We start from the raw sequence: 1,153,433 nt of genomic DNA on the forward strand, positions 1-1,153,433 counted from the left end.
GGTGTAGGGACTGATCAGAGCCTGAAGGTACGGAGGTGTCGTTCCCCTCACAGCTCCGTAGGCAAGCACCATGGTCTTGTAGCAGATGCGAGCTTCAACTGGAAGCCAGTGGAGTGTGCGGAGGAGCGGGGTGACGTGAGAGAACTTGGGAAGGTTGAACACCAGACGGGCTGCGGCATTCTGGATGAGTTGTAGGGGTTTAATGGCACAGGCAGGGAGCCCAGCCAACAGCGAGTTGCAGTAATCCAGACGGGAGATGACAAGTGCCTGGATTACGACCTGTGCCGCTTCCTGTGTAAGGCAGGGTCGTACTCTCCGAATGTTGTAGAGCCTGAACCTACAGGATCGGGTCACCGCCTTGATGTTAGCGGAGAACGACAGGGTGTTGTCCAGGGTCACGCCAAGGCTCTTCGCACTCTGGGAGGAGGACACAACGGAGTTGTCAACCGTGATGGCGAGATCATGGAACGGGCAGTTCTTCCCCGGGAGGAAGAGCAGCTCCGTCTTGCCGAGGTTCAGCTTGAGGTGGTGATCCGTCATCCATACTGATATGTCTGCCAGACATGCAGAGATGCGATTCGCCACCTGGTTATCAGAAGGGGGAAAGGAGAAGATTAGTTGTGTGTCGTCAGCGTAGCAATGATAGGAGAGGCCATGTGAGGATATAACAGAGCCAAGTGACTTGGTGTATAGCGAGAATAGGAGAGGGCCTAGAACTGAGCCCTGGGGGACACCAGTGGTGAGAGCACGTGGTGCGGAGACAGCTTCTCGCCACGCCACTTGGTAGGAGCGACCGGTCAGGTAGGACGCAATCCAAGAGTGAGCCGCGCCGGAGATGCCCAGCTCGGAGAGGGTGGAGAGGAGGATCTGATGGTTCACAGTATCAAAGGCAGCAGACAAGTCTAGAAGGACAAGAGCAGAGGAGAGAGAGTTAGCTTTAGCAGTGCGGAGAGCCTCTGTGACACAGAGAAGAGCAGTCTCAGTTGAATGACCAGTCTTGAAACCTGACTGGTTTGGATCAAGAAGGTCATTCTGAGAGAGATAGCAAGAGAGTTGGCTAAAGACGGCACGCTCAATAGTTTTGGAGAGAAAAGAAAGAAGGGATACTGGTCTGTAGTTGTTGACATCGGAGGGATCGAGTGTTGTTTTTTTGAGAAGGGGTGCAGCTCTCGCTCTCTTGAAGACGGAAGGGACATAGCCAGCGGTCAAGGATGAGTTGATCAGCGAGGTGAGGTAAGGGAGAAGGTCACCGGAGATGGTCTGGAGAAGAGAGGAGGGGATAGGGTCAAGCGGGCAGGTTGTTGGGCGGCCTGCCGTCACAAGTCGCAAGATTTTATCTGGAGAGAGAGGGGAGAAAGAAGTCAAAGCATAGGGTAGGGCAGTGTGAGCAGGACCAGCAGTGTCATTTGACTTAACAAACGAGGATCGGATGTCGTCAACCTTCTTTTCAAAATGGTTGACGAAGTCATCCACAGAGGGAGGAGGGGGGGATTCAGCAGGGAGGAGAATGTGGCAAAGAGCTTCCTAGGGTTAGAGGCAGATGGTAGCAATTAAAAGGGAACAGTTTGGAAATGATGGGAACATTATTAGACTAAAGGTGAGGGCACAATAGTTCCCCTAACACAAGACTGAATGCAAATATTACAATGTTGATTTTATGTGCATTTTACATTTACTGTACTTTTCGCCTCATTTGTTGATAACAAAATCTGAAAATACTCTGGACATATTCAGTAACATAATAAGAATATTCTTGGGGTAGGTACAACAATGACAAGGGTTTGAGGGAGAGGTCTAACTGGTGTTTCCAAGTGGCCAGACACCTCTCCAAATTGTGCACGGTTCCTAAGTAATTGCAATGCACTTTTATGACTCAAAGAAGAGTCTTCAACTATAATGTGCTTTTTTTTTAGTTCTCCTAGCTGTGCCGTTGAGGAACTAGAGCAAGCATACTCGTAGTTGTTTAGTTTGGAACACAACCCTGTATCCCCGCCTTTACACAATTACTGTTGTTGTTTACGCAATCCAAAAACTATCCATTATCTGGGTCAGGTGGGCATAATTTGAAAGCTTGTTCTATTGTCAACATGACTTGCTAAATTATAAAATACGATCTTACAGCGTTAGGCTTTCACAATGCAATTCAGAGAATCAGATTGTCATTTTGGTGCGCATAGAATGGAGTCATGACTCATGAGTGCATTCAGATGCGTGGTCTGCGGCAAATTTTCTTCACAATACAACAAACATAGGCTCTTTCTGTTCAGGCCAACCCAGCGTATAACGCCATGTCATAATGTAACTGTACATCAAACATAGTGATTATAAACGTTGACACTGTATATTACATACGTTTTATGATATGGAAATGTAAAGTGCACATTTGGACTCACGGGTGTTTGGCTTGCATGTATGACATCAAAGCGGTATTTATTATAATCCTCAACGTCTCATCTTTAAAAATACATTGAGTCCTAGTAATGTACAGCATTTCCCTCACTCAGACATGTTTTTTTGTTTTTTGCAAAAGTTGTCCAGTTAGTGGGAGGGATGGGGGCAACTTCTTGTCGCACGCTGTGCTCATATTCAGAACTCCTGTCAGTCAAAATCCATACAAAGCTGTGAAGCAGAGACCCTGAGCTCTGACGTCATGTATAGCACATTACTGTACAGCAACTGCGTTCCAATTTAGGTGCTTATCAGTGTCCAAATCTGCCATTTTCAACCTGTGTATGGGTACAAGTGTAAAGGGTTAATAACTTTTTTGCCATGTAGCAGTGTTAGCTAACTACTGGCATTACACACTACTTTTCTAGCAAAAATAAAATATGGGCAAGAATTTCCTTTCTTTTTCGGCATCAGACCAGCCTAATTCTCACTTGAAACATAGTTTTTGTGTTTAATACGCTAAATTACACATTCTGTTAACATCTGACTCCAGAGTGATCTGTACTTTCAATTTGTAGTCTATGACATTTCAGATGTAGATACGATAATTTATAACAAAGTAGTTTGGATGTAGTGAACTACTTTTTCAAAGTAACTTTAGTTAAGTAAACTATATTTTTCTTAAGGGTAGCTTGAGTGTAGGTTAACTTCTTCCAGTGTGAAGTAATTGGTAGCTTGGTAAACTATATTTTAGAGTAGCTTCCCCAGCACTGTACTTTGGTAACCAACTTACCAAAGTAAATACTCTATCACATTCTGAGTTTTTTTGTTGTTGTGGAAAACCTGTTTATATTTTGCACGAATATCTGTGTGAATATCTTATTTTTTTGTGAAAGCTTGCTGCTCAGTCCATTGGCTCTACCCAGCGTCATAGGCCAGCATCGAGTGACCAGCCCACACCCACTCTCCCCAGGCCCACACACACTCACCACACTGCAGAGCTTGTAACACACAGGTGTCAAATCAGAGCTAATTTGCTGCTGCATGGAGGCCATTAACCTAGCGCTGTTGTTTTCTGTCGGCTCTAATGGAGGTTAATGAAGCGCTGCTGCTGGATTGTGTGTTTTCTATCATCAGCACTGTAACAGATAAATAGATACAGAAATAATGACTGTGGCTTGGGCCGCTAATGCAGGAGATTTTATCTGTGTGATACTGTAAACCTATAAGGGTCCTGAGGGATCCAAAAACTACTACAAGGTATTGATAACCTTATCTAGTAATGGCAGCATCAAGTTAGAAGGAAACACTTTGATTTAGGAAACAACAAGCATTATAAATGCTGAACATGGGCAGCATCCTTCTTTCATTTCGGTTTTCACATGCTAACTGAGAAATGTACTGTACAGCTGTGTTTAATCAAAAAAATGTTGGATTCTCAGATAAAGAATCACCACTTTTATAGAGTGTCGTTTGTTCACTTAGAAGATGGGGCAATCCATTTAAACATCAAGTTTTGACGCAAACCCAAAGTAGAATTTGCTGGGCAGCAACATTTATCTCCATCTGACTACTTATCTCTCCTAAAACATCAATCAGTATGATATTTTAATAATATTTTGTTATCCATCCTGTTTCTCCCATTCATTCATTCATTCATTCAATGTCTCCATGTCCTGTAATTATATACAGTGTAGTATTTTCTTAGGAATAGTCATGTTATTGTCCAGCTGAACTATTGGCATTCTTGTTCACACAGCGTCAGGTCAGTGATTGAAAGGGTTAATTTGTTTGCACATAGTCTAAATTGTAAATCGTGTAAAATACTTGTTAGAGCCTTAATTACTAGTTATTTGCCTTCAGTACCTGTTATTTATGACAGTGTTTACTTGCACAGACCAGACCTTCCTTTCAGAAAGGACTAGCCTGCAACCACAGGTGTTCTTGCATGACTGTATCTCCCCACCAGCCTACAGCCAGCCCTGCCACATCATCTGACAGCAGGACATAATGAGGTTTATAATTAGCCCTGGGGTTGGGGGATCATGTCTGCCTGCCTCTGGGCCATCAGGTTAATAGATATCTGGATGGGATGATGGGGGGCTGGGGGGGAGAGGCAGAGCTGGGGGAACCAAGCAGTCTTAGGATGTCTGTCTGACCCTTCATACACTTCCAACAGCAGCATCCAGGTGAACACCATGTAATCCCCTACCTCTAGTAATTTCAACACACCTCCAATTAGTATGGCGATCGCCTGGAATGTAATTTGCATTTTTGAAAATTAGATACAAGCTTTCCTAAAAAGTACAGATGGAATCCTCAGATGACCGCTTTAGTGAGTGGTGTAAAGAGTGACTTTGGGCCAAAACTTGAGATAACTGCAAATAACTCAAACCTTGGCATAAATCATGCATTGATGTCAGTGAAGGATTTGGGTGAAAATTGAAATTATGTGTGCAGATCTGAAATTAGCATTTGTCCCTTTGATGTCTATTTGATCTGTGTGATTGTGTGAGTAGCGGCTCTGGGCTGGGGACCATGAGTAATGACAGGATACCTGGGTCTCTCACAGCCAGTCTTTACCTTAGCTGTACTGGTTGCTCTCAGAATAGATTCTGTCCATGGAAACACCATTTATCTTTTCCTGATATTATAAGGGAGGGAGAACTCCTCTTTAATATTGTGGCTCCACTGTGCGCTAGGATGGCATCTTTGTTATTTCTCTAATGTTAGAATGGTAGAATCCTGAATGGCCTTGATGGATCAACAACCTTTATCCTGGGCACTTACCCATGCGTTTCATCCCTGAGTGTATGTCTGAGCTTTTTTGACATGCTACACTACGCAAGCTAGCGTTGTATAGGACTGATTCCACCTGTTGAAAGACGATGCATACTCAGGGTATGAGTGAATATCTGTGGAATCCTATTCCTTGTTGGGAGTCTTTAGTTGACTCTGCATAGGGTCATTACAGTTATTCTATTGGGCTAGATTAGCATGTGGGAGTGTGTATAATGTGTTAGGGTTTGTGCGTCTGAATAATGAAGTTCAAAGTGACAGTGTTTATGTGGTGGCGTCGTGGCACAACTCCATAAAACAGATTAATAGAAGGACAAAACAGCAGACAGGAAGAGGGAGGTCACACACACACACACACACACACACACACACACACACACACACACACACACAGAGAGAGAGAGATGGAATGCAAGGTTGATACACTGCAGGGACTAAACAATGGCCTTTTAACAGTGCATTCCCTTGCACAGTTGCACCCAAACCGGTGCTCATAATGGCCGCTCACCAATTTGGCAGCCATGTGATATCACCCTCTGTGCAGAGATCAACTGACACATTTTACTTCCCACAGACTGCTCATAAAAACAATCATTTTCCGAGATGGAATTTCATTGATTTATTTAAATAACACTATTTTCCATTTTACTGTTTTACCCATTAGATCTGACTCCTTTATTTATAGTCCATAAACCTATGACAATTATTATATTATTAAGCTGACATTTTGTCTCAATAGACTCCTACTGAGGGCTTATCAGGTCAATGTTTACTCAGTGACAGCATCAATAATGAGCTATCTGACCCCAGCCTTTTAAAATCAGACTATGAAAGTAGAAAGATTATGAAAGAAACAGAGTTTGGTTATATGGGCGAGCCTTTCCTCCCACCCTATAAAAGCACTACACACGCTCTAAGGCGCCGTCTCTGACATTGAGCTAGCAGTGTTAGCGTATTACTGGCAGAGGAGATCATTCGCGTACCTCAGCTCTGGGTTATTTTCACTCTGCATGTGAAATCCCACAGGTCCCTGATTGTTCTCTCTTTGTTTTCGGCTCCTTTTATTATTTTGAATGTAATGAGTGCTGTCTGTCTTCCATCGGGATGCTTCCTCTTCTTAATACTAGATAGATGCTATATCGCTCTCACGCCTCCAGTTCTATAAATATGTGGGTGTTGGGCAATGAACAGTGGTGTCGTTATTCTACTATTTGAATAAAAAGGCCAATGAGTCAGATACAGTTGAAGTCTGATGTTTACATACACCTTAGCCAAATACATTTAAACTCAGTTTTTCACAATTCCTGACATTTAATCCTAGTAAATATTCCCTGACTCAGGTCAGTTAGGATTACCACTTTATTTTAAGACTGTGAAATGTCAAAATAATAGTAGAGATAATTATTTCTTTCAGCTTTTATTTCTTTCATCATATTCCCAGTGGGTCAGAAGTTTACATACACTCAATTAGTATTTGGTAGCATTGTCTTTAAATTGTTTAACTTGGGTCAAACGTTTCGGGTAGCCTTCCACAAGCTTTTGGCCCATTCCTCCTGACAGAGCTGGTGTAACTGAGTCAGGTTTGTAGGCCTCCTTGCTCGCATCCGCTTTTTCAGTTCTGCCCACACATTTGCTATAGGATTGAGGTCAGGGCTTTGTGATGGCCACTCCAATACCTTGACTTTGTTGTCCTTAAGCTATTTTGCCAGAACTTTGGAAGTATGCTTGGGGTCATTGTCCATTTGGAAGACCCATTTGCGACCAAGCTTTAAGTTCCTGACTGATGTCTTGAGATGCTGCTTCAATATATCCACATCATTTTCCTTCCTCATGATGCCATCTATTTTGTGAAGTGCACCAGTCCCTCCTGCAGCAAAGCACCCCCACAGCATGATGCTGCCACCCCCATGCTTCACGGTTGGGATGGTGTTCTTCGGCTTGCAAGCATCCCCCTTTTTCCTCCAAACATTACGATGGTCATTATGGCCTAACAGTTTTATTTTTGTTTCATCAGACCAGAGGACATTTTTCAAAAAGTACGTTTGTCCCCATGTGTAGTTGCAAACCGTAGTCTGGCTTTTTTATGGCGGTTTTGGAGCAGTGGTTTCTTCCTTGCTGAGCAGCCTTTCAGGTTATGTCGATATAGGACTCGTTTTACTGTGGATATAGATACTTTCCTACCTGTTTCCTCCAGCATCTTCACAAGGTCCTTTGCTGTTGTTCTGGAATAGATTTGCACTTTTCGCACCAAAGTACGTTCATCTCTAGGAGACAGAACGAGTCTCCTTCCTGAGCGGTATGATGGCTGCGTGGTCTCATGGTGTTTATATTTGCGTACTATTGTTTGTACAGATGAACGTGGTACCTTCAGGCATTTGGAAATTGTTCTCAAGGATGAACCAGACTTGTGGAGGTCTGCAATTTGGCTGATTTCTTTTGATTTTCCCATGATGTCAAGCAAAGAGGCACTGAGTTTGAAGGTAGGCCTTGAAATACATCCACAGGTACACCTCCAATTGACTCAAATGATGTCAATTAGCCTATCAGAATCTTCTAAAGCCATGACATAATTTTCTGGAATTTTCCAAGCTGTTTAAAGGCACAGTCAACTTAGTGTATGTAAACCTCTGACCCACTCGAATGGTGATACAGTGAATTATAAGTGAAATAATCTGTCTGTAAACAATTGTTGGAAAAATTACTTGTGTCACGCACAAAGTAGATGTCCTAACCGACTTGCCAAAACTATAGTTTGTTAACAAGAAATTTGTGGAGTGGTTGAAAAACGAGTTTTAATGACTCCAACCTAAGTATATGTAAACTTCCAACTTCAACTGTATGTTGGAACACTACACAGTACCATATACGATATTATAAACTGGGTGGTTCGAGCTCTGAATGCTGATTGGCTGACAGATATGACAAGACATTTCATTTTACTGCTCTAATTTAGTTGGTAACCAGTTTATAATAGCAATAAGGCACCTCTAGGGTTTGTGGAATATGGCCAATATACCACGGCTAAGGGCTGAATCCAGGCACTCCGCGTTGCGTGGTAAATAAGAACAGCCCTTAGCCGTGGTATATTGGCCATGTACCACACCCCTTTGGGCCTTATTGCTTAACTAAACCCACATCAAAACAAAACAAATCAACGCATACACTACCGGTCAAAAGTTTTAGAACACCTACTCATTCAAGGGGTTTTCTTAATTTTTTACTATTTTCTACATTGTAGAATAATAGCGAAGACATCAAAACTATGAAATAACACATATGGAATCATGTAGTAACCAAAAAAGTGTTAAACAAATCTCAATATATTTTTTTATTTCAGATTCTTCAAATAGCCACCCTTTGCCTTGATGACAGCTTTGCACACTCTTGGCATTCTCTCAACCAGCTTCACCTGGAATGCTTTTCCAACTTGAAGGAGTTCCCACATATGCTGAGCACTGCTTTTCCTTCACTCTGCGGTCCGACTCATCCCAAAATATCTCAGTTTGGTTGAGGTCGTGGGATTGTGGAGGCCAGGTCATCTGATGCAGCACTCCATCAACCTCCTTCTTGGTCAAATAGCCCTTACACAGCCTGGAGGCTTTGCACAGTTGGAGAAACAGCACATAGAGACTCTAAAGGGCAAAGCTGCTCTCGCTAACATGCTTCTCTCGTACTCGTAGTTTGGAGAAAACAGACTGTTGATTTCAAGCCTAGTTTAACTTGTTTTATCTGAACCCAATGAAATGCATTGATTGCTATCTAGATGTTGCTGGTGGGTATCCTAGTAGATCTGGAATTTCCCATCTGGAGGAAAACAAATTGGAGGAAAACAAACTGTAGAAAAGAAAGGAAAAGATTATAGCCACCATATGCAGTTCAGTCAAACTGTAGGCCCTGCGATAAGGCTGCAAGATTGAGACTGACAAAAAAAGCGAGGTGGTGTGTGTGTGTGTGAGCGAGAGGGAGAGGGAGAGAGAGAGGAGTGAGGGAGAGATAAGAGGGTAAAAAACATAAAACCACCTCTCAGTTCCTCCATCCGTGACGGTTTCAGATGTGCTTACACGGGGGGCCAGTATGAAAAAAATAAAAAAATAATGTATGCACTCACTAACTGTAAGTCGCTCTGGATAAGAGCGTCTGCTAAATGACTAAAATGTAAAATGTAAAGGGACGTTTTGGGAGAGGGTCATCAGCAGGTTGCCCACAAAAATCCTGGCTTTAGGAATCCCAGACAATGAACTTGTGGCAGGCCAAGAGGGTGTTTGTGGACGGCAGTGTTTTGGTAGATTTAAGTGGGTGTTATCACTGCGACTCCCTGGGTTGGACAGATTGGAGTAGCTGGGTTATCACACTGCATCCATTTGAAATGGCATCTCCCTCCAGAGGTGCAGAAGTCTGTCTGTACGAATCGCCTCCCAGATGCTCAGTGTGCCCTCCCTGTCTGGCTTTCCCCTAGACGGCCCTGTATGATATTTGGAGCTGTACAATGTATACTTGGGTCTGGAATGATTGTATCCCTTAATAAAGATGAGCAAAAAAGACTATAAAATAAATAATACAAATACTGAGCCATATTATATGCTCAGAAAATGTTTGAATTATATTATTTTATACTTATACAATTGAAAGAGATTTGTGTTTAACAAGTAATACAAAAATACAAAAATGGATCCCCTGTTTTCAATACTCCAGCACTCTCCCCTTGCTAGGATAACAACACTGAGCCCTTTTCAAAAAGTTTTATGACATTGGAGAATACATTGGGAGGGATTTTAGACCATTCCTCCATACAGAATCTTTTCAGATCCTTGATATCCTTCTTCTGCACTTTTGGACTGCCCTATTCTATAAACCACAGGTTATCAATGGGGTTCAAGTCCGGAGACTGAGATGGCCGTTGCAAAATGTTGATTTTGTGGTCAATTAATGTGTGCTTAGTGTTATAGACTTGATAGAAGATTCATTTGGCCTTCAGAGGCAACCAGGTTTTTGGCTAAAATGTAAAAGGGCACGGTTTCCCGATAGCGATGGAACTTAGGCTTACAAGTGTTTTAATGATGCAATGGCCGAAGATGTAAGATGCGTTTCCCAGAACATCAGGCAGAGAGAACGGTCGCTAAGTGCGTCTTGGAGCATGTGTCTATACTGATAGGATCTAAATAAAGGGAGCGCTGCTCTCGGATCAGCTTTCACCATTCAAATATTTCCGTAACATTATAATTATTTCACAATAGTGACAACGGAGGCTGAAACTTGGCCGCAAGTGAATCTTCCAGCAAGACAATAACCCCAAGCACACATGAAAATCCACAAAGAAATGGTTAATTGACCCCAAAAGAAACATTTTGCAATGGCCATCTCAGTCTCCGGACTTGAACCCCATTGATAACCTGTGGTTTATAGAATAGGGCAGTCCATAAGTGCAGAAGAAGGATATCTGTATGGAGGAATGGTCTAAGATACCTCCCAATATGTCCTCCAATCTCATAAAACATTTTAGGAAAAGGCTCAGTGTTGTTATCCTTGCAAGGGGAGGGTGCTGGAGTATTGAAAACAGGGGACCCAATATTTTTGTATTACTTGTTAATTAAACAAAATTTCTTTATCTGAGCAATTGTATTAGAATTAAAGTATATATAAAAAAATACAATATAGCTCAGTATTTGTATTATTTATTTTATACAGTATTTTTTGCTCATCTTTATCAAGGGATCCAATAATTCCAGACCCCACTGTATGCTGTCAAGGTGTAACTGTGAAAATTAGATTCCTTTTTGTTTTTGGTAATCGCACATTACCTAATTTCAACATGTTTGCTCCCAAGACAGGTGTGGTTATGTGTTCCAGATCATAATTTCCACCTGTTGTAACATGTATGCTGGGAGTCGGGAAGCAAGTACAGGGAGTGTATTTAATAATAAATGAAACATGGAACAAAACCAGAAACACGAGTAGCGTACAGACATGAAACACAGGAACAGAATCAATAACGACTAGGGAAGGAACAGAGGAGGTAATCAGGAAGGTGATGGAGTCCAGGTGTCTCATGAGGCGCAGGTGCGCGTAACAATGGTGACAGGTGTGCGTAATAATGAGCAGATTGGCGACCTCGAACGCCGGAGAGGGAGTATACATGACACCTGTCAGCTCACATCTTTTAACACGAAGCTTAGTAAGTCCGTCAAATACTACCCAAGTGTTTGTTTTGTGACAGTAGCATTATGACTACTCCACCAGGGATGTTGATGCCTTGGATCATCCCCTCTATGCTATGACCTGTGGCTCCACCACCTTCACTAGGAACAGAAATAAAACATTGAATTAGGCCACAAAATGGCACTCTGGCGTGTAGAAGTTGAGCACAGAGAGTGTAGAGCCATTTTGAATGCATGAATGCATTTTGTCCCTATGTGAACGTGATCCCAGTTTAAATGTTATTGTGATCAATGAGCAGCAGAGAAGAATGAAAGGCATGTGGATGGTACTACGAGGCTCTATCGTCCCATTCCAGAGGGGGAGATAGGAGAGGGAAAAGAGGGAGAGGCAGAAGAGATGGAGCGAAGTGGCTGTTTCCTACCCAGCTGATGAAAGTGTCTAAGGTAATGAACATGACGTGCTGTATTGCACAGCGAGTAAGAAAAAATAGAAAAACAGAAAGGCGCCTGTTCCATCTCCGCTCATTGTCTCAGCTCCCGTTCTCCTGGCAACGTTTTAAACGGCTCGATTCTGGGGCTCACATCTCAACATGCTCCTGCTCCGCTCTGTGTGGACATCAGAACAAGTCAAACCACACGAGAAAAAAAAAGAACGTACAGTGAGGGAAAAAAGTATTTGATCCCCTGCTGATTTTGTACGTTTGCCCACTGACAAAGAAATGATCAGTCTATAATTTTAATGGTAGGTTTATTTGAACAGTGAGAGACAGAATAACAACAACAAAATCCAGAAAAACGCATGTCAAAAATGTTATAAATTGATTTGCATTTTAATGAGGGAAATAAGTATTTGACCCCCTCTCAATCAGAAAGATTTCTGGCTCCCAGGTATCTTTTATACAGGTAACAAGCTGAGATTAGGAGCACACTCTTAAAGGGAGTGCTCCTAATCTCAGCTTGTTACCTGTATAAAAGACACCTGTCCACAGAAGCAATCAATCAATCAGATTCCAAACTCTCCACCATGGCCAAGACCAAAGAGCTCTCCAAGGATGTCAGGGACAAGATTGTAGACCTACACAAGGCTGGAATGGGCTACAAGACCATCGCCAAGCAGCTTGGTGAGAAGGTGACAACAGTTGGTGCGATTATTCGCAAATGGAAGAAACACAAAATAACTGTCAATCTCCCTCTGCCTGGGGCTCCATGCAAGATCTCACCTCGTGGAGCTGCAATGATCATGAGAACGGTGAAGAATCAGCCCAGAACTACATGGGAGGATCTTGTCAATGATCTCAAGGCAGCTGGCACCATAGTCACCAAGAAAACAATTGGTAACACACTACGCCGTGAAGGACTGAAATCCTGCAGCGCCCGCAAGGTCCCCCTGCTCAAGAAAGCACATATACAGGCCCGTCTGAAGTTAGCCATTGAACATCTCAATGATTCAGAGGAGAACTGGGTGAAAGTGTTGTGGTCAGATGAGACCACAATCGAGCTCTTTGGCATCAACTCAACTCGCCGTGTTTGGAGGAGGAGGAATGCTGTCTATGACCCCAAGAACACCATCCCCACTGTCAAACATGGAGGTGGAAACATTATGCTTTGAGGGTGTTTTTCTGCTAAGGGGACAGGACAACTTCACCGCTTCAAAGGGATGATGGACGGGGCCATGTACCATCAAATCTTGGGTGAAAACCTCCTTCCCTCAGCCAGGGCATTGAAAATGGGTCGTGGATGGGTATTCCAGCATGACAATGACCCAAAACACATGGCCAAGACAACAAAGGACTGGCTCAAGAAGAAGCATATTAAGGTCCTGGAGTGGCCTAGCCAGTCTCCAGACCTTAATCCCATAGAAAATCTGTGGAGGGAGCTGAAGGTTCGAGTTGCCAAACGTCAGCCTCGAAACCTTAATGACTTGGAGAAGATCTGCAAAGAGGAGTGGGACAAAATCCCTCCTAAGATGTGTGCAAACCTGGTGGCCAACTACAAGAAACATCTGACCTCTCTGATTGAGGGGTCAAATACTTATTTCCCTCATTAAAATGCAAATCAATTTCTAACATTTTTGACATGCGTTGTTCTGGATTTTTTTGTTGTTATTCTGTCTCTCACTGTTCAAATAAACCTACCATTAAAATTATAGACTGATCATGTCTTTGTCAGTGGGCAAATGTACAAAATCAGCAGGGGATCAAATACTTTTTTCCCTCACTGTAGATGGAAGTGATTTGCTGCTCCATCCATCTGCAGAGGCTTTTAAGCCTAGACTTGCGTCTCATCAGGAGCTCTATAATAACAACTGATGGCTAAACCCAGGTCAGCCACTTAGACAATCAGCATACTGATGATTCTGGGCCTGGGCCAGTTCTACTTCCCTGTCTGATTGAGTGAGAAACTGAGGGGCACTGTGATTGAGCTGAACCACCCATTCAACTAAGAAGAACAACACTGATATTAGGCCTTAAGGAGGCAGTACTGTCCTGAGAATTAGGGCTGATCTTTGTTTCCGGTACCCAGTCCAAGTGACTATCACAGCACTCAGGTGCCTATCCTCTCCACCACACCGGCCCTGTGTCTTCTGATTGGGAGAAATAGGGTAGAATGGCAGGATGCCTGTTTCACTAAAGCTTTGCGAAGACCGAATCTGGAACTCTGGAATCAGCTGTAAGACATAATCCCTGGTGTTCTCTCTGCTCTGCCTGATAACCACACTGAATGGTGTGGAGTGAAGGAACAGAGTGGAACAACAGCTAACGCAGCAACCATTTCTTCTACATTGCATCTCCTCCTCTCCTCGCCTGACGAGAGATGCATTTGTCACTCCAGCGAGTGCCTGGCTATGCACAATGTAAACTTTATTTTCTTCTCTCTCAGACAGAGGGGGAACAAAGGAGAGAGAGAGAGTAGTGAAATAGTAAGACACTGAGGGAGGGAGAGAAATTGGTGCAAAATTGTCATTATTGCTTCACTTAGCAGAAGAGGTGTATGATAAATCAAGGTGGTAGCGTGGGGACTGCCAGCATCATACACAGACAGGATGAGGGACACTAAACATTAATGACTGATGAGCTCTTGGTATCTGTCAACAAGCCACTGCTCACAGCGCTCAACATAACACTACATGAAACTGAGTGAGATCAAGTAGGTGGTGCTGTGCTAGTGTGCCAGTGGGTGAAGGATGCTACTTTAGATAGTGACGTTGGTATAAGCCAGGTGTTTATATGTACATTAAATATGATGCTAGGTAACCAAACAATGACTTTAGTGTCATACAGAATGGCATGTCTCTGAATACCTCCCAGACAGTGGTATAGTAGCAACCCTTGTGTGACATACTTCTCTTTGAAGGATGCCTTTCAAAGTCTTCTTTTGTTCACCAACAAAACATCAAACAACATTTTGTGACAGAGTTAGTGAGGGCAGTTTGTTCACTTCCAAGTTGAAGGTGGTCTCCTATAGAACCTAGTAGAGTGTCTATCTGTCTATCTATCTGTCTGTCTGTCTGTTTGTTGTGCATGGGTGTGTTTTAATGATTTCCTCTGTCTCGATTGAGCAAACAGACTATCCAATCAATTCCATTGTTTGCTCTTTTCCTACAAAGGATGCATCCAACAGAATATCATGAACATTTATTGTGCACCCATTCAATGAACAATTGGTTCGCCAAGCCTTAGACTAGAACCCCAGGTCTGACAGTTCTGTAATTAAACGCAGCAAGTAAATTGATAGTTTGGGTATTCAAGTAATTAAAGAAAAACAGTTTACACATTCAGTGGAGTGTATTTAATAATTGTGTGACTGAAATAAAACTACCATACACAGGGTCAATTTTAACCGTCTTTTTCACAGAATGGGAAGTGAACAAAGACGAGTGTCTGTCTGTCTGTCGGTCTGTCGGTCTGTCGGTCTGTCGGTCTGTCGGTCTGTCTGTGTAGGTGTGCGTGCACGAGTGTGTGTGTGGGAGGGATGGTAGAACTGACCACTCAATTGGTTGCCACTTAAAGTCATGCATGTTAACTATCTTCCAATTAGATGGCTGCCACACGCTTCAAGAGCCTGTAATTATGAAGGCAGTAAAACAGATAAACAGTGAGTGGCATCACAGAACATCAGCATTATTATGCAATATGAATGTGTAGAGGGGAGAAATGATTCCAATGAAGCTGAGTAGCAACAGCAGCACAGACTCCAGCCTCCCGCCCCACAAGATAATAAAGGCTGTAACATGAAGCCCGCGGCCCTCAGAGCCTCACCCCCTGCCAGCTATTGCCTCATCACTCAGCTCATCCAATCAGGACCTGCACTTTGACACAACATCCCAGTCACTGTAAAGTAGGTAAGCCACGGGCAAATCTCCTCTCACAGACACATCATAGAGAAACACACTAGAATATTGAGAGGAAATTAGTTCTAAGACGAAAACCCACAGATGTGGAGACCCCTACAGCAACTGTTGTTCAGCTAATACAGGCCCTCCCACACTGGACCCTGGTTCTGGTTCTAACAGTGAATCCCAGTCACTTAGCGCCACGGATTCTACATTCTACAAGGTAGGCAACCGCAGCAGGGAAAAAAATGCCAAACCTGCAACATACGCAGGGAAAAAAACGGATTAATGTATCCGCATGTTTAATTTAACAAACCAGTGTACATGGTAATTATTAATTCATTAGCGTGTCTGCTACTATAGTAGTTCTCAGGAGGGTTGAGAGGCTAACCCCGGCTTGGAGGAGAAATGGAAAAGCATCACTGTTTTCTTCACCTCTGCTGCACTTTTCTCAGGCACCTCAATGCAAAGCACTTCATTATACGGCTTCAGACAGGCTACAAATGGAGTGTTAGATGCTCTAACTCAGAACATTAATATACTATTGTAGCTTTTTCAACATAAGCTTGGGAGTGGGCCTACTGCAGCTGCCAAAGAGCACTTACTGTATGTCTCACTGGGCACACCACGTCATTTCAATGTGGAAATTTGGGTAACATTTGATTGAAACGTTGATAAATGAGATTTCAACCTTCATTCACCCACTCAAAAAGACAGCCAACATTATTTTTCAATATTGGAGTGAGGTTGAGAACACATTGAGATCTGATTTGACCAAAACACACCATGAATTCAACAGGGATTATCATCAATCCATGAAGTGTGTTGATTAGATGTTTAGAAGTAGTTACCATTTTGTGATAAAGAAGGATAAGAGCCTGAGCCAGTGGCGGCCGCTGATTGGCTGAATACTCGGGGCACAAGGTGGTTGGAGTTGTCAACAAAACAGCATAACAGAAATATGATGCACACTTCATGGACAACTACATCCAACAAGAGTTGAAGGACAGAGTGTTACACTAGCTAGAACCTTCTCATTGCAGATCTGGTATGAAAAAGGATGACGTGGCAGGCCAATTTTATTGTTTCCCCCCATGCTGTTCATCAGGTTCTACTTTAGGTGACAGGGCGACATGTTGTGTGGACAAAAACATATAACATATATTTTGATTTGTTTAACCCTTTTTTGGTTACTACATGATTCCAAATGTGTTATTTCCTAGTTTTGATGTCTTCACTATTATTCTACAATGTAAAAAAATGTAAAAATAAAGATAAACCCTTGAATGAGTAGGTGTGTCCAAACTTTTGACTGGTACTGTACTTATATTCAAAATATATTAAAAAAATTACCAATCACAGGTGATATGCCACCCCTAACATCCTAATGGGCTCAGCTAAGAATAGAAAAATTAACTGTATCAACCAGGACCTTTTTGATGTTGCACACTCTTGAAAAGAACGCTGATATGTACAGGTATAATACAATTCTACTCGTGGTGCAAAATGTATCTTCCAGACTTAAGGTGTATACTATGGTTGTCTATTTTCATTCTGTGTACAATTAGGAGCAGTAACTTGGAAAGCATTGTGTAAACCTTTTTTTTCATGTAAAAACTGTTATGCCATTTTTTTGGGTTTAAAATGAATTTCTGGCAGAGGCTTCTGGAAACACAAATGAGATATACAATAAACCCAGAAAAGGCATTGTCGGAACAGGCTTTGATGCTTTTAACTTATTAAGAACTCTCATCCCCTTACTCATTGGCCCTCCCACTGCCCCTCTTGCCGTCAGGTGCATATTTCAGGCAGGTTGACATTGCCTATAGTATTTCTGCCTCTGTAGCCTTTGACTCACCAAGACTCCCAAATCAAAATATAATTGTATTGGTCGCATACACATATTTTGCAGATGTTATCACAGGTACAGCAAAATGCTTATGTGTCTAGCTCCAACAGTGCAGTAATACCTAACAATAAAATACACACAAATCTAAAAATAAATTAATAAATGAAGAAATATCAGAACGAGCAATGTCAGAGTCCAGAATATGACTATGTGGGACCTGCTTTAAATGACGTTCAGCTGATAAAGACTTCATAAAGCCTTCCCAATGCCTCCATAAGCATTACATAAATGTGTTCCAAAGCATCTATAACTGTATGTCATGCTTTATAAAGGGTTCATAAATGTGGAATAACTGTATGACATAATCATAATAACCCACTATGTCGAATATGATATAAGCATGTGCTTTATAAAGGGTGACATGTTGTGCTGAAGGATGGCATGTGCTCTAAAGTGATGTCATGTTAGTCACATTACACCTAATCTCGTTCCCAGACACTTCTGCCCAAATGTGTGGAAGGTCTGGTGGACCAACGCATCAAACTTGGCCTTCATTAGTTAGGGCTAGGTTTAAAATCACATTTTAAGAAGATAAATTGTGGAAATGGGCAAGGTTTAGCAATAATTATTACTTTTTGACTGTGTTAAGTAGTGACGATTACAAATACTTTACTCAGTAAGGTCACTGCTATAGAATTCTATAGTCACTCCCACTAAGGCCAACTTTGAATGGTTGATATCCCAGGTTTATACTGTATGTGCTGTGTGTACAATAGCCTTGGGACGACATTACACCAAGAAACAGCTACCTTGATGAATGCCCCCAACCTAAAGAAATTGAAAGTGTCTTTCTTCTGGAACCAAGTTACATATTCCTCAGTACACAAACACAACAAAAACTAGCCATACCGCGCGGTGCTGGGCCCAGTCAGGTCTTTGACACATTCACCCACTCCCCCGCTGAAAGATCAGCCACAAAATGTTGGCACCATTGTAACAGGTTGTAATCAAGCCCTGGTCTCCAGCATGGGAACAGAAGAGGAATACCTGGTGTGGTAGTCTCAGGTTGGGCTACGCCAAATCATCTTGGTTCTGACACAAACACACACACACACACACACAAACACAAGCTTTGCAGGTCTATCAATCCATTTAAATACCTCACACCCTACAGTAACCTGTGGATCATGAGAGAACCTTCATAAATCAGCAGAACGTTAATAACCTATTTATTGAAACTTTTATGCAGTATCCTGTAATACTTTGTTTGAAGTGAGACACCTTCCATCATTCATCACACATCCATAAAGACATGATGCTGTACTTCATTTAAAGTTGGACACATTTGGTCATTTATAACACATACATAAATACCTTATATCATATGACACAGTACTTACTGTAAGGTCAGACACCTTTGGTCATTCATAACACATACATAAAGGCTTAATGATGTAAACACAAATGTATTAACACTTAGGGAATTATCACTAACAGTTAGAACAGATAAACATTAAAGACATGTTTAAACCATACATTTCCTTTTATTTGTACATTATTAAAACAGTACAAATGCATGAAGTTTCAGAAAGTCCAGCAACATTACACAGGGCTGTGAATAGCGTAGCTTGTCCCTGAGCTGGCGGACAAATGGTTCTTGCCTCTTCCTGCTGGAAGTACTGCATGTTGGTTCCAACCTTAAAAGTAACAAAGAAAGTTAGCAGGTGTGATAGGAAATGCCTTTGTCACACCATCTGGATAAGGGCATTTCTCTGCTGTGCCAGAAACTCTAATTGGGAAGATGAGAAACTCCATTAAATTCATATGATTATATTCCTCTTTCATTTACAAATCTCATGACGTAACTATGAGACATGGCTGTATCTAGGGGGATTTGTATACATTTACATTTTTACATTTTAGTCATTTAGCAGACGCTCTTATCCAGAGCGACTTACAGGAGCAATTAGGGTTAAGTGCCTTGCTCAAGGGCACATCGACAGATTTTTCACCTAGTTGGCTCGGGGATTAGAACCAGCGACCTTTCGGTTACTGGCACAACGCTCTTAACCACTAAGCTACCTGCCGCCCCGAGCCAGTATATAGCTGAGCCTGCTAGCTAGCTACATTTCGCTGTGAAGTCACTGAAATTATTTGAAATATTGCTGAATGAATTTGCAACTACACTAGATTTTTCCTAGACCTAAAAAAAAATCCCCTGGTGTGGTTTAAGCATTGTTGTGAACACAGAAAAATGGGGAAATCCTAAATCTGGAAAATCAAAACCAAGAAAACAGAATTTGGGGAAAAAAAACAGAAGTAGGCAAATAATTAAAAAACAGATTTGAAAAAGGCCCTAACAATGTTTTTTTGCGGTGCATGACTGCACTTTAAAGTGTGTGTAATCCTGCAGCATAGGATTTTGGGGGACGTTGATGTCAGGTCCAATACTGACTATGCACCCAAGAGGGAAAGAGGTTGGGTCATCCAAGAAATGTTTTTGTGAAATAGAATATATAAAATTTAGCAGATGCTTTTATCCAAAGCGACTTAGTCATGTGTGAATTCGTTTTTACGTACGGGTGGCCCAAATATCCTGGCGTTCCAACGCTCTACCAAGATTCATGACTGGGTTATAAATGCTTTGTAAAGCCTAAATTCATTATGATTTATAAGGCGTTTATTAAGCGGTGCTTATGCCACCCTTTATAAAGCAGAGGTTTATGTCATTTTTGACATGGTGAGTTATGTCACACAGCTGAAATGTGAAATGTTTTTCAAAACGTTTACAAATTAAAATGAATATGGAAATGAAAAGCTGAAATGCCTTCAGTCAATAAATATTCAACCCCTTTGTTATGGCAAGCCTAAATATGTCCAGGCGTAACAATTTGCTTAAGAAGTTACATAATAAGTTGCATGGACTCACTCTGTGTGCAATAAACATGATTTTTATCTCATCTCTGTACCCTACACACAATAATCTATAAGGTCCCTCGGTCGAGCAGTGATTTTCAAACACAGATTCAACCACAAAGACCAGAGAGGTTTTCCAATGCCTCGCAAAGAAGGGCACTTATTGGTAGATGGCTAAAAATAAAAAAAGCAGACGTTGAATATCCATTTCAGCATGGTGAAGTTATTAATTACTCTTTGGATGGTGTATCAATACACCCAGTCACTACAAAGATACATGTGTCCTTCCTAACTTAGTTGCCGGAGAGTAAGACAGTTGCAGGGTTTAATGGCTGTGACAGGAGAAAACTGAGGATGGATCAACATTGTAGTTACTCCACAATACTAACCTAATTGACAGAGTGAAAAGAAGGAAGCCTGTACAAAATAAAAATATTCAAAAACATGCATCCTGTTTGCAACAAGGCACCAAAGTAATACTTTCAAACATTTGGCAAAGCAATTAACTTTTTGTCCTGAATATGTTTGGGGCAAATCCAATACAACACATTACGGAGCACCACTCTCCATATTTTCAAACAAAGAGAAAGAGCACACTTTTCCAGGGTACCAGTGGCCATCGAAGGGGAGCATTTGCCCACTGAAGTCGGTTACGACGCCGAACTGCAGTAAGGTCAAGACCCTGGTGAGGACGATGAGCACACAGATGAGCTTCCCTGAGAGGGTTTCTGACAATTTGTGCAGAAATTCTTCAGTTGTGCAAACCCACAGTTTCATCAGCTAGTGGCTGGTCTCAGTCAATCCTGCAGGTGAAGAAGCCTGATGTGGAGGTCATGGGCTGACGTTGTTACACGTGGTCTGCGGTTGTGAGGCCAGTTGGACACACTGCCAAATTCTCTAAAATGATTTTGGAGGCGGCTTATGGTAGAGAAATGAACATAGAATTCTCTGGCAACAGCTCTAGTGAACATTCTTGCAGTCAGCATGTCAATTGCACGCTCCCTCAAAACTTTAGACATCTGTGGCATTGTGTTGTGTGACAAACTGCACATTTTAGAATGGCCTTTTATTGTCCCCAGCACAAGGTGCACCTGTTTAATGATCATATTGTTTAATAAGCTTCTTAACCTAAAATGACATACCCAAATCTAACTGCCTGTAGCTCAGGACCTGAAGCAAGGATATGCATATTCTTGATACCATTTGAAAGGAAACACTTTGAAGTTCGTGGAAATGTGAAATTCATGTAAGTGAATATAACACATTAGATCTGGTAAAAGATAATACAAACAAAATAACATGCATATCTTTTTTTAGAGAAAGGCCACAATATAATATTGCAGTTTAGGTGCAATTTAGTGTTTGTCCACGAGATGGAAGCAGTGTGTGTGCAAAGTTTCAGATTGATCCAGTGAAGCATTGCAATACTGGAGTATTTTGTTACAAGTCTGCCCAAATGTGCCAAATTGGTCAATTGAAACATTTTCAAGTACATAACTATAGAGAACATACAAAAATGATATGGTAATACAAAATGTAAGTTTACACACAGCTTATACACTAACTTTCACACATCTAGATGGCCGGGCGGGGTGGGTGTGGAGCCAGAGACAGCTGGGGTTCAAACTGTAGAACCCAGTTCCTACATTTGAATATAACAATGGATTTTATCAAACAAAACTATGCTACATTTTATCTCTGGGACCCTCAGGATGACAAATCAGAGCAAGATTACTGAATGTAAGTACATTATTTACCTTCAAATCAAATCAAATTTTATTTTCCACATGCGCCGAATACAACAGGTGTAGACATTACCGTGAAATGGTTACTTACAGCCCTTAACCAACAATGCATTTATTCCTTAATAAAAAAGTTAAATAAAACAACAACAACAAAAAAGTGTTGAGAAAAAAAGAGCAGAAGTAAATTTAAAAATAACAGTAGGGAGGCTATATACAGGGGTGTACCGGTGCAGAGTCAATGTGCGGGGGCACCGGCTAGTTGAGGTAGTTGAGGTAATATGTACATGGGTGGGTAGAGTTAAAGTGACTATGCATAAATAATTAACAGAGTAGCAGCAGCCTAAAAAGATGGGGTGGGGGTGCAAATTGTCCGGGTAGCCATGATTAGCTGTTCAGGAGTCTTATGGCTTGGGGGTAGAAGCTGTTGAGGAGCCTTTTGGACCTAGACTTGGCGCTCCGGTACCGCTTGCCGTGCGGTAGCAGAGAGAACAGTCTATGACTAGGGTGGCTGGAGTCTTTGACAATTTTGAGGGCCTTCCTCTGACACCGCCTGGTATAGAGGTCCTGGATGGCAGGAAGCTTGGCCCCAGTTATGTACTGGGCCGTACGCACTACCCTCTGCAGTTGCCATACCAGGCGGTGATGCAACCAGTCAGGATGCTCTCGATGGTGCAGCTGTATAACTTTTTGAGGATCTGAGGACCCATGCCAAATCTTTTCAGTCTCCTGAGGGGGAATAGGCTTTGTCAGGCCCTCTTCACGACTGTCTTGGTGTGTTTGGACCATGATAGTTCGTTGGTGATGTGGACACCAAGGAACTTGAAGCTCTCAACCTGTTCCACTATAGCCCCGTCGATGAGAATGGAGGCGTGCTCAGTGCTTTTTTTTCCTGTAGTCCACAATCATCTCCTTTGTCTTGGTCACGTTGAGGGAGAGGTTGTTATCCTGGCACCACATGGCCAGGTCTCTGACCTCCTCCCTATAAGCTGTCTCATCGTTGTCGGTGATCAGGCCTACCACTGTTGTGTCGTCGGCAAACTTAATGATGGTGTTGGAGTCGTGCCTGGCCATGCAGTCATGGGTGAACAGGGAGTATTTACATTACATTTTAGTCATTTAGCAGACGCTCTTATCCAGAGCGACTTACAGTTAGCGCATACATTATTTTTATCGAACCCACAACCCTGGCGTTGCAAACGCCATGCTCTACCAACTGAGCTACATCCCCTGCCGGCCATTCCCTCCCCTACCCTGGACGACGCTGGGCCAATTGTGCGCCGCCCCATGGGTCTCCCGGTCGCGGCCGGCTACGACAGAGCCTGGATTCGAACCAGGATCTCTAGTGGCACAGCTAGCACTGCGATGCAGTGCCTTAGACCACTGCGCCACTCGGGAGTCTAGGAGGAGGGGACTGAGTACAGGAGGGGACTGAGCACACACCCCTGAGGGACCCCCGTGTTGAGGATCAGCATGGCAGATGTGTTGTTACCTACCCTTACCACCTGGGGGCGGCCCGTCAGGAAGTCCAGGATCCAGTTGCAGAGGGAGGTGTTTAGTCCCAGGATCCTTATCTTAGTGATGAGCTTTGAGGGCACTATGGTGTTGAACGCTGAGTTGTAGTCAATGAATAGCATTCTCACGTAGGTGTTCCTCTTGTCCAGGTGGGAAAGGGCAGTGTGGAGTGCAATAGAGATTGCATCATCTGTGGATCTGTTGGGGCGGTATGCAAATTGGAGTGGGTCTAGGGTTTCTGGGATAATGCTGTTGATGTGAGCCATGACCAGCCTTTCAAAGCACTTCATGGCTACAGATGTCAGTGCTACGGGTCGGTAGTCATTTAGGCAGGTTATCTTAGTGTCCCTGGGCACGGGGACTATGGTGGTCTGCTTGAAACATGTTGGTATTACAGACTCAGTCAGGGACATGTTGAAAATGTCGGTGAAGACACTTGCCAGTTGGTCAGCACATGCTCGGAGTCCTGGTAATCCGTCTGGCCCTGCGGACTTGTGAATGCTGACCTGCTTAAAAGTCTTACTCACATCGCCTACGGAGAGCGTGATCACATAGTCAGAGGTGAATGTATCAAACCAGTTTCCGTGATAAGTGTTTTGTTGATGTGCACTCTCCTCAAAAAATATATATTTTTCACTTTTCACTGTAATAGCTACTGTAAATTGGACAGTGCAGTTAGATTAACAATAATTTAAGCTTTCTGCCCATATAAGCCATGTCTATGTCCTGGAAAGTTGTCTGCACGTTAGCTCAACTGTCCCGTATACGGGAAACCGATCCCATAGAGGTTAATATGCCACAACTGTCAGGTGGATGGATTATCTTGGCAAAGGAGAAATGCTCACTAACAAGGATGTAAACAAATTTGTGCACAAAATTGGAGAGAAATAAGCTTTTTTTGAGTATGGAAAATGTCTGATATTTTATTTCAGCTCATGAAACATGGGATCTATACTTTACATGTTGTGTTTCTGTTTCTGTTCAGTGTATATACTGTATTCTTTTCAAGGATAATTTTATTCCTTTAGAAAGTATTAATAGGCCTTGACTTGTTCCACATTTTGTAGTGTTACAGACTGAATTCTGAATTCAAAATGGATTAAATTGATTATTTTTCTCACCCATCTACCCACAATATCCCATAATGACAAAGTGAAAACATGTTTTTTTTAAATTTTCCAAATGAAATACAGAAATAGCCCATTTAGGTATTCACACCCCTGCATACTTTGTAGAAGCACCTTTGGCAGTGATTACAGCTGTAAATAGTTCTAGGTAAGTGTCTAAGAGCTTTCCACACCTGGATTGTGCAACATTTGCCCATTAATATTTTCTAAATTCTTCAAGCTCTGTCAAATTGGTTGTTGATCATTGCTAGACAACTACGTTCAGGTCTTGCCATAGATTTTCAGGTAGATTCAAGTCAAAACTGTAAGTTGGACATTCAGGAACATTCACTGTCTTTTGGGTAAGACTTGTGTTTTAGGTTATCATGCTGAAATGTGAATTCATCTCCCAGTGTCTGGTGGAAAGCAGACTGAACCAGGTTTTCCTGTCACAGTTCCCTCAGCCAGAACCCAAAAGCAGACCAGGACAAGGAGAGTTGAACGAAGGTGAGGGTTTATTAGATACGACAAAAGGTGCAGTATAATCCAGGGACAGAGCGGGCGGCGTGGTTGAGTAGTTGGGGGTGCAGTCTGGGTCCAGTGATGGCTCGGCAGCCGCCGACCATCAGGCAGAGGTGGGGTGAAGGTTCCGGACGTGTGACTGCAGGTGGAACAAAAACGGAGGTAAGAACACAAAAAACTCAACAAAGTACAAAATAACAAAACTCACGCTAGAACGCTCAACTGATACACAGAACACCTACTGTTCATGGCTAACGATCCGGCAGGAACTGGATGTTGGGCCAGAGCCTAAGAAAGGTGCTGATTAGGCCCAGGTGTGCAGATTGCTAATAGGAAGCAGGTGCGGAAACCAGAGCGCTCCCGGAGCGTTCCCCGAACCCTCGGGAAACTGGAGATTACGACCAGACCCCGACTCAGACAGCCGGGATCGTTACAGTACCCCCCCTCCGACGAACGCCACCGGGCGGACTCCCCGGAGCGCCAGGATGGAGGCGGTAAAAGTCCCTGATGAGATCCGCATCTAGGACCTGTCGTCGCGGAATCCAACTCCTCTCTTCAGGACCATACCCCTCCCAGTCCACGAGATACTGGAAACCCCGGCCCCGCCGTCTGGAATCCATAATGCGACGCACCGTGTAGGCAGGACCACCTCCGATCATCCGAGGAGGAGGAGGAGGAGGCGGAGGAGGCAACAGAGGACTGAGGAAGACAGGCTTGAGGCAGGAGACATGAAAGGTGGGATGGACTCTGAGCGTCCTCGGTAGTTTGAGTCGCACTGCCACTGGATTGATCACCTTCTCCACCACAAACGGACCAATAAACTTCGGTAACAACTTCCTAGACTCAGTCCGTAACGGAAGATCCCGTGTAGCCAACCAAACCCTATCTCCGATGGTATAGGTGGGAGCGGGGATCCGGCGACGATTCGCCTGGAGCTGATACCGGTCCGAACCTCTAAGGAGTGCCTTTCTGGCCCGATGCCAGGTCGGGTGGCAACGCCGAATATGGGCCTGAACAGAAGGCACTGAGAGCTCCTTCTCCTGAGAAGGGAACAGGGGAGGTTGGTAGCCATACAGGCACTGGAAGGGAGACATCCCAGTGGCAGATGTAGGGAGAGTATTGTGGGCATACTCAACCCAAGGCAACTGAGAGGCCCAGGAGGTGGGGTTGGAAGAGACCAGACAGCGTAGCGTGGATTCCATCTTCTGGTTGGCTCTCTCCGCCTGACCATTGGATTGGGGGTGAAAACCAGATGTGAGACTGACTGTAGCTCCAATGGCCAAACAGAAGGACTTCCAGACAGCAGAGGTAAACTGAGGGCCACGGTCGGAAACGATATCACTGGGCAAACCGTGGACCCTGAAAACCTCCCTAACCAGGATCTCGGACGTCTCCGAGGCAGAGGGAAGCTTGGCAATAGGCACAAAGTGGGCGAACTTGCTGAATCTGTCCACGATAGTCAGAACGACCGTGTTCCCCTCAGAAGCGGGCAACCCCGTGACGAAGTCCAGGGCCAGATGCGACCATGGACGCCGGGGAATAGGAAGGGGATGAAGTAGTCCAGAGCTGGGCCGATTGGTACTCTTATTCTGCGCACACACTGGACAGGCAGCAACAAAACCCCGAGTATCCTCGGCCATGGCAGGCCACCAAAAACGTCTGCGAAGAAACGCCATAGTCCGAGCCACGCGGGGTGACAAGCCATCTTGCTGGCGTGGGACCATTTGAGGACAGCAGGACGAACCGACTCAGGCACAAACAACCGACCGGGTGGACCGTTACCGGGACCGGGCTGAGTCCGAAGGGCCGCCAGCACCTCCTCCTCAATCTTCCACATCACTGCTCCCACGACGCAGTTCCGGGGAGAATAGTCTCGGTCTTGGACCCACTCTCCTCCGTCTTGGAGAACATCCGGGACAAGGCGTCCCGCCTTGCCGTTCTTAGATCCAGGTCGGAACGCCAGGGCAAACTTGAATCGTCCGAAAACAACGCCCACCTGGCCTGACGGGAGTTGAGACGTTTAGCCGATTGCACGTAAGCAAGATTCTTGTGGTCAGTCCAGACAATAAACGGTTGCTCCGCCCTCCAACCAGTGGCGCCACTCCTCCAAGGCAAGTTTCACCGCGAGAAGCTCCCGGTTACCCACATCGTAATTCCTCTCTGCAGGCGAAAGGCGACGAGAGTAGTAGGCGCAGGGATGGAGTTTACTGTCCGTGGAGCATCGCTGCGACAGGATGGCGCCAACTCCCACATCCGACGCGTCCACTTCAACGACGAACTGACGGGCCGTGTCCGGTTGAGAGAGAATCGGTGCGTTGGTGAATCGCCTCTTCAAATCCAGAAACGCACGATCCGCCTCCGGATTCCACTTGAAGGTCCTGATACTGGAAGTCAAGGCAGTTAATGGAGCGGCCACACGGCTGTAATCCCGGATGAATCTGCGGTAGAAATTCGCAAACCCCAAAAATCTCTGGAGTTGCAATCTCGTACCGGGCTGGACCCATTCCAGAACCGCTCTAACCTTCTCCTGATCCATCCTAATCTCACCCCTGGAGATGATGTACCCGAGAAAGGATGTAGTGTGGGCGTGAAACTCGCACTTCTCGGCCTTCACGAACAGACGATTCTCCAACAATCGCTGCAGAACCTGCCGGACATGCTGGACGTGGTCGGAAGGTTCCTTCGAGAAGATCAGAATGTCATCCAGGTAAACAAACACGAAGAGACCGATCATATCTCTCAGGACGTCGTTCACCATACTCTGGAATACCGCTGGAGCATTGGTCAGTCCAAACGGCATCACCTGATACCGAGTGACCCATCGGTGTATTGAAACCCGTCAACCACTCGTCCCCCTCTCTGATCCGGACCAGGTGATACGCATTGCGTAGGTCTAGCTTGGTGAACACCGTAGCACCCTGTAAGGAGTCGAAGGCAGAACTCATCAAGGGCAGGGGATACTTGTTCTTGACCGTGATGTCATTCAACCCCCGATAATCAATACACGGTCGAAGAGAGCCATCCTTCTTTCCCACAAAGAAGAATCCTGCCCCCAGGGGGTGATGACGAGGGACGAACGAGACCAGCAGCTAGGGACTCCTTGATGTAGGTCTCCAACGCCTCACGTTCAGGTCGGGAGATACTGTATAACCTTCCCTTGGGGTAGACAGCTCCAGGAACCAGGTTGATGGCACAATCATATGGTCGGTGGGGAGGAAGTGACAGAGCCTTCTGCTTACTGAAAACTTCCCCCAAATCGTGATATGTCTCGGGAACCAGGGACAAATCTGGGGGTTTAGCCTCAATCACCTGACTGGGAACCGCATGGGGGCAGGCAGTCTTGAGACAGTTAGCATGACAATCAAGGCTCCAACTCGTTACCTTGCCCGTCGCCCAATCGAACGTGGGATTGTGTTCCTTCAGCCAGGGGTATCCAAGGACCAGAGGAACATGGGAAGACGGCAGAATGAAAAATGAAATCATCTCCGAATGATTCCCGACAACCGCATCTTAACCGGTTCAGTCCTCATCGTGATCCGTGCCAGACTACTGCCGTTCAGAGTGGTCGCTTCAATGGCTTCCGGCAATTGCTCCTTGGAAAGCCCCAGCTGTTCCACCAACTCGGCATCAAGAAAGCTTCCATCGGCACCTGAATCGATAAAAGCGTTAAGCGCTAAGCTCTGATTCCTGTTCACAAGGGTAGCCGGGAAGCGGGGTCTGACAGAGGTACTGAGAGGTTGAAACTGGCTCGCTAAAAGTCCTCCCAACTTTAGCGAGCCGGGCAGTTTGACGACCGCCGGGAACAAGTGGAGATGTAATGTCCCGAGCGACCACAGTAGAGGCAGCAGTTGGTCTTACGTCTATGTTGACGCTCCTCCGTGGTTAACCCGTGCCGCCCCACTTGCATGGGTTCAGAATCGGGAGAGAGGTCCTCTCTACTAATCCTTAGTGGTGGAGAATGATCGACGTGTTCTGGTCCACCACCCGATCCGACTGGGAACTGAGAAGCTGATCGATTGGACGGACCCCATTGCTTCTCCCTCCTTCGCTCTCGGACTCGATTATCCACCCGAATAGACAAGGCTACCAAGCTGTCCAGGTCACTAGGCTCCGGATAGGAGATCAACTCATCCTTGAGCTGCTCCGACAGGCCCTGGTAAAAGGCCGCTTGCAAAGACTCCTCGTTCCACCCACTCTCCACAGCCAACGTCTTGAACTCGATCACGAAGTCGGCCACGCTGCGCAGTTCCTTGGTGAAGAGAAAACAGACGCCTAGCTGCGTCCCTCCCTCGGACGGAATGGTCGAAGAGCTTCCTCATCTCGGCCGTGAACCCCTGGTATGAAGCCATGCAGGGATCCTGTCGTTCCCAAACGGCTGAAGCCCACTCCAGCGCTCGACCACGCAGCAACTCAATCAAAAAGCTATCCTAGCCTTGTCAGTGGCATAAGAGTAGGGCTGTAGATCGAACACTAATCCACACTGCATAAGGAAGGAACGGCATCTTCCCAGCTCCCCTCATATTTATCCGGCGTCGGGACCTTGGGCTCACGGAGGGACACAACTTCAGAAGCGGCAGGCGAGATGGGTGAAACCGGTAGTGAGTCCTCCACCGGACACTGGCGTTGGTTCTGGACCTCCGTCAGGCCGGTAGAAAGGTTCCGAACTGACAACGCGATCTCCTGTAGTACCATGCTATGATGGCCCAACATCTTCTCCTGCTGGGTAATGGCATGGCGAACAGAGTCCAGGTCCACTGGGTTCATAATTGGCCGGATCGTTCTGTCACAGTTCCCTCAGCCAGAACCCAAAAGCAGACCAGGACAAGGAGAGTTGAACGAAGGTGAGGGTTTATTAGATACGACAAAAGGTGCAGTATAATCCAGGGACAGAGCGGGCGGCGTGGTTGAGTAGTTGGGGGTGCAGTCTGGGTCCAGTGATGGCTCGGCAGCCGCCGACCATCAGGCAGAGGTGGGGTGAAGGTTCCGGACGTGTGACTGCAGGTGGAACAAAACGGAGGTAAGAACACAAAAAACTCAACAAAGTACAAAATAACAAAACTCACGCTAGAACGCTCAACTGATACACAGAACACCTACTGTTCATGGCTAACGATCCGGCAGGAACTGGATGTTGGGCCAGAGCCTAAGAAAGGTGCTGATTAGGCCCAGGTGTGCAGATTGCTAATAGGAAGCAGGTGCGGAAACCAGAGCGCTCCCCGGAGCGTTCCCGAACCCTCGGGAAACTGGAGATTACGACCAGACCCCGACTCAGACAGCCGGGATCGTTACATTTCCTCTAGGATTTTGCATGAGCTTACTGTAGCTTCTGTTTAATTTTTATCCAGAAAAAATCCACAGTCCTTAATGATTACAAGCATACCCATAACATGATGCAGCCACCACTATGCTTGAAAATGTGGAGAGTGGTACTCAGTAATGTGTTGTATTTTCCCTAAACACGACACTTTGTATTTAGGACTGTCACGACTTCCACCGAGGCTGCCTCCCCTCCTTGTTCAGGCAGGTTTCGGCGTTCATTGTCACCGGCTTACTAGCTGCTGCCGATCCATTTATCATCACTCCACTTGTCTTGTCTAATTAATCACACACACCTGGTCCTTATCCCCAATTAGTCATTGTATAAGTGCTCCTTCTGCTTCCTTGTCTGTGTGGGTGATTGTTTGTAGTGAGCTGTGTCTAGCTCGGTTGAGCTACCCTTACCTTGTTGTTGCCAGGGTAGATATATCCCCTGTGCTTGAGTTTTGTTGTCGCATGCTTGCGCAACTGTTTATCGACGGAATAAACTATTTGGATGCGTATTACTCTCCTGCGCCTGACTCCTATCACACGCATCACAGAATCACCCACCCGCTATGGAGTCAGTGGGAGAAGAGGGCATGCCTGGAGTCGTGGCACGGGTCCAGGAGCACTCCACAATGCTGGGGGAAGTGATGGATCGGGTTCTTCATGTCATCCAACGCCTGTAGAGGAGCAGACCCGATCTGTCTAGACCAGCTGGCCAACCGGATCCAGCCACCTACACCCCAGCACCAGGAGGGATCCAGATATCTCGACCACGGGCGTTTGAGGGGACAGCGTTGCTGTGCCAGGGATTCCTCCTCCAATTGGAGGGTCGAGAGGCGGGTGAGCGACTGTTCCACCTGAGGCAGGGGACGAGGACCGCGCAGGACTTCTCGTTGGAGTTCCGGACACTGGCAGCGGGGTCCGGGTGGAACGAGCGGGCCCTGATCAACCATTTCCGATGCCATCTGCGGGAGGACATCCGACGGGAGCTAGCCTGCCGGGACACCATGTTGTCCTTCGATAAACTGGTGGACATGGCCATTCGGTTGGACAACCTGCTGGCAGCCAGAGGACATCCTGGTAGGGGTCTGCCCGTTTCCACCCTGGAAGACTCGGACCTCGAGCTGATGGAGCTGGGTGGAGCCGCCGGCCGAGAGAGCGGAGGAGGACAGCGACAGTGCCACTCTGGTGGCTCGAAGGGACAATCCACCATACGTCGTAGTCAACGCTCTTTAGGGCTGGAGGCAGCAGGCAGGGCACTCAAGCATCACCCCAGGTATCGAACACCCACACTTGTTCAGAGCCCTCTGTTGCGCACTGTACCCTACCTATCCATTTTCCCGATCACATGGTAGTTCCCCAGTGTAAGGCGCTCGTCGATTCAGGCGTAGCTGGGAACTTTATGGATAGGGCATTCGCACGCCGTCAAGGCATTTCATTGGTTCCCCTCTCCATTCCACGTCCCCTCAGAGCACTCGATAGTCGACCATTAGGGTCCGGATTTGTTACGGAAGTCACTATACCAGTCACCATGATCACCCAGGAGAATCATTTTGAGCAGGTGATTTTTTCGATTATTGAATCTCCTGTTTTCCCTGTGGTATTAGGTATCCCTTGGTTAGCACTCCACAACCCCACCTTCTCATGGCTGCAGACGGCTCTCACCGGGTGGTTGCATAAGTGTCAGGGTAGATGTCTAGATGTTTCCGTTGGTGCAACCACGGTGGAGTCCAGATAGTACCTCCACCGTGCGCATTCCCCCTGAATACCGTGATCTGGCGCAAGCGTTCTCTAAAACGCAGGCGACTAAGTTACCACCTCACCGGGCGGGGGATTGCGCGATAAACCTCAGGGTAGACGCTGTACCTCCCAGGGGTCATATATAATTCCTGTCACGGGCGGAAATGGTGGCTATGGAGACATATGTCACGAGTCCCTGCGTCAGGGGTATATACGTCCCTCCACCACCCTCCTCCTCGAGTTTCTTCTTTGTGAAGAAGAAGGACGGAGGTCTGCGCCCGTGCATTGATTATCAACCACTGAACAGGGAGACAATCAGATTTAGTTATCCTCTCCCCCTCATTCTTTCAGTGGTTGAATCGATGCATGGGGCGCGCTTCTTCACCAAATTGGATCTCAGGAGTGCGTACAACCTGGTGCGTATCTGAGAGGGAGATGAGTGGAAGACAGCATTCAGCACAACCACGGGGCATTATGAATACCTGGTGATGCCCTATGGTTTGATGAATGCTCCCTCAGTTTTCCAGTCCTTTGTGAACGAGGTGTTTCGGGACATGCTTGGTCGCGGTGTAGTGATCTACATCGATGACATCCTGGTGTATTCTGCTACTCGCACTGAGCATGTGTCCCTGGTTCGCAAGGTGCTGGCACGACTGTTGGAGAATTACCTTCATGCAAAGGCAGAGAAGTGTATGTTTTTCCAGCAGTCCATCTCCTTCCTTGGATAACGCATTTCCACCTCAGGGGTGGAGATGGAGGTAGATCGCATTTCAGCCGTGCGTAATTGGTAGACTCCAACCACAGTTAAGGAGGTGCAGTGATTCCTTGACTTTGCCAACTACTATCGAAGGTTTATCCGGGGCTTTGGCAAGGTCGCAGCTCCCATCACATCCCTGTTGAAGGGTTGGCCATCCCGGGTCTGCTGAGGTGGATCTGGCCTTCAGGAGACTGCGGGGTCTGTTCACCTCAGCTCCGGTACTAGCCCACCCCGATCCATCACTACCGTTTGTAGTGGAGGTGGATGCGTCCGAGGTAGGGATGGGCGCTGTCTTATCCCAACGCTCGGGCACGCCTACCAAGCTTCGCCCCTGTGCCTTCTTCGTGAAGAAGCTCAGCCCGGCGGAGCAGAACTACGACGTTGGTGATCGGTAGCTGTTGACTGTTGTATGAGCTTTGACCGTGTGGAGGCATTGGCTCGAAGTGACGAAACACCCTTTCCTCGTCTGGACGGACCACCGTAACCTGGAGTACATCTGGGCAGCGAGGAGGCTGAATCCTCACCAGGTCAGGTGGGCCCTATTCTTCACCCGGTTTGATTTTACATTGTCATACATTCCGGGTACAAAGAACGTGAAGGCAGACGCACTGTCCCGGCTGTATGACACAGAGGAGAGGCCCAGAGAAAACACGCCCATACTCCCGGCCTCCCGCATTGTGGCACCGGTAGTATGGGTGATGGACGCGGATATAGAGCAGGCATTCCGCACAGATCCATCTCCACCGCAGTGTCCAGCTGGGCTGCAGTACGTGCCTGCTCTTATCTGTGATTGTCTGATCTTCTGGGTACACACGTCACCCTCCTCTGGTCACCCAGGTATCGGTCGTACAGTGTGCTGCCTGAGCGGAAAGTACTGGTGGCCTACCTTGGCTAAGGATTTGAGGGTGTACGTCTCCTCCTGCTCGGTGTGCGCCCAGAGTAAGGCACCTAGGCACCTCCCAGCGGGTAAGCTACAACCGTTACCAGTTCCACAACGACCATGGTCTCATCTTAGCATTGATTTTCTGACTGATCTTCCCCTCTCCCAAGGTAACACCACCATCCTGGTCGTTGTGGACCGCTTCTCAATGTCCTGCCGCCTCCTTCCTCTTTCCGGTCTCACCACGGCCCTACAGACTGCGGAGGCCCTGTTTGCTCATGTCTTCCGGCACTACGAGGTACCAGAGGATATGGTGTCTTACTGAGGTCCCCAGTTCACGTCCAAGGTCTGGAAAGCGTTCATGGAACGTCTGGGGGTCTCGGTCAGCCTGACATCTGGGTTCCACCCCGAGAGTAATGGGCAGGTGGAACGGGTAAATCATGACGTGGGTAGGTTCCTGCGGTCCTACTGCCAGGACCGGCCGGGGGAGTGGTCGGTGTTCTTGCCATGGGCAGAATATGCCCAGAACTCTCTCCGCCACTCCTCCACTAACCTAACGCCTTTCCAGTGTGTTCTATGTTACCAGACCGAGGCTCCTGTGGTGGATGACTGGTTTGGGCGCGCGGAGAAGACGTGGGCGCGCTGCCCACGTTCACATCCAACGCGCCGTGCGTCCCGGTGAATGATTTCCTCGATCCCTCCATGTTACTGGATTTCCACCGTCGCCATCCGGCTCGCCCTGCTCCGCGTCCTCCTGGCCATCACCGAGGCCAGGGTTGGCGCGCTGCTGGATCCACGCGTCAAGGGGGGGGTGCCGATCCATTTATCATCACTTGTCTTGTCTAATTAATCACACACACCTGGTCCTTATCCCCAATTAGTAATTGTAGTCATTGTATAAGTGTTCCCTCTGCTTCCTTGTCTGTGTGGGTGAATGTTTGTAGTGAGCTGTGTGTAGCTCGGTTGAGCTACCCTTTGTTGTTGCCAGGGTAGATATTTCCCCTGTGCCTGAGTTTTGTTGTCGCATGCTTGCGCAACTGTTTATCGACAGAATAAACTCTTTGGATGCGTATTACTCTCCTGCCCCTGACTCCTTCTATCACACGCATCACAAGGACACAAAAGTTAATTGCTTTGCCACATTTTTCACTATTACTTTAGTGCCTTGTTGAAAACAGGATGCATGTTTTGGAATATTTTTATTCTGTACAGGCTTCCTTCTTTTCACTTTGTCAATTAGGTTAGTATTGTGGAGTAACTACAATGTTGTCGATCCATCCTCAGTTTTCTCCTATCACAGCCACTAAACTTTGTAACTGTTTTAATGTAATGATTTTACCAATGAAAGATATAGTGATCTGAGGTAAAGTGGGCGACATTCTAAACATATTGTCCACCAGAGCTGAGTTAACTTCTAACATTATAGAAACCACTCTCTGCTTATCGTTACTTCTCAAATTCACCAGACACATTCAAACACATGGCAGCATTAAACCACACAAAGTGAGACCATTAACAACAACAGACGGTTGTCAGCCAGCTGCTGTCAGAATCACAATGATCCCATTATGTGATTTTTTCATAATGATCAACTCTGCCACATTTCCTGTACAGTGAATGTATAGCTTGACACATGTCTTTGTCTCCTCTTTTTTCTCCATCTGTCACAGGCCTGATAATAAGAGCCAGTGTTTCCTATCTATGCTCTCCTCCTCCTGCTCCCTCTCTCCCTTAATCATTCCCCTGTCTACTAGGTCACCTCTCAGACACCCGTCATGATAGTAATGATGCTGGGGTCTGTGAGGTGTTTCTCCTCCTGCCCCGCTGCCCTGCTCCCAGCCCGGGAGGGGACAGAGGTACCATGATGTCATTAGGAATGAGTCGTCCTCTCTCTGTCTCTCTCCTGTTCCTCCTTTGTGAAATGGGTGTCCCCGGATAAAAACGTGGTAAACCATGGCACTGCAGAACTGAGATGAAGATAATAAGTGCTAATTACTTGGATGCAGGGCTTAATAATGGACAATTACCATTGTTCATCAGAGATCTATCTCAATGCTTCTCGTCATTCGCTGGAGAACCTGTCAGGCATACATAACTATAATAGGGTTACAATGTCAATAACAATTGCAATGTACTTAGCTAGGAGCAATTACGTGCAATTGCTTAAAGGCTTCCTTCCATACCGTGACATTTGATGTGTCTTTTAATCAGAGAGCCAATGCAGTGCCTTATAAGAAACTACCAGTCCTATAATGTATTGGTAATCATTTTTCACTTTTTTGTCAATGCTGCGCACACCCAATGTAAACGTACACTGCTTGTGGACTACTCAGAAAACCTGGTCTTAGAGCTGAGTAGGTCTTTTGGTGGTGAAAATTAATGGCAGAAACAACATAAGCCCTCATCTATTAGGATCCAATCACGCGTCCACCCGGCCTGGTATCGAGCGAGGAACACGAGACACAGGAGAGCTGGCGGAAGCTGCGGATGAGGGCTATGTTGACTTTCATCCCTCTCTGTTTCCAGCATTGAATGGAAACCCTCTTCATGGTATATCCAGACAAGATGAATGGCTCTACTGTTCCTCTTGGTAAATCCAAGAATTGTAATTCAAGGTGTATTAGATGAGTCAAGAGCTGGTGAGAAACTCTCTCAGACATTCTTCTCATTGCTTATTGCTCATTTTAAACGAGAAGTGCCACAGGGAAAGAGTTATATCCAGTATTCATCTCCTCCTGAATGTTCCTCCCAGAGTTTCACCTTGGCAACAATGGCATCATATGCATCCTGTCAATGGCTGAGGTGAATGTGGTGTGGGAGTCAGGCGCAGGACACCGAAGCATAGTCCAACAAAGTTTACTAGTGCAACACAAGGCACAATACAAATGAACGGCCTCAACATAAACCAGAGGCGAGCGATTACGCAAACTCTGCGTAAACTACAAAAACAACAAACAGAGAAAACACGCAGCACTAACGGACAGGCGAATAACAACACACAAACTAACCAACACAAAACAGGCAACTTATAGGACACATAATCAGACACAAACGGACACAGGTGCAATAGACAGACAAAAGCAATCAAACACTGAAACATCTAACGGTGGCAGCTAGTACTCCGGGGACGGCGAACGCCGAAGCCTGCCCGAGCAAGGAGGAGGAGCAGCCTCGGCAGAATCCGTGACAGTACCCCCCCCCCTTGACGCGCGGCTCCAGCCGTGCGCCGACCCCGGCCTCGGGGACGACCAGGAGGACGCGGAGCCAGGCGCGTGGGATGACCACGGTGGAACTCAGTCAGGAGAGACTGATCTAGGATATCCCTCCTAGGCACCCAGCACTGTTCCTCCGGACCGTACCCCTCCTACTCCACGAGATACTGGAGACCCCCCATCCGACGTCTCGAGTCCAAGATGGTCCTGACCGTGTACGCCGGAGCTCCCTCGATGTCCAGAGGGGGCGGAGGGGTCTCTCCTATCTCACCTTCTTGGAGTGGACCAGCTACCACCGGCCTGAGAAGAGACACATGGAACGAGGGGTTAATATTCTTATAATCAATAGGCAGTTGTAACCTGTAACACACCTCGTTCAATCTCCTCAAGACTTTAAAGGGCCCCACAAACCGCCGACCCAGCTTCCGGCAGGGCAGGCGGAGGGGCAGGTTTCGAGTCGAGAGCCAGACTCGATCTCCCGGTGCGTACACCGGACCCTCACTGCGGTGGCGATCGGCGCTCGCCTTCTGTCGACGGATGGCCCGCTGCAGATGGACATGAACAGCGTTCCACGTCTCCTCCGAGCGCCGAATCCATTCGGCCCACCGCAGGGGGCCTCGATCTGGCTCTCGTGCCATGGTGCCAGGACCGGCTGATACCCCAACACACACTGGAAAGGGGTTAGATTAGTGGAGGAGTGGTGGAGAGAGTTCTGTGCCATCTCTGCCCAGGGGAGATACCTAGACCACTCCTCCGGCCGGCCCTGGCAATAGGACCTCAGAAACCTACCCACATCCTGGTTGACTCGTTCTACCTGCCCATTGCTCTCAGGGTGGTAATCCGAGGTAAGGCTCACCGAGAACCCCAAGCGTTCCATGAACGCCCCCCAGACTCTGGAGGTGAACTGGGGACCTCGGTCAGACACTATATCCTCGGGCACCCCAAAGTGCCGGAAAACGTGGGTAAATAGGGCCTCAGCGGTCTGTAGGGCAGTAGGGAGACCCGGCATTGGGAGGAGACGACAGGCCTTAGAAAACCGATCCACAACGACCAAAATAGTGGTATTCCCCTGGGAGGGGGGAAGGTCAGTCACAAAATCCACCGAGAGGTGGGACCATGGTCGTTGTGGAACGGGCAGGGGATGTAACTTTCCCCTGGGCAAATGTCTAGGCGCCATACACTGGGCGCACACCGAGCAGGAGGAGACATAAACCCTCACATCCCTAGCTAACGTTGGCCACCAGTATTTCACGCTAAGGCAGTGCACTGTCCGGCCAATACCTGGATGTCCAGAGGAGGGTGATGTATGAGCCCAATAAATAAGGCGGTCACGAACCTCGAGCGGAACGTACGTCCGCCCCACCGACACTCTGGGGGAGTAGGGTCGGGTACGCAGTGCCCGCTCGATCTCGCATCGACCTCCCACACCACCGGAGCCACCAGACAAGACTCCGGCAGTATGGGAGTACGCTCAATGGACCTCTCCTCTGTGTCATACCGCCGGGACAGGGCGTCTGCCTTACCGTTCTGGGACCCTGGGATGTATGTGATCTTAAAAACAAACCGGGTCAGGAACATGTTCCACCTAGCCTGACGAGGGTTCAATCTCCTAGCTGCCCGGATGTACTCCAGGTTACGGTGGTCAGTCAGAATGAGGAAAGGGTGTTGAGCCCCCTCAAGCCAATGCCTCCACACCTTTAGGGCCTGGACTACAGCTAACAGCTCCCTGTCCCCTACGTCATAATTGCGCTCCGCCGGGCTGAGCTTCTTAGAATAGAACGCACAGGGGCGGAGTTTAGGTGGCGTGCCGGACCGTTGCGACAGGACTGCCCCAATACCCGCCTCGGACGCGTCTACCTCAACTTGGAATGGTAAAGCGGGGTCAGGATGCGCCAGCACCGGAGCCGAAGTGAACAGGTTCTTAAGTTTACCAAACGCCCTGTCCGCCTCAGCTGACCACTGCAAACGCACCGGACCCCCCTTTAGCAGGGACGTAATGGGAGCTGCCACCTGTCCAAAGCCCCGGATAAACCTCCGATGATCTGAACAGCGCCGGAAGAAGATGGCTGCCGTTTTACAGCCCTCTAACCAATTGTACTATTATGTGTGTTTTTCCGCGTTATTTGTAATTTATTTTGTACATAATGTTTCTGCCATCGTCTCTTATAACCAAAGAGAGCTTCTGGATATCAGGACAGCGATTACTCACCTCGCGTTGGACGAACACTTTTTCTTCAACGAGGCGTTCGCGAAGGATATTCTACAGACTCCCGACAAGGCCCAGATCCCCGTCATTCGCGTGAGGAAGAGACGGAGATATCGTGGGCGCAGATCCGGGTGCCTTGTAAGGATACGACGGCTAACGAGTAAACTGCCTCTCCCATCAATCCTATTAGCCAACGTTCAAGCTTTGGAGAATAAAATGGACGATTTAAGATTACGGTTATCCTACCAACGGGACATTAAAAACTGTAATATCTTATGTTTCACGGAGTCGTGGCTGAACGACGACAATGATATCATTCAGCTAGCAGGCTATACGCTACATCGGCAGGACAGAACGGCAGACTCGGGTAAGACGAGGTGGCGGTCTCTGTATATTTGTAAACAACAGCTGGTGCACAAAATCAAATACTAAGGAAGTCTCAAGGTTTTGCTCGCCTGAGGTAGAGTATCTTATGATAAGCTGTAGACCACACTATTTACCAAGAGAGTTTTCATCTATATTTTTCATAGCTGTCTATTTACCACCACAAACCAATGCTGGCATTAAGATTGCACTGAATGAGTTGTACAAGGCCATTAATCAACAGGAAAACGCTCATCCAGATGCAGCGCTCCTAGTAGCAGGGGACTTTAATGCAGGGAAACTTAAATCCGTTCTACCTAATTTCTACCAGCATGTTAAATGTGCAACCAGAGGGGAAAAACTCTAGACCACCTTTACTCCACACACAGAGACGCATACAAAGCTCTCCCTCGCCCTCCATTTGGCAAATCTGACCATAACTCTATCCTCCTGATTCCTGCTTATAAGCAAAAACTGAAGCAGGAAGCACCATTGATTCGGCTAATAAAAAAGTGGTCAGATGACGCAGATGCTAAGCTACAGGACTGTTTTGCTAGCACAGACTGGAACATGTTCCGGGATTCTTCAGACAGCATTGAGGAGTACACCACATCAGTCACTGGCTTCATCAATAAGTGCATCGATGATGTCGTCCCCACAGTGACCGTACGTACATACCCCAACCAGAAGCCATGGATTACAGGAAACATCCGCACTGAGCTAAAGGGTAGAGCTGCCGCTTTCAAGGAACGGGACTCTAACCCGGACGCTTATAAGAAATCCCTTTATGACCTCCGACGAACCATCAAACAGGCAAAGAGTCAATACAGGTCTAAGATTGAATCATACTACACTGGCTCTGACGCTCGTCGGATGTGGCAGGGCTTGAAAACTATTACAGACTACAAAGGGAAGCACAGCCGCGAGCTGCCCAGTGACACAAGCCTACCAGACGAAGCTAAACCACTTCTATGCTCGCTTCGAGGCAAGCAACACTGAAGCATGCATGAGAGCACCAGCTGTTCCGGACGACTATGTGATCACGCTCTCCGTAGCCGATGTGAGTAAGACTTTTAAGCAGGTCAACATTCACAAGGCCGCAGGGCCAGACGGATTACCAGGACGTGTACTCCGAGCATGTGCTGACCAACTGGCAAGTGTCTTCACTGACATTTTCAACATGTCCCTGACTGAGTCTGTAATACCAACATGTTTCAAGCAGACCACCATAGTCCCCGTGCCCAAGAACTCTAAGATAACCTGCCTAAATGACTACCGACCCGTGGCACTGACGTCTGTAGCCATGAAGTGCTTTGAAAGACTGGTCATGGCTCACATCAACAGCATAATCCCAGAAACCCTAGACCCACTCCAATTTGCATACCGCCCCAACAGATCCACAGATGATGCAATCTCTATCGCACTCCACACTGCCCTTTCCCACCTGGACAAGAGGAACACCTACGTGAGAATGCTATTCATTGACTACAGCTCAGCATTCAACACCATAGTGCCCTCAAAGCTCATCACTAAGCTAAGGATCCTGGGACTAAACACCTCCCTCTGCAACTGGATCCTGGACTTCCTGACGGGCCGCCCCCAGGTGGTAAGGGTAGGTAACAACACATCTGCCACACTGATCCTCAACACGGGGGCCCCTCAGGGGTGCGTGCTCAGTCCCCTCCTGTACTCTCTTTTCACCCATGACTGCATGGCCAGGCACGACTCCAACACCATCATTAAGTTTGCCGACGACACAACAGTGGTAGGCCTGATCACCGACAACGATGAGACAGCCTATAGGGAGGAGGTCAGAGATCTGGCCGTGTGGTGCCAGGACAACAACCTCTCCCTCAACGTGACCAAGACAAAGGAGATGATTGTGGACTACAGGAAAAAAAAAGAGGACTGAGCACGCCCCATTCTCATCGACGGGGCTGTAGTGGAACAGGTTGAGAGCTTCAAGTTCCTTGGTGTCCACATCACCAACGAACTATCATGGTCCAAACACACCAAGACAGTCGTGAAGAGGGCACGACAAAGCCTATTCCCCCTCAGGAGACTAAAAAGATTTGGCATGGGTCCTCAGATCCTCAAAAAATTCTACAGCTGCACCATCGAGAGCATCCTGACTGGTTGCATCACCGCCTGGTATGGCAACTGCTTGGCCTCTGACCGCAAGGCACTACAGAGGGTAGTGCGTACGGCCCAGTACATCACAGGGGCAAAGCTCCCTGCCATCCAGGACCTCTATACCAGGCGGTGTCAGAGGAAGGCCCTCAAAATTGTCAAAGACTCCAGTCACCCTAGTCATAGACTGTTCTCTCTGCTACCGCGACGGCAAGCGGTACCGGAGTGCCAAGTCTAGGTCCAAAAGACTTCTCAACAGCTTCTACCCCCAAGCCATAAGACTCCTGAACAGCTAATCATGGCTACCCGGACTATTTGCACTGCCCCCCACCCCATACTTTTACGCTGCTGCTACTCTGTTAAGTATTTATGCATAGTCACTTTAACTCTACCCACATGTACATATTACCTCAACTACCTCAACTAGCCGGTGCCCCCGCACATTGACTATGCAACGGTACCCCCCTGTATATATAGCCTCCCTACTGTCACTTTATTCTATTGTATATATAGCCTCCCTACTGTCACTTTATTTTTACTTCTGCTCTTTTTTTCTCAACACTTTTTTGTTGTTGTTTTATTCTTACTTTTTTGTTTAAAATAAATGCACTGTTGGTTAAGGGCTGTAAGTAAGCATTTCACTGTAATGTCTGCACCTGTTGTATTCGGCGCATGTGACCAATAAAATTTGATTTGATTTGATTTGATTTAGTAATTAGCAAAACCCAAAAACTGCTGCACCTCTTTTACAGTGGTTGGAGTTTGCCAATTACGCACGGCCGACACACGGTCAACCTCTATCTTCACACCAGACGCGGACAACCGATAACCCAAAAAGGAGACGGACTCCTGGAAGAACAAGCATTTCTCTGCCTTGACATACAAGTCATGCTCCAACAGCCTCCTCAACACTCGGCGCACCAGGGCTACATGCTCGGCTCGTGTAGAAGAGTACACTAGGATGTCGTCGATGTATACTACCACACCCTGCCCATGCATGTCCCGGAAAATCTCGTCAACAAAGGATTGGAAGACTGAAGGAGCATTCATTAACCCGTATGGCATGACGAGATACTCGTAATGACCCGAGGTGGTGCTAAATGCTGTTTTCCATTCATCCCCCTCCCTAATGCGCACCAGATTGTACGCGCTCCTGAGATCCAACTTTGTGAAGAACCGCGCTCCGCATAATGACTCCGTCATAGTCGCAATCAGAGGAAGAGGGTAACTGTACTTAACCGTGATCTGATTGAGACTACGGTAATCAATACACGGGCGCAAACCCCCGTCCTTCTTCTTCACAAAGAAGAAACTCGAGGAAACCGGGGAAGTGGAGGACCGTATGTATCCCTGTGCCAAGGACTCGGCTATGTAAGTCTCCATAGCCGCTGTCTCCTCTTGAAACAGGGGATACACACGACTCCGCGGAAGTGCCGCTTCCGTTTGGAGATCTATCGCACAATCCCCCTGTCTATGAGGTGGTAGCCGTGTTGCCCTAGTTTTGCTGAACACAAGTGCTAAATCCTTATATTCAGGGGGAATGCGCATTGCGGGCACTTGTTTCGGACTCTCCACCGAGGTCGCCCCTAAGGAAACACCTAGACATCTCCCTACACACTGGGCAGACACTCCATAAGAGCCCTCTGTTGCCACGCAATGGTAGGATCATGGGCGCTTAACCAGGGAAGCCCCAGCACCACGGGATACGCAGGAGAGTCGATCAGATAAAACTGAATGATCTCCTCATGACCCCCTGCGTCGTCATCTTAAGTGGTGCTGTGACTTCTCTGATCAACCCCCGACCCCAGCGGCCGGCTGTCTAGGGCATGAACAGGAAAGGGGGTTTCTACCGCCGAAGGGGAATTCCTAACCTATAACAAAATTCACGATCAACAAAATTCCCAGCTGCGCCTGAATCTACTAGCGCCTTATGCTGGGAATGAGGTGCCACCTGTGGAAATCTCACAGGTATACACAGGTGACCAACAGAGAGCTCTGGGTAAGTGGGGCGCCTACTCACCTGAAATGACTCCCCAGTGCGTGACCTGTTGTCCCCTCTCCCAGTAGACCCTCCCCAGCACCTAGCCGCAGTGTGTCCTCCACGGCCACAGTTGGTGCAGGGGACGGCCCCCCCTCGGGTTCTCTCTCCTCCTCTCCCTAGCGCCAGCACCCCGAGCTCCATGGGAATCGGCTCGGAGGTGCTGGAGGGTGGAATGGACGACCCCCCACACGGGACGTCCGCGGGTAGCCAGCAGGGTGTCGAGACGGATGGAAATGTCCACCAACTGGTCGAAGGATAGGTTGGTGTCCCTGCAGGCCAGCTCACGACGAACGTCCTCTCGTAGACTACACCGGTAATGGTCGATGAGGGCCCTCTCATTCCACCCCGCATCCGCTGCTAGAGTCCGGAACTCCAGGGCGAACTCCTGTGCACTCCTCTTCCCCTGTCGGAGGTGGAACAGACGCTCCCCCGCCACCTTCCCCTCAGGTGGATGATCGAACACAGCCCTGAAGCGGCGGGAGAACTCCGCGTAGGTGATGGTGGCGGCGTCTATTCCCCTCCATTCGGCGTTGGCCCACTCCAACGCCTTGCCGGATAGACAGGAGATTAGGGCGGAGACGCTCTCGTATCCCGAGGGCGCCGGGTGTATGGTGGCCAGGTAGAGTTCCACCTGCAGGAGGAACCCCTGACACCCGGCTGCAGAACCATCATATGCCCTCGGGAGCGAGAGCCGAATGCCACTGGGTTCCGGTGCTGGGAGAGGAGGACTGGCCGATGGTGATGGTAAGGTGTGCGAAGGCGTGGGCACCTCTCCCATAACCAACCGGCGCAGAGTGTTGGACACCTCGTTCATGGCGGCCCCAAGTTGCCGGATCATGGTGTCTTGGTCGCTGATCCGATCCTCCAGCGACTTGGGTGCCGCCGCTGCTCCTGCTGACTCCATATGGTGTGTTGTTCTGTCAATGGCTGAGGTGAATGTGGTGTGGGAGTCAGGCGCAGGACACCGAAGCTTAGTCCAACAAAGTTTACTAGTGCAACACAAGGCACAATACAAATGAACGGCCTCAACATAAACCAGAGGCGAGCGATTACGCAAACTCTGCATAAACTACAAAAACAACAAACAGAGAAAACACGCAGCACTAACGGACAGGCGAATAACAACACACAAACTAACCAACACAAAACAGGCAACTTATAGGTCACATAATCAGACACAAACGGACACAGGTGCAATAGACAGACAAAAGCAATCAAACACTGAAACATCTAACGGTGGCAGCTAGTACTCCGGGGACGGCGAACGCCAAAGCCTGCCCGAGCAAGGAGGAGGAGCAGCCTCGGCAGAATCCGTGACACATCCCTACTTCAAAATGATAGAGAATGAGTTTTTTCAATAGATTAGAGAAAGCAAATGGTGAAAGTAAATGATAGTGAAAAGGAGAATAATGAGAGAAATCGATCGAGAGAGAGATACAGTAGAGATAGAGGAAGAGAGACCATTTTGAAAGTGAAAGGATTAAGACAGAAAAGACTTGACATAATTCCTTACATTTACATTTTAATAATTTAGCAGACACTTTTATCCAGAGTGACTTACAGTTAGTGCATACCTCTTAGGTGCTCTTCCCTACCCATTAGAGTTCTATACCTGGCATAAGCCCTCATCTGACCGCTACAAAGAAAACAGTAGCACTGGATATGGACCTCATCTATCACAGACTCTTTCCATCAGCCAACCTCCCCTCTCTCTCTCTCCCTCTCGCCCTCCCTGTCTCTACTTTGGCCACCAGGCCCCCCTGGGGCACATGCAGGTTCACAGCTTGCATACACACATGGAGATAAGCTAACTCTGGGTGCAAATCAGAGCCTTTTCAACTACTGATTGAAACATCAAGTTCCTCGCACACACAATTGATTCAGAACAGGTATTAAACAAAAGGCTGGTTTAAAGCCCAAAGATGTTCAATCAGGTTCAAGGACATCCAGAGCCTTGTCCCGAAGCCACTCCTGCGTTGTCTTGGCTGTGTGCTTAGGGTCGTTGTCCTGTTGGAAGGTGAACCTTCGCCCCAGTCTGAGGTCTTGAGTGCTCTGGAGCAGGTTTTCATCAAGGATCTCTCTGTACTTTGCTCCGATATTCTTTGCCTTGATCCTGACTATTCTCCCAGTCCCTGCCGCTGAAAAACATCCCCAAAACATGATGCTGCCACCACCATGCTGCAATGTAGGGATGGTTCCAGGTTTCCTCCAGAAGTTAAACTTGGCGTTCAGGACAAAGAGTTCAGTCGTGGTTTCATCAGACCAGAGAATCTTGTTTCTCATGGTATGAATCCTTTAGGTGCTTTTTGGCAAACTCCAAGCAGGCTGTCATATGATTTACTGAGAAGTGGCTTCCGTCTGGCCTCTCTACCATTAAGGCCTGATTGGTGGAGTGCTGCAGAGACGGTTGTCCTTCTTGAAGGTTCACCCATCTCCACAGAGGAACTCTGGAGCTCTGCCAGAGTTACCATTGGTTTCTTGGTCATCTCCTTGACCAAGGCCCTTCTCCCCCGATTGCTCAGTTTAGCCAGGCGGCCAGCTCTAGGAAGAGTCTTGGTGGTTCCAATCTTCTTCCATTTAAGAATGATGGAGGCCACTGTGTTCTTGGGGACCTTCAATGCTGCAGACATTTTTTGGTACCCTTCCCCAGATATGTGCTTTGACAAAATCCTGTCTCGGAGCTTTACGGACAATTCCTTCAACCTTATGGCTTGGTTTTTGCTCTGACATGCACTGTCAACTGTGGGACCATATATAGACAGGTGTGTGACTTTCCAAATCATGTCCAATCAATTGAATTTACCACAGGTGGACTCCAATCAAGTTGTAGAATCATCTCAAGGATGATCAATGGAAACAGGATATATCTGAGCTCAATTTCTAGTCTCATAGCAAAGGGTGTGAATACTTATGTAAATGTCATATTTCAGGTTTTTACTAACATTTCTAAAAACCTGTTTTCGCTTTGTCATTATGGGGTATTGTGTGTAGATTGATGAGGAAAAATGTGGAAAAAGTCAAGGGGTCTGAATGCTTTCCGATTGCACTGTATGGCACCCCTTAAGGTTCTATATAGAACCAAAATTTGTTCCAGACAGAGCAATATATGGAACTCAAGGGTCCAAAATGGAAATAATTTTGTTTCAGTAAAGAATCACCACTGGGGTTCTGATCAAAGAACCATACAAAAGGTTCTATATACAGTGCATTCGGAAAGTATTCAGAACCCTTCCCTTTTTCCACATATTATTTTCTTACAGCCTTATTCGAAAATTGATTAAATATATAATGCCAGTCAAATGTTTGGACACACCTACTCATTCAAGGGTTTTTCTTTATTTTTACTATTTTCTACATTGTAGAATAATAGTGAAGGCTTCAAAACTATTAAATAACACCTATTTGAGTAGCCACCCTTTGCCTTGATGACAGCTTGCACACTCTTGGCATTCTCACAACCAGCTTCATGAGGTAGTCACCTGGAATGCATTTCAATTAACAGGTGTGCCTTGTTAAAAGTTAATTTGTGGAATTTCTTTCCTTCTTAAAGCGTTTGAGCCAATCAGTTGTGTTGTGACAAGGTATGGGTGGTATACAGAAGATAGCCCTATTTGGTAAAAGAGGAAGTCCATATTATGTCAAGAACAGCTCAAATAAGCAAAGAGAAACGACAGTCCATCATTACTTTAAGACATGAAGATCAGTCAATCTGGAAAATGTCAAGAACTTTGAAAGTTTCTTCAAGTGCAGTTGCAAAAACCATCAAGCGCTATGATATATGTATATATATTTTCTCATCAATCTACACACAATACCCCATAATGACAAAGCGAAAACAGTTTTTTAAAAACATTTTTGCAAATTTATAAAAAAACAAAAACAGAAAAACCTTATTTACATACGTTTTCAGACCCTTTGCTATGAGACTTGACATTGAGCTCAGGTGCATCCTGTTTGCATTGATCATTCTTGAGATTTTTCTACAACTTGATTGGAGTCCACCTGTGGTAAATTCAATTGATTGGATATGATTTGGAAAGGCACACACCTGTCTATATAAGGTCCCACAGTTGACACTGCAAAAACCAAGCCATAAGGTTGAAGGAATTGTCCGTAGAGCTCCGAGACAGGATTGTGTCGCGTCACAGATCTGGGGAAGGGTACCAAAACATTTCTGCAGCATTGAAGGTCCCCAGGAACACAGTGGCCTCCATCATTCTTAAATGGAAGAAGATTGGAACCACCAAGACTCTTCCTAGAGCTTGCCGCCTGACCAAACTGAGCAATCGGGGGAGAAGGGCTTTGGTCAGGGAGGTGACCAAGAACCCAATGGTCACTCTGACAGAGCTCCAGAGTTCCTCTGTGGCAATGGGAGAACTTTCCAGAAGGACAACTATTTCTGCAGCACTCCACCAATCAAGCCTTTATGGTAGAGTGGCAAGACGGAAGCCACTTCTCAGTAAAAGGCACATAACAGCCCGCTTGGACTTTTCCAAAAGGCACCTAAAGGACTCTCAGACCATGAGAAACAAGATTCTCTGGTCTGATGAAACCAAGATTGAACTCTTTGACCTGAATGGCAAGAGTCACATCTGGAGGAAACCTCGCACCATCCTTACGGTGAAGCATGGTGGTGGCAGCATCATGCTGTGGCAGGGACTGGGAGAATAGTCAGGATCGAGGCAAAGAATATCGGAGCAAAGTACAGAGAGATCCTTGATGAAAACCTGCTCCCGAGAGCTCAGGACCTCAGAATGGGGCGAGTTTTCACCTTCCAACAGGACAACGACCCTAATTACACAGCCACGACAACGCAGGAGTGGCTTTGGGACAAGTCTCTGAATGTCCTTGAGTGGCCCAGCCAGATCCCGGACCTGAACCCGATCGTACATCTCTGGAGAGACCTGCAAATAGCTGTGCAGTGACGCTCCCCATCCAACCTGACAGAGCTTTAGAGGATCTGCAGAGAAGAATGGGGGAAACTCCCCAAATACACACGTGACCAGATTGTCGTGTCATACCCAAGAAGACCAGAGGCCACAACCAAAAAAGGTTCCGTATAGAACCTCAAATTGTTCTATTGAGTAAGTCAGTTTTCACACGCAATAACTGTACTTTAGACGCTGACCACAACCAGGTGGTCGGCAGGGCGGCAGGTTGCTTAGTGGTTAAGAGTGTTGTGCCAGTAACCGAAAGGTCGCTGGTTCTAATCCCCGAGCCGACTAGGTGAAAAATCTGTCGATGTGCCCTTGAGCAAGGCACTTAACCCTAATTGCTCATGTAAGTCACTCTGGATAAGAGCGTCTGCTAAATTACTAAAATGTAAACCACAACCAAAAAAGGTTCTGGAAATAACCTATAATTGTTCTATTACTTGCTTCATATATGGCACCCTTAAGGGTCCTATATACACTGAACAAAAATATAAATGCAATTTCAAAGATTTTATTGAGTTTCTGTCACGGTTTACTAAGCCAGAACCCAGAAGCAGACCAGGACAAGGTGAGTTGAAACGAAGGTGAGTATTTATTTAACTGATTCCAAAAACGATGTAGAATAATCCAGGGGACAGAGCGGACGGCGGAGATGAGTTGGTGGAGGTGCAGTGGTAGATCCAAGAATGGCTCGGCAGCCGCCGACAACCAGGCAGGGGTTGGGTGAAGGTTCCGGGAGATTGACTGCAGATAGAAACAAAACGGAGGTAAGTACACGGCCAGCCAACAAGGTGCAAAACAACAAAACTAACGCTAGAAACTCCTAAGGCTGATACACTGACAAACATACTGTTCATGGCTAACGATCCGGCAGGAAATGGATGTTAGGCCAGAGCCTAAGAAGGGTGATGATCAGGACCAGGTGTGCAGATTGCTGATGGGATGCAGGTGCGGAAATCAAGAGAGCTCCCGGAGCGTTCCCGAACCCTCGGGAAACTGGAGATCACGAACAGAAAAACTAGTCACCAGACAGGACCCGACTCAGACTGCCGGGATCGTTACAGTACCCCCCTCCGACCGAACGCCACCGGGCGGACTCCCGGAGCGCCAGGATGGAGGCGGTAGAAGTCACTGATGAGGTCAGCATCTAGGACCTGTCGCCGCGGAATCCAACTCCTCTCTTCAGGACCATACCCCTCCCAGTCCACGAGATACTGGAAACCCCGGCCCCGCCGTCTGGAATCCATGATGCGACGCACCGTGTAGGCAGGACCACCTCCGATCATCCGAGGAGGAGGAGGAGGAGGCGGAGGAGGCAACAGAGGACTGAGGAAAACAGGCTTGAGGCAGGAGACATGAAAGGTGGGATGGACTCTGAGCGTCCTCGGGAGTTTGAGTCGAACTGCCACCGGATTGATCACCTTCTCCACCACAAACGGACCAATGAACTTCGGTAACAACTTCCTAGACTCAGTCCGTAACGGAAGATCCCGTGTGGCCAACCAGACCCTATCTCCGATGGAATAGGTGGGAGCGGGGATCCGGCGACGATTCGCCTGGAGCTGATACCGGTCCGAAACTCTAAGGAGTGCCTTTCTGGCCCGATGCCAGGTCCGGTGGCAACGACGAATATGGGCCTGAACAGAAGGCACTGAGAGCTCCTTCTCCTGAGAAGGGAACAGGGGAGGTTGGTAGCCATACAGGCACTGGAAGGGAGACATCCCAGTGGCAGATGTAGGGAGAGTATTGTGGGCATACTCAACCCAAGGCAACTGAGAGACCCAGGAGGTGGGGTTGGAAGAGACCAGGCAGCGTAGCGTGGATTCCATCTTCTGGTTGGCTCTCTCCGCCTGACCATTGGATTGGGGGTGAAAACCAGATGTGAGACTGACTGTAGCTCCAATGGCCAAACAGAAGGACTTCCAGACAGCAGAGGTAAACTGAGGGCCACGGTCGGAAACGATATCACTGGGCAAACCGTGGACCCTGAAAACCTCCCTAACCAGGATCTCGGACGTCTCCGAGGCAGAGGGAAGCTTGGCAATTGGCACAAAGTGGGCGAACTTGCTGAATCTGTCCACGATAGTCAGAACGACCGTGTTCCCCTCAGAAGCGGGCAACCCAGTGACGAAGTCCAGGGGCCAGATGCGACCATGGTCGCCGGGGAATAGGAAGGGGGTGAAGTAGTCCAGAGCTGGGCCGATTGGTACTCTTATTCTGCGCACACACTGGACAGGCAGCAACAAAACCCCGAGTATCCTCGGCCATGGCAGGCCACCAAAAACGTCTGCGAAGAAACGCCATTGTCCGAGCCACGCCAGGGTGACAAGCCATCTTGCTGGCGTGGGACCATTTGAGGACAGCAGGACGAACCGACTCAGGCACAAACAACCGACCGGGTGGACCGTTACCGGGACCGGGCTGAGTCCGAAGGGCCGCCAGCACCTCCTCCTCAATCTTCCACATGACTGCTCCCACGACGCAGTTCCGGGGGAGAATTGTCTCGGTCTTGGACCCACTCTCCTCCGTCTTGGAGAACATCCGGGACAAGGCGTCCGCCTTGCCGTTCTTAGATCCAGGTCGGAACGTCAGGGAAAACTTGAATCGTCCGAAAAACAACGCCCACCTGGCCTGGACGGGAGTTGAGACGTTTAGCCGATTGCACGTAAGCAAGATTCTTGTGGTCAGTCCAGACAATAAACGGTTGCTCCGCCCCCTCCAACCAGTGGCGCCACTCCTCCAAGGCAAGTTTCACCGCGAGAAGCTCCCGGTTACCCACATCGTAATTCCTCTCCGCAGGCGAAAGGCGACGAGAGTAGTAGGCGCAGGGATGGAGTTTACTGTCCGTGGAGCATCGCTGCGACAGGATGGCGCCAACTCCCACATCAGACGCGTCCACTTCAACGACGAACTGACGGGCCGTGTCCGGTTGAGAGAGAATCGGTGCGTTGGTGAATCGCCTCTTCAAATCCAGAAACGCTCGATCCGCCTCCGGATTCCACTTGAAGGTCCTGATACTGGAAGTCAAGGCAGTTAACGGAGCGGCCACACGGCTGTAATCCCGGATGAATCTGCGGTAGAAATTCGCAAACCCCAAAAATCTCTGGAGCTGCAATCTCGTACCGGGCTGGGCCCATTCCAGAACCGCTCTAACCTTCTCCTGGTCCATCCTAATCTCTCCCCTGGAGATGATGTACCCGAGAAAGGATGTCGTGTGGGCGTGAAACTCGCACTTCTCGGCCTTCACGAACAGGCGATTCTCCAACAATCGCTGCAGAACCTGCCGGACATGCTGGACGTGGTCGGAAGGTTCCTTCGAGAAGATCAGAATGTCATCCAGGTAAACAAACACAAAGAGACCGATCATATCTCTCAGGACGTCGTTCACCATACTCTGGAATACCGCTGGAGCATTGGTCAGTCCAAACGGCATCACCTGATACTCGAAGTGACCCATCGGTGTATTGAAACCCGTCAACCACTCGTCCCCCTCTCTGATCCGGACCATGTGATACGCATTGCGTAGGTCTAGCTTGGTGAACACCGTAGCACCCTGTAAGGAGTCGAAGGCAGAACTCATCAAGGGCAGGGGATACTTGTTCTTGACCGTGATGTCATTCAACCCCCGATAATCAATACACGGTCGAAGAGAGCCATCCTTCTTACCCACAAAGAAGAATCCTGCCCCCAGGGGTGATGACGAGGGACGAACGAGACCAGCAGCTAGGGACTCCTTGATGTAGGTCTCCAAAGCCTCACGTTCAGGTCGGGAGATACTGTATAACCTTCCCTTGGGGTAGACAGCTCCAGGGAACAGGTTGATGGCACAATCATATGGTCGGTGGGGAGGGAGTGACAGAGCCTTCTGCTTACTGAACACTTCCCCCAAATCGTGATATGTCTCGGGAACCAGGGACAAATCTGGGGGTTTAGCCTCAATCACCTGACTGGGAACCGAATGGGGGCAGGCAGTCTTGAGACAGTTAGCATGACAATCAAGGCTCCAACTCGTTACCTTGCCCGTCACCCAATCGAACGTGGGATTGTGTTCCTTCAGCCAGGGGTATCCAAGGACCAGAGGAACATGGGAAGACGGCAGAATGAAGAATGAAATCATCTCAGAATGATTCCCCGACAACCGCATCTTAACCGGTTCAGTCCTCATCGTGATACGTGCCAGACTACTGCCGTTCAGAGTGGTAGCTTCAATGGCTTCCGGCAATTGCTCCTTGGAAAGCCCCAGCTGTTCCACCAACTCGGCATCTAGAAAGCTTCCATCGGCACCTGAATCGATAAAAGCGTTAATCGCTAAGCTCTGATTCCTGTTCATAAGGGTAGCCGGAAACGGGGTCTGACAGAGGTATTGAGAGGTCGAAACTGGCTCGCTAAAAGTCCTCCCAACTTTAGCGAGCCGCGCAGTTTGACGACCCGACTGGAACCTGAGAAGCTGATCGGTTGGACGGAACCCATTGCTTCTCCCTCCTTCGCTCTCGGACTCGATTATCCACCCGAATAGACAAGGCTACCAAGCTGTCCAGGTCACTAGGCTCCGGATAGGAGATCAACTCATCCTTGAGCTGCTCCGACAGACCCTGGTAAAAGGCCGCTTGCAGAGCCTCCTCATTCCACCCACTCTCCACAGCCAACGTCTTGAACTCGATCACGAAGTCGGCCACGCTGCGAGTTCCTTGGCGAAGCGAAAACAGGCGCCTAGCTGCGTCCCCTCCTCGGACGGAATGGTCGAAGAGCTTCCTCATCTCGGCCGTGAACCCCTGGTATGAAGCCATGCAGGGATCCTGTCGTTCCCAAACGGCTGAAGCCCACTCCAGCGCTCGACCACGCAGCAACTCAATCACAAAGGCTATCCTAGCCTTGTCTGTGGCATAAGAGTAGGGCTGTAGATCGAACACTAATCCACACTGCATAAGGAAGGAACGGCATCTTCCCAGCTCCCCCTCATATTTATCCGGCGCCGGAACCTTGGGCTCACGGAAGGACACAGCTTCAGAAGCGGCAGGCGAGATGGGTGAAACCGGTAGTGGATCCTCCACCGGACACTTGCGTTGGTTCTGGACCTCCGTCAGACCGGTAGAAAGGTTCCGAACTGACAACGCGATCTCCTGTAGTACCGTGCTATGATGGCCCAACATCTTCTCCTGCTGGGTAATGGCATGGCGAACAGAGTCCAGGTCCGCTGGGTTCATTACTGGCCGGATCGTTCTGTCACGGTTTACTAAGCCAGAACCCAGAAGCAGACCAGGACAAGGTGAGTTGAAACGAAGGTGAGTATTTATTTAACTGATTCCAAAAACGATGTAGAATAATCCAGGGGACAGAGCGGACGGCGGAGATGAGTTGGTGGAGGTGCAGTGGTAGATCCAAGAATGGCTCGGCAGCCGCCGACAACCAGGCAGGGGTTGGGTGAAGGTTCCGGGAGATTGACTGCAGATAGAAACAAAACGGAGGTAAGTACACGGCCAGCCAACAAGGTGCAAAACAACAAAACTAACGCTAGAAACTCCTAAGGCTGATACACTGACAAACATACTGTTCATGGCTAACGATCCGGCAGGAAATGGATGTTAGGCCAGAGCCTAAGAAGGGTGATGATCAGGACCAGGTGTGCAGATTGCTGATGGGATGCAGGTGCGGAAATCAAGAGAGCTCCCCGGAGCGTTCCCGAACCCTCGGGAAACTGGAGATCACGAACAGAAAAACTAGTCACCAGACAGGACCCGACTCAGACTGCCGGGATCGTTACAGTTACAGTTCATATAAAGAAATCAGTCAATTGAAATAAATTCATTAGGCCCTAATCTATGGATTTCACATGACTGGGAATATAGATATGCATCTGTTGGTCACAGATACCTTTAAAGAAAAAGTAGGGGCATGGATCAGAAAACCGGTCAGTATCTGGTGTGACCATCATTTGCGTCATGCAGTGCGACACATCTCCTTCGCATAGAGTTGATCAGGCTGTTGATTGTGGCCTGTGGAATGTTGTCCCACTCCTCTTCAATGGTTGTGCGAAGTTGCTGGATATTTGCGGGAACTGGAACACGCTGTCTTACACATTAATCCAGAGCATCCCAAACATGCTCAAAGGGTGACATGTCTGGTGAGTATGCAGGCCATGGAAGAACTGGGACATTGTCAGCTTCCAGGAATTGTGTAGAGATCCTTGCGACACGGGACAGTGCATTATCATGCTGAAACATAAGGTGATGGCGGCAGATGAATGACACGACAATGGGCCTCAGGATCTCATCACGGTATCTCTGTCCATTCAAATTGCCATCAATAAAATGCAATTGTGTTCATTGTCTGTAGCTTATGCCTGCCCATACCATAACCCCACCGCCACCATGGGGCACTCTGTTCACAATGTTGACATCAGCAAACCGCTCGCCCACACGACGCCATACACACTGTCTACCATCTGCCCGGTATAGTTGAAACCGAGATTCATCAGTGAAGAGCACACTTCTCCAGCATGCAAGTGTCTATCGAAGGTGAGCATTTGCCCACTGAAGTCGGTTATGACGCCGAACTGCAGTCAGGTAAAGACCCTGTTGAGGATGCCGAGCATGCAAATTAGCTTCCCTGAAACGGTTTCTGACAGTTTGTGCAGAAATTCTTCAGTTGTGCAAACCCACGGTTTCATCAGCTGTCCGGGTGGCTGGTCTCAGACGATCCTGCAGGTGAAGAAGCCAGTTGTGGAGGTCCTTGGCTGTCGTGGTTACACATGGTCTGTGGTTGTGAGGCCGGTTGGACGTACTGCCAAATTCTCTAAAACGAAGTTGGAGGCAACAGCGGAATGTTGGAAGTGATGATGTCACAATGGGACCTTTTAGAATATTCAGGAAATGCCATGAAAGTGGATGGAGGACAAAAGGAAGGACAAAAAGCTTAATAGTTTAAAAAGTATAAAAGTCAGAAAAGTATGTTGAAGATTTAAAGTGGGGGCTTTTGCTTCACAAGCCTCATTAGTTAGCTATCTGCGTCTCCGAAAACCTGTGTGTAAACGGAAGACAGACGCCACAAACATGTTATCACTGAAAAATACTGTCGGTTGCAAATGTGTTAAAACAGTGTACAGTAAGTGTGTATTTTGCATTTGTTAAATTATTTTGATATGAAAGTAGAGGGATTTATGTTTCTAGAACCGTACCGCAATTGAGAATCGATTCACGTTTAGATGGAGTATTTGGCTGATTTAGCTAGCTAGTTAGCTTTGGCTGACCCAGAATCTGACAAACAAATTTTAATCTCCTTTTCGTAGCAGGTTAGGAGAATTTATGCACCAGGAAACTGTACAGCTTACGGACTTTGTTTGATGTCACTCTTCATTGGAGACTACCTGTGCTGAAGGACATCTGCAAGATGGTGCTGGCAGGCTTAAATAATAAATGGATGTCAAATAAATTGCACTAAGTTGTTTTCCTTTGTGTTTGCTGTCACAGTTTACCATAAGGTGTAAAAAAGTATCTAACAAAATGTGTAACTAGTACTGAAGTAGTTTTCTGACCGGATACTTTTTTACTCTTACTGGAGTAGTTTCTTAAGAGGGCTACTTTTACTTAAGTAAATTACAGTCTAAGTAACAGTACTTTTACTTAAGTACAGATTTTCAGTACTCTACCCACCTCTGCAAATTAAACGTAGCCTAACTATAAAACGTGGGCGAACAGCCACACTGGAGGAGAGTTTATCATTCAACAGTAGGCCTACATCTGCCAATCAACTGATGGCCCAAATCCGCTCATCAACTCAGTCAGGGAAACACAAACAGTAGCCTATTATTGGTTTTCACACCTTTCATTATGTGACTGAATAGGCTAATGAGTAGCCTACAAAATGTAGCCTATTGGAATATAAACAAATAACAAGAGGACTATTGCAACCATCGATGGCAATATATTATCGCTAGTTGATTTCTCGTTAAACCATCAATATGTGCCCAATTCACCCGCACAGCTGATCTCAACTCATTACCGCTCGGTCGTCACTAGTTACCATAGCCACAAAGTCATAAACCTTGCCTATTTCTAGAATTTCTCTTCTTAAAATGTGATTTTAAACCTAACCCTAACCCTACTGCTAACCTTATGCCTAACCATAACCCTAACCTTAAATGAAGACCATTTTTACGATATAGCACATTTGACTTTGTGGCTATGGTAACTAGTGGAAACCTCATTGCTCCCTAAAAGATGATGTCAGTGTTACCTTAGTACGAGATCTGTATATAATGACGAAATGCTCACGTCTCCACCCTAACAATAGGAGTTGTTGTCCAAAGGCAGGCGACAAGTTTAGGTCTGCATATTTTTTGGGGGTATTTTGTATTTTATTAGGATCCTCATTAGCTGTTGCGAAAGCAGTAGCTACTCTTCATGGGGTAGAATAAGCCCATAGAAGCGCGAGAGTGAGCCCTCTCGCTTCGCCTCTTCCTCTCTGCCTTAGTCCTGCTTGCAACCAAAGTCTTTCAAGATATGTTTGCCCTTTGGTTGGTATTGTCATCGGAACAACTTAGTCCTTTAACAGACTACGGGCGATGTATCTATTTGACAAGCATTCCGTACAATAGTAGTAAAGTATTTCCTTGTTTACCACAGTAAATCTACTGTGGCAATTGAACAGACATTTTGTTGTATGAATGAAAACTAATGTTGTTGTAGTTCATTGTTATTAATTAATTTGTTTCCTATTTATGTTATCCAAAAGTGACTGGTAAGGTCATTTCTTATCAAGATCGGGGGTAAAATATTCCTGGACTATCCATATTTTGAATATGTAAATAAATCAAGTCAATCGGGAGATTTAGTTATTTGTGCCAATAGAGCATGGGCTTGGGTTTCAAGAGAATAATGTTGATTTTCCTTAAACGAGGCCCTAGAACATGCAGACTGTCTTCCTCTCAGAAAACCAAGTTGTCAGAGACTCTGATCTCCTTTCGAGGCTTATTGCCAAAATAATTTGACCGACAACCTCAGTCCCATAGTATTGAAAGATGTTCTTTCCAAAAATGTCTATCACCACTTTATGTCCCTCAGTGTAGCCATGTCAATTTTGCTAGATTCAGATGATGACAGGAGGAGGCATTACCTTGATTATGCAAAACAGCTGCTGATGCACTTTGTTGAGATGAGCATGAGTGTCTATGGTGATACATTTACAGTGTACAATGTACATGGTCTCACTCACTTGGCAGATGATGTTGCATTTCACAACTGCTCACTCAATTACCTTAATTGCTTTGAGTTTGAGAACCATTTGCAGTGGCTTAAACGTGCCATCAAAAGCGCACATAATCCATTGGTACAAGTGACAAGGCGACTGTCTGAATCAGGGGTGGCAGGTAGCTTAGTGGTTAAGAGTGTTGTGCCAGTAACCGAAAGATTGCTGGTTCTAATCCCCGAGCCGACTAGGTGAAAAATCTGTCGATGTGCCCTTGAGCAAGGCACTTAACCCTAATTGCTCCTGTAAGTCGTTCTGGATAAGCGCATCTGCTAAATGACAAATATATATATATATATATATATATATAATCAAGCCAAGTAAAACATACTGCCAAGAACATCCATCCATCTGTGATGTCATTCACCATACTCAAACAGACAACTTAATTCTTCCATGTGCCTCCAAAGACTTCAAAATTGCAAGTATCTCAAATATCCGTAAAATATAATTTGTTTATTCCGAGGACCTCATTAGCAAGGCTGTGTCTGCCCTATCATAGGAAATACATGGTGATCCCTCTGTTGCACAGTTGTGCCAAGTAAGATCAAATCTATTGGGATAGTTTGGTTTGCAATTATGGCTTAAATTATCTAATAATGTCAATTTCCCCAGGTTCTAATCACAGAGGATGTACACCAGAGCAGTGTGGATGGAAAAGGAAGTAGGTGTTATTCCAGAGCACTGGATCAAAGACCAAACTGTGGTGATCCCCAAATAAATATGACAAAGCAATAAAGGATTGGTCCACACACTCTCTGAAATGGATGTCATTTCAGCTTCTGAGGATACATTATACTTGAAAATGCAATAAGTAAAAACTGCTGGTTGTTAAAAATGACTTTTAAATTGTCTGAACACTCACCCCACCATTCAGAATAAAAACAGCAATGTGAACATGTCGAAATCACTGAAGCCAGTGAAGTGGAGATCTCCAAGAGAAACCGAAATTACTACATTCAAATAATTTATAGCTGTTATGTTTAAACACACATTGACAGTTTGTGTACATTCGATTTATTTGACATGGCTTTTATTCTGTGTTACAGGAGGGGGTCACAGTTCCGGAGCGACCCACTAAGTGTCATCCTCCGACAACCTTAGGCACTTCCTCACTCACAGTCTGGACTAATCATTATCCTATTGGTGACACCTGTGTCTACCTGTTCACCTGTGTATTTATGCCCTCACCTCCCTGTGTTCCCTTGCTCAGTTTTCCCTGCAAATGTCTCTGTGTCCAGCAGTACTACTCAGTGTCTGATCGGAGACCTATGTACAGGTCCTTGAGAAGTGTTCTCCCTGTTTCGTTATTTGTTTCAGTCTTAGGTAGTATTTCGTATTTTGGCTGTTAGACAGTTTTTGGAGACTTATTTGCTCCGCCTTTCCTTTATCATGATAAGTCCGTTATTTTGTATTCTGGCTTCGGGACCACCAGTAAAGATCCTTTTTTCACCATCTCTGCCTACTGCCTACTGTATATCCTGCACTGCACCTGGGTCACACCTCACACCAACCCTTACAATTCTGTATGTTGTGTGTTTAGAATCCCACCTCCAGCCACTACTGCATCCAAGTTATGTAAGTATGTTAGCCTGCGAGGCTGATTATAGGTCGAATGGCGCTGGGATGTATAGCAGACATTTTAAGGGGGCTGACCAATTATGCTTTAAAAAAAGTAATATGCTCAGATTGTAACTTTTTTTTACATAACGTTTCCACCATCATTTTCTATGACTGAAAAGAGCTTCTGGACATCAGAACAGTGATCACTAACCTGGATTTGGATGAAGATATCTACTTCAATGACTAGTTCGTGAAGGAGATACTGCTCACCCGGGACTCGACCCTAATCCCTGACACTCGGAAGGGGAAAAGACAGCGATATAGTGGCCGACATGGGGGCACCCTAAAGGAACTATACCGCCTCTATCCTCTGTTCTATTGGCGAATGTACAATCACTGGAGAATAAACTAGACCAGAACCGTTTGAGACTATCCTATCAATGGGACCTGAAGAACTGTAATATCCTATGCTTCACGGAGTCGAGGCTGAAGTAAGACATGGTTAATATAAATCTAGCCTCTTTCTCTGCATCGGCAGGACAGAACGGCAGTGTCTCGTAAACTCAAGGACGGGGGTGTGTGTCTTTGTTAACAACAGCTGGTGCGCAGTCTGTAATATTAAGGAAGTCTCGAGGTTCTGCTCGCCTGAGTTAGAATACCTAATGATAAGATGTAGACCATACTTTCTATCATCTATATTTTTCGTAGCTGTCTACCCAACAAGCTATATGGGGCCGTAAGCCAAAAATAAATGTTCATCCGGAGGCAGCGCTCCTAGTGGTCAGGGACTTTAATACAGGAAAACTGAAATCCGTTTGACCTAATTTCTACCAGCATGTCAGCTGTGCAACTAGAGGGAAAAAACTCTAGAACAACTTTACTCCACACGCAGAAACGCATACAAAGCTCTCCCTCGCCTTCCATTTGGCAAAGCTGGCCATATCTATATCCTCTTGTTTCCTGCTTACAAGCAAATACTCAAACAGGAAGTACCAGTGACGCGCTCAATTCGGAAGTGGTACATTGAAGCGGATGCTAAGCTACAGGCCTGTTTTGCTAGCGCAGACTGGAATATGTTCCAGGATTCATTCGATGGCATTGAGGAGTTTACCACATCAGTCACTGGCTTTATTAATAAGTGTATCGACGACTTCGTCCCCACAGTGACTGTACATACATATTCCAACCAGAAGCCATGAATTACAGGTAAAATCCTCACTGAGCTAAAGGCTAGAGCTGCTTCTTTCAAGGAGCAGGACACTAACCCGGATGCTTATAAGAAATCCCGCTGCGCCCTCCGATGAACCATCAAACAGGCAAAGCGTCAAAACAGGACTAAGATCGAATCTTACTACACCGGCTCTGAGCTCATCAGATGTGACAGAGCTTGCAAACTTTCACGGATTACAAAATGGAAACCCAGCGTCGAGCTTCCCAATGACACGAGCCTACCAGAAGAGCTAAATGCCTTCTATAATCGCTTCGAGGCAAGCAACACTGAACCATGCATGAGAGCACTAGCTCTTCCGGATGACTGTGTGATCACACTCTTCGTAGCTGATGTGAGTAAGACCTTTAAACAGGTTAACATTCACAAGGCTGGACTACCAGGACGCATACCTCCGAGCATGCGCTGACCAGCTGGCAAGTGTCTCCCTGACCCAGTCTGTAATACCTACATGTTTCAAGCAGACCACCATGGTCACTGTGCCCAAGAACGCCAAGGTAACCTGACTAAATGACTATCGCCCTGTAGCACTCACATCTGTAGCCATGAAGTGCTTTGAAAGGCTGGTCATGGCTCCCATCAACACCATTATCCCAGAAACCCTAGACCCACTCCAATTTGTATACCGCCCCAATAGATCCACAGATGATGAACACCTACGTGAGAATGCTATTCATTGACTACAGCTCAGCTGAGCTCAGCTGTTCAATACCATAGTGCTCTCAAAGCTCATCACTAAGCTAAGGACCCTGGGACTAAACACCTCCCTCTGCAACTGGATCCTGGACTTCCTGACGGGCCGCCCCCAGGTGGTAAGGTTAGGTAACAACACATATGTCACGCTGATCCTCAACACAGGGGCCACTCAGGGGTGCGTGCTCAGTCCCCTCCTGTACTCCCTGTTCACCCATGACTGCATGGCCAGGCACGACTCCAACACCATCATTAAGTTTGCCGATGACACAACAGTGGTAGGCCTGATCACCGACAACGATGAGACAGCCTATAAGGAGGAGGTCAGAGACCTGGCCATGTGGTGCCAAAATAACAACCTCTCCCTCAACGTGATCAAGACAAAGGAGATGATTGTGGACTACAGGAAAAGAAGGACCGAGCACGCCCCCATTCTCATCGACGATGCTGTAGTGGTGCAGGTAGAGAGCTTCAAGTTCCTTGGTGTCCACATCACCAACAAACTATCATGGTCCAAATACACCAAGACAGTCATGAAGAGGGCACGACAAAGCCTATTCCCCCTCAGGAGACTGAAAAGATTTGGCATGGGTCCTCAGATCCTCAAAAAGTTCTACAGATGCACCATCGAGAGCATCCTGACTGGTATGTTACAGTAACTGCTCGGCCTCCGACTGCAAGGCACTACAGAAGTTAGTGCGTACGGCCCAGTACATCGACTAACCGGTGCCCCCACACATTGACTCTGTACCGGTACCCTCTGTATATAGCCTCGCTACTGTTATTTTTTACTTATCTATTGTTTACTTAACACGTATTTTTCTTAAAACTGCATTGTTGGTTAAGGGCTTGTAAGTAAGCATTTCACTGTAAGGTCTACACCTGTTGTATTCGGCACATGTGACAAATATAATTTGATTTGATTTGATCTAGAATGGACCCACAGCTAGTATCAAGGCTCAGGATAAGACCCAGATGCAGACAGTTTGAAATAGCAAAACGTTTATTTACAAAAACAGGGGGCAGGCAAACGACAGGTCAAGGGCAGGCAGAGGTCAGTAATCCAGAGCAGAGTCCGAAAGGTACAGAAACGGCAGGCGTGCTCAGGGTCGGGGCTGGCAGAGTTCGGTAATCCAGAACAGTGTCACAAGGTACAGAACGGCAGGCAGGCTCAGGGTCAGGGCAGGCAGAATGGTCAAAACTGGGAAAAACTGGAAAATAGGGACTAGAGCAAAAATGGAGTACAGGGAAACCGCGGGTAAGCTTGACAAGACGAACTGGCAACAGACAAACAGAAAACACTGGTATAAATGAACAGGTGATAATGGGGACAAATGGGAGACACCTGGTTGGGGGTATAGACAAGCACAAGACAGGTGAAAACGATCAGGGTGTGACAGCTAGAGGCTGCAGTGTGTTCTCATCAGAGGGCTAGAGAAGAGCACTCACTCGGAAGCACCTGTCAGCTGCCTGTCAGCCTACCGCATTAAAAAGCTTTTTAAACTGCCTAATCTTGCTCTCTTGTGTGCATCTTTGTGTATGTACTTTAGTCGTGTGTGTGTGTTCGTCTGTGTACTGCATGCTTTTGTGTCAGTGTGGGTGTTTTTATGAATAACAAACTCTTGCATTCAAATTCTGTACAAATAATTCTATATGCTCAAGCTTTCATTTCTAGGATGTTCATGTTCCTTCATCATTAGAGTTACATAAAGTTCCTGACAGAACATACATCATAGTGCTTAACCAGTCTCAGAGAACGAAGCCTTAACAGATAGACACTGCAAGTGTCAGGCTAGAGAGCGAGGTGGGAGAAAGAGAGAGGGAGAAAGAAAGACAGACAGAGAGAGAGGTGGAGGGAGATAATAGAAGTAAACAAAGAAACAGAGGGAATGGAGAGAACATAGATGCTGTGGGAGAGGAGGTGGTGATGTTTCACTTAGTTGCAAAACTAATGTGTTCCTATGCTAGAATAGCAAAATTCCGCAACAGAATGTTAAAGATGTTACAACAAACATATTTTTAGGGGCAGGCATTGCTTTGGAAAACATTCTGATTTCTACTATTCCCTCCTCTTGTGGTTCCTGCGTGATTGGCCTATCGAATTGTGCAGTTATTTCTATTCCTTCTCAGATCTTCCAGACAGGAACGGAGAAAACTTCTTATGAGCACACTGACTCTTCACTGAGTCATCATTAGAGCAAAACCTAATTAATAACCAAATTAATAAGCATGCCTGTTTGGATATATATGGATCTCTTTCAGGTAGCCTGGCGGTTAAGAGCGTTAGGCCAGTAACTGAAAGGTTGCTGGTTCGAATCCCCCAGCTGACTAGGTGAAACATCTGTGCCCTTGAGCATCTGTGCTGGCACCCTAATTGCTTCTGTAAGTTACTCTGGATAAGAGCATCTGCTAAATGACTGAAATGTCATAAAAAAAAAGGCTGGCTCTCTCAATCTGACTGGCCTTCAGGCCTGTCAATCAGCTGTCTTTTCCAACCAATCAGGATGCTTGGATGCACTGCAGGGCTCTGCCCTCGACAAATCAAGTTAGCGCATGTTTCCAGATTAGGCAGTTTAAAAAGCTTTTTAATGCGGTAGGCTGACAGGCAGCTGACAGGTGCTTCCGAGTGAGTGCTCATCTCTAGCCCTCTGATGAGAACACACTGCTGCCTCTAGCTGTCACACCCTGATCGTTTTCACCTGTCTTGTGCTCATCTCCACCCCCCACCAGATGTCTCCCATTTGTCCCCATTATCCCCTGTTAATTTATACCAGTGTTTTCTGTTTGTCTGTTGCCAGTTCGTCTTGTCAAGCTTACCCGCGGTTTCCCCGTACTCCATTTTTGCTCTAGTCCCAGTTTTCCCTGTCTGGAAGATCTGAGAAGGAATGGAAATAACTGCATAATTAGATAGGCCAATCACGCAGGAACCACAAGTGGAGGGAATAGTAGAAATCAGAATGTTTTCCAATGCAATGCCTGCCTCTAAAAATATGTTTGTTGTAACAGTCCCTAAGAACAGATGGAGCACTGCTTTCTCAAGCAGTTATGGCTCAAATGTCTGATGGACCTTTCTGACTCTGCTCTGGATTACTGACCTCTGCCTGCCCTTGACCTGTCGTTTGCCTGCCCCCTGTTTTTGTAAATAAACGTTTTGCTATTTAGAACTGTCTGCATCTGGGTCTTATCATGAGCCTTGATACTAGCTGTGGGTCCATTCTAGATCAAATCAAATCAAATTATATTTGTTACATGCGCCGAATACAACAGTGAAATGCTTACTTACAAGCCCTTAACCAACAATGCAGTTTTAAGAAAAACAAGTGTTAAGTAAATGATAAGTAAAAAATAAAAGCAGTAAAATAACAGTAAAAATAACAGTAGTGAGGCTATATACAGGGGGTACCGGTACAGAGTCAATGTGCAGGGGCACTGGTTAGTCGAGGTAATATGTACATATAGGTATAGTTAAAGTGACTATGCATAGATAATAAACAGAGTAGCAGCAGCTTAAAAGAGGGGGTGGGGGGGACAATGCAAATAGTCCGGGTAGCCATTTGATTAGCTGTTCAGGAGTCTTATGGCTTGGGGGTAGAAGATGTTAATAAGCCTTTTGGACTTAGACTTGGCTCTCCGGTACCGCTTGCCGTGCGATAGCAGAAAGAACAGTCTATGACTAGGGTGGCTGGAGTCTTTGACACATTTTAGGTCCTTCCTCTGACACCGCCTGGTATAGAGGTCCTGGATGGCAGGAAGCTTGGCCCCAGTGATGTATTGGGCCATACGCACTACCCTCTGTAGCGCCTTACGGTCGGCTGCCGAGCAGTTTCCATACCAGGCGGTGATGCAACCAGTCAGGATGCTCTCGATGGTGCAGCTGTAGAACGTTTTGAGGATCTGGGGACCCATGCCAACTCTTTTCAGTCTCCTGAGGGGGAAAAGGTGTTGTTGTGCCCTCTTCGCGACTGTCTTGGTGTGTTTGGACCATGATAGTTTGTTGGTGATGTGGTCACCAAGGAACTTGAAACTCTCGACACGCTCCACTACAGCCCCGTCGATGTTAATGGGGGCCTGTTCAGCCCTCCTTTTCCTGTAGTCCACGATCATCATTTCCTTTGTCTTGTTCATATTGAGGAAGAGGTTGTTGTCCTGACACCACACTGCCAGGATTCTAATAAGTTTGCAGTGTTGTTTGCTGGCTTCCAGCTAATGCTAGCATTGTTTATTGTGTGTTCCCCGTGCATGCTACCTCTTTCTAGTATTGTTATCATTGTTACAAGTGTGTTTATTGAGTGCAACTAGCCTATTCACCATTCCTGTATTAGCAGTATTTGCATTCCACTGCTGCAATCAATATGTAAAGCCTTAGATGTTATTATTCTGGTAGCTGGCACCATTGTACAGTTTCTAGGAGTTGCTATAATGCAATTTTTCTGTGTGTCAGCACGTGCGCAGTATATTCATCTCTGGTGGAGCTCTACCTGGCAACCATCCACCCGGCTCCCTCGGGATAAGAAAGCGTGTCCGCCCTCATCTCCTGTCTGTCGGGCAGAGCGCTGGAATGGGCCTACGCGGAGTGGGGTGGAATAGACGCTGAGTCCGTACGTTACGAGGATTTCACCTGCCGTTTCCGGGCAGTATTCGATCATCCGCCAGAGAGGAGAGCAGCGGGGGAGCGTCTGTTTCACCTCAGACAGGGGAGAAGGAGTGCACAGGACTTCGCCCTGGATTTCAAGACACTGGCAGCCAGCGCGGGTTGGAATGAGAGGGCCCTGATTGACCACTACCGATGCAGTCTACGGGAGGACGTTCGTAGGGAGCTGGCCTACAGGGACACGAATCTAAACCTGGACCAGCTGGTAGATTTATCGATCCGGCTGGATAACCTGTTGGCCACCCGCGGACATCCGGATCAGGGTCCGTCCAGTCCATCCCCCAGCACTTCTGACTCTACTCCTATGGAGCTTGGAGGTGCTGATGTGGAGAGACCCGGCAAGGGGGTGGTCTCCTGCACCAACTGTGGCCGCAGAGGACACACTGCGGGCCGGTGCAGGAGAGGACCCTCATGGAATCGAGGCAGCAGGCAGGGCCCTGGTGGACCATCCCAGGTGAGTGGGCACCCACCTCACCCAGAGCTCCCTGTTGCTCACATGACGGTCAATGTAAATTTCCCTGGGTTTTCCCCACATTACCAGCATGAGGCGCTCGTAGAATCCGGCGCAGCTGGGAATTTTATAGGCTGGTTGCGCATAAATTAGGGATTCCTATATTGCCTGTAGATGTGCCCTTCCCCATACGTGCCCTAGATAGTCGCCCTTTAGGGTCGGGTATGGTTAGGGAGGTCACTGTTCCACTCAGGATGGAGACACAGGGGGGTCATGAGGAGAGAATTAGTCTCTTCCTTATCGATTCTCCTGCATTTCCCGTGGTGCTGGGGCTTCCCTGGCTAGCCAACCATGACCCCAGGATTTCGTGGCAACAGAGGGCAATTAAGGGATAGTCAACTCAGTGCTCTGGAAGGTGTGTAGGTGTTTCTTTAGGGGCAACTACGGTGGAGAGTCCAAACCATGTCTCCACAATGCAAATTCCCTCAGAATATGCCGATTTGGCTCTCGCCTTCTGTAAAAAGAAGGCGACTCAATTACCACCCCATCGATGAGGGGATTGTGCGATAGATCTCCGGGAGGGCGCTGCACTTCCCAGCAGTCACGTGTATCCTCTGTCACAGGAGGAGACGGTGGCTATGGAGACATATGTCACCGAATCTCTGGGACAGGGATACATTCGGCCCTCCACTTCCCTGCGTCCTCAAGTTTATTTTTTGTGAAGAAGAAGGATGGAGGTTTACGCCCGTGCATTGACTATGGAGGTCTAAATCAGATAACCGTAAAATACAGCTATCCTCTACCTCTCATAGCTAGTATGACGGAGTCATTGCACGGGGCGCGCTTCTTCACAAAATTGGACCTCAGGAGCGCGTACAATCTGGTTCGTATCCGGGAAGGGGACAAGTGGAAGACTGCATTTAGTACCACCTCTGGTCACTATGAGTACCTCGTCATGCCGTACGGGTTGATGAATGATCCCTCAGTCTTTCAATTCTTTGTCGATTAGATTTTCAGGGATCTGCACGGACATGGTGTAGTGGTGTATATAGATGATATTCTCATCTACTCCGCTACACGTGACGAGCATGTGTCACTGGTGCGCAAGGTGCTTGGTAGACTGTTGGAGCATGACCTGTACATTAAGGCTGAGAAATGTCTGTTCTTCAAACAGTCCGTCTCTTTCTTAGGATACCGCCTGTCAGAGTCAGGGGTCGAGATGGAGTGTGACCGCATTTCAGCCGTGCGAAATTGGCCGACTCCTACCACGGTAAAGGACATTTAGCGATTTTTGGGGTTTGCCAACTACTACCGGAGATTTAACCAGGGCTTTGGTCAGGTAGCAGCTCCCATAACCTCTTTGCTAAAGGGTGGACCGGTGCGCCTGCAGTGTTCAGCTGAGGCGGACAAGGCTTTTGGTCAGCTGAAGGCGTTGTTCACCTCGGCTCCCGTGCTGGCTCATCCGGATCCTTCCTTGCAATTCACAGTCGAGGTGGACGTGTCTGAGGCTAGGATAGGATCTGTACTGTCTCAGCGCTCGGGTACGCCTCCCAAATTCCGCCCCTGTGCTTTCTTTTCGAAGAAGCTCAGCCCGGCGGAGCAAAACTATGATGTGGGGGACCGGGAGCTGTTAGCTGTTGTGAAAGCTCTTAAGGTGTGGAGATATTGGCTTGAGGGGGCAAAACACACTTTTCTCATTTTGACTGACCACTGCAATCTGGAGTACATACAGGCAGCGAGGAGACTGAACCCTCGTCAGGCAAGGTGGGCCATGTTTTTCACACATTTTGTGTTCACCCTATCGTACAGACCAGGTTCCCAGAATGCTAAGGCAGACGCTCTGTTCCGGCTGTATGACTCAGAGGAGCGGACCAGGGAGCCCACTCCCATACTTCCGTCTTCTTGTCTGGTGGCACCGGTGGTATGGGAGGTTGACGTGGACATCGAGCGGGCATTACACACGGAGCCCACTCCCCCCAGTGTCCAGTGGATCGTGTGTACATTCCGTCTGAGGTTCGCGATCGTTTGATCTATTGGGCTCACACATCACCCTCCTCTGGCCATCCTGGCATCGGTCGGACAGTGCGCTGTCTTAGTGGGAAGTACTGGTGGCCTACCTTAGCTCAGGACGTGAGGGTCTATGTTTCTTCCTGTTCGGTGTGCCTGCCCAGAGGGAAATTACAACCTCTCCCCGTTCCGCAAAGGCCGTGGTCACACCTATCGGTGGACTTTGTTACGGATCTTCCTCCGTCAAAAGGTAACACCACGATCCTGGTCGTTGTGGATCAGTTTTCTAAGTCCTGTCGTCTCATTCCTTTGCCCGAATCTCCCTACTGCCCTACAGACCGCGGAGGCCCTGTTTACACACGTCTTCCGGCACTACGGGATACCTGAGGACATAGCGTCTGATCGGGGTCCCCAGTTTACATCAAGGGTCTGGAAGGCGTTCATGGACCATCTGGGGGTCTCGGTCAGCCTGACCTCAGGGTTTCATCCCGAGAGTAATGGGCAGGTGGAGAGAGTAAACCAGGATGTGGGTAGGTTTCTGAGGTTATATTGCCATGACCGGCAGGGGGATTGTTCAGTTTACATCTCCTGGGCAGAGATGGCACAAAATTCCCTACGCCACTCCTCCACTGACCTGTCTCCCTTTCAGTGTGTACTAGGTTACCAGCCGGTCCTGGCACCATGGCATCAGAGCCAGATATAGGCACCTGCGGTGGATGAATGGTTTCGGCGCTCGGAGGAGACATGGAACGCTACCCATGTACGCCAGCAAAGGGCTATTAGGAGACAGAAGGCGAGTACCGACCGCCACCACAGTGAGGCTCCGGTGTATGCACTGGGGGACCGGGTCTGGCTCTCAACCTGAAACCTGCCCCTTCGCCTGCACTGCCGGAAGCTGGGTCGGCGGTTTGTGGGGCCCTTTAAAGTCTTGAGGAGGTTGATCGAGATTTGTTATAGGTTACAACTCCCCCCTGATCACCGTATTAACCCCTCGTTCCATGTATCTCTCCTCAGGCCGGTGGTAGCTGGTCCGCTCCAGGAGTCTGAGGTGCGGGAGGTTCCTCTGCCCCCATTGGACATCGAGGGGGCACCGGCGTACTCAGTCCATTCCATTCTGGATTCGAGGCGTCGGGTGGGAGGCCTGCAGTATCTCGTGGAGTGGGAGGGGTACGGTCCGGAGGAACGGAGCTGGGTTCCCAGGAGGGACATCCTTGACCCCTCCTTGTTAAGGGATTTCCATCGTCGTCATCCGACTCACCCTGCTCCGTGTCCTCCTGGCCGTCCCCAGGGCCGGTGTCGACACACGGCTGGAGCCGCGTGTCGGTGGGGCGGGTACTGTCACGAATACAGCCGAGGCTGCCCCTCCTCCTTGCTCGGACAGGCTTCGGCGTTCGTCACTGGAGTACTAGCTGCCACCGATCGATATTTCTGTGTTACACGAGTCTTGTCTTTATTAATCACACCTGTTACCTATTATGCTTATTTGTGTCCCTATAATTACCTCTGTTTCCCTCCTGAGTTTGTGCGTGATTGTCCGTTGTTTTACATCGTTTGGTGAGCTTTTGTTCTGCTCTTCCCTGCGTGGAGGGTTATTATGGTTTACTTTTGTTTAGTAAATCCATTCATTTTCTCAGTTCTGTGTCCTGCGCCTGATTCCGTTTCACCACTTCACCCAGACGTTGACAACAGGTTTTTAGGAATTTTTGCAAGTGTATTAAAAATAAAAAACAGACCTTATTTACATACGTTTTCAGACCCTTTGCTATGAGACTCGAAATTTAGCTCAGGTGCATCCTGTTTTCATTGATCATCCAGACATGTTTCTACAACTTGATTGGAGTCCACCTGTGGTAAATTCAATTGATTGGATATGATTTGGAAAGGCACACACCTATCTATATAAGGTCCCACAGTTAACAGCGCATGTAACAGCAAAAACCAAGCCATGAGGTGGAAGGAACACAGTGGACTCCATCATTCTGAAATGGAAGAAGTTTGGAACCACCAAGACTCTTCATAGAGCTGGCCTCCCGGCCAAACTGAGCAATCGGGGGAGAAGGTTCTTGGTCAGGGAGGTGACCAAGAACCTGATGGTCACTCTGACAGAGCTCTATAGTTCCTCTGTGGAGATGGGAGAACCTTCCGGAAGGTCAACCATCTCTGCACCATTCCACCAATCAGGACTTTATGGTAGAGTGACCAGACGGAAGCCACTCCTCAGTAAAAGGCACATGACAGCCCACTTGGAGTTTACCAAAAGGCACCTAAAGACTCTGACCATGAAACAAGATTATCTGGTCTGATGAAACCAAGATTGTACTCTTTGGCCTGAATGCCAAGCGTCATGTCTGGAGGAAACCTGGCACCATCCCTACAGTGAAGCATGGTGGTGGCAGCATCATGCTGTGGGGATGTTTTTCAGTGGCAGGGACTGAAGACTAGTCAGGATCGAGGAAAAGATGAACGGAGCAAAGTACAGAGAGATCCTTGATGAAAACCTGCTCCAGAGTGCTCAAGACCTCAGACTAGGGCGAAGGTTCACCTTCCAACAAGACAACGGCCCTAAGCACATAGCCAAGACAACGAAGGAGTGGCTTCGGGACAAGTCTCTGGATGTCTTTGAGTGGCCCAGCCAGAGCCCGGACTTGAACCTGATCGAACATCTATGGTGTTGTGACGTGACTTTCATTAATCTGATGACTGTTATTTATCAATTCAACTATGTTGAATTGTCACTAGATTAAATTAATCATGTAACAATTAACTCATTAGGAATTTGGGGTTGTTTAACGAGTTCGCATCTCCCGAATTAAACTCTTGGAAGATATATATATATATCGATAACAGTCACTTATTAAATCATTACCTCATATCAGTCTCATTCTGAACGTCGCATAATCCTTGAACCTGCAAGAACCCTAACCTTACTTATGAGTCAGCAATACACAAATTGGCTTAATTATTGATTTACTAGCTAACTAAATAATAACACAGAATACGTAAACACACAGACACGGTATAGGTTATTGATTACTAACATAATACAATGAAAACAGGTCCCTAGTGGACAAACAACAGCATGACTGCTTGGTTAGGGGAAGGAAGGTTCAATAGAAAGAGAGTGAAAGGGAGAGACAAACAGATTCAACTTATCGTTGTTACATTTGGAAACCACCGCTCATTCACATAAGAAATACAATGCATATTTACGCGTAGCTGTCCTTTATCGTCGTCTCTTTGTTGAACCACTTTCTCAAAAAGGGTTTGAGTGTCCTATCCCACTTCTGTGAAACTCGGCTTGTCTTTGAGTGGAGTATTCATTAGAATAGATACTTCAGATGTATCAACGGTTGTCTGAGATGGGATTGTCCTTCCCAACTCGAGTCTTTAGTAAAAGTTCTAGACTTCTTTACATGCTAGCTGCAGACTGGTAATGCTACGGTCTAGTGAGTTTCTTCTTCTTGTGTAGAGTTTCAGCGTTTCAGAGTTTTTCACCATTTCAAATGTGTGGACTAACGTCTCATGTTTCCTGGTCTTAGAGTGTCAACCATTTGTAACATTCAGCTCCCGCTGCACGTCGGCTGGTCTGTGGAGGTTCAATCATTTGTAACATGAGCTTGCGCTTTACGTTGGCTGGTCTTTCTGGTCTAAGCATTTTAAGCCGTGCTTCCTGGTCTCTGATTCAAAGTTCTAACCATTCTAAACATGCAGTCGCCACTCTCACGTTTTCTGGTCTAAATGTAAATTTTGTTACTAAGGCTTTTATCCTCGGGTAAAAAGGGGGCGTTCCATCATGCCGACCCAATGTCTGTGCTCACTTGGGCGTGGTTACTGACTGAGCAAAAGTTTATACGACAAACAGTTATCTAATTTAGAACACTAAAATCACATTGCTATCTTCACAAAAGTACTCTCATACTTAATCATATATTTTATACAACATTTAGATGTAAACTTGACAGGTAGAATGCGTACCCTTTCAGAGTTACAGTTATTTCGTTATACCATCCTTAATGACATCACAAAATAACAAACAATATAACATGGTTATTCTTTAGATCCCCACTGACCATTCCAAACATTCAGAGGTCAGGAATAATGTTCCAATGTAAACGTTTTGGTGGCAAAGAGTCTCTGGAACAAAGAGATTTCAGTCTTCCCACACTAGAGGCCAAAATGAGTCCTTTTCTGCAAACTATTTATGACCGGGTGTTAAGAGTCATAAAACTGGCCCAACTCCCCAATCTACTCTCCTGTGGGAGAGAGGGGGAGGTCTGGCTATCTGTCAGCCATTTGCCAAGCTGATCTGGCACCTTTTGATCCTCACCAAGGAGAGAGTCATGACAGTCCCCCTCTGGTGGGTTAAACCTGGGAAGGATTCTGCAAGTTGCAACCCACCATAAAAATGACCATGGGATATCCTGGTTGTGGATCATCGTTGCGGTCCCTCTCTGGTGGTTTACCCTGGTAGGGTTTCTGCAAGCTGCAGACCACCACAAGAATGGCCAGGGGATGTCCTGGTTGGGGATCGCAGTTGCGGTCCCGTCGTCCAGTTGTCCAGGCTGGTAAATCTAGGCAGTAACTTAGGCAGATGTTAACAACACACAACACTCACGAAATACATTATTAAATTTCTTCCCCAAATGAGCGGCGTTGGGGCACTAACTGGTGGTCGTATGGGGAACTTGTTTGTGGCACTATCACTTCCTAAGTCAAAGAAACTGAATGTCAAAGTAACGAAAACACAAACAAAAGAGTCATAAAACCGGCCCAATTCCCCCCCCTCCTCTCCTGTGGCTATTTGTCAGCCATTTGCCAAGCTGATCTGGCATCTTTGATCCTCACCAAGGAGAGAGTCATGACAATGGAGAGACCTTAAAATAGCTGTGCAGCAACGCTCCACATCCAACCTGCCAGAGCTTGAGAGGATCTGCAGAGAAGAATGGGAGAAACTCCCCAAAAGAGGTGTGACAAGCTTGTAGCGTCATACCCAAGAAGACTCGAGGCTGTAATCACTGCCAAAGGTGCTTCAACATTTCTAAAAACCTGTTTTTGCTTTGTCATTATGGGATATTGTGTGTAGATTGATGAGAGAAAAAATTAACAATTTCATCAATTTTAGAATAAGGCTGTAACCTAACAAAATGTGGAAAAAGTAAAGGGGTCGGAACACTTTCCGAAGGCACTGTATACTACCTCTTGGTGATGTCTTTCGGAAACACAATGTCAACATTCACTGCTATGCAGACGACACACAGCTGTACATTTCGATGAAACATAGTGAAGCCCCAAAACTGGAAGCCGGTGTTTCAGACATAAGGAAATGGATGGCGGCAATTGTTTTACTTTTAAACTCAGACAAAACAGAGATGCTAGTTCTAGGTTACAAGAAACAAAGATCTTCTGTCAGATCTAAAAAATGAATCTCAATGGTTGTACAGTCATCTCAAATAAAACTGTGGTTACTCGGTGGTTACTCTGGACCCTGATCTCTCTTTTGATGAACATATAATATTTTTTTCCAAGAGCAGCTTTTTTTTCCATCTTCATAACATTGCAAAAATCTTAAACTTATTTTCAAAAATATATGCAGAAAATCTAATACATGCTTTTGTCACTTCAAAATTAGGCTACTACAATGCTCTACTCTCAGGCTACTCATATAAGGCACTAAATACATTTCAGCTAGTGCTAAATACAGCTGCTAGAATCTTGACTAGAACCCAAAAATGCAATCATATTACTTCAGTATTAGCCTCTGGCTTCCTGTTAAGGCTAGGAATGATTTCAAGGTTTTACTGCTAACCTACAAAGTATTACATGGATTTGCTCCTACCTATCTCTCCAATTCGGTCCTGCCATACCTACACGTGTGCTACGATCACAAAACGCAAGCCTCCTTATTGTTCCTAGAATTTTGAAGCAAACAGCTGTAGGCAGGGCTTTCTCCTATAAAGCTAAATGTTTATGGAATGGTCTGCCGATCGATGTGAGAGACCCATACTCGGTATCAACCTTTAAGTCGTTACTGAAGACTCATTTCTTCAATAGGTCCTATGATTGAGTCCAAGGTTGCGAAGATGAACGTCAAGGAACGGGAGTGATGAACCACCCTTGCTGTCTCTGCCTGGCCGGCTCCCCTCTCTCCACTGCGATTCTCTGTCTCGGACCCTATTACGTGGGGCTGAGTTGCTGGCTTGGTCGCGCTCTCCCATGCCTTTCCTAGGAGGGGTGCATCAGGCCGTGCCAGGATTTCTTCGATATACTCTACTTGAGTGGGTTGAGCCACTGACGTGATCTTCCTGTCCTGTTTTGCGCCACCTCGGGCTTGTGCGGTGGGGGAGATCTTCGTCTCAGGGTAGTAAGTTTGTGGTCTGCTGATATCCCTTTGGTGGTGTGGGCTGTGCTTTGGAAAAGTGGGTGGGGTTATATCCTGCCTGGTTGGCCCTGTCCGAGGGTAACTTTGGAAGGGCCACAGTGTCCCCCGATCATTGGTAGTGCATGTGTTAGTGATCAAGTGATCAGTATGGGCCTCAACATCATGTTCTGACCAGACAACACTGTAGTGAGCAGTAACTAAACAATTAACATACGTTTATATTGGTTGAGGGAATTCACAGCCTACTGCTCAGACGAGCTACAGATAGCCGTTTTTTCATGGTCCTAGGTCTCGCTGGATTTAGCGACCAACAGTTTTTTTTCACCTAGTTTGTCACTCCGTTTTTTCTCTTACAGTACTTTGTCTATTTTAACAGCCATCCGTGTTTCTTGATGTCTTTTCTCATCCCGCACTCATCATCTTTCTACGCCAACACCTATTACTCTCTTTCAGGGCCATGCACAGACCTTTGGAGGGGCAGGTTCTCAAAGTGAAAAAGGGCACCCCCCACCAAACACATTTTTTTTGACTTACATTCATAGCTAATTATCCAATGCTCCTCTAGAAATATTTCAACATGTCTTTTTTAGCATGGGCCTTTATTTTATGCAAAATCACACTTATAACCTTCTGCTCAAAGAGAAGGCAAAGAGGGGTGGGCTATCAGCTGATCATAGCTAACGTAGATTATGTAAATCAGCTTATTAGCTAGCTAGCTAGTTAACTATGCTGGCTAGTTAGCTATGCTGTTGAAACAATCAAACTGGTATTGACCTGTGATTGGAGTTTGTTCTGCTGTGACATCTGCCTCGTAGGCCTACTAACAAACAGTCAAATTGAAGCCTTCACTGTTCCTGACCATGAGCAGACACATGCAACTCAAAAGGGAGCCACACTAGCGGTAGCTTCTGCCTGCAGGACGAGTGCAGTGCGCATTCGTGTGGGGGCAGAGAGGAGCGGGTGAATTCTCAGAGATTCAAAAATGAGAAATTAGCTAGTTTGATAGCCAATTGATTTAAATGACAACAGAGAAAATTGACTAAAAGTGAACTAAAAATGTAATAATTTAAAAAGGCCACCAATCCGAAAGGGCAATTTTCTTATAGGATGGCAAGGACCTTGATCTGTGAACATGCCTGCTCTCTTTTTCCACTGCTCTCACATTCTATTTATCTCCTGTTAACCTTTCCTGTTTCATTAATATTTTTATGACAACCTTTTCTCTCTCTCTTTATATATATTTCTCGCTCTATCTCTTCTTGGCATGTCCTCAACGCAAAAATCGAACATTACAGAAGCTGCCTCCATAACATCATCATCATCTTCAGAGATCACTGAGTCTGTGTCCTCCAGCAAGCAGGGAACATTTTCCCTCTCTTCTTGATGTTTCAAATCTTCCTCCAGCCGTGATTTTATCAATAACTACATTGTGGAAACAAATTAACTATTTCTCTCACATTCCCTTCCCACTGGAGGACGGTATGAGGAGGCAGGGACAGAGACGGGGGAAATATGATTGAGTAAATTGATGCTTTTAGGAAAGAAAGTGGTATAGAAAACGGGATTGTAGTGGTAGCAGCAATGTGATCAAAGTGGCCGTGCAGTAGAGTAATTTCCTTTCAGACTGTAAGAGATTTAAATGTGCATATCTTTCCCAGTAAACCTCAGAGTGGGCGGCCTGATCAAAATAACAATATTACATGTTCCAACACAGCCATTGTCATCCATTTGGAGTGCTCCTAAAGCCTTGACTCAAAGTGTGGATGATGACACCCGGTAGAGGCAGGTTTTCAAACAGGACACGTCTTTCCTTTCCAAAACAAACTCCCTCTCCCTCTCTCTCTGAATAGGATGTTGTGTCTGTGAAACCAATATTATGATTTCTGTCATAATATGATGCTCTTGGCTGGACTCCCAGGCAATACCAAAACCTTTTAGAAAATAAATGGCTAGGAGGCCCAAGCACCTGGTGTAGAAGTAACAAGTAATGCAGTGCGTCATATATGCGACATACAAGTAATATCACCTATGCAACATATAAATACATGTCAGCTAAAGCAATAAATCAGAAATCGTTGTCCTCCCATCACCCCTTTCAACAATCCCACACCATGATGTGATGTGTTGTGCACACAAATGAGGACACCCCATTAATATTTCACAATTATTTGATTCCCTATCAATAATGGATAGTATTGTCACAATTCCCTCATTGTGCATATTATGAAACCTTCTTACTAAAAGATCAACTGACATTGTGTTTGAGGTACATAAACCATCTGATTGTATCATAATGGGTTCTAGCCAGTGTGAAAGAACTAGAAAGTGTCTGCTTCTTTGGCTCAAAGCATATGAAAGGTATTCTTGGTTTTTAGTAGACCTGTTTTTTTACACAGTCTGTTTGTTATTGGAGATAGTTCCTCCATGCGTAAAAGCCTTCTCATTTTTATTCAAGACCAATTATCCTCACCCTGGTTCCACCACACTGTTGATTTCCATCAATAAATGTTTTGGGAAACAATTTAGATGCCAGCCAGAATCCTTTATATAAATGTAAGGTGATTAATCAAAAGAGACAATTTGTTTTTTTCTTCTTTTTTTTCTCACATAAAAAAGAGGTGTGGGGGGGGGTTAGTAATCTTCAAGCTTTCACAACAGTGTTTAAAAATGGACCTCGCTCTACTCCACCACGCCAGTGTGAGCCTCAGAGCTGAATCAGTGCATTACTGGAGAGCAGGGGCATCCGGACAAATTTTTCCCTTTCCACTGAGCGGAATGCCGGTCCATCACAAGGCCCATTACTCAATCTATGTGAGTGTCACTAAGGTCTGGAAAGAGAGGCAGCTGCTATTATTACAGACTACTAAACCCACCATCTTTCAATTCCAGGGTAGCAGAGCATCTAATCACAACGTCAGTACGGTCTGAAAGGGGGTTCAGGCCATGTGTTGTCCAGGTGTCAGAGCAGTTCTCTACAGCGTTAAGGCTCTCGTCTCTGGCTTCAGCGTCGTAAGGCTGTGATTCATAGATACCTCCAGGGTTCCTTAAGGATAAGTGGGGTGCACATTTTATGAAATAAGTGCCTCTTAAACTGTTCATCTTATTGGAGGGATAAGTTCAAGGTCTTAGCAGATGCCATTTTAAGTATGGATTTATAAATTAACGGAGTGGAATTTTTCTTTACAGTAGATGTCTTAAGTGAGTCATCTGTTGAATGAAGGTTATTAGTAAAATGTGTAAGGCCTAGCTTATGAATGCCTGTCTATCTACTCATAATGAGTGGCTTTCTTCTCATATTGCCAAAGTCCTTCTATGCACCAATCTATAACATCACCTTGCAATGCTTGAATCTGCCAGTTGGGTAATGAACTTGTTGTGTAAGGTTGAACCACATAGCCTTGATGTCTCCATCACAAAGCAGCAGAATCATAGCCTCTTATGCGGTTGCCCATTTATTTCAGATCCATAGTCTTTGAGTATAATCTCTTATAGTGTAATGAACAGATGATGGCATCTTTGTCAACCTTCAAAGAAAGCGGAATCAGAATGTGTATTTAAGTTAAAAGGTTATAGATACTCAGATCTCTGCTGGTTTCTATTTGATTATGACATAATGAGTAATGCACCATTGATGTTGGCTCTACTGATAGTGTGTTGCGTCCTACCTAAGATGGCAAAGGGAGGATATATTACTGGAAACTTTATAAGTTTACCAGTAAACTACAACAACTTTGGTAATGTTCTAGATTTTATTTTATCAGATGACATCTAGTTGCCTTTTAGGGTACTTCAGTTTATCACAGGTTGGTACTGACTATCTGCCAACTTCTGTCTTTAGCGTCCGGACAGTTTGGGCTACACACTAATATGAAAAAGGTGAAACTCTCACGAACACAAACATGTTGGTTATTTTGCTCTAGGATGTCTGAAGGTAGCCGTGTACCAGTTAAACAAATGAATGTAAGCATATATGGAAGTAATTTAGTGCCAAAAAAAAAAGGAGTTAAATATGGTTAAAATAAAAATAATTTCCTGATCTTTCAGATATAGGACAGACACTTTAAAACAAACTTCCTTTTGATAGAAAAAAATAATATATATATGTTTTTCCATGTATGAATCTGTTATTCAATGCATTCCTATGGGCTAATAGCAGTAAGGCTTAGACTCTTAAGGATTAATGATGTTCGGTTTTGCTAAAATTCACTTCCTGGTTTTCAATCATCTTTGAATGTGCGTTTAAAAAATACAGGAGTCCGATAATAAAAACCGCATGATCATTTTATTAAATGGTATTGGTTGAGATGATAAAATATGCCAAACAAAATTCATATGTTTAATTTCATTTAAAATTGGTTGTCAAAATTAGCTCAACTGCCCGGTTGAGCTGCCTGTTAAAGGGTTAATTCAGCTATTTTCTCTTGAACCATGTAGTCTATCCACTAGAAACTCATGGACAATATAGAAACATTGTAGGTTGGTGGAAATCCCCATCGACTGAGGATGAGGGGTCACCATTATGTAGATGTTTAGTTTAATTTATTTGCACCAAAGAAAACAAGTAATAAACAACAATACAGATCCCCCACCCAAAACGGTGTGTAGGTGTGGTAGGAAGCCCAAGAGCTTATATGAAAACCACAGAAAAATAACATACAATACATAAAAACAAAAATAAAAAAGTTTTTTTAAAACAGATTATAAAAGTATAAATGAAATGATTAGTAATCACGTAAAAATTTTATTTGTTTTGTTTAAATATGTGTGTGCATGTGAGTGTGTGAGAGTTAGATGGAGAACCAACCAGTAAGAATTCCAGCTCTCACAGACCTGTTAGTTTTTCTTTAAGAAGCCCTCCTGTTCTCCACTCATTACCTGTATTAACTGCACCTGTTTGAAATCGTTACCTGTATAAAAGACACCTGTCCACACACTCAATCAAACAGACTCCAACCTCTCCACAATGGCCAAGACCAGAGAGCTGTGTAAGGACATATGGGATAAAATTGTAGACCTGCACAAGGCTGGGATGGGCTACAGGACAATAGGCAAGCAGCTTGGTGAGAAGGCAACAACTGTTGGCGCAATTATTAGAAAATGGAAGAAGATCAAGATGACGGTCAATCACCCTCGGTCTGGGGCTCCATGCAAGATGTCACCTCGTGGGGCATCAATGATCATGAGGAAGGTGAGGGATCAGCCCAGAACTACACGGCAGGACCTGGTCAATGACCTGAAGAGAGCTGGGACCACAGTCTCAAAGAAAACCATTAGTAACACACTACGCCGTCATGGATTAAAATCCTGCAGCACACGCAAGGTCCCCCTGCTCAAGCCAGCGCATGTCCAGACCCGTCTGAAGTTTGCCAATGACCATCTGGATGATCCAGAGGAGGAATGGGAGAAGGTCATGTGGTCTGATGAGACAAAAATAGATCTTTTTGGTCTAAACTCCACTCGCCGTGTTTGGAGGAAGAAGAAGGATGAGTACAACCCCAAGAACACCATCCCAACCGTGAAGCATGGAGGTGGAAACATCATTCTTTGGGGATGCTTTTCTGCAAAGGGGACAGGACGACTGCACCGTATTGAGGGGAGGATGGATGGGCCATGTATCGCGAGACCTTCCCTCAGTAAGAGCATTGAAGATGGGTCGTGGCTGGGTCTTCCAGCATGACAACGACCCGAAACACACAGCCGGGGCAACTAAGGAGTGGCTCCGTAAGAAGCATCTCAAGGTCCTGGAGTGGCCTAGCCAGTCTCCAGACCGGAACCCAATAGAAAATCTTTGGAGGGAGCTGAAAGTCTGTATTGCCCAGCGACAGCCGCGAAACCTGAAGGATCTGGAGAAGGTCTATATGGAGGAGTGGGCCAAAATCCCTGCTGCAGTGTGTGCAAACCTGGTCAAGACCTACAGGAAACGTATGATCTCTGTAATTGCAAACAAAGGTTTCTGTACCAAATATTAAGTTCTTCTTTTCTGATGTATCAAATACTTATGTCATGCAATAAAATGCAAATTAATTACTTAAAAATCATACAATGTGATTTTCTGGATTTTTGATTCCGTCTCTCACAGTTGAAGTGTACCTATGATACAAATTACAAACCTCTACATGCTTTGTAAGTAGGAAAACCTGCAAAATCGGCAGTGTATCAAATACTTGTTCTCCCCACTGCATATACACTGCTCTAAAAAATAAAGGGAACACTTAAACAACACAATGTAACTCCAAGTCAATCACACTTCTGTGAAATATAACTGTCCACTTAGGAAGCAACACTGATTGACAATACATTACACATGCTGTTGTGCAAATGGAATAGACAACAGGTGGAAAGTATAGGCAATTAGCAAGACACCCCCAATAAAGAAGTGGTTCTGCAGGTGGTGACCACAGACCACTTCTCAGTTCCTATGCTTCCTGGCTGATGTTTTGGTCACTTTTGAATGCTGGCGGTGCTTTCACTCTAGTGGTAGCATGAGACGGAGTCTACAACCCACACAAGTGGCTCAGGTAGTGCAGCTCGTCCAGGATGGCACATCAATGCGAGCTGTGGCAAGAAGGTTTGCTGTGTCTGTCAGCGTAGTGTCCAGAGCATGGAGGCGCTACCAGGAGACAGGCCAGTACATCAGGAGATGTGGAGGAGGCCGTAGGAGGGCAACAACCCAGCAGCAGGACCGCAACCTCCGCCTTTGTGCATGGAGGAGCAGGAGGAGCACTGCCAGAGCCCTGCAAAATGACCTCCAGCAGGCCACAAATGTGCATGTGTCTGCTCAAACGGTCAGAAACAGACTCCATGAGGGCCCGACGTCCACAGGTGGGGGTTGTGCTTACAGCCCAACACCGTGCAGGACGTTTGGCATTTGCCAGAGAACACCAAGATTGGCAAATTCGCCACTGGCGCCCTGTGCTCTTCACAGATGAAAGCATGTTCACACTGAGCACATGTGACAGACGTGACAGAGTCTGGAGACGCCGTGGAGAACGTTCTGCTGCCTGCAACATCCTCCAGCATGACCGGTTTGGCGGTGGTTCAGTCATGGTGTGGGGTGGCATTTCTTTGGGGGGCCGCACAGCCCTCCCTGTGCTCGCCAGAGGTAGCCTGACTGCCATTAGGTACCGAGATGAGATCCTCAGACCCCTTGTGAGACCATACGCTGGTGCGGTTGGCCCTGGGTTCCTCCTAATGCAAGACAATGCTAGACCTCATGTGGCTGGAGTGTGTCAGCAGTTCCTGCAAGAGGAAGGCATTGATGCTATGGACTGGCCCGTCCGTTCCCCAGACCTGAATCCAATTGAGCACATCTGGAACATCATGTCTCGCTCCATCCACCAACGCCACATTGCACCACAGACTGTCCAGGAGTTGGCGGATGCTTTAGTCCAGGTCTGGGAGAAGATCCCTCAGGAGACCATCCGCCACTAATCAGGAGCATGCCCAGGCGTTGTAGGGAGGTCATACAGGCACGTGGAGGCCACACACACTACTGAGCCTCATTTTGACTTGTTTTAAGGACATTACATCAAAGTTGGATCAGCCTGTAGTGTGGTTTTCCACTTTAATTTTGAGGGTGACTCCAAATCCAGAACTCCATGGGTTGATACATTTGATTTCCATTGATACTTTTTTTGTGTGATTTTGTTGTTAGCACATTCAACTATGTAAAGAAAAACGTATTTAATAAGATTATTTCATTCATTCAGATCTAGGATGTGTTGTTTAAGTGTTCCCTTAATTTTTTTGAGCAGTGTATATACAGTGCCTTACAAAACTATTCATCCCCCTTGGCGTTTTTCCTATGTTGTTGCATTACAACCTGTAATTTAAATGGATTTCTATTTGGATTTCATGTAATGGACATGCAGTACACAAAATAGTCCAAATTGGTGAAGTGAAATGAAATAAATTACTTATTTCCAAAAATTCGAAAAAATAAATAACGGAAAAGTGGTCCGTGCATATGTATTCACCCCCTTTGCCATGAAGCCACTACATAAGATCTGGTGCAACCAATTACCTTCAGAAGTCACATAATTAGTTAAATAAAGTCCACCTGTGTGCAATCTGTGTCACATGATCTGTCACATGATCTCAGTATATATACACCTGTTCTGAAAGGCCCCAGAGTCTGCAACACCACTAAGCAAGGGGTACCACCAAGCAAGTGCCACCATGAAGACCAAGGAGCTCTCCAAACAGGTCAGTGACAAAGCTGTGGAGAAGTACAGATCAGGGTTGGGTTATAATTGTTTTTATCAGAAACTTTGAACATCCCACGGAGCACCATTAAATCCATTATTTAAAAATGGAAAGAATATGGCACCACAACAAACCTGCCAAGAGAGGGCCGCCCACCAAAACTCACGGACCAGGCAAGGAGGGTATCAATAAGAGAGGCAACAAAGATACCTAAGATAACCCTGAAGGAGTTGCAAAGCTCCACAGCGGAGATTGGAGGATCTGTCCATAGGACCACTTTAAGCCGTACACTCCACAGAGCTGGGCTTTACAGAAGAGTGGCCATTGCTTAAAAGAAAAATATGCAAACACGTTTGGTGTTCGCCAAAAGGCATGTGGGAGACTCCCCAAACATATGGAAGAAGGTATTCTGGTCAGATTACACTCAAATTGAGCTTTTTGGCCATCAAGAAAAACACTATGTCTGGCGCAAACCCAACACCTCTCACCCTCCCGAGAACACCATCCCCACAGTGAAGCATGGTGGTGGCAGCATCATGCTGTGGGGATGTTTTTAATTGGAAAGGACTGGGAAACTGGTCAGAATTGAAGGCCTGTAAAAAATCCATTTTAATTCCAGGTTGTAAGGCAACAAAATAGGAAAAATGCCAAGGGGGGTAAATACTTTCGCAAGCCACTGTAGAATACAGTATTGATTTAAATGTTTTAACATTCTCTTATACACCAATTCTTCTAGGATTTTTGAAAAACATGGTAGTACAGATATTGGGCGATATTTTGTGAAAGATATTGGATCCCCAAACTTTGGCAATTTTCAAATCTTTAGGAACAATACCAGTTTGCATAGATTTGGTGAAGATATACAGTACCAGTCAAACGTTTGGATACACTTACTCATTCCAGGGTTTTTCTTTATTTTTTAAAACTATTTTCTAAATTGTAGAATAATAGTGAAGACATCAAAACTATGAAATAACACATATGGAAACATGTAGTAACCAAAAAAGTGTTTAACAAATCAAAATATATTTGAGATTCTTCAAAGTAGCCACCCTTTGCCTTGATGACAGCTTTGCACACTCTTGGCATTCTCTCAACCAGCTTCATGAGGTAGTCACCTGGTATGCATTTCAATTAACAGGTGTGCCTTCTTAAAAGTTAATTTGTGGAAATACTTTCCTTCTTAATGCGTTAGAGCCAATCAGTTGTGTTGTGAATAGGTAGGGTTGGTATACAGAAGATAGCCCTATTTGGTAAAAGATGAAGTCCATATTATGGTAAGACCAGCTCAAATAAGCAAAGAGAAACGACAGTCCATCATTACTTTAAGAAATGAAGGTCAGTCAATCTGGAAAATTTCAAGAACTTTGAAGGTTTCTTCAAGTGCAGTCGCAAAAACCATCAAGCGCTGTGATGAAACTGGCTCTCATGAGGACCTCCACAGGAAAGGAAGACCTAGAGTTACCTCTGCTACAGAGGATTAGTTAATTAGAGTTACCAGCCTCAGAAATTGCAGCCCAAATAAATGCTTCACAGAGTTCAAGTAACAGACACATCTCAACATCAACTTTTCAGAGGAGACCGCGTGAATCAGGCCATCATTATAGAATTGCTGCAAAGAAACCACTACTAAAGGACACCAACAAGAAGAAGATACTTGCTTGGGCCAAGAAACCCGAGCAATGGATATTAGACCGGTGGAAATCTGCCGTTTGGTCTGATGAGTCCAGATTGGAGATTTTTGGTTCCAACCGCCGCATCTTTTTGAGACGCAGAGTAGGTGAACGGATGATCTCTGCATTTCTGGTTCCCACCGTGAAGCATGGAGGAGGAGGTGTGATGGTGTGGGGGTGCTTTGCTGGTGATACTAGGCACACTTATCCAGCATGGCTGCCACATTGTTCTGCAGCGTAACGCCATCCCATTGGGTTTGCATTTAGTGGGACTATCATTTGTTTTTAAACAGGACAATGACCCAACACAGAGAAAGAGAGTTATTTGCTGTGGCGCCAAATTACATTATGGTCATTTGGCAGACGCTCTTATCCAGAGCTATTTACAGTAGTGGTTAGGGTTGAGTGCCTTGCTCGGGGGCACATCGACAGATTTTTCGCCTGGTCGGCTCGGGGATTAGAACCGCCGACCTTTCTGTTGATGGCACAATGCTCTTAACCACTAAGCTACCTACCGCCCGAATTAGTTAATAATTTGAAAACTACTGAGAATAGGGGTGGAATTTGGAATATTGAATTGAATATGGATATGAATTGAGTGTATGCGGGTCAATTATATAGCCAGTGTTTGTTTATTAATTAGAGCGTAAGCAGAAAGGACAGTGCAAATAGTCCGGGTAGCCATGATTAGCTGTTCAGGAGTCTTATGGCTTGGGGGTAGAAGCTGTTGAGAAGTCTTTTGGACCTAGACTTGGCACTCCGGTACCACTTGCCGTGCGGTAGCAGAGAGAACAGTCTATGACTAGGGTGGCTGGAGTCTATGACAATTTTGAGGGCCTTCCTCTGACACTACCTGGTATAGAGGTCCTGGATGGCAGGAAGCTTGGCCCCAGTGATGTACTGGGCCGTACGCACTACCCTCTGTAGTGCCTTGCGGTCGGAGGCCAAGCAGTTGCCATACCAGGCGGTGATGCAACCAGTCAGGATGCTCTCGATGGTGGAGCTGTATAATTTTTTGAGGATCTGAGGACCCATGCCAAATCTTTTCAGTCTCCTGAGGGGGAATAGGCTTTGTCGTGCCCTCTTCACGACTGTCTTGGTGTGTTTGGACCATGATTGTTCGTTGGTGATGTTGACACCAAGGAACTTGAAGCTCTCAACCTGTTCCACTACAGCCCCATCGATGAGAATGGGGGCGTGATCAGTCCTCCTTTTTTTCCTGTAGTCCACAATCATCTCCTTTGTCTTGGTCACGTTGAGGGAGAGGTTGTTATCCTGGCACCACACGGCCAGGTCTCTGACCTCCCTATAGGCTGTCTCATCGTTGTCGGTGATCAGGCCTACCACTGTTGTGTCGTCTGCAAACTTAATGATGGTGTTGGAGTCGTGCCTGGCCATGCAGTCATGGGTGAACAGGGAGTACAGGAGGGGACTGAGCACGCACCCCTGAGGGGCCCCCGTGTTGAGGATCAGTGTGGCAGATGTGTTGTTACCTACCCTTACCACCTGGGGGCGGCCCGTCAGGAAGTCCAGGATCCAGTTGCAGAGGGAGGTGTTTAGTCCCAGGATCCTTAGCTTAGTGATGAGCTTTGAGGGCACTATGGTGTTGAATTGGTGGCTTAAGCCTGATGAATTTGCTGTGTTAAATGAGGCCTCACCTCCTGGTTACACTAGTGACCATATTCCCCGTGCATCCCGCAAAGGCGGAGGTGTTGCTAACATTTACGATAGCAAATTTCAATTTACAAAAAAAAAATGGCGTTTTCATCTTTTGAGCTTCTAGTCATGAAATCTATGCAGCCTACTCAATCACTTTTTATAGCTACTGTTTACAGGCCTCCTGGGCCATATACAGCGTTCCTCTCTGAGTTTCCTGAATTCCTATCAGACCTTGTAGTCATAGCAGATCATATTCTAATTTTTGGTGATTTTAATATTCACATGGAGAAGTCCACAGACCCACTCCAAAAGTCTTTCGGAGCCATCATCGACTCAGTGGGTTTTGTCCAACATGTCTCTGGACCTACTCACTGCCACAGTCATACTCTGGACCTAGTTTTGTCCCATGGAATAAATGTTGTAGATCTTAATGTTTTTCCACAAAATCCTGGACTATCGGACCACCATTTTATTACGTTTGCAATCGCAACAAATAATCTGCTCAGACCCCAACCAAGGAGCATCAAAAGTCGTGCTATAAATTCTCAGACAACACAAAAATTCCTTGATGCCCTTCCAGACTCCTTCTGCCTACCCAAGGACGTCAGAGGACAAAAATCAGTTAACCACTTAACTGAGGAACTCAATTTAACCTTGCGCAATACCCTAGATGCAGTTGCACCCCTAAAAACGAAAAACATTTGTCATAAGAAACTAGCTCCCTGGTATACAGAAAATACCCGAGCTTTGAAGCAAGCTTCCAGGAAATTGGAACGGAAATGGCGCCACACCAAACTGGAAGTCTTCCGACTAGCTTGGAAAGACAGTACCGTGCAGTACCGAAGAGCCCTCACTGCTGCTCGATCATCCTACTTTTCCAACTTAATCGAGGAAAATAAGAATAATCCAAAATTTATTTTTGATACTGTTGCAAAGCTAACTAAAAAGCAGCATTCCCCAAGAGAGGATGGCTTTCACTTCAGCAGTAATAAATTCATGAACTTCTTTGAGGAAAAGATCATGACCATTAGAAAGCAAATTACGGACTCCTCTTTGAATCTGCGTATTCCTCCAGGGCTTAGCTGTCCTGGATCTGCACAGCTCTGCGAGGGCCTGGGATCGGGAGAGACACTTAAGTGTTTTAGTACTATATCTCTTGACACAATGATGAAAATAATCATGGCCTCTAAACCTTCAAGCTGCATACTGGATCCTATTCCTACTAAATTGCTGAAGGAGCTGCTTCCTGTGCTTGGCCCTCCTATGTTGAACATAATAAACAGCTCTCTATCCACCGGGTGTGTACCAAACTCACTAAAAGTGGCAGTGATAAAGCCTCTCTTGAAAAAGCCAAACCTTGACCCGGAAAATATAAAAAACTATCGGCCTATATCGAATCTTCCATTCCTCTCAAACATTTTAGAAAAAGCTGTTGCGCAGCAACTCACTGCCTTTCTGAAGACAAACAATGTGTACGAAATGCTTCAGTCTGGTTTTAGACCCCATCATAGCACTGAGACTGCACTTGTGAAGGTGGTAAATGACCTTTTAATGGCGTCAGACCGAGGCTCTGCATCTGTCCTCGTGCTACTAGACCTTAGTGCTGCCTTTGACACCATCGATCACCACATTCTTTTGGAGAGACTGGAAACCCAAATTGGTCTACACGGACAAGTTCTGGCCTGGTTTAGATCTTACCTGTCGGAAAGATATCAGTTTGTCTCTGTGAATGGTCTGTCCGCCGACAAATCAACTGTACATTTCGGTGTTCCTCAAGGTTCCGTTTTAGGACCACTATTGTTTTCACTATATATTTTACCTCTTGGGGATGTTATTCGAAAACATAATGTTAACTTTCACTGCTATGCGGATGACACACAGCTGTACATTTCAATGAAACATGGTGAAGCCCCAAAATTGCCCTCGCTAGAAGCCTGTGTTTCAGACATAAGGAAGTGGATGGCTGAAAACTTTTTACTTTTAAACTCGGACAAAACAGAGATGCTTGTTCTAGGTCCCAAGAAACAAAGAGATCTTCTGTTAAATCTGACAATTCATCTTGATGGTTGTAAAGTCGTCTCAAATAAAACTGTGAAGGACCTCGGCGTTACTCTTGACCCTGATCTCTCTTTTGACGAACATATCAAGACTGTTTCAAGGACAGCTTTTTTCCATCTACGTAACATTGCAAAAATCAGAAATTTTCTGTCCAAAAATGATGCAGAAAAATTAATCCATGCATTTGTTACTTCTAGGTTAGACTACTGCAATGCTCTATTTTCCGGCTACCCGGATAAAGCACTAAATAAACTTCAGTTAGTGCTAAATACGGCTGCTAGAATCCTGACTAGAACCAAGAAATTTGATCATATTACTCCAGTGCTAGCTTCCCTACACTGGCTTCCTGTTAAGGCAAGGGCTGATTTCAAGGTTTTACTGTTAACCTATAAAGCGTTACATGGGCTTGCTCCTACCTATCTTTCCGAGTTGGTCCTGCCGTACATACCAATACATACGCTACGGTCACAAGACGCAGGCCTCCTAATTGTCCCTAGAATTTCTAAGCAAACAGCGGGAGGCAGGGCTTTCTCCTATAGATCTCCATTTTTATGGAACAGTCTGCCTACCCATGTGAGAGACGCAGACTCGGTCTCAACCTTTAAGTCTTTACTGAAGACTTATCTCTTCAGTAGGTCATATGATTGAGTGTAGTCTGGCCCAGGAGTGTGAAGGTGAACGGAAAGGCTCTGGAGCAACGAACAGCCCTTGCTGTCTCTGCCGGGCCGGTTCCCCTCTCCACTGGGGTTCTCTGCCTCTAACCCTGTTGCAGGGGCTGAGTCACTGGCTTGCTGGTGCTCTTTCATGCCGTCCCTGGGAGGGGTGTGTCACTTGAGTGGGTTGAGTTACTGACGTGATCTTCCTGTCTGGGTTGGCGCCCCCCCTTGGTTTGTGCTGTGGTGGAGACCTCTGTGGGCTATACTCGGCCTTGTCTCAGGATTGTAAGTTGGTGGTTGAGGATATCCCTCTAGTGGTGCGGGGCTGTGCTTTGGCAGAGTGGGTGGGGTTATATCCTTCCTGTTTGGCCCTGTCCGGGGTTTCTTCGGATGGGGCCACAGTGTCTCCCGGACCGCTCCTGTCTCAGCCTCCAGTATTTATGCTGCAGTAGTTTATGTGTCGGGGGGCTGGGGTTAGTTGGTTATACCTGGAGTACTTCTCCTGTCTTATCCAGTGTCCTGTGTGAATTTAAGTATGCTCTCTCTAATTCTCTCGTTCTCTCTTTCTCTCTGAGAACCTGAGCCCTAGGACCATACGTCAGGACTACCGGGCATGATGACACCTTGCTGTCCCCAGTCCGCCTGGCCTTGCTGCTATTCCAGTTTCAACTGTTCTGCCTGCGGTTACGAAACCCCTACCTGTCCCAGACCTGCTGTTTTCAACTCTTAATGATCGGCTATGAAAAGCCAACTGAGAGACCTGAGCACCTAGGACCATACGTCGGGACTACCGGCCGTGGTGACTCCTTGCTGTCCCCAGTCCGCCTGGCCTTGCTGCTATTCCAGTTTCAACTGTTCTGCCTGCGGTTATGGAACCCCTACCTGTCCCAGACCTGCTGTTTTCAACTCTTAATGATCGGCTATGAAAAGCCAACTGAGATTTATTCCTGATTTATTATTTGACCATGCTTGTCACTTATGAACATTTTTGAACATCTTGGCATGGTTCTGTTATAATCTTCACCCGGCACAGCCAGAAGAGGACTGGCCACCCCTCATAGCCTGGTTCCTCTCTAGGTTTCTTCCTAGGTTTTCGCCTTTCTAGGGAGTTTTTCCTAGCCACCGTGCTTCTACACCTGCATTACTAGCTGTTTGGGGTTTTAGGCTGGGTTTCTGTACAGCACTTCGAGATATTAGCTGATGTAAGAAGGGCTATATAAAATAAAATTGATTGAAATAAAATTGATTGATTGAATGCTGAGCTGTAGTCAATGAAACACATTCTCACGTAGGTGTTCCTCTTGTCCAGGTGGGAAATGGCGTGTGTGCAATAGAGATTGCATCATCTGTGGATCTGTTGGGGCGGTATGCAAATTGGAGTTGATCTATGGTTTCTGGGATAATGCTGTTGATGTGAGCCATGACCAGCCTTTCAAAACACTTCATGGCTACAGACGTCAGTGCTACGGGTCGGTAGTCATTTAGGCAGGTTATCTTAGTGTCCTTGGGCACGGGGACTATGGTGGTCTGCTTGAAACATGTTGGTATTACAGACTCAGTCAGGGACATGTTGAAAATGTCAGTGAAGACACTTGCCAGTTGGTCAGCACATGCTCGGAGTACACGTCCTGGTAATCCGTCTGGCCCTGCGGCCTTGTGAATTTTGACCTGCTTCAAAGTCTTACTCACATCGGCTACGGAGAGCGTGATCACATAGTCATCCGGAACAGCTGGTGCTCTCATGCATGCTTCAGTGTTGCTTGCCTCGAAGCGAGCATAGAAGTGGTTTAGCTCGTCTGGTAGGCTTGTGTCACTGGGAAGCTCGCGGCTGTTCTTCCCTTTGTAGTCTGTAATAGTTTTCAAGCCCTGCCACATCCGACGAACGTCAGAGCCGGTGTAGTACGTTTCAATCTTAGTCCTGTATTGACTCTTTGCCTGTTTGATGGTTCGTCGGAGGGCATAGCTGGATTTCTTATAAGCGTCCGGGTTAGAGTCCCGCTCCTTGAAAGCGGCAGCTCTACCCTTTAGCTCAGTACGGATGTTTCCTGTAATCCATGGCTTCTGGTTGGGGTATGTACGTACGGTCACTGTGGGGACGACATCATCGATGCACTTATTGATGAAGCCAGTGACTAATGTGGTGTGCTCCTCAATGCTATCTGAAGAATCCCGGAACATGTTCCAGTCTGTGCTAGCAAAACAGTCCTGTAGCTTAGCATCTGCGTCATCTGACCACTTTTTTATTAACCGAGTCACTGGTGCTTCCTGCTTTAGTTTTTGCTTATAAGCAGGAATCAGGAGGATAGAGTTATGGTCAGATTTGCCAATTGGAGGGCGAGGGAGAGCTTTGTATGCGTCTCTGTGTGTGGAGTAAAGGTGGTCTAGAGTTTTGTTTCCTCTGGTTGCACATTTAACATGCTGGTAGAAATTAGGTAGAACGGATTTAAGTTTCCCTGCATTAAAGTCCCCGGCCACTAGGAGCGCTGCCTCTGGATGAGCGTTTTCCTGTTGACTTATGGCCTCATACAGCTCATTCAGTGCAATCTTAATGCCAGCATTGGTTTGTGGTGGTAAATAGACAGCTATGAAAAATATAGATGAAAACTCTCTTGGTAAATAGTGTGGTCTACAGCTTATAATAAGATACTCTACCTCAGGCGAGCAAAACCTCGAGACTTCCTTAGTATTTTATTTTGTGCACCAGCTGTTGTTTACAAATATACACAGACCGCCACCCCTTGTCTTACCGGAGTCAGCCGTTCTATCCTGCCAATGTAGCGTATAGCCCGCTAGCTGTATGTTATCCATGTCGTCGTTCAGCCACGACTCGGTGAAACATAAGATATTACAGTTTTTAATGTCCCGTTGGTAGGATAACAGTAATCTTAGGTCATCCAATTTATTTTCCAATGATTGAAGATTGGCTAATAGGATTGATGGGAGCGGCAGTTTACTCGCTCGCCGTCGGATCCTTACAATGCACCCCGACCTACGTCCACGATATCTCTGTCTCTTCCTCATGCGAATGACGGGGATTTGGGCCTTGTCGGGTGTCTGTAGGATATCCTTCGCGGCCGCCTCGTTGAAGAAAAATTATTCGTCCAATACGAGGTGAGTAATCGCTGTCCTGATATCCAGAAGCTATTTTTGGTTATAAGAGACGATGGCAGAAACATTATGTACAAAATAAATTACAAATAACGCGGAAAAACACACATAATAGTACAATTGGTTAGAGGGCTGTAAAACGGCAGCCATCTTCTCCGGCGCCATTCAAACACAGGTTTCCACGCCTAAAAGAGGAGAAAAATCACATTTAGATATAGACTGTTATGGAAGACTGAGGGACATGTTAACAGAACTAGAAAATTATGGGGTAGATGAACAAATGGGCATATGGAGGGCAAAAAGATGTGGAGAATACGAGTGATGGGGAAGGTGAAGAACTTAGACAGTATGCTGACTCTGATCAAGAACAGAGTGAGACAGAGGGACGACTATCAGAGCAAGGAGCCACAGGAGGCAAACCTATAGTCACAGAATTAGGTAAGGCACTATACGCTCATCTGGAAAAATCAAATTTAAGAAACAGAAGGACAATCAAAAAGCCAGAAAAATATGGAGCTCAATATCCCATTTTGGTAAAGGGGACACAGGTTCACTATGTGCCCTGGGGAACTTAAGACCTGGAAGGTCTGGTGACTAGACTGCCTAACCTGCATGAAGGAGCAGGGAAATGGATTAGAACATTTGAAGAACAAACGATGGGGAAGCTACTGGCGGGAGACTTGAAGGCATTGCTGGCCAGGGTGGTGGGAGTGGCCAAAATGGAGAACTTGATGCAGGCGGATGGCCTCATACTGGTGGTGCGGAGAATGATACTGGATGGAGTGGCCTTTGACAATTATAGGCCAGGACTGTGGCACACTCTGAGAATAGAGTATCCAGCCAAAATAGACCCTAAAGCACTAAGAGGGGAGCCATTGGGGGATAAAGAAAACCCGGCAGGTTATCTGGAGGACCAGCTCAAGAGGTGGCAACAAGAAACAGAAAGGGATCCAGAGGGGGATCCACTGATGACAACACTGTTTAGGACATCATTGATGGAAGGAATGCCAATGCCTGTCAGAAGCAGACTAGAAGATGTGGTGGGACAAACGTCAAAGTCACACAAAGAGTTCTGCGACCATGTTATCCACGCAGTGGAGAAATACAGGAAGGATGAACAGAAACTGACAGATCAAGGGAGAGACATTCAAAGAAAACTGACACAGATGCAGCTGTCAAGAAAGGACAAAAAGAGAACACAAGCTCCAGTGATTACTCCGGCATCGCCGGAGGAGGGTGCCATGGCACCTGTCATCCAGGGAGGTCAACAACCACTGCCTCAGCAGCAAGGCCAAAGAGCTCCTGCCTTACCAGTAGTGAATGTATATACACAACAATCCCCTGGACAGTGGCTAAACAAAGGAAATGGAAACAGACCAAAGAATCCAGGGTACCGATCACAACAGCAGACATGCCAAGAGGGTGGACCGAGAGGACCGGCAGGTTTCTGCTGGGGTTGCAATCAATTAGGACATATGAGAAGGGATTGTCCTACCAACCCATGGCTGCCTAGGCAACCACAACAGGAAAATTGGCAAAGAAATGGCACCAGCTAAGATGAATGGCAGCAGTCTTAGAACTCATGGGGAGGACCAAATCAGGGTAGCTAGAGAAGCATTTATTTTGGACTATGGGACAGGACTAACCTTTTGTAGGTTCTGGATTGATTACACAACAATTAATATTTTTACTAAAATCAAGGCAGCAAATTGAAATGATTAGAATACTGGAAAGTGGTTATGGGTTTGTTATGTTATAGGTGTATATTCCACTTAATGAAACATTAAAATGTCTGATGTGTCTTGATTGGGAGTCTTTCTTCACGGATTGATGGAAACCCCCTACAGTATGAATGATGAGGGAGATGTAGGAGACCACGTCTCAAACAACATTTTAATAGATACTTGGGATCAAATATCACTGATTCCTTACACTGAGGAATTGACTGTATTTGTGAGAGGGAAAAGTATTACATTCAGTGGGGTTAATGAATCCTTCCGAGGGTCAAAGATAATGAATTCTGAAAGGTGAAATGTAAATTGACAGTATGTATGGGTGATAGCGCGAATAAGGGTTGCAAATGGTCATATGGTGTATCATGCTGCATTTAAACAATCGCTAGAGGGGTTGAATTTGAGTGTTATGGATTGTAGTAAAGTATTATGGGTGTCGAATGACGAAGACGCTAATGGGCGAAACATCACATTAGTAAACAATTTTATAGGAGGGGGGCCACAGGGCATGTGGGAAAGTGCAACCAACGAGGCAAGAGATAGCATATTTGAGTTTCCGACGTCACAAAGCATGTTGGGGGTGATTGAGTGGTAGCAGTGCGGCTAAGGAAAAGCCTAGGGGTTTAAATCTTATGGGATTTTATTTTGTTTTATGTGCGCTGGATTGTGGAATTCACCGGAGAAGGGAGCAGTCACAAGTGATGTTCTTGAGGGTTGTCTGAAAGGAGGGATCAGGAGATGTGGCAAGAGAGTGAGAATTTCGAATTTAGATTGTGTGGACGGATTAAGAGGTATCAAAATGGAAACTAACTAAATGTGTACTTTTTCTTCCAGGAAAAAGGGGGGATTTATTTTGAAAAGAGCTGTACTAAAGACATACTGTACACTTGGGATACAACATCTATGAAATGTTTTGACGGTTGTTAATGAGTAGTATACTATTTGGTGGAACAATTAATTGAATGATTTCAATGACCTCTGCAATCTGTCCTGGCTTTATATTGTGGCCTGATCATCCACACTGTAAATCTTGGAGGCATGCTGAATTAGGGGTTGATTATAATAAGGAATTGTGAAGAAGTACAGTGGGGAAAAAAAGTATTTAGTCAGCCACCAATTGTGCAAGTTCTCCCACTTAAAAAGATGAGAGGCCTGTAATTTTCATCATAGGTACACGTCAACTATGACAGACAAAATGAGGAAAAAAAATCCAGAAAATCACATTGTAGGATTTTTAATGAATTTATTTGCAAATTATGGTGGAAAATAAGTATTTGGTCAATAACAAAAGTTTCTCAATACTTTGTTATATACCCTTTGTTGGCAATGACACAGGTCAAACGTTTTCTGTAAGTCTTCACAAAGTTTTCACACATTTTGGACCATTCCTCCATGCAGATCTCCTCTAGAGCAGTGATGTTTTGGGGCTGTCGCTGGGCAACACGGACTTTCAACTCCCTCCAAAGATTTTCTATGGGGTTGAGATCTGGAGACTGGCTAGGCCACTCCAGGACCTTGAAATGCTTCTTACGAAGCCACTCCTTCGTTGCCCGGGTGGTGTGTTTGGGATCATTGTCATGCTGAAAGACCCAGCCACGTTTCATCTTCAATGCCCTTGCTGATGGAAGGAGGTTTTCACTCAAAATCTCACGATACATGGCCCCATTCATTCTTTCCTTTACACAGATCAGTCGTCCTGGTCCCTTTGCAGAAAAACAGCCCCAAAGCATGATGTTTCCACCCCCATGCTTCACAGTAGGTATGGTGTTCTTTGGATGCAACTCAGAATTCTTTGTCCTCCAAACACGACGAGTTGAGTTTTTACCAAAAAGTTCTATTTTGGTTTCATCTGACCATATGACATTCTCCCAATCCTCTTCTGGATCATCCAAATGCAATCTAGCAAACTTCAGACGGGCCTGGACATGTACTGGCTTAAGCAGGGGGACACGTCTGGCACTGCAGGATTTGAGTCCCTGGCGGCGTAGTGTGTTACTGATGGTAGGCTTTGTTACTTTGGTCCATGTGGTTCTGGGATTTTTGCTCACCGTTCTTGTGATCATTTTGACCCCACAGGGTGAGATCTTGCGTGGAGCCCCAGATCGAGGGAGATTATCAGTGGTCTTGTATGTCTTCCATTTCCTAATAATTGCTCCCACAGTTGATTTCTTCAAACCAAGCTGCTTACCTATTGCAGATTCAGTCTACAATTTTGTTTCTGGTGTCCTTTGACAGCTCTTTGGTCTTGGCCATAGTGGAGTTTGGAGTGTGACTGTTTGAGGTTGTGGACAGGTGTCTTTTATACTGATAACAAGTTCAAACAGGTGCCATTAATACAGGTAACGAGTGGAGGACAGTGGAGCCTCTTAAAGAAGAAGTTACAGGTCTGTGAGAGCCAGAAATCTTGCTTGTTTGTAGGTGACCAAATACTTATTTTCCACCATAATTTGCAAATAAATTCATAAAAAATCCCACAATGTGATATTCTGGATTTTTTTCTTCTCAATTTGTCTGTCATAGTTGACGTGTACCTATGATGAAAATTACAGGCCTCTTTCATCTTTTTAAGTGGAAGAACTTGCACAATTGGTGGCTGACTAAATACTTTTTTTCCCCACTGTATGTGAGTTAAAGATATTGATATTATTCTTTAACATGTCCTAGGTAGTATGGCTAAAACAACGCTATGTTAGTTTTAATGTGTTTGGATACTAACACTTATATTGGAATTGGTTTAGGTATAAATATTCATATTGTTCATTATGAGCATAACTTTGAATGCAAGGATGGTGATTGATAGCATAAACATAACAAAACATTTTAAGGTAATGGGATTAGTAATCCCATGAGAAGGGATATGTGGTGAATTATTATTAATGAACTGTAGAGTTTAATGGACTATGAGGTAGAACTGGGTTAATCAAGAGCAAAAATTTAGAATTGTTTGTTACTGGGCCAGGAATTGTATTGGGTCATTTAATTTCACTGTGTGGGGGAGTAGAGAGGAAATCTGCCCTAGGGTCAAATTGCTTGCTCTTACTTAAATCCATGGCTGTCTTATCTGATGAGAGACTGAAACTAGCTTGTGGCCTTTTGTCTTCAAACACAGTGAAGGGAGCGGCACCAGGGTTGAATAGAGTTTGGGCTAGACCTTTGTCTCCTTGGTATCTTCCTGATTGATTACGAAGCCACTCCTTCGTTGCCCGGGCGGTGTGTTTGGGATCATTGTCATGCTGAAAGACCCAGCCACGTTTCATCTTCAATGCCCTTGCTGATGGAAGGAGGTTTTCACTCAAAATCTCACGATACATGGCCCCATTCATTCTTTCCTTTACACGGATCAGTCGTCCTGGTCCCTTTGCAGAAAAACAGCCCCAAAGCATGATGTTTCCACCCCCATGCTTCACAGTAGGTATGGTGTTCTTTGGATGCAACTCAGCATTCTTTGTCCTCCAAACACGACGAGTTTAGTTTTTACCAAAAAGTTCTATTTTGGTTTCATCTGACCATATGACATTCTCCCAATCCTCTTCTGGATCATCCAAATGCACTCTAGCAAACTTCAGACGGGCCTGGACATGTACTGGCTTAAGCAGGGGGACACGTCTGGCACTGCAGGATTTGGGTCCCTGGCGGCGTAGTGTGTTACTGATGGTAGGCTTTGTTACTTTGGTCCCAGCTCTCTGCAGGTCATTCACTAGGTCCCCCCGTGTGGTTCTGGGATTTTTGCTCACCGTTCTTGTGATCATTTTGACCCCACGGGGTGAGATCTTACATGGAGCCCCAGATCGAGGGAGATTATCAGTGGTCTTGTATGTCTTCCATTTCCTAATAATTGCTCCCACAGTTGATTTCTTCAAACCAAGCTGCTTACCTATTGCAGATTCAGTCTTCCCAGCCTGGTGCAGGTCTACAATTTTGTTTCTGGTGTCCTTTGACAGCTCGTTGGTCTTGGCCATAGTGGAGTTTGGAGTGTGACTGTTTGAGGTTGTGGAAAGGTGTCTTTTATACTGATAACAAGTTCAAACAGGTGCCATTAATACAGGTGACGAGTGGAGGACAGAGGAGCCTCTTAAAGAAGAAGTTACAGGTCTGTGAGAGCCAGAAATCGTGCTTGTTTGTAGGTGACCAAATATTTATTTTCCACCATAATTTGCAAATAAATTCATAAAAAATCCTACAATGTGATTTTCTTGATTTTCTTTCCTCAATTTGTCTGTCATAGTTGACGTGTACCTATGATGAAAATTACAGGCCTCTCTCATCTTTTTAAGTGGGAGAACTTGCACAATTGGTGGCTGACTAAATAGTTTTTTTCCCCACTGTATAATGTGACGTAAGGAAGGGAGAATGGGGTGCCACTCTGCAGACTGGTATCGGCTTTGTTGAAATTTTAATAAAGTCATTTCTTGATGCAACAAAAACTCTGTAAGACCTTATTAGTAATAAAGTATAGTGATTATGTTCCACAACAGTAACAGACAGTTACATGACCTACAGCATGGTCAAGCAAGTTAATGTTGCCGACATTTTCGGACAACTAAACAACTACTGATTTAGAACCAGTCACAAAGTAAACTTTAGCTGCCTCCACTATTCCAGCACCATTTCAACTTCAACATTTCAACATCATCAAATCACCTCCTCTTAGTCTAATACAGTGACAACTAAAAGATACCAAAAACAATTTAGTCCAACGTAAGCTAAATATGATGCGGCTGTCCATGGTTCTGATTTCTCTCTGTGTGTGTGTGTGTGTGTGTATGTGTGTACATTCGTACAAGTAGAAAAACATTTTGACTCATCTTACTTGTAGAGAAACTCCAATGCCATCCTCCTCTCTTTCATGTTGACGAAACGGTCTATCACTCATACAATACACGCTTTTGTTTTTTGTTGTCCTAGGCTACCTGGCTAAAATGCTTGCTCGCCTAACTTCCATTCATGGGCAACATTAGCTAGTTAACATTGGCCTTTTACATCTAGCTACATATTGAACTTCCATCCTCTCAGGCCAGGGGCACAACAATGTATGAATTAATGGTTGGATCAGAATTGCCTATAATCATTGGCCAGTACGGAGAATAAAGTAAAACCACACGTCCAAATCTCTATCTCCATCCATGGCTAATTTAGGAAAGGGACAATTTTAGCTAGCTGGCTAGACAACAACACAACTAGATGCAGCAATTCAAGTCTTTCTGTCAATGATGTATGCTCTCAACGGGATTTGATAGGAGTGATGCCAAATCCAAGCTGGCTTCCCTTTACACTTTCTTTTGGTGCACTAGCACCATTCACAGTTGAGCTCGCACATTTTAGCTGAACGCTGATTGCCAATTTTTTTAAATACTTGTTTTTGTCAAGGGAGGCCAGATGCTTGCTGGCTTCCCTTGCCTTCGATGCTACGGGCGGCAACAATGTCATACTTGTTTGCACCAGACAGCATCAGATAAATGGCCTACACGTAGAGAGACAGAGGGGCGCTGTTTTGCTCGCTCGGATGCTTTCACCTGTGAGATACATTCACCCCTTGCAAATTGAAGGACATTTTGAAACACAGAGAGACGAAGGAAACATTTTTGTATTGTTTTTATTATATTGTTCAGTTTTTGGGGAAGACTGGCTTCACTTGGCAACTATGAATAAATGCCACTGGTAGAAATGATGTTGAATAATAATAAACTACATTCATCAATCTGACTCCATTATCATGTGAATGCTATAGGCCAATAATCCAGTGGGTATAACCAATGTTGCGAGCCTTGCGTCATCACTCGGAATAACATAAGATGCACGTGTCTAGGTTTACCGTTATGCAATTATTAAGAGGCTGAGGAACAAGGCGCTAATATCTTGCAATCGATGTCTTAGCATTAAATGAATGTGTTAACCTTAGCTCAGAGATGCACAGTTAGAGACCAAGCATATATGCTATTTGTTTTTCACTGTACCTCCAAAGTTATCAATGTAATCCACAAGTTCCTTAGTATATATCGCTAAGGGCCTCAATTTACTTAGTGGGCAGTAATATTTGATATGTGTATTGTGACAGAAACATGTACATGTAACATGTTTACCTGCTTTGTCTAATATTAATAGATAACAATGATATGCTTCACAAATAGTAAGACATTTCGGTTCTACTAATGCTGTGTTTTTGTAAAGGGATGGTTTCTACTCCAGCTCCCTGCAGCTAGTCTAGGCGTGTGGTCAAGGACATGGGATTTACTCGAGATAGGGTTATCTGGAGCTGACAATTGATTTATAATGGTTTGGTGACAAAAACCTACAGCATGCATTCCATAGAATGAGTTGGTGTTTGTGTAATGTAAGGTACCAGGGAGAGATGGCTCGGGTATGGATAATGATGAGAGGAACCTTGTCTTAGGGGCCAAACTCTGGTTTCTGTACAATATGAACAGTCTTCACAGCAAATGCTATCTGGCTGGGGGATACTCCTTTCTCTGTCAGGAGAAGGTGATGTGTACGCGGCGAGTGAAGTCAGACGCAGGACACAGAGAATCAGGTTGACTACTTTACTGAGCGTTACGCACAAAACAAACGTCTCCAACACTGGAGGGAAAAACACCATATGCGTAATCCGAAGTAGTAGCTAGGCCGAACATCAACAAGACAATGAACAATAACACACAAAGCCCAAACGTAAAACAAGGGAACTTATATGCTACACAATCAACACTAATATGCAACAGGTGTACTAACTAGACAACACAAGACAAACACCGAAAACATCGATCGGCAGTAGCTAGTACTCCGGGGACGACGAACACCGAAGCCTGCCCGAGCAAGGAGGAGGAGCAGCCTCGGCAGAATCCGTGACATTCTCATACATCAAGTCTCACCTTTTGACCCATTTCACACATCTGCTGTTTGTTATGTAGAATAGGAGGGGGTATCGTGCTATAAAATATATTTGTATTCTTTGTATGTCAGAGCTCTTGGCCCAACACTCAAGAGTGTTGGGTCGACCAACCTCATTATTGCAGAGCACTCACTATATTCATGTGTGTGTGTGTGTGTGTTGTGACCTGCTCCGTTATTAATACGTTTTGAATAAAGTTATATCCTGATTGGTGATTGACCTTGTCTCTCCTCATTATTTATTAGAATTTCTACGACAGTATGCTTTGGACTGGGTCTGAGTTTGTTTGTTAATGTTGTGTTGTTCCATTAGATTCCCTGATGCATAACAAATATTGTGCTTACTGGTGAATATGCAAGCAATTAATATTTTTGAGCTATGGCAATCAACTGATATTAATGATTTGATCAAAACAGATAAGAAAGAGCTTAAATTTTATTTGACTAGGGATAAAATTCTTCATTACTGGCAATATACAGTGAGGGAAAAAAGTATTTGATCCCCTGCTGATTTTGTATGTTTGCCCACTGACAAAGAAATGATCAGTCTATAATTTTAATGGTAGGTTTATTTGAACAGTGAGAGACAGAATAACAACAAAAAAATCCAGAAAAACGCATGTCAAAAATGTTATAAATTGATTTGCATTTTAATGAGGGAAATAAGTATTTGTTCCCCTCTCAATCAGAAAGATTTCTGGCTCCCAGGTGTCTTTTATACAGGTAACGAGCTGAGATTAGGAGCACACTCTTAAAGGGAGTGCTCCTAATCTCAGTTTGTTATCTGTATAAAAGACACCTGTCCACAGAAGCAATCAATCAATCAGATTCCAAACTCTCCACCATGGCCAAGACCAAAGAGCTCTCCAAGGATGTCAGGGACAAGATTGTAGACGTACACAAGGCTGGGATGGGCTACAAGACCATCGCCAAGCAGACAACAGTTGGTGCGATTATTCGCAAATGGAAGAAACACAAAAGAACTGTCAATCTCCCTCGGCCTGGGGCTCCATGCAAGATCTCACCTCGTGGAGTTGCAATGATCATGAGAATGGTGAGGAATCAGCCCAGAACTACACAGGAGGATCTTGTCAATGGTCTCAAGGCAGCTGGGACCATAGTCACCAAGAAAACAATTGGTAACACACTACGCCGTGAAGGACTGAAATCCTGCAGCGCCCGCAAGGTCCCCCTGCTCAAGAAAGCACATATACATGCCCGTCTGAAGTTTGCCAATGAACATCTGCATGATTCAGAGGAGAACTGGGTGAAAGTGTTGTGGTCAGGTGAGACCAAAATGGAGCTCTTTGGCATCAACTCAACTCGCCAACAGCATGACAATGACCCAAAACACACGGCCAAGGCAACAAAGGAGTGGCTCAAGAAGAAGCACATTAAGGTCCTGGAGTGGCCTAGCAGGTCTCCAGACCTTAATCCCATAGAAAATCTGTGGAGGGAGCTGAAGGTTCGAGTTGCCAAACGTCAGCCTCGAAACCTTAATGACTTGGAGAAGATCTGCAAAGGGGAGTGGGACAAAATCCCTCCTGAGATGTGTGCAAACCTGGTGGCCAACTACAAGAAACATCTGACCTCTGTGATTGCCAACAAGGGTGTTGCCACCAAGTACTAAGTCATGTTTTGCAGAGGGGTCAAATACTTATTTCCCTCATTTAAAATGCAAATCAATTTATAACATTTTTGACGTGTTTTTCTGGATTTTGTTGTTGTTATTCTGTCTCTCACTGTTCAAATAAACCTACCATTAAAATTATAGACTGATAATTTCTTTGTCAGTGGGCAAACGTACAAAATCAGCAGGGGATCAAATACTTTTTTCCCTCAATGTCTCTCTGTCTCGCTCTCTGTCTGTCTCTCTCTCTCAAGCCACGGTTTCTTTGTCACTCTCTGACCATGCTTAGAATAATGCCTTGTCATGCTAGTTAATGCTTTGTAATTTAATCTTTATGCCTTGTATGTGAATCCATTCATTTTAGAAAGTAATGAAATACACTTGTATTTAGAATTCCACTCTCAGACATTTCTTCATTGCCTATTACTGTAACTCAACTATAGTCTCTTGTATATTGCTAATTATCTTTATGGAGTCAGATAAACAATAGGCTAATTGCTTAGTCTTATTACGAGTCACATGTGATGTGTATATATAATATACTCATATACACATATCAAATATTACTGCCTACTACATAATTTATACTTTATGTTAATATATTTTGAAAAACAGTTATTCAAGTATAAATTACCAAAGTTACCATACCAACTTTGATAAATTAATGGGAGCTTTGCAACCCTAGTCCTACCATTCCAGACCAGTTGGGAACTAAGTTTAGTTATTGATTGTAAATTATTGTCAATAATATCAATACTACTTTACTTTCCTATTTTATTTGCAATCTCAACTTTGACTCAACTGCAAGCTTTATAAAGACAGAATAAACAGCAGTGGCTGAACAGAGTAGTGATTATATCTGAACACACCTCACCTCTCCATTCAGACTAACCATGATTTTGCCAATTAAAACGGTAGGAGTGATAATGTGTAACATAATTAAGTCTGGGTTAACAGAAAAATCTAATGAAAGCAGTTTGACATTAACCACGGACACTGAAATGTATAATTTTCCCCATTATGTCCAATACAATAGCTAATCAATTAAATGCTGAGAAATTACTTTAAAACACTAATTACAGAATGTCCGACCTCAGCACAGCCCAAGTTGTCGAACACATACGTGCAATGGGGGCAGCTGTCACTCGCAATTGTGACTGTGAGTCCATTGTGTCTCCATTGTCTTGGGAATGGGCCACACATCACTGTGGTCCTCTGTAGCTCAGCTGGTAGAGCACGGCGCTTGTAACGCCAAGGTAGTGGGTTCGATCCCCGGGACCACCCATACACAAAAAAATAAAATGTATGCACGCATGACTGTAAGTTGCTTTGGATAAAAGCGTCTGCTAAATGGCTTATTATTATTATTATTACATCACAGTTGGGTGATGGGACAACTAATTGAAAATGTTTGATCTTTGACCACTGTTAAGTTCTGTGTGGGAGGGAGGGAGGCAGGCAGGGTTCTCCTAATAGTGTTTTATTGTTATTGTGATGAGCCTGATGGTCCAGTTGTGTGGTGTTCCAGGGCCTCTGAGGATCAGTTAGATCTAGGAATAGGTGTTGTGTGGCATTGTGGTGGGATGTCAAATCATATGCTTTGGAAACAACAGGTGTAAACTAACAGTGAATTCCTTACTTACTGGCTCCTCCCAACAATGCAGAGAAAAAAAAGAAATAATAGAAAAATAATAACAAGGAATAAATACACAATGAGGAACAATAACTTGGCTTTATACACAGTACCGAGTCGATGTGTAGGGGTACGAGGTAATTGAGGTAGATACAGTGCGTTCTGAAAGTGTCCAGACCCTTTCCCTTCTTCCACATTTTGTTACGTTACAGCCTTATTCTGTATGAAAAAAGTATGAAAAAGTATGAAAATGTATGCACTCTAACTGTAAGTCGCTCTGGATAAGAGCGTCTGCTAAAATGACAAAAACATTTTTTTTTTAAATGTATTCTGAAATGTATTGAATAAAAACAAATCCTCAGCAATCTACACACAATACCCCAAAATGTCAAAGTCTAAACAGGTTTTTAGCAAATTTATTAAATATAAAAAACAGAAATACCTTATTTACTTAAGTATTCAGACCCTTTGCTATGAGACACGAAATTGAGCTCAGGTGCATCCTGTTTCCATTGATCATCCTTGAGATGTTTCTACAACTTGATTGGAGTCCAACTGTGGTAAATTCAAATGATTGGACATGATTTGGAAAGGCACACACCCGTCTATATAAGGTCCCACAGTTGACAGTACATGTCAGAGCAAAAACCAAGCCATGAGGTGGAAGGAATTGTCCGTAGAGCAAAACTGAGCAATCGGGGGAGAAGGGCCTTGGTCAGGGAGGTGACCAAGAACCCAATGGTCACTCTGACAGAGCTCTAGAGTTCCTCTGTGGAGATGGGAGAACCTTCCAGAAGGACAAACATCTCTGCAGCGCTCGACCAATCAGGCCTTTATGGCCAGACGAAAGCCACTCCTCAGTAAAAGGGACATGACAGCCTGCTTGGAGTTTGCCAAAAGGCACCTAAAGACTCTTAGACCATGAGAAACAAGATTCTCTGGTCTGATGAAACCAAGATTGAACTCTTTGGCCTGAATGCCAAGCATCACGTCTGGAGGAAACCTGGCACCATCCCTACAGTGAAGCATGGTGGTGGCAGCATCATGTTGCGGGGATGTTTTTCAGTGGCAGGGACTTGGAGACTAGTCAGGATCGAGGGAAAGATGAACGGAGCAATGTACAGAGAGATCCTTGATGTAAACCTGCTCCAGAGCACTCAGGACCTCAGACTGGGGCGAAGGTTCACCTTCCAACAGGACAAGGACCCTATGCACACAGCCAAGACAACACAGGAGGGGCTTCTGGACAATTCTCTGAATGTATTTTCTGAGCTTTATGTCTCCTAGACACTTCAAAACCTTATCCCTTATGATTTATTTTAACTCTCTGCCATTTATGAATGTGTTATTCAATTTTTATTGGCTATTGAGGCAAAGCCCCCCCCCCCCTCCCTGCCCCATGTTTTAGATGTTACAATTGTAATATATAATTGTATATTTTTGCTAAGGTGTTGTCTGGTGTTGTCTTGTCCGTTGCATTGCTCAGAACGGTTGACCCAACTCAATAGGTGGCCAGTCACAAACCTGAGTCTTATGTTCTGGTTGAGGTGTTCCCCTCAAACAGTAACTGGCATAGTCTGGTAGTTGTGCCATTTTAGCTAACCCTAGTCGGTAGGTGTTACTACAGTATACTAAAGTCATGTATGCAAAAACATTACAGTAAATACTAGTGTACTACAGTCATGTCCGCAAGTACACTTCAGTGAATACTACAGTCATGTCCACAAAAACACTACAGTGAATACTATAGTATATTACAGTCATATCTTTAAAAACACTACAGTGAATACTATAGTATACTCCAGTCATATCCGCAAAAACACTACATTGAATACTATAGTATAGTACAGTCATGTACTCAAAAACAATACAGTTTTACTACAGTCATGTCTGCAAAAAACACTACATTAAATACTACAGTAACTTTTGCAAAAAAATTACAGTGAATACTATAGTATACTACAGTCATGTCCGCAAAAACACTACAGTGAATATTTTAATTAATAAATATAGTAATACTGTAATATTTAGACCATAGTATTTTTTCATGTGGGAATTTGGGGCTGATTGCTGATGGCTGTCTCTCCCATTAAAATCTCCCAGATTAACGCACTGGCAGACAACTGCTACGCTGTCAGGGAATCAGAGCCCATATGTTTATCACCACTTTCCTCCACACTTCCCTCCCTCTCTCTTCCTCCCTCCTTACTTCCTCTCCTTATGTCTCCATTTTCCATTGCTCTAATAATGTCTTCCACTTCTACTTTGTTTTCACTCACACATCCTCTCTTCCTGTGTCTTCTATTCTCTTCCTCCCTGTTTCAGTAGTCTGTACAGCCAGTGATTGATAGTTTCTACCTGAAGCCAAACTTTCCCATAACTATTCACACTCTGATTGGACCCATAGATGTAAGTGAATTCTGTGAATTTATTGCAGTAATTACCAAATGCAATGAGCAGTCTTTGTTTGATTCCCTTGTGAATTGCACAAGATTGCTCTGGATAAGAGCGTCTGCTATATGACGTAAACGTAAACGTGATGATTACTCTCGATGTGGGCCAAGTGATTGGGAGTTAAATGGCTTTGCAGTCTTAGCAATGGAGAGACGCCAGAGGTTTGAACAGACAGGGCCCTGGATCTGCTCCCAGACATCCTGCTTGCATGGACACTCCATTATGTGGCCTTGAGAATTACAACCAATGTCTCGTTTTCTTTTTAGAAAATCAAACATTCATACACATACAGTATACACTCATAAAGACAAGCAGACACATCAACACTTGCACAAACAGACAGACAGACACACACACACATTTCCCTGGTCCTCCCCAGCAGATGTTGCTGAGAGGGAGGATCACATTTAGATACCTGAGAGGGACAGACACAGAGACACAGGGCATTCAGGGACAGCACTGTGAGGCAAATGTTTATTCAAAAGCTTTGATTCCTAGATTTCAAAGTAGTTAGGCAGCCTGCTGAGCTTTTTCAAATCTCCTTTGTTCTAAATAGAGAAGTACACAGTGAGAGTTTTAACTATTTTCTGAAAGAGACCTGCAGGTTGGAGAGTAACTGATTAACTCTAACAGCGCTAATTTTAACATGTTAAAAAGGATAAGTAAGGAGACATGCAGCGTTAGCTTCCCTGTTTTTTTCACTGGGCTTCTTCCAGAAGTCACTGACCAACGTATGAAGAAGAGAGGTGTGCGCCCGCAGCAGTAAAACTCTGAATGGATGGCTGTCAAGAATGCTGAGTGTGGATGTGGTGCGAGAAATCAAGCGCAGGAACAAGGGCGTTCGTCAACAGACTTTAGTGATCCAAAAATATAACTCCAAACAGGTAACTGGCCAACCCAACCGGGAGGCATGAACAATTACGCACACACACAACAGTGCGTAAAATAGTAGAAACGCGCACGCAGTGCGGACTCTCAAAAAACAAACAACATGAGAGGAAAACCCACCAACAGCTAACAGCTGACATAACAATCACACATAACACCTGACCCAACACACGATAACTAAATAGGAAACAAAATCAAACACTAACAAGGGACAGGTGTACAAACAGACAAAACCAAACAAACATGAAACATCGAACGGTGGTAGCTAGTACTCCGGGGACGACGACCGCCGAAGCCTGCCCGAACAAGGAGGAGGAGCAGCCTCGGCCGAAACCATGACAGTACCCCCCCCCTTGACGCGCGACTCCAGCCGTGCGCCGGCCTCGGGGACGACCAGGAAGACGCGGAGCAGGGCGCGTAGAATGACCCCGATGGAACTCGGTCAGAAGAGACAGGTCTAATATGTCCCTCCTCGGCACCCAGCACCGCTCCTCCGGGCCGTACCCCTCCCACTCCACGAGATATTGGAGACCCCCCATCCGGCGTCTCGAATCAAGGATGGACCTAACGGTGTACGCCGGAGCCCCCTCGATGTCCAACGGGGGCGGAGGAGTCTCTTCTATCTCATAGTCCTGGAGTGGACCAGCTACCACCGGCCTGAGGAGAGACACATGGAACGAGGGGTTAATATTCTTGTAATCAATGGGCAGTTCTAACCTGTAACACACCTCGTTCAACCTCCTCAGGACTTTGAACGGCCCCGCAAACCGCCGACCCAGCTTCCGGCAGGGCAGGCGGAGGGGCAGGGTTTCTGGTCGAGAGCCAGACTCGATCTCCAGGTGCGTACACAGGCCCCTCACTGCGGTGGAGATCGGCGCTCGTCTTATGTCGACGGATGGCCCGCTGCAGATGAACGTGGGCAGCGTTCCACGTCTCCTCCGAGCGCCGCACCCACTCATCCACCGCAGGGGCCTCGATCTGGCTCTCATGCCAAGGTGCCAGAACCGGCTGGTACCCTAACACACACTGGAAAGGGGGTTAGTTTGGTGGAGGAGTGGCGGAGAGAGTTTTGTGCCATTTCGGCCCAGGGAACATATCTCGCCCACTCCTCCGGCCGGCCCTGGCAATATGACCTCAGAAACCTACCCACATCCTGGTTGACACGTTCAACCTGCCCATTACTCTCCGGGTGGTAACCCGAGGTAAGGCTCACCGAAACCCCCAACCGTTCCATAAAGGCTCTCCACACTCTGGAGGTGAACTGGGGGCCTCGATCAGACACTATATCCTCGGGTACCCGTAATGCCGGAAGACATGGGTAAACAGAGCCTCAGCGGTCCGTAGGGCAGTAGGGAGACCCGGCATGGGAAGGAGACGACAGGCCTTCGAGAACCGATCCACAACGACCAGGATGGTAGTATTCCCCTGTGAGGGGGAAGGTCTGTAACAAAGTCCACCGAGAGGTGGGACCAGGGTCGTTGCGGAACGGGCAGGGGTTGTAGCTTACCCCTGGGCAAATGTCTGGGCGCCTTACACTGGGCACACACCGAACAGGAGGAGACATAAACCCTCACATCCCTGGCTAACGTTGGCCACCAGTACTTAGTGCTAAGGCAGTGAACTGTCCGGCCGATACCTGGATGTCCAGAGGAGGGGCGTATGAGCCCAATAAATGAGGCGATCGCGTACCTCGAGCGGAACGTACGTCCGACCCACTGGACACTGTGGAGGACTTGGGTCGGTGCGTAACGCCCGCTCAATCTCTGCATCAACCTCCCATACCACCGGTGCCACCAGACAAGACTTTGGTAGTATGGGAGTGGGCTCAACGGACCTCTCCTCCGTGTCATACCGCCGAGAAAGGGCATCTGCCTTCCCGTTCTGGGACCCAGGGATGTAAGTGATTTTAAATACAAACCGGGCTAGAAACATAGTCCAGCGAGCCTGGCGAGGATTCAGTCTCCTAGCTGCCCGGATGTATTCCAGGTTACGGTGGTCGGTCAAAATTAGGAAAGGGTGTTGAGCCCCCTCAAGCCAATGCCTCCACACCTTTAGGGCTTGTACCACGGCTAACAGCTCCCTGTCCCCTACGTCATAATTCCGCTCCGCCGGACTGAGCTTCTTAGAATAAAAAGCACAGGGGCGGAGTTTAGGTGGCGTGCCAGACCGTTGTGAGAGAACGGCCCCGATACCGGCTTCAGACGCGTCTACCTCTACCTGGAATGGTAAAAACGGGATCCGGATGCGCCAGCACCGGCGCTCGAGGTAAACAGGTCCTTCAGTCTCCCAAAAGCCCTGTCCGCCTCAGCTGACCACCGCAAGCGCACCAGACCCCCCTTCAACAGGGACGTTATGGGAGCTGCCACCTGTCCAAAACCCCGGATAAACCTCCGGTAGTAATTCGCAAAACCCAAGAACTGTTGCACCTCTTTCACAGTGGTTGGGGTTTGCCAACTGCACAGCTGACACCCGGTCAACCTCCCATCTTCACCCCTAACGCAGACAACTGATAACCCAAAAAGGAGACCGACTCCTGAAAGAACAGACATTTCTCTGCCTTGACATATAGGTCATGCTCCAACAGCCTCCTCAATACTCGGCGCACCAGGGCTACATGCTCAGCTCGGGTAGAACTGTACACCAGAATATCGTCTATGTACCACGACTACTCCCTGCCCCTGCATGTCCCGGAAAATCTCATCTACAAAGGATTGGAAGACTGAGGAGCATTCATTAACCCATATGGCATGACGAGATACTCGTAATGACCGGAGGTCGTGCTAAATGCTGTCTTCCATTCATCACCCTCTCTAATGCGCACCAAGTTATATGCGCTCCTGAGATCCAATTTTGTGAAGAACTGAGCACCGTGTAATGACTCCGTCATAGTCGCAATCAGAGGAAGTGGATAACTGTACTTCACCGTAATCTGATTGAGACCGCGGTAATCAATACACAGCGCAAACCTCCATCTTTTTTCTTCACAAAAAAGAAGCTTGAGGAAGCGGGTGAAGTGGAGGCCACGTATGTATCCCTGTCTCAGGACTCGGCGATGTAAGTTTCCATCGCCTTCCTCTCCTCTTGAGACAAAGGGATACACATGGCTCCGCAGGAGTGCTGCTCTAACTGGAGATCTATCGCACAATCCCCCCTGTCTAGAGGCGGCAGCTGCGCAGCCCTTGTCTTACTAAACACCAGTGTCAAATCCTCATACTCGGGGAATATGCAGTGCGGGCATTTGATTTGGACTCTCCACCGAGGTCGCCCCTATGGAAACACCCAGACATAGCCCCTCACACTGAACAGACCACCCTTTAAGAGCTTTCTCTCGCCACGAAATAGTAGGATCATGGGTAATCAACCAGGGAAGTCCCAGCACCACCGGATACGCAGGAGAGTCAATCAGATAGAGCTGAATCGTCTCCTCATGACCCCCCTGCGTCTTCATCCTAAGGGCGCTGTGACCTCCCTAATTAACCCAGATCCTAGCGGCGGCTATCTAGGGCATGTACAGGGAAAGGCTTATCAACGGGAAGGAGAGGAATCCCTAACTCTACACAGAACTGGCGATCTACAAAATTCCCAGCTGCGCCTGAATCTACTAGCGCCTTATGCTGGGAACAAGGTGCAACCTGTGGAAAAAAAACAGGCAAGGTTATGTGAACGACAGAAAGCTCTGGGTAAGTAGGGCGCCTACTCACCTGGGAGGACTCCCCAATGCGTGGCCTGCCTTCACCTCCACCGGTGGACCTTCCCCAACACCTAGCCGCGGTGTGCCCTCCACGGCCACAGTTGGTGCAGGGAACGGCCCCCCTCGGGTTCCTACTCCTCCGTTCTCTAGCGCCAGCACCTCCGAGCTCCATAGGGCTCGGCTCGGAGAGTGCCGGAGGGTGGAATGGGCAACCCCACCCGGGGCGTCACGGGTGGCGAGCAGGGTGTCCAGCCGAATGGCCATGTCGACCAGTTGGCCAAGCGACAACGTGGTATCCCTGCCGCGCAATCTCTCTGGACGTCCTCCCGGAGGCTGCAGCGGAAGTGGTCTATGAGGGCCCGCTCATTCCACCCTGCATCTGCCGCTAGAGTCCCGGAACTCCAAAAGCAAAATCCTGTCGCTCCTCATCCCCTGTCGGAGGTAGAACAGAGCGCTCCCCGCCGCCTTCCCTTCTGGTGGATGGTCAAACACGGCACGAGCGCGGCGGGGAGAACTCCGCACAGGTAATAGTAGCGGCGTCTATTCTCCTCCATTCGGCGTTGGCCCACTCCAACGCCTTGCCGGTGAGACAGGAGATGAGGGCGGAGACGCTCTCGTGTCCCGAGAGGGCGCCGGGTGTACGGTGGCGAGGTAGAGCTCCACTTGCAGCAGGAACCCTTGACACCCGGCAGCGGAGCCGTCGTACGCCCTCGGGAGGCGAGCCGAATCCCGCTGGGTTCGGAAGGGGAACAGGAGGACTGACCGATGGGGATGGTCCGGTAGGTGGGGGCGTGGGTACCCCGCTGCTTTCCCATCGGTGGAGAGTGTTCATCACCCGATCCAGGGCGTGACCGATCTGGTTGATCCTGTCCTCCTGCCCACGAAGACGGTCCTCCATGATGTCCGTTGGCGCGGTTGCTCCTGCTGATCCCATGGTGTGATGTGTGATTCTGTCAAGAATGCTGAGTGTGGATGTGGTGCGAGAAATCAAGCGCAGGAACAAGGGCGTTCGTCAACAGACTTCAGTGATCCAAAAATATAACTCCAAACAGGTAACTGGCCAACCCAACCGGGAGGCATGAACAATTACGCACACACACAACAGTGCGTAAAATAGTAAAGCAGCACGCAGTGCGGACTCTCAAAAAACAAACAACATGAGAGAAAACCCCACCAACAGCTAACAGCTGACATAACAATCACACATAACACCTGACCCAACACACGATAACTAAATAGGAAACAAAATCAAACACTAACAAGGGACAGGTGTACAAACAGACAAAACCAAACAAACATGAAACATCGAACGGTGGTAGCTAGTACTCCGGGGACGACGACCGCCGAAGCCTGCCCGAACAAGGAGGAGGAGCAGCCTCGGCCGAAACCGTGACAATGGCTCAGAAATAAGATATAATAATTATTTAAGAAACTTGAATTATTATACTCAGGCATGCTAAGTTACCTTCTTACAGGTGGAGTTTTCTTATATGTAAAACTGCAAATGTGATTTTTACATGTGATTGTTTTTTATATTTGAAAATGCAATTCCATATGTGACAGTAAGATTTTCACATGGTGAGTTTTCTTATATGTGAAACTGAAAATTAGATTTTCACGTGATTGCATTTCACTTGTGAACTTGCAATTCCACATGTGAACGCAAATTTCACATGTGCAACTGTAATTCTCATGTGAGGTGAAAACATTTTTTTCTTTTCACATGTGAAAAGGTGGTCTTAAAACATGTGAACTCAAAATGCATAACTTGTGAAAATATGGTTTCACATGTGAAATGAATGCTCAATATGTGAAAACAGCTGTGTGCTACCGTCAATGCATTGATTTTCAAATGCTCCACTCATATTGTTCTCATGTTGTTCATTCACTCTGTTGATATATTATCCTGTTGTTTAATCCCCTCCTCATCTCACCTTCCTGTTGCATCCTCCCCTCTCTCTGCCTCCCTTTCTCTCTACATTGCTTGTTGTTATTTAGAATCCTTTCTCTCCATTTTTTCCATTGCGTGTTCTCATTTTTCTCACTGTACCCCTGGTTTGCCACCCCCTCTCCTCCATTCTACCCTCACCTCTCTGTAAGTGTAATCTCTTCCACATTTTCTTCTCCATTCTAGTTGTGTCCTTGCCTCTTTGTCTGATTTTGTTTTCCATGTGCATTTCCATTTCTCTTCTCATTGAGATATATCAACTGGAAAACACAATGATGAACTCACAGATAGGTAGCAGTAGAAGCAGATTGCTGTGATTAGCACAGACCAAAGCACTCTATCTGAATGTTTTTATGTGACAAAGTAAACATATTCCTATATGAAAAATGAATTTTTACAATGCACTCTGCTAGCAAGATGCCACTGCAATAAATGTAGGGATATTCCTATAGTGAGTTTCTATGAGCAGTATCTCCCAGCTTGTTTGGTTAGGACTGAACTCGCTGATCCCTGCTCTGGAAGTGGCTGGATTTTCAAACAGAGGGGAGCGGGGAAGGGGAGGGAAGTGGGGAATGGTTCATGTGGGGGGGTTCTGGGTGGGGAACGACCAATGTGGGGTTTACTTGTGGGTCCTACTTTTTGTTTCACATCCATGGACTTACTAACACTAAAGATAACAATTACATTATTAACAATACCTTCTTTTTTTTTTTAACAATGGCAATGCTAGCTATTCCCTCTTGGAATTTGAAAGGCCTAAACTGTCCTATCAAACGTTCCAGCTGTCTTGATATCCTAGCAAGAAACCATATTGATATAGCAATGCTCCAAGAAACACACCTGCTCCAAAAGGATGCACATAGAATAGTGAACCATTTGTACAACCTGGCTTCTTTTTCATCAGCCCCAAATAAAAGTAAAGGTGTAATCATAATGATACATAAGAAACTCAAAATCACCATCTTGGGTCAAGGCGAAGACCAAGAAGGCAGAATCACTTTCTTTAAATGTATCCATAATGGAAAGAAAATTGTCTTTATTAATGTGTACGCTCCAAATTCACATGATCCTACGTTTTTTGATTCTCCGAACAGCGTATTGTTAGAATTAACTGAATTCCATCTGGTTATTGGGACAGACATTAATGCTATTTTGGACATGCAGGACAATCTAATTAGACCAACTATAATTCACACGCAACCAAGGCTCTTCAGCAAACAGTATACTCTCTAATTACAACCTCATTGATACCTGGTGAGCACATAATCCTAAAGCAAAAAGAGTACACTTTCTACTCAAACCTGCATAAATCATTCTCATAAATCGATTTCATACTATTATCTACACCTCTATTTTATTTTATTAAGAAAATAGAAATTCGACATATGATATTGTATGACCACCATGCCCACTATTGCCAACTTCAAATTTCATAATCTCCTAAAAGAGCCACAAGATGGCGTTTCAATGTTTCATTACTACAAAATCCTACATTCCGTGACCAATTTTAAATTGAGCTAAATGAATTCATAATGATGAATAGAAATTCAGTCGATGACCCCTGGATTTTATGGGATGCCACCAAAATAATGCAACTGCATTTGCATCTGGTTGAATAAACCAAAATTAAAGAAAATATCAGATTTGTAAATGTTGTTAACTGTGTTAGAGCGTTCTCAACAAACAGTCTTTCAGACAAGGTAGCTATTACTCTTTTTATTGATAAGACAGAGAGCAGAATTTGCCATCCATCGAGTAAGACTCAACCATTACTTCCATGGTAATCGTCCAACAAGCTACACAGTAATGATCAATTAGCTGATATAGCAAGTATTGAAACATATGGGAATTGGCTCCAATTTCATTAATATGATTAAAATACTATATGCCAATCCCTTAGCCATAGTTATAACAGGCAATATCTGCTCTGGTCCATCCAGAATCACAATAAGCAGCAGATAATGCGATTCAATTTTGCCTTTGCTATTCGTATTATCTATTGAACCCCTTGTCCAGGCAATTCGTCAATCGAGTGAAATAACACCAATTTCCCTAAAATCTACTGATCACTTCATCTCATTATACGCAGACTATATTTTACTATATCAAGACAATGTACACCACCAGTCAAAAGTTTTAGAACACCTACTCATTCAAGGGTTTTTCTTTATTTTTACTATTTTCTACATTGTAGAATACTAGTGAAAACATCAAAACTATGAAATAACACATATGGAATGATGTAGTAACCCAAAAAGTGTTAAACAAATCAAAAGATTTGAGATTCTTCAAATAGCCACCCTTTGCCTTGATGACAGCTTTGCACACTCTTGGCATTCTCTCAACCAGCTTCAAATTTGGGCAACCACCCCACTCTCTCCCATTTAACCAGTGGATACAGTTCTAACATTATTGACAGCGAGAATGAATGGTGCTAGTCAAGGAACAATTGAGGCCTGGACAAATATACTTGACTCTGAATCTCAGCTAAAGCCCCACACATGCAAGCCAATTATGTATATTTATTTAGACTTTTGTTACTTTCTTGCTTTCAGGCCCATGGGGGAAGGGGTGGTATGAGGGGAGGGGGGTTTCTGGTCATTGTGGGGGGAGGGCAGGAGACTTGGGGGATGGATGGGTGGGAGGGGGACTGATGGGCAGCCTTGGTTGCTAGGTGGGATTGAAAGGGGTGGGAGGCATGCTTAGCTGGAGGAGGCATGCAGTGGACATACAGTATGTCTCTTTCATTCACAATACGGACCTCTCTGCCTCCCACTTGTTTGTGCTGAAAACATTTAATTGAGGGCAAGGTGGGAAGTGTTCTGTGAATGTTTATTGCACAATAGATTGAACATAATAATTAAGAGTGTTTTGCGCTGTGTTTAAGTGGGTGTCTGAATGTACAGCTCATAAATTAGAATACAAAAGGAGTAGAGTAGTAGCAAAAGAAGTCGGCTGATGGAAGTGAATATAAATATGTGAACACAGCATGAGAAGGTACTGCATAGAGGGGTTGCAGTTTCATCACAAATCACCTAGCAACCACACCAAGCGCCATGTTGGAAGACCAGAGTCCGTCTGGTGGAAATCCTAAAATCGTCCACATGGCTGGCTGCATTTTGCTTCCACTGGAAACGTCAGGAAGATTGCCCATTATTTCGTTTTTTTCTAAGGACCCAGAAAACAGAGGCAGTGGGAGAACCTATTCTAGTAAGCAAATCTATTTAGCAATAATTATACAAAATTGCAAGGCAAAGCAGAGATGACACACAAAATACTGTTTATTTCACCCATAGAACAATATAGCCTATTATTTACCAAATCACATGTTATTTGTCACATATGCGGAATACAACTGGTGTAGACTTTACCATGAAATGCTTGCTTACGAGCCCTTCCCAACCATGCAGAGTATAAAAATAAAATAGTAACACAATAAATAAAATAAAATACACAAGAATGGAGTTAAATACTGGGAGTACCAGTACCAGATCAATGTGTAGCGGTACGAGATATTTGAGGTAGATATGTACATGAAGGCAGGGTAAAGTAACAAGGCATCAGGATAGATAAATGACGAGTGTAAAAGTGTGTGAGTGTGTGTGTGAGTGTGCGTGTGTGTGTGGGCATGCAGTTGAAGTCGGAAGTTTACATACACTGAGGTTGATTACACTTAGGTTGATTTCATTAAAACTCGTTTTTCAACCACTCCACAAATTTCTTGTTAACAAACTATAGTTTTGGAAAGACGGTTAGGACATCTACTTTGTGCATGACACAAGTAATTTTTCCAACAATTGTTTACAGACAGATTATTTCACTTATAATTAACTGTATCACAATTCCAGTGGGTCAGAAGTTTACATACACTAAGTTGACTCTGCCATTAAACAGCTTGGAAAATTCCAGAAAAGGATGTCATGGCTTTAGAAGGTTCTGATAGGTTAATTTACATCATTTGAGTCAATTGGAGGTGTACCTGTGGATGTATTTCAAGGCCTACCTTCAAACTCAGTGCCTGTTTGCTTGACATCATGGGAAAATCAAAAGAAAAAAATAATTGTAGACCTCCACAAGTCTGGTTCATCCTTGGGAGCAATTTCCAAACACCTGAAGGTACCATGTTCATCTGTACAAACAATAGTACGCAAGTATAAACACCATGGGACCATGCAGCCGCCATACCGCTCAGGAAGGAGACGCGTTCTGTCTCCTAGAGATGAACGTACTTTGGTGCGAAAAGTGCAAATCAATCCCAGAACACCACCAAAGGACCTTGTGAAGATGCTGGAGGAAACAGGTACAAAAGTATCTATATCCACAGTAAAACAAGTCCTATATCGACATAACCTGAAAGGCCACTCAGCAAGGAAGAAGCCACTGCTCCAAAACCGCCATAAAAAAGCCAGACTACGGTTTGCAACTGCACATGGGGACAAAGATCGTACTTTTTGGAGAAATGTCCTCTGGTCTGATGAAACAAAAATAGAACTGTTTGGCCATAATGACTATCGTTCTGTTTGGAGGAAAAGGGGGGATGCTTGCAAGCCGAAGAACACCATCCCAACCGTGAAGCACGGGGGTGGCAGCATCATGCTGTGGGGGTGCTTTGCTGCGCAGGGACTGGTGCACTTCACAAAATAGATGGCATCATGAGGAAGGAAAATTATGTGGATATATTGAAGCAACATCTCAAGACATCAGTCAGGAAGTTAAAGCTTAGTCGCAAATGGGTCTTCCAAATGCACAATGACCCCAAGCATACTTCCAAAGTTGTGGCAAAATGGCTCAAGGACAACAAAGTCAAGGTATTGGAGTGGCCATCACAAAGCCCTGACCTCAATCCGATAGAACATTTGTGGGCAGAACTGAAAAAGCATATGCGAGGGAGGCCTACAATCCTGACTCAGTTACACCAGCTCTGTCAAGAGGAATGGGCCAAAATTCACCCAACTTATTGCGGGAAGCTTGTGGAAGGCTACCCGAAACGCAATGCTACCAAATACTAATTGAGTGTATGTAAACTTCTGACCCACTGGGAATGTGATGAAATAAATAAAAGCTGAAATAAATCATTCTCTCTAATATTATTCTGACATTTCACATTCTTAAAATAAAGTGGTGATCCTAACTGACCTAAGACAGTGAATTTTTACTGGGATTAAATGTCAGGAATTGTAGTGATAGACCGTTTCGTCAACATGAAAGAGAGGAGGATGGCATTAGCATTTCTCAACAAGGAGGGTCAGTCCCAAAAAAATTATACTTGCATAAACGCGCACGCACACACACACACACAGAAATCAGAACCATGGACAGCCACATCATATTTAGCTTACGTTGATTGGACTAATTCGTTTTTGGTATCTTTTAGTTGTCACTGTATTAGACTAAGAGGAGGTGATTTGATGATGTTGAAATGTTGAAGTTGAAATGGTGCTGGAATAGTGGAGGCAGCTCCTGTTTACTTTGTGACTTGCGGTATCTCTCTGTGGTTCTAAATCAATAGGTGTTTAGTGGTCCGAAAATGTCGGAAATATTAACTTGCTTGACCATGCTGTAGGTCATGTAACTGACTGTTACTGTACATGCAATATGCTTTGTGGACTTCACTGGACAGAGGTTGCTATCCGGTTTTGTGATTAATTTATTGTGCCACTGTGTCTTTTTATTGTCTCGGCCTTTAGGCTTATATATCACGGTCGCAAGGCATATGAATTAACAGGTTACAGAGCAAACAACGCAATTATCACAACACATAGGTTTAAGATATGGCTTTTTTTGGGGGGGGGGCTTCCCTAGTGATTTTACCGATGCACCACTACTGTGTGCTTCTTTTCACATCAAAGTGAGAGCTACATGTACACATTTGTTCATATCCTTTGCTAGTTAGTGAGTGATTGCTTCCTACAAGAACACAACACGTGTGCCTTTCTAGCCATCTTTGCTGGTTAGAGCTTTTTCTTTGTCTTAAAGGGGCAGTGTTGTAAGTTGTAAGTAGCCAATAGGCAGAGGGTAGCATAATGTGTATTATTCTCTGTAATTATGCTATGGGAATAATAATGCATTTTATTTTGTAAAGTGGTTTCTTGCATCAAACAACACAACAACATTTTCATTCACCTCCTTGCCTGAAGGACAAGTGGTAAACAGGTTAATGTCAAGCCCTGCATGTCTTTTTCAAAAGTCTCATGGAATGTAGCCCTACATTGAACACCACACATTGGCTGCTACTGTAGGCTGAATGATAGAACAGCTATTTCCATGTTAAAATGTTATGGGATGCATTTAATCCATTGTTTTTGATGGTAGGCCACTCTGGTAGGCCTACGCTATGATCAAATAGCCACAGTAGCCTACTTGACCACTGTTAAAACTGTAACTTAAAGCGGGTACAGCCTCAATGTTTACAGTAAACGCGCACCGGAAGTTGCACAGAATATTCAGAAAGTTCAAGTTTGCGCTCAGCAGACCTGAAATTTGCTCAGTGCCAGAAAACAATTGAGGGAACATTGCACACCACACTCTGCAGCGCTTTGCGGTCAAGGGCAGTGCATTTTCCATACCAAGCGGTGATGCAGCCAGTTAAGATGCTCTCGATGGTGCAGCTATAGAACCGTTTGAGGATCTGAGGGCCCATGCCAAATCTTTTCAGCCTCCTGAGGGGGAAGAGGTGCTGCTGTGCCCTCTTCACGACTGCGGGTATGTGTGGACCATGTTAAGTCCTTAGTGATGTGGACGCCAAGGAACTTGAAGCTCTCGACCCACTCCACAACAGTCCGGTCGATGTGGATGGGGGCATGCTTTCCCCTCTTTCTCCTATAGTCCACGATCAGCTCTTTGGTCTTACTGACGTTGAGGGAGAGGTTGTTGTCCTGGCACCACAATGCTAAGTCTCTGACCTCTTCCCTGTAGGCTGACTCATCTGCATTGGGGATCAGGCCTACCACCGTCGTGTCATCAGCAAACTGGATGATGGTGTTGGAGTCGTGCGTGGCCACGCAGTCGTGGGTGAACAGGGAGTACAGGAGGGGACTAAGCACACACCCCTGAGGGGCCCCTGTGTTGAGGGTCAGCATGGCTGAGGTGTTGTTGCCTACCCTCACCACCTGGAGCCGGCCCGTCAGCAAGTCCAGGATCCAGTTGCAGAGGGAGGGGTTCAGTCCCAGGGTCCCTAGTTTGGTGATGAGCTTGGCGTGGACTATGGTGTTGAACGCTGAGCTGTAGTCTATGAACAGCATACTCACATAGTTATTTCCACTTTTGTCCAGGTGGGACAGGGCAGTGTGAAGTGCAATTGAGATTGTGTCATCTGTGGATCTGTTGGGGCGGTATGCGAGTGGGTCTAGGGTGTCTGGGATGATGGTGTTGATGTGTGTCATGACCAGGCTTTCAAAGCACTTCATAATTACAGATGTGAGTGCTACAGGGCGGTAGTTAATTAGGCAGGTTACCTTGGAGCTCTTGGGGAACAGGGACAATGGGGGTCAATTTGAAACATGTTGGGATTACAGACTAGGACAAGGATACAGTGAGGGAAAAAAGTATTTGATCCCTTGCTGATTTTGTACGTTTGCCCACTGACAAAGACATGATCCGTCTATAATTTTAATGGTAGTTTTATTTGAACAGTTAAAGACAGAATAACAACAAAAAAATCCAGAAAAACGAATGTCAAAAATGTTATAAATTGATTTGCATTTCAATGAGCTAAATAAGTATTTGACCCCTCTGCAAAACATGACTTAGTAGTTGGTGGCAAAACCCTTGTTGGCAATCACAGAGGTCAGACGTTTCTTGTAGTTGGCCATCAGGTTTGCACACATCTCAGGAGGGATTTTGTTCCACTCCTCTTTGCAGATCTTCTCCAAGTCATTTCGAGGCTGATGTTTGGCAACTCGAACCTTCAGCTCCCTCCACAGATTTTCTATGGGATTAAGGTCTGGAGACTGGCTAGGCCACTCCAGGACCTTAATGTGCTTCTTCTTGAGCCACTCCTTTGTTGCCTTGGCCGTGTGTTTTGGGTCATTATCATGCTGGAATACCCATCCACGACCCATTTTCAATGCCCTGGCTGAGGGAAGGAGGTTCTCACCCAAGATTTGATGGTACATGGCCCCATCCATCGTCCCTTTGATGCGGTGAAGTTGTCCTGTCCCCTTAGCAGAAAAACACCCCCAAAGCATAATGTTTCCACCTCCATGTTTGACGGTGGGGATGGTGTTCTTGGGGTCATAGGCAGCATTCCTCCTCCTCCAAACACGGCAAGTTGAGTTGATGCCAAAGCGCTCCATTTTGGTCTCATCTGACCACAACACTTTCACCCAATTCTCCTCTGAATCATTCAGATGTTCATTGGCAAACTTCAGACGGCCCTGTGTATTTGCTTTCTTGAGCAGGGGGACATTGCGGGCGCAGCAGGATTTCAGTCCTTCACGGCGTAGTGTGTTACCAAATATTTTCTTGATGAATATGATTGATTGATTGCTTCTGTGGACAGGTGTCTTTTATACAGGTAACAAACTGAGATTAGGAGCACTCCCTTTAAGAGTGTGCTCCTAATCTCAGCTCGTTACCTGTATAAAAGACACCTGGGAGCCAGAAATATTTCTGATTGAGAGGGGGTGAAATACTTTTTTCCCTCATTATAATGCAAATCAATTTATAACATTTTTGACATGCGTTTTTCTGGATTTTGTTGTTGTTATTCTGTCTCTCACCGTTCAAATAAACCTACCATTGAAATTATAGACTGATCATTTCTTTGTCAGTGGGCAAACGTACAAAATCAGCAGGGGATCAAATACTTTTTTCCCTCACTGTAAAAGATCACAGAAATGTTACATACACACATAAAGCTTCTTTCTTTACATCCCTGTTAGTGAGCATTTCTACTTTGCCAAGATAATCCATCCACCTGACAGGTGTGGCATATCAAGAAGCTGATTAAACAGCATGATCATTACACAGGTGCACCTTGTGCTGGGGACAGTAAAAGGCCACTCTAAAATGTGCAGTTTTGTCACAACACAATGCCACAGACGTCTCAAGTTTTGAAGGCATTTTTGCAATTGGCATGCTGACTGCAGGAATGTCCACCAGAGCTGTTGCCAGAGAATTTAAATGTTCATTAATCTACCATAAGCTGCTCCAAAGTTGTTTTAGAGAATTTGGCAGTACATCCAACCGGCCTCACAACCGCAGACCAGGTGTAACCACGCCAGCCCAGGACCTACACATCCGGCTTGTTCACCTGTGTGATCGTCTGAGACCAGCCAGCTAGACAGCTGATGAGTATTTATTTCTGTAATAAAGTCCTTTTGTGCTGAAAAACTCATTCTGATTGGCTGGGCCTTGCTCCTCAGTGGGTGGGCCTGTCTCATAAGTGGCTCCACCCATCACTGCGCCCCTGCCCAGAAGTGAAATACATAGATTACGGCCTACTGAATTTATTTCAATTGACAGATTTCCTCATATGAACTGTAACTCAGTAAAATCGTTGAAATTGTTGCATTTATATTTTTGTTCAGTATATATTCATACATGCACACACGATACAGGTCATATAGAGGGTTGCCAGGTGAGAAATGTCTCAATGCTCATTGTCTCGACACTGTTTCTAAAAGGAACCGAAACCATTTGTCCTGCTCGTCTCTTACAGCTTAGTTCAGTCTACTGCTAAATATGGAATAACAGCATTTTGTCTGTAAGTCCAAAACCATGTGTCAGTCACGTAGACAAAGGGGAAGTGTTCTAGCAGAGGGAGCAAGTCTCATTAGTACATCATATGACTTTAGTTAAATGCATAGATACAATGGATAAACATTATAACAGACTTTAATTAAATGCATAGATACACTAGATAAACATTATTACAGCAATTTTTGCCACCATACAGCGTGTGTTTTAAGTTTTGGGGAAGCTATTTTCTTCACCTTAAAAATGCATGTTTATAATAAAGCATTGCATGCATTTATCATCGAATTTGCAGACTAACGTAAGCCTGCTATTCCTAATGTGATGAGTAGTCAATTTAGTTGGATATTCATATAACTCAATCTAATCACTGTGCATGGCTGAGTGCGTAGTGGCATAGGCCTCTAGGCTATCTTTGCTTTCCTTTGCACAGGAAAAATGTGACCTTTGATAAACATATTTAATGTAATTCTACTACACTTTATATGACTGGAGACATTTAGCAGAATATTTTTTAATACAACAAATCACGGGGTAGCCTAGGCCTATTCTGCTGACACTGACAAACAGATCAATAAAAACGACCTTGTCTTGAATGCAACCATCTAATCTAGGCCTACGAAAATGGGAGACACAAATTGTAAGATATGACGTCCATCTAGCCTGGAGGAGGACATTATTGTCCAAAAAACTCCAGTGGCACTCACCCAATAATAATTTGTTGAGAACTTTATTCATAAGAGGAGGGAAAATGTATGGACATTACAACATAGGACAAAGGCCTCAACGGGATAGAACAACCTGCTGTGTTGACTATTGGTTGTTCCAGCCCAACAATATATTTAATCTGTATATTACACTAAAACACCTGAATGAATTCAACACAACCAAACAATCAAGAGCCCTGATGGTATAGGTTACCTAAATGAGTGATATTCTAACATCAGTTGTGCTTTTCATTTGTATATGTACTGTAGGTTCACCAGCTGACCTCTATCAAGACACCCATGTCGAATGGATTCCCACTGATTATGAGCAATGGTGCAGCAGCATCAGTTTCTACTTCTACTACTTTGTCCTTTTCCAGATATGAAAGGAGATATCCCTCAGTTAGACAACATGGTTGTCATATGCTATGCCTTGGTCAATCTGAATGATTCTGTTGTGCCATTTGAGTAGAGAGCACCTTCACCTTGTCGTCATGACAAAAGTGACCCCTTAATACGAATGAAGGGTGTAGCAATAACTGCTGATTAAACAGAAACACAGTTTCACAGTAATGTATTTATGTACACATTAATGAATATATATAATGTAATTTGGAACATGTAAAAGACAATTGTTTATGATATTGTAAACATACTGTCACAAGGCAGCCGGGACAGACGGAATACCAATGTGTGTTCTCAAAGCATGTGCACTGTCACGTTCGTTTATAAACGGGACGGACCAAGGCGCAGCGTGATATGCATACATGTTTATTTATACTGAATAAACACCACGACAAAACAACAAATGAAACGAAACGTGAAGTCCAAGGCAGCACAACACAACATACCTTAACCGGAACAAGATCCCACAACCCACTAGTGCCAATAGGCTGCCTAAGTATGGTCTCCAATCAGAGACAACGAGCTACAGCTGCCTCTGATTGGGAACCACACCGGCCAACATAGAAATACACATAATAGAACACCAACATAGAAATACCCAACATAGAAACTACACACCCTGACTCAACATATACGAGTCCCCTGAGTCAGGGCGTGGCATGCACACCCTCTGGCAAGTGTCTTCACAGACATTCTCAATCTACAGTATTTCAGCCCAGTCATACGCCTTCTCGCGTGAGTACGGGGAGTTGGCTCTGCTCTAACCATAGGCTCCGCCAACCACCCTCTTAGCCCCCCCCAAAAAATGTATTGGGGCTGTCTCTCTGGCTTCTTCCTCGACCGGCTTCCTCTGTGCTGCCGTTGATCCTCTCCTGCCTGGGCATCTACCTTTGCCCATGGCCCTTTCCCCGAAAATATCTCCTCCCATGACCACCATTTGCCCACCTGTGACATGGCAATTCGCTCTTCCTGGGCACGCTGCTTGGTCCTCGTTCATGAACGGGTCAGACCAAGGCGCAGCGTGATATACGTACATGTTTATTTAAATGAATAAACAACCGACAAAACAATAAACTAACGAACGAAACGTGAAGTCCAAGGCAGCACAACATACCTTAACCGGAACAAGATCCCACAACCCACTAGTGCCAATAGGCTGCCTAAGTATGGTCCCCAATCAGAGACAACGAGCTACAGCTGCCTCTGATTGGGAACCACACCGGCCAACATAGAAATACACATAATAGAACACCAACATAGAAATACCCAACATAGAACATACACAACATAGGAACTACACACCCTGACTCAACATATACGAGTCCCCTGAGTCAGGGCGTGACAGTACCCCCCCAAAGGTGCAGACTCCGACCGCGCAACATAAACATAACAGGGTAGGGGCCTCGGAGGCGGATCCGGCTCAGGGCGTGACGACCTCTCACTCTTCGCCTCCCTGTTGCGTTCCTGGTCTGGTCTAGACCTCGGCGCGTTGCTTCCCCTCTCCTTCCTCCCACTATACTCCAAGCCCTGTCTGGACCCTGGTGTGGGAGACCCCGAACCTGGAGAGGGGCTGAAGTCTGGGTCTGGACTGGAGCCGCTGACCGGAGCTGGACCGGGCACCGGTGGAGCGGACTAATCAGGCTCCGGACTGGAGCCGCTGACCGGAGCTGGACTGGGCACCGGTGGAGCGGACTGCTCTGGCTCCGGAGTGGAGCCGCTGACTGGATCTGGACTGGATCCCGGTGGAGCGGACTGCTCTGGCTCCGGAGTGGAGCCGCTGACCGGAGCTGGACTGGATCCCGGTGGAGTGGACTGCTCTGGCTCGGAGTGGAGCAGCTGACCGGAGCTGGATCAGGCACCGGTGAGCCGGACTGCTCTGGCTCGGAGTGGAGCCGCTGACCGGAGCTGGACTGGACCCCGGTGAAGCGGATTGCTCTGGCTCCGGAGTGGAGCAGCTGACCGGAGCTGAACTGGGCACCGGTGGAGCGGACTGCTCTGGCTCCGGAGTGGAGCAGCTGACCGGTGCCAGACCAGGCACCGGTGGAACAGGCACGGGCCGTGCCGGACTGGACACACGCACCACTGGCTTGGTGCGGGGAGCAGGAACAGGCCCGGCCGGGCTGGCGACGCGCACCACTGGCTTGGTGCGGGGAGCAGGAACAGGCCCGGCCGGGCTGGCGACGCGCACCACTGGCTTGGTGCGAGGGGCAGGAACAGGCCGGACCGGGCTGGCGACGCGCACCACTGGCTTGGTGCGAGGGGCAGGAACAGGCCGGACCGGGCTGGCGGCGCGCGCACCACTGGCTTGGTGCGAGGGGCAGGAACAGGCCGGACCGGGCTGGCGACGCGCACCACTGGCTTGGTGCGAGGGAAAGGAACAGGCCGGACCGGGCTGGCGACGCGCACCACTGGCTTGGTGCGAGGGGCAGGAACAGGCCGGGCCGGGCTGGCGACGCGCACCACTGGCTTGGTGCGAGGAACAGGAACAGGCCGGGCCGGGCTGGCGACGCGCACCACTGCCTTAGTGCGAGGGGCAGGAACAGGCCGGGCCGGGCTGGCGATGTGCACCACTGTCTTGGTGCGAGGGGCAGGAACAGGCCGGGCCAGGATGGTGACGCGCACCACTATCTTGGTGCGAGGAGCAGGAACAGGCCGGGCCGGACTGGCGACGCGCACCACTGGCTTGGTGCGAGGAGCAGGAACAGGCCGGGCCGGACTGTGGAGGCGGACTGGAGGTCTGGAGCGGAGAGCTGGCACAACCCGTCCTGGCTGAATGCCTACTTCCGCACAGTATGTGTGAGGCATCAGCACAGGACGCACTGGGCTGTGCACGCGCACTGGCGATACAGTTCATAGAACTGGCGCAGGATATGCAGGACCGAGAAGGCGTACTGGAGACCAGGAGCGCTGAGCCGGCACACCCCGTCCTGGCTGGATGCCCATCTTCGCACGGCACTTGCGTGGTGCAAGCACAGGACATACAGGACTGTGCCGGCGCACTGGCGACACAGTAAGTAGCTCCGCATAACATGGAGCTTGCCCAGTCATACGCCTTCTCGCGTGAGTACGGGGAGTTGGCTCTGCTCTAACCCTAGGCTCCGCCAACCACCCTCTTAGCCCCCCCAAATTTTTTTATTGGGGCTGTCTCTCTGGCTTCTTCCTCGACCGGCTTCCTCTGTGCTGCCGTTGATCCTCTCCTGCCTGGGCATCTACCTTTGCCCATGGCCCTTTCCCCGAAAATATCTCCTCCCATGACCACCATTTGCCCACCTGTGACATGGCAATTCGCTCTTCCTGGGCACGCTGCTTGGTCCTCGTTCATGAACGGGTCAGACCAAGGCGCAGCGTGATATACGTACATGTTTATTTAAATGAATAAACAACCGACAAAACAATAAACAAACGAACGAAACGTGAAGTCCAAGGCAGCACAACATACCTTAACCGGAACAAGATCCCACAACCCACTAGTGCCAATAGGCTGCCTAAGTATGGTCCCAAATCAGAGACAACGAGCTACAGCTGCCTCTGATTGGGAACCACACCGGCCAACATAGAAATACACATAATAGAACACCAACATAGAAATACCCAACATAGAACATACACAACATAGAAACTACACACCCTGACTCAACATATACAAGTCCCCTGAGTCAGGGCGTGGCATGCACACCCTCTGGCAAGTGTCTTCACAGACATTCTCAATCTACAGTATTTCAGCTCATGAAACATGGGATCAACACTTTACATCTTGCGTTTATATTTTTGTTCAGTATATTTGCACTTACAGATAGAGTTTGCACATGCGTGTATTTGAATTTGTGAATATTTCCGTGTTTGGTGAAGGGGTGTCTGTATGTGTGTGTAAATGATGTGTATCTATTAATGTCAGCAGGTGAGTTTACGTGCAGCACATCAGGGTGCATGTGATTTATGTGTTTACTCCAGCTGACCTTTCTGGGCTGCTGGCATTTGGCCTTTCACCCTCCATTATCCTCCCGCTGTACACGACCTTGCACACACACACACACACACACACACACACACACACACACACACACTGTATACAATCTCCCAGACACACACAGAAGTTGTACACAACCTTTCAGACACACACAAACACATAGCATAGAGAGACATGTCCACACATCCCTGCTCTATTCACCATGATACAGAATGGGCTAAATAGCAAGTTCACAGACTGCTTCACCTCTAACAGAGCCATCTTGACCAGCAGCATGACCTCCTCTATTACCCCTTGGGATTTCTCTCCTTCTCTCCTCCTCTCCTCCGGCAGCCGAGAGGAAAACAAACACACAAGCCCTCTGATGTTATCACTGAAGGGTCAACTTCGTCCAGGGTTGTGTGTAGTGTTCTTATTGTCATGCTCACATGGAGGCTGAAGGTCACCTAGTCCATTTATCCAGAATAAATCCTTAACATCAAAACATATTATCCAGCTGCCCTGCAAAGCAACCTGGTGTCAGGGCAATTTGTAGGATTTGGTAGGTAAATCTGTTCCCTCCATTTAGTATGATATATTACATTATGTTAGGTTACATTATAAACGGAATAGGGGTCGTACATATTATACGAATTAGAGGACGTATAGTATCATACGTGTTACCCGGTCATACAATACCATATGAATTGGATGATGTAACTTATGAAACATATTTGAGGACGTATAGTATTATACACCTTTCTCAGAGACCAGGTTGCTTATTGTGCCATAACAACAAAGGAGCATGACGGGGAGAATTTAACCTTGCGTAATACCCTAGATGCAGTCGCACCCCTAAAAACAAAAAACATTTGTCACAAGAAATTAGCTCCCTGGTATAAAGAAAATACCTGAGCCCTGAAGCAAGGTTCCAGAAAAAAAAAATATTGAAGAGCCCTCACTGCTGCTCAATCATCCTACTTTTATTTTTTCCAACCTCATTGAGGAGAGTAAGAAGATCATAAATGTATTTTTTATACATTAGCAAAGCTAACTAAAAAGCAGCATTCCCCAAGATAGGATGGCTTTCACTTCAGCAGTGCTGAATTCATTAACTTCTTTGACGAAAAGATCATGATCATTAGAAAGCAAATTACGGACTCCTCCTTGAATCTCTGCATTTCTCCAAAGCTCAGTTGTCCTGAGTCTACACAGAACTGCCAGGACCTAGGATAAATGAAGGCACTCAAGTTTTTAAAATCCTGTACAGTGCATTCGGAAAGTATTCAGACCCCTTGAAGTTTTCCACATTTTGTTACATTACAGCCTTATTCTAAAATTGATTAAATTGTTTATTTTCCTCATCAATCTACACACAATACACCATAATGACAAAGCAAAAACAGGTTTTTAGTCTTCTTGGGTAGGACGCTACTAGCTTGGCACATCTGTATTTGGGGGAGTTTTTCCCATTCCTCTCTGCAGATCCTCTCAAGCTCTGTCTGGTTGGATGGGGAGGATCGCTGCACATCTATTTTCAGGTCTCTCCAGAGATGTTCGATCAGGCTCATGTCCGGGCTCTGGCTGGGCCACTCAAGGACATTCAGAGACTTGTCCCGAAGCCACTCGTCCGTTGTCTTGGCTGTGTGCTTAAGGTCGGTGTCCTATTGGAAGGTGAACCTTCACCCCAGTCTGAGGTCCTGAGCACTCTGGAGCAGGTTTTCATCAAGGATCTCTCTGTACTTTGCTCCGTTCATCTTTGCATCGATCCTAACTAGTCTCCCAGTCCCTGCTGCTGAAAAACATCCCCACAGCATGATGCTGCCACCACCATGCTTCACCATAGGGATGGTGCCAGGTTTTCTCCAGACGTGACGCTTAGCATTCAGGCCAAAGAGTTCAATCTTGATTTCATCAGACCAGAGAATCTTGTTTCTCATGGTCTGAGAGTCCTTTAGGTGCCTTTTGGCAAACTCCAAGCGGGCTGGCCACTCTACCATAAAGTCCTGATTGGTGGAGTACTGCAGAGATGGTTGTCCTTCTGGAAGGTTCTCCCATCTCCACAGAGGAACTCTATAGCTCTGTCAGAGTGACCATAGGGTTCTTGGTCACCTCCCTGACCAAGGCCCTTCTCCCCCGATTGCTCAGTTTGGACGGGCGGCCAGCTCTAGGAAGAGTCTTGGGGGTTCCAAACTTCTTCCATTTAAGAACGATGGAGGCCACTGTGTTCTTGGGGACCTTCAATACTGCAGACAGTTTTTGGTACCCTTCCCCAGATCTGTGCCCCGACACAATCCTGTCTCAGAGGTCTACGGACAATTCCGTCGACCTCTTGGCTTGGTTTTTGCTCTGAAATGCACTGTCAACTGTGGGACCTTATATAGAAACGTGTGTACCTTTCCAAATCATGTCCAATCAATTGAAGTTACCACAGTTGGACTCCAATCAAGTTGTAGAAACATCTCAAGGATGATCAATGGAAACAGGATGCACCTGAGCTCAATTTCGAGCCTCATTATAAAGGGTCTGAATACTTATGTAAATAAGGTATTTCTGTTTTTTCTTTTTTGTACATTTGCAAACATTTCAAAAAAACAATTTTTGCTTTGTCATTATGGGGTATTGTGTGTAGATTGCTGAGGAATTGGTTTTATTTAATCCATTTTAGAGTAAGGCTGTAACGTAACAAAATGTGGAAAAAGTCAAGGGGTCTGAATACTTTCCGAAGGCACCGTATCTCTTGACACATTCATAAAAATAGTCATGGCCTCTAAACCTTCAAGCTGCATACTGGACCCTTTTCCAACTAAACTACTGAAAGAGCTGCTTCCTGTGCTTGGCCCTCCTATGCTGAACATAATAAATGGCTCCCCATCCTCCGGATGTGTACCAAACCCACTAAAAGTGGCAGTATTGAAGCCTCTCTTGAAAAAGCCTAACCTTGACCCGGAAAATGTCAAAAACTATCGGCCTATATCATATCTCCCATCTCTCTAAAAATGTTTGGAAAAAGCTTTGCGCAGCAACTCACTGCCTTCCTTAAGACAAATAATGTATACTAAACACTTCAGTATGGTTTTAGACCCCATCATAGCACTGAGACTGCACTCATTAAGGTGGTAAATTACCCTTTAATGGCGTCAGACCAAGGCTCTGCATCTGTCCTTGTGCTCCTAGACCTTAGTGCTGCTTTTGACACCATCGATCACCACATTCTTTTGGAGAGATTGGAAACCAAAATTGGTCTACATGGACAAGTTCTTGCCTGGTTTAGATCTTATCTGTCGGAAAGATATCAGTTTGTCTCTGTGGATGGTTTGTCCTGTGACAAATCAATTGTACGTTTCGGTGTTCCTCAAGGTTCCGTTTTAGGACCACTATTGTTTTCACTATATATTTGACCTCTTGACGATGTCATTCAGAAACACAATGTCAACTGTTCCACTGCCATGCGGACAACACACAGCTCTACATTTCGATGAAACATGGTGAAGCACCAAAATTGCCTACCCTGGAAGCCTGTGTTTCAGACATAAGGAAGTGGATGGCAGAAATTTGTTTTACTTTTAAACTAGGACAAACAAACAAAGATGCTAGTGCTAGGTCCCAAGAAACAAAGAGATCTGCTGTTGGATCTGACAATTCATCTTGATGGTTGTACAGTCGTCTCAAATAAAACTGTGAAGGACATCGGTGTTACTCTGGACCCTGATCTCTCTTTTGACGAACATACCAAGAATATTTCAAGGACAGCTTTGTTCCATCTTTGTAACATTGCGAAAATCAGAAATATTTTGTCCAAAAATGATGCAGAAAAGTGAATCCATGCTTTTGTCACTTCTAGATTAAAACTACTGCAATGCTGTACTCTCCGGCTACCCGGATAAAGCACTAAATAAACTTCAGTCAGTGCTAAACACGGCTCCTAGAATCTTGACTACAACCAAAAAATCTGATCATATTACTCCAGTGCTGATATTAAGGTTTTACTGCTAACCTACAAAGCATTACATGGGCTTGCTCCTACCTATCTCTCCGATTTGGTCCTGCCATACACACCTACACGTACGCTACGATCACAAGACGCAGGCCTCTTTATTGTCTCTAGAATTTCTAAGCAAACAGCTGGATGCAGGGCTTTCTCCTATAGAGCTAAATTTTTCTGGAATGGTCTGCCTATCCATGTAAGAGACGTAGACTCTGTCTCGACCTTTAAGTCTTTACTGAAGACTCATCTCTTCAGTAGGTCCTATGATTGGGTGTAGTCTGGCCCAGGGGTGCGAAGGTGAATGGCAAGGCACTGGAGCGACGAACTGCCCTTGCTGTCTCTTCCTTGCCGGCTCCCCTCTCTCCACTGGGATTATCTGCCTCTGACCCTATTACGGGGGCTGTCACTGGTTTACTAGTGCTCTTCCATACCGTTCCTAGGAGGGGTGCGTCACTTGAGTGGGTTGAGTCACTGAAGTGACCTTCCTGTCCGGTTTTGCGCCCCCTCAGGCTCGTGCGGTGGAGGAGATCTTTGTAGGCTATACTCAGCCTTGTCTCAGGGTAGTAAATTGGTGGTCTGTTGATATCCCTCAAGTGGTGTGGGGACTGTGCTTTGACAAAGTGGGTGGGGTTATATGCTGCATGGTTGGACCTGTCCGGGGGTATTGTCGGATGGGGCCACAGTGTCCCCTGACCCCCCCGTCTCAGCCTCCAGTATCTATGCTGCAATAGTCTATGTGCCGGGGGGCTAGCGTCAGTCTGTAATATCTGGTGTAATTCTCCTGTATTATCTGGTGTCCTGTATGAATTTAAGTATGCTCCCTCTAATTTTCTTTCTCTCCCTCTCTCCCTCCCCTCCCTCCCCTCCTGGAGGACCTGAGCCCTAGGACCATGCATCAGGACTACCTGGCCTGAATTCTCCTGGCTGTCCCCAGTCCACCTGGTCCTGCTGCTGCTCCAGTTTCAACTGTTCTGCCTGCGGCTATGGAATCCTGACCTGTTCATCGGACGTGCTACCTTGTCCTGGACCTGCTGTTTTCGACTCTCTCTCTCTCTCTCTCTCTCTCTTCTCTCTCTCTCTCTCTCTCTCTCTCTCTCGCTCACCCTACCGCACCTGCTATCTCGACCTCTGAATGCTCGGCCATGCGAAGCCAACTGACATTTACTCCTGAGGTACTGACCTGTTGCACCCTCTACAATCACTGTGATTATTATTTGACACTGCTGGTCATCTATGAACATTTGAACATCTTGAAGAACAATCTGGCCTTAATGGCCATGTACTCTTATAATCTCCACCCGGCACAGCCAGAAGAGGACTGGCCACCCCTCCGAGCCTGGTTCCTCTCTAGGTTTCTTCCTAGGTTCCTGCCTTTCTATGGAGTTGTTCCTAGACACGTGCTTCTACATCTGCATTGCTTACAGTTTGGGGTTTTAGGCTGGGTTTCTGTATAGCACTTTGTGACATCTACAGATGTAAAAAGGGCTTCATAAATACATTTGATTGATTGAGAATTTACGTTGGTGGTTAGGGTAACTAATGACACAGAGATGGATAATTTACGTAAAAGGTTAGGAGAACTAAAACGACAAAGGTTAGGAGAATTGACATAGCGTGTTAGGTGAATTGGGTTAAGGTTAGAATATGGGTTAGGGGAAGGGTTAGATAAAATGCTACAGTTGTCCCCGACACAACTCGAACACAGAACGTTTGGATTGCTAGACGGTCGCGGTACAACCTCCCCCATCCTCCCTGACCAACCTTCCTACTTTAGTTAGACCATTAGTACATATCATAAGTATTGGAGGTGCTCAGAAATACGTATAGTATGTTTCGTATGGCTCTGAGGTCAGGCTGTGCAAAGGTGTAAGAGGTCTATCAGTGGGGATTCTAGACTGTTCTTGCGGACAGCAATGCTGAGAAGTTTGCAGAAGTAACAGTTTTACACTTACAGCAGTAAAGTCAGTAACAGCTTCCTAACAGCACCATGTACAGCACCGCTTTGTGTATTTTTGTGTGTTTAGCCCTGCAGGCAATACCACCATAGTTCAGCACCTTGGAGAACTCCCACTAATATGAAAATAAAATGGAAATGATTTTGCTTTGGCAAACCGACATTATTGTCTCATTAGCTAGGTTGCCATCCAATTGGCAACAGATTTTCATATGAATATTTTAAAATCGTCATCATTTTTGTTCTTCACATTTTCCCACCAGAAATGTGTTTCCATCAAATTGACTTGTTGTGGATAAAAGGCTGTACATGATGAAGTAGTGCACATAAAAATAACTTTTGCAGTTAAATTCAGATGTACTGAATAAAAAATAAAAGTTAAATGGGTTTCTCTACGGATGGTTTTGTAAAAAATAAATGTGCATTATATAGCGAATGTGCCCACTCTGGTCTTGGCACGTGCGCTCTAGACAACAGCTTGCAGATACAGTGCGGGTAAGCTTACCTACATGCTGAAATTATTATAGATAATTTTTATTTGTCAAACGGCAGCCAAGCATTGATCATTATGTCACCAGAATAAGACCCTCAATATGTATTTGAAAGGAAAATCAAACTCATCACCGTGCACTTTCACCACCCTATGAAGTTCATCATAACTTATTTCAGATGTCTCTGCTCTGATGGTGTGTGTGCGTGCGCGTGCATGTGTGTGTGTTGGCTCTGACAGCAGTCCATTCACATTACCCATGCAGTTATTAACTTATCGCCACCGTTGGAGAGCATGGTGATTTGTACCCAGTGGCATGCATGGCTAGTCTTTACACATCGGCTTTCTTGATTCAAGATCGCTTCATGCTAATCAGCTGTCCTATTAGTGGTTTATGATGAAGTATAATTGGAGGAAGGAAGAGGCAAATCCAGTGAGTGTCCCATGGTGGGGATCTTTTAAAAGACCCAACTGGAGTTGCTTGGCCAGCACTCAGAAGGCCCTCCATGGATACCTTTCAGAACCCATGTTAAAAACCCACCTGTTTTGTTTTGGTTGTCAGTGGCTCCCCACTGGGCACAGATGTCAATTCAACGTCTATTCCACGTTGGTTCAACATAATTTCATTGAAATTACGTGGGAACAAGGTTGATTCAACCAGTGTGTGCCCAGTGGATCATTTGTTAGTTCCCTTTTTCTGTTGAGCGACGTGCTTTGGTTTCTTATTGGGGAACGTATTCCCCTGTAGCTCAGTTGGTAGAGCATGGCGCTTGCAACGCCAGGGTTGTGGGTTTGTTTCCCACGGGGGGCCAGTATGAAAATGTATGCACTCACTTAACTGTAAGTCGCTCTGGATAAGAGCGTCTGCTAAATGACTAAAATGTAATGTAATGTAACACTGTACAGATCCAGTAACTTCTGGAGGGGCAATTATCCTATCCTACTCTTGCTGGGAGGCTCGGAGTGTGTGTTAGCATATGTGCATAATGTGTGTGCACAATTATCCTATAAACATCCATTAAAGGCGTGTGTGATCTGCTCATGACTCCAGATGAGATGGAGGTCCTCTCAGGACAATGAGAGCTGAAGGTTCACAGGGGAAATCATTTCACTTTCTGAAGGAGAGCTTTGTGTGTTGCTCTTCTCTGCATCTGATTGCTCACTGGCTTAATTGATCTCATTATTGAACTGGGCCGGATGTTTTCTATTTAGCCAGTCCACTAAATCGTTTGAGATAAGGATAGTCTCTTATCCTTATCTAGTTTTTCTCAAGATATTTAGCCGGGAACTATTCAAAATTCTCTTGATTAGGTTAGTTGTGCAATTAAGAGGAGATGTGTGGTGGAAGCATGCTGTGTTGCGAGTTTGTTTCACTTGAAGTGGCAACTGTACACCACAAACAAAATAATTCATTAAAAGGAAAAGCATTTTTAGGCATTTGAAATAATGAAGCTCAGTAAGCTGATGGTTGCAATGAGAAAAAACAGCATACAGTAGAAACGGGCTCCACATGACCTCATGTTCAAATGACATCACTGGCTTTGCTGGGTGACCAGCAGTGAGAGGCTGGGTGGGTCTGCACCTGTTACATTTTCTCCTTCACGAGAGGGTGAGGGCAGAGAGAGAGAGAGAGGGTGAGGGCAGAGATTGAGCCCAGTCTGCAACAGGCACCTGTGTTGGCAGCCGCTGATATGGGGGCAGTAGCAGTAGTACGTGGCAGATAAGAAACTTTCCTTCAGGAGCTGGAGAGACCTTTTCGTTTGCTGTGTAAATCTCTGCTCTCTAAAAGTGTAGGTTAAACCTTAGCCATCACTTACGCTCATTTACCTTTTACAAATCATGGAGTGAAACTGTCTTCACCACATTTATTTTATCGCTTCAACTGTTAGATCCTATTGCTGTGTTTTTAAACCCAGCTGAAATTCAGGTGTGTGAAGTTTTGCGAATCAAAATACATCTAAATGGAATCTAACTAATGGCTTAGGGAATGAGTTGTGTGGATGTTGCTTTTTAACCACATCCATGCCCAATGAATTAGAAGCAACACACACACACACAGTTCAAATATCTGTTGACCCTTAAAGCAACTTCATGGAAATCTGTTAATAAGCTTTTTGTTCTTGGCTGCCTATATTAGCATTATGTCATAATTGTTAAGTTAGTGGGTGGCAACACATTGGTCAAAGTAATGATGTTATTCAGTTGGTAAAATTGAATTACCTTCACAGTATCTAAGACAAGCTTACTGGATGTTGCTGGTTATATCATGAGTCATCCATCATTCTTATCCCAGTAAAGACACACACAACACTGACGCATGCAAGGCTGTCCCTTTAACCCTATAGATGAACCCTATACCACTGTACTGTAGGTCTGTAACTCCCACATACTGGTGCCTCCAAATCAGCAGCATTACAATATTATATATCCTGCCAATCCATCAGCCTTACTTCTGCTGCCACTCATCTTGCTTCAGGGATGTTACCTACCTAGGACTATAGAACTGCAGAGGTTCATCACTACGGCCCACTCACTCACTATATCCCCTAATGGAAGTGCTTATGTCCTCCGTCATACTGCCCACACACTAACCTGACCCGTGGGATCTCCAACCTATACTGCAGCAGAAACTGTCAGGTTACAGGCAACACATTTTACTCAGTGAGTGAAGGATCTCTGTAGACATGTTGTTGATGTGATTGATGCAAACCTATATTAGATATAGTCATTGTCTTTATGTAAAAATGTAAGGAAAATATCGTAAATATTGTAAGTAATTCAAAACGCTAATTGAAACATTGAGCTAATCGGGCTTCTTTTTGTAAATATTGCCGGTGGCCATGTTCTATGTTTGGCATGTCTTATGGTAAAAATGAAATAGATATTCTGATTTGATTTATAGTCTACTTTTCATGCATAAGTATGGAATGCACTCCCTCCCTGCAGTGCTGTCTAACCCCTGTCGTCATCCAATGACTGTAATATCAATCAATAACAATTAATTGTCTTGGCATTATTTCACAGGCACCTATTTATAGAGCACTCTGGAGAAGTCATTTATTTCAGTGCAAGGCCTCATTCATCATAATTTACCTGTTAACTAGTCATATCATTCATAACTTCGCAGAAAAAAAACAATGTTTCACTCACATCATCCTGAATAATCCTGAAAGTTACCAAACTGAGAGAACAAAAACACAAGTTTACTGTTACCAGAGCAACAGAGGTCCTTGAGTTTTCATTCCTCAGCATCACTTTATGATTGTGTTATTCTCTCACCACTATTAGATTTATCAGCCTTCAGTAATTGCTTTATTTTATATTTTGAAATTGATCATTCCTCAGGGAAATCATAGCAAATAGTTTATCACTGTATTATGAAGGAGGTTACATATCCCTGTACACCAATCACTGAGGAATGGTTTGTTTTAATGGCATGTAAATGCAGCTATCACTGTCACCCTAACTATCCCAGTCTATATTCTCTGTGGCATCTAATGTCAGCTCCACTGTAGCTATCAGAAGCAGGGCCTGATTAATGCAGGGCCTTACAGGGGCTGAAGCCCCGGGGTCCAAGCCCGTAGGGGGCCCTTGAGGCAGGGAAAAATTGAAATGTATATGTAGTATTTGATTTTTTAAAATACAACTGCCAACATCAGGCCTGGGGCCAGGGCCCATAAGGGGCCAAAGAGGCAGATATGTTTTTATTTTTCAATTAAATATTAAGGGGGGGGGGGGTCTATAAAATATCTAAGCCCCCTATGATTTCTTAATCCTGATCATAAGCATGCCTAATGATGTTAACATCTCTACAATGCCATAGCGATAAAGAGCCTCCTTTCACCGTCAATGCCAGTGAAAGCCATTGTTTTATTAATTAGGAATCATTAGATAGCTGATAATGGCAAAGAGTTTTCCATCCCAGCAACTAATGAATTGACTTTATGCTACTAAGGGGCTGCTGAGCTGCATGTAGCAGAATGCAATTCTAGAACTTAATGGGGCATTATGCTACATATTTTTTTATCTTCCTTTTCTCACTCAATAGAGGGATGAGGACTGAGGAGCCCTTTGAGCAGCCAGTCAACCCCCTCAGGTCTAGCCCCAGCTCAACACCCGCGCCGGCCCATCCCCGGTCCACTCAGCTTTACCTTGCTCTGCTGAGGGGGAACAGCCAGAGAGAGAGTGTGTCTGTTGGCATTATGGCTCATTAGCTCACAAGGGTGTGTGCTCAGCCCCCTCCTGTTCTCTATGTTCACCCATGACTGCGTGGCTGTGCATGACTCCAACTCAATCATCATGTTTGCTGACAACAAAGACGAGACAGCCTACAGGGAGGAGGTTAGAGCCCTGGTGGAGTGGTGCCAGGAAAATAACCTCTCCCTCAGTCAACAAAGTGAGGGCCTCTCGAGTGGCATGGCAGTCTAAGGCACTGCATCGCAGTGCTTGAGGCGTCACTACAGACCAGGGTTCGATCCCAGGCTGTGTCACAACCGGCCGTGACTGGGAGTCCCATAGGGCGGCGCACAATTGGCCCAGCGTCGTCCGGGTTAGGGGAGGGTTTGGCCGGGGGGGCTTTACTTGGCTCATCGCGCACTAGCGATTCCTTGTCGCGGGCCGGCGCCTGCAGGCTGACTTCGGTCATCAGTTGTATGGTGTTTCCTCTGACACATTGGTGCAGCTGGCTTCCAGGTTAAGCGTGTGGGTGTTAAGGAGCACGGTTTGGCGGGTCATGTTTCGGAGGACATATGACTTGACCTTCGCCTTTTCCGAGCCCGTTGTGGAGTTGCAGCGATGAGACAAGATCGTAATTGAAAAAGGGATACAAAAATTAAAAGTCAACAAAGTGAAGGAGCTTATCGTGGACTACAGAAGAGGGAGCACGCCCCATCCTCATCGACGGGGCAGCAGTGGATAGGGTCAAAAGCTTCAAGTTCCTCTGTGTGCACATCACTGAGGACCTGAAACGGTCTCGCCACATCGACCCTAAGACCCTCACAAACTTCTACAGATGCACCATTGAGAGCATTCTTTCGGGCTGCATCACCGCCTGGTACGGCAACTGCTCCACCCTCAACCGCATGGTTTTCCAGAGGGTGATGCGGACAGCCCAATGCATCACCGGGGCTATGCGGCCTGCCCTCCAGGATATCTACACCACCCGGTGTCAAAGGAAGGCCAAAAAGATCATCAAGGACCCGAGCCACACATTGTTCACTCAGGTACCGTCCGACAGACAGATACAGTACAGGAGACAGTACAGGTGCATCAAAGCCATTGTTAGGAGCTAGCAACATAAGCATTTCACTTCACCGCTATAACACCTGCTAAACTGTGTATGCTACCAAAAAAACTTTGATTTGAAGTACTCAGCCCTCATTGGACCTCCATCATTAAAGTCACCATTTTGGGCAAGTTTGTTGTGACCTGTATCCTCCATCACAAACCAGAGTGTCCTTCCTTTCTTGTCCTTTCATGTGATGGTTATGGTGCTTTGAGGGAAACACAGTCACTATCTGTGCTCCTCTGATTGTGTCCCAATCATCACTTTTATTATGGCAATTCCATTTCTTTTGCTGCTTGTGTTGGAATTAACAGCTACACTGGCTACACAGCGAGAATGTTCTCCCCAGCCCTGTTAAACAATACTCAAGACCAGATTACTGAGATGCTCCTGAGATGCTCCTCTCACTGGGGAACACACAGTGTGTTCCAATCAGCCCTCAACCCCAGCCCTGATCTCTCTCTCTCTCTCTCTCGCTCTCTCTCTCTCTCTCTCTCTCCTACCACAGGTAGCTAGGTACACACAGCTGCTCAACCAGCTTTATGCTGCACAACTTTATTTCTTCAGATATATTATTAATCAGTGAATAAAAGGGTAAACATAAGGCTATGATCACAATCTGATTCAAAATGGGCTTCTTAGGCACAAACAAAATCAATAATGTTATTTTCAAAGTAAGACAGTAGTCTACCCCCCCTCCCCCTCCCCCAGCAAAAAAAGTAGAGGCAGCCTTGGATATTTTCAAAGTTACTTTACATTAAATTGCCACTGGGTGGAAATATGTTGAAATTACACAACTCTATGCTCTTGTGAATTGCCTATCAGGAACCAGGTTTAGTGTTCGCTATTGTTTCTCTGATTAATCAATCTCCCGTTAATGATCACATAATAGGAAAGAGTAACCCCCATGCCAGGATAAATCACGCCAATCAATTCTAGCTAGCTGTGTATAATATCACAACATAACATGCTGAGTTACTGAAGCAGCTGCTTATTGATGTACATCCTGGCTCAAACAAAATTGCTTTTTGCTGTCAAGGGTTGATTGTAGAGCGATGGAAAACCAATGTCAGTGAAAAAGTGATTCAGAGAATTGAGTGTGTGGTTAAGTTTGTTGAGAGTGTTGTGTTGTTTTAGATGAGCAGGAGTGATAAGGTCAGGGTGAGTTTGTCTTTCTAGGCATGCTGTGAAAAGCACTGCCATTCCCAATGTGCTAATCACAGCTCTAACTTTACTGGGTTATATCCATCCATTGTACCTGCCATTCACAGAGCAGAGACAGCTAGGACACAAACTCTCTTTATCTTGTGCGGGTTCTCTCTCTGTCTTACGCTACCCCTCTTTCTCTCATGCATTCTGTATATATGTTTATCATTATTTCTCTCTCTCTGTCTCTCTGTCTCTCTCTCTGTGTCTGTCTCTCTCTCCCTCAGACAAATTATTCTTATGGAAGTTTGTTAGTGCTCAGAGGTGGCTTAGAATATGTTAAATGTGAACAAATCAAATGTTATTTGTCACATACTTCATAAACAACAGGTGTAGACTAACAGTGAAATTCTTACTTACAGGCCCTTCCCAACAATGCAGAGAGAAAGGAAATAGATACAAAATAGATTTTGAATGAGCAACGATAACTTGCCGATATACACAGGGTACCAGTGCCGAGTCGATGTGCAGGGGTACGAGTTAATTCAGGTAGATATACTAGGAATAAAGTGACAGGTAATAAAGAGTAGCAGCAGCGTATGTGATGAGACAAAAGAGTTAGTGCAAAAGGGGTCAATGCAGATAGTCCTGGTAGCAATTTGGTTAACTATTTAACTAACTATGTAGCAGTCTTATGGCTTGGGGGTAGAAGCTGTTCAGTGTCCTGTTGGTTCCAGACTTGGTGCATCGGTACCACTTGCTATGTGGTAGCAGAGAGAAAAGTCTATGACTTGGGTGGCTGGAGTCTTTACAATTTGTAGGGCCTTCGTCTGACACCGCCTGGTATAGAGGTCCTGGATGGCAGGGAGCTCGGCCCCAGTGATGTACTGGGCAGTACGTACTACCCTCTGTAGCACCTTGCGGTCGGATGGCAAGCGGTGATGCAGCCAGTCAAGATGCTCTCAATTGTGCAGCTGTAGAACGTTTTGAGGATCTGAGTGCCCATTTAAAATCTTTTCAGCCTCCTGAAGGGGAAGAGGCATTGTCGTGCCCGCTTCACAACTGTGTTGGTGTGTGTAGACCATGATAGATCCTTAGTGATGTGGACACCAAGGAACTTGAAGCTTTCGACCTGCTCCACTACAGACCTGTCGATGTGAATGGGGGCGTGTTTGGTTCTCCGTTTCCTGCAATCCACTTTCAGCTCCTTTGTCTTGCTGACATTGAGGGAGAGGTTGCTGTCCTGGCACCACACTGCAAGGTCTCTGACCTCCTCCCTATAGGCTGTCTCATCGTCGTCGGTGATCAGGCCTACCACCGCTGTGTCGTTTGCAAACGTAATTATGGGGTTGGAGTCGTGCTTGGCCACGCAGTCGTGGGTGAACAGGGAGTACAGGAGGGGACTAAGCATGCACCCCTGAGGGGCCGCCGTGTTGGGGGTCAGCGTGCGGATGTGTTGTTGCCTACCCTCACCACCTGGGGGTGGCCTGTCAGAAAGTCCAGGATCCAGTTGCAGAGGGAGGTGTTCAGTCTTCGTGTCCTTAGCTTAGTGATGAGCTTGGATGGCACTATGGTGTTGAACGTAGTAATTGAACAGCATTCTCACATAGGTGTAGTCAATGAACAGCATTCTCACGTTGGTGTTCCTCTTGTCCAGGTGAAAAAAAGGGCAGTGTGGAGTGTAATAGAGATTGTGTCATCTGTGGATCTGTTGGAGCGGTATGCGAATTGGAGTGGGTCCAGGGTGTCTGGGATGATGGTGATGATGTGAGCCATGACCAGCCATTCAAAGCATTTCATGGCTACAAATGTGAGTGCTACAGGGCGATATTCATTTAGACAGGTTACCTTGGCGTTCTTGGGCATATGGACTATGGTGGTCTGCTTGAAACATGTAGGTATTACAGACTGGGTCAGGAAGAGGTTGAAAATGTCAGTGAAGACACTTACTAACTGGTCAGCTAATGCTCTGAGTATGCATCCTGGTAATCCGTCTGGCCCTGCAGCCTTGTGAATGTTAACCTGTTTAATGGTCTTTCTAACATCGGCTAAGGAGAGCGTGATCACACAGTCGTCCAAAACAGCTGGTGCTCTCATGTATGGTTCAGTGTTGCTTGCCCCAAAATGCTTGCGTCATTGGGCAGCCCACAGCTGGGTTTCCTTTTGTAATCCGTGATAGTTTGCAAGCCCTGCCACATCCGACGAGCATCAGAGCCAGTGTAGTAGGTCTCAACCTTAGTCCTGTTTGATGTTTTGCCTGTTTGATGGTTCATCTGAGGGCGTAGTGGGATTTCTTATAAGCGTCCTGATTAGTGTATCACTCATTGAAAGCGGCAGATCTAGCCTTTAGCTCAGTGCGGATTTTGCCCGTAATCCATGGCTTTTGGGAAGACGGTGTCAATGTATTTATTAATGAAGCCGGTTACTCAATTCCTCAATGCTATCGGATGGATTTCGGACCATATTCCAGTGTGCGCTAATTAAACAGTACTGTAGCTTAGCATCCGATTCATCGGACCACTTTCCTTTGAGCGCGTCACTGGTACTTTCTGTTTGAGTTTTTTCTTGTAATCAGGAATCAGGAGTATAGAGTTATGGTTAGATTTGCCAAATGGAGGGCGAGGGAGAGCTTTGTAAGCGTTTTTGTGTGTGGAGTAAAAGGTGATCTAGAGTTTTTTTCACCTGTAGTTGCACACGTGACATGCTGGTAGAAATGAGGTAAAACAGATGTAGGTTTTCCTGCATTAAAATCACCGGCCACTAGATGTGCCGCCTCTGGATGAGCATTTTGTTGTTTGCTTATTGCCCTATACAGATCGTTGAGTGCGGTCTTAGTGCCAGCATCGGTTTGTGGTGGTAAATAGACAGCTACGAAAATAGAGATGGAAACTCTCTTGGTAAATAGCATGGTCTGCAACTTATCATGAGATATTCTAACGCAGGCGAGCATAACCTTGAGACTTCCTTAATATTAGAGATTGCGCACCAGCTGTTGTTAACAAAGAGACTCACACCTCCTCCCTTCAGCCACGACTGAAACATAGGATATTACAGTTCTTCGGCTCGGGTAAAACTGTACACTAGAATATCGTCTATGTACACGACCACTCCCTGCCCCTGCATGTCCCGGAAGATCTCATCCACAAAGGATTGGAAGACTGATGGAGCATTCATTAACCCGTATGGCATGACGAGATACTCGTAATGACCCGAGGTAGTACTAAATGCTGTCTTCCATTCATCGACCTCTCTAATGCGCACCAAGTTGTATGCGCTCCTGAGGTCCAATTTTGTGAAGAACCGTGCCCCGTGTAATGACTCCGTCATAGTCGCAATCAGAGGGAGTGGATAACTATATTTCACAGTAATCTGATTGAGACCGCGGTAATCGATACACGGGCGCAAACCTCCATCTTTTTTCTTCACAAAAAAGAAGCTCGAGGACGCAGGGGAAGTGGAGGGCCGTATGTATCCCTGTCTCAGAGACTCGGCAATGCATGTCTCCATTGCCCTCTTCTCCTCTTGTGACAAAGGATACACATGGCTCCGTGGGAGCGCAGCTCCTGCCTGGTGGTCTATCGCACAATCCCCCTGTCTATGAGGTGGCAATCGCGCCGCCCTCGCCTTGCTAAACACGAGTGCTAAATCCTCATACTCGGGGGGAACATGCATTGTGGGCATTTGGTTTGGACTCTCCACCGAGGTCGACCCTACGGAAACACCCAGACATAGCCCCACACACTGGGCAGACCACCCCTTAAGAGCCTTCTCTCGCCACGAAATGGTAGGATCGTAAGTAATCCAGAAGAGGATTGGGAGAATGTCATATGGTCAGATGAAACCAAAATATAACTTTTTGGTAAAAACTCAACTCGTCGTGTTTGGAGGACAAAGAATACTGAGTTGCATCCAAAGAACACCATACCTACTGTGAAGCATGGGGGTGGAAACATCATGCTTTGGGGCTGTTTTTCTGCAAAGGGACCAGGACGACTGATCCGTGTAAAGGAAAGAATGACTGGGGTCATGTATCGTGAGATTTTGAGTGAAAACCTCCTTCCATCAGCAAGGGCATTGAAGATGAAACGTGGCTGGGTCTTTCAGCATGACAATGATCCCAAACACACCGCCCGGGCAACGAAGGATTGGCTTCGTAAGAAGCATTTCAAGGTCCTGGAGTGCCCTAGCCAGTCTCCAGATCTCAACCCCATAGAAAATCTTTGGAGGGAGTTGAAAGTCCGTGTTGCCTAGCGACAGCCCCAAAACATCACCGCTCTAGAGGAGATCTGCATGGAGGAATGGGCCAAAATAACAGCAACAGTGTGTGAAAACCTTGTGAAGACTTACAGAAAACGTTTGACCTGTGTCATTGCCAACAAAGGGTATATTACAAAGTATTGAGAAACTTTTGTTATTGACCAAATACTTATTTTCCACCATAATTTGCAAATAAATTCATTAAAAATCCTACAATGTGATTTTCTGGATTTTTTTTCTCATTTTGTCTGTCATAGTTGACCTGTACCTATGATGAAAATTACAGGCCTCTCTCATCTTTTTAAGTGGGAGAACTTGCACAATTGGTGGCTGACTAAATACTTTTTCCCCCCACTGTAAGTGTGATGCACTGCTTTATAGGGGTGCTGCAATTGCAGGTTTAGTAATGTGGGTTTATTTTGTTGTCTATAATTATTACTACTGTTAGAAAAAACAAAGATATATGCCTCACAACATGTTTTTATTCTTAATTCTTAAAAGTCTAAGCTGTTAGCTATTTGAATTTTAGGACCCGTTTTTTTTTTTGGGGGGTGTATAAAATATTGAATTTGGCCTTGACTACTAAAGCCCATAAAAACGCATTGAATATCACATTCATAAAAGGCAAAAAAGACGGTCAAAAAATGTATCATAAAGAATAAGGTTTTGAAGTTTCAGTCCCATATCTAGGAGATATAAAACGTCCATTAATTTGTATGGGTTACGTTTAGACGAGTCCCGTGATACTTGTAGAGAACACAATCGTGTTTGTGAGAGTCTCCCCATTCTACAGTGGGGTCATATTAGTTTGTAACCCAAACGGTTTGGATGCTACAGACGTTTTGATGGGGATTTTGTATTATGTTACTTAGATTGACGCACCGGTGTTAATAGACTCTAGGGGTTTTAATATTATGGATTTTATGTTATTATTAATTCTATAGGTGCTATCCCTGTCCCCTACTTTCTCTCCTATTAGGTGACATTAATCCTACATATAGCGCAACCTTTATTTTTCTAGCCAATGAGAAGGCAGCCGGTCTCCTTGTGGATATAACATTCCATTCTCCCTCAGGAGTCCTAACCGATGTCCCGTTCAGCATGTACCTTTGACTCTGATGTTGCTGTATTATGAAGATAATATGTGCCACAGTCTTATTATATTATCTGTAACAACAATAACATGGAAGCCATCTTCATTGCTTTCAATTTCTTGATCATACAGTATGGGGTAATTGAAATAACTCCCTTGTCCAATTGATGCAGCTGTTTTATAGTCCATAACCTATCTTAGGGTGTGCTGCTGACTGCCAACAGAGAGCTGTGTTCTATCTGCAATCAGCCCTCCTCTCTCTCTCCCTCCTTCTCTCCCCTTCAGCTGGCTCTCCATAGGGGGCTAGGACCATAGAAATAGATTGAATAGAATGGGCTTGGAAGAGCAAGGCACTTAACCCTAATTGCTTCTGTAAGTCGCTCTGGATAAGAGCGTCTGCTAAATGACTAAAATGTAAAAATGTATTCAGGACATAAAGATAATTTCTTTGCCACATTTTTTGCAGTTTTACTTTAGTGCCTTATTGAAACCAGGATGCATGTTTTGGAATATTTTTATTCAGTACAGGCTTCCTTCTTTTAGGTTAGTATTGTGGAGTAACTACAATGTTGCTGATCCATCCTCAGTTTTCTCCTATCACAGCCATTAAACTGTTTTAATGTCACCATTAGCCTCATGGTGAAATCCCTGAGCAGTTTCATTCCTCTCTGGCAACTGAGTTAGGAAGGACGCCTGTATCTTTGTAGTGATTGGGTGCATTGATACACCATCCAAAGTGTAATCAATAACTTCACCATGCTCAAAAGGATATTCAAAGTCTGCTTTTTTCATTTTTACCCATAGGTGCCCTTCTTTGTGAGGCAAATCATGTTAAACACTATTATTGCACACAGAGTGAGTCCATGCAATTTATTGTGTAAGTTGAATGCATTTTGAATGCCAAGAGTGTGCAAAGCTGACATCAAGGCAAAGGGTGGCTATTTGAAGAATCTCAAATATAAAATATATTTTGATTTGTTTAACACTTTTTTGGTTACTTCATAATTCCATATGTGTTATTTCATAGTTTTGATGTCTTCACTATTATTCTACAACATAGAAAATAGTACAAATAAAGAAAACCCCTTGAATGAGTAGGTGTTCTAAAACTTTTGACCGGTATTGTATGTCATGTCTTCCTTTGAGAAGGACAGAGTGTAAAAGCAGTTTTTTCTCCACAGACGTTGGTCCCAGCAGGTCCCCTCTCTTTCAGTACTTCCTGTCAGGGGCTAACTGTAGGATGTAATGACGTGACACAGGGAGCTGTAATGGCTGCTGCTGCTGCCGTGTGAATGCATGGGACAATAGAAACTCCCCTGTTGGAGAACAGAACACCGGAGTACATAGTGGGCTGTGTCTCTATGCCACAGTACAGCGACAAACTGGATAAGGATGACATTTTTTCCACAATTAGTTTAATAGAAAAAGTGTAGGTGTCCTTTTTTTCTTCTACAGAGAGGGTATTTTAAAACATTTGGGGAATATTTTGACACAAGACTGCACACACAGTGATGAGTGGGAAACAATTTAACCCAGTCTGTTATTCTATAGCTGCTAATCCCAATGCATTCTCTGGTAAGTAATACTATTAGCACTCATGACAGGTAATTCATCAGGAATTTCATTTCCACGGTTTTTCCTATTTTTTTTTTGGGCCCACAAGTTTCTGCCTGCTCTATGCTGATATAAAAGCATGCTGGTTATGATGCAGCGCAAGACCCATACCCAGCTGTCTACAATGATGTTTATGTGGTAATATCAGTCCCACTTCTTTTATATTTTTTTATTTGTCATCCTGAATATCATTACTGATGTCAAGTTGGGTTGTGATACTCTTAATAAGATTTCTTTGATACTACATTATGTTAACAGAGATGACAGGCAATGCTTTGCCTGTGCCCCAGTCCCAGTCAGGCCAAGCTCTAGTGTCCTATACTATCCACAAGTGTATCCTGTCCTCTAGCTAGCCTCAGTGTGTCCCTCCCTACTCCCACACCCGCAGACACACGGTTGTTGAAAATGAATTTGTATCATTCATTTTAATTACAGATCACTCTTGAAACTATAATTTGAAAGACAAGCATACTAAAATACGTACTAAGAGATGCAGCTAAACAGATGTAACTCCCACTTAGCCATTGCTCCAGAATACCAACCTGATTTAAAATGTTTATTGCTTAAATGATTTCTCTTTTGACGCTCCAGATGGATTTTGGCAATCAAGCGGCATGAGCAATTTAAGCTGTCTGCAAATTCAATCTATGCACACATACTGTACGTTTATGTGTGAATGAGTGTTGTACAAATAAATGTGGATATGTTTGTTGATGTCTGCATGTTTGCTTATTTATGAGTACATCAAAGAATATCAAAATGGACATGTGTATGTGCACATGTATGTAAGTTGTTTTCTCCAGTGATGTGTATATTCCTACTAGTACATATCACCTGAAGCAGAGATAAAAGGATACATCCAAGTATCTTCGATATGACATGAGGGAGAAAAAGATTAGCAGTAAATAATATTTTTATGGGCAGCCATAATAATTCAGGGATATGTTTGCAGACATTTGAATAAACACCATCAATTCAGGCAGTCGCTGCAGGTTTGGACCAGTAATAGAAAATTAAATGGATTGCTGGGATGTTTTAATGTGCGGTGTGTCTGATGTGGGGTGATAGGCATCTGCTAGGGCTGTGGGTGGTTAAGGAGAAATGGGAAGTGAAGGGAAGGGGAGGCGCGGCATAGAGAGAGGGAGGAAGGGAGGGAAAGGTATATACAGATGTAGGATCTTAATTTGAGCCTGTTTGCTACAGCAGGAAATAATCCTGCAGCAACAGGAAATGTGAATTATTATGTGGATGATAATGAATGGACATTGTTGTAGGGGTTAGTACATTTTTCGTTAGGGCATATCAAGTTAGAATTTTCAAAGTGGAAAATAGCCTTTTTAAAACTCAAACGCACTACAGGTTTGCATTTCCTGCACAAATTCTCAGCAACAAAATAGTGATCAAATTAACATCCTACATCTGTAGAGTACAGCAGCAGAGCACAAATCAATTAGTTTTATCTCCTCTGAAGCTTTTCTCCCCTATCTGCCCCTCTGTGCCCATACTTTACACCTCACCCCATGGTTGACAGATCCACCAATTTTAGGGTGGTGGAAGGGTCAGAGGATTATACCTCCCTCTACAAGGAATGGCCCTGTATCTGGCAGGGGCAACATAGAGCCTTTGTTCTCTGCCAATAAGTGATAAGAGAAAATTACTATGTGCTATATGCACTAGGTGTGTAGTTTGATGCTTTCCTGTGTGCGTGGCTTTCTTTCTGAGGGTACTCTCACATTTGTACTGATGTAGGATTTTAATTTGATCACCCTGCTGCAGGATAACTTTCCCGCAATGCAGGAAATGTAAAACTTGTAGTGTATTCAAGTTTTTCTATAAACTAAGGTACCAGTGAGGATTTCCTACACTTGACAACTTGTTACAGCTGTTGAAAAGTCATTGATAATAATCGCCAAATTTGTTCATGTCATTACATGTAGCTATAAGGGGGATCATAGCTACAGTGGGGAGAACAAGTATTTGATACACTGCCGATTTTGCAGGTTTTCCTACTTACAAAGCATGTAGAGGTCTGTAATTTTTATCATAGGTACACTTCAACTGTGAGAGACGGAATCTAAAACAAAAATCCAGAAAATCACATTGTATGATTTTTAAGTTATTAATTTGCATTTTATTGCATGACATACAGTGGGGGGAAAAAGTATTTAGTCAGCCACCAATTGTGCAAGTTCTCCCACGTAAAAAGATGAGAGAGGCCTGTAATTTTCATCATAGGTACACGTCAACTATGACAGACAAAATCAGAAAAAAAAATCATGAAAATCACATTGTAGGATTTTTTATGAATTTATTTGCAAATTATGGTGGAAAATAAGTATTTGGTCAATAACAAAAGTTTCTCAAAACATTGTTATATACCCTTTGTTGGCAATGACACAGGTCAAACGTTTTCTGTAAGTCTTCACAAGGTTTTCACACACTGTTGCTGGTATTCTGGCCCATTCCTCCATGCAGATCTCCTCTAGAGCAGTGATGTTTTGGGGCTGTCGCTGGGCAACACGGACTTTCAACTCCCTCCAAAGATTTTCTATGGGGTTGAGATCTGGAGACTGGCTAGGCCACTCCAGGACCTTGAAATGCTTCTTACGAAGCCACTCCTTCGTTGCCCGGGCGGTGTGTTTGGGATCATTGTCATGCTGAAAGACCCAGCCACGTTTTATCTTCAATGACCTTGCTGATGGAAGGAGGTTTTCACTCAAAATCTCACGATACATGGCCCCATTCATTCTTTCCTTTACACGGATCAGTCGTCCTGGTCCCTTTGCAGAAAAACAGCCCCAAAGCATGATGTTTCCACCCCCATGCTTCACAGTAGGTATGGTGTTCTTTGGATGCAACTCAGCATTCTTTGTCCTCCAAACACGACGAGTTGAGTTTTTACCAAAAAGTTCTATTTTGGTTTCATCTGACCATATGACATTCTCCCAATCCTCTTCTGGATCATCCAAATGCACTCTAGCAAACTTCAGATGGGCCTGGACATGTACTGGCTTAAGCAGGGGGGACACGTCTGGCACTGCAGGATTTGAGTCCCTGGCGGCGTAGTGTGTTACTGATGGTAGGCTTTGTTACTTTGGTCCCAGCTCTCTGCAGGTCATTCACTAGGTCCCCCCGTGTGGTTCTGGGATTTTTACTCACCGTTCTTGTGATCATTTTGACCCCACGGGGTGAGATCTTGCGTGGAGCCCCAGATCGAGGGAGATTATCAGTGGTCTTGTATGTCTTCCATTTCCTAATAATTGCTCCCACAGTTGATTTCTTCAAACCAAGCTGCTTACCTATTGCAGATTCAGTCTTCCCAGCCTGGTGCAGGTCTACAATTTTGTTTCTGGTGTCCTTTGACAGCTCTTTGGTCTTGGCCATAGTGGAGTTTGGAGTGTGACTGTTTGAGGTTGTGGACAGGTGTCTTTTATACTGATAACAAGTTCAAACAGGTGCCATTAATACAGGTAACGAGTGGAGGACAGAGGAGCCTCTTAAAGAAGAAGTTACAGGTCTGTGAGAGCCAGAAATCTTGCTTGTTTTTAGGTGACCAAATACTTATTTTCCACCATAATTTGCAAATAAATTCATGAAAAATCCTACAATGTGATTTTCTGGATTTTTTTTCCTAAATTTGTCTGTCATAGTTGACGTGTACCTTTGATGAAAATTACAGGCCTCTCTCATCTTTTTAAGTGGGAGAACTTGCACAATTGGTGGCTGACTAAATACTTTTTTTCCCCACTGTAAGTATTTGATCACCTACCAACCAGTAAGAATTCCGGCTCTCACAGACCTGTTAGTTTTTCTTTAAGAAGCCCTCCTGTTCTCCACTCATTACCTGTATTAACTGCACCTGTTTGAACTCATTACCTGTATAAAAGACACCTGTCCACACACTCAATCAAACAGACTCCAACCTCTCCACAATGGCCAAGACCAGAGAGCTGTGTAAGGACATCAGGGATAAAATTGTAGACCTGCACAAGGCTGGGATGGGCTACAGTACAATAGGCAAGCAGCTTGGTGAGAAGGCAACAACTGTTGGCGCAATTATTAGAAAATTATTAGAACACACTACGCCGTCATGGATTAAAATCCTGCAGCGCACGCAAGGTCCCCCTGCTCAAGCCTGCGCATGTCCAGGCCTGTCTGAAGTTTGCCAATGACCATCTGGATGATCCAGAGGAGGAATGGGAGAAGGTCATGTGGTCTGATGAGACAGAAATAGAGCTTTTTGTTCTAAACTCCACTCGCCGTGTTTGGAGGAAGAAGAAGGATGAGTACAACCCCAAGAACACCATCCCAACCGTGAAGCATGGAGGTGGAAAAATATAATAATCAGCTGTGGGGCTTACAAGACCCGCATTTCATATAATTTTCAAGACATCAATGTAGCAGTAGAACAAATATCACAATAACGGAATATAACTTCAAATAAAATAAATGAATGTAGGCTACAGCAGAACACACATATGAGAATATATAGCCCTCCTGCCTATGTGATAATATGAAGCACATATTCAGACTACAAACTTATTCTGTGCTGTGAAGGTAAAGGAAACCTCCCACAATGACTCTCCCCATGTCAAGTCCACCTGACCTCTACGGGATCGGTGTCCCGTATACGGGACGGTTGAGCTAAAGTGCGCTAATATGATTAGCATGACTGTGGTAAGTAACAGCAAACTTTCCAAGTCATAGACATGTCTTATTTGGGCAGAAAGTTTAAATTCTTGTTAATCTAACTGCACTGTCCAATTTACAGTAGCTTTTACAGTGAAAAAATACCATGCTATTGTTTGAGGACATAAAACTTATCACGGGAACTGGTTTGATACATTCACCTCTGAAGGTAAATAATGTACTTACATTCAGTAATCGTGCTCTGATTTGTCATCCGAAGGGTCCCAGAGATAAAATGTAGCATAGTTTTGTTTGATAAAATCCATTTTTATATTCAAATGTAGGAACTGGGTTCTACAGTTTGAACCCCTGCTGTCTCTGGCTCCACACCCACCCTGCAATCTAGATGTGTGAAAGTTAGTGTATAAACTAATGATCCCATCATGTACGACATTCCTGGGAGTGTGTAAATTTACATTTTGTATTACCATATCATTGTTGTATGTTCTCTATACTTATGTACTTGAAAATGTATAAATTGACCAATTCGGCACATTTGGGGAGACTTGCAATGCTTCACTGGATCAATCTGAAACTTTGCACACACACTGCTGCTATCTAGTGGCCAAAATCTAAATTGCACATAAACTGCAATATTATATTGTAGCCTTTTCTCTTGCATTTCAAAGAAGATAAAAAAAATAAGAAAATAGAAAACACATGTTTTACCAGATTTAATGTGTTATATTCTCCTACATTAATTTCACATTTCCACAAACTTCAAAGTGTTTCCTTTCAAATGTTATCAAGAATATGCATATCCTTGCTTCAGGTCCTGAGCTACAGGCAGTAAGATTTGGGTATGTCATTTTAGGCGAAAACTGAAAAAAAGGGTCCAATCCTTAAGAGGTTAATGCCGATCGCTTTTATTAGAACGTCTACAGTGCGAACATTGAAATAATTACTAAATTATGCCGCGAGAGTTACCGGATCTGGGCAAATAGGTGCCGGAACAAGCAAAGTCAAATCTGAGAGGTGCCGGATATGGGCCAAAGCAGTATGTAAACATTATTAAAGTGATTAGTGTTCCATTATTAAAGTGACCAGTGATTCCATGTCTATGTATATAGGGCAGCAGCCTCTAAGGTGCAGGGTTGAGTAACCCGGTGGTAGCCGGCTAGTGATGGCTATTTAACAGTCTGATGGCCTTGAGATAGAAGCTGTTTTTCAGTCTCTCGGTCCCAGCTTTGATGCACCTATACTGACCTCACCTTCTGGATGGTAGCGGGGTGAACAGGCCGTGGCTCGGGTGGTTGATGTCCTTGATGATCTTTTTGGCCTTCCTGTGACATCGGGTGCTGTAGGTGTCCTGGAGGGCAGGCAGTGTGCCCCCAATGATGTGTTGGGCAGACCGCACCACCCTCTGGAGTGCGGTTATTATGAGGACGACAACATCTGTTGGCTTCAACTTAGAACCTTTAAAAAAGGAATCTGGTTTTTGGTCACTTTCTCATTATAAAAACAGTGATGGTGAGATTCAAATGGTGACATTAACGCTACCGCTATTCATGGCTTTATTATGTGTCCCTGCGCCGGCCATATATAGGCTACAGAAAAATCACCATGCATGCATCCAATCTATTTAGTCAGGCAATGCCCACATTATTCTCAACTATTTTAGAATATAATAATAATTGTAATATCAATGCATTGGCAAGGCTTAAAAAATTCATTATTCTTAAAGTGGTAATGTCCAACTTAAAAAAAAAAGTTTTGTTCTATATTAGGCCCTATATGTACAATTACAGTGGGCTCCAAAATTACTGGCACCCCTGACTGGCAATGCACAAACAATACTTAAAAATATATAAACAATATAATTATAGAGATAAACTCAAAATACCAACATGTGAGAAATACTGTACTTCATTAATGTTTCAATGGAACCAACCAAAATCATACAATTATTTAATACAAAATAAATGTCACCAAAATCAAGGTTTCATAATTATTGGCACCCCTCATTTAGTACTTAGTGCAACCACCTCTGGCAAGGATAACAGCATGGAGTCTTATCCTGTAATGTTTGACAAGGTTAAGGAACACATTTGGAGGGATTTTGGACCATTCCTCAGATCCTTGCAGATCCTTTCAAGATCCTTCACATTCTTGGGATTGCACTTATCAACTGCCCTCTTCAACTCCGCCAACAGATTTTCGATTGGATTGAGGTCCGGCGACTGAGATGGCCATGGCAGAACATTGATGCTGTTGTCACAGAACCATTTCTGTGTGGATCTTGAGGTATGTTTTGGGTCATTGTCTTGTTGGAAAGTCCACCTAAGGCCAAGTCCCAGCCTTCTGGCAGAGGCAACCAGATTGTCAGCCAAAATTGCCTGGAATTCATTTTGCCATCAATCTTAACCAGTGCCCCTGGACCTCTGGAAATAAAACAGCCCCAAAACATCACTGACCCACCACCATATTTCACCGTGGGTATGAGGTGCCTCTCCTTGTTTGCATCTCTGTTTCGACGCCAAACATGCCAGTCCTTGAAAATTACAATGAAGTGCTTAAAAAAGTCCCTGAAAGTCCTTGAATTTGACTTGCCAATGTCTATATGAACCCTGCTTAAAGGATGTATAGTCCTAAGCCTATGATGTTGAATAGGTGGCGTTATGGGCCAATTTGCATATTCACTTTTATTCCTCTAAGTACACATGTGGAACTGCATGATAATTATTTATATTTTTGTTTTAAAGCATTTTGAAATGTTTATCCCAATCTCACACATTGGCCCCATTATTTATATAAAGACCCATTTGAGGATTAAAAATACTTCTGAAGTTTGTAATTTCCACTTTGAAATGTGACTTGATTTTCCCTTACAAAAATGTATCAAGCCATACAAACATTTCCATTCATTATATAATCCACATAATAATTCACATTTCCAGTTGCTGCAGGATTATTTTCCTGCTGTAGCAAACTGTCTCAAATTAAGATCCTACATCTGTATGTGTGTGTGCATGCTGCTCTCTGCAGTGATACTTGTAAAAAACAGAGTGAAATAGATGGTCTTAATAAATAATTGATTAAAACCATTGATCTGACACTCTTCGCTGAATGGCAATTCAGCCAATAAATTAGATTTTTTCCCCCAGTGGAGTCCTTCAGCATCATTTAGGTGAGCATCTCTGCCAAACAGCTTTAAACACAGACCTGTGAATGGTATCTAAGGTCGTAGGAAACTTTGTTAAGTGTGTGTGTGTGCTCGTGCGTGTGTGTGTCTATGTTCATGTGTGCCCTCTATTGCTGTGCGCTTCTTATGTGTCTTAATGTTATCTAAGTATATGTGTGTGCATCCCAGTGTGAAGCAGTGAGTTACTAGCCATGGGTATCTCCGGATATGTCCCATTGCCTTATGCTCTGTATGTGAGGCAGAAGCTGCTATCAGAGCTGTTAAATCTATACTAATAGTGATAGAGGAAGTCTGTGACCGTGATGGAGTCAATGGGAACAAACCTTGCAGTAGCTAAAACACTCTGTCTTGTAAGAATATAATAAGAAGTTTCTAAGGTGAGAATTGGCCAGAAACTCTAAAACTTTGGGAAGGAAAGATAGCTTGGAAATTGGACGGTATTTAACCAAATCTCCGCCTTTGTGTAGGTTGAGGACTTGGGCCATTTTCCAGATCTTAGGGATAACCCTAGAAACAATTGTCAAGTTAAAAATATACAGTACCAGTCAAAAGTTTGGACACACCTACTCATTCAAGGGTTTATCTTTATTTTTACTATTTTCTACATTGTAGAATAATAGTGAAGACATCGAAACTATGAAATAACACATATGGAATCATGTAGTAACCAAGAAAGTGTTAAACAAATCAAAATATATTTTATATTTGAGATTCTTCAAAGTAGCCACCCTTTGCCTTGATGACAGCTTTGCACACTCTTGGCATTCTCTCAACCAGCTTCATGAGGAATGCTTTTCCAACAGTCTTGAAAGAGTTCCCACATGTGCTGAGCACTTGTTAGCTGCTTTTCCTTCACTCTGCGGTCTAACTAATACCAAACCATCTCAATTGGGTTGAGGTCGGGTGATTGTGGAGGCCAGGTCATCTGATGCAGCACTCCACCACTCTCCTTCTTGGTGAAATAGCCCTTACACAGCCTGTAGGTGTGTTTTGGGTCATTGTCCTGTTGAAAAACAAATGATAGTCCCACTAAGTGCAAACCAGATGGGATGGCTTATCGCTGCAGAATGCTGTGGTAGCCATGCTGGTTAAATAAATCACTGACAGTGTCACCAGCAAAGCACCCCCACACCATCACACCTCCTCCTCCATGCTTCACGGTGGGACACATGCAGAGATCATCCGTTCACCTACTCTGGGTCTCACAAAGACACGGCGGTTGGAATAAAAAATCTCACATTTGGACTCATCAGACCAAAGGACAGATTTCCACCCATCTAATGTCCATTGCCCGTGTTTCTTGGCCCAAGCAAGTCTCTTCTTATTATTGGTGTCCTTTAGGAGTGGTTTCTTTGCAGCAATTCGACCATGAAGGCCTGATTCATGCAGTCTCCTCTGAACAGTTGATGTTGAGATGTGTCTGTTACTTGAACTCTGTGAAGCATTTATTTGGGCTGCAATCTGAGGTGCAGTTAACTCTAATGTACTTATCCTCTGCAGCAGAGGTAACTCTGGTTCTTCCTTTCCTGTGGCAGTCCTCATGAGAGCCAGTTTCATCATAGAGCTTGATGGTTTTTGCGATACACTTGAAGAAACTTTCAAAGTTCTTGACATTTTCCACATTGACGACTGACCTTCATGTCTTAAAGTAATGATGGACTGTCGTTTCTCTTTGCTTATTTGAGCTGTTCTTGTCATAATATGGACTTTTACCACCCCTACCTTGTCACAACACAACTGATTGGCTCAAACGCATTAAGAAGGAAAGAAATTCCACAAATTAACTTTTAACAAGGCACACCTGTTAATTGAAATGCATTCCAGGTGACTACCTCATGAAGCTGGTTTAGAGAATGCCAAGAGTGTGCAAAGCTGTCATCAAGGCAAAGGGTGGCTACTTTGAAGAATCTCAAATATAAAATATATTTTGATTTGTTTAACACTTTCTTGGTTACTACATGATTCCATATGTGTTATTTCATAGTTTTGATGTCTTCACTATTATTCTACAATGTAGAAAATAGTAAAAATAAAGAAAAACCCCGGAATGAGTAGGTGTGTCCAAACTTTTGACTGGTACTGTAGGTCTGCAATAAGTGGGGCAGAAAGCTGCAGAAAAAAGGATCAAGTCAGCCCCAGTGAATTTATTTTTACATCGATCTTCAATAAGGCACTTATTACATCATAGACATCAAATGGTTGAAATTAAAATGAGGAATGTGTAACTACAGTATCACACCAAATTAGTCAGCAGCCACTGAAATAATAAAGAAAACTGTTTTTTAAGACAAAGAAATTATGGCATAGTTCCGACAATTAAACATAGTGATACAGGAGAGGCTGCCCCACGGGGTGCTGTTGTAATGGTTGACAACTGTCACACCATATTGAGAATGACATGGTTGCACTCTTCTCTTTCTTGTGTTCACACAATTACGCTGTTAATTGTGGAGGCTACACTGCTGAGAGAGAAATAAGATACAATAATGGAGATTGAAAAAGCTAGTATGGTTGAAGCACCAGTCTGAGGAATCTATTAACACTCCTGTCTCCTGCCAAGTATAAACTTTTTATTATACTACTCACACTGTAAGGTTTAATGTGCTGGCCCTACACTATCCACACTTTGACACGCTGCATCAATGACAGTGTTCAACTGTGCATACAGAGGCAACTGAAACACTTAACATGTAGAGCAGGGTTATTCAACTCTTACCCTACGAGGTGCAGAGCCTGCTGGTTTTCTGTCCTACCAAATAATTAATTGCACCCACCTGGTGTCCCAGTCGAAATCAACCAATATAAATGTAAGCAGTCCATATGGTGTGATTTATGCTGTTGTTACCCAGAGGGTCACTTTCTCAGGGGTGTTATTGTTGGGGAAAGGGTTCATTTATCCTTCCACACTTGACAGAAGTAGATGTATAACTGTGTGAGATGGAACAGCGAAACCCCTCTGAGAATTAATGTTGGAGATCAACACGATAGAATAGACACTCAAAGATAAATTGGTTATGTTAAAGAAGCAGCACGGACATGGTTGAAAAGTTGAAAGCACTCTAGAATGGGTGTTGTTGATTAGGAAGCAGGTGCTAAATCAATATGTTGGTTCTTTCACTCTAACACTGTATGTACGTAGGGGGATGACATTCACCTGTGTTGATTGATTTGTGTAGAAAAAGGCTGGATGTTATTCTACACTTGCATGTTTATTTTCCAGCAAAGGTCTACCCAAGACCCCACCAAAATATGCCCTGAATCACCAGAAGACCTGTCCCACTGCTACCAAGAAGCAAAAGGCTAAAACGCAGCACAAGGAATTCTAAATGAAACTCCATTTAGAATTTTGGTTTAAAGTTTGCTGGACGTTATTCTACACTTGCATGTGTAAATTTTTTAGGCCTACCCAAGCCCCTCTAAAATCTGGTCCGAAGCGCCAGAACCTGTGCCAGTGCCACTAAGAAGCAAAAAGCTAAAACTCCCTGCAAGCCACCAAGTATTGGTGGTGAGGGGAAATGGCAAACTAATTGTACCAAGAATGGGGCGGCGCACAATTGGCCCAGCGTCGTCCAGGGCAGGGGAGGGAATGGCCGGCAGAGATATAGCTCAGTTGGTAGAGCATGGCGTTTGCAACGCCAGGGTTGTGGGTTCGATTCCCACGGGGGGCCAGTATGAAAAAATAAATAAAAATAAATAAAAAAAAGAATGTATGCACTCACTAACTGTAAGTCGCTCTGGATAAGAGCGTCTGCTAAATGACTAAAATGTAATGTTGTCCAATATTTTACTGCAGAGAATTTGGAGCCTTCATGCTCCAGGAATGGGTCATGTGGGAGAGAAAGGTCACCTTCTGCCTCTTCAGATGGCTCACCAAAGCATTGCAAAGGCTCAGACCCTTTTCCTATGCCGGAAGCAAGTATGACTTTTTAATGATATTGAAATTAGGCTGTTATATTTGTTATATACTTGGTGAGATCCATGACCTTTTTTAACTTCAACCTGAAGATTTACTAAAGATCGAAGAGCAGCTAATGGAGAATAGTTTCCGAAAATACATTGTGAGAAATTAAATGTTATATTGGTATGAGTTGAATGACATTATACACTGAGTGTACAAAACATTAGGAACACCATCCTTAAATTGAGTTGAACCCCTTTTTGCCCTCAGAACAGCCTCCATTCGTTGGAGCATGGACTCTACAAGGAGTCGAACGCGTCCATGTTGACTCCAATGCTTCCCATAGTGTGTCAAGTTGGCTGGATGTCCTTTGTGTGGAAGACAATTCTTGATACACACAGGAGACAGTTGAGCATGAAAAAACCCAGCAGCGTTGCAGTTCTTGACACACTCAAACCGGTGTGCCTGGCACCTACTACCATACCCCATTCAAAGGCACTTAAATCTTTTGTCTTGCCCTTTCACCTTCTCAATTGTCTCGAGGCTTAAAAATCTTCTTTAACCTGTCTCCTCCCATTCATCTACACTGATTGAAGTGGATTTAACAAGTGACATCAATAATGGATCATAGCTTTCACCTGGATTCACCTGGTCAGTCTGTCATGGAAAGAGCAGGTATTCCTAATGTTTTGTACACTCAGTGTATGTTAAAAGTGTTTAAAAAGTACAAAGTGTCAAAAGATGCTTAAAATGATTAAAATACAAAAAGAGATGGTGATTATGTTGAATTGTGTTTGGTAAATTAAGATAGACATGGTTTTAAAAAAGGTAGTGGTATTTCATTCCGTACAGAAATTTGTAGGCGGCTTACTCTGTCCTGCCTAGAGACCACTTTCTTTGGACAAGCTATGCCCAGCAAACATGTTATGTAACCACGACCAACCCTGACGTAATGGATTGGTGATGATAGGTAATGTCATGTCATTACCTTCCCACAACGTTGTGGCAACGTAATCTGAAGGTAATATCATAACCAACGCATTTGATCATCTTCCTTACCTCCTCAACACGTCGCAGCAACGTGATTTCATAATGTTACATAGCTGCCCCGGATCTCAATTATATCCACGGAGAACGTCACAGTATGAATGATATGGGTTTTACAAGGCTGCATGGGCATTTCTATTGCTGTGTTTATGAAATAATTTGGGATTGCAATTGCTGTATGGCTCAAACTCTATTTGAGATGTGAAGCATGCATCACACCTTTATTTGGAATGCATAGATATACGGTTTTGGTCAATTCAATGTTTAGATTTGGTTTTAAATAACAAGTTCTCCCTCTGTTTTTAAAATCATAAAGAATAAATTCCATATTTTCAGCTGGAGCGTCAATATTTAGTGCTGCCACTAGAGGAAGACGTTAATAGTGTTGCTACTGCTTGCACAAGCTGCTCTTCTTCACATTGAGAAGAAGCAACAAGAAAGCACGCTAATGCTCCCATCTCATTCATTTTTCCTGTTTTACAGGTTTGTAATATGTATAAGCATATATTCATCTCAGACATTTTCACATAACATGTTCAACATAACTGTGATGAGTTTTGGTGTCATTTAGACATGTTGTTCAAGTGTTATGAACAAGTAAATGTGTAAAATATTTTTCAATTCAAAATTAATGAAGCCAGGCTAGCTGGATAGTTTTGTATGTAAGTCTTTGAGACAAATGGCGGCCACAATGTTTTAACTCGTAATGGTTTAGTTTGTACAAACGAAGGCTCACAATTACTATGTATTTTAACCCATTATATTTTATGAGATTGGTTGGTTACAGAAAGTATTCATACCCCATTACTTATTTCACATTGTGTTGTGTTACACCCTGAATTCAAAATGAACATATTTCACCCATCTACACACATGTTTTAGAAATGTTTGCAAACTTATTGAAAATGAAATACAGAAATTTCTCATTTACATAAGTATTCACACCCCTGATTCAATACATTTTAGGATCAGCTTTGACAGCGATTACAGCTGTGAGTCTTTCCGAGTAAGTCTCTAAGAGCTTTGCACACCTGTAATTTCTGTCAAATTGGTTGTTGATCATTGTTAGACAATCATTTTCAAGTCTTGCCATAGTTTTTCAAGCAGATTTAAAACTCTAACTTGACCACTCAGGAACATTCACTGTCTTCTTGGAAAGCAACTCCAGTGTAGAGTTGGCCTTGTGTTTTAGGTTATTGCCTTGCTGAAAGGTGAATTCATCTCCCAGTGTCTGATGGAAAGTGAACTGAACCAGGTTTTCCCTTAGGATTTTGCCTGTGCTTAGCTCTATTCCATTTCTTTTTAATCCTGAATAACTCCCCAGTTCTTAACAGCATACCCATACCTACATGCACATATTACCTCAATTACCTCGACTAACCTGTACCCCCGCACATTGACTCGGACCTGTACTTTTACTTTAATTAATACTTTACTTATTATTTAGTAAATATTTTATGAACTCATATTTTTCTTACAACTGTTGTATTTGGCGCATTTGACAAATACAATTTGATTTGATTTGATACCATGATGCTGCCACCACTATGCTTGAAAATATGGAGAGTGGTACTCAGTAATGTGTTGTATTGGATTTGCCCCAAACATAACACTTAGTATTCAGGACAAAAAGTGAATTGCTTTGCCACATTTTTTTGCAGTATTACTTTAGTGCCTTGTTGCAAACAGGATGCATGTTTTGGAATATTTTTTATTCTGTACAAGCTTCCTTCTTTTCACTCTGTCAATTAGGGAGTAACTACAATGTAACTACAATGTTGTTGATCCATCCTCATTTTTCTCCAGTAATTGTTTTAAAGTCACCATTGGCCTCATGTTGATATCCCTGAGCAGTTTCCTTCCTCTCCGGCAACTGAGTTAGGAAGGACACCTGTATCTTTGTAGTGACTGGGTGTATTGATACACCATCCAAAGGGTACGGATATTGAATGTCTGCTTTTTTTATTTTTACCCATCTACCAATAGGTGCCCTTCTTTGCGAGGCATTGGAAAACCTTAGTCTTTGTGGTTGAATCTGTGTTTTAAATTCACTGCTCGACTGAGGGACCTTAGAAAATTGTATGTGTGGGGTACAGAGATGATGTAGTCATTCCAAAAGCATTTTAAGCCAATCAGAAAGGAGTATTCAACAATGCCATGGTATAAACACTATTATTGCACACAGAGTAAGTCCATGCAACTATTATGTGACTTGTTAAGCACATTTTTACTCCTGAACTTATTTAGACTTGCCATAACAAAGGGGTTGAATACTTATTGTCTTAAGACATTTAAGCTTTATATTTGTAATTAATTTGTCAGAAATCCGAAAAAAACATTATTATACTTTGACATTATGGGGTATTGTGTACAGGCCAGTGACAAAAAAATCAAAATTGTATCCATTTTAACTTCCTGCTGTAACACAACAAAATGAAGGCACTGTGACTGTCGAATGCTAACTGCTAACTAACTTAGCACTAGGTCCTAGCTAGCCTGTTATTTCACCCAAGCAATTTTTTGCTTCTGTTATTAGCTAGCTGTCAGTGGATTTTTGTTACACTGAATATACACATGCCTCTTCTATACTTAATTTTACTGTTAGCCAGTATAAAGGGAGAATTCTGTAACGTTAGCTACTGTTGCAGCATATGTAATACAAGGGTTTTATTTTAGTGGTTTTGTTACGTTACACCACTATATTTTAGTGTAATGTCATCACTAATTACATGAATAGCTGAGAGCTATATCATATTAAGTACACTATACAGTGGGGAAAAAAAGTATTTAGTCAGCCACCAATTGTGCAAGTTCTCCCACTTAAAAAGATGAGAGAGGCCTGTAATTTTCATCATAGGTACATGTCAACTATGACAGACAAAATGAGAGAAAAAAAATCCAGAAAATCACATTGTAGGATTTGTAATGAATTTATTTGCAAATTATGGTGGAAAATAAGTATTTGGTCAATAACAAAAGTTTCTCAATACTTTGTTATATACACTTTGTTGGCAATGACACAGGTCAAACATTTTCTGTAAGTCTTCACAAGGATTTCACACACTGTTGCTGGTATTTTGGCCCATTCCTCCATGCAGATCTCCTCTAGAGCAGTGATGTGTTGGGGCTGTCGCTGGAAAACACGGACTTTCAACTCCCTCCAAAGATTTTCTATGGGGTTGAGATCTGGAGACTGGCTAGGCCACTCCAGGACCTTGAAATGCTTCTTACGAAGCCACTCCTTCGTTGCCCGGGCGGTGTGTTTGGGATCATTGTCATGCTGAAAGACCCAGCCACGTTTCATCTTCAATGCCCTTGCTGATGGAAGGAGGTTTTCACTCAAAATCTCACGATACATGGCCCAATTCATTCTTTCATTTACACGGATCAGTCGTCCTGGTCCCTTTGCAGAAAAACAGCCCCAAAGCATGATGTTTCCACCCCCATGCTTCACAGTAGGTATGGTGTTCTTTGGATGCAACTCAGCATTCTTTGTCCTCCAAACACGACGAGTTGAGTTTTTACCAAAAAGTTATATTTTGGTTTCATCTGACCATATGACATTCTCCCAATCCTCTTCTGGATCATCCAAATGCACTCTAGCAAACTTCAGACGGGCCTGCACATGTACTGGCTTAAGCAGGGGGACACGTCTGGCACTGCAGGATTTGAGTCCCTGGCGGCGTAGTGTGTTACTGATGGTAGGCTTTGTTAGTTTGGTCCCAGCTCTCTGCAGGTCATTCACTAGGTCCACCCGTGTGGTTCTGGGATTTTTGCTCACCGTTCTTGTGATCATTTTGACCCCACGGGGTGAGATCTTGTGTGGAGCCCCAGATCGAGGGAGATTATCACTGGTCTTGTATGTCTTCCATTTCCTAATATTTGCTCCCACAGTTGATTTCTTCAAACCAAGCTGCTTACCTATTGCAGATTCAGTCTTCCCAGCCTGGTGCAAGTCTACAATTTTGTTTCTGGTGTCCTTTGACAGCTCTTTGGTCTTGGCCATAGTGGAGTTTGGAGTGTGACTGTTTGAGGTTGTGGACAGGTGTCTTTTATACTGATAACAAGTTCAAACAGGTGCCATTAATACAGGTAACGAGTGGAGGACAGAGGAGCCTCTTAAAAAAGAAGTTACAGGTCTGTGAGAGCCAGAAATCTTGCTTGTTTGTAGGTGACCAAATACTTATTTTCCACCATAATTTACAAATAAATTCATTAAAAATCCTACAATGTGATTTTCTGGATTTTTTTTCCTCAATTTGTCTGTCATAGTTGACGTGTACCTATGATAAAAATTACAGGCCTCTCATCTTTTTAAGTGGGAGAACTTGCACAATTGGTGGCTGACTAAATACTTTTTTTCCCCACTGTATATACAAAAGTATGTGGACACCCCTTCAAAAATAGTGGATTCAGCTATTTCGCCACACCCATTGCTGACAGGTGTATCAAATCGAGCACACAGCCATGCACTCTCCATAGACAAACATTGTCAGTATAAGAGCTCAGTGACATTCAACATGGCACCATCATAGGATGCCACCTTTTAAACAAGTCAGTTCGTAAAATTTCTGCCCTGCTAGAGCTGTCCCGGTCAAGTGCTGTTATTGTGAAGTCGAAAAGTCTAGGAGCAAAAACGTCTCAGCCGCGAAGTGGTAGGCCACACAAGCTCACAGAACGGGACCGCCGAGTGCTGAAGCGCAACAGTAACTAACGAGTTCCAAACTGCTTCTGGAAGCACAAGAACTGTTCATCGGGAGCTTCATGAAATAGGTTTCCATGGCCGAGCAGCCGCACACAAGCCTAAGATCACCATGCACAATGCCAAGCATCGGCTGGAGTGGTGTAAAGCTTGCCGCCATTGGACTCTGGAGCAGTGGAAACGCATTCTCTGGAGTGATGGATCAGGCTTCACCATCTGGCAGTCTGACGGACGAATCTGGGTTTGGCGGATGCCAAGAGAACACTAATACATAGTGCAAACTGTAAAGTTTGGTGGAGGAGGAATAATGGTCTGGGGCTGTTTTTCATGGTTCGGGCTAGGCCCCTTAGGTCCAGTGAAGGGAAATCTTAACACTACAGCATATAATGACATTCTAGACGATTCTGTGCTTCCAACTTTGTGGCAACAGTTTGGGGGAAGGCCCTTTCCTATTTAAGCATGACAATGCCCCGTGCACAAAGCAAGGTCCATACATAAATGGTTTGTCGAGATCGGTGTGGAAGAACTTGACTGGCTTGCATAGACTGCGAGCCAGGCCTAATCGCCCAACATCAGTGCCCGACCTCACTAATGCTCTTGTGACTGAATGGAAGCAAGTCCCCGCAGTAATGTTCCAACATCAAGTGGAAAGCCTTCCCAGAAGAGTGGAGGCTATTATAGCTGCAAAGGGAGGACCAACTCCATATTAATGCCCATGATTTTGGATTGAGATGTTCAATGAGCAGGTGACCACATACTTTTGGTCATGTAATGTAGTTCCTCAACGTAGCCTGTTTGAAAAACCTTTCCAGCTCTCTCCCTTTCGATAACCACTCAGCATGAAAGGGGAAAAAATGTCATGCTCTGATCCTGTGGAAACATCACAAAATAGGCCTACCTGATTACTTCTTATCCCTTGCACAAATAGTCTACAGCTGTGTCTCTGTCCAGAGCTCACTGGCGTGGGGAAACTCTAAGGGCCCAGAATATTTTATACAATGTTGCAAGTTTGCTAACACAATCATAACTGGCAGATCTGTAGAAATGGTACGATAACTTGGCACTCCAAATGGAAAAGGTTGCCAACCGCTGGTGTAGCCTATTAGCGGCAACCTAAGGAGCATAATGGCAGAATCTGCGAAGACCAGCAGTCGAGGGCAGCAGGAGGAGGAGGGTCGAGAACAGGTTTTTTCTTCTGGTTAGGCTATATTGATCTCTGGCTCCCTCTTTAGTAATTTGTGTGTCTTCATTTTTAATCGCAGTGCTTAAAGGATCAGACAAGCTCAGTAGCCTACGTATAATTTAGTTGATTTTATTCAAACATAGGGTGTGTCTATGTATGGAAAAATACATGTTTTAACATTTCAACCAATTCCTGGATGCTGAAAATGTCCCAGTTCTTCCATGGCCTGCATACTCACCAGACATGTCACCCATTGAGCATGTTTGAGATGCTCTGGATCGACGTGTACGACAGCGTGTTCCAGTTCCCACCAATATCCATCAACATCGCACAGCCATTGAAGAGGAGTGGGACAACATTCCACAGGCCACAATCAACAGCCTGATCAACTATATGTGAAGGAGATGTGTTGTGCTGCATGAGGCGAATGGTGGTCACACCAGTTACTGACTGGTTTTCTGACCCACGCCCCTACCTTTCTTTTTAAGGTATCTGTGATCAACAGATGCATATCTGTCCCAGTCATGTGAAATCCATAGATTAGGGCCTAATGAATTTATTTCAATTGACTGATTTCCTTATCTGAACTGTAACTCGGTAAAATCTTTGAAATTGTTGCATGTTGCGTTTATATTTTTGTTCAGTGTACATATATATTTATATTCCGGATTCCGACATTGCTCGTTCTAATATTTCTATATTTCTATATTTCTTAATTAATTTTTTGGGATTTGCCTGTATTGTTTTATATTTTTAGGTATTACTGCACTGTTGGAGCTAGGAACATTTAGCTACACCCGCGATAACATCTGCAAATTATGTGTACGCAACCAATAACATTTGGGCAACATGCTAGCCTGGTCTCATAGACTAGACGTAACATAGTAAACAAAAATCCAGGACACTCAAATTAGTATAATATGTTACGTTTGATATGGTTACATAAGACAGAAGGTTACTTAAGGCAAAAACTAACCGAGGGTGGTTGGTCGGGGTAGATGGGTAGGCGTATAACACGAACGTCTAGCAACCCAAACATTTTAGATTATTAGCAACTTTGCAACTACTTACTACTTTTGAGCTACTTTGCAACTACTTAGCATGTTAGCTAACCCTTCCCCTAACCCTAAACCTATCTTTAACCCTTTAACCTAATGACTAACCTTAACCCTAACCAAAACCCGTAACCCTAGCCCCTAGCCTAACTAATGTTTGCCAACTAGCTAACGTTAGCGTTAGCCACCTAGCCACCTAGCTAACGTTAGCCACAACAAATTGGAATTCGTATCATACAGTATCATATGTATTGCAAATTTGTAACATATTGTATGAATTGTAATTCATAACATATCATACGAATTGTAATTTGTAACATATCATACGAAATGGATGATGGTCATCCACAAATAAATACATACCATATCAAATGTAATATATCATACTAATTTGAGTGTCCCGGATTTAATCCTTTAGAGTCTATTGATGCATCCTTGTGCCAATCTAAGTAACATAATACAGAAGATCTGTCAGTTTAACCTAGAGATGTGTTTTTTTGCAAGGGCCTGCTCAGCGCTGTTTGTAAGACCATGAGACATCCCGAAAATCGTTCTTCTCACAAAAACGACTGTAGCATCCAAACAAATAGGCCCACTCTGTGAAAAGATGAGACTGTTCACCGTTTCGTTCTACGACCCCCACAAGTGTCATGGGACTCGTCTAAAGGTAACCCATACAAATAAATGTTAAGTATGGACATAGTTTTGTGCCAACAAAAATAAGGGGTTAAATATGTGTCCAAAAAAACTAAAATATTTCCTGAGCTTTCTCATATCTGCTAGATATAGGACAGACACTTCAAAACCTTATTCCTTATTATTTATTTTTGGACTGTCTTTTATGCCATTTATGAATGTGTTATTCAATGCGTTTCTATAGGCTATAGTAGTAAAGGCCAAATTCAATATTTTATCAAATACATTTTTTATAAATAAAATATATACCTAAAGGTTTCATAAAATTCAAAATCCCACCCCAACGGCTTAGACTTTTAAGTTTACTATGATACATCTACTCCCGAATCCAGGTTGAACATGCACTATCAGAAGTGTGATCTCACTTTCATGTTAATAAAGTAGGACCCAAACCCAACAATATGGCCCTGTAATGGTACCAACTGTTATTGATGTTGGTCAACAACTGTGCCATTGAGGTGAAGTAGAAGAGGCATAACTTTATTATGTACGTTTGTTTGAGCATTAGCCCTGCACCCAATGAGTTATTGGGAGTGAAAATGTTTGATATTAGGACTTTCATCTCACTGCTTTCTCTCTGATCATCTAGAGCAGTAGTTCCCAAACTGTGGGGCACGAGGGGCTTCCTTTTTTTTAAGGAACTCTGTCCGGCTTTCAACTTACTTTTGAAATGAATGCACAAGGTGACATTTTGAAATTGGGTAGTGCATCATCAGTATTCCTCTTGTTATGTCAGTCATTGCATACCTTAGAGAGCTATTTATAACTTGTCAGAAATGTCCAGATCAACTAGCTCATGTCAGGTAAAAAACATTTGCCCATAGATTTTGTAGTAATGTTCGAGTCACTCAAATATCACATGAATACACATTAGACATGGCAAAATGTATAGAATTGCAAGAAAATGTGCTTTAAAACTGCAAAATTTTCTCTGCACCCCATAACAAAATGTGTAGAATTACAGGAAATAAACTTTAAACCTGCAAGATTTTCTCTCCGCCAACAAGAGGTGTGTGAACAGTTTGTGTCATGAACAGTGCTTGTGCCCATAGAAATAGAAGTGGCACGCGCGCAGGGGGGGCGCGGGATGTTCCCCAATGCTGGAAGGGGGCCTGAGTGAAAAAGTTTGGGAACTCCTGATCTAGAGCTCATACATGATGTAACATCTTAATTTTCTCCAGTCTCCTGCTCTGCCCGGGTAGCGTAGTGGCTGATATGGAATGTAAACACACAGCCACAGCCCAAATTCCATCTTTAGGCTGCCACGTTCACTGACTGCTCTTAAGTTACTGTCACAGGGAAAAGGATGAAGAACTCTCACGGTACATTTTTTATGAAAATGACTTTAGATGCAGCAAACATTAATTTGCAGGTCCTCATGCGGCAGCAAGTTCAGCAAATTAACTTTGACATTATTTATCCTCATCTTTTCTCTCACTGACTGAAGTTGAGCTCCCACTGAGAGCTTATTTAGACAGTTGTAAATGGGAAGAAAAAAAACATATTCGATTGGAATGGTAGATTGTGTGACTTTTTCTATTGTCTTTGAGTTTGTGTGCATGCATGTGCGTGTTTGTGATATCATGGGCTTACATGTAAAAATGGATGCCTTATATGCGTAAGGACTGAGACATGTGTGTTAAATAGATGTTTAATTGACAGAGGATAGTGTAGTTTATTATTGCCAACAACAATGGTTTATAGTTATCAGTTATTTATGTTAGACTACAACTACAGTTTATAGGAGCCAGGGCATGTTCTGTAGCTCTGTGTCTATGAAGCCATCTGTTCGACCTCCCCAGTCCTGAATCAATGGCTGTAAATATTGTTGCTAAAGAGCTCCATAATGGCAGCATCAGCATTTTATAACACAGAGACAGTTTAAGGAAAGAATGGTACACCAAAGTAACACAAGCATTTTGCTGCACCCATTATAACATCTGCTAAACTGTGTACGTCACCAATAACCTTTCATTTGATTTGAAGTGTGCTTTTATAAAGCACCCTGAGTCACAGAAATTGGTTGACCATTATTTGTTCAGTGAAGAGTTTGTGAGATCATGTTGGTTTTATGCAATGTCTTATGCAATTCAAATTATAGGTACAGGGACACCATTTGTTTGTCCAAAAAACATTCCTTACCCCAGGATATTTCAACTGAAAAAGGAGCACTCTGTTGCTGCGTAAATCTGGACAAACAAACAATAGGCTTACGTTACGGCATGAATTACCTTCATCCTCTTAAGAGGCATAAGAAGACAAAAAAGGATCCATCAAACACATTTGGTGTGTCATCATAGTGGTCTCTGACTTGTGGTCAGACCCGTTCAGGTGAAACAAGCTTAAATGTACGCCTTTCTTCAATGCTGAATTGAATGTCATTGAGAAAACAAAAAGGGGTCATAATGTATTTTTTTGCAAACATCCTTTCGGAATTAAAAAGTAATCCAAGAAGTAATCATCTACTTTTTCAAAAGTATCTGTAATCTGATTACAATATTTTTTGCTGGTAAGTTAGTTTTTTTGAAATCAGTTACTCCCCAAGCCTGTCTAACTCGCAACAGTAAGTTGAGACCCCGGCCGCAGACATACAAAAGGGGGGCCGCCAGTTGCCCATCCCTGGTGTACTGGGTTGTGTGTTCAATTCCCAGAGGGGACCAGTGTGAAAAAAAGATTTAAAATGTATGCACTCACTACTGTAAATCGCTCTGGATAAGAGTGTCTGCTAAATGCCAAGAATGTTAATGATACTATTCCACATTTTGTTGTATTACAGCCTTTACTCAAAATTGATTAAATAGATGTTCTTCCTCTCACCCATCTACACACAATACCCCATAATGACAAAGATGAAGCATGTTTAGAATTTATTGAAAATTAAATACAGAAATATCTAATTTACATAAGTATTCACACCCCAGAGTCAATGTAGAAGCACTTTTGGCGGCAATTACAGCTTTGAGTCATCTTGGGTATGTCTGTATCAGGTTTGCACATCTGGATGTGGGGATTTTCTCCCATTCTTCCTTGCAAATTGCGCTGTTAAGTTAGATGGGGAGTGGCGGTGAACAGAAATCTTCCAGTCTTTCCAGAGACTTTCAATGGGATTCAAGTCTGGGCTTTGGCTGGGCCAGTCAAGGACTTTCACATTTTTGTTCTGACACGGTAGGGATTGTGTTAGATGGGTGATGAGCTGTGCCTGGTTTTCTCCAGACATAGTGCTTTGCATTCAGGCCAAAGAGTTCAATTTTTGTCTCATCAGACCACAGAATATTTTGCCTTATGATCTCAGAGTCTTTCACAGGCCTTTTTGCAAACTCCAGGTGTGCTGTGCTTTCTCAGGAGTGGCTTCCGTCTGGCCACTTTCCCATAAAGCCCAGATTGGTGAAGGGCTGTCGAGACTGTTGTCCTTCTGGCAGTTTCTCCCATCTCAGCCGAGGAACGCTGTAGTTCTGTCAGAGTGGTCATTGGGTTTTTGGTCACTTCTCTGACCAAGGTCCTTCTTGCCCGGTTGCTCAGTTTGGCAGATGACCAGCTGGGTAGTTCCATTTTTTTTTCAATTTGCCAATGACGGAGACCACTGGGCTCTTGGAAACTTTCAACACTCTAGAAATGGTTTTATACCCTTCCCCAGATATATGCCTCATAACATCTCAGAGATGTACGGACAGTTCCTTGGACTTCATGGTATAGTTTCTGCTCTGACATACACTGTCAACTGTGAGACCTTATATAGACACGTGTGATTCTTTCTAAATAATATCCAAACAATTTAATTAGCCACAGGTGGACTTCAATTAAATTGTAGTGACATCACAAGGATGATCAAAGGAAATTGGACGCACATGAGCTCAATTTGGACTGTCATAACAAAGGGTGTGAATACTTACGTAAATGAGATATCTGTATTTCATTTTGAATAAATTTATAAAAACATGTTTTCACTTTGTCATTATGGGGTATTGTGTGAAGATTGGTGAGAAAAACAAATATTGCATCCATTTTGAATTCAGGCTGTAACACAACAAAATGTAGTCGAGGGGTATGAATACTTTCTGAATGCATTGTATTTCAACTCTGTATGGCAAGCGTGAATATCTGACTAAAAACGTTTGAGGCTGCTTTGTGCCACAGCTCATTCTAGCTACTTTAACAATCTAATCAAATCAAATCAAATCAAATCAAATGTTATTGGTCACATGCGCCGAATACAACAGGTGCAGACATTACAGTGAAATGCTTACTTACAGCCCTTAACCAACAGTGCATTTATTTTTAACAAAAATCACATCATCACATCATTGTTTTTGCGAGACAGCGTGGTATTGAGAATCCTCACAACCAAGTTAAGAATCTTGTAGTGTGTGACACCCTGTCTGTACCACATCGTTTAGTGTGTGCACCAGTGGAGGCTGCTGAGGGGAGGACAGCTCATAATAATGGCTGGATTGGAGCGAATGGAATGGCATCAAACACATGGAAACCATTTGTTTGATGTATTTGATACAATTCCAGCTATTCTGCTATAGCCATTACCACAAGCCCGTCCTCCCCAATTAAGGTGCCACCAACCTCCTTTGGTGTGCACCACTATGTTGACAAGACAAAAAAAAACGACTGAAAATACGGTTGTTTAAAGTGAGAGGCTCAGCGATGTTAGTATTTTTAAAGTTGTGTAGTGTACGCCCGGCATAGTATTAACTTCCTGTTGTCCCTGCTGGTGCCACATTACCCCTTTTATGAGTCTGACAGCATCCTCAGTCGCCTAGCAGGGATACTTTACAAACACCCCAAATTTTAGATGGGAAAAAAATGGTAGACAATTGTAGATGTGTGTTGTCCAGGGTTGTCCAGAGTTGTGGTAAGTAATAAAGAGAATGCAAGGTATGATAAAGCAACAGATGTCAGACCATCAATTTGCTCCAACCGGCCCTCCCAAGGACCAAACTAAACTCCCTTTGGCCACAGAGCTCCGCTGGTACCAGGGCAGGGTCAAGATTGGAGTAGGATGACTTCATTCCCACCTAGTGGTGAGATAGGAGAATAACACAAGGAGGCAGACCAACCCCATCCACCTTTACACACCATTGAGTCATTCAAATGAAATTTTGCATCCGGTCCAATTCATATGAATGCTATGGTTTCTTAAGATATTCCTCTGAAATGAATTGAAACAGTGTTCCCAGACAGCTGATTAAGGCATGAATATGTGGTGCTGGGGCCTTGAGAGGTGGTCTGTCTGTTGCATCCAGTGGTGCACTACAGTATAATTCAACAAAATCAGGCTCTTCAGTCCGTGTGTCCCCTGTGTGTGCTTGTTTTTGTTCCAGATGATTAAACTAATGAATGCAAATAATTTAGAACATGCATAGATGGTTTGATTCACCTCAGTTTAGTTCGGGTTCAGTACAGAGGGAATCAGAGTTCTCAGGGGTGGACAGATTTCACAAGGCTGAATCAATATCCCCTAATAATTCACAAAGCTATCAATAACTGTCAATTATTCACATGTATTTATAGAACTGTTTTCACAATGGTCTTAGAGAGAAAACCCTGAAAAATCTAATTGAATCATGTCAATTTGAATGGATTACAATGTCTGGTTAATTGATGGTTGATGCTATAATTATGCTACCAATTCAATGTTAAGAAAATAAATTAAAGCTCCTGAATTTCCACAATAACTCAAAATCCATTGTGAATTTCACAGTGTACTATTGACTCCTGCTTCTCTGAGGTACAGTTGATACTGTAAAATGATTACTCCATCTCCTGGTCCACTCCAGGGTGCACTTGCTCTCTGCCCCAGGGCTTGTTTAAAGTTAATCTAGCCTCTGGTCCTATGGGTCCTGAGGGGGTTACCAGGCAGCCGAGTCTCTAACCTCTCTTCCTAACTTTCCTTTCTCCTACATCCCAGCAGCTTGATGAGTCAAACCCAAGAGGATCATAATACATCTCCCATCCTTCTACTGAGGTGGAGAGCCGTGGTGTATGCCCTATGCTTCCAAGGGGGCCAAGAGGAATACGGCAATTAAGTCTTCTTGTATTCTATCTGCTTTTCAGCACTATATTTAAAGCCAATTTCAGCAAAGTCCTCAACCAGACATGAGCTGCAGTGTTTGGTATGTAGAGACAGTCACATTAGTAATAAATCAAGGACACAACAAGGACAATCTTGTCATCAAAACAGACAAAATGTACCTGATTTGCAGTCATTACTTTAGTTAATTGTGCTATTAGAATATTACAGTCTCTTATTCAACATTAGAAATCAATGAATAAGTGACTGATGCATGTAGTAGCCTAATGAAGGCCAAACTTGTAAAGCCTGTCAAGTTGATTGAGTAAAGCCCCGAATGCCTTTTCAGTATGCAGAGGATCAACTTTTGATTTGTTGACTCTCAAGCATGAAATTCAGACTGAAGTCGTAACATTTAACAAAACATTTTCGATTTTCAACGTCTAAAATATCTAAGGCATTTTAAGAATATGTCACCAGAAATGATTCACCTCTGCTCTCTGTTCACCCATGACTGCATGGCCAGGCACGACTCCAACACCATCATTAAGTTTGCCGACGACACAACAGTGGTAGGCCTGATCACCGACAACGATGAGACAGCCTATAGGGAGGAGGTCAGAGACCTGGCCGTGTGGTGCCAGGACAACAACCTCTCCCTCAACGTGACCAAGACAAAGGAGATGATTGTGGACTACAGGAAAAAAAAGAGGACTGAGCACGCCCCCATTCTCATCGACGGGGCTGTAGTGGAACAGTTTGAGAGCTTCAAGTTCCTTGGTGTCCACATCACCAACAAACTATCATGGTCCAAACACACCAAGACAGTCGTGAAGAGGGCACGACAAAGCCTATTCCCCCTCAGGAGACTGAAAAGATTTGGCATGGGTCCTCAGATCCTCAAAAAAATTATACAGCTGCACCATCGAGAGCATCCTGACTGGTTGCATCACCGCCTGGTATGGCAACTGCTTGGCCTCCGACCGCAAGGCACTACAGAGGGTAGTGCGTACGGCCCAGTACATCACTGGGGCCAAGCTTCCTGCCATCCAGGACCTCTATACCAGGCGGTGTCAGAGGAAGGCCCTCAAAATTGTCAAAGACTCCAGCCACCCTAGTCATAGACTGTTCTCTCTGCTACCGCACGGCAAGCGGTACCGGAGTGCCAAGTCTAGGTCCAAAAGACTTCTCAACAGCTTCTACCCCCAAGCCATAAGACTCCTGAACATCTAATCATGGCTACCCGGACTATTTGCACTGCCCCCCACCCCATCCTTTTTACGCTGCTGCTACTCTGTTAATTATTTATGCATAGTCACTTTCACTCTACCCACATGTACATATTACTTCAACTACCTCAACTAGCCGGTGCCCCCGCACATTGACTCTGCACCGGTACCCCCCTGTATATATAGCCTCCCTACTGTTATTTTATTTTACTTCTGCTCTTTTTTTTCTCAACACTTTTTTTGTTGTTGTTTTATTTTTACTTTTTTTGTAAAAAATAAATGCACTGTTGGTTAAGGGCTGTAAGTAAGCATTTCACTGTAATGTCTGCACCTGTTGTATTCGGCGCATGTGACCAATAACATTCGATTTGATTTGATTTGATTGTAAATGTTGTTCTCCCTGACATTTCAATTCTGATCCACCATTATGTCATATTTCATTCATTATTACAATAATTCCTATTTCACCCCATTTATTGAAACAGAGCCGTCAGTGTTGATGTGCCGTTTCCCCTCCTATTCTGTTGATAAATAGATAATGTGCAAAAATTGTGCAACATTGTCTTGGAAAAGCAATTCCTCCGACCGTCACAACTATTCCTAGCCTCATCTTTCACATCCGGAGAGAAGAGTAAAGAAATGTGACTGCTTCCTGAGCAGAAGGAATACAGGGACCCTATCTAGTTGTGTGGCATGACCTTTTTCCTTCCCCACTCACAATGGATATATGCACAAATCCGTCATTGTCATAATATGCATCCTTGTGAACGCATGTCTGTGTGGGGCTCTGAATTTTTTAACACTTATTTTTTTCATTATCTCTTGGTTCAAAGTTCATCTCATCTCTCTCTTCAGGAACATCCCCCAGCGTCAGAAGTCTGAAGGGTACTTTGCATGAAGATTAACTTCATGACAGCTTTGCCCACTAAGAAGGAGAGATGGCTAGCCATATAAGACACCTGACCTTTGGTCCTAAAATGGAAACGTTTTGTATTCACAACGTAACCTTCACTGAGGGGTGTGGACTTCCTCCTCTCTTCATGACACCTTCCCTGACATTCACTCAAACCAAACCCATGGCCATCATGCAGTACCAATACTTAAAGAGGTGCACCAAATCTCAATATAGATTTGCAGGTATTAACAAATCAACCATACAGCTCATATTTCATGTTATATAAAATTCTTAGGCACAATATGCTGGAAGTGTGATGCATCAGTATGATTTAGGCAAGCCACTGGATCATCCTGAATAACAAACAAAAGGTTAAGTCTTTAAATATAATATAATATGCCATTTAGCAGACGCTTTTATCCAAAGCGACTTACAGTCATGCATGCATACATTATTTTTTTTATTTTTTTTTGTGTATGGGTGGTCCCGGGGATCGAACCCACTACCTTGGCGTTACAAGCGCCGTGCTCTACCAGCTGAGCTACAGAGGACCAAGTCATCTCTCTCTCTCTCTCCAATCTACAGTGAGGGAAAAAAGTATTTGATCCCCTACTGATTTTGTACGTTTGCCCACTGACAAAGACATGATCGGTCTATAATTTTAATGGTAGGTTTATTTTAACAGTGAGAGACAGAATAACAACAAAAAATCCAGAAAAAAGCATGTCAAAAATTTTATACATTGATTTGCATTTTAATGAGGGAAATAAGTATTTGACACCTCTGCAAAACATGACTTAGTTATTGGTGGCAAAACCCTTGTTGGCAATCACAGAGGTCAGACATTTCTTGTAGTTGGCTATCAGGTTTGCACACATCTCAGGAGGGATTTTGTTCCACTCCTCTTTGCAGATCTTCTCCAAGTCATTAAGGTTTCGAGGCTGACGTTTGGCAACTCGAACCTTCAGCTCCCTCCACAGATTTTCTACGGGATTAAGGTCTGGAGACTGGCTAGGCCACTCCAGGACCTTAATGTGTTTCTTCTTGAGCCACTCCTTTGTTGCCTTGGCCGTGTGTTTTGGGTCATTGTCATGCTGGAATACCCATCCACGACCCATTTTCAATGCCCTGGCTGAGGGAAGGAGGTTCTCACCCAAGATTTGACGGTACATGGCCCCGTCCATCGTCCCTTTGATGCGGTGAAGTTGTCCTGTCCCCTTAGCAGAAAAACACCCCCAAAGCATAATGTTTCCACCTCCATGTTTGACGGTGGAGATGGTGTTCTTGGGGTCATAGGCAGCATTCTTCTCCTCCAAAAACGGCGAGTTGAGTTGATGCCAAAGAGCTCGATTTGGTCTCATCTGACCACAACACTTTCACCCAGTTCTCCTCTGAATCATTCAGATGTTCATTGGCAAACTTCAGACGGCCCTGCATATGTGCTTTCTTGAGCAGGGGGACCTTGCGGGCGCTGCATGATTTCAGTCCTTCACGGCGTAGTGTGTTACCAATTGTTTTCTTGGTGACTATGGTCCCAGCTGCTTTGAGATCATTGACAAGATCCTCCCGTGTAGTTCTGGGCTGATTCCTCACCGTTCTCATGATCATTGCAAGTCCACGAGGTGAGATCTTGCATGGAGCCCCAGGCCGAGGGAGATTGACAGTTATTTTGTGTTTCTTCCATTTGCGAATAATCGCACCAACTGTTGTCACCTTCTCACCAAGCTGTTGGCGATGGTCTTGTAGCCCATTCCAGCCTTGTGTAGGTCTACAATCTTGTCCCTGACATCCTTGGAGAGCTCTTTGGTCTTGGCCATAGTGGAGAGTTTGGAATCTGATTGATTGATTGCTTCTGTGGACAGGTGTCTTTTATACAGGTAACAAACTGAGATTAGGAGCACTCCCTTTAAGAGTGTGCTCCTAATCTCAGCTCGTTACCTGTATAAAAGACACCTGGGAGCCAGAAATCTTTCTGATTGAGAGGGGGTCAAATACTTATTTCCCTCATTAAAATGCAAATCAATTTATAACATTTTTTACGTGCGTTTTTCTGGATTATTTTGTTGTTATTCTGTCTCTCACTGTTCAAATAAACCTACCATTAAAATTATAGACTGATCATTTGTTTGTCAGTGGGCAAACGTACAAAATCAACAGGGGATCAAATACTTTTTTCCCTCACTGTATAGGACCCTTCAAATCACATTCTTATTTTCTAGCCTAACCATAAAGAACACATTCTGTGTTCATAACAAGTCATATTTTTCTGAAGTAAAATGTGTTCGATTTACCCAAGTGAGGTCACAGCAACCATCAGTCTCTCAGGGGCTCCCGGTGAATAGCATTTAGAGGCTTTATTTTCCACCCAAACGCAACCCTCCCTGCCACTGTCAAATCTCTCGTCCTCAGCAAAAAACATGCCCTGAGGCTCGGGGCACGCAGACTTGAGGGAATAAAATGCCGCTTCTGAAGTGCTGTCAAACTCCCACACATTTCCAAATGAAGAATAGTGTCACGAGTTACAAAGCCAGAACCCAGAAGCAGACCAGGACAAGGTAAGTTGAAACGAAGGTGAGTGTTTATTTACAAATTCAAGAGTGATGCTGAATAATCCAGGGAACAGAGCGGGCGGCGTTGATTAGTTGTTGGGGGTGCAGTGGTTGATCCCATCATGGCTCGGCAGCCGCCGACCACCAGGCAGAGGTTGGATGAAGGTTCCGGACGAGTGATGTTCATGGCTAACGATCCGGCAGGGAATGGATGTTAGGCCAGAGCCTAAGAAGGGTGATGATCAGGACCAGGTGTGCAGATTGCTGATGGGATGCAGGTGCGGAAATCAAGAGAGCTCCCCGGAGCGTTCCAGAACCCTCGGGAAACTGGAGATCACGAACAGAAAAACTAGTCCACAGACAGGACCCGACTCAGACTGCCGGGATCGTTACAGTACCCCCTCCGACGAACGCCACCGGGCGGACTCCCGGAGCGCCAGGATGGAGGCGGTAGAAGTCACGGATGAGGTCAGCATCTAGGATCTGTCGCCGCGGAATCCAACTCCTCTCTTCAGGACCATACCCCTCCCAGTCCACGAGATACTGGAAACCCCGGCCCCGCCGTCTGGAATCCATAATGCGTCGCACCGTGTAGGCAGGACCACCTCCGATCATCCGAGGAGGAGGAGGAGGAGGCGGAGGAGGCAACAGAGGACTGAGGAAAACAGGCTTGAGGCAGGAGACATGAAAGGTGGGATGGACTCTGAGCGTCCTCGGGAGTTTGAGTCGAACTGCCACCGGATTGATCACCTTCTCCACCACAAACGGACCAATGAACTTCGGTAACAACTTCCTAGACTCAGTCCGTAAAGGAAGATCCCGTGTGGCCAACCAGACCCTATCTCCGATGGTATAGGTGGGAGCGGGGATCCGGCGACGATTCGCCTGGAGCTGATACCGGTCCGAAACTCTAAGGAGTGCCTTTCTGGCCCGATGCCAGGTCCGGTGGCAACGACGAATATGGGCCTGAACAGAAGGCACTGAGAGCTCCTTCTCCTGAGAAGGGAACAAGGGAGGTTGGTAGCCATACAGGCACTGGAAGGGAGACATCCCAGTGGCAGATGTAGGGAGAGTATTGTGGGCATACTCAACCCAAGGCAACTGAGAGACCCAGGAGGTGGGGTTGGAAGAGGCCAGGCAGCGTAGCGTGGATTCCATCTTCTGGTTGGCTCTCTCCGCCTGACCATTAGATTGGGGGTGAAAACCAGATGTGAGACTGACTGTAGCTCCAATGGCCAAACAGAAGGACTTCCAGACAGCAGAGGTAAACTGAGGGCCACGGTCGGAAACGATATCACTGGGCAAACCGTGGACCCTGAAAACCTCCCCTAACCAGGATCTCGGACGTCTCCGAGGCAGAGGGAAGCTTGGCAATTGGCACAAAGTGGGCGAACTTGCTGAATCTGTCCACGATAGTCAGAACGACCGTGTTCCCCTCAGAAGCGGGCAACCCAGTGACAAAGTCCAGGGCCAGATGCGACCATGGTCGCCGGGGAATAGGAAGGGGGTGAAGTAGTCCAGAGCTGGGCCGATTGGTACTCTTATTCTGCGCACACACTGGACAGGCAGCAACATAACCCCGAGTATCCTCGGCCATGGCAGGCCACCAAAAACGTCTGCGAAGAAACGCCATCGTCCGAGCCACGCCAGGGTGACAAGCCATCTTGCTGGCGTGGGACCATTTGAGGACCGCAGGACGAACCGACTCAGGCACAAACAACCGACCGGGTGGACCGTTACGGGACCGGGCTGCGTCCGAAGGGCCGCCATCACCTCCTCCTCAATCTTCCACCTAACAGCTCCCACGACGCAGTTCCGGGGGGAGGATTGTCTCGGTCTTGGACCCACTCTCCTCCGTCTTGGAGAACATCCGAGACAAGGCGTCCGCCTTGCCGTTCTTAGATCCAGGTCGGAACGTCAGGGAAAAATTGAATCGTCCGAAAAACAACGACCACCTGGCCTGACGGGAGTTGAGACGTCTAGCCGATTGCACGTAAGCAAGATTCTTGTGGTCAGTCCAGACAATAAACGGTTGCTCCGCCCCCTCCAACCAGTGGCGCCACTCCTCCAAGGCAAGTTTCACCGCGAGCAGCTCCCGGTTACCCACATCGTAATTCCTCTCCGCAGGCGAAAGGCGACGAGAGTAGTAGGCGCAGGGATGGAGTTTACTGTCCGTGGAGCATCGCTGCGACAGGATGGCGCCAACTCCCACATCAGACGCGTCCACTTCAACGACGAACTGACGGGCCGTGTCCGGTTGAGAGAGAATCGGTGCGTTGGTGAATCGCCTCTTCAAATCCAGAAACGCTCGATCCGCCTCCGGATTCCACTTGAAGGTCCTGATACTGGAAGTCAAGGCAGTTAACGGCGCGGCCACACGGCTGTAATCCCGGATGAATCTGCGGTAGAAATTCGCAAACCCCAAAAATCTCTGGAGCTGCAATCTCGTACCGGGCTGGGCCCATTCCAGAACCGCTCTAACCTTCTCCTGGTCCATCCTAATCTCTCCCCTGGAGATGATGTACCCGAGAAAGGATGTCGTGTGGGCGTGAAACTCGCACTTCTCGGCCTTCACGAACAGGCGATTCTCCAACAATCGCTGCAGAACCTGCCGGACATGCTGGACGTGGTCGGAAGGTTCCTTCGAGAAGATCAGAATGTCATCCAGGTAAACAAACACAAAGAGACCGATCATATCTCTCAGGACGCCGTTCACCATACTCTGGAATACCGCTGGAGCATTGGTCAGTCCAAACGGCATCACCTGATACTCAAGTGACCCATCGGTGTATTGAAACCCGTCAACCACTCGTCTCCCTCTCTGATCCGGACCATGTGATACGCATTGCGTAGGTCTAGCTTGGTGAACACCGTAGCACCCTGTAAGGAGTCGAAGGCAGAACTCATCAAGGGCAGGGGATACTTGTTCTTGACCGTGATGTCATTCAACCCCCGATAATCAATACACGGTCGAAGAGAGCCATCCTTCTTACCCACAAAGAAGAATCCTGCCCCCAGGGGTGATGACGAGGGACGAACGAGACCAGCAGCTAGGGACTCCTTGATGTAGGTCTCCAAAGCCTCACGTTCAGGGCGGGAGATACTGTATAACCTTCCCTTTGGGGTAGACAGCTCCAGGGAACAGGTTGATGGCACAATCATATGGTCGGGTGGGGAGGGAGTGACAGAGCCTTCTGCTTACTGAACACTTCCCCAAATCGTGATATGTCTCGGGAACCAGGGACAAATCTGGGGGTTTAGCCTCAATCACCTGACTGGGAACCGAATGGGGACAGGCAGTCTTGAGACAGTTAGCATGACAATCAAGGCTCCAACTCGTTACCTTGCCCGTCACCCAATCGAACGTGGGATTGTGTTCCTTCAGCCAGGGGTATCCAAGGACCAGAGGAACATGGGAAGACGGCAGAATGAAGAATGAAATCATCTCCGAATGATTCCCCGACAACAGCATCTTAACCGGTTCAGTCCTCATCGTGATACGTGCCAGACTACTGCCGTTCAGAGTGGTCGCTTCAATGGCTTCCGGCAATTGCTCCTTGGAAAGCCCCAGCTGTTCCACCAACTTGGCATCAAGAAAGCTTCCATCGGCACCTGAATCGATAAAAGCGTTAAGCGCTAAGCTCTGATTCCTGTTCACAAGGGTAGCCGGGAAACGGGGTCTGACAGAGGTACTGAGAGGTTGAAACTGGCTCGCTAAAAGTCCTCCCAACTTTAGCGAGCCGGGCAGTTTGACGACCGCCGGGAACAAGTGGAGATGTAATGTCCCGAGCTACCACAGTAGAGGCAGCAGTTGGTCTTACGTCTATGTTGACGCTCCTCCTTGGTTAACCCGTGCCGCCCCACTTGCATGGGTTCAGAATCGGGAGAGAGGACCTCTCCACTAATCCTTTGTGGTGGAGAATGATCGACGTGTTCTGGTCCACCACCCGACCCGACTGGAACCTGAGAAGCTGATCGGTTGGACGGAACCCATTGCTTCTCCCCTCCTTCGCTCTCGGACTCGATTATCCACCCGAATAGACAAGGCTACCAAGCTGTCCAGGTCACTAGGCTCCGGATAGGAGATCAACTCATCCTTGAGCTGCTCCGACAGACCCTGGTAAAAGGCCGCTTGCAGAGACTCCTCATTCCACCCACTCTCCACAGCCAACGTCTTGAACTCGATCACGAAGTCGGCCACGCTGCGAGTTCCTTGGCGGGCTGAAAACAGGCGCCTAGCTGCGTCCCTCCCTCGGACGGAATGGTCGAAGAGCTTCCTCATCTCGGCCGTGAACCCCTGGTATGAAGCCATGCAGGGATCCTGTCGTTCCCAAACGGCTGAAGCCCACTCCAGCGCTCGACCACGCAGCAACTCAATCACAAAGGCTATCCTAGCCTTGTCTGTGGCATAAGAGTAGGGCTGTAGATCGAACACTAATCCACACTGCATAAGGAAGGAACGGCATCTTCCCAGCTCCCCCTCATATTTATCCGGCGCCGGAACCTTGGGCTCACGGAAGGACACAGCTCCAGAAGCGGCAGGCGAGATGGGTGAAACCGGTAGTGGATCCTCCACCGGACTCTTGCGTTGGTTCTGGACCTCCGTCAGACCGGTAGAAAGGTTCCGAACTGACAACGCGATCTCCTGTAGTACCGTGCTATGATGGCCCAACATCTTCTCCTGATGGGTAATGGCATGGCGAACAGAGTCCAGGTCCGCTGGGTTCATTACTGGCCGGATCGTTCTGTCACGAGTTACAAAGCCAGAACCCAGAAGCAGACCAGGACAAGGTAAGTTGAAACGAAGGTGAGTGTTTATTTACAAATTCAAGAGTGATGCTGAATAATCCAGGGAACAGAGCGGGCGGCGTTGATTAGTTGTTGGGGGTGCAGTGGTTGATCCCATCATGGCTCGGCAGCCGCCGACCACCAGGCAGAGGTTGGATGAAGGTTCCGGACGAGTGATGTTCATGGCTAACGATCCGGCAGGGAATGGATGTTAGGCCAGAGCCTAAGAAGGGTGATGATCAGGACCAGGTGTGCAGATTGCTGATGGGATGCAGGTGCGGAAATCAAGAGAGCTCCCCGGAGCGTTCCAGAACCCTCGGGAAACTGGAGATCACAAACAGAAAAACTAGTCCACAGACAGGACCCGACTCAGACTGCCGGGATCGTTACAAATAGTGAGATGAGAATAAGAAAAAGGTGTACGGTTCTGCCAATGCTTCTTCAATAATGTCGTCTCATGAAACGGTGCATGTGTCAACACGTTTTATTAGGCTATGTGATATAGGTTATGTTCTCTCGCTCTTTCATTTTAAATGACACATCTTGCATTAAGGCATACATCTTCTCATCTGATATGCAGACATATAACCCTATTATTTACAGATCGATTTTTTTTTTTGCCTACATCCAAGCTTTATAAGCTGACTAATTATATATAATAGAATATTCAAACACATATGAATGTGAATCAGTACATGTAATTTGTCTATATATAATACAATTCGGACCCTATAATGTTTCTGATTGATACAGATGCCGACGGGTATAAAAAATCCCCCTATAAATCTATTGGTTGTGGTCTCCGCGCCTCTATCCAATGCTTAGAGGCTGCAGTTCTATTTGGGAAGTTGGCAGCTCGCAGCAAGCTCTTTTACTCTCGCACTGGCAGTTTGACTCTGGAATTATGAGCAGAGCTGGTCAAACCTGTACCTTGTTTTGAATTTTATTCCCAGAGAATTGAGACCATGGAGATTGATATCGGCATCCTCATTGCGTTCCTTGTCTCACAGGTAAGCCGGAGTGTTTTATGTGGCATTGCATAGCGCTCTCCCGCAGCTGTTCATCAATGATTTATATTCTGATCTTTATCAATGATTTATATTCTGATCTTTAACATGCCACTTAATGAACGGCAAAGGGGTAATGGTTATTTGCATTGCATAGGCTATAGCTTACGATATTTAATGATTGTCTGTATAGATTGAATGAAATCTCTATTTAAAAAGAAACTAAATGAAGCCAATATAGTCTAATAATTTCAGAACGGTACACATACAGTAACTTTATAACTTAATACCACGAAAGATATGATTAGGAGGCAGTCGATGAATAATACTGACAATGTGTTACATGTCGCATTTGTGGCACCTGGTCGTCTTGGGGAGAGTGTCGAGTTTGGCATTAGTCTGCAGTGGTCAGTCAGTCGGTTTACGGATGCCGTTCACATAGGCGTCCAATGGGCGGAACCGGGTAAAGTGTGGAGCTATGTGCAAATCACGGCTTAACTCTTGTCTACAGCCACATCTATATTCCGCTCAGATACCAAGTTGAGCGTTTCTTTGGCTCTGTGTTCATGTGGGTGAACGAACGGTGTGAGGGGAGGATTCTCAAGGCAATCAGCTCTTACTGAGCTCTCAGAGCATCACTGAAACAGTCAGCGTCTAACTTGAATAACAAGGGTGGTGTTGGACGATAGGAATGCAATTTAGAAGCATTTTCTTTGAGATATGTTTCCTCCCCGTTTCCCTTTGACACAGCCTCTCATGTAGGCTATACCTGCTTTGATAGCTCGCTGCAGATCTTATCTGGCATTAATTTGGAGTGACTGATAACTTGGAGCAGCTGCCTCCCTCAATCACACTTTGCTCTATTTAAAGTGCTGAAGGGCAATATGGCTGAAAGTGACACATTAAAGTAGTAGGCTACCAATTTTCAAAACCTTGGTAGTTGGTAGGCCTACTGTTGCTCATCATTGGAAAAGGCTACATCTTGTCATCGCAAATTCCTAGATTTGATAACATAGAAACATGGTGACATTTTACAAAGGTGTGCACTCAACAGTTGCTGTTAATGGCATTGTGTTGGAAAAAACTGTTGAAAGCCAAAATGTGTTGGTTCTACTTTTAGCAATTTTTTTTATTGAATTCCATTGTCCTCCAAGTGTTGCTGAATCTCCTCTCTCCTTCAATGGTATTGTTTTAGACCTGGATTCCTAGTAAGCTAGACTTGTGGGAGAACAACTGCATTGAAGGTGTCCTCCATTCCATGAACTCCCAGTTGCTGCGCATTCTCATTTCTCTCTCCATCAAAGGGCGAGGTTCAAGCAGAGACAGGTGCCGAATTAATGGCTGGCTTTTCCTCAGAATTTGAACCATCACGATTGGGAGCTTTACTTTTCATATTTATTGCTGTTGATAGATTACATGGTTATTATTGTGTGATGAGGCCAGATGTTTGTTACACACCTTTTGCTATGAGTATGACATCATCTGCATTCTCAGGTTAATAACATAGTCTCAATACTGCTGCTAAACTCACAGAGTTTTTCTTTCCACTGATACTGCAATTGTCTGGCTAAGCTGGCAGACGCAAACATAAATTGTTAGATTGAAAATAGAGTTAATAGGCCGCTGGCTGCGACATGTAAATGAAGGAGAAATACAAGTTAATTCCTTCTGTGTCTGGAGAGACTGTGTCCCATACTTTTACCGCTAGAGTTGTCTGGCTCTATTGGCCCGCTTCTTCAAGGGAATCAGATCGCCCTCCGACTCTCCTCTAACGCTACAGCAACGCTTACCAAAGCCAGGACAACACAACATCCAAGTTCTTATTTTTCTTATAGCTCAGGCAGGGCGCCAAGTTTGCCTCCAGAATAAGCTGATGCTGTATTCCCCCTCACCATAAATCCCTGTATTAGAAATGAAACGCTAAGCAGTCGAGAGCCTCAGCGATGATTCCGAATAAGTACAGCACAGCCCAGCCGGGAGGTGCAGGAGCCCATATTTCTCTATCTCTCTGGCTCTCTTTCTCCCTTCTATTTCTCTATCTATTTCTGTGAAGCGATCATATTCTATTTTATGCACTTGTCTAAGTATTTCCCCAAAAGGCTCAGCACAGTGCAGGTGGGTTTGAATGAAAATGGAAAGATAAAGGTAAAGAAAGTGATGTGCCTCTCTTCCGTAGACGCAATACAAGAAGTCATAGTTAAAATTCTCTGTTAGCACCTGGGAGTCAGTAAGCACAGCAGATACATTTGTTGCTCTGGACGTTTATGGAACTGTTAAAGTCCCCTCTAAGCCGCCCTGAAGTGTGAGCGTGATGGGGGTGTTGGCATGGTCCTTTAAGGTCATATTGTCCAGGGGAATGTTAAAGTGACCATTCAGGGGGGAATGGGAGAGTAAGCGTTACCTTGGTGCCTGATTACAGACAGACAGGAGGTGTGCCCACCTCAGTGACCCTCCTCTCCTCTGTCTGCAGCTCACTCCACTGATCCAGCAAAAAGAAAGGGACACAGCCATGGCCGCATGTCAACTCCATTTATTACTGCAGCAACAGGTGCAGGGACGGGGACTACACACACTCCGCTGCCCTTGGCCAGTTCATTCACACACACACACACACACACACACACACTCACACACACACACACACACACTGCCAAAATTCACGATGCGAACGCACACATCTAGAAAACAAAGGTACAAAGGTAGAAAATACCTCTGTTTTTGTGATCTTATCAAGCTTAGCTAAGCCAAAAAGTAAAAACACACCTGTCCCTCACCCACAAACAATCCCCAGCCATGCCCTCACTTAACCCTTTAGCCTACTTTTGCATTGACGTTTTGGATACAGATTAGGCTAGACCACATTCCTCCTAACATTCTGTGTTTGGTGTTTTGAGAAGGTTTGTATTTATTTTAAAGATCCAGAACTAGTGTTAATTATGTCTGGTGAAGGAGCACAATAAGGCCAACTTAGGGCCAGTAATGATGACAGTAATGATGGAAGCCAGTCATTAGTGCTGATGGCTATCTGAAACACACTCTCTCTCGCTCTCGCTCTCTCTTATTTCTCTATCTCTCTATCTTTCTCCACTTTGTGAGGGGTGCAGCGCTCCACCCAATGTCAGCTCTGAGCCTTTCTGGACGGACCTGATGCTCCCCCTAATTGCGTATCTCTCACCCACACGCTGCTTCTCAATGCTCAGCCCCGGACCATAAACACACAGGTCAGGTGGCTTGACCCCAGTATCCTCCTACATGTTATGATGAGCTGCTTGTCCAGTACTATGGAGTAACTTTGGACATATTAGCTGGTGGAGGGTTGTTGGAAGAGTTGAAAGTCTTGCTCTCCAGTGGCATAATGAAGGGAAGATATCAAAGCAGATAGCCAACCCTGCGATGTTAGAGTGCTCTTAAGAGTTTATTTGGGTGTAGCTGTTATTGACGGCAGCCATACTGGAGTAAAAACTTCCTGTAAATGATGCTGCTGACGAAAACACATGCACACACACACAAACACACACACACACACACAAACACATTTCTGTAAGACTAAGCAAAGCTGGGAGCGAGCATATCTCCAGTGCTCTCTCCCTTGATGACTGTGGTTCAGCGGTTCACTTTAATGGACTGTAAGGTCAACCCAAGTCTTAACTCTGTTCAGGGAGGGTTTGACCTTGTGGGGAAAGTTAACCATCCATATTTTCTCTGCCTGGAGCAAAGCAATTTAGCTCTCATGGGGATGGAGAGGGAGAAAAGCAATAGGTAGGACTGGAGGGGGACTTTTTCCCAAGCAAGAAACTGATATTTAGAGTAAATATGTGTCCAGGTTTGATATCAGCCCGCTGTAGCCTAATTATACAAAATACCAATGGATATAAATTCATTAAATGTGCCAACTGAAAAGGCTACTATCTTAGGAAAATGAAATAATGGCTTATTTGTGTGCCTGTGGTAGTGTAGAGAGAGAATGAGAAACTTGTGGACTAATAGACAGTGTTTGGCTGTCTTTATGTTATGAGCACACACACAATATAACAGAGTGACGTGCAGGAGGAGAGGAGATGGCAGTGCGATGGCCGTCGTCCTGTTTCCGCAACGTCTCCATCTCTTCGTCTGTTTGCTCAGATCGTCCCTCTGTCAGGCAGGTAATTGCTGGGGAAGAACTGCAAAGCCCGGGAATCCCAAATCTTCCGTACAAACAGAAACAGCCAGGCAGCCAGAAAGAAAGAAAGAGGGAACCAATGATTGTCTGAGGCTGACCGCACTGCTAGCAGGCAGTCTTGTCTGTCTCTGTGCCAGACTGTATCTCTCTCTTCTCTCTCTCTGCTCTGCTCCATCATTCTCTCACATTTCAAACACAAATTCATGAGTTCTCACGACTCACACTCTCTCTCGCTCTGTGTTTTTCCTGCCTCCCATTCAAGTTCACCAACAACACAGACAAAACACATCCCCGTCTGAGATGCAAGTGGGAGGCAGAGAGAGATCTGCATCTCCCTGATTTATGATGAGTGCGGTTTGTGTGTGTCACTGTGTGTGTGTGGCCATGATGGCTGTCCACTACACACACACACACACACACACACACACAGACACACACACACACACACACACACACCAGCTGATTGCTGAACTTTCACGTGGGCTAACTTTTTACATACTCACCTCTTCATTTCTCAATTCCTCTATCTCTCTGCCCCTGTGCCTGTGATTTTATCGACTCTATCCTGTGTGTCTCTGATGGGATGAACTCTATGTGGCATTACAGCAGTCTCGTTACAAGCCAAAGGGAACGCTTGTTCTGAAAGTAGCCCATTATGCCCTTTCCCTGCCACCCTTCCAGCTCGGCGAGAGGGTGGTAACAAGTGGAGACATGAGAGGCCAGGGCTCTCTTCAGAGAGCGTTGGACTTGTTTCACCCCTGTCTCAAGCTCTTCCCCCCTCGCTCTGCTCTCTGGTCCGCCTGTTGCCTTTCATTCCCTGTGATCCACATCAGATGGTCGGAACACAATGTCACATCTGTGGGAGAGGGAATCAATCACAGCCTGCTTCCACCCTGACACCCGCCATACCTCCCCTGGCCTCCTAGATGGCGACATGGGCCAGATATCCTACAGCAGATTGGGGACTAAACGTGTGAACTTGGCCGTCAGAAGTGAGTTGCCGTCAGAGGACTAGGAAGTAGCGCACACAAAGCACTATGTTGATGACTGAGGAGGCCTCTTGCAGACAATTGGAAAAAGTTTTCCCCTTTTATTGCTTTTGATGTGAGCGTGTGGTGGAATAAGGAATCCAGTGGCCGTGTCCGAAATCTGGCTTGCCTACTACCATAGCACCCCTACATGCCGGGGCTGAGGGTACAGCAGCACCCCCTGAAAAAATGAATAAATAAAATCACTGGGCCTTTAATAGTGCTGTATTAGCGGACCGATAAACAGTGCATTCGGAAAGTATTCAGACCCCTTCCATTTTTCCACATTTTGTTACGTTACAGCCTTATTCTAAAATTGATTTAATGAATTTGTTTCCTCATCAATCTACACACAATACCCCATAATGACAAGGCAAAAACTGGTTTTTAGAAAAAACGGAAATATCACATTTACATAAGTATTCAGACCCTTTACTCAGTACTTGGTTGAAGCACCTTTGGCAGTGATTACAGCCTTGGGTCTTCTTGGGTATGACGCTACAAGCTTGGCACACCTGTATTTGGGGAAATCGTCACCAGACTTCATCTTCATCAACCATATCCCTGACCACCTTCCTCTGTTCAAGCCCCATGAACATTCCCTCTCCATCTTTGGAGGATGCATGGACTCAGACTTGGCCTCTATTGGTTGACCTAGCCAACTATAGCTAGGCTACACATTATGTATTGCTTGTTTGTTTTTTGCTTTGATGTGATTTGAGATTATGAAAAGCGTAATCAATTATTATTATACCAAAGATGGTTTATTTAGTTTAGTTGAGCAAAAAGCTCTGACGAAGGTCTGACACTCAAGCTTCAATAAAAGTAATACATGCAAAAGAAGTGTTCAGGTTTATTTTTTCTTTCAACTTATCTAATTGTTACCATGCACCTGCAATAAGATGCTCAGATGTGCGAGTGCATTTTTGAATGTTGAAAAGTTGAAAGTAAAACACACCAACAGTAGATGTACCGGTATCAAATGTTTATTACAAACAAGAAACACTTTTTAATGAGAACAGAAATCCACTTTGGGTTTAAAAAAGGACTTCACCAAAAACTGTAGAAAATAACTGAATAGCTATAAATAAAATACATAAAACTACTTCTTAATCATGGCTTCTAAAATGGCCATAAGGCGTGCCTCCCTGGCAGTCACATCCTCCTCCCGCCACCACATCTGGACCCTTCTGGGAGGGAGAGGAGGAGATGATGACCGGTGGGGTGATGGAGTGGCACCATCCCAGCCTTGTTCAGGTCTACAATTTTATCCCTGATGTCCTTTCACAGCTCTCTGGTCTTGGCCATTGTGGAGAGGTTGGAGTCTGTTTGATTGAGTGTGTGGACAGGTGTATTTTATACAGGTAATGAGTTCAAACCGGTGCAGTTAATACAGGTAATGAGTGGAGAACAGGTGGGCTTCTTAAAGAAAAACTAACAGGTCTGTGAGAGCCGGAATTCTTACTGGTTGGTAGGTGATCAAATACTTATGTCATGCAATAAAATGCAAATGAATTACTTAAAAATCATACAATGTGATTCTCTGGATTTTTGTTTTAGATTCCGTCTCTCACAGTTGAAGTGTACCTATGATAAAAATTACAGACCTCTACATGCTTTGTAAGTAGGAAAACCTGCAAAATCGGCAGTGTATCAAATACTTGTTCTCCCCACTGTATACACTGGAGTTGCTTACCAAGAAGACATAGAAAGTTCCCGAGTGGCCTAGTTACAGTTTTGACTTAAATCGGCTTGAAAATCTATGGCAAGACTTGGAAATGGCTGTTTAGCAATGATCAACAACAATGTTTTAAAGAATAATGTGCAAATATTGTACAATCCGGGTGTGCAAAGCTCTTGGAGACTTAGCGAGAAAGACTCACAGCTGTAATCACTGCCAAAGGTGATTCTAACATGTATTGACTCTGGGGTGTGAATACTTATGTAAATGAGATATTTCTGTATTTAATTTTCAATAATTTTGCTAAACTTTCTAAAAACATGTTTTAACTTTGTCATTATGGGGTATTGTGTGGAAATGGGTGAGAAAAACAACAATTGAATCCATGTTGAATTCAGGCTCTAACACAACAAAATGTGGAATAAGTCAAGGGGTATGAATACTTTCTGAAGGCACTGTATATCTTCACACTTACATTAATGTGCCGGTGAAGCATAGGAACAAGGTAAAGTGTTGTTGCTGTCAGAGAAAAGGGAAACTTTATTAGGCAAGTTCAGCAATACATGTAAAGATAACATACAGTAGCATACCATGTATTGTTGCTAATGGTTCTCCCAGTTCTGTTTCACCCATGCACGTAACAGCTGCCCCTCCAGCTCACACTCCTTCACATAGATCCTGAAAATACATAAGATGAAGTGCAACATTAACCAAAACATGATCAAAGTTATCGTTGTGTGTACTTTCTTCAGAAGTCTAGACTGCCACATACTTTATCAAATTGGAGTGGCAAGGTGAAACAGTAACAAGTGCAGCTTACCATTACTTTCACCATAACAGGTTATGTGCAATGAACCTAGCTAGACCCATTCAAGCTGTAACCATTCAGGTAGAGACTAATATTGCATAGCATGAACATTACAATCAGATCAACACAAATAAACTGACGTGACAAATCAGGAGGAATAGAAGAAAAGAGAAGTGTTGGGTTGAGCACCGCTGTGGAAAATAGGAATGTAGCTAGGCTAACGCAGTCCTAACATTCGCTATAGCTAGTCGCAGTTCATAGTGAAGTGGCAAGAGCGCTAACTATGGCCACATGACAACACCTTTTTTTGCTGCATTTCTACTGCCTGAATTAAATGCCTGGTATTGTCATCAGACCCTGTAACAGTTTGAACACAAGCCCTGGTATTTACAATAAGTAGCTAGCTAGCTAACTAGGCTAATGTTAAATATAAAGTTGTCTCTCAACAGTAAGCAAGTAACCCTGTAGCTAACGTTACTGTTCAAACAGTTATAACTTCTAGTCCTACTAAAGCACATAGCTAGCTAAAGGCATGGCAGGCAGCAGGATGCAGATCTGTTTTCAAAGATGTAACGTTACAGTGAAATAGTCAAAGGAGATGATTGTGGACTACAGGGAAAAAAATAGGACTGAGCACACCCCCATTCTCATCGACGGGGCTGTAGTGGAACAGGTTGAGAGCTTCAAGTTCCTTGGTGTCCACATCACCAACAAACTATCATGGTCCAAACACACCAAGACAGTCGTGAAGAGGGCACGACAAAGCCTATTCCCCCTCAGGAGACTGAAAAGATTTGGCATGAGTCTTCAGATCCTCAAAAAGATATACAGCTGCACCATCAGGAGAGCATCCTGACTGGTTGCATCACCGCCTGGTATGGCAACTGCTCGGCCTCCGACCGCAAGGCACTACAGAGGGTAGTGTGTACGGCCCAGTACATTACTGGGGCCAAGCTTCCTGCCATCCAGGACCTCTATACCAGGCGGTGTCAGAGGAAGGCCCTAAAAATTATCAAAGACTCCAGCCACCCTAGTCATAGACTGTTCTCTCTGCTACCGCACGGCAAGTGGTACCGGAGCGCCATGTCTAAGTCCAAAAGGCTTCTTAACAGCTTCTACCCCCAAGCCATAAGACTTCTGAACAGTTATTCATGGCTACCCGGACTATTTGCATTGCCCCCTCACCCCACCCCAACCCCCTCTTTTACGCTGCTGCTACTCTGTTTATTATTTATGCATAGTCACTTTAACTCTACCCACATGTACATATTACCTCAATTACCTCGACTAACCGGTGCCCCCGCACATTGACTCTGTCCCGGTACCCCCTGTATATAACCTCCCTACTGTTATCTTATTTTACTGCTGCTCTTTAATTATTTGCTATTTTAAAAAAAATCTTAAACTGCATTGTTTGTTAAGGGCTTGTAAGTAAACATTTCACTGTAATGTCTACACCTGTTGTATTCGGCGCATCTGGAAAATAACATTTGATTTGATTTGATTATCATTTTAAGCAGAACAAAAGCTACTTACATTTGAGATTGTTTACTTGAAGAGATCTAGCTATCAACGCTCGGCATCCCCCCTCTTCCAATACATTGTGGCTGTGAAATTCCAGAAAAGTGTGCAGCGAATTATACTAGATGAAAAGCCGAAATGAGTATAACATCTTGGCATTTAAAGCATACTCGATTTACGAAAATTCACATACTATTAAACTTTATTTTTTTGCATACTCAAACGGCCTACTATTTAGCAAGTATGGGTATTCGGAGACGGCCAGAGCTTTAGTCTGCCTTTGACAGGGGACTGGGAGTTCAATTGAATTCCTTTAGAAGCAATTATTGTCCTCCTTTAAGGGTTTGGTTGTGTATCGTGACTGATTGGAGGCATTTGATCGTATAATGCTATCTGAAATTATGGCAAAATAGACAGGATGTTATTGCCAATGCCCTTTTCCATACCATAGTCATCATCCACCATATACAGTTGAAGTCGGAAGTATACATACACCTTATCCATGTCAAGGTAGATGTAGGTGGGTGTGGTGGTGGAATCAGGCGCAGGACGCAGAACGTTAGTCCAACAGACTTTAGTTGATGCACACGAAAAACAATCACAAACAAACGCCCTGAGGCGAAACTCCGCACGAAGGCGAAAATAACGGGCGCACTAACAGGTGCGACAAAAACACTCCAAACAATGGAGAATATAGCTCAACCGAGCAAACAGTAGAAATACAGCCTACCGGCACGACATTAAAACAATCACACACAACACTAGACAAACACAACGAGAACTTATAGGACACTAATTACACTAAACGATAACAGGTGTAACAACAATCAGACAAAAGCAAACGAACATATAAACATGCAACGGTGGCAGCTAGTATTCCGGAGACGACGAACGCCGAAGCCTGCCCGAGCAAGGAAGAGAGGCAGCCTCGGCCGAAACCGTGACAGTACCCCCCTTGACGCGCGGCTCCAGACGTGCGCCGACTCCGGCCTCGGGGACGACCAGGAGGACGCGGAGCAGGGTGCGTCGGGTGCCCACGATGGAATTCCGTCAGGAGAGACGGGTCCAAAATGTCTCTCCTCGGCACCCAGCACCGTTCCTCCGGGCCGTACCCCTCCCACTCCACTAGATATTGGAGACCCCCCATCCGACGTCTCGAATCCAAGATGGACCGCACGGAGTACGCCGGTGCCCCTCGATGTCCAATGGGGGCGGAGGAGTCTCCCTGATCTCACTTTCTTGGAGTGGGCCAGCTACCACCGGCCTGAGAAGAGACACATGGAACGAGGGGTTAAAACTTTTATACTCAACAGGTAGTTGTAATTTGTAACACACCTCGTTCAACCTTCTCAGGACTTTAAATGGCCCTACAAACCGCCGACCCAGTTTCCGACAGGGCAGGCGGAGGGGCAGGTTTCTGGTAGAGAGCCAGACTCGATCACCAGTTGCGTACACCGGTCCCTCACTGCGGTGGAGATCGGCGCTCGCCTTATGACGACGGAGGGCCCGCTGCAGGTGGACGTGTGCAGCGTTCCATGTCTCCTCCGAGCGCCGCGCCCACTCATCCACCGCAGGAGCCTCGATCTGGCTCTGCTGCCAAGGTGCCAGAACTGGCTGGTAACCTAACACACATTGGAAAGGGGTTAGGTTAGTGGAGGAATGGCGTAGGGAATTCTGGGCCATTTCGGCCCAGGGAACGATCTTGCCCACTCCTCCGGCCGGTCCTGGCAGTATGTTCTAAGAAACCTACCCACATCCTGGTTCACGCGTTCCACCTGCCCATTACTCTCCGGGTGGTAACCCGAGGTGAGGTTCACCGAGACCCCCAACCGCTCCATAAACGCTCTCCAGACTCTGGAGGTAAATTGGGGACCTCGATCAGACACAATATCCTCGGGTACCCCATAGTGCCGGAACACATGGGTGAATAGTGCTTCGGCGGTTTGCAGGGCAGTAGGAAGGCCCGGCATGGGGAGCAAACGACAGGCCTTAGAAAACCGGTCCACAACGACCAGTATAGTGGTATTCCCCTGTGAAGGAGGAAGGTCAGTGAGGAAATCCACCGAGAGGTGAGACCATGGTCGTTGTGGAACGGGCAGGGGTAGTAACTTACCCCTAGGCAGATGTCTAGGCGCCTTACACTGGGCGCACACCGAGCAGGAGGAAACATAAACCCTCACATCCCTCGCCAACGTGGGCCACCAGTACTTGGCACTAAGACAGTGCACTGTCCGGCCGATACCAGGGTGTCCAGAGGAGGGTGACGTGTGAGCCCAATAGATCAATCGATCCCGAACCTCGAGCGGAACGTACTTCCGACCCTCCGGGCATTGAGGTGGACTAGGGTCGGTGCGTAAGCCCGCTCGAGTTCAGCATCGACCTCCCACACTACCGGTGCCACCAGACACGACTCCGGCAGTATGGGAGTGGGCTCCACGGACCTCTCCTCCGTGTCATACCGCCGAGACAGTGCGTCTGCCTTACCGTTCTGTGACCCAGGGATGTACGTGATCTTAAATGTGAACCGGGTCAAAAACATATTCCACCTCGCCTGGCGAGGGTTCAGCCTCCTCGCTGCCCGGATGTACTCCAGGTTACGGTGGTCCGTCAAAATGAGGAAAGGGTGTTGAGCCCCCTCAAGCCAGTGCCTCCACACCTTTAGGGCCTGTACCACGGCTAACAGCTCCCTGTCCCCCACGTCATAGTTTCGCCTCCGCCGGACTGAGCTTCTTGGAATAAAAAGCACAGGGGCGGAGTTTAGGTGGCGCGCCGGACCGTTGCGACAGCACGGCTCCTATACCGGCCTCTGACACGTCCACCTCTACCTGAAATGGCAAAGAGGGATCCGGATGCGCCAGCACCGGAGCCGAGGTAAACAGGTCCTTCAGCCTCCCAAACGCCCTGTCCGCCTCGGCTGACCACTGCAGACGCACCGGACCCCCCTTCAAAAGAGACGTTATGGGAGCTGCCACCTGTCCAAAACCCCCGGATAAACCTCCGGTAATAATTCGCAAACCCCAAAAACTGCTGCACCTCCTTCACAGTGGTTGGCGTTTGCCAATTACGCACGGCTGACACCCGGTCTACCTCCATCTTCACCCCTGACGCAGACAACTGATAACCCAAAAGGAGACCGACTCCTGGAAGAACAGACACTTCTCTGCCTTGACATACAGGTCGTGCTCCAACAGTCTCCGCAACACTCGGCGCACCAGGGCCACATGGTCGACTCGGGTAGGCGAGTACACGAGAATGTCATCGATGTACACGACCACCCCCTGCCCCTGCATGTCCCTGAAGATCTCATCCACGAAGGATTGGAAAACTGAAGGAGCGTTCATCAACCCGTATGGCATGACAAGATACTCGTAATGGCCCGAGGTGGTACTAAAGGCTGTCTTCCATTCATCGCCCCCCCTAATGCGCACCAAGTTGTACGCGCTCCTGAGATCTAATTTAGTGAAGAAACGCGCCCTGTGCAATGACTCCGTCATGGTCGCAATCAGCGGGAGTGGATAACTGTACTTCACCGTGATCTGATTGAGACCACGGTAATCAATGCACGGGCGTAATCCTCCATCCTTTTTCTTCACAAAAAAGAAACTCGAGGACGCAGGGGAAGTGGAGGGCCGTATGTATCCTTGTCTCAGAGATTTGTCTATGTACGTTTCCATAGCTCTCTTCTCCTCCTGAGACAGAGGATACACATGGCTCCGTGGGAGCGCAGCTCCTGCCTGGAGGTCTATCGCATAATCTCCCTGCCTATGGGGAGGCAACTGCGTCGCCCTCGACTTACTGAACACAATAGCCAAATCCCCATACTCAGGGGGAACGTGCAATGCGGGCACCTGGTTTGGACTCTCCACCGAGGTAGCCCCCTACGGAAACGCCTAAACATCGACCCACACACTGGGCAGACCACTCCATCAGAGCCCTCTCCTGCCACGAAATAGATGGGTTATGGGTACTCAACCAGGGCATGCCCAGCACCACCGGATACGCAGGCGAGTCGATCAGAAATAGCTGGATCATCTCCTGATGACCCCCCTGCGCACACATCCTAAGTGGCGCAGTGACCTCCCTGATCAAGCCCGCCCCCAACGGACGGCTATCTAGGGCATGAACGGGGAAGGGAACGTCAACTGGGAGAAGGGGAATCCCTAAGGCTAAGCAAAACTTCTTATCAACAAAATTCCCAGCCGCGCCTGAATCTACCAGTGCCTTATGCTGGGAATGAGGTGCTACCTGTGGAAAACGCACAGGTATACAGAAATGTGCAACAGAGATCTCTGGGTGAGTGGGGCGCCTACTCACCTGGAAGGACTCCCCAGTGCGGGACCTGTCGTCCTCTCCCCTAGGAGGCCATCCCCAGCACCTAGCCGCGGTGTGTCCTCCCCGACCACAGTTGGTGCAGGAGATGGACCCCCTCGTAAGCCGACCCCTCCTCTCTCTAGCGCCAGCGCCCCCGAGCTCCATGGGGCACGGCTCGGAAGCGCTGGAGGGTGAAATGGACGGACCCCCCTAGGGACGTCCGCGGGTAGCTAGCAGGGTATCCAGCCTGATGGACATGTCGACCAACTGGTCGAACGAGAGGCTGGTGTCCCTACAGGCCAGCTCCCTACGGACGTCCTCGCATAGACTACATCGGTAGTGATCGATGAGAGCCCGCTCATTCCACCCTGCATCCGCCGCTAGAGTACGGAATTCCAAGGCGAACTCCTGGGCACTCCTCTTCCCCTGCCGGAGGCAGACCAGACAGCTCCCCGCTGCTTTCCCCTCCGGGGATGGTCAAACACCGCCCTGAAGCGGCGGGAGAACTCGTCGTAGGTGATGGTGTTCGCGTCGATTCTCCTCCACTCTGCGTTGGCCCATTCCAACGCCTTCCCGGAAAGGCAGGAGATCAGGGCGGACACGCTCTCGTGTCCCGAGGGCGCCGGGTGCACGGTGGCCAGGTAAAGCTCCACCTGGAGAAGGAATCCCTGACACCCGGCCGCGGTCCCATCGTAGGCCCTCGGGAGCGAGAGCCGAACTCCTCTGGGTTCCGGACCGGGAATGGGCTGACCTGCCGATGGTGCGGGCAGGGAGGATGGCGGTGGAGGAGTCCCTCGGGTCTCCCAGCCTCGGATGGTGGTGATCACCTCCTGCAGTGCGGACCCCATCCGCAGGATCTGGTCATTTTGTTTGCAGATCCTGTCCTCCAACGTCGCCTGTGCTGCTGCGGCTCCTGCTGACTCCATCGAGTATGGTGTGTGATTCTGTCAAGGTAGATGTAGGTGGGTGTGGTGGTGGAATCAGGCGCAGGACGCAGAACGTTAGTCCAACAGACTTTAGTTGATGCACACGAAAAACAATCACAAACAAACGCCCTGAGGCGAAACTCCGCACGAAGGCGAAAATAACGGGCGCACTAACAGGTGCGACAAAAACACTCCAAACAATGGAGAATATAGCTCAACCGAGCAAACAGTAGAAATACAGCCTACCGGCATGACATTAAAACAATCACACACAACACTAGACAAACACAACGAGAACTTATAGGACACTAATTACACTAAACGATAACAGGTGTAACAACAATCAGACAAAAGCAAACGAACATAGAAACATGCAACGGTGGCAGCTAGTATTCCGGAGACGACGAACGCCGAAGCCTGCCCGAGCAAGGAAGAGAGGCAGCCTCGGCCGAAACCGTGACAATCCAAATACATTTAAACTCAGTTTTTCACAATTCCTGACATTTAATGCTAGTAAAAACTCCCTATCTTAGGTCAGTTAGGTTCACCACTTTATTTTAAGAATGTGAAATGTCAGAATAATAGTAGAGAGAATGATTTATTTCAGCTTTTATTTATTTCATCACATTCCCAGTGGGTCAGAAGTTTACATACACTCAATTAGTATTTGGTAGCATTGCCTTTAAATTGTTTAACTTGGGTCAAACATTTCGGGTAGCCTTCCACAAGCTTCCCACAATTAGTTGGGTGAATTTTGGCCCATTCCTCCTGACAGAGCTGGTGTAACTGAGTCAGGTTTGCTCGCACACGCTTTTTCAGTTCTGCCCACAAATTTTCTATAGGATTGAGGTCAGGGCTTTGTGATGGCCACGCCAATACCTTGACTTTGTTGTCCTTAAGGCATTTTGCCACAACTTTGGAAGTATGCTTGGGGTCATTGTCAATTTGGAAGACCCATTTGCGACCAAGCTTTAACTTCCTGACTCATGTCTTGAGATGTTGCTTCAATATATCCACATAGTTTTCCTTCCTCATGATGCCATCTATTTTGTGAAGTGCACCAGTCCCTCCTGCAGCAAAGCACCCCCACAGCATGATGCTGCCACCTCCGTGCTTCATGTTTGGGATGGTGTTCTTCGGCTTGCAAGCAACCCCCTTTTTCCTCCAAACATAACGATGGTCATTATGGTCAAACAGTTTCATCAGACCTTTTTTATCGCGGTTTTGGAGCAGTGGCTTCTTCCTTGCTGAGCGGCCTTTCAGGTTATGTCGATATAGGACTTGTTTTACTGTGGATATAGATACTTTTGTACCTGTTTCCTCCAGCATTTTCACAAGGTCCTTTGCTGTTGTTCTGGGATTGATTGGCACTTTTCGCACCAAAGTACGTTCATCTCTAGGAGACAGAACGCGTCTCCTTCCTGAGCGGTATGACGGCTGCGTGGTCCCATGGTGTTTATACTTGCATACTATTGTTTGTACAGATGAACGTAGTACCTTCAGGCATTTGGAAATCGCTCCCAAGGATGAACCAGACTTGTGGAGGTCTACACATTTTTTTCGGAGGTCTTGACGGTTTTCTTTTGATTTTCCCAGGATGTCAAGCAAAGAGGCAGTGAGTTTGATGGTAGGCCTTGAAATACATCCACAGGTACACCTCCAATTGACTCAAATTATGTCAATTAGCCTATCAGAAGCTTCTAAAGCCATGACATCATTTTCTGGAATTTTCCAAGCTGTTTAAAGGCACAGTCAACTTAGTGTATGTAAACTTCTGACCCACTGGAATTGTGATACAGTGAATTATAAGTGAAATAATCTGTCAGTAAACAATTGTTGGAAAAATTACTTGTGTCATGCACAAAGTAGATGTCCTAAACGACTTGCCAAAACTATAGTTTGTTAACAAGAAATTTGTGGAGTGGTTGAAAAATGAGTTTTAATGACTCCAACCTAAGTGTATGTAAACTTCTGTCTTCAACTGTACTGTACTTATGTTTTATGTGTATCATCACATCCATCATATAGCATCCTACTGTAATTACATACCATCAGACATGAGTGACAAATTCCCTGAAGATTGTAACCGTCACTTTGATAGGAACATTATGTGATAGTAACAGAGTAGGTGATTAGAAATTTGGAGCTGCCTGTCTTTTGGACACAAGAAACAAAAAAAATAACATTTCAGTTGTCTATGTGTACAGCACACTTCTAAGAAAATATGTATCTATTTAAAAGAACCCTCTGTTGAATGCTCTACTAAAGAACCTATTCTTATGTCACTGATTTAGAAAATAAGCTGTGATGGTTGGTTTAAAGAAATCCCAAAGCGTGTTAGTCATTAAGCGGGTTTGTGATAGCTATTTTTGGGGGTACTGGAAGCGATTGCTCTGCAGGGACGGAGATGGATGGGCGAGTGTTGAGATAAGATTCAAACCTGTCTGATTACAGCTCTGTCATATGTTAAGTAAGGCACTGTGTCTTCTGACCCCAACACTTCCATCAACACCCAGTCTGTCACTGGAGCCAGCATGGGACCCACTGAGACTCCCTGTGGAGCTACCAGCATGCCCCAGTAGATATACAGGAAGTACAAAAGTCAGAGTTCCTTCTCTGAGGTAGAGCATTAGTTTGGCCTAGTCACCGACAATACACAGACTGTCTTCAATCGTTACTAGCTGTCAAATCCTTGCTTACTCCGTCCATTGTTCTGCAGTTCCTTTCAAATTGCATTGGAGGAGAGGTTCCAGGGTCCATCCATTCTCCTCCAATGAGTTTTGAGAGGGGTTGAGGAAACAAGGACAACTAGTAATATTTCTAGCCACAGCCTTTAAGAAACCAAATATTTCTCAAAATGACACAAGTCCTTGGGAAACTATCTATGAAAGAACCGGCGTAGGTGGAAGAAATAAGCAGAAGTTTGGCGGTTTGGTTAATTTCCTGTTGTTGAGTTGACAGCAAGGCTGTGTGTGTATCCTGGGTGAAGCCAGGCAGTAATTATCCTGCTGTCCTAGATGTGCCTCTCTAAGGTGAGGGGGTCTTTAATTAAACTGCAGTACCCCAGGCTCTGCTCTGAGGCTCTGCTCTGACTGTTGCTCTGAAGCTGCTAGGTGAGGTGAGGCAGGTTGGCCCGACGAGACTGCTGGAGCATCTGCCTATGCTCTGCTCTGGATGCTGTGTGCTCAGGGTGTGCGGGAGGCATGGAGGAGGGAGGAAAAGGTATTTCAGTAACATTTTAATGATACAGGCTGACTCTTCACTTAACACTCCTTCCCTCCCAATGCACAGTAGATTACACACAGAAATTCACAGACGCGGACACACACACACACACACACACACACACACACAGTACCTGTACACATACAGGGCACACACACACATTCAATCACACAAATGCACGCTCATTATACATTTACCTTCAACCACATGCCATTATCTGGTTTTCACCACTCCTATCTGTGGGGAGTTTCAGTGAGCAGTCTAGATTTGTCTCTGGAGCCACCAGACTGGATTTGATTTTCATTAGGATTTCATGTCTTGGCTGTCATATCCTCTCCCCACCCTGCACACTTGGTGGACACAATTTTCCGCTGCGGTGGACCCACACGGTGGACTGGTTGTTTTTTTACGCTGCGCTTGATCAACACCGGGTGGCTGGTTATCAGTGTGTTCTTTCGCACTGAGGGGCTGTCCGACCTCTCTCAAAAAACCACCCTCTGCATCTACACACACGTGTAACACAACACACACACACATGCATACCTTCACACATGCAAACCCTCACACACAAATAACCACATACACATTCCCAATGGCAACACGTGGGTGTGTGTTGACAGTCCGTTGATGTTTGCAGCAATACTGAATGTTTATCCTATTATGAGAGAGCTGAATGGATGTGAGATAATGTGGTGCAATCAGAAGAGTAGAAAGGTGTTGATCTGGTGGAAATATTCTGTTCATCATTCACTCAATGATTTCCTAATGTAAATGTCACACAGACTGCCCAGAGTATTAAACACAAGCAAACAGAGAGCCAAGTGCCAATCAATATGAATGTTAATCTTCATAACTTAGCATGGTCAGACTCACACAACCCATGGCTGGCCAGCATTATGACTCACTAAGCTCTGAGCCGACAGTAGGAAGGACTAGGACTCCAGTTCCTTAAATAAAAACTTCTGTATGTCTACCACCGCTGGAAATATACCGTCTGTCAGCACCATAGTCATTACTGAATGATTCATGTTCCCATCCATTTACAGTATTCTAATCGACCGAGTCTTCAGTTAACTTATGATGCAGTATTGATGATACCAATAGAGTACTTGGGAATCATATCTTGAGCATCTGAGTAGCTTCAAGAGTCTGACTTTTATTAGGAGTCGATGCTCTATTGGCTCCAGAGCTGGTTATCTAGTGGGTCACAGCCCTGATCTGTGTTATCTCCCCAGTAAGAGAAGCCATGGTCATTAAAGGCCTAGTTTAGTGTGCAACAGACATGATTAAATTAGCATGCACTGTCTGATGATTCATTGCATGGTGAATCCTCCTGTCCCAGCTCATTTACTCAGCCTGAGCTCCTAAACTAGACATAACATAGTAAACGTAAATCCGGGACACTCAAATAAGTATGATATGTTACGGTTGGTATGGTTACGTAAGACAGGTTACTTAAGGCAAAAACTAAAGTAAGATGGGGTGGAGGGGTGGGCGTATAACGCGAATGTCTAGCAACCAAAAGGTTGCACGTTCCAATCTCATCACGGACAATTTTAGCACTGTAGCTAATTAGAAACTTGGCACCTACTTACTACATGTTAGCTAACCCTTCCCATAACCCTAACCTTAACCTTTTAAACTAACTCCTAACCCTAATCTTAACCCCTAACGCTAACCCAGCTAACTTTAGTAATATTAGTGTTAGCCACCTAGCTAACGTTAGCCACGACAAATTGGAATTCGTAACATATCATACGTTTAGCAAATTCGTAAAATATTGGAGGAATTGCAATTCATAACATATTATATGAATTGCAATTCGTAACATATCACACAAATTGTAATTCGTAACATATCATACGACATGAATGATGGCCACCAAAAATCAATACATACCATATGAAACGTGACATATCATATTAATTGGAGTATCCCGGATTTAGCTTTGCTATGTTACATCTAACCCTGAGTCCAGGTTGATTTACTATGTTCACATTCTCCTACACAAATGTGACCGAGCAGCTTGATTCGGTCATATGTAGCAAAATTTGAAATTGTGTTTTTTACATTGGATAAAAGTAGAGACTCTACAATTGAAGAACAATGGGAAAGTAATTCTACTTTGAAAGTTGATAAACTTGTAACCCCACTTTTGAGAAAATTCAGCATCGTTCACACCCTCTTAAGCCTTAGCCCCACCCATCTCTTTAAGGATTAACATGCATGACATCAGCAGCCTGGTGGTCCAAAATAGCATAACTGAATAGCATAAAAATGAATTTAGTAAATGTCAATCAAGCAAACCAGGCAACTAAAAGCAACAATGTTTTGGTTCTTTTCTAGCTTGTTAGCTAGCTAGCTAATGTTAAATTAGCTGGCTAGCCAGTTCAAATAATGACCACATCATATAGCTGACAACATCTTAACTTTAGCTAATTTGTATTCATTATTACTGGAAAATAAACTCACAACAAGATCTTTATTTACAAGTTAATGGCAAGCTAATTACAGAAAATGTAGCTAGCTAGACTCTCTTAGACGTGTACATGGATGAACGCTTCTCCCTCTCTGTCACAGATGCCATGGTTGCCCTTAGTTTGAAGATGTAATTCAGAGACATGTGTTTTATACAACAGCCTTCTGTGTGACTCCATCCGCATATTTGCAATCAAAGGACAGAATTTTCTCCATCTCCTTAGCTATGATACTCTGCTTCCACCAGGCATTCCATTGATTTCAAAACTTCACCTTATAGCCAGTGGGATAACCACTTTACAATGTTTTTTTTTTTGGGGGGGGGGTTGGAGTAAAGGGGGGGGTAGAAGGATTACTTTATCCTATCCCAGGTATTCCTTAAAGAGGTGGGGTTTCAAATGTCTCCGGAAGGTGGTGAGTGACTCCGCTGTCCTGGCGTTGTGAGGGAGCTTGTTCCACCATTGGGGTGCCAGAGCAGCGAACAGTTTTGACTGGGCTGAGCGGGAACTATGCTTCCGCAGAGGTAGGGGAGCCAGCAGGCCAGAGGTGGATGAACGCAGTGCCCTCGTTTGGGTGTAGGGACTGATCAGAGCCTGAAGGTACGGAGGTGCCGTTCCCCTCACAGCTCCGTAGGCAAGCACCATGGTCTTGTAGCAGATGCGAGCTGAAATCTGGAAGCTAGTGGAGTGTGCGGAGGAGCGGGGTGACGTGAGAGAACTTGGGAAGGTTGAACACCAGACGGGCTGCGGCATTCTGGATGAGTTGTAGGGGTTTAATGGCACAGGCAGGGAGCCCAGCCAACAGCGAGTTGCAGTAATCCAGACGGGAGATGACAAGTGCCTGGATTAGGACCTGTGCCGCTTCCTGTGTAAGGCAGGGTCGTACTCTCCGAATGTTGTAGAGCATGAACCTACAGGATCGGGTCACCGCCTTGATGTTAGCGGAGAACGACAGGGTGTTGTCCAGGGTCACGCCAAGGCTCTTCACACTCTGGGAGGAGGACACAACGGAGTTGTCAACCGTGATGGCGTGATCATGGAACGGGCAGTCCTTCCCCGGGAGGAAGAGCAGATCCGTCTTGCCGAGGTTCAGCTTGAGGTGGTGATCCGTCATCCATACTGATATGTCTGCCAGACATGCAGAGATGCGATTCGCCACCTGGTTATCAGAAGGGGGAAAGGAGAAGATTAGTTGTGTGTCGTCAGCGTAGCAATGATAGGAGAGGCCATGTGAGGATATGACACTTTTGCAGTTATTCAAATAACGCGAAAAAACACACATAATAGCACAATTGGTTAGAGGACCGTAAAACGGCAGCCATCTCCTCCGGCGCCATCTCCTCCGGCACCCACAGTATGCACTTCCTTCCTTTGTCTTTCTACATGGCCTACTTCTCTACAACCTACCGAATTACAACACAAGCATGACAATTTCTCCATACACACACACACACACACTCTACGACCTCACTGCCACCGTTGCTGGGCTTTCACCCCCCCTTACGGGTCTAGCAGGGAACCAACCCCACTCGGGATTTACCCTCTAGGACTTACCCTCCTCAGGGACCACCCTGCTCGGGGCTTATCTTCCGGGACTTACCCTATACCATGAATCTACGACCGGTCGCAACACAATGGGACTACTGAATAAGCTCAGGCTTTCTAGGTCTGTATCCTATAATTTGTATTCAGCCTACGACTCTCATCTCCCCAAGATATCAGAATGAGTGGTAACAGGTGTAGGAACTGTGCCTAACTTGCTTTTGGTGCCGGCTCCTGTTTCACTGATTCGGACTCTCCAGTTCGACTGTAAATCGTGGTGAATCCTGCCGACAACGCAAACTGTTAGGTTCTGAACAAATAGATAAAAAACTCACGGACGACTACAAAAAACTCAAACCAAGTTTATTCAACCACTGGGTCATACAGCTGCAAAGACAACATACAAGTCACACAAGCACATCTTTATACCTTCCAACTAGGCGGATTCATCTCCTTGCATGTCTAAGATAGACACTCCTTCTCTGTTGTTAGGCAGAAACACAGTAGGTTCCTCTTACTGGTATTGTCATGGCCCTGCCTAAGTCTAGGACCCTCATGGGCGTGGAAATGTGTTTGTGTGTGTTTGTGAGATAGGACTATAATCAGATGGTCTTCGGGGTGGGCCCCTGTGGCCCCCGTCCCAGCAGTGTCTTCTCTCTTCATCTGTTGACCTTATCTCGAGTTGAGTTCCACATCCCTCATGGTCCTGGTTCCTTAGCAACTGATCTACCTTATCAAGAACTGAAACTAGACAATTGCCCTTTGACTCCCTCCTTAGGAACATTCATATTCAACAATAACATATGTGACCGACTGGCTCGATTCAGTCTTATGTAGCAAAATTTGAAATGGTCTTTTTTACATTGGATAAAAGTAGAGACTCAGAGCTAGAAAATTGAATATCATATACTACAGTTGAGGAACAATGGGAAAGTAATTCTGCTTTGAAAGTTGATAAACTTGTAACCTGACTTTTGAGAAAATGGCCCTTGAATGTTTTGGTACCTACTGGAGAGCTCTTCTTTGTCTACACCCATTCAACATCGTTCATACCCTTTAAAGCTTTAGCCCCACCCATCTCCTTAAGGATTCACATGTGAGGCTATGTACTAAACAACCAAAGATTTCAATACTAAAGGCTTACAACGGGTGTGTTCGTAAATTTAATCTGGAGTGCCAGAGTGTGCTCTGGGCGTTCGTAAACTCAGCACGTTGTCAGATTGGCCGTTCGTAAATTCAGAGCGTTTCGCTCTCGGTGCGCACACTGGACGCTCTGGCCGAAAAGTAGTGTTGATCCGAGTGTTCTGACCAAACAACAGCAGTCAAGCACCCAAGCTAACTGGCTAATGTTGGCTAGCTTGCTAGCTACTTCCAGACACAAATGAGAGAACAGCTCACTCTGACCATTTTACTTGCCCTAGCAGAGCTGGTTAGGCTGTTTTTATGTTATCCAGAGCGTTGGTGTCTGCAACTGAACTGCTGGCAACAATTTAATTATACTTTTTTTGCTAACGTTTACTGACACCGGCCATATTCAATGGGTGTTGAATTCGTCAGTTATTCTCTGAAATCGGAGTAGATAGCCAGAGCGAATTTACCAGCTACATCTATCGACAGTTGTCGCAGTGCCATCATAAACATTCTATTGAAATAGTTACTTGCATAGTGGAGTCTTTTGTTTAGACATGTAGATAGCTAGCTAAACAATGAACCATAATCCCAACTCATGACGTTACTACCCTGCATGAATCTGCAGGTAGCTAACCAACCAGGTTCAATGTTAGCTAGCTAACATTAGGCTATAACTTGCAATGCAAATGATCTGAGATACAAATAATATTACTACACAGATCTTACATGTAACGTTAGCTAGCTAGCCAGCCAGCTAACGTTAGCTAGCTAGCTAACAGTACACTTTAACTTGAAATGAAAACGACTTTCTGACCAAATTAGAAACGTGTAATATCTGAAAATGTAGTTAGCTAGACTCTCTTACCCGTATACATGGATGGACGCTTCTCCCTCTCTGTCACGGATGCCATGGTTGCCCTTAGTTTGAAAATGTAATCCGGAACCTTATGTGTTCTCTTTTCGACTCCGTCTGCATTTTTGCATTCAAACACCAGAATTTACTCCATCTCCTTAGCTATCATACTCAAATTCTACTGATTTCAAAACTCGGTCCTCCAGAAAGTGGAGAGCCACACTTATGCTGTTCTACTACGTGATATCTTTCAAAAAAGTCCCGTTAGAAAGGATTACCTACACATACTGACCAGCTCATATTATAGACATAAATGCGCTACATGGCAGACCAATCCGAACTCATCTCTCGGCATGTCCAGCCCACTCATTATCTCAGCCAATCATGGCTAGCAGGAAGGTTGCTGTCTTTTTCTGTGGCTAAACCAACTAGGCTCGTAATGTAACAATTTTATTCATATTTACAGATGGCTTACAAGTTTGTTATTAAGGCACATGAAAGTTCACATGTTCCAGAAGGCATTTCTGCCCAAAAACGCATTTTGATAAAAAAAAAAAAGTTTACATTCAAATGGCTCTCCTGCGAAGTAGTGACGTGCGACATACGCCTACTTTCCTGAATCTAGTCACATATTTGAACAGAATATGAAGTTTCTGCACTTCCCCTTTTCTCACTCAGTAACTTTCCATATCACTCAGTAACTTTCCACACACCTAGTTCCTCTTTACCCTTCCTTGACCCCTTAGATGTACATTCCTTATACATGTAAAGTAATCAATAAGTTCTAGTATTGTAACATGAATAAGTATTTTTCAAGCTAGAATACAACACTAGATATATGCTACTCTACATTCGGCACATGCTCTTATTTTAAGCGTTCAGTCATCTCTTGACTTTGCCGAGTAGACAGTATCACTTTCCCAACAAGCTGAAAGATCCCTCAAGGTTAAAAGACACAGTTTATATCACAGTCACCTTCCTGTCCTTATTAAAATCCCCTCTTTCATCAGACGAGCATCTTGCTTTACATAGATCTAATCACATCTCCTCACGTCTCCCTCCCACCCTCCGCTGTTTCTGACCTCTCTAGGCTGTGCTGGTTGGCTTGGCTCTGCTTGGCTGCCTCATGGAAAATTCCCCTCCTGTTGTGTGCTGTTGTCTCTTCACACCCCAGGGAACGTTATTGAAGGGAACGTAATGAGTATGTAGTGTCTGACCAACAGCTGTATCCCTCCTCAGCATACCGTCAGACTGCCAGCTCACTCAGAGGGCACTTAGGGGTCAGGAGCTCAGCCTCAAACAGCCACAGCCATAGAACCGCTCTCTGATGATCACAAACTAAAGCTCAAACTTACATCTCCAACAATACAATCAACTGTTTAAAGACAAGGATGCTGTTTGAGTCTTCTCGGACTACATTGGCAGGGGGGGTGCCCCTGCCCCATTCTAGAAGTGATTCATATTTATTTTGCTAGTATTTGCAGAGATTGATGAGCAGAGCACACTGGCCTCTTTCTCTCCCTGCCTTTAGGACTGTCATGGGTAAAGATAATGAGGATAACTCATCCCCCTCTCTCTCTTTCCTCTCGTCCTCCTAGTTTATAAACATCATAAGCAGCCAGCATTTAACTAGATGATGTTACCTGTATGTCAAATGATCATTGGCCTGAAGCCTGAAACCGGAACCAGTGAGCTATATTATTAAATGTACAACTTACACACCACACTTCCAAACATAGGAGAGAATACCCTTTTTGAAAGAATATTATTTATTTTCCAGGTCTCCACTCCAGCATTTTACCTTCCATTCCAACCTAACACCTACAACAATTGTAATTCAAGTAAGAGCATTGTTTCTCTTGTGAAGACAATTGTAATACATGTATTTCAAGTAAAATATATATTTTTATACAGGTATTACCCAGAATGCAACATCAGGATGGGCCTTGCCACACAGCCAGGTGTAAATGGGAAACCTCCAGCAGGAGTAGACAAGCCTCTTGCTCATTATTATGAAGGTTTCAATTTCCCCTGAATGTGTAGTCTGTTTTACCATCGTTATCCCATCCCAATGACTTTCCCATTGAAGGAACCAAATTAAACTGTTATCGTATTTTTTTTGCATCGGAAGCAACTTTGGATATGTTTCAGATTTCAGTACATTGGGCAAAACACATTCAGTTTTAACCAGGGGTTGGAACCAACATTATTTTCCAATCTTTTCGTTCTGAACAGAACCAATTTTAAAAATTCTGTTCAACTGTTCCGAACAGCAAAATAAAGTTCTGAACTGGTTCAAACCCCCAAAAAGTACCGGTTTATATCGTTCCTTTCGGTTCCTTTTTAAACCTCTGAAATCACTATATATTTATTTTTTTGCTCGACATTAAATTACTTCGCCAATCAGTGGGAATAGAGCAGCTTGCTATGGAGCAGTTAAGCTATTAAATCTTTATAGGAAAGTTGTTAAAAGCAAATAGTATTTTGCCGTAACAGCATGGTTTAATCATAATGAAAAACAAACACACACACTGCGCTGTGCAGCCAGTCACTATGGACAGCAAGTGTAGGGTGTGAGATGCGACAGAAATTTTGCGGGTGGGGAGAGAGCGAGAGAGGGTTGAGGAGGAGGCTTGGCTTGAAGCACTGGGCATCTTATGACATGCATTATCTGAATTAGGCCCACATAATTATACCTACGGAGGAGTGGCTTCTATGGAGGAACTTTGAATATCTTTCAACTTCCAAGAGTTGGCTTAGCATTGGACCAGAGCTAACATTAGCTAGCTTGCTAGCTAGCTAACAAGCTTGTGTGTGCAGAGCAGCACTATAATTAAAATCACGTCTTACCTTTTTGCAGTTAATAAATCCAATGTAAAACGTGATAACTATAGTATCCTTAACTAGCATTGAAAAAGTTAATCCATTCTCTCGCCCTAATTTCTGAATCACACTTGTAACGTTGTCAGTAGGCTACAGTAACCTATGCTTCGGAGGGGGAGGGGCAGGTAAATATTTCCAGCTGGCAGGCAGACACTGGAATAAGTTTCTGAGTGACAGAGTGAGGGCTTTGCATAGGCACTTTGTTGTGATTTTTGTGGGACTGAAAAAAAATGCCTAGAACGTTAAAATAATGTTATTAACCGGTTCCCATGCGTTTAAAATAATGGTTCTGTTCAAGAACAGTATAGATCGCTTTCGTTCCCAGTTCTGATTCTGTTCCTCAAATAATTTTTTTTTTTTCCGGTTTTCTGTTCTGTTCCCTGAACCGGTTCCAACCCCTGGTTTTAACAGGCATTCCTACTAAGTGGTTATCATTGCCATCACACTAGCAGCAGCATCAGCAACATGCATTCGTCATGTGGTTGTTGTTGTACTCCCACTGACCTACCTCCAATACATCTCTAAACAATCTGTTCCATTCTTTACTGTGATAAAGTGAAAATAGAAAATGAATTGAAGTAGGTTAGAGGAATGGATGCAATTTTTCCCTTTGACATTGTGGTAAACAATGATGACACAAACAAGTATTCAATATCTTTAATGAGGAAAAAAAGGGATAGCAAATACAACTTATTTTCCATTATTTAATGTTCTATATGTTGTGGTACAGCCATAGTAAATCAGCAAGAAAATTAAAACTGACAAACATTAAACAACCCAGTGTGTGCGTGTCTGTGTGCGTGCGTGATTTTGCTGCTGGAGTGGAGAGTGTGTGGTGTGTGAATGGTTCCAGGCAATCACTTTTATCCTGCGGGATGGAGAGATTGGCCTCTGTAGTTGTGATTGGAGGGAATTAAGGGCTGCCTTTGGTAGCTAGCAACAGGGAAACAGCTTTAGCCATGCACTTTTAAATGTGTGTGTGTGTGTGTGTGTGTGTGCGTGATCAGTGATTGATTTATTTCTGTGTAAAGCCTTCAGTCATGTATGAAAGAATGGAGGAGCTTTACTCAGTCAGAGCCCAAGGTTGTGAAATATCATGTTGAGCCTTAATTGAGTTAACTCTTTGTGGTGCTGCATCTATCCCCTGTAGATAACTGGGAATTCTGTGTCACATTTAACCCATTTATGCAAATACCCTTGAATGCCAATATAACATCAACCATACTAGTAAGTGCTAAGTAGTAATGCTAATTTTAGTTGTAGTGGAAACAGCAGTATTGCCTGTGTTACTGTCCCCTTTTAATAATAATGTAAACTACAGTGCATTCGGAAAGTATTCAGACACCTTGACTTTTTCCATATTTTGTTACGTTATAGCCTTATTCTAAAATGGATGAATTAAAAAATATATATTTCTCATCAATCTACACACTACCCCATAATGACAAAACAAAAACAGGTTTTTAGACATTTTAGCAAATGTGTATAACTCCCCCCCCCACCCCCCACCCCACCGAAATATGACATTTACATAAGTATTCAGACCCCATTAATCAGTACTTTGTTGAAGCACCTTTGGCAGCATTTACACCCTCAGGTCTTCTTGGGTATGACGCTACAAACTTGGCACACCTGTATTTGGGGAGTTTCTCCAATTCTTCTCTGCAGATCCTCTCAAGCTCTGTCAGGTTGTATGGGGAGCGTCGCTGCACAGCTATTTTCAGGTCTCTCCAGAGATGTTCGATCGGGTTCAAGTCCGAGCTCTGGCTGGGCCACTCAAGGACATTGAGACTTGTCCCGAAGCCACTCCTGCGTTGTCTTGGCTGTGTGCTTAGGGTCGTTGTATTGTTGGAAGGTGAACCTTTGCCCCATTCTGAGGTCCTGAGCGCTCTGGAGCTGGTTTTCATCATGGATCTCTCTGTACTTTGCTCCGTTCATCTTTCCTTCGATCCTGACTAGTCTCCGAGTCCCTGCCGCTGAAAAACATCCCTGCAGCATGATGCTGTCACCACCATGCTTCACCATAGAGATGGTGCCAGGTTTCCTGCAGACGTGATGCTTGGCATTCAGGCCAAATAGTTCAATCTTGGTTTCATCAGACCAGAGAATCTTGTTTCCCATTGTCTGAGAGTCCTTTAGGTGCCTTTTGGCAAACTCCAAGTGGCCTGTCATGTACCTTTTACTGATGAGTGGCTTCCATCTGGCAACTCTACCATAAAGGCCTGATTGGTGGAGTGATGCAGAGATGGTTGTCCTTCTGGAAGGTTCTCCCATCTCCACAGAGGAACTCTGGAGCTCTGTCAGAGTGACCATCAGGTTCTTGATCACCTCCCTGACCATGGCCCTTCTCCCCCGATTGCTCAGTTTGGCTGGGCGGCCACTCTCTAGGAAGAGTCTTGGTGGTTCCAAACTTCTCCCATTTAAGAATGATGGAGGCCACTGTGTTCTTTGGGATCTTCAATGCTGCAGAAATTCTTTGGTACCCTTCCCCAGATCTGTGCCTCAACTAAATCCTGTCTCGGAGCTCTACGGACAATTCCTTCCACTTCATGGCTTGGTTTCTGCTCTGACATGCACTGTCAACTGTTAGACTTCATATAGACAGTTGCGTGCCTTTCCAAATCATGTCCAATCAATGAAATGTATCACAGGTGGACTCCAATTAAATTGTAAAAACATCTCAAGGATGATCAATGGAAATAGGAAACACCTGAGCTCAATTTCTAGTCTCATAGCAAAGAGTCTGAATACTTATGTAAAAAGGGCATTTCAGTTTTTTATTTTGAATACATTTGCTAAACTTTCTAAAAACCTGTTTTCGCTTTGTCATTATGGGGTATTCTGTGTGGAGTGATGAGGGAAAAAAATAATGTAATCAATTTTAGAATAAGGCTGTAACGTAACAAAATGTGGAAAAAGTAAAGGGGTCTGAATACTTTCCGAATGCACTGTATATCCCACCATTCCTAGAGAGCAACATGTGTATGGCTGAAACATACAGCACTACAACAGCTAATCTATATCCAAGTCATATCCAAAGATGTTTTCTCTTCAGTGGGTAAATAATGCAATTTCTGGGTAATGATTGAGATATGGAGAACAGTTATTTTGGGGTCGCAAGAAAAACAAACAAAAAATCTCGCTTGGTTAATAGAACCGGGGTTAAATCAGTAACCTCCACTAGCCGCTAAATGAGGTTGTAATAAGCATAGCGGTTTCTGTTTTCTTCCTACAAATGTGGCTCAGTAAGTTTTGAATGGTTTAAGCTACAAAATATTATGACCCCATCACTGAAAGATAAGACTCTTTGGAACATGTATATATCTTCTGTTTCCATCTACAATGCCCACAAGCCTCGTTAGAACAGAGTGGACAAGACCAGGCACTAAATCAGACTGGGGCAAAAAATAACATCATACAAAATTATTGCCTGATGATCTTCTGAACTTCACAATACCTTTTTGATGGATTTCAGTCATTTCAAACCATACTTCCTTCAGATTGAAATACTGACAAAAGTACTGTCAGACTGATTTGTAATAGACTGTCATAGCATGGTGGTGTGGCGAAATGTATCTGATATCAAAATGGGGCCGAGGGCCAGAAAAGTTTGAGAACCCCTGCCTTAACCAATTAAAATGTCAACTTCATTGGGGCAGGGACGTCCCAAGGATCCCGGATAGCACAGACCCTGTTGATATTCCTCCTCGTTATTGTTTTCCTGCTTTGGATAGCAGCCTCCCTTTGCTCTGCCATGGGGAATAACAAATTGGGCTTGTTTTACAGCAAGGGAGTGTGATTGCACAAATGCCTTGGATTTGTAGCGGGGCTGGTGGCTGGGCTGGGGTGGCTGGAGAGAATGGGCTTTCCACTTGAATGTAACTAAGCACAATGTAACAGGAGTTCAGACACAGACATGCCTTGCGGTTAGGGCTGCAGGTCTGCCTGGGTTATCAACCAGGTGAACAGGGGGAGGGGGTGGTGGTGGTGGTGGTGGTGGTGGTGGTGGCACGGCAGGTAGAGTACCCTCAGGTGTGTTTGTCTGGGTTCAGGTAGTGACGTGAAGGTCCACACTGCCCAGAGGAGGCTGGTCCTGTTGCTTCATATCGCAGACTGCCATTAACACAGTTATGTGCAGGATTGTCTCCTGAGAGCTCAGCCATCATAGGGAAGCTATGGGGAAGCTAACATTCAGCAGCCAGCACAGAGCTGGAATTAAAGGGCAACAGTAAAGTGTCAGAACTGTATTCCTATGACTGAGCAGGCAGCACACAAAAAAATGCTGGGTCAAAAATAACCCAGCGCTGGGTAAATAGTGGACAGAACACATGTTGGGTTATTTTGACCCAGCCAGTTGGGCCACTTAGTTGGGATGTTTTCTTTGAAGACTGGAGGCGTGGCTTAGTAGTGGCTTTCATTCTTTAAATATACTGAACAAAAATATAAACGCAACATGTAAAGTGTTGGTCCCATGTTTCATGAGCTGAAATAAAAGATTCCAGACATTTTCCATACACACAAAAAGCTTATTTATCTCAAATGTTATGCACAAATTTGTTTACATCCATGTTAGAGAGCATTTCTCCTTTGCCAAGATAATCCATCCACCTGACAGATGTGGCATATCAAGAAGCTGATTAAACAGCATGATCATTACACAGGTGCACCTTGTGCTGGGGACAATAAAAGGCCACTCTAAAATGTGCAGTTTTGTCATACAACACAATGCCAGGAAGCGTACAATTGGCATTCTGACTGCAGGAATGTCCACCAGAGCTGTTGCCAGAGAATTTTATGTTAATATATCTACCATAAGGTGCCTCCAATGTAGGTTTAGAGAATTTGGCAGTACGTCCAACAGGCCTCACAACCACAGACCATGTGTAATCACGCCAGCCCAGGTTCATCCGGCTTCTTCACCTGCGGGATGGTCTGAAACCAGCCACCCGGACAGCTGATGAAACTGTGGGTTTGCACAAACTGTCAGAAACTGTCTCAGGGAAGCTCATCTGTGTACTCGTCGTCCTCACCAGGGTCTTGACCTGACTGAAGTTTGGGGTCGTAACCGACTTCAGTGGGGAAATGCTCACCTTCGATGGCCACTGGCACGCTGGAGAAGTGTGCTCTTCATGGATGAATCCCAGTTTCAACTTTACCGGGTAGATGGCATATGTTGTCATCTGGGCGAGTGGTTTGCTGATGTCAACGTTGTGAACAAAGTGCCCCATGGTGGCGGTGGGGTTATGGTATGGGTAGGCATAAGCTACGGACAATGAACACAATTGTATTTTATCGATAGCAATTTGAATGCACAGAGATACCATGATGAAATCCTGAGGCCCATTGTTGTGCCATTAATCTGCGGCCATCACCTTATGTTTCAGCATGATAATGCATGGCCCCATGTCACAAGGATCTGTACACAATTCCTGGAAGCTGAAAATGTCCCAGTTCTTCCATGGCCTGCATACTCACCAGACATGTCACCCATTGAGCACGTTTGGGATGCTCTGGATTGACCTGTACGACAGCGTGTTCCAGTTCCCACCGATATCCAGCAACTTCGCACAGCCATTAAAGAGGAGTAGGACAACATTCCTCAAGCCAAAATCAACAGCCTGATCAACTCTATGTGAAGGAGATGTGTCACGCTGCATGAGGCAAATGGTGGTCACACCAGATACTGACTGGTTTTCAAAGGTATTTGCAGGAGTGAAAGTAAGGCGGTACGGTCTGGTACGGCGTCCCGGCAAAATAAATAGTGGGGGTACGCCATACCGGTAAAACATGAGCCTATCACATTAATGAAAACAAACTGTCGGCTATTACACTATTATTTATCATTACCGTATGTCAGAGGCATTAAAAATGAGTGAATGGACTTGAAAACTGGTGGTATAGCCTACGCTCTAAAATGCGATGTGGTTCGACGAGAACACTGACATTTTGCAGAGATGATTGGCTGACACCGAGACGCGCGCGGACAGCAGTGGAGACATTAACTCTGGCCTAATGACAATCGCCAAATGTCATTACACTTTTGGGTGTTTTGTGTAACAGATGTCTCTTTCCATTCACCACTGTTTGGAAGCTGGAAATATGTTGGGAGTGGATGAACGTGCACGGGTATCCTAGTAAAGGAGCCCTTTGAAGTGATTGTTTGACAATCAGATTAAAACTGAATGACTGGTTGCTTTTATGCCACAATATAAAAGGTCATACATTTTAAAAGTCAAATGACAAATCTTTATGACTAGGCCCACAGAGATGCTATTGAATTAATAGGGACTAAATATAATTATATGATTAGGCCCCACGGCCGGCCCGCCCATTAGGCAGCCGCCTAGAGCGGCAGTTTGACAAGGGCAGGATTATTCTGTCCGAAAATAATAATTACTTTTCTCACCCAGTGGCATGAGGACTATTTAGGTGAGCGCTGATAATAATAATAATAATAATACATGGGACTTATGTTGCGCTTTTCAAGGACCCAAAGTCGCTTTACAATTATAGAAATGAAAAAGAAAAACAACAAAACAGGAGTCAAAACAAAACATCAGACTAAACAAAACATGAGTAAAGAGAGGGGTGGGCTCAAAGAAGGCAAAGCGTGTGATGTATCAGTGTATGTGGAGGGTAGAGTTTGGGGGCGTGGCTTTCAGATAGTTATTCTTGGCCACCCGTGAGAGTAAATTGTATTCCTGTTGATCATGCTAAATTTGTACAAGTTTAATTTCTCCTTCAATATTTTTGCATTATTATTATTTGCAAAATTCATAACATTTACATTTTAGTCATTTAGCAGACGCTCTTATCCAGAGCGACTTACAGTTAGTGAATACATATATTTTTTTATACTGGCCCCCCGTGGGAATCGAACCCACAACCCTGGCGTTGCAAACGCCATGCTCTATCAACTGAGCTACATCCCTGCCGGCCATTCCCTCCCCTACCCTGGACGACGCTGGGCCAATTGTGCGCCACCCATGAGTCTCCCGGTCGCGGCCGGCGGCGACAGAGCCTGGATTCGAACCAGGATCTCTAGTGGCACAGTTAGCACTGCGATGCAGTGCCTTAGACCACTGCGCCACTCAGGAGTACTATTAATTAACATTATTAATAACATTATTAATTCAATATTATCGGGACATGCATAGGCACTTAATGAACTCATACTCTTGGGTAAGCCTCACAAAAGCTACAAAAGTGTCAGTGCTCAACATACAAATAACAATACAACAGAACAGATTCATCAGAATTACATTTACTCTCACGGGTGGCCAAAAATAACTATCTGAAAGCCACACCTCTACTAAGCCACACCTCCAGTCTTATGATCTGACCCGGTGGGCCATAGCTGGGCCATAGCTCAATAACCCAGCATCAATAATCCAACAACCCAACTGAGTGACCCAACTGGCTGGGTCAAAATAACCCAACGTATTCTGTCCAATATTTACCACTCCAGGCCTGATCAGGGCTCTCTGGGGCTCAGGAGGGACATTTAGATGACTGAGACAGATACACAGCTACATAGTGCCTAAGAGTTCTGATTAGGCTCCTGGAGAGAAGGGTAGTGAGGGTGAGGGAGAGGGAGAGGGATTCTCCTGTGGCTATCAGTCGTCTGTCCCTGTGGAACGGGTGAGTGAGGAAAAAAAACATATATTCAAGGAGAGAGGAACAGAGGGATAGAGGGAGGGAAAGACAGTCCAAGCGGAATTTTTTATGAGACATCTTGTGAGTGTTTTGGCTCTGTTTTGGTTTTCCCCTTATTGTTTCACATGACTCCCCATCACCTTTCTCTCTACACCTCAGCCCCTGACTCCAGCCTGTGTTCCCCAGTACAAACACCTATTTCTGGGCTTGGCCATGCACTGAGAAAGAGAGAGAGAGAGAAGGTCAGGGTCATGGAGGATGAGAGGCAGAGAGATGGAGGCACTCAATGTTTGTAACTGAATATCATATGTCGCTGTTTTATGAAATCCTATTCAATATTTTATCAATGTGAATTTAGCCCCAAAGTGTCATTGAGGCACCATAAAACCACACAGTTTAATCTGAATGATAAACTTGGCAATAAGAAAACAGTGGTGTAATTCACTCAAATGTATCAGAGCATGCTTTAGATTAGATATTTCTTAATTGTCTGATTTTCACAGATAAATAACTGTGAAAATAAGACAATAAAGAAATATCTAATCTACATTTGAGTCAATTATACCACTGTTTTCTCATTGCCAAGTAAATTTACATTACGTACAAGAAAATGCACTGCGATATGGTGAGAGACATGGCATAGGCCAGTCATAACATCAAACATACTAATTCATGAAAAAACAAAACAAGAATGAAAGCTTAAGGACTCTTACACCTCCATTCCACATTACATAGCTTTCCCTCCTATACTCAATGTTACACATCCCCTTAATGTCCAAGGTCCCTGAGCGTTGCGCATAATGCTATTGCACAACCCTATAGTTTCGATGTCCAAGATTATTTTACACAGTTCCCTACTTCCCGTTCCCGAATGAGTGAATGTATCCCCATGTCCCTAATGTCCTCTTTATTCGTGTGGCACAAAGTAGTTTTTATACCTGACCAGTTTGAACAGGGGTAGTCTGTAGCACTTCCTGGACGGCAGGAGCACAGCTTGTAGTGTATTGGGGTTGTGCTGCAGAACCCATATTGGGCTCTGATTTGTCATGTTTAAAGTAATATATATATATATACAGTACCAGTCAAAAGTTTGGACGCACCTACTCATTCAAGGGTATTTTTTTATTTGTACTATTTTTTACATTGTAGAAAACTATGAAATAACACATATGGAATCATGTAGTAACCAAAAAAGTGTTAAACAAATCCAAATATATTTTATATTTGAGATTATTCAAATAGCCACCCTTTGCCTTGATGACAGCTTTGTACACTCTTGGCATTCTCTCAACCAGCTTCACCTGGAATGCTTTTCCAACAGTCTTGAAGGAGTTCCCACATATGCTGAGCACTTGTTGGCTGCTTTTCCTTCACTCTACGTTCCGACTCATCCCAAACCATCTCGATTTGGTTGAGGTCGGGGAATTGTGGAGGCCAGGTCATCTGATGCAGCACTCCATCACTCTCCTTCTTGGTCAAATAGCCCTTACACAGCCTGGAGGTGTGTTGGGTCATTGTCCTGTTGAAAAACAAGTGATAGTCCCACTAAGCCCAAACCAGATGGGATGGCGTATCGCTGCAGAATGCTGTGGTAGCCATGCTGGTTAAGTGTGCCTTGAATTCTAAATAAATCACAAACAGTGTCACCAGCAAAGCACCCCCACACCATAACACATCCTCCTCCATGCATTATGGAGGGAAATATACATGCGGAGATCATCCGTTCACCCACACCGCATCTCACAAAGACACGGCGGTTGGAACCAAAAATCTCAAATTTGGACTCCAGACCAAAGGACGAATATCCACCGTTCTAATGTCTGTTGCTCGTGTTTCTTGGCCCAAGCAAGTCTCTTCTCCTTGTTGGTGTACTTTAGCAGTGGTTTCTTTTCATCAATTCGACCATGAAGGCCTGATTCACAAAGTCTCCTCAGAACAGTTGATGTTGAGATGTGTCTGTTACTTGAACTCTGTGAAGCATTTATTTGGGCTGCAATTTCTGAGGCAGGTAACTCTAATGAACTTATCCTCTGCAGCAGAGGTAACTCTGGGTCTTCCATTCCTGTGGCGGTCCTCATGAGAGCCAGTTTCATCATAGCGCTTGATGGTTTTTGCGACTGCACTTGAAGAAACTTTCAAAGTTCTTGAAATGTTCCGTATTGACTGACCTTCATGTCTTAAAGTAATGATGGACTGTCATTTATCTTTGCTTATTTGAGCTGTTCTTGCCATAATATGGACTTGGTCTTTTACGAAATATCTTCTGTATACCTTGTCACAACAAAACTGATTATTTTTATTTCAAAGTTTTGATGTCTTCACTATTATTCTACAATGTAGAAAATAGTAAAAATAAAGAAAAACCCTTGAATGAGTAGGTGTTCTAAAACTTTTGCCCGGTAGTGTATATTTTAATTTTTGTTGTTTCTCTGTAATACTACTAGCCACTTGGCAATTTTATGAAGTTGGCTTTAAGTTCCCAATCTCCCAACCTAATAACTAGCTACCAAGAAGCCATTTCAGGCTATGAATCAAGTTAGAGTAGCTAGCTTGCCTAACTATCTTAGCTGGAATGTCTGCTGTTAAGGTTGGTAGACTTTAGAAAAGCAAGCAATTACTAAATATACTGAATAATACTCACATTCCTTTAAAGAATTTACCCAGATTTTAGCAGTGATTTAGAGAAGCATATTCAGTCAGTGGCTGAAAAAGTACCCATTTGTCATACTAGAGTAAAAGTATTGATACCTTAATAGAAAGTTACTCAAGTAAACGTGAAAGTCACCCAGTAAAATAGTACTTGAGTTAAAGTCTAAAAGTATTTGGTTTTAAATATACTTAAGTATCAAAAGTACATTTAATTGCTAAAATATACTTAAGTATCAGAAGTAGAAGTAAAAGTATAAATCATTTCATATTCCTTATATTAAGCAAAGCAGACGGCACTATTTTATTGTTTTTAAAATGTACGGATAGCTAGGGGCACACTCCAACACTCAGACATTATTTACAAAAGATGCATTTGTGTTTAGTGAGTCCATCAGACCATAGGCAGTAGGGATGACCACGTGTTATCTTGATAAGTGCGTGAATTTTAAAATGTTCCTGTCCTTCTAAGCATTCAAAATGTAACGAGTAATTTGAGTTGTCAGGGAAAATGTATGGAGTAAAAAGTACAATATTTTCTTTAGGAATGTAGTGAAGTTAAAGTGAAAGTTGTCAAGAATATAAATAGTAAAGTAAAGTACAGATGCCACAAAAAACTACTTAAGTAGTACTTTAAAGTACTTTTACTTAAGTACTTTACACCACTGTATTTAGTTAATAATAAAATTAAAAATTAAATCACCTTTCAGGAGGATACAGACAGCTCAAAAGGTATGCTTAGGTATGCAGAAAAATATACATATTTTGACCTAGGATTAAGCATAATGATTATGGCTCTAGATTGCAGGAAAAAGCTGTTTAAAGTGTTTGAAAAATGCGAAATTCTCCAACTTATGGAAAGGGGACCTAGCCCCAATCCAGACCACCCCCAGCCATCCTTATGTACTTTGTGACCCCTCTGATTTTTGGGGTGCATGACGCCCTACAGAGCATCATTTTGAGATGAGCACGTTCATATAAATGATGAAACAGATTCCTGTAGAAAATGACTTTCTGTCAAAATTAGAAATGTGTAATATCTGAAAATGTAGCTAGCTAGACTATCTTACACGTATACATCATCGATTAATGCTTCTCCCTGTCACGGATGCCATGGTTGCCCTTAGTTTGAAGATGTAATCCGGAGATAGGTGATTTCTCCATCTCCTTAGCTATCATACTCTAATTCCACTGATTTCAAAACTCGGTCCTCCAGAAAGTGGAGAGCAACATTTATGCAGTTCTAATGTGCAATATATATATATTTTTAATCCGCCTTAGACAGGATTGCCTACACATACTGACCAGCTCAAATAGACAGAAGCGTGCTATGTGGCAGACCAATCTGAACTCATCTCTCGGCATGTCCAGCCCTCTCATTATCTCAGCCAATCATGGCTAGCAGGACGGTTGCTGTCTTTTTCTGTGGCTAAACCAACTAGTCTCGTAATTTATCAATTTTATTTGTATTTACAGATGGCATACATGTTTGTTTTTAAGGCACATGAAAGTTCACATGTTCCAGAAGGCATTTCTGCCAAAAAACGCATTTAGATTTTTAAAAAAAGTTTACGTTTAAATGGCTCTCCTGTGAAGTAGTGACCCGCGACATACGCCTAGTTTCCTGAAACGAGTCACATTTATTCAACTGTGAAGAAGAACTTTGGAGTTAAAAACCTCAAAATGAGTGAACTCACGTGACTCACATCAGTAAGTGAAGTGAATGAATATCACGTAACTGAGGAAAATATTTTCGTGGTTAAGGACAATATTGAAGTGTGACAATTGGGAGCCATTTGAGAAACAACAAAATTGCGTGAATTTACAAACATTGGACAGTTTGATGAAAGTATTGAGCAGAGGAGCTCATATACAGAACAGTTTGAATATTTTGTTCTTGCAAATTACATTGATCAGGGCAAAGTTTTGCCAAAAAATGTTTCTGTAATGGCGTCAGACATTTCATTTACTACGAAGCCTGCTACAGCCAGACAGGTCAGGTAATAAGACCAATGGGGATATTCTGGAAATACTGAAAGGACACTTTTCACCAAAACCACTAGTTATTGCTGAAAGGTTCCACAGAAGAAATCAGGAAGAGGGAGAGTCAGTGACAATGTTTGCCGCTGCGTTAAAGAAACTATCAGAGCACTGAGTTTAATGATGTTCTAAATTACACCATTAGACACATACTAGGATGTGGGCTACGAAGTGAAGCTACACAAAATAGACTATTGACTGAAAGTAATCTGACAATGGCAAAGGCCATTGAAGTCAGTGTGTCCATGGAACTAGCTGCTAAAGAGGCTCAGCAGTTGAGTTCATCAGGAAAAGTGCACAGAGTTGCAGCTGAAAATCAGAGACAGGGAAGTCGAGGCACATGCTTCTACTGTGGCAAAGCGGGACATCAGGCTTCTACATGCTGGTGTAAGGACATGGATTGCAGAGCCTGTTGTAAAAACGGCCACATCGAACGAGCCTGCAGAAACAATAAGAGCTCAGAAAAAACATCAGACTGAAAACAAGAAAGAGACATTCCAACGAAAGAAAAAGAGACATGTTCACGCTGTTGAGCAAGACAAGTTGAACTGAATATTTAACTTGAGGGGCAGCCAGTGCATATGGAGATTGACACAGGGGCAGCTGTATCTCTTGTGTCAGACACAGTCTACAAAAAGACACAAACACCTTCCACTTCAGACCATACACTTCATGTTATAGACTTACACAGGTGAATATGTCGCCGTGAGAGGCATCACTGAGGTCATAGTTCAGTTAAACTGACAAACTGAAAAGCTGCCACTCTTTGTCGTGAAAAGGAGACTTTCCATCACTACTCGTACGGTCGTGGTTGGAAAAAAATACACTGGACTGGCAATCAGTGCGTACAATGACACATGGAGACATAGGCCTACCCGCCATCTTCAAGAAACATGAATAAGTCTTTAATGGAGAGCTGGGTAGCATGAAATACATTATAGTGAAGCTTAGCATAAAGCCAGACAGCAAACCAAAGTTTCTGGAAGCACAGCCCATACCTTATGCTATTAAAAACTGTTTTAAGTGAGACATAGGCGTTGGTCTGGAGCCTAAAAAGAAAGGAAATTCACATCAGCACCATCTATGTTGGTCTATTGTACTTCAAACAATGTGTATGCAGGTTACTTAGGATTCAAACCTTCTGAAACAGCCTAATTCATACATACAATAATGTGATTTGTACCGCATACAAGTTAAAGTATTGGATTCTTCACACACCACACTAATCCCATTCCACTACCGTTTCAAGCTGTTTTCTAATAACACTGAGTATACCAAACATTAGGAACACCTTCCTAATATTGAGTTCCATCAAGGATCTCTCTGTACATTGCTCCGTTCATCTTTCCCTCGATCCTGACTAGTCTCCCAGTCCCTGCTGCTGAAAAACATCCCCACAGCATGATGCTGCCACCACCATGCTTCACCGTAGGGATGGTGCCAGGTTTCCTCCTAACATAACGCTTGGCATTCAGGCCAAAGAGTTCAATCTTGGTTTCATCAGACCAGAGAATCTTGTTTCTCATTGTCTGAGAGTCCTTTCCGTGCTTTTTGGCAAACTCCAAGCGGGCTGTCGTATATTTTACTGAGGAGTGGCTTCTGTCTGGCCACTCTACCATAAAAGCCTGATTGGTGGCGTGCTGCAGAGATGGTTGTCCTTCTGGAATGTTCTCCTATCTCCACAGAGGAACTCTGGAGCTCTGTCGGAGTGACCATGGGGCTCTTGGTCACCTCCCTGACCAAGGCCCTTCTTCCCCGATTGCTCAGTTTGGCCGGGCGGCCAGCTCTAGGAAGAGTCATGGTGGTTCCAAACCTCTTCCATTTAAGAATGATGGAGGCCACTGTGTTCTTGGGGACCTTCAATGCTGCAGAATTTTTTTGGTACTCTTCCCCAGATCTGTGCCTCGACACAATCCTGTCTCGGAGCTCTACAGACAATTCCTTCGACCTCATGGCTTGGTTTTTGCTCTGACATGCACTGTCAACTGTGCGACCTTATATAGACAGGTGTGTGCCTTTCCAAATCATGCCCAATCAACTGGATTTACAACAGGTGGACTCCAATCAAGTTGTAGAAACATCTCAATGATGATCAATGGAAACAGGATGCAACTGAGCTCAATTTTCAGTCTCATATCAAAGAGTTTTCTGTATTTTATTTTTAATAAATGTGCAAACATTTGTAAAACCTGTTTTCGCTTTGTTATTATCGGTTATTGTGTGTAGATTGAAAAGGAAAAAATAATTTAATCTATTTTAGAATAAGGCTGTAACATAACAAAATGTGGAAAAAGGGAAGGGTTCTAAATACTTTCCGAATGCACTGTAAATATTTTGTCTTGCCCATTCACCCTCTGAATGGCACACACACATAATCCATGTCTCAATTGTCTCAAGGCTTAACAATCCTTTAACCTGTCTCCTCCCTTCATGTACACTGATTGAAGTGGATTTAACAAGTGACATCAATAAGGGATCATCACTTTCACCTGTATTCACCTGGTGAATATCTGCTCTTTCCTATGTCATGGAAAGAGCAGATATTCTTAATGTTTTGTATACTCAGTGTATAGGCCTATAGCCTATACTGTAGGTAGGCTATTTATATTTTAATGCAGTCATCTCTGTTTTCATTTGAAGCATATTTTTATCCTTCACTTGTATGTAACAATTGCAAAGACATTGGCAACTTTGTATTTGTAGTCAACTTCGTTGTGAAGTTATCTGCGGTCATGGAGCAACGGATGAACACAGTGATTTTATGTTTAGCGGAGATCTTCTGTGTATAAAGTGATGCGGGAGGGCAAAAAAGCATATAACGGCGCACTTAGCTGTTCTACGAGCGTTTTCAAATGCAACGTTAATAATGATGGTTTTCATGATGCTCCTACGGAGGTTCTAACGATGAATTTAGCCTTAAGATGCTTTTAGGAAACCGGGCCCAGAACTGTTACTGGGTGACACCCTGACCCAGTAGTCATCACCTAGGGGCTCACAGTCACCTTCTCAGGACTACTGTTAATAATGGGGACAATTTAAGTAGGTGGGGATGAGATGTGGTGTATTGGGGTTGTGCTGCAGAACATCATGCAGGTTTTATGTGTTGAGATGAGCACGTTCATATAAATGGTTGAACTGATTCCTCTCCCTCGTCTCGTCATTACTGAATTGTTATAAAGAAATGGTTATGAAACCCACGAGACATAACTGACAGCATCATAGAAAGACTGATAATAATGGTAGAGGATGATGAAGAGGTTAGAGCACAACACAAAACCAGCTGCTACTCAGATTAAAAGTGACATTAAAACAAAATGACTACATCACATCAGCGATGGAGACAGACTACAGGGTGATCAAACAAAATGATGGCAAACAACCCAACTCAAGTCCAATTCAGAGAAATATAATACACCCTCAGAAGAGTGAATCCCTCAGGATCCTGTCTGCATCTGGCTCTCCCTCTACTTATCCTCCCTGTCTCCATCTCTCCCTCTGTTCCTTTACTCCTTCTGTATCACCTCTCAATCCATAACCTGCTGTTCTATCTTCTAGTGAGGCTGTCCACTGTGCTGCAGCAAGTGCAGCTGACCATGGTGCTGAAGATAGCACACCTGTCCCCTGTGCCGAGGACTGAGCACTTGAACACTGTGGTAGGTGGTACCATGGGGCTGAGGGAGGCCCTTCAGCCAGACCTATGCCCATGCCTCTTATGGTGACACAGTGCCCTAGTGATGGGCTGCAGTCCCAGCCCCACCCTTAGACCCAGTCCCAACCCCAGTCCCAGTCCCAGCCCCAACCTTAGTCACAGCCCCAACCCCAGTCCCAACCCCAGCCTTACACCCAGTCCCAGCCCCACCCTTAGATCCAGCCCCAACCCCAGTCCCAGTCCCAGCCCCAACCTTAGTCACAGCCCCAACCCCAGTCCCAACCCCAGCCTTACACCCAGTCCCAGCCCCACCCTTAGACCCAGTCTCAGCCCTACCCTTAGACCCAGTCCCAGCCCCACCCTTACACCCAGTCCCAGCCCCACCCTTAGATCCAGCCCCAACCCCAGTCCCAGTCCCAGCCCCAACCTTAGTCACAGCCCCAACCCCAGTCCCAACCCCAGCCTTACACCCAGTCCCAGCCCCACCCTTAGACCCAGTCTCAGCCCTACCCTTAGACCCAGTCCCAGCCCTACCCTTAGACCCAGTCCAAGCCCCACATTTAGACCCAGCCCCAGTCCCAGCCCACTCCACACTGCCCTTTCCTACCTGGACAAAAGGAACACCTATGTGAGAATGCTGTTTATTGACTACAGCTCAGCATTCAACACCGTAGTGCCCTCCAAGCTCATCACTAAGCTAAAGAGCCTGGAACTGAACACCTCCCTCTGCAACTAGATCCTTGACTTCCTGACGGGCCACCCCCAGGTGGTGAGGGTAGGCAACAACACATTCACCACGTTGACCCTCAACACGGGGGCCCCTCAGGGGTGCGTGCGCAGTCCCCTCCTGTACTCCCTGTTCACCCACGACTGCGTGGCTGCACACTCCAACACCGTCATTAAGTTTGCCAACGATACGACGGTGGTAGGCCTGATCACAGACGACGATGAGACAGTCTATAGGGAGAAGATCAGAGACCTGGCAGTGTGGTGCCAGGATGACAACCTCTCCATCAATGTCAGCAAGACAAAGGAGCTTATCGTGGTCTACAGGAAACGGAGGGCCAAATACTCCCCCATTCACATCGACGGAGCTGCAGTAGAGCGGGTCGAGAGCTTCAAGTTCCTCAGTGTCCACATCACTAAGGACCTATCATGGTCGAAACACACCAACACCGTCGTGAAGAGGGCAAGACAAGGCCTCTTCCCCCTCAGGAGGCTGAAAATATTTGGCATGGGCCCTCAGATCCTCAAAAGGTTCTACAGCTCCACCATTGAGAGCATCTTGACTGACTGCATCACCACTTGGCAACTGCACGGCATCCGACCGCAAGGCGCTACAGAGGGTAGTGCGTACAGTCCAGTACATCATAGGGGCCGAGCTCCCTGCCATCCAGGACCTCTATACCAGGCGGTGTCAGAGAAAGTCCCTACAAATTGTCAAAGACTCCAGCTACCCAAGTCATAGACTGTTCTCTCTGTTACCACACGGCAAGCGGTAACGGAGTGCCAAATCTGGGATCAAAAGGCTCCTGAACAGCTTCTACCCCCAAGCCATTAGACTGATGAACAGTTAATCAAATGGCTACCCAGACTATTTACATTGACGTTCTTTATTATTTAAAATGTTGTATCTATTCTTTTGCTCTGACTCTCTTGCACTGGCTCTATGAACACTCACTAGACTCTACCCACACACTCACACATACTACACTGACACTCTAGCACACACACAACATACGCTCACACACATGCATATTGACACCACACACACTCACACATATTCACACTCTTCACATACGCTGCTGCTGCTCTGTTTATTATACTGTATATCCTGATTGCCTAGTCACTTCTACCCCTACCTACATGTACATACTGTATTACCTCAATTACCTCAACTACCTCGTTGTCAAGGGGTGCTGAAGGTGGGTGTGGTGCATGAATCAAGCGCAGGACGCAGAAGCTCAGTCCAAAAGACTTTAGTGCAATATTCACGTAGAAAATAAGCACAATAAGCCCGAAGGCGAAATAACGGCGCACACAGGCGTCAAACAAACGGCGCACTAACATGTGCGAAAAACCTCTCCAAAACACTGGAGGGAAGTACGTAGCTCCAACACAAAACAGAAGAGCAATCACACACAAAGACAAACACACACAACGAGAACTAAATAGGACACTAACGAGGACTAACAAGACACAGGTGTACAACATCAAGACAAAACCAAACGAACATGAAACATAGATCGGTGGCAGCTAGTACTCCGGGGATGACGACCACCGAAGCCTGCCCGAACCAGGAGGAGGAGCAGCCTCGGCCGAAACCGTGACAGTACCCCCCCCCCCCCCAGCGCCGACCCCGGCGACGACCAGGAGGACGCGGAGCAGGGCGCGCGGGATGGTCCCGGTGGAACTCCGACAGGAGAGATGGGTCTAGGATGTCCCTCCGAACGGCACCCAGCACCGCTCCTCCGGGCCGTACCCCTCCCACTCCACGAGATACTGGAGACCCCCATCCGGCGTCTTGAGTCCAAGATGGACCGAACGGTGTGCGCCGGAGCCCCCTCGATGTGCAGTGGGGGCGGAGGAGTCTCCCCTATCTCATTGTCCTGGAGTGGACCAGCTACCACCGGCCTGAGAAGAGACACATGGAACGAGGGGTTAATATTCTTATACTCAACAGGTAGATGTAACCTATAACACACCTCGTTCAATCTTCTCAGGACTTTAAAGGGCCCCCAAAAACCGCCGACCCAGCTTCCGGCAGGGCAGGCGGAGGGGTAGGTTTCTGGTAGAGAGCCAGACTCGATCTCCGGGTGCGTACACCGGCCCCTCACTGCGGTGGAGATCGGCGCTCGCCTTGTGACGAAGGACGGCCCGCTGCAGGTGGACGTGGGCAGCGTTCCACGTCTCTTCCGAGCGCCTCATCCAATCATCCACCGCAGGGGGCCTCGATCTGGCTCTGCTGCCAAGGTGCCAGAACCGGCTGGTAACCTAACACACATTGGAAGGGGGGTTAGGTTGGTAGAGGAGTGGCGGAGAGAGTTCTGGGCCATCTCGGCCCAGGGAATGTACCGTGCCCACTCCTCCGGCCGGCCCTGGCAATACGACCTCAGAAACCTACCCACATCCTGGTTGACACGTTCTACCTGCCCGTTACTCTCCGGGTGGTACCCTGAGGTAAGGCTAACCGAGACCCCCAACCGCTCCATGAACGCTCTCCAAACACGGGAGGTAAACTGGGGGCCTCGATCAGACACTATATCCTCGGGTACCCCGTAATGCCGGAAGACGTGGGTAAATAGGGCCTCAGCGGTCTGTAGGGCAGTAGGAAGACCCGACATAGGGAGAAGACGACAGGCCTTAGAGAACCGGTCCACAACGACCTGGATGGTGGTATTCCCCTGAGAGAGGGGAAGGTCTGTCACAAATTCCACCGAGAGGTGGGACCATGGTCGTTGTGGAACGGGCAGGGGTTGTAACTTACCCCTGGGCAGATGTCGGGGCGCCTTACACTGGGCGCACACCGAGCAGGAGGAGACATAAACCCTCACATCCCTAGCCAAAGTGGGCCACCAGTATTTAGTGCTAAGGCAATGCACTGTCCGGCCAATACCCGGATGTCCAGAGGAGGGTGACGTGTGAGCCCAGTAAATGAGTCGATCCCGAATCTCGAGCGGAACGTACTTCCGACCCTCAGGACACTGTGGAGGGCTGGGGTCGGTGCACGCAGCCGCTCGATTTCGGCATCGACCTCCCACACCACCGGTGCCACAAGGCAAGACTCCGGTAGTATGGGAGTAGGCTCAACGGACCTCTCCTCCGTGTCATACCGCCGGGACAGCGCATCTGCCTTACCATTCTGGGACCCAGGGATGTACGTGATTTTAAATACGAACCTGGTGAGAAACATACTCCATCGAGCCTGGCGAGGGTTCAGTCTCCTCGCTGCCCGGATGTACTCCAGGTTCCGATGGTCAGTCAAAATGAGGAAAGGGTGTTGAGCCCCCTCAAGCCAATGCCTCCACACCTTAAGGGCTTGAACTACAGCTAACAGCTCCCTGTCCCCAACGTCATAGTTACGCTCCGCCGGGCTGAGCTTTTTTGAGTAAAAAGCACAGGGGTGGAGTTTAGGTGGCGTGCCGGACCGTTGAGAGAGAACGGCCCCTATACCAGCCTCAGACGCGTCTACCTCAACCTGAAAGGGTAATGTGGGATCCGGATGCGCCAGCACCGGAGCCGACGTAAACAGGTCCTTCAGTCTCCTAAAGGCCCTGTCCGCATCAGCTGACCACTGCAGGCACACCGGACCCCCTTTCAGAAGGGACGTGATGGGAGCTGCCACCTGTCCAAAACCCCGGATAAACCTCCGGTAGTAATTCGCAAAGCCCAAGAACTGCTGCACCTCTTTTACAGTGGTTGGAGTTTGCCAATTACGCACAGCGGACACACGATCCACCTCCATTCTCACCCCTGACGCGGACAACCGATAACCCAAAAAGGAGACCGACTCCTGGAAAAACAGACATTTCTCTGCCTTGACATATAGGTCGTGCTCCAACAGCCTCCTCAATACACGATGCACCAGGGTTATATGCTCGGCTCGGGTAGACGAGTACACCAGAATGTCATCAATGTACACGACCACCCCTTGTCCCTGCATATCCCGGAAAATGTCATCTACGAAGGATTGGAAGACTGATGGAGCATTCATCAACCCATAGGGCATGACGCGATATTCGAAATGACCTGACGTGGTACTAAACGCTGTCTTCCATTCGTCGCCCTCCCTAATGCGCACCAAGTTATACGCGCTCCTGAGATCCAATTTTGTGAAAAACCGCGCTCCATGCAATGACTCTGTCATGGTCGCAAACAGAGGGAGTGGATAACTGTATTTCACAGTAACCTGATTGAGACCACGGTAATCAATGCACGGGCGCTACCCTCCATCTTTCTTCTTCACAAAAAATAAGCTCGAGGAGGCGGGAGAAGTGGAGGGCCGAATGTATCCCTGTCTCAAAGATTCGGCTATGTAAGTCTCCATAGCTTTTCTCTCCTCTTGAGACAAAGGATACACGTGGCTCCGTGGGAGCTCTGCTCCTGCCTGGAGATCAATCGCACAATCCCCCTGTCTATGAGGAGGCAACTGCGTCGCCCTAGTTTTACTAAACATGAGAGCTAAATCCCCATATTCAGGCGGAATGTGCAGTGCGGGCACTTGGTTTGGACTTTCCACCGAAGTCGCCCCCACGGAAACACCCAGACATCGCCCCTCGCACTGAGCAGACCACCCATCGAGAGCCCTCTGTTGCCACGAAATAGCAGGGTTATGGGTGCTTAACCAGGGAATTCCCAGCACCACTGGGTACGCAGGAGAGTCGATCAGATACAGCTGTATAGTCTCTTCATGACCCCCCTGCGCACACATCCTAAGTGGTGCTGTGATCTACCTAATCAACCACGACCCCAACGGGCGGCTATCTAAGGCATGAACGGGAAAAGGTTTGTCAACAGGTAGGAGAGGGATCCCTAAATCTAAACAAAACTTCCGATCAACAAAATTCCCAGCTGCGCCTGAATCTACTAGCGCCTTATGCTGGGAATGAGGTGCAACCTGTGGAAAACACACAGGTATACAAAAGTGCGCAACAGAAAGCTCTGGGTAAGTGGGACGTCTACTCACCTGGGAGGCCCCCCAGTGCGTGGCCTGTTGTCTTCTCCCCGGAGAACCCTCCCCAGCACCTGGCCGCAGTGTGCCCTCCACGACCGCACTTGGTGCAGGAGACAGGCCCCCTCTGGCTCCTCCTCCTCCTTTCTCTAGCCCGGCACCCCGAGCTCCATAGGGCTCGGCTCGGAGGTGCCGGAGGGCGGAATGGACGGACCCCCCTCGGGACGTCCACGGGTGGCCAGCAGGGTGTCCAGACGGATGGACATATCGACCAACTGGTCGAAGGTGAGATGGGTATCCCTGCAGGCCAACTCACGTTGAACGTCCTCCCGTAGGCTACATCGAAAATGGTCGATGAGGGCCCGTTCATTCCACCCTGCGTCCGCCGCTAGAGTCCGGAACTCTAGAGCAAACGCCTGTGCGCTCCTCCTCCCCCTGTCTCAGGTGGACTAGACGCTCCCCCGCCGCTTTGCCCTCAGGTGGATGGTCGAACACGGCCTTGAAGCGGCGGGAGAACTCGGCGTAGGAGATGGTGTTGGCGTCCATTTTCCTCCACTCGGCGTTAGCCCACTCCAACGCCTTGCCCGTGAGACAGGAGATGAGGGCGGAAACGCTCTCGTGTCCCGAGGGCACCGGGTGTACAGTGGCCAGGTAGAGCTCCACCTGCAGGAGGAACCCCTGACACCCGGCAGCTGTTCCGTCATACGCCCTCGGGAGCCAGAGCCGAATCCCCCTGGGTTCCGGACCTGGGACTGGTGGACCGGCCGATGGGGATGGCAGGGTAGGTGGAGGTGTGGGTACCCCGCTGGCCTCCCATCGGTGCAGGGTGTTGATGACGTCCTGTAGAGCGGTCCCCAGTTGTCGTATCTGGTCATCTTGGCCGCGAACATGCTCCTCGAGCAACTCAGGTGTAACTACAGATCCTGCTGATTCCATTTTGGTGTGTGATTCTGTCAAGGGGTGCTGAAGGTGGGTGTGGTGCATGAATCAAGCGCAGGACGCAGAAGCTCAGTCCAAAAGACTTTAGTGCAATATTCACGTAGCAAATAAGCACAATAAGCCCGAAGGCGAAATAACGGCGCACACAGGCGTCAAACAAACGGCGCACTAACATGTGCGAAAAACCTCTCCAAAACACTGGAGGGAAGTACGTAGCTCCAACACAAAACAGAAGAGCAATCACACACAAAGACAAACACACACAACGAGAACTAAATAGGACACTAACGAGGACTAACAAGACACAGGTGTACAACATCAAGACAAAACCAAACGAACATGAAACATAGATCGGTGGCAGCTAGTACTCCGGGGATGACGACCACCGAAGCCTGCCCGAACCAGGAGGAGGAGCAGCCTCGGCCGAAACCGTGACACTCGTACCCCTGCACATTGACTCAGTACTGGTACTCCTTGTATATAGCCTCGTTATTGTTATTTTATTGTTACTATTTCCTTTTTTTATTTAGCAAATATTTGTCTTACTTTTTAACTCTGCATTGTTGGGAAAGGGCTCGTAATTAAGCATTTCACGGTAAAGTCTACACCTGTTGTATTCTGCATGTGACCAAGTCAGCCACAGCCTGACTTTGATATCCAGGGATTGAGTTTAATTATTCCCTTTGCTTTGTTATCTTAGTCCTGACAGAGCAGAGCTCTCTGCCTCACAGTCACACCACTGGACTATGAAGGAGCTGCATGTGGATGTGAGTGATGGAATTAACTATTGCTGAAGGGGAAGGAAGGAGCACAATAAGTGCATCTAATGGAATGGGCCATTGTTGGTGCAGGTAAGGGCTATGTGTAGGGTTGTGAGGGGGGTTGGCAGGGGAGCCGGTCATTGCTTTGAGGGCTGAGGGGGAGATTGGTATTCAGGGCTTTGATTAGCTGAGGGAAGGAAGGCCAGTGCTCTGCTTTGATGGATAACAGCCATGCATGACGCCAGGGCACAGTGAGAGTGATGATTTAGAATGCCTAGAGAGGATGGATGGAAACTCAGGTGCTGTTCTGGTAGAGACATGACGAACAGGCTCCCTTAAACAAAGCATTCATTGCAATGCACCAAATCATCATTTTATTTATCTCTGAATAAAGACAGAGTGCATAACAACATCAGAATCCTTCTCCTTGTTTTGCTGCAGGGCTTACTCAGTTGCCTAATATCCTCATCCTGGGGGCAGGAATACGAGCACATGAGCAAGCACTCAATTTATACACATAGAGTAGATGAGGAGTCAGAAGTCCAGTCATGTGTCCTTTCGGATGAAGCCTTGATGGAGATAGCTTAGCTGTCAAAACGTTGGTGAAAGAAATGACTACATCAGAGCCACTAGAGTGCAGCTTTTCCTTTTCTTTTCTAAGTGGCCCACACCACTAACCTTTAGCAGCCCCACAGTGACCTACCTGGCCACAAAGAGCCCTGAGAACCCTGGGAGGAGGGAGAGAGACAGAGGCTGTCTGAGTCTCAGTGTATTTTTCTCTTTTTGACCCTCTCGTGCTGCTGTGCTACTGGCGTCTGCAGTCGGGCGGTGGGGTCGGGTCCATCCATCAGCGGCCAGGGGAAGAAGATAAATCTGGCTCCTAATTGGCAGAAGGGAGCAGCCTGGAGTCAGGCTGGAGTCAGGAGATGGCCCAATCCCAGGTGGACATTAGTAAGCCAACACTCAGTCCCTGGCTGGAAATAAAACCAGGCCTAATGTAGATGACACCTCAGCCGGCCTATGGTCAGTCAGTTCTGTTTTATCTCTGTGTGCGTGGTCCCTGGTCAGGAGTCAGGTCTGTTTTATCGCTGTGTGCGTGGTCCCTGGTCAGGAGTCAGGTCTGTTTTATCTCTGTGTGCGTGGTCCCTGGTCAGGAGTCAGGTCTGTTTTATCTCTTTGTGCATCGTCCCTGGTCAGGAGTCAGGTCTGTTTTATCTCTATGTGCGTGGTCCCTAGTCAGGAGTCAGGTCTGTTTTATCTCTTTGTGCGTGGTCCCTGGTCAGGAGTCAGGTCTGTTTTATCACTGTGTGCGTGGTCCCTGGTCAGGAGTCAGGTCTGTTTTATCGCTGTGTGCGTGGTCCCTGGTCAGGAGTCAGGTCTGTTTTATCTCTGTGTGCGTGGTCCCTGGTCAGGAGTCAGGACTGTTTTATCTCTTTGTGCATCGTCCCTGGTCAGGAGTCAGGTCTGTTTTATCACTGTGTGCGTGGTCCCTGGTCAGGAGTCAGGTCTGTTTTATCACTGTGTGCGTGGTCCCTGGTCAGGAGTCATGTCTGTTTTATCTCTTTGTGCATCGTCCCTAGTCAGGAGTCAGGTCTGTTTTATCTCTTTGTGCATCGTCCCTGGTCAGGAGTCAGGTCTGTTTTATCTCTGTGTGCGTGGTCCCTGGTCAGGAGTCAGGTCTGTTTTATCACTGTGTGCGTGGTCCCTAGTCAGGAGTCCGGTCTGTTTTATCTCTGTGTGCGTCGTCCCTAGTCAGGAGTCCGGTCTGTTTTATCTCTTTGTGCATCGTCCCTGGTCAGGAGTCAGGTCTGTTTTATCTCTGTGTGCGTGGTCCCTGGTCAGGAGTCAGGACTGTTTTATCTCTTTGTGCATCGTCCCTGGTCAGGAGTCAGGTCTGTTTTATCACTGTGTGCGTGGTCCCTGGTCAGGAGTCAGGTCTGTTTTATCACTGTGTGCGTGGTCCCTGGTCAGGAGTCATGTCTGTTTTATCTCTTTGTGCATCGTCCCTAGTCAGGAGTCAGGTCTGTTTTATCTCTTTGTGCATCGTCCCTGGTCAGGAGTCAGGTCTGTTTTATCTCTGTGTGCGTGGTCCCTGGTCAGGAGTCAGGTCTGTTTTATCACTGTGTGCGTGGTCCCTAGTCAGGATTCCGGTCTGTTTTATCTCTGTGTGCGTCGTCCCTAGTCAGGAGTCCGGTCTGTTTTATCTCTTTGTGCATCGTCCCTGGTCAGGAGTCAGGTCTGTTTTATCTCTGTGTGCGTGGTCCCTGGTCAGGAGTCAGGTCTGTTTTATCACTGTGTGCGTGGTCCCTGGTCAGGAGTCATGTCTGTTTTATCTCTTTGTGCATCGTCCCTAGTCAGGAGTCAGGTCTGTTTTATCTCTTTGTGCATCGTCCCTGGTCAGGAGTCAGGTCTGTTTTATCTCTGTGTGCGTGGTCCCTGGTCAGGAGTCAGGTCTGTTTTATCACTGTGTGCGTGGTCCCTGGTCAGGAGTCATGTCTGTTTTATCTCTTTGTGCATCGTCCCTAGTCAGGAGTCAGGTCTGTTTTATCTCTTTGTGCATCGTCCCTGGTCAGGAGTCAGGTCTGTTTTATCTCTGTGTGCGTGGTCCCTGGTCAGGAGTCAGGTCTGTTTTATCTCTGTGTGCGTGGTCCCTGGTCAGGAGTCAGGTCTGTTTTTATCTCTGTGTGCGTCGTCCCTAGTCTGAGCTCATGGCACTGAAACAGTCCCGGTGTGTGCTATCATACTCTTCTCTACTATGTTAGCAGGGAGAACTACTGCAGCCCAGGATGGGCCAGGATAGAGAAAAGTCTGTGATTGTGTTTGACGGATGAATTCAGCAACTCTGTGTGTGTGATGAAATATTTAGATCAACAGTGTAATGTTTTCCCATCCTGTAGTCTCTAGTCATGATTTATCCAGCAGTTGAGGAGTTGTGCTTTGTGCACTGAGAGTTTAAAGAAAAAATTCATGTTGAACACACATGCACGCCAAACACACACACGCACACACGCACACACACACCTACTGTATGCACACATTCACACACATTTATTCAGGCCCCTCACTGTGTGAATGCCAGATGTCCCTCATCTCCCCCCATATTCTCCATGTTTAGAATGCAGTGCCCAGGCAGACGTACAGAGCTGATCCCACTGTGTTCCTTTCAAGTGTTTAAATCCTGCAGCTCGCATCGCATTCCCAACCTCAGGGTACACTTCTACTCAATTTGTTGGCTGGAAGAATGTCCTAATTCAATTTAGACTGTTTAAGAAAGCAGAGGCAGGCTCTGGGGCAAGTTTAGAAAGCACAGGAGAGGGTGGACCAGTCAGCTTTGGTCAGCTATACGCACTAGCTTTTAACCATTAGAGAGTAGTTACATATGGTATGCTAATCATGTGGAATAATTATCTGGAATAACCAAGGTTAGAGGCTCATTCACCTGAGCTCATTCAGTTCACCCATCAGTTACTAGAAGGTCAGACTGTTTGTATCTCAGAAGGTCAACATGCTCTTGAGTGACACTGTTTGTGGATAACAGTTGCTTCAGTAGCATGTCTTTTTATATCATAAAAAAACTAGGGTTTGGCAGCATGCTTTTCTTATGCAAATGTATTAAAACTTGCATTGACGAACCCTCACAAAACAAGCACAGGTCTTGTATTCCATTGTTGCTATTATAGTGGGTTCTCATAAAGTGCTGTCTTATTAATGGAAGGCTAGTCTTTCTATGGTAGTGACAGGGCTGAATCAATAATCACTACCTCTGGACACCTAATGATAGTCCTCTACCACTGTACTCTCCTGTACCTGTCCTACTCATATTGAGCCATAACAGGAATGACGGTTGGCTTGGACAGGCCTGATGGATAGATCAATGACTGGTATTGGAGTGTAAGGAAGAAACTGCCTGGCCAACCATCACTCGTCTGCTGGTCTCATTGGGGAGTAAGTGACCACTCCTTTGTGTTACATACTATATGTGTACATAGTCATCTCCCTGTAGGGTCTGACCCTTTAGCAGGGGTCCAGAAAAGCACCTCCAAGGTCCATTGCCATCCTCAGGCAGGCTACCACAACAGAGAGCATGTACAGGGCCATGGATTCTTTGCATGGTGATTTTTATATAACCTGGTCCACCTGGACCCCAGCAGGAGTCTACACTGACATTTCCTGCCTGCTAAATTGCCAGCCTGCTCCTCCTCCATTGTGCCTGTGTATGTATAGCAGACAGCCGTTGGCAGGCTGATGGCACTGCTGTTTGAGACCGTCTCAGAATGAGAGAAAGGGGTCTTTCGTCACCCTGACTGACTGGGGAGGCCGTCTTCTGTGGTTCTGTTTGCTGGTCTTTATCAGTCCAGTGCAGTGAGTGAGGAATGTCTTGTCTGTTGGAGCCCATCCAGCCTGACATGGCATGCAGGGTGTGGTGTGGACATCAACAGGAACTGTTTGCTCAGGGCCCCCAGGGCTCTGGGTGTCTGACTCCAACATCGCCCCATAGACCCTTCACTGTCTTTACTCCCCTTAGCACTCCAGTGTAGTCAGTCTAGCAACAATTTAGAAAGTTGTCAGGTGTGACTTTATGATTACAGTGCGATGGTATGCTATGCAGAGGTTGAGTGAGAGCAGGATCCAGTAATCAAATTAAAGGTTAAAATAGTCACACGGAGGGTGCAGGGTTTGGCTCCCTGGTTCTCATAAGTCTTCTGCACTAGTTCAATTACCGCTGTAAATCTGATTTTAGCTTCTGATTAGCTTTCTACATCAGCAGACAGATCATCACACAGCCCTTCATGTACATCTTTGAAATGTGAAGATATAGGGCACTGGGAAGGTGGTGATAGAAAAAAATATAATTTGTGTGTGTGTGATGGATTTTTATTTTCCATTCCACATGTACATCGGCAGTCAGATTGGTAGATGAGGTTGAGCCTTAACCGTAGGTTTGAAATTGGGCCGGTTGGTCTCTTGGACTCATATCCCCATTCAAATGCATTAAAGCTGAAAAGTGGGTCGTAGATCACGGCCTGACGTGTGGAGCTGTGACAGCCCTGGGGTTTGGGCAGTCTGGGAGAGGAGACGACTGCTAGGTGACACGAGGACCTCAGCCACATCCATTAATACAGCCTATATCAGCTAGCAGATGTGTACGTCAACCACATGATTAATGTCCAATAATGGTAACGCTTTGCTAATGGTTTGTTTGATCGGAAAACAAGTGCCGTCATAACCATTCATTATATTGGAACCATGTATGATGGATGACAATCAATCATTATAAGCTTGTCAAATGGTAATGGTGAGACCTAGAATTAACCGTCACATGTAATGTGCTCCCGTTTGCCTGTGATCTTATACTGTAATGCATCTAAGATGTCCTTAGGATGTGCTGTGCGTACGGTAGCTAGTCATCCATCAAACCTATAGCTCCATATTGGACATTAATATGGAATGTTGCTGCTGTTTGCTCAGCACCAGCTGATAGGGGATCAGTGGGCAGCATCAGCCTTGGAAATTGAGTCAGGAATGGTTCTATAGGGCAGCAGGTTTTGGGGTTGAGACTAATGTTAGGATGCTTAGAATAGGGGAAACTATGCTGTTGGGAATTTTAATTCAACCATTCCTCTTGGCTATAGTCGCTACTGTATGTCTCCTCTGCTGTGGGCTACACTCATTCCCCCCCTCTCTGCTGAGCTACACCTTTATTATTCCTCCGGATAAATCACTGTTTATAAGGGCTGTTAAACTGGGTTATGTGTTTGTGTTCGCCTCTAAGCAAGTACTTGAAAATGTGTGGCAACATGTCAAGTATGGACCACCACAATAGTGCAGTGTGTAGTGAGCACTTTAAAATAAGACGAAAGGAGAATAAAATGCATGTAAAAAGGATCCAAGTGGGCCAGTGGTGCAGACTGGAGGGAAAGCATCAAACGGAAGGGAAATTAAAGAATGTGTGCCATCCATTTATCAGCCCACTGGACAATACAGCACAGAGATAGTATTGTGCAGTGAAAATATGCCTGCCTTGAGAGAGAAAATAACCTAAGTGTCCCTAGTCTATCTTTGGTGAAGATTCTTCCTGTCTTGAGTATGTTTCTTTATCTTTTTCTGAGGTCCAGGAAGTCATGCATGTTACGAGATCTCTGAATGCCTGTCAGACCTTGCATGCCAGGAGGCCTGTGAATGGCCAGCCTTGTTTCCAAAGATGCCTCAGGGTAGAAGGCCTTCAATAGTCTGAGGGACTCATGTGGAAGACATTCTGAATATTACTTTCCTTTTTCTAATAAAGAGAGGTTACACAATGGTTGCTTTATACACTAGCAAGGAAGGATAATACTAGAAATGACAAGGAGATTACATTTACATTTACGTCATTTAGCAGACGCTCTTATCCAGAGCGACTTACAAATTGGTTCATTCACCTTATAGCCAGTGGGATAACCATTTTCCAAATTATTATTATTATTTTTGTTCATTTATTTTTTTTTTTTTTCATTTTTTGGGGGGGGTTAGAAGGATTACTTTATCCTATCCCAGGTGTTCCTTAAAGAGGTGGGGTTTCAAATGTCTCCGGAAGGTGGTGAGTGACTCCGCTGTCCTGGCGTCGTGAGGGAGCTTGTTCCACCATTGGGAACAAGGGAGCTGAGGGAGCTTGTTCCACCATCAGAGCAGCGAACAGTTTTGACTGGGCTGAGCGGGAACTGTGCTTCAGCAGAGGTAGGGGAGCCAGCAGGCCAGAGGCGGATGAACGCAATGCCCTCGTTTGGGTGTAGGGACTGATCAAAGCCTGAAGGTACGGAGGTGCCGTTCCCCTCACAGCTCCGTAGGCAAGCACCATGGTCTTGTAGCAGATGCGAGCTTCAAATGGAAGCCAGTGTAGTGTGCGGAGGAGCGGGGTGACGTGAGAGAACTTGGGAAGGTTGAACACCAGACGGGCTGCGGCATTCTGGATGAGTTGTAGGGGTTTAATGGCACAGGCAGGGAGCCCAGCCAACAGCGAGTTGCAGTAATCCAGACGGGAGATGACAAGTGCCTGGATTAGGACCTGTGCCGCTTCCTGTGTAAGGCAGGGTCGTACTGTCCGAATGTTGTAGAGCATGAACCTACAGGATCGGGTCACCGCCTTGATGTTAGCGGAGAACGACAGGGTGTTGTCCAGGGTCACGCCAAGGCTCTTCACACTCTGGGAGGAGGACACAACGGAGTTGTCAACCGTGATGGCGAGATCATGGAACGGGCAGTCCTTCCCGGGAGGAAGAGCAGCTCCGTCTTGCCAAGGTTCAGCTTGAGGTGGTGATCCGTCATCCATACTGATATGTCTGCCAGACATGCAGAGATGCGATTCGCCACCTGGTTATCAGAAGGGGGAAAGGAGAAGATTAGTTGTGTGTCGTCTGCGTAGCAATGATAGGAGAGGCCATGTGAGGATATGACAGAGCCAAGTGACTTGGTGTATAGCGAGAATAGGAGAGGGCCTAGAACTGAGCCCTAGGGACACCAGTGGTGAGAGCACGTGGTGCGGAGACAGCTTCTCGCCACGCCACTTGGTAGGAGCGACCGGTCAGGTAGGACGCAATCCAAGAGTGAGCCGCGCCGGAGATGCCCAGCTCGGAGAGGGTGGAGAGGAGGATCTGATGGTTCACAGTATCAAAGGCAGCAGACAGGTCTAGAAGGACAAGAGCAGAGGAGAGAGAGTTAGCTTTAGCAGTGCGGAGAGCCTCCGTGACACAGAGAAGAGCAGTCTCAGTTGTATGACCAGTCTTGAAACCTGACTGGTTTGGATCAAGAAGGTCATTCTGAGAGAGATAGCAAGAGAGTTGGCTAAAGACGGCACGCTCAATAGTTTTAGAGAGAAAAGAAAGAAGGGATACTGGTCTGTAGTTGTTGACATCAGAGGGATCGAGTGTTGGTTTTTTGAGAAGGGGTGCAACTCTCGCTCTCTTGAAGACGGAAGGGACATAGCCTTCGGTCAAGGATGAGTTGATCAGCGAGGTGAGGTAAGGGAGAAGGTCACCGGAGATGGTCTGGAGAAGAGAGGAGGGGATAGGGTCAAGCGGGCAGGTTGTTGGGCGGCCGGCCGTCACAAGTCGCAAGATTTTATCTGGAGAGAGAGGGGAGAAAGAAGTCAAAGCATAGGGTAGGGCAGTGTGAGCAGGACCAGCAGTGTCATTTGACTTAACAAACGAGGATCGGATGTCGTCAACCTTCTTTTCAAAGTGGTTGACGAAGTCATCCACAGAGAGGAGGAGGGGGGAGGCTTCAGCAAGGAGGAGAAGGTGGCAAAGAGCTTCCTAGGGTTAGAGGCAGATGCTTGGAATTTAGAGTGGTAGAAAGTGGCCTTAGCAGCAGAAACAGATGAAGAAAATGCAGAGAGGAGGGAGTGAAAAGATGCCAGGTCCGCAGGGAGACTAGTTTTCCTCCATTTCCGCTCGGCTGCCCGGAGCCCTGTTCTGTGAGCTCGCAATGAGTCATCAAGCCACGGAGCTGGAGGGGAGGACCGAGCCGGCTGGGAGGATAGGGGACATAGAGAGTCAATGGATGCAGAAAGGGAGGAGAGGAGGGTTGAGGAGGCAGAATCAGGAGATTGGAGGGAGAAGGATTGAGCAGAGGGAAGAGATGATAGGATGGAAGAGGAGAGAGTAGCGGGAGAGAGAGAGCGAAGGTTGCGACGGCGCATTACCATCTGAGTAGGGGCAGAGTGAGTAGTGTTGGAGGAGAGCGAGAGAGAAAAGGATACAAAGTAGTGGTCGGAGACATGGAGGGGAGTTGCAGTGAGATTAGTAGAAGAACAGCATCTAGTAAAGATGAGGTCAAGCATATTGCCTGCCTTGTGAGTAGGGGGGGATGGTGAGAGGGTGAGGTCAAAAGAGGAGAGGAGTGGAAAGAAGGAGGCAGAGAGAAATTAGTCAAAGGTAGACGTAGGGAGGTTGAAGTCCCCCAGAACTGTGAGGGGTGAGCCATCCTCAGGAAAGGAACTTATCAAGGCGTCAAGCTCATTGATGAACTCTCCAAGGGAACCTGGAGGGCGATAGATGACAAGGATATTAAGCTTAAATGGGCTAGTGACTGTGACAGCATGGAATTCAAATGAGGAGATAGACAGATGGGTCAGGGGAAAAATAGAGAATGTCCATTTGGGAGAGATGAGGATTCCTGTGCCACCACCCCGCTGACCAGATGCTCTCGGGGTATGCGAGAACACATGGTCATACGAGGAGAGAGCAGTAGGAGTAGCAGTGTTTTCAGTGGTAATCCATGTTTCCGTCAGCGCCAAGAAGTCGAGGGACTGGAGGGTAGCATAGGCTGAGATGAACTCTGCCTTGTTGGCAGCAGAACGGCAGTTCCAGAGGCTGCCTGAGACCTGGAACTCCACGTGGGTGGTGCATGCAGGGACCACCAGGTTGGAGAGGCAGCAGCCACGCGGTGTGAGGCGTTTGTATAGCCTGTGCGGAGAGGAGAGAACAGAGATAGGCAGAGGCATAGTTGACAGGCTGCAGAAAATGGCTACAATAATGCAAAGGAGATCGGAATGAAATGAACTAAACATCTGGGAAAGGAGAGAGCGGGGCCTCCCTCACCACAACACCCAACTTCCACCTCAGAAACTATAATTGTTGTAAACTACAGCGGTTCAATGTTTTCTAGGAATAGACTAACTTAGTTTATTCAGCTAGCTAACTAGGTACAGTATTCTTCCGTGAAATTCATCCAGGGCACCTAGTCATAAGACGCCATAGCCAGCTAGCATGCCGGACTCCAACAACACGGTTTAGCACCAATACTCGGCCACAACAAACCACCAGTGTGTCAACACGCCAAGCAGATCGTTCGTGTCCGTGTCTAACGTTGTGTGTTAGTCCCGACAGCTTGAGCGAGTTCGTCGTCAACTTATTCAGCCAGTTAGTTAGCTAGAATAGTTAGCAAACTAGCTAGCCATTGCTTTCAGACAAAGAAGAAACCCCTCCTTTCATGACACGAACACTCAGAGAGAGCAAAACAAGGAGATATCTGGGAGCTCCTTCAATGGACAGACAATAGAGCTGCACTTTTTGTCTGGAATCCACAGACTTTTGCCTGGAATCTACAGACTTTTGCTTGGAATCCACAGACTTTTGCCTGGAATCCACAGACTTTTTGCCTGGAATCCACAGACTATTTCCTGAAATCCACAGTATTTTTGCCTGGATTCCACAGGCTTTTTCAAGGTATCTTCAGACTTTTGCCTGGAATCCTTGACATTGAGAAATGTGTTAGACATTGTTCCTGGGCCAAAAGCATCTTAAGGCTAAGTTAATCGTTAGAGCCATAGGATCCTATGGTTCTAACAGTGAACTTAGCCTTAAGATGCCTTTGGGAATTCAGGCCCTGGGCATTTCCACGGTAACAGAATGACGCTGTAAAAGTATGTCAAACAAAAACCATTGATTGCAAAGTTAAACCATACAACTCTATGCACAATAAATACTTTTAAAAATGTACACAGAATATTTGACTAAAACACATTTATTCGAAGAACAGTACAGATGTAAAGTTTGGTAACAGAATGACAGTAAAATCTCCCTCAGTTTATATGACCACTTTTTCCTAAAACTCTGTTAAAGGGGAATAATGCCAATTTCGAAAATGTGTCTATGTTCCTAAACCCCTCTGACTCGTTGTTGGACTGTCTGTCAAAGTGTGCACCTTTCTCACTCGGGGGAGTGATGTAGAGCGAGGGATATGTAGCTCAGTTGGTAGAGCATGGCGCTTGCAACGCCAGGGTTGTGGTTCGATTCCCACGGGGGGGCAGTATAAAAAATGTATGCACTCACTAACTGTAAGTCGGATAAGAGCGTCTGCTAAATGACTAAAATGTAAATATGTCACAGGGTTATACACCGCCCCACTCACTACAGCGCTAGATAGAATTTAGTGGAATAACCCAAATCTACGAAAAATATAAACATTCTATCACAGCGAAAATACTAAATTGGGGAAGTTCAATCGATTGTGAGATATGGCATGCACATTTTATGTGATACATTTGGGTGATGGGTTCACAATTTTACATTTTCTGAGATCTCTGCCAAGCAAGGAGGAAAAGGCAGCCAGCTCATGCAACAACACACACAGGAGGGGGCTCCTCATAAACACAACACACTGGCAGTTTTCAAAATAGGCTATATCAGACTTTAGCACATCACCCAACAAAACACGGCTTTTACTGTATTATCAGAAGCATCATAGTAGCTTATTTAATTTCTCTCTTTCAATACTCTGGAAACCAAGCAGAAAGGGCTGTGCTCTAAAGATGGCCTTGTAGCCACACAAATATATTAGAAGATTATTGTGGATCTGATCAGAAACACTGTGCTCACAACCTTTATCTCCTATGATGTTGCTGGTGTATTTTGTTAGAATTTTGGAATATATTGCGCACTAGGCTATAAGGTTTTTACCAGGCGTGAGTCCATCCAAGCTTGAGTCCAGTGCGCAAAACAACACACATAACGAGCTCAAGAAATGTATACTGAAGTAAAGTTTCACCCACATTTTAGATAAGGAAATATCCGCCTACCTTTCTGCCATGTCAAGCATCCATCTAAATCAAATAATTCCATGTGTCCGCCTTTTGTCTTGATAAACTTTCACATAGCCTATTCCATGATATGGGGTAATCCAATGAGCAACATTGCAGCTATTGATTGCAGTGATCATTATTCATCACATATGCTATATATAATCAATACATGCCTTTCAAGGATTAGGGTATTTGATGCAAACATAGGCTTCAGAAAGTATTCACACCCCTTGACTTTTTCCAAATTTTGTTGTGTTACAGCCTGAATTTAAAATAGATTAAATTGAGATTTTGTGTCACTGGCCTACACACAATACCCCATAATGTAAAAGTGGAATTATGTTTTTATAAATTAATAAAAAATGAAAAGCTGAAATGTCTTGAGTCAATAAGTATTCAACCCCTTTGTTATGGCAAGCCTAAGTAAGTTCAGGAGTAAAAATGTGCTTAACAAGTCACCTAATAAGTTGCATGGACTCACTCTATGTGCAATAGGAGTGTTTAACATGATTTTTAAATGACTACCTCATCTCTGTACCCCACACATAAAATTATCTTTAAGGTCCCTCAGTCGAGCAGTGAATTTCAAACACAGATTCAACCACAAAGACCGGGAGGTTTTCCAATGCCTCACAAAGAAGGGCACCATGGTAGATGGGTAAAAATAACAAAAGCAGGCATTGAATATCCCTTTGAGCATGGTGAAATTATTAATTACACTTTGGATGATGTATCAATACACCCAGTCACTACAAAGATACAGGCGTCCTTCCTAACTCAGTTGTCGGAGATAAAGGAAAACGCTCAGGGATTTCACAATGAGGCCAATGGTGACTTTAAAACGGTTACAGAGTTTAATGGTTGTGAAAGGAGAAAACTGAGGATGGATCAACAACATTGTAGTTAGTCCACAATACTAGCCTAAATGACAGAGTGAAAAGAAGGAAGCATGTACAGAATAAAAATATTCCAAAACATGCATCCTGTTTGCAATAAGGCACCAAAGTAAAACTGCAAAAAAAAATGTGGCAAAGAAATTAACTTTATGTCCTGAATACAAAGCATTATGTTTAGGGACAAATCCAACACAACACATTACTGAGTACCACTCTTCATATTTTCAAACATGGTGGTGGCTGCATCATGTTATGGGTGTGCTTGTCATCGGCAAGGACTAGGGACCTGGTTCAGTCTGCTTTCCAACAGACACTGGGAGACAAATTCACCTTTCAGCAGGACAATAACCTAAAGCACAAGGCCAAATATACACTGGAGTTGCTTACTAAGGCAACATTTAATGTTCCTGAGTGGCCTAGTTACATTTTTGACTTAAATCAGCTTGAAAATCTATGGCAAAACTTGAAAAGAGCTGTCTAGCAATGATCAACAAACAACTGGACAGAACTTGAAGAATTCTTTAAAGAATTATGTGCAAATATTGTATAATCCAGCTGTGCAATGCTCTTAGAGATTTACCCAGAATGACTCACAGCTGTAATCGCTGCCAAAGGTGATTCGAACATGTATTGACTCAGGGGTGTGAATACTTATGTAAATTAGATACATTCTTCCAATTTATATTACCATATTTAGGCCATAGGGATGCAAAGCGCTGTAGACCCACAAGGAAGCAGCCCCAGTCTGTATGCCACTTTAATATATTGTCCATTGTTCATTAATTGGTGCGGTGTCATCATAGTCTAAATGTCCTGGTCCATAGGCAATATAATAATAACAAAGTTCAATGTTCAGCAATAATAATAATAATAATGTTCCTTTTACCCAATTGAGGGGGTGTTGTCATCATTTTCTTATGCTGAGGGCAGCATCATAGCAATAGGCAAGGCTGCGTGATTGTGCATGGATAGCATACCAGTCAGTCAAATTGGGGTTATCATAGATCTGTCGGCTAGTCCTCGTGTGTTGGGCTTGATGTGCTTCTCGAAGAAGTCTTGAGCCTCCTTGGCAGTGTAAAACGTGTGTGCTGTTTACTGGAAGGTCAAGAGGAGTTTTGCAGGGTGGATGAAGCCGCATCTCAGGTTTAGCTTGTGTAGCTGGGATCTCGCCTTGTTGTAGGTCGCCCTCTGTTTCAACAGTTCGGCACTCAGATCTGGGTAGATGCTGATCCTCTTTTCTGCATAGGTCAGAGCCCCCTATTCTGCTGCAAGGCGAACAATTCGCCTTTTGACTTCAAATCTGTGGATTTGTACAATCATACATTGAGATCCGTTGTGGCGATGACCTGTGTTTTGCACAATATTTATCAACGGCATGGGACCCAGCTTCTCCTGCCCAAACAGTTCATAGAAAAGGTAGCTCATTAAGGAAGTTGGGTTGTCCACTTTGACACCAGTTTCAAATCCTGTGATCCGCACATTGAATTTCCGGGAATCATTTTTGAGTGATTTTGTTAAATTTTTTAGGAGATTGATTTCCCCTTAGCTTAGTTTGGGCTGTTTCCAGGTCATGGAGTCGCCCTTCTGTCACATTGGCCGCTGTCTCCAAACTTTCCACTTGAGTTGGTATCCACTTTAGAAGTGAGTAGTGCAAGAGATTCATTTTCCGGTTTTAATTGCAAGACGAGGGTAGAGGTAATTTCCTCACAAACAATCTCACAGATAGTAGCGGCCAACTCTTTCTGTTGTCAGGTGTTGAGAGCCGCCATGTTCCCACTGGTGAATTGTGAATGGACAGATTATGCTAGCTGCTGGAGAAAAATAGACCGGCTAATTGTTCCTTGTAATACAGTGAATGTCCCACGCCTTAATATAGTGTTTTATGTTGAAAATTATTTGAAAATAAGTCTGTTCATTCATAGTTATTTTGCAAAACAAATCCAAGAGAAAGCCATGCATTTCAATGCATGCCAACTGAACTTCTGCACGTGGGCAACTTTTACACATTTTTTGTTGTCTGAGTGAGGGAAATGCTGTAAATAAAAAAACTCCATGTATTTTGAAAGATAAAATGTTGAGAATTATAATAAATACTGCTTTGATATCAAGCTAAACACCCGTGAGTCCAAATGTCATATACAGTGTCAACGTTTATGATCACTTTGTTTGGTAGTTTGTTCTGAACAGAATAAGCCCATGTTTGTCTATTGTGAAGAAAATCCTCCACGGAACATGCACCTTAATGCACTCATGACTCCTTTCTTTGCGTACCAAAATTATGATCTGTTTCTCTGCCTTGTGAAAGCCTAACACTGCAAGATCGCATTTTATAAGTTGGCTAGTCATGTTGGCAGTAGAACAAGCTTTCAAATTATGCCCACCTGGCCCAGATTGAGATTTATAATGGCCTGTTTTTGAATTGCGTAAACGACAACAGTAATTGTGTGATGGCGGGATGCAATTTTGTGTTCCAAACAAAACAACTACAAGTGTGCTTGCTCTAGTTCCTCAATGGCACAGCTAGAAGAGCTCAAAAAAGCACCTTATACTGTAGTTGAATACTTTTTTTTGTCATAAAAATTCATTGAAATTACTTAAGAACTGTGCACACTCAAACCCTTGACATTTTTTTGTCTTATGTTGCACCTACCCCACATTTTCCAGGAATGTTCTTATCATGTTACTGAATGTATCTAGAGTATTTTCAAATTTCGGAATCAACAAATGCAGTGAAAAGTACAGTACATTTAAAATGCACATACAATCACCAGTATAATGTTTGGATTCAGTCTTGTGTTTTTTTATTTTATTTTTTATTTCACCTTTATTTAACCAGGTAAGCCAGTTGAGAACAGGTTCTCATTTACAACTGCGACCTGGCCAAGATAAAGCAAAGTAGTGCAATAAAAACAACACAGAGTTACATATGGGGTAAAAAACATAAAGTCAGAAATACAACAGAAAATATATATACAGTGTGTGCAAATGTAGCAAGTTATGGAGGTAAGGCAATAAATAGGCTATAGTGCAGAATAATTACAATAGTATTAACACTGGAATGCTAGATGTGCAAGAGATTATGTGCAAATAGAGATACTGGGGTGCAAAAGAGCAAAATAAATAACAATATAGGGATGAGGTAGTTGGGTGGGCTAATTTCAGATGGGCTGTGTACAGGTGCAGTGATCGGTAAGGTGCTCTGACAACTGATGCTTAAAGTTATTGAGGGAGATAAGAGTCTCCAGCTTCAGAGATTTTTGCAATTCGTTCCAGTCATTGGCAGCAGAGAACTGGAAGGAATGGCGGCCAAAGGAGGTGTTGGCTTTGGGAATGACCAGTGAGATATACCTGCTGGAGCGCAGACTACGGGTGGGTGCTGCTATGGTGACCAATGAGCTAAGATAAGGCGGGGATTTGCCTAGCAGTGATTTATAGATGGCCTGGAGCCAGTGGGTTTGACGACGAACATGTAGTGAGGACCAGCCAACAAGAGCGTACAGGTCACAGTGGTGGGTAGTGTATGGGGCTTTGGAGACAAAACGGATGGCACTGTGATAGACTACATCCAATTTGCTGAGTAGAGTGTTGGAGGCTATTTTGTAAATTACATCGCCGAAGTCAAGGATCGGTAGGATAGTCAGTTTTACGAGGGCATGTTTGGCAGCATGAGTGAAGGAGGCTTTATTGCGAAATAGGAAGCCGATTCTAGATTTAACTTTGGATTGGAGATTCTTTATGTGAGTCTGGAAGTTGAGTTTACAGTCTAACCAGACACCTAGGTATTTGTAGTTGTCCACATACTCTAGGTCAGACCCGTCGAGAGTGGTGATTCTAGTCGGGTGGGCGGGTGCCAGCAGCGTTCGATTGAAAAGCATGCATTTAGTTTTACTAGTGTTTAAGAGCAGTTGGAGGCTACTGAAGGATTGTTGTATGGCATTGAAGCTCGTTTGGAGGTTTGTTAACACAGTGTCCATTGAAGGGCCAGATGTATACAAAATGGTGTCGTCTGCGTAGAGGTGGATCTGAGAGTCACCAGCAGCAAGAGCGACATCATTGATATACACGGAGAAAAGTGTCGGCCCAAGAATTGAACCCTGTGGCACCCCCATAGAGACTGCCATAGGTCCAGACAACAGGCCCTCCGATTTGACACACTGAACTCTATCTGAGAAGTAGTTGGTGAACCAGGCGAGGCAGTCATTTGAGAAACCAAGGCTATTTAGTCTGCCAATAAGAATGCGGTGGTTGACAGAGTCGAAAGCCTTGGCCAGGTCGATGAAGACGGCTGCACAGTACTGTCTATTATCAATCGCGGTTATAATATCGTTTAGGACCTTGAGCGTGGCTGAAGTGCACCCGTGACCAGCTCGGAAACCGGATTGCATAGCGGAGAAGGTACGGTGGTATTCGAAATGGTCGATGATCTGTTTGTTAACTTGGCTTTCGAATACTGCAGGGCAGGATGGATATAGGTCTGTAGCAGTTTGGATCTAGAGTGTCACCCCCTTTGAAGAGGGGGATGACCGCGGCAGCTTTCCAATCTCTGGGGATCTCAGACGTTATGAAAGAGAGGTTGAACAGACTAGTAATAGGGGTAGCGACAATTTCGGCGGCTAGTTTTAGAAAGAAAGGGTCCAGATTGTCTAGCCCAGCTGATTTGTAGGGGTCCAGATTTTGCAGCGCTTTCAAAACATCGGCTGTCTGAATTTGTGTGAAGGAGAAGCGGGGGGGCATGGGCAAGTTGCAGCAGAGGGTGCAGAGTTGGTGGCCGGGTTAGTGGTAGCCAGATGGAAAGCATGGCCAGCTGTAGCAAAATGCTCGTTGAAATTCTCGATTATTGTAGATTTATCGGTGGTGATAGTGTTTCCTAGCCTCAGTGCAGTGGGCAGCTGGGAGGAAGTGCTCTTATTCTCCATGGACTTTACAGTGTCCCAAAACTTTTTGGAGTTAGTGCTACAGGATGCAAATTTCTGTTTGAAAAAGTTAGCCTTTGCTTTCCTGACTGCTTGTGTATATTGGTTCCTAACTTCCCTGAAAAGTTGCATATCGCGGGGGCTATTTGATGCTAATGCTGTACGCCACAGGATGTTTTTGTGCTGGTCAAGGGCAGTCAAGTCTGAGGAGAACCAGGGGCTATATCGGTTCTTAGTTCTGTATTTTTTGAATGGGGCATGTTTATTTAAGATTGAGAGGAAATTACTTTTAAGGAACAACCAGGCATCCTCTACTGACGGAATGAGATCTATATCCATCCAGGATACCTGGGCCAGGTCAATTAGGAAGGCCTCCTCGCTAAAGTGTTTTAGGGAGCGTTTGACAGTGATGAGGGTGGTCGTTTGACCGCGGACCCGATTACGGACGCAGGCAATAAGGCAGTGATCGCTGAGATCCTGGTTGAAGACAGCTGAGGTGTATTTAGAGGGTATGTTAGTCAGGATGATATCTATGAGGGTACCCATGTTTACGGATTTAGGGTTGTACCTGGTAGGTTCGTTGATAATTTGCGTGAGGTTGAGGGCATCTAGCTTGGATTGTAGGATGGCTGGGGTATTAAGCATATCCCAATTTAGGTCACCAAGCAGTACAAACTCTGAGGATAAATGGGGGCAATCAATTCACATATGGTGTCCAGGGCACAGCTGGGGGGCTGAGGGGGGTCTGTAGCAAGCGGCAACAGTGAGAGACTTATTTCTGGAAAGGTGGATTTTTAGAAGTAGAAGCTCAAACTGTTTGGGCACAGACCTGGATAGTATGATAGAGCTCTGCAGGCTATCTCTACAGTAGATTGCAACTCCACCCCCTTTGGCAGTTCTATCTAGACGGAAAATGTTATAGTTGGGGATGGAAATTTCAGAATTTTTGGTGGCCTTCCTGAGCCAGGATTCAGACACTGCTAGAACATCAGGGTTGGCAGAGTGTGCTAACGCAGTGAATAACTCAAACTTAGGAAGTAGACTTCTGATATTTATGTGCAAGAAACCAAGACTTTTGCGATTACAGAAGTCATCAAATGATAGCGCCTGGGGAGTAGGAGTGATACTGAGGGCTGCAGGGCCTGGGTTAGCCTCTACATCACCAGAGGAACAGAGGAGGACTAGAATAAGGATACGACTAAAGGCTTTAAGAACTGGTCTTCTAGTGCGTTGGGTACATAGAATAAAGGGGGCAGATTTCCGGGTGTTATAGAAAAGATTCAGGGCATTATGTACAGACAAGGATATGGAAGGATATGAGTAAAGTGGAGGTAAACCTAAGCGTTGGGTAACAATGATAGAGATAGCATCGCTGGAGGCATCAATTGAGTCGGTCTCCGCGTGTATTGGGGGAGGGGCAAAGGAGCTATCTAAGGCAGGTTTAGCTAGGCTGGGGGGTCTACAGTGATATAGTACAATTATAAATAACCGAAACAACAATAAACTAACCATGTTTGGGCTGAGGCTAAACATAAACAGGATGTAGTACCGTAAAAAGGAACAGTCCAGCAGATATCAGCTGTATAGCTGAGTTATCATAAGGTCCGGTGGTGAAGTACTAGTGACTAAGAGGCCACGCCTAGCGTGTGCTAGCGGGCCAGGGCTAGCAGATGGATGGAATCTTCGTGGTTAACGTCGTAACCACATCAGACGATTTCGTCGGCAGACCAGTCGTGTAGGATCGGCGGGGCTCCGTGTCAACACTAGGTGGTCCCGTCCGGTTGACAGAGAGGTAGATAGCCGGGAGATGGGCCTAGCTCAGGATGATTAGCCAGACCACAGCGTCAATTTTGTTGTAGCTAGCTGGTAGCGACAAATCCGGAGTTAAAGGTCCAGTGATTCAATGATTCCGGCGGAAAAACTGATATGTTCTGGGTCGATAACGCGCTGTGCAGACTGGCCGAATATCCGGTGATCAATGTCCAGTGATTAAAATTAATCCCGCAGAAAAAAATCCAATGTTCTGGGTGAAACACCGCTAGCTGTGGCTAATAGCAAGTAGCTAGTTAGCTGGCTAGCTAGTTTCAACTGGAGATTCTAGATTCTAGATAAAGGTAAGTCAATAATAGAATCCGTTCCACATTGAGTGAGGCGGGTTGCAGGAAAGTATATCTTGTAGAAGGATGAAAAGTCTGATAGGGAAATATGTACGAAAAATAGGGTATTTACAGGCTATTTACAGACATTTACAGACATACGATAAAAACACAACTGCACTACTCCGCCATCTTGGATCATCAGTGTCAGGTGAACTGTTGTGTTCTCAAGTTTGGTCTAATAATTTTCCCATAATCTCCAAACTCAAATCAAATCAAATCAAATTTTATTGGTCACATGCGCCGAATACAACAGGTGCAGACATTACAGTGAAATGCTTACTTACAGCCCTTAACCAACAGTGCATTTATTTTAAACAAAAAAGTAAGAATAAAACAACAACAAAAAAGTGTTGAGAAAAAAAGAGCAGAAGTAAAAATAAAGTGACAGTAGGGAGGCTATATATACAATAGAATAAAGTGACAGTAGGGAGGCTATATATACAGGGGGGTACCGTTGCATAGTCAATGTGCGGGGGCACCGGCTAGTTGAGGTAGTTGAGGTAATATGTACATGTGGGTAGAGTTAAAGTGACTATGCATAAATACTTAACAGAGTAGCAGCAGCGTAAAAAGTATGGGGTGGGGGGCAGTGCAAATAGTCCGGGTAGCCATGATTAGCTGTTCAGGAGTCTTATGGCTTGGGGGTAGAAGCTGTTGAGAAGTCTTTTGGACCTAGACTTGGCACTCCGGTACCGCTTGCCGTGCGGTAGCAGAGAGAACAGTCTATGACTAGGGTGACTGGAGTCTTTGACAATTTTGAGGGCCTTCCTCTGACACCGCCTGGTATAGAGGTCCTGGAGAGGTCCTAGCCGGGAGATGGGCCTAGCTCAGGATGATTAGCCAGACCACAGCGTCCGTTTTGTTGTAGCTAGCTGGCAGGTTTAGCTAGGCTGGGGGGTCGTAAAAAGGACCCCCCAGCCTAACTGTTCCCTTTCCATTGCTACCATGCTTATGCATTTTCATATTTCTTCTGAAAGAAACATTTCAATTTAGCCCTATCCATATAGGCCAATTCCCACGAGTGTAAATGGTTAATTTGAAAAAAATATAGACTCTTGGCTTTCATTTGAACCACATTTGATGTGCTCATATGAACTTTTTACACGTAAATGCCCTGCTACAATAAAGAAAGAGTGGAGGGGTGAATATTTCCAAGAAATTCCACATTCAACTAAACTGCAGACTTACAATGTGGTTATTGCAATGTTACAAATGTACCACCAAATGACAGTCACTCTCTTGCAGTACTGGAGGACACCTCATTCATTTGTTCCTCTGTCTCTTTATCAAACTCCTCTTTGTATAATTGCAGATGAGTAGTACCTACCAATCTGATACATTGTATCCTTGGCCTTGACCATAAACTACCGGTACCTTTCCACTCTCCTTTTTAACAAAAACATGCACCTGACTCATGGCATTGTGGGGAAAAGTGCAGTCATTGCTGTTCCCCACTTCCATCCATTACTCTATTTGTGCTACTGCCAATTTATTCAACCCCAAAATGCATTGAGAGATTTGCCTCTCAGAGGGTTTCGAAACAACATAATGGCGGTTGTTCTGTTTGTCATTGTTCTGCTCCTGAAACCAGTGGAAATGTTCCCTTTTTACGCTTTCCTCCTTTCAGCTGATGGTAGTGTTGGATGGAGGAGGGATGGAGTACTGAGAGTCAGTCCATCCCAGGGTTGTGTTTCCTGTCTGTTCCATCACCAACCCATGGTCAGCTGACAATGGCCTCTTTACTGTTCTCAGACAGAACATTGGTTTTCTCACATTCATTAGGCGTGCTTTGGCCACATATCTGTGTAATTTTGTACAAACAAATTGAGGCGAACAGGGGTGTGAACGTGTTGGTTTTTTTCACACACAAAGAGCCTGGCTACCTGGGCAGTGGCCGAGATGCCTATGGGCCCAGGGGCTGATAGGCTGTGGAGTTGTGTGGCCGAGGGGCAGCAGAGCTCTGGCTGTCTGTGGGGGAACTCAGATGGCTGGATCAGACAGACTATCACATGCCCCCTCCCTTCGCTGTAGCCTATCTCTCCATCCCTCTCTCCCTCTCCGTGCCCAGTGTGCAAGATGGCAGAGCTACCAGTTCTTTCCTGGCAGAGGGGCAGCTTTGCTCATCAAACAGCCTGGCTTCTTCCAGGACCCCGTCCATGTGTGTCAGTATGTACATGATGGCTGCTACACAAACGCTCCAAGTCGCTGTGCTTCTCCAGAGAAAACCAAATGTTCTCTTCAGGTCTGAGTGGGAGAAAGTCCCCCTACTATTTATGGCCCTATGTGTTCCAAGAAAGTCCCCAAAATGTGAAAGTTCATTCTCATCGTGATGGTTTCATTCTTTCCCAGAGGCTCCTTCTCTAGATGTAAGACATGTACAAAAGTTACAATTGACTGTCACGGATGCCGCCGAGGCTGCTCCTCCTCCTTGCTCGGGCAGGCTTCGGCGTTCGTCGTCCCCGGAGCACTAGCTACTACCGTTTTATGTTTTCGATGTTTGTTTTGTCATGTCTAGTTAGTGCACCTGTTTCGTATTCTGTATTGATTGTGTCACCGATAAGTTCCCCTATGTTATGTTTGTATCTTGTGTGTTATTGTTCCACCTGTCGTGTTTTGATAGGTTCGGTGCCTTGGCTCTACGTAGTTGTTTTACGCACTCCGCGTATTTTGACTCTTCTTGTTGTTTTACGCACTGCGCGTATTTGTTCGCCTCCAGTGTTTTTGAGGCCGTTTATTTTGTGTCTATTTCAAGTGTTAGTAAATTCGTCTTGACTTATCCTCGTTGTCCTGCGCTTGACTCTACCACCGCATCCACATCAGCACACCCTGACATTGACATAATTAGTATCTTCCTACTATGTGGTCCTCTGTAGCTCAGCTGGTAGAGCACGGCGCTTGTAACGCCAAGGTAGTGGGTTCGATCCCCGGGACCACCCATACACAAAAATGTATGCACGCACGACTGTAAGTCGCTTTGGATAAAAGCGTCTGCTAAATGGCATATTATATTATTATTTATTATTATTCCTATTAACACCAAATGGTATGTGGCTGTGGTTGTTTCAATGAATCCCAAAGACTGCAGAAAGTAAATTGGGCCTATGTGGTTATTATGAGCTCATTACTATTTTACCATATAATGTCTTTATAAATATTAGGTAAACGGCGGACTGTAAAGTAAACCATAGCCAATTTCTGCTGATTGGATCCAGTAGAAACAGCAGCGATTACGACAGTGAGATGTGTAATGAGTACCCACAGTATGGTAGCCTTTCTGGGAAAATATGTACTTACTTAACCCCAAAGTAGAACACATATGAAAGGCTTATATCTGTTATATGTTCAATTCACCAAAGCTTTAACCAATACACTAATGTCACCCTAGGTAGTTCTTATTCTGAAATTAATTATACAATTTATAAGTAAGATATTTGAACAAATCTCTATGTTCCCTCTAATTCAGCCCCTTCCATCCCTCTCTCCCTGTCTCCTCCCTCCCTGTCTCCCTCCCTCCCCCATTCTCCTCATCTTGCCAGCATAGCCCGGAGGAGCTCTTCAGCACGCCTGCCACCAATTAACTTAAAAGCAGTTTAAAGCCGTAATCTAGATGTATTTGTGCATGTAGCCGTCATATTCGGTATTTTCTTGTGTTTTTATTTCCTGACAAGATTAGGGCCCGGGGTGCTGTGTGCTGCTGTACTGTGGTCCAGTCTTGGTATTATTTAGATGATCTTATAATGGCCATGTGTAATGAAGCACTGATTCAGTCTGACACTCTCAGCCATGCTGCTGCTTTTCTCCAATATATTTTTTGTCTTTTGCTAAGCCACTCTAAGTAGACAGTTAGGATGTAATTTAATGGGCCCCTCCATTATAGAATGAGAGATCTTTTGAGTGTTTAATTATTGCCCTTTGATCACTTGTTTCAGCAGAGAAAGAAATGGTGGAAATGTGACCTTTTTCAGATGTGCTCTTCACAGGGTCATGGTGAGAACTGGATACTTTATCCTGCAGAGTCTGTACTACAGCGAACCACAATGTTTCCTTCGCCCCTCAGGCAAGGCCAACAGATCATAGATACTGCTTAATTCATAATGTTCATAAGCATGCAGACAAGGTTAACAGATCTTTGATATCACTTCATTTGTTAAGTGGATTGCCCACTTCCTCTTCAGAAACAGCCAAGACAAGGTGAACAAATCACTTGAATTGCATCATTTATAAAGGGACTGTTTGAAATTTTTGGATTCTGCACAGTGTTGCGTCCTGTGTCAGGCGCTACGCTGGGAGAAAAATGAATGGGTGAAAAGATCCATCACCTTGACATCATTGCTGGTCTCTGCCAGCCCTGCTGCATTACCCAACCTGCATCTCCCTGTGTCTCCCTGCGTCTCACTGCCTTAGCCCTGCAGCAGAGCCCAGAGCCTGGCAGGGTGGGTGTTGCTCTGTCAGTCAGCATGAAGGGCAGAACTAGCAATACGTGGGCGAGCAGGGCATCAATCATAGCGGCAGGACACAGTGCCAGTGTAAACCTTTGATAAAGAATGTCGTTTGAGCCGAAACCCCGTCAAGGACTTATTAAAGACCTGACACGTTGTGATTAATGAGAGGTGCTGCTTCTGCCAAGTTGGGCCCCTACTGGAGGTGCTACTGCAGGGGGCGAAGGGGTGCACAGTACAGCAGAAACTATAGTCCTACACATATGTAAATTAAGACACACATTCACATTCCTATGTTTTTGTATTTTATGTTGTGTATGCTGTATTTATTCTCAGTAATAGGTCAAAGTGGTACCTTACATAACATACATAGCCTTGCATTTTGAATAGCCACAAAGAGGAAAACGTGGTTATTTTCAGCCTTTGACATTGCTGTTATTTAAATTTTAGTCATTTAGCACTGTTATCCAGAGCGACTTACATGAGCAATTAGGGTCAAGTGCCTTGCTCAAGGGCACATTGACTGATTTTTCATCTAGTAGGATCGGTGATTCAAACCAGCGACTTTTCGGTAACTGGCCAAACTCTCTTAATTATTAAGCATGACAGAGGGACACATCTCAGCCTGGACAATATAGGTGAGAAAGGGCGAGCATGGCGTCTATATTCCCCAAGAACCCCTGGTGTACTCTCCATGGCCTCATCATGGATACATACAAAGAAACAACCATGTACTGTAACACTGAGCACTCACATACACAATGGCATGAAGACATGCACATGAACACAGCCATGCATTACCGCACTTACTCAGTAGTGACCACACAAATGCACTCACTCACATAGGAGGGAAAAACAGACAGACAGACAGACAGACAGGCACAACTTTCCTTTTCTTGACAAGAGTGTATTTGTCTAGCAGTCCCCAATTTGTTAGTAGATTCAGTGCAGTGTGATATTAGAGTCCATTTCTTTCCCCCCCAGTAAGTGAAAACTAAAAGAAGGGATGAGAGTAAGAAGGGCCAGTTGATGGATCAGCGGATCTGACACTCTCCAGAGTAGACAGAGGACAAGAAGGGACATATAACTTTTCTCAGTACTCATTCACTATCATTCACTGACATCCTACTAGGCGCTTTACCTATGGCCTGTGTTGTGGACCTTCATTCCGGTGTGTAGAACATAATGGAGCGCTAAGTATTCATCCTCCTGCTCCTCCATCATTCTAATGCTAGAACATTGACTATTCTGAACTGCTGTGTTTTGATGGTGGAAACCTGGAGCAGTCAAGCTTCAGACTTTCACCTCGAGCACACTGCACTGATGTATTCTGACTACTCACAACCTGAGCTCACTCCCCTGAGGCTGGGTGATGTATTTTTAAACATGCTCTCTGCCATTTGTATTTCCTGTTTTGCTGGAAGTGACTGTGTGCTGCATCTCATGGCTTATTGATGAACCCTCAGCTCAGTATAGATCTCCCCAAACACCCCTCTCCTGAGAGGGATCTCAAGACCTCTGGGTATTACTGCATCCATATTCCCCCTGAAGCTGGGTGCAGTGATGGTTGTGGTCGTGATGGTGGTTGTAGCGATAGTCTTGATGGTGGTGGTCATGATAATGATGGTGGTCATGATGGTGATGGTGGTTGTGATGGTGGCGGTCATGATGGCTTAGGGGGAGGTCGAAGGCGAGGCCATGTTGTTTTATGTTCCAGTCATTTTCCAGCCAGATAAGAGGTGTGGCTGGAGCACTGGCCTGATAGATCCAATCAATAACTCACATTTTCCATTTCATTTCTCTGTTCATCACAGACATCTGACATCAAGGGATCTATCTAAAGCAGAGGTTTTTGACGGGTGCTGCTTGGTGCTGGTGGTTATGGTGATGGTGGGTCAGGCTGTGCTCAGTGATTGACAGCTCCTGTTATGGGAGTGCTTCCTGAAGCCGCCACGGAGCACTGGATGCTCAGACTCAGTGAGCCAGTCATGGCCAGGCAGCCAGAAAATGTATACGCCACACTGCACTGATCCAGCTCTCCAATCTGGGGTTTTAGTTTTCCTAGTTTGTCCTCGGTTCCACGGCTCTGGTTTTGCTGTTATTGAGTGCAATGATTTCAGGGGGATTGGGGACAGAAACTCAAGGGCTTTTCTGAGTTTCACGTGTATTGTCTGTGTTCCTTTTTTACTGTGGGAGGATGCCTATAGGAAGACCATGTGAAGATGACAGGTGTACATATCGAAAATGCTGTGTTTTCTTGGTATGATGTTAGGATTACTGTAGAATTTGTTTCCATACGCATTATCTGATCAACTGCCTGTCTGAATGGGAATGTATATCTATATATAGGAGCAAGAGAGGGAGAAAGGGAGAAGGGGAGAGATGGGATGGCCTAGATTGGGAGCAGAGAAAGCCTGTATCGAAACCTGTCTCTGACTGTGTAGTTGCAGTTAAGTGCTGTCTTCTCCATAGCATGTCTCTGTCTCCCAGTATATGAGTGACTGAGTGACTTAGTGAGGGTCACTCACTTCTATAAGATGATTTTGTTTGCCAAGTCTGAGCAAACGTGTCTATTACACACTTAGAAAAAAGGGTTCCAAAGGGGTTCTTCGGCTGTCCCCATAGAAGGACCCTTTTTGGTTCCAGGTAGAACTCTTTTTGGTTCCAGGTAGAACTCTTTTGGGTTCTATGTAGAATCCTCTGTGGAAAGGGTTCTACATGGAACCCAAAAGGTTTCTACCTGGGACCGAAAGGGTTTTACCTGGAACCAAAAAAGGGTTCTTCAAAAGGTTATTCTTCGGGGACAGCCGAAGAACCCTTTAAGGTTCTAGATAGATATATTTTTTGAAGAGTGTATACTGTGTCTAGGTGCTCTATTTTTATGCCTTCCTATTTTTGTCTGTCTTCAGAGTAAACTTGGAGACCGACATAAAAAAAATTGAATGCCAGTCAAGCACACTGTGGCCCTGCAGTCTCTTTGTATTCATCTAGCATATTATAGGGTAATCATTTATAATTGTATAATCATGTCATATTAGATATTGTCTTAGATATTGCCTTGCATTTTCTAAAGTTCTTTAGCTAATCATAATATGAATTACTAGATTAATTGTTTAATTTGCTGGGAGGCACCTACATTGCCTTGGGAGAATATGGAGTTAATATGTGAAGTCATGGATGTAAATGGAGACATCATGTTATTAGAATAAATGAGTTTGTTTGTGAGATGGGGGCAAAACACAGAGGCAGCCATGCATTCAACTCATTGATAGTGGCTGTCGATAATGAAAGGCAAAGCTATTTATTCCAATCTGTCCATACAGGATTGGTCAGCCTCCCTGATGGATGAGAGAGAGAGAGAGAGAGAGAGAGAGAGAGAGAGAGAGAGAGAGAGAGAGAGAGAGAGAGAGAGAGAGAGAGAGAGAGAGAGAGAGAGAGAGAGAGAGAGAGAGAGAGAGAGAGAGAGAGAGAGAGAGAGAGAGAGAGAGAGAGAGAGAGAGAGAGAGAGAGAGAGAGAGAGAGAGAGAGAGAGAGAGAGAGAGAGAGAGAGAGAGAGAGAGAGAGAGAGAGAGAGAGAGAGAGAGGAGAGAGAGAGAGAGAGAGAGAGAGAGAGAGAGAGAGAGAGAGAGAGAGAGAGAGAGAGAGAGAGAGAGAGAGAGAGAGAGAGAGAGAGAGAGAGAGAGAGAGAGAGAGAGAGAGAGAGAGAGAGAGAGAGAGAACATTCCTTGATAACTACCCACAGCAACACCCCTAGGGCAACACACATCTCACTGTGGATAAAGCTTTGAGGAAGACAGCTGAGGGTAAGTGTGTCCCTCCTCAGTCCTCTGAGCTGTAGACAGGTGTTAGCTCATTGAACAGACAACTGCTACTGGGAGGTAGACACACAGTACTCCCATCTCCTGACTCCACTGTCCTGTCTCATTTAACAATAGAGCTAACACTGACAGCCACAGAGGTCCACAGCACCCTGGGCTGTCCATGCCTCAGAGGGAACAGCACATAATGCCCACAAGTCAGCAAAATTGTATTGGATCCTGTTATTACAGTACTTCCCAAGTTAGCATGCAAGAGTGCACTTCAAGTATCCATTGGATTGGTCAAATACAGTGGGGGAAAAAAGTATTTAGTCAGCCACCAATTGTGCAAGTTCTCCCACTTAAAAAGATGAGAGAGGCCTGTAATTTTCATCATAGGTACACGTCAACTATGACAGACAAATTGAGGAAAAAAATTCCAGAAAATCACATTGTAGGAATTTTTATGAATTTATTTGCAAATTATGGTGGAAAATAAGTATTTGGTCACCTACAAACAAGCAAGATTTTTGGCTCTCACAGACCTGTAACTTCTTCTTTAAGAGGCTCCTCTGTCCTCCACTCGTTACCTGTATTAATGGCACCTGTTTGAACTTGTTATCAGTATAAAAGACACCTGTCCACAACCTCAAACAGTCACACACCAAACTCCACTATGGCCAAGACCAAAGAGCTGTCAAAGGACACCAGAAACAAAATTGTAGACCTGCACCAGGCTGGGAAGACTGAATCTGCAATAGGTAAGCAGCTTGGTTTGAAGAAATCAACTGTGGGAGCAATTATTAGGAAATGGAAGACATACAAGACCACTGATAATCTCCCTCGAACTGGGGCTCCACGCAAGATCTCACCCCGTGGGGTCAAAATGATCACAAGAACGGTGAGCAAAAATCCCAGAACCACACGGGGGGACCTAGTGAATGACCTGCAGAGAGCTGGGACCAAAGTAACAAAGCCGACCATCAGTAACACACTACGCCGCCAGGGACTCAAATCCTGCAGTGCCAGACGTGTCCCCCTGCTTAAGCCAGTACATGTCCAGGCCCGTCTGAAGTTTGCTAGAGTGCATTTGGATGATCCAGAAGAGGATTGGGAGAATGTCATATGGTCAGATGAAACCAAAATAGAACTTTTTGGTAAAAACTCAACTCGTCGTGTTTGGAGGACAAAGAATGCTGAGTTGCATCCAAAGAACACCATACCTACTGTGACGCATGGGGGTGGAAACATCATGCTTTGGGGCTGTTTTTCTGCAAAGGGACCAGGATGACTGATCCGTGTAAAGGAAAGAATGAATGGGGCCATGTATCGTGAGATTTAGTGTGAAAACCTCCTTCCATCAGCAAGGGCATTGAAGATTAAACGTGGCTGGGTCTTTCAGCATGACAATGATCCCAAACACACCGCCCGGGCAACGAAGGAGTGGCTTCGTAAGAAGCATTTCAAGGTCCAGGAGTAGCCTAGCCAGTCTCCAGATCTCAACCCCATAGAAAATCTTTGGAGGGAGTTGAAAGTCCGTGTTGCCCAGCGACAGCCCCAAAAACATCACTGCTCTAGAGGAGATCTGCATGGAGGAATGGGCCAAAATACCAGCAACAGTGTGTGAAAACCTTGTGAAGACTTACAGAAAACGTTTGACCTGTGTCATTGCCAACAAAGGGTATATAACAAAGTATTGAGAAACTTTTGTTATTGACCAAATACTTATTTTCCACCATAATTTGCAAATAAATTCATAAAAAATCCTACAATGTGATTTTCTGGATTTTTTTTCTAATTTTGTCTGTCATAGTTGACGTGTACCTATGATGAAAATTACAGGCCTCTCTCATCTTTTTAAGTGGGAGAACTTGCACGATTGGTGGCTGACTAAATACTTTTTTTCCCCCACTGTACATGTTGATAAATGGCATCATAGTGTGCATTCAACCAATAGCAAGCAAGGCGCCGATGCTAGATGGTGCATCCTCATGGAGAATCATCGAATAGCAGTTTCCCTGGTAATACTCTGTGGTATGAATGTCTGAGCCACATAAACCACACGTTATACACTGTATGCATGACTCAACTCAACCAGTGATATGACTTGTCATGTGGCTGGTTGACTCCCATGTGGTTTTAATCCTCAGTAAGCCTCTGGTGGTGAGCTCATTCATTCCCACTAGTCTGTTTGAGGGCTTTGTAGGAGTGAAGAAGAAGCACCGAGCTCACTAATATGACAACCTATCGGAGTTAAATGTCTGTGCCTAAATGTCACAGGAAATGATCAATGATTTCAATAAACTTTTTTATCCTTTTGGCTTCTCCAGGAAATCCATTTAACTTTGCACTGATCTCCCGGGCTGACAGTGTAAAGGATGGGAGTGATGATGCATTGAGTGTTGAATCAATGCGTCACTCCAAGCCTCTGCTGAGATGTGGCAGCTATGCTGAGTGATGTGTACAGCACCTGAAGGGATTCCATAAGGAGCAGGTTTTCTCTTACACAAAGACACTGATGACTCATCTACTATTACTCTGCACCCAGAACCAAATCTGTCTCTAAAGCGACTTAGTCATGCGTGCATACATTTTAACGTATGGGTGGTCCCGGGAATCGAACCCACTATCCTAGCGTTGCAAGCACCATACTCTACCAACTGAGGTTACCATGGAGGAAAGGTGAGGGCAGGAGCATGACATCAGAAACATGAATTTAAACCTCATCTTCATCATTTTCAGCTACGTGCTCATCCTTCATGATGAATACAGTATTTCTAACATGGAGGATCCTTTTCATGCCGTGTGTCTCTTTCCTGGGTAGGAATGTCATTACCCATCCAGGAACGATGATGACTTCCTCTCCCAGTTGTGCCTAATGTGCCAGGGTACTTTCACATGCTGTTTTAGCTTCAAACGAATCCACCCGCTTTAGGTTAGACAGCTTTGAAGCTGCTGCAGCTTCCCACTGGGCACAGAAATCAGTTCAACGTCTAGTTTTGCTTTACATTTGGTTGAGTTGTCAACTAATGTGAAATCAACAGAAAATGTCACCCTGTCATTGGATTTAGGTTAACATTTGTGTGAAAAAAAGACAATTCCCTTATGTTGAAGACTTTTTGCAAATCCAATCAGTTTTCCACGTTGATTCAATGTCATCATATATATTTTTTGGGTTGAAATGATGTGGAAACAATGTTGATTCAACCAGTTTTTGTCCAGTGGGTTATGTTTTCCACCACTCATTTCTAATGATGAGCCTAACCGACTTCTTCATCACAAAACATTATTAATGTGAAGTTTGCTCATCAATGGAACACCATTAAATCTCCCCATTTCTGTGAGGCAATGTATTAAACGCTTAATGTTCCCTCGTAAATTACTTGACAAAGACTGTGACACGAATATCCCAGTCAGCTCTCTGGGAAATGACATTTTCAAGTTGAGATGAATCAGTCAGCCTTAATAGGGAAAAGCTCATTAACGTAACAATAATTCCTTTATTAGGGATATTGGAAACAAATAGCTTTTTCTCTGGGTTTGACTTGGAGCCAATACCCTGCTCTTCAAGGGATGGGAATCAGCGTACATTCTGGCAAAATACTAAGGAGAGGCTAATAATGAATTTAACATCTCGCCACGTGTCTCTGTCTATGTTCTCTATGTATCGCCCCTCTCTCCTCTCACTCTTTCTCTGGCTCTGTCTCTCTCTCGCACTCATCCCTATCTCCCCCTATCAGAAGTTGATTGGTGCCTTCTGTCTGTCTATGTTGTGACTGCTGTGTCCTAGCTCTTCTCTGTAATTAGCCAGGAGAATAAAGGCTAGGTTAATGGATCGTCAAACTGGGAGGATTAACGCTGCCTGTCACTACTTTTGAGTTCCTTTAACAGATAGCAGAAGTTATTTTTGCGAATCTGTCTACCTAGGACTTTTCCGTCCCTGCAAGTTTGTGTGTGTTAACATTTGTGTCTATTGGTGTGAATGTATGTTTGTGTGTGTTTGTATGTGCGTATCTGCAAGGATGTGTGTGTGTGTGCATGTGCATGTGGGGGTCATCGTTGTCTCGGTAAGACATCCATATTAGTGTAGGCCTAAATAGTTATTGCGTTAGCACCTTTTGGATTGAGGCCCATTCATAATTTATAATCCATTTATCCAAATCTAAAAGCACATTTACACAGCTGGGTTTGCTCTGAACAAATCCAGGTGAAGGACCTTGAGTCAAGGGCACAGCAGACAGAAGCTTAGGGGAGGGGGCGGTGGGCAGTTAGAGGAGACAGCCAGTCCCAGCCTCAGTTCCAGCCCCTCTGCTGGCCTCACAGTAATGATCTGGACCTGGCCCAGCTACTAAAACACTGTATGACGCCTCTCTGAACCATGTTTACAATGCACACCAGCTTTACTCACCAGCTTTTCCACTCCTACTAGGTTAAGGGTCCCTCAAAAACCATACACCATGATTGATTGTTGTGGTTATAGAGGGACGTTTGAACTGGGTAGGTGAACTATACTGTACAAAAATATAAATGCAACATGTAAAGTGCTAGTCCCATGTTTGATGAGCTGAAATTAAAAATCTCAGAAATGGAGCATTTCTCCTTTGCCAAAATAATCCATCCACCTGGCAGGAATTTGGCAGTACATCCAACCGGCCTCACAACCGCGGACCACGTGTAGCCACGCCAGCCCAGGACCTCCAGATCCGGCTTATTCACCTGCGGGATCGTCTGAGGGGAGGGGAGGGGGTGCTGAGGAGTATTTCAGTGCGCTCCTGCCCAGTCATGTGAAATACATAGATTAGGGCCTAATGAATTTATTTCAATTGACTGATTTCCTTGTATGAAATGTAACTCAGTAAAATCTTTGAAATTGTTGCATGTTGCATTTATAATTTTGTTTAGCGTAGATGGTTCATAGCTGTCTTTGATATTGTGATCAATCTCCCTGTGTATAAACAAAGTGAGTAATGAACTACAGAAGTTGAACCGATCTGTGATGTACAGATGTAGGATCTTAATTTGATCACACCTGCACAGCAGGAAATGCAAACTTGTAGTGTCTAAAGTGTGTAATTTCCCCTAACGAAAAATGTATCAACCACTACAAAATGTGCCATTAATTATAATCTACATAATAATTCTAATTTCCTGTTATTAAAGGATTATTTACCTGCTGTAGTAAACTGGCTCAAATTAATATCCTACATCTGTACCCTGCTTTTACAGTGATGTGTGGGGATTGATTGGATGTTGTTATTGAATGATGTGGTAGGCCTTTGCTCTGGCAATGGCTCCTGTTGCTCCCTCCCGTCAGGTCTGGTCTGGTCAGTGTGTGTTCAGCAGGGATGGTCTGCCCAGGCTGGCTGCCCACTGCTGCGGAAATGAATGGACAGATTGGGTCCTGCGGCTCAGATGGACAGGTCAGTCCAGTCTGGTGCCACGGGCGGTTGGTGCCGTTGCCATGGTGAGATGCTGTGGGCAGAGCTAGACGCGGGCCGTGGTGGTCAAATCAAATTGTATTTGTCACACGCGCTGAATACAACAGGTGTAGACTTTACCGTGAAATGCTTACTTACAAGCCCTTTCCCAACAATGCAGAGTTGAAAGGTAAGAAAAATTTGCCAAATAAAAAAAGGCAATAGTAACACCATAAGATTACAATAACGAGGCTATATACAAGGAGTACCGGTACCGAGTCTATGTGCAAGGGTACGAGGTAGTTGAGGTTATTGAGGTAATATGTGCATCAGGATAGATCATAAACAGAGTGTGAAAGTGTGTGTGTGTGTGGCGTCAATATGCATGCATGTGTGTGTGGGTGTTTTTTGTGTGTGAGTGTATTTAGTGTGTGCGTGTGTGTATACAGTGAGGGAAAAAAGTATTTGATCCCCTGCTGATTTTGTACGTTTGCCCACTGACAAATAAATTATCAGTCTATAATTGTAATGGTAGGTTTATTTGAACAGTGAGAGACAGAATAACAACAAAGAAATCCAGAAAAACGCATGTCAACAATTTTATAAATTTATTTACATTTTAATGAGGGAAATAAGTATCTGACCCCTCACAATCAGAACGATTTCTGGCTCCCAGGTGTCTTTTATACAGGTAACGAGCTGAGATTAGGAACACACACTTAAAGGGAGTGATCCTAATCTCAGCTTGTTACCTGTATAAAAGACACCTGTCCACAGAAGCAATCAATCAATCAGATTCCAAACTCTCCACAATGGCCAAGACCAAAGAGCTCTCCAAGGATGTCAGGGACAAGATTGTAGACCTACACAAGGCTGGAATGGGCTACAAGACCATCGCCAAGCAGCTTGGTGAGAAGGTGACAACAGTTGGTGCGATTATTTGCAAATGGAAGAAACACAAAATAACTGTCAATCTCCCTCGGCCTGGGGCTCCATGCAAGATCTCACCTCGTGGAGATGCAATGATCATGAGAACGGTGAGGAATCAGTCCAGAACTACACGGGAGGATCTTGTCAATGATCTCAAGGCAGCTGGGACCATAGTCATCAAGAAAACAATTGGAAACACATTACGCCGTGAAGGACTGAAATCCTGCAGCGCCCGCAAGGTCCCCCTGCTCAATAAAGCACATATACAGGGCCGTCTGAAGTTTGCCAATGAACATCTGAATGATTCAGAGGAGAACTGGGTGAAAGTGTTGTGGTCAGATGAGACGAAAATCGAACTCTTTAGCATCAACTCAACTCGCCGTGTTTGGAGGAGGAGGAATGCTGCCTATGACCACAAGAACACCATCCCCACCGTCAAACATGGAGGTGGAAACATTATGCTTTGGGGGTGTTTTTCTGCTAAGGGGACAGGACAACTTCACCGCATCAAAGGGACGATGGACGGGGCCATGTACTGTCAAATCTTGGGTGAGAACCTCCTTCCCTCAGCCAGAGCATTGAAAATGGGTCGTGGATGGGTATTCCAGCATGACAGTGACCCAAAACACACGGCAAAGGCAACAAAGGAGTGGCTCAAGAAGAAGCACATTAAGGTCCTGGAGTGGCCTAGCCAGTCTCCAGACCTTAATCCCATAGAAAATCTGTGGAGGGAGCTGAAGGTTCGAGTTGCCAAACGTCAGCCTCGAAACCTTAATGACTTGGAGAAGATCTGCAAAGAGGATTGGAACAAAATCCCTCCTGAGATGTGTGCAAACCTGGTGGCCAACTACAAGAAACGTCTGACCTCTGTGATTGCCAACAAGCGTTTTGCCACCAAGTACTGTCATGTTTTGCAGAGGGGTCAAATACTTCTTTCCCTCATTAAAATGCAAATCAATTTACAACATTTTTGACATGCGTTTTTCTGGATTTTTTTGTTGTTATTTTGTCTCTCACTGTTCAAATAAACCTACCATTAAAATTATAGACTGATCATGTCTTTGTCAGTGGGCAAACGTACAAAATCAGCAGGGGATCAAATACTTTTTTCCCTCACTGTATGTTACACTTAGCTACACACCTCTGCTGCTTATACTCTGTCATACATGTCATTCATACCATGACTATTCATTTAAAAAACTAAAACATTAATTAACACTGAGGTGACTTGCTTGAGTGTAGTTTGACTTGCATGTGTTTCTCTCCATAGTGTTTATGTTACAGTAATTAACATTAGTAATACGTCTCATACAGCATCTTGACCACAAGGTACTTGGTAAATCCATTTTAATTCACTTTTTGACAGCACCCCTTTTGATTTTAATGAAACCGTCCATACAGTTGAAGTCGGAAGTTTACATACACATCCAAATACATTTAAACTCAGTTTTTCACAATTACTGACATTTAATCCTAGTAAAAATTCCCTGTGTTAGGTCAGTTAGGATCACCACTTTATTTTAAGAATGTGAAATGTCAGAATAATAGTGGAGAGAATGACTTACATAGTTTACATACACTAAATTAGTATTTGGTAGCATTGCCTTTAAATTGTTTAACTTGGGTCAAACGTTTCAGGTAGCCTTCCACAAGCTTCCCACAACAAGTTGGGTGAATTTTGGCCCATTCCTCCTGACAGAGCTGGTGTAACTCAGTCAGGTTTGTAGGCCTCCTTGCTCGCACACGCTTTTTCAGTTCTGCCCACAAATTTTCTATAGGATTGAGGTCAGGGCTTTGTGATGGCCACTTCAATACCTTGACTTGGTTGTCCTTAAGCCATTTTGCCACAACTTTGTAAGTATGCTTGGGGTCATTGTCCATTTGGAAGACCCATTTGCGACCAAGCTTTAACTTCCTGACAAATGTCTTGAAATGTTGCTTCAATATATCCACATAATTTTCCTTCCTCATAATGCCATCTATTTTGTGAAGTGCACCAGTCCCTTCTGCAGCAAAGCACCCCCACAGCATGATGCAGCCACCCCCGTGCTTCACGGTTGGGATGGTGTTATTCGGCTTGCAAATTCCCAATTTTTCCTCCAAACATAAAGATGGTCATTATGGCCAAACAGTTCTATTTTTGTTTCATCAGACCAGAGGACATTTCTCCAAAAAGTACGATCTTTGTCCCCATGTGCAGTTACAAAACGTAGTCTGGAGCAGTTTTGGAGCAGTGGCTTCTTCCTTGCGTAGCGGCCTTTCAGGTTATGTCGATATAGGACTCATTTTACTGTGAATATAGATGCTTTTGTACCTGTTTCCTCCAGCATCTTCACAAGGTCCTTTGCTGTTGTTCTGGGATTGATTTGCACTTTTCGCACCAAAGTACGTTCATCTCTAAGAGACAGAACACATCTCCTTCCTGAGCGGTATGACGGCTGCGTGGTTCCATGGTGTTTATACTTGCATACTATTGTTTGTACAGATGAACGTGGTACCTTCAGGCGTTTGGAAATTGCTCCCAATGATGAACCAGACTTGTGGAGGTCTACACATATTTTTCTGAGGTCTTGGCTGATTTCTTTTGATTTACCCATGATGTCAAGCAAAGAGGCACTGAGTTTGAAGGTAGGCCTTGAAATACATCCACAGGTACACCTCCAATTGACTCAAATTATGTAAATTAGCCTATCAGAAGCTTCTAAAGCCATGACATCATTTTCTGGAATTTTCCAAGCTGTTTAAAGGCATAGTCAACTTAGTGTATGTAAACTTCTGACCCACTGGAATTGTGATACAGTGAATTATTAGTGAAATAATCTGTCTGTAAACAATTGTTGGAAAAATTACTTGTGTCATGCACAAAGTAGATGACCTAACCGACTTGCCAAAACTATAGTTTGTTAACAAGAAATTTGTGGAGTGGTTGAAAAATGAGTTTTAATGACTCCAACCTAAGTGTATGTAAACTTCCGACTTCAACTGTATATGTAGCATTATAAATAAGGTTCATGAAATCAATAACTTCCTAACATCAGGTAACATTCAAATACTGGCCATCTATGAAATTCAGATAATTCCTTTGATAATACAGCAGTAGCAATACAAATATATAACATCTACAGAACATACAGGAATGCCTATGGGGAGGTGTTGCTATATATATGTTCAGAGACATATTCCTGTAAAGCTTAGAGAGGATTTCATGTCAAATGTTGTTGAAGTGTTGTGGTTGCAAGTTCACCTACCTCATCTAAAGCCTCTTCTTTTGGGGTGCTGCTATAGGCCATAGGTACTACTAACAGTCAGTATTTTGATAATATGTGTGCAATGTTTGATAGTGTGTGTGATGTTAACAGAGAGATCTATTTCCTGGGTGAGCTGAACATTGACAGGTTAGCAACTAGCTGTCCTCTCAAGACAAAGCTTCTAACTGTGACTAATGCCTGTAATATGACCTAGGTTATCACTCAACCAACTAGAGTGCATACCAATAGTGTTGGATCTGTGACATCCACTTGTGTTGATCATATATTCACTAATGCTGCAGAGCTTTGCTCCAAATCAATATCAGTTCCCATTGGCTGTAGTCAACATAACATTGTGGCTATAACAAGGAAAGCCAAAGTGCCAAAGGTTTGGCCTAAAGTAATATATAGGAGATCATGCAAAACAAATTATCAGGACTCTTTTGTTGAAGATGTACAAAATGTATGTTGTTCTGATGTGTATGAGGAAGTGAATCCAGATGCAGCACTGGAAGTATTTGTACAATTATTCATGCCAATTGTTGACAAGCATGCACCTGTTAAGAAATGACCTGTGAGAACTGAATTGATGATGAATTGAACAAAGTTATGGTTCAAATAAATTATGCAAAAGAGGTGGCAAACAACTCAGGCTGCTCAGCTGATTGGTTGACATACTGTAAACTGAGATTTATTTTGAATAAACTTAACAAAAATAAGAATATATTATATTACCAAACCAAGATAAATTACATAATACACAATGGAAAAAGACTTTGGAGTACCTTAAACAATATTATGGGCAGAAAATCCATTTAATTTATATTGTTTATTGAAGTTGATGGGTATTTTATATCAAAACTTTTCGATATTGCCAATCACTTCAATGATTATTTCACTAGTAAAGTGAAAAATCTCAGAAGTGAACACTGAACAGTGAACCATCATATTTTTGTATAAAATATCTAATAATAAAAGAGAAGGATTGCTGTTTTGAATTTGGTCACAAACAGAAAAGTATTTAGAGCCTTTTTACCTTTTTTTTAACACCTATTCCCAACTTAACTCCCCAATGCGCTGTAGGACGTTGGTACCCAGCCAGGCGCTAATGTATCTCTCTCTCCTCACTGAATGAATGACAAATGGATGAATGGGTGATAATTGTGCACTTTACTTCAATGAATTTAAATTAGGCCTAACTGAATGATAACGAGGGTGAATAGGTTGATTTAATTTAGAAAGATATGTGTTATGCCTATTTATCAGCTTTGGCGCTCATGTTTATAGCAAATAATTTGACTGCGTGCCTTGAGGTTGATATCATTTTCTTTTACGTTTTCTTTTGTAAAAATAAGCTTTTAGGGGACTTTTTTTTATTTACTATAACTCAATTACTAATCCAATGTATTGTAAGGGAAACAAAAACATGCTACATGGTTCAGTAGGCCTTTAGAATATTGCTAAACATATCCTTGACTCTATCCGAGTTGATGATCGAAAATGATGCCAGCCCACTGAATGAATGAAAAATGGATGAATGGGCTATAGGCCTTATTGTGCACGTTACTTCACAATGAAATTTAAATTAGGCCTAACTAAATGATAAGGAGGGTGAATAGGTTGATTTAATTTAGAACAACAATAGTGTAATTATGAGTTTGTGTTATGCCTATTTATCATAGTTGGTGCTCATGTTAATAAATTGACCTCATGCCTTGCGGGTTGATAACGTTCTCCTTTAAGTTTTACTTAAATGGTGCCGGTTCAATGGCGCCGGAGGAGAGGGCTGCCGTTTTACGAGCTCCTAACCAATTGTGCTATTATGTGTGTTTTTTCGCATGATTTGTAACTTATTTTGTACATAATGTTTCTGCCACCGTCTCTTATGACCGAAAAGAGCTTCTGGATATCAGGACAGCGATTACTCACCTCATACTGGACGAAGATTATTTCTTTAACGACGCAAAGGATTTTCTTCAGACACCTGACAAGGCCCAAATCCCCGTCATTCGCATGAGAAAGAGACTGAGATATCGGGGACGTAGGTCGGGGTCCCTTGTAAAGATCCGACGGTTAGTGGGTAATCTGCATCGACCATCAGTCCTATTAGCCAACGTACAATCATTGGATAACAAAATAGACAAACTACGATCAAGGATATCCTAACAACGGGACATTATAAACTGTAATATCTAATGTTTCACCGAGTCATGGCTGAACGACATAGATAACATACAGCTGGCGGGATATACGCTGCATCGGCAAGATAGAACAGTTGCCTCCGGTAAGACAAGGGGTGGTGGTCTGTGTATATTTGTAAACAACAGCTGGTGCACAAAATCTAATATTAAGGAAGTCTCGAGGTTTTGCTCGCCTGAGGTAGAGTATCTAATGATAAGCTGTGGACCACACTATTTACCAAGAGAGTTTTCATCTATATTTTTCGTAGCTGTCTATTTACCACCACAAACCGATGCTGGCACTAAGACCGCACTCAATGAGCTGTATAAGGACATAAGCAAACAGGAAAACGCACATCCAGAGGCAGCACTCCTAGTGGCCGGGGACTTTAATGCAGGGAAACTTTAATCCGTTTTACCTAATTTCTACCAGCATGTTAAATGTGCAACCAGAGGAAAAAAAACTCTAGACCACCTTTACTCCACACACAGAGACGCATACAAAGCTCTCTCTCTCGCCCTCCATTTGGCAAATCTGACCATAACTCTATCCTCCTGATTCCTGCTTACAAGCAAAAACTAAAGCAGGAAGCACCAGTGACTCGTCAATGAAGAAGTGGTCAGATGACGCAGATGCTAAGCTACAGGACTGTTTTGCTAGCACAGACTGGAATATGTTCCGGGATTCTTCCGATGGCATTGAGGAGTACACCACATCAGTCACTGGCTTCATCAATAAGTGCATCGATGACATCGTCCCCTCCTGTACTCCCTGTTCACCCATGACTGCATGGCCAGGCACGACTCCAACACCATCATTACATTTGCAGACGACACAACAGTGGTAGGCCTGATCTCCAACAACGATGAGACAGCCTATAGGGAGGAGGTCAGAGACCTGGCTGTGGGGTGCCAGGATAACAACCTCTCCCTCCACGTGATCAAGACAAAGGAGATGATTGTGGACTACAGGAAAAAGAGGACCGAGCACCCCCCATTCTCATCGATGGGGCTGTACTGGAGCAGTTTGAGAGCTTCAAGTTCCTTGGTGTCCACAAACAACAACAAACTATTATGGTCCAAACACACCAAGACGGTCATGAAGAGGGCATGACAAAGCCTATTCTCCCTCAGGAGACTGAAAAGATTTGGCATGGGTCCTCAGATCCTCAAAAAGTTATACAGCTGCACCATCGAGAGCATCCTGACTGGTTGCATCACTGCCTGTTATGGCAACTGTTCGGCCTCCGACCGCAAGGTACTACAGAGGGTAGTGCGTACGGCCCAGTATTTCACTGGGGCCAAGCTTCCTGCCATCCAGGACCTCTATACCAGGCGGTGTCAGAGGAAGGCCCTAAAAATTGTCAAAGACTCCAGCCACCCTAGTCATAGAGTGTTGTCTCTGCTACCTCATGGCAAACGGTACCGGAGTGCCAAGTCTAGGTCCAAAAGACTTCTTAACGTCTTCTACCCCCTAGCCATAAGACTCCTGAACAGCTAATCAAATGGCTTCCCAGACTATTTGTATTGTCCACCCCCCCGTCCCCTCCCCTTTGTTTTTACACTGCTGCTACTCGCTGTTTATTTACATCAGTAGATGTCACAAAGTGCTATACAGAAACCCAGCCTAAAACCCCAAACAGCAAGCAATGCAGATGTAGAAGCACAGTGGCTAGGAAAAACTCCCTACTCCATTCAGTCACATGCAATTAAAATGTTTTGATTTCCATATAGTATCAGAAAGAGCATATTCTGCAGTTTCTATGACACTTACCTTTGTCAAATAACTTCAAATTCAAGAGTTGCAGTTCTATTTCCAAATGTCACTTTTTCCAAGAATATCTGCACTGACCATACATTAAGCACATGACCTCTTGCGTGGCAACATTGCTCTGGCTACTAAGCAGACTAGTAGCATAATGAACATAAAATTCGCTATTCTGTTTTCTTTTAAATACATTGCCTTATTTCAACAATGTTTCATTAGACCTGCCAAAACGAAATTATAATGGACTTCTTTGAGATGAAATTGCACTAGTGGTTTTTTGTTTAGATATGTAGCTAGCTAGCTAAACAATGGACCATGATCCAAACCCATACAGTACTACTAGCAATGAAAACGGATTGTCATAGCTAGTCACCATGCATGAAATGCTGTAGTATGAATCTGCAGGTAAAGCTAACCAACTAGGATAAATTTTAGCTAGCTAACATTGGGCTATAACTAGCAATGCAAATACTTTCTGAGATACTAATAATATTACTACACAGATCATACACGTAATGTTAGTTAGCGAGCCAGCAAGCTAATGTTTGCTAGCTAGTGAACAGTACGCTTTAACATTACGTGTATGATCTGTGTAGTAATATTATTAGTATCTCAGAAAGTATTTGCATTGCTAGTTATAGCCCAATGTTAGCTAGCTAAAATTTATCCTAGTTGGTTAGCTTTACCTGCAGATTCATACTACAGCATTTCATTACTTTTTGACAAAATTAGAAACTTTGGTTGTTTAGTACACTACCGTACTCACTCGGTTTAGCACATTGCCTCACATGTGACTCCTTTAAGAGATGGGTGGGGCTACGGCTTAAGAGGGTGTGAACGATGCTGAATGGGTGTAGACAAAGAAGAGCTCTCCAGTAGGTGTACCAAAACATTCAAGGGCCATTTTCTGAAAAGTGGGTTTACCCTTTTTGGTTCCATGTAGATCTCTCTGTGGAAAGGGTTCTACATGGAACCCAAAATAGTTCTACCAGGAACCAAAAAGGGTTCTTCAAAGGGTTCTCCTATGGAGTGCATAGAGACACCTGAGATGGGACTGCTGCAGCAAGTAACATAACACTTAAAACACTGAAAGACAAACTTGTGCAAATTGTGCATAGCCAATAGTCACTTGGGCCTTATGTAAGCAGATTAACACACTGTTGCTGGGTTGCTGTCTGTATTTTGGAGCAGACTGAAGTTTTGTGATATCTGTCTCCTGCAATCCTCCACACCTCTCTGTCTAAATGCTCACCAGTAGTTTTAATGAGTTCTCCCTCACAGATTTCCCAGAGTCTTGAGTATGTGTGTGTTTTCGCTTGCAGCAGGTGAGATTGGTGGGCTGTGGTGGCTGCCAATCAGTAAACAAAGCATTCAGTGTTGGAGAGCGATTCAATTAAGGTTAATTGAATAGTTCAAACCGTCTCTCTGAGGAGGGACACACTTTCCCTCAGCTGTCCTCCTCAAAGCTTTATCCACAGTGAGATGTGGGTAGTTCTCTCTCTCTCTCTCTCTCTCTCTCTCTCTCTCTCTCTCTCTCTCTCTCTCTCTCTCTCTCTCTCTCTCTCTCTCTCTCTCTCTCTCTCTCTCTCTCTCTCTCTCTCTCTCCCTCTCTCTCTCTCTCTCTCTCTCTCTCTCTCTCTCTCTCTCTCTCTCTCTCTCTCTCTCTCTCTCTCTCTCTCTCTCTCTCTCTCTCTCTCTCTCTCTCTCTCTCTCTCTCTCTCTCGGGCCAGGCAGACAAGGCGTCACTGGATTCAGTCAGAGCTGCAGACTGTATCAAACAAAGCAGTGCATATGGAGGAAGATTCACTTTGTCTTCCACCAGCTGTGACTCCATTAAGGCCTTGGCTGCCTGGTACTGTGGCCCATCTGCTCTGGCTCTGTGTCTCATGGTGCTGGCCTGGACCAGAACGTTACGCTGTGGATGCAACGCACCATATTAGTGCCTGGCTGGCACAGCTAATGCCCAGCTAATGCACACAGTGCAACACACATTCGATCTACAGTGCTGGGAAGGTGTTGGACATAGACTACTTCTCTCCCCAGAGCTCTTAGCCTACCTAACAATCATGATTGGAGGATGATGATAGGAGGTGTGGTACACCTCTCTTGCGTTGATAAAGTAACATTATTCTGATATTAGTTGGAGGAAACAAGGCCTGAGTGCTTGGTTGTGTAGTCATATGATGTGCTCTGGTAACTGTGGACTAATGAGTAATGGAGACATGATCTCTGATAATTCAGCAGTTAAACTATCATCTCCAGGAATAATGGTAAAATAGAACATTCTCCCCAAGATTTCCGCCAAGATATGAAGAAAATATATGAAGTACTACACCTAGGCCAGCATTTTATAGAAGATCTGAAAATATTATTTTTTGGCACTTTGAATATAATAGACTAGTAGTATCTAGGCTGGGCACCTAACAACCTACATTAGCACCCCATGCTGGAGGTGAGATGTCTTTATTGAAAGCACCGAGTGCTACGCCAACTTCAGCTCTCTGAAAATCAATCTGTAAACTGTGATTTGGGATCTCATATCTACATTATGCAGTTAGAGAAAGTGGAGAGAAATTGGTCAGCCTTTGTGTTGATTTGACTGTTACTCTCTCTGCCGCTCTTGGATTATGCAGTATGTTTGTCCACATTGTTTTACCCTGTGTGATGTTTACTCAAGCATAGGCTGGTCTGAGAGGACAGGGAGAAACTGGCATCCTGCACTTTTCACTCTTTCACTTCTCCGTTCAACTCTTCTTTTGTCTGTCAGCATTATATAATGGATCCTGTTGTGTGTGATTTGTGATGGTTTTCATCATTTCCTGACTGGGAAAAGCAGTTCAAGGCTTAATTGAGTCTGTCTTGTTCAATATTATTTCCCCCAACGCATGTGCGGATAACACATTCACAAAGATACGCACGCACACACACACAGTGAAGGAGAGAACACATTAGCATCCTCTTTCATCTCTCATTGTCACAGTGGTGAGGTTTATTCTGATGTGTCTTCAGAGCAGCACAGGGCAAGGCTGTTTCTCACCACAGAAAGAGAGCAGCAACCACATTAAATGAGAGACAGAACAGAAGTGCTTTGAAGGCTGCCTGATCCCAAGGCTCAGTCCAACAAGAGACTGTTTACAGACTTAACACAGAACAGACTATTTTAGGTACAGTAAAACTGGTTGTGTAGTGCCTTTCCCTGTTTGATCTTTCAAAATATCCTGCTGCTAAGAGGGATATTGTTGAGAGTGAGTTAGAATTTCTGGTTTGTGATTAAATTATGCAACCGCTCAAGAGAGAATTGCATCATTTCAAAGAACAGAGTTGTACAGTAAGCCCCTCATCTACAGAATGAGTCAACCACTGTCTTATAAACATTAAACATTATAGCAAGCAGAATAAATATGCTCCTCATTTCTGGGAAGCATGTTTTATTCAAGATGGATTGATGTTCGACCCCATCAAACAAACACAGAATTGACATGCCGTCCTCTCGCCGACATGGAGATGTGATTTTGTTTGGAGTGACGCTGCCAGTTTCTGCCAGTTATCTGCAGGGGTTTGTTCCATGTTCAATATATTACTGGCAGTGTGAAGGCTATTCAATACCTTCTCTATGTCTGTGCTTGAGTCTTGTCCTCTTACTAATATGAAACAGAGGCCTTGTCTGACAATATTCTATTATCTGACTCAGTGTCTGTTGTTCTCTGTTGCACTCAGCAACTTTGCATCAGAGTTGTCCTACAATATAGTTTGTTTTGTTGCATCTTAAATTCAATATGCCCAGATTCACAGATTCCTTTGATTTCCTTGTTGATAATGATGTGGACCAGAGAGTCAGTCTCTGAGTGGTGTGGGCTGTGAGCTGTGGGCTTGGCTAGGTGAGGAGAGATGTGTTTTTTTTGTGTATTTCCACAGTAAAAAGTTTATCTCTGAGTGTGGAGTTGCTGAGAACTCCAGAGCTGTGATTAAAGCGGGCTTATCCCAGGCATGGTGGTGTGGTGTCCCTGAGCTGACAGGACTGGCCTTGTTTTAATGGGACGGTGTATTTATCACCTGGTTGAGTGCTCTCACACACTGCCTTAAGGACCATAACTCTGCCTAATGGAAAACAAAGGCCCAGCCAACAGAGCCTGGACACTGCATCTCTCTGCTGTCACTAATGTACCATCACACACACGACTAGGTGCTTATGTGCGTGCTCACATAAACACACACACACACACACACACACACACACACACACACACACACACACACACACACACACACACACACACACACACACACACACACACACACACACACACACACTAACCTTGTGGGGACACACAATTGAGTCCCATTCAAAATCCTATTTTCCCTGAAAGTCTCTGTTCAAGGTAATGGTGTGAGTGCTGATTTGCAAATAATATTTAATAGGTTATGTCACGCCCTGACCTTGAAAACCCTGTTATTCTCTAGGTAGTTTGGTCAGGGTGTGAATGTTGACATTCTAGTTATTGTATTTCTATGTTGGCCGGGTGTGGTTCCCAATCAGAGGCAGCTGTAGATCGTTGTCTCTGATTGGGGATCATACTTAGGCAGCCATTTTGCCTATCTTTAGTTCTGGGATCTGGTTTATGTTTAGGCTTGTTTGATGTGTAGCCGTTAGGACTTACTTTCGTTATTTTGTCAAGTGTTTATTAGTTAATTAAACATGTACGCATACCATGCTGCACCTTGGTCTGATCCTTCTATCAATGAACGTGACAGGTTAATTCAAGTGCAGTTCTTTAATTGCATCCTCACGACAAAGGTAAAAATTGTGAAAAGTGTGAGACGTAGGGTGGAAGGAAAGCAAGGTTAGGTTGGGTTGATCTTTATTATATTTCTGGTCTCATTCATTGGAAATAACTTTTTCTGCAGACGCACACAAACTTGTAAATATGTATTTAAGACATACCTGCAAGCCTTCACACATCTATTTATTATTATCCTCATGTCACGTCTACTAAATGACTGAAATGTATGTCATAACGTTGTTAGAGGTATGAAAACACTTGTATGCAGTAAATTCCTGATAATGTCATTTAATTGTCATCTCTGCAAACACAGCTTGAGGAACAGGTGACATTAAATGAGAGAGAGAGCCAATAGTCTCCAGCCCAAGCAGGAGCTGTCTAGATATGATAGGATGTAAATACTGTCTACTCTGCTTTTTAGGGCTGTTCTGTATAATGTTTTCTCTGTTTTTAGCCCAGAGCAGGAGAGTATAACACAATGCAACATGTCAGCTACCTGTCTATGTTTAGTCAGGCTTCGCACGCATAGCCTGGCCTCTCTGAAATGCCTCTAAGGCTGTGTGCTGTATGCTCTGACCTCTCTTTGCTCCTGCAATTATAAAACATGTTTTCTCTCTCACTCTATACTTTAGCTGTTCTATAAAACTGTCCTGTATACATTATGTGAGGAAGTATCACAAATCTCTCCTTGTACATTATATATATATATATATACACACTGCTCAAAAAAATAAAGGGAACACTTAAACAACACATCCTAGATCTGAATAAATGAAATCATCTTATTAAATACTTTTTTCTTTACATAGTTGAATGTGCTGACAACAAAATCACACAAAAATTATCAATGGAAATCAAATTGATCAACCCATGGAGGTCTGGATTTGGAGTCACCCTCAAAATTAAAGTGGAAAACCACACTACAGACTGATCCAACTTTGATGTAATGTCCTTAAAACAAGTCAAAATTAGGCTCAGTAGTGTGTGTGGCCTCCACGTGCCTGTATGACCTCCCTACAACGCCTGGGCATGCTCCTGATGAGGTGGCGGATGGTCTCCTGAGGGATCTCCTCCCAGACCTGGACTAAAGCATCCACCAACTCCTGGACAGTCTGTGGTGCAACGTGGCGTTGGTGGATGGAGCGAGACATGATGTCCCAGATGTGCTCAATTGGATTCAGGTCTGGGGAACGGGCGGGCCAGTCCATAGAATCAATGCCTTCCTCTTGCAGGAACTGCTGACACACTCCAGCCACATGAGGTCTAGCATTGTCTTGCATTAGATGGAACCCAGGGCCAACCGCACCAGCATATGGTCTCACAAGGGGTCTGAGGATCTCATCTCGGTACCTAATGGCAGTCAGGCTACCTCTGGCGAGCACATGGAGGGCTGTGCGGCCCCCCCAAAGAAATGCCACCCCACACCATGACTGACCCACCGCCAAACCGGTCATGCTGGAGGATGTTGCAGGCAGCAGAACGTTCTCCATGGCGTCTCCAGACTCTGTCACGTCTGTCACATGTGCTCAGTGTGAACCTGGTTTCATCTGTGAAGAGCACAGGGCGCCAGTGGCGAATTTGCCAATCTTGGTGTTCTCTGGCAAATGCCAAACGTCCTGCACAGTGTTGGGCTGTAAGCACAACCCCCACCTGTGGAGGTCGGGCCCTCATACCACCCTCATGGAGTCTGTTTCTGACCGTTTGAGCATACACATGCACATTTGTGGCCTGCTGGAGGTCATTTTGCAGGGCTCTGGCAGTGCTCCTCCTGCTCCTCCTTGCACAAAGGCGGAGGTAGCGGTCCTGCTGCTGGGTTGTTGCCCTCCTACGGCCTCCTCCACGTCTCCTGATATACTGGCCTGTCTCCTGGTAGCGCCTCCATGCTCTGGACACTACGCTGACAGACACAGCAAACCTTCTTGCCACAGCTCGCGTTGATGTGCCATCCTGGATGAGCTGCACTACCCGAGCCACTTGTGTGGGTTGTAGACTCCGTCTCATGCTACCACTAGAGTGAAAGCACCGCCAGCATTCAAACGTGACCAAAACATCAGCCAGGAAGCATAGGAACTGAGAAGTGGTCTGTGGTCACCACCTGCAGAACCACTTCTTTATTGGGGGTGTCTTGCTAATTGCCTATAATTTCCACCTGTTGTCTATTCCACTTGTACAACAGCATGTGAAATGTATTGTCAATCAGTGTTGCTTCCTAAGTGGACAGTTTGATTTCACAGAAGTGTGATTGACTTGGAGTTACATTGTGTTGTTTAAGTGTTCCCTTAATTTTTTTGAGCAGTGTATATTTATAAAAACAATTTTGTGTGTGTGTATATATATATATACAGTGGGGAAAAAATGTATTTAGTCAGCCACCAATTGTGCAAGTTCTCCCACTTAAAAAGATGAGAGAGGCCTGTAATTTTCATCATAGGTACACGTCAACTATGACAGACAAATTGAGAAAAAAATCCAGAAAATCACTTTGTAGGATTTTTAATGAATTTATTTGCAAATTATGGTGGAAAATAAGTATTTGGTCACCTACAAACAAGCAAGATTTCTGGCTCTCACAGACCTGTAACTTATTCTTTAAGAGGCTCCTCTGTCCTCCACTCGTTACCTGTATTAATGGCACCTGTTTGAACTTGTTATCAGTATAAAATACACCTGTCCACAACATCAAACAGTCCCACTCCAAACTCCACTATGGCCAAGACAAAAGAGCTGTCAAAGGACACCAGAAACAAAATTGTAGACCTGCACCAGGCTGGGAAGACTGAATCTGCAATAGGTAAGCAGCTTGGTTTGAAGAAATCAACTGTGGGAGCAATTATTAGGAAATGGAAGACATACAAGACCACTGATAATCTCCCTCGATTTGGGGCTCCACGCAAAATCTCACCCTGTGGGGTCAAAATGATCACAAGAACGGTGAGCAAAAATCCCAGAACCACACGGGGGGACCTAGTGAATGACCTGCAGAGAGCTGGGACCAAAGTAACAAAGCCTACCATCAGTAACACACTACGCCGCCAGGGACTCAAATCCTGCAGTGCCAGATGTGTCCCCCTGCTTAAGCCAGTACATGTCCAGGCCCGTCTGAAGTTTGCTAGAGTGCATTTGGATGATCCAGAAGAGGATTGGGAGAATGTCATATGGTCAGATGAAACCAAAATAGAACTTTTTGGTAAAAACTCAACTCGTCGTGTTTGGAGGACAAAGAATGCTGAGTTGCATCCAAAGAACACCATACCTACTGTGAAGCATAGGGGTGGAAACATCATGCTTTGGGGCTGTTTTTCTGCAAAGGGACCAGGACGACTGATCCGTGTAAAGGAAAGAATGAATGGGGCCATGTATCGTGAGATTTTGAGTGAAAACCTCCTTCCATCAGCAAGGGCATTGAAGATGAAACGTGGCTGGGTCTTTCAGCATGACAATGATCCCAAACACACCGCCCGGGCAACGAAGGAGTGGCTTCGTAAGAAGCATTTCAAGGTCCTGGAGTGGCCTAGCCAGTCTCCAGATCTCAACCCCATAGAACATCTTTGGAGGGAGTTGAAAGTCCGTGTTGCCCAGAGACAGCCCCAAAACATCACTGCTTTAGAGGAGATCTGCATGGAGGAATGGGCCAAAATACCAGCAACAGTGTGTGAAAACCTTGTGAAGACTTACAGAAAACGTTTGACCTGTGTCATTGCCAACAAAGGGTATATAACAAAGTATTGAGAAACTTTTGTTATTGACCAAATACTTATTTTCTACCATAATTTGCAAATAAATTCATTAAAAATCCTACAATGTGATTTTCTGGATTTTCTTTTCTCATTTTGTCTGTCATAGTTGACATGTACCTATGATGAGAATTACAGGCCTCTCTCATCTTTTTAAGTGGGAGAACTTGCACAATTGGTGGCTGACTAAATACTTTTTCCCCCCACTGTATATGTGTATATGTACACACAGTACCAGTAAAAAGTTTGGACACCTACTTATTCAAGGGTTTTTCTTTATGTTTACTATTTTCTACATTGTATAATAATATTGAGGACATCAACTATGAAATAACACATATGGAATCATGTAGTAACCAAAAAAGTGATAAACAAAAATATTTTTGAGATTCTTCAAAGTAGCCACCCTTTGCCTTGATGACAGCTTTGCTTTCTTAAAAGTTAATTTTTGGAATTTCTTTCCTTAATGTGTTTGAGCCAATCAGTTGTGTTGTGACAAGGTAGGGGTAGTATACATAAGATAGCCCTATTTGGTAAAAGACCAAGTCCATATTATGGCAAGAACAGCTCAAATAATCAAAAGAGAAACGACAGTCCATCATTACTTTAAGACATGAAGGTCAGTCAATCCGGAAAATATCAAGAACTTTGAACGTTTCTTCAACTGCAGTCGCAAAAACCATCACGCGCTATGATGAAACTGGCTCTCGTGAGGACCACCACAGAAAAGGAAGACCCGGAGTTACCTCTGCTGCAGAGAATAAGTTCATTAGAGTTAACTGCACCTCAGATTGCAGCCCAAATAAATGCTTAACAGAGTTCAAGTCACAGACACAACTCAACATCAACTGTTCAGAGGAGATTGCGTGAATCAGGCCTTTATGGTCGAATTGCTGCAAAGAAACCACTACTAAAGGACACCAATAATAAGAAGAGACTTGCTTGGGCCAAGAAACACGAGCAATGGACATTAGACCGGTGGAAATCTGTCTTTTGGTCTGATGAGTCCAAATTTGAGATTTTTGGTTCCAACTGCCATGTCTTTGTGAGACGCAGAGTAGGTGAATGGATGATCTCCGCATGTGTAGTTCCCACTGTGAAGCATGGAGGAGGTGTGGGAGTGCTTTGCTGGTGACACTGTCTGTGATTTATTTAGAATTCAAGGCACACTTAACCAGCATGTCTACCACAGCATTCTGCAGCGATACACCATCCCATCTGGTTTGCGCTTAGTGGGACTATCATTTGTTTTTCAACAGGACAATGACCCAAAACACACCTCCAGGCTGTGTAAGGGCTATTTGACCAAGAAGGAGAGTGATGGAGTGCTGCATCAGATGACCTGGCCTCCACAATCACCTGACCTCAACCCAATTGAGATGGCTTGGGATGAGTCGGACCGCAGAGTGAAGGAAAAGCAGCCAACAAGTGCTCAGCATATGTGAGAACTCCTTCAAGACTGTTGGAAAAGCATTCCTCATTAAGCTGGTTGAGAGAATGCCAAGAGTGTGCAAAGCTGTCAACAAGGCAAAGGGTGGCTACTTTGAAGAATCAAAAATATATTTGTATTTGTTTAATACTTCTTTGGTTACTACATGATTCCATATGTGTTATTTCATAGTTTTGTTGTCTTCACTATTATTCTACAATGTAGAAAATAGTAAAAATGAAGACAAACCCTGTAATGAGTAGGTGTGTCCAAACTTTTGACTGGTACTGTCTGTGTATATCTCTCTCTCTCTCTTATATATATATATATATATATATATATATATATATATATATATATATATATATATATATATATATATATATATATATATATAGCACTGTATGGCAACAAGGCCATAGATCATTGCCTGCACATATAGCCTATCGGTACTGAACATGTACTGTTCATGTGGCATGTACGATGTTGACGGTGCTTGTTGTTGTTTGTAGATAAAGAATTGCTACTCTACCCATCCCCAGGCCTTTTGATCAAGGCTCACTCATGGGGATGTTGGGCCAGGGTCGTTGTATGGACAATGACAAGATAACAAGCAAGAGTGTGTCATGCTTCATGTTTTATTCTCGGTGTTCCTCTCCATCTCACTAGGAGTGCAACTGGTTACATGCTGCATATATCAATAGGATTTACAGTTGTAGCTTTTTCAAGGGATCAGCATTAAGGTTGAGAACTCAATGAACACACTGTAAATGGTAATGGCATACTTAAGGATGTCAAAATGTGTTTAAATAAGACTTATATACACTAGACAGTATGTCCCCATTGCTAATTCACTGTCATGCCAGTATCAGTTGTCTTCCATCTTGTTAAGTGATAATGTCCGAGAAGCCGGTGTTTGGAGGATATATTGACACGGGTGTTGTTAGGCTCGAGACGCAGTTGAGCCAATATGTCCTCCAAACACCGGCTTCGAGGGCATTATCACTTATATACAACGGGTTACCAACATATTCAAATAATGATTGACATATTTTCATTGAACACGTTATTTGATTAATTTATTCATAGTATTTCATCCTTCCACGATATAAAGTCCCGACACAAATCTAGGGTTGCTACCCAAGCTGGCTAGTCTTTCGTTCTATCGGTTCGGTTGCCAGAGACGCAACCCGTTCGTTCTAAATGTTCCATTTTCATGATGGCTGGCAACGTTCTTATCCCTTGCTTGCTCACTAGCCAACTTTGGCTAACACAGTCACGTCAAACAGTGCAGCCAGAATAACCACAAAGTAGCTGCATTTGCATTTGTTTAAGTTGTTTTCTAGAGATCTTTTGAGGATACATCTATAACAATGAACCAATAATGTGCAATTTCACCTGGTATAGAACATTTGCTCTCTTTCCAGGTCACTGTTCAGAAGAGATAGCCAACTGCACAGCTAACCCAATCATTTCAAACTGAAGCTGGATTGACAGCAAACTAGCTTGATTTAGTGTTTTTCTTTGTATATATCCATACAAATAATGCTGATTTATGATTTCGACTGGCTGAGAAAAGCTGCCAGCCTGTCTGCCTTGTCCCGACTCCCAACACGTTCATTACCATAGGACAGCTGGAGATCGGATTTCAATATTGAAACAATGTTGCAAATGTCGGACAGACAGATAGCAAGGTTATTACAAATTACAAAGACACCAGCTGGAATGTGTTTTTAACCAATCAGCATCCAGGATTAGACCCACCCATTGTATAACAGTGGATAAGGTACTGTATTGCAGTGATGTGAAGAATTCTCTTACAGCACTGTTCTCTGAGTTAAGCATGCAGCAGCATCACTAATGGTGCTTAATGTGTTAAACAGACAGAGTTGGAGTGAATTAAATAAATCATGAAACACAATGTGATGGAGCATTGAGACGTACACTATTTCAATGCTATTGCCTCGGCTGTCTTACTCTACTTCAGATAGATGGGTCCCTGGCTGGCTGCTAGGGGGGTGAGGGTGGAGGGAGGGAGTGTGTGTTTGGAGGGTTTTGACTGACTGAATAAATCTATTGTATCTCTTTAATTGCAGCGGTAATAGGCTCGGCATTCGTTAGAGGGATTGTGTGTCTCCGGGTGTTATGTTATTATTATCTGACATTGTGAGTGGTGGTGGGGGCTGAGTGAGGGGCCGTCACAGTCGATACCACGATGAAGACTTTTGCAGCCAGCATGAACATATAGGTATTTCTTTATTGATGATGAGACGTCGGCAGCTGTAATGTGCAGAGAGAGGGAGAGGGAGAGAGAGAGAGAGAGATAGCTTTGGGCTGTCTGTTGGGTGGAAGCTGGGGCCCAGGCCCCTCAGTCAGTCAGAGAGAGGATTTCCAGGAAGGAAGCGTGATGGTTTTCTAACCGCTGTAGTCAAAGAACGAGGTATGTGTGGAGTTTGTCAAGGTTGGACAGAATATGACAGCCCATCTACACAGCCCAGCAGATCGATACGTTTTACATACGACTCCACATCCCGGGAGCACATTCACCCACCACCCCTGCGCGGATCACAGGATTATCTGGAATGCGGAGGAGGGGGAGAGAAAGTAGAGGAAATTAATTCCAGTGGTCAGTAGTGGAGTAGGATGTAATGGTTTTGGTGCAAAACGCTATCAACTGGCCATTAGCGGAGTTCCTCAGCTTACTGGATACTGTGTAGAAAGCCTTAGTTCTGCATTGGATTACACTCTAAAACATGTGGCACCCACTCTTCTATGATGTGTATGCGCAGTTGCTTTTGTGTCAGTTTTGTATGCTGTAGCTGTCCACCCACAAGCAGAGGAACCATATTTTAACCCGCTGACCTCGAGTCCTCTAGGGGAGCTAGCAGGGTCAGACAGCCAGGCTGTGAGCTGTGACCCTGGCCCTTTCCTCTCTTATACACCCTTTGTTTCAGAAGACCCTCAAAACACCTCACGTACAGAACACACAAAGTCCTCTGTGAACTCAGGGGTACTAAGAGAGAACAACGTGGTGTTTCTGCTCTGGTTTTAGGTCCTGGAGGGCAGGAGGACAACTTTCTTCTCTGCTCTTGTACTGGCTTTTTGTACTGGCCTTTTACTTCCTGCCATTGATCACTGCTGCTTCATTCACTCAATGAAGAACAAAGGTAGAGACTGTCTAGTCTTTCTCTAATTGGCCCTCCCTGTGTTTCCTGTCTGTTCTGTTGACCGAGCAGCAGCTATAGGGTAGTGGAGTGGTAGAGTGAATGTCAATCCATCGGTGGTGACGATGTGATGGGGTAAAATCAGTGTGTCCCCTGCTCCTCCAATCAAGCCACTCGCATTGATATGGGAGCTCTTTAATTATTGTCCTCCTTCAACAATGTGAGTTTGTTAATGATGTTCCTCATGCTGGAGGCGGAAGGAAGGACAATCACCAGAGGTTACCCTGACTGAGAGACCAGACCCTGCTTCACCCTCAGCTAAGACTGATGGGGAATTGGTCTAACTCTAACACCATTGGCTGAAAAGGGTGAGGACTTCAGAATGACACACTGCTGATTATAGACAAGAGTGGCTTTGAGAGATAAATATCCCCTTCTTTATCTATCTCTCTCCCTCTCTCTCTCTCTGCTGTGTCTGCAGGCTCTGACAGGCAGCACTTTGCCCTTCCTGGCTCACTGGCACTCCTCACCACCTCTCATTAATCTCCCCGCGGGCACTTTCCTCACCAGCGTGCCACCCTGCACGATGAAACACCACACGACATGCCACCGCTAACCTGGCACAGCTAACCCGATCCCCTGTGAGCAAAACACACATCAGCTCATAAGATAATGATTCAGAAGATTTTAAAAATAAAACATTTATTTAACCAGGTAGGCCAGGTAGGCCAGTTGAGAACAAGTTCTCATTTACAACTGCGACCTGGCCAAGAAAAAGCAAAGCAGTGCGATAAAAACAACAACACAGAGTTACACATGGGATAAACAAAAACATACAGTCAATAACACAATAGAAAATCTATATACAGTGTGTGCAAATGTAGTAAGTTATGGAGGTAAGGCAATAAATCGGACAGTGCAAAATAATTACAATTTAGTATTAACACTGGAGTGATAGATGTGCAGAAGATGATGTGCAAATAGAGATACTGGGGTGCAAATGAGCAAAATATATAACAATATGGGGATGAGGTAGTTGGGTGGGCTAATTACAGATGGGGCTGTGTACAGGTGCAGTGATCGGTAAGCTGCTCTGACAACTGATGCTTAAAGTTAGTGAGGGAGATAAGAGTCTCCAACTTCAGAGATTTTTGCAGTTCGTTCCAGTCATTAGCAGCAGAGAACTGGAAGGAGTGGTGGCCAAAGGAGGTGTTGGCTTTGGGGATGACCAGTGAGATATACCTGCTGGAGCGCATACTACGGGTGGGTGTTGCTATAGTGACCAATGAGCTAAGATAAGGCGGGGATTTGCCTAGCAGTGATTTATAGATGACCTGGAGCTAGTGGGTTTGGCAACGAATATGTAGTGAGGGCCAGCCAACGAGAGCGTACAGGTCACAATGGTGGGTAGTATATGGGGCTTTGGTGACAAAACGGATGGCACTGTGATAGACTACATCCAATTTGCTGAGTAGAGTGTTGGAGGCTATTTTGTAAATGACATCGCCAAAGTCAAGGATCGGTAGGATAGTCCGTTTTATGAGGGCATGTTTGGCAGCATGAGTGGAGGAGGCTTTGTTGTGAAATAGGAAGCCAATTCTAGATTTAACTTTGGATTGGAGATGCTTAATGTGAGTCTGGAAGGAGAGTTTACAGTCTAACCAGACACCTAGGTATTTGTAGTTGTCCACAAATTCTAAGTCAGACCCGCAGAGAGTAGTGATTCTAGTCAGGCGGCCGGGTGCAAGCAGCGTTTGATTGAAGAGCATGCATTTAGTTTTACTAGCGTTTAAGAGCAGTTGGAGGCTACGGAAGGAGTGTTGTATGGCATTGAAGCTCGTTTGGAGGTTTGTTAACACAGTGTCCAATGAAGGGCCAGATGTATACAAAATGGTGTCGTCTGCGTAGAGGTGGATCTGAGAGTCACCAGCAGCAAGAGCGACATCATTGATATACAGGGAGAATAGAGTCAGCCCGAGAAATGAACCCTGTGGCACCCCCATAGAGACTGCCAGAGGTCCAGACAACAGGCCCTCCGATTTGACACATTGAACTCTATCTGAAATGTAGTTGGTGAACCAGGCGAGGCAGTCATTTGAGAAACCAAGGCTATTTAGTCTGCCAATAAGAATGCGGTGATTGACAGAGTCGAAAGCCTTGGCCAGGTCGATGAAGACGGCTGCACAGTATTGTCTTTTATCGATTGCGGTTATAATATCGTTTAGGACCTTGAGCGGGGCTGAGGTGCACCCATGACCAGCTCGGAAACCAGATTGCATAGCAGAGAAGGTACGGTGGGAATCGAAATGGTCGGTGATCTGTTTGTTAACTTGGCTTTCAAATACTTTCGAAAGGCAGGGCAGGATGGATATAGGTCTGTAACAGTTTGGATCTAGAGTGTCACCACCTTTGAAGAGGGGGATGACCATGGCAGCTTTCCAATCTCTGGGGATCTCAGATGATACGAAAGAGAGGTTGAACAGGCTAGTAATAGGGGTTGCAAAAATTTTGGCGGCTAATTCTAGAAAGAAAGGGTCCATATTGTCTAGCCCAGTTGATTTGTAGGGGACCAGATTATGCAGCTCTTTCAGAACATCAGCTATCTGAATTTGGGTTAAGGAGAAGGGGGGTGGGGGGGCATGGGCAAGTTGCAGCGGACGGTGCAGAGCTGGTGGCCGGGGTAGGGGTAGCCAGGTTGAAAGCCAGCCGTAGCAAAATGCTTATTGAAATTCTCAATTATCGTAGAATTATCGCTAATGCAGTACGCCACAGGATGTTTTTGTGCTGGTCAAGGGCAGTCAAGTCTGGGGTGAACCAGGGGCTATATCTGTTCTTAGTTCTGCATTTTTTGAATGGGGCATGCTTATTTAAGATGGAGAGGAAAGCACTTTTAAAGAACAACCAGGCATCCTCTACTGACGGAATGAGGTTAATATCCATCCAGGATACCTGGGCCAGGTCAATTAGAAAGGCCTGCTCGCTGAAGTGTTTTAGCGAGCGTTTGACAGTGATGAGGGGTGGTCGTTTGACCGCAGACCCATTACGGACGCAGGCAATGAGGCAGTGATCGCTGAGATCTGGTTGAAGACAGCGGAGGTCTATTTAGAGGGTCAATTCTTGAGCCACTCCTTTGTTGCCTTGGCCGTGTGTTTTGGGTCATTGTCATGCTGGAATACCCATCCACTACCCATTTTCAATGCCCTGGTTGAGGGAAGGAGGTTCTCACCCAAGATTTGACGGTACATGGCCCCGTCTATCGTCCCTTTGATGCGGTGAAGTTGTCCTGTCCCCTTAGCAGAAAAACACCCCCAAAGCATAATGTTTCCACCTCCATGTTTGACGGTGGGGATGGTGTTCTTGTGGTCATAGGCAGCATTCCTCCTCCTCCAAACACGGCGAGTTGAGTTGATGCCAAAGAGCTCCATTTTGGTCTCATCTGACCACAACACTTTCACCCAGTTCTCCTCTGAATCATTCAGATGTTCATTGGCAAACTTCAGACGGGCATGTATTTGTGCTTTCTTGAGCAGGGGGACCTTGTGGGCGCTGCAGGATTTCAGTCCTTTACGGTGTAGTGTGTTACCAATTGTTTTCTTGGTGACTATGGTCCCAGCTGCCTTGAGATCATTGACAAGATCCTCCCGTGTAGTTCTGGGCTGATTCCTCACCGTTCTCATGATCATTGCAACTCCACGAGGTGAGATCTTGCATGGAGCCCCAGGCCGAGGGAGATTGACAGTTATTTTGTGTGTCTTCCATTTGCGAATAATCACACCAACTGTTGTCACCTTCTAGCCAAGCTGCTTGGCGATGGTCTTGTAGCCCATTCCAGCCTTGTGTAGGTCTACAATCTTGTCCCTGACATCCTTGGAGAGCTCTTTGGTCTTGGCCATGGTGGAGAGTTTGGAATCTGATTGATTGATTGCTTCTGTGGACAGGTGTCTTTTATACAGGTAACAAGCTGAGATTAGGATCACTCCCTTTAAGAGTGTGTTCCTAATCTCAGCTCGTTACCTGTATAAAAGACACCTGGGAGCCAGAAATCTTTCTGATTGAGAGGGTGTCAAATACTTATTTCCCTCATTAAAATGCAAATCAATTTATAACATTTCTGACATGCGTTTTTCTGGATTTTTTGTTGTTATTCTGTCTCTCACTGTTCAAATAAACCTACCATTAAAATTATAGACTGATCATTTCTTTGTCAGTGGGCAAACGTACAAAATCAGCAGGGGATCAAATACTTTTTTCCCTCACTGTATCTATGAAGGTGCCCATGTTTACGGATTTAGGTTTGTACCTGGTAGGTTCCTTGATAATTTGTGTGAGATTGAGGGCATCTGGTTTAGATTGTAGGACGGCCGAGGTGTTAAGCATATTCCAGTTTAGGTCACCAAGCAGTACGTACGAACTCTGAGGATAGATAGGGGGATATCAATTCACATATGGTGTCCAGGGCACAGCTGGGGGCTGATGGGTGTCTGTAGCAAGCGGCAACAGTGATATACTTATTTCTGGAAAGGTGGATTTTTAGAAGTAGAAGCTCAAACTGTTTGGGCACAGACCTGGATAGTATGATAGAGCTCTGCAGGCTCTCTCTACAGTAGATTGCATCTCCGCCCCCTTAGGCAGTTCTATCTAGACGGAACATTTTGTAATTGGGGATGGACATTTCAGAGTTTTTGGTGGCCTTCCTAAGCCATGATTCAGACACTGCTAGAACATCAGGGTTGGCGGAGTGTGCTAACGCAGTGAAAAACTCAAACTTAGGGATGAGTCTTCTGATGTTAACATGCAAGAAACCAAGGCTTTTACAGTTACAGAAGTCAACAAATGAAAGCGCCTGGGGAGTAGGAGTGATACTGGGGGCTACAGGGCCTGGGTTAACCTCTACATCACCAGAGGAACAGAGGAGGAGTAGAATAAGGATACGGCTAAAGGCTTTAAGAACTGGTCTTCTAGTGCGTTGGGTACAGAGAATAAAAGGGGCAGATTTCCGGGCATTGTAGAATAGATTCAAGGCATTATGTACAGACAAGGATATGGAAGGATATGAGTACAGTGTAGGTAAACCTAAGCGTTGGGTAACGATGAAAGAGATAGCATCTCTGGAGGCACTGATTGAGCCGGTCTCCGCGTGTATGGGGGTGGGACAAAGGAGCTATCTGAGGCAGGTTGAGCGGGACTGGGGGCTCTACAGTGAAATTGTATAATAAGAACTAACCGAAACAGCAATAGGCAAGGCTTATTGACATGGGAGAGAGGCATAAAGCAATCACAGGTGTTTTTCGAGAGATCTAAGACAACAACTGGTAATGGCGACGAAAGTTTGGGCTGAGGCTAAACAGATACACAGGACAGATAAACAGGATGGGGTACTGTGTAAAGGTACGGTCCAGCAGGCATCAGCTGTGTAGCTGAGTGATCATAAGGTCCAGTGAACAGTGGCTGCTACGGCACAGGCGAGCAGGAGGCACGGCTGTTGATTGTGTGTGCTAGCCGGCCGGGGCTAGCAGATGGATCTTCCTGGTCGTCTCAACGGGAAGCCTGTTGAAACCACATCAGACGATTATGTCGGCAGACCAGTCGTGATGGATTGGCGGGGCTCCGTGTCGACACTAGGAGGTCCCGTCTGGTTGACAGAGAGGTAGATAGCCGGGAGATGGGCCTGGCTTGAGGCTAGCTCAAGGCTAACTGATGCTTGCTTCGGGACAGTGGTGATTAGCCAACAACAACATCCATTCGGTTGCAGCTAGCTAGTTGCGATTATCCGGTGTTAAGGTCCAGTGATTCAGGCAGAAAATCCGATATGTTCTGGGTCGATAGCGCGCTGTGCAGACTGGCCGATAATTGTCCAGGCTAGAGCTGGCTGGTAGGTAGTGCAGGCCACGGACAATGGTGAAAACCGCTAACTGTGCCTAATAGCAAGTAGCTAGTTCGCTGGCTAGCTGGCTAGTTTCAGCCGGAGGTTCTAGATAAAAAGGTATAAGAAATAATAGAATCCATTCCACATTGGGTGAGGCGGGTTGCAGGAAAGTATATTTCGTTGAAGGATGAAAAGTGAGATTGAGAAATATATACGAAAAATACAAAAAACTGGCTATTTACATGAGCACACTACAGAATACACGACTGCTACGCCATCTTGGATTCCAAGATGGAGGAAGTCAGTGCAGTGTGTCTCGCTGTGGGCTCTGTCAGGGCTGGAGTGGAGAGAGGTTTTTATCCACTGTATTGTAATGTGAGATGTACATGAAGCCAGCCAGGGGGATAACACCCTGTGGAGGTATTATAGTGTCAACACAGTGTTAAGTGTGTTGTTGAGCTCAGTTATCAGACTGACTGTAGTGTAGATTGACTGCCTGGACCAGACTGGGGTCACTGGCTTCAGTAATAGTCTGAGTGAGAATAATGAACAATTGCTCAAACAGTGATTCTCTCACTGTGTAGCGAGCAGAGAGATGCTGAGATCAACACTAAATCTAACTGAATGAGGAAGGAGAGTTCAATGTGATTACATGTCTTTACTGCCTGTAACAGTGGAGCACTGCTTACACTGATGGAGTCTGGCATGTAGTTGGCTGAAGCAGTGGCCCTGCTTAGTGTTGTGTGTTCTCAGAGAAGTGTGATGATGATATGGTTCTCCCAGCTCCACTGCTACTCCCAGACCAGTGCTCTCCTCTAAATGTGAACTGTAGACATCTGGACATCTGGGCCAAATCACATCTCTCCAAGAGGTTCATGTGTGTCTCTCTCTCTCTCTTTACAATCCTACTCTTCTACTACTCTAACTGAACAGGAGAAGCCCGGATGAGCAGCCTTTTCTCAGCCTTCTCTCATGGCAGCAGCTGCTGTACGATGTTGACATATCCTCCAGAAACAAGATGTCGTATCGGATGAATGGTGGCAATTATTGCTGATGAACAAAGGAGTCCGCTCATACTGAACGTTGATCATAAGGTTTATTCAGATCACAAGCTTCAGCATAAGTGACAGGTGACATGACACCCGGAGAGCGACGCCTCAGAATGGCCGCTCTGCCCTCTCCTTCGTTTTTCCCCCTACTTATAAACAATGCAAAAAGATGGGCTCCCTCTTCTGGCCAATCACCAGTCTCCCCTGTCTACAACACACTTCCTGTCTGTTGTATGTGACGTTACACTAAAACATTCCCTCTTGATACTAAAATCAACAGTTCCACTTAAAAACATTTAACAACGTCATAATCTCAATACACGACAAAGACAAATAGAATGTGAGGAAAGTGAGTGCACGATCCTTCCTCAAAACAGGGCTTTTGTCAAACATCATAAAGATGCACTGACTCGCTCTACATCCTGCTCCTTTGACATAGAAACACTGGAGTCTCTATACATTAAATATACAGTATGTACAGGAATCTCTGCTCTTTGTCTGGAAGGGCTGGTGTTTCCAGAGGGGTTTGTATAGCAATAACATAACAGTTTTCTTACTGTTGGTGCTTTATTTGTGAGAACAAATATAGGTGCAGAGGCCTACTTTTATCGATCATCTAAATCTCGTTGCCTGGCTCATTTAGTTTGGTATTTTCTTGATTAAAACGTTGGAATTAGAAACATTTCTCCTTTTCATAGAAAGCTTACACTATTGCCCCCCTTTTCTTTCATTGATACAGTATGTCTGGTTCAGTTCACATAAAGAACCTGTCATGGCTTTTTGGCCGTGTCACCCTTTTTGGCTGTGTCACCCTCCCTGTGACTCCCTGAGGAATCAACGATGTTGGACCACAACCAAACTCAACAAGATGACTCATCTTCTTTTGAAATACCTGTGCTGTTTCAATGAAAGGGAAACAGTTTGAATGTGTGCACATTGGTATCTTCATTGCTTTTAGTAGGCTAGTTTTCTATTCCATCCCCAAAATAAACAGTTGAACACATTAAGATCTGGTTCTTCAATGCAGGCAATGATTAGGGACTCAACAGGGCGAAGGATGTTCAGTTCTAGGTGACTCACTAGATTGTTCTGTTCTCTGACGGGGAGAGCTGTGTAGACCATAGAAGAGACTGCCACTGATTTTGAAAAATCATTGTTGCTATTGCTACCATTCTGTCTGGGCTAGAAGCTGTCTGGTCTGGATGTCTGTCATGCTGTCTGTGTACTGTGTACTGTGTTCAGAGGCCAGTGTTTTGTTTCACCCAGAGTTTGAAACATGAGCCTACGTCACAACTGTGTGTCCCAGGGGGCTATTCACAGTCTAATGAGTTGTAAACATGGTGCCTGTAATGCTCCATGACCCCTAGGAAGGTCACAGTCACAGGGGAGGTAGGGGATAGTGGTTGTCGTTTAGATGGGGTTGCCATAGGCGATGGCTCTATTATAGTAGGCTATATAAATCAGTGTAGCACCTGACATCATACATACAGGTCTCCTGACATTAGCCATTAGACTGACTCAGGGTCTGTTGTTACAACACACTTTATTCCAGCCAAGGAATTCGCTAGCTTTGATTAAGACTGGCTGCTGCAGCTGTGTCCTTTTGCTGTTGATGGCCATGCCACCTCGCCAAGCTGTGGTGTTGCTTCTCTCTCTCTCCAGTGTGCTGTTCCGAGACATCTCTATTAAATCCTATTTGTGCATGCACAGCTTTATTATTCTGATTTAATATAACAATGCTTTCCAATATCCATTCTGCTTCCTTCACTTTTTATTTATGCCACTTCGTCAGCCAGCCTCCCCCTGCCTGGCTCGACCCGTGGCCCGGCAGGAAGCACAATGGATATTAAATCAGATTTATCGTCAGGCTATAGAATGGTGTCTGACCCAAAGCTCTGCTTGCCTGCCTGCCGGGGAACAGGGAACCGCCTCCTCCCCTCCGCTCCTCACCCAACGGCCTAGGGTGAAAATACAGCTCCTGCACAATTGATGGCTCCTCAATTTGCTCCCTGGAATTGGTTACATTCCATTTCGGAATGACACTGGGGCGAAATGGAATTAGGGACAGGTGGTCTAAACGTGCTCCATTGGAATAACTGCGGCGAGCCAGGCTGAATGCTTATAGGAGAACAGGAGTGCTTTAGATCAACCATCCCTACATCTCACCCTGTCAGTTTTATCTGAATTTTGAAAGAGTGTTTAACCCAATGAGTCCCACCACGCGCCGACGCGATGGGGACTTCTAACCCCTTATATACATTGTGTGTTTGATCTGCAGACTTCTGGGTTGTACCATTGGATTAGTTTATTTCTTCTGCATCCGTTGGTACCATTAGTCTGTGTGATTAACGGGGGCTGAGCTAGAGTGGTGTTTGTGAGACAAGGGAGGATCCCGAAGGGGCCCGGGGCAAGGTCTTTTATACAAAAACGTCTGAATGGTTTGAACTACAAACTATCTGTGAAAAGCTGAGAGTCTCATAAACACGCACATGTAATGTTTTGCTCTATGACGCTCACAAGCTACACAAGAGCCGTTAGAAGGTAAGGGGTTCTTCTAGATATAGGATCATAGGACATCCAAACACTTAATGTCTACAACACTGTAATTTTTGGTATTTGGTATTTTATTAGGATTCCCATTAGCTGTTGTGAAAGCAGCAGCTACTCTTCCTGGGGTCCACACAAAACATGAAAGATCACATAATACAGAACATTAGTAGACAAGAACAGCTCAAAGATAGAACTACATCAATTTTAAAAAGGCACACACAGCCTACATATCAATACATACACACAAACTATCTAGGTCAAATAGGGAGGCGTTGTGCCGTGAGGTATTGCTTTATCTGTTTTTTTAAACCAGGTTTGCTGTTCATTTGAGCAATATGAGATGGAGGGGGGTTCCATGCAATAATGGCTCTATATATAATACTGTATGCTTTCTTCAATTTGTTCTGGATTTTGGGGACTGTGAAAAGACCCCTGGTGTCATGTCTGGTGGGGTAAGTGTGTGTGTCAGAGATGTGTGTAAGTTGACTACGCAAACAATTTGGAATTTTCAACACATTGTTTCTTATAAATAGAAGAAGTGATGCAATCAGTCTCTCCTCAACTCTTAACCAAGAGAGACTGGCATGCATAGTATTTATATTAGCCCTCTGATTACAATGAAGAGCAAGACGTGCCGCTCTGTTCTGGGCCAGCTGCAGCTTAACTACAGTAGGTCTTTCCTTGCAGCACCCGACCACACAACTGGACAATAATCAAGATAAGACTAAACTAGAGCCTGCAAGACTTACTTTTTCGAGTGTGAAGTCAAAAAAGCAGAGCATCTCTTTATTACGGACAGACCTCTCCCCATCTTTACAACCTTTGAATCTATATGTTTTGACCATTACAGTTTACAATTTAAGGTAACACCAAGTAATTTAGTCTCCTCAATTTGTTCAACAGCCACACCATTCATTCCTAGATTCAGCTGAGGTCTAGAACTTAGGGAATGATTTGCACCAAATACAATGCTCTTAGTTTTAGAGATGTTCGGGACCAGTTTATTACTGGCCACCCATTCCAAAACAGACTGCAACTCTTTGTTAAAGGTTTCAGTGACTTCATTAGCTGTAGTTGCTGATGCGTATATGTTTGAATCATCAGCATACATGGACATACATGCTTTGTTTAATGCCAGTGGCAGGTCATTGGTAAAAATAGAAAAGAGTAGAGCGCCTAGCGAGCTGCCCTGCAGTACACCACACTTTATATGTTTGACATTAGAGAAGCTTCCCTTGAAGAAAACCCTCTGAGTTCTATTATATAGATAGCTCTGAATCCACAATATGACAGAGGTTGAAAAGCCATAACACATACATTTTCTCAACAACAGGTTATGGTCAATAATGTAAAATGCTGCACTGAAATCTAACAGTACAGCTCCCCCAATCTTCTTATTATCCATTTATTTCAAACAATATCAGTCATTTGTGTCAGCGCAGTACATGTTGAGAGCCCTTCTCTATAAACATGCTGAAAGTCTGTTAATTTGTTTACGGAGAAATAGCATTGTATTTGGTATAACACAATTATTTCCAAAAGTTTGCTAAGAGCTGGCAGCAAGCTGATTGGTTTGCTGTTAGAACCAGTAAAGGCTGCTTTAACACTCTTGGGTAGCGGAATGACTTTGGCTTCCCTCCAGGCCTGAGGACAAAGACTTTCCTCTAGGCTCAGATTAAAGATATGACAGATAGGAGTGGCTATAGAGTCAGCTACCATCCTCAGTAGTTTTCCATTTAAGTTGTCAATGCCATGAGGTTAGTCATTATTGATCGCTAACAATAATTTTTCTACATCTCCCACACTTGACAAAATTCAAACTTGCAATGCTTTTCTTTCATTCGTTTTTTTTTAATGCATGAGTATGATGCCTCACTGTTCGTTGTTGGCATTTCCTGCCTAAATTTGCCCACTTTGCCAATTAAGTAATCATTAAAATAATTGGCAACATCAAATGGTTTTGTGATGAATAAGTAATCTGATTCGATGAATGATGGAGTTGAATTTGTCTTTCTGCCCATAATTCCATTTAAAGTACTCCAAAGTGTTTTCTCCATCATTCTTTATATAATTAATCTTGGCTTCATGTTGAGTTTAGTCACATAATCTCTCAATTTGCAGTAAATCAGCCAGTCTGATGTGCAGACAGATTTATTAGTCACTCCTTTTGCCCCATTATTTTCAAAGTTTTTCAATTCCTCATCAATCCATGGATCCTTAACAGTTCTGACAGTCAGTTTCTTAACAGGTGCATGTTATCAATAATTGGAAGAAGCAATTTCATAAATGTATCAAGTGCAACAAAGTTCTACAGTATTAATAAAAATATGATCAATACATGTGGATGATCTTGTTCCTGTAGTGTTTGTAAACACCCTGGTACAGTAGGTTGATTAATAACCTGAACCAGACTGGCACTGGTTATAGTGAGAAGCTTCCTCTTGAGCAGACAGCTTGATGAAAATCAGTCAGTATTCAGGTCCCCAAGAAAGTAGACCTCACATAGTTAAGCTCACATAGTTGCTTCATAAACCCCTAACTCCACACAGTTGTCACTGACTAGTTGGATATTCATTTCCCAGTGAGCAAACAATTGCTGTACTTACAGCATTCATATAAATATACTTAATTTTATTTATTGACATTTGTCAATAAAACTCATGAATGCAACTGTTTATGTCAAATGTTTTGTCTTCTACTTGTAGCCCTGGTTGTCCTGAAATGACCATGGTGAAACAGTTCATTGTGAGGCTAAATATAAGAGCTGGACATGCAGATAAATGAAATATCGATTTTTGCTGGGGTCTCGGGAATGATAGGGTTAAGAGAATGATGTTGGTGGAGGGATGTAAGGGGACAAAGATGGAGACAGAATGATAGATTGAATTGCGCCTACATATGATTCAGCCAGTCAATGTTCACATGCTATATTGAGAAGACAACCTTGAGGCCATGTATTCAGTGAATTTAGTAAAACAATGAATATTCAAAGCTTTACACCACGTATTCTCTGCGTACAAAAGCAGGTTGAAAAGTTGATAGACATAGACAAGAGATGGATCAGGAAGAAAGAAAGGGAACATTCAGAAAGTGATCTTGAGGTGCGGTATGTTCTGTGCTGCTGCCTGGTGTGACGAGGTGTGAATGAAGGAGTCAGGCGAAGGAGGTAAAATACCGAAGTCCAGAGTTGATTCCGTTTACATAAATAAAACGCACCCAGCGTCAAAACAAAACTATCACAAGGGAAATATTCCACCTTGGCAATAACAAATGGAAGAGTAGCTCAACCACTCACTCTCACAATGAAACAATCACTCACAAAGACAAGGGCAACAGAGGGAACACTTATACACATACTAATTAGGGGAATGAGCACCAGGGGTGTGTGATTGACAAGACAAGACATGACAAGTGGAGTGATGAGAATGGGATTGGCAGTAGCTAGTAAGCCGTTGACGACGAATGCCGAAACCTGCCCGAACAAGGAGGGGAGGCAGCCTCGGCGGAAGTCGTGACACCTGGTTTGGTTGTCTAATGACGGTCTAATCACCATATTGGCATTGTTGATCATCAGAGCTTCCTCTGGCCCTGTGCTCCACATCGTTAAACGGCTGGTTGGGGAAGCACTTGGACGATATTATGCACTTACCCAGCACCAACGCAACACAGGCCTATCTGGATGTGCTTAGCAGACACTGCGGTTACATTTCCTTTGACAGTGCCGTGTTCATTAACTAACAAGATAAGAAGGTGCTTAGTGGTAATTGGTACAAAAATGGTAATTAAGTCTTGCGAGATGGCACATGAATGGGAAAAAAAAATAGCTGTATATTTTATATTTAGAGCTAAATATTGATTTAAAATGTACATTTTTTGTTAGAAGTATGTGTGTTAACTAATGAAGGAGCATTAGGAGTTCTGAGGGAAAAGGCACAGTCAGTTGTGCTCAAGATTAGGTTCTTCATTACTTTTCTCATTTCATTCTTATCAATTAGAAAAATAGACACATTTACGTTGGCATTTACAGTGCCTTGCAAAATTATTCATCCCCCTTGGCGATTTTCCTATTTTGTTGCATTCAACCTGTAATTTAAATGGATTTTCATTTGGATTTAATGTAATTGACATACAAAATAGTCCAAATTGGTGAAGTGAAATGAAAAAAATTACTTGTTTCAAAAAATTCTAAAAAATAAATAACGGAAAAGTGGTGCATGCATATGTATTCACCCCTTTGCTATGAAGCCCCTAAATAAGATATGGTGCAACCAATTACCTTCAGAAGTCACATAATTAGTTAAATAAAGTCCACCTGTGTGCAATCTAAGTGTCACATGATCTCAGTATATATACACCTGTTCTGAAAGGCCCCAGTCTGCAACACCACTAAGCAAGGGGCACCACCAAGCAAGCGGCACCATGAAGACCAAGGAGCTCTCCAAACAGGTCAGGGACAAAGTTGTGGAGAAGTACAGATTAGGTTTGGGTTATAAAAAAATATCTGAAACTTTGAACATCCCACGGAGCACCATTAAATCCATTATTAAAAAATTGAAAGAATATGGCACCACAACAAACCTGCCAAGAGAGGGCCGCCCACCTAAACTCACGGACCAGGCAAGGAGGGTATTAATCAGATAGGCAACAAAGAGACCAAAGATAACCCTGAAGGAGCTGCAAAGCTCCACAGCGGAGATTGGAGTATCTGTCCATAGGACCACTTTAAGCCGTACACTCCACAGAGCTGGGCTTTACGGAACAGTGGCCAGAAAAAAGGCATTGCTTATAGAAAAAAATAAGCAAACACATTTTGTGTTCGCCAAAAAGCATGTGGGAGACTCCCCAAACATATGGAAGAAGGTACTCTGGTCAGATGAGACTAAAATTGAGCTTTTTGGCCATCAAGGAAAACGCTATGTCTGGCGCAAACCCAACACCTCTCATCACCCCGAGTACACCATCCCCACAGTGAAGCATGGTGGTGGAAGCATCATGCTGTGGGGATGTTTTTCATCAGCAGGGACTGGGAAATTGGTCAGAATTGAAGGAATGATGGATGGTGCTAAATACAGGGAAATTCTTGAGGGTAACCTGTTTCAGTCTTCCAGAGATTTGAGACTGGGACGGAGGTTCACCTTAAAGCAGGACAATGACCCTAAGCATACTGCTAAAGCAACACGCGAGTGGTTTAAGGGGAAACATTTATATTTCTTAGAATGGCCTAGTTAAAGCCCAGACCTCAATCCAATTGAGAATCTGTGGTATGACTTAAAGATTGAAGGAGCTGGAGTTTTGCCTTGAAGAAGATGTGCCAAGCTTATAGAGACATACCCCAAGATACTTGCAGATGTAATTGCTGCAAAAATTGGCTCTACAAAGTATTGACCTGTTATGAATAGTTATGCACGCTCAAGTTTTCAGTTTTTTTGTCTTATTTCTTGTTTTGTTTCACCCCAAAAAATATTTTGCATCTTCAAAGTGGTAGGCATGTTGTGTAAATCAAATGATACAACCCCCCAAAAAATCTTTAATTTTAATTCCAGGTTTTAAGGCAACAAAATTGGAAAAATGCCATGGGGGGTGAATACTTTCGCAAGCCACTGTCATGACAGTCACTGCACACCAATACATCTCCAGCTACTATAACAAGGATGTGGTTGGAGCTGTTGTTACGTTATGCCCACAAACATCCCCCCACCACATTTTCTTCTTTCTTTCTTTGTCTATTTTTCTCTCTCTCGTTTTCATTGTAGCTGGTGTTGTCATGATGGCAGTCAGTACTCAGCGGGTGATTATGGATGTGTGTGCTGTGATTTAGCAAGCAGCCTGCAGGAGCTCAGTTATGGTCAGAGCTCTGGAGGGGGTCCACAGAGAGGGGAGAGAGGCATCCCTGTACTGTCCTGTCATCCAGTTTGTCTGTCTGGGTCATCATCCTCCAGCCTGCAGACTCAGCATGGCTCACCTTGTTAGTATTCAGCTCGCACAGAGCTTCCTCTACTCTGCTCTGCACGGCCGGGCTGTCCAGGGCTGGGCTGGCTAGGGCTGGCTGGGTGAAATATAGAGCAGTGGTTCCCATCCTCACTGTAACATTGCAGCGGCATGATTCTGTCCTCTGCCAAAAACCCTCTCAATCAGAGGTGTAGTCTGCATCGCCGTTCTATTTCCTGTTATGTAAGAGGGGATTTGTAGATATTTGTACCCTCTTCTTCATCGCTCACTGCTTTCAGTTGTTAGTGATAACCGACTCCTATGATGGAAACCTTGTAATCCCCAGGTCTTTAGTTGATCTTTAACCTCTGTAGGTGACAGGTCGATATGTGTAATATGGACAATCTTATAGAGATTCATGGTCTCTCTCTGTGGATATTGTATCTCTGATTGGTATTGATCTAAAGAGAAGCCAAAACCCTTCTTTCCATGTACTGTGGGGAGGTCGACTGGCTGGTGGCCTGGTGCAGTCACAATAACCTGGAACTCAACACAGACAAAACCGTGGAGATGGTGGTTGACTTCAGAAAACGTCCCCCACCATCTCTCCCCCTTGAGATGGATGGCTCATCGGTTAGCATGGCTGAATCATTCAAATTCCTGGGGACCCTCATCTCCCACAACCTCAGGTGGGAAGACAACATCACAGCGGTCACCAAGAAGGCACACCAGCGGATGTACTACTTGCGGCAGCTGAAAAATCCCCCAATCAATCCTGATCCATTTTTACGCATCAATCGTTGAGTCCATCCTCACCTCCTCCATCACCGTCTGGTTTGGGTCTGCGTTTGCCCGCTCCAAGGGCAGGCTGCAACGCACTGTCTGGTCTGCAGAGAGTGTCATCATCTGCCACCTGCCCTCCATCGAGGTCCTGCACGACTCCAGGGCAATGAAGCCACCGACCCTCCCACCCTGGTCACCCCCTCTTCCAAAAATGAACCTCTGGTAGGCGGTTCAGGTCAATACTGACAAAAACCACATGCCACCTAAAGAGTTTCTGTCCCTCACCAACCGGCCATCTGGCCCATAGAGACTAAAGGACTATGCACTCTATGCTGCACACCGCATCAAGCCATCGAAGAACTGCACACAAAATAATTGCACTGTACTGCATTTGCTCTCTGTCCATTTCCCCGCATTTAGATATATTCATACTGATACTGTAAAATTGCACATCCTGTGCATATATACCTGTGCAAATATACCTGTGCATACAGTGCCTTCGGAAAGTATTCAGACCCCTTGACTTTTTCCACATTTTGTTACATTACAGCATTATTCCCCAAAAGTATTTTTTATTTTTATTTAGCAATCTACTCACAATACCCCATAATGACAAAGCAAAAATAGGTTTTTAGAAATGTTTGCAAATTTATTTAAAAAATAAAAACAGATACCTTATTTACATAAGTATTCAGACCCTTTGCTATGAGACTTGAAATTGAGCTCAGGTGCATCCTGTTTCCCATTGATCATCCTTTAGATGTTTCTACAACTTGATTGGAGTCCACCTGTGCTAAATTCAATAGATTGGACATGATTTGGAAAGGCACACACCTGTCTATATAAGGTCCCACAGTTGACAGTGCATGTCAGAGCAAAAACCAAGCCATGAGGTCGAAGGAATTGTGCGTAGAGCTCCGAGACAGGATTGTGTCGAGGCACAGATCTGGGGAAGGGTACCAAAACATTTCTGCAGCATTGAAGGTCCAGAAGAACACAATGGCCTCCATCATTCTTAAATGGAAGATGTTTGGAACCACCAAGACTCTTCCTAGAGCTGGCCTCCTGGCCAAACTGAGCAATCAGGGGAGAAGGGCCTTGGTCAGGGAGGTGACCAAGAACCCGATGGCCATTCTGACAGAGCTCTAGAGTTCCTCTGTGGAGATGCGAGAACCTTCCAGACAGGCCTCTATCGTAGATTGGCCAGATGGAAGCCACTCCTCAGTAAAAAACATCACGTCTGGAGGAAACCTGGCAGCATCAAGCTGTGGGGATGTTTTTCAGCGGCAGGGACTGGGAGACTAGTCAGGATCGAGGCAAAGATGAACGGAGCACAGTACAGAGAGATATTTGATGGAAACCTGCTCCAGAGCGCTCAGCTCATCCCTACTGCCTTTGATCTGGCGGACTCACTAAACACACATGCTTCGTTTGTAAATTATGTCGGAGTGTCGGAGTGTGTCCCTGGCTATCCGTAAATGTAGAAAACAAGAAAATGATGCCGTCTGGCTTGCTTAATGTAAGGAATTTGACATTTATACTTTTACTTTTGATACTTAAGTATATTTTTAACCAAATACTTTTAGACTTTTACTCAAGTAGTATTTTACTGGGTGACTTTCACTTTTACTTGAGTCATTTTCTATTAAGGTATCTTTTACTTTTACTCAAGTATGACAATTGGGTATTTTTTCCACCACTGCATATATACCTGTGCATATACAGGAATTGGTCACTTACATTATCTCTTTTTAAAATGGCTACCTATATATCATTTGTTATGTTATCAGTTTTGAGAGCTCAGACTAACTATCAGGGGCCAAGTACAGTTTCCTCAAACCATTTCTTTCTCTTTATATAGCATTATTGCCAATGCTTTTGTCATAAATTGTAGAAAATGTTAGGTAGTAGGTTCATTCTCTGCAGCTTAGTAATGCATGGGAGAGTAGCCCTGTGGGTTTCTCTGTGGATGGCACATGGCAGAATATTATAGGTATTAAAGAAAGGAACTTTCAGGGGAGTTTAACAAGGTCATGCCAGTTTTATATCATGATTGATTCTCTGCTCTGAGCTTTTTTATCAATCCATTAAAGTGGACCCTGCAGTGTGGCAGGGCTCCAGACACCAACATTAACATCCCATCTCTGGGCTGGAGATGTGGGGAAGGTCACTGAGGGGGAGAGAGGGGTGCAGGAACATCCGCTACTGCGCGCCTGCTACTATAGCCCTGGAACTGATCAACAGGATGTATAGGGAAATATATCAAATCATATTTATTAATACATTATTAATGCTATTTATTAATATTTGTTAAACTCATGAGTTACCATTAAATCAAACATTTATATAATCTTCATTAAAACTGTGCACACTAAGGCTTAAAAAAAAATACAGACTTTGATCCAAGCTGTAAATATAGTAGTATATTGCTATAAAACTACAGTGCCTTCAGAAAGTAGTCATACCCCTTGACTAATTCTACACTTCATTGTGTTACAGCCTGAATGCAATGGATATTTTTTTCACCCATCTACACACAATACCCCATAATGACAAAGTGAAAACATGTTTGTAGAATTTGTTTCTAATTTATTGAAAATGAAATACAGACATTTTTTTTCATTAACATAAGTATTCACACATTTGGCAGTGATTACAGCTGTAAGTCTTTCTGGGTAAATCTCTAAGAGCTTTAACACCTGGATTGTGCAACATTTTCACATTATTATTTTCAAAATTCTTCAAGCTCTATCAAATTGGTTGTTGATCATTGCTAGACAACCATTTTCAGATCTTGCCATAGATTTTCAAGTAGATTTAAATCAAACACTGTCTTCTTAAGCAACTCCAGTGTAGATTTGGCCTTGTGCTTTAGGTTATCGTCCTGCTGAAAGGTGAATTCATCTCCCAGTGTCTGGTGGAAAGCAGACTGAACCAGGTTTTCCTCTAGGATTTTGCCTGTGCTTAGCTCTATTCCATTTATTTTTTATCCTGAAAAACTCCCCAGTCCTTAACGATTACAAGCATACCCATAACATGATACAGCCACCACTATGCTTGAAAATATGAAGAGTGGGACTCAGTAATGTGTGTGTATTAAATTTGCCACCAACATAACACTTTCTATTCAGGACAAAAAGTGAATTGCTTTGCCACATTTTTTGCAGTATTACTTTAGTGCCTTGTTGCAAACAGGATGCATGTTTTGGAATATTTGTATTCTTTACAGGCTTCCCTTTTTTCACTTTGTCAATTAGGTTAGTATTGTGGAGTAACTACAATGTTGTTGATCCACCCTCAGTTTTCTCCTATCACAGCCATTAAACTCTGTAAGTGTTTTAAAGTCACCATTGGCCTCATGGTGAAATCCCTGCGAGGTTTCCTTCCTCTCCGACAACTGAGTTAGGAAGGACACCTGTATCTTTGTAGTGACTGGGTGTATTGATAAACCATCCAAAGTGTAATTAATAACTTCACCATGCTCAAAGGGATATTCAATGTCTGCTTTGTATTTTTACCATCTACCAATAGGTGCCCTTCTTTGCGAGAAATTGGAAAACCTCCCTGGTCTTTGTGGTTGAATCTTTGTTTGGAATTCACTGCTCGACTGAGGGACCCTAAAGTAGAGGCCTTCACGGGTCCAAAAAGTTGGTCCTGTTCTGAAATGGACCTTGCGCTTTCCCATCCAGACCGGATATGCATAAATGAATGCAAAAAATATAGAGACCCGTTCCGAACGGACCCGAGGACAACTAGACCCGTTTTGTATAGAACTGCTCGGATCCAGACCCGTTCTGAGTGAGGGAAGCAGCAGAAAAGTCCAATTTTAAGTGACTTTATTAACCGGAGCTGATAAAGCACGAGGGAGAGGAGGTAGAAAGTGTTGACGCTCTAGCAGGGGCCGTGCTGTGTGTATAGGCTGTTGTGAGTGTGAGCGAGTGACACTGGGTGCTAGGAGGAGGGAGAGAGGGAGAGACCGCAACCAACCAAGCCGACTTGTGCTTCAGTAGACTAATAGCTGCCGTAGCTAGGTTATTTATCATCCAATATGATTACATAGTAGCTGTTTTGACTGCATCAAACCGGGAGAAACTAGTTACAATATCTCTCTCTCTCGCTCTCGCTCTCTCTCTCTCTCTCTCTCTCTCTCTCTCTCTCTCTCTCTCTCTCTCTCTCTCTCTCTCTCTCTCTCTCTCTCTCTCTCTCTCTCTCTCTCTCTCTCTCTCTCTCTCTCTCTCTCTCTCTCTCTCTTTCAGCAGTCATGTTTAGATCTGTACAGGTACTTCCCAGATCTGCGACATTATTTAGCAAAATTTGAAATTGTCTTTTTTACATTGGATAAAAGTAGAGACTCAAAGCTAGAAAATGGTATATCATACACTGCAGTTGAGGAACAATAGGAAAGTAATTCTGCTTTGAAAGTTGATAAACTTGTAACCCCACTTTTGAGAAAATGGCCGTTGAATGTTTTGGTGCACCTACTGGAGAGCTCTTCTTTGTCTACACCCATTCAGCATCGTTCACACCCTCTTAAGCCTTAGTCCCACCCATCTCTTTAAGGATTCACATGTGAGGCCATGTGGTAAACACACGCTATATCAAATAAAATCTAAGTTTATTTGTCACATGCACAGGATACAGAAGGTGTAAACGGTACAGTTATAGTACTTGCATAGCAATATCAAAAACAGAAAGTGTCCAGATATATTTTATAAACATTTTATTGTTATTAGATGACACTTACCTGATAGACATTGAATGTCTAAATTGATGGGTCATGTGAAGGAAATGCTATAACCACCCCTCACCCACATCTATCTAAGTGGATGGGTCACTATTGTCTAGACATGTACACACATGTTCATGAAATACAATCGATGGCCGTAATCACCCCCAGACATACCTGCTAATTTGATGGGTCATGTAATAATCTGGCCACAGTGGTCTTTTGTTTAGACATGTAGCTAGCATGTAGCTAGCTAGCTAAACAATGAACTGGCATAACCCCAACTCATACTACTACCAATACAAACATTGTCATAGCTGTAGTATGAATCTGCAGGTAGCTAAAGCTAACAAACTAGGTTCAATGTTAGCTAGCTAACATTAAGCTATAACTAGTTAATGTTTGCTAGCTAACTAACAGTATGCAACAAAAATGACTTTCTGACAAAATTATAAACTTATATCTGGAAATTGTAGCTAGACTCTTACCCGTATACATGGATTAACGCTTCACGGCAGACTGGAACATTTAACTCCGTTTTGTATGTAGCTACATCTTGTTTGGCCAGTTTTGTGTCAAGTCACTCCGGTTCACACTGACCATGGTGTGTGCAGAAAGTAGCCCATCACTTTTTCCTACTGATCTGTTGATAGCGCCTGCTAAATTCAGGGCATCAATGTTGTTGAGAAAAGTATCAAAACTTTTGTAGTTCTCGATGGCTAACGTTATATCTTTCAAAAACGGCGCGGTAGAAATGACTGTCAACACATACTGAACAGCTCACGTTATAGACAGAAGCGTGCTACATGGCAGACCAATCCAAACTCATCTCCCGGCATGTCCAGCCCATACATTATCTCAGCCAATTATGGCTAGTGGGAAGGTTCCTGTTTTTTCCATGGCTAAACAAACTAGGCTCGTAATTTAACAATTTTATTCGTATTTATGGATGGAATACAAGTTTGATATTATGGCACATGAAAGTTCACGTTCCAGAAGGCATTTCTGCCAAAAAACGCATTTTGATAAAAAAATGTATACGTTCAAATGCTGCTTCTGTGAAGTAGTGACGTGCGACATATGCCTAGTTTCCTGAAACAAGTCACATTTTTACTCCTGAACTTTTTTAGTCTTGTCATAAAAAAGGGTTGAATACTTTTTGGCTCAAGACATTTATCTTTTCACTTTTTATAAATTGTAAAAAATGTGTCAAAACATAATTCCACTTTGACATTATGGGGTATTGTTTGTAGGTCAGTGAACAAAAAATCTAAATTTAATCTTTTTTAAATTCAGGCTGTACCACAACAAAATGTGGAAAAAGTAAAGTGGTGTTAATACTTTCTGAAGGCACGTATGTTTGTCTGGAAGTATTTCTGATACTAAAGCAGGACAGTGATTCCATGCTGCGGACATACAGTGAGGGAAAAAAGTATTTGATCCCCTGCTGATTTTGTACGTTTGCCCACTGACAAAGACATGGTCATTCGATAATTTTAATGGTAGGTTTATTTGAACAGTGAGAGACAGACTAACAACACCCCCAAAACATAATGTTTCCACCTCCATGTTTGATGGTGGGAATGGTGTTATTGGTGTCATAGGCAGCATTGCTCCTCCTCCAAATACGGTGAGTTGAGTTGATGCCAAAGAGCTTGATTTTGGTCTCATCTGACCACAACACTTTCACCCAGTTCTCCTCTGAATCATTCAGATGTTAATTGGCAAACTTCAGACAGCCCTGTATATGTGCTTTATTGAGCAGGGGGACCTTGCGGGCGCTGCAGGATTTCAGTCCTTCACGGCGTAGTGTGTTACCAATTGTTTTCTTGGTGACTATGGTCCCAGCTGCCTTGAGATCATTGACAAGATCCTCCCGTGCAGTTCTGGGCTGATTCCTCACCGTTCTCATGATCATTGCAACTCCACGAGGTGAGATCGTGCATGGAGCCCCAGGCCGAGGGAGATTGACAATTATTTTGTGTGTCTTCCATTTGCGAATAATCGCACCAACTGTTGTCACCTTCTCACCAAGCTGCTTGGCGATGGTCTTGTAGCCCATTCCAGCCTTGTGTAGGTCTACAATCTTGTCCCTGACATCCTTGGAGAGCTCTTTGGTCTTGGCCATGGTGGAGAGTTTGGAATCTGATTGATTGATTGCTTCTGTGGACAGGTGTCTTTTATACAGGTAACAAACTGAGATTAGGAGCACTCCCTTTAAGAGTGTGCTCCTAATCTCAGCTCGTTACCTGTATAAAAGACACCTGGGAGCCAGAAATCTTTCTGATTGAGAGGGGGTCAAATACTTATTTCCCTCATTAAAATGCAAATCAATTTATAACATTTTTGACATGCGTTTTTCTGGATTTTTTTGTTGTTATTCTGTCTCTCACTGTTCAAATAAACCTACCATTAAAATTATAGACTGATCATTTCTTTGTCAGTGGGCAAACGTACAAAATCAGCAGGGGATCAAATACTTTTTCCCCTCACTGTATCTAGCTGAAAAGTAGCCACCCTTTGCCTTGATGACAGCTTTGCACACTCTTGGCATTCTCTCAACCAGCTTCATGAGGTAGTCACCTGGGATGCATTTCAATTAACAGGTGTACCTTGTTAAAAGTTAATTTGTGGAATTTCTTTCCTTCTTAATGTGTTTGAGCCAATCAGTTTTGTGACAAGGTAGGATTGGTATACAGAAGATAGCCCTATTTGGTAAAAGACCAAGTCCATATTATGGCAAGAACAGCTCAAATAAGCGAAGAGAAATGACAGTCCATTTTTACTTTAAGACACGAAGGTCAGTCAATCTGGAACATTTTGTTTAACACGTTTTGGGTTACTACATGATTCCATATGTGTTATTTCATAATTTTGATGTCTTCACTATTATTCTACAATGTAGAGAATAGTAAAATTATAGAAAAACCCTTGTGTAGGTGTGTCCAAATTTTTGACTGGTACTGTATATATTATTATTAATATAGAAAATATTTCTGGCGACCCCACTGCAATTCGGACCTCCGCTGGCATAAACAATACTAAACAAAGCACAATATCTCAGATGTCCCCAGCAAAATGAGGCTAAATGTACAGTAGGCTAAATGCAGCTCTCTTCCTATATCTTTTTTTCCTTAAGTGCTCTAATTTACTCTCTCTTTAGGTTAACTGACAAGCAGTAAAAACTGAGTTTTCTCTCAGTTTCCAACATCAGTGTTTCTTAATTGGTCTTGAGTGCTTGAGAAATCTTAAGATAGCATCAACTAATTCTAGTTTTAACCGTTGCAGCAGGATATTGCTGGATGGCAGTGTGTGTTCAATAAAGCATCCAATTAATTGGATGGCACCAATGCCTGAGAGAGTGGAATAACAAGTAATTATGGTTGATGATGGACTAATGATCCAAAATATAGCCACCAGGAAACAGCCATTAGACCCTCCAGTAATGAGTCAACAACTATGGTCAACATCCCAGACTCACTTACAGTGGGGGAAAAAAAGTATTTAGTCAGCCACCAAATGTGCAAGGTCTCCCACTTAAAAAGATGAGAGAGGCCTGTAATTTTCCTCATAGGTACACGTCAACTATGACAGACAAAATGAGAAAAAAAAATCCAAAAAATCATATTGTAGGATTTTTTATGAATTTATTTGCAAATTATGGTGGAAAATAAGTGTTTGGTCAATAACAAAAGTTTCTCAATACTTTGTTATATACCCTTTGTAGGCAATGACACAGGTCAAACGTTTTCTGTAAGTCTTCACAAGGTTTTCACACACTGTTGCTGGTATTTTGGCCCATTCCTCCATGCAGATCTCCTCTAGAGCAGTGATGTTTTGGGGATGTCGCTGGGCAACACAGACTTTCAACTCCCTCCAAAGATTTTCTATGGGTTGTGATCTGGAGACTGGCTAGGCCACTCCAGGACCTTGAAATGCTTCTTACGAAGCCACTCCTTTGTTGCCCGGGCGGTGTGTTTGGGATCATTGTCATGCTGAAAGACCCAGCCACGTTTCATCTTCAATGCCCTTGCTGATGGAAGGAGGTTTTCACTCAAAATCTCACGATACATGGCCCCATTCATTATTTCCTTTAGACGGATCAGTCGTCCTGGTCCCTTTGCAGAAAAACAGCCCCAAAGCATGATGTTTCCACCCCCATGCTTCACAGTAGGTATGGTGTTCTTTGGATGCAACTCAGCATTCTTTGTCCTCCAAACACGACGAGTTGAGTTTTTACCAAAAAAGTTATATTTTGGTTTCATCTGACCATATGACATTCTCCCAATCCTCTTCTGGATCATCCAAATGCACTCTAGCAAACTTCAGACGGGCCTGGACATGTACTGGCTTAAGCAGGGGAACACGTCTGGCACTGCAGGATTTGAGTCCCTGGCGGCGTAGTGTGTTACTGATGGTAGGCTTTGTTACTTTGGTCCCAGCTCTCTGCAGGTCATTCACTAGGTCCCCCCCGTGTGGTTCTGGGATTTTTGCTCACCGTTCTTGTGATCATTTTGTCCCCACGGGGTGAGATCTTGCATGGAGCCCCAGATCGAGGGAGATTATCAGTGGTCTTGTATGTCTTCCATTTCCTAATAATTGCTCCCACAGTTGATTTCTTCAAACCAACCTATTCCAGATTCAGTCTTCCCAGCCTGGTGCAGGTCTACAATTTTGTTTCTGGTGTCCTTTGACAGCTCTTTGGTCTTGGCCATAGTGGAGTTTGGAGTGTGACTGTTTGAGGTTGTGGACAGGTGTCTTTTATACTGATAACAGGTTCAAACAGGTGCCATTAATACAGGTAACGAGTGGAGGACAGAGGAGCCTCTTAAAGAAAAAGTTACAGGTCTGTGAGAGCCAGAAATCTTGCTTGTTTGTAGGTGACCAAATACTTATTTTCCACCATAATTTGCAAATAAATTCATTACAAATCCTACAATGTGATTTTGTGGATTTTTTTTTCTCAATTTGTCTATCATAGTTGACGTGTACCTATGATGAAAATTACAGGCCTCTCTCATCTTTTTAAGTGGGAGAACTTGCACAATTGGTGGCTGACTAAATACTTTTTTTCCCCACTGTAAATATTACATGGCTCAACAGCCTAAATCAAACCTAATGTCTCTTAGAGTGTCCGAAATGGCACACTATTCCCAATATAATTCACTACTTTTGACCAGAGCCCCATGGGCCCTGGTCAAAAGTAGTGTACTAAATAGTCAATAGGAAGCCTAAATAGGAAATAGGAAGCAGACAGAATTTTTTTCTTCTTTTTTTTTCTGAGGAGCAGCAATCTCCTCCTGCTTGTGTCTTGATTAAATGTTATATCCAGAGCAGCAACAGCTGAGCGTTTTGAGGGAGAGTCTTACATTAAATCTGCCTCAGACAGTGTGAGAAATGAACAAGACATAAGTGGCAATGATCTGTCTACGAAACTTCTCAATCCGTGTTTTAGATGAGAATAATATCATATGCTCTTCATTTTCCGACGAAATCTTATCCTCTCTGACAGGCAGTCCTGTGCCATAACACAGTGTCTGTGGCTTAGAACCAAGGATACAAACTGACCTCCTCTTCTCTCCATTAACTATCTGTGTTCTTATGTGTGTAGGTGCCTGTGTGTTTATGTGAAGGAGTGAGTAAACATAATTGAACGTCACTTAGGGCAGAATTGATGGTTCCAGTGTCACGACTACCTGTCACTGCTTTGTGAGCAGCCTCAGTTTGTGTGTGTGCCTGCGTGTCTGTCTCCTCTAGTCGTTGCAGAGTGCAGTATTGAGCGACAGGGCCGTGATGGAGCATTGTACTTTAAGTCTATGATGATGTACAACTGCACTCCCAGGCAGATACAGATGACCTCCAGCCCACAGTCACTTCATTACAGGGACATATACAGCAGCCGTGTGGAGGACACATTCACATACTCTCAGGCTGGCCAGGCACTACATACACTAAGTGTACAAAACATTCTGAACACCTGCTCTTTCCATTACATAAACTGACCAGCAGTGGCGGTCGGTGCTGTTTAAGATTGGGGAGGGTGTTTTTTTTTTAATGAGCATGGCCTTTTTTCTATTACAGCATATTGTATGACTGTCATTTATATTCCATTCACCCAGCTCAATGTAACATTGATAGGTTTAGGCTATTACATGATACTCACATTTTCCCACGAGCCACTGCAGCCCCTAGTAATGAGTTCCATTTTTTTATGGCCCCCACTCCCATCAAATGGCCCATCCCTAGTGTAGATGGAGAGTAGGAGACAAGATTTTTAAGCCTTGAGACAATTGAGACATGGATTGTGTATGTGTGCCATTCAGAGGGTGAATGGGCAAGACAAAATATTTAAGTGCCTTTGAGGCCAGCCATTTAGAGGACAGCTTTTGAATGAAGACAGCTTGGTAACAGCTTGTGAGAGAACTCTCCTCTTCATCCACTACTGATAGATCCACTGCCACAGTATGGACTGCAGGAGAGCATCCAATGAGTGAGCGTCTTACTCTTTACCCTCCACATCAGACGTAGAATCGTTAAAACACAGGAGTCAGGACCTCATAGGTTATGCTCTACTGAGCATGAATAATATCTCAAATATGGAGCATCCACATTTGTTCATGGTTAATGATTGTGGTCAATGTCTAACTCTTGCAAGAGATTATCATTTAATGAAGATGTAAAACAATCGAAATGTAATGAGTGGGTCATCATTATCATCCAACACATGTCTGCTGTATGTCCCTGTATGGCTCTAACACATGTCTGCTGTATGTCCCTGTATGGCTGTAGGAGAAATAGTCACACAAATCATAGCGCTGCACTTTCCTATTGATTGATACAGGAGCCACTTGACAATGGCACAAAAACAAAACAGCAGGAGATATTTCTCAGTATATTTATACGTACACTATTACGGTGATAGACCAAGACGGCTGTTTCTTCTAGAGAATAATCTATCCATTTGGCAGTGTGCACACAGCAGCAAAACAGCGTGGAATATGATTCCTACTTTACAATGTACTTTTGACAGGATCAAATGGGATTGGATGTACTGCAGGTTTTAGAAACCTACTTTCCTGCCTCGTGAAATCAGGTTACTAGCTTGCACTGAAGTTCCATCAAGGAATAACATTTCACGACCGTACCTTAGATATTTTTCTATTGGATTTCTAAATGCATTTTTCTGTTTGGGTGGACTTGTAAGGCTTGATGTCTTTTGAACTTCTTTCCACTTATACGGATACCTTCCAGAGCAAATATTGAAATGTACAGTGCCTATGGAAAGTCTACACACCCCTTGGATTTCTTCACATTTGATTGTGTTACAAAGTGGGATTAAAATTGATTTAATTGTAATTTTTTGTCAACAGTCTACACAAAATACTCTGTAATGTCAAAGTAAAATATGTTTTATTTATTATTAAGATTAATGAAAAATAAAACAGTAATATACCTTGATTAGATACATTTTCACCACCCTGAGTCGATACATGTTATAAACACCTTTGGCAGTGATAACAGCTGTGAGTCTTCTTGGGCAAGTCTCATAAGAGCTTTGCATACCTGTATTGTGCAATATTTGCCCATTGTTATTTTCTTCAAGCTGTCAAGGTGTTGGGGATCATGGCTAGACAGCAATTTTCATGTCTTGCCATAGATGTTCAAGCGGATTTAAGTCAAAACTGGAACTTGTTTACTCAGGAACATTCATTGTCTTATTGGTAAGCAACTCCAGTGTAGATTTGGCCTTGTGTTTTAGGTTATTGTCCTGCTGAAAGGTGAATTCCTCTCCCAGTGTCTGGTGTAAAGCAGACTGAAGCAGGTTTTCCTCTAGGATTTTGCCTGTGGTTAGCTCCATCCAATTTCTTTTCATCCTGAAAAACTCCCCAGTCTTTGCTGATGTCAAGCATACCCATACCATGATGCAGCCATATTTCACACAGAGTGAGTCCATATAACATATTTTGTTATTTGTTAAGCCAAATTTTACTTTTGAACTAGGCTTTCCTAAACAAAGGGGGTGAATACTTAAGCAACGACTATATTTTAGTTATTACATTTGTATTAATTTGTAAAAATTTGTCGATTTTTCTTTTCACTTTGACATTATGGAGTATTTTGTTTAGATCAATGACCAAACATTACAATTAAATATATTTCAATCCCACATTGTAATGCAACAAAATGTGAAAAAAGTTCAAGGGAGTGTAGACTTTCTATAGACACAATATATGGAAGGTGGGTTAGTTCCCATTTGGCTATTTAGAAGCTTTTTTATTGGATTGCCCATATCACATCCTATAACATGTTTTGGCAAAGACTGTTTCCTGTGGAAGTTGCTGTTTGTTAATACAGATGATAAATACAATGTCTTAAAGTTCTAATACAATCTTTTTGTAATGAATATGCATAACCAATTTAAGCTTATTCAGTGCTTGACTTGGTATTTTGGTATTTATTAGGATCCATATTCGCCGCTGCAAAAGCATCAGCTACTCTTCCTGGGGTCCACATGAAACATGACATAATACGTAGTACACAACACTATTAGTCAAGGACTGAAATACATACATTTAAAACATCACACATAGCCTACATACAGTGGGGAAAAAAAGTATTTAGTCAGCCACCAATTGTGCAAGTTCTCCCACTTAAAAAGATGAGAGAGGCCTGTAATTTTCATCATACGTACACGTCAACTATGACAGACAAATTGAGGAAATAAAATCCAGAAAATTACATTGTAGGATTTTTTATGAATTTATTTGCAAATTATGGTGGAAAATAAGTGTTTGGTCACCTACAAACAAGCAAGATTTCTGGCTCTCACAGACCTGTAACTTCTTCTTTAAGAGGCTCCTCTGTCCTTCACTCGTTACCTGTATTAATGGCACCTGTTTGAACTTGTTATCAGTATAAAAGACACCTGTCCACAACCTCAAACAGTCACACTCCAAACTCCACTATGGCCAAGACCAAAGAGCTGTCAAAGGACACCAGAAACAAAATTGTAGACCTGCACCAGGCTGGGAAGACTGAATCTGCAATAGGTAAGTAGCTTGGTTTGAAGAAATCAACTGTGGGAGCAATTATTAGGAAATGGAAGACATACAAGACCACTGATAATCTCCTTCGATCTGGGGCTCCACGCAAGATCTCACCCCGTGGGGTCAAAATGATCACAAGAACAGTGAGCAAAAATCCCAGAACCACACGGGGGGACCTAGTGAATGACCTGCAGAGAGCTGGGACCAAAGTAACAAAGCCTACCATCAGTAACACACTACGCCGCCTGGGACTCAAATCCTGCAGTGCCAGACGTGTCCCCCTGCTTAAGCCAGTACATGTCCAGGTCCGTCTGAAGTTTGCTAGAGTGCATTTGGATGATCCAGAAGAGGATTGGGAGAATGTCATTTGGTCAGATGAAACCAAAATATAACTTTTTGGTAAAAACTCAACTCGTCGTGTTTGGAGGACAAAGAATGCTGAGTTGCATCCAAAGAACACCATACCTACTGTGAAGCATGGGGGTGGAAACATCATGCTTTGGGGCTGTTTTTCTGCAAAGGGACCAGGACGATTGATCCGTGTTACGGAAAGAATGAATGGGGCCATGTATCGTGAGATTTTGAGTGAAAACCTCCTTCCATCAGCAAGGGCATTGAAGATGAAACGTGGCTGGGTCTTTCAGCATGGCAATGATCCCAAACACACCGCCCGGGCAACAAAGGAGTGGCTTCGTAAGAAGCATTTCAAGGTCCTGGAGTGGCCTAGCCAGTCTCCAGATCACAACCCATAGAAAATCTTTGGAGGGAGTTGAAAGTCTGTGTTGCCCAGCGACATCCCCAAAACATCACTGCTCTAGAGGAGATCTGCATGGAGGAATGGGCCAAAATACCAGCAACAGTGTGTGAAAACCTTGTGAAGACTTACAGAAAACGTTTGACCTGTGTCATTGCCAACAAAGGGTATATAACAAAGTATTGAGAAACTTTTGTTATTGACCAAATACTTATTTTCCACCATAATTTGCAAATAAATTCATTAAAAATCCTACAATGTGATTTTCTGGATTTTTTTTTCTCATTTTGTCTGTCATAGTTGACGTGTACCTATGATGAAAATTACAGGCCTCTCTCATCTTTTTAAGTGGGAGAACTTGCACAATTGGTGGCTGACTAAATACTTTTTTCCCCCACTGTATCAGTACATACACACAATAGGTCTAGTACATAGTACAGTGCAAATTACAATATACGATATATAAAATGGCTGTTAAACAGGTTTTATTGCTAGCTTGAGTTACCTGGGGTGGCAGAGAGTTACATGTAGTCATGGCTCTATTTAATACTGTGCGTTTTCCAGCCTCTGTTCTGGACCTGAGGACTGTGAAGAGACCTCTGGTTGCATGTCTTGTGTTGTACCAATGAGTGTCCGAACTGTGTGCCAACTGCTTGAACAGACGGTTCGGCACCTTCAACACATCAATGCCTCGCACAAAGACCAATAGTGATGCAGTCAATCTCTCCTCAACTTTGAACCATTAAAGGGTGCTCTGCTATTCTTGGGTAGCGGAATGACCTTTGCCTCCCTCCATGTCTGAGGGCACACACCGTCTTCTTTGCTTAAATTGAAGATGTGGTAAACAGGAATCACAATGTATTCCGCTACCAACCTCAGCAATTTACCATCCAGGTTGTCGGTACCAGGTGGTTTGTCCTTATTTATAGATAGCAACACTTTTTTCACCTCTTCCACACCCACTTTGTGGAACTCAAAACTACAGTGCTTGTCTTTCATTATTTGATCCATTATGCATGAATATGAAGGCTCAACATTTGTTGTTTGCATGTCATACCTAAATTTGCTAATCTTGTCAACAAAAAAAGTTATTAAAGTGGTTGGCAATATCAAAGGGTTTTGTTATGAACAAGCCATCTGCCTCAATGAAGGATGGAGCAGAGTTTGCTTTTTACTAGAACTAAAACAGGTGCCTGTATTGATTTTGTGTGCCGGTACTGCTTACATTTAGGTGCAGGAGCTTCACAATACTTTTGAGCTAATATTCTATAAGAGGAACGAGCTGAAGATCATTTATGATGCCGGTACTCAGCTCCGCTGAGCTCCTGTCCAAGTCAAGTACTGGGCTTATTACATTTAACTGGTTTTTCTGTTGAGCAGGAATTCTCTTCTTGGGGTACAGAAGAAAACAACTTTGTAGAGTTCTGTTTTGTAGAGTAATATGTAATATTCATTACCTCTGGGGGGTTTCAAACAAACTTTTCTGTGATAACCTTCGAGTTGCTTTCTGTGTTTATTGGTGTGAACAAAGGATTATTCCCAATTTATTTTTGGGAAGACAAAATGTATTATTTTCCTTTGTGGATTGTAGAAAAGACAAACCCAAAGAACCTTGCAATCTGTTCCCAATGATACTTACCTCCATGGTTTAGAAACGTAACTTAATATAATCAACAGTTACAATCTGTGAGAGGAATATGAATAAGTGTCTCACAATTACTGCTGCACAGTTGGGGGGGAGGAGAGAGCGAGAGAGAGAGAGCGAGAGAGAGCGAGAGAGAGCGTGAGAGAGAGAGCGAGAGAGAGCGAGAGAGAGAGAGAGAGAGAGAGAGAGAGAGAGAGAGAGAGAGAGAGAGAGAGAGAGAGAGAGAGAGAGAGAGAGAGAGAGAGAGAGAGAGAGAGAGAGAGAGAGAGAGAGAGAGAGAGAGAGAGAGAGAGAGAGAGAGAGAGAGAGAGAGAGAGAGAGAGAGAGAGAGAGAGAGAGAGAGAGAGAGAGAGAGAGAGAGAGAGAGAGAATATCATTTACATACTGCATAATATCTCTTGTAGTGTCAGTTTATTTCCTGTACCGATGAATTAATCAATACAGTGTTGTTGATCCTCAGGATAGTCCCCTGGTACACTTCAGTAAGCACCTTGTTTTAGAACCCAGAGGAAGAAGGATACACAGAGCCGTTGATGGAAATATAGTCTACCAAAGTCTAAACCTTTTAAAATAATCCTCAGTTTCACCAGCAAACCAGGCAGAGAGAAATGCTTATAGGATAGAGGTGAACAGGAAAGAAAAAGATAGAGGGCGAGAGAAGAGGGGCGTGACAGCCAGAGAGACTATTAGCACCATCGCCCTTTCCACTGATGAATGGGAGTCAGACAGAGGCGAGATCAGATGATGAGACAAACCTCTAAACCTGGAATGAGGAAACAGAAACAGAGGCCAACCCTTTATTCCTAATCACAGTAATCCTATGACCACCCCAACCAATAACACCTCCAGCAGCACAATAGGAGCAGACAGGGTCTCCTGCCTCCTGGACTATAGAGGCTGGCAACCTTATATCCCCTATCACACACCTCAGCACATCTCCCCTGATGGTCACTGATAGGCTTGTGTCTGGGAACAGCCTCCTTATTGTAGCTATTCAACCCTGGATTGTATTTGTGCATCACGAGACAGAACCATGATACTATCTCCGGTCTAGTGTGATCTGATTGACAGTAATTGGCAAGGGACACTCCCACTCTCTGGCACTTTTGTTTGCTGGGTTTACAAATCAACTTTTTGGTCATGGTACTTTCATCCATCATGGTCAGTGACAGTCCCATCACCTAAACTTTGTTTATTGACCTAAAAAGTTTTTACATTCACTAACTCAATAACCTCAAGAGTAAAAATAAAGGGAGTGTAAGGTAGATGCTAGATTCTGTTGAAAGTTATTTTTCTAATCCTTGTTCAGCTTCTGCTCGGTGAACGGAAAAGGTGCTTAGAGACTATGCATCGACAGACTGACACCTGTGTAGAGATTGGTGGCACTGACTTGATAATGTCTTCTAGACCAGGGATCATCAACTAGATTCAGCCGCAGGCCGATTTTTTCTTGAGCGGGTGGTCAGGGGGCCGGAACATAATTACAAATAATTTGTAGATTGCAAATTGACAGCAATAAACCCCAGCAGCTTGTTATGATGAGTTTCTAGGTTATCAAGTGATTACGAATGTAAGGATGTACTTAGACACTTTTTATGGGGAGTTCATATAATATATTTAATATGGTACCATGGTTAGTTATAACAGAATAAAGACATAGCCCTGCCTCTGCCATCTTCCAACTCCAGAACTAAGATCCACTCTCTCTATATATACACTCTGTTACAAGTCTCTTCACTAACATCTGGTAAACCTCCATGGGCACTCCCTTTCTTTGATGTTATTACTCTTTACCCCCAAGTCATATATCCTGTCCATCAATCATTTCTAAGATCAACATCAGTAATCTCCTTTAACATAAAGAATGCAGACTCTGTGGCACCAAGCCACTTATCTACCAACTCTCCCCTGGGTCACACAACACTATGAAATTACATCATTACACAGCTATAATAAATTGACTAAAGCATAATCATTTCAAACCTTACTTAAATTTGTATATGATCACATATACAGTCGTGGTCAAAAGTTTTGAGAATGACACAAGTATTGGTCTTCACAGAGTTCGCTGCTTCAGTGTTATGAGATATTTCTGTCAGATGTTACTATGGTATACTGAAGTATAATTACTAGCATTCCATAAGTGTCAAAGGCTTTTATTGACAATTACATTAAGTTTATGCAAAGAGTCAATATTTGCAGTGTTGACCCTTCTTTTTCAAGACCTCTGCAATCCGCCCTGGCATGCTGTCAATTAACTTCTGGGCCACATCCTGACTGATTGCAGCCCATTCTTGTATAATCAATGCTTGGAGTTTGTCAGAATTTGTGGGGTTTTGTTTGTCCACCCGCCTCTTGAGGATCAACCACAAGTTCTCAATGGGATTAATAATAAAATTAATGGGATTAATAATAAAAAATAAAAATAAATGGTAAAGTGGTTGTCACACTGGCTATCATAAGGTGAATGCACAAATTTGTAAGTCGCTCTGGATAAGAGCGTCTGCTAAATGACGTAAATGTATACGTAAATTAAGGTCTGGGGAGTTTCCTGGCCATGGACCCAAAATGTCGATGTTTTGTTCCCGAGCCTCTTAGTTATCACTTTTGCCTTATGGCAAGGTGCTCCATCATGCTGGAAAAGGCATTGGTCGTTAGCAAACTGTTCTTGGATGGTTGGGAGAAGTTGCTCTCTGAGAATGTGTTGGTACCATTCTTTATTCATGGCTGTGTTCTTAGGCAAAATTGTGAGTGAGCCCACTCCCTTGGCTGAGAAGCAACTCCACACATGAATGGTCTCAGGATGCTTTACTGTTGGCATGACACAGGACTGATGGTAGCACTCACTTTGCCTTCTCCGGACAAGGTGTTTTCCGGATGCCCCAAACAATCAGAAAGGGGATTCATCAGAGAAAATAACTTTACCCCAGTCCTCAGCAGTCCAATCCCTGTACCTTTTGCAGAATATAAGTCTGTCCCTGATGTTTTTCCTGGAGAGAAGTGGCTTCTTTGCTGCCCTTCTTGACACCAGGCCATCCTCCAAAAGTATTCGCTTCACTGTGCGTGCAGATGCACTCACACCTGCCTGCTGCCATTCCTGAGCAAGCTCTGCACTGGTGGTGCCCCGAGCACGCAACTGAATCAACTTTAGGAGACGGTCCTTGCGCTTGCTGGACTTTCTTGGGCGCCCTGACTCCTTCTTCACAACAATTGAACCTCTTTCCTTGAAGTTCTTGATGATCAGATAAATGGTTGATTTAGGTGCAATCTTACTAGCAGCAATATCCTTGCCAGTGAAGCCCTTTTTGTGCAAAGCAATGATGACGACACGTGTTTCCTTGCAGGTAACCATGTCTGTTATTCTAACTCAATCAGCATGACAGAGTGATCTCCAGTCTTGTCCTCGTCAACACTCTCACCTGTGTTAACGAGAAATCACTGACATGATAGCAGCTGGTCCTTTTGTGGCAGGGCTGAAACGCAGTGGAAATGTTTTTTTGGGATTAAGTTATTTTAATGACAAAGAGGGACTTTGCAATTAATTGCAATTCATCTGATCACTCTTCATGACATTCTGGAGTATATGCAAATTGCCATCATCAAAACTGAGGCAGCAGACTTTGTGAAAATTAGTATTTGTGTCATTCTCAAAACTTTTGACCACGACTGTATATCTATATTATGCATGGGAGTACTTTGTAAGATATTTCCAAAATGTAAGTCACTTGGAGCTGATTTGCTGATGTAAAAAAAAAAAAATACATATATAAAAAAAGAAAAAAAAATATATATATATACTGTGTGTATATATATATATATATATATATATATACACTACCAGTCAAAAGTTTGGACACACCTACTCATTCAAGGATTTTTCTTTATTTTTACTATTTTTTACGTTGTAGAATAATAGTGAAAACATCAAAACTATGAAATAACACATATGGAATCATGTAGTAACCAAAAAAGTGTTAAACAAATCAAAATACACTGCTCAAATAAATAAAGGGAACACAAAAATAACACATCCTAGATCTGATTGAATGAAATAATCTTATTAAATACTTTTTTCTTTACATAGTTGAATGTGCTGACAACAAAATCACACAAAAATGATCAATGGAAATCAAATGTATCAACCCATGGAGGTCTGGATTTGGAGTCACCCTCAAAATTAAAGTAGAAAACCACACTACAGGCTGATCCAACTTTGATGTAATGTCCTTAAAACAACCTGTATGACCTCCCTACAACACCTGGGCATGCTCCTGATGAGGTGGCAGATGGTCTCCTGAGGAATCTCCTCCCAGACCTGGACTAAAGCATCCGCCAACTCTTGGACAGTCTGTGGTGCAACGTGGCGTTGGTGGATGGAGCGAGACATGATGTCCCAGATGTGCTCAATTGGATTCAGATCTGGGGAACGGGCGGGCCAGTCCATAGCATCAATGCCTTCCTCTTGCAGGAACTGCTGACACACTCCAGCCACATGAGGTCTAGCATTGTCTTGCATTAGGAGGAACCCAGAGCCAACCGCACCAGCATATGGTCTCACAAGGGGTCTGAGGATCTCATCTCGGTACCTAATGGCAGTCAGGCTACCTCTGGCGAGCACATGGAGGGCTGTGTGGCCCCCCAAAGAAATGCCACCCCACACCATGACTGACCCACCGCCAAACCGGTCATGCTGGAGGATGTTGCAGCCAGCAGAACGTTCTCAACGGCGTCTCCAGACTCTGTCACATCTGTCACATGTGCTCAGTGTGAACCTGCTTTCATCTGTGAAGAGCACAGGGCGCCAGTGGCGAATTCGCCAATCTTGGTGTTCTCTGGCAAATGCCAAACATCCTGCACGGTGTTGGGCTGTAAGCGCAACCCCCACCTGTGGACGTCGGGCCCTCATACCACCCTCATGGAGTCTGTTTCTGACCGTTTGAGCAGACATATGCACATTTGTGGCCTACTGGAGGTCATTTTACAGGGCTCTGGCAGTGCTCCTCCTGCTCCTCCTGCTGGGTTGTTGCCCTCCTACGGCCTCCTCCACGTCTCCTGATGTACTGGCCTGTCTCCTGGTAGCGCCTCCATGTTCTGGACACTACGCTGACAGACACAGCAAACCTTCTTGCCACAGCTCGCATTGATGTGCCATCCTGGATGAGCTGCACTACCTGAGCCACTTGTGTGGGTTGTAGACTCCGTCTCATGCTACCACTAGAGTGAAAGCACCGCCAGCATTCAAAAGTGACCAAAACATCAGCCAGGAAGCATAGGAACTGAGAAGTGGTCTGTGGTCACTACCTGCAAAACCAGTCCTTTTTTGGGGGTGTCTTGCTAATTGCCTATAATTTCCACCTGTTGTCTATTCCATTTGCACAACAGCATGTGAAATGTATTGTCAATCAGTGTTGCTTCCTAAGTGAACAGTTTGATTTCACAGAAGTGTGATTGACTTGGAGTTACATTGTGTTGTTTAAGTGTTCCCTTTATTTTTTTGAGCAGTCTATATTTTATATTTGAGATTCTTCAAATAGCTACCCTTTGCCTTGATGACAACTTTGCACACTCTTGGCATTCTCTCAACCAGCTTCACCTGGAATGCTTTTCCAACAGTCTTGAAGGAGTTCCCACATATGCTGAGCACTTGTTGGCTGCTTTTCCTTCACTCTGCGGTCCAACTAATTCCAAACCATCTCAATTTGGTTGAGGTCGGGGGATTGTGGAGGCCAGGTCATCTGATGCAGCACTCCATCACTCTCCTTCTTGGTCAAATAGCCCTTACACAGCCTTGGGTCATTGTCCTGTTGAAAAACAAATGATAGTCCCACTAAGCCCAAACCAGATGGGATAGCGTATCACTGCAGAATGCTGTGATAGCCATGCTGGTTAAGTGTGCCTTAAATTCTAAATAAATCACAGACAGTGTCACCAGCAAAGCACCCCCACACCATAACACCTGCTTTACGGTGGGAAATACACATGCGGAGATCATCCGTTCACCCACACCGCGTCTCACAAAGCCACGGCGGTTGGAACCCAAAATTTCCAATTTGGACTACAGACCAAAAGACAAGTTTCCACCGGTCTAATGTCCATTGCTCGTGTTTCTTGGCCCAAGCAAGTCTCTTCTTATTATTGGTGTCCTTTAGTAGTGGTTTCTTTGCAGCAATTCGACCATGAAGGCCTGATTTACACAGTCTCCTCTGAACAGTTGATGTTGAGATGTTACTTGAACTCTGTGAAGCATTTATTTGGGCTGCAATTTCTGAGGCTGGTAACTCTAATGAACTTATCCTCTGCAGCAGAGGTAACTCTGGGTCTTCCAATCCTGTGGTGTGTCACACCCTGGCTCTGGGACTCTATTTGTTGAGCCAGGGTGTGTTCATTCTATGTGGTTATTTTCTATGTTGGGGGTTCTAGTTCTTCATTTTCTATGTTTGCCTGAGTGACTCCCAATCAGAGGCAACGAGTGTCAGCTGTTGGCTGGTTGTCTCTGATTGGGAGCCATATTTAAACTGTCTGTTTTTCACTTTGTGTTTGTGGGTTTTTGTTCCGTGTTCGGTCATTGTCACCGTGGACGTTACGAGTCGTTTGTTGTTTTGTTCGTGCTTTAATTTAATAAAGTAAACATGTTCATTCATCACGCTGCGCATTGGTCTCTCCCTGACGATCGTGACATGGTGGTCCTCATGAGAGCCAGTTTCATCATAGCGCGTGATGGTTTTTGCGACTGCACTTGAAGAAACTTTCAAAGCTCACCTGGTTTTTCCATGACATAGACTGACCAGGTGAATCCAGGTGAAAGCTATGATCCCTTTGATGTCACCTGTTAAATCTGGGGCGGCAGGTAGCTTAGTGGTTAAGAGCGTTGTGCCAGTAACCGAAAGGTCACTGGTTCTAATCCCCGAGCCAACTAGGTGAAAAATCTGTCGATGTGCCCTTGAGCAAGGCACTTAACCCTAATTGCTCCTGTAAGTCACTCTGGATAAGAGTGTCTGCTAAATGACCCCCCCAATTTTTTTTAAATAAATAAATAATCCACTTCAATCAGTGTAGATGAAGGGAAGGAGACAGATTAAAGAAGGATTTTTAAGCCTTGAGACATGGATTGTGTATGTGTGCCATTCAGAGGGTGAATGGGCATGGCAAAAGATTGAAGTGCCTTTGAACGGGGTATGGTAGTACGTGCCAGGTGCACCATTTTGAATGTGTCAAGAACTGCAATGCTGCTGGGTTTTTCATGCTCAACAGTTTCCCGTGTGTAACAAGAATGGTTTACCACCCAAAGAACATTCAGCCAACTTGACACAACTGTGGGAAACATTGTGTCACAATGCCGTGCTAGAACTCCGGTCTCAGATGTGGAGAGCTGGGGGTAATACCCCTTAGCCACAGAGGAGGTGTAGTAGGACCCAAATGAAACACCCAAGGCAATACTCCAGGCCAGTAGATTTAATGCAAAAACAAAGGTTCTTCGCCATTCACAAATAGTCCAACAAAAGTTCTTCTCAGAAAGAGGTATGTTAACAAAACAGGAGGCAAAACAAAATAACTCCACGAGGGGAGAAAAACAAACTAAAGATAACTTAGAAAACCTTACTTGGAAAGACACGGTGGAACAAAGCAGGAGACACATAGCCAGGACTCAATAACCAAGTGAGAAACAAGGGGAAAACACACAGCTAAAATACACAAGGGGAAACAAGGCACAGGTGACCTGGATCAAGCTAATTAGGACACACGAGGAAGAACTAAGGCAGAGGGGGAACACAGATGACCTCTAGAGGCCCGGAGACAAACAGGGAGGCAGGAAGCTGACAGGACCCCCTCCTCTAGGAACGACTCCTGACGTTCCTTCCAGAACACCCGGCCCCAGGGTGCGAAAATCTCGGATCAAACCTGGGTCCAGGATGTCCCTGGCTGGAACCCAGGAGCGCTCCTCTGGCCCGTAGCCCTCCCAGTCCACCAGATACTGCAGAGAGTTCTGGACCCTCCGGGAGTCCAGTATCCGGCGGACTGTGTAGGCTGGCTGGCCGTCAATGATCCTGGGAGGTGGCGGGGGTCTGCGTGGGGGGCAAAAGGAGAAGACAAGACAGGTTTAAGGAGTGAAACATGGAAAGTGGGGTTAACTCTAAGGGAGCGAGGCAGAACCAAACGATACGAAACAGGGTTAACCTTTCTAGCAATGCGGAAAGGGCCGATGTATCTCTGGGAAAGCTTCTTGGATTCGACCCGGAGGGGCAGGTTCTTAGTGGCCAACCAAACTCTCTGACCAGCTCGGAAACTAGGGGGCCGTCCGGCGGTGTCGATTAGCCTGACTTTGGTATCTCTGGGAGGTCCGAAGGAGGATACACCTGGCCTTCTTCCAGGTCCGCCTACAGCGTTGGACAAAGCGCTGGGCCGAGGGAACACCAACTTGCGCCTCTTCCTCTGGAAATAATGGAGGGTTGTAACCGAACTGGCATTCGAAGGGGGGACAATCCGGTGGCTGAAGACTGGAGGGTGTTGTGGGCATATTCAGCCCAAATGATATAGGTGGCCCAAGACGTGGGATTACTGGCCGCCATACACCGCAGGGTGGTCTCCAGATCCTGATTAATCCGTTCCGTTTGGCCATTAGACTCTGGATGGAACCCTGACGATAGGCTGGCTGTGGCCCCAATAAGCCTGCAGAAGGCCCCCCAAAACCGGGACGAAATTGGGGACCTCGGTCAGAGACCACGTCCAGGGGAATGCCAAATATCCGGAAGACATGGTTCATGAGGAGCTCAGCAGTCTCCTTAGCCGAGGGCAGCTTGGGCAGGGGAATAAACCGGGCAGCCTTAGAGAACCGGTCAACGATCACTAGGATGACGGTGTTGCCCTGGGATGGAGGAAGTCCCGTAACAAAGTCCAGAGAAAGGTGTGACCATGGCCTTCGAGGAATAGGTAAGGGATGGAGCAGTCCCTGGGGTCGCTGGCGCGTCGACTTTCCCTGGTTGCACACCGGGCAGGCCTCAACATAGACCTGCACGTCCTTCTTGATGGACGGCCACCAAAACCGCCGTCGGAGGAATTCCAGTGTGCGAGCACTGCCTGGATGGCATGTCAAGGGGCGACTCATGACCCCACTGCAAGACGCGGCCCGAACAGAGAGAGGAACGTACAGGCGACCGGCAGGACCACCGCCTGGATCGGGCTCATGGACAAGGGCTTCTCGTACCCCTCTTTCTAGTTCCCACTGAAGAGGTGCGACGATCCTAGACCTCGGAATAATCGATGCCAAGGGCTTCTCTTGTACCTCGGGAGAATAGGCTCGAGACAGGGCATCCGGCTTGACGTTCTTGGTGCCAGGTCGGTAAGACAGGAGGAACTGGAATCGATTAAAGAAAAGGGACCATCGTGCTTGCCGAGGGTTCATCCGCTTAGCCTGTTGGAGATATTCCAGGTTCTTGTGGTCTGTGAGAACCTGGAACGGGTGCTGAGCCCCTCAAGCCAATGGCGCCACTCTTCCAAGGCCAGTTTTACTGCAAGCAACTCTAGATCCCCCACGTGGTAGTTGCGCTCGGCCTCAGACAGGCGGCGAGACATGAAGGCACAAGGGTGTAATCTCCCATCCTCACCCCTCTGTGACAGGACGGCTCCCACCCCCACCTCTGAGGCGTCCACCTCCACCACGAAAGGTCTTTCTGGGTCAGGAGTCACCAGAATCGGAGCAGACGTGAAGCGGCGCTTGAGATCCTCGAAGGCCCCTGCTGCTTCCGGACCCCAGTGAACCTTGGTCCCTCCTCCCTTGGTAAGCGTCGTCAAGGGGGCTACCACTGAGCTGAAATTCTTGATGAACTTCCGATAGAAGTTAGAAAAGCCAATGAACCGTTGAACCTCCTTGACCGTGGCAGGTGTGGGCCAGCTGCGGACCGCTTCGACCTTCTTGGGATCCATCTATAGGTGCCCGGGAGTGACAATAAACCCGAGAAACTGAGTCTGAGAAACATGAAATTCACACTTCTCAGGTTTAACATAGAGGTGATTGTCAAGGAGCCTCTGGAGAACCCGGCTAACATGCCCCTCATGCTCCTTCAGTGACCTCGAGAAGATGAGGATATCGTCCAGGTACACGAAGACGAACAGATTAAGCATATCCCGGAGAACATCATTAATCCGGGCTTGGAATACTGCGGGGGCATTGGTGAGCCCGAACGGCATCACCCGATATTCATAGTGCCCCGTGGGCGTGTTGAACGCCGTCTTCCATTCGTCACCTTGCCGGATCCGCACGAGATGGTAAGCATTGCGGAGATCCAGTTTAGAAAAAATGGAAGCCCCTTGAAGCAGCTCAAAAGCAGTGGCCATGAGAGGAAGAGGATATCGATTCCGAACCGTGATCTTGTTGAGTCCCCGGTAATCAATACAAGGCCTAAGACCCCCGTCCTTCTTTTCAACAAAAGAAGCCCGCCCCAGCCGGGGAAGTAGAGGCATGGATGAGGCCGGCTGCCAAGGACTCCTTAATGTAGGTGTCCATAGCTGCGTGCTCGGGGAGGACAAGGAAAAGATCCGACCTCTAGGAGGGCAGCACCCAGGGAGTAGATCAATGGCACAGTCATACGTGCGATGAGGCGGTAAGGAAGTAGCCCGGGCCTTGCTGAACACAGCCTTGAACCGATGGTAAACACTGGGGACTAGGGAGACGTCAACAGACTCTTGAAACTGGGTACTAGGGGCTGAGGGACTCTGAAGCATGCAGGTGAGTTGGCAAGTGGGACCCCAGCTTAGAATGGTGCCAGTAGGCCAGTCGATCTGGGGATTATGTCTGCATAGCCAAGGGTGACCCAGGATAATAGGATACTCGGGAGAGTCAATGAGATAGAAGGTTTCCTCCTGCTGGTGTTGAGAGATGGTAAGTCGCAGGGGACTGAGTCGCCTCTGTAACCTTTCCTGGTTCCAGAGGTCTGCCATCTAAGGCTGTAACTGCCTGGGGATGAGGAAGTAGTTGGGTAGGGATCTTAAGTTCCTTAGCCAAGGTTACATCCAGGAAATCACCTGCGGCACCGGAATCGATCATAGCCTGGACCCGATGCTGGTGGCCCTCCCAGGACAGAGTGGCTGGAATAGCCAGGACAGCGTTAGTAGGAGGAGCTCTAATTCTCCCCATCACAGCCCTCCTGTAGCTGGGCGGGGACTGGCGTTTCCCGAAAGCTCGGGGCAAGTGGATCGGAAGTGGCCGGCAACCCCGCAGTAGAGGCACCGACGCTCCCTAATGCGACGTTCCCTTTCATTGGGAGAAAGCCTGGAACGGCCTAACTGCATGCTCTCCGGGGAATCCTGGAGCAGTTCAGGAGCCGGGGAAGCTCTGAATGACGGAGTCCAAACAGGAGAAACAGAGCTGCTCCGAGGAACTTGGGACTGAGACACCTGGCGGCGAGCCGTTCTCCGCTCTCTTAGACGATTGTCCAGGCGGATGGCCAAGGCTATGAGGGACTCGAGATCTCCAGCTGGTTCTCGGGTGGCTAACTCATCTTGAAGGGGCTCAGATAACCCTCCCTGAAAGCAGACCCTCAGCGCTTCATCATTCCATCCGCTCCTTGCTGCTATGGTCCGAAAATCAATGGCGAAATCTGCCGTGGCTTCGGGAGCCCTGACGGAGAGACAGTAGGCGCTTGGAAGCCTCCCGCCCACTGACAGGATGATCGAACACCCGCTTGAACTCTTCTACAAATGCAGCGTGGGAATCACAACAGGCCTCCTGGGACTGCCACACCGCAGAGGCCCAGGCGAGCGCCTTGTCTGAAAGAAGGGTAATGATGTAGGCAATCTTGGAACGGTCTGTGGGAAAACTTGAGGATTGGAGCTCGAAGGTGAGGGAGCATTGGGTGAGGAAACCCTGGCAAGAGCTTGGATCCCCAGAAAAGGGCTTGGGAGGTGGTAGTCGGGGCTCCGCCAACCGAGAAGGCCTGTCGTCACTGGGAGGTGACCTGGGGGGAAGGGAGAGGACCAAGGAGGCGTTCAAAGAGCTGGTGAAGGGAACTCATCATTTCGGCCAGGAGTTGAGAATGTCTAGCCATCAGCTCCTCTTGTCGGCTGAGAACGGCTTCATGGCGCTGGAAAGAAGCCTCATGTCGAGTGATCACCGCCAACAGGTCCTGGGAACTGAGTGTTTCTGGGTCCATGATTGACTTGGTTATTCTGTCACAATGCCGTGCTAGAACTCCGGTCTCAGATGTGGAGAGCTGGGGGTAATACCCCTTAGCCACAGAGGAGGTGTAGTAGGACCCAAATGAAACACCCAAGGCAATACTCCAGGCCAGTAGATTTAATGCAAAAACAAAGGTTCTTCGCCATTCACAAATAGTCCAACAAAAGTTCTTCTCAGAAAGAGGTATGTTAACAAAACAGGAGGCAAAACAAAATAACTCCACGAGGGGAGAAAAACAAACTAAAGATAACTTAGAAAACCTTACTTGGAAAGACACGGTGGAACAAAGCAGGAGACACATAGCCAGGACTCAATAACCAAGTGAGAAACAAGGGGAAAACACACAGCTAAAATACACAAGGGGAAACAAGGCACAGGTGACCTGGATCAAGCTAATTAGGACACACGAGGAAGAACTAAGGCAGAGGGGAACACAGATGACCTCTAGAGGCCCGGAGACAAACAGGAGGCAGGAAGCTGACACATTGGAGTCAACATGGGCCAGCATCCCTGTGGAACGCTTTCGACAACTTGTAGAGTCCATGTCCCAACGAATTGAGGCTGTTCTGTGGGCAAAACGGGGTGCAACTCAATATTAGGAAGGTGTTCCTAATGTTTTTTACACTCAATGTATTTATTTATTTATGCTCTGAAAACTTGGGGGGCCTAATAAAATCACCCGCTGGCCAAATTCAGCCAGTGGGGGAACCCTGTTCTAGACTGTACTGCTCTGTTAATGTTAGAGATAGAGTTAGAGTTGTCTGACAGTACCATGCTGTTCAGAATCTCAGTGTGACTCAATACGCCAAATCACTCACCTCTACTCTTTAGGCAGCAGTGGACAATGCAACACTGTACTGTGTGTTTTCTGGTAAAACTGCTTTTCACTTTGACTATAAATAGAAAAGGCTTGGTAAACACACTTTTTAATCTCACATATCCTTTCATGACCCTCAATTTGAGTCAGCACAAAACCCATCCCATACAACCTCTACATAGGTCAAAGTGAACTGGCATTGTTCAGTACATGGCATACAAAGACCTCATCTCTACCTATACCTTTAATTTCACAGTCAAGCATCTCAGCACAGAAAGGCTGCAAAGATGGGCCCTCCCTCGTGATTCAACTGAGTTCTATGGAATGGTGAATGAGGAGCACCCAACCTCCCTGTCTCTCATGGAGGAGTCAACAGGTCATGGACACCATGCGGTGCATTTTCTATGCTCAGAAGATGACATCTGTAGCTCAGCTGGTAGAGCATGGCGCTTGTAACGCCAAGGTAGTGGGTTCGATCCCCGGGACCACCCATACACACAAAAAAATATGTATGCACGCATGACTGTAAGTCGCTTTGGATAAAAGCGTCTGCTAAATGGCATATTATTATTATTATATTATTATAGAATAACCTCTCTGGATAGCGTTCTACAAGGTGTTCTGAATGTTTCATACACTGGACATAGAAATGCGCCTTTGATAAAGGCTAGTGCTAGAGTATTGTAGGCTACATGTGGTAGTTGCTCTCTCTACTCTCGCCTCCCCTCCTGGATATGTGTTTATTGCTTGCAGTCCTCATTCACAGGCCCAGCAGGGATGGTGCTGTGTCCAGGCTCCATATGGTTCAAAGACACAGGTGCTCCTGCTGGCTGGCCAGCTGCAGGTTTTTTGCCCCACTCTGATTGATTCTCCTCAGTCTGGGGTGTAGTATAGTGGCCAGGCATGGGTCCAGGCATGGGTCAGCCAAGCTTAGTCTGGGGTGTGTACTGACATTTACCACAGTCAAAAGGACCAGGCCTGAGGGGCAGCAGTGTGAGGAGATGGAGGAGGCGTATTCATCTTCTTTGCCTGTGGATGGCTGGGTGGATGGCTGGCTGGCTGGCTGGCTGAGTGAGTGGATGCATGGATGGCTGGCTTGCTTGCTGGCTAGATGGATGGCTGGATGGCTGCCCTTACAAGAAAGAACATGTCAAATTTGCAGTTTCACATGTGTAATCGATATTTTTTGTACATTTTGAAATAGCTGTTTTCACATGTTGAGCTTAAATTTCACACGTGAAATCATATTTTCACATGTATTAAATTTAGAGTTCACATGTTAACACCAACTTTTCACATGTGAGGAGAATAACATGTTTTTGGTTTCACATGTAGACTGTAACGCGAATGTCCTGCAAAAACATTCCCTTGTCCCGCATTTGGGCTTTTAGATGTGGTCACCCTAATTCCACTGGTGGAAACACTGCTACTGCAACATGTTAACATCATCTTTTCCCATGTGAGGAGAATTAACATGAATTCAAACCCACATGTGAATCTGCAAGTCCACATGTGGAAGTGTGATTTTCATAGTTGGAATTTTCTTATATGTGAAACTGCATATCTGATTTTCAGTATTTAACGTGTAATTTGTTTACAAATGTCCTTACATCTTAGTCATTTAGTAGACACTCTTATTGAGAGCAATTAATTACCTTGCTCAAGGGAACATCAACAGATTTCTCACCTAGTCAGCTCGGGGATTCAAACCAGCGACCTTTCGGTTACTGGCTCTACGCTCTTAACCGCTAGGCTACCTGCCACCCCACACGTGATTTTCACATGTGATTAGTTCATGTTTTTTTGTAAGGGTGGCCAAACACATAGGGAGATATCTGGGCCGGTCAGTCCAGCAGGGAGGGAGCATACTGATGGCAGGGAGAGAAGAAGAGTGGAGAGCTGGTCACAGATCAAACAGAGATGTCAAGATGTATGAGGAAGAAAGCCAAACACATGCTGGACACAGAAATAAGTTCTCCTTTGGATTTACAGAGACCACACATGCACACAGGCATGCACATATAGGCACCCACACACCTGCCAGCAGGCCCGCACATACACACTCACTATGCTCTCTCACACATGGCATACAAACTCACATAGCCAGTCAAGAGTCACACCAGAGACCAGGGGCCATCTCCTATCAGCTTTCCTGAGGATTCATATTGCCTTATTGATTTCCTCCAAAGCTGACATTTACAGCTGGCTCTGCCAAGTGACTCTGCTCTGCTTCCGGCGCTCATCAATGCAGCCACTCCCTTAATCACACTGCTGCCCTGTCACACCTCCTGGACCACTACCATAATGGGACTGCCATTCTGCAGCCCATCCACTCATACAAGCCAACCCTACCAGGCGAAATCAAATCAAATCAAATTGTATTTGTCACATGCTTCGTAAACAACAGGTGTAGACTAACAGTGAAATGCTTACTTACGGGCGCTTCCCAACAATGCAGAGAGAAAGAAAATAGAGAAATAATAGAAAAATAAAACATGTAATAATAAATACACAATGAGTAACAATAACTTGGCCATATACACGAGGTACCAGTACCGAGTCGATGTGCAGGGTACAGGATGTTGGTGGCACCTTAATTGGGGAGGACAGGCTCATGGTAATGGCTGGAGCGGAATTAGTGGAATGGTATCATACATCAAACACATGAAATGTTTCCATGTGTTTGAATCCATTCCATTAGCTCTGTTCCAGTCATTACTATGAGATGTCCTCCCCTCAGCAGCCTCCTGTGGTGCAGGGTTACGAGGTAATTGAGGTACAGTAGATAAATATACATATAACTAGGAATAAAGTGACTAGGCAACAGGATAGATAATGAACAGTAGCAGCAGCGTACAGTGGCTTTCGAAAGTATTCACCCCCCTTGGCATTTTTCAACCTGGAATTAAAATTGATTTTTGGGGGGTTTGTATCATTTGATTTACACAACATGCCTACCACTTTGAAGATGCAAAATATTTCTTCCTGAAATAAGACAAAAATACAGAAAACTTGACCGTGCATAACTATTCACCCCCCTTCCAAAGTCAGTACTTTGTAGAACCAACGTTTGCAGCAATTACAGCTGCAAGTCTCATGGGGTATGTCTCTATAAGCTTGGCACATCTAGCCACTGGGATTTTTGCCCATTCTTCAAGGCAAAACTGCTCCAGCTCCTTCAAGTTGGATAGGTTCCACTGGTGTACAGCAATCTTTAAGTCATAACACAGATTCTCAATTGGATTGAGGTCTGGGCTTTGACTAGGCAATTCCAAGACATTTAAATGTTTCCCCTTAAACCACTTGAGTGTTGCTTTAGCAGTATGCTTAGGGTCATTGTCCTGCTGGAAGGTGAACCTCCATTCCAGTCTGAAATCTCTGGAAGACTGAAACAGGTTTCCCTCAAGAATTTCCCTGTATTTAGCGCCATCCATCATTCCTTCAATTCTGACCAGTTTCCCAGTCCCCACAAGCTGCCACCACCATGCTTCACTATGGGGATGGTGTTCTCGGGGTAATGAGAGGTGTTGAGTTTGCGCCAGACATAGCGTTTTCCTTGATGGCCAAAAAGCTCAATTTTAGTCTCATCTGCCCAGAGTACCTTCTTCCATATGTTTGGGGAATCTCCCACATGCATTTTGGTGAACACCATATGTATTTGCTTATTTTTTTCTTTAAGCAATGTATTTTTTCCGGTCACTCTTCCGTAAAGCCCAGCTCTGTGGAGTGTGCGGCTTAAAGTGGTCCTATGGACAGATACTCCAATCTCCGCTGTGGAGCTTTGCAGCTCCTTCAGGGTTATCTTTGGTCTCTTTGTTGCCTCTCTGATTAATGCCCTACTTGCCTGGTCCGTGAGTTTTGATGGGCGGCCCTCTCTTGGCAGGTTTGTTGTGGTGCCATATTCTTAATTTTTTTTATAATGGATTTAATGGTGCTCCATGGGATGTTCAAAGTTTCTGATTTTTTTTTTATAACCCAACCCTGATCTGTACTTCTCCACAACTTTGTCCCTGACCTGTTTGGAGAGCTCCTTGGTCTTCATGGTGCCGCTTGCTTGGTGGCGCCCCTTGCTTAGTGGTGTTTCAGACTCTGGGGCCTTCAGAACAGGTGTATATATACTGAGATCATGTGACAGATCATGTGACACTTAGATTGCACACAGGTGGACTTTATTTCACTAATTATGTGACTTCTGAAGGTAATTGGTTGCACCATATCTTATTTAGGGGCTTCATAGCAAAGGGGGTGAATACATATGCACGCACCACTTTTCCGTAATGTATTTTTTAGAATTTTTTGAAACAAGTCATTTTTTTCATTTCACTTCACCAATTTGGACTATTTTGTGTATATCCATTACATGAAATCCAAATAAAATCAATTTAAAATACAGCTTGTAATGCAACAAAATAGGACAAATGCCAAGGGGGATGAATACCTTTGCAAGGCACTGTATGTGATGACTAAAAAAATTGTCAATGCAGATAGTCATTACCAGCAGTGGGACTGTCACTCTGCTGACCACTCATATAACGGGACAGACCATTCTAGCTGTCATTAGTGGGGTTACTGTCACACTGGATAGTTAGATCTATCACATCAAATGACATGGTCACACTTTGCAGACCACACATAATGACATGACCTAATAGACATGGCCACACTGGCCGCTAGTGAGTTAATTTATAAAAAAAAGTTGGACAAAAAGACATCTCCTGTTTAACAAGACTACTGTAGACCATACGACCAGGACATTCAATAATCATAATACTGTAGCTATTTGTTCTGTTGGTCCTCGTTCCCGCTTCATGTCTGAAGTAGCATTCCCATCGTCATGTGATCAATGTTAAAGGGTTGGAAAAGCAGGGGGTATAGATGTTTTATTCCAGGAAAGCATTCCTTGGTGCACTTAAAGGAATAAAACACAAATAAACACTCCGCAAAGAAGTGTTTTTCAATAGGTTGCCGTGTTTACTTTTCCGCTGCAAAAAAATCCATAGGAAGCAAAGGACCTCTCCCTGCTTTTCTGCCAGTGTGGTCCCTATATTTGATTGTATAGTATAAGGCACTGTATCAAGCTAACAGAGAGAGCAGTCTCCTCTCTATTCTACAGCTCTGTTTCCCTAGTGTTCTCTGGGACCAGGGACGGATGCTGTGGAGAGTAGTGTGTGCTCTCATAAAGATTTACTATATCACTTACAATGAGCTGAACTAGTTTGGACCAGAGTGTGGACATTGTCTTTCAGTGCCAGCTGCACACTCAGATACTGATACTTACAGTAGGGTGATGTAATGAATTTATACCCCCCAGCAGAAACTATGCCCAGGAGTTAACACTGCTGTTGAACACTTTGTTAATATACTGCAGACATTATATTAGGGCCATGTTGTAGCCATAGATTTAGGGAAATACAGTAGATGCATGTGCCTTGCAAAAGTATTCATCCCCCTTGGCATTTTTCCTATTTTGTTGCATAAAAACCTGTAATTGAAATTGATTTTTATTTGGATTTCATGTAATGGACATACACAAAATAGTCAAAATTGGTGAAGTGAAATGAAAAAAAGTACTTGTTTCAGAACAATTCTAAAAAATACATTACGGAAAAGTGGTGCGTGCATATGTATTCACCCCCTTTGCTATGAAGCCCCTAAATAATAATAATAATATGCCATTTAGCAGACGCTTTTATCCAAAGCGACTTACAGTCACGCGTGCATACATATATTTTTTTTGTGTACGGGTGGTCCCGGAGATCGAACCCACTACCCTGGCGTTACGAGCACCGTGCTCTACCAGCTGAGCTACAGAGGACCACTGTAAATAAGATCTGGTGCAACCAATTACCTTCTGAAGTCACATAATTAGTGAAATAAAGTCCACCTGTGTGCAATCTAAGTGTCACATGATCTGTCACATGATCTCAGTATATATACCTGTTCTTGTTCTGAATCAATCAATTTTATTTTATATAGCCCTTCTTACATCAGCTAATATCTCGAAGTGCTGTACAGAAACCCAGCCTAAAACCCCAAACAGCTAGTAATGCAGGTGTAGAAGCACGGTGGCTAGGAAAAACTCCCTAGAAAGGCAAAACCTAGGAAGAAACCTAGAGAGGAACCAGGCTTGTTCTGAAGGCCCCAGAGTCTGCAACACCACCAAGCAAGCGGCACCATGAAGACCAAGGAGCTCTCCAAACAGATCAGGGTGAATAGTTATGCACGCTCAAGTTTTTTGTTTTTTATTCTTATTTCTTGTTTGTTTCACAAAAAAAATATTTTGCATCTTCAAAGTGGTAGGCATGTTGTGTAAATCAAATGATACAAACCCCCAAAAAATCTATTTTAATTCCAGGTTGTAAGGCAACAAAATAGGAAAAATGCCAAGGGGGGGTGAATACTTTCGCAAGCCACTGTTCTCTTAGAAATAATGGTGCTATCTACAACCTGAAAGGGTTCTTCGGCTGTCCCCATAGGAGAACCCTTTGAAGAACCCTTTTTGGTTCCAGGTAGAAACCTTTTGGTTCCAGATAAAACCCTTTTGGGTTTCATGTAGAACCCTTTCCACAGGGTTCTACCTGGAACCAAAAAGGGTTATCGTATGGGGACAGCCGAATAACTATTTTCTCTAAGAGTGTACAAGACCCAAACGTTGGGCTGCTTGATTATTCCAAGGATCAGACTGAACCATGGAAACTGCCTTGAGTGAGCTAGTTTCCGCTCTCTACGGTGTCCATTTAGGATTTCAGCTGTGTTTTCATTTTTTAGCATTAGTGATGAGTGAATATACATGAAATATGTGCTTGGCCCCTAATAAAAATGTCAACTCAGAGAATTGTGGCTGTAAGTGTCATTCTCAGTGTCTCTGCTAATCCTGTCTCAGTGTGAGCGGGCCTCTTATTGATAGAGAGCATCACATGTCACATTAGGCTTATTACCAGCAGGAGTTTCAGGACAGACATGGATGAGGATTGAAGCTCTCCATCTCACCCCACTGCTCTCCCTCCAACATAACAAACACATCTCTCATGACTTGTTGTTTAAGCCCATTAAATGACTATTTCCACTGAGGCTTCTTAACTCACACAACCAAGGATATGATATTATTACATTATAATACTACATGCTCTCTCTCCATTTCTGTTTTTCTCTGTATTGTTCTACCCCCCTTCTGTCCTTCTGTCTCTCTCCTTCTCTCACTCTGTCGTATATGTAAAAAAAAACTTTCAGTTATGTAGCTTGGAAATAATATTTTGTATGTTGAAACCATGTTTGTTCACCAAAACTCCTTTGTTGAGCAGATGTGACTAGAGCAGTAATCCTCCCATGTTGTGTTTGGCTGTGTAGTCTTGCTGAGCCAATCACACCAAAACAATGCTGTCTTCACACAGACATTAAAAAACATGATATGGAGGATAAAATGTGAACAAATCAATTAGTATCTCCACCGCTCCCACCAGGAGACATCTGTAGGCCCAGGGGATGTGTGTGTGGTGACAGATTCAGTGTATGTGTGTGTGTATATTTGCGTGCTCATGCGTGTGTATGTTTATCCTCTGTGCTGGGCTGATGCAGACAGCAGGTGGTTTCCTCAGACAGAATGTGAAGCTCCCCACAAGCAGCATGACACCTCCCAGATGAAGTAAGGCCTGCAGAATACCCATGTGTCCTGCTTTCTTCCATCTCACTTCAAACACACACACACACACACACACACACACACAAACACACACACACATATGGCTGCACATACACTCTTTCTCACACTTCTATTTCACACCTGCCTGCCCACTCCTGTGTTCATAGCCACTGTGCACCTGCAAATAAAACAAATATTTTACATTCATTTTATCCCGCTCCCTAAGCCCACAGTACTTCCAAATCCACCCATGCCCACTTGCCCAGACACACTCCGGTGCACTGTACACTCAACTAACACATACATTCACACACACACTCGCGTGCACGCACACACACACACTAGCGGCCCATACACACACGTTCCAACATATTCCTCTCAGCATGGTCACTGTCATAAAAGACTCCACATTTTCTCTTTATCTTTCAGATTTTCATGTTAATTTAACACAGAGAGTGCAGGGGGCCGGGTAGAAAAGTTATCCACCGTAGTAGGCAGATGCGTAGTGACTATTATGACCATTCTGTCTGTCTTTCACTGGAACATCCTTCAAAATGGCGCTGTCATCCTATTGTGCCTGGCAAATGCTCAGGCGAGCACATGACGATATGGCCACTGTCGTCTTATCCCCTAATGTTGTTGCCGTCCTGCTGTTGGAGATGCTCTTACTGTATGTTGTCTTATTTCCTTTTAATTTGCTCTGATATTGTTGATCCCCTGCCGAGGTGGAGCAACAGTGACAGTCTAGTCACTGCATGTCGCCAGGCCCTCGTCAAGCCGGCTGGCCCATAAATGTGACTAACAAGAATTATATATATTCTGACAGAGGCCCCCAAATAGAATTGAATTAACATTTTGAGACCGGCAGGAAATAGTGAATATTAGCAGATACATTACATATAATGGGCTCTATACCTGAGGCCCTGCCAAACCCATATTATCCTCAGCAGACTGTACACCTCATCTCCATATTACTGTATAGCTAAATGGTTAGCCATAGTTAAAATGATCCCACAGTCCAGGTATCTAGCCAGTCCAAAATGACCATCAAATGTTTATGATTGACCCCCACCTCTACTAAGGACTACTAAACTCATGGTTACCAACCATCAATACCAGAAGTACAATCAGACATCAGCCTAAGCCTTCTGCAAGAAGTCCTCTGCTTTATATTCCCCTGCTGTGCCATTACTGCACATCCCCATAGCCACCCTGTGGTATGAGAACTCATGTACATGTACAGCATAATGATGACCTCTGGAATCCTAAACTCATTTATTAGCATATATCCTCCCTCTTACATGATAATCAGGCTCATTTATTTACATAAATCTCCTTTACGTCATCAAAAAACAGCATCATATCCCATAATTATCACATCCACTTCCATATCCCTGATCTGATGATGAGTGATCAGTCTATTTCTCCACCTGGCTGGCTACCTGAGCAGTTGTCATTATCTCTCTCTGTGATCTCTCTTATTCTCTCCTCCAGTCAGTCAGCCATTACAGTGACGGAAAGAAGCATTCTGACATTTTTGAGTGATGTCTTAATTACATTGAACTTTTGGTTCAACAACAACAGAGAGGAACCAGTGACTGGAGTAGTGGATATATATGTCCCTGAAGAGGCTGTATTTATTCTAGAGACATTCTCCCCTCTTGTAATAAATTACATTTAAAAAAGGATGGTTTCTTTTGTGTTACACAATAGGTTATGTAATAATTGAAATGCCAATAACATTTCCATGTGAGTCACAATATGATGTTGTGTTATCAGGGGTGTTATGATACAGTGCCTTGCAAAAGTATTCATCCCCCTTGGCGTTTTTCCTATTTTGTTGCATTACAACTAGTAATTAAATGAAATTTTATTTGGAATTCATGTAATGGACATACACAAAATAGCTCTCCAAACAGGTCAGGGACAAAGTTGTGGAGAAGTACAGATCAGGGTTGGGTTATAAAACAATATCCGAAACTTTGAACATCCCACGGAGCACCATTAAATCCAATATTAAATGATGGAAAGAATATGGCACCACAACAAACCTGCCAAGAGAGGGCCACCCACCAAAACTCACGGACCAGGCAAGGAGGGCATTAATCAGAGAGGCAACAAAGAGACCAAAGATAACCTTGAAGGAGCTGCAAAGCTCCACAGCGGAGATTGGAGTATCTGTCCATAGGACCACTTTAAGCCGTACACTCCACAGAGCTGGGCTTTATGGAAGACTGGTCAGAAAAAAGCCATTGCTTAAAGAAAAAAATAAGCAAACACATTTTGTGTTCGCCAAAAGGCATGTGGGAGACTCCCCAAACATATGGAAGAAGGTACTCTCGTCAGATGAGACTAAAATTGAGCTTTTTGGCCATCAAGGAAAATGTCTGGCGCAAACCCAACACCTCTCATCACCCCGAGAACACCATCCCCACAGTGAAGCAAAAATCCCAGTGGCTAGATGTGCCAGGCTTATAGAGACATACCCCAAGATACTTGCAGCTGTAATTGCTGCAAAATGTGGCTCTACAAAGGATTGACTTTGGGGGGGTGAATAGTTATGCACGCTCAAGTTTTCAGTTTTTTTGTCTTATTTGTTGTTTGTTTCACAAAAAAATGTATTTTGCATCTTCAAAGTGGTAGGCATGTTGTGTAAATCAGATCATACAAACCCCCCAAAAAATCCATTTTAATTCCAGGTTGTAAGGCAACAAAATAGGAAAAATGCCAAGGGGGGTGAATACTTTCGCAAGCCACTGTATGTGCACTATTAATAGTGTTCAGACTGCAATGAGAGCATTATTGTACAGTTTTGTATAGGAGCTACCATCAGAAACTGCAAATAATTCTGCACTGTGACGGTTGTCATGGCTGTAGTATGAAACAATGTGAATGGAATAAGTTGAAGGACACCATGTCATTCCATGGGTGCGTGTGGTGATAATTTCACATGACCCATGTATGACCTCTTGTCTGAACAGTGATGAGATAAAGTGACACTATTAAAGGATGTACACTTTATATACAAAAGTATCTGGACACCCTTTCGAATTAGTGGATTTGGCTATTTCAGCCACACACGTTGCTGACAGGTGTATAAAATTGAGCACACAGCCATTCAATCTCCGTAGACACACATTGGCAGTAGAATGGCCTTACTGAAAAGCTCAGTGACTTTCAACATGGCACCGTCATAGGATGCCACCTTTCCAACAAGTCAGTTCGTCAAATCGTCTGTCCTCGGTTGCAACACTCACTACCGAGTTCCAAACTGCCTCTGGAAGCAACGTCAGCACAAGAAGTGTTTTATCGGGATCTTTATGAAATGGGTTTCCATGGCTGAGCTGCCGCACACAAGCCTAAGATCACCATGCGTAATGCCAAGCGTCGGCCGGAGTGGACGAATCTGGCTATGGCGGATGCCAGGAGAACGCTACCTGCCCCAATTCATAGTGCCAACTGTAAAGTTTGGTGGAGGAGGCATAATGGTCTGGGGCTGTTTTTCATGATTTGGGCTAGCTCTTAGTTCCAGTGAAGGGAAATCTTAATGCTACAGCATACAATGACATCCTAGATGATTCTTACATTTACATTTAAGTCATTTAGCAGACGCTCTTATCCAGAGCTACTTACAAATTGGTGCATTCACCCTATAGCCAGTGGGGGGGGTAGAAGGATTACTTCATCCTATCCCAGGTATTCCTTAAAGAGGTGGGGTTTCAAATGTCTCCGGAAGGTGGTGAGTGACTCCGCTGTCCTGGCGTCGTGAGGGAGCTTGTTCCACCATTGGGGTGCCAGAGCAGCGAACAGTTTTGACTGGGCTGGGCGGGAACTATGCTTCCGCAGAGGAAGGGGAGCCAGCAGGCCAGAGGTGGATGAACGCAATGCCCTCGTTTGGGTGTAGGGACTGATCAGAGCCTGAAGGTACGGAGGTGCCGTTCCCCTCACTGCTCCATAGGCAAGCACCATGGTCTTGTAACGGATGCGAGCTTCAACTGGAAGCCAATCAGTGCCTGATTCTGTGCTTCCAACTTTGTGGCAACAGTTTGGGGAAGGCCCTTTCCTGTTTCGACATTACAATGCCCCCCTGCACAAAGCGAGGTCCATACAGAAATTTTGTCGAGATCGGTGTGGAAGAACTTGACTGGCCTGCACAGAGCCCTGACCTCGACCTGGAACGCTTACTGCGAGGCTGGCCTGATCGCCCAACATCAGTGCCTGACCTCACTAATGCTCTTGTGGCTGAATGGAAGCCTCGTAGCAATGTTTCAACATCTAGTGGAAAGCCTTCCCAGAAAAGTAGAGGCTGTTATAGCAGCAAAGGGGGGACCAACTCCATATTAATACCCATGATTTTGGAATGATATGTTAGACGAGCAGGTGTCCACATACTTTTGGTCATGTGGTGTATGTGTCTTAAATACACAGTCTGTGAGAACGCTTGCTCCCTCGCTCCACTAGACAGGTGATTGATGGATGGATGGATGGATGGATGAATGGATGGATAGAGTGAAAGTGGGGTGAAAGAGTGATAATGGCAGGTGAGGGGACTGGAAGAGACAGGTGGATGGACACGTAGGTGGGCCAGGACTGGCAGGCTGCTGCCAAGCCTCTAGAACCTCCCTCCACTGCTCTCCGCCACCACCCAGTCTACCAGATATACCAATAAAATCCTGTATTTTCTGTGCTCCCTCTCAGCATTACCCACTCTGCTCTCTGCCTAAACACACAGCCATTTACTGGCTTTTAAAAACCTACTATCCAAATGTTCTGTGAGGATCTGAAGAGCTCTCTGCAGGAAATAACAATTATTCTTAATGCATTTCCAAAAAACACGAAGCCCTTATTTTATGTTATTCCACCCAAAAAACTCTCTCTGACCCTTTCTATGTTTGTGTGGAGGTTCTTTATAATTCGATTTTCTGGGTAATAGCTTTTTTTCTGTGCAGATAAAGACAAAAGTGAATGACGCCGTCTTCTGCTAATGATGTTAATTGTCATTAAAGTTGAACTTGAGCTTTGTCCTTCTCTTCTCTGTTGTCTGTCAGGTTGTCCATATTGGAGCCCAGGAGGGGGGGGAGAAGGGATGCGTGCCTGGCTTCCAGTTGAAGGAGTACCAGGTGGAGTACAATGGAGGTTTCCAGAAGAACCATCCTCTCACACAAGGTGAGTGAGAGACCTGATACCATCCTGACATATGGAGGATTAGAGCAAGTCAAGCAGGTGCACAACACTTCAGATACAAATGTCTTTCATTACTGATATCCATCTTTCCTTTACTGTCTCACTCATGGACACACATACACACATGCATGCACGCACGGACATACGCGCACACACATTTTCATGCAGACTGTAGCTCTACAGTTGCTCATTGTCTAGCTCCTAGCGTCAGGCGGTTTCCCCTGGGGTTGTAGAAGAGGTGATTCTGTGTGGGCTGGCTGTTATGTTCCCAACATTCAGTATAATTCATGTACATTCTTATTAAAAACAGGAAATAAAAGCAATGGCTTCCAAACACAACAACAAAATGTTTCTGTGCTTATGAATTATTCTCCTTGATTGTGTGATGTTTACAAAAGCTTGCTAAGCGATCCTCACCCGTAGGCTGCCGTGAGTTGTGGTGGCTTTAACTGAGAAACACTCTGCTGTTGAGGGAAAAAAACACATCACCCGGACAGTCAACCCGATTTACATTTTAAGTGTTGCGCAGGAATTTGCTCAATATCTCTGAACTAACATTGTGATCGAGAGGTCTCAATCAGTGGTCCTCTGTAGCTCAATTGGTAGAGCATGGCGCTTGTAATGCCAGGGTAGTGGGTTTGATCCCCGGGACCACCCATACGTAAAAATGTATGCACACATGACTGTAAGTCGCTTTGGATAAAAGCGACTGCTAAATATTATATATATTATATTATATTATATTATCATCCTCAGTACCAATAGAGCTGTTTTACAGAATGGTAGAATGAAGGGAATTCTTTACAGAAGTCTATTTGATCTCAGTGGATTTACAAACAAACCCATAAAGATGGAATTGAGAGGAGTCAGTGAGTTCATGACCAAGGTCATCACCATGGAGACAGCAGTTATATTGAGTCTGTGGGGAGGAGGCCTGGTCATCTTGACAGTGTTTCTGTATGGCCTCCACAGAGCCCTGTACTGGGAGATCCCTCCCTTTCTTCTTCCAACAGCCCCTCTCATAACTGTCACAATTCACTGGTCCTCCGCTCCTCTGGGATCGGCAGTAATGTCTGCCTGCTGGTCTCCATCTCCAGTGGGATTTCCAGTCATGTCTGTTCGCTAGCTTCCTGCTGCTCAGTGAGATGAGTTATGGCTGCTTGCTTGTCTTCTAGTTCTCTGAGAGTGACAGGGATGTCAACAGGTTACACAGCAGCCTGAGTGTGAAGTGTTGTGTTTCTTCTCAGCAGCAATAAAAGATTGCAATGTTGAGAATTTGTAATTAAAGTGGAACTGACAGCGTTTTAACAACTTTGCAGATATGAAACAAACAGACAATCGTAATATCAGTCAAAAGTATCACATTCCCAGTTTGTGCTACAGGTTTTAAAAATAGGTTATATTTGACTCAAAATTCCATGATGTAGAGTAAGTCATTGTTGGCAGAATAGATGGATGCAGTTCAATGCATGCTTAATATAGATAATTCACCAATACGTTTCTTGGCAATCCAACACATATTGTTATCAGGTTGTAAATCACGGCTGGCCTAGTACATTGTTTGCTGCCTCCAGCCATTCGAGATACACTGTTTCAGTTTCAATGACTCAATATTTTGAAAACAGACAAATGTAGCTAAGGCTGGGAAGGTCAATAAAATTAAACTAGTGTCGTGACGTGACTTATTTTAATGTATGACTGTTATTTATCGAATCAACTAACTATGTTTAATTGTCACTCGATTTAAATTAATCATGTAACAATTAACTCATTAGGAATTTGGGGTACCACTGAAGAAGTTGATTAATGAGTTACCATCTCCCGAATTAAACTCTTAGATATATATGTTATATATCGCTAACAGTCACTTATTAAATAATTACCTCTTATCAGTCTCATTCTGAACGTAGCATAATCCTTGAACCTGCAAGAACCCTAACCTTATTGATGAATCAGCAATACACAAATTGGCTCAATTATTTATTTACTAACTAACTCAATAACAATTCCAGAATACATAAAACACTAACATTATACAGTAAATACAGTCTAGTGGACTAACAAAACAGGACAGTTTGGTTATAACACGATGGTGGATTCAGAGAGGGGGGGGGGGGGAAGGAAGAGACAAAGGAATTCACCTATCGGACATTTCTTAGCTATACTCACGGAAATACAAATGCTTAGCACCCGCTCATTCAGATTAGAAATGCAACATGTATTGACGTGTAGCTGTCCTCGATAGTTGAGTTGATGATGTCGGACTCTGGTTTGCCCACCAGAGATCCCAATGTCCTTGGTAGAGTTTCTGGTCATAGTGGTGGTTAGAATAGATACTTCAGATGTACCAATGGTTGTCTGAGACGGATTGTCCTTCCCGACTCGTGTCTTTAGTGAAAGTTCTCTAGACGACTATACATGCCAGCTGCAGACTGAGATGATAAAGTCTACTGTGTTGTTTTTTTCTTCACCTTGTGTAAAGGTTGAGAGTTTCAGAGTTTCTCCATTTCAAACGTATGGACTACCGTCTCATGTTTTCTGGTCTTTCTGGTCTAACCATTTTGTAACGTTTAGCTCACGCTTCACGTCTGCTGGTCTGCTTAATCATTTAAAGCCGTGGGGCTTCCTGGTCTTCTTGGTCTAACCATTTTAAGCCGTGTAGCTTCAGCTTCACACTTCCTGGTCTGGTAGAAATTCAGCCATTTGCAACATCCGGCTTACACCGTAATCTGCTTGGTCTGAGGTGAATTTCGTCAGGAGGGGTTATATACTTAAGTAGAAAAGGGGGCATTTCATCATGTTTGTGCTCATCTGGGTGTGGCCACTGACTGAGAACAAATCAATATGGAAAACAATCATCTCATCTAGAATGCTAAAATCACATTTTTATCTTCACAAAAGGATAATTATACTTAATCATTCGTTTTATACAACAATTAGATGCAAACCTCATAACTGGGAAGTGTACACCCCCAGAGATACAGTTATGTTGTTCCACCGTCTTTAATGACATCACAACATAGTAACGCATTTTACATTATTGTTCTTTATGTCCCCACCGACCATTTCCCACATTCTTTGAAGTAGGAATATTGTTTCACTATCCACCTTTGGATGTTGGAGTCTTGGTGGGAAGACTTCCTTTGTTCCACAGCTAAATTCTCTCTCCCAATACTGCATGGTACGGAAAAGAACGTTTCTGCAAGGAATTTACGACCGGTCATAAAACTGGTTCCCAGGAGAGTGGGTGTTCAAACCTTTGCCTAGCTGGCATCTTTGATCCTCAGCCCATGAGGGCAAGTCATGACACTAGCAAGGGCACTGATCACAAGTCTGTCATAACGTGGCTAATAGGCTAGCATATCTATTTATGTAGATATTTATTTAGCAAGCTAAAAACACAGAGCCTAATGTTAGCTAGCTAGCTGCTGAGAAGATGTCATGTCATTGGACGAATGGGTGAGTGTCCAACTTTTTCCCGCATATCATTTCTTGGTGGCTACAGCTAGAGATGCAGGTGTCATCTGGTTAGCTAGTAAGAAATGTGAATCACTTTGCTAGCTAGCTATGCTGAACTTCAACAACTTATCCACAGTTAGCATATCTCTTAGTTGTCAATCAAATGTATTTGGCATCAATCAAATGGGCGGGCAGGCAGACAAGTTCACATTCAGTTGTCAAAACGTGGGTTTGGACAAGCATGCATTGGCAGGCAAGCTGCAGAAGGGCGAATAGGCTACTATTCCCCATCGTTTATTAGTGCAATTTTGGGTTTAAAAAAACAACACACATTGAATATCCCTTCGAGCATGGTGAAGTTAGTAATTACACTTTGGATGGTGTATCAATAAACGCAGTCACTACAAAGATACAGGCGTCCTTCCTAACTCAGTTGCCGGAGATGAAGGAAATTGCTCAGGGATTTCACCATGAGGCCAATGGTGACTTTAAAACAGTTACATAGTTTAATGGCTGTCATAGGAGAAAACTGAGTATAGATCAACAACATTGTAGTTACTCCACAATACTAACCTGTGAAAAATAGGAAGCCTGTACAGAATAAAAAATATTCCAGAACATGCATTCTGTTCAGTCCATGCAACTTATTATGTGACTTGTTAAGCAAATGTTTACTCCTGAACTTATTTAGGCTCGCCATAACAAAGGGGTTGAATAATTAAGACTCAATACATTTAAGCTTTTCATTTGTAATTAATTCGTAAACATGTCTTAAAACATAATTCCACTTTGACATTATGGGGTATTGTGTCTAGCCCAGTGACACAAAATCTCAATTTAATGCATTTTAAATTCAGGCTGTAACACAACAAAATGTGGAAAAGGTCAAGGGGTGTGAATACTTTTTGAAGGCACTGGAGTTGCTTACCAAGACGACATTGAATTTTCCTGAGCAGCCTAGTTACAGTTTGACCTAAATCAGTGTGAAAAACTATGGCAAGACTTGAAAATGGCTGTCTAGTAATGATCAATGTCGTAGAAATATTTGACAAAAAAATTGTCAACTCAAAAATATCTCTCAAGAGACTGGAGCTTGTGAATTCAGAAATTATACTTTATTATTGCGTAACAAAGCCGAGCCACTCCATGGAACGGCTGTCTCTCTTTGGCTTAGAGATCTCTTATATACAAACACAAATGCACAGTCATGTATACATAGCTTACAAAGCTACTCCCCTTAAGATCACTGATTTAACATCTTTAACTGCCACGCCACTATTATCTTTGAAAGTCCAATAACACATGTTGTTTACTCCAAAAGGCCATGGGCGCTTTTGCCTCTTTCCCTTATCTCATTATATTGGTGGCATGGCTCAGACACTTTAAAAAATAAAATACATACATTCATCAAAGCATGTTTACACATTGTATTGACTATATTCCTTATTTAGACATGCATTTGGACTTATAAAATGTAAATCATGTTTACTATATTTTATCTTTGACATTTCCCAACATTTTCCTTAATGATACATAGAATATTACCATATAATCCCCCCTTTGGGACATTCCAACAATGTCCCAAATAATACAAAGATTAATTTTAAAATGAATGTAAGCATGCACATTTACTTATTCTTATCCTTGCCATATGTGGTTACTTTTCATATGCATATATTTAAACCAATATATATTCCTCATTGTTTGACCCATCCTGATGAGTACCCAGAGCCCAGTCAGGTATTGGATACAAGTTTGGAAGGTTTTCCTCTAAATTAACCTCCAAGTTTTTCTATTAGGCTTTGTAACCATGGTAGGCCCATCCACCCCCAGGAACAACTTCATACAAACATTCAGGACTCCCAAATTCCCAAAATTTTCCATATTCATTTACCTACTGTCCTGGAGCTCCCTGAACTGGGTGTATTTATTCATAAACATTGCTCCCCACTTTTGTTTAGTTCACCTACTCAGGATGACCTAACTTTTTTACCTGATTGACCCTGCCTATATTTGGCATCACCACAACACAGGATAATGCCTCACCTACCCGAGCAGACCTCTAACAATGAATTCCTCATTAGAGCGGTAACCGTAGGTCCCAAATTTAGCTAGCCACCTGCCCGTTCAGCTCTCTGGAGCGCTAATTTTAGCTCTCCAAAGCGGTATCCACAGGATTTCTATTTATTTAGCCCCCTAGGTGATACACTTCCTCGACACACCTGGACTTTTACTACGCTTTCCTAAGCGACCTGTAAATTCTTCCCTTCTTCTCTGATTCACTTCCTCGACACAGAAAAGAAGCAGTATTGCACAGGATTTCGCCTACCTAAGCAGCCTATAAACGATACACTTCCTCGACACGTTTATAGCGGTATTCGTAGGACTTAACATGTTATTGTCTGATCGCTCAACCAGATGGACAACCGCCCGTGCCGAAATGACCCAGACAGAGCGATCAGCAGGATGAATCAAATGAATCAAATCAATTGAACAGACGGTTCAGACGAACAACAGAGTGACATCGACATGTATTCTTAAATTCAAAAGCTCCCAGTCTCTAATTTTCTGGTTCTTAAATTTGGAGAGACCTACTTGGTATTTCTGCAGCTGATGCCGTGCCCCGGATCGAACCACACAAACGTTTATACTATATAAGTAAGAACTTGGCTTACCTTTTAAAAGCGTCCACTTTTGTTTGTATGGTCCGTCCAAGCCGTTTCATAACTGCAGATGTACACTGTCTCTGGACCCTTTTTTTCAACTCCTGGCTAGCTCGCCAAATATGTCGTAGAAATATTTTACTAAAAAATAGTCAACTCAAAAATATATCTCAAGAGAATCCAGAAATTAGACTTTATTATTGCGTAACAAAGCTGAGCCACTCCATGGAACGGCTGTCTCTCTTTGGCTTAGAGGTCTCTTATATACACACACAAATGCACAGTCATGTATACATAGCTTACAAAGCTACTCCCCTTAAGATCACTGATTAACATCTTTAACTTCCACGCCACTATTATCTTTGAAAGTCCAATAACACATGTTGTTTACTCCAAAAGGCCATGGGCGCTTTTGCCTCTTTCCCTTATGTCATTATATTGGTGGCATGGCTCAGACACTTTTAAAAATAAAATACATACATTCATCAAAGCATGTTTACACATTGTATTGACTATATTCCTTATTTAGACATGCATCTGGACTTATAAAATGTAAATCATGTTTACTATATTTTATCTTTGACATTTCCCATCATTTTCCTTAATGATACATAAAATATTACCATATCAACAACCAACTTGACAGAGCTTGAAGAATTATTCCAAAAATAATGTGCAAATATTGTCCTATTGTAAAGTGTAGCCTAATGGCCAAAAAGGGCAAACTTGCAATGTATTCGAGGCTTAAGTCCTCTAAAGTTTTACATTTCTAACTCAATATCACAGACCTAATTTGACTTTACAAAAAATGCATCAACCCCTACAAATATGTCAATTTATTATAATCCACATAATAGTACAAACAAAATGAGTTGTAGCGAGAGGAGAGAGGCTGCGTATGCTAAAGATGATCAGAAAGAATGTGTCTTTAACCCTGCATTATAGTATAACTTATTTTGAATGACAGCCATGAATGATTGAGTCACTGTCACGACTTCCTCCGAAGTTGCCTCCTCTCCTTGTTCGGGCAGGCTTCGGCATTTGTCGTCACCGGCCTTCAAGCCACTGCCGCTCCTCATCTCATCATTCCATTTGTTTTGTCTTGTTTATTACAGACACCTGGTTCATATCCCCTCATCAGTACTGGTATAAGTGTTCCCTCTGCCCCCTTGTCTTTGTGTGTGATTGTTTATTGTAGAGGGTAGAGAAGCTCGGTGGAGCTCCGTGTATTTTGTAGTGCCGGGATATTTCCCTGTGTGCCCTGTTATTTCCAGTGCGCCTGTTTTGCGCACTGGAGTGTTTTGACGCATTTCTGCGTAACTTTGTGTTTTGGAATAAATCCTGTTATTCTGTGATTTACCCTCCTGCGCCTGCCTCCTTCGAAATCACCCATCACAGTCACTCAGCTTTATGCTGCCAAATATAGCTTTATGCTGCAAAATAGCTTTCTAAATGGCCATGCCTTAACAAATAAATAGTAACTTTGCCGTTGGTTTCTGAGTTTGTTCACTTTATCCCTGACATCAGCTCTTTCACTCAGCCAGGCAAGCAAAAGCAGTATTATCGCTTTTCACACTTTACGTTAGTGTGACAAAGCATAAATACCGGTAATCAATTAGTAACAAATTAATCTGGCCTATGTGTGAAAAATCCCCCTCAAATACCGTAAGTGAATGCCTCTGTGTGTCTACAGAGAACACTGGTTAAGGCCTATAATTTTTTATTGAAAACATTCAGCAAATCAACCTTATAATAGGTAAGGATTTATATATCCAATAGAAAGAACAATCTAAAGTATTTGTTCATCAACATACTGGAGAGCTCTTCTTTGTCTACATCCATTCAGCATCATTCACAGCCTCTTAAGCTTTAGCCCCACCCATCTCTTTAAGGAGACACATGTGAGGCTATGTACTAAACAACCAAAGATTTCAAGGCTAAAGGCTGGCTTATACTACGGGCGTGTTCGTAAATGTAATCTGGAGTGGCAGACTGTGCTCTGGGCATTCGTAAACTCAGAGCGTTGTCAGATTGTCCGTTCGTAAATTCAGAGCGTTTCGCTCTTAGAGAGTTCAAAGCGCACACTGGACGCTCTGGCCAAAGAGTAGGGTTGATCCGAGCGTTCTGACCTAACAACAGCAGTCAAGCATCCAAGCTAACTGGCTAACGTTGGCTAGCTTCTTCCAGACATAAATGAGAGAACAGCTCACTCTGAACGTTTTACTCGCCCTAGCAGAGATGGTTAGGCTGTTTTTATGTTATCCAGAGCGTTGGTGACTGCAACTGTGCTGCTGGCAACAATTTAATTACGCTTTTTTTGCCAACGTTTACTGACACTGGCCATATTTAACAGGTGTTGAGCGTTCGTAAATTCGTCAGTTATTCTGCGCTCTGGCACACTTAGACAAGAGTGCTCTGAAATCAGGGTAGAATTTACCAGGTATGTTTACATTTACATTTACGTCATTTAGCAGACGCTCTTATCCAGAGTGACTTACAGTTAGTGCATACATTATTTAATTTTTTCATACTGGCCCCCCGTGGGAATCGAACCCACAACCCTGGCGTTGCAAACACCATGCTCTACCAACTGAGCTACCTCCCTGCCGGCCATTCCCTCCCCTACCCTGGACGACGCTGGGCCAATTGTGCGCCGCCCCATTGGTCTCCCGGTTGCGGCCGGCTACGACAGAGCCTGGATTCAAACCAGGATCTCTAGTGGCACAGCTAGCACTGCGATGCAGTGCCTTAGACCACTGCGCCACTCGGGAGATGTGTCTAGCTAGCTATGTCTATCGACAGTTGTTGCATTGACATCATAAATATTCAATTGAAATAGTTACTTGCATAGTGGAATCTTTTGTTTAGACATGTAGCTAGCTAGCTAAACAATTAACAATAATCCCAACTCATAACATTACTACCCTGCATGAATTTGCAGGTAGCTAACCAACCAGGTTCAATGTTAACTAGCTAACATTAGGCTATAACTAGCAATGCAAATGGCTCTGAGATACAAATAATATTACTACACAAATTATACACGTAACTTTAGCTAGCTAGCCAGCCAGCTAACGTTAGCTAGCTAGCTAACAGTACACTTTAACTTGAAATGAAAACTAATTTATGACTAAATTAGAAACGTGTAATATCTGAAAATGTATCTAGCTAGACTCTCTTACCCATATACATGGATGGATGCTTCTCCCTCTCTGTCACGGATGCTATGGTTGCCCTTAGTTTGACGATGTAATCCGGAGACAGGCGTTTTATACAACAGCCTTCTGTGTGTTCTCTTTCCGACCTTATCTGCATATTTGCAATCAAACGCCAACATTTTCTCCATCTCCTTAGCTATCATACTCTAATTCCACTGATTTCAAAACTCGGTACTCCAGAAAGTGGAGAGCAACACTTATGCAGTTCTACTATGTGATATATTTTTTAAAAGCCAGGATAGGAAGGATTACCTACACATACTGACCAGCTCGTATTATAGACAGAAGTGGTCTACATGGCAGACCAATCCGAACTCATCTCTCGGCATGTCCATCCCACTCATTATCTCAGCCAATCATGGCTAGTGGGAAGGTTGCTGTCTTTTTCTATGGCTAAATCAACTATGCTCGTAATCTAACCATTTTATTCGTATTTACAGATGGCATACCAGTTTGATATTAAGGCACATGAAAGTTCACATGTTCCAGAAGGCATTTCTGGCCAAAAACGCATTATAATAAATAAATAAAAGTTTACGTTCAAATGGCGCTCCTGTGAAGTAGTGACGCGCGACATAAGATTTTTCAAATAGCTTACTGTGAGGAACTATAGTTTTCATATATTATCATTTGCAATGGATGTTAAAAAACACTTTCCTACATTTCCGTACAGCAGGCCAGGTAGTTCTATGCGTTCTCAGGTGCGTGCGCTCCCTCAACATTATCATGACAGAGAAACCAGACACATTCTCATTGCTAACATGGAGCACTCCAAACAAAAGACAATGAACAAATTGACAAATCTCGTAAATTACGGTTATGAAATAAACCAAAACTTGTTTCTCACAAGTGTATCAGGTTGTGAACTCTGCAAACAACGTTTCCACTCCGAGAATGAGGTAAATGACTGTAATTAATACATGCATTAACATCTATTTAATAAACACCCCTCCCCTTCTTCTTGTCTAATACCCTTTACAGACAGACTTTACGGTTGCCATGAGCAACACTCGCCTTAATTTAGCTAACATTTCCACAGCCTAATTGTTGCCTAATCAATAGCCAAACAGAGATTCAGTGAAAATAAAAATCGGACATTGATTGATTTATCAAGACGAGTCTCCACGCTTGTCTCAAAGCAGCGCGAAACGAGGCTGAAAAAGTTGAACACACGTGGGTAGGCTACTGCTTCAAATGTATTATAACAATTGGATGACTTGGGGGTTTCAGTAAACAACCATTTGATGCAATCAATTGCATTAGCCTACTTTATTCCAATGTTTTTGTGATCAAATATGCCCTCTGGTGGTTAAAATTAGTATTAAAGGCAAGCACTGCGACACACCGAAGATTATCACAGCATACTGCACTCTATACTGCCTTATTACGCAACTTTTAAATGAGGAACATCTGTATGTGTGCAAAGCTCTTTGAGACTTACCCAGAAAGACTCACAGCTGTAATCGCTGCCAACGATGATTCTAACATGTATTGACTCAGGGGTGTGAATACTTATGTAAATTAGATATTTCTGTATTTCATTTTCAATACATTTCACAACAAATTCTAAAAACATGTTTTCACTTTGTCATTATGGGGTATTGTGTGTAGATGGGTGACAAAAATAAATATTTAATCCATTTTGAATTCAGGCTGTAACACAACAAAATGTAGAATAAGCCAAGGGGTATGAATACTTTCTGAAGGCACTGTACAAGCTGAAAAAGTTTTAGTGGGTTTATCTACTGTTCCCTCATTAGATTTGAGCTCATCTCACTCTTGCTAACATTAATTGTTGATCTTGTTGTTTTTGATGTGCATAACCAGGGGCGCAACTTTGGTTTTAGAAGTGGGGGGGCATCACTTAATTTTATTTATTTTATTTATCCAGTCGGATAAACACTCCAAACAGCCTACCCGACTGTTCGGAGGCGTCCGCATGGTCCTAAAGCACCCGTACCTCGTTTTGTATCACATTCCAATTATAAAACTGGGGGGGACAAAAATGCAATTTCAGAATGTGGGGGGACATGTCTGTGTGGAGAGAGAGCCTACCTTTTCATGGTTGTTTGAACAATAGGACTGTAAAGTTCCCAAATGTATGAGGACTCCCCTGGTATTTACATATTTGCAGAAATTCATTCAGGTGTATTATGTGGATTTTGGTGAATGCTTTCTGATGATCTAAAGTTGTGCTATTGCTACTGCCTGCAAACACACAGTCCAGTTCAAAGTGAATGATGGCATGCCCATGTGGCAAATGGCTTATTTGCATATAGGCCTACTGTAGCTCTGATTGGCTATGGCGCACCAGTCTGTGTAGAGTCCGGTCCTGGACAAGACTGACACGCTTTTATTAGGTTTTATTTACTGCAGTTTCTATTAATTGTCCAAATGAACAGCCGCTTTCCCACTCTATATTGCTATAGAATTTTCACAAATGTCTTACTCTAAAATAAAAAAGGTGTCATATTCTTCCTAGGGGTGTATGTATATGAACAGATTATAATAGGACTTGATGTTGCTTAAACGCTGTCAGTTCCACTTAAAGATTGAATTAGTCTCTTTAGTGATAAATCAAGTGATAAATTAGTGTGGCGTGTGTATGTACATGCAGTCACAGCCTGACATTTAATTCATGACTGAAAGGTCATGGTTTATAGTGGCATTTGACTATAGAACACACTTCTGAACTGGCACTGCAGAGAGAGTGCTGCTTTTTCAGAACAGCAATACATATTTTATATTCTCTACTGTAAAATGACAACTCTTTGCCCTAGTTTTGTCTTTCAATATTTGTATTTCATTCTGCTTGAGTGGGAGAAGCATTGAGGCATTTTGTCATCTTGAGGTCCAGCGATCCGCGCACAGTGAGACAGAGCTTAGTTCTGTTTTAGTGCACCACTCTGGGAGAACAGTAAACTTCCATTACCTTGAATATGCTCCTGTCAGCAGAAACACAACACACCATGGGGGGTTAGCTCACAAACATTTCCTCACACACACAAGCAGATAGTCTACTTCACAACACACCTTCCCCCGAGACACACATACTTGTGCACGCATGTTCAATGAAAAAAAGCTTTGACACACAGCTTTCTCTTGTCTAAAATATATTCTAGCCCAGTTGGAGGAGATGCACTGTTGCTGAAATAGTTTATTAAGAAGATAAAGAGTTTGTATGCTGGGCTATAGCATAAACATGCAGACTGCAGGGAATCAAGGATAGAGGGATGCAGTTAGATTCATTAGACACTGCAGCACAAAGCAGACTGAGCCCCTGTGAGCTGCAGGTAGGCTGTGTAGTGAGGCTGTGCAGTGAGCCAGTCAGCCAGCCAGCGAGACACTGACTCAGCCTGGGTGCTGGCTTTGCAGGTGACACATGCAGATTTATTTAAATCGGCCCAGCTTCACTCCTGTCCCTCGCCCGTATTCAGGCAGGGTAGTCTTGTAATTACCAGGATAGGGGCGGTCTGGAGGGGGTAGCTACCTTTTTGGAAGGCCTAGGTCAAGGACATCCATCTTTCTAATGGGTGCTGTTAGAAACCAGGCAGCAACCAACAGACACACAGCCACATTCATGCTCAAGTACCATTACTTCCAGATGGACAGGACCTAATCACATGAATAATTGATGGCAGAAATGAAAATGAAAATCCATAAGCAAATGTACAGAGAGCAGGTGGCGTGAATACAGATTAAGTTATCCCCGCCCCTGTCCCATCCCGCCCCTGTCCCGCCCCTGTGCCCAGGTGACTGATGAAGTGATGATAAGCATACACACACGAGCAGACGTCCTCGGAATAGCTCAATCTAAGATACTATAAAACACATTGTTCCAGACTCATTTTGCTTCTGGTATAGTAGGCAGCTTTCAGCTTTCTGTCAGACTCTAAACTAGTTGGACGCAGAAAGGTTCAGTGTCTTGAACCTAAATGAACTGACTTAAATGTTATGTGAGGCCAGCATATTCTTTGAATTCTTCAGCGTATTCTTTGAAGGCATAGTTAACCTTTTCTCACGGTAAGCTTGGTCTGAAAGGCAAAACTCAAAATGAAAATAATTTGCTTTTAAATGGAAAAAGTTATAGAGTCCCTTTAATAGAATAGACTTTGAGGAGTTCAATCAGGTATGTTAGTTTTAGTGCTGGAGTTTTAGAGTTGGACAGATTGGAAATGTATGTCTCCTCTGTTTGGTAATGAATACAAAATTAAATGTAGCTCAATTTATGAAAACCCAATGAAATTGATCCTGTAATCTCTCTGAGCACACTCTCACCAACTCAACATGAGCTACAGTATCAGTAAGGCATTATACCTCGCTGAAATAAAATGTGACAGTACAAAAACTAACTTTATTCTGATACAGAACACCACTACCAACGGGATTTAGAATATCACTTTCAAACACATCCCCAGAAAATCACAAACCAAAGGCAGCCGCTCACATTTCTACCAATTTCGACTTCTCAGCACTGAAATACTTCAGGCAGCACTGCAATAAAAATCACTTTAACTGTGCCAGAACTAAAGTTGGAGTTCAAGTTGAAAGTGTAACTTTCTCACCAGTTGATGTCTCACAGAGAAAAACAATGAAGAAGAGATGTATCACTTACAATGGCATCTCATAAAGTTGTGCTCATTGCTTCATATACAGTACATAATTGCAATGCAGTTATTGAGGTTGTTGAACCTTCCCTTCCAGCATTATACTAGGTAGAGCCACACCTCCATTAGCTTTATGAGGGACTGTTCCTATGCATAATGGACAGTGGAGGATAGAGGATAGAGCCCTCTCCTTACTGGCTCTGAGCCCATGGCTTATTAACTGTATTGAGCTCATAAGACCTCCTCTCTGGCAGGATCCCTGTCTCTTGCCTGTGTTCACTCTGACTTGATCATCGGGCCAATTTAAAAGTACTTTGATTCTGGTATAGCCTACTGGTTTTAGATACATTTGATACATGTAACATGCTCTCTCATCTGTTTTATTTTTACTTCTTGAGGTTCTGCTTCAAGATTTGAGTTTACATGATAAAGTACTCTGTCCTTGTGCTCCAGGCACACACTCACACACACACACACACACACACACACACACACACACACACACACACACACACACACACACACACACACACACAAATGGAAGCTTTCAAGATTTGTTCAGTTGATAAGCGCACCCAACCTTGAGACCTATTCACCCCCAACAAAATCCTCTATCATGTTGAATATTAAAGAGAACATTTACGATTTATATTCTGTCTATTTTTCCCTGCACATAACTTCAGCTGCATTCCCATACAGTGCATGTATACTTTGTTGGTGGCGCTGGAAGTAGTCATTTTTCAATACTATGTTTGCATTGCCTCATGCTGCATTTGTCAACTTGACGGTTAATTTGAAGGACCTTCAAAATAGGAGTTGTTTGCCACAAAGCCAACTGTTTTTTTTTAAGGTTTGCTTTGTAAATAGTCTATAAGTGTCACGCCCTGGCTCTGGGGACTATGTTATGTTGAGCCAGGGTGTGTAAGTCTATGTTTAATTTTCTATGTTGGTCTGAGGGACTCCCAATCAGAGGCAACGAGTGTCAGCTGGGTGTCTCTGATTGGGAGCCATATTTAACTGTTTGTCTTGCACTTTGTGTTTTGTGGTTTCTTGTTCCTTTCGGTTTGTGTATCGAAGGACTTCACGTTTCGTTCTTTGTTTTGATCGTGTGATCTAGTCAATAAATATAAATATGTTCACCCGCAACGCTGCGCCTTGGTCCTCTCTGTTCGACGAACGTGACAGAAGAAACCACCTTAACCAGACCAAGCAGCGTGTTCAGGAGCCATCGCTGGCAGATCTCCGTGGCAACCTCGACTGGATCAAGCAGCGTGACGAGGGAGAGAGGATGGACGTGGGAGGAGATGATTGCGAGTCTGGCAAGAGGGAGGAGAGACCCCCAGGAAATTTTTAGGGGGGCTCACGACGTCGGGCCAGCAGGTGTACGGGTTAGAGCGGTGCAAAGCGTTGGCAGAGAAGGCCGCCAGGTTAGGGGGCCACTGGGCACAGAGGAGAGGGAAAGTGTGGAGGCACGGCGAGAGGTACTGGGGTGTGTTACCAGTCCGGTCCGGCCCGTTCCTGATCCCTGCGTGGGGCCAGTGGTGTGTGTCCCCAGTACGGTCCGGCCTGTTCCTGCCATTCCCACCAAGTCAGTGGTGCGCGTCGTCAGCCCAGCCCGGCCTGTTCCTGCCATTCCCACCAAGTCAGTGGTGCGCGTCGTCAGCCCGGCCCGGCCTGTTCCTGCCATTCCCACCAAGTCAGTGGTGCGCGTCGTCAGCCCAGCCCGGCCTGTTCCTGCCATTCCCACCAAGTCAGTGGTGTGCGTCGACAGCCCAGCCCGGCCTGTCCCTGCTCCACGCACAAAGCCTACGGTGTGCGTCGACAGCCCAGCCCGGCCCGTTCCTGCTCTCCGCACCAAGTCTGTGGTGCGCGTCGCCAGCCCAGTCCGGCCCATCCAAGCTTCCCGCACCAAGCCAGTGGTGTGCGTCGTCAGTCCGGCACGGCCCGTTCCTGCTCTCCGCACCAAGTCTGTGGTGCGCGTCGCCAGCCCAGTCCGGCCCATCCAAGCTTCCCGCACCAAGCCAGTGGTGTGCGTCGTCAGCCCTGTCCGGCCCGTTCCTGCTCTCCGCACCAAGTCTGTGGTGCGCGTCGCCAGCCCGGTCCGGCCCGTCCAAGCTCCCCGCACCGGGTCAGTGGTGCGCGTCGTCAGCCCGGTCCGGCTCATTCCTGCTCCCCGCACCAAGTCAGGGGTGCGCTTCGTCAGCCCGGTCCGCCCGTTCCTCCTCCACGCATCAAGCCAGGGGTGTGCGTCGTCAGTCCAGCACAACCCGTGCCTGGGGTCATGTCCGAGCCGGATCCGCCGCCGAGGCGGAGTGCCCACCCGGTCCCTCCCCCTGTTGTGGTTGTTTGGCGCGCCGGAGTCCGCGCCTTTGGGGGTACTGTCACGCCCTGGCTCTGGGGACTATGTTATGTTGAGCCAGGGTGTGTAAGTCTATGTTTAATTTTCTATGTTGGTCTGAGGGACTCCCAATCAGAGGCAACAAGTGTCAGCTGGGTGTCTCTGATTGGGAGCCATATTTAACTGTTTGTCTTGCACTTTGTGTTTTGTGGTTTCTTGTTCCTTTCGGTTTGTGTATCGAAGGACTTCACGTTTCGTTCTTTGTTTTGATCGTGTGATCTAGTCAATAAATATAAATATGTTCACCCGCAACGCTGCGCCTTGGTCCTCTCTGTTCGACGAGCGTGACAATAAGTCTATCGATCAACCTTTTACTAGACCGCTAGTGTCATAGTAAAGTCCATAGCTGTTAGTGTAACCTGCATACAGTGAGGGAAAAAAGTATTTGATCCCCTGCTGATTTTGTACGTTTGCCCACTGACAAAGAAATGATCAGTCTATAATTTTAATGGTAGGTTTATTTGAATAGTGAGAGACAGAATAACAACAACAAAAATCCAGAAAAACTCATGTCAAAAATGTTATAAATTGATTTGCATTTTAATGGGGGAAATAAGTATTTGACACCCTCTCAATCAGAAAGATTTCTGGCTCCCAGGTGTCTTTTATACAGGTAACGAGCTGAGATTAGGAGCACACTCTTAAATGGAGTGCTCCTAATCTCGGCTTGTTACCTGTATAAAAGACACCTGTCCACAGAAGCAATCAATCAATCGGATTCCAAACTCTCCACCATGGCCAAGACCAAAGAGCTCTCCAAGGATGTCAGGGACAAGATTGTAGACCTACACAAGGCTGGAATGGGCTACAAGACCATCGCCAAGCAGTTTGGTGAGAAGGTGACAACAGTTTGTGCGATTATTCGCAAATGGAAGAAACACAAAATAACTGTCAATCTCCCTCGGCCTGGGGCTCCATGCAAGATCTCACCTCGTGGAGTTGCAATGATAATGAGAACGGTGAGGAATCCGCCCAGAACTACACAGGAGGATCTTGTCAATGATCTCAAGGCAGCTGGGACCATAGTCACCAAGAAAACAATTGGTAACACACTACGCCGTGAAGGACTGAAATCCTGCAGCAACCGCAAGGTCCCCCTGCTCAAGAAAGCACATATACAGGCCCGTCTGAAGTTTGCCAATGAACATCTGAATGATTCAGAGGAGAACTGGGTGAAAGTGTTGTGGTCAGATGAGACCAAAATTGAGCTCTTTGGCATCAACTCAACTCGCCGTGTTTGGAGGAGGAGGAATGCTGCCTATGACCCCAAGAACACCATCCCCACTGTCAAACATTGAGGTGGAAACATTATGCTTTGGGTGTGTTTTTCTGCTAAGGGAACAGGACAACTTCACCGCATCAAAGGGAAGATGGACGGGGCCATGTACCGTCAAATCTTGGGTGAGAACCTCCTTCCCTCAGCCAGGGCATTGAAAATGGGTCGTGGATGGGTATTCCAGCATGACAATGACCCAAAACACACAGCCAAAGCAACAAAGGAGTGGCTCAAGAAGAAGCACAGTAAGGTCCTGGAGTGGCCTAGCCAGTCTCCAGACCTTAATCCCATAGAAAATCTGTGGAGGGAGCTGAAGGTTCGAGTTGCCCAAACGTCAGCCTCGAAACCTTAATGACTTGGAGAAGATCTGCAAAGAGGAGTGGAACAAAATCCCTCCTGAGATGGGTGCAAACCTGGTGGCCAACTACAAGAAACGTCTGACCTCTGTGATTGCCAACAAATGTTTTGCCACCAAGTACTAAGTCATGTTTTGCAGAGGGGTCAAATACTTATTTCCCTCATTAAAATGCAAATCAATTTATAACATTTTTGACATGCATTTTTCTGGATTTTTATGTTGTTATTCTGTCTCTTACTGTTCAAATAAACCTACCATTAAAATTATAGACTGATCATGTCTTTGTCACTGGGCAAACATACAAAATCAGCAGGGGATCAAATACTTTTTTCCCTCACTGTATATATACAAAGGTATGTGGACACCTCTTCAAATTAGTGGATTCGGCTTTTTCAGCCACACCCGTTGCTGACAGGTGTATAAAATCGATTACACAGCCATGCAATCTCCATAGACAAACATTGGCAGTAGAATGGCCTGACTGAAGAGCTCAGTGACTTTCAACATGGCACCGTCATAGGATGCCACCTTTCCAACAAGTCTGCAGGGGATCAAATACTTTTTTCCCTCACTGTATCTGAACTCTCCTACTGTTGCTCTGCTTTCTAACTCCAGGTGATATCTGAAGGACATGGTTGACTTGAGGACTGGGGTTCCCAGTGTTTTCTGCATGGCAGCATTCATATTCAGATCATGCCACTCTCATGGCTGTAGTAATTTTGCTACATTAATCACTTGCCTCTTTTCCAGCAGGACCCACTGCCTCTTTTCCGGTGTATTTTTAATTGACTATAAATCAGGTGTGCTTTTGACAAACGACAGTAATTACAAAGGCCATTATGGTGAGAGCGAGTGTTTCCCTCAGAAAAAAAGGTTTCGGAGGGGAGTGATCCTGTTGTGTTTGAATGGGTACAACCAGGCTAGGATCCTCCATGGCACTTGACCCTCTCCCTACTAAGGCACACTGACCTACTGAGGCACAGTGACCCGGGGCGGGACTGTTATGTGGGGCAGGAAGTGAGGGACTCTGCTGAGGGAGAGAGAAGGTTGGGAGGAAGAGAAGAGAGAGGGAGCAGGAAGAGATGTATACATTACTGTACTATGGTGGAGAGGGAGCAGGGAAGTGTTGTTATTGAGTGTGGGGGATTTTTCCATCTCTCCGCCGTGCTGCCACACCTGCAGCTAGCTGAGAGCGGGCACCATTGGCTGGTGAGAGACACAGCCTGAGTGCCTGGCCAAAGAGAGCATCCGGAGCACAGGGCCAACCATGCCAGGATCCCATCTGCAAGCACCACACAGTTTGACTGCCATTTGATCCGCTTCCCTCAGAAAAATCTGCAGTGATCGCCTCACTAACCTACTTACGAGACATCTGCTAGAACGAACAAACTTCATTCACAACAACACTCCGGGAATAAATAACCAAACATGTTTAATTCAAGACAGCCTGTTCACCAAGGAGGGTGTTCATCAATTAGTAACATGAGCTTTCAATTGCAGCTTTGAAGAAGAATTTAAAGAGTTGCGTTTTCTGAGCATCTACAAACTGTCACAATTAATAACCTCCTGTGTCCAGCGTTCTCCTGCTGTTCTGTGCCTGAAATTAATTCAGAAATCAGTTGGCGCTATAGAACGTTCTCTAACCAAATGTTCTACTACAGTATAAACATGGTACTCGTTTGGTATTCTTGATGCATTTGGTTTGGATCAAATCCATGCAGTGCTTGTGATACTCAGTATATTATAAATATAGATATAATGTAGAAACATGAAAAGGGTTTTGATGTCTAAATACAGTGTCCCACAAAATATACATTTTCAAAGCCTTACCTTAAGTAGTCTGTTGGGGTCCAAATTATGCATTCACTTGGTGCAATTTCGCACACACGCATGCACATGCGCACACACACACACACAGACTCACACCCTTGATGAACCCATGGAACCACATACAGTGGGGAAATAAAGTATTTAGTCAGCCACCAATTGTGCAAGTTCTCCCACTTAAAAAGATGAGAGAGGCCTGTAATTTTCATCATATGTACACGTCAACTATGACAGACAAAATTAGGAAAAAAAATCCAGAAAATCACATTGTAGGATTTTTTATGAATTTATTTGCAAATTATGGTGGAAAATAAGTGTTTGGTCACCTACAAACAAGCAAGATTTCTGGCTCTCACAGACCTGTAACTTCTTCTTTAAGAGGCTCCTCTGTCCTCCACTCGTTACCTGTATTAATGGCACCTGTTTGAACTTGTTATCAGTATAAAAGACACCTGTCCACAACCTCAAACAGTCACACTCCAAACTCCACTATGGCCAAGACCAAAGAGCTGTCAAAGGACACCAGAAACAAAATTGTAGACCTGCACCAGGCTGGGAAGACTGAATCTGCAATAGGTAAGCAGCTTGGTTTGAAGAAATCAACTGTGGTAGCAATTATTAGGAAATGGAAGACATACAAGACCACTGATAATCTCCCTCGATCTGGGGCTCCATGCAAGATCTCACCCCGTGGGGTCAAAATGATCACAAGAACGGTGAGCAAAAATCCCAGAACCACACGGGGGGGGGACCTAGTGAATGACCTGCAGAGAGCTGGGACCAAAGTAACAAAGCCTACCATCAGTAACACACTACGCCGCCAGGGACTCAAATCCTGCAGTGCCAGACGTGTCCCCCTGCTTAAGCCAGTACATGTCCAGGCCCGTCTGAAGTTTAGTAGAGTGCATTTGGATGATCCAGAAGAGGATTGGGAGAATGTCATATGGTCAGATGAAACCAAAATAGAACTTTTTGGTAAAAACTCAACTCGTCGTGTTTGGAGGACAAAGAATGCTGAGTTGCATCCAAAGAACACTATACCTACTGTGAAGCATGGGGGTGGAAACATCATGCTTTGTGGCTGTTTTTCTGCAAAGGGACCAGGACGACTGATCCGTCTAAAGGAAAGAATGAATGGGGCCATGTATCGTGAGATTTTGAGTGAAAACCTCCTTCCATCAGCAAGGGCATTGAAGATGAAACGTGGCTGGGTCTTTCAGCATGACAATGATCCCAAACACACCGCCCGGGCAACAAAGGAGTGGCTTCGTAAGAAGCATTTCAAGGTCCTGGAGTGGCCTAGCCAGTCTCCAGATCACAACCCATAGAAAATCTTTGGAGGGAGTTGAAAGTCTGTGTTGCCCAGCGACATCCCCAAAACTTCACTGCTCTAGAGGAGATCTGCATGGAGGAATGGGCCAAAATACCAGCAACAGTGTGTGAAAACCTTGTGAAGACTTACAGAAAACGTTTGACCTGTGTCATTGCCAACAAAGGGTATATAACAAAGTATTGATAAACTTTTGTTATTGACCAAATACTTATTTTCCACCATAATTTGCAAATAAATTCATTAAAAATCCTACAATGTGATTTTTTATATGAATAAAGACATATGAATAAAGACATGTCCATCTGTGCATCCACTTCTAGCAAGATTTTAACCTACTTAACCCCAACATTTCTCAAAGTTTTCACAATCATTTTAAGTCCTAGTTATTTTGTTCCTTTGACAAAGTCATTTCTGAAGATGATTATTTATTTATGTGATTAGTGATTCATTTTAAGGTAAAAAAATTAAATTAAAACTGGTACGTGAACTGATCTCTCGTTTTAATATGGTGAAACTAATCCTTAATAAAAAAAAAATCTGAAGGAACTTGAAACATCTTATTAGATCATAGTTGAATAGCAGGTGAGCTGGTTGTACTCTTTTTGGCAATTTTCTGGTGTTTTGTGGTGGGAAACGGAGCAGGTCGAGCATAAAACGTCAACCCTGTTACATAGATAGACCGGCTAGAATTGTTATCAGAATTAAAAACAATGTGTGATGCGTGCATTCAATTGCCGCTCCCTGTTACACACAACTAGCTTCCATTCCCACTGTCATGTGGGGATTTATGGCTGATTTAAGATAAAATCGTTAACCCTGTTAAGGTCAACCCTGTTACTTTATTTTGGCACTTACCGTAATATGTTTTTAATTTAGCCTCTTGAGATGGAAAATCGTGTTTTTTTATCAAGTTTAACATGTGCTCTTTATGACAGAATGTAAAAATTAGTTGAAATAAAACCTTTTTTCCTTTTCACCAACTTACCAGGAGCGTCATTTCAACTAAACCTATGTTTTGGTAAGTTATTTTTATAAAGTTGAAGCTCATTTACTGCATTTCTACACAATTTAAAAGTAGACTCAGCGATATGACGTAGATTCAGAAAGTAAACAGCATAGTGAGTCAATTTCATCAACAACTAAGAAAGTTGAAGCACTGTCACGAACGTTGACTGATGACTCGTGGAACCAAGGCGCAGCGTGATAAGCGTACATTTTATTTAGTACACAACACACGAACAAAACAACAAAACAAACAATACGTGAAGTCCTGAGGTTACAACAACACAAACCTTTACGGAACAAGATCCCACAAACTAACTGGTGCCAACAGGCTGCCTAAGTATGGTCCCCAATCAGAGACAACAAGCTACAGCTGTCTCTGATTGGGAACCACCCTGGTCAACATAGATCAACACGATCTAGAACAAAAACATAGAAAACTAAACAATAAAAATCCACACCCTGGCTCAACATTTAAGAGTCCCCAGAGCCAGGGCGTGACAGTACCCCCCCCAAAGGCGCGGACTGCGACCACGCCACACAAACACAAGAGGGTAGGGGCCGGGTGGGCATTCCGCCTCGGAGGCGGATCCGGCTCCGGGCGTGACCACCACCTTTTCTCCACCTCCCCGTTGCGCCCCTGGTCTGGTCCCGCTGACTGGAGCTGGACCCGACGACGGTGGACCAAACCTTACCGGCTCCGGACTGGAGCCGCTGGCCGGAGCTGGACTGGACACCGGTGGAGCGGATTGCTCTGACTCCGGAGTGGAGCAGCTGACCGGTGCCGGACCAGGCACCGGTGGAACTGGCACGGGCCGTGCCGGACTGGACACACGCACCACTGGCTTGGTGCGGGGAGCAGGAACGGGCCGGACCGGGCTGACGACGCGCACCACTGGCTTGGTGCGGGGAGCAGGACCAGGCCGGACCGGGCTGGCGACGCGCACCACTGGCTTGGTGCGGGGAGCAGGAACAGGCCGGGCTGGACTGGGAACACGCACCACTGGCTTGGTGCGGGGAGCCGGAACGGGCCGGGCCGGACTGTGGAGGCGGACTGGAGGTCTGGAGCGGAGAGCTGACACAACCCGTCCTGGCTGAATGCCTATTTCCACACAATATGTGTGAGGCATCAGCACAGGACGTACAGGGCTGTGCACTGCGTGGTGCTTAAAAAACTCAAACTATTGTGAAAGTAGGGTGAAATATTTACTGATGCTGGTTTGTGTGTTTGTTTACTTCTGTAGTTCTGTTTGAGCGATATGTGTGGGTTAGTATATAGTTAAGTCTGAGTGAGCAGTTCATTCCTGTGGTGAGAGAGCAGGAAATGGTGTCGGATTCTTTCTCAGAAAGCTGCACAGTAGGTGGTTTCGTCTTACAGGTGTTGGCTTTCTGTCAAAATGTTACAGTTTAGACCTGAATTTAATCTATTTTTTAATACTTTGTGATAGCTTTCGTAAGAACTCGGGTGCACATATGCATATTGTCTCTAACCTTGCACTCAGCATAACTTATTCAGCTCTCACTGAATTCGTTTGAAAAGAGAGGTGAAGAGAAAACATTTCCGAATCCCTCTCCTGAGACACAGAGGATTGTTTCAGCTTCTCTGAGTCTTTTTTCCATGTCTGAGTATCTTTAAATTGCCTGTTTCTGTCTTTCCTGTGGCATTGTTATCTGTAGGTCTGCTCCTCTTCATCAGTGCTTCTTCATTCGACAGTGACATGGTGCAGTTTGTCCTGGCATTGTCAACAGCTGTCCAGAGCTCCACAGTCTTGGGGAGTTAGACAGCTTCCCACTGGGCAAAAACTGGTTGAATCAATGTTGTTTCCATGTCATTTCAAAAAAAAAAAATGTAGGTGATGACGTTGAATCAACGTGGAAAACAGATTGGATTTGCAAAAAGTCATTGACGTAAGGTAACGTTGTCTTTTTTTTCGCCAAATTTTTCACCTAAATCCAATGGCAGGGTTGTTTGTTGATTTCATGTTGAATTCACGCTAGTTGATAACTCAACCAAATGTAAATCAAAACTAAACGTTGAACTGACGTCTGTGCCCAGTGGGTTGCCTCCTAGTGAAGAGAGGGGAGAGGAGTGGTAATGGTGTGGGAGAGGGATGACTCAGCCAGAGTGGGAGCTTGTCTGTTAGCCTGGCCCTAGCGGTGGGCGCATCCATCACGATCACCTCCTCTTATGAGACTGTTCCCATCAGCCATGCAGGCCCCGCCATGTAAAATGACTTGCTCTCTCTGCATCATAGGTACAGGCAATTTCCTCCCCTGTTGGAAAGGGGCATGTAATGACTGATGGGAACAGTCTCATAAGAGGAGGTGACTGTGATGGATGCGCTCACAAGATACTGGCTCTGTGTTAGAAAATCATCACCCACCGCTCTCATCTTCCTTTCGGATAAGTGAGAAAATACACTACCGGTCAAAAGTTTTAGAACACCTACTCATTCAAGGGTTTTTCTTAATTTTTACTATTTTCTACATTGTAGAATAATAGTGAAGACATCAAAACTATGAAATAACACATATATAATCATGTAATAACCAAAAAAGTGTTAAACAAATCAAAATATATTTTAGATTTGAGATTCTTCAAATAGCCACCCTTTGCCTTGATGACAGCTTTGCACGCTCTTGACATTCTCTCAACCAGCTTCACCTGGAATGCTTTTCCAACATTCTTGAAGGAGTTCCCACATATGCTGAGCACTTGTTGACTGTTTTTCCTTCACTCTTCGGTCCGACTCATCCCAAACCATCTCAATTTGGTTGAGGTCGGGGGATTGTGGAGGCCAGGTCATCTGATGCAACACTCCATCACGCTCCTTCTTGGTAAAATAGCCCTTACACAGCCTGGAGGTGTGTTGGGTGATTATCCTGTTGAAAAACGAATGATAGTCCCACTAAGCCCAAATCAGATGGGATGGCGTATCGCTGCAGAATGCTGTGGTAGCCATGCTGGTTAAGTGTGCCTTGAATTCTAAATAAATCACAGACAGTTTCACCAGAAAAGCACCCCCACACCATAAGACCTCCTACTCCATGCTTTACGGTGGGAAATACACATGCAGAGATCATCCGTTCACCCACACCGCATCTCACAAAGACACTGCGGTTGGAACCAAAATACTCCAATTTGGAGAGTCTAATGTCCATTGCTTGTGTTTCTTGGCCCAAGCAAGTCTCTTCTTCTTATTGGTGTCCTTTAGCAGTGGTTTCTTTGCAGCAATTTGACCATGAAGGCCTGATTCACACAGTCTCCTCTGAACAGTTGATGTTGAGATTTGTCTGTTACTTGAACTCTGTGAAGCATTTATTTGGGCTGCAATTTCTGAGGCTGGTAACTCTAATGAACTTATCAAATCAAATCAAATCAAATTTTATTGGCCACATGCGCCGAATACAACAGGTGCAGACATTACAGTGAAATGCTTACTTACAGCCCTTAACAAACAGTGCATTTATTTTTAATAAAAATTGTTTAGAAAAAAAGAGCAAAAGTAAAATAAAATAACAGTAGGGAGGCTATACAGTGGGGAGAACAAGTATTTGATACACTGCCGATTTTGCAGGTTTTCCTACTTACAAAGCCTGTAGAGGTCTGTACTTTTTATCATAGGTACACTTCAACTGTGAGAGACTGAATCTAAAACAAAAATCCAGAAAATCACATTGTATGACTTTTAAGTAATTAATTTGCATTTTATTGCATGACATAGGTATTTGATACATCAGAAAAGCAGAACTTAATATTTGGTACAGAAACCTTTGTTTGCAATTACAGAGATCATATGTTTCCTGTAGGTCTTGACCAGGTTTGCACACACTGCAGCAGGGATTTTGGCCCACTTCTCCATACAGCCTTCTCCAGATCCTTCAGGTTTCGGGGCTGTTGCTGGGCAATACGGACTTTCAGCTCCCTCCAAAGATGTTCTATTGGGTTCAGGTCTGGAGACTGGCTAGGCCACTCCAGGACCTTGAGATGCTTCTTAAGGAGCCACTCTTTAGTTGACCTGGCTGTGTGTTTCGGGTCGTTGTCATGCTGGAAGACCCAGCCACGACCCATCTTCAATGCTCTTACTGAGGGAAGGAGGTTGTTGGCCAAGATCTCGCGATACATGGCCCCATCCATCCTCCCCTCAATACGGTGCAGTCGTCCTGTCCTCTTTGCAGAAAAGCATCCCCAGAGAATGATGTTTCCACCTCCATGCTTCACGGTTGGGATGGTGTTCTTGGGGTTGTACTCATCCTTCTTCTTCCTCCAAACACGGCGAGTGGAGTTTAGACCAAAAAGCTTTATTTTTGTCTCATCAGACCACATGACCTTCTCCCATTCCTCCTCTGGATCATCCAGATGGTCATTGGCAAACTTCAGACGGGCCTGGACATGCGCTGGCTTGAGCAGGGGGACCTTGCGTGCGCTGCAGGATTTTAATCCATGACGGCATAGTGTGTTACTAATGGTTTTCTTTGAGACTGTGGTCCCAGCTCTCTTCAGGTCATTGACCAGGTCCTGCCGTGTAGTTCTGGGCTGATCCCTCACCTTCCTCATGATCATTGATGCCCCACGAGGTGAGATCTTGCATGGAGCCCCAGACCGAGGGTGATTGACCGTCATCTTGAAATTCTTCCATTTTCTAATAATTGGGCCAACAGTTGTTGCCTTCTCACCAAGCTGCTTGCCTATTTTCCTGTAGCCCATCCCAGCTTTGTGTAGGTCTACAATTTTATCCCTGATGTCCTTACACAGCTCTCTGGTCTTGGCCATTGTGGAGAGGTTGGAGTCTGTTTGATTGAGTGTGTGGACAGGTGTCTTTTATACAAGTAACGAGTTCAAACAGGTGCAGTTAATACAGGTAATGAGTGGAGAACAGGAGGGCTTCTTAAAGAAAAACGAACAGGTCTGTGAGAGGCGGAATTCTTACTGGTTGGTAGGTGATCAAATACTTATGTCATGCAATAAAATGCAAATGAATTACTTAAAAATCATACAATGTGATTTTCTGGATTTTTGTTTTAGATTTCGTCTCTCACAGTTGAAGTGTACGTATGATAAAAAATTACAGGAAAACCTGCTAAATCGTCAGTGTATCAAATACTTGTTCTCCCCACTGTATATACAGGGGGGTACCGGTGCAGAGTCAATGTGCGGGGGCACCGGCTAGTTGAGGTAGTTGATGTAATATGTACATGTGGGTAGATTTAAAGTGACTATGCATACATAATTAACAGAGTAGCAGCAGTGTAAAAATATGGGGTGGGGGGGCAGTGCCAATAGTCCGGGTAGCCTTGATTAGCTGTTCAGGAGTCTTAAGGCTTGGGGGTAGAAGCTGTTGAGAAGTCTTTTGGACCTAGACTTGGCACTCCGGTACTGCTTGCCTTGCGGTAGCAGAGAGAACAGTCTATGACTAGGGTGGCTGGAGTCTTTGACAATTTTGAGGCCTTCCTCTGACACCGCCTGGTATAGAGGTCCTGGATGGCAGGAAGCTTGGCTCCAGTGATGTACTGGGCCGTACGCACTACCCTCTGTATTGCCTTGCGGTCAGAGGCCAAGCAGTTGCCACACCAGGCGGTGATGCAACCAGTCAGGATGCTGTCGATGGTGCAGCTGTATAATTTTTTGAGGATCTGAGGACCCATGCCAAATCTTTTCAGTCTCCTGAGGGCGAATAGGCTATGTCATGCCCTCTTCACGACTGTCTTGGTGTGTTTGGACCATGATAGTTCGTTGGTGATGTGGACACCAAGGAACTTGAAGCTCTCAACCTGTTCCACTACAGCCCCGTCGATGAGATTGGGGGCGTGCTCAGTCCTCTTTTTTTTCCTGTAGTCCACAATCATCTCCTTTGTCTTGGTAACGTTGAGGGAGAGGTTGTTATCCTGGCACCACACGGCCAGGTCTCTGACCTCCTCCCTATAGGCTGTCTCATCGTTGTCGGTGATCAGGCCTACCACTGTTGTGTCGTCGGCAAACTTAATGATGGTGTTGGAGTCGGTGCCTGGCCATGCAGTCATGGGTGAACAGGGAGTACAGGAGGGGGACTGAGCACGCACCCCTGAGGGGCCCCCGTGTTGAGGATCAGTGTGGCAGATGTGTTGATACCTACCCTTACCACCTGGGGGCGGCCCGTCAGGAAGTCCAGGATCCAGTTGCAGAGGGAGGTGTTTAGTCCCAGGATCCTTAGCTTAGTGATGAGCTTTGAGGGCACTATGGTGTTGAATGCTGAGCTGTAGTCAATGAAACGCATTCTCACGTAGGTGTTCCTCTTGTCCAGGTGGGAAAGGGCAGTGTGGAGTGCAATAGAGATTGCATCATCTGTGGATCTGTTGGGGTGGTATGCACAATTGAGTGGGTCTAGGGTTTCTGGGATAATGGTGTTGATGTGAGCCATGACCAGCCTTTCAAAGCACTTCATGGCTACAGACGTCAGTGCTACTGGTCGGTAGTCATTTAGGCAGGTTATCTTAGAGTCCTTGGGCATGGGGACTATGGTGGTCTTCTTGAAACATGTTGGTATTACAGACTCAGTCAGGAACATGTTGAAAATGTCAGTGAAGACACTTGCCAGTTGGTCAGCACATGCTCGGAGTACACGTCCTGGTAATCCGTGTAGCCCTGCGGCCTTGTGAATGTTGACCTGCTTAAAAGTCTTACTCACATCGGCTACGGAGAGCGTGATCACATAGGCGTCCGGAACAGCTGGTGCTCTCATGCATGCTTCAGTGTTGCTTGCCTCGAAGCGAGAATAGGAGTGGTTTAGCTCATCTGGAAGTCTTGTGTCACAAGGCAGCTCGCGGCTGTGCTTTCCTTTGTAGTCTGTAATAGTTTTCAAGCCCTGCCACATCCGACGAGCGTCAGAGCCAGTGTAGTATGATTCAAACTTAGTCCTGTATTGACTCTTTGCCTGTTTGATGGTTCGTCGGAGGGCATAGAGGGATTTCTTATAAGCGTCCGGGTTAGAGTCCCGCTCCTTGAAAGTGGCAGCTCTACCCTTTAGCTCAGTGCGGATGTTTCCTGTAATCCATGGCTTCTGGTTGGGGTATGTACGTACAGTCACTGTGGGGATGACATCATCGATGCACTTATTGATGAAGCCAGTGACTGATGTGGTGGACTCAATGCTATCTGAAGAATCCCGGAACATGTTCCAGTCTGTGCTAGCAAAACAGTCCTGTAGCTTAGCATCTGCGTCATCTGACCACTTTTTTATTAACCGAGTCACTGGTGCTTCCTGCTTTAGTTTTTGCTTATAAACAGGAATCAGGAGGATAGCGTTATGGTCAGATTTGCCAAATGGAGGGCGAGGGAGAGTTTTGAATGCGTCTCTGTGTGTGGAGTAAAGGTGGTATAGAGTTTTTTTTTTTTCTCCTCTGGTTGCACATTTAACATGCTGGTAGAAATTAAGTAGAACGGATTTAAGTTTCCCTGCATTAAAGTCCCCGGCCACTAGGAGCGCTGCCTCTGGATGAGCGTTTTCCTGTTGACTTATGGCCTTATACAGCTCATTCAGTGCAATCTTAATGCCAGCATTGGTTTGTGGTGGTAAATAGACAGCTATGAAAAATATAGATGAAAACTCTCTTGGTAAATAGTGTGGTCTACATCTTATCATAAGATACTCTACCTCAGAGCGAGCAAAACCTAGAGACTTCCTTAGTATTTGATTTTGTGCACCAGCTGTTGTTTACAAATATACACAGACCGCCACCCCTTGTCTTACCAGAGTCAGCCGTTCTATCCTGCCGATGTAGCGTATAGCCCGCTAGCTATATGTTGTCCATGTCGTCGTTCAGCCACGACTCGGTGAAACATAAGATATTACAGTTTTTAATGTCCCGTTGGTAGGATAACCGTAATCTTAGGTCATCCAATTTATTCTCAAATGATTGAAGATTGGCTAATAGGATTGATGGGAGCGGCAGTTTACTCGCTCGCCGACGGATCCTTACAAGGCACCACGACCTACGTCCACGATATCTCCGTCTCTTCCTCATGCAAATGACTGGGATTTGGGCCTTGTCGGGTGTCACTTGTCGGGTGCCACTCCTGAGTGGCGCAGTGGTCTAAGGCACTGCATCGCAGTGTTAACTGTGCCACTAGAGATCCTGGTTCGAATCCAGGCTCTGTCGCAGCCGGCCGCGACCGGGAGACTCATGGGCGGCGCACAATTGGCCCAGCGTCGTCCAGGGTAGGGGAGGGAATGGCCGGCAGGGATGTAGCTCAGTTGATAGAGCATGGCGTTTGCAATGCCAGGGTTGTGGGTTCGTTTCCCACGGGGGCCAGTATAAAAAAAATATGTCTTCACTAACTGTAAGTCGCTCTGGATAAGAGCGTCTGCTAAATGACTAAAATGTAAATGTAATGTGTCTGTAGGATATCCTTCGCGGCCGCCTCGTTGAAGAAAAAATCTTCGTCCAATACGAGGTGAGTAATCGCTGTCCTGATATCCAGAAGCTCTTTTTGGTTATAAGAGACGATGGCAGAAACAGCTGCCTTGCAATAATATGGAATTGGTCTTGGTATACCTCCCCTACCTTGTCACAACACAACTGATTGGCTCAAACTCATTAAGAAGGATAGAAATTCCACAAATTAACTTTTAAGAAGGCACACCTGTTAATTGAAATGCATTCCAGGTGACTACCTCATGAAGCTGGTTAAAAGAATGCCAAGAGTGTGCAAAGCTGTCATCATATGTGTTATTTCATAGTTTTGAAGTCTTCACTATTATTCTACAATGTAGAAAATAGGACAAATAAAGGAAAACTCTTGAATGAGTAGGTGTTCTAAAACTTTTGACCGGTAGTGTACATTTCAAATTGAGTTTCATAGTGGTTTTGTCTGTCTGTGTAGGGTTTCATGCTGTTCTGAGTTTTGCACCTTCGCGTTCCAGTGAGAACATTGTCTGTGGGTTTGTTTTCAGGCGTTTACATCGACCTCATTCATTAGGCACAAATGGGTGCAAATATGTTCTAATGTTGATAACACCTCAGTTGCTCTTATGAGTTTCCTGCTGATCCAGTGATGGAAATTATTATCACAAACAATTAAGTTTACATGAGTTCCTCTAGTCTCAGGTGTTCTTCTGGAAGGTGTCTCTAACAACGCTTCCAAAAGCCATGTGACGTGAGGGTTTAGAGAGTGGTTAGTGTTAACAAGGATTTAGGGACCTCCAATGCAAATTGGCTGGATAGCTAACTCTAGTGCTGTACTAGTTATTCAAGGTATCCACCTCCCGACAAATAAACAAATTATTTATTATATTGGTTGCTAAGCAGGGACTGAGTGTTTTTATGGACGAAGGTCTTTCTCCCCTGGAATGGTTTTCGTGCGTCTGTCAGGACAGCTGATTCGCTGCATGTGTCCCAGCTGAAAAGCCTACCGATCTCCTAAGCCTGCACCGCAGCCTTCTCCACCCCTCATAGTGTTAATAGGGATAGTTTTTTTCTCAACAAACATGACAGTTTATAATGTTCAGATGAATTTTATAGAGACAAACTATATTAATACTCTATGCACACGCTTGATATGGCTTTAAATACATTAACCAACTGAATCAATGTGACAACATGATTTCTAATAACACAATGCATGAATCAATTCAGTCTGACAGGCTCAGCTAATTTCCTGTAACACACACAATGAAGTCAAATTAAGTGCATTTTCCAGACTCTACATGCATTTTGTCAAAATAATGAAGGAAAAGGGGAAAAAAATCTAATAATTAGGCCATGCAGTGGAATATTCCATTGTGATTATGTGAGGGTTTTTACTGCTTGTGGGAGAAGAGAGGCTTCTGGGGCGTTTTGGGGAGGGAGCCAGCACAGTTTGTCTGTGACTTCCGCCGCTCTACGCCGATAACAAACAAGAGTGCTCGTCTCCATAGGGGAGATAAACAAAGCAATTATGGGAGGGGTTGGGGGGTGTTGCCTGGAGAACCTTATTAAAATTTAACAAGCCCAAGATTCTTTTTAGCTGTTGGTCTTTGATGGCAGAACATTATGTTTCCCAACTCTCAAGTTAAATCAGAGAGGGAGAGAGTGAGGGATTGTGAGGATGGAGGGGAGGAGAGGAAAACAACACGTGGACAACAGTGGTGTAAGGAGCCATGTACAGGTAGTCCCCACTGTGTCATCTTGCTCAGAGTCTCTTGTTCCGCCTGCTGCATCTCATTGTGCCAGTATGTGTTATGTGATGTGAATTTTCCCAAAGCTTACTTTGTCACACATCTTTTATTCCACTAAATGTAAGAATGGCTCTTGGTGTGATATATACATTTTTCAATGATTTTCCATCTTAAAAAGTAGGCACAAGTAATGGCTTTGATTTCTGGTCAAACATATGGAAAAGGGGTCTTAGAAAACATCTACCAGAAAAAGTATTCAAAGGTATTAGAAATACATCAAAACACAATACGTTTGGAGTAAAGACCCCTGCCAACCAAAGGAGGTTGGTGGAACCTTAATTGGGGAGGACAGTACGTGGTAATGGCTGGAGCAATATCAGTGGAATGGTATCAAATACATCAAACACATGGTTTCCATATGTTTGATGCCATTCCATTTGCTCCGTTCCAGACATTATTATGAGCTGTCCCCCCCTCAGCAGCCTCAACTGCCAACTAATATCAACACATATTTAGTTTGGGAGAAATGATTTGCCTCATGTAAGTTTAAGAAGCATTGCCTTGTGCCTTGAAATTCCGTTACTAAAAAACCCACATATGTTTAAGATATTTTCACATTTCTCTCCCTCATGAGGAGGGGGGACAATGAAAGTTCACAAAGGTAGCAAGTAAAGATAGACCTACCAATGAGTTATCGTGTTTTTACTGATATATATATACAGTGAAGGAAATAAGTATTTGATCCCCTGCTGATTTTGTACGTTTGCCCACTGACAAAGAAATGATCAGTCTATAATTTTAATGGTAGGTATATTTGAACAGTGAGAGACAGAATAACCCCCCCCCCAAAAAAGAAAAATGCATGTCAAAAATGTTATAAATTGATTTGCATTTTAATTAGGGAAATAAGTATTTGACCCCTCTGCAAAACATGACTTAGTACTTGGTGGCAAAACCCTTGTTGGCAATCACAGAGGTCAGACGTTTCTTGTAGTTGGCCACCAGGTTTGCACACATCTCAGGAGGGATTTTGTCCCACTCCTCTTTGCAGATCTTCTCCAAGTCATTAAGGATTTGAGGCTGACGTTTGGCAACTCGAACATTCAGCTCTCTCCACATATTTTCTATGGGATTAAGGTCTGGAGACTGGCTAGGCCACTCCAGGACCTTAATGTGCTTCTTCTTGAGCCTCTCCTTTGTTGCCTTGGCCGTGTGTTTTGGGTCATTGTCATGCTGGAATACCCATCCACGACCCATTTTCAATGCCCTGGCTGAGGGAAGGAGGTTCTCACCCAAGATTTGACGGTACATGGCCCCGTCCATCGTCCCTTTGATGCGGTGAAGTTGTCCTGTTCCCTTAGCAGAAAAACTCCCCCAAAGCATAATGTTTACACCTCCATGTTTGACGGTGGGGATGGTGTTCTTGGGGTCATAGGCAGCATTCCTCCTCCTCCAAACACGGCGAGTTGAGTTGATGCCAAAGAGCTCAATTTTGGTCTCACCCAGTTCTCTTCTGAATCATTCAGATGTTCATTGGCAAACTTCAGACGGCCCTGTATATGTGCTTTCTTGAGCAGGGGGACCTTGCGGGCGCTGCAGGATTTCAGTTCTTCACAGCGTAGTGTGTTACCAATTGTTTTCTTGGTGACTATGGTCCCAGCTGCCTTGAGATCATTGACAAGATCCTCCCGTGTAGTTCTGGGCTGATTCCTCACCATTCTCATGATCATTTGTCACGCCCTGGCTCTGGGGACTCTTGTATGTTGAGCCAGGGTGTTAGTTTCTTTGTGTAGTGTCTATGTTTCGTTTCCTATGTTCTGTTCTAGGTTATGTGTTTCTATGTTGGCCGGGGTGGTTCTCAATCAGAGGCAACGAGAATCAGCTGTTGCTTGTTGTCTCTGATTGGGAACCATACTTAGGCAGCCTTTTGTGCACTTGTGATTCGTGGGATCTTGTTCCGTGTAGGTTTGTGTTATTGACCGAGGACTTCACGTATCGTTTGTTGTTTTGTTATTTGTATTGTGTTGGAAAGTACCTATTAAAAATATGTACACATTTCACGCTGCGCCTTGGTCCACTCATTATGACGATCGTGACAGAAGATCCCACCTAAACAGGACCAAGGGTAAGGAGCTGGAGAGGTTGGCGATGGCCCAGGTGGGCCAATGGTGGTCCTGGGAGGATATGTTCGCGGGCAAAGGGCCATGGGCTAAAGTTAAAGCCCTGGCGAGAGAGGAGGTACGGCGCCAACAGTGTCGTCGTCGGACAGGCGAGAGGCAACCCCAAGAATCATGGACGACGGGGCTGCTGGAGGCAGATACAGGGCAAGTTTGTGGACTAGGAGAGAAGGCCACCAGGTTACGGGGGCCATTGGTCATTGGAGGGAAGGAGAGTGTAGAGGCACGGCGAGAGGTACTGAGGTGTGTTACCAGTCCGGTCCGGCCCATTCCTGATCCCCGCACAAGGCCAGTGGTGTGTGTTCCCAGTACGGTCCGGCCTGTTCCTGTCCCTCGCACCAAGCCTGTGATGCACTTCGCCAGCCCGGCCCGGCCTATTCCTGCTCCCCGCACCAAGCCTATGGTGCGCGTCGCCAGCCCGGCCCGGCCTGTTCCTGCTCCCCGCACCAAGCCTGTGGTGCGCGTCGCCAGCCCGGTCCGGCCTGTTCCTGCCCCTCGCACCAAGCCAATGGTGCGCGTCGCCAGCCCGGCCCGGCCTGTTCCTGCCCCTCGCACCAAGCCAATGGTGCGCGTCGCCAGCCCGGCCCGGCCTGTTCCTGCTCCCCGCACCAAGCCTATGGTGCGTGTCGCCAGCCCGGCCCGGCCTGTTCCTGCTCCCCGCACCAAGCCTATGGTGCGCGTCGCCAGCCCGGCCCGGCCTGTTCCTGCTCCCCGCACCAAGCCTGTGGTGCGCGTCGCCAGCCCGGCCCGGCCCGTTCCTGCTCCCCGCACCAAGCCAATGGTGTGCATCGCCAGCCAGGCCCGGCCTGTTCCTGCTCCCGCACCAAGCCAGTGGTGCGCGTCTCAGCCGGTCCGGCCCATTCCTGCTCCCCGCACCAAGCCAATGGTGCGCGTCGTCAGCCCGGCCCGGCCTGTTCCTGCTCCCCGCACCAAGCCTGTGGTGCGCATCGCCTGCCCGGTCCGGCCTGTTCCTGCTCCCCGCACCAAGCCTGTGGTGCCCGTCGCCAGCCCGGTCCGGCCCGTCCCTGCTTCCCTCACCAAGCCTGTGGTGCGCGTCGTCAGTCCGGCACAGCCCGTGCCTGTTTCACCGGTGCCTGGTCAGGTACCGGTCAGCTGCTCCACACCGGAGCCTAAGCAATCCGCTCCACCGATGTCCAGTCCAGCTCCAGCCAGCGGGGCCAGACCAGAGCAGGGGCGCTACGGGGTGGTTGTTAGAGGGTGGTGGTCACGCCCGGAGCCGGATCCGCCTCCGAGGTGGAATGCCCACCCGGCCCCTTCCCTGTTGGGTTTATGTTGGCACGGTTGCAGTCCGCACCTTTGGGGGGGGTACTGTCACACCCTGGCTCTGGGGACTCTTCTATGTTGAGCCAGGGTGTTAGTTTCTTTGTGTAGTGTCTATGTTTCGTTTGCTATGTTCTGTTCTAGGTTATGTGTTTCTATGTTGGCCGGGGTGGTTCTCAATCAGAGGCAACGAGAATCAGCTGTTGCTTGTTGTCTCTGATTGGGCACCATACTTAGGCAGTCTTTTGTGCACTTGTGATTCGTGGGATCTTGTTCCGTGTAGGTTTGTGTTATTGACCGAGGACTTCACGTATCGTTTGTTGTTTTGTTATTTGTATTGTGTTGGAAAGTACCTATTAAAAAGATGTACGCATTTCACGCTGCGCCTTGGTCCACTCATTATGACGATCGTGACATCATTGCAACTCCACAAGGTGAGATCTTGCATGGAGCCCCAGGCCGAGGGAGATTGACAGTCCTTTTGTGTTTCTTCCATTTGCGAATAATCGCACCAACTGTTGTCACCTTCTCACCAAGCTGCTTGGCGATGGTCTTGTAGCCCATTCCAGCCTTGTGTAGGTCTACAATCTTGTCCCTGACATCCTTGGAGAGCTCTTTGGTCTTGGCCATGGTGGAGAGTCTGGAATCTGATTGATTGATTGCTTCTGTTGACAGGTGTCTTTTATACAGGTAACAAGCTGTGATTAGGAGCACTCCCTTTAAAAGTGTGTTCATAAAAGTCACCTGGGAGCCAGAAATCTTTCTGATTGAGAGGGGGTCAAATACTTATTTCACTCATTAAAATGCAAATCAATTTATAACATTTTTGACATGCGTTTTTCTGGATTTATTTGTTGTTATTCTGTCTCTCACTGTTCAAATAAACCTACCATTAAAATTATAGACTGATCATTTCTTTGTCAGTGGGCAAACGTACAAAATCAGCAGGGGATCAAATACTTTTTTCCCTCACTGTATATATATATATATATATTGCCTTGACAGTTTTGCACACTCTTGGCATTGTGTTATTTCATAGTTTTGATGTCTTTACTATTATTCTACAATCTAAAAAATATTTTTTTTAATATAGAAAAATCCTTGAATGAGTAGGTGTGTCCAAACTTTTGACTAGCACTGTATGTTATCTGTTTTTTTATGCAACCACGTTTTCCAAAAACTCTGTTAAATACCTACTCCGAATTAAGATTCAAAGATGTCTGCAGAAAGAATGGAGTGCCACCTATGACATGACACTGTATATTATTATATATTTTTTAAATGATAAATTATTAACTGATTAAAACTTGTAATTCACTTCACTGTAGTTCAATAATCAAAAATCTATTGTGGTTGCATAAAAAAACAGAGGGAGAGTTACCAAACTTTGCATCTGCACCGTTTTTCCAGTAAATGTGTTTTTGCTAAATGTTCCGTATAAATTGTTCAGAGTAGTAATTGTGCATAGAGTTGTATGGTTTGTTAAACTTTTAAATAAATGGTTTTTGTTTGGCATACATTTTAAAGTGAAAGATCGGAGTCTCAGCATAATTCCGTTACCATGGAATTGCCCATAGTCCTCTTACATCATGTTCTGATGTGTCTGATCATCAATGATTTGACCTGAAGTGGTTAAAGAGGGTGAAAATAGTTGTGTCACTGGTCCTATGCTTGCTTTATATAGGTGAGAATTGGACTTTAGAATAACTGTACTGAGATCCATGAGCAGGGCTTGGGTATATCGCTCATTACTGTGTGCTTGTATGTGTGTGCTTTTGTGCTGTATTTTCTCATTGCTGGGCCCTGACACTGTGGCCTGGTGAGTAGAGGATGGCCTGTAACACAGCGAGAGAGATAACGAGGTACTGATCACCATGAGCCTCATCATTTCCCCATCATTACACACACACCACTCTCCTCTCTTGCCCTAGATGCACATTTGGGTAGCAAGGCCGACCCAAGCCTGATGTAATGAAACTTTGAACTCCTTGTTCCTGGGCCTTTCTTGGGCATTTACAATGGTCCTGTAGTTGTAATCAGGTCAACCATAATGCACCACTCTATGGTGTTTTCTGTGCTCACCATCACTCATTTAGGTAGTAGATACTGGATGTCATCCATTATAGCATGATGCGTGCATATTTATTTTAGCTCAATAAAAAAAAAATATTTTGCTAGTTATACTGTTGTTTGTTTACAAAAACATGACATTTGTGGGATTATGAGCATACGGTATAACTGACCTAATTTTGTAATTCATCACACAGGTATGAAAATATGCATGTTTACAAATATAGTTTTAGATTCTGAGTAAATGTATTTGAGGAATCGGTATTTAATAATTATTTTATCTGTAGGTGCACGTTGAGAAAGCCACTGAGTAATTAGTGTAATTAGTCTCCTGTCACCTGAACTAATATAGGGATTGAAGTTCAATAAGGCTCTGCTAGAATACAAAGGAGCAATGACTCATTCCAGGCTCATATGAGTTTGTTGTTAATGGTGTGAATGTGAGGTAGAGGGAGATAGTGTCGGTGTGGAAGGCAGGAGAAAGGAATTAGGGAAAATAGCATGGTGTTATTTTTGTCTAGAAAATCTCAAAACGTCAGCCTTAGTTTCAAAGACTGTTGGATATATTGTTGTAGCCTCAGCCTGCATAGTGCTCTAGTGTGTTTTACCACTAAGCAACCTCAATGCTGTCAAGTATGTTCTTCCCTTACAAAAAAAACAATTTGCATTTTTATATTTGCAGTTTTATGGAAGCAACAACACCTTAATTGTGACGGTAGTACAATGAGCTTTTCCAAATTGTGAGTGATAGGTACAGTATTTAACTTATTGTTGCTGTGTAGAAAGACACTTTTCAGTTTGATTGGGCTTCTTTATCATTGACTGAATGAGAGAGGCTGCCATTTTGAGACCCAATCAATTACTCCTTCTGTAACAGAATTAAATAAAAGCTTGCTGCAGTCATAAGACAAAGCAATTAACCTCTACTCCTAGGCAGCGTTATAACTTGAGTGTGGCTTATTTGAATACCACAACATTACATTTACATTTGAGTCATTTAGCAGACACTCTTATCCAGAGCGACTTACAGTTAGTGAGTGCATACATTATTATTTAATTTTTCAAACTGGCCCCCCGTGGGAATCTACCAACTGAGGTACATCCCTGCCGGCCATTCCCTCCCCTACCCTGGACGACGCTGGGCCAATTGTGCACCGCCCCATGGGTCTCCCAGTCGCGGCTGGATTCGAACCAGGATCTCTAGTGCCTTAGACCACTGCGCCACTCGGGAGAATAACAACATCATGTTGATCTCAGATAAAAAATTAAATCTTGCCTGGAATCTGTGCATGTGACGTGCCATACAGCCCACTTCTCTGGCAGCCCACGTGCCAGGCCTGTGTGTGTATGAGGATGAAGAAGTGTTTGTGTGTGTGTGTGTGTGTGTGTAAGGGCCGTCTGATGCAGGCTGGTTCTCTACACGCTTAAGCATTTGTCTTTGATAATCCACGAGAGACTTTTGGTCCCACTTTATTCAGTGTCTCTAAAACCATGTATTTACATGGTAATTACATAGACATATTACATAATGCAAACTGTGAAACCTCACTGTGGTTTGCATAGTAACAAATTGACATCTCTTGTTGGAATGACATCATAAGGGACTTATACAATCATTCAGAAAGAATAATCATCTTCACTGCGTTTCGGTTCAGTTAGTTGGAATGCAGTGCGTATCCCAAGGTGACAAACACATTTAATAGAGCAGTTAGAATGTCCTCTCATCTACAGTTAAAGGTCAGCCATGCATGCTGTCTGAGGCTGTCAATGATTAAAAAGTTAAGTGTACTTTTAGTCTGTCTGTGTAGCAGTCGGTCGGACAATGAAGTAGATATGTACTGTGTGATGAATCCCACCTGCTCCCCTCTCTGCGCCCCACTGCTGTAACCTCTCCCTGAGGACACACCGAGAGACACCATTAGCCAACAAAGAGTGAGATGATAAATACAAAGTTGTCTGAAAACAGCTCATACTTAGCACACTTCACTAGCCTCCCTGTGAAATACTAAAGTTATGAAGTTGTAAGTGTGTGTGTGAATGTGGGTGTGCATACGCACCAACGTTACCATCTGAAAATGAGGCAAAGGACTGCTTCTACCAGTCACTAGATGAGGCCCTTCACCGCATCCCCAGAAATGACAAGATCTTTCTGCTGAGTGACTTCAACGCTAGGGTGGAACAGAATAACAGGATATGGAGCGGAGTGCTGGGTAGGCATGGTGTTGCCCAGGTAAATGAGAACGGCATGAGACTGCTAACTCTATGTGCCGAGCATGATCTCATTGTCTCTAACACCTTGTTCCAGCAGAAGAACAAATATAAAACATAATGGATGCACCCACGCTCCATGACTACGTCATAGTGAGACATTCTGACACTAATGTTGTCCTGCTGACACGTGTCATTAGGGGTGCAGAATGTTGGACAGATCACTGTACATTACTGGCTAAACTCCAGGTGAGAGTACGTCCCCCCCAACGGAAGTCCAGTAAGAGGCGTCTGCACTGTACCCGGCTTGAGAAAGCTGCAGTAAGGGATGAGTTCCGTCGCTCTCTCGCTGAAAGGCTAAAGGAGGCTGAGCCTTTTCTGCAGAGGACCCCATGGACCAGATGTGGGCATCTATCAGCTCAGTGCTCTATCAGGCAGCAGCCCACTCCATTGGCTACAGAGGTTTGAAACATCAGGACTCTTTCGATGAGAACTCGGACACCATCACAACCTTACTGGACAATATGCACAAAGCTACTCTCAACAGCCCCACATCTGCTACCCTCCACCAGCAATGGCATGCCGCCCTATGGGACTCCCGGTGACGGCCAGTTGTGACACAGCCTGGGATCGAACCCAGGTATGTAGTGACGCCTCAAGCACTGCGATGCAGTGCCTTAGACCGCTGCGCCACTCGGGAGGCCACTGTGTGTGCTATTTTTCAATAAGAAGACATATCTATGTCCGTTTCTATATGATTGCGCTAGGTGCAATGGAGAGATGTACTGTAAAAGGCACAGCAGAGAGACTTGAACATGATTATAGTGATTTTTTGCAAGTCAGATGTGTTACTCAACATGTTGCACTTGAATAACTTGAGTTTCTTTTTTTCTTAAGTCTGCCTGTTCTGTTCCCTGGCTTAGAATGTGTGTAAAGTCCCAAGAGCTACACTAAGATCAGTGGTCTGTTTTAACTAATCTTCATCGACCATATTTCATATTTGGCAGAGAGTGAGAGTGTGAGAAATAGAAAGATAAAAAAAGAGAGAGAGAGACATGCTGCTTCTACTTTTTTGTAGAACTTGTCTGAAAGCCCCAGTTAGATTCTAGCTCTCGAAATGTCATCTTAAAAGTGAGACGCTGGTGTGGATGCCTCCTGGGACGTTCTGCTCACAGGAGAATCTCAGCCTTGTTCCTTCTCAAAGGCTGTGGTGTGTTGTACACAATGCTCCTTGAAAATAAGAAAGTCTGGCATTATATGGAATTATGTTTGAATAGTTTCAAAAGTAGCACAGCGCAATGCCAGATTACTTAGTGTCATGTTTTTGCGAGGCCTTTTGAGGTGGAGCACACTCTAATAGGACAGAGCTATCAGCTCCGATGCAGACACTGTCACCTTTCAGATTAGTCTTCAGATTCCCATCTCTCTCCATCATAACGTCTTGACATTTAGTTAGGAGGCAGAAACACTGAGCAGAAAAACCTTAATACTTGACAGAAAAAAATGAATTTCTTTCCTGAAAATGAAAAGGAATCCAAAGTAAATATGAGTGGATCATGTTGTTAGATGTAAGCCCATTTCCCTCGATCAAAGCCAAGCAGAAGCGTCCTGTTTTGTTTTCAAAGACTTGTTGTGGTTTTTCCGTACCCTTTTAAGATGCAGACAACATAACTGTAATGCTTTCAAGAGACAGCGGTGAATGATCAGGATGCTTGTTAGATGAAAGGAGGCAGTAATGTCAAGCTTCATATATAACTACATCTCCATTCGTTAAAGCATAGGAAACTGTTTTTGGGTAAAAGTATTGACATATGCTTCAAAAATAAATTGACATTACTTGCTACTAATTTGTTTGTAAATTATTTATTGACATTTCAAATGGAATTAAACATCTACAATAACTAGGAGCTGCATGACCAGCTCTGTTGTTTAATTAGAATAATTTTGCAGGCTGAAATTCCCAAAAGCACAAATTGTAAGTCAGTGGATATACAGTAATACCATATTACTTAGCTACAGTGTGCTAAATGACCAAGCCCATTCATGAGAGGACAGCTAGGCATTTTATATTACCATGATTGGTTTTATGGCCTAAAAGGAACTCATGTCAAATTGGGTGACTGTAAAAAAAAGAATGCCCACACCATCCTCAGTGAGGGTTTTAGCCAGCTAATCCGTGTTGTGCAGTGCTTTAAACTCAGAGCCACTTCTCAGAGGACGAGGGGGCCTTCTGCCATTGTTGCCTGAAATGAAAGCACAGGCCACCATGCTCCTGCTGAAATCCCCCCCAAAACTGACAACATTAGAATACCATCAAACACTCGCTGCCTGCCTTTGAAATTTCTGACACTGTTCCCTGCACAATTTGCTGGCTATAAAGAGCTGTGCGTGTTATTGAAGTAAATGTGGATGAAATTAACACATCTGTCATGCTTTGGGTTAGCAATGATAGTTGAATATAGAAATAGTGGTTTGTTTCCCTTGAAAGTGAATTGTTGACTCTCTCAACCTCTACAACACATTTCTCCAGCATGGTGAAGCCTTGCCTCTCTTCCTCTCCTCTGTCTTGTCAGTCCATAGCCAGAGTGAGTGTGTGATTGTGGCCAGAGGGGGATTTAAAGTGGCTGTGGTGGAGAGAACGATAAAAAGCCCCACTACAGAGTTGAAAAGGTTAAGTGCATTGAATGACTACTTTGATAGATTTGATTTCTATTGGTTTTGTAGGAACACAGCACTAACTGTGTGGGTTTTCCAATTTCAGATGGTCCTGAGGTGTTGAGAGTATAGTCTGAGAGCAGGAGAGGCCCAGTTCAGCTTGCACCCCATAGCTTCACACAACAAAGAGACAGGCTTCATCTATGTTTGAGAAAAACATCCTTCTATCTCCTGTCCTCAGCCAAGGGGCAATGGTGTAATTATGGCAGCATTCACAGATCCTCCAACCTTAAGTACGTACGGACGGACGGACGGACAGACAGACGGACAGACAAAAGAGGGGTAGAAAGAGGGATTGCAATAAATGTACGATGAGCAATTTGTATAGATACACAGCCATTGTGTTCTGCTGTGCCCCCCGTTCCTCATAATAACAATAATTATAATGACAGGGATGATGGCAGGGCAGTGTGGGCTTGTTAGTGTCACAGTGGTCAGTGGGAGTACCAGAACAGAACAACACTTCACATGAGACACACCACCATGTAACTCTAACTGTCCATCAGTCCCTTCTGTCATTGTACTGTCAGTGTCACAGTGTGCCAACTGGCCCTGCTCACAGTCTCCCTCACCAGACCTGCCCATAGTCTCCCCTGCTAACACGTCCAACTGTGGGACTGCTAGCCACCTGCCTGGGTTAGAAGGAGGTTTCTTACAAGCTACCTGGAGAGCCAGACCTGGTCACCCATCAGGGATTATTTATGAGTGTTTAGTTCAGAGTGCAACGTAATGGATCATTTCCCTCCACACAGCTTCTTCCTTGTAAAACGCTGCCTCCCTCCATATAAAACTGCATTTTATGGCCCGTTGCACATAGTGTCTGGTGTTTGCATGGATAGCTGTGTATGTTGTGTGTGCGTAGTCTGCATACGTGGCTCTTTCTCTCTCTCTCTCTCTCTCTCTCTCTCTCGCTCTCTCTCTCTCTCTCTCTCTCTCTCTCTCTCTTTCTCTCTCTTTCTCTCTGTGTGTGCATGTGTGAATGCATATTTGGCTTTTAATCATATTTACAGATGGCAATTGTGTGTTGATGATCCTACCAACCCCTTCACCCCTCACTTTACAAATTATATGCTGCATTAAAACAGAGAGGTTGGGAACTCTCTTTATTATTGGTCAAATAACTTACCGGTATTTACTGCCTGTTGATGTCACCAGGCAAGCCGAAACTCTACCCATGCAAAACCTGCAGATTAGAAGGTCCTGTGTAGATTGTATTTTCAACCAGCACACTTTTACAGTCTTAGTTTCATCAGCTGTTGTACAATATGATATAAAACACCGGAAAAACAGAATTTTGACTGCACTGGGCCTTTAAAGAGGGTTTTTCAACATGAAATGTACAACACTACAATTAGCTCAGAATCAGGCCCAGGGTTACTGGAAGTGCCAGCAGATGTACATGTACATTTAATGTGTATAGTCCAAGCTGTTGAGAGCAGGAATATAGGTTATTCCATGGGTACTCATGAACTAAGAGTGTTTTTCCATTCTTGTCACTTGAGAGTCTGTTCCATCAGAGGGCCCAATTGTAAACTCTGTATGAAGACTGTGTCTGGCTCTCCATTATAAACTGAATGCATAAATGAGATGTTCAGTGTCCTTCAGTTGAAGAATTCCCAGGGCTAGAGAGTATATTCTTCGAATGGCGCCGGAGAAGATGGCTGCCGTTTTACAGCCCTCTAACCAATTGTATTATTATGTGTGTTTTTATACGTTATTTGTAATTTATTCTGTACATAATGTTTCTGCCATCGTCTCTTATAACCAAAAATAGCTTCTGGATATCAGGACAGCGATTACTCACCTCATATTGGCCGAAGTAATTTTTCTTCAACAAGTCGGACGCGAAGGATATCCTACAGACACCCGACAAGGCCCAAATTCCCGTCATTCGCATGAGAAAGAGACGGAGATATCGTGGACGTAGGTCGGGGTGCCTTGTAAGGATCCGACGGCGAGCGAGTAAACTGCCGCTCCCATCAATCCTATTAGCCAATGTTCAATGATTTGAGAATAAATTGGATGACCTAAGATTACGGTTATCCTACCAACGGGACATTAAAAACTGTAATATCTTATGTTTCACCGAGTCGTGGCTGAACGACGACATGGACAACATATAGCTAGCGGGCTATACGCTACATCGGCAGGATAGAACGGCTGACTCTGGTAAGACAAGGGGTGGCGGTCTGTGTATATTTGTAAACAACAGCTGGTGCACAAAATCAAATACTAAGGAAGTCTCTAGGTTTTGCTCGCCTGAGGTAGAGTATCTTATGATAAGATGTAGACCACACTATTTACCAAGAGAGTTTTCATCTATATTTTTCATAGCTGTCTATTTACCACCACAAACCAATGCTGGCATTAAGATTGCACTGAATGAGCTGTATAAGGCCATAAGTCAACAGGAAAACGCTCATCCAGAGGCAGCGCTCCTAGTGGCCGGGGACTTTAATGCAGGGAAACTTAAATCCGTTCTACTTAATTTCTACCAGCATGTTAAATGTGCAACCAAAGGAGAAAAAAAAAAAACACACGGGGGGGACCTAGTGAATGACCTGCAGAGAGCTGGGACCAAAGTAACAAAGCCTACCATCAGTAACACACTACGCCCCCAGGGACTCAAATCCTGCAGTGCCAGACGTGTCCCCCTGCTTAAGCCAGTACATGTCCTGGCCCGTCTGAAGTTTGCTAGAGTGCATTTGGATGATCCAGAAGAGGATTGGGAGAATGTCATATGGTCAGATGAAACCAAAATATAACTTTTTGGTAAAAACTCAACTCGTCGTGTTTGGAGGACAAAGAATGCTGAGTTGCATCCAAAGAACACCATACCTACTGTGAAGCATGGGGGTGGAAACATCATGCTTTGGGGCTGTTTTTCTGCAAAGGGACCAGGGACGACTGATCCGTGTAAAGGAAAGAATGAATGGGCCATGTATCGTGAGATTTTGAGTGAAAACCTCCTTCCATCAGCAAGGGCATTGAAGATGAAATGTGGCTGGGTCTTTCAGGATGACAATGATCCCAAACACACCGCCCGGGCAACGAAGGAGTGGCTTCGTAAGAAGCATTTCAAGGTCCTGGAGTGGCCTAGCCAGTCTCCAGATCTCAACCCCATAGAAAATCTTTGGAGGGAGTTGAAAGTCTGTGTTGCCCAGCGACAGCCCCAAAACATCACTGCTCTAGAGGAGATCTGCATGGAGGAATGGGCCAAAATACCAGCAACAGTGTGTGAAAACCTTGTGAAGACTTAGAGAAAACGTTTGACCTGTGTCATTGCCAACAAATGGTATATAACAAAGTATTGAGAAACTTTTGTTATTGAACAAATACTTATTTTCCACCATAATTTGCAAATAAATTCATTAAAAATCCTACAATGTGATTTTCTGGATTTTTTTTCCTCATTTTGTCTGTCATAGTTGACGTGTACCTATGATGAAAATTACAGGCCTCTCTCATCTTTTTAAGTGGGAGAACTTGCACAATTGGTGGCTGACTAAATACTTTTTTGCCCCACTGTATATATTGTAGTGGTCCTGTGTGGCTCAGTTAGTAAAAGAGCATGGCACAAGCAACACCAGCGTTGTGGGTTTGATTCCCGCTCGGGTCACATACAAAAATGTATGGACTCACTGTTGTCACTTTGAAAATAAAGTGCCTGCTATGTAAACAATATATATTACAGTACTGTATTGGCCAATGCTATTTTAGTAAAGTAGTGTGAACACCCCCCCCATCTAAAAGACCCCAGCAACTTCATGCATTTGTTACATACAGTACTTATCTGATCTTGTCAATATCAGATTTTGTTAAACTTACTGTGAAGTATAATCATAACAGTCATCATCATAATAGACCATTACAATATGTATCATACTTTATATGTTCATACTTTATAACATACACATTTTCATTATGTAGTTCTCAAAATATGTACTAGCCAAACAAGTGTAAAATATATAGGTTTACCAAATGGTTAAGTAATGATCAATTACAGTGCCTAGTTAATGTTCACCGAGTGGACAAAACATTATGAACACCTGCTCTTTCCATGGCATAGACTGACCAGGTGAATCCAGACTATGATCCCTTATTGATGTCAGTTGTTAAATCGACTTCAATCAGTGTAAATGAAGGGGAGGAGACAGGTTAAAGAATGATTTTTAAGCCCTGAGACAATTGAGACATCATAATAGTACATTACAGTATGTATCATACTTTATATGTTTATACTTTAGAAACATAATTTTTCATTATGTAGTTTTCAAAATCTGTAGTAGACAAACCAGTATAAAATATAAAGGTTTACCAATCGATTAAGTGATTATCAATTAGGTTTTTTTCAATCACTTTGGTGTAATTTTCACATGTATGTTGTACATTTTTCAACTCTAAGCACAAACATCTAAACAGATCATCAAAATGGCTAATTTTTCACAACTCTAAGCACATTTTCAATTGACTGACTACAACAAACAAATTCACAGTCACTTATTGACTGCACCAAATCACTCTTTCGATTTGGATGCATATTCAATCAAAGTACTGTATCTGCTTTTCAAAATCCAATATTCACTTTTGATAGGATTTTCTTGACATTTGTTAACAATACTATTAACCATCACTTAATCAAACTGCTCAAAACTGATAACTGCTGAACCAAAATGATATAGTGCAGAGTTAAAATACACTGAGTGTACAAAACATTATGAACACCTGCTCTTTCCATGACTGACCAGGTGAATCCAAGTGAAGGCTATGATCCTTTATTGATGTCACTTGTTAAATCCACTACAATCAACTCAAATCAAATCAAATTGTATTTGTCACATGCGCCGAATAGAACAGGTGTAGACCTTACCGTGAAATGCTTACTTACAATCCCTTAACCAACATTGCAGTTCTAAAAATAGAGTTAAGAAAATATTTACTAAATAAACTAAAGTAAAATTTTTTATAAAAAGTAACACAATAAAACATATACAGGGGGTACCGGTACCGAGTCAATGTGCGTGGGTACAGGTTAGTCGAGGTAATTTGTACGTGTACAGTATATTCAGAAACTTTTCAGACCCCTTCACTTTTTCCACATTTTGTTACGTTACAGCCTTATTATAAAATTGATTAAATAAAACAGAAATTGTTGCAAATTTTTTAGATTTTTAAAACAGAAATATCTTATTTACATAAGTATTCAGAACCTTTGCTATGAGACTCGAAATTGAGCTCAGGTGCATCTTGTTTCCAATGATCATCCTTGAGATGTTTCTACAATGTGATTCGAGTCCACCTGTGGTAAATGTAATTGATTGGACATGATTTGGAAAGGCACACACCTGTCTATATAAGGTCCCACAGTTGACAGTGCATGTCAGAGCCAAAACCAAGCCATGAGGTCGAAGGAATTGTCCATAGAGCTCCGAGACAGGATTGTGTCAAGGCACAGATCTGGGGAAGGGTACCAAAAAATGTCTGCAGCATTGAAGGTCCCCAAGAACACAGTGACCTCCATCATTCTTAAATGGAAGAAGTTTGGAACCACCAAGACTCTTCCTAGAACTGTCCATCCGGCCAAACTGAGCAATCTGGGGAAAAGGTCCTTGGTCAAGGAGGTGACCAAGAACCTGATGGTCACTCTGACAGAGCTCCAGAGTTCCTCTGTGGAGATGGGAGAACCTTCCAGAAGGACAACCATCTCTGCAGTACTCCACCAATCAGGCCTTTATGGTAGAGTGGCCAGACGGAAGCCACTCCTCAGTAAAAGGCACATGACAGCCCGCTTGGAGTTTGCCAAAAGGCACCTAAAGGACTCTCAGACCATGACAAACAAGATTCTCTGGTCTGATGAAATCAAGATTGAACTCTTTGGCCTACATGCCAAGCATCACGTCTGGAGGAAACCTGGCACCAGACGTGCAACTGCTCGGCCTCTGACCGCAAGGCACTACAGAGGGTAGTGCGTACGGCCCAGTACATCACTGGGGCCAAGCTTCCTGCCATACAGGACCTCTATACCAGGCGGTGTCAGAGGAAGGCCCTAAAAATTGTCAAAGACTCCAGCCACCCTAGTCATAGACTGTTCTCTCTGCTACCGCACTGCAAGCGGTACCGGAGCGCCAAGTCTAGGTCCAAAAGGCTTCTCAACAGCTTCTACCCCCAAGCCATAAGACTCCTGAACAGCTAATCATGGCCACCCTAACTATTTGCACTGCCCCCCACCCCACCCCATCCCCCTATTTTACGCTGCTGCTACTCTGTTTACTATTCATGCAGTCACTTTAACTCTACCCACATGTACATATGACCTCAATTACCCCTGTATATAGCCTCCCTACTGTTATTTTATTTTACTGCTGCTCTTTAGCTATTTGCCTTTATTTTCTATTTTTCTTTAATTAACACTTTTTTTAATGTTACATTCTTCTTTTAAAAAACGGTATTGTTGGTTAAGGGCTTGTAAGTAAGCATTTCACTGTAATGTCTACACCTGCTGTATTCGGCGCATGTGGCAAATACATTTTGATTTGATTTGCGGTAGGTGTAAAATTTATATTTCTAGATAATAAACAGCGAATAGCAGTAGTGTAAAAGCAATGTAAATAGTCCGGGTGGCCTTTTTATTAATTGTTCAGCAGTCTTATGGCTTGGGGGTAGAAGCTGTTAAGGAGCCTTTTGGACCTAGACTTGGCGCTCTGGTACCGCTTGCCATGTTGTGGTAGAGAGAACAGTCTATGACTTGAGTGACTGGAGTCTTTGACAAGTTTTTGGGCCTTCCTCTGACACCGCCTAGTATATAGGTCCTGGATGGCAGGAAGCTTGGCCCCAGTGATGTACTGTGCCGCATGCACTACCCTCTGTAGCGCCTTACGGTTGGATGCCGAGCGGTTGCCATACCAGGTGGTGATGCAACCAGTCAGGATGCTCTCGATGGTGCAGCTGTAAAAAAAATGGAGGATCTGGGGACCCATGCCAAATCTTTTCAGTCTCCTGAGGGGGAAAAGGTGTTGTCGTACCCTCTTCACGACTGACTTGGTGTGTTTGGACCATGATAGTTTGTTGGTGATGTGGACACCAAGGAACTTGATACTCTCGACCCGCTCCACTACAGCCCCGTCAATGTGAATGGGGGCGTGTTCGGCCCTCCTTTTCCTGCAGTCCACGATCATCTTCTTTGTCTTGCTCACGTTGAGGGAGAGGTTGTTGTCCTAGCACCACACTGCCAGGTCTCTGACCTCCTCCCTATAGGCTGTGTCATCGTTGTCGGTGATCAAGCCTACCACTGTTGTGTCGTCAGCAAACGTAATGATGGTGTTGGAGTCGTGCTTGGCCACGCAGTCGTGGGTGATTAGGGAGTACAGGAGGGGATTAAGCACGAACCCCTGAGGGGCCCCTGTGTTGAGGATCATTGTGGCAGATGTGTTGTTGCCTACCCTTACCACCTGGGGGCGGCCCATCAGGAAGTACAGGATCCAGTTTCAGAGGGAAGTGTTTAGTCCCAGGGTCCTTAGCTTAGTGATGAGCTTTTTGGGCACTATGGTGTTGAACGCTGTAGTCAATGAACAGCATTCTCATATAGGTGTTCCTTTTGTCCAGGTGGGATAGGGCAGTGTGGAGTGCGATTGAGATTGTGTCATCTGTGGATCTGTTGCGAATTGGAGTGGGTCTAGGGTTTCCGGGATGATGGTGTTGATGTGAGCCATGACCAGCCTTTCAAATCACTTCATGGGTACCGATGTGAGTATAACGGGCGGTAGTCGTTTAGGCCGGTTACCTTCGCTTTCTTGGACACAGGGACTATGATGGTCTGCTTGAAAAATGTATAACAGACTTGAAGGAGAAGTTGAAAATGTCAGTGAAGACACTTGTCAGTTGGTCCGTGCATTCTCTGAGTACACGTCCTGGGAATACGTCTGGCCCCGCGGCCTTGTGAATGTTGACCTGTTTAAAGGTCTTGCTCACATCGGCTATGGAGAGTGTGATCACACAGTCATCCGGAACAGCTGGTGCTCTCATGCATGCTTCAGTGTTGCTTGCCTCGAAAAACGTGCATTAAAGTAATTTAGCTCGTCTGGTAGGCTCGCACCACTGGGCAGCTCGCGGCTGGGTTTCCCTTTGTACTCAGTGTAGATGAAGGGGAGGAGACAGTTTAAAGAAGGATTTTTAAGCTTAGATACAATTGAGACATGGATTGTTTATGTGTGCCAGTCAGAGGGTGAATGGGCAAGACCAAATATTTTAGTGCCTTTGAACAGGGTATGGTAGTATAATAATAATAATAATAATAATATGCCATTTAGCAGACGCTTTTATCCAAAGCGACTTACAGTCATGCGTGCATACATTTTTGTGTATGGGTGGTCCCGGGGATCGAACCCACTACCTTGGCGTTACAAGCGCCGTGCTCTACCAGCTACCAGGTGCACCAGTTTATGTCAAGAACTGCAACGCTGCTGGGGTTTTCATACTCAACAGTTTCCCGTGTGTATCAAGAATGGTCCACCATCCAAAAGACACCCAGCCAACTTGACACAACTGTGGGAAGCATTGGAATCAACATGGGCCAGCATTCCTGTGGAACGCTTTCGACACCTTGTAGAGTCCATGCCCGGACAAATTGAGGCTGTTCTGAGGGCAAAAGGGTGGGGGGGTGCAATGCAATATTAGGAAGGTGTTCTTACTGTTTTGTACACTCAGTGTATTTATTTTGCTGCTGAACACTGTCAATTTCTATATTCTTACCTAATAAATGTATGTTGGAAGGTAAAACCAAATCCTATATGGATGTGGCTGTAAATACCAAATCATTATTCTCCATCAGCCAGTGTGTTTCAATAGGACAAAGTGGAAAGAGTCACTACAGTGGGGAGAACAAGTATTTGATACACTGCCGATTTTGCAGGTTTTCCTACTTACAAAGCATGTAGAGGTCTGTAATTTTTATCATAGGTACACTTCAACTGTGAGAGACGGAATCTAAAACAAAAATCCAGAAAGTCACATGATTTTTAAGTAATTAATTTGCATTTTATTGCATGAGGTAAGTATTTGATCACCTACCAACCAGTAAGAATTCCGGCTCTCACAGACCTGTTAGTTTTTCTTTAAGAAGCCCTCCTGTTCTCCACTCATTGCCTGTATTAACTGCACCTGTTTGAACTCGTTACCTGTATAAAAGACACCTGGTCACACACTCAATCAAACAGACTCCAACCTCTCCACAATGGCCAAGACCAGAGAGCTGTGTAAGGACATCAGGGATAAAATTGTAGACCTGCACAAGGCTGGGATGGGCTACAGGACAATAGGCAAGCAGCTTGGGGATTAGGCAACAACTGTTGGCACAATAATTAGAAAATGGAAGAAGTTCAAGATGACGGTCAATCACCCTCGGTCTGGGGCTCCATGCAAGATCTCACCTCGTGGGGCATCAATGATCATGAGGAAGGTGAGGGATCAGCCCAGAACTACGCGGCAGGACCTGGTCAATGACCTGAAGAGAGCTGGGACCACAGTCTCAAAGAAAACCATTAGTAACACACTACTCCGTCATGGATTAAAATCCTGCAGCGCACGCAAGGTCCCCCTGCTCAAGCCAGCGCATGTCCAGGCCCATCTGAAGTTTGCCAATGACCATCTGGATGATCCAGCGGAGAAATGGGAGAAGGTCATGTGGTCTGATGAGACAAAAATAGAGCTTTTTGGTCTAAACTCCACTCGCCGTGTTTGGGGGAAGAAGAAGGATGAGTACAACCCCAAGAACACCATCCCAACCGTGAAGCATGGAGGTGGAAACATCATTCTTTGGGGATGCTTTTCTGCAAAGGGGACAGGACGACTGTACCGTATTGAGGGGAGGATGGATGGGGCCATGTATCGCGAGATCTTGGCCAACAACCTCCTTCCCTCAGTAAGAGCATTGAAGATGGGTCGTGGCTGGGTCTTCAAGCATGACAACAACCGGAAACACACAGCCAGGGCAACTAAGGAGTGGCTCCGTAAGAAGCATATCAAGGTCCTGGAGTGGCCTAGCCAGTCTCCAGACCTGAACCCAATAGAAAATCTTTGGAGGGAGCTGAAAGTCCATATTGCCCAGCGACAGCCCCGAAACCTGAAGCATCTGGAGAAGGTCTGTATGGAGGAGTGGGCCAAAATCCCTGCTGCAGTGTGTGCAAACCTGGTCAAGACCTACTGGAAACGTATGATCTCTGTAATTGCAAACAAAGGTTTCTGTACCAAATATTAAGTTCTGCTTTTATGATGTATCAAATACTTATGTCATGCAATAAAATGCAAATTAATTACTTAAAAATCATACAATGTGATTTTCTGGATTTCTGGATTCCGTCTCTCACAGTTGAAGTGTACCTATGATAAAAATTACAGACCTCTACATGCTTTGTAAGTAGGAAAACCTGCAAAATCGGCAGTGTATCAAATACTTGTTCTCCCCACTGTTTGTGCTACCATTTGGAATTATAGTGTAGGGTACAATGCACTACGGAAATACCTGGTTTGTATATTACAAAAGCTGATGAATTTCCAACAAAGAGACAGGCGATACTGTATCAGTTGACAAGTAATGTAGAAAAGGTGATCTTGTACAATGTTGCGTGGAGCAGAAATGGCATACAACACCGTGCTACGTTTCTACAGTAGCCAACTGCTTCACAATAGCCTATTTCTGATTATTTGTCCTATGTACTGTATATACTGTATAAGGATAATGAAACTGTAAGACTGACATATTTCTCAACATGCTCACAACCAGCCATTGGATACAAATAATAATACAAAATTGTGCATGTCAAGTTTTATTCAAATACTGTATGGAAAATGATATTTACCAGCTACTATTCTTTCTAACCAGCACTTCAAAAAGAACAGTTTTGAAATGTGTATCTTGTATTTTATGCTACTGGATTAAATGGTAGTTACAATGACTAAATTGTGAGCCTATCATTATCTGATGTATTGGTGATTAAATACATGTTATCATGGTATTTCATGGAAAAACTTAGATTTTGCATGAATGACTCAGGGGTGGAAGATGTGTGAAACCACAATGAATGCACAATCAAATGTTCTGAACATAAGATAGAGGGCATTACAAGTGTTATCAGTTTAGAGTTTTTACTTAGAGTTTTGAAAATATACCACTTACATCTGAAAAATGTGCCAAGTCATTGAAAAAATCTGTAAGAGCAGTCAGATTAAGTAATAGTAAAATGCAGCCGTTTTTATCACAATATCAAATAATTTCTGGGTAACAGTTAAGTACCTTACTGTGATTGTACTCAGTTAAAATGGTCAAAAAGAAAAAAATAACTTCTTAGCAAAGAGCAATTTCTCAAGCAATAATTCTGCTAGGACAGTCTGGGAGTGGTCTGAGTGGGGAGGGGAAAACCGATAACTAGCTGTTATTGGCAGAGAGGTTTTGAACACTCTTTCTTATTGGTCTATTAACTAATTTACCGCCTGGTGATGTCAGCATGCTGGCCAAAACTCCATCCCACCAAAACAGGTAGACATGTTCAGGTGGTCTTTTCAAACATATCTTATACTAAAAAGGCATTATCATAATTTTCACAATTTCACAGTATTATTCCAACCTCATAGTCTGTACAGTACAAGTCAAAAGTTTGGACACACCTACTCATTCAAGGGTTTATCTTAATTTTTTACTATTTTCTACATTGTAGAATAATAGTGAAGACATCAAAACTATGAAATGACACATATGTAATATTGTAGTAACCAAAAAAGTGTTAAACAAATCAAAATATATTTTATATTTGAGATTCTTCAAAGTAGCCACCCTTTGCTTTGATGACACTCTTGGCATTCTCTCAACCAGCTTCACCTGGAATGCTTTTCCAACAGTCTTGAAGGAGTTCCCACATGCTGAGCACTTGTTGGCAGCTTTTCCTTCACTCTGCGGTCCAACTCATCCCAAACCATCTCAATTGGGTTGCGGTTGGGTGATTGTGGAGGCCAGGTCATCTGATGCAGCACTCCATCACTCTCCTTCTTGGTCAAATAGACCTTACACAGCCTGGAGGTGTGTTGGGTCATTGTCCTGTTGAAAAACAAATTATAGTCCCATTAAACCCAAACCAGATGGGATGGCGTATTGCTGCAGAATGCTGTGGTAGCCATGCTGGTTAAGTGTGCTTTGAATTCTAAATAAATCACAGACAGTGTCACCAGCAAAGCACCCCCACACCATCACCCCTCCTCCTCTATGCTTCACGGTGGAAACCACATATGCAGAGATCATCCGTTCACCTACTCTGCGTCTCACAAAGACACGGAAGTTGGAACCAAAAATTTGGACTCATCAGACCAAAGGACAGATTTCCACCGGTCTAATGTCCATTGCTTGTGTTTCTTGGCCCAAGCAAGTCTCTTCTTCTTATTGGTGTCCTTTAGTAGTGGTTTCTTTGCAGCAATTCGAACATGAAGGCCTGATTCATGCAGTCTCCTATGAGCAGTTGATGTTGAGATGTGTCTGTTACTTGAACTCTGTGAAGCATTTATTTGGGCTGCAATTTCTGAGGCTGGTAACTCTAATGAACTTATCCTCTGCAGCAGAGGTAACTCTGGGTCTTCCTTTCCTGTGGCTGTCCTCATGAGAGCCAGTTTCATTATAGCGCTTGATGGTTTTTGCGACTGCACTTGAAGAAACTTTAAAATGTCTTGAAATGTTCCTTATTGACTGACCTTCATGTCATAAAGTAATGATGGACTGTAGCTTCTCTTTGCTTTTTGTAGCTGTTCTTGCCATATTATGGACTTGGTCTTTTACCAAATAGGGCTATCTTCTGTATACCACCCCTACCTTGTCATAACACAACTGATTGGCTCAAATGCATCAAGAAGGAAAGAAATTCCACAAGTTACCTTTTAACAAGGCACACCTGTTCATTCAAATGCATTCCAGGTGACTACCTCATGAAACTGGTTGAGAGAATGGCAAGTGTGTGCAAAGCGGTCATCAAGGCAAAGGGTGGCTATTTGAAGAAACTCACATATAAAATATATTTTGATTTGTTTAACACTTTTTTGGTTACTACATGATTCCATATGTGTTATTTCATAGTTTTGATGTCTTCACTATTATTCTACAATGTAGTGACTGGTACTGGTACTGTATATAAAACACAGGGAAATCATGTTTTTGACTGCGCTGGGCCTTTAACAAGTGAGAACACAATCATATCAAAAGTAATGTGAGCATTACATTGTGACAAGCATTTACTTTATTGCAATGTGAAACATGTATTTCTAGATGAAAGACTGAATGAAAGACTGAATGATGACTGTATGATTTTGTGTGTTTTACTTCGTCAATAGAAAATGTGTTTAGAGTTTTGTAACAGCTTCCTTTTTGATGATCTGTTTTAAGTTTTGTACTAAGCGTTGTGAAAATGTACCACATATTTATGAAAATTGCACCAAAGCAATAAAAAATAAAACTGTAAATGAAAGCAGACATTCACACTCATTACAGTATCACATACCTACAGTGGTGGAAAAAAGTATTTAGTCAGCCACCAATTGTGCAAGTTCTCCCACTTAAAAAGATGAGAGAGGCCTGTAATTTTCATCATAGGTACACGTCAACTATGACAGACAAATTGAGAAAAAAAAATCCAGAAAATCACATTGTAGGATTTTTTATGAATTTATTTGCAAATTATGGTGGAAAATAAGTATTTGGTCACCTACAAACAAGCAAGATTTCTGGCTCTCACAGACCTGTAACTTCTTCTTTAAGAGGCTCCTCTGTCCTCCACTCGTTACCTGTATTAATGGCACCTGTTTGAACTTGTTATCAGTATAAAAGACACCTGTCCACAACCTCAAACAGTCACACTCCAAACTCCACTATGGCCAAGACCAAAGAGCTGCCAAAGGACACCAGAAACAAAATTGTAGACCTGCACCAGGCTGGGAAGACTGAATCTGCAATAGGTAAGCAGCTTGGTTTGAAGAAATCAACTGTGGGAGCAATTATTAGGAAATGGAAGACATACAAGACCACTGATAATCTCCCTCGATCTGGGGCTCCACGCAAGATCTCACCCCGTGGGGTCAAAATGATCACAAGAACGGTGAGCAAAAATCCCAGAACCACACGGGGGGACCTAGTGAATGACCTGCAGAGAGCTGGGACCAAAGTAACAAAGCCTACCATCAGTAACACACTACGCCGCCAGGGACTCAAATCCTGCAGTGCCAGACGTGTCCCCCTGCTTAAGCCAGTACATGTCCAGGCCCGTCTGAAGTTTGCTAGAGTGCATTTGGATGATCCAGAAGAGGATTGGGAGAATGTCACATGGTCAGATGAAACCAAAATAGAATTTTTGGTAAAAACTCAACTCGTCGTGTTTGGAGGACAAAGAATGCTGAGTTGCATCCAAAGAACACCATACCTACTGTGAAGCATGGGGGTGGAAACATCATGCTTTGGGCTGTTTTTCTGCAAAGGGACCAGGACGACTGATCCGTGTAAAGGAAATAATGAATGGGGCCATGTATCCTGAGATTTTGAGTGAAAACCTCCTTCCATCAGCAAGGGCATTGAAGATGAAACGTGGCTGGGTCTTTCAGCATGACAATGATCCCAAACACACCGCCCGGGCAAAGAAGGAGTGGCTTCGTAAGAAGCATTTCAAGGTCCTGGAGTGGCCTCACCAGTCTCCAGATCTCAACCCCATAGAAAATCTTTGGAGGGAGTTTAAAGTCTGTGTTGCCCAGCGACAGCCCCAAAACATCACTGCTCTAGAGGAGATCTGCATGGAGGAATGGGCCAAAATACCAGCAACAGTGTGTGAAAACCTTGTGAAGACTTACAGAAAACGTTTGACCTGTGTCATTGCCAACAAAGGGTATATAACAAAGGATTGAGAAACTTTTGTTATTGACCAAATACTTATTTTCCACCATCATTTGCAAATAAATTCATTAAAAATCCTACAATGTGATTTTCTGGATATTTTTTCCTCATTTTGTCTGTCATAGTTGACGTGTACCTATGATGAAAATTACAGGCCTCTCTCCTCTTTTTAAGTGGGAGAACTTGCACAATTGGTGGCTGACTAAATATATTTTTTCCCCACTGTATGTATAAGGAACAGTAGGTACAACATTAGCAGGTGTGTATGTGTGCATATGTATCTGTTCATGTGTGTATTTGTAATTGACAGAGAGGGAGCCTAAGGTTAGATAATTTGAATTGCTACCATGGCAGGTGAGTCATTCCTGTGACGTTATTCACGCATAGGGATCACTGAACCCTGGAAGAGACTACTGCTGATCAGAGACAGCACATGTAGATTGGAGAGAGTCCCTGTGATGCACAGGAACTCAATAAATATATGTGAAGGGACAACCATCTAGTAAAGCTGTCTAAACAGTGTTAGTAACAGCAGTGGTCTTTTATTCCCCTTTCTCTCTCTCTCTCTCCCCCCCAGTGTTCTTTGATGACTGTGCAGGGAACGAGGGCGTGGCGTTTGAGGTGTCCCACCCAGACTTCCAGGTTGATGAGGAGATGAACCTGGTGGCCAGACGGGACGTGATGGACAGCGGCACCGTCATGTTCATCCATGGTGTCAACGAGCATGCTGAGGACATGGCACAGGTGGACATAGTAGGAGCTCCACCCCGGTCTCCCCAAACACTCAGGGTGAGTCACTAGCTGTCAAATGGATATCTCTTACCATGAGAGATAATGGATGCTGCTAGTTGTCACTGTTCAGCATTTGGTACCAACAACATGTTGTTGAGGGTCAGTGTGGACATCTAGGAGACTGCACAGCACATTTTTTTAATGACACCCTTATGTCTTTTCATTGTATTCATCTACAATATGCACTTATTTAGAGTGACTTCCTCCCACTGGGATGAGTAGACTTAATTTGGGTTTGGAAAGCCAATGGTTGATGAAAATGACTGTGAATTTACTTGCATCTTACTTTTGCCATGCAAGTACTGTTTATAGAAAGGCCCACTGTGCCTATTGCTTATTACATATTTTACATCTTTGTTCCTCCTCTTTATGGTGTCTTTGTTCAAAATAACAAATACAGGTACTTGATATTTGTCCAATAATCTACAAAACCAAATGAATCAACTTCACAGTATTCATATAGGCCCACTCCATTCATTACCCCCTCCTCTTACCTTATAACCAGTTCCAGTCCCCACCCCTCCATGCCACACTAGTGCTGCCAACTTGATTAAACCATTTTCCAGGGCCATCTTAGATATTCTGTTACCTCCCCTCCAATCATTGTTCTTTCCTGCTCCCTGCCCAAGTGTCCCGCTGGTGTCGTTCCTCCGGCTCGTCACCTAATGAGCAGCTTTCTCTCTCCGTCTCTGTGCGTCTCTTTGTTTATGCTTCTCCCATCATTTATTTAGTTAGCCAGTCCACGGGTATATATTTGGCAGGCCTGGGAGGACAAAAGTGAATTAGTAATCTCCATTCTGTGTGTGAGTGGGTAGAGGTTTCCTCATGAGTAATGCCACCATATTGTCCTTGTGGGCGAATGTGAAGGTGCTCTGTTTTCTAAATTGTTTTTAGTCTACCGATGCAAGTTATAAGAAGTTCCGCTAAATAAAATATTTTAGTCCTCATTTCCTTGGCATAGGATAACGAGACATTATGCATATTGACAAGAATAAGTGCAATATAATGAAACAAACATTATTTATTTTTTTGTTCGGTGGCAATGGCCCAATTTTATCTTTTGTCTTTTGAACTTTTCTTCAGAATTAATTCTGTAGGAGATGACTTGCAACAGTGTCAGACCAGCTCCCATCCCAGATCATCCATTGTCCCCTCCCTTTGTTCTGGCTCTTTTATATCTTTCTGCTACTCTACCCAGTGGGTGATATTAGTCTTAATTGCATAGAACACATGAACCTCATGACTTAGGCAAAGAGGGAAAGTAAGAATAGAGAGACAGAGGGGAATATTGGACATAATAGGGTTATGGTTGAGGAAGAGGAAGAGAAAGAGAAAAGGCTTGAACACAAAAGGGGCAGAAAGACAGGCGGAGAAAAGGGGGAAAAACAGGCAGATGAGACAATTCTAGGGAGAGAGAACATTTTTGTAATGTTACATGTAATGTTCCCTTGATGTTTTAGTGTCCAGTTTTCCGTTTCTTGGGGGAATATTCTATGAATGTTAACAAAAACCTCCTGAGAACCTATTTAGCATGTTTTGACATTAGAGTTAGGAGAACATTCCCTTCATTTCATTTACATTTTTACATTTACGTCATTTAGCAGACGCTCTTATCCAGAGCGACTTACAAATTGGTGCATTCACCTTATAGCCAGTGGGATAACCACTTTACAATGTTTTTTTTGTTTTTTTTGGGGGGGTAGAAGGATTACTTTATCCTATCCCAGGTATTCCTTAAAGAGGTGGGGTTTCAAATGTCTCCGGAAGGTGGTGAGTGACTCCACTGTCCTGACGTTGTGAGGGAGCTTGTTCCACCATTGGGGTGCCAGAGCAGCGAACAGTTTTGACTGGGCTGAGCGGGAACTGTGCTTCCGCAGAGGTAGGGGAGCCAGCAGGCCAGAGGTGGATGAACGCAATGCCCTCGTTTGGGTGTAGGGACTGATCAGAGCCTGAAGGTACGGAGGTGCCGTTCCCCTCACAGCTCCGTAGGCAAGCACCATGGTCTTGTAGCAGATGCGAGCTTCAACTGGAAGCCAGTGGAGTGTGCGGACGAGCGGGGGGACGTGAGAGAACTTGGGAAGGTTGAACACCAGACGGGCTGCGGCATTCTGGATGAGTTGTAGGGGTTTAATGGCACAGGCAGGGAGCCCAGCCAACAGCGAGTTGCAGTAATCCAGACGGGAGATGACAAGTGCCTGGATTATGATCTGTGCCGCTTCCTGTGTAAGGCAGGGTCGTACTCTCCGAATGTTGTAGAGCATGAACCTACAGGATCGGGTCACCGTCTTGATGTTAGCGGAGAACGACAGGGTGTTGTCCAGGGTCACGCCAAGGCTCTTCGCACTCTGGGAGGAGGACACAACGGAGTTGTCAACCGTGATGGCGAGATCATGGAACGGGCAGTCCTTCCCCGGGAGGAAGAGCAGCTCCGTCTTGCCAGGGTTCAGCTTGAGGTGGTGATCCGTCATCCATACTGATATGTCTGCCAGACATGCAGAGATGCGATTCACCACCTGGTTATCAGAAGGGGGAAAGGAGAAGATTAGTTGTGTGTTGTCTGCGTATCAATGATAGGAGAGGCCATGTGAGGATATGACAGAGCCAAGTGACTTGGTGTATAGCGAGAATAGGAGAGGGCCTAGAACTGAGCCCTGGGGGACACCAGTGGTGAGAGCACGTGGTGTGGAGACAGCTTCTCGCCACGCCACTTGGTAGGAGCGACCGGTCAGGTAGGACGCAATCCAAGAGTGAGCCGCGCCGGAGATGCCCAGCTCGGAGAGGGTGGAGAGGAAGATCTGATGGTTCACAGTATCAAAGGCAGCAGACAGGTCTAGAAGGACAAGAGCAGAGGAGAGAGAGTTAGCTTTAGCAGTGCGGAGAGCCTCCGTGACACAGAGAAGAGCAGTCTCAGTTGAATGACCAGTCTTGAAACCTGACTGGTTTGGATCAAGAAGGTCATTCTGAGAGAGATAGCAAGAGAGTTGGCTAAAGACGGCACGCTCAATAGTTTTGGAGAGAAAAGAAAGAAGGGATACTGGTCTGTAGTTGTTGACATCAGAGGGATCGAGTGTTGGTTTTTTGAGAAGGGGTGCAACTCTCACTCTCTTGAAGACGGAAGGGACATAGCCAGCAGAGGAGGATTCAGCAGGGAGGAGAAGGTGGCAAAGAGCTTCCTAGGGTTAGAGGCAGATGCTTGGAATTTAGAGTGGTAGAAAGTGGCCATAGCAGCAGAAACAGATGAAGAAAATGTAGAGAGGAGGGAGTGAAAAGATGCCAGGTCCGCAGGGAGTCTAGTTTTCCTCCATTTCCGCTTGGCTGCCCGGAGCCCTGTTCTGTGAGCTCGCAATGAGTCATCAAGCTACGGAGCTGGAGGGGAGGACCGAGCCGGCCGGGAGGATAGGGGACATAGAGAGTCAAAGGATGCAGAAAGGGAGGAGAGGAGGGTTGAGGAGGCAGAATCAGGAGATTGGAGGGAGAAGGATTGAGCAGAGGGAAGAGATGATAGGATGGAAAAGGAGAGAGTAGCGGGAGAGAGAGAGCGAAGGTTGCGACGGCGCATTACCATCTGAGTAGGGGCAGAGTGAGTAGTGTTGGAGGAGAGCGAGAGAGAAAAGGATACAAAGTAGTGGTCGGAGACATGGAGGGGAGTTGCAGTGAGATTAGTAGAAGAACAGCATCTAGTAAAGATGAGGTCAAGCGTATTGCCTGCCTTGTGAGTAGGGGGGGGACGGTGAGAGGGTGAGGTCAAAAGAGGAGAGGAGTGGAAAGAAGGAGGCAGAGAGAAATGAGTCAAAGGTAGACGTAGGGAGGTTGAAGTCCCCCAGAACTGTGAGGGGTGTGTATGCGAGAACACATGGTCAGATGAGGAGAGAGCAGTAGGGGTAGCAGTGTTTTCAGTGGTAATCCATGTTTCCGTCAGCGCCAAGAAGTCGAGGGATTGGAGGGTAGCATAGGCTGAGATGAACTCTGCCTTGTTGGCAGCAGAACGGCAGTTCCAGAGGCTGCCTGAGACCTGGAACTCCACGTGGGTGGTGCATGCAGGGACCACCAGGTTAGAGAGGCAGCAGCCACGCGGTGTGAGGCATTTGTATAGCCTGTGCGGAGAGGAGAGAACAGGGATAGACAGAGGCATAGTTGACAGGCTGCAGAGAATGGCTACAATAATGCAAAGGAGATCGGAATGAAATGAACTAAACATCTGGGAAAGGAGAGAGCGGGGCCTCCCTCACCACAACACCCAAATATAACTCTCCCAACTTCCACCTCAGAAACTATAATTGTTGTAAACTACAGCGGTTCAATGTTTTCTAGGAATAGACTAACTTAGTTTATTTAGCTAGCTAACTTGGTACAGTATTCTTCCGTGAAAATCGTCCAGGGCACATAGTCATAAGACGCAACAGCCAGCTAGCATGCCGGACTCCAACAACACGGTTTAGCACCAATACTCGGCCACAACAAACCACCAGTGTGTCAACACGCCAAGCAGATCATTCGTGTCCGTGTCTAACATTGTGGGTTAGTCCCGACAGCTTGAGCGAGTCCGTCGTCAATTTATTCAGCCCGTTAGTTAGCTAGAATAGTTAGCATACTAGCTAGCCATTGCTTTCAGACAAAGAAGAAACCCCTCCTTTCACGGCACGAACACACAGAGAGTGTAACGATCCCGGCAGTCTGAGTCGGGTCCTGGCTGGTGACTAGTTTTTCCTGTTCGTGATCTCCAGTTTCCCGAGGGTTCGGGAACGCTCCGGGGAGCTCTCTTGTTTTCCGCACCTGCATCCCATCAGCAATCTGCACACCTGGTCCTGATTATCACCCTTCTTAGGCTCTGGCCAAACATCCAGTTCCTGCCGGATCGTTAGCCATGAACAGTAGGTTTATCTGAGTATCAGTCCTAGAGCTTCTAGCGTTAGTTTTGTTGTTTTGTACCTTGTTGGTTTATTGTTGACTTACCTCCGTTTTTGTTCCATCTCCAGTCACTCGTCCGGAACCCTCACCCTACCTCTGCCTGATGGTCGGCGGCTGCCGAGCCATCATTGGACCAACAACTGCACCCTCAACAACTCATCCACGCCGCCCGCTCTGTTCCCTGGATTATCCTGCACCTTTTTTGAATCTGTAATAAACCCTCACCTTCGTTCAACTCTCCTTGTCCTGGTCTGCTTCTGGGTTCTGTCTGAGGGAACCGTGACAGAACGATCCGGCCAGTAATGAACCCAGCGGACCTGGACTCTGTTCGCCATGCCATTACCCATCAGGAGAAGATGTTGGGCCATCATAGCACGGTACTACAGGAGATCGCGTTGTCAGTTCGGAACCTTTCTACCGGTCTGACGGAGGTCCAGAACCAACGCAAGTTTCCGGTGGAGGATCCACTACCGGTTTCACCCATCTCGCCTGCCGCTTCTGGAGCTGTGTCCTTCCGTGAGCCCGAGGTTCCGACGCCGGATAGATATGAGGGGGAGCTGGGAAGATGCCGTTCCTTCCTTATGCAGTGTGGATTAGTGTTCGATCTACAGCCCTACTCTTATGCCACAGACAAGGCTAGGATAGCCTTTGTGATTGCGTTGCTGCGTGGTCGAGCGCTGGAGTGGGCTTCAGCCGTTTGGGAACGACAAGACCCCTGCATGGATTCATACCAGGGGTTCACGGCCGAGATGAGGAAGCTCTTCGACCATTCCGTCCGAGGGAGGGACGCAGCTAGGCGCCTGTTTTCGCTTCACCAAGGAACTCGCAGCGTGGCCGACTTCGTGATCGAGTTCAAGACGTTGGCGGTGGAGAGTGGGTGGAACGAGGAGTCTCTGCAAGCGGCCTTTTACCAGGGTCTGTCGGAGCAGCTCAAGGATGAGTTGATCTCCTATCCGGAGCCTAGTGACCTGGACAGCTTGGTAGCCTTGTCTATTCGGGTGGATAATCGAGTCCGAGAGCGAAGGAGGGAGAAGCAATGGGGTCCGTCCAATCGATCAGCTTCTCAGTTCCCAGTCGGGTCGGGTGGTGGACCAGAACACGTCGATCATTCTCCACCACAATGGATTAGTGGAGAGGTCCTCTCTCCCGATTCTGAACCCATGCAAGTGGGGCGGCACGGGTTAACCAAGGAGGAGCGTCAACATAGACGTAAGACCAACTGCTGCCTCTACTGTGGTAGCTCGGGACATTACATCTCCACTTGTTCCCGGCGGTCGTCAAACTGCCCGGCTCGCTAAAGTTGGGAGGACTTTTAGCGAGCCAGTTTCAACCTCTCAGTACCTCTGTCAGACCCCGTTTCCCGGCTACCCTTGTGAACAGGAATCAGAGCTTAGCGCTTAACGCTTTTATCGATTCAGGTGCCGATGGAAGCTTTCTTGATGCCGAGTTGGTGGAACAGCTGGGGCTTTCCAAGGAGCAATTGCCGGAAGCCATTGAAGCGACCACTCTGAACGGCAGTAGTCTGGCACGTATCACGATGAGGACTGAACCGGTTAAGATGCGGTTGTCGGGGAATCATTCTGAGATGATTTCATTCTTCATTCTGCCGTCTTCCCATGTTCCTCTGGTCCTTGGATACCCCTGGCTGAAGGAACACAATCCCACGTTCGATTGGGTGACGGGCAAGGTAACGAGTTGGAGCCTTGATTGTCATGCTAACTGTCTCAGGACTGCCTGCCCCCATTCGGTTCCCAGTCAGGTGATTGAGGCTAAACCCCCAGATTTGTCCCTGGTTCCCGAGACATATCACGATTTGGGGAAAGTTTTCAGTAAGCAGAAGGCTCTGTCACTCCCTCCCCACCGACCATATGATTGTGCCATCAACCTGGTTCCTGGAGCTGTCTACCCCAAAGGGAAGGTTATACAGTATCTCCCGACCTGAACGTGAGGCGTTGGAGACCTACATCAAGGAGTCCCTAGCTGCTGGTCTCGTTCGTCCCTCGTCATCACCCCTGGGGGCAGGATTCTTCTTTGTGGGTAAGAAGGATGGCTCTCTTCGACCGTGTATTGATTATCGGGGGTTGAATGACATCACGGTCAAGAACAAGTATCCCCTGCCCTTGATGAGTTCTGCCTTCGACTCTTACAGGGTGCTACGGTGTTCACCAAGCTAGACCTACGCAATGCGTATCACCTGGTCCGGATCAGAGAGGGGGACGAGTGGTTGACGGGTTTCAATACACCGATGGGTCACTTCGAGTATCAGGTGATGCCGTTTGGACTGACCAATGCTCCAGCGGTATTCCAGAGTATGGTGAACGACGTCCCTGAGAGATATGATCGGTCTCTTTGTGTTTGTTTACCTGGATGACATTCTGATCTTCTCGAAGGAACCTTCCGACCACGTCCAGCATGTCCGGCAGGTTCTGCAGCGATTGTTGGAGAATCGCCTGTTCGTGAAGGCCGAGAAGTGCGAGTTTCACGCCCACACGACATCCTTTCTCGGGTACATCATCTCCAGGGGAGAGATTAGGATGGACCAGGAGAAGGTTAGAGCGGTTCTGGAATGGGCCCAGCCCGGTACGAGATTGCAGCTCCAGAGATTTTTGGGGTTTGCGAATTTCTACCGCAGATTCATCCGGGATTACAGCCGTGTGGCCGCTCCATTAACTGCCTTGACTTCCAGTATCAGGACCTTCAAGTGGAATCCGGAGGCGGATCGAGCGTTTCTGGATTTGAAGAGGCGATTCACCAACGCACCGATTCTCTCTCAACCGGACACGGCCCGTCAGTTCGTCGTTGAAGTGGACGCGTCTGATGTGGGAGTTGGCGCCATCCTGTCGCAGCGATGCTCCACGGACAGTAAACTCCATCCCTGCGCCTACTACTCTCGTCGCCTTTCGCCTGCGGAGAGGAATTACGATGTGGGTAACCGGGAGCTTCTCGCGGTGAAACTTGCCTTGGAGGAGTGGCGCCACTGGTTGGAGGGGGCGGAGCAACCGTTTATTGTCTGGACTGACCACAAGAATCTTGCTTACGTGCAATCGGCTAAACGTCTCAACTCCCGTCAGGCCAGGTGGGCGTTGTTTTTCGGACGATTCAAGTTTGCCCTGACGTTCCGACCTGGATCTAAGAACGGCAAGGCGGACGCCTTGTCCCGGATGTTCTCCAAGACGGAGGAGAGTGGGTCCAAGACCGAGACAATCCTCCCCCGGAACTGCGTCGTGGGAGCAGTTATGTGGAAGATTGAGGAGGAGGTGCTGGCGGCCCTTCGGACTCAGCCCGGTCCCGGTAACGGTCCACCCGGTCGGTTGTTTGTGCCTGAGTCGGGTTCGTCCTGCTGTCCTCAAATGGTCCCACGCCAGTAAGATGGCTTGTCACCCTGGCGTGGCTCGGACAATGGCGTTTCTTCGCAGACGCTTTTTGGTGGCCTGCCATGGCCGAGGATACTCGGGGTTTTGTTGCTGCCTGTCCAGTGTGTGCGCAGAATAAGAGTACCAATCGGCCCAGCTCTGGACTACTTCACCCCCTTCCTATTCCCCGGCGACCATGGTCGCATCTGGCCCTGGACTTCGTCACTGGGTTGCCCGCTTCTGAGGGGAACACGGTCGTTCTGACTATCGTGGACAGATTCAGCAAGTTCGCCCACTTTGTGCCAATTGCCAAGCTTCCCTCTGCCTCGGAGACGTCCGAGATCCTGGTTAGGAGGTTTTCAGGGTCCACGGTTTGCCCAGTGATATCGTTTCCGACCGTGGCCCTCAGTTTACCTCTGCTGTCTGGAAGTCCTTCTGTTTGGCCATTGGAGCTACAGTCAGTCTCACATCTGGTTTTCACCCCCAATCCAATGGTCAGGCGGAGAGAGCCAACCAGAAGATGAAATCCACGCTACGCTGTCTGGTCTCTTCCAACCCCACCTCCTGGGTCTCTCAGTTGCCTTGGGTTGAGTATGCCCACAATACTCTCCCTACATCTGCCACTGGGATGTCTCCCTTCCAGTGCCTGTATGGCTACCAACCTCCCTTGTTCCCTTCTCAGGAGAAGGAGCTCTCAGTGCCTTCTGTTCAGGCCCATATTCGTCGTTGCCACCGGACCTGGCATCGGGCCAGAAAGGCACTCCTTAGAGTTTCGGACCGGTATCAGCTCCAGGCGAATCGTCGCCGGATCCCCGCTCCCACCTACACCATCGGAGATAGGGTCTGGTTGGCTACACGGGATCTTCCTTTACGGACTGAGTCTAGGAAGTTGTTACCGAAGTTCATTGGTCCGTTTGTGGTGGAGAAGGTGATCAATCCAGTGGCAGTTCGACTCAAACTACCGAGGACGCTCAGAGTCCATCCCACCTTTCATGTCTCCTGCCTCAAGCCTGTCTTCCTCAGTCCTCTGTTGCCTCCTCCGCCTCCTCCTCCTCCTCCTCGGATGATCGGAGGTGGTCCTGCCTACACGGTGCGTCGCATCATGGATTCCAGACGGCGGGGCCGGGGTTTCCAGTATCTCGTGGACTGGGAGGGGTATGGTCCTGAAGAGAGGAGTTGGATTCCGCGGCGACAGGTCCTAGATGCTGACCTCATCAGTGATTTCTACCGCCTCCATCCTGGCGCTCCGGGAGGTCCGCCCGGTGGCGTTCGTCGGAGGGGGGGTACTGTAACGATCCCGGCAGTCTGAGTCGGGTCCTGGCTGGTGACTAGTTTTTCCTGTTCGTGATCTCCAGTTTCCCGAGGGTTCGGGAACGCTCCGGGGAGCTCTCTTGTTTTCCGCACCTGCATCCCATCAGCAATCTGCACACCTGGTCCTGATTATCACCCTTCTTAGGCTCTGGCCAAACATCCAGTTCCTGCCGGATCGTTAGCCATGAACAGTAGGTTTATCTGAGTATCAGTCCTAGAGCTTCTAGCGTTAGTTTTGTTGTTTTGTACCTTGTTGGTTTATTGTTGACTTACCTCCGTTTTTGTTCCATCTCCAGTCACTCGTCCGGAACCCTCACCCTACCTCTGCCTGATGGTCGGCGGCTGCCGAGCCATCATTGGACCAACAACTGCACCCTCAACAACTCATCCACGCCGCCCGCTCTGTTCCCTGGATTATCCTGCACCTTTTTTGAATCTGTAATAAACCCTCACCTTCGTTCAACTCTCCTTGTCCTGGTCTGCTTCTGGGTTCTGTCTGAGGGAACCGTGACAGAGAGAGCCAAGCTAACGTTAACTAGTCACCCATGTCCCGAATTCCTTGAACGACTCTGGCTAACGACTCTGGCTACCAATATGTAAAAACAAAACACAAATGTAGGTTATGACTTACCGCTAGCAGCTACTGTTAGCTAGCCAAGTGCAAAGCTAGCCACTGAATTGACTCAGCCAGTTTCCGTCTGTTCGCTAGGTCGTTCCAGCTATTTTGTACTAGTAGCTATCCAGGTAGCAACACGCTAGCTAAATTTCAAGCACAGTAGCCACTTACTACCTAACGTTAACGGTTCAGACAATGAGGTTAGAAAACAGCTGAATGGTAGGCATTATTGTATGTAATTATTGTAGGCAGCCAGCTGGCGTAATTTCAGGCACTCTCAGGTGTGAAACAACTATACCGTTGCTAATAGTTGCCAGTAGCTACCCGCCAGCTAGTCCAGGTAGTGGGTTAGCTAGCTAGCTTCGTGCTTCACCGGGCTCAGCCGAATACAATACTAACCTACAATAATTACATACAACAACCCACGATAACTACCTACAATACAAACAGAATTTACCCAGAACGTGGTTAACATGTTCTCAGAATATTCAATATTAATGTTCTATACATGTTTCATGGGATGTTGCAAGAACATTCATGTGTCTAGTTTTCTGAGGGTTAGGAGAATATTCAATCAATGTCCCACCAAACATACACAGAAAATTGTTGCTGTGTGTGTGTCCTTAACCTTGCCAACAGTGAAAGTGCTGTGAATGGATCAGTAGTTCACCAATCAGGGCCTTGATTGGCTTGACCATCAGGCGACGTCCTGACAACTGATACACATGAATGTTCTTGCAATGTTCCCATGAGACGTGTATAGAACATTCATATCATACAGTATGTACTGAGAACATGGAAACCATGTTCTATGTATGTTTGGTGGGATGTTGATGGAATATTCAGAGAACATGGTAACCACATAAAGTGGGGAAAAAAAAGTATTTAGTCAGCCACCAATTGTGCAAGTTCTCCCACTTAAAAAGATGAGAGAGGCCTGCAATTTTCATCATAGGTACACGTCAACTATGACAGACAAAATGAGAAAAGAAATCCAGAAAATCACATTGTAGGATTTTTTATGAATTTATTTGCAAATGATGGTGGAAAATAAGTATTTGGTCACCTACAAACAAGCAAGATTTCTGGCTCTCACAGACCTGTAACTTCTTCTTTAAGAGGCTCCTCTGTCCTCCACTCGTTACCTGTATTAATGGCACCTGTTTGAACTTGTTATCAGTATAAAAGACACCTGTCCACAACCTCAAACAGTCACACTCCAAACTCCACTATGGCCAAGACCAAAGAGCTGTCAAAGGACACCAGAAACAAAATTGTAGACCTGCACCAGGCTGGGAAGACTGAATCTGCAATAGGTAAGCAGCTTGGTTTGAAGAAATCAACTGTGGGAGCAATTATTAGGAAATGGAAGACATACAAGACCACTGATAATCTCCCTCGATCTGGGGCTCCACGCAAGATCTCACCCTGTGGGGTCAAAATGATCACAAGAACGGTGAGCAAAAATCCCAGAACCACACGGGGGGACCTAGTGAATAACCTGCAGAGAGCTGGGACCAAAGTAACAAAGCTTACCATCAGTAACACACTACGCCGCCAGGGACTCAAATCCTGCAGTGCAAGACGTGTCCCCCTGCTTAAGCCAGTACATGTCCAGGACCGTCTGAAGTTTGCTAGAGTGCATTTGGATGATCCAGAAGAGGATTGGGAGAATGTCATATGGTCAGATGAAACCAAAATAGAACTTTTTGGTAAAAACTCAACTCGTCGTGTTTGGAGGACAAAGAATGCTGAGTTGCATCCAAAGAACACCATACCTACTGTGAAACATGGGGGTGGAAACATCATGCTTTGGGGCTGTTTTTCTGCAAAGGGACCAGGACGACTGATCCGTATAAAGTAAGAATGAATGGGGCAATGTATCGTGAGATTTTGAGTGAAAACCTCCTTCCATCAGCAAGGGCATTGAAGATGAAACGTGGCTGGGTCTTTCAGCATGACAATGATCCCAAACACACCGCCCGGGCAACGAAGGAGTGGCTTCGTAAGAAGCATTTCAAGGTCCTGGAGTGGCCTAGCCAGTCTCCAGATCTCAACCCCATAGAACATCTTTGGAGGGAGTTGAAAGTCCGTGTTGCCCAGCGACAGCCCCAAAACATCACTGCTCTAGAGGAGATCTGCATGAGGAATGGGCCAAAATACCAGCAACAGTGTGTGAAAACCTTGTGAAGACTTACAGAAAACGTTTGACCTGTGTCATTGCCAACAAAGTGTATATAACAAAGTATTGAGAAACTTTTGTTATTGACCAAATACTTATTTTCCACCATCATTTGCAAATAAATTCATTAAAAATCCTACAATGTGATTTTCTGGATTTTTTTTTCTCATTTTGTCTGTCATAGTTGACGTGTACCTATGATGAAAATTACAGGCCTCTCTCATCTTTTTAAGTGGGAGAACTTGCACAATTGGTGGCTGACTAAATACTTTTTTCCCCCACTGTATTCTGGGTAAGTTCTATTTGACATTAAGGGAATGGTCTCTTGGAAACAGTCCTTGAACATCACTGGAATATTCCTATGAAAATGTTAGGTAATGACCTAATGAGTCTCTTAAGAGAATGTTCTCTAAAGTTGTGGGAACATTTGTTGTTAGCTGGGTGGGTGTCCTTTAATGCCATGTGGTTAAGAGCTCTCATTATTTCACAATCAATTAATCGACAAGGGGCTCTCTGCTTTGAGGAGCAGATATCCACAGAACAAAGTAACAGAACCATCACCCCCCCATCATACATTGCATTTCTCTATGATGTAGACTTCAAGATTCAATCATTATTATTCCCCAATAGATCCACCAAACAGGGCTGGCTGTCCCCGCCAAAAGCCCCAAAGTCTGGAAAGTAGTTTAGTAGTGGTTGTGTTTGGAGTTTATGTTGGGCGAACCAACGCCACTACACCAATCGGACCAGGCCAACATCACAGCAATTGCTTTGCTATTAGGAACATAGCTATTTTAGAATGAGAGGAAACAGAATGAAATTGAAAAATAGAGTTGGGTTCAACATTTTAATGTGCCATCTTCTAAACACAATCAATCTCAACCACAGCAAATAACAGTACAAAACTGTTATTTTCCCTTAAAACACTGTTCCCATGTCGCTGTTGCCAAGCTTTCATTACTCCAACCCCTCAAATTCTCCACTAATGCCCTGTGGAAATGTCCCTGGGTGTGTATATTGATATATCAATGGTATAGTTTCAGATTTATTGGCATTTGATAATTGATAAGTGCTGTCTGAGTGAAGAATATGTTTTTAATTCTTCAGTGGGGGGACCAGACATTAATGTGGGCTACAGTGGGAGGGAGGCTGCTGATAAATGAATGCTGTTACGAGGAAACTCTGAATTCAGAGAATAATTTATTCTCTTTTGCTGGGGATCAATATGGGAATTAATGGAATAATGCATTTCAATAAGATATGGAATTTGGTTTCTTGTTCTGTTGTTTTCTTTCTGTTATGTTTCCCTCTGGGAAATAAATAGCACTTTTCAAATGTAACAATTGATAAGCGCAAAATAGAACAAATAATTAAAAAAGCTTATTTAGTTGGCTTAGTTGTTTTTATTCCATGCCATTTCACTCTGAATTAAATTTTATATTGCATCCAGAGAAAACAACAAAAAGAAAACATTGTCCATTAGCCTTTAATGGATAACATTAAAAATGTGATAATGCTGCCACAACTTAGCAGTTGACAGTACATACTATACCTGCTCTTACTGCAGTGTAAAGCATGCACTCTCACTTGCTCTTTCTGTTAAAGTACTGTGCTGTGCTGTATCTCTGTCAGCAGTGCAGTACACATGACCACTCAGTTTTCTCTGCTCTACTCAGCCTCTTTGTTGTTCTCCTGGTTTTCCACATCACTACAAGGTTGTGGGCATGGACCCTCTGTCATATACTTGGGGTAACTCTGAGTTTTCTATTAATGCAGAGTCATGTCTAGGCCTGGGTCACTGTGTTAGGATGGCACAGTCTGTCCTGCTAGTCCTTACATTAACCTCAGCAATGTCTGTCAATAAATAGTTATTTAGCAATCTTCCAAAGTGCTTAGTTGACCTGATATTGACCTCCACAGTTCATAGGTGGTGGTGGTGATCACTTTCATGTATGTAATAACAACCAGGATTGTTGTTGTTTGTTGTGTCTGGAGACTAGCACTGGCATGTTGCGTCTGGAGACTAGCTTGTGTTATGTTACTGTGTCCATGTGTGAGCACCACCTCTCCAACAGACATTCAGGAATGACTAATGACACTTCTCTATATAGTATTCAGGGGAAGAATGGCAGAATGGACAAGGACATGACATTGTTGCCGCAATAACTCTGTTCTCAGTCAGTGAGTGACAAAGGCTCTGTCTGTCGCAATGCCTATATGATCTAGGTCAATCAGGAGCCACCACCATCAACAACTTCTCTCATTCCTCTTTGTCATACACTGTTCATTAACCCATTACGGGCATGGTGTCCATGTATGCCCTGAATAGCTGCTCCAGAGCGCTCAGGACCTCAGACTGGGGCGAAGGTCCCTAAGCACACAGCCAAGACAACGCAGGAGTGGCTTCGGGACAAGTCTCTGAATGTCCTTGAGTGGCCCAGCCAGAGCCAGGACTTGAACCTGATCGTACATCTCTGGAGAGACCAGAAAATAGCTGTGCAGTGACGCTCCCCATCCAACCTGACAGCGCTTGAGAGGATCCGCAGAGAAGAATGGGAGAAACTCCCTAAATACAGGTGTGCCAAGCTTGTAGCGTCATACACAAGAGGAGTCGAGGCTGTAATCGCTGCCAAAGGTGCTTCAACAAAGTCCTGAGTCAGTACTGGTGGTCTGAATACTTATGTAAATATTATATTTCAGTTGTTTATTTTTAATACATTTGCTTTGTCATTATGGCATATTGTGTAGATTGATGAGGAACTAAAACAATTTAATCAATTTTAGAATAAGGCTGTAACGTAACAAAATGTGGAAAAAAATCAAGGGGTCTGGATACTTTCCGAATGCACTGTAAGCAGTGGCGGCTCCTGAAAAAATTCTCAGGAGGGGCAATTTTTCTGATGATTTAGGTGACCTACACACATTTAAAAAAAGATATGTCCAGCAACAACATGAAGACAGGGGCAGCATATAAGTCAATACCAGAAGCATTTATTGACTGATCTGGGGAGATGGATTCCAGTTTCTGTGACAGATTATAAATAATCTCTGATGCCTTTGTTATATTAGCTTTTGGTTGAATGTACTGTCGTAGTAAATATATAATGTTATAGCTTGGTCTGACTAAAATCTTGTGCATGACCCATTTTGTGTTGGGCGTTTGTTTTCAATCAATGCTGTTCCTATCCTATAACAATGGACAAAAGAGTCCTATCTTGTCAGCCTTGTCAGCAGGTGGCCAAGGACAACTGGTCCTCTGTAGCTCAGCTGGTAGAGCACGGCGCTTGTAACGCCAAGGTAGTGGGTTCGATCCCCGGGACCACCCATACACAAAAAAAAAAATGTATGCACGCATGACTGTAAGTCGCTTTGGATAAAAGCGTCTGCTAAATGGCATATTATTATTATTACAACACCCACGCCATAGGTCTCTCAGTTCTTCCAACTCACGAGTTCTTGCTCTGAGGACACACACACACACACACACACACACATCATCACTGATAACACACACACGCACACACATCATCACTGTTAAACACACACACACACACACACACAAAAATCCCCTCTCTTTAGGCTGAACATTTGAAGACAGAGAACCCGACTCAGAGCCAATGCAACAGTGGAGTGGACCTCGCCCAACTCATCAGGACCAATCAGAAGATCAGAACTACTAGATTCAACCTACATCATTTATTGTATAAAATGTCTGCACACAATGTTTTCGGGGCTCTCTTCTCCCTAAGAGTTTGACTGAACGAGTCCGTGCACGCGATTCCAGATATCTTTACCTCTGAATAAACTGCCTTTATTATACCATTATCCACCCTGTCCAAAGTCTCTACTTGGTCTCAGTTCTCCAGTAAACTTGTGATTATCAACAGTACACAACGGTAACAAACAATTGGGGGATCTCACGGGGCAGATAGTAAGGTCGCAGTGACACAGAAAGCAGTTCAATGTCGGGGTACAGAGTCGCTCTCTTACCAGGATCGCGGTCCGCTCTGACCAGGGTGAAGGTGGCCGGCTCCACTTCTCTGTCCGGGACTCTGTCATCCAGCCAAGTCTCCCAGCTGTATTGGGATTCAGCTGCCAGCAGCGTTTTCATTATTTAGTCCGTTCATAGCGGGTATGTACACGATCAACAAGATCAGTCCAAAACCAACCACTGGAAATCCATGGTTGGCAGAATGTTTGTAAACTAAGTCTACAAATTAAAAACATAAAATAACGCCACACTGCAGGTCGCAACAGAGACGCTGCTAGCCGCCATTTTCTTAGCTACGTTCATGGTTACGTCACGTATGACGAAAGCGCGTAAGTGCAAGCCCACAGACACCCATAGAGATTGTATTGAAAGCTTTGAAATTTGAAAAAAATAGATTTTACATGACAGGCTATGAGAGACTTCTGGGCGATTTTCAACTTGACTGAAATCGCCCCAAAAACGGGCGGGGCCATTTGAAGCACGACTTTAGCCTGATTTGACATTTAGTGGCTGGCAGATCAGACGTGAACACTGATAACTACTGTTGCCGTGATATAATTGATTAGAAAAAAAATCCCTTCCTTTTCCCGTTTGGCAGTGCGTCGCCCATATCGCCCTATTGAACAAGCCGTCCCTGACTGTAAGTACACACACACATCGATCCTTATCTTTTCACTGCCCTACATTTTGTTCCTCACTAAGATTCCCTAACGAGAGAGAGAGAGAGAGAGAGAGAGAGAGATTTAAATAATATTTATTGGGTCTGGGAGCCCACCACACAATAAATACTCATACAAAACCGTATTTACACATCAATTAAAAACACAACTCCAATTCCTCCTCCACAGTAACTGAACACAACAGCCTCTGAATAACCCATATACTCATAAACAGATCAATATTGTTGACAAGTTTATAATAGGCAAACTCAACCCTTAGTCTCGCTGCCAACATTCCCTCCAGCATTCCCACCACATGCACAGACCCCTGTCCCCGAATACTGTTCTTTCGGGTCTTCCATATCGCTAATTTTGCTGCCCCTAACACAAAATTAAGCAACACAACTACACCTTTTTGGCTAAACCTGTACTTTGGCCCAAATATATACAGTGGAGAAGAGAAAACCTCTCCCAACGTTGAGAACCAATTAGTGATCAGGTCAATCATCCCGACCAACCTGGGACACTGTAAAAACAGATGTGCCAGAGTTTCAGACTCAGCACAGAATGGACACTCCTCCCCAACAGTAGGATCCAGGTGTACCAGATGCATGTTGGTGGCTATGGCTCCATGTATTATCCTCCATTGGAGGTCAGCTGTCCTCTTATCAATAGGCAGTTTGTATAATGATCGCCAACAGCCTTTTGTGGAGGCACCTGGACCAAGCACACCCGCCCACCTCGTCGATTTTACCCCTTCCAGGGAAGAGGCACGGGACACCTTTACACATATTCCGTACATGGCCTTCTCTCCCACCTCCTTGAACTCCCCCAGCTCCGGGGTATCAAAGGAAAGCAGCATCCCCACGTCCTCCTCGAATGCCCCCGCCGCAGCACTAACAATCAGTGCAGGTAACACATAATCCAGACCCTCCTTCCACCGATCAGAATTGGAAGTGTCAGTCACATACTGCAGATGAAGTACTGGCAAGGAGTCACAGACCTCAGCGACGACCTTCCTCAGTGGGCGAGACGATCGGATCCCCGCTCTTTCTCCCAGCTCCTCCAACGACCTATTCCTGTTCCGCATCAGATGACCCAGCTTAGTACACCCCACGCCTAACAGGCATGAACGTAGGCTAGCTGAACCCAGAACACGGGACTGGATGGCAGTGTTATGAAAAAGAGGCTCTTCAAAAAGCCACATCCCTGGTGGCATGCAGGCCTTACGGGACTTGACCAGAACTCTCCAAGCCTGCATAACAGACTCATAAAATGGAGTCAGGCCAGGCAACTCACCCCCCTCCAGCTTTAAGAGGAAAAGGTGCTTGTGTAAGCCCAAACAGCCCACTCTCCTCATCAATGTGTAGGCTGTGTCAACCCAGCTAGAACCGTCACTGTACAACAGTCTCTGTGCTGCTTGAAGCCGGAAAGCCATGATCCTGGAAGAAATGTCCACCAGGCCTTGCCCACCCTTGTGCAGTGGCAAGTACAGGGCTGAAGCTTTAATCCAATGTTGTCCAGACCAGAAAAAATTGACAAGGGTCCTCTGAAGCTCTTGTATCAGACCCTTTGGTGACTGCAAAATCATTAGTCTGTGCCACAGGGTAGAGGCAGCAAGATTATTAGCTACCAGTACCCTTCCCCTATAAGACAGCTGGGGCAGCACCCATTTCCATCTTGACAGTCTGGCACACACTTTCTCCACTACACCCTCCCAGTTATTTTTCTGAAAGACATCGGAGCCGAGAAAAACCCCCAAAGTCTTCATCCCATCTCTGCCCCACTGAAGCCCCCCTGGTAACTGTGGAGCGGACCCCATCTGAAGCTGGCCTGCCCACAGCGCTTCACTCTTTCCCCAATTGACTCTAGCTGAGGAGGCCCCCTCATTCACCTTTAAAGCATTTGAGAGAACCTTAACATCCTCACCCCCTGTAATAAAAACTGTCACGTCATCTGCATATGCAGACAGTGCTATCGTGGGACCCTTCATAACCCCTGGCACAGAAAAACCAGTAAGCCTCGCTCTTAAAAAACAAAGCATTGGTTCAATCGCCAGACTATATAACTGCCCTGAAATTGGGCATCCCTGCCTGATGCCCCTTTGGACAGGGATGGGGCAACTCAAACCACCCCCCACCTTCACCATACACGAGGCCCCAGCATTCAGTAAATTCATCCAAGACAAAAAAACATCCCCAAACCCAAAGGCTTTCATTGTTTTAAACAAGTACTGGTGGTCCACACGATCAAAAGCCTTCTCCTGATTCAAAGAAAGTAAACCCACATTTACATCAGACAGTTTACAAATGTCTAAAACATCTCTTATTAGAAACAAGTTGTCAACAATAGAGCTGTCAGGTACACAGTAGGACTGGTCCTTGTGGACTAACAATCCCAGATACTCTTTCAACCTGTTTGAGAGACATTTAGAAACAATTTTATATTCTGCACACAGCAAAGCAACAGGTCTCCAATTTTTTAGGAGAGCCAAATCCCCCTTTTTTGGCAACAGTGAAAGTACCGCACGTTGACAAGATACAGGAAGAGAGCCCTCATGAAAAGATTCACACACCACTTCATAAAAATCCTCCCCAATAGACCCCCAAAAGTGCTTATAAAACTCAGATGGTAAACCATCAATGCCAGGGGCTCGGCCTGTTGAGAGCTGCATAACTGCTGTAGACAGCTCTTGCAGTGTAATGTCAGAGTCCAATGCGACTCTTTGCTCAGGTCCCAATTGAGGAAGACCGTGTAACAACTGTTCAGTACACAGAGAGTCACAATCCTCCGCCTTATAGAGGGCAGAATAGAAATCCACGGCATGTTGACGCATTTCACTGTCATCCGTGGTCACCTTCCCATCAGGGAGACGAAGGCAGACCATCTGTTTACGTTGCAATGTCGACTGTCCTAGGTTTAAGAAAAAGCACTAGGAGCATCCATATCCTTGAGGGAAGCGAAACGAGACCTAATCAAGGCACCCTTCACTCTTTCATGAAGAAACGACCTCAGTTCATGTTTCTTGTCCTGTAAATTCATGACTAGTCCGGGGTCAATCTGAGTGAGCAACTTCAAATCAATAGATTTGATGTCCTGTTCAAGGGCCCTGATAGTCTCTTTAACTTCAATTCGAGACAGAGCAGTATACTGTTGACAAAATAATCGTATTTGGGCCTTCCCAACCTCCCACCATTGTCTCAAGGACTCAAAATTCCCTTTTGTAACCCTCCATTTTTCCCAAATCAACAAAAAACTTTCACAAAACATGACATCATGTAACAATTTAACATGAAAATACCGATAAGATGATGACCTTCATGGACAGGACAAGTGAATATCAACAGGGACAATATGGTGATCAGAGAAACCCACAGGAGTAATGTCACACCTTCCAACCCTACTACAGTATTGCTCAGATACATACAACCTGTCTAAACCTTGCTGCACTGACATGACCTTCATTAACTTTCAGTAATGTGTACTGCCTAACTTTTGCATTCCTTACTCTCCACACATCAGAAAGCTCAAACTCAGTTAACAGACCATTTACATTTACGTCATTTAGCAGACCAGACAGGCAAGTGGCTGACCGCAGGTGAGGTTCTTCAGCGGTGCGATCAACAGTAAAATCCACTGTACAGTTCCAGTCCCCCCCTTAAAACCATACACCCCTCTTGGTCACACTGTCTTAAGGTTTCCTTTATTTTATCAAAACCAACAATATGCTCTGTACCCTCATTAGGAGCATAAACATAAAAAAAAAAAAAAAACATAACATCCACCTTGACCAATAAAACCCGACACTTGACAATCTCTGTTGTAGATACCACAGTCACCCCTAAGCCTGAAGAAAACAAGATTGCCACCCCAGCACTGAAATTAGTACCATGACTGAGTATATGCTGCCCCTCCCACCACATACCCCAGTCAACCTCATTTTCCTCATCACTATGTGTCTCCTGTAGGAAAACTACATTAAGCCTTTTCTGTTTTATTACTTCTAATACCCAAGCCCTCTTATTCCTGTCCCTTCCCCCATTAATATTGAGAGAGCCTACCCTTAGTACTTCCATATAGAAAATAAAAAGGAAAAGCAGAAGATACCACAGAGAAACCAGACAAAGAGAATAGAACACCCTATGAGGCATAATCATCATCATTATTTAAATTTTCTCTTAACCTGACCACGTTTCCCACCACCTTTTGCTGCTGCAACAGCAGTAACACATTTCCTGAAGCGAAACAACTTCTTCTCACTCAACTGGTCTAACCCCACCGTCTTCTGTAACATCACAGCTGACCTCACAAACTTATCAACATCAAAATAATCTGCCAATTTGACAGATTTCCCAAAAGTCTGATCAAGAAACCAATTTACCTCATCTAGATCGTAAATTGAGTCCTCACCAGCTGATATCGTATCAAGAGCGATATCCATATCCTTCTCCTGATCCTCCTCAACTGAGGCCACAGACCACTGATTCCCCTCTACCACATCCCTTTCAACACTCCCCACTTGCACCCCATCACTCGTACCAGGCATCTCCTCCACTACCTGGGAGACTAGCCCCACCTGAACCCCATTACTCGTAGTGGGCATCTCCTCCATTACCTGGGAGACTAGCCCCACCTGAACCCCATTACTCGTAGTGGGCATCTCCTCCACTACCTGGGAACCTAGCTCCACATGAACCCACCCCCCCCTGTACCCCAGCACTCATAGTGGGCATCTCCTCCACTACCTGGGAGATTAGCTCCACATGAACCCCCTCCTGTACCCCAGCACTTGTACTGGGCATCTCCTCCACTACCTGGGAGATTAGCTCCACATGAACCCCCTCCTGTACCCCAGCACTTGTACTGGGCACCTCCTCACCAGTCTGAGGAAATGGCCCTTCAGACCCATCCTTACCTTCTACAACAATATGTTTCTGCTGCATAACATTTCCCTCTGGTACAAGTTGCAACTCTGTGCCCTCAACACGGACAACTTGTTCCTCAGCAACAGGTGCTTGTGGCTGCTCTACCGCTGTCAGCCCACCTCTCCCTATATCAGTGGGCCCAGGCATTACGAGGACCACCTGCGCCCCTCCCTCTGCCTTCTCCCTTTTCGGGCAAGCATGTCGCTTATGACCAACATCCCCACACTCAAAACACCGTTGACTACCCGTACTAGCATAAGCCATATACAGTCTATTGTCATACTTGACTTTAAACACTAACTCCAAAGTCTGCTCCGGTGAGTCCAAAAACATAAACACCTGTCGCCGAAACGACATAACCTGTTTCAACGCCGGGTGTTTGCAACCCAATGGGTCAACCTTAATTGAACTTGCAAACTTCCCAAAGCACAATAACTCGCGCTCCAATAGCTCATTTAGAATAAACGGCGGTACATTTGAAATCGTTACCCTTGTTGATGGAGAAAAAAGCGGCGTAACTTGAATAAACATTCCTTTAAGAAGTACGCCATGCTCAACCATACGATCAACAAGGCGCTCTTCTTTAAGAAATACCACCAACACTTTATTCATCCGTGACGCATAAGCAACATTCTCATATCCTACCTTCTCTCCTACGGCGACCAGAACCTCCTCCACCGTGACAGTAGCTTCAGTAACACACCTAAAGCCGTGCCGAAGTGACAGGGACGGCGTCCCCATTCGGGCCGCCATCCCCACCAAAATCAGCGTAATTTCGACACGAAAAACAATATACTTAATTCTACCACAACAAGAAAATATAAATAATAACCTTAATCATGCTTAGAATAAAAAAAGGATTTCACCAAAAAAAGGAAAACCCAGGATATCTAACTCTACACAACACTCGCACTTAGCACTCACTCAATTCCCAGCATGCAGAGAGAGAGAGAGAGAGAGAGAGAGAGAGAGAGAGAGAGAGAGAGAGAGAGAGAGAGAGAGAGAGAGAGAGAGAGAGAGAGAGAGAGAGAGAGAGAGAGAGAGAGAGAGAGAGAGAGAGAGAGAGAGAGAGAGAGAGAGAGAGAGAGAGAGAGAGAGAGAGAGAGAGAGAGAGGTAATTTATGAACAGGAAACATTAAAGATTCATGACTAACTTCTCGGGAAGTGTCACAGAGCTGTGCCCAGCGCTAGGCCTATTCATCACCTGCATAGTGAGGAAGGAGAGGGAGGGACACGTTATGTTTAGTCTCCCAGCATTCAGTGCGAGCTTCACGCTTCTCTGTCATTGATAGTGTAGCTAGGTACAGATGTAGGATCTTAATTTGAGCCAGTTTGCTACAGCAGGAAAATAATCCTGCAGCAACAGGAAATGTGAATTATTATGTGGATTAGAATTCATGGATATTTTTGTAGGGTTGATACATTTTACGTTAGGGCAAATCAAGTCTGGCATTTTTAAGTGGAAATTACAAACTTTAGAAGCCTTTTTAAACCTTGAATACACTACACGTTTGCATTTCCTGCAATTCTCGGCAACAAAAGATTACTCAAATTAAGATCCTACATGTGTATGTGTATCAAACGGAGTGTGTTCATCAATATCCCCAAGGTCATGGCCCGCATGCAGAACATTGATGGGTTTAAAATCCCTATCCCTCCACTGCTCTCTCCATCTCTCAGCCCAGAAAAGAGATAGTGACAGTGTGTTCCATCTTCAGTGTAATATCTGTCATCAGTCTTGGCTGTTTTCCAATGAGCTGCTAAAAATAAAGGTATCTTACTGTATCATAGCAATCAAGCAGCCAAGAGCAGTGCATCATGGGATTGATGCGGTCATACAAAAGCAACTTACTTGAGGTTTTACAGGGCCACCCAAAGGCCAGGAGCTATCTTTGAAATCAAATCACAGAGGACCACCCACCTCTGAACTTGCTCTTTAAACACATAATAGTCAATTTACTCTGGAGCAATTATGTGACGCTCTGGTTAACTGCTTCAGAGATGTTCTCTTGACATTTGAGAGTCACTCTGTGCCTGGAAAACACTGTCCATTACAGGAACACTATGTACTTTATGTACGTTGTTTTGGTCGGGTTGTGTTTTTGAGGGGTTTCATGTTTCATCCAACCTCTGAAGGTTGTCTGGAACAGGAAAGGAAAGTGACTTGGAATGAGTTGCCTGTACAGTCGTGGTCAAAAGTTTTGAGAAAGACAAGTATTGGTCTTCACAAAGTTCGCTGCTTCAGTGTTATGAGATATTTTTGTCAGATGTTACTATGGTATACTGGTCCTCTGGTCCTCTGTAGCTCAATTGGTAGAGCATGGCGCTTCTAACGCCAGGGTAGTGGGTTCGATCCCCGGGACCACCCATACGTAAAAATGTATGCATACATGACTGACTGTAAGTCGCTTTGGATAAAAGCGTCTGCTAAATGGCATATTATATTAAGTATAATTACAAGCATTCCATAAGTGTCAAAGGCTTTTATTGACAATTACGTTAAGTTTATGCAAAGAGTCAATATTTGCAGTGTTGACCCTTCTTTTTCAAGACCTCTGCAATCCGCTCTGGCATGCTGTCTATTAACTTCTGGGCCACATCCTTACTGATGGCAGCCTATTCTTGCATAATCAATGCTTGGAGTTTGTCAGAATTTGTGGGGTTTTGTTTGTCCACCCGCCTCTTGAAGATCGACCACACGTTCTCAATGAGATTAAGGTCTGGGGAGTTTCCTGGCCATGGACCCAAAATGTAGATGTTTTGTTCCCCGAGCCACTTAGTTATCACTTTTGCCTTATGGCAAGGTGCTCCATCATTCTGGAAAAGGCATTGGTCGTCACCAAACTGTTCTTGGATGGTTGGGAGAAGTTGCTCTCGGAGGATGTGTTGGTACCATTCTTTATTCATGGCTGTGTTCTTAGGTAAAAATGTGAGTGAGTCCACTCCCTTGGCTGAGAAGCAACCCCACACATGAATGGTCTCAGGATGCTTTACTGTTGGCATGACACAGGACTGAAAATGACTTTACCCCAGTCCTCAGCAGTCCAATCCCTGTACCTTTTGCAGAATATCAGTCTGTCCCTGATGTTTTTCTGGAGAGAAGTGGCTTCTTTGCTGCCCTTCTTGACACCAGGCCATCCTCCAAAAGTATTTGCCTCACTGTGCGTGCAGATGCACTCACACCTGCCTGCTGCCATTCCTGAGCAAGCTCTGCACTGGTGGTGCCCGATCCCGCAGCTGAATCAACTTTAGGAGACGGTCCTGGCGCTTGCTGGACCTTTTTGGGTGCCCTGATGCCTTCTTCAGAACAGTTGAACCTCTCTCCTTGAAGTTATTGATGATCCGATAAATGGTTGATTAGGTGCAATCTTACTAGCAGCAATATCCTTGCCTGTGAAGCCCTTTTTGTGCAAAGCAATGATGACGGCACGTGTTTCCTTGCAGGTAACCATGGTTAACAGAGGAAGAACAATGATTTCAAGCACCACCCTCCTTTTTAAAGCTTCCAGTCTGTTCTTCTAACTCAATCAGCATGACAGAGTGATCTCCAGCCTTGTCCTCTTCAACACTCTCACCAGTGTTAACGAGAGAATCACTGACATGATGGCAGCTGGTCCTTTTGTGGCAGGGCTGAAATGCAGTGGAAATGTTTTTGGGGGATTAAGTTCATTTTCATGGCAAAGAGGGACTTTGCAATTAATTGCAATTCATCTGATCACTCTTCATGACATTCTGGAGTATATGCATTCTGGAGGCAGCAGACTTTGTGAAAATTAGTATTTGTGTCATTCTCAAAACTTTTGACCACGACTGTATAAACAATATGACAAGCAGTATTGGCAACTCCAACATTAAATAATAGTAATAGCTGTACAGTAGAACATATGGCTGCAAACTTATCAAAGTTACTAAGTAATTTGTGGTAATTACCCATTATTACACAACATGTAAAAAGAAACCCAATAAACCCCCCTGCAACTTAAATTTTGATGCACGGACAACATTCAGGTATTCTTGTTACTTTCCACAATAAAAATTGTCCTCAGAAAATGTGTGTCTTCTTCGGACAACGATAACACTCTGACCTGAGTGGGTGGGTGCAGTGTTCAGATGTGCATTTCCAAGCACTCTGATTGGTTGTGTATGACAGGGCAATGAATGGTGAGGGATAACTAAGGTAGGCTGAACAGCCAAATTAACGGGACTCAAGGGAAACTGAAGAGACTGTCAGGGAAAGTTAGGTAGAGAGGAGGGGAGCAGGATGGCCTTTTTTACAGCCGCCCCAATATATTTAATGGAAATATTAGCATCCACTAAAATACCTTTAATCTAAAGGGCACAGTCCCTGCAGGCCACAGGCATGCAGAACACGTGGATGTCCCTAAGGGAAGTCGAGGAGTCCATCTCTGGGCTGGTGTAGCACCTTGGAAGGGCTATCTGCTGCAGGTCTGGAAGTTATCTCTCAGACTCTTTCCAGGAGAGGAGTAGATTGTCGGGCAACTGGGTGTTGTCCCAGTCCCAATTATTTTCCCATAGACGCTGAACCAGCATTTTGGCCCTGGCGGTATAGGGGGCGATATACCCCAGGAGGTCATATTGGCTAGCCAGGACCTTGTAAATGGTGTGCAAGGTAACTGTTGGACTTCTACGACTGGCGGGACTTCTACGACAGAGTTCAGACTGACAGTGCCAGTGTAGCCCAAGGGACGATTCTTGATCATCCGCTTGGCCCTGTGCGATCCAGAGTTTGGCGCTGCTCGACCTGGCTTCAGAAGGGAGATTACTGATCACCGACGGGACGATACTTGCCCATTGTCACAGGTCGAAGCCTCCCTCGGCTAGTAGCTTACGAAGCTTGTCCACAAGGGACTTGGCATCTTCCTTGTCAGTCAGGCTTTGCAAACAGTTGTCTATGTAGAAGGACTTCTCTATCGACTCTCTTATGTCTTTTCCAGGCTGGCTGTGGTCCAGGATGTTTCTGGAGAGCAGGGACTTGACATGGTGCTGAAGGGGAGGATACGCCACTCATAGACGCTGGGCGGGTTTTCCCGGTTTAGGTATCTCCAGAGGAACCTCATCAGCGGCTGGTCTTCAGGGAGTAATGTGACTTGGTGGAACATCCCACCAATGTCGCTGCTGATGGCAACAGAGTGCTCTCTGAATCTGAGGAGCACTGCAAACAGAGATGGGCCCAGAGTGGGTCCTAGGAGCAGGAGCTTGTTAACCTGACTTCGTCAGCCTCTTTTCTGTGACGTGAGCAGTGGAAGCACAGCAGGGGCATGTTCTTGATGCGAAGGAGGGGAGTCACATAACGTTGGACTCCATCCACTTCAACTCTCACTGTTCTGGCCTCCAGCAGGTCTATTAGCTCCTGATCCTGGTGAGATCTGGTGCTGATCTTCTCACTGCGCCATGGTAGTACATCCATCTGCCACAACTTCTCAACCTGACTGAACAGGTCAGCAGACGGGGAAAGCGTAGAGGTGACATAGCATTGCTGCTCGGAGAGGCTGTATTTCAGTCCCTGCACAGGGCCCTGCAGAGTCCAGCCCAGGAGGGTCTTGATGGCAGCTTGGCTTCCTGGTGGGCCAAGCCGGACTGGTTCCACAGGTGTGATCAGGTGGGAGTAGTCCGAGCCAATAAGCAGAACTGGCTGGACCTCGAATATGTGCTGTAGAGGCAGTCCCTTCAGGTGACGATACTTCTGTTGCAGGGCACTGACTGGATGGGTCTGCTCGGACAGGCCTAGCTGTTGCGCGGTGAAGGCAGGGGAGACAGTGAAGGAGATGACCGTCCTGTGAAGGACCTGAAGCTCTTGTCTTATTGTTCAAAGGGTCAAGTCTTCGGGCTGACATTTGAGTCCCAGCTACTGAGCAGCTGTGTGGAGGAGGATGGTGCATTCAGACCCGTCATTCAGAATCGCGTAGGTCTCCATACACCAGTTTCCGTGTCTCAGCAGGACCTTGCTAACTTTCATCAGTTCTTTCCCACTTTCTGGGGGACAGTCTATGAACAGGACCTCATTGATGGTGTTCAGCAGACAGGAGGTCGTAGATGCAGCATTAATCACAGTATTCTCATCTTTCTCTGGAACTGTAACTCTCTCATTGACCTCTTGGAGCACCAGCAGGTGTCACTGATTGCAAGTCTTGCAGCGGAGCTCCTCCTTGGGAGGCATCTTCTCCATGCCAAAGAGAATGGTTGTTGTCCTGCCAGAGGCCTTAGACTCCTTACGGCAATCTCTACTTTTAGCTGACGTCTCTATTCGTGAACTGCTGGCTAACCTGGAGTTGTCTTCCTGCACTTGGATCTCCTACTCCAGCCGATCAGCAAAGTCTAGCAGAGTGGGGATTTAGATCTTGCGTGGATGGATGAACCTCCAAGGGCAGGGCCTCAGGTCATGTGGAAGTTTCCCCAGCAGCCTGGAGATATGGGATCCACTGCTGGTTGAGGGCAGACATGGTGGGGGGTACCTCGAGTTGCTGTAAGAGTCAGCGATGAGCAGGCCCTCTTCCAGCTTAAGGTGGTCACTGAGGATATGGAACTTAAACCGCTCCGTGGCATCCGCTGAGAGGATGTTATCCAGGGCGATCTTCAGCCGTGAGAACACTCTGGGGTTCGGATGAACGAAGTCCGGGATCGTTGGAGTGGGCCCTCTGTAGGTTCGCTCCTGACCTGGGGGACGTGGTAGACGCCGTGTCCTGAGTCTAGTGGGATACCTGTCAGCAGAATAGCTGCGCCACCTCGGGGGATAGTAGTGCTCCCTGGGCTCTCGTGTGGGGACCGATGGCTCTGTCTGGGGTTCCCTGAAACGACATCGGCCTGGGGAGTTGCTCGGCTGTCTTGATGGGTAGTAGCCCTCCTGGTGGTATTGTGTCTCTGTTGCGGGCTCAGGTCGGGAGACTCTAGAGCGGCGTTCGACAGGGGAGTTGCTGGACTCCCTACAGTCATAGTAGCCCTCCTGGCGCTCCCTCAGGGGTGTTGATTCAGATCCAGATTCAGATCAACTTTATTATTCCACCAGTGGGAAATTCATTTGGTCATGTGCTTAAATGATGGTACATAAAACATGAAAACACAAAAACAATACAAAAGAATTAATTGAAAGTGCTATAGCTACACATTTAAAGTGAAAGTGCAATATGCTGTATAATGGAGGGACCAACAGACTATCTATTATACAGCCTAATGGCTGTTGGAATAAAAGAGTCCCCATATATATCTGTTTTTCTTTTCTTTTGAAGTCTTTTCCCCCTTGTCCGGCTGCTGCTGTGACTGAGTTTTGAGTGAAGGGGATGAGTACAGTCATGTAAAATGCTTTCAAGTTTTAGGAGGATGAGTTTTGTGTACAGGTTGGTGGCTGATTCTTGATGTATACCAATTATCCTTCCTGCTGTCTTGATAAAGCGCTGAAGCTTGACTTGGTCTTGCGCTTGCATGTTTCCAAACACGAATATCAGATCAAAGGACAGCACACTCTGCAGGACATATTTATAGAACATTTATAAGATATGGCGGTTAACATTAAAATGGTTCAGTTTGCGTTAAAAAAAATATATTCTCTGTTGCAATTTCTTTATCTTTGCAAAGGCACAGTCATTGAATTTCAGTTTATTGTCTATTTTGATTCCCAGGTATTTGTGTATGGTCACTCGATCGACTGATTCCCCATTGATCTTCATAGGGGGTAGTGGAGTTTTGTTCTTTCTGAAATCAATTTTCATCTCTTTTGTTTTCTTAACATTTATTTCAAGAAAGTTACCTGCGCACCACTGGACAAATTGTGACGTTTCTCTGTCAAAACCTTGAAGAGAGGCTTGGTCTGGGTGGAGGAAACCCACAACAGCGGTGTCATCTGCATATTTAAAGAATTGTGGACAGAGTCAGAGGCTTGACAATCGTTTGTGTACAGTGTGTATAGTATCGGTGAAAGTATGCAACCTTGAGGGGCTCCCGTATTCACCGTTCTAGATGTAGAAATGGCGGAGTTAAACTTCACTTGTTTCACAAGGAAACTATTAATCCACTTGATCAGTAGAGAGTTGACACCCAAATTCACAAGCTTATCCACCAGTAGGTGGGGTTGGATGGCGTTAAATGTGCTACTGAAGTCAGTTACTACAATTTTCACTAGACTATTTGCTTTTTCTAAATGTTCATAGATATTGTTCAGCATGACCACTAACCCATCATCAACACCCCTGGAGGCGCGGTAGGCAAATTGGTTTGGATCTAATTGGGATAAATATAACATTTACGTCGAAACATTTCAAGGTTACAGGGCGTACATTGTTATTTTCTTTTGGCCTGTTGTTTTTAGGTACTGGGACAATCAGCGACGTCTTCGATTAATCTGGAATTATCCCACTGTCCAGTGACCACTGGACAGCTTCTGGAATGGTAATACAGTGGCTTGTGAAGGTATTCACCCCCCCTTGGCATTTTTCCAATTTTGTTTGCCTTACAACCTGGAATTAAAATTGATATTTTGGGGGGTTTGTATCATTTGATTTACACAACATGCCTTCCACTTTGAAGATGCAAAATATTTTTTTTTGTGAAACAAACAAGAAATAAGACAAAAAAAAAACAGAAAACTTGAGCGTGCACTAAATATGTGACTTCTGAAGGTAATTGGTTGCACCAGATCTTATTTAGGGGCTTAATAGCAAAGGGGATGAATACATATGCATGCACCACTTTTCCGTTATTTATTTTGTATAATTTTTTGAAACAAGTAATTTTTTTCATTTCACTTCACCAATTTTGACTATTTTGTATATGTTTATTACATGAAATCCAAATAAAAATCAATTTAAATTACAGGTTGTAATGCAACTAAATAGGAAAACCGACAAGGGGGAAGAATACTTTTTCAAGATACTGTACGAGCTGGTCTGCGCATGCCTGAACTGCCATGCTGCTGATGCCGTCTGGACCATATGATTTTCGTGGGTTGACACGTTGAAAGTATTGTTTGACATCATTCACAGAGATCTGTATATCAACAGCTGGTATGCTGTCTATACGGTCCAAGGCCACTTTCTGCTGCGATGTAAAATCACACATGTCAAACCTACAATAGAAACTGTTCAAATAATTTGCAAAAGCAAGGTCATTTCCGACAGTCATACAATGTCTCTTTGGTTTGTAGCCTGTGATGGTTTGTAGCCCTTGCCAGGCTTTCCTACTGTCCTTTGTCTTTGTATGCTGCCTTGCACTCCTTGATTTTGCTTTTGAGTCACCTCTGAGTATTTTTCCTTTCCTCTTTACTGCCATCTGATAAAAAAAAAGTTTAGTTTTTTTCTGATTGAGAAGCTCTTTTAATTTGTGAGTTACCCACGGTTTATTATAGGGGAAGATGTTGACTTACTTTTTGGGAATAACGAGATCCTCACAGAAACGGATGTACTCAGAGACGGTGTCTGCTGCCTCTTCCAGATCATTGGCGCTGTACGTCAGGGCCGCCCAGTCAGTGGACTCAAAACAGTTCTGGAGGGCTTCAGTAGCTTCATAGGTGGCCCTGGAGTGGCCCTTGAGTTACGTTGTGCAGGGGAATATGCAGGATGCCTCAGGGTGTAGCAGCGAACCCAACGTATCGGTGGAGGCGTGGAATGCTCTGACCAGGAGGCGGGGTAGTCTTCCCTAATCGTACAAGGGTCTCGCTGTCCTATTGGATGTGGGACTTGATCTCTAGAAACTTCCTGGGTTATGGTACACTACATGACCGAAAGTATGTGGAAATGTGCTCGTCGAACATCTCATTCCAAAATCATGGGCATTAATATGGAGCTGATTCCCCCGTTGCTGCTATAACAGCCTCCACTCTTCTGGGAAGGCTTTCCACTAAATGCTGGAACATTACTGCGGGGACTTGCTTCCATTCAGCCACAAGAGCATTAGTGAGGTCGGGCACTGATGTTGGGGGATTAGGCCTGGCTCACAGTCGGCGTTCCAATTAATCACAAAGGTGTTCGATGGGGTTGAGTTCAGTGCTCTGTGCAGGCCAGTCAAGTTCTTCCACACTGATCTCGACAAACCATTTCTGTATGGACCTCGCTTTGTGCATGGGGGCATTGTCATGCTGAAACAGGATCTTCCCCAAAGCTGTTGCCACAAAGTTGGAAGCACAGCATCGTCTAGAATGTAATTGTATGCAGTGAAGATTTCCCTTCACTTGAACTAAGGGGCCTGATCCATGAAAAATAGCCCCAGACCATTATTCCTCCTCCACCAAACTTGACAGTTGGCACTATGCATTGGGGCAGGTAGCGTTATCCTGGCATCCGCCAAACCCAGATTCGTCCTTCGGACTGCCAGATGGTGAAGCATGATTCATCACTCCAGATATCATGTTCCCACTGCTCCAGAGTCCAATAGCGGCGAGCTTTGCACCACTCCAGCCGACGCTTGGTATTGCGCATGGTGATCTTAGGCTTGTGTGTGGCTGCTTGGCCATGGAAACCCATTTCATTAAGCTCCCGACGAACAGTTCTTGTGCTGACGTTGCTTCCAGAGGCAGTTTGGAACTCGGTAGTGAGTGTTGCAACCAAGGAGAGACAATTTTTACGCACAACGCGCTTCAGCACTCGCCGGTCCCGTTCTGTGATCTTGTGTGGCCTACCTCTTCGCGGCTGAGCCATTGTTGCTCCTAGATGTTTCCACTTCATAATAACAGCACTTACAGTTGACCGGGGCAGACATTTTACGAACAGACTTGTTGGAAAGGTGGCATCCTATGACGGTGCCATGTTGAAAGTCACTGAGATCTTCAGTCAGGCCATTCTACTGCCAATGTTTGTCTATGGAAATTGCATGGCTGTGTGCTCGATTTTATACACCTGTCAGCAACGGGTGTGGCTGAAAAAGCCGAATCCACTAATTTGAAGAGGTGTCCACATACCTTTGTATATATACAGTGAGGGAAAAAAGTATTTGATCCCCTGCTGATTTTGTATGTTTGCCCAGTGACAAAGACATGATCAGTCTATCATTTTAATGGTAGGTTTATTTGAACAGTGAGAGACAGAATAACAACAAAAAAATCCAGAAAAATGCATGTCAAAAATGTCATAAATTGATTTGCATTTTAATGAGGGAAATAATTATTTGACCCCTCTGCAAAACATGACTTAGTACTTGGTGGCAAAACCCTTGTTGGCAATCAGAGGTCAGATGTTTCTTGTAGTTGGCCACCAGGTTTGCACACATCTCACTCCTCTTTGCAGATCTTCTCCAAGTCATTAAGGTTTCGAGGCTGACGTTTGGCAACTCGAACCTTCAGCTCCCTCCACATATTTTCTATGGGATTAAGGTCTGGAGACTGGCTAGGCCACTCCAGGACCTTAATGTGCTTCTTCTTGAGCCACTTCTTTGTTGCCTTGGCCGTGTGTTTTTGGGTCATTGTCATGCTGGAATACCCATCCACGACCCATTTTCAAAGCCTTGGCTGATGGAAGGAGGTTCTCACCCAAGATTTGACGGTACATGGCCCCGTCCATTGTCCCTTTGATGCGGTGAAGTTGTCCTGTCCCCTTAGCAGAAAAACACCCCCAAAGCATAATGTTTCCACCTCCATGTTTGACGGTGGGGATGGTGTTCTTGGGGTCATAGGCAGCATTCCTCCTCCTCCAAACACGGCGAGTTGAGTTGATGCCAAAGAGCTCGATTTTGGTCTCATCTGACCACAACACTTTCACCCAGTTCTCCTCTGAATCATTCAGATGTTCATTGGCAAACTTCAGACGGGCCTTTATACAATGGGAAGAACAAGATTTTGATACACTGCCGATTTTGCAGGTTTTCCTACTTACAAAGCATGTAGAGGTCTGTAATTTGCAAATGAATTACTTAAAAATCATACAATGTGATTTTCTAGATTTTTGTTTTAGATTCTGTCTCTCACTGTTGAAGTGTACCTATGATAAAAAATTACAGACCTCTACATACTTTGTAAGTAGGAAAACCTGAAAAATCGGCAGTGTATCTAATACTTGTTCTCCCCAATGTATGTGCTTTCTTGAGCAGGGGGACCTTGCGGGCGCTGCAAGATTTCAGTCCTTCACGGCGTAGTGTGTTACCAATTGTTTTCTTGGTGACTATGGTCCCAGCTGCCTTGAGATCATTGACAAGATCCTCCCGTGTAGTTCTGGGCTGGTTCCTCACCGTTCTCATGATCATTGCAACTCCACGAGGTGAGATCTTGCATGGAGCCCCAGGTCGAGGGAAATTGACAGTTCTTTTGCGTTTCTTCCATTTGCAAATAATCGCACCAACTGTTGTCACCTTCTCACCAAGATGCTTGGCGATGGTCTTGTAGCCCATTCCAGCCTTGTGTAGGTCTACAATCTTGTCCCTGAGATCCTTGGAGAGCTCTTTGGTCTTGGCCATGGTGGAGAGTTTGGAATCTGAATGATTGATTGCTTCTGTGGACAGGTGTCTTTTATACAGGTAACAAACTGAGATTAGGATAACTCCCTTTAAGAGTGTGCTCCTAATCTCAGCTCGTTACCTGTATAAAAGACACCTGGGAGCCAGAAATCTTTCTGATTGAGATTGTGTCAAATACTTATTTCCCTCATTAAAATGCAAATCAATTTATCACATTTTTGACATGCGTTTAACTGGATTTTTGACCCGATTTTTGACCCAATTTTTTTTTCTGAATTATAGACTGATCATTTCTTTGTCAGTGGGCAAATGTACAAAATCAGCAGGGGATCAAATACTTTTTTCCCTCACTGTAGTGTATGTAGTATATATTTTATATTTTCTCACTGCAACCGCCAACCACAGGAAGACTCAGGAGCCCGGTCTCAATGAGTGTGACCAGCCTGCTGCTGCTTGCTGCCGCTCTAGTAATCATCAAATGGGGGGAGGAGAGGAGATAGGGGGCCCATGTGGGTAACTGGGGGACCCTGCCTTGATTGGGTAACTGATTAATACAAATAATAAAATAAACTGCATAATAAATAAATGTGACTGGTCAGTTGTGTGAGTCGGGGCTGGGCCCAAGCCCATGGGGACCCAAGAGGCAAAAAAAGAACAATACAAATTACATATATATTTTTATTATTATATATTTTTCTCCAACCACAGGAACCCGCTCTCAATGTTCAAAATACACCAGAGAGCATGATTTAGCCACAGGATCAATAGTTTCTAAAAAATAATTGTCGATTAAGTTTTATCACAAAATTAAGGAAACACAAACATAAAGTGTATTAAAATTGTGTTGCGCCACCACGAGCTGCCAGAACAGCATCAATGCGCCTTGGCATAGATTTTACAAGTGGACCTAAACCATGCCAGGTAAATGCACCCCACACCATAACAAATAGGTATCCCTTGTTTACTCAATTGTTTCCTTTATTTTGGCCGCAGTTTGGGCAGCATGAGTGCCAAATATAGGCTACAGCTTTTTGCATTGTGGCCATCCATACAAGGGTTTTAGAACCTCTTACCCTGGCAATTTGACTGTTAAACTCATGTGTACACAAGCAATGGATGCCAGTCCTGACTTGAATGACTCTGCCATCTACTCCTGAGTGGCGCAGTGGTCTAAGGCACTGCATCGCAGTGCTAACTGTGCCACTAGAGATCCTGGTTCGAATCCAGGCTCTGTCGCAGCAGGCCGCGACCGGGAGACTCATGGGCGGCGCACAATTGGCCCAGGGTAGGGGAGGGAATGGCCGGCAGGGATGTAGCTCAGTTGATAGAGCATGGCGTTTGCAATGCCAGGGTTGTGGGTTTGTTTCCCACGGGGGGCCAGTATATATAAAAAAATATGTATTCACTAACTGTAAGTCGCTCTGGATAAGAGCGTCTGGTAAATGTAAATCTATGGATTATATTTCTATGGTTGGTTACAGCTGTCAGTTTGCCTTTTGCAGATTTCAAAATACAATCGCAGGAAAAACGTAGAGTTTGGAAAGCAAATGCATACTGCTGAAAAGAGAAGACTAATCTGTCTGTAGAACCAGTATTAATTTTTTCTTAACAACTCCCAATTTGTAGTTAACAGGGCCGCTGTTTTTCAATGTAGCTCATCTTGAGATAGGCTATTGCCACGACGAGCGCGTCGGCCATCACCGTCAGTAGCCTATAGCCCTATTTGCACGGGATTAGTTTTACTGGGGGATAATTATGTGCACGAGCACAAATAACCACATCCGTAATTCAAGTCCCGTCCGAATCTGCCATTTCGGTCATTTTTACTAAGCAGGAGAGTAATAATTCCAGTCAAAGAAAACTGCTGTTTTTCAACTCCAAGGTCCTCTGATAATACTAGTCCTGTGCAAATTGACATCCCTGTGTTTTGAGAGAAATATCTGAGCTTGACAAGTGTTTCTTGTGGTTTTAGCAAGAAAACAATATCTGATTAGATAAATTAATGCTTAAAATGAAGTGCTGCACAAAACCCATATATGAAGGGCCTACATGTACAGTGCATTCGGAAAGTATTCAGACCCCTTTACTTTTTCCACATTTTGTTACGTTACAGCCTTATTCTAAAATTGATTAAAATATTCATTTTTTCCTCAACAATCTACACACAATAGCCCATAATGACAAAGCGAAAACAGGTTTTTAAAAATGTTGGCAAGAAAACCATTTGCTATGAGACTCGAAATTGAGCTCAGGTGCATCCTATTTCCATTGATTTTCCTTGAGATGTTTCTACAACTTGATTGGAGTCCACCTGTGGTAAATTAAATTGATTGGACATGATTTGGAAAGGACCACATGCACCTGTCTCTATAATGTTCCACAGTTGACAGTGCATGTCAGAGCAAAAACCAAGCCATGAGGACGAAGGAATTGTCCGTAGAGCTCCGAGACAGGATTGTTTCGGTTCACCATTCAACAGGACAACAGAAGAATGTGAGAAACTCCCCAAATACAGGTGTTTCAAGCTTGTAGCGTCATACCCAAGAAGACTTGAGGCTGTAATTGCTGCCAGCCGTGCTGCCCTGTTCTGAGCCAATTGCAATTTTCCTAAGTCCCTCTTTGTGGCACCTGACCACACGACTGGACAGTAGTCAAGGTGCGATAAAACAAGGGCCTGTAGAACCTACCTTCTTGATAGTGCTGTTAAGAATGCAGAGCAGTGCTTTATTATAGGCAGACTTCTCCCCATCCAAGCTACTGTTGTATCAATATGTTTTGACCATGACAGTTTACAATCCAGGGTTACTCCAAGCAATTTAGTCTCCTGAACTTGCTCAATTTCCACATTATTCATTACAAGATTTAGTTGAGGTTTAGGGTTTAGTACATGATTTGTCCCAAATACAATACTTTTAGTTTTTGAAATATTTAGTACTAACTTATTCCTTGCCACCCATTCTGAAACTACAGTGCCTTACAAAGGTTTTCATCCCACTTGGCGTGTTTCCTATTTTGTTGCATTACAACCTGTAATTTAAATGGATTTTTATTTGGATTTCATGCAATGTACATACACACAATAGGCCAAATTGGTGAAGTGAAATGAAAAAAATAACTTGTTTAAAAAAATTCTAAAAAATAAAACACGGAAAAGTGGTGCGTGCATATGAATTCAACCACTTTGCTATGAAGCCCCTAAATCACATCTGGTGCAACCAATTACCTTCAGAAGTCACATAATTAGTTAAATAAAGTCCACCTGTGTGCAATCTAAGTGTCACATGATCTGTCACATGATCTCAGTATATATACACCTGTTCTGAAAGGTCCCAGAGTCTGCAACACCACTAGGCAAGGAGCACCATGTAGACCAAGGAGATCTCCAAACAGGTCAGGGACAAAGTTGTGGAGAAGTACAGATCAGGGTTGGGTTATAAAAAAATATCTGAAACTTTGAACATCCCACGGAGCACCATCAAATCCATTAATAAAACATGGAAAGAATATGGCACCACAACAAACCTGCCAAGAGAGGGCCGCCAACCAAAACTCACGGACCAGGCAAGGAGGGCATTAATCAGAGAGGCAACAAAGAGACCAAAGATAACCCTGAAGGAGCTGCAAAGCTCCACAGCGGAGATTGGAGTATCTGTCCATAGGACCACTTTTAGCCGTACACTCCACAGAGCTGGGCTTTATGGAAGAGTGGCCAGAGAAAAGCCATCTCTTTAAGAAAAAAATAAGCAAACATGTTTGGTGTTCGCCAAAAGGCATTTGGGAGACTCCCCAAACATATGGAAGAAGGTACTCTGGTCAGATGAGACTAAAATTGAGCTTTTTGGCCATCAAGGAAAACGCTATGTCTAGCTATGTCTAGCGCAAACCCAACACCTCTCATCACCCCGAGAACACCATCCCCACAGTGAAGCATGGTGGTGGCAGCATCATGCTGTGGGGATGTTTTTCATCGGCAGGGACTGGGAAACTGGTCAGAATTGAAGGAATGATGGATGGCGCTAAATACATGGAAATTATTGAGGGAAACCTGTTTCAGTCTTCCAGAGATATGAGACTGGGATGGAGGTTCACCTTCCAGCAGGACAATGACCCTAAGCATACTGCTAAAGCAACACTTGAGTGGTTTAAGGGGAAACATTTAAATGTCTTGGAATGGCCTAGTCAAAGCCCAGACCTCAATCCAATTGAGAATATGGGGTATGACTTAAAGATTGCTGTACACCAGCGGAACCCATCCAACTTGAAGGAGCTGGAGCAGTTTTGCCTTGAAGAATGGGCAAAACTTCCAGTGGCTAGATGTGCAAGCTTATAGAGACATACCTCAAGAGACTTGCAGCTGTAATTGCTGCAAAAGGTGGCTCTACAAAGTATTGACTTTGGGGGGTGAATAGTTATGCACGCTCAGGTTTTCTGTTTGTTTGTCTTTTTTCTTGTTTGTTTTACAATAAAACATATTTTGCATCTTCAAAGTGGTAGGCATGTTGGGTAAATCAAATGATACAAACCCCCCCAAAATCCATTTCAATTCCAGGTTGTAAGGCAACAAAATAGGAAAAATGCCAAGGGGGTGAATATTTTCGCAAGCCACTATAACAGCAGCTCTTTGTTAAGTGTTGCTGACATTTCAGTCGCTTTGGTAGCTAACGTGTATATTGTTGAGTCCTCCACTTGTATAGAATCTTTACTCAAAGCCAGTGGCATGTCATTAGTAAAGATTGATTGATTGATTCTACCTGGATTTTGTTGGATACGCTTCCATTTGTCACATTGTATAATGATATTTCTCTACCCAACATAAGGTACGTCATGAAAAACGACGGGTACGAAGCCCAAAACAAACACGTATATACACTACCAGTCAAAAGTTTTAGAACACCTTCTCATTAAATTTTTTTTTATTTTTTTTTATTTTTATATATTCTACATTGTAGAATAATAGTAAATGAAATTGTATTGGCCACATGCACCAAATACAACAGGTGCAGATATTACAGTGAAATGCTTACTTACAGCCCTTAACCAACAGTGCATTTATTTTTTTATCAAAAAGTAAAATAAAACAACAACAAAAAAGTGTTGAGAGAAAAAAAGAGCAGAAGTAAATAAAAATGACAGTAGGGAGGCTATATATACAGGGGGGTACCGGTTTAGAGTCAATGTGAGGGGGCACCGGCTAGTTGAGGTAGTTGAAGTAATATGTACATGTGGGTAGAGTTAAAGTGACTATGCATAAATAATTAACAGAGTAGCAGCAGCGTAAAAAGATGTGGTGGGGGGGCAGTGGAAATAGTCCAGGTAGCCATGATTAGCTGTTCAGGAGTATTATGGCTTGGGGGTAGAAGCTGTTGAGAAGTCTTTTGTACCTAGACTTGGCACTCCGGTACCGCTTGCCGTGCGGTAGCAGAGAGAACAGTCTATGACTAGGGTGGCTTGAGTCTTTGACAATTTTGAGTGCCTTTCTCTGACACCGCCTGGTATAGAGGTCCTGGATGGCAGGAAGCTTGGCCCCAGTGATGTACTGGGCCGTACGCACTACCCTCTGTAGTGCCTTGCGGTCGGAGGCCGAGCAGTTGCCATACTAGGCGGTGATGCAACCAGTTAGGATGCTCTCGATGGTGCAGCTGTAGAATTTTTTGAGGATCTGAGGACCCATGCCAAATCTTTTCAGTCTCCTGAGGGGGAATAGGCTTTGTCGTGCCCTCTTCACGACTGTCTTGGTGTGTTTAGACCATGATAGTTCGTTGGTGATGTGGACACCAAGGAACTTGAAGCTCTCAACCTGTTCCACTACAGCCCCGTCAATGAGAATGGGGGCGTGCTCAGTCCTCTTTTTTTTCCTGTAGTCCACAATCATCTCCTTTGTCTTGGTCACGTTGAGGGAGAGGTTGTTATCCTGGCACCACACGGCCAGGTCTCTGACCTCCTCCCTATAGGCTGTTTCATCGTTGTCGATGATCAGGCCTACCACTGTTGTGTCGTCGGCAAACTTAATGATGGTGTTGGAGTCGTGCCTGGCCATGCAGTCATGGGTGAACAGGGAGTACAGGAGGGGACTGAGCACGCACCCCTGAGGGGCCCCCGTGTTGAGGGTCAGTGTGGCAGATGTGTTGTTACCTACCCTTACCACCTGGGGGCGGCCCATCAGGAAGTCCAGGATCCAGTTGCAGAGGGAGGTGTTTAGTCCCAGGATCCTTAGCTTAGTAATGAGCTTTGAGGGCACTATGGTGTTGAATGCTGAGCTGTAGTCAATGAATAGCATTCTTACGTAGGTGTTCCTCTTGTCCAGGTGGGAAAGGGCAGTGTGGAGTGCAATAGAGATTGCATCATCTGTGGATCTATTGGGGAGGTATGCAAATTGGAGTGGGTCTAGGGTTTCTGGGATAATGGTGTTGATGTGAGCCATGACCAGCCTTTCAAAGCACTTCATGGCTACAGACATCAGTGCTACGGGTCGGTAGTCATTTAGACAGGTTATCTTAGTGTCCTTGGGCACGGGGACTATGGTTGTCTGCTTGAAACATGTTGGTATTACAGACTCAGTCAGGGACATGTTGAAAATGTCAGTGAATACACTTGCCAGTTGGTCAGCACATGCTCTGAGTACACATCCTGGTAATCCGTCTGGCCCTGTGGCCTTGTGAATGTTGACCTGCTTAAAAGTCTTACTCACATTGGCTATGGAGCGCGTGATCACATAGTCATCCGGAACAGCTGGTGCTCTCATGCATGCTTCAGTGTTGCTTGCCTCGAAGCGAGCATAGAAGTGGTTTAGCTCGTCTGGAAGTCTTGTGTCACTGGGCAGCTTGCGGCTGTGCTTCCCTTTGTAGTCTGTAATAGTTTTCAAGCCCTGCCACATCCGACAAGTGTCAGAGCCGATGTAGTACGATTCAATCTTAGTCCTGTATTGACTCTTTGCCTGTTTGATGGTTCGTCGGAGGGCATAGCAGGATTTCTTATAAGCGTCCGGGTTAGAGTCCCGCTCCTTGAAAGCGGCAGCTCTATCCTTTAGCTCAGTGCGGATGTTGCCTGTAATCCATGGCTTCTGGTTGGGGTACGTACGGTCACTGTGGGGACGACATCATCGATGCACTTATTGATGAAGCCAGTGACTGATGTGGTGTACTCCTCAATGTTATCTGAAGAATCCCGGAACATGTTCCAGTCTGTGCTAGCAAAACAGTCCTGTAGCTTAGCATCTGCGTCATCTGACCACTTTTTTATTAACCGAGTCACTGGTGCTTCCTGCTTTAGTTTTTGCTTATAAGCAGGAATCAGGAGGATAGAGTTATGGTCAGATTTGCCAAATAGAGGGCGAGGGAGAGCTTTGTATGCGTCTCTGTGTGTGGAGTAAAGGTGGTCTAGAGTTTTTTTTTTCCTCTGGTAGATACTCTACCTCAGGCGAGCAAAACCTTGAGACTTCCTTAGCAGTTGATTTTGTGCACCAGCTGTTGTTTACAAATATACACAGACCGCCACCCCTTGTCTTACAGGAGTCAGCCGTTCTATCCTGCCGATGTAGCGTATAGCCCGCTAGCTGTATGTTGGCCATGTCGTCGTTCAGCCACGACTCGGTGAAACATAAGAGATTACAGTTTTTAATGTCCCGTTGGTAGGATAACCGTAATCTTAGGTCATCCAATTTATTCTCAAATGATTGAACATTGGCTAATAAGATTGATGGAAGAGGCAGTTTACTCGCTCGCCGTCGGATCCTTACAAGGCACCCCGACCTACGTCCACGATATCTCTGTCTCTTTCTCATGTGAATGACGGGGATTTGGGCCTTGTCGGGTGTCTGTAGGATATCCTTCGCGTCCGACTTGTTGAGTAATCGCTGTCCTGATATCCAGAAGCTCTTTTTGGTTATAAGAGATGATGGCAGAAACATTATGTACAGAATAAATTACAAATAACGCGGAAAAACACACATAATAGTACAGTTGGTTAGAGGGCTGTAAAACGGTAGCCATCTTCTCCGGCGCCATTATATTAGAGTGAAGACATCAAAACTATGAAATAACACATATGGAATCATGTAGTAACCAAAAAAGTGTTAAACAAATGAAAATATATTTTATATTTGAGATTCTTCAAATAGCCACCCTTTGCCTTGATGACAGTTTTGCACACTCTTGGCATTCTCTCAACCAGCTTCACATGGAATGCTTTTCCAACAGTCTTGAAGGAGTTCCCACATATGCTGAGCGCTTGTTGGCTGGTTTTCCTTCACTCTGCGGTCCGACTCATCCCAAACTAACTCAATTTGGTTGAGGTCGGGGGATTGTGGAGGCCAGGTCATCTGATGCAGCACTCCACCACGCTCCTTCTTGGTAAAATAGCCCTTACACAGCCTAGAGGTGTGTTGGGTCATTGTCCTGTTGAAAAACAAATGATAGTCCCACTAAGCCCAAACCAGATGGGATGGCGAATCGCTGCAGAATGATGTGGTAGCCATGCTGGTTAAGTGTGCCTTGAATTCTAAATAAATTACAGACAGTGTCACCAGCAAAGCACCCCCACACCATCACACCTCCTCCTCCGTGCTTTATGGTGGGAAATACATATGCAGAGATCATCCGTTCACCTACTCTGCGTCTCACAAAGACACGGCAGTTGGAACCAAAAATCTAAGATTTGGACTCATCAGATTAAAGGACATATTTCCACCGGTCTAATGTCCCTTGCTCATGTTTCTTTGCCCAAGCAGGTCTCTTCTTATTATTGATGTCCTTTAATAGTGTTTTCTTTGCAGCAATTCGAACCATGAAGGCCTGATTCTCACAGTCTCCTCTGAACAGTTGATGTTGAGATGTGTCTGTTACTTGAACTCTGTGAAGCATTTATTTGGGCTGCAATCTGAGGTGCAGTTAATTGCTGATTTCTAAGGATGGTAACTCTAATGAATTTATCCTCTGCAGCAGAGGTAACTCTGGGTCTTCCTTTCCTGTGGCGGTCCTCATGAAAGCCAGTTTCATCATAGCGCTTGATGGTTTTTGCGACTGCACTTGAAGAAACTTTCAAAGTTCTTGAAATGTTCAGGATCTACTGACCTTCATGTCTTAAAGTAATGATGGACTGTCGTTTCTCTTTGCTTATTTGAGCTGTTCTTGCCATAATATGGACTTGGTCTTTTACCAAATAGGGCTATCTTCTATATACCAACCCTACCTTGTCACAAAACAACTGATTGGCTCAAACGCATCAAGAAGGAAATAAATTTATGTTAATTTAAATGCATTCCAGATGACTAACTCATGAAGCTGGTTGAGACAATGCCAAGAGTGTGCAAAGGTCTTTGGTTACTACATGACTCCATATGTGTTATTTCATAGTTTTGATGTCTTCAGTATTATTCTAGAATGTAGAAAATATTAAAAATAAAGAAAAACCCTTGAATAAGTAGGTGTGTCCAAACTTTTGACTGGTAGTGTGTGTGTGTATATATATATATATACACTGCTCAAAAAAATAAAGGGAACACTTAAACAACACATCCTAGATCTGAATGTATGAAATAATCTTATTAAATACTTTTTTCTTTACATAGTTGAATGTGCTGACAACAAAATCACACAAAAATTATCAATGGAAATCAAATTTATCAACCCATGGAGGTCTGGATTTGGAGTCACCCTCAAAATTAAAAAGTGGAAAACCACACTACAGGCTGATCCAACTTTGATGTAATGTCCTTAAAACAAGTCAAAATGAAGCTCAGTAGTGTGTGTGGCCTCCACGTGCCTGTGTGACCTCCCTACAATGCCTGGGCATGCTCCTGATGAGGTGGCGGATGGTCTCCTGAGGGATCTCCTCCCAGACCTGGACTAAAGCATCCGCCAACTCCTGGAAAGTCTGTGGTGCAACGTGACGTTGGTGGATGGAGCGAGACATGATGTCCCAGATGTACTCAATTGGATTCAGGTCCGGGGAACGGGCGGGCCAGTCCATAGCATCAATGCCTTCCTCTTGCAGGAACTGCTGACACACTCCAGCCACATGAGGTCTAGCATTGTCTTGCATTAGGAGGAACCCAGGGCCAACCGCACCAGCATATGGTCTCACAAGGGGTCTGAGGATCTCATCTCGGTACCTAATGGCAGTCAGGCTACCTCTGGCGAGCACATGGAGGGCTGTGCGGCCCCCAAAGAAATGCCACCCCACACCATGACTGACCCACCGCCAAACCGGTCATGCTGGAGGATGTTGCAGGCAGCAGAACGTTCTCCACGGCGTCTCCAGACTCTGTCACGTCTATCACATGTGCTCACTGTGAACCTGCTTTCATCTGTGAAGAGCACAGGGCGCCAGTGGCGAATTTGCCAATCTTGGTGTTCTCTGGCAAATGCCAAACGTCCTGCACGGTGTTGGGCTGTAAGCACAACCCCCACCTGTGGACGTCGGGCCCTCATACCACCCTCATGGAGTCTGTTTCTGACCTTTTGAGCTGACACATGCACATTTGTGGCCTGCTGGAGGTCATTTTGCAGGGCTCTGGCAGTGCTCCTCCTACTCCTCCTTGCACAAAGGCGGAGGTAGCGGTCCTGCTGCTGGGTTGTTGCCCTCCTACGGCCTCCTCCACGTCTCCTGATGTACTGGCCTGTCTCCTGGTAGCGCCTACATGCTCTGGACACTACGCTGACAGACACAGCAAACCTTCTTGCCACAGCTCGCATTGATGTGCCATCCTGGATGAGCTGCACTACCTGAGCCACTTGTGTGGGTTGTAGACTCCGTCTCATTCTACCACTAGAGTGAAAGCACCGCCAGCATTCAAAAGTGACCAAAACATCAGCCAGGAAGCATAGGAACTGAGAAGTGGTCTGTGGTCACCAACTGCAAAACCAGTCCTTTATTGGGGGTGTCTTGCTAATTGCCTATAATTTCCACCTGCTGTCTATTCCATTTGCACAACAGCATATTACATTTATTGTCAATCAGTGTTGCTTCCTAAGTGGACAGTTTGATTTCACAGAAGTGTGATTGACTTGGAGTTACATTGTGTTGTTTAAGTGTTCCCTTTATTTTTTTGAGCAGTGTATATATATACAGTATAAATGAATTTGTCCCAATACTTTTGTTCAAAACTATGTACAAATAGCGCTGTAATTGCTAGCTCCATGCTCTACCAACTGAGCCACACAGGACCACATACATAAATGTAATACATATAAACAATATAATATGTTGTTTTAATGTCACCCCTCCATCTGTGTGTTTTAAGGAGATCCTTGGCCTTGGACAGATCCAGCCCTACAGATCAAAGAGAGCCCTGTTCGCCCCCCGCATGCATGTCAGTGAAAACATGGAGCCGCCATTCCCGAAAGTCATTGGCACGGTAAGCCTCACCCGTCCATCCCACCTCGGACACCTACCGATACACTAATACACGGACTGTGGACTGTTTACCACCATATTTAGTGTTATTCACAGTCAAGCAATGTGGATATCCATATTCCAGTGAAAACATGCCTCTACACTGTGAATAACATGAATAATCAGCATTTAAACAGCATAAACAATTATCCCTAACAAATAACACTGTGTGTGTTTTAATTTGATATTTTAGTTCTATATTTCTTTCTCAAAACTACCCAATCCTTTTTGGATGCCATTTAAAACAAATAGATGACTAGATGAATAGAACGAAAAACTTGTGTGTGCATACTTGATTTTTTTTTAAATAAAAAAGCTAGATCCTTGATGTCCTTCTCTGGGTATGTTGATAAAAAAAACTAAATTTAGTCAGTACCACTCAAGTGCTTTGCTTGATTTTTTGGAATACATTGGTGGCTAGGTCATTTGATCAGAGTTGTTTGAAATTAATGTGTGTAAAAGTAATTAAGCTTAGATGAGATAGAGGGAGGGCCCATTTTACTGCTGTTCCATTTAGGAGCTCAGACTTACAGGTTCAAGCCTACAGACCATCTGTAAAAACAGGAATAGACGTAATAGTTTATGTGGAACAGGTATTGGACTTTTACAGAGGTTATACCTTCCACAATTTAGTCCTCACAGCCTCATTTGCACAAGGAACACTAAGACATGAACCAATGTATTTTCAGGACATTGAGTGTGTGTGTTTTTTTGTCAGACTAAATAATCAACCACTTCTCAGAACACCCAGAGAGAGTCTGAAAATGAAACCTTAAAAGAGAGACATCACAAAGCTGAGCCCTGCACATGATGGATAATTGCACACTGGAGAGCTCTTCTGAAGCCATGGTCTCTCTATTTCCCCTCTGTCCTGTGGTATCTGGGGAGCTTTGGGGGCCCTGAGGGGTCCGTGGAGAATTCATAGTGTAGCCTCCCTCCCCCCTATGGCTCTCAGTGGTGGGTAAGCACCAATGTAAAGAGTCATGCCCCCAATGTGAGAGACACAGAGAGAGTGAGGGAGATCTACAGTCAGCAGATTAGTTTGGCTTACAGGTGTTACGGACAAACTGTGCAATTTGTTGAAAAGAAAACATACTGCTTGGAATTGTTTTCTTTAGGCACTTACACAACCACTGATTACATACTGTAGATACAGACACCATATCCTTCCTTTTCTGTCCGTACAAGATTCATTTCAGTGTTACGAGGATCATGTAATATACTGTATGTCATGCATCAATGATGTGCCTCCACTGATGGCAGAACGAGACGAGGGTTGACATGCTCCGTAATGGTTTGGAGTAGTTATCGCTCCATAGAGAGAGATTGTTAGAATCCTATAAAGAAGCTCAGTAAGACTGTTCTGGGAATTATCCCCCAACCAACCCTTTCTCTCTCTCTCTCTCGATCGATCGATCGATCGATCGATCTCGATCTCTTTCTCTGCGCTCTCCTTTCCCTATAGTTATACTATTTTATCTGACGTCACCTATACATCGGAGAGCAGGCAACATTTATTTTCAAAATGGATACAGCTTTCCTCCTTATGCTCTTCACCACCATCATGGCAGCCATTGATTTATCATGTGTTGCCCCTATGAGGGAAAGCCTGGTAAAGGGAATGGCTTTGATATGGTGTCTATCCTATGTTCTCCCCCTGGCGTTCCAGGACTACTGCAGCTATTTCATATCAGGAGAACCTGAATAGCATATTTTCATAGTATTGTTCCCGTGATGTGCAAGGAACAATACTTTTGAACGGTAGTGTTTACAGCAACAACTCCCCCATAAGCATTTCTGTCTCTTCTATAGATGTTATATCCTTGTATTGCTACTGCTGTATCTTCAAATGAATTATCTAAGTGAGTCTCAGAAATGGCTAATATATTAATGTTATCTGATGTTAGCAAGTTATTGATTTCATGAACCTTATTTCTAAGGTTGACCCTTTCCAGGGTAGCTTATCAGAGATAGACATAATTTGGAAAAGGGCAAACAAAGCAAGAGAAAACAATATACATTCAGCAGTCCATTAATCAACTGGTGTGTGTGCTGCGGGGTTGAAGCTACGAACCCATAGGCTTGGCTCTCTCATCCCTTCCAGGCTTCTGGGAGGGAGGGTGGATAATGAGCCTGTCATAGCGGATGTAAGCAATGTCTCCACGCGCTCTGGCAGCTTTCATGGCTGGGATAAGTTCTTTCCTCTTCTGGCGCACAGCTTCAGGAAAGTCCTCATTGCGGAAGATATACGTTCCCCTCAAGTTCTTGGCTCTTTCCAGAACAGCTACCTTGTCCTTGAACCTCAGGAACTTGACCACTATCGGCCTGGGCCTGTCACCTGGGCCGGTAGTGGGTTTTCCAGTCCTGTGGGCGAGCTCCACCTCAAACTTCCTGTGGTCCATCTTCAATTTCTGAGATATCAGTTCCCTCACTTTATCCTCAGACTCCGTCCAGGTCTCATGTGGAGATACTGCATTTCTGTCCACAACCATGTTATTCCGCTTTGATTGTCCCTTGTCCCTTTATCCATCATTGTTATCATGGATTCACACAGAACTGATGTCCTCTCTCAATGACATACAGATTGCTGTCATCTTGCCGTTCTCCTGTTTCAACTAATCGAGCTGACCCTGGGAGAACTGCAAGTTGTTCTTGAGGTCCTTGACCTCTCTGGTCAGGTCGTCCATTTTTTGTTAGTTGAATCCACCAGTATTTGGACAAAACACTTGAAGTTATTTCCTTGTTGCTGTAACAACTGCTTGTAGAACAATTTTTGTTTGTTTAAAAGATCCTTCACCTATGATAGAGACACCGCAGTGTCACATCTGCTCCTGCAATGCCCTCTACTGCTCATCCAGTGTCTCCTTGACCTGCCACCACTCCCCCAGTACTCTCTCTCTCTCTCTCTCTCTCTCTCTCTCTCTCTCTCTCCTCTCTCTCTCTCTCTCTCTCTCTCTCTCTCTCTCTCTCTCTCTCTCTCTCTCTGTGTGATTGTGTGGGCGGAGACAGAGATGAACCCAGCAGACTCTGCTATTCTCCACCAAACCCTCGTCGGCCAAGGCGCCCTGCTCGAGCAACATGACCAAGCCCTGAAGACCCTTCTGGAACACATCAAGGAGTTTTCACAGAGCCTGTCTGACCTACAGGGCCGACCCTTCGCCCAAAGCTCACAACCAGTTCCAAGTCCAAGTTCTCCTCCGCTCTGGGAGCCGTTTGTTCCGACTCCGACTCACGCTATCCGCATCGACAACCATCTCCGGGAGCGTCGGAGGGAGAGGGTAGGTAGGGTTGCATGTCCCATAACATCTGCTTCAGTGCCTTGTCCTCCTTCTCCGACTGCATCCCTTCCCCAGGCTCATCCAGATCCTGAACCCATGCAGCTCGGCCGGGCCCGCCTCTCTCCAGAGGAGAGGCAGCGACGAATCAGGGCGCTAGGAGCTGCCTATACTGTGGCCAGGTTGGCCACTTTGTCTCCACTTGTTCCCTGCATCCAGCAACAGAGGGGGGCTCGGCAGTAGTGGGGGACATACTGTTGAGATAAATCGCCTGCCCATCTTCCCCCAGACCCCTGCTTGAAGGCAACCTTGTGTGGCAGAGCCAGGCTTTTCCTCTGTCTGCTCTAATCGATTTGGGCGCCGACGAGAGCTTCCTGGACCGAGGTGTCATTACCCAGTTGGGCCTGGACACTGTCCCATTCGATTCACCCCTCGATTCCAACGCTCTCAATGGACAGCTCCTCACCCGTGTCTGTGAGAGAACCGTCCCGGTCATCCTGCATATCTCTGGAAATCAGTTTCCACATAATCGACTGTCTATACTCTCCCCTGGTTCTTGGCCATCCATGGTTAAAGCTACACAACCCACAGATTGACTGGACCGCCGGAAAGGTAACTACTTGGAGTTCATTTTGTCACTAATTGTTTACATTCTGCCCTTCCCCCTGCCTTGTCTGTGCCCCAGTTCATTCCAGAACCTCCAGACCTGTCATCAGTTCCTCCCGAGTATCATGATCTAGCTCCTGTGTTCAGCAAGCACCACGCCCTGTCGCTGCCGCCTTATCGGCCGTACGACTGCACCATTGACCTCCAGCCTGGAGCTCCTCTCCCCAGTAGCCGGTTGTTTAACCTCTCTCGTCCCGAGCAAGAGGCTATGGAGAGGTACATCCAGGATTCTCTGGCTGCAGGACTTATCAAGCCATCTTCCTTCCCGGTGGGTGCAGGGTTTTTCTTTGTGAAGAAGAAGGATGGGTCACTGAGGCCGTGCATAGACTTCCGTGGGCTGAATAATATCACTGTTAAGAACAAGTACCCCTTGCCACTCATCAGCTCTGCATTTGCCCCCTCCATGGTGCCACAATGTTTACCAAACTCGACCTCCGGATGCCTACCACCTTGTCCGCATAAGAGAGGGGGACAAGTGGAAGACTGCGTTCAACACACCACTTGGTCACTTTGAGTATTTGGTCATGACTTTTGGCCTTGGTCATGCCTTTTGGCCTTACTTACTGCTGTTTTCCAGAACCTAGTCAATGACATGCTGAGGGATGTGATTGGACGCTTAGTTTTTGTCTATTTAGATGACATCCAGATTTTTTCCAAGGACCCTGAGTCTCACCAGCAACACGTTCGCCAAGTTATTCAACGGCTGTTGGAGAATAAGCTTTTTGTTAAACCTGAAAAATGTGAGTTCCATGCTACCACAGTGTCTTTCCTGGGTTATATTATTGCACAGGGACAGTTACGTATGGACCCCCCCAAGGTCATGGCAGTAACAGAGTGGCCTGCACCCTCCAACCTGAAGCAGCTACAGCGTTTCCTGGGGTTTGCAAATTTTTACAGACGTTTCATCCGCCACTACAGCCGTCTCCCAGCACCTCTCACCACTCTCACCTCCACCTCCACTCCGTTCCACTGGACTCCTGCGACACAGGCAGCATTCCTGGAACTCAATCGTCGCTTCACCTCCACTCCGGTCCTTACTCAGCCCGACCCAGAACTCCAGTTCATCGTGGAGGTGGATGCCTCTGACACCGGGATAGGTGCTGTTCTGTCTCAACGTTCCCCCTCTGATCAGAAGGTCCACCCATGTGCATTATTTTCCTGTTAGCTCTCACCTGCAGAGAGGAATTTTGACATAGGAAACCGGGAACTCCTGGCAGTTAAGCTGGCTCTGGAGGAATGGTGTCACTGGCTGGAGGGCTCTGTAACTCCCTTCATCATGTGGACTGACCATAAAACCTGTCCTACATCTAGACCGCCAAACGTCTGAACTCCCGGTAAGCCAGGTCGGCCTTGTTCTTCGTAGATTCAATTTCACATTCACTTATCGCCCCGGTTAGAAGAATACCAAGACTGATTCCCTCTCTCGCCAGTTCACCACCGTACCTGGAGGAAGGCACGGGCTGCCCTTCTTCATGCCTCCGACAGGACCCAGTCCCAAGCCAACCGTCGCCGGGCCTCAGCTCCAGTCTACACCCCGGGTCAAAAGGTATGGCTCTCATCGAAGGACCTGCCATTGAAGGTGGCATCAAAGAAACTTTGCCCCCAATTCATTGGTCCCTTTGAAATTGACCGTGACATTAACCCCTCTGCGGTGTGCCTGAAACTCAGGAGTAGTACACAGCGTTGTACGAGATCTTCAGTTTCTTGGCAATTTCTCGCATGGAATAGCCTTCATTTTTCAGAACAAGAATAGACTGACGAGTTTCAGAAGAAAGTTATTTGTATCTGGCAATTTTGATCCTGTAATCGAACCCACAATTGCTGATGCACCAGACACTCAACAAGTCTCAAGAAGGCCAGTTTTATTGTTTCTTTAATCAGCACAACAGTTTCAGCTGTGCTAACATAATTGCAAAAGGGTTTTCTAATGATCAATTAGTCTTTTAAAATGATGAACTTGGATTAGCAAACACAACGTGCCATTGGAACACAGGACTGATGGTTGCTGATAATGGGCCTCTGTATGCCTATGTAGATATTCCATTAAAAACCAGCTGTTTCCAGCTACAATAGCCATTTACAACATTAACAATGTCTACACTGTATTTCTGATCAATTTGATGTTATTTTAATGGACAAAAAAATTGCTTTTCTTTAGAAAACAAGGACATTTCTAAGTGACTCCAAACTTTTGAACGGTAGTGCATATTCAGAGCCATATCCCTGTAATGCTGAGAATATCTCATGTCAAGTGTTATTGAATTGTTGTGGTTGCCAGTTCACTTGGCACATCTAAAGCCTTTTCTTTTGGGGTGTTGCTATAGGCCACCAAGTGCTAACAGTCAGTATCTAAATAATATGTGTGAAATGCTTGATAGTGTATCAAATCAAATAAAATAAAATCAAATGTTATTTGCCACATGCGCCGAATACAACAGGTGTAGACATTACAGTGAAATGCTTACTTACAAGCCCTTAACCAACGATGCAGTTGTTTAAGAAAAAAAAAAAAGTGTAATTAAAAAGCATAATTAAAGAGCAGCAGTAAAATAAAATAATAGGAGGGAGGCTATAAACAGGGGGTACCGGTACAGAGTCAATGTGCGGGGGCACCGGTTAGTCGAGGTAATTGAGGTAATATGTACATGTGGGTAGAGTTAAAGTAACTATGCATAAATAATAAACAGAGTAGCAGCAGCGTAAAAGAGGGGGATGGGGTAGGGGGGCAATGTAAATAGTCCGGGTAGCCATGATTAGCTGTTCAGGAGTCTTATGGCTTGGGGGTAGAAGCTGTTAAGAAGCCTTTTGTAACTAGACTTGACGCTCCGGTACCGCTTGCCATGCGGTAGCAGTGAGAACAGTCTATGACTAGGGTGGCTGGAGTCTTTGACAATTTTTAGGGCCTTCCTCTGACACCGCCTGGTATAGAGGTCCTGGATGGCAGGAAGCTTGGCCCCAGTGATGTACTGGGCCGTACGCACTACCCTCTGTAGTGCCTTGCAGTCGGAGGCCAAGCAGTTGCCGTACCAGGCGGTGATGCAACCAGTCAGAATGCTATCGATGGTGCAGCTGTATAACTTTATGAGGATCTGAGGACCCATGCCAAATATTTTCAGTCTCCTGAGGGGGAATAGGCTTTGTCGTGCCCTCTTCATGACTGTCTTGGTGTGTTTGGACCATGATAGTTTGTTGGTGATGTGGACACCAAGGAACTTGAAGCTCTCAACCTGTTCCACTACAGCCCTGTTGATGAGAATGGGGGCGTGCTCAGTCCTCTTTTTTTTCCTGTAGTCCACAATCATCTCCTTTGTCTTGATCACGTTGAGTGAGAGGTTGTTATCCTGGCACCACACGGCCAGGTCTCTGACATCCTCCCTATAGGCTGTCTCATCTTTGTCGGTGATCAGGCCTACCACTGTTGTGTCATCGGCAAACTTAATGATGGTGTTGGAGTTGTGCCTGGCCATGCAGTCACGGGTGAACAATGAGTACAGGAGGGGACTGAGCACGCACCCCTGAGGGGCCCCCGTGTTGAGGATCAGCGTGGCAGACGTGTTGTTACCTACCCTTACCACCTGGGGGCGGCCCGTCAGGAAGTCCAGGATCCAGTTGCAGAGGGAGGTGTTTAGTCCCAGGGTCCTTAGCTTAGTGATGAGCTTTGAGGGCACTATGGTGTTGAACTGAGCTGTAGTCAATGAATAGCATTCTCACGTAGGTGTTCCTCTTGTCCAGGTGGGAAAGGGCAGTGTGGAGTGCAATAGAGATTGCATCATCTGTTGATCTGTTGGGGCAGTATGCAAATTGGGGTGGGTCTAGGGTTTCTGGGATAAGGGTGTTGATGTGAGCCATGACCAGCCTAGACAGAGAGGTCTACTTTCTTGGGGACCTGAATATTGACTGGTTTTCATCAAGCTGTCCACTCAAGAGGAAGCTTCTCACTGTAACCAGCACCTGTAATCTGGTTCAGGTTATTAATCAACCTACCAGGGTGTTTACAAACACTACAGGATCAAGATCATCCACATGTATCCACTGTAACCAGTGCCTGTAATCTGGTTCAGGTTATTAATCAACCTACCAGGGTGTTTACAAACACTACAGGATCAAGATCATCCACATGGGCCTCCCGAGTGGTGCAATGGTCTAAGGCACTGCATCGCAGTGCTAGCTGTGCCACTAGAGATCCTGGTTCGAATCCAGGCTCTGTCATAGCCGGCCGCAACCGGGAGACCCATGGGGCGGCGCACAATTGGCCAAGCGTCGTCCAGTATAGGGGAGGGAATGGCTGGCAGGGATGTAGCTCATTTGGTAGAGCATGGCGTTTGCAACGCCAGGGTTGTGGGTTCGTTTCCCACGGGAGGCCAGTATGAAAAATAAAAAAAGAATGTATGCACTCACTAACTGTAAGTCGCTCTGGATAAGAGCGTCTGCTAAATGACTAAAATGTAAATATGTATCGATCACATTTTTACTAATAATGTAGATGTCACGTCTCCTCCCGTTGCTCCCCTCCGGCGCTCTCATTCGCCGGTCTACTGAGCCACCGGTCTGAGTGCACCACCTTGGCAACACAGGAATGGTAACCCAACGCACCCTAATCATCTCCAGCGTACCTGCACCTCATCATCTCACTACCACTAATATATAGCCCCTAGACTGTTCAGTCATTATTCTTTGTAATTGTTAGCGTCGTGTCGTTTTCTCGCTCTTTGTTATTCTCTTTCTCATTGTTAAGTAAGCCTTTACCTTGTTGATTCCTGCGTCTGCGTCCTGCCTCTTCGTATCCTTAGTACTCATCACAGAATTACACACATCTCTAGAAAATGGATGCATCAGGTAATCCTCCTGGAGTTTCCCAGCGCCTCGACCAACACCAGCAGCAGCTTGCCCAGTTGAACGCCGCCATGCAGGAAGTGCTCCAAACTCTGCATAATCTGCCCAGCGCTCCGGTTCCACCTCAGGGAGCGGCGAGTGCACCCAGTCCACCTGTTCCCGTGCTATCACCAACTTCTGAGGGACCCCTCGCCCTACCAGAGCGCAATGACGGTAAAACTACTAAATGTAGCGGCTTCCTGCTACAGGTTTCACTTTATCTGGCGTGTCAGCCTGAGGCATATCCATCTGACCAAGCCAGGATAGCGCTGGTGATTTCGCTACTTAAAGGAAAGGCGCTGGATTGGGCCACGGCAGTCTGGGAAGGAGGTGAGGCCGCAGCGCTCCCCTACTCCACCTTCCTCGCTCGGTTCAGGGCGGTGTTTGATCATCCCACAGAGGGAAAGGACGGGGATGAGCGTCTCCTCCAGCTACAACAGGGAGAGGGGCCCGCGTTCGAGTACGTTCGGAACTTTCGCAAGGTGGTGGCGTCTTCCCGGCTGGAATGAGCGTGCTCTGAGCACGGCCTTCAGGAGAGGCTTACGGGAGGACATCAAGATGGAACGACGAGATGGACCTTGATACCCTCATCACCACATCCATCCATCTTGAGGACATGTTGAGAGACAGACGGCGTTCCCAACACCTCCCGGAGCCTCGACGCTCACCCTATCTGAGCTATGGAAGACGCCCTGCCACTGACTGTTAGAACTGTTAAGGCTCCATGGATTGCTGAGGAATTGAAAAACTGTATGGTTGAAAGAGATAGGGCAAAAGGAGTGGCTAATAAGTCTGGCTGCACATTGAGAAATTATGTGACTAAACTCAACAAAAATAAGAAGAAATTGTATTATAAAGCCAAGATCAATGATATATAGAATAATTGGGAAAAACTTTGGAGTACTTTAAATGAAATTATGGGCAGAAAGAAAAATTCAACTCCATCTTTCAACGAATTAAATGGCTTATTCATCACAAAACAATTTGATGTTGCCAATTATTTTAATGATTACTTCATTGGCAAAGTGGGCAGACTTAGGCAGGAAATGCCAACAACGAAAGACCCCTCCTGTACTCCTTGTTCACTCATGACTGCATGGCCAGGCACGACTCCAACATCATCATTAAGTTTGCCGATGACACAACAGTGGTAGGCCTGATCACCGACAATGACGAGACAGCCTATAGGGAGGAGGTCAGAGACCTGGCCGTGTGGTGCCAGGACAACAACCTCTCCCTCAACGTGATCAGGAGATGATTGTGGACTACAGGAAAAAGAAGAGGACCAAGCACACCCCCATTCTCATCGACAGGGCTGTAGTGGAGCAGGTTGAGAGCTTCAAGTTCCTTGGTGTCCACATCGCCAACAAACAAACATGGTCCAAGCACACCAAGACAGTTGTGAAGAGGGCACGACAAAACCTATTCCCCATAAGGAGACTGAAAAGGTTTGGCATGGGTCCTCAAAAGGTTCTACAGCTGCACCATCGAGAGCGCCCTGACTGGTTGCATCACTGCCTGGTATGGCAACTGCTCTAGTCATAGACTGTTCTTTCTGCTACCACACGGCAAGCGGTACAGGAGCGCCAAGTCTAGGTCCAAGAGGCTTCTAAACAGATTCTACCCCCAAGCCATAAGACTCCTGAACATCTAATCAAATGGCTTTCTAGACTATTTGCGCTGCTGCTACTCTCTGTTTATTATCCATGCATAGTCACTTGAATAACTCTACCTACATGCACATATTACCTCAATTACCTCAACTAACCGGTGCCCCTGCACATTGACTCGGTACTGGTACCCCCTGTATATAGCCTCGCTATTGTTATTTTTACTGCTGCTCTTTAATTATTTGTTACGTTTATTTCATATTATTTTATATTTTTAGTTGTGAATTTTTTAACTTTTTTAAAATGTATTTAATTATTTGTATTTAAATTATATATATATATATATATATATATATATATATATATACACTACCATTCAATTTTTTGTCCATTAAAATAACATCAAATTGATCAGAAATACTGTGTAGACATTGTTAATGTTGTAAATGGCTATTGTAGCTGGAAACGGCAGATTTTTTAGGGAATATCTACATAGGCTTACAGAAGCCCATTATCAGCAACCTTCAGTCCTGTGTTCCAATGGCACGTTGTGTTTGCTAATCCATGTTTATCATTTTAAAAGGCTAATTGATCATTAGAAAACCCTTTTGCAATTATGTTAGCACAGCTGAAAACTGTTGTGCTGATAAAGAAGCAATAAAACTGGCCATCTTGAAACTAGTTGAGTATCTGGAGCATCAGCAATTGTAGGTTTGATTACAGGATCAAAATGGCCAGAAACAAATAACTTTTTTTCTGAAATTCGTCAGTCTATTCTTGTTCTGAGAAATGAAGGCTATTCCATGCGAGAAATTGCCAAGAAACTGAAGATCTCGTACAATGCTGTGTACTACTCTCTTCACAGAACAGCACAAACTGGCTCTAACCAGAATAGAAAGAGGAGTGGAAGGCCCTGGTGCACAACTGAGCAAGAGGACAAATACGTTAAAGTGTCTAGTTTGATAAACAGACGCCTCACAGGTGCTCAACTGGCAGCTTCATTAAATAGTACCCGCAAAACACCAGTCTCAGCGTCAACAGTGAAGAGGCGACTCCGGGATGCTGACCTTCTAGGCCGAGTTGCAAAGAAAAAGCCATATCTCAGACTGGCCAATAAAAATAAAAGAGTAAGATGGGCAAAAGAACACAGACACTGGACTTCTTCTTTGCAGCTCTGCCTAGGTCAGCATCCCGGAGTTGCCTCTTCACTTTTGACGTTGAGACTGGTGTTTTTTTATATATATATATATATTTTTGCTATTCTTGCTTAAAACTGCATTGTTGGTTAAGGGCTTGTAAGTAAGCATTTCACTGTATTCGGCGCATGTGACAAATAACACTTTGATTTGATTTGATTAGTCCGGGATTGTTTGTAGACCCTGCCACATACGTCTTGTGTCTGAGCCGGTGAATTGCGACTCCACTTTGTCTCTATACTGATGTTTTGCCTGTTTAATTGCCTTGCGGAGTGAATAGCTACACTGTTTGTATACTGCCATATTCCCAGTCACCTTGCTATGGTTAAATGTGGTGGTTCGCACTTTCAGTTTTGCACGAATGCTGCCATTTATCCATGGTTTCTGGTTAGGGTAGGTTTTAATAGTTACAGTGGGCACAACATCTCCTATACACTTCCTGATAAACTCAGTCACCGTTTCAGTGTATTCGTCAAAATGATTTTTGCAAGCTACCCGGAACATATCTCAGTCCGCGTGATCAAAACAATCTTGAAGCGTGGATTCCGATTGGTCAGACCAGCGTTGAATAGTCCTTTGCACGGGTACGTCCTGTTTGAGTTTCTGCCTATAGGAAGGGAGGAGCAAAATAGAGTCGTGGTCAGATTTGCCGAAAGAAGGGTGGGGGAGGGTCTTATAAGCATCCCGGAAGTTCGAATAGCAATGGTCGAGAATTTTAGCAGCCCGAGTACAACAGTCATAATGTTGATAGAACTTCGGCAGCCTAGTTCTCAAATTTGCTTTGTTAAAATCCCCAGCTACGATAAGTAGTTCTTTGAGGGCCGTCTTGAGGGGGGATATACACGGGCGTGACTATAACCGAAGAACATTTTCTTGGGAGATAATACTGTCGGCATTTGATTGTGAGGCATTCTAGGTCAGGTGAACAAAAGGACTTGAGTTCCTGTATGTTACTACAATTAATCATGAAATACATACCTCTGCCCTTCTGCTTCCCGGAGAGATATTTATTTCTGTCTGCGCAATGAACTTCGACAGAATATCCAGAGAGAGCCATGTTTCCATGAATCAAAGTATGTTACAGGCCCTGATGTCTCTCTGGAAAGAATTCCTTGCCCTGAGCTCGTTGACTTTGTTATCCAAAGACTGAACATTAGCGAGTAATATACTTGGAAGCGGTCGGTGGTGTGCGCGCCTCCTAAGTCGAGCCAGCAGGCCGCTCCGAGTGCCTCTCCTCCGCCGGCGATGTTTTGGGTAAGCTGCTGGAATCAGTTCAATTGCCCTGGGGAGAGCAAACAAAGGATCTGCTTCAGGAAAATCATATTCCTGGTCATAGTGCTGGTAGTTCTGGTAAGTTACCGCCGCTCTGATATCCAATAGTTTTCCCCAGCTGTACGTAATGATACAAAACACTTTCTGAGCTAATAATGTAAAAAATAATACATAAAAAAAACAAATTACCGCAAAGATTCCTAAGAGCTAGTCACGAGGCCGCCATCTTCGTCGGCGCCAGGTACAAATAACACACAATGTATGCAAGTCCTGCAGGCTCTAGTTTTGTTTTATCTTGATTATTGTCCAGTCGTGTGGTCGAGTGCTGCAAGGAAAGACCTAGTTATGCTGCAGCTGGTCTGGAACAGAGCGGCACGTCTTCCTCTTCATTGTAATCAGAGGGCTGATATAAATACTATGCATGCCAGTCTCTCTTGGTTAAGAGTTTAGGAGAGACTGACTGCATCACTTCTTCTTTTTAAAAGGAACATGAATGTGTTGAAAATCCCAAATTGTTTGCATAGTCAACTTACACATAGCTCTGACACACACACATACACACACACTTACCCCACCAGACATGCCACCAGGGGTCTTTTCACAGTCCCAAATCCAGAACAAATTCAAGAAAGCATACAGTATTATATAGAGACATTATAACTCCATTCCATCTCATATTGCTCAAGTGAACAGCAAACCTGGTTTCAAAAAGTAGATAAAGCAACACCTCACGGCACAACGCCTCTCCCCTATTTGACCTAGATAGTTTGTGTGTATGTATTGATATGTAGGCTACGTGTGCCTTTTGTAAAAATGAAATAATTCATGTACTTCTGTCCTTGAGCTGTTGTCTATTAATGTTCTGTATTATGTCATATTTAATGTTTTGTGTGGACCCCAGAAAGAGTAGCTGCTGCTTTTGCAACAGCTAATGGGGATCCTAATAAAATACAAAAATACCAAATATTAATACCAGTATCCTGCTCTAACACAGCAAAATAATAGAGGAACACCTCGTTGATTCTGAATACGGCACCTCCGACGCTCTCTTCCTTTCTCACATCTTTCACTTTCTCTCCAGGAGAGTAATTAGCTACCATTTATTAGAACTCTTCCAGAGCAAAGCAGGAAGTGGTCGTACAAGCGTTTTGCTCAGTGCACCGGCTTGGTGCCAGGGGCCTTGTTCATTTAGTCTAATTGATTGTGTTAATTGTGTTAGGATGACTGTGAGGGGAGGAATCCCACCCTTCCTTCCCTTCTGTTTTTCTACATGTTAATCATCACTATTATGGTGAAAAGAGCCAATGTTAGGCTAAACTGTCTCACACAGCCTCTTACAATCAATTTAGATTAGATGAGCTTGAAGGAGGGGAAAAGCAATAAAGAACAGATTTCCCTGGCTTGTAAGACATTGGCCTTGTGGTGGCTTATGGCAGATGCAATATACAGTGGGGGAAAAAAGTATTTAGTCAGCCACCAATTGTGCAAGTTCTCCCACTTAAAAAGATGAGAGAGGCCTGTAATTTTCATCATAGGTACACGTCAACTATGACAGACAAAATGAGAAAAATCCAGAAAATCACATTGTAGGATTTTTAATGAATTTATTTGCAAATTATGGTGGAAAATAAGTATTTGGTCAATAACAAAAGTTTCTCAATACTTTGTTATAAACCCTTTGTTGGCAATGACACAGGTCAAACGTTTTCTGTAAGTCTTCACAAGGTTTTCACACACTGTTGCTGGTATTTTGGCCCATTCCTCCATGCAGATCTCCTCTAGAGCAGTGATGTTTTGGGGCTGTCGCTGGGCAACACAGACTTTCAACTCCCTCCAAAGATTTTCTATGGGGTTGAGATCTGGAGACTGGCTAGGCCACTCCAGGACCTTGAAATGCTTCTTACGAAGCCACTCCTTCGTTGCCCGGGCGGTGTGTTTGGGATCATTGTCATGATGAAAGACCCAGCCACGTTTCATCTTCAATGCCCTTGCTGATGGAAGGAGGTTTTCACTCAAAATCTCCGATACATGGCCCCATTCATTCTTTCCTTTACACGGATCAGTCGTCTGGTCCCTTTGCAGAAAAACAGCCCCAAAACATGATGTTTCCACCACCATGCTTCACATTAGGTATGGTGTTCTTTGGATGCAACTCAGCATTCTTTGTCCTCCAAACACGACGAGTTTAGTTTTTACCAAAAAGTTCTATTTTGGTTTCATCTGACCATATGACATTCTCCCAATCCTCTTCTGGATCATCCAAATGCACTCTAGCAAACTTCAGACGGGCCTAGGCATGTACTGGCTTAAGCAGGGGGACACGTCTTGCACTGCAGGATTTGAGTCCCTGGCGGCGTAGTGTGTTACTGATGGTAGGCTTTGTTACTTTGGTCCCAGCTCTCTGCAGGTCATTCACTAGGTCCCCCCATGTGGTTCTGGGATTTTTGCTCACCGTTCTTGTGATCATTTTGACCCCACGGGGTGAGATCTTTGCGTGGAGCCCCAGATCGAGGGGAGATTATCAGTGGTCTTGTATGTCTTCCATTTCCTAATAATTGCTCCCACAGTTGATTTCTTCAAACCAAGCTGCTTACCTATTGCAGATTCAGTCTTCCCAGCCTGGTGCAGGTCTACAATTTTGTTTCTGGTGTCCTTTGACAGCTCTTTGGTCTTGGCCATAGTGGAGTTTGGAGTGTGACTGTTTGAGGTTGTGGACAGGTGTCTTTTATACTGATAACAAGTTCAAACAGGTGCCATTAATACAGGTAACGAGTGGAGGACAGAGGAGCCTCTTAAAGAAGAAGTTACAGGTCTGTGAGAGCCAGAAATCTTGCTTGTTTGTAGGTGACCAAATACTTATTTTCCACCATAATTTGCAAATAAATTCATTAAAAATCCTACAATGTGATTTTCTGGAGAAAAAAAAGCTCAATTTGTCTGTCATAGTTGATGTGTACCTATGATGAAAATTACAGGCCTCTCTCATCTTTTTAAGTGGGAGAACTTGCACAATTGGTGGCTGACTAAATACTTTTCTTCCCCACTGTATATGAGTACTCACCTTGCACTTTGCAGCATAACAAAGGTGTTATCGGTCTGACCACTCTTACTGCTATCAACTTCATATTATTCCTATTTAGAGCTATTTTATGATGTTCATCTTTTGTTTCCTAGATAACTCTATAAATGGTCACATTGAAACGTTGAGTTCACAGTAATGCATTCAGAGAAACATCTCAATCAGGACTGTATGTGGATTTGTGATATTGAGAAAACAGAATGAGTGAAATAGCGAAAGACAGAAGGAACTGGAAGAAAAGGAAGAAAGCTGGCCAGGATGGTGAGGAATGATAGAAATGTACAAATTAAAGGCTCCAGTTTTGTTTCATATGCATGGAACTCTTCTCTTGTGAATACTCTGATGGTTACTGTGCAGGGAGAGCAGTAGGACTTTCACTACCAGAGGCTACAATATATGCTGTTGGAGGTCAGTGCAGAACACAGCTTAATTCAGACTGAGTGGATCAGCCTGTCTCTTCATGGAAATAATTTAACTTCACTTTAGTTACTGAAGCTTACGGTACCGTTAACCTTCTTTGAGCAAAATAGTTAATACAATCTTTAGTCACATTTTCATCTTAGCCTGAAAGTTCCTCACCTTGGCTGATTTCCTTTAACGAGGACTTAACAGCCAATCAGAGGCACTAATTGTCCCATTGTTTCCCCATTGATGTGAGCGGATGGACGTTGTGCAACGAGGACGAGCCAGGCTCATCACCACCTCAAAGGCCAGGTGGGACCAGGAGGCCCAGGGACCAGGGGCCCCTCCAGATACTTCCTGCTAATTACCAGCAGAGTGAGCAGACATTCAGGCTGATCCAAGCCTCTGATTGCTATTATCATCTGCTGCTTTGACTTTGTTAGAACATCTGAAGCACCGCAGAAGATCTCTCCTCTCTTCTCCACCTGCCTGCCAGTGATGACCCTATAAAGCAAACAGAGAGACACTCCTTCTGAATATGTTCCAGAGCTGTGAAGAGCTCCTTGGGGACATCTTGATGCAATCTGTTTGCTCACTGTAGAGACTGCATCTCCACTCTTCCCAGACATGGAAAGACACTCTGAGACTGGGAGTGTGTGAGTGCTCTCTACGTCTCGGTCTGTGTTTCCTAATTTGCCTTGTTTGCCCCAAGTTGTTGCTAACTTTCAGGATACTGAAACTTCACCCTGCCCAAAATTCTAAGTGGCAGAATTTCAACTAAAGTCAGTGAAGTGTCTTACAGTGCTGGTGGACTGAGCCATTAAGCATTAGCATACTTTAGATCTCACAGGCAGGTGTACAGTCAAGCCTTCATATGGGTTTGAACTGGCGTGATGCACGACATTGCACTTGAAAATAATTAGCATTCATCCAACCAGCGCTTATCAGGAGACTACTGCAAAGTGCTCTGGTGGTGTAGAGCTCCCTCCTCCTCCTCTTCTCTTGTTGTGTTGTGATGGAGAGAGATGTAGAGAGGATCCACACCCCCTGTCATCAGCTGGCTACAGCAAGAGCCCTCCACTCTTTCATGTTGGCTGCCATGGGAATGAGAGGTGATAGAAATATGTGAGCTTCTCCAACTAGAGCTCCCACACAGGGATTGTCAAGACTATGGAGAGGGCCATGTGTGTGTGTGGGGGTGCGGGTGTGTGTGTGTGTGCACGCCTTCCCCACTGCCTATATAGCTACTTCATTAAGATGCTGCATTAGCAAACTCTGACTACATATTGGGTCCTTCTTCATGTGACCCAGTTTACCACTCACTCTGCAGGTGTTCTCTGCCTACCTAATAACTGTTTTAAAACATTTATATCTATTGCAGTTGCTAGCTGTGTGTGCTCAGTGTAGCTACTGTGAATGAGAAAAAAGGGTAAACTTGGTATTCAACAAGAGAAGCACTCCCTTAGCAACATCTTACAGGACTCTTCTAAGGCCATTACAGAGCCTATCTAGAGAACGGTAGCGTCCCACACGAGGGAACAGGAGGCGGAGTAGGAAGAGGAGGAGGAGGAGGAGGAGGAGGAAGATAGGGGTACTACATAATGTATGAAGGCCGAATGAGGAGTACGTTGTAGTGTGCTGTAATTTCCTCTCCCACAGACTCCAGTGGCTTGGGACTGTTGAGAGTCTGACGTTTTGCTACTTCAAACGAGATGCGCAGAGGGAGAGAACGAGAACAGAGAGAGTAGTGGGGGCCAGTGGAACCTGCAATGTACCCAGCCTCAGAGGAGAGAGAGAGAGAGAGAGAGAGAGAGAGAGAGAGAGAGAGAGAGAGAGAGAGAGAGAGAGAGAGAGAAGAGAGAGAGAGAGAGAGAGAGAGAGAGAGAGAGAGAGAGAGAGAGAGAGAGAGAGAGAGAGAGAGAGAGAGAGAGAGAGAGAGAGAGAGAGAGAGAGAGAGAGAGAGAGAGAGAGAGAGAGAGAGAGAGAGAGAGAGAGAGAGAGAGAGAGAGAGAGAGAGAAACACTTGAAGCACTCTCTCATTAGACGTCACCTTCTAGCTCCCTGAGTGGTGAAGGCACAGGGGAGGGGCCATTTACCCCCACTGTGGAGCATCACTCCTTCTGCGTCCGTAGTGGTGGTGGAGATGGCACACACTTCTCCAAAAAGACTTATAGACACTTAGGCCTAAAGTTCATGACAAAAATGGCCAACATCAATGATTCACAGCCCAATTAGATATACGGCTTAGGTTAGCCGCTGGACTGGGCCGCAGCGTGGTGGAGTGCTGAAAGAAGGTGTTGGTACGGATCAGAGACTGTTTGATGAAATGGACATGCCCCTGAAAGAGGCAGCTTGCTTAAATGTCCTAAATAATGGTAACCTTCGGCTTTGAGAACCAACACACATTTAAGACTTCCTTTATCCATCACCCCCCCAGACTAACTCCAGGAGGCAGTCTGATTGAAAACTGATCTATTGTTTGTATTTCTGAAACCTGTAGAAGTCAGCAGAACCATTTCTCCCCTGTCTTCTCCACTGGGAAGTGCTGAAACAAGCTGCAGATTTGTTGCAGGGATTAAACTGGCCATGTTGGATTTCCTCTTAGAGCTGTAAGGCTCTGGACTTCAATGGCTCTAAAGAGCAAACCCCACCAGCGGATTAGCACAATGTCTATACGGGAACAACAGATTACCTTGAAATGCTGCCATTCTTCCTTGTATACAAATAGACACAAGACTACACTTGTGCCTATACATACATGTGCTGTATGTGTTTTCTTTGTGTGCCATGTGACTTGAGTAGCAACTAAATTAGACTCTCATCATGGACTACATGCACTCCCAAAATGATAACTCTGTCCTCAAAACACATTAATGCAGGTCCTTTTTGAGAGTGCACACAGACCATTGTGAGAGTCTAATGTAGCTGGTACTGAATGGTTGTGCAGTACTCAGATTGGCTATTCTGCAGCTGTGTGTGAATACTTCCATTTAATTATCTGTGAGTAGAACCAAGGATGATAGTGTTCAACAGTCCTCAAATGCATACATGCTGTCTTGCTCATGTGATTATAAAATATCTACATACTGTATGTTATATTGTACAGCGTCTATGGGCTAAAGGACATCAAGGATATTTTATTATCTGTGATTGAAATTAACTAACTACCCATTGTTTTCCTTATTGTTTGAAGGACACAGTATACATGCATTTTAGAATAATATACAAGTGCTGTAACTGCCAAAATAAAGGAGACCCCTTGAAGTATCAAAAAATATATATAAAAAAATGATTTGCTAAAAATGTTAATTTGGCCTTACTGCTATTAGCCCATACAAATGCATTGAATAACAGATTCACTACATGGAACAACAGATAGTCACAAAAAAAAATCTAAATGCAGTTTGTTTTGAAGTGTATGTCCTATATCTGAGAGATATAAGATTATTCAAATTTGTTTTTGTTTTTACATGTATTTGACCCCTTATTTTTGGAACTACTGTAAACTGCCTCCATATATACTTCCATTAATTTTTTTAACTGGTACCAGGGGACCTTCAGACGAGTCTTGTGAGGCCTGTGGGTACATGTTCATTAGGGTCTCACCTTTCCACAGAGGGGTCATGTTAGTGTGTAGCCCAAACTCTTCAGACACTACAGACGATATTGTAAGAAGACCAATTTTCAGGATGTGTTATGGTCTGACAAACACCACTCTTGCTCTGTCACCTTTTACCGCAGATGCGGAAATTCGACCTCAGCGGATGCGGTGGATTGAGATGCATCCACTGCAAAAAACTGATATCTCTAGCTTAAACGGACGGATTTTCAAGGGAATGTTTTTATTATGCTAATTCGATTTATGCGGGGTCGTGGAAATTCACTCTAGGGGGTTTTAATAGGGCATTGGGCCACCACGCGCCTGAACAGCTGCAATGCACCTTGGCATAGATTCTACAAGTGTCTGGAACTCTGTTGGAGGGATGCGACACCATTCTTCCACAAGTAATTCCATAATTTGGTGTTTTGTTGATGGTGGTGGGAAACGCTGTCTCAGGCGCCTCTTCGGGATCTCCTATAAGTGGCATATGGCTGACATCATTTTCATGCTCATCAAACCATTCGGTGACCACTCGTGCCCTGTGGATGGGGGCATTGTCATCCTATGGGGGCATAGCTATGGTAGCCAAAATAATGGACTGCCCAGCATTTCTATACATAACCCTAAGCATGATGATATGTTAATTGCATAATTAACTCAAGACCCACACCTTTGTGGAAGCACCTGCTTTCAATATACTTTGTATCCCTCATTTACTCAAGTGTTTCCATTATTTTGTCAGTTACATGTATATCTTCATATAGTATAGACATTGTGGCCTGGTCCCTGATCTGTTTGTGCCGTCTTGCCAACTCCTTTGGTGTTTGGCATCACAACAATGATAGGAGTTGGTTATACAGCACACACAGATCTGGGACCAGTCTGTAAGCACTGGTTTTACATGTCAAACCAGTCTGTGTTTGACATGTGCAGCCTTGTATGATCATGTGAGTGTGCAGTGCAGTGTGAATCTAACATGCTCTGATCTCTTTTGCCTCTAACCTGCCTTCTCCTGCTGGGACCTGTGGATGTTGATGCCTTTGCTAGCTTATTGTGAGTACACATCTGATTAGACATCTGGCCAAACCATATTCTCATCTCAATATATCTGCTCATACACGCACTTCACTCAAATCAATCATGTTTTGATGTCAATGGGACGTTTGCTTGGAAGATTTTGCCTTATTTGAATACATATGTAATGAATACACAATCCATATTTTTTGTTGGCGAAATACAGTCAGTTATCATTTAGCATTGACAGTTTGCTAATTACTACTTGTTGTACTTTATTGTGTGTGACTCCAGGTGATGTCGTCAGGCATGGAGGATGACCACATCTTCCATATGACTGGGTTGGGTGCAGATCAGGACCCCAAGGGGGTGTTCACCATCAACAGGCTGACCGGAGAGGTGTCCGTTAGCCAAGAGCTGGACAGAGAGGCCATCAATTCCTACACGGTGAGTACCCTGCCCTACCACACACAGCAGAAAGAAGAAAGAAACACCACCATTTTGATTCCATCAGCTGATGCTTATCCGTTTATGTACAACAAAAATGGACGAAACATAAAATGAGATATTCACAGTAGAGGTGTTTAGGTTTCAGCTGCAGACTTTGATGCCATATCTAGACTGCATATTTCTGGCAGAATCTGTCTGAGAGAAAATTGTATCAAATTCTCTCATGGGTGACTTGACTCTATCAGTCAGAAGTTAGAGCTTTGTGACAAAAGAGTCATAAAGAGACTGTGAGAATCTAGTTTAGCCTAGTGCCTCTGGGGTTAGCATTGCCTTGGGAAAGAGTGAGGAGCGGAGGGAGCCAGCAGGCCCAGGTGGGTTCAAATCAGACACAGCCAAGCACATCACTTGACATTTACATCTCCCTCCTCAGCTCTCCCCAGCTACACACTCAGACATGCACGCACACACAAAAGCGTGCCCACACAGACACACACACAAGCATGCATGCACGCACACATAAACACACACACAGATTTCCAATCTCAGTCCCCACTGGCAATCATGCACGCATCAAAGGCTGCCATTTCACTTCAGTTACATTTCGATTAAGGAGTGTGACTGCATCCACCTGCGTAAGTTTGTGTAAGGGGCTGTTTGCCTGTTTAGTTGTCTGTGTTTGATGTTTATCATGTATCAGTGGTTTAAAGAATTGTGTGTGGGTGTTGACTTTTACATTGAAAGGTGCTGTTCATGGTTGTTACTAGTTGCTTACATACATGACCAGTATGAAAATGTATGCACTCACTAACTGTAAGTCGCTCTGGATAAGAGCGTCTGCTAAATGACTAAAATGTAAAATGTATGACCTGTTGCCGTTATAGGCTTGGTGCTGGGATGGCTGTTGTACTGTTAGTCACATTAGATCCAGAAAAAACATAGCTACAAGGATGGCATGCAATTACGCTGTCTCTCCCCCTTGGTCTGCTATACTAATTTCCTGTCCATATGTATTCAGAATTTGGAAATGAGTCATGGTGGACTGACTCCCAGGACTTTTCTCGAACATACACACACACAGGCAGGAACATACACACACACACACAGACACACACAAACACACCCACACAAACTGGCTTCAGCAATGAAGCACTCTTCACCTAATTCCGTGGTACCTGGGCAAAATAACTGCATTTCCAGCTAATCCCGGCAACAGCATCACATCAGGAATAATTACATGGCTGCTAATTCAGCCCACAGGCTGACACACACACACACACACACACACACACACACACACACACACACACACACACACACACACACACACACACAGGCCAGAGGTCTCTGTGTGAGGTTAGACTCACTGGACTATGTCCTCTTGCCAATCATTCGTCTATACAGGCTGTAACCACAGGCTGTTTACCAGAGTCCACAACAGCATTCTGTCCCCCCCCCCTCTCTCTCTCTCTGTCTCTCGCTCTCTCTATCTCTCTCTCTCTCTCTCTCTGTCTCTCTCTCCCCCTCTCTTTCTCTTTCTCTCTGTCAATCTCTCTTTCTCTCTGTCAATCTCTCTCTTTATCTCTGTCTCTCTCTCTGTCTCTCTCTCTCTGTGTCTCTCTCTGTGTGTCTCTCTCTTTCTCTTTCTCTCTCTATCTCTCTCTCTCTCTCTTTCGCTCTCTCGTTCTCTCTCTCTCTCTCAATTCAATTCAATTTAAGGGGCTTTATTGGCATGGGAAACATATGTTTACATTGCCAAAGCAAGTAAAATAGATGATTAAAAGAAAGTGAATTAAACAATTAAAACAATTTACCGTAAACATTACACTCACAAAAGTTCAAAAATAATAAAGACATTTCAAGTGTCATATGTCTATATACGGTGTCGTAATGATCTGCAAATAGTTAAAGTACAAAAAGGAAAATAAATAAACATAAATATAAGTTGTATTTACAATGGTGTTTGTTCTTCACTGGTTGCCCTTATCTTGTGGCAACAGGTCATAAATCTTGCTGCTGTGATTGCAAACTGTGGTATTTCCCCCAATAGATATGGGAGTTTATCCAAATTGGATTTGTTTTCAAATTCTTTGTGGGTCTGTGTAATCTGAGGGAAATATGTGTCTCTAATATGGTCATACATTTGGCAGGAAGTTAGGAAGTGCAGCTCAGTTTCTACCTCATTGTTTGGGCAGTGTGCACATGTCTGTCTTCTTTAGAGAGCCAGGTCTGCCTACAGCGGCCTTTCTCAATAGCAAGGCTATGCTCACTGAGTCTGTATGTAGTCAAAGATTTTCTTAATTGTGGGTGAGTCACAGTAGTCAGGTATTCTGCCACTGTGTACTCTCTGTTTAGGGCCAAATAGCATTCTAGTTTGCTCTGTTGTTTTGTAAATTCTTTCCAATGTGTCAAGTAGTTATCTTTTTGTTTTCTCATGATTTGGTGGGTTCTAATTGTGTTGCGGTCCTGGGGCTCTGTGGGGTCTGTTTGTGTGTGTCTCTCTCTCTCTCTCTCTCTCTCTCTCTCTCTCTCTCTCTCTCTGCATGCTGGGAGTGTTTGGTGCATGCTGGGAATTGTTTGAGTGAGTGCTAAGTGCGAGTGTTGTGTAGAGTTAGATATCCTGGGTTTTCCTTTTCTTGGTGATATCCTTTTTTTTTTCTTCTATGCATGATTAAGGTTATTGTTTCTATTTTCTTGTTGTGGTAGAATTAAGTATATTGTTTTTCGTGTCGAAATTACGCTGATTTTGGTGGGGATGGCGGCCCGAATGGGGACGCCGTCCCTGTCACTTTGGCACGGCTTTAGGTGTGTTACTGAAGCTACTGTCACGGTGGAGGAGGTTCTGGTTGCCGTAGGAGAGAAGGTAGGATATGAGAATGTTGCTTATGCGTCACGGATGAATAAAGCGGTGGTGGTATTTCTTAAAGAAGAGCGCCTTGTTGATCGTATGGTTGAGCATGGCGTACTTCTTAAAGGAATGTTTATTCAAGTTACGCCACTTTTTTCTCCGTCAACAAGGGTAACGATTTCAAATGTACCGCCGTTTATTCCAAATGAGCTATTGGAGCGTGAGTTATTGCGCTTTGGGAAGTTTGGAAGTTCAATTAAGGTTGTCCCATTGGGTTGCAAACACCCGGCGTTGAAACAGGTTATGTCGTTTCGGCGACAGGTGTTTATGTTTTTGGACTCACCGGAACAGACTTTGGAGTTATCGTTTAAAGTCAAGTATGACAATAGACTGTATATGGCTTATGCTAGTACGGGTAGTCAACTGTGTTTTGAGTGTGGGGATGTTGGTCATAAGCGACATGCTTGCCCGAAAAGGGAGAAGGCAGAGGGAGGGGCGCAGGTGGTCCTCGTAAAGCCTGGGCCCACTGATGTAGGGAGAGGTGGGCTGACAGCGGTAGAGCAGCCACAAGCATCTGTTGCTGAGGAACAAGTTGTCCGTGTTGAGGGCACAGAGTTGCAACTTGTACCAGAGGGAAATGTTTGCAGCAGAAACATATTGTTGTAGAAGGTAAGGATGGATCTGAAGGGCCATTTCCTCAGACTGGTGAGGAGGTGCCCAGTACGAGTGCTGTGGTACAGGAGGGGGTTCATGTGGAGCTAATCTCCCAAGTAGTGGAGGAGATGCCCACTACAAGTAATGGGTTACAGGAGAGGGTTCATGTGGAGCTAATATCCCAGGTAGTGGAGGAGATGCCCACTATGAGTGCTGGGGTACAGGGGGGGGGTTCATGTGGAGCTAGGTTCCCAGGTAGTGGAGGAGATGCCCACTACGAGTAATGGGGTTCAGGTGGGGCTAGTCTCCCAGGTAGTGGAGGAGATGCCCACTACGAGTAATGGGGTTCAGGTGGGGCTAGTCTCCCAGGTAGTGGAGGAGATGCCTGGTACGAGTGATGGGGTGCAAGTGGGGAGTGTTGAAAGGGATGTGGTAGAGGGGAGTCAGTGGTCTGTGGCCTCAGTTGAGGAGGATCAGGAGAAGGATATGGATATCGCTCTTGATATGATATCAGCTGGTGAGGACTCAATTTACGATCTAGAGGAGGTAAATGGGTTTCTTGATCAGACTTTTGGGAAATCTGTCAAATTGGCAGATTATTTTGATGTTGATAAGTTTGTGAGGTCAGCTGTGATGTTACAGAAGACGGTGGGGTTAGACCAGTTGAGTGAGAAGAAGCGGTTTCGCTTGAGGAAATGTGTTACTGCTGTTGCAGCAGCAAAAGGTGGTGGGAAACGTGGTCAGGTTAAGATAAAATTTAAATAATGATGATGATTATGCCTCACAGGGTGTTCTATTCTCTTTGTCTGGTTTCTCTGTGGTATCTTCTGCTTTTCCTTTTCATTTGACTGGGGTATGTGGTGGGAGGGGCAGCATATACTCAGTCATGGTACTAATTTCAGTGCTGGGGTGGCAATCTTGTTTTCTTCAGGCTTAGGGGTGACTGTGGTATCTACAACAGAGATTGTTAAGGGTCGGGTTTTATTGGTCAAGGTGGATGTTATGGTTTTTATTTTTTTATTTTTTATGTTTATGCTCCTAATGAGGGTACAGAGCGTATTGTTGGTTTTGATAAAATAAAGGAAACCTTAAGACAGTGTGACCAAGAGGGGTGTATGGTTTTAGGGGGGGACTGGAACTGTAAAGTGGATTTTACAATTGATCGCACCGCTGAAGAACCTCACCTGCGGTCAGCAATTTGTCTGTCTGGTCTATTAACTGAGTTTGAGCTTTCTGATGTGTGGAGAGTAAGGAATGCAAAAGTTAGGCAGTACACTTGGCTAAAAGTTAATGAAGGTCATGTCAGTGCAGCAAGGTTAGACAGGTTGTATGTATCTGAACAATACTGTAGTAGGGTTGGAAGGTGTGACATTACTCCTGTGGGTTTCTCTGATCACCATATTGTCACTGTTGATATTCACTTGTCCTGTCCACGAAGGTCATCATCTTATTGGTATTTTAATGTTAATGTTATTGTTACATGATGTCATGTTTTGTGAAAGGTTTTTGTTGTTTTGGGAAAAATGGAGGGTTACAAAAGGGAATTTTGAGTCTTTGAGACAATGGTGGGAGGTTGGGAAGGCCCAAATACGATTATTTTGTCAACAGTATACTGCTCTGTCTCGAATTGAAGTTAAAGAGACTATCAGGGCCCTTGAACAGGACATCAAATCTATTGAATTGAAGTTGCTCACTCAGAATGACCCCGGACTAGTCATGAACTTACAGGACAAGAAACATGAACTGAGGTCGTTTCTGCATGAAAGAGTGAAGGGTGCCTTGATTAGGTCTCGTTTCGCTTCCCTCAAGGATATGGATGCTCCTAGTGCTTTTTTAAAAACCTAGGACAGTCGACATTGCAACGTAAACAGATGGTCTGCCTTCGTCTCCCTGATGGGAAGGTGACCACGGATGACAGTGAAATACGTCAACATGCCGTGGATTTCTATTTTGCCCTCTATAAGGCGGAGGATTGTGACTCTCTGTGTACTGAACAGTTGTTACACGGTCTTCCTCAATTGGGACCCGAGCAAAGAGTCGCATTGGACTCTGACATTACACTGCAAGAGCTGTCCACAGCAGTTATGCAGCTCTCAACAGGCCGAGCCCCTGGCATTGATGGTTTACCATCTGAGTTTTATAAGCACTTTTGGGGGTCTATTGGGGAGGATTTTTATGAAGTGGTGTGTGAATCTTTTCATGAGGGCTCTCTTCCTGTATCTTGTCAACGTGCGGTACTTTCACTGTTGCCAAAAAAGGGGGATTTGGCTCTCATAAAAAATTGGAGACCTGTTGCTTTGCTGTGTGCAGAATATAAAATTGTTTCTAAATGTCTCTCAAACAGGTTGAAAGAGTATCTGGGATTGTTGGTCCACAAGGACCAGTCCTACTGCGTACCTGATCGCTCTATTGTTGACAACTTGTTTCTAATAAGAGATGTTTTAGACATTTGTAAACTGTCTGATGTAAATGTGGGTTTACTTTCTTTGGATCAGGAGAAGGCTTTTGATCGTGTGGACCACCAGTACTTGTTTAAAATAATGAAAGCCTTTGGGGTCGGGGATGTTTTTTTGTCGTGGATGAATTTACTGTATGCTGGGGCCTCGTGTATGGTGAAGGTGGGGGGTGGTTTGAGTTGCCCCATCCCTGTCCAAAGGGGCATCATGCAGGGATGCCCAATTTCAGGGCAGTTATATAGTCTGGCGATTGAACCAATGCTTTGTTTTTTAAGAGCGAGGCTTACTGGTTTCTCTGTGCCAGGGGTTATGAAGGGTCCCACGATAGCACTGTCTGCGTATGCAGATGACGTGACAGTTTTTATTACAGGGGGTGAGGATGTTAAGGTTCTTTCAAACGCTTTAAAGGTGTATGAGGGGGCCTCCTCAGCTAGAGTCAATTGGGGAAAGAGTGAAGCGCTGTGGGCAGGCCAGCTTCAGATGGGGTCCGCTCCACGGTTACCAGGGGGGCTTCAGTGGGGCAGAGATGGGATGAAGACTTTGGGGGTTTTTCTAGGCTCCGAAGTCTTTCAGAAAAAGAACTGGGAGGGTGTAGTGGAGAAAGTGTGTGCCAGACTGTCAAGATGGAAATGGGTGCTGCCCCAGCTGTCTTATAGGGGAAGGGTACTGGTAGCTAATAATCTTGCTGCCTCTACCCTGTGGCACAGACTAATGATTTTGCAGCCACCAAAGGGTCTGATACAAGAGCTTCAGAGGACCCTTGTCAATTTCTTCTGGTCTGGACAACATTGGATTAAAGCTTCAGCCCTGTACCTGCCACTGCGCGAGGGTGTGCAAGGCCTGGTGGACATTTCTTCCAGGATCATGGCTTTCCGGCTTCAAGCAGCCCAGAGACTGTTGTACAGTGATGGTTCTAGCTGGGTTGACACAGCCTACACATTGATGAGGAGAGCGGGCTGTTTGGGCTTAGACAAGCACCTTTTCCTCTTAAAGCTGGAGGGGGGTGAGTTGCCTGGCCTGACTCCATTTTATGAGTCTGTTATGCATGCTTGGAGAGTTCTGGTCAAGTCCCGTAAGGCCTGCACGCCACCAGGGATGTGGCTTTTTGAAGATCCTCTTTTTCACAACACTGCCATCCAGTCCCGTGTTCTGGGTTCAGCTAGCCTACGTTCATGCCTGTTAGGCGTGGGGTGTACTAAGCTGGGTCATCTGATGCGGAACCGGAATAGGTCGTTGGAGGAGCTGGGAGAAAGAGCGGGGATCCGATCGTCTCGCCTACTGAGGAAGGTCGTCGCTGAGGTCTGTGACTCCTAGCCAGTACTTCATCTGCAGTATGTGACTGACACTTCCAATTTTGATCGGTGGAAGAAGGGTCTGGATTATGTGTTCCCTGAACTGATTGTTAGTGCTGCGGCGGGGGCATTCGAGGAGGACGTGGGGATGCTGCTTTCCTTCGATACCCCGGAGCTGGGGGAGTTCAAGGAGGTGGGAAAGAAGGCCATGTACAGAATATGTGTAAAGGTGTCCCATGCCTCTTCCCTGGAAGGGGTGAAATCGACGAGGTGGGCGGGTGTGCTTGGTCCAGGTGCCTCCCCAAAAGGCTGTTGGCGATCATTATACAAACTGCCTATTGATAAGAGGACAGCTGACCTCCAATGGAGGATAATACATGGAGCCATAGCCACCAACATGCATCTGGTACACCTGGATCCTACTGTTGGGGAGGAGTGTCCATTCTGTGCTGAGCCTGAAACTCTTGCACATCTGTTTTTACAGTGTCCCAGGATGATTGACCTGATCACTAATTGGTTCTCAACGTTGGGAGAGGTTTTCTCTTCTCCACTGTATATTTTTGGGCCAAAGTACAGGTTTAGCCAAAAAGGTGTAGTTGTGTTGCTTAATTTTGTGTTAGGGGCAGCAAAATTAGCGATATGGAAGACCCGAAAGAACAGTATTCGGGGACAGGGGTCTGTGGATGTGGTGGGAATGCTGGAGGGAATGTTGGCAGCGAGAATAAGGGTTGAGTTTGCCTATTATAAACTTGTCAACAATATTTATATTTTTATGAGTATATGGGGTATTCAGAGGCTGTTGTGTTTAGTAACTGTGGAGGAGGAATTGGAGTTGTGTTTTTAATTGATGTGTAACTACGGTTTTGTATGAGTATTTATTGTGTGGTGGGCTCCCAGACCCAATAAATATTATTTAAAACTCAAAACTCTCTCTCTCTCTCTCTCTCTCTCTCTCTCTCTCTCTCTCTCTCTCTCTCTCTCTCTCTCTCTCTCTCTCTCTCTCTCTCTCTCTCTCTCTCTCTCTCTCTCTCTCTCTCTCTCTCTCTCTCTCTCTCTCTCTCTCTCTCTCTCTCTCTCTCTCTCTCTCTCTCTCTCTCTCTCTCTCTCTCTTTCCATTCAATTCAATTTCAATTCAATTTTCAATTCAATTTAAGGTCTTTATTGGCATGGGAAATGTATTTCAACATTGCCAAAGCAAGTGAAGTAGATAGTAAACACAAGTGACATAAACAATAAAAATGTAGAGTAAACATTACGCTCAGAAGTTCCAAAAGAATAAAGACATTTCAAATGTCATAACATGTATATACAGTTTAGCCAAATACATTTAAACTTAGTTTTTCACAATTCCTGACATTTAATCCTAGTAAAAATTCCCTGTCTTAGGTCAGTTAGGATCACCACTTTATTTTAAGAATGTGAAATGTCAGAATAAGAGTATAGAGAATTATTTATTTCAGCTTTCATTTCTTTCATCTCATTGCCAGTGGGTCAGAAGTTTACATACACTCAATTAGTATTTGGTAGCATTGCCTTTTAAATTGTTTAACTTGGGTCAAACGTTTCAGGTAGCCTTCCACAAGCTTCCCACAGTAAATTGGGTGAATTTTGGCAAATTCCTCCTGACAGAGCTGGTGTAACTGAGTCAGGTTTGTAGACCTCCTTGCTCGCACACGCTTTTTCAGTTCTGCCCACAGATTTGCTATAGGATTGAGGTCAGGGCTTTGTGATGGCCACTTCAATACCTTGACTTTGTTGTCCTTAAGCCATTTTGCCACAACTTTGGAAGTATGCTTGGGGTCATTTTCCATTTGGAAGACCCATTTGCGACCAAGCTTTAACTTCCTGACTGATGTCTTGAGATGTTGCTTCAATATATCCACATACATTTCCTTCCACATGATGCCATCTATTTTGTGAAGTGCACCAGTCCCTCCTGCAGCAAAGCACCCCCACAGCATGATGCTGCCACCCCCGTGCTTCACGTTTGGGAGGTTGGTCTTCGGCTTGCAAGCCTTCCCCTTTTTCCTCCAAACATAACAATGGTCATTATGGCCAAACAGTTCTATTTTTGTTTCATCAGACCAGAGGACATTTCTCCAAAAAGTATGATCTTTGTCCCCATGTGCAGTTGCAAACCGTAGTCTGGCTTTTTATGGTGGTTTTGGAGCAGTGGCTTCTTCCTTGCTGAGCGGCCTTTCAGGTTATGTCGATATAGGACTCGTTTTACTGTGGATATAGATACTTTTGTACCTGTTTCCTCCAGCATCTTCACAAGGTCCTTTGCTGTTGTTCTGGGATTGATTTGCACCAAACTACGTTCATCTCTGGAATACAGAGCGCGTCTCCTTCCTTAGCGGTATGACGGCTGCGTGGTCCCATGGTGTTTATACTTGCGTACTAATGTTTGTACAGATGAACGTGGTACCTTCAGGCGTTTGGAAATTGCTCCCAAGGATGAACCAGACTTGTGGAGGTCTACCATTTTTTTTCTGAGGTCTTTGCTGATTTGTTTTGATTTTCCCATGATGTCAAGCAAAGAGGCACTGAGTTTGAAGGTAGGCCTTGAATTACATCCATAGGTACACCTCCAGTTGACTCAAATTATGTCAATTAGCCTATCAGAAGCTTCTAAAGCCATGACATCATTTTTACTTGTGTCATGCACAAAGTAGATGTCCTAACCGACTTGCCAAAACTATAGTTTGCTAAAAATAAATTTGTGGAGTGGTTGTGGAGGAAGCCAGCACCGCTCCTCTGGGCCGTACCCCTCCCAGTCGATGAGGTACTGAAGACGCCCTGCCCGACGCCTCGAATCCAGGACTTCACGAACAGAGTATGCCGGACCTCTCTCGATGTCCACAGGAGGAGGCGGGGCGTCACTAGGTCCAGCCTCAGTGAGGGGACCATGACCACTGGCCTGAGGAGAGACACATGAAAAGTCAGGTTAATGCGGTAATCAGCAGGGAGTTGCAAACGGTATGTTACCTCATTAACCCTCCCCAGGACTTTAAACAGCCCCATAAACCACAGGCTCAGCTTCCGGCAGGGCAAGCGGAGGGGCAGGTTCCGGGTGGAGAGCCAGACCTGGTCACCTGGAGAGAAAACAGGTGCCTCACTGCGGTGGCGGTCGGCCTGTTCCTTGTGCCAACACACCGCCCGCTGGAGACGAGTGTGCACAGCGTTCCAGATCTCCTCAGCGCGCCGAAACCACTAGTCCACCGCAGGGGCCTCGGTCTGGCTCGGATGCCAAGGTGCCAGGGCCGGCTGCCAGGGCCGGACATCCCTAGTCAAGGTGGGCCACCAGTACTTCTCAGTCAGGCAGGCGATGGTACGGCCTATCCCAGGATGACCCGACACAGGCGCTGTGTGCTCTCAGGAAAGGAGGCGGTCCCGCACACCCGTGGGCACGTAGGTGCGGTTCTCCGGGCAATGTGCAGGTGCGGGTTCCATACGCAGGGCCTGCCGTATGTTGGCGTCCATGTTCCACACCACTGGTGTGATGATACAGAATGGAGGGATGACGGGGGTCTCCTCTTCCTGCCTCTCCTCTGCCTGGGTTGGAGCAGGGGAATTCCCTGGCTTGTCACCTCCTTGCCTATTAGTGGATAGAGGGCAGGTCGGGGAGAAATGACCCCTTTCATAGGAGCAGAGGCCCAGATTCCTCCTTCTCCTACGCTCTGCCTCGGGCAAACGTGCAGAGTACACCTCCATCGGAACTGGCCATGGAGCAGGTGTAGCCATGGGCTCCGGATTCCACGAAGGTCTTCGTCCGGACAGCAGGAGATTCTCCAACCGGATCGCCAAGCTGATGAGCTGGTCGAGTGACAGGTTGTCAGCACGGCAGGCTAACTCCATCTGTACCTCCTCCTGCAGTCCGCTGCAGAACACGGTGACCAGAGCCGACTCGTTCCAGCCGGCAAGAGCACAATACACGGTACTCATGAGACCAACGGACATGGGACAATAATCGACAAGGACAATGGGGAACAGAGGGCACATACAGTGGGGAGTTGTACAGCCACCAATTGTGCAAGTTCTCCCACTTAAAAAGATGAGAGAGGCCTGTAATTTTCATCATAGGTACACATCAACTATGACAGACAAAATGAGAAAAAAAACATCCAGAAAATCACATTGTAGGATTTTTTATGAATTTATTTGCAAATTATGGTGGAAAATAAGTATTTGGTCACCTACAAACAAGCAAGATTTCTGGCTCTCACAGACCGGTAACTTCTTCTTTAAGAGGCTCCTCTGTCCTCCACTCGTTACCTGTATTAATGGCACCTGTTTGAACTTGTTATCAGTATAAAAGACACCTGTCCACAACATCAAACAGTCACACTCCAAACTCCACTATGGCCAAGACCAAAGAGCTGTCAAAGGACACCAGAAACAAAATTGTAGACCTGCACCAGGCTGGGAAGACTGAATCTGCAATAGGTAAGCAGCTTGGTTTGAAGAAATCAACTGTGGGAGCAATTATTAGGAAATGGAAAACATACAAGACCACTGATAATCTCCCTCGATCTGGGGCTCCACGCAAGATCTCACCCCGTGGGGTCAAAATGATCACAAGAACGGTGAGCAAAAATCCCAGAACCACACGGGGGGGACCTAGTGAATGACCTGCAGAGAGCTGGGACCAAAGTAACAAAGCCTACCATCAGTAACACACTACGCCGCCAGGGACTAAAATCCTGCAGTGCCAGATGTGTCCCCCTGCTTAAGCCAGTACATGTCCAGGCCCGTCTGAAGTTTGCTAGAGTGCATTTGGATGATCCAGAAGAGGATTGGGAGAATGTCATATGGTCAGATGAAACCAAAATAGAACTTTTTGGTAAAAACTTAACTCGTCGTGTTTGGAGGACAAAGAATGCTGAGTTGCATCCAAAGAACACCATACCTACTGTGAAGCATGGGGGTGGAAACATCATGCTTTGGGGCTGTTTTTCTGCAAAGGGACCAGGACGACTGATCCGTGTAAAGGAAAGAATGAATGGGGCCATGTACCGTGAGATTTTGAGTGAAAACCTCCTTCCATCAGCAAGGGCATTGAAGATGAAACGTGGCTGGGTCTTTCAGCATGACAATGATCCCATACACACCGCCCGGGCAACGAAGGAGTAGCTTCGTAAGAAGCATTTCAAGGTCCTGGAGTGGCCTAGCCAGTCTCCAGATCTCAACCCCATAGAAAATCTTTGGAGGGAGTTGAAAGTCTGTGTTGCCCAGCGACAGCCCCAAAACATCACTGCTCTAGAGGAGATCTGCATGGAGGAATGGGCCAAAATACCAGCAACAGTGTGTGAAAACCTTGTGAAGACTTACAGAAAACGTTTGACCTGTGTCATTGCCAACAAAGGGTATATAACAAAGTATTGAGAAACTTTTGTTATTGACCAAATACTTATTTTCCACCATAATTTGCAAATAAATTCATTAAAAATCCTACAATGTGATTTTCAGGATTTTTTTTTCTCATTTTGTCTGTCATAGTTGACGTGTACCTATGATGAAAATTACAGGCCTCTCTCATCTTTTTAAGTGGGAGAACTTGCACAATTGGTGGCTGACTAAATACTTTTTTTCCCCACTGTATATACACATACTAATTAGGGGGAATGGGAACCAGGTGTGCGTAATGATCCATGTCCGTGACGCCTAGAAAGCCGGTGACGTAGACCTCCGGAATTTGTGAACAGAATGAACAGCAGTACCGGGGGGATCTGTGACAGCCATCTGTAAATACGAATACAATTATTAAATTGCGAGCCTAGTTGGTTTAGCCACAGAAAAAGACAGCAACCTTCCCGCTAGCCATGATTGGCTGAGATAATGAGTGGGCTGGACATGCCGAGAGATGAGTTCGGATTGGTCTGCCATGTAGCACGCTTCTGTCTATAACATGAGCTGGTCAGTATGTGTAGGTAATCCTTTCTAACACGGCTTTTTTGAAAGATATCACGTAGTAGAACTGCATACGTTTTGCTCTCCACTTTCTGGAGGACCGAGTTTTGAAATCAGTGGAATTAGAGTATGATGGCGTTTGATTGCAGAAATGCAGATGGAGTCGAAAAGAGAACACACACAAGGCTGTTGTATAAAACACCTGTCTCCGGATTACATCTGCAAACTAAGGGCAACCATGGCATCCACAACAGAGAGGGAGAAGCATCCATCGATGTATATGGGTAAGATTTAGATATGACACGTTTCTAATTTTGTCAGAAAGTCGTTTTCATTTCAAGTTAAAGTGTACTGTTAGCTAGCTAGCTAATGTTAGCTGGCTGATTCGCTAGCTAACGTTACGTGTATGATCTGTGTAGTTACAGTGGGGAGAACAAGTATTTGATACACTGCCGATTTTGCAGGTTTTCCTACTTACAAAGCATGTAGAGGTCTGTAATTTGTATCATAGGTACACTTCAACTGTGAGAGATGGAATCTAAAACAAAAATCCAGAAAATCACATTGTATGATTTTTAAGTAATTAATTTGCATTTTATTGCATGACATAAGTATTTGATCACCTACCAACCAGTAAGAATTCCGGCTCTCACAGACCTGTTAGTTTTTCTTTAAGAAGCCCTCCTGTTCTCCACTCATTACCTGTATTAACTGCACCTGTTGAACTCGTTACCTGTATAAAAGACACCTGTCCACACATTCAATCAAACAGACTCCAACCTCTCCACAATGGCCAAGACCAGAGAGCTGTGTAAGGACATCAGGGATAAAATTGTAGACCTGCACAAGGCTGGGATGGGCTACAGGACAATAGGCAAGCAGCTTGGTGAGAAGGCAACAACTGTTGGCGCAATTATTAGAAAATAGAAGAAGTTCAAGATGACCGTCAATCACCCTCGGTCTGGGGCTCCATGCAAGATCTCACCTCGTGGGGCATCAATGATCATGAGGAAGGTGAGGGATCAGCCCAGAACTACACGGCAGGACCTGGTCAATGACCTGAAGAGAGCTGGGACCACAGTCTCAAAGAAAACCATTAGTAACATACTACGCCGTCATGGATTCAAATCCTGCAGCGCACGCAAGGTCCCCCTGCTCAAGCCAGCGCATGTCCAGGCCCGTCTGAAGTTTGCCAATGACCATCTGGATGATCCAGAGGAGGAATGGGAGAAGGTCATGTGGTCTGATGAGACAAAAATAGAGCTTTTTGGTCTAAACTCCACTCGCTGTGTTTGGACGAAGAAGAAGGATGAGTACAACCCCAAGAACACCATCCCAACCATGAAGCATGGAAGTGGAAACATCATTCTTTGAGGATGCTTTTCTGCAAAGGGGACAGGACGACTGCACCGTATTGAGGGGAAGATGGATGGGGCCATGTATCGCGAGATCTTGGCCAACAACCTCCTTCCCTCAGTAAGAGCATTGAAGATGGGTCGTGGCTGGGTCTTCCAGCATAACAACGATCCGAAACACACAGCCAGGGCAACTAAGGAGTGGCTCCGTAAGAAGCATCTCAAGGTCCTGGAGTGGCCTAGCCAGTCTCCAGACCTGAACCCAATAGAAAATCTTTGGAGGGAGCTGAAAGTCTGTATTGCCCAGCGACAGCCCCGAAACCTGAAGGATCTGGAGAAAATCTGTATGGAGGAGTGGGCCAAAATCCCTGCTCCAGTGTGTGCAAACCTGGTCAAGACCTACAGGAAACGTATGATCTCTGTAATTGCAAACAAAGGTTTCTGTACCAAATATTAAGTTCTGCTTTTCTGATGTATCAAATACTTACGTCATGCAATAAAATGCAAATTATTTTCTTAAAAATCATACAATGTGATTTTCTGGATTTTTGTTTTACATTCCGTCTCTCACAGTTGAAGTGTACCTGTGATAAAAATTACAGACCTCTACATGCTTTGTAAGTAGGAAAACCTGCAAAATCGGCAGTGTATCAAATACTTGTTCTCCCCACTGTATATTATTCGTATCTCATAGCCATTTGCATTCCTAGTTATAGCCTAATGTTAGCTAGCTAATATTGAACCTGGTTGGTTAGCTACCTGCAGATTCATGCAGGGTAGTAACGTTATGAGTTGGGATTATGGTTAATTGTTTAGCTATCTAGCTACATGTCGAAAAAATGACTCCACTATGCAAGTAACAATTTCAATAGAATGGTCATGATGTCACTGCGACAACTGTCGATAGACATAGCTGGTAAATTCGCTCTGGCTATCTACTCCGATGTCAGAGCACTCTCGTCTGAGTGTGCCAGAGCGCAGAATAACTGACCAATTTACGAACGCTCAACACCCGTTGAATATGGCCGGTGTCAATAAACGTTGGCAAAAAAGTGTTGCAGTCACCAATGCTCTGGATAACATAAAAACAGCCTAACCAGCTCTGCTAGGGCGAGTAAAATGGTCAGAGTGAGCTGTTCTCTCATTTGTGTCTGGAAGTAGCTAGCAAGCTAGCCAACGTTAGCCAGTTAGCGTGGGTGCTTGACTGCTGTTGTTAGGTCAGAACGCTCGAATCAACCCTACTCCTCGGCCAGAGTGTCCAGTGTGCTCTCTGAGTGCTCCGAGAGTGAAACGCTCTGAATTTACGAACGGATAATCTGACAACGCTCTGAGTTTACGAACGCCCAGAGCGCACTCTGAGCACACTCTGGCACTCCAGATTAGATTTAAGAACACACCCGTAGTATAAACCAGCCTTTAGTCTTGAAATCTTTGGTTTTTTAGTACATATGTGACCAACCGCCTCGATTCGGTCTAATGTAGCAATGTTTGAAATGGTGTTTTTTGCTTTGGATAAAAGTAGAAACTCAGAGCTAGAAAATGGTATATCATACACTGCAGTTGAGGAACAATGGGAAAGTAATTCTGCTTTGAAAGTTGATAAACTTGTAAACCGACTTTTGAGAAAATGGCCCTTGAATGTTTTGGTACACCTACTGGAGAGATCTTCTTTATCTACACCCATTCAACATCGCTCACAACCTCTTAAGCCCCACCCATCTCTTTAAGGATTCAAATGTGAGGCCATGTGCTAAACAGAGTGAGTAGTTTAGTAAACAACCAAACATTTCAAGACTAAAAGAGGTAAAAGTAGTAGCCAACAATACTCCAGGTAACAATACACTACAGTGCATTTGGAATGTATTCAGACCCCTTCACTTGTTCCACATTTTATTACGTTACAGCCTTATTCTAAAATTGATTAAATAAAAATGTTCCTCATCAATTTACACACAATACCACTGTAATACCCTTGCTAAAACCAAGTATAGAGTTTATTTGTTATAATTAATTGGTATTAGATTTAAAAGGTGATCGAATAGCTCCTGATTTGTAATGTCGTTAATGCATTTCTTTTGAAGCAATGTTTCAAAAATGTACAAGTGAATAGGTTGGTTTACTTTTAAGTTTAAGTTTCCCACATATCTTGTTAAAGTTTTGACCAATGAGGAAGCTTGTTAAGTTGTGGCCAATGGGAGAGTGGACTGGTTGCTGGGAAAAGAAAAGAGAGGGAAAAGGTTGAAAGAAGGGAGAGGAGAGACGTTAGTGGGGTTGGTGAAGGAAAAATGACTAAAGGAAACAATAAAGAGAGAACAAAACCATACCTACATAGTTTTTAAGGGAAATCCTGATTTTATTTCTATGAGAGAGTGTTATTATTTCGTTAAGAAAGACCTAGTGGAGACTGAAGCTGCCGTCGCATTGTGGAGACATTCGACATCCTAGAGGTTAGCCTAGCATCATGCGAGACTTGGAGAGAATTGCTTGTGACGATCAACGAGTTCGGGTTTCCACGGGATGTCTGTTGCTGCTATGGAGTACTGGCTGCATTGATAGCTGTATTCGCTGTGGATCTTGTGAGGACACCTGCACGGAACTGCTATACTTTGCTGAGGCATTATCTACAAGTAGTGAGTAACTACAAATGTGGGGTGGACTTCGGGACTTTATGTATATCGTAATTTTTTTTAGCTCCAACACGTGCCCACGGTTTAAGCAAACTTGCAAATAATTTGGACATGGGTTGTGAAAAATCATTGGGTTTTATTATTTTTATTTATTTTGATGTGATACATTGAAAATGTGATAATATAGATCTTGAACCTTATGTCTGTTGTATTGGTGGAGTCATTTACTGTTTCAGGTTCATTTAATGCATGGGAAAGCATATCCTTATAATAATAACCAAGTCTATAATCATTTTATCTGAAGTTAATACCCTATTTGTCATTCACCCTAGCAAGTTTACAATAGGGATTCTTATTGGAGATGTCCTTCTCACCTAATATCCCATGCTGTTCAGATATTCTAAGTAAGGTAATATCGTGAGAGTCAAATTCGAGCCTGGTGAGAGGGTTACATTTTTGGGGGCTCGTCCGGGATCTTGGTTATTGTTGATGGAATATTTTTGACTCCCCATTTAACAATTTTGAATTGAAATGTTGGATTTTCTTCTGACATTGCTGTATAGGCATAAACCTACAACATGGATGTTGAAGAGATTGTTACCTGGTGTAGAGAGAAACAGCTAGCTACTAATCGTGCAGTTGTCCTTAGCAGTGTTACAGATGATGTGTCTGATGAGGTTCTACTGGAAAGCTGACTTGTGTTAAGGCTTTTGGTCAAATTAGACTGCGTGGTCGTTGTTCTTATTCAGCTGGTATAAAGCAGTATGTTTTGGTAGAGATATTAAACAACCTTAACGAAATAGCTGTGCCAAGTGTTGTTGGGATACCTGGAGAGTTGGGTCCCTGGCCTGTACATGTAGTTTCACAAGTCACATCTCCTGTTGAAAGAGAGGGTGAAGATTTTCAGGCGAAGCTGTCATCCTTTCTGAGATATGAAGGGAAGACTGTGGCTGATGTTAAAGGCCTGGTAAGTCCCTCTGGTGCTGACCTCAACGCTGAACTGGTTACTGCCATAAGTTCACTGGTAGAGAAATGCAACAATGTGCCATCTGAGACTCAGAGTTACCGTAAGCTACGTATGTTCTCAGGTGTGAAGTCCACTCCTAGTGGAGAGGAAGAGTAGGACGCATGGGCTGAGCAAACCACCCATTTTCTAGAGGAACGGCAGTGCACCGACAATGTGAAAAAACAGAGAATAACAGAAAGTCTTAAAGGGCCTGCTGCTGACATTGTGAGGTTCTTCAAGACCGGAAACCCCCATGCTACAGCGATCGAATACATGAAGGCTCTAGAAACCACATTCGGTACCACCGAAAGTGCACCTGATCTCATGGTAAGGTTCAGAAACACATTCCAGAGTGATGGAGAGAAGCTTTCAGCTTACCTGTTGAGACTTGACAAATTGCTGCACACTGTATATCGAAAAGGAGGCATTGAGCTGTCAGAGATGAATCGCACACGCATTGGCCAAGTAGTGAGAGGTGCATCCCTCACATGACATGGTTGCGCTTCATATTCGCATTACCTATAAGCTGCGTGATCCACCAACCTTTACTGAGCTGCTGCAGGAAGTAAGGGAGGAGGAGGACATGAATCAAGACAGGAACACAACGAAGAGTGTTGTGAAGTCATCAGCTGTTGCTCCTGTTGCTACAGTTTGCAAAGAATGTAATACTGATATAGAAGTGCTGAGAAAAGAGCTAAAAGGTTTGAAAATTGAAATGACACGTCTCATGTCTGCTAACATCACAGCAGCTCACTCTGACACACAAAGGTCAGATGTTGCATTTAAAAGCAAAATGAAAAGGGTAAATCCATCACAAGAACAGACACAGGCCGACAGAAACCCTGGAGTGTTCTGTTATAGATGTGGAGAAGATGGCCATTACAAGAGAAACTATGAAGGTGAAGAGAACTTGAGGAAAGTCAATACACGCCTGATCAAACAAAAATGGTCTATGGGAAACTACAGAGGGACCCAGTAAAGGAGCGGCCTGATGTCCCGGTGAAGATACGTTCCACAAAGTGACACAAGTATGAAGACATGAAAGACATGCTACCTACAGGTTTAGTTGGCCCAAGTTCTGTCGTTTCTGTACAGATTGAAGGTGTCTATGCTAAGGCTTTACTAGATAGTGGTTCTCAGATTACTCTACTTTACAGATCCTTTTATGACAAGTACCTGACACATTTGCCATTGATTCCTATAGGAAACTTAGAGATATGAGGCCTTAGCTCTGAGCAGTATCCATATGATGGCTATTTGTCGCTCAAGCTTGAGTTCTCGGGATCGGTTGTGAGCGTAGCAGAGACCATTGAAGCACTTGTGTTGGTATGTCCAGATCCGGCCATGAAAGGTGACGTGTCTATTCTGGTCGGTACAAATACAGCTGAAGTGAAGAGACTTATGACTGCTTGCAGAGAAAAGGAAGGTGAAGGTTTCCTTAGCACACTACAAGTTCATCCTGCTATCAAGGAGGCATATGAGAGGATGAGAGAAAGCTCAACTGATGATGACGAGAAGAGAGGAACGGTCTGGTTCGCACAGACAAAACCGGTCACCCTGCCACCTGATAGGCAGGCGAGAGTTACTGGAATTCCAAAGTTTCCTGGGGTATCGTCTACTCAAACCCTTCTGGTAGAGAGTCCTGAAGAACCCCGGTTTCCTGAAGAACTACTAGTGAGGCCTGAAATCCAGACGGTTGCAGTTGTGTCGTCTAGAATAATCACCCTTACTGTCAGGAATGTCTCGACATTGGAGATCACCCTGAAACGAGGTATGCCTATTGCTCATCTGTTTCCTGTAGATGTTGCTCCTGGTGTTCCATTGAAAAGTAAGCAGGATTCATCTGAGAACTTGACGTCTTCTTCATTCAACTTTGGAGATTCTCCAGTGCCTGAGGGATGGAAGAAGAGGTTATGTGAAAAGATGATGGAACGGAAAGAAGTGTTCTCAGCACATGAGTTTGATGTGGGTTGTTCAAAGAGTAGTCACCACACCATCAGAGTTACTGAAGACAAACCATTTAGGGAGAGATCTCGCCGCTTGGCTCCAGCTGATGTTGAAGATGTAAGGAAGCATCTAAATACCTTGAAAAGTGATGGGATCATATCTGAGTCGAGAAGCCCCTATGCATCTCCTATTGTGGTGGAGAGGAAAAATAATGGCACCATACGCATGTGTGTTGATTACAGGACCCTCAACAAGTGCACTGTTCCCAACCAGTACACAGTCCCACGTGTGGAGGATGCTCTGACATGTTTGAGTGGGAGCAAATGGTTCAGTGTGTTAGATCTCAGAAGCGGATACTATCAAATCCCAATGGGTGACACAGATAAAGAGAAGACTGCATTTATCTATCCAGTTGGATTTTACCAATTTGAGAGGATGCCACAGGGTGTGTCCGGAGCACCTGCAACATTTCAACGTGTTATGGAACAGACAGTTGGAGACATGAATCTACTCTAAGTTCTTGTTTACCTCGACGACTTAATCGTGTTTGGAAGGACGCTGGAAGAACACGAGCAGAGGTTGCTCAAGGTGTTGGACCGCTTGAAAAGTGAAGGCCTAAAACTGTCACTTGACAAGTGTCAGTTTTGCCACACATCTGTCAACTATGTTGGACATACAGTGGGGAAAAAAGGATTTAGTCAGCCACCAATTGTGCAAGTTCTCCCACTTAAAAATATGAGAGAGGCCTGTAATTTTCATCATAGGTACACGTCAACTATGACAGACAAAATGAGATTTTTTTTCTCCAGAAAATCACATTGTAGGATTTTTTATGAATTTATTTGCAAATTATGGTGGAAAATAAGCATTTGGTCAGTAACAAAAGTTTCTCAATACTTTGTTATATACCCTTTGTTGGCAATGACACAGGTCAAACGTTTTCTGTAAGTCTTCACAAGGTTTTCACACACTGTTGCTGGTATTTTGGCCCATTCCTCCATGCAGATCTCCTCTAGAGCAGTGGTGTTTTGGGGCTATCGCTGGGCAACACGGACTTTCAACTCCCTCCAAAGATTTTCTATGGGGTTGAGATCTGGAGACTGGCTAGGCCACTCCAGGACCTTGAAATGCTTCTTACGAAGCCACTCCTTCGTTGCCCGGGCGGTGTGTTTGGGATCATTGTCATGCTGAAAGACCCAGCCACGTTTCATCTTCAATGCCCTTGCTGATGGAAGGAGGTTTTCACTCAAAATCTAACGATACATGGCCTGGTCCCTTTGCAGAAAAACAGTCCCAAAGCATGATGTTTCCACCCCCATGCTTCACAGTAGGTATGGTGTTCTTTGGATGCAACTCAGCATTCTTTGTCCTCCAAACACGACGAGTTAAGTTTTTACCAAAAAGTTATATTTTGGTTTCATCTGACCATATGACATTCTCCCAATCCTCTTCTGGATCATCAAAATGCACTCTAGCAAACATCAGACGGGCCTGGACATGTACTGGCTTAAGCAGGGGGACACATCTGTCACTGCAGGATTTGAGTCCCTGGCGGCGTAGTGTGTTACTGATGGTAGGCTTTGTTACTTTGGTCCCAGCTCTCTGCATGTCATTCACTAGGTCCCCCCGTGTGGTTCTGGGATTTTTGCTCACCGTTCTTGTGATCATTTTGACCCCACGGGGTGAGATCTTACGTGGAGCCCCAGATCGAGGGAGATTATCAGTGGTCTTGTATGTCTTCCATTTCCTAATAATTGCTCCCACAGTTGATTTCTTCAAACCAAGCTGCTTACCTATTGCATATTCAGTCTTCCCAGCCTGGTGCAGGTCTACAATTTTGTTTCTGGTGTCCTTTGACAGCTCTTTGGTCTTGGCCATAGTGGAGTTAGGAGTGTGACTGTTTGATGTTGTGGACAGGTGTCTTTTATACTGATAACAAGTTCAAACAGGTGCCATTAATACAGGTAACGAGTGGAGGACAGAGGAGCCTCTTAAAGAAGAAGTTACAGGTCTGTAAGAGCCAGAAATCTTGCTTGTTTGTAGGTGACCAAATACTTATTTTCCACCATAATTTGCAAATAAATTCATTAAAAATCCTACAATGTGATTTTCTGGAGAAAAAAAATCTCAATTTGTCTGTCATAGTTGACGTGTACCTATGATGAAAATTACAGGCCTCTCTCATCTTTTTAAGTGGGAGAACTTGCACAATTGGTGGCTGACTAAATACTTTTTTTCCCCACTGTGTCATATCCCAGAATGGAGTGGCCACAGACCCATCAAAGATTGAAGCTGTCACCACATGGCCAAGGCCTGAAACTGTGACTGCTCTGCGTTCTTTCCTAGGATTCTGTGGATATTACAGGAGATTTGTGAAAGACTACTCTAAAGTGAATTACCCCCTGAATCAGCTCTTATGTGGATATCTTCCTGCAGGCAAGAAAGGGAGAAAGTCCAAGGAAGAGGTGAAAGCCTACATCAACTCCTCAGAACCATTTGGATCAAGGTGGAATGAGAAGTGTGAATTGGCATTCGAGACATTAAAGGAAAGCCTCACAAAAGCTCCTGTGTTGGCTTTTGCTGATCCTCAGTTGCCATACGTTCTACATGTAGATGCTAGCCGCGAAGGGTTAGGTGGAGTACTGTACCAAGATCAAGGTGAGGGTCTGCGTGCTGTGGCATTTGTGAGTCGAAGCCTGACCGCTTCTGAACGTAACTACCCAGCTCACAAGTTAGAGTTTATTGCGTTCAAGTGGGCCGTGGTTGATAAACTTCATGATTACCTGTATGGGGTCAAGTTCGAGGTTAGAACAGACAACAACCCATTGACATATGTCCTCACGTCCGCAAAACTGGATGCCACTGGTCATCGTTGGCTGGCTGCGTTGTCTACCTATGACTTTAGTCTCAAGTACAGGCCCGGCAGGCAGAACATAGATGCCGATGCTTTATCTCGCCGCCCTCATCAGCAATATGCAGTGGAACAAGATTGGAGAGACATTCCTGCATCCGGTGTTAGAGCCATGTGCCAGATGTCTAATGTTGTTAGAATAACTCCTGGATCATCTCATAGTAGAGTGATTGATCAGTTGGGAGCCTCTATGCATGCTGTGCCTCAAGCATACTGTAACCTGAGCATGCTGATGTCTAACATACCCAGATTGAGCACTATGGAACTTTCTGCATCGCAACAAGAAGACTCTTGCTTAGGAGAGATGTGGGTTGCTCTTAATAAACATGATATCACCAGGGTGACCAAGACCAAACATCCACTCATCTCTTTGCTTCTGAGAGAGTGGGAGAAGCTAAAGATAGAAGATGGAGTTATGTACAGGATCACACATCCGCCAAACAAGACTCGTCGTGCTCAGTTTATTCTTCCAGAGAAGTTCAGAACTATGGTTCTCATGTCACTGCATGATGACTCAGGTCATTTAGGATTTGACAAGACATATGGACTTGTCAAAGACCGGTTCTACTGGCCACGCATGAAAATGGAAGTAGAAGAGTACTGTAAGTCCTGTGCTCGCTGTGTACAGAGGAAAACACTTCCAAAGATAGTTGCTCCGCTTGGTCATATGCAAAGTGATGGACCTATGGACCTTGTATGTATGGATTTCCTGTCCATTGAGCCTGACTCCAGTAACACAGTGAATGTTCTGGTCATTATGGATCATTACACGAGATACGCTCAAGCTTTTCCTACGAAGGATCAGAAAGCATCCACGGTCGCCAAGGTATTGTGGGTGAGGTACTTCATCCATAGTGATCAAGGTAGAGATTTTGAGAGTCGACTCATCCATGAGCTACTGAATATGCTTGGGGTGGAGAAGTCAAGGACAACACCATATCATCCTCAGGGAGATCCGCAACCCGAGAGATTCAACCGAACCTTGTTGAACATGCTTGGAACTCTTGATCCTACATGAAAGAACAAATGGAGTCAGTATGTTGGGCATCTAGTGCACTCATATAACTGTAGTCGGAATGAAGCGACTGGCTATTCGCCATATTTTTTTATGTTTGGACGTGAAGCTAGATTGCCTGTTGATATTTGTTTTGGAGTCTCGAGTGATAGCTCTTCAGAGAGAACTTACCTCAAGTATGTATCTGATATGAAGAAACAGTTACAAGCTACTTACAAACTTGCTGAGAGCACTGCTGGAAAGCAAAACCAAGAAAACAAACAGCAATATGATAAGAAGATTCGCTACACGCAACTTATGCCTGGAGACAGAGTCCTCATACGGAATCTAGGACTGAAAGGAAAACATAAGCTGGCATATCGCTGGGCCTCTACGCCATATGTGGTGGAAAGTCAGATGTCAAACTTACCTGTGTTTCGTTTGAAGCCTGAAATTGGAGCTGGACCCATTAAGATTTTTCAGCGGAATCACCTGCTACCACTGGGGCAGAAAGTGCGCATAGAACCTGTGGTTAACATAGAACCAACACCTGGTAGAATAACCCTGCAAAGAAGGAGGAAGAGAAAGGAAAATGAAAAGTTGCCTGGAAACTGTACTCGTCGGAATGATGAGAAAGTTGAAGAGTTTGAGAATCCAGAAGATGAGAAGGATTTTGACTCAGAAGATGAGGACATCGGAGTATGGTATGAAGTGTCAAATACAAACTGTATAAGCCGAGAAGTGGAAGAGATGTCGGAACCATTTAGCTTGGACTTAGACATAGTCTGGAATCAAATGACAGGGGAACCTGAAAGAGCAGACCAAGTTCTGGAAGTAAAAGAGTCCAGTCAAGAAGCTGAAGTTGCAACTGGAGTTGAAGCAGATGATAATGAGGCATCTAACTCAGTTGAAGAGATTCCAGAAGAGGAACGAGAAGTTCAGGGAGAAGTGGAAACTTCTGAGGAAATGGAAGGACCGGGGATAAGAAGATCTCAGAGAGTAAAGAAAGCTCCTGTATTGCTTACCTATGATAAACCTGGAGTTCCAAGTATAGCCCCAGTTGTCAGATATTGTTCCACACTGTACAAGTGGATCGGATAAGGAAACACAAATGTATCTCCTTTTCAATTATCTAAAAAGTTTTGTCTCAGCTATAGGTTGTAGTTAAGAGTTGACATGTTTACTTGTTATTACATTTCACTTATGTTTAGTCATGAGGACATGCCAATTTTGGTGGGGAGAGAGTGTAATACCCTTGCTAAAACCAAGTATAGAGTTTATTTGTTATAATTTAAAAGGTGATTGAATAGCTCCTGATTTGTAATGTTGTTAATGTATTTATTTTGAAGCAATGTTTCAAAAATATACAAGTGAATAGGTTGGTTTACTTTTAAGTTTAAGTTTCCCACATATCTTGTTAAGTTGTGGCCAATGGGAGAGTGGACTGGTTGCTGGGAAAAGAAAAGAGAGGGAAAAGGTTGAAAGAAGGGAGAGGAGAGATGTTAGTGGGGTTGGTGAAGGAAAAATGACTAAAGGAAACGATAAAGAGAGAACAAAACCATACCTACATACAGAGTTTTGAAGGGAAATCCTGATTGTATTTCTATAAGAGAGCGTTATTATTTTGTTAAGAAAGACCTAGTGGAGACTGAAGCTGCCGTCGCATTGTGGAGACATCCTAGAGGTTAGCCTAGCATCGTGCGAGACTTGGAGAGAATTGCTTGTGACGATCAACGAGTTCGGGTTTCCACAGGATGTCTGTTGCTGCTACGGAGTACTGGCTGCATTGATAGCTGTGTTCGCTGTGGATCTTGTGAGGACACCTGCACGGAACTGCTATACTTTGCTGAGGCATTATCTACAAGTAGTGAGTAACTACAAATGTTGGGTGGACTTCGGGACTTTATGTATATCGTAATTTTTTTTTGCTCCAACACGTGCCCAGGGTTTAAGCAAGCTTGCAAATAATTTGGACATGGGTTGTGAAAAATCATTGGGGTTTATTATTTTTATTTATTTTGATGTGATACATTGAAAATGTGATAATATAGATCTTGAACCTTATGTCTGTTGTATTGGTGGAGTCATTTACTGTTTCAGTTTCATTTAATGCATGGGAAAGCATATCCTTATAATAATAACAAAGTCTATAATCATTTTATCTGAAGTTAATACCCTATTTGTCATTCACCCTAGGAAGTTTACAATAGGGATTCTTATTGGAGATGTCCTTCTCACCTAATATCCCATGCTGTTCAGATATTCTAAGTAAGGTAATATCGTGAGAGTCAAATTCGAGCCTGGTGAGAGGGTTACACCACCTCATAATGACAAAAAACAGAAATACCTTATTTAAATAAGTATTCAGACCTTTTGTTATGAGACTCGAAATTGAGCTCAGGTGCATCATGTTCCCATTGACCATCCTTGAGATGTTTCTACAGCTTGATTGGAGTCCACCTGTGGTAAATTCAATTAATTGGACATGATTTGGAAAAGCACACACCTGTCTATATAAGGTCTCACAGTTGACAGTGCATGTCAGAGCAAAAACCAAGCCATGAGGTTGAAGAAATTGTCAGTAGAGCTCCGAGACAGGATTGTGTCGAGGCACAAACCTGGGGAAGGGTACCAAAAAATGTCTGCAGCATTGAAGGTCCCCAAGAACACAGTGGCCTCCATCATTCTTCAATGGAAGAAGTTTGGAACCACCAAGACTCTTCCTAGAGCTGGCCGCCCGGTCAAACTGAGCAATCGGGGGAGAAGGGCCTTGGTCAGGGAAGTGACCAAGAACCCCATGGCAGTTCCTCTGTGGAGATGGGACAACCTTCCAGAAGGACAACCATCTCGGCAGCACTCCACCAATCAGGCCTTTATGGTAGAGTGGCCAGACGGAAGCCACTCCTCAGTAAAAGGCACATGACAGCCAGCTTGCAGTTTGCCAAAAGGCACCTAAAGTACTCTCAGACCATGATAACAAGATTCTCTGGTCTGATGAAACCAAGATTGAACTCTTTGGTCTGAATGCCAAGTGTCACATCTGGAGGAAACCTGGCACCATCCCTACGGTGAAGCATGGTGGTATTAGCATCATGCTGTGGGGATGTTTTTCAGACGCAGGGACTGGGAGACTAGTCAGGATTGAGGGAAAGATTAACGGAGCAAAGTACAGACAACCTGCTCCAGAATGCTCAGGACCTCAGACTGGGGCTGAAGGTTCACCTTCCAACAGGACAACGACCCTAAGCACACAACCAAGACAACGCAGGAGTGTCTTCGGGACAAGTCTCTGAATGTCCTTGAGTGGCCCAGCCAGAACCCAGACTTGAACCCGATCGAACATCTCTGGAGATACCTGAAAATAGCTGTGCAGCGACGCTCCCCATCCAACCTGACAGAGTTTGAGAGGATCTGCAGAGAAGAATGGGAGAAACTCCCAAAATACAGGTGTGCCCAAAAAGACTTGATGCTGTAATCGCTGCCAAAGGTTCTTTAACAAATTACTGAGTAAAGGGTTTGAATACTTATGTAAATATGATATTTCAGTTTTTTGTAATTCGTAAATTTACAAACATTAATAAAAACCTGTTTTTGCTTTGTCATTATGATGTATTTTTTGTAGATTGATGAAACAATTTATTATATTTTAAAATAAGGCTGTAACGTAACAAAATGTGGAAAAAGTGATGGTGTCTGAACACTTTCCAAATGCAGTGTATGTCTAGTCCTTGGCCTATATCCTAATCTGACTTTGGTGCAGGTCATGTTGTTCTTCACATTATGTCTCTGGTAAACACACACTATATCAAATAAAATCTAAGTTTATTTGTCACTTGCACAGGATACAGAAGGTGTAAACGGTACCGTGAATTGGTTACATGCATAGTAGCAATATCAAAAACAGAAAGTGTCCAGATAAAAATATTTTAAGTGGATGGGTCACTATTGTTTTAGACATGTACACATGTTCATAAAATACAATAGATGGCCGTAATCACCCTCAGACACACCAGGCTTACTTGGTGGGTGATGTAATCATCTGGCAAAGTGGAGTCTTTTGTTTAGACATGTAGCTAGCTAGCTAGCTAAACAATGACCCGGCATAATCCCAACTCATATTACTAACAATATAAACATTGTCATAGCTGTAGTATGAATCTGAAGGTAGCTAAAGCTAACAACTAGGTTCAATGTTAGCTAACTAACATTAAGCTACAACTAGCAATGCAAATGGATTTCTTATTCAAATAATTTTACTACTGCACACAGATCATACATGTAACATTAACTAGTGAACCTAACAGTTCGCTTCAACTTGCAATGAAAACGACTTTCAGTGAGGGAAAAAAGTATTTGATCCCCTGCTGATTTTGCCCACTGACAAAGAAATGATAATTTTAATGGTAGGTTTATTTGAACAGTGAGAGACAGTATAACAACAAAAAAATCCAGAAAAACGCATGTCAAAAATGTTATAAATTGATTTGCATTTTAATGAGGGAAATAAGTATTTGACCCACTCTCAATCAGAAAGATTTCTGGCTCTCTTAAAGGGAGTGCTCCTAATCTCAGCTTGTTACCTGTATAAAAGACACCTGTCCACAGAAGCAATCAATCAATCAGATTCCAAACTCTCCACCATGACCAAGACCAAAGTGCTCTCCAAGGATGTCAGGGACAAGATTGTAGACCTACACAAGGCTGGAATGGGCTACAATACCATCGCCAAGCAGCTTGGTGAGAAGGTGACAACAGTTGGTGCGATTATTCGCAAATGGAAGAAACACAAAATAACTGTCAATCTCCCTCGGCCTGGGGCTCCATGCAAGATCTCACCTCGTGGAGTTGCAATGATCATGAGAACGGTGAGGAATCAGCCCAGAACTACACGGGAGGATCTTGTCAATGATCTCAAGGCAGCTGGGACCATAGTCATCAAGAAAACAATTGGTAACACACTACGCCGTGAAGGACTGAAATCCTGCAGCGCCCACAAGGTCCCCCTGCTCAAGAAAGCACATATACAGGCCCGTCTGAAGTTTGCCAATGAACATCTGAATGATTCAGAGGAGAACTGGGTGAAAGTGTTGTGGTCAGATGAGACCAAAATCGAGCTCTTTGGCATCAACTCAACTCGCCGTGTTTGGAGGAGGAGGAATGCTGCCTATGACCCCAAGAACGCCATCCCCACCGTCAAACATGGAGGTGGAAACATTATGCTTTGGGGGTGTTTTTCTGCTGAGAGGACATTTCTGACATGCGTTTTTCTGATTTTTGTTGTTGTTATTCTGTCTCTCACTGTTCAAATAAACCTACCATTAGAATTATAGACTGATCATGTCTTTATCAGTGGGCAAACATACAAAATCAGCATGGGGTCAAATACTTTTTTCCCTCACTGTATTATCTGAAAATGTAGCTAGACTCTTACCCATATACCTGGATGAACGCTACACGGCAGACTGGAACCATTTAACTCTGTTTTGTTTATAGCTACATCTTGTTTGGCCAGCGTTGTGTCAAATCACTCCGGTTTACACTGACCGTGGCGTGTACAGAAAGTAGCCCATCACTTTTTCCAACTGATCTGACAATAGCGCCTGCTAAATTAAGGGCATCAATGTTGATGAGAAAAGTAGCAAAACTGTTTTAGTTCTCGATGGCTAACATTATATATTTCAAATATGGCGCGGTAGAAAGGACTATCAACACATACTGAGCAGCTCACGTTATAGACAGAAGCATGCTACATGGCAGACCAATCCAAACTCATGTCCAGCCCATCCATTATCTCAACCAATCATGGCTAGCGGGAAGGTTCCTATCTTTTTCTGTGGCTAAACCAACTAGGCTTGTAATTTAACCATTTTATTTGTATTTACGGATATAATAATTGTTTGTTATTAAGGCACATGAAAGTTCACATGTTCCAGAAGGCATTTCTGCCAAAAAACGCATTTTGATAAAAAATTTATGTTAACGTTCAAATGCCTCTCCTGTGAAGTAGTGATGTGAGACATACACCTAGTTTCCTGAAACAAGTCACATATTGCCAAATGTAGATTAAGTGATACATTTACAATATTAACATAATTAACATAATTAAAATAATAACAATCAAGATTGTAAATGGGAAAATCAGTAACAACAAGAATCAAGAGTAGAAATAACCATACAATGGACAATAAGAATGGCATAGAGGACATGTGCAGGTTGGTTGGTCTGTCAGACACTGTCCCTCACTTTATGTCAGGCAGCAATGTAGTGCGCTGCCAACCCACAGATCTCTGTGTCTTCCCCCAACAGGACGGGTAGCCTATTCTCATGATAGGTCTTTAAAACCTTGAATAAGGGTTTCACATTTGAGTAAATTACACTCTCTAATGGTTTTATATTTTTGACATTTTGTCAGGAAATGCAGCTCTGTCTTGGGTTCTGCTGTGGTGCAGTGGTTGCACAGCCTTTCCTCTACAGGGAGCCAGGTTTTCCTATGTCTACCCTTCTCAATGGCAAGGCTATGCTCACTGAGCTGCACTTTGTCAAGGTTTTTCTAAGGTTTTTATCAGTAAACATGGTCAAAAAGTTTGCCATTGTGTACTGTCTGTTTAGGGCCAGATAGCACTGCATTTTGCTTTGTGCTTGTGCTTGTGTTTCCCAATAGGTAATGTAGTTTTGTTTTGACTGTGTTGTAATTTGGTTTATTCTGATTGATTGGATGTTCTGGTCCCGAAGCTTCAGTGTGTTAGTAGAACAGGTTTGTGAACTCAGCCCCAGGACCAGCTGGATGAGGGGACTCTTCTCTTTGCTCAGCTCTTGGCATTGCAGGGCTTGGTAATGATATTAGAGGGGGTCACTGTATTTTAGATGTTTCCAAAACTTAATAGCCATTTTTTTAGTTTTTATTATTAGTGGATATTGGCCTAATTCTGCCCTGCATGCATTGTTTGTAGTTTTCCTCTGGACATGTAGGATAATCTTACAGAACTCTGCATGCAGGGTTTAAATGGGGTGTTTGTCCCAATGGGGGAAATCTTGTTTTGCACGTGGACCCCACACCTCGCTGCCATAAAGTGCAATTGGTTCATTGACACATTCAATTAGTTTTAGCCACATTTTAATAGGTATTTCAATTTGAATTTGTTTTTCAATGGCATAGAATGCCCTGCAAGCTTTTTCTCTAAGTGCATTCACTGCCTCATTTAGGTGTCCAGTTGAGCTTTTTTTACCGAAGTAATTGTAGTGTGTGCAGTACTGTATATATTTTGTACCAATTGAGAACTTTGGTCTAATTCCCTGAGATCTGGATCTTCTCTGAAAAATCTTTATTTTTGTATTTTAGGGGTTTACTACCAGGTCCCAGGTCGGGCAGTACTGCTCTAGCAGGTCCAGGCTCTGCTGTAGGCCATGTGCTGTGGGTGACAGCAGGCACAGGTCATCTGCGAAGAGCAGGCATTTAACCTCTGAATTATGGAGACTAACACCAGGGGCTGAGGATTTTTCTAGAATAGTGGCCAATTCGTTGATTTAAAAAATTTAAGAGCGCGGGGCTCAGATTGCAACCCTGCTAAATAATTATGTTAAATAATTATGTTATTGTCTTCCCAATTTTGCCAATTTTGTCTCTGTCTCTATCTCTCTCTCTGTTTCTGTCTGTCTCTGTTTTGGTCTCTCTCTCTCTCTCTCTCTCTCTCTCTCTCTCTCTCTCTCTCTCTCTCTCTCTCTCTCTCTCTCTCTCTCTCTCTCTCTCTCTCTCTCTCTCTCTCTCTCTCTCTCTCTCTCTTAATGTCTCTCTTTCTCTCTGACTGTCTCTCTCTCTCTCTGTATCTCTGTGTCTCTCTCTCTCTCTCTCTCTCTCTCTCTCTCTGTTCTTCACTGGTTGCCTTTTTCTTGTGGCAACAGGTCACAAATCTTTCTGCTGTGATGGCACACTGTGGTATTTCACCTAATAGATATGGGAGTTTATCAAAATTTGATTTGTTTTCAAATTCTTTGTGGGTCTGTGTAATCTGAGAGAAATACAGCTCAGTTTCCACCTCATTTTTCGGGCAGTGTACGCATAGCCTGCCTTCTCTTGAGAGCCAGGTTTGCCTACGGCGGCCTCTCTCCATAGCAAGGCTATGCTCACTGAGTCTGTACATACTCTACCAGTCAAAGGTCTGGACACACCTACTCATTCAAAGGTTTTTCTTTTTTATATTGTAGAATAATAGTGAGGACATCAAAACTATGAAATAACACATATGGAATCATGTAGTAACCAAAAATCTAAATATACACTGCTCAAAAAAATAAAGGGAACACTTAAACAACACAATGTAACTCCAAGTCAATCACACTTCTGTGAAATCAAACTGTCCACTTAGGAAGCAACTAAAATTTCACATGCTGTTGTGCAAATGGAATAGACAACAGGTGGAAATGATAGGCAATTAGCAAGACACCCCCAATAAAGGACTGGTTTTGCAGGTGGTGACCACAGACCACTTCTCAGTTCCTATGCTTCCTGGCTGATGTTTTGGTCACTTTTGAATGCTGGCGGTGCTTTCACTCTAGTGGTAGCATGAGACAGAGTCTACAACCCACAAGTGGCTCAGGTAGTGCAGCTCATCCAGGATGGCACATCAATGCGAGCTGTGACAAGAAGGTTTGCTGTGTCTGTCAGCGTAGTGTCCAGAGCATGGAGGCGCTACTGGGAGACAGGCCAGTACATCAGGAGACGTGGAGGAGGCCATAGGAGGGCAACAACCCAGCAGCAGTACTGCTACCTCCGCCTTTGTGCAAGGAGGAGCAGGAGGAGCACTGCCAGAGCCCTGCAAAATGACCTCCAGCAGGCCACAAATGTGCATGTGTCTGCTCAAACGGTCAGAAACAGACTCCATGAGGGTGGTATGAGGGCCCGACGTCCACAGGTGGGGGTTGTGCTTACAGCCCAACGCCGTGCAGGATGTTTGGCATTTGCCAGAGAACACCAAGATTGGCAAATTCGCCACTGGCGCCCTGTGCTCTTCACAGATGAAAGCATGTTCACACTGAGCACATGTGACAGACGTGACAGAGTCTGGAGACGCCGTGGAGAACGTTCTGCTGCCTGCAACATCCTCCAGCATGACCGGTTTGGCGGTGGGTCAGTCATGGTGTGGGGTGGCATTTCTTTGGGGGGCCGCACAGCCCTCCATGTGCTCGCCAGAGGTAGCCTGACTGCCATTAGGTACCGAGATGAGATCCTCAGACCCCTTGTGAGACCATATGCTGGTGCGGTTGGCCCTGGGTTCCTCCTAATGCAAGACAATGCTAGACCTCATGTGGCTGGAGTGTGTCAGCAGTTCCTGCAAGAGGAAGGCATTGATGCTATGGACTGGCCCCAGACCTGAATCCAATTGAGCACATCTGGGACATCATGTCTCGCTCCATCCACCAATGCCACGTTGCACCACAGACTGTCCAGGAGTTGGCAGATGCTTTAGTCCAGGTCTGGGAGGAGATCCCTCAGGAGACCATCCGTCACCTCATCAGGAGCATGCCCAGGCGTTGTAGGGAGGGCATACTGGCACGTGGAGGCCACACACACTACTGAGCCTCATTTTGACTTGTTTTAAGGACATTACATCAAAGTTGGATCAGCCTGTAGTGTGGTTTTCCACTTTAATTTTGAGTGTGACTCCAAATCCAGACCTCCATGGGTTGATACATTTGATTTCCATTGATAATTTTTGTGTGATTTTGTTGTCAGCACATTCAACTATGTAAAGAAAAAAGTATTTAATAAGATTATTTCATTCATTCAGATCTAGGATGTGTTATTTTAGTGTTCCCTTAATTTTTTTGAGCAATGTATTTTATATTTTAGAATCTTCAAATAGCCACCCTTTGCCTTGATGATAGCTTTGCACACTCTTGGCATTCTCTCAACCAGCTTCATAAGGTAGTCACCTTGAATGCATTTCAATTAAAAGTTATTTTGTGGAATTTATTTCCTTCTTAATGCGTTTCAGCCAAACAGTTGTGTTGTGACAAGGTAGAGGGGTATACAAAAGATGGCCCTTTTTGGTAAAAGACCAAGTCCATATTATGGCAAGAGCAGCTCAAATAAGCAAAGAGAAATTACAGTCCATCATTACTTTAAGACATGAAGGTCAGTCAATACGGAACATTTCAAGAACTTTGAAAGTTTCTTCAAGTGCAGTCGCAAAAAACATCAAGCGCTATGATGAAACTTGCTCTCATGAGGACCGCCACAGGAATGGAAGACCCAGAGTTACCTCTGCTACAGAGGATAAGTTCATTAGAGTTGCCAGCCTCAGAAATTGCAGCCAAAATAAATGCTTCACATAGTTCAGGTAACAGACACATCTCAACATCAACTGTTCAGAGGAGACTGTGTGAATCAGGCCTTCATGGTCGAATTGCTTAAAAGAAACCACTACTAAAGGACACCAATAATAAGAAGAGACCTGCTTGGGCCAAGAAACACGAGCAAAGGACATTAGACCGGCGGAAATTTTTGGTTCCAACCACCGTGTCTTTGCGAGACGCGGTGTGGGTGAACGGATGATCTCCGCATGTGTAGTTCCCACCGTAAAGCATGGAGGAGGAGGTGTTATGGTGTGGGGGTGCTTTTTTGGTGACACTGTCTGTGATTTATTTAGAATTCAAGGCACACTTAACCAGCATGGCTACCACAGCATTCTGCAGCGATACGACATCCCATCTGGTTTGGGCTTAGTGGGACTATCATTTGTTTTTCAACAGGACAATGACCCAACACACCTCTAGGCTGTGTAAGGGCTATTTTACCAAGAAGGAGAGTGATGGAGTGCTGCATCAGATGACCTGGCCTCCACAATCCCCCGACCTCAACCCAATTGAGATGGTTAGGGATGAGTCGGAATGCAGAGTGAAGGAAAAGCACCCAACAAGTGCTAAGCATATGTGGGAACTCCTTCAAGACTGTTGGAAAAACATTCCAGTTGAAGCTGGTTGAGAGAATGTCAAGAGTGTGCTAAGCTGTCATCAAGCAAAGGGTGGCTATTTGAATAATCTCAAATATAAAATATATTTTCATTTGTTTAACACTTTTTTTGGTTACTACATGATTCCATATGTGTTATTTCATAGTTTTGATGTCTTCACTATTATTCTACAATGTCAAAAATTGTAAAAAATAAAGAAAAACCCTTGAATGAGTAGGTGTGTCAAAACCTTTGACTGGTACTGTAGTCAAAGCTTTCCTTAATTTTGTGTCAGTCACAGTGGTCAGGTATTCTGCAACTGTGTACTCTCTCTTTAGGGCCAAATAGCATTCCAGTTGTCTCAGTTTTTTGGTTAATTCTTTCCTATGTGTCAAGTAATTAATTTTTTTATTTCTCATTGTGTTGCTGTCCTTGGGCTATGTGGGGTCTGTTTGTGTTTGTGAACAGAACCCCATGATCAGCTTGCTGAGGGGACTCTTCTCTAGGTTAATCTCTCTGTATGTGATGGCTTAGTTATGAAAGGTTTGGGATTTGCTTCCTTTTAGGTGGTTGTAAAACTTAACGGCTCTTTTCTGGATTTTGATCATTAGCGGGTATCGTCCTAATTCTGCTCTGCAAGCATTATTTGTTGTTTTACGTCATACACAGAGGATGCTCTCTCTCTCTCTCTTTTTCTCTCTCTCTCTCTTTTTCTCTCTCATGCGATGCAATGAATCACTAATTAAGCAGGGTATTCATAGAGTTCTGTAGACAGTTCTCCTGTAAAGGCTCTATTATCACTTGGCTGGACTAAAACTGCAGTCTGTCCCCATGCCCATGTCATGCTTGGTTAATCCCCCCCAGAGTGAGTCTGGCTCTGGGTAGATGACAGATGACAATGTATTCCCTTCCTGCTGCTGGTCGAGATCTGGAGCTCCCAAATGCATTTAAGTGGTCCCAGTGGTGTGAAGTAAAATCCTTTTCGAAACAATATGTCAATGTTTTTTAGAGCCCAATTCAGACAGTCCCATTTTCACCACATCTCCTGTGCACATGGCGACAAGTTAAGGAGTGGGAGTAGACGTGGGCCGATATGGGTGGACATCTATTTGAATAAATCCATTGAATATACACCATCACAAATAAATCCATTATTAATTTATTTTAGGCAGGTCCTAAGAAACATTTGAAAATATATATTTTCAAAATAATAGAATGGCATATTTTGAGTTTATGTTACTGGTCTGCAATGTTCCCTCTCATCTTTTTCGGCACTGAGCAAATTTCAGGTCTGCTGAGCACAAACTTGAACATTGTGAAAATTCTGTGCAACTTCCAGCGTGCGTTTGCTGTGAACACTGTGGCTGTACCCGCTTTAAGTTTTAACAGTGGCCATGTAGGCTACTGTGGCTTTTTGATAATAATGTAGGCCTACCAGAGTGGCCTACCATAAAAAACTATGGAGAAAATGCCTCCCATAACATTTTAACATGGAAATAGCTGTTCTATCATTAAGCCTACAGTAGCAGCCAATGTGTGGTGTTCAATGTAGGCCTACATTCCATGAGACTTTTGAAAAAAACATGCAGGGCTTGACATTAACCTGTTTATCCACAGGAGGTGACTGAAAATGTTGTTGTGTTGTTTGATGCAAGAAACCACTATACAAAATAAAATGTATAATTATTACCATACCATTATTACAGAGAATCAGACAAATTATGCTACCCTCTGCCTATTGGCAACTTAGCATATTCAAGCCTGGCTCAAAATACAACACTGCCCCTTTTAGACAAAAATAAGCTCTTTACCTGACTCGCTTTTCAAAGATGTCTAGAAATGTACACATTTTGTGCTTTTGCAGGAAGCAATCACTCCCCTATTGCTGACTACAAATTGTCTATAACTGGGCTAATAACTCACTAACTAGCAAAGGATATGAACAAAATGTGCACACGTGGCTACATGCAGCTCTCGCTTTGATCTCATAACAAGCACATCTACTGACGACCGCTCATGCTGTAAACACATTACAGTTCAAAGTAAATGGCACAGATCCATATATGGCAATGGTCTATTTGCATATAGGCCTACTGCAGCTCTGATTGTTTATGCCGCACCGGTCTGTGTAGAGTACGGGCTGAGTCGTGCATGTCAATGCAATAGAATCCTACTCTGATGTGTCCTGCCTACAACAAAATCTCTTGCATAGTTTGTTTTGTTTTGGTATGTTGCATTAAAAGTGGCTAATATTGCATTGATTCAATCACAATTGCCACAGTAAAGGGAAACGTTGATAGTGTTAACAGGGAAAACTCTAGAACAGTGGTCACCAACCTTTTCTGAATCAAGATCACTTTCTGAGTCAAAATGCAAGCCAAGATCTAGTGCTCAGATTTTTTTTTTTTACATGACTTAAAAAACGTAAGCTTATGCAACGTTAACCAATTAAAAACAGTACTGTAGCAATTAGGTTTGTGCGTTAAGCTATAGGCCCAATACATTATCACCGCATATTGTCTTTGCTTGATTTGCCCATTGTTGTTCGGGCCATTTAAAAATAAATTTGATGTAGGCTATTTGATCACACCGGTAATAGATCCATTGCTGTATTACTTGTGAGGCACAGCTGAGTGAGCATACATTTAAATAATGTGCTATTTATTTTTATTTTACTGGGCTGATGGTGCCTGCATCTGATGGTCAGTCTCAGCGGAGGGAGAGCAGCAGACTGAGGGTGCGCCTCTTAACATCCCTCTGCTCTCCCTTTCCTCCACTGACACTGACCAAAAAGGGACACCGTCTTCCAGCCGATGGCGAAACTCGAGCCGCACTGCCTCATGCACAAATTCATGTTGTTAATCCTATGAACAGAGAAAGTTAAATATTCCTAATAATAACAACAACGCAAGCCTATAGATAGACTTTCCCACTCATTCATTACTGCTTCAGTGCTTGTTGTAGCTCTGAGTGGAAATAGGAAGAATGTGCATTGTATGGCTTATAAAAGTGTTGAATACAAAGTGTTCTTAAACATGAAGTAACATCTTAAACATGAAGTCACTCATAAAAACAGCAGCTCCTTTCTGTATTCGTTGACAGTCTCTCTCTAGTCATGGTTTTAAACTTTTTGAAATCTTACAGTATCAGTTTTGCTGTAGCTTTCTTTTATGCCTGATACGTTACCTCAGATATGGTAATCTGAGACATCTGATTGGCCAGCGTCCGATTGGCCTGCGGTAGGCCTATAATGCACTTGATTTGCTCTCCGGGCCTGCCGGGAAGGCAGATTTTTTACCTTCAGACACATGAAATGAATCATGGGTGGTCCTCTGTAGCTCAATTGGTAGAGCATGGTGCTTGTAACGCCAGGGTAGTGGGTTCGATCCCCGGGACCACCCATATGTAAAAATGTATGCACACATGACTGTAAGTCGCTTTGGATAAAAGCGTCTGCTAAATGGCATATTATTATTTATTTTATTTTATCAAAATGGCAACACAGCGCAGGGCAGCTGAATCGGGTGCACCTACCGCCAACAGCTTGAGACTAATAAAAATAATTGGAACACAAGGCTTTATCGTTGTTTTTTTTACAGAAATGTTTGGCGATAGACGTGGAATACCTTGGAGATCGACCAGTCGATCGCGATTGACCGGTTGGTGACCACTGCTCAAGAAAGTTGAGTGAAGTTAAATCTCGTGCTTCTCTCTGTGGGCTGATATTTATTCTGTGCGGCAGTCCCGGGGGAGCTGCGCGACTGCTACTGCGCCCGCGCGCAGCATAGAGGGAACATTGCTGGTCTGTGCAGCCTATATGCTAAATGGCTGTGACATGCACATTAAATAGTTATTTTGTTCATTAAACAGAGAAGACACACTTAGGCTACCCTGATCACAGTCAACACACATATAGGCTATTTAATAGTAGGCTAAGAATATAATTAAATATAACAAAATTAAATACAACCAATATTTTTTCCCACACAACTTGCGTCACGGCAACGTGTGGAACCGCTGTCATATAAAAAATTTAATATTTTGAAACAGAGCCCAAGGCAAGCCCATGCTTGATCCACGTTTCATCTGCTTTGTTAGGGAGCAGGTGTAGGGTCTTACATTGAGAGTAGACCTATCATCATCATGATAGCAATCTATATTTTCAAAAGTATGTGAGTCTCGTGTTCATATTTTACAACCTCTGCGGGATTTTGTAGTTGCCTATACGCGACCGAGCAAAATAATAGGCCTACACTTGATTCAGATTACATTATTGCATGCTAAATGTTTCTGATCAGTGATAGATGAGCAACAAAAAAGATGAGCTATAGCCATCTCCACTTATTTGCTCAGTCAGAAACCAATAAACCAAATAGCCTATACAGACAGACAGCTTCATTGTAGCCTAACCAATATCCGAACAGAGATTCAGTGAAAAGATAAATCTGACATCGATTGATTTATCAAGACCCCATGCTTTTCTCAAAGCAGGGCGAAACGGTGCTGAAATAGTTGACCACACGATGGTAAGCTATTACTTAAAATGTATTATACACTGAACATAAATATAAACGCAACATGTTAATTGTTGGTCCCTTGTTTCATGAGCTGAAATAAAAGATCCAAGAAATTCTCCATACGCACAAAAAGCTTATTTCTCTCAAATGTTGTGTGCAAATTTGTTTACATCCATGTTAGTAAGCATTTCTCCTTTGCCAAGATAATCCATCCACCTGACAGGTGTGGCATATCAAGAAGCTGATTAAACAGTGTGATCATTACACAGGTGCACCTTGTGTTGGGGAAAACAAAAGGCCACAGTTTTGTCACACAACACAATGCCACAGATGCCTCCAAGTTTTGAGGGAGCGTGCAGTTAGCATGCTGACAGCAGGATTGTCCACCAGAGCTGTTGCCAGACAATTTAATGTTCATTTATTTTCCATAAGCCGGCTGCAACGTCATTTTAGAGAATTTGGTAGTACATCCAACCGCCCTCACAACCGCAGACCATGTGTATGGTGTTATGTGGGCGAGCGGTTTGCTGATGTCAACGATGTGAACAGAGTGCCCCATGGTGGCGGTGGGGTTATGGTATGGGAGACATAAGCTACTGACAACGAACACAATTGCATTTTATTGATGGCAATTTGAATGCACAGAGATAATGTGACGAGATCCTGAGGCCCATTGTCGTGCCATTCATCCACCGCCATCACCTCATGTTTCAGCATGATAATGCACGGCCCCATGTCGCAAGGATCTTAACTCAATTCCTGGAAGCTGAAAATGTCCCAGTTCTTCCATGGCCTGCATACTCACCAGACATGTCACCCATTGAGCACGTTTGGGAGGCTCTGGATCGTTGTGTATGACAGCGTGTTCCAGTTCCCGCCAATATCCAGCAACTTCGCACAGCCATTGAAGAAGAGTGGGACAACATTCCACAGGTCACAATCAACACCCTGATCAACTCTATGCAAAGGAGATGTGTCACGCTACATGAGGAAAATGGTGGTCACACCAGATACTGACTGGTTTTCTGATCCATGCCCCTACTTTTTTTTAAAGGTATCTGTGACCAAAAGATGCATGTCTGTATTCTCAGTCTTGTGAAATCCATAGATTAGGGCCTAATGAATTTATTTCAATTGAATAATTTCCTTATATGAACTGTAACTCAGTAAAATCTTTGAAATGTTTGCATTTTGCTTTTATTTATTTGTTATAACAATTGGATGACTTTGGGCGTTTTAGTTATCAACAATTTGATGCCTTCAATTGCATTAGGTTGAGAGCTTCATGTTCCTTGGTGTCCACATCACCAACGAACTACCATGGTCCAAACACACCAAGACAGTCGTGAAGAGGGCACGACAAAGCCTATTCCCCCTCAGGAGACTGAAAAGATTTGGCATGGCTTTGATATGATTTGGTTGATTTGATTTGATTTGATTATCCTATTTTATTCCAATATTTTCGTAATTTACTGATATTTAGTCCTACAGTAATTCTTTATGGATCCTTCTAGTTGTGGTTAGGAAACAGTGTATGTGGTGGGCTATGCGAAGAGATGGGTGAAGTGACATGCATCGCAAAGTTTAGATCTGCCAGGAGGATAGTAGTAACGGGTGCTGCCTAGCAACCATCATGAGTTTAAGAGCGTAGGGAGTGCCAATGCCGCCTCAGCATTACGGTACATTTAATACCAAGCTGTAGGCAGAACTTTACGGGAATATTGACTAGGTCAGTTTGGCAGAAATAAAAGTGGTGGCTTTGTCACCGGCAATACCTTTCATATATAAAGGAAAGTCGGCAAAAAGGTGCCGGGAATGCTAAAGTTGGCGGAAAAACGTCTTAGTTTGAAAGGTGTATGACTAAGTAAAAATACTCTGAAGTAATACTTAAGTAGTTTTTTGGGGGGTATCTGTACTTTACTTTACTATTTATATTTTTGATATTGTACTTTTACTCCATTACATTCTTAAAGAATATATGTACCTTTTACATTCATTTACCCCGACACCCAAAAGTACTCACTACATTTCGAATGCTTAGCAGCAGGAAAATCAAATTCACACACATATCTCGAGAACACGTGGCCATCACTACTGCCTCTGATCTGGCGGACTCACTAAACACAAATGCTTCGTTTGTAAATGATGTGTTGGAGTGTGCCCCTGGCAATCCGTTAATAAAAAAAATCTAAAAAGACAATTGTGCTGCCTCATTTGCTTAATATAAAGATTTTAAAATGATTTATAGCATTTACTTTTACTTTTGATACTTAAGTGTATACAGTGCCTTCAGAAAGTATTCATACTCCTTAAATTATTCAAAATTATGTTGTTTTACAGCCTGAATAAAAAATTGATTAAATATGTTTTTTTTTCTCACCCATCTACACACAATAATGAAAACATGTTAGCAAATGTATTGTAAATGAAATGCATGAATACCTAATTAGTGTGTTCACACCCCTTAGTCAATAAATGTTAGAATCACCTTTGGCAGCATTACAGCTGTGAGTCTTTCTGGGTAAGTCTTTAAGAGCTTTGCATATGTAACTTTTTGGGCGACCTGACCAAATTCATATAGAAATTTGAGTTATAGATCTGTCATTCTCATTGAAAGCAAGTCAAAGAAGCGGTAGATTTTTCTACTGTAAGTGCACTATTTCTATGCTTCCTGTGCTTAAGTTTAGTTTTTGCGTCTTTTACTTTCGGTTTTGTACACCAGCTTCAAGCAGTTGAAAATACAATATTTTTGTTATGTAAAATATATTTCACAGCAGTTAAGATGGTACAATTATTCTCTACACTATACTTGCTTGTTTTGTCACATAAACTGAAATTAGGCCAATTATTAGAAATGTTGCAACCAGGAAATGGTGGAGCGATTTCTGCATAGTACTTTAATACTTTTACTTAAGTAGTATTTTACTTGGTGACTTTTACTTGAGTCATTTTCTGTTCAGGTATCTGTACTTTTACTCAAGTATGACAATTGGGAACTTTTTCCACCACTGAGTGGTCCTCTAGTCTGTCTGATCCCTAGTGCAGTACAGAGCATATGAGAAGGTCACTCACTCCTGTATAGGACTTGATAGTGATTGCATGATTACTTACATTTGTACAGTAAGAGAGGTGAGCATACATGCAGCCATTTCCATAGAAACAAGACATGTAGGAAATTAAAGGATATAGAGCGGTTAGAGAATATGAAAACAAGCAGAGGCTCCTGGGTATACGGATATAAGTGAGCTGTTATCATTGGCTGAGGAGTGTAAAGGTATGAGAGAGCTGGAGGAGAGTTTAAAGGACTGGATATCCCTCAGCTCTCCAGACAGCCTTCATCTGCAGCCAGAAACACAGCCAGACTCAGAAACAAAAGATACACACACAGTTTAAAGGGTATGTTTGGTTTTGTGTGTGTGTGTGTGTGTGTGTCTGACCAGTCAACGCTCTGTTCTTTTAAAGATAGTCAGCCCTCTATAGACTTTAATCATCTTTGGCAGCCCATTGATTTTGTTGGACAATATTTTGTGAGTGGTCGTGTGCTTCATGAGCATGTACTGTATGTTCAGCACACTGTGAAATAGCTTCCTGGCAACAAGGCTAGCAATTCCCTGTTATGTGAAAGAAAGGTAAACTCATAATAGTTGTTCTTCCTCTCTACCAAAATGTTCTGAAAAGGCTGACAAAAGGTTATTTCTGAGTCCCCCAGCATCCTTGAGACTGGCACATAAAAGCTGAGAGAATGGGGAGCAGAGAACAGAGACATGCTCCTGATGTCAGATAAGACCTTATTCTGCTTAGATCCCAGACACTGCTGTAGAATGACACAATGGCAGCACAACCTCATCCCCCGCAGCTTACTGCAGTCTACACAGCCTCAATGATACTGACAGCAGGATGGGGAGAGACACAGAGGAGGAAACACAGGACAGAACAGAGAGAGACAGAGAGAGGTGGAGAGATGGAGAAAGTAAGAGAGAGAGACAGAGTAAGAGACAGAAGGAGATGGATGGAGTAAAAGAGAGAGAGAGAAAGAGAGATGGAGTGAGAGAGCGAGACAGAGATAAAGAGAAATATAGAGAAAGAGAGAGAAATTCAGTCTTCCATCAGGAATAGTATGTTTGCTGTTGTCTCTTCGTATGAGGTCAGGTACCACACTGTTCCCGCTCTCTGTACTATTGCTGCTACAGAACAGTGCTGTATATTTTCCTGATGATATGTATGTCAGTTTGATGCATCTTGGGTCTGATGATTTCCTCCATATAGTTCAGAAGCACAGTAGCAGTGATTTCTCCTCCCCTCCAGGTAGTTGAGACTACATTTTCTCTGTGTGGTGGTGTTGCTCTCCTGCTGTCACCATAAGCTCAGCCACCAGAGGGGCAGTATCGTTTACAGTTGGCGGAGGGAATGTTTTGATCCACTGTAGGGTAGTAATGGAATCACTGTGTCAGCTGTTTGTTCACCATCAATCTGCTGCCTCCCTCCCCCTGTGTGGTTCTCAGGCCCTTGACAGTTGGCACACAGCTCTGCTCTGTTCAGTGGTACAGTCTCTCTCTCTGTGTCTCTGTCTCTCTCTCTCTGCCTGGCTCTCACATGGCCTCCATGGCCTCATCAGGGTATCTCATACCCCTCCTAATGTAATTACACACACGGTATGTACTCTACACCACATCTATGACTCTGTTAGAAGACCAAGAAAGAGGGACGAAACATGAAACTATTAAACATAGTTTGAGCAAGTTGTGTACATAGCCTACATGCTTTTGTCCCACAGGGATTCCTAGGTGTGTTAACAATTTTCAGTTAATTACTAAATATTACTTTTAAGGTGGAAAACTGGAGGAGTCCAATATGTCAATTGCAAGTGAGCCTTAAGTAACATTTGAATCTAACATCAATTATGTCTCTCATTATGTTCCGGCTATTACTAATTATGATCATTATTTCCCTTCTAATAGTTCTGATCCCAGAAGTCGTCCATGTTCCAAGTTCCAACCCGAAGTGCTAAAGCAGTCGTTCACTCCCCCCTCTCTATGTGTGTGTCTGAAGCCTGCAGCCTGGGACATACAGCACAGTATCACTCTGTCCCCATGATCACTGATAATGAGGGGAAAGCACCAGACACAGCAGTCTGCAGATTGGGATCTCAAAAAAAATTTGGCCAATATTCACCTTTTATATAATGCCCACTGGTGCTGGGGGTGTAGCTCCAGCGGCTTTATCTATGGCTGTCTCCACTTATGGTAGTGTGGAAATGAAACATTAAATATTCAGAGGAAGATTAAAATCTCCAGTACCCTAAAGAGAGCTTAAAGGCAAATGGGGCTGGGAACTGGAAGTCTCCTCTCCTCCTGGTCTTAGAGATGGTTTTATCTTCAGCCATATACCTACTGTAGGACTGTGGTTATGGTGGTCTTCTCTCAGACTTCCGAGGATGGGTTTACTGCAGATCAAACTGTTCTGTTCTGTCTACCGACTGACTGGTAATCAATACAGAACATCCAGACAACATCGGCTCATTCATACCCTGTCTTGTTTTTATGTGCACTTAAACTGTGTCATTCTGCCTTTAGTGACTTTGTCAATACATTACATCAATGTTAAAGTCAGCCAAGGTTGGGCGGGGATGACATTATTGAATAACCCCCCCCCTTCCCCTTCCTTCCCTAGCATTTCATGCTAGTTCTCACAAGGTCACTGTACAGTATATCACCATATTAATGATGTAACCTGAAAAGATTACATCAATACATGGGATTATATGATATACGTATGCAGCAGATGCTTGTGTTGTCTGACTGTGTGTGTAATAGACAAATGCAGTTATCATACTCAGAGTAAAACTTCAGAAGACTTGAGATGTTCAGAGAATCAGATGATCAAATCAAATCAAGCTTTATTTATATAGCACATTTCAGACATGAATGCAACTCAATGTGCTTCACAGAAAACCCCCATAAATAAAAACAATGAAAATTAAAACAGAAATATTTACTACACAAACATAAGAGGATAAAAAACGAAAAAATAACAATACAAACTGATAGACTAAAAAGCACCTTAAGGAAAAGCAAACCTGTTTTTAAATATATTTTAAATATGTCCACAGTTTCGGCCTCCTCAGGTTCTCTGGCAGGCTATTCCAGAGGCTGGGGCCATAGTAACTAATGACTGCCTCTCCGTGCCTCTTGGTCCTAGGCTTCGGGAATGTTAAAAGGCCAGTGCCAGAAGCCCTGAAGGACCTACTGGGTACATAACTTAAAAGCATGTCTGACATGTATTGGGGTGCACAATCATGGATTGATTTAAAAACCAATAGAAGAATCTTAGAATTAATTCTTAAACTCACAGGCAGCCAGTGCAGAGACTTTAAAACCGGTGTAATGTGTGCTTTCCATCTGGTCTTGGTCAGTACCCGTGCTGCTGCATTCTGTATGTTTTGCAGTTGACCAATGGCTTTCTTGGGTAGACCAGACAGTAGAGCATTACAGTAGTCAAGCCTGCTTGTAATAAAAGTATGGATTAGTCTCTCTGTATCAGCCTGATATAGAAATGGCCTCACCTTGGCAAATTTCCTCATGTGGTAAAAAGCTATTTGGTCACATGCCTAATGTGTGATTCGAAAATGTGTTCAGAATCTAAAATGACACCTAGGTTTTTTACCGAATGTTTTATCTTAATTGCCCGTGAATTAAAATGTGCAGCCAGATTATCTTTCTGTGCTTTGGCTCCCATAATAAGTGCCTTGGTCTTGTCTTGATTTAGCTGGAGGAAGTTGTGATCCATCCAAGCATTTAAATCACTAATACAGTCTAATAATTTATCTGTGGAGCTAAAATCCTCTGGTGACAAAGAAATGTAAAGATGTGTATCATCTGAGTAGCAATGAAAATCAATGCCACTGCCAAGGGTAACATATATAAACTGAACAGTACCCGACCCAAAATCGAACCTTTGTGGAACATCACGTGATATCTATTTTCTCTGAGTTATGTTCACCAAGGGGGAGAAAAACTCTCGACCGGTTAAATAGGTCCTAAACCAATTTAGAACTGGACCGGAGAGGCCAACCCACCTCTCTAGTCTGTCCAGAAGGAAATCTTGGTCAACAGTGTCGATTGCAGCACTTAAATCCAAGAGTACAAGGACAGAGAGCTGTTTGGCATCTGTGTTGGCTCTAAGATAATTTACCACTTTAACTAAGGCTGTCTCTGTGTTGTGATGGGCACAAAAACCAGATTGGAATTTTTTTTAAATAATACAGTTGGCACTTTAAAAAATCCTTTAGCGGTTTGAAAACCAATTTCTCAAGAATTGTGATAAAGAATGGAAGGTTGGAGATTGGCAGAAAATTGCTAAGAGTTTCACTATAGCAGTTTTTAGTGCAGTGGGGAAAGTGCCTGTGAACAGAGAGTGATTAACAATAGCTTGCACTTCTTCAGATATGCAATTAAAAACTGTTTTGAAGAAGGTGGTGGGGATAGGATCGAGAAGGCAGGTAGAAGGCTTAAATTGTGATATCACTTTCCTGAGCATGTCTGTGTCAACCAGGGAAAATCTCCATAGTGCCTTTGCGTGGTAGGCTAAGGCACATGTCATCAAACTTCTCATCAGGTCTTTCTTGACTGATACCCAGCCTAATGTTTGTTATCTTATCTCTGAAATATGTCACAAACTCATCACATTTACATGTGGAGGAAAATTCACATAGGTTTGCGGGGGAATGATTTATCAGGCCATCAATTGTCGAGAAGAGCACTCTTGAATTATTCTGATTATTAGTGATCAAGTTAGAAATATTTGACCGTCTGTCATTTCTAATTGCCTTGTTATATATGCCAAGTTGCTCTCTCAGAATATCATAATGGACCTGCAACTTTGACTTTCTCCACGTCCGCTCTGCCTTTCTGCAATTTTCTTTAATTTATTTCCAAGGGGCTCTCCGTTTGGATGTCACCTTTTTCAACCTTACTGTAGCTATGGCATCAATGGTTGCCCTTAATTTATTAGCACAGTTATTAACTAAAATATCACAAGAGGAAGGCAGAATAGGTGATGGTGTATTGTTCATACACTTACAGTTGAAGTCAGAAGTTTACATACACCTTATCAAATACATTTAAACTCAGTTTTTCACAATTCCTGACATTCAATCCTAGTAAAAATCACCTGTCTTAGGTCAGTTAGGATCACCACTTTATTTTAAGAATGTAAAATATCAGAATAATAGTAGAGATCATTATTTCTTTCAGCTTTTATTTCTTTCATCACATTCCCAGTGGGTCAGAGGTTAACATGCACTCAATTAGTATTTGGTAGCATTGCCTTTAAATTGTTTAACTTGGGTCAAACATTTCGGGTAGCCTTTCACAAGCTTCCTACAATAAGTTGGGTGAATTTTTGCCCATTCCTCCTGACAGAGCTGGTGTAACTGAGTCAGGTTTGTAGGCCTCCTTGCTCGCACACACTTTTTCAGTTCTGCCCACACATTTTCTATAGGATTGAGGTCAGGGCTTTGTGATCACCACTCCAATAGCTTGACTTTTTTTGTTCTTAAGCCATTTTGCCACAACTTTGGAAGTATGCTTGGGGTCATTGTCCATTTGAAAGACACATTTGCGACCAGGCTTTAACTTCCTGATTGATGTCTTGAGATGTTGCTTCAATATATCCACATACTTTTCCTTCCTCATGATGCCATCTATTTTGTGAAGTGCACCAGTCCCTCCTGCAGCAAAGCACCCCCACAGCATGATGCTGCCACCACCGTGCTTCATGGTTGGGATGGTGTTGTTCGGCTTGCAAGCCTTCCCCTTTTTCCTCCAAACATAACGATGGTCATTATGGCCAAACAGTTTTATTTTTGTTTCATCAGACCAGAGGACATTTCTCCAAAAAGTACAATCTTCGTCCCCATGTGCAGTTGCAAACCGTAGTCTGGCTTTTTTATGGCGGTTTTGGAGCAGTGGCTTCTTCCTTGCTGAGCGGCCTTTCAGGTTATGTTGATATAGGACTCATTTTACTGTGGATATAGATACTTTTGTACCTGTTTCCTCCAGCATCTTCACAAGGTCATTTGCTGTTGTTCTGGGATTGATTTGCACTTTTCACACCAAAGTATGTTCATCTCTAGGAGACAGAGCGCGTCTCCTTCCTGAGCGGTATGACGGCTGCGTGGTCCCATTGTGTTTATACTTGCGTACTATTGTTTGTACAGATGAACGTGGTACCTTCAGGCATTTGGAAATTGCTCCCAAAGATTAACCAGACTTGTGGAGGTCAAATTTTTTTTTTCTGAGGTCTTGGCTGATTTCTTTTTATTTTCCCATGATGTCAAGACAAGAGGCACTGAGTTTGAAGGTAGGCTTTGAAATACATCCACAGGTACACCTCCAATTGACTAAAATAATGTAAATTAGCCTATTAGAAGCTTCTAAAGCCATGACATAATTTTCTGTAATTTTCCAAGCTGTTTAAAGGCACAGTTAACTTAGTTTATGTAAACTTCTGACCCACTGGATTTGTGATACAGTGAATTATAAGTGAAATAATCTGTCTGTAAATAATTGTTGGAAAAATTACTTATGTCATGCACAAAGTAGATGTCCTAACCGACTTGCCAAAACTATAGTTTGTTAAAAATAAATTTGTGGAGTGGTTGAAAAACGAGTTTTAATGACTCTAACCTAAGTGTATGTAAACTTCCGACTTTAATTAAATCTATAGCAACTTCAGACGTAAAATAGTTTTTCTTAATAATGCGTTCAGTATTACCCTGTGCTATGGACATCAAGGTAGTAAAAATACACAGTGGTGGTCAGATAAAGCAACATCAACAATATGTCAATAGAAAGCCTCAGTAATAACCAGGTCCAGAGTATGGCCTTGGAGTGTGGCCTTTGAGTTAGTCACTTTGTCAACATGAATATTAAAATGTTCCAACACAATGGTTTTATCATAGTTCTCAAGGACAATAGACAATAGTTCTGAGAAATCAGTAAAGAAAGTGGGACAGTATTTTGGTGGTCTATACAGTGTTATAGCCAGCACTGGTGGCTGACATGTATAGCATGGCAAACAGTATAGCATGATGCTCAAAGACCCAAAGTTGCCAAATTAAATGTCCTTACAGCTGAGAGATGTATTAAAAATAGAGACTGTCCCCCCCACCCTTTTTCCCTTTTCTGATAGAGTATAACAATCTGTAGTCTGGAGGAGGCTTCAATAAGAGTGGCACTACAGTCTGAAGACAGCCAGCCATGTTTCAGTGCAATCAACTTTGCGCTCAGTAAAGTAAATAAAAAATCCTCCCTTAGTTCCTCAGATCGACTAAAGCGAAGGTTGTTAAAACCTACGTGAGGGACGATGGTGTCAATATTGGAGTAGTTGGCCAGAACCGTGGCAGGAGGGAGTTGATGTCACAGACATAGGCTCCTGGGTGACAGTGGACCTTTGTCGGTCCACAGACCGTAGGCAGCCAAGATCTCTCACCATCGAGCTCCCCCCAAAATGATGGTGGTCGTGATGGATACCGATAGGAAAGGAAAAGGGGGAGTGGGATGGGATGGGACTGCCTCGGGCAGGGGGGATGGAGGCTTCGAGCCAGGCTAGCCTGACTTTTCGCACCAGCAACATCGGATGGCGTCGGAAACCCCAGGAAGGTGGAAGGTGGAAGATGGCATGAGACCCTTCTGTCTTGAGTCAGCAACCTGCTGAACTGTGGTGGCCATGGGGGAGGGTGCCACTGGGCGGCCACCGGCTGGTGGTATACTCCCAGGGTCCGTGCTGACTCCTGGGGCTGGTAGGTCCGTCTCAAGCAGGGCAAAGCAGATTAACACTAGCGTAATTGACACAGGAACAAAGCAAACAATATAATAAATATTTGCCTGTGAATCAGAAGAACATGGAGCAACGGGCTGGGATTATTTTCTTATTAAGATCAATTAGAGTAAAAATGAATGTTAATGAGATATAAATGGAGCGGAAGAAAGAGAGCGAGAGAAAGATGGGGGGGTCAGATTCGAGGATGGAGCCACCTGTCTCTCTGACCATCCTCACCATGTCTGTGGCGACAAGCTCAAGGTTGTTTGGGTCAGGAGGAGAGGGATGCAGCTTGCTGATTGGTGGGAGGATGATGGTCAGGCAGGCAGAGTGTGGAGTGGTAAATAACACACTCATTTAGCCAGGTAGATAGTGTTGCTCACGTGTTACACACAACATACCTTGATTGCTGTGTGTGTGTGTGTGTGTGTGTGTGTGTGTGTGTGTGTGTGTGTGTGTGTGTGTGTGTGTGTGTGTGTGTGTGTGTGTGCGTGTGTGTGAGGCTATGTGTGTCCATGCATGTGCGTGCGTGTGTGTTTGAGGCTATGTGTGTCCATGCATGTGTGTGTCAGACAGAGAGGGGTGGGGTCAGATGGCTCTAAATGGTCAACCTATGGATTTCTATGGTGACTAAAGCAGATGTAGCCTGTAAATGAGACACAGGCATGAGTCTCCTTGATAAAACCCAATGCATGAATGACACCCACACAAATAGCATGATTGCATATTATATGATATTACTCGTCAATACCAGAAGCACTGACTCCAATACGATTGATATCAGTTCCACACTAATAGATAGCACTGTTATTCCTACACCCAATATATTACTCCAATATTCATTCAGTATTTGCATACACGCACACACACACAGCAGTTAAGTGGTCAAGAAATTGTCAAAACTGACAACTGATTCATGTTAATGGTCCCATCAGCACTACTCAGTAATTACTGTCTGTTCGAGAGAGAGAGAGAGAGAGAGAGAGAGAGAGAGAGAGAGAGAGAGAGAGAGAGAGAGAGAGAGAGAGAGAGAGAGAGAGAGAGAGAGAGAGAGAGAGAGAGAGAGAGAGAGAGAGAGAGAAATTGCCAGCTAAAAGCTACTGCAGAAGATCTGAATATAGAAGGACAAAATAACAGATATTTTCTAAGTCAACCTTGAAATACAAGAAAGTCATTGTTAAAACTTGTAAAAATGTTAATCTAAAACACAACTGTCTAAATGACAGTTTTGAATATTTAAGCTCTAATAAGAGTTTAAGTTCATAAATGAGCAATGTAAAAGTTGGGATATCTACATTATTAACATTTCCTAGGTGTGCATTTAAATGCAGTTTCATATTGTATTGGCTCCGGAGCTCTTTTGGTAGTGTACTGTAAGGGGAAGGCTCTGAGTTGCAGTAGACAGCAGGACTCTCAGATTTGATGTTGTTTTTTCTCCAGCTCTTGACAGCAGATTTGAGCGGTACCACTCTCTAATCCTCACCTCCTCCTATGTGTCTTTCCTCATACTGACATTTCCCTATGCACTGTCACCTACTGACGGTGCTACAGAAAACCATGTTGGCTGCTGCTGTGTGTGTGTTTTTGCACATCCTGACACAAACACACACACATTCTCACAAACAGTGTTGCAAAGGTATTCACCCCACTTGGCATTTTTCCTATTTTGTTGCCTTAGAAACTGGATTTTTGGGGGGTTTGTATAATTTGATTTACACAACATGCCTACCACTTTGAAGATGCAAAATAAAAAAAATTGTGAAACAAACAAGAAATAAGACAAAAAAACAGAACGCTTGAGTGTGCATAACTATCCCCCCAAAGTCTATACTTTGTAGAGCCACCTTTCGCAGCAATTACAGCTGCAAGTCTCTTGGGGTATGTCGCTATAAACTTGGCACATCTAGCCACTGGGATTTTTGCCCATTCTTCAAGGCAAAACTGCTCCAGCTCCTTCAAGTTGGATGGGTTCCGCTGGTGTACAGCAATTTTTAAGTCATACCACAGATTCTCAATTGGATTGAGGTCTGGGCTTTGACTAGGCCATTCAAATCAAATCAAATCACATTTTATTTGTCACATACACGTGTTTAGCAGATGTTATTGCGGGTGTAGCGAAATGCTTGTGCTTCTAGCTCCGACAGTGCAGTAATATCTAACAAGTAATATCTAACAATTTCACAACATATACCCAATACACACAAATCTAAGTAAGGAATGGAATTTAAGAATATACAGTTGAAGTCAGAAGTTTACATACACCTTAGCCAATACATTTAGTTTTTCACAATTCCTGACATTCAATCCTAGTAAAAATGTCCTGTCTTAGGTCAGTTAGATCACCATTTTATTTTAAGAATGTGAAATGTCAGAATAATAATTAATTATTTATTTAAGCTTTTATTTCTTTCATCACATTCCCAGTGGGTCAGAAGTTTACAGTACATACACTCAATTAGTATTTGGTAGCATTGCCTTTAAATTGTTTAACTTGGGTCAAACGTTTCGGGTAGCCTTCCACAAGCTTGCCACAATAAGTTGGGTGAATTTTGGCCCATTCCTCCTCACAGAGCTGGTGTAACTGAGTCAGGTTTGTAGGCCTCCTTGCTCGCACACACTTTTTCAGTTCTGCCCACAAATGTTCTATAGGATTGAGGTCAGGGCTTTGTGATGGCCACTCCAATACCTTGACTTTGTTGTCCTTAAGCCATTTCTCCAAAAAGTACAATCTTTGTCCCCATGTGTAGTTGCAAATCGTAGTCTGGCTTTTCTATGGCATTTTTGGAGCAGTGGCTTCTTCCTTGCTGAGCAGCCTTTCAGGTTATGTCGATATAGGACTCGTTTTACTGTGGATATAGATACTTTTGTACCTGTTTCCTCCAGAATCTTCACAAGGTCATTTGCTGTTGTTCTGCGATTGATTTGCACTTTTCGCACCAAAGTACATTCATCTCTAGGTGATTTTCCCATGATGTCAAGCAAAGTTGCAATGATCATGAGAACGGTGAGGAATCAGCCCAGAACTACACGGGAGGATCTTGTCAATGATCTCAAGGCAGCTGGGACCATAGTCACCAAGAAAACTATTGGTAACACACTACGCCATGAAGAACTGAAATCCTGCAGCGCCCGCAAGGTCCCCCTGCTCAAGAAAGCACATATACAGGCCCGTCTGAAGTTTGCCAATGAACATCTGAATGATTCAGAGGAGAACTGGGTGAAAGTGAAAGTGTTGTGGTCAGATGAGACCAAAATCGAGTTCTTTGGCATCAACTCAACTCGCCGTGTTTGGGGGAGGAGGAATGCTGCCTATGACCCCAAGAATACTATCCCCACCGTTAAACATGGAGGTGGAAACATTATGCTTTGGGGTGTTTTTCTGCTAAGGGGACAGGACAACATCACCGCATCAAAGGGATGATGGACGGGGCCATGTACCATCAAATCTTGGGTGAGAACCTCCTTCCCTCAGCCAGGGCATTGAAAATGGGTCGTGGATGGGTATTCCAGCATGACATTGACCCAAAACACACGGCCAAGGCATCAAAGGAGTGGCTCAAGAAGAAGCACATTAAGGTCCTGGCGTGGCCTAGCCAGTCTCCAGACCTTAATCCCATAGAAAATCTGTGGAGGGGGCTGAAGGTTTGAGTTGCCAAACGTCAGCCTCGAAACCTTAATGACTTGGAGAAGATCTGCAAAGAGGAGTGGGACAAAAAAATGAAATATTTAAATGCACTTTCTTTCCTGCACGTACAACACTACACCGCTCCAACACTTATTTTGAATATCTACTCTGCAGGATTTGAGCGTAATCGTAACACCATGTACAGTGACTGATATATAGAAACTTGTTGTTTAATGAACTTTTACAGTTGCTGCCCGTCTGTGTTTTTCACAGTGGCTAGTTCAACTCTTCAAGTGATGTGGAGGGAGGTTGAAGGAAGGTTTTTTCTGATTAATCCTTAGTCGCTGAGACCTTAGAACAGAACAGTGAGATAACGGGAGGAGACAGTGGCCAATCCTGTCAGCTAGTGTGCACATTTACATGAAGGGAGGCTGGTGGAATAAACAGTCTGTTGTCCACTTCATTTAGGCCTGGCTTTGGGGAGATGGGCTGAGACAGGTGGTGCCTGTGTCCAAATCCAACTCCTCTTTTCTGCTTGGCTGGACAGTCATTTCCTGGGCTTTGGAGAGCAGGCTATGCTGGCCCTACACACAGTAAAACAGGCCTTAAGTGCTTCTACTCTGTGTGTGTCGCTGAGATAAGTCCCACACTGCTGCTGCTGCCGCCACCACAACTCTTTCCCTCCACCACCCCACCCCCTTGCTTCTACCCGCTCGTACCACACAAAAATACCTACCTACAGCGATCACTCAGCCACAAACATGCATGACTTGGTCGCATATAGATGAGACCTGAAGTTGGAAAATTGTTGTTCTACATACATAATCACTTAGTAAAGCGAGTGGTAGTAAAGGTCAAGTTATTGGTAGTGGTAGTGGTAGATGTAGTGGTAAAAGTAGTGGTAGTTCTATGTAATGTTGAAAAATGCTATCTAATGTAATGGCAAATTCTTTTGTTGTCACTATGCATCAATGCAGTCAAGAACAGGCAAAACTGTCAGTTTGTGATGAGTGTGATGAAAGGAGTCAGGCGCAGGAGGGTAATCACCGAATACAGTGTTTAATCCTTCGTTGACACACAAATGCGCTCAAATAGCGATCAACGAAACAGGCACAGGGGAAACTCTCATCCCTGGCAAATACACTGTAACGGTAGAATCCAATAATACATAGGCACAGGGGAAACTCTACCCTGGCAACAACAAGGTAAGGGTAGCTCAACCGAACTACAAACAATCATCCACACAGACAAGGAAGCAGAGGGAACACTTATACAATGACTAATGAGGGATAAGGACCAGGTGTGTGTGATTGATAAGACAAGACAAATGGAGTGATGATAAATGGATCGGCAGTAGCTAGTAAGCCGGTGACGCCGAACGCCGAAACCTGCCCGAACAAGGAGGGAAGGCAGCCTCGGTGGAAGTCGTGACACAGTTGCTATTACAGTAGTCTTCATTTCATTATTCAAAGTGAAGCTTTGATTTCAATTACTGTCTCAGATTTATGCATGCATTGCATTTTACCCATTTTACTAGGTAAATCATTTCTCAGTCACTTTCTCCCATTTGACATACATCAGCTTCCCTCTTAACACAGTCACAGTCACTGTAATGGTCTGTCGGGGATCACCGAATACAGTGTAAATAGTGTATCACACTGGACCTCAGGGAAAATCTTTCTAGCAACAACTACTTTTCTCACCTAAAGTTGTGCTATGGACGGCATTTAGTACATTATCAAATGACTGGGAAGTAGCAGGGAAGATCTGACACTGGCTCTGCCCTTACAAAAAAACATTAACAAATCATGTGAAAAAAACACGTGATAAAACATTAAATAATAACATTTTCACAAGTCAGACACATGGTTTTCGGACGTGTGATGTTTCACATGCACTTTTCTCATGTGAATAAATCACCTGAAAAATGTCACGTCGGAAAAACAACGTGAGTCAGACACGGGATTTTCGGACATGTGTGAAGTTTCACATGTTTTTACATGTACATTTTTCACATGACTCAGACACGTGGTTTCCCAACATTTGATTTGATTTATGAGGATGATAATAATAATAATAATATGCCATTTAGCAGACGCTTTTATCCAAAGCGACATACAGTCATGTGTGCATACATTTTTACGTATGGGTGGTCCCGGGGATCGAACCCACTACCCTGGCGTTACAAGCGCCATGCTCTACCAATTGAGCTATAGAGGACCACATTAGCCGAGGACCACGGGGATCCTCGGGGATCCTCATTATCCGACACCAATGGCGACAGCTAGTCTTACTGGGGTCCGACACATAACGAAAAAGACATTACAGACAAAATACTTTACAATTTACATAAATGTAAAACCATTAACATGTAGTGTGTTAATCTATCAGTTACACAAACATGTCAGTAAATACAGTGGCTTGCGAAAGTATTCACCCCCCTTGGAATTTTTCCTATTTTGTTGCCTTACAACCTGGAATTAAAATGGATTTTTTGGGGGTTTGTATCATTTGATTTACACAACATGCCAACCACATTGAAGATGCAAAATACTTTTTATTGTGAAACAAACAAGAAATTAGATAAAAAAACTGAAAACTTGAGTGTGCATAACTATTCACCCCTCCCAAAGTCAATACTTTGTAGAGCCACCTTTTGCAGCAATTACAGCTGCAAGTCTCTTGGGGTATGTCTCTATAAGCTTGGCACATCTAGCCACTGGGATTTCTGCCCATTCTTCAAGGCAAAACTGCTCCAGCTCCTTCAAGTTGGATGGGTTCCGCTGATATTTAGCAATCTTTAAATATATACCTAAATTGGATTGAGGTCTGGGCTTTGACTAGGCCATTCCAAGACATTTAAATGTTTCCCCTTAAACCGCTCGAGTGTTGCTTTAGCAGTATGCTTAGGGTCATTGTCCTGCTGGAAGGTGAACCTCTGTCCCAGTCTCAAATCTCTGGAAGACTGAAACAGGTTTCCCTCAAGAATTTCCCTGTATTTAGCGCCATCCATCATTCCTTCAATTCTGACTAGTTTCCCAGTCCCTGCCGATGAAAAACATCCCCACAGCATGATGCTGCCACCACCATGCTTCACTGTGGGGATGGTGTTCTCGGGGTGATGAGAGGTGTTGGGTTCACGCCAGACATAGCGTTTTCCTTGATGGCCAAAAAGCTCAATTTTAGTCTCATCTGACCAGAGTACCTTCTTCCATATGTTTGGGGAGTCTCCCACATGCCTTTTGGTGAACACCAAACGTGTTTGCTTATTTTTTTCTTAAAGCAATGGCTTTTTTTCTGGCCACTCTTCCATAATGCCCAGCTCTGTGGAGTGTACGGCTTAAAGTGGTCCTATGGAGAGATACTCCAATCTCCGCTGTGGAGCTTTGCAGCTCCTTCAGGGTTATCTTTGGTCTCTTTGTTGCCTCTCTGATTAATGCCCTCCTTGCCTGGTCCATGAGTTTTGGTGGGCGGCCCTCTCTTGGCAGGTTTGTTGTGGTGCTTGTGGGATGTTCAAAGTTTCGGATATTTTTTTATAACCAAACACTGATCTGTACTTCTCCACAACTTTGTCCCTGACCTGTTTGTAGAGCTCCTTGGTCTTCATGGTGCCGCTTGCTTGGTGGTGCCCCTTGCTTAGTGGTGTTGCAGACTCTGGGGCCTTTCAGAACAGGTGTATATATACAGATATCATGTGACAGATCATGTGACACTTAGATTGCACACAGGTGGACTTCATTTGATTTAGGTGACTTCTGAAGGTAATTGGTTGCACCAGATCTTATTTAGGGTCTTCATAGCAAAGAGGGTGAATAAATATGCGCGCACCACTTTTCCGTTATTTATTTTTTGAAAGAAGTTATGTTTTTCATTTCACTTCATCAATATGGACTATTTTGTGTATGTCCATTACATGAAATCCAAATAAAAATCAATTTCAACTACAGGTTGTAATGCAACAAAATAGGAAAAATACCAAGGGGGATGAATACTTTTGCAAGGCACTACATCCAATACTCCTCTTTGTTTGTCTGAATTTGCGGGTTTTACACACCAGCCAAGCTTCTGGCAGAGTGCGATGGTTCTCTTTTGACTATGAAAAGACCCCTGGTGGCATGTCTGGTGGGGTAAGTGTGTTTGTGAGTGCTGTTTGTAAGTTGACTATGCAAACAATTTGGAATTTCAAAAACAATGTTTGTTATAAAAACAAGAAGTGACACAGTCAGTCTTTCCTCAACCCTTAGCCAAGAGAGACTGGCGTGCATAGTATTAACATTAGACCTCTGGTTACAATGAAGAGCAAGACGTGCCACTCTCTTCTGGGCCAGCTGCAGCTTAACTAGGTCTTTCTGTGCACCACTTGACCATATGACTGGACAATAATCAAGATAAGATAAAAGGAAAGCCTGCAGGACTTGTGTGGTGTCAAAAAAGCAGACCATCTCTTTACTACAGACAGACCTCTCCCCATCTTTATAACCATTGAATCTATATGATTTGACCATGACAGTTTACAATCTAAGGTAACACGAAGTAATTTAGTCTCCTCAACTTGTCCAACAGCCACACCATTCATTCCCAGATTCAGCTGAAGTCTAGAATTTAGGGAATGATTTCTACAATGCTCTTAGTTTTAGAGATGTTCAGGACCAGTTTATTACTGGCCTCCCATTCCAAAACAGACTGCAACTCTTTGTTGAGGGTTTCAGTGACTTCATTAGCTGTGGTTGCTGATGTGTATATGGTTGAATCATCAGCATACATGGACACACATGCTTTGTTTAATAATAGTGGCAGTTCATTGGTAAAAATAGAAAAGAGTAGAGGGCCTAGAGAGCTTCCCTGCAGTACACCACACCTTACATGTTTGACTTTAGAGAAGCTTCCATTAAAGAAAGCCCTCTGAGTTCTATTAGATAGATAGCTCTGAATCCACGATATGGCGAGGTTGAAAAGCCAAAACACATACGTTTTCTCAACAAGAGGTTATGGTCAATAATGTCAAAGGCTGCATTGAAATATAATAGTACAGCGCCCACAATCTTGTTATTATCAATTTCTTTCAACCAATGATCAGTCATTTGTGTCAGTGCAGTACATGTTGAGAGTGTCACGATCGCCTATGAAATACGACCAAAGCGCAGCGTTGGGAGTGAACATGATGACTTTAATGTAGAAACACGACAAAACAAAACACGATCCGTGAAGTCCTTAGTACACCGACTGAACATAGAACAAAAACCCACAACCCCAAGGTGAACAATGACAGTTTAAATATGGCTCCCAATCAGAGATAACGAGCCGACAGCTGACACTCGTTACCACTGATTGGGAGTCACTCAACCAAACACAGAAACAACCAATAACCACCCAACCAACCCAAACACAACAATACTTAACACACTCTGGCTAAAATACCAAGTCCCGGAACCAGAGCGTGACAGTACCCCCCCCTAAAGGCGCGGACTGCGACCGCGCCTCAAGAACCCAAATAGGGGAGGGCTGGGTGGGTGTTGCTCCTCGGAGGCGGCTCCGGCCCGGGCTTGACCACCACCCTACATAACTCCCCCGTAATGGCCCGGTCCGATCCAACCCAGCTGGCTGGATCCAAACTGATGACGCGCACCCCTAGCTTGGCGCGTGAGACAGGAACGGACCGGACCTGGCCGACGATACGCACCCTCGGCTTGGTGCGTGGAGCCGGAACGGACCTCCTCAGGTTGACGACTCGCCTCCCTGGCTTGGTGCGAGTAGCAGGAATAGGCTGAACCAGGTTGACGACTCGCCCCCTTAGCCTGGTGCGAGTGGCAGGAACAGTCCGGGTTGGGCCGGCGACGCACACCGTAGTCTTGGTGCGTAGAGCAGAGACAGGCCGGGCTGGGCTGGCGACGCACCCCGTAGGCTTGGTGCGTAGAGCAGGGACAGGCCGGGCTGGGCTGGCGAAACGCACCACAGACTTGGTGCGGGGCGCAGGAACAGGCCGGGCTGGGCTGGCGACGCACCCCGTAGTCTTGGTGCGTAGAGCAGGGACAGGCCGGGCTGGGCTGGCGAAACGCACCACAGACTTGGTGCGGGGAGCAGGAACAGGCCGAGTCGGGCTGGCGACGCGCACCGTAGGTTCAATGCGAGGAACAGGAACAGACAGAACCGCACTGGGGACACACACCCCTGGCCCTACACGGGGATCAGGAACGGGCCGGACCGGACTGGTGACACACCCCAGTACCTCTCGCCGTGCCTCCACACTTTCCTTCCCCTTAGTAACCAGTGGCCCCCTTAAACTGGCGGCCATATCTGCCAACCTCTTGCACTCCTCCGGGCCGCACACCTTCTGCCCCGACGTCGTGAGCCCCCCTAAAAAAAATTTCTGGGGGGTCTCTCCTCCCCGTGGACCAGGCATCTATCTTCCTCGCCAGACTCTCCATCCTCTGCTCCCAAGTCCAACCTCTCTCCTCCTCACGCGGCTTGACCCAGTCGAAGTGGATATCCGCTAGAGTTGCTTCTGGCGTTGGCTCCTGGACACGCTGCTTGGTCTCGTTGTGGTGGGTTTTTCTGTCACGATCGCCTATGAAATACGACCAAAGCGCAGCGTTGGGAGTGAACATGATGACTTTAATGTAGAAACACGACAAAACAAAACACGATCCGTGAAGTCCTTAGTACACCGACTGAACATAGAACAAAAACCCACAACCCCAAGGTGAACAATGACAGTTTAAATATGGCTCCCAATCAGAGATAACGAGCCGACAGCTGACACTCGTTACCACTGATTGGGAGTCACTCAACCAAACACAGAAACAACCAATAACCACCCAACCAACCCAAACACAACAATACTTAACACACTCTGGCTAAAATACCAAGTCCCGGAACCAGAGCGTGACAGAGAGCCCTTTTCCATAAGCATGCTGAAAGTCTGTTGTTAATTTGTCTACATAGAAACAGATTTTTTTCCAACAGTTTGCTAAGAGCTGGCACCATTCTGTGGAGAATGGTGCCGGAAGGGGATGATTGCCGTTTTATGGGCTCTTAACCAACCATTATATTTTGTTTGTTAATAATTCTATCCTCCATATTCCTGTTTACAAGCAAACACTAAACCAGGAAGCACCAGTGGCTCGGTCAATAAAAAGTGGTCAGATGAAGCAGATGCTAAGCTACAGGACTGTTTTGCTAGCACAGACTGGAATATGTTCCGGGATTCTTCCGATGGCATTAAGGAGTACACCACATCAATCACTGGAATCATCAATAAGTGCATTGATGATGTCATCACCACAGTGACTGTACGTACATACCCCAACCAGAAGCCATGGATTACAGGCAACATCCGCACTGAGCTAAAGGGTAGAGCTGCCGCTTTCAAGGAGGGGGACTCTAACACTGAAGCTTATAAGAAATCCCGCTATGCCCTCCGATGAACCATCAAACAGGCAAAGCGTCAAAACAGGACTAAGATCGAATCGTACTACACCGGCTCCGACGCTCGTCGGATGTGGCAGGGCTTGCAATCTATTACAGACTACAAAGGGAAGCACAGCCGCTAGCTGCCCAATGATACAAGCCTACCAGACGAGCTAAATTACTTCTATACTCGCTTCGAGGCAAGTAACACTGAAACAGCTGTTCCGGACGACTGTGTGATCACGCTCTCCGTAGCCGATGTGAGTAAGACCTTTAAACAGGTCAACATTCACAAGGCGGCAGGGCCAGACGGATTACCAGGACGTGTACTCCGAGCTTCACTGACATTTTCAACCTCTCCCTGTCTGTCTTTAATACCAAAATGTTTCATGCAGGGCCAGACGGATTACCATTCGGCAGGGCCAGATGGATTACCAGGACGTGTACTCCGAGCTTCACTGACATTTTCAACCTCTCCCTGTATGTCTTTAATACCAAAATGTTTCATGCAGACCACCATAGTCCCTGTGCCCAAGAACGCTAAGGTAACCTGCCTAAATGACTACCGACCCGTAGCACTCACGTCTGTAGTCATGAAGTGCTTTGAAAGGCTGGTCATGGCTCACATCAACACCATTATCCCAGAAACCCTAGACCCACTCCAATTTGCATACCGCCCCAACAGATCCAAAGATGATGCAATCTCTATTGCGCTCCACACTGCCCTTTCACACCTGGATGAAAGGTACACCTATGTGAGAATGCTATTCATTGACTACAGCTCAGCATTCAACACCATGGTGCCCTCAAAGCTCATCACTAAGGGACTAAACACCTCCCTCTGCAACTGGATCCTGGACTTCCTGACGGGCCGCCCACAGCTGGTGAGGGTAGGTAACAACACATCTGCCACGCTGATCCTCAATACGGGGGCCCCTCAGGGGTGCTTGCTCAGTCCCCTCCTGTACTCCCTGTTCACTCATGACTGCATGGCCAGGCATGACTCCAACACCATCATTAAGTTTGCAGATGACACAACAGTGGTAGGCCTGATCACCGACAACAACGAGACAGCCTATAGGGAGGAGGTCAGAGACCTGGCCATGTAGTGCTAGGATAACAACCTCTCCCTCAACGTCATCAAGACAAAGGAGATGATTGTGGACTACAGGAAAAAGAAGAGGACAGAGCGCGCCCCCATTCTCATCGACAGGGCTGTAGTAGAGCAGGTTGAGAGCTTCAAGTTCCTTGGTTTCCACATCACCAACAAACGAACATGGTCCAACCATACCAAGACAGTCGTGAAGAGGGCACGACAAAACCTATTCCCTCTAAGCAGACTAAAAAGATTTGGCATGGGTCCTCAGATCCTCAAAAGGTTCTACAGCTGCACCATCGAGAGCATCCTGACTGGTTGCATCACCGCCTGGTATGGCAACTGCTCGGCCTCCGTCCGCAAGGCACTACAGAGGGTAGTGCGTACGGCCCAGTACATCACTGGGGCCAAGCTTCCTGCCATCCAGGATCTCTATACCAGGCGGTGTCAGAGGAAGGCCCTAAAAATTGTCAAATACTCCAGCCACCTTAGTCATAGACTGTTCTCTCTGCTACCGCACGGCAACCTGTACCGGAGCACCAAGTCTAGGTCCAAGAGGCTTCTAAACAGCTTCTATCCCCAAGCCATAAGACTACTGAACATCTAATCAAATGGCTACCCAGACTATTTGCATTGCCCCCCCACACACACACACACACACACACACACTCTTTTATGCTGCTGTTACTCTCTGTTTATTATCTATGTATAGTCACTTTAATAACTCTACCTACATGTACATATTACCTCAATTACCTCGACTAACCGGTGCCCCTGCACATTCACTAGGTACCAGTACCCCCTGTATATAGCCTTGCTATTATTATTTTACTACTTCTCTTTAATTATTTCTTATTTTTATTTCTTACTTTTTTAGGTATTCTTTCTTAAAACTGCATAGTTGGTTAAGGGCTTGTAAGTAAGCATTTAACTGTAAGGTCTACACTTGTTGTATTCGGCGCGTGTGATAAATAACATTTGATTTGAAGCTGATATAACCAGTAAAGACCGCTTTACCACTCTTGGGTAGCGGAATGACTTTGGCTTCCCTCCAGGCCTGACAAAGCCTTTCCTCTAGTTTCAGATTTAAGATATGACAGATAGGAGTGGCTATAGAGTCAGCTACCATCCTCAGTAGCTTTCCATCTAATTTGTCAATGCCAGGAGGTTTGTCATTATTGATCAATAACAATATTCTTTCCACCTCTCAAAATTCTAACTTGCAATGCTTTTCTTTCATTATTTTATACATTAGTACAACGGCTCACTGTTCATTGTTGGCATTTCCTGGCTAAGTTTGCCCACTTTGCCAATCAAGTAATCATTAAAATAATGCGAAATAAAAGGGTTTTGTGATGAATAAGCCATCTGAATTGATGAAAGATGGGAGTTTAATTTGTCTTTCTGCCCATCATTTCATTTAAAGTACTCCAAAGTTTTTTTCCCGTCATTCTTTATATCATTGATCTTGGCTTCATAATACAGTTTATTTTTCTTTTTGTTGAGTTTAGTCACATAATTTCTCAATTTGCATCAAGTCAGCCAGTCATATGTGCAGCCAGACTTATTAGCCACTCCTTTTGCCCCATCTCTTTCAACCATGCAGTTTTTCAATTCCTCATCAATCCATGGTGCCTTAACAGTTCTAACAGTCAGTTTCTTAACAGGTGCATGTTTATCAATAATTGGAAGAAGCAATCTTAACAGGTGCATGTTTATCAATAATTGGAAGAAGCAATTTCATGAATTCATTTTCATAAATTCAGAAAGAAAATGCTATTTTCACGTGAAACTGCAAATTCGGCATGAGTGAGTCAGCTTGGGCAGCGCACGTAGCACTCAAAAGGAGTTGAATAATACCTTGAGAGAGGAAAGGGCAATTTCTCTACCTTGAAACACCTTGGAAAGCCTTTGTTACTCTTTGTTGAAAGAGAGAAGATTAACGAGGCCTTTGAATGACCATTATCAATGGCTGTTTGATCACAAGGTATCTGGCCACCTAGTAACCCACTTGACACTGAATCTGAACACAGTGGCACCACTATGTGAGCAGATGATTCCCTCTCCTGTCGGGAAGAAATTAAATAGACGGCTTATGAGCCATTATAGTGTACAGTCTCCTCACAGAGAGTCCTGGACAAGGCTAAGCTTATGTGGAAATCATTACGTGGCATCATGTAAACATTGATTGAACGATTTACTGGATACAAAGTGTTTGCAAAGTCGCTGATCTGTTAATAAACGTGCTATTTATTGAGCATTCTGTGGATGCAAAAGGCATCATGTACAGACAACAGGGACAACAGACAGAGGTCTCAGTCTACAGTATCTCACTCTGCATCTACTATGTGTATCCTCCCACAAGGGAATGTTCTAACTTTATTTTTCTCACTCTTGTAAACAATATATTTCTCTCTCTCTCTTCTCTCTCTCTCTCTTCTCTCTCTTTCTCTCTGTCATTCTCTGCAACTCTCTTGGCATTGTCCCTCAGAGATTCAATGAGAAAACATGGACAGAAAAACAGTTTTGGACCCTTTCAAATATTTGGTGCTTTGTAGGTAGGCAATAGATGTGGACAGGAATTGTGGATTAGAGCCCATCCCAGTGGGCCTGTGTGAAAAGCTGCCCTGAGCAGCCCTGACTCAGCACGGAGAAGAACAGAGTAGAAAGCATACATGCTGTCTAATAGCAGAGATGCACAAACACAAGACACTGTTGTTTCGATGCAAGTGCTTTAGCTCACTGGAACAGATTAGTTATTAGAAACCCATGAGATATATTATTAAAAAGATCAACTTCAAATGGGATCTTCTACTCTGATAAAACAAATACTTGCTATAGTTGACAAGCATACATTCAATTCATATCCATATTCAATTCAATATTCCAAATTACAACTCTATTCTCAGTAGTTTTTAAACGATCAACTCATTAGGCGACACAAAAAATAACTATTTCTCCCCCCACTATTCCTGTTGAATAAGTGAGTCATTCAATTCGAACCCCGCAAACTATTAAATCCCAGTCTTACACCACAAAATCAACACTGACTGTTCTATCAATCTACACAACCCATAACCATAGTTGAACTATAATCAGAAAATCTAGATTTTAGTCAGTAATGCAGAATCTATGCTTTATTGAAATGACAAGTAAATCCTCCTTTATTCCAATTATAATGGTCTTTAGTCTTAGCATCTGGCACATACCACACTTATCAGAAAATAGCTTTACCGGACAAAGATCTCACAAGCTCAAAGGGAATGACTTAGCAGTCAACGAGTCAAATCTACATTAATTGATTTGGAAACAGATCTAACTAATTTAATCAAATGGATTATGTTTCCCCCCCCCCCCTAATATACTAAAATGCCTTTACTATATCACCTCTGCTCCGAAATGATAGATAGTTATTATAATGCTTAATCTTATTTCTATCACATGATCTATGTACTGTCTCCCACCCCCCACGTACGTCTACGTGTTTGTGTGCGCAAGCCAGCACTTATCTATTATTCCACTTTTATCCAATCTCTAGTAATCAATTACCCGCAAATAACATATTATATATTCATATCAACCAAACCATTCGTATTTCTAATGATTCTTTATTGCCACAAGTTAGTTTACCATAATCTAGTCCCAGCGGAACATCAACTTTACTACCTAGACCCTGCCCCTCAGTCATAGAATCCTCCCAGAATCCTATAGACTGGTCACTATTCCCTAAACTAACATCTCACAATATTCTATGACAGGCAGTGTTTTTACAAACCCCAAGATATCATTATATCAACAGCTTATTCTCCAAACTTCAGATTAACTCATTCCCATATCCACACGACTCTCATATCACATTCACACAACGCTATTTCCCAACACACAATCAATCTTCATATAACCTACAGGAATATTTTCTTCTATAAAAGTGCCCAGATTTGGAATGTTAACCCTAGTACGCTTGACATTTCACTATGGTAAATTTTACCATAATCCTACATTACTTCTAAATTTCCCAAATATAATGACCCCCTAACAGCTTGACCGAAATACAATCTGTTGACGTCATATGATTACCCCCGTACACGTGACCTGTTCCTCCAACAAGATTTATCATACCCATCCTGATAAAGACTCCATTAGTAAATTAATAGCCACATACTATTAATTATCATCTTCCTAATGCAAGATTGGGCTTGCCCTTTCTCCACCAGCCTTAGAAGCTTCAAAATACCTAAAATATAGTCCCTTTCCTGACACTTACTCCACAAAGAAAAGGCTATTATTTGCAGGATTTATTTTTATTGTCCGATCACTCACACAGATAAGCAGCCACTCATGCTTAAATGAATCAGACAGAATGACCAGCAGGACGAACAAATGTATCAGACTTTTGAACAAAGCTAATTTATCAAGCTGACCAAATGAGCAACCTGAATGAGACAGATGAAACATACAACTTAATCACAATTGAATGACTCACAGCTGCTCAAGCAAACCATTCACCCATACGAGATGAGCAGACCTACTCTATCTAATTATTTCTCTATACTTTGAAGCCCTGGTGGCTGTTCACAACCGTCCACCTACCTGAGATGACCGGCGCGACTTCCAATTTATGGTGTCACCTACTCAGATGACCTACTTTTTTTTACCAGATTAGCTGTCTAATTAGTGCATCACCACACACAGGATGATGCACACCTACCCGAGCAGACCTCTAACAATGAACTCCACGTTAGAGCGGTAACCGTAGGCCGTTTTAGTAATGTATGTACCACCTACCCCCGAGCAGCCTCTAACAATGAACTCCACGTTAGAGCGGTAACCGTAGGCCGTTTTAGTAATGTATGTACCACCTACCCCCGAGCAGCCTCTAACAATGATAAACACGTTAGAGCGGTAACCGTAGGGGACTCTCAATCTTATGTACAACTCTTGGCTAGCCACCTGCCCGTTCAGTCCTCTGGATTGCTAACTTTAGCTCTCCACAGCGGTATCCACAGGATTTAACTTATTTACACTTATCAACAATAACATTGCATGCATGCTTATTTCTCATTCCAACAAAAACTCTGTACTTTTGATAAATGTAGTCCTTAATGCTGGAGAGACCCCTTTACGTACCCCACCCTCAGATTCAGCTTGTTCAAATCACACAGCTCTGTGCTAATAGTAAGAACGCCGCTTACATTTATTTAACAGTGGCCGCTGTATCTGTGTGACTCGTCAAAACCTCATCCGATGGCAAAGCACTCAACAATCTCTTTCCAGCCCCACGTTGGTTGCCAATTATGTTGTGGAAAATAATCACTATACCTTATTAAAAATCAAAGTTCTTCCAGTTTTTGTAGAATCAAGAATGACTTTATTACAATTTCAACAAAGCCAGGCTAGTCTGCAGATTAGCCCCCCTCTATCTCTCTCTGCTCCCCATCTATATAGTCCCATTCTCATCCCTTCTAGCTCAAAACCCCTCCCTCTTCAGTTTCCCGCTCTCTATCGCTCCGCCCACTTCCTTTGTCTATGATGGCAGCTTAATTCAACTTTTATTCAGTTCAAAATCAATAGTAATACAATCAATCAATCCCTTATCTTGCAAAAACACTCATGTTTAGTTTAAACTCTGTTCAACCCCAGTTCTCCTGAGCTTGACCTGAAGATTGATTGTTAGACATGACAGGTTCACACTTAATCATTCAAACACACCCAAACCTACTCCTCTTCCCCTCCCACCATGCTGTAATTACTCATGACTAGTCTAAACGCTGTTCAACTTTGGCTCCTCTCTCAGAACCTTTGTTTGAGGAGAGATGCATTAGGCCACAGTCTGGTTTCAGTCTCTGATAAGATAGGACAGCCATGGATTTAAGTAAGAGCGAGCAATTTGACCCTAGGTCAGATTCCCACTTCACCCACACACACACAGTGAAATTACCCAATTAAGTTATTGCCTAGCAACAGAGAATTCTAACTTATATGTTTGTTATTAACTCAGTTTTATATCATAGTCCACTAAAAAATCTCCCTCAAAACCCATGAGATATATTATTAAAAATGGGATCTTCTACTCTGAAGATTGAGAAGTATGGTGTAGTGGCAACTTATAATAATATAATAATATGCCATTTAGCAGACGCTTTTATCCAAAGCGACTTACAGTCATGCGTGCATACATTTTTTTTGTGTATGGGTGGTCCCGGGGATCGAACCCACTACCTTGGCGTTACAAGCGCCGTGCTCTACCAGCTGAGCTACAGAGGACCACAACTTCATGATATTGATGCAATTTGATGCTCTCAAGCATGTAAATACTTTTTCTGTTTAGCAGACTCACTTTTATCTTTCTATCGCCCATTTCTCTTTTTGCCTTTTTTTCATACAATACTATAATACTGGATTATGAAATTCCTTCAACAGACTGTGAACAGGTGTGAACTCAAATTGAGTCCAAGCCACTTGGGCTTTTTCTCAGTCTGTTCTCCCTGTAGGCTACATTCAACATATCTCTGGCCAGGATTTACAATTGGACATTCTCCTTCACTTTTAATTATTACACCCATAGCCAATCTTACACTCCCATGCCTTTGTTTCTGAAAGACATCCTCCCTGCTGCTGCGTTTGACAGTGTGAAAGCAGAGTAGTGCTTTATGGAAAGTAGGAAACCCTCCCTCTCTGTCTCCAGGGGTGGCTGTGTTGAGGTTAACCAATAAGTTTATCCACTGACAGGGCCCGCTCCAGGCATAAGCGACATAGGCGGTCGCTTAGGGCCCCCGGCCGCTAGGGGGCCCCCAACCCAATCAAAAATATATATATATATTATACATTTGGTTGTGCATCAGCAGTTTTTCTCTTGTTATGTCACTCAATTGCCTTGCAAAAGTATTCAAACCCTTGGCATTTTTCCTATTTTGTTGCATTACAACCTGTCATTTAAATTGATTTTTATTTGGATTTCATGTAATGGACATACACAAAATAGTCAAAATGTGTGAATGAAATTTAAAAAATAACATGTTTAAAAGAATTCAAAAAAATAAATAACGGAAAAGTGGTGCGTGCATATGCATTCACCCCCTTTGCTATGAAGCCCCTAAATAAGATCTGGTGCAACCAATTACCTTCAGAAGTCACATAATTTGTTAAATAAAGTCCAACTGTGTGCAATCTAAGTGTCACATGATCTGTCACATGATCTCAGTATATATTCACCTGTTCTGAAAGGCCCCAGAGTCTGCAACACCACTAAGCAAGGGCACCACCAAGCAAGCGGCACCATGAAGACCAATGATCTCCCCAAACAAGTCAGGGACAAAGTTGTGGAGAAGTACAGATCAGGGATGGGTTATAAAAAAATATCAGAAACTTCCCAAGGAGCAGCATTAAATCCATTATAAAAAAATGGAAAGAATATGGCACCACAACAAACCTGCCAAGAGAGGGCCGCCCACCAAAACTCACGGACAAGGCAAGGAGGGCATTAATCAGAGAGGCAACAAAGAGACCAAAGATAACCCTGAAGGAGCTGCAAAGCTCCACAGCGGAGATTGGAGTATCTGTCCATAGGTCCACTTTAAGCCGTACACTCCACAGAGCTGGGCTTTACGGAAGAGTGGCCAGAAATAAAGCCATTGCTTAAAGAAAAAAATAAGCAAACACGTTTGGTGTTCGCCAAAAGGCATGTGGGAGACTCCCCAAACATATGGAAGAAGGTACTCTGGTCAGATGAGACTAAAATTGAGCTTTTTGGCCATCAAGGAAAGCGCTATGTCTGGTGCAAACCCAACACCTCTCATCACCCCGAGAACACCATCCCCACAGTGAAGCATGGTGGTGGCAGCATCATGCTGTGGGGATGTTTTTCATCGGCAGGGACTGGGAAACTGGTCAGAATTGAAGGAATGATGGATGGCGCTAAAAACAGGGAAATTCTTGAGGGAAACCTGTTTCAGTCTTCCAGAGATTTGAGACTGGGACGGAGGTTCACCTTCCAGCAGGACATTGACCCTAAGCATACTGCTAAAGCAACACTCCAGCGGTTTAAGGGGAAACATTTAAATGTCTTGGAATGGCCTAGTAAAAGCCCAGACCTCAATTTAATTGAGAATCTGTGGTATGACTTAAAAATTGCTGTACACCAGCGGAACCCATCCAACTTGAAGGAGCTGGAGCAGTTTTGCCTTGAAGAATGGGCAAAAATCCCAGTGGCTAGATGTGCCAAGCTTATAGAGACATACCCCAAGAGACTTGTAGCTGTAATTGCTGCAAAAGGTGGCTCTACAAAGTATTGACTTTGGGGGGGGGGGTGGATAGTTATGCATGCAAGTTTTCAGTTTTTTTTTGTCTTATTTCTTGTTTGTTTCACATTAAAACATATTTTGCATCTTCAAAGTGGTAGGCATGTTGTGTGAATCAAATGATACAACCCCCCCAAAAAATCCATTTAAAGTCCAGGTTGTAAGGCAACAAAATAGGAAAAATGCCAAAGGGGGTGAATACTTTTGCAAGCGGTTGTAGATGACAATTAGCCATGTCAATTTTTAGATTGGTAGTTAGTCTAGCCAGCTATATGAACTTGTAGTAATCATGGCCAAATACATGCCCAGGGGCCCTGAACTTCAGGGGGCCCCCCTTGATTTTGTTATTCATTTTCAATGAGATATCATATTAACATGGCATAAGTCATCGCAGAATGTGTAGAATTGTAGGAATTTAGCTTTAAAGCCCCCCACAAGAGGGCAATGCCGCCCCTATTTCAACGTAATTCCTGTCCTATAGCAACATTTCTCGTTTAGGTTCCACCTCCAAAGAATGCTAATACATATTCACGAATTGAGAGTGGGAACATTGTGGTGATTTCCATGTGGAGTGGACAAATAACAACAAGAAGGGCACTGACAGCTGGAGCTGGATTTGTCATAAGTATTTAGGGAAACATTCTCCACAGATGGATAGGGGAAATCAGTATCTTTAACTTTGCCATCTATTCTTATCTCTAAAGTTTTGTCATGTTCCATAAATTGCGGCCGTGAATCCGCCATAGAAATAGAAAGAATATAAAAAAGCTCTGGTAATATGGTCTGCCTAACTATTGAACGCTTTGGACTAGAGATTCGTTTTTCTACATTGTAATGGACACAGTGCAACCTTTGGTAGGCTGCTGGCAGGCTAGTCAGCTTCACTACAGAAATGCCAAGTCAGCCCAGGGTCATGCCATGGTTCTCACAGCTAAGGAAAGTGAAATGATAGGCTACAATTACTTTGCTCGTGATGCATGCCACAAATTATATGTAACTTTGTGGAATTGTCTTTCGCAGGTGCCTTTTCATTATAGGATAGACACTTGTGATTTCTAGCTGCACTAATCAAAGCAGTGGATCGTGGTAGAAACCATTCATCTTGAGTAGACGGGGGAGCGGGGTTCGAAAATGCAATCATATCACGCGATTTTAGCATTTATAAAATTATCATATCTATTTTTTTTATACAGACTAGCTAAAAAAGAAGTGAAACTTCACAAATTATCCAATAGATTATGATAATTTGCTGGTGAAAAAGTGGAGGCGCAAGGAGGTTTTCACCCCCTATTTTAATTTGCTTCATTGCTCAGGTGGCCAAGTGTAGGCTACGGCGAAAAGCTGTTCAGCTCTGCCAAAGATTATATATGATATTGCTCAGCTCTGTCGTGACTCACAAAGAGAAAAAACTTTGCATGTGTTTCTGATTAATAAACAATGCCATGCTGGTGGTTGGTAACGTTCAAATAAAATCCAGCCATGAAAAGAAACGTAGACTGAAAGGTATTAGCACGTTATCAAAAGTTACCACTTCAGATTTCCCACTTCAAACCCAAATATATCATACTTTGACTAAAACTATGACTTAAATCGTTGTGCAACATTATGGGTAAGCTATGGACATCGTCTTTGAGCTGAACATTTATTTCTGCTCTTGTAGGCATTTAAAACTGCTCAAATGTATATCCACCCCATGGCAAAATGGGTAGAATTGCAGGACATTAGTTGTAAAACAGATCTTTTTTTATTTCTGCCCTATGGCAAAATAAGTCGAATTGCAGGAAACATTTCTCTCCACCATCAAGTGAGGGGCCACTAAAATGTTTTGATGCGAGGTGGGGGGCCCCCCAACCAAATCTCGCTTAGGGACCCCAAAAGGCTAGGGCGAGCCCAGTCCACTGAGGCAGGTTTGATGTAATGGAGGTAGAGGTAGCCTGAAATAGGCAGAGTTGCAGGAGAAGAGAGCAGTCTCTCTGGAATGTGAGGAATGCGCGGCAGGCTCTTGAATGCCTACGAGGAGCTAAATGCCGAGTGAATCTTCAACGTGGTGAAATGGAGCGGCTTCCATATGCATGACCTTGCTCTTTCAGCACTTCCATACAGTCCTTTCTGAATGTATTTAAGGTAAACGATAAAGGCCTCGCTCAGCTCTATTTCCCCGTCACAATGAGCAGAGCCCCAATGTGGTCCAGGCCCCACACAGCCACAGCACAGAGCCCTCTTTTCTAATGAACCCATTCTCTTGCTGCCCTCACAGGGATTTAGTTTGAAAGTAAATGTGTCCATACTGAGAGAGGGAAAGAGACAGAGAAAGAGAGAGAGCGAGCAAGAGCGAGAGAGGGAAAGGAAAGAGGCAGGATTTTTTTAGTTTGAGGTACTTCAAGCCTTTAATCTACTCCAAGCCTTTTCCCCAAAAGAGTCGACATAGTCAGCAGCCAATATTATGTTGCATTACTAACTGATTAGAGAGAAACTCAGTGGCATATATTCATGGATGCAAAGGGAAGCCAGTCTTCCCCCCCCAAAAAAAAATACCAAGGAAAAAAGAAAAAAACATACAAAATAATTAATATTTTGTCTCTCTCTGTTTCATAAATGTCCTTAAATTCGCAAGAGGCTGAATGTATTTCACCAGAGAAAGCATCCGAGCGAACGAAGCAACGCCCCTCTTTCTCACTATGTTTAGCATATCTATCTGATGCTGTCTGGTTCAAAGGACTATGGCATTGTTGCCGCCCGTAGCATTGAATGCAAGGGAAGCCAGCGAGCATTTGGCCTCCCTTCATATTTAAAAAAATAAAATAATAGCCAATCAGTGCTGAGCTAAACTGTGTGAGCTCAGAACATGGTGCTTGCCTATGGAGCAGCAAGAGGAACTGCCCCTCCCTACCTTCAGACTATGCTCAAACTCTACACTCCAACCCAAGCACTCCGTTCTGCCACCTCTGGTGTCTTGGCCCTCTCACCCCTACGGTAGTGCAGCTCCCACTCAGCCCAGTCCAAGCTAATCTCTGTCCTGGCACCCCAACGGTGGAACCAAGTTTTTGTTGTCCTAGGCTACCTGGCTGAAATGCTTGCTTTTTTGCCTAAATTCCTTTGATTTTCATTTACATTTTCATCATTTAGCAGACGCTCTTATCCAGAGCGACTTACAAATTGGTGCATTCACCTGATGATAGCCAGTGGGACAACCACTTTACAATTTATTTATTTTTTTGGGGTGGGGTAAGGGGGGGTAGAAGGACTACTTTATCCTATCCCAGGTATTCCTTAAAGAGGTGGGGTTTCAAGTGTCTCCGGAAGGTTGTGAGTGACTCCGCTGTCCTGGCGTCGTGAGGGAGATTGTTCCACCATTGGGGTGCCAGAGCAGCGAACAGTTTTGACTGGGCTGAGCGGGAACTGTGCTTCCGCAGAGGTAGGGGGGCCAGCAGGCCAGAAGTGGATGAACGCAATGCCCTCGTTTGGGTGTAGGGACTGATCAGAGCCTGAAGACACGGAGGTGCCGTTCCCCGCACAGCTCTGTAGGCAAGCACCATGGTCTTGTAACGGATGCGAGCTTCAACTGGAAGCCAGTGGAGTGTGCGGAGGAGGGGGGTGACGTGAGAGAACTTGGGAAGGTTGAACACCAGACGGGTTCCGGCATTCTGGATGAGTTGTAGGGGTTTAATGGCACAGGCAGGGAGCCCAGCCAACAGCGAGTTGCAGTAATCCAGACGGAAGTGCCTGGATTAGGACCTGTGCCGCTTCCTGTTTAAGGCAGGGTCGTACTCTCCGAATGTTGTAGAGCATGAACCTGCAGGATCGGGTCACCGCCTTGATGTTAGCGGAGAACGACAGGGTGTTGTCCAGGGTCACGCCAAGGCTCTTCGCACTCTGGGAGGAGGACACAACGGAGTTGTCAACCGTGATGGCGAGATCATGGAACGGGCAGTCCTTCCCCGGGAGGAAGAGCAGCTCCGTCTTGCCAGGGTTCAGCTTGAGGTGGTGATCCGTCATCCATACTGATATGTCGGCCAGACATGCAGAGATGCGATTCGCCACCTGGTTATCAGAAGGGGGGAAAGGAGAAGATTAGTTGTGTATCGTCAGCGTAGCAATGATAGGAGAGGCCATGTGAGGATATGACAGAGCCAAGTGACTTGGTGTATAGGGAGAAAAGGAGAGGGCCTAGAACTGAGCCCTGGGGGACACCAGTGGTGAGAGCACGTGGTGCGGAGACAGCTTCTCGCAACGCCACTTGGTAGGAGCGACCGGTCAGGTAGGACGCAATCCAGGAGTGAGCCGCGCCGGAGATGCCCAGCTCGGAGAGGGTGGAGAGGGGAGGATCTGATGGTTCACTGTATCAAAGGCAGCAGACAGGTCTAGAAGGACAAGAGCAGAGGAGAGAGAGTTAGCTTTAGCAGTGCGGAGAGCCTCCGTGACACAGAGAAGAGCAGTCTCATTTGAATGACCAGTCCTGAAACCTGACTGGTTTGGATCAAGAAGGTCATTCTGAGAGAGATAGCAAGAGAGTTGGCTAAAGACGGCACGCTCAATAGTTTTGGAAAGAAAAGAAAGAAGGGATACTGGTCTGTAGTTGTTGACATCAGTGGGATCGAGTGTTGGTTTTTTTGAGAAGGGGTGCAACTCTCGCTCTCTTGAAGACGGAAGGGACATGGCCAGCGGTCAAGGATGAGTTGATCAGCGAGGTGAGGTAGGGGAGAAGGTCACCGGAGATGGTCTGGAGAAGAGAGGAGGGGATGGGGTCAAGCGGGCAGGTTGTTGGGCGGCCTGCAGTCACTAGTCGCAAGATTTTATCTGGAGAGAGAGGGAGAAAGAAGTCAAAGCATAGGGTAGGGCAGTGTGAGCAGGACCAGCAGTGTCATTAGACTTAACAAACGAGGATCGGATGCCGTCAACCTTCTTTTCAAAGTGGTTGACAAAGTCATCCACAGAGAGGGAGGAGGGGGGGGATTCAGCAGTGAGGAGAATGTGGCAAAGAGCTTCCTAGGGTTAGAGGCAGATGCTTGGAATTTAGAGTGGTAGAAAGTGGCCTTAGCAGCAGAAACAGATGAAGAAAATGTAGAGAGGAGGGAGTGAAAAGATGCCAGGTCGGCAGGGAGTTTAGTTTTCTTCCATTTCCGCTCAGCTGCCCGGAGCTCTGTTCTGTGAGCTCGCAATGAGTCATCAAGCCACGGAGCTGGAGGGGAGGACCCGAGCCGGCCGGGAGGATAGGGGACACAGGGAGTCAAAGGATGCAGAAAGGGAGGAGAGGAGGGTTGAGGAGGCAGAATCAGGAGATTGGAGGGAGAAGGATTGAGCAGAGGGAAGAGATGATAGGATGGAAGAGGAGAGAGTAGTGGGAGAGAGAGAGCGAAGGTTGCGGCGGCGCGTTACCATCTGTGTAGGGGCAGAGTGAGTAGTGTTGGAGGAGAGCGAGAGAGAAAAGGATACAAAGTAGTGGTCGGAGACATGGAGGGGAGTTGCAGTGAGATTAGTAGAAGAGCAACATCTAGTAAAGATGAAGTCAAGCGTATTGCCTGCCTTGTGAGTGGGGGGATGGTGAGAGGGTGAGGTCAAAAGAGGAGAGGAGTGGAAAGAAGGAGGCAGAGAGAAATGAGTCAAATGTAGACGTAGGGAGGTTGAAATCCCCCAAAACTGTGAAGGGTGAGCCATCCTCAGGAAAGGAACTTATCAAGGCGTCAAGCTCATTGATGAACTCTCCAAGGGAACCTGGAGGGCGATAGATGACAAGGATATTAAGCTTAAATGGGCTAGTGACTGTGACAGCGTGGAATTCAAATGAGGAGATAGACAGATGGGTTAGGGGAAAAATTGAGAATGACCACTTGGGAGAGATGAGGATTCCTGTGCCACCACCCCTCTGACCAGATGCTCTCGGGGTATGCGAGAACACATGGTCAGACGAGGAGAGAGCAGTAGGAGTAGCAGTGTTTTCAGTGGTAATCCATGTTTCCGTCAGCGCCAGGAAGTCGAGGGACTGGAGGGTAGCATAGGCTGGGATGAAGTCAGCCTTGTTGGCGGCAGAACGGCAGTTCCAGAGGCTGCCTGAGACCTGGAACTCCAGGTGTGTGGTGCGTGCAGGGACCACCAGGTTAGAGAGGCAGCAGCCACGCGGTGTGAGGCGTTTGTGTAGCCTGTGCGGAGAGGAGAGAACAGGGATAGGCAGAGGCATAGTTGACAGGCTGCAGCAGACGGCTACAATAATGCAGAGGAGATCAGAATGAAATGAACTAAACATCTGGGAAAGGAGAGAGCAGGCCTCCCTCACCAAAAAAAATATATATATATATAACTCTCCCAACTTCCACCTCAGAAACTATAATTGTTTCACTGAACCACCCGAGTAAAACTCTCCCAACTTCCACTTTAGAAATTAGAATTGTTGTAAACTACAGCAGACTGTTATCAGTAGCTGTAATTAAGTACAGCAGCTACCAACCACCTAACGTTAATGCCTCGGATGAGGTTAGAAAAACTGCTGAATGGTAGCAGCTAGCTGGCTCAATCACAGGTACTCTTAAGCATGAAATAACATTGGAAACAATTAACCACAGTTGCAAAAGTTACCAGTAGCTACCCGCTAGCTAGCTAGCTAGCTTTGTTGGTCCAAGTAGTGGGTAAGCTAGCCTCGTGCTTCGCCGGGGTCTGCCGAATACAATACTTACCTACAATAATTACCTACAATAACCTTCAATAACTACCTAAGTAAGCTACCTATAATACCAAACTACAATACCTACCTACAATCTAAATACATGGTTTAAGCTTAACTCAACACCATATAAGAAGCCAAGCTTACCTTTCATAACGCAGCAATGATTAAACGTTGGGTAGCTAGCACAAAGATATTGTATTTAGCTACCACAGTACAGCCAGCTGGTAGTGTTGGCTGGCTAGCAATGGCTGCTGTGTTGACTTTGTTTGAAAAATGGCGTCGCTGCGAACGAATGTAGCTGGCTAAAAGGATATTGTTTTTAGTTGCTACCGTTGCTAATAGCTACTCGCCAGCTAATCCAGGAGGTGAGTTAGCTAGCTAGCTTCGTGCTACACCCGGCACCGCCGAATACAAAAGTAACCTACAATAACTACACAACAGCTACCCACAACAGCCCACGATGCCTACCTATACTACTTAATAATATACAGCCCACGATGCCTACCTATAATACCTAACTACAATCTAAATACATAGTTTAAGCCTTACTCGACAAAGCCCAAGCTATGTATAAAGCCAAACTGGCAGACTGCAATCAGTAGCCGTAATTAAGTACAGCAGCTACCAACCACCTAACGTTAATGATGTATAATGATATATAATATATATATATAATGATGTTAATGATATATAACCCTAGTGATAATATCTGAACTATCTGGACTCAAAGTATAACTAACATTATCAATATGATCTTCCCAAATGTTACACCATAACATGGAAAAAATCCCCCCTTCTCTCTTGGACTCATCCTTCAATGATAGGCTTGAAGACTATGACATGTCTTTTTCATCCTATTTCCAACCCTAGATTTATCTGTGTTCGGTGCTACCCCTCTTTTAATGGTAAAAGCCTCATATGGAAGCTTCAACGTTGACATGTAACAACATCCTGTCCATCCATAGGGCAAGAATATATATGCTTTATCACCACAAACCCTCCAAATATCTCTAAAATTCCCAATAGTTACATTGCCAGTCAAAAGCTAATCTTTTAACCATCAATGTCCTGCTCTTCTTACTAACTGGAACATAAAAAGTAACATATTTCTCATTACTACCCTTAAGGTCATGCTTACCCAAAGTTATCATATAATCATCACAATCTGATATTCCCATAAACATACCCCTTACATCATATGTTTTATTAGAACAAAAACAACTTTTAGCCCTCAATGGTTTCACCTCCAATACTTCAGGATTCGCTGTTACCTGATTTTACTTCCCATCTAACAAATTCCCATAAGGTAATTCATTTAACCAAGAACATCTAAACCTAGGCTTAAACAAATGTTTTGACAACGACATTATTGTATCTGTTACTGACTGTTGCTGATACCACAGTCATGACAAAGCATAAGATTGACACATACTTGATAGAGGTCGAGCGACCGTCTCTAAAATGTTTGGCTGGAATTCTCAACAGACATGGACCCTCAAGATTCCTCACTGATATTACAGAATGAGTTAACTGCTGGAACCAAAGATTTCTCCCTGCCCATTGATCTCTAATTTTCACAACAGAAGAATCAAACCTATCCATTTAGTTTCTCTCTTCCCTAACGAGCGGTACTGATCAGATACCTCTCCTTGTCTGTCATTAAAATCAAAGACCTCATCCTGTACCTCCATGATAGTATCCTTCACTATTTCAGATGAATCTATATTGACTCTACTACTATCTGCTCCTATTTTAACCTTATTCGTACTATCATTGACAGCACTCTCCATCCGTAACATAAACCCCTGAGTCCTTCTTGCTACCCCCTTTAATTTCAGAAAAGTTGTTGTCGGTGTCATACTTCCTACATTTGCTATTGCCATCGTATCATTAATCCCTTCCAAAGTTACCATTAAAGTAGTTGATTTAGTTGATGTATTAACCTCTTAACTACTTCTAGTGGGAACGTTACCGATATACTCTGTGTATTATTCATTGTTGGAGTGACTACTGTGATAAACTTATCCTGAACTCCTTTGGTGACCGTGGAGGCTACAACAGACCTCAACTCTTCCATTATAATCGTTACTTTACGAATTACATAGCCTTTTAACCAATAATTCTTAACCGGAACAAATTTTTATGCTTGCACTAGATAAGTACACATATATTCTCCCTTATCTTTCTCTGTAACATTACGCAAAATAAATGAACAATCACTCATAACCCTCTTCCACTTCATATCGTTGTACAAACTATACCTCCTTTGACTAGGGGCACCGCTTCTACATCTGGTCCTGATAACAATACTTCTTCTCCATAATTATCTCTCCATGTGGGAGGAACGTCCCCATCCTAACCCTAATAAGTATTTTCGTCTAAAATTGGTGCTGGAGCTATTGCTTCCCTTATAATCAAATGCGATATATTTATGGCTTTAATAACTATCAATGTTGAAAGAGTTAAATTGCTTCTCACTGTTGTTTTAATAGACTGAAGTGTTGATGTCATTGTTGTTACTTCTAGTTTCCCCAAAGCTTTGAACTCTTTGCTTGTACTTCCATCTATCACCACTAGTGTCACTTCTTCAACTCTCAGTCCTACCTCTAATCCCTGACTTTCAACCTTTTGACTATAAAAAATGCACCTACAATTACCTTGATCTTCCTACTCTAAAGTGTCCTTCACCATTGTTCTCTCTCTTACTACTAACTTTGAAACTTAGCTTACTGTCTTAGAGTTCCTTCAACCTAGTTCTACTAACTTATTTTAATCTAATCTTTTCTCCTAACCTTTAAAAACCTTTTCCACTGATTTATTCACAAAATGCCTTTACCACCAATTTTTAGGATATGTGATTGGGAAGTCCCCACATGCTTCTGACTTTTTTACACACAGACTTGGCAAACGACTAAACACCTTTTAGCCTAGCCTGAAATCTCTTGGTGTAAGAATGTAACCCAGAATAACAGTCACCCCTTTTAACTTTATTTTTCAGACAGATTGTCTAATAGGCAGTCTAATAGATTATCATCCTTCCTATGATATTATCTTTTTAAGCAACTATGATTCCCAAAAACCCTACTTTTTAAAATCTTCTACCAGACAGCCGTTTAGTGTACATCTTATTGTACAATTCAATTCAAACAATGCATCTCTTCCCAACAATGCAATAGGTATATGTTCTAATATTAGTATGTCTATTTTAATTTCTCTTTGATTTCTATAGCAGAGCTCAATTGGTTCCTTAAGAGTAATTAGCTGTTTTACTACCTCAAATCCCTATCCTAATTAGTTGATTTTACATAGTGAGATGTTTAACCTCTTTAGGCTCAACACAGATAAAAGCTTTTCCCACTATTCACCATCACTTCTCATAGTCCTTTTTATTTTCACTTCAATTGTTGGATATTTTCTCTTCTTCTCTAATCGGTGCTATCAGCTGACACCCCCCTTTCGGATCTTCTAGGCACCTCTAGAATCCTTAGGGTTCACCTGGAGAACAGGTGATCTTGACTGGCCCCTGTATCTTCCTTAAAAATGTTCTCTGTTGTTTCCTCCTGACTTATTGCACTCACAGGTAAAGTGACCAATCTGTCCATAATTATAACAGTCTTCTGAAAGTTGCTGGAAGTGTAGCTGAAATCTTCCTCCTCCTTCTAAGTCTTCTCGTCCTCTTCCTCTCCAATTCTGTGTCTGTCCAGAAACTGGCTGTGGATATGGAACACCTGGTACCGCCCTTGGTGGCTGGTACATTGCATTTGATATTGTTCAGTTGAAGCTGTAACAGTGATTGTTGATTTGGTTCACTCTGATTCTTCATAACCAAAGCTTCTCTTCTCCACCAGTTGTATGATTGAGTTTTCTGAGAGTTTCTTGATCCTGTTCTTTCTTGCTGTTGACATATCAGGATTCTTCAAAAGCTTATATTCTAAGTTATGTCCTCGAAATATCATCGTCCATCATCTTCTTACTTTTCTTCAGCTGCTTGGCCTCAATGTATTCTTCTCCTCCAATTCTTGGGATCCTTTCCTCAGCAGTTTTTCTTCCTTAGAAATGTTCTCTTCTTGAGTTGTTCATCCAGTTGTGTTACTTCTTCTATTTCTTCTGTGCCAGTCCTTGTAGGACAAACTCCTTTTGAATACACAGCACCTCAGCTGTCTTCATCTGAACTCGAATCTCTTGTATCCTTCTTCCTTCAACTTCCATCAGAGATCAAATCTCTAGTATCCTTCTTTCCTCTCTTGCCAACTTCCTTCTGATCACAGAGTCATATCCACCCATGATCTCTTCTCAATCACTCTGATCTTCATCTTCATCATCTTCTTCAAGTTCCATCTTCCTTAACCTCACTCTTCTCTTCCAGACATCTCATTTTCTTCCTTCTGGAGTTTTGGATTCATCTTTCTGGTCGTTTCTGCTTGTCCTCTATCTATTATTCGTTCATCTTCCTCTCCGATGCAACAATCACCCTGCTGGATGATCACCGGAAGCTGAGGATAAACATCCCTAAGCTCTACTTCCTTCTCGTAAGGTGGGTGTCTTTTTGCTGAATCCGTATGTGAGAAAGGTGTACTAACTTCTGCCATTAGTTTTCCTGTCGCCTTTTCTTCCTTTAGCATTTTCTCTATACCTTTATCTTATCGTTGGAATCTTTTATCAATTTTTGTTTGAGAATGAAGGGCAACTTTTGTTTCATTTGCCGGATAACCTAACACTACTTTAGTTAAAGGATTACCATTTTGTACTATATCAACCGGTGTAATGACTTTCATAGCCTTGATGTCTTTTTCCCCCATTATAACAACCCTTTTATATTCCTTTATTGTGAAATATTTTATTTTAGACTATATAGCCTATGGCTTCCCCCCTTTAATTATTAATATAACCTAACAACCCCAAAAATAAATAAAAATAATAATAATAATAAATCAATAAAAATATGACTATGAAATAATTCAATTAAAATTTCTATTCAAAAACCATTTCTAATTAAAATAAAAAATCAATTAAAAAATCAATTAAAAATTATGAATAATTAAAACCAATTTTTTATTTCTACATCCTATGTCACCAATTTATCAATTAGTGGTGGCTATCTTACCACAACCCATCAAATGCAAGTAGTCAACTTCAGACTACAATACCCATAAACAAAGCCTGTAACCCTACCATTACTACAATTCCCATAAACCCCCTTGCTCTATAGGCACCTAATTATCTTTATTTTACAGAATAATGTCAGTCCTTGATTCCCAACACAATTCCAATCAACCCCAGTGATGCACATAGCCTCCAAAATGCAATTTTTAATGAATCAGTATTTTGCCAAGCCTATGTGAAATTGTCATAACATCAAACATCCTGTAGGGGAAGATTTTGTGAACAGATCAGTACCAAAACCTTTTTGACTCGATCCTCTGTCGCGTCACGTGACGTTACGTCAGCACCCCCTCTCTTTCTCTCTCCATTGTTCCTCTCATATGACAAAAGAACAGAGACACAGGAAAAGATTTTAGTAGTTAATGCAATACTGAGTTACTTCAACCATATTCAATATTCCTTCGTTCACATTCGCGCTAAGACTTAACTCAGGACTAAATAGATCGCTCAAAAACATTTTTATTTTATTTTAATCCGTCATTTAATTGAATTCATTATAATCCGTTAACAGATATCTAATTTATAAATTCACTACATCTCAACAAATAGTTTCATTTTCGAACAACAGTCACTTTAACGATTTAGAAGATTCGTGTCCAAATATCTCTTGTCTGTGGCTATTTCTCCCCCTGCAGTGTAACCCCACAGAAATATGACCCTTTACCCACAATCCCGTGTTGTAGTTTAACCAATCTCCTCATGTTGTAGTTTTAGCGCCGTAAAATCAAGCGCATGCGCAAATCCATTTAACCATACGATTGCCACACAATAGACCGCCAGCGTTCTACCTCAGTTCTCTATTTTACACTTATAGTCAGACAATTACACATAACAGAGCTCACATTTGCGTAGAACTCTGAATTCCACCCACACACAAACACATTTAAGAGGCTTATCTCATCGCAATGAGACCTCTAAGGACACGTTAGCATGTAGCACGCAACACAATTAGCATTAGCCTTTAGCATTAGCCGCTATGTACAATGTGGCATGAACCACACTCCAGCATTTAGCATTAACATTAGCCTTAGCCTTTAGCTAACTGCGGCCTACCCCACGCAACTAGTACCCCGCACTGCCCTTTTCTTTTGACATATTTTCCTACCGTTTTGTGCTACCGTGGACTTAATGACAATTCACCGAGAAATTACACCCAATCAGACCCCCCGTCGGACGAAAGTCGAGCAATAATCACAAATCAGATAAATTCCATCAACCCGGGTTTTTCTTTAAAAACACACCGACTTGCACATTCTATCGTGCAAGCGGATTTGTCGGCCCATTTCTAAAATGGCTCCCCTGGGGTCTTAAGCGGTACAGTGCTCTAATGTATGCGCATATCTGCCTTAATTGTACACTGCCAATACTTAATTCCTACCGTTTTATGCTCTAAAATTCCAATTATCTGCCGTTTACCAATGGAATCACATTTTAGAATATTATTACAGACTCCTAGTCGACCACAATAGCGCCATATCAACAACGACCCAAGTACTTTTAACTGTACACCTTCAATGCCCTCTCATGAATCAGCGGAATAACTAATGCCCACATTTTGTGAGTAATCTCACCTTTAAAGCCGGCTTGGGCAGTAGTCAACTCGCGACTCAGGAAAGGAACCAAGAACGATGAAATCAGAATCCCGGACGAGCCCCCATTCTGTCATGTCGCGTCTGTTGTTGGTGGCTATTGCTGTCAACAAAGAGTCCGCTTAGGCTGCACCGTGATTAGAGGTTTTTATTAATATCACACGTTTACAGCATAAGTTACAGCCCCGCGGTGTCTGGAGAAGCACCTTCCCAAATTAATCTGAATGCTTCTGACTCTTCTTCGTTTTTCCCCCAGTATATATAATCTCCCCAAGATGTGGGTGGCTCCCTCTACTGTCCAATCCCCTGTCTACAACACACTTCCTGTCTGTTGTATGTGGCGTTACACTAAAACATTCCCTCTTGATACTAAAATCAACGTCCTCTCCGGTTTCACTTAAAACATTAACAACGTCATAATCTTCATATACGATACTATAATTGTGGTAAAATACAGCGGTTCAATGTTTTCTACGAATAGACTAACTTAGTTTATTCAGCTAGCTAACTTGGTACAGTATTCTTCCGTGAAAACCGTCCAGGGAACCGAATCCTATGACGCCACAGCCAACTAGCATGCCAGCCTCCAACAACACGGTTTAGCACCAATACTCAGCCACAACAAACCACCAGTGTGTCAACACGCCAAGCAGATCATTTGTGTCCGTTTCATGGGCAACGATGCGCCAGGCCAGCTAGTTAACATTAGCGTACTACTACTACAATATTTACCTGGAGCTAACCCTGCAGATAGCACTACTGGATGATCTGAAAAGTCATAGTCAATCGATCAATAACATAATAATGCTATTAGCAAAAAAATATATTTTCAATTCACAATCTGTAGAAACAATGAGAATAGAAAGGTTCAGAACTTTTGTAAGACATCACAGTACAGTTGAAATATATATGGCAAATAGAAATCCTATATGGATGGTGTTAAAAGATAGATGGGAGGTGTTGAATGGAATTGAAGGATGTGACTAATAACAACTAACAACAAACAATAACAAGTTAACTAATAATGTAGGCACACTGTGTCCATAATAAGTGAATGGGTTGTAGGTTGGGAGCTTTTGTGAAGGAGCACAGTTAGAAAGATATGGCATATAGAAGCAAACCGGATGGACATCATGAAAATGATCGGAGAGGTTGAGAGTAGAAGTAGTTCAGGAGAAAGAACAAACAAAATGTAATTATTGTAAAATTGACTGTGTCCATAAAATGTAGATAGTGGGTATGGGCTGGAAGTAGAGGTCTAGGCGTTGTTGTTCACTAGTTTACTCCAAGTGGGGAAAGGGTGGCAGGGTTGGAAAGTAATAAAGGGGAATATATATATATATATTTTTAAAGGATATGTATGTGTATGTATGTATGTATGTATGTATGTATGTATGTATGTATGTATGTATGTACAGTGGGGAAAAAAAGTATTTAGTCAGCCACCAATTGTGCAAGTTCTCCCACTTAAAGAGATGAGAGAGGCCTGTAATTTTCATCATAGGTACACGTCAACTATGACAGACAAAATGAGAAAAAAAATTCCAGAAAATCACATTGTAGGATTTTTAATGAATTTATTTGCAAATTATGGTGGAAAATAAGTATTTGGTCAATAACAAAAGTTTCTCAATACTTTGTTATATACCCTTTGTTGGCAATGACACAGGTCAAACGTTTTCTGTAAGTCTTCACAAGGTTTTCACACACTGTTGCTGGTATTTTGGCCCATTCCTCCATGCAGATCTCCTCTAGAGCAGTGATGTTTTGGGGCTGTCGCTGGGCAACACGGACTTTCAACTCCCTCCAAAGATTTTCTATGGGGTTGAGATCTGGAGACTGGCAAGGCCACTACAGGACCTTGAAATGCTTCTTACGAAGCCACTCCTTCGTTGCCCGGGCGGTGTGTTTGGGATCATTGTCATGCTGAAAGACCCAGCCACGTTTCATCTTCAATGCCCTTGCTGATGGAAGGAGGTTTTCACTAAAAATCTCATGATACATGGCCCCATTCATTCTTTCCTTTACACGGATCAGTCGTCCTGGTCCCTTTGCAGAAAAACAGCCCCAAAGCATGATGTTTCCACCCCCATGCTTCACAGTAGGTATGGTGTTCTTTGGATGCAACTCAGCATTCTTTGTCCTCCAAACACGACGAGTTGAGTTTTTACCAAAAAGTTATATTTTGGTTTCATCTGACCATATGACATTCTCCCAATCCTCTTCTGGATCATCCAAATGCACTCTAGCAAACTTCAGACGGGCCTGGACATGTACTGGCTTAAGCAGGGGGACACGTCTGGCACTGCAGGATTTGAGTCCCTGGCGGCGTAGTGTGTTACTGATGGTAGGCTTTGTTACTTTGGTCCCAGCTCTCTGCAGGTCATTCACTATGTCCCCCCGTGTGGTTCTGGGATTTTTGCTCACCGTTCTTGTGATCATTTTGACCCCACGGGGTGAGATCTTACGTGGAGCCCCAGATCGAGGGAGATTATCAGTGGTCTTGTATGTCTTCCATTTCCTAATAATTGCTCCCACAGTTGATTTCTTCAAACCAAGCTGCTTACCTATTGCAGATTCAGTCTTCCCAGCCTGGTGCAGGTCTACAATTTTGTTTCTGGTGTCCTTTGACAGCTCTTTGGTCTTGACCATAGTGGAGTTTGGAGTGTGACTGTTTGAGGTTGTGGACAGGTGTCTTTTATACTGATAACAAGTTCAAACAGGTGCCATTAATACAGGTAACGAGTGGAGGACAGAGGAGCCTCTTAAAGAAGAAGTTACAGGTCTGTGAGAGCCAGAAATCTTGCTTGTTTGTAGGTGACCAAATACTTATTTTCCACCATAATTTGCAAATAAATTCATAAAAAATCCTACAATGTGATTTTCTGGATTTTTTCTCTCAATTTGTCTGTCATAGTTGACGTGTACCTATGATGAAAATTACAGGCCCTCTCATCTTTTTTAAGTGGGAGAACTTGCACAATTGGTGGCTGACTAAATACTTTTTTTTCCCCACTGTATGTGGGTGTGTATGTGTGTGTGTATGTGTGTATATATATATATATATATATATATATATATATGTATATATATATATATATATATATATATATATATATATATATATATATATATATATATATATATATATATATGTATGTACAGTGGGGAGAACAAGTATTTGATACATTGCCAATTTGGCAGGTTTTCCTACTTACAAAGCATGTAGAGGTCTGTACTTTTTATCATAGGTACACTTCAACTGTGAGAGACGGAATCTAAAACAAAAATCCAGAAAATCACATTGTATGATTTTTAAGTAATTAATTTGCATTTTATTGCATGACATAAGTATTTGATACAGCAGAAAAGCAGAACTTAATATTTGGTACAGAAACCTTTGTTTGCAATTACAGAGATCATACGTTTCCTGTAGGTCTTGACCAGGTTTGCACACACTGCAGCAGGGATTTTGGCCCACTCCTCCTTATAGACCTTCTCCAGATCCTTCAGGTTTCGGGGCTGTCGCTGGGCAATACGGACTTTCAGCTCCCTCCAAAGATTTTCTATTGGGTTCAGGTCTGGAGACTGGCTAGGCCACTCCAGGACCTTGAGATGCTTCTTACGGAGCCAGTCCTTAGTTGCCCTGGCTGTGTGTTTCGGGTCGTTGTCATGCTGGAAGACCCAGCCACGACCCATCTTCAATGCTCTTACTGAGGGAAGGAGGTTGTTGGCCAAGATCTCGCGATACATGGCCCCATCCATCCTCCCCTCAATACGGTGCAGTCGTCCTGTGCCCTTTGCAGAAAAGCATCCCCAAAGAATGATGTTTCCACCTCCATGCTTCACGGTTGGGATGGTGTTCTTGGGGTTGTACTCATCCTTCTTCTTCCTCCAAACACGGCGAGTGGAGTTTAGACCAAAAAGCTCTATTTTTGTCTCATCAGACCACATGACATTCTCCCATTCCTCCTCTGGATCATCCAGATAGTCATTGGCAAACTTCAGATGGGCCTGGACATGCGCTGGCTTGATCAGGGGGACCTTGCGTGCGCTGCAGGAATTTAATCCATGATGGCGTAGTGTGTTACTAATGGTTTTCTTTGAGACTGTGGTCCCAGCTCTCTTCAGGTCATTGACCAGGTCCTGCCGTGTAGTTCTGGGCTGATCCCTCACCTTCCTCATGATCATTGATGCCCCACGAGGTGAGATCTTGCATGGAGCCCCAGACCGAGGGTGATTGACCGTCATCTTGAACTTCTTCCATTTTCTAATAATTGCGCCAACAGTTGTTGCCTTCTCACCAAGCTGCTTGCCTATTGTCCTGTAGGCCATCCCAGCCTTGTGCAGGTCTACAATTTTATCCCTGATGTCCTTACACAGCTCTCTGGTCTTGGCCATTGTGGAGAGGTTGGAGTCTGTTTGATTGAGTGTGTGGACAGGTGTCTTTTATACAGGTAACGAGTTCAAACAGGTGCAGTTAATACAGGTAATGAGTGGAGAACAGGAGGGCTTCTTAAAGAAAAACTAACAGGTCTGTGAGAGCCGGAAATATATATATATATATATATATATATATATATATATATATTTTAAACATGGGGGATTGGAAGTGATGCAGACAATTACATTGATGGAAGTTACAATGTATCTGCAATATTAAGCTGATCTACCCCCCTCCAAAAAAAAACAAAAAAAAAACACGTTAGCCTACTACTACATCTAGCTACATGTTGAACTTCCATTCGCTCAGGCCAGGGGCACAATGTATGAAGTTATGGTTGGATCAGAATTTCCGTTATAATCAATTCCCAGTATGGATAATTAAGTAAAACCACAAGTCTAAATCCCTATCTCCATCCATGGCTATGGCCGATTTTAGCTAGCTAGCTAGCCACCTGAGGTCAACGACACAACGAGATGCAACAATTCCTGTTTTTTTTAATGTCAATGACATTTGGCTTCTGATGTGATCAGTTCAGGATTTTTTATTTTTTTATTTGGGGAGGGTCGAAATGAGGAGGGGGATTATTCAAGATACTTTTTGAACATTGACGAGGTAGGGTTTCAGGTGCTTTCGAAAGATGGGCAGGGACTCTGCTGTCCTAGCTTCAGGTGGAAGTGATTCCACCGTTGGGGTGCCAGGACAGAGAATAGCTTGGACTGGGCTGAGTGGGAGCTGCACTACTGTAGGGGTGAGAGGGCCAAGACACCAGAGGTGGCAGAATGGAGTGCTCGGGTTGGAGTGTAGAGTTTGAGCATAGTCTGAAGGTAGGGAGGGGCAGTTCCTCTTGCTGCTCCATAGGCAAGCACCATGTTCTGAGCTCACACAGTTTAGCTCAGCACTGATTGGCTATTATTTTATTTTAAAAAATATGAAGGGAGGCCAAATGCTCGCTGGCTTCCCTTGATTTCAATGCATAGTCCTTTGGACCAGACAGCATCAGAAATACATTTAGCCTCTTGCGAATTTAAGGACATTTATGAAACAGAGAGAGACAAAATATGAATTATTTTGTATGTTTTTTCTTTTTTCCTTGGTATTTTTTTTGGGGGGGAAGACTGGCTTCCCTTGGCATCCATGAATACATGCCACTGAGTTTCTCTCTAATCAGTTAGTAATGCAACATAATATTGGCTGCTGACTATGTCGACTCTTTTGGGGAAAAGGCTTGGAGTAGATTAAAGGCTTGAAGTACCTCAAACTAAAAAAATCCTGCCTCTTTCCTTTCCCTCTCTCGCTCTTGCTCGCTCTCTCTCTTTCTATGTCTCTTTCCCTCTCTCAGTATGGACACATTTACTTTCAAACTAAATCCCTGTGAGGGCAGCAAGAGAATGGGTTCATTAGAAAAGAGGGATCTGTGCTGTGGCTGTGTGGGGCCTGGACCACATTGGGTCTCTGCTCATTGTGACGGGGAAATAGAGCTGAGCGGGGCCTTTATCATTTACCTTAAATACATTCAGAAAGGACTGTATGGAAGTGCTGAAAGAACCAGGTCATGCATATGGAAGCCGCTCCATTTCACCACGTTGAAGATTCACTCAGCATTTAGCTCCTCGTAGGCATTCAAGAGCCTGCCGCGCATTCCTCACATTCCAGAGAGACTGCTCTCTTCTCCTGCAACTCTGCCTATTTCAGGCTACCTCTACCTCCATTACATCAAACCTGCCTCAGTGGACTGGGCTGGCCCTAGCCTTTTGGGGGCCCTAAGCGAGATTTGGTTGGGGGGCCCCCCACCTCGCATCAAAACATTTTAGTGGCCCCTCACTTGATGGTGGAGAGAAATTTTTCCTGCAATTCAACTTATTTTGCCATAGGGCAGAAATAAAAAAAGATCAGTTTTACAACTAATGTCCTGCAATTCTACCCATTTTGCCATGGGGTGGAGATACAATTTAGCAGTTTTAAATGCCTACAAGAGCAGAAATAAATGTTCAGCTGAAAGACGATGTCCTTAGCTTACCCATGATGTTGCACAATGATTTAAGTCATAGTTTTAGTCAAAGTATGATATATTTGGGTTTGAAGTGGGAAATCTGAAGTGGTAACTTTTGATAACGTGCTAATACCTTTCAGTCTACATTTCTTTTCATGGCTGGATTTTATTTGAACGTTACCAACCACCAGCATGGCATTGTTTGTTAATCAGAAACACATGCAAAGTTCTTTCTCTTTGTGAGTCACGACAGAGCTGAGCAATATTATAGATAATCTTTGGCAGAGCTGAACAGCTTTTCGCCGTAGCCTACACTTGGCCACCTGAGCAATGAAGCAAATTAAAATAGGGGGTGAAAACCTCCTTGCGCCTCCACTTTTTCACCAGCAAATTATCATAATCTATTGGATAATTTGTGAAGTTTCACTTCTTTTTTAGCTAGTCTGTATAAAAAAAATAGATATGATCATTTTATAAATGCAAAAATCGCATGATATGATTGCATTTTCGAACCCCGCTCCCCCCGGTTTCCCCTTAAACCACTTGAGTGTTGCTTTAGCAGTATGCTTAGGGTCATTGTCCTGCTGGAAGGTGAACCTCCATCCCAGTCTCAAATCTCTGAAAGACTGAAACAGGTTTCCCTCAAGAATTTCCCTGTATTTAGCGCCATCCATCATTCCTTCAATTCTGACCAGTTTTCCAGTCCCTGCCGATGAAAAACCTCCCAACAGCATGATGCTGCCACTACCATGCTTCACTGTGGGGATGGTGTTCTCGGGGTGATGAGAGGTGTTGGGTTTGCGCCAGACATAGCGTTTTCCTTGATGACCAAAAAGCTTAATTTTAGTCTCATCTGACCAGAGTACCTTCTTCCATATGTTTGGGGAGTCTCTCACATGCTTTTTGGCGAACACCAAACGTGTTTGCTTATTTTTTTCTTAAAGCAATGGCTTTTTTCTGGCCACTCTTCTGTAACGACCAGCTCTGTGGAGTGTACGGCTTAAAGTGGTCCTATGGACAGATACTCCAATCTATGGACAGATACTCCATCTTTAAAGTGGTAGGCATGTTGTGTACATGAAATTATACAAACCCCCAAAAAATCAATTTTAATTCCAGGTTGTAAGGTAACAAAATAGGAAAAATGCCATTGGGGGTGAATACTTTCGCAAGCCACTGTATGTTCCGGCCCCCTGTGTCACACCCTGTCTCTGGGGACTCTATATGTTGAGCCAGGGTGTGTAGATTCGATGTGTTTATGTTCTGTGTGGGAGTTCTAGTTGTGGTATTTCTATGTTGGCCAGAGTGGCTCCCAATCAGAGGCAACGAGTGTCAGCTGTTGCTGGTTGTCTCTGATTGGGAGCCATATTTAAACAGTCTGTTTCCCTTAGTGTTTGTGGGATCTTGTTTCCGTTTGGTTTGTTTCCGTGTTAACCGTAGGACTGCACGTTTCGTTTATTGTTTTGTTGTTATATTATCACTAAAGATAATAAAGTTAAGTATGTTTGCAACTAACGCTGCGCATTGGTCTACTCTCTACGACGATCGTGACAGAAGATCCCACCATACCAGGACCAAGCAGCGTGTCCAGGAGCAGGCAGCCTGGACGTGGGAGCAAATATTGGACGGGCAGGGGTCCTGGATCTGGGAGGAAATCCAGGCCGGGATGGATCGCCGTCCATGGAGTGAGACGGTAGAGGCGCGACGGAGAGAGGAGCAACGGCGTCAACAGTGTCGTCGTCGGACGGACGAGAGGCAACCCCAAAAATGTTTTAGGGGGGGGCACATGGCATGGACGACGGGGCTGCTGGAGGCAGATAAGGGGCAAATTCAGAAGGCCACCAGGTTACGGGAGCCATTGGTGAGAAGAGGGAAGGAAGATGTAGAGGCACGGCGAGAGGTACTGAGGTGTATTGCCAGTCCGGTCCGGCCCATTCCTGATCCCCGTTTAAGGCCAGTGGTGTGTGTTCCCAGTACGGTCCGGCCTGTTCCTGCCCCTCGCACCAAGTGTACGGTGCGCGTCGCCAGCCCGGCCCGGCCTGTTCCTGCCCCTCGCACCAAGCCTACGGTGCGCGTCGCCAGCCCGGCCCGGCCTGTTCCTGCCACTCGCACCAAGCCTACGGTGTGCGTCGCCAGCCCGGCCCGGCCTGTTCCTGCCACTCGCACCAAGCCTACGGTGTGCGTCGCCAGCCCGGCCCGGCCTGTCCCTGCCCCTCGCACCAAGCCTACGGTGTGCGTCGCCAGCCCGGCCCGGCCTGTTCCTGCCACTCGCACCAAGCCTACGGTGCGCGTCGCCAGCCCGGCCCGGCCTGTTCCTGCCACTCGCACCAAGCCTACGGTGCGCGTCGCCAGCCCGGCCCGGCCTGTTCCCGCCCTTCGCACCAAGCCTACGGTGCGCATTGCCAGCCCGGCCCGGCCTGTTCCTGCCACTCGCACCAAGCCTACGGTGCGCGTCGCCAGCCCGGCCCGGCCTGTTCCTGCCACTCGCACCAAACCTACGGTGCACGTCGCCAGCCCGGCCTGGCCTGTTCCTGCCACTCGCACCAAGCCTACGGTGCGCGTCGCCAGCCCGGCCTGGCCTGTTCCTGCCACTCGCACCAAGCCTACGGTGCGCGTCGCCAGCCCAGCCCGGCCTGTTCCTGCCACTCGCACCAAGCCAGGGGTGCGAGTCGTCAGCCCGGTAAGGCCCGTTCCTGCTCCACGCACCAAGCCAGGGGTGCGCATCGTCAGCCCGGTCCGGCCCGTTCCTGCTCCACGCACCAAGCCAGGGGTGCGCATCGTCAGCCCGGTCCGCCCGTTGCTGCTCCACGCACCAAGCCAGGGGTGCGCATCGTCAGTCCGGTCGGCCCGTTCCTGCTCCACGCACCAAGCCAGGGGTGTGCGTCGTCAGTCCGGCACAACCCGTGCCTGGGTCACCGGTGCCTGGTCAGGTACCGGTCAGCTGCTCCACACCGGAGCTTAAGCAATCCGCTCTACGATGTCCAGTCCAGCTCCAGCCAGCGGGGCCAGACCGGACCAGGGCGCTACGGGGGATTATTAGAGGGTGGTGGTCAAGCCCGGAGCCGGGAACCGCCTCCGAGGAGGAATGCCCACCCAGCCCTCCCCTGGTTTATTTATGTGGAGGCGCGGTCGCAGTCCGCGCCTTTGGGGGGGGGGGGGTACTGTCACACCCTGGCTCTGGGGACTCTATATGTTGAGCCAGGGTGTGTAGATTCGATGTGTTTATGTTCTGTGTGGGAGTTCTAGTTGTGGTATTTCTATGTTGGCCAGAGTGGCTCCCAATCAGAGGCAACGAGTGTCAGCTGTTGCTGGTTGTCTCTGATTGGGAGCCATATTTAAACAGTCTGTTTCCCTTAGTGTTTGTGGGATCTTGTTTCTGTTTGGTTTGTTTCCGTGTTAACCGTAGGACTGCACGTTTTGTTTATTGTTTTGTTGTTATATTATCACTAAAGATAATAAAGTTAAGTATGTTTGCAACTAACGCTGCGCATTGGTCTACTCTCTACGACGATCGTGACACCCTGACCATCCACTCAAGAAAAAATTGTCCCGTGGCTGAATCTAGTTGATGATCCCTACTGTAGGTCATGTAACTGTTTGTTACATGCAATATGTTTTGTGGACTTCACCGGACAGATGTTGCTCTCCGGTTTTGCAATGCATGGTTGCTTCTGCAGCGGTCTATAGCTCCTTTCATCCTCTGTGTTAGTCAGATAATGCTTATTCAAAGTTTACTGTTTTCTGTTTTAGTGGTTATTGTAGTTCAGGGAGGGAACCCAATAAATGGCTTTCCTCTACTAAAAAGGAACAGTCATTCTCATGTCAAGGTTACTGACTATTTTTCTTCTGAGGTGTGTGCATGTGAAAAGGTTTTCATCAATGTTCTTTTTTGGACCAAGGCTGTGGTTGAACGATCCCTTTTGTTAGACATCAATGTGGAAACTATCAACGGTACATGACTAAAGCAGAGATTATGCATTGTGTTTTATTCAATCTACAGTAAATGGTTAGCCTCGTAATTACCAGACTGATTACCGCTGCGCTATTACCGTGTAGCGAACATCCATGTAAGCTTGCGAGATCAGATTGCTTGCGAGGCTAGTAAATGGTAGAGATGACTCTTGAATGTTGAGTAAGAGAGAGAGAGAGTAAGAGAGAGAGCTAGCAAACCACTCAGAGAGGGAGGTAGACAGAGAAGGCTGATCAAGCATAAAGGGGAGTAGAGAGCTCTTATGGCTCAATTTGAAATATTTGATCTCTTAGCTTTTATAGTGATAAAGATAGAAATATATCTAACCACTCAGAGAGCGGGAGAGAGAGACAGGGAAAAAGAGAGAATTATATAAGGATGGAGAAGTGAGTCGTCTGATATCTGCAGTTTGTGAAGGCATAGCCAGCTCAGCTAATAAACATGCTGTAATGGCGGGACTGTGACAGCCAGTAATGTGCGCTGGGTGTAATTGTCTCACCAGAGCGAGAGAAACCCATCTTCTCTCATTCTCCCTGCCTTTAATAAGTAATTTTCCTCCAAATTAAATCACTGCCTCCTCTTAAAAACACACACATTTTCAACTTTAGGAAATATTTATAGTGATCCATGATATAAACTGCTACCTCATCTTCATAACAAGCACAGAGCTGTGTACAGAATCCAATGCAGTGCCACTTGGCTCCCATTAGCAGCTAGCTGCCGCCCTCTCAGGCATGGCACTGGGAAATTAGGGCAACGTGCCTGCCATTGATTCAGTTTGGACTGTGAAATTCTCTCACTGCCTTTGGCTCATTTTCTCAGGGCACGACATGCTTGCAGAGAGCATTATGAGTCATTCAGCAATGCATGCAGATTTAGCAAAGAATGCTCAATGACTGTATTTTAAGTGTATGAAATTCAAAGTATACCATTAATTTTTTTCTAGAATTCTCGCTTCATTAATGTTGACTTTTGGGTGTGAGCTACAGACTCTTAAATGTTAAAGGCTCTTATACACTCTTAGAAAAAAAGGTGCTATCTAGAACTTAAAAGGGTTCTTCGGCTGTCTCCATAGCAGAACCCTGTGAAGAACCCTTTTTGGTAAAAGGGTTCTACCTGGAACCCAACGGGTTCTACCTGGAACCAAAAAGGGTTATCTTTTTGGGGACAGCCGAAGAACCCTTTTGGAACCCTTTTTTCTAAGTGTGTAGGCTCCTACATATGCCACACCACTGCTCTATTCCTCTGGGGTCACAGGCTTTCATCCACACTGAGATACTTGTTGGGCATGTGCCATGGAGACGTGTTGGAGTGCTAATTCAGTCGACTCCACAGAACGTGTGTGAGACTATGGGGAGTGTTGCATGTGTTTTATAGTCCCATAGTATGTAGTAGCAGGTATGTCTATCAGAGAAAGAAAGAGAGAGGAGTTAAAGATTTGAGAAATGAATTACGTAGCTATGCTAGGTATACAATGTTGGCACTGTGTCACGACTTCCGCCACGGCTGCCTCCCCTCCTTGTTCGGGCAGGTTTCGGCGTTCGTCGTCGCCGGCTTACTAGCTACTGACGATCCCATTCTCATCACTCCACTTGTTATGTCTTGTCTTGTCAATCACACACACCTAGTGCTGATTCCCCTAATTAGTATGGGTATAAGTGTTCCCTCTGTTCCCCTTGTCTTTGTGAGTGATTGTTTCATTGTGAGAGTGAGTGGTTGAGCTACTCTTCCATTTGTTATTGCCAAGGTGGAATATTTCCCTTGTGATAGTTTCGTTTTGATGCTGGGTGTGTTTTATTTATGTAAACGGAATCAACTCTGGACTTCTGTGTTTTACCTCCTGCGCCTGACTCCTTCATTCACACCTCGTCACACACTGACTTCAGTCGTTGTCTTCTATCTATTGTCTTTTACAGCATTTGACTTATTCAGCAGTATACAAAGCCGTGTCTTACTGCATTGCTGTAGCTGACTTGTCGCATTGTTTCACCCACAATTTACATTCTCTCGGTTAGAGGTCCTGGGCTACAGACAAGTACTTATTCCAAGTACTTACAGATAAGAATCTGTTGATCTAAGGTCAATTGTTCTAATGTTTAATACAAATGCTTGTCAAAAGAAGGCTGCCTGATAACATGTAGAAGCTATTGAAATCAATGAGGTGAATTTGATACCCATAATGAATTTATAGGAACAATGCATAATGGATGTGCAGTCACACACTTCAGAGGGCAGCACACGGTGTTGTCTTTAGCTATCTCTTAAATCACTGGTCTGGTATCTCTCAGTCATCTGGCCCTGATTCAGAAAGAAATCAACAGATAAAGCAGGGAGCCGTGCTCCAGTACAGTCTCTAATGAGAGTGCATTGCATCATGACATGGTTTTCCACCAGACAGAAGGGTCAACTCACCTCACCTTGCCAGAGACAGAGCTCTAGTCACTTGGACAAAGAAAGAAAGAAAGAAAGAAAGAAAGAAAGAAAGAAAGAAAGAAAGAAAGAAAGAAAGAAAGAAAGAAAGAAAGAAAGAAAGAAAGAAAGAAAGAAAGAAAGAAAGAAAGAAAGAAAGAAAGAAAGAAAGAAAGAAATCACTGTAGTAAAAATAACTTATGTACTGCTAAAAATGCAGTGAACATAGCTGTAAGTGCACTTCTCTGTACAGCACCAGGAGTGCTTACATAGTCAGTATGTACTGTGAGAATAAGTGCTATTGACAGGGTGTAAACATTTGGAAGAAAGGGAATGTTTGAAAACAACAGAGGTAAGAGTACAAGGCAAGCAGTGTCATTTAGCTGAGGTGTGTGTTGACTGTCGCTGAGTTAGACTGGCAAATCAAAGCTATTCGAAGGGGCGGGTGTGTGGCGTTTGAAAAGTTATTGCATACAGTTTGCACAGGCCCACGTTTGAAGTCAGGCTTATGTAAGCTGCTTTCTTTGTCTCCCATGCAGATGATGGCTCTGTTCATACATTCTCCAATGATCAGATGTGAGGTGCCTCGCTCACAGCTAATGTTATCTTAGTCACTCAGACACGGCACGCTGTGAGGTGTGTTTGTGTCAGGGAGAATATCAATAGGACACACAGGGGGGCCTGTTTATAAATCCCCGTCTCCGAAGGAAGCCTTTTGTGTTCCTAAATATCCCTAAATGAATGTGTTATCTCATTTAGCTGTTACCCTATTCATGTTTTCTTCTTTCAGTGTGTGTGTGTGTGTGTGTGTGGGTGTGTGTGTGTGTGTGTGTGTGTGTGTGTGTGTGTGTAATTATCAGGATTAGTCTATGTGTTTTGCTTGTTATCATTTTTAAGGTGTTCTTTCTCACAGGCCCCCCTGCGCTACGGTACAAAACACTGAAACATTCATGACTTTTGATAGTTCAGGCAAGCCAGATCGGATACACAGGACTAGATGGTATGTGTTTTTGAGTCTAGGTCATATAGAGACATACATACTACATGTTTTTATGTTTTTGCCTTTGTGTTTGCGTGAGAAGATGAGATTGCTCATGTGAGCACTATTAGTTGAGAGTCAGCAGTTTTTCTGATGAAGACAGAGGGGAAGGAATTGGCCCCTCATAAATCCCCTGCTACTGTACTGTAGTCCGTGCTGCTGCTTCCCCACCGACCACACAGCCAAGGAGAGAGGACAGGGGAGAGGAGTTGATGATGTATAGGGCCATTAGGCCTCTAACCCCTAACGCTCTCACTTCACTTGCATCTGTTCATTACTACCATTATGCCTTGTGCGCCTGGCCTGGGGCCCACAACTGGAGATGGAGAGATAGAGGAGATAGAGGGAGAGTGGATGACCTGTGTGATAGAGAGGGGGAGTGATGTCATGCATTACTGACAGTGAGGGGAGCAGGAGCAGCTAATGTGCTAGATAAGAGAGGAGTAGAGCACCGCCACCGGACCACTCTCTGTGATGGATACCTTGGGTCTGACTCTCAAGGGAATTATCCTGTTAGCTATTTCTATTGGACGGCAGAGAGGAAGCGGGTACATTAGTTATTCTGATGGTGTGAAACAGTGGACAGAGGTGACTGTGTGACTGTAATGTCAAGTGATGTCATACACTAATTCAATTTTTCTCATTTTGGTTTTAGAGCGGCACCTTATGTTCATTATCTGTTGAAATGACACTGATCCAGTCTGGGGTTAAATAGTTTCAAGGTACCTGTACGTGATGTCTTCCGACAATATCTTCAGACAGTGCAGAGTACAATGAGCATACTGAGTAGCTCTCCATATAAACTCTGGGGTAGGTAGGGAAGAATTAACATTAAGGCTTCTCATTTCAGCGTTGAAGTGTACGACACATGATGCTAAATTGGATCTCAGACAGGGGTGGGTACGTTAACTAAGCAGAGCTGGGTCTCACACTCTGACTCATAGTAATTAAATCAGCTAGCTTGTGTCAGATGTCGGGATTTGTTTGTTTCGCCTGTGCTCTGCTAAGCTGGAGAGGTCCCCGCGGTGAGGGGTTGATATCCTGGACCCATACTGCAGCGTAAGGAGATGTTGAATACATAAATAAGTGATATGGGCCTGTGGAAGATTCTCTCAACTTTTCTTATAGGAAGAGACAATGAAGCTCCACCTTCAGTCTAGCCACTTTTACAGAGAGAGAGGGAGGGAGAGATATGGAGAGAGGTTGGGGGGAGAGAAAGAAAGAGAGCGAGAGGGAGAGAGGGGGGAGGGAGGGGGAGATAGAGAGAGAGTCTGACTAAACTAAGAGATATCACAATGAGAAACCAGGAGCTGTATGGCAGAAGAAGGCAGGATGAGCACCACAACACTGAGGGCTTCTGTACAGTCTGTCTCCAGGAGCTCCAGAGCCTGATATAGGCTGGCAGGCAGGCAGGCCAGGCAGGGCAGCAGGCTGCCAGGCAGGACAGCAGGCTGGATGGAGGGAGGGAGTGCCTTTCATCACACAGGTACCTGACACAGTGTCAAGAGCTAGGAAGGGAGAGAAGTGGACAGGGGGAGAGTTGGGGATAGGAGGAGTGTGGTGTTGTGAGGAGGGAAGATGGGGAGAGACAAATAACTATGGTAGATGAAATGATCCATAGTTTGATGAGAGCACAATCCAGAGTCATTCTGGGAAGTGAGTGAGCGGTCCCACTGCGCAAAAACTGGTTGAATCAACGTTGTTTCCACGTCATTTCAACTCCCCAAATAAATGTTGATGACATTGAAAACTCATTGGATTTGCAAAAAGTAATCACCAAATGGCATTTTGTCATTTTTTCACCTAACTTCAATGACATGGTGAAATGTTTTGTTGATTTCACATTAAATTCACAACAGCTGACGACTCAACCAAATGTAAATCAAAACTAGATGTTGAACTGATGTTTGTGCCCAGTGGGGTGAGTGAGTTTAAGCTGCTTCCTGTGGTTTGGAGCTTACTAGGACCTCTTCATATCTGAGACCAGGCCTAATGTGTCCTCTCATTGTGTCTTCTCATCAGTAACATGGCAGAGCAGTACAGGTCCCTAACACCAGATCCATCCGCCTCATTAAGGAACAGGAACAGCCACTCATCTCTCCTGCTGGTTGAGAGTAATTGCGGACCATGGGCAATAAAACGCAATGTAATTACCCCCCCTGCACAGAGCCTAAGACTGATGTTTCAAAGTCTCCCTCTAAGTGACATTTTCGTTTCAGCGGGAGATAAATGCTTGCGACATCATTTGGGTGAAAATTACGGTCATTAACTTTTATCACTGTCCATCTATTCATTACGTTATAAGTTCTGCTGCTGTAGTGTTGGGAAAGAGAGAGAGAGAGAACAGAGGCAAATGGAATAGCACTAGATTGGCACCACTCTCCATTTTTTACATAGAGTTTACAGTGCTTTTAGTGGAATATCGTTGGAAATAATGTAGTCACTGCTTTATGTGCTACGTGCCTGTGTGCCAAGTGTGTGTATGTGTGTGTGTGTGTGTTTGAGTCCGAGGATAAATACATAAACTACTCTCATTCATACAAAATACACTCGTTTTGTTACACATTTTCAACCACTTGATTGACCTCTTCTTCTCATACATTCATCTCTCAGGAGTTTAACACACAATCAGGTACTATATGCTTTCACAAGTCTATCTACCCCAGTGTTCATCCCGCATAAACCCTGCAATGCCAGCTGGATGAGTGAACTACTCCTGTCCTTTGACCCTTGTGTGTCCTGCCTGCAGCTGGAGGTGTCTGTGACAGACCTAAGTGGGAAGCTGGTGGAGGGTCCTGTTGCCCTGCTGGTGGACGTCAACGACCAGAATGACAACAGGCCCATCTTCAAGGAGACCCGCTACGCTGGAGAGGTGCTGGAGGGCTCACCTACAGGTAGGGGGCGCTTCTATCTGCTTCTCTATGCCCATGTTGGCCAGGGTAATATTCATTAGTGCGCACTGCAGCCAACATTTTGCAATGGAAAAGGAAATCAAGCGTTTCTTATTGGAGAAGTTATGGGAGTCCCTCCCCGTTTCAGCCCGATTGGCTCCTACTGAAGACGACCCTGGGTCAAGGGAAAGCTGGTACGAAGATGGTGATTGAGTGTAATTATCTGCTACTGCCAGCAGTAACCATTCTTTGACTAGACTTCATATTGTTGCATTACTGGTGGTCTCTGTAAAAGCAGCTGAGGGGACAAAATAGGGACAGGAAAATTCTGGAGTAATTACTTATTGATTAGTTTTGCTCAGTACTTGAGAACATAATTGTTCTCAAGTGCGTCTTCAATTTTCAAAGACATCCACCAAGAATCTCTGAAAAAACCCATGAATGTGTCAGAATAGAGAAAGAAAGGCACGACACAAAAGGGTAATGAGACAGAGCAGAGATGTTATCAGGTCCTAACTCTGTAAAGAGCTGACTTGTGCTTTTATCATTAGCACACAAATAGGGATTGGCACAGTTATTCGACTATACGAATATCCGAATGGACGTTGGTATTCGAATACTTGCGAGAATATTCATTTTTGAGTGAGAAAAATAGGCCTATTTTATCAATGAAAAGGCTTTGTCTCAATTAAATAAAAGTATCTATGTGACATTGCCACACACAAGGCCATTTGAAAAGCTTAATTTAATAAAAGAACAAACTTTTGAATGTAGTTTTTATGACGTGTTCCCCATAAAAAGACATAGGCTACCTTATAGTCTACACAGCTTTCACGCTTGCAGCTTGTTGTTGTTGGCACTACAGAGGCTCCATGTGTAGTAACGTGAAGTGGGATGTCTCTAATCAATGAAAAATGGAATAAAAATTATGTAATTAAGTTAGCTAAATGAGAAGGAGTAGGCTACAATGAGCAACTGACAGGTAGGCTGTTGTTTAATCTGAATGGAACGTTGTAGACAAGGATGGGTAGCGCAGCAAAATAGCCTCTGGCTGTCTTAGCTTGCTTCTTTACATGGATTTGATGCAGTAAAGACAGGCACTGCCAGATGGGATGATAGATCATTTATGGCATTTCTAAGTTTGTCTAACTAGTGCGATTCAGTGGCTACTTTTTCTCTCTCTCCCTCAGGTGTCACACACACCGCCGGCCCCTGCCCAACTTGCTTACTGCGCAGCCTGTGCGACTCAGGAGAGACTTGTGCTGCAGCTGTTTCATAGGCTGCGCAGTAAGCAAGTGTCCAAGTTTAAACAGTTACAAAAAACATCATAACTACACGAAAATCTTTTTTTATTTTATTTATTATATTATTCGAATAGTGAAATTATTTAAAATGCCTATCCCTACACACAAACAAATATACTGTACATAACACTCCATCTCCAGAAGCAGAAGATAAGGGAGGAAAGTCAGCAGGCAAACAGATAAATGAATCCCACAGTCAGTAGAGTAACAGTGTTATTCCCCATGGTGGCAATAGTCTTCAACTGCACCGTTTGGCTGTATGGATACATACAGCTAGGCTAATGAAGGCATAATGATGTGCTAGCTAACACTGGGGTGATACAACAGTAGGCACAGGGCTCTTGGTTGCACATTGAACTAATATTAAGAACCAAAGCAGGTTTTTCTAATAGCCAAAGGTCCAAATGATGGAATTACTTTAGATTTCCCTGTAGCTCTTAGTAAAGTTATGGCTTAAAGCCTTGTAGCGAATTGGGTGGGATTCAGGAAAATGGCAGATACCCAGCAGGCAAGGTTTTTATTGGGTTATGGAGGTTCAGGCCAAAATACAGATGAATCGTCCTAAGTTAAAAGTGTGAATACATTTACAGAGACAAGTTAAGGTTTTGCAAATTCCGCTACATTAACATTTCAGAACTACACTACATGGCGAAAAGTATGTGGAATATTGAATGAGATATTCGAATATCGTCGAATATCTTATTCCAAAATCATGGGCATTAATATGGAGTTGGTCCCCCCTTTGCTGCTATAACAGCCTCCACTCTTCTGGGAAGGCTTTCCACTAGATGTTGGAACATTGCTGCAGGGACTTGCTTCCATTCAGCCACAAGAGATTTAGTGAGGTCAGGCACTGATGTTGGGCAATTAGGCCTGGCTCGCATTCGGCGTTCCAATTCATCCCAAAGGTGTTCGATCTCGACAAACCATTTCTGTATGGACCTCGCTTTGCGCACAGGGTTATTGTCATGCTGAAACAGGAAAGGGCCTTCCCCAAACTGTTGCCACAAAGTTGGAAGCACAGAATCATCTAGAATGTAATTGTGTGCTGTAGTGTTAAGATTTTTCTTCACTGGAACTAAGGGGCCTAGCCCAAACCCTGAAAAACAGCCCCAGACCATTATTCATCTTCCCAAAACTTTAAAGTTGGCACTATGGGGCGGCAGGTAGCTTAGTGGTTAAGAGCATTGTGCCAGTAACCGAAAGATCGCTGGTTCTAATCCCCGAGCCGACTAGGTGAAAAATCAGTTGATGTGCCCTTGAGTAAGGCACTTAACCCTGATTGCTCCTGTAAGTCGCTCTGGATAAGAGCGTCTGCTAAAATGTTTTTAAAAATGCATTGGGGCAGGTAGCTTTCTCCTGGCATCCGCCAAACCAAGATTTGTCCGTCGGACTGCCAGATGGTGAAGCGTGATTCATCACTCCAGAGAACGTGTTTCCAGTGCTTCAGAGTCCAATGACGGCGAGCTTTACACCACTCCAGCCGACGCTTGGCATTGCGCATGGTGATCTTAGGCTTGTGTGCGGCTGCTCGGCCATGGAAACCCATTTCATGAAGCTCCCGACGAACAGTTATTGTGCAGACATTGCTTCCAGAGGCAGTTTGGAACTCGGTAGTGAGTGTTGCAACCGAGGACAGACCTCTTCAGTTACTGCCAATGTTTGTTTATGGAGATTGCATTGCTGTGTGCTCGATTTTATACACCTGTCAGCAACGGGTGTGGCTGAAATAGCCAAGTCAACTAATTTGAAGGGGTGTCCACATTTGAAGGGGTGTCCTTCGTTTTCTTCCTTTTGGATTTGATTTTATCTAGAAAGTACAAGCAGGTCCTCCCAGTGACTCGCTTTAATAAGATTGAAGCTGATTTGTTTTATTTGCAATGATATGTTTCATAGACGCTCTGGTCTTGATTTAATTTCACTATATTTACATAACATCTCTTTGGTGCAGTTGCCATGGTAAATCAAATTGAGATGAGGGATCGGACTGATGATGTACAGAGGAGACAATTAAATCCCTGCTCTCATTTCACTGCTGCAGTGCTCAGGCTTGGTGGAAGCGGGTTATGGGGGGGTGAGATACATTTTTAGTCAATCACACACAGTGCCAGTAGAATGTAATGAGATGAATTTAGTGCACATTGCCCCTGCTCCTGAGAGGTGGCACCAGGCAAGGTGTACAGTATTAATGTAGCTAGGTGTCTATGTGGACGGGGGTGGGTGTGAGATGAGGTTAATGGGATCAGTCTCATAATTATGCCCTCTGCCAATACCATCCTAATCAGGACCCAACCCGACGGCCTCACACTCAACATGCCCCCATGTCACTCAGCAAATGACCACTGACCCCTGCATCATTAATCACAGAGGTGGACAGGTCCTAGACGAGTCCTGGACTTCTGGCCTGTCCTGTCCTGTCAGTAATATGGACCTCCCAGGAGGAGGGGTCCAATCAGAGACCTCACAACCCTGCTGCTGGCCTCAACCATGCTCCCCCAGGGTTAACCCTTACTCTCCCATACCATTACATTACTGTAACACACTGCCTGTAGAGGAGTGCATTTGTTTGTGTGATTTCGATAATAATGTGTGAGCAGCAAGCATGTGTCTGTGTGCTTTCCAAAATAGAATACTGTAATATACTTTAGAATACTACACTACACATGTTAGAATGTTGTAGAATACTATAGTAAATACTACAGTATTATCCGCCAAAAAACACTGTAGTAAATACTACAGTAATGTCCATAAAAACACTACAGTCCGCAAAACACTACTTTTTTAAACTATAGTAAATACTACAGTATTAAATTAGCATATACAGTACCCTGCCCATTGTCCTCCCCCATAACCCAATTTGTGCCACCCATAAGTGAGAAGCCTACATGCCAAGGATGGACCATATATTGTGTTGCCTACAGGTTATAGAAAGAGCAGAAGCTCTGAACTATCCGTTCAGACCCCAGTCCAACCTACCTACAGGTTATGGAAAATGAGCTCTTAGGATTTCTACAGTAAGCCTCCACTTCTCCACACAGATAATAATACAAAACACTATAGTAAATACTACAGTAATGTCTGCAAAAACACTACAGTTAATAAATAATAAACTACATTATAAACTGGGTGGTTTGAGCCCTGAATACTGATTGGCTGACAGCCATGGTATATTAGACCGTATACCACGGGTATGACAAAACATTAATATTTACTGCTCTAAGTACCAGTTTATAATAGCAATAAGGCACCTCAGGGGTTTGTGATATATGGCCAATATGCCACTGCTAAGGACTGTATCCAGGCACTCCGCGGTGCGTCGTGCAGAAGAACAGCCCTTAGCCATGGTATATTGGCCATATAACACACCCCCTCGGGCCTTATTGCTTAAGTATACCAGAGTCCGCAAAAACATTACAGTAAATAGTACAGTATACTACAGTTTTGTTACTACAGTTTTTATATTATTGTTAACTGTAATTACTACCGTATACTACAGTATACTAAATAAAAAGAAACAGCGCCGGAGAAGATGGCTGCCGTTTTACAGCCCTCTAACCAATTGTACTATTATGTGTGTTTTTCCGCGTTATTTGTAATTTATTTTGTACATAATGTTTATGCCATCGTCTCTTATAACCAAAAAGAGCTTCTGGATATCAGGACAGCGATTACTCACCTCGCATTGGACGAAGACTTTTTCTTCAACGAGTCGGACGCGAAGGATATTCTACAGACACCCGGCAAGGCCCAGATCCCCGTCATTCGCCTGAGGAAGAGACGGAGATATCGTGGACGTAGGTCGGGGTGCCTTGTAAGGATCCGACGGCGAGCGAGTAAACTGCCTCTCCCATCAATACTATTAGCCAACGTTCAATCTTTTGAGAATAAAATTGACGATTTAAGATTACGGTTATCCTACCAACGGGACATTAAAAACTGTAATATCTTATGTTTCACGGAGTCGTGGCTGAACGACAACAATGATACCATTCAGCTAGCAGGCTACACGCTACATCGGCAGGACAGAACGGCTGGCTCCGGTAAGACAAAGGGTGGCGGTCTCTGTATATTTGTAAACAACAGCTGGTGTACAAAATCAAATACTAAGGAAGTCTCGAGGTTTTGCTCGCCTGAGGTAGAGTATCTTATGATAAGCTGTAGACCACACTATTTACCAAGAGAGTTTTCAGCTATATTTTTCATAGCTGTCTATTTACCACCACAAACCAATGCTGGCATTAAGATTGCACTGAATGAGTTGTACAAGGCCATTAATCAACAGGAAAACGCTCATCCAGATGCAGCGCTCCTAGTGGCCGGGGACTTTAATGCAGGGAAACTTAAATCCGTTCTACCTAATTTCTACCAGCATGTCAAATGTGCAACCAGAGGGAAAAAAACTCTAGACCACCTTTACTCCACACACAGAGACGCATACAAAGCTCTCCCTCGCCCTCCATTTGGCAAATCTGACCATAACTCTATCCTCCTGATTCCTGCTTATAAGCAAAAACTGAAGCAGGAAGCACCAGTGATTCGGTTAATAAAAAAGTGGTCAGATGACGCAGATGCCAAGCTACAGGACTGTTTTGCTAGCACAGACTGGAACATGTTCCGGGATTCTTCAGACAGCATTGAGGAGTACACCACATCAGTCACTGGCTTCATCAATAAGTGCATCGATGATGTCGTCCCCACAGTGACCGTACGTACATACCCCAACCAGAAGCCATGGATTACAGGCAACATCCGCACTGAGCTAAAGGGTAGAGCTGCCGCTTTCAAGGAACGGGACTCTAACCCGGAAGCTTATAAGAAATCCCGCTATGACCTCCGACGAACCATCAAACAGGCAAAGAGTCAATACAGGTCTAAGATTGAATCATACTACACTGGCTCTGACGCTCGTCGGATGTGGCAGGGCTTGAAAACTATTACAGACTACAAAGGGAAGCACAGCCGCGAGCTGCCCAGTGACACAAGCCTACCAGACGAGCTAAACCACTTCTATGCTCGCTTCGAGGCAAGCAACACTGAAGCATGCATGAGAGCACCAGCTGTTCCGGACGACTATGTGATCACGCTCTCCGTAGCCGATGTGAGTAAGACTTTTAAGCAAGTCAACATTCACAAGGCCGCTGGGCCAGACGGATTACCAGGGCGTGTACTCCGAGCATGTGCTGACCAACTGGCAAGTGTCTTCACTGACATTTTCAACATGTCCCTGACCGAGTCTGTAATACCAACATGTTTCAAGCAGACCACCATAGTCCCCGTGCCCAAGAACTCTAAGATAACCTGCCTAAATGACTACCGACCCGTGGCACTGACGTCTGTAGCCATGAAGTGCTTTGAAAGACTGGTCATGGCTCACATCAACAGCATAATCCCAGAAACCCTAGACCCACTCCAATTTGCATACCGCCCCAACAGATCCACAGATGATGCAATCTCTATCGCACTCCACACTGCCCTTTCCCACCTGGACAAGAGGAACACCTACGTGAGAATGCTATTCATTGACTACAGCTCAGCATTCAACACCATAGTGCCCTCTAAGCTCATCACTAAGCTAAGGATCCTGGGACTAAACACCTCCCTCTGCAACTGGATCCTGGACTTCCTGACGGGCCGCCCCCAGGTGGTAAGGGTAGGTAACAACACATCTGCCACACTGATCCTCAACACGGGGGCCCCTCAGGGGTGCGTGCTCAGTCCCCTCCTGTACTCTCTGTTCACCCATGACTGCATGGCCAGGCACGACTCCAACACCATCATTAAGTTTGCCGACGACACAACAGTGGTAGGCCTGATCACCGACAACGATGAGACAGCCTATAGGGAGGAGGTCAGAGATCTGGCCGTGTGGTGCCAGGACAACAACCTCTCCCTCAACGTGACCAAGACAAAGGAGATGATTGTGGACTACAGGAAAAAAAAGAGGACTGAGCACGCCCCCATTCTCATCGACGGGGCTGTAGTGGAACAGGTTGAGAGCTTCAAGTTCCTTGGTGTCCACATCACCAACGAACTATCATGGTCCAAGCACACCAAGACAGTCGTGAAGAGGGCACGACAAAGCCTATTCCCCCTCAGGAGACTAAAAAGATTTGGCATGGGTCCTCAGATCCTCAAAAAATTCTACAGCTGCACCATCGAGAGCATCCTGACTGGTTGCATCACCGCCTGGTATGGCAACTGCTTGGCCTCTGACCGCAAGGCACTACAGAGGGTAGTGCGTACGGCCCAGTACATCACTGGGGCAAAGCTCCCTGCCATCCAAGACCTCTATACCAGGCGGTGTCAGAGGAAGGCCCTCAAAATTGTCAAAGACTCCAGCCACCCTAGTCATAGACTGTTCTCTCTGCTACCGCACGGCAAGCGGTACCGGAGTGCCAAGTCTAGGTCCAAAAGACTTCTCAACAGCTTCTACCCACAAGCCATAAGACTCCTGAACAGCTAATCATGGCTACCCGGACTATTTGCACTGCCCCCCCACCCCATCCTTTTTACGCTGCTGCTACTCTGTTAAGTATTTATGCATAGTCACTTTAACTCTACCCACATGTACATATTACCTCAACTACCTCAACTAGCCGGTGCCCCCGCACATTGACTCTGCACCGTTACCCCCCTGTATATATAGCCTCCCTACTGTCACTTTATTTTACTTCTGCTCTTTGTTTTTCTCAACACTTTTTTTTTGTTGTTGTTTTATTCTTACTTTTTTTGTTTAAAATAAACGCACTGTTGGTTAAGGGCTGTAAGTAAGCATTTCACTGTAATGTCTGCACTTGTTGTATTCGGCGCATGTGACCAATAAAATTTGATTTGATTTGATTTGATTTGAATACTACAGTAAAGAGAGTAAAAACACTAGAGTGAATATTGTAGTATTTAGGCCTTCTATAGTATTATTCCATGTGGGTTACCTTATTTTATTTACCTCACTCTTTACCCTACATATGCTCTGCAATATTCCACACCATGTGTGTTCAAGAATAACTTGTCATGAGCCTCTCACTCCACCGGGTTACCACCTTAAGTTTCTTCCACTCTGCTCACCACTCTCTCTACTCAGCCTAACTAGCTCCACCTGTCCCTGCTCTGCTCGGCTCTAATTACTCTGCCAGCTGCGCTGCATTACCCACTAACCTCTCCCAGTATTTATAGCCCTGTCTTTCAGCTCTCCTGTGTCAGATCGTCTGCAAAGCTCACACCCGGAACCTGTTTGCTCGCGCTTCTGGCTCACCCTGGTTTTGTGACCCCGGACCTGCCTGGTTTTTGGATACTCTTCTGCCTCAGGAGATCCAGACCTGCTTCTGCCATTACGACTCCTGACTACTCTTCAATCCCGGTAACTCTGACCAGCCTTCTGCCTTGCTACTACGTATTTTGGATTTCCCTTGAACTGTACTGCTGCCTGGTTTCATTCCGCCCCGTTGTGTCTGTGTTTCCTCCCCCCAGGACTTCTGGACCACCAACCACCGGCGTCATCGGACGCCATCGCTGCCACTGGGGGAGGCACAGACCCAGCACCTCGGACGGGATAACCCCTGGAGCCTTCACTCACTCCCTACATCCCTTTCCCCTTAAGTTTAAATAAACTTTCTGGTGTGACGCAATGTGTGGTCCTCTTGTCGTCTGTCTGAACCGTGACAGTACGATCTGACCATCATGGACTCAGCGCACACTTCCCCCGACATGGAAACCGAAGAGCCTGAGCAACCCACCGCCATGCAACGCCTGGAACACACTGAGAGAGAGCTAGGCCGCATGAGCGGCGTCATCTCCTCTCTGCTTCAGGTCGGCCACCAACAGCATCAGCAGTTCCAGCAGCACCAGCAGCAGTCCCAGCAGCAGCAACAACAACTCGCCATGATCATTCAACTCCTCACCAACCTGACCCCAGCCAGTCTGCCCACCAGCCCTGCCCCCCGAGTTACCTGCCCCGGTCATTGCAGCCGCTGCTCGGAACCCAAGATTGGAAACCCCGAGCGGTTCAACGGCGATTCAACCCAGGTCCGGCCATTCCTGACTAGCTGCCGACTTCAGTTCTCCTTGCAGCCAAGGACCTTCGCCACGGAGGGGGCTAGAGTTGGGTATGCCATCACTCACCTGACGGGCCGAGCTCGACTCTGGGGAACAGCAGAGTTCGAACGTCAAACCCCCGCATGTGCAACCTTCGACCTGTTTGCTGAGGAGATGCTGAAGGTGTTTGACCTGGATTCACCAACCGCAGAGGCGTCTCGTGAACTGTTCAGTATTCGACAAGGCAGACGTACAGTCGCAGACCATTCCATCGACTTCCGAACCCTGGCTAGACGAAGTTCTTGGAACACACCATCGTTGGTGGACGCGTTCTTCCATAGTTTGGCTGACTATATCAAGGACGAGTTGGTCTCCCATGAACTGCCTTCCACTCTTGATGAAGCCATCGCACTGACTGTCAGGATCGACAGAGGGATACAGACCCGTCGTGCCGTGAGAGGGGGCGCCAAGGTCCACCTACTACCGGCATTCGGAGAGATCCGACTGGGCTCCTGTCATCTACTGCCACTCACCCAGGTCAGCTTGATCAGTCTGAGCCTATGGAGATTGGGCGAGCCTCTCTCACTCCTGCAGAGCGCCAGCGGCAGCTTCACCTCAAACCTCTGTCTCTATTGTGGAGGTGACGGACATCGTGTGGTAACCTGCCCTTTAAAGGGCCGAAGCTCACCGGGCATAGGGGGAGTCCGGTTGAGTTCAATGACCATCCAGTCCTCCGACCGCAAACCCCTGCTGCAAGTTCACCTCCGCCTCTCTGACTCAACTCACACCCTGGCTGCTCTGGTGGATTCTGGGCGCCGAAGCCAACATAATGGACATCAAGCTGGCACGCCAACTGGGACTGGAGAACCTCCGTTTGACACCTCCTATTCCTGCCCGGGCACTGGACGGACACTTACTCGGATCGGTCACTCATGTCACGGCCCCGGTCTCGATGGGTCTGTCCGGAAACCATCAAGAAACTATCCAGTTTCACCTGCTCCCCCTCTCCAGGCCAACCCCTCATCCTGGGTTACCCATGGCTCCGCCCGGCACAACCCTCAGCTCGACTGGGTGACCGGGGTGATCAGGGAGTGGGGAGAGGACTGCCACCGAACCTGCCTGCTTGCCGCCGCACTCCCCTCGGCCAGTACCTACTAACTCCGCTCCTGACCCCTCCAAGGACCCTGTGTCGATTCCGCCAAGTCCCTGCATCGTTGCAGCTCTGACCTGGGCTGTTGAGGAACAGGTGCTGGAGGCTCTCCGTAACCAGCCAGGTCCCAGCACTTGCCCAGCTGACCGCCTTTTTGTCCCCGAAGACCTGAGGTCCCAGGTCGTTCAGTGGGGACATGACTCCCGCCTAGCTTGTCACCCTGGCTCCACCCGCACTTACAACCTGCTCGCCCAGAGGTTCTGGTGGCCCTCTCTGAGGAAGGATGTACGGGAATTCGTCCCAAGCCTGCCCCATCTGCAACCAACACAAGTCGTCCTGCCAGCCCCCAGCCGGATTGCTGCAGTCCCTGCCTGTGCCCAGGAGTCCGCTGGTCCCTGCTGCGCCTTGTCCTCCTCCTCCACGGCTCGTCGATGGTGGTCTGGTTTACACCGTCCGCCGCCTGCTTCGGTCCAGACGGAGGGGTAGGGGTCTCCAGTACCTCATTGACTGGGAGGGCTATGGACCTGAGGAAAGGACCTGGGTGCCAGCTAGTCGGATTGTGGATAGGACTCTCATCACCGCTTTCACCAACGGCATCCTGATCAACCGGCAATCCGTAGGGGCCGCCCCAGAGGGGTCTCTAACCGTCCTGCCCGCTCGGCTTCCTGTCCTGTGCCTGATCCGGTCTCGGGACCTGTCCCATCTCCCGACCACGGCCCTCCGGCTTCCTCCGAGGATGAGGACGTTCACTGGACCGTTCGGAGGAGTTCTAGCCCTCCTCCGGCTCCCCTCCTCCCGCCCGGCGTGGTGTTGCTCTTGGGACTTCTGGGGCCGTCCCTTGGGGGGGGGGTTCTGTCATGAGCCTCTCACTCCACCGGGTTACCACCTTAAGTTTCTTCCACTCTGCTCACCACTCTCTCTACTCAGCCTAACTAGCTCCACCTGTCCCTGCTCTGCTCGGCTCTAATTACTCTGCCAGCTGCGCTGCATTACCCACTAACCTCTCCCAGTATTTATAGCCCTGTCTTTCAGCTCTCCTGTGTCAGATCGTCTGCAAAGCTCACACCCGGAACCTGTTTGCTCGCGCTTCTGGCTCACCCTGGTTTTGTGACCCCGGACCTGCCTGGTTTTTGGATACTCTTCTGCCTCAGGAGATCCAGACCTGCTTCTGCCATTACGACTCCTGACTACTCTTCAATCCCGGTAACTCTGACCAGCCTTCTGCCTTGCTACTACGTATTTTGGATTTCCCTTGAACTGTACTGCTGCCTGGTTTCATTCCGCCCCGTTGTGTCTGTGTTTCCTCCCCCCCCCCCAGGACTTCTGGACCACCAACCACCGGCGTCATCGGACGCATCGCTGCCACTGGGGGGAGGCACAGACCCAGCACCTCGGACGGGATAACCCCTGGAGCCTTCACTCACTCCCTACATCCCTTTCCCCTTAAGTTTAAATAAACTTTCTGGTGTGACGCAATTGTGGTCCTCTTGTCGTCTGTCTGAACCGTGACATAACTTAACCATACCACAGCATACATAGTATAGTTGCCCCAAACAAACCCTCTAAACTATCATGGAAATTATGGAAATTGTGTTCGTGTGGAGTGTGTTTTACTGTAGGATGTGATAATACAGTATGGTGATGTGTGCTGTGGCAGTGTGGTGTGTTTGTCTCTGTTGTGGGGGGCAGCAGGCAGCAGGGGAGGCTGCAGGGGACAATGTCACACTGCTCCTGACATTTCTGTGCAAACTGATAACTGAGCAACCCCAAGCCCAGCTCTCCTGGCAAGCCTTTCTCCCCTTCTGTTTACTTACCCACACTCCTTTTCAGTTCCTATTTTACTCTTTCTCTCTCTATCTTACTCCTCTCTCGCTGCCATGCATGCCCCAAGGTTGTTTGTAAATTTCGACCTGCACTCTCCCTCTTCCTCCGTTTGCTTTTTTACTCTCTCAATTTCTCCTATACCCCAAGCACCCCATCCTTTTTGACAGCCTTGGAATAGTTGGTCTGCCTTGCTACAGTTCATTGGCATAGTCCTATGCACTTTTGTGCAAACATTTTCATCTTCAAGGTATCTGTATGGAATCAAAGGCATGCCTCTATTTGTCAATTTGTGTTGGGGGTAGGTGTTTTTCTATATAATAATATAATAATATGCCATTTAGCAGACGCTTTTATCCAAAGCGACTTACAGTCATGCGTGCATACATTTTTTTTGTGTATGGGTGGTCCCGGGGATCGAACCCACTACCTTGGCGTTACAAGCGCCGTGCTCTACCAGCTGAGCTACAGAGGACCACCCTTAGTGCTCAGGCCATGTTTGTGTTTTGTCGGCTAAGTATTTAAACAAATCCCTCTCATGTAATTGAACATGATGGGGAATAAATGAACGTATTCCAGATAGCTGGGTTTGTGCGAGTGTTACCATCAAATTTGTGTCTCGATCAGAAGTAATTAGGGCTGGGGCTCCCGCTGTGAGAGTGGATGTGAAGGATGCCTCTGCATTCCTATACGCAGTCTGACCCTGCTTTGCTCTTGGCCCAGTTTCCCAAAAGCATCTTAAGGCTAAGTTAATCGTTATTTTGCCCTTCTGAGTCACTTTATAAACGGAAGACCTCCGCAAAAAATCGAACCAAGATGTTTGTCTCTCTGTGACCTCCAATAACATCAGAACACATTTGACTAGGAATACGCAGTTGCCAATGTCTGCAATTATTAGGCTACAAACAAGCGAAGGATGATTCAATTGAAAACCGAGATGATTGTATTAAAATATAAATAAATAGGTTACATAGGCCTATATATTACAATTATATTGAAGTCAATTTCAAATTCACTCAATTGATTTCTAATTTGCTAATTGTAGGCTACTGTCTGTACCTCAATATATTTAATGATGTTTAACAACATGTTTGCAATGATGTGCCAAATTTATGATTTAATGCAATAGTATAGAGTAGGCAAAAAACATTCAAATAAGCTGCCTCAGTATTTGCAGCCATAGGGCTATACACTCTTAGTAAAAAGGGTTCCAAAAGGATTCTTTGGCTGTCCCCATAGCAGAACCCTTTTTTTCAGTTCCAGGTAGAAACCTTTTGGGATCCACGTACAGTGGCTTGCGAAAGTATTCACCCACCTTGGCATTTTTCCTATTTTGTTGCCTTAAAACCTGGAATTAAAATTGATTTTGGGGGGGGGTTGTATCATTTGATTTACACAACATGCATACCACTTTGAAGATACAACATCTTTTTTATTGTGAAACAAACAACAAATAAGACAAAAAAATAGAAAACTTGAGCGTGCATAACTATTCACCCCCCCAAAGTCAATATTTTTTGCAACAATTACAGCTGCAAGTCTCTTGGGGTATGTCTCTATAAGCTTGGCACATCTAGCCACTGGGATCTTTGCCCATTCTTCAAGGCAAAACTGCTCAAGCTCCTTCAAGTTGGATGGGTTCTGCTGGTGTACAGCAATCTTTAAGTCATACCACAGATTCTCAATTGGATTGAGGTCTGGGCTTTGACTAGGACATTCCAAGACATTTAAATGTTTCCCCTTAAACCACTCGAGTGTTGATTTAGCAGTATGCTTAGGGTCATTATCTTGCTGGAAGGTGAACCTCTGTTCCAGTCTGAAATCTCTGGAAGACTGAAACAGGTTTCTCTCAAGAATTTCCCTGTATTTAGCGCCATCCATTATTCCTTCAATTCTTACCAGTTTCCCAGTCCCTGCCCACCACCATGCTTCACTGTGGGGATGGTGTTCTCGGGGTGACGAGAGGTGTTGGGTTTGCGCAAGACATAGCGTTTTCCTTGACGGCCAAAAAGCTCAATTTTAGTCTCATCTGATCAGAGTACCTTCTTCCATATGTTTGGGGAGCCTCCCACATGGCTTTTGGCGAACATCAAACGTGTTTGCTTACTTTTTCTTTAAACAATGGCTTTTTTTTGGCCACTCTTCCATAAAGCCCAGCTCTGTGGAGTGTATGGCTTAAAGTGGTCCTATGGACATACTCCAATCTCCGCTGTGGAGCTTTGCAGCGCCTTCAGGGTTATCTTTGGTCTCTTTGTTGCCTCTCTGAATAATGTCCTCCTTGCCTGGTCCGTGAGTTTTGGTGGGCGGCCCTCTCTTGGCAGGTTTGTTGTGGTGCCATATTCTTTCCATTTTTTATAATGGATTTAATGGTGCTCCTTGGGAAGTTTCTGATATTTTTTTATAACCCATCCCTGATCTGTACTTCTCCACAACTTTGTCCCTGACTTGTTTGGGGAGATCATTGGTCTTCATGGTGCCGCTTGCTTGGTGGTGCCCTTGCTTAGTGGTGTTGCAGACTCTGGGGCCTTTCAGAACAGGTGTATATATACTGAGATCATGAGACAGATCATGGGACACTTAGATTGCACACAGGTGGACTTTATTTGACTTAGGTGACTTCTGAAGGTAATTGGTTGCACCAGATCTTATTTAGGGGCTTCATAGCAAAGGGGGTGAACATATATGCACTCACCAATTTTCCGTTATTTATTTTTTCGAATTTTTGAAACAAGTTTTTTTTTTAATTTCACTTCACAATTTTGACTATTTTGTGTATGTCCAATACATGAAATCCAAATAAAAATCCATTTAAATTCCAGGTTGTAAGGCAACAAAATAGGAAAAATGCCAAGGGGGGTGAATACTTTCACAAGCCACTCTATAACCTTCTGTGGAAAGGGTTCTACATGGACCCCTAAAGAGTTCTACCTGGAACCCGAAGGGTTTTACCTGAAACCAAAAAGTGTTATTCAAAGAGTTATCCTATGGGGACGGCCGTTGAAGCACCTTTGGCAGTGATTACATCCTCGAGTCTTCTTGGGTATGACGCTACAAGCTTGGCACACCTGTATTTGGGGAGTTTCTCCTATTCTTCTCTGTAGATCCTCTCAACTCTGTCAGGTTGGATGGGGAGCATCGCTGCACAGCTATTTTCAGGTCTCTCCAGAGATGTTCAATTGATTTCAAGTCCGGGCTCTGGCTGAGCCACTCAGCCATTCAGAGACTTGTCCCGAAGCCACTCCTGCGTTGTCTTGGCTGTGTGGTTAGGGTCGTTGTCCTGTTGGAAGGTGAACCTTCTCCCTAGTCTGAGGTCCTGAGCGCTCTGGAGCAGGTTTTCATCAAAGATCTCTCTGTACTTTGTTCCGTTCATCTTTCCCTCGATCCTGACCACAGCATGATGCTGCCACCACCATGCTTCACCGTAGGGATGGTTTGGCCAGGTAATGAGTGGTGCCTGGTTTCCTCAAGACGTGACGCTTGGCATTCAGGCCAAAGAGTTCAATCTTGGTTTCATCAGACCAGAGAATCTTGTTTCTCATGGTTTGAGAATCCTTTAAGTGCCTTTTGGCAAACTCCAAGCGGGCTGTCATGTTCCTTCTACTGAGGAGTGGTTTCCATCTGGCCACTCTACCATAAAGGCCTGATTGGTGGAGTGCTGCAGAGATGGTTGTCCTTCTGGAAGGTTTTTCCATCTCCACAGAGGAACTCTGGAGCTCTGTCAGAGTGGCCATCGGGTTCTTGGTCACCTCCCTGACCAAGGCCCTTCTCCCCCGATTGCTCAGTTTGGCCAGGCGGCCAGCTCTAGGGAGAGTCTTGGTGGTTCCAATCTTTTTCCATTTAAGAATGATGGAGGCCACTGTGTTCTTGGGGACCTTCAATGCTACAGAAATGTTTTAGTACCCTTCCCCAGATCTGTCCCTCGACACAATCCTGTCTCTGAGCACTATGACAATTTCTTTGACCTCATGGCTTGGTTTTTGCTCTGACATGCACTGTCAACTGTGGGACCTTAAATAGACAGGTGTGTAAATCATGTCCAATCAATTGAATTTACTACAGGTGTACTCCAATCAAGTTGTAGAAACATCTCAAGGATGATCAATGGAAACAGCACCTGAGCTCAATTTCGAGTCTCATAGCAAAGGGTCTGAATACTTATTTAAATAAGGTATTTCTGTAAAAAAAACAAAAAAAAAAACACATTATGGGGTATTGTGTGTAGATTGATGAGGATTTCTTTATTTAGTCAATTTTAGAATAAGGCTGTAACATAACAAAATGTGGAAAAAGTCAAGGGGTCTGAATACTTTCCGAATGTACTGTATATCAAGACTGTATATATGAATGGCGTCTCATGGAGACATAACATGTACAGGTTGACATGGGAACAGGACTCCGTCAGGAATGGGAGTCAAGTTCTAGAATCAAGTTCTGGACAGGACGGGACATAATCAACAGTTCAAAGGAACGGGCAGTACAGGAATAGTTTTTAGAAATATGTAATGTGTGGAGCATTTCATTAAATAAACAAACCATGTGTAGGCCTAATATAGTTTACTTTACAGTTATCCATATACAGTAATAGACTATCTTTGACACTGAGCAGCAGCCAGATGGAGCAGTTGCTATGGTTGCCAATCTATACAGTCATTGATGATGGCTAGTCACATGCAGAGCGGGGGACAGACAGACAAGCAGCTAACAGAAGAAGTTATTACTGCATGTAAAAATGAGCACGGGATGGGATGGGACTGATTTCTATTGGGACGGGACAGGGAAGTTCCGGGGTTGTAGAACAGTTGTGGGATCAAGACAGTACAGGAAAAAATTTGACAGGACAAGACAGGACAGGAATACATTTTCATTCGTGTGTCAACCTCTAATGTGCAGTTTGAGCTACTCCAGGAAGTGATGTTGCTGGCTGGCTCAGTGCTGCCGCCTCTCATTGGGTAACTCAAGTTGAAGTCTGCCCGGGGTACTGCAGGCTTCCATTAGCAACTAAATTCTCCTTATAACTTCTTCTGTGTGCAATATTTAAATAATTGGTTCAAGGACATACATCTGGTGAATTAGAAGCAATAATTGGTACCATGATTGTCTAATTTTTTTAAATGTATTTACATGAAGATTGACTATGAATGTTGCCATTTTTCAATTCACTATAATGGGGATCCTGTTTTCTGCTTGTGTCACGATCGTTCATTAACGAGAAGGACCAAGGCGCAGCGTGATATGCATTCATATTTATTTCCGTACTGAACACACGACAAAAGAACAAACGAAACGTGAAGTCCAAGGTAGACAAATAACATACCTTTACGGAACAAGATCCCACCCAGACTGGTGCCAAAAGGCTGCCTAAGTATGGTCCCCAATCAGAGACAACGAGCTACAGCTGCCTCTGATTGGGAACCACCCTGGCCAACATAGATCTAAACGATCTAGAAACTAAACATAGAAATAAACACAACACGAAATATACACACCCTGACTCAACAAATAACCGTCCCCTGAGTCAGGGCGTGACAGCTTGCAATGCCTGCAGTACCAGTCAGCCTTGAACTTCTGTGGCTTCAGTGAGAGGGGCCAGTCATTCTCCCCTGACACACACACACACACAAACACACTCACTTACACACAATGGTCAGGGAAAAGCTCTTGTGTACTCTTTTGCTCGATCCACTAACATTGCATCAGCGAACATCATAATAATATTGTAAAAATATAATTATTATAATAATAATAATAATAATAATAATAATAATAATTATTATTATTATTATTATTATTATTATTATATAATATATGCCATTTAGCAGTTGCTTTTATCCAAAGCAGCTTACAGTAATGCGTGCATAAATTTTACGTATGGATGGCCCTGGTAATCAAACCCACAACCCTGGTGGTGCAAGCGCCATGCTCTACCAACTGAGCCATACAGGACCATGACATGACATGCCATCCACTACAAACCATTCATTGACACTCAAATCCAATAGCACTATCCCAGTATCCAATGACCCCCCATGTGAGGACACGCTAAAGTGTCCAATGATGCTCTACTTAATGTCCCCTTGTCCGGACTTCTACTGCAGCCTATTCTACCTCCTCCCCTGTAGTTCACCATCTGACAGGATGCTGTGCAGCGATGCTCCCCATCCAACCTGACAGAGCTGTGTTTACCACGTGTCACAACTGAACACGGAGCGGCAGAGCTGAGAGACTGCTGGGGTGTTGGGTCATCAGGCTTCGAAAATAAAAGGAGAACATAATCAATACCTAGAGCCCAGATTGATCCAGGAGAGAAAATTATTGGGCTAAGGGTGACACTAATTCTGGCAGGTAATTTGTAGCATAATGGCAGCTTGTCTGTACCATTAGGATTTCCACACATAGCCATCTGGGTCTCTCACAGCACAGACCCACTACAGCTCACAGCTCGGGGAGCCTTTCACACAATGCCTCATTATCTGTCCTTCACGCCAAGCAGCCACCCAGCAAATTAATGTTGGTGGGATCTGTGGAGCCCAGTGTGTTTCGGACTGTCCACTCTTACAGCAATTATCTCTGTTATTGATTGAGTAAAGGGGTTACTCTATGTACTGATGCATGGACACTCTTATGGACACTGTATGGACAATTATTGTACTTGGTTTAAATGTTTTAGTTAGAGTGGTTATGGGATACTTACTTGAGACACATCATATGACAGTCCTACTTCCTCATTTAGAGATGGGAGACTCCTGGAACAGGTGCTGCAGGCGTCCTGATGTGTATTGTGGTGTAGCCAACTGTCTCTCACAGGTAGACAGTGAAAAGTCTCTCTCCCCTCTAGAGAAACTATAAACGCTCCCTCATTGTTTATTCATTCATTTATACACCTTTGTCCCCAAAAGACTACAATTAGATTTGTCTGGAGCCATCATAAGTGAGCTATCTTCTTTTGAATTATCATAGGGAGCAATATGCATGACTCCACTGTGGAAAAAATAGCTATCTAAAAATGCTTTATTCTCAGTGCGATTTGATCTGAATATATGCGAATACATTTCAGTGGTTTGGGGTAAATTAAACCACTCTTTTAGCGGTTGATGTGGTGGCTCTTAGTTCATCTCTGAACTAAATTGCATCATTCTGGGCCTCTCCCTCCCTCCCTCTCCCCCTCTCCGTTCGTCATGCCTGAGTGCTATGCAGATCAGAGCTCTCTCCCAGACTTCCAGGGACAATCAGACAGTACTGTGGGTTGTGAGGTGCGGCTGTGGCTGCCGCTGTGGTCTCCCCGGTGGAAGATCCACTACATGAACGCTGCTAATCTATTAAAGAGTTTCTATTCTCCTTCTGTCCCTCTACACTGTCCCACATCAACTGGGGCTTGATTATCTGTCCCCCTCTCTGAGAGACGAGGGGACGAGGGGACCCTGCTCTGACTCACACAGCCCCACAGAGCCCACAGAGAGAGACCAGACAAACCAATCTCTCCCCCGTCTTCTCTCCCCTGCCTCAATCTGCCTCTGCTCCAACAGCCTGGGCCTTTTAAGAGCCTGCACTCTTTCCAGTTCTCCAATTTAGTTTATCTGCCCTCATTGTTTCACATAAGTGTTCCCAGACAAGATAACCCCTTTAGAACTGGCCTACGTCCCCTGGTGGGGCTTTTAAAATGTGTATATTGAAGGTAGCAGAGCCAGAAATGTTCTTTAATGAGATAGCATTTATAAAGATCTTGACTTGTTTTGTTCAATTTAAATCAATGCTAGTCTATTCTCTGGGTCCTGGGCTAAGAAAGTGGGAGCTATAACTGGGAGCCCTGAGCCTGATGATAGCTGAGGTTTTACTTCAGCTTCTCAGTTTGTTTACATCTGGGAGGTTTAGTATTCATGATGCCTTGCATACCCAAGGCTGTTTAAAACTTGCTGATATCGAGCTTTTGATGGTGTCTCTCTCTCTCTACGTCAATAGATAAAATGTCAAGAACTGATTTGGAGTTCACCTGCAAAATGTCCGAAGTACCCTGCTCTTTCCACTGAGCTAAACTTTTATGGGGAAAAAGACTGATCTAAGTACACAGACTGAGAGTATCCCCAGCGTACAGTTGTTGCTGTCAGGTTTAGAAGGTCTGATGCTGTTTCAGTAATGTCTGGATGTTTGATGCTCAGTTAGGATGTTTAGTAGGTAATTAATGCAGCAGATGATGAGGGATTTTTAAATCAAAGAACAGGCTGTATTTATAGAAATGAACATTTACCCAAGGACATGTCTTATTACCACAGCATATTTTAGTAGATTGAATCTGGAGTGTATCCTTATTCAAGGGCCAGGCTGCTTCTCTTAGAAGTGTTGAGTTGAGTCTTTGGACCTTCAGTCATACTGTATGTCTGTGTGTGTCAGCCCTTTGACTGTGACCACAGAGACTGTGAAAGAGATAGGGCGGCAGGTAGCTTAGTGGGTAAGAGCGTTGTGCCAGTAACCGAAAGGTCGCTGGTTCTAATCCCCGAGCCGACTAGGTGAAAAATCTGTCGATGTGCCCTTGAGCAAGGCACTTAACCCTAATTGCTCCTGTAAGTCGCTCTGGATAAGAGCGTCTGCTAAATGACCAAAAAAAAATAAATAAAAAATAAATAAAAATAACTCTGAGAGACTGTGAAAAGCTAGAATCCCCCCCCCTCCTTATTTCCATTTTCACATTAAAAGTAGAAACTATAACCTTTCTTTGCTCAACTTAATGATTCTGTATTGAAAACATTTCCATGGGCAAAGTGATGATTAGATAGGACAAACTTAAAGCAGGAGTTTCCTCAATGTCTTGACACAGACCTTCCATCTAGCACTACCTAGCACTACCTGTTCCTGCATCTTTCAAATTACAGCGGTCGGGAGTGTTTGAACAGAGAGACCTACAGTACATGGACATAAAACATCTCAAACCTGTGTTCTTTCTCCACCCGTTGTGTCCTGCGCTGTGCTCTATCTTTGTCAGAGGCATGTTCCAGTTTGCTGAGATATGAAGAGCTTCAGGGCTCAGCTGCCACAGGGCACTAGTACAGTTTTGCTCCAGGGTATGAACTTTGATTGAGTATTGATTGGGGATTGTCAGACGAGCGGCCTGGACGTGGCCTGTACATGTAGGACACATTGAGCTCTGCTGTGTTCCCTATACTCTAATCAACTATGTTGCCTTTACACTGAAACAAAGAGCTGATTAAATTACAGAGTATTACAGGGTCACAGTGGTGGCAGAGATAGTTCAGGTAGTTCTGAGACAAGACATAGCTCCCAGAGGCAATGTGCCATGCAGATGATGTGGGTTTTATTTAAGTCAATCTAACATAGCATCAAAACATCAGGAGAGTAACTGTGAACCATATTATATTGGCATCCTTGAGAAAAAAAAAGTGTCATTAAGAACACCTATTTTGTGCTTTAGATCCCCATAGTAAATACCATGTGTACGACCTCGGGGGGGGGGACTGTGGGGGGGTCTTGGATGGTTAAGGGGCATCTCTCGGGGGATCTTAGATGGTTGGTGGCCTGGTGGTTGGGAGCGTTGGGCCGGTGGTCGAGACGTTGCTGGTTAGCGTCCCCGATTCAACTGGGTGGGGGATCTGTCGATGTGCCCTTGGGTGGGGTGCTTGACCCTGGTTGCTCCTGTGGTTCACTCTGGATGGGAGCGTCTGCTAGATGACTGGTATGTAATGTAAATGTTGCGCGACTTCACTGCAGGTAGAGTGTATGTTTCCTCAATGAGAAAGCCTCCACTTCAATGTCAAAGATAATAAAACAAAAACACCTTAGTAAATACTACAGTATACGACAGTCCGCAAAAAACACTACAGTAAATACTACAGTATACCATACTATAGTTGTGATGAGTGTGATTAGAAGGAGTCAGGCGCAGGAGGGTAAATCACTGAATACAGAGTTTATTCCGTTGTACACAGTTGCGCTGGATAGCGACCACAAAATACAGGCACAGGGGAACAATCTACCCCGGCAATACAAGGTACGGGTAGCTCCAACAAAATACAGGCACAGGGGAATAATCTACCCCGGCAATACAAGGTACGAGTAGCTCCACCGAGCTACACTCAACTCACATAAAACAATCACCCACAAGGACAAGGGGGCAGAGGGAACACTTATACACAGACTAATGAGGGGATATGAACCAAGTGTGTGTAATTAACAAGACAAGACAAATGGAATGATGATATATGGAGCGGCAGTGGCTAGTAAGCCGGTGACGACGAACGCCGAAGCCTGCCCGAAAAAGGAGAGGAGGCAGCCTCAGCGGAAGTCGTGACAGTACCCCCCCCTTGACACGCAGCTCCAGCAGCGTGGCGACCCCGGCCTCTGGGACGGCCAGGAGGACGCGGAGCAGGGCGAGCTGGATGGCGACGGTGGAAATCCCGCAGCAGGGAGGGATCGAGGATATCCCTCACCGGGACCCAGCACCGTTCCTCCGGACCGTACCCCTCCCACTCTACGAGGTACTGAAGGCCCCCCACCAGACGCCTCCAATCCAGGATGGAACGGACAGAGTACGCCGGGGCCCCCTCGATGTCCAGAGGAGGTGGAGGGACCTCCCGCACCTCAGACTCATGGAGCGGGACCAGCCACCACCGGCCTGAGGAGAGACACATGAAACGAGGGGTTAATACGGTAATCAGGGGGAAGTAATAACCTATAGTTGACCTCGTTGATTCTCCTCAGGACTTTGAACGGCCCCACAAACCGCGGGCTCAGCTTCCAGCAGGGTAGGCGGAGGGGCAGATTCCGGGTTGAGAGCCAGACCCGATCCCCCGGTACGAAGACAGGGGCCTCACTGCGGTGGCGGTCAGCGTTGGCCTTCTGACGACGCACGGTGCATTGGAGGTGAACTTGGGCAGTGTCCCACGTCTCATCCGCTCACCGAAACCAGTCATCCACCGCAGGAGCCTCGGTCTGGCTCTGGTGCCACGGTGCCAGAACCGGTTGGTAACCTAAAACACACTGGAATGGCGTTAGGTTAGTAGAGGAGTGGCGGAGAGAGTTCTGGGCATATTCTGCCCATGGCAAGAACACCGACCACCTGCCCGGCAGGTCCTGGCAGTTGGACCGCAGGAACCTATCCACATCCTGATTTACCTGTTCCACCTGCCCATTAGACTCGGAGTGGAACCCAGAGGTCAGGCTGACCGAGACCCCCAGACGTTCCATGAACGCCTTCCAGACCTTGGATGTGAACTGGGGACCTCGGTCAGACACTATATCCTCTGGTACCCCGTAGTGCCGGAAGACGTGTGTAAACAGGGCCTCCGCAGTTTGCAGAGCCGTGGGGAGACCGGGCAGAGGATGGAGGTGGCAGGCCTTGGAAAAGCAGTCCACAATGACCAGGATGATGGTGTTACCTTGGGAGAGGGGAAGATCAGTCAGGAAATCAACACTTAGGTGAAACCATGGTCATTGTGGAACTGGTAAAGGTTATAACTTACCCGCTGGGAGGTGCCTAGGTGCCTTACTCTGTGCGCACACCGAGCAGGAGGAGACATACACCCTCACGTCCTTAGCCAAGGTAGGCCACCAGTACTTTCCGGTCAGGCAGCGCACTGTACGACTGATACCTGGGTGACCAGAGGAGGGTGACGTGTGTGCCCAGTAGATCAGTCGACCACGGATAAGAGCAGGCACGTACCGCAGACCAGCTGGACACTGAGGTGGAGATGGATCTGTGCGTAATGCCTGCTCTATTTCCGCGTCCATCGCCCATACTACCGGCGCCACAATGCAGGAGGCCGGGAGTATTGGGGTGTTGTCTCTGGGCCTTTCCTCTGTGTCATACAGCCGTGACAATGCGTCTGCCTTCACGTTCTTCGTACCCGGGATGTATGACAGTGTAAAATCAAACCCGGGTGAAGAATAGGGCCCACCTGGCCTGGCGACGATTCAGCCTCCTCGCTGCACGGATATACTCCAGGTTACGGTGGTCCGTCCAGACGAGGAAAGGGTGTTTCGTCCCTTCGAGCCAATGCCTCCACACAGTCAAGGCTCGGACAACAGCCAACAGCTCCCAATCACCAACACCGTAGTTCTGCTCCGCCAGGCTGAGCTTCTTAGAGAAGAAGGCACAGGGGCGGAGCTTGGGTGGCGTGCCTGAGTGTTGAGACAGGACAGCGCCTATCCCTACCTCGGACGCATCCACCTCCACTACGAACGGTAGTGATGGATCGGGGTGGGCCAGTACCGGGGCTGAGGTGAACAGACCCCGCAGTTTGCTGAAGGCCAGGTCAGCCTCAGCAGACCAGCGGAGCCGGGACGGCCCACCCTTCAACAGGGATGTAATGGGAGTTGCGACCTTGCCAAAGCCCCGGATAAACCTCTGATAGTAGTTGGCGAAGCCAAGGAAGCGCTGCACCTCCTTAACCGTGGTTGGAGTCAGCCTATTACGCACGGCTGAAATGCGATCTCCCTCCATCTCCACACCTGAGGTGGTAATGCGGTATCCAAGGAAGGAGACGGACTGCTGGAAAAACATACACTTCTCTGCCTTAGCATAAAGGTCATTTTCCAACAGTCGGGCCAGCACTTTGCAAACCAGGGACACATGCACGGCGCGCGTAGTGGAATTCACCAGAATGTCATCGATGTAGTCCACTACACAGCGACCAAGCATGTCCCGAAACACCTCGTTCACAAAGGACTGGAAGTTACCATAGGGTAACACCAGGTATTCATAATGCCCCGTGGTTGTGCTGAATGCTGTTTTCCATTCATCCCCCTCTCGGATATGCACCAGGTTGTACGCACTCATGAGATCTAATTTGATGAAGAAGCGCGCCCCATGCATTGACTCGATCACTGACGGAATGAGGGGGAGAGGATAACTAAATCTGATCGTCTCCTTGGTCGATAATCAATGCACGGGCGCAGACCGCCGTCTTTCTTCTTCACAAAGAAGAAACTTGAGGAGGCGGGTGAAGTGGAGGGACGTATATACCCCTGGCGCAGGGTCTCGGTGATGTATGTTTCCATAGCCGCCGTTTCAGCCTGTGACAGGGGGTACACATGACTCCTGGGAGGTACAGCGTCTACCCGGAGGTTTATTGCGCAATCCTCGCCCGATGAGGTGGTAACTCGGTAGCCTGCGTTTTTGAAAACTCGTGCACCAAATCGAGGTATTCGGGGGGAATGCGCACGGTGGAGGTACTGTCTGGACTTTCCACCGTGGTTGCACCAATGAAAACACCTAGACACCTACCCTGACACTCTCGCAACCACCCCGTGAGAACCCTCTGCGGCCATGAGAAGGTGGGGTTGTGGATTGCTAACCAAGGGATACCTAATACCACAGGGAAAGCAGGGGACTCAATAATAAAAAAAGAGATCTGCTCACAATGAGTCTCCTGGGTAATCATGGTGACTGGTGCAGTAACTTCCTGAACAAACCCAGACCCTAATGGTTGACTATCAAGTGCTCTGATGGGGAGTGGAATGGATAGGGGAACCAATGAAATGCCTAGACGGCGTGAGAATGCCCTGTCCATAAAGTTCCCAGCTGCGCCTGAATCGACTAGCGCCTTACACTGGGGAATTACCATGTGATCGGGAAAGTAGATGGATAGGGTACAGTGCGCAGCAGAGGGCTCTGAACGAGTGTGGGTGTTTGATACCTGGGGTGATGCGAGAGTGCCCTGCCTGCCGCCTCCAGACCCAAAAGAGCGTTGACGAAAATGTGTGGTGTACTGTCCCTTCACAGTGACACCAGAGTGGCACTGTCGCTGTCGTCCTCCGCTCTCTCGGACGGCGACTCCACCCAGCTCCATCAGCTCGGGATCCGAGTCGGCCGGGGTGGGAACGGGCAGACCCCTTTCAGGACGTCCTCTGGCTGCCAGCAGGTAGTCCAAACGGATGGCCATGTCCACCAGTTGCGTGAAGGACAACATGGTGTCCCGGCAGGCTAGCTCCCATCGGACGTCCTCCCGCAGATGACACCGGAAATGGTTTATCAGGGCCCGCTCGTTCCACCCGGACCCCACTGCAAGAGTCCGAAACTCCAAAGCGAAGTCCTGCGCGGTCCTCGTCCCCTGACTCAGGTGGACCAGCCGTTCGCCCGCCCCTCGACCTTCGGGCAGGTGATCGAAGACAGCCCGAAAGAGGCAAGCAAACTCCCCGTAGTTCTCCAACGCGGCTCTTCCTTCGTTCCAAACCGCGTTGGCCCACTCCAGGGCTTTCCCCGAGAGGCAGGAAATGAAGACGGACACTTTCTCCCGCTCCGATGGGGCTGACCTGATGCTGGAGAAGTAGAGCTCCAGTTGGATGAGGAATCCTTGGCAGAGCGCCGCCGTCCCGTTGAACTCCCGTGTTCGGGATATCTGGATCCCTCCGGGTGCTGGGGTGTGGGTGGCTGGATCCGGTTGGCCAGCTGGTCTCGACAGATCGGGTCCTCTCCTCTCCAGGCGTTGGACGACCTGAAGAAACCCGATCCATCGCTTCCCCCAAGCTGGCCAGCATCGTGGAATGCTCCTGGACCCGTGCCACGACTCCAGGCATGCGCTCCTCTCTCGCTGACTCTATAGCGGGTGGGTGATTCTGTGATGAGTGTGATTAGAAGGAGTCAGGCGCAGGAGGGTAAATCACCGAATACAGAGTTTATTCCATATTACACAGTTGCCCTGGATAGCAACAAAAAATATCCCGGCAATACAAGGTACGGGTAGCTCCAACAAAATACAGGCACAGGGGAATAATCTACCCCGGCAATACAAGGTACGAGTAGCTCCACCAAGCTACACTCAACTCACATAAAACAATCACCCACAAGGACAAGGGGGCAGAGGGAACACTTATACACGGACTAATGAGGGGATATGAACCAGGTGTGTGTAATTGACAAGACAAGACAAATGGAATGATGATATATGGAGCGGCAGTGGCTAGTAAGCCGGTGACGACGAACGCCGAAGCCTGCCCGAACATGGAGGGGAGGCAGCCTCGGCGGAAGTCGTGACAATAGTCTGCAAAAAGAATACAGTAAATACAACAGTATACTTCAGTCCGCAAAAACAGTACAGTGAATACTATAGTATTTCTACCGTAGTATACATTATAGTATTTTTTTGTGGGAAGCCGTCTTGCATAAACTTCCGCCATACCTTACCTCATTGTTAACCTTCAGACGTAGAAGTTACCAGACCCGGACTCAGGATTGGCTAACCCTGGAAATCCCTTCAATCTCCACCGAGTTAGGTAAATATGCTTTTAGTTTTTTTGCGCCTCGTGGAATGATCTCCAAAACTCCTTAAAGTTGGTGGAGTTGGTGCCTCTACGGCAATTCAGGCAGATTTTAGAGGGCCTTTTTACTGAAGAATGTGTTTGTTTCAAATTATTGTGTTTTGCTTTTCATGTATTGTGTATATTGATACAGTATTTATAGTGTATTTGTTGTTTATTGATGTTTTCATCCAGGGCTCATCTGCAAAAGAGACCATGGTCTCAGCATGGCTGACTGTTAAAGTAAAGGTTAAATAAAAAATATATTTAGCTAAGTATGGAATAGGTAGTGTGATAGGTCATGCTGCTTACTTGTGAGTCAGGAAATGGAAGAAACAAATCAATAGGGGGGGGGTTGAGAGTGGCCCTGAGAAATGAAGTGGGAGCGAAGGTTCAAAATACATATTCAGATCCCTACCTACACTGTACAACCAAAACAATTTACAGAGACGCATGGGTAGCCTAAATGGTTTTATGGGGTTAGTCAAGTGAAAATCAGGGACGCACATTATTTAAATATGTTTCCATGTTTTTGCTTTATTCATTTCCATTTTCTTTTTGACAGCTTGAAAAATGGTTTTCACCAAAACAAAACACTAAAACACTTGTAAGTTTGACTAAAATGGAATGCTGTCAGGATCATATTAACCTGAAGTTTTTGAATAAATTGCTTTTTCTTCTTTAATTTGTCAAGCAGTGCACCAGTTTGTTATGTGCCTTGGGGAAACACCAAGAACAGCATTTCAGTTCCAGTAAAAAGCGAAAGAACCGCTTAATTACGTTTATGTTTTTTGGTCAATCTGTGTTGAGGTTGGGTTATTATTAGCAGTGCATCTTAAGTTTGTGCTTTTAGAAAACCGACCTTCATACATTGATGACACAGATTTATGATGATTTACGATGTGGCTTTCACAGCAGCTAGTACACTACATGACCAAAAGTATGTGGACGCCTGCTCGTCAAACATCTCATTCCAAAATCATGGAAGCAGCAGAGTTGGTCCCTCCTTTGCTGCTATAACAGCCTCCACTCTTCTGGGAAGGCTTTCCACTAGATGTTGGAACATTGCTGCGGGGACTTGCTTCCATTCAGCCACAAGAGCATTAGTGAGGTCGGGCACTGATGTTGGGCAATTAGGCCTGGCTTGCAGTCGGCGTACCAATTAATCCCAAAGGTATTCAATGGGGTTGAGGTCAGGGCTCTGTGCAGGCCAGTCAAGTTCTTCCACACCGATCTCGACAAACCATTTCTGTATGGACCTCACTTTGTGCACATGGGCATTGTCATACTGAAACAGCAAAGGGCCTTCCCCAAACTGTTGCCACGAAGTTGGAATCACAGAATCATCTAGAATGTCATTGTATGCTGCAGCGTTAAGATTTCCCTTCACTGGAACTAAGGGGCCTAGCACGAACCATGAAAAACAGCCCCAGACCATTGTTCCTCCTCCACCAAACTTTACAGTTGGCACTATGGTAGCGTTCTCCTGGCATCCGCCAAACCCAGTTTCGTCCATCGGATTGCCAGATGGTGAAGCGTTATTCATCACTCCACAGAACACGTTTCCACTGCTTCAGAGTCCAATGGCGGCGAGCTTTACACCACTCCGACACTTGGCATTGCGCATGGTGATCTTAGGCTTGTGTGCGGCTGCTTGGCTATGGAAACCCATTTCATTAAGCTTCTGACCAACAGTTATTGTGCTGTCATTGCTTCCAGAGGCAGTTTGGAACTCGGTAGAGGGTGTTGCAACCGAGGACAGACGATTTTGATGCGCTACGCGCTTCAGCACTCGTTGGTCCCGTTCTGTGAGCTTGTGTGGCCTACCACTTTGCGGCTGAGCCGTTGTTGCTCCTAGACGTTTCCACTTCACAATAACAGCACTTACAGTTGACCGGGGCAGCTCTAGCAAGGCAGAAATTTGACAAACTGACTTGTTGGAAAGGTGGCATCCGATGACGATGCCATGTTGAAAGTCACTGAGCTCTTCAGTAAGGCCATGCTACTGCCAATGTTTGCCTATGATTATGCATGTTTATGCTGTTGAATGCTTTGAGTGCAGCAGACCGCAGTTCCCATGTTTGCACTCATTGTGGATGTGAAATACATTTGGTTGTCCTTACAGTCAGTACACACTGAAACAATCTGTGGCATCTGATGGCTCGGGGGAATGCTGTAATTTGTTTCATAGTCCACTGTTTTTGTGGAAGCAGAGATAAGTCAGATATGGCTGGGATATTTATGAGTGACATTTTATCCTGGCAATCTGGTCAATCTTAATGAGATTCCTGTCCTTGGTGGCTTGGCTCTCTGTTTGATGGGTCTGTGGGATGAGACAGCAACCTGTCAGGCTGGACTTGTGTTCTGACAGCCAGGGCTGTCAGAGGAGGCTGGGGCGGGCTGGGTGTCAGCTAACCTCAGTGTTCTGCTCTACTGAGTGGGCTTAAGACACCATCTCTCTGAGACCCCAGTGGTTAAATAATGGGCTCAGGAGGTGGAATCGAAATCTGAAAGTCTGGAAAGTCTGACCCTCTGTGCCCAGAGAAACTGTACAGGCCTAGTCACAGATCCTCCTTCAATTCATTGAGAATTATCAGACTTTCTATACTGAATGTATCCTGTCATGTCACACACAACTGGAGATTGTTTAAGATATGGAACAATAATAATCACCACAAATAAGACATATTTTTTAGATTGAATATGTGGATTAAATGTACACTACCGTTCAAAAGTTTGGGGTCACTTAGAAAGTTCCTTGTATTCCATGAATACATACATGAAATGACTTTGAATAGGAAATATAGCAAAATGAATAGGAAATGTAGTAATTGACAAGGTTAGAAATAATGATTTAATAATAATTGTGTCCTTCAAACTTTGCTTTCGTCAAAGAATCCTCCATTTGCAGCAATTACAGCCTTGCAGACCTTTGGCATTCTAGTTGTCCATTTGTTGAGGTAATCTGAAGAGATTTCACCCCATGCTTCCTGAAGCACCTCCCACAAATTGGATTGGCTTGATGGGCACTTCTTACGTACCATACGGTCAAGCTGCTCCCACAACAGCTCAATAGGGTTGAGATCCGGTGACTGTGCTGGCCACTCCATTATAGACAGAATACCAGCTGACTGCTTCTTCCCTAAATAGTTATTGCATAGTTTGGAGCTGTGCTTTGGGTCATTGTTCTGTTGTAGGAGGAAATTGGCTCCAATCAAGCTCCGTCCACAGGGTATGGCATGGCGTTGCAAAATGGAGTGATAGCCTTCCTTCTCCAAGATCCCTTTTACCCTGTACAAATCTCCCACTTTACCACCACCAAAGCACCCCCAGACCATCACATTGCCTCCACCATGCTTGACAGATGGCATCAAGCACTCCTCCAGCATCTTTTTATTTGGTGTGCGTCTCACAAATGTTCTTCTTTGTGATCAGAACACCTCAAACTTCGATTTGTCTTTTTTCCAATCTTCCTCTGTCCAGTGTCTGTGTTATTTTGCCCATCTTAATCTTTTATTTTTATTGGCAAGTCTGAGATATGGCTTTTTCTTTGAAACTCTGCCTGACACTCGTCGGATGTGGCAGGGCTTGAAAACTATTACAGACTACAAAGGGAAGCACAGCCACGAGCTGCCCAGTGACACAAGCCTACCAGACGAGCTAAATCACTTCTATGCTCGCTTCGAGGCAAGCAACACTGAAGCATGCATGAGAGCATCAGCAGTTCTGGATGACTATGAGATCAAGCTCTCTGTAGCCGATGTGAGTAAGACCTTTAAACAGGTCAACATTCACAAGGCCGCAGGGCCAGACGGATTACCAGGATGTGTACTCCGAGCATGCAGTGACCAACTGGCAAGTGTCTTCACTGATATTTTCAACATGTCCCTGACTGTGTCTGTAATACCAACATGTTTCAAGCAGACCACCATAGTCCCTGTGCCCAAAAACACTAAGATAACCTGCCTAAATGACTACCGACCCATAGCACTCACGTCTGTAGCCATGAAGTGCTTTGAAAGGCTGGTCATGGCTCATATCAACACCATTATCCCAGAAACCCTAGACCCACTCCAATTTGCATACCGCCCCAACAGATCCACAGATGATGCAATCTCTATTGCACTCGACACTGCCCTTTCCCACCTGGACAAGAGGAACACCTACAGTGGGGAGAACAAGTATTTGATACACTGCCGATTTTGCAGGTTTTCCTACTTACAAAGCATGTAGAGGTCTGTAATTTTTATTATAGGTACACTTCAACCGTGAGAGACGGAATCTAAAACAAAAATCCAGAAAATCACATTGTATGATTTTTAAGTAATTAATTTGCATTTTATTGCATGACATAACATTTACATTTTAGTCATTTAGCAGACGCTCTTATCCAGAGCGACTTACAGGAGCAATTAGGGTTAAGTGCCTTGCTTAAGGGCACAGACAGATTTTTCACCTAGTCGGCTCGGGGATTAGAACCAGCGACCTTTCGGTTACTGGCACAACGCTCTTACCCACTAAGCTACCTGCCGCCCCATACATAAGTATTTGATACATCAGAAAAGCAGAACTTAATATTTGGTACAGAAACCTTATTGTTTGCACACACTCAGTCCCCTCCTGTACTCCCTGTTCACCCATGACTGCATGGCCAGGCACGACTCCAACACCATCATTAAGTTTGCAGACGACACAACAGTGGTAGGCCTGATCACCGACAATGATGAGACAGCCTATAGGGAGGTCAGAGACCTGGCCATGTGGTGCCAGGACAACAACCTCTCCCTCAACGTGCTCAAGACAAAGGAGATGATTGTGGACTACAGGAAAAAAAAGATGACTGAGAAAGCCCCCATTCTCATCGACGGGGCTGTAGTGGAACAGGTTGAGAGCTTCAAGTTCCTTGGTGTCCACATCACCAACAAACTATCATGGTCAGCATCCCGGAGTCGCCTCTTCACTGTTGACGTTTAGACTAGTGTCTTGCGGGTACTATTTAATGAGTGTGGTCCTCTGTAGCTCAGCTGGTAGAGCACGGCGCTTGTAACGCCAAGGTAGTGGGTTCGATCCCCGGGACCACCCATACACAAAAATGTATGCACGCATGACTGTAAGTCGCTTTGGATAAAAGCGTCTGCTAAATGGCATATTATTATTATTATTATTATTATTATTATTATAATGAAGCTGCCAGTTGAGGACCTGTGAGGCGTCTGTATCTCTAACTAGACACTAATGTATTTGTCCTCTTGCTCAGTTGTGCATCGGGGCCTCCCACTCCTCTTTCTATTCTGGTTAGAGCCAGTTTACGCTGTTCTGTGAAGGGAGTAGTACACAGCATTGTACGAGATCTTCAGTTTCTTGGCAATTTCTCGCATGGAATAGCCTTCATTTCTCAGAACAAGAATAGACTGACTCGTTTCAGAAGAAAGTTATTTGTTTCTGGCCATTTTGAGCCTATCATCAAACCCACAATTGCTGATGCTCCAGATACTCAACTAGTCTCAAGAAGGCCAGTTGTATTGCTTCTTTAATCAGCACAACAGTTTTCAGCTGTGCTAACATAATTGCAAAAGTGTTTTTAAAATGATAAACTTGGATTAGCAAACACAACGTGCCATTGGAACACAGGACTGATGGTTGCTGATAATGGGCCTCTGAATGCCTATGTAGATATTCCATTAAATCAGCAGTTTCCTGCTACAATAGCCATTTACAACATTAACAATGTCTACACTGTATTTCTGATCAATTTGAAGTTATTTTAATGGACAAAAAAACTAGCTTTTCTTTCGAAAACAAGGACATTTCTAAGTGACCCCAAACTTTTGAACGGTAGTGTATGTACGGTGCATTCGGAAAGTATTCAGACCCCTTGACTCTTTCCACATTTTGTTGTGTTACAGCCTAATTCTAAAATTGATTAAATTGTTTTTTCCCTCAAATCTACACACAATATCCCATAATGACAAAACAAAAGCAGGTTTTTGGAAATGTGTGCAAATGTATAATAAAAAGAAAACTGAAATATCACATTTACGTAAGTATTCAGACCCTTTACTCAGTACTTTGTTGAAGCACCTTTGGCAGCAATTACAGCCTTGAGTCTTCTTGGGTATAATAATAATAATATAAAATGCCATTTAGCAGACGCTTTTATCCAAAGCGACTTACAGTCATGTGTGCATACATTTTTACGTATGGGTGGTCCCGGGGATCGAACCCACTACCCTGGCGTTACAAGCGCCATGCTCTACCAATTGAGGTACAGAGGACCACATAACGCTACATGCTTGGCACACCTGTATTTGGGGAGTTTCTCCCATTCTTCTCTGCAGATCCTTTCAAGCTATGTCAGGTTGGTTGGGGAGCATCGCTGCGAAGCTATTTTCAGGTCTCTCCAGAGATGTTCGATCGGGTTCAAGTCTGGGCTCTGGCTGGGCCACTCAAGGACATTCAGAGACTTGTGCCGTAGCCACTCCTGCGTTGTCTTGGCTGGGTGCTTAGGGTTGTCCTGTTGGAAGGTGAACCGTCACCCCAGTCTGAGGTCCTGAGTGCTCTGGAGCAGGTTTACATCAAGGATCTCTCTGTACTTTGCTCCGTTCAGCTTTCCTCGATCCTGACTAGTCTCCCAGTCACTGCCGCTGAAAAACATCCCCGACAGCATGATGCTGAAACCACCATGCTTCACCGTAGGGATGGTGCCAGGTTTCCTCCAGACGTGACGCTTGGCATTCTGGCAAAAGAGTTCAATCTTGGTTTCATCAGACCAGATAATCTTTTTTTGGCTAACTCCAAGCGGGCTGTCATGTGCCTTTTACTGTGGAGTGCTTCCGTCTGGCCCCTCTACCATTAAAGCCTGATTGCTGGAGTGCTGCAGAGATGGTTGTCCTTCTGGAAGTTTCTTCCATCTCCACAGAGAAACTCTGGAGCTCTGTCAGAGGGACCATTGGGTTGTTGGTCACCTCCCTGACCAAGGCCCTTTTCCCCGATTGCTCAGTTAGGCCGGGTGGCCAGCTCAAGTAAGAGTCTTGGTGGTTCCAAACTTCTTACATTTAAGAATGATGGAGGCCATTGTGTTCTTGGGGACCTTCAATGCTGCAGAAATGTTTTGGTACCCTTCCCCAGATCTGTGCCTCGACACAATCCTGTCTCTGAACTTTACGGACAATTCTTTCGACCTCATGGCTTGGTTTTTGCTCTGACATGCACTGTCAACTGTGGGACCTTATATAGACAGGTGTGTGCCTTTCCAAATCATGTCCAATCAATTGAATTTACCACAGGTGGACTCCAATCAAGTTGTAGATTCATCTCAAGGATGATCAATGGAAACAGGATGCACCTGAGCTCAATTTCGAGTCTCATAGCAAAGGGACTGAATGCTTATGTAAATAAGGTGTTTCTATTTTAATTTGTAATAAATGTGCCAACATTTCTAAAAAACCTGTTTTAGCTTCGTCATTATGGGTTATTGTGTGTAGATTAATGAGGATTTTTATTTATTTAATCCATTTTAGAATAAGGCTGTAATGTAACAAAATGTGGAAAAATGGAAGGGGTCTGAACACTTTCCAAATGCACTGTATATACAGTATACAGACAGGCACACACTCCTTTTAACTGGGCTCGGTCAAACTTGTTAGTATCTGTGAACATCCTTCATTGTGTCTGGTCTGAATGGCTGGAAAGAGTAATTGAGCAGTGTCATGTGGAGGGGAACCAGCAGTCTCTTGTTTCTACATCATGTCTACCAGCTGTCAGCATCAAACTGACGCCATTGTTTGAATAAAAAGAAACAATAGCTGGCTGTCTTCCCCAGACTTCTGATGGTCAAATGAGGAGCAACAAGCTGTTATGTCTATTGGGGTTTGTGGTACTTTACAGCAGAGGCACAGAAAATGACTACCTACGTCTCGACCCTGTCTTGAGTCTATAGAGATGCAAAATACTGGCCCACTTGTTACATTGTCTTTGGTCTTTCCTCTGATTGCATCAGGATTCAGGAACCCATGCTTATTATGATGCAGGAGAGTGAAGAGTCCGAGGATGGAACTTAACATGTTGCCGTTTTTGGCTAGATTTGGCTTGCTTTGATCCTGTATGTTACTAGATGATCTTGCTTTGATTTAGTGGTTTATGTTTAAGTAGTGCTCTCTGTGAGATTATACTTCCACTTAAGATGTTACTGGATGTCTAATTAGGTGGTTCAGACATCATTGGGCAGAGATACTGTCACGCCCTGGCTCGGGGGACTCTCGTATGTTGAGCCAGGGTGTTAGTTTCTATGTTTTGTTGTGGGTCTAGGTTATTGTATTTCTTTGTTTGAGTGACTCCCAATCAGAGGTAACGAGTGTCAGCTGTTGGCTCGTTGTCTCTGATTGGGAGCCATATTTAACTATCTGTCTTTCACGTTGTGTTTGTGGTTTCTTGTTCATTTCGGTTTGTGTGAAACCGTAGACGTCACGTTTTTCGTTTGTGTTTTTGATCGTGTGATCATTTATAGTAATAAAATATGTTCACCTTCAACGCTGCGCATTGGTCCTCTATGTTAGACGATCGTGACAGAAGAAACCACCAAGATGGGACCAAGCAGCGTGTCCAGGAGCCATCGCCAGGGAGATCCCTCACAGATCTCCTTCGCCTCCTGGACTGGGTCAAGCCGAGGGAGGAAGACAAGGGCTTGACATTATGGCAGAAGGGCGAGAGGCTGGCGAGGGATATGGAGACCTGGTCCACGGGTAGGAGAGACGCCCCGAAAATTTTTTGGGGGGGGCTCACGACGTCGGACCAGCAGGAGGCCGCGATAGAGCGGCCCAGTGGGTTGCCGGAGAAGGCCGCCGGGTTACGGGGGCCACTGGTCGAAGAGGGGATGGAGGAAGTAGAGGCACGGCGAGAGGTACTGGCGTGTGTTGCCAGTCCGGTCCGGCCCGTTCCAGATCCCGGTGTAGAGCCAGTGGTGTGTGTCCCCAGTACGGTCCGGTCTATTCCTGCTCCCCGCATCAAGTCTGTGGTGCGTCTCGTCAGCCCGGCTCTGCCCGCTCCTGCTCCCCGCACCAGGTCTGTGGTGCGCGTCGCCAGCCCAGTCCGGCCCATTCCTGCTCCCCGCATCAAGCCTGTGGTGCGTCTCGTCAGCCCGGCTCTGCGCGTTCCTGCTCCCCGCACCAGGTCTGTGGTGCGCGTCGCCAGCCCAGTCCGGCCCATTCCTGCTCCCGCATCAAGCCTGTGGTGCGTCTCGTCAGCCCGGCTCTGCCCGTTCCTGCTCTCCGCACCAGGTCGGTGGTGCGCGTCGCCAGCCCGGTCCGGCCCATTCCTGCTCCCCGCGTCAAGTCTGTGGTGCGTCTCGTCAGCCCGGCTCTGCCCGTTCCTGCTCTCCGCACCAGGTCTGTGGTGCGCGTCGCCAGCCCGGTCCGGCCCATTCCTGCTCCCAGCACCAAGTCTGTGGGGCGTTTCGTCAGCCCTGTCCGGCCCGCTCCTGCTCCCCACACCAAGCCAGTGGTGTGCGTCGTCAGTGCAGCACGGCCCGTGCCTGTTCCCCACACCAAGCCAGTGGTGTGCGTCGTCGGTCCGGCACGGCACGTGCCTGTTCAACTGGGCCGGATCCGCCGCCAGGGCGGAGTGCCCACCCGGTCCCTCCCCCTGTTGTGTTTCGTTGGCGCGGTCGGAGTCCGCGCCTTTAGGGGGTACTGTCACGCCCTGGCTCGGGGGGACTCTCGTATGTTGAGCCAGGGTGTTAGTTTCTATGTTTTGTTGTGGGTCTAGGTTATTGTATTTCGTTGTTTGAGTGACTCCCAATCAGAGGTAACGAGTGTCAGCTGTTGACTCGTTGTCTCTGATTGGGAGCCATATTTAACTATCTGTCTTTCACGTTGTGTTTGTGGTTTCTTGTTCATTTCGGTTTGTGTGAAACCGTAGACGTCACGTTTTCGTTTGTGTTTTTGATCGTGTGATCATTTATAGTAATAAAATATGTTCACCTTCAACGCTGCGCATTGGTCCTCTATGTTAGACGATCGTGACAGATACAATATGTTATACCAAAATAACTTGAGATCTAAGCAAGCTCCAGTGCTCCTCATGTTGGACGAGGAAAGTTCTGGAGAAATGAAACCTGCCTTGACAGGCATTCAGAAGCTATCTCGTACATGTCAGTTCTTCATTTCTACAGACCCTGTTTCCATGGTACCTGTAGTTTGGGAGACCAGGGAAACCATTGTTCCTTGACAGTTTGTTGTGTTTTCTGCCATCTGAGTGCTGCAAGCGAACAGCAGCATTAGCTCTTATTAACATTCACTTAACAAGCTTCCCTTTGCACCATGGGGAAATTATTTGCTGTCACGTGTCATCCTCCGTGGAGTGTTGTTGTGCTGAGTGTCAGAGCAGCACAAAGTGGTTCCAAGAGGCAGTGGCTGGCTGTGGCAGAGAGCAGGCAGGGAGCTTCACTAGGTGGAGAGAGATGGGCTAGGTGGAGATGAATGGGCTGAATGTCGATCTGGAGGTGCATTCTCCACTCTAAAGAGCACTCCATTTAATCAGAGGTACTCCAGCACAATACCACTCCCATTTAGCAGCAAAGTAAATACAGCCCTGTGGTGTGCTCTGAATAGAAATGCTCTTCACCATCCTAAACAGAGAGAACATACATTTTACTCTGACAAATAACATAGACCCTCTCACCCGATTCAGTTAATGACATCTCCCTGCAGTAACTGTGCTCTCAGAACAATGCACACACGTACACAGTACAAAAGTACGTTGGACACTGTGCATGGATATATACATATATTTAGAACAAAAATAAACGCAAAATGCAACAACATCAACATTTTAACAGAGTTACAGTTCATATAAGGAAATCCGTCAATTGAAATAAATTCATTAGGTGTAGCGGGTGATTTGGACGGAGTCAGGCGCAGGAGGGTAAATCACAGAGTAAATGGTTTATTCGGCAAATACAGCAAATACAGCGGCACGCAGCAATGCGTAAAACTCTACAGTGCGGTATAACGGCGCACTGGAGAAAAACAAAGCACACGGGTGAATATCCCGGCTCCACCGAGCTACCGTTACCTCCACATGAAAACAATCACACACAAAGACATGGGTGGCAGAGGGAATACTTATACAGGTACTGATGAGGGGATATGAACCAGGTGTGTGTAAAAACAAGACAAAACTAATGGAATGATGAGATGAGGAGCGGCAGTGGCTAGAAGGCCGGTGACAACGAGCGCCGAAGCCTGCCCGAACAAGGAGAGGAGGCAGCTTCGGAGGAAGTCGTGACAAGCCCTAATCTATGGATTTCACATGACTGGGCAGATGCGCAGCCATGGGTGGGCCTGGGTGGGGCATAGGCCCACCCACTGGGGAGCCAGGCCCAGCCAATCAGAATGAGTTTTTCACGACAAAAGGGCTTTATTACAGACAGAAATACTCCTCAGTGTCATCAGCTGTCCGGGTGGCTGGTCTCAGACGATCCCACAGGTGAAGAAGCCGGATGTGGAGGTCCTGGGCTGGCGTGGCTACACATGGTCTGCGGGTGTGAGGCTGGTTGGACGTACTGCCAAATTCTCTAAAACGACGTTGGAGGTGGCTTATGGTAGAGAAATGAACATTCAATTATCTGGCAACAGCTCTGGTGGACATTCCTGCAGTCAGCATGCCAATTGCATGCTCCCGCAAAACTTCAGACATCTGTGGCATTGTGTTGTGTGACAAAACTGCACATTTTAGAGTGGCCTTTTATTGTCCCCAGCACAAGGTGCACCTGTGTAATGATCATGCTGTTTAAACAGCTTCTTGCCACACATTTCAGGTGGATGGATTATCTTGGCAAAGGAGAAATGCTCACTAACAGGGATGTAAACAAATTTGTGCACAAAATGAGAGAAATAAGCTTTTTGTGTATATGGAAAAAATTGGGGATATTTTATTTCAGCTCATGAAACATGGTACCAACACTTTACATGTTGCATTTATATGTTTGTTTAGTATATATACAGGGCTGGAATTATATAAATAATGGATGCCATTGTCTCATCAGATTTTCAGAATGTGTATTCTTTGATAATGGGTATAGTCCACAGTATGAAAGCACAGCTTCAAACATTTAAAGACATGCTCCGGAACTTTTGCGACTACTAAGTATTTTTAAAACTCCAGCTTTGGACTGGATGTGTCATTGTGTAGTTCATACATGCATAATATATGAGCAAAACGACTGTCTTACCTCAATTTGCCACAAAATCCCTAGTTTGAAAGTGACTGTTTTTCTGGAAGCTGTGCTTTGCCATTTTCCTTACATTTTCTCCCATGTGGGCCAGCCCCATAGTAATTCAAGTTCTAGCCAATGAGCTTCAGCCCCTCACCATTTGAGTGACAGCTAGCAAGATGCACACACAGCAGGGTGAGAGCGAGAGCAATATTGTGTTTCAAAGTATACTTTAAATCCCCTATAGTCGATTGACACACCTGCGCATCAATCTAATAAATATAATAAAACAATTCCCATAACAATCTGTCTGTTTAACCTAGAGGTATCAGGTTTTTTTGCATGGGCTGCGTCTCAATCCACCACATCTGCATGTCGGCAGCTAGAACCTCTGCTTCAGTTATTTTCTGGAAACTAAAAACAGGGTTACCATTTTTCAGAGTAACAGTTGAAAAGCAAGATGAAAAATCGACTAACTGGCCAGTACCACAATGGCCACTTTTCTTTTCAAATAAAAAACCAGCAGAGATTAAATGCTTATTAAAAGCATCACAAATATCACTTTTTTCACTTAGAATACAGGAGTCTGAGATAATTTGCTTAGGAAGAGAAACAGCAGAATTCCCCCGTTTCAGTGAATTAACGGTTTTCCAGAATTTTGCAGGATCTCCTGCAGAATCTGTCATAGCATTAAGGAAGTGATTTGATTTTGCCTTTTTGACAGCTGCAGTACATTTATTTCTCAATTGCCTAAAAAACAGCCAATCAGCTGGAGTACCTGTTTTCCTCGCCAAGGCCCAGGCCCGATTCTTTTGCAGAAAAAGACCTGACAATTCAGGAGAGAACCAAGAACTGGTTCGGTTTCTTACTCTGTGCTTCTTAAGCGGGGCATGTTTATCAGACATAGAGGTAACAATAGAAGAGAAAAAAGCAAGGGCTAAAACCGGGTCCAGAAAGCAGCAAGTGGATAAAAGCTCAGAGTGATATCAGTCAAGGATAAAAGCTTGCTGTGAGAAATGTTTATAATTTCTCTTAGAGATTATACAGGGATCAGAGTGTTTCAGCCTGGTATCTCTAATACAAGCAATAGAGCAGTGGTCACTGATATCATTTGAAAAAAAACCACTGGCTGTGTATTTATGGGGGGTATTTGTTAGAATAATGTCTAGTAGAGTAGATTTGACTGGATTCTTAAAGTTGGGACGGGTTGGTTTAGTTATCAGCTGAGTTAGATTTAGCTCAGTACAAATATATTTTTAATTTATCGGATACTGGTGAAAGCCAATCCAGGTAAAAATCTCCCAAAATCAGTAATACAGAGTTTGCATAGTTAGACAGTATATCAGATAATTTGCATAGAGTACAAGGAGGAGCTGAGGGGGGGCGATATACCCCTGCTAGAGTTAAATGAGCATTATTACCAAGTACCACATTTAAAACTAGACATTCATATTGCTTTGGGACAGAGGTTGATATGGACACAGAAACATTTAAGCAGCATTTTACATAAATCGCGATACCACCACCTCTACCAACTCTATCAGCTCTATAAATATTGTACCCAATCAACTGAACATCTGAATCAGGCACAGAATCACACAGCCACGATTCAGATACAATCAGTACGTCAACATTTGATTGTGAGACCAAAATTTCAATAAAGTCCAACTTTTGGATCAGGCTTCTAGCATTCAAATGAATTATTCCAATGCCATTGCTACGGGAATTCATATCAGATGGAGTATCCAAGGTAGCACCTGAAGCTGCACTGAATGAGCAATAAACCATTTTCGGGCTATTGACAGAGCTCAATTTTATGGGGACAAGATTACTACTAACAATACCTCTCTGCATGTAAGTAGTATTTGCAATACGGTGATTGGACAATAATCTAGGAATTGCAGAAAGGTTGTTAGCTGAAGTTTGTTCCATATTTGCAATTGAGGGACTAATTAATGAAACTGGGAGAGGAGCATTGAACATAGTCTGATAGGGGAGCGTACAATCCCAAAAGTCAACCCCCGAAAAGACACAACGTCAGGTATCAAAGGCTCTACATGAGGCAAGAGTAAGAGACATGTTGGTGGAGAGGATGCTGGATCCATACCTGTTAAGATGTAAATTGTCCCGAAGAAATAGACCTGGTCGGTCTGTAAAAGCTGCAAAGTTATCCACAAAAGGAATTCCCATCGTGCAGCAGTATCCCTTAAGCCAGGTTTGTAATTGGCGTATACGACTAAAAACCATATCCGTGTAGCGTGGGGATGGAAAAGGACCGGAAACAATAGAGAGTGCTGGGGGGTAATGAGGTCGCCAGGCTGTAGCAGATGTGTTCAAATGGCCTCCAACACAAGGACTGGTAAAATAGTGGTTCTCAACCCAGGCTACTTTGTGGGATAGATTTGCCAAGGTGAGCTATAGAGTTTCCTGCAGCTGACAGAAGAGAGACAGACTTCACTCAAAGCCATAATGGTGGATAGAGAAGGATGAACATCCCAATTTCACATGCACAAGTATACTAAAGCATGCACAGCAGATCTACACTCTTAAGAAAAAGGGTTCCAAAAGGGTTCTTCAGCTGTCCCTATAGGAGAACCATTTTTGGTTCCAGGTAGAACCCTTTTTGGTTCCAGGTAGAACCTTTTTTGGTTCCAGGTAGAACTATTTTGGGTTCCATGTAAAACCCTCTGGGGAAAGGGTTCTACATGGAACCCACTAGGGTTCTACCTGGAACCAAAAATGGTTATTTAAAGGGTTCTCCTATGGGGACAGTCGAATAACCCTTTTAGGTTTTAGATAGTAAAAACATTTCTAAGAGTGTAGAGTATAAAGGGCAGGCAGTTCCTCAGCTCTTTAGTAGAACGATGTCATTCTGCGTATAACGATTTATAAAGTACTTGTGTTTCATCTGCCATTGAGATCAAACATGGCCTTGCATCATGTTTTTTGCCTGCCCATCTGGGCTAATGAACTGATGTATCCTACGTGAGTGGAGGACAAATAACAATGAAGGAAACATTAAAAAAATCACATCGACTTGCTACTCATATGCTACAATCTTTCTCTGAAGTTTTCTTGTATAGCAGACTATTTTCTCTTCCAATGTCACAATGTACGTCAGTCAATGATATCACATACAACTTATTTTTCCAAGTAGCCAACAGTTTTTGCAATTGTATGACAATTTGAATTGTCATTCTCTTCATGTTCATGTACTGGCAGTACGTCATGAAATGAAGCTCAGTTTCTTCACAAACAGAACAATGGTAAACATTTCTGTTTATTGTGTAAACAGGAAGATAATTTGACTAAGGTTTGAGCTGGACTGTGCCTCTCTCTCATATTGATTTTCATTATCTAGAATGACAATCAAATGAAATGTTTGTTGGGGATATGCTTGTTTTTATGTTTTTTTGTCCTCATCAGTCTGTGTTTGTGCTTGCACACGTATTATATCAAAGTGTGTATAATTCCCATTTTAACAATATTCACTCCTCATAAATCACTGCTTGCTGAGGAACGAAGAAAACAAGGTTTTGCCGCTTGGTTTTGATTAATACTGAAACATCTCAAAGCAGTAACATTGAAATAAAATGTTACCCAGTAAAAATAAATCAGAAGTCTGACAAGCAATGGCACATGCATCTCATTAGAACCTTATTACCTAATCCTTTATTCTGACCTGAGGCTGCAGTCTCTGCATTTGGGCACTTACATCAGTAGAATAACCCATTTCCCCCTTTCTGATACTGCTCTCTCTGTCTCCCTACTGGACTGTCTTTATCTCAACCTGTCATTTGCCCTGCTGCACTCTTACTTCACATCGCCCCACTACATATCTGCCCTGTTTTGACATTTTCACATTTTAGTAATTTAGCAGACACTCTTATCCAGAGCGACTTACAGTAGTGAGTGCATACATTTTCATACACGTCCCCCAAGAGAATCGAACCCACAACCCTAGCATTGCAAGCGCCATGCTCTAGCCACACAGGACTATGTTGATTGTTTCCTGGTCTTTGAGCTGCCCGGACAAATAGCAGCGAATAGGTTTTCAGTTTCATTTACTGCTCTGGTGTTGCATAATTAAAGGGAGTTTCCCAGATCATTAATAGACTTGTCTCTTCAAAGAGCCCTGTTCTTTTCTCTTGATTTAGAGCAACTAATAGCAGAACTGCCTTAGTCAGTGTAGCTTCTCAGAACATAACAGCCAATCACAGTGTAGCTCGGGCCTGTTCCTGTGCAACTCAGACTGAACACACTTTAAAACAACTGCTAATCAACAGGACAGAAACTGTTGCCCCTTTTCACCCAATGCCCCTAATGGGTCCTTGATGGAACGTACAGTAGCTACATGTAAGGTCACTCTATCAGTAGTAGCAGAGTGCTTGTACAGTAGGTTACAGTAGTTTTGGCTGACTGCAGCACCTCAATAACAGCAAGATGACACAGAGATGTCAGATGTGAGAGTACAGTGAGGTGCAGATGTTCCTTTGAGTTACAGATGTTGCTGTGAGCACCCTGTCAGTTCTGTTCCAGTCAGCAGCATCCCCACATCACACATCACTGCAGCTTAGCAGGCACACAGAGCACTCATACGAGACTGACACGTCTGGCACACATACACACATACATAACCACGCCCAGTTTGTGAACCCTCTTCTGTCATGTCAATCAAACTATGAAACCAATGATGCCACATTCATTGTTCTTTGTGCTCCCCTGGGCTCCCTACTGTATGTCAGCTGAGTCCAACAGACTCAAGTCTATTGCATGCTCTTCTATAAAGATTTCTGAGAGGGGTTTGGCATTATTGCTTTGATTGATATTTAGTAGAGTATGGTTAGATTACTTTAACCACGGACAGTAAAGTCAGCTCACATTATATAGATTGAAGTATTGATCTGAGAGTCATATAGTTTTCATACATGATAGTACAGTTGTACTGGTGGAGTTTTATACATGACTGTACTGCTGGAGTTTGTCTGACGAATTCACATCGTGTTTTTATCAAGAGATTGTTTCTTTCCCTGAGGAATGGTGTTTTTGTTTTTCCCCTTCTTTTTTAAGCAATAAATAATCTCCTTTTAATTTGATTGATGTCTCTGTTTTTTGTGGATGTCTTCTTTTTTGTGGTGTATCTGTGGAGCAGCATGTTAAATGTCTTGTTTTGATCATAATCAAGTACTGTAATATGAATAATATCACAGAGCAATGGTGCTTCAGTATATCCATGTTATATCTCAGTAAGGGGCTTCTCAATGGGAGAAGGAAGGAGGTTTTTGACATGTTACTTCAAAGCAGCTTTTTGCTTCACATCTCTCTACTCTTTGTATCCAAATTAATGACTTTTGTATCCCTGTAAACCTGTGGTAACACTTTACCTGAACTGTACCGTACATCCTAACAGCGTCATACTATTGTTGGAAACATGGCGTAAAGTTAAAGAATGTCTTCAGTATTCCTCTAAAAGACTTTGAAATAGTTGACTCATCAAGGTGAGCAGTATGCAGGGAAGCTCCCCACTGGGCACACCATGTCATTTCAACATAGAAATTGTGATAATTTTTGGTTGAGACGTTGATAATTGAGATTTCAACCTTTATTCACCTTCTCAAAAAGACAGCCAGAAGTTTGTTGAATTCCCAATGTGTTATCACTATGCTTTCAACCATCTAAAAGCACAACTAGATTCCAATGGAAAAACAATGTCCGATTTGTTTGTTTAGTTGTCTTCTATATGTGTTATCACTGCACTTTCAACCATTTAAAAACACAACAAAGTTCAAATAGGAATACAATGTCAATTATTTTGTATTTATACAACAACTTAATGTTATCACTGTGCTTCATCTAATAGCTCAACCAAATTACCTGGATTGTAGTTGAGATTACATTAAAAGCAGTGGTGTAAAGTACTTAAGTAAAAATACTTTAAAGTACATTACATTTACATCATTTAGCAGACACTCTTGTCCAGAGCGACTTACAAATTGGTGCATTCACCTTATAGCCAGTGGGATAACACTTTACAATATGTTTTGGGTAAGGGGGGTAGAAGGATTACTTTATCCTATCCCAGGTATTCCTTAAAGAGGTGGGGTTTCAAGTGTCTCCGGAAGGTGGTGAGTGACTCCGCTGTCCTGGCGTCGTGAGGGAACTTGTTCCACCATTGGGGTGCCAGAGCAGTGAAAAGTTTTGACTGGGCTGAGCGAGAACTGTGCTTCCGCAGAGGTAGGGGGCCAGCAGGCCAGAGGTGGATGAATGGAATGCCCTCGTTTGGGTGTAGGGACTGATGATAGCCTGAAGGTACGGAGGTGCCGTTCCCCTCACAGCTCCGTAGGCAAGCACCATGGTCTTGTAGCAGATGCGAGCTTCAACTGGAAGCCAGTAGAGTGTGCGGAGGAGCGGGGTGATGTGAGAGAACTTGGGAAGGTTGAACACCAGATGGGCTGCGGCATTCTGGATGAGTTGTAGGGGTTTAATGGCACAGGCAGGGAGCCTAGCCAACAGCGAGTTGCAGTATTCCAGACGGGAGATGACAAGTGCCTGGATTAGGACCTGTGCCGCTTCCTGTGTAAGGCTGGGTCGTACTCTCCGAATGTTGTAGAGCATGAACCTACAGGATCGGGTCACCGCATTGATGTTAGCGGAGAACGACAGGGTGTTGTCCAGGGTCACAGCAAGGCTCTTTGCACTCTGGGAGGAGGACACAACGGAGTTGTCAACCGTGATGGCGAGATCATGGAACGGGCAGTCCTTCCCCAGGAGGAAGAGCAGCTCTGTCTTGCCGAGGTTCAGCTTGAGGTGGTGATCCGTCATCCACAATGATATGTCTGCCAGGCATGCATAGATGCGATTCGCCACCTGGTTATCAGAAGGGGGAAAGGAGAAGATTAATTGTGTGTCGTCTGCGTAGCAATGATAGGAGAGGCCATGTGAGGATATGATAGAGCCAAGTGACTTGGTGTATAGCGAGAAAAGGAGAGGGCCTAGAACTGAGCCCTGGGGGTCACCAGTGGTGAGAGCCCGTGGTGCGGAGACAGATTCTCGCCACGCCACCTGGTAGGAGCGACCGGTCAAGTAGGACGCAATCCAAGAGTGAGCCGCGCCGGAGATGCCCAGCTCGGAGAGGGTGGAGAGGAGGATCTGATGGTTCACAGTATCAAAGGCAGCAGACAGGTCTAGAAGGACAAGAGCAGAGGAGAGAGAGTTAGCTTTAGCAGTGCGGAAAGCCTCCGTGACACAGAGAAGAGCAATCTCAGTTGAATGACCAGTCTTGAAACCTGACTGGTTTGGATCAAGAAGGTCATTCTGAGAGAGATAGCAAGAGAGTTGGCTAAAGATGGCACGCTCAAGAGTTTTGGAGAGAAAAGAAAGAAGGGATACTGGTCTGTAGTTGTTGACATCGGAGGGATCGAGTGTAGGTTTTTTGAGAAGGGGTGCAACTCTCGCTCTCTTGAAGATGGAAGGGACATAGCCAGTGGTCAATGATGAGTTGATGAGCGAGGTGAGGTAAGGGAGAAGGTCACCGGAGATGGTCTGGAGAAGAGAGGAGGGGATAGGGTCAAGTGGGCAGGTTGTTGGGCGGCCGGCCATCACAAGTCGCAAGATTTCATCTGGAGAGAGTGGGGAAAAAGAAGTCAAAGCAAAGGGTAGGGCAGTGTGAGCAGGACCAGCAGTGTCATTTGACTTAACAAACGAGGATCGGATGTCGTCAACCTTCTTTTCAAAATGGTTGACGAAGTCATCCACAGAGAGGGAGGAGGGAGGGAGGGGGAGGAGGATTCAGCAGGGAGGAGGAGGAGGAGGCAAAGAGCTTTCTAGGGTTAGTTGCAGATGCTTGGAATTTAGAGTGGTAGAAAGTGGCTTTAGCAGCAGAAACAGAGGAAGAAAATGTGGAGAGGAGGGAGTGAAAAGATGCCAGGTCCGCAGGGAGTAGTTTTCCTCCATTTCCGCTCGACTGCCCGGAGCCCTGTTCTCTGAGCTCGCAATGAGTCGTCAAGCCACGGAGCAGGAGGGGAGGACCGTGCCGGCCGGGAGGATAGGGGACATAGAGAGTCAAAGGATGCAGAAAGGGAGGAGAGGAGGGTTGAGGAGGCAGAATCAGGAGATTGGAGGGAGAAGGATTGAGCAGAGGGAAGAGATGATAGGATGGAAGAGGAGAGAGTAGTGGGAGAGAGAGAGAGCGAAGGTTGCGACGGCGCATTACCATCTGAGTAGGGGCAGAGTGTGTAGTGTTGGAGGAGAGCAAGAGAGAAAAGGATACAAAGTAGTGGTCGGAGACATGGAGGGGAGTTGCAGTGAGATTAGTAGAAGAACAGCATCTAGTAAAGATGAGGTCAAGCGTATTGCCTGCCTTGTGAGTAGGGGGGGACGGTGAGAGGGTGAGGTCAAAAGAGGAGAGGAGAGGAGTGGAAAGAAGGAGGCAGAGAGAAATTAGTCAAAGGTAGACGTTGGGAGGTTAAAGTCACCCAGAACTGTGAGGGGTGAGTCATCCTCAGGAAAGGAACTTATCAAGGCGTCAAGCTCATTGATGAACTCTCCAAGGGAACCTGGAGGGCGATAAATGACAAGGATGTTAAGCTTGAATGGGCTAGTGACTGTGACAGCATGGAATTCAAATGAGGAGATAGACAGATGGGTCAGGGGAAAAAGAGAGAATGTCCACTTGGCTGACCAGATGCTCTCGGGGTATGCGAGAACACATGGTTAGACGAGGAGAGAGCAGTAGGAGTAGCAGTGTTTTCAGTGGTAATCCATGTTTCCGTCAGCGCCAAGAAGTCGAGGGACTGGAGGGTAGCATAGGCTGAGATGAACTCTGCCTTTTTGGCCGCAGAACGGCAGTTCCAGAGGCTGCCGGAGACCTGGAACTCCACGTGGGTTGTGCAGCCACGCGGTGTGAGGCGTTTGTATAGCCTGTGCGGAGAGGAGAGAACAGGGATAGACAGAGGCATAGTTGACAGTCTACAGAAAATGGCTACAATAATGCAAAGGAGATCGGAATGAAATGAACTAAACATCTGGGAAAGCGAGAGAGCGGGGCCTCCCTCACTTACGTTTCACTGAAACACCCAAATATAACTCTCCCAACTTCCACCTCAGAAACCATAATTGATGTAAACTACAGCGGTTCAATGTTTTCTAGGAATAGACTAACTTAGTTTATTCAGCTAGCTAACTTGGTACAGTATTCTTCCGTGAAAAACCGTCCAGGGCACCGAATCATATGACGCCACAGCCAACTAGCATGCCAGCCTCCAACAACACGGTTTAGCACCAATACTCGGCCACAACAAACCACCAGTGTGTCAACACGCCAAGCAGATCATACGTGTCCGTGTCTAACGTTGTGGGTTAGTCCCGACAGCTTGAGTGAGTCTGTCGTCAACTTATTCAGCCAGTTAGTTAGCTAGAATAGTTAGCATACTAGCTAGCCATTGCTTTCTGCCAACGAAAAAACCCCTCCACCCACGGCACGAACACACAGAGAGAGCCAAGCTAACGTTAACTAGTCACCCATGTCCCGAATTCCCTTGAACGACTCTGGCTACCAGTATGTAAAAAACAAAACACAAATGTAGGTTTTAACTTACCCCTAGCAGCTACTGTTAGCTAGCCAAGTGCAAAGCTAGCCACTGAATTGACTCAGCCAGTTCGCGTCTGTTCGCTAGGTCGTTCCAGCTATTGTTTAGTTAGCTATCCAGGTAGCAACAAGCTAGCTACATTTCGAGCACAGTAGCTACTTACTACCTAACGTTAACGCTTCAGACAATGAGGTTAGAAAAACAGCTGAATGGTAGGCATTATTGTAGGTAATTATTGTAGGCAGCTAGCTGGCGTAATTACAGGCACTCTCAAGCGTGAAACAACTATCCACAGTTGCTAATAGTTACCAGTAGCTACCCGCTAGCTAGTCCAGGTAGTGGGTTAGCTAGCCTCGTGCTTCACTGGGCTCAGCCGAATACAATACCTACAATAATTTCATACAATAACCCACGATAACTACCTACAATACCTAACTACAATCTAACTACATAGTTTAAGCTTTACTCGACGCCATATAAGCCAAGCTTACCTCCCGCCAGAGAGAGACACAACCTCACCCGACGACGACCTGAAAACAATGTACTACTTTAAAGAAAATGGTGCCGTCTGCTTTGCTTAGTATAAGGAATTTTAAATTATTTATAGTTTTACTTTTACTTTTGATACTTAAGTATATTTTAGCAATTACATTTACTTTTGATACTTAAGTATATTTAAAACCAAATACTTTTAGATTTTACTGGCTGACTTTCACTTTTACTTGAGTAACTTTCTATTTTCAAATATCTCTAAAGGTCGCCCCAGCATGAGTTGTTTTATGCACGTGATGTCAGAATGCACTCACTGTTCCAGAATGTGATTGTTACGCAACAGGACAGTTAACACACGCTGCCTGCTAATTATCTATAGGCTATGTTTCAACTTATACTTATTTTCTAAAAAGTTGTATTTTCTAACAACATTTTGAATTGAGGGGTGTTCACATAGAATTATTCATTCACATAGAGGTAGCCCATTTCAGTGTTGCGGACAATTTATGTTTGAGGCTTTTACTGAGCCGGACAAACAGCCCTTCCCCATTTTTTCTGCACATCAAGTATGCAGACATTTCGCAGTCTTCCAAGAAATGGCACATTTTCTGGCTGGCGCTTGCATTATTGCATTGTTGTTTTCCATACAAAAAGTACCTTTGGACATGTTTGCGTTCCTATCAAAGTAAATGCCTTATTTTCTGTACATCGTGTTGTGGTTTCTACTGTAGCATACAGTGTGTACGTACAGTGGGGGAAAAAAAAGTATCATTATACCATAAAAACATAATATCAATCCACTCTTTTTTTTATTTTTTTTGTGGTAAGCAGCTTGGTTTGAAGAAATCAACTGTGGGAGCAATTATTAGGAAATGGAAGACATACAAGACCACTGATAATCTCCCTCGATCTGGGGCTCCACGCAAGATCTCACCCCGTGGGGTCAAAATGATCACAAGAACGGTGAGCAAAAATCCCAGAACCACACGGGGGGACCTAGTGAATGACCTGCAGAGAGCTGGGACCAAAGTAACAAAGCCTACCATCAGTAACACACTACGCCGCCAGGGACTAAAATCCTGCAGTGCCAGACGTGTCCCCCTGCTTAAGCCAGTACATGGCTGACTAAATACTTTTTTTCCCCCACTGTATGTATGTATGTATGTACAGTTGAAGTCGGAAGTTTACATACACTTAGGTTGGAGTCATTAAAACTCGTTTTTCAACCACTCCACAAATATCTTGTTAACAAACTATAGTTTTGGCAAGTCTGTTAGGACATTTACTTTGTGCATGACACAAGTACTTTTTCCAACAATTTATTAGAGACAGATTATTTCACTTATAATTCACTGTATCATAATTCCAGTGGGTCAGAAGTTTACATACACTAAGCTGACTGTGCCTTTAAACAGCTTGGAAAATTCCAGAAAATGATGTCATGGCTTTAGAAGCTTCTGATAGGCTAATTGACATAATTTGAGTCAATTGGAAGTGTACCTGTGGATGTATTTCAAGGCCTACCTTCAAACTCAGTGCCTCTTTGCTTGACATCATGGGAAAATCAAACGAAATCAGCCAAGACCTCAGAAATAAATTGTAGACCTCCACAAGTCTGGTTCATCCTTGGGAGCAATTTCCAAACGCCTGAAGGTACCACGTTCATCTGTACAAACAATAGTACGCAAGTATAAACACCATGGGACCACGCAGCCATCATACCGCTCAGGAAAGAGACTCGTTCTGTCTCCTAGAGATGAATGTACTTTGGTGCGAAAAGTGCAAATCAATCCCAGAACAACAGCAAAGGACCTTGTGAAGATGCTGGAGGAAACAGGTACAAAGAGCTATATCCACAGTAAAACGAGTCCTATATCGACATAACCTGAAAGGCCGTTCAGCAAGGAAGAAGCCACTGCTCCGAAACCGGCATAAAAAAGTCAGACTACGGTTTGCAACTGTACATGGGGACAAAGATCATACTTTTTGGAAAAATGTCCTCTGGTATGATGAAACAAAAATAGAACTGTTTGGTCATAATGACCATCGTTATGTTTGGAGGAAAAAGGGCGGCCTTAAAAGCCGAACAACACCATCCCAACCGTGAAGCACGGGGGTGGCAGCATCATGCTGTGGGGGTGCTTTGCAGCAGGAGGGACTGGTGCACTTCACAAAATAGATGGCATCATGAGGAAGGAAAATTATGTGGATATATTGAAGCAACATCTCAAGACATCAGTCAGGAAGTTCAAGCTTGGTCGCAAATGGGTCTTCCAAATGGACAATGACCCAAGCATACTTCCAAAGTTGTGGCAAAATGGCTTAAGGACAACAAAGTCAAGGTATTGGAGTGGCCATCACAAAGCCCTGACCTCAATCATATAGAAAATGTGTGGGCAGAACTGAAAAAGCGTGTGTGAGCAAGGAGGCCTACAAACCAGATCCAGTTACACCAGCTCTGTCAGGGGGAATGGGCCAAAATTCACCCAACTTATTGTGGGAAGCTTGTGGAAGGCTACCCGAAACGTTTGACCCAAGTTAACAATTTTAAGGCAATGCTACCAAATACTAATTGAGTGTATGTCAACTTCTGACCCACTGGGAATGTGATGAAATAATTAATAGCTGAAATAAATCATTCGCTCTACTATTATTCTGACATTTCACATTCTTAAAATAAAGTGGTGATCCTAACTGACCTAAGACAGGGATTTTTTACTAGGATTAAATGTCAGGAATTGTGAAAAACTGAGTTTAAATGTATTTGGCTAAGGTGTATGTAAACTTCCGACTTCAACTGTATGTATGTAAATTATGTATGTATGTATGGAGCATAATTTATTTACAGTTTTATTCACATGTTTTCAAGTATTGGTGACAAATAATGCATTCCAATTATTGCATGGATTGTAATGGACACCTGTGATATGTGTAAAATACTTTTTTGCTATTTTGTTGTACTGATTATTATGAGCTAATGCTAATCTATTTGCCAGCTATGTGTGGCGCCATGTTTGTTGACATTATACAATGCATTCTGGGTGTCACATAAATGTCTGTCAAACCAAATATGTTATAATGAGGTGAAGGAATGGTTCACTCATCTTTTGGGTAAACTTCCGGAAGTGAATGAATGGAAGTGAATGATCATAGATGACACACCCCCTTCAACATGCATACAGAAAGCAGACCAAACTCATCTTGTCTCCTCTTATTATCTTTGGTTGACGCGAAAAAAACAAACATGGTGGTGCGCACAAACTACCCATTGTTGGATTACTTTTGATTTCTAGAAAGTGTTTTACTCAATTATTTTGATCAATGTTGAGCTCAACCGTGATGTGATTAATTATAAATAGTAATTGCTATTAGCTAATTCATATTGGGATTTCTGTCAGCCGAGAGTTCTCTAAATATGACCGCTTGTGTTATGTCAATTATTTCCTCAGTTAGCGCTAGGACTTATGTAGCCTACATTTTCAGATTTGGATGATTGTGTATGCTGTCGCTACTACTGTGAATGTTTGAACATTGCATCCAAAAATAAACTGGTCACATTCAGGACATAATTTTGTAAGGACTGTGTTTGTGGAAAATGTTTATGTGAAAAAAAAAAATAATGTGGCTAGCTCAAATGCTGAATGTTGCGTCAAACGAAACTGGACATTCTAAATAAGTGTTCTAATCAAACCGGTTTGATCGTACACTGCAGGGACCACTGTAGAATGATCACACCCGTTTGTTGGTACGTGTGAAAAGGTTAAGGTATCTATTGTGGCATACCGCAGGTTAGCCACTAGGGGGAGACTCATCGAGGCCTGGTGACAGATGGTGTCCACATCACGCGGCGATGGCTCCCTCTGCTGGACGTGCCAAGTCTTGATGGGCTCTCCAGCCAGGACAAATTGGGGCTGATTGTGGTTGGTGAGTAATCAAGGGGCTGATTGCTCACCAGCTGGACGAGCCCCATAAAGCTGCCAGAATGGCAGCACACGGGAGTGTGGACTGGGGAAGAGAGGTTACTCCTGTATAGTCGTGTGCAGTACCATAGATAACAGAGGGAGCTCGGTTTTGTTCCTCACAGGATACAGCAAGACCCCGGAGCTCAGAAGACGGTATCTCCTGGAGGAGACCTATTCTTTTCTCTTTGTTTATTCATTAAATAAACACCCTTGAAACCGAGCGAATACAATTTTGTCCGTGTCTGATCTGTGTAAACATCTTGACCAAACTCCCTGGTCTGCCACACTATACTTTTACTCAAGTATGACAATTGGGTACTTTTTCGACCACTGATTAAAAGTATATGGTGCAAGTGATCAATCGAGATTCTGCACAGATATTTATATTGTGAAGATCGCCACAGACCTGCGACCTTTGCATGCTATCTTGAATATGCACGCTTTTTATGATTACATAATAAGCCTTTCTATAGTTACAGTAACCGTATGAGTCCCGTGTAGCTCAGTTGGTAGAGCATGGCGCTTGCAACGCCAGGGTTGTGGGTTCGATTCCCACGGGGGACCAGTATGAAAACAATTATAATGTGTGGCTTCACTAACTGTAAGTGCCGTGAAAGGAGGGGTTCTTCTTTGTCTGAAAGCAATGGCTAGCTAGTTTGCTAACTATTCTAGCTAACTAACTGGCTGAATAAGTTGACGACGGACTCGCTCAAGCTGTCGGGACTAACCCACAACGTTAGACACGGACACGAAAGATCTGCTTGCGTGTTGATACACTGGTGGTTTGTTGTAGCCGAGTATTGGTGCTAAACCGTGTTGTTGGAGTCCGGCATGCTAGCTGGCTGTGGCGTCTTATGACTAGGTGCCCGGACGATTTTCACGGAAGAATACTGTACCTAGTTAGCTAGCTGAATAAACTAAGTAAGTCTATTCCTAGAAAACATTGAACCGCTGTAGTTTACAACAATTATAGTTTCTGAGGTGGAAGTTGGGAGAGTTATATTTGGGAGTTGTGGTGAGGGAGGCCCCGCTCTCTCCTGTCCCAGATGTTTAGTTCATTTCATTCCGATCTCCTCTGCATTATTGTAGCCATTTGCTGCAGCCTGTCAACTATGCCTCTGCCTATCCCTGTTCTCTCCTCTCCGCACAGGCTATACAAACGCCTCACACCGCGTGGCTGCTGCCTCTCTAACCTGGTGGTCCCTGCACGCACCACCCACGTGGAGTTCCAGGTCTCAGGCAGCCTCTGGAACTGCCGTTCTGCTTCCAACAAGGCAGAGTTCATCTCAGCCTATGCTACCCTCCAGTCCCTCGACTTCTTGGCGCTGACGGAAACATGGATTACCACTGAAAACACTGCTACTCCTACTGCTCTCTCCTCGTCTGACCATGTGTTCTCGCATACCCGAGAGCATCTGGTCAGCGGGGTGGTGGCACAGGAATCCTCATCTCTCCCAAGTGGACATTCTAAATTTTTCCCCTGACCCATCTGTCTATCTCCTCATTTGAATTCCTTGCTGTCACAGTCACTAGCCCATTTAAGCTTAATATCCTTGTCATCTGTCGCCCTCCAGGTTCCCTTGGAGAGTTCATCAATGAGCTTGACGCCTTGATAAGTTCCTTTCCTGAGGATGGCTCACCCCTCACAGTTCTGGGGGATTTCAACCTCCCTATGTCTACATTTGACTCATTTCTCTCTGCCTCCTTCTTTCCACTCCTCTCCTCTTTTGACCTCACCCTCTCACCGTCCCCCTACTCACAAGGCAGGCAATACGCTTGACCTCATCTTTACTAGATGCTGTTGTTCTACTAATCTCACTGCAACTCCCCTCCATGTCTCCGACCACTACTTTGTATCCTTTTCTCTCTCGCTCTCCTCCAACACTACTCACTCTGCCCCTACACAGATGGTAATGCGCCGTCGCAACCTTCGCTCTCTCTCTCCCGCTACTCTCTCCTCTTCCATCCTATCATCTCTTCCCTCTGCTCAATCCTTCTCCCTCCAATCTCCTGATTCTGCCTCCTCAACCCTCCTCTCCTCCCTTTCTGCATCCTTTGACTCTCTATGTCCCCTATCCTCCCGGCTGGCTCGGTCCTCCCCTCCAGCTCCGTGGCTGTATGACTCATTGCGAGCTCACAGAACAGAGCTCCGGGCAGCTGAGCGGAAATGGAAGAAAACTAGACTCCCTGCGGACCTGGCATCTTTTCACTCCCTCCTCTCTACATTTTCTTCATCTGTTTCTGCTGCTAAGGCCACTTTATACCACTATAAATTCCAAGCATCTGCCTCTAACCCTAGGAAGCTCTTTGCCACATTCTCCTCCCTGCTGAATCCTCCCCCCTCCTCCCTCTCTGTGGATGACTTCGTCAACCATTTTGAAAAGAAGGTTGACGACATCCGATCCTCGTTTGTTAAGTCAAATGATACTGCTGGTCCTGCTCACACTGCCCTACCCTATGCTTTGACTTCTTTCTCCCGTCTCTCTCCAGATAAAATCTTGCGACTTGTGACGGCAGTCCGCCCAACAACCTGCCCGCTTGACCCTATCCCCTCCTCTCTTCTCCAGACCATCTCCGGTGACCTTCTCCCTTACCTCACCTCGCTGATCAACTCATCCTTGACCGCTGGCTATGTCCCTTCCGTCTTCAAGAGAGCGAGAGTTGCACCCCTTCTCAAAAAACCAACACTCGATCCCTCTGATGTCAACAACTACAGACCAGTATCCCTTCGTTCTTTTCTCTCCAAAACTATTGAGCGTGCCGTCTTTAGCCAACTCTTTTGCTATCTCTCTCAGAATGACCTTCTTGATCCAAACCAGTCAGGTTTCAAGACTGGTGATTCAACTGAGACTGCTCTTCTCTGTGTCACGGAGGCTCTCCGCACTGCTAAAGCTAACTCTCTCTCCTCTGCTCTTGTCCTTCTAGACCTGTCTGCTGCCTTTGATACTGTGAACCATCAGATCCTCCTCTCCACCCTCTCTGAGCTGGGCATCTCTGGCGCGGCTCACTCTTGGATTGCGTCCAACCTGACCGGTCACTCCTACCAAGTGGCCTGGCGAGAAGCTGTCTCCGCACCACGTGCTCTCACCACTGGTGTCCCCCAGGGCTCAGTTCTAGGCCCTCTCCTTTTCTCGCTATACACCAAGTCACTTGGCTCTGTCATATCTTCACATGGCCTCTCCTATCATTGCTACGCAGACGACACACAACTAATCTTCTCCTTTCCCCCTTCTGATAACCAGGTGGCGAATCGCATCTCTGCATGTCTGGCAGACATATCAGTATGGATGACGGATCACCACCTCAAGCTGAACCTTGGCAAGACGGAGCTGCTCTTCCTCCCGGGGAAGGACTGCCTGTTCCATGATCTTGCCATCACGGTTGACAACTCCGTTGTGTCCTCCTCCCAGAGTGCGAAGAGCCTTGGCGTGACCCTGGACAACACCCTGTCGTTCTCCGCTAACATCAAGGCGGTGACCCGATCCTGTAGGTTCATGCTCTACAACATTCGGAGAGTACGACCCTGCCTTACACAGGAAGCGGCACAGGTCCTAATCCAGGCACTTGTCATCTCCCGTCTGGATTACTGCAACTCGCTGTTGGCTGGGCTCCCTGCCTGTGCCATCAAACCCCTACAACTCATCCAGAATGCCGCAACCCGTCTAACGTCACCCCGCTCCTCCGCACACTCCACTGGCTTCCAGTTGAAGCTCGCATCTGCTACAAGACCATGGTGCTTGCCTACGGAGCTGTGAGAGAAACGGCACCTCCGTACCTTCAGGCTCTGATCAGTCCCTACACCCAAACGAGGGCATTGCGTTCATCCACCTCTGGCCTGCTGGCTCCCCTACCTCTGCGGAAGCATAGTTCCTGCTCAGCCCAGTCAAAACTGTTCGCTGCTCTGGCACCCCAATGGTGGAACAAGCTCCCTCACGACGCCAGGACAGCGGAGTCACTCACCACCTTCCGGAGACATTTGAAACCCCACCCCACCTCTTTAAGGAATACCTGGGATAGGATAAAGTAATCCTTCTACCCCCCTTACCCCTACCCCCCCACAAACCCCCAAAAAAATAAAAATAACATTGTAAAGTGGTTATCCCACTGGCTATAAGGTGAATGCACCAATTTGTAAGTCGCTCTGGATAAGAGCGTCTGCTAAATGACGTAAATGTAAATGTAATGTAAGTCGCTCTGGATAAGAGTGTCTGCTAAATGACTAAAATGTAAAAATGTAACCTCTGTGGCCATAGATGTGTTACTCATTTTAAGATTGAATAAAAACTGTCACATTAGCCTTAACTTTAAGCTATTTACTGTATTACAAAGTCATATTGAATTGTGTCAGGTTGACAACGCAACCAAATATCAACATTTAAAGGAGATTTATCTAATGCTTGGAAAGTTTCATCTAAGCCACTGGCGTAATACTATTGTTTACATTTATTTGTGGTATAGTTGGAGAAGTGAATCCAACATACAAACATTTAACAGATGTTATTGCGGGTGTAGCGAAATCCTTGTAAAGTATCATTTGTTGACTTGTCGACAAATGAATAGGCTATTTACTGTATTGCAAAAGTGATATTGAATTGTGTTTGGTTGTCAACCCAGCCAAATATTAACATTTGAAGGAGATGTATATTTTGTGCCAATTGAGATGGTTTGGGATAAGTTGGACCTCAGAGTGAAGGAAAATCAGCCAACAAGTGATCAGCATATGTGGGAACTCCTTCAAGACTGTTGGAAAAGCATTCCAGGTGAAGCTGGTTGAGAGAATGCCAAGCGTGTGCAAAGCTGTCATCAAGGCAAAGGGTGGCTACTTTGAAGAAACTCAAATATAAAATATATTTTGATTTGTTTAACATTTCTTTTTTGGTTACTACATGATTCCTATGTGTTATTTCATAGTTTTGATGTCTTCACTACTATTCTACAATGTAGAAAATAGTCAAATTAAAGAAAAACCCTTGAATGAATAGGTGTGTCCAAACTTTTGACTGGTACTGTAAGTATTCAGACCTTTTGCTATTAGTCTTGAAATTGAGCTCAGGTGCATCCTGTTTCCATTGATCATCCTTGATGTTTCTACAACTTGATTGGAGTCCACCTGTGGTACATTCAATTGATTGGACATGATTTGGAAAGGCACACACCTGTCTATATAAGATCCCACAGCTGACAGGGCATGTCAGAGCAAAAACCAAGCCATTAGGTCGAAGGAATTGTCCGTAGAGCTCAGAGACAGGATTGTGTCGAGGCACAGATCTGGGGAAGGGTACCAAAAAATGTCTGCAGCATTGAAGGTCCCCAAGAACACAGTGGTCTCCATCATTATTAAATGGAAGAAGTTTGGAAGCACCAAGGCTCTTCTTAGAGATGGCCGCCCGGCCAAACTGAGCAATCGGTGGAGAAGGGCCTTGGTCAGGGAGGTGACCAAGAACCCGATGGTCACTCTGGCAGAGCTCCAGAGTTCCTCCTTGGAGATTGGAGAAACTTCCAGAAGGACAACCATCTCTGCAGCACTCCACCAATCAGGCCTTTATGGTGGATTGGCCAGACAGAAGCCACTCCTCAGTAAAATGCACGTGACATCCCGCTTGGAGTTAGGTAAAAGGCACCTTAAGACTCTCAGACCATGACAAACAATATTCTCTGGTCTGATGAAACCAAGATTGAACTCTTTGGCCTGAATGCCAAGCATCACGTCTGGAGGAAACCTGGCACCATCCCTACGGTGAAGCATGGTTGTGGCAGTATCATGCTGTGGGGATATTGTTCAGCGGCAGGGACTGGGAGACTAGTCTGGATCAAAGCAAAGATGAACACAGCAAAGTACAGAGAGATCTTTGATGAAAACCTGCTCCAGAGCACTCAGGACTTCAGACTGGGGCGAAGGTTCACCTTCCAACAGGAGAACGACCCTAAGCACACAGCCAAGACAACGCAGGAGTGGCTTCGGGACAAGTCTCTGAATGTCCTTGAGTGGCCCAGCAAGAGCACAGACTTGAACCCGATCGAACATCTCTGGAGAGACCTGAAAATAGCTGTGCAGCGACGCTCCCCATCCACCTGACAGAGCTTGAGAGGATCTGCAGAGAAGAATGGGAGAAACTCCCCAAATACAGGTGTGCCAAGCTTGTAGCGTCATACCCAAGAAGACTTGATGCTGTAATTGCTGCCATAGGTGCTTCAACAAAGTACTGAGTAAATGTAATATTTCAGGTTTGTTTTATTTATATAAATTTGCAAAAATTTCTACAAACCTGTTTTTGCTTTATCTATGGGGTATTGTGTGTAGATTGATGAAAAAAAAAACATTAATTTTAGAATAAGTCTGTAACGTAACAAAATGTGGAAAAAGTCAAGCGGTGTGAGTACTTTCCGAAGGCACTGTACTTATTGAAGATGGTTGATCGCAGTAGCGTTACGTCTGTGTTAATCTAAATGGCTGATGCAAATTGAAGACTGCTTGATGTATCGTCTCTGGTGAGGTGAGTAGCAGTCAGTCTTTGAAAACGTTGGATTGCAGTGCTATCTCTCTCGCTCTCTCGCTCTCGCTCTCTTTCTCTTTTTCTCTCTCGATCTCCCGCTCATTTCCTCTAGCTCTACAGTATGTTGTAACTCTTGCACTACCTTCCTGCCTGGAGAGTTAGGCCCTGGTCCTCTTTAGATAGGCTGTCAGATGAGGCCTTATAGCAGGAGCAGTGAGCCACTCCACCCCACCCCTCCTGCACCCCCACCACCTCATTCCCACAGGCACCTCCACCTGGGCCTCTGTCCTTTAGTGGGCCCTGAGAGGCAGCAGACCTGGTTATTATCCTCTGTGGAGTTTCTCTCAACTCAGACATTTATATCTAGCATGGCCTTTGCTCTGTAAGGAGAGACTGGGAGTGGGCACAGGAAATCAGCAGAGATATGCACAGATATACTCTGACATTGAAAGACAATCAGGAGAGGTACAGAGACAGACGGGGGAGACTGGGAAATAATGGGACCTGATTTGCCCCCTACTGGTCTGATGCGATGTCATTTGATCCTAATAATCAGTTTTGTGAATGTGTGTATGTGTGCAGGTGCCTGTGTCTGTGTGAGAATTGATGTGTCCCCTTCCGGGCATGAAGCTGGAAGCTTATAGGAAGAGGACAGACAGAGAGACAGACTGGTGTGTGATTGTGCATGATGAAAGGGAGATGAGATGTAAATCGCTGAGGGTTATTTTTTATTTATTTCACCTTTATTTAACCAGGTAAGCCAGTTGAGAACAAGTTCTCATTTACAACTGCGACCTGGCCAAGATAAAGCAAAGCAGTGCGATAAAAACAACAACACAGAGTTACATATGGGGTAAACAAAACATAAAGTCAAAAATACAACAGAAAATCTATACAGTGTGTGCGAATGCAGTAAGTTATGGAGGTAAGGCAATAAATAAATAGGCCATAGTGCAAAAATAGTTACAATTTCGTAATTAACACTGGAATGATAGATGTGCAAATAGAGATACTGGGGTGCAAATTAGCAAAATAAATAACAATATGGAGAGGAGGTAGTTTGGTGGGCTAATTTCAGAATGGCTTTGTACAGGTGCAGTGATCGGTAAGCTGCTCTGACAACTGACGTTTAAAGTTAGTGAGGGAGATAAGAGTCTCCAGCTTCAGAGATTTTTGCAGTTCGTTCCATTCATTGGCAGCAGAGAACTGGAAGGAATGGCGGCCAAAGGAGGTGTTGGCTTTGGGGATGACCAGTGAGATATACCTGCTGGAGCGCAGATTACGGGTGGGTGTTGCTATGGTGACCAGTGAGCTAAGATAAGATGGGGATTTGCCTAGCAGTGATTTATAGATGACCTGGAGCCAGTGGGTTTGGCGATGAATATGTAGTGAAGGCCAGCCAACAAGAGCATACAGGTCACAATGGTGGGTAGTATATGGGGCTTTGGTGACAAAATGGATGGCACTGTGATAGACTACATCCAATTTGCTGAGTAGAGTGTTGGAGGCTATTTTGTAAATGACATCGCCAAAGTCAAGGATCGGTAGGCTAGTCAGTTTTATGAGGGCATGTTTGGCAGCATGAGTGAAGGAGGCTTTGTTGCGAAATAGGAAGCCAATTCTAGATTTAACTTTTGATTGGAGATGCTTAATGTGAGTCTGGAAGGAGAGTTTACAGTCTAACCAGACACCTAGGTATTTGTAGTTGTCCACATACTCTAAGTCAGACCCGCCGAGAGTAGTGATTCTAATCGGGTGGGCAGGTGCAAGCAGCGTTCGGCTGAAGAGCATGCATTTAGTTTTACTAGTGTTTAAGAGCAGTTGGAGGCTACGGAAGGAGTGTTGTATGGAGTTGAAGCTCGTTTGGAGGTTTGTTAACACAGTGTCCAATGAAGGGCCAGATGTATACAAAATGGTGTCGTCCGCATAGAGGTGGATCCGAGCGTCACCAGCAGCAAGAGCGACATCATTGATATTCACAGAGAATAGAGTCGGCCCGAGAATTTAACCTTGTGGCACCCCCATAGAGACAGCCAGAGGTCCAGACAACAGGCCCTCCGATTTGACACATTGAACTCTATCTGAGAAGTAGTTGGTGAACCAAGCGAGGCAGTCATTTGAGAAACCAAGGCTATTTAGTCTGCCAATAAGAATGCGGTGGTTGACAGAGTCGAAAGCCTTGGCCAGGTCGATGAAGACGGCTGCACAGTACTGTCTTTTATCGATTGCGGTTAATATATCGTTTAGGACCTTGAGCGTGGCTGAGGTGCACCCATGACCAGCTCGGAAACCGGATTGCATAGCGGAGAAGGTACGGTGGGATTCAAAATGGTCGGGGATCTGTTTGTTAACTTGGCTTTCAAATACTTTCGAAAGGCAGGGCAGGCTGGATATAGGTCTGTAACAGTTTGGATCTAGAGTGTCACCCCCTTTGAAGAGGGGGATGATCGCGGCAGCTTTCCAATCTCTGGGGATCTCAGCCGTTACGAAAGAGAGGTTGAACAGGCTAGTAATAGGGGTTGTGACAATTTCGGCGGCTAATTTTAGAAAGAAAGGGTCCAGATTGTCTAGCCCAGCTGATTTGTAGGGGTCCAGATTTTTCAGCTCTTTCAGAACATCAGCTGTCTGAATTTGTGTAAAGGAGAATCGGGGGGGCATGGAGAGTGCAGAGCTGGTGGCCGGGGTAGTGGTAGCCAGGTGGAAAGCATGGCCAGCCGTAGCAAAATGCTTGTTGAACTTCTCGATTATTGTAGATTTATCGGTGGTGACAGTGTTTCCTAGCCTCAGTGCAGTGGGCATTTGGGAGGAGGTGCTCTTATTTTCCATGGAGTTTACAGTGTCCCAAAACTTTTTGGAGTTAGTGCTACAGGATGCAAATTTATGTTTGAAAAAGCTAGCCTTTGCTTTCCTAACTGATTGTGTATATTGGTTCCTGACTTCCCTGAAAAGTTGCATAATGCGGGGGCTGTTCGATGCTAATGCAGTACGCCATAGGATGTTTTTGTCCTGGTCAAGGGCAGTCAAGTCTAAGGAGAACCAGGGGCTATATCTGTTCTTAGTTCGGAATTTTTTGAATGGGGCATGCTTATTTAAGATTGAGAGGAAAGCACTTTTAAAGAACAACCAGGCATCCTCTACTGACGGAATGAGGTCAATATCCATCCAGGATACCCGGGCCAGGTCAATTAGAAAAGCCTGCTTGCTAAAGTGTTTTAGGGAGCGTTTGACAGTGATGAGGGGTGGTCGTTTGACCGCGGACCCATTACGGACGCAGGCAATAAGGCAGTGATCGCTGAGATCCTGGTTGAAGACAGCGGAGGTGTATTTAGAGGGTACATTTGTCAGGATGATATCTATGAGGGTGCCCATGTTTACAGATTTAGGGTTGTACCTGGTAGGTTCGTTGATAATTTGTGTGAGATTGAGGGCATCTAGTTTAGATTGTAGGTTGGCTGGGGTGTTAAGCATATCCCAGTTTAGGTCACCAAGCAGTACGAACTCTGAGGATAGATGGGGGGCAATCAGTTCACATATGGTGTCCAGGGCACAGCTCGGGGCTGAGGGGGGTCTGTAGCAAGCGGCAACAGTGAGAGACTTATTTCTGGAAAGGTGGATTTTTAGAAGTAGAAGCTCAAAATGTTTGGGCACAGACCTGGATAGTACGATAGAGCTCTGCAGGCTATCTCTACAGTAGATTGCAACCCCACCCCCTTTGGCAGTTCTATCGAGACGGAAAATGTTGTAGTTGGGGATGGACATTTCTGAAATTTTGGTGGCCTTCCTAAGCCAGGATTCAGACACTGCTAGAACATCAGGGTTGGCGGAGTGTGCTAACGCAGTGAATAACTCAAACTTTGGATGTTAACGTGCAAGAAACCAAGGCTTTTACGGTTACAGAAGTCAACAAATGATAACGCCTGGGGAGTAGGAGTGATACTGGGGGCTACAGGGCCTGGGTTAACCTCTACATCACCAGAGGAACAGAGGAGGAGTAGAATAAGGATACGGCTAAAGGCTTTAAGTACTGGTCTTCTAGTGCGTTGGGTACAGTGAAAAAAAGGGGCAGATTTCCGGGCGTTGTAGAATAGATTCAGGGCATTATGTACAGACAAGGATATGGAAGGATATGAGTACACTGGAGGTAAACCTAAGCATTGGGTAACGATGAAAGAGATAGCATCACTGGAGGCACCGATTGAGTCAGTCTCTGCGTGTATGGGGGGTTGGACAAAGGAGCTATCTAAGGCAGGTTGTGCTGGGCTGGGGGATCTACAGTGAAATAGTACAATAACAAATAACCGAAACAGCAATAAGCAAGGCATATTGACATGGGAGAGAGGCATAAAGCAATCACAGGTATTATTTGAGAGAGCTAAGACAACAGCTGGTAATGGCGACAAAGTTTTGGCTGAGGCTAAACATAAACAGGATGCGGTACCATATAAAGGAACAGTCCAGCAGGCATCAGCTGTATAGCTGAGTTATCATAAGGTCTGGTGAACAGCAATAGGAGAGTTCGGAGGTAGTTTGGGGGCTTCTACAGCACTGGCGAGCAAGAGGCCATGGCTTGTGTGTGCTAGCGGACCGGGGCTAGCAGATGGATCTTCGTGGTCGACGTCGTAACGGGAAGCATGTTGAAACCACATCAGACGATTTCGTCGGCAGACCAGTCGTGTTGGATCGGCGGGGCTCCGTGTCAACACTAGGAGGTCCCGTCCGGTTGACAGAGAGGTAGATAGCGGGGAGATGGGCCTGGCTCGAGGCTAGCTCAGGGCTGATTAGCCAACAACTACATCCATCCGGTTGTGGCTAGCTAGTTGCGATCCGGTGTTAATGTCCAGTGATTCCGGCAGAAAATGAGATGTTCTGGGTGAAAACTGCTAACGGTGGCTAATAGCAAGTAGCTAGTTAGCTGGCTAGCTAGTTTCAACTGGAGATTCTAGATAAAAGGTAAGTCAATAATAGAATCCGTTCCACATTGAGTGAGGCGGGTTGCAGGAAAGTATATTTTGTAGAAGGATGAAAAGTGTGATAGGGAAATAAGTACAAAAAATAAAAATAAAATTCAAAAAACTGGCTATTTACACAGACACGCAACAAAGAACACGACCGCACTGCTACGCCATCTTGGTTAGTCTTAGGTCCAGGCCTGTCGCCATCACCTACCTGTTCCAAATCAAAGTTACCAAACAGAGGGAATAGAACTGAGCAGAGCCTGGGATCAGAACACATTTCATTAGATTTATGTCATTTGATTTCAATCATTTATTTGTCATTACAGTCATTTAGCAGACGCTCTTATCCAGAGTGACTTACAGTTAGGGAGGCAATACATTATTTAATTATTTTTCATACTGGCCCACCGTGGGAATCAAACCCACAAACCTGGCATTGCAAACGCCATGCTCTACCAACTGAGCTACATCCCTGCCGGCCATTCCCTCCCCTACCTTGGACGACGCTGGGCCAATTGTGCGCCGCCCCATGGGTCTCCCGGTCGCGGCCGGCTTCGACAGAGCCTGGATTCGAACCGGGATCTCTATTGGCACAGCTAGCACTGCGATACAGTGCCTTTGACCACTGCGCCACTCTGGAGTCTTGTGGGTAGCTTTAGCTCTATCTCTTTGGGCTTGGGGATAGAGGTGGTCAGAAGTGGCATAGCTGTTGCTTCAGTCTAAATTTAAAGAAGCAGATGCAGTCTCTCCTCAGACTGTTTAAGACAGGTAATACGAAGAGAGACTCTCTGCCTCCCAACATTACAGTGACTCTGTAGGGATATGACTGACAGGGCAGTGTTGGATGTGATAGATAGTAGCTAGAATCTAGCACAGACCAGGAAAGACAGCACACGGGAGTGCTCAGGGAATTATCGGAGTGAGTGGGAGGCAGCAGTGTGGGGTGTAATTAAGGGTACTTATTACTGGCCGCCCGATCAACTGCTCATGAATAAAGAGCATAAAGATGTTTTAAAATATGTTTTAAAAGTCTACAGGGACCTGCCATTGAAAAACTACAATAAATGACTCTTAGATATGGCTTATATTGGTTTGATTGGGCCAAGTATTTGCCCTGACCCATGTAACATTTGTCTTACATATTGATGGTTTTCATTAGACTCATGTCTAAAATATTATAGCTTTTCAATTTTTAATCCATTGTAAAAGAAAAGTTGAAAAACATACATAGCTACACTCATAGTCAAACAAAAATAAAACAGTGCATTCAGAAAGTATTCATACCCCTTGACTTATTCCACATTTTGTTGTGTTACAGCCTGAATTCAAAATGGATTAAATTGATTTTGTTTCTCACCCATTTACACACAATACCCCATAATGACAAAGTGAAACATGTTTTTAGAAATGTTTTAAGACATTTAGAATCACCTTTGGCAGCGATTACAGCTGTGAGTCTTTCTGTGTAAGTCTCTAAAGGCTTTCCACACATGGGGCCGGTTGCAACAGTTGGTCTCAAGTGGGTCATAACTCTACCTTCAAAGTAAAATGCGCTCTACGCTGGACCTAAAAATTATACCTGTTGCACCACCTGGGCATAAGCCCTTCTCAACAATGCAGAGAGAAAAAAAGAGAAATTATAGCTAAATATAAAAATAATAACACAAATAAACACACAATGAGTAACGATAACATTGCTATATACACGGGGTACCAGTATAGAGTCGATGTGCATGGGTAAGAGGTAATTGAGGTAGATATGTACATATAGGTAGGGATAAAGTGATTAGACAACAGGATAAATATTTAACAGTAACAGCAGCGTATATGATGAGTCAAAAAAGTTAGTGTAAAAAGGGTCAATGCAGGTAGTCCGGTTTGCTATTGGTTAATTATTTAAATAATGGCTTAGGGGTCGAAGCTGTTCAGAGTTCTGTTGGTTCCAGACTTGCCGCATTGGTACCGCTTGCCATGCGGTAGTAGAGAGACCAGTCTATGACTTGGGTGGCTGGAGTCTTTGATAATTTTTAGGGCCTTCCTCTGATACCGCCTAGTATAGAGGTCCTGGATGGCAGGGAGCTCGGCCCCAGTGATGTACTGGGCCGTATGTGCTACCCTCTGTAGCGCCTTGCAGTCGGACGCCAAGCAGTTCCATATCAAGCGGTGATGCAGCCAGTCAAGATGCCTAAATTGTGCAGCTGAATAACTTTTTGAGAATCTGAGGGCTCATGCTGAATCTTTTCAGCCTCCTGAGGGGGAAGAGGCATTGTTGTGCCCTCTTCATGACTGTGTTGGTGTGTGAACGATGATCATTCTTTAGTGATGTGGACACCGAGGAACTTCAAGCTCTCGACCTGTTCCACTACAGCCCCGTCGATGTGGATGAGGGTGTGCTCGGCCCTCCGTTTCCTGTAGTCCACGATCAGCTCCTTTGTCTTGCTGATGTTGACGGAGAGGTTGTTGTCCTGGCACCACACTGCCAGGTCTCTGACCTGCTCCCTGTAGACTGTCTCATCGTCATCGGTGATCAGGCCTACCACCGTTGTGTCGTCTGCAAACTTAATGATGGTTGATGGTGTTGGAGTCATGCGAGGCCATGCAGTCGCGGGTGAACCGGGAGTACAGGAGCGGACTGAGCACGCACCCCTGAGGGGCCCCCGAGTTGAGGATCAGCATGGCGGACGTGTTGTTGCCTACCCTCACCACTTGGGGATTGCACGTCAGGAAGTCGAGGAGCCAGTTGCAGAGGGAGGGGTCCTTAGCTTAGTGATATGTTTGGAGGGCACTATGGTGTTGAACGCTGAGCTGTAGTCAATGAACAGCATTCTAATGTAGGTGTTCCTTATGTCCATGTGGGAAAAGGTATTGTGGATTGCAATAGAGATTGCATCATCTGTGGATCTGTTGGGGCGGTATGCAAATTTAGTGGGTCCAGGTTTTCTGGGATGATGGTGTTCATGTGAGCCTTTCAAAGCATTTTATGGCTACATATGTGAGTGCTAAGGGGGATAATCATTTAGACAGGTTACCTTTGGCGTTCTTGGGCACAGGGACTATGGTGGTCTGCTTGAAACATGTAGGCATTACAGATTGGGACAGGGAGAGGTTGAAAATGTCAGTGAAGACACTTGCCAGCTGGTCAGCACATGCTCTGAGTCACCACTGGTCTCATGGTGAAATCCCTGAGCAGTTTCCTTATTCTCCGTCAACTGAGTTAGGAAGAACGCCTGAATCTTTGTAGTTACTGGGTGTATTGATACACCATCCAAAGTGTAATTAATAAATTCATCATTCAATATCCAATAGGTCAAAACCAAATCAAATGTTATTGGTCGCATACACAAATTTAGCAGATGTTATTGCGGGTGTAGCGAAATGCTTGTGTTCATAGCTCCAACAGCACAGTAAAATCTAACAATTCACAACAATACACACAAATATAAAAGTAAAATAATGAAATTAGGAAACATATAAATATTAAGACGAGCTATGTCAGAGTGTGTGTATATAAATATGGGTATATATACACTACCGTTCAAAAGTTTGGGGTCACTTAGAAATGTCCTTGTTTTCGAAAGAAAATTAAAAAATGTTGTCCATTTAAAATAACATCAAATTGATCAGAAATACAATGTAGACATTGTTAATGTTGTAAATTGCTATTGTAGTTGGAATATCTACATAGGCGTACAGAGGCCCATTATCAGCAACCATCAGTCCTGTGTTCCAATGGCACGTTGTGTTTGCTAATCCAAGTTTATCATTTTAAAAGGCTAATTGATCATTAGAAAACCATTTTACAATTATGTTAGCACAGCTGAAAATTGTTGTGCTGATTAAAGAAGCAATAAAACTGGCCTTCTTGAGACTAGTTGAGTATCTGGAGCGTCAGCAATTGTGGGTTCGATTACAGGATCAAAATCAAAATGGCCAGAAACAAATAACTTTCTTCTGAATCTCGTCAGTCTATTCATGTTCTGATAAATGAAGGCTATTCCATGCGAGAAATTGCCAAGAAACTGAAGATCTCGTACAATGCTGTGTACTACTCCTTTCACAGAAAAGCGCAAACTGGCTCTTACCAGAATAGAAAGAGGAGTGGGAGGCCCCGGTGCACAACTGTTTCAAGTGTCTCCGGAAGGTGGTCAGTGACTCCGCTGTCCTGGCATCGTGGGGGAGCTTGTTCCACCATTGGGGTGCCAGAGCAGTGAATAGCTTTGACTGGGCTGAGCGGGATCTGTGCTTCTGTAGAGGTAGCGGGGCTAGCAGGCCAGAGGTGGATGAACGTAGTGCCCTCGTTTGAGTGTAGGATCAGAGCCTGAAGGTAAGGAGGTGCCGTTCCCCTCATAGCTCCGTAGGCAAGCACCATGGTTTTGTAGTAGATGCGAGCTTCAACTGGAAGCCAGTGGAGTGTGCGGAGGAGCGGGGTGACGTGAGAGAACTTGGGAAGGTTGAACACCAGACGGGCTGCAGCGTTCTGGATAAGTTGCAGGGGTTTAATGGCACAGGCAGGGAGCCCAGCCAACAGTGAGTTGCAGTAATCCAGATGGGAGATGACAAGTGCCTGGATTAGGACATGTGCCGCTTTCTGTATAAGGTAGGGTCGTACTCTGCGAATGTTGTAGAGCATGAACCTACAGGATCGGGCCACCGCTTTGATGTTAGCAGAGAACGACAGGGTGTTGTCCAGGGTCACGCCAAGGTTCTTTGCACTCTGGGAGGAGGACACAATGGAATTGTAAAACATGATGGCGAGATCTTGGAGCAGGCAGTCCTTCCCCGGGAGGAAGAGCAGCTCCGTCTTGCCGAGGTTCAGCTTGAGGTGGTGATCCGACATCCACACTGATATGTCTGCCAGACATGCAGAGATGCAATTCGCCACCTGGTTATCAGAAGGGGGAAAGGAGAAAATGAATTGTGTGTCGTCTGCGTAGCAATGATAGGATAGACCATGTGAGGATATGACAGAGCGAAGTGACTTGGTGTATAGAGAGAATATGAGAGGGCCTAGAACTGAGCCCTGGGGGACACCAGTGGTGCGAGCACATGGTGCGGAGACAGATTCTCGCCACGCCACCTGGTAGGAGCTACCTGTCAGGTTGGACACAATCCAAGAGTGAGCAGCGCCGGAGATTCCCAACTCGGAGAGGGTGGAGAGGAGGATCTGATGGTTCACAGTATCAAAGGCAGCAGATAGGTCTAGAAGGATAAGAGCAGAAGAGAGAGAGTTAGCTTTAGCAGTGCGGAGAGCCTCCGTGACACTGAGAAGAGCAGTCTCAGTTGAATGGCCGGTCTTGAAACCTGACTCGTTTGGATCAAGAAGGTCATTCTGAGAGAGATAGCAGGAGAGTTGGCTAGAGACGGCACGCTCAAGAGTTTTGGAGAGAAAAGAAAGAAGAGATACTGGTCTGTAGTTGTTGACATCGGAGGGATCGAGTGTACGTTTTTTTAGGAGGGGTGCAACTCTCGCTCTCTTGAAGACGGAAGGGACATAGCCAGTGGTCAAGGATGAGTTGATGAGCGAGGTGAGGTAAGGGAGAAGGTCTCCGGAAATGGTCTGGAGAAGAGAGGAGGGGATAGGGTCAAGCGGGCAGGTTGTTGGGTGGCCAGCCGTCACAAGTCGCAAGTTCAATTGCCTTGGGGTACGAACAAAGGATCCTATTCGGGAAAGTCATATTTCTGGTCGGTATACTGGTGAGTTACCGCCGCTCTGATATCCAAAAGTTATTTCCGTCTGTATGCAATAACACAAAAAACTTTCTGGGCTAATAATGTAAGAAAAAAAAAATATATATAAAAAAAATATATATATATACTGCAATGTTGCTTTGGAGCTAGAAGCAGAGCTACCATGTCTATTGGCGCCCTATTCACTATAAAGAAGGTGCCCTTCTTTGCCAGTCATTGGAAAACCTCTCTGGTCTTTTCGGTAGAATCTTAGTTTGAAATTCACTGCTCGACTGAGGGACCGTACAGATAATTGTATGTGTGGTGTACAGAAATGAAGAAGTCATAAAACAAAATGTTATACACTATTACTGCACACAGAGTGAGTCCATGCAACTTATTACAAGTATGTGAGTTGTTAATAAAAATTTTACTCCTGAAGTTATTATTAAGGCTGAACTTATTAAGGTTTGCCATAACAAAGGTGTTGAATACTTATTGACTCAAGAGATTTCAGGTTTTCATTTTTAAATAATTTGTAAACATTTCTAAAAACAGTATTCCACTTTGACATTATGGGGTATTGTGTGTAGGCCAGTGACAGAAATTCTCAAATTCAGGCTGTAACACAACAAAATGTGGTAAAAGTCAAGGGGTGTGAATACTTTCTGAAGACACTGAATGTCCAAAAAAGAGCTAGTAGAACATCTGATATGATTGTTGGCAGTGCATGTAAATAATCATGGTGTTTTGGGGTTTAGTGCATTTTCATAAAAAGGGGATCATTCAATAAGCACTATAAGCACTTCTGCCTATTGCATTTCACACTGACTGAATTTGACAATAGTGGCTTTTTTACTTCATGCTGCTAAAACCCAGAAGAAGCTCTGTCAGTTATTATCTTAAAGCTGGTCTTGAGTGATGGAGGGTATCCCAACGCTTTATCCAATAATACTTTGTAACGCTGTAGGAGGGCCAGCTCCTGTCATAAACAAGATAAGCGGTCACTTAGGGCCCGACTTACTATTGAGAGTTAGAATAGTAGAATACACAAGGTGCAAGTTCGAAATTTGGTTGTGCATCAGCAGTTTTTGTCAGTCACTGACAGTCACTCAATTAGCCATGCCAGTTAACATTTTTTAGATTGGTAAGTTAGTCTAGCCAGTTATCTAAACTTAGTAATCATGGTGAAAAACTGACCGGGAGGCCCTGACCTCCAGGGGGCCCTCATTGATGTTGTTAGTCCCTCTTACTGAGATATCATTAACATGGCATAAATCATAGCAAAATATGTAGAATTGCATGAAATGTGCTTTAAAATTGCAAAAAATATTATTTACCTAATGGAAAAATGTGTAGAACTGCAGGAAATGTGTTATAAAATTGGACAATTTTCTCTCCGCCCAATCAAATCTCGCTTAGGGCCCCCAAAAGACTAGGCATATCACTGCCCAGTGGTGCCTCGGGGCAGGCTGTGTGTCTGTGTTGGGGTGTGAGGTGTTACAGGTAGGCTGTCTGATGGGGTAACCTATGTGAGGTGTTGCAGCAGGTAGGCTGTCTGTTTGGGTTCTTCGGCTGTCCCTTTTTGGTCCCTCTGTGGAAAGGGTTCCACATGGAACCCAAAAGAGTTATACCTGAAACCAAACAGGTTTCGTCAAAGGGTTTTCCTACGGGGAAAGCCGAAGAACCCCTTTGGGTTCTAGATAGCACCATTATTTCTAATAGGTATATGTGTGGTGTTGTAGCAGGTAGGCTGCCAGTGTTAAATGTTGTCTAGGGGGTTTTGGAGGCCAGTATCTGTCTGTCTGTCTGTCTGTGGGTTTCCAAGCTGGGCAGCTGGATTACATCAGACACAGAGGAGTATCAGGTTTGAGGCAGTAAGTGAACCATGAGAGCAGCTGAAGACTGACTAGGGATCGTATCTGACAGGCATTGAAAACTACAGGCACTACAGAACAGAGCATGAACACCACTGCAGAGCATGATCACCACTGCAGAGCATGAACACCATCTGCAGAGCATGAACACCACTGCAGAGCATGATCACCACTGCAGAGCATGAACACCACTGCAGAGCATGATCACCACTGCAGAGCATGAACACCATCTGCAGAGCATGATCACCACTGCAGAGCATGAACACCATCTGCAGAGCATGATCACCACTGCAGAGCATGAACACCACTGCAGAGCATGATCACCACTGCAGAGCATGAACACCATCTGCAGAGCATGATCACCACTGCAGAGCATGATCACCACTGCAGAGCATGATCACCATCAATCAATCAATCAATTTTATTTTATATAGCCCTTCGTACATCAGCTAATATCTCGAAGTGCTGTACAGAAACCCAGCCTAAAACCCCAAACAGCTAGTAATGCAGGTGTAGAAGCACGGTGGCTAGGAAAAACTCCCTAGAAAGGCCAAAACCTAGGAAGAAACCTAGAGAGGAACCAGGCTATGAGGGGTGGCCAGTCCTCTTCTGGCTGTGCCGGGTGGAGATTATAACAGAACCATACCAAGATGTTCAAAAATGTTCATAAGTGACAAGCATGGTCAAATAATAATCAGGAATAAATCTCAGTTGGCTTTTCATAGCCGATCATTAAGAGTTGAAAACAGCAGGTCTGGGACAGGTAGGGGTTCCATAACCGCAGGCAGAACAGTTGAAACTGGAATAGCAGCAAGGCCAGGCGGACTGGGGACAGCAAGGAGTCACCACGGCCGGTAGTCCCGACGTATGGTCCTAGGGCTCAGGTCTCTCAGTTGGCTTTTCATAGCCGATCATTAAGAGTTGAAAACAGCAGGTCTGGGACAGGTAGGGGTTTCGTAACCGCAGGCAGAACAGTTGAAACTGGAATAGCAGCAAGGCCAGGCGGACTGGGGACAGCAAGGTGTCAGCATGCCCGGTAGTCCTGACGTATGGTCCTAGGGCTCAGGTTCTCAGAGAGAAGAGAGAACGAGAGAATTAGAGAGAGCATACTTAAATTCACACAGGACACTGGATAAGACAGGAGAAGTACTCCAGGTATAACCAACTAACCCCAGCCCCCCGACACATAAACTACTGCAGCATAAATACTGGAGGCTGAGACAGGAGCGGTCCGGAGACACTGTGGCCCCATCCGAAGAAACCCCCGGACAGGGCCAAACAGGAAGGATATAACCCCACCCACTCTGCCAAAGCACAGCCCCCGCACCACTAGAGGGATATCCTCAACCACCAACTTACAATCCTGAGACAAGGCCGAGTATAGCCCACAGAGGTCTCCACCACAGCACAAACCAAGGGGGGGCGCCAACCCAGACAGGAAGATCACGTCAGTATGAACACTGCTGCAGAGCATGAACACTGCAGCATACAGGGTAGAACCTGAGAAAACTGGACTGTTATCAAAGTGCTATAATACAAGTATGCACTTTTTGAAAGATTGTATTCTGAACTAGACATACTGTACCAGTGACAGTTATAGTCAGTGATCTACATCATGAGCATCTACATAATATGATATCTGTAAGCAGCTATTCCCAGTAGACTTAAAGTGATGGATGGAGGATACACATGGAGCTGATTATAATGAAGACACTGTGATGGACTGAACAATAACTCAGTCTATTTATCCCCATACACCAGTTCATTGGCATTTCTCTCTCAATGTGTTTATTTATTACTGTACCCTTCTAATCATTTCAAATAATATGATTCATTTGTTTGCCAATGGAAGGTATTATATTTAATGTAATGACCTAGCGTAATTCACTTCACACTGTTTATAGCTAGGTATTTACCCAAGGGAATGTCCTCCATAACGGGTTTATTTATTTTATAAATGTTCTTGAAAGCACTGAAATAGGTACAGTTGAAGTCGGAAGTTTACATACACTTAGGTTGGAGTCATTAACTTGTTTTTCAACCACTCCACAAATGTCTTGTTAACAAACTATAGTTTTGGCAAGTCGGTTAGGACATCTACTTAGTGCATGACACAAGTAATTTTTCCAACAATTGTTTACAGACAGATTATTTCATTTATAATTCACTGTATCACAATTCCAGTGGGTCAGAAGTTTACATACACTAAATTGAATGTGCCTTTAAACAGCTTAGAAAATTCCAGAAAATGATGTCATGGCTTTAGAAGCTTCTGATAGGCTAATTGACATCATTTGAGTCAATTGGAGGTGTACCTGTGGATGTATTTCAAGGCCAACCTTCAAACTCAGTGCCTCTTTGCTTGACATCATGGGAAAATCAAACGAAGACCTCAGAAAAACAATTTAGACCTCCACAAGTCTGGTTCATCCTTGGGAGCAATTTCCAAATGCCTGAAGGTACCACGCTCATCTGTACAAACAATAGCACGCAAGTATCAACACCATGGGACCACGCAGTCATCATACCGCTCAGGAAGGAGACGCATTCTGTCTCCTAGAGATGAACGTACTTTGGTGCGAAAAGCGCAATCCCAGAACAACAGCAAAGGACCTTGTGAAGATGCTGAAGGAAACAGGTACAAAAGTATCTATATCCACAGTAAAACAAGTCCTATATCGACATAACCTGAAAGGCCGCTCAGCAAGAAAGAAGCCACTGCTCCAAAACCGCCATAAAAAAAGCCAGAATACGGTTTGCAACTGCACATGGGGACAAAGATTGTACTTTTTTGGAGAAATGTCCTCTGGTCTGATGAAACAAAAATAGAACTGTTTGGCCAAAATGACCATCATTATGTTTGGAGAAAAAAGGGGGATGCTTGCAAGCCAAAGAACACCATCCCAACTGTGAAGCATGGGGTGGCAACATCATGCTGTGGGGGTGCTTTGCTGCAGGAGGGACTGGTGCACTTCACAAAATAGATGGCATCATGAGGAAGGAAAATTATGTGGATATATTGAAGCAACATCTCAAGACGTTGAAGCTTGGTCACAAATGGGTCTTCCAAATGGACAATGACCCCAAGCATACTTCCAAAGTTGTGGCAAAATGGCTTAGGGACAACAAAGTCAAGGTATTGGAGTGGCCATCACAAAGCCCTGACCTCAATCCTATAGAAAATGTGTGGGAAGAACTGAAAAGGCGTGTTCGAGCAAGGAGGCCTACAAACCTGACTCAATTACACCAGCTCTGTCAAGAGGAATGGGCCAAAATTCACCCAACTTATTGTGGGAAGCTTGTGGAAGGCTACCCGAAACTTTTGACCCAAGTTAAACAATTGAAATGCTACCAAATACTAATTGAGTGTATGCAAACTTCTGACCCACTGGGAATGTGATGAAAGAAATAAAAGCTGATATAAATCATTCTCTCTACTATTGTTCTGACATTTCACATTCTTAAAATAAAGTGGTGATCCTAACTGACTTAAGACAGGGAATATTTACTAGGATTATATGTCAGGAATTGTGAAAAACTGAGTTTAAATGTATTTGGCTAAGGTGTAACTTCCGACTTCAACTGTATCTCTCTCTTTCTACTCTCCGTCTGCCACTCACATCTCTCAGAGCAAGGCCTCATTCATAATAACATTGCAAACTGCCCCTGAATATGCCTGTGGACCAGAGGTGGAGTAAGTTTTCATAGAATAAACAATATCTTAGTGCATATTTTCTTTGATAAAAGAGAGCCTTTTGGCTGGTTGCTAGTTTGGAGGGACAGGGATCCTTTCTACTGTTGCTGTGAAATAATCCTCTTTGTCCTGCCACCAGCAGTCTCTGAGGGACATAATGAGGTGCATTAGAGAGACAAACACTGAAGCAACTACCCACTCACCTTGTATTTTTTCCTCAATTGATAAGTGTCATTTTCTGGCCCACCAGTAGGTGAAATCCTTTGACAGGTGGTGTGTGGATGTGTGCTGATTGAACTTGGCTCTGGAGTGCCAGGTTGGGTTGGGCTTGTGTGGTCCTGTGTGCAGCCGGGAGAGGGCATGGTTCACTCCGCTGAACATGTCATCACTGCCATGGATCATGTCGTCTAGGCAGATGTTATCAGGATGACATAGTGGAGTTTATTTGCTGTTTATTGCTGTGAGATTTGTGGCATGCTGCTGTGTTGCTGCTGAAGCAGAGATAGAAGAAGATTCCAGCAGACGTTTTGTTTGTGTGTTACATATACGCTTTAACCCTGTTTGTCAGACTGTTGTGAATGCCTACAGACGAGCTTAAGTGCTCATGGGGAACAAAATAGTCATACCAAACAAAGGAAGTCCTTTTTTGAATTCCACAAAACATTTTAATAGTTTACCCCACGATTGGTTAATGTTATGTTCCAAATGCTGACAATCTCAATTCCATTATTCAGTCAGATAACTCCATACCCAGCATTCAATGTTCCCTTTCACGTGTTACTAAAATCCACCCTTATGTTATTTTTCCCAATTCTGATCATTCTCTTGTCTGGGAAGAAACATGAAAAATATATGTATGCCATAGATCAATAATTGACCTTCTTTATCTGCCAACCCCTGAGTTCCGGTCTGAGTTGGCTAGGCTTTTAAAGACTATTAGACTGTGATTAGCGGTAAGCAGTTGAGGACAAACTATTTGAGTCAATACCCTCACTGTCAGCCCAGTACTCATTAAAGCCCATTGTGTTTCAGTACAGTGGTCTGGTCTGCAGTTCCTAGCCTCCTACTTCTGCTGCTGCTAGTTTCATATCATGTGAATTATTTCCACTAACAATACCCACGTGCTGTAAATGAATGAATGGGAAAAGGTTTCGTATAACAGTTGTAAACTATTTTTGGTCCCTGGAGAATGGCCTATAATTCTCCTCAGATTAACCGTCACAGTTTAACAGATTAAGTGTTAATTGTTGTGCCTAATTGGTTCATTGTTAATTATTGCAACTAATTACAGTGCAATCTTTATTTTTCTGTCAATTGTCTATCCTTGATGGTGACACTATTTTCTTGTTTTCTCATCAAGCACCTTGGAGGTTTACTTCCATAAGGAAATTACTAAGAGAGAATCCTGAGCCACAGAAATGTTTAGTTGTGTTGCTAGTTTATTTGCATGACAGTATACCTGCTGAGGGAGGATGAGAATTAACCACCATATGAACATACAATAAAAGGGCCAGTGAAAATGTCCTTGGCTATGGTAATACAGCAGCAGAAGGCAGCGGATGGCTTGTTCAATGGAATTGTGTCTCTCTACAGTGGAACATTCAGTCTCCATTTTGTCCCCACTCCCCATTGGTAGTGCGCAATGGACTTGAAGCATTAACGGCTGAATAGGAGGATGGATGTTTGATATTTGTTGTGGCTGTGTTTTCGTTTGGGCTCTGCGTAGGGGGGCATGTGCTAAGGAAAGGAAAAACCTCCGCGGTAATCTACCAAATACTCCCGGTGGAAAAGATTCAGCACAAAAACACATGGTACTACTATAAGTGTTCTTTCTGAATAGCAGCAAAATCAACAATGTGGAATGAGATAAAGTGCATCTGCTGCATGCATTGACTAAGCTCATTCAGAACCATCCTATTCAGTTAGTTCACCCAGAGGACCACATAGTAGGGGAGGGAGCTGTAAAAATGCTTTCTCTCTTTCTCTCTCCCACTCCCCATTTCACATTGAGCTTTTTGTGGTCTCTGATCCTAAGTTTTAATATGTGACAAAATCGTATGTCTTTTTAGACACTGAATCAGTATTACTTTCCCGCTATTCATTCATAAAGCATTTAGGATATGAAGCACCCTATGAACTGTGTAGCTCAGTTGGTAGAGCATGGCGTTTGCAACACCAGGGTTGTGGGTTCGATTCCCACGGGGGGCCAGTATGAAAGTGTATGCACTCACTAACTGTAAGTCGCTCTGGATAAGAGCATCTGCTAAATGACTAAAATGTAAATGTAATACTGTGTGACATCTTCATAATTACCTACTTGTCAATGCACATTAGCCACACAGCCCTTTCATGGTTGACTGTAGTGAGTCAGCTGGAGTTGCCTGGATTGTGTGGTTGTGGTGAGTGCTGCTGTGGCTGACTCCTGGGATCCAGCTAAAGTAACAGCAAAGCAGAGTTAAAAAGCCCTGCTCCCTGCACCATAGTGGGGGCCTCTTTGATTGGCTCCCATGGTAATGCAGCTGCAGTAAGTGGGTAGCACCTCAGCCTCAGATGGATGCTAGTGCACGTGGACACATACGTGTATGCATAGAAAACGGAAAGACACACATAAACACACACACCGTCAGTACCCAGCTATGGGGTAAACACAGGGAGAGAGACACCACTGTGTCTGAAATAACTCCTAGCAGGGACCCATCTGCCTAAGTATAGAGAGAGACGAAGAGATGGAGAGTAAAACATATTTCCTAGTGTTGGTTTTATACAGTAGACATTTATCCACAAATGTATTGACACATTTATCCACAAAAGGAGAGGAGAGGAGAAGAAGGTAGGAGAGAAGAGAGGAGGGAAGGCCTTGGCCTTGTGTGTGCTGATCTCATTCTCTCCAATAGATGAGGGAAGTTGATAATACAGTAATGTGGTTAATCTCCAGCCGTTTCAGACCCTCCCATTAACCATCCAATGCAGTTAACATTGATTCTGCCTTGGCACTGACGAGAACATGGGCTTCATGAGGGAGGACAATGACTCGTCACTGAGTCTAGGTAGCTGTAATTGGTTTATGATTAGGTACTGGCAATCAGCTATTGCGTTTTGTCTGGTTCCATTACACCAATTATGGATGCTTGATTTATTTGTGTGTGTGTGCATACGGGCGTGCGTGTCTGCGTGCGTGCATGTGCTGATAGTAACTGGTTGCTATCTCCCTGCATGCCCATATTGATGGTAGTAGGTACATGATGCCTCTGTCATTCCTATCAGCCTGTCTGAACAGATGGGTCAGAGGTCAATGGGGGTCAGTAGATGTTAATAATATCAGGAGCCCAGTCATTTGACCTTTGGCATGCGACCAGGGAGCTGCACCAGATGATGTAGAGATGGTTTGGGAGACGAGTCACAAGACCTCACCTACAGTTATATTAGACTGATGGCTAAGCTGGTTATTATCCCATGCTGTGGATGGTTACTGTAGCAGGTTTGTAGAGTTAGACAGAGAACCCCAGTGTCTAAAGAGAGAGCAAGTTAAAGTAGAGTGTACTCCATGATTATCCATTGTAGAAACGTGGAATGGAACTCTCTTACCTCACCCGAACCCATCCATCCTAGCATTATGTCCAAGGGTTGTATCCTACTCTTGGTAGACTATCTCTATCACAACAAGCAGAAGGTGACAGCACAGAAACTACGTTTCCAGCTTTATACATGTTCATCTCTGTTTAGAGAGTCATGAATAATGATTAGAAGTATGATGCAAATGTGTAATTTGTATTTGTATTTATTACGGATCCCCATTAGCTGCTTCCAAGGCAGTAGCTACTCTTCCTGGGATCCAAACAATATTAAGGCAATTACAAAATAAAACAGTACATTACACAACACATTACTACACGCTACTCTACTTCAACATATCTACAATACAAAATCCATTGTCAGTGTTTGAAGTGGATGTGGTGTTGGAGTCAGGCGCAGGACACAGAAGCTTAGTCCAACAGACTTTACTAGTCAGAAATAAGACAATACAAAAAGAGCGGGCCTCAAGCAACGGAGGCGAGCGATACGCAAACAGTGCGTAAAACACGAAATATAAGCGATGCGCAAACAGTGCGTCAATACACTTAAATACACCAGAGCAAAATCCAAAACCCCAACGGACAGGCGGACAACAACACACAACTACAAACAAAACCAAAGGAAACTTATAGGTGACATAATCAATAAGTGATAAGACACAGGTGCACCAAACAGACAAAACCAAACAAACATAGAGAACATCAAACGGTAGCAGCTAGTACTCCGGGGACGACGAACGCCGAAGCCTGCCCGAACAAGGAGGAGGAGCAGTCTCGGCGGAATTCGTGACATCCATATTACAGCAATATAACAATATTACTATGTACGTGTGTGTAGAGTGTGTGTGTGTTAGCGTGTGTGTGTGTGTGCCTGTGTGTGTGTCTCCCCATAGTATGTTTTGACCATGACAGTTTACAATCCAGGGTTACACCAAGCAGTTTAGTCTCCGCAACATGCTCAATTTCTTTACAATATTTAGTTGAGGTTTAGGGTTTAGTGAATGATTTGTCCTAAATGCAATGCTTTAAGTTTTTGAAATATTTAGAACTAGCTTATTTCTTGCCACCCATTCTAAAACTGACTGCAGCTCTTTGTTGCAGTGGTAGCTGACATGTATAGTGTTAAGTCATCAGCATACATAGACACACAGGCTTTACTCAGTGCCAGTGGCAGGTCATTGCCAGTGGCAGGTCATAGACAGACATATGTTGGAGAGGCTTTTCATTAAAGAACACCCTCTGTGTTCTGTTAGACCAGTAACTCTCGAACCACGATATAGCATGGGATGTAAAGCCATAACACGTAAGTTTTTCCAGCAGCAGGAAATGATCAATAATGTCAAAAGCTGCACTGTCTAACAAAACAGCTCCCACAATCTTCTTATTATCAATTTCTTTCAGCCAATGGTTTTTATTTTGATTTATTAAACCGTTATTTTACAAGGTAAGTTGACTGAGAACACATTCTCATTTACAGCAACGACCTGGGGAATAGTTATACGGGAGAGGAGGGGTGATCAATGAGCCAATTACAGTGGGGGAAAAAAGTATTTAGTCAGCCACCAATTGTGCAAGTTCTCCCACTTAAAAAGATGAGAGTGACCTGTAATTTTCATCATAGGTACACGTCAACTATGACAGACAAATTTAGAAAACAAAATCCAGAAAATCACATTGTAGGATTTTTTATGAATTTATTTGCAAATTATGGTGGAAAATAAGTATTTGGTCACCTACAAACAAGCAAGATTTCTGGCTCTCACAGACCTGTAACTTCTTCTTTAAGAGGCTCCTCTGTCCTCCACTCGTTACCTGTATTAATGGCACCTGTTTGAACTTTTTTGTTATCAGTATAAAAGACACCTGTCCACAACCTCAAACAGTCACACTCGAAACTCCACTATGGCCAAGACCAAAGAGCTGTCAAAGGACACCAGAAACAAAATTGTAGACCTGCAACAGGCTGGGAAGACTGAATCTGCAATAGGTAAGCAGCTTGGTTTGAAGAAATCAACTGTGGGAGCAATTATTAGGAAATGGAAGACATACAAGACCACTGATAATCTCCCTCGATCTGAGGCTCCACGCAAGATCTCACCCCATGGGGTCAAAATGATCACAAGAACGGTGAGCAAAAATCCCAGAAAAACACAGGGGGACCTAGTGAATGACCTGCAGAGAGCTGGGACCAAAGTAACAAAGCCTACCATCAGTAACACACTACGCCGCCAGGGACTCAAATCCTGCTGCGCCAGACGTGTCCCCCTGCTTAAGCCAGTACATGTCCAGGCCCGTCTGAAGTGTGCTAGAGTGCATTTGGATGATCCAGAAGAGGATTGGGAGAATGTCATATGGTCAGATGAAACCAAAATAGAACTTTTTGGTAAAAACTCAACTCGTCGTGTTTGGAGGACAAAGAATGCTGAGTTGCATCCAAAGAACACCATACCTACTGTGAAGCATGGGGGTGGAAACATCATGCTTTGGGGCTGTTTTTCTGCAAAGGGACCAGGACGACTGATCCGTGTAAAGGAAAGAATGAATGGGGCCATGTATTGTGAGATTTTGAGTGAAAACCTCCTTCCATCAGCAAGGGCATTGAAGATGAAACGTGGCTGGGTCTTTCAGCATGACAATGATCCCAAACACACCGCCCGGGCAACGAAGGAGTGGCTTCGTAAGAAGCATTTCAAGGTCCTGGAGTGGCCTAGCCAGTCTCCAGATCTCAACCCCATAGAAAATCTTTGGAGGGAGTTGAAAGTCCGTGTTGCCCAGCGACAGCCCCAAAACATCACTGTTCTAGAGGAGATCTGCATGGAGGAATGGGCCAAAATTGGGCCAGCAACAGTGTGTGAAAACCTTGTGAAGACTTATAGAAAATGTTTGACCTGTGTCATTGCCAACAAAGGGTATATAACAAAGTATTGAGAAACTTTTGTTATTGACCAAATACTTATTTTCCACCATAATTTGCAAATAAATTCATTAAAAATCCTACAATGTGATTTTCAGGAAAAAAAAATATCATTTTGTCTGTCATAGTTGACGTGTACCTTTGATGAAAATTACAGGCCTCTCTCATCTTTTTAAGTGGGAGAACTTGCACAATTGGTGGCTGACTAAATACTTTTTTCCCCCACTGTATTTGAATAAGTGCCATACATGTTGAGTGCCCTTCCCTATAAGCGTGCTGAAAGTCTGTTGTTAATTTGTTTACTGTGAAATAGCATTGTATCTATGAAAATGTATGCCCTCACTACTATACGTTGCTCTGGATAAGAGTGTCTGCTAAATGACTCAAATGTTAATATAGCTGGTCAAACACCATTGTTTTCTAAACTTTACCAAGGGTTGGTAACAGGCTGATTGTTCGGCTGTTTGAGCCAGTAAAGGGTGCTTTACTATTCTTGGGTAGTGGAATGACTTTGCTTCCCTCCAGGCCTGAGGACACATACTTTCCTGTAGGCCTAGATTGAAGAGAAGGAAACATCTGTAGAGGCAATATAGTCTGCTATCATCATCAGTGATGAATGAGCCATTTAATTCAATGAATGATGGAGCTGAGTTTGCCTTTTTGCCCAAAATATAATTTCAGGTGCTCCAAATCGTTTTACTGTTAATTAATTTATCTTTGTTTCATAGTACAGTTTCTTATTTTTTTTGTTTAGTTTAATCACATGATTTCTCAATTTACAATATGATCCCAATCGGCTGTGCAGCCAGACTTATTTTCCATTCCTTTTGCCTCATCCCTCTCAACCATACACACGTACACTATACACACACTATACACACACATACACATGGATTTTGTACTGTAGATATGTGGTAGTGGTAGAGTAGGGGCCTGAGGGCACACAGTGTGTTGTGAAATCTGTGAATGTATAGTAATGTTTTTAAAATTGTATGAACTGCCTTAATTTTACTGGACCCCAGGAAGAGGTGCTGCTGCCTTGGCAGCAGCTAATGGGGATCCATAATAAATACCAATTCAAATACAAACCATACAATTTTTTCAATTTCTCATCAAGCCATGGGAATATAACAGTTTTTACAGTCATTTTCTTAATGGGTGCATGCTTATTAGTGCAGCATCTGTTTGCTCCTCTTTACAAACCACAGACCAGCAAATATTCTTTACATCTTCAACATAGAAAATCACTACAAAACCTCTTGTATTATCTCTTATACACTATATTAGGCTCAGCGTTTGGAACTTTGGTTTTCCTAGATATGGCTACTATATTATGATCACTACATCTGATGGATGTGGATACTGCTTTAGAGCAGATTTCTGCAGCATTAGTAAAGATGTGATCAATACATGTGGATGATTTAATTCCTGTTCTGTTTGTAAATACCCTGGTAGGTTGCCTGTTAACGTGAACCAGGTTGCAGGTACTGGTTACAGTTTGAAGCTTTCTCTTGAGTGGACAGCTTGATGAAAGCCAGTTAATATTTAGTTCACCCATAAAATATACCTCTCTGTTGGTATCACATACATTATCAAGCATTTCACACATAAAATAAAATAAAATTGTATTGGTTGCGTACACATATTTAGCAGATGTTATCGCGGGTGTAGCGAAATGCTTACAGTTGAAGTCAGAAGTTTACATACACCTTAGCCAAATACATTTAAACTCAGTTTTTCAAAATTCCTAACATTTAATCCTAGTAAAATTCCGTCTTAGGTCAGTTAGGATCACCACTTTATTTGAAGAATGTGAAATGTCAGAATAATAGTAAAGAGAATGATTTATTTCAGCTTTTATTTCTTTCATCACATTCCCAGTGGGTCAGAAGTTTACAAACACTCAATTAGTATTTGGTAGCATTGCCTTTCAATTGTTTAACTTGGGTCAAACGTTTTGGGTAGCCTTCCAAAAGCTTCCCACAATAAGTTGGGTGAATTTTGGCCCATTCCTCCTGACAGACCTGGTGTAACTGAGTTAGGTTTGTAGGCCTCCTTGCTCGCACACACTTTTTCAGTTCTGCCCAAAAATGTTCTATAGGATTGAGGTCAGGGCTTTGTGATGGCCACTCCCATACCTTGACTTTGTTGTCCTTAAGCCACTTTGCCACAACTTTGGAAGTATGCTTGGGGTCATTGTCCATTTGGACCAAGCTTGAACTTCCTGACTGATGTCTTGAGATGTTGCTTCAATATATCCACATAATTTTCCTTCCTCATGATGCCATCTATTTTGCGAAGTGCACCAGTCCCTCCTGCAGCAAAGCACCCCCACAGCATGATGCTGCCACCCCCGTGCTTCACAGTTGGGATAGTGTTCTTCGGCATGCAAGTGTCACCATTTTTTCCTCCAAACATAACGATGGTCATTATGGCCAAACACTTATATTTTTGTTTCATCAAACCAGAGGACATTTCTCCAAGTGCATTTGTCCCCATGTGCAGTTGCAAACCGTAGTCTGGCTTTTTTATGGCGGTTTTGGAGCAGTGGCTTCTTCCTTGCTGAGCGGCCTTTCAGGTTATGTCGATATAGGACTCGTTTTACTGTGGATATAGATACTTTTGTACCTGTTTCCTCCAGCATCTTCACAAGGTCCTTTGCTGTTGTTCTGGGATTGATTTGCACTTTTCGCACCAAAGTACGTTCATCTCTAGGAGACAGAACGCGTCTCCTTCCTGAGCGGTATGAGAGCTGCTTGGTCCCATGGTGTTTATACTTGCATACTATTGTTTGTTCAGATGAACGTGGTACCTTCAGGCGTTTGGAAATTGCTCCCAAGGATGAACCAGAGGTCTACAATTTTTTTTCTGAGGTCTTGGCTGATTTATTTTCATTTTCCCATGATGTCAAGCAAAGAGGCACTGAGTTTGAAGGTAGGCCTTGAAATACATCCACAGGTACACCTCCAATTGATTCAACTGATGTCAATTAGCCTATCAGAAGCTTCTAAAGCCATGACATCATTTTCTGGAATTTTCCAAGCTGTTTAAAGGCACAGTCAATTTAGTGTATGTAAACTTCTGACCCACTGGAATTGTAATACAGTGAATTATAAGAGAGATAATCTGTCTGTAAACAATTGTTGGAAAAATTACTTGTGTCATGCACAAAGTAGATGTCCTAACCAACTTGCCAAAACTATAGTTTGTTAACAAGACATTTGTGGAGTGGTTGAAAAACAAGTTTTAATGACTCCAACCTAACTGTATGTAAACTTCTGACTTCAATTGTATGTTCCTAGCTCCAACAATGTAGTAATACAAAATATAAATATATGTGTACACTACCAGTCAAAAGTTTTAGAACACTTTGTCACGATCGTTGAACGGAGTGGACCAAGGCGCAGCGTGATGAACGAACATACTTTATTATCAATAGTGATAACAAAACAACAAACGATAACGACACGTGAAGTCCTTGGCTACAAAATACAACCAACACGGAACAAGATCCCACAACTACTGTGGGGAAACCAGCCTGTTTAAATGTGGTTCCCAATCAGAGACAACCAGCAACAGCTGACACTCGTTGCCTCTGATTGAGAACCACTCTGGCCAACATAGAAATAGAACAACTAGATAATAAACATAGAACATAAAACACATAGAATCTACACACCCTGGCTCAACATATAGAGTCCCCAGAGCCAGGGTGTGACACACTTACTCATTCAAGGGTTTTTCTTTATTTTTACTATTTTCTACATTGTGTAATAATAGTGAAGAAATCAAAACTATGAAATAACACATATGGAATCATGTAGTAACCAAACAAGTGTTAAATAAATCAAAATATGTTTTATTTCAGATTCTTCAAATAGCCACCCTTTGCCTTGACAGCTTTGCACACTCTTGGCATTCTCTCAACAAGCTTCATGAGGTAGTCACCTGGAATGCATTTCAATTAACATGTGTGCCTTCTTAAAAGTTAATTTGTGGAATTTATTTTCTTCTTAACACATTTGAGCCAATCAGTTTTGTTGTGACAATGTAGGGGGGGTATACAGAAGATAGCCCTATTTGGTAAAAGACCAAGTCCATATTATGGCAAGAACAGCTCAAATAAGCAAAGAGAAACGACAGTCCTTCATTACTTTAAGACATGAAGGTCAGTCAATACGGTGAATTTCAAGAACTTTTAAAGTTTCTTCAAGTGCAGTCGCAACAAACATCAATCGCTATGATGAAACTGGCTCTCATGTGAGCTATTTGGAGCTCTTTTCTGGAATTATTTATTATTGGTATTGCTTTACTGGGAAGCTTATCAGAGGTAGACATGACAGTGATATTTATGTTTGAGCTGTGGGCTTCCTACTAAGGCAAACTGCCTCTGTGCTAACAGTATAACTCAGGTTCATAGGCACATTATTACTGCTGACAGTAGCTGTTGGATTGACAGAGGCATTCAAGGGAGTTAGTGGAACATAAATTAGGTTACTTACATTATGACTGCCAACACCCCTGGGACAATGTACATTTGCAAAACAAATCAAATGTTATTGGTTACATACACATATTTAGCAGGAATGCCAATGTAGCGAAATACTTGTGTTCCTAGCTCCAACAGTGCAGTATCTAACAATTCACAACAATACACACAAATCTCAAAGTAAAATAATGGAATTAAGAAATATAAATATTAGGACGAGCAATGTCGGAGTGGCATTGACTAGAATACAGTAGAATACAGTATATACATATGAAATGAGTAAAACAGTATGTAAACATTATTAAAGTGACCAGTGTTCCATTATTAAAGTGACCAGTGATTCCATGTCTATGTACATAGGGTAGCTGTCTCTAAGGTGCAGGGTAGGGTACTGGGTGGTAGCTGGCTAGTGACAGTGTCTAGGGTTCAGGGCAGGGTACCGGGCCAGGATGGCCTGGAGATATGGCTTGGGTGACTTGGTTAACTCTATTTTGTTGTCTGACCTTCAGTTTGAATCACTTTTAACAGTATTGGCAGTCCTGGCTTGGTCTGGTGCACAACTTTTGACTGACTTTCTAGCCAAGCAATATGTTCAGGAAAGAGTGAGACTCATACTCAGACTGGCCCATGGAGACAGTGGTGAAAAGACTGAAAGACCCATGTATGTAGAGCTGTGTAACCTATGGCCCTCTATAGCCCAGTCCGTGGAGATGGGCGGATCAGTCAGGGAGTGTGTGGAGTGATTGTCTGTGAAATGTGTGGTGTAGCATCCTCCAGCATTACCCTGTCAGGCCCAACTGACGGATCTTCTGCAAATTAAAAAAGACACCAATTGTTTTGGTGGGATATATGTCAGCCATGGTCACAAGTTCAAGGGGTGACAGTTTGTGTCTGCTGAGAGCTCTGTGACAAGTTGGGCCTCTATTTAATTAGCCTGTAGAAGTTTTACTGCTTTACCAACCACTAATGGTTCACCTCAGCAAAGCCTCATAAAACATTGAGGTGAACAGTCGAGGATGTCGGCTAAAACTAAAAATCCTTGCCAAAGAGACTGAAACAAGGCTTGTGTTTCTGTATGGGTACTATCAGAGTGCGAATTATACCGTGACATTCAGGGGGGGTTCCATTTTTTTCACAGGACCTCCTATGTAACATTTGTTATGGGCCTAATTGTAAAGACATAATTTAACCATAAAAAATGTATTACCTTTTAATGTGGTATGAGCACAACCAGTCATGTTTTCATCTCATTGTCAAACAAATCACTTCAAAAAGTAGGCTACTGTACCTGAGCATGTTCGTCCACTCCAAAATAATTTCAGCATCCAAACAGTGTACTGTGAACCCAGTCAGTTGATGAATGGAAAGAGACATCTTTTACAAAACACCTACAGGTGTAATGACATCTGACGATTGCCATTAGGTCTACTATCTTGTAGCCTGAATTGATTGATACATCTTGCTGAAAAAGGGACCTTTTTTGTAGAAAGAAAAGTCGGGACAATTGAAAAGGGGCTGAAATACGGGACTGTCACGGGATGACAAGTGCAGCCACATGGGGATTATTTTTTTTTTAAACCATGACACAGAGGTGGGGGTGTTCGTTTCCTTTAGAATATGATTTTAATATTTACCACTGTAGCAGTAAGTCTACAAATTAAATTTTAAACAAATAGGAGAATGGTTAAATCTGCATTATTTAGAGACCCCTCCAAAGTTTGACTTTTGTTGCATTTAGGGGGACTCATCTCTCATTCAGGGGGGTTTAGCCCACCCGGCCCACTCGTAATTCACACTCTGCATTCTATGAGTGAACCACAGTGGTCCAAACTCAATTTTCAGTCTCCACAGAGATGTCTTGCTGTCCTCAGATGAGATGTGTGTTCTGAGAGAATATGAGGTGAGAGAGAGATTGGCTTCACAGCAGTTAACATATTCTCTTGCCTGTAGAGTGGAGGTGTGAGGTTCATCACTGAGGTGAGACAGGAGGATGGAGGGTTGAGGAGATGTCAAGGCTTGACTGGTATTTCAGCTCCGCTGCAGGGATGGCACCACATCTCTGTTCCATTACTAAATAACATGTGGTGTATCGTTATGACCAACGTTTGGGAGAGAATGCATTAGTACAAAGGATGTGTGTTCAGAGAGAGAGTCTCCCAGAGTATTCTGACGGATGTCTGTCACCATTCTTAACCTTTGTCTCAGTGCATGTTGTAAGATCAGGATGGAACAGGCTCATATTTTCATCATAATTGTGACAGCACAACGGCAGAGTCATGTCTAATGTGTAAAACTACTAATGAATTAATAATTCATGTCTTCTGGGAATGTTACACAATTCAAAAGTTATGGGCGGAGTTGGAAAGATGGATGTCAGAGGTATTGCAATGTAAATGGACATGCCATATGAGGGTGCAGTGAGATACCCGATGGGTTGGACAATACTCTTCTCATCAATTATCTTTAAAAAACGTATACTCAAAAACTGGAAATCATCAATCCTCCGTCGTTCACGCAATGGAAAGGTCAAATGCTTTATTATCAAAACTTTTACCAAAATTGTGCAGTTTGAGGCCATGTGGCAGAAAATAATAAGGGAGCCCTTAGGGGCTAGTGGTTCTGGGCAGGTGTGATGTAGTGATGTTTGTATGATGTAGTTGTTTGTATGTGAATGTTTTGTATTTTTTATAAAATATCAAATAAAATCATATAAAAAAAGAACTGTGAGATAGTGCTGCAACCTTCTAACACTTGACAGGTAGTGCCAAAGATAGTGCTTCTAACTGTAAACTATCTGTCTCCATAGGAACCGTGGTGATGAAGATGACAGCGGAGGATGCTGATGACCCCAGGTTGCAGAATGCGGTGCTGCGCTACAACATTGTGAGGCAGTCGCCTGACAAACCCTCGCCCAACATGTTCTACATCAACCCAGAGAGTGGCAACATTGTCACTGTCATCTCCCCCATGCTGCTGGACAGAGAGGTGGGTGTGCTGGGCTGGGCTGGGAGCCTCTCCAGACTGATCTGATGGGGCCCCACAACACTGCTTCTGTCTCACTGCCTCACTACCATTAAGTTTTAAAGGCCCAGTGCAGTCAAAACCGTGATTTTCTTGTGTTTTATATATACAGTGCATTCGGAAAGTATTCAGACCCCTTGACCTTTTCCAAATTTTGTTACGTTACAGCCTTATTCTAAAATTGATTTTTTTTAAATAATCCTCAGCAATGTACACACAATACCCCATAATGACAAAGCGAAAAAAGGTTTTTAGAAATTTTTGCAAATGTATTAAAAATAAAAAACAGATACCTTATAAGCATTCAAACCCTTTGGTATGAGACTCAAAATTGAGCTCAGGTTGCATCCTGTTTCCATTGGTCATCCTTGAGATGTTTCTACAACTTGATTGGAGTCTACCTGTGGTAAATTCAATTGATTGGACATGATTTGGAAAGTCACACACCTGCCTATATAAGGTCCCTCAGTTGACAGTGGATGTCAGAGCAAAAACCAAGCCATGGTCGAAATAATTGTCTGTAGAGCTCCGAGACAGGATTATGTCGAGGCACAGATCTGGGGAAGTGTACCAAAAAATGTCTGCAGCATTCAAGGTCCCCAAGAACACAGAGGCCTCCATCATTCTTAAATGGAAGAAGTTTGGAACCACCAAGGCTCTTCCTAGAGCTGGCCCCCCGGCCAAACTGAGCAATCTAGGGAGAAGGGCCTTGGTCAGGGAGGTGACCAAGAACCCGTTGTCACTCTGACAGAGCTCCAGAGTTCCTCTGTGGAGATGGGAGAAACTTCCAGAAGGACAACCATCTCTGCAACACTCCACCAATCAAGCCTTTATGGTAGAGTGGCCAGACGGAAGCCACTCCTCAGTAAAATGCACATGACAGCCCGCTTGGAGTTTGTCAGAAGGCAACAAAATGACTCTCAGACCATGAGAAACAAGATTCTCTGGTCTGATGAAACCAAGATTGAACTATTTGGCCTGAATGCTAAGCGTCACGTCTGGAGCAAACCTGGCACCATCCCTTCGGTGAAGCATGGTGGTGGCAGCATCATGCTGTGGGGATGTTTTTCAGTGGCAGGGACTTGGAGACTAGTCAGGACCGAGGGACAGATGAATGGAGCAAAGTACAGAGAGATCCTTAATGAAAACTGCTCCAGAGCGCTCAGGACCTCAGACTGGGGCGAAGGTTCACCTTCCAACAGGACAACGACCCTAAGCACACAGCCAAGACAATGCAGGAGTGGCTTCGGGACAAGTTTCTGAATGTTCTTGAGTGCCCAGCCAGAACCCGGACTTGAACCTGATCGAACATCTCTGGAGAGACCTGAAAATAGCTGTGCAGCGACGCTCCCCATCCACCTCGTCAGAGCTTGAGAGAATCTACAGAGAAGAATGAGAGAAACTCCCCAAATACAGGTGTGCCAAGCTTGTAGCGTCATACCCAAGAAGACTTGATGCTGTAATCGCTGCCAAAGGTGCTTCAACACAGTACTGTGTAAAGGGTCTGAATACTTATGTAAATGTCATATTGAAGGATAATTTTTTTAATACATTTGCTAAAACTGTTTTTGCTTTGTCATTCTGGGGTATTGTGTGTTGATTGATGGGGGGAAACATTTTAATCCAGAATAAGGCTGTAATGTTACAAAATGTGTAAAAAGTCAACGGGTCTGAATACTTTCCGAATGCAATGTATATCCAAACTATGAGTGAAAAATACTAAGGGCTGATCCGGGAGGACCATGAATTACGAGGAACTATTAGAGAGCTATTCATGGGTTGCACCTCTTGGTCACTTGGTCGCGTCATTGCCATTGTTATCAACATTCTACAGATGCCGCAACATATTGATGTCTGACTGACGGTTAATGCCAAGTCTTTCTGAACAGGGGCAAAAATGTTGGCGCTCTCCCCTCTATCTTAACTATCTAGCTGAAGTTATACTGCATCTGAAGTAAATCTGGAGACATCACAATGATGACAAAAGCATGTTGTAATTTGCCTCCTTTTTAAATGTCATCGTGTTCCAAGCCACAGTAATGCACTTTAGAGGAAATCTTCATCAGGACCAATTGAGACTGCATTGAGTAGAATGCTCAGCTGGGCATCAGTCCTAAAATGTACATTCAAAACAATATTGTGATGAAATGTGCAACCCATGAATAGGTGCTAGTGGATAAAGTTGTGCCACCTTAGGCAAGAACAAGTCGGATGTCTTCAGAACAGGTTTATTGCAGATTCCTTGTATTGACAGTGCTCACAGTAGAAGTGAGAGCGTATTAATGGAAGTGCTTCTATGGAGAAAGAATAGAAAGGAATAACTATGAGTAATGGCTTACATACAATACACACTGGCTAGTTTATTAGGTACACCACCCGTTTTACGAAAATGGATCGCTCCCACAGACAGTGAGTCATGTGGCCGTGGATTGCTATATAAAGCAGGCAGACAGGTATCGAGGCGTTCAGTTACTTTTCCATTGAATATTAGAATGAGCAAAGCGAATGACCTAAGCGACTTGGCGTGTGGTATGATCGTCGGTGCCAGGGGCGCCGGATCCAGTATCTCAGAAATGGCCATCCTCCTGGGCTTTCCACACATGACAGTGTCTAGGGTTTACCGAAAATGGTGTGACAAACAAAAAACATCCAGTCAGCGGCAGTCCTACGGCCAAAAAGAGCTCGTTGATGAGAGAGGTTGAAGGAGAATGGCAAGAATTGTGGAAGCTAACAGGTGGGTCACACACAGACAAATAATGGCCCATCTAGGGGTCCAATCCTAGATGGGTGTCCCTAATAAGCTGGCCGGTGAGGCTCACAGACTGTGGAGGTTGTCAAGGGGTGCTGAAGGTGGGTGTGGTGCATGAATCAAGCGCAGGATGCAGAAGCTCAGTCCAAAAGACTTTAGTGCAATATTCACGTAGAAAATAAGCACAATAAGCCCGAAGGCGAAATAACGGCGCACACAGGCGTCAAACAAACGGCGCACTAACATGTGCGAAAAGCCTCTCCAAAACACTGGAGGGAAAATAGTAGCTCCAACACAAAACAGAAGAGCAATCACACACAAAGACAAACACACACAACGAGAACTAAATAGGACACTAACGAGGACTAACAAGACACAGGTGTACAACATCAAGACAAAACCAAACGATCATGAAACATAGATCGGTGGCAGCTAGTACTCCGGGGACGACGACCGCCGAAGCCTGCCCGAACCAGGAGGAGGAGCAGCCTCGGCCGAAACCGTGACAGAGGTAAACATTAGGGTTGGGCGGTATCCAGAATATCATCATACCGTTCTTCTCTCACCCCGGGATTTACGGTATTACCGGCTTAGTCAAAAATAAAAACAAAAATAAACGAATTGCAAAGACAGGCAATCCAGCTCATAAAGTTATACATATGTAGGCAGGAGCTACCGAATGTCATTTTTTGATGAGTTTGGACACTTACAAGCGAATGTGATCGAGAGACATTGTGCAAATGAACAAAGTTTTGGCTCATGCTTGTCTGAAGGAAGGACGGTGCTGGCTCTCCAGCAGCATGTCTACAGCTGTTTCTGTGTGGAGTCTGGAGTTACTAGTGCAATGGGCCTGCCTGCTCTGCTCAGAGAGGGAGAGGGGGGAGGAGCAGACGGGCCAAGAACGTAGAGGAGAAAAAAGTCAAGGAAATCAAGATCGCAGTGGCAGCTGTACAAATAACTCATCCAAAAGGGCTTTGACTTCTCAAACACGGCAGTAAGCTAACACAATATGATGCCCCATTACCTTATTAATTCAGCCACTTACTTAGATAGCAAGTTAAACTTAGGGGTCGTGTTAAAGCAGAATTCTGCGTTTTTCACGCAGAAAATAAAAGAAAACGCATAAGAAATATCTTGCTGCGTTTTGTAAACGCAGATCTAAAATGCTTCTTATTGTAATTTTTGCTCGGCATCAGACACATTTTGTGCTTCAGTTGCACTTCTAAATTCCCGAACGGGCATTCTATCAGCAGACAGTGCTCTGACTGATGTGTAAATACTTTTCTCAGGTACTTTTCTAGGTGTAGCCAGCCTATTTTTCTCAGGTAAAATGCAAGATTAACTTTAAGCAAAACATTAGGAAATGTAGCTGGCTACATTATTTCTATGATAGGCCTAAACATTAGAAATATGCTTTTTCATTGTAAGCTCATTTACTTGTGTGGCTGCCAGCCACATAGCGTTGCACTTCTGTTTTCATCTGATGAACATTAAGCTATTTTCTGCCGAATATGTTGCACTAGTGGCTATTTCCAAATACCCCGGTATACGGTATATACAGTAAACCGCCCAAGCCTAGTAAACATGCTAGTATCTAGAATACACATAATGACATATACTGTATACACAATAATGACATATACTGTATACACAATCTCTATACTGCTTAAGACTAGATATAATGTAAGGGGCAAAACCAAATACGCAGTCTATAGAAATACACTTACAGGACAAAGGCCCAATAACTGGTAGGCATACAGTGAGGGAAAAAAGTATTTGATCCCCTGCTGATTTTGTACGTTTGCCCACTGACAAAGTAATGATCAGTCTATAATTTTAATGGTATGTTTATTTGAACAGTGAGAGACAGAATAACAACAAAAAAATCCAGAAAAACGCATGTCAAAAAAGTTATAAATTGATTTGCATTTTAATGAGGGAAATAAGTATTTGACCCCCTCTCAATCAGAAAGATTTCTGGCTCCCAGGTGTCTTTTATACAGGTAACGAGCTGAGTTTAGGAGCACACTTAAAGGGAGTGCTCCTAATCTCAGTTTGTTACCTGTATAAAAGACATCTGTCCACATAAGCAATCAATCAATCAGATTGCAAACTCCACCATGGCCAAGACCAAAGAGCTCTCCAAGGATGTCAGGGACAAGATTGTAGACCTACACAAAGCTGGAATGGGCTACAAGACCATCGCCAAGCAGCTTGGTGAGAAGGTGACAACAGTTGGTGCGATTATTCGCAAATGGAAGAAACACAAAATAACTGTCAATCTCCCTCGGCCTGGGGCTCCATGCAAGATCTCACCTCGTGGAGTTGCAATGATCATGAGAACGGTGAGGAATCAGCCCAGAACTACATGGGAGGATCTTGTCAATGATCTCAAGGCAGCTGGGACCATAACCACCAAGAAAACAATTGGTAACACACTACGCCGTGAAGGACTGAAATCCTGCAGCGCCCGCAAGGTCCCCCTGCTCAAGAAAGCACATATACATGCCCGTCTGAAGTTTGCCAATGAACATCTGAATGATTCAGAGGAGAACTGGGTGAAAGTGAAAGTGTTGTGGTCAGATGAGACCAAAATGGAGCTCTTTGGCATCAACTCAACTCGCTGTGTTTGGAGGAGGAGGAATGCTGCCTATGACCCCAAGAACACCATCCCCACCGTCAAACATGGAGGTGGAAACATTATGCTTTGGGGGTGTTTTTCTGCTAAGGGGACAGGACAACTTCACCGCATCAAAGGGACGATGGACGGGGCCATGTACCGTCAAATCTTGTGTGAGAACCTCCTTCCCTCAGCCAGGGCATTGAAAATGGGTTGTGGATGGGTATTCCAGCATGACAATGACCCAAAACACACGGCCAAAGCAACAAAGGAGTGGCTCAAGAAGAAGCACATTCAGGTCCTGGAGTGGCCTAGCCAGTCTCCAGACCTTAATCCCATAGAGAATCTGTGGACGGAGCTGAAGGTTCGAGTTGCCAAACGTCAGCCTCGAAACCTTAATGACTTGGAGAAGATCTGCAAAGAGGAGTGGGACAAAATCCCTCCTGAGATGTGTGCAAACCTGGTGGCCAACTACAAGAAACGTCTGACCTCTGTGATTGCCAACAAGGGTTTTGCCACCAAGTACTAAGTCATGTTTTGCAGAGGGGTCAAATACTTATTTCCCTCATTAAAATGCAAATCAATTTATAACATTTTTGACATGTGTTTTTCTGGATTGTTTTGTTGTTATTCTGTCTCTCACTGTTCAAATAAACCTACCATTAAAATAATAGACAGATCATTTCTTTGTCAGCGGGCAAACGTACAAAATCAGCAGGGGATCAAATACTTTTTTCCCTCACTGTATGCTAAATCTACATCAATGGAATGACATAGAAAGTAATTGAAATGTGACTGCAATGTAACCAAGATCTGCGCATGTGCACAATACCATGACGTGGAATTGTATCTGTGCCACGAGGCACAGGCTATGTTACATGCTACATAAAGGTGTTGAATGTCCATAAACACAGCTACAGTATGTGCATTAGCAGACAATACAAAAGGAATATATTTCCCTTTAAACGATACATGTGCGCTTCACCACCAGGCCTAACAATCTAACATTAATGGCTAACATTCTGGCATAGCTGGCTAGCAGTAGCATGAGACACATATAAGGAAATAATTCATAAACATGTTAAATATTAACTTGACCTCCTTAACAACATCCAACTAAAGTAATTGACATGTAGGACAGTAGGGGAGAGTGAGGTAAGTTAAGAAATGTTTTACATTCAGCATCACTCCGTCAAGGGAAATATAGTATTCTTTCTAACAAAGATATCTACGTATATTTCAGGATGTTGTGTATCCGTGGACATAATCAGAATTCATGTAAACATTACAGTTTTGAAAACATAGCTTGTCCAAAAAAAAAGTGTTCTCTTGGCACAACTTTGCCCAAGTTATACATTTCTGTACTGAATGAAATATTACTGCTACCTTTTTAAGACCATGTCCATCATGTCTATTTCCCAAACACAATTCAACACAATCACAATCTCTTTTTTGTCTTTTAATCATTTTAAGCATATTTTAACACAGGCTTAACACCTAACAAACACTTTGTACTTTCTTTAAACACTTTTTATCATAGGCCAGGGCCTGTTGTTACCTCATATCCTAGCCATAATGCATTGCATTACTCCTGGGAAGAAAACTCAACTTGCCATTGGCTCAACCATTTGCTCAACTTACCCCATGGTCATTGGCTCAACTTACCCCAAGGCAAACCTTTTTACTATAATAGCCCACACAGCTACAAGGATACACTTACATTTTAGGTTTATTGAAGCTTATAGAGACACCAACTGATGTGTAGAACAATCTTTAAATTATCTACTTTGATTTAGATACAAGCATCATGAAACTTCTAACACAATAAATTAATTTGACTTTGAGTTTTTGGGACCTAACTTTATCCATGTGGTTTCTCCTTGCACGGTCTCAATGAAATTATGACCTCTACTTAAATATTTGGTCAAATTATTAATTTTGTGTATGGTTTCCTATAAACAAGGGTGGCTCAATTTACCCTTTTAGCTTAACCCCACTCTCCCCTACTTACAATTAGATGCACACACTAACAGAAGTCATATACAGAAACTTGAGGAACAGTCCAATGAGTCCTTTCTCTTCTGAACGCGATCTCGCTCTGACGGCAGCAGCGGGGTTCAATGAGGTGCACGGGGAATGGTGAACTATGATTAGCTGGTAAAAGTGGGGTGACATGGAGTTACCACTATGACCATGACTAAAAAGTCAGAGCAAAATTATCTTGCTTGAGAAATTACTCTTTGCTAAGAAGATATTTTTGACCATTGATCATTTGACAATTTTAATCGAAAAGCAAGGTACTTAATTGTTACCCAGAAATTATTTGATATTGAGATAAAACAGCTGCATTGGACCTTTAAAGAACTGTTGTTATTGTCATTAAAGAGACTATAACAACGGAGGAAGCAGGAGAGGGGTCGTTGTGCTGGGGAGGTGAGGAGGGGGGTGAGGGAAGGCTGGGGGGGTGGGTGTCGGTGGTGCATTCTAATGAGCAAGCGGAGGCAGTGTCTCTCCATTCCTTAACCGGAGCAAGACAACGGCATGATTGCTTTTTCAGCGGGGTGACGAATGCCAGAACATCGATTCGCTGTGCTCGTGGAAGAGGAATATTAGCTGTTGTCAGACACTTAAAGCGCAGTTTAATTGAGGTGATACACACTCATCCACCAGCATTGGCTCTGTCCAACAAGTCCAACAGAAACCTCTCAGCTGGAACAGGGAAATCACTAGCAAACGGCAACGAGTGGATCTCTGAGCTATAACTCTCATACTGTAGATGAATTGATAAATGTGTTAGTGTTGTGTCTAATGCATACATTTAGCACTTGATCTGTGTGCTCATGAAGGATGCTATTGATTTCCGTTGAGAAATCATTGCATGATTACAGAGTTGTATTGAATGCAATCACCCCTTTATTGCATGTTTATAGTTAATGTCTCTAAGTGAAATGAGTCATTTCTAACCTGCGTATGTATATATGACAGACAGACGTAAGCGTATATAGGTCGTTATCAATAAAATGTCAACATAAGGTGCAGAGCGTTCAATTTTCCTGCTGGGGGGCAAGGAGCCCCCCAGCTCTGCTAAAACCACTGACAACTGCATGTCGTTTTCAAGGGATTGTTAAATAAATATTAACTATTTGGTTGTAATATCATCACCTCTCGAAAAACAGTCAGAACGACACATTCTCAATTATTCCATGCAAAACAATTGTCACGACTTCCGCCGAAGTTGGTGCCTCTCCTTGTGCGGGTGGCTATCGGCGATAGTCGTCACCGGTCTTCTAGCTGCCACCGATCTACGTTTCTTTTTCTATGTTGTTTTGTCTTGATTGTACACACCTGGTTCCCATCACGTTATGATTATTTCCCTATTTAACCCTCTGCTTCCCTCATGGTTTTGTGCGTGATTGTTTTTTTTGTTTGGTGTTATGTACTGCTGTGAGCATTTGTATTTCCCTGCGTGGAAATTAGATTTATTGCTTTTCCGAGTAAAGTTCATTATTTACTCAGTTCTGTGTCCTGCGCCTGACTCCGTCCTACTGCTGCACACTGACACCTGACAGAATCACGCACCCCCTATGTAGTCAGCAGGTGCACCCAGTCCTCCGGTACCGGTGGAGGAGCGCGTCCAGCAGCACGCGATGATGCTCCACAATCTGGGCACAGCGATGGATCGCGTGCTGCACACCATGGAGCGATGGGAGAGAGAGGGTTTTCCCACACCCCCATCAACTTCACCTCAACCCACACCGCTGTCCACCCCTCCGTCACCTGGACCCAGTGGGATTCGGCTCTCGCTCCCGAATGCCTATGATGGGATGGCTGCCGGGTGCCAGGGGTTCCTGCTCCAGGTGGAGCTCTACCTGGCGACCGTCCACCCGGCTCCCTCGGGATACGAGAGAGTGTCCGCCCTCATCTCCTGTTTGTCGGGGAAAGCGCTGGAGTGGGTCAACGCCGAATGGGGCGGGATAGACGCTACGTTGGTTCAATACGAGGATTTGTTCCATCTCCGACAAGGGAAGAGGAGCGCACAGGACTTCGCACTGGACTTCCGGACCCTGGCTGCCAGTGCGGGATGGAATGAGAGGGCCCTGATTGACCATTACCGGTGCAGTCTACGGGAGGACGTTCGTCGGGAACTGGCCTGCAGGGACACCACCCTTACACTCGACCAGCTGGTGGATTTATCCATCCGGCTGGATAACCTGTTGGCCACCCGCGGACGCTCGGATTGGGGTCCGTCCGTTCTATCTCCCAGCACTTCCGAGTCTACACCAATGGAGCTCGGAGGTGTTACTCGTAGGTTGACCGGAGGGGGGGCCGTTTCCTGCACCACCTGTGGCCGCAGAGGGCACACTGCTGGTCGGTGCTGGGGAGGTTCCCCAGGGAGTCGAGGCAGCAGGCAGGGCACTGGTGGATCATCCCAGGTGAGTAGGCACCCGACTCACCCAGAGCTCCCTGTTGCGCACATGTATGTCTGTGTAAAGTTTCCTGAGTTTTCCCCGCATTCCCAGCATAAGGCGCTAGTAGATTCAGGCGCAGCTGGGAACTTTATTGACCGTGCATTTGCACTTAGACTAGGGATCCCTATTGTTCCTGTTGATGTACATGCCTTAGATAGTCGTCCTTTAGGATCGGGCCTGATTAGGGAGGTCACAGCTCCACTAGGTATGATAACGCAGGAGGGTCATGAGGAGAGTATTAGTCTCTTCCTGATAGATTCTCCTGTGTTTCCTGTAGTTTTGGGGCTTCCCTGGTTGGCCCATCATGACCCCACTATTTTGTGGCAACAGAGAGCTCTGAAGGGATGGTCACGTCAGTGCTCAGGGAGGTGTGTAGGTGTTTCCATAGGTGCAACTTCGGTGGAAAGTCCAAACCAGGTCTCCCCCATGCACATTCCCCCCGAATATGCCGATTTGTCTCTTGCCTTAATTACCACCCCATCGACAGGGGGATTGTGCAATAAATCTCCAGGTAGACGCAGCACTTCCCAGGAGTCACTTGTATCCTCTGTCACAGGAGGAGACAGCGGCTATGGAAACATATGTCTCCGAATCTCTGGGACAGGAATACATTCGGCCTTCCACTTCACCTGCCTTCTCGAGTTTCTTTTTTGTGAAGAAGAAGGATGGAGGTTTACGCCCGTGCATTGACTATCTGGGCATAAATCAGATCACGGTGAAGTACAGTTACCCGTTGCCTCTCATAGCCAGTGTGATCGAGTCATTGCACGGGGCGCGCTTCTTCACAAAATTGGATCTCAGGAGCGTGTACAACCTAGTGCGGATCCGGGAGGGGGATGAGTGGAAGATGGCATTTAGTACCACCTCTGGGCACTATGAGGACCTCGTCATGCCGTACGGGTTGATGAATGCTCCATCAGTCTTCCAATCCTTTGTGGACGAGATCTTCAGGGACATGCACTGGCAGGGACATACACTCAACTCACATAAAACAATCACCCACAAGGACAAGGGGGCAGAGGGAACACTTATACACAGACTAATGAGGGGATATGAACCAAGTGTGTGTAATTGACAAGACAAGACAAATGGAATGATGATATATGGAGCGAAAGTGGCTAGTAAGCCGGTGACGATGAACGCCGAAGCCTGCCTGAACAAGGAGGGGAGGCAGCCTTGGGAAGTCATGACAGTGCCCCAGAGTTCTGGGCATATTCTGCCCATGGCAAGAACACCGACCACTCCCCCAGCCGGTCCTGGCAGTAGGACCGCAGGAACCTACCCACATCCTGATTTACCCGTTCCACCTGCCCATTAGACTCGGGGTGGAACCCAGAGGTCAGGCTGAGCGAGACCCCCAGACGTTCCATGAACGCCTTCCAGACCTTGGATGTGAACCGGGGACCTCGGTCAGACACTATATCCTCTGGTACCCCGTAGTGCCGGAAGACGTGTGTAAACAGAGCCTCCGCAGTTTGCAGAGCCGTGGGGAGACCGGGCAGAGGAAGGAGGTGGCAGGCCTTGGAAAAGCGGTCCACAACGACCAGGATGTTGGTGTTACCTTGGGAGAGGGGAAGATCAGTCAGGAAATCAACACATAGGTGCGATGTGGGCTTGGTCCTGGATAATCAATATGTAATTTGCCTCTGACTCATTGAAGTCGAGGTCCTAAACCAAATCAATGTTATTTTTGGTCATAAGAAACGATGACAGAAACATTATGTACCAAAACAGTTTTAAAAAATACACAAAATAACACAATTGGTAAGTAACCGTAAATTGGCTGCTATTCCCTCTAGTTCCATCTCCAGCGCCACCTCCAGCACCAACCTAGTGAAGTTGGATAACATTATCCCCTTATTAAGTGTATAATCACAATTGCTGCTGACAGACATGATAGGCTAAATTGATTGATGGACCACGTCAAATCCGCTAGCTAGCTAATAACAGATCACGTCAATATGGCTAGCTAATTAACAAGCTAACTTTCAAGGGATAAACTACATGGCTATATCCAAATATTGTTTGATTTGCTTGCCCTCTATAGTGGTGATGACAGTAGTTCGACTGACAACTTTACCAGGACAAGGACTTGCCGATGTCAAGCTCTTTCCAAAAGCCTAATCTCTGATGAAGCAAGCTGAATGACACATGTTGTTTGCTTAGCTAGCTCGCTAGCTACATGCCAAATGGATAGGCTACCTTTATGTATCTGAAAATACATGATCAATTGATGTGTACTGATCATGAAAAGCATGCAGTTACTTGCTATATAACTCTGATGATAGAGCTAAATGTGTAATAATTGGAAATGTGTGGTTCTGACTATGATGTTCAAGAGGTGACGATATTAAAACAAAATAGTTCAAAAATGTATTTTACAATCCCTTGAAAACGTCACGTAGCTGTCAATGGTTTTAGCGGAGCAGGAGGTCTCTGTGCCCCCCAACAGCCATATCAAACACTCTACACCTTATTGTGATGTTTTATTGATAACGACCTATACATACACATGTTACATTTCTTGGTACATTTCATCAGCAGGGATTACATATATAGCATTCACAGACAGGTGTAGTAACAGTGGGTGATGTGTGAGTGAGCTGAGATGCAGATGTGAACAGGATGACTGAAGGCTATCTTCTAGGTACACTCTAAAAAATCCTGGGTTGTTTGGCTGACCCATCTGCTGTGTTGCAGGCATTGGGTCACATAATAGTGTTATTAGTTTTATATTAGAATATGTAAAGTCCAAAAATATTCAAGGGAAATTGAAATGTGCAATGTACATACGTAACATGATGAACAGGAATGACATTTACTCTCATGGGGGTGGTCAAAGATAACTACATTAAAGACACACCCCTAATAGGCCACGCCTCTTTTTATTATATGGATTATTATAAAAAAGACCCAGCTGCTGGATCAACCCAACATGAAAGTGAATATAAACCCAACTGATGGTTAAATTAACCCATGTTTGGGTAATCCAAACAACCCAACATGTTGGGTTATTTACGCAACCCAACTGACTGCATCAAAATAACCCAGCGTGTGTTCTGTCCAATATTTTCCCAGCGCTGGGTTACCAAATAACCCAAATTGGGTTGTTTTTAACCTATCATTTTTAAAAAGTCTGTCTGGAGATATTTGAACCTCAACTACTTAAACATATACTCATAAATACTGTATGTATCCCACGTCACACCTCTGTCTGTCACACCAAACTACTTTTCCTGGATGAAAAACTTTGTCCCTCTACTATGTAAATGCATTGAACATAATTCAGGTTGAGCTGTAAGTGTATTTGGATAGACATTCTCTGGCGCCCGGGAGGCAAAGCAATCCAGAGAAAATTGGAAAATCAATTGTGTCACATTGAATTCAAGTTGATTTTCCCTCCACCGCTTTCTCTCTCAGGCATTCAATTCTGTCTTGATATGCATATTCAGGTCCTCCATATATATTTTTTACTCCACTTTGTCTGCTCCTCTCTCATTTCTATATGCCTCTCACTTTTTGGATCAATGGCACACTATAATATTTTACAGCTAATATCACACACTGATGGGGGCCATTTTCCTCGGGGCTGTGAACTAGCATTCATGTCGCCGATCAGACAAAAAAGACAGACGTTAGAGATCAGGGCCCGTATCCTTAAAGATTCTGAGAATCCTCTCAGAGAGCTCCTAACTTAACCTAAAAATTCCTTGCCAGGAGTTTTAGCTTAGAAGTGATTCCAGAACATTTTCAGTGAACTCTGAGCCAGGAATGGATGAAAAATCCTATCTTAGTGAGGAGGTGTGGTTGACCCCGTTGCTAGGTATGAGTCATCATTTCAAAAGCCGTGATTGGTTGATCCTACAAGTTTGATGAAAATGAACTTTTGGTGATAATGAGCAAAGGATGTACCCTCAAATCAATAAACATAATTATACACTCTAATCTTATGCAGACTATAATTGTAAATAATATTTCACATTCAAGAAAATATCTGGAAAATGAATAGTAAGCTGTAGGGGTTATAGCCTAACATTAGAATCTAAAATATGTGAAAACTTAAGCTCATTACACCCTGTTCAAATAATGATTTGTGTCTCATTTGCTCATATTAATATCCTAGCTGGCACATAGCGTCTCTCAAAAAGCTGTCTGATGCCACTCTCGGAGAGCATTCTCGCATCATGTGTGGAGCCTGGCCATTTAGCCACAATGTCCAAAATCTTCCAGGCCGCATTGAACACTATTTGCACATTGATGCTGTGGAAATTCTTCCTGTTAACAAAGACAGCCTCGTCCTCTGATGGCGCAATTATTCTCACATGTGTTCCATCAATTACACCCACAACGCCAGGGAATCCTGCAATGTCCATAAATGCCCTTTTATGTGTGTGTAAAGTGCGGGCATCCAGCGGGAATGAAACAAATTGTGTCACAATATTAGGTTGTGACAAAGCTGTCAGTGTTTGGGTGATGAATCTGCTGACGGAGGATTGGGACAGACCCAAGTCATCACTGCTGCATTGTTGCATTTTCCCTGTTGCCAAATACCTCAGGGTTGTGATTACTTTCTTCTCCGGTGTAATAGCGTTGTGGCGTCGAGTTGGTGAAGTAATTGCATCTCTAAGGAGATCCACCACAAACATGATTCCTGCACGATCCAATCTGTAGCGTCTCAATAATTCCCTGTCATCCAGTGTTTGCAGGACATCTCTCCTGCCTCCTCTGTTGGCCATTTTGTGCAGCTGCTTAGGGTAACTCCTAAGCCACTAAAAGTCCTCTTCCCTGCTCTTAGCAGATCTCGCCTTAGGAGCCCTTTTAAGCGCTAGGACTCTTGAGGAATAGCTTTTATATTAACTGGGATTTTCGTGTCACTTTTAGGGGAAATTCTAAGAAAACGTCATGCCTCTGAGAATTTTCTTAGAATTTGGCCGCTAGGAGCCACTTTTTGCACAAAAATTCTTTAGAGATACGGGCCCAGATCTTTCTCAATCTCTGCAAGTCTCATAGAGCAGTAGTCTTTCAGTAGTCAATCTGATGGACACACACAGTCTCACAAACGCTGGACAGAACTACAGAACACTCTCATTCTCAGGCATTTCTCTCATGGCAAAATCAATTGGTGGGTATCAAATGCTTTGGGTTGTTTTGTTTTTTTATATGAAGGAATTAACTTAAAGTATGTTGCAGTGGATGTAAAATGATATTATAAAACTCTAGTTGTACTACCCGTGGCCCTTCCCATGGCAGATGTGATGGGTTGAGTTGACTGACAGGCACATTAACATTTACATTTTAGTCATTTAGCAGACGCTCTTATCCAGAGCGACTTACAGTTAGTGAATACATATATATATTTTTTTTATATACTGGCCCCCCGTGGGAAACGAACCCACAACCCTGGCGTTGCAAACGCCATGCTCTATCAACTGAGCTACATCCCTGCCGGCCATTCCCTCCCCTACCCTGGACGACGCTGGGCCAATTGTGCGCCGCCCATGAGTCTCCCGGTCGCGGCCGGCTGCGACAGAGCCTGGATTCGAACCAGGATCTCTAGTGGCACAGTTAGCACTGCGATGCAGTGCCTTAGACCACTGCGCCACTCAGGAGTATAATGTGTGATTTATACTAGCTGTCTGTCGGACTGATGGCCCTGAAAAATGGTCTGTGTATGTGTTATTATGTATATGTGTGTGTACTGTATATGCATGTGTGTGCGTGCCTGTGTATGTGTCATGTTAGTGCTTTGAGCTGTTGTCTCAGTCTCCCGGCTGTGGCGCATGGTGATTAATAGACTTCCCAGTCCACTGTGCTGTCAGGGCCTGCCTCCCCTCTTGACACAGCCCACCTCCCCTCCCCTCATCAAGACTATCCTACATCCTGTCCACAGTCATCAGTACCTGGATCACAGCGGAGTAGAACTTCCACTCTCTGCTTCCCTCTGACAGACAGTATCACCTTGTACCTTCCCAGGACCCAGTACCCAGGGCTCATCACTCTACAGCCACAGAGGCACTGTCAGTCCAGGCTTTATCTGTCAGTCAGTCCAGGCTTTATCTGTCAGTCCAGGCTTTATCTGTCAGTCAGTCCAGGCTTTATCTGTCAGTCCAGGCTTTATCTGGCCTACACCCCTCATTCAGTACCAGTCAGCTTCTCAGATGAATCAGGCTCATGGTGATCAGGTATCCCACCACCACCCACCACAGGCACTGTGTAGTTTATCACCTCTCTGTGTGGTGTCCCTGCAATGGGTGTTATGTAAAAAAAAAACTGATATGCTTACTGGTTTTTACATCCTATATCTAAGAGGTCAAGCTGAGAGAGTGTAAGATCACACCCATACCACACTAATCACACCCATACATACCACATTCCCACATTCCTCTATCATTTAAAATTATTCACAGCACACATCTTACATGATGTGTGCATGTACCATACTTAGCGGAGGCTTTGGTCTATACTAAGTGTGTCTCCACTCATCTCCCCTCATTACAGCCTGTGATTCCTGCTGAAGCACAATGAAAGGTCAGCGGGAGGTTGTGTGTATAATGATGTGCTGCTACTTATCTCCTCTGGATCTCCTCTGACCCATGCTGCTCCTGCTCTGAGGATGTAAAGCACTCTGAGTGACAGACAGGCATTGTGTAGTGTGGTGTTTTGCTCTTAAACCCATTGGGGAACTTCACTTGGGTTCATAATGCCAACACGTTAAGAGAGGCTTGTGGTAAGCTTAAAATCACTAGAAAAATATGAAAATGTTGGTAATAAAACTAAAATAAAAGTATTTACAAACCAGCCCAGATTACCTTTTGCTACCTTTTTGCTAAAACAAAGAGCAGTGTTAAGCTCCTTAGGTTAAGACAAACCAGTCAGTAGTAATGAGTATAATATTAAATGTGAGTCCAAAGGAAAAGGACATAATGGCAAGTCAGATTTGCTTCAATATGCGCCAATAAAAGAGCAATGGTTGCAGATTGAATGATCAACACCCTGCTATGAATTATTTGAACAGCTCTGTTTCAGGCTGTGTCTTTAATTTAGATTCCTTTGCGGTAGCATTGCCAGGTGTTACTGACACGCACGCTCACAAGCACGCACGCATGCATAAATGCATACACATACACAGACACACACGCAGGCTAATGTGATTGAAGCAGCAGTTTTGGGGGTGTAGGTTACGGTGTAGGTCTGTGGTGCTGTTGGTCTGGCTGTAACCTAACTGATGTTGACAGACTGTTAATGGTGGTGACTCTGTGGGTTTCTAATTTTCACTGGGCAATCTGGGACCTGTCACTGGTAACGGCGGCCAATCGATAGGCCTGGCAGCCCCTCGCCCTCCACTTCCATACGGATGAAATATATGGAGCCAAAATGGACGTGTACAAATCAGTGCCCTGAGTGCTTCTGAGGGTCTGTCTGTCTGTCTGTATCACTGTCTCTCTGTGTCTTGGTCCTTCTGTACCTCTGTCCCTCTAAATGTGTGTAAACAGATGGGCTATGAGAGATGCTTGTTAAACTCCAATCTCTGTCAGACACAAAGTAACACTTAAAAGAGAGCCGCTACAATAACAAGATATGTAAGTAAGAGTGACAGGAGGACAGATAACATTATTTCCCGGGTTTGTTGTACCTGTGTGTCTGTCTCGTTATAATCAATCATGTTGATATGATGGCCAAGGTATCATGTGGTCTTCCCTTGCTTTGTTCTTGATGTTCTTTGGATGTTTACCTTCCATTTGTCAACTTGGCCCTCAACGTAAAAAAAAAAAGCTAGGGCCTCCCGAGTGGCGCAGCGGTCTAAGGCACTGCATCGCAGTGCTTGAGGCATCACTACAGACCCAGGTTCGATCTGTGTCACAACCGGCCGTGACTGGGAGTCCCAAAGGGTGGCTCACAATTGGCCCAGTGTCGTCCGGGTTAGTGGAGTGTTTGGCCGGGGAGGCTTTACTTGGCTCAACGCGCTCTAGCGACTCCTTGTGGCAGGCTGGGCGCTGGCAGGCTGACTTTGGTCGTCAGTGGAATGATGTTTCCTCCGACACATTGGTGCGGGCGGGTGTTAAGAAGCGCGGTTTGGCGTGTCATGTTTCGGAGGACGCATGACTCGACCTTCGTCTCTCCCGAGCCCGTTGGGGAGTTGCAGCGATGAGACAATATCGAAAAAGGGGGTAAAGATAAGTGAATTGTTTCAACTAATTATTATTAAGTAACAGAAACAGTAACTGGTTCCACAGCCTTTTTTGTTTTCTCAACTTTTAGGTCAAACAGTTTTTTTGTTTTGTTTTTTTTTGGGGGTAAATCAGCTTTAATATTGCAGATAGATTGTAACTTCCATCAATGTGATTGTCTGCATCACTTCCAATCCCCCATATGTTTTTTTTTCTCTCGCAAATATATATATATATATATATATATACATACATACAGTTGAAGTTGGAAGTTTACATACCCTTAGGTTGGAGTCATTAAAATGTGTTTTACAACCACACTATAGTTTTGGCAAGTCGGTTAGGACATCTACAGTGGGGAAAAAAAGTATTTAGTCAGCCACCAATTGTGCAAGTTCTCCCACTTAAAAAGATGAGAGAGGTCTGTAATTTTCATCATAGGTACACGTCAACTACGACAGACAAAATTAGAAAAAAAAATCCAGAAAATCACATTGTAGGATTTTTTATGAATTTATTTGCAAATTATGGTGGAAAATAAGTATTTGGTCAATAACAAAAGTTTCTCAATACTTTGTTATATACCCTTTGTTGGCAATGACACAGGTCAAACGTTTTCTGTAAGTCTTCACAAGGTTTTCACACACTGTTGCTGGTATTTTGGCCCATTCCTCCATGCAGATCTCCTCTAGAGCAGTGATGTTTTGGGGCTGTCGCTGGGCAACACGGACTTTCAACTCCCCTCCAAAGATTTTCTATAGGGTTGAGATCGGGAGACTGGCTAGGCTACTCCAGGACCTTGAAATGCTTCTTACGAAGCCACTCCTTCGTTGCCCGGGCGGTGTGTTTGGGATCATTGTCATGCTGAAAGACCCAGCCACGTTTCATCTTCAATGCCCTTGCTGATGGAAGGAGGTTTTCACTCAAAATCTCACGATACATGGCCCCATTCATTCTTTCCTTTACACGGATCAGTCATCCTGGTCCCTTTGCAGAAAAACAGCCCCAAAGCATGATGTTTCCACCCCCATGCTTCACAGTAGGTATGGTGTTCTTTGGATGCAACTCAGCATTCTTTGTCCTCCAAACACGACGAGTTGAGTTTTTACGAAAAAGTTCTATTTTGGTTTCATCTGACCATATGACATTCTCCCAATCCTCTTCTGGATCATCCAAATGCACTCTAGCAAACTTCAGACGGGCCTGGACATGTACTGGCTTAAGCAGGGGGACACATCTCGCACTGCAGGATTTGAGTCCCTGGCGGCGTAGTGTGTTACTGATGGTAGGCTTTGTTACTTTGGTCCCACCTCTCTGCAGGTCATTCACTAGGTCCCCCCGTGTGGTTCTGGGATTTTTGCTCACCGTTCTTGTGATCATTTTGACCCCACGGGGTGAGATCTTGCGTGGAGCCCCAGATCGAGGGAGATTATCAGTGGTCTTGTATGTCTTCCATTTCCTAATAATTGCTCCCACAGTTGATTTCTTCAAACCAAGCTGCTTACCTATTGCAGATTCAGTCTTCCCAGCCTGGTGCAGGTCTACAATTTTGTTTCTGGTGTCCTTTGACAGCTCTTTGGTCTTGGCCATAGTGGAGTTTGGAGTGTGACTGTTTGAGGTTGTGGACCGGTGTCTTTTATACTGATAACAAGTTCAAACAGGTGCCATTAATACAGGTAACGAGTGGAGGACAGAGGAGCCTCTTAAAGAAGAAGTTACAGGTCTGTGAGAGCCAGAAATCTTGCTTGTTTGTAGGTGACCAAATACTTATTTTCCACCATAATTTGCAAATAAATTCATTAAAAATCCTACAATGTGATTGTCTGGAAAAAAAATTCTCAATTTGTCTGTCATAGTTGACGTGTACCTATGATGAAAATTACAGGCCTCTCTCATCTTTTTAAGTGGGATAACTTGCACAATTGGTGGCTGACTAAATACTTTTTTTCCCCACTGTACTTTGTGCATGACACAAGTAATTTTTCCAACAATTGTTTACAGACAGATTATTTCAGTTATAATTCACTGAATCACAATTCCAGTGGGTCAGAAGTTTACATACACTATGTTGACTGTGCCTTTAAACAGCTTGAAAAATTCCAGAAAATGATGTCATGGCTTTAGAAGCTTCTGATAGGCTAATTGACATCATTTGAGTCAATTGGAGGTGTACCTGTGGATGTATTTCAAGGCCTACCTTCAAACTCAGTGCCTCTTTGCTTGACATCATGGGAAAATCAAAAGAAATCAGCCCAGACCTCAGAACAAAATGTGTAGACCTCCACAAGTCTGGTTCATCCTTGGAAGCAATTTCCAAATGCCTGAAGGTACCACGTTCATCTGTACAAACAATAGTACGCAAGTATAAACACCATGGGACCACGCAGCCTTCATACTGCTCAGGAAGGAGACACCTTCTGTCTCCTAGAGATGAACGTACTTTGGTGTGAAAAGTGCAAATCAATCCCAGAACAACAGCAAAGGACCTTGTGAAGATGCTGGAGGAAACGGGTACAAAAGTATCTATATCCACAGTAAAACAAGTCCTATATCAACATACCCTGAAAGACCGCTCAGGAAGGAAGAAGCCACTGTTCCAAAACCACCATAAAATAGCCAGAGTATGGTTTGCAACTGCACATGGGGACAAAGATCATACTTTTTGGAGAAATGTCCTCTGGTCTGATGAAACAAAATAGAACTGTTTGGCCATAATGACCATCGTTATGTTTGGAGGAAAAGGGGGTCTTGCAAGCCGAAGAATACCATTCCAACCGTGAATCACGGGGGTGGCAGCATCATGCTGTGGGGGTGCTTTGCTGCAGGAGGGACTGGTGCACTTCACAAAATAGATGGCATCATGAAGAGGGAAAAAAGTATTTGATCCCCTGTTGATTTTGTATATTTGCCCACTGACATCGACATGATCAGTCTATAATTTTAATGGTAGGTTTATTTGAACGGTGAGAGACGGAATAACAACAACAAAAATCCAGAAAAACGCATGTCAAAAATGTTATAAATTGATTAGCATTTTAATGAGGGAAATAAGTATTTTACCCCTCTGCAAGACATGACTTAGTACTTGGTGGCAAAACCCTTGTTGGTAATCACAGAGGTCAGACATTTCTTGTAGTTTCTTGAGGGATTTTGTCCCACTCCTCTTTGCAGATCTTCTTCAAGTCATTAAGGTTTCGAGGCTGATGTTTGGCAACTCGAACCTTCAGCTCCCTCCACAGATTTTCTATGGGATTAAGGTCTGGAGACTGGCTAGGCCACTCCAGGACCTTAATGTGCTTCTTCTTGAGCCACTCCTTTGTTGCCTTGGCCGTGTGTTTTGGGTCATTGTCATGCTGGAATACCCATCCACAACCCATTTTCAATGCCCTGGCTGAGGGAAGGAAGTTCTCACCCAAGATTTGACGGTACATGGCCCCGTCCATCGTCCCTTGCGGTGTAGTTGTCCTGTCCCCTTAGCAGAAAAACACCCCCAAAGCATAATGTTTCCACCTCCATGTTTGACGGTGGGGATGGTGTTCTTGGGGTAATAGGCAACATTTCTCCTCCTCCAAACACGGCGAGTTGAGTTGATGCCAAAGAGCTCGATTTTGGTCTCATCTGACCACAACACTTTCACTTTCACCCAGTTCTCCTCTGAATCATTCAGATGTTCATTGGCAAACTTCAGACGGGCATGTATATGTGCTTTCTTGAGCAGGGGGACCTTGCGGGCGCTGCAGGATTTCAGTCCTTCACGGCGTAGTGTGTTACCAATTGTTTTCTTGGTGGTTATGGTCCCAGCTGCCTTGAGATCATTGACAAGATCCTCCCATGTAGTTCTGGGCTGATTCCTCACCGTTCTCATGATCATTGCAACTCCACGAGGTGAGATCTTGCATGGAGCCCCAGGCCGAGGGAGATTGACAGTTATTTTGTGTTTCTTCCATTTGCAAATAATCGCACCAACTGTTGTCACCTTCTCACCAAGCTGCTTGGCGATGGTCTTGTAGCCCATTCCAGCTTTGTGTAGGTCTACAATCTTGTCCCTGACATCCTTGGAGAGCTCTTTGGTCTTGGCCATGGTGGAGAGTTTGGAATCTGATTGATTGATTGCTTCTGTTGACAGGTGTCTTTTATACAGGTAACAAACTGAGATTAGGAGCACTCCCTTTAAGAGTGTGCTCCTAATCTCAGCTCGTTACATGTATAAAAGACACTTGGGAGCCAGAAATCTTTCTGATTGAGAGGGGATCAAATACTTATTTCCCTCATTAAAATGCAACATTTTATTTCCCTCATAACATTTTTGACATGCGTTTTTCTTTATTTTTTTGTTGTTATTTTGTCTCTCACTGTTCAAATAAACCTACCATTTAAATTATAGACTGATAATTTCTTTGTCAGTGGGCAAACGTACAAAATCAGCAGGGGATCAAATACTTTTTTCCCTCACTGTACATACTATATATATTTTATGGACACAGTCAATTTTACAATATTTCTATTTTGTTTGTTTTTACTCCTGAACTTCCTCTATCCTCAACCTCTCTGATCATTTTCATGTGGTCTTCTGTAGCTCAATTGGTAGAGCATGGCGCTTGTAACGGCAGGGTAGTGGGTTCGATCCCCGGGACCACCCATACGTAAAAATGGATGCACACATGACTGTAAGTCGCTTTGGATAAACGCGTCTGCTAAATGGCATATTACATTATATTATGATGTCCGTCCGGTTTGCTTCTATATGCCATATCTTTCAAACTGTGCTCTTTCACAAAAGCTCTCAACCTATAATCTATATTCTTATTATGGACACAGTAGGCTTTACATTAGTTATCTTGTTGTTATTAGTTGTTGTTAGTTGTTATTAGTCCCATCCTTAAGCTCCATTCAACACCTCCCATCTGTCTCTTAACACCATCCATATTGGATTTCTATTTGCCATATCTTTTTCAACTGTACTGTGATGTTTCACAAAAGTTCTGAACCCTTCTATTCTCATTGTTTCTACAGATTGTAAATTGAAAATAAACATGTTTGCTAAAAGTATTATTATATTATTGATCGATTGACTATGACTTTTCAGGTCACCCAGTAGTGCTATGTGCAGGGTTATCTCCAGGTAAATATTGCAATCCTTCAGCCATTCCTGGACATTTGTCCAAAAACAAGCTACAAATGGACAGTACCGAAACAAATGATCTAATGATTCTGTCTCTTCGCAGCAAAATCTGCAGAGCTGGGAAGATTGTGTTCCCCATATAAATAACATTCTATTGGTTGCAAGAATTTTGTATAATAATAACAATTGAGAAATTCTAAGTTTTGAATCCGGCGTCGTTTTGCGAATCAGTTCATAAACACTATACCATGGAATTGGTACGTCAAAAATCTCTCCCCATCTATTTTGCAATCTATATGGGACGTCTGTCAATCCTGGTCCTTAAATTAAACTTGTATAATTTTTTATTTATCTCAATTTCTTTAAACAATTATGTTCTTTAATGCAGGGCCGACAGACAAGTTCCTTACTTTTTCCCCCTTCCACTTTCCTCTTCAATTTTTGTGATAATGCTGCAATTATTTGGTTGTAATTTTGGGTAGAGCAGACATCTCCATATGTTTTTGTTAGCTGCATGTGTCCTACCTATGATATCATTTACGAATAATATACCTTTATTAAACATTTTTTCAAAAAATAATGTTTTTGATCAATTACTATATTTGAGTTTACCCACAATATTTGTTGCATTATTTGTTCTGTCGTTTCTGGATGATTAAATTGAATTTGCAACCAACGTTCTATTGGTTGTTTTAGAAATAGTCATATTTGGGAGATGATTTCCTTTTCAAATAACTGAAAGTGAGAGGTTGTAATCTGAATAAAGGGAAAAAGGCCATTCTTGATCATGGGGTGAGACAATCTTACTAAAGTATAACTTTTGTATGACTGAAGCTTTTAGTCATAGGTCTAATGCTTTAATATTTAATATCTGTCCTCCGAATTCATATTCATTATATTAAATAGGCCCGTTTAATTTTGTCTGGCTTGCCGTTCCAAATAAAATGGAATAATTTTTCTCATATAATTTAGAAAACTGTTCGCTAGGCGTAGGCAAGACCATAAGCAAATAGGTAAACTGGGATAATACTAAAGAGTAAATCAGGGTTTTCCACAAATAGACAGGTATTTACCTTTCCATGGTAGCAAGATCTTATCTATTTTTGCTAACTTTCTATTAAAATGTATTGGAGTGAGATAATTTATTTAATTTAGGATATGTGTTCTGAGTATATCCACATCACCCTCAGACCATTTTATTGGTAAACTACATGGAAATGTACAAATTTAATTTCTTTGTGATCCAATATGTAAAATAGTACATTTATCATAATTTGATTGAAATTTCGAGATGAGTACTGAATTGCATGGCTTCTAAAGGCACATTTAAAAGTGTCTCATACAATAAGGGGATTTGCTGTACCTATGTTATGTCGGAAAAAATAAATTACAAATTCCTCTGTCCTAGTTAAAAACAAGTTATCATCCAATAGGCTTTGATTAAATGTCCAATATCCTCGCCCACGTGGAAATTCAGTAAGATTAATGTATATGCCAATTATATGATGGTCCGACCGCATTCTGTCCCCTAGTAACACCTTTAAACTGTTGGTTTCAACGAGAATTACATAAGAAAGAAGTCAAGACGACTAGCTTGATTGAGTCTCCGCCATGTACAGTGGGGAAAAAAGTATTTAGTCAGCCACCAATTGTGCAAGTTCTCCCATTTAAAAAGATGAGAGAGGCCTGTAATTTTCATCATAGGTACACGTCAACTATGACAGACAAATTGAGTGAAAAAAAATTCTGAAAATCACATTGTAGGATTTTTAATGAATTTATTTGCAAATTATGGTGGAAAATAAGTATTTGGTCAATAACAAAAGTTTCTCAATACTTTGTTATATACCCTTTGTTGGCAATGACACAGGTCAAACGTTTTCTGTAAGTCTTCACAAGGTTTTCACACACTGTTGCTGGTATTTTGGCCCATTCTTCCATGCAGATGCAGTGATGTTTTGGGGCTGTCGCTGGGCAACACAGACTTTCAACTCCCTCCAAAGATTTTCTATGGGGTTGAGATCTGGAGACTGGCTAGGCCACTCCAGGACCTTGAAATGCTTCTTACGAAGCCACTCCTTCGTTGCCCGGGTGGTGTGTTTGGGATCATTGTCATGCTGAAAGACCCAGCCATGTTTCATCTTCAATGCCCTTGCTGATGGAAGGAGGTTTTCACTCAAAATCTCACGATACATGGCCCCATTAATTATTTCCTTTACACGGATCAGTCGTCCTGGTCCCTTTGCAGTAAAAACAGCCCCAAAGCATGATGTTTCCACCCCCATGCTTCACAGTAGGTATGGTGTTCTTTGGATGCAACTCAGCATTCTTTGTCCTCCAAACACGACGCAGTTGAGTTTTTACCAAAAAGTTATATTTTGGTTTCATCTGACCATATGACATTCTCCCAATCCTCTTCTGGATCATCCAAATGCACTCTAGCAAACTTCAGACGGGCCTGGACATGTACTGGCTTAAGCAGGGGGACACGTCTGGCACTGCAGGATTTGAGTTCCTGGCGGCGTAGTGTGTTACTGATGATAGGCTTTGTTACTTTGGTCCCAGCTCTCTGCAGGTCATTCACTAGGTCCCCACGTGTGGTTCTGGGATTTTTGCTCACCGTTCTTGTGATCATTTTGACCCCACGGGGTGAGATCTTGCGTGGAGCCCCAGATCGAGGGAGATTATCAGTGGTCTTGTATGTCTTCCATTTCCTAATAATTGCTCCCACAGTTGATTTCTTCAAACCAAGCTGCTTACCTATTGCAGATTCAGTCTTCCCAGCCTGGTGCAGGTCTACAATTTTGTTTCTGGTGTCCTTTGACAGCTCTTTGGTCTTGGCCATAGTGGAGTTTGGAGTGTGACTGTTTGAGGTTGTGGACAGTTGTCTTTTATACTGATAACAAGTTCAAACAGGTGCCATTAATACAGGTAACGAGTGGAGGACAGAGGAGCCTCTTAAAGAAGAAGTTACAGGTCTGTAAGAGCCAGAAATCTTGCTTGTTTGTAGGTGACCAAATACTTATTTTCCACCATAATTTGCAAATAAATTCATTAAAAATCCTACAATGTGATTTTCTGGATTTTCTTTCTCTCCATTTGTCTGTCATAGTTGATGTGTACCTATGATGAAAATTACAGGCCTCTCTCATCTTTTTTAAGTGGGAGAACTTGCACAATTGGTGGCTGACTAAATACTTTTTTTCCCCACTGTATTTGAATAAGTGCCATACATGTTGAGTGCCCTTCCCTATAAGCGTGCTGAAAGTCTGTTGTTAATTTGTTTACTGTGAAATAGCATTGTATCTATGAAAATGTATGCCCTCACTACTATAAGTTGCTCTGGATAAGAGTGTCTGCTAAATGACTAAAATGTATATCTCACTAGGTCAGGATATTTAAGCCTCCATATATCTACTAGTTCTAATGTATCCATGACATTCATGATTTCCTTAAGAGCATGAGAGTGATAGTTTGTAGTGTGATTTCCTTTACGGTCCATTGAGCTATTTAAAACATTATTATAATCTCCCACCATAAGAATAGAGTCTTGTATTGCTTGCAGGGTTGATAATGTATTATATATATTGTCAAAGAAGGATGGATCATCATTATTTGGTCCGTAAAGGTTAGTGAGCCATATCTGTTTATGGTCTAATAACATATTTAAAATCATCCATCTACCTTGCGGATCTGTTTGGACAATTTGCACATTTGGATCGAAATTACTGTTAATTAATATCATCACCCCTTTTGAGTTTCTTTGCCCATGGGAGAAGTATATCCCCCCCAGTCCTTTTTCCACACAACTTCATCTAGAATTGTTGAATGAGTTTCCTGTAAACAATAGATATTATATTCCTTCTCTTTGAGCCATGTAAATATTGTTATTCTTTTGTTATTATCTGCTAAGCCATTACAATTATAACTGGCTATACTTATTTCACCACTTACCATAATGAGACACAAGTTTCAAATCTATTTATCATAATAAATGTTTGTAAATGTACCAATAAAAATGCCATAGTGATTGAGTGTCCATATAGCTGTACCATGATATTTGCATTGCTGCTAAGTAACCCTCCAATTGTTCTCCACTATTCCCCCTGCTAAAGCCAGTGATTGGCATACCACCCCCGTCCCCCCGGATCCCTAGGCCCCCAAGAGGCCAGGACCCATCCTTCGAAAACAGCACACAGTGCCACCCACAAAACAGAAGCAGGTCAACCGTCAAAAGCATTTCCAATGCTCTCACCTCAATATATATATATATATATATATATATAGCTATATAAAATATATATATATTCAAATATCTTGCATATCTTAATTTCCATCATTATCAATTAATATGCGTAATAATGTTGGCAGTTCATGCGAAGGATTGTTACCTATAACCCGGATTGCCATTGTATTACATTACAATTTTGTCAAGCAATTATTATTTTAACAAACAATTATTATGGTTCATCCTATATTCTCCTTAACATCTTTACCCCCTTGCAACAGATGTGGGATACACACACACACACGCACATACTCAAACACACTCAACCCCTTTCCTCCACAATCAACCATAAGCTCAGATGCTCAACGGTTGTTACATCCCAGAGCCCAACTCAAGAAAGGACCTGATTTACGAATGCGTATACAGTTACAGCTGTTTGAGAAAGCATGCAAGATTGAGCAACAATTGACAAAAATTAGAGATTTGATTAACATATCCTAGGTGATATGAGATCAGATCCACCCTCTTCCCCTGAGACACAAACACTCTGGTCCCCCGTTGTAACCATTTTTCCCAAGCATCTCCGTGCAGTCAGACCTTTGATTATTTTGTGCCACCAGGGCCACAATAATATGCCCCCTCTCTGATTGTCCGAGTGTGACCCCCTCCCCATGGGTTACTGCAGCCAGTGTTGCCAGTACTGCCATTACCTGTGTGGGGGTACCCCACCGGAATCCCCACCGGCTAGGTACAAGGTCGTCAAGGTTCTCATTAGCAGCTTTGAGAATATCCTTGTATATTATGCTCTCCCATCAGGGGGCTCTGGCTTTGTAAGACCAACCCTGCCAGGCAGGCTCAGAATCTTGAGGGGGCGGTGCTGCTCTAGTAGGTCTCTGACCGCATTTATCTTTCTGTTTTGTCTACATATAGGCAACTTACAGCAGGGCCATAAAACAGATGGGGACTTCCCTTTGGTGTATGGGTCGCTCAGGTGGGTGTCTAGGATATAGGGTTGGGCACCGTTCCATAATGATAGGACAATAAAAAAATTGATTAGATGTATACTTTATTTTAAAATGTATATCCCTCATCTGCACAAAATTGAAAGCTCTCTCTCACAACAACTTCTCACAGACACACGTTGGTTCTGGGATATGCAACCATTTCCTTTCTCACTCACTTAACTCCACACTTTTACAAGCACAAAAACGCACACCACACCTTCCATCACAATACATCCACACATACCCACATACTGTGCCTTCTATGTCTTCTGTTTGCTATGTTTTTATTTCCACTATGTTTATTGAGTACTTGTGTTCTAATTAATTATATTTGAAGATGCATTATTTCACCTTTCTTGTAATACCATCTTATCCCTTTATAAAATACTATAAATACTATAAATGTGTTTTATTATTACAATCCATACCATGACTAGTATTGGGTGTTCCATTATTGACTCCTCTATTAGAACTTTCAGAATAGCCATGGAGTAGTCTTTGTGTCGCGGAACATTTGGTTGTCAATATACAGTTCATTGACTACGAGAGCAACACGCTTCCCTTTTAATCTATTTTCCTTGAAGATTGGGTACAGAACTTTGTGCCGTTCTGTAATCTCCCTCGGGAACTGATCATTCATGCCTATTTTCATGCCAGCAAGTATTTTACCTAGGCTTTTAACCATTACTTTATCCTTAAAGAAAGCAAATTTGGCAACGATTGGATGCTCATATCTCTGTCCTCTTTGTCCGAAACGGTGTACCTGTTCGAGTTGGATTTTATCGACAGCATCGAGTGGGATTTGAAGCACTGTAAGAAAGAAGTCCTTCACAATCTTTTCGGTAACCTCTTCTTCTTTTTCTTGGATACCCATAAGTACTAGATTTTCTCTCATCGATCTAGTCTGTATGTCTAGTAAGGCTTCTTTCAGAAAGTGTTCTCCTTTTTAAGTTCCTTAACATCCATTTCTATATTAGTGACTGTCCCTTTTAGATTTTTTGTATCTTTCTCCATTATCACAGCTTTTTCGTCACTCATTTCAAGACTCGCCTTCAACTCCTTTACATCCTTACTGACCAACTCTAGTATGCCCAGTTTGTAATTTATCGACTTCAACAGATCGCTTTCCACACTTACCAGTCCCAATGGTGAAAAGCTTAAATCATCTGTATCCGTCGAGGAGTCACATTTTCTCTTGGAGATTGATTCTCCTCATTTATCCTCCATCATGTTTGAGTGTTGCTTGTTGTTGTAATATTTGTAGATACATTTATCTAGCCTTATGATTTGTTTTGTGTTATTGTCCAGATTGAATGTTATTACCCACAAGTTTTTGAAGTGCTAATATTTAGTCTAACTTACTGATATTGAAAATTTCTTTTTTATCTTGAGGTGAATGTAAATGTGATTGTCACCGCTGTGTGTTCAATATGCCATCTCGTCACGTGAGTGGGAGAGCTGTTACCTGAACTTAAAATTTTTTGTTGGCCCAAACTTAGCTCCAACTTCAGAAAACTTAAGCAAAAATTCAGTCAACTTAAAACGATGTGTTTCTTATCTTGTTTCATATGTTAATTGAACTAGAAAGTATTATTTGGGCATCTTCACAAAAAAAGGCTGTAGAGCTAATTACACACACAGTGCTTTTTCAATTTACATATTTGGGACACATTGACATGCATGATTACATTGTGCATGTTTATTTATACAGTCATTATTATTCAACATGTCCTCACCTGGGATTTCAACTCACAATCTTTTTGTTCCCAGCATTCTGATCTTCCTGCTACGCCACTATGTCTGTAGCAGTTAACAGTTAATCTGACTATTCTCTCGTCATTGATTTGATTTACTTATGTGGCCCTTTCCTGCAGTCAAATGACCTAGTGGCCTCATGGGTGGAATGTTATTCATATTCTTCATAATTTCATAGTTTTTTTTGCCGAAAATCTGGTGTTTCTATGTTAAACAGTTTTGTTATATTTCAGACTTCTGAGATGTATATCAAGTGTAATATTGCGATGCAAACTCAAAATTGAATACATTTCAACTCTATATGTGACCGACCGCCTCGATTTGGTCTTATGTATCAAAATTTGAAATTGTGTTTTTTACATTGGATAAAAGTAGTGACTCAGAGCTAGAACATTGTATATGATACACTACAATTGAGGAACAATGAAAAAGTAATTCTGCTTTGAAAGTTGATCAACTTGTAACCCCACTTTTGAGAAAATGTCCCTTGAATGTTTTGATACACCTACTGGAGAGCTCTTCTTTGTCTACACCCATTCAGCATCGTTCACAACCTCTAAAGCCTTAGCCCCACCCATCTCTTTAAGGATTCACATGGGAGGCCATGTACTAAACAACCAAAGATTTCAAGACTAAAGGCTGGTTTATACTAAGGGTGTGTTCGTAAAGTGTGCTCAGAGTGCACTCTGGGCGTTTGTAAACTCAGAGCGTTGTCAGATTGTCCGTTCGTAAATTCAGAGCATTTCGCTCTCGGAGCGTTCAGAGCGCACACAGGATGCTCTGGCCGAGGAGTAGGGTTAATCCGAGCGTTCTGACCTAACGACAGCAGTCATGCACCCAAGCTAACTGGCTAACGTTTGCAAGCTACTTCCAGACACAAATGAGAGAACAGCTCACTCTGACCGTTTTACTCGCCCTAGCAGAGCTGGTTAGGCAGTTTTTATGTTATCCAGAGCGTTGGTGACTGCAACTGTGCTACTGGCAACAATTTAAGTACGCTTTTTTGCCAACGTTTACTGACACCGGCCATATTCAACAGGTGTGAGTGCTTTGAAATCGAGGAGATAGCCAGAGTGAATTTACCAGCTACGTCTATCGACAGTTGTCGTAGTGACATCATTAACATTCTATTGAAATGGTTACTTGCATAGTGGAGTCTTTTGTTTAGACTTGTAGCTAGCTAGCTAAACAATTAACCATAATCCCAACTCATAATGTTACTACCCTGCATGAATCTGCAGGTAGCTAACCAACCAGGTTCAATGTTAGCTAGCTAACAGTACACTTGAACTTGAAATGAAAAGAACTTTCTGACAAAATTAGAAACGTGTAATATCTTAAAATGTAGCTAGCTAGACTATCTTACCCGTATACATGGATGGACGCTTCTCCCTCTCTGTCACGGATGCCATGGTTGCCCTTAGTTTGAAAATGTAATCTGGAGACAGTTGTTTTATACAACAGCCTTCTGTGTGGGGGGTTTTTCGACTCCGTGTGCATATTTGTAATCAAACACCAGAATTTTCTCCATCTCCTTAGCTATCATACTCTAATTCCACTGATTTCAAAACTCGGTCCTCCAGAAAGTGGAGAGCAACACTTATGCAGTTCTACTATGTGATATCTTTCAAAAAAGCTGTATTAGAAAGGATTACCTACACATACTGACCAGCTCATGTTATACACAGAAGCGGGCTACGTGGCAGACCAATCTGAACTCATCTCTCGGCATGTCCAGCCCGCTCATTACCTCAGCCAATCACGGCTAGCGGGAAGGTTGCTGTCTTTTTCTGTGGCTAAACCAACTAGGCTAGTAATTTAACAATTGTGTTCGTATTTACAGATGGCATAAACGTTTGTTATTAAGGCACATGAAAGTTCAAATGTTCCAGAAGGCATTTCTGCATTTCTGCCTTCAAATGGCTCTCCTGTGAAGTAGTGACACGCGACATACGCCTAGTTTCCTGAAACAAGTCACATATGAGACAAGTTGATGGAATTTTGGGCCAACTATACATTTTAACTTCAGGTAACACTTTGAATGAAAAGTTGAGTAAACTAAAAAAGGCTGTGGAACCAGTTACTTAATAATAATTAGTTGAAACAACTACACTTTTATTTTATTTATTTTTTATTTATTTTACAGTGCTCCTAGTTAGTACATGAAGATACATTGTATGACAGGAATCCATAGCACTCAGCTTGATCAGCAGTACATAATGAGTAATGGATGCACTACAGAAAGACCAAAGTGTTTATTAGTAGTGACCTTGCTGTTGTGATTTTATCATAGTGTTTGGGCTGAAAAGAAACCAATGCTTGTGTGACGGCTTATTTGGCTTGGTGATGAGTTTGTAGCTGTGTGTGTGTTGTGATAGATGACAACCCTGGCTTTGGCAGGTTATCCTCATCACAAGTCTACAATTCTGCCTGCCTATCGCTCTTTCCCTCTACCTCTACTGCTCCCTCTATTACCTCCTCTCTCTCTCTCTCTCTCTCTCTCTCTCGCCACCTCCGTTTCTCAACGCTTCATTTCGGACATCCAATTACTCCCGGGTCATAGCATAGTGATTTCATTCAGAGCAGCGACATTCACCCCTGCCTCAAACAGCCATTCAAATTACCGCCCCTGCCTCTCCCATGCCACAGCCTGCAAAATGTTGTTTTCAAACATTCCTCGTCTGCCACCTAATCTGATACCTCAGGCATAATTGAATGTCATTCGCCACATAAAGATTCCTTCCTCTCCTCAATTAGCAGCTGGTTCCATGTGTTACCACCATGAGACAAAGCAGACAGAAAATTATTTACTCTTTCACCAGGTAGGGTAGAGAGTTGTTATATTATGTAATCTATATGCAAATAATACAGCTGCGACATCATTTGATAAAATGTCATTATTGCAGATCTGATGTGTGCACTCCAGTTTATAAACTCCCTTTCATTCCCCTATTATGATCCAGAGATTGAGACGCCTGGCTTGTTTGAGAAATAGAATCGTGGTGCTGTAAAGGGAGCTGAGGAGAGGGAGAGAGGGAGCAACATGGGGTTCTCAGATAGAATGGAGGGATTTTCTGCTGCCTTACTCTTTCCTTTCTCCCTTTTCTCTCACTCCTTCTCTTTCTCTCCTCAGCCCTTTCATCTTCTGACATCGTAATGCACCTTTAGATTGGCTTTTTGTGACTCTCTATGCTTCTAGGTTTCCAGGCTGCCTATGATCAGAATGCCAGGTCAAAAAACTAGGAAGGACTTTTACAGAGATTTACTTTTTACAAATTCCCAAACATTCTCCTAAAGTGTATATTGGGGGGGAGGTTTATGGCCTTGCATTGTTATCATGGGCCTTTGTTGACATTTTTGAGAAGGTCAGCACAAACAGCAGATTATGTGAAAGATAAATGAACCGATCTGAGAGAAGAATCACCTCCTACTTTAAGAGGACTACAACTTTACATCAATGTCAATTAGCATCTAAGAGAAATGGGTCAGTCTGAAGCCACTGCACTTCACATTTAACAAACACAATCTCTTTGAGTTATCCTTCCTCTTTCTATCCTTTTCTCACACTGCCACCCTCCTTTTCTCTGACACACAAGCACACACTCTTTTGGACATTACTTTAGAATCTTTTGCTCTCAAAATTTTTGCTCTGATACTGGTGCTCTAGACTAGAGTCTAGAAAAGTGAAATACTATGCTGAATCTATTCAATGTATTCCATGTAAACAGATGCTTCACTCACGAGGACATGACCATGCAAAGCTTTGCCTGAACTGATCCAAGGGCTATGGTGTGATGTTTGTGTGAAAGTGAGATGGCACATAGCCAGTGTGCCAGTGGCTGTAAACAATGACACCTATCTAGATCCCCCTCTCGCTCGGAATGAAAAAGGTGGACACAGTTCACAGACAGTGATGGAATATGGCACCTCCTCCCTCTCCTCTCCTCTGGGCCCAGCTCTCCACCTCTTCTCCTCCCCTCTTCTTCCCTCCTCCATCACGCCTCTGTCCAGTGGCATTAGTGCGGAAATTAGATTCCACTAATTAATTAGATCTCAGTGCTAAAGATGAAGATTACATCCCAATGAAGGTTAGGTGTGTCAATCACTTTTTTTTCAAGCTGTGAATTCCTGTAGATAAATTGAGCCCCCTGGGTATCGTGGGTAAAACATTCAAGTTGTTAATACTTTTTTCCTGTTATTAATTGAGTCTCACAGACAGTTTGGCTCAATCAATGAGGGTCTGGGAAAACAGAGGGAACAGCCCATATTAGCATTGTCTTCACCAGAGGAGAACAGAGAACATGGATGGAACAGAGAATAGGGAAACAGAGAGATGAAAGATTAAGTCATTAAGAGACAGATGGGAGAAACTGACAACCCCACAGTGTTCTCTCCTCTCAGTGTTCTGGGAAGTCTGAACCTACTGCAGTAGAGGAGAGTGGTATCAGTATTAAGTAGTTGTTAGCCAGGGCACTAGGTAGGAGAACATTGCTAGCGTATACAGTCATGGTCAAAAGTTTTGAGAATGACACAAGTCTTGGTCTTCACAAAGTTTGCTGCTTCAGTGTTTTTAGATATTTTTATCAGATGTTACTATGGTATACTGAAGTATAATTACAAGCATTCCATAAGTGTCAAAGGCTTTTATTGACAATTACATTAAGTTTATGCAAAGAGTGAATATTTGCAGTGTTGACCCTTCTTTTTCAAGACCTCTGCAATCAGCCATTCTTGCATAATCAATGCTTGGAGTTTGTCAGAATTTGTGGGGTTTTGTTTGTCCACCCGCCTCTTGAGGATTGACCACAAGTTCTCAATGGGATTAAGGTTTGGGGATGGACCCAAAATGTCGATGTTTTGTTCCCTGAGCCACTTAGTTATCACTTTTGCCTTATGGCAAGGTGCTCCATCATGCTGGAAAAGGCATTGTTCGTCACCAAACTGTTATTGGATGGTTGGGAGAAGTTGCTCGCGGAGGATGTGTTGGTACCATTCTTTATTCATGGCTGTGTTCTTAGGCAGAATTGTGAGTGAGCCCACTCCCTTGGCTGAGAAGCAACCCCACACATGAATGGTCTCAGGATGCTTTACTGTTGGCATGACACAGGACTGATGGTAGCGCTCACCTTATCTTCTCCGGACAAGCTTTTTTCCGGATGCCCCAAACAATCGGAAAGGGGATTCAACAGAGAAAATGACTTTACCCCAGTCCTCAGCAGTCCAATCCCTGTACCTTTTGCAGAATATCAGTCTGTCCCTGATGTTTTTCCTGGAGAAAAGTGGCTTCCTCGCTGCCCTTCTTGACACCAGGCCATCCTCCAAAAGTCTTCGCCTCACTGTGCATGCAGATGCACTCACACCTGCCTGCCGCCATTCCTGAGCAAGCTCTGCACTGGTGGTGCTCCGATCCCGCAGCTGAATCAACTTTAGGAGACGGTCCTGGCGCTTGTTGGACTTTAATGGGCGCCCTGAAGCCTTCTTCACAACAATTGAACCTCTCTCCTTGAAGTTCTTGATGATCCGATAAATGGTTGATTTAGGTGCAATCTTACTAGCAGCAATATCCTTGCCTGTGAAGCCCTTTTTGTGCAAATCAATGATGACGGCACGTGTTTCCTTGCAGATAACCATGGTTAACAGAAGAAGAACAATGATTTCAAGCACCACCCTCCTTTTAAAACTTCCAGTCTGTTATTCTAACTCAATCAGCTTGACAGAGTGATCTCCAGCCTTGTCCTCGTCAACACTCTCACCTGAGAATCACTGACATGATGTCAGCTGGTCCTTTTGTGGCAGGGCTGAAATGCAGTGGAAATGTTTTTTGGGGATTCTTTTTTATTTATTTTTTTTATGGCAAAGAGGGACTTTGCAATTAATTGCAATTCATCTGATCACTCTTCATAACATTCACCACCAAGTGGTACAGTGGATCGATGGCGCTCCTTAACCACAGTATTAGAGAGATGTGTGTGTTTCTATGCATTTGATCAAACATGCGTTTATAGTTGATTATTCACATGTATACAGCTATAGGTCCAGTCAGGTTTCAGGGAAATATTGAGTCAGCAGACAAAAGTGTACAGTAGGTGTTACTACTATAATTCTCACAAGGCCAGGACATTACCTTTGAGGTGTTGTTCTCTTCCCTCAATGCTGGCCTTAGTTGATTTGTTTAATACAATGTTTATTATCACAAACAATGTTTAATAATTAGATTTTGATTATGTGTACTTTAGACACCCATAATGAAAGTGGAGATTGATTACATCTTTGATAAACATAATTAAGTGGCTGAGTATAAGAACAGCTCCTAAAATATATATTTTTTTGATATTCTGCAAAATATCATAGTGACCTTTTCAAAATTCAGAAACAATCTAGTTGCTATAGCCGGTTGACTTTATCTCAGTCCTAAAGAGCGACTGAAAGGGCAGTAGAGAGGGAGAGAGTGAGATAAAAACAGAGGGATGGATGGAGATAGAGGGAGGAATGATAACCAGGTGTGTATCCGGAGGATGCATCAGGCTGAAGGCTGCTTTAAGTGGCATTGAGTGCCTCAGCAGCGTCAAAATGGTTATGGTGAGGTATTGTCATTAGCCTGCAGCAGAGAGAGACTGCACGCCTCTCACCTCTCTTTCTATCCTTCTCTTTCCATTTCTGTCCTCACTGACCTGAGAACTGCCTTATTTATCCTGTGTACTGACAAGAGTGTGCAAAGCTGTCATCAAGCAAAGGGTGGCTATTTGAAAAATATCATATATAAAATATATTTAGATTTGTTTAACACTTTTTTGGTTACTACATGATTCCATATGTGTTATTTCATAGTTTTGATGTATTCACTATTATTCTACAATGTAAAAAATAGTTAAAAATAAAGAAAAACCCATGAGTAGATGTGTCCAAACTTTCAACTGGTAGTGTAGGTCAACCTCACTGACTGGGGTCTACCATACAGGTGTCAAAACGTATAATTAATGGATATGTTACCCATTATGACAACCTGGACCTCCTTGTCATCCAAGTGAGAAGATAAACCCAGAAGTACATCACAGAGTACATGTATGCCTAATATCTGCATAAGTACTAGGTGTTACACAGGATTTAGCTAGTTAAAATGAAGTGTATCTTGAGGGGTACTTACTTGTAATTAATGTGCACTTATAAAGTACATTACCCATCCTGACATCCTGGCCCTTATTTTAATGATTCCGTAAGCGCCATCTAAGTGGGAGGATAAACACTATTACATCACAGAGTACATGTAATATCTGAATAAGTACAATGCAATTACTAGGTGTTACACAGGATGTAGCTAGTTAAAATGAAGTGTATCTTGAGGGGTACTTGTAATTAATGTGTACTTATATAGTACGTTACCCATCCTGACAACCTGGCCCTAATTTTAAAGCTTCTGGAAGCAGGTTTTGACTGACAACTAGTGATGTTACGTTTGATACTGGAGCTCTGAGGCATGTGTTGAAATCGCTAAGCACCTAACTTCGAAGCAGTGTGCCGATGCGTGTATCACTTTATCAGAAGTACGTCATCAATGTCTTCCAAAGCTTTGTTAGATCACATGCTTTTTCAAACTGTGTTTTGCAAAATGCGAGATACCACTGATTTCGCCGTGTTTACGGTGCTTTCTTTGATTCCAAGCTGCTTTCAAACACCAACCTCTACTGGACACCGTACTTACAAATATAGTTAGGAATTTGTACACAAAGTTTCACCTGACCAGTAGCTTAGCAGGTAGAGTAGGGAACTATGGAACATTTAGGGACATGAGGTTGAATCCTGTTAAAGGCAACATTCAATTAAAAAAAAAAGTGAAACCACACTTTCTGCACTGTTGTTCAAATCATTTGTTTTATTTAGTATAGTATAAGCTTCTGTCTTAAGCATCCTAAATAATGCCATAGATTCAGTTTTTGAAAAATAGTAAACTTGAAGGCATAAAAGGGAAGCATGATATAAGATACAAACCTGGTATACCAACTGATTATAGGGTACTATAGTCAATGATTTACCGCTGTGCCACAGAGTTTTGATGAAAACAGTGAAGGAAAAAAGGTATATCTGATAATCACACGCTGCTATTTATTACTGACCAGCAGATGCCACTAATGTGCATTGTGAACAGATAATGAAGCTCAGAATAATTAACAGTTTTTCGGCACAATTTGGTGAAAGCGCCAAAGCCTTCAGAAAGCCTCGGTTTCCCATCCCTACTGACAGCCGTTCTGAAATTGAGCACCTTGCGCGACATGAGATCAAGTTGCCCCCATCCCTCCTGCTAATTGGGCAACTTTAGAATTGTTTTTGTAGTCTGAGTGAGGGAAATGCTGTAAATTAAGAGGACTCTATGCATTTTGAAAGATGAGATGTTGAGGATTATAAGAAATATCACTTTGATGTCATACGTTTATGATCACTATGTTTGATCTACAGTTGGGTTGTTCTGAACAGAATGAGCCTCTTTGCCTATTGTGAAGAACATTTTACGTGGCACACGCACCTGAATGCACTCATGACTCCTTTCTATGCGCACCAAAATTATGATCTGTTTCCCTGAATTGCATTGTGAAAGTCTAACACTGTAATATAATATTTTATAACCTAGCATGTTGGCAATAGAAGAGGCTTTCAAATGATGCCCACTTGACCCAGATTGTGATTTATAATGGACCGTTTTTGGATTGCGTAAACAACAACAACAATAATTGTGTGATGGCGGGGATGCAGGCTAGTGTTCCAAACAAAACAGCTACAAGTGTGCTTGCTCTAGTTCCTCAACGGCACAGCTAGGAGAGCTCAAAAAAGCACCTTATAGTTGAAGACTCTTCTTTGAGTCATAAAAGTGCATTGAAATTACTTAGGAACTGTGCACATTTTGGAGAGGTGTGTGGACACCAGTTAATCCTCTCACTCAAACCTTTGTAATTTTTTGGTTTTATGTTGCACCTACCCCACATTTTTCAGGAATAATGTTATCATGTTACTGAATGTATCCAGAGTATTTTCCGATTTTGTTATCAACAAATGCAGCAAAAGTACAGTAAATGTAAAATGCACATAAACTCAACAGTGTAGTGTTTGGATTCAGTCTTGTTTCAGGTGAACTGTTGTGTCCTCACATTTGGTCTAATAATTGTCCCATAATCTCCAAACTGTTCCCTTTCAATTGCTACCATGGTTATGCATATGTTTTTCATATTTTGTCTGTAAGAAACATTTCAATTTAGCCCTATCCATATAGGCCAATTCCCACGAGTGTAAAGTGTTAAATGGCTTAGGTAGTCTTCGCCCAATGTTCCTAACCCTGGCAGTCATTTTGGGTGAATACATTTAAAAAATGTTGAAAATCCTAACTCTGGCTGGATTCCAATAGGAATTGTACATCACTTTGCAAGCCAGCATATTGTGACTTGCAGGTATGTTTTGAAAATTCTTGTAAATTTCCCAGGTTTTCCAGAAATCCTGGTTGGAAGATTCCTGGAAACTGAAGGGAATAAGCAGATAATCTGAAATCTTTCAACAAGGATTTCTTGAAAATCTGGGAATTTTGGCAAAGTTACTGGAATTTTGCAACCCTATTAAACCATGAGTTTCAGGCACTGTATTAGGGTAAAACTAGACCTCAAAATAAGGCCTTATAAGATATGTAATATATTGTCATGAAGAGTTTAATTTTAATCATAACATACGCCTAGGAACTCACTTGGTGAAAATGAACAAATTCAACAACCATGTCTCTGTCACTAATAAATACAGTCATTTCACACAAAAAGGCAAGGAACACTGGTAAATTATATTGGAGGTGTGGCTTAGTGAGGCATGGCTTTTGGTTATTTTTGCACACCCGTGAGTGGAAGTGTTGTACCAGTTTTAGTGGTCGATGGCAGAGGTTAAAAATAAATCACTGGGAACATATGGCTTTGTCACTGTGGTGGTACCCTATAAAGGCAACATTGTAAGAAAGGTACTTTCTGAGGTATGAACTAGGGTACAATTATGTACCTATAACTAAAGATGCAAAGGCTGACCTTACAGGGTACCAACCCAGTGATAAGCAGTTGTACCCCTTTAAGAACAAATCTAAAACTTTATTTATGAGAGTGTAATGTGAGGAAGTTAGTTGATTGAGCATGATGGAGGATGCTCAGTGAACCATTGCTTCTCCTCATTCATATTTACATAGCATACTTCTCATACATTATGGGCACTGCAGGGATCACGGCCACATTAGACCCATATCTGTAATATTCCCACTGCGTCTACGAAGCTCTTTATAATGTTAAGCGTTCAAAGGGCAAGCATACAGCAGGCGGAGGGAGGGAGGGAGATGGCTGTGCAGAGAGAGTGTTCTCCATAAATCTGATGACTATAAACCCTCCCTACACACAGCCAATCCAGACGGTATTTGCGGTCGGATGCCAAGCAGTTGCCATACCAAGCGATGATGCAGCCAGTCAAAATGCTCTCAATGGTGCAGCTGCATAACTTTTTGAGGATCTGAGGGCCCTTGCCAAATCTTGTCAGCCTCCTGAGGGGGAAGAGGCATTGTCATGCCATTTTCACGACTGTGTTGGTGTGTGTGGACCATGATAGATCCTTAGTGGACACCAAGGAAATTTAAGCTCTCAATCCGCTCCACTACAGCCCTGTCGATGTGAATAGGGGCGTGCTCGGTCCTCTGTTTCCTGTAGTCCACGATCAGCTCCTTTGTCTTGCAATTAGCACTGTGGCCAGGGAACTCTGGTGAGCACTAGCAGGTACACTGTAAATGATGGGAGGTATAAGTACTCACAGTAGGGAGGAACCACATTACACATTTTTTTCTTTATGCCTGATAGTTGTCAACCTTCAAGTTGAAGAGACAGGATTGTACAGTACTTTGTTTCTGTAGGTGGCTACTGCTTGAAAGGTTTTTCAGTCTAAAGCTCTGGCCAGATGATTTACATGAAACTGTCTTTATTCAGTCATCTCTGTCTCTAAGGGGGGTCAAGAAACAGGCACCTTCTTTCCTGCAGCGGTCCAGCTGTAAGTGCCTGCCAGTGGAGGAATGAGTGTCTGTAGCTAGCCTCATCCCTATCACTGGGTACTAATGAGATTAGCATAGACTGGCCTTTAGAGATTGGATTTACTCCGAGCACAGCACAGCAGAGAGGAGCAGCCAAGGACTGGATGACTGAAGGCTAGCTATTAGATATGCTGTGGAGGTTAACGTGGCACAGGGCACATGTACTCCTCTGTTTCATTTCTCCTGGAGAGCGAGAGAGAGAGGTGAGAGCGGTGCTGCTGGCCCTGCTCACGGTTCCCTAGCGCTCCCGGGGCTGGTACTATAGTGTCTGTGGTGGTGTGGTGCGGCTGGCCCTGTGGAGGAGGGCTACAGCAGCCTCTCAGGGAGACTGACCTTGATGAATGGCTGTGATAAGAACTGTGGCCTCTGGGCCTCCAAGATAAGCACAGCCCACTCGCAGAGGAAAGCTGCAACTCATCCCCCCCACCCGCTCCCTGACAGAACCCGTCAAACCGCCACCCGCCCGCTGCGGCGCACCAAGCATTCTTTGAGAAATCGGATTATCTGTGTCTCATCAGCCATGTGACTCAAATGTCTGAAATTCTGAGAGAGAGAGAGAGAGAGAGAGAGAGAGAGAGAGAGAGAGAGAGAGAGAGAGAGAGAGAGAGAGAGAGAGAGAGAGAGAGAGAGAGAGAGAGAGAGAGAGAGAGAGAGAGAGAGAGAGAGAGAGAGAGAGAGAGAGAGAGAGAGAGAGAGATGAGGAAAGGATTTTAAAAATCTTATTATATCTATGTACTGAGTGTGTGAGAGGAAAGGGGGAGCTGCTCTGTGGTATCTGTGTGGGCCATTACATACTGTTTTCCCTGACATTATACGAAGCCTTTTCTCTCCTCCTCGCGAGTAGAATATTGTAGGATCGATTAACACGTCAGAGCATTTCCCCGGAAGGACCTGGGTGCAGCCTACAGGGCTTTGGACAAAGCCAGCGTAGCACTGGACTTAATGACAGTACTTCCCTAGCCATCAGCAAGACTTGCCAGACACTCATTATACAGTGCCTTGCAAAAGTATTCATTTCCCCTTGGCGTTTTTCCTATTTTGTTGCATTACAACCTGTAATTTAAATGGATGTTTATTTGGATTTCATGTAATGGACATACACAAAATAGTCCAAATTGGTGAAGTGAAATGAAAATTTTTTACTTTTAAAGAATAAATCACGGAAAAGTGATGCATGCATATGTATTCACCCCCTTTCCTATGAAGCCCCTAAATAAGATCTGGTGCAACCAATTACCTTCAGAAGTCACATAATTAGTTAAATAAAGTCCACCTGTGTAAAATCTAAGTGTCACATGATCTGTCACATGATCTCAGTATATATACACCTGTTCTGAAAGGACCCAGAGTCTGCAACACCACTAAGCAAGCAGCACCATGAAGACCAAGGAGCTCTCCAAACAGGTCAGGGACAAAGTTGTCGAGAAGTACAGATCAGGGTTGGGTTACAAAGAAATATCAGAAACGTTGAACATCCCACGGAGCACCATTAAATCCATTATTAAAAAATAGAACAAATATTGCACCACAACAAACCTGCCAAGAGAGGGCCGCCCACCAAAACTCACGGACCAGGCAAGGAAGGCATTAATCAGAGAGGCAACAAAGAGACCAAAGATAATATAATAAATAATAATATGCCATTTAGCAGACGCTTTTATCCAAAGCGACTTACAGTCATGCGTGCATACATTTTTGTGTATGGGTGGTCCCGGGGATCGAACCCACTACCTTGGATAACCCTGAAGGAGCTGCAAAGCTCCACAGCGGAGATTGGAGTATCTGTCCATAGGACCACTTTAAGCTGTACACTCCACAGAGCTGGGCTTTACGGAAGAGTGGCCAAAAAAATTGCCATTGCTTAAAGAAAAAAATAAGCAAACACGTTTGGTGTTTGCCAAAAGGCATGTGGGAGACTCCCCAAACATATGGAAGAAGGTACTCTGTTCAGATGAGACTAAAATTGACCTTTTTGGCCATCAAGGAAAACGCTATGTCTGGCACAAACCCAACACCTCTCATCACCCCGAGATCACCATCCCCACAGTGAAGCATGGTGGTGGCAGCATCATGCTGTGGGGATGTTTATCATCGGCAGGGACTGGGAAACTGGTCAGAATTGAAGGAATGATGGATGGCGAGGTTCACCTTCCAGCAGGAGAATGACCCTAAGTATACTGCTAAAGCAACACTCAAGTGGTTTAAGGGGGAACATTTCAATGTCTTGGAATGGCCTAGTCAAAGCCCAGACCTCAATTCAATTGAGAATCTGTGGTATGACTTAAAGCTTGCTGTACACCAGCAGAACCCATCTAACTTGAAGGAGCTGGAGCAGTTTTGCATTGAAGAATGGGCAAAAATCCCAGTGGCTAGATATGCCAAGCTTATAGAGACATACCCCAAGAGACTTGCAGCTGTAATTGCTGCAAAAGGTGGCTCTACAAAGTATTGACTTTGGGGGGGTGAATAGTTATGCACGCTGAAGTTTTCTGTTTTTTTTTTGTCTTATTTATTGTTAGTTTCACAATTAATCATATTTTGAATCTTCAAAGTTGTAGGCATGTTGTGTAAATCAAATTATACCTATTTTAATTCCAGGTTGTAAGGGAACAAAATAGGAAAAATGGCAAGGGGGTGAATACTTTCGCAAGCCACTGTACTGTCATCATGGTAAGACTATCTGCTGTCATAAAGTTGGCAATGCCTCCTGTAGACGTTCAGACAACGTTTGTTGAGTAGGCAGCGATTGTTTGGTTTCAGATAGACTAGGGGAGTGGGTGGCTGGATGCAGTCAGACATTACTGAGGTGCCCTGCTGAGAGGCACCAAGATCCCCCATCCTGTGACTCCCCCACTAATAGAATTGTGCTGTATCATTAATGAGCTTAGTGCACAAATTGTTTATTTAAGAAGAAGCGTGTCAAATCTGCATGTTTGATTTCCCTAATACCTCCCTGTAATTATGTATTTTGTACAATGCTATTAGAGACTGAAGGGCCAGTGGATAAACTCTGGAGTATATTTGTTTTACATGTGGGAATATCTCCAAACAGGTGACATTTAGGCTTCTTATCTACTAAAGTGATATAGAGTAAATAATGTGCGCCCTCAGTATCCATCATGTCTGATGTATTATGTCCATTACCACACTCAACAGATGGTGGGTGTCATATTTAATAGTAACATGCTAATAGAAAGAAAAAACTACTCAATTAAATGTGCCACTACTTCTGCTATTTGCTATGGACAAAGCTCAGTGAGGGAAAGTTGTAAGAGACTACTTTCTGGAGGACAATGCCATGCTGATTCACTGGCGTATCACACACCCCCGCAGCCCCCGCAAGGGGGATGGGGGGGGGCGGGGTGGATTGAGGACGCTTGTCAGTTCTATGCCTGGAAATGCCCTTGCCTGGAGCAAAGGATCCCAATTTCAAACTCTCTAAAAAAGTGTTAAATAAAATAAAAACTGGCAATAATGGATATTAGCGTATCATTGCAATAGCCCTCTGTGACTTTACAGAATATTTCTCTCAAAACTTTGATTCCTAAAAGATGTGTCCATAGATTTGTCTAAAATCCTAAATTAATCAGGAATGAGCAGGGTCAGCTATACCATAAGGACCACTTATAATAAAACAAATACTGATACTTTGGTCTATCAATCAATCAATATATATTTTATATTAAGATAAATATTTGTGGAAAAAAAGTTGAGATTGTCCCATCTTTCAAGAATCCCTGAGCTCTAAAACTGTGCTGACTCACATGTGTTTTACATGTTAAATCTTTGAGATGGGTGGGGCTACGGCTTAAGAGCGATGCTGAATGGGCGTAAACAAGCGTGAAAATCACAGCAAAATCTGTAGCTCAATTGGTAGAGCACGGCGCTTGTAACGCCAGGGTAGTTGGTTCGATCCCCGGGACCACCCATTCGTAAAAATGTATGCACACATGACTGTATGTCGCTTTGGATAAAAGCGTCTGCTAAATGGCATATTATATTATATTTATCTCTCCACCTTACTCGTAAGTGGGTTTACATGTTTATCAACTTTCAAAGCAGCATTGTTTTTCCCATTAAAGGCAGTATATGATATACCATTTTGAAGCTCTGAATCTGAACTTTTATAAACTGTAAAAAATTAAATAATAAGGTTTCTGAATTTTTTAAGAAAAGTCTAGATAAAGCTGTTGCTCAGTGGGCAGACTTGATATGTTTTCCTAACTATTAATCTATTCCTGTGCATTAGTATTCCCATCTAGTAGTTTGGCAGATTTGAGTATCACATTGTTCAGTAACAGCAGATGAGCAGAAAGACAGCTCTCAGCATCTGTGACTGTTTCATTAGTCTCTCAGAGGGGGGCGTTGTCCTCGATATTACACCCTGCCACACATTAACACACCCAGCTGGGCCTGGCCAGCTTCAATGCTACACTAATATTAGCATGCACACACTGTAGAGCAAAACACTGCTCTGAACACTCCCTCCTCTACCCACCTAACATCCCCACTTAAACTCACCATCCACACCGACAGCAGTGTGTTAACTTTACTGTAGTTATGAAAGTGGTATTTAGCAGAGGAGTGATAGCATGCGATATTTGTCTGTACTCCACTTATTAGAGCAACTTGATATTTTTCTACTCCTGCCAGGAATTTGCATGTGTTTATGTGGGGAAATTGAGTGGAGTGGTGTGAGAGGTACATTACCATGTGGTGCCTCATTAAATATTCACTCATCAAGGGGCTTTTTTATTTGGTTTCCTTTCGCAGAAGTACAGATGTAGGATCTGTTGCAGGAGAACATTATTAAAACTAGTCTATTTGAGGTTTAAAAAGGTTTCTGAAGTTTATAATTTCCACTTGGACATTTCTGACTTGATTTTCCCTTACGAAAAATGTATCAACCCCTACAAAAATGTCCATTAATTATAATCCACATAATAATTCACATTTCCTGTTGCTGCAGGATTATTTTCCTGCTGTAGCAAACTGACTCAAATTAAGATCCTACATCTGTACAAATCGTTGTTAATCATCCATGGTGACATTTTCCAGCAATTATGCCCATGCCATCTACGCTTCCCAAGAAGTTGAGACAAATCACTTGATTTGCCTCTGCCATAATGGCAAGATGTTAACACTTTCCTTGGAGAGAGAGAGAGAGAGAGAGAGAGAGAGAGAGAGAGAGAGAGAGAGAGAGAGAGAGAGAGAGAGAGAGAGAGAGAGAGAGAGAGAGAGAGAGAGAGAGAGAGAGAGAGAGAGAGAGAGAGAGAGAGAGAGAGAGAGAGAGAGAGAGAGAGAGAGAGAGAGAGAAGAGACAACCAATTTGTCGAGAATCAAAGGCTTTAACTCCAATCAGGGCCCTATTATTCTCTCATGTCCATTGCCAGAAATGACTGAATACTCCACAACACATTTTAATCTGTGTGGGTCTGTGTGATCGTGTATAAATGAGTGTGTAGGTTTTTAAGTTTTATTTGTCACAAGTACAGTGCAGTATTCAATATCAAAATAGGATAACTAATACAAAATAAAAAGAAACATGAGAAATAAGAGCGGGAGCTACAGTATATACAGGGTCAGTGCCAGGAACACATTTACAATGTGCAGAGATACTGGGGTAGGCAGGGATTAGGAGAAAGAAAGGCAGGGATTAGGAGAAAGTAGGCAGGGATTAGGAAAAATAATGTATATTCATGTTTATGTATGTTTATACAGTATGTATGCAAGCTGTATGTATGAATGCAGAGGAGATGGACTTGACAGATCACAGATGAGATGGCGTGAAGAGAGTACTGTGCCTCTCTCATCTTAAAGTGTCCCATCTTTTATAGACTGTTATGTGTCTGGACATTTAGAAGTTTCCCAGCTCCTATAGACTGCTCTGTGTCTGAACACTTACAGTAGAAGTGTCCCAGGTCCTATAGACTGCTACTCTGACAGTGTGTGAACACCTGGGAGGGTTCTATCTGTTTACATTCTCCTGGGGGAGGCATGAGAGAAGCTCCAGCCTGTTTGTTCCTCTCACAGAGAAAGCAGCTCTACTATAAATAAGATCCTGGAAAATACTTGATATGTGAGACAGACTTTAGCTCTCAGTGTGTGGTCTTGGCTTCACATTTGTCTTTGCTTTCTCTGTTGATAAAGTTTCACACACTAGAGAGAGAGCGAGAGGAAAACAAATACAGTTCTACTTCTCTCTGGATTGGTCTTGCAGATTTTGTTGTGCTTTCTCCCCGCTGCAGCAAGATACTGTGTAGCCTATAGCTCCAGGGCTCAGATACACCAGTAACGTGGCCAGAGTACTTAGCACCTCTCAATGTAATTTGCGAACCGAGTGTGCATGGCAGTGAAATTAAGGGCAATGCTCTGATTATTTAAGCAGCCTCTGGCTTATTGTCATGAACTCTGATTTAATGTCCTGTTCTACACGTTTATGGCTGGAGTAATGATCATGAGCAGCGCACAAGTTATAGTCACCATTCCTAATGTGCTAGCACCCTCTGGCCCCCTTCAACAGCTGAAGTGTAGTTATGACCCCTCCGTTTCTCTCCACTCTTTATCTTCAGTTAAAAATACATAATCTCTCACACACACATAGCCGCACGGAGGCACGGTTGCACACACACACGCAGGCACGCTTGCACACACACACACACACACACACGGAATGACACAGCAAAACACACACCTACACACTTCGGTTCAATACACTCTGCCGATCCCGATACCCATAGCATCTCTATAATGTTCTTCCAGGTCCGCTTGGTAAATTGGGGCTGTGGGATAGGACAGCCTTCCCGGGGGTTGAGACAGGGCCTTTGCCAGTGCTCAGTCATGCTATGTGAAACCAGGTGAGCAGACACTGATACCACATGAAAGCTAATACCTGCAATGCCATACCTGTCTAGCATGGCTAGCAGACTATGGAACCATGCTAAGCTCCTTTCCTTACAAATGCACGCATGCACACACGCAGACACACTCACACATGCACAAGCATGCCATACAGACACACACACACACGCACCGAAGGACACAAACACACTACCAGCAGAGGATTGAGATGGTGCAGTTCACTGCGGCGTACCATGACAATTAACTAATGAGAAGGGAAGAAGAGCCAGACAAACAAACAAACAAACCAGGAACCTTTAGTGTCGGATGCTGCAGAATAGTGCCATCCACATCAGAGGCATTGTTTTACATCAGATGGTGTCACTCCTACACGGCGCTCGTCCCTCAACCGATCTGATCTGTCTTGTACGACGTGGAAGTGATATTTAAAATGTGAATATTCCCGAGCATACGCCATTCAACAATGAAAACATAGTTCCTATTTTTTTTATATCACTTAGCTCTCATATGACTCTCCTTGAAATAGGCAGAACAACTAGCTAAAGTAATAAAAAACGGTAATTTAATAGTTTGCAATTGTGAGAAAATTTAAGCAAAGTTATTTCCTGCAAAGATTATGGGCAAAGAAGTCGGTCACCAGTGCAATGACTTGATCAGCTGCTTAGCTGTTTTAGCTAGCTACCCACGCTACTTTGTATCGTTGGGTCAGCTGAGCAAAGCAGCTGACTCGGAAGGCCACTGCAAAACTCATAATAATGTTAGCATTAGCACTACTACAGTAGCTTGCTAGCTAGCTTTTGTTGGAAGCATTCAACATTGTGTGTGCACTAAGTAGGTAGCTGGTTGGTTAGCAGCATCGTTTCAGCGACTGGCTCAGCAAGCTAATGTTGGACAAATTTATGCTAGCTTTCGTGCCCATTGTCAAACTTCAGAAATACCGCTCGGTGAAGCACAAACATCTTTAGCTAGATGTAAAATGGAGCGACTCAAATTATTGACAGATTTATTGTTTTAGCTTAGATTAATTCCGACTGTTTTCAGGCAGAAATGGGCTTCAGCAGACGATGTCACCTAGGTGATATTTTCGAATGTAAGACAGCACATTGTAGCCAAACTACTTTTGATCTTTCCCATTAGTATTTGTGAGATACGAGACAGATCAGTGCAGGCGGAATCAACATTCTATCTGATGTAAGATAATGCATCAGAGGCTGATAGAGTACGTGACGTGCCATTGATGTGTAGTGTTATTGATGTGGCAGTCCCTGTTCTGTGTGACATCTGCTCTGGGAGCTTCGTGCTCGGCAGGGTTTATGTTCTAACTTTAAGGAAGGTGAGTGAATTTGGGTAGGGGTGTGTGTCCCCCACAGAGACTTGGCAGTGTGAGATTCTCCATGGTTCCCCTCTTCTTGCTCCAGCTCCTGCTTCTGAGAACAGGTCCCGTATCTGTAGCATCACCACGCCCCCACAGGACCCAAACAAACACCACTGAGGTCCACAAAAGAGTTAGGGCACAATACATAGAAGAATAACAACTCAGGCCTCTCACGGCTAGTTTGTCAGGCACAGCTCAGACACTCCACACTTTAAAAATACAATGTTTCGTTTGTTTGCTTATATATATATATTTTTTGTGCCTGTTTTGATCAAGCCAGCCCTGTAGACTGCCATGCTTCTCCTTGGTTACCACCAGAAAGGTTGGTGCTATCCAGGATCCTTGTAACATCCCTATCCTAAACCCTAACCTTTACCATAATCCTTACAACCCTAACCTTTACCTTAACCATTTTCATTTTCAATGGGGTGAAGTCATAGTTGGGACGTCCCAAGGGTCCCGGATATCATGGACCCCACCAGAATGGTCTGGCATCAACTTAGGTTGACCATCAGAAAGCCTCACCATGCTATTGCATGCTACCCTACAAGGCTCCATCCCAGCTTCAGGAGATCCAATAAAATTATTCCATCAACTGATTAATTCATCCTAATTGGTGGGTGAAAAGAAGGGGTTGGACCCCCAGACCCTGCGGGATGCCCCCTCCACCTCCGCTCTCTGGCGAGCGACAACCCTGTTTGATCTGCACTAATCTAATTAACACTTAAACAGGAACACCTGTGCTCTTCACTAAAAGTGCTGCTGCCACCTCCCAGATGGGCCTTTGATGGCTGTGATGGTGGCAGGCGACGAGGGAGGAGAGCTGTTACTCTCTTGCTCTCTCTTTCTCTCTCTTTCTCTCTCAACAGGGGTGCAGTGTAGCCTAATGAAGGCTATTCCCCAATGTCTCTAACTGGTGGGTAATTGACAGCGATTAGGCTGTGGTCTGATGATGCACCTGATTAGATTACTGCAGGTATTTGTTTGCTCGGTTTCACCGCACCCAACCCAACCTTGACCCCAATTAGCCCCGCACTCATCAGGAAGAGCTGGGGGACACCAGCGCCTCACCATGCTTATCATTCGCCACCTAATTGGGCTGATGAGCCACGATAAATATGGTCAATTGCGCTATGTAATTCCCTGATCAATGAGAAAGAAATGTGCATGTGCCTGTATAGGTGTGTGCTTATGTCTCTTCATATGAGGAGGATTCAGAATTCATCCATTATCTCATTGACTATTTCTTAATTTTTCAAGGAAAATGCACTGCACTGTATGCGCATGTAAATATTATTCTGTTTTCATTATTTTGGATTGCTTGCTTCTTGAATAGCTAGCTTCCACAAAGTTAATTAAAAGAGGAATAGACTGATTCTTTATCCTTCAAGCTCTTATCAAATCAGAATTTCCTGGGAGTCTTTCAAGCTGGTGAATTTAAAGTGTGTGAATCCTACAAACGTATCCCTGAGAGCACTGCTCAACTTCTGACAAATCAAGGCTTTGCATCAAAAAATTTTTTGAATAACAACCACATTTATCTGGCCATATTTATAATATGAGAAACTTTTGAAGCAAAGTCTCTGAGTGTTCTGAGTTTTACCTTCGTCTGTTTAGCATCTGGAAATTGGACTATTCCACTAACTGTTGGGATAAAGGGATGAGTCCTCTTATAAGAAAGTCCTATCCAAGGAAAAAACTTGAAATCAATGCTAGTCAAAGATCACAGAGACTGAGGCAGCACACAACAAAAAGGACGGAGAGGAGATAATTTTTATTTAACACCCTTGTACTTGTGATGATTGTCCCATGTCATCCAACACTTAATCTAAAGACATCCTGTATGAAGAACCAGACACTGATGATGATTTACGGTTGATGAGAAGCACATTTATTTATTGATAATAGTGTTGGAATATTTATCATGTGGAATATATTACCTGAATGAGTTTTCTTTTTCATACCTTTGTTGAAGTTGATTGTCAATTACGTAATTGGTAGGGTTTGTGATGCATTCTGGGTAATGGGTATTACAAGATGCATGTCATTTCTTTGTTTGTTAGACAAGACAAGACAGGGAACCGGTTGACATGCTGCTAGGTTTTCAGCCGTTAGTGTAGCGTGGGTTTTGTTTGAAGAGCTCTATTTGATCAAGTTTATTCTTTTTGTAAATACTTGTACATTTCGCTGGCTATATCTTCACGTTTGCTAATAAAAGCCTCACTCTTGGCAGTTCTACATTGTTGTGTCCTCATTGTAAAATCCTACCGCTGGGTCTTTCTCACAGTACTGTATGTGCCTCTTGAATGTCAGGCTTGCTGGAAAATTGGGACTTGTTTCACCATCTTAAGAGTTCAATGGCTCTCTTGTTCTCTTGAGGGGAATCATTTGATCTCACTATAATCTTCTCCCACAGAGGATGTTTTTTTCCCCCATAGTTATCAAGCACCACATTGCCCAAATAGCATTTTAAGTTTAGAAGTGTTTCAACTGTGCAGTATTAACAATCAATTTTTTAAACATTTTAGTCATTTTAGCAGACGCTCTTATCCAGAGCGACGTACAGTTAGTGAGTGCATACATTTTTCATACTGGCCCCTCATGGGAATCGAACCCACAACCCTGGCGTTGCAAGCGCCATGCTCTACCAACTGAGCTAATAAGAGTCTGGTAGCAGCAGTTCTGATGTGTGTGCAGCATGAATGTATATACACTACAAGTCAAAAGTTTGGACACACCTACTCATTCAAGGGTTTTTCTTTATTTTTACAATTTTTTTTACATTGTAGAATAATAGTGAAGACATCAAAACTATGAAATAACACATATGGAATCATGTAGTAACCAAAAAGTGTTATTTTATATTTTAGATTCTTCAAATAGCCACCCTTTGCCTTGATGACAGCTTTGAACACTCTTGGCATTCTCTCAACCAGCTTCATGAGGTAATCACCTGGAAGGTAGTCACCTGCATTTCAATTAATAGGTGTGCCTTCTTAAAAGTTCATTTGTGGAATTTCTTTCCATCTTAATGCGTTTGAGCCAATCAGTGTTGTGACAAGGTAGGGGGGGTATACAGAAGATATCCCTATTTGGTAAAAGACCAAGTCCATATTATGGCAAGAACAGCTCAAATAAGCAAAGAGAAACGACAGTCCATCATTATTTTAAGATATGAAGGTAAGTCAATACGGAACATTTCAAGAACTTTGAAAGTTTCTTCAAGTGCAGTCGCAAAAAACATCAAGCGATATGATGAAACTGCCTCTCATGAGGACTGCCACAGGAATGGAAGACCCACAGTTACCTCTGCTGCAGAGGATAAGTTCATTAGAGTTCCCAGCCTCAGAAATTGCAGCCCAAATAGTTCAAGTCACAGACACATCTCAACATCAACTGTTCAGAGGGGACTGTGTGAATCAGGCCTTCATGGTCGAATTGCTGCAAAGAAAGCACTGCTAAAGGACACCAATAATAAGAAGAGACCTGCTTGGGCTAAGAAACTCGAGCAAAGGACATTAGACCGGTGGAAAGTTGTCCTTTGCTCTAGAGTACAAATTTGAGATTTTTGGTTCCAACCACTGTGACTTTGTGAGACGCGGTGTGGGTGAACGGATGATCTCCGCATGTGTAGTTCCCATCGTAAAGCATGGAGGAGGAGGTGATATGGTGTGGGGGTGCTTTGCTGGAGACACTGTCTGTGATTTATTTAGAATTCAAGGCACACTTAACCAGCATGGCTACCACAGCATTCTGCAGAGATACGCCATCCCATCTGGTTTGGACTTAGTGGGACTATCATTTGTTTTTCAACAGGACAATGACCCAACACACCTCCAGGCTGTGTAAGGGCTATTTTACCAAGAAGGAGAGTGATGGAGTGCTGCATCGGATGACCTATGCCTCCACAATCCCCCGACCTCAACCCAATTGAGATGGTTTGGGATGAGTCGGACGGCAGAGTGAAGGAAAAGCAGCCAGCAAGTGCTCAGCATATGTGGGAACTCCTTCAAGACTGTTGGGAAAGCATTCCAGGTGAAGCTGGTTGATAGAATGACAAGAGTGTGCAAAGCTGTCATCAAGGCAAATGGTGGCTATTTTGAAGAATCTTAAATATAAAATATATTTTGATTTGTTTAACACGTTTTTGTTTACTACATGATTCCTTATGTGTTATTTCATAGTTTTGATCTGTTGTCCAGATGTGTTACAGTCGTGTGAATAGCGATGGAAATTGCATATTCCGTGGATCTGTTGGAGCAGTGGGCAAATTGCAGTGAATGCAGTGTGAAGCACTTCATGATAACCGGGGTTAGTGCGATTGGGCGATAGTCATTTGAGCATGTCACCTTGTTTTTCTTGGCCACTGGGACGATGGTGGTCACCTTGAAGCAGGTGGGGACTACAGCCTGGCACAGGGACAGGTTGAAGATGTCAGAGAAGATGCCCACCAGCTGGTCATCACACACTCTGAGGATGCAGCCAGGAATGCCATCTGGGACGGCTGCTAACGGGGGTGTTCACTCTGTTGAGGGTTTTCATCATATCAGCCTCAGAGAATCTTACTGGATTAATCGGTATTGTCTGCCTCGAAACGGGCATAGAATGTGTTAAGTTCATCTGGGAGGGAGGCGTTAGTGGGCACCACACAGCTGGTGTCTGTGATAGTCTGTAGTCCTTGCCACATGCGTTGCGAGTCTGAGTTGTCGAACATCAATTCAAGTTTGAGTCTGTATTGTCTTTTTGCGTCCCTAATGGATTTGCAGATGTCGTACCTGCTTGCCTTGTACACGTTGCGCATTATCAGGGTTCGTTCTGCTGACATTGAATGCTGCAGTACGGGCTCTCAGCATGGTACGGATATATCCGTTCATCCAAGGTTTTTGGTCGGATTGTTATTGTGGGTACAACATCATCAACACATTTCCTAATGAAGCCTGTGACTGACAATGTATATTCCTCAATGTTCATGGATGAGTCCTGGGTGGATGAATCTATGAACATATTCCAATCAGTATTTTCAAAACAATCCTGCAGCATTGAGTCTGCATCCTCTGTCCAGCGCCTCACTATTGTCTGAGTGGGTGGCTCCATCATCTACTTGTAGGGGGAGTAGGAACAAAGAGATGTGATCTGATTGGTCGAAGTGTGGGCGGGGGATGGATTTTGTATGAGTCACGGATGTTTGTATATACAGTGTATATACAAACATCCGGGTAGTCAGACCCCTTAACTTTTTCAAAATTTTGTTACGTTACAGCCTTATTCTAAAATGTATTACATTATTTTTGTCCATCATGAATCTACACACAATACCCCATAATGACAAAGCGAAAACAGCTTTTTAGAAATGTTGGCTAATTTATTAAAAATGAAAAATAGAAATACCTTAATTACATAAGTATTCAGACCCTTTGCTATGAGATTCGAAATAGAGCTCAGGTGCATCCTGTTTCCATTGATCATCCTTGAGATGTTTTACAACTTGATTGGAGTCCACCTGTGGTAAATTCAATTGATTGGACATGATTTGGAAAGGCACACACCTGTCTATATAAGGTCCCACAGTTGACAGTGCATGTCAGAGCAAAAACCAAGCCATGAGGTCGAAGGAATTGTCCGTAGAGCTCCGAGACAGGATTGTGTCAAGGCACAGATGTCTGCAGCATTGAAGGTTCCCCAAGAACACAGTGGCCTCCATCATTCTTAAATGTAAGAAGTTTGGAACCACCAAGACACTTCCTAGAGCTGGCCGCCCAGCCAAACTGAACAATCGGGGGAGAAGGGCCTTGGTCAGGGAGGTGACCAAGAACCCAATGGTCATTCTGACAGAGCTCCAGAGTTCCTGTATGGAGACGGGAGAACCTTCCAGAAGGACAACCACCTCTGCAGCACTCCACCAATCAGGCCTTTATGGTAGAGTGGCCAGACGGAAGCCACTCCTCAGGAAAAGGCACATGACAGCCTGCTTGAAATTATAAGAAATTATTAGTTATTAGAAATTATTAGTGAAATCATTAGGAAGGTGAAATTGTGAAAATGATAATGCCCTTTTAGTGTAAGAGCTGTTTGAAAATGTCAGGAGTTGCTATGGTAGGTGTGGTGTGGAATCAGGCGCAGGAGGCAGAAGTAAAGTCCAACAAAAATACTTTAGTAGATATCACAATAAATATCCAAAACCAGCCCGGAGGCGAGAAAAGCGCGCACAGGCGTATACAAAACGGGCGCAATCAACAAGTGCGTAATCTACTCCTAAAACACAAACAAGGAGGAAAGCACAAAATAGCGCACCAAAATACATGCAGCGCAGCAACACGACATGGAACAATTACACACAACACCTAACTAACAACAAGGAAACTAAATAGGGTGCTAATTGAGACATAACACAAAACAGGTGTGACAAACAGACAAAACCAATCAAACAAGAAACATAGAGCGGTGGCAGCTAGTACTCCGGAGACGACGACCGCCGAAACCTGCCCGAACAAGGAGGAGGGGCCGCCTCGGCCGAAACCGTGACAGTACCCCCCCCTTGACGCGCGGCTCCAGCCGTGCGCCGCCCCCACCGGCCTCGGGGACGACCAGGAGGACGCGGAGCAGGGCGCGTAGGATGACCACGATGGAATTCGGTCAGCAGGGATGGATCCAGAATGTCCCTCCTCGGCACCCAGCACCGCTCCTCCGGACCGTACCCCTCCCACTCCACGAGATATTGGAGACCCCCCATCCGGCGTCTCGAATCCAGGATGGTCCGAACAGTGTACGCCGGAGCCCCCTCGATGTCCAACGGGGGCGGAGGAGTCTCCTCAATCTCAAAGTCCTGGAGTGGACCAGCTACCACCGGCCTGAGGAGAGACACATGGAACGAGGGGTTAATATTCTTGTAATCAATGGGCAGTTGTAACCTGTAACACACCTCGTTCAATCTCCTCAGGACTTTAAAAGGCCCCCACAAACCGCCCGACCCAGCTTCCGGCAGGGCAGGCGGAGGGGCAGGTTTCTGGTTGAGAGCCAGACTCGATCTCCAGGTGCGTACACTGGCCCCTCACTGCGGTGTAGGTCGGCGCTCGTCTTCTGTCGACGGATGGCTCGCTGCAGATGGACGTGTGCAGCGTTCCACGTCTCCTCCGAGCGCCGCACCCACTCATCCACAGCAGGGGCCTCGATCTGGCTCTCATGCCAAGGTGCCAGAACCGGCTGGTACCCTAACACACACTGGAAAGGGGGTTAGTCTCGTGGAGGAGTGGCGGAGAGAGTTCTGTGCCATCTCGGCCCAGGGCACATATCTCGCCCACTCCTCCGGCCGGCCCTGACAATATGACCTCAGAAACCTACCCACATCCTGGTTGACTCGTTCGACCTGCCCATTACTCTCCGGGTGGTAACCCGAGGTAAGGCTCACCGAGACCCCCAACCGTTCCATAAAGGCTCTCCAGACTCTGGAGGTAAACTGGGGGCCTCGATCAGACACTATATCCTCGGGTACCCCGTAATGCCGGAAGACGTGAGTAAATAGAGCCTCAGCGGTCTGTAGGGCAGTAGGAAGACCCGGCATGGGAAGGAGACGACAGGCCTTCGAGAACCGATCCACAACGACCAGGATGGTGGTATTCCCTTGTGAGGAGGGAAGGTCGGTAACAAAATCCACCGAGAGGTGAGACCAGGGTCGTTGTGGAACGGGCAGGGGTTGTAATTTACCCCTGGGCAAGTGTCTGGGCGCCTTACACTGGGCACACACTGAGCAGGAGGAGACAAAAACCCTCACATCCCTGGCTAACGTTGGCCACCAGTACTTCGTACTAAGGCAGTGCACTGTCCGGCCAATACCTGGATGTCCAGAGGAGGGGGACGTGTGAGCCCAATAAATCAGCCGATCCCGGACCTCGAGCGGGACGTACGTCCGACCCACCGGACACTGGGGAGGGCTAGGGTCGGTGCGTAATGCCCGCTCGATCTCCGCATCGACCTCCCACACCACCGGTGCCACCAGACAAGACTCCGGTAGTATGGGAATGGGCTCCACGCACCTCTCCTCCGTGTCATACCGCCGGGACAGGGCATCTGCCTTCCCGTTCTGGGACCCAGGGATGTAAGTGATCTTGAACACAAACCGGGCGAGAAACATAGTCCATCGAGCCTGGCGAGGATTCAGTCTCCTAGCTGCCCGAATGTATTCCAGGTTACGGTGGTCGGTCAGAATGAGGAAAGGGTGCTGAGCCCCCTCAAGCCAATGCCTCCACACCTTTAGGGCCTGTACTACGGCTAACAGCTCCCTGTCCCCTACGTCATAATTCCGCTCCGCCGGACTGAGCTTCTTAGAATAAAAAGCACAGGGGCGGAGCTTAGGTGGTGTGCCGGACCGTTGTGAAAGAACTGCCCCGATACCGGCCTCAGACGCGTCCACCTCTACTTGGAAGGGTAAAGTGGGATCCGGGTGCGCCAGCACCGAGCCGAGGTAAACAGGTCCTTCAGTCTCCCAAAGGCCCTGTCCGCCTCAGCCGACCACTGCAAGCGCACCGGACCCCCCTTAAGAAGAGACGTTATGGGAGCTGCCACCTGTCCAAAACCCCGGATAAACCTTCGGTAGTAATTCGCAAAACCCAAGAACCGCTGCACCTCTTTAACCGTAGTTGGGGTTTGCCAATTACGCACAGCGGACACTCGGTCCACCTCCATTCTCACCCCTGACGCAGACAACTGGTAACCCAAAAAGGAGACTGACTCCTGAAAGAACAGACATTTCTCGGCTTTGACATACAGGTCATGCTCCAACAGTCTCCTCAATACCCTGCGCACCAGGGCTACATGCTCGGCCCGAGTAGAACTGTACACAAGAATATCATCTATGTACACCACTACTCCCTGCGCCTGCATGTCCCGGAAAATCTCATCTACAAACGATTGGAAGACTGATGGAGCATTCATTAACCCATATGGCATGACGAGATACTCGTAATGGCCGGAGGTAGTACTAAATGCTGTCTTCCACTCATCGCCCTCCCTAATGCGCACCAAGTTATATGCGCTCCTGAGGTCCAATTTTGTGAAGAACCGTGCCCCGTGTAATGACTCCGTCATGGTCGCAATCAGCGGGAGTGGATAACTATATTTCACAGTCACCTGATTGAGACCGCGGTAATCAATACACGGACGCAAACCTCCATCCTTTTTCTTCACAAAAAAGAAGCTTGAGGACGCGGGAGAAGTGGAGGGCCGTATGTATCCCTGTCTCAGAGACTCGGCAATGTAAGTCTCCATTGCCCTTTTCTCCTCCTGTGACAAAGGATACACATGGCTCCGCGGGAGCGCAGCTCCTGTCTGGAGGTCTATCGCACAATCCCCCTGTCTATGAGGGGGCAACCTTGCCGCTCTGGTCTTACTAAACACGAGTGCCAAATCCTCATACTCAGGCGGAATGTGCAGTGCTGGCATCTGGTTCGGGCTCTCCACCGAGGTCGCCCCTACGGAAACACCCAGACATAGCCCCTCACACTGAGCAGACCACCCTTTAAGAGCCTTCTCTCGCCACGAAATCGTAGGATCATGGGTAATCAACCAGGGAAGCCCCAGTACCACCGGATACGCAGGAGAGTCGATCAGATAGAGTTGAATCGTCTCCTCATGACCCCCCTGCATCATCATCCTAAGTGGCGCCGTGACCTCCCCAATTAACCCAGATCCTAACGGACGACTATCTAAGGCATGTACAGGGAAGGGTTTATCGATTGGAAGGAGGGGAATCCCTAACTTAACACAGAATTTACGATCTACAAAATTCCCAGCTGCGCCTGAATCGACTAGCGCCTTATGCTGGGAACGAGGTGCAACCTGTGGGAAACAAACAGGTAATGTAATGTGTACGACAGAAAGCTCTGGGTAAGTAGGGCGCCTACTCACCTGGGAGGACTCCCCAATGTGTGACCTGCCATCTCCCTCACCAGGGGACCCTCCCCAGCACCTAGCCGCGGTGTGCCCTCCGCGGCCACAGTTGGTGCAGGAGACTGCCCCCCTCGGGTTCCTTCCTCTCTTCCCTCTAGCGCCAGCACCTCCAAGCTCCATCGGGCTCTGCTCGGAGGCGCTGGAGGGTGGAATGGGAGGCCCCCACCTGGGACGTCCGCGGGTCGCGAGCAGGGTGTCCAGCCGAATGGCCATGTCCACCAGCTGGTCAAATGTTAGTGTAGTATCCCTGCACGCTAACTCTCTGCGGACGTCCTCCCGAAGGCTACATCTAAAGTGGTCTATGAGGGCCCTCTCATTCCACCCTGCATCGGCCGCTAGAGTCCGGAACTCCAGCGCAAACTCTGAGCGCTCCTCATCCCCTGTCGGAGGTGGAATAGACGCTCCCCCGCCGCCTTCCCTTCTGGTGGATGGTCGAAGACAGCACGGAAGCGGCGGGAGAACTCCCATAGGTGACTGTGGCGGCGTCTATTCCCTCCATTCGGCGTTGGCCCACTCCAACGCCTTGCCGGTGAGACAGGAGATGAGGGCGGGAACGCCTCGTATCCCGAGGGCGCCGGGTGTATGGTGGCAAGGTAGAGTTCCACTTGTAATAGGAACCCCTGACACCCGGCAGCGGTGCCGTCGTACGCCCTCGGGAGCGAGAGCCGAATCCCACTGGGTTCCGGTAGTTGGACGGGCGGGCTGTCCGATGGTGATGGTGCGATAGGTGGGGGTGTGGGTACCCCGCTGGTTTCCCATCGATGGAGGGTGTTCATTACACGGTCCAAGGCGTGCCCGATCTGGTTGATTCGATCCTCTTGACCGCGAAGACGCTCCTCCATGATGTCGGTGGGTGCTCCTGCTGATTCCATAATGGTGTGTAATTCTGTCAGGAGTTGCTATGGTAGGTGTGGTGTGGAATCAGGCGCAGGAGGCAGAAGTAAAGTCCAACAAAAATACTTTAGTAGATATCACAATAAATATCCAAAACCAGCCCGGAGGCGAGAAAAGCGCGCACAGGCGTATACAAAACGGGCGCAATCAACAAGTGCGTAATCTACTCCTAAAACACAAACAAGGAGGAAAGCACAAAATAGCGCACCAAAATACATGCAGCGCAGCAACACGACATGGAACAATTACACACAACACCTAACTAACAACAAGGAAACTAAATAGGGTGCTAATTGAGACATAACACAAAACAGGTGTGACAAACAGACAAAACCAATCAAACAAGAAACATAGAGCGGTGGCAGCTAGTACTCCGGAGACGACGACCGCCGAAACCTGCCCGAACAAGGAGGAGGGGCCGCCTCGGCCGAAACCGTGACAGAAAAGAACGACTGAAATTTCAGCCTGTTCTGGTGGGATGGAGTTTTGTTCTGTCTGGTGACATCATCAGGCAGTAAATTAGTTATTAGACCAATAAGAAAGAGAGCGACAAACCTCTCTGCCAATAACAGCTAGTTTTCAGCTTTCCCCTTCCCACTCAGACCACTCCCAGACAGTCCTAGCAAAATTCTTGCTTGGGAAATTGTTCTTTGCCAGGAACCTTTTTGTTTCTTTTTGACAATTTTAACTGAAAACAATCACAGTAAGGTACTTAATTGTTACCCAGAAATGATTTGATATTGACATAAAAACAGGTGCACTGGACCGTTAAGGGTTAGCATGGCATCAAATATATGTCGTGGTGCATGCTGGGAACTGGCAGCCCACCCAAACACTCCTGCCAGCTAGTTGTGACACATTTGAGGTAAAGTGACACCAGAGGTGGGACCAAGTCACTCTTATTCGAGTCACAAACAAGTCTCAAGTCACAAGGTCCAAGTCTCAAGTCGAGTCCCAAGTAGAACGGGTCGACTCTCGAGTCAAGTCCAAGTCATGCATTCTAAAAGCAAGTTGAGTCGAGTCACAAGTTTTTCCAAGTTAAGTCTCAAGTCAATTAAAACAAATATATACAGTGGGGGGAAAAAAGTATTTAGTCAGCCACCAATTGTGCAAGTTCTCCCACTTAAAAAGATGAGAGAGGCCTGTAATTTTCATCATAGGTACACGTCAACTATGACAGACAAATTGAGAAAAAAATCCAGAAAATCACTTTGTAGGATTTTTTATGAATTTATTTGCAAATTATGGTGGAAAATAAGTATTTGGTCACCTACAAACAAGCAAGATTTCTGGCTCTCACAGACCTGTAACATCTTCTTTAAGAGGCTCCTCTGTCCTCCACTCGTTACCTGTATTAATGGCACCTGTTTGAACTTGTTATCAGTATAAAAGACACCTGTCCACAACCTCAATCAGTCACACTCCAAGCTCCACTATGGCCAAGACCAAAGAGCTGTCAAAGGACACCAGAAACAAAATTGTAGACCTGCACCAGGCTGGGAAGACTGAATCTGCAATAGGTAAGCAGCTTGGTTTGAAGAAATCAACTGTGGGAGCAATTATTAGGAAATGGAAGACATACAAGACCACTGATAATCTCCCTCGATCTGGGGCTCCACGCAAGATCTCACCCCGTGGGGTCAAAATGATCACAAGAACGGTGAGCAAAATCCCAGAACCACACGGGGGGACCTAGTGAATGACCTGCAGAGAGCTGGGACCAAAGTAACAAAGCCTACCATCAGTAACACACTATGCCGCCAGGGACTCAAATCCTGCAGTGCCAGACGTGTCCCCCTGCTTAAGCCAGTACATGTCCAGGCCCATCTGAAGTTTGCTAGAGTGCATTTGGATGATCCAGAAGAGGATTGGGAGAATGTCATATGGTCAGATGAAACCAAAATAGAACTTTTTGGTAAAAACTCAACTCGTCGTGTTTGGAGGACAAAGAATGCTGAGTTGCATCCAAAGAACACCATACCTACTGTGAAGCATGGGGGTGGAAACATCATGCTTTGGGGCTGTATTTCTGCAAAAGGACCAGGACGACTGATCCGTGTAAAGGAAAGAATGAATGGGGCCATGTATCGTGAGATTTTGAGTGAAAACCTCCTTCCATCAACAAGGGCATTGAAGATGAAACGTGGCTGGGTCTTTCAGCATGACAATGATCCCAAACACACCGCCCGGGCAACGAAGGAGTGGCTTCGTAAGAAGCATTTCAAGGTCCTGGAGTGGCCTAGCCAGTCTCCAGATCTCAAGATCACAACCCCATAGAAAATCTTTGGAGGGAGTTGAAAGTCCGTGTTGCCCAGCGACAGCCCCAAAACATCACTGCTCTAGAGGAGATCTGCATGGAGGAATGGGCCAAAATACCAGCAACAGTGTGTGAAAACCTTGTGAAGACTTACAGAAAACGTTTGACCTGTGTCATTGCCAACAAAGGGTATATAACAAAGTATTGAGAAACTTTTGTTATTGACCAAATACTTATTTTCCACCATAATTTGCAAATAAATTCATTACAAATCCCACAATGTGATTTTCTGGATTTTATTTTCTCATTTTGTCTGTCATAGTTGACGTGTACCTATGATGAAAGTTACAGGCCTCTCTTTTATCTTTTTAAGTGGGAGAACTTGCACAATTGGTGGCTGACTAAATACTTTTTTCCCCCACTGTATATGCAGCGGGGGTTGCAGGATCGGATGGAAAGCATGATCTGTCTGTAGCCTTTTTCTTCCTCACAAATATTGTAATTAATTTGCCAGAATATGTTACATCTTCGTCCCATAAGTATTGAAGGTAGTGCGATGTTACAGCTTTCTTTATAGAAAGTACCACCACTGAGGTATATAATCCATCCAAACTAGGCCTATCTGAAATATGAAAATGATTAATGAAATCACCAGCCTATTGTTCTGTCAAAAATGATTCCATAGCAGATTGCTAAACTGAATTGTATATGGATAATATCAACGTAGGTAGGCTACTCTGTTTTTGCCAGGCAAAACCGGAGAAAATAAACAAGTGCTTTCTGGTCACTAATCTGGATATGTGCACCCGCCTTTGTGCACCAGTGCTGGTGACTGGTCATTGGTCAACAGTCAAGACGCGCAACCTTTTGGTTCTGAAGCACAGATTACAAGAATTTGGAGCAATGCCATAGGCCTATGTTATTGACCAGTTCGAATAAGCAAAGGTATAAATATAAAATACAAATGGTAGGCTATATCTAGCCTATTCAAATATGTATGATATTTGTATGTATTCTTCTCATTCAGTTTCACACTCGCGACCCCCCAGTGTGCGTTTCACTAGCAAATCTGTTTTTTTTTGCAAATGAAGAATAGCCTATTCCACAGAGACTGTGCCACAAAATGAGTGACAAAACGTTACGAAACCTGGCCAGATAATTTGAAGTCATCAGTCTCAAGTCTATGTTGAGTCCCGTCTCTGAGTCTCCAAGTTGAAGTCAAGTCTCAAGTTGTTTTATTTTCTATCAAGTCGAGTCTCAAGTCATCAAATTTGTGACTCAAGTCAGACCCGAGTACAAGTCATGTGACTCGAATCCACACCTCTGGGTGACACTATTTATCTGTTTTTCAGAGAGCGAGAAAGAGAGACAGAGACAGAGAAAGAGAGAGTGTGTGCATGTGTGTGTGTCTTATAGCGAAGGAGAGGCAGCCTTTGTTTTCAAAGGACCCTCATTGCAGTCAGATAGTGCAGAGAGCCAAGTGAGCTCTCCTGGGTAAACATCCAGCTACTTTTCTTTTTTGCTGTGGATGGAATCAAGCCCACATCAAGGTTGTGAGAGTGTTGTGTGTTAGCTGCTAGGGTCCAGAGTGATGTGCCTAAACTGGATCCCCTGGTGTGATCCGCTCACTGCCTAGCAGGCTGGCTCCACTCTGAGCAGACACAGACAGGAGCCTGCAGGCTATATGCCATGATCTGATGATCTGAAGAGCTGAGCTCTGAGCTGTGATGTGTACTGTATTGTCCATTAATGCCTCTCTAACAGCCCAGGGCCATTGCCAGGAGCTTTGTTATAGATTAGATAAAACTATAGGTTGATTAATGAAAACATACTTCTGATAGGGTGCAAATAGTAACCTGAGAATGGTCTTTGTTCTCAGAACAATGCTCCCATTCTAATTAGTATCAAGTCCAGAGAGAGAAAGAGAAAGAGACTGAGTATGTGTGTGTAACAGTGAACTGTAGTTGAAATGCATGAATGTCAAGAGGTCCTGTGTTACTATGGAAGATAGCACAATTCTAGCAGAGGGAGAAACAGACAGAAATACTACTGCACCCTCTCTCCCTCTTCCTGCTGCTTAATCTACAAGAGGTAAGGACAGTGAATGTGTTTTACAGTCTTAAAGTGGTCCCAAATCAACAGAGATACAAAACTCTCTCTATCCTTAGCTGTCTACCACTTTCCTACCTCAGCAAGGCCTCAGGATAAATGTGCTTGGTTAACTACAAAACTGAAGAAGATGGCATTATTCATTGATTGAGATAATTTTTTTGTTGTTGAAGGATCTGTTGAAAGACTTGTGAAGATGTCAATGAAGATATTCGAAAGACTAGCAGAAAGGATACACCCTGTTTTACATACAACATACAAAAGGCATGAGGGGGTAGGAGACATTCAAAGAGAGACAGTAGGGTGAACAACGATGGAATCACAGTGGGGGGAATGTAAAGAAAGAGAATGGGATATGATTAAAGGAAAATAAAAAATAAAAAGGTAATATTCAATAGCTTAGAACAAAGTTGAACTTAGTTAGACTTTCTTTGGTCAGATAGTGCAAGTGAGAGAAAAACATGACATTTAAACAATAAAAAGAGAGGTGTAAAGGTGGGATAAAAAAGTGTTGCTTTGTGAGACAGAATGTCATAGGGCTTATTCTATATGACTATCGCCCCGTAGCACTCACTTCTGTCATTATGCTTTGAGTGTTATGATTTAACTGGATAGAACCCAAATGCAGACAAGTACACCAAGCCAGAGAAGGTTTAACAGGTTTATTTACAATGTTCAATAGTCCAGGTTTCCAATAATAGGGGAAGAGCAAGTCCAGGTTACAGGGAGGGTAACAGATCCAGGTCAGGGCAGGTGTGGTACCGTAATGGCCTAGTGTCCGTGGTGTGTCCAAAAGGGAGGTCCGGTAGTGGAGAGCAGGATGGTGGTGGCAGGAGTGAAGCGGAGGCAGGAGTCAGGTTCCTAATATCTGTGGCACAGGAGAAAAAGTAAATAGAACAGACCAAAAACACAAAGAGCAAAAATAAACAGGTTGAGTCGGCAGCGAGACTAACATGGTCGTCTTGACTATGATCTGACGATGAGTGGTAAGTTTGACCGGGTCTTAAAGGCTGAGGTGATTATGGTGAATGAGCTGCAGCTGGAACCCTGACTCCCGCACACCAGACTTCACTCCTGCAATCAAGGACAGACAGAGGGGAGGGAGAGAGCAGAGAGAGAGCTACCTAGCAGCAGTAGGCCTAACAGTACCCCCCCTCTACGGACGCCACCTGGCGGCCGCACGGGTTTTCGGGATGTAACCTATGAAACTCTCGACCAGAGCAGGATCCACAATGAAGCTCCTGGGCACCCAGGAACGTTCCTCAGGACCATAACCCTCCCAATCCACCAGGTACTGGAAACCACGACCCGGCGGCGAACATCCAGAAGTCGCCGGACAGTGTAGACCGGACCCCCACCCACGATTCTGGGCGGAGGAGGGGGACGAGAGGGGCGGGCACAGAGGGCTAACCGACACAGGCTTAATCTGGGAAACATGAAAGGTGGAATGAACCCGTAGGGGAGGCAGGAAGCTGTAGCTTAACCGCGCAGGGGTTAACAATAGACAGTATCTTGAACGGTCCTATAAAACGAGGCGCCATCTTCTTAGACTCCACCTTCAATGGAAGGTCCCGTGACTTCAGCCATACCTCTTGACCAGGAGAGTAACCGGGAGCCTGGGACCGGTGACGGTTGGCTTGCCTCTGCATATACGCCCGAAGCTCGGGACAGAGCTACCCTGGCCTTCCTCCAGACCTTGAAGCAGCGGCGCATGTGGGACTGCACCGAGGGTACCGCCAGTTCCCTCTCTTGAGAAGGGAACAGGGGAGGTTGATAACCCAGAGCACACAGAAAAGGAGACAAACCAGAGGAAGCGTTAGTCAAGGTGTTATGAGCATATTCCACCCAGGGGAGCATGGAGCTCCATGACCCAGGGTTAGACCCTGTGACACAGCGAAGAGCGGTCTCCATCTCCTGGTTCGCTCTCTCGGCTTGCCCGTTGGTCTGAGGGTGATATCCAGAGGACAGGCTGGATGTAATGCCCAAAGCTTTACAGAAAGCTTTCCACACCTGGGAGACAAACTGGGGACCCCTGTCAGAGACAATATCCGTGGGTAGACCATGAGAGCGGAACACATGTTCAACCAAAATATCAGCCGTCTCTCTGGCAGTGGGCAGTTTAGGTAGGGCCAAAAAATGAGCGAACTTAGAAAAACGATCAATCACCGTAAGAATGACAGTCTTTCCAGACGAGGGGGGAAGTCCAGTGACAAAATCCATAGCGATATGTGACCAGGGCCGGCTGGGTATAGGTAGAGGTCGTAGATGACCAGCGCTGGCCTGGGTGGAGTTCTTACTTCGTGCACATACCGTACAAGCAGCAATGAAGGCTCGAGTGTCCGCCTCCATCGTGGCCCACCAGAACTTCCGTCGCACAAAGTCAAGGGTCCGCGAAACTCCAGGGTGACAGGTAAGGGGAGACGAGTGAGCCCACTGAAGTACCTGGGAGCGAGCAGACTCAGGGACAAACATCCGGTTAGGAGGACCCCTCCCAGGGTCAGCTTGATGATGTTGAGCCTGTCTAACAATCCCCTCGATGTCACATGTGATGACCGCAATACTGCAGGTAGGAGGCAAAATGGGTTCAGGGTTACTACCAGTATCAACAGCCGAATGAACACGAGACAGAGCGCCAGGCTTGACGTTGCGTGACCCAGGACGGTAAGACAGAGAAAAATTGAATCTCCCAAAAAATAGTGCCCACCTGGCTTGGACGGGGGTTGAGCTGCTTCGCTGACTGGAGGTAAGCCAGATTCTTATGATCCGTCCAAACGATGAAGGGTTGTTCCGCCCCCTCCAACCAATGTCGCCACTCCTCGAGAGCCAGCTTAACGGCGAGCAGTTCACGATTGCCAACATCATAATTCCTCTCTGCCTGAGAAAGTTTCCTTGAGAGAAAAGCACAGGGATGCAGTTTGTTATCTTCAGGAGAACGTTGTGACAACACCGCACCTACCCCAGTGTCGGATGCATCCACCTCCACGACAAACTGGCGGTCGGGGTCCGGCTGCATCAGAATGGAAGCCGAGGCGAAGCGATGTTTCAGTTCTTCGAACGCTGATTCGGCCCCTTCATTCCAAGCGAACGGTCGTGAGATGGAGGTGAGAGCGGTGAGTGGCGCCGCAATGCGGCTGTAGTCCTTGATGAACCTCCTATAGGGAAGTTCGCAAACCCCAGGAATCGTTGAAGTTGTTTTGCGGGTAGAGGGGGCTGGCCAGTCCGTGACAGCAGAGATCTTAGCTGGGTCCATCCGCAACTCCCCTGAGCTATGATGTAACCCAAAAAGAGGTCTCAGACACATGAAATTCACATTTCTCCATCTTCACAAACAGTTTGTTCTCCAACAACCTTTGCAACACCTGGCGCACATGCAGTTCATGTTCCTGGGAGGACTCTGAGAAAATCAAGATATCATCCAGATAGACAAAAACAAACCGATTCAACATGTCCCGAAGGACATCATTGACTAGTGCCTGAAAAACAGCAGGGGCATTGGACAACCCAAAAGGCATAACCAGATACTCAAAATGTCCCAAGGGTGTGTTGAAGGCAGTCTTCCATTCATCACCCTTACGAATGCGCACCAGGTGATACGCATTTCGTAGATCCAGTTTCGTAAAGATGGTAGCACCATGAAGGAGGGGAAAAGCAGAATTAATCAAAGGCAGAGAATACTTGTTCTTAATGGTGATGTTGTTAAGTCCACGGTAATCAATACAGGGTCTGAGGGTCTTATCCTTCTTAGCAACAAAAAGAATCCCGCTCCTACAGGTGACGAGGAAGGACGCATAATACCTGCCGCCAAGGAGTCCCGAATGTAGTTCTCCATAGCCTCCGTCTCCGGCCGGGAGAGATTGTACAGGCGACTGCTGGGGGAGCGGGGCTCCTGGCTGGAGGTCAATGGCGCAGTCGTAAGGCCGGTGAGGAGGAAGAGAAGTAGCTCTGTGTTTGCAGAAAACGGATGCCAGGTCATGATACACGTCAGGAACAGCAGAAAGATCAATGGACTCCAGTGGAGGTTGAGGCACAGTACTGGCAGGAGTCTGAGCAGAACACAAACAATTCACATGACAAAATGTGCTCCATGAAACAATTCTACCTGTCACCCAATCAATGTGTGGATTGTGTCTTATGAGCCAGGGGATACCAAGGACCAGGGGGTCTGTGGGCAGTCGATAATATGGAATTGAATGTTCTCCTGATGATTTCCCGACACTCTAAGACAAACAGGAACAGTCTGATGGGTAATACGGGTCAACAATTGTCCATTTAGACCCTTAGCCTGCAGCGGACAGTCCATAGGAACAGTCTCCAAATCCATTTGTTGAGCCCACTCTCTATCCAAAAGCTTTCGTCGGCACCAGAGTCAATCAGCGCACTAACCGAGAAATTCTGGGACTGCCACTGGAGGGATGCCTGGAGCAGAATGCGGGGAGAAGAGGAAGAATCCGCTGCTCGGCTCACCAAAACTTCTCCCATTAATGATGAGCCGGCCCTTTTCCCGGACGAACTGGGCAGGAAGGAACGAAATGACCAGCTTCTCCACAATACAGGCAGACCCGAGCCTGAATACGACGTGCACGCTCCTCTGAGGACAACCGTGCACGACCCACCTCCATGGCTTCGGGTTCAGTGCTCCTCGTATCACCTTGGGAAGACACGGCTTTCTCCGTAGGGAAGATGCGGGGAGGAGTTTGTTGATGACAGACAGGTTGCTTGGAACTAACACTCCTCTCCCGGCGGCGCTCCCGAATCCGATTATCCAACCTGATGGTGAGTGAAATAAGATTATCCAGCGTAGGCGATTCATCATATGACACCAATTCATCCTTTAAAGTCTCAGACAAAGCATTGATGAACACTCCTTCTAATGCCTCGTCATTCCAAGCACTCACTGCTGCTAAAGTCCGAAACTCCACTGCCATCTCCGCCACACTGCGAACCCCCTGCCGAAGAGAAAACAACCGTTTCGCAGCCTCCTTGCCTCGTACGGGGTGGTCAAAAACCTTCCTCATCTCAGTGGTGAAGGCAACGTAAGCGTTGCAAATGTCCGACTGACTCTCCCAGACCGCGGATCCCCAGGCACGAGCGGAACCGCTAGTAGAGTTGATAAGGTAGGCACACGGGCTCTTTCTGAGGCGTAGGTGAGGGGCTGTTGTTCAAACACTAACGAGCATTGAGTCAAAAATCGCCACAGGTTCCCATGTTCCCGTCATAGCGCTCTGGAGCAGGAACAAAAGGCTCTCTGATCTGGCCTGAAGGGGTAGTAAGGGCAGACACTTGATTGGTGAGTGGATAAATTGAACCTGATTAAGCAGCACCTGACTGTCCTCAGCAATCGTCTTAAACAGGGTATCATGTTGGCCAAGTAAAATGCCCTGATTGGCTATGGCAGTCCAAATTTGGAGTGCACTCTGGGGTGGTATCCGAGCTACTGTCTGCTGGGTTCATGTTGGTCAGATCATACTGTTATGATTTAACTGGATAGAACCCAAATGCAGACAAGTACACCAAGCCGAGAGAAGGTTTAACAGGTTTATTTACAATGTTCAATAGTCCAGGTTTCCAATAATAGGGGAAGAGCAAGTCCAGGTTACAGGGAGGGTAACAGATCCAGGTCAGGGCAGGTGTGGTACCGTAATGGCCTAGTGTCCGTGGTGTGTCCAAAAGGGAGGTCCGGTAGTGGAGAGCAGGATGGTGGTGGCAGGAGTGAAGCGGAGGCAGGAGTCAGGTTCCTAATATCTGTGGCACAGGAGAAAAAGTAAATAGAACAGACCAAAACACAAAGAGCAAAAATAAACAGGTTGAGTCGGCAGCGAGACTAACATGGTCGTCTTGACTATGATCTGACGATGAGTGGTAAGTTTGACCGGGTCTTAAAGGCTGAGGTGATTATGGTGAATGAGCTGCAGCTGGAACCCTGACTCCCGCACACCAGACTTCACTCCTGCAATCAAGGACAGACAGAGGGGAGGGAGAGAGCAGAGAGAGAGCTACCTAGCAGCAGTAGGCCTAACATTGAGAGGCTAGTTAAGGACCATATCACCTCCACCTTACCCGACACCCTAGACCCACTACAATTCCCATATCGCCCCAACAGATCCATGGACGACGCAATTGCCATTGCTCTGCACACTGCCCTATCCCACCTGGACAAGAGAAATACCTATGTAAGAATGTTGTTCATCGACTACAGCTCAGCCTTCAACACCATAGTGCCCTCCAATCTCATCACTAAGGTCAGGGCCCTAGGTCTGAACCCCTCCCTGTGAAACTGGGTCCTGGCCTTCCTAACAGGCCGGCCCCAGTGTTGAAGGTAGGCAACAACACATCCACAATGCTGATCCTCAACACAGGGGCCCCAGCCCTCTCCTGTACTCCCTGTTCACCCCTGACTCCAACTCAATCATCAAGTTTGCTGACGACACAACAGTGTTAGGCCTGATGAGACAGCCTACAGGGAGGAGGTGAAAGACCTGGTGGAGAGGTGCCAGGATAATAACCTATCCCTCAACGTCAACAAAATGAAGGAGATGTTGTGACTTTTGGCTATGGATATTCAAGATAATTTACTGATCAATTACTGGAATAATTAATTGATCTACTTTATTTAATTAATCTACGAGGGGCCCCATTAATGGTTTTGATATAGAGAGACCCCTTGAATGAACTCTATCATTAACCATTATACCATTAATCCTGTATCAAAAATAGTCTTAATTAACTGTCAATTTACTATATTCTCATTCTGAATGGTCGTCGAGCTCGGAAACTTCAAGAACCCAATCGCTTGTAAATGAACTCAATGCCACAAATAATTAATTCAAGGTTTTATTTACTAGACTAAATAAGTTGGAAAATGAGGTAGTTAACAGACACAATATAGAGGCAGGGTATTCGGGATACAGCAGAGTTATTGAGGTGAGAATCTCCACAGGTCAATATAAATTAACTTCCGTACCCAACTCAGCAAATACAACAGTACATACATTCATCAGACTTTTGAGGACGAGATGGTCTTATCAATTGAGAGGGAAATATGAGAGGCTTCACCAACACGTGCTTTCACAACCGTGAAATTATAGTTTCATCAACCAGGAATCAGTTCACATCCGAATGTGGACAATGCAGAGACAGAACTGATCATGGGTTGGTAAATTAGACCTGCAGTCTTACAACTACTCAATAACTTCCAACTACGTTACACACACAACGCCACTTTCATAGAATAGGAACAATGTAACCGGGAAATTACTTGTGTCAATGTTTTCTGTCAGTGGGATTCTGTCAGGATGAGATGAGTGGTTGGAGGATGGTGGTCTCAGTCTCTCTCTCGCCAGTGGAGCTGAGGCCAGCGGGCCGGAAATAGCTCACAGTTGAAGGAGTGATTCTCACGTCTTCCTCTCTCAGTCCGGAAAAAAAAGTATATTAGAGTTAATTTTGTTCTTTCTTCTATCCCCCGGGATGTATTGAATGAGCAACAGTGCGCTCCGCAGGGTCCTCACAGGTGATTCTTGTGTCTGAGCAGGATAAGGCTTCCTCGATTGGTGTTTTGGATTCCAAGGAGATGGGATTGTTCGTGGCCTCGCCTTGCAGAACTTGATCTACTTTCTGTTTAGTAAGTTCTCTAATTTATATGGAGACTCACAGAAGGCGGACTCTAATGGCCAGACAGTGTGACACGGGAACACCCCGTTGGTCCTATGAACTCAACACATTTAATGTTCATATGAGATAAATCTGAGATTTCCTCATAAGTGTTCACAGAATGTTAAAATGTGTTTTGTACAAGACAAACAATCTCTAAGATTAAGTACACAGCCAGTAGATAGCAGATGAGCTATTGTCCCTGGTGGCCTTTATGGCCCAACCATATCATGGAGCCAGCATTCCAGCTCTGGTAAACCCCTCAAAGATAGGAAGGGTGACCCTAGTTCCTGTAACGATCCCGGCTGTCTGAGTCGGGTCCTGTCTGGTGACGAGTGTTCCTGTTCGTAATCTCCAGTTTCCCGAGGGTTCGGGAACGCTCCGGGGAGCGCTCTTGTGTTCCGCACCTGCATCCCATCAGCAATCTGCACACCTGGTCCTGATCATCACCCTTCTTAGGCTCTGGCCGAACATCCAGTTCCTGCCGGATCGTTAGCCATGAACAGTATGTTTGTCAGCGTATCAGCCTTGAGTTCTAGCGTTAGTTTTTGTTGTTTCGCACCTTGTTGATTTGCTGTGTACTCACCTCCGTTTTGTTCTGTCTGCAGTCTCTCACCCGGAACCTTCACCCAACCTCTGCCTGATGGTCGGCGGCTGCCGAGCCATGTCTGGACCTACCACTGCACCCTCAACAACCCATCCACGCCACCCGCTCTGTCCCTGGATTATTCAGCCTCACTCGGGAGTCAATTAATAAACACTCACCTTTTTCTCTAGTACCTTGTCCTGGTCTGCTTCTGGGTTCTGGCGTAGTAAACCGTGACAGTTCCTGTGTTAAACTGAAATTGTAAATCACGCACAGGTTTGGCAAGTGGAGTCATCTTCTTTTGAAGGGCCCAGAGTGAACAAAAAGAGCTCCAGCAATTTTGATTATGGCATCACACCTATTTAGGAAGGTAATGTAGTATCTGAGACAGTGGAACACAACCCCTCTGCCTGACTCTGCGCTCTCATCTCTACTTACTTTGTGATGGAGGAGGCATTATTCCTAAAAGATGTGGAATTATTTAAAGAGAAAATCGGATGACCACAAAATCAGATGACCACATAATGGGATACATGTCTCTAAAGTCCTGCAATTTAATTTGAGATGTTCAATTTAATTTAAGTTTAGTGCAGTCCTGAGGCTGGCTGCTTTTACTGCAATTACCCCATGTTATTCTTTCGTTCTGTGAAAAGATGATTAATGCACTTACAGAGAACATGTTACTCTCCACTTTGGTGTAATTGCTGGCACACTGAGATCTCATTTGTGAATGCTCCTTGACCCTCATATCATGGAAAATATCCCAAGTTAGTGAAGTATTCCCAGAGTTCTCTAATAGCGTAAACACGAGACACACTAGTCATTAAGACGTTGTCACGCCACAGGAGGACTCTGTGGAGTGTTGTGACACCAGTGAGATGAAGTGTCTCTGAGCCCAGCTCTCTTCCAGATGGAGCTGGGTTTTTTCTCAACTCACAGGTCTGTGGAAGACCATCTGTTTATAAGGGTTTGATATATCCTCAGTTGGCTGTCACAGACACCTCTGTCACCCAGTATCTGTGGCATAAACACCTACTGTGCTGCTGCTTCCTGTATACATACTGTGTATCTGAAACTGCACCCTATAGAGAATAGATACACAGTATGTTCTCAACTGGCTTACCTGGTTAAATAAAGGTTAAATAAATAAAATACAAAAATATAGTGCTCTACTTTTGATGGGAACACCAGTAAAACAGCTCAGTTTATGAGAGAGGAATGAAGATGTGTGTCTGCCGCAGGGTAGAGCATTGGGTGTGGGAGTAGAGGGGAGTGGAGGAGAAGAGTGGAGAGGTGGGGTGTGGGGGTCAAAGGAGCCTAGATTTACTTCACAGTGATGTGAGATGCTCCTGCTGTGCTGAGGATGTCTCCGTGGCGCGGTGTGGCGAGGCCCAGGAGAGAACACACAGGGAGATGTAATGAGATACAATGATAAGAGCGCATCATACTGAATTCATGGGAGAGCTCAGTGTTTGTACTGTATATACATAATCATGGCTAGAGGATTGGACTATTCATGTATTGCACTGTACTGCTTTCTCTAATGTTACAGTGCTGTATGAATGCCATATTGAAGTACTTTGGCTGATTGTATAATGTAATAGTAAAGCAGCTTATGCTTCAGCATAATAGAGAAACGTGTTTTGGGAACATAATTCGTAAGTCCATATACTGTATAACTATACATACCCAGCAGTGAACTTCCAGACAGACGTTATGTACTGTAGTCTACTGTTTCCAGTGTCTATGTTACACTATCACTCTGTGTTGACATGATAATTAAAATGTGCCTGAGGGGCTTCAGGCATTGATTGTCTGGTCTCCCCCTGCCTGGGGTCCGATCGATCCCAGTGTTATCAGTGATGGGAGCAGCGGAGAGGAGAGAAACGGAGCAGACCCTCCCCACTGCCTACTGCCTCCTCTCCTCTCTGGGTCTCAAAGATCCTGTCTGGTCCCCCTGTTGAGAGGCCCTGTTTTAGGCTGTTTCTACCACAATAAAGAGGCTATGTGGGAGAGATGTGAGATGTGAAGAGGAAAATAGAGAGTTTTAAAGGAGAAAGGCAGACAGTGTAGAGGACACAGATGATCTCAGCGGAGGCTGGTGTGTTTGTGTGCGTGTACGCATGTGTGTGTAAGACTGTAACTGTGTGTGTGACTGTGTGTGGTTCACAAAGAGCATCTCTCTAATGAGACCAGTAGAACAGGAGAGACAGTAGAGGGGTTGGACAAGTTTGCGGATGTAGGCAGGGTCATTACACAAATGGCCAATTAGAAGAAGTATTAGTAGTTTCATTTCCTCATCTCATTAATCTATATTCCATTACAGAATTCACTCTAACATAATAATATTGTGATGATGTCTTTGCTTTGAAACATTTCCGTGATTATATGGGTAAATATTAAGTATCTTTTAGTATAGATTATTTCATTTGCACAGAATAAATTGTATAGATTCATTTCATAGTGCCTACCCACTAGGCACAGCTGGTTGAATCAACGTTGTTTCAACGTAATTTGTCAATGTATTGTGACGTTGAATCTAGGTGGAAAATACGGGTAATCAACTGTTGTTTTGAGGGTGAAATGTCACCCACAATACTGTCATAACTGTAACCAATTTTGAACATTGACAAACCATGCGTAAAATATGTTGAATTTGTACCTTTGAAACAACATATATATACGCTATCAAAATAAAAATTAACAATAGGCTGGGCAGCACATCCTACTGAAGTGTTGATCTACAGCTATTCATTTGTGACCGACCGGCTCGATTCGATGTTATGTAGCAAAATTTAAAATTGTGTTTTTTACATTAGATAAAAGTTGAGACTCAGAACTAGAAAATGGTATATCATACACTACAGGTGAGGAACAATGGGAAAGTAATTCTGCTTTGAAAGTTGATAAACTTTAAACCCCACTTTTGAGAAAATGGCCCTTGAATGTTTTGGTACACGTACTGGATAGCTCTTCTTTCTCTACACCCATTCAGCATTGTTCACACCCTCTTAAGCAGTGGTGGAAAAAGTATAGATACCTTAATAGAAAGTTACTCAAGTAAAAGTGAAAGTCAGCCAGTAAAATACTACTTGAGTAAAAGTCTAAAAGTATTTGGTTAAAGTAGGTCCCGTGTAGCTCAGTTGGTAGAGCATGGCGCTTGCAACACCAGGGTTGTGGGTTCGATTCCCACGGGGGGCCAGTATGAAAAAATGTATGCACTCACTAACTGTAAGTCGCTCTGGATAGGAGCGTCTGCTAAATGACTCAAATGTAAATGTAAAATGTAAGTATCAAAAGTAAATGTAATTGCTAAAATATACTTAAGTATCAAAAGTATAAATCATTTAGAATTCCTTATAATAAGCAAAGCAGACAGCACCATTTTCTTGTTTTAAAATGTATGGATAGCCAGGGGCACACTCCAACACTCAGACATTATTTACAAAATATGCATTTGTGTTTAGTGAGTCCACCAGGCCAGAGGTAGTAGGAGTGACCACTTGTTCTCTTGATAAGTGTGTGAACTTGACAATTTTCAAGTACTTTTGGTTGTCAGGGAAAATGTATGGAGGAAAAAGTACAATATTTTCTTTAGGAATGTAGTGAAGTAAAAGTAAAAGTAGTCAAAAATATGAATAGTAAGTACAGATACTCCAAAAAATGACTTACGTAGTGCTTTAAAGTATTTTTACTAAAGTACTTTACACCACTGCTCTTAAACCTTATCCCCACCCATCTCTTTAAGGACTCGCATGCATTACATCAGCAGCCTGGTGGTCCAAAATAGCATAACTGGTGTATTTTAACAGCAATAAACCCATCTGTTTAAAAATGAATAGAGTATATGTCAATCTAGCAAACCAAGCTACTAAAAACAACTTTCTAAACAATGTTTCTAGCTTGTTAACTAGCTAGCAAACATTAAGTTAGTTGGCTAGCCATTTCAAATAATGATCATATAGCTGACATCGTCTTAACTTGAGCTAATTTGTATTCATTATTACAGGGAAATAAACTCACAACAAGTTCATTATTTACAAGTAATTACAGAAAATAAAAGACGAAATAAAAGCAGGACATTCTACCAGAGAATTTTAGAACTTGGACACTGTCTCGTTGGCTTAACGTTGGCCTAATTTGACTTTGGTGCAGGTAATGTTGTTCTTCACATTATCGTCTCTGGTAAACACACACTAGCTATATCAAATAAAATAAAAGTTTATTTGTCACATGGTACCTTGCATAGTGGAGTCTTTTGACATGTAGCTAGCTAGCTAGCTAAACAATTAACCATAATCCCAACTCATAACATTACTAACCTGCATGAATCTGCAGGTAGCTAACCAACTAGATTCAATGTTAGCTAGCTAGCTAACATTATGCTATAACTAGCAATGCAAATGGATCTGAGATACGAATAATATTAATACACAGATCATACATGTAACATTAGCTAGCGAGCCAGCCAGCTAACGTTAGCTAGCTAGCTTACAGTATGCTTTAACTTGCAATGAAAATTAATTTCTGACAAAATTAGAAATGTATAATATCTGAAAATGTAGCTAGCTAGACTCTCTTACCCGTATACATGGATGAACACTTCTCCAGCTCTGTCACGGATGCCATGGTTTTCCTTAGTTTGAAGATGTAATCTGGAGACAGGTGTTTTAAACAACAGCCTTCTGTGTGTTGTCTTTTTAATAATAATAATAATAATAATATGCCACTTAGCAGACGCTTTTATCCAAAGCGACTTATAGTCATGCGTGCATACATTTTTGTGTATGGGTGGTCCCAGGGATCGAACCCACTACCCTGGCGTTTCAAGCGCCGTGCTCTACCAGTTGAGCTACAGAGGACCACATTGACTCCCTCCGCATATTTGCAATCAAACGCCAGAATTTTCTCTATCTCCTTAGCTATCATACTCTGCTTCCACCGGGCATTCCACTGATTTAAAAACTCTGTCCTCCAGAAAGTAAAGAGCAACACTTTTGAAGTTATTCGTGATATCTTTTAAAAAGCCGCATTAGAAAGGATTACCTACACATACTGAGCAGCCCTTTGTTATAGACAGAAGCGTGCTACATGGCAGACCAATCCGAACTAATCTCTCGGCATGTCCAGCCCATCCATTATCTCAGGTAATTAAGGCTAGCGGGAAGTTTCCTGTCTTTTTACGTGGCTAAACTAACTCTGCTCGTAATTTAACAATTGTATTCATATTTACAGGTGGTATACAAGTTATTAAGTTATTAAGGCACATGAATGTTCACATGTTCCATAAGGCATTTCTGCCAAAAAATGCATTTTGATAAAAAAAGACATGTTTACATTCAAATGCCTCTCCTGTGAATTAGTGACGCGCGACATACGCCTAGTTTCCTGAAACGAGTGTCACTTGGTCTCCCATCCAGAGTTTTAACCAAACCCAGCTTTTATATTTGTCACTGACTACTATCTATGTGCTATCTTGAGAATCATTATTGAGAGACCTCTTAAATAATTAAATATATTGCTATTGAAGTCATTCCAAAGGGTAGGTTTAACAGAGCAAATGAAATGTAACCATACTTTATAAGTAATATCATCAATGATAGTATTTAGGCCTATATAGCATTTGCAAATTCATCACCAGCTATATTTTCAAATCAACAAAAAATAGACAATACTGTACATAGGCCTAGGGTTTCAAGTTTTGGTTATATGTTGGATTTACGTCTCCATCTCAACCAAGAATCAAAGGTAAAGAATAGCACTAAATCAAATCAAACTTTATTTAAAGTATATTTCAAGTTTGATTTCATTTAGTCCTATTCTTTAACTTTGATTCTTGGTTGAGATGGCGACGTGAATCCAACATATCAATTATTAATTTGTAGACAAACTGGAATTTGTTGACCACCAAACACAATTCAATATGACTTTTGCAATACAGTTAATGTCAATAAAACATATACACTATATATACAGTACCAGTCAAAAGTTTGGACACACCTACTCATTCCAGGGTTTTTCTTTATTTTTACTATTTTCTACATTGTAGAATAATAGTGAAGACATCAAACTATGTAATAACACATATGGAATCATGTAGTACCCAAAAAAGTGTTAAACAAATATTTTATGTTTGAATTTCTTCAAAGTAGCCACCCTTTGCCTTGATTACAGCTTTACACACTCTTGGCATTCTCTCAACCAGCTTCATGAGGTAGTCACCTAGAATGCATTTGAATTAACAGGTGTGCCTTGTTAAAAGTAAATTTGTTGTTGTTCTTAATGCGTTTGAGCCAATCAGTTGTGTTGTGACAAGGTAGGGGTAGTGTACTGAAGATAGCCCTGTTTGGTAAAAGACCTAGTCAATATTATGGCAAGAACAGCTCAAATATGCAAAGAGAAACGACAGTCCATCATTACTTTAAGACATGAAGGTCAGTCAATCCAGACTGCAGTCGCAAAAACCATCAAGCGCTATGGGAGTGTGGTGCCAGGCAAATAACCTCTCCCTCAATTTCGACAAAACAAAGGAGCTGATTGTGGACTTCAGGAAACTGCAGAGGGAGCGCGCCCCTTTTCACATCGACGGGACAGCTGTGCAGCAGGTGCAAAGCTTCAAGTTCCTCGGCGTACACATCACTGACGATCTGAAATGGTCCACCCACACAGACAGTGTGGTGAAGAAGGCGCAACAGCGCCTCTTCAACCTCAGGAGGCTGAAGAAATTTGGCTTGGCACCTAAAACCCTCACAAACTTTTACAGATGCACAATTGAGAGCATCCTGTCGGGCTGTATCACCGCCTGGTACGGCAACTGCACCGTCCGCAACCGCAGGGCTCTCCAGAGGCTGGTGCGGCCTGCCCAACGCATCACCGGGGGCAAACTACCTGCCCTCCAGGACACCTACAGCACCCGATGTCACAGGAAGGCCAAAAAGATAATCAAGGACAACAACCACCGAAGCCACTGCCTGTTCACCCTGCTATCATCCAGAAGGCGAAGTCAGTACAGGTGCATCAAAGCTGGGACCGAGAGACTGAAAAAAAGCTTATATCTCAAGGTCATCAGACTGCTAAATAGCCATCACTAGGCGGCTTCCACACGGTTACATAACCCTGCACCTTAGAGGATGCTGCCCCATATACATAGACTTGAAATCACTGGCCACTTTAATAATGGAACACTAGTCACTCTAATAATGTTTACATATTTTTGCTTTACTCATCTCATATGTATATACTGTATTTTATTCTAATGTATTTTAGTCTATGCCTGCTCATCCTAATATTTCTAATATTTCTATGTTCCTTAATTCCATTCTTTTACTTTTAGGTTGTGTGTATTGTGTATTGTTGTGAATTGTTAGATATACTGCACTGTTGGAGCTAGAAACACAAGCATTTTGCTACACCCGCAATAACATCTGCTAAACATGTGTATGTGACAAATAAAAATTTGATTTGATTTTGATTTTGAAACTGGCTCTCATGAGGGCCGCCACAGGAAAGGAAGACCCAGAGTTACATCTGCTGCAGAGGATACGTTCATTAGAGTTACCAGCCTCACAAATTGCAGCCCAAATAAATGTTTCACAGAGTTCAAGTAACAGACACATCTCAACATCAACTGTTCAGAGGAGACTGCGTGAATCAGTCCTTCATGGTCGAATTGCTGCAAAAAAAACAATACTAAAGGACACCAATAAGAAGAAGAGACTTGCTTGGGCCAAGAAACACGAGCAATGGACATTAGACCGGTGGAAATATGTCCTTTGGTCTGATGTGTCCAAATTTGAGAGTTTTGGTTCCAACCGCTGTGTCTTTGTGAGACGCAGTGTAGGTGAACGGATGATCTCTGCATGTGTGGTTCCCACCTTGAAGCATGGAGGAGGAGATGTGATGGTGTGGGGGTGCTTTGCTGGTGACACTGTCAATGATTTAGTTAGAATTCAAGGCACACTTAACTAGCATGGCTACCACAGCATTCTGCAGTGATACGCCATCCCGTCTGGTTTCCTCTTAGTGGGACTATCATTTGTTTTTCAACAGGACAATGACCCAACACACACCTCCAGGCTGTGTAAGGGCTATTTGACCAAGGAGAGTGGTGGAGTGCTGCATCAGATGTTCTGGCCTCCACAATAACCCGACCTCAACCCAATTGAGATGGTTTGGGATGAGTTGGACTGCAGAGTGAAGGAAAAGCAGCCAACAAGTGCTCAGCATATGTGGGAACTCCTTCAAGACTGTAGGAAAAGCATTCCTCATTAAGCTGGTTGAGAGAATGCCAAGAGTGTGCAAAGCTGTCATCAAGGCAATGGGTGGCTATTTGAAGAATCTAAAATCTAAAATATATTTTGATGTGTTTAAAACTTTTTTGGTTACTACATGATTCCATATGTGTTATTTCATAGTTTTGATGTCTTCACTATTATTATACAATGTAAAAAATTGTAAATGCAAAGGTCACAAGTCTGTGGAGATCTTCACAATTGCTTTAATAATCTGTGCAGATTCCCGAACAGCATTGATCACTTGCCCTAATTACTTTTAATGTAATCTCAACTACAATCCAGGTCATTTGGTTGAGCTATTAGATGAAGCACAGTGATAAAACATTAAGTTGTTGTATAAATACAAAATAATTGACATTGTATTCCCATTTCAAATTTGGTTTTGCTTTTAGATGGTTGAAAGCAGAGTGATAACACATTGGGAATTCAACAAACTTCTGGCTGTCTTTTTGAGTGGTTGAATAAAGGTTATTTCCCACATATTACCCACATTTCCACTTTGAAATGATGTGGTGTGCGCAGTGGGTAGTGACTGCTGTGGTGTGCAGAGTTGGGAGAGGGAGGGAGGGCTGCAATGTGGGTAAGAGAGAGAGAGAGGAGATGCAGGAGTGGGCTCCTGGGGGATTTAGTGAGTTTTATTAAGCATGTGGCACTGAACACCGCACTGAGTGGGATCTCACCAAGGAAAATAAATGTTAGCTTAACAACACTACTTGGTGTAATTTATGCCATTGGACCACCATTTCTAAGCAGGAAATATTAAAACAAATTAATGTTGTGATTCTGATCATTAAGAATACACTCTGCTTGGTAAAGGTTATGTTTCACTTGTGCCAGTTTGTAGCACAAGTTGAGTATGGCCAATGTAAACATTGTTTTGGACTCACTTTGATCTACCCTATAATGATGACATCATGGCCAGTGTCTACTGTTACACAACAAGTCCCTGGTGCTCACCTCTGCTACAATGATACCAGCTGCACAGGGCTTGTTTAAAGTGTGACTGCCTTATTCCATCTATACACTCTTTTAAAAAAAAGGTGCTATCTAGGACCTAAAAGGGTTCTTCGACTGTCCCCGTAGGAGATCCCTTTGAATAACTATTTTTGGTTCCAGGTAGACCCTTTTGGGGTTCATGTATAACCCTTTCTACAGAGGGTTCTACATGGAACCCAAAAGGGTTATACCTGGAAGCAAAAAGGGTTTTACCTGGAACCAAAAGGGTTCTCCTATGCTGAAGAACCCTTTTGGAACCCTTTTTTCTAGCCTGCAAGTGAATATTAACTATGGCTTTAAAAGTAACAAAATAATCTATGCTGTATGCACAGCTGCATATTCCAAATTGAGCTTGGCATTTAACCTGCACTGCAATCACACTCCACTTCTCCAACTTACTCTAATGCCTGGCCAGCTTCTGTCCTCCAGTGTCCCTCCCCACTGCCTTCCCTCGCCTTAGAATTACCCGGGAGAGCCAAGCGCCAAAGAGGATCCTTTCTCTTTTAATGTAGCACATCATAAAAGCTGGGAGAAAAATGTTAATAATGCCGCTTGCATGTCTGCCAAGCATACAAACCTTGATCTTATGTATTTTGAGGCATTGAAGGGGAAGCATTGAAACGGCCCACCCCCCCTAGGTATTTAAAAATGGATGAAGATAAAATACTGTGTGTCGTACTTCCATACATCTATTCATAATCATATGTGCTGAGAGGTGTTCTACACAGACTGTAAATACATTTGTTTGGGGATTTTTTCATCTGGTTTGCACAAGACCTGGATGCCTGATAGATGCCAATAGATGATGTGGGTGTTTGTTGGTTTCTATACTGCGATAAGCTTAGATTATAAAAGACACTTGACATCTGTTTAGTTCTATTTAAATGTCAGGGAATGGCTGTCATATATAGTAGACTACAGAGTACTGCTCTACCACCCCCAGGCAGGAGACCATACCATAGCAACTCTCTTTTGTTTGTTTTGTGTCAGCTTCCTGCCTCCTGTTTGTCTCCGGGCCTCTAGAGGTCATCTGTGTTCCCCTCTGCCTTAGTTCTTCCTCGTGTGTCCTTATTAGCTTGATCCAGGTCACCTGTGCCTTGTTTCACCTAGAGTATTTTAGCTGTGTTTTTTCCCCTTGTTCCTCACTTGGTTTTTGAGTCCTGGCTATGTGTCTCCTGCTTTGTCCCACCGTGTCTTTCCAAGTAAGCTTTTCTAAGTTATCTTTAGTTTGTTTTTCTCCCTCGTGGAGTTATTTTGTTTTGCCTCCTGTTTTGTTACTCTACCTCTGTTAATATACCTCTTCTGAGAAGAACTTTTGTTGGACTATTTTTGAAGTGCAAAGAACCTTTTTGTTACATTAAATCTACTTACCTGGAGTATTGCCTTGGGTGTTTCATTTGGGTCCAACTATACCTCCTCTGTGGCTAAGGGGTAGAACCCCCAGCTCCCCACATCTGAGACCGGAGTTCTAGCCCAGCTTGTGACAGAAAAACCAAGTCAATCATGGACCCAGAAACACTCAGTTCCCAGGACCTGTTGGCGGTGATCACTCGACATAAGGCATCTTTCCAGCGCCATGAAGCCGTTCTCAGCCGACAAGAAGAGCTGATGGCTAGTCATTCTCAACTCCTGGCCGAAATGATGAGTTCCCTCCACCAGCTCTTTGAACGCCTCCCTGGTCCTCTCCCTTCCTCCAGGTCACCCCCCAGTGACGACAGGCCTTCTCCAGTGGCGGAGCCCCGACTACCACCTCCCAAGCCCTTTTCTGGGGATCCAAGCTCTTGCCAGGGTTTCCTCACCCAATGCTCCCTCACCTTCGAGCTCCAACCCTCAAGTTTTCCCACAGACCGTTCCAAGATTGCCTACATCATTACCCTTCTTTCAGACAAGGCGCTCGCCTGGGCCTCTGCGGTGTGGCAGTCCCAGGAGGCCTGTTGTGACTCCTACGCTGCATTTGTAGAAGAGTTCAAGCGGGTGTTCGATCATCCTGTCAGTGGGCGGGAGGCTTCCAAGCGCCTACTGTCTCTCCGTCAGGGTCCCCGAAGCACGGCAGATTTTGCCATTGAATTCGGACCATAGCAGCAAGGAGCGGATGGAATGATGAAGCGCTGAGGGTCTGTTTTCAGGGAGGGTTATCTGAGCCCCTTCAAGATGAGTTAGCCACCCGAGAACCAGCTGGAGATCTCGAGTCCCTCATAGCCTTGGCCATCCGCCTGGACAATCGTCTAAGAGAGCGGAGAACGGCTCGCCACCAGGTGTCTCAGTCCCAGGTTCCTCTGAGCAGCTCTGTTTCTCCTGTTTGGACTCCGTCATTCAGAGCTTCCCGGCTCCTGAACTGCTCCAGGATTCCCCGGAGAGCATGCAGTTAGGCCGTTCCAGGCTTTCTCCCAACGAAAGGGAACGTCGCATGAGGGAGCGTCGGTGCCTCTACTGCGGGGTTGCCGGCCACTTCCGCTCCACTTGCCCCGAGCTTTCGGGAAACGCCTGTCCCCGCCCAGCTACAGGAGGGTTGTAATGGGGAAGATTAGAGCTCCTCCTACTAACGCTGTCCTAGCTATTCCAGCCACTCTGTCCTGGGAGGGCCACCAGCATCGGGTCCAGGCTATGATCGATTCCGGTGCCGCAGGTGATTTCATGGATGTAACCTTGGCTAAGGAACTCAAGATCCCTACCCAGCTACTTCCTCAACCCCAGGCAGTTACAGCCTTAGATGGCAGACCTCTGGAACCAGGAAAGGTTACTGAGGCGACTCAGTCCCTGCGACTTACTATCTCTCAACACCAGCAGGAGGAGACCTTCTATCTCATTGACTCTCCCGAGTATCCTATTATCCTGGGTCACCCTTGGCTATGCAGACATAATCCCCAGATCGACTGGCCTACTGGCACCATTCTAAACTGGGGTTCCACTTGCCAACTCACCTGCATGCTTCAGAGTCCCTCAGCCCCTAGTACCCAGTTTCAAGAGTCTGTTGACGTCTCCCGAGTCCCCAGTGTTTACCATCGGTTCAAGGCAGTGTTCAGCAAGGCCCTGGCTACTTCCTTACCGCCTCATCGCACGTATGACTGTGCCATTGATCTACTCCCTGGTTGCTGCCCTCCTAGAGGTCGGATCTTTTCCTTATCCTCCCCGAGCAAGCAGCTATGGACACCTACATTAAGGAGTCCTTGGCAGCCGGCCTCATCTGTGCCTCTACTTCCCGGCTGGGGCGGGCTTCTTTTGTTGAAAAGAAAGACGGGGGTCTTAGGCCTTGTGTTGATTACCGGGACTCAACAAGATCACGGTTCGGAATCGATACCCCCCTTCCTCTCATGGCCACTGCTTTTGAGCTGCTTCAAGGGGCTTCCATTTTTTCTAAACTGGATCTCCGCAATGCTTACCATCTCGTGCGGATCCGGCAAGGGGACGAATGGAAGACGGCGTTTCAACACGCCCACGGGGCACTATGAATATCGGGTGATGCCGTTCGGGCTCACCAATGCCCCCCGCAGTATTCCAAGCCCTGATTAATGACGCTTCTCCGGGATATGCTTAATCTGTTCGCTTCGTGTACCTGGACGATATCCTCATCTTCTCGAGGTCACTGAAGGAGCATGAGGGGCATGTTAGCAGGGTTCTCCAGAGGCTCCTTGATAATCACCTCTACGTTAAACCTGAGAAGTGTGAGTTTCATGTTTCTCAGACTCAGTTTCTCGGGTTTATTGTCACTCCCGGCCACCTAGAGATGGATCCCAAGAAGGTCAAAGTGGTCCACAGCTGGCCCACACCTGGCACGGTCAAGGAGGTTCAACGGTTCATTGGCTTTTCTAACTTCTATCGGAAGTTCATTAAGAATTTCAGCTCTGTGGTAGCCCCTTTGACGACGCTTACCAAGGGAGGAGGGACCAAGATTCACTGGGGTCCGGAAGCAGCAGGGGCCTTCGAGGATCTCAAGCGCCGCTTCACTTCTGCTCCGATTCTGGTGATCCCTGACCCAGAAAGACCTTTCGTGGTGGAGGTGGACGCCTCAGAGGTGGGGGGTGGGAGCCGTCCTGTCACAGAGGGGTGAGGATGGGAGATTACACCCTTGTGCCTTCATGTCTCGCCGCCTGTCTGAGGCCGAGCGCAACTACCACGTGGGGGATCGAGAGTTGCTTGCGGTTAAGCTGGCCTTGGAAGAGTGGCGCCATTGGCTTGAGGGGGCTCAGCATCCTTTCCAGGTTCTCACAGACCACAAGAACCTGGAATATCTCCAACAGGCTAAGCGGATGAACCCTCGGCAAGCACGATGGTCCCTTTTCTTTAATCGATTCCAGTTCCTCCTGTCTTACCGACCTGGCACCAAGAACGTCAAGCCGGATGCCCTGTCTCGAGCCTATTCTCCCGAGGTACAAGAGAAGCCCTTGGCATCGATTATTCCGAGGTCTAGGATCGTCGCACCTCTTCAGTGGGAACTTGAAAGAGGGGTACGAGAGGCCCTTGTCCATGAGCCCGATCCAGGCGGTGGTCCTGCCCGGTCGCCTGTACGTTCCTCTCTCTGTTCGGGCCCGCGTCTTGCAGTGGGGGTCATGAGTCGCCCTTGACATGCCATCCAGGTAGTGCTCGCACACTGGAATTCCTCCGACGGCGGTTTTGGTGGCCGTCCATCAAGAAGGACGTGCAGGTCTATGTTGAGGCCTGCCCTGTGTGCAACCAGGGAAAGTCGACACGCCAGCGACCCCAGGGACTGCTCCATCCCTTACCTGTTCCTCGAAGGCCATGGTCACACCTTTCTCTGGACTTTGTTACGGGACTTCCTCCATCCCAGGGCAACACCGTCATCCTAGTGGTGGTAGACCGGTTCTCTAAGGCTGCCCGGTTTATTCCCCTGCCCAAGCTGCCCTCGGCTAAGGAGACTGCTGAGCTCCTCATGAACCATGTCTTCCGGATATTTGGTATTCCCCTGGACGTGGTCTCCGACCGAGGTCCCCATCCTCGTCCCGGTTTTGGGGGGCCTTCTGCAGGCTTATTGGGGCCACAGCCAGCCTATCGTCGGGGTTCCATCCAGAGTCTAATGGCCAAACGGAACGGATTAATCAGGATCTGGAGACCATCCTGCGGTGTATGGCGGCCAGTAATCCCACGTCTTGGGCCACCTATATCATTTGGGCTGAATATGCCCACAACACCCTCCAGTCCTCAGCCACCGGATTGTCCCCCTTCGAATGCCAGTTCGGTTACACCCCTCCATTATTTCCAGAGGAAGAGGCGCAAGTTGGTGTTCCCTCGGCCCAGCGCTTTGTCCAACGCTGTAGGCGGACCTGGAAGAAGGCCAGGCGTACCCTCCTTCGGACCTCCCAGAGATACCAAAGTCAGGCTAATCGCCGCCGCCGGACGGCCCCTAGGTTCCGAGCTGGTCAGAGAGTTTGGTTGGCCACTAAGAACCTGCCCCTCCGGGTCGAATCCAAGAAGCTTTCCCAGAAATACATCGGCCCTTTCCGCATAGCAAGAAAGGTTAACCCTGTTTCGTATCGTTTGGTTCTCCCTCGCTCCCTTAGAATTAACCCCACTTTCCATGTTTCACTACTTAAACCTGTCTTGTCTTCTCCCTTTGCCCCCCACGCAGACCCCCGCCACCTCCCAGGATCATTGACGGCCAGCCAGCCTACACAGTCCGCCGGATACTGGACTCCCGGAGGGTCCAGAACTCTCTGCAGTATCTGGTGGACTGGGAGGGCTACGGGCCAGAGGAGCGCTCCTGGGTTCCAGCCAAGGACATCCTGGACCCAGGTTTGATCCGAGAGTTTCGCACCCTGAGGCCAGGGTGTTCTGGAAGGAACGTCAGGAGTCGTTCCTAGAGGAGGGGGTCCTGTCAGCTTCCTGCCTCCTGTTTGTCTCCGGGCCTCTAGAGGTCATCTGTGTTCCCCTCTGCCTTAGTTCTTCCTCGTGTGTCCTTATTAGCTTGATCCAGGTCACCTGTGCCTTGTTTCACCTAGAGTATTTTAGCTGTGTTTTTTCCCCTTGTTCCTCACTTGGTTTTTGAGTCCTGGCTATGTGTCTCCTGCTTTGTCCCACCGTGTCTTTCCAAGTAAACTTTTCTAAGTTATCTTTAGTTTGTTTTTCTCCCCTCGTGGAGTTATTTTGTTTTGCCTCCTGTTTTGTTACTCTACCTCTGTTAATATACCTCTTTCTGAGAAGAACTTTTGTTGGACTATTTTTGAAGTGCAAAGAACCTTTTTGTTACATTAAATCTACTTACCTGGAGTATTGCCTTGGGTGTTTCATTTGGGTCCAACTATACCTCCTCTGTGGCTAAGGGGTAGAACCCCCAGCTCCCCACATCTGAGACCGGAGTTCTAGCCCAGCTTGTGACAGTTTTGTGTGTATGAGTCACTTGGGCTCTGTGACAATGTGATCATTACACTCCAGTACCTGTCTGGCTCTATGCCTCCAATGGTCTGTTGAAGTCTGGGGCCTTGTTGCTGAGCTTTCTAAGAGGCTCGATAGAAATGTACAAAGTGTCAACATAATAAGACGCCAAGGGGGTGTGTTTTTATTATAATATGTTTACTCTGAAATGAATCCACACCGGCGTAACAATCATCCAGTCTAAATTGCTTTTTGTCAGTCAGTTAATAATTTGTTACCATTTGTATTCAGTGGATTAATTTGATCTCCCTCAGCAAATCCTGTGTCTAATGATGATTGTGTTGTGTGTAACCCCTGAAATGGATGTGTGATAATGACAGACTTTATGACACTGTGTGTGTCTGTGTGTGTGTTCCTCCAGACGCTCCCCACCACGCAGTATGAGCTGGAGATCGTAGCCCAGGACATGAAGGGAAGAGACGTAGGACTGACAGGAACATCCACGGCAACCATCACCATCACAGACAAGAACGACCACGCCCCAGAGTTCACCCACTCACTGGTGAGTACATGCACCCCTGCTTGTTCCCCTGACCCCTGACCCTTGTCCTCTGTCTGTCCTCTCTGCCCTGTACCCTGTCCTCTGTCTGTCCCCTGTCCTCTGTCTGTCCTCTCTGTCTTTTGTCCCCTGTCCTCTGTCTGTCATTTCTGCCATATCCCCTGTTCTCTGTCCCCTATCTTCTGTCCCTGTTATCACTTTTCTGTCCCCTGTACTCTGTCATCTGTCCCTATTCGCAGATGCAGCTGGTGACGGGCATGACTCACGTACAGGTGATGGAGTGGGTTACACACACACACACTCACTCACTTAAACAGTTATCCTCCATGACCTCTGCTTTCCAATTTAAAATGAAAGTTATAATTCTTAGAGCCTGCCCTAGGAAAGGCTCAGCTCACATCAGTCGTCGTCCTGTGTGTGTGTGTGTGTGTGTGTGTGTGTGTGTCTGTGTGTGTCTGTGTGTGTGTGACCACATGTAATAAACAACACATCACAGTAGTCAGGTGGTAGGGGCTCATAAGGGAGATAAGGGAATGTTTGTGTGTGTGCTTATGTGTTGTGCTGCTATGATCATGGTGTTGGTTTCCTTTGTCAGCACAGCCTCAATGCTCTAGTAGAAACCCTGTATGGCACACGTAACCCAATACCCAGCAGCCACACTATCTACGTCATTCAGAAAAAAATGCACTTAACAAACTTAACCTACTTGCCTGTTTGTGCAAACTCATGTGGAATCTTTAAAAAAAACTGCAACCGTTGCTGTTTATTTTATTCTTGAGGTGAAGAAAAAAGCATCAGGCCTTGGAGGAGAGGTCGTAATGTTGAGTTGTGTGGTTTTTAATGGAAATGCCCAGAGCTGTTGTCAGGCTTCGAGACACATCAACCCCAACCTCCGCCAGGCGGGCTCCCATAATGCATTGCTGTGTCAGAGCGTTGTGAGATCTTCACAGTGAAATGTTTGGCTGAGTAGGCATGCTGGGGCCGCGCTGAGTGCACTCTGTCCGTGTCCTCACTTAATGCCTCTATCTTTCTTCTGGGGATGTATTTAACAGCGTGGAGAAATGTTCCTTTTAAAAACACAGCCATTTAAGGTTCTGAACTCCTCATATACAGTGAGGGAAAAAAGTATTTGATCCCCTGCTGATTTTGTACGTTTGCCCACTGACAAAGAAATGATCAGTCTATAATTTTAATGGTAGGTTTATTTGAACAGTGAGAGACAGAATAACAACAAAAAAATCCAGAAAAACGCATGTCAAAAATGTTATAAATTGATTTGCATTTTTATGAAGGAAATAAGTATTTGACCCCCTCTCAATCAGAAAGATTTCTGGCTCCCAGGTGTCTTTTATACAGGTAACGAGCTGAGATTAGGAGCACACTCTTAAATGGAGTGCTCCTAATCTCAGTTTGTTACCTGTATAAAAGACACCTGTCCACAGAAGCAATCAATCAATCAGATTCCAAACTCTCCACCATGGCTAAGACCAAAGAGCTCTCCAAGGATGTCAGGGACAAGATTGTAGACCTACACAAGGCTGGAATGGGCTACAAGACCATCGCCAAGCAGCTTGGTGAGAAGGTGACAACAGTTGGTGCGATTTTTCGCAAATGGAAGAAACACAAAATAATTGTCAATCTCCCTCGGCCTGGGGCTCCATGCAAGATCTCACCGCCTGAAGTTGCAATGATCATGAGAACGGTGAGGAATCAGCCCAGAACTACACGGGAGGATCTTGTCAATGATCTCAAGGCAGCTGGGACCATAGTCACCAAGAAAACAATTGGTAACACACTATGCCGTGAAGGACTGAAATCCTGCAGCGCCCGCAAGGTCCCCCTGCTCATGAAAGCACATACAGTGGGGAGAACAAGTATTTGATACACTGCCGATTTTGCAGGTTTTCCTACTTACAAAGCATGTAGAGGTCTGTAATGTTTTATCATAGGTACACTTCAACTGTGAGAGACGGAATCTAAAACAAAAATCCAGAAAATCACATTGTATGATTTCTAAGTAATTAATTTGCATTTTATTGCATGACATAAGTATTTGATCACCTACCAACCAGTAAGAATTCCGGCTCTCACAGACCTGTTAGTTTTTCTTTAAGAAGCCCTCCTGTTCTCCACTCATTACCTGATTAACTGCACCTGTTTGAACTCGTCACCTGTATAAAAGACACCTGTCCACACACTCAATCAAACAGACTCCAACCTCTCCACAATGGCCAAGACCAGAGCGCTGTGTAAGGACATCAGGGTTAAAATTGTAGACCTGCACAAGGCTGGGATGGGCTACAGGAAAATAGGCAAGCAGCTTGGTGAGAAGGCAACAACTGTTGGCGCAATTATTAGAAAATGGAATAAGTTCAAGATGACGGTCAATCAGCCTCGGTCTGGGGCTCCATGCAAGATCTCACCTCGTGGGGCATCAATGATCATGAGGAAGGTGAGGGATCAGCCCAGAACTACACGGCAGGACCTTGTCAATGACCTGAAGAGAGCTGGGACCACAGTCTCAAAGAAAACCATTAGTAACACACTACGCCGTCATGGATTAAAATCCTGCAGCGCACGCAAGGTCCCCCTTCTCAAGCCAGCGCATGTCCAGGCCCGTCTGAAGTTTGCCAATGACCATCTGGATTATCCAGAGGAGGAATGGGAGAAGGTCATGTGGTCTGATGAGACAAAAATAGAGCTTTTTGGTCTAAACTCCACTCGCCGTGTTTGGAGGAAGAAGAAGGATGAGTACAACCCCAAGAACACCATCCCAACCGTGAAGCATGGAGGTGGAAAAATCATTCTTTGGGGATGCTTTTCTGCAAAGGGGACAGGACCGACTGCACCATATTGAGGGAGGATGGAAGGGGCCATGTATCGCAAGATCTTGGCCAACAACCTCCTTCCCTCAGTAAGAGCATTGAAGATGGGTCGTGGCTGGGTCTTCCAGCATGACAACGACCCGAAACACACAGCCAGGGCAACTAAGGAGTGGCTACGTCAGAAGCATCTCAAGGTCCTGGAGTGGCCTAGCCAGTCTCCAGACCTGAACCCAATAGAAAATCTTTGGAGGGAGCTGAAAGTCCGTATTGCCTAGCGACAGCCCCGAAACCTGAAGGATCTGGAGAAGGTCTGTATGGAGGAGTGGGCCAAAATCCCTGCTGCAGTGTGTGCAAACCTGGCCAAGACCTACAGGAAACGTATGATCTCTGTAATTGCAAACAAAGGTTTCTGTACCAAATATTAAGTTCTGCTTTTCTGATGTATCAAATACTTATGTCATGCAATAAAAAGAAAATTAATTACTTAAAAATCATACAATGTGATTTTCTGGATTTTTGTTTTAGATTCCGCCTCTCACAGTTGAAGTGTACCTATGATAAAAATTACAGACCTCTACATGCTTTGTAAGTAGGAAAACCTGCAAAATCAGCAGTGTATCAAATACTTGTTCTCCCCACTGTATACATGCCCGTCTGAAGTTTGCCAACGATCATTTGAATGATTCAGAGGAGAACTGGGTGAAAGTGTTGTGGTCAGATGAGACCAAAATTGAGCTCTTTGGCATCAACTCAACTCGCCGTGTTTGGAGGAGGAGGAATGCTGCCAATGACCCCAAGAACACCATCCCCACCGTCAAACATGGAGGTGGAAACATTATGCTTTGGGGGTGTTTTTCTGCTAAGGGGACAGGACAACTTCACTGCATCAAAGGGAAGATGGACGGGGCCATGTACCGTCAAATCTTGGGTGAGAACCTCCTTCCCTCAGCCAGGGCATTGAAAATGGGTTGTGGATGAGTATTCCAGCATAACAATGACCCAAAACACACGGCCAAGGCAACAAAGGAGTGGCTCAAGAAGAAGCACATTAAGGTCCTGGAGTGGCCTAGCCAGTCTCCAGACCTTAATCCCGTAGAAAATCTGTGGAGGGAGCTGAAGGTTCGAGTTGCCAAACGTCAGCCTCAAAACCTTAATGACTTGGAGAAGATCTGCAAAGAGGAGTGGGACAAAATACTCCTGAGATGTGTGCAAACCTGGTGGCCAACTACAAGAAACGTCTGACCTCTGTGATTGCCAACAAGGGTTTTGCCACCAAGTACTAAGTCATGTTTTGCAGAGGGGTCAAATACTTATTTCCCTCATTAAAATGCTAATCAATTTATAACATTTTTGACATGCATTTTTCTGGATTTTTTTGTTGTTATTCTGTCTCTCACTGTTCAAATAAACCTACCATTAAAATTATAGACTGATCATTTCTTTGTCAGTGGGCAAACGTACAAAATCAGCAGGGGATCAAGTACTTTTTTCCCTCACTGTAAGTCCTCCACTCGCTCAGCAGCCTCTAACCTAGTCATGAATAATTTCTTATGACTTCAAACTATTGTGGGTGTCCCCATGTTTATGTGAATGTGGGCACATTCATAGATATTGAATTCCATTTGTGTGAAGATATTCTGCACTCTTAAAAAATATTTTAAAATAACATATCCTTCTGGATGTTGAAGGTTTTCCAACTGAAAACTCTGTTGACAAACATAGATGTGCATCTCTTGCAGCGTGTATGTGCTGCATTCAAGCGGAGAGAAAGACGTGTTCTGGTTTACCTTTTATTATTCATCAAGCGGAGAAGACCTAGGCTTCCTACCCTGCATTACACACAGGTGCTGATACACACAGGTGCTGATAGTGTTGGCATGACTCCACATAACACTAGTCTACTTGAAGATGTGCTTAAGTCAACCAGTGGGGGATTCACAATGTACCATGTCTACCCCCCGCGCTCTTGAAATAGACTTTAGAGCCTATGATTCCCATACAGAGTAGTGAGATATAATAAAGCTCCACAAAGACAAACATGGTTTGTAAGGTATTACATATTCTTTAGTGCTATCTAAACACCACTCAGAGGGAATTCTGTTGGATTTGTATTCCATATCTTTTCCCATTTTCTCTCTTACACAGTGTGAAACTACTCTGAAATGTAGTTACCAAGTTCAGGTTGACTTTAACTCATCAAAGATTCTGAGTGAAATGGACTCACACAGGTCACCATGCAGTCTCCTGGAGCTGGAGGGCAGTGTGGGGTCATCATAGAACACACTGTTGTTTCATGTCTGGTAAAGATGGACAGACTACAGTATGTTACAGTGAGTCAGTAGTAAACCTGTCATAGTCTTCTTGGTTTTTAGACCATATAATGGCCATTGGTTGGTGCATAGGCCTACAGATATTATACACACTCATGAGTCTGTCGAGCTGCACTGTTGTTCTCCTTAGCAAGTTTCTCGGAGGGCCCTGTGTAATCTATCCGCTCAACTTTTTTAATCTAAGGCTAAGTTGCTCTTTTATACTTACGAATGTATTACATTCTGTGAAGCTTCTTTAGGGGATTGGGTTCCACAATGATTCAATTTTTCTGATCAAGTTCTAATCCCATTTTTATGAGAGTGGAAACAACAAAAGATGATTGGGAATCCCCTGGTATAAGAATAATTTAAAGACTGAATATGTATAGTAGGAGATTAATGCCACTCCTGATGAAAACCAACAGCAATACACCACTGACTTATATTCTTATATTATTTATTTATTCTGGAAGGTTATACTATGCTAATATCTTAGCATAATGCTTGATAGATACTTCTGTTGGACCTTGTTCCTATTTGGGGTTCAAAATAAAGATAGAGCACCAACCAATACCACTTTGTGCATTGACTACTAACTACTCCACACAGTGTATGTTACTGTGTATTGTCTGTCTTTGAAATGTGTTTATAGACCACTGCTGTTAACTGACCAGTGGACTCTGACTCTTCCTGTCAGTCTACATGTCTGCCTTTACCATGGTTTGACCTGTAGTCTAACTGCTGTTCCAGCACAGCTCTGACCACTGATCCACACCACTAAAACACACATTAGCAAACATTTCAAAGTAGGACAGAGGACAGTAACAGCCCCTATTACATAATTTATGCTTGTCCTGAAGTCTCCCTAATTAAAGCCTGTGGTGACACAGAGAGGATAGGCTGGTGATACTACTTTCTGGTTCAAGTGGACAGTGTACCCCTGCCACCCCCTCACCAGCAACCCCACCCCCGTCTGGCCCTGGGTGATAACTGGCATCTCATTTCTGACTAGCCCGTTCCATAGTTTCTTAGCAGCCACTGATCTGGCTTATCACTCAGGGAGACTGACAGCTAAGCCATGCCCTTGCTCCCCTGTGGTGACGGGAGAATATGCCTGCCCTCCAAATGATAATGATATTAAAGCCCCCATGCAGTCTTTTGATTTTGATGTTTTTTATAATCTAATAAATCACCTCCTTTTGCAATTGAAATGTTCAGTCTGTTCATGTGGGCTTGTTGATACAAATGTAAATATATGTGCATACACAGCCCTGATTGGCGGATAGGATCGTCTAGACCAGGGGCGTCAAACTCATTTCATGGAGGGCCTAGTGTCTGAAGGTTTTTGTTTTTTCCTTTCAATTAAGCCCTAGACAACCAGGTGTGAGGAGTTCCTTACTAATTAGTGACCTTAATTCATCAATCAAGTACAAGGGATGAGCAAAAACCCACAGCCACTCGGCCCTCCGTGGAATGAGTTTGACACCTGTGGTCTAGACTCTAGAGCCTACCCCGCTTACCCATTCAAAGTAGGAGGATACATATGCAAAAAAGGATGTCTGGTCATTGGTCAGAATAATCAGATCAGATTTTGATGTCATGCTCTGGGCCAAAAACTCCATCCCACCTGAAAAGACAGAAATTTCTGGCAAAAAGTAAATACAATTCTTACACTAAAAGAGCATTATCATCATGTTATTTTGACCTAATAGTGTGGAAATATATTTTAAAACATTTACAGGAAAATTGAGTTTTTGACTGCACTGCCCCTTTAACAGTGATGACTGAGACACTGAGGTCTGTCCTACCCGGGACCAGGCTGGGCTAGGCTGGGCTATCTGTCAGGGCTGGGCTGGGCTGGGTGTCTCAGTGAAGGCTGCCATATGCGTGTCAGGGATTACCCATCTGTTGCTGGGATGAAAGGGGCTGTATCCGTGTGGGAGGATAATGATGGGGAGGAGGCAGGAAGGGACCTGGGGTTAGGACCGTCTTTATTTCTGCTTGAATGCTTTGTGCTGTCAAAAGATATCCAAATAGATAGTATTTTTTGTTTTCCTTGGATATTGTAACCTATGAAGGTACTGTATATCAAAGTGGCAGTAGTTTAGCTTAGCCTGTCCTTTCTCTATCATATTCAGATAGAAGAAGCCATTTGGTATGAGAGACCATGTGGTGTAAAACATGATTTTAAACCTACAGTGTCTGAAGAGGGCCAATTGCAATCCATAGCTCTCCTCATGTCATTTAGATGTTGAGATGAATAGGCAACCTCTCATGTTCGCCAGACACTCAGACAGACATAAAGGGGTCCAGAGAGGGTCTGTGTAGAGTGTATGAACACTTGAGTGGATTGTTCAGAATATTGCCGTCCTTCAGGTCTGGAAAACACAAGACGTCTCTTCAGGGAGCACTGAAGGGTCCCCATTCAAATAGTTTGAAAGCCTTTCTGTTCTTTCTTGTTAAAATACCATCCTACCACCAACAATGCTTTGTTGTATGAAGTTATTATTATATCTACTTTTCATTTAATTTATAACATTTCTGTCCATTGTCTTCCTCACATGGCCTCACAAGCTTCAAGTTACCGTTAATTAATGTAAGTGATTAAGGACTTAGAAAGGTAATGGAGTCATTTCACCAAGTACAGTGAGGGAAAAAAGTATTTGATCCCCTGCTGATTTTGTACTTTTGCCCACTGACAAAGAAATGATCAGTCTATAATTTTAATGGTAGGTTTATTTGAACAGTGAGAGACAGAATAACAACAAAAAAATCCAGAAAAACGCATGTCAAAAATGTTATAAATTGATTTGCATTTTAATGAGGGAAATAATTATTTGACCCCCTCTCAATCAGAAAGATTTCTGGCCCCAGGTGTCTTTTATACAGGTAATGAGCTGAGATTAGGAGCACACTCTTAAAGGGAGTGCTCCTAATCTCAGCTTGTTACCTGTATAAAAGACACCTGTCCACAGAAGCAATCAATCAATCAGATTCCAAACTCTCCACCATGGCCAAGACCAAAGAGCTCTCCAAGGATGTCAGGGACAAGATTGTAGACCTACACAAGGCTGGAATGGGCTACAGGACCATCGCCAAGCAGCTTGGTGAGAAGGTGACAACAGTTGGTGCGATTATTCGCAAATGGAAGAAACACAAAATAACTGTCAATCTCCCTCGGCCTGGGGCTCCATGCAAGATCTCACCTCGTGGAGATGCAATGATCATGAGAACGGTGAGGAATCAGCCCAGAACTACACGGGAAGATCTTGTCAATGATCTCAAGGCAGCTGGAACCATAGTCACCAAGAAAACAATTGGTAACACACTACGCCGTGAAGGACTGAAATCCTGCAGCGACCGCAAGGTCCCCCTGCTCAAGAAAGCACATATACATGCCCGTCTGAAGTTTGCCAATGAACATCTGAATGATTCAGAGGAGAACTGGGTGAAAGTGTTGTGGTCAGATGAGACCTAAATCGAGCTCTTTGGCATCAACTCAACTCGCCGTGTTGAGGAGGAATGCTGCCTATGACCCCAAGAACACCATCCCCACCGTCAAACATGGAGGTGGAAACATTATGCTTTGGGGGTGTTTTTCTGCTAAGGGGACAGGACAACTTCACCGCATCAAAGGGACGATGGACGGGGCCATGTACCATCAAATCTTGGGTGAGAACCTCCTTCCCTCAGCCAGGGCATTGAAAATGGGTCGTGGATGAGTATTCCAGCATGACAATGACCCAAAACACACGGCCAAGGCAACAAAGGAGTGGCTCAAGAAGTAGCACATTAAGGTCCTGGAGTGGCCTAGCCAGTCTCCAGACCTTAATCCCATAGAAATCTGTGGAGGGAGCTGATGGTTCGAGTTGCCAAATGTCAGCCTCGAAACCTTAATGACTTGGAGAAGATCTGCAAAGAGGAGTGGGACAAAATCCCTCCTGAGATGTGTGCAAACCTGGTGGCCAACTACAAGAAACGTCTGACCTCTGTGATTACCAACAAGGGTTTTGCCACCAAGTACTAAATCATGTTTTGCAGAGGGGTCAAATACTTATTTCCCTCATTAAAATGCATAGACTGATAATTTCTTTGTCAGTAGGCAAACGTACAAAATCAGCAGGGGATCAAATACTTTTTTCCCTCACTGTATAACTTGATATTTGTTTACATTTACAATTTAGTCATTTAGCAGATGCTCTTATCCAGAGCAACTTACAGTTAGTGCATTCATCTTAAGATAGCTGGGTTGGACAACCACATATCGCAGGCATAGTAAGTCTGCTTACAAATGCAAGTGTTGGTAAAATGAATAGTGTTTCTGCAATAACCCAATCCTCAGCCAGATGCATTGTTGGGCTGCCATAACCTTGCATTATCCAGTTAATGACATACATTTGCTGTCAGCCTAGGCCTTTTCACTTTGTCACAAAGCATGTAACATTGAGGGCCATTTCTGTGTGTTACACAGTTGTGGTCAAATATATTGGTACCCTTGCACAATTCACTATTTCTTGTAAAATAAGTTGAAATTGAAAAAACTTTTGTTGTTCACATGTGTGTGCACAGGACCAAGAGGAAAAAATATCTAAACTGAAATTTAGATTTTTCCTTAGAAATTTAAAGAAATGGCTTGGACTAAATTATTCCAAATAATTTGTTTTAAGGCAAGTGATTCTCGTTTAAGTGTAATTTATCTCACCTGACCTGTGGTAAGTGGCTGGTGCATACTGGGTAAAACATTTATAAGCCATTTAATCAGTTTCAAAAGAGAAAACAGAACATTCTGCTCCATTGCACTCCATTGTAAAGTGCAAGGGTGCCAATATATTAGAATATACAGTATATTATACGACAACTGTAGCCTTTTGTCATCTCAAGCATTGGGTCAGGTGGTGCAAGCTCAGTTAGCTTTGTGTTCAGTTTATGTAGTAGTTGTTGTTATTGCATGCCTTGAACCCTAGCTGATCCTTTCTATCTGAAATTCAAAATATAACCGTTTCTCTGTAAGTGGAATAGTCAAATCACTACAACCTTTTAGAACTTTTGAACTTTTTTCAAACCCACTTTACATAATGTGTGCCTAGAAGGTGTTTAGGCGGAATCTTTCACTGAAACTGTATATATATTTTTAAAAATGTAAGGTTGTTGTCCCTTCCATAATGGCATCACTCTGAAGTGAAGCTCCCATTGAGCACTCCCACTGAGCACTTTTACTATACATTGTGGCAAACTGTAGTTGGAGACAAACTGACCTTTTTAGAGTGCCTTTAGATGTTTTATAAAATATATATCTAACAGCTGTTGTCACTACAGGACTTAATAGGTTGTAAGGTTATAATTGACTGTGATGTAGAACTTATTTTATGTGTGCCCGTCTTTTCCCATGAAGTTAAAAAAAGAGTTGGCAGTAGTTTGTACATCATTTTCTCTGTGGGTTCAAGGTGCCAACAAAGCTATTTACATTGCCTTCATTGTATATGTGCAAAGCAACCTGCATAGCAACACAAGTCTGTTATAGCTGTCAGCCAGGTTGTTATGTTCAAGTGTGGTTGAGAAGTATTGATGTTATTTCACTCTCTAGATATATGCAATGACTAGAGCCCATTTTACTGTTACAGTTAAATCAACTTATAAAGGCAGAGCTGGTTTTCTGTGCCACATGTTCAGCTGAAGTGTATCTATGGGAACAGCTTGAGCTGGATCTCTTCAAATTTAATAATGGTACAGGTAAGCTCATGAACTTCCTTGGCCCATGAATGTAGGATGTAGGAGGGAGGGAGAGAGAGAGAATGAGTGTATGTATTGTAATGATCCGGGCTGGGTCATAAAGGAAAAAGAGACGGACACCAGGTGTGCAGGGCAGAACACAGGTTTATTCCTAAACTGGGCTATTGTTCAGGCCACAGCCCACGCCGCTAAATTCCGAACGTACACAAATACACAATGTCAAGTTAAGTGGCAGACTCATAGGAACAGATCAGGATCCCGAATAGAAAGAGAGAGAGATGAGACAGTAACCCCTATTTATGCATTTCAAAACCCTGCGGGATTACCCATCATACCCCCCCAACCTTTCTGTCTGTCCTGGCATATTTAACCCCTGCTAGCACCCATGAGAACAATAACACACCAACGAACACAGAACACAATACCGGGTCATTACAGTATGTATGTGTGTGTGTGTGTGTGTGTGTGTGTGTGTGTGTGTGAGAGAGAGAGAGATGTGGTGTGTGTGTGTGTGAGTGAGTGTGTGTGTGGGCGAGATGTGGTGTGTGTGTATGTGAGTGAGTGTGTGTGTGTGTGTGTGTGTGTGTGTGTGTGTGAGAGAGATGTGTTGTGTGTGAGAGAGAGAGATGTGGTGTGTGTGAGTGTGTGTGTGTGTGTGTGTGTGTGAGTGAGTGTGTGCACTATTTTCATCTTCATTCTGTCTAAAGGAGGCACATCAATCAGATCAGATAAGCAGCTTTTATAAGTGAGCTGATGGGGTAAAAGAGACGACCGCTGAAAGATTTGTAAGATGTGTATTTCACTCCAGGGAATATCTTTAAGCAAGTAGGAGAATATTTTCTCAAAATACAGCTAGCATGCTAATTACCCACATACGAATAAGAAGCATGCACATTTCAAATAAATCAACCTTTCAAAAGTATCAAACCTACACTACCGTTCAAGAGTTTTGGGTCACTTAGAAGTTTCCTTGTTTTCGAAAGAAAAGCAATTTTTTTGTCCATTAAAATAACATCAAATTGATCAGAAATACAGTGTAGACATTGTTAATGTTGTAAATGGCTATTGTAGCTGGAAACGGCTGATTTTTAATGGAATATCTACATAGGTGTTCAGAGGCCCATTATCAGCAACCATCAGTCCTGTGTTCCAATGGCACGTTGTGTTTGCTAATCCAAGTTTATCATTTTAAAAGGCTAATTGATCATTAGAAAACCCTTTTGCAATTATGTTAGCACAGCTGAAAACTGTTGTGCTGATTAAAGAAGCAATATATCTGGCCTTCTTGAGACTAGTTGAGTATCTGGAGCATCAGCAATTGTGTGTTCGATTACAGGCTCAAAATGGCCAGAAACAAATAACTTTCTTCTGAAACTCGTCAGCCTATTCTTGTTCTGGGAAATGAAGGCTATTCCATGTGAGAAATTGTTAAGAAACTGAAGATCTCGTACAACGCTTTGTACTACTCCCTTCACAGAACAGCACAAACTGGCTCTAACCAGAATAGAAAGAGGAGTGGGAGGCCCCGGTGCCCAACTGAGCAAGAGGACAAATACATTAGAGTGTCTAGTTTGAGAAACAGACGCCTCACAGGTCCTCAACTGGCAGCTTCATTAAATAGTTGCAAAGAAAAAGCCATATCTCAGACTGGCCAATAAAAAGAAAAGATTAAGATGGGCAGTCTGAGATATGGCTTTTTTTTTTCGCCTCTTCACTGTTGACATTGAGACTGGTGTTTTGCGGGTACTATTTAATGAAGTTGCCAGTTGAGGACCTGTGAGGCGCCTGTTTCTCAAACTAGACACTCTAATGTATTTGTCCTTTTGCTCAGTTGTGCACCGGGGCCTCCCACTCCTCTTTCTATTCTGGTTAGAGCGACCCACTAGGTGTCATCCTCCGACAACCTTAGGCACCTCCTCACTCACAGTCTGGACTAATCATTATCTTATTGGTGTCACCTGTGTCTACCTGTTCACCCTCACTTCCCTGTGTTCCCTTGCTCTGTTTTGTCTGCTAGTTCTCGATGCCAAACAGTACTAATCAGTGTCTGATCGCGAGACGTATGTACAGGTACTTGAGAAGAGTTCTCCCTGTTTCATTGTTGTTTTCAGTCATAGTTAGTATTTCGTGTGTTTGCTGTCAGCCTGTTTTTGGAGACTAATTTGCTCCTCCTTTATTTTTTTGTGACAAGTCCGTTATTTTGTATCCTGGTTTTGGGACCACCAGTAAAGATCCTTGTTTCACCATCTCTGCCTACAGCCGACTGTCTATTCTGCACCGCACCTGGGTCACACCTCACTCCAACCCTTACACCTAAGTGGGATAATAATGAGAGAAGTTGCAGCATAGGATTTTTCTTTGTGGGCTTTTCAGTTGTTTTTGTGAAGTCAGGTCAGATGATGCCAGCAGGCAGAATGGGAGAGAGAACAGCACTCTCTGTAGAAATACGTACTGTACCTTTGAGAGTTAGCATCTTGGCTGTGATTTCAAGGCTCCTTAGGGGAATAGTGTTGTCTCCCCAGGGACTAAAGTGACATGCCACTGTGTGTTTGTTGTCAGCTCAATCTACGGGGCCACAGAAACGTGGCACAAAGCACTTTCCATTAGGATGAACAGTTGCTCTGCTGTATTCTGTATTCTCTCCCTGCGTAGCTGTATCTCTGTCAGACCAACCAAATCAAACCACATTTATATTCATAAGCCATTATGTCTGACGGTCGGGGCTCTCTGCACGTTTATCTCTCTTCTCTTTGGTCTGTCAGAGGATTGGGGGGGCTGCCACCGAGAAGGATGGGTTGAGGTGTAAAAAGATGTGTATGATGGATGTGTGATGGGACAGTTTTTATCACTGTGAGTGGCGAGAGAGAGAGATGTTCTTTCTCCTCTTCACTCCACTTAACATTAGTGCAGGCTGAGCAGCCAATCACCCTAACCTATTCTCATATTGAGAGGAAGGCCAGGGACAGACAGGCAGTGTAGACACCACTTATTGACAGCACATAGAGAGGACATCTCAACACTGAAATAAAGCCAGGGTTGCTGCCTTTCAACAGCCTCATAGTGCCTGAAATGGTGTTAATGAGGTTTGATATTCACCCCCTGCTCCAATTATACAGCCAGATTAGATCAATATGCATGCATTGTCAGCAACAAGTGGTGAGTGCACGGAGCGATATGACAGCCCATTTTTACAGTAAACAAGCAGTATGCGTTGATGATGGCCCTTCAGACAATCTCTGGTTCCTCCCCCCTTCAATTGTTCATGGTCCGTGGAACTACAGTTGTATCAGGCTACAGGAATGGATATTGTTATGGTGAATGCATCCATGATATCAGATGGGCAGCCTACAGTTCACCACTTCAAAGTGTTGTCCAACTGTTATCAGCAGGTCAACTCAATGGGATCATTCAGTCACCAGAAACAGTCCCAGTCTGAAAGCTGGTGAGAGTATGTCCCCAGGGAGGTAACTGAGTTAAAGTGTGTTTCTCCTTTGGCCTGCACTGAACTGCCCTGGTCCAGTCTGTACTTACCTGGTCATCCCTTCACTGTGTGTTTGCAGAGCTCCCTTGCTTTATAATTGGCTCTATGGCTGCCTCTTCTGTTTGTCTGTTTTCTTTAATACACACACATGAGAACACACATACATACTCTCATGCACACACACACACATAGTAAAATCACACATGTAGATACCCAGGAGAGCCTGAGTTGGTGGTTATTTCCCCATTCTCTCACACCGCTGGTTAGTTTGTACACTCAGTGGTATTGGGGTCTTATCAGTAGCAGGGAAGTGCTCAGTGGCAACAGCCCAGAGATTGAATACATTCATCTGACCACATGGCTGAAATGGGAGGCTGAGGTCTGGTCTGCCGCTATAGCAGCCTGCTAATCAGTGTGTAGTGTAAGTAGTGTGTAACTGCGGTAATCACAGGGGGAGAGCAGCCATAGAACAGGATGTCATATGGTGCTCAGCAACAGACCAAGTTCTCTTCCATTGAGGATCCCGTTTGAGGTTTAACATCAGAACAGGGTTAGGTTTGTAGAGTAGCTGTATTACATTTTACATTTACATTTTAGTCATTTAGCAGACGCTCTTATCCAGAGCGACTTACAGTTAGTGAATATATATATATATATATTTTTTCATACTGGTCCCCCGTGGGAATCGAACCCACAACCCTGGCGTTGCAAACACCATGCTCTATCAACTGAGCTACATCCCTGCCGGCCATTCCCTCCCCTACCCTGGACAATGCTAGGCCAATTATGCGCTGCCCATGAGTCTCCCGGTCGCGGCCGGCTGCGACAGAGCCTGGATATATTACCCCAGGAGACTGAATGATCTCAGCCTCTGATCTGAGTTGAAGAATACTCTCTGTCTGTCTGTGTGTGTCTCTCTCTCTCGCTCTCTTTCTCTCTCTATACAGTGAGGGAAAAAAGTATTTGATCCCCTGCTGATTTTGTAAGTTTGCCCACTGACAAAGACATGATCAGTCTGTAATTTTAATGGTAGGTTTATTTGAACAGTGAGAGACAGAATAACAACAAAAAAATCCAGAAAAACGCATGTCAAAAATGTTATAAATTGATTTGCATTTTAATTAGGGAAATAAGTATTTGACCCCTCTGCAAAACATGACTTAGTACTTGGTGGCAAAACCCTTGTTGGCAATCAGAGGTCAGACGTTTCTTGTAGTTGGCCACCAGGTTTGCACACATCTCAGGAGGGATTGTGTTCCACTCCTCTTTGCAGATCTTCTCCAAGTCATTAAGGTTTCGAGGCTGACGTTTGGCAACTCGAACCTTCAGCTCCCTCCACAGATTTTCTATGGGAGGTTCTATGAGACTGGCTAGGCCACTCCAGGACCTTAATGTGCTTCTTCTTGAGCCACTCCTTTGTTGCCTTGGCCGTGTGTTTTGGGTCATTGTCATTCTGGAATACCCATCCACGACCCATTTTCAGTGCCCTGGCTGAGGGAAGGAGGTTCTCACCCAAGATTTGACGGTACATGGCCCCGTCTATCGTTCCTTTGATGCGGTGAAGTTGTCCTGTCCCCTTAGCAGAAAAGCACCCCCAATGCATAATGTTTCCACCTCCATGTTTGACGGTGGGGATGGTGTTCTTGGGGTCATAGGCAGCATTCCTCCTCCTCCAAACACGGCGAGTTGAGTTGATGCGAAAATCTAAAACAAAAATCCAGAAAATCACATTGTATGATTTTTAAGTTATTAATTTGCATTTTATTGCATGACATAAGTATTTGATCACCTACCAACCAGTAAGAATTCCGGCTCTCACAGACCTGTTAGTTTTTCTTTAAGAAGCCCTCCTGTTCTCCACTCATTACCTGTATTAAATGCACCTGTTCGAACTCAGTTGTTGCCTTCTCATCAAGCTGCTTGCCTATTGTCCTGTAGCGAGTGGTAATCTATGACATAATACCATCCTGACAGAATACACTGTGATCTGGGATACAACACTTTCCTTTAACAGAGCGTTCTGTGTCTGAAATATTACACTGTAAGTTGTGATACAATAATGGTCCTGACAGAGAGAGAGGGAATTTCTGTTAGCTGGATGCAGTAATGCTCCTAGAGTATTCCGCTTCACAATGCACTCTGCAACAGTGTCTGCCAAGTAGAATACATTCCTGATATGAATCTGATTAAGGGCTGCTACAACAACAGGGAATGTCATAGGATAGAACTCCTTTGTGTGTGCTTGCATGCATATGTCTGTATATCTTTCTTTCCACACAAACTTGTGTGTTTGCTTGAGTCCTGCTGGCTTAACTTTAAATTCAGGTGAGGTGCGCTATGAAATATTTTAGTGCTGCTACTTCACCCCGGACAGCCTCAGTACAGCCCTCAGACTACTTAACCTGGCAGTCACAGACAGACAGAGAGTCTGCGTCCCAAATGCAGCCTATGGACCTGGTCAAAAGTAGTGCACTATAAAGGGAATATGGTGCCATTTGGGACAGCCAGTGTTAGTGTCCCCTGGCCACATGTTCTCTCTGAGTCAGATCATTCCCAAGAAAGGTGAACATCACTACCCCCCACCCCATCCCCTTGGGGCTGAATGAGGACAGCCTTCACACTGTGTTGAACAGGGATGATAGCAGGGTCTGGTCAGATGGGCCTGGTCAGGCCTAAACTAAACACTCCATCCACACCAACTAGCCTGGGAGATTGGCCTGGATGAAGTCTTTGAAAGGAGACAATCTCTGGAACTAGGGGACAGAGAACAGCTCTGTCAGAGAGAGAGTCAGAGAGAGAATCAGAGAGAGAGAGAGAGAGTCAGAGAGACAGAGTGAAGAGAAAGTCAGAGATAGAATGAATAGAGTGAGTGAATGTGACAGAGAGCAGGGAGGGTATGAGAAACAATCTCTCAAGTTAGCGAAAAAGAGTGTGAGGTGTTAGAGAGAGCAGTTTGGGTTGTACTTCAAATCAAAGTCTGAGTTAAATTGTTCCAGCATTCTTTTAATTGAGGACGGTGTAGATTAAGCTGAAACAAAAGGATCTCCCTCCCCTTACTTTTTAATCCTGCACAACCCACATGAGAAGCACAATTATTGAGTAATACTGTCAAAACAGACATTGTCTTGCAGCCGTGCGCATACTTGCGTGCATGTGTTTGGGCTTGAGTAAGTGTGTGGTGCGTGTGCATGCGTTTGTGTGTGTGTGTGTGTGTGTGTGTGTGTGTGTGTGTGAGCGATGGGATGGAGAGTGTTGGGAATGAAGGACAGAGAGAGGAGTTTGACAATAGGTTCATGTTCAACTCAATAGCATTCGAGAGATGTGAATGATGCGAGGGAGAGAACATGATGCTTTTAATAGCTTCTAAATGTAAGTCACTTCAAGTGGAGCGTGATTCAGACAGGGTAATCTACCTTGAACAAAACAACATACACTATCCCTCACTTGTCAGCGCCAGGTCCACTGTGGTGATGATGATGATGGCAAAAACTTTATTTTAAACAGAAAATTGCATAGCTCTAAGGAAGCCAGATGTCCTTGTATGTGGTGACCAGTAGTGTCCCTCTGTCCCTCGAGGTCCAGACCACTAAATAGAAACCAGCTGTCTATATGCCAGTTGACCAGTCTTGTCCCTCTGTTTCTGTCTGTCCCTCCAGTTCCAGACCACTGAATAGAAACCAGCTGTCTATATGCCAGTTGACCAGTCTTGTCCCTCTGTCTCTGTCTGTCCCTCCAGTTCCAGGCCAATGTGGACGAGGGCTCCACTGGGGTGGTGGTCAACCTGACTGTGGACGACAGAGATGACCCTGCGACGGGGGCGTGGCGAGCAATCTATTCCATCATCAACGGTGACCCCACCCAGAGCTTCGAGATCCAAACCAACCCCGACAACAACGAGGGCATGCTTTCCCTCATCAAGGTAACCACAGGGCCCAAAAGCTATCTCAATTATCTCTCTCAAATATCTCTCTCACATATCTCTCAAATATCTCTCTTAATTATCTCTCTCAAATATCTCTCATCTCTCTTAATGATGGATGAGCTAATAAAGGTGTGTTTGTGGTGTCATTATAACAGGCAGGTTGGATGGTGATATTATATACTGCACGATTTGGCCAATTCACTGGAGATATGAATAATATAATAATAAAAATATGAACATACAGGTTGCACAGTAAAGATCCTGTAGCACTCACAGTTTTTATTGCTCTCATTATTCCAATAAATGTGTGTTGTCATGCAATATAGCAATGCAGAATACAGGAATACAGGATATCTGTAACCTTGGTAACATCGTATGTTTCACTCTAGTACACTGCAGTTTGCCCCTTTACTCTCATGTGTCATTTTCACCTACATGACTCACATACTATAAGAGCAACCCGTTACACACTGAGTGTCCAAAACATTAGGAACACTTGCCCTTTCCATGACATAGACTGACCAGGTGAAAGCTATGATCCCTTACTGATGTCACTTGTTAAACCCACTTCAATCAGTGTAGATGAAGGGGAAGAAACAGGTTAACTTATGATTTTTAAGCCTTGAGACAATTGAGACATGGATTGTGTATGTGTGCCATTCAGGGTGAATGGGCAAAATAAAATATTTAAGTGCATTTGAACGGGGTATGGTAGTAGGTGATAGGCGCACCAGTTTGAGTGGGGCAAGAACTGCAACGCTGCTGGGTTTTTCACGCTCAACAGTTTAATATGTTTATCAAGGACATCCAGCCAACTTGACACAACTGTGGGAAGCATTGGAGTCAAAATGGGCCAGCATCTCTGTGGAACACTTTCGACACCTTGTAGAGTCCATGCCCTGACAAATTGAGGCTGTTCTGAGGGCAAAAGGGGGTGCAACTCAATATTAGGAAGGTATTCCGATTGTTTTGTACACTCAGTATGGAAGTGACATGTTAACTACATGATAAACACTCTCATCTCTTCTCCTCTCCTCTCCTCTCCTCTCCTCCTCCAGCCTCTAGACTATGAGAGCTTAGTGTTCCACACGCTGCTGATCAAGGTGGAGAACGAGGACCCCCTGGTGCCAGAGGTGGGCTACAGCTCCAGTTCTACAGCCACCGTACACATCACCATCCTGGACGTCAACGAGGGACCCGTCTTCTTCCCCGACCCCCTCCAGGTCACCAAGATGGAGAACATCCCCCTGGGCAGCTTCGTGGCCTTACTCAACGCCACCGACCCAGACGTCCTCCAATCACAGAGCATCAGGTGAGAGATGAGGTCATCAACCTGCGCCAGGTAGAACATTCTGCAGCATCCAGAGTTCCACACTTCCACTTCTGGCTCGGGTTGAAGTTGAAATGTAATCTCATGGACATTAGGTCCACACTGACTGCCAGCTTGTCAACAATGAGCTGTGTGCAGGTCTGTTTATGTGCAGTAAATCTCATCAGGTGTTGATTCCACAGATGCTCCTCTTGGTTATTGATTGAAACTGGTCAAGGGGGAGAGTCAGGGTTCAAAAACAATGATGTACAATGAAGTTTGTTCTTACTCTTTTCACCTCTTTACCATCTCTCAACTTCATAGTTTGTCTATGGTATTGAAAGATAGAGATTCTTCTCAGTGAGCTTCTCTATGTAAGTGTGACAAGGTGATTTAACAAAGACAACCTATCAGAAATGTAGCCTAGCATGACAGCACGCCTCATGGTTTCCAGACATCTCTCCATCTGTTTCAGCTCTTACCTTTTTCTCTCTCCATCCCTCCATTCCTCAACTGTCCCGCCCTGTCTATCACCAGACAACCTATTTATCATCTTATGCATGTCAGCCAACCGCCTCGTATAAAACTGCCTGTCTGGCCGTCAACTTTCTGTAAACAGTCCAATTATTCCTCTGTCACCAGGGTGGCCTATTACTAGAGAGGCGTGTTCAGGTCAACTCTATTCTCTATGTCTAGGAGATATATTACTTTTTGCTGTGTGTAACAGTCAACTTGTTCCCTGGAAGCCTTGGGGAGCCATTAAGTATAGGTGAACTTCTCTTGCTTTACAAGAGGGGAAAGTCGTGATTGCTTTATGGGCTTTAAGCACAGATTTATGCTACATTTGTGATGCTGCAGTTCGTGAATTGTTGGTGTTACATCATATTTTAAAGATTTGTATGTAAATATATCAGGCCATAGATACAGTGAGGAAAAAAAGTATTTAGTCAGCCACCAATTGTGCAAGTTCTCCCACTTAAAAAGATGAGAGAGGCCTGTAATTTTCATCATAGGTACACGTCAACTATGACAGACAAAATGAGAAAAAAATTCCAGAAAATCACATTGTAGGATTTTTTATGAATTTATTTGCAAATTATGGTGGAAAATAAGTATTTGGTCAATAACAAAAGTTTCTCAATACTTTGTTATATACCCTTTGTTGGCAATGACACAGGTCAAACGTTTTCTGTAAGTCTTCACAAGGTTTTCACACACTGTTGCTGGTATTTTGGCCCATTCCTCCATGCAGATCTCCTCTAGAGCAGTGATGTTTTTGGGGCTGTCGCTGGGCAACACGGACTTTCAACTCCCTCCAAAGATTTTCTATGGGGTTGAGATCTGGAGACTGGCTAGGCTACTCCTGGACCTTGAAATGCTTCTTCCGAAGCCACTCCTTCGTTGCCCGGGCGGTGTGTTTGGGATCATTGTCATGCTGAAAGACCCAGCCACATTTAATCTTCAATGCCCTTGCTGATGGAAGGAGGTTTTCACACAAAATCTCACGATACATGGCCCCATTCATTCTTTCCTTTACACGGATCAGTCATCCTGGTTCCTTTGCAGAAAAACAGCCCCAAAGCATGATGTTTCCACCCCCATGCGTCACAGTAGGTATGGTGTTCTTTGGATGCAACTCAGCATTCTTTGTCCTCCAAACACGACGAGTTGAGTTTTTACCAAAAAGTTCTATTTTGGTTTCATCTGACCATATCACATTCTCCCAATCCTCTTCTGGATCATCCAAATGCACTCTAGCAAACTTCAGACGGGTCTGGACATGTACTGGCTTAAGCAGGGGGACACGTCTGGCACTGCAGGATTTGAGTCCCTGGCGGCGTAGTGTGTTACTGATGGTCGGCTTTGTTACTTTGGTCCCAGCTCTCTGCAGGTCATTCACTAGGTCCCCCCGTGTGGTTCTGGGATTTTTGCTCACCGTTCTTGTGATAATTTTGACCCCACGGGGTGAGATCTTGCGTGGAGCCCCAGTTCGAGGGAGATTATCAGTGGTCTTGTATGTCTTCCATTTCCTAATAATTGCTCCCACAGTTGATTTCTTCAAACCAAGCTGCTTACCTATTGCAGATTCAGTCTTCCCAGCCTGGTGCAGGTCTACAATTTTGTTTCTGGTGTCCTTTGACAGCTCTTTGGTCTTGGCCATAGTGGAGTTTGGTGTGTGACTGTTTGCGGTTGTGGACAGGTGTCTTTTATACTGATAACAAGTTCAAACAGGTGCCATTAATACAGGTAACGAGTGGAGGACAGAGGAGCCTCTTAAAGAAGAAGTTACAGGTCTGTGAGAGCCAAAAATCTTGCTTGTTTGTAGGTGACCAAATACTTATTTTCCACCATAATTTGCAAATAAATTCATAAAAATTCCTACAATGTGATTTTCTGGAATTTTTTTCCTCAATTTGTCTGTCATAGTTGACGTGTACCTATGATGAAAATTACAGGCCTCTCTCATCTTTTTAAGTGGGAGAACTTGCACAATTGGTGGCTGACTAAATACTTTTTTTCCCCACTGTAGCAGGCCCTCAGTGGAAAGGGTTTTACATGGAATCCAAAAGGGTTCTACCTGGAATCAAAAAGGGTTCTACCTGGAATCAAAAAGGGTTCTTCGAAGGGTTCTCCTACGAGGACAACCAAAGAACCCTGTTAGGTTCTAGATAACACCTTTTTTTCTAAGAGTGTACTTTACTGTCTTGCTCTCTCTCTTTTATCTGTGTCTCTGTATTCATTTCTCTCTATCTCTCTTTTTGGGACTTTTGTCTTTTGATCTATTTTTGCCAGTGAAATGGACTTTGAAGTGCCACAGCTTTCACCTTAGGCCAGAGGAGAATGAGGACAGGGGAAGACGTTGTGAGGTGGAGATGGAGATGGAGAAACAGCGTATAGAGAGCAGTGACAGAGAATAAAGGGGAGAGGGTGTAACGGTGTGAGTGTGTGCGCGCGTGTGTGTGTGCGCGCGTGTGTGTCAAATAAAATAAAAAGTTATTTGTTGCATGCTTTGTAAATAACTGGTGTAGACTAACAATGAAATGCTTACTGACGGGTAATTTTCCAACAATGCAGAGTTAAAGATAAAGATTTTTTTATTTTATATAGAAATAGTGACACAAGAAATAAATACACAGTGAATAACAATAACAAGTAAAAGTAACATGGCTATATACAGGGAGTACCAGTACCGAGTCGATATGCAGGGGTACGAGGTAATTGAGGTAGCTCATTAAAAATGAAAAGCTGAAATGTATTGATTCAATAAGTATTTAACCCCTTTGTTATGGCAAGCCTAAATAAGTTCAGGAGTAAAACTGTGCTTAACAAGTCACATAATAAATTGCATGGACTCACTCTGTGTGCAATAATAGTGTTTAACATGTTTTTTTAATGACTACCTCATCTCTGTACCCCACACATACAATTATCTGTAAGGTCTTTCAGTCGAGCAGTGAATTTCAAACACAGATTCAGCCACAAAGACCAGGGAGATTCTCCAATGCTTCGCAAAGAAGGGCACCTATTGGTAGATGGCAACAACAAAAAAAGCAGACATACCCTTTGATCATTGTGAAGTTATTAATTACACTTTGGATGGTGTATCAATACACCCAGTCTCTTCAAAGATTCAGGCGTCCTTCCTAACTCATTTTCCGGAGAGGACGGAAACCACTCAGGGATTTCACCATGAGGCCAATGGTGACTTTAAAACAGTTACAGAGTTTAATGGCTGTGATAGGAAATAAATGAGGATGGATCAACAACATTGTAGTTACTAACTTCATTGACAGAGTGAAAAGATGGAAGCCTGTACAAAATAAAAATATTCCAAAACATGCATCCTCTTTGCAACAAGGCACTAAAGTAATACTGAAAAAAAAAACGGTAAAAGCAATTAACTTTTTTTACTAGCAATGATCAACAACCAATTTGACAGAATAATTTTGAAAAGAAGGATGGGCTAATGTTGCACTATCCAGGTGTAGAAAGCTCTTAGAGACTTAGCCAGATAGACTCACAGCTGTGATCACTGCCAAAGGTGCTTCTACAAAGTATTGACTCAAGGGCGTGAATATTTATGTAAATGAGTATTTCTGTATTTCATTGTCAATAAACGTGCATACATTTCTAAAAACATATTTTCACTTTGGCATTATGGGGTATTGTGTGTAGATGGGTGAGAAACATTTTTATTTAATCAATTTTGAATTCAGGCTGTAACACAACAAAATGTGGAATAAGTCAAGGGGTATGAATACTTTCTGAAGTTTTGAGAATGACACAAAAGTTTTGAGAATGACACAAATACTAATTTTCACAAAGTCTGCTGACTCAGTTTTGATGATGGCAATTTGCATATACTCCAGAATGTCATGAAGAGTGATCAGATGAATCATGGTCAAAAGTTTTGAGAATGACACAAATACTAATTTTCACAAAGTCTGCTGACTCAGTTTTGATGATGGCAATTTGCATATACTCCAGAATGTCATGAAGAGTGATCAGATGAATTGCAATGAATTGCAAAGTCCCTCTTTGCCATGAAAATGAACTTAATCCCCAAAAAACATTTCCACTGCATTTCAGCCCTGCCACAAAAGGACCAGCTGCCATCATGTCAGTGATTCTCTCGTTAACACAGGTGAGAGTGTTGACGAGGACAAGGCTGGAGATCACTCTGTCATGCTGATTGAGTTAGAATAACAGACTGGAAGCTTTCAAAGCAGGGTGGTGCTTGAAATCATTGTTCTTCCTCTGTTAGCCATGGTTACCTGCAAGGAAACACGTGATGTTATCATTGCTTTGCACAAAAAGGGCTTCACAGGCAAGGATATTGCTGCTAGTAAGATTGCACCTAAATCAACCATTTATCGGATCATCAAGAACTTCAAGGAGAGAGGTTCAATTGTTGTGAAGAAGGCGTCAGGGTGCCCAAGAAAGTCCAGCAAGTGCCAGGACCGTCTCCTAAAGTTGATTCAGCTGCGGGATCGGGGCACCACCAGTGCAGAGCTTGCTCAGGAATGGCAGCAGGCAGATGTGAGTGCATCTGCACGCACAGTGAGGCGAAGACTTTTGGAGGATGGCCTGGTTTCAAGAAGGGCAGAAAAGAAGCCACTTCTCTCCAGGAAAAACATCAGGGACAGACTGATATTCTGCAAAAGGAACAGGGATTGGACTGCTGAGGACTGGGGTAAAGTCATTTTCTCTGATGAATCCCCTTTCCGATTGATTGGGGTATCCGGAAAACACCTTGTCCGGAGAAGACAAGGTGAGCGCTACCATCAGTCCTGTGTCATGCCAACAATAAAGCATCCTGAGACCATTCATGTGTGGAGTTGCTTCTCAGCCAAGGGAGTGGGCTCACTCACAATTTTGCCTAAGAACACAGCCATGAATAAAGAATGGTACCAACACTTCTCCCAACCATCCAAGAACAGTTTGGTGATGACCAATGCCTTTTCCAGCATGATGGAGCACCTTGCCATAAGGCAAAAGTCATAACTAAGTGGCTCGGGGAACAAAACATCGACAATTTGGGTCCATGGCCAGGAAACTCCCCAGACCTTAATCCCATTGAGAACTTGTGGCCGATCCTCAAGAGGCGGGTGGACAAACAAAAACCCACAAATTCTGACAAACTCCAAGCATTGATTATGCAAGAATGGGCTGCCATCAGTTAGGATATGGCCCAGAAGTTAATTGACAGCATGCCAGGGCGGATTGCAGAGGTCTTGATAAAGAAGGGTCAACACTGCAAATATTGACTCTTTGCATAAACTTAATGTAATTGTCAATAAAAGCCTTTGACACTTATGGAATGCTTGTAATTTTACAGCCCTCTAACCAATTGTACTATTATGTGTGTTTTTCCGCGTTATTTGTAATTTATTTTGTACATAATGTTTCTGCCATCGTCTCTTATAACCAAAGAGAGCTTCTGGATATCAGGACAGCGATTACTCACCTGGTATTGGACGAAGACTTTTTCTTCAACGAGGCGTTCGCGAAGGATATTCTACAGACTCCCGACAAGGCCCAGATCCCCGTCATTCGCGTGAGGAAGAGACGGAGATATCGTGGACGCAGATCCGGGTGCCTTGTAAGGATCCGACGGCGAACGAGTAAACTGCCTCTCCCATCAATCCTATTAGCCAATGTTCAAGCTTTTGAGAATAAAATGGACGATTTAAGATTACGGTTATCCTACCAACGGGACATTAAAAACTGTAATATCTTATGTTTCACGGAGTCGTGGCTGAACGACAACAATGACAACATTCAGCTAGCAGGCTATACGCTACATCGGCAGGACAGAACGGCAGACTCCGGTAAGACGAGGGGCGGCGGTCTGTGTATATTTGTAAACAACAGCTGGTGCACAAAATCAAATACTAAGGAAGTCTCAAGGTTTTGCTCGCCTGAGGTAGAGTATCTTATGATAAGCTGTAGACCACACTATTTACCAAGAGAGTTTTCATCTATATTTTTCATAGCTGTCTATTTACCACCACAAACCAATGCTGGCATTAAGATTGCACTGAATGAGTTGTACAAGGCCATTAATCAACAGGAAAACGCTCATCCAGATGCAGCGCTCCTAGTAGCCGGGGACTTTAATGCAGGGAAACTTAAATCCGTTCTACCTCATTTCTACCAGCATGTTAAATGTGCAACCAGAGGGGAAAAAACTCTAGACCACCTTTACTCCACACACAGAGACGCATACAAAGCTCTCCCTCGCCCTCCATTTGGCAAATCTGACCATAACTCTATCCTCCTGATTCCTGCTTATAAGCAAAAACTGGAAGCAGGAAGCACCAGTGATTCGGCTAATAAAAAAGTGGTCAGATGACGCAGATGCTAAGCTACTAGGACTGTTTTGCTAGCACAGACTGGAACATGTTCCGGGGATTCTTCAGACAGCATTGAGGAGTACACCACATCAGTCACTGGCTTCATCAATAAGTGCATCGATGATGCTCGTCCCCCACAGTGACCGTACGTACATACCCCAACCAGAAGCCATGGATTACAGGAAACATCCGCACTGAGCTAAAGGGTAGAGCTGCCGCTTTCAAGGAACGGGACTCTAACCCGGACGCTTATAAGAAATCCCGCTATGACCTCCGACGAACCATCAAACAGGCAAAGAGTCAATACAGGTCTAAGATTGAATCATACTACACTGGCTCTGACGCTCGTCGGATGTGGCAGGGCTTGAAAACTATTACAGACTACAAAGGGAAGCACAGCCGCGAGCTGCCCAGTGACACAAGCCTACCAGACGAGCTAAACCACTTCTATGCTCGCCGAGGCAAGCAACACTGAAGCATGCATGAGAGCACCAGCTGTTCCGGACGACTATGTGATCACGCTCTCCGTAGCCGATGTGAGTAAGACTTTTAAGCAGGTCAACATTCACAAGGCCGCAGGGCCAGACGGATTACCAGGACGTGTACTCGAGCATGTGCTGACCAACTGGCAAGTGTCTTCACTGACATTTTCAACATGTCCCTGACTGAGTCTGTAATACCAACATGTTTCAAGCAGACCACCATAGTCCCCGTGCCCAAGAACTCTAAGATAACCTGCCTAAATGACTACCGACCCGTAGCACTGACGTCTGTAGCCATGAAGTGCTTTGAAAGACTGGTCATGGCTCACATCAACAGCATAATCCCAGAAACCCTAGACCCACTCCAATTTGCATACCGCCCCAACAGATCCACAGATGATGCAATCTCTATCGCCTCCACACTGCCCTTTCCCACCTGGACAAGAGGAACACCTACGTGAGAATGCTATTCATTGACTACAGCTCAGCATTCAACACCATAGTGCCCTCTAAGCTCATCACTAAGCTAAGGATCCTGGGACTAAACACCTCCCTCTGCAACTGGATCCTGGACTTCCTGACGGGCCGCCCCAGGTGGTAAGGGTAGGTAACAACACATCTGCCACACTGATCCTCAACACGGGGGCCCCTCAGGGTGCGTGCTCAGTCCCCCTCCTGTACTCTCTGTTCACCCATGACTGCATGGCCAGGCACGACTCCAACACCATCATTAAGTTTGCCGACGACACAACAGTGGTAGGCCTGATCACCGACAACGATGAGACAGCCTATAGGGAGGAGGTCAGAGATCTGGCCGTGTGGTGCCAGGACAACAACCTCTCCCTCAACGTGACCAAGACAAAGGAGATGATTGTGGACTACAGGAAAAAAAAGAGGACTGAGCACGCCCCCATTCTCATCGACGGGGCTGTAGTGGAACAGGTTGAGAGCTTCAAGTTCCTTGGTGTCCACATCACCAACGAACTATCATGGTCCAAACACACCAAGACAGTCGTGAAGAGGGCACGACAAAGCCTATTCCCCCTCAGGAGACTAAAAAGATTTGGCATGGGTCCTCAGATCCTCAAAAAAATTCTACAGCTGCACCATTGAGAGCATCCTGACTGGTTGCATCACCGCCTGGTATGGCAACTGCTTGGCCTCTGACCGCAAGGCACTACAGAGGGTAGTGCGTACGGCCCAGTACATCACTGGGGCAAAGCTCCCTGCCATCCAGGACCTCTATACCAGGCGGTGTCAGAGGAAGGCCCTCAAAATTGTCAAAGACTCCAGTCACCCTAGTCATAGACTGTTCTCTCTGCTACCGCACGGCAAGCGGTACCGGAGTGCCAAGTCTAGGTCCAAAAGACTTCTCAACAGCTTCTACCCCCAAGCCATAAGACTCCTGAACAGCTAATCATGGCTACCCGGACTATTTGCACTGCCCCCCCACCCCATCATTTTTACGCTGCTGCTACTCTGTTAAGTATTTATGCATAGTCACTTTAACTCTACCCACATGTACATATTACCTCAACTACCTCAACTAGTCGGTGCCCCCCGCACATTGACTATGCAACGGTACCCCCCTGTATATATAGCCTCCCTACTGTCACTTTATTTTATTGTATATATAGCCTCCCTACTGTCACTTTATTTTACTTCTGCTCTTTTTTTCTCAACACTTTTTTGTTGTTGTTTTATTCTTACTTTTTTGTTTAAAATAAATGCACTGTTGGTTAAGGGCTGTAAGTAAGCATTTCACTGTAATGTCTGCACCTGTTGTATTCGGCGCATGTGACCAATAAAATTTGATTTGATTTGATTTGATAATTATACTTCAGTATACCATAGTAACATCTGACAAAAATATCTCATAACACTGAAGCAGTGAACTTTGTGAAGACCAATACTTGTGTCATTCTCTCAACTTTTGACCACGACTGTTTATAGTCCGAATTTAAGGGGGGCCTTTTATAAATGCATTTAATGCAATTCTACATAATTTTGCAGAATCTTCCTACTACACAAAAGACTGAAATTACTACTTTGACACTGACAAACTGAGAATCTAAGATCAATAAAAGCAACCTCGTCTTGAATCCATCAATAGCCTAGGTGTGTGGAGACACACATATTGTACAATACAAGGAGGAAATTATAGTCCTAAAAAACGTTCCAGTTTCACTGACTCATCCAATGATGCGCAGCTCAATTGCCGGTGATGGCCGATGCGCTCGTGCCAAAAGCCTATCTCTCTCTTGTTTTACTTTGTACCATAGACAACTGTTCGCTAGGCCTATTTGGAAGTTGCACAAATATTATGGTAGCTTACAGACAGATTAGAGTCTTCTCTTTTCAGCAGGAGCCATTTGCTTTCCAACCTGTGTTTCCCACTTTTTTTTTTTTATATTGTGATTTGCCTGTTTTGGCTACATGCTGTTCACTGACAGATTTCCGACCCCTTGTGATTGGGCTACACACAATTCACAGCTAGGCTATTTAAAAAAAGAAGAAGCTATTGATACTCTGTTGGTAAATTAGGCCTATAGACCTATCCTGGTGTAGTATTCTCGAATTAACTCTGATCACATTTATTCAAATGTTTACATTGCAAACAGTGAACAATATTTTTCATGCCATGAGAGGTACCGGATCCTGGCAAATAGGCGCCGGAACAAAACAGTACAAAACTAAGAGGTTAAGCACTGGGTAGGAGTAGGGGTAAAGTGAGGGGTAAAGTTACTAGGCAATAGGATAGATAACAGACAGTAGCAGCAGCGTATGTGGTGAGTGTGAAAGTGTGTGTGTGTGTTGGGGTGTCAGTGTAAGCATGTGTGAGTGTATGGGTAGAGTCCAGTGTGTGTGCATAGAGTCAGTGCAAGAGAGTTAGTGCAAAAAGGGTCAATGCAGGTAGTCCGGGTAGCCATGTGATTAGCTGTTTAGGGTCCTGTTTAGGGTCCTGGATGGCAGGGAGCTCGGCCCCAGGGGTGTGTGAGTGTGTGTGTGTGTGTGCGTGCGAGAGAAAGTGTGAGAGAGAAATTGTGGTGGTACAGCTTTGCCCCAACAGATATCAGGGTCAAACGAGGTTGAAGTGCAACACAATCAATTTGGCTACCTGGTCAAAACCTAAGGAATTGCACCTCTGTGCAAAACAGAACACATCAAATATATATGTTTTAAGAATAGAAGACTTGCTAGTTCCTACTACTTACTCTCCACACTATTCTAAGAAAAAGGAATGACTGAAAGTTGACTCATTTGTCAAGTATTCAAAGAAGGCTGATGAACTACTGATATGTCTATTCAGATACTATGTGCAAAGACTAAAGATCAGCCTTTTGCAGCTGGTGACACTTTGCTTCTTGAAAGTCCAATATCTTGAAAACTTGACTGCTGACATGCAAAACATTTTGGGACTGTATCAACAGTGGACTAATGAAAAGAATACCCAAAGATTGTTTTTAAGTGGAGTTTTCCTTTAATTGTGGATCCATCCCCATCACATTAGGACAGTACCTGATTATTTTTGAAGACTGAACCTGCTGGAGGTTGTTCCATGGATCGTAACGAGCTAGAACGAGAAAGTGGCGTGCAGAAGGAACAGGCTTCCAATTGATCCCGGTGTCTCAGTCTTGTTCCTCCCTTGACAATTTGGAGGAAGTGTAATTCCGAAGAAGATGTAATTAACAGCTATGATAAAAGATGTTCGCTAGACTAGCTAACGCTGAGTAGATTCCACCTGAACCCAATAGAACTATAAAAAGCGATTTTGATGTGGCGAACAGCATTCATTAGAGTCATATTGTGTCAATTTAGATTAGTTTAGAAAAATGTAGCATAAGATTAATCAATTAATCAATGTTCATGGAAAAACACAGATAATAAAAACTATTCAAAAAAATCTACCTGCAGCTGAGCATGCTGGGAAATATGATAATGATCGGTGTGGTTTTGATGGGAATGTTTTACTCTCTCACTGGCCAATTTGCTGTGTTCAGATTTAGAAGGGTTCTATGTAGAACCCTTCTTGTCTTCCAAATAATCTTTCTTGCCTTCCAAAGAATCATCAAAGAACCCTCATCTTCCGAAAAGGGTTCTTCAGATGAAAACAGTTGTTAGTAGAACCCGTATCCTCCGCAAAGAATCCTTTTGGAACACTTTTTTCTAAGAGTTTGCCCTGAGTAAGGGGAAATTTGCTTTAAAGGGTGTCTCAGGAACATCACAAATAAATACATCATTGGAATTCTGGGATACATAGCAGGGTGAAGTGAGAAGGAATGACCTTGAATTCTTGGCAAACTTTTGCCACAGATGTTTTTAGTCTGGTGTTTTGTTGGATGTGTGTGTGCTGTTTTATGTGTAGTTGTTTTCTAGTGATTTTTAGAAAAGTCTCCTCGAATAAGGAACATTTTGTTGACTTCAGCAATGACATACAGTATGGCCCTCTTGCCTGCACTTTGCTGAATATCATCAGTATGTCGTTTTGAATCAATAATTCTTATTACAAACTGCAGAAAGATAACTGTGTTTGCACCTACTATGACACAAAAGTCCTTGGCTGAGTTCTGCCTAAAGTTTAATGTATAGGGTGAATTAAGTTGAAAGGAATTTACTTCATCACATTCACCCCAGCCAGCCAGACTGACAGGAGGTCCAAGCAGCGCTGACAGTCCCTAGTGGAATCATGCAAGAACCAACTCCTCGGCCTTACACAAACCCCTCAGACCATCTCCTATCCCCTAGCCCATATAATTTTAAAAGACATACTTGGGTTGTTTTTTCTTTCCTTGAAAGTACAGACCGAGTTCAAACAGACCAAGTTATCCATAATTCAAAACGTTCCCCTCTCTTTGGCCATATTTAACTTAAAAGTGCTGAGACTTTAAAGGAGTGGAAGAGGAATGAAGAGTCTCTCTCTCCCTCTCTCTGTCTCTATCCATCTCTCTCCCTTCAGCACTGCTAACTCTGACTCCCTGCTGAGTCTGACTCCCCCTCCATGTAGTCAACACACACACAAACAAGGTTGACCACTATCGGCATATCTATTTATTATGGCCATCGAAATGTTAGCTATTAAAATTAGATCCAACAATAATTTCAAGGGATTAGAAAACCAGGGCTTAAAAACAAAGGTGTCATTGTATGCTGATGATTCATGTTTTCTTTTAAATCCACAACTTGAATCCCTCCACAGCCTCATAGAGGATCTAGATACATTTTCTAACCTCTCTGGATTGCAACCAAATTATGATAAATGTACTATATTACGTATTGGATCACAAAGAAATTAAATTTGTACATTACCATGTAGTTTACTAATAAAATGGTCTGATGGTGATGTGGATATACTCGGAATACATATCCCAAATGAAATAAATGATCTCACTCCAATACATTTTAATAGAAAGTTAGCAAAAATAGAGAAGATCTTGCTACCATGGAAAGGTAAATACCTGTCTATTTGTGGAAAAATCACCCTGATTAACTCTTTAGTATTATCCCAGTTTACCTGTTTGCTTATGGTCTTGCCTACGCCTAGCGAACAGTTTTTTAAATTATATGAGAAAATAATATTCAATTTTATTTGGAACGGCAAGCCAGACAAAATTAAATGGGCCTATTTAATATAATGAATATGAATTCGGAGGACAGAAATTATTAAATATTAAAGCATTAGACCTATCACTAAAAGCTTCAGTCATACAAAAGTTATACTTAAATCCGAACTGGTTCTCTAGCAAATTAGTAAGATTGTCTCACCCCATGTTCAAGAATGGCCTTTTTTCATTTATTCAGATTACAACCTCTCACTTTCAGTTTTTTGAAAAGGAAATCATCTCCCAAATATCACTATTTCTAAAACAAGCCATAGAAAGTTGGTTGCAATTTCAATTTAATCCTCCAGAAACGACAGAACAAATAATGCAACAAATATTGTGGTTAAACTCAAATATACTAATTGATTATATATTTTTTAAATGTTTTAAAAATGTATAAAATTATATCATAGGTAGGACTGGTGGAGTTATGTCGCACATGCAGCTAACAAAAACATATGGAAATGTCTGCTCTACCCAAAATTACAACCAAATAATTGCAGCATTACCGCAAAAGTGGAAGGGGGAAAAAGTAAGGAACTTGTCTGTCGGCCCTGCATTAAAGAACATAATTGGTTAGAGAAAATTGTGATAAATAAAAAAGTATGCCAGTTTCAGTTAAGGACCAAAGGATTGACAGCCGTCCCATATAGATTGCAAAATAGTTGGGAAAATATTTTTGACGTACCAATTCCATGGCATAGTGTTTATGAACTGATACGCAAACTGACGCCGGATTCAAAACTTAGAATTTTTCAATTTAAATTATTATACAAAATTCTTGATACCAATAGAATGTTATTTATATGGGGGATACAATCTTTCCAGCTCTGCAGATTTTGCTGCGAAGAGACAGAATCATTAGATCATTTGTTTTGCTACTGTCAATTTGTAGCTTGTTTTTGGACACAGGTCCAGGAATGGCTGAAGGATTGCAATATTTACCTGGAGCTAACCCTGCAGATAGCGCTACTGGGTGATCTGAAAAGTCATAGTCAATCGATCAATAATATAATAATACTTTTAGCAAAAATGTTTATTTTCAATTTACAATCTGTAGAAACAATGAGAATAGAAGGGTTCAGAACTTTTGTGAAACATCACAGTACAGTTGAAAGATATATGGCAAATAGAAATCCAATATGGATGGTGTTAAGAGATCGATGGGAGGTGTTGAATGGAGCTGAAGGATGGGACTAATAACAACTAATAACAACAAGATAACTGATGTAAAGCATACTGTGTCCATAATAAGTATATACAGTGGGGAGAACAAGTATTTGATACACTGCCGATTTTGCAGGTTTTCCTACTTACAAAGCATGTAGAGGTCTGTAATTTTTATCATAGGTACACTTCAACTGTGAGAGACGGAATCTAAAACAAAAATCCAGAAAATCACATTGTATGATTTTTAAGTTATTAATTTGCATTTTATTGCATGACATAAGTATTTAATACATCAGAAAAGCAGAACTTAATATTTGGTACAGAAACCTTTGTTTGCAATTACAGAGATCATATACGTTTCCTGTAGGTCTTGACCAGGTTTGCACACACTGCAGCAGGGATTTTGGCCCACTCCTCCATACAGACCTTCTCCAGATCCTTCAGGTTTCGGGGCTGTCGCTGGGCAATACGGACTTTCAGCTCCCTCCAAAGATTTTCTATTGGGTTCAGGTCTGGAGACTGGCTAGGCCACTCCAGGACCTTGAGATGCTTCTGACGTAGCCACTCCTTAGTTGCCCTGGCTGTGTGTTTCGGGTCGTTGTCATGCTGGAAGACCCAGCCACGACCCATCTTCAATGCTCTTACTGAGGGAAGGAGGTTGTTGGCCAAGATCTCGCGATACATGGCCCCATCCATCCTCCCCTCAATACGGTGCAGTCGTCCTGTCCCCTTTGCAGAAAAGCATCCCCAAAGAATGATGTTTCCACCTCCATGCTTCACGGTTGGGATGGTGTACATGGGGTTGTACTCATCCTTCTTCTTCCTCCAAACACGGCGAGTGGAGTTTAGATCAAAAAGCTCTATTTATGTCTCATCAGACCACATGACCTTCTCCCATTCCTCCTCTGGATCATCCAGATGGTCATTGGCAAACTTCAGACGGGCCTGGACATGCGCTGGCTTGAGCAGGGGGACCTTGCGTGTGCTGCAGGATTTTAATCCATGACGGCGTAGTGTTTTACTAATGGTTTTCTTTGAGACTGTAGTCCCAGCTCTCTTCAGGTCATTGACCAGGTCCTGCCGTGTAGTTCTGGGCTGATCCCTCACCTTCCTCATGATTATTGATGCCCCACGAGGTGAGATCTTGCATGGAGCTCCAGACCGAAGGTGATTGACCGTCATCTTGAACTTCTTCCATTTTATAATAATTGCGCCAACAGTTGTTGCCTTCTCACCAAGCTGCTTGCCTATTGTCCTGTAGCCCATCCCAGCCTTGTGCAGGTCTACAATTTTATCCCTGATGTCCTTACACAGCTCTCTGGTCTTGGCCATTGTGGAGAGGTTGGAGTCTGTTTGATTGAGTGTGTGGACAGGTGTCTTTTATACAGGTAACGAGTTCAAACAGGTGCAGTTAATACAGGTAATGAGTGGAGAACAGGAGGGCTTCTTAAAGAAAAACTAACAGGTCTGTGAGAGCCGGAATTCTTACTAGTTGGTAGGTGATCAAATAATTATGTCATGCAATAAAATGCAAATTAATTACTTAAATATCATACAATGTGATTTTCTGGATTTTTGTTTTAGATTCCGTCTCTCACAGTTGAAGTGTACCTATGATAAAAATTACAGACCTCTACATGCTTTGTAAGTAGGAAAACCTGCAAAATCGGCAGTGTATCAAATACTTGTTCTCCCCACTGTAGGTTGTAGGTTGAGAGCATTTGTGGAAGAGCACAGTTAGAAAGATATGGCATATAGAAGCAAACCGGATGGACATCATGAAAATGATCGGAGAGGTTGAGGGTAGAGGAATTTCCGGTGTAAAAACAAACTAGAATTATTGTAAAATTGACTGAGTTCATAAAATGTATATAGTATGTATAAGCTGGAAGTAGAGGCGTAAGCGTTGTTGTTCACTAGTTTACTCCAATTAGCGAAGTAGTGGTGGGATTGGAAAGTAATAAAGGGAAATATGTTGTATATACATGTATGTATATGTATTTATATGTATGTATGTGTATATGTATGTGTATGTATGTATATGTATATATATATATTTGCGAGAGAAAAAAATCATATGAGGGATTGGAAGGGATGCAGACAATTACATTGATGGAAGTTACAATCTATCTGCAATATTAAAGCTGATCTACCCCCTAAAAGAAAAACTAAAAAAATGTATGAGTCTGACTCCCCCTCCATGTAGTCAACACACACACATACATACACACACATACAAACACACACAGAGAGCGAGCCCCATCACATGCAGTGCTAGTGGAACTAGTAGACAGAGCCAAATAAGCGTAATAAACACTAAAGTCCTGTGCCCCATTGTAGAGGGATGATGGTAATCTACTGTAGCACTGCTGGTACTGCATCTGTCGTGACAAATCACATGAGGGCAGACATATATAACCTTTTGAAATAGTTATCCTATTGGGACTCTGATTGCTTTCTGTGGTGCTGGGATTATGTAATGGACTGTGTAGAAGACAGCCCAGAAACCTGTATGTGTGTCAGTTTGGCTGTGGTCTTGACTTGTTGACCCAGGTGAGAGCTGTGCTACAGGAAGGCTAGCTGCAGAATGACAGACAGTCCTGTACTGTACCTGCTCCTACCAGGCCTTCTGCTGGTGTACTGACTGGATCTCCAGTGGCTCTCCAGCCATCTGGACATTCTTAATGACACTGTTGTCACTCAACAGAAGTGGCTGCCCACCTGAACTGACATTTTGGAACTATCTTTCATGGAACTATTGAAGTCCCCCACTGTTTTATCATGGCTGAAGAGTACATAGTATTTACCCATATTCTTCAGGCACTTGCACATAGTACCAGTATACTCTAGCTCAGAACAATGCATGTACTTTGGGCTTTTTGAGTGGTCTGAGAAGAACTGGGTACTGGGTACCTGGTTTTAAATGCCCTTAGAGTTGTTCTCATGCAATGACATTCTTCGGAGGGTTCATCTGTCCATGTTCTTGTGCAAATCCTTTTTGAGAATGTAAATCCTCAAATTCAAGTTCTAGTGCCATTATAGTGCAGGTGGCTTAGTGGTGCATCTTGACATTTTATCTTTGAGTGTTTCTCATATCCTTTTGTGTATTAAATGATTTTCCCTGCTCTCTCTATAGATGACAGTCTACATGTGAGTGGGGAGTTCTGGTGGTTTGAACACTGATGGATAAGTACTTGTGTAAGTGGATGGAGAGCTCAGGGAAACTCCCTAAGATGAATGAAGGATGGGGAGGAAAAAAGGATAGAGGGAGTGGTTGAGAAAGGAATAGAAATAGAGAATTGGGGTGAGGATTGGAGAATGAAGTGGAGGTAGGTAATGGGAGAGGGGGATGAGGAAAGATATATAGTGAGAGAGGAATGGGGAGACAGAGATATAGTAAAATAAAGATGAGAAGAGAGTGGTATAGTGAGAGAGGGACGCAGAGAGAATTATAGTGAAAGAAGGATGATGAGAGTGAGGTATATTGAGAGAGGGATGGAAAGAGAGATATACAAATGTGTAGAGTCACAAGCTTGATGTAGTCATTGCGTTCAATGAATATGGGACCAAATACTTAACATTTTACTACTTTAATACACAAAATACACACAGTGAATTTGTCCCAATACTTTTGCTCCCCTAAAATGGGGGGACTATGTACAAAAAGTGCTAAAATTTCTAAACAGTTCACCCGATATGGATGCAAATACCCTCAAGTTAAAGCTGACAGTGTGCACTTTAACCTCATAGTCATTTATTGATTTCAAATCAAAACATTTGGAGTATAGAGCCAAAAGACGGAAAAATGCTTCACTGTCCCAATAATTACGGAGGGAACTGTATATGTTGGATTCACTTCTCCATCTCAACAGAAAATCAAAGTTAAAGAATATAAATAAAATCTAATCTAATAAAATGTTAATTCCACTTTAAATGAAGTTTGATTTGGGGGGGTTTAGATGGAGATGGGAATCCAATGTATTGATGATTTACTTGAAGATTACACTTTAAATCAATCAAAGCTTGAAACCCTAGGCCTATATGTATTGTCAATTTTTTGTTGAACCCTGGGTTGAATTGAAACAATAGCTGTTGATGACTTTATAAATTCTATATAGGCCTAAATAGGATCATTGATGATATGACATAAAGTATGGTTACATTCCATTTGCTCTGTTAAACCTACCCTTTGGAATGACTTCGATAGCAACAGTGAATATATTTAGTTATTAAGAGGTCTCTCAACAATCATTCTCATGATAGCACATTAGCAGTAGTCAGTGACAAATATAAAAGCTAAGCAGGGCTTGGTTAACTCTTTACACTCGTGAGAATTGGCCTATATGGATAGGGCTAAATTGAAATGTATTATTTTTTTAAAGAAGATATATGAAAAGCATATGCATAGCAATGGTAACAATTGAAAGGGAGCAGTTCAGAGATTATGGGAAAATTATTAGACCAAAGGTAAGGACACAACAGTTCACCTGACACAATACTATATCCAAACATTACAATGTTGATTTTATGTTCATTTTACATTTACTGTACTTTTCGCTGCATTTTGTTCATAACGAAATCTGAAAATACTCTGGACACATTCAGTAACATTGTCAAGGTGACGTGTATGCGGTGAACGAAGTCAAGCGCAGGACACCGAGCTGCTGGCAGACGTACTTTACTAGCACAGTAATTAACATACAAAACAAAAAACCTCCTAACAGGGAGGAACAATACTCGCATACAACAGCAACTACCGACCTCACGGAAAACAATCACACACAACAAACAATGAGAGACAGGGGTTTTTAAAGGGAATACAATGCCACATAATGGGACACAGGTGTAAACAATAAAGACCAAACAAGACAAACACCGAAACATAGATCGGTAGCAGCTAGTACTCCGGGAACGACGAACGCCGAAGCCTGCCCGAGCAAGGAGGAGGAGCAGCCTCGGCTGAATCCGTGACAAACATATAAGAATATTCCTGGAAAATGTGGGGTAGGTGCAACATAAGACAAAAAATAATTACAAGTGTTTGAGTGAGAGGACTAACCAGTGTCTCCAAGTGGCCACACCCCTCACCAAAATGAGCACAGTTCCTAAGTAATTTCAATGCACTTTTATGACTCAAAGAAGAGTCTTCAACTATAAGGTGCTTTTTTTAAAATCTCCTAGCTGTGCCGTTGAGGAACTAGAGCAAGCACACTTGTAGCTGTTTAGTTTGGAACACAACCCTGCATCCCCACCATCACACAATTACTGTTGTTGTTTACGCAATCCAAAAATGGTCCATTATAAATCGCAATCTGAGTCAGGTGGGCATAATTTGAAAGCCTGTTCTATTGCCAGCATGACTAGCTAAGTTATAAAATACAGTATTATAATGTTAATTTTGGTGCGCATAGAAAGTAGTCATGAGTGCATTCAGGTGCGTGTACCACGGCAAATTTTCTTCACGATAGACATTCTGTTCAGAAAACCCCAGGGTATGACTCCATGTCATCTTGTAACTGTACATCAAACATAGTAATCAAAAACGTTGACAATGTATCAGTGGTGTAAAGTACTTAAATAAAAATACTTTTTTGGGGTTACCTGTACTTTACTATTTATATTTTGGACTACTTTTACTTTTACTTCACTACATTCCTAAAGAAAACACCCAAAAGTACTTGTTACATTTTGAATGCTTAGCAGGTCAGGAAAATGGTCCAATTCACTCACTTATCAAGAGAACATCCCTGGTCATCCCTACTTCCTGACGGGCCGCCCCCAGGTGGTAAGAGTAGGTAACAACACATCTGCCATGCTGATCCTCAACACGGGGGCCCCTCAGGGGTGCGTGCTCAGTCCCCTCCTGTACTCCCTGTTCACCCATGACTGCATGGCCAGGCACGACTCCAACACCATCATTAAGTTTGCCGACGACACAACAGTGGAAGCCTGATCACCAACAACGATGAGACAACCTATAGGGAGGAGGTCAGAGACCTGGCCGTGTGGTGCCAGGGTAACAACCTCTCCCTCAACGTGACAAAGACAAAGGAGATGATTGTGGACTACAGGAAAAAAAAAGAGGACTGAGCACGCTCCGATTCTCATCGACGGGGCTGTAGTGGAACAGGTTGAGAGCTTCAAGTTCCTTGGTGTCCACATCACCAACGAACTATCATGGTCCAAACACACCAAGACAGTCGTGAAGAGGGCACGACAAAGCCTATTCCCCCTCAGGAGACTGAAAATATTTGGCATGGGTCCTCAGATCCTCAAAAAGTTATACAGCTGCACCATCGAGAGCATCCTGACTGGTTGCATCACCGCCTGGTATGGCAACTGCTCGGCCTCCGACCACAAGGCACTACAGAGGGTAGTGCGTACGGCCCAGTACATCACTGGGGCCAAGCTTACTGCCATCCAGGACCTCTATACCAGGCGGTGTCAGAGGAAGGCCCTCAAAATTGTCAAAGACTCCAGCCACCCTAGTCATAGACTGTTCTCTCTGCTACCACACGGCAAGCGGTACCGGAGCGCCAAGTCTAGGTCCGAAAGGCTTCTCAACAGCTTCTACCCCCAAGTCATAAGACTCCTGAACAGCTAATCATGGCTACCCAGACTATTTGCACTTTTTTGTTGTTGTTGTTTATTTTTTATTTTGTTTTAAATAAAAAAATTAATGCATTGTTGGTTAAGGGCTGTACGTAAGCATTTCATGGTAATGTCTACACCTGTTGTATTCGGCGCATGTGACATGAGCCAGAGCTCTGACATCATGTATAGCATGTTACTGTACTGTCACTGTGATCCAATTTAGGTGTTTATCAGTGCCCAAATCTGCCATTTTCAACATGTATACAGGTACAAGTGTAAAGGGTTAAAACTCTGGATGGGAGACCAAATGAATAGCTGTAGATCAACTGCCCAACCTACTGTTGTTGTTTTTTTACAGTGGATATAACATTGAAGATCTGATGTTTCAAAGGTACTGTATGGGAGTGTATCAATTAATAACAGGGCATCACTTGCTATATGTCAGCAAGAAACTATAAAATAGTTACAATTATAACTACAATTTATTCATAATTCTGAAGGCAATTAAGTTCTTAAAATGACAAGGCAATGCATTCTTGGAGACTGTAGATTTCTTACGAAAATGAAGATTTATTTAGAAATAACCAGGGTAAAGCAATAAATGTACAGGATGAATGAATAATGGAGATTATGATGGAAAAATTATGTACTAATAAAGGCTATAGAATCAGAGTCACAAACAGGTAAGAGGGCCTAAGATCAAACAGTTATCCTTGATATTTCAGAATGAAACAAGGCAGCGATTATAGGAGAAATATAAATAGTAATAATAAAGTAACAGATACACGCTCACATTCAAATCAGGGAAAAGATGAGAGGTGAGATCGAGCTGAATATTCTTACGTATATCCTGTCTGGAACCAACAGTCTTCAGAGAACTCTCTATGCACGCAAAACAAAGGATTTCAGAAGTCCAGTATCTCAAAGTCCCAGCAGGAGGTAGTCCTTGAAGGGTTTTGTAGTTCATAAATGACAGCAGCCATATGGCTAGTTGTCATCCGAACACAAGGAGTGGTGTTCACACATTCAGTTTATAGTCCTGGACAGGAAAAGGTGAGGCCTTCCATTAGGAGAGCTGTGATTGGCTCAGGTGAGGGAATAGTTCCTGGGTCTGGGTCAGCCCCATTCATCGCCTGCATTGTTCTGTGACTTATGGCAGGGCATGAGTTAATCAATTGTCCACATAAATGGAGGGTACTTTGTACACTCTCATAACATCTTCCACCTCCTGTGTGAAGACTGTCTGATCGCACAGATACCAAACAGTATACTTTTCCGTCGACGAATAATGGTAATACCTAATTGTCATAAAAGCATATCACACACATAAAGAAATTATATCTTATTACACACACATCTCAAAACGTTTAACCACGTCATTTTCAGTCAGTTTACACTGTTTGCTTGAGGAAATAAGAGTTTGAGGCACTTTTGCGTGCAGTGTATTATTCTCCAATGGAGAAGTTCCTTGGCTGTGTTCTAGTCATCGTCACTCTTCGTCAGAACCCGGCACGCCGTCTTGGCACCATTTTGTTAAACTTGCTGCCCTTGAGCTAATTGGAGGAGCTTTGATGTAGATTAGAGGTGTGAGATGAGCACAATAGGGGAAGGACGACTCCTTCTGGGAGCTTGCTGTGAGTGGGCCCCTCTGGGAGCTTGCTGTGAATGGGCCCCTCTGGGAGCTTGCTGTGAGTGGGCCCCTCTGGGAGCTTGCTGTGAGTGGGCCCCTCTGGGAGCTTGCTGTGAGTGGGCCCCTCTGGGAGCTTGCTGTGAGTGGGCCCCTCTGGGAGCTTGCTGTGACTGGGCCCCTCTGGGAGCTTGCTGTGAGTGGGCCCCTCTGGGAGCTTGCTGTGAGTGGACCCCTCTGGGAGCTTGCTGTGAGTGGGCCCCTCTGGGAGCTTGCTGTGAGTGGGCCCGTCTGGGAGCTTGTTGTGAGTGGGCCCCTCTTTATTTGTTCTGTTGCCAGTGAGAGAGCTCCTTGTGTATTCTCATTGTGGTTGATGTCTGGTGTGGATGTGTTAATTCAACGCTCCTCTACATTACAAATTCAACATATTTTATACAAGGTTTGTCTATGTTGTTAATTGGTTACAATGATGACATAATCCTGACATAAACACATTTCATTGAAACAACATTGATTCAACCAGTTTGTGCCCAGTGGGTTGTTACTCTGGGATCATATCTCTTACTATCAGGTGTATCCTATCAAGTTCTGTCTAGCTTGTAAGGGGAAACCTATTATCACCCCATCCCAGTCTCTCTCTCTCTCTCTCTCTCTCTCTCTCTCTCTCTCTCTCTCTCTCTCTCTCTCTCTCTCTCTCGGAGGCAGATTACAGTCCAATCAGCTCTGTATTTTAGTTTGTCATTTTAGAATCAATGTAATAGAGTGCCAAATGTGTGGAGGGGGAAGGCTACAGACACATAACCATGATGCCATGAGATAATAAAAACAATCCCAAAAGGTGCCAAGAGGAAGAGAGAGAGAGAGACTGCGCTGCAATGCCTCACTGAAGCGCAGATAAATTGCTTTTCTCTGTGTTAATTACAGGGTTATGATTTTCAACTGATGCGAAGAGATGCTTTTTGTGCCTTATTATGATAATAAATGTCATTGCATGATAATTTATGGAAATATGCTACAGTGGCTGCTATTACCCTTGCAGTGTATTTGTATGGGTGTACTTTGGTGTATTTGTGTGTGCGTGTGTGTGTGCGTGTGTGTGCGAAAGAGTGCGATCCGGCTCTACGTATTTTACTGTTTTGTGACTCACTGACACCGCCTCTGGTTAGAAGGGAATAAAGCAGCTGGAGAGTTAACACACAGGAACTTTATTTAAACACACTGAGGAAGATGAATATGGAGATGAAAAGTGGGAGAGGTAGTGAATTTTGGCACACACACCATCCCACACGTCCAGTTGTTGATGGGAAGAGACATAGATGTTGCTCTCTGTCACAGCTTGAGGGAGACTGCAGGTGTTGTGTGACCTGCAGAGTCAAGAGGATGGGCAGATGTCCGGCCTCCTAGTAACTTCCCTAGCAACGTAACAGGGCACAGGTCACACAGGTCAGAGAGAGTTTGAGAGGCAGGTTTATGGTACCCCGTAGACTCTCAGGCTCTGGGTGTGGGGGATGGGGGATGGGGAGTGGAGTGTGCAGCTCAGGGTTGTGAGGTGCTGATAACAGTCACCGTCAGGGAATTCGTAACAGTGTGTGTAATATCCATTCACAGCCATTATTCTCCCTCGCTTGTCTGTAGCAGTGCTCTGTAGCCTACCATAAAAACCAGCCTTCTAGCCGAAACTTCAATGATAAAAAGGCTAATTTCATTGCCAATGTCTTTATATCTCTACAGTAGATAGCCCCAGGAGAAACAGTCAGTCTTTACCCCATATCACTGATGTTATCATGCTTGCTTACATGGACATGGACACAAATTGACAAAATTACACTGTTATCTGGAGTCTCTGTACCTACAGATGTCGGATCTTAATTTGACCTATATTGTCACACCAAAATAATTCTGCAGCGACAGGAATTGAATGTTTAGTCCATAATGTTGCTTGAAGGTGGTTAGGCTATTAGCTGGCCAAAAGTAGGCTACATGAAAAGTGCAATAGTGTTAATATCAGTGTGTTAGTGTGGGCTTTTGTATTTATTTACATCACTAAGCTCATATGAATTTCCAGTGGTGCAGGAATATACTCAGCAACAAAAGAGTGATCAAATTACAATCCTACATCTGTAAACACATGGGATTACCAATGATACATCACTGTGTACAGTGTGGTTCAGTCATGCTCTCTCTCTCTCTCTGGCGCTCTCTCTATCTCTGTCTCTGTAAAGTTTACTCAGCAGCTCTGTACATCTTTGCTTTAGGGACCTCGTAGTGGAGATGCCACTGAGCTGAGAGGCCTTGGCAAGAACCCACATGGCTCCAAATTGCCTCTGTCTAGATCAGGGATAGGCAAAACAATTTAACTCATCATGAAGTGGCCCGCGGGTCTGCATAACCACATCCATACCCACACAGACCAGGCCATAGCCTTTTGGGGGCTTTCAGTAAAACATTTTAGCAGCCTCCCCTTTTCAAAGTTTTACAGTTCATTTCCTGCAATTATACACATTTTGCTGTGGGGCGGAGAGAAGACTTAGCAATTTTATAACACATTTTACACATATTAGCAGTTTTACAGATAATTTCCTGCGTTCTACACATTTTGCCATAATGTAGAGAGAAATGTTTGCAGTTTTTAATATATCTGAGTTGAGTGACTTACAAAATCAATGGGGGCCCCCGGTCGGTAATACGACCATGATTACTTCATGTTTAGATAGCTGGCCGCTAGACTAACTGACCAATCTAAAAAATGCTAGCTGACATCGGTTAATTGAGTGACTGTCAGAACCTGTGACTGCAGTAGTGTTAGTGGTACTGACCGAGGTGAGTTTGACTCTAATGTGCTGTGTCAACTGTTTGTTTCTATTACCTCTGTGATATCTGTGCTGTAGTCTAGTCTACCTCCCAGTCCCAGTGTATTAGGGTTGGTCCTGGACTGGGGAGAGATGGTTGGGCGGGTTTGAGCTGTCAGTGGGGTCCCCTCCTATCAGACCTAGATGAATGGATGGGGAGTGACAGTCACAGTGTTAACGAGGCCATAATAAATAGCCGACCGAAACGATGCCTGGTACAATGTGTGGTTGCGGTGCTGACAGACGGGGGGCTCTGACTCCCTCTGAGCTGCTCTGTCTGACAGCTGATTGATGGCCAGTCACATTGTGTTTATTTTGCCCACTGAGCCCATCATATATATTTCCTTTCTACAGCCCTGCCATTGTGCTGATATGGAATAGAAATATGACCAGGTGTGACAATGACAATTTGTCCTGTGGGCCAAAGCAGAGCATTGTTGGGCAGCATGGGGGACTGTAATTTTACTATCAGGCCCTGAGTGGATGTCTAGATGATGCAAGTTCTCTGATTATACAGTAGCTGCAGTTCTCTCCGGGCCAGACTCGATCAAAGCCAACATCTCTGTCTTTTCACCTTGTTATCAACTGACAAATAAATGCATGTTTTTTCACAGTGCTGCTTAAACATCAGAGGTTATTAGAGCCATTGTCAGCAGAGTAGCAGACAGTTTGATGAAATTAAGAGATAGTGAACGAGGTAGTGAAGGATAAAGACAAATAGAGAGAAAGAGAGAGAGGGCTTGCTTTCATCATTCCTTTATTCACAGTCCTCTGCATTCTACTGTTATCTCTACTTCCTTCATTCCTGCTCAGCCAGTTCTGAATTCTGTCTACAGACTGCCGAGGCCAAAAACAGGCCCTAAACTTCAGGGAATTTCACATTAAGTAATGGCTGCCCTCAAATGTCTCTTTCACATACAATGGCTTGCTGATAGAGGGGAGTATTAGCATTGACTTCCTTCCCTCTGGTTCTTTCAGCCAGTTAGTCACTGATCACTGCTGTCTGGCAGTGGAGAGAGGGAGCATGTTTAATGGCTCTGAAATGCTGCCAAAACATCACACCTCAGAAGTATGAACTTGTCTAAGTCACAGTGCACTCAGGATAGTCAAGGTTAGGTACATTGGCATTTCACTGCCAGACAGGTTTTGGTGTGTGTGTGTGCCTTCATGCACGTGATCATTGCAGTCATTTAAAATGTTTTACTGAAGGAATATATTGGGTGAAATGCTGCTACATATTCAGCCATTTTAAATAACAACATATCAGAGAGGAAGCCTGTAGCACTCTCCCTGTCCCACTTCCATCCACCTGCTCCAGGCGCAAACAGACCCCAGCCTCCAGCGCAGCAGCCTGAGACGAAGAGGCACAGAGGGGGGCATCAATATGCAACACACCTCTGGAAATGTACTTGGTTGACACAGCGTAAAAAAGTGCAAGGGTGAAAAATATAAATGAGTTATTGCCTATTTGGGCATTTTTATTAGAGACTTAGCAGATCTGTGCTTTGCATGCTAGATGTGGACCCGTGCATGGCTCCTTGAGCGGGCCAGGGGGTTGGTGTTGCAGTGATTACTGTCCCCTCTGCCCATTCGGATTAGGAGATGCGCAGGCAGAGCAGTTGGGCCTGTCTGATGTGATGTGATGTACAGTAGGATTCAGCATTTCTCTCCAGCTGCTGGGGAAATTTACGACATCACTCTTGTCACAGGAAACACTAATGAACAAAGGGCCCCATGCTGCACTGAAACAGATGTTAGAGACACATCCATACTGTAGCTATACACTCACTAACTTACAGCATACACACATCCTGTGTTTTAATGTACCTATGTACTCTACTGTGACTGTCCTTTTCTTTACAGTCCACTTACAGTCCATTTAGCAAATGGTCTTATCCAATGCACTTACAATATGTGTACTTAAAAGAGGATGCAGAATAAACCACTTTGTACAAGCTTTCTCAGAAATAGTTGCTGTCAGTAAGAAGGGATATTGTGTTAGAAACAATAGAACCAATGAGATCTTTCATTGTCTTTCTTTCTCTCTCACACACACTCTCTCTCTCACGCATGCACCCACCCACACACACACACACACACACACACACACACACACACACACACACACACACACACACACACACACACACACACACACACACACACACACACACACACACACACACACACGCACGCACGCACCCACACACACATACACAGCCATACTGTATGCATGATCCATAGTGTTATCGTGGTTCCTAAAGGCGTCACAACCTCAGAGATAGCTACAGTATGTGAACTGTGTGGGTGAGCAGATTACTCCTAAAGAGTGCTGCTGCATTGTCTTTACGTCCTCTCTCAGTGTGGTACTGGCATTATCCTAGAATAGACTGCCTCGTCCTGTGATGTAGGAAAAGCACTCCCCTTGAGTGGGCTGTACTGTGTCCTAGAAGGTCTGTCCTATAAGGCAGGGTTTTCCAAACTCGGTCCTGGGGCCCCCCCTGGGTGCACATTTTGGTTTTTGCCCTAGCACTACACATCTGATTCAAATAATCAAAGCTTGATAATGAAAAGGTTATTTAAATCAGCTGTGTAATACTATGGCAAAAAACGAAATGTGCACCCGGGGGGGCCCCAGGACCAAGTTTGGGAAACCCTGCTATAAGGTGTCCACTGGGAGGCTACTGTATAACTGTCCGATGAAAGCTGAAATGGGCTCCGTTCTTGGTAGAGTAGGGGTCAGGCCAGGATTTGCCGTATACAGTGCATTCGGAAACTATTCAGACCCCTTCACTTTTTCCACATTTTATGACATTATTCTAAAATTGATCAAATATTTTTCCCCTCATCAATCCACACACAATACCCGATAATGACAAAGCGAAAGCAGGTTTTCTGAAATCTTTGCAAATTTATAAAAAACTGAAATATCTTATTTACGTACAGTGGGGGAAAAAAGTATTTAGTCAGCCACCAATTGTGCAAGTTCTCCCACTTAAAAAGATGAGAGAGGCCTGTAATTTTCATCATAGGTACACGTCAACTATGACAGACAAATAGAAGAAGAAAAAAATCCAGAAAATCACATTGTAGGATTTTTAATGAATTTATTTGCAAATTATGGTGGAAAATAAGTATTTGGTCACCTACAAACAAGCAAGATTTCTGGCTCTCACAGACCTGTAACTTCTTCTTTAAGAGGCTCCTCTGTCCTCCACTCGTTACCTGTATTAATGGCACCTGTTTGAACTTGTTATCAGTATAAAAGACACCTGTCCACAACCTCAAACAGTCACACTCCAAACTCCACTATGGCCAAGACCAAAGAGCTGTCAAAGGCCACCAGAAACAAAATTGTAGACCTGCACCAGGCTGGGAAGACTGAATCTGCAATAGGTAAGCAGCTTGGTTTGAAGAAATCAACTGTGGGAGCAATTATTAGGAAATGGAAGACATACAAGACCACTGATAATCTCCCTCGATCTGGGGCTCCACGCAAGATCTCACCCCGCGGGGTCAAAATGATCACAAGAACGGTGAGCAAAAATCCCAGAACCACACGGGGGGACCTAGTGAATGACCTGCAGAGAGCTGGGACCAAAGTAACAAAGCCTACCATCAGTAACACACTACGCCGCCAGGGACTCAAATCCTGCAGTGCCAGACGTGTCCCCCTGCTTAAGCCAGTACATGTCCAGGCCTGTCTGAAGTTTGCTAGAGTGCATTTGGATGATCCAGAAGAGGATTGGGAGAATGCCATATGGTCAGATGAAACCAAAATATAACTTTTTGGTAAAAACTTAACTCATCGTGTTTGGAGGACAAAGAATGCTGAGTTGCATCCAAAGAACACCATACCTACTGTGAAGCATGGGGGTGGAAACATCATGCTTTGGGGCTGTTTTTCTGCAAAAGGACCAGGACGACTGATCCGTGTAAAGGAAAGAATGAATGGGGCCATGTATCGTGAGATTTTGAGTGAAAACCTCCTTCCATCAGCAAGGGCATTGCAGATGAAACGTGGCTGGGTCTTTCAGCATGACAATGATCCCAAACACACTGCCCAGGCAAACGAAGGAGTGGCTTCGTAAGAAGCATTTCAAGGTCCTGGAGTGGCCTAGCCAGTCTCCAGATCTCAACCCCATAGAAAATCTTTGGAGGGAGTTGAAAGTCTGTGTTGCCCAGCGACAGCCCCAAAACATCACTGCTCTAATGGAGATCTGCATGGAGGAATGGGCCAAAATACCAGCAACAGTGTGTGAAAACCTTGTGAAGACTTACAGAAAACGTTTGACCTGTGTCATTGCCAACAAAGGGTATATAACAAAGTATTGAGAAACTTTTGTTATTGACCAAATACTTATTTTCCACCATAATTTGCAAATAAATTCATTAAAAATCCTACAATGTGATTTTCTAGATTTTTTTTTTCTCATTTTGTCTGTCATAGTTGACGTGTACCTATGATGAACATTAGAGGCCTCTCTCATCTTTTTAAGTGGGAGAACTTGCACAATTGGTGGCTGACTAAATACTTTTTTTCCCCACTTAAAAAATTGAGCTCAGGTGCATCCTGTTTTTCCACAACTTGATTGAAGTCCACCTGTGGTAAATTCAATTGATTGGACATGATTTGGAAAAGCACACACCTGTCTATATAAGGTCCTACAGTTGACAGTGCATGTCAGAGCAAAAAGCAAGCCATGAGGTCGAATGAATTGTCCGTAGAGCTCCGAGACAGGATTGTGTCAAGGCACAGATTTTTTTTTTTTACATTTTAGTCATTTAGCAGACGCTCTTATCCAGAGCGACATACAGTTAGCATCACGTCTGGAGGAAACCTGGCACTATCCCTACGGTGAAGCATGGTTGTGGCAGCATCATGCTGTCGGGATGTTTTTCAGCGGCAGGGACTGGGAGACTAGTCAGGATCGAGGGAAAGATGAACGGAGCAAAGTACAGAGAGATCCTTGATGAAAACCTGCTCCAGAGCGCTCAGGACCTCAGACTGGGGCGAAGGTTCACCTTCCAACAGGACAACGACCCTAACCACACAGCCAAGACAACGCAGGAGTGGCTTCGGGACAAGTCTCTGAATGTCCTTGAGTGGCCTAGCCAGAGCCCGGAATTGAACCCGATCTAACATCTCTGGAGAGACTTGAAAATAGCTGTGCAGCGACGCTCCCCATCCAACCTGACAGAGCTTGAGAGGATCTGCAGAGAAGAATGGGAGAAACTCCCCAAATACAGGTGTGCCAAGCTTGTAGCGTCATACCCAAGAAGACTCAAGGCTGTAATTGCTGCCAAAGGTGTTTCAACAAAGTACTGAGTAAAGGGTCTGAATACTTATGTAAATGTGATATTCAAAAAAAAAATTAAACCAGTTTTTGCTTTGTCATTATGGGGTAGATTGATGAGGGGGGGAAAACAATTTAATCAATTTTAGAATAAGGCTGTAACATAACAAAATGTGAAAAAAGTCAAGGGGTATGAATACTTTCCGAATGCGCTGTAGCGCAGGAGATAAATTCTGCCAATCAAGCAGAAATATGGGCAAATCACCATGCTATTAGACATTTTACGAAAGTAAAGTACATTTTTGACAGTACAGGCAATTTTTGGGTCCGAGCTTTTGTCTTTTTGTGTGTATCTGTGATTGAGCTCGTATGCATGCACGTGTGTGTGTGTGTGTTAGAGCGCGTGTGCGTGCACGTGTGTGTGTTTGTGGTAAGCGAGAGAGAGCAGAGATAAAAAGGACAATTTTACATGCGGAAGCAAGTGATTATTTGTGGGCAATTTTGTTATATTGCTGATAAATATGTAACCTGTATGGGAAAGATATTTACTTTATTTGCATAATGGTTTTTAATGACCTTAAGAGAAGGCTAATGGAGGGTCTTTGTGTATGTACTCATTGTGCTGCCTCATTTAGGGTTACCATGGAGCTGGGTTGATCCAATACCATGTCCTGGCCTCCCAGGGCTGCTCTTAATGCCACACTCATGACATGCTACTGTAGAGTGAAAGCGAGGAGAGAGCAAACATTTTGCTCTAATTACCCAGCGGCACCACTACCTTCTCCACTCGAACCAACACACCTCAGTCCTCCTCACTGCACACACACTCCCACTCACAGCCTCTGGACGGGCCATCTGGAGGGATTTACTGCACCTCTCCTGTGTGTGTGTTTGTGTGTGCGTTTCAAATCACATTTTATTTGTCACACGCTTCGTAAACAACAGGTGTAGACTAACAGGAAGATGCTTACGGGTCCTTCCTAAAACTGCAGAGAAAAATGGAAAAATCATAGAAAAGTAAAAATAACACAAAGAATAAATATACAATGATTAATGATAACCTGGCTATACAGTATATACGGGGTACCAGTACCGAGTCGATGTGCAGGGGTACGAGGTAATTGAGATGATATGTACAGTACATATAGGTAGGGTTAAAGTTACTAGGCAACAGGATAGATAATAAGATCTGAGGGCTCATGCCAAATCTTGTCAGCGTTCTGAGGGGGAAGAAGCGTTGTCGTGCCTTCTTCACGACTGTGTTGGTGTGTGTGCTTAGTAATGCAGACACAGAGGAACTTGAAGCTCTAGACCCGCTCCACTACAGCTGACGTTGAGGGAGAGGTTGTTGTCCTGGCACAGCACTGCCAGGGCACTGCCCTCCTCCGGTTAGGCTCATCGTCTTCGGTGATCAGGCTTACCACCATTGAGTCGTCCGCAAACTTGCGCGGCCACGCAGTCGTGGGTGAATAGGGAGTACAGGAGGGGACTAACCACGCACCCTAAGGGGCCCCCGTGTTGAGGGTCAGCGTTGCGAAGGTGTTGTTGCATACCCTCACCACCTGGGGGTGGCCTGTCAGGAAGTCCAGTGTGTATGCGTACGTATGCATATGCGCGTGTGTGAGAGAAACAGTTGCAGAGAGTCAAACATAGCGATGTTGCGGAGAACCGGTGGTGGAAAACCTTTTATAAGCTTTATCATTTAAGCTGCATCTGAATAGATTATATCAACAAATAACCAAGCAGACTATATACAAACCATGTTGTAATGGTTCAAGTGACTATCTGTGTACCCACAACAGCAGGATAATCATCTTGTGTGTTCCTCTTTCTAAAGCGATGAGCTTGTGTGTTGTTGTGTGGTGCCTGGTAGTGATGAATGGCTAATAACCAGGAAGTGTGTGTGTGTGTGTGTGCGTGAGTAGGTGTGTGTCCTTGTGTGTGCGTGTCTGAGAGTGTAAAAATACGAAGGTGCATGTGGAGTGTTTATTGGTAAACTTAAAGAGGTTAGGAGTGGGGGTGTGTGTGTGTGTGTATTTAGCAGATGCTTTTATCTAGAGCAACTAACAGTAGTGAGTGCATACATTTTTCATTCTTGTCCCCTGTGGGAATCGAACCCACAACCCTGGCGTTGCAAGCGCCATGCTCTACCAACAGAGCCACACGGGATTGAGCCACTAGGTCAGAGGCACGGCACCATTCCCCATCCAATCACAAGGCACCTCCCATCACCTGGCTCTCAGGATCACATTATCAGGGTCATGACTCAGCCTCAGACTCCATCTGCTTTCCACACAAATACATTATTCTCTGAGGAGTTACCTGAGTTCATCCATCATTATCTTCACACTCCAACCACTGTCAGAGCGTCCACCGACATACACAGACCGTCCACTAAACCTCAGCCTCACCTTCACACACCCCACGTTGCACTTCAAATATATTGTCTCATCATGCTGCAATTCAACAGTTTTGTGTCTTTGATAGATATTGTCCTTTCAGTATCTCAATATCTTTCCTTAGAAACAGTGATAAAATGTCTTTACTGAAAAAGCTCTTACAAGCTGATGTCCTATACAGATGTAGGAACTTAATTTGTTGCTGAGAGTTTTCCTGCACAGCAGGAAATATAAACTTGTAGTGTATACGAGGTTTAAAACGGCTTCTAAAGTTTGTAGATTCCATTTTAAAATCCACATAATAATTCACATTTCCTGTTGCTGCAGGATTATTTTCCTGCTGTAGCAAACTGGCTCAAATTAATGTCCTACATATGTAGCTACAGTATCTCCATATCTAATCATGTTGTATTTGTCTCATACCATGTTATTGCCCTGACTATATTCTGATCAGCTGTCATCTGTTCCTTGTTCAGGTTTGCAGTTCTGAGAGACCCGGCTAACTGGCTCAGTGTGAACCCGGTTCGAGGTACGGTCAACACCTCTGCCAATCTGGACAGAGAGTCGCCTTACGTTCACAACAACAAATACACTGCCATCTTCATGGCCACAGACAATGGTAAGATTCAGTAAGTCTCTTTTAATAGGGATGTCGAATCCTCATAAAAAGGTGTGATGATAATCTATTCTGCATCTGGAGAGAATGTGGTATAAGGAATATTGCATGAAATGTCATGTCTAATCCTCAAATAATACCCTTACAACTTCAAAGTCACAGATTTGAATTAGTACGTCAACACAATTTTTTTTTTTTTATTATTATAAGGATTGCTGTAGAACGGATGACAATTGTTATGGCATTATTGCTGTAAAGTTGGAGATAAGCATTATTAGATCCTCGCCTATTTCCTCAAAGTGGTGTATAGCCATGGTTTTACACAGGCTCTTGGAGTTTTGACATCCAGGTAGACCCTTAAAAAAAAACTTTGGAAAGGGTTCTACATGGAAACCAAAATGGTTCTACTTGGAACCAAAAGGGTTCTACCTGGAACTCTCTGTCACTGACTGTGGCTTTGAGAGGCACACTCAGACCCACAGCACTTGAGCCTTGAGAGAGAGAGACTCTGCATGCAGAATTCTGCAAAAATATCTTCAGTGTACAACGTAAAACACAAAATAATGCATGCAGAGCAGAATTAATACCGATACTCGCTAATTATCAAAATCCAGAAAAGACCCGTTAAATTCTACAACCACCTAAAAGGAAGTGTTTCCCAAACCTTCCATAACAAAGCCATCACCTACATAGAGATGAACCTGGAGAAGAGTCCCGTAAGCAAGCTGGTCATGGGGCTCTGTTCACAAAAACAAACAAACCCCACAGAGCCCAAGGATAGCAACACAATTAGACCCAACCAAATCATGAGAAAACAAAAAGATCGTTACTTGACACATTGGAAAGAATTTATAAAAAAACAGAGCAAACTAGAATGCTATTTGGCCCTAAACAGAGAGTGCACAGTGGCAGAATACCTGACCCCTGTCACTGACCCAAAATTAAGGAAATCTTTGACTATGTTCAGACTCAGTGAGCATATCCTTGCTATTGAGAAAGGCAGCCATAGGCAGAACTGGCTCTCAAGAGAAGACAGGCTATGTGCACACTGCCCACAAAGTGAGGTGGAAACTGAGCTGCACTTCCTAACTTCCTGCCAAATGTATGACCATATTAGAGACACATACTTCCCTCAGATTACACGGACCCACTTTAGAATTCGAAAACAAATCCAATTTGGATAAACTCCCATATCTATTGGGTGAAATACCACAGTGTGCAATCACAGCAGCAAGATTTGTGACCTGTTACAACAAGTGAAGAACAAACACCATTGTGAATACAACCTATATTTATGTTTATTTATTATCCTTTTTGTACTTTAACCATTTGCACATCATTACAACACTGTATACTGTGCCTTTCAAAAGTATTCATCCCCCTTGGTGTTTTTCCTATTTTGTTGCATTACAACCTGTAATTTAAATTGATTTTTATTTGGATTTCATGTCATGGACATACACAAAATAGTCCAAATTGGTGAAGTGAAATGAAAAAAATAACGTGTTTCAAAAAATGAAAAAAAAAAAAAATAACGGAAAATTGGTGGGTGCATATGTATTCACCCACTTTGCTATGAAGCCCCTAAATAAGATCTGGTGCAACCAATTACCCTCAGAAGTCACATAAGTCCACCTGTGTGCAATCTAAGTGTCATATGATCTCAGTATATATACACCTGTTCTGAAAGGCCCCAGAGTCTGCAACACCACTAAGCAAGGGGCACCACCAAGCAAGCGGCACCATGAAGATCAAGGAGCTCTCCAAACAGGTCAGGGACAAAGTTGTGGAGAAGTACAGATCAGGGTTGGATTATAAAGAAAATATCAGACACGTTGAACATTCCACGGAGCACCATTAAATCCATTATTACATTTTTTTAAGAATATGGCACCACAACAAACCTTTCAAGAGAGGGCCGCCCACCAAAACTCACGGACCAGGCAAGGAGGGCATTAATCAGAGAGGCAACAAATAGACCAAAGATAACCCTGAAGGAGCTGCAAAGCTCCACAGCGGAGATTGGAGTATCTGTCCATAGGACCACTTTAAACTGTACACTCAACAGAGCTGGGCTTTACAGAAGAGTGGCCAGAAAAAAGCCACTGCTTAAAGAAAAAAATAAGCAAAAAGTTCGCCAAAAGGCATGTGGGAGACTCCGCAAACATATAAAAGAAGGTACTCTGGTTATCTGGAAGATGGTGTGGTGTGGTGTAGCTAGTCGTTGCCAGCATGAATTACGAGTTTACATTTTGTGCCAGCAGTGATTGACTCATTAATATGGGGAATGTCAATAAAGGGGTTTAATTATCTGATTCCAGCTGTACTATCTGGACTAGTGCTCACAATAGCCTAGTTCAGACATCATGATTTGACAGTTATGACAACAATATATCATGATTTTTTACTCATTTTTCTGTAAAATGATTGGCCGTTATGATGTTCATGCACCGAGCAGTCTAGCTGCTGCAGTAACCTGCGAGTAAATCATAGTTTATGACGGCCATTTGAGCCATGTGTTGTATGTCTAAGAACATGCCCTCTGGGGCTGTGCTGGTGTAATGGCCCATGTCTCCACAGCTAACCCAGGCTCCGTGCACTGCATGCCATGTTGTGTGTGTGTGTGTTTTCTTGTTTGTTCACCTGTGTGTCTTTGTGTGTGTGTGTGTGTGTGTGTGTGTGTGTGTGTGTGTGTGTGTGTGTGTGTGTGTGTGTGTGTGTGTGTGTGTGTGTGTGTGTGTGCGTGCGCACGCCTGGCCTTTGGAAAGTGCTCTGTCATAGACAGTCTGAAGCTCGTCTACAATGATCTGTTAGATGATTGCATGACAACACACCTACACCGGCTACTAACAGGGTATCGATCTAACACACATCTTTATCTGGAACACTCGAAGGAATGTTCCAGGCCTCCAACTGACCAGCAGAGTGCTCTGGCTGAGAGAGAGAGGGAGAGAGAGGGAGGGAGAGGGGTTGAGGGGGATGGATAGAAGGGAAGGGAGAGAAAGTGAGAGAACGAGAGCGAGGGTAGAAAATATATACAAAGAAAAGTGAAGAGAAAGTGATTTGGTAGAGAGTGGGAAGGAGAAGAGAGATAGATAAAAACAATGTCTTGCTGTATATAATTATATGAATAAAGGTTGGGGGTCAGAGTGAGAGGGTAAAGGAAGTCATTGTGATGTGGTCCAGGGGCAGCGTATACTCTCCTCATTGATTTCCTCGCTCTGCTTCCTCCTTTATACTTCAGTAGTTCTTAACTTTTCAGCCAACAGCAAACTTTTTCACATTAGAATTATTCCACAATACTGATTACGGATCATCTCCTTGAGATACATTAAATTACCACCTATGGCTGCAAATTAATTATACTTACGCAGTAATATTGCACTAAGTCACAGATTGGGCAAATCATTGCACACATTATGTCACACATCATGAAATACATGCATAAATTAAAGGCAGTAGCCTAGTTGCAAAATATTACTCAATTGATTAAACATGAAATTGATTTTAATATTTTTGAAGCAGCCTATAGCCCCTTTGTAGCCTACAGTTGAAGTCGGAAGTTTACATACACTTAGGTTGGAGTCATTAAAACTTGTTTTTCAACCACTCCACAAATGTCTTGTTAACAAACTATTGTTTTGGTAAGTCGGTTAGGACATATACTTTGTGCATGACACAAGTAATCTTTCCAACAATTGTTTACAGACAGATTATTTCACTTATAATTCACTGTATCACAATTCCAGTGGGTCAGAAGTTTACATACTGACTGTGCCTTTAAACAGCTTGGAAAATTCCAGAAAATGATGTCATGGCTTTAGAAGCTTCTGATGGGCTAATTGACATCGTTTGAGTCAATTGGAGGTGTACCTGTGGATGTATTTCAAGGCCTACCTTCAAACTCAGTGCCTCTTTGCTTGACATCATGGGAAAATCAAAATAAATCAGCCAAGACCTCAGAAAACAAATTGTAGACCTCCACAAGTCTGGTTCATTCTTGGGAGCAATTTCCAAACGCCTGAAGGTACCACGTTCATCTGTACAAACAATAGTACGCAAGTATAAACACCATGGGATAACGCAGCCGTCATACCGCTCAGGAAGGAGACGCTTTCTGTCTCCTAGAGATTAACGTGCTTTGTGCGAAAAGTGCAAATCAATCCCAGAACAACAGCAAAGGACCTTGTGAAGATGCTGGAGGAAACAGGTACAAAATTGTCTATATCCACAGTAAAACGAGTACTATATCGACATAACCTGGAGCAAGGAAGAAGCAACTGCTCCAAAACCGCCATAAAAAAGCCAGACTACGGTTTGCAACTGCACATGGGGACAAAGATCATACTTTTTGGAGAAATGTCCTCTGGTCTGATGAACCAAAAATATAACTGTTTGGCCATAATGACCATCGTTATGTTTGGAGGAAAAAGGGGGACGCTTGCAAGCCGAAGAACACCATCCCAACCGTGAAGCACGGAGGTGGCAGCATCATGCTGTGGGGGTGCTTTGCTGCAGGAGGGTCTGGTGCACTTCACAAAATAGATGGCATCATGAGGAAGGAAAATGATGTGGATATATTGAAGCAACATCTCAAGACATCAGTCAGGAAGTTAAAGCTTGGTCGCAAATGGGTCTTCCAAATGGACAATGACCCCAAGCATACTTCCAAAGTTGTGGCAAAATGGCTTAAGAACAAAAAAGTCAAGCTATTGGAGTGGCCATCACAAAGCCCTGACCTTAATCCTATAGAGAATTTGTGGGCAGAACTGAAAAAGCGTGTGCGAGCTAGGAGGCCTACAAACCTGACTCAATTACACCAGCTCTGTCAGGAGGAATGGGCCAAAATTCACCCAACTTATTGTGGGAAGCTTGTGGAAGGCTACCTTAAACGTTTGACCCAAGTTAAACAATTTAAAGGCAATGCTACCAAATACTAATTGAGTGTATGTAAACGTCTGACCCACTGGGAATGTGAAATAAAAGCTGAAATAAATCATTCTCTCTACTATTATTCTGACATTTCACATTCTTAAAATAAAGTGGTGATCCTAACTGACCTAAGACAGGGAATTTTTACTAGGGTTAAATGTCAGGAATTGTGAAAAACTGAGTTTAAATGTATTTGGCTAAGGTTTATGTTAACTTCCGACTTCAACTGTATATATCTTTTAAGGTAAGATTTTAATAGGGAAAGCTTATCCAAGAGCAGCACTGCTTTTCTTTCGATCCTATCAGTATCAACACATGGTCTAACGACTCACTTAGCAAAAATTCTCTCTACGTGCTTGTTTGGGAAACACTTTTAAAAAGTTGGCTCATAAATAACGATGCATCTGGTATGATCATCATACACTCTTAGAAAAAAAGGTGCGATCTAGAACCTAGATCAGAGTGAAAAGAATGAAGCCTGTACAGAGTAAAAATATTCCAAAACATGCATCCTGTTTGCAACTAAAATAATACTGCAAAAAATGTGCGAAAGCAATTACATTTTTGTCCTGAATACAAAGTGTTATGTTGGGGGCAAATCCAATACAACACATCACTGAGTACCACTCTCCATATTTTGAAGCATAGTGGTGGCTGCATCATGTTATGGGTATGCTTGTAATTGTTAAGGACTGGGGAGTTTTTCAGGATAAAAAATAAACATAATGGAGCTAAGCACAGGCAAAATTCTAGAGGAAAATCTGATTCAGTTTGCTTTCCACCAGACACTGGGAGATGAATTCACCTTTCAGTAACAATAACCTAAAACACAAGGCCAAATCTACGCTGAAGTTGCTTACCAAGAAGACAGTGAATATTCCTGAGTGGCTGAGTTACGGTTTTGACTTAAATCTACTTGAAAATCTATGGCAAGACCTGAAAATGGTTGTCTATTATTTTGAAAATAATCTTGGGCAAATATTGCACAATCCAGGTGTGGAAAGCTCTTAGAGACTTACATTTTAGTCATTTAGCAGATGCTCTTATCCAGAGCGACTTACAGTTAGTGAGTGCATACATTTTTCATACTGGCCCCCCGTGGGAATCGAACCCACAACCCTGCAGTTGCAAGTGCCATGCTCTACCAACTGAGCTACAGGATAAAAATAAAAAGAATCCTCATACACTTCCTGGTTCTAAAGGTCAGGGGTCACCTCACCTGGGTGTCCTCCATTTGCCCTGCAGCCAGTCAGAGAGCAGTGAGGTGAGCACTGTGCTCAGTCTGCGTGGCCGAGCCATTGTTCTACAAGAAGGAGAAATAAATGGATCCATGTTGCACTCGTTGGTGTGTGAAGTTGCAGATTCGCCTGGATTACCTCGCCCCTGTGTTCCAGATACTCTGTAAAACATTTATCCTTGCACAGTGGAGCTATCAGAAAGATGAAGGTAAAGGAGAGATACTGTTTTAACTCTAGGAGAAGGGGTTTCCTGGGTGTTTATTTTGGACTCCCTCATCAGTAGGCTGTAAATTGAAACTCACACAGATTTTCTCCTGCTCTCTGATTCCCTACTGAGGACTCTTTCAGTCCTCCTTGAGACTTTCTCTACCCTTGTGTGTACTTTATATGCTTTTGCAACTCGTAGCCCTTTCCTGCAGTCAAATGACAAAATCGCCCTCTAGTGACCTCATGGGTGGAATATTGTTAATATTTTAAATAATTTCATCATTAATATATATATATTATTTTTTTTACGCCCAAAATCCAGTGTTTCTATGTCAAACGGTTTTGTTATATTTCAGTCTTCTGTGATGTACAGTACCAGTCAAAAGTTTGGACACACCTACTCATTCCAGGGTTTTTCTTTATTTTTACTATTTTCTACATTGTTGAATAATAGTAAAGACATCAAAACTATGACATAACACATATGGAATCATGTAGTAACCAAAAAAGTGTTAAACAAATCAAAATATATTTTATATTTGAGATTCTTCAAATAGCCACCCTTTGCCTTGATGACAGCTTCGCACACTCCTTGCATTCTCTCAACCAGCTTCACCTGGAATGCTTTTCCAACAGTCTTGAAGGAGTTCCCACATAGGCTGAGCACTTGTTGGCTGCTTTTCCTTCACTCTGCGGTCCGACTCATCCCAAACCATCTCAATTGGGTTGAGGTCGGGGGATTGTGGAGGCCAGGTCATCTAATGCAGCACTCCATCACTCTCCTTCTTGGTAAAATAGCCCGTACACAGCCTGGAGGTGTGTTGGGTCATTGTCCTGTTGAAAAACAAATGATAGTCCCACTAAGCCCAAACCAGATGGGATCGGGGTATCGCTGCAGAATGCTGTGGTAGCCATGCTGGTTAAGTGTGCCTTGAATTCTAAATAAATCACAGACTGTGTCACCAGAAAAGCACCCCCACACTATAACACCTCCTCCTCCATGCTTTATGGTGGGAAATACACATGTGGAGATCATCCGTTCACCCACACCGCGCCTCACAAAGCCACGGCGGTTGGAACCAAAAATCTCCAATTTGGACTCTAGACCAAAGGACACATTTCCACCAGTCTAATGTCCATTGCTCGTGTTTCTTGGCCCAAGCAAGTCTCATCTTCTTATTGGTGTCCTTTAGTAGTGGTTTCTTTGCAGCAATTTCACCATGAAGGCCGGATTCACACAGTCCACTCTGCACAGTTGATGTTGAGATGTGTCTGTTGCTTGAACTTGGGCTGCAATTTCTGAGGCTGGTAACTCTAATGAACTTATCCTCTGCAGCAGAGGTAACTCTGGGTCTTCCATTCCTGTGGCGGTCCTCATGAGAGCCAGTTTCATCATTGCGCTTGATGGTTTTTGCGACTGCACTTGAAACTTTCAATGTTCTCAATGTTCTTTAAAATAATTATGGACTGTTGTTTCTCTTTGCTTATTTGAGCTGTTCTTGCCATAATATGGACTTGGTCTTTTACCAAATAGGGCTATCTTCTGTATAACCCCCCTACCTTGTCACAACACAACTGATTGGCTCAAACGCATTAAGAAGGAAAGAAATTCCACAAATTAACTTTTAAGAACAACTGTTAATTGATATGAATTTCAGGTGACTACCTCATGAAGCTTGTTGAGAGAATGCCAAGAGTGTGCAAAGCTGTAATCAAGGCAAAGGGTGGCTATTTGAAGAATCTCAAATGTAAAATATATTTTGATTTGTTTAACACTTTTTTTGTTATTACATGATTCCATATGTGTTATTTCGTAGTTTTGATGTCTTCACTATTATTCTACAATGTAAAAAATAGTAAAAGAAAACCCTTGAATGAGTAGGCGTGTCCAAACTTTTGACTGGTAGTGTATATAAAGTGCAAGTTTGGGATGCAAACTCAAGTAAAAATAAACAAAAATCCTTGAATTAGTAGGTGTGTCCAAACTTTTGACTGGTAGTGTATATAAAGTGCAAGTTTGGGATGCAAACTCAAGTAAAAATAAACAAAAATCCTTGAATTAGTAGGTGTGTCCAAACTTTTGACTGGTAGTGTATATAAAGTGCAAGTTTGGGATGCAAACTCAACATTTAATGCATTTCAACTCTATTTCTGACATGGTACAGGTCTCTTATTTTTTTAAGCACATAACCATGTGTGTGAGTAAGGTGTATACTTTTGTTTTTCAGTAGATTTGTTTAAGACTACCAAGAACACTCTGTGTGACCCTGATTTAGCCCACTGCAGTAAAAGTTTAATGCGTTTGTGTTGCAAATTTCCAAGGTTTGGGTCTGAATCCTTTATGCTTATCCAAAAAGGGTCTCACTCCCAAAACCCCCTACCACTATGTGAGATAGTCAAGCTACAAGAAAAACCAACATGCACATGTTTATGTGAATGCTCTAGTCAAGGTCTTAGGTGATGTGCGGTGTCAGCGTTGTGTTGCTGTTTACTGTGCAGCCAACGGCTGTCCTACACGTTGTTGAATGGCTGTTTTCTCTGCTCTTTATTTAAATGTGAAACACCCTCCTGGTGGGCTGCACTTGTCAGTTAGAGTGATGAATACATTATCAAAGCCCCCCACCACCCGCCACCGTCCCTCATATCAGCGGCTCTTTATGTATGCATGAAGGAGCGGAGCGAGGTTTGTTTACAGTGACATACGCGACCTCCATACAGATGCTATGTAGAGGGAGAGCCCGCTCAGAATGCCGCCGCGCTGTACTGCGCGCCCACCCAGGGATATTATCCACACACATTTAAGCAGGGTGATGCCGCGGTATTCATCGGAGCAAACTGGCTTCCATTCTAGTGTAATTGAAAAGCTAAGAAGGAGCAGCAAGCATGGTGTCTGTGTGTTTTGTCTCTCAGCTCTGGTGCACAGCTCCATAGAGGTCTGATTCAACATTATTCAGCTTCAATGGCAGCTCATCGCCACAGGCCAGACTGTAGTCTCATAACCCCGGATGAGCTGAGGACCTGTCAATCAAACACCTGTACTGTCTGCAGTACTCTGTACTCTTCAACTTAAAGAACAACAACTCCATCCTTGCTTCACTTAGTGAGAAAATCAGCGCTCTTTCCCTTCATTAACGGTATGCCTCTCTCCTGTCAGTACCTCAGATAACTGCTGCTCTGCTTCTCCTGCATCATTGGGCATGGTAAGAAATGTGACCATTCCTGGTGCAAAAACAATGTCCTATCCCGGAGCTCGAGTAAATTACATTACTAAGCTGCTCCCGAATGTACTACACCAGGACATGGAAATCGATTCTATCGTAGTCCATGTGGGTTTTAATGACAGTTGAAACTGGATTTTAAAGAGCTAGACACTAATAAAAAGCCCATAATATCTGGCCCCGTCCCCTCTCTGAATCGTGGCATTGAACGCTTTAGCAGGATTCTTGCTCTTCACAACTGGCTACGTGATTATTGCAGGTCAATGGGTGTAACTTTTGTTAACAATTTCGATACCTTTTGGAAGGTCGTTTGGAAGGTCGTTTATAAGGAGGATGGGATCCACCCAAATAATTTGGGTTCCTGGATCCTTTCACAGCATTATAAGGCTGCATTGAGACAATGACTTAACAATGACCCAAGCCCAGTTTAGCTAATCCCTACCATTGTGACGCAGAGTTGTCAAAACGCTTCAGCAAATGTACATTACACCAGGGGCGTCGGTGGACACAATATAAGGAACCTAATTTATGTCCCTCTAACTGCCCTGAATGCCTCTGCTGATCCTACAGCTATTGTATGCAGTAATCATGTGCCTAAGAACCAGATTTATACTGTTAGCACTGAGCCGGTGTGCCCGAGGAGGAAGTCCACTGTGTGCAACTCACCCTGCACTAACATAAAGAACATAATCACATCTACTGTTGCTAAGCTACCCAGTAAAGCAATAAAAACAAGTAAAAATCCCAGAAGAAAAGTGCTCAAAATTGCCCACGTTAACATGTGTAGTTTAAGAAACAAGGTTCATGAAATCAATAATTTGCTATTAACAGTTGACATTCATATTCTGACTATCTCTGGAACTCACTTAGATACAGTTAAAGTTGGAAACTTACATACACCTTAGCCAAATATATTTAAACTCAGTTTTTCACAATTCCTGACATTTAATCCTAGTAAAAATTCCCTGTCTTAGGTCAGTTAGGATCACCACTTTATTTTAAGAATGTGAAATGTCAGAATAATAGTAGAGAGAATGATTTATTTCAGCTTTTATTTCACATTCCCAGTGGGTCAGAAGTTTACATACACTCAATTAGTATTTGGTAGCATTGCCTTTAAATTGTTTAACTTGGGTCAAACGTTTCAGGTAGCCTTCCACAAGCTTCCCACAATAAGTTGGGTGAATTTTGGCCCATTCCTCCTGACGGAGCTGGTGTAACTCAGTCAGGTTTGTAGGCCTCCTTGCTCGCACACACTTTTTCAGTTCTGCCCACACATTTTCTATAGGATTGAGGTCAGGGCTTTGTGATGGCCACTCCAATAGCTTGACTTTGTTGTCCTTAAGCCATTTTGCCACAACTTTGGAAGTATGCTTGGGGTCATTGTCCATTTGGAAGACCCATTTGCGACCAAGCTTTAAATTCCTGACTGATGTCTTGAGATGTTGCTTCAATATATCCACATGATTTTCCTTCCTCATGGTGCCATCTATTTTGTGAAGTGCACCAGACCCTCCTGCAGCAAAGCACCCCCACAGCATGATGCTGCCACCCCCGTGCTTCACGGTTTGGATGGTGTTCTTCGGCTTGCAAGCCAATCCCTTTTTCCTCCAAACATAACTATGTTTCCTCCAGCATCTTCACAAGGTCCTTCGCTGTTGTTCTGGGATTGATTTGCATTTTTCGCACCAAAGTACGCTCATCTCTAGGAGACAGAATGCGTCTCCTTCCTGAGCGGTATGACGGCTGCGTAGTCCCATGGTGTTTATACTTGCGTACTATTGTTTGTACAGATGAACGTGGTACCTTCAGGCATTTGAAATTGCTTCCAAGGATGAACCAGACTTGTGGATGTCTACCATTTTTTTCTGAGGTCTTGGCTGATTTGTTTTGATTTTCCCATGATGTCAAGCAAAGAGGCACTGAGTTTGAAGGTAGGCCTTGGAATACATCCACAGGTACACCTCCAATTGACGCAAATTATGTCAATTAGCCTATCAGAAACTTCTAAAGCCATGACATCATTTTCTGGAATTTTCCAAGCTGTTTAAAGGCACAGTCAACTTAGTGTATGTAAACTTCTGACCCACTGGAATTGTGATACAGTGAATTTTAAGTGAAATAATCTGTCTGTAAACAATTGTTGGAAAAATTACTTGTGTCATACACAAAGTAGATGTCCTAACCGACTTGTCAAAACTATAGTTTGTTAACAAGAAATGTGTGGAGTGGTTGAAAAATGAGTTTTAATGACTCCAACCTAAGTGTATGTAAACTTCCGACTTCAACTGTAATACCTTTGATGATACAGTGGTAGCAATACAAGGTTATAACATTTACAGAAAAGATAGAAATGCCAATGATGGAGGTGTTGCTGTTTATATTCAGAACCACATTCCTGTGAAGATTAGAGAGGATCTCATGTTAAATAGTGTTGAAGTAATATGGCTACAGGTTCATCTGCCTCACCTAAAGCCCATTCTGGTGGGAAGCTACCACCAAGTGCTAACAGTCACTATCTGGATAAAATATGTGAAATGCTTGATAATGTATGTGATATCAATAGAGAGGTATACTTTCTGGGTGATTTAATTATTGACTGGCTTTCATCAGGCTGCCCACTTAAGAGAAAGCTTCAAACTGTAACCAGTGCCTGCAACCTGGTTCAGGTTATCAGTCAACCTACCAGGGTAGTTACAAACAGTACAGGTATTAAATTATCAACATGTATTGATCATATCTTTACTAATGCTGCAGAGATTTGTTTGAAAGCAGTATCCAAATCCATTGTCTGTAGTAATCACAATATAGTAGCCATATCTAGGAAAACCAAAGTTCCAAAGTCTGGGCCTAATATTGTGTATAAGAGGTCATACAATACGTTTTGTAGTGATTCCTATGTTGTTGATGTAAAGAATATATGTTGGTCCGTGGTATGTAATGAGGAGCAAACAGTCACTGCACTTGACATATTTATGAAATGTCTTACTAGTTACTAATAAGCATGCACCCATTAAGAAAATGACTGTAAAAACGGTTAAATCCCTGTGGATTGATGAGGAATTGAAAAATGGTATGGTCGAGAGGGATGAGGCAAAAGGAATGGTAAATAAGTCTGGCTGCACAACCGATTGGCTAAACTGAATAAAAAGAAGAAGAAACTACACTATGAAACAAAGATAACATAAAGAATGATAGTAAAATGCTTTGGAGCACCTTAAATTAAATTTTGGGAAAAAAGGCAAACTCAGCTCCATCATTCATTGAATCAGATGGCTCATTTGTCACTAAACCAACTGATATTGCCAACTACTTTAATGAATTTTTCATTGGCAAGATTAGCAAACTTAGGCATGACATACCAGCAACAATTGCTGACACTACACATCCAAATTATGAAAGACAAACGTTGTGATTTTGAATTCCGTAAATGTGAGTGTGGAAGAGGAACAATTATTGTTGTCTATCAACAAGCCACCGGGGTCTGACAACTTGGATGGAACATTGCTGAGGATAATAGCGGACGATATTGCCACTCCTATTTGCCATATATTCAATTTAAGCCTACTAGAATGTGTGTGCCCCCAGGCTTGGAGGAAAGCAAAAGTCATTCCGCTACCTAAGAATAGTAAAGCCCCCTTTACTGGCTCAAATAGCCAACCAATTAGCCTGTTATTAACCCTTAGTAAACTATTGGAAAAAATTGTGTTTGACCAGATACAATGCCATTTTACAGTAAACAAATTAACAACAAACTATCAGCATGCTTATAGAGAAGGACATTCAACAAGCACAGCACTTACACAAATGACTGATGATTGGCTGAGAGAAATTGATGATAAAAATGTGGGGGCTGTTTTGTTAGACTTCAGTGCGGCTTTTGACATTATCGATCATAGTCTGCTGCTGGAAAAACGTATGTGTTACTCCACCTGCTATATTGTGGATACAGAGTTACCTGTCTAACAGAATGCAGAGGGTGTTCTTTAATGGAAGCCTCTCCAACATAATCCAGGTAGAATCAGGAATTCCCCAGGGCAGCTGTCTAGGCCCATTACTTTTTTCAATCTTTACTAATGACATGCCACTGGCTTTGAGTAAAGCCAGAGTGTCTATGTATGCGGATGACTCATCACTATACAGTATCATTGATCAATGCCCGGCTAATTTGGGATTTGGGACTGACTGTGATTTTAACAGATTGAAGCATTCTGAATGGGCTGGATCAGCTCTGACTGGCCTGCTGGCTGGCTAGCTGCACCAATAAAGGTGTTTAAAAGACATCAGCTTCCCCTCAACAACTATCAACAAAACAAGCTGTCTCATAGAGGTCCTTCCAGCAGCCAGGTCTGCAGAGCACAGGCTTCCATCCAAGAGAGAGAGAGAGAGAGAGAGGGATGGGAGGATACCTCACCCCTCTGAGTGGACTGAGTGCTGCTTTTCATCCTCTGTGTTTTAGTCAGAGATGCAGGTGAGGAGGTTAACTACGTAGCAGACGTGTTTCTGCACAGCCAATCAATTATGACCCAGAGCTTTGAAGCGGGCCGCACGAGGGAGGACGGGGTGGGTAGTGGGAGAGGAGCCAGCGTCCGGTCCGGTATAATGGCGTTGTAATGGGATATGGTCGGGGAAGCGGAGGAGATTACAGTTCGACGCTGCCTCGCCTTCTGTTTTCTCCCCTGTCTGGACTCTCTGTCTCATTAACCTTGCCGCTCTATATCTCTATATCTCTCTCTCTTGCTCCCTCTTCTCTCGCTCCCTCCCACTCTCTCTCTCCCTCTCTCTGGCCAAACAAGTTGTTTTTATCCTCGCCAGAGAGAGAGCCCTTAGAGAAGAAAAGCAGTCGTCCTTCAGACGTTCCCATGTCTGTGATTAAAGGACACTCCTGTTAAATTGGCAAGAGAGGAACGTTTGCCTTGTTTGTTGTTGTTACAAATATGTCTAGTGTCCATGGTGAAATTAGTTTGCCATGGTGAAGATGTATGCTGTATTGTTTGTCACTGGGTGTTTCACTGAACTTTTTAACCACTTCTAATTAAATTGAAGTATAAATAGCAATAGAAATACAAGCACAGTGGCTTTTCCAACACTCCAGCTGTCACTTTCTCTTATAAGTCGCTCTGTGTGAAGAAAAAAGGACTTCATCATGTATTTCCTTCCTCTGGTTTTAAGGCTATATCAGAGACAGCACAAAGCAGTGGCATGGCCGTGAGCGTTAGTGGTGAAAGCTGCCAAGGTTGTTGGCAGAGTGGGGTGACTGGACTCATCCTCCTAGTTTGTCTCTAATTAGACGGACATGGGAGGCCAATCAGCTGCTTTGTTCTTAGAGGGAGGCCTGGCCAGCAGGCCTGCAGGCTTCAGTTTAATGGTTTGTCTTTGCCATAGCAGGTTCCAACAAGTCCCCTAGTTAGAAAGACCACTGACATTAATGACAGATCAGTTTCCTGCCATGTTAAAATCACCAGAGATTCAGTGTGTTGAACATTTTATATTTGGGTGTGATGCATGATTTGAAGGAGTCAGGCACAGGAGGGTAAATCACAGTATACAGAGTTTAATCCGTCATCCAGCGTAACAAGTCCAGTGCGCAAAACAGGCGCACTGGAACAAACATGCAAACGGGGAAAATACCCCGGCAATACAAAATACTGAGCTCAACCGAGCCACTAATCCTCACAATGAACAATCACCCACAAGGACAAGGGGGGCAGAGGGAACACTTAAACACATACTAATGAGGGGAATATGAACCAGGTGTGTGTAATTGACAAGACAAGACAAATGGAATGATGAGATATGGAGCGGCAGTGGCTAGAAGGCCGGTGACGACGAACGCCGAAGCCTGCCCGAACAAGGAGGGGAGGCAGCTTCGGAGGAAGTCGTGACATTGGGTGGTTTTTTGAAATTCACATCTCCCTTAAACTGTCAGATATCCAGATGTGATTAACCTTCTAATAATAATATACAGTATAATAATAATAATAATAATAATAATAATAATAATAATAATAATAATAATAATAATATGCAATTTTTAACAGACACTTTTATCCAAAGCGACGTACAGTCATTCGTGCATACATTTTGCATATGGGTAGTCCCGGGAATCGAACCCACTATCTTGGCGTTGCGAACGTCATGCTCTACCATCTGATATAACAAATTAGGTATTGATTACTCAAATTGTATTTACAGTAAGTACTGTTGATCATGCCATTCTAACATGTTGTAATAACACCATGATGGTTGAGCTTGCTTTAAAGTCGAGTGAATGGCATTCTTTCATTCCTCACTTGCTGTTTCTAGTCTTATCAATAGCTTTTCCAGTAGCTTGATAGAAAAAATGACAACCAGAAGTCTATTTTGAAAGTAATTTGTCAAACTGACAGTGCACCTGTCCTCCTCAGTTGTCTCCCTGAAGTCATCCTTCTTAATAACACTCTCCCATTGCTAAATTGGCTGTGGCTGGACTCATTTACACCAATGATCAGCCAATCAGATGAGCATGAAGCTATAGTCTTTCACATAATCCACTAGAGAGATAGAGCGAGAGAGAGATGTGAGTGATGTTAATGAAGGGCCTTCTCTGGGTAGACTAAACAAGACCACTCTATAAACCTTTAGAAAAAAAGGTGCTATCTAGAACCTAGAAGGTTTCTTTGGCTGTCCTCATGTGACAGGGATCATCTACTAGATTCAGTCGCGGGCCGATTTTTTCTTGAGCAGATGGTCAGGGGGGCGGAACATAATTACAAAGAATTTGTAGACTGCATATTGACCGCAAGAAGCCCAAACAGATATAATATTTGACTAAAACATAATCATTTCAAACCTTGCTTACATTTGTATACAATCACATACAGAGCCTTCAGAAAGTATTCACACCCATTGGCTTTTTCCACATTTTGTTGGGTTACAGCCTGAATTTAAAATGTGATTAAATTGAGATTGTGTGTCACTGGCCTACACACAATACCCCATAATGTCAAAGTGGAAGTATGTTTTTAGAACATTTTACAAATTAATTAAAAATGAATAGCTGAAATGTATTGAGTCAATAAATATTCAATCCCTTTGTTATGGCAAGCCTAAATAAGTTCAGGAGTAAAAATGTGCTTAACAAGTCACATACTAAGTTTCATGGACTCACTCTGTGTGCAATAATACTGTTTAACATGATTTTTAAATGACTACCTCATCTCTGTACCCCACACATACAATTATCTAAGGTCCTTTAGTCAAGCAGTGAATTTCAAACACAGATTCAACCACAAAGACCTGGGAGGTTTTCCAATGCCTCGCAAAGAAGGGCAGCTATTAGTAGATGGGTTAAAAAAAAGCAGACATTGCATATCCCTTTGAGCATGTTGAAGTTATTAATTACACTTTGGATGGTGTATCAATACACCCAGTCACTACAAAGATACAGGCGTCTTCATAACTCAGTTGCCGGAGAGGAAGGAAACTGCTCAGGGATTTCACCATGAGGCCAATGGTAACTTTAAATAGTTAATGGCTGTGATAGGAAAAAACTGAGGGTGGGTCAAAAACATTGTAGTTACTCCACAATACTAACCTAAATGACAAAGGGCTCCCGAGTGGCGCAGCGGTCTAAGGCACTGCATCTCAGTGCTTGAGGCGTCACTACAGACCCCCTGGTTCGATTCCAGGCTGTATCACAACCGGCCGTGATTGGGAGTCCCATAGGGCGGCGCACAATTGGCCCAGCGTCGTCCAAGTTTGGCCGGTGTAGGCCATCATTGTAAATAAGAATTTGTTCTTAACTGACTTGCCTAGTTAAATAAAAAAGTGAAAAGAAGGAAGCCTGTACAGAAAAAAATGTTTTACAAAACATGCATCCTAAAGTCATATTCTAAAAATGTTGGCATCGAAATGTTCAGAAAACAAAGAGTTATATTTGGGGCAAATCCAATACATCACTCTGTACCACTCTTCATATATTTAAGCGTGGTGGTGGCTGCATCATGTTATGGGTATGCTTGTCATTGGCAAGGACTAGGGAGTCTTTCAGGATAAAAATAAATGAAATAGAGCTGAGCATGTCGTAGAAATATATATGACTCGAAAGTAGTCAACTCAAACATATCTCACAAGAAACTGGAGCCTGTGAATCCAAGAATTATACTTTCATTATCTAATAACGAAAGCCGAGCAGTTCCATGAAACGGCTGTCTCTCTCTGGCTTAGACATCCCTTTTATACACACACACAAATGCACAAACATGCGTACATGGCATATACAGTTACCCCCTTATGGCAAATTCCTAACTTATTTTAGTTCTACACCACCCTTCTTTTTCAACGTCCAGCTGTCACACAATGTCCACTCCAAAAGGTAATGAATGCTTTTTTTTCTATATGAAGCCTCTCATTCTATCATTCTATTGGCTGCGTGGCTTAGGCCCCTTCTTAAAAAATAACTAATGTAATGCATACTGTTGAGAGCTTTTGTGAAAGAACACATACATTCATTTGAAACACAGCATATACTACATGGCTATATTCCTTCTTTAAGCATGTATCTGGATTATAAAATATCAAACATGTTTATTATATTTTACCTTTGACCTCTCCCTACATTTGCCTTAATGATACATAAAATAATACCATAAGCACAGGCAAAATCCTAGAGAAAAACCTGGTTCAGTCTGCTTTCCAACAGACACTGGGAGACAAATTCACCTTTCAGCAGGACAGTAACCTAAAACACAAGGCCAAATATACACTGGAGTTGCTTACTGAGACGACATTGAGTGTTCCTGAGTGGCCTATTTGCAGTTTTGACTTAAATCGGTTTGAAAATCTATGGCAAGATTTGAAAATGTCTGTGTAGCAATGATCAACAACCAACTTGATAGAGCTTTAAGAATAAAAAATGAATAATGTGCAAGTGTTGCACAATCCAGGTGTGGAAAGCTCTTAGAGACTTACACAGAAATACTCTGTAATCGCTGCCAAAGGTGATTCTAACATGTATTGACTCAGAGGATTGAATACTTATGCATTAGTGTTACATTTTTCATAATTTTTCTTCCACTTTAACGTTAAAGAGTATTTTGTGTAGATCGTTGACAAAAAATTACAATTAAATCCATTTGAATCCCACCTTGTAACACAACACAATATGGAAAAAGTCAAGGGGGGTGAATTCTTTCTGAATGCATCTGTATATTGCTCTATTATGTGTGGGAATACTTTGGAACAGATTTCCCATATTGAAATCACTTGGAGCTGATTTGCTGGTGTTTCTACAGTGTTTTATATCCAACAATAAAACATTTGTAAAAAGTTGCATTTATTTCTTGCTCAGAAAACTTGGGGGCCAAATAAAATCCCTTATTAGTTCCAGATAAAACCCTTTTGTGTTCTATGTAGCTACCTAAAACCAAAAAGGGTTCTCCTATTGGGACAGTCAAAGAACCCTTTTGAAACCTTTTTTTCTAAGCGTACAGCTCATTCTCTGCCTGCTGGCTGCGTGTTATGTTCCCTAAATATATTATTTAATTGCCTCTCAACCCCTCATCAAAGTTCTCTCTCATTCTGTGTCCTCATTCTCCTTTTACCTACTGTGCATATCCACGTTCTTCTCTCCCACCTCTCTTTCTCAGGGTCTACCTCTCCATCCTCAAATATGCCCGTATTGCTCTTGACACCCTCCTCCTTCACACCTTTGTTCATTCTTTCCTCCCTCCTCAGCCACCTCTCTCCTCTCCCTCTCCTTCGCTCTCTCTTCCTCTCTTTTCTAACACTCTCTATTTCCTCTTTGCATTGCATCTGTGAATCTGTTTCCTTGGCAGGTTGGGAGAGTGTGATGTATTGTGACATTTTCTGGCGATGCTATACCTCATCCCTGTTGTGATTGTTTTTATAAAACATTTCTCCATCAGCTGCTTTTTTGTATATATATATTTTTTAATCCATTTCAGAGTAAGGCTGTAACGTAACAAAATGTGGAAAAAGTCAAGGGGTCTGAATACTTTCCGAATGCACTGTATGGGCAGTACCAAAACAAGTGATCTAATGATTCTGTCTCTTTGCAGCAAAATCTGCAGAGCTGGGATGGTTGTATCCCCCATATATACAGTGGCTTGCGAAAGTATTCAACCCCCTTGGCATTTTTCCTATTTTGTTGCCTTACAACCTGGAATTAAAATTGATTTTTGGGCGGGTTTGTATCATTTGATTTACACAACATGCCTACCACTTTGAAGATGCAAAATATTTTTTATTTTGAAACATACAAGAAATAAGACAACAAAACTGAAAACTTGAGCGTGCATAACTCTACTTTGTAGAGCCACCTTTTGCAGCAATTACAGCTGCAAGTCCCTTGGGGTATGTGTCTATAAGCTTGGCACATCTAGCCACTGGGATTTTTGCCCATTCTTCAAGCCAAAACTGCTCCAGCTCCTTCAAGTTGGATGGGTTCCGCTGGTGTACAGCAATCTTTAAGTCATACCACAGATTCTCAATTGGATTGAGGTCTGGGCTTTGACTAGGCCATTCCAAGACAATTAAATGTTTCCCCTTAAACCACTCAAGTGTTGCTTTAGCAGTATGCTTAGGGTCATTGTCCTGCTGGAAGGTGAACCTCCATCCCAGTCTCAAATCTCTTGAAGACTGAAACAGGTTTCCCACAAGAATTTCCCTCTATTTAGCGGAATCCATCATTCCTTCAATTCTGACCAGTTACCCAGTCCCTGCCGATGAAAAACATCCCCACAGCATGATGCTGCCACCACCATGCTTCACTGTGAGGATGGTGTTCTCGGGGTGATGAGAGGTGTTGGGTTTGCGCCAGACATAGCGTTTTCCTTGATGGCCAAAAAGCTCAATTTTAGTCTCATCTGACCAGAGTACCTTCTTCCATATGTTTGGGGAGTCTCCCACATGCCTTTTGGCGAACACCACACATGTATGCTAATTTTTTTCTTTAAGCAATGGCTTTTTTCTGGCCACTCTTCCATAAAGCCCAGCTCTGTAGAGTGTACGGCTTAAAGTGGTCCTATGGACAGATACTCCAATCTCCGCTGTGGAGTTTTGCAGCTCCTTCAGGGTTATCTTTGGTCTCTTTGTTGCCTCTCTGATTAATGCCCTCCTTGCCTGGTCCGTGAGTTTTGGTGGGCGGCCCTCTCTTGGCAGGTTTGTTGCGGTGCCATATTCTTTCCATATTTTAATAATGGATTTAATGGTGCTCCGGGGGATGTTCAAAGTTTCAATATTTTTTTATAACCCAACCCTGATCTGTACTTCTCCACAACTTTGTCCCTGACCTGTTTGGAGAGCTCCTTGGTCTTCATGGTGCCGCTTGCTTGGTGTTGCCCCTTGCTTAGTGGTGTTGCAGACTCTGGGGCCTTTCAGAACAGGTGTATATATACTGAGATAATGTGACAGATCATGCGACACTTAGATTGCACACAGGTGGACTTTATTTAACTAATTATATGACTTCTGAAGGTAATTGGTTGCACCAGATCTTATTTAGGTCCTTCATAGCAAAGGGGGTGAATACATATGCACGCACCACTTTTCCGCTATTTATTTTTTAGAATGTTTTGCAACAAGTTATTTTTTTCATTTCACTTCACCAAAATAGGAAAAACGCCAAGGGGGATGAATACTTTTGCAAGGCACTGTATAACATTCTATTGGTTGCAAGAATGTTGTATAATAATTTAAATGGAAAAACTCTACATTTTGAATCTGGCGTTGTTTTGTGTATCAGGTCATAAACCATGTGCCATGGAATCAGTACATCGAAAAACTCCTCCCAACTATTTTGCAACCTGTATGGTGCAGCTTGCCTCCTCCATTTTTGCGGTAATGCTGCAATCAGTTGGTTGTAATTTTGAATAGAGCAGACATTTCCATATATTTTTGTTAACTGCATGTGTGACATAACTCCACCAATCCTATTTATTTTACATTTACATTTACATTTACATCATTTAGCAGACGCTCTTATCCAGAGCGTCTTACAAATTGGTGCATTCAACTTATGATAGCCAGTGGGACAAACACTTTCTTAAAAAAAAAAAAAAAATGGGGGGGTGAGTAAAATGATTACTTTATACTATTCCAGGTATTCCTTAAAGAGGTAGGGTTTCAAGTGATGATATCATTTACAAAGATTATACAGTTTTTAAACATTTTTTCCCCAAATAACATTGTTTTTTTATCAATTAGTATATTTGAGTTTAACCATAATCTTTGTTATATTATTTGTTGTGTCTTTTCTGGTGGATTAAACTGTAATTGCAATCAGCTTTCTATTGCTTGTTTTAAAAATAGCAATATTTTGGAGATCATGATTTCATTTAATTTTCATTTTCAAATAACCAAAAGTGAGAGGTTGTAATCTGAAGGGAATCATAATCTAAAGGGAAAAAGCACATTCTTGAACACGGGGTGAGCCATTCTTACTAATCTGCTAGAGAACCAGTTTGGAATTAATAATAGTTTTTGTATGACAGAAGCCTTTAGTGAGAGGTCCAATGCTTTAATATTTAATAATTCCTATCATATTCATTATATAAATAGGCCCGTAAAATAAAATCTGGATTGCTGTTTCAAATAAAGTGTAATCTTTTTTGCTCATATAATTTAAAAAAACAAGTCGTTAGGTGTAGGCAGGGCCATACGTAAATTGGTCAACTGGAATATGACTAAAGAGTTAATCAGGGTGAGTTTTCCACAAATAGACAGGTGTTGTCCTTTCCATGGTAGCAACATCTAATTTGACTAACGTTCTATAAAAATGTATTGTAGTGAGATAATTTATTTCAAGATATGAATACCGAGTATGTCCACTACACCATCAGACCATTTTATTGGTAAACTACACAATAATGTAAAAGTTATATTTTTTGGAGACCCAACAAATAATATGGTTCACTTATAATCATTCGGTTTTAATCCAGAGAGATTAGAACAGTTATCTAGCTCTTCTATGAGGGTATCCAAATTGTGGATTTTAAAGAAATGCCACTTTTGTTTTTAAGCACTGGATTTCTACCCCCTTGATATTATTGTTGGATCTGATTTTAATAGCTGACATTTCGATGGCCATAATAAATAAATATGCTGATAAAATACAGCCTTGTTTTACTACTCTTGACAGTTTAATACTTTCTGAGAAGTAGCCATTATTTACTATTTTACACCTGGGGTTAATATACATAACTTTAACCCACTGTATAAGAGATTCTCCTAAATTAAAATAGTCCATGCAATTATATATAAATTCCAGTCGTACTTTATCAAAGGCCTTTTTAAAGTCACCTATGAATACTAGGCCTGGTTTCCCAGATTTTTCATAGTGTTCTATTGTTTCCAGCGCTTGTCTTATATTATCTCCAATGTATCGTCCATGTAAAAAACTTGTATGATTAGGATGAATAATATCCATCAGCTGCTTTAGTAGCTGAGAAAAGAATCACAATAATAATAACAATATTAAGAATTTCCAGCCAAGAGCATCCTCCCTCCCTGTTACTGGTACTGGAAAGCATTCCTACACTTAATGGGTGTTCTAATGAAGAAAGAAGCAGCAGCCAGCCAGGTAAGACTGCTATGAGTTCTGAATTCTCAGCTCTTAGTGGAATGTGAGTAGGCCCTTTTATCCACAGAAGGCATATGTGTTTGGGGAGATTATAAAGAGGATAGCCTTTTCTAAAAAAACAAAACATATTTTTCTCATAATAAATATTCCACAACAGTAACCGTCTCTTAAAATAAATAAAGAACCTTTGACTGATCACCGGAATCTTCTATTTCATTGTAGCGCATGTGATTTTGTTTTTCTGTACTGCTCTACAAAGCCTGTTCCCCAGATGAAAAGCGGAGCAGAAATAGATTTTGCCCATCACGCTGTGTGCCAGGGAGAATCTCAGCTCGCTCCATTTCAAACTGCTGCCGGTCACAACACAACCCTGTCCCTCATTTCCTTCCCAGAGAGCAGAGAGAGAGAAAAACAGGAAAGTGTGTTAGCCTCCAGACAGGGTCTGGGGAAGAAAAGGAAGAAGGGAGCGTCTCTCCTCACAGCCTGCAGCAGAGGATTAGCCTCCCAGCCTTCCAGCCCCACAAGTCAATCAGTCCCCGTCTCCCGATCCACCTCTCATCTCTGGGCTGCTACAGGAGAATAGCAGAGCTGCAAGGCCAGGGACCCACAGACAGGGCTCTGACAAAAGACCAGATAACTGAACTGACTGGGTTCACTCATTGGACCTGAGGAGGGATCTAGACATGCAGCCAGACGCATACCAGAATGGATTATTCATAATAAGCCTTCTCTCGCTCTCTCTCTCTCTCGCTCTCTCGCTCTCTCTCTCTTGCCCTCTTTCTCCTCTCTCTCTCTCCTCTCTCTCTCTCTAACCTGCCTAGTTATCGCTGATAAGACATGACTTCCCAGCACATTTGCTCATCATATCATAACCAAGTGCTATTTAAAACAATGCACCTAAATTACACATCAGCACTCAAACTTGTGTATCTCAGATCAATATATATATTTTGCATATATTGATTTTATTGCATTGATAGGAAAAACACTTACGGATAACCACTTGGACCTATATTGCAAAGTATAATCTTTAATGATAAATTATACAGGAGGGTTGAGAGGTTTTCAAGGTTGCTATGAAGTATTAGCGGTACCTTTAGGCAAGTACTGCATAGAAACTTTTGACAAAAATATTCCTGACTCACTGCTTTGATGTACAATCTCTGTATAATAGTATGTCAGAATGAAGATGGATCTGTCTGAGTCTTTGTTCAGTGAAAGTAAAAAAGATGACCATACATCAGTCAATGGAGAGTAAATACCCAATGTCAATGGTTACAAAGATTCATTTAAACTCTCAGTCCATTTATACTGCCAACAATATTGTGTGTAGCCTATATGGAGGAGAAGGGAAATATATTGTTACTCTGTTGTAACATTACTTTGTTTAATGTAATGTTGAACTGTGACCAAATTGCCTATTAATAATGAATGCAAGATACCTGTAAGCTCGAATGCAAACATACAATGGATAATGATTTAATGTCTCTCAACACACATTAGTTGAACTTAATCTCTGTGACAAAGCAGAGTGAACTAGAGGACAAAATATTTGTTTAGCTGAGACATGTTGATGATGAGGATATGATGATGATGAGGAGGAGGAAAGGAGGAAGCGAGTGAGGGATTAGGTGAGGGAATATTCATTTTGGAAGCCAACAGAAGACAAACAGCTTCATTAAACTTTAGCCAAGCACAGTGCCTGCCTGTCTCACTATAAATGGCCAGAATCTGCATGTTTCCTGCGACATCTGTCTTCGCTGGGACTCACAGGGTGAGGCATACTTAGTCTCTTTAGTGTTGATGTGTTAAATTAAATATAGCTAATTACAGGGCCTTGTCCCAAACAATCTCCATCTTCATCAAAACTCCAGCTTCTAATTGCACCCTTTAGATCAAACTCAAGAGGTAGCTACAGCAACATACCGTTTTTGATACTGAAACTTAACTCTTGGAGGTCCTAAACCCTGTTAGTTGAACCTCACCCAACATATTTTCGCTGACGAACAGTCTGAGGATGCAAACAGAAGAAGTGACAATTTGGCCTTACCCTGCTATAAACACATTAACAGTGAGAAAAATCTATTTCCCATTTGGAGCGCAAAAAATAATTAATTCCCACATTTTTTCCATCTGTTTCTTTGGTTCAGATTGAACAGCTGTTGTGTCTGATTGTGTCTCATCTGCAGTGCATCATCCAGCAGCATTTTCTCTGTCCCAGTGTGAGCTATAGTGGTCCTCTGTAGCTCAATTGGTAGAGCATGGCGCTTGTAACGCCAGGGTAGTGGGTTCGATCCCCGGGACCACCCATACGTAAGAATGTATGCACACATGACTGTAAGTCGCTTTGGATAAAAGCGTCTGCTAAATGGCATATTATTATTATTATATTACTATAGCAACTGTGTTGCTGGGTCAACTCTGGCAGTCAGAAGTATTGTTAACACAACTCTGCTCTGTTGGCTTTGATCTGTGTACCGGTACTTCAGTTCTCCACCTGTGCTGCTCTTGTTTGTGTTGTGACAGATGGTAATGAGTGTGTTTTCTGGTGTTAAAATGTATATTGTCATTGAATATGGGATTGTTGTTGAATGTGCAGACAGGGACATTTCACTTTATTTCACAGAAATATTGAGAGAAAATATATCCATTACATAACAAGGTATAAAGTGACGTAAATGTAAATGTAATAAAGTATTGAGAACTCATTCAAAGTCAGGGGAGCTGTTTGTTTTGTCTGTGAGGGTTTGGATACCGTTGATGTTTTGTAAGGGACAGTGGGGTATGTTGAGCCATTTCTTAAATTCAGCATCACTACGTCAAGGGAAATATAGTATTATTTGTAACAAAGATGTCTACATATACTGTATTTCAGGATGATGTGTATCCCTGGAAATAATCAGAAGTCATGTAAACAAAACATTTTGAAAGCATAGCTTGTCCCAAAAAAGTAGTCTCAGAAATTAGAGTCCCTAAATAGTTTGAGAAAATAACGTTGATGCATTTAAAGATGGCCACACTATACCAGTAGATGAATATTAGCACATACGCTAATATTGCCAAGAGTGTGCAGAGCTGTCATCAAGGCAAAGGGTGTCTATTTGAAGAATCTCAAATATAAAATATATTTTGATTTGTTTAACACTTTTTTGATTACTACATGATTCCATGTGTGTTATTTTATAGTTATGATGTCTTCACTATTATTCTACAATGTAGAAAATAGTAAAAATAAAGAAAACCCTTGAATGAGTAGGTGTGTCCAAACTGTTGACTGGTACTGTATGTCCTTAGAAGCTGTGTGAATATAAAGTCACTACAATGTTATATGGCTGCACCAGACCAGTTGGTGACACTATAGATGTAATTGGCACCAGTGGCACCACAGGAGACTATCTTTGTCTCATTAAATACATAAATTGTGCAGACAAACAATGTGAAATATAGTGATTATTATATCTGTATAATCACATATTGTTGCCCTATTATGTGGTCTGAGGAGAGTAAAAAGTGGATATTTTATTAGGGAAAATTAGAAACCGTAAGTCCTACCGCTTGCGCAGTCAGCATATACATTATATATGCAAAAGTATGTGGACGCCCATTCAAATGACTGGATTCAGCTATTTCAGCCACACCCGTTGCTGACAGGTGTATAAAATTGAGCACACAGCCATGCAATCTCCATAGACAAACATGGACAGTAGAATGGCCTTACTGAAGAGCTCAGTGACTTTCAACGTGGCACAATCATAGGATGCCACCTTTCCAACAAGTAAGTTCGTCAAATTTCTGGCCAGCTAGAGCTGCCCCGGTCAACTGTAAGTGCTGTTATTGTGAAGTGGAAACGTCTAGGAGCAACAACGGCTCAGCCGCAAAGTGGTAGGCCACACAAGCTCAAAGAACGGGACCGCATAGTGCTGAAGCGCGTAGCGCGTAAAAATCCTCTGACCTTGGTTGCAATACTCACTCCCAAGTTCCAAACTGCCTCTGGAAGCAACGTCAGCACAATAACTGTTTGTCTGGAGCTTCATGAAATGGGTTTCCAGGGCCGAGCAGCCGCACACAAGCCAGGAGAACGCTACCTTCCCGAATGCATAGTGCCAACTGTAAAGTTTGGTGGAGGAGGAATAATGATCTGGGGCTGTTTTTCATGGTTCGCGCTAGGCCCCTTAGTTCCAGGGGGAAATCTTAATGCTACAGCATACAATGACATTCTAGACGATTCTGTGCTTCCAACTTTGTGGCAACAGTTTGGGGAAGGCCCTTTCCTGTTTCAGCATGACAATGCCCCCATGCACAAAGCAAGATCCATACAGAAATGGTTTGTCGAGATCGGTGTGGAAGAACTGGCCTGCACAGAGCCCTGACCTCAACCCCATCGAACACCTTTGGGATGAATTGGAACGCCCGACCTCACTAATGCTCTTGTGGATGAATGGAAGCAAGTCCCCGCAGCAATGTTCCAACATCTAGTGGAAAGCCTTCCCAGAAGAGTGGAGTCTGTTATAGCAGCAAAGGGGGGACCAACTCCATATTAATGCCCATGATTTTGGAATGAAATGTTTGACGAGCAGATGTCCACATACCTTTGGTCATGTAGTGTATATTTATAAATATTCATAACCTACAGTACTAGACTAAACTTCACTAGCGTCATCGTTGTGGTATTGAGAGATAAACATGGTAATGCTTTCACTGATTGCACATAAAGATAGTTCCTACATGATAGAGTGCTTGCTTTGTTATCCAACTGAGCTTGTGTCCTTTCTGTCATCCAGTGAACCCCGTTCATTGCAGCTTGCAGCTATTTTTTTGTGTATGGTTTCCTAGAAACAAGGGGTGGCTCAACTAATCCTTTGTCTCAACTAACCCCACTCTCCCCTACGGGTTTGAGTGACTGAAAAGTTTACGTCCAGTCTGAGGTGATAAGCCCATATCTGCTGGGATTTTTATAGCAAAAACTTTCTAAGTATAATTTGTTTTTAGGTTTACAGTGATTCATAAGGTTTATCCTCTCTCTGTTTAGTCTTTCACCAGAAAATGCCACCGCTCAAAGCATTACCTAACTAATAACACGGCCATGAAAATGAAATCAGCTCTCGTTTGAACAGTTTGACATTTATGACACATGCATCTTGACATGACCGCCTCCTCTTCACTCAAACTTTTCCAGGTACAGTTGAAGTCGGAAGTTTACATACACCTTAGCCAAATACCGTATTTTCCGCACTATAAGGCGCACCGGAGTATAAGCCGCAGCAGCTAAATTGAATGATGTGTACATATATAAGCCACACTGGACTATAAGCCGCAGGTGTTTTAATGTTTAATTACCATATGTAAGGGTTCGTGCACAGAGGGGATTGTCGGGAAAGAGATGGCTGCTTGAGGAAGCTCCCATTTATTAACATTTCAACAAACAAGTTGCATATTTGCATAACGTATTCAAGTGTTACCATTTAGTGCAATAGTAGCTACAGAACATATACTGTGCTGTGTAAACTGTACTGTATCACATAGCGTCTATCTTTCTTTGTGTGAATTCGCCAAAGTTTGTTATTTTTTCCTGGTAGTCGGGAGGGACTTGCTGACACACAGTCGTCCGCGCCCTGATGGACAGTCCCTTTCGTCTCATAAATCTGAAACACCAGGATGGTCCACCTCTAAAATTTTCTATTTTCATTTCGGTGGCGACTGTTTCAGCTTTCAGTCGGATCTGCACGGTGGAAACACCTCGGCCGTCTGCTCTCTGTGTGTTCACCCAATCTTCAAGAAAGTCTTCAAGTTCGGGCCATCTGCTTTTTTTGACTTTTTGCATTGAGACAGTTCTTCCCGCTGGCGTCTCCAACGTCTCACCATTGACTCATTGATGCCAAGGCTACGTGCAGCAGCTCTATTTCCTTCTTTTACAGCCAGATTGACTGCCTTTAACTTAAAAGCTGCATCATATGCATTTCTAAGTTTGTTTTCCATAATGAGGGTTTGTGCATGAAAACTTCCTTTGCACAAACTGTCTCGCTCTCGTAATGTCTGTCTGTCTTGCTCTCGTTCTGTCTCTCGTTCTGTCTCTCGTACCACTCTCGGTTCCACTTTTACTTTTGCGCGCTACCTGTCTCACTCTTTTCCGGCCTCCAGCTTTTCCTGCTGGAGCCCGCCGCTAAAGGTGGGGGCGCGGACCGGTCATAGAGCCCATAGAGTTAATGTTGGTGGACTGTAACCTGTAAAATCCATAGATTTAGGAGGTCTTCTAGTGGCCGTTAGCTGTAAAAATCCATAGATTAGCCGCACCGTTATATAAGCCGCAGGGTTGAAAAATTGGAAAAAAGGCGCGGCTTATAGTCCGAAAATTACGGTACATTTAAACTCAGTTTTTCACAATTCCTGACATTTAATCCTAGTAAATCTTCCCTGTTTTAGGTCAGTTAGGATCACCACTTCATTTTAAGAATGTGAAATGTGAGAATAATAGTAGCGAGAATGATTTATTTAAGCTTTTCATCACGTTCCCAGTGGGTCAGAAGTTTACATACACTCAATTAGTATTTGGTAGCATTGCCTTTAAATTGTTTAACTTGGGACAAACGTTTCGGGTAGCCTTCCACAAGCTTCCCACAATAAGTTGGGTAAATTTTGGCCCATTCCTCCTGACAGAGCTCGTGTAACTGAGTCAGGTTTGTAGGCCTCTTTGCTCGCACACGCTTTTTCAATTCTGCCCACAAATGTTCTATAGGATTGAGGTCAGGGCTTTGTGATGGCCACTCCAATACCTTGACTTTGTTGTCCTTAAGCCATTTTGCCACAACTTTGGAAGCATGCTTGGGGTCATTATCCATTTGGATGACCCATTTGCGACCAAGCTTTAACTTCCTGACAGATGTTGCTTCAATATATCCACATAATTTTCCTTCCTCATGATGCCATTTATTTTGTGAAGTGCACCAGTCCCTACTGCAGCAAAGCACCCCCACAGCATGATGCTGCCACCCCCATGCTTCACGGTTGGGATTGTGTTCTTCTGCTTGCAAGCCTTCCCCTTTTTCCACCAAACATAACGATGGTCATTATGGCCAAACGGTTCAATTTTTGTTTCATCAAAACTACGATCTTTGTCCCCATGTGCAGTTGCAAACCGTAGTCTGGCTTTTCTATGGCGGTTTTGGAGCAGTGGCTTCTTCCTTGCTGAGCGGCCTTTCAGGTTATGTCGATATAGGACTTGTTTTACTGTGGATATAGATACTTTTGTACCTGTTTCCTCCAGCATCTTCAGAAGGTCCTTTGCTGTGTCTGGGATTGATTTGCACTTTTTGCACCAAAGTACATTCATCACTAGGAGACAGAATGCGTCTCCTTCCTGAGCGGTATGATGGCTGCGTGGTCCCATGGTGTTTATACTTGCATACTATTATTTGTACAGATGAACGTGGTACCTTCAGGCGTTTGGAAATTGCTCCCAATTTTTTATGAGGCCTTGGCTGATTTCTTTTGATTTTCCCATGATGTCAAGCAAAGAGGCACTGAGTTTGAAGGTAGGCCTTGAAATACATCCACAGGTACACCTCCAATTGACTCAAATGATGTCAATAAGCCTATCAGAAGCTTCTAAAGCCATGACATCCTTTTCTGGAATTTTCCAAGCTGTTTAAAGGCACAGTCAACTTAGTGTATGTAAACTTCTGACCCACTGGAATTGTGATACAGTGAATTATAAGTGAAATAATCTGTCGTAAACAATTGTTGGAAAGATTACTTGTGTCATGCACAAAGTAGATGTCCTAACCGACTTGCCAAAACTATAGTTTGTTAACAAGAAATTTGTGGAGTGGTTGAAAAACTAGTTTTAATGACTCCAACCTAAGTGTATGTAAACTTCCGACATCAACTGTATCTGGAAAACACATAGCGGTAAGATGATTCTCTAATTCTGATCTTGTCATGTGTGGGTAATTGCCAGTGACCTCCAGAGTTGTTTTGCATGCAGCCACTTTTCAAATCACCTCTAATCTCTAAGCAACAGAAAGGATGTGTCCCAAATGGTACCCTATTCCCTATACAGTGCATTACTTTTGGCCAAAAGTAGTGCACTAGGGAATAGGGTGCCATTTGGGACGTAGACAAACTCATACAGCACACCATGTCTGATGCTGCAGTGCCGTCTCTCTGCATTATTCATTTAAGAGTAATCTCATCTAAACAACAGAGACCCGCTCTCTCTGCCAAGCCAGGTCTCTCTCAACCATGATCCAAGTGATTCATGTTCCTTTGGTCTGGAAATGACACACAGTTTGTTTTGTACAGTTCTCTATCAAGTTGAATGAAGCTCAGTCAAAGGAAAGAGATAAGTTAACCACAGAGCTAGTATCTGAGGAACTTGGAACCACCTGACTGGATTCAAGTGGAAAGAAACTGATACTTGGAAATAGTTGCAGGGGGATAGACTTGGCAAATCTGAAATGAAAATGTCCCAAACCACCAGATACATTTTTAGATTTACAGTATTCAGAACAGAGAGAGCTGTGTTGTTGATATTTTACTAACAGGTGTGTATTGTGTCCTCCTCACAGGTAGCCCACCAGCCACCGGTACTGGCACTCTGGTCATCCACCTGGAGGACTACAATGACAATGCTCCCTACGTGCAACCGTCTGTGGTACGGGTGTGTGAAGACGCCAAGGACAGTGTGGTGATAGTGGGGGGACGGGACAGGGACATCCACCCCAACGCTGGGCCCTTCAAGATCGAGCTGGGGAAACAGCCAGGGCTGGAGAAGACATGGAAGGTCTCCAGGGTCAACAGTGAGTTCAGACTGTTACCTACAGAACATTACACTCCATAGGCTGCTACCTACAAAACAGTACACTCACTAGGCTGCTACAGGCACTCCCTAGGTTGCTATCTACAGAACAGTACACTCACTAGGCTGCTATCTACAGAACAGTATACTACCTAAGCTGCTACAGGCTCTCACTATACATCATCTGTATGCATGTTTGCAGTACTAGCCCATGTTTTCTGATGGGTACAGTGGGGAATTACAGGGGTACATCATACTGTCGCCTCTCCCATATCATGTGAGAAGGCTTGTCATTAGAAGCATACTAGAGGGATCTGCCATCCATCCATTAATGCATCAGCTGACATTGAGGTAATGTTTTGTGTGTGTTTCTTTGGTTATTCCTGTGTCTGTGTCTGTGATAAGGCCTTGTGTTTCTGGGGACAGACAGGCATTAGACAGTAGGCCTACAGTTCTGTACTGTATGTCTCAGTAATGTCAGTCTCTCTGGGTGGCCGACAGGGCCTCAGTCAGGGCCTCAGTGGGATAGTAGGGCTGTGAGGAGAGGAGGGGCAGACATGGAGCACAGACATATTGATTCAGGGGTTGCATCATGTCTGCCAGACCTGCATCTCAGAAAGACAGACAGACAGAAGCATTACCTGTGAGTGACAGGGAAACGGTGGAGGAAATGCTCTTCAATTAACTCTGTTGGGATAGATAGGGTGTGTGTTGCGTGCGTGTGCCTGCCAGGGTTGGGGTCAATTTGAATTGAAGGCAGTCAATTCCGGAAGTGATTTGAATAAAAAATTTACAAATGGAAAAACGTTTTAAAGAAATAGCTTCTACTTTTCAGTTTACTGAGATATCATTTAATATATATATATATATATATATATATATATATATATATATATATATATATATATATATATATATATACATACATACAGTATCTCACAAAAGTGAGTACACCCCTCACATTTTTGTAAATATTTGAGTATATCTTTTCAAAAAAAATAATCTTAAATCAGCATCTCTACATGTATGACAGCCATTCCATTCCAGTGTCTGTTGAATTCCAACACAGGCACACCTCATTCTACTGAATTAGGTACCTATTAGGTGATCACCTGAACCAAATCTTATTTAACGAGGAAAAGTATAAAAACCACTGCTGTGGTCATCACTATCCTCTTGCAATAGGACCAGTTGGATGGCAAAAACAGTGCTAATAGTACCTCAAAAGTAATATTGATCAAAAAATAACTATTGACCATGCCAAAAGAGTTGAAAAGGAACATTTTGAGTGAGGAAATGAAGGGTTCAATTCTGGCTTTACTGGCAGAGGGATACAGTGAGTGTCAGGTTGCTTCCATCCTTAAAATTTCAATGACGGCGGTTCATAAGAACAAGTTCAAGCAGCAGACATTGGGGGCAACAAAGCTACAGACCAGCAGAGGGCGAAAATGACTCTCTACTGACCGGGATGACCGCCAACTCATTCGAATGTCACTCGACAACCATAGGATGACATCAAGTGACCTACAAAAAGAATGGCAAACGGCAGCTGGGGTGAAGTGCACGGCGAGGACGGTTCGAAACAGGCTCATAGGGGCAGGGCTGAAGTCTTGCAAAGCTCGAAAAAAGCCCTTCATCAATGAGAAGCAAAGAAGAGCCAGGCTGAGGTTTGTAAAAGACCATAAGGATTGGACCGTAGAGGAATGGAGTAAAGTCATCTTCTCTGATGAGTCCAATTTTCAGCTTTGCCCAACACCTGGTCGTCTAATGGTTAGACGGAGACCTGGAGAGGCCTACAAGCCACAGTGTCTCGCACCCACTGAGAAATTTGGTGGAGGATCGGTGATGATCTGGGGGTGCTTCAGCAAGGCTGGAATCGGGCAGATTTGTCTTTGTGAAGGACGCATGAATCAAGCCATGTACAAGGTTGTCCTGGAAGAAAACGTGCTTCCTTTTGCTCTGACATTGTTCCCTAACTCTGAGGATTGGTTTTTCCAGCAGGACAATGCGCCATGCCACACAGCCAGGTCAATCAAGGTGTGGATGGAGGACCACCAGATCAAGACCCTGTCATGGCCAGCCCAATCTCCAGACCTGAACCCCATTGAAAACTTATGGAATGTGATCAAGAGGAAGATGGATGATCACAAGCCATCAAACAAAGCCGAGCTGCTTGACTTTTTGCGCCAGGAGTGGCATAAAGTCACCCAACATCAATGTGAAAGACTGGTGGAGAGCATGCCAAGACGCATGAAAGCTGTGATTGAAAATCAGGGTTATTCCACCAAATATTGGTTTCTGAACTCTTCCTAAGTTAAAACATTAATATTGTGTTGTTTAAAAATTAACATGAACTTATTTTCTTTGCATTATTCGAGGTCTGACAACACTGCATATTTTTCGTTATTTTGACCAATTGTCATTTTCTGCAAATAAATGCTCTAAATGACAATATTTGGAATTTGGGAGAAATGTTGTCAGTAGTTTATAGAATAAAACAAAAATGTTATTTTTACCCAAACACATACCTACAGTATAAATAGTAAAACCAGAGAAACTGATCATTTTGCAGTGGTCTCTTAATTTTTTCCAGAGCTGTGTGTGTATATATATATATATATATATATATATATATATATATATATATATATATATATATATAGTGTGTGTGTGTGTGTGTGTGTGTGTGTGTGTGTGTGTGTGTGTGTGTGTGTGTTTTAAATGATTACATTGGAATTTGACCCCAACCCCAGTTTGTGTGTGCTTATGTATCTCTATTAATTTGTCTGTAGCCTATATCATTTTCATGTTTGTACAGTATGGCATGTCCTCCAGCATGAAATTATCGAAACACAATTACAGTAGCTTCTCAGTTAACCTCATTGCCTGGTATATGTTTCAGACACACATGCTCAGATCATGCTGCTACAGAATATGAAGAGGGCCAACTACCAGCTGCCTCTGGTGGTGACAGACTCTGGCCTGCCTCCGCTTTCCAACAGCACTGAGATCAAGGTCCAGGTGTGCACCTGTAAGAAGAACAGAATGGACTGCAGCAGTGCTGGCTCTGTACGTTCCAACCTGATGATGCTACTGGGACTAGTCCTGCTCTCCCTACTCTGTGAGTACAAAGTAACTCTAGTCCTGCTCTCCCTACTCTGTGAGTACAAAGTAACTCTAGTCCTGCTCTCCCTACTCTGTGAGTACAAAGTAACTCTAGTCCTGCTCTCCCTACTCTGTGAGTACAAAGTAACTCTAGTCCTGCTCTCCCTACTCTGTGAGTACAAAGTAACTATAGTCCTGCTCTCCCTACTCCCTACTTTTAGTGCCTGTATAATTTGTTTTTAGAAACATCAAAAACTAATGTTTTTTCCCATTTTATTTGATTAAAAACCAAGCATAGCCTCCCCTCCTCTCAATGAAGGCTTTTTTTTTGTCTGCCCAATGCAATCACGAAGTAGTCAACTGTCGATAAAGGTTTTGGCTCCTGAGATTTCTTGGAAATAAATCTTAATCACAAAAGCTTTATTAAAATATCAAGTTTGAGAGGACTAAAACAGTGAGCTGACATTCCCTTTGTATCTATAAATTGTAGGCAGGCCCACATTATTTTAGCCATGCAGGTCCCATTTTGGACGTGCATAAAAACCCCTCCATATTGTAGGCTACGTGTCCATGCCCATCATGTAACGAGATGAGAACCTCAGTGAATATCGGTGAACCTTGTATTTAGAAGTTATCTGTAACCTGTAAAAATGGCTTGTTTTCCGTTTTATATGTTCAAACCCAAGCCCTCCCTTAGGCCTACTATAACAAAGGCTGGTTCAACAGCAATGAATGTATTTTTTATCCTGACAATTTTATGATATCATTACATTTTACATGTATTTTTATTTTATTTTTTCCATTACATTTTATTACAACCAAACGTATTACAATGATTCACCTTCCTGGCTTGCAATGCAACTTCTGGAGATGTGTGAATGCGATCTGATCTGTAAGATGGTTCCGATTATGTTCATAAAACATAGGCCTATTTGGGAGCAGTATAAAGGTGAGTGGACATACTCCGTTTCTATTTATATTGGATCTTTGTCCAGATACTGTGAAAAGTTTGGTGGTTCGTAAAACCCTCCATAGTCTGCGTTGTTTTAACATTATCTGCCCATGGGAAGCAATGATGGTGTCTGTAAGTGTATTTTGACATAGCCTATTTAAAACAAGTTGTTTCGTTTTGTTTAGAATTTGATCTGAATTATTTGCTCTCTTTTTAGTGGATTTTTCTTGCTTATTGACAACATTTGGCATGTACATGCTCAGCCTTAATGCAATTTACAGTAGGCCTAGCCCCTATATCAGTGAGAATTCTATGTACACTGCTCAAAAAAATAAAGGGAACACTTAAACAACACATCCTAGATCTGAATGAATGAAATAATCTTATTAAAAAAATTTTTCTTTACATACAGTGGGGGAAAAAAGTATTTAGTCAGCCACCAATTGTGCAAATTCTCCCACTTAAAGAGATGAGAGAGGCCTGTAATTTTCATCATAGGTACACGTCAACTATGACAGACAAAATGAGGAAAAAAAATCCAGAAAATCACATTGTAGGATTTTTTATGAATTTATTTGCAAATTATGGTGGAAAATAAGTATTTGGTCAATAACAAAAGTTTCTCAATACTTTGTTATATACCCTTTGTTGGCAATGACACAGGTCAAACGTTTTCTGTAAGTCTTCACAAGGTTTTCACACACTGTTGCTGGTATTTTGTCCCATTCCTCCATGCAGATCTCCTCTAGAGCAGTGATGTTTTGGGGCTGTCGCTGGGCAACACGGACTTTCAACTCCCTCCAAAGATTTTCTATGGGGTTGAGATCTGGAGACTGGCTAGGCCACTCCAGGACCTTGAAATGCTTCTTACGAAGCCACTCCTTCGTTGCCCGGGCGGTGTGTTTGGGATCATTGTCATGCTGAAAGACCCAGCCACGTTTCATCTTCAATGCCCTTGTTGATGGAAGGAGGTTTTCACTCAAAATCTCACGATACATGGCCCCATTCATTCTTTCCTTTACACGGATCAGTCGTCCTGGTCCCTTTGCAGAAAAACAGCCCCAAAGCATGATGTTTCCACCCCCATGATTCACAGTAGGTATGGTGTTCTTTGGATGCAACTCAGCATTCTTTGTCCTCCAAACACGACGAGTTGAGTTTTTTACCAAAAAGTTATATTTTGGTTTCATCTGACCATATGACATTCTCCCAATCCTCTTCTGGATCATCCAAATGCACTCTAGCAAACTTCAGATGGGCCTGGACATGTACTGGCTTAAGCAGGGGGACACGTCTGGCACTGCAGGATTTGAGTCCCTGGCGGCATAGTGTGTTACTGATGGTAAGCTTTGTTACTTTGGTCCCAGCTCTCTGCAGGTCATTCTCTAGGTCCCCCCGTGTGGTTCTGGGATTTTTGCTCACCGTTCTTGTGATCATTTTGACCCCACGGGGTGAGATCTTGTGTGGAGCCCCAGATCGAGGGAGATTATCAGTGGTCTTGTATGTCTTCCATTTCCTAATAATTGCTCCCACAGTTGATTTCTTCAAACCAAGCTGCTTACCTATTGCAGATTCAGTCTTCCCAGCCTGGTGCAGGTCTACAATTTTGTTTCTGGTGTCCTTTGACAGCTCTTTGGTCTTGGCCATAGTGGAGTTTGGAGTGTGACTGTTTGAGGTTGTGGACAGGTGTCTTTTATACTGATAACAAGTTCAACGGGTGCCATTAATACAGGTAACGAGTGGAGGACAGAGGAGCCTCTTAAAGAAGAAGTTACAGGTCTGTGAGAGCCAGAAATCTTGCTTGTTTGTAGGTGACCAAATACTTATTTTCCACCATAATTTGCAAATAAATTCATTAAAAATCCTACAATGTGATTTTCTGGAGAAAAAAAATTCTCAATTTGTCTGTCATAGTTGACGTGTACCTATGATGAAAATTACAGGCCTCTCTCATCTTTTTAAGTGGGAGAACTTGCACAATTGGTGGCTGACTAAATACTTTTTTCCCCCACTGAAGTTGAATGTGCTGACAACAAAATCACACAAAAATTATCAATGGAAATCAAATGTATCAACCAATGGAGGTCTGGATTTGGAGTCACCCTCAAAATTAAAGTGGAAAACCACACTACAGGCTGATCCAACTTTGATGTAATGTCCTTAAAACAAGTCAAAATGAGGCTCAGTAGTGTGTGTGGCCTCCATGTGCCTGTATGACCTCCCTACAACGCCTGGGCATGCTCCTGATGAGGTGGCGGATGGTCTCCTGAGGGATTTCCTCCCAGACCTGGACTAAAGCATCTGCCAACTCCTGGACAGTCTGTGGTGCAACGTGGCGTTGGTGGATGGAGCGAGACATGATGTCCCAGATGTGCTCAATTGGATTCAGGTCTGGGGAACGGGCGGGCCAGTCCATAGCATTAATGCCTTCCTCTTGCAGGAACTGCTGACACACTCCAGCCACATGAGGTCTAGCATTGTCTTGCATTAGGAGGAACACAGGGCCAACCGCACTAGCATATGGTCTCACAAGGGGTCTGAGGATCTCATCTCGGTACCTAATGGCAGTCAGGCTACCTCTGGCGAGCACATGGAGGGCTGTGCAGCCCCCCAAAGAAATGCCACCCCACACTATGACTGACCCACCGCCAAACCGGTCATGCTGGAGGATGTTGCAGGCAGCAGAACGTTCTCCACGGCGTCTCCAGACTCTGTCACGTCTGTCACATGTGCTCAGTGTGAACCTGCTTTCATCTGTGAAGAGCACAGGGCGCCAGTGGCGAATTTGCCAATCTTGGTGTTCTCTGGCAAATGCCAAACGTCCTGCACGGTGTTGGGCTGTAAGCACAACCCCCACCTGTGGACGTCGGGCCCTCATACGACCCTCATGGAGTCTGTTTCTGACCGTTTGAGCAGACACATGCACATTTGTGGCCTGCTGGATGTCATTTTGCAGGGCTCTGGCAGTTCTCCTCCTGCTCCTCATTGCACAAAGGCGGAGGTAGCGGTCCTGCTGCTGAGTTGTTGCCCTCCTACGGCCTCCTCCACGTCTCCTGATGTACTGGCCTGTCTCCTGGTAGCGCCTCCATGCTCTGGACACTACGCTGACAGACACAGCAAACCTTCTTGCCACAGCTCGCATTGATGTGCCATCCTGGATGAGCTGCACTACCTGAGCCACTTGTGTGGGTTGTAGACTCCGTCTCATGCTACCACTAGAGTGAAAGCACCGCCAGCATTCAAAAGTGACCAAAACATCAGCCAGGAAGCATAGGAACTGAGAAGTGGTCTGTGGTCACCACCTGCAGAACCACTTCTTTATTGGGGGTGTCTTGCTAATTGCCTATAATTTCCACCTGATGTCTATTCCATTTGCACAACTGCATGTGATATATATTGTCAATCAGTGTTGCTTCCTAAGTGGACAGTTTGATTTCACAGAAGTGTGATTGACTTGGAGTTACATTGTGTTGTTTAAGTGTTCCCTTCATTTTTTTGAGCAGTGTATATATTTCCACATTAAAGCCATGCAATTACTTAGAACAATGTGGACTGCAAACAGGTTCAAGTTAATATATTTAGCAAAGATGGGATAGGTCAACATTTTGTTATTTTGCTTCTGTAAGCTGTTTAACAAACTATAACGGACTAACAGCCAATGGTAGAATCACTCAACATTATAATCAAAGGAGAGCGAATCAAGCAGGTTTCTGATGTTAAATATCTTGGAATCATTTTAGACTCAACTTAAGTTTGATAAACATGCAAAAAAAAATCAGCAGGAGAGTGAAAGCAAGTCTCAAGTTAATAAGAAACTGTTTACCCTTTGATACTGCACTTTTGTTTTTACACACAATAATAATTTCGCAATTATCCTACTGCATGAGAACATGGACTCAGGTGAAACTCACAGAATCACTCTACAATAGAGCCTTGAAAATTCTAGACAAAACGCTGATAAGGCACCACCACTGCCATTTGCTAAGGAAACATAATTTGTTTAGTTTTTACAGTTTTTGTACATTTATTGATTTATAAATGCCTGCGTGGTCTCGCGCCACAGTTACTCTGTAACTTATTGACCATATTGCAATCCACAGGTACATGCACTAGCGGTAGCTGTACAATTCCAATGTGCAGGGCAACACTTCCTCAGTCAACCTTCTCAGTAAAAACTTGGCTCAAATTGCGGCAAACGTGATCACTTATAGACCTCCTAACCATTCTGAAAACGGATAATGACAGGTTCTGGACTAGAGGGCAACTGCTATTCTCCATCGGCCTGGGTTTTTTAGTCGTGGCTTGGCTTGGATGTTTTTGTTTGTTGTTGTTTATGTATACTAACAGTCAAAGGTTTGGACACACCTATTGTACTCATCAAGGGTCTTTCTTTATTTTTACTATTTTTTACATTGTAGAATAATAGTGAAGACATCAAAACTATGAAATAACACATATGGAATCATGTAGTAACCAAAAGTGTTAATCAAATAAAAATTTGAGATTCTTCAAATAGCTACCCTTTGCCTTGATGACAGCTTTGCACACGCTTGGCATTCTCTCAACCAGCTTCACCTGGAATGCTTTTCCTACAGTCTTGAAGGAGTTCCCACAAATGCTGAGTACTTGTTGGCTGCTTTTCCTTCACTCTGCGGTCCGACTCATCCCCAACCATCTCAATTGGATTGAGGTCGGGGGATTGTGGAGGCCAGGTCATCTGATGCAGCACTCCATCACTCTCCTTCTTGGTCAAATAGCCTTTACACAGCCTGGAGGTGTGTTTTGGGTCATTGTCCTGTTGAAAAACAAATGATAGTCCCACTAAGCGCAAACCAGATGGGATGGCATATCGCTGCAGAATGCTGTGGTAGCCATGCTGGTTAAGTGTGCCTTGAATTCTAAACTAGCAACGCACCCCCACACCATCACACCTCCTCCATGCTTCACGGTGGGAACCACACATGCAGCGATAATCCGTTCACCTACTCTGCATCTCACAAAGACACAGCGGTTGGAACCAAAAAAATAATGCTTCACAGAGTTCAAGTAACAGATAATTGTTCTTGTGAAAATAGCAGAAATATTTCGGACACACCCCCGAACCTATAGCACTACCACCCAGCGATTAGATTGACCATTACATTAGGTTTGACCATTGCATTAGGTTTGTTAAAATAGAGTCCATAATGTTCTTAAACTATTACAACATAGAAGTAAACAACAGCAGTTCTATCCAGACTCCACATTCCTCTGCCTTTACCCAGACAGGCGATAGTATCTGAGCTTGTTGAGGGTGATAAGCTGCTGCTGCTAATTTCGACATGCCCTGGGTAGAATACGTGTTCATTAAATCTCAAACATCTTTACTGCTACTTTTAGGCGTGTTCCCAGCGTCTCTTCTGTTTGTTATGGTGTTTCTGTGTCTCCCCCACCGTTAATCTGGCGTCCCCTGTTACAGCCAGGAGCTTCCCAGGGACTCCTGTTGGGAGCTCGCACTGTATATCTCATTTATACCATTAGTGATAAAATGAATAATTTACTCCTCCAATGGGAAAGGGAGGCATAATGGAGTAGATCTAACAGCCAGTCTACTGGATAAAATAAATAACTTTCAACTTTTATATAGATGCCTATCCTGTGTTCAGAGGGGGATTGGGGCTGAGCTGGTGTAACGGCTGAGTTCTGTGCAGTATTCGGCAGGAGAGGAGCCAGAGGAGGGAGGGGAGGGGGTAATCTGTAATTCAACACTCAATGGAGCCATTGAGAGTGTTGAGCCTAAAACACCCGCAGGCCTGATCATACCAAGCAGCCACTGATTCTCTCTCTATCTCACATCTCTCTCTTTCTCTCGTTCTCTCTCTTTCTCTCTCTATCCCTCATCTATCTCTCTCTCTCTCTCTCTCTCACTTTCATTGCCCCTCTATCTCTGTTTTTCTTATTCCTTATCACCCATTCACTCTGTCTCTATCTCTCAACCTCCAGCCATCCCTGGTTTACAATCACTATCTCTTTTCTTCATCTCCTCATTTTCTCTCCATATCTCACTTCCTTCCTCCATCCATCACTCTCCCGTTGGTTATGTATCTATCCATCTGTCCCCTCTCTACTTTTCTCTCTTCCTTCCTTCCTTCCTTCCTTCCTTCCTTCCTTCCTTCCTTCCTTCCTTCCTTCCTTCCTTCCTTCCCGCTCTCTTTCTCTTATGGTGGTCTACAGTGGGGAGAGCAAGTATTTGATACACTGTCGATTTTGCAGAGTTAATGTGGATTGTGAAGTGCTCCTCCTCTGATCTGGCAGGCATTATGACACACCATACTGTACTGATAGGCTCTGGCATTCATTATGACACACCATACTGTACTGATAGGCTCTGGCATTCATTATGACACACCATACTGATAGACTCTGGCATTCATTATGACCCACCATACTGTACTGATATACTCTGGCATTCATTATGACCCACCATAGTGTACTGATAGACTCTGGCATTCATTAACCAACCATGTACCAAGCATGTCCTTTCATTGGCCAACACCATAGCTGAATGGGGTGTGTTATGTGGCGCTGCAGACAGTATGGCTTCAGCAGCAGGCACTGCAGCATATTATTCAACTGAGCCATGCAGCATGGAGAGACAGGTAGTGATATATAGAGAGAGGTAATTTTGTCAAAATGTAATCTTTGTCTGTGTCTCCAGTGGGAGCTGGTGAGAGAAGAGAGCTGGGCCATAGAGGTCCCCTTTGTATCAGAGTCAGTACAGCGAAACACACAGAGATGACTTTTGTCAGGGCACATCAGCCAGACCCAGGCTCCTCCACTCAGGTACAGATGGAGAGGAGAAATGTGTGAGGAGATTAGACTGTCTCTTCCTCCTCTGACTCAGACACGACTCATAGACATGCACACACACACACACATCCAATTTCATACTGTACGGGTCTTCTGTCTAACATCCACTCTCTCCCTTCCATATGTACGTACATGTACATTCACATAGACATAGACACACATTATAAAGACACACTTTCAGAACACATTCACATGTACTTTCTGTAGGATTTACATTTACATTGCGACTCCCTGCAGGCCTTCTACAGCAGGCTATGTGTACTTTAAGAAGGAAAGCTCTTAAACACTGAGTGGGCGGTGGAGGTTGCTGTAAGTCAACCAGAGAGGACTGCACTCAACCTAAAGAGAGACGCTGCTCCATCAATCTTCCTCACTGGGCAGCAGGCTCCAAAGTGACTGTCTCTCTGCCCAGCCCCACAGAAAAAATCCATGTCCACATGTACCCTCCTGATCCTTTTCAAGGATAAAGAACTCCGGTGGTGTTACTTTTACAGACTCTTAAATAATGTATGTAAGCCTCTGGGACAGAGCCGGTGTTGAGAGAACACAAATACTCTACTGTAGCATTTACTGCTGCTAAATCCCTGGCTGAATCCTGGAGCTTACTGGCCCAGTCAGTCCCTGTTGATGTGTGAGCGTGTGATCGACGTGTAGCAGGACTTTACCACAGACCCGTAACTCATTAGGCACCAAATCCCACTTGGATTTCTGTTGCTTTACCTCTGACAACAGAGTCTAACTGGGCTTTCAGTGGATTTCATATGTCAAGGAACACATAGATGTAGCTGGTGTGTGTTTTGTATGTTATTGTGTTGTGGATCAAATTCTCTGGATGGTGCTTACTGTTTGCAGGTTAACAAAAAAAGGGCCATTGTTAGTAGCATTTTAATAAATGTAGGATAGATATTATGTTGAGGAAATGCTCTAAATATGATTGTAAACCCAATTTGCCAGTATGGCAGAGATGACCACAGTGCCCCCTATCTCTCTGTCAGTGAATGGCCTGACAGAAAGATGAGTGTATGTATTATCTCTCTCCAGCAGGTTCTGTCAGGTCTGAAATGGAAGTCTAGCATCATGTGATGTTGGGGCTGCTGGATGACCAGCAGCATGTAAATATATAGAGTAATTTTTCGCGTGAGCACTGTGGGCACCACTGGCTTTTTAAGATGAATAGGTTTTTATGTATTAAGCTTATGAGGAAAACACGTGATCAGAGGTGATGATGTGAAAGGCATGGGTGAACGAGCGGCTGCAGTATTAAACAAGTTGACATTTCCTCTCCCATTCCCATTGGGCTGTCTCAAGGCTCAGTCAACCTCCTGCAATCTCCTCTATGCAGTCTATGCAGAATCACCAGCCCAGCAGCTCAGCCTTGGCAGCCCAGCACCACAGTCCAACACTGCCTGTTTTCCATTCTAACAGAGATGCTAGACTGTATGCTATAGCAGTATAATGTTGACCGCATTGGGACACATTCACAATGATGCTCCTGTTATCAGCTATCAGTTAAAGGCTAACATGTTGATGAGGCTCTTTAGGGCATATTTTACATGTATTCCCTGTGTGGGTGTGGTGTTGTTAGTGTTTGTCTCAGAGGCCAAGATGAGCTCTGTGGGCTTTTATAAGTGGCTGGAGATCTGATAAAAGACTGGCTGCCGAATCTCAGAGACAGAAAACGCAATTCATCCACAAATAGGGGAATAAACCCAGGCAGACTCCCTGCTTCAGTCTGCCAACAACAATTCCTTCACAGTGATGTTTAAATCCACTTTCCTTCCCAGACAGCCACCTTCCCTGCTCTAATCCACTCAGTTACAGGAGAAGGTTATTTAGGAGAAGGAGAAATGGGATCCTCCTCCTCCTCCTTGGTAATATTCCTTATTCCTCTTTTAATCCCTTTGTTCTAATTTAATAGGCATGACATTACCTGGCTGATAAACTGTCACCCTCATACCCTCCAATTAAAAAGTCTAGAAACGTTGTTCTCCAATGTCATGTTTAATACTGTGTCTAGTCTAGTCATGCCTGTATTACTGGATGATGGCACTTTGAGAGGTATTTCATGTTTGGCAAAGAATCGTTTGAACAGCGCTGATTTTCTTTTCATGCTATCAAGTGTTTTATTTGAGTTGGTTCTAGTTTTTTCAGAACTACTCTCGTTGATGCCATAATGGGAAGCAGAGAGTGACAGTGAGGGTTGCTGTTATATGATTATATGTTCAAAAGGCAAACTTTGCATTCTCTTCAGAAATGTAGCAGATATTGGATATGGCTAACCATATGCTGTGAGACTTGTCTCCTGACATATTGACATTGAGAATGAGATGAAGATGGAGGAGAGCAGGGTAAATCCACAGGCAGGCAGGGAGGATGGTAATTCTGCTGGACTGGAGTTTACGAGGGCAGCCCTCCTGTGAGCTATCACGTTTGCCCCAACTCCAGCTGACTGCTGCCAGAAGCACTTTCACCCAATTAAGGTGATGGTGATTAGATCAAACAGCCCTCTGTCTCCCTCTATACCTCTCTCTCTCTGCCTCTTCCTCTGTTCCTTTCTCTCTCTCTCCCCCCTGTCTCTCTCTCTTTCTTTCTCTCTCCGTCATTCCCTCCTCGTCTCATCCAGTCCAGGTACAGCAGGTGTGCTGGTCACATTTCCTTCCCCATTCTCACTCAGATGGGTGGGAGTGAGGGAAGGGTCTCTTTTATCCGCTCCTTGCCAGACTTCATTGCTTCCATGTGAGAACTGTGTATTTTCATGTTTCAGGCCATGAGTTTTTAGCCAGAGGGGGAAGAATTTGTATGTTTCAAGGCCTGCACGCATGAATAAAGTTTCCCAGAGTCTCATTACATTTGCTAAACGTATCTCACGCAGCTCCAGAGTGTTGTTCAACTTATATTTCCTTTTCAGAATCACTTAGACTTACAAAATAGAAAAGAGGGCCAGTGGAAAACAACAACTGTGAGAATTTAAAAAATCAATAGTACCTCCCATTAGATATTCCCCCCATTGAATCAGGCATACTACGATCGCTCCGGAAAAAAATTATGTCTACGGGCCAATTCATTTCAGAATGTCTCTCAAAATTACATTTCACATTTCTCAAAACTACTCCCTAATCTTATTTGAGACAGAGGAGGAAAGACAGACAGAAAAAGAGAGACAGATATCACATCAAATAAAACAGAAAAGTCTTACATCAACCCCAAAAATCTTAAACAAAGAAAAGGAAGTTGTAGACAGCTGTAGCTGCAGTCAGAATACATATCAAGCTGACTAAATGTGCCATATGCCCAATTTATCAAGCAAAGTAATATTAGTGTGATCATGTTCATTTATATACTTGATACTTATACATTGCATGCATTTTACTTGTAGATCACGAAAGGAAAACCTACATAAAGCTAAACCATTACACTGCATTTGTTCTTGGACTGACAGCTCAAGACTCACAGATCTTCAGAAAAAGTCAGGAACTTTCATCTCTTTCTGTATAGAAACGACACACACACTTCTACACGGAGTCGTGAGCTCAGGCAAGATCAGTCCTATGGTCCTGAAGGGTCTGTCCTTACTGTCCAGACAGGGCTGAAAAACAACCACACTCATACAGTGGCTACAGTATATGTCATAATGTAGAGCCAGAGACAGAGAAAGAGAGAAACAGATATGGAGAGAGTTCTGAGTACAGCCCACAGTTACAGCATAGAGGAATGGAGACTAGTCCAGAGGAGAGGGATGGCAGAGAGAGACAGGCAGAAGGATTGATAACATCTCATATTTCATATTGCGGTGTGTATGCCTTTGTCTGTGTGTGAAGAAAGGTATATACTGATAGCACTAGCTGTAACAGCCTGTGTATTGAAAGTTATCATGCAGTAATCTGATTTATATAATTGTAAGATATTTATGATACCTTTACTACTCTACTTGTATGTAACTCTTCATAAATGACCCTGTGTAGATATAAAGGAACCAGGCTATAATACATGTTTTTTTCTGCTGGTCTTCAGAAGTGTGTGATACATCACCACTATAGAAAAGAGGTACATTTTGTCTCATTCACCTGGGACATGGCAGAGGAGGACGTGTCATTGTCAAGCCCGCAAATGTTTCCATGTCCAGTCATTGAGTTTCTATATTCTATCTAAATCTGTACCAAGGGTGTGTATTTTTTATCTTCTCTGTCCTCTCCATCCTGAATCTTTAATGTAGGATACTTATCACCTGTCTTTGTGTAATTGATTGCAACTGATCTGTGTTGAAGATACCCTTAACCATATGTTTATCTTTCTCTTCCTCTCTCTGTCCCTTCTCTCTTCTCCTTTTTCTATTCTCTCCTTTCAGGCCTGTAAATTGTGCTGAAACCTACTGTAGTCTACTTGCAACACTGAAGAAAAACACCATATCTCCCCTACGTGACCAAGCCTAAGGAAAGAGAAGACCTCTCACCATAACGACAACAACTAGCAAACAATTTTAAAAACACAATTCAGACTGGACCTCTGTGGTATTAAGCTTCTTGGGTGTCTCAACGTTATCTCACCCAGCCGTCCCCCCCTGGCTCCCCACCAGGTTTTAGTTACCCCCCTTCACCTCTACCTCACCCGTCTCTACGTCCATTACCGCCCCTAGCTCTGTTCCCCCTCACCTGAACAGTTGTCCTTGCCCCTGGTCTTCTCCCTCGCCCGTCCGTCTCCCGCCCCTTGCCTGCCTGTCTCCTCCCTCCATCGCTGCGTTGTCACTGACACCACCGCCTAAATGGACTCTTTCGCTGGGCAAGGAAACACTGCATAGTCTGAGCTACTGGATACTGGATGGGGAAAAGCATAAACCTTTTGATGTATTACTTTATTTTCTCGTCACAAACAAGTGTATTTTGTCTTGTTTCCTACTGTAATGAGAGAAAAAAGCCTGTTTTTGTCTGCAGTGGTTGTGGTCTCTTAGGGCAAGATGGTAGCCTTCTCAAGTCAGAAGTTTCTGGAGTCTTTTTTGATTTGTTTTGTTTCTATTGAATTAGTTGTCATGGAGTGGAAAACAATATTTCTTTATAGTAACGGTGTGAAACTAAAAAAAAAAAAGTACACTATATATTTTATTTTTTACCATTGTACAAATATATTAATTAACTTATGTACTTGGACTGCAGGCTCTTCAATTACCCTTACAGAAAAAAAAACGGAAACATTTTTGTGGACTTTAGGCACTATTTCTAATGCTATCGATGTGTTTCCTATTTTTAATGTAAATCTTTTTTTCTATTTTTAAATCTGTGATTAATTTACATCTGGAGCAGGGGTTGGAACCGAAATTATTTTCCAATCGTTTCGTTCTGAACAGAATCATTATTTTTTTTGTTCCGTTCCACTGTTTCGACCTGCAAAATAAAGTTCTGAACCGGTTCGAACCCCAAAAAAGTAACGATTTATATAGTTCCTTTTCTGTTCCTTTCTGATATTTTTTTTACATTTAGCTCGACATTAAATTACTTCACCAATCAGTGCGGATTGAGCAGCTTGCTATGGAGCGGGCAAGCTATAGTTGTTTACATACGCGATGGACAGACAAGTGTAGAGCGCAAGATGCGATGGAAATGTTGCGGTTGGGGAGAAAGGGTGGGGGAGGAGGCTTGGCTTGAAGTGCTGGGCATCTTGTTATGACATGCATTTTCTGAATTAGGCACACAGAATTATACCTACGGGGGATCGGCTTCAATGGAGGAACTTTGAACATCTTTGAACTTCAGAGAGTTGGCTTAACGTTGGACCAGAGCTAGCTACCAGAATTAAAAACGCATCTTACCTTTTTGTAGTTAATAAATCCAATGTGAAACATGATAAATATAGTATCCTTAATTAGCATTGAAAAAGTGAATCCTTTCTTTTCTAATTTAAAATCTCTCCCTAATTTCTGAATCACGCTTATAATGTCAGTAGGCTACGGTAGTGGGAGGGGCAGGTAGCCTACACACACACAAACACTGGCAAAGAATTTCAGCTGGCAAAGATTTTCAGCTGGCAGGGAGACGCTGGAATACGTTTCTGAGGGACAGAGTGAGGGTTTTGCATAGGCACTTTGTTGCGTTTTTTGTGAGAGGGACCTAAAAAAAAATCCTGATGCGTAATTAACCGGTTCCTATGCGTTTAAAATAACGGTTCTGTTCTGGAACAGTATAGATCACTTTTGTTCCCGGTTCTGATTCTGTTCCTTGAAAAAAAAAAATCTGGTTTTTGGTTCTGTTCTCTGAACCGGTTCCAACCCCTGATCTGGAGTTTTCATTTGCTTTGAAGTATGGCAATCTGTCTGCCCCCACACACACACACAAAGAGGTCAAGGAACGCTATTGAATTGATGGTTTGTTTTTTGCGCTCGTAAAAAAAAAGGTATGTATGGGGGAAGACCCCATTATTCACGATAAAGCAAAGAAAAATATAATATTTTGAATGAGTTATGTCTGTCTTTTGCACTAATTTAATAAAGCCGTTACTGTAATTCCCATCACTATACATTTTATTGTTTGTGTGAGCCCCATTGATTGACTTACAGGGTTAGTAAGTGTGTTTACCAACTGGTTTTGACAGCAAAATGGAGACCCAAGGCCACTGGCGTACCACTGCTGTATCACACCCCCCTGCAGAATTTCTAAGGGGTGCCCCTTGGAGGTCGCCCCTTAGAAACATGTTCAGCTTTTAAGCAAATTCTCTGCAATTCTACACATTTTTCCATGGGGCAGAGAAAACATTTTGCTTTTTTAAAACTTATTTCATGCGATTGTACTCATTTTGCCATAGGGCGGAGAGAAAGCCTTGCCATTTTAAAGCTAGTTTCCTGCAATTCTACACATTTTGCCATGTGATGGAGAGAACATTTTGCAGTTTTAAAGCTAATTTCCTGCAATTCTAATGTTCATATGTTACAGTGAGGGGAAAAAAGTATTTGATCCCCTGCTGATTTTGTACGTTTGCACACTGACAAAGACATGATCCGTCTATAATTTTAATGGTAGGTTTATTTGAACAGTGAGAGACAGAATAACAACAAAAAAATCCAGAAAAACACATGGCAAAAATGTTATAAATTGATTTGCATTTTAATGAGGGAAATAAGTATTTGACCCCCTCTGCAAAACATGACTTAGTACTTGGTGGCAAAACCCTTGTTGGCAATCACAGAGGTCAGACGTTTCTTGTAGTTGTATCGTATATGAAGATTATGTCTTTGTTAAATGTTTTTCATGAAGAAATGGAATGTTGTTTATGTTAGTATATGTTTTAGTGTAACGTCACATACCACAGACCGGAAGTGTGTTGTAGACAGGGGAGACTGGGGATTGGCCAGAAGAGGGAGCATCATTGTTATAAATAGGGGGGAAAACGAAGAAGAAAGTCAGAACGAGCAGCCATTCTGAGGCGTCACTCTCCGGGTGTCATGTCACCTGTAACTTATGCTGTAACCTCGTGATTTTAATAAAAGCCTCTAACACGATGCAGCATAAACAGACTCTTTGTTGACAGCAATAACTGGCCACCACTCATCCGATACGACATAATGGCGACCCAGATGGGACTGGTCTGCGCCTCTTCTTTGTTTCAGTCAACCGCCAAGCTAACTCGCTTTGAAGCATGGCCAAACAAGGGTGAGTTTTTCTTACCGCTTCGGAGTTTGTTAGATTGGATACGACTTGTGTACACTGGAGAGATGTACCATTCCGACCTTGCCTCGGGTGGCGTTATTGCTGTTGACTAGAGTCTGTTAAAATATATTCAATTGGTAACGGTAGGCAATGGGAAATTTAGAGCATTAAACGGTAGGATTTAAGTATTGAAAGGGTACAATTAAGGCAGATATGCGCATTCATCTTTAGGGCACTGTACCGCTTTAAGACCTCCAGGGGGGGCCATTTTAGATGTTGGGCCGGCAAATCCGTTTGAACGATAGAATGGGCAGACGGTGGGTTTTTTAAAAGGAAGACTCTGATTAATGGGATTTATCTGATTGTGATTATGATTCGACTCTCGTCCGACGGGGGGTTTGTTGGGTTTGATTTCTCGGTGTAATGGTCATTAAGTCACGGTAGCAAAAACGGTAGGATAAATATGTTTAAAGGGAATAAGGGCAGTGCAGGATATTTATTTGTATGGTAGGCCGCAGTTAGCTAAAGGCTAAGGCTAATGTTAATGCTAAATGGGAGTGTGTTTCATGCTACATGGTACATGGCGGCTAATGCTAAATGCTAATTGTGTTGTGTGCTACATGCTAACGGATATCCTTAGAGACCCCATTGCGATGGATTAAAGTCTCTTAAACTTGTCTCTGTGTGTAAGTCAGGTTATATGTTTTGTGAGCGCTGTTAAATGTTGTTTGACTATAAGGGGGAAACGGGAGGTACAGCTGGACTGTTATTCTGTCTGTTTGAGGAGGGAGTAGAAAATCTTCCTTCCACGGTGAAAAGGTATTTTTGAATGGCTGTGCGCATGTGCATGATTTTGCGACACTACACTACAGAAAGGGGGAGTTTATGACACGAGATTAGGACACGTTTTGGTTTACGGCACTAAAACTACGACATGCGGTTGTGCTAAGCCTACAAAACACTGCATTATGGGTAAAGGTCATAGGTCCCATCTGGGGGCTGCAGGGGGAGACAGAGAAATGGACACAGACAAAGAGGAGAGATTTTAACACGAGTATTCTAGTTTAAACTGCGGTTGGTTAAAGATGAAACTTGTTTTGTGACCTATTGAATTTATAAATTAAATATATGTTGACGGAGTATAATGAATTAAATTAAATGACGGATTAAAATAAAATAAAAATGTTTTTGAGCGATCTATTTAGTTCTGAGGTTAGTCTTAGAGTGAATAATGGGTGAACGAAGGAATATTGAATATGGTTGAAATAACTCAGTGATTGCATTAACTACTAAAAATGTGATTCTGTGTCTCTGTTTTTCTGTCATCTGAGAGGAGCAATACGATACGACAGGAGAGAGGAGGGGCTAACGTGTGACTGACGTGCGTCACGTGACAAGGTGTGACGAGGCAGAGGATCAGATATCAGGCTAGTTCACAAAATCATCCTAACAAAATATGTGATGTTATGACAATTTTACATAGGCTTGGCAAATGATTCATTAAAAATTGCATTTTGGAGGCTCTGTATCACTGGGGTTTGATGGGAGTTGTGTTGGGAATCAAGGACTGACATTATTCTGTAAATTTAAGATAGTTAGGTGCCTATAGAGCAAGGGGGTTTATGGGAATTGTAGTATTGAATGGTTAGAGGCTTTGTTTTTGGGGATTGCTTTGAAGTTGACTTACTTACTTGCATTTGATGGGTTGTGGTAAGATAGCCAACACTAATTGATAAATTGGTGACATAGAATATAGAAATAAAAAATTTGTTTTAAATTATTCATAATTTTTAATTGAGTTTTTAATTGGTTTTTATTTTTAATTAAATGGTTTTTGAATAAGGCATTTAATTGAATTTTTTAATATTCATATTTTGATTGATTTTTTTTTTTTTTTTTTGGAGTTGTTAGGGTTATATTAATAATTAGAGGGGGGAAGCCATAGGCTATACAGTCTAAAATAAGATAATTCATAATAAAGGAATATAAAAGGGTTGATATAGGGGACAAAATAGTAATCCTTTAACTAAAGTAGTGTTAGAAAAACTAATGGCAGAAGTTAGTACACCTTTCTCACATACGGATTCAGCAAAAAGTACAGCTTAGGGATGTTTATCCTCAGCTTCCGGTGATCATCCAGGAGGGTGATTGTTGCATCAGAGATGAAGATGAATAATAGATAGAGGACAAGCAGAAACGACGATGAAGATGAATCAAAACTCCAGAAGGCTGGAAGAAAAGAGGGAGGTTAAGGAGGATGGAACTTAAAGAAGATGAGGATGATGAAGATGAGTGATGATGAAGAGGTCATGGGTGGAGATGACTCTGTGATCAGAAGGAAGTTGGCAAGAGAGGAAAGAAGAAGGATACTAGAGATTTGATCTCTGATGGAAGTTGAAGGAAGAAGGATACACGAGATTTGATCTCTGATGAAAGCAAAGATGAAGAAAGCGATGAAGATTTGGAGATTAAGGGTGCTTTATGTTCAAGAAGATTTTATCCTACAATGACTAGCAAAGAAGAAATAGATATATAGACCGATGTTTATCATGCCTGGATAAAGCAAATAGTTTAGAAGAAGTAATACAGCTGAAGATACAGAAGAGGAGAAACTGCTGAGAAAAGGATCCCAAGAATTGGAGAAGGAGAAGGAGAAAATAAGTTTTGGTTATGAAGAATCAGAGTGAACCAAATCAACAATCACTGCTACAGCTTCAACTGAACAATATCAAATGCAATTGTACCAGCCAAGGGGGGTACCAGATGTTCCATATCCACAGCCAGTTTCTGGACAGACACAGAATTGGAGAGGAAGAGGACGAGAAGAAATAGAAGGAGGAGGAAGATTTCAGCTACACTTTCACCAACTTTCAGAAGACTGTTATAATTGTGGACAGATTGGGTACTTTACCTGTGATGAAAATGCGTCAGGAGGAAACAACAGAGGAAGATAAAGGAGCAAGTGAAGATCACCTGTTAGTGCCTAGAAGATCCGGAAGGGGGGTGTCAGCTGAGAGCATCGATTAGAGAAGGAGAGAAAATAGCTAACAATTGAAGTAAAAACAACCGACCATTAGAAGTGATGGTGAATAGTGGAAAAACTTATCTGGGTTCAGCCTAAAGAGGTTAAACATCTCACTATGTAAAATTAACTAATTAGGATAGGGATTTGAGGTAGTAAAACAGTTAATTACTCTTAAGATTCTAATATTAGAAGATACTGTTATTGCAGTATTGGAAAGAGATGCATTGTTTATTCTGGGTTACATTCTTACACTAAGGGATTTCAGGCTAGGCTAAAAGGTGTTTAGTTTGCCAAGTCTGTGTGTAATGAGTCAGAAGCAGGTGGGGAACTTTCCCAATCACATATTCTAAAAATTTGGTGGTAAAGGGATGTTGTGAATAAATCAGTGGAAAAAGTTTAAAGGTTAGGAGGAAAAGATTAGATTAAAATAAGTTAGGAGAACTAGGTTGAAGGAACTCTAAGACAGTAAGCTAAGTTTAAAGTTAGTAGTAAGAGAGAGAACAATGGTGAATGACACTTTAGAGTAGGAAGATCAAGGTAATTATAGGTGTATTTTTTATAATCAAAAGTTTGAAAGTCAGGGATTAGAGAAAGGACTGAGAGTGGGGAAAAAGTGACACTAGTGGTGATAGATGGAAGTACAAGCAAAGACAACTTTTCTTTGGGGAAAACTAGAAGTAACTAAGGACATTAACACTTCAGTCTATTAAAACAACAGTGAGAAGCAATTTAACTCTTTCAACATTGATAGTTATTAAAGCCATAAATATATCGCATTTGATTATAAGGGAACCAATAGCTCCAGTGCCAATTTTAGGGTTAGGATGGGGACGTTTCTTCCACATGGAGAGATAATTATGGAGAAGAAGTATACTTATCTAGTGCAAGCATTAGAAATTTGTTCCGGTTAAGAATTATTGGTTAAAAGGCTATGTAATTCATAAAGTAACGCTTATGATGGAAGAGTTGAGGTCTGTTGTAGCCTCCACAGTCATTGAGGGAGTTCAGGAGGAGTAGGTTACAGTAGCCACTCCAACAGTAGATAATACACAGAGGATAACGGGAACTTTCGCACTAGAAGTAATTAAGGTTAATACATCAACTACTTTAATGGTAACTTTGGAAGGGATTAATGATACGATGGCAATAGCAAACGTAGGAAGTATGACACTGACAACAACTTTTCTGAAATTAAAGGGGGTAGCAAGACGAATAGGGTTAAAATAGGAGAACAGATAGTAGTAGAGAGAATAGTGATACTATCATGGAGGACAGAATGAGGTCTTTGATTTTAATGACAGACAAGGAGAGGTATCTGATCAGTACCGCTCGTTAGGGGAGAGAGAAACTAAAGGGAGTGGTTTGATTCTTCTGTTGTGAAAGTTAGAGATAGATGGGCAGGTTCCAGCAGCTCATTCTGTAAGATCAGTGAGGAATCTTGAGGGTCCATGTCTGGTGAGAATTTCAGCAACAAACATGTTAGAGACGGTCGTTCGACCTCTATCAAGTATGTGTCAATCTTATGCGTTGTCATGACTGTTGTATCAGCAACAGTCAGTAACAGATAAAATAATGTCGTTGTCAAAACATTTGTTTAAGTCTAGGGTTAGGTGGTATTGGGTTAAGTGAATTAACATTGGGTGCATTTGTTAGATGGAAAGTAAAATCAGGTAACAGCGTAACTGAAGCATTTGAGGTGTAACCATTGAGGGCTAAAAGTTGTTTGGTTGTAATAAAACATATGAGGTAAGGGGTATGTTTATGGGAATATCAGATTGTGATGATTATAGGATGACTTTGGATAAGCATGAACATAAGGTTAGAGATGACAAATATAATGTAATTGTTATGTACCAGTTAGTAGGAACAGCAGGACTTTGATGGTTAAAGGATTAGTTTTGCCTGACAATGTGACTATGGGGAATTTTAGAGATATTTGGAGGGTTTGTGGTGATAAAGCATATATATTCTTACACTATGGATAGACAGGATGTTGTTACATGTCAACGTTGAAGCTTCCATATGAGGTTTTTACCATTATAAGAGGGATAGCACCAGACACAGCTAAATCTAGGGTTAAAAGGGTGACATGGCTACATGTCATAGTCTTCAAGCCTATCATTGAAGGATGAATCTAAGGGAGAAGGGGGGACTTTTTCCATGGTATGGTGTAACATTTGGGAAGATCCTATTGATAATATTAGGTATACTTTGAGTCCAGATAGTTCGATAATGTCACGAGTGTTATATATGCATTTAAGAATATAAGGGATGTGTTTGTGAGATCTGAGAAGATTTGGTTGCAAGATCAGGTAGGCCAGTAGGGGCGGTGATGGGTTACATTTAATGGCAACTTTGATAACACTGTGTGATGTTTGTAATTTGTTACTGATCTTTGAGAAAGCTATGATATTGAGATAGGTTGGAGAGTGAGGCCTGGAGACAACACTCAGATGCCGGTGTTGACTGTTCCTGATCTGGATAAAGATGGACAAGTGGAACTGATGGATAAATATCATTTTTGATTATTTGATCATTTTTCAAAAAAATTTTTCAATATTAGGGTGATGTTGGTATGATTTATGAATCAAAGGGGGGAATGGGTTTATGTGATTCATGCATCATTTATATATCATTTCTATATTCTTAGGTGATATTGATGTTCAATTTGAAAGTGTTTGTTTTGCAAAAGATACTGTTTGGTTTTTTCTTTTCTTCCAGATGCATTTGGGGGAACATGTGGAGATTGAAATACAATATGAAGGGACAATATGACTGGAGGAGATGAAACAAGGAGGGTGTGGCCGATTCCATCATCAACAGTCCATTGGAAGATGAGACTACGGGGAGATGAAGTGTAGTGGACTACATTCCAGTGTCTGCAATGAAATATAGACATGTGTAATACATAATTGTGTCATATTCTTAGGGACTAATTTTTGTAGAAGGATATTTGATGTTATTGAATACATGTGAGGATTTTAGATGTTTTTGTTTATTTCGGTGATGTTTAGGGACAGAGAGGCTAGGCAGGGAGAGGTTCACTGTACGGTCCAATGGGTTGACCAGCCTTACAAGTGGATGTTTTTGGATAAGATTTTGTTTGCAGGGGCTTACATGTGTATTTAATTGCATCATAGTTTCAAATGCATTTACATGGTTTATGAGGTTATCTGGAGTACCGAAGGTGGTTGCCTGGGGCAGAGGGACCGTGAGAGAATTTTACTGTCTTGATTGATGGATGGAAGGTTGCCGGACAGTTTTTCGCTCTTACACTCCATAAAGATTTGTTCATATTTCATAGTAATGTATTCACACTTCATAAAGATAGTGATGTATTCACACTTCATAAACAGTTATTTCATAGAAAGGTATTTACACTCTAGAGGAGAATGTTTTTGGTTTAATGTTAAAGATACTCAATAAGATAAATTGTTACTAGTCATAATCCTATTCTGTTTGTTTTCGAGACGTTTAGTTCGTCTCGAAGGGGGGAATATCGTATATGAAGATTATGTCTTTGTTAAATGTTTTTCATGAAGAAATGGAATGTTGTTTATGTTAGTATATGTTTTAGTGTAACGTCACATACCACAGACCGGAAGTGTGTTGTAGACAGGGGAGACTGGGGATTGGCCAGAAGAGGGAGCATCATTGTTATAAATAGGGGGGAAAACGAAGAAGAAAGTCAGAACGAGCAGCCATTCTGAGGCGTCACTCTCCGGGTGTCATGTCACCTGTAACTTATGCTGTAACCTCGTGATTTTAATAAAAGCCTCTAACACGATGCAGCATAAACGGACTCTTTGTTGACAGCAATAACTGGCCACCACTCATCCGATACGACAGTTGGCCACCAGGTTTGCACACATCTCAGGAGGGATTTTGTCCCACTCCTCTTTGCAGATCTTCTCCAAGTCATTAAGGTTTTGAGGCTGACGTTTGGCAACTCGAACCTTCAGCTCCCTTCACAGATTTTCTATGGGATTAAGGTCTGGAGACTGGCTAGGCCACTCCAGGACCTTAATGTGCTTTTTCTTGAGCCACTCCTTTGTTGCCTTGGCCGTGTGTTTTGGGTCATTGTCATGCTGGAATACCCATCCACGACCCATTTTCAATGCCCTGGCTGAGGGAAGGAGGTTCTCACCCAAGATTTGACGGAACATGGCCCCGTCCATCATCCCTTTGATGCAGTGAAGTTGTCCTGTCCCCTTAGCAGAAAAACACCCCCAAAGCATAATGTTTCCACCGCCATGTTTGACGGTGGGGATGGTGTTCTTGGGGTCATAGGCAGCATTCCTCCTCCTCCAAACACGGCGAGTTGAGTTGATGCCAAAGAGCTCGATTTTGGTCTCATCTGACCACAACACTTTCACCCAGTTCTCCTCTGAATCATTCAGATGTTCATTGGCAAACTTCAGACGGGCCTGTATATGTGCTTTCTTGAGCAGGGGAACCTTGCGGGCGCTGCAGGATTTCAGTCCTTCACGGCGTAGTGTGTTACCAATTTTTTTCTTGGTGACTATGGTCCCAGCTGCCTTGAAATGATTGACAAGATCCTCCCGTGTAGTTCTGGGCTGATTCCTCACCGTTCTCATGATTACATTTACATTTTTTACATTTTAGTCATTTAGCAGACACTCGTATCCAGAGCGACTTACAGTTAGTGAATACATATTTTTTTATATACTGGCCCCCGTGGGAAACGAACCCACAACCCTGGCATTGCAAACGCCATGCTCTATCAACTGAGCTACATCCCTGCCGGCCATTCCCTCCCCTACCCTGGACGACGCTGGGCCAATTGTGCGCCGCCCATGAGTCTCCCGGTCGCGGCCGGCTGCGACAGAGCCTGGATTCGAACCAGGATCTCTAGTGGCACAGTTAACACTGCGATGCAGTGCCTTAGACCACTGCACCACTCAGGAGACATGATCATTGCAACTCCACGAGGTGAGATCTTCCATTTGCGAATAATCGCACCAACTGTTGTCACCTTCTCACCAAGCTGCTTGGCGATGGTCTTGTAGCCCATTCCAGCCTTGTGTAGGTCTATAATCTTGTCCCTGACATCCTTGGAGAGCTCTTTGGTCTTGGCCATGGTGAAGAGTTTGGAATCTGATTGATTGATTGCTTCTGTGGACAGGTGTATTTTATACAGGTAACAAACTGAGATTAGGAGCACTTTAAGTGTGCTCCTAATCTCAGCTCGTTACCTGTATAAAAGACACCTGGGAGCCAGAAATCTTTCTGATTGAGAGGGGGTCAAATACTTATTTCCCTCATTAAAATGCAAATCAATTTATAACTTTTTGACATGCGTTTTTCTGGATTTTTTTGTTGTTATTCTATCTCTCACTGTTCAAATAAACCAACCATTAAAATTATACACTGATCATTTCTTTGTCAGTGGGCAAACGTACAAAATCAGCAGGGGATCAAATACTTTTTCCCTCACTGTATACAGTGGGGAAAATAAGTATTTAGTCAGCCACCAATTGTGCAAGTTCTCCCACTTAAAAAGATGAGAGAGGCCTGTAATTTTCATCATAGGTACACGTCAACTATGACAGACAAATTGAGGAAAAAAAATCCAGAAAATCACGTTGTAGGATTTTTTATGATTTTATTTGCAAATTATGGTGGAAAATAAGTATTTGGTCAATAACAAAAGTTTCTCAATACTTTGTTATATACCCTTTGTTGGCAATGACACAGGTCAAATGTTTTCTGTAAGTCTTCACAAGGTTTTCACACACTGTTGCTGGTATTTTGGCCCATTCCTCCATGCAGATCTCCTCTAGAGCAGTGATGTTTTGGGGCTGTCGCTGGGCAACACGGACTTTCAACTCCCTCCAAAGATTTTCTATGGGGTTGAGATCTGGAGACTGGCTAGGCCACTCCAGGACCTTGAAATGCTTCTTACGAAGCCACTCCTTCGTTGCCCAGGCGGTGTGTTTGGGATCATTGTCATGCTGAAAGACCCAGCTACATTTAATCTTCAATGCCCTTGCTGATGGAAGGTGGTTTTCACTCAAAATCTCACGATACATGGCCCCATTCATTCTTTCCTTTACACGGATCAGTCGTCCTGGTCCCTTTGCAGAAAAACAGCCCCAAAGCATGATGTTTCCACCCCCATGCTTCACAGTAGGTATGGTGTTCTTTGGATGCAACTCAGCATTCTTTGTCCTCCAAACACGACGAGTTGAGTTTTTACCAAAAAGTTATATTTTGGTTTCATCTGACCATATGACATTCTCCCAATCCTCTTCTGGATCATCCAAATGCACTCTAGCAAACTTCAGACGGGCCTGGACATGTACTGGCTTAAGCAGGGGGACACGTCTCATACTGCAGGATTTGAGTCCCTGGGGGCGTAGTGTGTTACTGATGGTAGGCTTTGTTACTTTGGTCCCAGCTCTCTGCAGGTCATTCACTAGGTCCCCCCGTGTGGTTCTGGGATTTTTGCTCACCGTTCTTGTGATCATTTTGACCCCACAGGGTGAGATCTTGCGTGGAGCCCCAGATCGAGGGAGATTATCAGTGGTCTTGTATGTCTTCCATTTCCTAATAATTGCTCCCACAGTTGATTTCTTCAAACCAAGCTGCTTAACTATTGCAGATTCAGTCTTCCCAGCCTGGTGCAGGTCTACAATTTTGTTTCTGTTGTCCTTTGACAGCTCTTTGGTCTTGGCCATTGTGGAGTTTGGGGTGTGACTGTTTGAGGTTGTGACAGGTGTCTTTTATACTGATAAAAAGTTCAAACAGGTGCCATTAATACAGGTAACGAGTGGGGGACAGAGGAGCCTCTTAAAGAAGAAGTTACAGGTCTGTGAGAGCCAGAAATCTTGCTTGTTTTTAGGTGACCAAATACTTATTTTCCACCATAATTTGCAAATAAATTCATTACAAATCCTACAATGTGATTTTCTGTAGAAAAAAATTCTCAATTTGTCTATCATAGTTGATGTGTGCCTATGATGAAAATTGCAGGCCTCTCTCATCTTTTTAAGTGGGAGAACTTGCACAATTGGTGGCTGACTAAATATTTTTTTTCCCCACTGTAGCGTGCATGTTCAAGATAGCATGCACAGGTCATCGCAGGTCTGTGGAGTAATATTCACAATTACTGTAATAATCTATGCAGAATCTTGAACGGCATTGATCAAAACTACACCATGTACTGTAGTTTTACTGTAACCTCAACTAAAATCCAGGTCACTTGGTTCTGCTATTACAGTGATATCGCATTGTATAAATAAACAAAATATCGGACATTGTATTCCCATTTGAACTTTGCTGTGCTTTTAAATGGTTTAAAGTGCAGTGATAGACATTTGGGTGACAAGTTTATCCATTGGAATTTGGTTGTGCTTTTAGATGGTTGAAAGCATAGTGATAACACATTCGAAATTGAACAAACTTTTGGCTATCTTTTTGAGTGTGTGAAAATAGGTTGTAATCTCACTGATCAATGTCTCAACTAAATATTACCAAATTATCCACGTTGAAATTACATAGTGTGCCCAGTGGGTTGTGTGAGCCACCCTGAGTGACAGACAGAGGCAGCCAGAGAAAAGCTACAGTCAGACAGGGTTTATAAAGCCTTGCTGCGAGAGATCAAAATTGATTAATAATACTGGCTGCTGCTCATTAGGTCTGTGATTGTAGAACACAGGCAGAATACAGACTCCTCATGCTTCCAAGCTGAAACAGTTTGAGTAGATTTTGTGCATATATTATGACGACATTTAGTGACGTTTTTGTTCATTTGGACTTCGGTGAGGGTTTTTTCGGCTGTTCGGGAACACAGCATTTTTTCTGGATTCAAGCTGAAGTTTGGAACCGAAGTTCTACACCCTTTTGTTTTTTTATTGGTCAACAGTAGGGATTCTTCAATAAAGTCTTTGTTGTCATTCATCGAGAGATGACTCATTTTCATGCATGTTTTCAATTGAAAAATACTGCACCAAACATCTTAGTTAGATGTAAAACTGTGCGACTAAGATCTCTTTGGCAAAAACGTAAAAATTAATGACATATTTCTTGAGTTATCTTAGATTGATTCTGACAATGTTGAGTATACTGACTACGGCATCTCAAAATGGACGCTTTTTTCTTGTTTTTCAAGCGAAGGTCTTTTAAGGGAGTTTGCGACCACACTCGTGCAGTTTGGCTAGCCAAGTTTGGTTCCAGTCACTTCACTAAAACTGAGCAGATTGGTCAAGGTGATGGAGGGCACTAGTATGGTTCACCTGAGGTGAACAGTCAGATCTCTCTGGTGCTAACTCCTAACACAGGTATGATTCTACTGTCTTTCCCACTCTCACAGGTGATTTCCATGGGTTTGTTTTCCTGCGCTATGACTTTACTACGCTTCCAGAGCTGCTTACTATAGAACAGGGATTTCCAACCCTGCTCCTGGAGAGCTACCGTCCTGTAGGTTTTCACTCCAACCCTAATCTAGCGCACCTGATTCAAATAGTTAGCTGGTTGATCAGCTGCATCAGGTTAGTTAAAACTGGGGTTGGAGTGAAAACCTACAGGAGGGTAGCTCTCCAGGAACATGGTTGGAGAACCCTGCTATAGAACATGAAAGGGAATGCTGAAGGAAGCCTTTCTCACACAGGATACAGATGCCTCTCTAAGGCTCCCACTGGAAAGAAAGACTCTTAGAGAGGAGACGAGAAGCTCTTGTTCAATTTTTGCTTTCCTTTATTTCAGAAGAGGTTTCCTCTTGAAAAGACATGACTCACTTAATTACGTTTATGTTGTATTTTATTCAAAAACCATAATTCATTCTGCTCCTATTTTCCCCATGTTTGCTTGCTTTGCCCGTCAGATAATGAAATATCTACAGTCAAATAGTGAAATATCTGCTATGTAAAATGTGACGAGAAGCAGTTGATAAGGCTGAGAGGTTTGTTGATTGTTCAGCTGTGTCATGGTATATGGAGTGAAACCTTGGCGATGTATATTTGACAGGGTTGAGTGGCTGTGTTGTCCCTGTCCAGGATGTAGAGAGGATAGCCCTGGGCCATGCTGGGCTGTGCTGGGCTGTGCTGGGCTCTGCTTCTCTGACAGTGTCTACCTCCATATAAAATACCTTCAGACAGCGTGATGGATTCCCAGACCAAATACTGTGTCCACATCTGTCTTGCTTGGATGGAGACGGGTAAATAAAAGCCACTTAATTTATGTGTGTAAAAACGTGAAGAGGAATCGTCTCTGTCTCTGTCTCTGTCTCTGTCTCTGTCTCTGTCTCTGTCTCTCTCTCTCTCTCTCTCTCTCTCTCTCTCTCTCTCTCTCTCTCTCTCTCTCGCTCTCTCGCTCTCTCGCTCTCTCTCGCTCTGTGAGGAGAAGAGACTTTATGTATTTTTAGAGTTAGTGCTCTGCTGGTGGGTAAAGCTGCTGGTGCTCTGGAGGATGCAGTGGGACAGGTAGGTGTGTGTTTGACGTGACAGGTGAGTGCCCTGGGGGAAGATGCTTTCTCAGTCAGGAAGAGAAACAGAGCTGTCAGACACCTAATTGTTCCCGCAGAGCTCCTGATTGGAAAAAAAGGGGCAAGACGGCCTCCAGCCTGACTCCTGGAAACCAGGCAGCTCAATGTTTCAACACGACACAGATCGCAAAGGTGTGTGTGTGTGTGTGTGTGTGTGTGTGTGTGTGTACTGTATGTTTGTGTGTACTGTATGTTTGTGTTGCCAGTAAGGAAGCAGGATCTTTTTCCCCATGTATTTTGTATTGATATCCTGCAGCAGACAGAGGATGGTATCCTTTGTAATATGCTCCCTGTTGGGCCTATGAAATTCATTATGATATGTCTTGCTTGGCTTCTTCTACGGGACACATTTGATAACAGATACAAAAAGCAACTGGGTCATTCCATGCCATGTCAGCAAGCCATGACACTCACCATCTCGGATTGTTCTGAAATTGTTTCTATAGTTAGAAACAGATAAGATTAGCATTCCTGAAACATTATTTTGTTGAAATGTTATTTGATCTCTGATAAATTAAGCTAATTGATTGCACCCAAATTGGCCCTTTTGATTTATAGCATTCACATAATATTCAACAAATAAAGTACCCAACATCTGATTTGGACCGAACTTCTTCCTACCATTGAGTAAAACATGAGGAATCCAATAATGGTCAAAAGCCACCCACAAACCCCCCCCACACACGCCAATCACACCCCAACAACCAGTATACAGTATCAGTTCTCTATGTTTGACAAGTATTATGGAGATGCAGCTTGGAGTATTGCTTCTTCACCATTTGTAATGTATTCCCTGTGAATCTGGTGATTCCCCACCGTTTAGAAAAAGTTGCCTTTGAAGTCGCTTGCATTATTTACTATAAATTAGTGTGAAAGCACCAGATTTTACCCACTAGATGCCGCTGTTCCTGCTACTATCCATTTGGCTGGTTTATTGAATCACAACATTTTTCTTGCACGTTTGGGTAGAAAACCAATAACTTTTGTTCATGATGAAAATAGATTGTGTGGTCAACAGTGTTGTGTTCGAGACCGATTCAAGACCAAGACCGGCCAAATCGAGTCAGAGTCAAGACCGAGACCGGGAGGGGGGCAAAGGTTTCGAGACCGAGTCAAGACCGAGACCAGAAAAATGCGAGTCCAATTCAAGACCATAATTGTAATTTGGTCAAATCACCATGATAATAAGATTTCAAAATTTCCAGTATTTCTGTGTTAATATTTCAGAACAACATTTGGATTCTTTAAAAATGCATGCAGAGGGAAAATAGAGCCACTCTACAAATTATTACTAACCCAAACACAGTGGGGAACATTGGGCCTTCTACGACTTCAGAGAAGGGCTGAGGATTTATAAAATAATGATTATAATAATAAGAATGATAATTATATTCTTATTTTTAATGATGTTCTGACTTAATCTCTTACATTTTTGTTGGAAAGGAAAGGGTTAACACTGAAGAGAAAAAATGATCCAATGAGGACTTTTCTTTGCTGGTCTCTGGGGAGATAAATCTAGCTAACTACAGTGCCTTGCAAAAGTATTCATCCCCCTTGGCGTTTGTCCTATTTTGTTGCATTACAACGTGTAATTTAAATGGATTTCATGTAATGGACATACACAAAATAGTCAAAATTCAATAAAATCAATAACGGAAAAGTGGTGCGTGCATATGAAGCCCCTAAATAAGATCTGGTGCAACCAATTATCTTCAGAAGTCACATAATTAGTTAAATAAAGTCCACCTGTGTGCAATCTAAGTGTCACATGATCTCAGTATACAGTGGGGAGAACAAGTATTTGATACACTGCCGATTTTGCAGGTTTACCTACTTACAAAGCATGTAGAGGTCTGTAATTTTTATCATAGGTACACTTCAACTGTGAGAGACGGAATCTAAAACAAAAATCCAGAAAATCACATTGTATGATTTTAAAGTAATTAATTTGCATTTTATTGCATGACATAAGTATTTGATCACCTACCAACCAGTGAGAATTCCGGCTCTCACAGACCTGTTAGTTTTTCTTTAAGAAGCCCTCCTGTTCTCCCCACATTACCTGTATCAACTGCACCTGTTTGAACTCGTTACCTGTATAAAAGGCACCTTTCCACACACTCAATCAAACAGACTCCAACCTCTCCACAATGGCCAAGACCAGAGAGCTGTGTAAGGACATCAGAGATAAAATTGTAGACCTGCACAAGGCTGGGATGGGCTACAGGACAATAGGCAAGCAGCTTGGTGAGAAGGCAACTGTTGGCGCAATTATTAGAAAATGGAAGAAGTTCAAGATGACGGTCAATCACCCTCGGTCTGGGGCTCCATGCAAGATCTCACCTCGTGGGGCATCAATGATCATGAGGAAGGTGAGGGATCAGGCCAGAACTACACGGCAGGACCTGGTCAATGACCTGAAGAGAGCTGGGACCACAGTCTCAAAGAAAACCATTAGTAACACAATACGCCGTCATGGATTAAAATCCTGCAGCGCACGCAAGGTCCCCCTGCTCAAGCCAGCGCATGTCCAGGCCCGTCTGAAGTTTGCCAATGACCATCTGGATGATCCAGAGGTGGAATGGGAGAAGGTCATGTGGTCTGATGAGACAAAAATTGAGCTTTTTGGTCTAAACTCCACTCGCCGTGTTTGGAGGAAGAAGAAGGATGAGTACAACCCGAAGAACACCATCCCAACCGTGAAGCATGGAGGTGGAAACATCATTCTTTGGGGATGCTTTTCTGCAAAGTATTGAGGGGAGGATGGATGGGGCCATGTATCGCAAGATCTTGGCCAACAACCTCCTTCCCTCAGTAAGAGCATTGAAGATGGGTCATGGCTGGGTCTTCCAGCATGACAACGACCGAAACACACAGCCAGGGCAACTAAGGAGTGGCTCCGTAAGAAGCATCTCAAGGTCCTGGAGTGGCCTAGCCAGTCTCCAGACCTGAACCCAATAGAACATCTTTGGAGGGAGCTGAAAGTCTGTATTGCCCAGCGACAGCCCCGAATCCTGAAGGATCTGGAGAAGGTCTGAAGGTCTGTATGGAGGAGTGGGCCAAAATCCCTGCTGCAGTGTGTGCAAACCTGGTCAAGACCTACAGAAAACGTATGATATCTGTAATTGCAAACAAAGGTTTCTGTACCAAATATTAAGTTCTGCTTTTCTGATGTATCAAATACTTATGCAATGCAATAAAATGCAAATTAATTACTTATAAATCATACAATGTGATTTTCTGGATTTTTGTTTTATATTCCGTCTCTCACAGTTGAAGTGTACCTATGATAAAAATTACAGACCTCTACATGCTTTGTAAGTAGGAAAACCTGCAAAATCGGCAGTGTATCAAATACTTGTATGATATCACATTGTATGATTTTTAAGTAATTCATTTGCATGACATAAGTATTTGATCACCTACCAACCAGTAAGAATTCCGGCTCTCACAGACCAGTTAGTTTTTCTTTAAGAAGCCCTCCTGTTCTCCACTCATTACCTGTATTAACTGCACCTGTTTGAACTCGTTACCTGTATAAAAGACACCTGTCCACACACACAATCAAACAGACTCCAACCTCTCCACAATGGCAAAGACCAGAGAGCTGTGTAAGGACATCAGGGATAAAATTGTAGACCTGCACAAGGCTGGGATGGGCTACAGGACAATAGGCAAGTAGCTTGGTGAGAAGGTCATGGATTATCCAGAGGAGGAATGGGAGAAGGTCATGTGGTCTGATGAGACAAAAATAGAGCTTTTTGGTCTAAACTCCACTTGCCGTGTTTGGAGGAAAAATAAGGATGAGTACAACCCCAAGAACACCATCCCAACCGTGAAGCATGGAGGTGGAAACATCATTCTTTGGGGATGCTTTTCTGCAAAGTAGGCAAACCTGCAAAATCGGCGGTGTATCAAATACTTGTTCTCCCCACTGTATGCACACTCAAGTTTTCTGTTTTTTTGTCTTCTTTCTTGTTTGTTTCACAATAAAAAATATTTTGCATCTTCAAAGTGGTAGGCATGTTGTGTAAATCAAATGATACAACCCCCCCCAAAAAATCTATTTTAATTCCAGGTTGTAAGGCAACAAAATAGGAAAAATGCCAAGGGGGGTGAATACTTTCGCAAGCCACTGTAAGTCAGCCATTGGCTAGGCCATCAGAAGCTAGATAAAGGCATCTGCCATTCAACTGTATTAGGGCAAAAACTTGGAGTGACAGTGGAATCAGCCAATTACATTTTGACTTAATGAGTGGGACTGTTTTTACAAAAACGTATGGAAACTTATGCGTTCTTGAAGGCCAACAGCTCACTGTGCAATAGCGAGCAGTATTTTTCCCACGGTCTAGCTACCTAGCTTTTGTTGTCGGCTAGTTTGCAGCGGCTGCAGCAGGTGTTATCAAAGGCGATGTTGTTGCTAATTTGTTAGCTTCTCCCTTTTCAAGAATAACTTTCAATAAGTTACGTTTCAAATGATCATCATCTGGTGAGTGGAACTCAATGGTAGGAAGAAGTTTGGTCCAAATTGGATGTTGGGTACTTTATTTGTTGAATATTATGTGAATCCTATCAATCAAAAGAGCTAATTTGGGTGCAATCAATTAGCTTAATTTCTCAGAGATCAAATTGTATTTAACCAAAGTAATGTTTCAGTAATTCTAATCTTATCTGGTTCTAACTACAGAAAGGATTTCAGAACAATATGAGATAGTGAGTGTCGAAATCCTCTTTCTTGTGATGTTTTAGGTGAATTGAGTCAACTGGCAACTACACTACATGACCAAAAGTATGTGGACAACTGCTCGTCGAACGTCTCATTCCAAAATCATGGTGATTAATATGGAGTTGGTCCACCTTTGCAGCTATAACAGCCTCCACTCTTCTGGGAAGGCTTTCCACTAGATGTTGGAACATTGCTGCAGGGATTAGCTTCCATTCAGCCACAAGCATTAATGAGGTCGGGCACTGATGTTGGGCGATTGGGCCTGGCTCACAGTCGGCATTCCAATTCATCCCAAAGGTGTTAGATGGGGTTGAGTTCAGGACTCTGTGCAGGCCAGTCATGTTCTTCCATACCAATCTCGACAAACCATTTCTGTATGGACCTCGCTTTGTGCACAGGGGCATTGTCATGCTGAAACAGGAAAGGGTCTTCCCCAAACTGTTGCCACAAAGTTGAAACACAGAATCGTCTAGAAAGTAATTGTATGCTGTATCATTAAGATTTCCCTTCACTGGAACTAAGGGGCCTAGCCCGAACCCTGAAAAAGAGCCCCAGACCATTATTCCTGCTCCAACAAACTTTACATTTGGCACTATGCATTGGGGCAGGTAGCGTTCTGCTGGCTATCGCCAAACCCAGATTCGTCCGTCGGACTGCCAGATGGTGAAGCGTGATTCATCACTCCAGAGAATGCGTTTCCACTGCTGCAGAGTCCAATGGCAGCAAGCTTTACACCACCCCAGCCGATGCTTGGAATTTCGTATGTTGATCTTAGGCTCGTGTGCGGCTGCTGGCCATGGAAAGCCATTTCATGAAGCTCCCGATGAACAGTTATTGTGCTGATGTTGCTTCCAGAGGCAGTTTGGTAGTGAGTGTTGCAACCGAGGAAGATCGTTTTTACGTGTTACACGCTTCAGCATTCGGCGGTCCCGTTCTGTGAGCTTGTGTGGCCTACCACTTTGCGGCTGAGCCGTTGTTGCTCCTAGACATTTCCACTTCACAATAACTACACTTACAGTTGACCGGGGCAGCTCAAGTGGGCAGAAATCTGACAAACTGACTTGTTGGAAAGGTGGCATCCTACAGTATGATGGTGCCACGTTGAAAGTAACTGAGCTCTTCAGTAAGGCCATTCCACTGACAATGTTTGTCTATGGAGATTGCATGGCTGTGTGCTCGAGTTTATACACCTGTCAGCAATGGGTGTGGCTGAAAAAGCCCAATCCACTTATTTGAAGGCGTGTCCACATACCTTTGTATATATAGTGTACCTATAACACTATTCCTTTTCGGGGACACCTTGGGTCTTATTATTTTACATGCCACCATTGAGATCAGAGTGTGTCACTATCTTTGAAAAAGCTTCCCAACACATAGTAGGTTGTCCTCTGACTGTCCTAACTTGGCTCCTCTGACAGACAGACTGTGAGTAATCCGTTTCCTTTTCACCACAGGCTGAACACTGACACAGTTGATGGGATGGGATTCTAAATGTTTCCAGAAAAACACACACCACCACTCCTGTGCACCGTGTTCCCCTCCTCTGTATGCATGTCCTTAAAATAACAATAATCAACACCTCCTAGCCCATCCCTCTGCACCCCACTCCTCACTCTCCCACGCACATGCACGCACAAGGCAAGCCAGTTTGGATTTGGCTTCAGACCAGTCACATCACATTAGAAGCCAAACGCCATTGACAGAAGAAAACTTGAATTATTGCATCTCGTTGTGTCGTTGTCCTCCGGTGGCTAGCTAGCTAGCTAAAATTGTCCCTTTCCTAAATTAGCCATGGATGGAGATAGGGATTTGGACTTGGTGGTTTTTTACTTAATTCTCCGCACTGGCCAATGATTATAACAGCGATTCTGATCCAACCATAAATTCATACATTGTGCCCCTGGCCTGAGGGGATGGAAGCTCAACCTGTAGCTAGATGTAGTATGCTGATGTTAACTAGCTGGCCTGGCGCATCCTTGCTCATGAAAGGAAGTTAGGCTAGCGAGCAAGCATTTTAGCCAGGTAGCCTAGGACGACAAAAACTAGAAGTGTTTACTGTATGACATGAGTCATAGACCGTTTAGGCAACATGAAAGAGGAGGATGGCATTGGCCCTTCTCTACAAGTAGGGTGAGTCAACATGTTTTTTTCTACTTGCACGCATGCATGCACGCACACCACACACACACATACACACCGGTACCATGGACAGCCACATCATATTTAGCTTACGTTGATTGGACTAAATAGTTTTTGGTATCTTTTAGTTGTCACTGTATTAGACTAAGTATAGGTGATTAGATGATGTTGAAATGTTGATGTTGAAATGGTGCTGGAATAGTGGAGGCAGCTCCTGTTTTCTTTGCGATTTTGTAATGAAACAAATGTGTTGTTGAATTTATTCTGCCACTGTGTGTTAGGCCTGTATATCACAGTGTCAAGGCATATGAACTAACAGGTTATAGAGCAAACAATGCAATTATCTCCACACATTGGTTGTACTATGGCTTTTTTTGGCTTCCCCTGTGATTTTACCCACGAACCGCTACAGGCACACACACACACACACACACACACACACACACACATACATGCACACACTGATTCAGTTTGTCTCTCCTCCTCCTGTTCCATCAGCCTCAGAGACATTCCAACATGAAGATATACACACTGTGACAAACAGTTGATGTTTTTACAGGAAGACACATTTATACATCACCTGCTCAAGGACATATTATCTGTGCTGCTGGTCGATAAGGTGATTTTTAAAGAGTCCTACTCTGAGGAATAAGATGGTGGTAAGAGCTAGCAGTTGATTAACCTGTCCAGTCACCACAATCAGTTGATCAATACTCATGGAGAGATGATTAGAACAGCCTGGTCAGGTGGAGGACCTGACTTTTACAGCTGACAATTACAACTACTGACAACATATCCTCTCAGTGGATGGTCATGAGCTGTGTTAGGAACTGGCTGTTTAAAGTGCATTTAGTTCAGACAAGCGAATTGCCTGCAGTTCTACACATTTTGCCATGGGATGGAGCGAACATTTAGCAGTTTTAAAGCTAATTTCCTGCAGTTCTATACATTTTGCCATGGGATGGTGCGAACATTTAGCAGTTTTAAAGCTAATTTCCTGCAGTTCTATACATTTTGCCATGGGATGGAAAGAACATTTAGCAGTTTTAAAGCTAATTTCCTACAATTCTACACATTTTGCCATGACTTATGACTTGTTCATATAATATCTGAGTGAGCGTGACTAACAAAGTCAATGTGGGTCCCCTTGCACATGCCTGTAGCTCAGTTGGTAGAGCATGGCGCTTGCAACGCCAGGGTTGTGGGTTCGTTTCCCACGGGGGGCCAGTATGAAAATGTATGCACTCACTAACTGTAAGTCGCTCTGGATAAGAGAGTCTGCTAAATGACTAAAATGTAAAATGTAAAATGCAATTCGGCCATGATTCCTCAAGGTTTAGATAGCTGGCTAGACTAATGTACCTAGCCATTTATACAATTTTAGTTGACATGGGCTAATTGAGTGACTGTCAGTATTCAGGTTTCCATTGACCCAGGTTTATTAGACGAAAACAATGTCGCAAAATTGCAACTTTTAAAATACGTTTTTTTTTGCAGGACCAGGATTGTCCTGACCGGCAGCATTCGCTGGTTCAAATACCCGAGCCGACAAGGTGAAAAATCTGTCTGTGCCCTTGAGCAAAGCGCTAACCCTAATTTTCTCCATTGGGCAAATATTAATAAATTCTTGCATCCTATCCGTGCTGACTTTTGCGGGCTACCTGAGATATGAAACAGATAGGTGGGAGGGCATACAGGCTGTGGCCAATTTATTAATGCGCAATTTGCCTAAGTGGATAATGGAAACACTTCAGCCTCTTAATTTTTATTCAACACTAGGTTTTTGCTAAAGTGTTTTTTTTAGGTGTGACGTCCAGCTGTTTTTATCGACACAAGACAGTTAAATGGAAACGCACCTTAGCAGGCAATTGTCGCATCTATATTCTATGCAAACTTTCGAAATGTCACTGGACAAGTTAATGGAAACGTAGCTAATGACTGGCATAACAAGAGGAAAACTGCTGATGCACTACCAAATTTAGAATTTGCACGTTATGTATTCAAATATCCATCTAATTTGCATGCCTTTTTGGGGGGGTGGGGGTTGGGGGCCCCCTAGCAGCCACAGGGCCCTAAGTGGCCGCTTGTGTTGCTTATGCCTAGAAACAGCACTGGCTCTGATTGATTACTCACTCTTGCCATTAGCCACATTTGTATGTGTAAAGTAATAAGTGCAATTTATTTGCCGCTGCTGATATCAGATAGCTCTACATCACACAAACACATTGTGAAGTCATCTAATGGTTGTATTAACAACCTCTTCCTGCTTTTGAGATTGAAAATGGGGGGGGATCCTGCAATTGATCCTCTAACTTGCTTTCTCTTTCATTCTCTCTCACAAACACATACACTCCCTTTCTTTCTCTCTCTCTCGCTCTCTCTCTTTCTGTCGCTCTCTCTCACACACACACACTCTCCTGCTCTCTTACTGTTTATTTCCCTGTTTCTGACAACAGGCATTTCCAAAATAATGTTTTCCATCTTTCCCACATGAGGACAACAGTCTTTTCTCACTCAGCTCTGTGTGAACATGATTGCATACATTATATACTTCTTAACTAAGTTATTTAAACTTAACACTTAAATAAACCAAAATGTGTGAAAATATGCACACTTACCGGCTGAAATACAGTAAAGTCATCACACTAACACATGCAATTATGCATATTAATGTCCTACAATATGAGCAGACTAAGGGTGATGTATCTATATATTTGACAATCATTCCGTACAACAGAAATATAGTTTTTCCTCATTTACCACAAAGAATCTACAGAGAATCAATTTACCCTACAAATGTTTCTCTATCAGCTGGTGGCCATCCTGTCTGGTGAATGTGCATAGAGGGTCCACAGCCAGCCCAGCGGCTCCTCTCGCAAAGCTTCGTTAAGCACAGCACACTCACAACCCTGGTTCGCCCTCTACTATCCCTCCTCATCCATTCTGTTTACATGCTCATCTTGGCAAATTGCAGGGTGGAGATTTGCATGTTTATTTCACTTTTTGAGGACGCACTGGAGTGAGCAGACAGACCAAGGCTTACTGTGAGCACTAAAAACCTCCCAGCACGTATCACATTATCTCTGGGCATTTCTCATTTCACTAGAATATTAATTTTGTTAGCATTTTCTCTGTTTGGGCAATTGAACATTGTTATTCAACTTTTTCACCCTGTATTCCCTATGGTTGTGAATACAGAGCCTATACATGTTGAGAACAACAGTAGTTCTTAAAAGTCAGGGGAATTGTTCTCATTTCATTAAAGATTTCTCAATATTTTCCTTGTGTTCCCTGTGTCTGAGCACAGCTGTTCTCAGAATTCAATACAAACTCTTACCAAATAGATTTTTATTTTCTCCAGGCTCCATCATTTTAGCACCTATTAGGACTACAGTGTATAAAGGCTGTTTGATTCAGCCGGCTGACAGAAAATTGGAATTCAGGAGTTGCAGTACTGTAGCATGCTGATAACAAAGGTTTGAATAACCATTATCCTCCATGAGTGAGACATTATACAGTATGTCATTGTCACGTGATGGGACTGAAATCTCACCTCGCCACCACAATGGCTGAGACAGAGGAACACAACAGTGAGTCATGTAGAGGAAAATACAGAATAGAGTTACAATCGGTCTGCCTGGCTACCGAGACTCTTTGCTCCAGCCAAACGCTTTTTGGGGCTGTCTGATTGGTCCCAGAAACGGATTGGTTGGGCCAGAGCCAGAACACGTGGGTAAAGCGGGGGTTTGAAACTTTGTCATTACTACTTGGTTTTGATATTGGTTAGAGACGATCCAATCGCTGATGACCTTGTTTTGTACAACGCCCCTCATTTTGACATCACCACAAACGACTTCAATGATCGTAGTCTCAGACTGAAGTATGTAGCGAGCAATAGAGCAGCGGAAGAATTCAGTTTGTTATCAGGCAAACAATCTGTATCTGAATAAGTGGAACCGTTTTCCCCTGGGGCCTGATTTATAAACCATGCGGGTACAAAACATACCCCAAAACATGCGTGCATCAGTTTTCATGCATGCAAACCTTAGACCATGCATACACAACGTTTCTAGTGGTTTTCTCTATGCCATTCGATCCAGAGCGCAGTTTATTAACGGTGGAACAGGAGGTTGTAGGCTACTTCTGTAGCTTACATCTGAATACTGTCATTTCACATTTCTCGTGTAGACAATATTTCATTTATACACAATACATATTTTCATAAACATTGCAGAATAAATGATTGACCTTTTTTGGCCATGATGGGTTCATATTCCCTAAGTAGCCATGGCCTACAACAAATTACCATGCACAGCTCTCATTTAATTGGGCCTATTAGATAGGCTATTAAGTATTTTGCTCTATGCATCAGAAAGGAAGCATGGTTTATAATGTAGAATTTAACAGGTGAACAGACAGTTGATCTTTTGCATTGAAGTGTGTATGTTACCACTGTAAGTAGACAATGTTTCAGAATTCGTGGGCAGGTTAGAGGAAAAAGTCAATGCAAAACATTAGGCCCTATTAAATTCAAACGATCTGTTTCCAGAGCCACAGCAATTTGCAATTGTTGTCTTTCATAAACCTTTTGTCTGTCAGATAACCTAGGCCTACAGGAAATGTGAAAAGTTTAACATTCTGCCATCCCCTCCAAAGACATTTGATCAAGTTCGCTATTGCTATTTCCTTTAGAAAATTGCCTCAGACTAATTCGAATACTTCCAAAGTATACAGCAAATAAGGGCATTATTGTCACCATAAAAGGTGAATGATGGGCGTTTTTTAGGCGGGGTTTTAATGCTAGTTCACGCGCGCACAGTTTCAGGAGGGGTCTGATTTATAACAGGAAACATGCGTATGTATGCTGTGTGCCAAGTTAATAAATCTCAATATTTTGTACATGTGCAGTCTTTTCAGAAATGTCGCACGCAGATATTTAGTGTGAAATTTACAAACCTGTAGACGCTCAATGCTGACTGCTCTGCTCTTGTCACAGAGCTTAATGTATTCTCCTTCCCAGGGACGTATCCCAGACACCCCAGCAGCACTGCTTATGTAACAGTATTGCTTCCGTCCCTCTCCTTGCCCCAACCTGGGCTGGAAGGTGACCCTCTGCACACATCAACAACTGCCTCCCACCTAGCATCATTACCTATCACTCCAAAAACGTCAAGGTCTCAGAGCGAGTGACGTCACCGATTGAAATGCTACTACCGTGCAACGCTAACTAGCTAACCATTTCACAACGGTTGAACTTACAGAGCTCTGATCCAGGATCAATACAGAACCACAGGACTCAAGACATGAGAGTGAAATTGTGTTGTATGAATGTGTCTCATATCAGGCACAACATTGGATTTGGCCCACTTCCACATTATGATATGTCATATTTCTATCACCAAGATTGAGATAAGGTTCCTACCGGAGCTGTTCTCAAAGCTATAAGTTGGAGCGAGAGGAAGTCATTCTGACGGAGCTAATGACATCAACCTTTTTCTCAGAAATGTCTCCAATTTGAGGAATCTCCAAGTCTCTCTTACAGTGGTTTACTGAAGCTTTTTTTTCATTTGACCAAGTCTTCTCACATGTGCAGGTTCTATTATCATGCTCTCCTTTAGGTTGTCAGTGCTGCCATGTAAATGGCTCTGTTGCATTCCCAAGTGTGTGATAACAACAGTCTCATTCCCTCTTGGCACATACCGCTGTGTGAGGAAAGATTAGAGAAATGATTGAATTAGATGTTTGACTGAAAATTAGGGAAGTGATGTTAGTTATTCATAGACTTCCACTAGTGTGATTGGCTGGTCCCTCTGGCATCACATCAAACACTACCAAGGACTTCAATTACATCTGCACTTCTTTTGTCAGGGGAGAAAACATCAGTGACGTTATTCATTTCCACAGAAAAATTCCCTCATCTCCCTCAGAACTAGCAGGAAATTAGTAAACACATTTTCAGCCATGATGTGACTCTGCTGTGCGACCACTCGCTCATTCTAATTTAATACTGACTAAGATAAACAAGGACGGGGGGAGATGTGAAGTCAGCGGCACAAACAGAGTTCTTATCCAGACAAATAAACATTGAATGTGAAAAACTTTATTTGTCCTCAATCTGTTCTTCAACCCCTGAAATGGCATACTTAGTGAGGAAAAACAACATGTTTTCCTTAGCTGTATGATGACTCAAAATCTGAGACTTAAAGGAATCATCAAGCATTATGACATCTCAAGCATTATATTCTGCTTTCCAGACTGGTGGCTACAAAGAAAGTAAAGGTCACAAATATTGACACTCCCTAGATGCAGTTATTCTATAAGAGCACATCTGCTTCTGTCTCAGCAACCCCCTTCAACACTCTCTGTGGATCTCTTAGAGATGTTTATCCCTGGAGAGAAGCAGCCCAACCAAGGACAACAAGAGGTCATTAAATACTTTCACTTTCTGCAATTGTTGCCTTCCGCTTGTCTCTCTGTGTGTTCTTTTTTTGTTAAAGTAACAGGCGGTGGAAAATGGCTGGCTCATTATTTTTAATGGGGGTTTGAGATGGGCCCATTGCAAAAGCGTGCTGTCGTTTAGCTGCCCAGGATAGGGCCCAGGGGAAATGGGCCCTATCCAGAGGCAGCAAGGCATGCTCTGTGTCCCAATGCCTGGTACAGGGAGAGCCTAATAACACATTGTCCGTTCCATTGCCAAGAGAATATTCTAATATGTTTACTTTGATCACTGGCCTGTATTTTGTATCTGAAACATAATAGGGTTAGTCTGGCCATGACCTAAGTGGCCGCAGCACACTAATTGTGATAATTTTTCCATTTACAGTTGAAGTCGGAAGTTTACATACACCTTACATACATTTAAACTCAGTTTTTCAAAATTCCTGACATTTAATTCTAGTAAAAATGCCATGTTTTAGGTCAGTTAGGATCACCCCTTAAGGACTTTGTTGTCCTTAAGCCATTTTGCCACAACTTTGGAAGTATGCTTGGGGTCGTTGTCCATTTGGAAGACCCATTTGTGACCAAGCTTTAACTTCCTGACTGATGTCTTGAGATGTTGCTTCAATATATCCACATCAGTTTCCTTCCTCATGATGCCATCTATTTTGTGAAGTGCACCAGTCCCTCCTGTGGCAAAGCACCCCCACAGCATGATGCTGCCACCCCCGTGCTTCACGGTTGGGATGGTGTTCTTCGGCTTGCAAGTTATCCCCTTTTTCCTCCAAACATAAAGATGGTCATTATGGCCAAACAGTTCTATTTTTGTTTCATCAGACCAGGGGACATTTCTCCAAAAAGTACGATCTTTGTCCCCAAACCGTAGTCTGGCTTTTTTATGGCAGTTTTGGAGCAGTGGCTTCTTCCTTGCTGAGCGGCCTTTCAGGTAATGTCGATATAGGACTTGTTTTACTGTGGCCTTGAAATACATCCACAGGTACACCTCCAATTGACTCAAATTATGTCAATTAGCCTATCAGAAGCTTTTAATGCCATGACATAATTTTCTGGCTTCCAAGCTGTTTAAAGGCACAGTCAACTTAGTGTACAGTGGGGAAAAAAAGTATTTAGTCAGCCACCAATTGTGCAAGTTATCCCACTTAAAAAGATGAGAGAGGCCTGTAATTTTCATCATAGGTACACGTCAACTATGACAGACAAATTGAGAAAAAAATTTCCAGACAATCACATTGTAGGATTTTTAATGAATTTATTTGCAAATTATGGTGGAAAATAAGTATTTGGTCACCTACAAACAAGCAAGATTTCTGGCTCTCACAGACCTGTAACTTCTTCTTTAAGAGGCTCCTCTGTCCTCCACTCGTTACCTGTATTAATGGCACCTGTTTGAACTTGTTATCAGTATAAAGACACCGGTCCACAACCTCAAACAGTCACACTCCAAACTCCACTATGGCCAAGACCAAAGAGCTGTCAAAGGACACCAGAAACAAAATTGTAGACCTGCACCAGGCTGGGAAGACTGAATCTGCAATAGGTAAGCAGCTTGGTTTGAAGAAATCAACTGTGGGAGCAATTATTAGGAAATGGAAGACATACAAGACCACTGATAATCTCCCTCGATCTGGGGCTCCACGCAAGATCTCACCCCGTGGGGTCAAAATGATCACAAGAACGGTGAGCAAAAATCCCAGAACCACACGGGGGACCTAGTGAATGACCTGCAGAGAGCTGGGACCAAAGTAACAAAGCCTACCATCAGTAACACACTACGCCGCCAGGGACTCAAATCCTGCAGTGCGAGATGTGTCCCCCTGCTTAAGCCAGTACATGTCCAGGCCCGTCTGAAGTTTGCTAGAGTGCATTTGGATGATCCAGAAGAGGATTGGGAGAATGTCATATGGTCAGATGAAACCAAAATTGAACTTTTTCGTAAAAACTCAACTCGTCGTGTTTGGAGGACAAAGAATGCTGAGTTGCATCCAAAGAACACCATACCTACTGTGAAGCATGGGGGTGGAAACATCATGCTTTGGGGCTGTTTTTCTGCAAAGGGACCAGGATGACTGATCCGTGTAAAGGAAAGAATGAATGGGGCCATGTATCGTGAGATTTTGAGTGAAAACCTCCTTCCATCAGCAAGGGCATTGAAGATGAAACGTGGCTGGGTCTTTCAGCATGACAATGATCCCAAACACACCGCCCGGGCAACGAAGGAGTGGCTTCGTAAGAAGCATTTCAAGGTCCTGGAGTAGCCTAGCCAGTCTCCCGATCTCAACCCTATAGAAAATCTTTGGAGGGGAGTTGAAAGTCCGTGTTGCCCAGCGACAGCCCCAAAACATCACTGCTCTAGAGGAGATCTGCATGGAGGAATGGGCCAAAATACCAGCAACAGTGTGTGAAAACCTTGTGAAGACTTACAGAAAACGTTTGACCTGTGTCATTGCCAACAAAGGGTATATAACAAAGTATTGAGAAACTTTTGTTATTGACCAAATACTTATTTTCCACCATAATTTGCAAATAAATTCATAAAAAATCCTACAATGTGATTTTCTGGATTTTTTTTTCTAATTTTGTCTGTCATAGTTGACGTGTACCTATGATGAAAATTACAGACCTCTCTCATCTTTTTAAGTGGGAGAACTTGCACAATTGGTGGCTGACTAAATACTTTTTTTCCCCACTGTATGTACATTTCTGACCCACTGGAATTGTGATACAGTGAATTATAAGTGAAATAATCTGTCTGTATCAATTGTTGGAAAGATTACTTGTGTCATGCACAACTTGCCAAAACTATAGTTTGTTAACAAGAAATGTGTGGAGTGGTTCAAAAACTAGTTTTAATGACTCCAACCTAAGTGTGTGTAAACTTCCGACTTCAACTGTACACAAGTCAATTAGTTAGTGAGCCCCTCTCAAGTCCCCCTACACCTTAATTATATATATCCTAAGACCACAACACCTGAACAAATATAATTTTTTCCCTGCATCTTCCGTCTAGATGAGTTTGAATTAAGTCTGCTCTCCGTGGTCGATTGTGGCTGTTCTAATCAAACCGTGCGAGCGTTCCTCCTTCTTCTGCTGTTTTCTAAGGGCTCAGACACACCAATAGCATTTGTTGGCCGAGAATACTTAGCACCTCTGGACGTAGATCATAGCGTTCATCTACCAATCGTTCAACGAGCTGTGTTTTAGGGACCACCCACTGTAGAAGTCTGACTGCCAACATTTTTCACGCAATTCTACATATAAAATCGGCGCATACTCGGTTCGCAAATTATGATCAGAGGTGCTAAGAACTCTGTTGGTGTGTCTAAGCCCTTAAGGGATCATGCAGCATCTGCTTGGCTTTCTTGCTCAGATACCCCCTGTATTCGTGACAGGAAGGTGGCAGAACAACATGAGCACTGGGCAGGGACGGCTTGTTCAATAGGGCGATATGGGCGACGCACTGCCAAACGGGAAAAGGAAGGGATTTTTTTTCTAATCAATTATAAAAAAAATAATAAAAAAAAATTATAAAAAAAATATATAAATTTATAAAAAATTATATCACGGCAACAGCAGTTATCAGTGTTCACGTCTGATCTGCCAGCCACTAAATGTCAAATCAGGCTAAAGTCGTGCTTCAAATGGCCCCGCCCGTTTTTGGGGCGATTTCAGTCAGGTTGAAAATCGCCCAGAAGTCTCTCATAGCCTGTCATGTAAAATCTATTTGTTTCACATTTCAAAGCTTTCAATACATTCTCTATGGGTGTCTGTGGGCTTGCACTTACGCGCTTTCGTCATACATAACGTAACCACGAATGAACGTAACTAAGAAAAGACCAGGTAGCAGCCTCAATCAATTCACTACTACTATCAAAATGGCTAGGCTTCAGTCCAACTCGATTGTGTCTTTGAAAGAAGTTCCTTTTTGTCGGCGAACAAATGAAGATAAATTGGCAACGAAACAATTAGGACCTCCCAGACCAAATTTAATAATTCAACAGGTTTCTACTGAAGGCGGAAAGTCCTACACCCGAGGATTTTCCAAAAATTGGTACGGAACGAAAAAGACATTGCCACTCACTCAACTGGATGACGAGGGATACAGGCTAGCTGTCCGCCGCCACAACGATGAGGTTAGTGTTGATAATCACAAGTTTACTGGATGTGGATATGGTGTAATAAAGGCAGTTTATTCAGAGGTAAATATATCTGGAATCGCGTTCACGGACCCGTTCGTCAAACTCTTAGGGAGTTATAAATTAAGCCCCATTACTTACCATATCAGATAAGAGAAATTGCTGCAGCTACATATATTTTACATCCTGGCCCTACATAGTTCACTATTTGCATCACTTACCAAAATATTACATGTGGTCATATATGCTTGGAAAGTGGAGATGCCATAGAACGTCAAAAAAGTAAACATTGCTGGAGACACATTGTCGTTTTGGAGAAGACATCGCGTTTGCTAGCGAAGAGATTTGTTGTGGCAAATGAACTTGGGCTGGGAATTGCCAGGAACCTCACGATAAGATATATGCATCAGCATTGCGAGTCTCATGATTCTATACGTATTGCGATTCGATACTGTGATTTTATTGCGCACCATATGTCTGTTGCAGAGGGATCAGAAAGCCATGAGAACGAGTTTTGATCAGTCATGGAAATAAAAGTGCTGAAAACTAATTGGCTCCCAATGTGAAAAGATTGAGAACAAGCTATGAAGGAACAATAATGGTGTTTTGGTGCAGGTACAGCCAACTAGCTAAAATATTGCGATATTGTCAATACAGTATATCGTAAAGTATCACTATGTAACTCGATTTCTTTCACCCCAATCCCTCAAATTAACGGTAAATAACTGAATTGTTTGCCCCACATTTAGCTAAGATGATTAGCTAGCCAGCTAAAATGTTTTATTTAGTTAGCAGTCGCATCTACAATAGTTTACTGTCAATAACATGTCTCCAAAAATGACGTGGTGTCTCCAATTGTGTTGACATTTTACAATTGCAATGCGCATCCATGAGTATCCACTTTCTGTAGCTCAGCTGGTAGAGCATGGTGCTTGTAACGCCAAGGTAGTGGGTTCGATCCCCGGGACCACCCATACACAAAAATGTATGCACGCATGACTGTAAGTCGCTTTGGATAAAAGCGTCTGCTAAATGGCATATTATTATTATTATTATTATTATTATCTGAAGAGAGCCCCGAAACATTGTGTGCAGACATTTTATGCAATAAATGAAGTAGGTTCAATCTAGTAGTTCTGATCTTCTGATTGGTCCTGATGAGTTGGGCGAGGTCACCTCCAGGCTACTGTCACTGTTGCATTGGCTCTGAGTCGGGTTCTCTGTCTTCAAATGTTCAGCCTAAGAGAGGGGATTTTTTTGTGTGTGTGTGTGTGTGTGTTTAACAGTGATGATGTGTGTGTGTGTGTGTGTTTAACAGTGATGATGTGTGTGTGTGTGTGTTTGTGTGTGTGTGTGTCCTCAGAGCAAGAACTCGTGAGTTGGAAGAACTGAGAGGCCTATGGCGTGGGTGTTGTCCTTGGCCACCTGCTGACAAGGCTGACAAGATAGGACCCTTTTGTCCATTGTTATTGGATAGGAACAGAACTTATAACCAGCTCCTGACCTAAATAGATCTTAGCACAACATTTTACTCAACATATCATATTCCATATTCACTATAACAAATATATTTACTACGACATTAGCAAGAACCGCCACATCCTCAGCCGGCTAATCCAGTGTGTGAAGTTTTGCGGAGTGTTTGAGTTAGCTTTGCGAGGCAAAGATGAAACTGAGGGCTCCACCAACCCTGGTAAGCCAACACTTTTGAGATCAGTCAATAAATGCTTCTGGTATTGACTTATATGCTGCCCCTGTCTTCATGTTGTTGCTGGACATATCTTTTTTTTAAATGTGTGTAGGTCACCTAAATCATCAGAAAAATTGCCCCTCCTGAGAATTTTTTCAGGAGCCGCCACTGGCACTGGGTGCATCACTTACACAGAGAAACTGTGGTTGGAAATGCTTGACTCTGAGATGCAGAGCAAGACTATCAGATATCTGAGCTAAGGCCTATATACAGTATTTCTGACTTCATGAGAGGCTGTTTTGCTTTCCATCATGGCTGTGGTATACAAAATGAAAATGTTATATTGTTGGCACTTACTGTGAATAATGTATATGGACGTGAAACTAGAGCGCTTGAGTCAGTCAGGACCATGTGAACTTGTGTTCCTCTTATGAGACACCCTATGCTCTAGGCATAGGCATACCATAATATAATCTGGTAGTAACAAGGTTTGCAATCTTTATAAACAATAGATTTGCTTTTTCATATGCACTTCACATTTAGGACATGATTTCATTGAAGGTGATTGTCTTAGTGTAGTTTTTCTGAGTGGTTTGTATTTGCAGGTGTTCAGGTGCTGCATTCTAAACAACATTTGCTTGGAAGACAGGAGAAATATGCAATTTCACACGATTGAATCTGGCCCTAACAAGTAAACATTTGAAGTAAATTGGTAAAGACTTTTTAATTCAAAGTCTAGTTTTTCTCCCTTACTACCTCCATATCTTTTTTGGAAATTATTTTCTATTATGTGACCCACCAAATTGTAACTGACAACAAAGCTGATAGAGGTTCACAGCATCATAATGTGGAAGTAATTCCCGAAGCTGAGACTATTCAGAATTAACATAAAATATTCTGACAAAATTACTTACCTGAAGAAAAATGTAAATGTTTGTGTCATTGAGTCAAGAAGTCACAGAGTAAACAAAGTACAGATGAATAGTGTTTGATCTCAGCCTGGCAAGAGCACTACATTAGTTAAGGTGTACAGTTGAAGTCGGAGGTTTACATACACTTAGGTTGGAGACATTAAAACTTGTTTTTCAACCACTCCATACATTTCTTGTTAACAAAATATAGTTTTGGCAAGTCGGTTAGGACATCTACTTTGTGCATGACACAAGTAATTTTTCCAACAATTGTTTACAGACAGATTATTTCACTTAAAATTCACTGTATCACAATTCCAGTGGGTCAGAAGTTTACATACACTAAGTTAACTGTGCCTTTAAACAGCTTGGAAAATTCCAGAAAATGATGTCATGGCTTTAGAAGCTTCTGATAGGCTAATTGACATCATTTGAGTCAATTGGAGGTGTACCTGTGGATGTATTTCAAGGCCTACCTTCAAACTCAGTGCCTCTTTGCTTGACATCATGGGAAAATCAAAAGAAATCAGCCAAGACCTCAAGAAAAAAAATTTTAGACCTCCACAAGTCTGGTTCATCATTGGGAGAAATTTCCAAACGACTGAAGGTACCACGTTCATCTGTACAAACAATAGTACGCAAGTATAAACACCATGGGACCACGCAGCCGTCATACCGCTCAGGAAGGAGACGCCTTCTGCCTCCTAGAGATGAACGCACTTTGGTGCGAAAAGTGCAAATCAATCCCAGAACAACAGCAATGGACCTTGTGAAGATGCTGGAGTAAACGGGTACAAAAGTATCTATATCCACTGTAAAACGAGTCCTATATCGACATAACCTGAAAGGCTGCTCAGCAAGGAAGAAGCCACTGCTCCAAAACCGCCATAAAAAAGCCAGACTACGGTTTGCAACTGCACATGGGGACAAAGATCATACTTTTTGGAGAAATGTCCTCTGGTCTGATGAAACATAAATAGAACTGTTTGGCCATAATGACCATCGTTATGTTTGGAGGAAAAGGGGGTTGCTTGCAAGCCGAAGAACACCATCCCAATCGTGAAGCACGGGGTAGCAGCATCATGCTGTGGGTGTGCTTTGCTGCAGGAGGGACTGGTGCACTTCACAAAATAGATGGCATCATGAGGAAGGAAAATGATGTGGATATATTGAAGCAACATCTCAAGACATCAGTCAGGAAGTTAAAGCTTGGTCGCAAAAGGGTCTTCCAAATGGACAACGACCCCAAGCATACTTCCAAAGTTGTGGCAAAATGGCTTAAGGACAACAAAGTCCTTAAGTGGTGATCCTAACGGACCTAAGACATGGAATTTTTACTAGGATTAAATGTCAGGAATTGTGAAAAACTGAGTTTAAATGTATGTAAGGTATATGTAAACTTCCGACTTCAACTGTAAATGGAAAAATTATCACAATGATTGTGCTGCGGCCACTTACAGTGGGGAGAACAAGTATTTGATACACTGCCGATTTTGCAGGTTTTCCTACTTACAAAGCATGTAGAGGTCTGTAATTTTTATCATAGGTACACTTCAACTGTGAGAGACGGAATCTAAAACAAAAATCCAGAAAATCACATTGTATGATTTTTAAGTAATTCATTTGCATTTTATTGCATGACATAAGTATTTGATCACCTACCAACCAGTAAGAATTCCGGCTCTCACAGACCTGCTAGTTTTTCTTTAAGAAGCCCTCCTGTTCTCCACTCATTTCCTGTATTAACTGCACATGTTTGAACTCGTTACCTGTATAAAAGACACTTGTCCACACACTCAATCAAACAGACTCCAACCTCTCCACAATGGCCAAGACCAGAGAGCTGTGTAAGGACATCAGAGATAAAATTGTAGACCTGCACAAGGCTGGGATGGGCTACAGGACAATAGGCAAGCAGCTTGGTGAGAAGGCAACAACTGTTGGCGCAATTAAAAGAAAATGGAAGAAGTTCAAGATGACGGTCAATCACCCTCGGTCTGGGGCTCCATGCAAGATCTCACCTCGTGGGGCATCAATGATCATGAGGAAGGTGAGGGATCAGCCCAGAACTACACGGCAGGACTTGGTCAATGACCTGAAGAGAGCTGGGACCACAGTCTCAAAGAAAACCATTAGTAACACACTACGCCGTCATGGATTAAAATCCTGCAGCGCACGCAAGGTCCCCCTGCTCAAGCCAGCGCATGTCCAGGCCCGTCTGAAGTTTGCCAATGACCATCTGGATGATCCAGAGGAGGAATGGGAGAAGGTCATGTGGTCTGATGAGACAAAAATTGAGCTTTTTGGTCTAAACTCCAATCGCCGTGTTTGGAGGAAGAAGAAGGATGAGTACAACCCCAAGACCACCATCCCAACTGTGAAGCATGGAGGTGGAAACATCATTCTTTGGGGAAGCTTTTCTGCAAAGGGGACAGGACGACTGCACCGTATTGAGGGGAGGATGGATGGGGCCATGTATCGTGAGATCTTGGCCAACAACCTCCTTCCCTCAGTAAGAGCATTGAAGATGGGTCGTGGCTGGGTCTTCCAGCATGACAACGACCCGAATCACACAGCCAGGGCAACTAAGGAGTTTCTCCGTAAGAAGCATCTCAAGGTCCTGGAGTGGCCTAGCCAGTCTCTAGACCTGAACCCAATAGAAAATCTTTGGAGGGGAGCTGAAAGTCCAGATTGCTCCAGCGACAGCCCCCAAAACCTGAAGGATCTGGAGAAGGTCTGTATTGAGGAGTGGGCCAAAATCCCTGCTGCAGTGTGTGCAAACCTGGTCAAGACCTACAGGAAACGTATGATCTCTGTAATTGCAAACAAAGGTTTCTGTACCAAATATTAAGTTCTGCTTTTCTGATGTATCAAATACTTATGTCATGCAATAAAATGCAAATTCATTACTTAAAAATCATACAATGTGATTTTCTGGATTTTTGTTTTATATTCCGTCTCTCACAGTTGAAGTGTACCCGTGATAGAAATGACAGACCTCTACATGCTTTGTAAGTAGGAAAACCTGCAAAATCGGCAGTGTATCAAATACTTGTTCTCCCCACTGTAGGTCATGGCCAGACCTAGTTAAAGCTTGGTCGCAAATGGGTCTTCCAAATGGACAATGACCCCAAGCATACTTCCAAAGTTGTGGCAAAATTGCTTAATGACAACAAAGTCAAGGTATTGGAGTGGCCATCACAAAGCTCTGACCTCAATCCTATAGAAAATGTGTGGGCAGAACTGAAAAAGCATGTGCGAGCAAGGAGGCCTACAAACCTGACTCAGTTACACCAGCTCTGTCAGGAGGAATGGGCCAGAATTCACCCAACTTATTGTGGGAAGCTTGTGGAAGGCTACCCGAAATGTTTGACCCAAGTTAAACAATGTAAAGGCAATGCTACCAAATACTAGTTGAGTGTATGTCAACTTCTGACCCACTGGGAATGTGATGAAAGAAATAAAAGCTGAAATAAATCATTCTCTCTACTATTATTCTGACATTTCACATTCCTAAAATAAAGTGGTGATCCTAACTGACCTAAGACAGGGAATTTTTACTAGGATTAAATGTCAGGAATTGTGAAAAACTGAGTTTAAATGTATTTGGCTAAGGTGTATGTAAACTTCCGACTTCAACTGTATGTATGTAACGTCCTAATTATCAGTGATCAGAGTTGTCCATGCAGACACTAGCTGAATGCTAAAGAGAAGTGTGTCTTGCGAATGTAACATGTCAGAAGACCAGATGGGCAGGGAGAGATGGGTGAACTACAGAAAGAGAGATGAAAGGAGAGATGATTACACTGTGCATGCAAATCAAAACACAGATGTTGTTTCAGCTCTATTTTTATCAATGATTGATGTGATAAAATGATAAAGGCAGAAACTACAGCTTCATTAAAAGTGCCTCTAAGGGAGTGCTATCAAATATATGGTTTCCATGTGGTTAACACTATTCCACTGACTCCATTCCAGCCATTATTATGAGCCGTCCTCCCCTCAGCAGCCTCCACTGATTTCAACAGTAGGAAAGGAATGAGAGAGACTTCTCACAGGCATATTATTGGATTCTCATAATTATATTCGTATTATTTGGCGAGACAAAATCCAATTGTTATTTGCAGGGAGCAGAAAGCCTTTGTTAATAATATGTGAATTCTCCACCACTGTGGCTTATTTCCCATTAGATGCAGAACAATGAGGAGATGAGACCTTGCTACTGGGAGGCCAGATTTAAATTAAATCAATTTAAGAGAAAGCCCATGGAGATCCTGTACACTGTTTGGTACACCCACATCTTCACAGCATGAAACTGCAGGCTAACACCTACACAATACACACACACGCGCGCACACACACACACACACACACACACACACACACACACACACACACACACACACACACTACATCAATGCTAGCCTTTACTGTGCTTGGCCTACGCAGCATAAACACACACTGCAAGCCCACAGGCATGCACATACAGAAGTAAAGGCACAACATTATGATAATGAATACATTGTTACTGTCACAAGTAGACCTTGACATGTTGGCACGATACAGACATAAGACATAGAAATGGCAAAATACAAGATAACATACAGTAGATTATTACAAAGCACAAATAGACTGTGCTACAAATGTACACTTATGCTACATAATCTAATCTGTATGTAATACTATACAACTTATTTTGTATCCTGGCAGTACACAGATAATGCTGTGCCTGGCCAGGATGTCAGGATGTGATCTCGAAGCAGGAGAACATTGTTTCACAAGGATGCCATCATCACAAACTAGCCTACATACCATTCCTCTCTAATAGAGAGAGCTCCATCCCCTCGCAATGAAGGCTCAGCTGCATTTAACTTGGTAGATGGGTTTGGACGGCTTCTATTTCTCTTATTGCACCTAGTTCCACTTGGGTGCAAATTAGTTTTGGGAAAGATTTTCTGTTTTAGCACCTTTTTGTATTGGTTATGCATCCGACTGGTATTGAGATGTGATTAATAGTACTACTCCAGTATTAATCATTGGAAAATGTTCATGCATAAACTGGGTCTTTTGATATAGACTGATGCTCAGATGTAAATGGGAACGCTATTTGTCTTCTTATTATAGACTGTTTTATTCAAAGTGTTCCCAAATGTACAGCATCAGTCCATTACCCCTTTCACCATCATCTTGATTGGAGGAGAAAAATAGAGCATTATGCCTTTTTGGTGTAGTTATTGAGAATATTGCTTTGAATAATTCACATGTACACAGGTGTGTGTGTGTGTGTGTGTGTGTGTGTGTGTGTGTGTGTGTGTGTGTGTGTGTGTGTGCATGTGCATGCCGGAGTTTGTGTGTTTCTTTGTGTGTGCATGTGTGTACAGTCGTGGTAAAAAGTTTTGAGAATGACACAAATATTAATTTTCACCAAGTCTGCTGCCTCAGTTTTTATGATGGCAATTTGCATATACTCTAGAATGTTATGAAGAGTGACCAGATGAATTGCAATTAATTGCAAAGTCCCTCTTTGCCATGAAAATGGACTTAATCCCCAAAAAAACATTTCCACTGCATTTGAGCCCTGCCACAAAAGGACCAGCTGACATCATGTCAGTGATTATTTCGTTTACACAGGTTAACGGGGACAAGGCTGGAGATCACTCTGTCATACTGATTGAGTTAGAAAAACAGACTGGAAGCTTTAAAAGGAGGGGGGTGCTTGAAATCATTGTTCTTCTTCTGTTAACCATGGTTACCTGCAAGGAAACACGTGCCATCATCATTGATTTGCTCAAAAAGGGCTTCACACACAGCAGAAATTGGAGTGTTGAAATTTCAAGGTTAAACATTTCCGAGTTGATTTTCACTCCCAGAGTGTAATTTTAACACATTCTGATTTAAATGGTGTTCAGTGTTGGAGTTATTTGACAGAGTTGATCCGGTCAGTGTTAACCCAACTCCGCAGAGATGTAATTAAGCTCCGCCCATACATTTCACTTCTTCGGTTGGAGACAAGTCGGCGCCATTTTCTCCCTCCCATGCAGTACTACAAGGTAAGTGCATTTAACTCAGACTTACTGAAACAATTATAAATTGATGCTGAGATTTTCAGTATGAACAATGAAACATCTACAGAGAATATATGCCTAACAAAACCGTGTTTGTTGCCAGGACTGAGCAGCAAATTTGTCCTGGTGATTAGCTAGCTAGAAGTGTATGGTAAGCTAGCTAACAGTTTGTTACTTAAACCGTCTCCAACTTTATCAATTATGATTTAATTAAGGAAAAACAAAGCGTTATGTTTTTTTACTGTATAAAATCTTGTTTGAGGCTGGAGCTAACGTCTTTTTCCCCCCTTCACTTTGAACATCAAAGGGGCCGCAAAAAACATGTCCCAACATGCAGACGGTGTTTCACTTGTTTAGTTGTCTGTGTGACCAGCGTACCACTGTATTTGGTGACCCATCAGATTCTATGACCTGCAGTGTTGGAAAAAGTACTCAGATCATTTATTTAAGTAAAAGTATATAAGTATTACCAGTTAATTGTACTGAAATTACTAAGTTAAAGCTAAAGTACAAAATTAGCAGAAAATCGGGCTGTGACTGATATATTAAACATTTAAGTGCATAATTAATTACTGATGAGTCAATGCATAAGCAGCATTTTAATATCAGTCACAGCGCAATTTTCTGAAAATTAGTACTTTTTCCAACAGTGCAGGTCACAGAATCTGATGGGTCACCAAAAATTGTTTAACACTGTCGACTTAGCTTTAATCTTTACCGTTCTTCCTTTAAATGTTTATTTACTTTGTCAAACTTCCTTGCATGTCTCAGTCAAAATGCTGGTCCAGGTGAAGTACAGCCAACAGCAGAAATATGTGAAGCTGGATGAGGATGAAGGACGGTTTGACTTTATGCAATTCCATGAAAACGATTAGCATGGCTTAGGGAAAAGGTTTTAAACCACACCCATGTTCTTTTAAAAGCTCATTGTGCAAGCTCCTTAATGTTGTCGATTCTGATTTCTTTACATGCCTTTATCAGACTCTTTTATACGGTAAATGGGGTTAAATTGCTAATAATTTTCAGTTCTGTAATGTGTGCTTCATAGAGTGTAAAGTATTAATATACACCAAAACAGTCAATAAAAAAAGATTTAAATTTGGACTTAAGAGGGAATGGGTTATGTGAGGGAAAATGCTTTAGGTCTATTTAAGGATTATACAGTGGTGGATGTATGTATTTAACGTGAACAGTTATTGGCTGTGAGGCAAGAAACAGTGCTGACTTCAAAGGCACATTCAGTTTGACCTTACTATCTTTTCCAGTCATCCAGAGATTTTGCCTGCCACCTGATGCAAAAGTAATATACAAGGATGCAACAGGGACAGAAGTTGATGCAGAAATATTCAGCGACCCCGTTGGACAAGGCAATGTGGTGCTGACAGTATTCTCAGATCAGGGTGAGATATCAAGGCAGGTATAATAAAGCACTTTACACCTTACATAATATAATTATTTGCATTTTTTCTATTCCTTTAGAATTCTCTGATTTCTCCTTGTCTTCTGCTTCTGAGACGTCTGACTCAAGCATCAGCTCAAGTGCATCAACTATAATCCTAGATGATGTCCCTAGCAAGAGACAAAGAATTGAGGATACACGTGATGCTGTGTCTGTGTTACACCCCTGAAAAAGGGGAGAAATAATCACGAACGTGACGCAGTTATGTTTCCTCACTGACAAATTTAGTGTAATGATTTTACAAAAATACCACATTTTACAGAACAACAGATCTACAGGAACCAGAGTTTTGTAGGGTACAAAGCTTATTCAAGTCACAACAGCATAAACTGTAATTCACTAAAACATATACAAATGTTTCAATATAACTGTCAAACACAAGGTAGCTTTAGCTCAGTAACCCATAACTACATTTACCAACCATGTCAACAAAGTATTCGAAACACATTATACAAATAACCCCAAATATTATTATTAACAACGCACATGTTCATTCACAATTAGCATAAAATGGCAGCTACTCTCAGTACGAAGCTATCGCTGCAACCAAGCAGATTACAGTCACACACGCACCTAATAACTCTCTCTTCAACTTAACTCTAACTTCCTCAAGATGTTACTAACACATACCTTAAACTCTCTTCACAGGTTAGCAAGTTATTACATTCAAATTAACTCGTTTCATATCAATAACGTACCTGAAAAAGGGAGAAATAATCACGAACGTGACGCAGTTATGTTTCCTCACTGACAAATTTAGTGTAATGAGAAAAAGACCGCGATTTCCCCAGGAAGTTGGGTGGAGACCAGAGCAATCGATCTCAGGCTCATAGATTAAGAGCATTTAGTAGATCACAGATTAACACTTTTACCCTTAAATTAGGCACCACAAAATAAAGTAGTCAATATAACATTTACACATTCCTCTTACAATATTAACCCTTTGACTCTTGACGGATTTTAAACACATTTATGCATTTTATCAATCTCTATGAACTAGTACTGGATGCATAATCTTTTTAACCTTAGATATTTTAAGATCCTTACATACCATGAACTTACTAATACTTTTTAGTGTATAACAGGCTATGAATATGTCCTTTAACCTGTCACACTCTCCCCGACAAAATAAATGTTGTCCCAACATTACCAACATTATCTTCTTAAACAGTCTATAAGCACTGGACGTAGAAAATCCTCTTCTGTAAGCTAGTCCTTGAGCAGAGGTCAAAGTTCACAGTTCAAATAGAACCAAGAAGTTATATTCACAGTCCATATCTGTTGACCAGCTGTATAAACAGTCCATAAGCAGTCTTTTCTCATACTATTGTCAACAGTCCATCAGTTTTAATGATCTATATGCATAGTCTGCTAATTGTCTTGTGAAAGTCTGTGAAATCAGTCAGTAGTCCATGGTCAAACATGTCAACTCTGTCTGTGGCCTCAAGTTTGCTGAAGTCCATACATGTAGGGTGGCTGAAGGTAATATCCCTGTAGTGATGGCAGCCATGGAACCAGTCCTGGTGCAGGGTAGACAGGGAACAACTGTGGCTGTGGCTGGATACTGTAGCAGGAAGGGATACCAAGCTGATCATAGGTGATACGTCTTGGAGGGTGTCTCTCTCTTTGTGGCAGCTGGTAAGCTGGTTCCTCAGGTTCAGCAGCAGCAGTTAATGAAGGAAAGGCACTTAGTGGACGATCATCCAGCACATTTTCAGCAGGCAAGTTCATCTCCTCAGCAGGCAGTTCTTTAACTGTTGTTTTCTCCTCCAGCTGATTTTCAACAAGAGGCTGTGCTGGTAGCGTATCAGGAACTGGCACCGCAACTGTTTGTTTCACTGGTGGGGCCTGTTTTCCGACTCTCTCGCTGGTTCAGCATACCTCTCAGGTACTGTAGGAGATGTGGGGACCTGTAGCGGCTCATGATGAAGGTCATATTCATCCCCGCTGTCTTCATCAGAATCTAGAGGCTGTGATCCAGGCTGATGTCTCTTTTTCTTACTTTTGTCATCTTTAGTCATTTCTGGTTGTTTCTCAAAAGGTAAGTGGTCACAGGACATGAGCAGGTTTCTGTGCAGGACCCGGGAGCGTCCCCTACCCTTTTCTGGTCTCAACTCATAAATCGGCAGGTCTGAACCCATTTGTCTCACTACTGTGTGAATTTGATCTTCCCAATAGTTACGGAGTTTGCCTGGTCCTCCTCTTGGTGTCAGGTTTTTAATCAGAACTCGCTCGCCAGGCTGTAGCACTGAACTCCTAACTTTAGTGTCATAGTACTTTTTTACTTCTTTCAGCAGCTTTCTGAGCATTTTCATTTGCAATGGCGTATGCTTCTTCCATTCCTCGTTTCCAGTTCTCCACGTAGTCTCGCTGGTTACTGGAACCTGCCTCTGTGCACAATCCAAAGAACATATCAACTGGAAGCCTGGGTGATCTCCCAAACAGAAGATAAAATGGTGAATAGCCAGTCACTTCGCAACGGGTGCAGTTATAGGCATAAACCAGTTTGTTTAGAGACTCCTTCCAGTTTGACTTTTGTGTCTCAGTTAGTGTCTTTAGCATTTGCAACAATGTTCTGTTCATTCGTTCCACTTGACCGTTCCCCATCGGGTGGTAGGGTGTTGTTCTGGACCCCGCCATGCCACTGAGTTTCTTTAACTGATGGAACAACTGATTTTCGAATTCTCCCCCTTGGTCATGGTGGATGCGGGAGGGGAACCCAAACTTCAGGGCAAAGTCATTGAAGATGAGATTTGCAGCAGTTTTTCCTGACTTTGATGTGGTGGCGTAGGCTTGAGTGTAACGTGTAAAATGATCAACAATCACGAGGATGTACTCATATCCCCCTTTGCATCTGTCGAGATGGAGGAAATCTATACATACCAGTTCAAATGGCTGTGTTGTCACAATGTTTGTCAGAGGAGCTCTTGTTTCATGGCCTGGCTTTTTCTGCTTGACACAGCTACAAGTTTTAGTCACATAGTGCTCAATGTCAGATTGCATATAAGGCCAGAAGAAGCGGTCACGTACTAGTGATACAGTGCGGTCAGTACCTTGGTGTCCCATGTTATTGTGCAACTCTTCCATCACTTTACCTTTGTACTGCTCTGGTAGAACTAACTGCTTGCGGGCTGTAGTGATTCTGTAAAGAATACCATCACTGTCGATTGTCAATTTGTCCCATTCTCTGAATAGGCATTTTGTCTTTGGACTGAATTCCTTTGCTCTTTAACTGGCGGTTTGGAACCAGACAGCTTGAAATCGAGCACAGGACGGATGACCGGATCAGACTCTTGTGCCTCTCTTATCCCCTCTTTTGGGATCGAGCTGATTGTTGCTGTAGTTGTCTCACCTTCAGCTGATACTGACATAGATGCAGCTGAAATTGACCAAGGCACAAAAGGCTCTTTCTGTACCTCTACTGCTTGTATAGTGGCGGCAATGGTGTCTGGTGGAAGCTCCTCAGAACATTCTCTCATCAGTGACTCTACATCCAGTGGCATCCTCGACAAAGCATCTGCATCACCGTTCTCTCTGCCTGGCCTGTACTTTATTGTAAAGTGGAAATCAGCCAATTCTGCAACCCACCTGGAAGTGGTTGCGTTCAGTTTTGCAGTAGACAGAATGTAGCTGAGCGGGTTGTTATCACTGTATACAGTGAAGGTCGGAGCATAGTACAAATAATCATGGAACTTATCAGTGATTGCCCATTTCAGAGCTAGAAATTCTAGCTTGCCAGAGTGGTAGTGATAGTTCTTCTCAGCTGCTGTTAAGGTTCGAGAGCCATAAGCAATGACCCTAAGCTTCCCATCTTGCTCTTGATAAAGAACTGCTCCCAAGCCTTGATGTGACGCATCAGTGTGTACAACAAATGGCTGAGTGAAGTCAGGGAAACCTAAGACTGGTGGGTGAAGCAGACACTCAATCAGCTGTTCAAGTGCCTGTTGATGCTGGTCAGTCCACAGGATTGGCTTGTTTGAGGGCACCACATGACTTACTTTCTTTGTTTTTGCTTTCCGTGGGTGGTCAGGTATTTCCTCTGAATCTGCTTTCAGGAGGTCATACAGACAGCTGGCCCTCCTAGAAAAGTCTTTGATGTACTGTCTGTAGTAAGTGAGTAAACCAAGCATTTTTCTGAGCTGGCCCACAGTCTGTGGTCTGATCTCTTTCAATGCTCTTACTGCTTCAAAATTGGCTGGGTCAACTTTGCTGCCGTCTGCAGACACTATTCTGCCCAAATAACGGACCTGGGGTTTAAAGAGATCACACTTACTTGGCTTGAGTTTGATGCCATACTCTCTGAGACGCTGCAAAACCTTTTGCACATCATTCACATGGCTGTCGAAAGTTTTACTGAAAACTAGCGTGTCGTCCAGATAAGGAATGCAGATGTTGTCCCGGAGCCCTTCCAAACATTCCTCCATACAACGCTGAAAAGCTGCAGGAGCGTTCATGAGGCCGAATGGCATACGTATCCACTCATAGAGTCCCCATGGGGTCACAAATGCTGTCAGTGATCTGCTTTCTTCAGAGATGAACCCTTGGTGATATGCTTTTCCCCTGATCTAAAAGGGAGAACCAGGAATTACCACCTAAACTGTCCATGATGTCCTGGACCCGAGGGGATGGGCTGGCGGTCGGGATGTGTCTTTCTGTTCAGGTCTCTGTAATCTATACACAACCGGAGGGTCCCGTCCCTTCTTCCTAACGCACACGACAGGTGAAGAATAGGAAGAGTTTGACTTCCTAACCCAACCCTGGGCTATGAGGTCATGAAGGTAACCCTTCATCTCCTGATACAGTGGCCTGGGCACTGACATGTATGTGCGCTTGACTGGTTCAGAGTCCTTTAGAGAAATAGTCATTTTCAATCGTTCAATGCAGCCAATGTCATTGTCTGATCTGGAGAAGGAGTGACACTCTTCTCTAAGCATTTTCCTAACAACCTCTCTCTGTTCTTCGGTTAGGTGACTTAAACCTACTGGTGGATCCCACTGTTCAGTAGCAGTACATGGGGTTTGAACACTGGTGTGATTCACTGTGGCTGGGGTGACAGCTTTTTCAAAGACTTGGGCAGGTAACACAGTCATAATGGTTTGTACTGTACCGATTATGGTGCGTCCTAGCAGGGCAATGTCGTGGTCAGTGGGGTTAGAGACATCAAGCATGACAACTGGAAAAACACCTTTCTTAACTCTGACTAGTGTGTCAAAGAACTCAAGTTCATCTGGCCACTGCGGGTTCAGGTCTGGCTGGAAAAGCATTGTCATGTCATCTTTGAAAGGCTGGGAAGCTACCCGGCACTCAATCTGAATGCTACTGTGTTTTGGTACAGCAACCTTCTCTTTCTTGGTTTTCACTGCGTATTCATCTGTCTGTTCTGCACTAACAGCCTGTATAAAAGCCCTCACCTTATTTCTTTTGAGGCTTGGGAAAGCTTTTTTCACTGTGCTGTACCGTTTAGTCTTTTCGGTCCTTGTCAGGATGTGCTCAATAACATTGAAACCTATGATGGGATGAGATAGGTGACAGCCTTTCATTACCAGCACTGGGATGATCAGTTCCTTCGTTTGGTCAGTTTCAGAGGCTAACCGAAAAGTTGTTTCAATCCATCCCAGGTACGGCATTTCAGTCCCATTTGCTGCCGTCAATCTTAGATCATCAGGTGAGTCCAGAATTTCTGAAACATCCCTCAGCCTTGCGTTTGGGAGAGATTCCGCTTTCCATCGTTCATCAATGACCGATACCTGAGAGCCTGTGTCCCATAGAGCTTGGAGGTGGTGGCGATTCAGGTGACACTCAACAAGGCACTGTCTACCGACTAGCGAGGTGACCTTATGGGGGGTGGCAACCTTGAGCTAGGGATGGTAAAGAGTGGGCATTTTCTTCTGTACAGGAAAGCTTTTCACAGGTAGAGTCAATTTTCAGGTGAGTGCATTTTTCCTTATGTTTAGTCCAATGTTGGTTTTGACATCCTTTGGAACAGTACAGTGTCTCTTTACATGATGAACATTGTTTCAGGTTCTCAAATGACTCTTCTCTGGCACAATTTGCACATTTCTGGGACTTTTTGGTAGCTACGGTTAACACTTGTCCCTCAGCGGTAACCCTTCCCCGTTTAAAGGGGCCTCTTTGGATGGTCTGACTCCCCGGATTTTACATCCAGCTTGAAAATGTTCCCCCACTCCCACATCGGAAGCAGTGTGTGCAGCGTGCATCTGTTCTGGCCTGCTGGCAGACAAAACACCTCCTTGGAGCTTGAGCAGAGCGGTTGGTATACAGGTTAGGTGCATATTGATACTGCGCAGGGTCAGGTGCTTGGGGCTGACTGTAGTTGCTGTAATACTGCTGCTGGGAAACAGGTGGCTGGGGGTCCCTATCTGGCCTCCTAACTGGAAGTGGGGCATGGGCATAAGGCGATGACTGAAACATAGGCTGCTGTAATGTCTCCTTAATCTGAGCAATCTCTGCACTGAGACCTTTTAGGGAAGCTACACCTGTCTTAAGTTCAGCTAACTCTGTTAACAGTTCTGCGGGTATCTTAGCTTTGGCTTCCTTCACAGGACACTTTGCAGATGGCGTATCTTCTAACTGAACTACACTTACAGTTGTAGCAGGCTGTGGGGCATTAAAACGCTTTTTGTTTCGTCTTTCTATCTCATTAGCACAAGCAATGTTAAGCTTCTCTAGCAAAACCTCATCTGATGTTTCGCTATCAAGCAGGAGAGGCTGCATGTCTATCCTGATACTGTCACTCTGGAGACCTGTAAGGACTGTGTGTAAACACATGCGCTGGACTAGAGCAGGGTCATACTTAAGCCCTGATTCTGACTCCTGGGACGCAAATAGTACTTTCTGCCTCAAATCTAAGACGCGCATCAGGAAGCTTTGAGGGGTCTCCTTGCTATGCTGTGCTTCTGAAGCTAGCTGTTTGTAAAGCTCTGTTGCACTCTTCTCTTGGAAGTGGGAACGCAGGATGCATCTAAGTGTGGGAAGAGTTAGCTGGGGTTTACCTTCCAAGTAGCTGCGTAGCTGTGAGCCTGGAGAAATAGCCCTGATTACTGCGTCTACTATTTCTACCTCAGGATAGCCTCTGTTAAGTCCATTCTCAATCTGATGGGCAAGGCTGGAAAAAGTCAGTTTATCTTTCTGGCCCGGTTCACCTATCTGACCAGAAATTTTTAACTCTTTGCGCCAGTATGAGCCGGGCTGTGCACTGGGTGAGAGCTGCATGCTCCTCTGAAGATGGGCAGGGGGTTGGGGCTGGCGCAGAGAATCACTGGCTTGGTCTGCAGTACTCTGCTCAGTTCCCACCCCTTGTTGTGGGGTTACAGTTCTCAGTCCCTCTATTCTGTGATGTGTTCTGGCTGTTTCAATATCATGGTCAGTTTGCCCTGTCTTGCTATCTATGCCACTGATCATCTCTGTCATTTTGTCTTTAAGTAACAATAATTCCGACATGCCGCCATCTTCTAACTCTGCAACTTCCTCTCTTTCAAGGAACATCATAATGTGAGTCATCAGTGATATGCGGGATTTGTCTTGAACATCTCTTCTCTGTTCGCCTGATATGTCAAGGAAATCACATACGTCTAGTAACTTGTCTTTAGTCAGGGTTTGCAATTCTCCTACTACCTCTTCCTGTAGTTCTTCCAAGGCGGTTGTCATGTTGACAGGACAGGAGGAACCTTTACTGTGCAGGAGTTGACTCTGAATTAGGTGGTCCTTACTGTCTCTGATGGTCTCTCAACGGCCTCAGTCGACACGTACTTAACCCCCAACTTCCAGCTCCCCTCGAACAGCAACACTTTCCTCACTGCAGCCTGCCTGGGTTGTTATGTAGGGATTTAGCTGGCTCGGAATTCAGCGACCAGGATGTGGAAGCCGGACATCTGAGCAGCAATCTCAGCGGAGCCTCCAAAATGTTACACCCCTGAAAAAGGGGAGAAATAATCACGAACGTGACGCAGTTATGTTTCCTCACTGACAAATTTAGTGTAATGATTTTACAAAAATACCACATTTTACAGAACAACAGATCTACAGGAACCAGAGTTTTGTAGGGTACAAAGCTTATTCAAGTCACAACAGCATAAACTGTAATTCACTAAAACATATACAAATGTTTCAATATAACTGTCAAACACAAGGTAGCTTTAGCTCAGTAACCCATAACTACATTTACCAACCATGTCAACAAAGTATTCGAAACACATTATACAAATAACCCCAAATATTATTATTAACAACGCACATGTTCATTCACAATTAGCATAAAATGGCAGCTACTCTCAGTACGAAGCTATCGCTGCAACCAAGCAGATTACAGTCACACACGCACCTAATAACTCTCTTCAACTTAACTCTAACTTCCTCAAGATGTTACTAACACATACCTTAAACTCTCTTCACAGGTTAGCAAGTTATTACATTCAAATTAACTCGTTTCATATCAATAACGTACCTGAAAAAGGGGAGAAATAATCACGAACGTGACGCAGTTATGTTTCCTCACTGACAAATTTAGTGTAATGAGAAAAAGACCGCGATTTCCCCAGGAAGTTGGGTGGAGACCAGAGCAATCGATCTCAGGCTCATAGATTAAGAGCATTTAGTAGATCACAGATTAACACTTTTACCCTTAAATTAGGCACCACAAAATAAAGTAGTCAATATAACATTTACACATTCCTCTTACAATATTAACCCTTTGACTCTTGACGGATTTTAAACACATTTATGCATTTTATCAATCTCTATGAACTAGTACTGGATGCATAATCTTTTTAACCTTAGATATTTTAAGATCCTTACATACCATGAACTTACTAATACTTTTTAGTGTATAACAGGCTATGAATATGTCCTTTAACCTGTCACATCTGCTGAACAGGTTTCTTAATGCTTTCAAATTTTTTTCACTCTGAGTCTCTAGAAAAGCTATTTATCACCATGTTTTGTATTCTAATGTTTTTGTTTTTTATTAGTTGATTGAAGCTGTGTTAAGAGGCAAGTCTGAGGGTGAAGAAGTACTACAGGAGTACAAAACAACAGAAACCCTAACAGATGCTGCAAGAAGAAAAATGGTTAACATCCTGATGGCTCACATGACTGACAATCATGGGTATGTTTGTTTCACATTGTTTTTATTCGTGCCAAATAACTGCATGGCCATTGCATAAATGTACTAATTTAATATCTCCTCTCAGGCACCGCCCCACTAAAGCTATCAGAGAAGATTATGCATGTGGGATAGTGATGTTGTTCCCTTCCCTCAAGGATCCATACTCCAAGAAGGGCTATGTAATAGCCCTTATTATTGTTAACTCTTTCATGTCATGTTGTGACACAAAACTGTGTGGACGACATTGATATTTGAATTCCGTGAGATTTCTCATGAGCCTCGTATGACAACGCATTTCTTCTCTTTTTTCATTTCAGGAACACTTCTATGATGCTGCAAGCAGCACAGGATACATTTCTTGGCGTCTGAAAACAGTCCAGAGGAAGATTCGTCGAGGATCTGCACTGCCACCAAATAGCCCAATTGACTTTTCTCCAGGGGGCCCAAATTTCCAAAGGACTGTTAATGTTGAAAGGCAGCTTGATGGTGATGCTTGCCAAGAGGCCATGTCTTTGCTCAACCATACCACAGACAATTCCCTGATTTTCCATTAGATGAGAGAGACCTTTCAGCACCGTCAGAAGCTCGTTAATGACCCAGGCAGAAGTGTTGATATCCTCTCCAGCTTCCCAAGAGTCCTGGATACAAAAGGATTGGTAAATTTGGGATGAGATGTTTAGAATGGCTTGAAATTTGAAAGTATTTCCTGAAGTAGTAGTAGTTGTTTAATATCTTCTTTCTTAAAGGTGGACCAAGACTCTCCTATTTGATGACGACACATCCTCCAGGCTTCTTCAGAAATGGGATTTGTTCTTCAAGCCAAATGTCATAAAAGAGGCTAAGCGGCTCACCTCAACACCAGAGTTGCGTCGCTTGGTGCAGTCAGCAGAAAGTCCCCCAGGAAGTGATCTTGATGAGGCAACAAGTGAGTTGTTTTACATTTTTATATTTTAATAAATTTGCTATAATTGCAGTTAAACTATAACTGCAATAATATTTCATTTGTTTATTCTGTGTATCGCTGAACGTTGATCTGATTTTTGGGATAAATGTGACTAATAGATGGATGAGGGTTTAAAACGTTCTCATAATGCCTCCCTGTTCTCATTCAAACTTAAAGTATTACATTTGAAGAGTTTTCAGTTAATTCTTGTGACTCTTTGTCCTCAGCCTACGACCAAGAAATGGCTTCCCTGTTGTTGTGTGTTACATCTCCTTCCACCACCTCCAGGGGGACTGAAGTCTCCAAAAATTAGTGCATGTGATACAGTTGAGAGCCTTGTTGTCTTTCATAAGGTAATTATATTATTAAGGTGATTATAATAATTTGTCACGTCACCTTCTTAGCCACATATGTAAATGAGGGTTGTTAAAAAGTGGATGGAATTGTAATGAAGTCTTCATTCCCATCTTGCACTAGCCAATGAAAAGATGTTTGAGTAATGTAGTTTTCTCTGTGGCTGCACATTATTCTTGTGTCTAATTTTCAGTTTTCTGATCTCAACCCTAGTCATGCTGCAGTTTGGAGGTGCTCTACTGATAATCTCAGTGCGTCCTTGCTGGGATGACACAATCAGTCTACTACCGGAGAATATTAACACCAAACACAAACACATTGGTTCACCGTTCCACGGGAGCGGACAGTACACAGCATACCATAATGTTCTGAATAATGGCCAAGTCTACCTCGCTCCTTATTCTACTGAACCGCTTAGGCGCAACAAACACAAGTCCAACATTTATCGGAAACTGTTAAACTACCTGTTCACTACCCTCCTGCTCTCCGGGGATGTGCAACTCTATCCTGGGCCCAACATCACCGAGCCAGCGATACGCACCGGAGTGGAGGGTGGTGGATGGCCTCGTCCACTGATCGTCGCCGCTGTGGAGGTGGGTGAGTGCTATGGTCCTGTGGTTTCTCTCGACTCACCCGGCTCCAGGATGGATTTTGACTCTTCAAACATACCAAAGTCGCTATATGCGATCCCTGACTCTGCTTCTGGTATGCAAGCTGTTTTAATTAGTTTCCCGCATCCAGTGCAGGCGGGAGGGATTGTTAATTGCGCTACCGAAATGCCCCTAATCAAAACGAAACAAAACGGCCTAAACCCAGCCGTCAGAAAACACAGAAAATTTAACTTTTTTCAATGTGTCAATCACTCTCGAGTCATCTGGGACCCACGAGCTAAGCCCAAGGGACTACTAGGGGGGCACTTGAACATTCGTAGTGTCATTCCAAAAAGTGATCAAATTCAACATCTACTCACAGACTCCAACCTTGACTTTCTCTGCCTCTCAGAGACATGGCTCCATAGAAACTCTCCATCTGCTGCTTTGATTGTGCCTGGCTACAATGTTTTCAGGAGAGACAGGACTGAAGGAAGAGGAGGGGGTGTGATGATTTATATTAAAGAACATATCCGATGTAAACAAATTGAGTGGTCAGGTGATAATGAACTAGAATGTATTGGCCTGAACATTACACTGTCTCCCCAAATGTCTTTTACCCTCATTGGAATGTATAGGCCACCTTCCACCAAAAGTGTGTTTTTTGATCAGTTTAATAACATGCTTAGGGAATGTGATTTTGGGAAAGAGGTCATCTTAATGGGAGATTTTAACATTAATTATGAAGACAAGTGTTGTAGGAAAACCCTCAAACGGATCACTAATACCTTTGACCTTACACAGCTAGTTAAAGGGCCAACCAGGGTGACTTGTTGCTCTAAAACACAGATTGAGTTGGTGTTCAGTAATAAACCAGAGAGAGTGACTAAATCATTCAATATGGTTACTGGGCTATCTGATCATAATCTGACACTTATAGCCAGAAAGCTGTCTAAGAGCAGGTTTAACCTCTCTACTGTTAGAAAGCCTGATCAACTAAGAATACCTAAGAGTGAATTAAGCTATTTTGAAAATGCAATTAAGGGAATTAGCTGGAATGATCTCTTGTCCTATGCAGACGTGGAAGCTGATAGTCAAATTTTTCTATCCACAATCCAGACTACATTAAATGGTTTCCTAAAGAAAATCAAATCCAAACCTGGCCAAAAGAACACTCTTCCTTGGCTAAATGGAGAAATCTGGAAATTGATGAAAGAACAAGATTATTATCTAAAAATAGCCCTAAGATCCAAATTAGAGCATGACAGACGTAGGTTTACCATGTTGAGAAATAAGGTGATGAAAGAAATCAGACAGGCCAAGGCAAACTTTTTTATTAACATAATTGGTGAAGCAAAGGGAAATTCTAAACTGATCTGGGAGAATCTAAAAAAGTTAACAGGGAAAGACCATAGTAACACTGCAAAAAGACTAGAAATCATGGTGAATAACAATCTAACACAGGATGCAGTCGAAATAGCAATAGCCTTCAATTCCTACTTTATTGACTCTGTCAGGGCACTGACACAGAACCCCTCCACTGGTTTCTTGGGCTCAGTGCTAGTAAATGATGCTCAACCTGTCTTCATCATAAGGGAGGTTTCTGAGTCAAATGTAGACAAGGTGATTAGCTCACTAAAGAACTCTAAAGCCAAAGATGTGTTTGGGATGGACTCTACCTTTCTTAAAAACTACAAAGAGTCACTCATTGGCCCCATTAACAATGAAATGCTTGAAACGATCTTGTCAAAAGATGTTTTCTCAACTAGTTGGGTTAAAGTTGATGGTGTAGAGTATAAAGCTGGACTAGTTATTTGCAGTGCAATGGAAGAAGACATGCCAGTCTTTTGTCAAATAAGTTATGTACTTTTGGTTGAAGATCAATTTCTTTTTTTGACAAAAAAGCAATTTACAGAGAATTTTGATGACCATCATCATGCATTCAGAGTATTACGAAGTGCGGAAAGATGTCTACTAAAAATGTCTGAGCTTAAATTTCATAAACCGTTTGATATTCAAAGCTCATACAATGTTTCAGATGAAAGTATGTACATTATACCTTTATTCACAATGTTTTAATTCAACTGACTGCAAGGGAGAAAAGGCACAAATAAATGTTTTTGACAATAATTGTTTATTGTGATTAATTCTTATTAATATAAGTATATAGTTAATTAATTAATTAATCATATTGAATAAATTAACAATTAATAAATAAATAAAATCAGTGTAGATAATTGACACTTTAGGGAGTGAAATTAACACTACACAAATAGTTTTAAAAAATTTACTCGGAGCAGTGTTAGTTGTCTAATCCCTTAGTGTTACTTTAACTCTGTTTTGCGAGTTAAAAAAGGAACTCTGGCAGAGTGTTAAATGTTTAACTATTTTGAAAGTGTTAATTTAACTCTGGAGAGTGTGGACCTACAGTGAGGGAAAAAAGTATTTGATCCCCTGCTGATTTTGTACATTTGCCCACTGACAAAGAAATTATCAGTCTATAATTTTAATGGTAGGTTTATTTGAACAGTGATAGACAGAATAACAACAAAAAAATCCAGAAAAACGCATGTCAACAATGTTATAAATTGATTTGCATTTTTTAATGAGGGAAATAAGTATTTGACCCCTCTGCAAAACATGACTTAGTACTTGGTGGCAAAACCCTTGATGGCAATCACAGAGGTCAGACGTTTCTTGTAGTTGGCCACCAGGTTTACACACATCTCAGGAGGGATTTTGTCCCACTCTTCATTGCAGATCTTCTCCAAGTCATTAAGGTTTCGAGGCTGACGTTTGGCAACTCGAACCTTCAGCTCCCTCCACAGATTTTCTATGGGATTAAGGTCTGGAGACTGGCTAGGCCACTACAGGACCTTAATGTGCTTCTTCTTGAGCCACTCCTTTGTTGCCTTGGCTGTGTGTTTTGGGTCATTGTCATGCTGGAATACCCATCCACGACCCATTTTCAATGCCCTGGCTGAGGGAAGGAGGTTCTCACCCAGGATTTGACGGTACATGGCCCCGTCCATCGTCCCTTTGATGCGGTGAAGTTGTCCTGTCCCCTTAGCAGAAAAACACCCCCAAAGCATAATGTTTCCACCTCCATGTTTGACGGTGGGGATGGTGTTCTTGGGGACATAGGCAGCATTCCTCCTCCTCCAAACACGGCGAGTTGAGTTGATGCCAAAGAGCTCCATTTTGGTCTCATCTGACCACAACACTTTCACCCAGTTCTCCTCTGAATCATTCAGATGTTCATTGGCAAACTTCAGACGGGCATGTATATGTGCTTTCTTGAGCAGGGTGACCTTGCGGGTGCTGCAGGATTTCAGTCCTTCACGGCGTAGTGTGTTACCAATTGTTTTCTTGGTGACTATGGTCGCAGCTGCCTTGAGATCATTGACAAGATCCTCCCATGTAGTTCTGGGCTGATTCCTCACCGTTCTCATGATCATTGCAACTCCACGATGTGAGATCTTGCATGGAGCCCCAGGCCGAGAGAGATTGACAGTTATTTTGTGTTTCTTCCATTTGCGAATAATCGCACCAATTGTTGTCACCTTCTCACCAAGCTGCTTGGCGATGGTCTTGTAGCCCATTCCAGCCTTGTGTAGGTCTACAATCTTGTCCTTGACATCCTTGGAGAGCTCTTTGGTCTTGGCCATGGTGGAGAGTTTGGATTCTGATTGATTGATTGCTTCTGTGGACAGGTGTCTTTTATACAGGTAACAAACTGAGATTAGGAGCACTCCCTTTAAGAGTGTGCTCCTAATCTCAGCTCGTTACCTGTATAAAAGACACCTGGGAGCCAGAAATCTTTCTGTTTGAGAGGGGGTCAAATACTTATTTCCCTCATTAAAATGCAAATCAATTTATAACATTTTTGACATGCGTTTTTCTGGATTTTGTTGTTGTTATTCTGTCTCTCACTGTTCAAATAAACCTACCATTCAAATTATAGACGGATCATTTCTTTGTCAGTGGGCAAACGTATAAAATCAGCAGGGGATCAAATACTTTTTTCCCTCACTGTATATAAACCCTCAGAAAGTGTTGAAATCAACTCTGTGGGAGTTAATTCAACACTGGACCTTTTGCTGTGTAGCCAAGGATATTGCTGCTAGTAAGATTGCACCTAAATCAACCATTTATCGGATCATCAAGAACTTCAAGGAGAGAGGTTCAATTGTTTAAAGAAGGCTTCAGGGCGCCCAAGAAAGTCCAGCAAGCGCCAGGACCGTCTCCTAAAGTTGATTCAGCTGCGGGATTGGGGCACCACCAGCGCAGAGCTTGCTCAGGAATGGCAGCAGGCAGGTGTGAGTGCATCTGCACACACAGTGAGGCGAAGACTTTTGGAGGATGGCCTAGTGTCAAGAAGGGCAGCGAGGAAGCCACTTCTCTACAGGAAAAACATCAGGGACAGACTGATATTCTGCAAAAGGTACAGGGATTGGACTACTGAGGACTGGAGTAAAGTCATTTTCTCTCCCCTTTCCGATTGTTTGGGGCATCCGGAAAAAAGCTTGTCCAGAGAAGACAAGGTAAGCGCTACCATCAGTCCTGTGTCATGCCAACCGTAAAGCATCCTGAGACCATTCATGTGTGGGGTTGCTTCTCAGCCAAGGGAGTGGGCTCACTCACATTTTTGCTTAAGAACACAGCCATGAATAAAGAATGGTACCAACACATCCTCAGAGAGCAACTTCTCCCAACCATCCAAGAACAGTTTGGTGACGAATAATTTCTTTTCCAGCATGATGGAGCACCTTGCCATAAGGCAAAAGTGATAACTAAGTGGCTCGGGGAACAAAACATCGACATTTTGGGTCCATGGCCAGGAAACTTCCCAGACCTTAATCCCATTGAGAACTTGTGGTCAATCCTCAAGAGGCGGGTGGACAAACAAAAACCCACAAATTCTGACAAACTCCAAGCATTGATTATGCAAGAATGGGCTGCCATCAGTCAGGATGTGGCCCAGAAGTTAATTTACAGCATGCCAGGGCAGATTGCAGAGGTCTTGTAAAAGAAGGGTCAGCACTGCAAATATTGACTCTTTACATAAACGTAATGTAATTGTCAATAAAAGCCTTTGACACTTATGGAATGCTTGTAATTATACTTCAGTATACCATAGTAACATCTGACAAAAATATCTAAAAACACTGAAGCAGCAAACTTTGTGAAGACCAATACTTGTGTCATTCTCAAAACTTTTGACCACGACTGTATACATATATGTGCACACATGTATCTGTGTGTGGAGAGATATTGAGATCTTTACGGGTGGAACAGTGTGTCACACATAACCTAAGCTATTTTTGGCATAGATAATCTTTCTCTACAACCCAAAACAATCATTGGATTACAGCATGCTTCTTGTCAGGAGTGAATGGAACCATACTGGTAGCAAATGGTGTTGGGGAATATATACACTGTAATCGTCTTAGCAACGGGAGCATCACACAGCTGCCCAGAATTAGTCTTACACAAGGAAGGGGGGTCTGGGAAGAGACTACTGTATGAAGCCCACCTATTGTCGAGTGGCACATGGCTGTTGTGAATCTTATCAGAGAAAGCGAGCACTGTAGCTCCGCAATTCAATTATTGTGGCTGAATGGAAGCAAGTCCCCGCAGCAATGTTCCAACATCTAGTGGAAAGCCTTCCCAAAAGAGTGGAGGCTGTTATAGCAGCAAAGGGGAGACCAACTCCATATTAATGCCCATGATTTTGGAATGAGATGTTTGTCGAGCAGGTGTCCAGATACTTTTGGTCATGTAGTGTAGGTGGAGGTGATACTGTACAGTAAGTAAGTGTGAAGAGAGCAAAGAATAGATAACCCAGATGGATGATAGATAGTCTAATTAGGTGTGGAGGAGAAGAGGGTCTGTGACAAAGAGGTTGTAGAGGGTAAGTCCTGGGGAGGAGAAAGGGAATTTGTGGGAGTGTGGCAGAGCGGAGGGTGATTAAGGAATAGAAATGGAAGGTTAAATAGCACATTATGTACCACTTAATAACAGCCCTTCCCACAGTCCTCCCCTGAGTGGGCGAGACTGTAGAGTTCAGTACAGGTTGTCATGATACCAGTATTGTGATACTATGATACCAGATTTTCCTTGGAAAAAAAGAAAACACGAAGCAGACTAAACTCTATGGTTCTTTAAAAACCTACTTTATGTAAAATATTGTGGTATAGCTTGCGAAATAAACAAATGTGACTCTGGGTGACAACATGAGGCTGTTTTTTCTAACATTAGGACTGTTTCCCTCAAGAAATTAAGTGTGCTTCATGTTTTGTTTCCTTTCCTTTCTTACTTCCTAGTATCGCAATAGTGGTATCGTGACAACCCTACCCCATTGTGTTGACTGTGCTGTGGCTTTTAGTGGCACATTCACTATTTAGACTAAAAGGTTACAATAGGCTTCCTAGGTGCTCATGTTGCTCCGTTAACCTCTAGTTATCTGTTCTTCTCAGGCTAAAAAGTGTTTAACAGTTTTTTGATTAGGCGTGGATTTGCTTTAAGCACCACTGTGGATGGAATGGAAGTCATCTACATTTTTTAACAGATAATTTCCCCCTATTTAGTCATCAGATGATGCAGTCAATGGTGTGAGTCAGAGGTGATTTGTGGCAATCAGGAACAAGGAACAAGCAGTGAGTTTAACGTTTTCTCTGAGCCTCAGACCCCGTGTTCATGTAATTTCTTCCTAATTGCGGCCGTGTCGTCTCTCTTAATGTTGGGTGATTGCTGTGAAAGTGGTTGATAACTACGCTGCTAAGCCTAGCTACCCAGAATATTGCACGCTCCTGCCCATGGAGAAATTGAAATGTGTGATGGTATCTAACGTCTAAAACACAAGATATTTCCCATCTGACATTAACACCGTTTTGAGCTACATTTACTTGCCAATGACACTGCATGGTGCAGAGTTGGAGGAGCGATGATGGAGGCATAGCATGTTAAAGCTGTTGTGTGTCTGTCTATCTGATGTGAAGTTACATTGTGTTTATGTTTAAGCATGTGTGTGCGCATGCATTTGCGTGTGGATGTGTGTTTTATTTTCATCAGTGTGTGTACGAGTAGCCTGGGGGTGTTGGTGGTGGTCTCAGTGGCTCAGTTGCAGGGTCCTAAGGAGGAGGGAGGCTACGCGAGAAGAGGAGGGAGGGTGTGTGAGGAGAGGATGGAGGAAGGCTGTGTGAGGATGGAGGAAGGCTGCCGCTGTCTGAGGGGCTGGGGTCAGCGAGGAACACAGATCGATGAGCAGAGAGGGGACTGGGCTGCGCCGCAGCAGCTCCCTGAGAACGCAACACATCTGAATTTCAGCAGGATGCGCAATCCATCACAGCCCTGCCAAAAACATGCAGAGAGACGGGAGGGAGTAAATCCTCCGGACCTGATTTGAATAAAAGTGTTGAGACACAGGAAATCCCTTTGGCCGGTCTCTCTCTGCCCTGTCAGATAACAAGATAAATGCCGCGACCACTGGGACACACGAATGTGAATCAATATATTAGACATTTCGCTCCAGGACTGCCATATAACGTATATACATCATGGTAGATATTGATTCAGCCCTTCCTGACAAGGCCTGGTAAATGAGATATTTCATCCTAGGAGGATCCACATTGTATAAATTCCTTAACAAGGGACACTCAGACCACTGAAGTGAAGAATAATACGAACACTCTATTGCCTGAGGGTTCACTAGGTTGATGAAAAGGCAGCATTTTTAAGTGGGTAGAAACTTCCATATCCCTTTGACTACTCAAGAGGAACCTCTATATATCCTAGGAATGGTCTCTGGGTAAAGGTATGGCTATTAGGCTTCTGTGTTGTTGCTGCTGTCCTTGAAATACCTTATAATTCTTTAAGTTCAGTGGATCACTATATTCACTTATTCTTGGAGTTAATGCATTTAGAGCGTCAATGTCTCTAAATTGGTGTTTAAATTCAACTGTGCTTATCAGCTGCAGCATACAGAGCCTAGCACAGTGAGACAGGATTAAACCGACTAAAGGCACCTGATCAAATCCTCTTCCTGAAATGCTCTGTGCACAAATAGAAGGGATGGAAACTCTTAACATTCGGCTTTAGTGCAAATCATACCCTAATGTTAACTGTAATGAGAATATTTTTGTCTTTCTTTTTGTCTTCTCTTTTTGTCCTCCGAACCATTCCGTAAGCGGTGTCAGTCGGTGGAGAGATAAATGTGTATTTGAGCTGGGGCCCAGCTATCAAGCGCAGCTGGCGAGAAAAGAGGCAACAAAGACAAACATTCATTCTCATTACCTCCATTTTAAATGATTCTACCCAATTTACTCCCAATATCTCCCAACAGCACTACTCTGCTGTAAGCTGCCCTTTAGCCATCAAGGCAGCTAAAGACCTTCTCTCCCTCCACTCTCTCTCTCCTCTCGCTCTGTGCTTAGTTTTTCTGACAGTGATCTTCACAATGGCTGTGTTCTTCTCAATATCTGTCTCTCTTAATATTCCTGGGAGACTGTTCATTTCCATCGCCAAATAATGCAGCTCCCAACGGGATCACACATCAGTCTGGAGGCCCCTGGGAACAGGACAGGCTCTGTGTACAACAACACTACCCTTTCACATCTGCTGTGTTTGTGTGTGTGCATGCTCAGTCTTTTTTTTTAACAGTAAACAAAATCCTGCTAAAACAGTTTCTGAAGTGACAATTAAAGCCAGAAAATTCTCACACCTCACTTTAGCCAAAAACAGACAAATGCACACACACACACACACACACAGTAACACACACACACACATACTGACACAGTACACACTAACTGTGATCATGAGCGTTAAATGCATAGTGTCATAATGTGGACAGGTCTCAAGACAAGTCTATTGGTCTGCCTAGGGCTGTTAGGTGACCGTATTACCGCCACACCGGTGGACACGAGTCATGAAGGCAGTCAAATTCCTTGTGACTATTTAGTCACGGTAGTTAGGCTTCTCCAAGCTCTGATGCTGCTGATGGTCATTAGTAGCTTACCAAACTTGCTAACTGCCTGGTACTCAGCACTCTATTGTCCCTCAAATCACTCTGACATCAATGCATATGTATTCGAAAATCTATTCAAACACTTCATGAGAGCCTAAGAGCTCATGTTGTGCAACATTTCAATAGGCTATGCAATTGCGTGAGAAAACAGAGTGATGGCCTTTATTAAAAAGAGGAGGATCTCATCAGCTTTCTATAGGCCAGGCCTACTATATTTATTTATCAACCTTCATAATATTAAGCACATTACACATTACAGGATTATAGCCTACCTGGCTGGCATGAAAATGAACCACGAGAAAAGCGTCCTCCATTCGCTATTTAAGTCCATAGATGACATGTATTCTTTTTCTGCTGCCCCTGTTTCGAGACAGGTGCATGACAATGGTCCATTCTAAATCAAAACAAATTTCACACATATATTATTTAGTATATGTAAAGACAAGATGAAATCAAGAATAGTATGATGGGGTGACAATATTAGCCTATCACTTGTGAATTATATATTATCACTTGTGAATGATGCCCAGCTTTCGACTTTTTCAAATTATAGTCGCACACCTCATGTAGCCTAGGCCATAGGCCTATATGTTTTAATAAGGTTTGTATCACAACTAAAGTGGCCAAATAACTTCTTAAAATTAAGCACATTAATCCGCTTTACAACAGGTGTAGAGCCTAACTGGCATACATACACAGCGCGTGAGGTTCAAGTTTGGGGAAGATCATTTTCACCATAAAATGCACCTTTATAATAAAAGCATTACATGCATAATCGCATTTGTGGTCACTTTTGAGAAAGTTTTTTCCTGCTAATGGAACATTTGCGCTTATAGCCTACTGCATGTGCACATTGCTGCCCCTATAATGTGAAGAAATAGCCTAATAGTTTATTAATATTTTAAGCTAAACATTCTCATCTGTTCTTGCAGGCTCATTGCTTAAAACAGGTTTTTTTATGCTAGTGGTTGTATTAATTTGGGATCTATCGCATCCCACAACAGTCCCAGACTATGTTTGGAATATTTATTTCTCACACAGAATAGAATAGGTCAACTTTTGTACTATGGGGGATAGTAGATTGACATAGGCTAGTGCTTTTGCTGTTCGTTAGGCCTACTTATCTTGTCGGCTGTTGAATAGTAAATGTGGCCAGTTCTTCCAAAATCTTCAATATGCGCCTCGGAATTGGAAAAGGACGCGCGCAGTTGCGTCCCCAATGTGTCTGTCTTCACTTGTAGCCTGTGAGAAAGACCCGATCACTTGACTGAGAGCCATGTGCATGAGAGGTGCTTCGGCAGGCAGCAGGGAGAAGGGAATTATAATTATTATATTCAGCCCTACTGGCTGAAGGGCATAACGGCTACTGGCCGCAAAAGGCATGGATTTTTGGGGGAGGATTATGGCCACACAAAGGGGATGCAGCCAGGAAATTCAAGGCATTATCAAGTGCTTGTCAAATTGTGAATGAGAGGCTGATGAAGTGTGTACAGCCTGCGCAAAAAATCCAAAGCAGAGCTCATGCCTTTCATGCAACTTTTTTCAAATCATCGTTAGAGTCGCATCATGCAGCCTTAGAATGTATAAAAAATCAAAACATATAGCCCAACATTTGTATCACAACTAAAGTTACATAAATAACTCTAAATTAAGCATATAGGATTACCTGTTTCTTTGTTAGTTGCTCAACACAGAATAGCCATGTGTGGGCACTCCATCAAATCAATTGGAGAAAATATCCTTTCTATTTTACTCAACTATTTTCAATTGTATTCGTCATACTATAAAATAATATAAAATAATGCTAAGGAATTTTAAGCAAATCTTGTCTGCTAAATTAACTAGTGAACCCCACAGCCATATAGCATAGCCTGATCAGGGCCTATCATAAGGACAACACAGAGTATGCTATTCTGTTCTTCTGAAATAAACTACATTTTCTTCATATCATGTTTCTTTAGACCTGTCTAAAATAAATAATGGATTTATTGTGATGGTGTAGGCTATATTACATGGATTTATTCGACTTTTTAAAATGTAGATGTTCCAAAGGTCTGCATCAGTGGCTTGTAGGCAATGCGTGGAAGGCTAAATGTGTTCATGTTAATTAACCGGCAGTTATTTGCTTGACAATCACCAGCTGACAAAATTTCATGACCTCCACAGCCCTAGGTCTGCCCAATATATCTGATGTTTCCACGTGGCTTTAAGAGGCTAAAATCCCAGATAATCCACAGATAATTAACTTCCAACAGATCCCAGCTACACCTCAGTCTGATAAAGAGAGACTCAGTCTTTCACTGCTCTCACTCCTCATCTGATCAACTGACAGACACGTGTCTGTATATAAATCACTCAGATCAATCCACTGTTGTACACACACACACACACACACACGTACCTTTGCTTCACTGGATTAAATCTTCATTAGGCCAAGATAGACGCTCAATCCTTCTGGTTACTTCATCTTCATTGAGTTCTGTTTACCACAGCAAGACAACCTGTGGTATGAGTCAGTATCCAGACGCCTGTTGACTCAGTAATCTGACAGAGTGAGAGAAAGAAAGAGTCAGACTGTCAACAGCTAACAGATTTATTGATTATTCACCACTCTCACTGCATATGCAGGGGTGGTATAGATCAGTGGAGGCTGGTGGGAGGAGCTATAGGAGGACGGGCTCATTGTAATGGCTGGAATGTAATAAACGTTCCAATCATTCCATTCCAGCCATTACAATGAGCCCATCCTCCTATAGCTCCTCCCACCAGCCTCCTCTGGTATAGATAGATTACTTTCACGGCGTAATATGCAAAATAGCATCCCTCCCTAAAACAAGACTCTCAGAGGTGCTGTGATGTAACGTTATAGGACACATAATCGTAGTCTCATAATGTATTATCTCTGTAGAGCGGACATTGTTGATAACACTATGGTGCAGAGCTCTGTGGAGGACAGAAACCTCTGGCAGGTAAATAATAACGGAAACAGAATCACCTCCCCGCTGCTGATTGTTAAATATTCAGGAGGGTTTGTTTTCCTTATCACATCAGTGTCAGAGAATAAATTCTAGATGAGGCCCTGGAGAGGAGAGGTTGATTTGGCTGGCAGAGCAACGAGGGAGAGCTGAGACAATGGAAAGACTAGAGCACCAGGGCCTTCTACTACAAAGACTGGTCTCACTGGGGCTCTGCCCTCTGTTATTGTAGAGCCAGGGCCCTCTCCCCCTTCTGGAGAGACAGACAGATACTGAGAGAGGGAGAAACTAAGGGACAGACTGAGGACAGAGAGAAATAAGAGGAAGCAAGAAAGGGAGCAAGGCTAAAGAGCAAGAAAAAGAGAAATGGGATCTAAGGGAGAAGCATAATGTCATGCAAAACATGGCATTATTACCAAAGAAGTGCTTTATTTTCAGTACTTGAATGTCAAGCCGAGATTCTTCCAAGTAGGAGGGAGGGTGAAATAAATCTCTCAAAGATCTATCATCGCTCTCCCTCTCCTTCTCCCTCTCCTTCTCCCTCTCCCACTCCTTTATTTCTTCATCCTATGTAGTTTTCCCTCCCTGTCTCCCTTTCTCTTCCTGTCTTCTCCCTGGGGATAGAGAGGGATCAGCATGACAGGGCCCTGGTTGCGTGTGATAATGATCTAGTGGTGAAGTCCTGTAGAGAGGGGACATTACACTGGGGCCAGCGGATCACACAGCTCTAATATCTCTGATGCTGGGAGGGAGGCCTCCTGAGGAATAGACTGGCCCTTGGGCCCCTGCTCTGCTCCACACACATGGCCACACAGAGAAAGAGGTCTATTAATTATTTGGACAAGTCCACCTGAGGGTTTGTGGTCCATCTAGGCTACTTTATAACTCAGCAAGGGTGCTGTTAGCTCTGATGATGTCCATTCAGACAGCCAACCCACTCTCAAGGCTCACTGCACTATTGGCATTGCCAGCCAGCTTGGCCCTCAAAGTCTTTGCCATCACAGGAACAATTATTTATTTTACTATGTCAATTTGTCTGTAAATGCTTTGGCGCCAAACTGCTGGAAGTTGTGAAAAAAATAATTGTCGGAAGAATTGCAGAGGTCATTGAAAAGAATGCAATTGTTGACTAGATGCTTTTCATTAATTAGGCTATTTTCTCTCATATGGTCTATCTACTAGAAACTAATGGAAAATATGGACACATAAAAAATGAATACTATATATGAATGAAAACATTTAAGTTATTCAAGCTAAATTGCACAGGGATTCAAACCAGCAACCTTTCAGTTACTGGCCCAATGCTCTTAACTGCTAGGCTACCTGCCTGCTTTAAGTTTGGTGTAAGCAATGCACTAACTGTAAGTCGCTCTGGATAAGAGCGTCTGCTAAATGTCTAAAATGTAAATGTAAATATGCTTTGTGATTTACATGATATAGTTATTTTTTTACATTTCTTTGGTAAAAACAGTAGGATAAATACACATGTAGATAGAGTCCATTCCATTATTTTTTTCTCAATTTCTTTTAAGAGCTTTGTCACAATCGAATACAGCTTTGTAGTGAATTTTCATGAATAAAACAAATAAAAAATGGAACAGTCTCAACAGCCAATTATTGCAGGATATGCATTAACAATTAGAGTTGGGTAGGAGTCACACAGGGCTCTGTCTGGATGTAACATACAGTAACCATGGTCTCTGTACAGAACAGCATGTCAGTGACACTAATTAGAGCGCTATATGCTTCTGTTGTCTACAGCTGCAGCTGGTCTTTGATCAGGCCTCTTGATCTGGGTGGGTAGGAGCAGAGGCCAGTGGACACTAGAGATGGAGCCTCTGCTGGTTGTATTTGTTCTACTCTTGCGGCATGCCCCTTCGCAAAGCTATGGAAGCCATTTACTGCTCCAAGGCATAGATGACTTCATAGTCTTTTTAGGCAATTTTGTTACACAATGTTATTTATACTTGTTTTCACTGTACAGTGGGAAGAACAAGTATTTGATACACTGCCGATTTTGCAGGTTTTCCTACTTACAAAGCATGTAAAATCCAGAAAATCACATTGTATGATTTTTAAGTAATTAATTTGCATTTTATGCATGACTTAAGTATTTGATCACCTACCAACCAGTAAGAATTCCGTCTCTCACAGACCTGTTAGTTTTTCTTTAAGAAGCCCTCCTGTTCTCCACTCATTACCTGTATTAACTGCACCTGTTTGAACTCGTTACCTGTATAAAAGACACCTGTCCACACACTCAATCAAACAGACTCCAACCTCTCCAATATGGCCAAGACCAGAGAGCTGTGTAAGGACATCAGGGATAAAATTGTAGACCTGCACAAGGCTGGGATGGGCTACAGGACAATAGGCAAGCAGCTTGGTGAGAAGGCAACAACTGTTGGCGCAATTATTAGAAAATGGAAGAAGTTCAAGATGACGGTCAATCACCCTCGGTCTGGGGCTCCATGCAAGATCTCACCTCGTGGGGCATCAATGATCATGAGGAAGGTGAGGGATCAGGCCAGAACTACACGGCAGGACCTGGTCAATGACCTGAAGAGAGCTGGGACCACAGTCTCAAAGAAAACCATTAGTAACACACTACGCCGTCATGGATTAAAATCCTGCAGCGCACGCAAGGTCCCCCTGCTCAAGCCAGCGCATGTCCAGACCCGTCTGAAGTTTGCCAATGACCATCTGGATGATCCAGAGGAGGAATGGGAGAAGGTCATGTGGTCTGATGAGACAAAAATAGAGCTTTTTGGTCTAAACTCCACTCGCCGTGTTTGGAGGAAGAAGAAGGATGAGTACAACCCCAAGAACACCATCCCAACCGTGAAGCATGGAGGTGGAAACATCATTCTTTGGGGATGCAAAATTGAAACCTATGATCTCTGTAATTGCAAACAAAGGTTTCTGTACCAAATATTAAGTTCTGCTTTTCTGATGTATCAAATACTTATGTCATGCAATAAAATGCAAATTAATTACTTTAAAATCATACAATGTGATTTTCTGGATTTTTGTTTTAGATTTTTATTTTATTTTTTATTTTATTTATTTCACCTTTATTTAACCAGGTAAGCTAGTTGAGAACAGGTTCTCATTTACAACTGCGACCTGGCCAAGATTCCGTCTCTCACAGTTGAAGTGTACCTATGATAAAAATTACAGACCTCTACATGCTTTGTAAGTAGGAAAACCTGCAAAATCGGCAGTGTATCAAATACTTGTTCTCCCCACTGTATATGTACATTCAGACAACTCCAATTACTTTCTGGAAATAATTAAGCATTTCCATCTAATGCTAAACAAAGTGATTTTCATAGTAACAATGTCTGACACAATTAAGGATTATGAGGTATGACACAACAGTAAAAGTTTTGTACATGTTCTCAGAAAAAGCCTTGTATTCCATTTTGCAATCAGGAATGGTTAGAATAGAGCCTGATGCTCATCATCCAATTGTGGTATGCTTGTCAGAATTAGGCAAAGGAAAGGACCTTGAGGGTTTAAAAGAGAACTCTGGGAGAGGGAAGAGGGAGAGAGGGAGAAAGCATACAAACCACACATCAAAGACAAGGTGAATTAAAAAGATGATCATGCAGGGAGGTAAACAGAAAGGATAATCCACTTCAACAGACATGTCCTCTGTTAGCTTTGGAGTGCATACTAACCTGGCGCTCATCTCTTCACATCTAGGCCTAAATGACTCTGTTGACCAGACTGGTTTCTGTGAGAGTTCAAGGTAAGGAGTCTAAGAATGTAACCAAAAGTTCCTGTGTGTGCTTGTTATCCTTTGTGTTGTCCAAATGAGTCACTGAATAGCCATGCTGAAAAGAAGAGCTGTGTTAGCTCTTCCTGTTCATCAGTGCGTACTATTGATTTACAAAAGGAGGCACGGCAACCCTGAGTGATGCTCCAAGATGGCGTAGCAGTGTGGTCGTGTATTCTGTTGTAGCCAGTATTTTTGTTTTTTGTCTTTTTTTCATATATATTTCTCTATCTCACTTTCCATCCTTTAACTAAACCCGCCTCACCCAATGTGGAACGGATTCTATTATTTCTTTATTTTAATCAAGAACCTACGGCTGAGTCTAGCCAGCTAACCAGCTAACTAGCTACTTGCTATTAGCGACCGTTAGCGGTCTTCACCACTGTCCGTGGCCTGCACTACCTACCAGCCAGCTCTAGCCTGGACAGTTATCGGCCAGTCTGCACAGCGTGCTATCGACCCAGAGCATATCGGATTTTCTGCCGGAATCACTGAATCACTGGACCTTAACACCGGATAATCGCAACTAGCTAGCTGCAACCGAATGGCTGTTGTTGGCTAATTCACCACTGTCCCGATGCACCAGTTAGTCTTGAGCTACCCTCGAGCCAGGCCCATCTCCCGGCTATCTACCTCTCTGTCAACCGGACGGGACCTCCTAGTGTCGACACAGAGCCCCGCCAATCCATAACGACTGGTCTGCCGACGTAATCGTCTGATGTGGTTTCAACAGGCTTCCCGTTGCGACGACCACAAAGATCCATCTGCTAGCCCCGGCCCACTAGCAAGCGCAATCAACAGCCGTGCCTCCTGCTCGCCTGTGCTGTAGCAGCCAACAAACTGCTCCCGGACATACCTATTGCTGTTCACTGGACCTTATGATCACTCAGCTACACAGCTGATGCCTGCTGTACTGTTCCTTTACACGGCACCCTATCCTGTTTATCTGTTTAGCCTCAGCCCAAACTTTCGTCGTCATTACCAGTTGTTGTCTTAGCCCTCTCGAATAACATCTGTGATTGTGTTATGCCTCTCTCCCATGTCAATATGCCTAGCCTATTGCTGTTTGGACTCATTCTTATTGTACTATTTCACTGTAGAGCCCCCAGTCCCGCTCAACCAGCCTCAGAGAGCTCCTTTGTCCCACCCCCCATACACGCAGAGATCGGCTCAATCGGTACCTCCAGTGATGCTACCTCTTTCATCGTTACCCAATGCTTAGGTGTACCTCCACTGTACTCATATCCTTCCATATCCTTGTCTGTACATAATGCCCTGAATCTATTCTACAACGCCCGGAAATCTGCCCCTTTTATTCTCTGTACCCAACGCACTAGAAGACCAGTTCTTAAAGCCTTTAGACGTATCCTTATTCTACTCCTCTGGTGTAGAGGTTAACCCAGGCCCTGTAGCCCCCAGTATCACTCCTACTCCCCAGGCGCTATCATTTGTTGACTTCTGTAACCGTAAAAGCCTTGGATTCTTGCATGTCAACATCAGAAGCCTCCTCCCTAAGTTTGAGTTCTTCACTGCGTTAGCACACTCAGCCAACCCTGATGTTCTAGCAGTGTCTGAATCCTGGCTTAGGAAGGCCACCAAATTACAACATTTTCCGTCTAGATAGAACTGCCAAAGGGGGCGTGTTGCAATCTACTGTAGAGATAGCCTGCAGAGCTCTATCATACTATCCAGGTCTGTGCCCAAACAGTTTGAGCTTCTACTTCTAAAAATCCACCTTTCCAGAAATAAGTCTCTCACTGTTGCCGCTTGCTACAGACCCCCCTCAGCCCCCAGTTGTGCCCTGGACACCATATGTGAATTGCTTGCCCCCCATCTATCCTCAGAGTTCATACTGCTTGGTGACGTAAACTGGGACATGCTTAACACCCCGGCCGTCCTACAATCTAAACTAGATGCCCTCAATCTGACACAAATTATCAAGGAACCTACCAGGTACAACCCTAAATCCGTAAACATGGGCACCCTCATAGATATCATCCTGACTAATTTACCCTCTAAATACACCTCAGCTGTCTTCAACCAGGATCTCAGCGATCACTGCCTCATTGCCTGCGTCCGTAATGGGTCCGCGGTCAAACGACCACCCCTCATCACTGTCAAACGCTCCCTAAAACACTTCAGCGAGCAGGCCTTTCTAATTGACCTGGCCCGGGTATCCTGGATGGATACTGACCTCATTCCGTCAGTAGAGGATGCCTGGATGTTCTTCAAAAGTGCTTTCCTCTCCATCTTAAATAAGCATGCCCCATTCAAAAAATGCAGAACTAAGAACAGATATAGCCCCTGGTTCACCCCAGACTTGACTGCCCTTGACCAGCACAAAAACATCCTGTGGCATACTGCATTAGCATCGAACAGCCCACGCAATATGCAACTTTTCAGGGAAGTCAGGAACCAATATACACAATCAGTTAGGAAAGCAAAGGCTAGCTTTTTCAAACAGAAATTTGCATCCTGTAGCACTAACTCCAAAAGGTTTTGGGACACTGTAAAGTCCATGGAGAATAAGAGCACCTCCTCCCAGCTACCCACTGCACTGTGGCTAGGAAACACTGTCACCACCGATAAATCTAAGATAATCGAGAATTTCAATATGCATTTTGCTACGGCTGGCCATGCTTTCCACCTGGCTACCCCTACCCCGGCCACCAGCTCTGCACCCTCCGCTGCAACTTGTCCATGCCCCCCGCTTCTCCTTCACCCAAATTCAGATAGCTGATGTCCTGAAAGAGCTGCAAAATCTGGACCCCAACAAATCAGCTGGGCTAGACAATCTGGACCCTTTCTTTCTAAAATAGCTGCCGAAATTGTCGCAACCCCTATTACTAGCCTGTTCAACCTCTCTTTCGTATCGTCTGAGATCCCCAGAGATTGGAAAGCTGCCGCGGTCATCCCCCTCTTCAAAGGGGGTGACACTCTAGATCCAAACTGTTACAGACCAATATCCATCCTGCACCGCCTTTTGAAAGTATTTGAAAGCCAAGTTAACAAACAGATCACCGACCATTTCGAATCTCACCGTATCTTCTCCGCTATGCAATCTGGTTTCTGAGCTGATCATGGGTGCACCTCAGCCACGCTCAAGGTCCTAAACGATATAATAACCGCAATCGATAAAAGACAGTACTGTGCAGCCGTCTTTATAGACCTGGCCAAGGCTTTTGACTCTGTCAATCACCACATTCTTATTGGTAGACTAAATAGCCTTGGTTTCTCAAATGACTGCCTCGCCTGGTTCACCAACTACTTATCAGATATTCAATGTGTCAAATCGGAGGGCCTGTTGTCTGGACCTCTGGCAGTCTCTATGGGGGTGCCACAGGGTTCAATTCTCGGGCTGACTCTATTTTCTGTGTATATCAATGACGCTCTTGTGTCTGGTGACTCTCAGATCCACCTCTACGCAGACGAAACACTTTTGTATACATCTGACCCTTCATTGGACACTGTGTTAACAAACCTCCAAACGAGCTTCAATGCCATACAACACTCCTTCCGTGGCCTCCAACTGCTCTTAAACGCTAGTAAAACTAAATGCATGCTCTTCAATCAAACGCTGCTTGCACCCGCCCGACTAGAATCACTACTCTCGGCGGGTCTGACTTAGAATATGTGGACAACTACAAATACCTAGGGGTCTGGTTAGACCGTAAACTCTCCTTCCAGACTCACATTAAGCATCTCCAATCCAAAGTTAAATCTAGAATCGGCTTCCTATTTCGCAACAAAGCCTCCTTCACTCATGCTGCTAAACATGCCCTCGTAAAACTGACTATCCTACCGATCCTTGACTTTGGCGATGTCATTTACAAAATAGCTTCCAACACTCTACTCAGCAAATTGGATGTAGTCTATCACAGTGCCATCCGTTTTGTCACCAAAGCCCCATATACTACCCACCATTGTGACCTGTACGCTCTCGTTGGCTGGCCCTCACTACATATTCGTCGCCAAACCCACTGGCTCCAGGTCATCTATAAATCTCTTCTAGGCAAATTCCCGCCTTATCTTAGCTCATTGGTCACCATAGCAACACCCACCTGTAGTATGCGTTCCAGCAGGTATATCTCACTGGTCATCCCCAAAGCCAACACCTCCTTTGGCCGCCACTCCTTCCAGTTCTCTGCTGAAAATGACTGGAACGAACTGCAAAAATATCTGAAGCTGGAGACACTTATCTCCCTCACTATATTTAAGCATCAGTTGTCAGAGCAGGTTACCGATCACTGCACCTGTACACAGCCCATCTGTAATTAGCCCACCCAACTACCTCATCCCCATATTGTTATTTACATTGTTATTTATTTTGCTAATTTGCACCCCAGTATCTCTATTTGCACATCATCTTCTGCACATCTATCACTCCAGTGTTAATACTAAATTGTAATTATTTTGCACTATGGCCTATTTATTGCCTTACCTCCATAACTTACTACATTTGCACACACTGTATATAGATTTTCTATTGCGTTACTGACTGTACGTTTTGTGTATTCCATTTGTAACTCTGTGTTGTTGTTTTTATCACACTGCTTTGCTTTATCTTGGCCAGGTCGCAGTTGTAAATTAGAACTTGTTCTCAACTGGCTTACCTGGTTAAATAAAGGTGAAATAAAAAATAAAATAAATAAATATCCTCTCTCTGCACAAATCAAAGTCACCCCAGAGAGCAAGTACATCTACCTTTTGTTTCTTCTCTCCATTGCAGGGATGTCAAACATACGGCCAGATCCGGCCCACGAGGGGGTCCAATCTGGCCCGCGGGTGGTTTGAGTTTAGAAATATTAACTCAATATATTTTAAAATTACTAAAACCATATCGAAACTGTGTAGAGATGATAATGAACCTGCTGTACATTCATACAGTTTCTTGACTGTCCAGCTCGCTAATAATCACCTAAATGAAAGACAAACAGTCAGGGAGCATAGAAAATTCCCATAACGATGGATACAGGACTATTTTTAGCAAATTGTGACTGGGAGAAAATATATCACTTTCAGTGCGGCCCTCCGGAGCTCATTGAAGACCAAATGCGGCCCGTAGGCTAAATTAGTTTGACATCCCTTCTCTATAATCTACCAATAATACTACATGCTTTGCTGGAGCCATACAGATTGGTCCTTGACGTAGTGGCTTTGGTGTTCCTCTGTATTAGCTCAGACAGCTTAGACAGGGATGTCTGCAACCAGCCACTGACTGACTGCGTGTGTGAATAGTCTGAGACTTCTGTGTCCACCATAGACCATCCTTTCCCATTCCACCATAGAAACAGAGGTAGACAGACAACGGAGCAGATGACATTGTTTGAGGGAGGACACAGCATTGGGCTGATAAGCACCAAATAACAGCTGATGAATTGTAGAAGGGAGACGACGGATCCTCTGGGCTGGGTTAACACACGTTAATTACCACAGCTATTGCCCATTCAATAATCCTTCTTGCATCAGAGCGTTATTTAACCTTGCTAAGTGTACATGGAATGAGACTGAAAATGATAATTGAGTGGTCATTACAGATTGAAATCCTGTGTTAATTGGTATTAAATGTGGTAGAATGAACCGAGTGGTAGAATGAGAGAATAAGAGATGATTGGACCCCATCATTATGGGTGGGTGTAGTAGGCCATAGGCTACGTCTCTGGAGACACATTTAGAGGGAATTGTTGAGGAGGAGGGCTGCTGATTGCCAGATTCTAATTAGAACAGGGATGATATTAAAGTAATCTGCATAGAATGACTTTCTTTTAAAGGGTGAGATTGTCTTAGTCACCTTCCCTTTTCAGTGAGTTAAAGGGATAGAGCGAGATTCTGGCAATTTAAGCAATTTTTCTACTTACCCAAAGTCAGAAACTCATGGATACCATTTTTATGTCTGCATACAATTTAAAGGAAGTTGGGGTTACACTGAACAAAAATATAGACAATTTCAAAGATTTTACTGAATACAGATATGCATCTGTTGGTCACAGATACCTTTAAAAAAAAAGTAGGGGCGTGAATCAGAAAACCAGTCAGTATCTGGTGTGACCACCATTTTCCTTATGCAGCGCGGCACATAGAGTTGATCAGGCTGTTGATTGCGGCCTGTGGAATGTTGTCCCACTCCTCTTCAATGGTGAAGTTGCTGGATATTGGCGGGAACTGGAATACGCTGTCATGCTCAATGGGTGCTCAATGGGTGATATGTCTGGTGTCACCCATTGAGGCCATGGAAGAACTGGGACATTTTCAGCTTCCAGGAATTGTGTACAGATTCTTGCGACATGGGGCCGTTCATTATCATTCTGAAACATGAGGTGATGACGGCGGATGAATGGCACAACAATGGGCCTCAAGATCTCGTCATGGTAATCAAGATCTCGTCATGGTAATTCTGTGCATTAAAATTGCCATTGATTAAATGCAACTGTGTTCGTTGTCCGTAGTTTATGCCTGCCCATACCACAACCCCACCGCCACCATGGGGCACTCCGTTCACAACTTTGATATCAGCAAACTGCTCGCCCACACGACACCATACACGCTGTCTGCCATCTGCCTGGTAGAGTTGAAACCGGGATTCATCCGTGAGAAGCACATTTCTCCAGCATGCCAGTGGCCAATGAAGGTGAGCGTTTGCCCACTGAAGTCGGTTACGATGCCGAACTGCAGTCAGGTCAACACCCTGGTGAGGACGATGAGCACGCAGATGAGCTTCCCTGAGACGGATTCTGACAGTTTGGGGAGAAATTATTTGGTTGTGCAAACCCACAGTTTCATCAGCTGTCTGGGTGGCTGGTCTCAGACGATCCCGCAAGTGAAGAAGCTGGATGTGGAGGTCCTGGGCTGGCATGGTTACACGTGGTCTGCGGTTGTGAGGGCGGTTGGACGTACTGCCAAATTCTTTAAAATGACGCTGGAGGCGGCTTATGGTAGAGAAATTAACATTAAATTCTCTGGCAACAGCTCTGGTGGACATTCCTGCAGTCAGCATGCCAATTGCACACTCCCTCAAAACTTGAGACATCTGTGGCATTGTGTTGCGTGACAAAACTTGCACATTTTAGAGTGGCCTTTTATTGTCCCCAGCTAAAGGTGCACCGGTGTAATGATCAAGATGTTTAATCAGCTTCTTGATATGCCACACCTGTCAGGTGGATGGATTATCTTGGCAAAGAAGAAATGCTCACTAACAGGGATGTAAACAAATTTGTCCACAACATTTCTGAGAAATAAGCTTTTTGGGTATATGGAACATTTCTGGGATCTTTTATTTCAGCTCATGAAACATGGGACCAACACTTTACATGTTGCATTTATATTTTTGTTCAGTGTAGTTTTGTGAGCCAATGTTAACTAGCGTTAGCACAATCTACAGGTACCGCTAGCACGCTAGCGGTACCTGTAGTCATTGTGCTAATGCTAGTTAGCATTGTCTCGCATCATGCAGTTTGACAAAAAGTGTAGTCAGCTTTGTTCTAAGGGCAGAAAGTATCTGATTGGTTTAGGGCAGAACTAATCCGATGTAGTTTCTAAATGGTCAATGGGTGGAGTTTAAAAGATGCACAACTTTTTTTTAAATGGCGACGGTTTGAACTTGTAAATAATAAATTGTAATGTTTTGAAAACATTATTATGTTACAGTAGTCAGATAAATATGACAATATCTCTAAGATACAACTGGTCTCCTGACTTGAAGCAAAGAGTAAAATGTAGCAAGCTAACAGCAACATGTATTTAGCAACCTCTTAGCTACTCATGTTGAATTAATAAATAGAGCTAGCTAGGTAGGTGTCAAATATACAAATAAGTCAGCTAACATTTGCTTTGAATTCTTCTATACAAAAAAATGGGCCATTTAGTGATCTCTGACACACACACACACAAACACACACACACCCATTCCAAATCCAGCGTGACGCAACAGGAACCAGGATTCGTTGGACCAGGCAATGTTTTTCCATTCTTCAATTGTCCAGTGTTGGTGATTGCGTGCCCACTGGAGCCGCTTCTTCTTGTTTTTAGTTGATAGGAGTGGAACCCGGTGTGGTCATCTGCTGCAATAGCCCATCGGTGAAAGGACCGACTAGTTGTGCATTCTGAGATGCCGTTCTGCACACCACTGTTGTACTGTGCCGTTATTTGTCTGTTTGTGGCCCGCTTGTTAGCTTGCACGATTCTTGCCATTCTCCTTCGACCTCTCTCATCAACGAGCTGTTTTCGCTCACAGGACTGCTCCTGACTGGATGTTTTTTGTTTGTCGCACCATTCTTGGTATACCCTAGACACTGTCATGCGTGAAAAGCCCAGGAGGCCAGTGCTCCTGGCACCGACGATTTTACCATGCTCAAAGTCGCTTAGGTCACATGTTTTGCCCATTCTAACGTAATTGAACAGTAACTGAATGTCTCGATGCCTGTCTGCTTGCTTTATATAGCAAGCCACAGCCACGTGACTCACTGTCTGTATGCACAAACCATTTTCGGGAACGGGGTGGTGTACCTAATAAACTGTATATTGTACCTCTAGAGGGGGCAGCTGAGGCAGTATGAAGCTATGAACTCATAAAACCAGACTGATAACTCAGCTGTAGAAAAGCAGAAAACACTCAGCTTTTGAGGTTGTGTAAACCCGGGATTGCAAAGATTGAAAATAGTTCACCTTGTGTAGACTACTGATTTATCTTTGTAACAGAACGGAAATTCCTGAGAAAAGAGATTGTTCTGAAAATTCATCAGAGAGTGAAGACATACTCTTGAATTATTTTACTGCAGCAGTGTAGCATATGAGAGAGAAACCTCTTTAAACCATGGCTTGCCTTTGATATTCTATCAATCGTATAGCCTCATGAGACTGTGGGGTAAGTAGACGGATGAAGCCTTCATCCAGCCCCACTGAGAGGGTTGTGTAGGCTACTGGAGAGAGGAATTGGTAGGTTAGACTGAGTGCAATCAAGTTCACTGATTGGGAGAGTGGCATGGGAAATATCGTGACTTGATCCCAGCCTCTGACTGGAATAGCTTTCAAAGGCTGTGTGGATTGGCTACATGAGGCTACCTGTGGTGCTGTCTATATCCTGCCTGGTAGGTTATCAGATCTCTTACTCCACTGCATACAGATGTATCGTTGTGTGTTTTAGATCCCTCAACAGTCCTCAGGGCTTTGGCAAAGCTGTAGCACAGACCTCTTTCAGCGCTGACAACCCTATCAGTGGTTAGTGAACACGGAATCAAAGGTGATGCAAATTCTTTTGCATGAGTGGTAGGTTGGACCCAGCCACAGCCTCCACATGTCGTTTAGATTGAGCTCTTACAGAGTTGGTGAAAATGACTGTGCTCACAGGTGTTTCTATGGTGATGTGGGAGTGGACATGAAAGGCTGTGTGAAAGGTGATGCCCAGAGAGACAGATGGAGAGGATTCTAGCTGTTCAATTAATCTATCTCTTCATTGGTATCACTATCATACTGTTGCTTTACATCCTCCTCCAATAGTTTTATCCACCCTCTCTCTCCCCTGCACTCATCCTTCCATCATCTACTAGTTTTCTTTGAATGTTCTCCTTCCCTCTTTCCGAAACCTCTCTCCCTCTCCCTGTCTCGTTCTCTCAGTCTCTCTCGCTCATTCTCTCTCTCTCTCTCTCTCTCTCTCTCTCTCTCTCTCTCTCTCTCTCTCTCTCTCTCTCTCTCTCTCTCTCTCTCTCTCTCTCTCTCCCTCACACCACCCTTTGTCTTAACTTTAAGTTGGGGGGGGCGGTCTCCTCTGTGTAACTAATTACTGATATCTTAGGGGCAGCAGCTCACCCACAATAACCTTGGGCATTGGGGAAAGGTCTAATTAAATTCACTAATTCCACCGGCCAACGTGTGTGAGGACAGTACGCAATTTGAAAGAGCAGTAAGCGGTCACGCTTTGTGGAGTGTCTTCTCTGTCTTCAGGCGCACAAGGTGAAGCCCCAGACGAGCACATTAGCCATATTTAAAAAGGCGTTTAATCCATCTTGTGGGTGGGTTGCGCTCCTATGTCTAAAGAGGACACCGTGAAAGTGCCTATAATGGAATCTTCTCTGATTCTGATATGTCAGAGGGAACAGTGTAGCTACAGCCGTGAAAACACCTTTCATGTCCTTGGGTTGCAACAATACTGAGTATCAGCCACCTATTCTTTCACTCAGGCGCAACTTTGGTTTTAGAAGTGGGGGGGACATAACCTGGCAGGGGGTCTGGGGGAGGTCTTTTTTTGCCATCTATAGCTCATTTCCTGCTTTTCTACACAATCCAATATGTTGTGCCTATTTAAAACATCAAAAAGTAATCAAGCTAGGTAAGAAATCATTATTAAATATGTTTAAGTCATTGATAAGACGGAAATAGATCAATGATAATTCAAAATTGTGTTGCACCTTTAACCAATAGCCTAACAAATTAACAACTCTTTAAAAAATACAGACTTTTGACTTAAGACATCCTCTATATTAAATGTCTGCCAGACCGCCCAGACAGCCCGAGCCGCCTGCACGCCCAACCCACACCAATCTAGTACATAACTCAACTCTCTCCTAACACAATGTCCTTCCAACCTTTCCAAGGGAAAGGTTTGGAAACAAAAGTAAAAAAAAACAACAACAACAAAAAACACCTACACCTCAAATATACAAGAGAAATAGCAAATCCTCCACATACACTGAACAAAAATATAAACGCAACATGTAAAGTGTTGGTCCCATGTTTCATTAGCTGAAATAAAATATGCTCCAGAAATGTTCCATACGCACAAAAAGCTTATTTCTCTCAAATGTTGTACACAAATGTTTACATCCCTATTAGTGAGCATTTTATCCTTTGTCAAGATAATCCATCCACCTAACAGGTGTGGCATATCAAGAACCTGATTAAACAGCATGATCATTATACAGATGTACCTTGTGCTGGGGACAATAAAAGGCCACCCCCTGCCCAGTCATGTGAGATCCATAGATTAGGGTGCTCCCGAGTGGTGCAGCGGTCTAAGGCACTACAGTGATTGAGGCGTCACTACAGATCCGGGTTCGATCCCGGGCTGTGTCGCAGCCAGCCGCGACCGGGAGACCCATGAGGCGACGCACAATTGGCCCAGCATCGAGTTATGGGAGGGTTTGGCCGGCCGGGATGTCATTGTCCCATCGCGCTCTAGCGACTCCTGTGGTGGGCCGGGCGCATGCATGCTGAAATGGTCGCCAGTTGTACGGTGTTTCCTCTGACGCATTGGTGCGGCTGGCTTCCGGGTTAAGCGAGCAGTGTGTCAAGAAGCAGTACGGCTTGGCAGGGTCGTATTTCAGAGGACGCATGGCTACCAATTGGATATCACGAAATTGGGGAGAAAAAGGTGTAAACATTTATTACACAAAGTAAAGAAATCTATAGATTAGGGTCTAATGAATTTATTTCTATTGACTTATTTCCTTTTAAGAACTGTAACTCAGCAAAATCTTTTAAATTGGTGCATGTTGCGTTTATATTTTTGTTCAGTATAATTCATCTCATAGGCATAACAGTACTGTAGAGCTCTTTTTACTTGCACACAATATAGCTGGATCGCACATCTGGATCGCACCCTAGGGGTCCACTGCCCTGCAGCGCCCCAACCCAACACACCCGACTCAGCTTTAGGATCTTACTGAAACATTCATTATTGGTTTCGGGTGTGTTAGGCCAAGGCCAGAGTGACAACCCACAGCACAGCAGAACCCTAGGGCCAGGACTGAGCAGCCCAGCAGCTAGGGATTGCCTAAATAGATATCTCCCCTGACGTGGGCATGTTTTCAATACAGACTCCTTTTGTCGTACTCTATTCCATATAAGGCATCCAGACCTTATGAAAGTTGCCCAGTATATCTTTCATCTGGTAATAAATCAAATCTAGTGATACATAACTTGAAATTTGCCATCTATTGTGACATTGTGGGAGGATAACCAACTTTCCAATTAATGGCAATGCATTTCTGAGCCGCTATAAATGCTTTGTTACACAGTTTCTTCTGATAACAGTCTCCAGTATCAACATTTCCAAGCAAACAAAAACAGGGAGTAGGGAGAATCTGTAGACATGCTGAGATTTCTTCATTCCTCACATTTTTGTTTTACATGTTTTGTGTCATCGGGAAAAGCCTCTATCAACCCTTGATACAGTTTGAGAATCAACTTTGGAGGTTTGTCAGACTGCCTTAAAATAGTTTCAATCTTTGAAGCATCTGGCTTGTCCATTGTTTGCTGCACAGGGAGAATAAAGTGTTGTATCTGCAAAAATTATCCTCAGCTCCGTCACAGACTGGTCTTCCCTGGCTGCCTGACCCTGCTGAGACCCCTGTCACCATCTGATCCTCCTAAGAAACAGGGGACCAGAGTATACTTAAACAAATATACTTCTCCCATGGGCAAAGAAACTCAAAAGGGGTGATGATATTAATTAACAGTAATTTCGATCCAAATGTGCAAATTGTTCAAACAGATCCGCAAGGTAGATGGATGATTTTAAATATGTTATTGGACCATAAACAGATATGGCTCATTAACCTTTACAGACCAAATAATGATGATCCACACTTCTTTGACATTATATATAATACATTATCAACCCTGCAAGCAATACAAGACTCTATTATTATGTTGGGAGATTATAATACTGTTTTTAAAAGCTCAATGGACCGTAAAGGAAATCACACTACAAACTATCACCCTAATGCTCTTAAGGAAATCATGAATGTCATGGATACATTATATGGAGGCTTAAATATCCTGACCTAGTGAGATATACACGGCGGAGACTCAATCAAGCTAGTCATCTTGACTTCTTTCTTATGTCATTCTCGTTGGCACCAAAAGTTTAAAAAGTGTTGATAGGGGACAGAATGTGGTCGGACCATCATATAATTGGCATATACAGTGGGGGAAAAAAGTATTTAGTCAGCCACCAATTGTGCAAGTTCTCCCACTTAAAAAGATGAGAGAGGCCTGTAATTTTCATCATAGGTACACGTCAACTATGACAGACAAATTGAGATTTTTTTTTCTCCAGAAAATCACATTGTAGGATTTTTAATGAATTTATTTGCAAATTATGGTGGAAAATAAGTATTTGGTCACCTACAAACAAGCAAGATTTCTGGCTCTCACAGACCTGTAACTTCTTCTTTAAGAGGCTCCTCTGTCCTCCACTCGTTACCTGTATTAATGGCACCTGTTTGAACTTGTTATCAGTATAAAAGACACCTGTCCACAACCTCAAACAGTCACACTCCAAACTCCACTATGGCCAAGACCAAAGAGCTGTCAAAGGACACCAGAAACAAAATTGTAGACCTGCACCAGGCTGGGAAGACTGAATCTGCAATAGGTAAGCAGCTTGGTTTGAAGAAATCAACTGTGGGAGCAATTATTAGGAAATGGAAGACATACAAGACCACTGATAATCTCCCTCGATCTGGGGCTCCACGCAAGATCTCACCCCGTGGGGTCAAAATGATCACAAGAACGGTGAGCAAAAATCCCAGAACCACACAGGGGGACCTAGTGAATGACCTGCAGAGAGCTGGGACCAAAGTAACAGAGCCTACCATCAGTAACACACTACGCCGCCAGGGACTCAAATCCTGCAGTGCCAGACGTGTCCCCTGCTTAAGCCAGTACATGTTCAGGCCCGTCTGAAGTTTGCTAGAGTGCATTTGGATGATCCAGAAGAGGATTGGGAGAATGTCATATGGTCAGATGAAACCAAAATAGAACTTTTTGGTAAAAACTCAACTCAGTCGTGTTTGGAGGACAAAGAATGCTGAGTTGCATCCAAAGAACACCATACCTACTGTGAAGCATGGGGGTGGAAACATCATGCTTTGGGGCTGTTTTTTCTGCAAAGGGACCAGGACGACTGATCCGTGTAAATGAAAGAACGAATGGGGCCATGTATCGTGAGATTTTGAGTGAAAACCTCCTTCCATCAGCAAGGGCATTGAAGATGAAACGTGGCTGGGTCTTTCAGCATGACAATGATCCCAAACACACCGCCCGGGCAACGAAAGAGTGGCTTCGTAAGAAGCATTTCAAGGTCCTGGAGTGGCCTAGCCAGTCTCCAGATCTCAACCCCATAGAAAATCTTTGGACGGAGTTGAAAGTCCGTGTTGCCCAGCGACAGCCCCAAAACATCACTGCATGGAGGAATGGGCCAAAATACCAGCAACAGTGTGTGAAAACCTTGTGAAGACTTACAGAAAACGTTTGACCTGTGTCATTGCCAACAAAGGGTATATATAGGTATTGAGAAGCTTTTGTTATTGACCAAATACTTTTTTTCCACCATAATTTGCAAATAAATTCATTCAAATAAATTCATTAAAAATCCTACAATGTGATTTTCTTGATTTTTCATTCTCATTTTGTCTGTCATAGTTGACGTGTACTTATGATGAAAATTACAGGCCTCTCTCATCTTTTTAAGTGGGAGAACTTGCACAACTTGCTGACTAAATACTTTTTTTCCTCTTACTCTTACTGAATTTCCACGTGGGCGAGGATATTGGACATTTAATCAAAGCCTGTTGGATGATAACTTGTTTTTAACTAGGACAGAGCAATTTATAACTGATATTTTCCGACATAACATAGGTACAGCAAATCCCCTTATTGTATGGGACACTTTTAAATGTGCCTTTAGAGGCCATGCAATTCAGTACTCATCTCGAAAACAAAAGCAATTTAGGTCAAAAGAGTCCATACTAACAAAGGAAATAGAAGGTCTAACAGAACAGATAGATAGCAGTAAAAACTGTAACATAGAGTGTCAGAATTAATTAGAGGAAAAACAAAAAGAAATTGAGAAACTTATTCAAGAAAGATCAAGTGTAACATATTATAAAAATAAAGCAAACTGGATGGAATATGGGGAAAAATGCACAAAATTATTTTTATTATCTTCAACATAGAAATGCTACCAAAAATAATTTACTGAAACTGGTTACAAATTAAGGAGTCACCCATGAATCACCAAATGATATTTTGATGGAGGAAGCTGTCAAGGGTTCTGATGCGACGGTGTGGTGGAATCAAGTGCAGGACACAGGAGCTCAGTCAAACTTGACTTTACTGGCAAAGCACAAAAATACACGGGTAAACTAACCCGGAGGTAAACAACACGCAACAGTGCGTAAAATACAAAACCCGACTACGCACGAACAACAGTGCGACGGTAAACTAGCGTCTGTCCCAAACAGTCGAACACCAACAGACAGGAAAACAATCACACACAACACCTGACAAACACAACGAGAACTTATAGGACACTAATGACACTAAACGATAACAGGTGTACAATACCAGACTAGAACAAACCGAACATAGAAACATACAACGGTGGCAGCTAGTATTCCGGAGACGACGAACGCCCGAAGCCTGCCCGAGCAAGGAAGAGAGGCAGCCTCGGCCGAAACCATGACAGTACCCCCCTTGACGCGCGGCTCCAGACGTGCGCCGACTCCGGCCTCGGGGACGACCAGGAGGACGCGGAGCAGGTGCGTCGGGTGACCACGATGGAATTCCGTCAGGAGAGACGGGTCCAAAATGTCTCTCCTCGGCACCCAGCACCGTTCCTCCGGGCCGTACCCCTCCCACTCCACTAGATATTGAGACCCCCCATCCGACGTCTCGAATCCAAGATGGACCGCACGCGAGTACGCCGGTGCCCCCTCGATGTCCAATGGGGGCGGAGGAGTCTCCTGATCTCATTTTCTTGGAGTGGGCCAGCTACCACCGGCCTGAGAAGAGACACATGGAACGCAGGGGTTAATACTTTTATACTCAACAGGTAGTTGTAATCTGTAACACACCTCGTTCAATCTTCTCAGGACTTTAAATGGCCCTACAAACCGCCGACCCAGTTTCCGACAGGGCAGGCGGAGGGGCAGGGTTTCTGGTAGAGAGCCAGACTCGATCACCAGGTGCGTACACCGGTCCCTCACTGCGGTGGAGATCGGCGCTCGCCTTTGACGACGGAGGGCCCGCTGCAGGTGGACGTGTGCAGCGTTCCATGTCTCCTCCGAGCGCCGCACCCACTCATCCACCGCAGGAGCCTCGATCTGGCTCTGCTGCCAAGGTGCCAGAACCGGCTGGTAACCTAACACACATTGGAAAGGGGTTAGGTTAGTGGAGGAATGGCGTAGGGAATTCTGGGCCATTTCGGCCCAGGGAACGTACCTTGCCCACTCCTCCGGCCGGTCCTGGCAGTATGTTCTAAGAAACCTACCCACATCCTGGTTCACACGCTCCACCTGCCCATTACTCTCCGGGTGGTAACCCGAGGTGAGGCTCACCGAGACCCCCAACCGCTCCATAAAAGCTCTCCAGACTCTGGAGGTAAATTGGGGACCTCGATCAGACACAATATCCTCGGGTACCCCGTAGTGCCGGAACACATGGGTGAATAGCGCTTCGGCGGTCTGCAGGGCAGTAGGAAGGCCCGGCATAGGGAGCAAACGACAGGCCTTAGAAAACCGGTCCACAACGACCAGTATAGTGGTATTCCCCTGTGAAGGAGGAAGGTCAGTGATGAAATCCACCGAGAGGTGAGACCATGGTCGTTGTGGAACGGGCAGGGGTAGTAACTTACCCCTAGGCAGATGTCTAGGCGCCTTACACTGGGCGCACACCGAGCAGGAGGAAACATAAACCCTCACATCCTCGCCAACGTGGGCCACCAGTACTTAGCACTAAGGCAGTGCACGGTCCGGCCGATACCAGGGTGTCCAGAGGAGGGTGACGTGTGAGCCCAATAGATCAATCGATCCCGAACCTCGAGCGGAACGTACCTCCGACCCTCCGGGCATTGAGGTGGACTAGGGTCGGTGCGTAACGCCCGCTCGAGTTCAGCATCGACCTCCCACACTACCGGTGCCACCAGACAAGACTCCGGCAGTATGGGAGTGGAATCCACGGACCTCTCCTCCGTGTCATACCGCCGAGACAGTGCGTCTGCCTTACCGTTCTGTGACCCAGGGATGTACGTGATTTTAAATGTGAACCGGGTCAAAAACATATTCCACCGCGCCTGGCGAGGGTTCAGTCTCCTCGCTGCCCGGATGTACTCCAGGTTACGGTGGTCCGTCAAAATGAGGAAAGGGTGTTGAGCCCCCTCAAGCCAGTGCCTCCACATCTTTAGGGCCTGTACCACGGCTAACAGCTCCCTGTCCCCTACGTCATAATTTCGCTCCGCCGGACTGAGCTTCTTGGAATAAAAAGCACAGGGGCGGAGCTTAGGTGACGTGCCGGACCGTTGCGAGAGCACGGCTCCTATACCGGCCTCTGACGCGTCCACCTCTACCTGAAATGGTAAAGAGGGATCCGGATGCGCCAGCACCGGAGCCGAGGTAAACAGGTCCTTCAGCCTCCCAAACGCCCTGTCCGCCTCGGCTGACCACTGCAGACGCACCGGACCCCCTTCAAAAGAGACGTTATGGGAGCTGCCACCTGTCCAAAACCCCCGGATAAACCTCCGGTAGTAATTCGCAAACCCCAAAAACTGCTGCACCTCCTTCACAGTGGTTGGCGTTTGCCAATTACGCACGGCTGACACCCGGTCTACCTCCATCTTCACCCCTGACGCAGACAACTGATAACCCAAAAAGGAGACCGACTCCTGGAAAAACAGACACTTCTCTGCCTTGACATACAGGTCGTGCTCCAACAGCCTCCGCAACACTCGGCGCACCAGGGCCACATGCTCGACTCGGGTAGACGAGTACACGAGAATGTCATCTATGTACACGACCACCCCCTGCCCCTGCATGTCCCTGAAGATCTCATCCACGAATGATTGGAAAACTGAAGGAGCGTTCATCAACCCGTATGGCATGACAAGATACTCGTAATGGCCCGAGGTGGTACTAAAGGCTGTCTTCCATTCATCGCCCCCCTAATGCGCACCAAGTTGTACGTGCTCCTGAGATCTAATTTAGTGAAGAAACGCGCCCCGTGCAATGACTCCGTCATGGTCGCAATCAGCGGGAGTGGATAACTGTACTTCACCGTGATCTGATTGAGACCACGGTAATCAATGCATGGGCGTAACCCACCATCCTTTTTCTTCACAAAAAGAAACTCGAGGACGCAGGGGAAGTGGAGGGCCGCATGTATCCTTGTCTCAGAGATTCGTCTATGTAAGTCTCCATAGCTCTCTTCTCCTCCTGAGACAGAGGATACACATGGCTCTGTGGGAGCGCAGCTCCTGCCTGGAGGTCTATCGCACAATCTCCCTGCCTATGGGGGAGGCAACTGCGTCGCCCTCGACTTACTGAACACAATAGCCAAATCCCCATACTCAGGGGGAACGTGCAATGCGGGCACCTGGTTTGGACTCTCCACCGAGGTAGCCCCTACGGAAACGCCTAAACATCGACCCACACACTGGGCAGACCACTCCATCAGAGCCCTCTCCTGCCACGAAATAGACGGGTTATGGGTACTCAACCAGGGCATGCCCAGCACCACCGGATACGCAGGCGAGTCGATCAGAAATAGCTGGATCATCTCCTGATGACCCCCCTGCGCACACATCCTAAGTGGCGCCGTGACCTCCCTGATCAAGCCCGCACCCAACGGACGGCTATCTAGGGCATGAACGGGGAAGGGGACGTCAACAGGGAGAAGGGGAATCCCTAAGGCTAAACAACATTTCTTATCAACAAAATTCCCAGCCGCGCCTGAATCTACCAGCGCCTTATGCTGGGAATGAGGTGCTACCTGTGGAAAACGCGCAGGTATACAGAAGTGTGCAACAGAGAGCTCTGGGTGAGTGGGGCGCCTACTCACCTGGAAGGACTCCCCAGTGCGGGGCCTGTCGTCTTCTCCCCTAGGAGGCCATCCCCAGCACCTGGCCGCGGTGTGTCCTCCCCGACCACAGTTGGTGCAGGAGGTGGACCCCCTCGTACTCCGACCCCTCCTCTCTCTAGCGCCAGCGCCCCCGAGCTCCATGGGGCACGGCTCGGAGGCGCTGGAGGGTGAAATGGATGGACCCCCCTCGGGACGTCTGCGGGTAGCTAGCAGGGTATCCAGCCTGATGGACATGTCGACTAACTGGTCGAACGAGAGGCTGGTGTCCCGACAGGCCAGCTCCCGACGGACGTCCTCACGTAGACTACAGCGGTAGTGATCGATGAGGGCCCGCTCATTCCACCCTGCATACGCCGCTAGAGTACGGAATTCCAACGCGAACTCCTGGGCACTCCTCTACCCTGCCGGAGGCAGAACAGACGCTCCCCCGCCGCTTTCCCCTCCGGGGGATGGTCAAACACCGCCCTGAAGCGGCGGGAGAACTCAGCATACGTGATGGTGGTAGCGTCTATTCTCCTCCACTCGGCGTTGGCCCATTCTAACGCCTTGCCGGACAGGCAGGAGATCAGGGCGGACACGCTCTCGAGTCCCGAGGGCGCCGGGTGCACGGTGGCCAGGTAAAGCTCCACCTGGAGAAGGAAGCCCTGACACCCGGCAGCGGTCCCATCGTAGGCCCTCGGGAGCGAGAGTCGAACTCCTCTGGGTTCCGGAGCGGGAATGGGCTGACTTGCCGATGGTGAGGGCAGGGAAGATGGCGTTGGGGGTGTCCCTCGGGTCTCCCAGCGTTGGAGGGTGGTGATCACCTCCTGCAGGGGCGGACCCCATCCGCAGGATCTGGTCATTCTGCTCCCCGGACCCTGTCTTCCAATGTCTCCTGTGCTGCTGCGGCTCCTGCTGATTCCATTCGAAATGGTGTGTGATTCTGTCAAGGGTTCTGATGCGACGGTGTGGTGGAATCAAGTGCAGGACACAGGAGCTCAGTCAAACTTGACTTTACTGGCAAAGCACAAAAATACACGGGTAAACTAACCCGGAGGTAAACAATACGCAACAGTGCGTAAAATACAAAAACCCGACTACGACGAACAACAGTGCGACGGTAAACTAGCGTCTGTCCCAAACAGTCGAACACCAACAGACAGGAAAACAATCACACACAACACCTGACAAACACAACGAGAACTTATAGGACACTAATGACACTAAACGATAACAGGTGTACAATGCCAGACCAGAACAAACGAACATAGAAACATACAACGGTGGCAGCTAGTATTCCGGAGACGACGAACGCCGAAGCCTGCCCGAGCAAGGAAGAGAGGCAGCCTCGGCCGAAACCGTGACAGAAGCAACGTACTTTAAGCATACGTTTTTGTTTCAGTCGCCTCCATCTCCTCTACTGAAGCTAATTGTATAGATTTTTTTTCTATTGATAATGTAAAATTATCACCCATACAGAAAGACTCATGTGAAGGTAAAATTACAGAGGAGGAACTTCTGGATGCAATTAAAGACTTTAAGTCCAGTAAAACTCCAGGGTTGGATGGCATACCAGTCTAGGTATACCGAACCTTTTTTTTTATATACTCAGAGGACTGTTATAAGCATGTTTTAACTACTCCTATGTAAATGGTAGATTATCAGACACTAAAGAAGAAGGTCTAATTTCATTATTACTGAAACAGGATACAAGTGGGAAATATTGGAGGCCCCTTACACTTCAGTGTTGTGATGCAGAAAATCTAGCAAAATGTATAACGCATAGAATTTAAAAGATATTGTTGGACATTATTCATTCTAATCAGACAGGTTTTTTATGTGGACGATACATTAGAGATAATATAAGGCAAGTACTGGAAACAATAGAACACTATGAAAAATCTGGGAAACCAGGCCTGCTATTCATAGCAGACTTTGAAAAGGCATTTGATAAAGTACGACTGGAGTTTATATATAAATGCCTGGAGCATTTCACTTTTGGAGAAACTCTTATAAAATTGGTTAAAATCATGTATAGTAACCCTAGGTGTAAAATAGTAAATAATGTCTAGTTTTAAACTGTCAAGAGGAGTAAAACAAGGTTGTCCATTATCGGCATATCTATTTATTATGGCCATTGAAATGTTAGTTATTAAAACCAGATCCAACAATAATATCAAGGGATTAGAAATCCAGGGCTTAAAAACAAAGGTGTCATTGTACGCTGATGATTCATGTTTTCTTTTAAATCCACAACTTGAATCTCTCCACAGCCTCATAGAGGATCTAGATACATTTTCTAACCTCTCTGGATTACAACCAAATTATGATAAATGTACTATATTATGTATTGGATCACTAGAAAATACAATTTTTACATTACCATGTAGTTTACCAATAAAATGGTCTGATGGTGATGTGGATATACTCGGAATACATATCCCAAATGAAATAAATGATCTCACTCTGATACATTTTAATAGAAAGTTAGCAAAAATAGATAAGGTCCCGTGTAGCTCAGCTGGTAGAGCATGGCGCTTGCAACGCCAGGGTTGTGGATTCGATTCCCACGGGGGACCAGTATGAAAAATGTATGCACTCACTAACTGTAAGTCGCTCTGGATAAGAGCATCTGCTAAATGACTGAAATGTAAATGTAAATAAGATCTTGCTACCATGGAAAGGTAAATACCTGTCTATTTGTAGAAAAATCACCCTGATTAACTCTTCAGTATTATCCCAGTTTACCTATTTGCTTATGGTCTTGCCTATGCCTAGCGAACAGTTTTTGAAATTATATGAGAAAAAAAAATCCATTTTAATTGGAACAGCAAGCCAGACAAATTTAAACGGGCCTGTTTATATAATGAATATGAATTCGGAGGACAGAAATTATGATATATTAAAGCATTAGACCTATCACTAAAAGCTTCAGTCATACAAAAGTTATACTAAAATCCGAACTGGTTCTCTAGCAAATTAGTAAGATTGTCTCACCCCATGTTCAAGAATGGCCTTTTTCCCTTTATTTAGATTACAACCTCTCACTTTCAGTTATTTGAAAAGGAAATCATCTCCCAAATATCACTATTTCTAAAACAAGCCACAGAAAGTTTGTTGCAATTTCAATTTAATCCTCCAGAAACGACAGATCAAATAATGCAACAAATATTGTGGTTAAACTCAAATATACTAATTAATAAAAAGCCAGTATTTCTTGAATAAAAAAAAAAAAGGTATAATCTTTGTAAATGATATCATAGGTAGGACTGGTGGAGTTATGTCACACATGCAGCTAACAAAAACATATGGAAATGTCTGCTCTACCCAAAATTACAACTAAATAATTGCAGCATTACCACAAAAATGGAAGAGGAAAGTGTAAGGGGGAAAATGTAAGGAACTTGTCTGTCTGCCCTGCATTAAAGAACATAATTGGTTAAACAAAATTGTGATAAATAAAAAAGTATACAAGGTTCATTTAAGGACCAAAGGATTGACAGCCGTCCCATATACTGTAGATTGCAAAATAGTTGGGAAGAGATTTCTGACGTACCGATTCCATGGCATATTGTTTATGAACTGAATCGCAAAACGACGCCGGATTCAAAACTTATAATTTTTCAATTTAAATTATTATACAAAATTCTTGCTACCAATAGAATGTTATTTACTGTATATGGGGGATACAATCTCCCCAGCTCTGCAGATTTTACTGCGAAGAGACAGAATCATTAGATCATTTGTTTTGGTACTGTCCATTTGTGGCTTGTTTTTGGTCACAGGTCCAGGAATGGCTGAAGGATTGAAATATTTACCTGGAGCTAACCCTGCAGATAGCACTACTGGGTGATCTGAAAAGTCATAGTCAATCGATCAATAATATAATAATACTTTTAGCAAAAATGTTTATTGTCAATTTACAATCTGTAGAAACAATGAGAATCGAAGGGTTCAGAACTTTTGTGAAACATCACAGTACAGTTGAAAAATATATGGCAAATATAAATCCAGTATGGATGGTGTTAAGAGACAGATGGGAGGTGTTGAATGGAGCTGCAGGAAGGGACTATGAACAACTAACAACAACTAATAACAGCAAGATAACTAATGTAGGGCATGCTGTGTCCATAATAAGTATACAGTGCTTTGCAAAAGTATTCATCCCCCTTGGCGTTTTTCCTATTCTATTGCATTACAACCTGTAATTTAACTGGATTTTTATTTGGATTTCATGTCATGGACATACACAAAATATTCAAAATTGGTGAAGTGAAAAAATAAATAAATAACATGTTTCAAAAAAATTCTAAAAAATCAGTTGTGCACCGGGGCACCGGGGCCTCCCACTCTTCTTTCTAGTCTGGTTAGAGACAGTTTGCACTTTTCTGTGAAGGGAGTAGTACACAGCGTTGTATGAGATCTTCCGTTTCTTGGCAATTTCTCGCATGGAATAGCCTTCCATTTTGAGCCTGTAATCGAACCCACAATTGCTGATGCTCCAGAAACTCAACTAGTCTCAAGAAGGCCAGTTTTATTGCTTCTGTAATCAGCACAACAGTTTTCAGCTGTGCTAACATAATTGCAAAAGGGTTTTCTAATGATCAATTAGCCTTTTAAAATGATAATCTTGGATTAGCAAACACAACGTGCCATTGGAACACAGGACTGATGGTTGCTGATAATGGGCCTCTGTACGCCTCTGTAGATATTCCATTAAAATCAGCCATTTCCAGCTACAATAGCCATTTACAACATTAACAATGTCTACACTGTATTTCTGATCAATTTGATGTTATTTTAATGGAAAATAAAATGGCTTTTCTTTAGAAAACAAAGACATTTCTAAGTGACCCCAGACTTTTGAATGGTGGTGTATATGTATATATTTGCGAGAAAAAAAAACCATGGGGGATTGGAAGTGATGCAGACAAATACATTGATGGAAGTTACAATCTATCTGCAATATTAAAGCTGATCCACCCCCCCAAAACAAAAGGCAGAGACAGTTTGGAACTCGGTAGTGAGTGTTGCAACCAAGGACAGATGGCCTACGTGCTTTACGACCTACGCGCTTCAGGGCCTACTACTTCGCAGCTGAGCCATTGTTGCTCCTAGACGTTTCCATTTCACAATAACGGCACTTACAGTTGACCGGGGCAGCACTAGCAGGGCAGAAATTTGACGAACTGACTTGTTGGAAAGGTGGCATCCTATGACGGTGCCACGTTTAAAGTCACTGAGCTATTCAGTTAGGCCATTCTACTGCTGTCAGAGTGGTGTGTGTAGATGAGTGGAAAGGAATCAAGCGCAGGAACCAGGATGACTTCAACCGTCTTTTATGTTACTGTTCAACACGTGAACAAAATAGTCGCCTACCCAACCGGGTGGCGCAAAACAAATTACGCACAACACAGTGCGAAAATACACATGAAAAGCGCACGCAGTGCGAACTCTCGGGACAAGCCAACAACGAGAGAAAATAGACCATACAGAGGCAGTCTGACAACAAACAATCACGCATAACACCTGACCCAAACACACGAACTAAATAAGGGAACAATTAAGACACAAATAAGGGACAGGTGTTATGAACAGACAAAACCAAAAGAACATGAAACATAGAACGGTGGCAGCTAGTACTCCGGAGACGACGACCGCCGAAGCCTGCCCGAACAAGGAAGAGGAGCAGCCTCGGCCGAAACCGTGACAGTACCCCCTTGACGCAGCGGCTCCAGCCGTGCGCCGACCCAAGCTTCGGGACGACCCGGACGACGCGGAGCAGGGCGCGCAGGATGACCCCGATGGAAATCGGTCAGTAGGGACTGGTCTAAGACGTCCCTCCTTGGCACCCAGCACCGCTCCTCCGGGCCGTACCCTCCCACTCCACGAGATATTGAAGACCCCCATCCGGCGTCTAGAATCCAGGATGGACCTCACGGTGTGACGCCGGAGCCCCCTCGATGTCCAACGGGGCGGAGGAGTCTCCTCAATCTCAAAGTCCTGGAGTGGACCAGCTACCACCGGCCTGAGGAGAGACACATGGAACGAGGGGTTAATATTTTTGTAATCAACAGGTAGTTCTAACCTATAACTCACCTCGTTCAATCTCCTCAGGACTTTAAATGGCCCCACAAACCGCCGACCCAGCTTCCGGCAGGGCAGGCGGAGGGGCAGGTTTCTGGTTGAGAGCCAGACTCGATCTCCAGGTGCGTACACTGGCCCCTCACTGCGGTGTAGGTCGGCGCTCGTCTTCTGTCGACGTATGGCACGCTGCAGATGGACGTGTGCAGCGTCCCCACGTCTCCTCCGAGCGCCGCACCCACTCATCCACAGCGGGGGCCTCGATCTGGCTCTCATGCCATGGTGCCAGAACCGGCTGGTACCCTAACACACACTGAAAAGGGGTTAGTTGGGTGGAGGAGTGGCGAAGAGAGTTCTGTGCCATCTCGGCCCAGGGCACATATCTCGCCCACTCCTCCGGCCGGCCCTGACAGTATGACCTCAGAAACCTACCCACATCCTGGTTGACACGTTCAACCTGCCCATTACTCTCGGGTGGTACCCGAGGTAAGGCTTACCGAAACCCCCAACCGTTCCATAAATGCTCTCCACACTCTAGAGGTGAACTGGGGGCCTCGGTCAGACACTATATCCTCGGGTACCCCGTAATGCCGGAAGACATGGGTGAACAGAGCCTCAGCGGTCTGTAGGGCAGTGGGTAGACCCGGCATGGGAAGGAGACGACAGGCCTTAGAGAACCGATCCACAACGACCAGGATGGTAGTATTCCCCTGTGAGGGGGGAGGTCGGTAACAAAATCCACCGAGAGGTGGGACCAGGGTCGTTGTGGAATAGGCAGGGGTTGTAACTTACCCCTGGGCAAATGTCTGGGCGCCTTACACTGGGCACACACCGAACAGGAGGAGACATAAATCCTCACATCCCTAGCTAACGTTGGCCACCAGTACTTCGTGCTAAGGCAGTGCACTGTCCGGCCGATACCCGGATGGCCAGAGGAGGGGGACGTATGAGCCCAACAAATGAGGCGATCGCGTACCTCGAGCGGAACGTGACGTCCGACCCACAGGACACTGTGGAGGACTCGGGTCGGTGCGTAACGCCCGCTCGATCTCACCATCAACCTCCCACACCACCGGAGCAACCAGACAAGACTCCGGTAGTATGGGCGTGGACTCAACTGACCTCTCCTCTGCGTCATACCGCCGAGACAGAGCATCTGCCTTCCCGTTCTGGGACCCAGGGATGTATGTGATCTTAAACACAAACCGGGCTAGGAACATAGTCCAGCGAGCCTGGCGAGGATTCAGTCTCCTAGCTGCCCGGATGTACTCCAGGTTACGATGGTCAGTTAGAATGAGGAAAGGGTGTTGAGCCCCCTCGAGCCAATGCCGCCACACCTTTAGGGCCTGTACCACGGCTAACAGCTCCCTGTCTCCTACGTCATAATTCCGCTCCGCCGGACTGAGCTTCTTTGAGTAGAACGCACAGGGACGGAGTTTAGGTGGAGTGCCAGAACGCTGGGAAAGAACGGCCCCTATCCCGGCCTCTGACGCGTCCACCTCTACTTGGAACGGTAAAGAGGGATCCGGATGCGCCAACACCGGCGCCGAGGTAAACAGGTCCTTTAGTCTCCCAAATGCCCTGTCCGCCTCAGCTGACCACCGCAAGCGCACCCGGACCCCCCTTTAACAGAGACGTTATGGGAGCTGCCACCTGTCCAAAACCCCGGATAAACCTCCGGTAATTAATTCGCAAAACCCAAGAACCGTTGCACCTCCTTCACAGTGGTTGGGGTCTGCCAATTACGCACAGCTGACACCCGGTCTACCTCCATCTTCACCCCTGACGCAGATAACTGGTAACCCAGAAAGGAGACCGACTTCTGGAAAAACAGACATTTCTCTGCCTTGACATATAGGTCATGCTCCAACAGCCTCCTCAATACTCGGGCGCACCAGGGCTACATGCTCAGCACGGGTAGGACTATACACCAGAATGTCGTCGATGTACACAACTACTCCCTGTCCCTGCATGTCCCGGAAAATCTCATCGACGAAGGATTGGAAGACTGAGGGAGCATTCATCAACCCATATGGCATGACTAGATACTCGTAGTGTCCGGAAGTCGTGCTAAACGCTGTCTTCCATTCATCGCCCTCTCAAATGCGTACCAAGTTATATGCGCTCCTAAGATCCAATTTTGTAAAGAACTGCGCACCGTGCAGTGACTCCGTCATAGTCGCAATCAGAGGAAGTGGATAGCTGTACTTCACTGTGATCTGATTGAGACCGCGGTAATCAATACACGGGCGCAGACCTCCATCCTTTTTCTTCACAAAAAGAAACTTGAGGAAGCGGGTGAAACGGAGGCCCGTATGTATCCCTGTCTAAGAGACTCAGAGATGTATGTCTCCATAGCCTTTCTCTCCTCTTGAGACAAGGGATACACATGGCTCCGCGGGAGAGCTGCTCCTGACTGGAGATCTATCGCACAATCCCCCCGTCTATGAGGCGGCAGCTGCGCCGCCTAGTCTTACTGAACGCCAGTGCTAAATCCTCATACTCGGGGGGAATCTGCAGTGCTGGCATTAGATTCGGACTCTCCACCGAGGTCGCCCCTATGGAAACACCCAGACACCGCCCCTCACATTGAGCAGACCACCCTTTAAGAGCTTTCTCTCGCCACCTAATAATAGGGTCATGAGTCATCAACCAGGGAAGACCCAGCACTACCGGATACGCAGGAGAGTCAATCAGATAGAGCTGAATTCTCTCCTCATGACCCTCCTGCGCCGTCATCCGAATGGGTGCTGTGACCTCCCTAATCAACCCAGACCCTAACGGACGGCTATCTAGGGCATGGACGGGGAAAGGCTTATCCACTGGAAGGAGGGGGAATCCCTAACTCTATACAGAACTGGCGATCTACAAAATTCCCAGCTGCGCCTGAATCTACCAGCGCCTTATGCTGGGAACGAGGTGCAACCTGTGGGAAACAAACAGGCAAGGTTAGGTGCACGACAGAAAGCTCTGGGTAAGCAGGGCGCCTACTCACCTGGGGGACCCCCCAATGCGTGACCTGCCATCTCCCTCACTGGAGGACCCGCCCCAACACCTAGCCGCGGTGTGCCCTCCACGACCACAGTTGGTGCAAGGGCCGGGTCCCCTCGGGCTCCTCCTCCTCCGTTCCCTAGCGCCAGCACCTCCGAGCTCCATAGGGCTCGGCTCGGAGGTGCTGGAGAGTGGAATGGGCGAACCCCCCCTCCGGGACGCCCACGGGTGGCGAGCAGGGTATCCAGCCGGATGGCCATGTCGACCAGCTGGTCGAACGTCAACGACGTGTCCCTGCACGCCAACTCTCGCTGGACGTCCTCCCGGAGGCTGCAGCGGAAATGGTCGATATGGGCCCGCTCATTCCACCCTGCATCAGCCGCTAGGGTCCGAAACTCTAAGGCAAAGTCCTGGGCGCTCCTCATCCCCTGTCGGAGGTAGAATAGACGTTCCCCCGCCGCCTTCCCTTCCGGTGGATGGTCGAACACAGCACGGAAGCGGCGGGAGAACTCCGCATAGTTCGTGGTAGCGGCGTCCATTCTCCTCCCACTCGGCGTTGGCCCACTCCAACGCCTTGCCGGTGAGACAGGAGATGAGGGCTGAGACGCTCTCGTGTCCCGAGGGCGCCGGGTGTACGGTGGCGAGGTAGAGCTCCACCTGCAGCAGGAATCCTTGACACCCGGCAGTGGAGCCGTCGTACGCCCTCGGGAGCGAGAGCCGAATCCCACTAGGTTCCGGAGATGAGACAGGGGGGCTGACCGATGGGGCTGGTTCGGTTCTTGGAGGTGTGGGAACCCCGCTGGTCTCCCATCGGTGCAGAGTATTCATCACCCCCTCCAGGGCATGACAGACCTGGTTGATGCGGTCCTCCTGACCACGAAGACGTTCAGCCATCTCGGCTGTCGGCGCGGTCGCTCCTGCTGATTCCATGGTGAAGATGCGTGATTCTGTCAGAGTGGTGTGTGTAGATGAGTGGAAAGGAATCAAGCGCAGGAACCAGGATGACTTCAACCGTCTTTTATGTTACTGTTCAACACTTGAACAAAATAGTCGCCTACCCAACCGGGTGGCGCAAAACAAATTACGCACAACACAGTGCGAAAATACACATGAAAAGCGCACGCAGTGCGAACTCTCGGGACAAGCCAACAACGAGAGAAAATAGACCATACAGAGGCAGTCTGACAACAAACAATCACGCATAACACCTGACCCAAACACACGAACTAAATAAGGGAACAATTAAGACACAAATAAGGGACAGGTGTTATGAACAGACAAAACCAAAAGAACATGAAACATAGAACGGTGGCAGCTAGTACTCCGGAGACGACGACCGCCGAAGCCTGCCCGAACAAGGAAGAGGAGCAGCCTCGGCCGAAACCGTGACAACTGCCAATGTTTGTCTATGGAGAATGCATGGTTGTTTGCTCGATTTTATACACCTGTCAGCAACGGGTGTGGCTGAAATAGCCTAATCCATTAATTTAAAGGGGTGTCCACATACTTTTGTATATATAGTGTATCTGATTCCATGTTCTTTTTGGCTGTTCAGACTGCAGGAAAAATAACAGATTCGAATCAGATATACAAAAAAATAGGATTTGAGTCACTTCAAACTGCCAATGTGAACAAGGCGTTACAGGCCGGCTCCTTTCACTGGCGGCTGAAGAAATGCAGCACTGACACAGAGAGCTGTGCTCTTTGACACTGCATGGTGCAATTGCAGAGATCAGCCTTTTGTGTAGCAGAGAGCAGCAATCACAGCAACCAATTAGAGCGCAGAGAGGGGAGACTCCACAGAGAGATGCATGTACCCGAACTCACCGGTAGAAGTACATCAAAGGGTGTATACAGTAGCTGGGTCCGGCCAGCCACCCTTTGCCTTGATGACAGCTTTGCACACTCTTGGCATTCTCTCAACCAGCTTTACCTGGAATGCTTTTCCAACAGTCTTGAAGGAGTTCCCACATATGCTGAGCACTTGTTGGCTGCTTTTCCTTCACTCTGCGGTCCAACTCATCCCAAACCATCTCAATTGGGTTGAGGTTGGGTGATTGTGGAGGCCAGGTCATCTGATGCAGCACTCCATCACTCTCCTTCTTGGTCAAATAGCCCTTACACAGCCTGGAGATGGTATGGTGTATCGCTGCAGAATGCTGTGGTTGCCATGCTGGTTAAGTGTGCATTTAATTCTAAATAAGTCACAGACAGTGTCACAGGCAAAGCACCCCCACACCATCACACCTCCTCCTCTATGCTTCACGGTGGGAACCACACATGCAGAGATCATCCATTCACCTACTCTGCGTCTCACAAAGACATGGCGGTTGGAACCAAAAATCTCAAATTTGGACTCATCAGACTAAAGGACAGATTTTTCTAATGTCCATTGCTCATGTTTCTTGGCCCAAGCAAGTCTCTTCTTATTTTGATATGTTTATCACATTTTAGGTACTACATGATTCCATATGTGTTATTCCATAGTTTTGATATCTTCTTCACTATTATTCTACAATGTAGAAAATAGTAAAAATAAAGAAAAACCCTTGAATAAGTAAGTGTGTCCAAGCTTTTGACTGGTACTGAATGTACATCTGAAAGCATTGGATTGGAATCTAGCAAGCTGTTTCCCCCTCTAGTCATGACACACCACTTATTGTGGACTCGCATGAGACTGGTCGACTTAATTTATTTATTGATTGTTCATTTGTTAATTAGCTTGTTCATTCATGTATCTGTAATTCTTGCTGTGCATTATCACTTGAATGTGACAGGATAACAGAGTGTTAAATGTGTGTGCCTTAAATTCCCTTTGAACCATGGCTTAGAGTGACGACCATTGAAGTCTATCAAGCCAAACATAATTGAAGAGGAGGAGCAAAACAGTTTTTAAGTTATAGCTCTCCCATGAGAAGCTGGAAGAGCAGTGACTTTAACATTTTGCGGTGAACGTTAAGTGTTTAGATCACATAGTGTTCTGTCTCAGGAAGACACGTATCTATCTATCAAATCACTTCCATCCCAGCTAGCACATTTGGTTCCTTGGAAGTTTTGGGAATGTACGTTTTTGGTTTCCCATTTGTTCTGGGAATGAAGCCATACGTTTCCTGACCGGTAAATCAGAAAGTTATTTAAATGTTCTGAGAACGGAAGTGAAAATGTTGCCTGTTTGGGAATGTTATTTTTAGGTTACAGGGAGGTACTAAGAACATTTTACTATGGTTCCCTGGAAGTTTTCCTGGGAGGTTTTATTAACGTTCTGAGACCGGAAATTATAGGTTATTTGGAGGTTTTGAATAACTTCCTAAAAACTTTTACTGAATGTTTCAATAAGACTGTTAATAACACTGCTAGCTTAGGTTATCTGTTTTGAAGACGTGGATTTTGTGCGGCAGGGCATCATTCAAGATTTGAACCTATGATCTCCTGTTCTATATCCATGGAATTAGTCCACTGCACCACCAGCATGGAGCTAGTGTGCCATTCAAAGGAAACAAGAACTCATTAAGATCAGGTGTGGCCAAATAGTGGGTGTGGCCAACACACCTGAATACACTTAACAAGATAGAGGATAGAGAGTTTTGTTGGGTTGATGGTGTGACAGCAGAGAGGGAGAAGTTGAGATGGAAGCAGAAGTTTTGTTTGAAGATGAAAGCGTGTCGAGTACAGTTAGTGAGAAAGATGAGTGGACAACAGTGAAGTCCAAGAATAAAACAAAAAGGGCTAAACTAATTGTGGAAAATAAGTCTGATGAATCTTTCCTTATTGGAGTATGTTTTGTGATGGAAAATTGCATATTGTGAAGAGACAGCCTTGAAAATGTTCATCTTTTCATAGTGTCATAAATAATCCTTGGTTCCTGCCTGTGCTTGGTAAAGATATTAGGGGGGGGCGACATGACCCCCTCCTTAGGACCATCTGTTCTATAAGTTATCATAGGAGACGGTGCCAGACACATGCCGGAACCAACCCTCTGAACGATGCCTATGTAACGTGTCTGTAAGCCGTATATAAGGGATCTAATGGGACTGCCATGGGGGAGCTCACTTCAGACTGGTACTTTATGCATCTAAGTTTGACTGTGACCTCTCCAGCATGCTGATAATAAACAATGATTCATTTAAGATTGATTTTGAGTGTCCCTGTGTAGAATTTCCACAACAATTTGGCGTCAGTGAACAGGATGATTGATTCTGCATGCAGAACTTTCCAGTAGGGGTCTGCAAGGAAAACAGGCGGAGCATTTTATGAAGCGTGAGTGAAATTCCCGTCTGACCAAAACAGCTGCCCAGGAGGAGACACATCATCCGCGAACAATTGAGGGACATGTCTTCTGAATTTCAGTAAGTCAATTTAAATTAATCTGTATAAAAATACAAAATTATGATAAAAAACCAATTAAATTAAGGCGAGTAAAGCATAAAAAGGGACCAATAGTCTTACAGAGAAGGCTATTCACTAGTCTTATGAGAAGACTAGAGCGAGGGCTTAATGGTACCATGGAAAGCCCCGCTGACAGCTGTCTGTAGGCATTTATAAGAGGAGTGTCTATGTGATCTGCAGCCACTACTAATAGCACGTGGTGTTATTATATATATGTGTGAAAGATACATATGGTGCATAGATGCACATGGAGTAATAAGGGAGATTACAGAGTTTGTTTGGCAATAGTACTAAGTGAATGTGAATGTGAAAGTTGTTTGAGTATGGAAAGGACGTGTTAAGCTGATTGAAATTTAGATATTAAGCTGATTGAAATTTGGATAGTAAGAGGTTTGAAATTTGGATATTATTGGAAGTAGCGGCAAGCTAGTCTTAGAAGAAGGCTAGAGTGAGGGCAGAGAGGCCCCACTGACAATTGCCTGTAGGCATTTATAAGAGAAGCATCTACGTGGTCGGAGAACCACTGGGAACCGTTGAAGATGTGTCTGTTTTTTTGTTTGTTTTTGTGAGTCATGTGTCCAAAAGGGGAATTACCAGTCCCCTGGGGCCCTTTGGTAAATATGCACATTTATTTTATTCACATGCCTGCCTGTAATGGTTGACAGTTACTCCAAATAGATTGAGGTTTTCCCCACCTCGGGTGATATATGAAGAAGTGTATTGCTGTTGTTCTTTTGTGTGTTTTGTCTTACTTCAATACAAATCTCACCAGATTGGGTCTGCTGGATGGTCGGGATGTCTCCCTAAGGATTAGCCCTCTGACTCCCTGACCCTGTAACTCTGCGGTGAAATCGCCAAGATGATAGGGGAGTATAAGCCAATTAGCAAAAATGGTTTCAACAGTGTGTTGTTATTCTCTTTGACATTTGTCTTAGACATTTGTATTAAGAATATTGGTAGTAGTAATAATTTGTCATACAGTGAATAATTTATAATTTGTCATACAGTGAATAGTTTGTCTGGATTTCCTGAATCAGAAATGCCCTAAACTAAACTGTTGTTCTGGTCTGTCCTTTTTCTCGAGGTTATGGCGAAGGTGACCACAGATGGTATCTAGATGCATGGAAGGGATCATTTGACCAAGAACAGTGTGAACCTCACCCCCTCTAACCGTTTGAAGTAATGGCGACAATGGCATTCACTATGGTCCTGTCCTTCACCACTTCTACCGTGAGACCTGAGTCTGAGCCAGCAACCTGCACACAGCATCCAGTCGAAGCAATCAACTGCCTTTTCTCTCATGCCTTTTCTCTCAGGAGTGCGACATGAGTCCACGTGGAGTGAGCATGGAGAGAGATCCTGTCGAAACGTCTCTCATGCTGCTGGTGTACTGGTAGGAAGATGGACAAGACATAATGGACCGTAAAGGACATAAAGTAGAGTGGCAGCTCAGGTGGGCGAAATCGGGACATCCACTTTGAACATGTGCCATTGGGAGGACGAACTGTAAAGAAGAAACGCCAGAAGGATGAGTGCTGTGAAGGAGGGGGGTGGTCAACCATGCCCATAATTGATTTAGGCTTATCTACATTTGTTTATTTGGGGTATCAGGTTGATTGTGGAGGTCTGCACACTGCGATATTTATAGTAATTTAGACAAAAATACCTTGAGATACCGATCTGTCATTAACATGCCACTCGCGACAAAAGCTCCAGCTGAAATGTAATTCCCAGAATCCATAAATGAAATTGTGTAATGAAGCGAATGTCTTAAGCCATGATTTTGCAAGTTAGATTGTACAACCCAGAATGAAGGGTTCGAAAGTGTCTGTGGTTTTATGCGTTGATTTTGTTTACGTACTACTTCTATTGTAGATTTATTATTAGATTCACTCCCGTTAATAGAAGTATAACCTTTATTATGATTTATTATAATGATGTATTTTGAAGCTCAAATCTAATGCTTACCTTAAAATGTAATGATTATTATCACACAAGTGATAAGAGGATGGAATATTTTATCTTGTGAAGAGACAGCCTTGAAAATGTTCATTTTGTCTTAGTGTCATAAATAATCCTTGGTTCCTGCCTGTGGCAACATGACCCCCTCCTTGACTTCGAGTCTCCCTGTGTAGAATTTCCACGACAGTTATTTGAATAAGGATGTTCATTTGGGAAACCCTTTTGAAGTCACGAGGATGGTGAAGAAGGCGTTAGGAAAAGTAGACGCAGTAAAAGTAAGCAGGAGTGGTATGGTGTTGATATCGTGTGTATCCAAAGAGCAAAAGGAGCATGCGTTGTGGCTCACGAAATGATCAACTCATGGACAGCTTTGATTTTCAGAGCAGGGCACTGGTAAAAGGTGTTATCACTGGCGTCCCATTGGACATTGATAATCAATATCTTAGGCAAAGAATTCCAGGAGTAGTTAATGGACATCGCTTGACGTGTATGGAGAATGGGAAAAAGGAGCATATGTAATCATGGGATACAGTGGGGAAAAAAGTATTTAGTCAGCCACCAATTGTGCAAGTTCTCCCACTTAAAAAGATGAGAGAGGCCTGTAATTTTCATCATAGGTACACGTCAACAATGACAGACAAATAGAGAATGTTTTTTCCAGAAAATCACATTGTAGGATTTTTAATGAATTTATTTGCAAATTATGGTGGAAAATAAGTATTTGGTCACCTACAAACAAGCAAGATTTCTGGCTCTCACAGACCTGTAACTTCTTCTTTAAGAGGCTCCTCTGTCCTCCACTCGTTACTGTCACGGTTTCGGCCGAGGCTGCTCCTCCTCCTTGTTCGGGCAGGCTTCGGCGGTCGTCGTCTCCGGAGTACTAGCTGCCACCGTTCTATGTTTCATGTTCGTTTGGTTTTGTCTCTTTGTAACACCTGTCCCTTGTTTGTGTTTGATTGTGTTCCCTATTTAGTTTCGTTTGTTTGGGTCAGGTGTTATGTGTGATTGTTATTGTCAGCTTGCCTCCGAGGAGTTTGTCTCTCTCGTTTGTTGTATTTTCGAGAGTTCGCACTGCGTGCGCTTTTTCTTGTTTTCCGCACTGTGTGTTGTGCGTAATTGTTCGCGCCGCCCGGTTGGGTTGGCGACTCATTCCTGTGTTGGATATTACTAAAGTCTGTTGAAGTCATCCTTGTTCCTGCGCTTGATTCCCTTCACTCATCCACACACAGCACTCTGACAGAATCACACATCGACCATGGAATCAGCAGGAGCGACCGCGCCAACAGCAGGTATGGAGGAACGTCTTCGTGGGCAGGAGGACCGGATTAACCAGGTCTGTCATGCCCTGGAGGGGGTGATGAACACTCTCCACCGATGGGAAACCAGCGGGGTACCCACGACCCCACCTACCGAACCATCCCCATCGGTCAGTCCTCCTGTCCCATCTCCGGAACCCAGTGGGATTCGGCTCTCGCTCCCGAGGGCGTACGACGGCTCCGCTGCCGGGTGTCAAGGGTTCCTGCTGCAAGTGGAGCTCTACCTCGCCACCGTACACCCGGCGCCCTCGGGACACGAGAGCGTCTCAGCCCTCATCTCCTGTCTCACCGGCAAGGCGTTGGAGTGGGCCAACGCCGAATGGAGGAGAATGGACGCCGCTACCACTACCTATGCGGAGTTCTCCCGCCGCTTCCGTGCTGTGTTTGACCATCCACCAGAGGGGAAGGCGGCGGGGGAGCGTCTGTTCTACCTTCGACAGGGGATGAGGAGCGCCCAGGACTTTGCCTTGGAATTCCGGACTCTAGCGGCCGATGCAGGGTGGAATGAGCGGGCCCTTATAGACCACTTCCGTTGCAGCCTCCGGGAGGACGTCCAGCGAGAGTTGGCGTGCAGGGACACCTCGTTGACCTTTGACCAACTTGTCGACATGGCCATTCGGCTGGATACCCTGCTCGCCACCCGTGGACGTCCCGGGTGGGGTTCGCCCATTCCACTCTCCAGCACCTCCGAGCCGAGCCCTATGGAGCTCGGGGTGCTGGCGCTAGAGAACGGAGGAGTAGGAACCCGAGGGGGGCCGTTCCCTGCACTAACTGTGGCCGTGGAGGGCACACCGCGGCTAGGTGTTGGGGAGGGTCCCCCGGTGGAGGAGAAGGCAGGTCACGCATTGGGGGTCCCCCCAGGTGAGTAGGCGCCCTACTTACCCAGAGCTTTCTGTCGTTCACCTAACCTTGCCTGTTTGTTTTCCACAGGTTGCACCTCGTTCCCAGCATAAGGCGCTGGTAGATTCAGGCGCAGCTGGGAATTTTGTAGATCGCCAGTTTTGTATAGAGTTAGGGATTCCCCTCCTTCCAGTTGATAAGCCTTTCCCTGTTCATGCCCTAGATAGCCGTCCGTTAGGGTCTGGGTTGATTAGGGAGGTCACAGCACCCCTTCAAATGATGGCGCAGGAGGGTCATGAGGAGACGATTCAGCTCTATCTGATTGACTCTCCTGCGTATCCGGTAGTGCTGGGCCTTCCCTGGTTGATGACCCATGACCCTACTATTATGTGGCGAGAGAAAGCTCTTAAAGGGTGGTCTGCCCAGTGTGAGGGGCGGTGTCTGGGTGTTTCCATAGGGGCGACCTCGGTGGAAAGTCCGAATCTAATGACAGCACTGCATATTCCCCCCGAGTATGAGGATTTGAAACTGGTGTTTAGTAAAACTAGGGCGGCGCAGCTGCCGCCTCATAGACGGGGGGATTGTGCGATAGATCTCCAGTCAGGAGCAGCTCTCCCGCGGAGCCATGTGTATCCCTTGTCTCAAGAGGAGAGGAAGGCAATGGAGACGTACATCGCTGAGTCTCTGAGACAGGGATACATACGGGCCTCCACTTCACCCGCTTCCTCAAGTTTCTTTTTTGTGAAGAAAAAGGATGGAGGTCTGCGCCCGTGTATTGATTACCGCGGTCTCAATCAGATTACGGTGAAGTACAGCTATCCACTTCCTCTGATTGCGACTATGACGGAGTCACTGCACGGTGCGCAGTTCTTTACAAAATTGGATCTCAGGAGCGCATATAACTTGGTGCGCATTAGAGAGGGCGATGAATGGAAGACAGCGTTTAGCACGACTTCCGGACACTACGAGTATCTAGTCATGCCATATGGGTTAATGAATGCTCCCTCAGTCTTCCAATCCTTCGTCGATGAGATTTTCCGGGACATGCAGGGACAGGGAGTAGTCGTGGTACATCGACGATATTCTGGTGTACAGTCCTACCCGAGCAGAGCATGTAGCCCTGGTGCGCCGAGTATTGAGGAGGCTGTTGGAGCATGACCTATATGTCAAGGCAGAGAAATGTCTGTTTTTTCAGAAGTCGGTCTCCTTTCTGGGTTATCAGTTGTCTGCGTCAGGGGTGAAGATGGAGGTAGACCGGGTGTCAGCTGTGCGTAATTGGCAGACCCCAACCACTGTGAAGGAGGTGCAACAGTTCTTGGGTTTTGCAAATTATTACCGGAGGTTTATCCGGGGTTTTGGACAGGTGGCAGCTCCCATAACGTCTCTGTTGAAGGGGGGTCCGGTGCGCTTGCGGTGGTCAGCTGAGGCGGACAGGGCTTTTGGGAAACTGAAGGACCTGTTTATCTCAGCGCCGGTGTTGGCGCATCCGGATCCCTCTTTACCTTTCCAGGTAGAGGTGGACGCGTCAGAGGCCGGTATAGGGGCCGTTCTTTCCCAACGTTCTGGCACACCACCTAAACTCCGTCCCTGTGCGTTTTATTCTAAAAAGCTCAGTCCGGCGGAGCGGAATTATGACGTAGGAGACAGGGAGCTGTTAGCCGTGGTACAGGCCCTAAAGGTGTGGCGGCATTGGCTCGAGGGCTCAACACCCTTTCCTCATTCTAACTGACCATCGTAACCTGGAATACATCCGGGCAGCTAGGAGACTGAATCCTCGCCAGGCCCGCTGGACTATGTTTCTAGCCCGGTTTGTGTTTAAAATCACTTACATCCCTGGGTCCCAGAACGGGAAGGCAGATGCTCTGTCTCGGCGGTATGACGCGGAGGAGAGGTCCGTTGAGCCCACGCCCATACTACCAAAGTCTTGTCTGGTTGCACCGGTGGTGTGGGAGGTTGATGCCGAGATCGAGCGGGCGTTACGCACCGACCCAAGTCCTCCACAGTGTCCAGTGGGTCGGACGTACGTTCCGCTCGAGGTACGCGATCGCCTCATTTGTTGGGCTCATACGTCCCCCTCCTCTGGCCATCCGGGTATCGGCCGGACAGTGCACTGCCTTAGCACGAAGTACTGGTGGCCAATGTTAGCTAGGGATGTGAGGATTTATGTCTCCTCCTGTTCGGTGTGTGCCCAGTGTAAGGCGCCCAGACATTTGCCCAGGGGTAAGCTACAACCCCTGCCTATTCCACAACGACCCTGGTCCCACCTCTAGGTGGATTTTGTTACCGACCTTCCCCCCTCACAGGGGAATACTACCATCCTGGTCGTTGTGGATCGGTTCTCGAAGGCCTGTCGTCTCCTTCCCATGCCGGGTCTACCCACTGCCCTACAGACCGCTGAGGCTCTGTTTACCCATGTCTTCCGGCATTACGGGGTACCCGAGGATATAGTGTCTGACCGAGGCCCCCAGTTCACCTCCAGAGTGTGGAGAGCGTTTATGGAACGGTTGGGGGGTTTCGTAAGCATTACCTCGGGGTTACCACCCGGAGAGTAATGGGCAGGTTGAACGTGTTAACCAGGAGGTGGGTAGGTTTCTGAGGTCTTATTGCCAGGGCCGGCCGGAGGAGTGGGCGAGATACGTTTCGTGGGCCGAAATGGCACAGAACTCTCTCCGCCACTCCTCCACCCAACTAACCCCTTTCCAGTGTGTGTTAGGGTACCAGCCGGTTCTGGCACCTTGGCACGAGAGCCAGATCGAGGCCCCTGCGGTGGATGAATGGGTACGGCGCTCGGAGGAAACATGGAACGCTGCCCACGTACATCTGCAGCGGGCCATCCGTCGGCAGAAAACGAGCGCCGATCTCCACCGCAGTGAGGGGCCTGTGTACGCACCTGGAGATCGAGTCTGGCTCTCGACCAGAAACCTGCCCCTCCGCCTGCCCTGCCGGAAGCTGGGTCGGGCGGTTTGTGGGGCCATTCAAAGTCCTGAGGAGGTTGAACGAGGTGTGTTACAGGTTAGAACTGCCTATTGACTATAGGAATATTAACCCCTCGTTCCATGTGTCTCTCCTCAGGCCGGTGGTAGCTGGTCCACTCCAGGAGTATGAGATAGAGGAGACTCCTCCGCCCCCGTTGGACATCGAGGGGGCTCCGGCGTACACTGTGAGGTCCATCCTTGATTCGAGACGCCGGATGGGGGGTCTTCAATATCTCGTGGAGTGGGAGGGGTACGGCCCGGAGGAGCGGTGCTGGGTGCCAAGGATGGACATATTGGACCAGTCCCTGCTGACCGAGTTCCATCGGGGTCATCCTGCGCGCCCTGCTCCGCGTCGTCCGGGTCGTCCCCGAGCCCCGGGTCGGCGCACGGCTGGAGCCGCGCGTCAAGGGGGGGGTACTGTCACGGTTTCGGCCGAGGCTGCTCCTCCTCCTTGTTCGGGCAGGCTTCGGCGGTCGTCGTCTCCGGAGTACTAGCTGCCACCGTTCTATGTTTCATGTTCGTTTGGTTTTGTCTCTTTGTAACACCTGTCCCTTGTTTGTGTTTGATTGTGTTCCCTATTTAGTTTCGTTTGTTTGGGTCAGGTGTTATGTGTGATTGTTATTGTCAGCTTGCCTCCGAGGAGTTTGTCTCTCTCGTTTGTTGTATTTTCGAGAGTTCGCACTGCGTGCGCTTTTTCTTGTTTTCCGCACTGTGTGTTGTGCGTAATTGTTCGCGCCGCCCGGTTGGGTTGGCGACTCATTCCTGTGTTGGATATTACTAAAGTCTGTTGAAGTCATCCTTGTTCCTGCGCTTGATTCCCTTCACTCATCCACACACAGCACTCTGACAGTTACCTGTATTAATGGCACCTGTTTGAACTTGTTATCAGTATAAAAGACACCTGTCCACAACCTCAAACAGTCACACTCCAAACTCCACTAAGGCCAAGCTGTCAAAGGACACCAGAAACAACATTGTAGACATGCACCAGGCTGGGAAGACTGAATCTGCAATAGGTAAGCAGCTTGGTTTGAAGAAATCAACTGTGGGAGCAATTATTAGGAAATGGAAGACATACAAGACAGCTGATAATCTCCCTCGATCTTGGGCTCCACGCAAGATCTCACCCCGTGGGGTCAAAATGATCACAAGAACGGTGAGCAAAAATCTCAGAACCACACGGGGGGACCTAGTGAATGACCTGCAGAGAGCTGGGACCAAAGTAACAAAGCCTACCATCAGTAACACACTACGCCGCCAGGGACTCAAATCCTGCAGTGCAAGATTTGTGTACTTAAGCCAGTACATGTCCAGGCCCGTCTGAAGTTTGCTAGAGTGCATTTGGATGATCCAGAAGAGGATTGGGAGAATGTCATATGGTCAGATTAAACCAAAATATAACTTTTTGGTAAAAACTCAACTCGTCGTGTTTGGAGGACAAAGAATGCTGAGTTGCATCCAAAGAACACCATACCTACTGTGAAGCATGGGGGTGGAAACATCATGCTTTGGGGCTGTTTTTCTGCAAAGGGACCAGGACGACTGATCCGTGTAAAGGAAAGAACGAATGGGGCCATGTATTGTGAGATTTTGAGTGAAAACCTCCTTCCATCAACAAGGGCATTGAAGATGAAACGTGGCTGGGTCTTTCAGCATGACAATGATGCCAAACACACCGCCCGGGCAACGAAGGAGTGGCTTCGTAAGAAGCATTTCAAGGTCCTGGAGTGGCCTAGCCAGTGTCCAGATCTCAACCCCATAGAAAATATTTGGAGGGAGTTGAAAGTCTGTGTTGCCCAGCGACAGCCCCAAAACATCACTGCTCTAGAGGAGATCTGCATGGAGGAATGGGCCAAAATACCAGCAACAGTGTGTGAAAACCTTGTGAAGACTTACAGAAAACGTTTGACCTGTGTCATTGCCAACAAAGGGTATATAACAATGTATTGAGAAACTTTTGTTATTGACCAAATACTTATTTTCCACCATAATTTGCAAATAAATTCATTAAAAATCCTACAATGTGATTTTCTGGATTTTTTTTCTTCTCATTTTGTCTGTCATAGTTGACGTGTACCTATGATGAAAATTACAGGCCTCTCATCATTTTAAGTGGGAGAACTTGCACAATTGGTAGCTGACTAAATACTTTTTTCCCCCACTGTATTTGTATAATTTTTTACCCTGCATTGTTTTTCCTTTTTTGGGATCTTTATTATCCACCTGTACAGTAGGTGGTGGAATGCAAATACAATTGTTGCGAACGCCATTATACCAAAGAAGAAGAAGAATAATATGTTTTGTTGACGCTGAGAACAGAATGTATATGTTTTTAAATAACATTCTTAGAACATTCTTAGAACGTTTCTTGAACGTTACTAATGTTTTCTTGTGGTTTTTATAGAAGGTTTTCTTAATGTTCTGAGAACATTACTTTAAATAAAACCATGAGGAAACCTGTTGGAAACTTTTCCTACGGTATTGAAATTCCCACAGAAGTACGTTCCTTAACATTCTCTGAACTATTTGAGAACATTCCCAATGTCAAACCAGTTGGAGAACATTCCTATAACATTACCAAAAATGTAATGAAATGTTACCATGTTTTAACTTTTAGGAAACGTTCTGTTAAAGTAATGAAATACCAAGAAAATAACGTTAATTTGTCAAGTTCCTTAAATGTGCTGAGAATGTTCCAAAACCAAGCAACTATGCTGCACCATTCCCAGAATGTTGCGGGAAGATTGTATGCAAAATAACCATAGGACAACGTCATGTGCCAGCTGGGATATGACAGAATGTGTGAGGCTCTGGGTTCCATCTCATGCTTTCAGCTTCCGCATAATGTACTGCTGCTGCTGCTGTCTCCTAGAGATAGTACACCTCATCCGGAACTCATTCAACCTGACAGTAATGAGGAGCTGAGGCAGCGATGGAGACGTATGTCTCTCAGAACGTGGACCTTGGTGCTTGTCGGAGGTCTGTCTGACGTACGTACCCGGGGAACGCTAGCTAATTAGCAGCGAGCAGAGAGCTTAATCCCCATCTAAGTCATTAGGCAGAGAAACAAACAGGGCCCTCTGCTCATAATGGCTGTAATTAAGAAAGATTTCTGACACCCAGCTAAGTGTTGCTGTAGTCTAAACTCCACTCCTCTGTTAAAACAAACCTCCCCCCTCCCTACAACCTTCCCGTACCCCTATCTCCCCCATATACCCCCTATGTCCCTCTACTCCCTAAATCCTGGCCAGGACTGACACGCTGAGTAATGAATCCCCTCAGCACTGCTCTAATGCTGTCCTGAATGTGAATTTAATGATAGCTCACGCTCTGTGAGCAATCATAATCCCTTCTTTGCTTTCATTTATTCCCCTTTCTTTCCTTGATTTGAGTCTTCCATGGCATTATTTACCAGTAATTCAAACTGCCTGGATATTATAGTGAGCTCTGGGCAGGCAGGCATGTACCTTTTAATTTATCCCTTTATCCCCTGGTAGCCATCATGCCATATTCATAGCTGACAATCAAATGCAGTGACAGACACTGTCTGGATGCGCTTCTTGCTGACATTGTTCAGGTCTTATCGTGATTGGACTGGATATTTCTGATCTATCTGTCCTGAGATCAATAATTACTGCATGTAAACATCAACTGTGCCCTGCAGTCAGTCATGTTCCTACACCAATTACTCCTGTGGAAGGAACACAATTGCAAAATCACTGACGCAGACAATCACACTGAATTACACACTTAGAAGCTAGTTACACATTCACATGATGCCAGAAAGACACGCACACAGAGTCGGTGAATTACATGTGGTTTGTGAGGCAATAGAGTTTAGCTCACAGAGTATGTGGACAACTACAAATACCTAGGTGTCTGGTTAGACTCTAAACTCTCCTTCCAGACTCACATTAAGCATCTCCAATCAAAAGTTAGATCTAGAATCTGCTTCCTATTTCGCAACAAAGCCTCCTTCACTCATGCTGCCAAACATGCCCTCGTAAAACTGACTATCCTACCGATCCTTGACTTCGGCGATGTCATTTACAAAATAGCCTCCAACACTCTACTCAGCAAATTGGATGTAGTCTATCACAGTGCCATCCGTTTTGTCACCAAAGCCCCATATACTACCCACCATTGTGACCTGTACGCTCTTGTTGGCTGGCCCTCACTACATATTTGTCGCCAAATCCACTGGCTCCAGGTCATCTATAAATTTACTGCTAGGCAAATCCCCATCTTATCTTAGCTCACTGGTCACCATAGCAACACCCACCCGTAGTCTGCGCTCCAGCAGGTATATCTCACTGGTCATCCCCAAAGCCAACACCTCCTTTGGCCGCCACTCCTTCCAGTTCTCTGCTGCCAATGACTGGAACGAACTGCAAAAATCTCTGAAGCTGGAGACTCTTATCTCCCTCACTAACTTTAAGCGTCAGTTGTCAGAGCAGCTTACCGCAGCTTAGCCCACCCAACTACCTCATCCCCATATTGTTATTTATTTTGCTAATTTGCACCCCAGTATCTCTATTTGCACATCATCTTTTGCACATCTATCATTCCAGTGTTAATACGAAATTGTAACTATTTTGCACTATGGCCTATTTATTGCCTTACCTCCATAACTTACTACATTCGCACACACTGTATGTATATTTTCTGTTGTATTTTTTTGACTTTATGTTTTGTTTACCCCATATGTAACTCTGTGTTGTTGTTTTTATCGCACTGCTTTGCTTTATTCTTGGCCAGGTCGCAGTTGTAAATGAGAACTTGTTCTCAACTGGCTTACCTGGTTAAATAAAGGTGAAATAAATAAAAATAAAAAAAAACAGAGGGGCCATTCAGAAGAATGAATGAAGGAATGATTCAGCTATGGACAACTGTTTTGCTAAGGGGTAAAACCCTTTACTGCACATGTGACCATAACATGATCAGATCCATTCAATGCCTAAGGTGAGATCAATGCTGTAAACATTGATTTCTTATTATTCAACATTCAGAGATAGAATGTTGAACTTTGACCTAGTCAGTGTTTACATGCCACTCTTGTGGAGGAATGGTTTGGGGCACTGAGCAAAGTGTGTGGTCAGATTATATTTTGTTAGGCAGTGTTAACATCTCACCTCATACATATAGCCACATTCATAAGGCTGCATGCATCTGATATGTATAGATTTCATGTGATGTGGAAAATCATGACATGCATTGGGGTTAGGTTGGGTTGGAACTTCATGTACGATCTACTGTAGGCTAGGTAAGCACATTGATTGAATCTTAAAATTAACTAAGCATATTCAATCTGGAAGATGGCAGCTCTTTCCAACTGGCCCTAATAGCTGGCACACATCCACCTTAATCCACCTCTGGAATGAATAAATTAACAAAGCATTTGCCAACATTACCTTATGCAGATTAGAGTGAGTGTTGACACCTGACCCACACTTGGGAAGCAGCTGTTGGTGATTGGAACAATCCAGGCTTGTTTAGATCCAAAATACCCTAGGTGGCCTGCCGCCACTCACTCCCACCCTCTCCCACTGCTCTGGGCTACTAGACCAGAGGCACGTAGTCAAACGTTTGCTCTTACCCTTTCACCTTTGAACTATTGATGATTTATGAGTTCACATTGGAGCTCAGTTAGGCAAATAACCTAAATTAACCCCTGATCATAGTGATGACTAATATAGCCACAAGCAGGCAGCAGTATCAGTTCATTCAGCTCAAGGTTAGTTCAAGTTGTACTCATGCATTCTGACCACCATTTCATGTATTACTGTACTTACACAATGGAACATGTTGCAGAACGCTGTGCAAACGTTCCATACAGTAGCTTTTGCTCATCAAGTCAGTGTTTATGCTCATAGCTGCACTTTTCTATTTTCCATAAACAGGATTAACAGAACTTCAAGACAACAGTTTAATCATGTCCAAAATGTGCGTACAGTATGATGGGATTCTCTTTTACTATTTGCCTTTTGAATAAAGAGAGGAAAAGAAAGGTAAACAATGAGGCATTTTTTCCTTGTTGAAATCTTTGACTTAATTACTTCCGTAGCGTGGGTTAACCCTCAGGAGACCCTGTGGATTTAGGCTCATGATTAGAGACAGAACGGTGGGCACATAGAACCTAAACAAATGAAAACACCAGCTTCAATGTGCAGTTAGGGAGAGAATAAAATGCTAATGCTTAGCATTTTAATTAAACAATCACCCTTTCTGAAATACCACAATTCATTTATATTCTACAGTATTTCCTTTTTACAAATCACTATGCTCATTTCAATATCTTGTTTACTTTCCATTGGGGAAAGAGAGAAAGATGTCAATATCATCTGTATGTAAACATAACATATTGTAATCAGGAGGGTTGTGTTAATTCACTATTTGGCTTATTTTGCCTTTTCTAAATGCACCTCGCTACTGCATTGTGAAAATGGGACTACATTAAGCACTCAGTACAGGCACCCCTTTGCACTCCGTTCCAATGCACTCCGTTCCAATGGTATTCAGAATTCAGACAGTACACACACACCCCACTGGACACACACTGGTTAAATCAACGTTGTTTCACGTTTAGTAATTTAGCAGAAACTCTTATCCAGAGTGACTTACATGAGAAATGAAGGTTAAGTGCCTTGCTCAAGGGCACATTGACAGATTTTTCACCTAGTCCACGTCATTTCAATGAAATTACGTTGAAACAACGTTGGAATATATGTTTAATTGACGTCTTTGCCCAGTGGGACAGGCCTGGAGACCAACAGTGTAACAGAGTAATATGGATTAAATCATTTGTAAAGAGAACATAATTTCATTCTCTGGTCTGTTAGCATATAATTCATAGAAGATAATGTCATGATCACAGATTTAGGAGAATGATAACTGTAACTTAAGAATTTACTTTAGGTTTTTACGCTATGCTATTTACTTAGATTCAAAAGGAATAATAACTTTTGATATCCATATTCATCAGCTCCTCAACATGCATCAGGTTTAGAAAGATTACATTACTTACCGGTGCTATGGATTAGACAGGCCGTCCACTTGACATTAGACTGGACCAGGCTGTATGAATATGGTCAGCTCATTCTCATATTTACTATATTTCATGTTAGACACTCGATATACATATCAAGAGCAGGAACATGAGGGTTTATGCATGCGCTGTCCCAATGTGCTGTGATATGGGAACATAACCTTGTAGTGTGTGTGCCTTGCCTAACTGTAATGGCAGATCCAAGCCATTAATAAGGGTGTAAAGTGGCTACTAATCCATTATGCCTGTAATTGCTTATTAACAAATGGGCCCTTAAATGTTATGTGCATTTGGCAGGCGGCTGGAGTCGTGTTGATTAGAATGTTGTGACATACAGTGAGGGAAAAAAGTATTTGATCCCCTGCTGATTTTGTACATTTGCCCACTGACAAAGAAATGATCAGTCTATAATTTAAGTGGTAGGTTTATTTGAACAGTGAGAGACAGAATAACAACTAAAAAATCCAGAAAAACGCATGTCAAAAATGTTATAAATTGATAAGCATTTTAATGAGGGAAAATAATATTTGACCCCCTCTCAATCAGAAAGATTTCTGGCTCCCAGGTGTCTTTTATACAGGTAACGAGCTGAGATTAGGAGCACACTCTTAAAGGGAGTGCTCCTAATCTCAGTTTGTAACCTGTATAAAATACACCTGTCCACAGAAGCAATCAATCAATCAGATTTCAAACTCTCCACCATGGCCAAGACCAAAGAGCTCTCCAAGGATATCAGGGACACGATTATAGACCTACACAAGGCTGGAATGGGCTACAAGACCATCGCCAAGCAGCTTGGTGAGAAGGTGACAACAGTTGGTGCGATTATTCGCAAATGGAAGAAACACAAAATAACTGTCAATCTCCCTCGGCCTGGGGCTCCATGCAAGATCTCACCTCGTGGAGTTGCAATGATCATGAGAACGGTGAGGAATCAGCCCAGAACTACACGGGAGGATCTTGTCAATAATCTCAAGGCAGCTGGGACCATAGTCACCAAGAAAAAATTTGTTAACACACTACGCCGTGAAGGACTGAAATCCTGCAGCGCCCGCAAGGTCCCCCTGCTCAAGAAAGCACATATACAGGCCCGTCTGAAGTTTGCCAATGAACATCTGAATGATTCAGAGGAGAACTGGGTGAAAGTGTTGTGGTCAGATGAGACCAAAATCGAGGTCTTTGGCATCTACTCAACTCGCCATGTTTGGAGGAGGAGGAATGCTGCCTATGACCCCCAAGAATACCATCCCCACCGTCAAACATGGAGGTGGAAACATTTCGGGGTGTTTTTCTGCTAAGGGGACAGGACAACTTCACCGCATCAAAGGGACGATGGACGGGGCCATGTACCGTCAAATCTTGGGTGAGAACCGCCTTCCCTCAGCCAGGGCATTGAAAATGGGTCGTGGATGAGTATTCCAGCATGACAATGACCCAAAACACACGGCCAAGGCAACAAAGGAGTGGCTCAAGAAGAAGCACATTAATGTCCTGGAGTGGCCTAGCCAGTCTCCAGACCTTAATCCCATAGAAAATCTGTGGAGGGAGCTGAAGGTTGGAGTTGCCAAACGTCAGCCTCGAAACCTTAATGACTTGGAGAAGATCTGCAAAGAGGAGTGGGACAAAATCCCTCCTGAGATGTGTGCAAACCTGGTGGCCAACTACAAGAAACATCTGACCTCTGTGATGGCCAACAAGGGTTTTGCCACCAAGTACTAAGTCATGTTTTTCAGAGGGGTCAAATACTTATTTCCCTCATTAAAATGCAAATGAATTTATAACATTTTTGACATGCGTTTTTCTGGATTTTTTTGTTGTTATTCTGTCTCTCTCACTGTTCAAATAAACCTACCATTAAAATTATAGACTGATCATGTCTTTGTCAGTGGGCAAATGTACAAAATCAGCAGGGGATCAAGTACTTTTTTCCCACAGAGAGATGCATGTACCCGAACTCACCGGTAGAAGTACATCAAAGGGTGTATACAGTAGCTGGGTCCGGCCAGGTCTCTCTAGCAGATAAGTAGTCTCAATCAGTTGCTGTCTAATTCCAAATCGAATCCCAGCCCAGCATCCTCTACACCAAGGCACTTGATGTACTGTACAAGTCAAAAGTTTGGACACACCTACTCATTCAAGGGTTTTTCTTTATTTTTACAATTTTTTACATTGTAGAATAATAGTGACGACATCAAAACTATGAAATAACACATATGGAATCATGAAGTAACCAACAAAGTGTTAAACAAATCAAAATATATTTTATATTTGAGTTTCTTCAAATAGCCACCCTTTGCCTTGATGACAGCTTTGCACACTCTTGGCATTCAATCAACCAGCTTCATGAGGTAGTCACCTGGAATGCATTTTAATTAATAGGTGTGCCTTGATAAAAGTGCATTTGTGGAATTGATTTCATTCTTAATGTGTTTGAGCCAATCAGTTGTGTTGTGACAAGGTAGGGGGGGTATACAGAAGATAGCCCTATTTGGTAAAAGACCAAGTCCATATTATGGCAAGAACAGCTCAAATAAGCAAAGAGAAATTACAGTCCATCATTTCTTTAAGAGATGAAGGTCAGTCAATCCGGAAAAGTTCAAGAACTTTAACTGCAGCCGCAAAAACCATCAAGTGCTATGATGAAACTGTCTCTCATGAGGTCCGCCACAGGAATGGAAGACCCAGAGTTACGTCTGCTGCAGAGGATAAGTTAATTAGAGCTACCAGCCTCAGAAATTGCAGCCCAAATAAATGCTTCACAGAGTTTAAGTCACAGACACATCTCAACATCAGCTGTTCAGTGGGCACTGTGTGAATCAGGCCTTCATGGTTGAATTGCTGCAAAGAAACTACTACTAAAGGACACCAATAATAAGAAGAGACCTGTTTGGGCCAAGAAACACGAGCAATGGACATTAGACCGGTGGAAATTTCTCCTTTGGTCTGGAGTCCAAATTTGAGATTTTTGGTTCTGTCTGTGATTTATTTAGAATCCAAGTTACACGTAACCAGCATGGCTACCACAGCATTCTGCAGCGATACGCCATCCCATCTGGTTTGGGCTTAGTGGGACTATCATTTGTTTTTCAACAGGACAATGACCCAACACACCTTCAGGCTGTGTAAGGGCTATTTTACCAAGAAAGAGAGAGATGGAGTGCTGCATCAGATGACCTGGCCTCCACAATCCCCCAACCTCAACCCAATTGAGATGGTTTGGGATGAGTCGGACGGCAGAGTGAAGGAAAAGCAGCCAACAAGTGCTCAGCATATGTGGGAACTCCTTCAAGACTGTTGGAAAAGCATTCCAGGTGAAGCTGGTTGAGAGTACCAAGAGTGTGCAAAGCTGTCATCAAGGCAAAGGGTGGCTATTTGAAGAATCTCAAATATAAAATATATTTTGATTTGTTTAACACTGTTGGTTACTACATGATTCCATATGTGTTATTTCGTTTTGATGTCTTCACTATTATTCTACAATGTAGAAAATTTTAAAAATAAAGAAAAACCCTTGAATGATTAGGTGTGTCCAAACTTTTGACTGGTACTGTATCTCCAGGTCATCAGTGTGGCCAGCAGTGCCTCATATTTCACAACACACCTGCATCTTCATGCCACCACATTCACCTTGTATGACTCAGTTTGCATTTTCTTTGGAAAATTACAAAGTAGCAAAACGAAAGCCTTGCACCCTAATATATAATCACCCTTTGAGTACTGTTGAAGAAAGCTCTGTGTGTGTGGGTGTGGTCGCACCAAGTGCCACATGAGATGGATTCTGAATAGAGAGTGAGATGTGTCTACAGGACTTCAATACTAATGTTATGCTGTGACTGACAGATCTAGTAATCCTTCGAGAGCTCCCTAGAATAAATCAGTTTTTCTATGGGATTCTCAAGTGCTTCTAAGACTATCCCGTCTCATGCAGTACCCTCCTCAAATAGAATTGATCAGCCTATAATGGTGATGGCAACATGACCATGCTCTCATTCAGACATTGCCCACACACATCTATACATTCCCTCACACTAAATTATACGTTTACACCATTGACATATTCATTCACACATCAAATCAATTAAAGCATAATGTACATGTTCTATAGCTCTTTTCTCTTGCCTGACAATTAAGGACAGAAAGTGGAAGTGCAAAGTTGTGATATCTCTGGGCAATTCCACAGTAACATAATGATGCTAAGACTCAGACTTTTCACTTTAAAATGTACATCACCAAAAACCAATGATTGCAAAGTTAAATAAACCATACAACTCAATGCACAAGGACTACTTTTAGCAATGTCCACTGAACATTTGATAAAAAAACACATTTACTTGAAGAACAGTGCTGCTGCAAAGTTTGGTAACAGAATGACGGTGTGTGCTGTTTGTGCTGTAATTCTGATACCAAACTTTGCATCAGCACTCTTCAATCATTGGTTTCTGTTTGACATTCATTTTAAAGCAAAAAATCTCAGTCTCAGCATCCTTCTGTTACTGTGGAATTGCTCCTCTGTTATCTCAGTGCTGCAGTTCTTTGACAACTTTTCCAGTTCTTGAGTTCAATGTCATTCAAGAATAGACACTACTGAAATGCAATTTGAACTGTATGTCAATCAAGTTGGATCTGAATATGAAACATTTTGTTTATCACCGTATGTACTTCAGCTTGTATATGTTTTTGAGAGAAATATATCCATTGGTTAATTTCAAGATGTTGTATTGGCAGAACAGTTAATATTTTATTTATTTACTTAGTGGAATGGTGTGGACATGTCACCGTTTCCATGGAAACTCCTGTCCATGGTTGTGGAACGGTGTGACAGCCTTGGACTTTCCATTCCTCACAAGTGTTCACTCTTCCTGTCTGTCTCACGAGAGGAATGCTTTCTCAAGGGCATCCTTTAAACACTGTCCTTTTATGCTCACTGATTCCCTCCCCTGCTTTAAAGTGAATACCATAAATCTATCCATTTATTTAAACTTTATTTCTCACTTCATTAGTTTCCGGGACACTGTGTGGCTGGCTCTGAAAAAAAGTTTGACTCCTTTGAGAGATAAAATGTAATCTCACAGTCAGCTTGCTGTGATATATTATTTCACAACAATGGAGTGGGGGCAGATAGGAGTCCCACTTGGTTTCAGTATTTTGGTGTAGCAGTACATCAGAGATGGGTCTCTATGGAGGAGTGAGTGTTGGCAGGTGGCAAACATAGCAAGGACTATGATAATATAATAATAATAATATGCCACTTAGCAGACGCTTTTATCCAAAGCGACTTTCAGTCACGCGTGCATACATTTTTGTGTATGGGTGGTCACGGGGATCGAACCCACTACCTTGGCGTTACAAGCGCTGTGCTCTACCAGCTGAGCTACAGAGGACCACGATCTCAGCCATGGCGACTAAACACATTTTGGTGTGAATTACTTTTGCAGAAAGTGACCAATTCTACATATAGAGATAAATTAAATTAAAAATATTAAAATCTCTTGTGAGCACAGCTCATTAAAGAACAGCTTGATTGAGCTTCAGTAAATAAATGATTAGTAGAGATTGTAGTGTGACAATCGGGGCCAAGAGACAATAAGATGATAATATGGTGCTGTATTGCTGTACATAATTCTATACAATGTGGGTGTCAGTCTTGTTATTTATTTTTCGCCTGCCCGGCTTTGCACATGCACACACAGATCAGCCAAATGAAAGAATCAAAAACATCATTTATTCCAATAGCTCTGCAGCCTATTTGCTGTGCTACAGCATCACACATTGTCAAACAGAAACATGGCACGGCCTGATAAATGTCTCTCGCTTCATTCGCTGCAGTCTCTCACACCATTAAACACTGGGAGTCTCTATCGGTGATGATAACACTACATACCCACCCCGGGAAAGAGGGAGAGCAAAATCTACGCGCTACATGGGCTAGATTGCAAAAATAATAGAACAAAAACTGATATCATTCCATAAATTGTCCTGACGCTTTTCAACGTGTTTTGTTTGGGCAAATTAGATCAGAGCCACTGTGAAGCCAGCAAGTCCTGGATTTAGAGGCATCTTTATACCAAGTGTGTGTGTGTGTGTGTGTGTGTGGGTACAAGTGTGTCCATGGAGCTCAGAGTTTGCTGTTCTTCTGAAATTGTGAGACCAAGCCCAGCACCTGCTCTGTGGCTGTGATGACTTTGTTGTGCATGTAGGCAGCGCTGTTGGACAGGGTATCCTGCAGGAAGTATCTGTAGTTCACCATGATGCCACAGGAGTTGACCACTCCTCGCGGGCTGGTGTCTGCATGCCAGTTCAGCCTCCACATGGTGGCGCCGTTCTGCAGGTGGAAATTGGCCACAGGGTTTAGGGCGTAGCCGCGCCTCTTCTCTCCGTAGAGGTACCAGGCACAGAGGCGCATCAGGACGGGTTCCAGGACGTGGACCAGTCGTTCAGAACGTGTCCAGTCGCCGGTGCTAATCAATTTACGCAGGGCATCCAGGGCGTTGGTATCAGGGGTTGTGTTTGTGACATCTGCCACCTTCCTCCACTCGCAGTCAGTTAGCAGCTCCATGCGGCCCTCCTTCCGGTGCTGGCTGAGCAGGCCCTGTAGCCAGGAGGAGAAGCCCGGGATGGGAGACAGGCTGGAGAACTGGGACATGTGGGGAAACTCACTCTGCAAAAGACAGAGAAAGATAGTCTGAGGTAAACATCCTTAGTCTAAAACAACTTAGTCTCCACCAGTTAATAAACAATACCAATGTGGCATTATAGAGCGAATAGAAATACATCATCTTATTAAGATAAAATATCTAGAAATAGTAAAAGAAGTACTTGTATTAAGCCTTTTTTAGATTATAATAAGCAAAATGATCTGTCAATGACATTAGATAATTTAACTTGGTAAGAAGAAAAACACGAAGTGAATTATCACTCAATTAAGATATTAAGGCTTACATTATGCAGTGTGTACCCTGCCCTCCCTTCCTCTCTCACTTGATTCTGGTCCTTATTCCCTAGCGCCTCTGCCATCATCGCATGCTGCCTATCTGCCGCCTACATTCCACACTCTCTTCTATCTTACCCTTCTTGACAAGCTCTCTTCCTTGTCCTCTCTCTTCTATTCCCTGGCCTTTCTCTCCCTCTCTGTTATGTTGGCTCTTGCTTGTCAAGGCTGATAAGATACAGAGCTGTGTGGAGTATTGATTCAAAGGAGGCAAAGTGTGTCAGACAACCCCTGGAAGCAGATGTTGGAGTGTGCCTTTCCTTCTCCCACTCTCTTTCTCAGCCTCTTTCTCATTCATTCCCCTGTACTACCATCACACGAGTCAGTGGATCAGAGGAGAACCATGTCAAGAGGTCACTTTCCATTCATTTCATCTGTTTAATTTACTGTAAAACCTTGGTCAGCAGGCTTAGAGCAGGCATGCAATCCAGAGACCTGAGAGATAAGGACAGGCAGAATGAGGGAGACAGTAAATGGCCCCAGGGTGTAATGCTGAAAGACAACGGGATCCTCCTCCCTTCTTCCTAAATCACAGCATGACCTTTTATTTTCCTCCCTGTCATCCATCCATTATTATAGTGGTCTCTCAGCGGCTGTGGAGCTTTTCTATTCCCCTTAATGTGGGGCATAACACTGCCATGGCACTGCACACAGTCATAGTTATGAGCCAGCCCAGAAGCTCAACTTACTTAGTTTTGTCCCCCCCAACTGATATGAGGGCTATTAGGGTGACCTTGGGATAAATCTCATCGGCCACAAGAAAAGGCTTTGTAAAACAAAATCAAGTTTCAGCTTCAATTTGATATCCACAGAGTTCAGATGGAATTGTGACTACAGATAAGAGGTTCAAGCCCTACAGAACAATGTACATCCCTAGAACTCCATAGATCAACTTAACCAATGTTAAGAGTACAGACAGAACAATGGAAAGGCTAGAATACTCAGGCCAAGACTAATAGATGCGGTAAAGAGGTCACTCGAACTCGACCAAAACAATGGAATTGCCATGGAAATGCACGGGGGAAAATCCAGAATCTCCTCATTGCCCACCAGCAAAATTAGCCTACATTTTAGGCTATTGTTTATATATGTATTTCACACTGTTGAGGTACAAATCTAAGTACAATATTTGTATGGATGCCAACCCCAACACGTTCATGTCATTGTCACCAATCAACTGCATTACAGTTAAAAACGACTGACTACCACCAACAATTTCTGTATGCTAGCTATGCTAACCATCTTATATGAACAGGAGTTAGCATTTAGCAGTCATTCTTATAAACCCAAATATATCCAAATCGGACTTAAGTAACCACATTGTGGGCCTGTTACAATACATAAATCATGACGGATTTGACGAATATCCACTTTGTTAGATCCAATTTGTTGAATGTGCGCCAATCTGGTCAATGGAATGGTCTGCGTTCCATTGACTCCTTTACCGCATATATGCTACTGAATGTAAATAGGGCTACTGTACAAATCAACAAGACACACAACTGCACAGACCACCTACTCTAAGCATACAAGCCTATACTCTATCAGACTATCAACAACCCTCACATCAAAACCAGCTGAAATGTAATTATTTCACTCTCGGTCTTGGTTGATGTGTGGAGATGTTTATTCAATCATGCTGCTATCCATTCTTTACCCTCAAAAACACATCTCAGATGTAGGTAGAACTGCTAGATTGTGAGAGAGTATTTGGCTTAATTGAGAAACTCACAAGACTAAGAGCAATCAAAATATTAGCTTGTCTAGGTTATATAACATGCTATGGTTATCTTATCATAATAACCACTCCTTTCACACGGAAATGACCTCCAGCTCATGTTGAACTACTGCTGTGATTGACTGCCATCTGTTTATTGGCTGTGGCAAGAAATGCTTGGTGACGTGAGTGGTTGTGGTTCTCTGGAACTTCTCTGGAAGAGTGAATGGAAGTTATCAGGCGACATTGAAGCGAGTGACTAACAGAGCGTAAAGGACTCTGACCCTGGAGCTGGCTAATAAATCAACCAATTACGATGCAGAGGAGCAGCTGATTTGCCTAGGAGACGTTCCACAGTGTTCAGATAGTAATATGCCATTTAGCAGACGCTTTTATCCAAAGCGACTTACAGTCATGCGTGCATACATTTTTGTGTATGGGTGGTCCCGGGGATCGAACCCACTACCTTGGCGTTACAAGCGCTGTGCTCTACCAGCTGGCATCTTCCTATCAGCCATTATAGACATTAGGACTGTGACGAGACTTCCGTCTCGCTTCCGCATTGTCTCCGTGCTGCTCTGCTGTTTGTTGCTACTTGGCTACCTGCCAAACTATTCACGTTTTACTTTTAATAAACGTTTAATTAATCTCTGTGTTCAACAAATTTACCAACTTTTTTAGTTTTGTCCTCACTCATCTTTTTTCGTTAAACTTTTTCACCCCGGACGTTTATCCCGAGACAGAAGAGTCACTTTCCTGTGCGTTTTAGCTGCCAACTTTACGTTATTTTCCTTTTTCCATCGCAACTTTTTTCCCTTATTCAACTTTTTTCACCTCGGACGCTTCATCTGGACATGGTTCATCAACATCTTCAACAGCCGAAGCTAAGTAGTAACATTAACATGATGTCTTCTAATTGCAGTCGCTGTACTCATAATATACAGGAGAATTCTCGCCTTACGGCGAGAATAGCTGTGCTACAAGCCCAGCTTCAGACGCAATCGTTAGGCAAGAGTAATATCAGTGTAGGAAAGGAAGAAACAGCGTCTGTGCCACCAGCAAGTACAGACAGTAACGTTAGTATAAATCCCCCGCACAGTCCCCCGCAGCCGGACAACTTTCTCATGGCTTCTGGAGGGAAATACTGTTGGAATGCTCAACCGGTGTCGCTCATTCAGCCGACAGAAACCTTCAACCGGTTTTCCCCATTATGTAGCGAGTCGGAGTCTGAGTCTGAGTCTTCTCTAGTCTCTACTCCTCCCGTTACGGGGTCTGAGACTCGAAGGCTCCCACCATTAGCTCTGACAAATTGAAAACCCTAGTCATTGGCGACTCCATTACCCGCAGTATTAGACTTAAAACGAATCACCCAGCGATCATACACTGTTTACCAGGGGCAGGGCTACCGACGTTAAGGCTAATCTAAAGATGGTGCTGGCTAAAGCTAAAACTGGCGAGTGTAGAGAGTATAGAGATATTGTTATCCACGTCGGCACCAACGATGTTAGGATGAAACAGTCAGAGGTCACCAAGTGCAACATAGCTTCAGCGTGTAAATCAGCTAGAAAGATGTGTCGGCATCGAGTAATTGTCTCTGGCCCCTCCCAGTTAGGGGAAGTGACGAGCTCTACAGCAGAGTCTCAGCACTCAATCGCTGGTTGAAAACTGTTTTCTGCCCCTCCCAAAAGATAACATTTGTGGATAATTGGCCCTCTTTCTGGGACTCACCCACAAACAGGATCAAGCCTGACCTGCTGAGGAGTGACGGACTCCATCCTAGCTGGAGGGGTGCTCTCCTCTTATCTACCAACATAGATAGGGCTCTAACTCCTCTAGCCCCACAGTGAAATAGGGTGCAGGCCAGGCAGCAGGCTGTTAGCCAACCTGCCAGCTTAGTGGAGTCTGCCAATAGCATAGTCAGTGTAGTCAGCTCAGCCATACCCATTGAGACTGTGTCTGTGCCTCGACCTAGGTTGGGCAAAACTAAACATGGTGGTGTTCACCCTAGCAATCTTATTAGGATAAAGACCTCCTCCATTCCTGCCATTATTGAAAGAGATCGTGATACCTCACATCTCAAAATAGGGTTACTTAATGTTAGATCCCTCACTTCAAAGGCAGTCATAGTCAATGAACTAATCACTGATCATAATCTTGATGTGATTGGCCTGACTGAAACATGGCTTAAGCCTGATGAATTTGCTGTGTTAAATGAGGCCTCACCTCCTGGTTACACTAGTGACCATATTCCCCGTGCATCCCGCAAAGGCGGAGGTGTTGCTAACATTTACGATAGCAAATTTCAATTTACAAAAAAAAAAATGACGTTTTCATCTTTCGAGCTTCTAGTCATGAAATCTATGCAGCCTACTCAATCACTTTTTATAGCTACTGTTTACAGGCCTCCTGGGCCATATACAGCGTTCCTCTCTGAGTTTCCTGAATTCCTATCAGACCTTGTAGTCATAGCAGATCATATTCTAATTTTTGGTGATTTTAATATTCACATGGAGAAGTCCACAGACCCACTCCAAAAGTCTTTCGGAGCCATTATCGACTCAGTGGGTTTTGTCCAACATGTCTCTGGACCTACTCACTGCCACAGTCATACTCTGGACCTAGTTTTGTCCCATGGAATAAATGTTGTAGATCTTAATGTTTTTCCACAAAATCCTGGACTATCGGACCACCATTTTATTACGTTTGCAATCGCAACAAATAATCTGCTCAGACCCCAACCAAGGAGCATCAAAAGTCGTGCTATAAATTCTCAGACAACACAAAAATTCATTGATGCCCTTCCAGACTCCTTCTGCCTACCCAAGGACGTCAGAGGACAAAAATCAGTTAACCACTTAACTGAGGAACTCAATTTAACCTTGCGCAATACCCTAGATGCAGTTGCACCCCTAAAAACGAAAAACATTTGTCATAAGAAACTAGCTCCCTGGTATACAGAAAATACCCGAGCTTTGAAGCAAGCTTCCAGGAAATTGGAACGGAAATGGCGCCACACCAAACTGGAAGTCTTCCGACTAGCTTGGAAAGACAGTACCGTGCAGTACCGAAGAGCCCTCACTGCTGCTCGATCATCCTACTTTTCCAAATTAATCGAGGAAAATAAGAACAATCCAAAATTTCTTTTTGATACTGTTGCAAAGCTAACTAAAAAGCAGCATTCCCCAAGAGAGGATGGTTTTCACTTCAGCAGTGATAAATTCATGAACTTCTTTGAGGAAAAGATCATGACCATTAGAAAGCAAATTACGGACTCCTCTTTGAATCTGCGTATTCCTCCAGGGCTTAGCTGTCCTGGATCTGCACAATCTGCGAGGGCCTGGGATCGGGAGAGACACTTAAGTGTTTTAGTACTATATCTCTTGACACAATGATGAAAATAATCATGGCCTCTAAACCTTCAAGCTGCATACTGGATCCTATTCCTACTAAACTGCTGAAGGAGCTGCTTCCTGTGCTTGGCCCTCCTATGTTGAACATAATAAACAGCTCTCTATCCACCGGATGTGTACCAAACTCACTAAAAGTGGCAGTGATAAAGCCTCTCTTGAAAAAGCCAAACCTTGACCCGGAAAATATAAAAAACTATCGGCCTATATCGAATCTTCCATTCCTCTCAAAAAATTTTAGAAAAGCTGTTGCGCAGCAACTCACTGCCTTTCTGAAGACAAACAATGTATACGAAATGCTTCAGTCTGGTTTTAGACCCCATCATAGCACTGAGACTGCACTTGTGAAGGTGGTAAATGACCTTTTAATGGCGTCAGACCGAGGCTCTGCATCTGTCCTCGTGCTACTAGACCTTAGTGCTGCCTTTGACACCATCGATCACCACATTCTTTTGGAGAGACTGGAAACCCAAATTGGTCTACACGGACAAGTTCTGGCCTGGTTTAGATCCTACCTGTCGGAAAGATATCAGTTTGTCTCTGTGAATGGTCTGTCCTCCGACAAATCAACTGTACATTTCGGTGTTCCTCAAGGTTCCGTTTAGGACCACTATTGTTTTCACTATATATTTTACCTCTTGGGGATGTTATTCGAAAACATAATGTTAACTTTCACTGCTATGCGGATGACACACAGCTGTACATTTCAATGAAGCATGGTGAAGCCCCAAAATTGCCCTCGCTAGAAGCCTGTGTTTCAGACATAAGGAAGTGGATGGCTGAAAACTTTTTACTTTTAAACTCGGACAAAACAGAGATGCTTGTTCTAGGTCCCAAGAAACAAAGAGATCTTCTGTTAAATCTGACAATTAATCTTGATGGTTGTAAAGTCGTCTCAAATAAAACTGTGAAGGACCTAGGCGTTACTCTTGACCCTGATCTCTCTTTTGACGAACATATCAAGACTGTTTCAAGGACAGCTTTTTCCATCTACGTAACATTGCAAAAATCAGAAATTTTCTGTCCAAAAATGATGCAGAAAAATTGATCCATGCATTTGTTACTTCTAGATTGGACTACTGCAATGCTTCTATTTTCCGGCTACCCGGATAAAGCACTAAATAAACTTCAGTTAGTGCTAAATACGGCTGCTAGAATCCTGACTAGAACCAAGAAATTTGATCATATTACTCCAGTGCTAGCTTCCCTACACTGGCTTCCTGTTAAGGCAAGGGCTGATTTCAAGGTTTTACTGTTAACCTATAAAGCGTTACATGGGCTTGCTCCTACCTATCTTTCCGAGTTGGTCCTGCCGTACATACCAATACGTACGCTACGGTCACAAGACGCAGGCCTCCTAATTGTCCCTAGAATTTCTAAGCAAACAGCGGGAGGCAGGGCTTTCTCCTATAGATCTCCATTTTTATGGAACAGTCTGCCTACCCATGTGAGAGACGCAGACTCGGTCTCAACCTTTAAGTCTTTACTGAAGACTTATCTCTTCAGTAGGTCATATGATTGAGTGTAGTCTGGCCCAGGAGTGTGAAGGTGAACGGAAAGGCTGGAGCAACGAACAGCCCTTGCTGTCTCTGCCAGGCCGGTTCCCCTCTCCACTGGGGTTCTCTGCCTCTAACCCTGTTGCAGGGGCTGAGTCACTGGCTTGCTGGTGCTCTTTCATGCCGTCCCTGGGAGGGGTGCGTCACTTGGAGTGGGTTGAGTTACTGACGTGATCTTCCTGTCTGGGTTGGCGCCCCCTTGGTTTGTGCTGTGGTGGAGACCTCTGTGGGCTATACTCGGCCTTGTCTCAGGATTGTAAGTTGGTGGTTGGGGATATCCCTCTAGTGGTGCGGGGGGCTGTGCTTTGGCGGAGTGGGTGGGGTTATATCCTTCCTGTTTGGCCCTGTCCGGGGTTTCTTCGGATGGGGCCACAGTGTCTCCGGACCGCTCCTGTCTCAGCCTCCAGTATTTATGCTGCAGTAGTTTATGTGTCGGGGGGCTGGGGTTAGTTGGTTATACCTGGAGTACTTCTCCTGTCTTATCCAGTGTCCTGTGTGAATTTAAGTATGCTCTCTCTAATTCTCTCGTTCTCTCTTTCTCTCTGAGAACCTGAGCCCTAGGACCATACGTCAGGACTACCGGGCATGATGACACCTTGCTGTCCCCAGTCCGCCTGGCCTTGCTGCTATTCCAGTTTCAACTGTTCTGCCTGGCGGCTACGAAACCCCTACCTGTCCCAGACCTGCTGTTTTCAACTCTAAATGATCGGCTATGAAAAGCCAACTGAGAGACCTGAGCCCTAGGACCATACGCCGGGACTACCGGCCGTGGTGACTCCTTGCTGTCCCCAGTCCGCCTGGCCTTGCTGCTATTCCAGTTTAAACTGTTCTGCCTGCGGTTATGGAACCCCTACCTGTCCCAGACCTGCTGTTTTAAACTCTAATGATCGGCTATGAAAAGCCAACTGAGATTTATTCCTGATTATTATTTGACCATGCTTGTCACTTATGAACATTTTTGAACATCTTGGCATGGTTCTGTTATAATCTCCACCCGGCACAGCCAGAAGAGGACTGGCCACCCCTCATAGCCTGGTTCCTCTCTAGGTTTCTTCCTAGGTTTTGCCTTTCTAGGGAGTTTTTCCTAGCCACCGTGCTTCTACACCTGCATTACTAGCTGTTTGGGGTTTTAGGCTGGGTTTCTGTACAGCACTTCGAGATATTAGCTGATGTAAGAAGGGCTATATAAAATAAAATTGATTGATTGATTGATTGAGCTACAGAGGACCAGTGTTTCTGTCAGCCTGCTCATTTAGACAGTGGTGATGTGATGTCATTCTCCACCCACCTGCAGCTCCCGCACCACTCTCTTAATGAGGACGTTCCCCAGCTCCACCCCCTGTAGGCCAGCCTGGGTGGAGGAAATGGAGTAGAACACTGCTGTATTGACTTTGTTCACATCCTCCTCTGAGTCTAGAGTAGCAAACTCTCTCACGATACTCTATTGGACAAGAGAAACAACATTGTTGGAGTCAGACATACAGTCAATTATCAAACTGTGGTTCATGACCTGAAAAGAGGAAAAGTAATACAAATCCACATGACAGCTAAACAAACTTATCAATTTATGCATTCTTTCATATTCCATATAAACCTCTCACCTGTATGTTATCAGAGATGTCCTCTGTAAGTGCCACATGCAGGACGACCAGTGGCTCCCCTGGCATGGCAGCATGGGTGAAGGCATAGCAGCGACGGTACGGCCCAACTCTACGCTTTATATCTGTCCAGTTCCTCACAGGGTGCACAGCCTCGTACCTGACAGGTCATAGTGATGGTTAGATATGGGTTTAGGGTGTATGCACACTGTAGAAGTGTGTGTGTGTTTACTACAGGGGCTTCTTACTGGCTGATCTTCTGCAGTATCTCACAGGGGGACTGCCAGGTGATCCTCTCCAGACGCAGCAGACCCACAGAGAACCACTCAGAGAGCAGACTCTTCAGAGTGCCATTCAGGTCCTGCAGGTGAAGGGGGGGGTAACAACTTCAGAACTCAGAAGTAAAGTTATTGTGCGCTTTGGCCAGCTACTCTATTGTTAGTCTGTCATGAGGGAGACTAATCAGAACCACACAGGATGTAGACTGTACATTTACATTTACATTTTAGTCATTTAGCAGACACTCTTATCCAGAGCGACTTACAGTTAGTGCATACATTATTATTTTTTTCATACCCCCTGTGGGAATCAAACCCACAACCCTGGCGTTGCAAACGCCATGCTCTATCAACTGAGCTACATCCCTGCCGGCCATTCCCTCCCCTACCCTGGACGACGCTGGGCCAATTGCGCGCCGCCCCATGGGTCTCCCGGTCGCGGCCGGCTACGACAGAGCCTGGATTCGAACCAGGATCTCTAGTGGCACAGCTAGCACTGCGATGCAGTGCCTTAGACCACTGCGCCACTCGGGAGTAGATGCTATAGTGTGGCTGACACTAAAACACAAATAGCTTTTTTATTTAACTCTGAACAAAAACATCTGCTTAAAGTAATAATTAAATCTGAGATTGATAAACCCTGAAAAAGCGTTGATATCATGCTGTGTGGACACATAAAACCGCAGCTGCCGCCTTGCCTCTGGGTGGAAGGAGCTCACAATTCTTAGTCATACAAAAGAAAATAAACTCGGGGGAAAATCTGTATTTCATCAACATTCGTTAGGTTTAGTGACATGGAAGTAGAGGGGAGGGGAGAGCGAGAGAAGAGGAATCAAACGAATTCAATTGTTTAACCCACCTTCTCTAGCCTGAATGGCTGTGACAATAATGTGATCCTTTGAAAAAAGCTTGAGAATCAAATCCTTGAGAGAAAATTACTTCAGTTGTGCAGCCAAAGTTTCCAGGGTGCAACAGGACAGCCCCTCAGCCCCCACTTCACTATGTGCCTTTTGCTCCAGTAGGCCTAGATGACATGACAGACTCAGGCTAAAATTGCCTCTGTGACAAACCACAACTAACGTTCAAATGTGAGAGACCACTAAACTAAATTCACAGTAAAAGTATATTATGAATCCCAGTTATTTTCCTCATCTCTCACCTCCAAGGTAATTTTGTGCACAGGTGAAGAAGAATGAAAACGTTGAGAAAATAAAATCGATAGACCAACAGCAGGAAACAAATCTACTGTGGAATTCAAAGTGACACTTCTAAAGAACCTTAGCAATTGCAGTCTTGACCAATGTTCCCTCTAAGCTGCGCGTGTGGCGCAGTAGCCCAAGACTGCCGCGCAGAAATATCAGCCCACAGAGAGAAGCACGAGATTGAACTTTACTCAACTTTCTAGAGCAGTGGTCACCAACCGGTCGATCACGATCGACTGGTCGATCTCCAAACATTTCTGTAAAAAACCCAACAATAAAGCCTTGTGTTCCTATTTATTTGTATTCGTCTAGGGCTGTTGGCGGTAGATGCACCCGATTCAGCTGCCCTGCGCATCGGGTAGGCGAACTGTTGCCATTTTTAACCATTTCATGTGCCTGAAGGTACAAATTCTGCCTTCCTGGCGGGCACAGAGAGCATATCAAGTGCACTATAGGCCTACCGCTGGCCAATCGGATGGCTCAGATGACCATGTCTGCAGTAATGTAGCAGGCATAAAAGAACGCTACAGCAAAACTGATACTGTGAGATTTCAAAACGTTTAAAACCATGACTAGAGCGAGACCGTCAACGAATACAGCAAAAAGATGCTGTTTTTATGAGTGTGTTCATGTTTAAGTTCTTACTCAACACTTTGTTTCAACACTTTTATAAGCCATGAAATGGTTTCCATGTGTTTGATGCCATTCTTTTCGCTCCATTACAGACATTATTATGAGCCGTCTTCCCCTCAGCGCCTCACTGGTATCTATATGCTTGCGTTGTTGTTATTATTAGCGGCTTGGGTATTTTTTAATATCAAGGAATATTTTATTTCTCTGTTCATAGGAGTAACAACATGAAATAATGCAGTGCGACTTGAGTTTCGCCATCAGTTGTCCCTTTTTGGTCAGTGTCTGTGGAGGAAAGCGAGAGCGGAGGGATGTTGAGAGGCAGACTCTCAGTCTGGTGCTCCCTTCCTCAGCTGAGACTGACCATCAGATGCAGGCACCATCAGCCCAGTAAAATAAAAATAAAAAGCTAATGATTTAAATGTATGCTCACTCAGCTGTACTTCACAAGTAATACAACAACGGCCAATATGAGGTGATAATGTATTGGGCCTATACCTTACTACACAAACCTCATTGCTACAGTACTGTTTTTAATTGGTTAATGTTGCATAGGCTTACGTTTTTTAAGTCATCGTGCATTTTGACTCAAAGTGATCTTGATTCAGAAAAGGTTGGTGACCACTGTTCTAGAGTTTTCCCTGTTAACACTATCAACGTTTCCCTTTACTGTGGCAATTGTGATCGATTCAACGCAATATTAGCCACTTTCAATGCAACATACCGAAACAAAACGAACTATGCAAGAGATTTTGTTGTAGGCAGAATGCACAACTCAGCCCGTACTCTACACAGACCGGTGCGGCATAAACAATCAGAGCTGCAGTAGGCCTATATGCAAATAGACCATTGCCATATATGGATCTGTGCCATTTAATTTGAACTGGACTGCGTTTACAGCATGAGCGGTCGGGGGTAGATGCGCTTGTTTTGAGATCAAATCGAGAAGTGCATGTAGCCAAGTGTGCACATTTTGTTCATATCCTTTGCTAGTTAGTGAGTTATTAGCCCATTTATAGATCACTTGTACACAGCAATAGGGGAGTGATTGCTTCCTACAAGAGCACAAAACGTATACATTTCTAGACATCTTTGAAAAGCGAGTCAGGTAAAGAGCTTTATTTCTGTCTTAAAGGGGCAGTGTTGCATTTTAAGACATGCTTGAATAAGCTTAGTAGCCAATAGGCAGAGGGTAGCATAATTTGTCTGATTCTCTGTAATAATGGTAAGGGAATAATAATGCATTTTATTTTGTAAAGTGGTTTCTTGCATCAAACAACACATTTTCAGTCACCTCCTTGTCTGAAGGACAAGTGGATAAACAGGTTAATGTCAAGCCCTGCATGTTTTTTTTCAAAAGTCTCATGGAATGTAGGCCTACATTGAACACCACACATTGGCTGCTACTGTGGGTGAATGATATAACAGCTATTTCCATGTTAAAATGTTATGGGATGCATTTTCTCCATTGTTTTTGATGGTAGGCCACTCTGGTAGGCCTACATTATGATCAAATAGCCACAGTATCCTACATTGCCACTGTTAAAACTAACTTAAAGCGGGTACAGCATCAGTGTTCACAGTAAACGCTCGCTGGAAGTTGCACAGAATTTTCACAATGTTCAAGTTTGTGCTCAGTGCCCAAAACGTTTTTGAGGGAACATTGGTCTTGACCATTTCAAACTTTTATTAGGCTAGGCCTATTTGATATTTCAGAATTTATTTAATCACTTTTCTGCTCGTCTTTCTGATGTTTTAATTACCATAACGATTATGAAAACCCCTCTTTCTTCCCACGCACACATTCTATTGTATGTGAGAGGCTCTTATTTACTCTCACTTATTCAATTTTTAAGAGGGGCCATACATGCGAACATTAGAAAAAGTTTAAGTTGAACCTGGACCTCAGTCTTAAAATGTGCATCAGCCAATTATGAACGGTCGACGTAGTTGCGCGTGATAGAACGTTACTTTGTAGCTGGTCCCATCAGATAACCTGGCACACGTTAGCCGTATGCTAACCTCACCAGCTGTATTATTTTTTTTATTTTACAAATTCCGCATCAGTCTGTCAAAGACCTTAGACTTTATATCCACCAACCAATGGCATTTCATAAAATAGATCAACTTGGCCACCACAGGGATATTTTAAACCTCCAAATTCAAGGTTTACTTTTGTTCCACTAGGTCTGTAAAGTATAGTGTCCCAATATTGCATGATGCATCCTTGACTAGGCTACTAGCTACTAAATTCAAAAAGGCATGTTTTCGCATATGACAAAATCCTAAATGTTTGTCTATCCATTTAATACACATTCATGTGCTTTCACAGCAATAAAGATGTAGAAGTATTATACAAGATGTACGTTTATATTCGTACATTGGAGAGAAAAAAGTTGAAGACACTCGTGATCATGTCAAATCGCTGTAATTTACTGCTATCACTAATTGGTGGCGTGATCCACTAGGGCAGTAAGCCCAGAGATGGCGAGATGTTTTCACATTTTGTGAAGATAAAAAAAAACAAGTTAGACAGGCCCACTAGGCTAAAAGTGGACCAGCCCGTAAAAACAGTCCGCCCCTGGGACTGATATTTAAACAGCTGGCATATCTATACAGTATTACCCCCAGGGACCTTTCCATGGAACATGTCTGAGGTGATAGCCAAACAGAACAGTCACTTCTGACCTCGAAAAGTGGGTAAAAGGGGTAGGCAACCCTGATCCTGGAGTGCCGCAGTCACTTCATGTTTTAGAATTAACCAACCTGGAAGACCAGGTGTGTTGATTTTAGGCCATCACTGAACTGATCAATTAGCGTAGTTGGTCAGGTGTGGTGCCTAGTTGGAACAAAATCCTGTAGTATCTGCCCATCTCCAGGAACAGGGTTGCTTAACCCTGGCCAATGCTGTAGGAGGGTCATTCTTCCAAACAAACAAAACATTCTCAGGTGTAATTTTTCACTAAGATTAGGATCTGTACTTAATCTATTTCATAATTATTATGTTTTTTTAAAAATCAGATATTATGCATTTTACAATCATAAAAAAAAAAAAGTCTCATTAACGTAACAGTTTTCGAAGTCCAAAAAAGTTATAAATAAATCAATATTTATAATATTTTTTAAACATTGCTCCCCTAAAGAAAAGGCCTGAGTTAAACATAACACTGAAAATACAAATATTTCAAATTAAATTATACAATTGTTATCAAATTAAAATCACACTTTTTCCCGATTTGAGCACGTTAGCCGTTTTGGTAATGAGAAGGCCAAGTGGGGTAAAGGGTATTTTGAGAATAAGAACCTCATTCTGAAGGCATAAAAGCGAATAGATTAACATAAAACGTGTGCTCATCTGAGGACTACTCCTCTAGATAATGCATCATGGGAGAATAAAACTATTTAAAAACTGATTGGAATTTTTTACAGGAACTTGAAAATGTGTTATAGCAATGAGATATGTCCACAGACACTGTGTTTGTATGTAATAAATATTAGTCTAATGTCAACTTCAACTAGTATACAATTTTTATGATTTATGGACAAACTACAGGAACATATTTTGTGTTTTATTGAAATAAGTTAGGTTTTCTAAATAATGTTTTGTATAAAATTGGCTGAGAATTTAATCTGGACACATTTCGGTAATGAGAATTTGGTGTGAAAATGTGCGAAATTCAGGCGAAAACTTTCCATTTATTTAAAATAAGACACTTTCCCGAAAACTAGAAACCTCAGAATGATTGTTGGTTTTTTTGCAGATGCATCATGGTTTTGTAACTCAATTTGCTACAGACATTTTAAAACTGGTTTCATGAGAATCACCCAGAAGGTATGCTATGATAACAGTAAATAGAATTGGTTAGATTGTCCGATGGTCATGACGTTTAAAAAATAAAACTACAGTACGTTTCTTCACTAGGGTAAAAGTCATCAGCGCTGAACTGCTCTAGCAGTCGGTTGAAATGGGACACCCATACCAATGTAAGTCAAGGGGGGCTTCCACGTCATACAACGTAGATAGGCCTTTTCAAAATGCCAACACTTTATTTAGTAGGTACATTCATAGGCCTGCACCTGATTAAAACTTTTGACACACAACTTTCCATTGAACCTATTCATTGGGTACATTATATTATGAACCTATTTCGTGTATTTTGTTTCTTGGCATTAAAGATGGCAATCTGTCATCTATTAGCTTGTTTGTAAATAAATCACGTGTATTATGTTAGCTATATTCCATATTTCCATTGGAAACACTTCCATTTTCAATCACACCTGTCTGGTTATGGTAGAACTGCCTCCCTGTTATAGTGAAAGTTACTATTTTTGCGTAGCAATTCCCCAAATGCTCAGAAGGAATGACAGTCGATTCCAAGGTGGGAAACACGTGTGCTGTTGTATAGAATTCCTGGCTACACCTGTCAAATATTTCCAAAACGCGCGACAGAATTGACATTAGCTGGCCACCATAGAAAATTGTAAACAATGGCTTTACCCGAATATGAGGACTGTCACTTGCTTTAGATGAGATTATTTCAAGCAGATCGGCACGTAGGTCCACCAGAAACTTCACTCCCGATTCCACCCTACTTATGTGATTAAGCAATTGTTTATAGCGAGGAGTCAGACTGTATCGTAACCTGTCCTCTACTTGCAGTATTGTAGCCAAGTCCCTTTGTTGAGTGTCGAGCAGCTTTCCTGCTAGCTCTGAAACTCCTTTGTGGTCAACACCAAAATCGTGTGACAACTTTGCCAGTAATTGTGACTTCTCTTCCTTTTCAAGGCTTCTGTAGAAATTCATAAATTCCACACTGTTCGATTCAGGGGGAGGCGGGGACTTCTCTCTCGTCTCGTATGTAGGTAATGGTACCACAACCCTCGTCAGTATTTCCTCCATGGATCTGACAGGGCCAGGCGAGGTACACCGACAGCGCACGCTTCGAAAGTCCAAGGCCTCGAGCAGTAAAGCCGTTCCCAAAACACTTCGATGTTGCCAGCACCTCACACCACTGCGCAATGTACAAATTATGTGCTGGGGTATCATCGCAGTCTGGAAGTTCAATATTTACAGTTGTAAATCGTAACACCGGAACTCAACACAATCTGTTCCGGTATCTTATTAAAGAGACAGTACTTTCACAACCGAGAATAAATAACGGCCGTTTTTGTAGATGTTTTCCAACCTGTTCTCCCAATGACAGTCTCCCCACCTTAAAATGCTAGGTCTTGGAATCTACTTTTTATTCCAGGTGTCGACCTTTGCTTCTTGTGTATGGGAGAGCAATTATGTAACAAAAATATAAAAATTGAATTGGAAAAGAGTGGATAGGTGTAATATGGTGAAACGAAAATTCCACCCAGACTACCCCCCCAAAAATATGTATATGACCCTAAAATAAGACTTTATTAAATACATATTTAATTCAATGGTTGCCCCCATAAAAAAGGACCATCCTCCTCAGTGAATTTCATAAAAGTAAAAATAGTGAAACATTATTTTTTTAAATAATTTTTAGATAAAACTACACTAAATATATTAACGTCACCAAATCATTGATTAAAATACACTGTTTAGCAATAAAGGTCTACAGTAGCCTCAGCAGCACTCTGTAGGGTAGCACCATGGTGTAGCCAGAGGACAGATAGCTTCTGTCCTCCTTTGGTACATTGACTTCAATACAAAACCTAGGAGGCTCATGGTTCTCACCCCCTTCCATAGACTTACACAGTAATTATGACAGCTTCCGGAGGACGTCCTTCAACCTATCAGAGCCCTTGCAGCATGAACTGACATGTTGTACACCCAATCAAAGGATCAGAGAATTAATCTTGTACTGAAAGCATAAGCTACAGCTAGCTAGCGCTGCCGTGCATAACATGTGGTGAGTAGTTGACTCTAAGAGAGACAAAGACAATAGTTGGAACAGTTTTGAACAAATGAATGTCTTCCAAAATTAAGGTGAAGCAAGAGAGAGAGAGAGAGAGAGAGAGATAGCTATATTTGGTAGTATTTTTCACTTAGCTAGCAAATGCAGCTAGCTAGTTTAGCTTACTCAAACACCCGGCTCAAACAGAGAGGGATACTATGTTAGCTAGCTGGCTATGGCTATCCAACGCTGGAACTCTAGTCTCTTCCAAGTTAAGGTAAGCTTTTGGTTTTATTAATTTATTGCCACCGGGGCCTGCCGGTGTAACTGCTGAACTGCTTTCTGACTGTACACTGTACTGCATGATTGTAGCGGGTTTACTATCGCGTTAGTTCTAGTTGACTATGACATGACAATGATGTAGGCTGTGTGTAGCGGTTAGTGGTCATGAGATGAAGGTTTGGCTTGGAAAGGTTTTTTCACCTGGTCAAAGACAGCTGATGTGTTGTGCACTGAAGTCCACAAGCTAAGGGAAAAGGTGAGAGGAGGAGAGCACGTAGATAGTTGTGAGAAAGAATTATATATAGAACGAGCAAAGTGATTATGCTGTTTTTATGTAGCTGCTATGAAAGTTAACTGTTTCCGTGTGATCATTGTGGTATTCATTCCACCAATTCTTTTGAAAAACGTTTCTTAAATGAAAGCAAACGGAACGAAACAGGGATAAATATACCTGAATTTGTCCAATATAAACTCTCAGTTGCAACAGTTGGACTAATGGTTACACACTAGATCAGCTAAATGCAGGCAAGAGTTGTGACACTCTGGCTCTAGGACTTGTGTATGTGAGCTAGAGTGTATGTTGTTTTGTTGGGACTTGGGTGTATTTCTATGTTGGTTAGTCTAGGTTGTTTGTTTCTATGTTTGGTCATTGACTCCCAATCGGAGGTAACGAGTGTCAGCTGTCGGCTCGTTATCTCTGATTGGGAGCCATATTTATACTGTTGTGTTTCACTGTTTGTTTGTGGGTTTTTGTTCCATGTTTCAGTCATTGCGACTGTGGACTTCACTTCGTCATTTGTTTGTTGTTTTTTCGTGGTTGCTTTAATAAATAAAGTCATCATGTTCACTCCACGCGCTGCGTATTGGTCCGCTCCTTCAGACGATCGTGACAGAAAAACCCACCATCAAAGGACCAAGCAGCGTGTCCAGGAGCAAAGAGACTGGACATGGGTGGAGGCGCCGGGTAAGGAGATCGAGAGGCTGGCGATGGCCCAGGTGGGCAAATCGTGGTCCTGGGAGGACATGCTCGGGGGCAAGGGACCTTGGGGGAAGATCAAGGCCCTGGCGAGAGAGGAGCATCGGCGGCAGCAGGTTTTTCGTCGGAAGGACGAGAGGCAACCCCAAGAAATTTTTTGGGGGGCACATGGCTTAGGCGGCTGGGCAGCAGGAGGCTGCCACAGGGAGAAAAAGGAGAGAAGGCTAACGGAGTACGGGAGCCATTGGCGAGTAGAGGGAGGGAAGTGTTTGTGGCACGGCGTGAAGGACTGATGTGTGTTGCCAGTCCGGTCCGGCCCGTTCCTGATCCTCGGTTGAGGCCAGTGGTGTGTGTTCCCGGTACGGACCGGCCTGTTCCTACTCCAAGCACCAGGTCCACGGTGTGCTACGCCAGACCGGAGCCGCTAGAGCCTTCCGCCAGACAGGAGCCGCTAGAGCCTTCCGCCAGACAGAATCATACACCAGCGATGGAATCAGCAGGAGCCGACGCAGCCCGTACAAGACTGGAAGCCCAGGTTCGGGTCCAGCAAGAGCAGCTCCTGCAGATGGGAACCGTCCTGCGGGAGGTGATGACCACTCTCCGAGGCTGGGGTCCGCCTCCACCGCCAGCCGCTCAGCCTGCACCGTCAGCCAGCCATGAGCAGCCAGATCCGTCAGCCAGCCATGAGCAGCCAGATCCGTCAGCCAGCCATGAGCAGCCAGAGCCGTTCAGCCAGGATCCGCCAGAGCCGTTCAGCCAGGATCCGCCAGAGCCGTCCAGCCAGGATCCGCCAGAGCCGTCCAGCCAGGATCCGCCAGAGCCGTCCAGCCAGGATCCGCCAGAGCCGTCCAGCCAGGATCCGCCAGAGCCGTCCAGCCAGGATCCGCCAGAGCCGTCCAGCCAGGATCCGTCAGAGCCGTCCAGCCAGGATCCGCCAGAGCCGTCCAGCCAGGATCCGCCAGAGCCGTTCAGCCAGGATCCGCCAGAGCCGTCCAGGCCGGATCCGCCAGAGCCGTCCCAGCCCGGATCCGCCAGCCAGCCAGGATCCGCCAGAGCCAGCCAGCCCGGATCCGCCAGAGCCGTCCCAGCCCGGATCCGCCAGCCAGCCAGGATCCGCCAGAGCCAGCCAGCCAGGATCCGCCATTCAGTCCGGAGCTGCCCCTTAGTCCGGTACTGCCCCTTAGCCCGGTGCTGCTCCTTAGCCCGGTGCTGCCCCTCAGCCCGGTGCTGCCCCTTAGTCCGGTGCTGCCCCTTAGTCCGGTGCTGCCCCTTAGTCCGGTGCTGCCCCTTAGCCCGGTGCTGCCCCTTAGTCCGGTGCTGCCCCTTAGCCCGGTGCTGCCCCTTAGCCCGGTGCTGCCCCTTAGTCCGGTGCTGCCCCTGAGTCCGGTGATGCCTCTTAGTCCAGGGCTGCCCCTTAATCCTGTGGGGTTTAGTTGGGGTGTGGTCATGTGGAGGAGGTTACACAAGCGGGTAGTGACTATGGTGGGGTGGGGACCACGACCAGTGCCTGAGCCGCCACCATAGACAGACGCCCACCCAGACCCTCCCCTAGACTGTGGGCTGGTGCGCCCGGAGTTCGCACCTTTAGGGGGGGGTACTGTGACACTCTGGCTCTAGGACTTGTGTATGTGAGCTAGAGTGTATGTTGTTTTGTTGGGACTTGGGTGTATTTCTATGTTGGTTAGTCTAGGTTGTTTGTTTCTATGTTTGGTCATTGACTCCCAATCGGAGGTAACGAGTGTCAGCTGTCGGCTCGTTATCTCTGATTGGGAGCCATATTTATACTGTTGTGTTTCACTGTTTGTTTGTGGGTTTTTGTTCCATGTTTCAGTCATTGCGACTGTGGACTTCACTTCGTCATTTGTTTGTTGTTTTTTCGTGGTTGCTTTAATAAATAAAGTCATCATGTTCACTCCACGCGCTGCGTATTGGTCCGCTCCTTCAGACGATCGTGACAAGAGTGTGCAAGGCGGTAGTGAATGTGTCACTGTCTGTTAACCTTGATTACTCAAAATTCTCTCGACCTGTGCACCTACCTTGTAAACTTTAATTCATAGGCTAGGGTGTAGCAAACTCATGATGGGTACGGGGAAAATTTGAGTATCATGTCGTAGCCTAAACCTATCGATGTTACATTGAGCTGGGTGAATGGAATATGAATGACAGTCATCCAATATGCTGTAATAGAAATAAGGCCATGCTCATAAAAAAAAGATAATCCTCCCTCATCTTAAATGGCACGACCGCCACTGGTTTGCTGATATGCTGATAGCTGCTTTATTGAGGAAAGTGTTTACTTGCTATGATACAGTATGTGGTTGTTTTGTGTAAAATGCTTGCTTACGCCAATCCAGTCGTCAGATCAGTTATAACCTACATCAAGAGAGAGAGGAAGTAAGAATGCATTTAACACTTTACAGTCTGTTCTTTAAGAGTATTATAATAGGGCATACCAGAAGGCAAATAGAGCTCCACAGTGGAGGTGTGGACTTCTAGTCCGACTTCTAGTCCGACTCAGGAGGCGTGCACACCATCCACCGCTTCAGAGTATATTACTCGCTAATGTTCAGTCTCTGCACAATAAAGTAGACAAGCTCAGGGCGAGGATCTCCTCCCAGAGAGACATCAGGGACTGTAACATACTCTGTTTTTCGGAATCATGGCTCTCTCCGGATATACTGTTCCCATCCATACAGCCAGCTGGGTTCTCAGTACATCGTGCAGACATGAATAAAGAACTCTTATGGAAGAAGAAAGGCGGAGGTGTATGTTTCATGATTAACTACTCATGGTGTGATTGTGATAACGTACAGGAACTCAAGTCCTTTTGTTCACCCGACCTAGAATACCTCCCAATCAAATGCCGACCGTATTACCTCCCAAGGGAATTCTCTTCGGTTATAGTAACAGCCGTGTATATTCCCCCTCAAGCCGATACCACGACGGCCCTCAAGGAACTACACTGGAAACCACTTATCCTGAGGCTGCATTTATTGTAGCTGGGGACTTTAACAAAGCAAATCTGAGCAAAACGCTACCGAAGTTCTATTAACACATTGCCTGTAGTACTCGCGCTTCCAAAACTACCACAACATTCTGCAGCGATATGCCATCCCATCTGGTTTGGGCTTAGTGGGACTATCATTTGTTTTTCAACAGGACAATGACCCAACACACCTCCAGGCTGTGTAAGGGCTATTTTACCAATAAGGAGAGTGATGGAGTGCTGCATTAGATGACCTGGCCTCCACATTCCCCCGATCTCAACCCAATTGAGATGGTTTGGGATGAGTCGGATGGCAGAGTGAAGGAAAAGCAGCCAACAAGTGCTCAGCATATGTGGGAACTCCTTCAAGGGTGTTGGAAAAGCATTCCAGGTGAAGCTGGTTGAGAGAATGCCAAGAGTGTGCAAAGCTGTCATCAAGGCAAAGGGTGGCTATTTGAAGAATCTCAAATATAAAATATGTTTTGATTTGTTTAACACTTTTTTGGTTACTACATGATTCCGTATGTATTATTTCATAGTTTTGATGTCTTAAGTATTATTCATGTATTGATCATATCTTTACTAATGCTGCAGAGATTTGTTCTCACCAGAGAAATCATCCGAGCAAGGGAAACAGCACCCCTCTGTCTCAGTATGTGTAGCCCATGTACTGTATCTGATGCTGTCTGGACCAAAAGAGTATGACATGTTGCGGCCGTAGCATGTGATTGATTGGTGCCAGCAAGCATTTGGCCCCCCATGATAACATTTTTAGGGAGGCCAGTTTGTATTTGGTTTCTCACCAATCAAATCACATCCTAAGCAAAACGTCATTTTCGTTTCTGGTCGTTTCTGATCTGCTTGTGTTGATGTCCTGCAGTAGCTAGCTTGCTAAACATCCCTTTCCTAAGCCATGGATGGAGATGGGGATTTGGACTTGTGGTTTTGTCTTAATTCACTGTACAGCCCTGGTCCTAGTGCACTACAACCGACATGTACATGTTCGTGAGATTCTTACCTTTCCACAGAGGGGTCATATTAGTGTGTAGCCTGTTCGGACGCTACAGATGATTTTGTGAGAAGACCGATTTTCGGGATGTCTCATGGTCTGACAATCACTGCTCTAGCTCTGTCACCTTTCACCGCAGATGCGGAAGTGCGACATCAGCGGAAGCGGTGGATTGAGACACATCCAATGCAAAAAACCCCGCAGATATCTCTAGTTTAAACTGAGAGATTTTTATGTTTTTTTATTATTATGCAAATTAGATTTCCGCGGGGACGTGGACATCGACTCTAGGGGGCTAATTGACATGTTGAATGCACCGAGCTGTCTGTTTAAACTACTAGCACACAGCTCAGACACCCATGCATACCCCACAAGACATCCCACCAGAGATCTTGTGAATAGAATATGGGAGGCGCACAGTACTACATAGAGCCATGACTACATGGAACTCTAATCCACATCAAGTAACTCATGCAAGCAGTAAGATCAAATAAAAATATAAAAATACACCTTATGGAACAGCGGGGACTGTGAAGAGACACACACAGGCACAGACACGCATACACACACACGAGAACATACGCACTATACACACACGTAGATATGTGCCTGAGGGCACACACTTAATGTGTTGTAAAATCTGTTGTGAAATGTAATGTAATGTAATGTTTTTAATTGTATATAACTGCCTTAATTTTGCTTGACCCCAGGAATAAATAAATAAAATACCCATGTGCCCTGGATATGTTGCTCGCACTAGCAAACCATCTCAGCACTTAATATCTTTTGTTCAGAGCAAATCACAGGAAATGGACGTATTGATTTGTCTATGTAATTTGTACCTCACTTCCATGCTTGTCAGTTTAGGGCTACCACCTGTTGAGGTAGCAAATCATTCTGCTAGCTAATTGGTCTGTATTTACAGTGTGCACTGTAAGAGATTGACCAAGAGAAGAGGGATGGTCAAGCCAAAGGTGGGAAGGCCAAAGCAAAGACACTCAGACAGAGGAGGCTGAGTGATAAGGGAGGCTCAGGTGGAGACGCACCTAAGAAAAGGTGAGTCCAGACAGAGTGACATGCAATATCCTATAGCAGGGTTCCACAACAGGCCCGCAAATTGTTTTATTTGGCCCCCCAAGTTTTCTGAGGGGGGGATTTTCATTGTTGGACATAAAAGACTGTAAAAACACCAGGAAATCAGCTCCAAGTGATTTTAATTTAGGAAATCTGTTCCCAAGTATTCCCCTGCATCATAGAGAGACACGTGATCGTATACAAATGTAAGCAAGGTTTGAAATGATAATGTTTTAGTCAAATATTACATCTGTTTGGGCTTATTGCGGTCAATTTGCAGTCTACAAATGATTTGTAATTATGTTTTGGCCCCCCGACAACCCACTCAAGAAAATAAACTGCCCGCGGGTGAATCTAGTTGATGATCCCTGTCCTATAGGCTAATATGTGCAATGTCAATCTCAGTAACACATCAGCCAAAGGCATCTATGAATTTGACTTCCTCACTATCTCCAAGACCCAAGTTAATAGTACACATACTGTATATTGCACTAGCTAGGCCTAATCTGAAACATGTTCACTGCAATATTCACTATTTCTTAAAATCTCTTTATGTAAAGATGGTCTTTGCATGCAGGTAGTCAGTCTCACTATCTTTTCCACCCACTGCATCCAACATTTCTTCATGGCTTCTATACTTCTGTACAGTTAACTGCAACATCACAATCAACATCTGGCTATTGTTATACACATCACAGCTCTGCAGTCTAGACACGCTTTTCATGCTGCAACATTTTTTAGACAAATTAAGACTCTAAACAAACGAGACGGACCAGCAATTGTAAATCTAGCAACGTGCTACAGTGAGTGAGTGGGTGGGCGCCTGCATTCATTACCCAGAGTAGGGTACTCCATCTTTATATGAATAAATTAATTCACCTTGATATCTGATGTATTATATGAGCAGACAAATGAATCCAGACTCATCCGTCACTGGCGAGTGTAATTAATGGGATGAAAGAAAATAAAAAACACCTGTAAGCATGACTGGCAGGAGCCATCTGTGACAGGCCATGATGACATTTCATAGTAGACTGGAGTTAAGTTACCAACTCAGGTGGAGAGAAATATGACACAGCTGGGGAGTTTTAACCTATTTTTTTCTCCCTATCCCTCCACTCTGATGTCTAACAGTACACTACCATTCAAAAGTTTGTGGTCACTTAGAAATGTCCTTGTTTTCGAAAGAAAAGCAATTTGTTGTCCATTAAAATAACATAACATTTATCAGAAATACAGTGTAGACATTGTTAATGTTGTAAATGGCTATTGTAGCTGGAAACGGCTGATTTTTTATGGAATATCTACATAGGCGTACAGAGGCCCATTGTCAGCAACCATCAGTTCTGTGTTCCAATGGCACGTTGTGTTTGCTAATCCAAGTTTATCATTTTAAAAGGCTAATTGATCATTAGAAAACCCTTTTGCAATTATGTTAGCACAGCTGAAAACTGTTGTGCTGATTAAAGAAGCAATAAATAAATAAATAATAAAACTGGCCTTCTTGAGACTAGTTGAGTATCTGGAGCATCAGCAATTGTGGGTCTCTTACAGGATCAAAATGGCCAGAAACAATTAACTTTCTTCTGAAACTCGTCAGTCTATTCTTGTTCTGAGAAATGAAGGCTATTCCGTGCGAGAAATAGCCAAGAAATGGAAGATCTCGTACAACGCTGTGTACTACTCCCTTCACAGAACAGCGCAAACGGTCTCTAACCAGAATAGAAAGAGGAGGGGGAGGCCCCGGTGCACAACTGAGCAAGAGGACAAATACATTACAGTGTCTAGTTAGAGAAACAGACGCCTCACAGGTCCTCAACTGGCAGGTTCATTAAATAGTACCCGCAAAACACCAGTCTCAACATCAACAGTGAAGAGGCGACTCCGGGATGCTGACCTATTCAGAGTTGCAAAGAAAAAGTCCAGTGTCTGTGTTCTTTTGCCCATCTTTTATTTTTATTGGCCAGTCTGAAATATGGATTTTACTTTGCAACTCTGCCTAGCTCAGCATCCCGGAGTCGCCTCTTCACTGTTGACGTTGAGACTGGTGTTCTGACGAGTTTCAGAATAAAGTTATTTGTTTCTGGCCATTTTGAGCCTGTAATCGAACCCACAATTGTTGATGGTCCAGATACTCAACTAGTCTCAAGAAGGCCAGTTTTATTGCTTCTTTAATCAGCACAACAGTTTTCAGCTGTGCTAACATAATTGCAAAAGGGTTTTCTAATGATCAATTAGCCTTTTAAAATGATAAACTTGGATTAGCAAACACAACGTGCCATTGGAACACAGGACTGATGGTTGCTGATAATGGGCCTCTGTACGCCTATGTAGATATTCCATTAAAAATCAGCCGTTTCCAGCTACAATAGCCATTTACAACATTAACAATGTCATCACTGTATTTCTGATAAATGTTATGTTATTTTAATGGACAAAAAATGTGCTTTTCTTTCGAAAATAAGGACATTTCTAAGTGACCCCAGACTTTTGAACGGTAGTGTACACTACATATTGTAACAGTTTGTTTGTGTTTGTAGTAGCCTAATAGTAATGGAAGTTGTGCTATTCAGCAGGAGCATCTACAGCAGTAGCAGCAGCAGCATTTAGCCTAAATCACCACTGCTACACTTTATGTAATTTACATTTGACATTTGTAATGCTGGATAGTTTTTCCTGAAAAATGTGACCCCCGGTTGCATATTCCCAGTCTGTGCTGCCAGCTTGTCCCTGTGTGAACCCCATGTTGGTTGATTCCAGAAGCTCCCCAAACCATCTAGAAAGGAATGGATTTCCTGATACTGTGCTTGGACTGGTGCCCAAGGTCCATTACCCTCATACTGCATCTGTTAATATAGGGAGAGGGGTTTTCACCTCCATCCTACGATTTATTTTTGTGTTTTTGATTGAAATGTTACATTATTCACAGTTGCTTGGCAGGCCTTTGTTAGTTGATGTAAGTGGCAATTTACTTAGTAAATTATTTAGTCCTTCATTATGTAGCCTAATTCTGTAGTAGGTAAAAATACCACTGAGTACCTCTTTGCAGTTTCTGTTTCTGTCCAGTGTGAGTGTAATATAGTGTAAATATGTATGATAATATGCTGAGCTCTGACATGTTTTTTGTTTGTTTTCCCTCTATATTAGGTCAAAACAGAGAGCGCGGAGAGCTTTGATGACTACAGTATGTGAGATTGGCACTTTCCTCTGAGACTGCGTCTTATTAACAATATTTTTGATGAGAGGGCCAGCTAATTGTCATGGTTCTACTCACGTAGCATTTCTGTTGCAGTTGAGTGGCTTGATCTCGCTCAGAACGTGTCACATCAGCACCTTACTGCTGCCATTGGAAATTAGTTTTAATCCATTAATGTTTCAAATTGAATCACTTTTTTTTTCCTTTTCTTCCGGAGGTGATGGAAATTAATTATTGTGATTGGTATGTCCTAGAGCCTGCAGGATCCATTTCCAGTTTTCAGGGAACGTTGGCTATCTCTCAGGAAATTAATTTATTGCTGTATTGAAGAAAAATATCTATAACTTGTCAGAAAAGCAATAAATGAGAATCCATTGTTTTTTGTGTGGATGGACGGTGGGGGTCTAGGCTGGGTTTGAAAGGTGTTGTTTGGCCCTGGGCCTGTAGCGTACAATCCACTACTGATAACAGGGGTGGCAGACAGTATCGGTTTTGCTATATGTTTTGCTGACTTAGTCACACTGACAAAGTGAATGACATATACAGTTAATCCACTGTTTTTGTCGCTTAGATTTACTCAGGCTGGTTCTCCCTTACAGACAAACCTATTGGCATCATGTGACATTTTCCTAATCCTCATTCCCTTGAAGTACTACTGTAATTTAGTGGCAGTGGTGGTTGTTATGTTTTGATCTATTCATTTGGTGCATTTCCTTACCACTTCCAAGCCACACTGCAGGGAAATTCAAGCTTGCCATCCTGTAATGATTATTATTTCTAATTGCCATAATTATACCATTATCATCAGGCCCTTCTCTATAACATTGTTTAATCACTGTAATTATGTCATTAAGTGTGGTCACTGAATCATCATTGTGTACTTTTGGATTGAGTTATTACTCTAAGGATAGCCAGGTCTTAATGGAAAGTAAAAGGGGACCTCAGTAGGATGTGGGTCTGCTTTCCTAGTGACAGATTAAGGGCTGTCATTGTTCAGAGTGTCTCTTGTGAGTGTTCGCTCGTCAGGTTTCATTTGGCTAAGAAAGAGTAGCCTGAAGATGGAGACTTTGTGCCAGAGAAGAGGGGGAACAAGAGGAAAAGACAGGAGGAAGATGAGCCCCTGGAGGGTCTCTCATGTTCCACTACAACCCCCATGTGAGTGGGTGTCCTTATTATATGTTAGCCCTCACTGGCTCATTCAATAACCCTATGACTATAAGTGTACGCAACATCTAAACATAAGTTCTGACTACCACACCATTACCTGTTGGAGGTGAGCAAATAGTGTTGTGCATTTTTGCTGTACAGAGAATTTATTTGCTGCCCTCAGGTTAAAGAAGAAATTGACAGAGGAGGATGAGGGTGGCCGGGGACGGAGAAGGAGGGGATAAAGAAAGAGAAGGTAGACATCCTCCCTGATCAGGGGAGTAGGCAGATGTTCTAGTTCTCAGCTGGTTACGTAGTTGCATCATTTTCTCCAACTTCACTCACATCAACAAGAATTTCAGCCAAGTTGGAAGTGGAAACCAGGTGTTTAGTCAATACAATATTGTATTTTATTGTATTCACAAACATTACCGTGGTAAGATGTTAGGGCTTGGAGCATATAACTCAGATGGGTACAGCTGAAATTACAAACCTTTTCTATCAAATGCTGTGAACATTTTAGGAAAGTTTACAATGGGCTTACTGATTGTCTAAATCATCTACTGTGTAAATTGTCTTGTTTCTGTGGTGCTGTCTTGATCTCCCGGAAGCCAAAGAAAGAGGAGGGGGAGCATCCAGTCACTACAAAGAAGAAGAAGTCAAAGGAAGAGATTGAGGCGGCAAAAGCATTGAAGATCAAAAAGAGAGAAGAGGAGCAGCAGTGCTGGAGATTGTGGGGTTTGTTTTTCTACAGTATATGCTGAATATGTGGGAGGTGGATGTATGCACAGTATATTAAAAAAGGGCTCATTCTGAAACACACTCTTGTCCCTCAGGTGGGAAGAGGAGAAGTATGAGGATGGAGTCAAATGGAAGTTTCTGGAGTATAAGGATCCATTCTTCACCGCGGAGTACCAGCCTCTCCCAGACGACGTCCCTTTCTACTACAATGGTCAGTACAGCCCTGGTGGTTCGAAGGCATTATACTCACCCCCTCAGATCATCGACAATTTAGAAGTAAACACACAACACATATCAAAGACAGGCCATGCACTCAAAAGATCTAAGTAGCTTTCCTACTGCATGAGAGAGTTGAGCTATGAAGCCCCCTTTAGACTCTCCACACATTCTGTCTGGGTCAGATTAAAAGTTGAATGTTGTTGACACTTTCTCTTCTATCTACGACACTGGGGAGGACCCTCCCTTTTATCATTCACCCCAGAAGGTTGTTCCTGAACTCTGTATTGATTTGCATGGATCAACAGCGGCCCACAAAGGATCAGCCTCTTTATTTAGGGCATACAGCCCGGGGATGTGTCTGGCTGGCTGGATCAAACATTTTGATTGAGAACCATCGTTTTTACATTTTCTCCCCATAGTGCAGCCCCGACAGCTCCCATATAAAATAGTAGGTTTAATCCCTGTGTGTGTAGTGAAGTCCCTCCCTGGGTCCAGGCCTCCATAGCTGACTCCATCGAAGTGGTCTGAAATGTAAATCCACAGCCGCTCACTGCGGGCCTCAGCCTCTCTCGCTCTGGGCATCGATTGGCCAGCTGAGCCTGCTCCTAGGGGACCTATGGGGATGATATGGCACATTTGGTTCTGACTAAGCTCCAAAAGCCTGACTTTGATGGCATCAGAGGTCACAGTGCCTCTTGTCCCTTCAGCTACTCATAAAGTGGCGCCGCTCCGCCCTCCAACTATGAGAAAATGACAAGGCCAAGATTTACAGAGTGTTTGCACCTTTTAGTTTCAGACAGTAATAAAAGACAAAGAAGTAAAGCTGAGTACACAACTGTTCTACAGTGCCTTTAGAAAGTATCCCTTTCCACATTTTGTTGTTACAGCCTGAATAAAAAATTTGATTAAATTGAGATTTTGTATAACTTAATGTCAAAGTGGAATTATGTTTTTAGAAATGTTTACAAATTAATTACAAATGAAAAGCTGAAATGTCTTGAGTCAATAAGTATTCAACCCTTTTGTTATGGCAAGCCTAAATAAGTTCAAGAGTAAAAATGTGCTTAACAAGTCTCATAATAAATTGCATGGATTCGCTCTGTGTGCAATAATAGAGTTTAACATAATTTTTTAATGACTACCTCATCTTTGTACCCCACGCATACAATATCTGTAAGGTTCCTCAGTCGAGCAGTGAATTTCAAACAGATTCAACTGCAAAGATGAGGGAGGTTTTCCAATGCCTCGCAAAGAAGAGCACCTACAGTGGCTTGCGAAAGTATTCACCTCCCTTGGCATTTTTCCTATTTTGTTGCCTTACAACCTGGAATTAAAATTGATTTTTGTGGGGTTTTTATCATTTGATTTACACCACATGCCTACCACTTTGAAGAATCAAAATATTTTTTATTGTGAAACAAACAAGAAATAAGACAAAAAAACTAAAAACTTGAGCGTGCATAACTATTCACCCCCCCCAAAATCAATACTTTGTAGAGCCACCTTTTGCAGCAATTACAGCTGCATGTCACGATCGTCTGAGGAAACGGACCAATACGCAGCGCGTGGAGTGAACATGATGACTTTATTTAAATAAAAGCAACCACGAAAACAACAAACAAATGACGAATGTGAAGTCCTACGGTACACTGACCAAAAGGAACAAAAACCCACAAACCCAACAAGAAAACATACAGATTAAATATGGCTCCCAATCAGAGATAACGAGCCGACAGCTGACACTCGTTACCTCCGATTGGGAGTCAATGACCAAACCTAGAAATACAACCAACAGAAAGGCAAACCTAGAAATACAACACCAAAACCCAACAAATCAAAATACACCCTGGCTCAAAATCAAAGTCCATGGAGCCAGAGTGTCACAGTACCCCCCCCTAAAGGTGCGCACTCCGGGCGCACCAGCATACAGTCTAGGGGAGGGTCTGGGTGGGCGTCTGTCCCTGGTGGCGGCTCTGGCCCAGGTCGTGGTCCCCACCCCACCTTAGTCACTATCCGTTTCCGTAACCCCCTCCACATGACCACCCCCCAACTAACCCCCACTGGATTAAGGGGCGGCACCGGACTAAGGGGCAGCACCGGACTAAGGGACAGTACCTGACTAAGGGGCTCTGGCGGATCCTGGCTGGACGGCTCTGGCGGATCCTGGCTGGACGGCTCTGGCTGATCCTGTCTGGCAGAAGGCTCTGGCTGATCCTGTCTGGCAGAAGGCTCTGGCTGATCCTGTCTGGCGGAAGGCTCTGGCCGATCCTGTCTGGCGGAAGGCTCTGGCCGATCCTGTCTGGCGGAAGGCTCTGGCTGATCCTGTCTGGCGGAAGGCTCTGGCTGATCCTGTCTGGCGGAAGGCTCTGGCTGATCCTGTCTGGCGGAAGGCTCTGGCTGATCCTGTCTGGCGGAAGGCTCTGGCTGATCCTGTCTGGCGGAAGGCTCTGGCTGATCCTGTCTGGCGGAAGGCTCTGGCTGATCCTGTCTGGCGGAGAGCTCTAGCGGCTCCGGTCTGGCGGGACGGCTCTGAAGGCTCATGGCAGACGGGCGGCTTTGCAGGCTCAGTACAGACGGGCAGTTCCTGCGGCGCTTGGCAGACGGACAGTTCAGACGGCGTTGGGCAGACGGGCAGTTCAGACGGCGTTGGGCAGACGGACAGTTCAGGCCCCGTTGGGCAGACGGCAGACTCTGGCCGTCTGAGGCGCATCGTAGGCCTGGTGCGTGGTGCCGGAACAGGAGGTACCGGGCTGAGGACACGCATCTCAGGGCTAGTGCGGAGAGAAGCAACAGGGCTTGCTGGACCCTGGGAACGCACATAACGCCTAGTGCGGAGAGCCGGAACAGGGCATGCTGGACCCTGGGGACTCACATAACGCCTAGTGCGGAGAGCCGGAACAGGGCATGCTGGACCCTGGGGACTCACATAACGCCTAGTGCGGGGAGCCGGAACAGGGCATGCTGGACCCTGGGGACTCACATAACGCCTAGTGCGGAGAGCCGGAACAGGGCATGCTGGACCCTGGGGACTCACATAACGCCTAGTGCGGGGAGCCGGAACAGGGCATGCTGGACCCTGGGGACTCACATAACGCCTAGTGCGGAGAGCAGCAACAGGACGCACAGGACTCGGGAACACACAGGAGGCTTGGTGCGTGGTGTATGCACTGGTGGTAAAGGGCTGGAGACACGCACCATAGAGCCAGTGCGTGGAGGAGACACAGGGCTCTGAAGACGCACTGGAAACCTGGTGCGTGGTGTAGGTACTGGTGGTACTGGGCTGGAGCGAGGAGGTGGTACCGGAAATACCGGACCGTGCAGGCGTACTGGCTCCCTTGAGCACTGAGCCTGCCCAACCTTCCCTGGGTTGATGCTCCCCGTCGCCCGACCAGTACGGGGAGGTGTAATAACCCGCACCGGCCTATGTGGGCGAACCGGGAACACCATGCGCAAGGCTGGTGCCATGTACGCCGGCCCGAGGAGACGCACTGGTGACCAGCTGCGTGGGACCGGCTTCATGACATCCGGCTCAACACTCAATCTGGCCCGGCCGATACGTGGAGCTGGACTGTACCGAACCGGGCTATGCCTGCGTACAGGAGACACCATGCGCTCAACTGCGTAACACGGTGTCTGCCCGTACTCTCGCTCTCCACGGTCAGTCCAGGGAGTAGGCGCAGGTCTCCTACCTGACTTCGCCACACTCCCTCTTAGCCCCCCAAGAAATTCTTGGGTAGTACCCACAGGCTTCCAGTCTTGCCTCCGTGCTGCCTCCTCATATCGCCGCCTCTCGGCTTTAGCTGCCTCCAGCTCTTCACGAGGACGGCGATATTCTCCCGGTTGTGCCCAAGGCCCCTTACCATCCAGAATCTCCTCCCATGTCCATGAATCCTTTATGGGTGGATATAAATCCTGTGTAGGTGGATCCTGTTGCCGCTTGACACGCCGCTTGGTCCTTTTATGGTGGGTTTTTCTGTCACGATCGTCTGAGGAAACGGACCAATACGCAGCGCGTGGAGTGAACATGATGACTTTATTTAAATAAAAGCAACCACGAAAACAACAAACAAATGACGAATGTGAAGTCCTACGGTACACTGACCAAAAGGAACAAAAACCCACAAACCCAACAAGAAAACATACAGATTAAATATGGCTCCCAATCAGAGATAACGAGCCGACAGCTGACACTCGTTACCTCCGATTGGGAGTCAATGACCAAACCTAGAAATACAACCAACAGAAAGGCAAACCTAGAAATACAACACCAAAACCCAACAAATCAAAATACACCCTGGCTCAAAATCAAAGTCCATGGAGCCAGAGTGTCACACTGCAAGTCTCTTGGGGTATGTCTCTATAAGCTTGGCACATCTAGCCACTGGTATTTTTGCCCATTCTTCAAGGCAAAACTGCTCCAGCTCTTTCAAGTTGGATGGGTTCCGCTGGTGTACAGCAATCTTTAAGTCATACCACAGATTCTCAATTGGATTGAGGTCTGGGCTTTGACTAGGCCATTCCAAGACATTTAAATGTTTCCCCTTAAACCACTCGAGTGTTGCTTTAGCAGTATGCTTAGGGTCATTGTCCTGCTGGAAGGTGAACCTCCGTCCCGGTCTCAAATCTCTGGAAGACTGAAACAGGTTTCCCTCAAGAATTTCCCTGTATTTAGCGCCATCCATCATTCCTTCAATTCTGACCAGTTTCCCAGTCCCTGCTGATGAAAAACATCCCCACAGCATGATGCTGCCACCACCATGCTTCACTGTGAGGATGGTGTTCTCGGGGTGATGAGAGGTGTTGGGTTTGCACCAGACATAGCGTTTTCCTTGATTTTCTTTAAGCAATGGCTTTTTTCTGGCCACTCTTCCGTAAAGCCCAGCTCTGTGGAGTGTACGGCTTAAAGTGGTCCTATGGACAGATACTCCAATCTCCGCTGTGGAGCTTTGCAGCTCCTTCAGGGTTATCTTTGGTCTCTTTGTTGCCTCTCTGATTAATGCCCTCCTTGCCTGGTCCGTGAGTTTTGGTGGGCGGCCCTCTCTTGGCAGGTTTGTTGTGGTGCCATATTCTTTCAATTTTTTGATAATGAATTTAATGGTACTCCGTGGGATGTTCAAAGTTTCTGATCTTTTTTTATAACCCAACCCTGATCTGTACTTCTCCACAACTGTGTCCCTGACCTGTTTGGTGTGCTCCTTGGTCTTCATGGTGCCGCTTACTTGGTGTTGCCCCTTGCTTAGTGGTGTTGCAGACTCTGGGGCCTTTCAGAACAGGTGTATACATACTGAGATCATGTGACAGATCATGTGACACTTAGATTGCACATAGGTGGACTTTATTATGTGTTTATTATTAACTAATTATGTGACTTCTGAAGGTAATTGGTTGCACCGGATCTTATTTAATGGCTTCATAGCAAAGCGGGTTGAATACATATGCACGCACCACCTTTCTGTTCTTTATTTTTTTGAATAGTTATTCTTTTCATTTCACTATTTTGTGTATGTCCATTACATGAAATCCAAATAAAAATCAATTTAAATTACAGGTTGTAATGCAACAAAATAGGAAAAACGCCAAGTGGGATGAATACTTTTGCAAAGCACTGTATTGATAGAAAGAAAAAAAAGCAGACATTGAATATCCCTTTAAGCATGGTGAAGTTATTAATTACACTTTGGATGGTGTACCCAGTCACTACAAAGATACAGGTGTCCTTCCTAACTCAGTTGCCGGAGAGGAAGGAAGCCGCTCAGGCATTTCACGATGAGGCCAATGGGGATTTTTTTAAACAGATAGAGTTTAATGGCTGTGATGGGAGAAAACTGAGGATGGATCAACAACATTGTAGTTACTCCACAATGCTAACCTAAATGACAGTGAAATATATATATATATATATTTCAAAACATGCACCCTGTTTGCAATAAGGCACTAAACTAAAACTGCAAAAACTTTGGCAAACGAAATGACCTTTATGTCCTGAATACAAAGCATTATGTTTGGGGCAAATCCAACACAACACATAACTGAGTACCACTCTTCATATTTTCAAGCATGGTGATGGCTGCATCCTGTTATGGGTATGCTTGTCATCGGCAAGGACTAGGGAGTTTTTTAGGATAAAAATAAATGTAATAGAGCTAAGCACAGGCAAAATCCTAGAGGAAAACATGGTTTTCCGCTTTCCAACAGACACTGAGACTAATTCACCTTTCAGCAGGACAATAATCTAAAACACAAGGCCAAATACACTGGAGTTGCCTACAAAGACGACATTGAATGTTCCTGAGTGGCCTAGCTACAGTTTTGACTTAAATCATCTTGAAAATCTATGGCAAGACTTGAAAATGGCTGTCTAGCAATTATCAAGAACCAACTTGACAAAGCTTGAAGATTTTTTAAAAGAATGTGCAAATATTGTACAATCCAGGTGTGCAACGCTCTTAGAGACTTACCCAGAAAGACTCACAGCTATAACCCCTGCCAAAGGTGATTCTAATATGTATTGATTCAGGGGTGTGAATAGTTATGTAAATTAGATATTTCTGTATTTCACTTTCAAAGTGTTTGCAAACATTTCTAAAAACATGTTTTCACTTTGTCATTATAGGGTATTGTGTGTAGATGGGTGAGAAAAAAATATATTTAATCCATTTTGAATTCAGGCTGTAACACAACAACATTTGGAATAAGTCAGGGTATGAATACTTTCTGAAGGCAATGTATATCGTTTTTCCCTTTAGGACATGCAAGGTGCTTATCGAAAATATAGCCCAGCTAAGATCAACGTTTTATTGATCTTATTGAACTGTGTGTGTGCGTGTTCTCCAGGTAAAGCTGTGATGCTGAGCCTTGCTGCAGAGGAGGTGGCCCTGTTCTTTGCTCAAATGCTTGACCATGAATACACCACCAAAGACGTGTTCCGCAACAACTTCTTCAAGGACTGGAAAAAGATGAGAAGGGAAGGAGGGAGAGATAGCCTAGAGAGACTAGCCCTTGAAACAAACTTTATTTTGTTTTCTTAGCTTGTTCTTGGAACAACATCAATTGCAAACATTCTTGGTATGGCAGATTTAAGCCAAAAACAACAAATATTTTGGATTTGAAGTCCTACAGTGAACCAAACAAGTAGGAGTAGTGGTGGAGAGAGTGAAAGTAGTCATCAGGACACTATACTCTTCAACTAGAAAGAGATGTTGAATGTCCCTGCAGAGGTAACAAGATGTAGTGTGACAGACATGGGTGTATGGAGGGGTGTCCTCTGTAGGCGTATCATGCAGAATTAATTTCGTGCTGCTTAGTGCTCAATGCTCTTGAAAATTTGATTTGTGTAAAGGCATTGATATGCTAATCCAGACAACTCACTCCCCGCATATGAACAAATCCAATTAAACTGATTTATTATAACAGGAAACCTCTCCTCGCCTGACTGCCTTCAGTCTCCGCCCACCCGCCGCCTGTCAATCATGCTTAGAGGTAGAGTCAGTGACTCCAAGTGTCCATACTGTCGCTGGAGTGTCTGCTCTGGTACCATCACACGCACTGTCTGCACTGAGTCTGTTTTAGGGAAACTATCACCAGTCTACTGGTGCCATTGGCAATGGGAATTTGGAGTGCTAATACAATGCAGTGTTGTTGCTGCTCTTAGAGTTCTGTATGTTTTTTATTCTTTAGACTGATTTGCAGTGGTATGTATTCATGGATGCCAAGGGAAGCCAGGCTTCCCACATCTTTTTACCAATATACACTATCAGTCAAAAGTTTTAGAACACCTACTCATTCAAGGGTTTTTCTTTATATTCTTTATATATTTATTTACATTGTAGAATAATAGTGAAGACATCAAAACTTTGAAATAACACATATGGAATCATGTAGTAACCAAAAAAGTGTTAAACAAATCAAAAAATATTTGAGATTTGAGATTCTTCAAATAGCCACCCTTTGCCTTGATGACAGCTTTGCACACTCTTGGCATTCTCTCAACCAGCTTCACCTGGAATACTTTTCCAACAGTCTTGAGTTTCTTCAAGTGCAGTTGCAAAAACCATCAAGTGCTATGATGAAACTGGCTCTCATGAGGACCGCTACAGGAATGGAAGACCCAGAGTTACCTCTGCTGCAGAGGATAAGTTAATTAGAGTTACCAGCCTCAGAAATTGCAGTCCAAATAAATGCTTCACAGAGTTCAGGTCACAGACACATCTCAACATCAACTGTTCAGAGGGGACTGTGTGAATCAGGCCTTCATGGTCGAATTGCTGCAAAGAAACCACTACAAAAGGACACCAATACGAAGAAGACACCTGCTTGGGCCAAGAAACACGAGAAATGAACATTAGACCGGTGGAAATATGTCCTTTGGACTGGACTTCAAATAGGAGATCTTTGGTTCCAACCACCATGTCTTTGTGAGACGCGGTGTGGGTGAACGGATGATCTCCGCATGTGTAGTTCCCACTGTAAAGCATGGAGGAGGAGGTGTTATGGTGGGGGGGGGTGTTTTGCTGGTGACACTGTCTGTGATTTATTTAGAATTCAAGGCACACTTAACCAGCATAGCTACCACAGCATTCTGCAGTGATACGCCATCTCATCTGGTTTGGGCTTAGTGGGACTATCATTTGTTTTTCAACAGGACAATGACCCAACACACCTCTAGTCTATGTAAGGGCTATTTTACCAAGAAGAAGAGTGATGGAGTGCTGCATCAGATGACCTGGCCTCCACAATCCCCGACCTCAATCCAATTGAGATGGTTTGGGATGAGTCGGACGGCAGAGTGAAGGGAAAGCAGCCAACAAGTGCTCCTTCAAGACTGTTGGAAAATAATTCCAGGTGAAGCTGGTTGAGAGAATGCCAAGAGTGTACAAAGCTGCCATCAAGGCAAAGGGTGGCTATTTGAAGAATCTCAAATATAAAATACATTTTGATTTGTTTAACACTTTTTGGTTACTACATGATTCCATATGTGTTTTTTCATAGTTTTGATGTCTTCACTATTATTCTACAATGTAGAAAATAGTAACAATGAAGAAAAACCCTGAGTAGGTGTGTCCAAACTTTTGACTGTTACTGTATATATATATATATATATATATATATATATATATATATATATATATATATATATATATATATATATATATATATATATATATATATATATAAACATTTAGTTGTTTTTCTAAAGATAAAGGCTTACGAAAAGCTATGGCTTTTTGAAAAGAGAAAAACAACTTTGAAAGGCAACTTCACAGAAGACGCGTTTTCTATACTTGTAAATGCAAACACAACAGGTGAAAAAATCTAGTAAAAAAATGCTTAACATTCACAGCGTGTGAACTTAAGAAGACAGGCGCTTTATTCACCTGTTAATGCAAAAAGGACATGCGGAAAAATCAAGTGTAAAAATGTACACCAAGCAATTAGAACGCTTGAATGTTGTACTTTTAGACGCATGAAATTGTGCCACTGCACACTTTTTGAATGCCTTTGTAGTAACTGGCACAATTTTATGCGTCTTAAAGTACCACATTCTAGCCCCTCCCACATCAATTTCCGGGAGTTTCACTTTTGTTTGACTTCTGGCATGTCGCAATGAATTGCTTACTCAGATGGAGATGAGGGAGGAGATGTTGCTAAATATGGATCAAACTGTTAAAATGTGTAAATGACAGTCACAGAATGTAAAAGCTACAGCAAGGCGTTGGTGAGAAAAATGGAGAAGAAATTAAAACAAGTGTTTCCACATAGCATTACAACTACAAAGCTTACGCTGGCTAGCTAGCTTATTTTCACTGAAATAGCATGGCTGGTTAGCTAGCTAGCAATAGTCTTCTGTCTAGCCTGTAACTAATGGTTGTTACGTTGTGGAACAGAGTAATAGGTCTTTGTACTTGCCATTTGGTTGAGACTAACATTGGTTTAGAAGATAATTGTTTACTTTGTGTATATTTGTTGTGTAATTGGTTGGCTTTGCTGAGTTAGCAAGCTGAGATTTATTTGCTTAAGTTGGCTAGCTAGTAACGTTTTAGGAGAACAGGCTTGCTCCCTGTAGAATCTAGACAATAGGGAACGTGAATAAGATCTGATGTGCAGCTGCTTCTATCTGGCTGTTGCAGTGCCAAGATGAGGTGAGAGCAAACTGCTAAAGAGATAAAAAGTGTAAGTTCTCTCAGACTATCTTGATTAGCTAGATTTCAAGGTTGAACTAATGCAATAAATATTTTATTGGCTTGCTAAATTAGCAGTTTTTCCTGAAAATGTCTATCTGATAAAGCAACACTCTTGGAAAAAAAGTTCCATCTAGAACCTAAAAGGGTTCTTCGGCTGTCCCCATAGGAGAACCCTTTGAAGAACCCTTTTGGTTCCAAGTACAACCATTTTGGGTTCCATGTAGAACCCTTTCCACAGACGGTTCTAAATGGAACCCAAAATGGTTTTACCTGGAACCAAAAAGGGTTCTACTATGGGGACAGCCGAAAAACCCTTTTTTCTAAGAGTGTATCGTTGTTATTGTTCTAATGCAATGTCCATGTTACAGCCACAACATGATGATCATGTAGTCAAGCATCTGAAGAACAGCGAGGAAGAGGAAAGCCTGCTTTGGATGAGCAAACTAGAACAATAACAACTAGCTAGATATATCAGATATACATGTTCAGGAAAAGCAGGGAGAGAGCAAGCAAGTAGTAGTAACATTATTATTCGAAACCACCACATGCGCATAACCTGTATCTGTGTTATATTTAGGCAATAAGGCACCTCGGGGGTTTGTGGTATATGGCCAATATCTAAGGGCTGTTCTTAGGCACAACAAACCCCCGAGGTGCCTTATTGTATTAGAAACTGGTTACTAGTAATATGGAATCATACCTGTGGTATATGGTCTGATATACCACAGCTTTCAGCCAATCAGCATTCAGGGCTTGAATAAACCGGTTTATAATAGTTTTATCTATTTTTATCTATTTGTACTGAATTTCTATCTGTCTCATGTTGTACCGATTATCAACATGAACAAGACTGAATTATGTTGAATTGTCAACTGGACTAAATTCTTATTAGGAAGATGGTGCTGTTCAGAATGACATGTTTATGACTGTTGATGTTCACAGGAATCTCCAAATGTTATGTTGAAGGAGCACCACGGATGAAGGAGGGGGAGGATCATGGACAGCTTCTTTCTACCACACCTTCACCAAGTCATACGTTTGCTTCATGAACAATTGTTACATCTGAAATAAATACAGAATTATTTTAGTTACTAATGTTTTTTATGCTGAATGTGAGTAATTTAGCAGGTCTATAGTATAATGTATTGTTTTGAAATGTTTATTAAATATCTGTTCAGTCACAACTCACTTTTATTATTTTATGTTGGCTTTTTTAATGTTTGAAAAAATGATGTATGTTTTGTACTGTTACTTTTTACATGCTGAAACAGTCTCATTCAATTTGGGCTAAATGCTAAGTGCTCCTAATCTCAGCTTGTTACCTGTATAAAAGACACCTGTCCACAGAAGCAATCAATCAATCAGATTCCAAACTCTCCACCATGGCCAAGACCAAAGAGCTCTCCATGGATGTCAGGGACAAGATTGTAGACCTACACAAGGCTGGAATGGGCTACAAGACCATCGCCAAGCAGCTTGGTGAGAAGGTGACAACAGTTGGTGCGATTATTCGCAAATGGAAGAAACACAAAATAACTGTCAATCTCCCTCGACCTGGGGCTCCCATGCAAGATCTCACCTCGTGGAGTTGCAATGATCATGAGAACGGTGAGGAATCAGCCCAGAACTACACGGGAGGATCTTGTCAATGATCTCAAGGCAGCTGGGAACATAGTCACCAAGAAAACAATTGGTAACACACTATGCCGTGAAGGACTGAAATCCTGCAGCGCCCGCAAGGTCCCCCTACTCAAGAAAGCACATATACAGGCCCGTCTGAAGTTTGCCAATGAACATCTGAATGATTCAGTGGAGAACTGGGTGAAAGTGTTGTGGTCAGATGAGACCAAAATCGAGCTCTTTGTTATCAACTCAACTCGCCGTGTTTGGAGGAGGAGGAATGCTGCCTATGACCCCAAGAACACCATCCCCACCGTCAAACATGGAGGTGTAAACATTATGCTTTGGGGGTGTTTTTCTGCTAAGGGGACAGGACAACTTCACCGCATCAAAGGGACGATGGACGGCACCATGTACCGTCAAATCTTGGGTGAGAACCTCCTTCCCTCAGCCAGGGCATTGAAAATGTTGTCGTGGATGGGTATTCCAGCATGACAATGACCCAAAACACATGGACAAGGCAACAAAGGAGTGGCTCAAGAAGAAGCACATTAAGGTCCTGGAGTGGCCTAGCCAGTCTCCAGACCTTAATCCCATAGAAAATCTGTGGAGGGAGCTGAAGGTTCGAGTTGCCAAACGTCAGGCTCAAAACCTTAATGACTTGGAGAAGATCTGCAAAGAGGAGTGGGACAAAATCCCTCCTGAGATGTGTGCAAACCTGGTGGCCAACTATGAGAAACGTCTGACCTCTGTGATTACCAACAAGGGTTTTGCCACCAAGTACTAAGTCATGTTTTGCAGAGGGGTCAAATACTTATTTCCCTCATTAAAATGCAAATCAATTTATAACAATTTTGACATGCATTTTTCTGGCTTTTTTTGTTGTTATTCTGTCTCTCACTGTTCAAATAAACCTACCATTAAAATTATAGACTGATCATGTCTTTGTCAGTGGGCAAACGTACAAAATCAGCAGGGGATCAAATAGTTTTTTCCATCACTGTATGTGCCGGGGGGCTAGGGTCAGTCTGCTATATCTGATGTAATTCTCCTGTCTTATCTGGTGTCTTGTGTGAATTTAAGTATGCTCCCATTAATTCTCTCTCTCTCCCACTTTTCCTCCCTGCCCAGAGGACCTGAGCCCTAGGACCATGCCTCAGGACTACCTGGTCTGATGACTCCTGGCTGTCCCCAGTCCACCTGGTCGTGCTGCTGCTCCAGTTTCAACTGTTCTGCCTGCGGCTATGGAACCCTGACGTGTTCACCGGACGTGCTACCTTGTCCCGGACCTGCTGTTTTCGACTCTCTCTCTCTACCGCACCTGCTGTCTCGACCTCTGAATGCTCAGCTATGAAAAGCCAACTGACATTTACTCCTGAAGTACTGACCTGTTGCACCCTCTACAATCCAGTTGGTCATCTATGAACGTTTGAACATCTTGAAGAACAATCTGGCCTTAATGGACATGTACTCTTATAATCTCCACCCGGCACAACCAGAAGAGCACTGGCCACCCCTCAGAGCCTGGTTCCTCTCTAGGTTTCTTCCTAGGTTCCTGTCTTTCTAAGGAGTTTTTCCTAGACACCGTGCTTCTACATCTGCATTGCTTGCTGTTTATGGTTTTAGGCTGGGTTTCTGTATAGCACTTTGTGACATCTGCTGATGTAAAAAGGGCTTTATAAATACAATTTGATTGATTGATGATTAGTGTAAAAATGTGTGAGTGTGCATGTGTGTGTGTAATGCAGGGATCAGCAACTACGTTCACCCCCGGGCCGATTTTTTTCTTTAGCGGATGGTCGGGGGCCGGAACATAATTACAAATAATTTGTAAACTGTAAATTGACCGCAAGAAGCCCAAACAGATATGTTTGACTAAAACACAATCCTTTCAAACCTTGCTTACATTTGTATACGATCACGTGTCTCTCTATTATGTGTGAGAGTACTTGCGAACAGATTTCATAATAAATTAAAATCACTTGGAGCTGATTCCCTGGTGTTTTTACAGTCTTATGTTCAAAATAGAAATAAACAATGTAATTTTTTCGGCTCAGAAAGCTTGGGGGGACAAATAAAAACATCTGCGGGCCAATCCAGTTGGGGAACCCTGGTGTAATGTGTATGAATGTGTGTTTGTGTTGTGTCGGTCTGCGTGTGTGTGTAATGTGTGTGCGTACAGTTGAAGTCAGAAGTTTACATACACCTTAGCCAAATACATTTAAACTCAGTTTTTCACAATTCCTGACATTTAATCCTAGTGAGAATTCGCTGTCTTAGGTCAGTTAGGTTCACCACTTTATTGTAAGAATGTGAAATGTCATAATAATAGTAGAGATAATTATTTATTTCAGCTCTTATTTCTTTCATCACATTCCCAGTGGGTCAGAAGTTTAAATACACTCAGTTAGTATTTGGTAGCATTGCCTTTAAATTGTTTAACTTGGGTCAAACATTTCGGGTAGACTTCCACAAGCTTCCCATAATAAGTTGGGTGAATTTTGTTCCATTCCTCCTGACAGAGCTGGTTTAACTGAGTCAGGTTTGTAGGCCTCCTTGCTCGCACACGCTTTTTCAGTTCTGCCCACAAATGTTCTATAGGATTGAGGTCAGGGGTTTGTGATGGCCACTCCAATACCTTGACTTTGTTGTTCTTAAGCCATTTTGCCACAACTTTGGAAGTATGCTTGGGGTCATTGTCCATTTGGAAGACCCATTTGTGACCAAGCTTTAACCTCCTGACTGATGTCTTGAGATGTTACTTCAATATATCCACATAATTTTCCTTCCTCATGATGCCATCTATTTTGTGAAGTGCACCAGTCCCTCCTGCAGCAAAGCACCCCCACAGCATGATGCTGGTACCCCCGTGTTCTTCGGCTTGCAAGCCTTCCCCTTATTCCTCCAAACATAACGATGGTCGTTATGGCCAAACAGTTCTATTTTTGTCATCAGACCAGAGGACATTTCTCCAAAAAGTGCGATCTTTGTCCCCATGTGCAGTTGCAAACCGTAGTCTGGCTTTTTTATGGCGCAGTGGCTTCTTCCTTGCTGAGCAGCCTTTCAGGTTATGTCGATATAGGACTTGTTTTACTGTGGATATAGATACTTTTGTACCTGTTTCCTCCAGCATCTTCACAAGGTGCTTTGCTGTTGTTCTGGGATTGATTTGCACTTTTCGAACCAAAGTACCTTTTTTTTTTGTCATTTAGCAGACGCTCTTATCCAGAGCGACTTACAGGAGCAATTAGGGTTAAGTGCCTTGCTCAAGGGCACATTGACAGATTTTTCCCCTAGTTGGCTCGGGGATTAGAACCAGCGACCTTTCGGTTACTGGCACAACGCTCTTAACCACTAAGCTACCTGCTGCCCCCACCTTCATCTCTAGGAGGCAGAACACGTCTCCTTCCTGAGCGGTATGACGGCTGCGTGGTCCCATGGTGTTTATACTTGCGTACTATTGTTTGTACAGATGAACGTGGTACCTTCAGGTGTTTGGAAATTGCTCCCAAGGATGAACCACACTTGTGGAGGTCTCCAATTTTTTTCTAAGGTCTTGACTGATTTCTTTTGATTTTCCCATGATGTCAAGCAAAGAGGCACTGAGTTTGAAGGTAGGCCTTGAAATACATCCACAGGTACACCTCAAATGATGTCAATTAGCCTATCAGAAGCTTCTAAAGCCATAACATCATTTTCTGGAATTTTCCAAGCTGTTTAAAGGCACAGTCAACTTAGTGTATGTAAACTTCTGACCCACTGCAATTGTGATACAGTGAATTATAAGTGATAAAATCTGTCTGTAAACAATTGTTGGAAAAATTACTTGTGTCATGCACAAAGTAGATGTCCTAACCGACATGCCAAAACGATAGTTTGTTAACAAGAAATTTGTGGAGTGGTTGAAAAACGAGTTTTAATGACTCCAACCTAAGTGTATGTAAACTTCCGACTTCAACTGTATGTAGTGTATGTGACTCAGTGGCGGTCAGTGCCGTTTAAGATGAGGGAGGACGATTTCCTTTTTTCATGAGTATGGTCTTATTTCTATTACAGCATATTGGATGACTGTCATTCATATTCCATTCACCCAGTTCAATGTAACAGCGATATGTTTAGGATACTACATGATACTCAAATTGTCCCTATATCCATCATGAGGTTGCTGCAACCTAGCCTATGAATGAAAGTTTACAACGTAGGTGCACACAGGTCGAGATAAAAATTTGAGGTGACAGACCGTGATACATGGACAGGCAGTGACACATTTAATTCCGCCTTGTACACTCTTGCCTGCATCTAGCTGCTATAGGGTGTAATCATTAGTCCAATCGTTTTCTATTGGACAAATTCAGGTATGTTTATACCCGTTTAAGAAAGGTTTTCAACAGAATCGGCAGAATGAATACACCCCTGAAAGTAAACACAGTTCACTTTCATAGCAGCTATGTTATATTCCTTCTCGCATCTATGCGCTCTCCTCCTCTCACCTTTTCTCTTCGCTTGTGGACTTCAATGCACAACACATCAGCTGTATGTGACCAGGCAAAAACACCTTTCCAAGCCAAACCATAACATAACCGCTACACACAGCCTAAATCGTTGTAACCATATTAGCTAAAGTAACGTCATAGTCAACATAGTTCTATTAGCTAACACGTTAGTAAATCCGCTACAATCATGCAGCAACTTTACAGTGTACAGTCAATGAGCAGTTTAGCACTTACACCGGCATGACCCCGGTGGCAATAAATTAGTAAAACCAAAAGCTTACCTTGACTTGGAAGAGTTCCAGTGTTGTGTTAGATAGTCATAGCCAGCTAGCTAACATAGCATCGAATTTGCTAGCTAAGTAAGTGAAACTGAAAGTGAAAAGAAAATGACAAAATCTCTCTCGCATCTCCTTCAGTTTTGAAGAAATTAATTTGTTCAAAACTGTTCAACTATTGTCTCTCAGTCTCTTTGAGTCAACTACTCACCACATTGTATGCACTGCAGTGCTAGCTAGCTGTAGCTTATGCTTTCAGTACTAGATTTATTCTCTGATCCTTTGATTGGGTGGACAACATGTCAGATCATGCTGCAAGAGCTCTGATATGTTGGAGGACGTCCTCTGGAAGTTGACATATTTACTGTGTAAATCTATGGGAGGGGGTGAGAACCATGAGCCTCTTAGGTTTTGTATTGAAGTCAATGTACCCAGAGGAGGACGGAAGCTAGCTGTCCTCCGGCTACACCATGGCGCTACCCTACAGAGTGCTGTTGAGGCTACTGTAGACCTTCATTGCAAAATAGTGTGTTTTAATAAATTGTTTGGTGACGTGATTATATTTAGTATAGTTTTATTTAAAAAATGATAACTTTTTAAATGTTTACAATTTTTATTTTTATGAAATTCACTGGAGGATGGTCCTCCCCTTCCTCCTCTGAGGAGCCTCCACTGATGTGAATGTGTGTGGGTTTTGTATGGGACTGTCAATGTAGTGTGTGCGAGTGTGTATATGGTTTGTATATCTAGTCTAGTCTATGAGATCAGGCTGGCTGGTGCGGTACTCTCTTTCTCTCTCCACCACAGGGAATCTTGGGGCATGGCCTTTCAGGCTATGACTTCGCTCTCTCTCTCTCTCTCTGATCATGCTTAGAATAATGCCTTGTAATGCTTGTTAATGCATTGTAACTTAAGTGTATTCCTTGCATGTGAATCCATAAATTTTTCAAAGTTATTAAATAATACTTACATTTAGAATTCCATTCTCAAAGAGCTGTGCATCTACCAGAGCCAAGATGTCCTGCGGTGTGCCACAGGGTTTGATAATTGGGACTTTATTTTTTGTGACCCCCCCCCAAAAAAAAAAAAAACGTGTGAAGGGTTCAGATCACAGACAGGAAAGAATGTGCAAAAAGTATATACTGTATGTAAAGAAACGAAAAACAAATAAAATAAGCATTATTTGTCCTGTCTGTCTCATCTCCCTCCCCCTTCTTAGTAAGTGCGACCCATCCCTATTCCCCCTCCCTCCCTCCTGCCCTCACCACCCCCTCCTTCCCCCCAAGGGATCATGTTGTGGATATATCTATGCACAAAACAAAACATCATGGATAACTTATCTTGGGTTTGTAAAATGTTTGTGGGAACAAGGCACACATGGATATAATCAGCCTGCATACATTGATATTAGATACAGATATTCAAAATACAATTAATGAATTCAAACATAATTGCATTACATTTACTCATAATAAACGTTTGACCTTTTCGACTGCTCTATTAAATGTATCTAATGTTGTTTCCTTGGCGCCGTTCACACGAGCTATAGAGAGCTCAAGTGAAAGGACGTCAAGGAAGTTTTGTAGCCATTGAGTTATGCTGAGCTTACAGAGGGGGAAAAAAGTATTTAGTCAGCCACCAATTGTGCAAGTTCTCCCACTTAAAAAGATGAGAGAGGCCTGTAATTTTCATCATAGGTACACGTCAACTATGACAGACAAATTGAGATTTTTTTTTCTCCAGAAAATCACATTGTAGGATTTTTAATGAATTTATTTACGAATTATGGTGGAAAATAAGTATTTGGTCACCTACAAACAAGCAAAATTTCTGGCTCTCACAGACCTGTAACTTCTTCTATAAGAGACTCCTCTGTTCTCTACTCGTTATCTGTATTAATGGCTCCTGTTTGAACTTGTTATCAGTATAAAATACACCTGTCCACAACCTCAAACAGTCACACTCCAAACTACACTATGGCCAAGACCAAAGAGCTGTCAAAGGACACCAGAAACAAAATGGTAGACCTGCACCAGGCTGGGAAGACTGAATCTGCAATAGGTAAGCAGCTTGGTTTGAAGAAATCAACTGTGGGAGCAATTATTAGGAAATGGAAGACATACAAGACCACTGATAATCTCCCTCGATCTGGGGCTCCACGCAAGATCTCACCCCGTGGGGTCAAAATGATCACAAGAACGGTGAGCAAAAATCCCAGAACCACACGGGGGGACCTAGTGAATGACCTGCAGAGAGCTGGGACCAAAGTAACAAAGCCTACCATCAGTAACACACTACGCCGCCAGGGACTCAAATCCTGCAGTGCCAGACGTGTCCCCCTGCTTAAGCCAGTACATGTCCAGGCCCGTCTGAAGTTTGCTAGAGTGCATTTGGATGATCCAGAAGAGGATTGGGAGAATGTCATATGGTCAGATGAAACCAAAATAGAAATGTTTGGTAAAAACTCAACTCGTCGTGTTTGGAGGACAAAGAATGCTGAGTTGCATCCAAAGAACACCATACCTACTGTGAGGCATGGGGGTGGAAACATCATGCTTTGGGGCTGTTTTACTGCAAAGGCACCAGGACGACTGATCCGTGTAAAGGAAAGAATGAATGGGGCCATGTATCGTGAGATTGAGTGAAAACCTCCTTCCATCAGCAAGGGCATTGAAGATGAAACGTGGCTGGGTCTTTCAGCATGACAATGATCCCAAACACACCGCCCGGGCAACGAAGGAGTGGCTTCGTAAGAAGCATTTCAAGGTCCTGGAGTGGCCTAGCCAGTCTCCAGATCTCAACCCCATAGAAAATCTTTGGAGGGAATTTAAAGTCCGTGTTGCCCAGCGACAGCCCCAAAACATCACTGCTCTAGAGGAGATCTGCATGGAGGAATGGGCCAAAATACCAGCAACAGTGTGTTAAAACCTTGTGAAGACTTACAGAAAACGTTTGACCTGTGTCATTGCCAACAAAGGGTATATAACAAAGTATTGAGAAACTTTTGTTATTGACCAAATACTTATTTTCCACCATAATTTGCAAATAAATTCATTAAAAATCCTACAATGTGATTTTCTGTATTGGTTGATTATTCAAATTTCGGGAGGACATTGAGATATTGTTCCAGACTCTTTTCCAATCTGTATTCTGTTGGTAGTCTTTAAGATCTACAGTAAATTCCATACAGTTACTATTCCCATTGATTTACGGAGGGTTTCTAGTAGTTTTTTCTATATAGATTGGATACAAAAACTTTGTTCTGACTACCTAACAACTCAGCAAGTGGATGGAGTGGGAGTGGTTGACTCCATGGGACTCCATAAGTGTGCATAGCGGTTCTTAACTGCAAAAAAAAAAGGATGAAAGGATAATAAACCTTCATCCTTCATTATGTCTGTCAAAGGGCTGAGCGTAGATGTGGTGCAGAAATCAAGCGCAGGACAACAGAGGCTCTTCAACAGTCTTTAGTGAGGATCAAACAAGACAAAAGACTCACGGCAAAATCCCAGCCGGAGGGCAAGCGAAAAATTACGCACACAGAAAACAGTGCGTAACCCAAACTGCGCACACAGTGCGGACACTCTCTCAAAACAAAACAGAATGAGAGAGAACAAACTGACGCCTAGCTGACACGAAACAATTACACACAACACATGACAAAACCTAAGAGAACTTATAGGGCACATAATCAACACTAACAAAGAACAGGTGTACAAACAGACCAAACCAAACGAACATCGAAACATAGAACGGTGGCAGCTAGTACTCCGGAGACGACGACCGCCGAAGCCTGCCCGAACAAGGAGGAGAAGCAGCCTCGGCCGAAACCGTGACAATGTCCAGAAGTGTATGAATTCCTTGTTTAGACCATTCTTGAAAAATAATACGTTTCCCTCCCAAAGGTATGGAGTTATTTCTAAATATTGATGTTTGGATATGCCATCGGACTTCCCAATTACCAACTTTTTAAATTTGTTGCCAGGTCTGTCTTGAGTGAGCGAATATTGCTCCAAACTGAGTACGGCAAAACTTAGGAGATGAGGCAGAAGATAGTGCATCTTTCAATGTAAATGGTGACACTATATTTTCCTCTATTTCCAACCAAGGAAGATATTTATTTTGATCAAATAATTTCTTAAGTGGGCAGAGCACTAAAGACAAAGCATATAAATTGAATTTGGATAAACCTTGACCCCCAAAACCTTTGGGTTGCTGTAGTGTATTCATCTTCATTCTGGGTCGTTTCCCTTTCTATATAAAATATGACACTGAACTTTGAATCTTTTCCTAGTACCCTAATGGCGTGGGCAAAGGAAGCATGCTAGCAAAAAATGTAGTCTAGGCAAGACATTCATTTTGACTATCGAAATTCAACCTGATAGAGTTAATGTTACAATAAACCATCTGTCGAGATCTGCTGTAATTGCAGCTGAAACTTGTTTGTAGTTCTTTGAAACAAACAATGTAGAGAGGGAAAAATGTAAATACCCAGGTATTTAAAATTGGTCACAATTGGTATATTCGATTCTATATTGAGATTGAACATTGCTTTGTTAAATGGAAGCAGAAATTATTTAGTGAGGTTGATCTTGTAGCTTGATACAGTATACTGCTGAATTGTCTGAATATACTTAATACGTTAGGGAGGGATTGTGGTACATTGTCAAAGTACAATAATATGTTATCTGCATATAATGAGATTTGGTGACCCGTGTCCTTAACTGATATTTGCCTTATATCTTGGGATTTATGTCTTTTTTTAGCTAAAGGCTCCAGTGATAGGGCAAATAAGAGGCTGGACACTGGACAGCAAACTGTGAGGAGCGTTGATTACCCGTCAAGGCCATCGCAGAGGGGTTACCATACAGTGTTTTTAACAGTCATAAACATTTTGCCAAATCCCATACGTTCCATAGTATATCAGAGGTAGGACCATTCGAGACGGTCAAAGGCCTTCTCTTCATCAATTGACAGGACTGCACAGGGTGATGGTATACAGTGACTTCGGAAAGTATTCAGATCCCTTGACTTTTTCCACATTGTGTTACGTTACAGCGTTATTCTAAAATGGATTAAATAAAACAATTTCCTCAACAATCTACACACAATACCCCATAATGACAAAGTGAAAACAGGTTTTTAGAATGTTTGCAAATTTATTAAAATAGAAATACCTTATTTACATACGTATTCAGAACCTTTGCCATGAGACTCAAAATTGGGCTCAGGTGCATCCTGTTTCCATTGATCATCCTACAACTGAGCTCCAAGACAGGATTGAGTCGTGGCACAGATCTGTGGAAGGGTACCAAAACATTTCTGCAGCATTGAAGGTCCCCAAGAACACAGTGGCCTCCATCATTCTTAAATGGAAGAAGTTTGGAACCACTAAGACTCTTCCTAGAGCTGGCTGCCCGGCCAAACTGAGCAATCGGGGGAGAAGGGCCTTGGTCAGGGAGGACAACCATTTCTGCAGCACTCCACCAATCAGGCCTTTATGGTAGAGTGGCCAGATGGAAGCCACTCCTCAGTAAAAGGCACATGGAGATTGGAGAAAGCCAAAAGGCACCTAAAGACTCTCAGACCATGAGAAACAAGATTCTCTGATCTGATGAAACCAAGATTGAACTCTTTGGCCTGAATGCCAAGCATCACGTCTGGAGGAAACCTGGCACCATCCCTACAGTGAAGCATCATGCTGTGGGGATATTTTTCAGCGGCAGGGACTGGGAGACTAGTCAGGATCGAAGGAAAGATTAACAGAGCAAAGTACAGAGAGATCCTTGATGAAAACCTGCTCCAGAGCACTCAGGACCTCAGACTGGGGCAAAGGTTTACCTTCCAACAGGACAACGACCCTAAGCACACAGCCAAGACAACGCAGGTGTGGCTTCAGGTCAAGTCTCTGAATGTCCTTGAGTGGCCCAGCCAGAGCCCAGACTTGAACCAGATTGAACATCTCTGGAGAGACCTGAAAATAGCCATGCAGCAACGCTCCCCATCCAACCTGACAGAGCTTGAGAGGATCTGCAGAGAAGAATGGGAGAAACTCCCCAAATACAGGTGTGCCAAGCTTGTAGTGTCATACCCAAAAAGACTTGAGGCTGTAATTGCTGCCAAAGGTGCTTCAGCAAAGTACTGAGTAAAGGGTCTGAATACTTATGTAAATGTGATATCAGTTTTTTTTTCTACCTGTATTTGTAAAAAAAAAATGTTATTTTCTTCAAATAAGGCTGTAACCTAACCAAATGTGGAAAAAGTCAAGGGGTCTGAATACTTTCCGAAGGCACTGTATTAGGTGTAATGTGTATTAAATGTAGGAGAAGTCTCAGATTGTCTGACGCTATTCTATGTTTGACAAAACCTGTTTGATCAGGATGAACTAGTTTGGGTAAAATGGTTTCAAGGCATTTGGCTAGAGCCTTGGCATACAGTTTCATGTCAGTGTTGATAAGGGAGAGATGCCTATGACTTGAACAGAGAGTTGGGTCTTTACCTTTTTATGTAACAGAGAAAATTGCAGTATTAACATCTCTATTGAAAAAGCCCATTTGAATAGATGTTTGTACCATTTCTAATAATATCGGACCAAGTTCAGACCAAAAGGTTAAATACAATTCCGGTGGGATGCCATCCCATTCAGGGGATTTACCTCAGTTCATGTCTTTCAATGCATCATGCAGTTCATTGAGTGTTATAGGTGCATCTAGAGAGTGTGCATCATCATCGGAGGAAAGTTGCAGTAGATTCAAGCCCTCTGTCACGATCGGCGATAGAAGTGGACCAATGCGCAGCGTTATGAGTGAACATACTTTAATTATTTGATGCACTACACGAAACAAAACGATACGTGAAGTCCTTGGTTTGCAGTCACAAACCATACACGGAACAAGATCCCACAAACACTGTGGCAAAACAGGCTACCTAAGTATGGTACCCAATCAGAGACAACAAGCAACAGCTGATTCATGTTGCCTCTGATTGAGAACCACACCGGCCAACATAGAAACAAATGAACTAGATAAACAACCTAGCACAAAAACACATAGAAACAACCCACCCTGGCTCAACATAACAGAGTCCCAGAGCCAGGGCGTGACATCCTCAAAAAAAGGGTATTGTGCTGTCTGAGGTATTTTGTACTTCAGAACTGTATAGTTTTTCATATACATTTTTAATTGTAAATTAATTGATGGTGAATCATGCAAGAGAACACAATCATCAGACTGAATGGAAACAATGTCAGCAAGACTATCTTTATTGCGTAATTTGCTAGCTAACGGGAAGCTAGGTCTATTACCGTCCAGACAGTGGTGTAAAGTACTTAAGTAAAAATACTTTAAAGTACTACTTAGTTTGTTTTTTGGGGTATCTGTACTTTACTTTACTATTTCTTTTTTGACACCTTTTACTTTTACTTCACTACATTCCTAAAAAAAATATTGTACTTTTTACTCCATACATTTTCCCTGACAACCCAAAGTACTTGTTACATTTTGAATGCTTAGCAGGACAGGGAAAATGTGACATTCAAGCACTTATCAAGAGAACACGTGGTCATCCCTATTGCCTCTGGTCTTGCGGACTCACTAAACACAAATGTATCTTTTGTAAATAATGTCTGAGTGTTTGTCACGCCCTGGCTCTGGGGACTCTTATATGTTGAGCCAGGGTGTTAGTTTATATGTGTAGTGTCTATGTTTTGTTTTCTATGTGTTCTTTTCTAGATCGTGTGTTTCTGTGTTAGCCGGGGTGGTTCCCAATCGGAGGCAGCTGTGTCTTGTTGTCTCTGATTGGGAACCATACTTAGGCAGCCTGTTGTGCACTTGTTATTTGTGGGATCTTGTTCCGTGTAGGTTTGTGTTTATGACCGAGGACTACACGTTTCGTTTTGTTGTTTTGTGAGTTTGTGTAGTACTAATTAAAAGATGTACGCATATCACGCTGCGCCTTGGTCCACTTATTACGACGATCGTGACAGTGTTGGAGTTTGCCCCTGTCTATCCATACATTTTAAAAACAAGAAAATGGTGCTGTCTGGTTTGCATAATTTAAGGAATTTGAAATTATGTATACTTTTACTTTTGAAATGTAAGTATATTTTAGCAATTACATTTGCTTTTGATACTTAAGTATATTTTAAACCAAATACTTTTAGACTTTTACTCAAGTAGTATTTTGCTCGGTGACTTTCACTTACTTGAGTAACTTTCTATTAAGGTATCTATACTTTTACTCAAATATGACAATTGGGTAGTTTTTCCACCACTGCATCCAGATAATCCGATTTGTGACTCGTTTCAGGAAACTAGGTGTATGTCGCACGTCACTACTTCACAGGAGAGGCATTTTAAAGTCAACCTTTTTTATCAAAATGCGTTTTTGGGCAGAAATACCTTCTGGAACATGTGAACTTTCATGTGCCTTAATAACAAACTTGTATGCCATCTGTAAATACGAATAAAATTGTTAAACTACGAGCTTAGTTGGTTTAGCCACAGAAAAAGACAGGAACCTTCCCGCTAGCCATGATTTGCTGAGATAATGGATGGACTGGACATGGCGAGAGATGAGTTCTGATGGTCTGCCATGTAGCAGGCTTCTGTCTATAACATGACCTGGTCAGTATGTGTATGTAATCCTTTCTAACGCTGCTTTTTTTTAAAGATACCACATAGTAGAACTGCAAAAGTGTTGCTCTCCACTTTCTGGAGGACTGAGTTTTGAACTCAGTGGAATGCCCGGTAGAATTAGAGTATGATAGCTAAGCAGATGGAGAAAATTCTGGCGTTTGATTGCAAATATGCAGAGGGAGTTGAAAAGAGAACACACAGAAGGCTGTTGTATAGAACATCTGTCTCCAGATTTCATCTTCAAACCAAGGGCAACCATGACATCTGTGACAGAGGGAGAAGCATCCATCCATGTATACGGGTAAGAGAGTCTAGCTAGCTACATTTTCAGATATTATAAGTTTCTAATTTAGTCAGAAAGTCGTTTTCATTTCAAGTTAAAGCGTACTGTTAGCTAGCTAGCTAACGTTAGCTGGCTGGCTCGCTAGCTAACGTTACGTGTATGACCTGGGTAGTAATATTATTCGTATCTCAGAGCCATTTGCATTGCTAGTTATAGCCTAATGTTAGCTAGAGAGCTAACATTGAACCTGGTTGGTTAGCTACCTGCAGATTCATGCAGGGTAGTAACGTTATGAGTTGGGATTATGGTTCATTGTTTAAACAAAAAACTCCACTATGCAAGTAACAATTTCACTGTACTGTTTATACCTTCTGTAGCCTGTGCATGTGACAAATAAGCATCGATTTTATTTGATATAATATGTGTTTACCAGAGACGGTAATCTGAAGAACAACATGACCTGCACCAAAGTCAAATTAGGATATAACGTTAGGCCAACGAGACAGTGTCCAAGTTCTAAAATTCTCCGGTAGAATGCCCTGCTTTTATTTCATCACACTCACAACCGTAAGCTATTTTCTGTAATTGGCTAGCCATTAACTTGTAAATAATGATCTTGTTGTGTGTTTATTTTCCTGTAATAATGAATATAAATGAGCTAAAGTGAAAACGTTGTCAGCTATATGATATGGTCATTATTTGAACTGGCTAGCCAGCTAACTTAACATTAGCTAGCTAGCTAACAAGCTAGAAACAAACCAAAACATTGTTTAGAAAGTTACATTTAGTTGCCTGGTTTGCTAGATTGACGTACTAAATTCATTTTTAAACGAGTGGGTTTATTGGTGTTAAAATACACCAGTTATGGTATTTTGGACATGCAGCATGTCGTTTTTGTGTTTATACTTTTTCATAACGACAAGTTTGATATCGGACGACAATAGAATGTTTATGATGTCACTGCGACAACTGTCAATAGACATAGTATTAACCAACCTTTAGTCTTGAAATCTTTGGTTGTTTAGTACTTGGCCTCACATGTGAATCCTTAAAGAGATGGGTGGGGCTAAGGCATAAGAGGGTGTGAACGATGCTGAATGGGTGTAGACAAAGAAGAGCTCTCCAGTAGGTTTACCAAAACATTCAAGGAACAAAGTTGATCAACTTTCAAAGCAGAATTACTTTCCGGTTGTTCCTCAACAGTAGTGTATGATATGTCATTTTCTAGCTCTGAGTGTCTACTTTTATCCAATGTAAAAAACACTATTGCAAATTTTGCTACATACAGTGGGGGAAAAAAGTATTTAGTCAGCCACCAATTGTGCAAGTTCTCCCACTTAACCCTCCCATTGTCCTAGGGTCAAAATGACCCGCCACTGTGTTAAACCAACTTTATTTAATTTTTATATTTTTAAAGAAAGTCTCACTGCCTCCTTCTCACAAATGATCAAAAAAATATAAAAATTAAATAAAGTTGGTTTAACACAGTGGCGGGTAATTTTGACCCTAGGACAACGGGAGGGTTAAAAAGATGAGAGCGGCCTGTAATTTACATCATAGGTACACGTCAACTATGACAGACAAATAGAGATTTTTTCCCCCAGAAAATCACATGGTAGGTTTTTTAATGAATTTATTTGCAAATTATGGTGGAAAATAAGTATTTGGTCACCTACAAACAAGCAAGATTTCTGGCTCTCACAGACCTGTAACTTCTTCTTTAAGAGGCTCCTCTGTCCTCCACTCGTTACCTGTATTAATGGCACCTGTTTGAACTTGTTATCAGTATAAAAGACACCTGTCCACAACCTCAAACAGTCACACTCCAAACTCAAACAGTCACACTCCAAACTCCACTATGGCCAAGACCAAAGAGCTGTCAAGGACACCAGAAACAAAATTGTAGACCTGCACCAGGCTGGGAAGACTGAATCTGCAATAGGTAAGCAGCTTGGTTTGAAGAAATAAACTGTGGGAGCAATTATTAGGAAATGGAAGACATACAAGACCACTGATAATCTCCCTCGATCTGGGGCTCCACGCAAGATCTCACCCCGTGGGGTCAAAATGATCACAAGAACGGTGAGCAAAAATCCCAGAACCACACGGGGGGACCTAGTGAATGACCTGCAGAGAGCTGGGACCAAAGTAACAAAGCCTACCATCAGTAACACACTACGCCGCCAGGGACTCAAATCCTGCAGTGCAAGACGTGTTCCCCTGCTTAAGCCAGTACATGTCCAGGCTCGTCTGAAGTTTGCTAGAGTGCATTTGGAGGATCCAGAAGAGGATTGGGAGAATGTCATATGGTCAGATGAAACCAAAATAGAACTTTTTGGTAAAAACTCAACTCGTCGTGTTTGGAGGACAAAGAATGCTGAGTTGCATCCAAAGAACACCATACCTACTGTGAAGCATGGGGGTGAAAACATCATGCTTTGGGGCTGTTTTTCTGCAAAGGGACCAGGACGACTGATCCGTGTAAAGGAAAGAATGAATGGGGCCATGTATCGTGAGATTTTGAGTGAAAACCTCCTTCCATCAGCAAGGGCATTGAAGATGAAACATGGCTGGGTCTTTCAGCATGACAATGATCCCAAACACACCACCCGGGCAACGAAGGAGTGGCTTCGTAAGAAGCGTTTCAAGGTCCTGGAGTGGCCTAGCCAGTCTCCAGATCTCAACCCCATAGAAAATCTTTGGAGGGAGTTGAAAGTCCGTGTTGCCCAGCGACAGCCCCAAAACATCACTGCTCTAGAGGAGATCTGCATGGAGGAATGGGCCAAAATACCAGCAACAGTGTGTGAAAACCTTGTGAAGACTTACAGGAAACGTTTGACCTGTGTCATTGCCAACAAAGGGTATATAACAAAGTATTGAGAAACTTTTGTTATTGACCAAATACTTATTTTACACCATAATTTGCAAATAAATTCATTAAGAATCCTACAATGTGATTTTCTGGATCAATTTGTCTGTCATAGTTGACGTGTACCTATGATGAAAATTACAGGCCTCTCTCATCTTTTTAAGTGGGGAACTTGCACAATTGGTGGCTGACTAAATACTTTTTTTCCCCACTGTATCATCCTTCATTATATGAGTGTCCTGGAGCATGGCAATATCTACTCCTTTCCTATTCATAATATCAAGACTACTAGTATAATTTTTTTTCTATTATGCCCTGTAAATTCCAAGAAAGTACAGATAACCATTAACATTTTTGAAAATACTTTATTGCAAATGTAATAATGAGTACATTCCCATTTTAAAGTAAATAGATGAGTAATCAAATCAGCATAGAATATGTAAAAATAAAAAAATACATTTCCCAAGAGTCCTCCCAAACCGCAACTCATAAACTCCACCCTTTCCCTACCCTCCCACCAAAAAGGGAAAAACTCATGATTAAATTGTAGTTGTATTATACTCGTAATATCTACAGCATCCCTTTCTCATATACTCCAACAGCTCTGCATCCAGTAGCAGGACAATAATAAATCGCCCATCCACAGGGCTCCCTCTATTCATTTATTTTGTCCCATAATCTAAGTATCAAATCAATTCTACTGGACTAGAAAAAAAGGATCATGAACAAAATGAAACCATTTATGGTGAAATAAAAATAAATAAACGTAAAACCAAATATTGTTTGTCCAATCGCTGTTTGATAGGGACACGGTATAAACCATTCAACAGATCATGATTTGGTCATTACTGTTCAGTTCCCTCGGGGATATTCTATTAGTGGGTCCCATCTTGGCAGGGAAAAAGAAGAAGAAAAATAAAAAACTAAGTGAATGGAACACCCGGCCACAGACAGATAGGGGTTGAATATAAATAATAATTCAGTCAAGAAAGCAGCCGTGCACTATGACATGAGAGTAAATCATATTTTGGAGTGAAATAATGTCTCACTTGGTTCTGTTTGTATCCGTATTGATTTGTCTACATGAGAACGGACAATGCTCAATCAGAAAGATGCGATTATGCCCAACCACGTAACCGAGGGTGGGAAAAAAAGGAATCCATAGTTCAAAATAAGTCTATACAGCCTCCATTTATAGATCTATTTTGCGTCCCAGGTATTATAAGACCTGGAGAGAGTTCGTTTTGTTAGAAGCAAATCAATTATGAATTGCAAAGTCTGTGGCAGATCGTACAAATCATATTCTGTCATACCTGGGATATTTGTGGGTGTTACATGCTGACCACACCGCCCACGTTACGTGCGCGAACGTTGCAAAATAAATGTACACATACATGTTATTCAATCATATTATCCAAACTGGTCACGCGCGTCAACGAGCGTCTGCGTTTGTGACGCTTGACGCGCTGCAAGTCCCGCCTCTCCCCATTGGTTTTTAGGAGCATATACCCACATGGGTGACTGAAAGATGAACTATCCAGTCCAGTTGGTGGTGGTCATGCACCTTTAAAGTTTGTTGCCAACTGCCATATAAAGTCCAAAGAAGAAGAATAACCCTGAAGGAGGAGAGATAACTATTAAACGAACTCGGTTCACCCTTTTATCTGTGGACTAATTGTCGGAGAAGAGGACCTTGTGCATTTCATGTAAAATAACAACCCAATGTTTATATCCAAGGACAAATTAGCTAGCAACAGCAAGCTAGCTAGCTAAATTGCCATAAATGTTTAATGCTTTTCGACCTACTCCCAAATTAATATAGCTGGTTCAGAGTTTGTTTTGATATTTCAACCTGCATGTCCTGATCGCGTCTGGTGTGGGTGGACAAAATCAACATGCGAGCGGTGTGGTCAGCATGTTAGACCATATTATGCGCCTGTTCATGGGCCCGTGCCCACATGATCAAAAAGCATGTGCGGCCTACAGGACCGTGGTCGGGGGAGTTGAATCAAGCGTTGGCTTGACTTGCCTCTCGTAGAAAGAAGTCCATTGCTTCCGAGGCTTCCATGAAGGTGTGGGTCTTGTTGTTGAAGGTGATCGGCAGCTTTGCGGGTGAACCACGTCGTACTAAAGTTGTTTTTGCGCAGTAGTCCTCTCAACTCATTGTAGGTAGCTTACTGTTTCCGTAGCTCTGCAGGTAGATGCTGATCGTCTGTCCTTGGTACTGCAGTCTCCCCATCTATCCTGCCACGCGAAGAATCATTCGTTTTGCTTCGATGCTATGTAGCTCTGTTATCATACACTGATTTCCATTTGTCATAGGTTCGGTGCGATGAGTAATGTTCACCAGAGGGGTGGGACCAAGCTTATTTTGACCAAAAAGCTCATAGAAAATTTTACATAGGTTGTCGGTTTACGAGCTTCAATTCCATGATCCAGTCCAATTATTCTCAAATTGAATTTTTTGCTGGGTTTTCTAACGCCCGTGTCTTTTCCTCCAACAGCTTATTCGCCGTTAGCAATTTATCATAATTCTTCTCCACCGTTTACAGCCGAGCGTAATGCAGTAGCTGAAACCTCTAGATATTTTACTTTTGAGTCACAGTTAGTTAACGTGGTTTGAAGTTTCGCCAGTGTGTCATGGATTGGACTCAGTTTGGTGTCAAGAGCGGAGGATATTTCCTCGCGGACAATGTCTCTGGTCATCTTTGCAAGTGATCTATTGGAGTGCTGCATGTTTTTATACAGCATCCGCGTGTAGTTTGAGGTTTGCACCAAACACAACTTTAAAAAAAAAAGTAAAGCAATACCGTTTTAATCGTAATTTTGAAAAATAACGATAGATCTGTCGTGGATAAAGTCTTAATTTGAGGGAATTCCGTGGTATGACCTAAACTCGTTCACTGCATGCCCCTGGAAGTCGTCTGACCTTTGTTATTCCTAATCTATATCAATGACCTTGCTGCTGTGTCTTCTACAGTACTTCTCATTCTCTTTGCTGATTATACCAATTAGATTTTATCACACAATAATTGTTATTCACTAATTAATGAAGCAAACTCAGGTATGGCCACATTTTCTAAATGGTTTCAGATAATCAAATTATCTTTAAATGTTTTTAAAAATCCAACTTAATTGTATTCACTAGTAAGAATAAGAAATATTGTTTTAAAAAAAGAGCCAGAATCTCAATTGGTGGGAATGAAATGGAACAAGTCACATCCACTAGATTCCTCGTAGTTCTAATTGATGAAACGTTATCCTGGAAAGATCATATTAAATGTGTCTGTAGCAAAGTGATGAAATCGTTTGGTATCATCAGAAAGATTAGTGGTTTGGTTCATCATACTTTGCCTCCTAACTCTATACTATAGCTTAATTGACCCATGTCTCATTTACTGTAATATTGTCTGGGCCAGTACATATGCATCCTACCCACATAAATTACTCATCATACAAAATACATTTGCAAGACTAGCCACCTCCTCTAATTACCTGGCTCCATCTGCACCTTTGTTTAAGAAACTCAATAACTTGTCTATTTACGACATTAATACCAATCAATACGACCAATTATGCACTTTCATCTACAAATACTTGTACTTCCCAGACAGTTTACCCAAACCCTTCAATGGATTCTTCCAGGTTAATTCTGAAATCCATCTATATAACACAAGACACTGCGATAACCTTCACCCTCCCCACTGCAGCACCTCACATAGTAAATTCACTATCAGATACAGAGGAACCATATTCTGGAATTCTTATCTTCACATTGTCAAAACCTCATCATCCCTCAATAACTTCAAACAAAGACTGGGAATCAGCCTGATGAATCAAACTACCCAATAATCCCCTCCATGTAGCCTAACTCTCTCACTCACACACACACACATGCACACACACACATAATCAAACATGCTTTTTCTTGTATACTGAGTGATTCATGCCTTGTTTAACTGTTCGAACAAATGTTGTTGTTTTTTTAAACTTATATTTGTGGTGTGGTTTTCATATAAGCCCTTTTGGGCTTCCAACCTCACCTGTACACCGTTTTTACCCGTTTTTTATCTGTGCTGTTTTGTTTTTCACTTATTTTCTTTGGTGCGAATAAATAAAATCTAAAAACCTTTCTTGACCTTACAGTTCCTGTAACTCAACTACAGTCTCTTGCATATTGCTAAATACTTTTTATGGAGTTAGATAATTCATTTAATAGGCTTTGTTAACATATTAATTGCATAGTCTTATTATGGGCGCACTACAGGCTGACCCCTTCAGGGGCTCCCTAGAGCAGAGCGGTATTACAGGAACACAAAGGCCGCTGCTACTGCTGCTGGAGCCCAGGCTGGCCTGCTTTATGGTTGTCACTAGCTCTCAGGTGTGAGATGTGAGGACTGAGATGGTCTGTCCTGTCTATTGACCAAGTGATTAAAGCGAAGGCTACAAGTTTTAGTTATTCTGATAAGGACAGATCTCAGATCTGTTAGTAATTGAGCTGGGTTATGAATGGAAGAATATTCTGCATTCTTTGTTTTATTAGGTAGGCCTACTCCGTAGATACCTGTTTGACTGACTGTGTCAAGGACAATTCAGTAGTTAATCTGTTTCTCATCTATTGTCCCTGTGTTTGTCTGGGCATGAGATGACCCTGGAGGAGAGGATGCTGATTAGTGACCTGAATAAATGTGACTTTGGGGAGCTCCACCCCATGCACAAGGAGAAGGTGGAGGCTGGGCCATTACTCAAGGAAGAGATAAATGACTACTCCAATATATTGGATTGAGTGTAATTGCTATGGATAAACAATATTGTGAGAGCAAAGGGGGTTAATATTAAAACTAGTTGAGATCAAGCAGGCTTTATTATATTTCATTCCAGGTAATGAAAGAGGCCAACCAGAAAATAGTGGAGGAGTATGGCTTCTGTATGCATGACCACCACCGGGAGCGAATCGGCAACTTTAAGATTGAGCCCCCGGGTCTGTTCCGAGGGCGGGGGGAGCACCCTAAACAAGGCATGTTGAAGAAGAGGATCCAGGATGTCATCATCAACTATGCAAAGTGAGACTGGCTCGGCTCAGAACATTGACTGGCTGGTAAAGGAGAGGTTACAGGAGAGGAAATGGTTAATAAAAGAGAAGGTTTGCTGGCCAGATAAACACTATGAAACAGTTAACTGATGGAACAGTCCCACAACGGGTTTTAATGTTCCAATAGTCATCGCTCAATAAGGTTCAGTAGTTGTATCTAGAGGAAGACCACATGTTAGTTTTCCAAACTACTCCACTCCTCTAAGACCTCTTGTCTGTGTGTCTTGTCATATGATGGTGCAATAATTTGGTGCATTTTTTGTTTTTTATTTTTTATTTTTTGGGGTGATTTTTCAGGGGGTGCTGCAGCACCCTCAGCACCCCTACTTCCCGTGGCTATGGGTTTTACTATATCATTTATTCCATCCTAGCCATATTTCCTAATCTGCTTGCATGTGCCTCCCCAAGGTGTTTTGGTGCTCAACGTTTTTCCACACCCTAACGTTTATTATAAACTGGGTGGTTCAAGCCTTGAATGCTGATTGGCTGACAGCCATGGTGTATCAGACCGTATACCATGGGTATAACAAAACATGTATTTGTACTGCTCTAATTACGTTGGCAACCAGTTTATAATAGCAATAAGGCACCTCTGGGGTTTGTGGTATATGGCCAATATACCACGTTGCGTCGTGCATAAGACAGCCCTTAGCCGTGGTATATTGGCCATATACCACACCCCCTCGTGCCTTAATGCTTAACTATACCACAGGTCAATATTGTCTACCATCCTAACTGTATATCCTGCTCTCTATCCACCATTCATAGTTACAATAGTGTTAGGTGGATCGTTTGTCTAGATCTGCAATAGGCTAACTAGCAAACATACCACACATAAAAACATTCAAAGCTGCATCACTTTTCAATATGAATCCACCAGAATCAATAGGAATAGCTGATAGGCAGCAGAGAGGCCAATTGCATCATTGTGCATGAAAGAACAGTGAAGACATGAGACACGCAGCTCAAAAACCTCCCCTATTGATCTTGTTTAGGGACAATACAATTATTCTACCTAGACTAGCCTACAACACCACAATGCCATGAGTAATTGTGAGTACAACATTCTACTCTAGGCTGCAGTGAAAATGTAATTTGAATAACGGCGCGAAAGCCATGTAAGTTGAACGTTTCATTCCATTAATTCCATTTGGATGAGTTGTAGCACCACTCTCGACAGTTCATCATGTATTTTTACTTCTGATACTGAGATGAGCTGTCTGTTGCAGGTCATCATTCTCCCAAGTCGTCCTATAATAATGTGGCCACATATGATCCCAGCAGGCCCAGTTATTCAGGAAAGCTTAACACACACTCTGCCTCTCCAATCCAAGCGGATATTCTTTGCGCACCTACAACCTAACGCTTCAGTATAGCCTAAATATGTGTCATTTAACTTTTAAAATGTATTACCAGTCACAATGTTTGAATCTGATTAGGCTACTTCAAAAGTCTCCTGTAGGCATGCGCCCGTTCGTCCAAAATATAATTCCAGCATCCTCAAAATGGTTTGACATTAACCAGGTTTCCATCCAACCTTTTTATGCGAGTAAAGTACATGGCGGATAAAAAATGTCAAGACATCATGGGAAAGCATGCAGTTTATTAGGCTAGATTAAATAAATTATGATAAATTATGATTAACTTCACAGGGTGGTGAAAGTGTACAGTGATGAGCTTGAGGGTCTTATTCTGGTGTTTGGCTGCCGTTTGACAAATACAAATAATCTCACACCTTTGTCCATAATAATCTCTTCATGTAGGTTATACCTGCACTGTATCTGCGAGCTGTTGGCTAGAGCGCACGTGCCAATACCAGAGTGGGCGCATTCGCTATACCTAAGCAAAAAAATTTGTGACAAAACCATCAGTAGGCCTGGAGTTGAATACATGGGAATTGAACCGCAAAAGTTATTTTTATGTGCACTACGTATTTATGCACAGACTTTTATCCGGAAAAAGTCAATTTTAATGGAAACAACTCTGATAAGAAAATGCGCATATCGTTTTTATGCAGATTCTATCATATTTGCATGAAAATCTGTCACCAATTGGATGGAAACCTAGCTATAGACACTCTAAAGACTCTGGCAAGTGTGCTAGTCCAGTGTCACTTTGATTATGCCTGCACATAATGGTTCAACAGCAGCCCCGAACATCTAAATAAGCTACAGACCAGACAAGCTTGTAAGAATTGTACTTTTTTTTTTTTTTTCTTCAGTCATTTAGCAGACGCTCTTATCCAGAGCAACTTACCGTTAGTGAGTGCATACATTATTATTTTTTCATACTGGCCCCCCGTGGGAATCGAACCCACAACCCTGGCGTTGCAAACGCCATGCTCTACCAATTGAGCTACATCCCTGCTGGCCATTCCCTCCCCTACCCTGGACCAATTGTGCGCCGCCCCATGGGTCTCCCGTTCGCAGCCAGCTACGACAGAGCCTGGATTCGAACCAGGATCTCTAGTGGCACAACTAGCACTGCGATGCAGTGCCTTAGACCACTGCGCCACTCAGGAGACTTGGAGTACTTAAACTCCCCCCTCATACTCATCTGGAGGTCAAGCACTTCAAGTGGAAAAAACAGTAGTATTAATTAAACTTAGTCTGGTCCACAGAATCATCATGGACTCAGCCCCCAGGTATGTATCCAACCATTTTTCATTTGTTGGAGATGTCCACACCACCAGCATAATACCAGAGCCAGAGACTCACTGTTTTAAATATGAGTATCTGGTAAGAACCCATTTTTATATACCGGCGCTGTTGAGTGGAACAAACTACCACATCAACTCAAAGCCATACCAACCATAACCACTTTTTAAAATAATGTCAAAAGCTGGCTGTGTGAACAGAATAACTTTTTTTTGTCTGGAAAAAAAGTATTTAGTCAGCCACCAATTGTGCAAGTTCTCCCACTTAAAAAGATGAGAGGCCTGTAATTTTCATCATAGGTACACGTCAACTATGACAGACAAAATGAGAAAAAGAAATCCAGAAAATCACATTGTAGGATTTTTAATGAATTTATTTGCAAATTATGGTGGAAAATAAGTATTTGGTCACCTACAAACAAGCAAGATTTCTGGCTCTCACAGACCTGTAACTCCCTGTCCTCCACTCGTTACCTGTATTAATGGCACCTGTTTGAACTTGTTATCAGTATAAAAGACACCTGTCCACAACCTCAAACAGTCACACTCCAAACTCCACTATGGCCAAGACCAAAGAGCTGTCAAAGGACACCAGAAACAAAATTGTAGACCTGCACCAGGCTGGGAAGACTGAATCTGCAATAGGTAAGCAGCTTGGTTTGAAGAAATCAACTGTGGGAGCAATTATTAGGAAATGGAAGACATACAAGACCACTGATAATCTCCCTCGATCTGGGGCTCCACGCAAGATCTCACCCCGTGGGGTCAAAATGATCACAAGAACGGTGAGCAAAAATCCCAGAACCACACGGGGGGACCTAGTGAATGACCTGCAGAGAGCTGGGACCAAAGTAACAAAGCTTACCATCAGTAACACACTACGCCGCCAGGGACTCAAATCCTGCAGTGCCAGACGTGTTCCCCTGCTTAAGCCAGTACATGTCCAGGCTCGTCTGAAGTTTGCTAGAGTGCATTTGGAGGATCCAGAAGAGGATTGGGAGAATGTCATATGGTCAGATGAAACCAAAATAGAACTTTTTGGTAAAAACTCAACTCGTCGTGTTTGGAGGACAAAGAATGCTGAGTTGCATCCAAAGAACACCATACCTACTGTGAAGCATGGGGGTGGAAACATCATGCTTTGGGGCTGTTTTTCTGCAAAGGGACCAGGACGACTGATCCGTGTAAAGGAAAGAATGAATGGGGCCATGTATCGTGAGATTTTGAGTGAAAACCTCCTTCCATCAGCAAGGGCATTGAAGATGAAACGTGGCTGGGTCTTTCAGCATGACAATGATCCCAAACACACCGCCCGGGCAACGAAGGAGTGGCTTCGTAAGAAGCATTTCAAGGTCCTGGAGTGGCCTAACCAGTCTCCAGATCTCAACCCCATAGAAAATCTTTGGAGGGAGTTGAAAGTCCGTGTTGCCCAGCGACAGCCCCAAAACATCACTGCTCTAGAGGAGATCTGCATGGAGGAATGGGCCAAAATACCAGCAACAGTGTGTGAAAACCTTGTGAAGACTTACAGAAAACGTTTGACCTGTGTCATTGCCAACAAAGGGTAAATAACAAAGTATTGAGAAACTTTTGTTATTGACCAAATACTTATTTTCCACCATAATTTGCAAATAAATTCATAAAAAATCCTACAATGTGATTTTCTGGAGAAAAAAAAAATCTCATTATGTCTGTCATAGTTGACGTGTACCTATTACAGGCCTCTCTCATCTTTTTAAGTGGGAGAACTTGCACAATTGGTGGCTGACTAAATACTTTTTTCCCCCACTGTAGTTGTATATGTATTTATGGTGGTGTTAAAAACGCAAACCATGATATTGAAGCACCCGAAGTCGCTATGCTTTGTTTATTGGTTGTGTGGTGCATTGGCAAAGAAACCTGTTGGTGGAAAATGTGTTGCATATATTTTATATAATTATAAATATGGCCTCAAAATGTTGAAAATCTGATTTCCCTCTACCTGATTGTTTTCTGCAGCCAGCTCTGATTGTAGTGTAGGTCTAATGACAATTTGGGGGGTGCTTAGTCCTATATTTGTCTTGTTACAAAAGTGTGTAATGGAAATGTGTTTCTTGCATATCCCAACTCCCCTGAAACATCTGTAGGGAGTTGGGTCACAGCCAGGGTCACCATTGTCCAGCACCCTCTGAGCAATTGGGCTTAAGTGCCTTGCTCAATGGCACAGAGACAGATAGTATTTTTCACCTTGTCAGCTCTGGGATTCGAACCAGCGACGTATTGGTTACAGGCCCAACACTCTAACCTCGAGGCTACCTGCCACCCCTAATGAAATGGGCAGGGAGAGTGACCTAGTCCATGATGGTCGGCGAACCCTCAACCTTCTGTTCCGTAGCCCTGCGTGGCATCGACTGTGCCACAAAAGCATGCTGATGTGGCAAAGTCGATATCCACGTTTATAAACACAGGGTGGCTACAGTTATTGTTATTTATGGTCGTAAACATTATTTTGAGTTAATTCTATGAGGGAGGAGGGGGTGTAATTTTTTTTACAGTACAAGGGGAGGGTCATGTGAAAATATTTGTAACATTGGGGGGGGGGGTGCAATTTCTTGTGACACTTTGAGTTGGACCAGCCCCTCCCCGCAGTAGCCTACATTTCAAAATGTCCCTAGCCTTGTGGCATTTTCATGGGTAAAAAAGCTGTATCAGAAACCCAAGTCTACTGTAGTTGTTAGTCTCCTATTGTCCTGAACATGACATGACCCATGACCCTCCATTCATTCAAACACACACGACACACACTGCAGGCTTCATACAGTCAGGAAAAATTTGATCTCGAAATTGCTTCAGTTATATACGTTGGTTCTGTTTTGAACATTGCATGGCCATTATGGTTAGGTTCTGCATCTGTAGGTGTTTAGTTTATTTTGTCGTAGTACGGTTGAGCGTGTTGTAGGAGTTGTATTCTATTTTACCCTGGCATATTGAATAGAGGAAATCTTGTGAGTTTATGTTTGCGGGTGTGATCTGTGCTTTTGAATAGTTGTTGAATAGGCCTAGAAGTCGCACTGTGAACTTCTGAAGCTTTGACTATTCTGAACAGTTCTTTTTATTTTTAAGGAGAGGTCCGTGGGGAGCGCGTCTTTATCTGCAAGTTTAGAAGCTATTTTCTTTTGTGTTGCTTGAGAGGAACAGGTGCAATTTGTCACCTTTGTCGTGTTAATTGGTTTGTATGATGTAATGGATCAGAGGTGTTTTGCGTGCATATGGGCGTGTATGGTGTGCCTGTGATTCATATTGCCATCTACCCGCCACTGCTTAGTGATAGAAGCATGCACTAAGACTTGTTGGGTAAACGTACGGCTGCTGGTGCTGCTGCTGCTGAGAGATCAGAGGTAGATGAACTGGTCTTTGAACATCTCCACTGTGGCAATAGTCTGCTCTGCTCCATCTCCCTGGTGAGTCTTTTTGAGATTAACAGCAAGGTTACACATAGACTTAGAATACACAGTTCACTCTCCTCCATCACTATCCTACCCATTCAACTCCTATTTTCATAGTCTTTTCCTCTACTTTACTTTTACATTTCTGAAGGATTCCTGACACTGGGTGTTAGCAAAGATGGTTTAGTATGAAGATATTTAGAAACTGCTTCTCCAATAGAAATCCCCGATCACGCTTGTAGGCGATGTCATGGAGACGTTGGCTAGCTAAGCTTATGCGCAGAAACGCGTAATCGCGTCTAACAGTTGTCTTGTGCCGAACTGTGCCTGTGCAGCCCGTCAAATCAAAGGCACTCCTGAAAATGAAAAAGTGTCAGTTTGTCACTTTCATGAGGTTGGAGTAATAACATGTTCAGCTACTTAAGACATTGGCTCAAATCTCTCTCTCTCTCTCTCTCTCTCTCTCTCTCTCTCTCTCTCTCTCTCTCTCTCTCTCTCTCTCTCTCTCTCTCTCTCTCTCTCTCTCTCTCTCTCTCTCTCTCTCTCTCTCTCTCTCGTTCCCTCATCATCCAACCGGGATGGAATATAATTAATGCCTCCATTGTGTGTTTGTGACCATTAAAATCAACATGGCCGGGATGGAATATGATTCATGCCTCCATTGTGTGTTTGTGACCATTAAAATCAACATGGCTACTTCCTGAGCTCCCAGCCTCCTGGACATCTCACATCACCTTCCACCATTCCTCCCTCCTCCTCCACCCTCTTATCTCCCAGTTCTTTATTTTGAAGGTTAAGTTATTCCACAGTTTGTCGCCATGACGATGTGGCCTTGGCAACAGTGAGGTGGGAGTGTGAGATTGTGTGGGGATAGCTAATTAAACAGCCGCTGGATAGCGCTACGCTACTATGCAAACATAATGTCACCCTTTCTGACTGCTTTTCTCCACTAGACATTTAACAGGTTAGACACGTGTGGAAGAATTGGACTACTAAACACATGACTATGAACACATTGTTTTAACCACAATCTCATGAAATACTAAAAGGTTTATGCTTGAGTGTTGGCCCTCGGTTGTAGCAAGTGCAAGGCTTCTGAATGGAATAAGAAAGCACTGCCTGGAAGCTGCACCTTCCCATGTAATGAAACATGGGTGTGGAGAGACCATGTAAAGACAATGATGTGACCATAGTGTTCCTAAGGCTCTGTGTTGTTGTGGTTCCCCGGGGTGAGAAGGACTGGGAGAAGTATGAGGTGGCCCTCAGGTTGAAGATCTGTGTGGTGGGATCACATCACCCTCCACGACACGCTGGAGGACAAGGACAGTGTGGTGGAGTTTGACTTCCTGGGTAAAGATTGTATCCGCTACTACAACAAGGTTCCCGTCACCGAGGGTAAGTAGCCAACAGCCACTAGCTGTTACAAGGGACACGTCTGAAATGGCACCCTATTCCCTTTCCTTATATGCACTACTTTTGGCCAGGCACTGTCATTTCAGACGCAGCCAAGGCCAGCAGCACCCTCAGACTGAGCTGTCTGCTCAGAGTAGGTGCCCTGGGGTGGAGGACAGTGAGAGAGCCCCAGGGAGAGAGACATGCCTGGAGGGCGTCATTTTAGATTGAATTTGTGTCGCTGCCACATTTCTCTGATTGAACCACTAGTGTTTGCTCCTGTTGGAACAGGCTAACTTCAAACTTCTGAAGTCAAGAGTTCAAATAAAAAGTTAGTAGTTTAATAATCATTTTTAGAGAAATAATTGACAGATCAATTTGACTGGGATTATGCAAAAGGTGGTTTAAATTCTAGGGTTGTTCTTCAAATATATTTTTTGCTGTAATTCTTCCAATACTTTTCAGTTGAGGAATATGCCAACACTCAAACTCAAATGACTGCTTTATATGGTCAAGATAAAATGTATCCAAATAATTGTCTATTCACACTTTAATTGATTATCCCATCAGGCCCGATATTGAATCTGTCAGTCAAAGTAATTCTGACACAAAAAACATAACGAAGGGAGATTTTTCTTTTGAAATATTTTGGCTGATTTCATTCTGTTCTGCCAAGCAGCTGTCTGTCAGTGTGAAAATGAGGCTAAACAACATTAGCTGGGGGGTGTCAGGATTCAGCTCCAGTATGATTCAGCCATGCTATCTCCAAGAGGAATAGGAAACATTGCATCTGACAGCCAAAGTTTTTTGTTTTCTGGCAGAAGGTGTAATTATTCAAATGAGTATTTAAAAGCAACACATCAGGTACAATTAATTAGTATTAGTGTCCTGAATATTTTAGCATGTTTATTCCACGGGAAGGGGATAGCTGGTAAATGTCAGATTGAATAGAATGAATTTTCATTCCAGCTCTATGGGAGAGCGTGATGAATTGCAATGCAAAGTGTTGGATAGCCAGATCACATGATTATCTATTTACCAATCTACACTTGCCAGCATCTGCATTTTGAAGTGTATGTCTGTGTCCGGTCACTTTGTGTATCATCTAAACAGCATTTTGAATGTTGAACCAGCATACTGCTGTGTTCTCCTATCAAACATAGTTGTGTCTTAGACATCTGTTCATGCATAAACAGCCTGTGATGAGTGCAGATTGTTGCCATGTTTTCAGGTCCTTCCTGATGACTCCAAAACATTGGTTGATCAATCAGCCGTCAGCTCTCTGTTGCACCAATCCAGACACTGAGTCTGGAATAAATATTTTTAAATCCTCACACATCCATCAAAGGCTCTTATTTCCCTATTTAGTTATTTACTATTGGCTCAAGGATAAATTGTCATTCAAATCGGTCTGTTTTAAAAAGCAACACATCTGTTACCATTTAATTAGTTCCTTGCATATTTTAGCTGGTTTATTTAGAGCAGGAGGAAAACAGGACTTCTTGGAAAATATAATTGATGCAGATCTTTTTTCCTCCATCTCTCTCTGTCTCCCCTGTGAGCTGGAGGAGCAGGGTAGACAGCCCTGGGCTCTCCTATCATGACCAGTGTGTAGACTAGATGTGAGCAGCTGTGTGTCTGGGCTGGAGGTCTGGAGGTCTAGGACAGACAAGGTAGGATTTAAAACCTGTCTCTCTCTCGGTCTTGACCTTATTTGGTTTATTCAGGTGTTCAAGAACCTCTTCATGGAGAATAAGGAGCCTGGAGACGACCTGTTTGATCGCCTCAACGTGAGTCACACCGGAACCAGTCTGGCTTGTTTATCTCAACATGTAAACAAACAAACAAACATCCCTCACAGCATGTTGTCCGTGTTGCTGTGCTGTAGACGGCTGTAGCCTAACAATACAGTAAAGCTCAGTGAGTGACCATAACAGCCACGGGTGTGCCTGATAGGGATAGGGAGAGAGGGAAGGCTAAGCGGCAGATCTAAGGGTGGGTGGATTATATATAAATCCTCTGTCCTTTCACCTCTCCCTCAGGCTGAAGTAAGGCTGTGTCGCCAGGCAGTGGATCAGGTTATTGCTATGATTGGTGTGAAATGACATGCTTGTGATCTACTCCTGAGAGGCGAGAGGCGGAGGAGTTGACGGACAGAGAAGAGGGTGTCTCCTCCGTGACCTAAGGCACATCAGGAAATGGAGGGGCATGTTGGAGGGGGGAATGTTAATCGCTGCTCGGAGCAGGGCTGATTAACACTTTGAAAGGACAGGTCAGAAGTTGGGAGAGGGTCTAAGCACCAGCCACAGGAGGAAATTGGTGCAAGCTCTAATAAATGCTTTCCCTCCGCCATGTTTAGCTGGGCCGGGCTTGAGACCTTATTATCCACCTGTTGCGGACAGTATGAGGGTCTGTGTGAGTGTGTGTGACTGTCAGTGTGCATGTACAGTAGCCTATATAAAGGAACAGCAGTACATGTCTGACTCGCCGTTGCTACTTGAGTGAGTGTACAATCAGAATGGTTTGTTCAAACTTTATTTATTCAGGCTGTGTGTAAGGAGCAGGGTAGGATTATCTTAGCATCCCACCACCAGCTTCTCAAACCATTGTGATTTACCTGTCCTGCTGTCCAAACCTTCTCCACAGCGTTGTTGACCCTTTATCTCCCGCAGTCAGAGCAGGTTCAGGGAGAACACAACCAGACAGTAGCTGACCACCAGGCCAGGCTGAGGTACAGAGGGGTCTGGAATTATTGGATCCCTTGATAAAGATGAGAGAAAAAGACTGTATAAAATAAATAATACAAATACTGAGATATGTTGTATGCCATTTTTTAAAAACAATTATAATATTTGATACTAATACAATTGCTCAGAGAAAAATATTTTATTTCAAGGTCAAATGCAGCCGTTTTTATCTCAATATCAAATAATTTATTGGTAACAATTAAGTACCTTACTGTGATTCTTTTAATTAAAATGGTAAAAAGGAACAAAAATTGCTTCTTAGCAAAGAGCATTTTCTCAAGCAAGAAATGGTCGGAGTGGGGAGGGGAAAACTGAAAATGAGCTGTTATTGGCAGAGAGGTTTGGAACTCTCTTTCTTATTGTTTTTTAAAACTAATTTACCACCTGGTGATGTCACCAGGCCGGCCAAAACTCCATCCCACCAAAACGGGCTGCAATTTCAGGCGGTCTATTCAAACAGCTCTTACACTAAAAGGACATTTTCATCATTTTCACAATTTCATAGTATTATTCCGCCCTCATCTTGTGGAAATATATATAAAACACAGGAAAATCACGTTTTTGACTGCACTGGGCCTTTACCAACTAATACAACAAATCTAAAAAAGAGGGGTCAAAATGATTGGATCCCTTGTTTTCATTACTCCAGCACCCTCCCCTTGCGAGGATAAGGACACTGAGCCTTTTTTTTTTTTTATAAATAAATATGAGATTGGAAAACACATTGGGAGGGATCTTAAACCATTCCTCCATACAAAAGCTTTCCAGATCCTTGATATCCTTTGTCTATGCTTATGGACTGCCCTATTCAAGTCTGGAGACTGAGATGGCAATTGCAAAATGTTGATTTTGTGGTCAATTAACCTTTTCTTTGTGGAATTGTATGTGTGCTTGGGGTTATTGTCTTGCTGGAAGATTCACTTGCGACCAAGTTTCAGCCTCCTGGCAGAGGCAACCAGGTTTTGGCTAAAATGTCCTGATACTTGGTCAAGTTCATGATGCAGTTGACCTTAAGAAGGGGCCCCAGGACCAGTGGAAGCAAAAATAGCCCCATAACATCAAAGATCCACCATCATATTTTACAGTAGGGATGAGGTATTTTCTGCATATGCATTATTCTTTCGAAGGCCAAACCAACCATTGGTGTGCATGGCCAAAGAGCTCTATTTTCATGTCATCTGACCATAGCACCGCCTGGAGTTTGCTAAAAGGGCATTGGCCCTTGGATTAGAACTGGTGCTATGGTCATATGACACGAAAATAGAGGTCTTTGGCTACCCACACCAGCATTATGATTCATTTACATGACACTAATCAAATCAAATCAAATTTTATTGGTCACATGCGCCGAATACAACAGGTGCAGACATTACAGTGAAATGCTTACTTACAGCCCTTAACCAACAGTGCATTTATTTTAAACAAAAAAGTAAGAATAAAACAACAACAAAAAAGTGTTGAGAAAAAAAGAGCAGAAGTAAAAATAAAGTGACAGTAGGGAGGCTATATATACAATAGAATAAAGTGACAGTAGGGAGGCTATATATACAGGGGGGTACCGTTGCATAGTCAATGTGCGGGGGGCACCGGCTAGTTGAGGTAGTTGAGGTAATATGTACATGTGGGTAGAGTTAAAGTGACTATGCATAAATACTTAACAGAGTAGCAGCAGCGTAAAAAGTATGGGGTGGGGGGGCAGTGCAAATAGTCCGGGTAGCCATGATTAGCTGTTCAGGAGTCTTATGGCTTGGGGGTAGAAGCTGTTGAGAAGTCTTTTGGACCTAGACTTGGCACTCCGGTACCGCTTGCCGTGCGGTAGCAGAGAGAACAGTCTATGACTAGGGTGACTGGAGTCTTTGACAATTTTGAGGGCCTTCCTCTGACACCGCCTGGTATAGAGGTCCTGGATGGCAGGGAGCTTTGCCCCTGTGATGTACTGGGCCGTACGCACTACCCTCTGTAGTGCCTTGCGGTCAGAGGCCAAGCAGTTGCCATACCAGGCGGTGATGCAACCAGTCAGGATGCTCTCGATGGTGCAGCTGTAGAATTTTTTTGAGGATCTGAGGACCCATGCCAAATCTTTTTAGTCTCCTGAGGGGGAATAGGCTTTGTCGTGCCCTCTTCACGACTGTCTTGGTGTGTTTGGACCATGATAGTTCGTTGGTGATGTGGACACCAAGGAACTTGAAGCTCTCAACCTGTTCCACTACAGCCCCGTCGATGAGAATGGGGGCGTGCTCAGTCCTCTTTTTTTTTCCTGTAGTCCACAATCATCTCCTTTGTCTTGGTCACGTTGAGGGAGAGGTTGTTGTCCTGGCACCACACGGCCAGATCTCTGACCTCCTCCCTATAGGCTGTCTCATCGTTGTCGGTGATCAGGCCTACCACTGTTGTGTCGTCGGCAAACTTAATGATGGTGTTGGAGTCGTGCCTGGCCATGCAGTCATGGGTGAACAGAGAGTACAGGAGGGGGACTGAGCACGCACCCCTGAGGGGCCCCCGTGTTGAGGATCAGTGTGGCAGATGTGTTGTTACCTACCCTTACCACCTGGGGGCGGCCCGTCAGGAAGTCCAGGATCCAGTTGCAGAGGGAGGTGTTTAGTCCCAGGATCCTTAGCTTAGTGATGAGCTTTGAGGGCACTATGGTGTTGAATGCTGAGCTGTAGTCAATGAATAGCATTCTCACGTAGGTGTTCCTCTTGTCCAGGTGGGAAAGGGCAGTGTGGAGTGCGATAGAGATTGCATCATCTGTGGATCTGTTGGGGCGGTATGCAAATTGGAGTGGGTCTAGGGTTTCTGGGATTATGCTGTTGATGTGAGCCATGACCAGTCTTTCAAAGCACTTCATGGCTACAGACGTCAGTGCCACGGGTCGGTAGTCATTTAGGCAGGTTATCTTAGAGTTCTTGGGCACGGGGACTATGGTGGTCTGCTTGAAACATGTTGGTATTACAGACTCAGTCAGGGACATGTTGAAAATGTCAGTGAAGACACTTGCCAGTTGGTCAGCACATGCTCGGAGTACACGTCCTGGTAATCCGTCTGGCCCTGCGGCCTTGTGAATGTTGACCTGCTTAAAAGTCTTACTCACATCGGCTACGGAGAGCGTGATCACATAGTCGTCCGGAACAGCTGGTGCTCTCATGCATGCTTCAGTGTTGCTTGCCTCGAAGCGAGCATAGAAGTGGTTTAGCTCGTCTGGTAGGCTTGTGTCACTGGGCAGCTCGCGGCTGTGCTTCCCTTTGTAGTCTGTAATAGTTTTCAAGCCCTGCCACATCCGACGAGCGTCAGAGCCAGTGTAGTATGATTCAATCTTAGACCTGTATTGACTCTTTGCCTGTTTGATGGTTCGTCGGAGGTCATAGCGGGATTTCTTATAAGCGTCCGGGTTAGAGTCCCGTTCCTTGAAAGCGGCAGCTCTACCCTTTAGCTCAGTGCGGATGTTTCCTGTAATCCATGGCTTCTGGTTGGGGTATGTACGTACGGTCACTGTGGGGACGACATCATCGATGCACTTATTGATGAAGCCAGTGACTGATGTGGTGTACTCCTCAATGCTGTCTGAAGAATCCCGGAACACTACAACATTCAATTGCGTTGATTCGTGCCATTCATTCATTTGGGTACAGCGCATCTGCTTATCTCTATCTGCTGATTATCTGGTATTGTCTGGAAAGACAATTATCTTCCTAAAAAGTGTGCTGCGAATTCTACTAGATGACAAGCCGAAATGAATATAACATCCTGGCATTTAAAGCATACTCGAAATTTCACATACTATAAAACTTTATATTTTCGCATACCTAAACTGCCTACTATTTAGAACGCAAGTATGGTGACATAACCAGAGGTTGATAAAGAATGCAGATATATCCTGGGTTTAATGGGCTCCCCTAGTGGGTGAGGAACGGAGGGGGGTGAGGAGCTGAGGGGGAGGAAGGTATTTCTCACCACCCAGCAGCCTCCCTGTATGAGGGGGTGTCCTGGGTGACCCAGGTCTGTCTGATGAGATTTTAGATTGTCATTATACCAGCATCACCTTTACGCTTCGTCCACAACACTGTAGTGTAGGATCTCACTGGGATTGCTTTGGTTAATTCATTGTCTATACACGCCTATGTGACGCCCATGCAAATATATTGGGGTGTGTGTCATTACAGCTGTAGACCCCTGCTCTTAACCTCCAAGCATATCTTGTTATTGGAGAGGAGAGTCCTTGCTGTGTGGTGGTGCAGTTGATGGAAATGTATTTATTGTCTTTGGCAGATTAGACCTACACTGATACTTTTAGAATTGCATTTAAGTCAGAGGAAAGTAATAAGATGGCCTTTTTTAATCTACTCCTTACTTTTAATGATGATGGCATTATTTGTTATTTTAATTTTTTGTTGACTGCAGTTAAAAAACCTCAGGACTACACTGCCATCTAGTGTTTCAGGACATACTTTTTCACACCTGTCTTTATCCAGTCCTCAAGTCGTGAGTACATGTGTTTGTCTCTCCTCCCTCCAGACGTGTTTGTTGAATACGCACCTGTCGTCCCTCCCTGCTGCCTGGCCTGACTGCTAAGGTATCCATCACCGTGCAGGAGCAGCTCCGACAGCTGTCCAACAGTATGTCCCCCAAACACCACATAAACATTTACATACCATTCGTTTCCCACACATATCCATCCACCTATTCAAACGTCTGTGAATTAAAATGCTGTGTTTAGAACTCCTGGAAGATCCCGCTGTGGAGCTGTGTCTCATGCCCTGTCTCTTAATGTCAGCAATGATTCATTCCTATAGAACACTGTTGTGAATCTCAGTCCCAGCATGTTCTGTGTTCAGTCAGTATGCTCGCAGATTTCTTCTCAGCGTGTTAGTCCCTCTGTGTTGCTGGGGCCCAGTATCCCCCTCATAGTGGGATGTTTCTGTTGATAGAGGTGTCACTTGCTGGATTGCCACTAAGATTAAATCTGTTCAGTGTGGGTAGCAACCTGTAATTAAATAATCTGTGTGCATGTGTTCGAAAGGCAAGTAGCTGCAAGTGCAGATGATCTCGGTGGGGGAGGAATAGATGGGCCAGGGGGAGGGGCTTTGGAGGTACAGGAGGGGAGCTACAGAAGAGTGCTCCCTGGTGGTCTGGTAATCAAACATTTGCTCACTCCCTCATCACATTACATGTTTGAGATACCAACCAAGGACAAGAGGGCTTCCTGCCTCCTGCTCTGTATATATGGCCGGAATTAAAACCATCCACTCGATCTTGTAATGACCAGTGAGCTCATGTATTAACTCCCCTTTCCTCACCACCACCATTCATAGTCCTTTATTTCCATGTTGCTCCACAGTGACTGACAACCTGGCAGAGAAGCTGCTCTCCTACAACAGGGCCAACTGATTGTTTGTAGTTCTGTGTAACCACCAGCGTGCGCCGCCAAAGACCTTTGATCAGTCTAAGGCCAACCAGTCCAAGGTGAGGGGATCAACAGATATTTGATACAGAGATAAATCGAGGGGTGATATGTTGTCAAGTCCTATTTTAGCTCAACATTTACTTCAGTCTGTCCTCTCTCTTCATTTACTACTTCCAAATTGACAGGAGGGAGTAGTTGGCCTTGGCCAAAAGTGAGCTGAAGCTGTCCAAGGAGGTCAAAGCTCACAGCTCAGACGGCAAGCTGCAGGCGTGAGTGGCCCTTACTGGTAGTAGACAGACAGAATATTATTGCTCATAAAGGGAAGACGATATCCTGACGGAACACACCTGTCTGTGTGTGTTTAGGGTGGGGGAGCATAAGAAGAAGGCTGTGCAGCGTTGTGAGGAGCAGCTTATGAAGATGGAGGCTCAGGCCACAGACAGAGGAGAACAAGCAGATTGCACTGGGCACCTCCAAACTCAACTTACCTGGACCTATGACTCAGCATTGCCTGGTGAGGGTGCACACACACAGGTCTGAAATATGACACGGTATGTGCATCAAAACACTGACACCTCAATGTGTTCACATGTAATTGAAACTCTTATATTATCTAGTTATTAATATTGTGCATCATTTCTAACATTGTTTTGCCTTCCTCGTAGGTGTATGAACATGGAGGTGCCCCTGGACAAAATATATAACAAATCTCAGAGGGATAAGTTTGCCTGGGCTGTTGACATGACAGAGGCAGATTTGATGTTCTAAGTCAGCCTCTACCCTCTAGTTCTACGTAAATGTAAAGACTAGGAGGCAGGTTTAATCCTCTGCTCTATCAGGTATTACTTGCCCATGTATTGAACTACAGAATTCTTGCTTTCGTCACATGTTTTTCCAAGTTTAATTGTTTTAATGCTGTTGGCACTATTTTTTTACCATTGTTATATGGTAAACCAAGATGATCTTATAGAAAGTATGGAGAATATTTTCTTTGAGTCTTTTTTATAAACATTTGAATAAAGAGTCCTAGGAAAAGTACGGCAAAGCCTCTGTTTTTGCATGTCAGACATGCCATTAGCACTGAGGCTTAATGGCAGAGGCGGAAGTCTCCCCCAAGGTCATCCATGCATGGATGTTATTATCACCCCAATTATATAGAGTAGGCCAACATCCCCATGTGGATGTAGTGAGATATCAGGTGGGACATGGTGATAGGGTCTGATTGTGCTGGCCTCTGTTGTAGCTGAGAGTTGTTCAGTCAAGATAACCTCTAGGGCAGGGGTATTCAACTCTTACCCTACAAGGTCTGGAGCCTGCTGCTTTTCTCTTCTATCGGATCATGAATTGCACACACACACCTGGTGTTCCAGGTCTAAATCAGTCCCTGATTAGAGGGGAACAATGAAAAAATGCAGTGGAAATGGCTTTGAGGTCCAGAGTTAACTTTGAGGGCTCTAGGGCAACACAATCCTGATGCACACATGAAAGGAGTCACATCTGTCAGAGCCCCATAGGATAGGTTCAGGGCATTCAGGCTGTATTTAAAATCAAACAACTTCCAAGCAAAACCAATATGTTGATTGATGTTTTTTCTAAGAATGAGACTAAGATTGGTTTGTATTAAATAACTTTAATAGAAGAAAGTCAGTTGAATATGCATTCCACTTGGTGCAGAGTGCTACTAATATCACTAGCTTCTACTGTATACTTCAATCAACCATTACTCATAGGCCTGAAAAGTTCTGAGGGAAATACTAAAATTTACAAATAACATCAAGTTACTACATAAGAACTGTTACTTTTATTACAATAGTCAATATAAAAAAGCATTTCACAACACACTAAATCAAAATAGTTCATGGTTATAGTGGAAGATTATGCTGCTCCTGAAGAAAGTCCTTGACAGCTTGTCATCTTGGCAACCTGTAATTGAAATGTTTTATAGTTGGTTAAGCATACACTTATGGAAACATTAACTTTTGATGGAATTGTTTACGTTTCCAACCGCAATCAAATCTACCTATAGAACAACAGAGCACTTTCCATCAATTCAAGTCAAAAGAAAAGTTGAGAAATTCTGAATTATTCATTTTGAAATAACGTTAGTTGTCCATCAATGACACATTTGATCAACTTCAAAATTGGTACGTGCCATCAAAAAGGTAGGCCTAAACTAGAATTTGAGTAAAGGATGTGAATGCTACCCATGTGGTACTTTCTGAATAGGAAATGTCACAGATGTTCACCATTAAGGTTATTTATACAGCTTAAATGATATAACTTTTCTTTCACCTGAAATGTTTGTATATGCAGGACTACTACCAACTTGGATACAGGGATGAGTGGCAGAAGGTGAGTACTAGGGTTGTGCATCTTTCCCTTGCAAGGCGATTCGATACGTCTCTACACTGAACAAAAATATAAAATGCAACATGTAAAGTGTTGGTCCCATGTTTCATGAGCTGAAATCAAAAGATCCCACAAAAATATTATTTCTCAAAAATGTTGGCCACAATCAACCACCTGATCAATTCTATGTGAAGGAGATGTGTCGCGCTGCAAGATGCAAGATGCAAATTGCAAGATGCAAATTGTGGTCACACCAGAAACTGACTGGTTCTCTGATCCACGCCTCTAGCTTTTTTTTTTTTTAAAGGCATCTTTGACAGATGCATTCAGAAATTATTCAGACCCCTTGACTTTTTCCACACTTTGTTACGTTACAGCTTTATTCTAAAACATTTTCCATCAATCTACACACAATACCCCATAATGACAAAGCAAAAACAGGTTTAGAAATTGTTGCACATTTAAAAAAACAGAAATATCACATTTACATAAGTATTCAGACCCTTTACTCAGTACTATGTTGAAGTGATAACAATAACCTAGCAATTACATTGGTTGTCACTCAACTAATAAAGCCACATTTTGCACAAGCCATTTTACAAGCATTTTTTTACGCTGAAGGCACACAGATGTGCAAGATAAGGGGCCTACCTCGTTGGTCAACACATGAAGCTGCTCACATTGCGCAGTTTGACTAGGCTACGGATATTGCCTGGGGTTGTTCTGCATGCAAAATTACTTGTAGATCAATGACTCTCAACACAGTTACGTGCTTAGTTCGACAGTGAAGGAGAGGACGCATTAGTTGTCACTAAAGATAAGGTAGTAATATGCAAATATTTATAGTAAACCAGCGATTCGTAACATTTTAATTGATTTTCGGACCAATAAATGCTTCATTTTGATCTATTTGGGGTCTGCAGACCGATGCACTCGTATCTTAAACATTTGAACCGGGGACCGATGAGTATCGGTGAATCGTTACAAATAACAATCTATTGACAACAAGCAGAAATAGAAAACATTTAGTAAAATGCTGTTAGATTACCTTCATGACCCTTGTCCTTCTTTGACTTGTGGCTCTTTGACCCCCTCGATCTCCTCAACGCCTGCCTGGGTCATGAGGTCAGCAATGTTCTTCTCCAGGTCATCGATGCGGGTGCTCATCTCGTCGAGTGAACATGGTTAAGGAAGACAATGGGCTGGCCGATAATGGACCTGTGGATAACGCTGATGGGTGGGATGTGCTGGCTGGAAAACCTCTCCATTATAACATTAATGATTACCACTCACAGACACTCCCCAGCCAAGATTCTGACTCCAACTGGTAAAACATATCTAATGTATTCCTATGCACTACTATACTATAACAATGTTATTTCCACTTCTTTCTGTGCTGTAATATAAAATGCTACCAGAAATCTTTGACAAATTAGCTTATGTAAAATAAACATCAAAATTGGACTAAAGACCATTATGTTTGGCAATGAACTAATGGGGGTATGACACCCCAGTTATACAATATTTATAATGATTTGAAAGATCTAGGCCCATACCAAGTTACCTAAACATTTTGAGGATATTTCTTCCGATGATCTGGTCTGACATGGTCTGGAACTTGTCCTGCATCTGTTGCAGCAGTGTCTGGACCTTTTAGAGAGCAGTAACAGGTGTATCATAACACAGGCTGATATGATCTAGTGTATTCAATTACCGAACGTGACCCATCTTGCAAGCAATTTATGAAAATCCAAAAGGCAAACTGGAGGAGAGAGATAAAGACAGAGGGGGGAGACTAAAGGAGAGAAAACAGCAGAGATTATGGTCAATTCAGAATAATTTTGTAACCTTTAATTTAGCATGATTCAAACCACATCAAAATGTATTGGCATTTTTGTTTATTTATATAAGCAAGCTATGCAGAGCGTGATCATGGATAACCATCACTAACTAAAAAGAGAAGGCGTTCCTTTTTCAGTCAGTGAAGTCTAGATCTTGGGAGATGTAGCTACAGCACTAACACAGAACAATGAGCCAGACGTTTCACTGGACGTATAAATCTGAAACATCCGGTTGGCATTTCCACACCACCAAATATGGTGATGAGGGAAGCCCAGTGGCCAGCAATGGGAAAAGATGGCGCGCGATGGATTTTGGCCGACATTCTGCACATTTTATCATTAATGAAACATTTCATCTCAATACAGTTCTGTTACCAACACTAAAATATGTTACGAACAGAGTGGATCATGTTTTGTAGACTTTACCCTTTGCCAAAGTTGTTAAAAAATTGCGATGTTTAGTAGTAGTGCAAGGGCGAATTTAATTATTGCACACGCGAACTTCACAGCGTAGGCTTTCCCTAATGACATATGCAAATACATGCTTGAACACGCCAATAGGATCTCGCTAGCTCGTGCTTGGGTCTGCCCGCCTCCTTGCTTGTTCTGCCTACAGGCTGTGGTCTATCTTGGGTTAGTTATAAAAACATTTGGGACTACAGCAGTAGAAGCCATGGTATTTGCTTACCGTTCTAGAGTTTGATACTCTACTTTCGAGTTATTTCGTACGATCCAATTTCTTAGCTAGCTAGTTACATAGGCTATTGAAATTATCCACTAATGTCAATCGAAACATATCCATTCACCAGGCCTGCTTTTTGGCTGGCTAGCTAGCTTCAATGTCATATACTCACCACATTGGTAAGGTCCTGAACTGACTTTGGATCCGTTTCTGCCATGTTTTCCCTGTGCACGACACGCGGGTTATGAATTGGTGTAAAATAAACTCTAGCTAAAATAGCTACCTTTGGCTGAAATAAATACAGGATCCCTAGCTCTACCCCGTAAATCCAGATATGTCAGTCAGCTGTTTTTGCAAAACACATATCGCGAGAACACTGAAGCAGGAACCCGAAGGAATATGGAACATTGAGTTTTTTGCTATGCAGCGCCTCAATCTAACTCTGGCCTGGCGATGATTTTAATCCTGCGGTTTTCATAGTCACGTAAACCCGACCCAAGGCAAAGTGACTAGCATTGATACATTGTGGGAGGCAACAAGTCTGCCTACGGACAGTGGTGGGAAAAGTACCCAATTGTCATACTTGAGTAAAAGTAAAAGATACATTCAATGACTCAAGTAAAAAGTGAAAGTCACCCAGTAAAATAATACTTGAGTAAAAGTCTAAAAGTATTTGGTTTTAAATGTACTTAAATTGTCAAAAGTAAATGTAATTGCAAAAATATACTTAAGTATCAAAAGTAAAAAAATCCTTTCAAATTACTTCTATTATGGCTAGCCAAGGGCACACTCCAACACAATTTACAAATGAAGCATTTGTGTTTAGTGAGTCTGTCAGATCAGAGGCAGTAGGGATGACCGGGGATGTTCTCTTGATAAGTGTGTGAATTTGACAATTTTCCTGTCCTGTTAAACATTCAAAATGTACCGAGTACTTTTGGGTGTCAGGAGAAATGTATGGAGTTGTAAGTACTTTACACCACTGACTAGGGAGACTATGGCTTTCAAGAGTGTACAAATTAAAACTATTAGGGGGAAAAAACGTAATTGTTAATAACTGCACTGTATTGTGACAATAACAAAGACACCATATTTGAGAAACGAATCGTCATCATGCGTGTCATGCAGTGACTCCAATACATTTTTTCCCCCATAGCCAATAGTAGTTGCACTGGTTGAAGAAGTCAAATTGTAAAGACTACAGTATTACTGTAAGCAGTAGATAGATCTCGTCTATGAAGAAGTTGGAGCGCGTTCTTGTGGAGTTGTCAATGAATTTGCGCGTAAATGGAAGAGGTACATTCAAATCACCAGTGGGAACATCGCAACCGCAATGTAAGTACATTTTTACTCACTTTCCAGGCTATTGTTGTTCGGGATATTCGAAGCCATATGCGTGACCGACCATGGGAACGTTGGTAGTGTATATAGACCCCTCCGCCTGTCACAGGGTTTCCCAAACTCTGTGCACGTTTTGGTTTTTGCCCTAGCGCTACACAGCTGATTCAAATAATTAACTAATCAACAAGCTATGATCATTTGAATCAGCTGTGCAGTGTTAGGGAAAAACCAAAAAGTGCACCCCTTGGGCTCCTGAGGCTATCGGTGCGCACGCTGCAATGTTTTTGTTTTGTTTCCTATGCTGAAGTATTCTTTGTTCAATTTATATTTCACCGTGTTACACGTTTATTACCCTGTCTATTTACAATTTAGCCTACTACATCGCCCGGGAATATTATCTCAAGGACAGTTAGTCCATGTACCAAAGGGATTTAAATTGAGATACTATTCTTAGATGGGGGCGGAAAATCATGGCTGGGAGAGGTTCTTTACTGCACAAGACACAATCTGGGTTCTTCACTTTATATACAACCAACAAAAAGTACAGATTTTGGGTAGAAGAACTAGCAGTATTTTTGGAATAGTTATACTTTTTCACGCATAGTTAAAATAACCTACTCTTATGTTGGGGCATGTTGTAGCCCATCCCTTTATCCTTTGTTTACATAAGTGTTTTTTTCCCTTCTGTTTTACCCAAGTCATCCAAATACAGGTAGCTTAGTATAATACAGACATTGAATGACAGCCCACCTAAACTCTTTAACCTGAAAGCATATGGTGAAGAAAACAAGGGAACATTTTCTGTTGGGTATTATTGGATAGGCTATCCAAGTTATTCACTGTAGCTTAATATACTATCTTAATAATGTTTACATATCTTGCATTACCCATCTCATATGTAAAAAAAGAAACGTCCCTTTTTCAGGACCCTGTCTTTCATAGATTATATTTGACATTACATTTTAGTCATTTAGCAGACGCTCTTATCCAGAGCGACTTACAGTTTTTTTAGTGAGTGCATACATTTTTCATACTGGCCCCAAGTGGGAATCGAACCCACAACCCTGGCATTGCAAGCGCCATGCTCTACCAACTGAGCTACAGGAGGCCCACAGATGATTTGTAAAATTCAAAATAACTTCACAGATCTTCATTGTAAAGGGTTTAAACACTGTTTCCCATGCTTGTTCAATGAACCATAAACAATTAATGAACATGCACCTGTGGAATGGTCGTTAAGACACTAACAGCTTACAGACAGTAGGCAATTAAGGTCACAGTTATGAAAACCTAGGACACTAAAGAGGCCTTTCTACTGACTCTGAAAAACACCAAAATAAAAATGCCCAGGGTCCCTGCTCATCTGCGTGAACGTGCCTTAGGCATGCTGCAAGGAGGCATGATGACTGCAGATGTGGCCAGGGCAATAAATTGCAATGTCCGTACTGTGAGATGCCTAAAACAGCACTACAGGGAGACAGGACGGACAGCTGATCGTCCTCGCAGTGGCAGACCACGTGTAACAACACCTGCACAGGATCGGTACATCCGAACATCACACCTGCGGGACAGGTACAGGATGGCAACAACAACTGCCCGAGTTACACCAGGAACATACAATCCCTCCAACAGTGCTCAGACTGTCCGCAACAGGCTGAGAGAGGCTGGACTGAGGGCTTGTAGGCCTGTTGTAAGGCAGGTCCTCACCAGACATTACCGGCAACAACGTTGCCTATGGGCACAAACCCACCTTCGCTGGACCAGACAGGACTGGCAAAAAGTGCTGTTCACTGACGAGTCGTGGTTTTGTCTCACCAGGGGTGATGGTCGGATTCGCGTTTATCGTCGAAGGAATGAGCGTTACACCGAGGCCTGTACTCTGGAGCGGGATCGATTTGGAGGTGGAGGGTCCGTCATAGTCTGGGGTGGTGTGTCACAGCATCATCGGACTGAGCTTGTTGTCATTGCAGGCAATCTCAACACAGTGCGTTACAGGGAAGACCTCCTCCTCCCTCATGTGGTACCCTTCCTGCAGGCTCATCCTGACATGACCCTCCAGCATGACAATGCCACCAGCCATACTGCTCGTTCTGTGCGTGATTTCCTGCAAGACAGGAATGTCAGTGTTCTGCCATGGCCAGCGAAGAGCCCGGATCTCAATCCCATTGAGCACGTCTGGGACCTGTTGGATTGGAGGATGAGGACTAGGGCCATTCCCCCCAGAAATGTCCGGGAACTTGCAGGTGCCTTGGTGGAAGAGTGGGGTAACCTCTCACAGCAAGAACTGGCAAATCTGGTGCAGTCCATGAGGAGAAGATGCACTGCGGTACTTAATGCAGCTGGTGGCCACACCAGATACTGACTGTTAATTTTGATTTTGACCCCCCCTTTGTTCAGGGACACATTATTCCATTTCTGTTAGTCACATGTCTGTGGAAATTGTTCAGTTTGTCTCAGTTGTTGAATCTTATGTTCATACAAATATTTACACGTTAAGTTTGCTGAAAATAAACGCAGTTGACAGTGAGAGGACGTTTCTTTTTTTTCTGAGTTTATATACTGTATTCTATTCTATACTATCTATTGCATCTTAGCCTATGCCACTCTGATAATGACATTGCTCATCCATTTATTTATATATTCTTATTCCATTCCTTTACTTAGATTGTGTGTATTAGGTTTTTGTTGTGGAACTGTTAGATATTACTTGCTAGATATTGCTGCACTGTCGGAACTAGAAGCACAAGCATTTCGCTACACTCGCAATAACATCTGCTAACCATGTGTATGTGACCAATACATTTGATTTGATGTTCAGCTGAAAAAGTAGTAAAAAAACGTTCAACTTCTAGTGACCTTTAGTTCAGTTTTAATGTGATGGATTGTTTTTCAATGGACACTCTTTGGGCTCTTTAACTGTCACATTTCACATGCTGCTCTATGCAGTCTAATGAACTATTATATACTAGAAATGACAACACGTGTATGTTCACTGACAGACTTTGAATGTCACCAAAGTATCTATTTCCTGTGAAATGTCACCCACTCTTTCTGCATTCACAGTTCCCTCTTTCTTTACTGCCTGCTGTCTCCCTACTAAAAGTTTTATTGAGAGGATTCCTGTGTTGGTAGAAATCATGTAATCCTGAATGACAATTTGAGCTGAGTTATGCAGAGCAAAAAAGATGTCAAGGTAATTAAGTATCTCTGTTTATTCTCTTATTGTCTCAATCAGTGAAGAGACAAGAGGAAGTGTTATTAAGCCAACATTGCTACAATATGAGCCTGTGGTCTGTAGTGCTTGAACATTTCCACAGCCTTGAGTTTATATATTAGCAGTCACAGCAACATATTATTGTTTTGAGAATACTTCTTGGTCAAGTTATTTTACTTGTAAAACATCATTTTGAATTGACAGTCTTCAGCTGACTACACAAATTCCTTCAAAACACACACACACACACACACACACACACACACACACACACACACACACACACACACACACACACACACACACACACACACACACACACACACACACACACACACACTGTTCTTAGAGTGTCTTGCATACCAACCTTCCAGTTTCCACACAGGAAACAATGCCCTGAAGTAACTCCTAAGGGTGTGTGTGCGATGTTGAAGTGCCTCACTGGTAATGCACGAAGGACATATTTTATTCAGCACACCCTAAAGAGCTCTTTTTATATAAGGAGCAGTGTTACATTTTGTTGTTTCAATGTTCTTCCCAAGGCTGTCTAGGGGGGAAAAGTGAGCCTCTGTTTTACTGTACCTCTAAAGAGTCATTTTAGAGATTGGGCCAAAGAGAGGGAAAACTGGGAAAGAAGAATGTTTCCCCCTATGTAAATACTGGCAGTTCTGTATGGACTATATTTAGAAGAACTCAATATTTGGCAAAGCTTCTGCATTTTATGTAACAGAGTAGGGGGGAGACTAGTAAGTTAAAGAGCATTATATCAACTTTGTGTGTGTTATCCCTTCAAGAATGTTCCTACCCTCCATGGAAAAGGCAGGTACTTTAGTGTAGTGGTATGTATAATAGTAATGTTCACATAGGCTAGAATAGAAGTAGAATAGAATAAGCCAGAGCTATGTATTTAGAGAGTTGGGCCATTGCGGTTTCTGCATTATGATGCATTTGCATGACACAACAACATTTTATGGCAGCCTTGTTAGCGCTCATTAACATTACATGGGGAATACAACGTCTAGAATGAGCATTATGATGCATTTACATGACACTTCAAAATTCAATGGCAGCAGTGGCAGCGCCCCATTAACATTGCATGGGGAATATTTAAATAAGGCTATGTAACAGAATGAATTGGAACAATATACACAATTCTAAAAGTTGGCCCAACTCTCTAAATACATGGCTCATAGACTGGTAACAGCTCATAGACAGTTCCAGAACTATTTGCATTCTCAAAGCTCTAGAACCTTTAGCAGCAGTTCTGAATTCCAGCAAAGATATGGACAGAGACCATATTTTGTAAGTGTGTGAGAGGGTCTGTCTTATGGGTTAGGGTAGAGCTGAGTTACTAAGAGGAAAACCTTGGGGTCTCTTGCAAGCTTGAAGCATTGGGATATTACTAGAGGGCTATTTTGGATATACTGAATTCAGATAGGGGTGTGAGAGAACAGGCGTGGGTGGCAAGGTGACTTATGTTTTAAGAATTGTTGTTGCGTTATGGTGATAACTGATAGTTCGTTTTGGTATTTTGCTGTAGTGGAGATGGTGCATGTGTTGGTAACTTTAGTTATGTATGTATAAGAGGGTGAGTTCTCTAACAAAGCATGAGAGAGGGAGCGGCATTTAGAGTTCGTTATTTGTTTTCTATGCTTCCAGTCATGATCAGGAGTGTCTGTTTGTCCACACCACGGTGCTGGGTTTGACTGTGAGACCAGGCTGCCATCTGAGGCCCTAGCTAGAGATGGACATTGAGGTGGACATCCAGGAGGAGGACATGGAGGGCTCGTGGACCCTGCTGTCGTGGCTGGCCTCCTGTGTGATGGTATTTGGAGGGGCCCTGCCCTACGTGCCTCAGTACCAGGAGATCCAGAGGAGCAGCAACACTGAGGGATTCTCCACCCGCGTCTGTCTGCTTCTGCTCATCGCCAACATCCTACGCATCTTCTTCTGGTGAGGCCAGGGGAGAGAGGGTTCACTGGGGACAGATTACATTGGGTATATGCACAGTATACACATCCAGTGAAACTGCCAGGTGCTATGTAAAGCAAACAGTTCAAAATAAACAGAAGAAACCTACAAATTATTGTACAGTATGCTCACATGGTGACCTAATGAAACAATTCACTTGTGAGCATACAACAGTGCAGGTTTGTTTTGTTTACTTGAAACATGGATAGAGAAGTGGATAGAGGAAATGAGAAGCATTGTCTGCGCTGACATTGTGATTTGATTAACCACTGTAATGTTGTCTACCTACAGGATAGGGAAGCAGTTTGAACTGACTCTGCTCCTCCAGAGTGTAGTGATGATCATTACCATGCTGGCTATGCTCCATCTCTGCTGCAACATCCAGCACGCAAACCGCGTCAGCACCAAACAGCACCACTTCACAGGTAACTCAACCAAACCATAAACACGTCAGGCAAATAGCCCTACTTCACTTGTAGGCTACTGTAAAAACATTATATGTATTATTATTACTACAGCTAGTGCTAAACAACACTACATTATGTCCCAACACCAGAAAACACCACCTCACAGGCAAATTGATCTATTGCTACTCATCACATTTGAAAAATGAACACATAGTTATAGTACACATAAGCCTATGTAGTGGTGTTCAGTTTCAACTCTAAGCTCTTGCCAAAAGAGGGGGCCATAGGAGAAGGAATAATCACTCTAGAATCTTGCTCTCTCTCGCCCTCTCTGTCTCAGTCTTTTTCTCTCTCACTCACTCTCATACTCTCTATCGGTCTTATGTCATTTCTAGTTTTGATTGGTTATTTTATAGGCTATATGGTACGCTATGTTTACGCCTGAGGTCCTTTGAGATGAGTGATGATCTTGTGGATGTAATTATGGGGATTGGTGTGTGTGTGAGAATAAAGGGGAAATGGTGGATGGATAAAGTCACTGGGCTGTCACATAGAAGATATTATTCTGAGCTCTGGGGGGTGAGAGAGAGTGTAGAGAGAGTGAGAGAGAGAGTGAGAGAGTGAGAGAGAGAGTGAGAGAGAGAGAGAGAGAGAGAGAGAGAGAGAGAGAGAGAGAGAGAGAGAGAGAGAGAGAGAGAGAGAGAGAGAGAGAGAGAGAGAGAGACTGGATTTATGGATAATTGTGTTTTCACAGAACTACAGGTTGATTAAATCTCTTTCATTACATTTACAGTTCCAATCTTAGGTCAGCTTTTTATTAGTCTGACTGGGAACCAAATGAAATCTTGTAATATTACGATAATTCAAAGAAGAGTGTTGTGTGTTATTAGATCACTAACTCCTCGGCCCTAATAATGTATCTGTCATGTTGATTGATTAGTGAATAGATGCTAAGTTATTCATGGTGAGGTTATTCATGCTGTAGATATCGGCGAGTTAGTATGGATTTGTGTGTGTGTGTGTTTGTGTGTGTGTGTGTGCTGTATGGATTTGTGTGTGTGTGTGTGTGCTGTGTACCCATGCACGTGTCTGAGATTGTGTTATACTGTAGATAATCATTGCTTGGGCATAGGAGATGTGTGAGAGAGACTGTGTGCCAGAATGAGTTTAATTTCCTGTTGGTCTTGTCTTGTAGTCTGCTGAGATACTGAGTTCCAGACTCATTCTTTTGTCCCCTGTTGGGAACTGGAGAGTCCTCACTCCATCTTTACTCACATCTATTCTCAGTCCTGTATCATAGGAGCTCAGCAGCCAAACCAATAGAGAACTCTGAACTGTTTTGAGTGCCCTTAATCACCCTGCCACAGACACTACAGGACAGCAGACCGTCACTCCAGTCCTCTTCGTTTCGCTGAAGGGCAGGTCAGCTGTCTGATTTCAGAGGGGATGGAGGGATGTGATGGTCCAGGCTCAAAATAGCCCTAACTCCCCCCCCAATCACTACTTTACTGTCCTTACTTCAGGGACATCCAGCTCTATGACAGCCGGCACAGCAGCACCTGTCCCCATCTAACCCTACCACATAATTACACAACACAACCACACACACATGCACACACAACAAAAACGTTCACAACCACACACACATGCACACACAACAATAAACATTCACAACCATTAACACACATGCCGACAAGTACCAGCTTTTGGATAACATTTAGCTTCCTTTAGTAGAGGTCGTCTGAGGTCAGTAGGTAGTATATGTGCATAAGATACAGTGCCTTGCAAAAGTATTAATCCTCCTTGACGTTTTTCCTATTTTGTTGCATTACAACCTGTAATTTAAATGGATTTTTATTTGGATTTCATGTAATGGACATACACAAAATAGTCCAAATTGGTGAAGTGAAATGAAAAAAATAACTTGTTTCAAAAAATTCAAAAAAATAAAGAACAAAAAAGTGGTGTGTGCATATGTATTCACCCCCTTTGCTATGAAGCCCCTAAATAAGTACTGGTGCAACCAATTACCTTCAGAAGTCACATAATTAGTTAAATAAAGTCCACCTGTGTGCAATCTAAGTGTCACATGATCTGTCACATGATCTCAGTATGTATACACAGAGCACCATTAAATCCATTATTAAAAAATTGAAAGAATATGGCACCACAACAAACCTGCCAAGAGCGGGTCGCCCACCAAAACTCACGGACCAGGCAAGGAGGGCATTAATCAGAGAGGCAACAAAGAGACCAAAGATAACCCTGAAGGAGCTGCAAAGCTCCACAGCGGAGATTGGAGTATCTGTCCATAGGACCACCTTAAGCCATATACTCCACAGAGCTGGGCTTTATGGAAGAGTGGCCAGAAAAAAGCCATTACTTAAAGAAAAAAATAAGCAAACAAAAAGGCACGTTCGCCAAAAGGCATGTGGGAGACTCCCCAAACATATGGAAGAAGGTACTCTGGTCAGATGAGACTAAAATTTAGCTTTTTGGCCATCAAGGAAAACGCTATGTCTGGCGCAAACCCAACACCTCTCATCACCCCGAGAACACCATTGTGGTGGCAGCATCATGCTGTGGGGATGTTTTTCATCGGCAGGGACTGGGAAACTGGTCAGAATTGAAGGAATGATGGATGGCGCTAAATACAGGGAAATTCGTGAGGGAAACCTGTTTCACCCTTACAGAGATTTGTGACTGGGATGGAGGTTCACCTTCCAGCAGGACAATGACCCTAAGCATACTGATAAAGCAATACTCGAGTGGTTTAAGGGGAAACATTTAAATGTCTTGGAATGGCCTAGTCAAAGCCCAGACCTCAATCCAATTGAGAATCTGTGGTATGACTTCAAGATTGCTGTACACCAGCAGAACCCATCCAACTTGAAGGAGCTGGAGCAGTTTTGCCTTGAAGAATGGGAAAAAATCCCAGTAGCTAGATGTGCCAAGCTTGTAGAGACATACCCCAAGAGACTTGCAGCTGTAATTGCTGCAAAAGGTGGCTCTACAAAGTATTGACTTTAGGGGGGTGAATAGTTATGCACGCTCAAGTTTTCAGTTTTTTTGTATTATTTCTTGTTTGTTTCACACCCAAAAATATTTTGCATCTTCAAAGTGGTAGGCATGTTGTGTAAATCAAATGATACAAACCCCCCAAAATTAGAATACAGAGATGCGCTATTATGACCTTTTACCAACTTTGTTTTTTCATGCTGCATAGATCACAGAGTATGCATAGAGGATGTTTCAGGAATGACAAACTAGGAAGTGTGAGGCTCACTGTACTGATGGAGGGGGGTGTCGATGGAATGAAATGAGCATTTCTCCTCGCCCTAAAGAAAGGTTGATGTGGTCTATTGTCATTGAAAGTCAACATCATGTCTAGAGTGGCAAAAGGACATTCACATTCTCTCCACAGTTTACTTCAGAAAGCTCAGGGGCCTCATGTACAGTGCATTCGGAAAGTATTCAGACCCCTTCACTTTTTACACATATTGTTACATTACAGCCTTATTCGAAAATAAAATTCCCCTCATCAATCTACACACAATACCCTATAATGACAAAGCAAAAACATTTGGCAAATTTATAGAAAAAACAAAAGGAAATATCACATTTCAATAGTTTGTTGAAGCACCTTTGGCAGCGATTACAGCCTCAAGTCTTCTTGGGTATGACGCTACAAGCTTGGCACACCTGTATTTGGGGAGTTTCTTCTCTGCAGATCCTCTCAAGCTCTGTCAGGTTGGTTGGGGAGTGTCGCTGCACAGCTATTTTCAGGTCTCTCCCGAGATGTTCGATTGGGTTCAAGTCCGGGCTCTGGCTGGGCCACTCAAGGACATTCAGAGACTTGTCCCGAAGCCACTCCTGCATTTTCTTGGCTGTGTGCTTAGGGTTGTTGTCCTTTTGAAAGGTGAACCTTCGCCCCAGTCTGAGGTCATGAGCTCTCTGGAGCAGGTTTTCATCAAAGATCTCTCTGTACTTTACTCCGTTCATATTTTCCTCAATCCTGACTAGTCTCCCTTTCCATGCCACTGAAAAACATCCCCACAGCATGATGCTGCCACCACCATGCTTCACCGTAGTGATGGTATTGGCCAGGTGATGAGCAGTGCCTGGTTTCCTCCAGCCGTGACACTTGGCATTCAGGCCAAAGAGTTCAATATTGGTTTCATCAGACCAGAGAATCTTGTTTCTCATGGTCTGAAAGTCCTTTAGGTGCCTTTTGGCAAACTACAAGCGGGCTGTCATGTGCCTTTTACTGAGGAGTGGCATCCATCTGGCCACTCTACCATAAAGGCCTGATTGGTGGAGTGCTGCAGAGAGGGTTGTCCTTCTGGAAGGTCCTCCCATCTCCACAGAGGAACGCTGGAGCTCTGTCATAGTGACCATGGGGTTCTTGGTCACCTCCCTGACCAAGGCCCTTCTCCCCCGATTGCTCAGTTTGGCCGGGCTACCAGCTGTAGGAAGAGTCTAGGTGGTTCCAATTTAAGAATGATGGAGGCCACTGTGTTCTTGGAGACCTTCAATGCTGCAAACATTTTTTGGTACCCTTCACCAGATCTGTGCCTCGACACAATCCTGTCTCGGATATCTATGGACAAGTCCTTCGACCTCCTGGCTTGGTTTTTGCTCTGACATGCACTGTCATCTGTGGGACCTTATATAGACCGGTGTGTGCCTTTCCAAATCATGTCCAATCAATTGAATTTACCACAGGTGGACTCCAATCAAGTTGTAGAAACATCTCAAGGATGATCAATGGAAACAGGATGCATCTGACTTCAATTTCGAGTCTCATAGCAAAGGGTCTGAATACTTACGTAAATAACGTATTTCTGTTTTTTATTTGTAATACATTTGCAAAAATGTCTAAAAACCTGTTTTCGCTTTGTCATTATGGGGTATTGTGTGTAGATTGATAAAAAAAGAATAATATTTAATCCATTTTTGAATTAGGCTGTAGCGTAACAAAATGTGGAAAAAGTGAAGGCGTCTGAATACTTTCCGAATGCACTGTATAACCTTTGCGTAAATTTAACACTAGATATATGTGTGCGCCATTTCTGAAAAGACTGCACACACACACAAATATTGGGATTATAAACTTGAAGCACGCCATACATACGCATGTTTCCCGTTATAAATCAGACCTGTCATAACTGTGCGCGCGTGAACGAGCATTATAACTCCACCCGAAAAATGCCTATCATTCACCTTTTATGGTAACAATAATGCCCTTATTTGCTGTATACTTTGGAATTATGCCAAGTTAATATCTAAAGGAAATAGCAATGCATGGCGAACTTGATCAAATGTCTTTGGAGGTGTTGGCAGAATGTTTCCTTTTGCAGTGACATTTGCTGTATCTGACCATTTCTGAAAGACCAAAACAATTGCAAATTGTTGTGGACCTGTAAACAGATTGTTTGAATGCAATAATTTTTGCATTCACTTTTTGCCAACCTATATGCTGCACTGCCCGTTAATTCTGAAACATTGTCTACTCGGAAAAATATGAAACCTACAGCAGGCCTTACAGTGGTAGCCTACACACTTCAATACAAAAATTCAACTATCTGTTCACCTGTTAAATTCTACTGTATGTTATAAACCGCACTCCATGTTGGCTGCTAGATCCAAAACTTGAAATTTAAATAGCCTATCTAATAGGCCCAATTAAATGAGAGATACACATGGTCATTTGTTTTGTATGGCTACTTCGGGAATATGAACTCAACTGTCTCAACATGGCCAGAAAAGATGAGGAATTTATTCTGCAATGGTTATGATATATGTATTATGTTTATAAATGAAATATTGTCTACATGACAAATTTGACATTTCAGTATTCAGACGTAGCCTACAAACGTCAATGGAAAAGGTGAACTCCGTTAAACTGCGCTTTGGATCACATAGATCAAAATACTTGAAATAGCTTATCTAATTACTACTGTTTAGTGGGTCAAATTAAATGAGAGATGGGACGAATGGTAGCCTATACTTATACTAACTTGTTGTAGTCCTATAGGCTATTTCGCGACACGAGTAGCCTATGAAACCATCACAGTCGGAAAAGGTGAGGGATTTATTCTGCAATGGTCATGGAAATGAAATAAATAATAGGAAATATATGCCTATTTCTATTTTAGAATGCAAAGATAAGAAGAAAAAACAATATCCCGCTCTTATCACTAATGGAAAATGTTTGCATATTGTTATTATATTTAGTAAGGCTACCTGTTTTTTTGTTATGAATAACAGTGTCATATATTCCCCATTTTCACAAGGCTACTACTTTTGCCTTCTTGCAATGCAATACTTCAACCACTAGAAACTGTGCGCATGGTCTAAAGTTTGCGGGAGGATAAGCACATTCTCAGGTCAAGTTTTTATAAATGCCAACTTTATAAATGCCAAAACTTGCACACGCATGATTTGCTGCATATTTTGTGCGTACACAACGTTTATAAATGAGGCCCCAGGTATGCTCCTCGGGTGAAGACCTTGTGGCTCAGAGTTCATGTATGGCTTAGCAGAGGTTGGATACTGTGTTGCTCTCTACTGCTGTTAAAGCCAGTGTTGGCCTTGGCTGAACTACAGTGCCAACTCTTTTGAACAATGTGTTGTATGTTAACCTCACCCAACCTAAGCTTTTTATTTGCTTAATTGTTAGTGTATAAGTTGTGTCTCTGTCCTGGTGTAGCATTAATGAAAAGCCTCCCTCCCAACCTCAAGAATAGAGAAATCAATGTGCACCAATGATGATGCCTTGTATCTGCTATAGTAGTTGAACAGCACATATCACACCTCATTACAAATACTTCTGCAACACTCAAAGGTGAGTGAATGTCATGGATACACTGTTTAATAATTGAGTCTCATGTACAGTATGTTGTTCTAATGAAACAACAGAGCCCTCTACTGGTCATAACTGGACCCACCATCCTGTATGTCTGTTCATATCTCTTTATCATACACTACCTGTGTAGAAAGTGAGGGAATGGACTGATGCTAGCCTATGTGTTGTTGACCCAGAGGTAGGCTTCCTTGTGTAGTGATGTGACAGTGTACAGAGAGTACCTATGCCAGGTGCCTTAGTAGAGTGGTCTGTGCTTGTTGTTTTGGGTGGGTTTCATTGTGCTGAGTCAGTGTAGGGTCTCCACTGCAATGTGGGATGGGACTGTCAGTCTGTCTGCCACTCAGGCAGCGTTATCTGCAGCGTGCAGCATTGCAGCGAGGCGAATCAGGTGTGACCGCTCTCAGCACAGACAGAGTTTATTACTCCCCTGCATTTACATATAGAGGTGTACACTTTAATTAAAGATAACAGACATCCAATTAACAAGTCAAATGTGGCTAGGCAGGTGTATATTAGTGAGTAGAGTACAGTTGGTGACATAAGCAACATTTACACAGTAGCCAACACTTCAGTTTTCCTTCAGAGTTAGTTTTGCTGAAGTTAACTTCATTGACATGTTTTGTGTTTGTCCATGTCTCTGACTGTGTGCTTGTTTTAGGATCATCCCAATGGGAAAGTTTGCATAAGCTCTGTCTCTGGTTAAGTGTTGGTGATATGCCTGGGCCCTCTTAAACAAGAAGAGTGCTCAGTCCTCTTCTAGGAAAGATCGAGTCAGACTACTGACAGTGACTACTCCCACAGGGTCATATGAATTATTAAAAGGACAAGAAATACAGCAGATACCCAGCAGACTGACCTGTGAGTTTGAGAGTGGAGAAAGTGGGCCTGTGTCCGATGTGTTTGTATTATATTGTATGAATTTGCGGGGGATGTTTTTAATAGACATCTTTGTGGCGCCCTTAAAAATGTTGAATTGACATTGTGCATAATATAATTCCAAATCATGGTGGCTCCTGTCCCCGCTACACATGGACAGTTGCTGCACTGTGGGCCAGTATGAATACCATTGGTTATTTGTTAATGAATTCATCTTTGACCTGAGTGCTCTGGTTCTGTCCATCTTCCCCCCTGGTCACATCAGTGTAAGATGCGAACAGGTGACCTATTCCACCAACACCATTGATCATTAGTTCCAGCATCACTCCAACAGTAGTGTCAATCCAGAGCAGACAGACAGAGGGTCTATATGTGTTGTGCTTTCTCCAAGTCTATTGATAGGCTACAAGGCTAGATATCATCTCCCTGTTATCTACAGTATATCTCAATCCCCTCTTAGCAGCCAGGTTTGTCTTTCCACCATTGTCCCATTAATTTCCCCCTGCCTTCTCTCTTGTCTCCAGTCTTTTGCCCCCCACCCCCCCTCCGTTATTCCCTCTCTCTCCATCCTGTGAGTGAGAGGCTGACAAGTTAAAGGTGTGACAGACGGGGATCATACTTTAGTAGCCTGTTTGCCTACCTTAATTGTGGGATCTTGTTCTGTGTTTAGGCTCGTATGTGTTTAGCCTGAGGACTTCACGTTACGTTGTTTCGTTTAATGTTTATTTGATTTAATAAACATGTTCGCATTCCATGCTGCACCTTGGTCTGACCCGTCTCTCAACGATCGTGACAGAAGATCCCACCAAACACAGACCAAGCAGCGTGCCCAGGAGCAGCAGACACCCTGGACACAGGTAGTGGAGCAGAGATCATGGACTTGGGGGGAGATGAGAGAGAGGATCTGGCCAAGCAGATGGAGGCCCTGAAATGGATGAGGGTGGAGAAGGAGAGAGTAGCCGATAGAAGACCCTGGGCGAATGAGGACGCGGTCACGACGAAAGCCCGAGAAACAGCCCCAAGAACATTTGGGGGGGGGGGGCACACGGGGTGGTTGGCGGAGCCTGGGTTCAGAGCAGAGCCAACTCCCCGTACTCACGCTAGGAAGCGTGTGACCGTGCAGGCTCCGTGTTATGCGGAGCTACGCACTGTGTCGCCAGTGCGCCAGCACAGTCCAGTGCGTCCTGTGCTAGCGCCACGCACGTGCCGTGCGAAAATGGGCATCCAGCCAGGACGGGGTGTGCCGGCTCAACGCTCCTGGTCTCCAGTATGCCTCCTCGGTCCAGCATATCCTGCGCCGGTTCTACGTACTGTATCGCCAATGCGCGTGCACAGCCCAGTGCGTCCGGTGCTCACGCCACACACGTACTGTGCGGAAGTGGGCATCCAGCCAGGACGGGTTGTGCCAGCTCTACGCTCCAGACCTCCAGTGTGCCTCCACAGTCCGGTACGCCCCGTACCTGCTCCCCGCACCAGACCAGTGGTGTGTGTTCCCAGTCCGGCCCGGCCCGTTCCTGCTCCTCGCAGCAGACCAGTGGTGCTTGTTCCCAGTCCGGCACGGCCCGTGCCCGTTCCACCGGTGCCTGGTTCAGCACCGGTCAGCTGCTCCACTCCGGAGTCAGAGCAGTCCGCTCCACCGGTGCCCAGTCCAGCTCCGGTCAGCGGCTCCACTCCGGAGCCAGAGTAGTCCGCTCCACCGGTGCCTAGTCCAGCTCTGGTCAGCGGTTCCACTCCGGAGCCAGAACAGTCCGCTCCACCGGGGTCCAGTCCAGCTCCGGTCAGCGGCTCCACTCCGGAGCCAGAGCATTCCGCTCCACCGGTGCCCAATCCAGCCCCAGTCAGTGGATCCATTCCGGAGCCAGAGCAGTCCGCTCCACCGGTTTCCAGTCCAGCTCCGGTCAGCGGTTCCACTCCAGAGCCAGAGCAGACCGCTCCACCAGGGTCCAGTTCAGCTCCGGTCAGCGGCTCCACTTCAGACCCAGAAGTCAGCCCCTCTCCAGGGTCGGGGCCTCCCACACCAGGGTCCAGACAGGGCTTGGTGCATCACGGGAGGATTGCCGATCCAGGCCCAGACGTCAGCCCCTCTCCAGGTTTGGGGTCTTCCACACCAGGGTCCAGACAGGGCTTGGTGCATCGTGGGAGGAAGGAGTGGGGAAGCATCGCGCCGAGGTCCAGACCAGACCAGGGGCGCAACGGGAGGCAGTAAGGGAGAGGTCGTCGCGCCCGGAGCCGGATCCGCCTCCGAGGCTGAATGCCCACCCGGATCCTCCCCTAATGAGTAAGGTTGGTGCGGCCGGAGTACGCACCTTTGTGGGGGGGTACTGTCACGCCCTGGCCTTGAGAGGCCGGTTGTTTTTAGTTGGTTTGGTCAGGGCGTGAGAATCTATGCTGGAAATTCTATGTTTGTGTTCTAGGTAGTGTATTTCTATGTTTGGCCGGGTGTGATTCCCAATCAGAGACAGCTGTCGCTCGTTTTCTCTGATTGGGGATCATACTTTAGTAGCCTGTTTGCCTACCTTAGTTGTGGGATCTTGTTCTGTGTTAGGCTCGTATGTGTTTAGCCTGAGGACTTCACGTTACGTTGTTTCTTGTTTTGTTTAATGTTTATTTGATTTAATAAACATGTTCGCATACCACGCTGCACCTTGGTCTGACCCGTCTCTCAACGATCGTGACATCCATAGAGGCATATTCCTCTACCATCTGAAACAGTGAACGAGGCAAAGCATGGCTGACAGGGTCAGTGTTGAGGCAAACTTCACGGTCTATCAATGAATATAGAATATAATGTGCTGTTCAGAGGCCAAGACTGCCAGCCCAGTGTCAAACCACAGGTTCTGATCTGTTCTTGAAGTAATGGAGTATTTCTGGTGTTTCCCTGGTCTGTTCTGATCCTAGGAGGCTGATAGTGTATGTCTACAGGCTGAACTCTCATTAAAATAACCTCATCACACACAGGGACACCTGCCGAGACCTATCCTGCAGCACCACGCTGCTCGCTGCTTTCTCCTCCTCTCCGCTCCCCTGCTCTCCCCTCCACTCCCCTCACCTTCTCTCCACTGATCTCCTATCCCTTCCACTCCTCTCTCCTCCACTCCTCCTCCCCTCCCCTCCTCTCACTCCCATTTTCCCCAGATCTGAGACTGGAAATACACACGTCTCCAACTTGAAGGCAGAGAGAGATACATACACACACAAACGCACAGTGTCAGGCTCCTTGCACCATGAACCGCTTCTCTCACCCTTTGGACCCATTAAGGACCACACCATCACCCATCAAAAGGAAATTTAAATATCTCCCCTATTTCATTAGATTGCACATAAAAGCATGCCTCTGTGAAGTGTTACTCTGTACTTTAGAACAGCTGTGATATGTCCGACAAAAGAGCTGTGACAGTGAAGTGGTGTGTGTGTGTGTGCGCACATTTGTGTGTGTGCATGTGTGTGCATGCAAGATGTCTGGTGACTGTTTTTGTGTTTGTTGTTGAGTGTACTCATAGCCTCCAGAGTTCTGGGGGTGACGCAAACATGGGCTGCAGATTTTCCGGCCCTGTTTGCGCCCAGGGCTTTCCCAGAGGCACCGAACGTCTCCAGGCTCCAGTCTCCTCCACCTCATCTCACACTGTTCTCACAGTCCCCAGCCCTGCCTTCCAAACACAGCACCTTCCACAGTTTATGTCACACCAAAAGAAATCATCTCTGGTTTAGTGTAACGCCAGTCTTCCATTAAAAAGTGTGCTGCTGCTCTAACCTTGGGGCTCAATCCCCGTTGGCGCTGATACCCCCTCATTGACTGTGTGGCTGCATGATGTGCTACCCAGTAAGGGTGTGATTAGGCAGAGTAGTCTGGTGCCTCCAGCCCCTTGACCCTGACAAGATCTTATTAATTAGCTATATTGGCAATAATGATCCAACACATACAGTCTCTCTCTCTCGCTCTCTCTCTCTCTCTCTCTCTCTCTCTCTCTCTCTCTCTCTCTCTCTCTCTCTCTCTCTCTCTCTCTCTCTCTCTCTCTCTCTCTCCCTCTCTCAACACATCAATTGGCTGAACTCTCAGAATGCTGTTTCAGATCAAATAAATAATAATATATGCCAAAGCTGACAAAGACTGAACGGGGAATGCACAGAACTTCACAAACCTTTTCAGACATGAAAGGAAGCAGCTATTGTCTATCCTGTTCAACCAGAGGACAGGTGAGCAAAACAGTGAAAAGGGGACACTAAAGGAGTGAAAATATACATATTGGTGGACTTATTTTATTTATTTATTATTATTGTATTTTACCCCCTTTTTCTCCTGAATTTCATGATATCCAATTATGATCTTGTCTCATTGGGAGAGGCAAAGGTCGAGTCATGCATCCTCCGAAACATGACCCGCCAAACCACGCTTCTTAACACCAGCCCACTGACGACCGAAGTCAGCCTGCAGGCGCCCGGCCCACCACAAGAGCGCGATGAGCCAAGTAAAGCCCCTCCGGCCAAAACCTCCCCTAACCTGGACCAATTGTGCGCCGCCCTATGGGACTTCCGGTCGCAACGGCCGGTTGTGACAAAGCCTGGGATTGAACCCGGGTCTGTAGTGACGCGTCAAGCACTGCGATGCAGTGCATTGCATTAGACCACTGCGCCACTCGGGAGGCTCCGTTTTGGTGGACTTAAAGAGAGATTCAGACAGCCAGGCTGACGAGGTTGAGGCAGCTACTTATGATTTGCTTTGCTACGAAGAGGAATGGTAAAAAGGACATGGCAATGATGCCCTCCACATTCACCAGAATACACTGACCCCACTGTCCTCAATATGCAGGGGGGTCCCCCCGTCCCCCACATTCTGAAATTGCGTTTTTGTCCCACAGTTTTATCATTTGAATGTGATACAAAACGAGGCAACGGTGTGCTTTAGGACCATGCAGACACCTCCGAGCGGTCGGGTAGGCTGTTTGTAGTGTTTATCCGACTGGGAAATATGACCCCTCCACTTCTAAAACCAAAGTTGTGCCCCTGTCAATATGTCTTGGTGATGTGATCTTCCCAAGTCGTTGTCAGAAAACGGTCCCCTTCCTCGTCATCCAGCCTGTCCTTGCTGTCTCATTGCTCCATGGTACTCTGTGGTAGCCCTGGGAGGGAGGCCCAACCACTGTGACCCCCACTGTCCCACACCGGGCTCTCTGATAGGAAGATAGATGCACTGGGCATCTTTATTTCCTCCTCATTTATTTTATTGTTCATTTTAGCCTGACGTTGAAGTAGGTTCAAAGTAGTTGGCATATATCCATAGTACTGCTGTCTCTCTCCTTGTCTAATGTAATGTATATTATACTTCATTTCTGTCCTATCCTATCATTGTTCTCTCCTTTAATCTTTCATTTTGCTTTCACTCATTCCCCAACCCTCTCCATCCCTCCCTCTCTCCCAAATCAACTAGCTATTTAGCATTGCTACTGCAGTATATATGAGACATAAATGAGTTTGTCAGTTAGTTAGTTGGTCCTAAATGAGTCCCAGTCAGGTGTGTAGCTTGGCATTGTGAAGAGTAGAGCCTGGAGATCTGGCTGGTATCATCAGCCTGCTGCTGTGGGGAATCCTGCTGAAACCCTGCTGCAGTGCGTGTGTTACTGTCACTCTGCCCTTGACCCCATGCCACTCTCTCTCTCTCCCTCTCTCTGGCTTGCATGATTGGTTCTTATGTAACCATTATCAGAGCTGCTTTGTTTTATTTATTCAGTCTCTCTGTCTATCTCTCTCACACACTATCATTATCCTGTCCTGCAGTCTTAATCCCGCTGTGTAACTTCCATTTAGCTCAGAGAACTAGAGATAAAATGTAGCCCTTTATTGGCTCTGTCCTTGTCTTGTCCTGATTCTACCAATATTAAAGGAAAATTCCACCCCAAAACTCTCTTTCGGTATTTGTTTAATTAGTCCATTGTTGATATAGTCCCACAATGTTTTGCATGTCAGCAATCAAGTTTTCTAGATATACAGTGCATTCGGAAACTATTCAGACCCCTTGACTTTTTCCACATTTTGTTACGTTACAGCCTTATTCTAAAATTGATTAAATAGTTTTTTCCCCTCATCAATCTACACACAATACCCCATAATGTCAAAGCAAAAACCGTTTTTTCTTTACATTTTTGCACACCTTTACATAAGTACTTTGCTGAAGCACCTTTGGCAGCGATTACAGCCTTGAGTCATCTTGGGTTTGACGCTACAAGCTTAGGACACCTGTATTTGGGGAGTTTCTCCCATTCTTCTCTGCAGATCCTCTCAAGCTCTGTCAGGTTGGATGGGGAGCGTCGCTGCACAGCTATTTTCGGATCTCTCCAGAGATGTTCGATCGGGTTCAAGTTCGGGCTCTGGCTGGGACACTCAAAGACATTCAGAGACTTGTCCCGAAGCCACTCCTGGGTTGTCTTGGCTGTGTGCTTAGGGTCGTTGTCCTGTTGGAAGGTGAACCTTCGACCCAGTCTGAGGTCCTGAGCGCTCTGGAGCAGGTTTTCATCAAAGATCTCTCTGTACTTTTCTCCGTTCATCTTTCCCTCTATCCTGACTAGTCTCCCAGTCCCTGCCGCTGAAAAACATCCCCACAGCATGATGCTGCCACCACCATGCTTCACCGTAGGGATGGTGCAAGGTTTCCTCCAGACATGACGCTTGGCATTCAGGCCAAAGAGTTCATTCTTGGTTTCGTCAGACCAGAGAATCTTGTTTCTCATGGTCTGAGAGTCTTTAGGTGCCTTTTGGCAAACTCCAAGCTGGCTGTCATGCGCCTTTTACTGAGGAGTGGCTTCCGTCTGGCCACTCTACCATAAAGGCCTGATTGGTGGTGTGCTGCAGAGATGGTTGTTCTTCTGGAAGATTGTCCCATCTTCACAGAGGAACTCTGGAGCCATGTCAGACTGACCATCGGGTTCTTGGTCACCTCCCTGACCAAGGTCCTTCTCCCCTGATTGCTGAGTTTGGCCGGGCGGCCAGCTCTAGGAAGAGTCTTGGTGGCTCCTAACTTCTTCTATTTAAGAATGATGGAGGCCTCTGTGTTCTTGGGGACCTTCAATGCTGCAGAAATGTTTTGGTACCCTTCCCCAGATCTGTGCCTTGACACAATCCTTACTCTGAGCTCTACGGACAATTCCTTTGACCATGGCTTGGTTTTTGCCCTGACATGCACAGTCAACTGTGTGACCTTATATAGACAGGTGTGTGCCTTTCCAAATCATGTCCAATCAATTGAATGTGCCACAGGTGGACTCCAATCAAGTTGTAGAAACATCTCAAGGATGATCAATGGAAACAGGATGCACCTGATCTCAATTTCGAGTCTCATAGCAAAGGGTCTGAATACTTATGTAAATAAGGTATTTCTGTTTTTGTTTTTATAAATTAGCAAACAAAATTATAAACCTGTTTTCACTTTGTCATTATTGTCACGACCCGGTGCGAGAAACAGTCACTAATAATTGTCAGAACCCAGAAGATGAGGCAGACACAGCTGTACTAGAGATGGTGGTTTAATTAAAGAACAAAATCTTCAGGCAAAGAAACTAAATCCACAATGTCCAAAAATAAAGCCAAGAGGCACAAAGAGGAAAACCTCCAAAAAACAAAAGAAACTCCACAAAGTGGTAAAAAACAGCAGGGAAAAACAAACCTCAAAAGACTACTCAAACAAAACACAAGAACTAAACCAGAGAACCTCTGGAAAATCCCACCAGAGAAATATCTATATAAAACAAGGCTTGGGCTGGGGCTGGGTGCTAACTTACAAACACTGAGCAAGGAACTGAGGAACACACAGGGTATAAATACTAACAAGGGAATGACCTACAGGTGCAAACAATAATTAGAGCAAGAAAAACAAAAGGTACAAAAAAGGTGCAATGGGGACATCTAGTGACCAAAACCCGAACAGTCATGGCCAAAACCTGACAGAATCCCCCTCCTAGGAACGGCTCCTGACGTTCCTACCAGCCTTCTCAGGGTGGAGGGCCCTGAACTGACGAATGAGGTCAGGGTCCAGTATGTCCTTGGCAGGAACCCAGGAGCGCTCCTCGGGACCGTAGCCTTCCCAGTCCACCAGATACTGCCAGGACCGCTGCACCCGGCGGGAATCCAGTATCCGGTGGACGGTATAAGCCGACTGGCCACCGATGACACGGGGCGGAGGGGGAGGTCTGCCTGCCGGGATAAGGGGAGAAAAAACAACAGGTTTTAATAAAGAAATGTGAAATGTTGGATTGATCTTAAGTGATCTGGGTAAGTGCAGGCGAAAAGTAACGGGATTGACTCTCCTGGCAATCTTAAAGGGACTGATGAACCTCTGGGACAGCTTGCGAGACTCCACCCGTAGTGGTAGGTTCTTAGTTGAGAGCCATACTCTCTGGCCGGGGTACAGGGTAGGACCGGGACGGCGACCTCTGTTGGCTTGTCGTTGGTACTGCTGAGAGGAACGCAGAAGATTAAGACGTGCCTTCTTCCACGTAAGCCGACAGCGTCTGATGAACCTCGAGGCTGAAGGCACTCTGACTTCTGCCTCCTGGTCCGGGAACAATAGAGGCGCATAGCCAAACTGACACTCATGCGGGGACATACCAGTGGAGGAGGAGCACAAGGTGTTGTGCGCGTACTCGGCCCAAACAATGAAGGATGACCAAGTGGACGGGTTGTTGGAAACCATGCATCTGAGGGTGGTTTCCAGCTCCTGATTCATCCTCTCAGTTTGGCCATTGGACTCGGATGGTACCCTGAAGATAAACTGGCCGTGGCCCCTATGAGTTGGCAGAAGGCCTTCCAAAACCTTGAGGCGAACTGGGGACCTCTGTCGGAAACCATATCTTGCGGAATCCCAAAGACTCGGAACACATGGTTAATCACCAACTCAGCTGTTTCCTTGGCAGAAGGTAATTTGGTCAAAGGAACAAACCTGGCCGCCTTAGAAAACCTGTCGATGATGACTAGGATCGTAGTGTTACCATGGGACGGAGGAAGGCCAGTAATAAAGTCCAACGAGATATGGGACCAGGGTCGGTGGGGAATAGATAGAGGGTGAAGGGAGTCCTTGAGGGCGGAGGTGAGAAGATTTGCCCTGGCAGCACACGGAACAGGCCTTGATGAAAGTGGCAACGTCTTCTTTTATAGTGGGCCACCAGAACTTACGCTGGATGAACTCCAAGGTGCGGCCTACGCCCGGGTGACAGGTGAGGCGAGAGGAGTGCCCCCCCACCGAAGGACTTGGGACCTTGCTGCCTTGGGAACAAACAACCGATTAGCAGGACCTCCTCCAGGGCCCGGTTCGATGGCTTGAGCTTGTTTCACGGTATCCTCCACTTGCCACGAGATCGGAGCCACGATCTTAGCGGCCGGAAGGACAGTCATGTCAGTATCTTCTCGAATGGCAGGAGAGTAGATTCGTGACAAGGCGTCCGGTTTGAGATTCTTCGACCCGGGTCTATAGGTGAGGATAAACTGAAATCGGCTGAAGAAAAGAGGCCATCGAGCTTGTCTGGCGTTCAACCGCTTCGCCTGCTGGATATACTCCAGATTCTTGTGGTCCGTAAGCACTTGAAACGGTTGAGAAGCCCCCTCGAGCCAGTGTCTCCATTCCTTCAATGCCATCTTAACCGCTAGGAGTTCACGATCCCCCACATCGTAATTCCTCTCGGCCGGGGTAAGCCGGTGAGAGAAGAAGGCGCAAGGATGAAGCTTCTTGTCTTCACCCCTCTGAGACAGGACAGCTCCAACCCCAACCTCTGATGCGTCTACCTCCACCACAAAAGGTTCATCCGCCGTTGGTAGTGTCAGGATGGGAGCAGAGAGGATGCGCTGCTTGAGTCCTTGGAAGGCCGTCTCAGCTTCTCTACCCCACAGAAACCTTGTGTTGCCACCCTTGGTTACCGCCGAGAGAGGGGCTGCCACCGAGCTGAAGTTCTTGATGAACTTGCGGTAAAAGTTGGTGAAGCCCAGGAAACGCTGAACTTCCTTAACGGACTTGGGGGTGGGCCAATCCGCTACCGCCTCTACCTTCTTGGGGTCCATCTGGACTTGTCCGGGTTCCACTATAAATCCCAGGAATTGTACTCGAGAGGAATGGAATTCACACTTCTCCCGGCTTAACGTACAAATGGCTGTCTAGGAGGCGTTTGAGCACTTGTCTGACATGCTTAGTGTGTTCTTGAAGGGAGCTCGAAAAGATGAGGATGTCATCCAAGTAAACAAACACAAAGATGTTAAGCATATCCCTAAGCACATCGTTTATGAGCGCTTGGAACACAGCCGGAGCGTTGGTCAGGCCGAAGGGCATCACCGAGTATTCGTAGTGACCAGTAGGCGTGTTGAAAGCGGTCTTCCACTCGTCCCCGGGTTTGATCCGCACAAGATGGTATGCGTTCCGCAGGTCAAGCTTAGTGAAGACAACTGCTTCCTGGAGCAGCTCAAAGGCTGTGGCCATAAGGGGTAGCGGGTAGCGGTTACGGACGGTTATGGCATTGAGTCCCCGGTAGTCGATGCAAGGTCGTAATCCACCGTCTTTCTTGGCCACAAAGAAAAACCCTGCTCCCGCCGGCGAGGTAGATGGACGCATGAGGCCTGCTGTCAGAGCGTCCTTGATGTAGGTATCCATAGCAGCTCGTTCGGGAGGAGAAAGGGAAAAGATCTGACCCCTGGGAGGGCAGGTCCCCGGCAACAGGTCGATGGTGCAATCGTAAGGTCTATGGGGTGGTAGTTTGGTGGCCCTCTGTTTGCTAAATACCAGTTTGAGGTCATGGTAACACTCGGGAACTCGGGACAAGTCGATGGATTCTAGAGACTCGGAAGGAGAACTCTGGGAACTCGGGAAGATACAAGTGGCTTGGCACGTAGGGACCCCACTGCTTGATAGTGCCCACAGACCAGTCGATGTGAGGGTTATGGCTGTGAAGCCAGGGATAACCAAGGACGAGAGGAAACTTCGGAACAGGAGATCAGATGAAAGTTCATCACTTCCTGGTGTTGGGAAACTGAAAGTCGTAAGGGGGTAGTGGCACGAGTGACAAGTCCAGATCCCAAAGGACTTCTATCCAACGTAGTAACCCTTATGGGATCACTTAGAGGTTCAGAAGGAACGCCATTCTCCTTCGCCCAGATCCCATCCATGAAGTTACCTGCGGCTCCAGAGTCTACCAAGGCTTGAAGAGAAAACTCGTGGTCGTCCCAGGAAAGGGTAACTGGAATGAGCAGGCGGGGAGTTGGATGGATGGGAGGAGGTTATGTTTCCCGTTACAGTCCTCCCAGGCCTGCACGGGAGAGTGCGTTTCCCTGGAGCCCGGGACACGTGGAGCGGAAATGGCCCGGTTTGCCGCAATATAGACAGCATCGCTCCCTCATCCGGCGGTCTCTCTCAGCCTGGGAGATGCGTCCAACCTGCATGGGTTCTGGTGGAGCCAGCGAGGATAAAGGTGGAGACTCGGAGCTGGAACCGATAGGAGCTAGGGTGAGCGGTCTATGGTTTTGTCTCTCTCTCTCAGACGCTGGTCTATGCGTGAAGCCAACTTGATAAGGGACTCGAGGTTGTCCGGTGGTTCCCGAGTGGCCAGTTCATCTTGGATGGTGTCAGAAAGACCCTTCAAAAAACACACTGTGAGCGCCTCGTCGTTCCAGCCACTTGCTGCTGCCATAGTGCGGAACTGGATGGCATAGTCCGTCACGCTGCGCCGACCTTGGCGGAGAGTCAGGAGCTGTTTGGCTGAGTCAGGGCCGTTGGTAGGACCTTGAAACACTCGCTTGAATTCTTCAGCAAAGGTAGAGTAGCTGGCACAGCAGGGACTTTGGGCATCCCACACAGCAGTAACCCAGGCTAGGGCCTTTTCCGACAGCAGGGTGATGATATATGCTATCTTGGACCGGTCGGTGGGAAACGACGATGGTTGCAGCTCAAAGGAGAGAGAACATTGGGTGAAAAACCCCTTACAAACACTCGGATCCCCTGAGAACCGTTGGGGAGGCGGCAGACGAGGTTCAGCCAGGGGATTAACTGCCAGGGGCCCTTGAATCGGATGAACTGGAGCAGAAGCGGTTGCCGGGGAAAGTCGATCCGAAATCTGCTTTATGGAAGTCAGCATCTCTGATGGAAGTTGAGAATGTCTAGCCATTAAGGCCTCTTGCTGAACCAGAGCAGCTTCGTGGCGTTGGACAGTCCCCTCATGGTGGGACAGCATGGAAAAAAGATCCTGGGTACTGGCTGCCTCTGGGTTCATAATAATGGCTCAGTGTTTCTGTCACGACCCGGTGCGAGAAACAGTCACTAATAATTGTCAGAACCCAGAAGATGAGGCAGACACAGCTGTACTAGAGATGGTGGTTTAATTAAAGAACAAAATCTTCAGGCAAAGAAACTAAATCCACAATGTCCAAAAATAAAGCCAAGAGGCACAAAGAGGAAAACCTCCAAAAAACAAAAGAAACTCCACAAAGTGGTAAAAAACAGCAGGGAAAAACAAACCTCAAAAGACTACTCAAACAAAACACAAGAACTAAACCAGAGAACCTCTGGAAAATCCCACCAGAGAAATATCTATATAAAACAAGGCTTGGGCTGGGGCTGGGTGCTAACTTACAAACACTGAGCAAGGAACTGAGGAACACACAGGGTATAAATACTAACAAGGGAATGACCTACAGGTGCAAACAATAATTAGAGCAAGAAAAACAAAAGGTACAAAAAAGGTGCAATGGGGACATCTAGTGACCAAAACCCAAACAGTCATGGCCAAAACCTGACAATTATGGGGTATTGTGTGTAGATTGCTGAGGAAATTGTTTCATTTAATCAATTTTAGAATAAGGCTGTAACGTAACAAAATGTGGAAAAAGTCAAGGGGTCTGAATACTTTCAGAAGGCACTGTATAGCATTCTGTTGTATTGTAATTTCAATTGAAAAACTCAAAGTGTTGAATCAAGTATTGTTTTTTGTATCAGTTCATATAACTTTTGCCATAGAATCTGTACATCAAAAATCTCTTCCCATTGATTTTGCAACCTGTATGGTGCAGCTGTCAACATTTTTGTCCTAAAATGAAACTGGTATATTTTTCTATTTATGCCAATTCCTTTCAGCCAATTTGTATCTTTAATATATGGCAGATAAACAAGTTCTCTACCTTCTCCCTCTTCCACTTGCCTCCTCCATTTTTGCAGTAATGCAGCAATAAAAAAGTTGGTTGTAACTTTGGATTGAGCAGACATTCCCATATATTCATGATAGTTACATATGTGACATAACTCCATTCTCTATTTATAATATCATAAAAAATTGTTTTTTATCAATCAGCATATTCGTGTTTAACCATAATATTTGTTGTAATATTTGTTCTATCTTTTCTGGAGGATAACATGTCAATTGTAACCAGCTTTGTATAGCTTGTTTAAGAAAGGGCAATATTTTTAACAAAGTTTAATTTTCAATTAATCGGAAATAAGAAATTGTAATCTGTATAAAGGCAAAAAGGCAATTTTTGAACAAAGGATGAGCCTTTCTTAATAATCTACTGGAGAACTAGATCGGGTTTAGTGTAACTTATGTATGAGTGAAGCTTTTATTGAGAGGTTTAATGCTTTAATATTTAATCATTTGAGCCCCCCAAACTCATGTGCATTATACAGTGGGGAAAAAAAGTATTTAGTCAGCCACCAATTGTGCAAGTTCTCCCACTTAAAAAGATGAGAGATGCCTGTAATTTTCATCATAGGTACACGTCAACTATGACAGACAAATTGAGGGAAAAAAATCCAGAAAATCACATCGTAGGATTTTTAATGAATTTATTTGCAAATTATGGTGGAAAATAAGTTTTTGGTCACCTACAAACAAGCAAGATTTCTGGCTCTCACAGACCTGTAACTTCTTCTTTAAGAGGCTCCTCTGTCCTCCACTCGTTACCTGTATTAATGGCACCTGTTTGAACTTGTTATCAGTATAAAAGACACCTGTCCACAACCTCAAACAGTCACACTCCAAACTCCACTATGGCCAAGACCAAAGAGCTGTCAAAGGACACCAGAAACAAAATTGTAGACCTGCACCAGGCTGGGAAGACTGAATCTGCAATAGGTAAGCAGCTTGGTTTGAAGAAATCAACTGTGGGAGCAATTATTAGGAAATGGAAGACATACAAGACCACTGATAATCTCCCTCGATCTGGGGCTCCACGCAAGATTTCACCCCTTGGGGTCAAAATGATCACAAGAACGGTGAGCAAAAATCCCAGAACCACACGGGGGGACCTAGTGAATGACCAGCAGAGAGCTGGGACCAAAGTAACAAAGCCTACCATCAGTAACACACTACGCCGCCAGGGACTCAAATCCTGCAGTGCAAGACGTGTCCCCCTGCTTAAGCCAGTACATGTCCAGGCCCGTCTGAAGTGCATTTGGATGATCCAGAAGAGGATTGGGAGAATGTCATATGGTCAGATGAAACCAAAATATAACTTTTTGGTAAAAACTCAACTTGTCATGTTTGGAGGACAAAGAATACTGAGTTGCATCCAAAGAACACCATACCTACTGTGAAGCATGGGGGTGGAAACATCATGCTTTGGGGCTGTTTTTCTGCAAAGGGACCAGGACGACTGATCCGTGTAAAGGAAAGAATGAATGGGGCCATGTACCGTGAGATTTTGAGTGAAAACCTCCTTCCATCAGCAAGGGCATTGAAGATGAAATGTGGCTGAGTCTTTCAGCATGACAATGATCCCAAACACACCGCCCGGGCAACGAAGGAGTGGCTTCGTAAGAAGCATTTCAAGGTCCTGGAGTGGCCTAGCCAGTCTCCAGATCTCAACCCCATAGAAAATCTTTGGAGGGAGTTGAAAGTCTGTGTTGCCCAGCGACAGCCTCAAAACATCACTGCTCTAGAGGAGATCTGCATGGAGGAATGGGCCAAAATACCAGAAACAGTGTGTGAAAACCTTGTGAAGACTTACAGAAAACGTTTGACCTGTGTCATTGCCAACAAAGGGTATATAACAAAGTATTGAGAAACTTTTGTTATTGACCAAATACTTATTTTCCACCATCATTTGCAAATAAATTCATTAAAAATCCTACAATGTGATTTTCTGGATTATTTTTTCTCATTTTGCCTGTCATAGTTGACGTGTACCTATGATGAAAATTACAGGCCTCTCTCATCTTTTTAAGTGGGAGAACTTGCACAATTGGTGGCTGACTAAATACTTTTTTTCCCCACTGTATAAACAGGCACATTTAATTTTGGCTTAGTCTGGCTTAGCGTTCCAAATAAAGTGAAATATTTTTTGCTCATATTATTTTTTTTAATGAGTCGTCTGGAGTAGGCAGCGCCATTAGTAAGTAAGTAGACTGTGATAGGACCAAAGAGTTAACCAATGTGATTTTTCCATAATAGACAAGTACTTACCTCTCGATGGTTGCAGAATCTTATCTATTTTTGCAAACTTTCTATTGAAATTGGTTGTGGTAAGTTCATTTATATTTTTTGAGATATGAATACCAAGTATGTCTACTTCACCATCCGCCCATTTTATTGGTAAACTACAAGGTAGTGTAAACATTGTGTATTTTAACGATCCAGTAAGTAATATGGTACAATTGTCATAATTGGGTTTTAGTCCAGAGAGGCTAGAAAAGTGATCTTCAATGAGACTGTGCAGGGATCCGGATTGTGGACTTAAGAAAAAACATACATTGACACTTTTGTTTTTAACCCCTGGATTTCTAACCCCTTGATGTTCTTGTTGCATCTGATTTTAATACTGAGCATTTCGATGGCCATAATAAATAGATATGGAGACATCAGACAGCCTTGTTTTACTTCTCTTAACAGTTCAATACTTTCTGAGAAGTAACCATTATTTACTATTTTACACCTGGGGTTGCTGTACATAACTTTAACCCATTGTATAAGAGATTCACCGAAATTAAATAAATGGCAGACTTGACGTCATGCTAAAGTTTGAGATACCCTCACTCATCTTAAACTCAAGCCTTCTGCCTGTCTGCAAAGTTTAGTTTGTTCTCTTCGATCAGGGATCATCAACTAGATTCAGCCGCGGGCCAATTTTTTTCTTGAGTGGATGGTCAGGGGGCCGGAACATAATTACAAATGATTTGTAGACTGCAAATTGACCGCAAGAAGCCCAAACAGATATAATATTAGGCTAAAACATAATCATTTCAAACCTTGCTTACATTTGTATACGATCACGTGTATCTCTATTATGCGTGTGAATACTTGGGAAAATATTTCTTAATAAATTCAAATCACTTGGAGCTGATTTCCTGGTGTTTTTACAGTCTTATGTCCAACAATGACAAATAAAACCATCCGGCAGGCTCCTAGTTGGGGAACCCTGTCTTAGATTATTATGGAAAGTACCTTGAAAAGGCTTACCTAACATGACCTGCTTTAGTGAGCATTCAGGAATGTGATTGCCTTGGTTTGTGCTGCCTGTGAAAAAGTATTCCAGGATAAAATAGCGTGATGCTACTATGCATCAGAATATTATAATGGTATGTACAGTATATGCAAATTAGTCCTCTTATCATTTATTTGAATACATATTCATTAAACACAGAGGCAGGGGTTGATGAAGGGCTGACCCAGGTCAAATGATAAGACAGAACCATATAAGACAGAACACTGCAGCAGGGCCACAAGACAATAGAATAGTACTGCAGTCATCTACTATAAATAGCTAAATGCAAATATAGACATGCCTGAATGGCTAACTGAGTTAGAAATGATATTTTATTTCAATTTAATTTGTGAACTTAGCTGCCTCATTGAATTTAATGACATAGCTATATCGGCACAGTCTTTGTCCTTGTTCAAAATATTCAAAGAGCTTATGAGAGGGGTACAGTACATTTTCTTTCTAGTGTAGAGTTTGAATGGAGCCACTTTCAGACCCACATTACTGCTCCCTGATCAGCAGTCATGTCCAGGTCAGTCTGTCTGGTACCCAGTCAGTCTCAGATGCTGTAATACAGCTGTAATCGAAACCCCCTGTCACGTTCATTTAAATTTGACTTGATAAATTACAAATCCTACTTTTTGACTAGGGGCAAGGTTTTAATGAAACTTTTGCTCTGCAGTGTTCCTATGTAAAGTGTGACGTGACAAGAGAGGTGAAGCTTGAAGGTGGAACATGTGTCCATGCTTATGTGTGTTCATGTGCACACTTGTATGTTTTGTTTCTATGTGAGTATGTGCACTTACATGCCTACTTGTGTAATATGAGAAAGGACAGTGGTCCAGTGTTTTCTTAACAAAAGGCCAATCAGGCCACAATTTTTCAGACATCACATACAGTGCATTCGGAAAGTATTCAGACCGCTTGACTTTTTCCACATTTTGTTATGTTACAGCCTTGTTCTAAAATGGATTAAATAGTTTTTTCCCCTCATCAGTCTACACACAATACCCCATAATGACAAAGCGAAAACAGGTTTATTGATATTTTTGCTAAAATATATTTTATTTATTTATTTATTTCACCTTTATTTAACCAGGTAAGCCAGTTGAGAACAAGTTCTCATTTACAACTGCGACCTGGCCAAGATAAAGCAAAGCAGTTGTCACGATTGTTAGAAGTAACGGACCAAGGCGCAGCGTGATATGCGTACATCTTACTTTAATAGTGTACTATAAACACGATACAAATAACAAAACAACAAAACGATACGTGAAGTCCTCGGTATTACAATACAAACCAACATGGAACAAGATCCCACAAAACACAAGTGCACAACAGGCTGCCTAAGTATGGTTCCCAATCAGAGACAACAAGCAACAGCTGATTCTCGTTGCCTCTGAGAACCACCCCGAACAACATAGAAACACATAACCTAGAACAGAACATAGAAAACGAAACATAGACACTACACAAAGAAACTAACACCCTGGCTCAACATACAAGAGTCCCCAGAGCCAGGGCGTGACAGTACCCCCCCCCCCCAAAGGCGCGGACTGCGACCGCGCCAACATAAACCCAACAGGGGAGGGGCCGGGTGGACGTTCCTCCTCGGAGGCGGATCCAGCTCCGGGCGTGACCACCAACCTCTAACAACCCCCCCGTAGCGCCCCTGGTCTGGTCCCGCTGGCTGGAGCTGGACTGGACATCGGTGGAGCGGATTGCTTAGGCTCCGGTGTGGAGCAGCTGACCGGTACCTGACCAGGCACCGGTGAAACAGGCACGGGCTGTGCCGGACTGACGACGCGCACCACAGGCTTGGTGCTGGGAGCAGGGACGGGCCGGACCGGGCTGACGACGCGCACCATTGGCTTGGTGCGGGGAGCACGAATGGGCCGGACCGGGCTGACGAAGCGCACCACTGGCTTGGTGCGGGGAGCAGGAACAGGCCGGGCCGAGCTGGCGACGCGCACCATAGGCTTGGTGCGGGGAGCAGGAACAGGCCGGGCCGGGCTGGCGACGCACACAATAGGCTTGGTGCGGGGAGCAGGAACAGGCCGGGCCGGGCTGTCGACGCGCACCATTGGCTTGGTGCGAGGGGCAGGAACAGGCCGGGCCGGGCTGGCGACGCGCACCATTGGCTTGGTGCGAGGGGCAGGAACAGGCCGGGCCGGGCTGGCGAGACGGACTGGAGGTCTGGAGCGAAGAGCTGACACAACCCGTCCTGGTTGAATGCCTATTTTTACACACACTGTGTGATGCATCAGCACAGGACGTACAGGGCTGTGTACTCGTACTGGCACTACAGCACGTGACACTGGCGCAGGATATCCGGGACCGAGGAGGGGTACTGGAGGCCACGAGCGTTGAGCCGGCACACTCCGTCCTGGCTGCATGCCCACCTTAGCACGACACGTGCGTGGTGCTCGCACAGGACGTACCGGACTGTGCCGGACCACTCGCGGCACAGTACGCAGCTCCGCATACCTCGGAACCTGCCCAGTCTCACGCTGCCTAGCCTGAGTACGGGGAGTTGGCTCTGCTCTACATCTAGGCTCCGCCAACCTCCCTTCCAGCCCCCCAAACCCGGTGGCATTCTCTCCTAATCCCCAAACTCGCCCTGTAGCTGCCTCCAGCAGCCCCGTCGTCCATGCCGTGTGCCCCCCCCAAAAAATTTCTTGGGGTTGCTTCTTGCGTGTCCGACGTCGGCCCGGTTGGCGCCGCTGCTCCTCTCTATGGCGCGCCTCCACCGTCTCCTCCCACGGACGGCGATCCATCCCGGCCTGGATTTCCTCCCAAGTCGAGGACCCCTTCCCGTCCAAAATCTCCTCCCAAGTCCAGGCTGTCTGCTCCTGGACACGCTGCTTGGTCCTTTGATGGTGGGATCTTCTGTCACGATCGTCATAATGAGCGGACCAAGGCGCAGCGCGATATGCGTACATCTTACTTTAATAGTGTACTATAAACACGATACAAACAACAAAACGATACGTGAAGTCCTCGGTATTACAATACAAACCAACACGGAACAAGATCCCACAAAACACAAGTGCACAACAGGCTGCCTAAGTATGGATCCCAATCAGAGACAACAAGCAACAGCTGATTCTCGTTGCCTCTGATTGAGAACCACCCCGGCCAACATAGAAACACATAACCTAGAACAGAACATAGAAAACGAAACATAGACACTACACAAAGAAACGAACACCCTGGCTCAACATACAAGAGTCCCCAGAGCCAGGGCGTGACAGCAGTGCGATAAAAACAACAACACAGAGTTACGTATGGAATAAACATATGGAATAAACAGTACCAGTCAAAAGTTTAGACACACCTACTCATTCAAGGGTTTTTCTTTATTTTTACTATTTTCTACATTGTAGAATATTAGTGAAGACATCAAAACTGTGAAATAACACATATGGAATCATGTAGTAACCAAAAAAGTGTTAAACAAATCAAAATATATTTTATATTTGAGATTCTTCAAAGTATCCACCCTTTGCCTTGATGACAGCTTTGCACACTCTTGGAATTCTCTCAACCAGCTTCACCTGGAATGCTTTTCCAACAGTCTTGAAGGAGTTCCCACATATGCTGAGCACTTGTTGGCTGCTTTTCCTTCACTCTGCGGTCCAACTCATCCCAAACTATCTCAATTGGGTTGAGGTCGGGGGATTGTGGAGGCCAGGTTATCTGATGCACCATTCCATCACACTCCTTCTTGGTAAAATAGCCCTTACACAGCCTGGAGGTGTGTTGGGTCATTATCCTGTTGAAAAACAAATGAAAGTCCCACTAAGCACAAACCAGATGGGATGGCGTATCGCTGCAGAATGCTGTGGTAGCCATGCTGGTTAAGTGTGCCTTGAATTCTAAATAAATCACAGACAGTGTCACCAGCAAAGCACCCCCACACCATTACACCTCCTCCTCCATGCTTCACGGTGGGAACCACATACGTGGAGATCATCCGTTCACCTACTCTGCGTCTCACAAAGACACGGCGGTTGAAACCAAAAATCTCAAATTTGGACTCATCAGGACAGATTTCCACCGGTCTAATGTCCATTGCTCGTGTTTCTTGGCCCAAGCAAGTCTCTTCTTCTTCTTGGTGTCCTTTAGTAGTGGTTTCTATGCAGCAACTCCACAATGAAGGCCTGATTCACGCAGTCTCCTCTGAACAGTTGATGTTGAGATGTGTCTGTTACATTTTACATTTTAGTCATTTAGCAGACGCTCTTATCCAGAGCGACTTACAGTTAGTGAGTGCATACATTTTTCATACTGTTACTTGAACTCTGTGAAGCATTTATTTGGGCTGCAATTTCTGAGGCTGGTAACTCTAATGAACTTATCCTCTGCAGCAGATGTAACTCTGGGTCTTCCTTTCCTGTGGCGGTCCTCATGAATAGCCAGTTTCATCATAGCGCTTGATGGTTTTTGTGTCTGCACTTGAAGAAACTTTCAAAGTTCATGAAATTTTCCGGATTGACTGACCTTCTGGTCTTAAAATAATGATGGACTGTCGTTTCTCTTTGCTTATTTGAGCTGTTTTTGCCATAATATGGACATAATATGGCTATCGTGTTTCAGTGCGCTCATGCCTGTGTCCTGTCCCCCTCAGATCCTATCTCCTGTCCTATCTCTGTATTGGATCTGTAGGAGCTGTCCCATAATAAGGACATTAATAATGCATTCTTCTCGCTATGAGACGTCTCACTGTGCCTCTTCCACAATTCCGTGGGCCCGGCGGTGGCGTGTAGAGTGCTGTGTTCCTGACAGGAGTGTACCATCATCACCACAGTTCCCCCTGACAGGTGTTGCCGAGTGTTCTGTGCAGACGCTCAGACCACAGAACCTAATGACAATACGCGGAACACGGCCACTTCCTACATGGACCGTCACAGTCCAGTCGGCTTACTAACAAATGGGCTCTTATTTAGCTATCAATTCCATTCAGCTGACGTCAGCTCGTTCAATTCCCCCTCTCTAGTAATTTCAAAGGAATACAAGGCCATTGATCATGTGGGATTACTGTCTTGTGAGGAGCTACTGGTCCTATACATACAGTGGGGGAAAAAAGTATTTAGTCAGCCACCAATTGTGCAAGTTCTCCCACTTAAAAAGATGAGAGAGGCCTGTAATTTTCATCATAGGTACACGTCAACTATGACAGACAAATTGAGATTTTTTTTTTCAGAAAATCCCATTGTAGTATTTTTAATGAATTTATTTGCAAATTATGGTGGAAAATAAGTATTTGGTCACCTACAAACAAGCAAGATTTCTGGCTCTCACAGACCTGTAACTTCTTCTTTAAGAGGCTCCTCTGTCCACTCGTTACCTGTATTAATGGCACCTGTTTGAACTTGTTATCAGTATAAAAGACACCTGTCCACAACCTCAAACAGTCACACTCCAAACTCCACTATGGCCAAGACCAAAGAGCTGTCAAAGGACACCAGAAACAAAATTGTAGACCTGCACCAGGCTGGGAAGACTGAACCTGCAATAGGTAAGCAGCTTGGTTTGAAGAAATCAACTGTGGGAGCAATTATTAGGAAATGGAAGACACTGATAATCTCCCTCGATCTGGGGCTCCACGCAAGATCTCACCCCGTGGGGTCAAAATGATCACAAGAACGGTGAGCAAAAATCCCAGAACCACACGGGGGGACCTAGTGAATGACTTGCAGAGAGCTGGGACCAAAGTAACAAAGCCTACCATCAGTAACACACTATGCCGCCAGGGACTCAAATCCTGCAGTGCCAGACGTGTCCCCCTGCTTAAGCCAGTACATGTTCAGGCCCATCTGAAGTTTGCTAGAGTGCATTTGGATGATCCAGAAGAGGATTGGGAGAATGTAATACGGTCAGATGAAACCAAAATAGAACTTTTTGGTAAAAACTCAACTCGTCGTGTTTGGAGGACAAAGAATGCTGAGTTGCATCCAAAGAACACCATACCTACTGTGAAGCATGGGGGTGGAAACATCATGCTTTGGGGCTGTTTTTCTAATTTTGTCTGTCATAGTTGACGTGTACCTATGATGAAAATTACAGGCCTCTCTCATCTTTTTAAGTGGGAGAACTTGCACAATTGGTGGCTGACTAAATACTTTTTTCCCCCACTGTACAGCAGTCTAATGTGGGCAGAGATTTACAGTGCTGCTTCAGGGAGGTCAACCCAGTGAGACTCAGTCTAGGACACTCATAACACTCCCACTCACACTGGTCTCTCAATGGGCAGAGGTCATTGGCAGAGCAGACAGTGGTTCACAATGTCATGTGTCCCTGACTCCCTGCTCCAGTCTGCTCCCACTCACCTTGTCTAGCCCCACTGTAATCTGTGCTGTGGTAGACAGTAGACAGCAAACAGTAGGCTGCTGCTTGAATGCCCTGTCTGTAGTGTTACCATTGAGAATTCAGACACAATTGGTGGCTGACTAAATACTTTTTTTCCCCACTGTACCACTACCAGAGAACCTCTGGTACACAGTATGCATGTTTGTGTCTGGATTTCTAGGTATCACTCTCAGCTAGACCCTTATCTCAGCTTGTGACCCACAGGGCTCTCTTTAGTACTCTCAATTTCTGACTTCTCTTAGCTTTGATGTCACGCTGCCTTCCTCCTCTCTCCTTTTAGGTTTTTATATCCATTGCATTAGACTATAATGCAATGAACAATGGCAATAAAAGCCAGTGAAGCAGATCTGGAACTGTATATTTACATGCCTCTCTGTGAATGGTTTGTCTCCTCTTTAGGGTTCTGCTACTATATACAGTAGGCCTACCCTATTGGGCTGCCAGTGCAAACACAGAAAATAATGGATGGAAGTTGAAATATTCGTAGAATATCTGAATAATTAATATTTGTTAGTGAGAGAGGAGCTCTGTCTGACCACATTTTCTTTTAGCTGCCACATTGCATCTCTTTTTCTCATTGGTCAGAGTGTAGGCTTAGTCTCTGCGGCTATATTTTACTTTACTCTGTACTTTCAATCTCTGCTTTTTAATCTGCTTGAATTAGTTATTAGAATAGCTCAATATACTGTAGCTGTGTATTGGCGCTATGTGGTGGAATGGGACCAGTGATGACGCTTGCAGGATCCAGAGCCAGATATCTTTTTTCTGTAAATGTAAAAGCTTTAAAAAAAAAAGTCTCTCCAATGTTTCATTCACTTACCTGCACTGATTTGTGTGCTGTGTTCAATGTCTGTGATAGTGCATGTTCTAATGAAGGAATCTCTCTCCACATCTCTCCCTCTCTCTACCCCCCTCTCTGTCTCTCATCTATCTCCCTCTCTTTCTCTCCTGTTTTTCCCTCCACCCGCCCCTCACCTTTCCCTCTCTCTCTCCGTCCCTCCCTCCCTCCCCCCTCTCAGATCTGGACCTGCGCTACTTCTGGAGCTGGAGTGCGTTTGAGGACTATCTGCTGTTCTGCTTTGCCTTCACGGTGCTGTGTGCCTTCCTCACCCTTCTCCTGCTGGACTCTGTGCTGTTCGTGGAGGGCCTAGGCTCCCTGGCTGTGCTGTTCGAGGCCATGCTGGGGGTGCCACAGCTGCTGCAGAACTTCCACAACCACTCCACCCACGGCATGAGGTGAGTGAGTGGCCTGGCAGGCTGGCACACACTCGATGAACCCTGTGTGGTGTATACTGTATTTCAATAGGCTGTTTTTTGTTGAGCGGTTGGAAAATTATTGTTATTTTTTAATGGCACCTGTCTGATTCGCACCTGTCTCAGTGGATTAATCCATTGCGGAGGCCGCTGGAATTGCACAGTTCATCACTCTAAGACATTGAATATTGTCGTGGCAGACCAGGGGGTTTGATCAAGACGTTTACACAGATCAGACACGGAGACAAGTGTGATACCTCAGTTTCAAGGGTGTTTATCTACAACAATGCGGTACGCCACATTGTATATATTGTATATGGTTTAGGGCTATCCGTGACAAAAAAAAATATTGTCCAACCGAAAGTCGTCTGTTCTTTTGACCAATCGATTGGTCGAAATTGTTGAACACCCTAAGTGTTTTAATAAAATCAACTATATATGCATTGAGCTTGTCTGATGCTTTAAGCTCACTGTTTGATGAAATAAGACACAAATTACTCAAGAGGGAGCCAGATATCAAGAAACCAAAAAAACTTAACCTGTCCCGACCATCCTCCTCCCACGCCTACTGGCTTTCGCAAATTTTGCCGTTACTCTCCTGAAGTTGCCGGTAATAGGCTGCACGAGGAGTCGGCAAACTCTCTCATGTGCAATGCCAATTTATCTTACAATTTCTACCGATCTGGGTGCCAGTTATGGTTTTCCTATGCACATTTTCGGAACAGTTTCATTTCATTTATAATAACGTCTTCGTATCTCAAAATCATTTAAATTAATCGAAATTCTATCCAAATCTAAATGAAAATGGTACAAACCTACACTACCATTCAAAAGTTTGGGGTCACTTAGAATGTCCTTGTTTTCCATGACAACATACATGAAATGAGTTTGAATAGGAAATATAGCAAAATTAATAGGAAATGTAGTCATTGACAAGGTTAGAAATAATGATTTTTAATTGAAATAATAATTGTGTCCTTCAAACTTAGCTTTCGTCAAAGAATCCTCCATTTGCAGCAATTACAGCCTTGCAGACCTTTGGCATTCTAGTTGTCCATTTGTTGAGGTAATCTGAAGAGATCTCACCCCATGCTTCCTGAAGCACCTCCCACAAGTTGGATTGGCTTGATTGGCACTTCTTACGTTCCATATGGTCAAGTTGCTCCCACAACAGCTCAATAGGGTTGAGATCCGGTGACTGTGCTGGCCACTCCATTATAGACAGAATACCAGCTGACTGCTTCTTCTATAAATAGTTATTGCATAGTTTGGAGCTGTGCTTTGGGTCATTGTCCTGTTGTAGGAGGAAATTGGCTCCAATCAAGCGCTGTCCACAGGGTAGGGCATGGCGTTGCAAAATGGAGTGATAGCCTTCCTTCTTCAAGATCCCTTTTACTCTGTACAAATCTCCCACTTTACCACCACCAAAGCACCCCCAGACCATAACAATGCCTCCACCATGCTTGACAGATGGCATCAAGCACTCCTCCAGCATCTTTTCATTTGGTCTGCATCTCACAAATGTTCTTCTTTGTGATCCGAACACCTAAAACTTCGATTCGTCTGTCCATAACACTTTTTTCCAATCTTCCTCTGTCCAGTGTCTGTGTTCTTTTGCCCATCTTAATTTTTTCTTTTTATTGGCCAGTCTGAGATATAGCTTTTTCTTTGCAACTCTACCTAGAAGGTCAGCATCCCGGAGTCGCCTCTTCACTGTTGACGTTGAGACTGGTGTTTTGCGGGTACTATTTAATGAAGCTGCCAGTTGAGGACCTGTGAGGCGTCTGTTTCTCAAACTAAACACTCTAATGTATTTGTCCTCTTGCTCAGTTGTGCACAGGGGCCTCCCACTCCTCTTTCAATTCTGGTTAGAGACAGTTTGCGCTGTTCTGTGAAGGGAGTAGTACACAGCGTTGTACGAGATCTTCAGTTTCTTGGCAATTTCTCGCATGGAATAGCCTTCATTTCTCAGAACAAGAATAGACTGATGAGTTTCAGAAGAAAGTTATTTGTTTCTGGCCATTTTGAGCCTGTAATAACCCACAATTGCTGATGCTCCAGATACTCAACTAGTCTCAAGAAGGCCAGTTGTATTGCTTCTTTAATCAGCACAACAGTTTTCAGCTGTGCTAACATAATTGCGAAAGGGTTTTCTAATGATCAATTAGCCTTTTAAAATGATAAACTTGGATTAGCAAACACAATGTCCCATTGGAACACAGGACTGATGGTTGCTGATAATGGGCCTCTGTACGCCTATGTAGATATTTCATAAAAAATCAGCAGTTTCCAGCTACAATAGCCATTTACAACATTAACAATGTCTACACTGTATTTCTGATCAATTTTATGTTATTTTAATGGACAAAAAAATGCTTTTCTTTCGAAAACAAGGACATTTCTAAGTGATCCCAAACTTTTGAACGGTAGTGTAAAAAGTAACTTCTATTGCCATTGCCAACTATGTAAAAAATTACCTATAAAGCCAACAAATTAAAACATTGCAACCTGCAGGTAGAAAATATCCTGATAAAAATAAATATCCTATAAATCACATTGGTTACGCATGGCCTGTCTGCAACGAACTTGAAACATTGTATCAACTATTAACTTGGGTCCAGCCTGAAGCTCCTTGCAACATTGTATAACATTATCTGGGCCCTCAAGAGTTCCTGCGCCAGTGAGCTCGGGACAGACACCGCTGTAGGCTATTTGTTCAAGGGATAAGAAGTCATCGGGTAGGCCTGGGTCAGAGCATGACATTTTTTCCTTTCACGCTGAGTGGTTATCGAAAGGGAGAGAGCTGGAAAGATTTTTCAAATACATTGAGGAGTTATTGTCATTCTCAATGGAAGTAGAAACAGACTTCGTTTTCTTGCTGTTTGAGGTGAAGAAAACATTACTTTGAGAAGCTCCACAGCTCATTAGTGGTGGTGCATTAAGCCAATCAGAAATACTATCAGATCCCCAAATGGACACATATATTCATACATTTGCACGCAGGCCAGGTAGCTTATAGGCCAACTTCTATGCGTAATCAGTTGCGCATCCTTACTCAACATTGACAGGAGCGCTCCAAACAAAAGACAGTGACTAAATTGACAAAACTCTTAAATGGAATGAAATGAACCAAAACTTGTTTCTCACAAGTGTAGCATAGGTTGTGCGCTCTGCAAACAACGTGTCTACTCCCACAATCAGAACGGTAAAAGACTGGAATAATAATATATTGAATGCATTAACACAAGAAACGCCTGGCCTTTCAGAATATACAGTACCAGTCAAAAGTTTGGACACACCTACTCATTCAAGGGTTTTTCTTTATTTTTACTATTTACATAGTAGAATAATAGTGAAGACATCAAAACTATGAAATAACGCATATGGAATCATGTAGTAACCAAAAAAGTGTTAAACACATTCTTCAAATAGCCACCCTTTGCCTTGATGACAGCTTTTCACACTCTTGGCATTCTCTCAACCAGCTTCACCTGGAATGCTTTTCCAACAGTCTTGAAGGAGTTCCCACATATGCTGAGCACTTGTTGGCTGCTTTTCCTTCACTCTGCGGTCCGACTCATCCCAAACCATCCCAATTGGGTTGAGGTCAGGGGAGGCCAGGTCATTGGAGGCCAGGTCATCTGATGCAGCACTCCATCACTCTCCTTCTTGGTCCAATAGCCCTTACACAGCCTGGAGGTGTGTTGGGTCATTGTCCTGTTGAAAAACAAATGATAGTCCCACTAAGCCCAAACCAGATGGGATGACGTATCGCTGCAGAATGCTGTGGTAGCCATGCTGGTTAAGTGTGCCTTGAATTCTAAATAAATCACAGACAGTGTCACAAGCAAAGCACCCCGACACCATAACACCACCTCCTCCATGCTTTAAGGTGGGAACTACACATGCGGAGATCATCCGTTCACCCACACCGCGTCTCACAAAGAGTGGGAGCTGTGGTGCTTGGGGAAGAGGGAGAGCAGGACCTGCTGCCTTGGCGGCCTGTTTGGCGGCAGTAGCTTCTTTCTTTGTTTCTCACGTAGCTCACATGCCAGATCCAGTGGGATGCATGGTGCTGAGGATGCAAACACTCATTTATTTTACATCTGTACACCGTGAGTGTTGCTTTACCATTCTCCATCACTGATGGACACATTAGCGCCTGGCTGGGTACCAACGTCCTAAAGCACATTGTCTTGGCAGATTAAGTTAGGAATAGGTGTGAAAAAAAACAGGTAAAAAGGCTCTAAATACTTTTCTGTTTGTGATTTCAGAATTCTGACAAATGAGCAGTGTAAAATACAAACATTTAGGAGAAGTCAAGGAAGGAGCAGGACAGCTTTTTTGGGGGGCAGATTCTTTACATTTACAAAATCAAACGTCAGTGGCCGTTGACTATGGCGGTTCTAACAGACATTACCATAACCAAACAAACATTGTAGATTTAGAAATTATAGGAATTAACGGTAGATGTACTACTGGTGAATTGACACTAACAATCAAACGCAAACAATTCACACAATGAAGTTATGAAACAATGAATGTGCACAAATTGCTGGGAGAGAGCACATTCTGGAGAGAGATGTGCATTGTGCAGCCACACTCCCCTTCTTCTTGGACTGTGCCATCCCAGCGGCCTCCGCAATGGATTAGTCTCGGCCTGCGCAATGGATTAGTTCACTGAGATGTGTGCAAATAAGACAGGTGTCTCGTGTGCCATAATTAAAATACATAAAGTGAGGGAAAAAAGTATTTGATCCCCTGCTGATTTTGTACGTTTGCCCACTGACAAAGAAATTATCAGTCTATAATTTTAATGGTAGGTTTATTTGAACAGTAAGAGACAGAATAACAACAAAAAATCCAGAAAAACGCATGTCAGAAATGTTATAAATTGATTTGCATTTTAATGAGGGAAATAAGTATTTGACCCCCTCTCAATCAGAAAGATCTTTCTGGCTCCCAGGTGTCTTTTCTACAGGTAACGAGCTGAGATTAGGAGCACACTCTTAAAGGGAGTGCTCCTAATCTCAGTTTGTTACCTGTATATAAGACACCTGTCCACAGACGCAATCAATCAATCAGATTCCAAACTCTCCACCATGGCCAAGACCAAAGAGCGCTCCAAGGATGTCAGGGACAAGATTGTAGACCTACACAAGGCTGGAATAGGCTACAAGACCATCGCCAAGCAGCTTGGTGAGAAGGTGACAACAGTTGGTGCGATTATTCGCAAATGGAAGAAACACAAAATAACTGTCAATCTCCCGCGGCCTGGGGCTCAATGCAAGATCTTACCTCGTGGAGTTGCAATGATCATGAGAACGGGGAGGAATCAGCCCAGAACTACACAGGAGGATCTTGTCAATGATCTCAAGGCAGCTGGGACCGTAGTCACCAAGAAAACAATTGGTAACACACTACGCCGTGAAGGACTGAAATCCTGCAGTGCCCGCAAGGTCCCCCTGCTCAAGAAAGCACATATACAGGCCCGTCTGAAGTTTGCCAATGAACATCTGAATGATTCAGAGGAGAACTGGGTGAAAGTGTTGTGGTCAGCTGAGACCAAAATCGAGCTCTTTGGCATCAACTCAACTCGCCGTGTTTGGAGGAGGAGGAATGCTGCCTATGACCCCAAGAACACCATCCCCACCGTCAAACATGGAGGTGGAAACATTATGCTTTGGGGGTGTTTTTCTGCTAAGGGGACAGGACAACTTCACCGCATCAAAGGGACGATGGACGGCGCCATGTACCGTCAAATCTTGTGTGAGAACATCCTTCCCTCAGCCAGGGCATTGAAAGTGGGTCGTGGATGGGTATTCCAGCATGACAATGACCCAAAACACACGGCCAAGGCAACAAAGGAGTGGCTCAAGAAGAAGCACATTAAGGTCCTGGAGTGGCCTAGCCAGTCTCCAGACCTTAATCCCATAGAAAATCTGTGGAGGGAGCTGAAGGTTGGAGTTGCCAAACGTCAGCCTCGAAACCTTAATGACTTGGAGAAGATCTGCAAAGAGTGGGACAAAAGTGGGACAAAATCCCTCCTGAGATGTGTGCAAACCTGGTTGCCAACTACAAGAAACGTCTGACCTCTGTGATTGCCAACAAGGTTTTTGCCACCAAGTACTAAGTCATGTTTTGCAGAGGGGTCAAATACTTATTTCCCTCATTAAAATGCTAATCAATTTATATTTTAGATTTTTTGTTGTTATTCTGTCTCTCACTGTTCAAATAAACCTACCATTAAAATTATAGACTGATCATTTCTTTGTCAGTGGGCAAACGTACAAAATCAGCAGGGGATCAAATACCTTTTTTCCCTCACTGTAGGTGTGAGTGTGTGGGTCGAGTCCAGTGTGTGTGCATAGACTCGGTGCAAAAGAGTCAATGCAGGTAGTCCGGGTAGCCATTTGATGCAGTCTTGTTTAGTAGTCTTATGGCTTGGGGGTAGAAGCTGTGGGTCCTGTTGGTTCCTCACTTGTTGCACTGGTACCGCTTGCCATGCAGTAGCAGAGAGAACTGTCTATGGCTTGGGTGGCTGGAGTCTTTGGTGATGCAGCCAGTCAAGATGCTCTCAATGGTGCAGCTTTATAACTTTTTGGGCCCATGCCAAATCTTTTCAGCCTCCTGAGCGGGAAGAGGCGCTGTCGTGTCCTCTTCACAACTGTCTGGGTGTGTGTGGACCATGTTAATTCCTTAGTGATATGGACACCAAGGAACTTGAAGCTCTCAACCCGCTCCACTACAGACCCATCGATGTGTATGTGGGCGTGCTCACCTCTCCGTTTCCTGTAGTCCATGAATACCTCCTTTGTGTGGCTGATGTTGAGGGAGAGGTTGTTGTCCTGGCACCACACTGCCAGGTCTCTGACCTACTCCCTATAGGCTGCCTCATCGTCATCTGTGATTAGTCCTACCACAGTCGTGTGATGGTGTTGGATCTGTTGGGGCGGTATGCAAATTCAAATAAAATTGTATTGGTCACATGCGCCGAATACAACAGGTGTATACTTTACAGTGAAATGCTTACTTAGAAGCCCATTCCCAACAGTGCAGAGTTAAAAAGTAAGACAAATATTTGCTAAATAAAAAAGGAAATAGTACAATAAAAACAATAACAAGGCTATATACAAGGAGTACCAGTACTGAGTCAAACTGCGGTTGTACGAGGTAGTTGAGGTAATTGAGGTAATACATTATGTACATGTGGGTAGGGGTAAAGGTGACTAGGCAATCAAGATATATACTGAACAAAAATATAAACGCAACATGCAACAATTACAAAGATTTTACTGAGTTACAATTCATAGAAGGAAATCAATCAATTGAAATAAATCCATTAGGCCCTAATCTATGGATTTCACATGACTGGGCAGGGGCGCAGCCATGGTTGGGCCTGGGAGGGCATAGGCCCACCCACATGGGAGCCAGGTCCACCCACTGGGGAGCCAGGCCCAGCCAATCTGAATTAGTTTTTCCCCATAAAAGGGCATTATTACAGACAGAAATACTCCTCACCACCCCCCGTCCCTCTACTCAGACGATACCGCAGGTGAAGAAGCCGGATGTGGAGGTCCTGGGCTGGCGTGGTTACACGTGGTCTGCGGTTGTGAGGCCGGTTGGAAGTACTGCCAAATTCTCTAAAACAGCATTGGAGGCTGCTTATGGTCGAGAAATTAACATTCAATTCTCTGGCAACAGCTCTGTTGGATATTCCTGCAGTCAGCATGCCAAATGCACGTTCCCTTAAAACTTGAGACATCTGTGGCACTATGTTGTGGGCCTTTTATTGTCCCCAGCAAGGTGCACCTGTGTAATGATCATGTGAGTGTGTGTGTGTGTGTGTGTGTGTGTGTGTGTGTGTGTGTGTGGCATCAATATGCATGTGTTCTGTGTGTGTTGGAGTGTCAGTGTAGTATGTGTGACTGTGTGGGTAGAATCAAGTGAGTGTGCATAAAGACAGTGCAAGGGAGTCAGTGCAAAAACAATTAAGATAAATAAATAAATAATAAAGGGAGTCAATGTAAATAGTCTAGGTAGCCATTTCATTAACTGTTCAGCAGTCTTATGGCTTGGGGGTAGATGCTGGTCAGATGCATTTTGATCACATACTTGGCACTCCGGTACCGCTTGCTGTGCGGTAGGAAAGAGAATAGTCTTTGACAATTTTTAGGGCCTTCCTCTGACACTGCCTGGTATAGAGGTTCTGAATGGCAGGGAGTTCGGCCCCAGTAATGTACTGTGCCATAGGCACTACCCTCTGTAGCACCTTTCGGTCAGATGCCGAGCAGTTGCCATACCAAGCGGTGATGTAGTCAGTGATGCAGCTGTAGAACTTGAGGATCTGAGGGCCTATGCCAAATCTTTTCAGTCTCCTGAGGGGGAAGAGGCATTTTTGTGCCCTCTTCACGACTGTGTTGGTGTGTTTGGACCATGATAGGTCCTTAGTGATGTGGACACTAAGGAAATTGAAGCTCTCGACCCGCTCTGCTACAGCCTACTACAAACTCCTCAATGCCATCGGATGAATCCTGGAACCTATTCCAGTCTGTGCTAGCGAAACAGTTCTGTAGCTTAGCATCTGCTTCATCAGATCACTTCCGTATTGAGTGCATCACTGGTACTTCCTGTTTGAGTTTTTGCTTGTAAGCAGGAATCAGGAGGATAGTTATGGTCCGATTTGCCAAGTGGAGGGCGGGGGAGAGCTTTGTATGCGTCTCTGTGTGTGGAGTAAAGGTGATCTAGAGTTTTTATCCCTCTAGTTGCACATATGACATGCTGGTAGAAATGAGGTAAAACAAATTTCAGTTTTCCTGCATTAAAATCACCGGCCACTAGGAGCGCCACTTCTGGATGAGCATTTTCTTGTTTGCTTATGGCCCTATGCAGCTTGTTGAGTGGGGTCTTAGTGCTAGAATCCGTTTGTAGTGGTAAATAGACGGCTACGAAATATATAGACAGCTACGAAAACTACAGTATTGTTTAATTACATTTCACATATACAGTACCAGTCAAATGTTTGGACACACCTACTCATTCAAGGGTTTTTCTTAATTTTACTATTTTTTAGATTGTAAAATAATAGTGAAGACATCAAAACTATGAAATAACACATGGAATCATGTAGTAACCAAAAAAGTGTTAAACAAATCAAAACATATTTTATATTTGAGATTCTTCAAATAGCCACCTTTTGCCTTGATGACAGCTTTGAACACTCAAAGCAAAGGGTGGTTATTTGAAGAATCTCAAATATAAAATATATTTTGATTTGTTTAACACTTCTGTGTTCTTACACCTGATTGCGCTGCGGTGTTCAGCTATGCATTGTTTTAATTGTCTTTTTGTTTGTCCTACATAGGCTTTCCTACATGAACAGGTGATGAGATAGATTACTCCCTTTGTCTTGAATGAGATGATACCCCTAACAGGGATTTTTCGACCTGTATGTGGGTGTCTGAAGAAGGATGTTTTTGTAGTGCTGTTGTAATGTGCGCGTTGTGCACGTTGGTGTTTTACCTAATAAGTTACTGGGAGTTTATATATATATAGAGAGAGTGTGCGACTCTCTTTATTTATTTATATAGGAAACATTATGTACAAAAAGAGTTAAGATCAGTGCAAAAAAAAGACACAAAATAGCACAATTGATCAGGAGCCCGTAAAACGGCCGCCATTCCTTCCGGCGCCATTCTGTCTGTGTCCAGGGTCCATGGTGTCTGGGATGATGGTGTTGATGTGAGCCATAACCAGCTTTTCAAAGCATTTCATGGCTATAGATGTGAGTGCTACGGGGCAATAGTCCTTTAGGCAGGTTACCTTGGTGTTCTTGGGCATGGGGACTATTATGGTCTGCTTGAAACAAGTTGGTATTGATTGGAGCAATCACACCAAGGACAAGGACATTACAGACTAGCACCAGCACTGTGACATTGTATTAATAAAATTATAGGGGGAAACGCTGTTTAAATGAGCCCTCGTTCCTCCGTTGCATGTTTAAACTGTGGTCATGATGGGTAATTTGGCTCATAAAGGGCTGTGCTGCCTGGAGCATTTTGTCACTCTGACTTATCTGTATGGAACTGAGGACAGAACAAGAAGGATCGCTTCTGTTACTGTGCTGAGCTGTGACTGAGCTGTCTCATAGTGTGGTTATACTGTCCTGAGGACAAATGGAGCTGATTGTATTCGGACTACTGTACTGTACTCAGACCCAAGGTCAAGTCAGAGCTCAATAAGGTCTCTGTGGTCAAGATATTATAAAAAGGCCTTTTAATATAGAGATAGAGGCTGTAATATCAATTATCCTAGTAATTATAATACTAATTATGATCATTTCCTCATTAGTTGTCATGTCCCTGGGGTGGTCAGTGCCCAGACTGCAGCGCTGGGTAGGAGTTTAACCTTCATGTGCTGTGATAACCTCATAGCATCATTCAGGAACTACCTAGGGGATCAGCATTCCGCATCAATCCCCACAGGCCCCAGAGTTCTCCTATAGAAATACAGGTCTCTGGTTATAAAACTAGGTATGTACCGTACATGGATGTGTGAAACTGGTGAGACATTCTGGTGATACATTCTCATTCTTTGTGAGAGTAAGTATGTTGTATGAATATGTGTGGGTCTACAGCAGCAGGCAGCCCAGTGTGTGTCCTCTTAGTTGCAGCCGAGAGAGAGCGAGAGATGGACAGATCAGCTGTGTTCCATTAGATAATGTGAGGCAAGACAGAGGTCTAGCAATAACTCAGATTCACAGTACCTTTAGGACATACTGTAACTGCTTGCTCACTGTTCTACTTCCTTTTCCCCCTCTCTTTATCTTCTTATCTTCTCTTCCTGTCTGACAGTGTTTTCTATTAGACTGCGTCTCTCCTCCATTATTTCATTCAATCCACTGTGTTAGGCTTCATCCCCAAAGCATTAAAACAAATGGTACAATGGAAACACAAAACACTCCCAGAGATGGAGGCAGGTATAAATATACCTGTGTGTTATGTGTAGTATTTTCCTGTGCCATTCTGTCCAGCCTGGACTCAGGGTTAGACGTAACATAGTAAACGAAAATCCGGAATACTGAAATTAGTATGATATGTTACGTTTGGTATGGTATTCATTTGTGGATGTCCATCATACATTTTGTATGATATGTTACGAATTACAATTCATATTATATGTTACTAATTGCTATTCGTACAATTTGTTACGAATTTGCAAAAAGTACAATATGTTACAAATTAGAATTTGTTGTGGCTAATGTTAGCTAGGTGGCTAATGTTATCCAGGCTAGGGGTTAAGGTTGGAGTTAATATTATGAGTTAGGTTAAAGGGTTAAGGTTATGGGAAGGGTTAGCTAACATGCTAAGTAGTTGCAAAGTAACTAAACAGTAGTAAATAGTTGCTAATTAGCTAAAACAATTATATTTTAGTTAGTTTATCATACTAACGTCATCAACATTTCATGAATTGTAACCACTTTTAAATGGACATACTGTACATCCATAATTTCAAAGCTCACTACATTGAATCACACAATTTAAAAGCCCATTTCATAGTGAATGTTACAAACTGGACTATATGTGTGGTCTTCTGTAGCTCAAATGGTAGAGCATGGCGCTTGTAACGCCAGGGTAGTGGGTTCGATCCCCGGGACCACCCATACGTAAAAATGTATGCACACATGACTGTAAGTCGCTTTGGATAAAAGCGTCTGCTAAATGGCATATTATTATTATATGTAGTAACTTACTATGAAGAGATGGTGATTGGGTCTAAATAGGTGTTTGATGTTTAGTAGTCTAAATTCTGTGTCTTTAACTGCCATTTCCCGAAAGTCAGACTTCTAGATGTATTCTCTAGACTTACACGTAGGGAATTGTTGATATGTTGTGCAATTTCCATTCTAGATTACATTTTCTTCTGAAAAATATGCAAAAAATGCATTTTACGTACCTTTCTTTAGTATTTTACAGATAGAAAGATAACAAAAAATATTTATCCACAATCTGCTATGTATACGTCCGGTCCTTGAGTCTCTTAACAAAATGAAACCAAACAATTTAGGCTGACTTCATCCAGTTTCCAGAAAATAATATTTGTGTGATATGCAAATATGCACATATGTTTTGTGCATATATTTGCATATTTTATTAGGATGTGGTGCCTGGCCTTCTGTCTTATGTAACCATACCAAACGTAACATCATACTAATTTGAGTGTCCCTTTTCCGTTTGAGTGCTATGTTACATCTAGTCTATCAGACCAGGCTGTTGTGTCCCATTCCCTGAGACAGTGACAGGCAGCAATGCACTGAGCTCCCAGCACCTCACAGTCACAGTACAGTCACTCCAACCCCAGGAGGATCAACTGCTTTTCTATGGCAGGAGGGTCTGCTAAGTTTGAGGCTAACCCTCTTTTTCATTTCTCTTGAAACTGATTTTTGCAAGTGTTTCAAGTGTTTCCCCTCTTTGCAGATAGGCTTCCACCCCTGGGATTTGGTAGTATGATTATAGCATTTTCCTCTCGCACAGATATAGTCTAATAGCTGTAATCTTACCGTATCCTTGAGTAAATACATATATTTTCGATTTGTGAATACATATATATTTTCAATTTGTGAATATAGACAGATTATCAGGATATAGTAAAAGTGGACTCCCTATATAATTGGCTAAAGGCCATGTACTAAAAAGGCTTTTTATGTTCTTGCATGATAACATACAGTACATTATCTGCTATGCATTGAATTAATATGATTGTCTTTAGTTTGTGTAAATCTGACTAGACTGAAATGTATTCCTGTGGTCAGTGGTACATAGTGTATACAGTCAGTCAGACAGTGTCTCTGCCTGGCCAGCCACAGCAGCAGGTGACTAGTGGAGAGAGAGACACTCTCAGGTCTCAGCTGGAGCTGCTGGTGGGGTGTTTGTGAGCTGGCGGTGGGGTGTTTGTGAGCTGGTGGTGGGGTGTTTGTGAGCTGGTGGTGGGGTGTTTGTGAGCTGGTGGTGGGGTGTTTGTGAGCTGGTGGTGGGGTGTTTGTGAGCTGGTGGTGGGGTGTTTGTGAGCTGGTGGTGGGGCTGGTGGTGGAGTGTTTGTGTGCTGGTGGTGGGGCTGGTGATGAGAATGCAAGGAAGGTCTACAGTAGCCTCAACAGCACTCTCTTGGGAAGCAACATGGTGTAGCCGGAGGACAGCAATTCTCCACACTCCTCTGGGTACATTAACTTCAACACAAAACCTAGGAGGCTCATGGTTCTCACCCTTTTAGATAGACTTACACACTAATTATAACAACTTCTGGAGGACGTCCTCCAACCTATCAGAGCTCTTGCAGCATGAACTGACATGTTGTCCACCCTATCAAAGGATCAGATAATGAATCTAGTACTGATAGCATAAGCTACAGCTAGATAGCACTGCAGTGCATAAAATGTGGTGAGTAGTTGACTCAGAGAATGAAAATGATTGAACAGTTTTGAACAAATTAATTTCTTCAAAAGTAATGCAGCAGCAGCAGAGAGAGAGAGCTAGTTATATTTCATTGTATATTTTTAACTTTCACTTAGCTAATGCAGCTAGCTAATTTAGCCTACTCAAACACCCGGCTTAAACAGAGAGGAATGCTATTTATACTGAACAGAAATATAAACGGAACATTTAAAGTGTTGGTCCCATGTTTAATGAGCTGAAATAAAATATCCCATAATTTTTCCATACACACAAAAAGCTTATTTCTCTCTAATTTTGTGCACAAATTTGTTTACATCCCTGTTAGAGAACCTTTCTCCTTTGCCAAGAGAATCCATCCACCTGACAGGTGTGGCATATCAACAGCATGATCATTACACAGGTGCACCTTATGCTGGGGACAATAAAAGGCCACTCTAAAATGTGCAGTTTTGTCACACAACACAATGCCACAGATGTCTCAAGTTCTGAGGGAACGTGCAATTGGCATAATGACTGCAGGAATGTCGACTAGAGCTGTTGCCAGATAATGGAATGTTCATTTCTCTACCATAAGCCGCCTCCAACGTCATTTTAGAGAATTTGGCAATACGTCCAACCGGCCTCACAACCGCAGACCACATGAACCCCCCCAGCCCAGGTGGGGAAAAACTTGGTTGATTGGCTGGGCCTTGCTCCCCAGTGGGTGGGCCTGGCTCCCAAGTGGGTGGGCCTATGCCCTCCCATGCCCACCCATGGCTGAGCCACTGCCCAGTCATGTGAAATCCATAGATTAGGGCCTACTGGATTTATTTCAATTGACTGATTTCCTTATATGAACTTTAACTCAGTAAAATCATCGCAATTGTTGCATGTTGCGTTTATATATTTGTTCAGTATATGTTAGCTCTGGATAAGCGCGTCTGCTAAATGATGTAAATGTAGCTAGCTGGCTAAGGCTATCCAACACTGGAACTCTTCCAAGTCAAGGTAAGCTTTCGGTTTTATTAATTTATTGCAACCGGGGTCTGCCGGTGTAACTGCGAAACTGCTTGCTGTACACTGTACTGCTTGATTGTAGCGGGTTTACTAACGCGTTGGTTATAATAGCTATGTTGACTATGACGTTAGCTAATATGGTGACAACGATGTAGGTTGTGTATAGCGGTTAGCGGTTATGGTATGAAGGTTTGGCTTGTAAAGTTTTTTTCGCCTGGTCACAGACAGCTGTTGTGTTGTGCGCTGAAGTCCACAACCGAAAAGAAAAGGTGAGAGAAGGAGAGCACGTAGATGCGAGAAGGAATTACAGTGAGGGAAAAAAGTATTTGATCCCCTGCTGATTTTGTACGTTTGCCCACTGACAAAGAAATGATCAGTCTATAATTTTAATGGTAGGTTTATTTGAACAGTGAGAGACAGAATAACAACAACAAAATCCAGAAAAACGCATGTCAAAAATGTTATAAATTGATTTGCATTTTAACGAAGGAAATAAGTATTTGACCCCCTCTCAATCAGAAAGATGTCTGGCTCCCAGGTGTCTTTTATACAGGTAACAAGCTGAGATTAGGAGCACACTATTAAAGGGACTGCTCCTAATCTCAGTTTGTTACCTGTATAAAAGACACCTGTCCACAGAAGCAATCAATCAATCAGATTCCAAACTCTCCACCATGGTCAAGACCAAAGAGCTCTCCAAGGATGTCAGGGACAAGATTGTAGACCTACACAAGGCTGGAATGGGCTACAAGACCATCGCCAAGCAGCTTGGTGAGAAGGTGACAACAGTTGGTGCGATTATTCGCAAATGGAAGAAACACAAAATAACTGTCAATCTCCCTCCGTCTGGGGCTCCATGCAAGATCTCACCTCGTGGAGTTGCAATGATCATGAGAACGGTGAGGAATCAGCCCAGAACTACACGGGAGGATCTTGTCAATGATCTCAAGGCAGCTGGGACCATAGTCACCAAGAAAACAATTGGTAACACACTACGCCGTGAAGGACTGAAATCCTGCAGCGCCCGCAAGGTCCCCCTGCTCAAGAAAGCACATATACATGCCCGTCTGAAGTTTGCCAATGAACATCTGAATGATTCAGAGGAGAACTGGGTGAAAGTGTTGTGGTCAGATGAGACCAAAATCGAGCTCTTTGGCAGCAACTCAACTCGCCGTGTTTGGAGGAGGAGGAATGCTGCCTATGACCCCAAGAACACCATCCCCACCGTCAAACATGGAGGTGGAAACATTATGCTTTATAATAAATAATATAATATTCCATTTCGCAGACGCTTTTATCCAAAGTGACTTACAGTCATGTGTGCATACATTTGTGTATGGGTGGTACTGGGGATCGAACCCACTACTCTGGCGTTACAAGCGCCGTGCTCTACCAGCTGAGCTACAGAGAACAGAGGACTTTGGCCATGGACCATCACATCTTGGGTGAGAACCTCCTTCCCTCAGCCAGGGCATTGAAAATGGATCGTTGATGGGTATTCCAGCATGACAATGACCCAAAACGCACGGCCAAGGCAACAAAGGAGTGGCTCAAGAAGAAGCACATTAAGGTCCTGGAGTGGCCTAGCCAGTCTCCAGACCTTAATCCCATAAAAAATCTGTGGAGGGAGCTGAAGGTTCGAGTTGCCAAACGTCAGCCTCGAAACCTTAATGACTTGGAGAAGATCTGCAAAGAGGAGTGGGACAAAATCCCTCCTGAGATGTGTGCAAACCTGGTGGCCAACTACAAGAAACGTCTGACCTCTGTGATTGCCAACAAGGGTTTTGACACCAAGTACTAAGTCATGTTTTGCAGAGGGGTCAAATACTTATTTCCCTCATTAAAATGCAAATCAATTTATAACATTTTTGACATGCGTTTTTCTGGATTTTTGTTGTTGTTATTCTGTCTCTCACTGTTCAAATAAACCTACCATTAAAATTATAGACTGATCATTTCTTTGTCAGTGGGCAAACGTACAAAATCAGCAGGGGATCAAATACTTTTTTCCCTCACTGTATACAACAAGCAAAGTGATGATGCTGTTTGTATGTGGCAGCTATGAAAGTGAACCATGTGTGCTGTTGATCTGGGGTGTATTCATTCCGCTGATTCTATTGAAATATGTTTCTTAAATGGAAGCAAACGGAAAGAAACTAGGATAAACCTACCTCAATTTGTCCAATAGAAACTTTCTTTTGCAACTGTTTGGACTAATGATTACACCCTAGATCAACTAGATGCAGGCAAGCGTGTGCAAGGCGGTATTGAATGTGTCACTGTCACCTTGATTACTCCAATTTGTGTCTCGACCTGTGCACCTACGTTATACACTTCCATTCGTTGGCTAGATTGTAGCAACCTCATGATGGGTAAATTGAAAATTAGAGTATCATGTAGTAGCCTAAACCTATCGATGTTATATTGAGCTGGGTGACTGGAATATGAATGACAGTCATCCAATATGCTGTAATATAAATTAAGGCCATGCTCATTTTAAAACAAATCTCCCTAATCTTAAACAGCACCGACTGCCCCTGGTATACAGTTATAGAAGACTTGAAGAGAGAAAGGGATGGAGAGGGGGTTGAAGAGAAAGGGAGAAGGGAGAGAGAGATAAGGGTGTTGCTGTTTTGGTCTCCTGACTAGAGCCTAACATGCACTACTGTATGCACACATTACACAGTCCTGATCCTTCTCTTTAACCCAATGGATCCCAAGCTAAAATCCGTGTTTTTTTTTGTTTTGTTTTACTACATTTTTAGGCTCATATTGGAGTGTCACATATTTTCCTTTTCAGGACTACCAGGGCTAAAAGTAGCGCATACAACTATTTGACATAAACATTTGCATTCATGAGTTTTATTGTCAAATGTCAATTTTTTAAAATAAGGTCCGCCAAGCAAAAACCGGATAAAGAAAATATTTATAGAATGTTGTAAATACATAAATAGTTTACACACTGGGAAATGAATATTGAACTAGTCTTTGACAACTGTGTAACGTTTGGAGTTTGCGACAGCAACTATGTGAGTGTATTACAATATTATAGACACTATATCATGGAGGGAAACGACTAAAATCAACTATAATATCCATAAAACAACACCCATTGTCTAATGCTACCAACCCATGTCTGTGATGTGGCTGTAAGGTCACAAGGGATCAGTCTATTACTAGTCAACACCAGTAGTTGCACTAGTAGTTGACTGACCCCTTGTGACCCCACAGTTACCATGATGACAGCACAGGCTCTGGTTTATTTATGGCTTTACACAGAAAGAGAGAGATACCTTGATTCTGAGAGCAAACATATTAGACATATTTATACGTATTTATTATAATGTATTGTAATATAAATGTATTTATATTATGAAAAATCTGATATTAATATCTGATTATAACACAATCTGTTGAATAATCACAGACTGTGAATCATTTTTAATTCCAGTAATAGGTTACTTCTTGTTAAATAATGGTTCAGTTAAGTCAATACAATCTAGCTGGATAGGCCTACTCAATAAAGCATGTGATTAGACAATTAGTTGACAATAATACTATTTTCTATAAATAAAACAGTTGGAACTCACCAGTCTAGAGCTGTGTTCGAATACTCATACTAACCGCACTAACCGTACTATTTGTGACGTATTTGAGTATATAGTAAGATTACTGGTCATAGTATGGATATAGTTAGTATGCCAAAAGTTCCCGTATGTCATACTACAGTATACAAGCAGGGGACACTATTTCTGTGCTTTTAGGGCCCATAATGCAATTCTTCAGAAAATGGGCGTGACTTCACAACGTTTTCAGATTTTAAGAAAATGGCGGAAAATATGCAGACGAAGTCCAACGAGAGTGGATACAAATTCATTGCTTTAACTAATTATGAAAAATATTAAGAAAATGTTCAGCAATGTAATAAAATAATGACTTTTCAAATAAGTTACCGTACATGTTATGTTGGCTGACAATTTGTTAGCTACGCTATCCTTACGAACATCATAGCATATCATTACAGCAGTATGTACAGGTATGTTAGCTAGCTACCTAACGTTAGTTGGCTACTAATACATCGAACTTGCCAGTATATTAACTATATGCTATGTAACTAACTACCCACATTTTATTGACTTGATTATTCCCTCATTCTTAGTTTAGCTAAGTGGTATAGTTGTTGTGCGTTCTCAATGGACATTCGGGTGCGTTCGTAAATTCGCTCTGGCTATCTACTCCGATTTCAGAGCACTCTCATCTGATGTGTACCTGTGCCAGAGCGCAGAATAACTGATTAATTTACGAATGCTCAACACTAGTTGAATATGGCCGGTGTCAGTAAACGTCTGCAAAAAAGTGTAATTTAATTGTTGCCAGCAGCACAATTACCGTAACCAATGCTCTGGATAACATGAAAACAGCCTAACCAGCTCTGCTAGGGCGGGTAAAATCAAATCAAATCAAATTGTATTTGCCACATGCGCCGAATACAACAGGTGTAGACATTACAGTGAAATGCTTACTTACAAGCCCTTAACCAACAATGCATTTTTTAAAGATTTTTGTTGTTGTTAAGTGCTAAGTAAAAAAAAAAAAAAAGCAAATAACTAAAGAGCAATAGTAAAATAAAATAACAGTAGGGAGGCTATATACAGGGGGGTACCGGTGCGGGGGCAATTTTGAGGGCCTTCCTCTGACACCGCCTGGTATAGAGGTCCTGGATGGCAGGGAGCTTGGCCCCAGTGATGTACTGGGCCGTACGCACTACCCTCTGTAGTGCCTTGCGGTCGGAGGCCGAGCAGTTGCAATACCAGGCGGTGATGCAACCAGTCAGGATGCTCTCGATGGTGCAGCTGTAGAACTTTTTGAGGATCTCAGGACCCATGCCAAATCTTTTCAGTCTCCTGAGGGGGAATAGGCTTTGTCGTGCCCTCTTCACGACTGTCTTGGTGTGTTTGGACCATGATAGTTTGTTGGTGATGTGGACACCAAGGAACTTGAAGCTCTCAACCTGTTCCACTACAGCCCCGTCGATGAGATTGGGGGCGTGCTCAGTCCTCTTTTTTTTCCTGTAGTCCACAATCATCTCCTTTGTCTTGATCACGTTGAGGGCGAGGTAGTTATCCTGGCACCACACGGCCAGGTCTCGGACCTCCTCCCTATAGGCTGTCTCATCGTTGTCGGTGATCAGGCCTACCACGGTTGTGTCGTCTGCAAACTTAATGATGGTGTTGGAGTCGTGCCTGGCCATGCAGTCATGGGTGAACAGGGAGTACAGGAGGGGACTGAGCACACACCCCTGAGGGGCCCCCGTGTTGAGGATCAGCGTGGCAGATGTGTTATTACCTACCCTTACCACCTGGGGGCGGCCCGTCAGGAAGTCCAGGATCCAGTTGCAGAGGGAGGTGTTTAGTCCCAGGGTCCTTAGCTTAGTGATGAGCTTTGAGGGCACTATGGTGTTGAACGCTGAGCTGTAGTCAATGAATAGCATTCTCACGTAGGTGTTCCTCTTGTCCAGGTACGAAAGGGCAGTGTGGAGTGCAATAGATATTGCATCATCTGTGGATCTGTTGGGGCGGTATGCAAATTGGAGTGGGTCTAGGGTTTTCTGAGATAATGGTGTTGATGTGAGCCATGACCAGCCTTTCAAAGCACTTCATGGCTACAGATGTGAGTGCTACGGGTCGGTAGTCATTTAGGCAGGTTGTCTTAGTGTTCTTGGTCACAGGAACTATGGTGGTCTGCTTGAAACATGTTGGTATTACAGACTCAGTCAATGAGATGTTGAAAATGTCAGTGAAGACACTTGCCAGTTGGTCAGTGCATGCTCGGAGTACGCGTCCTGGTAATCCATCCCGAAGTGACACTGAGATGACTACTGCACGCGTCTCTCAGTGGTCAACCCTCCATGGTGGGAGCAAGAATCTGCGCTCCCCTTCCGTAAACAAGCCAAACGCGGGTTAGGAATGAAGGGCAGTGTAGTATAGGGCCGTGTTCAGAATCGATGGGACTATTAGATCACAGATTTTCAGCACAATTGGTGTGTTTGTCATACATTTATTAATATTAGAATCACTAAATATGCGCTGGCGATACTGTGGGATCCATAGGGTTACGTCAAATAGGTATTTAGTGGCTGGTTCCTGCTGTGCAGTGGAGCTGAGAAAACAAATTTGTCTTTCAAACAAGTAGGGGCACGTAGTCACCTCCCTCCCATGGGGCCACCTGGGGAGGCTGCTTCTCCATGGGCCATCGCTAGAGACACCCAGCCCGTACCACAGCTGATTACCCAAGGGAGGCCCAGGCAGAAAGAAAGGTTTCCTGATTTATAAAAATAACCAAGTGCTGCGTGGCCGTGTGGAGATTACTCACCGTAGAGGACCTGGGGAATCTACCTCATTGAGACTGGAGACTAGCTACCACCAGAGATAGATGCCTTATGAGGTTGTTTTTGTTTTTATCGTGGAGCCGTGTGCGTGTTTATTTTTATTTTATTTAACCTTTATTTAACCAGGAAAGCCAGTTGAGAACAAGTTGGCCAAGACCTGGCCAAGAATAAAGCAAAGCAGTGCGATAAAAACAACAACACAGTTACATATGGGGTAAACAAAACATAAAGTAAAAAATACAACAGAAAAATATATATACAGTGTGTGCGAATGTAGGAAATTATGGAGGTAAGGCAATAAATAGGCCATAGTGCAAAATAGTTACAATTTCGTATTAACACTGGAATGATAGATGTGTAAAAGATTATGTGCAAGTAGAGATACTGGGGTGCAAATTAGCAAAATAAATAACAATATGGGGATGAGGTAGTTGGATGGGCTAATTACAGATGGGCTGTGTACAGGTGCAGTGATCGGTAAGCTGCTCTGACAACTGACGCCTAAAGTTAGTGAGGGAGATAAAAGTCTCCAGCTTCAGAGATTTTTGCAGTTCGTTCCAGTCATTGGCAGCAGAGAACTGGAAGGGTGTGTATGTGTGTGTCTGTGTGTATGTGTGTGTCTGTGTGTGTATGTGGGTGTGTGTATGTGTGTATGTGTATGTGTATGTGTGTGTGTGTGTGGGTGTGGGTGTGGGTGTGGGTGTGGGTGTGGGTGTGGGTGTGGGTGTGTGTATGTGTGTGTGAGTGTGTGCCAGCTGTGACCTGTGAATCCATCCTGTCTGTCCCAGTAGGTACTCCCAGTCCTCTCCTCTCCTCTGTATGACCTGAAAGAGGAAGCACACACATGAAACTCTCACCTGCTCACAGGTGTTTACTGGGAAAAATCCTGGCCCAGAGCAACTGCCTTAAACTGAGTGAATAATGAGCGGAAGAAACTATGTTTCTAATGTATTTTTCTCTAATATACACACACACACACACACACACACACCTCCATACTTTCCTTTCAAGAAATAAAGGAGAACCTTAGCAAGGTCATTGAATTTCTTTAAAGATGTGAGTGTTCTGGTCAAATTAAGTTGAGTCTTTCTATTGTGTAGGTCTCACTGGAGTGTGAAATTTGAACATTCTTGCCCCTGCCTCGTGAGTTTATATATGTTTTCAGTTCCAGGTGAATTAGTGTATTTGCACCTGTTGGAGAACTGTTTGCAGAGTGTCATGGTCAGCTTCCGACTGGTGATGGGAGTTTCGAGGGAGTTAACCAGGGGAGAATACTAGAATGTGAGTTAACCAGGGGAGAGAGGCTGAGAGGCTGGTGCTGCAGCTGCTGAAGAGCCATTGATCAAACCAAGCTGCATGATTGAATTAGAGGCCCTGCCTGCCGTTGCACAGCTCCTGTACCGGGAAATCAGCCGAAATTATTCATATCCCCTCCAGGCCAGCACAGGAGAGGAGGAGAAGGAGAGGGAGAATGAAAAAGCTGGGGAGAGCTCATCAGTTTAGCAGAGAACCTGCTCATGGAGTTAAGAGAGTATTCTCCAGCCATTTCCCTGACTGACAGCTGCTTGTGAAGTGTCGAAATGGCTACGATCTCCACCTGTATGTTGTGACAGTTTGTGACAGTTTGCCCATGCACTTTTAAAAAACTTTTTTGCTTGGTGGGTCGTTCTTGAATTGCGGTGGCATATGCGCCCCTTGACTGTGCATCAATGAAAAACATTTTAATATGACAAATAGTTACACATAATACATGTTTTCGTTTATATTGAACTGTTTATTAAGGATAAAACATAATGCAAGTCCTTTATACTGAAAAAGTGTATTAATGCTTTGTTTAAAGTACTTAGGGTGAGCAAATAGGCTTTTCCCAGTAGTAATGTGTAGAGTTGTTGTGACATGTTTTGGGGTTTAGAGATACAGTGGCTTGCGAAAGTATTCACCCCCCTTGGCATTTTTCCTATTTTGTTGCCTTACAACCTGGAATTAAAATTGATTTTTTCGGGGTTTGTATCATTTGATTTACACGACATGCCTACCACTTTGAAGATGCAAAATAATTTTTTTGTGAAACAAACAGGAAATAAAACAAAAAAACAGAAAACTTGAGCATGCATAACTATTCACCCCAATGACTTTTTTCTGGTCACTCTTCCGTAAAACCCAGCTCTGTGGAGTGTAAGGCTTAAAGTGGTTCTATGGACAGATACTCCAATCTCTGCTGTGGAGCTTTGCAGCTCCTTCAGGGTTATATTTGGTCTCTTTGTTGCCTCTCTGATTAATGCCCTCCTTTCCTGGTCCGTGAGTTTTGGTGGGCGGCCCTCTCTTGGCAGGTTTGTTGTGGTGCCATATTCTTTCCATTTTTTAATAATGGATTTAATGGTGCTCCATGGGATGGTCAAAGTTTCTGATATTTTTTTATAACCCAATCCTGATCTGTACTTCTCCACAACTTTGTCCCTGACCTGTTTGGAGAGCTCCTTGGTCTTCATGGTGCCCCTTGCTTGGTGGTGCCCCTTGCTTAGTGGTGTTGCAGACTCTGGGGCCTTCAGAACAGGTGTATATATACTGAGATCATGTGACAGATTATGTGACACTTAGATTGCACACAGGTGGACTTTATTTAACTAATTATGTGACTTCTGAAGGTAATTGGTTGCACCAGATCTTATTTAGGGGCTTCATAGCAAAGGGGGTGAATACATATGCACGCACCACTTTTCCGTAATGTATTTTTTATAATTTTTTGAAACAAGTAATTTTTTTAATTTCACTTCACCAATTTGGACTATTTTGTGTATATCCATTACATGAAATCCAAATAAAAATCAGTTTAAATTACAGGTTGTAATGCCACAAAATAGGAAAAACGCCAAGGGAGATGAATACCTTTGCAAGGCACTGTATCTATCATTTTGAAAGCTAGAAAGTGAACAAAATATTTAATATATTGTATAAATCAATAAAAACGAAGAAGGCTTTTGAACTACGTATTTTCTCATGTTTCCACCAAATTGACTTATTGCGGAAAAAAATCAGTGCGTGATGACATAGTGCACACAATGTACTTTTCCGCTTAAGTTTCCATGTACCAAGTAAAAATCTAAACTTCAATATGTTTCCATCACATTTTCAACTATACCGATAGTTTTGTCACAAAACTATTGCATTTAAAAGCAAATGTGCCTACTTTGGTCTTGGCACATGCGCTCTAGCCAACAGCTCGCAGATACAGTGCGGGTAGGATAGTCTACATAATGAGATTACTATGGCAGTCAAGCATTGATCATCATGTCACCAGAATAAGACCCTCAATATTTATTGGAAAGGATCATCAAGCTAATCACTGTGCACTTTCACCACCCTGTCAAAATTGTTACCCAGAAATGATTTGATATTGAGATAAAAATGGCTGCCTTGGACCTTTAAGAAAATCCTTAATAACCTAAAATGTCTCATAGGTGTTAACTCTTACTACTCCTACTGGAGGCACAATGTTATCATAATGGTAAAAACTATTTAAAGTCATTAAGCTGCCATATTAGTTGATTTAGAATATGTACCCAAAAACATTTACATTTAAAAAGAATGCCATTGTCATATAATTATAATGCCATGCCCAAATGCCACCGCAATTCAAGAACAACCCTGCTGTTCGCTTTTTGCATTGTGAATTTAATCATTGAGGTAATTATATTTTAATGGTTTTAGGTTTAATGTCAAACTACTTGAACACTTTTTATTCCGCTCGTGTTACCTATAATCTGTACCTCTCCTGTATCAGTATTCATCCTCCTCGTCCTCGTCCTCCCTTCAGTTTGACCCATGCTTCTCACGGGGGCCATTGAAAACAGAAGTTACATTAAAGCTGGGAATTAAAAAGTGTCAGAGCATACATGCATATGCTAGTGTTTCTCCTAGTCTGGCCTGGGAAGAAAAATGACTGCAGTTTTATGTAAATCTGGGCTTTTTATGGATGAACATTTGCACAGTCGAGGGTCCCTTTTTGGCTCTCACACTTGAATGAGGACTTATTTACTTTCTTGTAAACAATTTGAAATGTCTGTAGGCAAACTCTCCCTCTCTCCTTCATTTGGGAAAGCAGATCCATCTTTCTCTGGCAGTTTGCGGACCTTCCAGAGTTTTCTTCTTGACGATCGATAGCTATGCATATTTCATCCTTTGGGTTATGAGCAGCCTTTTTTCCCTGCTGTGCCTTTTTATTTCTCCTCTATCACCCCACTGGGAAAACGGTGTGGATGTCTGCGGTCCCACTGTGAAATCCCCCCACCAAGTAGAGATGTAACACTGTCTCAACTGAAGGCCTTTCTCGCTGGGTTTTCACACCAGACTCTGGTGCTGAGCCAAGTCTGACTCTGAGAAACAGCACTGTAGTAAGTTAGCTAGCTAGCATTATTAATATGACCCAATTAACAGAAACATTCTAGACTCGCTCAGGGGAGTCTTTGTGTCCACAGAAGCAGCAGTTGTGTTAGTTATTGAATTTCATTATTTATTTATTTTTACAAAAAACGTGTCTGAATTCTCAATGGTAACACTACAGACAGGGCATTCAAGCAGCAGCCTACTGTTTGCTGTCTACTGTCTACCACAGCACAGATTACAGTGGGGCTAGACAAGGTGAGTGGGAGCAGACTGGAGCAGGGAGTCAGGGACACATGACATTGTGAACCACTGTCTGCTCTGCCAATGACCTCTGCCCATTGAGAGACCAGTGTGAGTGGGAGTGTTATGAGTGTCCTAGACTGAGTCTCACTGGGTTGACCTCCCTGAAGCAGCACTGTAAATCTCTGCCCACATTAGACTGCTGTAGAGTGGGGGAAAAAAGTATTTAGTCAGCCACCAATTGTGCAAGTTCTCCCACTTAAAAAGATGAGAGAGGCCTGTAATTTTCATCATAGGTACACGTCAACTATGACAGACAAAATTAGAAAAACAGCCCCAAAGCATGATGTTTCCACCCCCATGCTTCACAGTAGGTATGCTGTTCTTTGGATGCAACTCAGCATTCTTTGTCCTCCAAACACGACGAGTTGAGTTTTTACCAAAAAGTTCTATTTTGGTTTCATCTGACCGTATTACATTCTCCCAATCCTCTTCTGGATCATCCAAATGCACTCTAGCAAACTTCAGATGGGCCTGAACATGTACTGGCTTAAGCAGGGGGACACGTCTGGCACTGCAGGATTTGAGTCCCTGGCGGCATAGTGTGTTACTGATGGTAGGCTTTGTTACTTTGGTCCCAGCTCTCTGCAAGTCATTCACTAGGTCTCCCCGTGTGGTTCTGGGATTTTTGCTCACCGTTCTTGTGATCATTTTGACCCCACGGGGTGAGATCTTGCGTGGAGCCCCAGATCGAGGGAGATTATCAGTGGTCTTGTATGTCTTCCATTTCCTAATAATTGCTCCCACAGTTGATTTCTTCTAACCAAGCTGCTTACCTATTGCAGATTCAGTCTTCCCAGCCTGGTGCAGGTCTACAATTTTGTTTCTGGTGTCCTTTGACAGCTCTTTGGTCTTGGCCATAGTGGAGTTTGGAGTGTGACTGTTTGAGGTTGTGGACAGGTGTCTTTTATACTGATAACAAGTTCAAACAGGTGCCATTAATACAGGTAACGAGTGGAGGACAGAGGAGCCTCTTAAAGAAGAAGTTACAGGTCTGTGAGAGCCAGAAATCTTGCTTGTTTGTAGGTGACCAAATACTTATTTTCCACCATAATTTGCAAATAAATTCATTAAAAATCCTACAAAGTGATTTTCTGGATTTTTTTCTTCTCAATTTGTCTGTCATAGTTGACGTGTACCTATGATGAAAATTACAGGCCTCTCTCATCTTTTGTAAGTGGGAGAACTTGCACAATTGGTGGCTGACTAAATACTTTTTTTCCCCACTGTATGTAAGTCATGTCTTCATGAGCAGCACACTCCGTCAGCGGGGCACAGAGAGAGGGTGAAGGAGAGAGAGAGGAAGAGCAGGGGAATGAGGGACGCGTCTCAATGTGACCGCAGTGGGTTGGACAGAGCTACTCTAAAGCGTACCTTATGCATCCCAGTTGAAACAGTTCGCGCACATATTATTATTCTTGAGGCAAGCTGAGGTAGGTGGTGGGCCGACGCCGAAAACAGTGAAGTTGATCGATCTACATCGAAGGAGGAGCTGTTTCTGGTATATTCTTATGATTACTGTAAAATTTGTTGACTCCTTCAATTCTTGCACATTTTCTCAGAAAAAAATGTATATTTCAACACTGTCTGCAAATTTGCGAACTGCTAAACTTGAATTTGAACTCCTATACATACCCATAAAAGTAGGAATTAGAATACTAGAATGGACAGGAACCTTCTTATGATGGTCTAAAGGTCAGCCATTTTGGTCAGGGAGTTGGTCAACCCTGGTTTACCAGTGCTGTGATAAGATATTGTGTAAAATAATGAACTTGAAGAATTTATCTGCACTGTATGTTTGTTAGCTAGCTAGCCAGACCGTTTTAGAGGAATGGTTCATACATTTTTCAAATTAACAGCCAATATGCCAACGTTCCATTAAAACAATGCAGTCAATCCACAGCCACACACTGGCTGAAATCAGTTGATGATAGGACTTAGACAAGTTGTAAATGCAAAAAGTACTGATATTGTATCTTATATCACTCACAGCCTTCCAAGAAAACAAAAAAGTTAGACATTTATGGTCAGTTGACATATATTTTAGAGGGTATTTATACAGAAAATATGTTTAAAACCGCTATAAACTGTTTTTATAATTATATGACCATTTTATATTGACTAATTCTATAACACAATTTCTGATATATCACATGCCTTTTATTTTCCTGCATAAGAAAAATCAGGATGTTGCATCTACTGCCATTAATTCCAATTATGCTGTTTTGGATTTCTCCCTGACCAATATGGCTGCCATATTCACCCCATACTGGAACTTTGATGATCTATGACATAGGCCCTTTAGTAATTTAATAGGATCTCTACAGTATGTACATACCCTCGTGATGAAGGCAGCCAATGGCCTGTAGAATTATAGAATGTTATACAATGGGTGGGTCTAATCCTGAATGCGGAATGGTTAAAACTGCATTCCAGCCGGTGTCTATTCCACAAGTCACCACCGGCTAAATCTATGACGTTAAATTGCCTATTTACTCTGTTCCATCTGACTGAGCAATCCACTGTCTCGTCAGCCCAGCCAAGCAATTTATAAACTTGAATACATTATCTCACATTTTTTTAGACTAACATTTAGTTTTCAACAGGGGAGATTTGTATAAACCTTGCTGCCTGTCTCTCCGACATTTGCAACATTGTTTCAATATTCAAATTCGATCTTCAGCTGTCCCATAGTAATGAATGTCTCAGGGCGAGACAGAGAGGCAAGCAGCATTTCTCAGCCAGTCGAAATCATGAGTCAGCTGGCATCATTTTTATGGATATACAGTGCATTCAGAAAGTATTCAGACCCCTTGATTCTTTCCACATTTTGTTACGTTACAGCCTTATTCTAAAATTCATTAAATAGTTTTTTCCCCCCCCTCATCAATCTACACACAATACCCCATAATGACAAAGCAAAAACAGGTTTGTAGAAATGTATAAAAAATAAATAAATGAAATATAACATTTACATAAGTATTCAGATCCTTTAATCAGTACTTTGTTGAAGCACCTTTGGCAGCGATTACAGCTTTGAGTCTTCTTGGGTATGACACTACAAGCTTGGCACACATGTATTTGGGGAGTTTCTCACATTCTTCTCTGAAGATCCTCTCAAGCTCTGTTAGGTTGGATGGGGAGCGTCGCTGCACAGCTATTTTCAGGTCTCTCAAGAGATGTACGATCGGGTTCAAGTCCGGGCTCTGGCTGGGCCACTCAAGGACATTCAGAGACTTGTCCCGAAGCCACTCCTGTGTTGTGTTGGCTGTGTGCTTAGGGTCATTGTCCTTTTGAAAGGTGAACCTTCACCCCAGTCTGAGGTCCTGAGCGCTTTGGAGCAAGTTTTGATCAATTTTGATTTTGATTTTATTTTATTTGGCATTCAGGCCATAGAGTTCAATCTTGGTTTCATCAGACCAGAGAATCTTGTTTCTCATGGTCTGAGAGTCTTTAGGTGCCTTTTGGCAAACTCCAAGCGGGCTGTCATGTGGCTTTTATCAAGGAGTGGCTTCCGTCTGGCCGCTCTACCATAAAGGCCTGATTGGTGGAGTGCTGCTGAGATGGTTGTCCTTCTGGAAGGTTCTCCCATCTCCACAGAGGAACTCTGGAGCTCAGTCAGACTGACCATCGGGTTCTTGGTCACCTCCCTGACCAAAGCCCTTCTCCCCCGATTGCTCAGTTTGGCTGGGCAGCCAGCTCTAGGAAGAGTCTTGGTGGTTCCAAATGTCTTCCATTTAAGAATGATGGAGGCCACTGTGTTCTTGGGGACCTTCAATGCTGCAGACATTTTTTGGTACCCTTCCCCAGATCTGTTCCTCAACACAATCCTGTCTCGGAGCTCTACGGACAATTCCTTCAACCTTATGGCTTGGTTTTTGCTCTGACATGCTCTGTCAACTGGGGGACCTTATATAGACAGGTGTGTGCCTTTCCAAATCATGTCCAATCAATTAAATTGACCACAGGTCGACTCCAATCAAGTTGTCGAAACATCTCAAGGATGATCAGTGGAAACAGGATGCACCTGAGCTCAATTGCGAGTCTCATTGCAAAAAATAATTTTATAAATTTTAGAATAAGACTGTAACGTAACAAAATGTGGAAAAGGTCAAGGTGTCTGAATACTTTCTGAATGCACTGTATACAAAGAAATGTCAATTGAAAAAAGGTCAAACGAAATGAAGTGGAGCTAGTTTGCAGTCTTTCCAGCTTCAGTTTGAAGTGATTGTGTTAGCTTTGTTGTTGGCTAGCTCCTCACAAGTGTGTTCTGATGAGTGAGCACATTTTCTATGCCAGGCGAAACCGCGCCTCATTAGCTCATTGTTATGGATGTATCCAAATAAATGTCACTAGAAAACAGCTTAAACAAATGCAAATGCAGCTACTTTGCTGTTATTCTGGCTGCACTTTTTGGCTTGACTGTAAATTTGCCTTAGTTGGCTAGCTAGCAAGCAAGCAAGTGATAAGAACGTTGCCAGCCAGCATGGCAATGGAACATTTAGAACAAACGACTGGGTAGCGTCCATAGATACAGAACAAAAAGACTGAGCAACCGAACCGATAGAACGAAAGACAAGCCGGCTTGGGTAGCAACCCTAGATTTGTGTCGGGGCTATATCTTGTGGAAGGATTAAATAGTATGAATAAATTCATAAAAATAATGTTTTTAATGAAAATATGTCAATCATTATTTTAATATGTTGGTAACTCATTGGTAACTCGACTTCGTCTCGGGCCTAACAACACCCGTGCCAATATATCCTCCAAACACCAGCTTCTCGGGCATTATCACTTAAATAGAAAAATCTGTTGGGAAATGAATATTTGAGTTTCAAATACTAAATATTTAATGAATGTGAGTATATTATGGTGATTTAAATGATTCACTTTCCTACTAACTTTCTAAAAGTTGACGGTGCCAAAATCTTGCTAATCCATAATAACTATGACTTACTGTGAGATATGTTTTCCATGTATCACGGCTCAGGATAAGACCCAGATGCAGACACATGAGGCGGATAGTACGAGTCTCAGAGTTTATTATAGTACAAGGGGCAGGCAATCGGTAGGTCAAGGCAGGCAAAGAGTCGTAATCCAAATCAGAGTCAGGCAGGTACAGGACGGCAGGCAGGATCAGGGTCAGGACAGGCAGAAAGGTCAGAACTGGGAAGACTAGAAAAAGCAAAAACTAGAGCACTGGAAACATGGGAACACATTGGTAGGACTTGACGAGACAAGACGAACTGGCAACAGACAAACAGAAAACGCGGGTATAAATACACATGAGGTAATGGGAGACACCTGGTGGGGGTTGGAGACAATCACAAGACAGGTGAAACAGATCAGGGTGTGACACCATGCATATACGTTCGAACAAAGAACACCATCACAAATAGTGTTTCACCATTTATTGAGCACGGAGACAAATAGCAAAGGTGTCTCAGGCAGTATTTGAAGTATCTAAATATAATGTAACCTACCAATCAATGTATATCAAGTGTCGTGGAGGGCACAATCTTACAATGTTGCAGTCCAGAAATGAGAGCTTTACCATCTACAGTGGGGGGGGAAAGTATTTAGTCAGCCACCAATTGTGCAAGTTCTCCCACTTAAAAAGATGAGAGAGGCCTGTAATTTTCATCATAGGTACACGTCAACTATGACAGACAAAATGAGATTTTTTTTCTCCAGAAAATCACATTGTAGGATTTTTAATGAATTTATTTGCAAATTATGGTGGAAAATAAGTAACAATCACATTCCTCAGTAACATGTGAGTCAACCAAACTTTTAAACTCCTCCAAGGAAACAAGATCCTGGAGTTTCAAGCTGGTCTGGAGAGAATTCCAAGACCACGGAGCTGAATAGCGAAAACACTTTTTGCCTTGATCCGTAACTGGTATTTATTTAATGACCTTATCAATAAAGAACAGAGATAAAGTGGCAGTTTTCCCAAAATATAGATCATAGTATACCAATATTTAAGCCTATGTAGTCAACAAAGACCAGCCAACAGCACTATAGAGATCACAGTGGTGTGTCAGACGCTTTTGCTTGGTAATAATCCTAAGAGCTGTATGATACATGGAATAAAGTGCCTTCAGGGTAGTTCTTGAGGTCTGCATATAAATGACAACACAGTAGTCCAAGACAGAAAGGAATGAACACCGTACCAGCTCTTTTCTGGCCTCCAAAGAAAAACAAGCCTTATGCCGGTAATAAAAACCACAGCTCTATGGCACACCTGAGTGCAGCTCTATGATGTCAGACTTACAACCATCTGCCTTAACACACTGGGTTATATTTGACAGGTAGTTAACAAACCACTCTAGAGCATGACCAGTAATCCCAATACAATTCAGTATCTGCACCAATACAGTATGGTCCACAGTGTCAAATGCCTTTGACAAATCTATGAACAGAGATACAGTACACAATGCAACTTCTTATCCAGAGCACAGTGAATATCATCCAAAACCTTCAATGTTGCTGTAACAGTGCTGTGGCTTGACCTGAAACCTGATTGCATACCACTCAAAATATTGTTTACCTGGAGGTAGGCCTTAAGCTGCTTATTGACTAGGGACTCCAATACTTTTGACAATTTTCACCGATAGTTATTCAGTAGAGTGGGCTCACCTCCTTTCAAAAGAGGTATTGACAAATGCTGATTTCCACAACTTGGGGATTTCATTACATTTTAGGGTGTTAAAAATGCAATGTCTGCAGCTAATTTTAATAGGCGGGGTTTATACCATCAGTGCCAGGGGATTTTTTTTAAATAAATTGCTTTCAGGGCTCTACACACCTCTGAGACAGAGAAGGGTGAGAAGGAGAACCTGGAGAAGGAGTGGACAGGGGTATCAGGTAACACTCACTGGACTCTCGCCACACACTCACACATACTACACTGATACTCCAACATGCACACACATGCACACACACACACACACACACACATGCATATTGACGTCAAACACTCACACATACATACATTCACATTCCTTCACAGTCTTCACATATGCTGCTGCTACTCTCTGTTTATTATCTATACATAGTCACTTTACCCCTACCTACATGTACATAATACCTCCATTACCTCGACTAACCTGTACCCCTGCACATTGACTCGGTACTGGTACCCCTTGTATATAGCCTTGTTATTCTTATTTTATTGTGTTACTATTTTTCCTTTAGTTTATTTAGCACATTTTTCTTACTTACTTTTTAAAAACTCTGCATTGTTGGTTAAGGGCTCATAAGTAAGCATTTCACAGTAAGGTCTACACCTGTGACAAATAACATTTGATAATATTTCACATGGGGCTAATTTTGAACTTTAACCCTATCAATAGTTCAGAGTAGAGATTTCTCGGTTGCCACCTGTGAGTCTACCAGCAATTGTTTAGGAAACTGTGCATCTTTTTTGCATTCTAAACCTTTCACTACTTGCCAAAATTTTGAAGGATTATTCAGATTATCAGCAGTATATTTGAGGTAGTGGTCTGCTTTCGGGTCATAGCCACACCCTGATTCCGAAGGCGTTTAAAAGCCATCCTATCATCAGCCGAATCAGACCTTCTTGCTTTAGCCCACACAGCATTCAATTTTTCTTATGATTCCAGCTAGTTCATCTGAGAACCAAGGGTTGTCTCTGCCCTTAATTCTGTATTGTTTAAAAGGGACTGCTTGTTGCATACATCCTGGAATACTTTGTGGAAGTAAGAAAAGGCTAATTCAACATCAGGAATGAATTCAAATCTATTCCAGGCAATGTTAAAAACATAATGTAAAAAACCCTGAATCTTTTCATGGTGATATGTGGAGGTAATTTAGGAAATGTACCATCCCTTACACAGGCAACTGCACAGTGATCACTTATATCATTTGCAAAAACACCAGAAGCATTAGAACGATGAGGAGTGTTGGTTAAATGAGGTCTAGGTTCAAGTCACCCATAAGCACGAATTCAGATTTGACATTGGATTGTATTTTTGAATTATTATCACAGAATGCCAGCAATAGCAGATGGGGGTCTTTAACAATAGGAGACAACAAGATTCAAGGATGCAGAGAGATTTATATTCAAAGACAGATATTCAAATTGGGCTTGGTAACAGAAGTCAGAATGGTCACCGAGAACTTGTCTTTTATGTATATAGCAACACCACCACCCTTAGATTTGTGATCTATCCGAAAAACGTTGTAACCATCAATGCCAATGTCTTTGTCAGTGATAGATTTTTTTGCCAGGTTTCAGAAAGCATAAATACATCTGGGTGTGCGGTTTTTATCCAAATATTCTCAAAATCAAGATTCAGAAGAAGACTTCTTACATTTATGTGCAGAAACGTCAGACCATTTTGACTTTTCAATTCAGATGGGGTAGAAATGTCAGGATCTGGGTTAGATTGCACATTTCCTGACAGTAAAAGCAGCAAATAATGGCAAGTCTAGATGGGATTTTACAGCATTTGGATTCACAAACAGTACTAGAACCATAGTCCAGAGGAACCAGAGTCTTTAACACAATGTATTTCAAAAGGTGCGTACAGTCCAGAGACATGGTTATGTACCGAAAGAACAATCCAGACATGTAAACGCAAGCGTGCGGTTTCTCCCATGTCGAATGGGGAAAACATGTAGAGTTCTCCAGTGCAATAGCGGGGCAAGGGTATGTTTCCTCCCTGGACGCAACATGGGAAAAACACTCAAAGTTCTCCGCATTTAAGAGGTATCGGGCCCTAAATGCATTATCCTCAGTGTAAGATTCAAGGGTAGAAAATAGCAACAGGAATATGTTTGTTTATAACAGGCCTATGAGGTTGCACACTAATCACAAATAGGCCTAAGCTACATTACATAAACTACAATAAAATAACAATAAAGTCCAAGTATTAAAAATCAAAATTCATACAAGTTCCAGAGTAAAGGTCCACACGATCAATAATGACAAACCAATAATGACAAACCTCCTGGCATTGACAACTTAGATGGAAAGCTACTGAAGAATGTAGCTGACTCTATATCCACTCCTATCTGTCATATCTTTAATCTGAGCCTAGAGGAAAGTCTTCGTCCTCAGGCCTGGAGGGAAGCCAAAGTCATTCCGCTACCCAAGAGTGGTAAAGCGGCCTTTACTGGTTCTAACAGCAGACCTATCAGCTTGCTGCCAGCTCTTAGCAAACTGTTGGAAAAAAATGTGTTTGTATACAATGCTATTTCTCTGTAAACAAATTAACAACAGACTTTCAGCATGCTTATAGAGAAGGGCACTCAACATGTACTGCACTGACACAAATGACTGATGATTGGTTGAAATAAATTGACAATAAGAAGATTGTGGGAGCTGTACTGTTAGATCTCAGTGCAGCCTTTGATATTATTGACCATAACCTGTTGTTGAGAAAACGTATGTGTTATGACTTTTTAACCTCTGCCATATCGTGGATTCAGAGCTATCTATCTAATAAAATTCTGAGGGTTTTCTTTCATGGAAGCTTCTCTAATGTCAAACATGTAAAGTGTGGTGTACTGCAGGGCAGCTCTCGACTCTATTTTTTACCAATGACCTGCCACTGGCATTTAAAAAAGCCTGTGTGTCCATGTATGCTGATGATTCAACCATATATGCATCAGCAACCACAGTTAACAAAGTCACTGAAACCCTTAACAAAGAGTCTGTTTTGGAATGGGTGACCAGTAATAAACTGGTCCTGAACATCTCTAAAACTAAGAGCATTGTATTTGGTACAAATCATTCCCTTAGTTCTAGACCTCAGCTGAATCTGGTAATGAATGGTGTGGCTGTTGAACAAGTTGAGGAGACTAAATTACTTGGTGTTACCTTAGATTGTAAACTGTGTTGGTCAAAACATATAGATTAAATGGTTGTAAAGATGGGGAGAGGTCTGTCCGTAATAAAGAGATGCTCAGCTTTTTTGACACCACACTCCACAAAGCAAGTCCAGCAGGCTCTAGTTTGATCTTATTTTGATTATTGTCCAGTTATATGGCCCAGTGCTGCAAGGAAAGACCTAGTTAAGCTGCAGCTGGCCCAGAACAGAGAGGCACGTCTTGCTCTTCATTGGAATCAGAGGGCAAATATTAATACTATGCATGTCAGTCTCTCTTGGCTGAGAGTTGAGGAAAGACTGACTGCGTCACTTCTTGTTTTTATAAGAAACATGAATGTGTTAGAAATTCCAGATTGTTTGCATAGTCAACTTCCACACAGCACTGACACACACACACACCCCACCAGACATGCCACCAGGGGTCTTTTCACAGTCCCCAGGCCCAGAATAAATTCAAGGAAACGTACAGTATTATACAGAGCCATGAGTGCATGGAACTCCCTTCCATCTTATGTAGCACAAGTGAACAGCAAACCTGGTTTAGAATAACAAATAAAGCAACACCTCACTGCACATCGCCTCTCCTCCATGTGACCTACTTGTTGTGTGTATGTACTGACATAAATGTGTAACTGATAGATTTTAAATGTATATCAATTGTAAAGTATTTTGTCTTTTTCGTTATGTGTCGGACCCCAGTAAGATTATCTGTTGCCATTGGCGTCGGCTAATGGGGATCCTAATAACTAAACAAATTTAACAATCCACAGGCTAAAGATAACATTTGGATCAGAGACCGCGGTGTGTGCGTGTAAATGTGTGCTGAAGGTGAGCGAAGCTCAGGGAAGAAGGGGGCAATTGGCAGCGGTACCTGTACCAGACGGGGGGAGCAGGCCTGGGTAGTCGGTATCAAAGTCAGCAGGCTGAAAGGTGAGGGCCAAGCAGTGCAGCATGCCACGGGAGTAACCTAGGTACCACACCCGCTTGGGAGATGCTTGTGTGGGAGGCTGGGTATGAGAGGAGGCTTTCAACCAGATGGACAATCTTTTATATAGCCAAGTAACTTGTTTACTATATTTTAAAAAATACTGTTGTATTTGGAATGATTATAACAAAAAAACACTTGCAAACAAACAAACAGAAGTGCATGAGACACACGGGTTCAGCTGCCGTCTTGGTAGGAATGTTTGGATACCGGCACGATTGTAAGTAACTCTAAAATGCACTAGACTGTTTAAGACAAAATCCACAAAGAAAAGACATCAGGCAAATGCATATGTGTTCCCAATGTCTAAATCGTGACGGCAGGGCTAGTTCAAAGTGCAGTAGGATGGTTCTCCTCTCAGGTGAGTAAATCAGCCCATACTTGGTGAATAGCACTAGGCTGATCTCTGCGAGCAGGACACAGGAGAGCTGAATAGATCATGTGAGACAAAACTGATAGACAAGAATGAATGAAAGAAATCATCACAGCAAAGGAATGTCGTTTGTGAGCTGGAAAATTAACATCCTGACAGTCTGAGGCAGGGTGCTCTGCAATCATCCTACTCCAACTATTGACAGGTATAATGTGGCATTTCTTATTTGTCAGTATGAATTAAATTAGTGGGTCCTGCCTTGATGACTGTATTAGATTTACACTACTTGTCCTATAGAGTTTTGTAGTCTTAAATTTTTACTTGGAATAAATTGATAGCTAAAATGCTTTTTGTCCCGGAATGACATGCTAGCTAGTGATAAAGCTATCTGCTACTGCTAGCTAGCAACATACCTACTTATTGTAACTAGATAGCTACAGTGGGGAAAAAAGGTATTTAGTCAGCCACCAATTGTGCAAGTTCTCCCACTTAAAAAGATGAGAGAGGCCTGTAATTTTCATCATAGGTACACGTCAACTATGACAGACAAATTGAGGAAAAAAATCCAGAAAATCACTTTGTAGGATTTTTAATGAATTTATTTGCAAATTATGGTGGAAAATAAGTATTTGGTCACCTACAAACAAGCAAGATTTCTGGCTCTCACAGACCTGTAACTTCTTCTTTAAGAGGCTCCTCTGTCCTCCACTCGTTACCTGTATTAATGGCACCTGTTTGAACTTGTTATCAGTATAAAAGACACCTGTCCACAACCTCAAAAAGTCACACTCCAAACTCCACTATGGGCAAGACCAAAGAGCTGTCAAAGGACACCAGAAACAAAATTGTAGACCTGCACTAGGCTGGGAAGACTGAATCTGCAATAGGTAAGCAGCTTGGTTTGAAGAAATCAACTGTGGGAGCAATTATTAGGAAATGGAAGACATACAAGACCACTGATAATCTCCCTCGATCTGGGGCTCCACGCAAGATCTCACCCCGTGGGGTCAAAATGATCACAAGAACGGTGAGCAAAATCCCAGAACCACACGGGGGACCTAGTGAATGACCTGCAGAGTGCTGGGACTAAAGTAACAAAGCCTACCATCAGTAACACACTATGCCGCCAGGGACTCAAATCCTGCAGTGCCAGACGTGTCCCCCTGCTTAAGCCAGTACATGTCCAGGCCCGTCTGAAGTTTGCTAGAGTGCATTTGGATGATCCAGAAGAGGATTGGGAGAATGTCATATGGTCAGATGAAACCAAAATAGAAGTTTTTGGTAAAAACTCAACTCCGTCGTGTTTGGAGGACAAAGAATGCTGAGTTGCATCCAAAGAACACCATACCTACTGTGAAGCATGGGGGTGGAAACATCATGCTTTGGGCCTGTTTTTCTGCAAAGGGACCAGGACGACTGATCCGTGTAAAGGAAAGAATGAATGGGGCCATGTATCGTGAGATTTTGAGTGAAAACCTCCTTCCATCAGCAAGGGCATTGAAGATGAAGCGTGGCTGGGTCTTTCAGCATGACAATGATCCCAAACACACCGCCCGGGCAACGAAGGAGTGGCTTCGTAAGAAGCATTTCAAGGTCCTGGAGTGGCCTAGCCAGTCTCCAGATCTCAACCCCATAGAAAATCTTTGGAGGGAGTTGAAAGTCTGTGTTGCCCAGCGACAGCCCCAAAACATCACTGCTCTAGAGGTGATCTGCATGGAGGAATGGGCCAAAATACCAGTAACAGTGTGTGAAAACCTTGTGAAGACTTACAGAAAACATTTGACCTGTGTCATTGCCAACAAAGGGTATATAACAAAGTATTGAGAAACTTTTGTTATTGACCAAATACTTATTTACCACCATAATTTACTAATAAATTCATTAAAAATCCTACAATGTGATTTTCTGGAATTGCTTTTCTCATTTTGTCTGTCATAGTTGACGTGTACCTATGATGAAAATTACAGGCCTCTCTCATCTTTTTAAGTGGGAGAACTTGCACAATTGGTGGCTGACTAAATACTTTTTTTCCCCACTGTAACTAGCAAGCTAGCTACATTACTAAGGTTGCTCCGTTCTAAGTTGGGAGTCATTTTACAGGTTTCATTGATGGTATCAGATTTCTATTATTAAATAAAAAATACTTTACCTGATAGCAGTTTGTCGGACGGAGATCTCTCTCTATAGCTGTCATCAGCTATCTACTACCTTAGGTATGGATAACGTGACGTGATCAACAGAAATAGTACCATGGATTGAACATGAGTTTTGATTGGTTTACAGTTTAGTACTAGGCGGCGTTTGCCTGTCCAGCTAGGGAACATAACAGTAAGTATTTCAAAACAAAATTGCAAGAATTGACGTTGCCAACAAACGGAAATGTGTTCAGAATAAATAAATATACACAATATGTTAAACCAGCTCCTCCCTCAACAGAGATCGATCATCTTTAAAACTAAAGCAGATAGCTTGCTACGGCTCACTGCCTAAAGTTCGGTAGCCAAAGTCTACGCCCCTTCGTCGGTGATTGGTCAACAGTACGGATTCTTCAATTAAGTGTTTGTCGTCATTCAACGACAGACGACTTGTTTTCATGCACTTTTTTCACTTGAGAAATACTGTACCAAACATCTTAGATGTAAAATTGCGTGACTAAGACATCAACATTAATGACAGATTTCTTGATTTATCCGCAGATTGATTTTGACTATTTTGAGGAAGTGTTACTGTATGTTGTTGCTACGGTGTCTCAAGAGGGACAAACAGTAATATTGTAGCTTTTTTCTCATTTTTCAAGCGAATGTCTTTTTAAGGGAGTATGTGAGGCACAGATGTTCGCTTCGCCTAGCCGAGATCTGCTAGGAGCAAACCGAACCTAGTATGCGGATGCCTTAATAGTATCCCACCCAGAATCCTCCACATGAGGTAAAGAGTGTTAATGTCTCCTCCTCTCCCTTTCCCTCTCTCCTCCTCTCTTTTCTCTCCTCTCCTCCCTCTCTTCTCTCCTCTCCTACTCTCCTCTTCTTCCCTTTCCCTCCTGTCCTTCCTTTCCTTTCTTCCACTCTCCTCCTCCACCTCTCATCCTCTCTCATCTGCTTTCCTCTCCTCTTCCCCTGTCAGTACAGTAAGTAGCTCAGAGGAGCCCTGATGCAGGGAGGAAGAGAAGAAGAGAAGAAGGGAGGAGAGTAGTGATGGGGGGCTGAGGGGATTGCTGGTCAGGTGGTCTAACTCCTCTGATGGTTCTGAGGAAGTTCAGGAGGAGTTCACTGTAAATGTCACTTTCTGCACTCTTAGTGTCATGAGAGAGTTGAGATGGATAGCAGAGGTGCTCTCTTTTTTCAATGTAAAAATGGAATGTAAAAATGTACTGAACGCAGCCCAGAAGTTAAATGGTGTGCTAGTGTGTGACAGCATGAGTTTAAGTGGAAGTGTGTTTTGTGCAGGAGATTGACGACCTTTAAAGTGGCATTTTGTCTCCATTCTGATGCGCTGCTGTTGGGGCTGCTCTTGTACAGATGTACAGATGACCTGCCCCTGTTAATTACCTCGTTAATGATGCATCCTCATTAATGATGTTTGCAGTCTCTTGAGCAAAGAAATTAGCAGAGGACTTGGGGCAGGCAGGAGAAAAAAAAGAGGGGGAAATGGTCAAAAGCAAACATTAAAGTGCTTGGGATTAGTGGGAGGGGTTCTGCTGGAGAGCTCTCTCTTGTGCAGTAGAGGACACATTCTGAAAAGTGCTTCAAACAGGAGTGTTTTAGTCAATCAAAAATACTGGACTTCCGTGTGGAATAGCAGCTCAGAGAGAGAGAACATCATGTCCATCTGTGAGCATAGCTCCCATTCCTTCTTTGTTCAAAAGTACATGTACATTCTTAGAAAAAAAGGTTATATCTAGAACCTAAAAGGGTTTTTCGGCTGTCCCCATAGGAGAACCTTTTAAAGAACCCTTGTTGGTTCCAGGTAGAACCCTTTTGGTTCCAAGTAGAATGCTTTTGGGTTCCATGTAGAACCCTTTCCACAGAGGGTTCTACATGGAACGCAAAATGGTTCTAACTGGAACCAAAAGGGGTTTTACCTGGAACCAAAATGGGGACAGCCGCAGAAACCTTTTGGAACCCTTTTTTCTGAGAGTGTACTGTAGCCTATTCACATATACAGTATGTCCGTAAAATGTGACTTGAATTGGTTATGGAGGACATTTGAGTCATCCTTTGTCCATTAATGCAGCAAGATATGAGTTTCTCCTCACATTCATACAACTAACTCTACAGTGCAGACTGACCTATGCTGACCTACTGAACACCTTATTATACAGTGAAAGTTTTCTTCCTGGTCTGTATACAAACTCACATCATATGCGTATGCTATAGATGTGTACACATACACATGCACTCATCCTTATTTCACCCCATACACACCTCATGTGAACATACACATGTACTCACCCTATACAGCTCTATAACAACCCCAGTGAGTGGCCAGTAGAAGCTGCAGCCTCACCTTGTCCTCACTGTACCCCAGTCATAATAATGTGTTCGTAGCATGTCACCGGGCTGTACCAATCGCCAAGGTTGTATTGTTCAGGGATAATAATGGATCATTCGTTACACTGGGATTCATGGGAAGACAGATGAGTTGACGTGGGCAAGGAGAGCTCAAGGATTGCTGAATGATAGCTCAAGGATAGCTCAAGGAGGACTCAAGGAGAGCTCAAGGAGAGCTCAAGGAATGCTAAAGGAGGCTTAAAGGAGAGCTCAAGGATAGCTAGAGTTTTTCTGTGCTGTGATAGGCCACTCTGACCTTAATGACGTGCTGGAGTTGTTCTCTGTGTTATCCTCAGAACGGACAGCTGACTGATAGTCCCACACCCATCCCCAGGCCTCTCCTGCTCTGCTCTCCTCTGCTCTGCCTGGCTCAAATGAAATGAATAAACTCATTTTTGCATAAATACGGGTGGGAGGAAAATGGCCTGAGGAAAGGGAGAGCGAGAGAGAGAGAGACAGCTCAAAGTCGTTGCTCCTGCATTTTCCAGCGTGTTTTTACAAAAAAAGATAGATTTAGAGTTAGATAAACTTAGTTTGTTTGGCAGGGACATATACAGGATGCTACCCTCCACAACATAACCTTCACTCCAAATCAAAACTCCAAACCTACAACCTGATTTTGGACGGAATTACCTGGAATTACCTGGAAGGCTTTCTACTACCAAGGATTACTATTCCCAAGCTACAGTATACAACATATGCTCTGGCAAACAAACAGAAACCTGAAAACACCATCCAACCTGGAACTGAGTGAGTAATGTTTAGTCAGAAGCTATTTTTTACTTTCAAAAGCCAAGAAGAAAAATAAATTACAATGATATATTTTACTTTATAAGGACTGAATGCTAAGGCTACCAAGCTTGCTAGGACAAAGAGATACAACTTCAATTAGCACTGACGTGTGAAGTGAGGGGTGTCAAAGCCCTTGAGCCCAACAATGGCAGGAGAGTCGCACAGTCTACCCCAAACGAATGGAGAGGCCTTAGAAGCACCCTCCCGCTGTTCAGAGGTAATTCAAATACAGTTCCCTCTGTATGTAAAGAATGATAAAACACAAAAAGAGTACAAAATGAAGCTCCTTATGGAAAATCAAGAGACACTTTTTGCTGACTTTTATAAAAATGGGAACATAAGCAACCTTATCTTCCACACAGACCATCCCCTGGCATGGCACAGTGCTATATTAGCACACTACCCCTCTGTTAAGAGGGGGGGTGTTAGCGATGGGTGGAAACTCAGGATACTAGACAACGAGGACTCTGGAACAGTATTGGTACAGGGCAACCCCAAACGGATAAATTCACCCAGCTGGAGGTAAGGCAGGTGGAGCTGGAACAGCAGGTGATTACACTCCAGTCAGCACAGACCCAGACAACAGTCCAGCACAACAACACCACCTTAACTAGATCTGGAGAGCTGGAGGTGGAGAGAGACATATCTGCACTCTGGACTGTAGTGAGACAACATCAACAGGAGAAAGAGCAGGAGCAGGAGAAGAACAGAGCACTAGAGGAGAGGATCGTAGTGCTGGAGGTGAAGATGAAAACAATGACGGGTGACAGAGAACAACCCGTTAGAGAGCTGGCCACACCCGCAGAGAAGCCAGCAGAACAGCCCACCTCAGATCCTGACCAAAGTCTCGACACCGCAGCAGAACAGTACACCCTAGACCCTGACCATAGCCTCGACATCACAGCCGAACAAACAAATGAAGAACCCCAAGCCCAGGGGATCCCAACCCCCTTTAAGCCCCCCGTCAGCCACCCTGATAGCCCTCCTGACGACCCCCCCACACCCACTGAGGACATACACAAGCCACATATTGTACTCCTTATGGACTCAAACGGGAAATACATACAAGAAAATAAACTTTTTCCCAAACACACAGTGTCTAAACTCTGGTGTCCAAACACCCAGTGCGCCCTAGACCTTCTGTCTGAGGACCAACTAGGATCACCCAGCCACATAATAATACACACAGGCACAAACGACCTGAGAACAAAGCAAAGCAGGAAACGGTGGCCACAGCACTCAAGGGAGTGAAAGAAGCGTATTCTACTTTCCCCAATGCACAACTGGTTACCTCAACCCTGCTACCACGAAAAGACTTCCACCCTGCTACCATACAGCAGGTAAACGCAAGTATTTCCTGTGACTGTGCCTCAAAACCAAATGTCTACCTGGCCCACCACTCCACGCTGGACTTGAACAGCCTTTACGACCAGGTCCACCTATAGAAGGATATCGCCCTCAACCGCAGACCCAACACCTCACACAGGAGCAACAGATCAACAGACACCCCGCCCAGACCAGCGAGACACTCTCCCAGACCTGCGGGATCCCCCCCAGACCTACACATAGAGGACCCCCGCCGAGAGGACCTACATCCAGACCACAGCACCACCAGCCACATCCACAGCACCACCCCCACCCCCACCCCAACCAATTAACACCCCCCCAAGTCAACCATGCCCACACCCCATTTAGGCCCCCTCAGATCAGACCTATGCCCCTCCTACCCACCCCATGCCCCCCACTCCCGCAAAGAGGGCCTCAACATGAAAGTCACACATACGCCAAGGCCTTGAGCAGGCAAACAGGTCCAACCCCCACTCTTACACTAGCACAGGCCAATGGCATGTACCAGATGCTCAGCAGGCTCTGCTCACACTTACTGGCCTGAGGCCAAACCATACGACCAACAACATTAGACACTTTATGGAACACAAAGCCTTCACTATCTCATCCTGGAATATCCAAGGCCCCATCTGCCTTTGGCCTAAAGAGCAGGAACCTGGACTTCACCAAAGAAATCGGAAATACAGACATTGTCATCCTACAAGAAACATGGTATAGAGGAGATGGACCCACTGGTTGCCCTCTAGGTTACAGAGAGCTGGTAGTCCCATCCACCAAACTACCAGATGTGAAACAGGGAAGAGACTCAGGGGGTATGCTACTTTGGTATAGAGCAGACCTAACTCACTCTATTAAATTAATCAAAACAGGAACCTTTTACATTTGGCTAGAAATTCAAAAGGAAATTATCTCAACAGAGAAAAATGTCCTCCTATGTGCTACCTACAGTGAGGGAAAAAAGTATTTGATCCCCTGCTGATTTTGTACGTTTGCCCACTGACAAAGACATGATCAGTCTATAATTTTAATGGTATGTTTATTTGAACAGTGAGAGACAGAATACATTTGTAAAAATCCAGAAAAAATGCATGTCAAAAATGTTAGAAATTGATTTGCATTTTAATGAGGGAAATAGGTATTTGACCCCTCTGCAAAACATGACTTAGTACTTGGTGGTAAAACCCTTGTTGGCAATCACAGAGGTCAGACGTTTCTTGTAGTTGGCCACCAGGTTTGCACACATCTCAGGAGGGATTTTGTTCCACTCCTCTTTGCAGATCTTCTCCAAGTCATTAAGGTTTCAAGGCTGACATTTGGCAACTCAAACCTTCAGCTCCCTCCACAGATTTTCTATGGGATTAAGGTCTGGAGACTGGCTAGGCCACTCCAGGACCTTAATGTGCTTCTTCTTGAGCCACTCCTTTGTTGCCTTGGCCGTGTGTTTTGGGTCATTGTCATGCCGGAATATCCATCCACGACCCATTTTCAATGCCCTGGCTGAGGGAAGAAGGTTCTCCCCTTAGCAGAAAAACGCCCCCAAAGCATAATGTTTCCACCTTCATGTTTGACGGTGGGGATGGTGTTCTTGGGGTCATAGGCAGCATTCCTCCTCCTCCAAACACGGCGAGTTGAGTTGAGCTCAATTTTGGTCTCATCTGACCACAACACTTTCACCCAGTTCTCCTCTGAAACATTCAGATGTTCATTGGCAAACTTCAGACGGCCCTGTATATGTGCTTTCTTGAGCAGGGGGACCTTGCGGGTACTGCAGGATTTCAGTCCTTCACGGCGTAGTGTGTTACCAATTGTTTTCTTGGTGACTATGGTCCCAGCTGCCTTGAGATCATTGACAAGATCCTCCCGTGTAGCTCTGGGCTGATTCCTCACCGTTCTCATGATCATTGCAACTCCACGAGGTGAGATCTTGCATGGAGCCCCAGGCCGAGGGAGATTGACAGTTATTTTGTGTTTCTTCCAGTTGCGAATAATCGCACCAACTGTTGTCACCTTCTCACCAAGCTGCTTGGCGATGGTCTTGTAGCCCATTCCAGCCTTGTGTAGGTCTACAATCTTGTCCCTGACATCCTTGGAGAGCTCTTTGGTCGTGGCCATGGTGGAGAGTTTGGAATCTGATTGATTTATTGCTTCTGTGGACAGGTGTCTTTTATACAGGTAACAAGCTGAGATTAGGAGCAATCCCTTTAAGAGTGTGCTCCTGATCTCAGCTCGTTACCTGTATAAAAGACACCTGGGAGCCAGAAATCTTTCTTATTGAGAGCGGGCCAAATACTTATTTCCCTCATTAAAATGCAAATCAATTTATAAAATTTTTGACATTAGTTGTTCTCGATTTTTGTTGTTGTTATTCTGTCTCTCACTGTTCAAATAAACCTACCATTAAAATTATAGACTGATCATTTCTTTGTCAGTGGGCAAATGTACAAAATCAGCAGGGGGTCAAATATTTTTTCCCTCACTGTATATCCCCCCACTAGAATCCCCATACTGTAATGAAGACAGCTTCTCCATCCTGGAGGGGGAAATCAACAATTTCCAGATGCAGGGACATGTACTAGTCTGTGGCAACCTAAATGCCAGAACTGGACAAGAACCTGACACCCTCAGCACACAGGGGGACAAACACCTACCTGGAGGTGACAGCATTCCCTCCCCCATATGCCCCCCTAGGCACAACTATGATAACATAACCAATAAAAATGGGTCACAACTCCTGCAGCTCTGTCACACGCCGGGTATGTACATAGTCAATGGTAGGCTTCGAGGGGACTCCTATGGTAGGTACACCTATAGCTCATCTCTTGGCAGTAGTACTGTAGACTACTTTATCACTGACCTCAACCCAGAGTCTCTCAGAGCGTTCATAGTCAGCCCACTGACACCCCTATCAGACCACAGCAAAATCACAGTCTTCTTGAACAGAGAAATACTCAATCATGAGGCATCAAAGCCAAAGGAACTGAATAATATTAAGAAATGCTATAGATGGAAGGAAAGTAGTGTCGAAACCTACCAAAAAACAATTAGGCAACAACAAATTCAATCCCTTTTAGACAACTTCCTGGACAAAACGTTCCACTGTAATAGTGAAGGTGTAAACTTGGCAGTAGAAAACCTAATCAGTATATTTGACCTCTCAGCTTCCCTATCAAATCTAAAAATCTCTAACAAAAAAACGAAGAAATGTAACAACAATGACAAAGGGTTTGATGAAGAATGCAAAAACCTAAGAAAGAAATTGAGAAACCTATCCAACCAAAAACATAGAGACCCAGAAAACCTGAGCCTACGACTTCACTATGGTGAATCACTAAAACAATACAGAAATACACTACTGAAAAAGAAGGAACAGCATGTCAGAAATCAGCTCAACGTAATAGACTCTAAACACTTCGGGGAAAATTGGAAAACACTAAACAAACAACAACACGAAGAACTATCTATCCAAAACGGAGATGTATGGGTAAACCACTTCTACAATATTTTTGGCCCTATAACAAAGAACAAACAGCAAAAAAATATACATTATCAAATGCAAATCTTAGAATCAACTATTGAAGACTACCAGAACCCACTGGATTCTCCAATTACATTGAATGAACTACAGGACAAAATACAAACCCTCCAACCCAAAAAGGCCTGTGGTGTTGATGGTATCCTCAATGAAATGATAAAATATACAGACCACAAATTCCAATTGGCTATACTTAAACTCTTTAACATCGTCCTTAGCTCTGGCATCTTCCCCAATATTTGGAACCAAGGACTGATCACTCCAATCCACAAAAGTGGAGACAAATTTGACCCCAATAACTACCCTGGGATATGCGTCAACAGCAACCTTGGGAAAATCCTCTGCATTATCATTAACAGCAGACTAGTTCATTTCCTCAGTGAAAACAATGTACTGAGCAAATGTCAAATTGGCTTTTTACCAAATTACCGTATGACAAACCACATATTCACCCTGCACACCCTAATTGACAAACAAACAAACCAAAACAAAGGCAAAGTCTTCTCATGCTTAGTTGATTTAAAAAAAGCTTTTCACTCAATTTGGCATGAGGATCTGCTATACAAATTGATGGAAAGTGGTGTTGGGGGGAAAACATACAACATTATAAAATCCATGGACACAAACAAGAAGTGCGCGGTTAAAATTGGCAAAAAACACACACATTTCTTTCCACAGGGCCGTGGGGTGAGACAGGGATGCAGTTTAAGCCCCACCCTCTTCAACATATATATAAACGAATTGGCGAGGGCACTAGAACAGTCTGCAGCACCCGGCCTCATGATCTGGTGCTTCTGTCACCAACCAAGGAGGGCCTACAGCAGCACGTAGATCTTCTGCACAGATTCTGTCAGACCTGTGCCCTGACAGTAAATCTCAGTAAGACAAAAATAAAGATGTTCCAAAAAAGGTCCAGTTGCCAGGACCACAAATACAAATTCCGTCTAGACACCGTTGTCCTAGAGCACACAAAAAACTATACATACCTTGGCCTAAACATCAGCGCCACAGGTAACATCCACAAAGCTGTGAACGATCTGAGAGACAAGGCAAGAAGGGCCTTCTATGCCATCAAAAAGAACATCAAATTTGACATACCAATTAGGATCTGGCTAAAAATACTTGAATCAGTTATAGAACCCATTGCTCTTTATGGTTGTGAGGTCTGGGGTCCGCTCACCAACCAAGAATTCACAAAATGGGACAAACACCAAATTGAGACTCTGCATGCAGAATTCTGCAAAAATATCCTCTGTGTACAACACAAAACACCAAATAATGCATGCAGAGCAGAATTAGGCCGATACCCCACTAATTTTCAAAATCCAGAAAAAAGCCGCTAAATTCTATAACCACTTAAAAGGAAGCGATTCCCAAACCTTCCATAACAAAGCCATCACCTACAGAGAGATTAACTTGTAGAACAGTCCCCTAAGCAAGCTGGTCCTGGGGCTCTGTTCACAAACACAAACAGACCCCACAGAGCCCCAGGACAACAACACAGTTAGACCCAACCAAATCATGAGAAAACAAAAAGAGAATGACTTGACACATTGGAAAGAATTAACAAAAAAACAGAGCAAACTAGAATGCTATTTGGCCCTAAACAGAGAGTACACAGTGGCAGAATACCTGACCACTGTGACTGACCCAAACTTAAGGAAAGCTTTGACTATGTACAGACTCAGTGAGCATAGCCTTGCTATTGAGAAAGGCTGCCATAGGCAGCCATGGCTCTCAAGAGAAGACAGGCTATGTGCCCACTGCCCACAAAATGAGGTGGAAACTGAGCTGCACTTCCTAACCTCCTGCCAAATGACTGACCATATTAGAGACACATATTTCCCTCAGATTACACAGATCCACAAAGAACTCGAAAACAAACCCAATTTTGATAAACTCCCATATCTACTGGGTGAAATACCACAGTGTGCCATCACAGCAGCAAGATGTGTGACCTGTTGCCACAAGAAAAGGGCAAGCAGTGAAGAACAAACACCATTGTAAATACAACCCATATTTATATTTATTTATTTTCGCATTTGTACTTTAACTATTTACACATTGTTTCCGCACTGTATATATACATAATATGACATTTGAAAGGTCTTTATTCTTTTGGAACTTCTGAGTGTAATGTTTACTGTTCATTTTTATTGTTTATTTCACTGTCAAAAAGTGATTGAATTCATATGGATTTACCTCTTTCTCATTCCTTATCTCTCTTGTGTTAGTGTGAAGATGGTGCTGCTGTGGACTGCTGGAGACATCTTCAAGACGGCATTCTTTGTGATGAACGACAGCCCGTCCCAGTTCTGGGTGTGTGGGGCAGTCCAGATCCTTATCGACATAGCCATCCTGTTGCAGGTGCTTTACTACGGACAGGACATCGGAGTCAAACTGGGCTGAACCCTCATAACCTTCTCATACACCCATGCTCTTAATCAAAGACTCTTATACCTAAACTTGTGCCTTACCATGTTTTTTTAAATTGTTATATTAGATAGAGAATACCAGCAAGGTATATGTGTAAGTTTTACTCTTTGATGCTACTATATTTATTTGGCTTCATGGGTCATTTGTTGTGGTAGTTACTGAATGGTAGCAGAGCAGCCAGGCACTGTGTGTTTGTGTGCGTGTGTGTGTGTTTTTGCTTTTACTATCCTTGTGGGGTCCAGAAGTCCTAACAAGGATAGTAAAACAAAGACAATTCGGACAAGTGGGGACATTTTGTGTGTGTGGGTGACTCCTTCACTGTGTACCTCAGTGTGTTTCTAAGATGAAATATAGATATATGTATATGTTTGTCAATGTGTGTTGCCATGGGCATTTGTGACACTTAGGAGCAGGGCAAGGCCACACAATGTACACATTTCAGTATATCTACAGGAAGCATGGGCCACATTCATCTCTCTGAAACAGCATTTCTGGACAGTTGATATATGCTTTGTCTCACCATTACAGAGGGGTGGTTTCTACTCACCAGGAAGAACTGCCTATGACTCAGAGGGAAAGGATAAGGAACTGTATTGCAAAAACGTATACTTGGTATCACAGCTATCTAAATCAACAATTCTCCATTCCGTCTTATCACCCACATACAGTACAATTATATAAAAAGGATCCATTAAAACGTACTGTTAGTCTTGGATTTTTCCTTTAAGCTTTGCTAATGAGTACTCCAGCCGTACTGAAGACGTTTCAATGGTCAGTTGTGATGGAACATTGTAGAATAAATCGTTATGGTGTTCTGAGTCTGGTCATTTAGAGGGAATATAATGGAGACTTTCCGGCTCATTTAGTCTGTGCTCACACCAGTGTCGGTCGTTAATTTCATGCTGTTTAGTTTTACTGAGAGCCATCTGAGATGACTGAGCTGTGTCTCTCTGGTTGGGAACAGCTTTATGGTCATCATAGGGACATTTGGTTTTCTCTCATTTGACGCCAGTCACGACCATCAAGGTCCTCCTTAGCAGTTTAACACTATAGAGACCCTGCTGGAATGAAGAAAGAGAGAGATGGATGATCAGCTGAATAAACGTCTGTGCCTGCCTGCCTGTCTTCCTCAGATGTGTCCTTTATGCATGGCCAGGCTATATGTGGCTGAGGCCTCCCAGTGCAGGGACTGTAACAATAATTTGCGTGGCTAATGTTTGCACAGCATGCAGAAAGACCCCTGCCCGGGTAGGTTTCCCATCAGTAGCTGACAGCCCTTCCTGCCTCTGCCTGGCAGTGTGAAGCTGAAAACCAGGGCAGATACAGGTAACTGCCAAAATAAAGGAAACACCAACATAAAGTGTCTTAATAGGGCGTTGGGCCACCACAAGCCACAACAGCTTCAATGCGCCTTTGCATAGATTCTACAAGTGTCTGGAAGAGTTCCTATTGGAGGGATGCGACACCATTCTTCCATGAGAAATTCCATAATTTGGGGTTTTGATGGTGGTGGAAAATGCTGTCTCAGGTGCAGCTCCAGAATCTCCCATAAGTGTTAAATTGGGTTGAGATCTGGTGACTGAGAGACATCCATGGCATATGGTTTACATCGTTTTCAGGCTCATCAAACCATTCAGTGACCACTTGTGCCCTATGGATGGGGGCATTGTCATCCTCAGGGAGAATAGCCATCGTAGCCAAAATAATGGCCTGACCAGCATTTCTATACATGATCCTAAGCATGGGATGTTAAATGGTTAATGACCACACCTGTGTGGAAGCAACTGCTTTCAATATACCTTGTATCCCTCATTTACTCAAGTGTTTCCATTATTTTGGCAGTTACCTGTAGATTGCCTGTAAAAAGTGTGTAATGTCATCCTCCAAATAAAGAAAATAAATGGAGGCTTGGCTTTAATTCTATTGATGCTATTGCAAGAGGTGTTGAGATAGGTAGCTGATAGGACCATACTGAAATCTAACTAATGGGCGCGTTCCTCTGCCAAGGCGTTGCTGACGCCTGCCTGATCTTACAACGCCTGGAAAATTATTTTACGTATCAGCATCATATGTTATAGCAATCTGTCAGTCGATGACACAGTCAATAAAGTGCACGCAACCACTGGTTGATGCATGCCATGTCTAAGCAGGGGAAAGCAACCAAAACCTACACCCAATACCCAAATTATTTGATTCTGCATTTTTATGACCTTTATGTTCATATGGTCTTATTGTTTAAAAGTATACTTGGCAAAAACATTTATATTATTTATCATCATTCTTATACTGCCATATTATAGTCATTATAGCTTCTTGTGTTGTTTTCTTATTGTGTCTGTATCCTATAAGTTGTTATCTTGTGATGTTTATCAGGATGATTGTTTTTTTCCCATGAGCTCAGCATATCTGTGTGTTACTGTGTTCCTCCCCATGTTTAATATACTGGGTCTGCGTAGCCAGCCTTGTATTCCCCAGGAAATTAGGATGACCCTTCCAATGATAATCTATCAACCAGCTCGTTATACCAACTCTTTATAAAGTATATGTTTTTGCCTTCAAACCTCAAACATACTGTAAGTATATTCATTGTTTTAAGATATGTGTTTGGGATATGTCCTCATAGATAAACTATGTACTTTGTGTGAATGTCAGCTACTGTTAAAATGGTCCCAAAAAAGACAAAACTAGAGACATTTACCAAACGGTGCTGTAATTACAGTATGGTTGTAAAAGAAAACATGAGTAATCTGCAGGAATAAACACTGTTTTAAGTTTTAACATCAAAAGATGTACGGTGCATTCGGAAAGTATTCAGACCCCTTGACTTTTTCCACATTTTGTTACGTTACAGCCTTATTCTAAAATGTTTTAAATAAAAAAAAATCTCATCAATCTACACACAATACCCCATAATGACAAGGCGAAAACAGGTTTGATAAATTTGAGCACATTTATAAAATAAAATAAACTGAAATACCTTATTTACATAAGTATTCAGACCCTTTGCTATGAGACTCGAAATTGAGCTTGTGTGCATCCTGTTTCCGTTGATTATCCTTGGATGTTTCTACAACTTGATTGGTGTCCAACTGTTGTAAATTCAATTGATTGGACATGATTTGGAAAGGCACACACCTGTCTATATACGTTCCCACAGTTGACAGTGCATGTCAGAGCAAAAACCAAGCCATGAAGTTGAAAGAATTGTCCGTAGAGCTCCGAGACAGGATTGTGTCAAGGTACAGATCTGGGGAAGGGTTCCAAAAAATGTCTGCAGCATTGAAGGTCCCCAAGAACACAGTGGCCTCCATCATTCTTAAATGGAAGAATTTTGGAACCACCAAGACTGATCAATTGGGGAGAAGGGCCTTGGTCAGGTAGGTGACCAAGAACCCAATGGTCACTCTGACAGAGCTCCAGAGTTCCTCTGTGGGGATGGGAGAACCTTCCAGAAGCACAACCATCTCTGCAGCACTCCACCAATCAGGCCTTTGTGGTAGAGTGGCCAGACGGAAGCCACTCCTCAGTAAAACCCACATGACAGCCCGCTTGGAGTTTGCCAAAAGGCACCGAAATAACTCTCAGACCATGAGAAACAAGATTCTCTGGTCTAATGAACTTTGGCCTGAATGCCAAGCGTCGCGTCTGGAGGAAACCTTGCACCATCCCTACTGTGAAGCATGGTGGTGGCAGCATCATGCTGTGGGGATGTTTTTCAGCGGCAGGGACTGGGAGACTTGTCAGGATCAAGGGAAAGATGAACGGAGCAAAGTACAGAGAGATCCTTGATGAAACTGCTCCAGAGCGCTCAGGACATCAGACTGGGGCGAAGGTTCACCTTCCAACAGGACAACGACCCTAAGCACACAGCCAAGACAACACAGGGGTGGCTTCGGGACAAGTCTCTGAATGTTCTTGTGTGGCCCAGCCTGAGCACAGACTTGAACCCGATCTAACATCTCTGGAGAGACCTGAAAATAGCTGTGCAGCGACGCTCCCCATCCAACCTGACAGAGCTTGAGAGGATCTGCAGAGAAGAATGGGAGAAACTCCCCAAATACAGATGTGCCAAGCTTGTAGCATCATACCCAAGATGAAACGAGGCTGTAATCGCTGCCAAAGGTGCTTCAACAAAATACTGAGTAAAGGGTCTGAATACTTATGTAAATGTAATATTTCAATTGTGTATTTCTAATACATTTGCACAAAAAAACTGTTTTTGTTTTGTCATTATGGGGTATTGTGTGTAGATTGATGAGGGGAAAAAAACAATTTAATACATTTCATAATAAGGCTGTAACGTAACAAAATGTGGAAAAAGTCAAGGGGTCTGAATAGTTTCCGAATGCACTGTACTTTCAAAATTGTGAGCTTTGCGAAAGCAAAAACTACATAGGAAATAATGTACAGTATAAATTTGTTTTGTTATAAGATCAGTTACTGTCCAAATGGTCAAATTTACCAAAGTTTGTTGTAGTAAATAAATCAAATGTGTGTGTACAGTATCTAAGAAATGTTCATAGCAACACCTGGTCATTTGTCAGATTTCTGTAAGGTGATGTATGTACAGAGTGAGGTGATGGCCAAGTATTTCTATCGTGTCGGTTTGATGAGAGTAGGAATACCTGCCTGTGAAAAACCTATATTCCAAGCCTCATCTCCATGTCATGGTGCAGATGAACTGGGAGATGAATATTCATTAAGAAGCTTCTTCTCCACTCCTGAGTAATGTATTACCATAGCTCCCTATAGGTCTATGTAGACGGGCTCCAGGGGGACGGTATGTCCAGGAGGAGATTGGTAGAACATGAAATATTAAAACCTGAGGGAGGGAGGGTCTCTAGATTATAGATGAGATGTCTCTCCTCTCTAATACTCTACATGTTCCCCACTTCTAGACAGGCCCAGCCATTAATGATGGTGTGTCACATTGTTAATGTTGGGTAATAATCCTTGACTCTGGGCCGAGGGGTGCATGGTGCAGGGTGGGATAGAGGTATTTGGTATTTTATTAGGATCCCCATTAGCTGTTGCGAAAGCAGAACATTAATAGACAAGAACATCTCAAGGACAGAACTACATCAACTTAAAAAAGGCACACGTAGCCTACATATCAATACATACACACAAACTATCTAGGTCAAATAGGGGAGAGGTGTTGTGCCGTAAGGTGTTGCTTTATCTGTTTTTTGAAACCAGGTTTGCTGTTCATTTGAGCAATATGAATTGGAACGGAGTTCCATGCAATAATGGCTCTATATAATACTGTACGCTTTCTTGAATTTGTTCTGGATTTGGGGACTGTGAAAAGACCCCTTGTGGCATGTCTGGTGGGGTAAGTGTGTGTGCCAGAGCTGTGTGTAAATTGACTATGCAAACAATTTGGGATTTTCAACACATTCATGTTTCTTATAAAAATAAGAAGTGATGCAGTCAGTCTCTCCTCAACTCTTAGCCAAGAGAGACTGGCATGCATAGTATTTATATTAGCCCTCTGATTGCAATGAAGAGCAAGACGTGCCTCTGTTCTGGGCCAGCTGCAGCTTAACTAGGTCTTTCCTTGCAGTGCTCGATCATACGACTGGACAATAATCAAGATAAGACAAAACTAGAGCCTGCAGGACTTGCTTTGTGGAGTGTGGTGTCAAAAAAGCAGAGCATCTCTTTATTACGGACCGACCTCTCCCCATCTTTACAACCATTGAATCTACAGTGGGGAGAACAAGTATTTGATACACTGCTGATTTTGCACTTTGTCCTACTTACAAAGAATGTAGAGGTCTGTAATTTTTATCATAGGTACACTTCAACTGTGAAAGACGGAATCTAAAACAAAAATCCAGAAAATCACATTGTATGATTTTTAAGTAATTAATTTGCATTTTATTGCATGACATAAGTATTTGATACATCAGAAAAGCAGAACTTAATATTTGGTACAGAAACCTTTGTTTGCAATTACAGAGATCATACGTTTCCTGTAGGTCTTGACCAGGTTTGCACACACTGCAGCAGGGATTTTGGCCCACTCCTCCATACAGACCTTCTCCAGATCCTTCAGGTTTCGGGGCTGTCGCTGGGCAATACGGACTTTCAGCTCCCTCCAAAGATTTTCTATTGGATTCAGGTCTGGAGACTGGCTAGGCCACTCCAGAACCTTGAGATGCTTCTTACGGAGCCACTCCTTAGTTGCCCTGGCTGTGTGTTTCGGGTCGTTGTCATGCTGGAAGACCCAGCCACGACCCATCTTCAATGCTCTTACTGAGGGAAGGAGGTTGTTGGCCAAGATCTCGCAATACATGGCCCCATCCATCC

The 1,153,433-nt window shown here is 44.1% G+C and overlaps 4 protein-coding genes and 1 pseudogene across 6 annotated transcripts; 3 read left to right on the forward strand and 2 right to left on the reverse strand.

The window, feature by feature from the left end:
* The first annotated feature begins 184,635 nt into the window (after positions 1–184,635).
* Positions 184,636–855,515, forward strand: LOC121576676 (cadherin-13-like). Its single transcript, XM_041890029.2, has 15 exons — positions 184,636–184,810; positions 347,151–347,268; positions 405,497–405,708; positions 451,286–451,399; positions 472,458–472,463; positions 472,719–472,871; positions 573,598–573,742; positions 664,009–664,187; positions 753,131–753,271; positions 771,350–771,532; positions 772,594–772,847; positions 806,196–806,338; positions 838,077–838,307; positions 841,209–841,427; positions 853,558–855,515. The coding sequence occupies exons 1-15, from the start codon at positions 184,766–184,768 to the stop codon at positions 853,563–853,565; spliced, it is 2,151 nt and encodes a 716-aa protein (XP_041745963.1). The 5' UTR covers positions 184,636–184,765; the 3' UTR covers positions 853,566–855,515.
* Positions 855,516–975,879: 120,364 nt separating this feature from the next.
* Positions 975,880–992,715, reverse strand: LOC121576677 (malonyl-CoA decarboxylase, mitochondrial-like). Its single transcript, XM_041890031.2, has 5 exons — positions 992,052–992,715; positions 985,692–985,804; positions 985,447–985,603; positions 985,134–985,286; positions 975,880–976,835 (listed from the first exon to the last, which is right to left on the reverse strand). The coding sequence occupies exons 1-5, from the start codon at positions 992,598–992,600 to the stop codon at positions 976,293–976,295; spliced, it is 1,515 nt and encodes a 504-aa protein (XP_041745965.1). The 5' UTR covers positions 992,601–992,715; the 3' UTR covers positions 975,880–976,292.
* An 11,818-nt stretch (positions 992,716–1,004,533) lies between these two features.
* LOC121577468 lies at positions 1,004,534–1,055,086 on the forward strand (annotated as a pseudogene).
* A 646-nt stretch (positions 1,055,087–1,055,732) lies between these two features.
* Positions 1,055,733–1,059,365, reverse strand: LOC121576679 (heat shock factor-binding protein 1). 2 transcript variants are annotated; one of them, XR_006002509.2, is made up of 5 exons: positions 1,059,167–1,059,365; positions 1,058,055–1,058,121; positions 1,057,520–1,057,646; positions 1,056,415–1,056,530; positions 1,055,733–1,056,045 (listed from the first exon to the last, which is right to left on the reverse strand). XR_006002509.2 is itself a non-coding variant. In XM_041890034.2 (4 exons), exons 1-3 carry the CDS (start codon positions 1,059,209–1,059,211, stop codon positions 1,057,522–1,057,524), a joined length of 237 nt encoding a protein of 78 aa, XP_041745968.1. In that variant the 5' UTR covers positions 1,059,212–1,059,364; the 3' UTR covers positions 1,055,733–1,056,045; positions 1,057,520–1,057,521. The 2 variants fall into 2 exon arrangements, 1 of the variants encoding a protein (XP_041745968.1); XM_041890034.2 differs by lacking the exon at positions 1,056,415–1,056,530 and having other exon boundaries at positions 1,059,167–1,059,364.
* A 576-nt stretch (positions 1,059,366–1,059,941) lies between these two features.
* Positions 1,059,942–1,147,493, forward strand: LOC121576678 (solute carrier family 66 member 2). 2 transcript variants are annotated; one of them, XM_041890032.2, is made up of 5 exons: positions 1,059,942–1,060,329; positions 1,065,209–1,065,502; positions 1,065,812–1,065,945; positions 1,097,494–1,097,710; positions 1,146,917–1,147,493. In XM_041890032.2, exons 2-5 carry the CDS (start codon positions 1,065,294–1,065,296, stop codon positions 1,147,089–1,147,091), a joined length of 735 nt encoding a protein of 244 aa, XP_041745966.1. In that variant the 5' UTR covers positions 1,059,942–1,060,329; positions 1,065,209–1,065,293; the 3' UTR covers positions 1,147,092–1,147,493. The 2 variants fall into 2 exon arrangements, with proteins under 2 accessions (XP_041745966.1, XP_041745967.1); XM_041890033.1 differs by lacking the exon at positions 1,059,942–1,060,329 and adding an exon at positions 1,064,888–1,065,017.
* The last annotated feature ends 5,940 nt before the right edge of the window (positions 1,147,494–1,153,433 follow it).

Source organism: Coregonus clupeaformis, chromosome 29 (genome assembly GCF_020615455.1).
Source record: "Coregonus clupeaformis isolate EN_2021a chromosome 29, ASM2061545v1, whole genome shotgun sequence".
NCBI classification, from domain to species: Eukaryota; Metazoa; Chordata; class Actinopteri; order Salmoniformes; family Salmonidae; genus Coregonus; species Coregonus clupeaformis.

Coding starts and splice junctions, on each gene's coding strand:
- LOC121576676 (XM_041890029.2), top strand. CDS start 184,766: ATGGAGATTGATATCGGCATCCTCATTGCGTTCCTTGTCTCACAG. Junction 753,272..771,349: donor CAGAGTTCACCCACTCACTG/GTGAGTACATGC, acceptor CTGTCCCTCCAG/TTCCAGGCCAATGTGGACGA. Junction 838,308..841,208: donor GAAGGTCTCCAGGGTCAACA/GTGAGTTCAGAC, acceptor TATATGTTTCAG/ACACACATGCTCAGATCATG.
- LOC121576677 (XM_041890031.2), bottom strand. CDS start 992,600: ATGATACCCCAGCACATAATTTGTACATTGCGCAGTGGTGTGAGGTGC. Junction 985,805..992,051: donor GTGACAGTCCTCATATTCGG/GTAAAGCCATTG, acceptor CTTCACCTGCAG/GACCTGAATGGCACTCTGAA. Junction 985,604..985,691: donor ATACTGCAGAAGATCAGCCA/GTAAGAAGCCCC, acceptor ATGACCTGTCAG/GTACGAGGCTGTGCACCCTG.
- LOC121576679 (XM_041890034.2), bottom strand. CDS start 1,059,211: ATGGCAGAAACGGATCCAAAGTCAGTTCAGGACCTTACCAATGTG. Junction 1,058,122..1,059,166: donor TTCAGGACCTTACCAATGTG/GTGAGTATATGA, acceptor GCTCTCTAAAAG/GTCCAGACACTGCTGCAACA. Junction 1,057,647..1,058,054: donor AGACCAGATCATCGGAAGAA/ATATCCTCAAAA, acceptor AACCATGTTCAC/TCGACGAGATGAGCACCCGC.
- LOC121576678 (XM_041890032.2), top strand. CDS start 1,065,294: ATGGACATTGAGGTGGACATCCAGGAGGAGGACATGGAGGGCTCGTGG. Junction 1,065,946..1,097,493: donor CAAACAGCACCACTTCACAG/GTAACTCAACCA, acceptor CCCCCCTCTCAG/ATCTGGACCTGCGCTACTTC. Junction 1,097,711..1,146,916: donor CACTCCACCCACGGCATGAG/GTGAGTGAGTGG, acceptor CTCTTGTGTTAG/TGTGAAGATGGTGCTGCTGT.